Source organism: Penicillium paradoxum (assembly GCF_028828445.1).
Source record: "Penicillium paradoxum strain IBT 22861 chromosome Unknown utg000007l_segment0_segment0, whole genome shotgun sequence".
In the NCBI taxonomy this organism is placed as follows: Eukaryota; Fungi; Ascomycota; class Eurotiomycetes; order Eurotiales; family Aspergillaceae; genus Penicillium; species Penicillium paradoxum.
This window is the reverse complement of record NW_026643185.1, coordinates 246,138-1,328,299: the sequence shown is the minus strand read 5'-3', so window position 1 is coordinate 1,328,299 and position 1,082,162 is coordinate 246,138. Positions and strand designations below refer to the sequence as shown.

The 1,082,162-nt window shown below is 47.1% G+C and overlaps 378 protein-coding genes across 378 annotated transcripts in view, besides 6 other annotated features; 194 read left to right on the top strand and 184 right to left on the bottom strand.

Annotated features, from left to right (window-relative positions):
- Positions 1–1,264, bottom strand: part of N7457_008081 (DUF895 domain membrane protein) — a gene marked incomplete at both ends in the record, with an annotated part of 1,765 nt that extends 501 nt beyond the window's left edge. Inside the window, 3 exons of the mRNA XM_057179124.1 lie at positions 1–500; positions 581–895; positions 1,028–1,264. The exon at positions 1–500 is cut by the window's left edge and continues 132 nt beyond it. Of these exons, the coding sequence (XP_057027510.1) occupies positions 1–500; positions 581–895; positions 1,028–1,264 (1,052 nt within the window). The remainder of the gene's footprint in view (positions 501–580; positions 896–1,027) is intronic.
- Positions 1,265–2,295: 1,031 nt separating this feature from the next.
- On the bottom strand, positions 2,296–4,201 carry N7457_008080 (SUMO ligase MMS21; the record flags this gene model as incomplete). Its single annotated transcript, XM_057179123.1, has 2 exons — positions 2,296–3,397; positions 3,471–4,201. The coding sequence occupies 2 exons, from the start codon at positions 4,199–4,201 to the stop codon at positions 2,296–2,298; spliced, it is 1,833 nt and encodes a 610-aa protein (XP_057027509.1).
- Positions 4,202–7,588: 3,387 nt separating this feature from the next.
- Positions 7,589–9,322, bottom strand: abd1 (mRNA (guanine-N7)-methyltransferase; the record flags this gene model as incomplete). The annotated part of the gene is made up of 3 exons (XM_057179122.1): positions 7,589–7,623; positions 7,682–7,848; positions 7,902–9,322. 3 exons carry the CDS (start codon positions 9,320–9,322, stop codon positions 7,589–7,591), a joined length of 1,623 nt encoding a protein of 540 aa, XP_057027508.1.
- A 549-nt stretch (positions 9,323–9,871) lies between these two features.
- N7457_008078 (uncharacterized protein) lies at positions 9,872–11,353 on the bottom strand (the record flags this gene model as incomplete). Its single annotated transcript, XM_057179121.1, has 3 exons — positions 9,872–10,632; positions 10,689–10,772; positions 10,840–11,353. The coding sequence occupies 3 exons, from the start codon at positions 11,351–11,353 to the stop codon at positions 9,872–9,874; spliced, it is 1,359 nt and encodes a 452-aa protein (XP_057027507.1).
- Positions 11,354–11,697: 344 nt separating this feature from the next.
- cox15 (cytochrome c oxidase assembly protein cox15) lies at positions 11,698–13,272 on the top strand (the record flags this gene model as incomplete). Its single annotated transcript, XM_057179120.1, is given in 3 exon segments — positions 11,698–12,080; positions 12,160–12,357; positions 12,375–13,272. The coding sequence occupies 3 exon segments, from the start codon at positions 11,698–11,700 to the stop codon at positions 13,270–13,272; spliced, it is 1,479 nt and encodes a 492-aa protein (XP_057027506.1).
- Positions 13,273–13,641: 369 nt separating this feature from the next.
- Positions 13,642–14,964, bottom strand: N7457_008076 (uncharacterized protein; the record flags this gene model as incomplete). The annotated part of the gene is made up of 2 exons (XM_057179119.1): positions 13,642–14,459; positions 14,526–14,964. 2 exons carry the CDS (start codon positions 14,962–14,964, stop codon positions 13,642–13,644), a joined length of 1,257 nt encoding a protein of 418 aa, XP_057027505.1.
- Positions 14,965–15,537: 573 nt separating this feature from the next.
- Positions 15,538–17,725, bottom strand: N7457_008075 (lysine--tRNA ligase KRS1; the record flags this gene model as incomplete). The annotated part of the gene is made up of 5 exons (XM_057179118.1): positions 15,538–15,937; positions 15,991–16,511; positions 16,577–16,578; positions 16,654–17,389; positions 17,504–17,725. 5 exons carry the CDS (start codon positions 17,723–17,725, stop codon positions 15,538–15,540), a joined length of 1,881 nt encoding a protein of 626 aa, XP_057027504.1.
- A 3,528-nt stretch (positions 17,726–21,253) lies between these two features.
- Positions 21,254–23,901, top strand: N7457_008074 (putative dynamin GTPase; the record flags this gene model as incomplete). Its single annotated transcript, XM_057179117.1, is given in 4 exon segments — positions 21,254–21,308; positions 21,319–23,459; positions 23,520–23,661; positions 23,717–23,901. The coding sequence occupies 4 exon segments, from the start codon at positions 21,254–21,256 to the stop codon at positions 23,899–23,901; spliced, it is 2,523 nt and encodes an 840-aa protein (XP_057027503.1).
- Positions 23,902–24,392: 491 nt separating this feature from the next.
- N7457_008073 (GMPP-alpha family protein) lies at positions 24,393–25,666 on the top strand (the record flags this gene model as incomplete). Its single annotated transcript, XM_057179116.1, has 4 exons — positions 24,393–24,425; positions 24,456–24,572; positions 24,626–24,703; positions 24,749–25,666. 4 exons carry the CDS (start codon positions 24,393–24,395, stop codon positions 25,664–25,666), a joined length of 1,146 nt encoding a protein of 381 aa, XP_057027502.1.
- A 50-nt stretch (positions 25,667–25,716) lies between these two features.
- Positions 25,717–26,000, top strand: N7457_008072 (uncharacterized protein; the record flags this gene model as incomplete). Its single annotated transcript, XM_057179115.1, has 2 exons — positions 25,717–25,923; positions 25,974–26,000. 2 exons carry the CDS (start codon positions 25,717–25,719, stop codon positions 25,998–26,000), a joined length of 234 nt encoding a protein of 77 aa, XP_057027501.1.
- A 418-nt stretch (positions 26,001–26,418) lies between these two features.
- On the bottom strand, positions 26,419–27,290 carry N7457_008071 (uncharacterized protein; the record flags this gene model as incomplete). Its single annotated transcript, XM_057179114.1, has 2 exons — positions 26,419–27,060; positions 27,129–27,290. 2 exons carry the CDS (start codon positions 27,288–27,290, stop codon positions 26,419–26,421), a joined length of 804 nt encoding a protein of 267 aa, XP_057027500.1.
- Positions 27,291–27,482: 192 nt separating this feature from the next.
- Positions 27,483–28,007, bottom strand: N7457_008070 (Riboflavin synthase-like beta-barrel; the record flags this gene model as incomplete). The annotated part of the gene is made up of 1 exon (XM_057179113.1): positions 27,483–28,007. One exon carries the CDS (start codon positions 28,005–28,007, stop codon positions 27,483–27,485), a length of 525 nt encoding a protein of 174 aa, XP_057027499.1.
- A 906-nt stretch (positions 28,008–28,913) lies between these two features.
- Positions 28,914–29,979, bottom strand: N7457_008069 (uncharacterized protein; the record flags this gene model as incomplete). The annotated part of the gene is made up of 2 exons (XM_057179112.1): positions 28,914–28,919; positions 28,978–29,979. 2 exons carry the CDS (start codon positions 29,977–29,979, stop codon positions 28,914–28,916), a joined length of 1,008 nt encoding a protein of 335 aa, XP_057027498.1.
- A 659-nt stretch (positions 29,980–30,638) lies between these two features.
- On the top strand, positions 30,639–31,447 carry N7457_008068 (uncharacterized protein; the record flags this gene model as incomplete). The annotated part of the gene is made up of 3 exons (XM_057179111.1): positions 30,639–30,654; positions 30,721–31,071; positions 31,170–31,447. The coding sequence occupies 3 exons, from the start codon at positions 30,639–30,641 to the stop codon at positions 31,445–31,447; spliced, it is 645 nt and encodes a 214-aa protein (XP_057027497.1).
- A 714-nt stretch (positions 31,448–32,161) lies between these two features.
- Positions 32,162–32,422, top strand: N7457_008067 (uncharacterized protein; the record flags this gene model as incomplete). Its single annotated transcript, XM_057179110.1, has 1 exon — positions 32,162–32,422. One exon carries the CDS (start codon positions 32,162–32,164, stop codon positions 32,420–32,422), a length of 261 nt encoding a protein of 86 aa, XP_057027496.1.
- A 748-nt stretch (positions 32,423–33,170) lies between these two features.
- Positions 33,171–37,779, bottom strand: N7457_008066 (uncharacterized protein; the record flags this gene model as incomplete). Its single annotated transcript, XM_057179109.1, has 7 exons — positions 33,171–33,634; positions 33,702–35,860; positions 35,924–36,115; positions 36,289–36,313; positions 36,454–37,432; positions 37,486–37,639; positions 37,691–37,779. The coding sequence occupies 7 exons, from the start codon at positions 37,777–37,779 to the stop codon at positions 33,171–33,173; spliced, it is 4,062 nt and encodes a 1,353-aa protein (XP_057027495.1).
- Positions 37,780–38,239: 460 nt separating this feature from the next.
- Positions 38,240–38,764, top strand: N7457_008065 (uncharacterized protein; the record flags this gene model as incomplete). Its single annotated transcript, XM_057179108.1, has 3 exons — positions 38,240–38,317; positions 38,373–38,458; positions 38,515–38,764. 3 exons carry the CDS (start codon positions 38,240–38,242, stop codon positions 38,762–38,764), a joined length of 414 nt encoding a protein of 137 aa, XP_057027494.1.
- A 319-nt stretch (positions 38,765–39,083) lies between these two features.
- On the top strand, positions 39,084–40,064 carry N7457_008064 (uncharacterized protein; the record flags this gene model as incomplete). The annotated part of the gene is made up of 1 exon (XM_057179107.1): positions 39,084–40,064. The coding sequence occupies one exon, from the start codon at positions 39,084–39,086 to the stop codon at positions 40,062–40,064; it is 981 nt and encodes a 326-aa protein (XP_057027493.1).
- Positions 40,065–40,480: 416 nt separating this feature from the next.
- N7457_008063 (chromo domain-containing protein) lies at positions 40,481–41,484 on the bottom strand (the record flags this gene model as incomplete). Its single annotated transcript, XM_057179106.1, has 5 exons — positions 40,481–40,510; positions 40,569–41,114; positions 41,169–41,211; positions 41,265–41,403; positions 41,478–41,484. The coding sequence occupies 5 exons, from the start codon at positions 41,482–41,484 to the stop codon at positions 40,481–40,483; spliced, it is 765 nt and encodes a 254-aa protein (XP_057027492.1).
- A 357-nt stretch (positions 41,485–41,841) lies between these two features.
- N7457_008062 (chaperonin-containing T-complex subunit CCT5) lies at positions 41,842–44,076 on the top strand (the record flags this gene model as incomplete). The annotated part of the gene is made up of 9 exons (XM_057179105.1): positions 41,842–41,887; positions 41,998–42,052; positions 42,149–42,242; positions 42,296–42,379; positions 42,456–42,745; positions 42,800–43,448; positions 43,510–43,828; positions 43,891–43,979; positions 44,032–44,076. The coding sequence occupies 9 exons, from the start codon at positions 41,842–41,844 to the stop codon at positions 44,074–44,076; spliced, it is 1,671 nt and encodes a 556-aa protein (XP_057027491.1).
- Positions 44,077–54,492: 10,416 nt separating this feature from the next.
- Positions 54,493–56,316, top strand: N7457_008061 (uncharacterized protein; the record flags this gene model as incomplete). The annotated part of the gene is made up of 2 exons (XM_057179104.1): positions 54,493–54,586; positions 54,644–56,316. The coding sequence occupies 2 exons, from the start codon at positions 54,493–54,495 to the stop codon at positions 56,314–56,316; spliced, it is 1,767 nt and encodes a 588-aa protein (XP_057027490.1).
- A 4,042-nt stretch (positions 56,317–60,358) lies between these two features.
- Positions 60,359–60,538, top strand: N7457_008060 (uncharacterized protein; the record flags this gene model as incomplete). Its single annotated transcript, XM_057179103.1, has 1 exon — positions 60,359–60,538. The coding sequence occupies one exon, from the start codon at positions 60,359–60,361 to the stop codon at positions 60,536–60,538; it is 180 nt and encodes a 59-aa protein (XP_057027489.1).
- A 1,267-nt stretch (positions 60,539–61,805) lies between these two features.
- N7457_008059 (uncharacterized protein) lies at positions 61,806–62,146 on the bottom strand (the record flags this gene model as incomplete). Its single annotated transcript, XM_057179102.1, has 2 exons — positions 61,806–61,919; positions 62,051–62,146. The coding sequence occupies 2 exons, from the start codon at positions 62,144–62,146 to the stop codon at positions 61,806–61,808; spliced, it is 210 nt and encodes a 69-aa protein (XP_057027488.1).
- A 1,692-nt stretch (positions 62,147–63,838) lies between these two features.
- N7457_008058 (CHY zinc finger protein) lies at positions 63,839–66,583 on the top strand (the record flags this gene model as incomplete). Its single annotated transcript, XM_057179101.1, has 10 exons — positions 63,839–63,862; positions 63,915–65,457; positions 65,518–65,605; positions 65,662–65,774; positions 65,830–65,877; positions 65,936–65,970; positions 66,023–66,111; positions 66,172–66,207; positions 66,271–66,461; positions 66,519–66,583. 10 exons carry the CDS (start codon positions 63,839–63,841, stop codon positions 66,581–66,583), a joined length of 2,232 nt encoding a protein of 743 aa, XP_057027487.1.
- Positions 66,584–67,005: 422 nt separating this feature from the next.
- On the top strand, positions 67,006–67,613 carry N7457_008057 (uncharacterized protein; the record flags this gene model as incomplete). Its single annotated transcript, XM_057179100.1, has 3 exons — positions 67,006–67,063; positions 67,114–67,359; positions 67,417–67,613. 3 exons carry the CDS (start codon positions 67,006–67,008, stop codon positions 67,611–67,613), a joined length of 501 nt encoding a protein of 166 aa, XP_057027486.1.
- Positions 67,614–68,017: 404 nt separating this feature from the next.
- On the bottom strand, positions 68,018–69,407 carry N7457_008056 (4-hydroxyphenylpyruvate dioxygenase family protein; the record flags this gene model as incomplete). The annotated part of the gene is made up of 4 exons (XM_057179099.1): positions 68,018–68,152; positions 68,209–68,566; positions 68,630–68,689; positions 68,746–69,407. 4 exons carry the CDS (start codon positions 69,405–69,407, stop codon positions 68,018–68,020), a joined length of 1,215 nt encoding a protein of 404 aa, XP_057027485.1.
- Positions 69,408–69,845: 438 nt separating this feature from the next.
- Positions 69,846–70,637, top strand: hmgX (the record flags this gene model as incomplete). Its single annotated transcript, XM_057179098.1, has 1 exon — positions 69,846–70,637. The coding sequence occupies one exon, from the start codon at positions 69,846–69,848 to the stop codon at positions 70,635–70,637; it is 792 nt and encodes a 263-aa protein (XP_057027484.1).
- Positions 70,638–70,807: 170 nt separating this feature from the next.
- On the bottom strand, positions 70,808–72,326 carry hmgA (putative homogentisate 1,2-dioxygenase (HmgA); the record flags this gene model as incomplete). Its single annotated transcript, XM_057179097.1, has 4 exons — positions 70,808–70,931; positions 70,995–71,642; positions 71,699–72,208; positions 72,259–72,326. The coding sequence occupies 4 exons, from the start codon at positions 72,324–72,326 to the stop codon at positions 70,808–70,810; spliced, it is 1,350 nt and encodes a 449-aa protein (XP_057027483.1).
- Positions 72,327–72,629: 303 nt separating this feature from the next.
- On the top strand, positions 72,630–73,918 carry fahA (fumarylacetoacetate hydrolase FahA; the record flags this gene model as incomplete). The annotated part of the gene is made up of 2 exons (XM_057179096.1): positions 72,630–73,145; positions 73,178–73,918. 2 exons carry the CDS (start codon positions 72,630–72,632, stop codon positions 73,916–73,918), a joined length of 1,257 nt encoding a protein of 418 aa, XP_057027482.1.
- A 306-nt stretch (positions 73,919–74,224) lies between these two features.
- On the bottom strand, positions 74,225–74,902 carry maiA (maleylacetoacetate isomerase MaiA; the record flags this gene model as incomplete). Its single annotated transcript, XM_057179095.1, has 1 exon — positions 74,225–74,902. The coding sequence occupies one exon, from the start codon at positions 74,900–74,902 to the stop codon at positions 74,225–74,227; it is 678 nt and encodes a 225-aa protein (XP_057027481.1).
- A 943-nt stretch (positions 74,903–75,845) lies between these two features.
- On the top strand, positions 75,846–78,444 carry N7457_008051 (uncharacterized protein; the record flags this gene model as incomplete). The annotated part of the gene is made up of 2 exons (XM_057179094.1): positions 75,846–76,732; positions 76,788–78,444. The coding sequence occupies 2 exons, from the start codon at positions 75,846–75,848 to the stop codon at positions 78,442–78,444; spliced, it is 2,544 nt and encodes an 847-aa protein (XP_057027480.1).
- A 548-nt stretch (positions 78,445–78,992) lies between these two features.
- On the top strand, positions 78,993–79,654 carry N7457_008050 (protein transporter TIM17; the record flags this gene model as incomplete). Its single annotated transcript, XM_057179093.1, has 3 exons — positions 78,993–79,061; positions 79,183–79,381; positions 79,458–79,654. 3 exons carry the CDS (start codon positions 78,993–78,995, stop codon positions 79,652–79,654), a joined length of 465 nt encoding a protein of 154 aa, XP_057027479.1.
- A 631-nt stretch (positions 79,655–80,285) lies between these two features.
- N7457_008049 (isoaspartyl peptidase/L-asparaginase) lies at positions 80,286–81,614 on the top strand (the record flags this gene model as incomplete). Its single annotated transcript, XM_057179092.1, has 1 exon — positions 80,286–81,614. One exon carries the CDS (start codon positions 80,286–80,288, stop codon positions 81,612–81,614), a length of 1,329 nt encoding a protein of 442 aa, XP_057027478.1.
- Positions 81,615–83,242: 1,628 nt separating this feature from the next.
- On the bottom strand, positions 83,243–84,991 carry N7457_008048 (cytochrome P450; the record flags this gene model as incomplete). Its single annotated transcript, XM_057179091.1, has 3 exons — positions 83,243–84,397; positions 84,462–84,734; positions 84,788–84,991. The coding sequence occupies 3 exons, from the start codon at positions 84,989–84,991 to the stop codon at positions 83,243–83,245; spliced, it is 1,632 nt and encodes a 543-aa protein (XP_057027477.1).
- A 757-nt stretch (positions 84,992–85,748) lies between these two features.
- On the top strand, positions 85,749–86,090 carry N7457_008047 (uncharacterized protein; the record flags this gene model as incomplete). The annotated part of the gene is made up of 1 exon (XM_057179090.1): positions 85,749–86,090. The coding sequence occupies one exon, from the start codon at positions 85,749–85,751 to the stop codon at positions 86,088–86,090; it is 342 nt and encodes a 113-aa protein (XP_057027476.1).
- A 300-nt stretch (positions 86,091–86,390) lies between these two features.
- Positions 86,391–87,465, bottom strand: N7457_008046 (uncharacterized protein; the record flags this gene model as incomplete). Its single annotated transcript, XM_057179089.1, has 2 exons — positions 86,391–87,058; positions 87,114–87,465. 2 exons carry the CDS (start codon positions 87,463–87,465, stop codon positions 86,391–86,393), a joined length of 1,020 nt encoding a protein of 339 aa, XP_057027475.1.
- A 330-nt stretch (positions 87,466–87,795) lies between these two features.
- N7457_008045 (uncharacterized protein) lies at positions 87,796–88,806 on the bottom strand (the record flags this gene model as incomplete). The annotated part of the gene is made up of 2 exons (XM_057179088.1): positions 87,796–87,906; positions 88,003–88,806. The coding sequence occupies 2 exons, from the start codon at positions 88,804–88,806 to the stop codon at positions 87,796–87,798; spliced, it is 915 nt and encodes a 304-aa protein (XP_057027474.1).
- A 1,856-nt stretch (positions 88,807–90,662) lies between these two features.
- N7457_008044 (uncharacterized protein) lies at positions 90,663–92,711 on the top strand (the record flags this gene model as incomplete). Its single annotated transcript, XM_057179087.1, has 3 exons — positions 90,663–90,725; positions 90,788–91,214; positions 91,267–92,711. 3 exons carry the CDS (start codon positions 90,663–90,665, stop codon positions 92,709–92,711), a joined length of 1,935 nt encoding a protein of 644 aa, XP_057027473.1.
- Positions 92,712–93,125: 414 nt separating this feature from the next.
- Positions 93,126–96,209, bottom strand: N7457_008043 (TAPT1 family protein; the record flags this gene model as incomplete). Its single annotated transcript, XM_057179086.1, has 1 exon — positions 93,126–96,209. The coding sequence occupies one exon, from the start codon at positions 96,207–96,209 to the stop codon at positions 93,126–93,128; it is 3,084 nt and encodes a 1,027-aa protein (XP_057027472.1).
- A 10,905-nt stretch (positions 96,210–107,114) lies between these two features.
- On the bottom strand, positions 107,115–109,043 carry N7457_008042 (cytochrome P450; the record flags this gene model as incomplete). Its single annotated transcript, XM_057179085.1, has 7 exons — positions 107,115–107,505; positions 107,560–107,831; positions 107,882–108,129; positions 108,180–108,331; positions 108,391–108,582; positions 108,639–108,771; positions 108,845–109,043. 7 exons carry the CDS (start codon positions 109,041–109,043, stop codon positions 107,115–107,117), a joined length of 1,587 nt encoding a protein of 528 aa, XP_057027471.1.
- Positions 109,044–110,798: 1,755 nt separating this feature from the next.
- Positions 110,799–111,560, top strand: N7457_008041 (uncharacterized protein; the record flags this gene model as incomplete). The annotated part of the gene is made up of 3 exons (XM_057179084.1): positions 110,799–110,865; positions 111,053–111,120; positions 111,174–111,560. 3 exons carry the CDS (start codon positions 110,799–110,801, stop codon positions 111,558–111,560), a joined length of 522 nt encoding a protein of 173 aa, XP_057027470.1.
- A 1,421-nt stretch (positions 111,561–112,981) lies between these two features.
- On the top strand, positions 112,982–114,924 carry N7457_008040 (ATP-binding protein; the record flags this gene model as incomplete). The annotated part of the gene is made up of 3 exons (XM_057179083.1): positions 112,982–113,000; positions 113,053–114,542; positions 114,595–114,924. 3 exons carry the CDS (start codon positions 112,982–112,984, stop codon positions 114,922–114,924), a joined length of 1,839 nt encoding a protein of 612 aa, XP_057027469.1.
- A 380-nt stretch (positions 114,925–115,304) lies between these two features.
- N7457_008039 (S-methyl-5-thioadenosine phosphorylase) lies at positions 115,305–116,471 on the bottom strand (the record flags this gene model as incomplete). Its single annotated transcript, XM_057179082.1, has 3 exons — positions 115,305–115,699; positions 115,764–116,273; positions 116,357–116,471. 3 exons carry the CDS (start codon positions 116,469–116,471, stop codon positions 115,305–115,307), a joined length of 1,020 nt encoding a protein of 339 aa, XP_057027468.1.
- Positions 116,472–116,738: 267 nt separating this feature from the next.
- N7457_008038 (6-phosphogluconate dehydrogenase, decarboxylating) lies at positions 116,739–118,277 on the bottom strand (the record flags this gene model as incomplete). Its single annotated transcript, XM_057179081.1, has 1 exon — positions 116,739–118,277. The coding sequence occupies one exon, from the start codon at positions 118,275–118,277 to the stop codon at positions 116,739–116,741; it is 1,539 nt and encodes a 512-aa protein (XP_057027467.1).
- A 598-nt stretch (positions 118,278–118,875) lies between these two features.
- Positions 118,876–119,992, top strand: N7457_008037 (sugar phosphate isomerase/epimerase family protein; the record flags this gene model as incomplete). Its single annotated transcript, XM_057179080.1, has 2 exons — positions 118,876–119,265; positions 119,339–119,992. The coding sequence occupies 2 exons, from the start codon at positions 118,876–118,878 to the stop codon at positions 119,990–119,992; spliced, it is 1,044 nt and encodes a 347-aa protein (XP_057027466.1).
- A 240-nt stretch (positions 119,993–120,232) lies between these two features.
- Positions 120,233–122,078, bottom strand: prnC (delta-1-pyrroline-5-carboxylate dehydrogenase prnC; the record flags this gene model as incomplete). The annotated part of the gene is made up of 3 exons (XM_057179079.1): positions 120,233–121,723; positions 121,784–121,891; positions 121,950–122,078. 3 exons carry the CDS (start codon positions 122,076–122,078, stop codon positions 120,233–120,235), a joined length of 1,728 nt encoding a protein of 575 aa, XP_057027465.1.
- An 806-nt stretch (positions 122,079–122,884) lies between these two features.
- N7457_008035 (proline permease PrnB) lies at positions 122,885–124,832 on the bottom strand (the record flags this gene model as incomplete). The annotated part of the gene is made up of 6 exons (XM_057179078.1): positions 122,885–123,247; positions 123,310–124,112; positions 124,181–124,290; positions 124,347–124,359; positions 124,416–124,568; positions 124,622–124,832. The coding sequence occupies 6 exons, from the start codon at positions 124,830–124,832 to the stop codon at positions 122,885–122,887; spliced, it is 1,653 nt and encodes a 550-aa protein (XP_057027464.1).
- Positions 124,833–126,292: 1,460 nt separating this feature from the next.
- Positions 126,293–127,799, top strand: N7457_008034 (proline dehydrogenase family protein; the record flags this gene model as incomplete). The annotated part of the gene is made up of 2 exons (XM_057179077.1): positions 126,293–126,876; positions 126,941–127,799. 2 exons carry the CDS (start codon positions 126,293–126,295, stop codon positions 127,797–127,799), a joined length of 1,443 nt encoding a protein of 480 aa, XP_057027463.1.
- Positions 127,800–128,302: 503 nt separating this feature from the next.
- Positions 128,303–129,355, top strand: N7457_008033 (putative proline utilization protein PrnX; the record flags this gene model as incomplete). Its single annotated transcript, XM_057179076.1, has 1 exon — positions 128,303–129,355. The coding sequence occupies one exon, from the start codon at positions 128,303–128,305 to the stop codon at positions 129,353–129,355; it is 1,053 nt and encodes a 350-aa protein (XP_057027462.1).
- A 959-nt stretch (positions 129,356–130,314) lies between these two features.
- Positions 130,315–133,066, top strand: N7457_008032 (Zn(II)2Cys6 transcription factor; the record flags this gene model as incomplete). The annotated part of the gene is made up of 5 exons (XM_057179075.1): positions 130,315–130,394; positions 130,459–130,590; positions 130,660–130,925; positions 130,981–131,066; positions 131,126–133,066. 5 exons carry the CDS (start codon positions 130,315–130,317, stop codon positions 133,064–133,066), a joined length of 2,505 nt encoding a protein of 834 aa, XP_057027461.1.
- A 351-nt stretch (positions 133,067–133,417) lies between these two features.
- On the bottom strand, positions 133,418–134,792 carry N7457_008031 (BUD22 family protein; the record flags this gene model as incomplete). The annotated part of the gene is made up of 2 exons (XM_057179074.1): positions 133,418–134,476; positions 134,550–134,792. 2 exons carry the CDS (start codon positions 134,790–134,792, stop codon positions 133,418–133,420), a joined length of 1,302 nt encoding a protein of 433 aa, XP_057027460.1.
- A 428-nt stretch (positions 134,793–135,220) lies between these two features.
- On the bottom strand, positions 135,221–136,225 carry N7457_008030 (complex I 30 kDa subunit family protein; the record flags this gene model as incomplete). The annotated part of the gene is made up of 3 exons (XM_057179073.1): positions 135,221–135,271; positions 135,343–135,992; positions 136,057–136,225. The coding sequence occupies 3 exons, from the start codon at positions 136,223–136,225 to the stop codon at positions 135,221–135,223; spliced, it is 870 nt and encodes a 289-aa protein (XP_057027459.1).
- Positions 136,226–136,605: 380 nt separating this feature from the next.
- Positions 136,606–142,196, top strand: N7457_008029 (CCR4-NOT core ubiquitin-protein ligase subunit MOT2; the record flags this gene model as incomplete). The annotated part of the gene is made up of 5 exons (XM_057179072.1): positions 136,606–136,658; positions 136,714–136,780; positions 136,893–137,008; positions 137,068–139,208; positions 140,026–142,196. 5 exons carry the CDS (start codon positions 136,606–136,608, stop codon positions 142,194–142,196), a joined length of 4,548 nt encoding a protein of 1,515 aa, XP_057027458.1.
- A 5,356-nt stretch (positions 142,197–147,552) lies between these two features.
- On the top strand, positions 147,553–148,356 carry N7457_008028 (spherulation-specific family 4 protein; the record flags this gene model as incomplete). The annotated part of the gene is made up of 1 exon (XM_057179071.1): positions 147,553–148,356. The coding sequence occupies one exon, from the start codon at positions 147,553–147,555 to the stop codon at positions 148,354–148,356; it is 804 nt and encodes a 267-aa protein (XP_057027457.1).
- A 220-nt stretch (positions 148,357–148,576) lies between these two features.
- Positions 148,577–150,160, bottom strand: N7457_008027 (thiamine pyrophosphate-dependent dehydrogenase E1 component subunit alpha; the record flags this gene model as incomplete). The annotated part of the gene is made up of 5 exons (XM_057179070.1): positions 148,577–149,347; positions 149,404–149,613; positions 149,678–149,739; positions 149,798–149,985; positions 150,045–150,160. 5 exons carry the CDS (start codon positions 150,158–150,160, stop codon positions 148,577–148,579), a joined length of 1,347 nt encoding a protein of 448 aa, XP_057027456.1.
- Positions 150,161–150,435: 275 nt separating this feature from the next.
- Positions 150,436–150,912, bottom strand: N7457_008026 (uncharacterized protein; the record flags this gene model as incomplete). Its single annotated transcript, XM_057179069.1, has 1 exon — positions 150,436–150,912. The coding sequence occupies one exon, from the start codon at positions 150,910–150,912 to the stop codon at positions 150,436–150,438; it is 477 nt and encodes a 158-aa protein (XP_057027455.1).
- Positions 150,913–151,429: 517 nt separating this feature from the next.
- N7457_008025 (tyrosine-protein phosphatase) lies at positions 151,430–152,406 on the top strand (the record flags this gene model as incomplete). The annotated part of the gene is made up of 2 exons (XM_057179068.1): positions 151,430–151,931; positions 152,054–152,406. 2 exons carry the CDS (start codon positions 151,430–151,432, stop codon positions 152,404–152,406), a joined length of 855 nt encoding a protein of 284 aa, XP_057027454.1.
- Positions 152,407–152,995: 589 nt separating this feature from the next.
- Positions 152,996–155,976, top strand: N7457_008024 (uncharacterized protein; the record flags this gene model as incomplete). The annotated part of the gene is made up of 5 exons (XM_057179067.1): positions 152,996–153,170; positions 153,217–153,223; positions 153,282–153,362; positions 153,413–153,639; positions 153,689–155,976. 5 exons carry the CDS (start codon positions 152,996–152,998, stop codon positions 155,974–155,976), a joined length of 2,778 nt encoding a protein of 925 aa, XP_057027453.1.
- Positions 155,977–156,406: 430 nt separating this feature from the next.
- Positions 156,407–157,840, bottom strand: N7457_008023 (UPF0075 domain protein; the record flags this gene model as incomplete). Its single annotated transcript, XM_057179066.1, has 3 exons — positions 156,407–157,573; positions 157,627–157,701; positions 157,760–157,840. The coding sequence occupies 3 exons, from the start codon at positions 157,838–157,840 to the stop codon at positions 156,407–156,409; spliced, it is 1,323 nt and encodes a 440-aa protein (XP_057027452.1).
- A 423-nt stretch (positions 157,841–158,263) lies between these two features.
- N7457_008022 (putative MFS sugar transporter) lies at positions 158,264–160,286 on the top strand (the record flags this gene model as incomplete). Its single annotated transcript, XM_057179065.1, has 8 exons — positions 158,264–158,657; positions 158,736–158,825; positions 158,884–159,293; positions 159,358–159,549; positions 159,600–159,694; positions 159,755–159,911; positions 159,962–160,022; positions 160,087–160,286. The coding sequence occupies 8 exons, from the start codon at positions 158,264–158,266 to the stop codon at positions 160,284–160,286; spliced, it is 1,599 nt and encodes a 532-aa protein (XP_057027451.1).
- A 675-nt stretch (positions 160,287–160,961) lies between these two features.
- N7457_008021 (putative C6 transcription factor) lies at positions 160,962–163,261 on the top strand (the record flags this gene model as incomplete). Its single annotated transcript, XM_057179064.1, has 6 exons — positions 160,962–161,017; positions 161,065–161,544; positions 161,601–162,018; positions 162,073–162,684; positions 162,734–162,825; positions 162,883–163,261. 6 exons carry the CDS (start codon positions 160,962–160,964, stop codon positions 163,259–163,261), a joined length of 2,037 nt encoding a protein of 678 aa, XP_057027450.1.
- Positions 163,262–164,587: 1,326 nt separating this feature from the next.
- Positions 164,588–166,306, top strand: N7457_008020 (putative proline permease; the record flags this gene model as incomplete). The annotated part of the gene is made up of 2 exons (XM_057179063.1): positions 164,588–164,940; positions 165,001–166,306. 2 exons carry the CDS (start codon positions 164,588–164,590, stop codon positions 166,304–166,306), a joined length of 1,659 nt encoding a protein of 552 aa, XP_057027449.1.
- A 555-nt stretch (positions 166,307–166,861) lies between these two features.
- On the top strand, positions 166,862–167,888 carry N7457_008019 (class I SAM-dependent methyltransferase; the record flags this gene model as incomplete). Its single annotated transcript, XM_057179062.1, has 2 exons — positions 166,862–167,051; positions 167,134–167,888. The coding sequence occupies 2 exons, from the start codon at positions 166,862–166,864 to the stop codon at positions 167,886–167,888; spliced, it is 945 nt and encodes a 314-aa protein (XP_057027448.1).
- A 299-nt stretch (positions 167,889–168,187) lies between these two features.
- On the bottom strand, positions 168,188–169,590 carry N7457_008018 (uncharacterized protein; the record flags this gene model as incomplete). Its single annotated transcript, XM_057179061.1, has 2 exons — positions 168,188–169,132; positions 169,216–169,590. The coding sequence occupies 2 exons, from the start codon at positions 169,588–169,590 to the stop codon at positions 168,188–168,190; spliced, it is 1,320 nt and encodes a 439-aa protein (XP_057027447.1).
- A 753-nt stretch (positions 169,591–170,343) lies between these two features.
- Positions 170,344–171,333, bottom strand: N7457_008017 (nicotinamide/nicotinic acid mononucleotide adenylyltransferase; the record flags this gene model as incomplete). The annotated part of the gene is made up of 3 exons (XM_057179060.1): positions 170,344–170,607; positions 170,673–170,946; positions 171,023–171,333. The coding sequence occupies 3 exons, from the start codon at positions 171,331–171,333 to the stop codon at positions 170,344–170,346; spliced, it is 849 nt and encodes a 282-aa protein (XP_057027446.1).
- A 1,477-nt stretch (positions 171,334–172,810) lies between these two features.
- N7457_008016 (HECT-type E3 ubiquitin transferase UFD4) lies at positions 172,811–178,354 on the top strand (the record flags this gene model as incomplete). The annotated part of the gene is made up of 4 exons (XM_057179059.1): positions 172,811–173,082; positions 173,141–173,217; positions 173,305–178,089; positions 178,158–178,354. The coding sequence occupies 4 exons, from the start codon at positions 172,811–172,813 to the stop codon at positions 178,352–178,354; spliced, it is 5,331 nt and encodes a 1,776-aa protein (XP_057027445.1).
- Positions 178,355–178,868: 514 nt separating this feature from the next.
- Positions 178,869–179,703, top strand: N7457_008015 (uncharacterized protein; the record flags this gene model as incomplete). Its single annotated transcript, XM_057179058.1, has 4 exons — positions 178,869–178,922; positions 178,982–179,023; positions 179,081–179,533; positions 179,587–179,703. The coding sequence occupies 4 exons, from the start codon at positions 178,869–178,871 to the stop codon at positions 179,701–179,703; spliced, it is 666 nt and encodes a 221-aa protein (XP_057027444.1).
- Positions 179,704–182,874: 3,171 nt separating this feature from the next.
- Positions 182,875–183,171, top strand: N7457_008014 (uncharacterized protein; the record flags this gene model as incomplete). Its single annotated transcript, XM_057179057.1, has 1 exon — positions 182,875–183,171. One exon carries the CDS (start codon positions 182,875–182,877, stop codon positions 183,169–183,171), a length of 297 nt encoding a protein of 98 aa, XP_057027443.1.
- Positions 183,172–183,996: 825 nt separating this feature from the next.
- N7457_008013 (PaaI family thioesterase) lies at positions 183,997–184,922 on the bottom strand (the record flags this gene model as incomplete). Its single annotated transcript, XM_057179056.1, has 2 exons — positions 183,997–184,023; positions 184,092–184,922. 2 exons carry the CDS (start codon positions 184,920–184,922, stop codon positions 183,997–183,999), a joined length of 858 nt encoding a protein of 285 aa, XP_057027442.1.
- Positions 184,923–185,576: 654 nt separating this feature from the next.
- On the top strand, positions 185,577–186,221 carry N7457_008012 (uncharacterized protein; the record flags this gene model as incomplete). Its single annotated transcript, XM_057179055.1, has 1 exon — positions 185,577–186,221. The coding sequence occupies one exon, from the start codon at positions 185,577–185,579 to the stop codon at positions 186,219–186,221; it is 645 nt and encodes a 214-aa protein (XP_057027441.1).
- A 1,371-nt stretch (positions 186,222–187,592) lies between these two features.
- N7457_008011 (URC4/urg3 family protein) lies at positions 187,593–189,062 on the bottom strand (the record flags this gene model as incomplete). The annotated part of the gene is made up of 4 exons (XM_057179054.1): positions 187,593–188,218; positions 188,299–188,472; positions 188,523–188,850; positions 188,907–189,062. The coding sequence occupies 4 exons, from the start codon at positions 189,060–189,062 to the stop codon at positions 187,593–187,595; spliced, it is 1,284 nt and encodes a 427-aa protein (XP_057027440.1).
- Positions 189,063–189,409: 347 nt separating this feature from the next.
- Positions 189,410–191,847, bottom strand: mak5 (ATP-dependent RNA helicase MAK5; the record flags this gene model as incomplete). Its single annotated transcript, XM_057179053.1, has 3 exons — positions 189,410–190,288; positions 190,343–191,542; positions 191,608–191,847. The coding sequence occupies 3 exons, from the start codon at positions 191,845–191,847 to the stop codon at positions 189,410–189,412; spliced, it is 2,319 nt and encodes a 772-aa protein (XP_057027439.1).
- Positions 191,848–192,051: 204 nt separating this feature from the next.
- Positions 192,052–193,353, top strand: N7457_008009 (tRNA methyltransferase TRM7; the record flags this gene model as incomplete). The annotated part of the gene is made up of 1 exon (XM_057179052.1): positions 192,052–193,353. One exon carries the CDS (start codon positions 192,052–192,054, stop codon positions 193,351–193,353), a length of 1,302 nt encoding a protein of 433 aa, XP_057027438.1.
- A 317-nt stretch (positions 193,354–193,670) lies between these two features.
- N7457_008008 (sulfite reductase subunit alpha) lies at positions 193,671–196,811 on the bottom strand (the record flags this gene model as incomplete). Its single annotated transcript, XM_057179051.1, has 1 exon — positions 193,671–196,811. One exon carries the CDS (start codon positions 196,809–196,811, stop codon positions 193,671–193,673), a length of 3,141 nt encoding a protein of 1,046 aa, XP_057027437.1.
- Positions 196,812–197,273: 462 nt separating this feature from the next.
- Positions 197,274–198,778, top strand: N7457_008007 (acyl-CoA dehydrogenase family protein; the record flags this gene model as incomplete). The annotated part of the gene is made up of 4 exons (XM_057179050.1): positions 197,274–197,606; positions 197,671–197,921; positions 197,977–198,584; positions 198,645–198,778. 4 exons carry the CDS (start codon positions 197,274–197,276, stop codon positions 198,776–198,778), a joined length of 1,326 nt encoding a protein of 441 aa, XP_057027436.1.
- A 464-nt stretch (positions 198,779–199,242) lies between these two features.
- Positions 199,243–200,557, bottom strand: N7457_008006 (ankyrin repeat domain-containing protein; the record flags this gene model as incomplete). Its single annotated transcript, XM_057179049.1, has 2 exons — positions 199,243–199,305; positions 199,328–200,557. The coding sequence occupies 2 exons, from the start codon at positions 200,555–200,557 to the stop codon at positions 199,243–199,245; spliced, it is 1,293 nt and encodes a 430-aa protein (XP_057027435.1).
- Positions 200,558–201,202: 645 nt separating this feature from the next.
- N7457_008005 (uncharacterized protein) lies at positions 201,203–202,025 on the top strand (the record flags this gene model as incomplete). Its single annotated transcript, XM_057179048.1, has 2 exons — positions 201,203–201,241; positions 201,354–202,025. The coding sequence occupies 2 exons, from the start codon at positions 201,203–201,205 to the stop codon at positions 202,023–202,025; spliced, it is 711 nt and encodes a 236-aa protein (XP_057027434.1).
- Positions 202,026–202,222: 197 nt separating this feature from the next.
- Positions 202,223–202,711, bottom strand: N7457_008004 (uncharacterized protein; the record flags this gene model as incomplete). The annotated part of the gene is made up of 1 exon (XM_057179047.1): positions 202,223–202,711. The coding sequence occupies one exon, from the start codon at positions 202,709–202,711 to the stop codon at positions 202,223–202,225; it is 489 nt and encodes a 162-aa protein (XP_057027433.1).
- Positions 202,712–206,346: 3,635 nt separating this feature from the next.
- N7457_008003 (uncharacterized protein) lies at positions 206,347–206,568 on the top strand (the record flags this gene model as incomplete). The annotated part of the gene is made up of 1 exon (XM_057179046.1): positions 206,347–206,568. The coding sequence occupies one exon, from the start codon at positions 206,347–206,349 to the stop codon at positions 206,566–206,568; it is 222 nt and encodes a 73-aa protein (XP_057027432.1).
- A 1,307-nt stretch (positions 206,569–207,875) lies between these two features.
- pre9 (proteasome core particle subunit alpha 3) lies at positions 207,876–208,848 on the bottom strand (the record flags this gene model as incomplete). The annotated part of the gene is made up of 4 exons (XM_057179045.1): positions 207,876–208,015; positions 208,079–208,497; positions 208,579–208,763; positions 208,825–208,848. 4 exons carry the CDS (start codon positions 208,846–208,848, stop codon positions 207,876–207,878), a joined length of 768 nt encoding a protein of 255 aa, XP_057027431.1.
- Positions 208,849–209,128: 280 nt separating this feature from the next.
- N7457_008001 (uncharacterized protein) lies at positions 209,129–210,881 on the top strand (the record flags this gene model as incomplete). Its single annotated transcript, XM_057179044.1, has 2 exons — positions 209,129–209,198; positions 209,257–210,881. The coding sequence occupies 2 exons, from the start codon at positions 209,129–209,131 to the stop codon at positions 210,879–210,881; spliced, it is 1,695 nt and encodes a 564-aa protein (XP_057027430.1).
- Positions 210,882–211,060: 179 nt separating this feature from the next.
- On the bottom strand, positions 211,061–211,825 carry N7457_008000 (uncharacterized protein; the record flags this gene model as incomplete). The annotated part of the gene is made up of 1 exon (XM_057179043.1): positions 211,061–211,825. One exon carries the CDS (start codon positions 211,823–211,825, stop codon positions 211,061–211,063), a length of 765 nt encoding a protein of 254 aa, XP_057027429.1.
- A 754-nt stretch (positions 211,826–212,579) lies between these two features.
- Positions 212,580–215,222, top strand: N7457_007999 (uncharacterized protein; the record flags this gene model as incomplete). Its single annotated transcript, XM_057179042.1, has 3 exons — positions 212,580–212,586; positions 212,705–213,372; positions 213,432–215,222. 3 exons carry the CDS (start codon positions 212,580–212,582, stop codon positions 215,220–215,222), a joined length of 2,466 nt encoding a protein of 821 aa, XP_057027428.1.
- Positions 215,223–215,804: 582 nt separating this feature from the next.
- Positions 215,805–216,838, bottom strand: N7457_007998 (LUC7 domain-containing protein; the record flags this gene model as incomplete). The annotated part of the gene is made up of 3 exons (XM_057179041.1): positions 215,805–216,299; positions 216,372–216,703; positions 216,796–216,838. The coding sequence occupies 3 exons, from the start codon at positions 216,836–216,838 to the stop codon at positions 215,805–215,807; spliced, it is 870 nt and encodes a 289-aa protein (XP_057027427.1).
- Positions 216,839–217,181: 343 nt separating this feature from the next.
- gpi16 (GPI-anchored transamidase subunit GPI16) lies at positions 217,182–219,088 on the top strand (the record flags this gene model as incomplete). Its single annotated transcript, XM_057179040.1, has 3 exons — positions 217,182–217,552; positions 217,608–218,002; positions 218,058–219,088. 3 exons carry the CDS (start codon positions 217,182–217,184, stop codon positions 219,086–219,088), a joined length of 1,797 nt encoding a protein of 598 aa, XP_057027426.1.
- Positions 219,089–219,349: 261 nt separating this feature from the next.
- Positions 219,350–221,492, bottom strand: N7457_007996 (uncharacterized protein; the record flags this gene model as incomplete). Its single annotated transcript, XM_057179039.1, has 2 exons — positions 219,350–220,004; positions 220,057–221,492. 2 exons carry the CDS (start codon positions 221,490–221,492, stop codon positions 219,350–219,352), a joined length of 2,091 nt encoding a protein of 696 aa, XP_057027425.1.
- Positions 221,493–222,576: 1,084 nt separating this feature from the next.
- N7457_007995 (uncharacterized protein) lies at positions 222,577–223,611 on the top strand (the record flags this gene model as incomplete). The annotated part of the gene is made up of 1 exon (XM_057179038.1): positions 222,577–223,611. The coding sequence occupies one exon, from the start codon at positions 222,577–222,579 to the stop codon at positions 223,609–223,611; it is 1,035 nt and encodes a 344-aa protein (XP_057027424.1).
- A 759-nt stretch (positions 223,612–224,370) lies between these two features.
- Positions 224,371–225,724, bottom strand: N7457_007994 (alpha/beta hydrolase; the record flags this gene model as incomplete). Its single annotated transcript, XM_057179037.1, has 5 exons — positions 224,371–224,675; positions 224,731–225,025; positions 225,086–225,240; positions 225,308–225,433; positions 225,517–225,724. 5 exons carry the CDS (start codon positions 225,722–225,724, stop codon positions 224,371–224,373), a joined length of 1,089 nt encoding a protein of 362 aa, XP_057027423.1.
- A 408-nt stretch (positions 225,725–226,132) lies between these two features.
- N7457_007993 (Major facilitator superfamily domain general substrate transporter) lies at positions 226,133–228,179 on the top strand (the record flags this gene model as incomplete). The annotated part of the gene is made up of 8 exons (XM_057179036.1): positions 226,133–226,276; positions 226,341–226,396; positions 226,459–226,586; positions 226,639–227,029; positions 227,081–227,330; positions 227,383–227,539; positions 227,596–227,842; positions 227,900–228,179. 8 exons carry the CDS (start codon positions 226,133–226,135, stop codon positions 228,177–228,179), a joined length of 1,653 nt encoding a protein of 550 aa, XP_057027422.1.
- Positions 228,180–230,274: 2,095 nt separating this feature from the next.
- N7457_007992 (uncharacterized protein) lies at positions 230,275–230,727 on the bottom strand (the record flags this gene model as incomplete). The annotated part of the gene is made up of 2 exons (XM_057179035.1): positions 230,275–230,508; positions 230,569–230,727. The coding sequence occupies 2 exons, from the start codon at positions 230,725–230,727 to the stop codon at positions 230,275–230,277; spliced, it is 393 nt and encodes a 130-aa protein (XP_057027421.1).
- Positions 230,728–231,372: 645 nt separating this feature from the next.
- Positions 231,373–232,800, bottom strand: N7457_007991 (putative MFS monocarboxylate transporter; the record flags this gene model as incomplete). The annotated part of the gene is made up of 3 exons (XM_057179034.1): positions 231,373–232,278; positions 232,334–232,571; positions 232,628–232,800. 3 exons carry the CDS (start codon positions 232,798–232,800, stop codon positions 231,373–231,375), a joined length of 1,317 nt encoding a protein of 438 aa, XP_057027420.1.
- A 1,340-nt stretch (positions 232,801–234,140) lies between these two features.
- N7457_007990 (uncharacterized protein) lies at positions 234,141–235,411 on the bottom strand (the record flags this gene model as incomplete). Its single annotated transcript, XM_057179033.1, has 2 exons — positions 234,141–234,863; positions 234,923–235,411. 2 exons carry the CDS (start codon positions 235,409–235,411, stop codon positions 234,141–234,143), a joined length of 1,212 nt encoding a protein of 403 aa, XP_057027419.1.
- A 617-nt stretch (positions 235,412–236,028) lies between these two features.
- On the bottom strand, positions 236,029–238,704 carry faeB-2 (putative feruloyl esterase; the record flags this gene model as incomplete). The annotated part of the gene is made up of 3 exons (XM_057179032.1): positions 236,029–237,272; positions 237,326–237,672; positions 238,442–238,704. The coding sequence occupies 3 exons, from the start codon at positions 238,702–238,704 to the stop codon at positions 236,029–236,031; spliced, it is 1,854 nt and encodes a 617-aa protein (XP_057027418.1).
- Positions 238,705–239,280: 576 nt separating this feature from the next.
- Positions 239,281–240,705, bottom strand: N7457_007988 (GMC family oxidoreductase; the record flags this gene model as incomplete). Its single annotated transcript, XM_057179031.1, has 1 exon — positions 239,281–240,705. One exon carries the CDS (start codon positions 240,703–240,705, stop codon positions 239,281–239,283), a length of 1,425 nt encoding a protein of 474 aa, XP_057027417.1.
- Positions 240,706–241,353: 648 nt separating this feature from the next.
- On the top strand, positions 241,354–243,023 carry N7457_007987 (uncharacterized protein; the record flags this gene model as incomplete). Its single annotated transcript, XM_057179030.1, has 2 exons — positions 241,354–241,525; positions 241,585–243,023. The coding sequence occupies 2 exons, from the start codon at positions 241,354–241,356 to the stop codon at positions 243,021–243,023; spliced, it is 1,611 nt and encodes a 536-aa protein (XP_057027416.1).
- Positions 243,024–243,770: 747 nt separating this feature from the next.
- N7457_007986 (uncharacterized protein) lies at positions 243,771–245,667 on the top strand (the record flags this gene model as incomplete). The annotated part of the gene is made up of 2 exons (XM_057179029.1): positions 243,771–244,722; positions 244,937–245,667. 2 exons carry the CDS (start codon positions 243,771–243,773, stop codon positions 245,665–245,667), a joined length of 1,683 nt encoding a protein of 560 aa, XP_057027415.1.
- Positions 245,668–246,546: 879 nt separating this feature from the next.
- On the top strand, positions 246,547–247,733 carry N7457_007985 (uncharacterized protein; the record flags this gene model as incomplete). Its single annotated transcript, XM_057179028.1, has 2 exons — positions 246,547–246,887; positions 246,986–247,733. 2 exons carry the CDS (start codon positions 246,547–246,549, stop codon positions 247,731–247,733), a joined length of 1,089 nt encoding a protein of 362 aa, XP_057027414.1.
- A 24-nt stretch (positions 247,734–247,757) lies between these two features.
- On the bottom strand, positions 247,758–248,465 carry N7457_007984 (uncharacterized protein; the record flags this gene model as incomplete). The annotated part of the gene is made up of 2 exons (XM_057179027.1): positions 247,758–248,084; positions 248,175–248,465. 2 exons carry the CDS (start codon positions 248,463–248,465, stop codon positions 247,758–247,760), a joined length of 618 nt encoding a protein of 205 aa, XP_057027413.1.
- A 623-nt stretch (positions 248,466–249,088) lies between these two features.
- On the bottom strand, positions 249,089–250,405 carry N7457_007983 (LSB5 family protein; the record flags this gene model as incomplete). The annotated part of the gene is made up of 3 exons (XM_057179026.1): positions 249,089–250,127; positions 250,178–250,329; positions 250,391–250,405. The coding sequence occupies 3 exons, from the start codon at positions 250,403–250,405 to the stop codon at positions 249,089–249,091; spliced, it is 1,206 nt and encodes a 401-aa protein (XP_057027412.1).
- Positions 250,406–251,055: 650 nt separating this feature from the next.
- N7457_007982 (3'(2'),5'-bisphosphate nucleotidase) lies at positions 251,056–252,288 on the top strand (the record flags this gene model as incomplete). Its single annotated transcript, XM_057179025.1, has 1 exon — positions 251,056–252,288. The coding sequence occupies one exon, from the start codon at positions 251,056–251,058 to the stop codon at positions 252,286–252,288; it is 1,233 nt and encodes a 410-aa protein (XP_057027411.1).
- A 198-nt stretch (positions 252,289–252,486) lies between these two features.
- Positions 252,487–253,386, bottom strand: N7457_007981 (mitochondrial 54S ribosomal protein uL6m; the record flags this gene model as incomplete). Its single annotated transcript, XM_057179024.1, has 3 exons — positions 252,487–252,860; positions 252,945–253,058; positions 253,119–253,386. The coding sequence occupies 3 exons, from the start codon at positions 253,384–253,386 to the stop codon at positions 252,487–252,489; spliced, it is 756 nt and encodes a 251-aa protein (XP_057027410.1).
- Positions 253,387–253,996: 610 nt separating this feature from the next.
- N7457_007980 (uncharacterized protein) lies at positions 253,997–255,818 on the top strand (the record flags this gene model as incomplete). The annotated part of the gene is made up of 6 exons (XM_057179023.1): positions 253,997–254,081; positions 254,132–254,949; positions 255,001–255,222; positions 255,278–255,334; positions 255,382–255,718; positions 255,781–255,818. The coding sequence occupies 6 exons, from the start codon at positions 253,997–253,999 to the stop codon at positions 255,816–255,818; spliced, it is 1,557 nt and encodes a 518-aa protein (XP_057027409.1).
- A 619-nt stretch (positions 255,819–256,437) lies between these two features.
- On the top strand, positions 256,438–257,173 carry N7457_007979 (uncharacterized protein; the record flags this gene model as incomplete). The annotated part of the gene is made up of 4 exons (XM_057179022.1): positions 256,438–256,450; positions 256,539–256,727; positions 256,824–257,105; positions 257,157–257,173. 4 exons carry the CDS (start codon positions 256,438–256,440, stop codon positions 257,171–257,173), a joined length of 501 nt encoding a protein of 166 aa, XP_057027408.1.
- A 372-nt stretch (positions 257,174–257,545) lies between these two features.
- Positions 257,546–258,591, bottom strand: N7457_007978 (DUF2011 domain-containing protein; the record flags this gene model as incomplete). Its single annotated transcript, XM_057179021.1, has 4 exons — positions 257,546–257,757; positions 257,816–257,897; positions 257,964–258,504; positions 258,566–258,591. The coding sequence occupies 4 exons, from the start codon at positions 258,589–258,591 to the stop codon at positions 257,546–257,548; spliced, it is 861 nt and encodes a 286-aa protein (XP_057027407.1).
- Positions 258,592–259,071: 480 nt separating this feature from the next.
- On the top strand, positions 259,072–259,694 carry N7457_007977 (LAMTOR1/MEH1 family protein; the record flags this gene model as incomplete). The annotated part of the gene is made up of 2 exons (XM_057179020.1): positions 259,072–259,310; positions 259,400–259,694. The coding sequence occupies 2 exons, from the start codon at positions 259,072–259,074 to the stop codon at positions 259,692–259,694; spliced, it is 534 nt and encodes a 177-aa protein (XP_057027406.1).
- Positions 259,695–260,593: 899 nt separating this feature from the next.
- Positions 260,594–261,692, bottom strand: N7457_007976 (E2 ubiquitin-conjugating protein UBC8; the record flags this gene model as incomplete). Its single annotated transcript, XM_057179019.1, has 7 exons — positions 260,594–260,730; positions 260,794–260,975; positions 261,040–261,154; positions 261,205–261,242; positions 261,307–261,341; positions 261,426–261,518; positions 261,660–261,692. The coding sequence occupies 7 exons, from the start codon at positions 261,690–261,692 to the stop codon at positions 260,594–260,596; spliced, it is 633 nt and encodes a 210-aa protein (XP_057027405.1).
- Positions 261,693–264,670: 2,978 nt separating this feature from the next.
- On the bottom strand, positions 264,671–265,528 carry N7457_007975 (pyridoxamine 5'-phosphate oxidase family protein; the record flags this gene model as incomplete). Its single annotated transcript, XM_057179018.1, has 2 exons — positions 264,671–265,410; positions 265,465–265,528. 2 exons carry the CDS (start codon positions 265,526–265,528, stop codon positions 264,671–264,673), a joined length of 804 nt encoding a protein of 267 aa, XP_057027404.1.
- Positions 265,529–265,956: 428 nt separating this feature from the next.
- On the top strand, positions 265,957–267,946 carry N7457_007974 (aminopeptidase P family protein; the record flags this gene model as incomplete). The annotated part of the gene is made up of 10 exons (XM_057179017.1): positions 265,957–266,155; positions 266,215–266,379; positions 266,447–266,607; positions 266,663–267,055; positions 267,104–267,147; positions 267,201–267,234; positions 267,293–267,514; positions 267,565–267,683; positions 267,740–267,866; positions 267,917–267,946. The coding sequence occupies 10 exons, from the start codon at positions 265,957–265,959 to the stop codon at positions 267,944–267,946; spliced, it is 1,494 nt and encodes a 497-aa protein (XP_057027403.1).
- A 718-nt stretch (positions 267,947–268,664) lies between these two features.
- Positions 268,665–270,797, top strand: N7457_007973 (protein serine/threonine kinase activating protein nimO; the record flags this gene model as incomplete). Its single annotated transcript, XM_057179016.1, has 3 exons — positions 268,665–269,162; positions 269,292–270,584; positions 270,678–270,797. 3 exons carry the CDS (start codon positions 268,665–268,667, stop codon positions 270,795–270,797), a joined length of 1,911 nt encoding a protein of 636 aa, XP_057027402.1.
- Positions 270,798–272,343: 1,546 nt separating this feature from the next.
- N7457_007972 (3-methyl-2-oxobutanoate hydroxymethyltransferase ECM31) lies at positions 272,344–273,486 on the top strand (the record flags this gene model as incomplete). Its single annotated transcript, XM_057179015.1, has 2 exons — positions 272,344–272,799; positions 272,863–273,486. 2 exons carry the CDS (start codon positions 272,344–272,346, stop codon positions 273,484–273,486), a joined length of 1,080 nt encoding a protein of 359 aa, XP_057027401.1.
- A 115-nt stretch (positions 273,487–273,601) lies between these two features.
- On the bottom strand, positions 273,602–274,295 carry N7457_007971 (ubiquitin-like protein ATG12; the record flags this gene model as incomplete). The annotated part of the gene is made up of 3 exons (XM_057179014.1): positions 273,602–273,661; positions 273,727–273,926; positions 274,031–274,295. The coding sequence occupies 3 exons, from the start codon at positions 274,293–274,295 to the stop codon at positions 273,602–273,604; spliced, it is 525 nt and encodes a 174-aa protein (XP_057027400.1).
- Positions 274,296–275,283: 988 nt separating this feature from the next.
- On the top strand, positions 275,284–276,687 carry N7457_007970 (uncharacterized protein; the record flags this gene model as incomplete). Its single annotated transcript, XM_057179013.1, has 2 exons — positions 275,284–276,081; positions 276,148–276,687. Coding segments are annotated over 2 exons (1,338 nt in total), but the record flags the coding sequence as incomplete, so codon positions are not given.
- Positions 276,688–276,934: 247 nt separating this feature from the next.
- Positions 276,935–278,061, bottom strand: N7457_007969 (uncharacterized protein; the record flags this gene model as incomplete). The annotated part of the gene is made up of 2 exons (XM_057179012.1): positions 276,935–277,379; positions 277,436–278,061. The coding sequence occupies 2 exons, from the start codon at positions 278,059–278,061 to the stop codon at positions 276,935–276,937; spliced, it is 1,071 nt and encodes a 356-aa protein (XP_057027398.1).
- A 1,848-nt stretch (positions 278,062–279,909) lies between these two features.
- N7457_007968 (SIR2 family NAD-dependent protein deacylase) lies at positions 279,910–280,933 on the top strand (the record flags this gene model as incomplete). Its single annotated transcript, XM_057179011.1, has 2 exons — positions 279,910–280,249; positions 280,314–280,933. The coding sequence occupies 2 exons, from the start codon at positions 279,910–279,912 to the stop codon at positions 280,931–280,933; spliced, it is 960 nt and encodes a 319-aa protein (XP_057027397.1).
- A 593-nt stretch (positions 280,934–281,526) lies between these two features.
- Positions 281,527–284,019, top strand: N7457_007967 (uncharacterized protein; the record flags this gene model as incomplete). Its single annotated transcript, XM_057179010.1, has 14 exons — positions 281,527–281,641; positions 281,693–281,726; positions 281,778–281,827; positions 281,876–281,970; positions 282,022–282,167; positions 282,217–282,400; positions 282,461–282,530; positions 282,581–282,865; positions 282,918–282,968; positions 283,036–283,343; positions 283,391–283,491; positions 283,545–283,717; positions 283,770–283,932; positions 283,992–284,019. The coding sequence occupies 14 exons, from the start codon at positions 281,527–281,529 to the stop codon at positions 284,017–284,019; spliced, it is 1,803 nt and encodes a 600-aa protein (XP_057027396.1).
- A 983-nt stretch (positions 284,020–285,002) lies between these two features.
- N7457_007966 (putative SNF2 family helicase/ATPase) lies at positions 285,003–288,432 on the top strand (the record flags this gene model as incomplete). The annotated part of the gene is made up of 2 exons (XM_057179009.1): positions 285,003–287,975; positions 288,028–288,432. The coding sequence occupies 2 exons, from the start codon at positions 285,003–285,005 to the stop codon at positions 288,430–288,432; spliced, it is 3,378 nt and encodes a 1,125-aa protein (XP_057027395.1).
- Positions 288,433–289,860: 1,428 nt separating this feature from the next.
- N7457_007965 (hybrid sensor histidine kinase/response regulator) lies at positions 289,861–293,771 on the top strand (the record flags this gene model as incomplete). The annotated part of the gene is made up of 2 exons (XM_057179008.1): positions 289,861–293,415; positions 293,475–293,771. 2 exons carry the CDS (start codon positions 289,861–289,863, stop codon positions 293,769–293,771), a joined length of 3,852 nt encoding a protein of 1,283 aa, XP_057027394.1.
- A 254-nt stretch (positions 293,772–294,025) lies between these two features.
- On the bottom strand, positions 294,026–296,714 carry exg2 (putative exo-beta-1,3-glucanase; the record flags this gene model as incomplete). The annotated part of the gene is made up of 3 exons (XM_057179007.1): positions 294,026–294,437; positions 294,489–295,501; positions 295,554–296,714. 3 exons carry the CDS (start codon positions 296,712–296,714, stop codon positions 294,026–294,028), a joined length of 2,586 nt encoding a protein of 861 aa, XP_057027393.1.
- Positions 296,715–298,043: 1,329 nt separating this feature from the next.
- N7457_007963 (uncharacterized protein) lies at positions 298,044–300,093 on the bottom strand (the record flags this gene model as incomplete). Its single annotated transcript, XM_057179006.1, has 7 exons — positions 298,044–298,590; positions 298,648–299,132; positions 299,183–299,338; positions 299,399–299,603; positions 299,654–299,765; positions 299,824–299,946; positions 300,051–300,093. The coding sequence occupies 7 exons, from the start codon at positions 300,091–300,093 to the stop codon at positions 298,044–298,046; spliced, it is 1,671 nt and encodes a 556-aa protein (XP_057027392.1).
- Positions 300,094–302,865: 2,772 nt separating this feature from the next.
- N7457_007962 (uncharacterized protein) lies at positions 302,866–306,929 on the top strand (the record flags this gene model as incomplete). The annotated part of the gene is made up of 5 exons (XM_057179005.1): positions 302,866–303,092; positions 303,162–304,454; positions 304,508–305,228; positions 305,279–305,329; positions 305,379–306,929. 5 exons carry the CDS (start codon positions 302,866–302,868, stop codon positions 306,927–306,929), a joined length of 3,843 nt encoding a protein of 1,280 aa, XP_057027391.1.
- Positions 306,930–307,607: 678 nt separating this feature from the next.
- On the bottom strand, positions 307,608–307,956 carry N7457_007961 (mitochondrial 54S ribosomal protein bL33m; the record flags this gene model as incomplete). Its single annotated transcript, XM_057179004.1, has 2 exons — positions 307,608–307,777; positions 307,944–307,956. 2 exons carry the CDS (start codon positions 307,954–307,956, stop codon positions 307,608–307,610), a joined length of 183 nt encoding a protein of 60 aa, XP_057027390.1.
- A 1,120-nt stretch (positions 307,957–309,076) lies between these two features.
- Positions 309,077–310,211, top strand: N7457_007960 (glycoside hydrolase family 75 protein; the record flags this gene model as incomplete). Its single annotated transcript, XM_057179003.1, has 5 exons — positions 309,077–309,343; positions 309,401–309,466; positions 309,516–309,652; positions 309,702–309,850; positions 309,904–310,211. The coding sequence occupies 5 exons, from the start codon at positions 309,077–309,079 to the stop codon at positions 310,209–310,211; spliced, it is 927 nt and encodes a 308-aa protein (XP_057027389.1).
- Positions 310,212–310,241: 30 nt separating this feature from the next.
- On the top strand, positions 310,242–310,649 carry N7457_007959 (uncharacterized protein; the record flags this gene model as incomplete). The annotated part of the gene is made up of 3 exons (XM_057179002.1): positions 310,242–310,331; positions 310,383–310,502; positions 310,554–310,649. The coding sequence occupies 3 exons, from the start codon at positions 310,242–310,244 to the stop codon at positions 310,647–310,649; spliced, it is 306 nt and encodes a 101-aa protein (XP_057027388.1).
- A 4,268-nt stretch (positions 310,650–314,917) lies between these two features.
- On the top strand, positions 314,918–315,681 carry N7457_007958 (uncharacterized protein; the record flags this gene model as incomplete). Its single annotated transcript, XM_057179001.1, has 3 exons — positions 314,918–314,926; positions 314,965–314,974; positions 315,446–315,681. 3 exons carry the CDS (start codon positions 314,918–314,920, stop codon positions 315,679–315,681), a joined length of 255 nt encoding a protein of 84 aa, XP_057027387.1.
- Positions 315,682–321,245: 5,564 nt separating this feature from the next.
- On the top strand, positions 321,246–322,580 carry N7457_007957 (endo alpha-1,4 polygalactosaminidase; the record flags this gene model as incomplete). Its single annotated transcript, XM_057179000.1, has 1 exon — positions 321,246–322,580. One exon carries the CDS (start codon positions 321,246–321,248, stop codon positions 322,578–322,580), a length of 1,335 nt encoding a protein of 444 aa, XP_057027386.1.
- Positions 322,581–323,135: 555 nt separating this feature from the next.
- N7457_007956 (transcriptional regulator family: Centromere protein B DNA-binding region) lies at positions 323,136–323,480 on the top strand (the record flags this gene model as incomplete). Its single annotated transcript, XM_057178999.1, has 1 exon — positions 323,136–323,480. The coding sequence occupies one exon, from the start codon at positions 323,136–323,138 to the stop codon at positions 323,478–323,480; it is 345 nt and encodes a 114-aa protein (XP_057027385.1).
- Positions 323,481–324,803: 1,323 nt separating this feature from the next.
- Positions 324,804–324,946: a sequence feature (Protein overlapping with rRNA (N7457_007955, KAJ5773059.1) was converted to a misc_feature.).
- A 48-nt stretch (positions 324,947–324,994) lies between these two features.
- Positions 324,995–325,019: a sequence feature (Protein overlapping with rRNA (N7457_007955, KAJ5773059.1) was converted to a misc_feature.).
- Positions 325,020–325,141: 122 nt separating this feature from the next.
- Positions 325,142–325,435: a sequence feature (Protein overlapping with rRNA (N7457_007955, KAJ5773059.1) was converted to a misc_feature.).
- An 80-nt stretch (positions 325,436–325,515) lies between these two features.
- Positions 325,516–325,521: a sequence feature (Protein overlapping with rRNA (N7457_007955, KAJ5773059.1) was converted to a misc_feature.).
- Positions 325,522–331,295: 5,774 nt separating this feature from the next.
- Positions 331,296–331,504: a sequence feature (Protein overlapping with rRNA (N7457_007954, KAJ5773058.1) was converted to a misc_feature.).
- Positions 331,505–331,802: 298 nt separating this feature from the next.
- Positions 331,803–331,902: a sequence feature (Protein overlapping with rRNA (N7457_007954, KAJ5773058.1) was converted to a misc_feature.).
- Positions 331,903–333,694: 1,792 nt separating this feature from the next.
- Positions 333,695–335,419, bottom strand: N7457_007953 (uncharacterized protein; the record flags this gene model as incomplete). Its single annotated transcript, XM_057178996.1, has 2 exons — positions 333,695–335,175; positions 335,248–335,419. 2 exons carry the CDS (start codon positions 335,417–335,419, stop codon positions 333,695–333,697), a joined length of 1,653 nt encoding a protein of 550 aa, XP_057027382.1.
- Positions 335,420–335,780: 361 nt separating this feature from the next.
- N7457_007952 (uncharacterized protein) lies at positions 335,781–337,345 on the bottom strand (the record flags this gene model as incomplete). The annotated part of the gene is made up of 3 exons (XM_057178995.1): positions 335,781–336,160; positions 336,213–336,303; positions 336,374–337,345. 3 exons carry the CDS (start codon positions 337,343–337,345, stop codon positions 335,781–335,783), a joined length of 1,443 nt encoding a protein of 480 aa, XP_057027381.1.
- A 1,547-nt stretch (positions 337,346–338,892) lies between these two features.
- On the bottom strand, positions 338,893–340,906 carry N7457_007951 (Pectin lyase fold/virulence factor; the record flags this gene model as incomplete). The annotated part of the gene is made up of 2 exons (XM_057178994.1): positions 338,893–339,938; positions 339,991–340,906. 2 exons carry the CDS (start codon positions 340,904–340,906, stop codon positions 338,893–338,895), a joined length of 1,962 nt encoding a protein of 653 aa, XP_057027380.1.
- Positions 340,907–342,617: 1,711 nt separating this feature from the next.
- N7457_007950 (fungal specific transcription factor domain-containing protein) lies at positions 342,618–344,606 on the bottom strand (the record flags this gene model as incomplete). Its single annotated transcript, XM_057178993.1, has 7 exons — positions 342,618–342,828; positions 342,880–342,977; positions 343,044–343,599; positions 343,660–344,105; positions 344,173–344,302; positions 344,356–344,547; positions 344,599–344,606. The coding sequence occupies 7 exons, from the start codon at positions 344,604–344,606 to the stop codon at positions 342,618–342,620; spliced, it is 1,641 nt and encodes a 546-aa protein (XP_057027379.1).
- Positions 344,607–345,794: 1,188 nt separating this feature from the next.
- Positions 345,795–347,737, top strand: N7457_007949 (sugar porter family MFS transporter; the record flags this gene model as incomplete). Its single annotated transcript, XM_057178992.1, has 8 exons — positions 345,795–346,165; positions 346,217–346,298; positions 346,351–346,610; positions 346,670–346,817; positions 346,873–347,183; positions 347,246–347,257; positions 347,318–347,450; positions 347,501–347,737. The coding sequence occupies 8 exons, from the start codon at positions 345,795–345,797 to the stop codon at positions 347,735–347,737; spliced, it is 1,554 nt and encodes a 517-aa protein (XP_057027378.1).
- Positions 347,738–348,582: 845 nt separating this feature from the next.
- On the top strand, positions 348,583–350,049 carry N7457_007948 (sulfatase family protein; the record flags this gene model as incomplete). The annotated part of the gene is made up of 1 exon (XM_057178991.1): positions 348,583–350,049. The coding sequence occupies one exon, from the start codon at positions 348,583–348,585 to the stop codon at positions 350,047–350,049; it is 1,467 nt and encodes a 488-aa protein (XP_057027377.1).
- Positions 350,050–351,204: 1,155 nt separating this feature from the next.
- Positions 351,205–352,432, top strand: N7457_007947 (uncharacterized protein; the record flags this gene model as incomplete). Its single annotated transcript, XM_057178990.1, has 3 exons — positions 351,205–351,591; positions 351,647–352,076; positions 352,125–352,432. The coding sequence occupies 3 exons, from the start codon at positions 351,205–351,207 to the stop codon at positions 352,430–352,432; spliced, it is 1,125 nt and encodes a 374-aa protein (XP_057027376.1).
- A 1,242-nt stretch (positions 352,433–353,674) lies between these two features.
- On the bottom strand, positions 353,675–354,343 carry N7457_007946 (uncharacterized protein; the record flags this gene model as incomplete). The annotated part of the gene is made up of 1 exon (XM_057178989.1): positions 353,675–354,343. The coding sequence occupies one exon, from the start codon at positions 354,341–354,343 to the stop codon at positions 353,675–353,677; it is 669 nt and encodes a 222-aa protein (XP_057027375.1).
- A 3,254-nt stretch (positions 354,344–357,597) lies between these two features.
- On the bottom strand, positions 357,598–362,631 carry N7457_007945 (uncharacterized protein; the record flags this gene model as incomplete). Its single annotated transcript, XM_057178988.1, has 1 exon — positions 357,598–362,631. One exon carries the CDS (start codon positions 362,629–362,631, stop codon positions 357,598–357,600), a length of 5,034 nt encoding a protein of 1,677 aa, XP_057027374.1.
- A 974-nt stretch (positions 362,632–363,605) lies between these two features.
- Positions 363,606–364,932, top strand: N7457_007944 (putative zinc metallopeptidase; the record flags this gene model as incomplete). Its single annotated transcript, XM_057178987.1, has 2 exons — positions 363,606–363,618; positions 363,668–364,932. 2 exons carry the CDS (start codon positions 363,606–363,608, stop codon positions 364,930–364,932), a joined length of 1,278 nt encoding a protein of 425 aa, XP_057027373.1.
- Positions 364,933–365,121: 189 nt separating this feature from the next.
- On the top strand, positions 365,122–366,147 carry N7457_007943 (NAD(P)-dependent alcohol dehydrogenase; the record flags this gene model as incomplete). Its single annotated transcript, XM_057178986.1, has 1 exon — positions 365,122–366,147. One exon carries the CDS (start codon positions 365,122–365,124, stop codon positions 366,145–366,147), a length of 1,026 nt encoding a protein of 341 aa, XP_057027372.1.
- Positions 366,148–366,652: 505 nt separating this feature from the next.
- N7457_007942 (uncharacterized protein) lies at positions 366,653–367,815 on the top strand (the record flags this gene model as incomplete). Its single annotated transcript, XM_057178985.1, is given in 2 exon segments — positions 366,653–367,695; positions 367,713–367,815. 2 exon segments carry the CDS (start codon positions 366,653–366,655, stop codon positions 367,813–367,815), a joined length of 1,146 nt encoding a protein of 381 aa, XP_057027371.1.
- Positions 367,816–368,200: 385 nt separating this feature from the next.
- Positions 368,201–370,366, bottom strand: N7457_007941 (DUF726 domain protein; the record flags this gene model as incomplete). The annotated part of the gene is made up of 1 exon (XM_057178984.1): positions 368,201–370,366. One exon carries the CDS (start codon positions 370,364–370,366, stop codon positions 368,201–368,203), a length of 2,166 nt encoding a protein of 721 aa, XP_057027370.1.
- A 250-nt stretch (positions 370,367–370,616) lies between these two features.
- On the bottom strand, positions 370,617–371,189 carry N7457_007940 (uncharacterized protein; the record flags this gene model as incomplete). Its single annotated transcript, XM_057178983.1, has 1 exon — positions 370,617–371,189. One exon carries the CDS (start codon positions 371,187–371,189, stop codon positions 370,617–370,619), a length of 573 nt encoding a protein of 190 aa, XP_057027369.1.
- Positions 371,190–371,488: 299 nt separating this feature from the next.
- Positions 371,489–372,671, top strand: sec17 (alpha-soluble NSF attachment protein SEC17; the record flags this gene model as incomplete). Its single annotated transcript, XM_057178982.1, has 5 exons — positions 371,489–371,521; positions 371,607–371,730; positions 371,810–372,116; positions 372,191–372,365; positions 372,432–372,671. The coding sequence occupies 5 exons, from the start codon at positions 371,489–371,491 to the stop codon at positions 372,669–372,671; spliced, it is 879 nt and encodes a 292-aa protein (XP_057027368.1).
- Positions 372,672–373,515: 844 nt separating this feature from the next.
- On the bottom strand, positions 373,516–375,998 carry N7457_007938 (small subunit rRNA maturation protein TSR1; the record flags this gene model as incomplete). The annotated part of the gene is made up of 2 exons (XM_057178981.1): positions 373,516–375,827; positions 375,893–375,998. 2 exons carry the CDS (start codon positions 375,996–375,998, stop codon positions 373,516–373,518), a joined length of 2,418 nt encoding a protein of 805 aa, XP_057027367.1.
- A 311-nt stretch (positions 375,999–376,309) lies between these two features.
- N7457_007937 (WDR46/Utp7 family protein) lies at positions 376,310–377,962 on the top strand (the record flags this gene model as incomplete). Its single annotated transcript, XM_057178980.1, has 2 exons — positions 376,310–376,939; positions 376,997–377,962. The coding sequence occupies 2 exons, from the start codon at positions 376,310–376,312 to the stop codon at positions 377,960–377,962; spliced, it is 1,596 nt and encodes a 531-aa protein (XP_057027366.1).
- Positions 377,963–378,269: 307 nt separating this feature from the next.
- Positions 378,270–379,297, bottom strand: N7457_007936 (urease accessory protein UreG; the record flags this gene model as incomplete). Its single annotated transcript, XM_057178979.1, has 3 exons — positions 378,270–378,810; positions 378,924–379,022; positions 379,122–379,297. The coding sequence occupies 3 exons, from the start codon at positions 379,295–379,297 to the stop codon at positions 378,270–378,272; spliced, it is 816 nt and encodes a 271-aa protein (XP_057027365.1).
- A 1,015-nt stretch (positions 379,298–380,312) lies between these two features.
- Positions 380,313–382,867, bottom strand: N7457_007935 (LIM domain-binding protein; the record flags this gene model as incomplete). The annotated part of the gene is made up of 3 exons (XM_057178978.1): positions 380,313–381,254; positions 381,323–382,467; positions 382,633–382,867. 3 exons carry the CDS (start codon positions 382,865–382,867, stop codon positions 380,313–380,315), a joined length of 2,322 nt encoding a protein of 773 aa, XP_057027364.1.
- A 2,717-nt stretch (positions 382,868–385,584) lies between these two features.
- On the top strand, positions 385,585–386,502 carry N7457_007934 (uncharacterized protein; the record flags this gene model as incomplete). Its single annotated transcript, XM_057178977.1, has 2 exons — positions 385,585–385,644; positions 385,699–386,502. The coding sequence occupies 2 exons, from the start codon at positions 385,585–385,587 to the stop codon at positions 386,500–386,502; spliced, it is 864 nt and encodes a 287-aa protein (XP_057027363.1).
- Positions 386,503–386,958: 456 nt separating this feature from the next.
- N7457_007933 (ATP-binding protein) lies at positions 386,959–389,820 on the top strand (the record flags this gene model as incomplete). The annotated part of the gene is made up of 1 exon (XM_057178976.1): positions 386,959–389,820. One exon carries the CDS (start codon positions 386,959–386,961, stop codon positions 389,818–389,820), a length of 2,862 nt encoding a protein of 953 aa, XP_057027362.1.
- Positions 389,821–390,344: 524 nt separating this feature from the next.
- N7457_007932 (actin-binding ADF family protein) lies at positions 390,345–391,035 on the top strand (the record flags this gene model as incomplete). Its single annotated transcript, XM_057178975.1, has 5 exons — positions 390,345–390,350; positions 390,411–390,421; positions 390,480–390,731; positions 390,792–390,840; positions 390,901–391,035. 5 exons carry the CDS (start codon positions 390,345–390,347, stop codon positions 391,033–391,035), a joined length of 453 nt encoding a protein of 150 aa, XP_057027361.1.
- A 2,330-nt stretch (positions 391,036–393,365) lies between these two features.
- Positions 393,366–394,588, top strand: N7457_007931 (uncharacterized protein; the record flags this gene model as incomplete). Its single annotated transcript, XM_057178974.1, has 2 exons — positions 393,366–394,229; positions 394,274–394,588. The coding sequence occupies 2 exons, from the start codon at positions 393,366–393,368 to the stop codon at positions 394,586–394,588; spliced, it is 1,179 nt and encodes a 392-aa protein (XP_057027360.1).
- Positions 394,589–395,022: 434 nt separating this feature from the next.
- N7457_007930 (FAD-dependent oxidoreductase) lies at positions 395,023–396,140 on the bottom strand (the record flags this gene model as incomplete). The annotated part of the gene is made up of 3 exons (XM_057178973.1): positions 395,023–395,763; positions 395,821–395,932; positions 396,007–396,140. 3 exons carry the CDS (start codon positions 396,138–396,140, stop codon positions 395,023–395,025), a joined length of 987 nt encoding a protein of 328 aa, XP_057027359.1.
- Positions 396,141–396,991: 851 nt separating this feature from the next.
- On the top strand, positions 396,992–397,400 carry N7457_007929 (uncharacterized protein; the record flags this gene model as incomplete). The annotated part of the gene is made up of 3 exons (XM_057178972.1): positions 396,992–397,141; positions 397,189–397,262; positions 397,319–397,400. The coding sequence occupies 3 exons, from the start codon at positions 396,992–396,994 to the stop codon at positions 397,398–397,400; spliced, it is 306 nt and encodes a 101-aa protein (XP_057027358.1).
- Positions 397,401–400,224: 2,824 nt separating this feature from the next.
- Positions 400,225–401,044, bottom strand: N7457_007928 (uncharacterized protein; the record flags this gene model as incomplete). The annotated part of the gene is made up of 3 exons (XM_057178971.1): positions 400,225–400,650; positions 400,704–400,768; positions 400,837–401,044. 3 exons carry the CDS (start codon positions 401,042–401,044, stop codon positions 400,225–400,227), a joined length of 699 nt encoding a protein of 232 aa, XP_057027357.1.
- A 377-nt stretch (positions 401,045–401,421) lies between these two features.
- On the top strand, positions 401,422–403,232 carry N7457_007927 (CAZyme family CE10; the record flags this gene model as incomplete). The annotated part of the gene is made up of 5 exons (XM_057178970.1): positions 401,422–401,654; positions 401,750–401,934; positions 402,013–402,599; positions 402,672–403,074; positions 403,129–403,232. 5 exons carry the CDS (start codon positions 401,422–401,424, stop codon positions 403,230–403,232), a joined length of 1,512 nt encoding a protein of 503 aa, XP_057027356.1.
- A 722-nt stretch (positions 403,233–403,954) lies between these two features.
- Positions 403,955–405,469, bottom strand: N7457_007926 (glycoside hydrolase family 71 protein; the record flags this gene model as incomplete). Its single annotated transcript, XM_057178969.1, has 4 exons — positions 403,955–404,496; positions 404,555–404,686; positions 404,748–405,279; positions 405,341–405,469. The coding sequence occupies 4 exons, from the start codon at positions 405,467–405,469 to the stop codon at positions 403,955–403,957; spliced, it is 1,335 nt and encodes a 444-aa protein (XP_057027355.1).
- A 1,160-nt stretch (positions 405,470–406,629) lies between these two features.
- N7457_007925 (uncharacterized protein) lies at positions 406,630–408,100 on the top strand (the record flags this gene model as incomplete). Its single annotated transcript, XM_057178968.1, has 5 exons — positions 406,630–407,055; positions 407,117–407,630; positions 407,684–407,766; positions 407,816–407,915; positions 407,976–408,100. The coding sequence occupies 5 exons, from the start codon at positions 406,630–406,632 to the stop codon at positions 408,098–408,100; spliced, it is 1,248 nt and encodes a 415-aa protein (XP_057027354.1).
- Positions 408,101–415,052: 6,952 nt separating this feature from the next.
- Positions 415,053–416,280, top strand: N7457_007924 (uncharacterized protein; the record flags this gene model as incomplete). Its single annotated transcript, XM_057178967.1, has 4 exons — positions 415,053–415,475; positions 415,536–415,592; positions 415,658–415,967; positions 416,024–416,280. 4 exons carry the CDS (start codon positions 415,053–415,055, stop codon positions 416,278–416,280), a joined length of 1,047 nt encoding a protein of 348 aa, XP_057027353.1.
- A 462-nt stretch (positions 416,281–416,742) lies between these two features.
- On the bottom strand, positions 416,743–423,756 carry N7457_007923 (uncharacterized protein; the record flags this gene model as incomplete). The annotated part of the gene is made up of 1 exon (XM_057178966.1): positions 416,743–423,756. One exon carries the CDS (start codon positions 423,754–423,756, stop codon positions 416,743–416,745), a length of 7,014 nt encoding a protein of 2,337 aa, XP_057027352.1.
- Positions 423,757–424,053: 297 nt separating this feature from the next.
- N7457_007922 (uncharacterized protein) lies at positions 424,054–424,338 on the top strand (the record flags this gene model as incomplete). The annotated part of the gene is made up of 2 exons (XM_057178965.1): positions 424,054–424,108; positions 424,181–424,338. The coding sequence occupies 2 exons, from the start codon at positions 424,054–424,056 to the stop codon at positions 424,336–424,338; spliced, it is 213 nt and encodes a 70-aa protein (XP_057027351.1).
- A 559-nt stretch (positions 424,339–424,897) lies between these two features.
- Positions 424,898–426,183, bottom strand: N7457_007921 (PAPA-1-like domain-containing protein; the record flags this gene model as incomplete). Its single annotated transcript, XM_057178964.1, has 3 exons — positions 424,898–425,155; positions 425,217–425,323; positions 425,382–426,183. 3 exons carry the CDS (start codon positions 426,181–426,183, stop codon positions 424,898–424,900), a joined length of 1,167 nt encoding a protein of 388 aa, XP_057027350.1.
- A 954-nt stretch (positions 426,184–427,137) lies between these two features.
- N7457_007920 (peroxisomal membrane protein PEX14) lies at positions 427,138–428,403 on the top strand (the record flags this gene model as incomplete). The annotated part of the gene is made up of 1 exon (XM_057178963.1): positions 427,138–428,403. One exon carries the CDS (start codon positions 427,138–427,140, stop codon positions 428,401–428,403), a length of 1,266 nt encoding a protein of 421 aa, XP_057027349.1.
- Positions 428,404–428,901: 498 nt separating this feature from the next.
- Positions 428,902–433,071, bottom strand: sec31 (putative protein transport protein (SEC31); the record flags this gene model as incomplete). The annotated part of the gene is made up of 8 exons (XM_057178962.1): positions 428,902–428,946; positions 429,009–429,307; positions 429,364–432,040; positions 432,095–432,181; positions 432,240–432,473; positions 432,527–432,632; positions 432,688–432,804; positions 432,863–433,071. The coding sequence occupies 8 exons, from the start codon at positions 433,069–433,071 to the stop codon at positions 428,902–428,904; spliced, it is 3,774 nt and encodes a 1,257-aa protein (XP_057027348.1).
- A 450-nt stretch (positions 433,072–433,521) lies between these two features.
- Positions 433,522–434,033, top strand: N7457_007918 (RNA-binding protein; the record flags this gene model as incomplete). The annotated part of the gene is made up of 2 exons (XM_057178961.1): positions 433,522–433,842; positions 433,896–434,033. 2 exons carry the CDS (start codon positions 433,522–433,524, stop codon positions 434,031–434,033), a joined length of 459 nt encoding a protein of 152 aa, XP_057027347.1.
- A 278-nt stretch (positions 434,034–434,311) lies between these two features.
- Positions 434,312–434,919, bottom strand: N7457_007917 (uncharacterized protein; the record flags this gene model as incomplete). Its single annotated transcript, XM_057178960.1, has 5 exons — positions 434,312–434,411; positions 434,540–434,552; positions 434,615–434,677; positions 434,778–434,793; positions 434,860–434,919. The coding sequence occupies 5 exons, from the start codon at positions 434,917–434,919 to the stop codon at positions 434,312–434,314; spliced, it is 252 nt and encodes an 83-aa protein (XP_057027346.1).
- A 276-nt stretch (positions 434,920–435,195) lies between these two features.
- Positions 435,196–435,848, top strand: N7457_007916 (cytochrome c oxidase subunit VIb; the record flags this gene model as incomplete). The annotated part of the gene is made up of 5 exons (XM_057178959.1): positions 435,196–435,262; positions 435,456–435,486; positions 435,549–435,630; positions 435,691–435,754; positions 435,814–435,848. The coding sequence occupies 5 exons, from the start codon at positions 435,196–435,198 to the stop codon at positions 435,846–435,848; spliced, it is 279 nt and encodes a 92-aa protein (XP_057027345.1).
- A 703-nt stretch (positions 435,849–436,551) lies between these two features.
- Positions 436,552–437,740, bottom strand: N7457_007915 (uncharacterized protein; the record flags this gene model as incomplete). Its single annotated transcript, XM_057178958.1, has 4 exons — positions 436,552–437,241; positions 437,341–437,439; positions 437,532–437,536; positions 437,590–437,740. 4 exons carry the CDS (start codon positions 437,738–437,740, stop codon positions 436,552–436,554), a joined length of 945 nt encoding a protein of 314 aa, XP_057027344.1.
- Positions 437,741–438,873: 1,133 nt separating this feature from the next.
- On the top strand, positions 438,874–440,420 carry N7457_007914 (phenylalanine--tRNA ligase; the record flags this gene model as incomplete). Its single annotated transcript, XM_057178957.1, is given in 2 exon segments — positions 438,874–439,263; positions 439,275–440,420. The coding sequence occupies 2 exon segments, from the start codon at positions 438,874–438,876 to the stop codon at positions 440,418–440,420; spliced, it is 1,536 nt and encodes a 511-aa protein (XP_057027343.1).
- Positions 440,421–441,014: 594 nt separating this feature from the next.
- grpE (mitochondrial nucleotide exchange factor MGE1) lies at positions 441,015–441,879 on the bottom strand (the record flags this gene model as incomplete). The annotated part of the gene is made up of 3 exons (XM_057178956.1): positions 441,015–441,047; positions 441,109–441,534; positions 441,616–441,879. 3 exons carry the CDS (start codon positions 441,877–441,879, stop codon positions 441,015–441,017), a joined length of 723 nt encoding a protein of 240 aa, XP_057027342.1.
- A 702-nt stretch (positions 441,880–442,581) lies between these two features.
- Positions 442,582–443,644, bottom strand: N7457_007912 (DUF3632 domain-containing protein; the record flags this gene model as incomplete). Its single annotated transcript, XM_057178955.1, has 3 exons — positions 442,582–442,857; positions 442,912–443,147; positions 443,224–443,644. The coding sequence occupies 3 exons, from the start codon at positions 443,642–443,644 to the stop codon at positions 442,582–442,584; spliced, it is 933 nt and encodes a 310-aa protein (XP_057027341.1).
- A 1,878-nt stretch (positions 443,645–445,522) lies between these two features.
- Positions 445,523–447,097, top strand: N7457_007911 (uncharacterized protein; the record flags this gene model as incomplete). The annotated part of the gene is made up of 4 exons (XM_057178954.1): positions 445,523–446,039; positions 446,067–446,293; positions 446,343–446,608; positions 446,668–447,097. 4 exons carry the CDS (start codon positions 445,523–445,525, stop codon positions 447,095–447,097), a joined length of 1,440 nt encoding a protein of 479 aa, XP_057027340.1.
- A 2,153-nt stretch (positions 447,098–449,250) lies between these two features.
- Positions 449,251–449,669, top strand: N7457_007910 (isoflavone reductase family protein (CipA); the record flags this gene model as incomplete). Its single annotated transcript, XM_057178953.1, has 3 exons — positions 449,251–449,354; positions 449,418–449,525; positions 449,573–449,669. The coding sequence occupies 3 exons, from the start codon at positions 449,251–449,253 to the stop codon at positions 449,667–449,669; spliced, it is 309 nt and encodes a 102-aa protein (XP_057027339.1).
- A 574-nt stretch (positions 449,670–450,243) lies between these two features.
- On the bottom strand, positions 450,244–451,110 carry cbpA (putative calcineurin binding protein; the record flags this gene model as incomplete). Its single annotated transcript, XM_057178952.1, has 1 exon — positions 450,244–451,110. The coding sequence occupies one exon, from the start codon at positions 451,108–451,110 to the stop codon at positions 450,244–450,246; it is 867 nt and encodes a 288-aa protein (XP_057027338.1).
- Positions 451,111–452,239: 1,129 nt separating this feature from the next.
- On the bottom strand, positions 452,240–453,925 carry N7457_007908 (Monooxygenase FAD-binding; the record flags this gene model as incomplete). The annotated part of the gene is made up of 7 exons (XM_057178951.1): positions 452,240–452,794; positions 452,848–452,966; positions 453,020–453,056; positions 453,108–453,236; positions 453,287–453,536; positions 453,599–453,690; positions 453,752–453,925. The coding sequence occupies 7 exons, from the start codon at positions 453,923–453,925 to the stop codon at positions 452,240–452,242; spliced, it is 1,356 nt and encodes a 451-aa protein (XP_057027337.1).
- Positions 453,926–454,387: 462 nt separating this feature from the next.
- Positions 454,388–456,402, top strand: N7457_007907 (Major facilitator superfamily domain general substrate transporter; the record flags this gene model as incomplete). Its single annotated transcript, XM_057178950.1, has 9 exons — positions 454,388–454,636; positions 454,690–454,862; positions 454,932–455,194; positions 455,248–455,413; positions 455,471–455,681; positions 455,732–455,798; positions 455,852–456,054; positions 456,108–456,143; positions 456,196–456,402. The coding sequence occupies 9 exons, from the start codon at positions 454,388–454,390 to the stop codon at positions 456,400–456,402; spliced, it is 1,575 nt and encodes a 524-aa protein (XP_057027336.1).
- Positions 456,403–457,069: 667 nt separating this feature from the next.
- N7457_007906 (putative methionine permease) lies at positions 457,070–458,874 on the top strand (the record flags this gene model as incomplete). Its single annotated transcript, XM_057178949.1, has 4 exons — positions 457,070–457,417; positions 457,494–458,222; positions 458,287–458,687; positions 458,736–458,874. The coding sequence occupies 4 exons, from the start codon at positions 457,070–457,072 to the stop codon at positions 458,872–458,874; spliced, it is 1,617 nt and encodes a 538-aa protein (XP_057027335.1).
- A 484-nt stretch (positions 458,875–459,358) lies between these two features.
- On the bottom strand, positions 459,359–460,487 carry N7457_007905 (DNA-directed RNA polymerase II core subunit RPB3; the record flags this gene model as incomplete). The annotated part of the gene is made up of 3 exons (XM_057178948.1): positions 459,359–459,743; positions 459,814–460,379; positions 460,434–460,487. 3 exons carry the CDS (start codon positions 460,485–460,487, stop codon positions 459,359–459,361), a joined length of 1,005 nt encoding a protein of 334 aa, XP_057027334.1.
- Positions 460,488–461,390: 903 nt separating this feature from the next.
- N7457_007904 (NUDIX hydrolase) lies at positions 461,391–461,966 on the bottom strand (the record flags this gene model as incomplete). Its single annotated transcript, XM_057178947.1, has 2 exons — positions 461,391–461,818; positions 461,918–461,966. 2 exons carry the CDS (start codon positions 461,964–461,966, stop codon positions 461,391–461,393), a joined length of 477 nt encoding a protein of 158 aa, XP_057027333.1.
- Positions 461,967–463,048: 1,082 nt separating this feature from the next.
- N7457_007903 (arginyltransferase) lies at positions 463,049–464,993 on the top strand (the record flags this gene model as incomplete). The annotated part of the gene is made up of 8 exons (XM_057178946.1): positions 463,049–463,103; positions 463,396–463,471; positions 463,526–463,711; positions 463,764–464,168; positions 464,231–464,328; positions 464,389–464,454; positions 464,550–464,806; positions 464,868–464,993. The coding sequence occupies 8 exons, from the start codon at positions 463,049–463,051 to the stop codon at positions 464,991–464,993; spliced, it is 1,269 nt and encodes a 422-aa protein (XP_057027332.1).
- Positions 464,994–465,641: 648 nt separating this feature from the next.
- N7457_007902 (uncharacterized protein) lies at positions 465,642–466,519 on the top strand (the record flags this gene model as incomplete). Its single annotated transcript, XM_057178945.1, has 2 exons — positions 465,642–466,421; positions 466,463–466,519. The coding sequence occupies 2 exons, from the start codon at positions 465,642–465,644 to the stop codon at positions 466,517–466,519; spliced, it is 837 nt and encodes a 278-aa protein (XP_057027331.1).
- A 1,355-nt stretch (positions 466,520–467,874) lies between these two features.
- On the top strand, positions 467,875–468,117 carry N7457_007901 (uncharacterized protein; the record flags this gene model as incomplete). Its single annotated transcript, XM_057178944.1, has 1 exon — positions 467,875–468,117. The coding sequence occupies one exon, from the start codon at positions 467,875–467,877 to the stop codon at positions 468,115–468,117; it is 243 nt and encodes an 80-aa protein (XP_057027330.1).
- A 130-nt stretch (positions 468,118–468,247) lies between these two features.
- Positions 468,248–470,222, bottom strand: N7457_007900 (uncharacterized protein; the record flags this gene model as incomplete). The annotated part of the gene is made up of 2 exons (XM_057178943.1): positions 468,248–469,619; positions 469,684–470,222. 2 exons carry the CDS (start codon positions 470,220–470,222, stop codon positions 468,248–468,250), a joined length of 1,911 nt encoding a protein of 636 aa, XP_057027329.1.
- A 930-nt stretch (positions 470,223–471,152) lies between these two features.
- N7457_007899 (c-type cytochrome) lies at positions 471,153–472,032 on the bottom strand (the record flags this gene model as incomplete). The annotated part of the gene is made up of 5 exons (XM_057178942.1): positions 471,153–471,177; positions 471,234–471,328; positions 471,390–471,548; positions 471,610–471,641; positions 471,999–472,032. 5 exons carry the CDS (start codon positions 472,030–472,032, stop codon positions 471,153–471,155), a joined length of 345 nt encoding a protein of 114 aa, XP_057027328.1.
- A 990-nt stretch (positions 472,033–473,022) lies between these two features.
- N7457_007898 (uncharacterized protein) lies at positions 473,023–473,917 on the top strand (the record flags this gene model as incomplete). The annotated part of the gene is made up of 2 exons (XM_057178941.1): positions 473,023–473,484; positions 473,537–473,917. 2 exons carry the CDS (start codon positions 473,023–473,025, stop codon positions 473,915–473,917), a joined length of 843 nt encoding a protein of 280 aa, XP_057027327.1.
- A 388-nt stretch (positions 473,918–474,305) lies between these two features.
- N7457_007897 (exosome non-catalytic core subunit RRP42) lies at positions 474,306–475,543 on the bottom strand (the record flags this gene model as incomplete). The annotated part of the gene is made up of 2 exons (XM_057178940.1): positions 474,306–474,908; positions 475,001–475,543. The coding sequence occupies 2 exons, from the start codon at positions 475,541–475,543 to the stop codon at positions 474,306–474,308; spliced, it is 1,146 nt and encodes a 381-aa protein (XP_057027326.1).
- A 1,472-nt stretch (positions 475,544–477,015) lies between these two features.
- N7457_007896 (serine/threonine-protein kinase) lies at positions 477,016–479,365 on the bottom strand (the record flags this gene model as incomplete). The annotated part of the gene is made up of 2 exons (XM_057178939.1): positions 477,016–479,145; positions 479,201–479,365. The coding sequence occupies 2 exons, from the start codon at positions 479,363–479,365 to the stop codon at positions 477,016–477,018; spliced, it is 2,295 nt and encodes a 764-aa protein (XP_057027325.1).
- Positions 479,366–484,499: 5,134 nt separating this feature from the next.
- On the top strand, positions 484,500–485,505 carry N7457_007895 (uncharacterized protein; the record flags this gene model as incomplete). The annotated part of the gene is made up of 5 exons (XM_057178938.1): positions 484,500–484,570; positions 484,702–484,936; positions 484,997–485,158; positions 485,194–485,325; positions 485,392–485,505. The coding sequence occupies 5 exons, from the start codon at positions 484,500–484,502 to the stop codon at positions 485,503–485,505; spliced, it is 714 nt and encodes a 237-aa protein (XP_057027324.1).
- A 1,216-nt stretch (positions 485,506–486,721) lies between these two features.
- On the top strand, positions 486,722–488,789 carry N7457_007894 (uncharacterized protein; the record flags this gene model as incomplete). Its single annotated transcript, XM_057178937.1, has 3 exons — positions 486,722–487,540; positions 487,599–487,701; positions 487,762–488,789. 3 exons carry the CDS (start codon positions 486,722–486,724, stop codon positions 488,787–488,789), a joined length of 1,950 nt encoding a protein of 649 aa, XP_057027323.1.
- Positions 488,790–489,132: 343 nt separating this feature from the next.
- Positions 489,133–490,339, bottom strand: N7457_007893 (OB-fold domain-containing protein; the record flags this gene model as incomplete). The annotated part of the gene is made up of 2 exons (XM_057178936.1): positions 489,133–489,857; positions 490,207–490,339. The coding sequence occupies 2 exons, from the start codon at positions 490,337–490,339 to the stop codon at positions 489,133–489,135; spliced, it is 858 nt and encodes a 285-aa protein (XP_057027322.1).
- A 444-nt stretch (positions 490,340–490,783) lies between these two features.
- N7457_007892 (putative DRAP deaminase) lies at positions 490,784–491,458 on the bottom strand (the record flags this gene model as incomplete). The annotated part of the gene is made up of 1 exon (XM_057178935.1): positions 490,784–491,458. The coding sequence occupies one exon, from the start codon at positions 491,456–491,458 to the stop codon at positions 490,784–490,786; it is 675 nt and encodes a 224-aa protein (XP_057027321.1).
- Positions 491,459–491,845: 387 nt separating this feature from the next.
- On the top strand, positions 491,846–492,789 carry N7457_007891 (DnaJ domain protein; the record flags this gene model as incomplete). The annotated part of the gene is made up of 2 exons (XM_057178934.1): positions 491,846–491,999; positions 492,056–492,789. The coding sequence occupies 2 exons, from the start codon at positions 491,846–491,848 to the stop codon at positions 492,787–492,789; spliced, it is 888 nt and encodes a 295-aa protein (XP_057027320.1).
- A 628-nt stretch (positions 492,790–493,417) lies between these two features.
- N7457_007890 (universal stress protein family domain protein) lies at positions 493,418–495,780 on the top strand (the record flags this gene model as incomplete). The annotated part of the gene is made up of 4 exons (XM_057178933.1): positions 493,418–494,603; positions 494,671–495,410; positions 495,467–495,528; positions 495,603–495,780. 4 exons carry the CDS (start codon positions 493,418–493,420, stop codon positions 495,778–495,780), a joined length of 2,166 nt encoding a protein of 721 aa, XP_057027319.1.
- Positions 495,781–496,436: 656 nt separating this feature from the next.
- On the bottom strand, positions 496,437–498,739 carry trpB (tryptophan synthase TRP5; the record flags this gene model as incomplete). The annotated part of the gene is made up of 3 exons (XM_057178932.1): positions 496,437–498,168; positions 498,232–498,535; positions 498,604–498,739. 3 exons carry the CDS (start codon positions 498,737–498,739, stop codon positions 496,437–496,439), a joined length of 2,172 nt encoding a protein of 723 aa, XP_057027318.1.
- Positions 498,740–500,198: 1,459 nt separating this feature from the next.
- medA (transcriptional regulator medA) lies at positions 500,199–502,661 on the bottom strand (the record flags this gene model as incomplete). Its single annotated transcript, XM_057178931.1, has 3 exons — positions 500,199–500,648; positions 500,710–502,202; positions 502,286–502,661. Coding segments are annotated over 3 exons (2,319 nt in total), but the record flags the coding sequence as incomplete, so codon positions are not given.
- Positions 502,662–512,198: 9,537 nt separating this feature from the next.
- On the bottom strand, positions 512,199–514,441 carry N7457_007887 (MDR/zinc-dependent alcohol dehydrogenase-like family protein; the record flags this gene model as incomplete). Its single annotated transcript, XM_057178930.1, has 4 exons — positions 512,199–512,360; positions 512,426–512,794; positions 513,317–513,574; positions 513,632–514,441. 4 exons carry the CDS (start codon positions 514,439–514,441, stop codon positions 512,199–512,201), a joined length of 1,599 nt encoding a protein of 532 aa, XP_057027316.1.
- Positions 514,442–515,487: 1,046 nt separating this feature from the next.
- N7457_007886 (uncharacterized protein) lies at positions 515,488–516,576 on the bottom strand (the record flags this gene model as incomplete). Its single annotated transcript, XM_057178929.1, has 1 exon — positions 515,488–516,576. The coding sequence occupies one exon, from the start codon at positions 516,574–516,576 to the stop codon at positions 515,488–515,490; it is 1,089 nt and encodes a 362-aa protein (XP_057027315.1).
- A 1,581-nt stretch (positions 516,577–518,157) lies between these two features.
- N7457_007885 (GYF domain-containing protein) lies at positions 518,158–522,916 on the top strand (the record flags this gene model as incomplete). The annotated part of the gene is made up of 4 exons (XM_057178928.1): positions 518,158–518,252; positions 518,393–518,819; positions 518,878–522,544; positions 522,600–522,916. The coding sequence occupies 4 exons, from the start codon at positions 518,158–518,160 to the stop codon at positions 522,914–522,916; spliced, it is 4,506 nt and encodes a 1,501-aa protein (XP_057027314.1).
- Positions 522,917–524,795: 1,879 nt separating this feature from the next.
- Positions 524,796–525,953, bottom strand: N7457_007884 (MIP/aquaporin family protein; the record flags this gene model as incomplete). Its single annotated transcript, XM_057178927.1, has 3 exons — positions 524,796–524,960; positions 525,018–525,564; positions 525,631–525,953. The coding sequence occupies 3 exons, from the start codon at positions 525,951–525,953 to the stop codon at positions 524,796–524,798; spliced, it is 1,035 nt and encodes a 344-aa protein (XP_057027313.1).
- A 1,643-nt stretch (positions 525,954–527,596) lies between these two features.
- Positions 527,597–529,623, top strand: N7457_007883 (glycerol kinase; the record flags this gene model as incomplete). Its single annotated transcript, XM_057178926.1, has 4 exons — positions 527,597–527,730; positions 527,784–528,769; positions 528,821–528,987; positions 529,054–529,623. The coding sequence occupies 4 exons, from the start codon at positions 527,597–527,599 to the stop codon at positions 529,621–529,623; spliced, it is 1,857 nt and encodes a 618-aa protein (XP_057027312.1).
- A 328-nt stretch (positions 529,624–529,951) lies between these two features.
- N7457_007882 (uncharacterized protein) lies at positions 529,952–530,367 on the bottom strand (the record flags this gene model as incomplete). Its single annotated transcript, XM_057178925.1, has 2 exons — positions 529,952–530,278; positions 530,332–530,367. 2 exons carry the CDS (start codon positions 530,365–530,367, stop codon positions 529,952–529,954), a joined length of 363 nt encoding a protein of 120 aa, XP_057027311.1.
- A 290-nt stretch (positions 530,368–530,657) lies between these two features.
- Positions 530,658–532,345, bottom strand: N7457_007881 (cytochrome P450; the record flags this gene model as incomplete). Its single annotated transcript, XM_057178924.1, has 2 exons — positions 530,658–531,543; positions 531,621–532,345. The coding sequence occupies 2 exons, from the start codon at positions 532,343–532,345 to the stop codon at positions 530,658–530,660; spliced, it is 1,611 nt and encodes a 536-aa protein (XP_057027310.1).
- A 1,290-nt stretch (positions 532,346–533,635) lies between these two features.
- Positions 533,636–535,104, top strand: N7457_007880 (mRNA-binding protein NAB2; the record flags this gene model as incomplete). The annotated part of the gene is made up of 2 exons (XM_057178923.1): positions 533,636–534,030; positions 534,093–535,104. The coding sequence occupies 2 exons, from the start codon at positions 533,636–533,638 to the stop codon at positions 535,102–535,104; spliced, it is 1,407 nt and encodes a 468-aa protein (XP_057027309.1).
- A 125-nt stretch (positions 535,105–535,229) lies between these two features.
- Positions 535,230–537,542, top strand: hem14 (oxygen-dependent protoporphyrinogen oxidase; the record flags this gene model as incomplete). Its single annotated transcript, XM_057178922.1, has 4 exons — positions 535,230–535,507; positions 535,638–535,899; positions 535,964–536,677; positions 536,724–537,542. The coding sequence occupies 4 exons, from the start codon at positions 535,230–535,232 to the stop codon at positions 537,540–537,542; spliced, it is 2,073 nt and encodes a 690-aa protein (XP_057027308.1).
- A 577-nt stretch (positions 537,543–538,119) lies between these two features.
- N7457_007878 (putative RNA binding protein Pym) lies at positions 538,120–538,758 on the bottom strand (the record flags this gene model as incomplete). Its single annotated transcript, XM_057178921.1, has 1 exon — positions 538,120–538,758. One exon carries the CDS (start codon positions 538,756–538,758, stop codon positions 538,120–538,122), a length of 639 nt encoding a protein of 212 aa, XP_057027307.1.
- A 307-nt stretch (positions 538,759–539,065) lies between these two features.
- Positions 539,066–539,591, top strand: N7457_007877 (cytochrome b-c1 complex subunit 9; the record flags this gene model as incomplete). The annotated part of the gene is made up of 4 exons (XM_057178920.1): positions 539,066–539,074; positions 539,233–539,318; positions 539,374–539,449; positions 539,532–539,591. The coding sequence occupies 4 exons, from the start codon at positions 539,066–539,068 to the stop codon at positions 539,589–539,591; spliced, it is 231 nt and encodes a 76-aa protein (XP_057027306.1).
- A 677-nt stretch (positions 539,592–540,268) lies between these two features.
- N7457_007876 (putative ubiquitin-protein ligase E3 component (UBR1)) lies at positions 540,269–546,753 on the top strand (the record flags this gene model as incomplete). Its single annotated transcript, XM_057178919.1, has 2 exons — positions 540,269–546,426; positions 546,486–546,753. 2 exons carry the CDS (start codon positions 540,269–540,271, stop codon positions 546,751–546,753), a joined length of 6,426 nt encoding a protein of 2,141 aa, XP_057027305.1.
- Positions 546,754–547,634: 881 nt separating this feature from the next.
- On the top strand, positions 547,635–549,331 carry N7457_007875 (uncharacterized protein; the record flags this gene model as incomplete). Its single annotated transcript, XM_057178918.1, has 2 exons — positions 547,635–547,789; positions 547,858–549,331. The coding sequence occupies 2 exons, from the start codon at positions 547,635–547,637 to the stop codon at positions 549,329–549,331; spliced, it is 1,629 nt and encodes a 542-aa protein (XP_057027304.1).
- A 4,971-nt stretch (positions 549,332–554,302) lies between these two features.
- N7457_007874 (ceramidase) lies at positions 554,303–555,503 on the bottom strand (the record flags this gene model as incomplete). Its single annotated transcript, XM_057178917.1, has 7 exons — positions 554,303–554,465; positions 554,526–554,643; positions 554,697–554,978; positions 555,040–555,180; positions 555,241–555,301; positions 555,371–555,383; positions 555,454–555,503. The coding sequence occupies 7 exons, from the start codon at positions 555,501–555,503 to the stop codon at positions 554,303–554,305; spliced, it is 828 nt and encodes a 275-aa protein (XP_057027303.1).
- A 1,873-nt stretch (positions 555,504–557,376) lies between these two features.
- On the top strand, positions 557,377–558,636 carry N7457_007873 (uncharacterized protein; the record flags this gene model as incomplete). The annotated part of the gene is made up of 1 exon (XM_057178916.1): positions 557,377–558,636. One exon carries the CDS (start codon positions 557,377–557,379, stop codon positions 558,634–558,636), a length of 1,260 nt encoding a protein of 419 aa, XP_057027302.1.
- Positions 558,637–559,070: 434 nt separating this feature from the next.
- N7457_007872 (SNARE-binding exocyst subunit SEC6) lies at positions 559,071–561,346 on the bottom strand (the record flags this gene model as incomplete). Its single annotated transcript, XM_057178915.1, has 2 exons — positions 559,071–560,330; positions 560,405–561,346. The coding sequence occupies 2 exons, from the start codon at positions 561,344–561,346 to the stop codon at positions 559,071–559,073; spliced, it is 2,202 nt and encodes a 733-aa protein (XP_057027301.1).
- A 521-nt stretch (positions 561,347–561,867) lies between these two features.
- N7457_007871 (mitochondrial 54S ribosomal protein uL30m) lies at positions 561,868–562,233 on the top strand (the record flags this gene model as incomplete). The annotated part of the gene is made up of 1 exon (XM_057178914.1): positions 561,868–562,233. The coding sequence occupies one exon, from the start codon at positions 561,868–561,870 to the stop codon at positions 562,231–562,233; it is 366 nt and encodes a 121-aa protein (XP_057027300.1).
- A 374-nt stretch (positions 562,234–562,607) lies between these two features.
- Positions 562,608–564,535, bottom strand: N7457_007870 (sphinganine-1-phosphate aldolase DPL1; the record flags this gene model as incomplete). Its single annotated transcript, XM_057178913.1, has 4 exons — positions 562,608–563,619; positions 563,674–563,807; positions 563,876–564,353; positions 564,441–564,535. The coding sequence occupies 4 exons, from the start codon at positions 564,533–564,535 to the stop codon at positions 562,608–562,610; spliced, it is 1,719 nt and encodes a 572-aa protein (XP_057027299.1).
- Positions 564,536–565,272: 737 nt separating this feature from the next.
- On the bottom strand, positions 565,273–566,902 carry hcsA (homocitrate synthase; the record flags this gene model as incomplete). Its single annotated transcript, XM_057178912.1, has 5 exons — positions 565,273–566,236; positions 566,290–566,357; positions 566,416–566,496; positions 566,554–566,786; positions 566,842–566,902. 5 exons carry the CDS (start codon positions 566,900–566,902, stop codon positions 565,273–565,275), a joined length of 1,407 nt encoding a protein of 468 aa, XP_057027298.1.
- A 2,819-nt stretch (positions 566,903–569,721) lies between these two features.
- Positions 569,722–570,618, top strand: N7457_007868 (uncharacterized protein; the record flags this gene model as incomplete). The annotated part of the gene is made up of 3 exons (XM_057178911.1): positions 569,722–570,027; positions 570,101–570,501; positions 570,555–570,618. 3 exons carry the CDS (start codon positions 569,722–569,724, stop codon positions 570,616–570,618), a joined length of 771 nt encoding a protein of 256 aa, XP_057027297.1.
- A 1,989-nt stretch (positions 570,619–572,607) lies between these two features.
- Positions 572,608–574,785, top strand: N7457_007867 (uncharacterized protein; the record flags this gene model as incomplete). The annotated part of the gene is made up of 1 exon (XM_057178910.1): positions 572,608–574,785. The coding sequence occupies one exon, from the start codon at positions 572,608–572,610 to the stop codon at positions 574,783–574,785; it is 2,178 nt and encodes a 725-aa protein (XP_057027296.1).
- A 144-nt stretch (positions 574,786–574,929) lies between these two features.
- N7457_007866 (4-carboxymuconolactone decarboxylase) lies at positions 574,930–575,379 on the bottom strand (the record flags this gene model as incomplete). Its single annotated transcript, XM_057178909.1, has 1 exon — positions 574,930–575,379. One exon carries the CDS (start codon positions 575,377–575,379, stop codon positions 574,930–574,932), a length of 450 nt encoding a protein of 149 aa, XP_057027295.1.
- A 642-nt stretch (positions 575,380–576,021) lies between these two features.
- Positions 576,022–577,866, bottom strand: N7457_007865 (uncharacterized protein; the record flags this gene model as incomplete). Its single annotated transcript, XM_057178908.1, has 6 exons — positions 576,022–576,551; positions 576,608–576,715; positions 576,747–577,028; positions 577,091–577,153; positions 577,207–577,441; positions 577,621–577,866. 6 exons carry the CDS (start codon positions 577,864–577,866, stop codon positions 576,022–576,024), a joined length of 1,464 nt encoding a protein of 487 aa, XP_057027294.1.
- Positions 577,867–578,257: 391 nt separating this feature from the next.
- N7457_007864 (MBL fold metallo-hydrolase) lies at positions 578,258–579,399 on the bottom strand (the record flags this gene model as incomplete). The annotated part of the gene is made up of 3 exons (XM_057178907.1): positions 578,258–578,349; positions 578,403–578,991; positions 579,055–579,399. 3 exons carry the CDS (start codon positions 579,397–579,399, stop codon positions 578,258–578,260), a joined length of 1,026 nt encoding a protein of 341 aa, XP_057027293.1.
- Positions 579,400–579,831: 432 nt separating this feature from the next.
- Positions 579,832–580,869, top strand: N7457_007863 (putative 3-hydroxyisobutyrate dehydrogenase; the record flags this gene model as incomplete). The annotated part of the gene is made up of 2 exons (XM_057178906.1): positions 579,832–580,038; positions 580,105–580,869. 2 exons carry the CDS (start codon positions 579,832–579,834, stop codon positions 580,867–580,869), a joined length of 972 nt encoding a protein of 323 aa, XP_057027292.1.
- Positions 580,870–581,285: 416 nt separating this feature from the next.
- N7457_007862 (aminoacyl-tRNA hydrolase PTH2) lies at positions 581,286–582,001 on the top strand (the record flags this gene model as incomplete). Its single annotated transcript, XM_057178905.1, has 2 exons — positions 581,286–581,610; positions 581,697–582,001. 2 exons carry the CDS (start codon positions 581,286–581,288, stop codon positions 581,999–582,001), a joined length of 630 nt encoding a protein of 209 aa, XP_057027291.1.
- Positions 582,002–582,764: 763 nt separating this feature from the next.
- N7457_007861 (U4/U6-U5 snRNP complex subunit SNU66) lies at positions 582,765–584,777 on the top strand (the record flags this gene model as incomplete). The annotated part of the gene is made up of 1 exon (XM_057178904.1): positions 582,765–584,777. The coding sequence occupies one exon, from the start codon at positions 582,765–582,767 to the stop codon at positions 584,775–584,777; it is 2,013 nt and encodes a 670-aa protein (XP_057027290.1).
- Positions 584,778–585,638: 861 nt separating this feature from the next.
- Positions 585,639–587,189, top strand: N7457_007860 (Pyridoxal phosphate-dependent transferase major region subdomain 1; the record flags this gene model as incomplete). The annotated part of the gene is made up of 5 exons (XM_057178903.1): positions 585,639–585,758; positions 585,834–585,912; positions 585,988–586,916; positions 586,972–587,031; positions 587,088–587,189. 5 exons carry the CDS (start codon positions 585,639–585,641, stop codon positions 587,187–587,189), a joined length of 1,290 nt encoding a protein of 429 aa, XP_057027289.1.
- Positions 587,190–588,165: 976 nt separating this feature from the next.
- N7457_007859 (uncharacterized protein) lies at positions 588,166–590,623 on the bottom strand (the record flags this gene model as incomplete). The annotated part of the gene is made up of 4 exons (XM_057178902.1): positions 588,166–588,443; positions 588,497–588,682; positions 588,789–590,511; positions 590,570–590,623. 4 exons carry the CDS (start codon positions 590,621–590,623, stop codon positions 588,166–588,168), a joined length of 2,241 nt encoding a protein of 746 aa, XP_057027288.1.
- A 480-nt stretch (positions 590,624–591,103) lies between these two features.
- N7457_007858 (uncharacterized protein) lies at positions 591,104–593,281 on the bottom strand (the record flags this gene model as incomplete). Its single annotated transcript, XM_057178901.1, has 1 exon — positions 591,104–593,281. One exon carries the CDS (start codon positions 593,279–593,281, stop codon positions 591,104–591,106), a length of 2,178 nt encoding a protein of 725 aa, XP_057027287.1.
- Positions 593,282–595,529: 2,248 nt separating this feature from the next.
- N7457_007857 (Pyruvate/Phosphoenolpyruvate kinase) lies at positions 595,530–595,978 on the top strand (the record flags this gene model as incomplete). Its single annotated transcript, XM_057178900.1, has 2 exons — positions 595,530–595,697; positions 595,745–595,978. 2 exons carry the CDS (start codon positions 595,530–595,532, stop codon positions 595,976–595,978), a joined length of 402 nt encoding a protein of 133 aa, XP_057027286.1.
- A 3-nt stretch (positions 595,979–595,981) lies between these two features.
- Positions 595,982–596,312, top strand: N7457_007856 (Pyruvate/Phosphoenolpyruvate kinase; the record flags this gene model as incomplete). The annotated part of the gene is given in 2 exon segments (XM_057178899.1): positions 595,982–596,168; positions 596,188–596,312. The coding sequence occupies 2 exon segments, from the start codon at positions 595,982–595,984 to the stop codon at positions 596,310–596,312; spliced, it is 312 nt and encodes a 103-aa protein (XP_057027285.1).
- A 147-nt stretch (positions 596,313–596,459) lies between these two features.
- On the bottom strand, positions 596,460–596,989 carry N7457_007855 (uncharacterized protein; the record flags this gene model as incomplete). The annotated part of the gene is made up of 2 exons (XM_057178898.1): positions 596,460–596,675; positions 596,744–596,989. 2 exons carry the CDS (start codon positions 596,987–596,989, stop codon positions 596,460–596,462), a joined length of 462 nt encoding a protein of 153 aa, XP_057027284.1.
- Positions 596,990–598,475: 1,486 nt separating this feature from the next.
- On the top strand, positions 598,476–598,658 carry N7457_007854 (Aminoglycoside phosphotransferase; the record flags this gene model as incomplete). Its single annotated transcript, XM_057178897.1, has 1 exon — positions 598,476–598,658. One exon carries the CDS (start codon positions 598,476–598,478, stop codon positions 598,656–598,658), a length of 183 nt encoding a protein of 60 aa, XP_057027283.1.
- Positions 598,659–599,386: 728 nt separating this feature from the next.
- On the top strand, positions 599,387–599,690 carry N7457_007853 (uncharacterized protein; the record flags this gene model as incomplete). Its single annotated transcript, XM_057178896.1, has 2 exons — positions 599,387–599,406; positions 599,507–599,690. 2 exons carry the CDS (start codon positions 599,387–599,389, stop codon positions 599,688–599,690), a joined length of 204 nt encoding a protein of 67 aa, XP_057027282.1.
- Positions 599,691–600,963: 1,273 nt separating this feature from the next.
- Positions 600,964–602,385, bottom strand: N7457_007852 (putative C2H2 finger domain protein; the record flags this gene model as incomplete). Its single annotated transcript, XM_057178895.1, has 3 exons — positions 600,964–601,734; positions 601,785–601,924; positions 601,974–602,385. The coding sequence occupies 3 exons, from the start codon at positions 602,383–602,385 to the stop codon at positions 600,964–600,966; spliced, it is 1,323 nt and encodes a 440-aa protein (XP_057027281.1).
- An 8,421-nt stretch (positions 602,386–610,806) lies between these two features.
- Positions 610,807–612,234, bottom strand: N7457_007851 (glycosyltransferase family 31 protein; the record flags this gene model as incomplete). Its single annotated transcript, XM_057178894.1, has 1 exon — positions 610,807–612,234. One exon carries the CDS (start codon positions 612,232–612,234, stop codon positions 610,807–610,809), a length of 1,428 nt encoding a protein of 475 aa, XP_057027280.1.
- A 2,049-nt stretch (positions 612,235–614,283) lies between these two features.
- On the top strand, positions 614,284–616,378 carry N7457_007850 (signal recognition particle subunit SRP72; the record flags this gene model as incomplete). Its single annotated transcript, XM_057178893.1, has 4 exons — positions 614,284–614,604; positions 614,666–614,936; positions 614,992–615,136; positions 615,187–616,378. The coding sequence occupies 4 exons, from the start codon at positions 614,284–614,286 to the stop codon at positions 616,376–616,378; spliced, it is 1,929 nt and encodes a 642-aa protein (XP_057027279.1).
- A 280-nt stretch (positions 616,379–616,658) lies between these two features.
- Positions 616,659–617,903, bottom strand: N7457_007849 (Gfo/Idh/MocA family protein; the record flags this gene model as incomplete). Its single annotated transcript, XM_057178892.1, has 1 exon — positions 616,659–617,903. One exon carries the CDS (start codon positions 617,901–617,903, stop codon positions 616,659–616,661), a length of 1,245 nt encoding a protein of 414 aa, XP_057027278.1.
- A 1,614-nt stretch (positions 617,904–619,517) lies between these two features.
- On the top strand, positions 619,518–620,477 carry N7457_007848 (acyl-CoA thioesterase; the record flags this gene model as incomplete). Its single annotated transcript, XM_057178891.1, has 1 exon — positions 619,518–620,477. One exon carries the CDS (start codon positions 619,518–619,520, stop codon positions 620,475–620,477), a length of 960 nt encoding a protein of 319 aa, XP_057027277.1.
- Positions 620,478–621,494: 1,017 nt separating this feature from the next.
- On the top strand, positions 621,495–622,034 carry N7457_007847 (uncharacterized protein; the record flags this gene model as incomplete). Its single annotated transcript, XM_057178890.1, has 1 exon — positions 621,495–622,034. One exon carries the CDS (start codon positions 621,495–621,497, stop codon positions 622,032–622,034), a length of 540 nt encoding a protein of 179 aa, XP_057027276.1.
- A 1,091-nt stretch (positions 622,035–623,125) lies between these two features.
- rfeF (uncharacterized protein) lies at positions 623,126–625,590 on the top strand (the record flags this gene model as incomplete). Its single annotated transcript, XM_057178889.1, has 7 exons — positions 623,126–623,131; positions 623,208–623,453; positions 623,614–623,897; positions 624,055–624,149; positions 624,214–624,942; positions 624,994–625,061; positions 625,114–625,590. 7 exons carry the CDS (start codon positions 623,126–623,128, stop codon positions 625,588–625,590), a joined length of 1,905 nt encoding a protein of 634 aa, XP_057027275.1.
- A 1,223-nt stretch (positions 625,591–626,813) lies between these two features.
- On the top strand, positions 626,814–631,732 carry N7457_007845 (aminophospholipid-translocating P4-type ATPase DNF3; the record flags this gene model as incomplete). The annotated part of the gene is made up of 2 exons (XM_057178888.1): positions 626,814–628,872; positions 628,902–631,732. The coding sequence occupies 2 exons, from the start codon at positions 626,814–626,816 to the stop codon at positions 631,730–631,732; spliced, it is 4,890 nt and encodes a 1,629-aa protein (XP_057027274.1).
- A 774-nt stretch (positions 631,733–632,506) lies between these two features.
- N7457_007844 (uncharacterized protein) lies at positions 632,507–634,109 on the top strand (the record flags this gene model as incomplete). Its single annotated transcript, XM_057178887.1, has 4 exons — positions 632,507–632,664; positions 632,723–632,996; positions 633,433–633,711; positions 633,768–634,109. The coding sequence occupies 4 exons, from the start codon at positions 632,507–632,509 to the stop codon at positions 634,107–634,109; spliced, it is 1,053 nt and encodes a 350-aa protein (XP_057027273.1).
- A 373-nt stretch (positions 634,110–634,482) lies between these two features.
- N7457_007843 (uncharacterized protein) lies at positions 634,483–636,324 on the bottom strand (the record flags this gene model as incomplete). Its single annotated transcript, XM_057178886.1, has 1 exon — positions 634,483–636,324. One exon carries the CDS (start codon positions 636,322–636,324, stop codon positions 634,483–634,485), a length of 1,842 nt encoding a protein of 613 aa, XP_057027272.1.
- A 3,135-nt stretch (positions 636,325–639,459) lies between these two features.
- On the bottom strand, positions 639,460–640,443 carry N7457_007842 (oxidoreductase, short-chain dehydrogenase/reductase family; the record flags this gene model as incomplete). The annotated part of the gene is made up of 4 exons (XM_057178885.1): positions 639,460–639,671; positions 639,751–639,902; positions 639,962–640,162; positions 640,226–640,443. The coding sequence occupies 4 exons, from the start codon at positions 640,441–640,443 to the stop codon at positions 639,460–639,462; spliced, it is 783 nt and encodes a 260-aa protein (XP_057027271.1).
- Positions 640,444–641,731: 1,288 nt separating this feature from the next.
- On the top strand, positions 641,732–643,553 carry N7457_007841 (MFS transporter; the record flags this gene model as incomplete). The annotated part of the gene is made up of 5 exons (XM_057178884.1): positions 641,732–641,908; positions 641,977–642,406; positions 642,467–643,245; positions 643,298–643,396; positions 643,449–643,553. 5 exons carry the CDS (start codon positions 641,732–641,734, stop codon positions 643,551–643,553), a joined length of 1,590 nt encoding a protein of 529 aa, XP_057027270.1.
- Positions 643,554–643,818: 265 nt separating this feature from the next.
- On the bottom strand, positions 643,819–644,547 carry N7457_007840 (GNAT family N-acetyltransferase; the record flags this gene model as incomplete). The annotated part of the gene is made up of 1 exon (XM_057178883.1): positions 643,819–644,547. The coding sequence occupies one exon, from the start codon at positions 644,545–644,547 to the stop codon at positions 643,819–643,821; it is 729 nt and encodes a 242-aa protein (XP_057027269.1).
- A 1,926-nt stretch (positions 644,548–646,473) lies between these two features.
- Positions 646,474–647,769, top strand: N7457_007839 (uncharacterized protein; the record flags this gene model as incomplete). The annotated part of the gene is made up of 5 exons (XM_057178882.1): positions 646,474–646,864; positions 646,953–647,047; positions 647,099–647,464; positions 647,518–647,658; positions 647,716–647,769. The coding sequence occupies 5 exons, from the start codon at positions 646,474–646,476 to the stop codon at positions 647,767–647,769; spliced, it is 1,047 nt and encodes a 348-aa protein (XP_057027268.1).
- A 487-nt stretch (positions 647,770–648,256) lies between these two features.
- Positions 648,257–649,424, top strand: N7457_007838 (uncharacterized protein; the record flags this gene model as incomplete). Its single annotated transcript, XM_057178881.1, has 4 exons — positions 648,257–648,298; positions 648,361–648,500; positions 648,714–648,744; positions 648,801–649,424. 4 exons carry the CDS (start codon positions 648,257–648,259, stop codon positions 649,422–649,424), a joined length of 837 nt encoding a protein of 278 aa, XP_057027267.1.
- Positions 649,425–649,966: 542 nt separating this feature from the next.
- N7457_007837 (Pyridoxal phosphate-dependent transferase major region subdomain 2) lies at positions 649,967–651,566 on the top strand (the record flags this gene model as incomplete). Its single annotated transcript, XM_057178880.1, has 4 exons — positions 649,967–650,345; positions 650,407–650,753; positions 650,819–651,271; positions 651,324–651,566. 4 exons carry the CDS (start codon positions 649,967–649,969, stop codon positions 651,564–651,566), a joined length of 1,422 nt encoding a protein of 473 aa, XP_057027266.1.
- A 291-nt stretch (positions 651,567–651,857) lies between these two features.
- On the top strand, positions 651,858–653,427 carry N7457_007836 (Zn(II)2Cys6 transcription factor; the record flags this gene model as incomplete). Its single annotated transcript, XM_057178879.1, has 3 exons — positions 651,858–651,894; positions 651,949–652,197; positions 652,259–653,427. The coding sequence occupies 3 exons, from the start codon at positions 651,858–651,860 to the stop codon at positions 653,425–653,427; spliced, it is 1,455 nt and encodes a 484-aa protein (XP_057027265.1).
- A 2,164-nt stretch (positions 653,428–655,591) lies between these two features.
- On the top strand, positions 655,592–657,509 carry N7457_007835 (homeobox domain-containing protein; the record flags this gene model as incomplete). The annotated part of the gene is made up of 4 exons (XM_057178878.1): positions 655,592–655,917; positions 655,977–656,176; positions 656,237–656,478; positions 656,541–657,509. 4 exons carry the CDS (start codon positions 655,592–655,594, stop codon positions 657,507–657,509), a joined length of 1,737 nt encoding a protein of 578 aa, XP_057027264.1.
- A 994-nt stretch (positions 657,510–658,503) lies between these two features.
- N7457_007834 (phosphatidylglycerophosphatase) lies at positions 658,504–659,256 on the bottom strand (the record flags this gene model as incomplete). The annotated part of the gene is made up of 1 exon (XM_057178877.1): positions 658,504–659,256. The coding sequence occupies one exon, from the start codon at positions 659,254–659,256 to the stop codon at positions 658,504–658,506; it is 753 nt and encodes a 250-aa protein (XP_057027263.1).
- Positions 659,257–659,563: 307 nt separating this feature from the next.
- On the top strand, positions 659,564–660,264 carry N7457_007833 (putative small nuclear ribonucleoprotein SmD3; the record flags this gene model as incomplete). The annotated part of the gene is made up of 4 exons (XM_057178876.1): positions 659,564–659,620; positions 659,747–659,807; positions 659,932–660,061; positions 660,159–660,264. 4 exons carry the CDS (start codon positions 659,564–659,566, stop codon positions 660,262–660,264), a joined length of 354 nt encoding a protein of 117 aa, XP_057027262.1.
- A 601-nt stretch (positions 660,265–660,865) lies between these two features.
- On the top strand, positions 660,866–662,192 carry N7457_007832 (adaptin-binding domain-containing protein; the record flags this gene model as incomplete). The annotated part of the gene is made up of 3 exons (XM_057178875.1): positions 660,866–661,673; positions 661,737–662,054; positions 662,113–662,192. The coding sequence occupies 3 exons, from the start codon at positions 660,866–660,868 to the stop codon at positions 662,190–662,192; spliced, it is 1,206 nt and encodes a 401-aa protein (XP_057027261.1).
- Positions 662,193–662,939: 747 nt separating this feature from the next.
- N7457_007831 (uncharacterized protein) lies at positions 662,940–664,088 on the top strand (the record flags this gene model as incomplete). Its single annotated transcript, XM_057178874.1, has 1 exon — positions 662,940–664,088. One exon carries the CDS (start codon positions 662,940–662,942, stop codon positions 664,086–664,088), a length of 1,149 nt encoding a protein of 382 aa, XP_057027260.1.
- Positions 664,089–664,284: 196 nt separating this feature from the next.
- On the top strand, positions 664,285–664,542 carry N7457_007830 (ankyrin repeat-containing domain protein; the record flags this gene model as incomplete). The annotated part of the gene is made up of 1 exon (XM_057178873.1): positions 664,285–664,542. The coding sequence occupies one exon, from the start codon at positions 664,285–664,287 to the stop codon at positions 664,540–664,542; it is 258 nt and encodes an 85-aa protein (XP_057027259.1).
- Positions 664,543–665,587: 1,045 nt separating this feature from the next.
- N7457_007829 (uncharacterized protein) lies at positions 665,588–666,782 on the top strand (the record flags this gene model as incomplete). Its single annotated transcript, XM_057178872.1, has 2 exons — positions 665,588–665,663; positions 665,725–666,782. 2 exons carry the CDS (start codon positions 665,588–665,590, stop codon positions 666,780–666,782), a joined length of 1,134 nt encoding a protein of 377 aa, XP_057027258.1.
- Positions 666,783–666,972: 190 nt separating this feature from the next.
- N7457_007828 (uncharacterized protein) lies at positions 666,973–667,576 on the bottom strand (the record flags this gene model as incomplete). Its single annotated transcript, XM_057178871.1, has 3 exons — positions 666,973–667,043; positions 667,110–667,428; positions 667,478–667,576. 3 exons carry the CDS (start codon positions 667,574–667,576, stop codon positions 666,973–666,975), a joined length of 489 nt encoding a protein of 162 aa, XP_057027257.1.
- Positions 667,577–670,924: 3,348 nt separating this feature from the next.
- On the bottom strand, positions 670,925–671,711 carry N7457_007827 (Hpt domain-containing protein; the record flags this gene model as incomplete). Its single annotated transcript, XM_057178870.1, has 3 exons — positions 670,925–671,375; positions 671,451–671,623; positions 671,679–671,711. The coding sequence occupies 3 exons, from the start codon at positions 671,709–671,711 to the stop codon at positions 670,925–670,927; spliced, it is 657 nt and encodes a 218-aa protein (XP_057027256.1).
- A 4,085-nt stretch (positions 671,712–675,796) lies between these two features.
- On the top strand, positions 675,797–676,619 carry N7457_007826 (protein tyrosine phosphatase-like domain-containing protein; the record flags this gene model as incomplete). Its single annotated transcript, XM_057178869.1, has 3 exons — positions 675,797–676,281; positions 676,353–676,492; positions 676,546–676,619. 3 exons carry the CDS (start codon positions 675,797–675,799, stop codon positions 676,617–676,619), a joined length of 699 nt encoding a protein of 232 aa, XP_057027255.1.
- Positions 676,620–677,131: 512 nt separating this feature from the next.
- Positions 677,132–677,493, bottom strand: N7457_007825 (uncharacterized protein; the record flags this gene model as incomplete). Its single annotated transcript, XM_057178868.1, has 2 exons — positions 677,132–677,238; positions 677,292–677,493. The coding sequence occupies 2 exons, from the start codon at positions 677,491–677,493 to the stop codon at positions 677,132–677,134; spliced, it is 309 nt and encodes a 102-aa protein (XP_057027254.1).
- Positions 677,494–678,811: 1,318 nt separating this feature from the next.
- Positions 678,812–680,121, top strand: N7457_007824 (2,3-butanediol dehydrogenase; the record flags this gene model as incomplete). Its single annotated transcript, XM_057178867.1, has 5 exons — positions 678,812–678,895; positions 678,972–679,005; positions 679,059–679,307; positions 679,366–679,932; positions 679,991–680,121. 5 exons carry the CDS (start codon positions 678,812–678,814, stop codon positions 680,119–680,121), a joined length of 1,065 nt encoding a protein of 354 aa, XP_057027253.1.
- An 830-nt stretch (positions 680,122–680,951) lies between these two features.
- On the bottom strand, positions 680,952–681,294 carry N7457_007823 (Glucose-repressible protein Grg1; the record flags this gene model as incomplete). The annotated part of the gene is made up of 3 exons (XM_057178866.1): positions 680,952–680,968; positions 681,035–681,218; positions 681,280–681,294. 3 exons carry the CDS (start codon positions 681,292–681,294, stop codon positions 680,952–680,954), a joined length of 216 nt encoding a protein of 71 aa, XP_057027252.1.
- A 2,339-nt stretch (positions 681,295–683,633) lies between these two features.
- On the top strand, positions 683,634–684,548 carry N7457_007822 (uncharacterized protein; the record flags this gene model as incomplete). The annotated part of the gene is made up of 1 exon (XM_057178865.1): positions 683,634–684,548. The coding sequence occupies one exon, from the start codon at positions 683,634–683,636 to the stop codon at positions 684,546–684,548; it is 915 nt and encodes a 304-aa protein (XP_057027251.1).
- Positions 684,549–685,497: 949 nt separating this feature from the next.
- Positions 685,498–685,827, top strand: N7457_007821 (uncharacterized protein; the record flags this gene model as incomplete). The annotated part of the gene is made up of 1 exon (XM_057178864.1): positions 685,498–685,827. One exon carries the CDS (start codon positions 685,498–685,500, stop codon positions 685,825–685,827), a length of 330 nt encoding a protein of 109 aa, XP_057027250.1.
- A 602-nt stretch (positions 685,828–686,429) lies between these two features.
- Positions 686,430–686,956, bottom strand: N7457_007820 (uncharacterized protein; the record flags this gene model as incomplete). Its single annotated transcript, XM_057178863.1, has 2 exons — positions 686,430–686,809; positions 686,932–686,956. The coding sequence occupies 2 exons, from the start codon at positions 686,954–686,956 to the stop codon at positions 686,430–686,432; spliced, it is 405 nt and encodes a 134-aa protein (XP_057027249.1).
- A 2,105-nt stretch (positions 686,957–689,061) lies between these two features.
- N7457_007819 (CAAX farnesyltransferase subunit beta RAM1) lies at positions 689,062–691,120 on the bottom strand (the record flags this gene model as incomplete). Its single annotated transcript, XM_057178862.1, has 6 exons — positions 689,062–689,320; positions 689,380–689,830; positions 689,892–690,019; positions 690,141–690,257; positions 690,300–690,454; positions 690,710–691,120. The coding sequence occupies 6 exons, from the start codon at positions 691,118–691,120 to the stop codon at positions 689,062–689,064; spliced, it is 1,521 nt and encodes a 506-aa protein (XP_057027248.1).
- Positions 691,121–692,687: 1,567 nt separating this feature from the next.
- Positions 692,688–695,132, top strand: N7457_007818 (Zn(II)2Cys6 transcription factor domain-containing protein; the record flags this gene model as incomplete). The annotated part of the gene is made up of 2 exons (XM_057178861.1): positions 692,688–694,953; positions 695,032–695,132. The coding sequence occupies 2 exons, from the start codon at positions 692,688–692,690 to the stop codon at positions 695,130–695,132; spliced, it is 2,367 nt and encodes a 788-aa protein (XP_057027247.1).
- A 3,169-nt stretch (positions 695,133–698,301) lies between these two features.
- N7457_007817 (putative RING and UBP finger domain protein) lies at positions 698,302–700,485 on the top strand (the record flags this gene model as incomplete). The annotated part of the gene is made up of 1 exon (XM_057178860.1): positions 698,302–700,485. The coding sequence occupies one exon, from the start codon at positions 698,302–698,304 to the stop codon at positions 700,483–700,485; it is 2,184 nt and encodes a 727-aa protein (XP_057027246.1).
- A 299-nt stretch (positions 700,486–700,784) lies between these two features.
- N7457_007816 (3-demethylubiquinone-9 3-methyltransferase) lies at positions 700,785–701,777 on the bottom strand (the record flags this gene model as incomplete). The annotated part of the gene is made up of 1 exon (XM_057178859.1): positions 700,785–701,777. One exon carries the CDS (start codon positions 701,775–701,777, stop codon positions 700,785–700,787), a length of 993 nt encoding a protein of 330 aa, XP_057027245.1.
- Positions 701,778–703,742: 1,965 nt separating this feature from the next.
- Positions 703,743–705,676, bottom strand: N7457_007815 (putative C6 transcription factor (AmyR); the record flags this gene model as incomplete). Its single annotated transcript, XM_057178858.1, has 3 exons — positions 703,743–704,150; positions 704,208–704,658; positions 704,718–705,676. The coding sequence occupies 3 exons, from the start codon at positions 705,674–705,676 to the stop codon at positions 703,743–703,745; spliced, it is 1,818 nt and encodes a 605-aa protein (XP_057027244.1).
- A 1,782-nt stretch (positions 705,677–707,458) lies between these two features.
- N7457_007814 (glycoside hydrolase family 31 protein) lies at positions 707,459–710,607 on the top strand (the record flags this gene model as incomplete). Its single annotated transcript, XM_057178857.1, has 4 exons — positions 707,459–708,180; positions 708,244–708,651; positions 708,702–708,872; positions 708,924–710,607. 4 exons carry the CDS (start codon positions 707,459–707,461, stop codon positions 710,605–710,607), a joined length of 2,985 nt encoding a protein of 994 aa, XP_057027243.1.
- Positions 710,608–711,800: 1,193 nt separating this feature from the next.
- On the top strand, positions 711,801–713,761 carry N7457_007813 (alpha-amylase; the record flags this gene model as incomplete). The annotated part of the gene is made up of 9 exons (XM_057178856.1): positions 711,801–711,959; positions 712,016–712,054; positions 712,111–712,226; positions 712,284–712,392; positions 712,451–712,679; positions 712,735–712,897; positions 712,959–713,105; positions 713,175–713,412; positions 713,480–713,761. 9 exons carry the CDS (start codon positions 711,801–711,803, stop codon positions 713,759–713,761), a joined length of 1,482 nt encoding a protein of 493 aa, XP_057027242.1.
- Positions 713,762–714,504: 743 nt separating this feature from the next.
- Positions 714,505–716,675, bottom strand: N7457_007812 (uncharacterized protein; the record flags this gene model as incomplete). The annotated part of the gene is made up of 5 exons (XM_057178855.1): positions 714,505–715,139; positions 715,213–715,442; positions 715,499–715,912; positions 715,966–716,361; positions 716,464–716,675. The coding sequence occupies 5 exons, from the start codon at positions 716,673–716,675 to the stop codon at positions 714,505–714,507; spliced, it is 1,887 nt and encodes a 628-aa protein (XP_057027241.1).
- Positions 716,676–725,475: 8,800 nt separating this feature from the next.
- On the bottom strand, positions 725,476–726,518 carry N7457_007811 (homeobox domain-containing protein; the record flags this gene model as incomplete). Its single annotated transcript, XM_057178854.1, has 3 exons — positions 725,476–725,622; positions 725,679–726,359; positions 726,414–726,518. The coding sequence occupies 3 exons, from the start codon at positions 726,516–726,518 to the stop codon at positions 725,476–725,478; spliced, it is 933 nt and encodes a 310-aa protein (XP_057027240.1).
- Positions 726,519–731,824: 5,306 nt separating this feature from the next.
- N7457_007810 (uncharacterized protein) lies at positions 731,825–732,304 on the top strand (the record flags this gene model as incomplete). The annotated part of the gene is made up of 1 exon (XM_057178853.1): positions 731,825–732,304. One exon carries the CDS (start codon positions 731,825–731,827, stop codon positions 732,302–732,304), a length of 480 nt encoding a protein of 159 aa, XP_057027239.1.
- An 891-nt stretch (positions 732,305–733,195) lies between these two features.
- On the bottom strand, positions 733,196–735,288 carry N7457_007809 (FAD binding domain protein; the record flags this gene model as incomplete). The annotated part of the gene is made up of 3 exons (XM_057178852.1): positions 733,196–733,210; positions 733,301–735,222; positions 735,285–735,288. 3 exons carry the CDS (start codon positions 735,286–735,288, stop codon positions 733,196–733,198), a joined length of 1,941 nt encoding a protein of 646 aa, XP_057027238.1.
- A 1,954-nt stretch (positions 735,289–737,242) lies between these two features.
- Positions 737,243–739,177, bottom strand: N7457_007808 (putative GABA permease; the record flags this gene model as incomplete). The annotated part of the gene is made up of 8 exons (XM_057178851.1): positions 737,243–737,683; positions 737,768–738,093; positions 738,157–738,558; positions 738,610–738,692; positions 738,755–738,775; positions 738,840–738,869; positions 738,925–738,995; positions 739,061–739,177. The coding sequence occupies 8 exons, from the start codon at positions 739,175–739,177 to the stop codon at positions 737,243–737,245; spliced, it is 1,491 nt and encodes a 496-aa protein (XP_057027237.1).
- Positions 739,178–740,873: 1,696 nt separating this feature from the next.
- On the top strand, positions 740,874–742,611 carry N7457_007807 (uncharacterized protein; the record flags this gene model as incomplete). Its single annotated transcript, XM_057178850.1, has 5 exons — positions 740,874–741,068; positions 741,147–741,251; positions 741,307–741,531; positions 741,596–741,738; positions 741,804–742,611. The coding sequence occupies 5 exons, from the start codon at positions 740,874–740,876 to the stop codon at positions 742,609–742,611; spliced, it is 1,476 nt and encodes a 491-aa protein (XP_057027236.1).
- Positions 742,612–742,875: 264 nt separating this feature from the next.
- Positions 742,876–744,890, bottom strand: N7457_007806 (glycoside hydrolase family 47 protein; the record flags this gene model as incomplete). Its single annotated transcript, XM_057178849.1, has 4 exons — positions 742,876–742,924; positions 743,022–743,279; positions 743,340–744,125; positions 744,190–744,890. The coding sequence occupies 4 exons, from the start codon at positions 744,888–744,890 to the stop codon at positions 742,876–742,878; spliced, it is 1,794 nt and encodes a 597-aa protein (XP_057027235.1).
- Positions 744,891–746,293: 1,403 nt separating this feature from the next.
- N7457_007805 (uncharacterized protein) lies at positions 746,294–747,302 on the top strand (the record flags this gene model as incomplete). The annotated part of the gene is made up of 2 exons (XM_057178848.1): positions 746,294–746,307; positions 746,360–747,302. 2 exons carry the CDS (start codon positions 746,294–746,296, stop codon positions 747,300–747,302), a joined length of 957 nt encoding a protein of 318 aa, XP_057027234.1.
- A 382-nt stretch (positions 747,303–747,684) lies between these two features.
- N7457_007804 (calmodulin) lies at positions 747,685–748,561 on the bottom strand (the record flags this gene model as incomplete). The annotated part of the gene is made up of 6 exons (XM_057178847.1): positions 747,685–747,719; positions 747,793–748,005; positions 748,061–748,186; positions 748,288–748,303; positions 748,379–748,435; positions 748,559–748,561. The coding sequence occupies 6 exons, from the start codon at positions 748,559–748,561 to the stop codon at positions 747,685–747,687; spliced, it is 450 nt and encodes a 149-aa protein (XP_057027233.1).
- Positions 748,562–749,579: 1,018 nt separating this feature from the next.
- On the top strand, positions 749,580–751,037 carry N7457_007803 (t-SNARE syntaxin TLG2; the record flags this gene model as incomplete). Its single annotated transcript, XM_057178846.1, has 4 exons — positions 749,580–749,602; positions 749,728–750,248; positions 750,352–750,695; positions 750,795–751,037. The coding sequence occupies 4 exons, from the start codon at positions 749,580–749,582 to the stop codon at positions 751,035–751,037; spliced, it is 1,131 nt and encodes a 376-aa protein (XP_057027232.1).
- Positions 751,038–751,542: 505 nt separating this feature from the next.
- Positions 751,543–753,023, bottom strand: N7457_007802 (CTD-interacting domain-containing protein; the record flags this gene model as incomplete). The annotated part of the gene is made up of 5 exons (XM_057178845.1): positions 751,543–752,405; positions 752,467–752,608; positions 752,660–752,718; positions 752,772–752,863; positions 752,926–753,023. 5 exons carry the CDS (start codon positions 753,021–753,023, stop codon positions 751,543–751,545), a joined length of 1,254 nt encoding a protein of 417 aa, XP_057027231.1.
- Positions 753,024–753,296: 273 nt separating this feature from the next.
- N7457_007801 (clathrin light chain CLC1) lies at positions 753,297–754,445 on the top strand (the record flags this gene model as incomplete). Its single annotated transcript, XM_057178844.1, has 4 exons — positions 753,297–753,522; positions 753,583–753,815; positions 753,885–753,985; positions 754,094–754,445. The coding sequence occupies 4 exons, from the start codon at positions 753,297–753,299 to the stop codon at positions 754,443–754,445; spliced, it is 912 nt and encodes a 303-aa protein (XP_057027230.1).
- Positions 754,446–754,858: 413 nt separating this feature from the next.
- On the bottom strand, positions 754,859–756,361 carry N7457_007800 (Hsp90 co-chaperone CDC37; the record flags this gene model as incomplete). The annotated part of the gene is made up of 2 exons (XM_057178843.1): positions 754,859–755,348; positions 755,403–756,361. The coding sequence occupies 2 exons, from the start codon at positions 756,359–756,361 to the stop codon at positions 754,859–754,861; spliced, it is 1,449 nt and encodes a 482-aa protein (XP_057027229.1).
- Positions 756,362–756,841: 480 nt separating this feature from the next.
- mdr2 (ATP-binding cassette permease mdr2) lies at positions 756,842–759,291 on the top strand (the record flags this gene model as incomplete). The annotated part of the gene is made up of 3 exons (XM_057178842.1): positions 756,842–758,053; positions 758,114–758,749; positions 758,803–759,291. 3 exons carry the CDS (start codon positions 756,842–756,844, stop codon positions 759,289–759,291), a joined length of 2,337 nt encoding a protein of 778 aa, XP_057027228.1.
- An 887-nt stretch (positions 759,292–760,178) lies between these two features.
- Positions 760,179–761,351, top strand: N7457_007798 (nucleoside transmembrane transporter FUN26; the record flags this gene model as incomplete). Its single annotated transcript, XM_057178841.1, has 1 exon — positions 760,179–761,351. The coding sequence occupies one exon, from the start codon at positions 760,179–760,181 to the stop codon at positions 761,349–761,351; it is 1,173 nt and encodes a 390-aa protein (XP_057027227.1).
- Positions 761,352–761,872: 521 nt separating this feature from the next.
- N7457_007797 (cytochrome P450) lies at positions 761,873–763,725 on the top strand (the record flags this gene model as incomplete). Its single annotated transcript, XM_057178840.1, has 4 exons — positions 761,873–761,962; positions 762,025–763,140; positions 763,302–763,468; positions 763,557–763,725. The coding sequence occupies 4 exons, from the start codon at positions 761,873–761,875 to the stop codon at positions 763,723–763,725; spliced, it is 1,542 nt and encodes a 513-aa protein (XP_057027226.1).
- Positions 763,726–764,347: 622 nt separating this feature from the next.
- Positions 764,348–766,409, bottom strand: N7457_007796 (uncharacterized protein; the record flags this gene model as incomplete). Its single annotated transcript, XM_057178839.1, has 2 exons — positions 764,348–764,795; positions 764,860–766,409. 2 exons carry the CDS (start codon positions 766,407–766,409, stop codon positions 764,348–764,350), a joined length of 1,998 nt encoding a protein of 665 aa, XP_057027225.1.
- Positions 766,410–767,501: 1,092 nt separating this feature from the next.
- Positions 767,502–769,263, top strand: N7457_007795 (MDM34 family protein; the record flags this gene model as incomplete). Its single annotated transcript, XM_057178838.1, has 2 exons — positions 767,502–767,836; positions 767,913–769,263. The coding sequence occupies 2 exons, from the start codon at positions 767,502–767,504 to the stop codon at positions 769,261–769,263; spliced, it is 1,686 nt and encodes a 561-aa protein (XP_057027224.1).
- Positions 769,264–769,842: 579 nt separating this feature from the next.
- N7457_007794 (CCDC47 family protein) lies at positions 769,843–771,257 on the top strand (the record flags this gene model as incomplete). Its single annotated transcript, XM_057178837.1, has 3 exons — positions 769,843–769,897; positions 769,942–770,821; positions 770,882–771,257. The coding sequence occupies 3 exons, from the start codon at positions 769,843–769,845 to the stop codon at positions 771,255–771,257; spliced, it is 1,311 nt and encodes a 436-aa protein (XP_057027223.1).
- A 387-nt stretch (positions 771,258–771,644) lies between these two features.
- Positions 771,645–772,606, top strand: N7457_007793 (chitin deacetylase; the record flags this gene model as incomplete). Its single annotated transcript, XM_057178836.1, has 3 exons — positions 771,645–771,982; positions 772,126–772,490; positions 772,545–772,606. The coding sequence occupies 3 exons, from the start codon at positions 771,645–771,647 to the stop codon at positions 772,604–772,606; spliced, it is 765 nt and encodes a 254-aa protein (XP_057027222.1).
- A 271-nt stretch (positions 772,607–772,877) lies between these two features.
- On the bottom strand, positions 772,878–773,765 carry N7457_007792 (nitroreductase family protein; the record flags this gene model as incomplete). The annotated part of the gene is made up of 3 exons (XM_057178835.1): positions 772,878–773,083; positions 773,139–773,253; positions 773,319–773,765. The coding sequence occupies 3 exons, from the start codon at positions 773,763–773,765 to the stop codon at positions 772,878–772,880; spliced, it is 768 nt and encodes a 255-aa protein (XP_057027221.1).
- A 4,571-nt stretch (positions 773,766–778,336) lies between these two features.
- Positions 778,337–778,851, bottom strand: N7457_007791 (VOC family protein; the record flags this gene model as incomplete). The annotated part of the gene is made up of 3 exons (XM_057178834.1): positions 778,337–778,432; positions 778,488–778,644; positions 778,709–778,851. The coding sequence occupies 3 exons, from the start codon at positions 778,849–778,851 to the stop codon at positions 778,337–778,339; spliced, it is 396 nt and encodes a 131-aa protein (XP_057027220.1).
- Positions 778,852–779,323: 472 nt separating this feature from the next.
- On the top strand, positions 779,324–780,078 carry N7457_007790 (uncharacterized protein; the record flags this gene model as incomplete). The annotated part of the gene is made up of 2 exons (XM_057178833.1): positions 779,324–779,968; positions 780,028–780,078. The coding sequence occupies 2 exons, from the start codon at positions 779,324–779,326 to the stop codon at positions 780,076–780,078; spliced, it is 696 nt and encodes a 231-aa protein (XP_057027219.1).
- Positions 780,079–780,675: 597 nt separating this feature from the next.
- On the top strand, positions 780,676–780,885 carry N7457_007789 (uncharacterized protein; the record flags this gene model as incomplete). The annotated part of the gene is made up of 1 exon (XM_057178832.1): positions 780,676–780,885. The coding sequence occupies one exon, from the start codon at positions 780,676–780,678 to the stop codon at positions 780,883–780,885; it is 210 nt and encodes a 69-aa protein (XP_057027218.1).
- A 1,502-nt stretch (positions 780,886–782,387) lies between these two features.
- On the top strand, positions 782,388–783,427 carry N7457_007788 (uncharacterized protein; the record flags this gene model as incomplete). The annotated part of the gene is made up of 2 exons (XM_057178831.1): positions 782,388–783,073; positions 783,130–783,427. Coding segments are annotated over 2 exons (984 nt in total), but the record flags the coding sequence as incomplete, so codon positions are not given.
- A 229-nt stretch (positions 783,428–783,656) lies between these two features.
- N7457_007787 (nucleotide triphosphate diphosphatase NUDT15) lies at positions 783,657–784,373 on the bottom strand (the record flags this gene model as incomplete). Its single annotated transcript, XM_057178830.1, has 3 exons — positions 783,657–783,818; positions 783,965–784,167; positions 784,286–784,373. 3 exons carry the CDS (start codon positions 784,371–784,373, stop codon positions 783,657–783,659), a joined length of 453 nt encoding a protein of 150 aa, XP_057027216.1.
- A 940-nt stretch (positions 784,374–785,313) lies between these two features.
- Positions 785,314–785,913, top strand: N7457_007786 (uncharacterized protein; the record flags this gene model as incomplete). Its single annotated transcript, XM_057178829.1, has 1 exon — positions 785,314–785,913. The coding sequence occupies one exon, from the start codon at positions 785,314–785,316 to the stop codon at positions 785,911–785,913; it is 600 nt and encodes a 199-aa protein (XP_057027215.1).
- Positions 785,914–786,456: 543 nt separating this feature from the next.
- On the bottom strand, positions 786,457–787,407 carry N7457_007785 (inositol-pentakisphosphate 2-kinase; the record flags this gene model as incomplete). Its single annotated transcript, XM_057178828.1, has 2 exons — positions 786,457–786,648; positions 786,706–787,407. The coding sequence occupies 2 exons, from the start codon at positions 787,405–787,407 to the stop codon at positions 786,457–786,459; spliced, it is 894 nt and encodes a 297-aa protein (XP_057027214.1).
- Positions 787,408–788,362: 955 nt separating this feature from the next.
- N7457_007784 (thiamine-binding protein) lies at positions 788,363–789,040 on the top strand (the record flags this gene model as incomplete). The annotated part of the gene is made up of 4 exons (XM_057178827.1): positions 788,363–788,425; positions 788,476–788,581; positions 788,807–788,909; positions 788,977–789,040. The coding sequence occupies 4 exons, from the start codon at positions 788,363–788,365 to the stop codon at positions 789,038–789,040; spliced, it is 336 nt and encodes a 111-aa protein (XP_057027213.1).
- A 402-nt stretch (positions 789,041–789,442) lies between these two features.
- Positions 789,443–790,686, bottom strand: N7457_007783 (uncharacterized protein; the record flags this gene model as incomplete). Its single annotated transcript, XM_057178826.1, has 3 exons — positions 789,443–790,203; positions 790,269–790,444; positions 790,496–790,686. 3 exons carry the CDS (start codon positions 790,684–790,686, stop codon positions 789,443–789,445), a joined length of 1,128 nt encoding a protein of 375 aa, XP_057027212.1.
- A 469-nt stretch (positions 790,687–791,155) lies between these two features.
- On the bottom strand, positions 791,156–793,671 carry N7457_007782 (uncharacterized protein; the record flags this gene model as incomplete). The annotated part of the gene is made up of 2 exons (XM_057178825.1): positions 791,156–791,934; positions 791,958–793,671. The coding sequence occupies 2 exons, from the start codon at positions 793,669–793,671 to the stop codon at positions 791,156–791,158; spliced, it is 2,493 nt and encodes an 830-aa protein (XP_057027211.1).
- A 296-nt stretch (positions 793,672–793,967) lies between these two features.
- Positions 793,968–794,598, top strand: N7457_007781 (cytochrome c oxidase subunit 7; the record flags this gene model as incomplete). The annotated part of the gene is made up of 5 exons (XM_057178824.1): positions 793,968–793,999; positions 794,177–794,255; positions 794,335–794,395; positions 794,457–794,488; positions 794,578–794,598. The coding sequence occupies 5 exons, from the start codon at positions 793,968–793,970 to the stop codon at positions 794,596–794,598; spliced, it is 225 nt and encodes a 74-aa protein (XP_057027210.1).
- A 1,270-nt stretch (positions 794,599–795,868) lies between these two features.
- Positions 795,869–798,188, top strand: N7457_007780 (uncharacterized protein; the record flags this gene model as incomplete). Its single annotated transcript, XM_057178823.1, has 6 exons — positions 795,869–795,942; positions 796,001–796,154; positions 796,216–796,271; positions 796,328–796,719; positions 796,773–797,665; positions 797,736–798,188. The coding sequence occupies 6 exons, from the start codon at positions 795,869–795,871 to the stop codon at positions 798,186–798,188; spliced, it is 2,022 nt and encodes a 673-aa protein (XP_057027209.1).
- An 874-nt stretch (positions 798,189–799,062) lies between these two features.
- N7457_007779 (uncharacterized protein) lies at positions 799,063–800,673 on the bottom strand (the record flags this gene model as incomplete). Its single annotated transcript, XM_057178822.1, has 4 exons — positions 799,063–799,478; positions 799,539–800,016; positions 800,105–800,442; positions 800,514–800,673. The coding sequence occupies 4 exons, from the start codon at positions 800,671–800,673 to the stop codon at positions 799,063–799,065; spliced, it is 1,392 nt and encodes a 463-aa protein (XP_057027208.1).
- An 839-nt stretch (positions 800,674–801,512) lies between these two features.
- On the top strand, positions 801,513–802,943 carry N7457_007778 (indoleamine 2,3-dioxygenase; the record flags this gene model as incomplete). Its single annotated transcript, XM_057178821.1, has 3 exons — positions 801,513–801,809; positions 801,880–802,494; positions 802,581–802,943. The coding sequence occupies 3 exons, from the start codon at positions 801,513–801,515 to the stop codon at positions 802,941–802,943; spliced, it is 1,275 nt and encodes a 424-aa protein (XP_057027207.1).
- Positions 802,944–803,632: 689 nt separating this feature from the next.
- Positions 803,633–804,484, bottom strand: yaf9 (YEATS domain-containing protein YAF9; the record flags this gene model as incomplete). The annotated part of the gene is made up of 3 exons (XM_057178820.1): positions 803,633–804,321; positions 804,371–804,395; positions 804,452–804,484. The coding sequence occupies 3 exons, from the start codon at positions 804,482–804,484 to the stop codon at positions 803,633–803,635; spliced, it is 747 nt and encodes a 248-aa protein (XP_057027206.1).
- A 322-nt stretch (positions 804,485–804,806) lies between these two features.
- Positions 804,807–805,858, top strand: horA (ubiquinone biosynthesis protein COQ11; the record flags this gene model as incomplete). The annotated part of the gene is made up of 3 exons (XM_057178819.1): positions 804,807–804,852; positions 804,917–804,971; positions 805,027–805,858. 3 exons carry the CDS (start codon positions 804,807–804,809, stop codon positions 805,856–805,858), a joined length of 933 nt encoding a protein of 310 aa, XP_057027205.1.
- Positions 805,859–806,027: 169 nt separating this feature from the next.
- On the bottom strand, positions 806,028–807,060 carry N7457_007775 (pre-mRNA-splicing factor SYF2; the record flags this gene model as incomplete). Its single annotated transcript, XM_057178818.1, has 3 exons — positions 806,028–806,075; positions 806,134–806,772; positions 806,854–807,060. The coding sequence occupies 3 exons, from the start codon at positions 807,058–807,060 to the stop codon at positions 806,028–806,030; spliced, it is 894 nt and encodes a 297-aa protein (XP_057027204.1).
- Positions 807,061–808,196: 1,136 nt separating this feature from the next.
- N7457_007774 (DMT family transporter) lies at positions 808,197–809,770 on the top strand (the record flags this gene model as incomplete). Its single annotated transcript, XM_057178817.1, has 2 exons — positions 808,197–808,643; positions 808,751–809,770. The coding sequence occupies 2 exons, from the start codon at positions 808,197–808,199 to the stop codon at positions 809,768–809,770; spliced, it is 1,467 nt and encodes a 488-aa protein (XP_057027203.1).
- A 469-nt stretch (positions 809,771–810,239) lies between these two features.
- On the top strand, positions 810,240–811,442 carry N7457_007773 (uncharacterized protein; the record flags this gene model as incomplete). The annotated part of the gene is made up of 1 exon (XM_057178816.1): positions 810,240–811,442. The coding sequence occupies one exon, from the start codon at positions 810,240–810,242 to the stop codon at positions 811,440–811,442; it is 1,203 nt and encodes a 400-aa protein (XP_057027202.1).
- Positions 811,443–812,235: 793 nt separating this feature from the next.
- Positions 812,236–813,495, bottom strand: N7457_007772 (uncharacterized protein; the record flags this gene model as incomplete). Its single annotated transcript, XM_057178815.1, has 1 exon — positions 812,236–813,495. One exon carries the CDS (start codon positions 813,493–813,495, stop codon positions 812,236–812,238), a length of 1,260 nt encoding a protein of 419 aa, XP_057027201.1.
- Positions 813,496–814,613: 1,118 nt separating this feature from the next.
- Positions 814,614–816,269, bottom strand: N7457_007771 (choline-phosphate cytidylyltransferase; the record flags this gene model as incomplete). Its single annotated transcript, XM_057178814.1, has 4 exons — positions 814,614–814,751; positions 814,829–815,240; positions 815,302–815,652; positions 815,761–816,269. The coding sequence occupies 4 exons, from the start codon at positions 816,267–816,269 to the stop codon at positions 814,614–814,616; spliced, it is 1,410 nt and encodes a 469-aa protein (XP_057027200.1).
- A 1,171-nt stretch (positions 816,270–817,440) lies between these two features.
- On the bottom strand, positions 817,441–819,407 carry N7457_007770 (PP2C family serine/threonine-protein phosphatase; the record flags this gene model as incomplete). Its single annotated transcript, XM_057178813.1, has 7 exons — positions 817,441–817,784; positions 817,848–818,108; positions 818,164–818,370; positions 818,427–818,511; positions 818,572–818,645; positions 818,702–819,023; positions 819,372–819,407. The coding sequence occupies 7 exons, from the start codon at positions 819,405–819,407 to the stop codon at positions 817,441–817,443; spliced, it is 1,329 nt and encodes a 442-aa protein (XP_057027199.1).
- A 1,010-nt stretch (positions 819,408–820,417) lies between these two features.
- N7457_007769 (putative transmembrane glycoprotein) lies at positions 820,418–823,237 on the bottom strand (the record flags this gene model as incomplete). Its single annotated transcript, XM_057178812.1, has 1 exon — positions 820,418–823,237. The coding sequence occupies one exon, from the start codon at positions 823,235–823,237 to the stop codon at positions 820,418–820,420; it is 2,820 nt and encodes a 939-aa protein (XP_057027198.1).
- A 542-nt stretch (positions 823,238–823,779) lies between these two features.
- Positions 823,780–824,295, bottom strand: N7457_007768 (GNAT family N-acetyltransferase; the record flags this gene model as incomplete). Its single annotated transcript, XM_057178811.1, has 1 exon — positions 823,780–824,295. The coding sequence occupies one exon, from the start codon at positions 824,293–824,295 to the stop codon at positions 823,780–823,782; it is 516 nt and encodes a 171-aa protein (XP_057027197.1).
- A 1,641-nt stretch (positions 824,296–825,936) lies between these two features.
- N7457_007767 (metallophosphatase domain-containing protein) lies at positions 825,937–826,854 on the bottom strand (the record flags this gene model as incomplete). Its single annotated transcript, XM_057178810.1, has 1 exon — positions 825,937–826,854. One exon carries the CDS (start codon positions 826,852–826,854, stop codon positions 825,937–825,939), a length of 918 nt encoding a protein of 305 aa, XP_057027196.1.
- Positions 826,855–828,524: 1,670 nt separating this feature from the next.
- On the top strand, positions 828,525–828,992 carry N7457_007766 (mitotic-spindle organizing protein 1; the record flags this gene model as incomplete). The annotated part of the gene is made up of 3 exons (XM_057178809.1): positions 828,525–828,614; positions 828,729–828,806; positions 828,921–828,992. The coding sequence occupies 3 exons, from the start codon at positions 828,525–828,527 to the stop codon at positions 828,990–828,992; spliced, it is 240 nt and encodes a 79-aa protein (XP_057027195.1).
- A 416-nt stretch (positions 828,993–829,408) lies between these two features.
- On the bottom strand, positions 829,409–830,852 carry N7457_007765 (Ubiquitin system component Cue; the record flags this gene model as incomplete). The annotated part of the gene is made up of 5 exons (XM_057178808.1): positions 829,409–829,773; positions 829,826–830,095; positions 830,153–830,395; positions 830,457–830,766; positions 830,832–830,852. 5 exons carry the CDS (start codon positions 830,850–830,852, stop codon positions 829,409–829,411), a joined length of 1,209 nt encoding a protein of 402 aa, XP_057027194.1.
- A 316-nt stretch (positions 830,853–831,168) lies between these two features.
- Positions 831,169–834,595, top strand: N7457_007764 (putative ATP dependent RNA helicase; the record flags this gene model as incomplete). Its single annotated transcript, XM_057178807.1, has 3 exons — positions 831,169–833,106; positions 833,166–833,266; positions 834,175–834,595. 3 exons carry the CDS (start codon positions 831,169–831,171, stop codon positions 834,593–834,595), a joined length of 2,460 nt encoding a protein of 819 aa, XP_057027193.1.
- Positions 834,596–835,313: 718 nt separating this feature from the next.
- On the bottom strand, positions 835,314–836,186 carry N7457_007763 (ESCRT-III subunit protein VPS20; the record flags this gene model as incomplete). The annotated part of the gene is made up of 3 exons (XM_057178806.1): positions 835,314–835,538; positions 835,629–835,992; positions 836,143–836,186. 3 exons carry the CDS (start codon positions 836,184–836,186, stop codon positions 835,314–835,316), a joined length of 633 nt encoding a protein of 210 aa, XP_057027192.1.
- Positions 836,187–836,363: 177 nt separating this feature from the next.
- On the top strand, positions 836,364–838,668 carry N7457_007762 (putative AAA family ATPase/60S ribosome export protein Rix7; the record flags this gene model as incomplete). Its single annotated transcript, XM_057178805.1, has 3 exons — positions 836,364–836,417; positions 836,471–836,710; positions 836,779–838,668. 3 exons carry the CDS (start codon positions 836,364–836,366, stop codon positions 838,666–838,668), a joined length of 2,184 nt encoding a protein of 727 aa, XP_057027191.1.
- Positions 838,669–839,142: 474 nt separating this feature from the next.
- On the bottom strand, positions 839,143–841,448 carry erb1 (ribosome biogenesis protein ERB1; the record flags this gene model as incomplete). Its single annotated transcript, XM_057178804.1, is given in 2 exon segments — positions 839,143–840,527; positions 840,539–841,448. The coding sequence occupies 2 exon segments, from the start codon at positions 841,446–841,448 to the stop codon at positions 839,143–839,145; spliced, it is 2,295 nt and encodes a 764-aa protein (XP_057027190.1).
- Positions 841,449–841,890: 442 nt separating this feature from the next.
- Positions 841,891–843,009, top strand: N7457_007760 (Zn(II)2Cys6 transcription factor rglT; the record flags this gene model as incomplete). The annotated part of the gene is made up of 1 exon (XM_057178803.1): positions 841,891–843,009. The coding sequence occupies one exon, from the start codon at positions 841,891–841,893 to the stop codon at positions 843,007–843,009; it is 1,119 nt and encodes a 372-aa protein (XP_057027189.1).
- Positions 843,010–843,388: 379 nt separating this feature from the next.
- Positions 843,389–844,797, bottom strand: N7457_007759 (Paf1-complex subunit LEO1; the record flags this gene model as incomplete). Its single annotated transcript, XM_057178802.1, has 3 exons — positions 843,389–844,375; positions 844,429–844,594; positions 844,646–844,797. The coding sequence occupies 3 exons, from the start codon at positions 844,795–844,797 to the stop codon at positions 843,389–843,391; spliced, it is 1,305 nt and encodes a 434-aa protein (XP_057027188.1).
- A 353-nt stretch (positions 844,798–845,150) lies between these two features.
- Positions 845,151–846,436, top strand: N7457_007758 (Mob1/phocein family protein; the record flags this gene model as incomplete). Its single annotated transcript, XM_057178801.1, has 4 exons — positions 845,151–845,173; positions 845,430–845,698; positions 845,755–845,869; positions 845,920–846,436. 4 exons carry the CDS (start codon positions 845,151–845,153, stop codon positions 846,434–846,436), a joined length of 924 nt encoding a protein of 307 aa, XP_057027187.1.
- A 677-nt stretch (positions 846,437–847,113) lies between these two features.
- N7457_007757 (uncharacterized protein) lies at positions 847,114–847,551 on the bottom strand (the record flags this gene model as incomplete). Its single annotated transcript, XM_057178800.1, has 1 exon — positions 847,114–847,551. One exon carries the CDS (start codon positions 847,549–847,551, stop codon positions 847,114–847,116), a length of 438 nt encoding a protein of 145 aa, XP_057027186.1.
- A 414-nt stretch (positions 847,552–847,965) lies between these two features.
- On the top strand, positions 847,966–849,939 carry N7457_007756 (rhomboid protease PCP1; the record flags this gene model as incomplete). The annotated part of the gene is made up of 5 exons (XM_057178799.1): positions 847,966–848,818; positions 848,874–848,977; positions 849,037–849,370; positions 849,435–849,609; positions 849,669–849,939. 5 exons carry the CDS (start codon positions 847,966–847,968, stop codon positions 849,937–849,939), a joined length of 1,737 nt encoding a protein of 578 aa, XP_057027185.1.
- Positions 849,940–850,174: 235 nt separating this feature from the next.
- N7457_007755 (uncharacterized protein) lies at positions 850,175–850,645 on the bottom strand (the record flags this gene model as incomplete). Its single annotated transcript, XM_057178798.1, has 1 exon — positions 850,175–850,645. One exon carries the CDS (start codon positions 850,643–850,645, stop codon positions 850,175–850,177), a length of 471 nt encoding a protein of 156 aa, XP_057027184.1.
- Positions 850,646–851,357: 712 nt separating this feature from the next.
- N7457_007754 (uncharacterized protein) lies at positions 851,358–851,822 on the bottom strand (the record flags this gene model as incomplete). The annotated part of the gene is made up of 1 exon (XM_057178797.1): positions 851,358–851,822. One exon carries the CDS (start codon positions 851,820–851,822, stop codon positions 851,358–851,360), a length of 465 nt encoding a protein of 154 aa, XP_057027183.1.
- A 1,881-nt stretch (positions 851,823–853,703) lies between these two features.
- N7457_007753 (uncharacterized protein) lies at positions 853,704–854,002 on the bottom strand (the record flags this gene model as incomplete). Its single annotated transcript, XM_057178796.1, is given in 2 exon segments — positions 853,704–853,902; positions 853,920–854,002. The coding sequence occupies 2 exon segments, from the start codon at positions 854,000–854,002 to the stop codon at positions 853,704–853,706; spliced, it is 282 nt and encodes a 93-aa protein (XP_057027182.1).
- A 960-nt stretch (positions 854,003–854,962) lies between these two features.
- N7457_007752 (uncharacterized protein) lies at positions 854,963–856,511 on the top strand (the record flags this gene model as incomplete). Its single annotated transcript, XM_057178795.1, has 2 exons — positions 854,963–855,305; positions 855,400–856,511. 2 exons carry the CDS (start codon positions 854,963–854,965, stop codon positions 856,509–856,511), a joined length of 1,455 nt encoding a protein of 484 aa, XP_057027181.1.
- A 904-nt stretch (positions 856,512–857,415) lies between these two features.
- N7457_007751 (uncharacterized protein) lies at positions 857,416–859,642 on the top strand (the record flags this gene model as incomplete). The annotated part of the gene is made up of 2 exons (XM_057178794.1): positions 857,416–857,446; positions 857,517–859,642. The coding sequence occupies 2 exons, from the start codon at positions 857,416–857,418 to the stop codon at positions 859,640–859,642; spliced, it is 2,157 nt and encodes a 718-aa protein (XP_057027180.1).
- Positions 859,643–859,975: 333 nt separating this feature from the next.
- Positions 859,976–861,499, top strand: N7457_007750 (putative amino acid permease; the record flags this gene model as incomplete). The annotated part of the gene is made up of 4 exons (XM_057178793.1): positions 859,976–860,455; positions 860,484–861,011; positions 861,053–861,386; positions 861,462–861,499. 4 exons carry the CDS (start codon positions 859,976–859,978, stop codon positions 861,497–861,499), a joined length of 1,380 nt encoding a protein of 459 aa, XP_057027179.1.
- Positions 861,500–861,679: 180 nt separating this feature from the next.
- Positions 861,680–863,195, bottom strand: N7457_007749 (uncharacterized protein; the record flags this gene model as incomplete). Its single annotated transcript, XM_057178792.1, has 5 exons — positions 861,680–861,894; positions 861,947–862,118; positions 862,173–862,477; positions 862,536–862,861; positions 862,909–863,195. The coding sequence occupies 5 exons, from the start codon at positions 863,193–863,195 to the stop codon at positions 861,680–861,682; spliced, it is 1,305 nt and encodes a 434-aa protein (XP_057027178.1).
- A 503-nt stretch (positions 863,196–863,698) lies between these two features.
- On the bottom strand, positions 863,699–865,740 carry N7457_007748 (triacylglycerol lipase family protein; the record flags this gene model as incomplete). Its single annotated transcript, XM_057178791.1, has 4 exons — positions 863,699–864,433; positions 864,486–865,284; positions 865,365–865,495; positions 865,657–865,740. 4 exons carry the CDS (start codon positions 865,738–865,740, stop codon positions 863,699–863,701), a joined length of 1,749 nt encoding a protein of 582 aa, XP_057027177.1.
- Positions 865,741–866,294: 554 nt separating this feature from the next.
- N7457_007747 (60S ribosomal protein uL6) lies at positions 866,295–867,315 on the bottom strand (the record flags this gene model as incomplete). The annotated part of the gene is made up of 4 exons (XM_057178790.1): positions 866,295–866,345; positions 866,419–866,596; positions 866,706–867,009; positions 867,270–867,315. 4 exons carry the CDS (start codon positions 867,313–867,315, stop codon positions 866,295–866,297), a joined length of 579 nt encoding a protein of 192 aa, XP_057027176.1.
- Positions 867,316–867,715: 400 nt separating this feature from the next.
- N7457_007746 (glutaredoxin) lies at positions 867,716–868,657 on the bottom strand (the record flags this gene model as incomplete). The annotated part of the gene is made up of 3 exons (XM_057178789.1): positions 867,716–868,032; positions 868,094–868,511; positions 868,583–868,657. 3 exons carry the CDS (start codon positions 868,655–868,657, stop codon positions 867,716–867,718), a joined length of 810 nt encoding a protein of 269 aa, XP_057027175.1.
- A 750-nt stretch (positions 868,658–869,407) lies between these two features.
- On the bottom strand, positions 869,408–872,206 carry N7457_007745 (alpha/beta fold hydrolase; the record flags this gene model as incomplete). The annotated part of the gene is made up of 2 exons (XM_057178788.1): positions 869,408–870,336; positions 870,385–872,206. 2 exons carry the CDS (start codon positions 872,204–872,206, stop codon positions 869,408–869,410), a joined length of 2,751 nt encoding a protein of 916 aa, XP_057027174.1.
- Positions 872,207–873,421: 1,215 nt separating this feature from the next.
- On the top strand, positions 873,422–877,406 carry N7457_007744 (uncharacterized protein; the record flags this gene model as incomplete). Its single annotated transcript, XM_057178787.1, has 4 exons — positions 873,422–873,715; positions 873,793–875,404; positions 875,469–875,582; positions 875,638–877,406. 4 exons carry the CDS (start codon positions 873,422–873,424, stop codon positions 877,404–877,406), a joined length of 3,789 nt encoding a protein of 1,262 aa, XP_057027173.1.
- A 448-nt stretch (positions 877,407–877,854) lies between these two features.
- On the top strand, positions 877,855–879,578 carry N7457_007743 (RXT2 domain-containing protein; the record flags this gene model as incomplete). The annotated part of the gene is made up of 4 exons (XM_057178786.1): positions 877,855–877,927; positions 877,991–878,112; positions 878,197–878,350; positions 878,413–879,578. The coding sequence occupies 4 exons, from the start codon at positions 877,855–877,857 to the stop codon at positions 879,576–879,578; spliced, it is 1,515 nt and encodes a 504-aa protein (XP_057027172.1).
- Positions 879,579–882,242: 2,664 nt separating this feature from the next.
- N7457_007742 (bifunctional phosphatidyl-N-methylethanolamine N-methyltransferase/phosphatidyl-N-dimethylethanolamine N-methyltransferase) lies at positions 882,243–883,095 on the bottom strand (the record flags this gene model as incomplete). Its single annotated transcript, XM_057178785.1, has 5 exons — positions 882,243–882,315; positions 882,364–882,790; positions 882,848–882,864; positions 882,950–882,989; positions 883,047–883,095. The coding sequence occupies 5 exons, from the start codon at positions 883,093–883,095 to the stop codon at positions 882,243–882,245; spliced, it is 606 nt and encodes a 201-aa protein (XP_057027171.1).
- Positions 883,096–883,523: 428 nt separating this feature from the next.
- Positions 883,524–887,238, top strand: rgsC (putative intermediate filament protein (Mdm1); the record flags this gene model as incomplete). Its single annotated transcript, XM_057178784.1, has 2 exons — positions 883,524–886,167; positions 886,220–887,238. The coding sequence occupies 2 exons, from the start codon at positions 883,524–883,526 to the stop codon at positions 887,236–887,238; spliced, it is 3,663 nt and encodes a 1,220-aa protein (XP_057027170.1).
- A 365-nt stretch (positions 887,239–887,603) lies between these two features.
- Positions 887,604–888,646, top strand: N7457_007740 (F-box protein; the record flags this gene model as incomplete). The annotated part of the gene is made up of 2 exons (XM_057178783.1): positions 887,604–888,110; positions 888,290–888,646. The coding sequence occupies 2 exons, from the start codon at positions 887,604–887,606 to the stop codon at positions 888,644–888,646; spliced, it is 864 nt and encodes a 287-aa protein (XP_057027169.1).
- A 571-nt stretch (positions 888,647–889,217) lies between these two features.
- On the bottom strand, positions 889,218–889,924 carry N7457_007739 (uncharacterized protein; the record flags this gene model as incomplete). The annotated part of the gene is made up of 4 exons (XM_057178782.1): positions 889,218–889,364; positions 889,426–889,609; positions 889,668–889,719; positions 889,771–889,924. 4 exons carry the CDS (start codon positions 889,922–889,924, stop codon positions 889,218–889,220), a joined length of 537 nt encoding a protein of 178 aa, XP_057027168.1.
- A 2,153-nt stretch (positions 889,925–892,077) lies between these two features.
- On the top strand, positions 892,078–893,252 carry sonA (putative nuclear pore complex protein (SonA); the record flags this gene model as incomplete). Its single annotated transcript, XM_057178781.1, has 2 exons — positions 892,078–892,338; positions 892,428–893,252. The coding sequence occupies 2 exons, from the start codon at positions 892,078–892,080 to the stop codon at positions 893,250–893,252; spliced, it is 1,086 nt and encodes a 361-aa protein (XP_057027167.1).
- A 598-nt stretch (positions 893,253–893,850) lies between these two features.
- N7457_007737 (methionine--tRNA ligase MES1) lies at positions 893,851–895,863 on the bottom strand (the record flags this gene model as incomplete). Its single annotated transcript, XM_057178780.1, has 2 exons — positions 893,851–895,675; positions 895,733–895,863. 2 exons carry the CDS (start codon positions 895,861–895,863, stop codon positions 893,851–893,853), a joined length of 1,956 nt encoding a protein of 651 aa, XP_057027166.1.
- A 171-nt stretch (positions 895,864–896,034) lies between these two features.
- On the top strand, positions 896,035–896,592 carry N7457_007736 (Yae1 family protein; the record flags this gene model as incomplete). Its single annotated transcript, XM_057178779.1, has 1 exon — positions 896,035–896,592. One exon carries the CDS (start codon positions 896,035–896,037, stop codon positions 896,590–896,592), a length of 558 nt encoding a protein of 185 aa, XP_057027165.1.
- Positions 896,593–897,187: 595 nt separating this feature from the next.
- Positions 897,188–898,342, bottom strand: N7457_007735 (MYG1 family protein; the record flags this gene model as incomplete). Its single annotated transcript, XM_057178778.1, has 2 exons — positions 897,188–898,220; positions 898,284–898,342. The coding sequence occupies 2 exons, from the start codon at positions 898,340–898,342 to the stop codon at positions 897,188–897,190; spliced, it is 1,092 nt and encodes a 363-aa protein (XP_057027164.1).
- Positions 898,343–899,805: 1,463 nt separating this feature from the next.
- Positions 899,806–901,188, top strand: N7457_007734 (ICE2 family protein; the record flags this gene model as incomplete). The annotated part of the gene is made up of 2 exons (XM_057178777.1): positions 899,806–900,330; positions 900,385–901,188. 2 exons carry the CDS (start codon positions 899,806–899,808, stop codon positions 901,186–901,188), a joined length of 1,329 nt encoding a protein of 442 aa, XP_057027163.1.
- Positions 901,189–902,998: 1,810 nt separating this feature from the next.
- Positions 902,999–903,623, bottom strand: N7457_007733 (endosulfine family protein; the record flags this gene model as incomplete). The annotated part of the gene is made up of 3 exons (XM_057178776.1): positions 902,999–903,391; positions 903,456–903,539; positions 903,588–903,623. 3 exons carry the CDS (start codon positions 903,621–903,623, stop codon positions 902,999–903,001), a joined length of 513 nt encoding a protein of 170 aa, XP_057027162.1.
- A 667-nt stretch (positions 903,624–904,290) lies between these two features.
- N7457_007732 (SAM-dependent methyltransferase) lies at positions 904,291–905,157 on the top strand (the record flags this gene model as incomplete). The annotated part of the gene is made up of 5 exons (XM_057178775.1): positions 904,291–904,615; positions 904,698–904,715; positions 904,774–904,884; positions 904,936–905,054; positions 905,101–905,157. The coding sequence occupies 5 exons, from the start codon at positions 904,291–904,293 to the stop codon at positions 905,155–905,157; spliced, it is 630 nt and encodes a 209-aa protein (XP_057027161.1).
- A 538-nt stretch (positions 905,158–905,695) lies between these two features.
- Positions 905,696–907,705, top strand: kexA (serine-type carboxypeptidase kexA; the record flags this gene model as incomplete). Its single annotated transcript, XM_057178774.1, has 3 exons — positions 905,696–905,865; positions 905,938–906,298; positions 906,353–907,705. 3 exons carry the CDS (start codon positions 905,696–905,698, stop codon positions 907,703–907,705), a joined length of 1,884 nt encoding a protein of 627 aa, XP_057027160.1.
- A 246-nt stretch (positions 907,706–907,951) lies between these two features.
- Positions 907,952–909,322, bottom strand: cia1 (iron-sulfur cluster assembly protein CIA1; the record flags this gene model as incomplete). The annotated part of the gene is made up of 1 exon (XM_057178773.1): positions 907,952–909,322. One exon carries the CDS (start codon positions 909,320–909,322, stop codon positions 907,952–907,954), a length of 1,371 nt encoding a protein of 456 aa, XP_057027159.1.
- Positions 909,323–909,716: 394 nt separating this feature from the next.
- N7457_007729 (IQ calmodulin-binding motif domain protein) lies at positions 909,717–912,656 on the bottom strand (the record flags this gene model as incomplete). The annotated part of the gene is made up of 1 exon (XM_057178772.1): positions 909,717–912,656. One exon carries the CDS (start codon positions 912,654–912,656, stop codon positions 909,717–909,719), a length of 2,940 nt encoding a protein of 979 aa, XP_057027158.1.
- A 611-nt stretch (positions 912,657–913,267) lies between these two features.
- N7457_007728 (glycoside hydrolase family 127 protein) lies at positions 913,268–915,496 on the bottom strand (the record flags this gene model as incomplete). Its single annotated transcript, XM_057178771.1, has 5 exons — positions 913,268–913,513; positions 913,569–914,216; positions 914,282–914,612; positions 914,678–915,031; positions 915,090–915,496. The coding sequence occupies 5 exons, from the start codon at positions 915,494–915,496 to the stop codon at positions 913,268–913,270; spliced, it is 1,986 nt and encodes a 661-aa protein (XP_057027157.1).
- Positions 915,497–916,027: 531 nt separating this feature from the next.
- On the top strand, positions 916,028–917,999 carry N7457_007727 (uncharacterized protein; the record flags this gene model as incomplete). The annotated part of the gene is made up of 8 exons (XM_057178770.1): positions 916,028–916,065; positions 916,121–916,284; positions 916,348–916,441; positions 916,491–916,547; positions 916,612–917,098; positions 917,152–917,511; positions 917,580–917,708; positions 917,775–917,999. 8 exons carry the CDS (start codon positions 916,028–916,030, stop codon positions 917,997–917,999), a joined length of 1,554 nt encoding a protein of 517 aa, XP_057027156.1.
- A 599-nt stretch (positions 918,000–918,598) lies between these two features.
- On the bottom strand, positions 918,599–920,932 carry N7457_007726 (RING finger and CHY zinc finger domain-containing protein; the record flags this gene model as incomplete). The annotated part of the gene is made up of 3 exons (XM_057178769.1): positions 918,599–919,187; positions 919,236–919,600; positions 919,652–920,932. The coding sequence occupies 3 exons, from the start codon at positions 920,930–920,932 to the stop codon at positions 918,599–918,601; spliced, it is 2,235 nt and encodes a 744-aa protein (XP_057027155.1).
- Positions 920,933–922,754: 1,822 nt separating this feature from the next.
- On the bottom strand, positions 922,755–922,937 carry N7457_007725 (uncharacterized protein; the record flags this gene model as incomplete). Its single annotated transcript, XM_057178768.1, has 1 exon — positions 922,755–922,937. The coding sequence occupies one exon, from the start codon at positions 922,935–922,937 to the stop codon at positions 922,755–922,757; it is 183 nt and encodes a 60-aa protein (XP_057027154.1).
- A 1,033-nt stretch (positions 922,938–923,970) lies between these two features.
- Positions 923,971–924,512, top strand: N7457_007724 (uncharacterized protein; the record flags this gene model as incomplete). The annotated part of the gene is made up of 2 exons (XM_057178767.1): positions 923,971–924,358; positions 924,415–924,512. The coding sequence occupies 2 exons, from the start codon at positions 923,971–923,973 to the stop codon at positions 924,510–924,512; spliced, it is 486 nt and encodes a 161-aa protein (XP_057027153.1).
- Positions 924,513–924,806: 294 nt separating this feature from the next.
- On the bottom strand, positions 924,807–925,411 carry N7457_007723 (uncharacterized protein; the record flags this gene model as incomplete). Its single annotated transcript, XM_057178766.1, has 2 exons — positions 924,807–924,975; positions 925,128–925,411. 2 exons carry the CDS (start codon positions 925,409–925,411, stop codon positions 924,807–924,809), a joined length of 453 nt encoding a protein of 150 aa, XP_057027152.1.
- Positions 925,412–926,010: 599 nt separating this feature from the next.
- Positions 926,011–929,082, top strand: N7457_007722 (DUF2293 domain-containing protein; the record flags this gene model as incomplete). The annotated part of the gene is made up of 5 exons (XM_057178765.1): positions 926,011–926,142; positions 926,194–926,313; positions 926,364–926,654; positions 926,717–928,869; positions 928,953–929,082. 5 exons carry the CDS (start codon positions 926,011–926,013, stop codon positions 929,080–929,082), a joined length of 2,826 nt encoding a protein of 941 aa, XP_057027151.1.
- Positions 929,083–929,445: 363 nt separating this feature from the next.
- Positions 929,446–929,755, bottom strand: N7457_007721 (copper metallochaperone ATX1; the record flags this gene model as incomplete). The annotated part of the gene is made up of 2 exons (XM_057178764.1): positions 929,446–929,597; positions 929,668–929,755. 2 exons carry the CDS (start codon positions 929,753–929,755, stop codon positions 929,446–929,448), a joined length of 240 nt encoding a protein of 79 aa, XP_057027150.1.
- Positions 929,756–930,104: 349 nt separating this feature from the next.
- N7457_007720 (uncharacterized protein) lies at positions 930,105–933,147 on the bottom strand (the record flags this gene model as incomplete). Its single annotated transcript, XM_057178763.1, has 4 exons — positions 930,105–930,718; positions 930,841–931,746; positions 931,798–932,994; positions 933,045–933,147. 4 exons carry the CDS (start codon positions 933,145–933,147, stop codon positions 930,105–930,107), a joined length of 2,820 nt encoding a protein of 939 aa, XP_057027149.1.
- A 280-nt stretch (positions 933,148–933,427) lies between these two features.
- On the top strand, positions 933,428–934,274 carry N7457_007719 (kinetochore Spc25 family protein; the record flags this gene model as incomplete). The annotated part of the gene is made up of 2 exons (XM_057178762.1): positions 933,428–933,676; positions 933,732–934,274. The coding sequence occupies 2 exons, from the start codon at positions 933,428–933,430 to the stop codon at positions 934,272–934,274; spliced, it is 792 nt and encodes a 263-aa protein (XP_057027148.1).
- A 147-nt stretch (positions 934,275–934,421) lies between these two features.
- N7457_007718 (SKI complex subunit WD repeat protein SKI8) lies at positions 934,422–935,685 on the bottom strand (the record flags this gene model as incomplete). The annotated part of the gene is made up of 7 exons (XM_057178761.1): positions 934,422–934,602; positions 934,652–934,838; positions 934,891–934,984; positions 935,038–935,204; positions 935,266–935,526; positions 935,592–935,628; positions 935,683–935,685. The coding sequence occupies 7 exons, from the start codon at positions 935,683–935,685 to the stop codon at positions 934,422–934,424; spliced, it is 930 nt and encodes a 309-aa protein (XP_057027147.1).
- Positions 935,686–936,502: 817 nt separating this feature from the next.
- Positions 936,503–936,916, bottom strand: N7457_007717 (mitochondrial 54S ribosomal protein bL32m; the record flags this gene model as incomplete). Its single annotated transcript, XM_057178760.1, has 2 exons — positions 936,503–936,540; positions 936,613–936,916. The coding sequence occupies 2 exons, from the start codon at positions 936,914–936,916 to the stop codon at positions 936,503–936,505; spliced, it is 342 nt and encodes a 113-aa protein (XP_057027146.1).
- A 309-nt stretch (positions 936,917–937,225) lies between these two features.
- On the top strand, positions 937,226–938,558 carry aspD (septin aspD; the record flags this gene model as incomplete). Its single annotated transcript, XM_057178759.1, has 6 exons — positions 937,226–937,364; positions 937,427–937,555; positions 937,611–937,692; positions 937,747–937,884; positions 937,952–938,165; positions 938,220–938,558. The coding sequence occupies 6 exons, from the start codon at positions 937,226–937,228 to the stop codon at positions 938,556–938,558; spliced, it is 1,041 nt and encodes a 346-aa protein (XP_057027145.1).
- A 401-nt stretch (positions 938,559–938,959) lies between these two features.
- N7457_007715 (guanylate kinase) lies at positions 938,960–939,764 on the bottom strand (the record flags this gene model as incomplete). The annotated part of the gene is made up of 4 exons (XM_057178758.1): positions 938,960–939,196; positions 939,245–939,375; positions 939,427–939,534; positions 939,752–939,764. The coding sequence occupies 4 exons, from the start codon at positions 939,762–939,764 to the stop codon at positions 938,960–938,962; spliced, it is 489 nt and encodes a 162-aa protein (XP_057027144.1).
- A 245-nt stretch (positions 939,765–940,009) lies between these two features.
- N7457_007714 (putative Golgi matrix protein) lies at positions 940,010–941,914 on the bottom strand (the record flags this gene model as incomplete). The annotated part of the gene is made up of 6 exons (XM_057178757.1): positions 940,010–940,254; positions 940,304–940,410; positions 940,466–941,181; positions 941,248–941,667; positions 941,720–941,823; positions 941,881–941,914. The coding sequence occupies 6 exons, from the start codon at positions 941,912–941,914 to the stop codon at positions 940,010–940,012; spliced, it is 1,626 nt and encodes a 541-aa protein (XP_057027143.1).
- Positions 941,915–942,556: 642 nt separating this feature from the next.
- N7457_007713 (uncharacterized protein) lies at positions 942,557–943,428 on the bottom strand (the record flags this gene model as incomplete). Its single annotated transcript, XM_057178756.1, has 3 exons — positions 942,557–942,957; positions 943,015–943,206; positions 943,356–943,428. 3 exons carry the CDS (start codon positions 943,426–943,428, stop codon positions 942,557–942,559), a joined length of 666 nt encoding a protein of 221 aa, XP_057027142.1.
- Positions 943,429–947,244: 3,816 nt separating this feature from the next.
- On the top strand, positions 947,245–947,547 carry N7457_007712 (uncharacterized protein; the record flags this gene model as incomplete). The annotated part of the gene is made up of 1 exon (XM_057178755.1): positions 947,245–947,547. One exon carries the CDS (start codon positions 947,245–947,247, stop codon positions 947,545–947,547), a length of 303 nt encoding a protein of 100 aa, XP_057027141.1.
- Positions 947,548–949,595: 2,048 nt separating this feature from the next.
- N7457_007711 (uncharacterized protein) lies at positions 949,596–950,760 on the bottom strand (the record flags this gene model as incomplete). The annotated part of the gene is made up of 4 exons (XM_057178754.1): positions 949,596–950,349; positions 950,403–950,475; positions 950,531–950,544; positions 950,594–950,760. 4 exons carry the CDS (start codon positions 950,758–950,760, stop codon positions 949,596–949,598), a joined length of 1,008 nt encoding a protein of 335 aa, XP_057027140.1.
- Positions 950,761–950,996: 236 nt separating this feature from the next.
- N7457_007710 (glycerol-3-phosphate dehydrogenase GUT2) lies at positions 950,997–953,301 on the bottom strand (the record flags this gene model as incomplete). The annotated part of the gene is made up of 4 exons (XM_057178753.1): positions 950,997–951,070; positions 951,132–952,460; positions 952,513–952,772; positions 952,871–953,301. The coding sequence occupies 4 exons, from the start codon at positions 953,299–953,301 to the stop codon at positions 950,997–950,999; spliced, it is 2,094 nt and encodes a 697-aa protein (XP_057027139.1).
- Positions 953,302–955,413: 2,112 nt separating this feature from the next.
- On the top strand, positions 955,414–957,157 carry N7457_007709 (cytochrome P450; the record flags this gene model as incomplete). The annotated part of the gene is made up of 4 exons (XM_057178752.1): positions 955,414–955,782; positions 955,855–956,612; positions 956,675–956,793; positions 956,850–957,157. The coding sequence occupies 4 exons, from the start codon at positions 955,414–955,416 to the stop codon at positions 957,155–957,157; spliced, it is 1,554 nt and encodes a 517-aa protein (XP_057027138.1).
- Positions 957,158–957,888: 731 nt separating this feature from the next.
- N7457_007708 (uncharacterized protein) lies at positions 957,889–958,278 on the bottom strand (the record flags this gene model as incomplete). The annotated part of the gene is made up of 1 exon (XM_057178751.1): positions 957,889–958,278. The coding sequence occupies one exon, from the start codon at positions 958,276–958,278 to the stop codon at positions 957,889–957,891; it is 390 nt and encodes a 129-aa protein (XP_057027137.1).
- Positions 958,279–959,779: 1,501 nt separating this feature from the next.
- On the bottom strand, positions 959,780–960,326 carry N7457_007707 (DASH complex subunit DAD2; the record flags this gene model as incomplete). The annotated part of the gene is made up of 3 exons (XM_057178750.1): positions 959,780–959,913; positions 959,979–960,038; positions 960,092–960,326. 3 exons carry the CDS (start codon positions 960,324–960,326, stop codon positions 959,780–959,782), a joined length of 429 nt encoding a protein of 142 aa, XP_057027136.1.
- A 378-nt stretch (positions 960,327–960,704) lies between these two features.
- Positions 960,705–962,812, top strand: N7457_007706 (shugoshin family protein; the record flags this gene model as incomplete). Its single annotated transcript, XM_057178749.1, has 5 exons — positions 960,705–960,753; positions 960,828–961,242; positions 961,296–961,447; positions 961,555–961,827; positions 961,887–962,812. 5 exons carry the CDS (start codon positions 960,705–960,707, stop codon positions 962,810–962,812), a joined length of 1,815 nt encoding a protein of 604 aa, XP_057027135.1.
- A 527-nt stretch (positions 962,813–963,339) lies between these two features.
- Positions 963,340–963,933, bottom strand: N7457_007705 (PPP1R11/YPI1 family protein; the record flags this gene model as incomplete). Its single annotated transcript, XM_057178748.1, has 2 exons — positions 963,340–963,650; positions 963,723–963,933. 2 exons carry the CDS (start codon positions 963,931–963,933, stop codon positions 963,340–963,342), a joined length of 522 nt encoding a protein of 173 aa, XP_057027134.1.
- A 751-nt stretch (positions 963,934–964,684) lies between these two features.
- On the bottom strand, positions 964,685–968,587 carry N7457_007704 (exportin CRM1; the record flags this gene model as incomplete). Its single annotated transcript, XM_057178747.1, has 11 exons — positions 964,685–964,925; positions 964,984–965,155; positions 965,214–965,592; positions 965,706–965,935; positions 965,991–966,264; positions 966,354–967,232; positions 967,313–968,025; positions 968,097–968,168; positions 968,241–968,313; positions 968,378–968,407; positions 968,522–968,587. 11 exons carry the CDS (start codon positions 968,585–968,587, stop codon positions 964,685–964,687), a joined length of 3,129 nt encoding a protein of 1,042 aa, XP_057027133.1.
- Positions 968,588–970,558: 1,971 nt separating this feature from the next.
- N7457_007703 (uncharacterized protein) lies at positions 970,559–972,692 on the top strand (the record flags this gene model as incomplete). The annotated part of the gene is made up of 3 exons (XM_057178746.1): positions 970,559–971,272; positions 971,320–971,350; positions 971,446–972,692. 3 exons carry the CDS (start codon positions 970,559–970,561, stop codon positions 972,690–972,692), a joined length of 1,992 nt encoding a protein of 663 aa, XP_057027132.1.
- A 644-nt stretch (positions 972,693–973,336) lies between these two features.
- On the bottom strand, positions 973,337–974,546 carry N7457_007702 (porphobilinogen synthase HEM2; the record flags this gene model as incomplete). Its single annotated transcript, XM_057178745.1, has 3 exons — positions 973,337–974,110; positions 974,140–974,238; positions 974,316–974,546. The coding sequence occupies 3 exons, from the start codon at positions 974,544–974,546 to the stop codon at positions 973,337–973,339; spliced, it is 1,104 nt and encodes a 367-aa protein (XP_057027131.1).
- Between the last annotated feature and the right edge of the window lie 107,616 nt (positions 974,547–1,082,162).

Below are 1,082,162 nucleotides of genomic sequence, written 5' to 3'. Positions count from 1 at the left end.
CGGTCATACCTCTTCTGCCAAGCGTATCCACCTCCCCAGATGACAACCGTCAAGATGAACAGACCCACCAATGCTGCCTTGGCACGGACCGTGCGACGAATGCTCTTGATATCAAGCAGGGGACCAATGATGACGGCAGCGACGATCTGGGCGAACCAATACAGGAAGCCGTTCAGGGCCTTGGTGCGGGTATTGAAGTAGGCGCCGTTGATGGCGTTCTGCTGGTAGATGTAGAACCAGTTGGAGGACCAGAACATCGGGAACAGAAGGACGATCCAGGGTTCTTGGCGGAGAGTATCCCATAGACCCACGATTTCCGTCTTCCAGGAGGGCTGTTTCATGAGGATAACGCGCGAGCCGTCGGAGCGCACGATTTTGTCGGCGTCACAGAGGCACAGCGCAAGAACGGCACCAGCAGCCATAAGGACGATGAAAGCGATGTAGGTGCCGTCGCCGACGGTCTTGTTCTCCCTGACATGGATGTTCTGACCGAGAGGGATCTTTACGCGGACTTGGGTTAGTTACTGTGTAGCCCATTGCGAATATCACGCCATGTTTTGGAAGGATGAGGGTTCCTTACCAAACTACCAATACAAGCACCGATGTTGAAAATACCCCAGAACCAGGCGAAGTAGCGGCCCTTCTGGTCCTCAAGCGGGTACGACATCATGATGGTGCCCTGGGCGGCCCAGAGAAGACCGGCGCACACACCGAGGAAGGCACCGGCGAAGATGTTAAAGCCATCGACAGCCTTATGTTCCGAGACGACCAGACTAATGGAGTAAATACAATAGCCAACTCCACCCATAGACAGGGAGAGGCGGACACCGAGACGGTTAACGATAGTTCCCGCGAAGAAACCCACCACGGCAAAGGTACTGTACAAGGCGATGTTCTGTTGTTGTTAGACCATTGAAAATTCACATGTAACCAATCAGGACTCGGGGTATCAAAAAAGACCAAAAGATCAAAAGTGGGGAGGGAACGAGGTCGCATTGGGGACTAAATGTCCCGAGGTCAATCGTACCATTTTATCGGCCAAGCTAGCGTCGGCTTTGCCAGCGCCGCCCAAACCGCTCAGGGCGTTAAACATGCCTGGGCAGAGGAAGCATACGAAGGCGACCATGCCTAGCTGAATCCGTGGCGAGGCATACCAGCTCGTCGACCACTTGCCGATAGTGCGTTGCTTGTACATCCATCCTGCGGGCCGGGATGTGTGGACGGACTCAGAGGAATGTTCGACGGGGTTCTTCCGCTCATCCATTATGAATGAAGGCGGAGTCGAGGCCGCAGAAGAATAGATGGGATAAGAAAATGTAGAATCTCAAGAGTTGTGAGAGAAGGGAAGTTCGAAAGGAGGCATGCGATGTTTTTAAAAAACGAGAAACGGCAAGCTTGTCCCCCCCCTGCTACTTGATTTTTGGGAAGGGTCCGAAGTACAGACTAAGGCAACGCTAGCTTCCTCTAATTAGGAGATGTATGGGAATTTAGAATAGCATCTTGCAGGGTAGCATCGAGCTTCAAGGGATCACGGGCTGCAGCTACATTTTTTTTTTTTGGTGGCTGGCCTTACAGACATGGGGCCACAAGGCTTCGCAGGGACACGATTAGGGAGGGTTGTTAGAGGTTGCGGGGAGCAATACAAACCGGACGCTTTGATAGCAGTGTTACACCCTGATGGTACTGTTTCTTTGATCTGGGCCGCCAAACCGGGTTGTCGCGTGTGAATGACCGGGGGAGATGTAGTATTTGCAGGTCATCAGGGTTACTCCTATGGCTTCGGCTATCTGTTTGGCTGAAGACATTGGCCACTAGAGTCACATTCAAAAGGAAAAAAAAGGGCCGAAAAAAAGAGGAAAAGGGAGGAATGGGCAATCAAATGTCGGGGCTGCTGGAAGCGATTAGCCGACCAAAGAGGGTCTAGCCCGTCCACGCTAACGGGAAGCACCCGACGCTGATTGGCTGCCGTTCCACGGGCCAAGCCATTGGGTGCGGGGAGACCACATGGAGCCTAGCGTTATCTCCTTTTCGGATGTTTAAGATCTGAATCTCTTCGGTTTACTACTCCGTACGTACTTCTGCAATGGCATGGTAACCATGTCTTCCGGATATCCTAGACTCCTTACACAATACTATATGAGCGCAGCTCCCTGTCCAGGTAGCACGGATACAGTCAGCGGTCGATTGTCGAGGATCTTACAACGTCCAGCGCAGATCATTGGTTCGGAATGTTTCATTTGCTCGGTGTAAGGGAACGAAACATCAATTAAAACAGTGGAATTGGGCGGTGTCATATCAATCACTGTCGCTTCCTGCTTGCGATGCCTCATCCTCTGACTCACTCTTGACCTGGGTCGAAATATCACTATCACTATCAGTAGCAGTGTCGGAGTCCTCGCCATCATCCTCGTCACTCTCCCCTTGCTTGCTCGGAGCATCTGGGGCGTTTTCGTGCATGTTCTCGGTTTCAGCTTCACCATCCTGCTCTTCGCCTCCCTCCACATCTGCTTGCACATTACCATCCTCCTCTTCCTGATTCTCCGCCTCTGCGTGTTCCATATTTGCATCCTCCAATTCATTGCCTTGGCTCACGCCAGGCTGTTCTCCGTCCTCTTCTGCATTTTCTGATCCGTTATTATCGTCTTCCTCGTTATTATATTCTTCCCGATTCCTCCCGTTTGGCAACTCACCATCATTCTCAGCATCCGCACTCTCGGCATCGTCATCTGAATCATCGAAATCCGATTCAACAGCATCGGCAGCTTGACTAAGCGGTTCCGGCTTAATACGCTGGGTGGGAGGCGCATCAACATCCATGGCATCGTCATCGCTCTCCCCATCACTAGCCAAAGTAATGTTGGTAGACCGGTCCTTTTGTTTTCGACCATCTCCTTCGAGGTGATCATCTTCATCTTCGCGCTCCTGCAGCTCTTGCGCGCGACGCACACGTCGCAGTAGAACGGGATCGGGCCGCAGATCATCCGCAGTCAACGGAATAGAACAGACTGGGCATTTGACCATGTGAATGCGGCGCTGGTTTCGGCGAGACGCTGGGGGTGCAATGGTCGTTTTGCTGCGAGTGATCATGTCCATGATGGCTGTGCGCTCGAAGCTATGGGGGCATTTTGTGCTGGTCACGGGATCAACGTAGGGAGTTAGAGTCAATGGACATTTGAGGGAGACCCGCTCACGCTCAATGGCAATGTCATCGGAGTCGGCAGGTGAGGGGTCCCGGTTCCGGTTGCGCGTGCGTACTGAAGTCCCTGATCGTGCATTGATATCTTCCATGTGGTTGAACCATGTAGATGAGTGTGGGAGAGGCGGTACATCGTCGCCGGGGAACTTGGAGTCGTGTACCATTCGGTAGAAACCGATGTAAGAGTTATTGCTGGCATATCTAGGTCATAGCTGTCAGTTTCTGCAAACCATGGTATAGTAATGACAACCGAAGCAAAAGCCAAATGACATACTTCTCAGTCAAAGAAAGCGCATTCCACTTCTGCACTCCCTCCATCAACCTATCATCTAGTTTGCGACTGGGCGGGTTCTGCGCATTGCGCTCTCTGGCCTCTCGCTCAGCAGGATCTTCGTAGTCTCCATCCTCGGGGTCTTCCCCATCAGCATCATCGCCAGCATCGGCTCTCTGCACTGCCCGTTGTTGGCGGGTTTGTCTCACTCCCAGAGCGGCGTTGACTGCCTCAAGCGCCTCCCCCTCAATCTGGGTCATCGCCTCCGTCAAACCTTGTAACTTGAGTTCTGAATCGACAATCAATCGTGTCTTTTCTTCCATTCGCGCACTGACAGCATCAACTCGAGCCTCCGCCTCGGCAAGCCGCTGGTACTCCTCATTCCCCTCATCATCGTCAACGGTCTCATCGCCCTGACGCCGTCGCACTTCCTTGGATTTCTCGTAGCGGGCCCGCGCATCACAAAGGCGCTCATTTACTTCGCCACCTGAATGTGTGAGTTTCTCGGCGGCGTGTTCGAGGTGGGTGCGGAGGGTGCGAAGGTGGTGAGATGAGAGGAGGACAGCGATTTGGCGCTGGCTGTCAAGTGTGAGGGGTGCCTCGGGGGGTTGGTATGGTGGTAGAGATACTTCTTCTGCGTCTGAGCTGCGGGCTGTGCTTCGTCTCCGTGATTGTGATTGAGGGTGGGATTGAGATGATGTTGGATGCCGTCGGCCTGGTGTTGCCGACATCATTTTGGGAAGTTGAGGTCGTGTAGATCCTGGGATAGATAGATTCGCAGTACTCGGGCTCTGATGCTTTGACTCGAATTCAGACTCCCGTCGTTGACAAAGAAAGTCCAACCAAGCGCATCTCGAAATCCCGACGCGAGACGCGATGACGCTAATCCTGTTCGGGGTTATAGCGACGATAAGCCTTATCGCTCCAGCGGCGGACAAAGTGCCCAAGTGGACCTCGTGAAGTACAGCCAGTTGTTTGGAGCATATATTCCATATTCGTCCAATGATGATCCATTCATACCCCCATGCATCATCGCAAGTATATCAAATGTCTGTTCTCCCAATCTAAGACTTGAATAGTTGATCCTTGTTAGGTTTCTCCATTCTTGATGGACATGTACTTCAGCATCAAAGAAAATCCGGGTACCAAATGATGTATTCGAGCAACACGCAACTCCCAAATGACAACAGAAACACTGTTCAAAGCAATCCTCAAATGATGAACCTAGAACTAGGCCTTAATGAACCTCCCCTTGGCCTTGCCTTTCCACACAAGAGGTCGTGAAAAATAGGCATTTGCCATCTTCAAAAGAAAAGCAGGATTGTCAGATCGAAGCATCCGATCGAATCTCTCATCAAAGCCCTTCTTCTCTTTGGCCGTAAACTCGCATCCCCGGTCATGTATACAACATATACACTCCGCGGTACAGTGCCCAATCCCTTTCCCTCTCCCTTTCCCGGCAGATAATCGACGTGTCTCACAGCATCCACAACCCCGGCTACAGCAGCCACCTTTGCCTATACAGTCATCGATAAGCTCCTTGCGAAGATACCAGGCAGGATTGCGCTTCACCGAATTGTAGCCCTTTCTCAACCACGTTCTAGGGAGCATAGACTCCTGTTCGTAGAGATTGCGTTCGTAATGGGAACGTAAAGTTCTGACCTTTATCAATTCCTCTTCAAGCGTGCCGAGTTGGGAGCTTTTGATATCGAGAATGAGGGCCTTTTCTGTAGCTCTTTTCTTCTTGGTCAACGCTTCTTCTCGTTGGATAGTTGTGCGGAGACAAGTTTCAGCCCAAATTAGATCGATGAGGAGGCTGGAATTGTACCCCCCGAATAGGCCGTGGTAAATTGTTCCATCGATATCTGAGGAGTGTCTGTAATTTTCCAAGGCGAACAAAGTCGTATATTTTCCGATCATGTTGGCGGGTTCAATAGATAGATGTTATCGAAGTTACAAAGAAAGTCTTCACATGCGCAGAATGGTGGAATGGAGAGAGGCTTTATTATTGAGTCATCACAATCTTTTACCGCGTCTCAAAAAGTGCAATGCTCCGCCGGTCCTGAAAAGGATAAATTGGCGTGATTCAACCTTGCGCTTTACGATGATCCATGGATATAGGGTCGTCGTATCCTGGCCTACGTAAGAGGTATACATCCAAATGTATATCGTCAAAGTAATATTATATCATATCTAGATCAGCCGATCAGCTTTTGATGATCTTAGTCTAACGTAAATAAGCAACTTTCTTTATAAAAAGGAAGCGGAAGGAATAGGATCTATTACAATATTTCAAAGCGACGAGAATACAAACTTGACACTATCTAGCTTCCGATATAACACAGAGTTAATGATTATCTCAGAGCAAGGTAAAAGACAAGTAAAGAGGAATAAGCAATTAAGGAAGGCACGCGTGTAGTGGTATAGGTAGAACTTCGACCCAGTTCGCCTAACTTGACCATAGATGGCAAAGGGACATGGGTGTGATGCACTTGAGCTTATCGTGTGAGTAAATAGAACCTGGGATATGTCCACTTGATCGTATACTGGCTTTATGCAGAAGGCAAGGCCCTGACTTTGCAGCAAAGTACGGTGCACGGTTCCATCGCTATACCCAGCCTTTCAGGAGCTATGATTTGCAACACAGCAATGAGCGGCGTCCAGAGCGAGCTAAAATCAGACGTATACAGGTAGCTCATTCCGTTTCAATTGAAACCAACCTCTGAGCGCTATACAGCTTCACACACACTACGAGGTCAATTTCTTAGTTCACCATAATCCTAGACCATCGACTCCAAGCATCTGGGGCCCATCTGTCTGTAGGAGATATCAGCAACATAGAAGGCAACCCTACTTAGAACCCAACTGCGTATATCCAATTGCGCGGGGAACCTTCATAGGGAAGAAACTCCCTCCGAGACCAAGCTACTTCAGACATTCGAGAGATTGGATAAAGTATATGCAGATGTCCGCATAGGTGGCGTGGAGAGGAATGGGTAACACCCCTGGCAGACTTTTTACCGCTGTTTCATAGCGATAAATACCGAGCGCGTTGAAACCCCATGATCAAAAAGCGGCAAGATATGAGTACCTAAACGAAAGAAGCAAGGTCTCGAGAGCTGGACATCGCCAAGAGACGCCAGTGGCTGCTCACCCGCAGCTCCTATGCAATGTCACCACACAAATCATGTCAGACCGCAAAATAGACAACACATGCATCCCTCTGTTTCTAAGACACCCTGAACCCTGCAAGACAGCCAACCTGCGAGATCGCCAGGTAGTCCTATTCAAAGCTAGCCTTGCTCGCAGCCCCCACTCATCCGAGCAGCGCATTGTCTGATTTGCGGAATCGAGGGTAAGCAACAAGTTCAGGAATCTGAAGCTTCAAGGCTAAGAATCCAACTACATCATGCTTTTAATGTTCAGGCCGGAAATACGATTCTTGGCAAAAAAAGACATCTAAAAGCGCTAGAATTTCTGCAAAGAAGAATATATCTCGAACTATAGCCCGCTATACAATAATTGACTTGAATACCCAACCCCCAATTTCTGTACCTCGACTACGTATTTCCCAGGCCTCTACTATATCCCCCTTATCCTCTCGCAGCCCATACCCAAGCCTGCAATCCCACCAGTCTCGATGCCAACACCTCAAACCCCTTCACAATAGGCCCAGCCCCAGACCAAAAGGCTTCGCATTCAACCACATCAGCCTCTTAACCACCAACCTCCCCGCCATGAAAAGCTTCTACGACAACATCCTCAATATGCGCAATATCTTCGACGCACCAGTCACACCCAGTTTGAGATGTTTTTGATAGTTATGGATCCTGATGGGAATGTGGTAGAGATTCAGCAGCAGGATGTGTATATTAGGAGGGAATCGGATATTTGGATGTAGTTGTACCATCGGGGTTGTTTCAATGGAGCTGTCATAAATGGGGATACGTTCATAGAGGCTTGTTTTTGGGTTATTCTAGTATTGGAGGGAATAATTACATGTTCAATGATACATATGCGAAGCGCTGGCGAGTTGAGTATATAGACAATGAGATAGATATCTCGGGTGTAATATGCTGCTTTCAACTCTTGACCACCATTGGAAAAGCTTTGACAACAGCCTAAACCTTATAGAAGCAGTAGGCATGGTAGAAACCTAGGGACAAGATTTGTTAGTGATTGAACTCCACAACGTAGACCGATGAAATACTCACTGACGGCCTCCTTTTCTTCCTCTGTCATATTCAAAGCACCAGTTGCGCGGTCTCTTACGCCCATCCGCTCACTGAGCGGACCCAGCTCTGGGTGGTTCTTTTCATCTTCCCAAATATCCAAGAACGGCTTGCGATATTGTAGCTCAAGGTTGTAGTCTTCGGTGAGGCTGGGTAAACAGTTAGCACTATGCTGCAAAAGGTGACAACGGCCAGAACTCACGCTCGGAAAGCCTCCCATGGAACGACGTATTCAGGAACCTCCTCCACTGCTTCCTTCATGAAGTAACTGTACTTCCATCCGAAAGGGGGGCGGAAGACTCCATCCTCGGGGGTTGGGCCAGGAAAGCGAACACGATAAATATCGTTGCCCCACTGGGCCCGTTCATCCTCCTCGACTTCACCATCCTCGGGGCCCTCCGGCTCAGCAGGCTTGACAGCCTCACGCTCCTTGCGCTCCTTATGGAAGGTAGACACGCGGCTGCTGATGACGTCTGAGTTGGGACAGACACCAAGGAAACGACCACCTTTTTTCAAGCAACCTGCGACATTGCTGAGCATCTGGCGTGTCTTCTCCTCACTCTCAAACGCATAATGAATAGTAAACATAGCTGCAACGATATCGAAGCCTCCACCGCCGTAGCGAGAGGCCATGATAGATCCACCCGGCCCGGCATTGGCGTCGATGCCAACCTGCTGGACGATGCTGACATCACCCAGCCACTCGCCAAAGCAGTCCTTTGGATAGAACTCAGCGTGGAAGATTGGCTGGGGTGGCCGACGGCCTCGCTGGCCTCGACCCGAACGCATTTGTTCGTACCGACCCCGCGCCTGATCAATCGAAATATTGGCCGGGTCAAGGCCAACGTAGAGGTCAACTGGCTGAGGCGCCAGCTGCCACTTGCCCAAATCACCACCCTTGCCACAACCCAAGTCCAGCACAAGAAGTTTGTGATCCGCAGCAGGCGGCGGCCCCTGGCTATCATCCGCCCAGTCCTTAGTGTCATCAAATCGCGCGGTGAACGTCTCATCAGGCGAGAATTTCTGGATCAAAGTACTCTTCACCCAGTTATTGAAGCTTCGAAGCCCCTTGATCTTGCTTTCTGTCTTGCGCCACTCACGTCCTCTCTCGGGGACCGCATTATAGTGCTGTCTAACCACGTCCGCAACTCCGCGCTGGTGGGAATTCCGCATAGCTTCATCCTGCTCTGCGCGTTCGCGCTCCTCCTGTCTGCGTCGTAGTGTTTCGCGGTCTACAAGTCCCTGCCGTGCTCCACCACCCGGTCTCTTGCGTTGCCGCGGTGCTTCGGGGGAAGGAGAACGGCGTGGCTGTAGGGGCGATCTAGAGCGTCGGTCTTCGCGTGGCGCGGCGTCATTTGGGCTGCGGGAACGATTGCGTCGCGAGAATACTGATGGTGGAGTTCGACCCCGTTTCCGGAGGGCTTGATGTCTCTCTTGGAGTCTCTTGCGCTTTGATGCAGCGCTTGATAAATGATTCGATCCGTCCGCCGCGCTGTCTCCTTCGGCGCTCCTGTGTCTGCCGGAATCCCCTGGAGGGTGTGTGGTATTCGTGCGGGTAGGTGAGTAGGCTGCAGAGTGTCCAGAAGCTCCATATTGGGCACTATCTCCGTTGTAATGATCCATGGCGACGTGGGGAGAGGTCACTGATTTTAGTCCCAAAGATCTGAACTGTTCAAAGAAGTGGTTTGGCAGAAAAAAAGGTCGTAGCTGTTTGAAGGGAAACGAGATAATTTCCTTGGATAGAGTAAAATCGTAGAAGACAGAGAGAATATTAAGTCAAGGTCTCAGAAATCTTGCCTCGCTCTGGGAGTTGTGGAAGTCAGAGTAAAGCCGGCTGAGGTTCGAAGAAGGTCTAATGAGCTCCGGGTCTCGGCCAATCAGAGCTTTCAGAACCAACCCTAATTCTTCTCCGATCTACTTTGGACATCTAGCTACATTGCTCTTTGGATTTCGTCTTTCGACACATGCTTAGTGAGCAGACATTTTCAAAAGAATCCTGGTTGAGAGTCGCAAATCTAGATTGAAATTCATTATTGCGAAGTATCGTGTCTCGCAAAGACATGATTGAAGCTAACTGATAGACACAAGTCGCTGAAAGATGTACACTCAACAAAAGCAGCTTTCCCAATTAACGTAATATTGAATAGAAATGGAGATCATTAGGATGTGAGTTCAATGAGGCAAGTCAGGTAAAACCGCCTTCCGCTTGGGCGACTTGGCTGTCAAAACTTGTCTCACCCGTCGGATTTTAGCCCACCACTCACGGTCTGCTTTCTTCTTCGCATCCGCATTTTCTTCCTCATCTGCGGTCTCAACTGGTGTTCCCGGTTCCGTCCTCAACGTGTCTGTGGAAGCCATACTGCGAACTCTGCGACGGTGTTTGACCTTTACGGCCTCGGCGACGATCTGCCATCCAGCGCGGAGTTCCGCCACCTTCTCGTTGGGTCGACCAGTGCCGCTCTGGGCTATTTTCTCGATCCAGGGACAATATTCCATGTGCTCATTGGCAACATCCAGGGAAGTGTAGACGGTCACGTCTCCATTGTCTTTGGGTTTATACATCCATAACCCTAGGCGACGGAAACAGGCACCGCATTCTACTAGCCCGGCAGCTCCATCGGAAGCAGTATTCCAACCGAGCAACGCTAATGCGAGGGCCACCCGGTTCATGGGTTGGGGTATTTCTGCTGACTCCTGGTTGTCACCGCTCCCAGCCTGAGTCTCTCCATTGGCAGAGACAACAGGCTCCTCAATTTCTTTGGACCATTCCTTAGGGAGTCCTTTGATGAGAGCGTCGAGGTCAAGTCCCTCTGGTGTTTGAACGATATCGTCGGCCGGCAATTTATCGCCCATCCTCGCAATATTCGTGTAGCGCTGATGCAGTCCTGCTAGGGCAGTATCATAGTTGGTCAAAGGGAGATGCTGGATAGTAGCTGAATAAATGTTAGTATTGGGACCAAAGGAAGGTCGGTATTGGATCAAAACTTACCATCGCAACTTTTGTTCCGCCACGGGCAGGTTTCGCCATGACCACTACTTAGCATTTTGGCATACTCGTCCACCAGTCTCGCGCCTGTACATGCGTAGGTTAGTCTCTCGCCATCATTCGACTATGGCGGTACATGCGCTGGATTACTCACGGACTTCCTTGCGCTCCTCCACCTTCTCAATGTCGAAACCATCGAGTTCGTCTATCTCGTCAGGGAGTTTCACAACAACCGCGCCGCCACAATCGCTCACACAGGTGACACGCATGACATCTGTACATATCCAACCCTGCTTCGCCCATTTCACTTCATTGATCGGGGACGGCTTTGATGTCCATCGGTCGACGCGGCGGAAGGTCTCCAGTCGCTCAAGGAACCGTTCGCGATCCCAAGGGACAAACGTAGGGCGCTTGTTCGAGCTTGCGGAGGCTATTCGGTGGGCTGGCCTGGTGATCTTCTGGATTGAGTTGCGCACTGCTGTGAGGTCCGAGCGATCGGTACTACTCAAGCGGACTTTCTTGATCGATAGGTGAGCGGAGAGACGGTCTCGCGCTGTCGCAGGCGCCACAGGGGCTGGTTTGGGCGCATTATCAGGCGTAGAAGGTTTCGATAGCGATTCGAGGACACGATGGAATTTTCGCTTCTTTGACTCCAGGGCGTAGGACATGTTGGACTGCGCTGAGAAGATAGTCAAGTGGATGCAGATCAATACAATGCGGACGGTTGGAGCTGCGGCGATAACAATGCCCGAGGTGTTACCGCCTTAAACATCAACTTCACTCTGGCTCTTTCATGGATATTCGGGGTCGATTGTCAATAGAACGGTTTAGCTGGCTAGAATGTCTCGGGTATTAATGTAACTCAGTCAGTTGTGTTCGAGATACCACAGCGTTCCAAGATTATTCAACTCCGACAAATGCTCCGCCGCTGATTGGTCCGTGGGCATTCCGCGATATCGTACGTTCTCCGAACTCAAGCAACTTTCTTCGTGCACTCGTCGCCTTCTCAATCATGGCTTCTCTAGGGAGCTCTGCGTCACTATGGCGGAGCGTTGCGCCTCGCCTGGCCAAAGATTTCTTCACATCCCGTCAATGTATCCGAAATCAGGGCTACGTAGCCAAGTCGATCCGCCAATTCAGCATCCCGTCACGTCAGCCCAGCAAGATCCAATCGGCTCTTTTGAACGATCCGAAACGCCAATTCTTCACTTCTAGCATCAAGCGATCAAATGCAGCACCAGCAGTTGCAGAGACGATCGAAGAGGGTGCTGCGAAGGCCAAATCGAGCTTCCCCAAAATCAGCGACAAGGCCGTTGCCTACTGGCTTTTGGGCAGCGCAGCTAGTGTTTTCGGTATCGTGGTCTTCGGTGGCTTAACACGTTTGACAGAATCTGGGTACGTTTGCTTTATTGCTTGGCCTCCTTAAGGTCTGATATAGGGGCCTCAGAAGCTGACAGGGCAATTTTTGCCACAGATTGAGTATTACCGAATGGCGACCTGTTACCGGCTCCCTCCCTCCTATGAACGCCGCAGACTGGGAGGATGAGTTCTCAAAGTACCGCGCATCCCCCGAATTCCAATTACTTAACCCCAACATGACCCTTTCTGAGTTCAAGTCGATCTACTATATGGAATGGATTCACCGGCTCTGGGGCCGATTTGTCGGAATCTCGTTTGTGCTCCCCGCAGTCTACTTCGTCGCAAAAAGAAGGTCACCACGCCCATGGCATTGCGTCTCTTCGGCATTGCTGGTCTTATTGGTTTCCAGGGATTCCTGGGCTGGTGGATGGTCAAGTCTGGCTTGAAGGATGACCTCTTTGCCCCCGGCAGTCACCCTCGAGTGAGCCAGTACCGTTTGACCGCTCACTTGGCTGCTGCATTCACTTGCTATGTCGCGATGTTGTGGAATGGTCTTGCCATCTTGCGGTCCCACCGGTTGATGGCTGATGCAGCCGCTGGAATTAAGCAGCTGGATGCGCTGCGTGACCCGAAGCTGGCCTTCTTCCGCCGCTCAGTCGCTGGTATCGCTCTCTTGGTCTTCACGACTGTCGTTTCCGGTGGTCTTGTCGCTGGTCTTGATGCTGGATTGATCTACAACGAGTTCCCCTTCATGGGCAAAGGACTGGCACCTCCCAGTGAGGAGCTGTTTGACGCCCGTTACTCCCGCCACGAGGACCGCTCTGATCTTTGGTGGCGCAACATGCTTGAGAACCCTTCTCTTGTCCAACTTGATCACCGTATCCTTGCCATGTCCACCTTCACCGCCATCTGCGCTTTGATGGTTTACACTCGCCGCTCGCCCACCATGAAGCGCTACCTACCGGCCCCTGCCAGAAAGGGTGTCCACGGTGTGTTTGCGTTTGCCTGTTGCCAGGTCGGCCTTGGTATCAGTACTCTCCTCTACCTTGTCCCCACTCCCCTTGCCTCCGCCCACCAGGCTGGTAGCTTGTTCCTCCTTACTTGGGTCATGATCTTGGGTAGCCGAGTCTGGAACCCATCGCGCACAGCTAAGCTGTTGCAGATGGCCGTGAAAGCCCGCTCCCAACAGCTTTCTAGCTCTGCTGCCTCTGCTGTGAAGAGAGTCTAAACGAGTTAGCTCTCAAATGTACGAATATGTTGACCGGGACCGATTGTCAATCAATCAATCGCCTTGGGGCTTTGATACCATCTCCATTCATCTGCTGGCTCGAATATTCATCGAGCCTTATTGTATAACTAGCATTACTCCTGATTTATTGTAAAAAAACACATCTATCGCAAAAAAAAGAACGTTATTGGTTGACTTGTACCTAACTCCAAACCGAGTTCCAGTACTCCGCCAAGCAAGACAATGGCTTGCCCATAATTCCTCAATGTTCCCAAATTTCTCACTTCCTCCCCATCATTTCCTGACATTCACTTTCCAGATTGTCGCCAGATTATCGTCGTCTCATAAATTCCTCAGATCCAGATCAATTTACTCCGCCATCGTCGAGGGTCTAGCAGCACGCACAGGGTTACGACGGGTGATGACATATCCAATGGGCAGACCATCCGCACCAATAGGGATAACATCATCATCACCACCCTGGGGCCAAACCCCCTCTTCAGGAATCGACAAGGTCATCTCAGAGTCAGGCGACACTGCATCGACTGGACGCTCGAACTGGCTGCGAGTAGCCGGCATCTCCAGAGCTTCATTGCCTTTGACACTACCGGCGGCACTAGGAGTCCGGTTACCGAAAGATCCAAGTTCAAGCAGGGTTCGCGCAGCCCTCACATCTTCATCGAAATCCGCACGTCGAGTCTCGTTTGCATTCGCAGCGGGAGACAGTGGCGTATAGCCTCCCTCAGGGACATGAGTTGCTCCAATAGACCCGTGAGTGCGGTCTCCGTTGCGGTCTGTCTGGCACTTTCGGCATAGTTGCCAGCCGCAGGTCTGGCACCGCGACATGCCGTTCCTGTTGCGCTTGTTGCATTCGTCGCACTTTGCTGTGTGGGCGGCTACTTCAGAGAATGTAACACCGATTCGGCGTCTCTGGACTCTGCCGCTTGGGACTGGGTCGTCCCTGGGTTCGCGCGCTGGGAGTGTGGGTTTCGGTAGGTTTCGATCCCCTAGGGCTGGTCGAGGGGGATTGGGGGAGACCTCAGGTGTTGAGGGTGTCCGGGAGCTCGAGGACATGCGCTCGCGCAGGATCCTCTGCGCGGAACTGAGAGTGGACTGCGTGTCGGTTGGGGATGCCTTGCTTACTCTCGGGCGTAGGGGGAGGGTTTCAGAGGTGGGAAGAGGTAGGTCTGTAGGATGTTCTGGTAAGGAGGACTTTTGCCTCAAGATGGGACATGCTTTTGTCGCGTTCTTACCTCTATTCCCAGCAAATCTCATCTCAGGTCGGAAAGCTCCTGCAGGGTCCTGCTTTTGATCGTTAGTTATGATGACCAGTTTGTATATGTATCGTCGATGCGGACGCACGGTTGGAGAACTGAACCACCGGTCCCGGAAGGCCTGGCGAGAGGTTAGAAGGAAATCCCACGGGCGAGATAGATGGATACAAACATTTTGGCTGGGGTCAGGCGGGATGTGCCATCCCCTAACTGGATAGGGTGGACATGGGTTAGGAAGGGTACTTGTACGAGGTGATGGCGAGAGGCTATTGCCTCTTCCCTCATACACGTTATTCGTGAAACGACCAGAAGGGCGAGGATGGTTCTGTCTGTTCGCTTCGATAGACTCGTCGAGCTCTCGAAAAGATGGGAGACTCAGGTCTGGGATGCGAGGAAGCGGCATAGTATTGCGAACCATGATGCCAACAATCTTGCTTGCTTAAAGATATTCTAAAGCAGATACCGATATGAATCAAATGAATGAACACGATGATGATGAAATATGAAGTAGAAGGAATGGTGTAGATAAAAAGGCTTGGGGTCGATGAAAAGTCTCAGATGTAAGTTGAGCTGGGCCTTGTTATATAGTCTGATGAGATCGGACGACTTCTGGTAGTTTGAGGGAAGGTGCCGCTTAAGTGACAAGCAAACAGACATCCAGGAACCCTGGATAGCATAAGAGCTATGCGTGGACTAAGTCGAACAGCTGGCCCGGGGTGAATATTCGCTCAACATCGCAAGCGTGTTAGCCCTAAGTATTGGCGTTTACTTCATAGCCTATGTTTACCTACTGGTAAAGAGATGCCTGTTCTCTTACTGAGCTTCGTGATTTACGAATAATAATTTGTCTTGGAAATGGCTGTAATGGCCGAGATATCCTTGAATTCCTATTTGATAGTTCGTATTTATCAGAATAGAAAATCGCGTGTCAAACTCAAGGCGCAAGACATATCCATAGCATAATATCCGTTCTTTGGAGACTCATGTCATTCTATTCATTTGTGGGCTGTAGATTCATCGTTAGTGAGACCGGCTCGTGGAGATTAGCTGATATTAACAACATACGGATTCCTTCCTCGGGGACAGGCTCGATTCCGACAACTTCGGCGGCAGACTTGGGGTCGGCAGCGGTCTTATCATCCTTCATCATGGGGAAGGCCAAGACTTCCTTGATGCTGTAGTTGTCGGTGAGGAACATGACCAAACGGTCGATGCCCATACCCCAACCACCAGTCGGGGGCAGACCGTACTCGAGAGATTGGCAGAATGTCTCATCGATCATCTGAGCTTCGTCGTCACCCTGTTCCTTCTGGTTGGCCTGCTCCTCGAAACGCAGACGCTGGTCGAAGGGATCGTTCAACTCGGTGTAAGCATTGATAATCTCCTTGGTGCTGTAAAGAGTTAGTTTGAGACGTAACTTGGCATGGAATTAATGAGTGCTTACCAAACAAAGGCCTCGAAACGTTCACAAAGACCGGCATTCTGGCGGTGGTACTTGGCCAGCGGGGACATCATCTGGGGGTGACCAGTAATGAAAGTGGGGTTGATGCAAGTGTTCTCAATGAATTCACCGACCAACTTGTCAAGCATGCGGGCGTTGGTCTGAGGAGCCGAGCAGTCGACCTTCATCTTCTTCAGCATGCGCTTCAGGAACTCATTGGTCTCCTTGGTGTGCAGCTGGTCACCAGGAGGGAACTTTTCGCCACAGGCCTCCTCCAAGGCAGTCATCATCTCCACTCGTCGCCACGGCGCCTTCCAGTTCACGTTGTAAGTCTCACCAGATTGAGTGTGGAAGACGGTCTCGTAGCCGCCAGTAACGTGCTTGACCAGACCAGAAACAAGTTCCTCGGTCATGTCCATGAGGTCGTACACATCAGCATAGGCCTGGTAAAACTCGCAAGTAGTGAATTCAGGGTTGTGAGTAAGGTCAATTCCCTCATTACGGAAAAGTCTGCCAATCTCGTACTGCGGGAAAAAGGGGTTAGCCGACCAGGTTTTATCGTTTTATATTTCAGATAAAGGTTCCTTACCACTGCGCATGAAGTTAGCAAAAAGAAAAAGATGTAAAAGAATACTCAGAAAAGGGACAGAATGTGGGAAAACATACCTCGCTCCATGCCGCCGACAATCAGCATCTTGAGGTAGAGTTCGGGGGCCACACGAAGGAACAGGTTCATATCGAGATCATTGTGGTGAGTGATGAAGGGCTTGGCGGTGGCACCGCCGGCAATGGCGTTCATCATGGGAGTCTCGACCTCGGTGAAGTCGCGGTTATCAAGGAACTGACGGACGTAGCTGACAATCTTAGCGCGGTTGCGGAAGATAGTACGCGAGCGGTCATTCATAATAAGATCCAGGTAGCGCTGGCGGAAACGCTGCTCTTTATCCTGGAAGCCGTAGTGCTCGGAAGGAATGGCGTGCAGGCAAGGGGCCAGGAGAACAACTTCAGTAGCGAAGATGGAAAGTTCACCATCATCACGGTTCTTAGGGTTAGTGCGACCAGGGAAACCGACAATACCGACAATATCACCTCGGCGAAGGAGCTCGTGCTGCTCTTCGAAAGGCTTGCCAGTCGAGAACTGTGCTTGGCACACAACCTGGACCTTAACGCCCTCCGCGCGGATATCGTAGAAGATCAGCTTGTTACCAGCGGAACGCTTGGTGTAGATACGACCACCAATGCGAACGGGAATCTCGGGCTTCTGCTCGCCCTTCTGGAGACCGGCGTGCTCCTTGACGAAGTTGCGGAGGTCGGTGTCGACCTGGAACTTGTGAGGGTAAGGATCCGGCTGCTTGGTCTCGCGCAGCTTGTTGATTTTCTTGCTGCGAATCTCGAAGTATTGCTGGAATGACATGTTGATCAGCTCTCATTGCCCCACCTTGCGCAGAGCGCACCCGTGCGGCCGTTCGTTGACATGACCCGCGTCCTTTAATTTCCAAGCAGCGAAAGTACTCACGTTGGGAGTCAGGTTGGCCTCTTCTTCCTCGTCAGACTTCTTCTTTTCGTTCTTGGGCTTGGGGGGAGCAGCAGCTTCCTTCTCCTTCTTCTTGGCATCCTTCTCACGCTGCTTCTGGCGTCTCTTCAACTCAGTCTTGGACACCTTTTCACCGGTGACCTCGTCGAGAAGAAGGTTGGCCATGGAGACCTCGGCCTCCTTAATTGGGTTGGAATCCGCCATGATGTTTGGTTACAGAGTACAAAAGTGGGATGGTGGGATGAAGAGGGACATTTGAAATTTTGGGCGGGATCGGCATTCTTTGTGATTGGACCATTGCTCTACCCCATTCCAAGCTATCCATAATGACTCATTTTCGAGTACAGTGCTCAAAGATATACTTGTACAGCTAGATAGGTGTCACCGATATGGATTTAATCAGTCTCTATTGCTCCGACTCGAGTGGTCCCTTCTCGCCGTCCAGAGCCCACGAATACTCAATCGGGATGTAGGGCTTAGGGCAAGTAGTGGGGCTTTACCCCGCCATGCCAGATTCAGCAACTCCGATCTATAGATCCTGGGGGGTTGGTCGTTGTAAGGGAATAGCGAGCTAGGAATATTGAGAATTAGTCTTGAAGCTATCTATGACGCGGATCTCTTTGAATAATGAATCCGCAATCAAGGAAGTAAGGACAAGTTTTGCCTCATGTAGCAAGGACTATCCATAATCCTGTACAATCATGTCCTGTCAAGGCGTACGGAGGATCTAAGCCGGCACAAAACCAGGCCATTCGTCTTTTAACAACACACATGTTGTTTCCTTTAAATCTCTAGGACTAAATTGGTATTGCCATCCAATAGTACACACGGCGGTGATTATTGTCCAGTTCTGTGGTGGCTTCTGTGTGGAGATCGCGAAGAATACCTATTATGTGGCTTTATATCGTGGTTATATTGCCGTATCCCTGTATTGCTTGATAATTTATCTTGGCGCTGAGATTTTACGTTTTCCCTTCTACGCTCTACTCTGTTCACAGGTTCTTTTTTGCGTGATGCGATCATACGATTGACCGAGTTTGAGAGGCTTTTCTCTGTTATTTAATCTTAATGCGTGTTTCATGACCTCATGACCCTAATTAGCATAGTAGGAACCGGCTTGATTCAATGACTCCGAAAAATCTCGATAAACTCATCATTTCTAACCACATTTGCCTCAATCTTGTTAGGCGAAACCAAATTCTTTGCCGCTGAAAGAATCCAATGGTAGCTTCTAGCGGAGATCTATCCAACTAAGGGCTTGAGCCCAACATGAGCCTCTGTGCCTTGTCAGTGTTTCAGCTGCTTTCGTCCGTCTTGCCCAGAACCTTACCAATTTTGACTTTTTCTTGCCAAACTAGTTGGTGCGGACAGAGACCGGCTCGTCATGGGGATTAATAAATGTATTTACCAGCTAGATAAGTGACACCAAGTTACGATATATTGGCCAGTCTGTCTGATAGAATTCGATCAACTATTGAGATCATTGGTTAGCACAAGGTAGCCGGTAAGAACCTTAATTTTTTAGCCTTTAGAGTTCACGGGTACATGATATTGGTTGTTGGAGAAGAACAACACTACACGTGGATCGTGTTATTTGTCGATTTCCATGTCCCATGTTACAAGGTAGCTAGCATGCATAAATGACTGGTCCAGTTAACAGCGACAGAGCTTTCCGGATTAATATTAACGTGCACCGAGGCAAATCCTTTTGGTTTAATCATGATCTGTCAGAGAAGATATTTGACTTCGGTATACCTTCAGCTGCTCTATCGTTACTATCTGGCACATCCACCTAGTGACTTACTGCTTACTTCAGCGATAAAGCATGCACCTCTTCATAGTACTAGAAGTTGTCTAGGATTTTAGCGCACGGGTATAGTGAGCCTTATCCAACCTAAGAAACCATCCATGGATGTCTGATTTGGCTTGGTGGAGTAGTATATATCACATAGACAAGGCGTTTTCCAGAACGCTTGTGGCGGTTGGTTGCCATGGGCGCTTTGGCAATCTTTGTGGTTGTCGGGCTTTTTTACCAGCTCAAAGCGGATTCGTCGAATAAACAATATGAGATTACCGATGCTGTGATTTGCTATTTTTAGGTCCCCCTTGAAAATGGAAATCAATATAGATTCTTCCTCGGCGCTGATCTCTGCGACGGTAATCATTTTTGGGGTTGCCTCACGAGTTGTCACATTGCATTCAGCCTTCTCAGCCAAGGTATTTGGTCAGAGTAGGACTTGGCTTAGCCTTCGCGGGCGAAATGCTCTGAAAATCATCTTCCGAAACTGCTGTCAAAATGGCAAGATACAAAGCCTTGGACGTCTACTGTGCTATCGCTCGTTTCTAGCCGCCTTCTTGAGCGCGCGTTTTTTTCTCGGCGCATGGACTTCACTATTATTCGAAGCAAGTTATCAAGATATATAACAATACTGCAAAGTTCAATGGTGACTTTGATTAGGTGAGTTGGTTGTGTTTTGCTTATGTGTGGGGTACTTGTAATGTGGTACGGTCGTTCATAGAAATGCGACCCGATGAATCGAGGAACGGAGAATGGAGTTTCGGGCAAGTCATGTCCGTTGTATTGTTGGCCTCACCACTTCTTCCTATCCTCGAGCATATCAACTCCGGTAAGTTGCCGCATTACACCACGGCCTTGTCTATCCACGAAGCTGTCTCGTTAACTTGATCCCGAAGATGATGAGAAGTCAACCTCCAGTTCCCAGTCCAATCAATATGCATTGACTGCATCTCCAGCCCCACTCCACCTGGACTCTGTTCCAAAATTTGACGAGCTTGATGATTTCGAGAATCGAGATGAAGGTTGGGATTACCGCCCAATTACACACAAAGTACTATTTGCCTATGGGTTTTCAACTGGCGTGATGCCGTTCCGTTTTGCCAGTTGTATCGTGGGTATCTTCTGTGTTATACATGTTCTTCCTGTGATGTTTCTGTATCTACCTCAGGTTATTGCTTTTGGGTTCTAGATCATCGTTACGACTTTTTATAGGGGGCCCAGCTGACAAGGATCACACTTAGCAATGGGTGTCAACAGTGATTCATATATGAACATCAACAAAACTTGAATAGCTCGGAGGCGTAGGCCAATGGAGCAAACACATATCATGTTCCTGGATTTCAATTAGAACGCGAAGAACCATTTATCCATTGTGGTGTTGGAATTCCTCAAAGTGAGATCCTACCGTTCTGCATCCCCCATCCCTTGGGTTATAGTTGGCTAAAGTGGGAAGGGTTCTTGCCTTCGATAGATTCACAATACCATGCGCTCTAACTTCGGCTCTCTCTAGATGTGAACCATCTGACAGCGTTTCAGAAACGATAGTCTTTTTTGCCAGCTGGATGGCGTTATTAGAGATGGACATCTAGGAAAGACTATTCGGGGTCGACGAGATAGATAGCTACCTAGGTAGTTCAACAGTTAGGCTTGAGCGTATATGGAGGCTCGTTGCAATACAGAAATGTGCGCAGCAATTACTTGGTGTCGACTATTTTTAATCTCATCTTCTGCTGTCACGTACCCGAGTCTCCAGCACATCTCGTTTTCTTTGCTCTTCTTCTTCTTCTTCATTTTCCTCCTCCTCCTCCTACTCTTCATCCTAACCATCATCTTTGTCTTCTATCGACACCCTTCCTTCCTACTCGGTCCACCATCACCTTTTGTTAATCACGCATCTCGTTGGCATATCTGTCTTCCTGAAGAGAGCCCACATAATGTCCAGCAAGATGTCTCCCCGCGTTCCAAAGTCGGAACCCGATCCAGTGACACGTGAGTCTAGCTCCTCCTACCAAAGCAGCTTCCTTCGTGTCAACTAACCTCTTCGTCGCACCAGCCGAGCTGACTGCCCCGATGTCTGTCCCCCGCAGCCAGTCTGATTTGAATGGGCACCAATCGCTTCCCGGTGATACCCTTGACGAGCTTACTCTGTCCATGAAGAATCTAGTTAAGAAGATTCAGGACCTCAGCCACTTGGGGATTGAAGATAGTAAGATAACGCTGCCAAAGATATGCGTCGTCGGCGACCAGAGTACCGGGAAAAGCTCCCTGATTGAGGGCATCTCAGAGATCAAGGTTCCAAGATCTGAAGGCACTTGTACTCGGTGTCCTCTGGAAATCAATCTTACAGAGAGCGATGAAGGATGGAAATGTGTTATTCACCTTTCCCGCCGTTACATCTTCGATCCGAAGCGAGTTACAGCTCCCAAGAAGTCTCAGCCACTCGGGCCGTGGACAGCATTTGGAGGTCAAGACGATGAATATTTTGCGACCTTGATGAAAAAGATCGAAATCAAGAAGGCAATCTGGTGTGCTCAGTTGGCCATTCTCAGCCCAACCGTCGATTCCCAAGACTTTGTTCCTGATAAAATCACGGATATGTCGCAGAGGCCGCAAGTGAAGTTTTCTCCCAACGCAGTGCGCTTGGATATTTCGGGTCCGGGCCTTCCAAATCTTTCATTTTACGATCTCCCGGGTGTGATAAGTCAAGCTGAGCAGGACAACGAGGCCTACCTTGTCAATCTGGTTGAGAACCTCGTCAAGGATTATGTCTCTCAGGAGCACTGCATTGTACTCCTGACCTTGCCCATGACAGACGATGCAACGAATTCTAGTGCTGCTCGACTTGTCCGCAATATCAAAGGAGCAAAGGAGCGTACCCTTGGAGTATTGACCAAGCCCGATCGTCGACCTACCGCTGAGGCCTTTGACCAGTGGCATGAGATCTTGGAAGGAAACAAGTTCAAACTTGGTCATGGTTACTATGTAATTCGAAATAATCCTGACCCAATTGTCAGTCATGCGCAAGCTCGACAAGAGGAGGAGAGCTTCTTCGCCACGAAGTTCTGGCAAATGGATATGATTGCGTTCCAAGACCGCTTTGGGACCCGGAGGCTTCAGTCAGCACTGTCTGAGCTCCTTATGCGGCAGATCCTAGGCTCTTTGCCTCACATAATTTCTCAGGTTGATGAAAAGTCAAAAACGATTGACGAGGAACTTAAGACTTTGCCCAATCCCCCTACGGAGGATGTGCAGCGAATTCTTTGGGGAAAGACTGCGGACTTAGAAAGAAGCATTCATGAACTGTTCGATGGCAATTCTAGCATTGAACACGGTCCATCTGGAAGGAAGCCACTGCAAGAGCAGTGGAATCGCATCGTCATGGACCTCCAGACCGCACTTGCGAGGACCCGTCCTACCCTGGACGTCACTGCACAAAAGGATAACGAGGACCTTGCTGAAGTCATTGATTCGGATTGTGAAATGGTTGTGGGCTTTAGCTCTACGCCTAAGAAACGAAAGGCCCCAGCGAGTACCAACTCTGCAGCGGAGCCAGCGACACCCAGGAAGACTCCTTACTCGACATCTCATTTTGAAGGTTCGAAAGCCGCCAAATTTACTTTGGAACAACTTACAGAGTTGAAGATCCGTTCGAACACAGTTGGAGTACCTAATCAGCTCGACCCCAGGGCCATTGAAAACCTCAACAAAGGGGTCGTCGCCCATTGGGCAAAGCTTATGGAGTCTTTTGTGAAAGCTACACATCACCTGGTGCAGAGCATGCTTCTTGGAGCTCTGGAGGAGGAATTCTCCCAGTATCATCAGACGGGATTGTACCAGAAGGTAAATAAGATCCTGAAGGACTACCTGGGTGTTGTCCGGAATGATCACTGGCAAATGGTGCGGGACTACTGCAAGTCTGAGCACGAGGCTCCCTTCACGATGGCCCAGGGACAGCATCAAGCACTGATGGAACAGACGTTGAGAAGCTTGAAGGACCGTCGCTTCTACGCACGGGCTATCTGCTGGCTCAAAATCCGGGGGCATGATATTAGCGACGAAAGGATCGCTGAGAAAGTCAGAAAGCTTCAACCGGAAGAGCTTGGACCAGACCGTTACTCTCAAGAGATTGAGATGATGGCCGTAAGTCCCATCATGGAGGCATTCTGGAGGCATTCTGGAGTTTACTAACTTCGGTTATAGAGTTCGTTGGCCTACTACGACATTGCATCTTCTCGTTTCCTGGATGTGCTGTGTCAGTCTACGCACATGAAGTTGTTCCGGATTTGTCGAGCTAGTCTTGTCAACACTCTTCGCGATGATCTGGAAATCTTCGGTGACAATGGTCAGTATAGTCTATTGAATGGGATGATGAATGACCTTGCTAATTGGGCAGCTAGGCCGTGCGCGCTGCCTTGATCTGATGACCGAGGATCCAGAGCGCCAGCAACGGCGTGCTGTCTTGCTGAAAGAGCGAGAGAAGTTCTCGAAAGCACAGGAATGGCTGGACTCTGTCCGAGATGCGGACGTGGAGACTGAAGAGTGGAATGGAACGGATATTATGGACATGAAGGTTGATTGGTGATTTGCCATGGAGGTTTTGCGGTCTTTATGATTTCTACTACTTGTACTTGCTTGTGGATTGGTCAATGGTGGGCTTGAAATGGCCGTACAAAGTGTGTGGGCGCCCGAGTGGATTTTCAACAATGTGTACTAGGTACCTACACCGGGCAACGGTGTTTCTTGATGGTTGCATTCTAAGTGAGCGTATGAAAGGGAAAGCTGAACAGCTGAACAAAATACCAAAAAAAAAGCGCACAGATTAGAATCCATTCATGACGAGAACTGACCATGTATGAGACTTCAAAATACCAGAATGTGTTTGGTTTGCCAGGCTTCTATACCTATTCTTGGAGCGACTTGAGGTGTCTTTGAACATTAAAAAAAAAAGACCATTCCACGTATTATATGGCTCTTGTGAGCGTGGAACATGTAGAATCTAGATTGAGATTAAACAACAGAAAGAAAGAGGCCTCCAACCCTCGAAGCATCGAGAGCTGAGCCGAAAAGAGTAAAATGTTGTCAGGTGAGGCTCCCCCCACCGAAAGGGTCGGCTTGGCGCTTTTTTGAGAGCTCCAGAGTCCCTTTGTCTTTGTTCCTAAGGATTTCAAGTTTCGCATCTCCTTGCATATTAATCATCATGCTTCACGTACCAATGCGGGAAACCCCCAGGCTTCCACCAAGGCTGTGATCTTGGTGAGTGAGGGGAGTCATTGTGGTAACCCCAATTACTGACACCTTGTCCACAGGTCGGTGGCCCCTCAAGAGGCACTCGGTTCCGCCCATTGTCGCTCGATGTGCCTAAGGTAATGCACGCTCTCTTGATCGTAAGGATCTACACTGGAGCAAAATTGACGCAATTCCTCCGATAGCCCCTATTCGAAGTCGCCGGCCACCCCATCATCCACCACTGTCTAAAGGCGGTGGCAAAGGTCCCCGATGTTCGCGAAGTGATTTTGGTCGGATACTACGACGAGACTGTGTTCCGGGACTTCATCAAGGATGCCTCGAAGGAATACCCCCAGCTCCGCATCATCTACTTGCGAGAGTACACAGCGTTGGGCACTGCAGGTGGGCTGTACCACTTCCGTGATGCGATCCTCAAGGGCAAGCCCGAGCGCTTGCTCGTGCTGAATGCCGATGTCTGCTGTTCATTCCCGCTTGGCGAGATGGAGCGCCTGTTCGATGAGAAGGACGCCGAGGCTGTGATCTTGGGTACACGAGTGTCGAATGAGACCGCAACGAATTTCGGATGCATCGTGTCCGACTCGCACACCAAGCGTGTGCTGCACTACGTCGAGAAGCCCGAATCGCACATCTCCAACCTGATCAACTGCGGTGTCTACCTCTTCGCCACCGAGTGCATCTTCCCCGCCATCCGCAGCGCCATCAAGCGCCGCACCACCCGTCCCCGCCTCCTCTCCTATCCCTCCTCCGACAACTTGGAGGCCTCCTTCATCGCTGCCGGAGACGACGAGGACGCCGAGAAGACCTCGGTCCTCCGTCTGGAGCAAGATATCCTTTCTGACTTGGCCGACAGCAACCGCTTCTTTGTCCACGAGACCAAGGACTTCTGGCGCCAGATCAAGACCGCTGGTTCTGCTGTGCCCGCCAACGCTCTCTACCTCCAGAAGGCATTCCAGGCCGAGTCGCCTGAACTCACTCCCCCTCTGCCACCATCGTGCCTCCGGTCTACATCCACCCCACTGCCTCCGTCGACCCCACCGCCAAGCTTGGCCCGAACGTCTCGATCGGCCCACGTGTTGTGGTCGGTGCTGGCGCCCGTGTGAAGGACTCCATCGTCCTCGAGGACGCCGAGATCCGCCACGACGCCTGCGTCATGCACTCGATCATCGGCTGGAGCAGTCGTGTCGGTGCCTGGGCTCGCGTGGAAGGCACTCCTATCCCCGTAGGCAGCCACTCCACCAGCATTGTCAAGCAGGGTGTCAAGGTGCAGAGCATCACCATTCTTGGCAAGGAGTGTGGTGTCGGTGACGAGGTCCGCGTGCAGAACTGCGTGTGTCTTCCTTACAAGGAACTCAAGCGGGTATGTTATCTTTTTCTCTCTGTGTGGCCATTGACTAACTTATTCTATAGGATGTTTCTAACGAGGTCATCATGTAAACTGCTGTCGTTCTTTGATCTTTTTAAAATACCTCCTGAATCTTCGCCTCGCTGCGGCTTCATTGTCGGTGTTGTCTCATCTCATCTTATCTTACGATTTGGATGGTTATTTGCTTCGTGAGCGCAGCCGATCTAAGGATCTTTTTTTTGTTTTTAATCTATATGAAACGAACCCTAAATGAAACAGAGTCGTTGGATTTCTCGCACAATCTGCGATCCCCGTACTTTTTGTTTCTCTAAATACCACATATCCCAGTAATTGATCCCCGAGAACGCCATGCAGATTCCGCGTCATCATCCCAAAACGCCCTATCAAATCATGAGATGCGCCCAGATAAATGTCATGAAATCCTCGCCTGCTGTCATCGAAGTAAAAAGACAAAGAGAGTAACCGAAACAAAAACCCCTCATTCAATCGTTAACGATACATCGCAGGATCATACCCCGTATTCCCCTGCCTCTGCTGCCCATCCTGCTCCAACGCACTAAACCGCACTCTCGGCGCACCACGGTGGCTCATCCCAGGCGCCGAATCATAATAATCCTGCGCATCGCCCGCATGCGCATACTCCAAATTGTGCCCGTAATCCGGCCGACCGTCCGCATGGGCGCCCGTCGGGGGCACATTCTCGTAATCATGCATAGCGGGCATCGACTCGCTATGCCGCTCATCCATCTTGACATCGAACGCGCCCGAGTCGTCCAGCCCCGGCTGCGAATCCATGGCGTTGTAGACCCCGAGACGGGTCTGGCGACGGTGGACGATGACGTCCAGCCAGATGGCGGCGAAGTAGCTGAAGAGGCCGAGCACGTTGAATGTGAAGAGGGCTTTGTAGGAGCGGCAGACGGTGATTCCCGTTGAGGGACCCCAGTATTTGGCGGTGCAGGAGGTTGTGATGGTGTGGGCGAGGCTCCAGCTCATGAGGCCGAGGGAGAGGGCCCAGAGGATTGTGAGGAGGATGTTGAGGGCGAGAGAGACTTTTGTGGAGAGGCCGCGGCTGCAGTGGATTATGGAGGTTAGGAGGATGTTGAAGATTGAGAGGCCGGCTGAGACGAAGAGCTGGATTGAATATCTCTTTAGTTTTTTGTTCTTTGAGGCTGGATTGGGGTTTGTGAACTTAGACTCACCACTAGGAATGAATAGGGTAGTTTGTAGCCATCGGCGTGGAGGTGGTAGGTAAATACGGCTAGGATCGCGCCTACAACCACGGAGGAGAGGAAGATCAGGAAGCGAATGATGTGGAATGGCAGCGGCGGGTATGCCGAGGGCTTGACGGAAGTTGATCGCATGGTTTTCGATGCGAAGAGGTTGTAGATGCAAGAATGCAATCCTGCGAAAGGCCCCGACAAAAGGTACACATCTGATCGGCGCTCCACTCGGCACGTTGGAGTGCGTCATGGCTATTTATATCTGCGGCAGTGCAGTTTCAATCTACATATTCTGGCTTTTGTCTCTGATAGGTTTCAAGCTGTTCTCGGGCTTCAATAGTTAAAATCCTCATAGATCACTGTCTTTCCCCCTAGCCAATTCAGAATCATCCGCTTCAGAGCCACGCCGGCACAGAGATACCACACATCTGCTAGCGCGAGGTCTAAGTCCTCGGCCTGCATCCGTCGTCGTATCAGTTGCACCCCAGACGATTGAAGGGCGTCCCACATCTGCCGATCGGCTCCATCGAGCTCCACATCGCGCGTGATAAACAAAGTCGTTGACAGGGGCAACTGAGGCCATCCTTGAAAAGTATCATGTACCAGTCCCAAATCATCGATTGAAATCGACCAAAATAGTCGCAGCTTGGAGATCTCCAGGTCTGGAAGTTGTGCGAGGAGGGGCGTAATCCCAATACCACCCGCCACGTAGGGGGCGATGGACTCGGTGGACACATGGAAGCTTCCACCGAATCCTTTGAGTGAGACTTCCACACCGGCCCGCTCGTTAACTTGAGAGAGATATTTAGTTACGGGTCCGTGTCGTCGGACCATAATCTCGAATTGATCATCGGGCATATCGCGACCGGGGTACGAAGATACAGTAAAGGTCCGAACGTAGTCATCGTTAGACCTCCGCAATGGGCCTGGTTGGGCCCTACCTTCGAAGCCCAACCAAGCCCATGGCCCATTATGGGGGCCCATGAGGCCCCCATTAAAGCCCATTTGTATGCATAAATACAGTCTTGGCACTCATAAACCTGCTGATTAATGTCTGTTCTTTACACATGTTTGAGTCTGTATACTTACCGCGGAAGATCTCGGCGCCGGCCCTGATCTAGCCTAATACGGGGGTTCAACAGGTGACAGAGAATTAATGTGCAAATATATATATTTCACATGGAGAGAAGTTAGTGCATCTTTCTATTAATTTACGTTTTTCTCAAATTTCATAAATCTCAAATTTATTAATTCAGTCAATTCAGTCAATTCAGTCAATTCAGTCAATTCAGTCAATTCAGTCATTTCAGTTATTTCAGTCATTTCAGGCACCTATAGGTAGTCAATTTAGGGGGTAATCTAAATACCTAGAAATACTAGAAAAATCTGCATTACTTATGTATCTGCCAAGCATTAGCATGTTTGTATTGTTTGAAGCCCATTGGGCCCCCATAAAAGCCCAGTGGGCTTCTACCCTAGGCCCATAGCCACCGATGGGCCCAGGGACCGGGCCCAAAGCCCAGCCCATTTGCGGGTTGGGGCGGGTTGGGCTTTGGGCTTTGCGGGCTGGTGCGGAGGTCTAGTCATCGTTCAAACTGGTCGGATCATTCTCTCGCATATGGCTATAGCCCATGTCAAGCTGGTCTTCGAAAGACAGTGTGGCATACTGTCCCGCTCTCCATGCGATTGATTTGCGGCTGGAGGTGCGGAATCGATATCGTTGGATGGATGGTGTGATGGTTTCCTTTTTGATTAGCGTTGCGGTTATGTCTGAATTTGCATCTTCCCGAGTTCCTGGTATTTGTTTCTCAGCGGCGAGATATCGTACACTGGGGTTGTATGGAGAAAGCTCCCCGGCCTCGCCGCGAAAGCTCAATCCATTCTCAACAAAGACTGCAGCAGCAATGGTAACTCGCACGGCGAGATTTGACCTAGGCAAGATGGCAGCTGCGTCTTTCCCAACCAGTGTCTCTGTAGAGCCAGTGAAATAAAGAACATTGCCTGTGTCGAAATCCGGAACCACAAAACCGGCCAGAGGGGTGGTTGCTAGATTCCCTAGCGTTTGATAGAGTCTGTTTCCCGAGTACTCGGGATAAACAATCACAGCACCGCTAGCATTATTGGATTCAACACGCATGAATCCCGCCGGACCTCCACGAGTATTCGTATCCATGGTCATTGCTTCATAGGACGAAGATACAAACATAGTATCCGCACGAGAGAGCAGCTCACTTGCAGCAAGACTCAATTGAGGCGAGTCCGATCTCAGCTTTGGATCAGGCAGTGCAGGCACAATATGCTTCTTGTTCATGTATTTGGGGCAATTCCCAAGGCTTTCTTCAATATGGACAATCAATTTTGCCTGCCCTGCGTCTGTATCCGATAGCGAGCCCGCCACCATCCGGCCATACAACTTCACTCGACGGCGGTGCTCCAGGTCAATTGCTAGACCCGAAACCATCTTTCCTGGATATTGATCAGTACGGTTGGCCAAAAGTGCCCGGACAACGGGGTCGTATTTGCTGTCTACTTGTGTCCGGAGCCCGATTAGCGATGATTCGGTCGCTGGCTCTGCAAAGCCCGCTGTACCGCCCCATATCGTTGACCATGGCCGGCCCTGTGAGTCTAATGTACCTAGCGCAAGCAGCGGGGCTTCTTGCACCAGGAATGCTGCTCGTTGGCTCAGGTACGGCGTAGTTGGGTTCTCCCCATGAGGGGCTCGGAGCAGGTGGTGTAGTTGCTCCTCGCCCTTGTGCCAGGGTACAGTATTCGTCAAAATCGAAGCCATCGAGGACATGAAAGGAGTGAACTGAGAAGATATGAGATCCATTTTGAGGAAAGAAAATGAGAGGGTTGGTAAGCATATTCGTCGCGTCATCCACTAATGATCCCTACCTCGTATACTTCCACGTACGTAAGTCCCTGGATCAATGGAGCTTTGGTGGACGTGTATTGTTGCGATGAGAAGAAGTGACTAGATAATAACAACCTAGATTGTTTCAAATAATAGAAATCCCAGTCAAATGCTAGGTTTGTATTCTATATATTTCTTAGCTTGAGCCCTTCAGCTATCAGGTATGGCCCTTGCTTATATATTTCCTTACACGCCCAACGTGTAGGTACATTGACATAGCACTTCTAGAAATACATTGCAACACGAATGAATGATTTAATTTGAAATTGCAGATGTCCAGTATCCAGGTTTTAGAAACTCGCCCTCTCAATTCTGACCAATTTCCTCGTTGAGCTCCAGGGCCTGTATAGTGACGCACCAATCAACCGCCCCGCCGCGTTATCGAGCTGGTGCCTTCGCGAAACTTGGAAAACATCCATTACAGTCAATTCCCCAGCATTGCGCTTTTGCAGAATTCGCCCAGGTGCTACAAAGCAAACAATCGAAGGTGTCACGGAACAGCACCGGGGCTCTCCCCGCCCAGATCCTCTTTTAAAACAGCTACAGCTTGACCCCGAATCTCCCCATCCACAACCATGTCGACCTACGAAAGTATGAGTTCTTCGATAATCCACAGTTGTAGTCCAAGAAGATCCAAAGCTAACATCATTCCTCTAGTCGAACATAACACTACCGACCCCTCAACGGCTCAAACCCCGCGCCGCCGTCGCCCCGATCTCTCCACCTTCTTCTCTACTCTGTCCGAGATCACTCCAGCTCCCGACCACAGACCCCATGCAGTCCCTGTCCCAGGAGATGTGAGCGCCGCATTCTACTCTCTCGCCGAGGCGCTGGAGATGATGCGCCGCGACACCGACTCAGCGCCCGGCGCAGATGCGCAGGAGGGAGCCGATAACGCCAGCTCAGATACCGGCCGCGATCTTTTGACCACAATGATCCAGTCCCTGCTCTCGCAAGCAGATACACCGCCTCGGGAGGTGGAGGGTGTGGACGAGGAATTCTGCGATAGTAAGAAGAACCCCCCTCGCTAACTTGCTGCATCCAGTGTTTTACCCCGCAGGGGTCCTCAAATTGTATATTCCTTGACTGACCACACCCAACTTTAGTGCTCGAGCGCGTTCCCAAAGCATCCCTCAAACCCTCTGACATCTGCCCTATCTGCAACAATCCCTTCGTGGAAGACCCGTACCCGCTCGTCGTCCAGCTGCCTTGCCACCCGACACACCGCTTCGATATGGAGTGCGTGCGGCCCTGGTTGCGGTTGCGCGGAACGTGCCCGCTTGACCGGGTGGACTTTGCGAAGCAGCTGAGAGAGAAGGCGGAGGCGAAGAAGAAGCTTGTTGAGGAAGATGAAGAGGAGGAGTGGGATGGCATGTATGGCTGAAGAGATCGGCGAAGGGATTATGCATTTACACGGACTTGGAAAACGTCTTTTATGATGATCACATAGCAGTATTGCCTTTCTGAGCATGAGTGAATGACTATTGCATCCATTGTGTATATTCGAGTTAGGATTGATATAGAACTCAAGCTGGGCAGTCCACGTATCCATGGATATCCAAGTATGTATTCTGTATTCTGTATTCTGCCTCCTATCGATCCTCGTATGATTTACTTGCGGATGATGTGAATATCGAGTGTATACTACACTATAAACTGTGGACAAAGTAGTCTTCGACATTCGAGATATGTTCGCCTTCGAATCATCCGACTCAAATTGCCTCAAAGACCTTTGTTCCTCTCTTTGTTCTCATAGTTCTTTGATGTCTTTGTTCCTTTGTGAGAACTCACATACAATCTCATTGTCAAGCCACCGTCCTCGGCCTCGGAATATCCCGAGCTTCGAGTATATATACCTCCTCCTCCGGACAGAGAGCATCTCCCATCTCGCAACACATCCTCACAGCACAGGATCCGAAACCCCATCCTCAACTACACTGGATACCAAGCCACAGACCAGTTTTCCGTGGTTTCAACAAATCCTCTTGGTATCTATCTCTCCATTTCATCACGCCCCCCTCACCCTACCTCTTCCATCCACCACTAACCATTCTAACAGACCAGATACCTAGGTACTTCCCATATCCAACCCCCCACAATGCCCCCCTCCCTAGAAACCTTCGCCCTCGTTCTCCTTTTCCTAATACTAGGACTGACCATCATGGTAATCATGATTCTTGTCAAGGAGTGGACAGAGTACAACGCCATACAGCTCTGGCCGAAGCTGCGTAGCACTCGCACTCTCGATCTCGAGTCGGGCATTTACCTCCTAAAGGACGTAAAAGAACTGACATGGCGCGTTGAGCAATTGGAGGATCATTTATCCACCCACCTGCAACTTCCGGGCTTCATAGACTGAAAGTATAACAGGCCATACACTCAACCCTCCCCTTGTCTCCTGACAACAGACGCAAGTCACGAAGCCGGATAGCTGGATGCCTCCTATGCGTAGGGATAGCGCATGAGATTATTCGGGCTGAGTGGGTCGTTCTGCGTCCCTGCCCTATACTCCTGTGTCGTTTGAGGTGGGCTCACCTTGATCGGCTGTGGGTAGGGAGTTGGATTTCTTGAACTTGGTTGGGCGGTTCGCAGGGCCAGAATTCTTTTGGTGATGCTACGACGTGCCTGAATGTGCCTATGATGGATATCTTACGTCGAGTGATATCTGCTATAGGTGCGGTTATTTTTTTGCCTGCTTTATTAGGTGCGTCTATTAGGATAGCTGGGTGTTATGGCGGAGAGAAGGACTCTAGGCGCTGCGCGCAGTAACCGACTCACCATCTGTAGTCCTGGTAAAAGGCCTGATAGACACACCTGCCAGCCTATTAGACCTAGATTAAACCTAATCATTACTTTGCTGGCCATAGGAACGCATAATCCAACTAAACCTGAAACATATCTAGCTATACTCTACTAGGAATGCTCACAGTAACAATGTAGATACTGACGGCTCCTATACATAGGTTCTGTTCATGAGTCGAGGACATAACCACACATTCTACAGATGTATAGAAACAAATCATTGTAATCATTCTCAAGTATCATTCAGAACTTCCTCCGTCTACTATATGTACAGTATTCGGTACGGTATTCATCACACGTAAGTTTCATAAGATTTCCTCAGCCCGAGCCTTGGACCGAATGGCCAACTTGCCGGCCTGGTTGATCATCGCTTCATAGCCACTCCTCTCCAGCACACCGCCGTCATTACTGACGACCTCGCGAGCTTCGAGTTCCTCAACAAGACGCTGGTTTTCGCGGTTACCCTCTAGCAGGAACTTAAGACACATCACGGCATGTTCCTTGATGTATGGATTGTGCGCGTCGAAAGCAGTGCAGCAGAGAATCGCCTCGACACCGCCATAGCGACGGATCTGCTCTTGTACATCGGGGCATTTCCAGACGAGCGAGGATAGGACGAGTACAACCAGTTTCTTGAGATTGCGCCATTCGAATTCCGAGGGATCCTCGGTGATAGGTGGGGATTCGGGACGGGAGTCGACGCTGCCGGCACCGGTGTCGATGGGGTCGGCGTCGGTGGGGTCGTAGGGACGCTCGACAGCAACGGGGGCTGGGGGAGCAGTGCTGGATGTGTCGTTTGCGTCGTTTCGGGGAGGAGGGGGGTGGGGGCACGGAACCGAAGGATAATTGGCTCAGTTGGCCCTTGGGGATGCTTGCTTCCAGCTCCTTGATCAATGTCACGAGGTCGTAGACAATCTCCCATTTGACTAGTAGGTTCTTCCAGTCATTGTTCTCGGTCAACACGGCGAAGAACTCCAAGAACTGGTAAACACCCTCGTACACCCGTTCCATGTCCCACAGATTTAGGGGGAAGTCCTCCGAGAGAGCCCGCTCGGCCCGAATTTGGCCTTGGAGGTAGATCAGAGCACAAGTCTCGGGGATGATGTTGCCGCGGAAGATGGTGAAGATGTATCGGACGGTGAGGATATCGACTCGGTTGAGTGAGCTTGGGCTACGGGGAATGTTGGGTTGGGCGGAGCCCGTCACTGAAGCAGGGGAGTACTTGGCGCGGAAGATGTGGGTAAGAATCTTGATCACCACAGCCTGTGCTGGAGAAATGATGTCCTTAGGCTGTCCAAAGTCCGAGTAGGCATGAGACATAAGGCCGTTCTTGAGGACGGCCTCCATAATCTGAACCATCATCTTGAAGTAGAGCTCATCGTCGGGAAGATCCCACGCCGCAATGAATATCAATAGTTCACGAAGCAAATTGCGTCCTGTCTCCTGCGTGAGCAGAATGTGGCAACGAAGAGCTTGCATGTTCCTAGATCCGTTCCGCTCGCCACCTTTGAGACCAAAGCTGTCGACAATACCGGCTTGAACAATCATTGGCAGTGCTTCGATTTCGGCGGGTCCGAGGACCAGAGGAATGTCTGTTAGAAGGCCCCGCTGCTGATCACCAGGACGGCCACGATATTCATCATCCTCTTCTTCATCGTCATCGGCGTCCCCGTCAACTCCATCATCATCCACATCATCCTCCCCATCTCCATCAACACTTCCGTCGGCCATGGCCTCTAGGCTGCGTGAGTCATCGTCGCCGACTGTGTGTGCGTCTCCGTGATCATAATCGTGATCTTCGTCGCCATCAATGTGCGATGGCTCTTGAAGTCGAGCCATAAGTTCGTCCTTGGCCTCCTGGAGAGTTTCGGCGGCCGACTGAGCCGAGCGGGGCATGCTTGTATCTTCGTCCGTAACAGGGCCATCCACAGCACCGAAGTCATTAATTTCGGGCAAATCAGCCCAGCAAAGGCGAGGGAAGCCAGCCGTGAGACTGCGGTCGATAGTCAAAATGGTCTTCTTCTTGGCCACCTCGTGTTCTTCTTCCTCTTCCTGTTCGTGCTCATCGTGGCTGACATGCGCTTCGTCCTGTTGATCTTCGTGCTCCTCATGCTGTTCTTCCGGAAGCACAGCTGGGACCTCACGAGCCCGGCCCTGAAGATCAGACCAACCATCAACCTTGGCTCCAAGGATCTTGGTCAAAGCAGTACGGATTTCCTGGACCTGTTCTGGGTCTCTACCCATCTCCTGAATCTCACTGAGATCTCGCCCAAGGATCTTCTCCATGTGATCCTTGATGTTAGCCAGAAGCAGCATAGCAGCCTCTTCCTTGATAGTTGCCGGCTCCCGCGGGAATTTGGCAATTGTTTCGAGAAGTAGATCTTCCGCAGTTTGGTCGTAGAGCGCGCGGATCGGGGGGTTGATGACACGCTCTCCGACTTGCACGATAGGCGCCACTCCTTCTCGTGAGCTGGCATCGTCCAAGGGCTCCTTCGGCTTGATGATGTTCGTATCAGCAGTCGAATGGTAACCAAACAGATCCAACCAAAGCACCATCTTGCGATGTTCGTTGTGCATGATGAAGTTGTGGAGGTACTGCAGGCACGTAATCAACAGGCGCTTGTAGAGGTTGACAACCTTCTGCCATCGCTCCTCGTTTCGCGCATTTTGCTCGCCATCAAATCCCCGAGCTGTGACCCGAACGCAAGTGTCGATAAGTGCTAGAATTCTTTGATCGAAACCTGTTTCCGCCGCAAGGTTTTGCGCCTTCTTGGTTGTAGCCAGAAGATTGCGGGCAATCGTACACAAGTCATTGAGGCGCTCGATATCCTTGACCAATGAGAAATAATTGTATGCGATCAAATTGGCGGAGGAGTGTTCATAGGATGCTGCGGGGCTTTTCCAGGCGAAGGATTGGGACTCGAGGACTGGGATCGCTTTTGTGAGGACGTTGGTGAGACCTTGCCAGATATCCGACGACATGCCGAGATTATGACTAGCAACGCGTGATATGTTAGCATGCAAAGTACAAGAGTATATCATGGCACCAATGTCTTACCGAACATCGCTCTCCTGGTGTGTCTTGTACAGGATCTGCTTTCCAGCGGCAAGCATGTGCTCCAGGCGTTTGTCATCGATCATGCCCCGAACTTCGTAATGGCTCAAGGTACCTGCAAGGATCACCTTGAGCATAAGCTCGGCTGGTGTGCATAATGGCTTTGGTTCTGCCATGGTGCAAAGAGAAACCAAGCTGCAACGCGTATCAAGTAAACAGCGCGGGGGAGATCAAAGTGGGATGTGAGAATCAAAGATTCGGAGGTGTGGAGAGACAAATTTTCCTCCGGCAGTAAGCTCGCCGCTCATTTGTCCATCCGATTTGTGGTTCGTTCAATTCACCGTCCTTTCCACCGCCTTGTTGTATACCCCAAATCAACATCCTCGCGTTTCTCTACAGGAAGTTAGCTTACGGTACATCGGGATAATATCATGTCTTGCAGAGTTCCAATAATAGGTGTGGATCTAGTGCTAATTAGTTATCATACCATAGCCAGTTTCAACACAAACCCCTCGTTTAGCAAGCCTAGATACTGGATATGTCCTTCGATCGACGGACAGATAGTCCTATCACGTCCCGAAGATTATACCATAAGCCTAGGTCGTAGATGTTGTCGATATCCCTCATGCTGTGCAGCCGCTTCCACCGAGGGTCAGGTGGCAGGTCGCTTCCAGGGCGACGAGCGATGCAATTGGAATTGGATGACAACAGACATCCCTCAGTCGGAGGATTCTCATCAGTGACAAGAATTTGATCAGTACGTACAGGCCACAGTTGATCATAGGGATCAATAGGAATTGGGCCGTCAAATATGAGACTCTGTCTAGTCTTGAAGACAAAGCCATCTTCCACATCCTCCTTCCAATCAGACCATTTGGCGGTCTCGTTCGTCGTCATTCCAGCCCAGATAAGGTAAGCATGGTACACCATGAAAGAAATTGCCAGCGGCGCAGTCATAAGCATCAGCAAGAAGACTGTCCCTATTCTAGGATGAGCAGCGATCACAGCGCTCCATGTGTTGATCCAAGCTGTCCAGCCCTGCATGGACTCCTGTATCTCCAACGGGACCCGTTGCTTCAGGAGGTCATAAAGTAGGGAATGCCCTAGATAGTTGCCGTAAACCAACATACCAGAGAGCGAGATCAAAAGCGAGATGAAGTACACGCAGTTGTTGGCCCCAACGCAATTCATCAACCACACACAGTGATGATCATGCCGAGAGACACACGCCTGGCAGAAGCTGCAATGCTTGCTGCGTGCTGGCTTGAGGAAATCACACGTGCTACAACGGTGACCTGGGTGAAAAAGAACTCGGTCGTAGGGGTATCGTCTCATCTCTTCCCCGTGATTCTCCGGTGTGATAAATGACTTCGTCATCACACACTTAAAGAGTAGGAAATATGGCAGTATAATAGCCACTAGTACCCAGAATTGATGCAAGCTTGATAGTCGAGGCCATGCGGCCGGGACAAATACAGCTTCTCCAATGGCCAGCAAGGAGACAAAGAAGATCTAGTATGTATAGTCAGTATATGCAAAAACTTAAACTATACTGTTGGACTCACGAGCACGAACGGATGATTTTCCTTCAAAATATAACTGCCAGATCGATTCCAGCATCGTACTACTCTCCCGCCGAACAAGTGATTGTCGACAACAGCAATCCCATTAGGAAAGTACACCCACAGTACCCGATGAAAGAATGCAACGGGAGTTTTCCTAGAGCTGTCAGTAGAGGCCTTTCAGTTTAGACAACCAGGCTTTTCTTACCGGAAAGCCGGCAGCCTGCCAAATAACGCAACAAACGTGAATACCGAGATCGCCAGGATCACCAAACCGACGGTTCTGAGAGCCCCCATTCTGAATCTCAAGTTCTATCGGCAATATCAAAGGACAGGGTATTCACTCTGCATCCTCCCAGAGATGCCTTGGTGATATTTAGCTTCCTTGACTGGTGCTCGGTCAGCGCGTTTTCATTGCAAGTCATCGGTTTCGTCGATGCACGTGACTACGTGTTTATCCTCCGCGTAGATCAACCACCTCATCTAGTGCTTTGTTTATCGGGGCTGCCGGTGTCTCGTATTATCGAATTCAGGGACTGACACAAGAGTGAGTCAGACCTTATTTGATCTGCAATACAATTCGCTATTGAATGCCCAAAAAGCCCCTTGCAACACGTTCACACGTGCTTGCGTGTCCCAAACAAAGCTGGCTTCCCTTTGAGTGTGAAAGCTCAAATATAATCTTTGGACCTGAGTTCATGATGAAAAGAATTGTCATCTTTAAAAAAATCATCCATTTCAGACAGGGCAAGCGAGAATGAATTTGTTTCGAGGCGCTCGATTCTGGGTGTCTATGACCGTCCCGCAAAGGGTGAGGTTTAAAGAACTGATCAAGGTGAGCTGTGCATGGTGTATTCTGCTTCTATATTCAGAGTCTAACGGCCGTGTAGGAATATGGCGGTACTGTCGTCCTGATGGAGAAGGATGCTGATGTGAAGCTGGTGGATCACACCAGAAGAGACCTTCCCGATGACACGTACGGGACCTCTTTGTTAGGTCATATCAGTGTATTGAGTACTGATTCATCAATAGCTTCTCCTATCAATATGTGGAGCGTTCCATCAAGAATGGACAGCTTGAAGATCTAGAAGCCCACCGAGTCGGACCATCTGCACCACGTCCAATGGGTGCATCAAACATTCCCACCAAAAGCACAAGATCTTTTTTTACCTTGCAAGAAGATCAGCTCGTGTTTGACTGGATTGAACACTTTGGAAGAGAGCCAGGGGCGCCTGTTCAAGGCAATAGGTTTTACCAAGATTTAAGTGAACTGGTACTATGACCTCTCCTGTTTTCCAAAAGACAACATGACCTCGATGCTGACTAGGAAAACGCAGTTTCCCTGCCATCCATGGCAATCATGGCGTAGTAGATACGTAAAGCACCTCCGTGGAAAGGCCCGTCCAGGGGGTGGCACCCCATCATCATATGCTGAGATTTTACGACGTGCACCACGTCAAGGAGAACGCCCAAAGACTTTGCCTTCCCGAAATTCTCCCAAAGGTTCCGCAGCAATATCCAAATCTAAAGTTCCTCAAACAGGACGATCTGCCCCGGTACAAACTACTACATCAAATAACCCAAAACGAAAACGAGATTCAATGCCTGAAGCGCCGAGTCGACCCCGAGTTGGCGTTTCGCCAACAAAAAGAAGAGCAATTGAGGTCTCTATACCTACAGGCCCTTCCTCACGCCGTCCCCGTCCTGAAAATCCGAGGCCCGAACCATCATCATCACATGTGGCAGCGGCACGACCCTCAGTTTCACGTCCAGAACACAGCTCTTCTCATGTGTCGTTCTCAATTACAAAACCACTTGCTGGTCTTGGGATTCCGGATCTGCTTCCTGTCTCAGATACTCCAACACAAACCCTTCGCAGTATCACTCGTGAGACTTTGATACACCCATCAGATGTGACGAGGGAACCAGCACCATCAGCACCATCAGCACCATCAGCACCATCAGCACCATCAGCGCCATCAGCACCATCATCAGCACCACCAGCACCACCAGCACCACCAGCACCACCAGCACCACCAGCACCATCAGCACCACCAGCACCATCAGCACCACCAGCACAATCAGCCCTACCGCGTCAAGCCCGACCATTGGGAGACAATGCTTTCGCACAGTCTGGTCGGTTCAATAAGCAACAACCGAAGCCCAGACCACCAGTTCGAGATGTCTTTGAAGACCCAGTGGATCCCATTTTCCTAGAGCTTCCATTCTTACCATCCAGTCCAACATCTGAGGTGATTGACGATGATGCTCCAGAGACACCCGATATTGACACTTGGATTGATCAACGAGTCGCCCTAGGCGCCAAAGAATCCGACGTGCTCCAAGCTCTGCGATGTACAAGCATGATCCCAGAGATGGCTGACAAAGTCCTGGAATATCTCAGTGCTGGAAAGGGCATTCCAGATAACATGTCCGGTGTCTGGACAGCTGAGGACGACAGCTCTCTGCAAGCAAGTGAACATTCACAAGTGCAGCGAGCGTTGACAAAGCATGGAGAAGAAGCGTATATGGATAGGTGGGAGTATCTCAGCATGGCTCGACAGACAGGGCTCATTGATTAATACCCACGGGAGCCACAATATTAGGAATTGCACGAAGAATTGTTACAATGGAAGAATTCGATTGTGAAGTACATGGATATTAGCGTGCTGCCTGAAATGAAATACTCTCCGAAGACACCGGTATTGACCTTCCCTGAACGCAAAGAAGAAATTGAAACTCGAAATGAGGCAAGAGGGTAATGGACTCAAGATGCGTTAATAGAAGTAGCCCGCGAGTATTCTAGCAGTGCCCACTTGCTATTCCACAACTGAGGTTGAAGAGATGAGCTAGAGATATCACATTCATGTACTGTTTTCGACATGGTGATATATGTGTCATTGCGAAAGTCGTATGGGATATCTTAGAGTTGCGTGTCCTTAAAAACTCTGAGAAAGATATTAGCATCGTATATCTATACCCTGTTGGGAAGCTTGGCTTACAGGTGTTGTTCGTAGAAAGCAAGCATCTGGACAGACAACGGTTAGTTCCTTTTTTCGTTTCCCGGCTCTGGACGATTCACATACTTTCATAGGACATTTCTCGTAGCAGGCGTGAAGAGGCAGTTTTGCTGTGTGTCCGTTGTTAAACTCGAGGCAGGCCATAAGAACATCATCGTCCTCCTTGACAATTGTATCCACCCGATGCACGTCCTTATCCCAGTTCTTCCCTTTTGGGAGCCATCCGATGCCGTTTTCTTCCAATGGAGTGGGTTCCTGCTTTTTCTCCGTCTCCTTGGTGGCGGCGCTAACTCGGCGCTGTCTCTTTGCCCCAGTTGCTGCGGATTCTGATTTGGGCGTGTTTGTCTTCGCAGTGCCCATAGATTTGCGCTTACGACCAGGTTTTGCTGGTGTAGCTTTCTCGGCGGGCTTCTCTGGCTTCCCGCCAATTTTCTTGTAGTATGCTGTGACAATCGCACCGGCTCCGTCCCTATGTTGTTTATTAATAAATGCGCCTGGCAGCAGTTGGAGCTCGACGAGTCCAAAGACGTACATGAGACCTTCCTCCTCCTCCCATGTCCGATCTTTCTCACTTTCATAGCCTTTCCACTTGACGAGGAGCTTAAGAGTTCCCTACACCTTAATTAGCTTCTAGAGGTACAATGTGGCTGGTTCTGTTCGACATACGTCATCAAGCCATGCATGGTCAACGATGCTTTCGACGACATAGCTGCATTCAGTCAGAATGATATATCCGTAAGCTGGCGAGGATCCGCAACTCACACTCCCTCCTCTTGGCTGTCATCTTCCTCGTCGTCATCCTCCTCCTGGGCGTCCTGATCATCTGTGCCGTTAGTTTCCGGCGCATCTCTGAATGGGATATCGCCGGACTCCTCATCGGACACCTCCTCGATAAACGCGGCTAGTAGAATCACGGTCAGCCGAGATACTAAACATTGCGCGCGCGACAAATCAACATTGGGAATGACCACTCACGAGGCATGTTGCGGTTGAGGGGGGAGATGAGCTGCGATAGCTTGGAAAACAGATTGGCGATTAGAGGACAGTACCCTCAATTGCAGTAGTAAATTCAGACCAGACTCTGTCGCATTTAGATCAATTGGCAGAGGAGTCGGGGAGCAGAAACGCGTTGAAGGCGGACAAGAGACGCTAGACCGCTTTGGGCAGTCAGAATTTCATTTGTCAAAAGTGCATTTCGGGAAGCTCCCCCTCAAGGCTCAACTTGCAAGTTCTCTGTGTGCTTTGTCTTGTTGCTCACTCTTGATTGACTTTTGGTCTCCTTGTCGGCGCTTTCTTTCTAAAATCACTATATTCTGCCAGGTGGCAGTCCGCCGTCAACATGGCAATGCGTAAGGCCGCACCCCCATACCCCTCATTCTTGAAATGTGCTGTTGCTAACGATGTGAATTTGGACCTTCAACAGAGCTTGATATGTCTCAAGGTGATTAGACCTTGACTATTCTGGCACAACTCGAATCCGGTCGCTAATACTCAGGGGTAGCTTCGGTCCTGAAGGACGAACAGGGACGGCCGTTTATTGTCGTTCGGGAGTACGTTCACCGCTATGCTTTACTCTCCGGTTTCAAATACCATTGTGAATTGGAGATCTGATGTTTGGGACTGACGGTTATTTTTTCATAAAACAGTCAGGGAAAGAAGAAGAGACAACATGGCACCGAGGCCGTTAAGTCACACATTGTTGCCGCTAAGACGGTGGCTAGCATTGTTAAATCTTCTTTGGTATGGCACACCGACAAGCGATGAATGGAACAATATCTGACTCCCATTTCTAGGGTCCTCGTGGTCTCGATAAGATTTTGATCTCCGCCGACGGCGATATCACCGTTACCAATGATGGCGCTACCATCCTCGGACAGGTCCGTCCCCGAACTCCCCCTTTCCTTCGAGATACCCAATTGCCACGCAAGAAACTGATACAGTGGACAATAACAGATGGATATTACAAACAATGTTGCGAAGCTGTTGGTCGAACTTTCGAAGTCTCAGGATGAGGAAATCGGTGATGGCACAACTGGTGTTGTCGTGCTGGCAGCGGCCATGTTGGAACAAGCCTCGGATCTCATTGACAAGGGTATCCACCCCATTCGTATAGCCGACGGATACGACCAGGCCTGCGAGATCGCCGTTGCGGAGCTCGATAAGATCAGTGACGAAATTAACTTCAGCCGTGATGATACCACCAACCTCCTTAAAGTGGCCAAGACCAGTCTGGGCAGCAAGATGTATGGATAATTGGCTGTTTATTGGTATGTGCTAGGTGCTAACAGGTTCCGCAGTGTCTCCAAGTCTCACGACCAGTTCGCCAAGATCGCTGTGGATGCTGTGCTCTCGGTTGCCGATTTCGAGCGCAAAGATGTCGACTTCGAGTTGATCAAGATGGATGGCAAGGTTGGCGGATCACTCGAGGATTCCCTGCTTGTCCAGGGTGTTATTGTGGACAAGGACTTCTCTCACCCCCAGATGCCTGATGAGGTTCGAGATGCCAAGTTGGCTATCTTGACCTGTCCCTTCGAGCCCCCTAAGCCCAAGACCAAGCACAAGCTTGACATCACATCCGTTGAGGAATTCAAGAAGTTGCAAGACTACGAGAAGGAGAAGTTCACAGAAATGATTCAACAATTGAAGGATTCTGGCGCCAACCTGGTTATCTGCCAGTGGGGCTTCGACGACGAGGCCAACCACCTTCTGCTCCAGAACGACTTGCCCGCCGTCCGATGGGTTGGTGGACCTGAGATCGAGCTGATCGCCATTGCCACAAACGGCCGTATCGTGCCCCGCTTTGAGGATCTCTCTTCCGATAAGCTTGGCACAGCTGGCAGAGTCCGTGAGATGAGCTTCGGAACCACGAGAGAGAAGATGCTGGTGATTGAGGAGTGCGCCAATACTCGGGCAGTCACAATTTTCGTTCGTGGAAGTAACAAGATGGTGGGTCAATCTCCATATGATTAATCTGGGATTCTGTGGATTGCTAACGCCGTATTTCCAGATCATTGATGAGGCCAAGCGGTCACTACACGATGCTTTGTGTGTCGTCCGCAACTTGGTCCGTGACAACCGTGTGGTCTACGGTGGTGGTGCTGCTGAGATTGCTTGCTCCCTCGCCGTTGAGGATGCCGCTGTCAAGAGCCCCGGCATTGAACAATATGCCATGCGCGCCTTCGCCGACGCTCTGGATGCTATCCCCTTGGCCCTTGCCGAGAACTCTGGCTTGAGCCCTATCGAGGCTCTTGCTTCTATCAAGTCCCGCCAGGTCAAGGAGAAGAACACCCGCCTTGGTGTTGACTGCATGATGACCGGCACCAATGGTAAGCACCCAAGCTCATCCCATGCTCAGAGTTCTGTTCCCCGGCTAACTTTTGTTCTGTAGACATGCGTGAGCACTTCGCCATTGACCCCTTGATCGGCAAGCGCCAGCAACTTCTGCTTGCTACTCAGCTGTGCCGTATGGTTCTTAAGGTACTACTCCCATTCTCGAGTTTTGTTGCACCCCATGCTAATCCTGTTTCAGATCAACAACGTCATTATCTCCGGTGATGATGAGTCTGAGTTCTAGATCAGACTCTAATCCTATTCCACGATGGTAAAAGAAAAAAACTGATGATTCTGGTTTGCTTGCTATGTAAAAACATGGTCCCTTACATAGAACCCTTTTAGTTTCAATGAAAACGAAAGGATTGATAATATCTCTATCTCGCTACTGCTTTTGGTCTCTTGCCCTGACACCTTAGATTTGGAACTCCCTAAGTTGTAAAGATCTAGATACTTAAGCGATCTAATAGCCGCGATTTGCATCTGATTCTCAATCGTATGTGTACTTCCTCCACACAGCATATTTATATACAAGCCCATCCCAACCTCCATGGGCGTGGCATATCCTCGTCTCACCCACCAATCCCCCATACCGAATACCTCCTTTCAGTCTCACAACTCCTACCTCGGAACCACAAGATGATAGCGTGTAATTCCAGGCCAAAAGCAGCACCGAGCACGCGAGAAATACAAATACACGATGAAACCCCCAAGCCTCCAAACCCCCGAAGCATGCTCACACCACCAGGCGCGTTTTCGTGGGAGATCCGTGCCTCCATTCGGGATTGTGTGGGATCGTCTGTGTTCACAAGGGTCACCCGATATGCCGAGGAACAGCGCAGCGAACACACTCCCACCACATCAACTGCCAAACCTGAGTTTTCGGAACCCATTCTCCGTTCAACCTCGGTGCGTCTCTGTGGGGGGGGGATGCATGCTTTTCTCCCTGTTCATTATCTTCCCCAATAGGGTCGTCTACTCAGGATGAACGGAAGCTGGTAGCCGGTGACCTGGTCCATCATGGGCATCTACATTGCCATGTTACCCGGATACGAGAATGAGTTCGTTGAGAAATGTGCTTAGGCCTATGGTATACTATTTGGGCGGCACCTGAAGCCTTGCATAGGGATGGTCATGATGGTGTATCAACTGGGCGATGCGTTGGCAGGATTTCTGGTCATTCTGCATTTTGATGCTCAGTTCTAGGTAACCATGTTACTTCGCTGTACTCCGTATAGGTGTATGGAATAAGATCGCGAAGTCGTTACGGCAGATCAGATCGTCGGTGCATGTTGGACCCCCACTCTATGAAGTAATTCGTACGACAGGCGAAGTAACTTCTTGGCGAAGAGTGTGCTATGCATCCCCCGGTAGTGACGTTTTGATACAGGTTATACAAAAGCAGAGGGATTTGCAAGGCTTAGAACCACCGGTTCAGAACAAGCTCATTGTCCCGAATGTGTCGCCTTCTGTTGTATCATCGTGCACCACCAACCTATTGGCCTATGGGACGGACTGGAATTATGAACATAAAGTAGATGATATTCATAGCTTAGCTGTCTTCGGCAAGACGTCCGAATCGGAATCCCACGGTGATGGCCGCGTACTCAGTCTCAGTTGTGTGTATACTCATAGCTCGATATAGAGATGTACGCCCATCACAGTAAAGACGTCATGATCTGCATGTTTTCTCGGCAATTTAGGTAGGAAATCCTTTGTTTGTTTTCTTCCTGTCGCCTTGAACACACATCATAGAGCTTTCAGCTTCTTGCAGGGATTCTGGGTTTGTTTCCAGGGTTTCACGATGCATGGAAGTGCAGCCCCAGTTCCCCGCGACTCGTGGATCACTAGATTCAAAATCCAGCTGTTTACTGCGGCTCGACTGAGACCGAGACAGGTCTAGACTTGCTCTATCCTTTTTTTGTCGACTTTATCTCCTAGATGCGAACGGTGTACGGAGTAAGGAGAGTAGTAAGATTCCAGGCTAGCTCGGAGTTATCACTGAACCCGACTTGAATATGTGAGATATCTCCCGTCACAATAGCAGGTCACATTAGTCCCTTTAGCCTCGACAAGAAAAAAAGCGAAGTCATTGAAATCCCGCTCACCCAAACCCCAACCATATCCCCAGACACAATAACACCAACATCTATCCATCGTATCTTGAAACACCAACCGCACAAGGAACCCATCGAACTTGAGATCCTGCATAGCGCATTCCAAACCAACCGAAGCAGCAACTGCCGTACCAGGAATAAAGGCCTTATATCGCAAACATATCATGCATCACACATGCCTATACATAGCAACTCACTCCAAGAGACGCACTGCATCCCAGATCGATTTAAAGATCCCCATGACCTGCAGCGGGTCGAGTAACAGCGCAATTCCATTGGCATATTGGCAACCGGACGGACAGCCGCCACAGACGGACGTCAGCTTCAGACCCGTGTGGGTGATTCCCCCGGCCACAAACGTACCCTGCGTGGACGGACTAGGTACTTGTGTACATGGATTGGTTCGACCTCGGGCCGAATGCGAATCGCTGCGGTGTGACTCCGCTGACAGGTACGAGTGCAAGTCTCGATCTGGCCCCATTCTCGTGGCGGCGAGATTGGAATTCTGTGAGACTGGTGGCTTTAGATTGGTTGTTGGGTTCTTCTTCTTTTTTTCTTCCTCTTGTCCCCATTTAGTAGGACGTGGGCGGGGAGGAGGTTCCGGGTATGTTCGTGGTCAGCCATGTTCTGCGTTCTCAATGGGACTGGGCTACATTGCAGATCCGGTGCGGAGTCCGGAGTAGCAGAATAGGGCGATAGTCCTTTTGTTGTTTTTTATGTTTTCGTCAGTAATCAGCATAGCCGCGTTATGCTTAAGGAGACTTTCTGTGTATTCTTTCCGTTCAGATGACCTGCTGGGCTCCATGTGGGACGGACAGGATGCGAGAAGGAGCATGGTCCGGCCAGAATCGATATCTCGGTCAGTACTGGTGTTCGCTGGTAGCTGTTCTAGTGGATGAGTTGTGTCAGCCTCATTCCCTAGGTGCTAGAATCTGAATCATCCGGGTCATTTACACATGGTGAATTGACGTGGCTTCGTTCTGTTAGTAGACGAGTCTTAAGCTCTCGCTTTCCTGCTCGTGACCGTGGTTTTATGTAAATTGGGCCCCCTTTTGCAAGCGATGAACTGTCACTTTTGGGCGATATGGGTCATTTAGTTTCCTACCGCCTCTTCGGGGAATTGTTGATCTTGTCACACGACGGCGCACCTGTCAACGACACATCACAAACCCGGAGATCGCTAAATCGGGGGGTTCATCGTCGCCTGGAGACTGTGTTGGGCATCTTTGGTCTCATCTGTAGATGGTTCCGGGTATTGCCCGGGTGAACTATGGGCATTTGGTATGAGGCACGTATGAGAGAAGCGATAATACTGCCTCAAACTTTACTTGGTATATTCTGGTACCTCGATGATTTCAAAATTTCTGTCTTTTTCTCCCTTCTGCTTATTGCCTTCTGCTGCGATGTATTCTATTTGCGTCCGAAAATGGGCCAAGCGTTGACCGGAAGCGGCCGCCCTGACTCCGGGGTGTCCCCTCAATGTTGCTTCCCCGGATTTCGATCCCCACAGAGCTCGTTTGTGTTTATTTCTTTGGACGATTCTGATACTACCGTCGGAGTTGGATACACGGAGTCGTCATACGAGAAATACTAGTTCGTCCCAAAACCAATCCGGTGAGATGTGGACAGCCTGTACGAGGTATATATCACGACATCTTCATCCCGCGACTCATTCAAAAGTACAATCTGAGAAATGCATGTTTGATTGTATGTACGTAACAGGCTTTGTTTCTCCGTCGACATCGAAATATTATGGGACCAGCTACAGCCACGGCTGACGGGGAAGCAGGTGACAGACCCGGGTCAATTAGCCTGATTGTGGGGAGGCTCCATTCAGCCTGGCGACAGAACACCCTCAAAGGGGTTCTATGGCTCTGAAGTAAATACCCGTAAGGCAACAGTGAGTTGCCAACACCCACACCCAAGGCGTATCACGACACCATCGTGTGGCGCGCCGTGAAAGGAGCCCAAGTGACAGTGGCAGAGAAGAGGCTTGATTCACCGCCAGGGATTCGATTCCTGACAGTCTAGACCGGGCACCGATGGAACCCTCCTTTACAGCGCAGAGAAGCAATCAACGACAGCCATCTCAGCCCATCGACCGCCACAATCACACGCCCAGCGAGAATGTGCGATTATGAGAAAGGCCCTTTTATTCACAGCCGCCACAGCCGTTTGGGACAAAAGATCCAATGTAAAGAGAACTGTCAGAAGATAGCCGCCTTTTAGAGGCACCGGATGCACATGGCCCGATGCAGTCAGCTTGAGGGGTCAGAGGGGTCATTGGTTGAATCTCCCAGGATCAGCACGTTTATAATCCAGTGGTTTGCGCGATGGCAGACTAGAAAAAGAAGATAAAGCTTCTAGCTCCTTTCATAGGTAGATCGGTCTAAGCATTTAGTCAGGTGGTTTGGTCAATCGGGCGGTTTCTAGACTCCTCTCTGTCTTTGATTCCTTCGTATCTCCAAACCATCGCGACAAGTAAAAAGCAATGACAACTCAACTCGTCCAGCGGAGATGGCTGACGGGGGCTTCGTATTTGTCCTTGAACTCAGTTGAGATCTTGAATCAGGGGGAGACCGTGATATTGAAATCCCCTGGTCATTACTCCGTACAGGGGCTGTTTTTCACACTTACGCAAATACCAGAACAGCCCGAACAAGCAAAGAAAGAAAACCGAGACCGTCGTACCCCAACATTCAATATCCTTTTCGGGACTCTTCCCTCGCAGCGTGCTTCCCCAGAAACCATGCGGAGTACACAATGACAAGGTGGCGGATCAAGCATAAAGCCAGAATACTTCGTGCTGTACGGACTGAAGCAGAGTATAGAAGCCCTTGCACAAGACCTGAAAAACCACGAAAGTGGGTCTCCAACGTTGGAAAATGAGAGCAGACATTCCAGGGCTACCAAAAACCTGGAAATAGATCTGCAAAAAGTACAAGGAGGATATAGACTATTGGACCAAAAGTTCCAATCAAGGGACCTGTCGACGATCCGGGCCCAAGGGCCGCACAACAGAAGACTGACGGGCTAGACCTTTCGACGGTATGCGTATGCTCCATGCTTTTGACTTCAATATTGAGACGGTTGAACGAGCAACCGAAAATTGCACACATGACCATCTGACTTTGAGCTATTGCAATGGGCTCGGATGAGACTGCGATCAGGAGCGAGGGATACCATATTTAGTGTTAAAAAAAGAAAAACAAAGAGACAGAACACCCAAGTCCAGAACGATGTTCGCCTAGGATAGGGATTTATTGGATGTCACCTGTTTCACTGGAATCGTTCGATGTTTGAAAGCCGACTATTCGCCGTCGAGAGGTATGTATCAGAGCAAAGGAAATAAAAAACACAGTACGGAGTACATTCGGACAATGATCGTCGCGGATATGCAGGTGTTGCTTCCGGCATTGCTGGATCCAGGAACCCACATCTCCCCTCATCTGCGTCTCAGTCAGTTTTGCGGGTCCTCTACCAGCCTCGCGGATATCGCTCTTCGATCTGGAAGATTCCCCGGAGAGATATCCCTTGTTGAAGGTCACCTGCATTGCTCTAGAAAGACGATCGAATATGGAATAGGGAAGGTGTGACTCCACATTTGCGTGCGCTTGATACTCTCGAAAGGATATAATGCATTTTGTTCCTTTGGCATGAATGCTCTCAGATTGAGTTCATCTGGATACCTGATTTGGTGTCTCGAGACAAAACCATGTCCGGCTTTGACTCCCGCAGCGAATGTATCCCTTGCTCATACAAGTCAATTCTCAAATCTCAAACTCGAACCGCAAACTTACTGTGGGCATGGATGCTGAGCATGAGATGATCCCTGATACGGAGTACTTGATCCCCCTTTCAAGATCGCTTATGCAGGAGCCCATAGACCCCAACACTTGATCTGAGCACAGACATTCATTCCGGGGAAGGCGGGCCACAAATAAAGTGGGAAGATGGAGGAATGTGATTTACCGCCTTGTTGATGTGATACAAAGAGAATTTCTGACAGCGCCTAGACGTCTCTATCTATCATCACTCAATTTTGCGATCTAGAACAACATCCTGAACAAAGGGAAGCTCTAAACGGAAAATGGTAGCTCTGCGCTCAGACCCTAGTATGTCATAGGGATCAACGGTTGATTATACTAATCACACTTGTACTCTATACATCGGTATAATGCCACATGTTTGGCCATCTGAGGTAGTAGCCATCACCGGCATACGCAGCCCCATCACACCGGAAGAGTGACGGTTCTGGCCGATGGTTTGCTGACGCGAAGCGCGTTGATCCAGGAACGGTGACACATTTAAGCTTAGTCCGTCGATTCCAAATGACAGGGTTTCCATCTCGTTATGGATTCAGTTGCTGCCAAATCCCTGATTGAGCCCTTTGTTCCAAGGTTACGTCCAGCCACATTACATACGTGCATCCTGAACAGGACAGAAGCATTGGTTATTTTGTGGATCATCATGGCATATGGTGTTGCATCCCCATGCACGAATCGTAGTATCTTACACGAGGAGGAATGATACAATAGGAGACGAAAACGAACATGTTGTATGACGCTGGGTCTTGGCCAAGTGGGAATCTGGATACCCCTGAGGCTTGGAGATCCGAATAGACTAGGAAAAAAGCCGCTATCTATCATTCTGCTAGTAGGCCTCATTATTGGGTTGGACGAGTCGCTGGCATTTTCAAGGCGTTGCGCGCACCACGGCCAAGATCGCCATGGCGGGTTCAATGGACAACACTAGCATGAAGAGATAAGCGAGAAAACGAGGCGACCCTCTTCCCGTGTCACATGGACTCAGGTGATTGGCGCGAATACATACATCGCCCAGATCCTGGGGATTTACGGAGTACTCCGTACGGAGAGTAGAGAAGATCGCAAGAGACGTCAGCTTGGGAAAAGTCACAAGCCCCTGAGGTGGCGCGCGTTCCTGGAAGACCCCCACATCATGTGACATGCGTGCGCGTGACCTCGCCACTTTATGAGCTGTTCGGTTCAATTGCTCATCATTATTCATTATGACCTTTCTGAAGTCACTTCGATATACCGGGGTTGCTGCCATACTACCCCAACCTGGTACTGCCGTTTCCCCATTGGGAAGAGGAGCTCCATACTACTGTGGGTACTTGTTACCCCAGCTCCGATCGGCGCTATGGAGCCCGGGGAGCCCACACAGTCTGAAGCGCGCTTTCGATGAACTGCGGCTACTTCAGCTGTCATCTGCTCGGCCGTCTCCTTCCTCTTTGGCGCCCGGTCTACCCGTGATCATTTCGTGGCAATGGTACCTCGTATGGAGTACAACACATAAGAGTAAATCTGTCTAGTAAGTCTGACTGGTCTACGTCGCCTGGCGGGTATCATTATTTCCGCCCAGTCCGACCTTGGTACTCCATACCTCCGGGGCTTTTTTAAGAACCTCATACCCATGGCTTAAGGAGACGTGACTCTCCATTTCCCCAGTCCCGAAAGCGATTGGTAGCCGCATCCGCAATTCGCTGTCTATGCAGTATGCCTGCTTTAATTGTGTGCAGTTTCATATTGCCACCTGGTACCACCCGAATTGTAGACAGTGAGACAGGAGCTGGATGAGTAGATGAGTAGATGAGTCAAGAGAAATGATATGTTCTTCGGGTGTATTTTTGGCTTTCTCATCTCGCTGTTGGAATTGCTTATCGAGATGACTTCTCTAAGCTACGTTGTTGTGCAAGCCTCGGCGGTAGGGGGGTCAGCAGCAGTGAAAATGCTAGGCTGCACAAAGTAGCCATAGAATGCTTCGCGACCTGTAGATGATTACATGGTGTCATACATCCGCAGGGATAGGTCTGTTACCAACGAACATTTTCGAACGAATCAGACGACTGGGCTATTTTTTTGCGGTCAAGTACGGAGTAGACATATACCGTGGGTAATTAGATCTTTGCGGAGACGGTTCATTTGGGCTGAAACCTAGGGAAATAAAATATCAAACCACATCTCAACACTCTGTTTCGATGATTTGTAGACTTGATTTGCCTCTCCGGATGCAAACCCCTATTTACACTTTGATAAATTCCGAAAGGATTACAGCTGTCACAGTTCCACACCATGGACAGGGCACAATAGACGATATACATCGGGTCAGATCCCAGTTACTTATTACTTACCCGGGTAGTATCTTATTCCTCTTATATCGAGGGATCTGGTGGAAAATCACATGATAGTCGCAACGTGCACCTTGTGCGACTTGGGCCCGCTAGGGGTCGTGTAGAGGATCGGCCACCCAGGCCCCCGGGTAGAGCATTGGAATGCTCGGGTAGGAAGAGGGACACTTCCTTTCGGCCAGGGCTGGATGGAAGCGAACCCCCGTGATGGTGGGAAAGGGCCATCGCTCGTCTTACGTACTGTGGCCTTCCTCATGTCGGCCGTCATCTGTCGATCCTGTCCAGCAAAAGCAAAGAACGATGACAATGACAACTGGCAGACTCGTGACTATGTAGCCTGGATTTGTGACACTCTCGACTGTTGTGTCCTGTTTGCATAGTCAAAGGAAATCTGGCCAGGATGTGCCCGTTCGGAACATAAGAAATGAGAAAGGGCGGTAAGGCGGTTTTCTCTGCTTCACCTCAGGCCGTGACTGACTTTCTTGGTTTTCCATCCGCATGATGGAGGCCTTGAAGTGATTTACCGCATTATCCCTCAGAACTCTCACCGATGAGGGATGTAGAAGACCAAATTTTTTTTTTTTTACCTGTTTTGAAACAAAGCAATGCATCTAAAAGAGAAGACGATCTACTATGGAAGAAGTGTATTAGTTCCCCGGTATGCAGCCGGCCTTGGAACCATCCCTTCCTCGCGGATAATAGCTGCTTGCGGGGAGAGCTGGTGGGAAAAAAGACCAACAGATTTCAGCCGGCATTATCGAAAGAAACAGCCATGAAAGGAATGAGGCGTTGACACGGAGTGCGATATAATCTCCACCGGAATAATATGTGTTTCGACCTGTATAGCCTCATCCGGCTCCTGATTATTCCAGACAGAAGCTCGACAGAAACGAACGAGTCCCCAGTTGTATCTCTGTGACCCCAACGTGGCTTAAGTTCTCAACCCGATTCCTTACTCTTTGGACGCGGTGTATCCCAGAGTCCGAGTATAGGGCGTCCGTGACGAAAATAGCTTAAACGCGACCTCCGTAAGGCGAGTCAGCAGGACCTTCTGCGCGGAATAGCGCCAATAGCTGGTAGTTCAACAGTTCATCAGTCAGTAGGCCTTTTTTTTTCTGACACAGGAGTCAATAGTAAATGGCCAGTGACAAGAGGCAGCCCAAATGTCAAATGTCCAAACGACCACCGCGATACATTCGGTGGCGTAGAGAGAGCCTTGGTCTGGACTTCCGGCAAGTCACTGCAACTACCGTGTGCTAGAGTCTTTCGATCAGTACACTGTGGCATTTCTCTTTCTAATCTCCTCTATTATCTGTCTTTTGTTTCGCCTCGACAGGTCACAGGTACTTACAGAAATTTCGGGTCCTTTTCCTTTCTCATTGTTGTATAGGTATCTATACTCTGGACTCCATTCCATTATGTATGTACTTCGAAGTTCACAGTCGATTGATTTAGGTAATCGGGAATTGAAAACGGAAATGTCATTACGGTAATTTCGGGGGAAAGTTCGGAAAGAGGGAATGGGAACGCTAAAATACTGGAAAAATACCGTAGAAACCATGGTTGGAAGCAGTGAGGATACATGGACATGGTATCGTTGTAATCCAGGGCCCCGTGATGCGATCGAATTTTCCCCCTTCACCGACCCTTTCATCCTCGGCCTGGAGTTATTTCGGATTTGATTATTGCATTTTTTCAATTAGTTCCCCTTGTATTGTCATGTTTTTACCAATAATTCCTTCCCAAACCCCATTTTCTAAATCGAATTATCCTTTTTTTTTACTGATTTTCTATTTTCTATTTTTCTTTTTCTTTTTCTTTTAATTTTCTTTTTCAATAATTTATTACCGTCCCCCTCTCCGTCCACTCCACTCCACCAAAGTGCCGCCCCCCGTCATTCTTATTATCGTTCCGACTCCCTTTCTCTTCTCTTCCTCCAGAGTTCTCTATTCACCTCACCTATCTTTTACCCTCGGTGTCAATCACGAAGGATCAACTCAATCCGTTCGTTCGACACGCGCTCCGTATCTCCGACTTTCCGCCCCAGCATCTCCGCACTGTGGCGCTCTGACGGAAAATTGACGGGGATTCGATCACTGATTCTTCACTTCGCTTGACAATTCCAACCCTTTCACAACTCATCTCTTTTGCTTCCGGCATTCGATTGCAGTTTCAGCGCTAAAACCGATTGATCCACTCTCTGCACGATACTGCAGGGTCCAGACTCGATTCTCGAAAGGCCTATCTAGGAAACCGGTTGATTCTTACGAACCTTCACAACTGCATCTTAAGCGCCGTACGACCACTCTCGGGGGAGACGGCGACCCCGGAACATCAATCAACAATTCCCAATCACTACAAACGCTACATGAGTAGTTGTGGCGTTGCGACAATGCCTTTGACCACACCAGTCCTCACCGTGGATGCGGACAATATCCACAAGGTGGATACCGCCAATGCTCAAAGTCTTCATGGAATGTGGATGGGTAAGTGAATAGTCTGCTGGTTGAGAATTCCAATTTTTTGCTGACTTGCCTACGAAGTATTTTCGAAATGTGCCGACTACATGGATCAGGGCCGTCGACTTGAAAATCTCAGCTGGCGCTTGTGGACCCGTGAAACCTTCTGTGTCGAGCCCGAAAAAGCCAAGAGCACTTCCGCCCTACCATTGCTACGCTCTGAAGCTGGGGATCTGCCAGAGCTCTCTGCGAGCGTCGAGTCAGCCGCGTCTGACCAAGCCGAACGGATCGAAGCTCATATCAAACGCCCCAAGTTTTCCGACTGCCGACCTGCCGTCGTGCGCGAGGATTCACTAGCCAGCCTTGGCCGTGGCAAGGAAAAGCACATCACTTCGCTGGATTTGGAGCGTATGGTTCTGAACATCAAGGAAAAGAAGCAGTTGGAGCCCATGGCTCCTCCCGTCGAGCCTGCTGCGCCCGTCGTTGACATCACTCCTCGCCCATCCACCCCTACTCCTACTCCTCCTTCAGTTTCCACTGCTCGCCATGTCCCTCATTTCTCCATCCGACCGACCCCATATCCCCATGAGTCGACCGAGTCTTGCTCGACAACTGCCCCGGAGGGCAACGACAGCGACACTGCTCAGCTTAACGCGTCCGACACCAGCGTTTCATCTTCTGGCATCCTTCCCAGCAAATCTGAATTGATCAGATCTCCCAGCATCGTTCGTGGATTCTCACCATCCCACATCTCCTCTTCATTCCGATCGCAACCACGATTGTCTATCGACCCCAGTCCTTCTCGTTCTGCTACGCAATTGAGGCCATCGCCCCTGAAGAAGAAGGGTGGCATGTTTACACTGGGAGGATCTTCTGGGGACGACGATGAAAGCTCATTTGAAGAGCGCATGGTCCCACAAGCGGCCCAGGAGAAAGCGACCGGTGGGGGATTGAAGCCCCACAATAGTGAGCCGAGTTCTACGAAAAAGACTGCTTCCTTCAGCAACCAGGTCTCATCCCACATAATTCCTAACTCGAAGGACATCAGCCGGTCCGACGAGGACGCCATTGAGACCGATGACGAAGTCTCAGAGAGTGCTATCGAGGACGACGAGGACTCTGATTGGGAGGACTCCGTCACTGAAGGTGGCGAGTCGAGCGTTGACGATCGTGGAGAGATGTTCCAGCGGGTTGATTCCCGACCCAACCTTGTTTCGCGCCGCTCAATGCTCACCATGATGATGCACCAGCCGGCTCGTATGCAAGGAAACGCGTTCCGGTCCAGTCCCGCACTTCAGCGATCGCGGCTGACATCGCCCAATGGTCCATCAATTCCCCAGTCTCCTCCATCCAATGAAGAGGAAAGCTTGACTATGCGTGGTCCCGATGTTCCTCGATCGAAGCCAATCGTTATGAACAACAACGGCTCGCATTCTATGGCACACTCTCCGCGAACCACTCGTCGCAACATGCTTGCCACTGAACTGACTGAATCTCTCCGCCGACACCTTCTCTGGGAGCGCCAGCAGAAGAGCGCGACCGCGAACGCCTTCCTCAAACGCCGCCACACCGCCCACGACATGAAAAATCTTCAAGAGTATCCCGGACCAAAAGGTCCCCACCGGGGAGTTGGTCCAAGTCAGTCTAGCGCTGAGGCAGATCCAAACACCTCCAATTTCGATTCTGGCAAGAATGGATCCTGGACCAACTACACCACTGATTACGGTCCATGGGAGTACCATGTGAAGGGATGGTAGTCGATTCTCCTGCAACTCACCTCACCTACGCGCCCTTCGAATTTCCTCAGACTCTGCAACCACCCAGCATAGCCTTTCTCTTTTGACACGTCCGATCACGATCATGCATTGCATATTTGGCGCACATCTGGAATTTGTTTCTTTTCTTTTATCAATGTCATTTGCCTACGGGGGCTAGGGTGTTATCACAGCATTCACCGGGCGTTCGTCCTACATGGAGCTTATGGAACACCACTTCGAGGGCTATTTTACGACCTTAATATCCATGTACAGTTCATATCACTCGTCCTATTTTCGGGCCGTTAACGGTTAATGAAACATGGGTTTTTCTTTTATTCCTTTTATCTCAGTTTCATCTTGCTCTCAAGATATGTTCGGATGGAAGTCCACCAAAAAAAAAAGGGGGGGTGTTATTTTATCATCTATCTCAGCAGATGGCTCTGTTCTTGTATGTCCATTGTGGACTACAGAAAATGCCTAGCATTTGTTTTACTACTTCCGATGCCCCATCGGAGCGATAGTCCTGCGTTTTCCCCTGCGATACCTGATACCACACGTTTCTTTTCTTGACTCATAGCCCGCGATCGGGCCACCATTGTACGCTACCTGATGACGAAACATAAAAAAAAATTCAAATGAACCAAATCAGAGAAAGCCTGGCCTCACATGCACATCGTATTTTCCTTGTAGACTCAGAGTAAACTCAGACATCAGAAGATGAGGCTTGACGCCATGCATCCGGTCTGAATGGGCGGTCTGGACTCATCTGCGTTGTACCTGTTGTTACCCAGAGCTCTATAGCTCCTGCAGAGCACGGAGGCAGAGGTCCGTAGAAGGTTGTCCCGGACAGCCATCCCTGCGAGAACGGCGCCAGCTTAATGCGGACAGTCAGAGTTGACTTTGTGGCGCTGACACGTATCAACAAGCTGAGCAGTCGATGCCATTCTGCATGTACGGAGTACCTCGCATGCAGTCGTGCGTCGTGATCATACCTAACACGGGTAAATGCGATGTACTGACCTACATGCTTCTATATACAGCCTTAACCCAGGTACGGAGTACTCCGTACATATCTATAAAAGCATGCACGAAGTACTCTAGAATCAAGGAATTTTCCTCCATCACCCAAGCAAGAAACGCTCTCCATTACGACACACCGAATCAAATCGCATGCAGCACCACCTGCCTAGAACGGGGGATAGAAGCGTTTATCGAGTTTTCCTGAGACCCTGCAAAAAGGCAATCTCCGCAGATCTCCTTGTGAGAATAGCGAAAGGTCAGGTGGTATGAAAAAAAAAAACGCCCCAAAAACAAGCCGCGCCATCATCCCGGCCGTTCGACCGCATGGCCCGAGGGAATCTGGTCAGAAGTACTAGCATCTCTCCCGGGAAACAGTTCGCGCAGATCGGGAACAGAATCTCGGAGCTAGTTATACGTTCGCGCATGTGTCATATCAGGGATATCTAATATGGAGAACATATACCTGGGTAGTCTTCACATACAACAGATGAGTGGGTAGACCTACATGTACTTGATAGAGACTCTGAGAGTTCACATCGAGACATCCCACCCGACCCGATCGGTGGAATTCGACGAGATCCCTCGGCGCCATCTTGATTCGCACTGATCGCTCCCACATGCAACCAAGGGGTTTATATTAGCCCCTGCTAGAGCTCCCGCGGAACTCGGGAGGTGGTAGTGGACTTGTCATCGACTCGACGAGATAAGCGCACAGTCCACGGTGGCTTGCTCGCTTTGCATGATTTGCAGGGCCAGCTCATCGGGGATCTGGGGATGGGTGGGTGGGATGAGATGAGGATTGGGCTGTTCAAGGCCTGGATTTGGGTACTTTTGAATTTTGGATGGTTTTTTTATTATTTGGGATGAGCACGGAGTCCGATACTCGATCTGGGAAGATTGAGCTTGGAATTGGGTTCCGTTTGGCCTCATTATGACACTACATGAGTAATGGCGGTCTACATGGATTGATGCGTGTTTTCATCATGCCCTCCGCGGGTTGAAGGATGTGCAGGTCTTGAACAGGAAGGGGTTTCATCCTGATGTCATTTTTTGGTAGAATTGCGTTTTCATATGCCATCCCGAGGTCGGGGTTATGCTTATTGTGAAGGTCAGCCTTGACAGGTGAAGTCACCGAGTGTCGGGGCTTACTATGGGGTATCGGTCCACAGTCATGTGGTAGCCGCACATGACCAGCGCACATGATTCCGGGGGTGGAGTCTTGATGCCCGAGATCCTGATGCCCTTCTTCTATCTTTGACTTCCTCTCTCATCTTTGAATCTGGAGTGCTGGGAGTAGACAACCCGACCTGATATTCTGTGCAGGGCTAGGGTCTCCAGTTTCCCCCACTGTGTGCCTCAGCCAATGACGCAATGACGTATCCATCAACGGGCTCTCCAACTTGAATGTGGGGATGAAGACTTTTTCTCCTAAAACACCCGACGCCATATCCATTTTAGGAACGACTCCAGTCTTTCCGGCCATACCCGAGCGCGTGGGGGCTCCAATCACAAATCTTCAATGTTAGAAAACAAACATCCAAGGTCCAAAGGCAACTACTATGCATATAACAGACCTCATGTCAAACGGAAGACTCAACAAAGCTCAGACTAACAACCTGGAACTAATATATACAATCAAGATCCGATCACCTTGATATCGCAAGCTTTTTCCGAAATCTAATAACACTGAAACAGCTAAGGCGCCAAAAAAAGAGCCTCTTCTAGGTCCATCATGAAATTTCTATACATTGCGGACAAATCCAGCCTCTATCTCCAGAATCCACCTGCCCAGTTAGGGCTAACGTAGCCTCCTGTCCGGCCAGAAGAGTCTTTCTCGATCTCTCAACTTGAAGCCGACTACGAAGTGGACACTACAGTGGGTCACCCTCAACCCATGACCGAGCGTGATTTGCAGTTTATTTTTTTTTCCCACGCCTCACGCCTCACCGGTACTGAAATGTTTTTCATAACGCCCGTATCCCAGTGACAGCTCCAGCTCCGCATTTCCTATTCGGGACTCCGTCCGCCTTGTTTGTTATGTTATGGGTACCGAGTGAACCCCCCCACGGACCGCACTACGATCAAGGCGACGACAGGCGTGGTGCTTGGATGCAAGCCTAGTATGATTGTGGAACACACCCTTTTTAATTGCATGGTTGACGCCTAACTGGCTCATGATGGTTGTGTGAGCCCGACGTGCAATATATCGGCAAGCCGATGCTACGAGTATGCAGCCATGTCGTAATGGAAGCCGCGAGATGCGTGGGTAGCGTGCCCGTCAACTAGAAAAGAGGGGATGATCGCTTTGGAAGGATTGTGGCTGCTTGTACTCCGTATGCAGCGGTTGCTCAAGGCACCTTCGAGGTTGATGATCTTCACACGCAGGATGTCGTTGTTGATTGTATTTTGATCGTCCGCTATGAAATGATCGGCCAACCCGTGATCCATATTACCCCTGTCCAGGTCTCTTGAGCTCTAGAGCCGAGCTGATCTTTATTTTGATGCAGGGATGGTTCTTATACATAGTTGCCCGGCGCCATTGACTTGTCTCTCCAATCTAGGGAGCCAGACTCCGTGCTACCTGCCGTTTTTGATTATCAATACATACTACACTCTGATGAACACCTGCTCGAACGACTCCACATACTCTGCGACAATGCACGACATTGCATCCGTGTCCCGAGTCACAAGCCCTGTATATCATCCCGACTACTCCGTACAACAGTATATGAATATCCGGCTGGAAGCCGAATGCGAATGTGGCGTTCGGAATTGGTCCCTGCCCAATTGATACCCGGTCTCCTCTCCACCAAGAACAGAAACGCCTAGTGACACCGAGAATCTGAAAAAAGAACCCCAATTACACGCCCTGTGATTGGCCAATCCATTATTCTAGGCCCTGTAGTGGAGACCACATCACGTGAATAAGCTCCCCCTGGAGCTCTGTAGTCCGAAAACCCCGCAAGTTGCCAATATTGTCAGTTGGCGCTAGTCTGATGAAGATTTAAAGCACGACCCCATTATGAATGAACGGCTAACTACGCGTCAACATGCGTGGGAGATGAATATCTCTCGAATTGCCGATATGATGCTTGAACCCAAGCACTGCAAGCTATCACCCATGGTCACACGCGCCAACACCCACGGAAGACCGTGCGAGGTTCTGGAAGCCTTCTGGAAGGACGATCCGGTTGGCCGGTGAGTTTGAGGTCCGATTCGCGCTTTTCCTCTTTCGGTGTACCTTACCCGTACGGTATTGTATCCTTACGTACATTACGTACTTCCATACCACGGAACGCTCAGTACGGCGGAGCGGAACTCCCAGTACTCCATACCTCTCTTTACAATACGATTGCCCGAGGCTCCTCAATGTCTTTGTACTCCGTATTCGCCAACGCGCACGAGCTTAGCTTTTGCATGAGCGTGTTGCCGGATTCATAGATTCGGTGATGCGAGTCTAGATTCCATAGGCAGCCATGTGGAAATGATTCTCATCTCAAACGCGACTACGGAGTACTCCGTACGGAGTGTATATCTTGTGACTCCAGGCTTGAGCTGGAGAAAACCGGTGCTCTGTTAGCGCAGCCACTGACAGGGTTTTATGCACGGAGTACAACATAGGCCCACAGTGTCAGTGACCGATCGCCTCGCCAAAACCCGCTATGTCTTAGTCTCTGGCCACATTGGGCCATTTGTAGGGTTGCAACTATCGCCAATCATCTATAGTAGATGGAGGCAAACTGCTAGTCTCACGTGTTCTATTTCTCCTTGAATTAGGGGAACATTGTGCACGGTCTTGTTCCCAGCTCCACACACTATTTCGTGTTGGGGTCTTATTGTCTTATTGTCTTTACACATGTCCTGAATGTCGGGGTAAACACGGAGAACACTTTACATGCACGAATGGTCTGTGTCCTATGTCTCAATACTCCGTACTTCAGGGGACAATACATTTGTCAAGACTGCGAAAACCCCCACCAAAATAGCCGTTGCCTCTAGTGGATCGATGTTGCATCCCGGCTAAACGCGTACGCCGGAAGGCAGGGATGCAGTTCTAGAAATTGAACGGCGAACCCCTCATCTTCTCCGAGTGATGCAGACTGTGTTGGGTGGAGAAATCCTGCATTGAGCTTGTTGCCCTCGGGTCGTATTACTCGTGGTGGATGTATCTTTTTTTTCGTTCAAGTAATGGATTCGTTGGCGTTGGTCGCCTCTTTTTTTTCCCTTAGGGATATCCCCCGGCATGGGCGCAGGAGATAAGGCGCGCTCTGGATTTAATATCTGAACCCCTGTTAGTAGATCGGATTCCGGATTCCGGGTTTGCTTGGTGCTTTTGATGGGTTTGTCTTGTCGGCAGATGTTTGACGCTAGAAGTAATACATTTCTGTATTAGTGCTTACGGACCAGTGAAGCAATAGTCAGAAGGGTGTTGATCGCTGATAATCCCTGCTAGCTTTATGTCGGCCCGACTAACACTGCGGAACATCTTTCTGCTTGACGGAGTAAGGCATATTTGGTTGCGATAACTTCTGGTTGTTCTGATCATTGCGAGATGCGAGAGCTGCAAATTTCCCGAAGTTCACCTGGAAAATCGTTGTTTTTGAAGAATTGTGTACATGGTCATTGCCACAGCATCACGGGCAGTGCGCGATGGAGGCGACGTCAGATTTTGGATATAATGATCGTTCAAAGCCTTCAAATTACCATTGCATACCGGAAAAGCTTGAATAGGACGGCTTGCTCTGATTCTTCGGCCTTTGGGGAGGATGAAGAGAGTGAGCATGGCCGAGGGTCTCTGGGTTCGTTCCATGATGGCCTTCCAGCGGGTGATCGAGATATTTGCTTCAAAAAACGCTTGATGGCGCTAGATATCACCGAGGGACTAACTTTTGATTATTCCTCATTCCGAATTGCCCGAGGCTCGATCGATATATTGTACGACGTTGGCAGAATATTGATGTCCGCGGTTTCCGATGCCCAACAGAGCGTTGGATCACAGGAAGTACGGTTGTGACACAAACGATATACAACGGCGAGGAAGAGAGTGATTGACATGCTGCAAACGTATGGCTAATAGATTCACCCTTCTAGCCATGCCAGACAAATGGATCGTAGTAACATGTTCCGCGGGTAGTTCTAACGCCTGTTAATATCGTCTCGAGCTGTTCTGACCAATAATTACCTGGATAGTTATGATGGAATAGACAGAGACCATCTATTGCACCAATCAAGCTGTTCCATTAATCAAAAGATCAAGCTCAAATTGAAACAGAACAGGATGACTCGAAGTGACTGGGGCAAAGTGCTGTGTGAGTCAAATGAGATCATCGGTGCCGCCAAAGTCTTGGCGCTTCGTGAAGGCGTAAACAGCTGCCCTACAAGATATAACCTCCTGTACTCCGTATAGCTTCGTCTCTGAACACAACACCGCGAGTCGCACGTTGACATCACGTGTATCTCCTTGCCTCGGTGTTCTCAGAACTTGTCGATCCTCTTTTTTGCTGCTTTAGCGCCGTCACTTCTGATCGAATTCAGCCGGTCGCACATCTCGGCTTACTTGCTGTGCAGATCTGGTCCTGTCGATCTCTTCAAGGTCACCCGATCTCTGCGTTGGCAGCGCGCGTCACCATCCAGGACCCATCCCCAATTCTGCATCGTCTTTCGCAGAACGGCTCGAGGCTCAGTTTCAGCATGGAAAATAGGTCATTTGACGACAATGCGGGTCCAGGACCCCAGCTTCAAGGTAAGCCCGGATTCTATTATTGGCGTGCGAAAGCCATGGAGTCGGAGGCTTTATGTCCCAATCAATTCCATGAGATCTACTTGTGCGGATTCTCGGGGGCCTTCCAAACTTTCGTATTTTCAGCGCCCCTGTTACATGTCCATGCACTACAGGTTGCATCAGCCACAAAGCCTGTCATCCCCCATGTTATCTCCTGGTACGGAGTACTCCGTACTTGGTTGGCGTATACGGTCCCTATCTGGCTCGCAATACGCCTGGGTCGGACTCCGCGGGCCGTACCCTTTTTGATCACACGCTCATACTTTCGTTGAACAGGTACAGAGCTGCCGTCCTCCTTGACAACTGATGAGTTGTCAGTGGCCCGGTCGCATGGCGTTGCATCCACTGGCGAAACGAGTACTGCTCGCCAGTCATCGACCAGGCGGCAGAAATGTCGCTTTTTCAAAACCAAGAAAGGTGAGTCCGCGTTCTGAGTTCATGTTCGTAAGGGCTTCTGGCCTATTTGGTCTCTGCAATGATCGACGCGTCATTGAATACGGGACCAGTGTATCTCGGGTACCTCGAACAGGCTATTTGGGAAATATCTGTATACAGTACCTGCCGGGTTCACCAAAAGGGTTAATAATCCCGACGCTATGAGCAAAATTGCATGATATACGGAGTACCCGTGCCCTAATTCTTCGCGCCTGTATTACGTGTTTTTGGTTATCGCATAGATGACTGTGTGTCATTTTGGGCATATGCTAATATCATTAAAGGATGTCGACTTGGAGCAGCTTGTCCGTATGTGCATGATGCTTCGGCCATTGAGCCTAGGCAATCTTCATCGGAACAGCAGACACCCAAACCGGCTTCAGGCGATGAAACTTCAGATTCGGCACAAAAGATTGTCGCCGAGACTCATAAATTGAACATTAGTGGGAATCAATCGAAGCAGAGGTCCACTACTTCAGCCCCTGTTCAACCCCAACGACCAGTCTCTAAATTGGAGCAGTCAGATCCAAGAGAGTTCCAAATCAATCAATTGAGGCGGCGCTACCGCCCACAGGAAGTAAATGATAGTCGAGGTTCTACTTTGACGTTTGGGCTGGTACCTTCTGATCCAGACTTCCCATTTGAGCTTGAGAGGCTTCAATGTGTCCTCCATGTTCCTACTTCGTATCCCAAGGTGCGGCCCACACTTGCAATCACAAATTCTGAAATGGAAGCTGCATACCAAGCAAACGTGGTCCGAGGCTTTGATGAAATTGTCGATTTCACTTACCGCACCAATGGACGGGGAACCCTACTGGGATGGCTCAATAGTTTGGACAAAAGACTTGAACCATTGCTCACATCTCTGGATCGTGGACCAACGCTGAAGTTCTTTGCAAATGTCGGTGATGGCTCCGCAGCCAAAGAATCCACCAAGATTCCGGAAAAGGCCATTAGCCAGTTGAGCTCGGCTCAAGCTCCTATTCCAAGACCTATTGCATCTGCTAAGCCAGTCCAACCACGGGTTGTCGTACCCAGACACACAGCTGAAGCAAAGGCTACAGCTGAGAAGAGACGAGCTGCCGAAACAAAGCAGCTGGAAGCGCGTCTTGGCAGACTTCCAATGTTCCAAAAGTTACAAGATGGCAAGGCTTATGCCATTCCCATCCAGCCAATCAAAAAGGACCGTCTGCCTCGATCGCTCCAAGCACTCAAAACTGTGAAGTTAATTGTGCCACAGCTCTACCCTCTCGAGCACAGCTCAATTAAGCTGCAGGGAGTTGAAGGCCCAGAAGTGAAAGCCACGGAACTGGGATTCACTCAGTGGGTTGAACAAACTTCCCAGCTGAGCTTGGTGTCTCAGGTCAACTACCTGGCGAGCAACATTCATAAATTCGCTGAAACACCTTTACCAGAAGAGCAGGAGACTGCCGGGGTCGTGCCTCCTAGTGTTGAAGTGGACGAGTATGAGGTAGAAGAGGAGCCCGCGAATCCACCGGTTGCACCCTCAACCCAGGATGCTGATGACCGCCCACATCTTGTTGTCATCCCTCGGCCACCTGAATGGTCAGTTCCCGATTCCCACAGTGGTGCCGAGGGAACATCAGACGAGTCGAGCTACGATGAAGATGAGTATTCAGATTCAGAGGGTGACGAAGAAGGCGGCGCGCCCGTTCCGGCATCAGTGGATAACAACGCGCCTGGACGCGGCGTCGCGCTTTCATTCCCATTCCTGGAGCTCTACGGTATTGAGCTGCTTGAGCTCACATGTCTCAATATCACCGTCAAATGCGAAAGGTGTAAGGTGTCGGCCGACATTAAAAATGTGCCACAGGTCACCGATGAGAAGGGCATGATGCCAAAGATGGAGTCGTGCAAAAAGTGTGCTAACAATATGAGCGTTGGTGAGTTCACGGTCGATTAAATTCTCCTTGTGAGGTGTTTGCTGACATTTAATTCCTCAGCCTTCCGGAAACAGTTGATGCACTCTCATGCTAACCGTGCTGGCTACCTCGATCTGGACGGCTGTACAATCGGAGACATGCTTCTTAGGTTGGTTCTCTTTTTCGTTTCCTGGATTGGCCTTTTGTTGACCGAAACCTTCATAGTGACTTCATTCCAACATGTTCTGAGTGCTCGACTGCCCATCCGGCACCGGGTGTACCTGCAGTTCGAGGCGAGAGCGCCATGTCTATTTGTCGCCAATGTCATCGCAAGATGGGTGAGTTCTGATACAATCCTTTTATTGATTGACTGCTAAGATGTCCAAATTACAGTCTTCAAGATTCCTGAAGTCAAATTCCTTTTGGTGGGAAGTGCAGCATGTGAGTACCTTCATATTGAACTTTCAGGGGACTATTCACTCATTACTGTATTATCTAGTCACTGCTCGTGGAGCTCTGCCCCTCAAAAGAAAGGTTTGCTCAATCTACCAAACAATATCGTGGCAAAATCTAACCAATTTATTAGTCTCGGGAAGTCCTCGGAATTGTCGCTGGACAAGAGCTTCCACGCCGTGGTCGTTGCCAGCACTATTCCAAGAGCCAGCGCTGGTTCAGGTACGTGACACCTTCCAGATGCTGTCACCTCAACAAACAGGTTATACTGACCCCCTACAGATTCAGCTGCTGCTCAAAGGTGTTTCCTTGCGATAAGTATGACTCTCTCACACGGTCCTCTCTTCTCTTCGCTACATGAATGCTGATCGGTTTATCTAGATGCCACGATGCAGAGACTGATCACCCGAATGAACATGCGAACCGCATGATCTGTGGCTACTGTTCACGGGAGCAAATCTACAGACCTGAGAACTGCGGTATCTGCAAAGCGGTCCTCATCGGGAAGGCAGGTAGTGGGTTCTGGGAGGGCGGAAAGGGAACGAGAAATCGAGCTTTGATGAGCCGGAAAGGTATGTGCTATTACAGACTCCTTGGGTTGTAAATGTGGTCGGCTAATGAGACGCTAGATCCGAGGAAGTACAAGCGACGTGGAGGAAATGCTCCCACTTCGAGCTCCTCGAAGCGGAAGTAGATGACATGGAAACTTGAGTGGAGTTAACGAATACATATCTCAGAGCAGCACCTAAAGCATTATGAAATATATGTGAGGTTATTTTCCATACTATGTATAGCAGAACATGATTAGCCCTACGCTGTCAGCCAACTGAGCATGGATCAATGATCCCCCTTATGTTGTTGAGATCTATATTCACTCACCAAGGAATCACCTACTTAGGTATAAGTATGCTTTTTCGGTCTTTTGTTTGAAGAGAAGAATTCTTCGCTTTGCAATGATCGATGAATTCAACACCGATCTGGTTGTACTTGCTTCCTTTTATCTTGAGCATCGGACCTTCCAACTGAAGACACCTGCCATGTACAAAACAACCCAGAGACACGATATCAATCAAAACCTCATCTTTCACCAACTCCAAGAAACCACACTGATCCAAAATGCCTTCCATCATACCGCCTATTATCTTTGGAGCTACTTGCTTTTTGAGCCTTGCTAGTGAGTCTTGCTTCGGCCTTTCTCTGCCTTCATACTGATCCAGATTACAGTTATATTCTACATCGGCCCACTCAAGATGGCATCTCGCCTGATATCTAACCAGACCGCTCAGCCTGTCCGCGAATTATCCTATCCCCCGGAGAACGCAAACTGGATTGACCACCTTTTCTTCGTCTTGAGCAACCACGGCGTCGATGCAATGGTCGCTATTGGTGATGAGATCCTCTATGTCATTTTCGTTCATCATCTGATTAATCTTGCATTCTGGTTGGTTCGGCGTGAGATTCAAAGGTATAGTAGGCTTGCATGAGAGATGCCTGTGGCCTCATGACCGATGTTGAATGTTGATGCAGACGATCGTTGCGACATAGAGCCCACTGGCAGGCTTGAAGCTATCGAGTCGATTCGTTTCGACGATACGAGCAAAACGAGGCGGAATGGATGGCATGTGGGATTTGGGATACTGCATATGAGGAATAGACAGCGCGATGCAGGGTTTGGATTTGGGAAGGATATCGGGTATCTTTACTTGTGCTTCGGAGTTGGATAACTCGATCACCGAGGACAGATATTTGACGGCGGAGTATCAACAATGCGGTGCAGCTGTCGAGAACATTCGGAGGATCAGAGGGCAAGCAGGGCACGGAAAGAGTCTACTTCTAAAACAGGAAACCGATGGTAGAGTTGGGCAAAGGCTAGTGTCACATACCCTCCATACAACAGGGCAAACTGCCCCTTTTTAGGCGAGGTTCTATTGGGAGCTAAACCTGCAAAAATTGACCATTCCTGTGATTCCAAGTATCGACTCGAGTTACAATTTCCAATCATGGGACAGTTATAAAATTGTCATTGAAAGTCATCAAGTTCGCTAAATCCACGATGCAAATGCCCACATTGTAAGGGGCCCACCAAAAGAAGAAGCCCAAATCCCTCCTAGCCAGATGCCTTTTGACTTTAAATCAAGTTACCACGAAGCTCCTGCTCTCGCTCAATAGCCTCAAATAGTGACTTGAAGTTTCCAGCTCCGAAGCCCTCGAAGTTGTGGCGCTGGATAATCTCAATGAACACAGTTGGTCGATCCATCATGTGCTGTATGTTGAGTTAGTATATATTCACAAAATTCGCCATCCGTCGTTTTCACATACCTTGGTGAAGAGTTGCAGCAGATAGCCACCCTCATCGAAATCAATCAAAATATCCAAACTGCGAATGGTCTCGAAGCTCTCCTTCAGCACGAGGCCGGACTGCTTCAAGCGAGCTTGCATATCAATGTAATATGTTTCGGGGACCTTGATAAACTCAACACCACGGGCCTTGAGGTTGGTGATATCACGGATGATATCGTCGGTGTGGAGTGCAATGTGTTGCACACCGGCACCGTTATAGAAGTCCACGTATTCTTCGATCTGGGATTGCTTCTTGCCCTTTGCTGGTTCGTTGATGGGCATTTTGACAACCTCGTTGGGAGAAGCCATGACGATACTCTTCAAAGCAGAGAATTCACTGTAATATTCATGTTAGTGATGGTGTTCGAGGAAATGGAAAACACATGTTGATGACACTTACGTGCAGATTTGGCTGTCGTCGACAGACCAGAAACGGTGGAAGCCAAGTGCTTGCTCATAGCTACATAATCATGTCAGTTCAGAGAGTCAAATATGACAGTCCAGATCGTAACTCACTATTTGCAGATTTTATCCATCTCATCCCAGTCTTGGTTGCCGACACAGTGATCGATATTCTTGAGATGAACACCAGGCAAGAACTGCAAAATGGGATCTTCACTGCCAACCTCCGCACGATATCCAGGCATAAAAATTCCCTGATATTGGCTTCGCTCAATGAGCGTGTGGGTGGTTTCTCCGTAAGTCTGGATAGTAGCAGTCTTGACATGGCCGTCCTTATCCTCACGGATCTTAGGCTTAGAGACAGACTTGCCACCGTTCTTCACAGCGGCAAAGTAAACAGCATCGACATTGTCAACTTCGAAAGCCACATCCTTCACTGCGTCACCGTGCTTCTCGAGATGCTCGTGAATCTCCTTCAGCTCGGCCTGCTCTTCGGGATCGAAACGATCGATCTGACTGAGAGATCGCAGTGGGGAGGTCAGAATGAATGTGATATCCCCGTTGCGGATGACATGAGAGCAGATATTACGGCTGCCAGTCTCAAGGCCCTTGTAGGCAATACGCTTGAAGCCCATGCGAGTGATGTAGTAGCTTGCAGCTTGCTTGGCATTGCCAACGTACCAGTGAACATGGTCGTAGCCCCGGTAGCTGGCTACTGAAGATGTACCACTCGCCGCTGAGGGTGGAGGAGTATTGGAAATAGCTGAAGGGGCCATTCTGCTGGATTTCGTATGTATGTGTTGATGGGTTTGGTGTTTCAAAGATCAAAGATGGATGTAGAAGGTGAGAAACGGGGTCAGCTTAGTAGTTTTGTACCACCCCAATTCACGTTACCCTGGCCTTTTAAATTGTATGTAAAGTGCCTCCGGTAACCGTGACTTCATTTTCGCGGATGTAATCGCTCGTCTATTTTGGTTATTGACACCTTGACGCCACGGCGTAGCTCCCAAGCGGCCGGCTACGCCAGGAGATCGAAATATCCGGAGATATCCGACCCGCTGTGATCGTCAAAATACCCGCGCGAGATCTGCTTCTGAGCTTCTCGAATTCAGATCTCACGCTTATTTTGGTCTCTCTCATTGAGATAATATTTATCCCGTTCTGAGTTGGCTCACACTCCCAAACTCTCACCTCAACAACGACTAAATCTCAATATGACATCGATCACAAGTGCCCGCCCATCATTAACATCTAATGATTCGGCTGTGCTACAAGCTCTATTCGATGCTGAATCCTCTCCCTCATCTGGAATTACCATCGACCCCTCACTCGCCTCATGGCCATCATCTCTGAACATATCCGAGGCAGATCTGGTATCCCTCAAACAACGCGAAACAGACATCATCCGCGAATTGCAACCAGATAAATCACCAAATGAAGAGATACTCAAGTCAGCACTGAACAACTTCGACATCCTCCTCAGTGAACATCCAACATACCCCTCCGCATATACAAACCGAGCACAGACACTCCGCCTGCTAGTCGATCTGATCTACAACAAAGAAGCGGATAATGCTCCAAGTACCGACACCGAACTAGCCGATGCTGCCCTCTTCGCCCCCCAAACCTCCCAGCTTTGCTCCCGCATTTTCTCAGACCTCGGCCAAGCTATCACGCTGGCTACACCCGCCTCTCCTGCTGATCCAGTATCAACAAGCCAAGCACGGCTATTAGCCGATGCGCACACGCATCGGGGGTATTTGCTTCTCAAAGCGGCTCGCGTAAAGAAGGGGCTTGGCAATGATGACGAGGCGGGCCCAGAGCGTTTGCGGAGTCTTTCCGCTGATCAGCTCGAGGAGATGGCTAGTCGGGATTTCTTTTTTGGGGGTCGCTACGGAAATAAGGTCGCGCAGCAGCTTGCTGTACAGACGAATCCTTACGCGAAGATGTGTGGGGCTATTGTGAAGGAGGCTATGAAGAAGGAGCTTGAGGGGTCGAGATCATAAATTATTAGAGAATTGAATTTATGAGCTTTGCATTTTGAATTCTTTAAGAACGCATAAAGCGGATTGTGAAAACTTGTTGAATTCCGGTATCTTCCTAGGACGTAGTAACTAATTGATAATGGGTAGAGCATATATTTCTTTTCATGCTTGCAGTGCTTCAGCCCTGCCTTTTAAGCCTTCTTGTTGGGGTTGACAAAGTGTCGCTGCAGAGGCGTCCAGCTGTGCTCATTATATTCGGGCTGGACCTTTTGGCACTGCTTAAGACCCCATTCGGAGACACCAACCATGAGAGTACTAAGATATTGTTAGCAGATGTAAGAAGACAGATTTGGTGACAAGCATGGATATTAAACTCACCTCTCAAACATGAAAGCCATACTTCCATCTCCGACCTTCTGGGGCTTCAACTCGGCATTGCTAGCGCCCTCAAATGCACCCGAGTCAGGGCCATGGGCACTCATGACATTGTGCAAACTAGCACCCGCGGGCTTGAAACCACCGCCAACCTTTGCGTCGTAGTCACCGCTGATCAAACCCATAAATTCAGACATGGTGTTGCGGTGGTACCAAGGTGGACGGAAAGTGTTCTCTGCCACAAGCCAGCGAGGAGGGAAGATAACGAAATCAGCGATGGCGGTACCAGCGTGGTCCGATGGGCCAGTCAGAACAGTAAAGATAGAGGGGTCAGGGTGATCGAATGAGATCGAACCAATAGTGTTGAATCGGCCTAGATCGTACTTAAAGGGATAGTAGTTGCCGTGCCAGGCGACGACGTCGAAGGGAGTGTGGTTCTGTCGGGCGGAGAAGAGCGTGTTATTGAACTTGGTGTACAGCTTATATTCGCTTTCTTCTTCATCGTCGAAGGCGGCGACTGGGGACTGGAAATCGCGGGGATTGGCCAGGCAGTTGGATCCAATGGGGCCCAGCTGGGGGAGCTCGTAATGGCCCTGGTATAGTTCACAAATGTAGCCTCGGACAGGTCCGTCGGGGAGGGTCACTCGGTATCTGATGGGAGGAATTAGTAATTGAATATTGAATTTTTGTTGATGAAACAAACTCACCTCACACCGCGGGGGATGACACAGATCTCATTTGGGCGCAGAATAATGCGACCGAGCTCTGTCTGGATGTCCAGCACACCGTGCTGGGGCACAATCAGGAAGTCGCCATCCGAAGAGTAGAAGGCCTCCTTGCCCATATCCTTGCCGGCGGCATAGAGCAAAATTCCGAGACCTTGCTTCAGGGTGGGGTCTCCAGAGCCTGCGATCAAGTGCAATCCATGGACCCAGTCGACTTGCTCATCGAGGTCGAATGGGTTCCAGCGGAGCTGGTTGGGAATGTGGTGAAGCTTGCTGGCCTCGGTCGTCATCTTGGTGTGGTAGGAGCCGACATCTTCCTCAACGAAGTTCTCGTGAGCTGCTGCGGGCAGGATCCGGTATACCCAGGTCTGCTTGTTTTCATGGCGAGGGGCAGTGAATGCGGTACCCGAGAGCTTCTCGGTATAGAGCCCATGGGGAGCCTTCTGTGGGGAATTCTGGCCGATGGGCAGAGCTCCCTCGACGGCTTCGGTTCTGGTTTACTTATCAATTGGGGTTCCATTTCAATCCTATGGAATACATACTCCTGGTGCGAGTCGAAGCCGGTCTGGTACTTGTAGGGATCAGGGTGGGCGAAGTTAGTGACAGGCATGATGACGGATGTGTTGTGATGCTGTTGGAAGCCCCGCTATGTTTGCAACGAATTCAAATCAGGCCCTTAGCTGCGAGCTATGTATGTTGCAAAGAACCGAATCGAGTGTCGTCCCATTTCATAGGATTCCGCGGGGATGTGAATTCCCGCGATTATCCTTTGTTTCCGCGTCGGCTGGATGCGGGGGAGTGCGGCGCTGTTCCGCTCTCCATCGCGGGGCTGAACATTTTCCAGGTACATGTAGTTCAGGAGTTCACGGGGGTTGATTTTGTTTCTTCTTCAAATCTCCTCAATTCATTCATCATGGCTTCGTGGTTCCAGATTCCCAAGACCTCGCCCTTTTCGTTGGCCAACATCCCGTTCGGCATCATCTCAACGGAATCCGCATCAAAAGTGCCTGCCATTGCCATCGGTGATCATGCTTTGAACCTGAGCACATTTGCTTCTTGTGGAGGTTTCTCACACCTGCCCGCTATTCAGCAGCACTTGGCGGTTTTCAAGCAGCCAACTTTGAATGACTTCGCTGCACTTGGTCGCCCTGTGCACCGTGAAGTGCGCGAATACATCCAGAACATCTTCCGCGCCGACACAAAATTCCCCCAAATTCTCAAGGATAATGCTGCCCTCCGGGAGGCAGCCCTACTGCCCCTCTCCCAAGTCACAAACCATGTCCCCATGCAGATTGGTGATTACACCGATTTCTACGCCGGCATGAACCATGCATACAACATTGGAGTCCTCTTCCGTGGCCCCGACAACGCTCTTCAGCCTAACTATAAGCACCTGCCCGTGGCCTATCACGGTCGTGCATCCTCAGTCGTAGCTTCAGGCACCCCCTCCACCGCCCCCAGGGACAGATCCTGGCAAATCCTACCGTCGACCCCAAGGTGCCTACTTTCTCCCCCTGCAAGAAGCTCGACATCGAGCTGGAGCTTGCTTGCTTCATCAGCAAGCCCAATGACCTCGGCAAGCCCGTCTCCGTTGACGAGGCCGAGGACCACATTTTCGGTCTCGTTCTCATGAACGATTGGTCCGCCCGTGATATCCAGGCCTGGGAGTACATCCCTCTCGGCCCCTTCAATGCAAAGAACTTCGGTACCACCATCACCCCCTGGGTGGTCCTGATTGATGCTCTGGAGCCTTTCCGTGCCCCCGGTCTCGAGCCCGCCAACCGCGAGTCTCTGCTCCCCTACCTGCGCGAGAAGCGCGCCGACGGTGCCTACGAGATCCCTCTCGATGTCGAGGTCACCAACGCTGGTGGCCAGCCCACTATTATCTCCAAAAGCAACGCTCGCAACCTCCTCTACTCCTTCCCTCAGATGGTTGCCCACCACACTATCACAGGCTGCAACTTGCGCACTGGTGATTTGCTGGGATCGGGTACGATCTCTGGCACCGACCCCAAGTCAGTGGGTAGTTTCTTGGAGCAGACTAACGGCAAGAACCCCTTGAAGTTGGCTGATGGCTCCGAGCGTATGTTCCTTGAGGATGGTGATACTGTTATTCTGCGCGGTATGGCTGGCACAGAGGGCAACTATGTCGGCTTCGGCGACTGCGTTGGCACCATCCTGCCCCCTGTCTCGCTGCAGTAGATTAATGAAATTTAATAAAATAAATGCGCGATGTCTGCGACGCTACAATTTTCCGTTTTGTATCTTCTGTATTCACTAGAGAGCTTGCTATAGCCTGCATAAACTAGTCCCATACAGCAACACTGAACGAATCTTGGTATTCAAGATGTAGACTTATGGAATTCGTGTTGGTTATATAGGGGAGTCGCTACCAAGCGGCGTCATACCACTGCCCTTCCATGGTTCTTCTACTGAGTCTTAACGGGATGGGGAATCTTTCATGAACATTCGTCGTGGGTATTGAATCTACTCCTTATAGTTTTTCAATTACTCCTTCACGCGAAACTCCTCAGGAGTATCATCCTGGGCCCTCCAGTGACCCTTCTTAACAGCCTCCTCCAGCTCCAGATTCTTCACAATCGCATTCGTAACTGGGAATTGCTCCAAGTCAACATCGAATCGTTGAGCGCCCCACGCAGCAGGAATCAAGCAGATATCCGCAATTGTAATAGAATCCCCGACGCTAAACTTCCCCGCAGTCCCCTTCACAAGAGCCTCATAAGCCCTGAATCCATCCTCCATCAAATCCTTCGACCAGACAGCACGGTCCACACCCAGAGGTCCAACTCGCTTCAAGATCCTGAGGTTCGTGACAGGCTGGATATCGCATGAGATAATGTCTGACAGCGTGCGCACGATGGCGCGGGTCTCTGGGTCCGAAGCCGGGGGTAGCAGAGCAGGTCCCTTCTCTGGGAATGCTTCTGCGAGGTATTCGAGGGCAGCCAGAGACTGTGTGATGGTGACAGACTTTGATTCGCGCTGGATTACAAGAGCTGGGACTGTGCCTGATGGATTGATGGCCAAGTGAGCTGGTGTGGATTGCTCGCCCTTCAGGAGGTTCACGTGCACTGATTTGAAGGGGATTTCCTTCAGATGCAGGGCTATCCGCAGTCGGGCGGAGCAGGAGGAGCGGAAATAGGTGTAGAGAGTTACTGCGTCGGCCATTGTGGTTTTCGGTATATTGTATCCGATCTATGCGATATTCAACGGGTAAAGAACGAGGGTGCAACAGACATACTAGACTCCCCTGAGAGATGTTGCGCTTATGAACTGCTTATAAACCACACTGTGTCTGGATTTACTATGATAAATTAGAATGATAAATTAGTATATGCCGGATCTTGTGTACCCCTCAGCCTTGGGAGTGTAGGATGGGCCTTGGCGGGTTTACAGTGTGCTGGTGCGGAATGCGTTCCGACATCTCGAAGCCGAGTGCAAGCGCTGTGCCTTTCCGCCTCGGGGGTTTATATGTTTATATTAACAATCTCACTGCCGTTTCTTCCGAGGTGCTTGCTCTTATTGGCTGGATAGTTATGGCCAGTAATTTGTTGTTGTACTGTGATGCCCAGGTCGTTACACGCACTCCATCCAGCTTATATACATTGCCATGTTTACCGGGCAAATATGTGATACCTACCTGATGTCTGCTACGTACATGTACATACTTTTGACTTCCCATAGTGTATAGCTGTACCTTGTGTTAAGCCCCTGCAGGGTTGCAGGTACCGTTAATTCTCTGCGTGTGATATGGCATATTGGCCCTTTTCCAATTGGTCATTGGTTGCTATTTATGCAGGGGTCTGTAAACATCCCCAGTAGGTCGGTGGACTCAGGTAACTTCTATGTCTAGATAAAAGAGAACCAGTAAGGTAGACTAAGGTGGACAAATAAAAAACAATCCCGATATTCATTTTAAATCTATTCCAATTCTCCATAACTATACGGAAGTACATTGGTGAAGGTGCGGTGCTGACGGGGGACACAACTTGGGGCGGGTAGCGCCGGGTAGTTTTCCATCGTCGTCCTCCTTCTCCAGGGTGTTATCCACCGCTTCACGAAATACCCACAGCATCCACTTCAGCGCTACCTAGTTCGCCCAGGAACGGTTATGGATGGTGTCAGGCCATCTCGGCCGGACAAGCCGTATCAACGCACATACAAGGCATGCATTCCTTGTCGGCAACGGAAGGCAAAATGCGACCTAGGGACCGGTCCAGACGGTCTGCCGATCGGCCCACCATGTGCGCGCTGTCGCAGAGAACTAAGGGAATGTGTTTTCCCCGAGAAACGGGCCTGGGAAAGATCCCGCAAGCGAGGTGCGCTAAAATTACAATGCTTCGAGATCGTCTGTCTAAATGGTCAAGTTTTAGCGCGATCACCTGAGAGCTATGAGCCGGGTGTATCACCTCGGCATATCAGGCTGTCAATGGGGACTTCACCTGACGGCGCGGCTGTCGCACAAGGACAGAACCAGCAGCCGCATCATGCAGGCGAAATAAGCCGCTCTGTACCCGAGCCCAATTACCAGCAGCCCAACTTTCAGTCATCATGGCCATATCAACAGGATCGACGGGGGTCTCATCGGGACTCTTACGATCATTCGTCTGTAGGACCTCCACAATCTGATCAATCTCCCTCTCATGGGTCTGAAAACAATACGCACCGCTCAGGCCCCACACTCGCGACTTCTATGATGCGCACTGTAGTTGCAAGTGGCAATGATGCACTCAATATTCTCTTCGAGGCAGCAACTGCCCAGGAAGGTAACCATGCTGATACTAGTTCTGAACCGATACCAGGGCCTCCATCGGCAGGCCCGAGTCCTTATGATCAGACACCCAGAAATTACGATGCCGCGTTTGAGCCGGTGGCACGGGTGATACATCCTGTACAGCTATCCGCCGTGACTCAAGATACTTTGAATGTCTGGGAGGCTTGTCGGTTTGTGAAGATGGGTTGGTTTACTGCCAGAGAGGCCGTCACTTTTATTGATCTGTGTGTTGCCTGATATGTCCAATACCCCTGGCAAATAAGCACTGACTGGAACTAGATTCTTTAAGAATATGTCCTGTTTATCTCCAATTCTGACAGATTTCTATGCCAACCACCGATATCATTACTGGTTGATTACTCGAGAACCAGTCCTGTGCTGCACCATCCTCATGATCTCGTCTCGATATCACGTTCTTCCTGGAGCGGGAGGAGAATCAAGAAATTTCTTTATCCACCATCGACTCTGGCAACATTGCCAGCAATTAACGATGAGACTGATATTTGGTCAAGAAAAATCTACTAAATCTAAAGTGCGGAGCCTTGGTACGGTGGAAGCACTTCTGTTAATGTCAGAATGGCATCCTCGCTCCCTGCATTTCCCGCCTGAGACGGATGGATGGGATGATGATTTGATCCCAACAGCCCCCAGCACGCATGAATATGGTGAGTCCAGCTCCGCGCACGGCAATCGCTGGGTGGACGATATGATTGAGCCAGCACGCCGATCTGACCAGATGTCTTGGATGCTGCTTGGGTGTGCACTCTCCCTTGCACACGAGCTTGGCATCTTTGAGACAGAAGAAAGTAGCTCGCCAGTCGAAGAAACAGAATGGAGAGATCAAATGTCACTTCGTTGGCAACGCGTCCAACGTTTGCTATATGTGTATATCAATCAATTAGCCTGGCGGATCGGATGCATGTCACCAATCCCCCAGTCATTAAACCACGCTATTCTTGGCGGACGAAAGCCACCAGGACTAAGCCAACCGGGTGGCACGTGGTTGACTTTCATGGATTCATGGATCGAGCTGACCAAGCTAGCCAAATCTGTCACTGATATGTTCTTCCCTTCGCCTGCATTTGCACGCCAGCAACTGCACAGCGGCCGATATGTTGGCCTTCTTGAACACTTCCGACCTCTACTCAACCAATGGAAAGACAAGTATCTACAGCCCCAGGTGCTGGATCAAGCATTTTACAACGATCTCTTCATCGAATACAATTTCGTCCGCGTTTACACCCATTCGGTGGGAATGCAAGCTGTAGTGGAGCGTGCCGTCGCAGAGAACGATCCCAACAACTTTGACGGAGTGCGACCTATGACCATCGACCCGACAGACTACGAATACATTCAAGAGGTCATCGATGGATGTAGCCAGATCCTGCAGAAAGTAACCCATCTAGCCGAAGCGGGGGCATTGCGCTTCACGCCAGTTCGAATTGTCCTTCGCATCACCAGCGCCTCGATCTTTTTGATGAAAGCGTTGAGCCTGGGGACTCGGCAAGCAAAGCTCCAAGAATCACTCGACGTACTCGAAAGGAGCATCAAAGCACTCAAATCAAATGCTTTGGACGATGTGCATCTGAGTACTCGCTATGCGACACTACTAGAAATGCACGTTTCGCGCTTGCGCCATAATCTAATAGCATCCTCGAGGGCTGCGAAAAATAGCCAAGTTGCTACACGAAGATCATCTATGGGACCCCCTCCTTGGCCGGACGCTGGCGATCGGTCAAATCCCCCGAGCGCTCAGGCATCGCAGGATGTGACGCCAGACCTGGGATTCATTCCCTCCTTGAACGACATTGGCGCAGATGACTGGCTTTCCCTGCCGTTCGATCCCTCAATGGCACCATTTGGCATGACCCATGGATGTCAATTTCCAATGTATGAGGGTGGAGCATTGGATTTTATTTGGAATCTGCCATCGTGATGGGGTCCATCCTGTATACATAAGTTAGCTCATACATACCCAGGTAGTAGCACGGTCGCAATAGTAATACGACGGGGTACCCCGAAGGGCAAAGCCACGATCTAAGAAAAGAACAAAGTAAGAAGAAATTTTCTTTGTATCCCTGCACCACGGCATGTCTTTTCCGAGCCCAGAATATATCATAGGCCCGGGATTCTCGTCCTTTGCAGGAACAGAGTCCCCATTCCTGAAGCTCCCGATGGGTCTCGGTGGCAAACGGGTTATCAACATGTGACCGGGGTCATCTTGGCTTCGCAAAAACTACTTCCATCAAAACCCCGACCCCATCTTCTTATCGCCTTCATTATTGACGACCCCCTTCGTCTACCGTTTGCTACTGCCATTTGTCTCCAATCTCTATCCTCTTCTACCTTTCACTGAATTTACGACCCGACGAAACAATCCGAACCACCCGGCTTCAAACTGCGCTCTCTTGGTCGACTCACCTCGCGACCAAGTAAACATCCTAAATCGACCCTCCGCTTTATCACAATCCTCACTACTTTACAATGGATCACTCCAGAGATCCCTGCCCTTGGGTCGCCCTGAGCGATTTCGGTGGTGCCTTTGCTATGGGTGTACGTCTTGCCAGATCATCCGTCCCTTTCCAACCAACAACGCGAGGACATGCGATCATCAAAGATTCCCTGTCAATCACACAGTGAAATCATATCAACTGACTTTCTTATTGCAAAATAGGCTATCGGTGGTTCCATCTGGCACGGTGTGAAAGGTTTCCGCAACAGCCCCTACGGTGAGCGCCGGATAGGCGCTCTCACAGCCATCAAGGCTCGCGCCCCAGTTCTCGGTGGAAACTTCGGAGTTTGGGGAGGTCTGTTCAGTACCTACGATTGCGCGATCAAGGGACTGCGAAAGAAGGAAGACCCTTGGAATGCCAGTACGATTACCCTCCCTCGGCGAACTCGATCCGCCCGACCTCGGGACGAAAACACATACTGACTGATTTGATTTAGTTATCGCTGGTTTCTTCACCGGTGGTTCTCTGGCTATCCGTGGCGGTGTCAAGGCTGCCCGTAACTCCGCTATCATGTGTGCTGTCTTCCTGGCCGTCATTGAAGGTGTCGGCATCGGTTTCCAGCGCATGATGGCCGATAACACAAAACTCGAACTTCCTCCTCCACCCCCATCCGAGGCCAAGGCTCTTGCTTAAGTCTCAAAACAACTGCGCCTTCGGGCTCTCGATATATTCACTCGGTGGGCTACGATCCACCTCTCTTCTGGTCTCTTGTCTTTATAACACATCTCACATTGAAGCTCTCTGCTCAGGTGTTTGGTTTTGGTGATTATCATTCAACGACATAGAGGTTTCTGCTTTTTTTCTATTTGCTTCAGCTTGCACACTGATATCGCTCACTGTTATGTCATTGGAACTGTATTCTATGGATGGCAGGTTCGTTCTACGGCCAGTTCCAAGCATTACCGTGTGTCGTCTTTTCTCGGAGCCCTTTGGCTTCCAAAAATAGTCCTCTTCATCCTACAAAAAGCGTTGGGAAGGTGATGGATTCATGTACATTAACGCACAGCTATCAGGCATAATACACAACTTTACTTCAAATCTTCACGTGTCCATTTTGGTTTAAAGCACAGGCAATTTTATTAATAACAAAAGCTAGGATTTCCTCAAGGATATCTTTCGAAGATCAGACATATCTATCAGAATGACCTCACACTAACACCAGGGCTCGGAATCTTGCTGCGAATGGCGATGTGACTCCGCCTTGCATTTCCCCGCATCGAAGCAACTTGGAACACAACATAATCCCAACAGCCAATCACCCAAAATGACAAAACCAACATTCAAACCCACCCTCATCATCCACGGCGGCGCCGGCAACATCCAACGCTCCAAACTGCCCCCAGACCTCTACGCCGCCCACCACACCTCCCTCCAATCCTACCTCCGCTCAACCCACGACCTCCTTAGAGATGGCGCCACAGCCCTCGACGCTGCCGTCCACGCCGTCTCCCTCCTCGAAGACGACCCTCTATTCAATTGCGGCCGCGGCAGCGTCTTCACAACAGCCGGCACAATCGAAATGGAAGCCTCCGTAATGATAACCTCTCTCCACGACGACACCCAACCGGGCACCATCAAGCGCGGCGCAGGCGTGATGGGCCTCCGCAACGTCCGCCACCCAATCCATCTCGCGCGCGAGTCGCTTCTCAGAACAGGCACCGCAGCTGACGGGTCACCTACCAACGACGGCGGAAGTATGCATTCCCAGCTAGTCGGCCCACACGTGGAGTCCCTTGCACGCGACTGGGGGCTAGAATTCTGTCCCGATGAATGGTTCTTCACACAGAAACGGTGGGATGAGCACCTACGCGGCTTGAAGGGCGAGGAAGAGCCTGTTTCTTCAACCCAGGGCACTGTTGGATGCGTCTGTCTCGATCAATGGGGGAATCTGGCCGTTGCCACTAGTACCGGCGGTCTGACGAATAAATTACCCGGCAGGATCGGTGATACGCCTACTCTGGGTGCTGGATTCTGGGCTGAGGCGTGGGATGAAATGGTGTCGAGTAGTGGTGCGCTGGATTCCCCTGTGGGGGATATCTTGCGTGATGCCAGGAGTTGGATTGGGGATTGCATGCCGCGCTTTCTGCGAGACTCGAGTCATACGGCTTATGCGCCGCTTGTGCCCACGGAATCTTCGCAGCTCCGCTTTGCGGGTGAGAAGGCTTCTCGGTACTACCAGGTTCCAGGTGCTGAATACTGCCGTCGGCGGGCTGTTGCTGTCTCTGGGACGGGGAATGGGGATTCGTTTCTTCGAGTCGCGGCTGCGCGGACTGCTGCGGCTATGTTGAGGTTTTCTTCGTCTGGAGGGTTCCCCGATGGTCTTGCGGATGCAGTGACGGCTGTTGCTGGGCCGGATGGTGAGCTTCAACGCTCGGCTGGTGCGAGGTGGGATAAGACTGGTGAGGGGGAGGGAGGTATCATTGGCATAGAGGCGGTGCTTGACCCTGGAAATGGAGGCTCTGATGTTAAACTGCATCGGGGCGAGGTTGTGTTTGACTTCAATTGTGGCGGTATGTGGCGCGCTTGGGTAGAGGAGGATGCTACTGGCAATGAGGTTGAGAGGATCATGGTTTTTCGAGAGCAATATGAATAGACTAGTTTTGTCGAATTGAGAAATGCATTGGCCATCGAATGAACATAGATGGAACTTCCGAAACCCCCGTCGTAGGCATCGGACATGTTGCTGGCTTGACCACGTAGGCCTTTCACTTCGCCTATGAGAAAGAAATCATCCTGCTAACGCCATCTGTTATCTCCAAACTTTTTCCAAGCACACAAATCCTTGTTATCTTCCCCGCAATTTGATCCTGCTGTTGGTAGAATAGCCCGTCTTCGAATCCCAATATGTCCCGCAACCTGTTAGCATCAAAGAAGACCAGATGCTCACAAGTTTCTATGGCAATCTCCAAAGCTTGACGGGGAACCGTTACGGTCATCAACGCAAATGAACTGATTACCTGTCGCGTGGTTCCAGGAACAATGCTCAGAATTAGTTGATTTGGCTGTATATCAGACTCAACTGTTTCATCAAGGTTGAACAGAGGTATATAGTGGGTCTTTACCTAGTATATATGCAGGGCTTGAAAGCTATTGCGTCTGATATCAAAGATAAGATAAATATAGAGATTCAGACGGAGGCAAACGCAAGGCAGATGTCGGCATGGGGGCAGAGGAAAGAAGAGAGAACAGCAGAGATAAACGGTATCCTGAGAGATATCTTTCTATTAAAAAAACAAAACCAAACCAAACCAAAAGAATACTAGGGAAAGAGATCAAGCAGGAAAAAGAAAGCAAAAAAAAAGAAGTGTCGGGGAATCGCACCCCTGACTGGGATGCTCCTTATGGCCGCGTCTCACAGGCAATCGTCGCATTTAAAGTCCTTCGGTTTATGGTCTTCATTGCACAGACATTCGTCCGGACCTAAACACACTAGGCTAACTTCCCAGGATTACTGATTTCACTCCGGACTCTTGTATTTAACCTCACTTGTTAGTCTTTTTGTCACCAATTCACACATTGTGATTTCCCCACTCCCTCTCTAGCTCTGCGGCTACAGGACTAACAAGCTTGTTTACTTATCCCCTTGACAATCCATGGATGTATGCTGGCTTGTGTCCTCCCTCTGATCCTCAACCTTGCCTAGGTATATTATCACATCCCATAAGCCATGCAGAAGTAACCCCAGAAATTACTTAGGATTTCCAAGGCTATAATAATCTTCCACTTTGCAAATGTGGAGACCGCTTGGACGAAGTATTGCTTGCATCACTGCTAGGATAATGAAGTGCACGGTTCAACTTTTTGATAGTGTTTAAGATAAAAGCAGAAGCTCATATGTTTAGGTATATTTCGTTCCCTTTTCCAATCTTACCGCTTCTTGTTGAAAGTTGTAGATGAACCGACGTCCGCCAGCCACGTGGGAGACATGATGCCAAGACCCGGGGAGCCGCTGGACCGCCCCACAGTGGTTCCACAGCCCCAGACTCTGAGCATTGCAGTAAGCTTGGAACGGACAAGCGGTAGGACAATACATAAGGGTAGAGTGTTTATTTATTTTTATTGTTTGCCAATATCAGCAAAAAGAATGATATATTCATAGGACCAACCAGATATCTACAAATGTAGCCAGGTAGCGCGTCTTGACCAGCACGAACTCGCCCAGCAATCAAGCAATAAATACAATAAGGACTCACAATCCCTGTCTTGAATGTCCAGGCCAGTCTACCACCCCTTCAATGGCGTAAGCAAGGCAAGGACCCCATCCTTTGGTGAAACAGTAGCCCCCTCCCGAATCTCCAATTTGGCATCAGGGAACTTCAACTCCATCTGGAACCGACCAACGATAGCAGCAACTAAGCAAGCAAGCTCCGACTTCGCAAAGCCCTGTCCGATACAGCTGCGAGGGCCATGCAAGAACGTCAAAAAGGCATAGTTGCTGACCGCACCGCCGGTGTTGGCCTTACCAGGACCCATAAATCGGTCCGGGTTGAACTCGTTGGCGTCTGGTCCCCAGAACTCTTCCATTCGGTTGAGGATCTGCGGAGAGAGGAAGAACAGTGTTTCCTTGGGGATGTGCTTGCCAGCGAGAGTCGTATCACGAATTGCCTTGCGGATCGTGATCGGCACAGAAGGGTAGAAGCGGAGGACCTCGTTGCAGAAGGCATTCAGATAGGGCAGATTGTCGACTGCGGCTGCGGAGATTGGAGTCGGATCATCGAGCGAAGGAAGATTGGCACGGGCTTCAACACGCAGACGAGTCTGGACGGACGGGTTCTTGCAGAGTGCATAAACAGCCCATTGCAGGGCAGTCGCTGTTGTCTCGTGGCCTGCGGCGAGGAAGGTCATGGATTGGTCTACGAGGTTCTCTTCATCAAAGGTGCCGCTGCTCAATGCGACCGAGATGATGTCAATACTAGTCTCGGATTTGGGATCTTGCATTTTCGCTTTCTTCTGTCGGATCATTTGCCGTGCGACGTTGCGGATGACCTCGCCGCTCTCTTTGATTTCTTTATTGCGCTTTGTTGGTAGACGGTGGACCCAGGCCGGTCTACCAAATAGCATGCCGACCACAAAGAGTGCTTTCATGAAGATGGGTGGGGAGGACATGACTTGGCGGTAGGATTGGTTGAGGGTGTTGTCGGGATCACGGAGAGAGTCGAAGTCATGGTCCATACCGGCAACACCGATGATGTCTAGGGTTGCTCGACTGGCCCAATTGCTGATTTGGACTGTGTTGTCCTTGTTTCCGCTGGCTTTTCTACCTTCCAGGTCTTGCTCAATCATCTTAACCATTTCGACGCTCTTGGCCCAAAAGACAGGATAGAGATTCTTGATGTGGCGATAGGAAAAAGCTGGCATGAGGTTCTTCCGTTGAGTCTGATGCATTTCTTGTCAGTTTATTGTATCAGGTATAAAGTAAAATCACCGGGCCAAGTCTTACCTTGTGTTCATCGCCTTCAGCAAGTAGGACTCCATCTCCTGTAATCCGCCGCAGGCTCTGCCGGATCAATTCGGGTTTCTCGAAATCGTAAACTTTGGTGACAAGGATCTCGCCCAACGCCTTGGGGCTTGTCAGAAACACTCTCTCAAGATTCCCGACAATATAGTACCGGAGAAGATCTTGATTGGGCATGGTTTTGACAAACTCCTTTAGCTGCGGGTAGGGAGTTTCGAGCAAGAAACTTGGAGAATTGCCGGTGAGCCAGCTTCGGTTCTGAATAGTGTTAGACAGTGCGATCCAGGCGATAGAAAGCAAATATTGCTTACCGGAGGAGAATGAATATGCTTTAACGGAGTGAAGTAGTCGGGGTATAGCACCAGCCGATAGATAAGTTTTGATACAGAGATAATTCCGAGGAAGATGGTAAACGTCAGAATTCTCGAGCTGTATATGGCATACTCCGGTTTGAAGTATATCCCAGCGGCGATGCCGAGATAAAGAATGTTGAAGCTGTCGCTGATGACCCCCATGGCTGGAGTTCCTGAAGGATCAGGGGGCAGTGAGATTTGAATCGAAGGGGTTGGATCTCACAGACGCGGAGAATGTATATCTGAATAGCCAGGACTTGATCTGATTTGGAGAAGATCCCCGGAAGCACAAGTAAAGAGCCTCCAAGACTGTGTGGGGCGTGCGGATGAATAAGTGTACATACAGGTCTCGTTGGCTTCTCTCGGAATTCCCCGCGATCTGGAAGATCGATCGCAATTTACACCCGGGGGAAGTGGGAACTCTGGGTATATATATTCAGCTGGGTCGACATTGTTCAGTTGGTCCGTCTGGCACAGGTGCTTGTGAGATGGTTGCCTGGGGACGACATATGACGGTGCGGAGATCCCCCATGGCTACCTCGTACCCGATCAACTTGGTGTTGACAATCCTGCCTGAGGCATGATTCCCTTGTTTTTTGGGAGTCGCCAACGCTACGCCCATTTCAGTTACTCGGCAGAATACCGTTCCCCGGTAGCACTAAGACATGTCGGGTCTGGAAGGCGGTGTGTCGAGGATCTATATGTTACCACTGCTGTACAATACTCATCTTACCATCATCATCCAATCCATCATTCTCATTGGTCCAGAAGCTCATATTGTCATTTTGTATTACACCACATCCGGTTATTGCACACAAAATGAGCTCAGATAGTGAGGACGATTCGATGTTCAATTTTGAAGATGATATATTCGCACCTCACCAGCGAGTATCTGCCATTTCCGTGGACACACAACGAGATGGTCTGTTTGGCCATGAGAACATGGGACTCCATGCAATGTCTATTGGCGCAGCAGCCCAAACCTCAAGGTGGGAAACCGCGTGGCCGTGGTCGTGGCAAACGCAGAAACAATAAAAAGAAGGGAGAAGCAACGAGGGTTGTGAATACCGGAGATGTCAGCACTGAAAGATTCAAGGCTGTGAATACTGGATATGTTAGCGTTGAAACACCCAGTGTTGTCAATACTGGATATGTTTCCGTTGAAACACCCAGGGACGTGAACACCCGAGATGTCAGCACTGAAAGATTCAAGTTTGTGAATACCGGTTATGTTAGCGTCGAAATAATGGAAACACCATGAACTCGTCGGAAGAAAGCAGTGAGAAACCTTGGGTTCAGTCGACGGTGAACATTCTGGGTGCGAGTGAAGGGCCGATAGTTCCGTAACTACGTATTCCGGTTGTTTTTATTTGTATTTCAGACCTGGAAGAACGCTAAGTAGTATCCTTAACACAGATTTGACGAAAGTGGTTCATGTTATCGCGACTTGTACTCCGTAGCATACCCAGCTATGCACTATCAAACGCAATATCCTGGCAATATCGCACGCCATATATCCCAGCGAACCCCAACAATTGCATCAATGACATCTCGCAACATATCAATTCTCCACCGATCCTAAAATCCTATCAAACTCTCCAACCGTATGCTCCCAAACCTTCTGCCTCATTCCCTGCGCCCGAAGTCCAGCCAGAATCTCCACAACCTGCGGACCAGAATCCTCCCCCGTCCAACCAATACTGTAAACACCACTTCCAACCTCTCCATCAGTCCCCCTAGCAACCTCAACCCCCTCCGACAAAGCAACACCATCCGCATCATCCAACCGAGCCCGAGGGGGATACTTCGCACTAGTCGCAAAGAACAAATGCCTCTCCCCCGACTCTCGCGTCGGGATATAAATCAACGGCCCGATAACCCAAAGCACGATACTCAGGAACCAAGTAAAGAGACGATTCACCTCGCGCGTAATCCCCGATCTGACGGTGCCGGGGTAATCGTTGATAAAAGCCACTTCGGGCGCTTGCTCGGCGAGCGATTCCAGCGCCATGTCGGTCATGGATGTAAGGTGTCCGCGCACCTTGAGACCCGACAGTTTCCGGAACTGGAAGTCGGTTGTGTCGATTGGTCCCTCGTGGCCGCCGGCTACGACGGTGACGACCCGTCGGAGACTGGTTGCTTGCTTGAGTTGCGGGAGGAGGTTGGAGACGAAGCGGGTGCGGGCGTAGTATGCAGTTGCGGGAAGGATGTGCAGGCCTTCGGATGTATCTGTGAAGATGGTTAGACAGATGGTTGATATACGAGGCCGATTAGTTCTACTCACCCACTCCTGACTTGATGGTTCCGCAGCTCAGGAAGAGGAGATTGATGGTCTTTTCTTTACTTTGAAGATCGTGACAGACTTTGTCGACATTGCGGATGAGGCTGATGTCTGCTTTGATGAAGTTGAATTCTCCCTCGGGGTTGAGTTGTCGACAGTCGGCTGTGATGCGGGCTGCGGCTTCTTCGACGCGGCCTATGAAATACACGCGAGGTGATCGGGCTGAGCGGGCGAATTCTTTTAGCGCTGTTTCCCCGATGCCGTTTGTTGCGCCTACGAAGACGGCGACGAGGCCTGCGGGGAGGGTGCTAGCGATTTGGGCATTGGAGGACTGGATGTCTGGTAGAGAGACCATTTTGGAATTGGATGGAAATGATGGGATGTTAAGAATAACTGTTTTGGAGTCGTGGATGCCGAGCTTCTTGTATTCATATTGCAAGGATGGCCCCGGGTGCCTAGACCACTGTGTTCGAGTCATGCAGCGCATCGACCGAGCTCTAGGCCGTCGCGGACGAACAACGGACTTATGCCACTACATACTACTCGGAGCAATCAAAACGCCATGAGGCATGAATAGGAGGGGGGCAAAGTACTCACGCGTATTGATTCGGCCAATGTGCAGGCACAGTATTAAACGGGTATTTACTGTAAATATAGTCCATATCCTACCGGTTTGCTTGTTCAATTAAGGGCCACTACCAGTACCACGACCGGCGAAGCCCAAGCGGATCTCGTTTGCGACGGAGACCTCAAGATTCAGATCATCAGCCCAAGCCCAGACCAAACCGGGATTCTTCTGGAAACCCCGACCGACAAGCACAAAGTCCAAGCCTTATTTCTCAAGCAGGGAATTGGCTAGCTGAGCAGAAATGATCATGCTAACTGATCTAACCAGAAGTTTGTCCCCAACGGCCTGCTTGACCGCCACGGCAAATAGGGAGTGGAAAGCAGACTTGGCATGGATGTGCTGCTTCTCATGATTACCTCCAGTGCTGATATCCAGAACGTCAATGCCGCTGTGCTCAGCTAGCGCCTGCGCAAACCGCACCGTATCCTCGATGCGCCAGCTGGGCTTGTCAGCGATGGACTCTTCAAGCCAATCGGTCGCAGAGACGCGCAGGAAGATGGGCATATCCTTGGGGACATTATCACGCGTCAACTTGGCGACTTCCAATGACAGCCAGATACGGTTCTCAGAACTACCGCCGTACTGGTCAGTACGACCATTGGTCGCCGGAGATAAGAAGTTCATGAGCATGTAACCGTGGGCATTGTGAATCTCGATGAAGTCTACGCCAGCTTTAACAGCACGCTTCACAGCGGACACCCAGTCTTGCTTGAATGTCTCGATCTCGGCCGATGTGAGTGCCTGCGGCGTGGGGAATCTCGCGTTGAAAGGTACGTTAGTGGGACCCTTAACATTATCGGGCCACCCGCCCAGCTCCACGGTTGCTGTGGCACCTATGCTCAAGAAGGGAGCAACGGTGCTTGCCTTGCGGCCCGCATGAGCCAGCTGCACACCTATGATCTGGCTCTGACTGTGCACGAACTCGACGACGCGGCAGAATGGCTCGATCCGCGAGTCTTTCCAGAGTCCAGCGTCCTCCGGTGAGATGCGACCGTTAGCTTGTACAGCGGTGGCCTCCGCGATTAGCAGGCCCGGTCCGCGCTGGGCAATACCGCCCAGATGGGCCATGTGTCAGTCGGTCATGTGTCCATCCTGGGCGCTGTACTCCGTACTGGCATAGTGGAGATAGTCCAATGCGATTGTGGAATGTCAAGCCTCGTACAGTGAAGGGCTGAAATAGCTTCGGGGGTTCAGTACCGTCAGATTGGGGCATTGCTGCCGACCCGGCAGGAGGGACCTGGGCTGGGGTAAAGTATAAAATTCCAGCTGCAGGCTTGTTTGCTTTACGCGCGGTGGAGTTAGACATGTCGGGGAATTGGAATGTGCACGATGAAATGCATATGAACAACGAAATGAATGCAGTCAAAACGAACGTTGGCAGCAATCGCCGTTTTACCATGCTGTCTTCGACCGAATAATGCCTCCACTGGATTATAATTGGGATATCCTCATCTGTGAGCATGCCGCATCTCCAAGAGACTAGCCAAGTTGCGACCGACCGACGTCATGGTTTGATTTAACGCCCAATAAAATCGGTCCCTGGTGATAGGAGACAAGAGCATTCTTCAACACTTTCACTACACTACCTCAGTTGGGAATGAGCCTATTAGCCATTGGGTCTGAATAGAATCAATGTGGCAATTGGTCTTTCGTGGTTGCTGTCGCGATCGTCTCAAGAGCACCTCGGGAGCCGTTAGTGCTTAGTAAAGGCTTGAGTCCTTGTTATTCTTGGCAAGCGAACAAGATTGTTCAATATGTTGCTTTGGATATTGCGCGGAGCAAAGGAGTCCGGATTATTGATGCCGTAGGGTAGAGGAGATCGCTTAGTGAGTCTTCGGAAATATGGGGTCCGTCCCTGAGTGCATACCTTGGATGCCACCCGAGGTAAACAAACATCGTCATGCCAACCCTTGAAGTGTCCAGCTTGGCGTGTGTCGAGAACGGCCACAACAAGCTATTATGAGAAGAAGATCTCAGTCAAGATGAAAGCCTTGAAAATAGATCAAACCATTGACTCGATGTAACGAAGCGCCCGAAGGGAACCTGCAGCACAGCGCTTAGGTACAAAGGACATGGACCCTCCCTGGCGCGTGCTGTGGGCCAGTCACCAGTTGGAATGGATAGTGCCGAAGCCCCAGCGGCCCCCCATCTGTGTCTCAGGGCGTTGGAGAGTGGGCCAGTGGGCCAGTGGGCATGCGTAATTAACCGGTCTCCAGGAAGAGGTGTTCTGGATGGAGGAGAGGGGTTCCCTGCGAGATTGAAGAACGTGGCCTAGACAGTTCATAGACGCACAACGGAAAAGAAGAGAAGACAAAGGTCCGAAGCCATCAGTGTTCAGCCCTACGTGGAAAAGAAGAGAAACGAGCTCGTGCCTGAAACTTCCCGCGTCTCCACTTCCACCGAACCCCCCCCTTTGGAGGTTTCAACTTACACTTCGTCTTTCCCCTTTCTCAACTTCCATGAACTGTCGCTCTCTTTTTTCTCTAAACTCATTCACTACGCTCATCCCATTCTTCATTCTTTCTCCACAATCCGATCTTCACCGTTGGTCCCTTTCTTGGCAAGATCGGCGCATTACGCTTTGTCTTCGAAGTGTCTACATTCTCGCTTTGAGATCGTCAATGCGCGTCTGAAACAGCGCTCCATTATCGCCAGCCGTACATGTGGCTTTTAGTCCTTGATACCTGACACTTCAATCTCCTTGCCTCTCGCAGGTATGCGCCATTCGCGCTGTTAAGATACTATCACCCCCGTCGCTCGTTGCGCCGAAGCTCTGCTTCATCCTTTCTTTTATCACTTACACCCCGTTCTGATCTTGAACCGCGACTTTGCCCGGCTGGCCCGAGGAAGTCGATATTTGACCGTCATCCCATTCATTTGACTCCCCGCAATCGCATCCTGGCAGGACCAGACTCATTGACACGATGTTGTGCTCTGGAGACCGTGAGAAAGGGGATGTGGCAATGGAAGAGAAATGGGACTATGTGGTACGCCGATACGATTGCATGTCAGTCTGGGTAGCCTGGATCACAATACTGACTCTTAGTAGAACTTGAATGACTTCAAATCCGAGTCTTGCTGGACCCCGTTCTCATACTTCTTTATATGGGTGTTTCTGTTTGTCTCGCTTGCTGTCTATGGCGTCGATACATTCACTGCCGTCAATCTGATTGCTTTTTCTCGATGGTCTGGCAGAGTTGAACCAGCCATTCCCTTTTATATCTCTCGATGGATTTTCGCCGCCTGCATCATCGCTTCTTTCGTTCTGTTGGCTTACCGTTGGATACATGCCATCCGCGCCATACGTTCGGGGAGCATCACTCGAAGTTTTCTGGATCCCTTGGCTGTGCGCATTCAGAGTATCCGCTTCGGCAAGCGGGGTCGTGGGTACAGGAGATTCCTTGTCTTCGCTGAATTGACAAAGGACAGAAAGGCCGCGGAATACGTTGCTCTATACGCATACTTCTCCTTCCAGTGTAAGCATCCTATTGGCTCACAAGTCCTCGAAAATTGCTAATAAAGGTCTAGTCTGGATGAACACGATCTTTGCAGATGGTCCCCGTCAAGTTATCAATGGCATCACTTTATATTCAGTCATGCAGATGGACCTTCTTCCTGGAGGGAAGAATGCCGCTGATGACGATGGTAGTTCCTCCATCGGTCAATTCTTCAACAATATCAAGATCCTGGCTGAAGATAACAATCTCCAAGCCGTGGTCCTTTTTGGTATGCTTTTCACCCTCGTCATTTGGGTTCTATCAGTTCTCAAATTGATCTCGGCGATCGTCCTCTATTTGATCTTCTTGTTCCACCATATTCCAGCGGAGGACGGTACTCTTTCCAGATACTGCCGTCGCAAGGTCGGTCAACGTCTGAAAGGCATTGTTCATCGCAAAAACAACAAAGCTTTGGCAAAGGGACTCAGGCTACAGAACCGAGCACCCACCCAGCCAACCCTAGCCGCTTTCGATACAAACCCAACTCTGCCCTCTTTTGCTGATGACAAAGGTCCCGCGGTGGCTTCGTTGTCGAGAAGTACGACCCAAACCACTTTGCCATCTTACTCGCGATCGGCTTCATCGACAGCGGTGGGACACATCCCAACACTACCAAATTTGGAGTTTGATACCAAACCACCACTCGCCCGAACAGCAACTTCATCTTCAGCAATATCCGAGTCTGCTTCATTGACGGGCAATGCAGCCGGGATGGGATACAGCCCCCTCGATCGACACAACCCGACGCTTCCTCCAGTCCCACCGTTGCCGGCTAACATTCCATCGAGGATGGCCACTCCTCAGTCTCACGCAACCCCCGGGCCGTATGCCAATGATGGTCGTCATAGCCCCGGGCGTGGATATCGCAACCTGACCGACCATACATCTGATTCTCGTCCTTATCGGAATCATCCAAATCATACCCCAGCGCCAGATTATGGTTCAACTGACATGGATGGTTCCGATGATCACGAATACTTCAACCACGATCGTGCGCCCGCTCACTACGACCCCTACGGTCCCTCAAGGACTGCGTACGGCGGAGAGGACGAATACGGAGGAACATATGGCACCCCTGGTGGCCAGAGAAGGACATCTCAACCACAGCAAGATTACTATCCCCAGGATCCATATTCAACACGATCCTACACGCCAGCTAGCACTGGTGGGACACCCGCTCCCTCTGCACGGTCCTACACCCCGGCAAGCTACCGACCCACACCTCCCCCACAAGCGGCTGCATTGGCACAACCTCCCCCGAGGACGTTCACCCCAATGAGCTCAGCGACCCCGCCTCCCCAAAATGGTGCTTATGCGGCTTTCAACCCGCAGATTTCTTCTCAAGCACCCGACCCTTACTCCCAGAGGGCCCCTGCCGTGTCAGGCTACACACGAGCAAACACCGCATCGCCCTCGGCCATGCACCGCGCTCCACCAGGACACTCATTCAACCGCGCCAATACCCACCAATATTAATATGGTCACCTCTTACCATTCCTTCTAGGCCGTGAGGCATTACCTTGATGAACACCAGGAGCTGGCTCCTGTGCTTGATGACCAGATCACCCCTTAATTCTGATCACGACCAGCGAGCTAGTCTCCCAAGATGTTTTAAATACCCCCTTTTTTGTCCACTTCAATATCCTTTCTCAAATTCTTATCCTCGATGACATTAATCGATCTTTACTCACACAATGTACCGTATAAAATGTATACCTGGATTATGAGTATCTTTCAGTAATCTAGCCCATTCCTTTTATCACAAAGCTCCCCGATATAACGACGTATTAGAGAAGTAGGAAAAATAAATAATTATACATCTACTGTACGTTGTCGACATCAAAGATGTCCCTAAGTTACAAAGTGAAATCCACCAATACCAGCACCCGATCACCAAATCTTCTTGGCAATCATCTCATACCGCTGTACATGATCAACAGTGAATTCCGCATCCTTGTTCTTCTCCTTCTCCTTCTCCTCCTTCTCCTTCAGCCGTCGCAATCCATCCGGATCATCCGCATAGATCAACCGTCTCTTCTCATCCCCGACTTCCACGACACCCCACCCGCCAACACGCTGGCTGCCCTCGACATTAAATTCGCGCGCAAGGGGAACACCGCTCTCGGTACCGTGGTGCGAGGACTGTCTACGCTCGCTCTCTAGACCTTTCATCTTCCTGTACCGGGAGCGCGCGAAGGCGAGCAGCACCATGCCTAACAGGAGTTTGAGGATTAGGAGTACCACGAAGCCGGTGAGCATGAAGATGGCCGTGAAAATATGGACGGACTGGGCGGGCGATGGGATGGCGTTTTCTAGGAGAGTGCGGAAGAAGGCGCTGACGTGGGCCGCTGAGGCGGGGAGGAGGGTTGCGAATGTTAGGGGTGGAGCGGAGGGAATTGGGGAGGGGGCGTAGTGGCTGTGGATTGAGGTGAGGGAGGTTGCTTCCATTGCTGTTGAGGAGGGGTGATGGGGGACCACGGCCGCTAGGAACATTTGGTATGTTTGGACGGAGACTCGGAAGAAGAGGCAGGAGAGGGGGATGACTGGGAGGCCGATGCGACGGGTGAGGTTTTGTTCGCCAAAGGCGTTCGTGTAGTAGTCCTTGGCTAGGACGTCGAGGAAACGGCCGTAGATTGCTGGTCGGTTGTTGTTGAATTTGTTGATGTAGGCGTGCTTGAGCCAGTCTACTAGCATCTCAGAGCCCAGTACAACTAGGAACGGGCCTAGGACTTGGGCTAAAGTTGGAATGAAGGAATTGACGCTGTTTAGGGAGGATAGGATGGAGGATGGGAAGAGTGTAAATGCCTGGGGTAGAATGGACGATGCAGTGCGTGGAGGCGTTGACAGTGGCGTGCTGTTGGTGCTTGTGGAGGATTGGCCTGGCATGGTAGATCCTAGCCCGAAGTTGCCGATAAAATTGAAAGCGCCTGTCTCCACGATGTTACGTGAAGCGATGATGGTGAGCATCAGCCAGAGCTGGAACCGTTCCACGACATCCGCACAGGTCAGCTGGAAGAGGTTTTCCTTCTCAAACTTGCGGAAGACGGTAGATTTGATCTCCACAAATTGGTTCGATAGTAGTAGAGTAATCAATGCATTGGAGTATGAGTTCACTGCCACGTTCAAAGTCATGACCTGGTAGAATAGAGAGGTCGCATGGGATACTGTGTACACCAGTGCCACCAGGAACAACCAAAATGGACGAATAATCTTGCTTCGACCATCAGGACGGCGCTCAAGCGCCTCTCTTGAGAAAAGACATTCGAGAACATCTTGACCTATGGCAGCCAAAAGCCTGTCGCTGACTTCTAGCACATTGTAAATAACGTACAGCTTGATAGCGGCCTGGCCACGAATCCAATGATACATCCGACTGGCATCAAAGTACATCAAAACACAGCAGGTCGCTATCATAAGCAAGCCCGTAAGGATGTCCGCTTTGTCGTCTGGGAGGAGTGCTGAAGGCATCGACTTCCTCCGTCGGTGATGATGCTTGCGTGATTCGGAAGATCGATGTTTCCTTCTAAGCACATCCGGCTGTGGTTGTCTAGAGTCCTTATCTGCAAGCCCTATATGTGGTCCCGCAGAAGGGCCCGGGCGCTGGGTGGCGTCGGATTCGCTTTCGCGTCTTCCACGCTGTTCCTCCTTGGCATTATCATTCCTTCTGCGCCATACTCGACCAATTCCATTCAGAACAAATTTCCAAATGAAGCGGATCTCAGCTCCCAGGTTCATGACCCATGACTCGCTTAAGATATAGACGGCTTTGATGAATCGGAGCGGCATTATCGTGAAAGAATATAGCCAAGCATCAAGGCAAGCAAGACTTCCGAAGCAGAGCACCTGCTCTAGCATAGGTGCAAGCATAAGGAAGTTCATGAGCCTCTCTATTTTCACTCGTGATGATTCATATGGGAAGTCGTTGGCAGCGTCGCGGTGGATGTATAGTGGTGAAGGTCGACCAGACGCAAGTTCAAGTTGAAGATACGTTGGCAAGGAGACTGGGGGCAAGGGAATTGATGATGGCAAAGGTGGGGACACAGGTGATTCAATTATGTGAGGGGATGCAATAAGGTGGCTCTTCAACTCGCGTTCCGGCGCGGGTCGGTCTTGTCGTGGGCGCGATGCCCATGTCTGGTTCAGGCGATCATTATTTGGGGTGAACGGCAGTTGGCGCCGCGTTGAGCTGGGGGTAGAAACGGTTCGTGAGGCATGCGGTCGATTACGGATAGGGGCGCTCTGGGTATTTCGAGGGAAGCCGGGACTTGCTGGTGCAGAGACATCTCCCAGCAACGCTTCTTTGGTGGTCCGTAGTTTTGGCAAAGCCTCAGCGGGCAAAGGCTTGTCATCGATTGACTGGAGTACAAACTCAGGTATGTCCCGCCGAGTGAACGGGACATTCCCGTTTTCCGACAATACTCGTTTTCCGGCGGTCGTCTCTGTTCCCGCAGGACGATACGGTATAGACTCTGGCGAGGATGTGAGTTCCTGGATCTTCTCAGGAGATAACCTCACGATCTTCTCTTTATCTTCCGAGAGTCGACGGGACATATCGACAGACAAATCAGCCAAAGCAGCTTTGACTTTGGGGCCTTCGTAGATATCCACAACCGACAATCGGCCACGACCATCTCCTCCGTGTGACGAATGCTCGACTAGAATACCAAGTCCCTGGTCCGGCGACCCCAAATCGGTTGTTTTTTGGTCACCATTGTTTCCATTGGCGAGTTGACGTTTGGAGGTCTGATCATGTCCCAGTTGCCATTTTGTGCCACCATCTCCATTCGTTGCGTCTCGGTCACTCTCATGATTGAACAGTTCCACCAGTGAATCCGCTCCATTTTGTTTGCCCTTCCGAGAATACGACGTCGATTGTTTATCGGCCTTCAAGCTCCTGTTCGCCCCATTTGGAATACCGTTTTCGGCCTTCCTCTGTTGGGATGTAGCTTCACTGATCTCAGCGGCAGGACTCATTCTGACACCCAAATCGTAGAATCGATCAATGGTTTCCTTTGAAAGTGTGGTAAGCTCCCAGTGTCGCCTCTCATTCCAGAAAAGAGCTCAGATTGCCGATATGCATTATTAAGTTTAGCTTGGACTCAGGTGATCGGGCTTTCTTTGAAAGAAAGACAAAGCGGGGCAAAGGAATGAAGAATCAATAGCTGCGTAATGTATATTAAAATTCCGCGGGTCCAGCTCGCACAACGGTACAAGCAACAGTCTGCACTGGTAGGTGTTGTCGATGTCGGAGTCTGGGGGAAGATAAGGACGGCAGATTATCTGGCAGGTCCGCGAGTCGGAGAGGGCCCCGTTATTTCGGCCTCAGGCAACCAGGCTGTGTCAACTGACGTGGTATTCAGTATAGTAGGGGTCCAATCAAGGGAGTTGAAATCTCTGTATTTCTGTATCCACTCTTCCAGTAGGAAATATGACTATCTGACTAATTATCAAAAATACTGCGTGGATAGGATAAACTAAACTTCCGGTATGCCGATCTCATGCTCCGATATACCCCCTCAGCTAGGCCAGTATGGTCTAGCTGCTTCCTACGCTTAGTCGGTATGCTATTTCTCTTCCCTTGCTGATCAGACGACCCCTACTATCAGATAGCTTATATCGGTTATCCTCAATATTTTGAGGAAAGCTTTATGCTTTTGCCTAGTAAGCAACTTTGTGAGTCCGTCTATAGCTATACTAGCTGTCGGTACCTATTTCACCTTAATTCTTCCTTCCCTAACTTCCTATCTAAGCTAGTGCCGATAAATATTAATATATCGCAATTTCGTCTCGAACGCCGTATCCTCGCTAGTTAGAAGACTAATAGTACGCTAATTATCGTAATCGATACTTAGTTAATAGGAGGGGACAAAACCGAGAGTATTAAGAAGTCTACGCTACTATTATAGCTATTTTATAGTCTCTAAGAGACCGAGGAGCTTAGCTTTAGTAGTAGAGGTAGTAACTATAGGCTACTTACTAGCCTTCTAGTCGACTAGCCCGCCGTATACTTAGTAGATATAGCTAGCGGAGCTCTTTCTATCGGGATAATCCCTATATAAAGTATTACTAGCGAATTATACGGAGTCCCTTTCTATCCTTAATTCTACGCTATATTTAATAGCGAGATAGCGGGTAGAATTAAGGTAGGTAATAACTCTATTAGCTACCTAATAGTACTAGGGGCCTAGGTTTATTAAGTATTATACTAAACGAGTAGTCGACTTTATAGTATCTAGTCTTATAATTATAGTAGTATATCTAGTAGATCCTATCTTTTTTTAGTATAATAGAATCTCTTAGGCTATAGCTATACCCTAATATAGGGTTAGCTCTTCGATAGGTATTAGGGTATATACCGCTAGTCTATCTATAAGATTATATTATATAGCGATACTTACTATATAGCTATCTTAATAAAGCTATAGTTTCTTTTATTACTTATCTCTAATAATACGGATATTAAGAAACTATACTACCTCTCTATAATCGGTTAGCTCCTAGTAAGTTTCTAGATCTTATTCTAGCTATATAGCTCTTTCTCGCTCCTCCCTACTATTATAGTAGGTAATTAGAATATTATTAATATAGAAAAAGACTATTAGTCTATTTCCGATAAAGATATAAGGGTCTTCTAGGGCTTATTATAGTCCTAGCTTATAAAATATACTAACTACTTCCTATTACTAAAGTCTAGGTAAGATCTATAGACTATATAGTACGCGGCGGAGTTTCTAGTATTTACTAGGTAGTCTAAACCTATTAGATATCTAGGTATAGATCTCTTTTTCTAGCGTACTATTTAAAAAGGTAGTAATAGTATCCCGCTATCTTAGATCGAGATTAAATACGGTAATAAGGGTAAAAATCATTCTTATAGTCCTTACTACTAGGGTAGTAGCTCTCTTTTCTTCGTACGAAATAGTCTCTAGGTCTCCCCGTACGTATATATAGGCTTTGAATTTAACTAGATAACTATCCTAATCGTATTTATAGGTAAATACCTATATAAGAGGTAGTATTTACTTACCTCTATCCTTTAGTCTCTCTATAATCTTATAGGTTTCCTTTTCTATTAGAGAGTTAATCTCCTTTCTTATTACTACGAGAAAGCCTTCCTAAAATAGATAGTTTATAATATCTTTATAGTGTTTTAGGACTAAGGGGAGATTATCTTAATATTATCTAATTTCGGGTTTCTTAGTATATAGTCCTATAGTGAAAGTATATAGTAGTATAGGAGGGTCTTCCTTTTCGTCTATAGCTTCTATAATTATTATATAGATATAGTCTTTATCTTACCTAGTTTAACGCCTTCGCTTTCTACTAATAATATTACTAGTATTAATATCTCCTATAATTTATCTACTTAGAGCGAGAAGTTCCGCCTATAGTTATCTTTCTAGCTTATTTTCTAGCTTATCTTCTATAGTAGGAATAGCTTTATTATTCTAAGCTTAGTCGCTAACTAGATCCTCTAGATCCCCTAGTATATCTACCCCCTAACTAAGGGTAGTATAGTGATCCTACGTATAGGGTTCTTATAGCGGTATAATAGGGAGCGGAGGAAGGGGTTTATCCGGAAATATATCTAGCGGGGCTCGGGGTTTATAGATCTTAGGTATTTACTATATAATCGTAGTTTTTAGGGAGGGTAGGACTATTTATTAGTCTACCCCCTAAAATAGGGTAGTATCTCACTAACTAACTTTACTAGCTATCTCTCTCTATAGAGAGTTCTACTATATATTCTACTAGTTTTCTTACTAAGATCCTTACTAAGATCCTTAATAATTATAGTACTAAGTTTCTTATAGATTATTAGACTAAGCTTCCTATAGATCTTAATAATCTCTCTCTTCTATTTCGCTAGTATCTTAACTAGCTATCACGCGATTAAGTACCTAGGTAAACTCTTCTATAGTAATTTCCTAAGGTTCTTACTATATTAGTATTAGAATAAGCTAATATCTATTATAATTAGAGATATATTTACGAGTTTTATTAAATACTATATCCCTAATAGGCTTCACTTTCCTATTATATAGAAACTAGATTTTCTAGATATTTAATACTATATAGCTAACTAAGAATCCGATCTTAGCTCGTAGGTTTATTTTATTAGACTAGATCTATTTATCGATCCTATAGTATACTAAACTTCTATATAGTTTAATATTTAATAGGTTAATCCTCGGCGCCTATAGTACGAACTCCTTCCGTACCTCCTCCTATAGTATAACCTAGCGGTTTTCGGTAGTAATATATATCAGCGTACGATTTAGTAACTATACTATAGCGTTAGCGGCCTCTAGCTATAGATCTTTTAGGAGCTTTCCTTTAAGTATAAATATACGTATATAGATAATAATTATACTACCGGATCTTTCGGTATAACTATTTATTTTAGAGTACCCTAGGGGGTTATAATATATAAGGATACTATTAGAAGTAAGGCTATATTCCGTAGGTTTTCTAACTAAGGACTTATTATCGTATTAGAAGGCTTTAATTAATAGATCCTATTAGTTTCTTACTAGTTCTATAAAATAATTAATCGCTAGCTAACACTTAAGCTTTATTTTATAGGTTATTAGCTAATAAAACCTAGGACCTTCTAAGTAAAAATAAGAGATCTAGCGGTACTTATTCTCTATTAGCGGTAACTAAATAAGATTAAAGTATACTCTTCTAAATCGTCCGAAAGTACGTCTAACTACGCGTCTTAATATCTACCTTAGTATACGACCTAGCTAATAAATCTAGTATAATACCTATATTTTAGTAGACTCCTTTTCTTTATCGTTAAAAATAACTCTATCTACTATAGTAGCGAGTTTTATAGCGCTTCGCTAGTTAATATAGGTAAGCTATCGGTACTAGATATCTAATAAGGCTCTTAATTATTAAGGTTTTATAGACTTTCTCTCTATAAAATAGGCTTACTAGGGCTATATAAGTTCTCTAGGTTAATTAAAGATCTAGAGATTAAACTAGTCCTAAAGGTTAACGTAGATAACTAGTCTATTATTAGGGTCTCTAATATAGTTTATACGCTAGTACTATATCCCGCCCTTCTTTTTTAGTATAGAATAGGATATTAGGTTTATATAGAAGCTAGGGGAATAGAGGGTATTACTAAGTATAATCTCTATTTTACCTTTTACTAGATATCTACCTACTAGTCTAACCTTCCCCTTTCCTAGTACCTAGGTAGTGCTATCTTCTATCGTAAGATCCGAAATCTAGGGTATAAAGTCGATAAAAAGATCTCTATTATTATAGATATAGGTACTAGATCCTATATTAAGGATCTATCTATCTTTTAAGATAGGTTCTCTATTTTTAGTAAGTAAGAGAGTATATTTACTAGTCCGAGCTACCCCCCCTACTCTCTAGTATAGGGCTTAAGGGTACTAATATACGGTATAGGGGTAGTAGCGAAGCTTACTTAATTTATAAACTCTTCCTTCTAAGGTTACTAATATTACTAAGTTTACTAAGTTTACTAAATTTACTATACCTTTTCTACCTTCTTTTCTACCTATTTCTTCTAAGTAGGCTCTTTAGCGAGTTTTTACTTAATCTTTTCTAGCTTTCTAGGGTTAATATAGGTCCCTTTAGGGCGGTTTTCCTTATTAAGATACTAATATATTACTATTTTATATAAATAGTAGGGGTTCCTATATAGGTACCTCTTCTTTTTAAATAGGATTACCTCCTTAGTTTAGGACTAGGACTTTACTTCTTAGTATCTCTACTAGGTTAAAAATACCCCTTTTAGGGGTATAGTAGATAATACCTTTTATACCCCTATTTCTTAATTTATTATACGGAACGACTCGAGGAGATTATAGGTTTAGTAGACTTTCTTATCTATAACGATCTCTTAATATCTTCCTTACTACTAAATAGGTAAGACCTCTTTAATAGTATATAGGAAGTCCCTATTTACGTCTCCGTTATTAATACCGAGGCTAATAGCTTACTCCCTTAGGGTATTCTATTATTTAAGCTATTATTCGATATCTCTAGTCGGCTTTTAGATAGTAAAGACCTTCTACTTTATTCGGACTTCCTCCTCGTATATAGTCGATCTTACGAAGCGATCTCTAAGGTATACTAGTTTCTTATATAGGGTCTAATAGTCGGTAATAGCGGTATAGTAGATTAGGTCTAGGAAGGTATAAATATAGTTATTTATATTAGAAAGTCCTTTTATCTCCCTATCCTATTTCGATTAGTCTACTTTAAAGATATCTATTTTATCTCTCTAATCTCTTTTATCTAATTCGGTCCCTCCGTAGGGGTATTCCGGCCTAATAGGCTCTTCTTTCCTAACCGGTCTCTCTATCGGGGGGGTATCTAGGTTATAGTGCTTCTAGACTTATTTTTATATCGTATATAGCTTTACCCGGGCGAACTAGGTGCGCTATTAGGGCGAGTCCTTCAGTTTTTCGCCCTTTGTGGCGGAGAGAATTGTTAATGCTTCTATTGTTAGGGTTAGGTGCTATATAGCCTTAGCGGGCTATTGTGTAGCTTTGGAGGTTGCTGTGCAGTTTTTAGGTGCTGATAGGCGCTATATCTTGTGAATAGCGGCCTTATCTCGTGCGAACCGGGCTCATAACTGTTAACTGACGTGGTATTCAGTATAGTAGGGGTCCAATCAAGGGAGTTGAAATCTCTGTATTTCTGTATCCACTCTTCCAGCAGGAAATATGACTATCTGACTAATTATCAAAAATACTGCGTGGACAGGATAAACTAAACTTCCGGTATGCCGATCTCATGCTCCGACAGGCTGACTCAGGTCCGAACGAGGTTCTTTCTGCACGAAGAAACTCAGCTCCACTCGCTGTGCAGGGCACGTTGGAGTTTCAAGGTTTTTACCAGAGAAAGGTGGTAAGGATTATCCGACATTATCATAGTGTCCTGTGCTACTTTGAGGCATTATCTGAGAAATCTTACTTCACTTCTGGCCCCCTCGGCGGCTGTTTGCACACTTGAACAATTCCAAGCAGTACTTGATCAATGGAAGCTACAGTTAGATGCAGAGAATATGGATTGCAAGACTACACTGGTTGAATATTCCACGATAAAGGCTTTGATACTAGAGCGACTTATCCAGATCGTTCAGAGTCTTTGCACCTGCTCTTTCTAGTCACAGAGTTGCTCCGTAAGGAGGAACATGTGGTGCTTGATGCCGTTCGTGGCCACAACGGTGAATACCGGGGAGTTATAACAGCGACCCGCCTCGTGAACCACTATATTTGGACCCTGTACGTCCATGCGTATCAGTTCGATTGCTCGTCGAGAGTGGGACACCAGTTGAGGGAATTTCAAATAGCCGACTCGCTTTGGTCACGGCCACAAAAAGAGACATGCTACATTTGACAAAGCAGTTGCTGAAGCCTGGAGCTGATCCTCTACTCTAGCCACTAAATTGCCCGGTGCTCTCGAAGTGGCCATCTCGCGAGGCCGAACGATTTTTGGGGAAATATTTTTGAAAGTCATCGAAGATCGTAGTTTGCCGTGTCATAGCATCTTCAAATTCATCCACCATGTTTTGCCATTTGAAAAGCTACCGACAATGGCTGCTCTTTATCCAGTGGACATAGGATACAGTTGATGCTTTAGATGAACGAGCAGCTCTATCACCTTCGCAGCTGGTGCTATCATCTTCAGTGGAAACAAACTCCTTAGAGGCAGAGGTGATAGCAGAATGAGTGTAGATTCAAACTAATCCAATGCTACTTTCATAACGGACACCCATTCGGTGATAAGAGTCGATTCTTCATGTGGTTCTTCTTTGCCCTGCCGGTTTGTAGCCTTACCTTTCAGACGGACAGTCCTCGAGGGTTCCATGAAGCCACGGACTTTTGGATTGTGCTCAACTGTTGTACTGGGTAACTCGCATAGCTGGCCAACCTAAGGTTGTAGCTCAAGTTAGAATCAATTGTGGTCCGAGAACCCAGAGTTCCTCCATTCCCGGCGATGAAACGCTACAGATTCATCAGTAAACGACGTTTTGAGGTGAATTAATTTTCATGGGAGACTTACCCATAGCATATCCCACCCACTATGAACTCTGAGCTATTTGATACCTACTAGTGGTAGGCTAATCGCCAGCCCCAGTCCATTCTCCCCGTACCATAGAACGTAATCACAAGAGGTTCGGGCTTTGTGTATCTCTCCTCGAAGAGGAAAAGATTGAGAGATCTTGACTCACACACGCTGGGGTGTATGAGTATCTCGCTTGCATATCTCCCTTTGCTCTAAGGCTGATTCGGTATGTTGCAAATTTCAATGAGAATGGCGTGCGCTCTTCTTGGAGCTTGGAATTGATTGTTGCTTCTCCCGCATTTCGTCAATGTGCGTGTATAATTGAGAATCTTTATTAGACAAATCCTTCACCTAACACGAACGAATTGCAGAGGAGAAATATTCTTGAGCTACCTTCTGTTCTCTTATCCAGGCAGACAAGAGCTTGAAAACTTGCAACACATCACATAGTTGTGAGCAAAGAAGGCACTGGAATACTACTCAATATGCCAACCCATTTTTGAATTCCGTAGGTATTGTTTGTAGCTGCTTTCACATCGCACTTTCCTTCAACTTCTAATGGCTGATATATCTCAACGACTGTAATCGATGGACTAGCCTTGCAAGCTGCTCCACGCTGTTATAGCGCTCAGCCCAGTAGAATTGCATGATTGGGCGCTCATTCCGAGCTGGTGTTAGCGTATGCAGACCCAGGTTCAGTCCTCTGATACGCACCCCCCAGTAATCCGCAAAGTTCCGACGTAGCTCCGCCGATAGATCTAGCTGATCTGGGTCTAGAAGGCCTTTGACTGGGATATTGCTTTTTTCCATCCAGTACAGACCTTGACTATGGGTTGAGCCCCGGTCTTGCCACTCATATCGACTCCAATTCTCGGAAATCTTGAAGTTTGTACGCATGATCGTACCTTTGAAAGCCTCATATCGTAGCACAAACCATTGGGCGACAATTTCTGACGAATCCCATACGGAATGTGCAGCACGTACAGTTGTTCCGGTTTGGATCACTGCAAATCCTGTAACGTAGCTAGATTTCGAATGGACAAGATGTCTCTTTTCTGCGCCTTCTTAGGCTTGACTGCCACGCCCAATGGAAGGAATGATCAACACACTTTTCAAGATCCCCCGTGCATAGCGATCTTGATTGTCCTCTAGCCGACTTTGAACATGGATTGACCATCTCAATATCAGTGTAAGAAGCAGAGGTAGGAGTATTTCAATGTCATCTTTAACCTCTGAGATGAGTGGAAAATATCCACGGCTTGAGTGGTGCACCAGAGCTAGCCTGGATGGCCACTTTGTCGATTTTCCTTTCTTTGAATATCCCTCCTTTGAAGCCTTACAGCGTACAAAGTCCAACCCATCATGCTCGGATTTCCTGCCATAGAGTTTGAAGCCGAGGGGCTCACTTCTGGATTTGCGGTCTCTCCCTCGCGCTCTCCGCATTTGATCGGTATTTGCACTAGATGATGCAATTTCTTGGGTTGATAAGTATGCATTTGCAGATGATATTATTCGCTTTCCAGTGCCCACCAGAAGGAGTGAAGATCGCTTCTTTGACGTACAATTTGATGGTTCAAGTAAGATGTCACCACCTATGTTCCTTGGTTCCATAATGCCACTGAAAAATAGCATTCATTGATGCCTTGGTTTGGCCAATATAACCGTCGATGTGCGGGTTCATGGCATTTTGATTGAGCTATGCCTAATCAAGTATCGAGCGATTGAAAGTCATTTGCACAGCAAAAGAAGAAACCCGTCGTCGTCCTCACTGTTCTGTGCATCACACGCATTAATATCATTCAATATGGCGAATTGAAAATGGGCTTTGGCTTTGCAATCCTCAGTCGCCGAGTCTGGAGATGCAACTACTCGCATACTGGAGTTGTTTCACTGCAGCCAAAACAGAGATGAGGTGCTTCCGAGGGGCTGCAAGCTCCAAGGCATTCCTTCCTAGCCTGATAGGCCTGGGTGAATGGTCCACATTCTCGATGCATCAGTAGTATTTGCGGTGGACCCTGTGAAGTGTATTGGAGGGTTATGCAGGTCATGACAGGCTCACTGGTAAACTGGCGCGTGAAATAGCCATGCTTTGAAGTGAACAGATTGCGAATCATCAAATAGAAAAAGGAGGCACTGTGTAGATGATATATATAAAGTCGTACAACTGTTTCACAAGGTGCCAGAGACTGCGCAGCGTTGAAGCCAATCCGGAGCATGAAGTGCGCAAATTCGATCAAAATCCAAGAAGGTTGTTGTTTCCCCTTGGCACAGATGTACAAAGATAAACAGAACCACCACAGCATGAGCCACAGCTCTGAGTGACAATGTGAAATGAACAGATTTCGCAACCCTTACTGCCATGAAAATGGTTGTGGGACTGTGGTATGCCATATAACCGGGGTATATACAGTCGATCGAAATTTGGTGTCGTCCTGCTCGCTGTGAAAATGTTGTCGATTGGTATTCATCAAATGTATGCACCTCCTGTGGATTGTGACGAATGGGAGTTGTAACACACTGTCGCCCAAAAGAAACGTCGATGGTCTCTATCCACACTGCGATATTGAATGACAATAACATCTGGCCTAAGGTCACCTCGTCATTTGTGGGAACGTACGTTGTGCTGAAGGTACATCACGCCCGAGAGAGCAAAATGGCAAAGTTTTGCAAAGAGAGACATGCCCAACGATTATCAAGTTCATGATATCTTGAAGCCCCTCAGACATGCCGTTCATCGTTGTAAATTTGCGTGACCGGATTGTGATTGTTGATCTCATGCAGCGACCATAGTAGCTATTGGTCAGGTAGAGACCCATGGTTGATCCCCACCATCATGCGATGAATCGAAAGTGTTGTCCGTACACTGTCTCTGTTCGAGAGGATATAGATTAGCAGGCGGCTAAGCTTTGGGAGGTCCTTATGACGAACACATTGATGATTGTGGTAGAAACCAAGAGACTCTCACAAGCATGCTGGGGTTATACAAAGCCAGAGTGTGAGGCCAAAAGTAGAAAGATAAACAAAACTAGTCGCGTCCATGGAGCATGGGGTATCATGGGGACGACATTGGGAAAAGGCCGAATCGGGAAGAGCGTGGACACGTGTCAATGAGAACCCTAAAGGACGAGGAAAGGAATGGAGAGATATAAAGCGTTTCCTGGGGGTCTGAAAGACTTGTGGGAAGAGGAAAAGCTCCTCAAGTGGGAATTCTAGGGGTTTTTATAGGATTTGCTGAGCATTCAGGCATTACACCCGTGTTTGCTGCGCCTGGATCTTACCTAAATCTGTTCGTACATATTGCGTGTATCATCCCTCTATAATGCATCTGTATCTACTAAAACTTTTGCCAGTGTTGCCAGTGTTATGGCTAGTATATTATACCTAGACAATTCTTTCTCTCTCCAATATCTCGGAAATTTGCGGTGTTCATGATGTATGCGATCAAACGACTGCAAATATAAAAGATCCAAAGGTCTCAAGCCGCAGTAATCTCCTGACCTACCCACTCTTTTCTTTGTTACCAAAAAGGCCCTCTCGTTCAAAACAACTTAAGCGATCCACCTTTCTCTGCAAAATGAGACAATAGTACCGGGGTTTAGTGAGGCATTCTGGACTATCCTTATTACTGCGCATGGTTGGGGTTGGTAATATGCTTCATTGACAAGTTTACTTCTTCTGCATCTCTAGATAGACCATCGACAGTATACTGCTGTCGTAATTACTATCCTGGGGATGAAGTAGGAAAGTAATATGTATATCCTAGTATTAAAGATATTAATGTAGCTCAAGGCGAGCTATGCCTCATCCAAGTGAATGATATTAGATATTCTCCAGATCAGGAGCATTGCTTTGCTCCCAAGGATGCTCCGTCTCCACAGACAAGATCAGAGACTCATGTGCTGCACTTCGTGGTATGATATTGAACTTCCATGGAACCGGGTGGCTAATAACACCTGCCTGGAATTCCGGATTGACATCAACTTCCTTACCATTCTCAACAGCCTTGATAACATTGAACACTGTCAGTGACCGGGCAACGCTTAGATAAATTGTGTTGTCAGCAAGGAAACGACCGGGGCAAACGCGACGGCCGAATCCGAAAACGATCGTGTGAGGATCCAACTCTGGTTCTCTCCCATCGATCTCCAGGAACCGTTCTGGGTTAAATGTCATGGGGTCGTGATATACTTCAGGATCATGGGTCATGGACCTGTAGCAAAAATTAACAGTCTGATTTAAGGTATGATGTCAGTTTCAAACGCACCAAATATTGGCCATAATCAACGATCCCTTCGGAATATGATAGCCTTCCCACGTGTCATCATCAATGGACATGTGTGGGATTCCCATTGGCGCCACGGGATGCCAACGAAGGACCTCCTTCACAAGAGCTTCGATGTATGGGAGATTGCCACGATCGGCCACCCCCGGCAGGCGTCCAACTCCCAATACTCGATCAAGTTCCTCCTGAGCCTTGTGTTGCACTTCAGGGTATGCGGTCATTGCCATAAAGAATGTCTCAATAGAAGAAACGGTCTGGAAATTGTCAGTCGAGGCATCCAACTCTGCGCGGAAGAAGGACATACGGTATCAGCACCCCCCGTGTAAAGAGACCCGGCTGTCCATTTGGCTACAAGCTCTTCCTCGGACCCAACTGGTGGATAACCCGACTCCTTGAAAAGATTCGCGAGGTAAGATGGCTGGAACTCGCCAGCATCCATACGTTTGCGAACGAAGGCATACGGCTTGTCCATAACAGTCTCAAGGTTCTTCTTCCATTCCTGCGCAGTGCGCTTAAAACCAGCCCCTGGGAACCAGATAGGAACATATTTCACTGTCATTATTAACTCTGATTCCCATGTCTCCCTTTGGGGGACCACTCACGAATTGGTATCATGTCCACCAACCAAGCGCCCGGGGTTCCAGCTTTGGAAAAGTGATCGAGGGCGAGATTCGCGATATGAACCAGCGGATCTACTTGATGAGGCTCAATGTTATAACCATAGGCAATTTTGAGAATGATTGCCCCTGCTTCCCTGAATTGAACGGGATATTAATGTCACAAATCCCCTTATTTGTGCGTGTGATAACTTACGTCTGGACGTGCTGGCTAAGCTTTGATGGGTCTTGGCGCACACGCAGCAGGAAACGGTGGACCTCGACTTCTTGCAAGGAGTTATACTGGGAAATCGCTGTCTCTGAACCGAGGTATGGTTGCATGGCTTTACGGTAAGCGCGAAACCGGTCAGAGTAGGTTTGCATTGCCAAAATATGCTCCCAACCCACCCTATTCAAACCGATATCAGGGATGTGAAGTTGTTTATCTTGAGCTCGGAAACTGACATTTGTGATGCGAATACTAGATTTGGACGCGAGGAATATATCGCAGAGCGTTTATTTAGGAGTTCGGTCGCGATTTCATTGTCATTGATTATGACAATCGTTTGTCCCAAGACAGTGATAGAACTGATCGGCCCTGAAGCCATGTCACATCTGCATGTCAGCGGGATAGTCCGGATTCCGAGGGTCGCATCGCTGTTGACTCGTACCATAGAGCTCTTTGTGCTTCGACCAATGAATCCAGTCTTGCGCGCCTGGAGGTGGCAGATCGGAGATATTTCCCACGAGAGGCTTTCCTATAGGTCCTGGTGGCAATGGCGCAGGAATCTGTCTGGGGGTTAATATGGCTTTTATCGCGTAGAGCACAGCGGCCCCCAAGACTACCGTCGCGAGCGCGACAAACAACATGGTGGCTACAGATGAGGCGAGTAGGGGTAGCTAGAATAGTTGAGAAGAAAGCCCATCCTGAGCAAGGTCAATGGCAGAGGGGTACTTTTGATACACTTTATCTCTGGTCGTGCCATTGGTGGAAGCTTGCACCACAGACAATTCCCGGACGATTCTCCTCGTTGAACATGAATCCCCACTTACATAGTCCCTTCCTCCATCCGCGAGGCATTGGTTCTCTGTCTAATGATGAGTGGACCAATAGAGGGGTTCGGTTTGTAATTGTCGAAAATATGGGTTTGTTCGGACCCGGGAGCAATCGATCGGAGGTCGAGTCAGCCCATTGTTAACAAGAGGCTGGCCCCCTATGCATATCATTGCCATTGGCAGCCTTCACGGAATCGACAGTTAACGGTCGCTTATTGCACGGCACGGAATTCCCTGCCGTCTCTCTCTGGGTCTGTGCGGATCTTGTCAAAGTTCTGACACAGAGCACCGTGGGATTGCATCGAGGATGATCTATTCTTCTTGGAGCACTCGACTGATCTTTTTAGCCCCAAGCTAACAGCACTCACATGCCAATCGCACACCGGACGTTTTCTGGTAATCTCACGTTCTATTTTGATTCGTCCTCACGAGATGATCCGTCCTGCTTTTTGAATTGTCAAAAGAGACAAAACTCGGACCACTTTCATGAAATTTAGCGTGTCAGAGATTACGGAATACTCCGTACTCCCTAATTTGCCTGCTGGGATATTCTGAAACCGAGGAATCCTCCGTACTCACGGCCCCCATTAAATTCCTGCAAATGGAGGCAAGACTGTCGTGGTTCGCTCCTACTATCGACTCTGACCACCCAGCAAATATCCCAGTTATCCTTCAGATAAACACCGGAAAGAACTTTCGGACTTCAATGACTTGCTAAACACATTGCAACTCTTTATATACCTAATCTACTTTAACAATTAGCGAGCAGGACTTCGGAATAGTAGCAGGCAAATAGCAAGAAAAATTACTAAAACGAATGCCCTGGTCCTGTACATAAGTGTGATTTGCCTCCTGGTTGGCCTGAACATGTTACAGTGCCTTTGATGCCCACAACCTAGGTCACTACCTGTGTGCAGGGGTTCAGACTAGCTGCAGGTAACTTGCAATGAAGAATTCTGAAGCCAAAAGTACTGCAACCCCATTTACACTACGTGAAAGTACAATGCACACCCTGATCATCTGGACTACCCGCCATGAATGGGAAATGACTTGTCGAAACAGCCCTTGAAATCACTGTTGAGCAAATACTCCGAGCATCGATCACATCTCTCTATATCTTCGTAGACTATCCTGGGCCGTGTGCATTGGGTGGAAGTCTTCCATCAACGCCCGGTGAAACTCCAAACAGGAATCATTCTTGGCTTTCGATGCACAGCTTGTTTTTCGGTCTCTATGCCCAGTATGCCAACATCGACATTGGCGGACAGTCCCTTTAGTAGTTTGTCACCCTGTGCAGTAGGTATACTGATCTCCCACTCAAGTCTGCTTCGGAACTGAATTGACTTCTCTCGGTCGATTTCTTAGCTTAACTGTTTCTCTACTGCCTTGAACCAATCAGCATGCGCTGCGTCGGATTTGACATGCATCTGTATGGACGCAACTTTCTTTACACAAGCGACGGGCTGCACCACATTAGAATGCGGTGTAAAGGCAGGCCTTGGTGAGTATAGCAGGACTTTGCTCACCTAGGGCCACGTTAATCATTCCACAGCGGCGACAAATCTCACCATGTCCACCTGCCAGGTGCCGGAAGCTAGTCAGGCTAATATTTCTCCTATTCTTGCTGGAGTCCTTGGTATGCTAGCCCTCATAATGGTAATTATGCGCTTGGTACAACGGTCCGCTTTTAATCGACTATTTGGGTACGACGATGGCCTTATCGTCGCGGCTTTGATTTGTGCAGCACCTTTAAATTGCTTGATGTTCCCAAGTAAGGACCCCGATGTCTTGGTCTACTTCTCTCGATTCTAACTTAGGTGTAGTGCGAAAGTTTGGACTGGGTACGAATATTTGGACAATACCCTTTGATCATATCACGAAACAATTGGAGGTAAGCGTGGCCTTCGAGGATTTATTTTCTCCATCAGCTCACTGTTCCCACAGCTGCTTTACATCGCGGAGATCTGCTACATGGCCGCTGAAGCGTTAACACAACTATCCTTCCTCACATTTTACCTTCGCATCTTCCCTTCTGAAAAGTTCCATCGAATCACATACTTCCTGATGGGCCTATCGGTCTGCTTTGGAATCTCCAACACCTTCGTCATGATTTTCCAGTGCATTCCTGTGCCATTTTTCTGGTCCGGGTGGACCGGCGAATACGAGGGCAGCTGCATCGACATCAACAGCTATTCGTGGTACAAAGCAGCAATGCAGATTGCAATGGATATTTCGATCATCAGTCTCCCAATCGGGCCGCTCATCCGAGTATCCCTCAGCGATAGGAAAAAGCTACTGATCGTCTTGATGTTCTGTACAGGCTTTCTGTAAGCTTGTTTCCTACTCAATCAGTACTTCTTATGCTCACTGGATTTCAGGATTACTGTGGTAAGCTGCCTGCGATTACAATCTCTTGTCAAATTCGCAAAGTCTTCCAATACAACATGTGGGTTGCCCCCTGTCGAATCCAGTCCAACCACGTCTAATATGTTTTCTCCAGATGACAATACTCCAGCAATCTATTGGAGTGTAGTGGAGTGCGACGTTGCGATTATCTGCGCGTGTATGCCTTCGCTGCCCTCCCTGCTGAAGAATCTTTTCCCATCGGTCTTCGGCGCGCCCTCGAATAGAAATTACGACAATATATCACCTCCCCAACAGGGATCGGATTCTGCTGGATCGACTCCATTACACCGGGTCAGAAAGAACTCCTCGTGGCTGGTTACCAGCTCAGAAACGAACCTTGTCCATGAATCGGGCGCTTTAAAGACAAGATCGTCGTCTTGATAATATAGAAAACTTTCATTTTCCTTCGCTTTTGTTGTTATGGTTCTTGTCACAATTAGGATTGCAAGATTCCCGAGAAGAAATACATGCATCAGGCTGTAGAAGAGGGGAAAGAAGGTAGGATAGAGAAGAGACAGGGATTGAAGAGAGAAAGCAAATATGTGCGTTCCAAGGGGAGGTTAGATTGAACATAGATACTTTACCTTATTTAGGCATTACATATGTGTGGGTTATGGTCCAAATCTACCATTGTCAGAAATGAAGTATAAGTAAGGGAACGCTGAATCTTTGACTTGCTTTTTTGTTCCTGCAGCCTAATTACTCGTGGGCTGTTCTTTAGACATGATGAATGCACCTTCGTCAGCCTGACTGGCAGTTGTCGTCTTCGTGAATGCTTTTGCCTTATGGACTATTGCTGCTTTTGTTGACAAATACGACGGGGAAACCATCACAAAAAGCCCATTCTTAGGACTAGCGCCAAATGATTGATGAAGAGATATTCTCTTTGTTTATCACCTCAGACTCCTCGTCTGGCTCTTTATTGACAGCTTCTGCTTGCGGCCTTATTCGATCAACCGTGTGGCCCTGCCTTGCCCCCAAGCGCTGAGCTGAGAGCGACAAGGCTGACCACTAGGACGGTCGTATCACTCGACAAAATCAGCCTCCAGGGCTAGGCCCTTTTCAAACGCAAGTTTGACGTGGTTTCCCAGGTTGTCCGTTCCGGTGTTTTGCTGCTCATTGATGTTGCATAATCACAATACACTCTCTTCGGTATCAACCACTCCCACTTCATCTACATATGTGGCTATCGTTGCTACCACACAAGTGGCTATCTCTGGATGTAGAATATCTGATTTGAACCATATTCACAATCTCAGATCATAGCGAATCCTACCACCCCTCCCTCCCCCCACCGACCACCGACCACCGTCTTATCCAAATTGAACCCGATCTACTCAAAAGACATGGCCTCTCATCATAATGGTATGAATCTTATTCATGGACCAAAGCACTGGCCAAAGACTGACCTTTCTAGGCCGTATGCCCGAGAAAGCCGAACAGGCTACCCCTGGTTCAGTCTGCGAAGCCCACAAGCTCTATCAAACACCCCCCGATGAAAGAGGCTACAGTTCATGGACGCACGAGTGGCAAAGGGGCTTGGTTGCGCCCAGCGAGAACTCACTTTCTAGCAAATACGCATTGCTTGTGAGAAAGATCAAATGCTATGATGGAAGAAAGAGCCTCGAGATCCATTCCATCATTGTGCAAAGTGCACCCCTTAAGAAATTTCTCGTTGGCGTCATGGCCGGCTATCCTGGTCTCACCTTGACTCTCAATCGGATTGAATTCAGCAAGCCGTTTAAGCCCTTTGTCCACCGATGGACGCAGTTCAGCGAAGCTCTCGCGGATGAGCAAGATCCTACGACCTCGAACCATGCGAAGTTGCTTTACGATATCCTAGACGAGGAGTTGAAGGATACGATTTCTCGAAAGAACGACCTCATCAAAAGCAACGTGGTGACACATGACCTGTTATGGGCCATTTTCGAGCCTGACTGTCTGGTATTTTGTGAAGTTCTTGATGGCGTCCAACGTGTCTTCCAATTCAAGTCTGCAGATATCGATTCGAAGGGTAATTTTGAGATCGAATCAAAGTATGTGGACTGGGATGGAGAGTACTTCGGATATTCAAGCCAGTGTCTCTACATTCTGGCTTACGAAGGGACATCGCCTATCATGGGGTTGCCAGTGATCCCTCTCGCCTATCATACTGACCAAAAGCGCCTCAGAGAAGAACTCACTGCGCGTGGTAAGCTTTGGGAAAGCTATCAAGGGTATCACTACAAATACTACGATGGTCCCGCGAAAGCCTATCTTCCTCTGATGAACCGTGAGATTAAACTCAACATTCAGGGTCGGATCATCATCGATACGGAAGCGTACAAAACCTTCGCTCCAGAGTGTGACTTCTCGGTTTCAGATGAAATAACTCAAGGGCTGTCTGATGACCAACGGCTCATGGCAACCCCAGTTCTTCGAGGCTATGCCCTTAAAGAGAAACAATGGATGGAGATTTTTGTTGACAATGTGAAGGAAATCGTCTGGGATACCAAGGCCTTCGACTCTTTGGTACTGCCTCATGCGCAACAGGATTTGAAGCGGCTAATCCTTGGATTCGCTCGGGCTCAGTCTAGCCGTCGTGACACTTTCGACGATGTGATTCAGGGCAAGGGACGGGGAGTTATCATGCTTTTGAAAGGTCCCCCTGGAGTGGGTAAAACCCTAACCGCAGAGAGTGTCGCAGAAGTGATGAAAGTACCACTTTACATCCTCAGCGCAGCAGACCTTGGTATAACCGCTTCGGCAGTCGAGGATAAGTTGAGAAATATTATGACCATGATCCCTCGCTGGGGAGCCATCATCCTACTCGATGAAGCAGATGTTTTCATGGAGGCTCGTAATACAGTCGACCTCCAAAGAAACGAGCTAGTCTCCATATTCCTGAGACTACTGGAATATTATGAGGTACAGCAACCCCTAAAGCAGTCAAGTCAATGAACTAACAAGTCACATTCAGGGAATCTTGTTTCTTACGACCAATCGTGCGGAGATTATCGACCCTGCCTTTGAATCACGAATCCACCTTTCTATCCGTTATCCAGAGCTCACCCCAGCAGCGAGACGTCAGATTTGGAGTCAATTCATGGCCAACAGGGAAATCAAACCTTTCTCAGAAGATGAACTTGATTACGTCTCAAATCTGGAACTCAATGGCCGACAAATCAAAAATGTTCTCAAAACTGCGCATTTGCTGGCGCAAGAAGAGGAATGTGGACTGAATTATGAGCATGTGCGAATTGTGTTGGCTTTGCGAGATTTTGAGAAGGCAGAGGATGCAGCTGCGTGAAATGCTGGAGTCCCAACTTGCTCTTTACACAATGATTGCTATTTTTTACAAGGGATACTGAGGGGAAGCATTCCATTGCTGTAGCTTACGAATCGAAATGGCCTTGAAAGTATGATAGATCTGTGCTAGTTGAATTCCCAGTAGCTCTCTCGCTTGACGAGAATATCGACTGTCTGAAAGCTTGTTGTGTTACTGGTTGAGCCGTCTTCGGTTTTCTATAGCGAGCGCAGGTTATAAACGTGAAGTCATTTCATTCCAACTCAACATGCAAATCATGCCGTTCATATAGGTATCTCAAAGCTACAATCCATGTATGCTATATCAGATATACATCAAGTGTCACAGCAAAGGTTATGTGCTGGACTCAAGACACTCTAAATCTACCAGTACCCAGGGAAAAGCCAGTCGAGCTTCTCCTTGGCCTCAGGCTTCCAGTTAGTCTGGGGGGTGCTGACACCGAACTTAATACCACCAGCCAGGTGCTTAGCATTGACCAGGTCAGTGTGTTCCTCGCTGGCGAGGGCATCGAGAACAGCAGTCACGAAACGGCGAGCGTTGTCGGCGTTGGACTTCATGTTGCCCATGACCATCTCGACAGTCACATCGGCGGTACCCTCGTGCCAGCAGTCGTAATCGGTGGACATGCAAATCATCTGGTAGGCAATCTCGGCCTCGCGGGCCAACTTGGCCTCGGGAAGGGCGGACATGTTGATGACGCTGCCGCCCCATGAACGGTACATCTTGCTCTCAGCGCGAGTGGAGAACTGGGGGCCCTCTGAATTGTGAGAAATCAATCATTAGCATATCTTTCTATTTGGAGGTGTGGGATTTTCACGTACCCATGCAGATCAGAGTGCCACGGTCGTGCAGGACGACACCGTCACCCTCCAGGCTGTGTCCGCACTCGCGGACAACCTTGGCAATACCCTCATCGAAGGGATCGCCGAAGGGGACGTGGGCCACAACACCGCCCTCGAAGAAAGTCCACGGGCGGACACCCTTGGTGCGGTCAATGACCTGGTCGGGGATGACGAAGTCGCGGGGCTTGATCTCCTCCTGCAAACTGCCGACGGCGGAGAAAGCAATGATACTGCGGACACCGATGGAGCGGAGGGCGGCGATGTTGGCACGGGCGGGAACCTCGTGAGGAGCGATCTGGTGGTGCAGACCGTGACGGCTCAGGAAGGCGACGGCAACGACCTTGCCGTTGTGCTTGCACTCGTGGTGCAGGATGGTGATGGGCGAGGAGGGAGCGCCCCAGGGAGTTGAGACATCCAGCGAAGCAACCTGGGTGAAGCCAGGCAACTCACGCAGACCGGTGCCGCCGATGACAGCAATTGCGACAGGCCCTGTCAGATTCACTATCGTCAGCTTTCTATCGAAGTGGGGGTGTGAGGGGCAATAATATGGGGGAGGAAAGAAGCATACGCACCGTCGTAGGTGGTGGGGAGGGAAGCCATTCTGCGAGCGAGTTGTTTCGCGGATTCAATTCGACGAAATGGTTTCGATATAGAAGAAACTGAACGCAATCCCAAAATCCAGCGCATCTTGCGCCATCTTCAAATCTCTTCGACTGCGGCCAACCTCCTCTTCTCCGATTGGCTCTTTCCGACCCACGTGCCGCAAGTTCCTGAGGCCGCCACCTGCCTTTTTGGGCCATCTATAAAACTCTAAATTGTTACTTGAAGACTAACTTCTATGTAGGGACCTAACTGTCATGATTATGTTTGTAGGGGTCGGTCAGGACCTCAATATTGTGTATGTAGATGAATTAAATGTACAATCTGGTATGATAGATACAAGCCAAAATCAATTTAAGCCGGCAACCACTCATAATGATGAGGGCCCTTGTGAACTGGTCCTGGATCTTCGCCGGGAATACCTGGCTTGTTATAATTGTGAGAACCGAAGTAGTCCATCTGTGCCTCCATAAACTTGGTCGGCAATCCCAGTCCACCCTCATACTTGAGGTATTCCAACGTGGCTGAGAGCGCTGGAATATACTGATCAAACATAGTTCCCTCCAATACAACATGCTTGAGAGCCTGGAAATTCTGGTGCAGCTCATGCGCGACCGAATCCACGAACTTGGTGTTAGTCAATTGATTGGAGACTGCGAGTGGCGGCTGGAGAAGATCCGCGATATGATCAGACTGAATGATACATCCCGCCCGCCAAATTTGGAGACAGTCACCCAAATTGACATTCCAGCCCTCATCCATCGAGGTACGGGAAATTAGCTCTAGCCCCTGGCAGAAGGACGCTAGGAATGAGCAGTACACGGCTTTTCGTAGGTTCTCAATGGTCTTTGCGTGATCTCCCTTTCCCTCGATTGGTTTCGGCATAGGCATTTCCATCTTTTTGGCAGCACGAACGCGTTCAGGGCGGTTTCCGCTCGCAATTCGCATGTAATGAGCAGCCGCTAATGTTGGACAAGAGACATGACGAGCTGCAGACTCCATGAGACACCAGAGCGGGGTTCCTTCGGTGTCATCGTCATCCTGAACAACCTTGTCAAGCACATCGTCAAGCACATATCCATCATCCCGATTCGCTCCTTCACCCTTGCGATCACCCTGGGGAGTTCTCCGCGTATGTAGAATCTTGGCACCAATACGAATCAAGAAATTTCCTTTCAGTTCGCCGGATTCATTCCATCTATCGAAGACATCCCCGATCTTGCAATGCTCCATACCCAGCCCATCATGCATGTATTGCCAAGTTTCCGCAAGTACCGAGAGCATTCCACCTTCAATACCGTTGTGAACCATCTTGATGTAATGTCCGGATCCACCGGGCCCCATGCGCTTCACGCACGGCGTCCCAGTCTTGCGATCCTTGGCGGCATATGACTCTAGGAATGGCATAACACGCTCAATCGCTTTGGCGTCCCCACCTGGTGACAGACTAGGGCCTCGTCGCGCGGACTGATATCCACCCGAAACACCCATTCCGATCCAGGAAACGCCAATATCGGCGCACTCTTTCTGGCGCCGCTCGGTGTTGCGGTAGTTCTCGTTTCCGCCGTCCAGGATGATATCGCCCTCTTTCAGATCGGGCTTGAGCATGCGGAGAACTTCATCTGCGGGCTTGCCGTGGGTGATGGAAAACATGAATAATTTCCGGTCGGACTTGCCCTCGAGACTTTGGGCGAATTCGTTGATGTTATAAAAGCCTTGGACTCGGCCTGTAATGCCCTTATCTTCTCTCGCATATTTCAGTACCTCATCGACATTTTTCTTTTCGATATCCCAGACTGACACTAGAAGACCGAGTTCCGCAAAGCGAAGGGTCATCATGGAGCCCATGTTGCCGGCTCCGACAACGCCGATGCTCTTGATGGTTGCCGGCATTGTGAATTGACAATCTTGGCTCTGTATAGGGCTAGATCATTCGGCGGTCACGTATAAAAGAATTGATGCAAATCAAAAGGAGAGAAATATGGGATGAGGCTACATTTTACGGTTTTCACTCTTCTTCAACAAGGAGCCTGTGGCAATCGGATCTACAATCCGGGAAATTGTCAATATTCAATCAGAGGCGCCACGAACCAGTGATTGGAGGTGATTTTCTTCTTTCTCGACAAACAGGCTCCACGAAAGCGGCAAACGGGGCAAAAATGAGTTGCTGTAGAATGTATAATATTGTGAAACTGGTTGAGGTTGAGCTGAACTGATATGATGCACCGATGACGATACAAGCACTGTTCCAAATCCACATCCAGAATTACATCATAATGGACACAGGATGAAGAATGAATAGGCGAAAAATATGAATTGAGGCAAACATTGAGCAAATCTGACAAGTATGGCAATCCTTCATAGAACTTCTTCATCCGAAGGTTGAATGCGTTGTATATACTCACCAATATCAACAACACAGGTCCGCACCACCACACATCACAAACGCTAAAATCACCTCGATTGGCCCAAAGGAAAGAATATACCGAAAATGTCAATTCCACATTCAAGTCTCAAAAAGATCCCTCTCTCATACGCCTCTTGTTCAATCGGTTGTGGACCAAGTGACACATTACCACTTCGTCTCCAAGCAATCAGCGAAGCGGGCTTCAGCGCAATTGAACTCTCATTCCCCGATATTACGGACTACGGCGAGCAAATTACAGGCCAAAAAATTGCGCCGGACAACTACGGCGAAATCTTGAACGTGGCATCGCAGATCCGCAAGCTATGTGAAGAAAACGGACTGAAGATCATGATGCTGCAGCCATTCGCCAACTTTGAAGGCTGGGTTAAAGGCTCTGTCGAACGGGAAGAGGCGTTTGCTAGAGCGACAGGTTGGATGGAGATTATGAATGTCGTAGGTACGGATCTATTACAGGTATGGTAGCCCGATATATACTGAGCCTCACATGGGGAATGTGGGAGCAAGAATACTAAAACCGATATAAAAGGTCGGAGCAACAGACACACCAGAAGGATTAATCAGCTGCGAGCGAGAAGCCATCGTCTCCGACCTGCGAGCGTTATCCGACATCCTCGCAAAACGCAACTACCGCCTTGCGTACGAGAACTGGTGCTGGTCGACCCATGCGCCGGGTTGGAAGGATGTTTGGGAGATAGTGAAAGCTGTTGATCGTCCGAATTGCGGATTATGTTTGGATACGTTCCAGACTGCGGGCAGTGAATGGGGTGATCCGACCACTGAATCTGGTTTGATTGAATCAGTCTCGCAGTCCGAGTTGCGGAAGCGATTTGATGCAAGTATGGAAGAGCTTGCAACCAGTGTGCCCGCCGATAAGATTTATCTTCTTCAGATTTCGGATGCCTATAAGGTCTCACCGCCGTTGCAAGATAAAACCATTGATGGTTTGAGGGCCCGGGGTCGCTGGAGTCATGATTATAGGCCTATGCCGTATGATGGCGGGTATTTGCCGATTGAGGATGTTGCGAAGGCGGTACTGAGGACGGGGTTCCGGGGTTGGTTTTCGATGGAGATCTTTGATAGTGGACCGCAGGGTTCTGGGAAGAAGTATGAGATGGGACCTTTTGCGGCAAGGGCTATGGATAGTATGCAGAAGTTCTTGAAGAATTGTGCGACGGATTAAGGGCAGCGACTTCGGGAATTCCTTAGTCTTTATCAGCAGCTACGATTCCGGAGGAGTTGGATCTGAGATATTTGAAATATTATATTTTTCGATTTTGAATAAATACATAGTTTGAGGATTCTAGAGACCCTCCTGGAAACAATTTTATAGAACGCCGGGGTGGGATGCAAGATTGACGCCAATGATATCATAAAGCATACAAGACCAACAGGAAATTATTGGAGATGGGTCCAATATCCCTTAGTTGGCGTTGCTAGGGTAAGCAACGGTGTATGTGGGAGTGAACTCCTCCTTGATGGAGCGCAGGCTGACGAAACGGGCCATCAAGTTGGCGCTTCCGGCCTTGTCGTTGGTACCGCTAGCGCGGGCACCACCGAAGGGCTGCTGGCCAACAACGGCACCAGTGCTCTTGCAGTTGATGTAGAAGTTACCGGCGGCGTTGCGCAGAGCCTCATCAGCAGCCTGGACAGCAGCGCGATCCTGCGCGAACACGGAGCCGGTCAAGGCGTAGGTGCTGGTGCTATCGATCTTCTCACAGATCTTGGCGAAGTCGGCCTCAGTGGCATCGTTGTAGGAGTGGATGACCAGAACGGGACCGAAAAGCTCGCGTGAGAGCAGAGGGTGGTCTGGGTTGGTGGTACGGTAAACGGTAGGCTGAATGTACCAGCCCTTGGAAGAGTCGTAGCTTCCACCGACGAGGAGCTCAAGCTCGGGGTCGTTCTTAGCCTCATCGATAACTCCGGAGAGCTTGTTGAACGAAGCCTCGTGGATGACAGGACCGCAGAAGTTGGTGAACTCAGAAGGCTCGCCAACGTTGATCTTCTGGACCTCAGCAACAACCTGCTGGGTGAAGTCCTCGGCGATCGAAGAGGCAATGTAGGCACGGGAGGTGGCGCTGCACTTCTGGCCCTGGAACTCGAAAGCACCGCGAACGGTCTGGACTGCGGCGTTGCGGATATCGGCCGACTTGTGGACCAAGTGGAAGTTCTTGCCACCAGTCTCACCGACAATACGAGGGTAGCTGCGGTATTTGCCGTCAGCAACACCCTGGGAGATCTTGCCGTACAGCATGCGGAACACATCAGTGCTTCCGGTGAAGTGAAGAGCAGCGAAATCGCGGCTTTCGAGAACGGTGCTAGTGACCTCCTCAGCCTCACCAGGAACAAACTGAATAACATCCTTGGGCAGACCGGCCTCAAGCAGGATCTGGTGCACAAGCCAGTTGGAGGCAATCGCAGAGGGAGAGGGCTTCCAGATCACGACGTTACCCATCAGAGCGGGCGCACCAGCCAGGTTTCCACCAATCGCGGTGAAGTTGAAGGGGCTGATTGCGTACACGAAGCCCTCAAGGGGGCGGTACTCAAGACGGTTCCACACACCAGGAGAGTTGTGAGAAGGCTGTTGGGCGTAAATCTCCTGGGCATACTTGACACCGAAGCGGAGGAAGTCGCAAAGCTCAGCAGCGGAATCAATCTCAGCTTGCCATGCGTTCTTGCCCTGTCCGTTCATGGTCAGGGCCATAATATCGTAGCGGTACTTGGTCGAGATCAAATCAGCGGCCTTCAGGAAAATGCTGGCACGCTCGGCGAAAGGAGTATCAGCCCAGGACTTGCGAGCGGCGAGGGCCGAATCAATCGCGGACTGGACATCGGCCTTGGTGGCATTCGAGTAAGTTGCCACAGGAGCGTGGGTCGCAGGGTTAGTCTGAGTGAAAGTCTCATATCCCTTGAGCTGTGATATTTGTTAGAAAATGCAATCTCAGCAAACAAATAGAGCTCCATTATATCTTACCTCCTTGCCCGCAACGACGAGAGGCACGTTCAAGGCACCCTGCTGCTTGTAGTTTGCCAAAGCCTCCTCAAGGCCCTTGCGATCAGGTGAACCAGGAGCGTAGTGTTTCTAAAGCATATCATTAGTCTAAGAAATCCAGCAACTGAAATTGTCAAGGAGAGCTCACGTTAGGTTCATTGTTGACCTGGGGCACCTTGAATGTAGCGTATGTGCCCATAGCACGAGTGCTGGTGGTCGGGATGCGACATGTGAGGCGCGAGATGGGCGCGCGGGCGCGTACAATGGAGGACAGCATTTTGATTGAGATGAATGCAATGAATCAAATCTTCCACTGAAAAAAAGGAAGACTTGGAGAAGAAAAAGTAGACGCGGGGAAGAACTATGGAAGGGCCGGCTACTACCGGTCAGAGCTCCTGCTGTTGGGGTACCGCCGAGTGGAGCGGGATGTGGGACGGGCTAACCGCGTCAGCCAATCAGCAGGCGCCGGTATTTGTCCCGGTGGATCCAACCGGGCCGGGGTCAACACGGCTTCCTCCTCCGAGATATTCACCGGGCCCTGACTCTATCGTAGGAGATACCCTATGTAAACAGATGCATTAGTCAAGAGATATCAATTCGTCCTCCCCACAGATGCTGATAAGATCTAACTTGTTGATTCATTTGCCACGTTGAAGTTCGTACAAAAAACCTGGGGAACAAGATCAACATCCACTTTCAATCGGCACTAAATATATACAAGGTCAGGAAGTGGCGTGAGCCATATTCCATATTGATGCCTTTCATATTTTTTTTCCAATGTTCGAAATCCATTGGATGTGTCCGACAGAAACAAAGAACAGATGAAAATTTGTTTCGTGGTCTCAAGGGAAGGAGGATCCTCGTTTTTTATGGCTGACGATGCCGACATTAAGCACATACAACTTACGCAAAACTACTTGGCACAAAGGCATGGACAAATAAGCGCTGATAATTATGTGTATCATTATTGTCAATCTAGGTACCATCTATATATCTGTCCCATGGTATCATGTACATGATCGAAGCATCATCTAGATAGAAACATCTCCAAGAAAAAACAATAACCGGCAGGGTCAAAATCGTCTATGCAATCCACCACCAGACGCGCTCCAGCCAATTTCGGGGTTGTGGTACAACATCTTCTTCTTCGAGTCGATCAATCTCATCCTTGCCGGTGAAAATGTCAAGCTCCGACGCCTTGACCATCCATGGGGTCCTGTAGACAATCTTATGTCCAATGTATAGTACGAAGAAGATCACGAAGACGATGTAGGAGACAAGGAAGTCCGAGGCTGTGAATGAGCCCGGGAAGAAGATGGTATAGCCATTGGTCAGGGCCAGCAGACCGATAAAGCCCATGGCGTAGTAGGTTCCATACGGCTGCAAGGGGGTAATGAAAGGCCGGGAATCGAGGAGCCCGTGGAATGACAAGGCGCTGCGGAAACGCTACGGATATTGTGTTAGTAAAATGAACCAAGACACATCAGAAAGAAGGCGATGCGACATACCAGATATGCGATTCCCACAATAATCCAGGAGAGGAAACCCCCAATCGTGGTGATGTTGGTAAACCAGAAGAACACAGTTTCACCCGAGGCAGACAAGTTCAGGAAGGAAAGTAAACCAATGGACCAAGTGACGAGTACAGCAATCCATGGGACACCGCTCTTGGTGCAGCGAAGGAAGAACTTGGGAGCTTGGCCCTCCGCTGCGAGCGAGTAAAGTGTACGGGACCCAGCAAAGACCCAAGAGTTGCCGGATGAAAAGGCAGAGATCAAAATCGCAGCGTTGATGACATGGTTCAACCCCGAAATACCAGCATTCTGAATACCAACAACGAACGGACTGGCACCGGCACCAGCGCCGCCGCTTGCGACACCCTGCAGGAGACTCTTGTCGTTGTATGCGACTGTCACACCGATCACCAAGCTGCCCAGGATATAGAATGCAAACAAACGGTAGATGAACCGCTTAGTTGCCTTGGGGATGTTGCGGCGCGGCGCGACAGCCTCACCGGCAGCTGTGGTGATCAGTTCCGGAGAGAAGATGAAGGAGAATCCAGACTTAATCATAGCAGTCCAGAATGCCAGGAAACGGCCTGTGTTGATGTTCGAAACCAAGTAGGGTTCTTTGAATGCACCTGGTGATTGCCAGTATCGGAAACCGAGGCGATCGTGGTTAGGGCCGCCGCCGAAGAACAGGATGACACCGAGGACAATGAGACCGAGGATTGCAAGGATCTTGAGTGATGCGAACCAGAACTCAGCTTCACCATACCATGCTACCGCGACAATGTTCAAGAGGAGGATAACTATATGCACGGTGATTGGGTTAGAAGATACTAGTGGAGGAATCTTCCTGTATCGGAGAAATACTGACCAACTAGAATGATTGCAATCCATACTCCCACATTGACTGGTGACTCCCAATACTCGATTACGAGGGCAGATGCAGTGACTTCTGTTGCCAGTAACATAGAAAAAGAATACCTGTTTGTATCTGTTAGTTCGATTCATTGGGGAACTTGCAAGAACGGCATAAGTACCAATAGTTGTATCCTATGGGGGTTTCAATCAGCATGCATCCTAAATCTCCCGAAACGGACTCGACTTACCGACGGCAAATCCAAGACTGGGCTCCGTGAACCGATTGATGAAATAAGGCACAGAAACTCCTTGAACAGGGAGATAGGTAGTCATTTCACCAAGCATGTTCATGACAAAGTACACAATACTTGACATGACAATGTAACCCATGAGCAAAGGAGCTACTACATGTTAGCCACAATGTTATGCGTCTTTTCGGAAGATTGATTCTCACCAGGTCCAACAGTCGACAGCGCCGAGCCACTGCCGACAAAGAGACCAGTGCCGATACAACCACCCAATGCCAAAAATTGAACATGGCGCGAGCTCAATCCTCTGTGGGTTTCTGTATTAGGACCTGAGATCTCACCCCGTTCGGCTTTGAGATCTTCATATGGGGACTCAGGACGAATATCCGCCTCGAGACCCTTAGATGAGTCTTGCATGACGGGCGAATGAGGAGCAAAAACAGTATGAGCCAATCTACATAAACTGTCAAAGGACAGAGAAGAAAAGTGTGAAGACAGAAATTTCCAGACTAATATGCCAGGGAAATGCAAGTGTTTTATTCTACGCAGAGGCTAGCCCCCAAAGGCGTTATCTGTTTAGATTAGCTGAAACCGTTCAAACACCTCGGTAGTGTCTACTATCCGATTAGAGAGTTAGGCTCCAAGCAGGACATCGACAAAAGACTAAGTGGGTTGATCAAGTCGCGGGGTCCGGGGTTTCTCTCCGTTAGTCGGCGCTTCACGAGGCAATTCCTCCACAATCCATCCACAGTGGCCGTGTAAGTGTATGCCCAACGGTCGAAAACGATCCAGTGGACGACCCCAGGTGGGGGCAACGAGGGAATTTCTGGAGAAGATCGGCTGTGTCGACCCACGTTGGGGTCTGATTTCCAGCCTGAATGGCCTGGTGAGGTTCGTATCCCCTTTTCTTATCATAAGTTTGGTTTCACAATAATATGTTGTAGGTAATTGGTATCTCGCCTCCGATACCAGGTACGGAGTACCCTGCGCTATATTCTCCTAAGCATCTAGTGGTCTTTTGAGGCTTTAGCCCGAACTCTATGGCCGCCGAATAGCTTGCGATTGGTGCTTGGCGTGCGGGATTGATGCGGAATTGACTTTGGTTGTTCGACTTACTTGCCACCAGGGTCACGTGGAGCCAGTCTGGGGAAGAATCTGGGGTATAATAAGCGGTATCCATAATGGATTAGGTTGACTAAAACCCTGGAGTCAGACATAAATCGCCAGAGCTGGCGGAGTGGCCCGACAAAAACATTGGGGACATCCTGTGAAGTGGTAGACCGAATGTAACCGGGCACCGAGGTCACGCGGCCCCAGTCACCGGCCCGGTCACCTGCTTATCGCTTATCGGTGGCCCGTGCCCGATATCAAACCGGCCCGTGACCTTTCGGCATCGTGGAATCTGCGAACGACTGGTGGCTGCAGATTGCAAAGGTACAGACGAATACGAGAGCCTCATTGTCTCGCTCGGACGATGATCTCCCTTAACCTGGTCGTGCCTGAGCGTACCTGATAGTTCTTCATCGCCTTCTAGAAACATGGGAGAAGTCTGCCGTAGTCCCAAGGTTCCACGAAAGTATTTACAAATGGATATCTCATAGAAACTCGAAAACGGTCTACCCCGGAGCCGGCCCGTCAAGGTACATATTCCTATGTAAGAGGTACCCGTATGTATGACAACCCGTACCGGTACCTAGTGGTTGCCACCGGATCACATCCGATAATTTTCACCGATATAATCGCCATATCTAAAAAGGTCGCCTTCAAGTGTGCCACTTCGCCCTTTTATCCTTTGTTATTCCCTCCAACTTCACCCTCGAGCTTCTTCTCCCGATCTCATCAGAAGTACTCATCACGCAACACATCATCTCACGACCATGAAAGTTGCACCTTCCGCGCGCGGGCCTCTGAAGGCTGCTGCTCGTAACAGCAGACTCGTCAGCGGCACCAGCAACTCCCGATCTTCAGTCGCCGCCGTTTCCGCCACCAACACATGGCAAACCCAAGCACAGGCCTCACCCCGAAAGCTGCGAAAGGATCTAGCAGCACCTCTGGCCAAACTGCCCCTCTCATCGGTTCTGCGCTCGTTGCTCATCCTGTCTGTGTCATCATCTAAACTACTGCTTAAGCCATGCATTTACACTTTGTCTTTGCTGGCTCATCCCCGCAACGCCTTCTGGGATGTCTCTAAGAACCCGTTGTTGAACACGCTCATCAAGCACACCATCTACAAGCAGTTCAACGCTGGCGAAAACAAGGCCGAGGTGCAAGCCGCTATCAACAATATCAAAGGACTCGGATGCCGGGGTGTGCTTCTCGGATATGCCCGAGAGGTTCTCGTTGGAGAAGACTCCAATGCCCCATCCGATGCAAAGGCTGCTCTGGCTGAAATCCAAATGTGGATGGATGGCACCTTGCAGACAGTTGACATGGCTCAGCCCGGCGACTTCGTTGCTCTGAAGTATGTCTGATCCCGAAATTTACTTCATTCTTAATTTGCGACAGGGACTAATTGACTACTATAGATTCACTGGAATGGGCCACGAAGCCCTTCGCCTCTTGCAATCGGAGACAATGCCCTCGGAGATCATGGATGCCTCTATCCAAAAGGTTTGCGATCTTGCCATTTCTCGTGGTGTCCGCCTGCTGGTCGATGCCGAAGAGCAGGCCGTGCAGCCCGGCATTGAGGCCTGGATTATGAAGTATCAGAAGTACTGCAACTCGCAGACCCCCGGCCGTGCCATCTTCTATGGAACTTACCAGGCTTACCTGCGCTCTACTCCCGCCACTCTGGCCCGTCACCTTGAGATTGCTCGTGCCGAGGGATACACACTCGGTGTCAAGCTTGTCCGTGGTGCCTACCTGAAGACTGAGCCCCGCCACGTCATCTGGGCCGAGAAGGAGGAGACTGACAAGTGCTACGATGAAGTCGTCGCGGCACTTCTCACTCGCAAGTACAACTCCATGCTCCAGGCACCCTCCAAGGATACCCCCACCGAGCTCCCGCCCGTCAATGTCATCATTGCTACCCACAACCGCGAGTCCGTTCACAAGGCCCACGCTTTGCGCATGCAGCAGGCCACCCGTGGCGAGGACTACGGTGTCGATGTTAGCTACGCTCAGCTCCAGGGTATGGCTGATGAGGTCAGCCTGGAGCTTCTCCAAGGATTCGAGAGCGCCGAGAACGGTGTTGGCGCTACCCCCATGGAGGCTCCCAACGTCTTCAAGCTGTTGACCTGGGGCTCCGTACAGGAGTGCATGGGTTTCTTGCTCCGCCGCGCCGTTGAGAACACCGAGGCTGTCGGCCGTACCAAGGATTCGCAGATCGCGATGTTTGCCGAGCTGAAGCGTCGCTGCGCCAATGTTTTCAGCAGCAGCAAGTAATCCTTGGGTCGCTCCTGGGTTTCTTTTGCTATTTTTGGAGGCTAGCCAGTTCTTTTGGCCTATTCTTTCCAGCCTACGGGCTGTTTTGCTGCATTTTCTTTGCGTCTAGCTCTCGTGCATCTGTTGATTGGCGTTGCTGTGTTTTTTAGAAGTTCCATTTGGATAATGATCAATGAAATAAATCTTGAAGATAAAATTGAGAATACTCTTAGTCACTAGCTCATTCATTGCCTCGTTATAGAGGATGAATCAATATCGGCGAGATAATAGAAACATGTAATGCCAACTCAACCCATGTGTTTGAGGTATATCGAACGCAGCCCCCCACCGGGGTAACTTGCCCCTCAGTCAAGTCGTCGGAAGGCCCAGCCGATAAACGGCCTCCCCCATATGTTGAGTCCATTGCCCCGAAAACATCCCACTCGACCTATTTAAATAAGAGAAACCTGACGTGACATTTCTCTCAAATACACAATCATCCCTCAGGCCCACAATCAACCAAAATGCACATCCTCTCTGAACCCGATGTGTCAAAGATCTTCCGCGGTCTGACACAAGAACAATGCCACAGCTTCATCTCAGTACTGAGCAATGCCCTGGTCAGCATAACCAATGAATCAAAGCCAACAACCCCAGCATCCTCCAAAAAAATCCACCAACCTCTTCGCACTGTCTTCACAACCAGCAATGACAACACCTGCATCTTCATGCCGGTATCGGACACCGCATCCACCGGTATCAAAGTAGTAACCGCCAGCTCTACCGGAATCCTAGGCGTGATCAACATCTTCAACCCAGAAGGCCGGCTCCAGGGCCTCCTTGCCGCAGCTGAAGTAACAGCCTTCCGCACTGCCTTGGCAACAATGACCCTCTTCGTGCGCTGCACAACCATCCGCAAGGATAACGTGCTCGTCCTTGGCAGCGGTCGTCAGGCAGAGTGGCACGCACGCCTCGCACTCTTGCTCTACCCTGAGCAAGTGCGCCGGGTCACCTTTGTGAACCGCGGTGCCAAGAGACTGCAGGAGATGGAGAAGGATGTCATTGCCGAATTGCGCGTGACCTATCCCGGTGTCATCTTTAACACGCTCGCCAAGGAGGGCGTCTCAGACTACGAGAAGCGCCTTGGGGAGGAACTTGCTGCAGCAGATGTTATCTTCAGCTGCACACCTGCCACTGAGCCGAACTTTGGATATGCGGCTTTGCAGGTGAACCCCAAGCAGCGATTTATTTCGCTTATCGGCTCGTATAAGCCTAATATGCATGAGATTGATACCGAGACTTTGCTTTCCGGTGGCAAGGTTTATGTTGATACTAAGTCCGCATGTCTTGAGGAGGCTGGGGAGTTGATCACTGCGGGTCTTGGGGAGGAGGACTTGATTGAGATGGGAGATCTTTTGGGGGCGGATGGCATTGCGGAGGGAAATCTCGATGTTCCGGCTGGATCTAATGTTATTTACAAGTGTGTTGGTATGGGATTGATGGATCTTGCTGTTGGGAAAAAGGTGCTTGATGTTGGTGTGGAGATGGGCCTTGGAACTCATGTTGATGGGTTCTAGAGGGTGTTTTCTGTTCATTTCTTGGCGCATTGATAGATCTTAGCTCAAGGAATGGCTTGAGATATACTTGATTGATCTTATCTTCTATTCTTTAGTGACATCCGGCGCCTGCGATAAAGGATATGAATCATACCCAAAGTAGGGCCATGCCAATGTCTCGGAACAATATAACCAAACCAGGCACTTTACCGCAGCGAGAGTCTAATGCAAAATAATGCTGGCAATGCCCTTTATCTTCCTCGTTACAAGGTTAGGATGAAATGATGTGTATGCATCTTTTCCCCATCATGTCCTCATGGCGACTAGGTTTTAAATTTCGTGGAAATACACCGAGATTATTGTAGCCTCTGCTAAACCACTGCTAGAGAGCGGGAGGAGATGTCAATTCCTTGCCTTTCTGTCCATATAATACACACATGGCTGTCTCGTGATGCGACAAAAGTCCTCGGATAAGTATGCCTATGTGGAACTCCCCACACGAAAAGTACTCAGATGACTTCCAGATTTAAGCAAGGAGCCGTTAGATATCGACGGTATGCACCCCGTACTCCGTACGGAGTAAGCGACTTCATTTATAGAATCCCTGTTGGGGTGAAGGTCACGAGAAAATGCATTAGCCAGTAGGAACGGGTAGATGAAACCAATGGGGGCACTAAGCCCAAAGTTCTTTAGTCAAGGCAGGGATGATATCGCATATCTATCAGCACTATTGTAGACAGCAGATAATAATAGTAAATCAGAAAGAGAGCTAGCGATGCCGTAGAAGCATTGGCCAGAGCCGATGAGCGGAGCGGAACCGAGATGCGGGGGTGTCGTGCTTTATCGATAGTCTCCGACTTCTTTTTCTCCTCATTTTTACACTCCTCCCCTGAATTCGGTGTGGCGTTATCCCAATTTCTCTCTACCATTCTCCCCTATCCCCGGACAATGTCCTGACTAGCTCGCTGACATTGCCGGCAATGGACGACTCGACCTCGACGCCCGTCCAGCAAAAACGTCCTCGTGTGGCCGAAGAAAATCGCAAGCGAGCTGTTCGAGCGTATGCTATGGCCCTCTTCTGTCGAATCGTCCATCAGATCCTCTAACGTAGCGGTTTTGTGCAGGTGCGATGGTTGCCGCCGGGTGAAAGAAAAATGCGAAGGAGGTGTACCATGTCGCAGATGTCTGCGATATCGTCGCCAGTGCAATTTTACTCACATTGATCCCAATGAGAAAACTCGGGGAACGTCTGTCTCGTGAGTTAGCCGTGTGACCCTCACTCTAGCATCCTCCAGACCGCTAATTGCGCGATGTGTGAATTTTAGACTTTTGGACCGAGCAGCCGCACTGAGTCGACATGACATTGCCGAGGCTGAACGGGTGCGCCTCATGGAGCGTATCTTGTCGCATTATGTACCCAACATCACCTTTGATATTCAGTCTCTGCGCCAGACTGCGGAAGACCTGAAAAACAAACAGCGCGACTCTGAGTCAGATGCGATTTCGACCCGAGAAGACCCCAATGACTTGGAGGATCTCGCGATTGACGATGAGGATTTTACAATTAAGGCTATGCCTGACAATACAACCCGTATGTCTAGCTGTGAAGATCGTTTGGAGATTTATAATTTACAATTATTTTGCAGAATATTCCGGGGAATTTTCATACCTGAATTTCACAATGAAGATCCGGAAGAAAATCGATGAGTGGATGAAGACAGCTGCACCGGATGTAGGTTCCGAGCATTGTCGATGAACGAATTCACATATGCTAACTCGCAACCCCCACAGGCAACTTCAGAAGTAGAGCCTTTTGAAGAACGATGGCGAAGCACACAACTCCAGTCCGCATCACCTCAAGTTTCCGCCTCAATTACATGTCTTCCACCCCGATATGTGGCCGATTTCCTTGTCCAGATTTTCTTCAAGTACGCACAAACGAACAATTTCTACGTTGAGGAAGACTGGTTACTCGAAAAATTGGGCATTTGTTACACGGATCCTGGAAGTTTGTCATTCGACGATGCAGGCGCAGTGGCCTGTATTCTTATGGTTCTAGCTGTGGGCACTCAATTCGCACATATGGAGTCATCCACGCCCGTGAACTGTTTACCCGCAGGCTCTGCAGCAAATCAGGATCATCACTTTTCGGAAGACGAGGTGGGCTTGACATTCTACCAATTTGCTTCGAGACTTTTACCGGATCTCATCGCCACCGCATCTATTCGAAGTGTTCAGGCCTGTTTGCTTATCGGGACATACTTGCTTCCATTGGATACTTCAGGATTATGCTACACATACTTCGGTCTGGCATTGAAATTGGCTATCCAGAATGGCATGCACCGGAGATATCACGGCGAAGGCCTCTCTCCGCGAATGATCGAAATGCGAAATCGGGTTTTCTGGACAGCTTTTACCATTGAAAAACGGATAAGCATCCTCCACGGCCGACCGTCATCGCTGTCAGACCCAGATGTCGATGGTCCTCTACCAGTCGATTTCCCCGAGCTCATGCCCGCCTCTCAAATCTCAAATCACACGAACATGGTTACACTTATTACGTTAACTTTGAAACTTGGCGAGGTTTCAAACGAAATTACATCGTTACGCAAATACCGCAAAGACCAACAGCAAGACCGTCTTGACCGACTACTCCATTTCCGGAAACATCTCGTTGATTGGTGGTCGACTCTACCAGAAGAGATTGTGTGTCGTGATCTGAACCCCGGAGGACCACTTTTCAGGTCCAACGTACACCTCAAGCTAGACTACTGTCTGACCCGCATTTTCATCGGACGTCCTTTCCTGTTCAGTAACTTTAAGGGCATGCAGGTGTCTCAGACCCCTTCTCAAGGTTCGTCATACAAAGTGGCTTCTAGTTTGGCGAAGAGTCGTGCAACCCTTGTTACAGATTGCGTGGAAGCAGCTCTGGAAATCATCGATTTATGCCGCCTGCTCCGTGATGAGACGGGTCTGGCGCGTGCTTCTTTCACTGAATTTAGTTCATGCCGCGCCGCTTTACTCGTCATTCTAGCCCAGGGATTGACTAAACGAACCGAAAGGCTCGGTGCAGCCCTCGAACAGGGTATTTCATTGATTAAAATCATGTCTATGGGTGTTGGCTCAGCCCGTTCAGCTGTCAGTGTTATTGAGGCACTGGAGCGTGCCATTCGCCGCCTTGAAACATGGAGCGAGACACAACCGGATATGAGCAACGGGGGCGCCGTTGAATCTGCCTATGACAGATTCAAAAATTGGGAAATGCTTTGGAAGGCAGGACCTATCTCCCCGTCTACCCTCGCATGGCAGCAACAGGAACCTTATGCTTCTAGTGAACACAATGTTCCGCCAAGTGTACATTCCCACGCCTCGGGAGTGGCGGGTCCTTCGACTGTTCTTCATGGAATGTCCCTGTCACCTTCCTTAGCTATGGTTGGCGCGAGACCTTCTGTCTCAACACCCGGAGGCCCTGATCAGGGCATTCCAGAAGGCGTGGTCCCGGGTAATGGTCATCCGCAGACTTTCTCCATTGCTCAACAGCCCCTCTCGCAGATGCCTCACTTTGGTTTCGATCACTTTGTTTCGAACTTCCCACAAGAGTTGGGCGAATTCACGGCCATCCCTTGTTTCGAACCCGATGCTCAGACTCAATCTAGTGGTCTGAGCGGTGCTGAAATGAAGCCGCCAGGTGGTGGAGCTGACCCTCACTGGTTGCAGTTCCTGAGGGATTGATCATCATTTCTTTCTATGATCCCTTTTCCTCATTTCAGGTTTCGTCTACACAACATATATTGGGTTGCATTTTCTGGCCTTGTTTTTCGTTTTGGTATACCATCCTGCGACTTATTTATGTTTCTTTGTGCCATCTTTTACGCGAGGGCTGGTAACTTGTTTAAATTACACAGAGTAGTAGCATGCGCGAGCAATCAACATTATCTACAATCAATATTTTACTCCGTCTGAGCTAAGGTTGGGTAATCGGAGAATATATACACCAAAATACTTCTATATCTACACATTTGCTTGAATCGAAAATTTGACCATTGATTGACAGAGACATATGTATACACAAGGACAATAACCCTAATCGAAAGTAACTTTCGTTCCAGAGAAAGTTGCTGCAGTCTGCTCCTTGGCTTTCCGCTTGGCCTCCCAAGAGGGATGCAGCGGGCCTTCATCCTTGGGTGGACCTTTAGGCTTACCACCAGTGTGAGCACCAGCAGGACCATCCCTGTTCTGAGGACGCCCAAATCCACCCCCGAAACCACCACGTCTGCCACCTCTTCCTCCTCTCGAACCCTCAACTGCACCGCGCTTCGTGTCCCACCCATTATCTCTACCACCATACTTCGCAGCTATCTGTTCCTGCTTAACGTGGTTTGCACTGGCTCCGAACTTCTTCTCCCACAAAGCCCGACGTGCTTGTTGACCCATGCGGTTCTTCCGAACAGGCTTGGCACCAGCATCTTCCTCATCAGTAGCTTCTTCCGAGCCAGACCAGTAACCACCGTGCATGAGAGACGGCAAGAATGTAGTACTTTGCACCGGTGCGGAAGAGCCCTTGACTCCCTTTGCTTTCTTGGGCGGTGGAGAATCTTCAGCAGAGAAGGAGGGGGAGGGAGAGCGGGAGATAGAGTCGGAGATGTCGTCTGCGGCGAGATCCTCCTCGTCAGATTCCGAGTCAGCGTCGGAATCAGGCGCAAGTCGTGAGTCGAACTGTGAGAGATCTTCGTCTCCGGATTCGTCTGAGCCAGAGATATCCATATCAATCTCGGGGCGGGAGACCTGCTCGCCGCGCCTAGATTTCGTCGTCCGTTCCTCTGATTCAGACTCCGATCCGCTCTTTTCTTTCCGTGTCTTCGGTGCCGCATCCTTCTTCTTGTCTTCTTTGCCTTTCCCAGGCGCGTCGTCGATCCTCAGTAGTTTCCGAATACCAGCCATGATGCCTGGGATTTCTTTCTGCACAGGTGTGGATTTGAATAGTCGCGCTAGAATATTGGCTTCGGCAGTGCTCTTCGGGCCTTCCTGAGACACTTTCTTGACTGCCTGAAACTCCCCGAACGTCTTCGTCTCTGCAATCCGCTTCGTCTTGATCAATTGCTTGTATAAGTATCGCTCAGATGTGACTTGGTAATCGAGACTCTGGTAAAGTAATTCATCAGCAACCAAGTTCTGTAGAATGAAACCCCACCCAAAGACATATATAACCGCATACCTTCAAAGTCTCGATTTCTTCCTTTAGTCGCGCCAACGCCTTATCGTCCTTCTGCGCTTTCGCGGTCTTCTCTCGGCGACTGAGCTTCTGTCGCTCAAAGCCGCGCGATGTCCTCAGGCCGCGCGATATCATCAGCACGCCGTTCTCGAACATCTGCGTCAGCCGAGTGCCGTGGATGGACATTTTGCGGGTGTCGCTCGACCGCGCGGGGCCGCTGACCTCGTCGAGCTTGCGTTTGGGCATTTTGTTGCGAGTGTGAGTGTATGAAGATAGATTGTGTTGAGAAAAATCAATCAAGATTGTGGTGTGTCGTCTAAAAACAGAATGAGGGCGGTTTTGAGAGTCGTGTTGATCGTCAAATGTTGCCGTAGCTTAATTTTTTTTTCTTGGGCGGAGCCCGGTGCCAAGACAGACGCTGGCTACGGCCATTGGAAATCGATTGTCAGGGTATATACTTTGATGGATAATTTTTTTTATAGAAAATTTTCTGATTAATATGTATTAATTCAGAGGGACATCGGCTGGGGACCAAGCAGAGCATGTCCATTTTGACTCTTACGTTGGCTACAAGCGTTGATATATTTGGTTGGACAAAAAAAGACCATCGATTAACACTGACGGATATGTACATACAGACATGGCAAAGAAAATGATACGCATACAGAAACTTTCTATTTCTTTTCTTCCTGCTTCTCTTCAGGCTTGGGGGTAGGAAGCTTGAACTATAGTGGAGTGGGTTAGCATTATGCTTGTTAAGCAACCAGGAGCGGAGAGAGGAGGGGTTATAACTTACGGACTCGGGGGTGCGGTTCTGACCCGCACCAACAGGCTCCCAAGCGGTAGAGCCGCTCTCGAAGTTGCGGAAAGCCTGAGTGAGCTCGAGGGGCTCAATAACGATGCGCTTCTTCTCCTCGTCGTAGCGCAGCTCGGTGTAACCGGTCAAGGGGAAGTCCTTGCGAAGAGGGTGGCCGTCGAAACCGTAATCGGTCATGATACGGCGCAGATCGGGGTGACCGGAGAAGAACACACCGAACATGTCATAGACCTCACGCTCGTACCAGAGAGCACCCTCGAAGAGACCAGTGACACTGGGCACGGGGGTAGCCTCATCCGCGTAGGTCTTAACACGGATACGGGAGTTGAAGCGAACGCTGAGCAAGTTGTAGACGACCTCGAAGCGCTGGTCGCGAGTGGGGAAATCGACACCGGTGATATCGGAGATCTGGGTGAACTCGGCGGCAGTGTGGTTCTTCAGGAAGCTCATGACGGGAACGACGCCGGCGGGAGCGGTGTAGACGGTGAGCTCATCCTTCCACACGGTGAACTGCTGGATGTATTTGGGCAGGCAGGACATAATGTACTGTCCATAGGTGTGCAGGCTGTCAGCCATGGGCTGGTACTTGTCGGTAGGGTTGACGACGGGGGCGCGCAGAGGTCCCGAGGCTGGTAGAACACAGTTCGGTTAGCTCAATTGCGTTGTAACTATCCATTAGTCCATTGCACATACGAGGGCGCTGTGCGTGGCGCATGTTCTCAGGTTCCGGGCCTGGTTGCGTCGAGGCCTTGGGGGCACACTGAAGGGAGGCCGAGGAAAAGGTGCGGGCGGCCATGGACCTCGTGGCAGATGCCACGGAGCGTCCAGAACCCAGGCGCATCAAGGATCGTGCGGAGGCCATTGTGTAGAAGGAGCAATGGCAGATACAACGGGAGGAGGGGACGGAGGCACGTAAGTCGGATTGTGAAGGTTTAGAGTGGTCGAGCACTTTGGTCACGTGATATGGACGCGCTAAGCGCAATCGGGCAATGCCAGCAAAATGAAGCCGCGCTTCACAATTTCATTCCTTCCTCTCCTCCATCCTATCAATCATCTCCGCTTTTTCTTCCGCCCTCTCTTCCTCTCGCTCCTCCCACACTATCTAATCACCGCTTCTCTTCCTTCACTTTACGGGGCAGCGCGTTTCCTTTTTATTTCCACGGTTCTCCCATCGTATTCAATCGGGTGTTGGCGTTTGAGATCTCGTGTCCCTCTTCAGTCGTCACCGTCTTCCCCGCGATCATGTCTAGCATTTCATTGATCGACTCCGTCATCGATGATGATGATGAGTTTTGGTATGTATTCCAACGTTGTTCAACCCGCGCGATCTATGTCCTAATCACCCCACAGCCCCCTGTGCATTGAAGAGTTCGATCTCTCCGATAAGAACTTCAAACCGTGTCCTTGTGGATATCAGGTATGTATAATGATATCCTCCAACGCTTCCTTGCCAGACTAAGTTTTGTTGTCACGGAATAAGTGGCTTCTCTTTGTCTTCCCGCCCTAGATCTAACATGTGATATTTCTAGATTTGCCAATTCTGCTATAACAATATTAAGACACAGAATGAAGAAGGGAAATGTCCTAACTGTCGGCGAAAATATGATGAGAGTACGATTCAGTACAAGATCCCTGACGTTGAGGAGTGAGTCACCTGATGCCCAACGGATGGTCGCCACATCCCAACTAACCTACCCTTAATAGATTCAAAGCAGATCTGGCTTTGAAACACCGCAAAGCAGCCGCAGCCAAAAAGAAGGAAGCCGAAAAGCGTGAAATCGAGGCCTCCAGCCGAAAGAATTTAGCCGGTGTCCGTGTGGTCCAAAAGAACTTGGTCTACGTTATCGGCCTGAATCCTACGATCCGAGACGAGAATCAACTGCTTCAAACCCTCCGTGGACGCGAATATTTCGGTCAATATGGCGAAATTGAGAAAATTGTGGTCAGCAAGGCCAAGCCCGGTGGCAACCCCAACCAAGGAATTGGTGTTTATGTGACTTTTTCACGCAAGGGCGATGCCGCGATGTGCATTAACGCCGTGGATGGTTCCGGAAATGGCGATCGAGTTCTCAGGGCGCAATACGGAACAACCAAATATTGCTCCTCCTTCCTTCGGAATGAGCAGTGCAACAATCGGAACTGCACTTTCTTGCACGAGACTGGGGAGGATAGTGATAGCTACAGTCGCCAGGACCTCTCGTCTATGAACACCATTTCGACCCAACGCCCGAGCGTCCCACCCACCCCATCTCACGTGAGATCTGCTCAACCCATCGCCCATCCTATGCGCCGGCAACCTAGCAAGGATGACTCGATTAGTGGTCGCTCAGGCATACCAGACGGCCCCGCTCTCCCGTCATCTGCCAGTTGGGCCAACAAGGATGCCGCTATCCACCGAGCTAGAAGGACTAGTCTGACTGGCAGCCAAGCGTCTATCAGTAGCCCACGACCCGCCAGTGTCAATGTTGCTACATCCTTTGAAGAACCGAAACGAGTAGAAAAGCCTTCGCCAGTTTCCCAAGAAGCCCAGCAACCCGTCGCCCAAGTCCAACCTGAATCTCCTGCCCCGCAGCCACGACCCCGCCGTGTGCCTCAACCTCCTAAGCCACCATCACCATTTGAGAGCCTGCTCAAGGATATCAACTCCTCCGATTTTAGGTTCTCATTCAGTACAGCTGAACTGACCACTGAGGAAGCCAAATCAATCAAAGATTACCCCTCTTTCATTGATCCATATGGTGGCGTCAAGCGCAGAGCTATGCGCGAGAAGGTCGAGCAAGAGCGTGTGAGCCGCGAGCAGGAGTTGCTCCAGTCGGTTGCTGCTGAGGAGGATAGCCGTGAGGCTGGTAGTCTCCAACTTGGTGGTGAGCCCGAAGAAATCAACCCTCCGCGCAGTCGCCAGACCCGGGAGTCTCACGGTGCTATCCAACCCCCTTCACAGCAGGACACTGCAGAGAATTCAACTGTCGGATCCCCTGTCTCTGCGAATAGCCATCAATTCCAAGGCTTAAACCTAGCCGGGCGAAGCTTAACACCCCTGCAGCAACAACAGTTGATGCTACTCAAGTCCGCTGGTAATCAACAGGCTGGTCTGGCTGATCCTCTGAGCTCTGCCGCTCTCGACCAAGCCGCCCAAGTTCGCCAAGGCCTTGTGCACAGTCAGATAGCACAGTTCAATGCGCTGCAGGCAGCACAGAACCGACAGTCTTCCCGATTCTCTTTCGCCAATGATGCCGGTTCCAAGAACATGCCCAACGCACGCATGCTGGGACAGATGCAATCAGCATCTCCCAACGCTCTTTCTGCCCCAAGTCCTCAACATAGTCTTGCAGCAAGCGGTTTCTATGCCAGTGGTGTTCAGGGTCCCCCACCTGGCCTGAAGACGGGTGGCACTCCTTCGATCAGCGGTGGTGGAATGTTCGCTCAGGGACATGGTTTCACATCTGGGCTCAGTGTCAATGGAGGAAAGCAGGACCCGACTCCGGAACTCATGCGTGAGCTATTGCGTGGACGAACTGGCACGAATATCGGAGGTTTACAGGGCCAGGAGGCGGCTAAGCGTGAGTTCATGTTTCCTTTCCTTCAACAGCACAATACCCCGCCCCCCATGACTCCTGCCAATGGCCTTCTCGGCTCCTTCTATGGTCCCCCAGCAGGTGTAATGCCTGATTCTGGAGGTCCACAGAAGCAGAAGAAGAAGGGGAAGAAGCACAGACACGCTAACACTTCCTCCGGCGGAGGTGGTGTAGTAGATCTTGCGGACCCGAGCATTTTGCAAGCGAGGATGCATCAGATCGGTGCCAATGCTACTGCTGGGCAAGCGTTGTACGGGAGTCAGGGTCAAGGTGGGTACAACTCCTCGATGGTGTATGGTGGTCGGTGGTGAAGGGCTATGGTTTCCCCTTAACTTCTCACCAGTTCTTGTGGTTTAATTTTTGCATTTTCCTGCCCGCTTTTCGCTATGACGTTGTTCCCTTGATGGGCCTGCTTTATCCTGATGACATGATATCAATTCTGTTTTTGTTGTTACTTCCATATGGAGGACTTGCATTTGATGTTTATCCTATTTTTGTTCAAATCAGCAGTTCTGATTCATGCAAATGGCTGGGTTGCACATGGCGTACTAAGGGTTTTCCTTTGTTTCATTCACCCGCTGTCATGATATCTGTTTCTTGCATGTTTTCTCTCGCTCTCCCCAGGTGTCTTTGCATTTCATGGACATACCGGCATGTCTGCGAGGCTCTCTATGTGTTCGGCGGCTGTGTATCCACTTTCTACCTTTTTTTGTTCAATTTTTTGCATCCGGACTTCCATCATACAATCCGCCGCGTCTTGATGACAGCGATGGTGAACATGGATTAATGTACGTTAAGATCTCCCTACCCTGATACCACAAGCCGAAAAGGGTCTTATTCGAAATCAGTTTCCTCACAGCCGCCGTTTACATAGAAGCCCTGTCCTGCGATGTTCCTGGTCTGGGAGATCACTGCATGTAATTAACTCGTGCTTTTTCTGTATCTTCTCTTAGTTGCGATGCTTTATCCTTAGTCTTTATTGCTCGCCTGGGGGATTTTGATATGATTTTTACGTCCTTCACCACCTACCCATCCACATCGCCACATCCTGATTTCCCGGACATTCGCTGACTCAGAGCTCTTCTAGTGAACGAAGAATTCCCTCCTCTTGGAGATCAAACGAAGGATCGGCGCACCGTTGACAGCTTTGGCTTTCTGAAGTCTCAGTTGCCCAGCGAGTCATCAGCGCGTGCAGGAACTCCAACTCTACCACCTGGACTTCCCTTACCCCACGCTCATCCTTCGTCTGCTGTTTTTCAGGAACAACTCAGTTCTTCTAAACCGTCTTCTCCTGCGCCAATGTTACCGCCTGGTTTGACAGCCGGTATTTCGCGACTCAATAGTCCATCTCAGAGCCGCATCAATAGTCCCTCTTGTCCCTTGACTCCTGAACTCACTGTCGGGGGTCCTCTCACTTCTAACCGTGTGAAGGACGCTTCACAGATTTCCTTTGGGTCACCCGTTCAAAAGACTGCAAGCAAAGCTCGCACTCAGCGCAAGAACGAGTTCAACATTGGGGCGGATTTCAAAGATTCTCCTTCCAGGACGGTGAACCAGTCACAAGCTAGCTCCTCCGTCGCGAAAGGCAGTCCACTCGAGTTGGACATCACCCTTGCTACTTCTGCCAAGAACGAGCAGGTACTGCGTCCCAGCTCTGTTTCTGCAATCGGGTCACGTCCAGACACACCCCAAACTATCGCTTCCCGCCCCTCTGACTCCCCTGCTCCTCGTCAAACCCGCATTCTCCGTGTTGTAGACACACCTAAAACCGAAACTCCTCCCCTTATGGCTCCCCCATCTGTTCCCGCGTCCGTGGTTGGAGGTACCAAGTCTCGCTCCAGGAGACAGAGCATATCATCCATTAGCATTCCCGATACTCCTGCTGATGTCGGATCTGAAGCCGATTACTATGCTTCCACATCCGCTTCTCGTGCAAACTCCCCTCCCGCATCTTCTCGTATCGGCTCTGCCCCCGTTCGCTCTATGACCAAAAGCCAGGTTAAGAAGGAACGTAAGCAGAAGGCGAAGGAAGCCGAGGCGAAGAAGGTCGAAATTCTAACTGTGAATGAGGAACCTGTTCAGGCACCAATCATGGGGCGAAAGCGCAAGACCAAGAAGGCACCCACACCCACTGTGAGCACAGCCAATGCACCCGCTGCTAGTGGTCCTGAAAAGTCCAGCCCTATCAAAACTACCAGCGCCTCTCCAGTCAAGGCTGAAGCGAAGGCGGATACCACGAAGAAGGCGAAAGTCAAGGAAGCCAAGCCTGTGAAGGAACCTAGTCCTCCTCCTGTCGAACAGCTACCCATCCCGCAGGAAGTTCCTGTGGAGCCATGGCGTTCCAACAACACCGTCGGGCAATTGGTTAGGGATGCCGAGACCTCCGGGAAAACAATCAAGGATCTTTTCGTGGAAAGAACCAAACCTCTGCATGAGCTGCTCGCTGAGATGCATAAATCTGGCGAACTGGACCTCAACAAGAGTTCACTCTTCAACCCTAGCAATCTCAGTCAGCGCACCGACATGAAATGCACTGCGGAGGATTATGATCTTCTCCAGCGCCCCACCGAACTGACCGAAGAGAATCGCAAAGCCCTGCTCCGCGGTGAACCCGTTCGAATCGGGGGTCAGGCTCTCAAGACCCGATGCTTGATCACGCCCCGCGGTTGTGTCATGCGTCACCTCGAGCCCGAGGAGGAGGATCGTTACCTTCAACTAGAGAAGAACATGGCTGGTATTTCCGATCCATTCATGATTGGAGACGATGCAAGCAACCCCAGTGGCGGTCTGGAAGCCCTTTTCGCGAATCCCGAAAAGTTCAATATCTGTTGGGTTGATGATATGCCCACTCGCCTGGGCGCCACATCCCCATCCTCTTCTCTTGAAGCAGCAGAGTCTGTAATCCCGCCGAACGTGCTCTCCGCCATGGAAGCAGACAGCACCCGCAACCACGACTGGGCTGTCGCAAACTCGGCAGAATTTCTCAATACTACTCCTGCGGCCGTTCGTTCATTTGCCGCAGTAACCGCTCAGCACATGCTGGGCAACCCAGGCATACTGGGTGCCAACCCTACTCTTGACGACGTTGCTGGCTTGACCAACGAGGAACTCAAGGATCTCTCGGGTCGTTCTCAGAAGGACCTTGAGGTCACCCGGAAGGAGATGGATGCGCTGGACAAGAAATTCGCAGCCCTTCTTCGACGCAACAAGAAACTTCAGCAGCAAGCATTGAACTTTGCTGCTGGTTCGGAACTGTAATCACTTCTCTACTTTTCAGGTCGGGATCGGAGCTTTCAGGCTCCTTGGGAATCAGAAATTATTGGGCTGACTTGACATTTCTGTTCATCTACATATGGACTCGCATGATACCCGGACGGTGGTTTTCTCATGGCGTTTAAGCCCATTCTGTATGGAGTATCTTAGCATGAATGGATCTTGTATGATATTGTTATATTTGTCCGTGTAAATCTCGTAGTAATTGCTGTGCCAAATCTCTTACACAGGCATGCGGTGTTCGGAGTCAATCCATGCACCTTCTGGGCTCATCCTCAATCTTGCACTTGGCAAGTACGGGCGACTAAGTATGCCTCGCGGGACATAACGCTCTTATTGGATAGTATTGCCTGGCAGTATTTTAGTCATCTAAAGGTCAACCCGTCCTTGGAACCTTCTAAGGTTCACTCCAGGGCTAGAATGTCCCATTTTGTAGGATTTATGCCTTACCTTAATACGCCTAGATTCTACCTTAGTTCAGACTGGCATTAATTTAAAATACCTGAATTACGATGATGGATGGCTTAATGAGAAGGCATTAAAGTTCAAATAAATAAAGCCATTCCTATATATACGTTATATAAATGCCCGTATACACCTATTTCTCGGTGTTAAGGCCTTTTCACTATGTAATCGTCCCTCTCTCTTATTCTTTAATAACATTTTGTCGGTAGGTAGAAATCATAAAGCTGATAACGGAAAAAAATAATATATTTATTTATTTCTGTAAGGCAAAGAAAAGAACTATATTCGGAGACTCCGGGGTGCGTCCAGCCTCCGGAGGTGTAATATACCCCAATTTGCAAAGAGAGATACTATGGGCACACCTTTTCGACTACCGGCACACCTTTAGTAATTAATTCTATAGTGGACACTATTACCAAAGTCACTGTATTATTAAACCTAGTTTTCGCCTGGTATGATGATCAATAGTCATATGATTAAATATTACCGCCCCCCCCCCCCCCTAAAAAAGGATCACCTCATACCGCTACCTCTCCATTTTATAAAGCTATTCCCAGAACCCGCACTATCGCTAGTATTATTGATTCCATATACAAATAATATTGAAAATTCTCAATTTTGGTAGTATTAAATAGCAAATTCAATTTGATATCATATACATATTTTTGATTTAGTTGAAATCATGATTATTGAGTCAAAAATGACGCCGAAAACAATAGGTTTATAGGGAGGGAGAGGGAAGGGGGGAGGATGTAGGGTTTGTAGGGTTTTTATAGTTATGTGACTTTAAAATAGGGGCTGATTTTCAAATATACTGCTAAACGACTTTTTAGCACCTAACTCTCCTTTCTATACTATCTCTCTATACTATCTGATATTATGGATTAAGTGATCCTAGACTCGTACCCCCCTTTCGAAACTATCGAAATCAGCGGTCTACTTATAACTCCCGAGGAAAAAAAAGCTATAAGAGTAGCGGGGCTCGATATACTTAATACCTAGTCGTTACCTCTTAGCTTTTTAATCGTAAGTAAGCGCTTAAAGCCTACTACTATCTAGTTTTACTACTCCCTCGTCTATCTATATCGGTATAATCGCTAGCCTATTAGGCGCTAGCGACCCCGGAAGTATCGATTAACGGCCTATATATTTACTAGTAGACTCCGACTTAATTCTACTAGGCAAAATTAGAAGATCGTTAACCTAATTCCTTATTATAATTATAGACTCGTAGATCTATCGACCTTAATTATCCCTCGGCGGCGTAAAACTATAGAAGTCCTCTAGACTATTACTAGCTAACTCGTATACTAGATATAATCTCGGTATATTTTAGGTGCTTTACGGTAGGATACCGAGAGTCGGGGAGTATAGTTATATCTCCGAAGGCGTAATATCGCTAATATCCGCGCCCGAGGGGAGCTCTAGCGGCTAGCTAGCCGGACCCCGGTATAAGCCCTTCTTATAGATCTTCTAAAGGATAGGATATAGATTATCCGATACGTTATAGATACTACGGATAATAGACTTAGTACCCTTTTTATAGTCTATAAAGTTAGTCTCTAGCTTCTACGTACTTATCTATATATTCTATAGATAGACTATACGTATAAGACTAATAGATAGAAGATATCCCTACTAAATATTATAGGCGTATCTCTAGTTAGTAAGACTTTTTACGTTAGGTAGGTATTTCTTAGCTTTAAGAAAGAGGATTTATATAAAAGGGTACTTAGTTAGCTCCGGGAATTATATATAGCTATTAGTACGGGTACGGATATTCTACTACTTATTCGGACTACTATTACTACCCCTATTAGCCTCCCTAGAGATAAGCCTTTAATCTATAGTCCCTAGACGATCTTAACTAATAAGGAATAGGTAATACGTAATATAATTAATTTAGTAAGTTATATTCTTTCACTTTAGATCTTTACTTATATATATAGGTCTTCCCGACTATAAATATAATACTTTATATCTAGTATATTACTTATAATATTAAGTCTTATACTAGATCTTATATTCGCTAGTAAGTCCTCTATACCGATCCTAATACCCCTCGTACTATCGACGAAAATTAGCGTAAAATTAACTCTTAGTGGAGTAGTATAAAAGATTATTAGTACTATATAATTTACGTATAGATAAATAAAGAAATAGAGGCTTATTAGGCTAATTTCTAAAGGAAATATTAGTATTTCCCCGATATACTATAGTATATCGACCGGGAGTGGTTTCGTAGCTATAGTTAGTATTTTCTACACTACTATATTAGTAGATTTCTCTACCTAGATAAGACCTTAACGTCTTATATAGAGGTAGTATATCGCTACCTAAAGCTTAATAGCTAAAATAGGACCCGTAATCTACTAGCTTTTAGTACTATAATAGAGTATACTATTAAGCGGCTTATAGTAGAGATTAGCTAAGAGCTTATATCTTAATAAGGAGTATAGTAGATTAGCGGTAACCCTTTATTCGCTATAGTAGAAACTTTAGTTATAGATTATATAATTAAAAAGGTATAGGTAATATTTAATCACTATCTACTAAGTGATCCGGATAAGCTACCTATTCTAGTTTTATACTTAGGTTAGTCTATATCTACTAGAGGGTATCTATATATCTACCGTATTTATAAAGCCTAGGTAGGAGGTATAAGCCTTACCTAGGCTAATTTTTACCGTTATTACTAGCTATAGCTAGACCTAGTAGCTACTTACCTACGGGTAATAGAGCTCTAGGTATAAAACCCGTATATTATCCGGGCGTGTAGTCCCCTAGTAAGATCCTCCTAGTAGTCCTCCTAGTAGTCCTCCTAGTAGTCCTCCTAGTAGTCCTCCTAGTAGTCCTCTATACTCTTATCGCGGGCTTTATAGCGCTTTAAGAACTTAAGTCGTCGAGAACTATCGTAATTCGAAATTATATAATCGTAGGAGGCCGGAATTATACGTCGATTAGGGCGAAATAGGCGAGGGAATAGGAGGTATAATAATAATTAGACTATATAGGGGGAGATAATAGACTCTAATAATTAGCTCGTAGTTAGTAGTATTACTACTAGAAATAGGAGGGGGTAGGCTAGGGGAGGGACTCGAGGACGGTGATTATTAATCTCTAGTTTATACCGTATAATAAAGAGAAATAGAGAGCTAAGTGCTAAAAAGTCGTTTAGTAGTGTATTTAAAAATCAGCCCCTATTTTGAAGTTATATGACTATAAAAACCCTACAAACCCTACATCCTCCCCCCTTCCCTCTCCCTCCCTATAAACCTATTATTTTCGGCGTCATTTTTGACTCAATAATCATGATTTTAACTAAATCAAAAATATATATATGATATTAAATTGAATTTGCTATTTAATACTACTAAAATTAAGAATTTTCAATATTATTTGTATATAGAATCAATAATACTAGCGATAGTGCGGGTTCTGGGAATAGCTTTATAAAATGGAGAGGCAGCGGTATGAGGTGATCCTTTTTTAGGGGGGGCGGTAATATTTAATCATATGACTATTGATCATCATACCAGGCGAAAACTAGGTTTAATAATACAGTGACTTTGGTAATAGTGTCCACTATAGAATTAATTACTAAAGGTGTGCCGGTAGTCAAAAAGGTGTGCCCATAGTATTTCTCTTTGCAAAAGAGAGATAATTTCATCATTTCAAGGTTCAAGATCAATGAATAGTCGCACCATTAACGGGTATACAGGCATAGAAATAAAAGAGAAATTGAAATTAGCATACAAGCTTCGAGAGTGCGGTGAGAAAGACCGTAGGGTAATATCCAATTAGAGGGTTATGTCCCGCGAGGCATACTTAGTCGCCCGTAGGCAAGAGCAAATACTTTTCCTTTTCTTAACAGCTCCTCCAACGCTTTTCTCCTACAGAATTCGAAACCTCCCATTCTACTTGGCGACTGGACTATCTCTAAGATGAGAGAGTGGATGCCTTCCTCCTTGTTTATATTTGTGGACACTCAATCCAAAGTACACATCTGTGACGCGAAACTCTGACCACCAAATTTCCCACGCATCCGAGATTTGAGATATTACAAACGCCTCAATCAATTCCTCTCCTATGGTCTGCAGATCTGAAACCGGGGATTAAAGTCCATCGAGTCAGGGGCTGACTCCCTGTGGCGTTGACCAGATGCGATTTGGTCCGCCCAACCTCCCGAGACACAGGCGCCCGCAAGTCACAGACAATGGCCTCTGAGTTCCTACACTCCAACTCATGGAGCTCAAACTTATCGGATAGTATTTCAAGCTGAAAGGATGGAATTTGTGTCAACCAGAGCCGTACTGGATCAATAATCGTCCCCTTGTTTCCCGTCAGCGCTTGGTCTCCTTGCACATTCCTCCCACTCATTTCAATACAGGCCAGGCATTTGATGAGGCTTCATTCCTCCGAGAGCTCCGGCATTAGCGCATTCTTTACAGCCTCTCCCTGGTCCTGGCAATATCACACGATGCCTATGTGTGTTCCAGGCTTGGGTGAAAGGACCCTTTGGTCACTCCGTGTTGAAGGTGACCGCGGTCTGCGTCTTGAAACATGCAGCCAGCTTTTGTTATTCCAGGCCCTTGCCTACTTTTGGCTTGTATTCAATAATGACTGAGGGTTCTCAGTGACCATCTCGCCGTTCTTCGAAGCTGTTCTTGCCATAAGGACTGTATTGTTTGAAGAGTCTTTCGTCTGGCATGTATAAAGTGCACTTAACTCACTGACTATCGCCTTTTGCGCAGTCTCAGTACCTCCATCTTTCTTTACATTGGTTTAGAGATCGTTGGTCCCAGTGGTTCTTACATTCCATTGCTTACTGAACCGACTCATTTGCAAACCACCATATACGAAATTGGGATCGAGTATGATCCAATTCCTTCATTTCGTGGCTACTGTGCTCGCCCTAGCTTCAACTGTTGTATCGACAGGCCTGCTAGTACCACTATACTCCTGGCCTGGCACAAATGCCTGGAATACCATCTATGACTCAATTGCCGCCCATCCATCAGTCCGATTCTACCTTATCATCAACCCAGAAAATGGCCCTGGCGCCGGAGAGTACCCAGAAGACGCCTACATCACCGCAATCGCAAAGCTAAACAGCTACTCCAACACCAGAGTCCTGGGCTATACCCACACGGAATATGGCAGCCGCGCACGCGCCGAAGTCGAAAAGGACATTGCCGTCTACGCTAAATGGTCTAGCTACAAATCGCAGAATATCGGTCTCACCGGTATTTTCTTCGACGAAGCTCCTAGTGGCGGAGACCCGAGCCACCTCGCATATTTCCAGCACTTGTCCCAGACCACGAAGGAAAGCGGCTTGAACACCGTGATCTTCAATCCTGGTGTCAAAATTGTGGCTGATGTTGAGAAGTGGTTTGAGGCCGCAGACTTCATTGTGGAGTATGAGGATACTTATGCCAACTGGGTTGCGTTGGCTCCCACCGAGCACTTCTCGACACCGGAAAACTATGGCAAGGATGCTATGATCTTGAATCAGACGCCTGAGGATGCGGACATTGATTCTGTGGTGAAGATGGCGAAGGGTATGGGTCTCGGGGCTATCCATCTGACTTACGATGATAGTTATATGAGTCTTGCTACGGTGCCGAAGATTGCTGTTGCTGTTGCCCAAGATCGACGTGTTAGGAGCAGGGCGCAATAGATACTGAACCCGAGCCTCATGCTCTGGGTTGATCATTGCTATGCTATCGGGTATAGCTGGTGGATTTGGTACACATCTATGCCATCATCAATGAACAAATAATATGATGGAACAACTTTTGCTATATCGATGAAGATTGAGAGATATGCAAAGATATTTTATTGTAAAGCTCTGTTGGCCAAAGAAAGATCTGTATATTCTTTTTTTCAAACAAATTCGCTTAATTCAGACCATTAATTCCATCCTTATATGGCCGCAGATCATACTCATCGGGATAAGTTTCCAATATCCGCTTGAGCTCATTCATCTGCTCCCTTTGCTCCTCGGTGATCTCTTCATAGACATCGACAAATGCCTCCCTAAGCGACGGCTTCTTCTCACGCTCAGCCTCGCCGAACTCCTTCAACACCGCTTTCCGCATTTCATCTCTTGTCTGCTTCTCCTGCTCTTCACTCCAAAGCCCCTGGTTCTCGAGCCATTTCCGTAGCCGGATAATGGGATTATCACGTCTCTTCCAATCCTCAACCTCGACACGAGCACGGTACGCAAAGCTGTCATCGCTGGTGCTGTGATGTGAGACACGGTAGCTCATGGCTTCAATCAGCACAGGCCGTCCGCCCTCACTGAGCGCAAGTCGGCGCGCCTCTTTCATTGCTTCGTTCACAGCGAAGACGTCGTTGCCGTCGACGCGGATCGTGTCGATTCCGTAACCCACACCGCGGCTGGCGATTCCGTCGCCGCGGTACTGCTCTAGGGTCGGCGTTGAGATGGCGTAGCCATTGTTTCTGCATAAGAACACAACAGGGCAGGACCGTGTTGCAGCAATATTGAGCGCAGCGTGGAAGTCACCTTCGCTGGCTGCTCCTTCGCCGAAGTAGCAGGCCACAATGCGTGGGTCCCGGTTTGGATTTTGGGAATCTTGTAGTTTCAAGGCATAGGCTGCTCCTGCAGCTTGAGGGATCTGGGTGGCTAATGGGGATGAAATTGTGTGCTGTGGGTTTGTGAGCTTGGAGAAGCGTATTGGGACCAGAAATGGATGGTACTAACCATGCGAGGATAATTTTGCCCGTAGTGGACTGGCATATTCCGGCCACGGCCGCTATCGTTGCAATTGGCGAAGAGCTGACTCATAAAGTTCTTCAATGTGAATCCTCGTTGTTGGAATACGCCGGCCTCGCGGTACTGTGCGAACACTACATCGTCCGGTGTCAAGGCGGCGGCGGATCCAACTGTGATACCTTCCTCGCCGGCGGAAACCTGTAGCGAGTTAGTTGGGTTGTGTTCTTTTCTGCTCCCTTCTCTTGTCGTAGCTATAACATACCATGTAGAAACTTAAACGACCTTGCCGTTGTGCCTCGAACATGACCACGTCCATGATGCTCACTACAAATCCGTAGTCAGCTTCATGATCTCACAACACGTTGGGTATCACGAGACGAACCTGACAGCATGTTCTTATACCATGTCAACACCTCCTCGTTTGTAACATCAGGCGCAGATCTTGTCTTATCAACCAATTCTCCGTCCGAATCCATCACTCTGTAGGTAGGGATGGCAGGGAGATCCGATGCTTTGAGGAAAGCCATCTGTGTGGTGAACTTGCTGTTCACAGCACCGGGGAACCGAACGCTAAGCACATTATCTGGTCAGATCTTTCCCCAAAAAACTCGATCTCAAAGGCATCTCACCTATCTGAACCCGGCCGCTGCGAGATGGAACTACTCCACCTCCGTGCGGGGGCGATGCGCGCTGTAGTTCCAGACTGACTGCGGAAACCGCTCCGAGTCAGAAGCCTTAGAGACATTTTCGATTCTCTTGTTATCAACATGGATTTGATTTGTGTCAATGAGGAGAATGCGAGATGTTGTGCTCTTTGAATGCCAATCCGGGGAGTGCGGAGAGCGGTTGGCGTCGGCATTTCACGTCACTCCGCGGCCAACCGAGTCTCCGACGCGGGGGAGTTAATCTACGGAACTGTACAGGTAACAGAGCACGGAGCAGACTAAATTGCATGGAATTCCTCTTGGCCAATATCTCAGATCTCTGCTCTAATTGAGGAATTGATGATTGGTGTACCACTCAATGCCAGAAGGTGTGAATCTTGAAGGCATCCCGAATCACCTCCTTTGTCGCCGGGGGAATGTCAAACGCGCGAAGATGTTTCAACTGCACCCACCGGTAATCCGAATGCTTTTCGTGATTGATTCTCACCATTTGGTGAGATTCATCAAGGATCCCGTAGTTGATTTGCCGATGGGACTGGAAGTCGGATTCCCATCTTAATGGTTCGACCTGAGCCATAATGCTGGTCACAGGGAGACCGGTGTCTTCGAGGACCTGGCGCTTGATAGCACCGGCGATGTTCACGTCGGTGACTCGGACTGGGCCTGTTGGAAGTTCCCAGATACCAAGCAGGGTCTCACTGTTGGCGCGCCTTAGAAGCAGGACGCTATAGTGGGCGGGTTGCCCTTCCCATCGGAAGATCGCTGCGCTGATGTGCCACTGCTTGTTAGGGGCTAGGTCTTGGATTTTTGTACTAACTTTTATGTTTTCCATTCTCAAATGGAGTAGTTAGACATATGATCAGAAGATAGAAGTGAATTTGATTGATAGATGAAATGGTGACAGGGTCACCAATTAGATTGTTGAACCTATATATAGTTTGTTATTTGCTGTTTGTCGTTTGACATTACTGAGATCTTTGATTCAGAAGTGAATACTAACTCATTTTCTTTGACTCAGAGAATGAGAGACGATTGCCTTGGAGAAAAAAGGAAACATTACGGGCCTATTCCAGGTGGAAGATGAGGCCCTAGATGGATGTTGGAAGATCCTTATGAGCCAATTAGGGCGAGGTCGACGACAACCACGTAGCTTAGCATTCCTATAAAAAGGTAAACAATTGCTGAAACAAGATTGTTCCTGGAAAAGAGCTGACGATCTGGATGTTCGTCATCGACGATGATGACATTGTGCCTACAGGATTCGGAGTCTCCACTCTTTGGAGATGACATAGTTGGACTGGAAGAATCTCCCTTCCATCTTCATCCTCTGCCACGGTGTGATACAAACAATGTTTAAATCTGATCAGATCCACGAGGTATTAAATACCGACATCAGAACCCCAATCCCCGAAGCGCTGGTGAACAAGATTAAATCGCTGCCACCATTTATTCCTTTACCAGGAGTCTCCAATTTCCGCGACTTAAGCCATGATAACAATAAACTGCGCCCGGGATACGTCTATCGGTCTGGAAACTTGTCAGGTATCGTGGATTCCGGGAAATCCATCATCGCAACCGAATTGGGAATAACCACCATCTTCGATCTCCGCAACGAAAGCGAGCGACAAAAAGCCCCTGCATTGTCTATCCCAGGAGTCAATACGATATGGGTGCCATATGGAGCGCGACCGGCTACCTTGAGCCTTCGCGACTTCACAGGCGAAGATAAAGGTGCCACAGGATACGTGAAGATGTACTCGGGCATTCTCGAAGCGGCTGCCCCAGGTTTCACCGCGGTATTCAGACATATCAGAGATAATCCGGACGATCCGTTCATCTTCCATTGCTCAGGTGAGTTTCATCCGTATTACTCTATCGTGTTTCTTCTCGTGCTTCATTTCTATGGGATGTCGTGCAACTACCCCGTCCCTCCTTGATCAATCGAATACTGACCATACGTTCCCCGTCTATAGCCGGCAAGGATCGCACAGGCGTCTTGGCCGCTCTCATCCTGCTCCTCATTAACTGCCCTCATGAAAAGATCATCCACGATTACATCCTCACTCGAGTTGAGGTGGAAAGCGCCCGAGAGAACCTTATGGAGGCATGCGCTGTAAATATGGGACCGGATGAAGTTGAAATCAACCAGTTGAGTCCGGAGGCACTTGGTATGCTGGAAATGTGTGGTGTTCGACCTCATGCCATGGCTGCATTTTTGAAAGCATTCGAGCGCACCTATGTGAACGGCGTCGAGAGCTACCTCACTGATAGACTTGGGTTCTTGCCGAGTGATGTGTCGGTGATGCGCAAGAACCTGACGTCTTAGTGAACAGCAGATAGTGTACAAACATAGATAAGCCTGTATAGTATATACACCACTATATTGAGAGTTTCGGAATGAGATTACATTCATCGTTTTAATGCAAGTCAGCACTATTGCTTGGAATCAGGGGCTCACTCTCATATAATAGAACTCTCTGCTATATCTGCCTGAGAATAAATGAAAACCCAAATCTGTGTCTGCCTACGTGTATCCAGGGATTTGAGAGTGACAAGTCCATGCTGAGAGGCTAAAGCAAGCCTTCAGACCCCAGTCGATGGCTTCTGCACTGACCCTCCCCACCTCCGCATAGACACGCCAACGTCGATCATCCCTATATACTGCAGAGTCCAGAATCGCAACTTGTGACTTAATCCTCCGGCCTCTCAAGGACTGGCGTGACTCGTAACTCACCGCTCCTACCGTTGCTTCCCCCTCTACGCGAGGGGGTACTTGCTGAAGCTGAGTCCCTCTTCGTAGAGAAGGTGTCACATCGGTTCATTCAACTGTATATTAAAGGATAAGTCGGACGTACTTATCTCACCAGGCCACTCGGCGCTCAAAACCTACCTCTTTGTCCTTTTCCCTTGACACTATGCATATCTGGAAGCAGCTTATACTAGCGGGGCTTTCACCGAAGACTTCTGCGCAGAATATTTTGGATCTTAGTGGCGATGGTTGGACTGTCACTAGCAAGGCGTTGAATATCAGTGTCCCTGGCCAGGTCCCCTCCCAGGTGCATTTGGATCTTCTTGCTGCGAGCGTCATCGGTGAGTTCTCACTGCTTTAGAATATTGATAGGTCTAATAAAAGCAGATGATCCGTCAGTCAAAGTCCTATGTGCTGACATTTGTTTCATGCTGACTCGAATCACACCGAAGCTACCATGGGTTAAATAATTTCAACTTGCGTTGGATCGGGGACAGCAATTGGACCTACACGAGCCAGCCAATCGACGGATTGTATGTGTCCCTCGCTATTTAACTGTGATCACTGCTGATTCTGTTAAAAGCTTAAGCAACTCTAAATCCTCTTGGCTGGTGTTCAACGGCCTCGACACTTTTACAACAGTTGAATTTTGTGGTAAGTTTATAGGCGCTACAGATAACCAATTTCGGCAGTACACCTTCGATATATCGGATACGCTCAGCCATTGCAATGATTCCCCGACACTTTCTCTAGAGTTTGGAAGTGCTACGAAGATTGCAGATGCCATCGCTGCTGATCCAAATTCACAAAGTAAGTGCTTAGGAAACAGACCGGTATATATGTCTGACACTATCGGCAGAATGGGCTTCCGGGATTCAAGGAGTCTTCGAATTTCCTAATCGCTGGTACATTCGCAAAGAACAGTCCGACTTCGGCTGGGATTGGGGACCGGCGTTCTCGCCTGCTGGCCCATGGCAAAATATCTACCTCGTGCAATCTGAAGACGAAGAAAGTGTATATGTTGTCAACACGGGCTTCGATGTTTATCGAAAGGGCCAAATTAACCATCTTGCTCCCGATCAGAGTCAGCCTTGGATCGTGAATGCAAGTATTGACTATCTCGGTTTTCTTCCTCGGGAACCGTCTATGACGATTGAGATCAAAGACCTGGATTCGGGCAAAGTATTGAAGTCTGGGTCGCTTGATAACGTCGTTGTGACTGGTAAAACCATCACTGGCACCACTGTCGTCGATGCAGATGCACCTCGACTCTGGTGGCCGATGGGGATGGGTAAGCAAAGCCTGTACAACATCACAGTCATCATACAGAACAAAGACCATGAGCTTGCCAGCGTAACCAAGCGAACAGGCTTCCGCACTATTTTCCTGAACCGGTCCAATATCACCGAGGCACAATTGGAGCAAGGTATTGCACCAGGTGCCAATTGGCATTTCGAAGTTAATGGCCATGAGTTCTATGCGAAGGGTTCAAATCTCATCCCGCCAGATGCATTCTGGCCGCGAGTCACAGAGGCCAAAATGCAGCGACTTTTCGATGCAGTTGTTGCTGGAAATCAGAATATGCTCCGAGTCTGGGCATCGAGTGCTTACCTTCCGGACTTTATGTACAATCTTGCCGACGAACGCGGAGTACTATTGTGGAGCGAATTTCAATTCAGCGATGCGCTATATCCAACAGACCAGCCTTTCTTAGACAATGTAGCTGCCGAGGTTGTTTACAACGTGAGACGAGTAAATCACCATCCATCGTTAGCCTTATGGGCTGGTGGAAATGAGATCGAAAGTTTGATGCTACCAACGGCTAAGCAACGCGATCCTACATCCTATGACCGCTTGATTGGAGACTACGAACATCTGTTTATCACATTGATTCTTCCGCTCGTATATGAGAACTCACGATCAATCTCATACATGCCCAGTAGCACTAATAACGGCTTCCTGGAAGTTGATGTCTCTGCTCCGGTTCCCATGGCCGAGCGCTACGACAACGGCACAAAGGCAGAGGGACATTACTACGGTGATACCGACTACTACAACTATAATAGCAATGTGGCGTTTGAATTTTCAGGCTATCCAGTTGGCCGCTTCGCCAATGAATTCGGCTACCACAGCATGCCGAGTCTACAGACATGGCAGCAAGCCATAAACGATGAAGACCTCCACTTCAATAGCAGTACTATCATGCTACGAAATCACCACTACCCATCGAACAATCAAGACACCCACAACTATAAGAACTCGTCAAAGGGCATGGCCGAAATGACTCTTGCCGTCGAGAGATACTACCCGATCCCCAACAAGCAAGACTCCATTGCCAACTTCAGTGCCTGGTGTCACGCGACACAGCTTTTCCAGGCGGATATGTACAAGTCCGAAATACAGTTCTATCGCCGCGGCAGTGGAATGCCAGAGCACCAGCTCGGATCCTTGTACTGGCAACTGGAAGATATCTGGCAGGCCCCAACGTGGGCTGGTATTGAGTATGACGGCCGCTGGAAGGTTCTTCACTACGTCGCCCGCGACATCTTCCAGCCTATCATTGTTTCGCCATTCTGGACCCCATCTACTGGAGAGTTGTCTGTTTATGTGACTTCCGACCTTTGGGAGACTGCGAACGGCTTGGTGAATTTCACCTGGGTAGACCTGTCCGGAAAGCCGATCCTAGATAATGCTGGCAGCCCCAAGACCAAACAGTTTTCCGTTGGAGCACTTAATACAACCAGTATCTACAATATCAACGTGGCAAACCTCTCTCTGTCCAATACTCAAGATGCTATACTGATCATGGATCTGGCTGCTGAGGGCCGCCCTCCAAATACTGAAGACAAGGCTTTGACTACTTTCACCCATCGTAACCATTTCACTCCGGTCATTCCTAAAGATCTGAAAGTGAAAGATCCCCAACTGAAGCTGTCTCACGATGCCCAGACCGGTACATTTACTGTCGAAGCTCAGACTGCCGTCTCGCTGTACACATGGCTTGACTATCCCGCTGGCACTGTGGGCTACTTTGAGGATAACGCGTTCACAACACTTCCTGGCGAGAAACGGATTCTGAGATTCGTTGTACAGAATGATGAAACTAGTGGTAAGTGGGTGGATGGTGTTACTGTACGTAGTCTGTGAGATCAGACTACCAGTTGAAGAGTATAACGTGCCGGCTTTCGTATCTCAGATAGTGTTAACTTTGATCTGTCATTCCTGTTTTGATTTCTTTTGAATTGCTACAATGGCCAATGGATATTTACAATATTCCGTGCATGCTACTTGCGTGAGGTGATCAATGTAACTAGGCTAGTGTTGTAGATCATCTTATATTCGAGTCGATCTCGATACATAGAACATCCAATATCTACACCAACCCCAGAGAGTGATCGACGAGGAAACAGGATAGCTAAGGACGTCTATATATTGCGCTCGTCGTTTCATCATGTGCATATACTCATTCTAAGACCGCGCCAAAAATAGGAAAGTAAAAAAAGGAGACAACAAACAATGTACGTAAATAGCATCCCAAAGCCGTTATGCAAAGGACTTTGTACAGAATCCCCCACAATCACCATTTATTATCAAACGGCTTACCATCAATATAGTTAACCAACTCCTTGACTGGAGCAAGGTGGTCGTGACCAGCGCCAAACATCATGCCCTGGCGCAAGACCTTGCGGTAGTTCTTACCCGGAGACACCTTCCCAAGGACATATTCCTGGCGAGTCTCAACACGAGTAGGGACAGGGATGGAGCGGCCAACCACAGCCTCCATCCCTTGCCACGCGAATGTAATGGCCTCCTTGGCGCCGCCAGGGATGCCAGCCTCATCTAGCATCATAATGCGAGTGTTGGGGTAATTTAACTGAATGAAAGCAGCGATATTCGGATTATAGGCGCCACCGCCACACATGAAGATCTCAGCGATCTCAAGATCCTTAGGCGCGTAGCGACGGTAATGGTCGACGATGGCCTGGGCAGTGACGCGGGTAATACTAGCGACGACATCATCCGGCTTGAGACCCTTGGTCTCGGCCTTGACGATAAACTCGTGGGCGAGGGTATCGCGGAAGACCTCACGACCCGTAGTCTTGGGTGGCTCAAGGGCGAAATAAGGATGTGTTAGGAAATCGTCGACAAGCTTCTGGTCGACAGTACCGCGGGCTCCCATTTCCCCATCTTGGTCGTACTCGCGCTTGCCGTTGGTATAGTGGCGCACGACGGCATCGATGAAGACGTTTCCCGGTCCAGTGTCGAAATCATAGCAGGCGTCGACGCCGCCATGGCTATCTGGTAGAACGAAGCAGACGTTCGCGATGCCGCCGATGTTCTGGCACGCGCGTAGCTTGGTGGGGTGGTGTAGCACCAGTGCGTCGAAGAAGGCAATCAGGGGTGCTCCTTGCCTACCAGCGGCCTGGTCGCTTACCCGGAAGTCTGTGACAGAGGTGATGCCTGTGCGGGATGCGAGGAATGTGCCCTCGGCCATTGTTAGAGCGCTGCGGGTCTCGCCAGCTTCCGGCATTGAGAGTAACCAGATGGTTTGGCCATGGGATCCGAGGACGTCGATTGATTTGATATCCACTTTGTAATCCGCGCAGAACTGGTGTACGGCTGAAGCGAAGGTCTCGCCTAGGATTACGTTTACTTCGGACAGCTCAGATGGGGAAGTCTTGTTGTGCAGGATCATGTTCATCACGCGCTTCTTGATTACGGGCTCAAGTGGGATTTCGCCATACTGTGACATTGGTCAACATGTCTATCCCGTGAAGTGCTGTCTCGGGTACTTGCCTTGAGTAGTTCGAAGTGCATAGGTGATTCGGGGGTCTCCTGGCGAAATCGACAGAGAGCACAGTCGATGCCATCCTATGATGATGAGTCTGGTGCTTTTACAGTGTCGAGTGTATTGTAGATAGCCACATACCATGGATGTACCACTGTTTAAGCCCAAAACTGTGAGATCCAACGCATGGCTGGTAGTGCCATTGGCGGAGTTGGCAGCCATATTCCAAGTCGTAAATAGTATCGAAGCTATCAGAACAACAACTCGGGGGAAGCTTTCTCAATCCGAGGACCGAGGCCCTATTTAACAAACCCGAATCTTTCAGCCATAGTGAGCTAGCCGGTGAATGGTGGCGACGGAAAATGTGGTTTCTCGCATTCTCCATGTTTCTGATAGATCAGGCTGAACAAGGGCAGAAGGAATGATCGGCAAAACGCCTATTTACGAGAAAAAAATCCGAATGCTAAATGGCTACGCGGCTTGAGATTGGGGCTTAGGCCTCCCCGCATGAACAGCTCCATATTGCGCCCCCGGACTTTTGTGAGCTAGGCAGATTCTTCATTCAGATACTGCGGGCGGGACCCATAACAAGAATCACTAGTTGCCTCTGGATCGCTTCGTTATTACGATCTGGGGCTGCTCACCATGGGCTACACCACACTATGGAAGCGCCTTTCGCCACGTCAGCTGAACGTGGCCATTCAGACGTTTTCGCTGATTTCGATCTTCTTCGAAGGCTATGACCAAGGTGTGATGGGTGGCGTCAACAGTTCACCAACATATATGACAGAGGTTGGAATTGGTGAATCTGATGGCACGGTGACCGACACCACACACCAGGGTGGCATTGTCAGTGTTTATTACTTGGGCGCGATCTTCGGCTGTTTTGCCGGCGGGTGGCTTGCAGATCGAGTCGGCCGGATCAATGGCCTACTCGCTGGATCATTGTTCGCATTGGTTGGTGGCGCCCTGCAAGCGGCTGCCCAGAACTCGAACTTCATGTTGTGTGCTAGAGTGGTCACTGGCGTTGGGACCGGCGGTGAGGATCCCTGCTAGCACTGCCTTAGCTTGGGGCCTAAGAAAGCCATGCTGATTTGTTATTATTTTTTTGTTACAGCTCTGACAGGCATCACTCCGGTGTTGGTGGCGGAGACCTCTTCCGCAAACCATCGAGGTGGTTTCTTGGGCTATGTCTTCATTGCAAATTGTGAGCCGTCCATCCGCTATACCCACTGTGGGGACCGTTACTGACGTCGTTTTTCAAGATTTAGGAATCTCCGTCGCGTATTGGATCTCGTTCGGCCTCGCGTTCGTCAATAATGGTTATTCAGACGTACGATGGCGTTTCTTACTCGCCTTCCAGTGCTTCCCGGCATTGCTCCTCGTCGCGTTTATCAAAATGTTGCCCGATAGCCCCCGCTATTTGGCCTCGGTGGGGCGGAACGAGGAAGCCCGAGATCTTTTGAACCGGATCCGCAAAGACCGAGCTTCTCAGGAGGATATCGATCAAGAATACCTTGAAATCATAACTATTGCGCGGGGAAGCAAGCCCAGCTCCCCCGTCGAGTTTGTAAAAATCTTGTTTGGAAAGGGTGGGAAGCCGGGGCTCAATCTTGGCCGACGCGCTTGGCTCTGTGTGTGGCTTCAAATAATGGCATCCTGGACAGGTATTACAGTAAGTGACGGGTTGCTCACTATAAACAACCTTAAAAGTGCGAGAGTGCTGATAATGACCCTAGGCTGTGACTGCCTATTCTCCAACCCTACTTGCCCAGGCAGGTTATAGCGATATAAAGCAGAATGGTCTTGCTGGAGGAATCAACACAATTGGAATCATCGGTACTATTATCAGTGCACAAATTATCGATCGCTTGGGCCGACGTGTTTGTTTAATGGGCGGAGCAGCTGTGTTGTTCGCCGTCAATCTTATTGTGGGTTGTTCTTCTGCGCATCGACGTGCTTTCTTCTGACGGTTCTATAGGCCGGAGCTGTTTACGAGGGCTCGATACATAATCCCGCGAAGGCATCTCAGTATGCGCCTGGTGCGGTGACCATGCTATTTCTGTTTAATCTGGGGTAAGTCGTCTACATGAGACTGCGATAACCTTTTTTCCATCCTAATGTGATTGTCACTAGCTATGCTGCAACATGGGGCACGGTTGCTTTCTTAGTCCCCACCGAGATCTTCCCCAGTGATCTGCGAGCCCAAGGCAATGGATTCGGCATCACAGGGTGGGCCATTGGTGTGGGTATGACCACTTTGGTTAACCCGATCATGTTTGATGTCATGACCGTGAGTTTCTCCCCTGTCATTTTTGCATCTCCATACTGACAATATCTCAGAGCCGTACATACTTCCTGTTTGCTGGCCTTAATCTTCTATGGATCCCGATCGTCTACCTTTGTATGTTTTTGATCACATTTGGATCAGTCGTGGTCTCATTGGGCTAACTTGATATTTCTCACAGTTTATCCCGAAACCCGAAACCGGTCCCTTGAGTCCATTGACGCTCTTTTCTCGACTTCTAGCCCCTTCCACTGGAAGATGGAAGAGGCGTACAAACTCCATGGCGATGTCCTTGCTGAACACGGAGTCAACAAGAGAGAGGCTCTCGGCGAGGGCAAAGCCGACCAGACGACATTTGAAAACCTCTCCAGCTCGGTTTGAATGATGATCGACTATCTACGACATGACATATAGAGCGCGTTGATTTTGTTATACCTGCAGCATGCACATCACATGTATAAGATCATGCGACAAAAGACTTGCACCTCCTTTAATGTATTATATAGATATTCGACACTCGGCTATCTCACTTCGCTTTTGTTTGACTCCCGGCTCTTCATCATTTTCCAAGTAAAGTCTTCGTTTAGTCCTATACGAGGGCAGAGATAACATACTTGCACATGTATATACCCACTATCTCATCTAACTTCCTCTCAATTGCTACACACTATAAATATATAAATCACTTTAATCTATTCTTCCTCCTAGACGCCGTCGACATAGACGATCGTCGGAATCTCCACTGCTTTCGGGATGACACGCTGCTGAGTCAGCTTCTTCTGCAACTCTAACGCCGACTTTTATCTGCGGACACCACGTCCATTGATTGAATTGCGCATCGATATCATCGGAGACAATTGCTGCTTGGGAATACCTGTCAATATTTTTTTCGCGTGCCTTTTGCCCATTCTATACCCCACACCCCAGGAACTCAGCACAACCCGTATCCCTGCAGACCCCGAATCCCGCTTTTCGACCGAAACTCGGGGCCCACGAATTCCCGCATCCTTTGCGCCCAAGACATCTTCCAGGGGTTGGAATGAACTAATGAATTGAATGTCGCAAAAACCCCGCAAGCTCCAACGCGTCTCCAAGGCCTGTCAGTCCCCCGCGTTCAATCTTATGCTCCACTCTTGGCGAAGATTGCCCCATATCGCAGTAGAAACAGCTCACTCACACTTGCATTCACAGGCGACTTCTGCAATAGGCGCAGCATCAAGTGCGGCAGATGTGAAGATCCGCTAGGCAGATGTCAGAATTGTGCGGACTTTGATGTTCCATGCACCTTTGATCGTCCGGCGAAACGCCGGGGCGTCAAGGCTGGCACCAGGGCTACACCTGCGCGAGAGACGTTGGTGAACACGACTGGCGTTGAGAATGTTCCCCCTGCAACGCATGCTGCACCGGTCATGGGGAGGACATCTAATTCCTCCGCTTCTAGAAGCTCATATTATGCTGAGTCAACCCACCGCCCCTCGTTGACTGGAGATCCATGGTCTACCTTTCATGCTGCCGGCGTGGCAACGGAAGGGTATGATGATGATGGCGCATTGCGAAACTCTTGGAATGCATTTGCCATTGCGAGTGATTGCCAAATTCGCAATCTTGTGCAGGTGTATTTCGAGATTGTCTATCCAATGTACAAATTAATCTTACTTTCTGTTTATTCGGTTCGATGGCTGATCTATTTTCTAGCTTCCCGCTTTTCCACAAGCAATCTTTCATCGAGAGAGTAAATAATCAAGAGCATCTCCGGAACCCGGGGCTGTTTGCTTCAACCATGGCAGTTTGCGCCTTGGTTTCCGGGCGCGCACGAGACGGCGCGCTGTTCACTAATAGATGGCATCGGGATGAACTTACAGAAACTCCATCTGAAGCATTTTATGCTGCTGCCAAGGACTCGATTCCCCGAGATCTTGCCGCAGCGAAGGGAATAAACTATATGCGTGCATGCGCTATCCTCGCAATCGCCAGTATCCAGAATGGCCAGATCAAAAACATGCAGAAGTACTCCGGCATGTACCATACTTTAACTAGCATGGAAGGCCTTCATGATGAGAAACTCTGGCCGAAGCATTTGAGTCCTATCGAAATAGAGGAGCGTCGAAGACTGGTATGCATTCGTTTATCTTACGACTATTCTTTCTGCTAATTCATGGGTCTCAAGTTTTGGTCTATCTATACGTTGGATATATATTCCACCATTGTGTGGGGAGGCGTGATTCGCTATCGTGAAGCGCATTCTTTGGTCAGATATCCGAGTGAAGTCGATGATGAGTTTATCACTGCACATGGCTACGGCCTGCCGCCCTTCTCTCCAGAATCGGGGGTGGTCAGCCCAGGTAATGTGACAGTCGTGTCACGGCAGCCCGTAGCATGGCTCCGGGGCTGGAACTTCACCACAGATCTGTATCGGATTCTGGAATACGTCGTTGATGGTAATCGGCGTCGCTTTTCGTCAGCCAACGGAACTTCACAAGTATGGTCTCTGTTCGCCCCGGCATCCATGTCAGAACCAGCAGTTATGGAGCGAGTATTATCCATGTACGCCGCATTGCCATCACAATTCAAAGAAACTCCGCCCACAACAGGCGATATGGCCAAGGATCTGTTCGGGTTCCAGTCTGCGAATATCCAGGCAACGCTGCAGCTCCTCCGGATGGTACTCTTGTCAGCGGAGGAGCTTGGCGTAGACCGGAAATGTGATGTGGCTGGAGAACTTCTCAGCGTATTCAGCAAAGTACCAGTGGAGTACTTGAATGCCATCAGCTCTCCTTTAGTATGTCTTTCGTCTTTGATTCTCTGTGGCCCAAAACTAACAATTCCAGCTCCACCATCTTGGTGGAATCGGTTATATCCTCGGCTCTGTAATGGAAGGAAGTTTATCAGAAGCATCCTATCAGCGAGTCCGCACCCTACTGTAAGTACCTCCTATCATCCAAAACACCTCAACCCGTGTTAATGATCATTACCACAGACTCGAAATGGCCGATCTCCTCGGCCGCCTCGAAACAGGTCTCCAGCGCGCCTCAGGCGCTAGTGCACGACTACGGTCGCAGGTAGATCGCATCGACGGGTACATGCGGACATCCCGGCTGGTGAACCCCATAGTCACACAACCACCCATGCATCCACCGCTCCATCATAATACTATGCCCGTCGAGGTCAAACCCGAGCTGCCTATGCCTTCCGCGCCATACATTCCTCGCAGTGGGCCTGGTCCGGCAGTTGGCCCGCCCACAGGGATGGGCGAGCCAATGATGCAGTTCCAGCTCCCGCCGGAGTTGTTATCGGATTGGCCGTGGCCATTGGATAATGCCCATTCGGAAGGTTTCCTGCCGCTGGCCTTTGAATGATACGTAATGGGGTGGGGGTTTCCCACGGAGTTGCAGGCGTTTTGTTTGATCATCCCATTTGTAGAGTAGAGCAGCATCCGTGTATATAATCATTCGTTTATATTGATTTCTCACGATGCCCGAGATGGTCAGATTTGGTATCACTTTATTCCTTGAGGTTTATATAATTTTAGTGGTTCAAGCTATATTTACCCTTGATGGTCCTAAAATTGCCCTCTTTTCTGAAGGTTTTTTTTATAGTCTTTTAGATTTGCCATTTCACCAGTACACAAAGAATCACATGAATATATATGTCTTGAGCGAAGAACTTCCACGTTTAGCGTGATGACCATCTACATGTTGGTATTTAAGGGTGGCGGGGTGCCCATATGGTGGAGACGGAAGCCATAAAGGCCGGCGTTGCTTGCTTCTTCCTATTCTCGTTTTTTTGTTTCTATTTAGTCGACGACTCTGGAATTCAATTCCCGATGCTCTACAGAGTAATACCGGATGAGTGGAAGCAGTCATTCGCTCGGCTGGACCTGCCAACATTGACCATAGGCAAAGAAATATGAACAACACCGGTTTCGGCGTCTAACTAGCCACATATTTAGCGCCCCCGAGCGTAGACCCCTGCTTAGAACGTGGGGTATACATCTTGGCTTCAGTTTTGGCCGAGTTGTCAAGCTTTCGTAGATTCTAGGGTGTCCTAAAAGAACAAGGTCGATATGCATGTAGTAGTGAGCAGGCACATGGAACTAGTAGAGTGGTATCGACCGTAATTATTTGGTGACACTTTGGCTGTCAATCTGATGCTCATGTTGGTCCATCGACATCTGCCGGCCAAGTTCCGATATCAAGGCTTTGGCCAAGAAGTTACCCCCACACGGGTGGGCTTTCTCTTCGGAAGACAGCTTGTCCTATCAAGCGTCTGACTGCCGATCTCAAATTGGTCTTAACTGGTCCATTCAGCCTGATAAGCTTATCACTTGGCAGATCTTAGCCTCGCCTTCCCTTCCCTCGTTTGGGAGAACCCTGATACCCTCTCGGACCCTAGTCATTATGTCTCTTATGAGTGGTTGGAGTTGGCTCTAATGCAGAACCGGTCCGTGTCCTTGACTGTGTGGCTACTGTCACTGCCCGATATTGCCTGATTAGCATGCCGTGTCTCTACGTACTCTGTATCTATGTCGTCCTTGGCGTTCTCTCTCTCCGCACCGGATCTACGCAGTACAGTCTATACAGAGCGGATTGACCCTAATGCCGGTGCGCACGAAGAGTATAAAAGACTGTGTTCCCCGCTTCCGGTGCTGGTGGAGTGACTTCAGGCTCAAGTAGCATTCCATCATGGAGAAGAAGGAAGAACCCACAGACGTTTCTGTCCCAAATGATACCGGAGAAAAGGATACCAGCGAAGGAAATGTTTACCCCTACCGAGAAACACAGCGTGGGCTGACATCTCGACATGTGCAACTGATGGCCATTGGAGGTTCGGTTGGTACGGGGCTGTTCGTCGGTATTGGATCCTATCTCCGGGATACTGGTCCACTGTCACTGTTCCTCGGGTTTCTTGTTTGGGGATGTCTGTTTATTCTACCTGTCAATCTGTGTGTTGGAGAGATGGCTGCATACCTTCCTATCCGTGGATCGATCTTTGAGCTTGCTGCTCGGTTTATCGACCCGGCTTTCGGGTTCGCCATGTGAGTCCTGTCTTGCCTCCGGTTACTTTCCTTTTTAGTCCCGGATACTAACGGCTTTAGGGGCTGGGTATATTTCTATGGTGGTGTAATGTTCGTATGTACGGAGTACTCCTCAGTGGCAACGATCATGCAATACTGGAACACAAGCATCAATCCTGCCGTTTGGGTAGCCATGGCGCTAGTCATATGCACGTTTCTCAACCTTGTCGCCGTGAAATGGTATGGCGAGAGCGAGTTTATCCTAGCATCAACAAAAATCCTCCTTCTCGTCGGCCTCGTGCTTCTCACATTTATCACGATGGTGGGCGGCAATCCGAAGCATGATGTCTATGGCTTCCGGAATTGGACCGACGGTGTGATGTTTGAGTATTATACCGACGGCTCAACGGGCCGATTCTTGGGCTTTTTCTCCGTCATGGTCTACGCAGCCTTCTCTATCGCAGGCCCCGATATCCCAGCCCTCGCTGCAGGAGAGATCCAGCACCCGCGTGCAACCATCCCCCGAGTGGCTAAAATGACTTTCTGGCGTATTGTGGGATTCTATGTCTTCGGAGTACTAGGTGTAGGCATCATCTGCAACCCGCGCGATCCACGGCTTATGTCCGCCATCACTGACGGTGCTTCTGGCTCCGCTGCCTCACCTTGGGTGATTGGAATCGAGAACCTAGGTATCAGCGGGTTGCCTGATTTGATCAACTTGATGATCCTGCTTTCTGGTTGGTCATGTGGCAATGCCTACCTCTACAGCTCCAGTCGAACACTCTACTCCCTTGCTCGTAAGGGCCAAGCGCCGAAGTTCCTCTTACGATGCACCGCAGCCGGTATTCCCATCAACTGTGTCATCACAGTATCTTTAATTACTTGCGTCACCTTTCTCGTGTCTAATACCTCCTCCATCGAGGTATTCTACTGGTTCGTCGATCTAACAACCATCGCCTTTGTGCTCACCTACACGGGCATGGTCTGCGTGTTCATCGCGTGGTACCGCGCTATGAAAGCGCAAGGGATTGATCGCCAAACATTCGTCCCCTGGGTTGCCCCTTTCCAGCCATACGGCGCTATTCTTGCTATCATTATCGGCTCCTTGACGGCTCTTTTCAACGGATTTTCCGTCTTCAAGCCTTTCAGTGTGCAGGGCTTCGTCACTTCGTATTTCGGTCTTGCGTTCTGGGTGGTGATGTTTACTTTCTGGAAGGTTTATCATCGCAGTTCGTTTGTGAGCGTTGCATTGGCGGATTTGTACAGTGGGAAGGCGGAGATCGATGAAGAGTGCAGGATCTGGGAAGATGGCGATTGGGATGAACGAAGGAAGGAGGAGCTGGCTCAGATGAACTGGGTCCGGCGGGCATGGGAGAAGATGTGGTGATTGCTCTATTGCTCGATTTTTTATCATATATATACCAATTTTACTATTTATTCTTCGTTTTGATCCCAATTGTGCTTCGGTTGAATCGGACTAATTACCTAGTTGTCAAGTCAAAGTTAATACTGATTCTAGGGGCTACAAACTCCAGGGAACGCTTGAGCTCGGTTATCGAGGTTTTGTTTCTGCGGATCTCCTTTCCAACTTCAAGAGATTGTCTTAGGCATACTTGGTAGATCAGATCTCGAAATAGTTGGTTGTGTATGAAGTATAGATTCCAGCATGACGGGCTTTCTACCTACTGATCTCATGACAGGGGATAAGTAGAGCTTGAGAGAGGTAGAATCTATTTCCAATTGCAATCTCAAACCTGACAGTCTTTTGAAAAAGAAATTCCCTACGAAAGTGAGCACAAGAGTCGTACTGGACTCCCCACAAACTATACACTCTGATTGGCTGGTGCGGGTGATGCTTAAGGGCACGCACCAGTGGAGACCGGAACAGGAAAAGAAAAGTTGCCCGTTCCAGCTTCTCCAGACCAACAACATCAATTCCACCATGTCCACCATGTCCACCCGCTCCGCCTGGCGAGCCCTGCACTACAGTGCAAAGCGTCGCGCTTTCCAGCCCACCACTCCCTACCGCTGTTTCTCCTGTGCCAACCGCGCCCAGGACCAGAAAGCAGAAAATGACCGCATGACACACTTCGGCTTCACCAATGTGCCCGAATCCGAGAAGGAGCAGCGAGGTAATGCTCTCACCACACCTTCTCCAATTGAGCATCACCTCAATTGACCAAACCCGAAACCCGCTAACCATCCCCCCTACAGTCGGCGCCGTCTTCAGCTCCGTAGCAGCCTCCTACGACCGCATGAACGACCTAATGTCCCTTGGCATCCACCGCCTGTGGAAAGACCACTTCGTGCGCTCCCTCAACCCAGGCGCCTGCCTCCCCGCCATGACCGCCGACCAGCGCGGCTGGAACATCCTCGACATTGCCGGCGGGACCGGCGACATCGCGTTCCGGATGCTGGACCACGCCACGAACATCAACCACGACATGGAGACGCGCGTGACCATCAGCGACATCAACGCCGACATGCTCGCCGAGGGCCGCAAGCGCTCTCTCGACACCCCCTACTACAACACCTCCCGGCTGGACTTTGTCGAGGCCAACGCCGAGCACATGCCTCACATCCCCGACGCCTCGGTCGATCTCTACACGGTTGTCTTCGGTATCCGCAATTTCACGGATAAGCAGGCTGCGCTGAACGAGGCGTACCGTGTGCTCAAGCCCGGTGGTGTCTTTGCCTGCATGGAGTTCAGCAAGGTTGATAACCCCATCCTGGATGGGATTTATAAGCGCTGGAACTTCGGTGCTATCCCCCTTATTGGACAGGTTGTTGCCGGAGACCGTGATAGCTACCAGTATCTGGTTGAGAGTATTGAGCGGTTCCCCAGCCAGGAGGAGTTTAGGGGTATGATTCAGAAGGCTGGGTTTATGATTCCTGGTCAGGGCTTTGAGAACCTTACTGGTGGTATTGCTGCTATTCACAAGGGTATCAAGCCCATTGTTAAGGCTTGATTTGGGGGGACTTGTGTTGTTTTGTACTATATTTGGTTTGACATTTGCATACTGATTGTATTACCATGAAATATTATTGGCGTTGATTTGCATCGTGTATGAACTGCCTTTGCCTTAAGGCTCGGGCTCTGAATGTAAAGGTGCATTGTGCATCGAGGAAAAAAATAATTTATAGGAGGAAAAAACAAAGCTGTATGGCGTGACATCGTCAACCGGATGCATGATGCAAACGATGTATAAAATCAAGTATGTGCAGGATAGGCAAAGAGAAAAAGATACTGGGTAACTTTTCAGGCATGTCAAACATCCAATAGATCCTCTGCCTCTATCACCCCTATGCAACTGCCAGGGGCATTCCGGTCTTTCATGACGGCAATGACAGAGGCTGGGTTTGAGCCACCTTGGGACTCGGAGACAATAGTCCGAATCTCAGCGAGAGGTGTGGATTCCGGGACTAAGAGCCAGTTGCTTCGAGGTACAACAAATTGAGAACCAAGGCTCTTAGTGTCAACCTCAGAAACACGCATGTCCATATCTCCACCAGAAGAAAGCAGAGAACGAATGCGCCGTGGAGGGATGATCTCAGAGGGAGACAGAAACACCCAAGATTTAGCATTGGGGTGCTGAATGGCTGTGAGGAGGACATCGAGAAGCCGCACGTCGCCAGGCAAGCGCGATGAAGATGCAGAGACCGTCGGAATCTGATCAAGCGAAACCAGCATGTCTCGAGAGACGAGCCGCTGCTCCGGCAGCGACTGCAAAGTGAAAGGAGGAATCGACGGAGTATTAGTGATATCCTCCCACGGAAGAGACACGGACGACGTGGGAGAGTCAAATGTCCTCGTCGACATGCCACTCGACGGCGTAGTCAAGGGTGTCGCTGCTGCCGCAGCCCCGATAGCACCACCAGGATGGAAGCCTCGGAAGACCTCGGCCGGACTCTTCCCTGTCGCAGAGTGCAGTTTCCTAGCCGTAGCAATAGCCAGCGCATCACCCAGCGACAAGGCGACCGTCGTCGAAGACGTCGGCGCGCTCACGCCAAAGGACGTCTCCTCATCCTCATGGATTGGAGCCGGCAAAAGAATCCCCATCCCCGAAGCGCCATGCAGCGCGAGGAGCGGACATGTCGACGGATGTGTATGCGAAGTCAACGCGATGACCGGGACAGTAGCCGGCAGATGCGGAAGCAGCGACAAAAGTTCCGGCGAACGACCAGAAAACGAGATAAGAAGAACAGTATCATTCTAACACGAGGTCAGTCACAAATGTCCCAAAAAGTACTATCACAAAAGCACCGTCCTGCAGGCGTAGAGGGGCTCTTTCTTACCGACCGAACCAATCCCAGATCGCCATGCAAAGCCTCAGTCGGATGCAGGAACGCACTGTACACACCGAGACTATTCATCGTAGCCTCGATTTTGCGTCCGACCTTTCCACTCTTCCCCACCCCGCAAACGACCAATTTCCCACCCCCGCGCACGCTCTGCGCGATCTGGTCCACGGCGCGGGCGAGATCGTGCTGCGCGCGCGCATCGGTCTGGTAGATATGCTCGAGGTGAGCGAGGGCCGCTCGCTCGGTCGAGATCACATGAATCGCCGTGACGACCGATGAGACATCTTTGGGTGCTGGCGGGTCGGAGGAACTAGGAGGGGTGAGCGGCCACAGAGGGTGGCCGTGGGCGGATTCATCGGATAAGGTCATGGCGGGAATGCTGAATATTTGCTAGCGCATAGTGAGAGGAATTGGAGGATAAAAGGAGTGGATGGAGTAAGTCTTTCGCACGCCTGGGCGCTGGTAAATTGTGGCCGAGATCAAAGCAGGATCGATAACGGAAGATAGCGAGTGGGCGATCGGATCGGCTTCCAATTTTCGTGCGAAACGGGGGAATTCTGTGATTTGTGAAATGGGAATTGGGGCTTACTTTATTTCTTACTTGCATACTCGGAATTGAATCCTGACTACAGAGTACATTATGCACACGTATACACAGTCCTTTTATGTGATGGTGTCATTCATTGTTACAATGGTGAATGTGGAGGCGATCGATCTACTTGCCTAATCGAGTATCCACCGAGGCCGGTTCTTGGAACAGAAAAGATGATTTGTAATGTCAACTGCGATGAAATTTAGCTATAGTCTAACCCAAGAGGTTTATTGCGTCCTCATATGTACAAAGGGTATGCCAAGGGGGAAAACAACGAAACCGCTCCGAAATAATATGTACATCTAGGTGGCTATTTCAGCTGGAGCGGGATACTTGCCAGACTCCCCCACTCGTCATAGCTGCTAAGGAAAAGGCCAACAAACCCGTTCAAAAAGTAACTCCACAAACTCCAAGAAAACTCATCATCCGTCGCACAGCAAGGGACAGATGGCAGGGGTATCGCATCAGGATGTCGCGTCGCTGGGGGGTCATTATAGGCATGCCTCAGGAGGCAGTATTAAAACACCGGATCATCCTGATCGCCCCTCCTGCCTCTCTTTACCCTTCTCCCCCGTGCCATCATCCTCATAGAGGTGATGTTGCTCGATGTAATGAATCACGGGCACAGGGATAAGGTAGCGCACGCTCATCTCACGCCTCAAGAAGAGTCGAATCTTTGTGCTGCTGACATCATTTTGAATAAGCTGTTGGATAACATGGATGTTATCCTTCCAGGGTTGCAGACTGGCTAGGGCTTCATCAATATCCGTTCCACTGCGCTCCACGATGAAGGACTGAGAACCCTGTTAGCGGCTAATTTCTCGAGAATGACATCGAAGAGATCCGGAATAGCACTTACCCCATATTTGCCTAGAATGTGATCCAAATCCTTCTGGCTCCACACACCGGGTGTGGACATGGTATGAATGAGATCTGCACCCGCGAGCAGAGCAATCCGAACGGGCTTCCGAGTTCCGTTTCCGGCGTCCACTCCTTCACGAACAACGTTGATTTCGTGATCGAAGTGATCTAATACCACAGCCGTAGGTTGGTAGGCCTTCTGAGTCGGCTCCCATGTATCCACCATCAACCAGTCGGATGTTTGATCCACAGCGAGTTGGCACATCGCAACCCTGTATAATAAAACCAACGCGGTTAGCCTTCGGAAAATGACGGAATCAGTCCGCATGGACATCCAAAATGCCTTACCGATGCTCCGCACTAGCTAGACCAGCCTTGCGATAGGCATCCGACACCGGCGACAGATACCCGCCAATGAGCTCATAATTGGAGCTAAACCGGACGTGGTCGGCGGCCATCTCAAACATGCGCAAGTGTAGATAGGTAATTGGGGAGAAGGAACCACAGGCGACCAGCAATAGAGGGGTCTTTTCTGGGTCAGTCATTGTGCGCTTGAGGCGCAACTCCGGGAAGGTGTAGTCGCCCATCGGAGCGGGGGTGATGTCGGCGGGTGCCTGGTGGACATCGTCGCTCTGCCCACCAACCATTTCAATTGTCATGTTGGAGATTGAGAGGGAGAAAAGAATATATTTCCCTTACGAAACCTCGAATTCCGGGGAAGATGAAGAAAAGGGTTATGGGGCTATAAAGCGGGGAGATGAGAAGTGAAGAATTCTGTGAATTGCGAATGGCGGGGGGGCGAGCCGAAGGCGGCAAGAGAATGCGCCGGAGAGGCGAACTGAAAGGTGCGAGAGAGAGGTATGTTTTTGCTTTTTTTTTTGGCTGAATATATCCCAGGGTCCAGATGTCGTGATTAATAACTTGCTACCTCGGTGAGTCAATCGAGATCTCGTCTTGTCTCCGTGATCCGCAGTCCGGAACGCCGCTGGACTCCATCGTAAGGAGTTATGGAGTTAACGGCCAACTAAATAAAGTTCTCTTAGCTCTCAAGGGCTTTGTTCTCATAGGCCATGTCTGTTTTCTTTTGGATTGTTTTGGCCGTCCATATCTAACTGCTAACCATATGCGCCCAACCTATTCTCACCACTCTGTAGCAAAGAGCAGGATCCCTTGAGATATTTATTGCCACTGTCAGACAGGTCTCGGGCCCTCCGTGCCCAATAGCTGTCTAACCCGGGCAAGATGTAAATTTGCGATAAACGCCGAGAAATAAAGAACCGATGAGCCATTTGCCTAGGTGGTGTAGAAGGATTATGATCATAAGAACGCAGTAAACCAAAACAATCAATATACTTGGATATAGCAGGGCACAAGTATGTGGTTAGATCATCGAAATGTTGCACTTCCGCCGCCTGACGCTCCCCGAATCCCATCACAACCACCACATCAAACCCTCCCTCTTTCCCATTTACCTCCTATTTTTTTTTCTTCCTTCTTTCCCCCACCCCCATCTCCCAAAAAATTAATTATCGTGTGACGGGCTCCAGCAATCTTTTCTTGAGGTGATCTCATAGCTTGAGCGGCAATAGTGACAGCTACCCGAACATTCCCCCCATCGTTCTCGCCCAGCTCGCTCTCTCGGCTAGCCTTGAATAGCGGTATATGCGGATGGCGGGTTAAAAACGGCGACGACGAATACTCAATCGAGCTTCCCATATCCGATAACTTATGGCCAGGCAAAGGCCCTCCGCCAACCGCCAGGACCCTCTCGAGGATTATCCCGTTTCCCCCGCAGGCACTTCCACGGCCTCTTCTTCCCTGAGGTAGTTTCCCACCCGTTCTCTCCGCCTTCAAATACACTGGAGGATCAGATTTCCCCTCCGTGAACTTTCACTGGCCAGAATCTGGTCGATGATCCCTGAGCGTGCTCCGTTTGTCCCTTCGGCTGTTCTTGGGTGGATGGTTCGCTAGCAGTCCTAAGATCATCATCGATTCTACACTTCTAGATTCGTCATCTGTCTACCCAACTACCTGCCTATCGCTTGGACCATCCCGGTCATCTCCTTCTTCTTTTCTCTTTCTCTTTCTTCACGCCCTTTTAATCGTCACCCATAAATCCAAAAAGATCACTTTCTCATGTCATCCAGAATAACTCGCTCCTCTGCGAGACTCGCCACAGAACCCCCTGAGTCCGGTACACCGCTACAATCCACCGGCTCAACCTCGTCACGGAAACGCAAGGCATCTTCCCGCCACGACCGGCAAGCAGACGCTCCAGCACCGCCTTCGCCACAAAGAAAGACCAAGCGAACACGCACCGCAGCACCCCAGGCAGCTCCGTCCACTGGTCCTGTTGCTGCTGCACCTCGGCGAGGCGCCCGCAGCCGCGCAGCTATGTCACAACCAGGGTAAGCGCTAAGTAACGGCGAGATGCGAGTTTCAAGCTGACCTGATCTGCTGGTGTAGACCGTCTCGGCCCTCCGAAGAATCATCCAAGTCGGCAATCTCACCACAACCAACAAGGCGAAAGTCTAGTCGTAATGGTAAGATCAATGGATGAATATCTGCGGTCACATAAGGCATTGATGTCTAAGTCCAATGGTTACTGATGCATTGATGTTTGTACATAGATCGACCAGGGACAACACAATCTCCCCCACCCCGACGCTCGAAAAAGCGGTCCGTCAAATCTAATCCCGATGTCGTGATGCGTGATGCGGAGGAGGAGGAGCTTGAGCAAGATGAGGAACACGAAGAGCATCAAGGATCCCAAACGGGGGAGAGCAACGATGGCACTAACCCCTCGGCGTTCGATGACGATGATATGGATCCATTCCACAGCAGTCTGTTCGGTGGTCGAACTCCAATGGGGCTCCAGAGCACTCTCCGTGCGCTCACTGGCATGATGACTGGCATGTCTTCACGCCTTCGAGACATTCTCTGCAACCTGAGAGCAAAGGATGATCCTTCTCTGCAGCTAATTGCTCTCCAGGAATTATCGGATCTCCTGCTTGTCTCGAACGAGGACAACCTCTCTGGTCAGTTCTCGCCTGACCCCTATGTGAAGGAGCTTGTGGCCTTGATGCAGCCAAACCAGTTCGGCGAAGAGAACCCCGAGATCATGCTTCTTGCATGCCGTTCTCTCGCCAACCTTATGGAGGCCCTGCGAGGCTCCGTAGCAAATGTTGTATATGGTGGTGCTGTACCCATCCTTTGTCAAAAGTTGCTTGATATACAGTTTATCGACCTAGCCGAACAGGCGTTAAGTACATTGGCCAAGATTTCGGTTGATTTTCCTGCCTCCATTGTGCGGGAAGGTGGATTGACTGCGTGCCTCACATATTTGGATTTCTTCCCCACAAGCACTCAACGCACCGCAGTCACCACGGCGGCCAACTGCTGCCGTAATCTCCCTCATGACTCGTTCCCTGTGGTACGGGATGTAATGCCCACACTACTCAATGTGTTGGCTAGCAATGACCCCAAGGTCGTGGAGCAAGCGTGCCTGTGTGTATCACGGATCGTCGAGAGCTTCAAGCACCGTCCCGAGAATCTGGAGGAGTTGATTGACCCCGCGATGCTCAAGGCTGTTATTCGGCTCCTCCTGCCGGGAACGACGAACCTGATCGGGCCTCATATCCACACGCAATTCCTCAGGGTTTTGGCAATCGTATCCAAAACTAGCCCCCGGCTATCGAACGAACTTCTCAAAATGGATGTAGTAGATACACTCTACCAAATACTGACCGGCGTGTCACCACCGCAAGATGTGGATAATACGGCTGTTAAGATGGACAGCGTGCTAGTTATGCAAGCTTTAATTCATCGTCCTCGCGAGCAGGTATTTGAGACGCTCAATGTCATCTGCGAGCTACTGCCTGGTGTTCCCAGCCGCGACGCCTCGAAGACAGACAATTTGCTGAGCTCATACTTCGATAGCCACATGTCTATTGGCTTGAGATCACCCAAAACAAAGGAGGCAGTGGAGGAAAGGCGATCGTTGCTCGTCGACTGCAAGGCTGAACTGAAGCGTTTCGCAATGATCCTCTTCCCAACTTTGACCGATGCCTACTCGAGCACAGTCAACTTGCACGTCCGTCAAAAAGTCCTGATTGCACAGCTTAAAATGCTGCACATTCTCGAGCCGTCTTTGATTGAAGACGCCCTACGTACAGTTCCGTATGCCTCATTCCTGGCTGCAATTCTCTCCCAAAAAGATCACCCATCTCTTGTATCTTTGGCTCTTCGCTGTGCAGAGCTATTGTTCCAGCGCCTTGAACATGTGTATCAGCATCAATTCCATCGCGAGGGAGTGATCTCTGAGATCATCAAACTATCCGAAGGCTCTCTATCGGGTGACAAGGAGATCCCTGATCTAGTTGATTCCACGAATATGGACACAACTACAGATCCATCTCGCGGCGCCAACCGGGCCGTCGCAAATAATGGAGATGACGAGGACGAAAATGAAGATGATGAAGTCGATGACTATGACGACGAGGACGATGACCATGATATGTCTGATTCCGAGGATGACTCCATGTCCGGCCCACGTAGTCTTCAAAAGATGGATAATGCACTCAATGACGTAGTCATTCGAGATGCTCAAGCTTTCTTGGAGGTCTATGAAGCGACTCATGGCGAAACAGTCCGAGCAGAGGCTCTGAGGATCTTGACAGCACTCAAGTCTCTCGCCTCGGAAATCAAGTCCCGTTACGCTCATGGCGGTCAGAACGGTCACCTCCTGTTTAAACAGCTTGCATCGTACTTTGGTGGTGAGGCCTTGGAGAGCATTACCAGTTCTGAATTATTGAACTCTGGCATTATCCAAGTCCTCCTCACTGTCCTGGGTAACTACCAAGCCCCTTCTATTCGTGAATCGAGGGCCGCCTTCTTGCAGGCGTTCATGGGCGTTTCAATCTCGGACAAGGCTCAAAGTCAAAGTACTGCCACCACGCCCTTCAGTGTTCTGATCCGAAAATTGCAAGATCTACTCAGTAGAACAGAACACTTCGAAGTTCTCACCATCAGCCACAATTCCCTCGAGAACACTCGCAGCAATGCCGCCTATATGCTGAGCAAACAACTTCGACTGAAGCTTGTAGCTGATGATGAGTCCGAAATTCCTCGTCCCTACCGCAACATTATGGTATCAATCCATGCTATTGCTACGTTCAAGGCATTGGATGACTTCCTTCATCCACGAATCGCTATGGCGGAAAAGCCTCGCTCATCACGAACCAGGGACTCGATTCTTTCTCAAATTGCCAATGCAGCCCGGCTTCGTGACCAGATTGCTTCCGGGTCAGGATTAAATCTTCCGGGCGCCGCAGGAGGGCCACATGGTACCGATGGCACTTATGATCCTACGACGGGCCATACGCGGAGTCATCGATCTAATCGCGTTCAAGAAGAAGACGATGACCACGATGATGAACCGCTTGAATGTGCCGACGAAAGACAATTGACCGATGAGGAAGAAGACGGTGGCGAAGACGATGAAGACGAAGAGCTCAACGCAATTGTTGATGATCTTGATGAGGATATGGAAAATGATCACGTCTCCGATCCCTCGGCTGTCAATATGGAGGTGGGATCCTCGGGCAAGGTCACAGCTCGCAAAGAGGATGGTACCCGAGTTGGGACTCCATCACAGACTACTGCATCCAAACCTTCATCGTCAACTCCTTCCGCTACCCCCAACCGTACGCGTAACGCCTCGCTCGCCACTGCAGGACGTCCGTTCTCATCTTACGCCGCTGCAACAGCTTCGGTTCCCCAGGACTGGCACCTTGAGTTCTTTGTAGACGGAAAGCCTGTTACCAACGAGACAACCATCTACCGTGGTGTTCACCACGACCGTGAGGATTTGGACGAGAGTAGTGCCAAGAATGTCTGGTCAGCAGTCCACACCATCACATTCAAACGCGTTTCTGGTCCTCCACCCCCAGAGCCCTCCACCCTCGCCTCAACCACACAGGGTGCTTCCTCTGAGGGAGATACCCTCGTTATCCCGGCATCTCTCGATAAAGACCCCACCACTTCATCCATCATTCGTTTGCTCCGTGTCTTGCATGAAATGAACGCAACAATTGACGATATCCTGACCGATAACAAGGACTCCGCCATCACGTCGGAGCCCTTGGCCCAGTTCATCAATACCAAGCTTACAGCCAAGCTTAATCGACAACTCGAGGAGCCATTGATTGTGGCAAGCGATTGTCTTCCAAATTGGAGTGAAGACCTGGCCAGGCTTTTCTCCTTCTTGTTCCCATTCGAGACAAGACACCTGTTCCTGCAATCGACTGCATTCGGGTACTCGCGGGCAATGATGAGATGGCAAAACTCCCAAAGTGGCGAGGACAGCCGACGGGACATGCGCCGCGACGATCGACCATTCCTTGGCCGGCTCCAGCGCCAAAAGGTGCGGATCTCTCGCTCTCGCATTCTTGATTCTGCATTGAAGGTCATGGAACTCTATGGCTCTTCCCCCAGTATTCTTGAAGTTGAGTACTTTGAGGAAGTTGGTACTGGATTGGGACCTACTCTTGAATTCTACTCCACAGTATCCAAGGAGTTCTCAAAGAAGAAGCTCAAGATCTGGAGAGATGCAGATGGTAGCTCTTCCGCGGAATACGCATTCGGCAAGCGCGGCCTCTTCCCAGCGCCCATGAGTGATGAGCAAGCAGCCCACGACTACGGCAAGAAGCAACTAAATCTTTTCAAGGTACTTGGAAAGTTCGTGGCCCGCTCGATGCTTGACTCCAGGATCATCGACATCTCGTTCAATCCAGCGTTCTTCCGTATCGCAGATACTTTGTCGTCAGTAGCACCATCACTGGGCACTGTCAAGCTTGTTGACCAAGATCTGGCGAACTCGTTGATTATGCTGAAGCAATTTGTCAGCGCCAAGAACGCGATTGAACAAGACAAATCTCTTTCGCCAGCCCAGAAAACCGAGGCACTGCAAAATATCACGGTCCAGGGTGCAAGGGTTGACGATCTAGGCTTGGATTTCACTCTTCCTGGCTATCCCGCTATCGAGTTGATTCCTGACGGCACCGACATCCCGCTGACAATCGAAAATGTTGATGTTTATATTGAAAGGGTCATCGATATGACTCTGGGCAGCGGTGTCCGGCGTCAAGTCGATGCATTCCGGGCTGGATTCTCGCAGGTCTTCCCATTCTCTTCTCTTCGAGCTTTCACTCCAAGCGAACTTGTCATGCTTTTCGGACAGGCTAAGGAAGATTGGTCCATCGAGACATTGATGGACTCTATCAAGGCCGATCACGGATTCAACATGGACAGCCGCAGTGTTCGCAACCTGCTTCAAACCATGAGCGAGCTGGACAACCAGCAACGCCGAGATTTCCTCCAGTTCGTCACTGGTAGCCCTAAGCTCCCCATTGGAGGTATGTTAATTCCATTTTGCACTCAATCATACATTCCCAATTGGAATATTCTAACACAGTCGACATAGGTTTCAAGAGTCTCACGCCAATATTCACTGTGGTGTGCCGCCCAAGCGAACATCCATATACTCCCGACGATTATCTCCCCAGTGTGATGACTTGCGTCAACTACCTCAAGTTGCCCGATTATAGCGACCTTAACGTCCTCAAACAACGCCTCTCGGTAGCCATCAAGGAAGGCCAAGGAGCATTCCATCTCTCCTAGTCCTGTGGACAAATATTCACTCCCAACCCGACCTACTCTCCTTACCCGCTCTCTCCCTCTCCTCTCTTTTGCTCGCTTCCGTCTTTCTCAACCAGGACGAGTATCCACTCATGATGTGACGACGACCTGTTTGTGATTATCCCTTCCACCTCAAATTCCCAAGTTTTCGGACGGGCTGTTTCGTTGTTTTTCTTGTTTTTTTCCTTTTTCATATGCCTGGGTCGAAAGGCGTCATGGCGGGGGTTCCTCACGATAGTGGTATTACCTAGATAGCAATGGTGACTTCCTATTGAAATCTAGCTTCGCATAATGTAGATGTCGGTGCTCTAAGTGACAGACTCCTCTAAGTTTGTGCAAATGTACTGTAGCACTATTGAACAAAGTGGCTTTTCCCTTTCCCTCCGAGAATTGCATCAGCGAATGAATCAAGGATGCAATGTATTCCACCTACATCTACCTTCCTGCCCAAAGACTTGCTCAAATCAAGCGATCAGTTCCATAACCTGCCTTCCCCATGGCTGCTCCTCCACGAGTTACCATCGAACACCTTAGCGGTGAATGGATATTGGTACTTGGTGCTCCTCTTTCCACGGTGCAGCAAAATGCTGATCGTACACCTGTCTACAGAACAAGGCACTAACCAGCGAAACGGATCCTATCCTCAAACTGGTTCGATTCGCTGCCGGTTTATCTTACAATTTCAAAGCTAAGAATTATTGTATTTAGCAAAAGGTATCCTGGTTACTCCGCAAAGCGTTCGGATTGGCAACTATATACCTCCAAATCTCACAGTCAAAGCCAGCCTCTGACACAGACCCCGCAACGAGAATCGATTTTACACAGACGGCCTCGGCAGGTCTGGCTGGAACTAAAGAAGAGCGTGTGCTCGATTGGAAAATAGCCGATCACGAAGACTACTTCTTCGGTGTGGTTCAGGGCCAGTGCGAATTCGTCCATGGCGTTACTGATCACGATGGAATTATAAGACCGGACTTTGAGCTTCTGACTTCCGAGGTCAATGACCAGATCAAGCAGTATTTGCGTGGGGAAATTGAGGTGGATGGAAGCAAATCAGCCGGGTTTCTCGTTGAGGAACAAAGCGAGATGCCTGAAAAGGGTCCTGGTCTCTGGGTACACACTTCTGAGAAGAATGTGAAGGCTGGATGGACAGCAGAACAGGTATGTGTTGCGATCTGTATGGTTTGTTTTATATAAACTGAGTCGAAATGCAGATCTGGGGATTTGAAATGATCGGGGAAGTGCGCTATTTCTCTCGTCGAGTGGTGGTCATGACAACAAAGGGACAATATATCTGTGGGAAACTTGTGTTTGATTTTGTAAGTAATTGATACTCCGACGCTACGTGTATCTCCTTTTTTGGGAATACTTGTCCAAGGATTGAAAGGCGTTGGTTCGATATGGACCACATTCGATACATTGGGACGAACCCAGTATAGCCTAGCCCTCGAATCCAGGTTACGTCGGCAGTAATATGAGTTATGATTTCTCCTCCTCCAGTGTTGCTAAAAAACGCAAAATTCTAATTCACAAGTGCGGGCGGATATCCTTCTCTGATCCGGCTCGATAATATGATCCCGGTACGGATGAATCCAATATTGGGAATATAGCATGGCACCATTTCGCGTAGGAAAGATAGACCCTCAACGGTGCTTATAGCCTAGTCTCTATCAAAGCTCGTATAAAATGCTATATATTATTCAAACCAGCCATATCCTGAGCCCATACTGGTATCTATTCTTATACAAGTTCTCTCTTCCGAAGAATTAACCATAAAACTATAAAACGCCGCTCCCGGGCCCACGAGGGTGGCGCCAGCCAAAAATACAGCCCAATTCTTGGCATCGTATGTTGTATGTAGCCAGTGTAGAGGGCCACGGCCAACTACCTAGGCAAATCCCCTTATACCGTTTTCTGTCGGACCTAATGGAATTATTTGACCAAAAAAGGTAGCAGCATGGCATATTAACGTCCATAGATGGAGGGATGCGATTAATTCCCGATGACTTCGCCGAATTGGAGTTTGTCAAAAGATCTGAAGTTCCTAGCTGATTGAAACTAGATCCTCCTAGGGTCACCTTTGGCCAATGGGGTGAGGAGATAAACTATTATAAGAAGTAAAAACAGCTAAAGAAAATCCCGAATATCAGGTAGTTGCCATCATAGGTATAGACAAAGCTTCACATACCTTCAAAAGATTATGTACCTATGATGACTTGTACTTCTCGTACGAGTGATAAAATAATACATAAAATGATGCAAATACACCGTAATGAAGGAGGGAGTGATTGTCAACCTGTGTGAAGAAGGTATTTTCAAAGATACTGGTGCTCAAGAGGGTCAAAGACGAAATCACGACCCCTTCGATAAACGTTCTAGTCGTGTTGGCCTTGGGAGGGGGAGGTTTTGAGGTGTCTCTATCTTCAGTCTTCGGGTTGGTATCCATGATAATGCAACATAACTGATGTACAATGTCAAGCAGTGGTTTGTCAACTGAGTGTATATTAATTCGGGTTGAAGAATAGACTTATCCTACCTGTCCAACAAGTATTTAAACTGTAGTCTGAGTGGGTGGTGTGCAGAGTGAAAGATGACGGCTTCTATTGAGACACCATAGGGGGTGGAGGAATATGATGTTGATAGGGTTAAATAAGATATTGTTTGGGCATAGAGGCAACTAGCAAGCGGGCCAGGGTCGGAATATATAGGGACCTTTCTATCCCCGCACGTGTCCGTTCGCCCCCTAAGTGTCGGCCTAAATAAAGTGCGAGCAAAATACCCCATTTGAACAAGGCAGCACGGCTATCGGCCAAACGAAAACACATTCATTGTGCCTAGGTAATTAGGATTTAACTAATAGATGGAAATATAAGACTGGCTTAATCATGGGGAATGAGAACAGGACGTGAAATTTAGACAGTTAGACTCAAGTGACATATTACATGTCTGATATCAGGATCGAAGACCCCAGTTGACTGACATACTGACATTCTGAAGGCCTAACTGCAGCTAGCGCTGCGAATTTACATTTATAACTGATCTATAAGACCACCCTGTGATCATCTAGCCCTGGAGTCCCCGTGCGTCTAGAGGAGTCGCAAAACCGTGATCTTGGGACATGTGAGGGCCATTCCTCCGGTCAGCCCGTACATTTCTCATGATTGAATCAGTCAACAGTGTTCTTTACTTGTTTTGACCGGGCAAAGTTTCAATGCAGCTCGCATGGAAAGTACTATGTGCTATGGATTGATCCAATCTACAGGGTTACATTTCAGAGCAGATCTCCAAATGGGGGCCGCAGATCAGTACTCGGCTTTTTTATGTCCAATTTCGGTGCACTAGAAACGTCCAACTTCTGCTTCTCAACTTATTCCATTCTCTTGGGGCACAAAAAGGCTCCCGGGCACGATAGCCAGATATGATCGGATCCTGTGGACATACATCCTCAATTGCAGTTTTTCTTCAACATTCAGAGTTAGAGAAAGCCGTTTATTGAAGTATGTATTAGTAAATGAAAACGGCAGCCTTGCAATAAGTAAATGAATTTATCCACTTAGCACACTTGGCCCTGGAGATCAACTGAATCAGTAATGCCCTATGGAGTAGAGACACCGTCTATCAAACTTGAAAGCCATATACCAAGTAGCGGGCCTTTCCGCCCCGCCCCCAACCAAACCTTGGAATCCAACTCCATCAATTGCCGCATGGGGCCCTGGAGGGCGCATTCACATAAGCCCCATCTAGGCATATAGCCGATCTTCCTTCGAATCCAGCACAGTGTCAAATACAAGCATTTGATCGTGAGCCTATATTCTTGGAAATAGTCGACTTCCATTCTCTTTTCAATGACCTAGGGCTAACTATGTTTAAAGAGTAGACGCATAAGGGAATTAAATGGTGCTTATACCCTACCGCCAAATAAAACGCCACAAGCGCCCCTGCATACGCCATGCATTAGCGTGTGGTACCAGCACTTCTAACTCGGATTAGTGCCGCATTTCGAACCACACACTGTAATGCGGTTTCATTAAATGCAATATGGGCAATACCGTGCATATACATACCCCTGCAGGTTCTCACTCGAGCCTGTGTCGCATTGTGTAGAAGGCGACACTACAATGGACCGGGACTGTCATCCCGTCCCTGATGCAATGTGGGATCAGACAGCAAGGACATCAGGATGAGCCAGCCTAATCCAGCCAACCTTGATCTGGAAAAATGTGTGCACCTTGGAAACGCGGGACAGAATCAGGTACGTGTCTTGAGCGGGGGCGAGTTCGAAGACCGATGCTAGATATTACTCAGGCACTTCATGAGCAGATATTTTAACAGGGAGAATCTCATGGGGAAACATTGCTTAAAGTATGAGCATTATACTCCTGTGAACTCTCCTCCTCATTCTTCATTGAGACCTTCTCTACGAGCCCCGGGCTACAGCGTTGCACATATACAGACTCTTTCCCTCGGAACTGACAAAATCCACTCCAAAACAAACGACGAAGATGCATTTCGCAAAAATTTTCTGTTTCTACCTTTCCGCTACCAGCGCCGTGAAGCACTATGGCATGGCACCCTCAGAAGAATTGCAGGCCCTGATCACAGGGCATGCCCAGAAATGCTTGGACAGTGATCTGAGCCTGGTCATGTTCACAACGGACAATCATCAAACCCACGATGGAATCGACTTCCTATCGTCTGAGATGGGTATCTTCAACCAGACGATCTTTGACTTTCTCACGCCGGCGGAGGTCGTCGAAATTAGCCTCGATACCAGGAGTCCCGTCAAGGGCAAAATGTGATATGTCCACTATAGCATAAAAGCTTATTATAATCTCCAGCTGGATATACCAGATGTACTGCTTGTGTCTCTTACACAGAAACGATATCTAGGTACCTAGTGCCTCATGGGTGTATATACAATCCGTTGTATATTGAAGGGCTTTGTTTTGCAAATGTACATTGAGAATGTAAGGAGGCGCTTTATATCATGAAAATCCTAGATCCTATTCACAGCCACAATAGCTACTGTGTTAAGAACTTCTTAGACAACTAGATTCGCGGAAGTGGAAAAATATGTTGTGATGTTCTCTACAGTTGTGGGATGTGTATCAACGGTGACCAAATTCCGTGCATTTATTTTAGTAGGTATATAGATATCCAGATAGTGTTTTGACAGAATAATATATGGGGCTGTGGCGCCGACCTTGCATGATCTAGCTCTTTTGTGACATACGACAAGTGACATGATATTATCGCGTTAGTTTGTGTGGTTATCTCCGCCAAAGTAGTGGATGTGCTCGGATATCATTGGGATGAGGGAGCGTAGGAGTTCTAAGTTTTATTGAATAATGTTGGGAGTTTAGATGCATTTTATTGTTTGTTGAGGGTTATGGTCCTCTTATAGGTCCACGGGTGTCCAGGACCCAGGTCGCTTATGTATGTAGGTGAAATTGGCTATATCCAAAAGCCCAAAAGCCCAAAAGTCCAAAGGTTGTCCGAAAGCCATTGCAAAAATTGGAAAAATGTATCATTCTAATAGTCTATCAAAAAGCTCTATGTCTCTATGTCTCTATAATCTATAATGTATGCAGGGGGATATAACGCCAACTTCTCACAACAGAACTTCAGTTCCCATAGATGGACACCATAGACTGCGAAATCTGTTAGCCAAATGTACTACATCTAAATGCATAAATGAAGAAAGGAAAGGATAACTCACATCCGCAAACTTAGGCTCCACAAACAAAGCCTTGGCCTCAGCAACCATTACGGCTCCCTCGCTCTCCTCCTGTAGCAAACTAACATCAGGCACAATGCCTTGAGAGTCCGCAGGCAAGTTCATAGGAAGGTAGGTCATGCGACCCTCAACCCAAGCCTTGCGGCCCTCAACCTTAACCGTTTCAGTGCGCAGCACATACATCCGGTCGGGAAGACCAGGCTTGCGGAAATCCACATTCAGGTTTGCCGTCATACCCAGCCCGCTGGGGAAAGCTGCAGAAACACAGCGAGCAAACACCTCATCAAAGAGTACAGTGAGGAGGCCACCGTGCACAAAGCCGGGATGTCCGCAGAGATCTTGGCCAATGTGGAATACTGAGACAACGCGGCTAGCGCGCTCACTGCTGTTGGCCTCTGCTCCGGGCTTTCCGGTGGAGAGCCACATGTAGGGTGCAAATGCAAGCTTTCCTGGACCAGACAAGCTGCCGCCGACCAGGTGGTGTTGTCTTATAATAGGGGGAATTGCGAGGTGAGGACGGGTTTCCTTGTAGGTGCTGTGGGTATCGCGGAGATTCTGGACCAGGGGAATTTGGGAAACGAGGGAATCGAGGTTTGCTGAACCATGGTGCAGAGGTGTTAGGGGCTGGGTTTGAGAGAGGAATGCTGCTCCCTCTGTTTGACTGTGGGGAAGTGCTTGTTCATGAACGACGGCTGAACGGGATGGGCCCTGTTGGTGCAGCCGGGCAATGGGTGCTGCAGGCGAGTATTTGTTGAAAGCAAACTTGTTTGCCGGTCGCAGAAGACGACGAACGCTGTGTGAAATGCTTGACATCCTGGGAAGTATAAAAGAAAGCCAATAAAGAGTATATGTTGATGGGAGCTGCAGTGCTGTTAGATGGCTTTGTTTAGTGTCCGATCGGGTCACATACTGCAGAATCGGCTCAGATGCGTCGGTCGGCTCTGTAGTTGAGTTTGTCGATCTTCTTCAGCCTCGGAAGCTTGGACTCAACAAAATGAAGTATATAGAGTATAAAGAGTATACCACAAATATACCCACTAGTGCAAATGGATGTCAGGAAGTGCAATTGAAAGAAAGACCCGCCACACCTTTGAAATCTGTTTTTCAAGCCGATTTTTCTCCTGTCGGACCCAATTGTGGGTCTTCAGCAGCCGAACATCGGCCGGAGTGCCAAGACGCCACTTCGGCATGCCGAGATAAGATACCCGCAGATCTATAGATCTATAGATCAGGTATCCGAGTAGCATGGTATAGCGTCGGACGAAGCAATGGTGATCTGGGGGTTTCGACGGGGTAGCTGTTGCCACGAGGGTCACGTACTCTGGGTATATTTTGGAATATCCTCACCTTCACCTTCTCTTCTCTTCTCTCTCTCTTCATCCTCACCATCCAATACCAATCAAATTTGGTTGGTATTCATCTTTCATTTGCTTCCTTTTCACCTCGTCTGCTCGCTCATCTTCAAAGATGAGCCACCTTCCTTCTCTTCCCGGCTCTGGTGCAGGCTCCGGCCCCCAGACCACCACCACAACCTCCTCCTCCTCCTCCTCCTCTTCCTCCTCCTCCTCCTCCTCGCCTTCGGGCACCAACCCTCGTCCTTCTGGTGGGGCAGCCGCTCCCCAGATTATCGTCAACCCCTTCGGACGGGGTAGTGGCACTGGCCCTGGCCTGGCCGCCACCAATCCTTTCGGCGTTGCTGCTGGAAGGGCTTCGGCCCCGGCCCCGGCCCCGGCGAACCCTTTCGCCGCTCTTCGTTCTCAGGCCCCGGCCTTCGCCAACCACGTCGCCCCAGCCGCTGCCAACCCTTTCGCTGCCGCTGCTGCAGCCTACCGCGCCAATGGCGCGGTCAACGGAATGGCCAACGGCCTTCCCAACGGCATCGGGTCCCGCGGTCCTCGACCAACGGATTTCAACCCGTTGTACCGTCCCCCCTCCTCTAATTCTGACAACCCGGAGGCTAGCTCGGCCCTTTATGCCAGTCTAGATGCTATCCTCGCGGAAGGCACCTCCTCGGAGACCAGGCAATCTGGCTTCGACATGGATGACGAGGAGGGGTACCTCGCTGATGAGTCCAGCGTTGGCGAAGAGGACGCCGACCTGGATGAGGCATGAATCAGGTACATTCGTTCTTGATTGCAAGGTATGTCACTCACCTTTCGTTTTCCCCTTTTGATCCCAGTGTCTTTCGTCCTATCCTCGCTTGACTTCAGCCTTGTATTAAGTCTGTTGCTAATACATTTCATCTTCATATAGGTCCCGACGGGGAGAGTAGCGGCCTCCCTTGAGGTTTCCTCGGCCTTGCCATGCTTCTACCACGGCTGACCTCAAGCGTGGTGGAACACATCGATCTTAGTGATGAGGGATCGTGGAGGAGAGGAGGGAAAGAGTGGGGCATACATGTTCTTGCCGACGTATCCTGCAAGGGGACGTCATGTTTGCTCGGCGACGCCGTGTGCCTTGTACAGTGTGCTGCTTATCCTCCGGCGTGGGGTGACAGCTGTAATCTGTTTGTCTCTTTGTTTGGGTTCGCATGTCCCACAACTATGTTTGAGTTGAGCGGATCATCTGCCAAAGGATTTCGGTTCTCCTCTCCCTCTGCATTTCCTTCTAATGCTGCACCGCTGCGGGTGGTACCCCAAGCTCCTCATGCCGGCCGATGATGGCGGAATCAGTTTCAAAAGGTCCATAAAAAAAAGGATGTTGATGAAGACGAGGATGATGATGTGCCAGGAGTTGTTGGAAGAAGTCAACGTTGTCAGCTGTCGATTGTCTCAGGAGGTGATCTATACGAGCGCTGATCCCATTACGATCGCGACAATACGACAATACGAAACTCGTTTCCCGACCTTTTCGGTGCACCAGATGAGTTCCGTCGCTCGCCCGTGTCTTTCGCAAGCTATCTCCCAAACCACAACGAGTCGACGATACGACGATGTGAATTTGTCATCTCCCAATTGGCAAGTATTTATATTCATATGTGAGACCGACCACAAGCCCACACAGCTCTCAACCTTGCCTCAGGACCACGGTACTCCATTTACTCCATTACGGCGACGATGTGGAACCGTCTGAGCCCATCCCACACACGGAGATCCAGCCGCCATAGGTCTACGTCCATGTTTGGACCATTCATCCTGCTAAAGCCTCTCAACATGCGGATGTGAAACGAAGCTCTTCAGCCCTTGCAGAAGATGAATAGCTTCATGATTAAAGCAACTTGTTGAACTTGTATTTCCTAGTTTCATAGCAATAGACCCTCGACAGGTCCTCGCCTATTTTTGTGTACAGAAAGTGAATTCGAGACTCGCACACAGAGTCGTGTTGGATGCCCGACCAAACAGTATAAATCAAATTACATTGTGAGGCAATTTCCATCCCTATCCTGTGTTGCAGTAGGCCGAATTTACCCTCTACTAAACGAACATCCCACCGAATAAATTATGTCTCGAAACACAGCCCTGTATTCATTGCTATATGAGATAACTAGAATAAGGTGCCATCGCCGAAGTTAAGGATAGGGCTACACTTCGTATCGGGACGTTTAGCCGCTGCAAGTTCACGACCAGCTTTCCAAGAACCCGCCTCCAGCACCTGGGGCAGAGACAGCTGGACGCCATCTAAGCGAGCAAGAATCTTAACATGCAGTTCATCGAGGAGGGCCACAGTCATAGCTCGCCATTCCACGATTTCATCATCACCAGCACCAAAGGACGGCAAGCTACCACCCGAAAGGCTCAGGCCTCGCGCCAGTGCCTCTGGCTTCAGTTCCAGAACTCCCATATCGACCAGCATGCCTCCGTTACGATATTCCGGCAGGCCGGTGCCAAGGTGGGTGTTGGACCATGTGACCGAGAGCAGGCGAGTAAAAGGCACCATCAGCGAGTATGCTAGCCACTGGGTAAGTTTATGGAAGGGTTGGATATTCGAGTAGGGCTTGGAAGCAGCTCCCTCTTGCTGCTCAAGTGCTCGCAGGGGCCATGCATCGCCGATGGGCTGTCCATTCACGTGAGTACGATCAGACGGCCAGATGGGAATCAGAAGGCGTTGTAGGACGTTCCAAAGGTCCTTATAGTCGAGCTTTCCATCCTTGGATTTGGCAATGAGGTAGTCTGGAAATTTAAGGAATTGGTTAGTTATTTCTGGGATGACCCAAGATCAGTTGGCTCGCGATGAGCGGGGACGACCTTACCAACGAGATTACCGGGACGGCCAGAGGGGCCAAAGATATCTTTGTTGTTCACCAAGGACTCGCCAAGCTTACGGAGAATGTCCGCACGCGCAGGTACTCCGACCATGGGGTTGGAGTCACTAACCTGCAGGCCACGGGATAGAATTTCTACATTGATATTGCGCAATGCCTCACCTACTATAATTAGCCACTGTCGTATCCCCGAAAACTTCCGATATGCTTACCGTTGGCAGTGTGTTTCACCGAGGAATCCTGACCAGCAAAATCGCCGTTCAGGAACATGTGTAGGGCAGACACAGCAATGCCCTCACTCCGATTGAGAATGTGGCCAGTTTCCGGTTCCTGAAATTTCCAGAAATCTCCAGCGCCAGCATCTAAAAGGACGGAGACGAAGAAAAGATCTATCAGCCGGCGAGTCTTTTCGGTGGTGTCGCATTTCTCCGCATCCCATTGAGCCTGGAGCGTGGCTATGCGGGGAACCCCGCCGACTTCGAAATGCTGCCAGCGTCCATGGGGTGGGATCGTATCATACTTGTCAGGGCCGAAGTCGCGCTATGAGAAAGAGTGAGTATTCTGATGTGTCATGCTCTTGATGTTAGGTGTCCTACCTGAATCAGTTTCAGTACATAGTCGGTGGCCTCTTCCATTCGTTCGGGGTGGTAGTTGAAATGGTTCAGACGACCCTGCTCAGCGAGTTTGAGGACAGCATGGGCTCGTGTACGGACGGCTTCTAGGCCTAACAGTTCTTCAATTTGAGGATCCATGATTGAGATGATTGAAATAAAGGCTACAGAAGAGGAAGCCAAGGGAGTTTAGTACAAACGCTGGGAAGGCGGGGGAAGAAATGCACTTATGTAAATCGCCTGCAGGCCGAGAGGACTAGGGCAGCTTTAGGCATCGAAATGGCTCGCCAATCCTACGTAGTATCTTCTTTGTCACTTATCGCTTTGGGGGGTATCTTATCTGCCATCGTCGGGCTAGTCCGATGAGGCCACGATGGGCACTTGCGAAGGATTCCGAGTCAAATATCCAAAGGTTTCATTGTTTTGGTATAGACTAAATCACAAAATGCTTTTTACAAAACCAATGCTTCCCGTAGGTAAAAGCACAATTAGAAGGACAAAGGGTCAAGGTGGCCCAGGAATGCATCGTTGCCCTCTCCACGAAGAAGGGCATCGATGTCAATGCGACCGGCTGTAAGATACTTCTCGCTGACACCGATGTTCACTCGTTGGGAGAGCTGCTGTTTCAACTCTGCACGAAGGCTGGCCATCTCGCTCTTGCTCAACTCGCTAGCCTCCTTGTCACGCCTTTCGCGGCCACCACCACGGCCACGGCCTCTACCCTTAGACTGATCGAACTCATCACTGTCGTACTCCACACCGAGATCATCGGCCGCAGCGCGAAGCCAGTTGTCCTCCGTGTTGACCTTCTCTTTGGCGATGGTGGAGTCGGTGATCCGCTTGGCGAGACCCATGCGGGGGCGGAGACGAGCCACCACTCGGCGATCAATGTCAAGAGACTCGAGAGGAAGTTTCTTGCTAGGTGCGTCGGATTCGCCCGCCTTCTTAGCCTTTTTGGAGTGGATCTTCGCAGCGAGACGGGCAACGCCGACAACCTCTTCTGGGGCACAGATGAGAATACTCTTTCCGGACTCACCAGCACGGGCAGTACGACCGGATCGGTGGACATAGGCGTCTGCTGTGCGAGGAACGTGGTAGTGGATGACGCAGTTAATACCCTTGATATCTAAACCACGAGCAGCGACGTCGGTGGCGACAAGGATGGAGCTGGGGTTGGCAGTAGGAGATGAGAAACGTTCGATGGAACGGAGTCGGGCTTTTTGGGCCATGTTCGAGTGGAGTGCAAACACAGGGAGCTGAAGGGATTGCAAAAGCTGAGTGATGCGGCGGACGGCGGAGATGGAATTTGTGAACACGATTGTGCGATGCTTGGGGTAGTAAAGGAGGACCGAGTAGAGATAGAGGTCCTAATTATGAGGGTTAGCATCAAAATTTGAGTGGATCGAGACCGGTTTTTTTACCTTTTCCATAGCAGGACATTCAACAATTCCTTCCTTGAGTCCTACGGCCATCTGTGACTCTGGGTTCACATCAATGAACTTGGGCTTCTCTTCGCGGAAGTTCAGCTTCTTGAGAAGATATTCCATAGACTCTTTGTTGTCCAACATATCACCACTGGTCCAGCGGCTTTTGCCTGCTAATTTTTGCTGAAGATCCTTGTGGAAGGTGGCCGAGAAGACAAGAGTCTGTCTGTGGCTTGGCTCTTCTTCCTCGTCCTCTTCCTTATCCATATCGGCAATATCTCCGGCTTGCTTTTTGTCTAGTGCACCGAGGATGTCCTCAACTTCCTTGAAATGACCTTCACTCAGAAGTCTGTCCGCCTCGTCAACAACCAGGAACTGGATCTTCTGCATTTTGCGGATCAATCCCGTTCCTGTGCTGAGAATCTCCCACACACGGCCAGGGGTTCCAACAACAATATCAGCTGTGGCAAGCTGTCTCTGCTGCTTCTGAATGGACAGACCACCAGTCACGAGAGCGATACGGGCATTGGTATCCGGGGAATTGGCGATAAGCTCTCCAAGATGCTTTCCTAGCTGGTGCGCCAGCTCACGGGTAGGAGATAGAATCAAGGCAATCGGAGTCTTGGTCTTGTCGGACTTGTCAGACTGTTCTCCCTGTCTGCCTCGCTTGTCCAAATAGTGTTCGATGATCGGAATACCGAATGCCAGGGTTTTACCGGAACCTGTAGATGCCTTTCCAACGACATCGTGTCCATCAAGAATGGCCGGAATACTGGCCTTTTGAATGGCCGATGGAGAGCTGAACTTCATTTTGGAAAGTGCTGTGAAGGTCTCAGGTGAAAGGTTGAGGCCGTCCCAAGCTGATACGTCCACTCCATCATCTTCTTCAACATCATCGAGAGCCGCGAAAGATAACCCGGCCTTGATGCTCTTGTCCTGAGCGGGTTTGGAATCCTTAGGCTTCTGCTCTTTGGGCTTTTGTTCCTTGGACTTTTGTTCTTCTTTCTTAGCTTTGTTTTGCTCCTTCTTCTTGTCTTTCTTCGACTTCTTATCTTCCTTCACTTCAGTTGCAGCGGGAGTCGCCTCGGTGGCAGGAGTTTTGTCGGACGAGTCTTCGTCGCTGAACCCAGCCCATTCCTCACCATCCTCCTCGGATGGCGCTTTAAGAATCGACTTTCTAGGCTTGCCAGACTTGGCCTATCCACCAGGCGTATAGATTAGCGATCAGTTCGCATGATTGATTAAAGCGTGTAGCCTCATACCTTGAACTGAACCTCTCCACCACTCTGTTTAATAATCTCCACACCCTCAATCTCTTCCAGTCCGAAGAAACCTTCTGCATCTTCCATTCGATCTGGCATTGCAACTTCTTTCCAGTTAAGTTCCTCAATAGCGATAGGGCGATTATCCTCATTTGAGGCTCCGTTGGATTTCGCTGCCTTCTTGCGTTTGTTCGCCTCAGCCCCCTGGGCTTTGGGATCGCGTCCTCGCTTTTGGCCCATTTTGAAATGAGTGACGCTTGAGTATAACAGTGTGTTTAGGTAGGATGCAAATACACCGTCGGGGAAGATTCGCAAAGAAAAAAAGCGGCAGAAATTTCAGTCCGCCTTTGGAATCTTATCTTTTCGTTCCCCACGTTGGCCGCAAAATTAACCCACTTTAACACACTACGATTGCCAATTGCGCCTGAGGAGCCTGTTTTCAAGATGGGCAAGTCATCTAAAGACAAGCGCGATGCTTACTACCGTCTCGCCAAGGAACAAAATTGGCGCGCCCGTTCCGCCTTCAAACTTATCCAGATCGACGAGAGATTCGACCTATTCGAGCACGAGAACCCGGACAATGTGACGAGAGTCGTGGATTTGTGCGCTGCACCTGGCAGCTGGAGTCAAGTACTCAGCCGTGTGTTGATCAAGGGCGAGAGCTTCGGCCGTCGGGCATGGCTCGAGAAAAAGCGCAAAGAACAAGAAGGGTTGGACGCAGAAACAACAGCCGATGAAGATAAAATGGACTACACTCAGCCTTGCCCAAGCGCCGAACTAAAGCCTCGGAAGAATGTCAAGATCGTCTCCATCGACTTGCAACCTATGGCGCCACTCGAAGGCATTACGACCCTGAAAGCCGACATCACACACCCCTCCACGATTCCTCTTCTCTTGCGTGCTCTGGACCCCGAAGCATACGAACAATCCTCCAACCCCTCCGACACTCAATCGCCAGTCACAGAAGCTATCAGACAACCCCATCCCGTCGATCTGGTTATTTCCGATGGTGCTCCCGATGTAACAGGCCTCCACGATCTAGATATCTACATTCAATCACAACTTCTCTACGCCGCACTAAACCTCGCCATGGGCGTTCTCCGACCTGGTGGCAAGTTCGTTGCCAAAATCTTCCGCGGGCGCGATGTGGACCTTCTCTACGCGCAGCTGCGGACTGTCTTCGAGCGCGTGAGCGTCGCGAAGCCGCGCAGTAGTCGCGCTAGTAGCTTGGAAGCTTTCGTGGTCTGCGAAGGTTTCATTCCTCCCGTCAGTGACAGCGGAGTGGTCGGCATGGCCGCATTGAAGAATCCCCTCTTCGGCGGTGCCGCTGCCCCGGTTGCTGTATCGCAAGATGGCAATGTTGGTGTCGAGGTGCGCGAGCAAATCGATCAGGACATGCAAGTCCGGGATACCGTAGTCCAGCCTGTTGCCGATAACACTGCTGCGCCAAATCATACTACCGAAGTCCGTCATCTTCAGACCACAACCTCATCAGAAGATCAGCCCCGACCTCAGAAACTTTCCAACAAGTTTTCCGTTGAGAACCGGTGGATCCCTTCTTTCATTGCATGTGGTGACCTTTCCGCTTGGGATTCCGATGCATCATACACTCTGCCTCCAGACTATGTTAATTTGGATCCTGTCCAGCCACCCACTGCACCCCCGTATCGTCGGGCTTTGGAGTTGAGGAAGGAGAAGGGCGGTGCATATGGAAAAACCAAGTATGGTCTGCCCAGTCAAGTTTGATAGCCCATTACATGAGATTTAAGAAAAAGTTTGTATGTATAGACGACCTAGAGACGACATAGCATTTACAAGGTTCATGCTAGGGAGGCATTGTCTTCGAAGCAGATACCCCAATACATTCTATTGCATTATATCTACTTGAATCTACTTGAATCACTCGGCTGGATTGCTTGAAAATCATCACATTCTAAGTGCATTTTGGAGTCTCTTGAAGCTAACGCGCTAGCCCGAATTAAGACGGTCTAAATACAATGAGGGGGAATAAAAAGCAAATGCCAATCGTATCACCATGCTATCGCGAAACAAAGCAGAACAGTCTAGTATACCTCCAGAACATAGCGCTCCTCATCCTTCAGCTTCTCAATCTCCTTGCGAGTGTCGACCTTCTTGCCATTGTTCTTGGCTTCGGTGGCAATGGCCTCCTCCAGAACAGCGGTGACGTCGGGCACGGGCCAAGTGGGACCGCAGAGGTAGAAAGCACCCTCCTCGCGAATATAAGCCTGGATGATCTCGGGCAGGGTCTGGCGCATGCGATCCTGAATATAAATCTTCTCGGGCTGATCACGAGAGAAGGCAGCGCCGAGAAGAGTGATGACACCAGCCTCCTGGTAAGCCTCCCACTCCTCGCCGTAGCAGTACTCCTCGCGCTGGTGACGAGAGCCCATGTACAGCAGAACAGCACCGATCTCCTTGCCCTGAGCCTTCTCGAGGGCGCGGTGCTGAACGAAGGCACGGAATGGTGCCAGACCAGTACCCAGACCGGCCATGATGAGGGGCTGAGTGGACTTGGGGGGCAGCTTCATGACACTGGACTTGACGCTGACAGTGATCGGGGAGCCGACTTGCAGGCGGCTCAGGTAGCGAGTAGCGAGACCGAAGCGGTCACGACCGTTGGGGTCGGTCCAGTTCACGGCAACGATCATCAGAGCGACCGTGGTGGGGGTAACCTTCTGGCATGAGGCAATCGAGTACTCACGGCGCTTCAGGGGACCAACGATGCGGACGATGTCGTGGAATTCGGGGTGGGCAGAGGGGTATTCGAGCAGAATATCGGCGAAGGTGACAGTATCAACCTCGGCGCGACGCTTGAACTCAGTGGCACCATCGGGGCCACCCAGGGTGAGCAAGGCAGTCTTCTCCTTCTCGTCAGAGGCGAACTCGGCAAGGGCCTCGTAGAAGCGCTTAGGAGGACGACCATAGATGTCGACGTTTTGGATCAGAGCCTGGTAGACAGTACGATTCTCCAAAACGGCTGGGTTCTCGCGACTGGGGACCTCAACAATGGCATCGGGGTCCAAGCCGTAGAACGCAATGAAGTTCTTGATGTCCTCGGGATCGTTCTCGGCGTGGATACCAAGGGCCTCGCCAATGTCGTACTTGAGACCAGTCTCACCGAGATCGAACTCGATGTGGAAGATATTGCGGTCATAGGTGGTAGGGGTAAGACGGCGGTTCTCCTTGACGTGGACAGTGAAAGTTTTGTGAGCCAGGTCAGGACGGAGGGCATTCGTGGTGCCATAGGCCTCCTTGAATGCAAGGCCACGAGCAGCAGTCTCCCAGTCCTTCAGGAGAGTAGCGGGCTCAGACTCATTCTTATCGAACGAGGCAAAGCTGTTGGCGATGATGTCCTTGGGGAGCTGAACAGCCTCGCTAACACCCTCGGGCTCCTTCCAGGACTCGGGAACCTCAATCTGGCGGAGAACCTTCTCAAGATCCTTAGCGACATTTTCAAGGGCCTCAGCATTTCCAGTGATCGCAGAAAGCTTCTTGGTGGCCAGACCCTCCTGAGTGGGCAGAGCGACACGCACGAATGAGGCCTGGAGAACGAGGGCATCCAGAGACGAGTCATCAATGGCAGATCCATCGACAACGAAGACGGAGATACCACGCTGAGCGACAGCCTGTCTGAAGGCAGCGGGAAGCTTCTTCTCCAAGTCCTCATCCTTGATTCCTGGGGCGTTGATAATGACCTTTCCATTATCCTTGACAGAAGCCAAGACATCAACGTCATTCAGCAGCGCGGTGTTGCCGACATATGAAACCTCGGCAGCGGTGACGGCGTAAGGAGCGTCAACAATCTTGGAGCTCTTACGAATATCGACACGAATGGCACCTCCCTGAATCAGGTTGTCATAGGTCTTGCTGGTGGTGACGTTGCTCGCTGAGTCGGCGCCAAGAGCCTGGCCCAAAGTCTGAGCAGCAGCCTCAGTGACCGAAGTGTCAACATCCCAGAAGGTGTACTCTTGCACAGAAGCAGGGTCCAGCAACTGCAGGGACTCGTTGGTCTCGCCGTTGGCAGCGAGGATAGGCTGGTCATAAATACGCTGGAATGCAGCAGCGGTAGAGATGAGATCCCAGCGCTGGGAGCGAGGGTATTTGATCTCAACACAACCCGGGTTATGTTCACGGCCAGTGGCGAAAGTCAAGGCCGCAAGAACATCCTCGTAGAGAGCAGAGTGAATGCCTTCTTCCTGAACAGCCAGCTCAGAGGTGACTTGTCCGAGAACGGCAACGGTCTTGGTGGACTGGGGAAGAACGCGCAAGAACTCCTCCTCAATGAAGGGTCGGTAGACACGGACATTGACAACACCGACACGGACGCCATCCTTTGCAAGAGAGCGAGCGATCTGGGCAGTGAGGGTTGCCTCCACGGTGCCGAAGACGACCAGGACAGAGGTGGGCTCAGTGTGACCGTGGTACTCGAAAGCACCGTACTCGGTTCCGAGCTCGCCGTTCAGTGTCTTCAGTAGGTCAAGAACCTTGCCTTGGGCATCAAGGTGGCGGTTTCGGGACTCATCGAGAGTCTTACGGACGGTCTCATAAGTGCGAGTCAGACCATCCTTGTCGAGAACATCAATGACGCGGGTGGTATCACGACCAACGCGGACACCATCATAGATGTGGATTGAGGGAAGAATCGAAGAGAGCAAAGTGGTGAAGAGAGCCATGTGCTGGGACTCGTGGGCAGAGCCACTAGAGACCAAACCCAGACCGAGATCCTCGGTCAGAGAGAGGGCGGAGGCATAGTCGGAGACCAGGCCATCCTCACCGGCGTAGTCAACGGCGGCGACGTGCGCAGCTACTGGGCTAGCGACAGAGTAGAGCAAAGAGAGTTGCTCCAATGCGGCGCGCATATAAGGAAGAGTTGCCGATGAAGCAACAATTCCCTGAGGAATGTGGCGCTTCTTCAAGTCGAAATCCTGGGAGAAGAGATAACCCAATGCCAAGTTACCGGCACCCTGGCGGGTTTCCAGAGCCTTGACAGCGGGAGATTCACCATTGGCATTGGTCTCACCCTTCAAGGTCCATTCCTTAAGTGCAGCATCAAGATCAAAAGTCTCCGGTGAGTAGGAGAAGATCTTGTCACTGAGCACGTATGCAACTTGCTGGATCAGCGTCTGGGCTGTAACATATGTCGGGCCATTCAAGGCTGACAGAGTAGGAGTTGTTGAACCCATGACTTCTTCTTGACACCGGGTATAAGACCGATATCCCCTGAAGACAAAAGACGAAGAAGAAGGTGGGGAGAAAGAGAATCTCCCCTCCCCATAGCTTGCTTATAGTAAAATCCCCCGGCATTTCGCCCAAAGCGGTTAAGTGGCAATTGCGTGCTTGTTATCGGGCGATAAGACTTTTCAAAGGCGGTGTGGACAGTGGCGCCGGCCATCTCCTGGCCGCTCTCGGAGCATGACTCATCGATTTGTCAGCACTTGCTGCCCGAGGTGTCAATGACCTTGTGCACTGGGCGAGCGGGGTGTGCACAGCATGGGTCTGCACAAATCACCGAACCTCGGTAGCCCACTTTTACCCCAGACCCTGGAGGCGCCATCCCCTCATAGATCAATCGGATTCATAAACATACATTCAGACCAATCTTTTTACTCAAACAGAACATCTGACAGCGAATTGAATCTGCAATAATGGAATCAAATTCACCTAACCCCATCCCTTTCTCTGAGCCACCTTATCTTCGTGGCCTTCCTTCTCCCTACATCACGCCAGCCCACCGCCGTTTTCAACAAGCATGCCGCAAATTCGCGACGGAAAACCTACTTCAGCATGCACTGGAATGGGAACGTGAGGGAACAGTCCCTCTGCATGTGTTTGACACATTCTGTAAACATAACATGTTACTGCCAAACTTGCCGGCCCCCTTGCCCGTGGAATGGCTAAAGCGCCTGGGGATCAATGACATTCTGGGTGTCAAGGTTGAGGACTGGGACTACATATACACTGGAATTTACTGTGATGAGGTATCTCGTGAGATGTATGATATATCTCATTTAGAAGTTGACTAACGAATAATTTGGAGAATAGTTGGCCCGTTCTGGTCTGAGTGGTCCAGGTGGCTCTCTGAACGCTGGCTTTGCTTTTGGTATTGCACCAATCTACAAGTTTGGTAGTATTGAGCTGCAAGAGCGATTCTTGCCCGAGCTGCTCACAGGTAGGAAGCGAGGTTGCATCGCCATCACTGAGCCTGGGGCTGGTAGTGATGTCGCCAATATCGCTACAACCGCTGTCAAGAGTGCCGATGGACAGCACTATATCGTGAACGGAAGCAAGAAATGGTGAGGCAAAAACTCCATGATACTGCTCAATATGCAGACTGACATTTCCAATCAGGATCACAAACGGCATCTGGTCGGATTACGCCACTATGGCAGTTCGAACCGGTGGACCCGGAGCTCCAGGTCTCTCCGTATTAGTTGTACCTCTCAAGGGCTACCCTGGTGTCACAATGCGCCGACTGAAAGTCTCTGGTCAGGTCACCGGCGGAACCACGTACATCGAGCTCGACGATGTCAAAGTTCCGGTGTCGAACATTATCGGTAAGGAGGGTGATGGCATGCGTATCATTATGACCAACTTCAACCACGAGAGACTCGTCATCGCTGTTGGAGTCACTCGCCAGGCTCGTGTAGCTCTTTCTGCCGCTTTCGCCTACTGCCTCAAGCGCGAAGCCTTCGGGAAACCACTCATGGACCAGCCTGTAGTCCGCCACCGTCTAGCCAAGGCAGGTGCGGAGCTTGAATCCATGTGGGCGTGGGTGGAACAGATTTTGTACCAATTGACTCACCTCAGCAAGGAAGAAAGTGATCGTCAGCTTGGTGGCTTGACAGCATTGGCCAAAGCAAAGTCTGCGATGGTTTTAAATGAATGCGCGCAGACAGCCGTGCTCTTGTTTGGAGGCAATGGATTTACCAAAACTGGTCAGGGTGAACTGGTCGAAGGTATGTCCATTGAATCATTGGTCTACGTGCAGAAATAAGCTAACAAGGTGTCCCTACTAGCCATTCTTCGCGATGTTCCCGGCGCCCGTATTCCCGGTGGGTCGGAGGATGTGTTACTCGACCTGTCTGTACGTCAATTGGTCAAGCTGTATCAATCTGAAGAGAAGAAGCTCTCACAAAGGTCCAAGATTTGATTGGACCATGTGTACAATCCTGATCTTTGACCGGAGTTACATTCCTTACTTGGGCTTTTCATGTTCTAACCTTGGAATTCCAACGTGCCAAGCGACAATATATTACAACCGAGCGAGAAAGAGTGTTGATTCAACATGTTAGGCATCCAGAAAGCTTGTAACACACACTACGCTACATCTATTTGTCTTGAGGTAGCTCAATATGGCTTCGTCAAGTTCCTCCTAGCCAAATACACGAGCTATCCGTATAATCAACTTCGTACAATTTGCACTGAAAAGCTATCTCTTCATTAATTTTCGAAGGAAGTGTACCATTATCTGATACAAATCACCTGGGTAGCAATGTACTCCTCCCGGCAGCAAAATAGTGAGCAGCGTCGGTCTCTGTAAAAGCTCGGCGAAATTGGATCTTCATACCCGCGCACATTTCCTCGGGGGCAAAATCCTGGTTTTTTGGCGCCTTTTCAAGCCTTGTTTTCTTTGTGCACATTTCCTAGAAGGTAGTACTCTCGGTTGCGTTGTGGATTCTGTTATCAACGTAGTTCCCACAGCCTTCTCGGACGTCGCTGGGAGAGACTTTGTTGAAATCAACTTTTTCTCCAACTTCTTTTCTCGAATCATGCTATTCAACACCGGATAAAATCTTGCCGCATACATGTCTAGCGGGCTTCTCTCACTGCTGGTTTGGTCTGGCTGAAGCCCGTGCTCCACGAGTAGCTCAATCAAGATATTGATCGCGTGGTTCTTGGTCCTTCCTCGCTTCTTGCCTCTTGGCTTCTTTAGGGGAACTCCCAAAAGCTTTGAAAGAAGTTTGGCTCCCCCTTCAGCTTCACAGGAAACACTAGTTCCTTGTTCCGAGAGAAATTTCAGGATCTCTGCATTCTCAATTGTGGTACCAAATGGAAGCTCGTTTTGTGTGTTCCTTTTATTGACATCAGCCCCAGACCTCAACAGCAACATCACCCCCTCCTTTTGAGCTCTGGTATCTCCTAAAAATGCTTCGGATCTGAGAGCAGCATGAAGAGGAGTGTCTCCATCAAAGGTTTGTGTGTCCAAATCCGCTCCACGTTCGACAAATAGGGTCATCACTTCCTTTGTTGATGCCCATGGAGTCTCAGGGATGTGGTGTAGTGGAGTGAAGCCATTTGGATGGAATCTACAATTTGGGTCTGCCCCGTGATCAAGCAGCAGTTGGATTACAGCAGCAAACTCGACTTGGCTTTTGTACATCGGTGGATCGAGCCATCTCTCGCCCTGCGATGACATGCTGTATGGTCTGGGGGTATAACCAAGTTTTGTAGCAGATGCCAACGCGCTGAAACGCGTTCCTTCGCCGATAAGGTCAATATGGGCGCCATATTGTAGGAGCAGGCTGGTGATGTGATAATCTCCTAGAGTTGCAGCGAGCTCCAAGGCAGAAACATCAGTTCCGAAATTTACGTGGGCCCCATTGCGTAGGAGAGTTTCCACGACTTTCTCATGGCTCCAGTGAATGGCGATAAGTAATGGCGTGTTGATGAAGTCAGACCTTGGGCCGATTGGGACATTCACGTCGAGATTGTTGCGCAATATCAAATGCTGTAGCCCTTGTTCAAATCCCTTTCCTACCAGCCATCGCAACACGTCGAGCGCGGTATCCTGGTCTTGCTTGTAAAGGGCATAAATGACTTTGTCATGAAGCTTTTGATTTCCACGCAGAAGTGATAATCTGTCTTTGTACTCTTGTAGATTGGATGCAATGAGACAGATAAGTTCTAAGGGCAAGGAATCGAGAGCCATCTTCAAACCAGGTCAAAGCCAGATCATAGGAATGAGTTGGGTCACATAAAAGAGTATAAATGCAATATAAATGTGCTGAAGTCAAATTGCACGTAATGAATATCAGTCCACCCGTTTGTTGTTTGGATCTCTAGGGTTTCTAAAAATGGCCCGGCATGTTTCAACAAGACCTCATTAATTTTATGATATTTTCCCGTATCTAAATTTACAGTATTCTCTACTACTTACCTAGATAGTAAACATGTAGAAGAATTGTGGCCATTTCAGTGTAGTTATGGGTGATACTCAGGATATATATTCCTCATTAATGGTAAGCAAGCTCTACTGGCTTGTGCAATGATTAACATTATTCTTCGATTTCTACCAGAAACTCACGTTGTCACTACAACCCCGTAATTATATTATTGTATATACTAATAATTTCGACGGACGATATTTAACTGCCACTCTGGAAGAGAACACACAGAGGATGACACAGAAGCCGTGTGGTTAAGTAGAAAAGGCCGTGCTGCTAGAAACAGAGCTTAACCCAATTCAGCTTAGGTCGACCGCGGAATGACGAAAGAGCCCTGCCAGTTGGAGGATTTGCGCTCCCCTCGTAGCATCTACAACTACTCATATCAAGTACAAATTCACATACGGAACATGGCAAACATTGCATTGATTGGTGGTACGGGTATGGTGGTAAGTGTGAGACCTACAAAAGCTGCTCAATCTAGTCTACTCATTATTTGAAGACTTTCAAAACAAATGCCCCCCAGGTCTAGACCTCAAAACTAAATCACAAGCTTGACAGGGCTCCCACATCCTCACCAGTCTAATTGCCAACACCTCTGTAACCCGCGTGGATACTATCTCCCGCCGCACCCCACCAGTAGCTAGTGGCACACCCCCAGCCAAGCTCACCAACTTTGTATCCGGCGATACCGCCACCTGGGCCAGCCAACTCTCCTCCCTGAGCCCGACTCCCAACATTTTCATCTCCGCCTTCGCAACCACAAGAGCCGCCGCAGGTGGTTTTGACAACCAATATAAGATCGAGCATGGACTGAACGTCGAGATGGCCAAGGCCGCGCGTGAAGCTGGCACCCAGGTCTACGTATTGATCTCGTCTAGCGGCGCCAACAAGGATTCCAATTTTGCCTACCCGCGCATGAAGGGAGAGATCGAGGAGGAGATTAAGAAGCTTGGTTTTGAGCGCACGGTCATTCTGCGCCCTGGATTGATTGCTGGTACTCGTGAAGAAAGCCGGCCCCTTGAGGCTGGGGCTCGTTTCCTCGCAAGTTGGGTGGGCAAGCTACACTCTGGTCTGAAGGATGGGTGGGCTCAAGAGGCAGATGTAATTGGCAAAGCTGCTGTCAATGCTGGTCTGAAGGCGCTTAAAGGCGATGTTCCTGAAGGCAGTGAGAAGGTTTGGACCTTGACTGGTAGCGATATTATCAAATATGCCAAGGAAGACTCGTCCTAAATGCCCCGATGCATTGGATTTGAGTATATATGTGAATAACTTTCTAGATAAGTAATGTTTACGCTTTGGAATCTGAAAAAAAGTATCACTCGATAGCATTGATCGAAACTTAACGTGACATGAATTTTTGGAAATGCTAACTTCCCTAGATCACATTTGAGCCATCAACCGCTGAACTATAAACAAAAATAGACCGTTCAATCCCGGTACGAAACATGAGTCCCATCCTCCTTGACATGAACACCACGGCCCTTCTTCGTCGCCCCGCGAGAGCTGGAAGCCTCGCGATCCCGATTGCGATCAGGCCCTCCCTCAGTTGGACGCCTCCAAGAGCTTACATCCTTGTTGGCTGGGCTCATATTTAGGGGGCTTTCTCTCTTGCCCTCTCTCTTGCTTTCTTCTTCGGTAGCTGCGAGCTCGTTCTCGGGTGCTGTGTTCGCCGGATCGAATGCGGAAGGATGCTTGGCCACTTCGGCGTCTGTGCCGGATTTGGCGGTCTCTGAGCGCTCTGGGTTCAGGGCCCGGCGGTCTAGGGGATCCTGGTCATTTTCGATTTGAGAACGTGGAGCTGTGCTGAAGGGTGTTCTTGTTGCTGTTGCGGTAGCAAGTGACAGAGTTGTTTTCGAGAGGTTGGCGCAGCTGAATCGGGTGATTTGCTGGCCAGAGATAAGGATGGGTTTCCACATGATGTGAAATATGAATATGGATGTCTGAATATGATTCAAGATGAAGATTCGAGTGGTTTGTTGGAAGATCTCGTCCAGTATACGATCAATGATCGAGATTTTAAGCTAGAATGAATTGGCGAAAAGCAATTGAATAGACAGGGATTGTGCGTTGTTGAGTACTACTAGAGCGAAGCGTTGAAAGTGCAATTGTATTTAAGTCTGCCATTCTTTTCGGTCTGCCTTGTTCTCTGGACACTGGGATCATGTTGACGTCACTTGGTCAGAAACACCCAGGCTAACCCAACTTGGTAATGAGCTTGCCCTAATCAACTGGCTTCATACAAAAGAAAGAAACCAAAACAAGTTGAGGATTTCCGGTTTTGCATCAGTTTGATATTTCTGCGCGGGATTGAATGTTACTTTGTGGGTTATTTGCCACATGAGGGTCTAGGGTGTCGTCGATTCCCTCTCACTCCAGGATCTCAAGTTGTGATAGACGAATATTGAATAGATTAACTGTCAGGGATCCAATTTATCAACATCAGTTCACAGATACACCACATAACAACCATTTTGAGATAGACCGATGTTTCGCCGTTGCAGCCAGCTGTCGATGTATCGAGGGCGTTGGTGGCAAGGGCTAGACCGATGCAGCATCATTCTTGGCATACAGAAAATCAATACCAGGAGAAAAGCAAAGAAACCCCATGGAACGTAAGTTGTTGTTCTGTACTCCGTATGCGATGTGTCTCACGGGTGAAGTCTAGTCACTCAGTGGGAAGATGACATCGGGGAACAAGCGAATGCGAGGGCCCGCGCCGAGACAGCCACGATCTACCAATGAGCAATAGGCCTCGGTCTTACTCACGCAAGTGCTGATGAGATGCACATACCTCTTTGATGCAGGATGGGTGGGGAAATGTACTGTTAGTTGCATATGACTGGCATCCCGGCTGACGATTGCCATTGGACGATTAGCCCGGCTGCAGGTGAGGATAAGTACTTCGGCAGACCAATCCCCGTCCATCGAGAGAAATTGTAGGCGGTGGAATTTTTGCTTTCCAACACCGAAGGTAGGGTTACCATCAACCATTTGTCGCAGGTCAGAGGCAGGCGTGTGGAGGGTGCGGGAGCCTCCGTTCACTTTAAGATCACGGGATCACAAGAGCCCGACGCTGTGGGAGCATGTATGCGGGTCCAGGAATTCAATTCCAACGTTAAGGCACGGTTTCCCCAGGTACATAGCACTCGAAATCAGCCCGAAGTGGTTCTAATGAGTGTCAATGTCTCTTGGTAATCCACCCGGCAACTCCGCTTGTTGGGTAGAAACAATAACCATACTTCTCCCACACTCTAGGCCTGATCCTTGTCAGGGGAAAGATTGGTACACCAAGAATGTGCAAGGTAACTTGGTGGTAAGATGGAGCAAGAGGCAAAAAAGCAGGGGGCTTCGGAAGTTAATTCGAGGGCTTTTTGGGCTAGATGCAATCCGCTCGACGAGCAAAGAAGTGATCCACCGAGTGTGACGGCTACTTCGAGGCTGTGAGCCATTATCAGGGATGTCAGTTGCCAACTCAACATCTTGTCATGGATCATCTTCCTGGGTACGGTTCCGGGCGTGATTGAGCGGCGTTTTCCGGCGATCACTTGTCGTATTGGTGACCTTCCCAGTACAATGGCTCAGAACGGCAAGCACGGAAGTCTGCAGTGTTTTCCATTCCATATTGACAGTCGGCATATTTTCGTCATTGTTAATAACGTAAATTGCATCTGGATCCCCGATGGAGCGTGCATGGAATCCCTAAACGGCGACCCACGGCCTTCGACACAGCCCTCGCTACCAGGAATTCACGCAACGAGCCAGAAGTAACGTGCCACGTCAGAGTCTCTGAGTATTGGTGCAGCTGCATGTGGTTCGGCAATATGTGGAAGGTGTCACGGTTCGTGTCCGCGACGAGCGCTGTACAGCAATCCGATCCTATCATTTCCGCCAAAAAAGAGTAAGTGAATGACGACGAACACACACATGAGCGGGGGCAAATGCAGGATCCCTCTTTGCAGGAGTGAGAGATCAGCTGAACGAAAATGGAACTATCTGGCCTGCATCCCTAAATCTTTCGGGCCTCGCAGTAGAAATTGCAAGTCCATGGTCCGTGTCCTCGAGCCTGGGTGCCAATGATAGAGCCTCAAAGACCGTAGTATCGCCACTCGATTGAGATCTATTGGCTGAAACCCACGGAACGGAAAGTTGCGGCTGGCGTGGAATGAAGGTCAAGTTTAATTTTGATAGACTGACGAGTAAGGCTCGGCAGGAAGAATGCAAAAAGACAGGGGTTGATGATTGCAACCACATGCTGAGACCCAATATGGACTTTCATTATTGCCCAAGTGCAGGACACGCAAGAGACATGAAGAGGAGCGAAGGCAATAACTCGGGATGTGCATGCGTATGCAATCACACAGACAGCAATATCGGATAGACACTTCTGTGGATAGAACATGGTGTTCGGTCAGAATCCCGTGTCAAGACTCATCGTAGATCAGGCATTGACCCAATCAAGATCCGCTGCCGTCGCAAAATTGTATCAAGATAGAACATCCCATTATAGTGGAGTCACAAGTGGCGTGCAGAGTCCCATCACACTCACGAAGGCAGTAGCTTTTCTCTTGCACAAGGACAGGGTTATCCCTGGGTATGAAAGCCTGATTATTGCATCAATACGACAGCTGGCAAATGCCGAGACCGACTCGGCCATGCAGGATCAGCCATGCAAAATGCAAGAGAATCACAGAGTGCGAGTCCATGCGAACAGCATCCACATGAAAGCGGGGAGAGCCAGCTGGAGGTGGAATAATTGCAGTAGTCGAATCTGGAAACTGGAGAATTGCAGCCATGGGCTGAGGGATTTTCACCCCTCGTACATCACCATGAGGAGGAAATTGCCACGACTGAGGGTTGCATGCATCCATGAAGCAACCGGCTCTTCATAGTGGCTCCATTCGAGATACCATGGCCATCATACCGTCGTCCCCACTGCTCGGAGAACTGCTCACAGCCAACCGGATCAACCGTCAGGCAGGTGCAATGTGAAATTCACGGACTGGATCCACGGACGATAAGCCATCGGGCACTGACAAACGTCGATCAACAGTTGGACGACGCAAACATGGAAGAACAGAGCTGTGGCATAGAAACTTCGTCCGAAACATAAATAAACCTGTCAATGCCCCAGATATCGTGAAGTTCTCAACCATCCGCCCAAGTTTCATAATTCAAGTCTGAAATCTCCAAGGCAGCCCAATAGATATTCTTCACGAGAACGATCTCATTCAACTTTCGTTTCAACTTTGTTAAGCTCGACGGGCCCTTTAAAAACTCGGACGAAGGCCGACCTATCAAATCCGATAAGTTCGGGTGTACTGTCAGGTGCAACCAATAGAAACTCGGCATTGAAGCTGAAACAAAGACGGAGACCCGTGAGCAAGTGGGTTATGTCGCACTTGCAGATTGAGCAGCACTGACAGATCTGATAGGCATGTGTTTTTACAACCAAAAGAGATTTGCGTGTGGAGACTGGAGCTGGACCAGCTTTGCTCACCGATGCAACTACGAGTATCGTACCGGCGAAACATGCGGCATGAGACTCGTCAACATGACCGAGAATGAGAAGACCAATTGCCGTCTATGCGAGAAAATCGAAACCAAATATCGCAGGCGTAGCGCCGAAGTCGACCGTCTGGACCGGTGGAAACGAGAAGGTGCCACACTTGTAGCCTCAATGGATCGATCTCACAAGATCATTATGGAGTTGGAAAAAGAGATCCGCACATTGCAACGGGAGCGGGATGACCGAAGGGGCACTCTTTCAAGATAGGGTTGGCTTGGTATTTTGCAAAACCAGTGTTTTTCGTTTCTTCCCTTTTCCCTCAGAGGTCAAGAGCAATTGTGTTGACCTAGTTCGAGTTTATTGGCTAATCATGGTCTTGTTTGTTTTTTTCTTGTCATTGTTTCTTGGAGTGGATTTGCAGCGAGTTTCATGTTTCACCATCTGTCCGTGACATTAAGTCCGAATCGAGTTTCTGCAAGGTGATGGGAGGACCACATCGCCTTTGAAGAGATTGACGAGAAATTTAATTGGTTCAAACTCCATATTTTTCCCTGTTCATAGGCTGTTAAGCTCCCAAAAAATGTCAATGAGGACTAGCCATGTCATAAGCGCCCTGGTTCCCTGGGCGAGCGGTTCGCTGAGACAGATCGAGTCTCACAGGGCGAGAGGTGGCACCTGCTAAAACCAGATGGAAAAGCCATTGGGGCCTGAAGAAGATTGAATGGCCATCCAGGTTCGAGAAGATACCAGAAATGAGAGCAATAGTGTCAGAGCAAGAGTTCCATACTCAGTGTGAAACAGACTGCCCCTCATCACATCCCCTGCACGTGATAGTCGCAATTGATGCCCGGTTACCCTTGCTTATATGACATAGCAAGATAACCTCGGAATCTTCGAAGACATGGTTGAATGTCACGAAGAAGGGAAAGCCTAAGAGAGATCATGAAAAAGAGGTTAGAAGTAGGTAGAAGTGATGTTGCTGGACGGTGGGGGGAGAGAAGGTAGGGCTGGGTGGGTTCCACTTCCTATGCTCAATATCCGTGGACAAACATTGACTTTTTATAACTTCAACTTAACCCTGAGATGATAGTTTGTTGAACAATATGACCAGGATCTAGCAACACTTCTCCCGGGCGGCATTATTGAAAAGCAAAATAAAAGGAAAGGGTGAGATACTTTGAGCTGGAGATCCCGCCGCGGCGTCCTACGAACTATATATCACAGCGCTATAGTCGGAGAATTGGCCTGGGTTGGCTAGAGCTTGCATGCGCCTAAACCGACCCACGTCTCTTCAGCCTACGTGTACCTATTTGCTTGAATATCTTCAAGATGGACAGCGTCAAATTGGGACGTAGAAATGAAGGAGAGCGCTGAGACTGGGCCGATGTGCATGCCACGTCACAGGAGAACAACACCGGATGCAGCCATAAACAAAAGCACGCTGGGCAAATAAGACACCAATGTTCTGTATGGACATGAGGAGATGCTAGTATGTAAATTGCAACTGGATGATTATGGTCAAAGTATTGGATTCGAGTATCTGAAGCGGAAAAAGCAGCATGAAAGGATTTAATCTATTTTATGTCACCAGCCTCGGGCTCATCATCAACCTTGGCCAGCCCTTGTTCCCGAAGAAGGGAATCAATCTCATCTGCAGTCCATAGGTGGTGGTAAATCTTGCCATCCTTGGTCTTGCCCACCGTTGCGAACTCGACTGCGAGGGTTAGAAATGTCAGTACAATGGAATACCTTGCAAGGTAACACAGGAGAAGCTTACTCTTTTCACTGCTGAGCTTCGTAGAGTCCATAGTCTTGCTTAGCACCTTGACGGCCATAGCACAAGCTTCCTTCAGATCACAGTCTTCCTTGTAATCTTGCTTGAGAAGACTCTGTGCACTTGCATTGTTTGCACCGACGCTCGTGGCTTTCCAGCCTCCATAATTTCCACTGGGGTTGCTCTGGTACAACTGGAACTGACGGAGATGGTCGTATCCAGCGTAGATGAAGGAGACACCAAAGGGACGGAGACCACCGTGTTGGGTATATCCTTGCTTCAGATCACACAGCCGGCGGACAAGCTGTTCACATGGGATGTCTTCGTTGTACGTGAGGAGATACCGTTGGGCATTTTGGCGAGCATAGTTGATCAGGATGTTGGCATCGGCATTCATACCAGCGACGGCGCAAATCATGTTACTGGAAAGTGTAAGCTCTTTACTCCAAGGTCAAGGATAACCAGTCTGGCTGTCCTAAATTGAGACGGGAGGGGATTCATACTCGTTGATTGTGTAAAGCTTCTCGGCGGAGGTATCCTGCTCCAGCAGCTTACTGGTCACTTTTCTCTCAGCAGCGAGGACAATTCCATCCTTGGCTAAGATGCCAAGGGCTGTACCGGCATGAGAAATAGCCTCAAGCGCATATTCGACCTGATAAAGTCGACCCTCCGGGGAGAAGATAGTAGTCTGTCCAACGGCGTCATAGGTTAGCTGGAGCTGAACAAAAGAAATGACGGTGTGCACAAACCCTCGAATCGTATCTCCGAGACATCGTGTATGAATAAAATAAAGCAACAAAAACTCAAAAAAGATCCAAAGGTAAAGGTTGATTGTGGAAGGGAGGTGGTGCGGGATGGGGAAGGTCGGTGGTGAAGACGTAGAAGCTCCAGGCAACTCGCCCTGGCGCGTCCTCTCTGTCATCCGCCAAGCTCGGACCACTTCACCACACCAAAGCTTCGTTGCGACAATTTCACCACTTTGATCTACAAGGACGGACAGCAAGGCCGGGTTGCCCTCTTACTCTGCCGTCCAATTGATTTCTTTCGATCACCATGCTCAGATCAACATACTCCGCTCCTCCCCCTTTGCCCGCAGGGTGGACACAACATAGAGCGCCCACGGGTTGGTCTTGCGCTCAATTCATTTTGAAAAGTTTCGACCATTCTAACTGTTGAATTAGGACACTTGTACTATTATAACTCTACAACAGGAAAATCCACATACACCCGCCCTCAAGAACCGACTCCTCAACTGAACCAGCCCGCTCCTGATATCTCACAAACGATATACAATCCCGAGACACTACCTTCATTTTCTTCAACACCCTATGGACCGGCAGGTTTCGGCCCTGGACAGGCGCAATCTAGTCCACCGCAAAGCTTCCGCGGTCGGGGAGGATTCCGCGGCGGAAAAGGTTATCATGATCGTGGACGCAGAGGACCTGAAGATCGGCCAAAAGCGAAGCATACTATTCCCGACTGCGCCCCATGGCTATTAGTCAGGACCAAGCTTGGGAGGAGATTTGTGCACAATCCGGAAACGAACGAGAGTTTTTGGAAATTTCCGGAATCGGTCTTGAAGGGTGTCATCGAATTCGATCGCCTCGAGCGCGAGAAAAAGGAGAGAAAAGAGCGCGGTGAGCCCGAAGCGCCAGCCGAAAATGAACCGTCTATGCAAAAGGATGATCACACAAAAACACAAGAGGTGCCGCAAGAAGCGACGCGCAGTTACTCCGATGACGAGTATGAGGAGGTTGAGGTTACAGATAGCGAAGGAGAAGAGGATCAACCGTCAAAGCGCGCACGTACTGAAAGCGAGGGTGCCATCGACCAACCGCTAGAATTTAACGAAGAAGACATGGAATACCAACTCGCAGCCATGGGTGAAGAATATGGACTTGATCCTGGGGAATACGGCGAGGCCGGTGAAGAAGATTGGGAAGAGGGCGCCGAGGGCCTGCCACTGACAGAGGCCGATGCCGAGGCTCTCTTCCGCGACTTGCTGGATGATTTCCAAATTAACCCATTCGGGACATGGGAAGGTGTCATTGAAGATGGCCGAATCATCCAGGACACCCGCTATACCGCAGCCCCGAACATGAAGACGCGACGCGAGATCTTCTCCAGATGGAGCACGGAGAGAATCCAACATGTCAGAGAACAAAAGGCAAAGCAGGAAAAGACCGATCCCCGCATTAAGTATCTGGAATTCCTACAAGAACATGCCACCGTCAAGCTTTATTGGCCGGAGTTCAAGCGCAAATTCCGAAAAGAGCCTGAAATGAAGGATCCCCAACTTGCGGATAAAGAGCGAGAGAAATTCTACCGGGACCACATCTCGCGTCTCAAACAGCCTGAAAGCACTCGCAAGTCTGACCTGTCCGCCCTTCTCAAATCCGTTCCACTGGACTTATTACATCGGTCATCAAACCCAGAAGCTCTTCCTACTGTGATCATCACCGATGTTCGTTATATCGGACTCGCTCCTGAGGTGCGAACACCATTAATTGAGGCATACATATCGACCTTGTCGCCACCTCCAGAGGTACAAATGACTGCAGAAGAGCTAGCAGAACTTGACCGAAAACGAACAGAACGGGAAAAACGTGAGAAGGCTCTCGCAGATCGGAAGAAGCGGGTGGAGGAAGAGAAACGAAGACAGCGAGCAGATCTTATCCGCGGAAAGCATCTCCTCCGGGAAGGCGAAGCCGAGATTGAACAGGCAATGCGCGTTAGCAAGGACGGTCTACGGAGTTACATGGATGTTGATCAAGTGGAAGGTGAGGAACAGAAGCCGAGTCAATAGATAGTTGGTCACAAAATATTACATATCACTTTTGTCAAAATCAAGACAACTGAGTTCATATTGTACATCATGAGGCAGTTTGCGCATGCCAATGCCATTCAGTTCCGGAGGGTATCACTTTAGACAAGGGAAACAATCTCCCTGCACGTAGGCGAATCGTCATTTCGCCGTCGATTCAATCATTTTAATCTCCAATCATCCCAGTCCTCGTCGTCATCATCATCATCATCGTCACTCTCGCTGTCAGCAGCATCTTGCTGCATTGCGGCAGAGCCCATCGGCTCATCATGTGTCTGATCTTGGATGCGGGCCTTTCGAAGCTCCTCGCGTTTTTGCTTGAGTCTTCGCACCCGCTCCTCCAACTGATCCATTTCATCAAACTCTTCCTCCAAAAACCGCGCGGCATCCTCCCGCTCCCCTTCCATCTCCGCTTCACGGGTGCGAGCAGTCGGCACCTTCGCCCTCTCTTGTTGCGCAGCGAGTTCTGCCGTTGTCATTGGGGCTGCCGATATCGTAGCCTCGGCTGCAACAGCCGCCGGTGCATGTGGTAAACGCGAGGGCGCGGCAACCTCTCGTTCAAATGCCGCCCATTCATCTTCGTCAATCGTCGCAGGTGGATTCTGAAGCGGCTGCTTCGATGAGTCTTCTGCAAGGTCTACAGCTGACCCGGTAATCTCTTGTTGGTTATCAAGTGGAGGTTCTGGGCCAGCGACATCAGCCTCAACTTGCTCCGAAACCTCTTCCTCGATGGGTTGATCGGTGCTTGTTGCACCGGAGGTATGATGAAGCACATCGATTTCAGCGGCACGGATCTTTTTTCGCATTACTCCATCGCCGCTGTCGACCTTGCGCTTCTTGGTAATCCGATTTCCTGTTGTATTTGGTTGGGATGTACCCTTGCGGGAAGCTAGTTCGCTGCGCAGAAGCGATCGCACGTCGGCCATAATCTCTAGACTGGGGAAAGCTTGTAGGATGAGGAATACGAGTAACAAGTGAGATGGTAGTATTGAGAATAACTTTGGGAATAGAAGAGCCTGTGATGAAGAGTGGGGAATCTGGAGAAGCTCAATCTTAAGATTTACCTAAGGGACTTCCGCCGCGAACCTGTGGCTGGTGAGAAACATCACATGATATCGCTGACAAACATGAAAGCCAAGCCACCTTATTCATCTATCTCTCCCTGGAGGGCCAGGCTGCTCTTCTCCTCGCATCGCATTGCATCTCTTTTCTATCTTTCACCATCTCTCTTTGGCGCTATCACTTTCGCCATCTGAGACTTACCGGACTAGAACTGCCCTAGTCTCGACTAAATCTTCCAGTGCCACTCCTGACTACAGAAAGTGCGCGATTCGGATTCAAATCATTTCACGCGACCCCGCTTAGCGCCAAGTGTCGGTTTGACGCGCAGCAAGGGATTGCTTAATCCACCATAACACCCACTTCAGCGCGTTCTTCATTACTGCCTGTCAGTCCCAGAAATATTGCGCAGAGTCTAGATCGGGTTTTATTTTTCGATCAAGCAAAACTGTGGGGCAGACAGTATCGCTGTTGTGCCGTCTTGTGTATTACCTTAGCGCCTTGAGCTCGTAGAGACTTTTGTCAACCCGGGGTAACACCCAAATTGCGAGCAAGTGAAGAAAAGACCTATTATTCTCTCACGCGCTGTAGTACGCGCCAAATCACCGCGACACTATTATCATGGCCGGTAAGCTTTCGTACACCATCGCTACAGACGTTGCTATCCGACCACGCGCGAGTGATAGGGCAACCCCAAGTCTGCAATGTGGGCCATCCGCCAGAAGACAAGCTAACAATGAGATCAGATGAACCCCGACGCTCCGGCCGAGCCACCAAGGGCCAACACAAGAACCTCGAACTACCAGACGACCCCGGCAAGAAGGGCAAGAGCAAAAGTCCGAAAGAGAAGAGCACGAAATTGTCGGCCGAACCCACACCAGGTCCCAGTGAAGGCGAGGGAGAAGAAGAAGAAATCATTCGATGTATCTGTGGTGAATATGAGGAGGAAGAGGATGTGGAGCGCGACATGATCTGCTGTGATCAATGTTCGGCATGGCAACATAATGACTGTATGGGCCTCACATTTATGAAAGGCCAGGAACCGGATCAATACTTTTGTGAACGATGTCGGCCTGAGAATCACAAGGTTCTCCTGGCGAAGATCAATGCAGGCGAGAAACCCTGGGAAGAAGTTGCTGAGAAACGTCGTCAAGAAGCCGAGGAGAAAAAGTCCAAGCGAAAGAAGGGCAAGAAGGGTGGCCGTAAAGGACGAACCAGTGAGAGCAGGACAGATGCTGGCACACCCGCTCGTACAGCACCATCTATCACGCCGGTTCCTGGCCCCAGCGGTTCTCCCGCACCCGCCGCATCCATGTCTGTGTCAGTGGAACCGGAGAAGAATGGCCATGTGGTTGATTCTCGGCGGTCCAGCACCAACAAGCGCAAGCTTGAAGAGACGGTGGAGGCAGACAACGTAAGTCCTTACATTGTATACACTGACAAGATTTTGAATGCTAACTTCGTTATCTATAGGGTCCGCAGGTCAAGCAGCAACGGGTATCCCCACAGGCAATCCCTGCTGCTATCCCAGAGGGATCTCCACCCCAAATCAAGACAGACAATATCCCTGAGACACCTGCCATTGGAACGCTGGAGGAGCTCATGCCTGCTCGCAAGAGTGTGGCCACACACCTCATCAAGTTGTTTGTAGACCAAATCACCGCAGCCCTGAAAGCTGGATCCTTTACATTGCCCGGAAAGCAATCAGTGGAGGATATGGCTCGGCGGCTCGGTCTATCGATCGAAGATGCCATGTATGAGAGTATCTGTGGACGGTCAGGCGAGCCAAGTGAATCATATAAGGCTCAATTGCGGTCGATCATGTTTAACGTAAAGAAGAATGCTTCTCTGCGAGATCGTTTACTCGTAGGTAGTCTCTCCCCTAAGGTGCTGTCTTTGATGACATCGGGGGAGATGGCCAGCGAGGAATTGCAGCAGAAAGACGCGGAGATCAAGCGAGAGGCAGACCGACAACGCACTATTATTCAGGAACAAGGCCCTCGGATTCGGCGCACTCATAAAGGAGAGGAGTTGATCGAGGATGAAAACCATGGCGCGAACGAGTCCGTTTTCTCTCGTGGGCCCCGCCGTGTTGCAGGCGAGGATGAGAGTCCTACCAACAAAAGTCCGACGACCCCGATGGGACCACACCAGGCGAAGGCCGATGCCTTTGCACGAGGACTTTCCCCTGAAGGCGCTCACCATGATCATGTCTTCCCGGAAGTGGAAATCCCCAGCAGCATCCACGAGCCAGTGCCCAGCGGTAGGGTTCAAGCAGATGCTGAGATCGATCAGCTCTTACGTGACGATGAACCTTATTCACCTCCCTACTCCCCGAAGGACTTCCACGACGACGGAATCATCTGGCGTGGCAAAGTAACCATGCCTCCTATTGGAGAATTCTCTTCTACCGCAAAGCATGTGGGAGGTGCGGACCTAAGCGGACGGATCCCATGGAGTCAACTGGCGCCGTCCACTTTGGTTGTTGATGGCCGTATTGACATCAGACGGGCAACCGATTATCTCTGTGGCCTTCAGTTCAGCAAGTCCACCGATGTGTCCGTGATCGCAGTCAGCAGTCCTGAACAGTCCGAGGAACGAGCAGGGTTTGATAAAATGTTTGACTACTTCCATAGTCGTGGCCGCTATGGTGTTATCGGGAAGCACCCGTTGCCCGCCGTGAAGGATACATACATTGTCCCTATGGAGATAGGCACCACGACGATGCCCGAGTTCATCGAGCTTCTGGAGAACATTTCATTGGAGGGACCCATCACCCAACGCCTACTTCTTACCATTTTCGTCGTCAAGACAAGCGATTCCAACCCTTCATCTGTTCAGCCGCCATCCCACCATGCCAGCCAAGAGCCACCTGTTTATGCGAGCCCGCTCACAGTTGCCCCAACTCCCCAGCAACCTCAGTTCAACGCTGGGATGGCGCCGACTCCTCCCTCTCATTTTGCTGGATTCAACCCGAATCCTGCCGCATACGTCCAGGTCCCTGCACAACAAAGCCAGCCTATTCCTCAACATCAGCCTGCTCTGACCGGGCTCCCTGCTGCGCTGCAAGTCCTTGGCGCACAGGTTGATGCCCCGGCCATCCAACAACTTCTGAAGACTGCACCCAACGTGGACATGGCCCAGCTCAGTGTCGTCCGCGATATCCTGGCGCGACAACCTGCTGCCGCTACTCATTACGATACCTTGATGCAGGCTTTGTTCGAGACCCAAGCCAACGGCCACGTGCCTCAGCAGGGTGTTTAATTGAGTTATGCCCACGTTAGCCATACCCCTTCTCTGTACAGTTTATCTCATTTATGTATTTCCTTTTACAAGGCTGCGTTATGCCAGTCTGGTGTTCGGGACTTAGGTCTGGAAAAGGGGTTGTTTTAGGGAAGTGGAATACCCACCGCCGAATGTTTTCAAATGTTATGCCTGCTATTTAGGTCTCTACTCGCAAAAATGGAACCACCACCTCTAGTTGTGTCTTGATCCAGTATCTCATGGTTTTGTAGTTGAAAAGAAATAAATGGGAGCGAGTCACACATTAGGAGTTCATCAAGGATGACGCTAAACCCCGTTTTCAGACAGCTGCAAATGCAAATGAGGTGCTTCTTTTGCCTGGGAAGGTATGATTATGGATACTATACGGCCCGTTGCATCTAAAAGGGTTTTAACATATCGAAGGTAAAACAAGAATCAAAAATGAAATGGATATTGAGCACTTATCCTATGACCTCCCTAACCGTGGTCCGAGCATCATACACCAGATAGTAAGTAAAAACGCCTGCGCTATGCAACGTAACTAGAGCCCAAGACTCAAGAGCAAAGAGAAGATAACGAAAATCACCATCTTCCACCTCCGCGGCGCCGATAATTGCCGCCACCGCCGCCGCCACCACCACCACCACCGCCGTAGCGAGGACCCCGACCAGCACCGGGGCGGCCACCAGAGGTGTAAGGGTTATCATCTTCTTCGTGGTGACGCACTGGGGGAGCTCGGCCCTTTAGCTCAGAGCTCAGCTTCTTGCAATTCTTACGCATGTCCGAGTAGCCCATGTGCATCTTTCCGAAGAAATGATCGGCCAAACGGCGGTCATTGTCGAGCCGAGACAAGTAGGCACCACAAACGTCGCACACTTGCAGCTTCTGGTGGCCGGAGGGACCAGAGGTATCTTGAAGGTTCTTGAGGTCGCGCTCTAGACTTTCCTTCTGGTGCTTGGACGTGCGGACCTTGTGCATCTCAGTAAGTGCCAGTGCGACAGAGCCTGTCTCGCCTAGAATTGAGACTTCAAGGAGGCCGGAGTTGATCGTGTTGGCGAGATCCGCGATTTGTTTAAGCTATACAAAATGTTAGTAATGACTACTGGAGTTCCCTCGTGAGGCCTTGAGGATAAACAAAATTTAACGTACTAGGTCATTTGTCTGCCGAATCTCATCCGGGGTCTTTTCCAGTCGGCGCTGCGCAGTGTCGATTCGGCGGTCACAGTCGTCAATGTACTTCTGCATGTCGCGCATGTAGTCGAAGTCGAATCCCCATTTTGCTTTCTCGGAGGAGGATGCGGTGTCATATTCTGTCTTCAGACCTTCACTGTGAACCTTAGGGCAAGGTCCGAGGTCTTGCTTGGTGTTCGTGAAGAGGTCGTGCGGGCAGGTGCCAGCGAGGTAGGAACGGCAAACTTTGTTGTCTGTAATAGATAGTTGGGCATTGCGACCCTGTGCGCCAGTTCCAATGAGCTGGTCAGCTATTTAGTGAGACAATGTTAGCTCAATTTGCAGACTTGTCGGGGTAGGCTGGAGCTTGGGGATTTTATGAGACACAAAAAGACCAACATACCTCCCATAAGCTGCTCGAGCAGCTTTCTCTGTTCAGCCGCCATGCTTGTAGCTTCTACACTAGGCTCCAAAGAAAAAAGAAGTCAAAATTGTGTTAACGTACTGATTGCCGGCAAACGACGAAGTCTTTCGTTTTTGATGCTTTTGCCGCCAAGGAAGGCGGTGAGGCTCCACAGTCAACAGACCAGATGGGCGCCTTTGGGGCTTGGAGTCCGGCTTCGATCTTTTATTCATGCGGAGCATTTCTGTTGATCCGGTGATTCGTTAGGACTGATTATCCGGGGCTAGAGCTTACGAATAGGCCTATCGCTTCGTTGATACCCCTATCCTGTCAAGTGACCATCATAATCGCATGGACGAAGACCGAGCTCCGGCAAGCATGAAGTCATGACGGTCCTGTCACTATTCTCACTTCCTTTCGTCGCGCTTTTTCTCTCGTTTTGGAGCTCCTCGGTCTCCGCGTCGCCGGACTATCACGAAAGCCTTCTCCTACAACCCCTCCCGCAGTCCTCCCTACTAGCTTCATTCAACTTCCGAAGCAATACATCGCAACAATCATTCGACCAGCAGCATTTTAGATATTTGCCTCGCGCTCTTGGTCAAATATTACAACACGCACACACCAAAGAGTTACATCTCCGCTTCACCACAGGAAGATGGGATGCTGAAAGCTGGGGCCAACGGCCATGGAACGGCAGCAAAGAAGGAGGTACTGGAGTGGAGCTTTGGGCCTGGATCGATGCGCCGGACGATGAGGAGTATGCTATCTATCTGCATTACGCCTTGGAAGATACAGTTATTAACTTTATTTAGGGCGTTTGCTAAATGGATCACCCTGACGCAGTCCCTCTCTGGTTTGTTCTGCGCCTCGTTGAACTTCGTGGACTCTACCCGGACCACTCGTCCTGTGGTTTCTTTCCAGCCGGCCGGGGACCACTCGGCTGCTGATCAATTGCATCTTCTGCACGGTACTCTCCCCGGAGAGGTAGTCTGCACGGAGAACTTGACCCCCTTTTTGAAGCTGCTTCCATGCAAAGGCAAGGCTGGGATCTCCTCTCTATTTGATGGACACAAACTGTTCGATGCTGCATGGCAGAGTATGTCAGTAGACATTCAGCCAGTCTGCAATGCAGACGGAGACTGTGTAGTCCAAATCGAGCAAACTGTGGACATGGTCTTGGATATTGAGCGATCCAAGCGATCTCGCTGTGCGTATTTTTTCCCTTGGTTTCGTCTATCTTAAAATCGCTAATGGGGCTCTAGCGAATCCAATTCCTCGGCCCGTGCCTAATGAGCAGCTTGTTTGTGACACTTCCAAGCCTTACAATGCAGAAGATACCTGCTACCCTCTTGAAAACGCAAGCGACAAGTCATGGAGTCTAACAGAAATCTTCGGGCGAAGTTTGAATGGTGTTTGTCCCCTTGCAGACTCCGATGAATCTAGCGATCAAAGTGTCTGCCTTCGCGTTCCCCACGAGCGGGAAGTCTTCATATCTGGAGAAGCCGATGAGATCAAGAAAGACGACGGCTTCACGCGTTGTTTCAACTTGGCGCCATCGGCTTCTTTTGATCTCTCAATTCAGCAGCAGCCAGTGAATACGCAAGTCCCGCTGGATGAGCCCGTTTTACACGCCGAGCGAACCATTGTTGGCCACGGCCAGGAGCGCGGTGGAATGCGCATCATCTTCGGCAATCCATCCGATACGAGCGCAGTTGATTTCATTTACTTCGAGTCTCTCCCGTGGTTCTTGCGACCATATATACATACATTGTATGCAACAATCACAGGGCTCGACGGAGTTCCGCGTGAGGTCCCCGTCTCCGAAATCGTCAAGGAGACATACTACCGCCCCGCTATTGATCGCGAGCGTGGAACACAATTAGAGCTAGTGCTCTCTGTTCCCGCTGCATCGACCGTTACCTTGACTTACGATTTCGAAAAGGCTATTCTTCGGTACACTGAGTATCCCCCTGATGCTAATCGCGGCTTCAACGTTGCACCTGCCGTCATTCGGATCTTGGACAGCACTCACAGTGCGCCGGTCTATATCCGTTCCACGAGTTTGCTTCTTCAACTCCCAACCCCGGATTTCAGTATGCCGTACAATGTGATCATCCTCACTAGTACCGTAATCGCACTGGCCTTCGGAACCATCTTCAATATCTTGGTCCGACGAGTGGTCTCTCTAGATGAGGCCGCCGCACTTGCCGCCCAGACTATGAAAGGCCGGTTATTCGGGAAATTGGTCGCCATTCGTGATCGATTCCGTGGCAAGGAGACCAAAGTGGAATAGTTCACATCTGCAAGTAATAATCAACATTTCAATTTTTAGCGATTATCTAGTCCTGAACGAACTCGTAGGTATTCACCCCAGGTTTCAATATTGCTAGGGATTTTTACGCCTATACATAGAAAGTGACGAGACTCATGCCGAAGATGGGTAATGCCGCACGCAGTTTTCTATCGCCAGACCACCTTACCTGGGGTTTATGCAAAAATGCTTGTATGTTCATTATTTACAGTCGTTCAGCATGCGCATCATTTCAAAACACGATCATCTGGCCAGACTGTTCATGGCAACAGGCCGACCCATACTAGATCCCTCCGCAAAAGCCTGTCGGACATGTTCTTCCAAATGCAACACATTATCAACTCCTTTCCAGAACATAGAGTCGATCCGTATAAGACCCAAATGGAGACAAGGCAAGACATCAGCTTTCAGACGCATGTCTCTGCGCACTTTCTGTAGACAATTGACCCATTTGTCTGCCTCATTCCTATCAACAGAGCTTGCAGCCATTTGTAAGATTTGGAAACAGACAGTCGAGAATGCACTTGCACTCCAGGCAGGCCATAAAATTTCAAGATCTTCAGGTTGTAAATCGTAAACAAACTCAGCCGCGGCCGAAATGCAGGTTTTTGCTCGGATTCGTGCTTGTCCACGCGCCAGTATATAATTTGCATCATCCACATCAGCAGCGGGGTGAAGAAATGGTCTCAACATAGCTTTGCAGATACTCAAATGAATGTAATGGTAGTTCATTTCGAGGGTTCTCGGTAGTCTCCCTGGTCTGTCGTGATCAGATGATCTGGAATCTTTCGGTGTACATGCCTGTCTGTGCCATGACAGGAGATCCTCAAGGAGGGATTCCGTCGTGGCAATGGTCTTCTCATAATCGGCCGAGAGGGTGTTCATGGCCCGAGGAGAGCTAATCGCGTTTAGTTGCACGTTACCGTGAGAAATCGGATGTACAGACTTACTATAATTTGGTTATCACACGATTGAGCAATCCATCAAGCTCCGCTCGCTGCATGACGTTCGACCAAGCTAGAGGGTCAAGACCAGTGGCGGCACGGTCTTCTTGGCTTGGAGTTGTCACGAGCCAATTATCATAATGCAGTAAAGGTGGGCGTCCAAGACTCAATGCAAGCCACTTGTCGGTCGAATAAATGAAGTAAGACAAACAACGTCGCAGAGAAATTTGTGACGAGGGTATTCGCCATGACCTTGGGTCCAGATGGAGCCCAAGTGTGTGAGAGCAGGCAATAAGGATGGCTAATTGGGACCACTTGAAACCACTGTCCAATACAATAGGATCTGGATAAGGTCGAATGACCAGGAGAAGCATCGTCTGTACGATACAAAGTTTTGGTGCATGTATCTCGTATGGAAGCGCTTTGTTGATGATTTCGTAGAGCGCTGCATTAGAGGGCTTGCCATAAGCGAGATCAATGCAAAGTCTATCGTCGAATTTAGTGAAGGGCTCGACTATTAGATATACACTCGCGAGGAGGTATGGCGGGCTCGTGCTGGGGTTTAGTTGGCCAGGAGGACCAAGTATCGGATAATCCGGTGCGACAATTCTCTCGAATAGATTGATCAGTCTGATACCAGTATCTGTCGGAACCAAAGATTCGAGTTCTTGCCTCAAATTAATGGTGGAAACGTCAATACATCCATTTTCTTCCCTGCTGGAAGCAAATATGGATGAATCTGACAGTAAAAATTGCACAGGGTCGGACCCCGATGAGACGGATTGAATATTGTGGTTTTTGAAACATAAAGCTCCCGACGCGTCATACTGATAGCGGTTCATCAGCAAAGGGCTCATATCCCCACTGCTGCCAAGCAATTGTGGTGCCATGAAGCCTTGGGTATCAAGCCAGGTTGCGGAGTCGATATTTTGACCGGACAAAGATACGCCAGCAGCCTGTGAGGAGTCTCCATCCTCGGAATTTCCAGTTCTTGGCAGCTGTGGGGATCCATACATGAAGCTCGCTGGAGTAAACCCAGTCGGCCATACGTTATCCCCAAAGTCACTTGACAGCGAGACTCCAGCTCCGTCAAAAAAATGGTCAAAGACTTCAGGTGCAGCGGGAAGTGGATGGTGGTCTATCTCACTCCCATCAACAGACTTCAGAAAATCGTAGGAAACCGAGTCAACAATTGGTGAAAGCTCATGAAGTTCTAAGCGTGGAATGGATATCGCAGCCACTTGGGGAACCTGCGGTTGAATCACCTCGGGTAAAGGTTGGCGCAGCCTTGAGCTCGGCTGCAAGAATGTGCATTCTTTCCCATGAATTGTGCAAAGATAACAAGGAGGTGCTCGATCAATGCGACAAGCTGCCTTCCTGGCTCGACAGGAGTCACAAGCGCGGTTTCGCTTACTCATGTATCTGCGAGCTCTGCCCGACATGCTTGCAATGGGAATACTCATATTAATACATGGAGAAGTCGTTAAGTCGTCGACTTGCAGGGATATGAGCGGCCAGACTCCTCTGGGCCTAATAGATGCCAGCTGGTAGGTGGGCTCACCTATGAGGCAAATGCCAAGCTCACCTATTACCACTTAGTGCGGTTTGTAGGTGAGCTCACGTCTGGAGATTACCAAGTCAATCCTATTTTAAAAAGCATTTTCATTCATACTACATAATTAATTAAGATCATAGACTATTCTTCAAATATCTACTAATAAATATCTCTTGCGATGCTTTGATAACATACATGTTACTACCTCGTCTAAAAACCTTTACATACAGCTAAATCTTGTAAGAAAACTAAGACATATTTCTAATAGCTTACATACTCATCAATATGTACCCGAGACCTTTGATACCTGAGGCTAAATACTATTAGAGAGCGCCTAATAAAAAGGAAAAATAATGTGAATGTAGGTTTGTGCTGAGGATGTTGTATTTACCTACCCAGGGAACCTTGGAACCGGATGCTGGTTAGTAAGCATCATGTGACGAGCATCATTTTGAAATCAGGGCAATGGATGAGCCTACCTGTGTTCTACCTGATGCCTGCCACGTGACTGTGTGTTTTCTTTTAGAATCGAGATCGAGAATATATATCACATGTGACAGGTAGATGGGCGAAGATTGGGGGGAGGAGACCCAGTTCAGCCTGCAGATGGGTTGTTGTGATAGTCCCAACGAGTCCCCTTTATTAGGGCAGACGTATTGAGGCGAGCCTCGACCACACCATTGATGCAACTACAGAGCAGGGTGGAGTATAGGATGTCTACTCCGTATGAAAAGTAGATAAATCCCTTGATACACCTTGAAAAATCTTACCTTACTTTCATCGAACGTACCGAATTCTGGAAATTTCCGCTACTTCACTTCAACTCCCCTTTCGACCTCAACTCATCACATCGCCTTGAACCTACGTCTACTTTATTATCTTTGCGGATTTGGTGGTCATATACCAGGCTTAAACTCCCATACCTCGCAATAGCCGATGAGTTCTCACCCGCAACAACCTCGTTTGACAAAATGTCAAAGATCCCTATCCGGTCTACGCCATCCAAAACCCGATTATCTACCCCTGGACTACACCGAGCAGTGCCAAAGTCAATTGAAAGTCGAGGGACGGCATATACCCAAAGACTGGCAGTAATTGTGTGGTGGCAAGCAGACAGCACCGGTGCCTCGAACGATGCAGCGACATTAGCCAATACTTTAACGGACTGTTTGGGAATCACACCCGTTCTACTCGAGCTTCAGACCAACGATGAATATCCAGGGTGGACTCTGCTGGAGAATATTACAAATATGATTCGGGAAAACCACTCCACGACAAGGTCCACCCTTTTTTTCTTTGCCTATATCGGCCAGGGTGCAACCAATGCACATGGAGATCTTGTGTTCTCCTCCATGAACAACATGTCATTTCGCTGGAACCTACTCGCAGAGACGGTGTTTAGCTCTGACTCTAATTTGAACGAAATGGACAGCTTCGTGTTACTAGATTGCTGTCATGGGAGCATGAGCCCATCTCGCTTTCAAGGACCGCGAGCTATGCAGATACTTGCAGCTTGTGAGCCAGGCAAGATTCCCAAACCTAGAGCCAATGGAATCAAATGTGCACAGCGATTCTGTCAACTCGTACACAGCCGCCAAAATCAAGGAAAACGACTGGTTTCGGTTGACGAGATTGCCAAAGAGATGGTTGCAAAAACCTCGCCTCGAGGGCCAACTCCTCGCTTTCTTTCATTCGGAGATACAAGACCAATAGTTCTCCCGATTCAACATGGCCCCGTGGTTGGACTTGCTTTCTCAACACCCTTGAGCCCTAGGAGCCACCGGAAGCAAACACAGGGGATCGCAAAGCTCACCGTTGTCGGCTCTGACGTACAAGCAACGGACGATTTAGTTGCTACAATTGAGGATATCACGGAAGACTTTCAAATCAAGCTGATGGATGAGCATGCGGCGGGTGAAGAACATCAATTGTGTTTTGTCGAAAGTCCTGGAGAGTCTGCGAACACCTTCAGGCTATCTACGACTCCGAGCCCGTCACCAGAGTAAGCGAGTCCTCGGTGGGAAAATATGATTGAACACCTCGGGGCTCACTCAATTGAACATTCTGAGCTGTGATACTCACAATGTCTCTTTTTTGGCCAATGATTCTGTATCTCGAGACTTTGACCTTGGGCTACCACCATGAAACAGGTCGGGATCGTTTGTTCCAAAATGCCAAGACGAACAGGAAGATGCGGCCCTGGACGCATCTCAGTCCTGATTGTCAATCGATGGAATTTTTCATGGTCTAGTTTCTGTTATGTTCACTTCCGCAGCACAGATTTGAATAGGATATTTAATAATAATTAATCAGGGTTACTGGAGAATGCACTTGATAAGGATATTAGGAATCCCGGCAACAATCTGCCAAAGAGTCCCCAACCTCTCCTATCCTCTTTACTTTTTGGTTTTTGATATAGCCCGAGCAAAAGGTTCCCCGTAAATCAGATCGGAATGATCATAAATTCCATGACCAATCTCAGTTTCTTTCGGCCCCAGATGCGGGAACAAGGTCATCGGGAGCAATAACCCTAAAGTTTTAATTCACGTTGGTCACAACAACCCCCAGCCCAACTAAACGTAACCCGAGATGATTCACTTATTTATAATTTTGATATTTCATCGTGTGGAATTGTGTGGTTTAAGGGGGCAGTCAGACATTGACCACTCTGTACAACTATGCATCGTTTCGTTCGCGTAGGTTTAGTCGTATAAATTGACAATACATATTCGTTTCTTCTTATTCGGGATATTTATTATTTAGGTCTAAAGCTTGACCGTGCCAAAATGCACCTCACGAAGAAGCCGACTTGTATCTTCGATATACACGAAGCTTTGCGAGAGTCCTCTTTCTGGATGGTTGAAGTGCCCGAATGCATGAGGCACACCAGGGTACCTCTTCATTGTGACTTGATTTCCAGCCTCTTGCAAAAGTTGACCATAGTACTCTCCTTCATCTCGCTCAAGATCAAACTCGGCTGTGATTATGTGCGCCCTCGCAAGGTTTTTGAAGGAAGGAGCAAGTACAGGTGTGCAGATCCACTCCTTTGTCAAAATTCTCTCTTGGGTAGCTAAAACTGTATGAGTCCAGATGCTTCAAAAGCGATTGAGAGCTGAAGGACTTACCATCGTCATCTCCGAGCCAATACTTTAAGAACCATTGCTCTCTGCCGAGTGGTCCCCAAGGCACATCATGGTAGAGCAAGACACTCTCATAAGGACAAGTGGTCTCGTTCAGCCCCCTGTCTCTGAGACAATAGCGCATATCGGTTGCTGGGACAATAATCAGCTGAAGTTTCAGATCAATGCCCTCGTCCCGGGCAAAATGCGACATCACTGCAGTCATTTGGCCTCCCGCAGAGAGACCTCCGATAGAAACACTCGAAGGATCAATATTGAGACTAGCTGAATTGGCAATCGTCTATTCACATTGAACATGTTAACGAAGCGAATTTACCACTCCACTGGGCTTGATACTTACCCATTTCACGGAATCCCATGAGTCGTAGATACTAGTTGGATAAGGGAACTCCGGAGCAAGTCGATAATCGACATCAATCACTTTAATCTGGGCTTTGTTGCACATGTGACGGCACCAAGCAGCTTCAGAATTGAGATTTCCAAGGACCCAGCCGCCTAGAGGCAAGATGGAAGAGTCAGCAAGTCGATATTGAGAGACGCAATTGCATTACCGAGTAAGTACCTCCATGGAAGTTCAAATGAACAGGGAATGGCCCTGGACCTTCCGGTGTATAGACCCTGATCAAGATTTTTCCAGCTGGTTGTGTGACTGGGATCTCAATGTCCTCAACATGAAAGACGTCGGGGCCTTGACAGCAGTTAGTTTTGCCTTTTTCGAGGGTAGATTTGCAGCCACGATTGCAACGACCCAAGTCCACACTTAAGACTTACCGGCGCATGTTGGATACGTGAAGCTGTATGTAGCGGGACTTTTGCGAAATTCTTCAAGAGATACCTCGTCAGCTCTCACCATGGAGCTGCCGTGCTTTTCCCATAGATCTACCCATTCAGGGTCCAATTCACTCAAGAGCCTTTCTGGTATAGACAATCGCGGCTTTTTCTCGTCTGCCACGACGGTGGTGTGTGTATTTGGAAACATTATTGTGGGTCAAAACTGAGCGATAAAGCGAAATTGAGAAATGGAAACTGACTAATGGACAATCTTATATCTATATTTGAAATCAGTCATGACAAAATCGCCACAGTGTGAATAATCTAGTCACAAGGCCCTTTGATATCGTCGGATAAGCTGCAGGGCTTTGGTTGGCGGCATTGATCCCACAGCGGCTCCGATCAAGGGGCTGATAGGCATCGGGTTGTGGGGGCGCGGGGAAAGTGGGCCTTGTACCCCAGATTCCGTCCTCAACGTGGGACGTTCCGCTGTCCGGCGCGATGTTTAAATTAAGATGCCATTCCTCGAGTCCAACGTGCGGTAGAGAGCTGTTATTTCTTTCTCTCATATCACTTTCATAACCCACACCGCATATATACATCTTGCTCCGTCAAGATGGATTCAGTCTTAGCCGATGATCGGGGACGATTTTCAGAGGATCTGAAGAAGCCGGACCAAGCCCCTGTTGACCCCTTTGCTGGTCTTCGACGTGTTCCTGACAAGTTCCCATCTGTCATCCTACTGATTCTTGTTGTTGAGGTTCGTTACCCCACCACTACGGGTTAACAGTCATAATCGCTCACTAACATTGACATACTAATAGCTTGGCGAACGATTCACTTACTTCGGCCTTAGCGGTCCTTTGCAGAATTACATCAAGTACGGTATTTCCCATACGAATATATACTTGGAGCTATGTTCTAACATCTTTCCCAATATAGTAACCCATACAATCCTGGGTCAGATCTTCCCGGCGCATTAGGAAAAGGTCAATCAGTTGCCTCTGCCCTCGGAAACTTCTTCAAATTTTGGGCCTATGCCTCCACAGTCATTGGTGCCATAGTTGCAGGTACGGTTCAGGCTTTCCAAAGCTTGCTATATTTTTGCTAATCGTCCATCAGATCAATATGTCGGAAAGTTCAAGGCTATCTCTATCGCGCTATGTATTTATATCATCGGATTGACCCTCCTGGTTGGCACGTCTACGCCAGCCGGCCTGAATGCAGATGCTGGTTTCGGTGGCTTGATTGCTTCCATGGCCATCGTTGGCTTGGGAACAGGTGGAATCAAGGCAAACGTAACACCCATGTGTGCCGAACAGTACCAAAACGCAGAGCCAGTCTTGAAGACCCTCAAGTCTGGCGAACGTGTGGTTGTTGACCCTGAATTGACTATCCAGACCCTCTTCATGTGGTTCTATTGGGTTATCAATGTGGGTGCCCTCTCACCTTTGATCACAGTCAATGTTGAGGCCCACCATTCTTTCTGGCTTGCATATTTGATCCCATTGATGTGAGTCTAGAAAAGTTAAATAGAAGAAAGACACATGCTGACAAGTTATAGCGCGATCATTCTTTCGGCTATGGTCTTCCTGTATGGTCAAAAGCGATACGTCAAGATTCCTCCACAGGGATCCGCCATTCTTGATGCATGCAAAGTCTTGAACATTGTGCGACAAGAAAAGCATTTCAACAGCGCAAAGCCCTCGGCTCTAGAGGCATCCGGTCGACTGAGTAACTACGCATTTGCTTCTGCGCCGCAATACACGGACCAGTACGTCGAAGATGTCCGTCGAGGGTTTAGAAGCTGTAGGGTAAGTCAACCTCCCACATTTCCGTGTTGAAATATGCTTACATAGGTTCTAGATGTTTGTGTTTTTCCCATTCTACTTTGTCTGCTGGGTTCAGATTTGGAACAATCTTATCTCACAAGCGGGACAAATGGCATTGCATGGAACGCCCAACGATCTCCTGCAAAACTTGGATCCGATTGCTCTGTGTGTCTTTATTCCACTGCTTGACTGTACGTTTCGCCACAAAAGTCTAGAACGAATATCCGCTTACGAGTTTGATTTTTAGTGGGAATTTACCCCCTCCTTCGCAAGTACAATATCGACTTTAGCCCTGTCCGTCGGATCTTCGCTGGGTTCGTGCTTGTCGCACTCTCTATGGCTTACTGCAGCGTGCTACAGCACTACATCTACAACTCCCCGGAGAGAAGCATCCACGTGTGGATTCAAGGTCCTGCGTATGTCCTTGTCGCTTTCTCCGAGGCCTTTATCATCATCACTGGGTTGGAACTCGCATTCACACATGCCCCAAAAAAGTAAGTCACCCGTGTCCTCAAAGTTGTACACCCCATACTAACGCTATCTTGACTTAGTTTGAGATCTGTTATCTCTGCACTTTTCTGGGTCATGATCGGCATCGCCGCTGCAATTTGTATTGGTCTGAGCCCGGTATCACAAGACCCCTACCTTGTCTGGATGTATGCATCGCTGGCAATTGTGGCAACTGTGGCCGGATGTGTGTTCTACTTTTGCTTTAGGAAGAGTGAAAAGGCTGATTCGATTGATATGGGACTCGTTGAAGGAATCCCAGTTGAAGGAAACGGTCAACAAGCCATGGGAATTGTTGATCATAGCAAGTCTAATGAAGTTTAGGACCTCTTTGTTGATATTAGCGTTCAGAATGAATCTCCTTTTACACCTCAGTCTTCCCTTTTTTGCGAGCTCTTCGTACATCATAACTTAGGCATAAACATACCTATGTGGTAAGTTCGAATTAGATGGTCATCTCAGTGTACCTAACAGTTACATCCATATCTATCAATTTCGCTTCAAGTTACATAGTCATGCATATGTCTATCTCTATATGGGTCTCTCGGGACATCTATATGTTGGTTATTATTTTGTTCTTAAATCGTCATCCATAGTTGATTATGCTGGCTACTTTGCCCTTTTACTTTGGAAATCCAAGAAGATCCTAGGAAAATCCCAGCATCCTGGAAACGATCTTAGCAACTGGCCATACTCTCTTGGCAATGTCTCTCCAAGTTACATGTAGAGAGATCGGCAATAATAGCACCATATTTCCCCCTTTGATTGCCAATGATTCCCTTTCCTTTTTGTTTTCTTGGACATTCCCCATTATCATCGTCGATAAGACATCGGAACGGTGGCGATCGTGCTAAGTGAGACAGCCAGCTTGCATCCGACCCCTAGTATCCACCTTCTCCAGAGCTGTATCGTAACGTTTACTGAGATATCGATTTAGACTCCAACCCGTGGACCAAATCTGGAATTACGGGCACCAGTCAGAAGCTATTCCGCCTGGCCACCACAAGTGAATGCCGCCAATCGGCGTGGCCCCCAAGACCCAACCCAACCCGCAAATGGGCTGGGCGATGGGCCCGGGCAAGGGCCGGCCCATTAGACCCTTGATGGGGGCCTACTAGGCCCAATTGGCACTAAACAGTGCAACCATTTTGCAAAATTAATTACCTTATCTTTAGATCCCGTTTCTAGACCTCATATCGGGGTAATATTCTATGATTTTAATTGAAACGTAGTTCATAGTTAGTGAAATCTATATGTCAAGTTTCAATGCGCTAGAAGACGCGTTATTTAGATAAGTTTTGAATTACAGAGGTTCTCTTAGAAAATGGTGGTACTCCCGCATGAATCCTAAATATCATCTACATAACATCAGGACATCAATATTAATATCGTTTCGTGATATCTCAACCTCCACTAGTTGGGGTTTGATTAAACTGACATACTTCTACAGCTATGTGACTCTAGATTCCAAATTTGAACTCTATGGATCAGTGGAAGGCCAGAATTCAGCGATTACAAGACCCCAGCTCGTAAGCGCCAAGACCCCCTCACTGGGCTATGTATGATAGGCTATTATGGGCCCCCATCGATAGCCCCTCACAGCCCATGACCCACTGCTGGGTGGGCCTTGGGCCCCCATTTATGAGCTTTGGGGAGGTCCACGGGCCTCAAATCGATCGCCTCCGAGATAGGCGCTCTCGTCTACTCCGTAATTCGGAACTGTTAATCCCCTCGACGGAGTACTGGGATGAAATGCCATCGCGCAGTATGCTCGACTCCATGGTCAGCTATGTAAAGGATGTGAGTCGTTCAATTGTCAAGCTAGGCCTTTGCCGTAATTGAGTTGCTAATATAGAGGAGTTGCTTGTGTCGCCGGCGAAGTTGTGAAGGTAGATGATTCCAAGGGAAAGATTCTCGTGGTTCACAATTACGGTGCGGGAGGAACATGCTTCCAGGACGGGTATGGCATGGCAGTGAATGCGGTTGAGTGTGCATTGGATCAACTTGAAAAGCTTCAGGTCGTCAAATCATTTCTCTGGAGGAGGGTTAGAGCCACAAAGTGCTTATTATAGAACTAGGGACTTTGGTTCTATATATCATTTAACAATATTATCTTAAACGGAGGCAAAAGGATTTGGAAGTCGGGCAGTTATACACGAGATGAACAGTGGAATAATGACTATTTCAGACTGAACTACATATACTACATGAGAATATCATGTCTCCAGTGGTGAAGTTATAGACAGTTTGATATTGCTAGTACAAATCATAAAAGCATCCCGGAATAATGTATTGAATGATACATCTTAAGCCTCATGTCATCTGAAGAAGTATATTATCTTGACTGCCCTTGGAGAATCCATGACAGTCCTTTCATTCATAAGCGGTCACACATCTCTCCACAATAAACAGGGATCACTCAGGGGGCAATAAACTTCTTGAATGTATTCCATCCAGGTAAAGTATCAGGATCACCGGCCTTATGGCCCATGAAACTGTGATCTTCAGTCACGCACGTCGGCTCTCCTTGCTCGGTCGTAGCTCTGACATTGGGATCGGCTAAAGTTTCACGATGGAGATATTTCTGCTCAGCACGCGATTTCTGGTCATATAAACCAAGGAACTCTCCCATGGTTGCTCTAGGGTTGGGAGCCTGTGAGAGAGATTAGAACCACGTGTTATGGTGCTGGGCTGTCAACACTGAATCACGTACAGTTGCGTGTCCTGGTCCCTCATTCATACCACCCTTCCAGAGCCTGTCACCCCATCCTTGTCCAGCTGGCGAGCCAACATCGTTAGCTGGGGTGGGTGTGGCACTGGTGTCTCCTTCGACTGCGCTCGTTTGACGGTTGTTATCGCTGTCACTACCCATTGTAGTCTTGGTTTCAGTTTAAGCTGTATCTTATACCCGTTAGCTATATAGCTGGAGAGATCAAAGGCCAGAGAGCGTCCAAATATAACAATCTGTGGGCCAAAGTGTATGAGTATTGATACACTAACCTCGACACGGAGTATGTTTTAGTAAAATGGTGGTTGAAACCTGCAAATTTTTGTTATGGAAATTGCCTAAAGAGAAGAAATATGAAAATCGGCCGACCCACCGCGAAATGATCCCCATTTATATCTCCAGATTCTATCGCCTTGACTGCTTGCCACGACCCCGGATGAAGTCATGATGAGTATAGATCACTCAGTGTGATTGGTTGTTGATGCGGTCACGTGGAGCGCCTTCACATCGCCTCTCACCCGGTTTTATTTTTGTTGGACTTTGGCTGCCGTCTGATAGAACAGTACTCTTTCGGAGGATGATGTCAGATGTGTATATCTGAATAGGTGGATGCTTCTGCGTAAATGATACCTCGGCACCAGCTAGTAGATCTATTACTTTTTGATTTCAAGTATATCAATTATTGTGTCATATCCTGTACAAAGAGGAATGTTATGATATCTGCCAGGTATTATATAAAATTAGTTGACAAGTAATGTCGACCTTGACCTTCGATCTCTCGTGGATGCGTCAACTTTTGCTAGACTGCTCCCGGTCATATTGAATCACCTTCCAAGTTGGCCAGACCTGTAAGAAGACAGCGCCTACCATCATACACCCCGCAAAGATCTGAGCATGCAAGAATTCAGCAGTCTCAAGATTGACCAACGCACCCGCAATGGGAGTGCCAGCAAGCGACCCGAAAGAGGATATACCCCACATCATGCCCAAACGCGTCCCCAAAAAGCTGACATCCGGACAGAAGATCGGATGTGAGACAATAGAAGTCGGCGCCGTGACCAGTACACCACTGAGAGCTCCCCAGTAGCACGCCCAAACAATAAATCCAGCTGAATCGGTAGCCGCGATCCAAGTAAACATAGCGAGGGCTGATGCTGCGACAGACAAAATGAGGATTCCCATGGGCTTGATATACGCGACAAGCAGATAAGGAACAACACGGCCGATGGCCGATGAGCCGTTGACAATAGCAACCATGTAAAAGCTGAGGTTGACAGTATGCACAACGGTGCGGGCATAAGAGGCGACATAGAAGATCGGGACGTAGAATGCAAGCATAACAAATGTGAGTGAAAGCGAGAACATCATGAATGAGGGTTCGCGGAAGGCTTTCCAGTCAATCAAATCTCTTGCGCGGGCTCTGTGGCCTGGTTGCCGACACAAGATCAGACAAGCCACAACGGCGAGGAGTAAAGAGATGAATCCGATGCAACGGACTGCCCATGGAAACCCAATCTTGGGTTCTAGTTGGCGGAACATGATGGGGAAAATGACAGCTCCCACGCTGGATCCAATCGATGCACAGCCGATGGCAATGGGGCGCCTTGTGGTGAAATTCGTGGAGATCACGACTAGCGCTGGGATGTAGGATATACCGCCTCCCATACCCACGCAGAATCCTTGTGCAAGCAATATCTGCTCATGTTAGAAGATGACCTGTGATGTGATGTTGCTAACGATGTAGACTTACCTGGTAATATGAAGTGGCAAGACTGGTCATCATCATTCCGAATACAGTCAAGAAACTTCCACATACAATTAGAGGACGCAGATATCCGGCATCAACTAATGGACCGGTAGCCAGACCGACCATGGGGATTAAAGTGGCCTGAACACTGCCAACCCATGAGATCGTCGACGGCGATTCATCAGAGAGAAGCTCTGTCTGATAGTACTCTTGAAAAGCGCCATAAGTTGTCAAAAGGCCCCTAAAACAACGATTAGATGGACAGAATCATATTTCGACCGCAGGAATATAACTAACCAAGAGTTTACAAAGACACAAAAGCCTGCAAGGACAGTTAACCATGCGTTTAGGCCCCCATTGACTGTTTTTGCGGGGAGTCCAAGTTCTGTTTCATGTTCACTGTCGGGCGCCAAGTTGCTGGGCGTTCTGGGTTGGGCGCCATCAGTTCTGGTCTTCTCCTTCGACTCCATTTCGGTGATTGTTTGCCATTTCAAAAGATCAAGTCAATTATAAAAACGAGAGACCTTTTCTTTACGACACTCCACAGTGGAGAAAGCTGGGGTTTCCATTAGTCACGGCCCTCTTCGGCACCTCAGTTACCGAGCTCTGCCGATTCGATTGGGTCAGAGCCCTGGAGACTAGACTAGGATGCTTGTTCGCTCTCGTCCAGTGCGGATTCTCCAAATTGGGGACGTGCCAGTCTCCGGGGAGATTCCGTTTTTCCTTTGGGCTTCCCTGCCTCGGCACGTGGCCCACCGTTTCCGGAAATCTATATCAACCTATCTACATCGACGGAGCAGCTATTTCTACATGCTACATTCTCTTGAAACTGCGCATGTGAATTTCAATCCTACGTGCATTCGTCCGTTACAAATATTGTGTCCTCGGAGAATTTATTGGCTGCATGCTCCCATTCAACGCCAATTGACGTGCCCCGGAACCAATCACATTATCTCGGAATTAGGACAACGGCATACTATTTACCACGCTATATATGAGCAATAGAGATCAGAAATGGGCTTATCTATTTGGACTTGTTCGAAAGCGTCACATTTGACCAATGATTTTACAAGACCATACTGGTCATTCCACTATACAACAATATCTCGTTCCAATATACTAGCTTGTCACCGTCGCTCTTGCCGCCACTTTGTGACCATACTCCCGGAATGCTTGGGGCTGCCAACTTCACTCGATGTTTCAAGCCAACACTGGACATTTGAGTTGCCTTTGAATCTGCATCCGATTACCTCGATGGCCATAGTGAAGGCTGGGAAAAAGGCCGTGTTATGATCAGTACAGGTTCAAGTCAATTCGGTGCTTCTAATTGCTGACAGTTGTATGACGGCCTTCATATAGCTCTTTGGAACGGGAGTTCTCCTATGAGGAGCACCAACAGAAGCATTTGGGGCGTTTCATAACTGTATTGCGCTGATGACTTCGAAAGATAAAGATGGGTCGGTGATATATAACGATATATCATCATCTGGTGTGAAAACTGCGAGTAAATAATGGTTGTATTAACTGCAAAGTAACAGCACGAGCCAAAAGGTATACGAGAAGCAGAAGCATAGAGATCGCAAAGTGAAGACAGCGTGCGCCATGTAGTCAATATGTGATATGTAGTATTGCAAAACTTTTGCATCTGAGCAGCCTGAGCCACAATCAAGGGTTCAGACGGGCGGGATATCAAATTGCAAGTGAAAGAAACGGGAGTCTTTTAATATCGTGAAATGCAGAAAGAAAAATCGTTAAAAGCCAGCGTAAACAAAAACAATTACAAAGCGAGCCAGACCAATAATAGTGTTCGTTACTCGTCATCATCGAACTGGTCCGCCCAAGTTCCAGTGATGGGTGAGAACGTGGAATCCAACTTGTCCATCGTTGCTGGTGACTTCGCTGGAGCAGGGACAGATTCGGTCTCGACTTTGGTCACTGCCTTCAGCTTGGTCTCCGATTCAGAGTTGGCTTTTACCTCGGCCTTCTTAGGTCTTTCGGGTAAAGCTGGGAAGGCATTTTTATCATCCAGACCTGGTGCAGCGGGACTCGGCGTTGCGTATATACTATCAGCCAGGCCCTTGCGGGGTTTCTCTCCTGTTGTGGCACGCGGAGATCCTCGTTCACGTCCACCTCGTCCACCTCGTCCACGACCCCGGTGGCTGCTGGGTTGTTCGGCAACATCTTCTGAACGGCTTTCTTCAAAGTCACGTCGCACGTGGCCAGATACGCCCCCATGCATACCTCGCCGGAATTGACTACCTCCGCCACGAGGATTATAATCTTCCTCGCGTTTTTGTGAGTCCCATTCACGTCCGGTCTGGGCTTTGAGCTTGCGTTGTCTATTCTTCTCGCGCTCATTATCCATCACGCGCCGGTGCGCAAGCTCTTCGCGCCGCTTCTTCGCGGCCTCCTGCTCACGCTCCATGAAAGAAGCCTGATCAGCTTCCGCGCGAGCATGCGCAGCTGCCTTCTTCACGGCATTCTCTTTCGCCGCAGCGATTCTTTTGGATAATTCTTCTTCGGTGAGTTTAGGCTAGGAGAAAACTGTCAGCATGCTGCTCTCTTTACATCAGGGAAACATGACTGGCCTACCTTTCTCAGACCACCAGTAGCACTTCGATCACCGCGAACAGCTGGCACACGCTGTGACTCAGCTCCATTCACTGCTTCCTCCCCATCACCATCCTCACCTGCGCCTGCCGGCTCCTTAGGCTCAGGCTTGTCAGGCTTCGCGCCTGCCTCGCGCGCATCAGCCACAGACGCAGTAGTGGATGTCTTCTTCCGCGACGAGCTTTCCGAGCGCTTTTGCTCCGAATCTCGTCCACCACGCCCTCCCTTCCCCCTTCGTCGGCCACGACCTCGTTCTCCGCCACGGCCCCGCTGCGGAGTCTCCCCGCGTTGAATCGGCTCGGCAGCTGACTTCTCGGGTAAACTTACTTCCTGCGGCTCTGGCTCTGGCTCAGCGGCAATGACCTTCGTCTGCGCCTGCTGCTGCTCTGCGGAGACGGGGATAATCTCGTCGTCGAATAGGTCGTCGGCGCCGCGAGTTTGCGCGAACTGATCCATCTCCGGGTCTGCCATTATGATTGGATGCAAGTTTGTTGTTGATGGGTCGAAAATGACAAAGGTGGCCTATAAACACGAGGCACGATGTTGTCGCGGGATTGACGCCGCTATATACGCGATCCGAGGGGTAGCTTGAATTGGGGGCCGTAAATGATGATCCGTGCGCCAGCTCGTAGGGGTGGTGATATATAGGAAGAGTTTCGAACTCCACAATAAATGATATACGGGATTGATATAAAAAATGAATAATTCAGCGGAATTATAGTGGTGGCACAGCTCAACTGATCTGCAACCCAGTCGGAGCCAGTCCGCTGGGCGGTCTACCCTTCTTGGCTGCGGAGGGTATTGTCCTGCCGGGGAACACCGCCCCTTTTCTGCCCACATGACGTCCCGTCAGTTGACGCTGCTCTGTGCATTCGCTGACTTCATGGGTTGGGTCGAGAGGATCGGAGGAGATATGACTTACATATTTCACGTTTGCCTTGTGGGTCTCCAGCAGGTCATTGTGAAAATGGGGGGAAATATATAAAGTCAGAGGAGATTCACGAGGTAGTTTATGTTTGATGTGTCTGACATTGCAAAATCTCTTGATCGTACCGTCGGAAAGTGTCTATAGCGGGTGGCGGGAACATCTAAATGCACGCCCAAGCATTCTCATCTTTGTAGTCCCCGGGGCCCGTGAAGACATTACGGCGTGGCCAACGGCAGTGTCTGCGCTCATATTCAATCTTCGAACCAGGGCCATTGGAAAATTTCGCACCCCGAACAGTATCTGGTGCCTTGCCATCCTCGACCCACTGTACCATGGCCATAAGAACATTGTCCTCTGGGTGAACTCCATTGTATGTATTGGTGCCATGCCCAATACCATTGGCGCCGTCGCCATCGCCGCAATGGCCCATGCCGCTGATTTGAAAGAAGCGATAGAACTCATCCAACTTTGAGGGAGGTAGCTTCATGGTGTTCGACACGTGGGAGTAGTACATCTTGGAGATCTCGGAGCTGATCTTTGGGTCCTGGAGGCCATGATAGTGTAGGACCTTACCACCGGCATTCTTGAAAGATGATATATCCCCTTCCCAGGTCTGGATGTTGTATGGGTTCTGAGCGAGAGCAACCGCGGCGTCTTGTATTGTGAAGCTTTCTCCGCTCCAAGACAAATCATTGTATACAACGTACCGGAACCAGTCTTGGCTGTATTGGAACGGTTTGCCATTGTATAAAGTAGTTGCCGTGAGAACTTCAGAGCCAGGTTGCATGCGTGGATATAGAATAGTGCCGTCGAGTCCATAGAATGGCGACAGCACTTGCTCCACAGTATTGACTTGGGCGCTAGTAAGGCAGCTTGTCTTGTTCGGCACACTGGGGTCACAAGTCAAGGATTCTAGGACAGGACGGCAGAGATCTGGGTCTTCGATGATTCCATCCTCGGCGCCATCGATGGCATCACACTGACGGAGGATTTCCTCATGGACAATCTTCCATTCAGCTGTCGACAGGAACGTTTCTGAAGACGGTGGACCGGTGATAGGGTAGAACCTTGCCCTCCATGAAGACAGGTTGACAAAGTTGATAGCCGGAGCACCAGCAACTACCCCGTCAAAGTCATTGGGATATTTCTGAATAGACTTCCAACCTTGGCGGCCACCAGTCGAACATCCGAGAAAATAGCTCTTCTTGAAACCCTGATCATAGAATTGCTTGGTGAGTTGCTTGCCCACAACCACTCCAGTGTGGAGAGCACGGTATGCGTAGTCTTTGATCACTTCGGGGTTATGGTAGAAAGCCTCTCCTGAGGTACCATTGTGTCCGTTGTTCGTGCCGACCGCGGCAAAGCCTAACTGTGCGGTATACGCGAGATCAAAGTATTGAATGCCTATGTCAAGATTAGTATTAAACTGTCATTTGAGATTCATCATTGGAACTCACACCCAGCAATACCGCCGTTTCCAGTGCTCAAGAAACGACTCTGGTACTCACGAGGAAACCAGGCCTCTAACGTGATCTCGCCACTGTTGGAAGTTGACACGGCCATGGCGACTCGGCACAGATCTACCGAGACCGCCTGGCTCAATCTACCACAGCTCGGGGGATTGCCAGCCAAAGACACATCGGTGCCTCCCTGCACAAACTCTACAAAGTTGACCTTGACATCAGGAATGTCAATTTGGGCACCAAACCCGGCACATTTGGATTGGAAGGCATCCTGGCTGGCCAGAGCAAGCGAGGCCAGAGCCACCAGAGGCAATCTCTTAAGTCGAGTCATATTGATGACACTGCTAGTATTGCACCAGTGTTAATTCATATACGATGACAAGCATCTGCAAACTAACCTGAGCAGCGGATCCGCGCCTTGATACCAGCCCCTAGTCTCCTAGTTGTCGTACTCGTGAACTTATTGGAATAGCAGGGGTGGAATTATTAAAACAGGGGCGGTGACATATAATACAAGCGAAATATGAAATGGCATTCTGGCCTTAGTAGACTGCTGTATGTAAGGATGCCCGGCGAAGAGGGAGAAACCTGGGGATCTCCACAATTGCGGAGAACAACCTTAGTTTAGCGCGTGGTAGCGACCATGACCATTTTCGATTTCGAACTTGTTTGTCCTTGTGTTTCAGGATGTACCGAGATGCTATTTCAAGGCGTTGCAACCCGGTTCAATAGCTGTGTCTTCACAAGGATGTGTACACACTCCCCATCCCACTTCCAAAACCTATCATCCCTACTGAATTTTCACTTGCACAGATGCGTATGGATATTGTTAATCAGCATAACTTAATTTTTCCTAGCTATGCATTTGAATTCACAAACCACGAGTCCGGAGTCATCTGGCTTTTCTTAGAAATAGATCCTTTGGTGTCACTGGGGAGCCAGCTTCACGCGATGTGGGAGGGCCAGGGTAGATTCAAACTGCAATGAATGACCCCATCAGCATCTTCCCATATGTAGCTCGGCTGTGTTGGCGAGACGATCAATTTCTAACCGCTAGTGTGTTTAGTATCAAGCAATACTCAGGCAGATAGTTAGGTGTGATATACATACCGCCCATGGAGCAACGTTTGCCTTAAAGCCCTCAGTCTCTCGAGTTGAATCGTAAGTTGCACCTCCATATCGTCAAGTTCCTCCTGGCAAGTGAAATATTCCTCCTCCCATTCGCATTTCTGGGCTCTCCACCTAGCTGCTTCGATGGAAACCATCTTCGCCTTCTCAGGAATTGGTGTGTCTTGTAGTGTGGCATCCATTCGAAGTGTCCAAGCCTCGAATCTCTCCGCGATGATGTCGATACTGTCGTTAAGAGCGCGCATTCTGGTGCGTAAATGAATCATTCTCTCAATTTGTGTCTCAATTTGCCCCATCATCGCATTTAGCTTCCGGATGGACAACCAATCCCAGAACTTGTTGAAGAAGTGCCGAACCCATGCTGCTACCCAGGGAATAATCGGCACAACGATAATTGGTGACAAAACGAGAAGAGTTAAGGTGTCCATGGACGAAAGAAAGTGGATGGTAGATGACGGATGATGGAGTGAGAGTGTTGGATTGGAAAAGATGAGAAAGAGATGGTTCGTTACTTTCTTGGGGTGTCCAAGATCCTCGCATTTCTCGACACTCCACACCTTTCTAACCTTTGACTTTGTTACGGAGCAAAGATCCCAGTGCTCTTGAAATTTCCATGAGCAGTTCACACCAAAATCTATGAGAAATTCTAGCCTCTCAGGTATGTTATTTTAGATTATTGCCCGTGTCACTCGAATGATAGAATGAAAGGATTATAAATTGATCTAATCGGTGTGTGCTAACCCGAAATATGCCACTGAGAGATATCCAAACGACTCACTTTGCTCCTCCTATAGTCAAATCTACCTACCTGACTGACCCTATCACTTACTGCGAATGATATCGGCAGCCCGTTCAGCCACGGCATACACCGTTGTAATAGGGTTCGCATTCGTGATAAGCGGGAAGATACTTGCGTCCACAATCCGCAAGTTCTTCGTCCCATATACCTTCAAATCTTGATCTACTACTCCCCCTGCTTCCTGGGGGAGCATCGCGGCAGTGCCGCATCCATGGTGGCAAGACGATGCGGTTTCCTCTCGCAGTTGTGTCTTTATCGTTTCTAGATCCGTCAAGGCTGTACTGGGCTGAAGGAATTCCTGCAGAGCTGGATCTTTCGTCAAATGGTGCAAGGTCTGCACATGACGAGCCAGGATCTCTATATCCAGATCATGACTGAAATACTGTCCGTCAATGGTGGACATATCATTTGGGTCCGCCGATTTGATGTGACAATGCCCTCGTGAAAATGGGAAACTCGCGATAACGCCCAGAATAACCATGTTCCCCGGTATTACCGCCATAAGAAAGACCGCTGATGCCTCATCACGGCTGTGCAAGAGTGACCGAATGACCCAGTCGGATGGACTCGTGGGCTTGGGACCTCCCCAGAAGAGGTTCGTTTGCTCTTCAGGGTCAAGACGTGCAAATGCCACACCTTTGACTCCGGGTGATATTCCATCAATATCAGGGTGAGTCTTGAGGGGTACTGTGACCATGCTCGTCAGATGGTTCTGAAGGTTCTCGCCCACCGCGGGTTGATCAATTAATGGTTTAATACCGAGGTGATCTAGTCTGTCTGCGCCGCCGATCCCTGACAGCTCTAATAGCTTCGGCGTATTGAAGGCACCTGCCGCTAGGATAACTTCCTTGGTTGCCTGGATCTTCATGGTCGCACCATAACGTTCAAACTCCGCCCCAGTTGCGACAAGAGTATCTGAGCTGGAGGAAAAGATAATGCGATGGACTGTCGCACTAGTGATTATAATCACGTTGGCGCGTTGGGCTGCCAGTCTGCCATACTCGCTGTCTCCACTGCTGTGATGTCCTGAAACTGGGTTTATGGTAGCCATATAATCTCGAGTGCCAATTGTCCTGTTCTCTGGAAAAGCGTCGATGCTATGCTCGTATCCCTGGGCTCGGAATGCTTCTTTCCATGCGTTTGCAAGGGGAAAGCTTTTCTCGTCGTTCAAGGCAGGAAATACAACTTCAATTGGCCCGTGAGAAGAATAGTTTTCTCTCTCGCCTGTGGAACTATCCGACTGTGGCAGATTCAGAGTATGGGACTTGCGAAGATAAGGTCGTAAAGACTGCCAGTTCCATCTCGGGTTTCCCAGTTGCGCCCAAGCATCGATTCCGGCCGGCGACGGGGGAGTATAAGCCATTCCATTGATGGCCGAGGAACCACCAAGAACCCTGCCCGCTGGATGATCGAGTTCTCGGTCGTTGAAGCCATACTTGAACAGCATCAAGGTGAGCTAAACCTCTAGCTAGATTGAACCACAGAGCTAACGAACCTGCGGGGCTATTTTTAGTTTCCAGTCTAGCTCCGATCCGATCAATGAGCTCCAGGCTCCGGGGTTTTGGACTCGAGGATCAGTGGAAGCATCAGGGCCGGTCTCCAGAACAACAACATGAGTCTTTGGATCCTCTGAAAGACGGCATGCAACCACCAATCCGGCTGTTCCCCCGCCAATAATGAGAAATTTGGTTGTAAATGGCATAGTCTGGGGTGCCATTATCAAACAAGTTGCTTATAGCACAATATTTTTCGGATGGTTAGTTGGGAAGTAGGTTTCTGTTTATCTTACAGGGAGGCCGTCCGAACACCCCCACGGCCTGCAAGGGTTGAAGTATGACAGCAAATTAAATGTCTAGGGCTGCTAAGAGGGCCATGCTAGTCAAGCTGTCACCATCACTTTCTTTGTTTCTTCAATATACAAGGTTGACAGAGTATGTGCCAAGTGCCGGATTAGGACTAGATGTAAACACACAGACTCGGGATCTGGGCCCGTCTCCACATCTCCGCACTCGCCGCCTTCCCGAGTCGCCGAGCACGTCATTGCCAATCTCGTCGGAGAAATTTTGTTTCAGTTTTGAACGATACATGTTACACCATGGCTATAGACGAGTCTACCGGAGAGCCCGTATCTGAGCAGACGCCTCTCCTTCGGGACGCGCCAGACGGCGATGCCAACGAGACCACCCCGCTCCCTCAGGAACCTAGCACCAAGGAGCTGATTTGGATTCTGGGAAGCATCTGGGTCGGTGTCTTCCTGGCTGCCCTCGGTATGAATGTCGATTATTGGGTCTTCAGTAGAATAAATATTAACACGGTTTGATTGCAGATACAACAATCGTCGCGACACTCTCTGCGCCCATCTCTTCGTCTTTCAATTCATTCTCGCTGCTTTCTTGGCTTGCTACCTCTTATTTAATCTCCAATGCTGCCTGCCAACCCCTCAGCGGCCGTTTAACCGATATCTACTCCCGTCGTTGGGGACTTGTCTTTTCCAACATCTTCTTTGCTATTGGCAATCTGATCTGCGGTCTGGCAAGAGCCCAATGGGTAATCATTCTTGGTCGCGTCGTGGCTGGTGTCGGAGGAGGCGGTCTTACCGCAATCTCCACTTTCGTCACTTCGGATCTGATTCCTCTCCGTAAGCGAGGCATCTGGCAGGGCATTGGAAACATCTGCTATGGTGCAGGCATGGGACTTGGGGGTGTGTTTGGCGGGTGGATCAACGATACTCTGGGATGGAGATGGGCGTTCTTGCTCCAGGTTCCATTCCTGGTTGTCTCGTGCATTCTGGTTGCAGTGAAAGTCAATATCCCTGTGAAAGAATCCGATACCGCTCGTATCAAGCGCGTTGACTTCCTGGGCGCCATCACCCTCGTTTTGACACTGGTGACATTGTTGCTTGGCCTCAACACTGGCGGAAACCAAGTGCCTTGGACCCATCCGCTGGTGGTGGGATCGCTGGTAGCATCTGCTATTTTCCTGGGTCTGTTCATCTACGTGGAAGCTCGAGTTGCTTCCGAGCCCGTTATTCCTGTGCGCCTGCTGCTGGATCGCACCGTGGCAGCTGCTTGCTTGACCAATTGGTTCACAACGATGGCCGTTTTCGGCATGCTTTTCTATTTGCCAGTTTTCTTCCAGGTGCAGGGATTTTCCGCAACTGCGGCGGGTGCACGGCTCATCCCGCAGGCTATCGGCACCTCGATTGGCTCTTTGGGGTCGGGCATCATCATGCGTGCTAGCGGTCGGTATACCTTTCTCAGTTATGTTGTCATGGCGCTGCAAGTTCTCTCCGCTGCCCTCATCTGCACTTTAAATCTCCACACGCCTGTTGGGCTACCGTTCTTCTATTTCTTCTTGGGCGGTGCAGCCTACGGCAGTATGCTGACCATCACCTTGGTGGCACTCATTTCTGCTGTAGATCACCAGCACCATGCAGTTGTGACTTCGGCTTCGTACGCGTTCCGCAGCACTGGAAGCACTCTTGGTATCACGGTGGCTTCGGCTGTCTTCCAGAACACCCTGAACCTTGGGCTTTGGTCTCGATTTGGTGGGCGCGATGACGCCAAGGAGGTGATAGGACGTCTTCGTGATAGCTTAGACGAAATTTGGAAGGTTCCCGCAGACTGGACACCTGGAGTGCTTGATGCATACATGGACTCCCTTCGGGCGGTGTTTGTGACATTGTTGGGCCTTACTGTGTTGGGCGCATTGGCGAGTCTCGCTATGAGAGAGCACAAGCTACACAACAACCTGGCCAGACGATAGAGAGAGCAGTTCGTCGGGCATCAGTAGAAGAAAAGTACCAATATCCACTATATACATACATAGACTGTGTACACATCCCAAAGTACCTGGTATAGCAACCTTGGCTGCTATGGGTGTTAATGATTCAGACTAGAACAAGCCTTCTTTGAACCATTCGGTCTCGAGCCTTGTAGATGACCAGAAGAATACAAAATTTTAAGAAGTGCAAAGAGTAGATGCTACAAAGGGGATGACTTCAGACATTGATCACTCCCGGGTGAAAGCAGAACTACCCAGCAACTCATTAATCTAATCTTTTTGTGCACGGCCGCCTTCAACCTCCAAACACCCTCGAATCAACAATTCCGTCGACTATCATTGGTGAATTTTTCCTCCCAAAATCTCGGCGTTTTCTCGCATTTCGCTCATCAGGACGGGAGTGGCAAAGACGTGGCGAGACAACGCAACTGCCTCACCGCTCGAGAGACCGGTTGATCGTCGCTGTACATCAAAACGCCAGTCTCAAATGGAATTCCGTGTTGCATGATCATATTTTGATCGGACCATCCGTCTGATCTATGCTCTGTTAATTTTCATAGCACGGAGAAAGAGGCATTGATCTCCTTTTTTTTTCATCGCACCTCGACTCTAGCGACCCTAACCTATACCAGGATTCCCCGAGATTTCTTTCATTCGACATTCGACTGCTTTGTCTCCACCCAGGAACACAACGGCTTGCCGAAATTTTTTTTTTCAAGTTATTTTGGCATGGCAGTGGAATTTCGCCCTGATAATTCAACTATTATAACAAGCAATAGCACTGCAAAGGGGCCGTGGTCAAGTGAGATGGAGGTGGATGGCGACTGCGAGGAAACAGTGATCGGAATCCAAGAAGATCATCGGCGATGCGCCGACAAAGCAGTGCAAGATGTGAAATCATCACATCCTCGGCGCCGCCGATTGCTTTTGTCGACCGATAGTGCTTTCGCCGACATTATTCTTCCTTCCCTCGTTCAGAACCCCTACATCGAACTGCGACTAATCACCGACGAACCCTCCGCTTTGCTCACGGGCACGAACAAAATCCCGCATTACATGGATACAGTCGACAGCCAAACCTTCGATAAGAAAACCGGCGCGCGAAAATGGCTCAAGGCGAAGACAGTGGAGCTGTGTGAATGGGCGGACATGCTGTTGGTAGCGCCTATCGATGCGGGGGCTTTGGGGGCGATGTTAGCTGGCTTGACGAATACATTGACGTTGGCACTCCTTCGCGGCTGGGTCTCGAAAAAACCTGTAGTCCTCATTCCAGGAATGACTGTGTCGGAATGGGATCATCCCCTCAGTACCCGGCAACTTGATGAGATCAGCCGTTATTGGCCGTGGATTCGCATTGTCAAGCCCGTGCTCTGGAAGTCAAATGGGCCCGAAGAACTGACCATACTACCGTGGGACGGCCTCAAGGAATTACATACAACATTGGAGAAGACATTAATAGTGCCGCCATGGGAAACGACCTTGTCGACCAGGGCGAACCCCCATGGCACCGCGGTCCCGTCTAAGACTGCATCGAAATCCATTTACCCATCATCGACATCTGGAAATGCCAGTGGGTCCACACCGCAAACGAAACAAGGGAATGCAGATTATTTACCACTTGAAATATGGCTGAACGTCTTCGAGGATCAACTGGGAGACTGGGAAACAGCGAAAGCCGTCGGTATTCCGACACATCTTCCTGTCCCTCAAGAATGGCAGAGCCATCTACTCAAAATGTCCACCCCAGCTTCACTCGAATACACTATCTTGCGAGGATCCTTCGCCGCAATAAAAAACACACATAGAGGCACTACCTCGATGGAAACCCCTCTCCGACCTCGCCTGCCACCTCATTGTCAAATTCTCTCGCACCGACATCCTTTCCTATCTTACAGAAAACCACCTGGATCTCCTCTGGACAACCTCTCGACTCACAAACATTCCATACCGGGCATCTGCAATCTACGGCAACCCGAACGTTCTGACATGGTGGCGCGATGCGCCAGCTCTGCCGAACAAAGAATACATGGCGGACGCCATGGACGGCGCCTCTCGAGCCGGGCTCATCGATGTACTAGATTGGTGGCTCCACTCGGGCCTCCCACTACGATACAGCGAGCGAGCCCTCGAAGCCGCTAGCGCCGAAGGCCGAGTCGCCGTGCTAGAGTGGTGGAAAACCGCCTCCGAGAATGCCCCACTACACAAACCTCTACCCCTCAAAGTCGGCAAGTCTGTTCTGCTAGCCGCCCAATCGGGCCGCACCGCATCCCTCGCTTGGTGGGATGCATCGGGGATCCCTTACAGTCATGCCGAGAACGTGGCTCGGATCGCTAGCACACATGGTCATGTGCACGTCCTTGAATTCTGGTATAAACTTAAAGGACCGAAGATGATCTTCGATAACCAGGTCCTAGTGGGCCCCACGAAAAATGGCCACGACCATGTCCTACAGTGGTGGAAATCCTGCGGTATGCGCGTCGAGTTCAAAACCTGTGACATCGAAGAAGCGCTTGAGGATGCGGATCCCTCATCAGGCGCCGAAGGCCGCGTTCGGCGGTGGTGGCAGCGGAATGGGCTTAACCTTGGTGTCGGCACCAGTGAATGGATGAGATCGAAGGTTCTTTGAAAGTTCGCATCACTGCATAGTTTCGGGGTTTGACCTTTTTTGGCGTCTTGGAAAGGGACTTTGGAATGCATCCATACTTTGTTGTTCCTGCGGTTGCGCTTTGTTATTCTCCTTTCATATCACGACTCCAGATGATCACGACCCATAATACCCATTTGAATATTTGCCATACTGTCACTTACATTGTGTGGAGCTTCGATTTTGGTTCTGGAGCTCTGCTGGGACATATCTTTTTTGGATTTAATTCGACTTGAATCTATTCTTTTTACAACTTGTTTGAGGAACCAATCGGATTGGAATATTCCTCGTTGTAGTTCTCTGTAGATTTGCCACATAATGTATGGTGGGCCCAAAGCCAGACGTCGAGCCTACCTTATGTACCTACCTACCTGGTATACATAGTCAACCGCGGATCCCGAGTGAGAAAGCGAATTAGGTATAACCGATTCTCAGAGCCGCTGTCTGTATGTAGCATATCAGATGATGTTCTATATGTAAAAAGCATGGCCCACTAAGTGCAATAGTCAGATCTATTGTTTTCTGCAGTCGCGTCGCTATACTCGGCTATGAGCCGCATGATTTTGCTGAGTCAAGCCTCAGCTCGGGGAGTCGGGGTCCACCCGTCGTTGGCGATCCAACAACATCCAACCCAGTACCTTGCCAATTCAAGTTCAACCACATGTAATGCTGGCGCGCCGAGTGCTGCGGCACGCGCTGCCTAGGTCAGGTCCAAGAGCGACATCGTTCATGAGACAGCTATCCCAGAGCTTTTATTACAAAATTGTCCCATCGAATGGTATCAATGGCAGCCACAACATCACAAGAAAAAGAAAGAGTGTCACCCAGAATGTACAACACAGTCTGCGATCACGAGGTCTCATGACGGACGCTATTCCGACCGTCGCGATACCGCCTCTTATGTTCATTGGGCTCCTACTCGGCCTGTGGACCTGGAAATGCTTCTGGATCATCGTCATGCAGAACAAGCTTCTCTACCTATCATGGCTGCCTCCATTCACACGATCTGAGGCCATTTCAGATTATGAAGCTGAGTGCCGGCCAGTGCGGTGGGAGGAAAAACAGATCCGTAGTCTGGATGGGACTAAACTGGCTCTCTGTGAAGGCCATATTCCCATTCATCACAAGGATAAGAAATCCTTATCGAACTCTGATGCTCGCAAACCAAATGATCAAGGGAAAATGCCCGCGAAACGGAAAAAGTCAGTTGTGATCTGTTACTTGCAAGGCAATGGGGGTCAACCCCTATGCGACTCCCTATACTTTCTCATATCTTGCGCGCAATTGCGGATACATCAAGGTCAACTTCATCTGCTGCAACTGACTCTGACGTCACTAAATATACTGTCGCGGCTCTATCATACCGTGGCTATTGGACATCTTCTGGTCGCGCCACACAATCTGGCATTGAAAAGGATGCTCAGGCGTTGTTGGCTTGGGTGTCAGAAACCTATGCGACACCAGAAACCGATCTTGAGATTGTGATATGGGGGCACAGCCTGGGTGCGGCTGTAGCAAGCTCAGCAGTAGCTACTTATCTTCCCCGCCAGCATCAGAGGCAAATGTCCTCTGACACAAGTAGTGAGAAGCCTCTGGCACCCATTTCCAAACTCATTCTGGAAGCACCAACGTCCAGCATTAAAGATATGCTCATCAGCCTGTATCCTCAAAAATGGCTTCCATATAGATATCTCTGGCCCTTCTCTTGGAATACCTGGGATATCAAATCAAGCATGCGACAAATGGCCACATGGATGAACCAGGCCAGCTCACAGTCGCCCAACGCTGAAGCCACCGGGTCAATACCTCGCTCGCTTCCCCCGATATTTCTTCTCTCTGCCGAAAAGGATGAAGTCATCCCATCATACGTACCTGAGCAATTGCACAAGCATGCGGACTCTCTAGGCTTAGAGATCGAGACGAAGAACGTCCTCGGCGCCATGCACATAGAGGCACCTCTTAAATTGGATGGCAGAAAAGCGATGGTGGAGTTCATCCTCAAAGGCACAACCATGCCCAAAACACAATACCCCCGAAATAACAGATAGATGAATGAATGTACACATAGTAGCCTACTCCCACTTTTCAACATGTGCATGGCAAGCCTCTGCATCCTTCACCAGCTCCGTCAACTTCAGTAGCCCCTTTGAAGCCTCAGACTCCGCAAAAGCCTTATGGTCCTTAACCGATTTCCACCCAGTGAAGAGAACAAACTCTTCATCCTCCCCCTCTTGATCAATGCGCCAACCACCGCAGTACGAGAACGGCGCCGTCTGTGCCCCCAAATCAGACTCTACAGCCTGGAAAGCAGCTTCAAACATGTCTTTCCTGCTTTTCTCGACAAAGAGCCTACCTACAACGAGAACAGGCGCATCCAGTGGGATTTGGGATGCAGATGGCTGCAGCATTTTGTCAGCTCGGCATTCTTATTATCAAACTCGCCGATGCTCGTGAGTATAATCCAACACCAAAGAAACGGAATAGCTCACATCAACACCCAAATGAATTACCCAGCTCACATCAAGACTGTCCTTCAACTGCGCAAGCAGTTTCTGGTTCGCCTCGGATGAAGTCCACTGTCCCCCGCCTGTATGTTTCTCGATAGACTCCCAGCCACCCAGTAGGTAAAATGAGGCCGGATCTTCGATTTGGTGTAGATAGGTTACCTGATAACCTGAGTACTCTGATTGTAACTTCTGGGCTTGTAGGAGAGTGCTTTTCGTAGACGGTGAGGGGTCTTGAGTCTTAAGGCGGAGGAGTGCGAGTTCGGTTACGGCCATTGTGTCTTATGTTTGGATGTTTGGGGACTTAGTTCGAGGCAATGAATTATGTTCTATTTTATTCCGAATCGCGCAGTGGCGGGTGTTTTCTCATATTATGTTTGCGATTACTCTGGTTTACCTACGGTCCGACTTCATTAGGCCGCTGCCGGACGCGTCTCACCCCCAGCGCCATTTTTATGATTGGTCATTTGCTCCCAAGGTTATATGTGCTTCATGCACACGGAGAATCGCTCGCATGGTTGCTCTCTAGGGTGGTTGTGCTTTACTTTTAATCTTGCTAGAAGCTTAAGTATTCTCTTTTGGAGTACGGGAGGAATATATCTTGGAGCATCAGCAGGATCTAGGACAAATCATAAGAATAGCTATGCATAGGACTGCCCGTGGAAGAATACATAAACATACACACCAATGATCAAAGAGGACATTCATTTTCAGTAACACGATGGCCAGTGGCCTTGGGTATACCGATCAAGCAAAGTAGCAGACAATGTATCAAAGGAACCTAAATCGCAAACAGCAAGAGCAAATCACGTCCAAATTTCGGTATTGTAACCAAATGATTCAGACCTCTTTCCTGTAAGCTGTTAGTGGTTTGGGATACTTTAAAGAGGAAGAATGACTTACCAAGTATGTCCAATCTTCTCAATGCCAGGGGTCTTGATAGCGTTTCTGTCGCCGAAGGGGTTATCATCATCCTCCTCTTCACTCTCAGTCTCACTGTCACTCTCAAAGATTGGGCGCGTGTGTTGCGATGAAGATGCAAGAGGCAGACCATCAGGGCGGCTCGGCCGTGGCGGCTTGGATGAATTGATATTAAGTCCAGCAATCCCATCACTCACGCCACTGTCTTGTAGACCAAGGCCATGTCGTTGCTTCCAACTGTGTTCCAAAATATCATCCTCACTATCACTGTCATAGTCCACGCTCTTATCGAGCACCTCGAATGCCATCAGCGCATCCACCAGCTCCTCATTTGCATGAATGAGACCGCCTAGGAACTCTTCCGTTTCGATATACTGAATGAATCGAAGAATTCCATGCCGAAGATCTTTGCATGTTTCGAACCGGCTGATGCATTCGGCATCCTCACTCACCCGGTGCGTCTCACGATTGACGAGTTTCAGGGCATTCAACAAGTTCGTGCTGGCCACAGATGAGGCAGCGAGTGTCTGCAAGATCTCTGGTCGCTCTTTTTCAATATCAAACCTCCTGCTGCTAATTGACAGTTTCTTATCTTTCTTGACCTTTTTGGACTTGGTCTTTTGTTTCGGGCTGGTCAGCACAGTGGATGGCCCAGTACCCGCCGAGACCGAGACGACATGACCCATTGGGGGCTCGTTTGAGTTCAGATTCGAGCCCTCTCGCAGAACCTTGGCTTTCGCCTGCGTCGCAGGCTGCTTTCGCTTGGGCACTTGCTTGTATAGCGCGGTAACTTTCGCCATACCAGGAGTGTCCTTATAAGTAGCTGCCCATTGTCCGAAAATCTGTTTGCATTTTTGTTTCACGAGCGGATCTGAAACAGAATCAGTAGCTGCGATGCGCAGACGTTCGAGCAATGCTTCATCGGCGAAATCGCGCAAGAAGCGTTCTCCAGCATTTTGCACCAAGAAGTCGAGAATAGTAAGCGCGCGTAGTTGTCGGTGGAGATTGCCATATTTTCTGGACCTGTCAGTTTTTGCTGCAGCCTTTTGATAGGCCTCTGGACTCACAGCTTCTTGCGAAGAGCCCGACTTGCTTCTGTTGGGCCACTGGCTTGAATGCGAACTACCTCCACTAGATCGACAATACCGCTGGAATCTTCCACCTCATATTGTTCGCTCGTAAGGACTTCGATTTGTACGGTCACAGCCGAATACGGCTTCTATATAAGGCCACATCAATTAGCGCTGGATAATATGTATAGTCTCCACCCAACGACTTACGGAGGATTGAAACATGATGGCCTAGTAAAAAAAGTATACCCTCTACAGCAGGGGGATGCTTGATTTGGGTAGGAACAGGTCAGGGGAATCCCAAATTGTTGCTCTTATTGAACAGCCCGCAGTCACCCCGCGTTGCAATGTCGGTATAAAGATAACCCCGCACGGCTTTGTTTACACAAAGGTTTCGCAGGGCGTGGGTTTGTATGGGGTATCGGCGGTGATAGGAATGGGGACGATTCGCTAAAAACAATGCCAAACAGGAATTAACAGCCTGAAACACGACACAAAGAACCTAGGCAACTTTTGGGATACCTTCACGTGGTGTTGGTGACGTCGGATGTCCCAGGGGGACTTAGCGCCCGTTAGTCTGATCAGCCTAGGGAAGGGTGGCAGAGCATGTATCCAGGGGAACCCAATGTACTCCACAGGGTATAAATATTGCAAAACGGCCTTATTTCAGGGGAAAGGAGAGACGAAACAAGGCCGAGACAGTTTAAGCTTATCGGCTCGTGACTCTCCCGGCCCAATGGGGATTAGTGCGGGGCTCCGGGCCTGAGGCCGAATATCGGAGAGAGGTCACCGAAGACGTAAGGGAATCAACACAGCATCGAGAAAGTGCCTGAGAGTAGTCAATTCGAGTTACAGTTTTGGTCAATTGATCTCGAATGACGCAAAAGTCCACATACCAGTCAGGCTCATCTCCATGGTCTAATATATTACGCGTACTGACCCGTTTCGTGATCTGCTCCACCCTCATTCTGGCTGTCAGTGTGGCTCTCAAGTCCCGCTCTCGTCTCTCCCTCCTCCTCCCCCACCTCTCCTCCAACCATAAAACAATCATGTCTTATCAACAGGAACGCTACATTGCCGAGTTGGCTGTCCAGCGGGCATGTCTTCTGACCCAGAAGGTCTTCTTCGAGAAGGCCAAGGGCACTGTTTCCAAGGATGACAAGTCTCCCGTCACCATTGGCGACTTCGGCGCTCAGGCCTTGATCATCTCGGCCATCCGCAAGAACTTCCCCAATGATGAGATCGTCGCCGAGGAGGAGGCTAGCACTCTGCGTGAGGACAAGGACCTTAGCGCTGAGATCTGGCGCTTGGTTAAGGACATCAAGTTGGACGATGAGGAGAGCGATGACATTCTGGGTGGACCTTTGGCAAGTGAGCAGAGTATGCTGGACATCATTGATAGCGGCAACAGTGCTGGTGGTGCCAAGGGCCGCATCTGGGCTCTTGATCCCATCGACGGCACCAAGGGATTCCTTCGTGGTGGACAGTACGCCGTGTGCCTCGGCCTGATGGTCGACGGCGATGTCAAGGTCGGTGCTATCGGCACTCCCAACCTTCCCGTCGATGATGCTGCCACCCTCGACGCTAGCATCGGTGCCCAACAGGCTGCTACTGCCGGCAATGGCGTCTTGTTCTCCGCTGTCCAAGGAGAAGGTGCCACCAGCCGTCCTCTGGCTAGCGGTACTCTTGCTACCAGCAAGCCCATCTCCATGCGTCCCGTCGCTAAGATCTCAGACGCTGTCTTCTGTGAGGGTGTTGAGGCTGCACACTCTGCCCAGGGTGACAATGCCGCCGTTGCACAGCTTCTTGGAATCACCGCCCCCAGTGTGCGATTGGACTCGCAGGCTAAGTACTGCTCCATTGCCCGTGGTGCTGGTGATGTCTACCTGCGCCTCCCCGTCAAGAAGGACTACCAAGAGAAGATCTGGGATCACGCTGCTGGTGACCTGATTGTGCGCGAGGCTGGTGGCCAGGTGACCGACATCTACGGCAACCGATTGGACTTCAGCAAGGGCCGGACCTTGGCTGTCAACAAGGGTGTCGTGGCTGCTCCCAAGGCCCACCAGGACCAGGTTATTGCTGCCGTCAAGAACGTTTTGAAGCTGTAATGGATTCTATATCTGTCTTAATTTCGCCATCTCGTGCACTGCACTGGATGTCCCGGGGAGCAGAATCAGTCCGAAGTAGATTTGTGATACCATCGCTTGTCAGAGGAATAAAAAAATACATATGTGACGATAAGAGTACAAGACACGGAACCAAACAAAAAATGTCCCGCGTAACTGGAAAAGAAATGCGCCTCCCGTCTATTTGATCTTCTTCGCCTTGAGCTTGATGGTCTCTCCGTTGACGAAGATACCCTTGCCCTTGTAGGGCTCGGGGCGTCTCCAGTCTCTGATCTCGGCTGCAAATTGGGTCACAATCCGCTTGTCGACACCCTCCAGCAGAATTCTGGTGGGCTGGGGAGTGCTAGCCTGGATGCCTTGGGGAATACCCAATTCGATAGGGTGGGAAAAGCCGACCTTGAGGGAGACAAACTTCTGGCCGGGGTAGGTGGGTTCGACGGTAGTCGCCTTGTCCTCGATGGTGGCCCTGTAACCGACACCAACCATACTCAAGATACAAACATGACCTTCCGAGACGCCGAGGATGTGGTTCTGCAGGAGCGCACGGATGGTTCCTAAAAAGAAAAGCAAATGTTAGACAACAATGGATTATCGCGCAGACTTGACAGCCATAGAAGAGAAATGACAGGAGAACATACCCCACATAGCACGCTGGTGAGGGACCGACTGATCCAAGACCGACAATGTAGCCTTCTGGGCTTCCTCGTCCCGAGTGACGGTGACGAACGAGGGGATGTTCAGGGTCATCTCGCCTATGAACCAGATCAGTTAGCATCCATCCGCCGGTGCCATATTTTGGTAACCACACATACCCTTGGGGCCCTTAATCTCGGCGGCAAACTTAGGGATATCCTTTCCGCGTGTCCGGCTGAGAGTCTTAGGAAGGTCGACGAGCTTGAATGACACCTCCGGGGGGATGGAGATCGAGGCACCTCCGACTCGGGACTGCGCCGGGGATGTGGTCGAGAAGCATTGTGTGCGTGGGGAGAATGCGGGCGCGAGGAAAATGGGTAGGGAACCGCGCTGGAAGGGCTCGCGGAGAAGCTGGCGGGCGCAGCGTTGGGGTATGGAGCACGACATGATGATTGCGTGTGTTGAGTCGGATGCTGTGTTGCGGACTTTCGATTTTGTCCCAGATGAGTTACCTCGATGGGGTTTAGCGTGCACGTGATGATCTATATCATTCTTTTTTTTTTTTTTTTTCTTTTTTTGGGAGTAGATTCTTCTCCTATTTGATTGGAATCGGATGATTGTAATGAATCGTATCATAATGATCAAGATATATGGACAGCGTCTATTATCTTACGGCAGCTGTCGGTTGATGGTGCTGCTATGAAATGTCTTTCCGAGCCGTCTCCTCTTACATTCCAAACATATCTGAACAACTATGATAGTTATTGAGTTGAAAAATAATTGACATAGGGAATCTGGCAAACAGCTATGTGTTAAGTGCAAAATTCGAATAATCAGAGAAAAGTAAACCAAGAAATGTTGGGTTTGACTCAAACAACTTGGACATCAAGTCTCACTTTCGAGATCATCTCCCATCTGTTTCTTTCCATCTTATACAATCCATCTCATGATATTTCCGATACAGCTTCATCTCTACCATATAGCTCAATGATCGATAGCTATCCAGGGCTTTTCCAAAGCCACATTCATGAACCAGACCAGCCAGACCAAGTACACGATGAGGGCAGTCAATAGCTTTCAGGTGCTTCCATATATTCTCCTGGCACTTGCACACGTCAGCCAAGCAAGTATCTCCCATAAAGGTAATATAGTTCTGCTAACATATCTCAATCTACTCCGCTGACTTAAGAAGGTGATGTGCCAGTCCCTGCCCCCAAACTACCGGGCATCGACGCGATTTCTTTCCTCGGTTCCCGAACGCACGACCAAGACAGCATATTCAATGAAGCCGTCAAGATCCTGGACTCAATGGGATCTTCACCTTCATGTAATCGAATCGCAGCAACACGACTGGTAACTTCGTGTCAAACATTCAGCGATAGCCACGATGGCATGCAGACAGACAGCCCAGAGACTCTTGACCTTCTTCGATCCGTTTATGCAGCACGTCTAGCATTATGTGAGATTGACGGTGCTGGCACCTCAATCCCTTCCACATGTCTTCCTGTCACCGTATCACCACCTCCGCAGAAGAACCGATTTGGCTTTGTGACTCGGCACAGAGGCTCTGACACTGCATCAGATGAAGTTCGGAGGGAGCTATTGGAGCAATGTCTCAGGACGCTCGAGTCACGGCCTCAGTGGTGGACCTCATATAGCAATAGTCGACAGAATGCCCTTGTGATCTGCCACGCCTCGCGAATGGAGATGGAAAAGGAGGAACTCCTCAACCTGCATCGATCCATCTCCAAGAGCAGTCTGAAGCTAAACAATGGACTCCAGGAGGCTTTGCAAGATGCAGCCGCACAGTCGGCACAGCAACAAGCATTTATGCAAGCCGTTCAGTCGCTGCAAGAGAAAATCGTAACCGACATGGAAGCGACGGACTCGGTTTTCAAGCGAACGTTCGGCAAATTTCTGAGAGAAATCGAAACCGGAATCCGATCTCTCCAGGACTCTATCTCTACGGCACTTTCAAATGTGCAGATCGGAACAAGCGTCCTTGAAAAGGTATGGCTTGAACATGTGAGTCGGGCTTATAACATTTCTAACGCGGAGTAGGATATTCAGAATGCATCGACCCAAGTAGGAGCTCTTCAGCAAGCTCTACAAAACGCGCATCAAGACGCAATGGCTAGGAGCCAGGAGACATTGCTAGTTCAACAAACAAATGCTGTCGCTCAGAAAGATCTCGTATCTTCTTTACACATGTCGCTCGAGTCGCTTCTCGAGTCAGATATGGACAGAATGTACAGAGGCATGCAGAAGTTTGATGCTGCCATGGTGTGTCACATTTGCTGCCCCTTTTGATATGTAATTCAAGGCTGACTATTTGCAGGAATGGCTGACCAGCCGAATGAACATGATTCTTGAGCAGGAAATCAGAATTACAGAGGTAAGAGAGCATTTTACAGCTATTGATTCTCTTGCTGACATTTCCAGCGACTTCAAACTATGGAAAGCTTCATGCAACAATCCGAATCAAGAGCAAATGAGCTTCAAAGGGCCCAGGATCAACAAACGGAAGCTCTTTCTGCACAGTCGCGGGCGCAGGAGGCCATTAAATTCCACGCGCAGGTGTCGCAAGCTTTGCTGGGCAAGGCTAGCGTTGCTGCTTCCAATTTACAATCCACCATCGAAGATGCAGCATTCAAGTTCAAAAGTGGGCCGGGGTTCGGTATTGGCGGATTCTCTCCGTGGTCTCTCTGCGCTATTCTTCTCATGGCTATCGCAGCCCAGAACCTCAGGATTGCAATTGCTTTGATCTTTCTCATTCTAGGTATGTGCAAGCCTCACAATCAGAGGTCCCCTGAAACCAATGTGCTGACTTCGGGAAATTAGGGCATTCGGTTGCTCTCGCCATCTTTAAATTCGTTTAGTTATACTCCACGCCTGAGCATTAATTTGCGAACCAGTTATCTTGGATACCCGGTCCTACCTCATTTCTTTTCATTTCATCTTATTTAATTTTCTATCTCTACGTGCCCCGGGGCCATGTTATATCCTTACGCCATATATGGTTAGGTACAATATCCACTACAATTAGATCTGCAGCAATAGACCAATTTAGTTTTCTTGCCAATTACTCCAAGGGCCCCGTGAATCTCCCTTCCGCGCTATAGGTATGACCACTTTGAAACACTTACTAATAGCTATAAGGGTGTTTCAAAATCAAAATAAAATGAGTGTCGCAAATTAGCGCCAGCACAGCCACGATAGCTGTCAAGGCCAAGCTAAGCTGCGGAATTGGACCCAGTTATATCGCAAACAGCCAATAACAGCCCGTGTTCTACGCATTCACGACTAGCATACGAGAAGGTAATTTGAAAGGAAAAAAAACTAAAAAGGGAAAGTCGAAAAGCCATAGATGGTGTGTCACGTGGGAGTAAATAGATCGACTGCGCGCTTCTCCTTTTCGTTTCGCAACGCGCTGCTTGTCGCATCTCAGTTCGCATTCTCTAGCAACTGCTTATTCCAATCTCAATCCCTTTAATCAATATGCCTGGTGTTCGTAAGTGACCCTACTAACTGCTATACTTCTAGCTCAACATATAGTCCTCGTTGGACCACTCGCCAATCACAGCACTAACATTCCCTAGCACCTAACGCTTTTGCGCAAGTCAAGAAGGGCTTCAAGCGCTTCTTCAGCAGCCGCAAGAAGGCAGCTAAGAAGACCGAGGCCCCTGCTGAAGCTCCTGCGACCAATGCTGCTACCACTGCACCTGTAGCAGGTGCTGCAGGTGCAGCGGCCGCTGCGACACCCGCCGCCCCCGCTGCCCCTCAACCCGGTACGCCCCTCTCTACCAGAGTTGATATAGAGTTGATATATCAGAATTTCCATCGTCTTGTTTTTGGCCGTCAACTGATCCATTGATTTACTATAGATACCACCATCGCACCCGAATCTGCTGAGGTAAAGGAGACGAAGCCCGCGGAGCCTGTCGCCTCCCCGGAGATGAGCGCTACAGCTGGCCCTGTCGAAACCCATTTAGAGGCTGCGCCTGCTCCCGCTGCTGAAGCTGCGCCTGCTGCTAAGCCTGAGGAGGCTGCCGCTCAGCCTGTGGAGCCCGTTGCTCAGACTGAAGCCCCTGCTGCTGCACCTGAGGCCCCTGGTACTCAGACTGAGGAGCCCGCCGCTAAGCCTGAGGAACCTGCTGCCAAGACTGGTATGTCTTTTCTCGCAACAAAGTAAAAGATGATGCTAACAAGGCTATCAGATGCGCTCGCTAAGTAGAATTATCATTCTCAACCCAGCTTGCGAGAATCAGATGTGAGTTTGCGGATCTGATCCCACTCGCGAGTCTTTTGTTTGGCCGCTCAATGTTTTTTTTTTTTTTTTCATACCCTCGGCGTTGTATATTATTCATTGTTTCACGAAGCGATGCATTGCATGCTTTTCTTCTTCTTTCTGTGTCGACCTTTGGTCAGGCCATTCAATACCATTCAAAGCTCTTTTCATTCACTCCCTCAACTTCGAGAAGTAGGAAAACGGCCGTGTTGTAGTTCGGTATTTCATGTCAATACAGGTCTTATTAGTGACGATGGATCGGGAAGACATTACTCCTGTGGGTATCACATTGGAATTGTATCATGTTCCTAGATAGATTCATTCCTCGCCTCCCGAGGAAGCACCCTCATCAGCATCAGCCGGTAGATCCTCAACACTAACGCCCGCCGCTGCAGCCTTTTGCTCCCTGGCTTTCTGTCTGCGCTTGAGTTTCCTCTCGCGGTTCTTGCGAGTGCGCTTCTCCGCTTCGGACACCTTAGCGGCCTCTGCCGCTGCAGTCCGCTTGCGCAACTGCACCCGGCGCTTCTTACCTGGCTTCTTGCGTGTAAGTGGACTCTTCGATAGAGGTACGCCTTCTACTACGTATACAGGAAGACTGTTGGGTGCACGGGGGCGTTTTGGTCTGGTGTCGCTTTAAATGAATGACGCGCCAGGGCAGATGGCAACCGGGCTATATGCTATGTTAGTGGCAGGGGTCCCAGCCAAATAAGTAAGACACGAGAAACGATATACTCACCCAGACTAGTGACTGTGCCCATGTCATCATGTGCTGTCCACTGACAGCCATGTCCTCAAATTGTTTCTTCTTTTCCGCTATCTGACTTGATTCCTCCGCTGTGGGCTCTCCGCGACTGGTGCCCTGGAGAGAAGGTGTAGAGAAGTAATAATCCCATCCGCGCGAGGCTTTCACAAATCGTCCCTCTGTGCTATCTCCAGATCCCGGTGTGGGTGAGTGTAGCCGAATTCTCAGTTTTTGTGTAGCTGCGGCGGGCTTTGACTCTGCGTCGTTCGCATTTGTATCATTTTCGGACTTCTCTTTGGCTTGTTCTGTTGATTTGGCGGGGGCACTGAACAGCCGGAATTCGAATTCTTGTTCCTCATCCTCGTTCTCCGCAGAGGGATCATTGTCTTGACTGGTGGGTTCTGGTGCGGTATCCAATTGATCGAGATTGAGTAATTTTCCTAGACGGGCGTATGCGGCCTGGGCGGCGGCGTCATCTGGTGCGGGTGATGGTGTTCGGGAGGATGTCGGAGAATGGATCTCATCGCGGCGGATGCTGTGTAGGCCAGTTTAGCTACCAGATCGAGAAGACTTCAGTGAATTGTTTTAATACATACCGCTTAGCATTAGGTAGATCGAACATTGTGTGTGGTGTGGGGAGAGAACCAGATCCAAGAGCCAATTTCAAGAAAAACGGTGTTTCCACGGCTGCGGCCACGGCCTGATGACATGGCACGGGCCCTTCAACGTATAGCGGCCACCTGTGACTTAACCCCCCAGCCTCAACTCCCGACTTCTCGAAGTCCTTTTGACTACAGTGTGACTCTCGCAATACTGCGCCATTTGTTTCATTTCATATCTGTTTTCTGCATACTCCACACTCTTTAATCTCCGATAATCCCTCACCCGTTGTTCCACCCCAGCATATTCACCTCGACCATTGGGGTGATTAATGCCTCGTGCCCATCGCATAGCGCAAACGTGCAGCCCGAAACATCCTCGATCCTGATATCCGATCCCAATCCCAATACATAAATGGGTATCTGTGCCTCTTGCCTCGGCGGGAATCGCCACGAGTCTCCTGAGGTGAGTCCCAAGAACCCCAACCGGTCTCACGGCTACCATGTTCAACGCGCATTGCCTCGGTTTGATGCGAGATGCATGGGATGCATGTCGTCACTCGCAGCCTGCTAACATCTCTTTGTTGCAGCCCGAATCTTCGCGTCTGCTTGAAGAGGATCCTTATCAGGCCGGATATGGCTATGGAGCCCTCAACCATGCTCAGCAGGCCAGCCAGCCCGACCCGGAATATGTGAGGCGTGAGAGAGAAGCGCTGGAATCCATTTGCCAGCGGACATCTGAGTTAGTATACCGTCTTTGTCACAAAGTGTTCATCATACAGAGAACTCCGCACTAGTCATCATTAAACTCATACTAACAATCCCTTGCAGCTCCGTCATCGATATCTGGTCCCTTCAACCACAACCACACCTTCAACCCCACGCAACCCTCCACACTCCCATTTCTGCATCCCCTGCTCTGTCACAAAGGACAGGCGGGACAACTCCTGTGACATCTACCCACCGCACATCGCCGCCAAGCCGCCCCACCTCCGGTGCGTCAGGCAATGTCCCAAAACACTGGGGCGAGGTTGTCATCAACCCAAACAAGAAACGGTCTCGTGCCGACATCAAGACTGATACTAAATCCAGTCATGATGTGTTTGGAGTACTGAACGTTACCTAAGGTGGGCCTTTAAAGCATCGCTGCACATTGACGATTACGATGTACACGACAACAAGGTGCGGATTGTGAGAATCCAATTCAGAGATGCAGATAAGGGTACTGGAAGACCCGTCTTATTATTTTTTCTTGCGCTACACTATCATTTGGGGGATTTGTTTCTTGCATTGATCGCAGGTCGACTGGTTTTTTTTCGCACATACATGTCCATTCTTTTCCTTTCCTGGTCTGATATACCCCGTGGCGCAGGCTTTTTCCTTTGTATCAGATCTTATTTTCTGTTCTATTCTGATTTCAATTCTTCCTGGCGCGTTTGGAAAATTTGTTCATTTGTTCCTTTGTCGTCACATCAACTTGCCTGACGTGTGCTTACTTGCATAGTCTTTAAGTGTTGGGCTGCATCCCTTCTTTGCATAGACACTCAATTTGAACTTCATTCCCATGTGGCTTGTGTCAAATCCACATAATGAACATGAGTTCTAGATTATTGGTCTCCCTGATGGAGGTGTAGACTAAGCATACTAGGTAAGTATTTTGACTTGGATAGGGGAGTCTACTATGTAAATGTGATTTCAAGCTCACTGTACAATTGGGGAATCATGGAGACGAAGGAGAAACCCCATATCACTCCTCATGCCTTGGAGGAAGTCAGCACCGATTGCTTGCCCCGTCACAATGCCTTGTGGATGCACCGGAATAGGTAATAATAAATGAGGAAAACAACAAAATGAGGTTCACAGGACGAAACGAAAATTGAATGAACATAACAACTCCCCTATAACAAAACAAAGAACGAAAACGCCCGCTGATCCTGTTCCAGCATGGATATAGAATAGAGTTGAGTGATGCAATATGTGCCGAGCCGCTCTCGGACTTGACGGAATCTGTCGCACTCAAGTCGATCAGACATCGTCCATCGTGCCCGCTGGCTCTTCACCGCCAGAATCATAGCTCCCTGCGGAGCTCAACTCGTCTTCAGACTCGGTGTCTTCACCTGCTTCATCTACGGCTTCCTTGCTGGCATATTTGGCGACGTATTCTAAGGATAAAATATCAATATGATGCAAAGGCAAATGTAGAGAATATTTGTATTATAGCATACCTTTTACCTTTGCCTCGTATGCTTTGGGCTCCCTCATCATCAAGGCGGCGGCCTCACCGTTGAGGGGATCCGATGGATTGGGATAGCGGAGGAGTTGGGGTAGGAAAACCTCGAAGATGTTGAGCATGTCGTACATCGGGGACCATGTTTGGTTGATCACATCAAGGCATACCGAGCCTGACCTGTGGTGGAAATGGATATTAACTCTTGAAATTCCCCGCTGATATTGGAACGACTTTGACTTACAGCTCGTCGATATTTGGGTGGAATATCCGGTTGACGAATCCGATGCTTGGGCTCTTGTATGGGTATTGATCGGGCAATTCAACGTGGATTTTCCAGTGACCTCCGGTGAATGGTGCTATAAAGGTTAGTATGATGCAATTCTGGTCGCATGTGTTCAAAGCATACTTTCTTCTGGTCCCTTGAATCGAACGTAGAATTCCTGCCTGTTATAAAATTGGTATGGGGGATCTTCAAATGGTTTGGTGAGGGTGCGTGAAAAGTACATACACTAGATTCTCAGAGTCAGCATATATTAACTGTAACTAAGAAAAGGTAGAACTTACTGTTATCGTTGACCAGAGTCACTTCATAATCACTCATGAGCCTAGAAACATTGTCAGACTAACTCCAGAAACGAAGTATGCTCGCCGAGGTGAACCGAGGGGTTGCGAAAGACGGAAGCCAAATCGAAAGGGTTCGGGGATTATCAGCCGTACATCCTATTTCAAAGTTAGTGGTCGTGCTAGAAGTATTTCCAAGCTTGCGAGGCATACTTCATGACCTATTAAGTGAAACGCAACAGTTATTAGAATCTCTAGGTACAAGTGGGGGATCATCGGACTCCCCATGACATCACTTACATCTGTCTCGATTCTGCGCTTGGGGCTACTCATATTGGCGATGTAATGGGATATTTCCTGGAAGCAGAGTTTGGAATGTTGTGAGGTGTATCGTTCTCGGGCTATCACTGAGAATATAGGCCCAGCAGAGTCAGGGTGGCGTGGTTCACTAAAGCAGATGTTCCCGGAATCGGAGCGGGGAAGTAATAGGCGGGGCGTCGATGGACTTTGTAATAGAGGATGTTGAGCAGTTGGGGGGGATCAAAGAGTAAGAGATAGGCGATTAGCAGGACTAGCAAGTGTCAGAAAGGCCTTCAAATTACTTCTCAGAGTAGAGCAAAGGAAATAAAGAAGAGGGGAGGATGAGGTCCCGAACGATAAGATCGGGCACCGGGGCATGGGCCGATGAGTCAGCTTCCTTACCGGCCGGGGGGCCGGGGCAGGTCTATCGGCCCCAGGGCCCTTCTTCAACCACCTCTCCTAAATGGTTGTCGGCATTGCTGTGAGAATTCTCTCGTTCATTTAAAGGCTGTCAATCTATATAATTTTTGCTTAAACTTAACATTTAGTCAGTTTCGTCTCCCATATTTTGCAATGCCTCTTCCTGTCCATCGAAAACAACCAGGTTTTCAAGCACAGATGCCTGATTGGGCAATGATACAGGGATCTATGAAGAATTGGCTATAAATCTTATTAGCTTTCTAAATGATCGGAGAATTATCTTTCTAGCACCTCGAAGCTAAATTTTGTCTCGCCTCTTTTGAACAATGTCTTCAACGATATATAGAAAAGCTTTGAATGGCAGGCAACGTCTGCAGATGCTAGTGACTCTTGGACTATATGTATTTCTCATCTCTAGCACGCCCGCTCGCATTATAGGCAGGCAAGTTGAATCAAAGCAAATGCCCTACAACAAGCCTAAACAAGGGATATTTTCGCCATGATACCTTCAATCAAATGACTTGATTTTGGGGCCGTTGGACTTGATCAATATATCAATGATTTCTAGCTATCTATGTTGGTATTGATATATGATGATCTTGCATTGACATTTGAACCCTGCCACTATGCTTCTTGTGTTCGCTAATTCGTTGTGATGATATAGTTCCAATCTAACTCACAGGCAAGGTATATATCAACAAAGAAGCAGACCAAATTGGGTTTAATCTATCTATTTGCATTGTCCGCCTGTTCTCTGTTCTATAGCTCCAAAGAAGCATAAATCAGAGGTGAATATGCCTCCTACATGTAGCTATGGAGCAAGTTCAAATGGATTCGTGGACCTCGAGAGCACTTGCCAACGTTCAGGGTCCGCGCCTGCTTTCCTCTTTGCGACAAGACTATCGTCAGCAACGCACTAACACTCCAGGGCTGTTCACTCTTTAACCTATTCTCCTACATTTCAAGATTTGAACTATAGAGTGAAATTTGACTTTTCGCCTCCACCACGCCTTCTTTTTCATCATGACTTACCCTTCGCGGCATGCTATACCAAACCAGATCCGAGCCTACCTCGCAAATATATTAGTGGAAAAATATGGATTCCCGGTCCCCGAAGCTCTTGCAGTCACAGAGTCTTGGAAATATGGCCGTGAGTGCTACCTCCGCGAGGCATCCCCATCATAGGGGTCATCTTGCCGTTTCAATTCTATCAACATCATTCTATCAACATCACGAAGTCGCGAAACTAGGAAGCGGCACTGTGTCCATTGTACGGCTTTTGTGGGTTTCCGGGCCTATTTTGCTCTATCGCAATGCAGGCGAATTGGCGCACCGCTCAAATCTGGGCGGAGAGGGTTTCATGATCATCGGAATCGCATTGTCTGGCCTTGGGTTTATGGCGATGATTTACAGATTTGCCCACTCTGTCGAAACCTGTTGAAAGAGGCTACGTTTCCACACTGTTGCCTGCATTGATTCAATTGATGTCACGTTTTGGCGATTTGATTTTGGAGGCAAGACAGAAGTCAACAATGCTGTCTTCACTTCGTACTACCCAGTTGCTACATATACTTGCGGGAACAAGGAAAACGCACTTAGCTCAGAAAAGCTTACAGAAATGGCTCGGTGCAGATCTAGGATTATGAATCTGAGCTTTATGAACAATGGACCTATCTGGATTGAAAAAAGAGAAAACGAGTACAGGTATTCTTAAGACCTTTCTCGGTGATTATACACAATCCAGCTAGAGTCTGCCATTTGTAAAAGAGACCAAAATACAAACCTACGAATAGACAACTACAATAACTACTGGAACCTGATTGATATAGTTGCATCCTTTGAGTTTACGCTTGGGATGCGTTGGCATCAGTGGGTGAGGTAAAGGTAAGCTCGTTGGGCATTATAATGCGATGTTGAAGCGCCTGAGCCTTATTGGAATAGAATATTATTACTGTTGCAGTCGTTGTGCTTGACTGCCCCATTATCAGGCGACATAAAATGCAAGACACCATAATCTACCTTCCAGCCGACAAATTGAGGGAGTATGTAGATACAAAGGACACGAGAACTCATGGTGAAAGGTTGTGCATATATTTCTAGATCTATGTGGCGCAATCCTAGTTTTTGTACTCTGGTAACATACCTTCATCTCCGTTATAGATATGTCAATCACCAATTGTAGGAAGCATGGATAAATTTTGGGGTAGAAGCCAAAAACTGTATGGTCCTCTAAAGGAACCTTGGAATGTTGTAGATATTCGTACCTCTGTGGATCTCTCCCTTGTATGGGGATACATGGATCTTGAGTTATAAAGAACATTTAGAACTGATCTCAGGTGGGAATCTTGGCGCAAAAGCTCTATTATAATAGTTATATATCACTAGTAGTAAAGCGGAGAAGTCAACAGGCGAGGATCACAGGAAATCCAACGACCGGCTCTGAACTCTCCCATTATGATGTTAAAATAAATCACAAGGAAATGAAGGTCTGATAGGAAGAACTTGGGCAAGTACTTTGGATCAAACAAGAGATGTAATGGATGAATATTTATGTCCTAACTAACCGTGCCAGCCTGTGTCTAGTCCTCACCTCAGTGCTGCTCCTCGGGTGGTAGTTTGATGTTCACTGCATTCTCCGCCAAAGCTTTGTTCTGGATGTTCTTACGAGCAATGTAAGAATTGATATAATCGGGTACATCAGCAACCTTACTATCACCACTTGGAACAGGCGTTCCAAAGGTTTCCCAGACCGGAACAACGCCAGTCCAGACACTACCAGTAACTTGCTCGTTGCCCGAGTCCTTACGCTCATCCGAAACACCACCATCACGAATCTTGCCGCTGCCATCCACAATCTTGACCTTAAGAATGACAGTCGACTGCATCTCCGCACGGTCCGGTGGAACACGTGAATGATCCCAGCGGTCCGCGAGAACTGAATCTGTGATCATTTTCATGGCCCACAGCTTTTCTGCTTCGTCTGTGACGAGATTTGCATAGCCATGCAGGATGGCAGAGCGATAGTTATAACTGTGCGAGTTGGGTGTGAGTGACAGGATCAAACCGTCTACTTTGCTCGTTGCGATGCAGATGGGAAGTCCCTCGCCTTCGCCGCAGTTGCGAGCTAGGTTCATAATTCGTGAGCTGACGTAGCCGTGGAGATAACACTCTAGAGGCTCATCGATGCCCGCAGAGGGAAACTCGAATGAGCCCATTTGCCCAATCATTGGTAGAATGGCAGGAAATGGGTCTTCTGGTCCCGGGTTGAATGAGACATGGAGGACCTGGGAGTCATTGATGATTGAATGGATCGGACCCAGATCATATGTGGCTAGAATATGCCATTATTAGTTGGCTTCGGTGTACTTTCATAGTACCGCCATACCTCGGTGCTTGTACCGGTTGGCGGTGTTGGAAACCCGCTTGGGGTAGGCCAGAGTTCGTCCCATGATGTATGGCTGTATGGTAATCTACCAGGTATGTAGATGGTAGAGAGCCTGTCTAAAGAAGCAAGAAATAAGCGACGACGAAACAAGCATTTATAGTAGGTAGATGTTAGATCAAGATAAGTAATCTGGTGGACTACTCTGTGCATCAATGGATGTAAGTTGTAGGGCACGCCTCCAAATGCCCTTTCTGGCAGGTCCATCCGCGCAAGTCTTCCCCACAAAGGCTAGACCGGCTGACAATGGATGTCAGCCTGCGCACAGATCGATCGCAGATTAATGTGACAGGGTGGAGTGGACAAGAGAAGCTCCTCCGATGTCAAACGTGTCCGAGGTGATTGGCCCACACCGCCGACTCGGGATCCGTAAACCTGGAGATAACAACTCCTTCTACAGTTTACTCTTATCACCCAATTCTTAGATCCCTCAGCATGGCGACGTGCAGGTTTCTCGTTCGCCAATGTGCTGCTCAGCTGCGCTCATCATCGCGACCTTTAAGTCATTCGTTGCGCCAATTCCCTAGATGCAACCATCTGCCTCGCAGTTATGCTACTTCGGTGGCCGCCGCCGAACTCAAATTTGGCCAGCCATTGCATGAGACGCACCCCCACATCCTAAGCCCAGGCGAACGTGGGTCATTATCTCTTTCAGTTGCGTCGTGTTGATTTAACTGATCGTGTTTTGCCCAGTCACGCCCGGAATCACCGCCCTTGAATATGCGCAACGTCGATCTAAACTCGCCAACAAGCTCCCCAAAGGCGCAATTGCAGTCCTGGCCGCCTCGGAGGTCAAGTACCGCGCGCAGGGAATCTTCACTGAGTACCGCCAAGATTCCAATTTCTTTTACTTGACGGGTAAGTTTGCTTGATACACTGGTGAGTGTTGCGGAGGTCACCTGCTAACTGTTTGCGCGCTGGATAGGATTCAACGAACCGAACGCACTAGCAATTATCGGCAATGACGGCTCCGGTGACAATCATATCTTCCATTTATATGTGCGGGAAAAGGACCCCAAGGCAGAACTCTGGGACGGGGCACGCTCCGGCACTCAAGCTGCCGTGGACGTCTTCAATGCGGATGAGGTGCGGAATCCTGGCTTGGGGATGAAGTAAATCTCTAAGCTGACATTGAAAACAGACAGGAAATATCGAACGCATTGGAGATATTCTCCCGAGCATTGTGCAGGGAGCAACGGAAGTTTACTCGGACATCCCCACATTTGATGGATCACGATCCTCTCTAAATAGATACCTGTATGGGCCAACAGTTGCGTCAGAGAAGCTGAAGAAAGTTGTCGATCACCGCCGGGTCAAGCCGTTGAAGCATCTCCTCAATGAAATGAGGGTATTCAAGAGCGAAAACGAGGTTGTGCAGATGCGCCGATTGGGACAAGCGTCAGGTAGATCTTTCACCGAGGCTATGCGACAGGATTTTACCCGAGAGAAAGATCTCTATTCATTCCTGGAGTATCAATTCAAGGTGAATGGATGTGATACCAACGCATTTGTCCCGGTCGTCGCTGGTGGCCAGGTGAGCATTTTGATCACTCCCAACTGGATCGCATACTGACGAATTTAGAATGCCCTGGCCATTCACTACACTCGAAATGACGACGTATTGAAGTTTGTATTCTCTCACTCATAAATTATAGGACTATGCTTACACTTTATCTCAGGGATGGTGATTTGGTTCTCGTTGATGGCGGTGGTGTAAGTTTATTCAACCCGAGAGAAGCTTCACACTCCCGGGCCACTAACCAAATCATAGGAATGGGGAAGCTATATCTCCGACATTACTAGAACGTGGCCTGTCAATGGCAAGTTCTCCGATCCTCAGCGTGATCTGTATAATGCTGTACTTAAGGTACACCGAACCTGTCTTTCCCTGTGCCGCGAGACCTCCAACCTCTCGTTAGACAAGCTGCATGGTATCGCCGAAAATGGATTAAAAGACGAGCTGAAGTCGCTTGGCTTTGATGTTTCGGGCAATGTATGTCTCTCAACCATTCCCCCGTGGAGCACGCAACTAACCCCAGCTAGGCATTGAGCACTCTCTTCCCACACCATTTGGGACACTATGTCGGCCTTGATGTGCACGACTGCCCTGGGTATTCCAGAGGTTACGACCTGAAGGCAGGTCAATGTATAACAATTGAACCGTTCGTCTCCAGTCACCCCCAAAATCTCAGGTTTGAAACAAGCTGACCCATGCCAGGGGTATCTATGTTCCCAACGATGAGCGATGGCCCGCCCACTTCCGTGGGATCGGAATTCGCATCGAGGATAGTGTTTGCGTCGGAGATGAACATCCGATCGTTTTGACCCCAGAAGCTGTCAAGGAGGTATGTCCATCTTATGTCCATTCAATTGGGTGGTTACTAATTTATGATAGGTTGAGGACATTGAGGCATTACGTAGTTAGATATGATGTATCCGGTCGCTGCCAGATACCCTCGAAAACTCATGTACAATAGCATAAGGCTTCAGATAAATCATGCCTGAGCCCCTTTTCCCCCCATTCATTTGTTCCTTCCTGAGTAGATTCTACGGAGTATATTGTCCGAGTTAGCCCTGCCTAGATTACTTTGGGGTGGCTGGTCTGGGGCTCGTTTGGGGGGCTCGTTTGGGGGGCTGGTTCGGGGGGTTGGAGACGATTGGCGATTTTACTAGGTGTATGTTAAGAAGAGACTCATTTGGCAAAATTGCCATTCGCAAAAATGAGATCGAGAATGAAATAAAAAAGGGAAAGAAGTCGAAAAGAATCTCAGTCGCGGTCCAAGAATGCAATGTTGATGTTCATGCTTCACGCGCTGCCGTTGGTTGTCGGGCCTCCGCTCAAAACAAACTGAGCTCCACACCACACGACTTGCTTTGCTCGTCTTTCTTCCTCTTCTTCTAGGTCTTCCACCTCGTCTTTCTCTTCCCTCCCCACCCTCGACCACTTTGAATTGCTCTTCCCTCCCTTAACTACTTCCTGTTGTCATTCGTGGTACAATGTGCATCCTCTGATTCCTTGCAAACACCGAAAAGACGTGTAGCACGTCGCGTGCTTTGCCTCGAGTACCCCTCTTTGGTCGTTGATCATAGTCACTCTACAAAAACATCTAGACGCGTTCTCAGCCCTGGGAAACTGTTCCCCAATGGCAACCGTATTCGTACCTCCCTCGCCACGAAACTCCCTGACCATGGCGACTCGCCGGCCACTTGCAAACGTGCCGAATGCAACCAACTCCCCACACCGGACTGGCGTACTGCCAGCTAAACGAGCTCGATCAACCCAAATAGAGATGCCGTACGGGCAACCACCGCCGAAGAAACAATCCATGGAAAAGATTGGAAACGAAAGTCGTCCTGTCACCTGTCAGACGACGAACACGGACTCGAAACTCTTTGCACGACGTTCGAACAACACCAATCCAAGCGCATTTGAGAGGAAGCTTGTTGCAGCCAGGGAAAAAGAACGCCAGCCGTCAGTCAAGCACGTCAAGACTGAAAAGGCCCCAGCAGATACTATGGATTCAATTCGACAGTGGCAACGGCACTATCGCAAGGCATTCCCTCAATTTGTCTTCTACTTTGATAGCATTCCTGAAGATCTTCGACGGCGATGCTCTCGCCAGGTCAATGCTCTTGGGGCTGTGAGTTCTGATCCCCCGTTAATCACATTCCAGCTAGCCTCAACATCATATATTACATCTGATATCAACCTTTTCCCCTCATTCAAAGCCTCCCATTGGCCTGACAGTCTCTAATCCAATCTTTTATAGCGCGAGGAGAAATTTTTCTCTCGTCTGGTTACTCACGTCGTCACTTCGCGTCCTATCCCCCCGGAAGCCACCACTCCGGCAGAACCAGAAGCAACAGCTGACAACACGCACGGGGATGGAAACGTTCAAACCGTGAATCCCTCACTCCTTGAGCGGAATGGCGAGCCTCATTTGCATGTCTCATTAAAAACCGAGGCGCGTCGTGATCAGGGAAATATGGACATTCTGCAAAGGGCTCGCCAAATGGGCATGAAGATCTGGGCGCTGGAAAAGCTTCAGCGGATGATCGCTACTATCAATGATAGCGATATAGGGGCTCAGTATGAAGCTGCTCGTGCCAAAGCCGCCGGTGGTATTGCTGCCAACGGCAAGGGAGAGAACGACCTATCGCGGGTGCTTCGCCAGGAGCTTCTCAATGGACCATCTGATCGTGATCCATTGGCATCGATGGAAATGTTGATGTTCAAAGGACCGTTCATCTACATTCACGACATGAATGAGAAAAGCAAACCAACTATGGTGCGAGAATATTCCCGAGTCGCCAAACGCCAGGATGGGTCTTGGCCACAGTTCAGAAGCGCTCCTCTAGGAAAGTGCCCATTCATCGATGAGCCACCGAGTAGGAAAGAATATGATCGACACAGATCGCGTCACCACAAAGAGAAGAAGGCTTCCTCTCGTAAGGCTGATGGAAAGCATGATACCAAGCCAAAGGCCACTGTACCCACCCAAGAAACCACCGAAGCTGATACCACAGCTGAGACTGCTCCCTCCAAGCCATCGATCAGAGAGGAAGAGCGTGTTTCGCCTCCAACTCAGGTCGAGTGCGGAAAGCCATCCTGTGATGAAACGAATCATGAACGGAAAAGTTCTGAAAGCTTCATTCCTCCTCACTTCCCTCGTACTGGGCCTTTTTACACTGGCAATGAGCCTGCGGCCTCGGGCGTTCAGCCGTCCAACATGACATCCGCAATTCGGTCACAGATGATCTCATCTACTGCTGCAGCACCTGGTGCAAAAGCTGGGCTCAGCAAGGAGGTTCACGGCCTACAGCGGAAGGTTCTTGAGAAGGGGACCGGTGGGTTTACCGTAGGGTCGATGGCTGCTCCTCAACGTCGTGATGGATCTACAACCGTGGCCATGAAGAACAATCTGAACCCCCTGGAAAATCCAACACCCGACACAAAGAAGATCAAACAAAGCAGTCTGAAGGAGCTGGCTCGAAGCGTCAAAGGGATGAAAAAGAACAGCAAAAGAAACCCGAACGGCGCAGAGATCCCAAACCTGGATATTGTGAGAACTGCCGAGACAAGTTTGACGATTTTGAAGAAGTATGGACTAAAATTTCCGGTGACTTGCATCTCCTCGATACTAACCGTTCTTTAGCATACTTTGACTCGGAAACATCGCCGGTTCGCAGCTAACTCGACAAACTGGGCCGAACTTGATGCGCTGCTCTTTGAAATTCAACGTCCCTTGAAGGACGAATACGATTATGATGACTAGATTTCCTTTTTCTTCCATACTGGATCTCGGCCTGAACCTCTCTTTGCATCCTGATGCAGGTCGAGGTTCCTTTTATTTTCCACTTATCCTTCTATTGCCTCGTCGCAATCTCTATTTTCGCCCGTCATGCCCGACTTGGATCAGAAACCACCCACATAATCATACCCTCGGCATCGACACACATGCATAGTGGTGTTCGTTTTTTATTTTGTCTTATCTTGCATCAGCACTACCGGCAATCAGCTCGTCTCCGACGCCCCTGGCCTGCTTTCCCTGACCTTGATCGAGGTCGTCCACTCGTTTATCCGCCTTTTCACTTCTTCCAACTGTATTGAATATTCAAATTTACACCAGCATCACCGTCGAAGTCGTGACCCGACCTCGATCATCAGCCAAAGGCACTTTTGGATACCTGAATTCCTCATGTTGCCCCCCAAAAAAAGATCCCATTGCCGACGCTGTTTGTCACCCAAGCATGCGTTTTGGACATGAACCCGGTCAGTTACGATAGACCGATGGTATAATGGACGATTTAGCATGACCCCAAGGCTTCCGAACCTTGCATTGCACTCCATTCCATCCCCACTTTATCCCCCTTTTTGGACCTACGGGACCATCTTTTCTCTCTTAACCAGTTTTCTTTTTCCTTATGTCTTCTCACTGGTGGTGACTTGTTCACTTATAGCTGTGGCTTATTGTCCAGCGCATGCGGCCGAGTGTCTGTTGAGACTCTTCGATTCTCGTGACATTACTTACCCGAACACGCATTTATTCGACTCGATGATCTGTATGCAGCTTGTATCGTGCTAATTGAATTGTCTACTATCTAATTTTTCCTTGACCATATCACAATAGACCGTGAAATATCGTAGAGAAACACCAGGCTCTCACTTAACCCAATGCGGTAATCACCTCGGCGAGTCGTAAACTGCAGGCGGTGACGCCCTAGTTGTGGGCGGTGAGAAGGAAACAAGATCCATGTGCAGAGAGGAGCTTCCAACCATGGTTGTTCTCAATGGACATGCATGTCCTGAGGAGCTTTGAAGGAGTATGTTTGCATATAGAAGTCCAAAACGAATTGACTCTTCCATTTTAACCTGAATGTGCGACTCCCATAATCCCATATACCCCCGCAAACCACCTCGGCATTCGGTCCCGTAATCATCGGCAGTAAAGATCTCGAACTTCAAATTTTTGATGCTCCCGTCTACGCCGCATAACCCAGCACGTTAGTCCGGACAGAAGGATCTATGAACGTACAAATCCGCAGCATCCGGTGAAAAACATACGAATTAGAATTTTCGAAGCTTGCTCTGTATCTCATCCAAGCAGCTCCAGGTGCGGTTCGACCGGCTTTTCCAAGCTTCATTTCGCCGCTGAGGTCATTTGCCGTTGCTTTGTTATCACCGTTTCTACAGCTTGAGATAATACAGTTTTGTACATATATTGATTACTCGGGGTACATACTCATTGCTCGCAGAAAGTTTCGGGATTTCCTTTGTGTGACGACGGGTGCTTCCGTGTTTCGTTTCTCGATCATACCACAATGGCCGCGCCGGGCCCCGCAATGCGGCGCACAGCGCTCGCTGCTTCCACGCTTCTAAGAAGAGCGGTTCCTATGACTCGAGTGCATGCTGCGCATACACCTCTTGTCTCTCGATGTTCCGCACTTCCTTTTACCACGCCGACGCCACATTCCCTCTCCCAAACCCGACATAGTTCCTATTCTGCGCCAACGCCAAGTGGGAACGAAAAGGCCCGCAAGAAGGTCACGATCCAGACGCTTCGGAATTTGTACAAAAAGGGCGAGCCGATTACTATGCTCACAGCGCATGACTTCCCAAGTGCCCATGTGGCTGATGCGTCGGGGATGGACATGGTTTTGGTGGGGGATAGCTTGGGAATGGTAGCGCTTGGACTGGATAACACGACCGAGGTCGTAATGGAAGAGATGATTCTGCATTGTCGGAGTGTAGCACGGGCAACGAAAGCTGCGTTTATCGTGAGTCTTTCTGTCCGATACGTGGCTCCGTAGTGCCATCGACTAACAACAATGCTTTCCCAGGTTGGAGATCTACCTATGGGCTCATATGAAGTGTCCCCCGAGCAGGCTATTGAGTCATCCTTGCGGCTCGTCAAAGAGGGCCGCGTACACAGCGTCAAAATTGAGGGTGGCGAGGAACTCGCGCCAACAATAAAGCGCATCACACAAGCGGGCGTGCCGGTAGTAGGCCACGTCGGCCTCACACCTCAGCGACAGAATGCGCTGGGCGGCTTCCGCGTCCAGGGTAAGACGTCGGAGAGTGCGATGAAGCTGCTGCGCGATGCGCTGGCGATGCAAGAGGCTGGCGCGTTCATGCTTGTACTTGAGGCAATGCCGTCGGAGGTTGCCACGATCATTACGCAAAAGCTGCAGATCCCGACTATCGGAATTGGCGCTGGAAACGGCTGCTCGGCTCAGGTGCTCGTGCAGGTTGACATGACTGGCAACTTCCAGCCTGGTCGATTTGTGCCGAAGTTTGTTAAGCAGTATGCAGATGTCTGGAGTGAGGCTGCTCGCGGCATTACGCTGTATCGCGACGAGGTGAAGAGTCGAGCATTCCCTTCCGAGGAATACACATACCCAATTCCGAAGGATGAGCTTGCTGGATTCCAGAAAACGGTGGACGAAGTCTTCCCGAGTTCATGATTTCATTTTGTTGGCATTTTAATTTTTTCATGGCCATTTTTCGCATGTTCTGTATCAAGCATCATCATCTGTACATAGCATCTTTGTCAGTTTGAACTGACTGTCCATAGCCCACTCAGCCAAATGCTGGCGTCATTGAATAAGCGACAATCAATTGATCGTCTGTTTTGAAGCACTGTCACAAAGTCAGCATATCAATTACTGACTCTAGCATGAGTAGGACGTTAAACTTGTACTCACCCGCCATAGTCCGCCCATGCCTTCATCTAGTCCGGGCGCAAATACACTATTGACATAACAAAAGACGGAATCTGTCTCTTTGCAGTCTAGCTTTTTGCGCAGGAATTTGACAACTGTCTCGAACTTCTGTGAAGCGCTGACCTTGAACACCCGGTTTTTCAAAATCGGGGCAGATGGAAGAGGCTGGAAACGAACAGTGACTAGCTCAAAGTTAGGCAAACTTCACGCTTTGGAATGAATTCCGATTATCGAAATTACAGTTGTTTATCTGACCAGAAGCTCGCCAGGGAAGGGGGAACATTACCTTTTCCCGCATCAATACTCTCAACATCTGCCAGAGCCTGGTGTGCATCCCGGGGTAAGTTTGTCAGCATGACCGACGCGGACATATTCATGGGCAGGTCCGCGCCATGGTCGTCATCAGGGATGGGGGCATTTGCAGGGTTTGGGGACGGTGTGCCTGAGCTTTGGGACTGGCGCTGACTCGGGCGATGACTGAGTGTGCTTGACTGTGGATTCGGACTTGGAGAGCTCTGTGCAGAATTCGCAGAAGGAGATGAGGGATTCATGATGCCCAGGATCACCAAGCTGGTAGATTTGATGGCGACGACGGTAGTAGTTGGGAGTTGGAAGTTGAGGTTGACAGCGGGGACCTTAACGCGCTTAAAGTTCGGGCCGTCGCCTGTGGAACGTGGGACAAGCCACTAACCCCCCTGGGCATTCTACATCTGCCTCTGCATATCAACAATGGAAATCAACTATATTTGATGGAATCTTAACTATTTGATCCTCATATGTCCATCACATCGGACTCTGTTGCCCATATACCCCGCTTCACTTACCCCCAGAATCATGGCTATAATGGGCATCTTCCTTCTCCTATTCAGCTATTCAGCTATTCGCCTACTTGCAGCGCGGCTTCGAAGAATTTAGAGCGGAGCTATTCAGTGGGAAAGAGGTATTTCCTAAAAGCTGATGGAAGGGGCTGCTCACCGCTGGTCTTGACTTACTTTAATCAAGGACCTGATTGGTATCGGTATATTCAGAAGCTCAACTAGAAGAGCATAATTTGGCGTAGGGTCATATTCGATTGCATTGGGCGGTGGAAGATGTATTTTGAATGATGTTCTTTGATAAAATCTGAGGATAGAAGCCTGAGACCTAACCCGGGAAGACATTGCGTGAAGCTTCCATCCCGCAAGGTACATGAGAATGCTATGCTAGATGGATCGGAATATGCCGCATGTGAATGTATGAAGACTTGGCAGATAAAACACATATCAATATAGTGGGAGATGCTATGTACGAAGTACTTCAGATAAACCTTGGAAGCAGTCGAATAACGTAATCTTGGTGGTCGACACATCCATGGATGCTGGGGTGACTATGCCAAATTGGCAAGTGCGTATGACATTGGCGGTAATGCCTTCACTCCGATGTCTCCGCAGAACTGTCATCGGCTGGTCATGATGGCCTACTTGACCTAGCAACTCTTGGGACGTTTGTCTTCTTTCCATTCATCATCTACCTAGGTATTTCCTTTTCACACAGCCCATCATGGCACCTGTCTATCATGGTCATTTCTCTTTCAACGTGGACACGTTCTATGTCACTACATCTGGTGGTCACATTCATCCACGTGCTTCTCGCTCAGAACTGGATGCTATCTTTAGCACAATTATCCGAGACCGAAACAGCAACCCCGACCACTTGGGTCATTGGTATGAAGCGCAGGTTCTCCACTATGGACTAACACCGACGAAAAGCAAAGCGACAGCCAAGGTCAGATTGCTGGAGGCACTACAGGAGGGTCATCTAGATGTGCCAGAAGGAATACGCAAGATCGAAAAGGATCTGAGGAATGAATGGACCAAACATGACTTGGAGACTCGTTTTCGGGGTTCCGCAATCCAACTTTCACTCTCTAGCACTTTGAACACTACGATGACTGTGCCAGTTGATCGTGGCATCCCGAAGAGATCATTGGATGATGGTCAGGAAACTGTCTTTTGCTCTGCCGTTGTTGACGGGCCCAGTGTTTTGGCCAGCGTGCAACCCCAACGAACCAACATACCCCCGTCCTCTGCTCAGAACAAGAAAAGGAGACTCAACACAGAAGGATCGAGGCTTCGTTTGGTCAATACTGCCAGAAGTTATGCGGAAGGTAGTGGTACCAACGTGCAAGTTCCTCTCGGTGCGAACTTACGCAGTGCCAACCCACACAGTGGCGCTCTACCCAGAGTTATCTCCACATCCATGGTCGATGAACATCAGCGGCCAGCTCCAAACAGAATCTTCCATCACGCCCAACGACACACTGTGGCTTCCTCGTTTCAGGCCACCTCTTATCCCAGGGTAAGCATTGTTTCACGGTCAATAGACAAAGCAATACGCATATGTAGATCTAACCAAAGTGATTAGGACCCACAGCTACCTTCCGGACCTTTGATCCCCCCAGTTGCCGACCCTCTGGATGACTACCGCAGATATGACTACATGCCGGATATAAACTCCAACCAATGTTCCACTAGTTCCACTAGTCAGCCAACGAAGGGAAGATTGGGCCTGTTAAATGGAGAGTACGACATTTTCTCCGACGACTTTGAAGATTGGCCAGAGGAGATACCCCCGGGTGGCTTCAACTTGGCGCTTTGTATGGAGGGCAACAAGATCTGGGGAGAATACGACTTCGGTACGTTTCATGGAATAATATACATGACGCAACGTCCCAGATACGCCTCCATGGAGAAGCACTCATTTAAGTGGCGTGGCCAGGATGGTGATGGGGTTTCAAGATTTGCAAGTGCAAACGAAGGCTGGATCCGCTTTTTGGGCGACGGTGAGATTGAAGGGGAGATTAACTGCAGCGGTTGGTTGGAGTTTCGGGGACAGAGATGTGTTGGACAGGGCACGAGTCGGCCGCGTGATTTGGATTGGTTGAAACAGGAATGGGATAGGTTGGGTATGTGAGTTTGTACTTGCGGAAGATCGATTTGCCTGGGGCTGGGTGCTTGGTTGAAATGGTTGCAATTTACAATGAACTGTTTGAGATAATTCCAGTCAGATGTATGACTACCCTGAGGAAAACAAATCAAATTGCTTTTGCTTTTAGTTGGTCCAACCGCAATAGAAAACATGATTCGCCCAAAGTGAGCATGGAATAGCGGGATTGGCTTGATAGATTGCCAGTGTATTGTGTATATGATCTCTATATATGAGTACTATCCTCGAATGGCAGCCCTGGGTGCAGAAATATGCGCTTATCTAGATCAACAATCGCAAATCGAAATGGCGCATCAACAAGCCCAAGCGACTTCTCCCATTGTGGATCCAAATACCACGGCTTTATGAGCAATACCTCAAAGTCTGTGGGTTGTCGAATCTCATGCAACGGTATAAGCCAATCATCCAGGTGATTTGTGACGTGAGGATATAAATGGATAGTCAGGCGCTTCAGATGAGGCATCTTAGTAGCCAGGACCTGGCAACATATATCCCAAGTCGGTCCGCCATGATCTGGAAAGCTGAGCTGCACTGTGCGTATCAAGCTGACTCTTTGTGACAGAAGTGTATGCGAGAAATCAATAATTGTATATGTATGGTTGAACAGGAAGGTATTCTTTTGATAAATCATATCAATGGCTTCCGAATATCTGCCATGGCGGGAGATTAGATGCGTACTTCCACCGCGAAAAGGAGGAAGACTTACAACTTGCGACATGTTTGTAACAAAGGTACAAAGTCCACCCTCCTTGAGTCAGATGCCCATTCAGAGTCCTTGTGGTAATATGACTCGTGTTGTGTAGTTGCAACGCAGTTCCCTGCAGGTCGACGACCTGCATATCCCCAACAAGAATGGCTACACGGACACAATCCGTGGTTCTCAGTACAAAGAATGCCAATTATTAGATCTTCGGATCGTTTCCATTTACGCTGGTTTGGCCGTATGATATGTAGCAAATGGCTACAGAAATAATGTTCCCAGATCAGAAGGCGGACTTCGGCGGGCAGATATGCGAACAGAGGAGACTGGGCTTGTTCGAATGTATGTCGTTGTTCCCGCCACTTTGAAAGTGATAATCGCCATCTGCGACTACCTGAGGGTGCCTGGGGTTTGGAATCTGTATCTTCTGGCAACGGAGGAGTCAATGGCCTGGGGCGGGGTTCGCTCAAATCGGCATTGTGAAGTCGACCCTTCTTTCGGAAACTGAGTCGCTTGGAATCTGACCGGCCCCGATTTAAAAAGGCCATCTCAAAGATTGACACAAAAGATGTATTGCGATGAATTGCTTGGAGATTCAATGTTCGGATAATAAACCATACACCAGAGTGCATCTTTAGGCGCATGCATGCACAGCCACCAAAATCTACGCCCAGAGTATTGGCTCTTTGGGGGCCAAACATCGCCATAATTGTTCTCTTTGATATCTATCTGAGTCTTTAATTTGGTCTTGCCGTTTGTACTTTCATCTTTGTGTTGATTGTTATCATGTTTGTCTTTGACATAGATCTCCGTCACTCGTTTTCTCTCGGGACCACTGCCCATGACCTCCAGAGTATATTCCGAGGCAGGAATTAGGATGAAGTAATGAAGCTGAGTTGGCGCAATTATCCCTCGTCTCGTCTAGCAGACGACATGTAGGCACAGCGTTCTAGTTCGCAATGCTAGCTCACCTTTTGTTCTTCTCTTCTCCGAGCCTCCCATCTTGTTCTAGGTCAAAACTTGCATGTTCTACAGTTATCTAGAGAGAATCGGCGAGAGAAATATTGAGGTTTGACACAAGTACACTGTCAAAAGGACAATTAGTTTCCCAGCAAGCGGCTGTGGCCTGGTCCTGCGAGTCAAACAAAAAAGGTAAATAAAGAGGCGATATAACAAAGTGAATCAACCTCCACGGTTGTTTGATATACTACTTGTCATATGGAGTTGTCGGGAATATAAAATCCAAGATGTTTCCAGGTATAGAGCAAAAATCCTCTTCCTTTTCCTGATCACAATATTAGTCTTCTCGATTACTAAACTCAACGATATTCAACATCTTTACTTCATCATGATCCTCAATACAGAACAAGCTGCCAATTTCACGACCCAGGTATATATACTCTACTCTCTCCTCAATATGGTGAAGCAGCTCATGACTAATTTTCCAAATGAGACAGGTAGGTGATTGGATGCTCGACAATCCTGGTTTAGCCGCCTGTGGAGTACTGGGGGCTGGGGGAATGGCCATTGTAGCTGCTCCAGCGCTAGTAACAAGCCTGTTGCTATCAAATCTGGGCTTGAACTGCGCTGATGTCACCACAGGTATTTGTGCCCTCTGAGCATAATAGCCCAAGCTCTATATGTGTCCCGCTTGGAACTTGATTAACTCCCCAGATTTACAAATAGGCTCATATGCTACTGGAATCCAAAGCTTAATAGGGAATGTTGCGGCCAACAGGCTATTTGGCATACGCCAATGTACAGGAGCAGGGGGCTATGGCTTTACAGCCTTCAATGCCGCTTCACAGGTGGGTAGTGCTTTAAGTGTGACAGCCTCCTGCCTAGAGTGGCTCAAGAGGAATGCAACGGGCAGTACAACGGGTTGAGTTTGACTTGCACATGATCTAATCTGTGAGTGATTGGATGCCGATGTATGGGCCGCTTATTCCTCGAATGGATATGCTCTCAATCTTTTTCATTGTCTCTTTGGGTACCTGTGTAAGTGGCTTAGAGGCTCTTGCTTTCGAAATGTAGCAATTGGTTGGTGAAGAGTGTCTCTCTTGGGCTTTATTTGCATGTTTCCGCTATTGTGCATTGTTATTCCAACAAAGAGTTTCATAAATATTTCTATTTTATTGTGTCTTCAATGGATTACAGTCTTTCCATACTGGATTAATGGTCCTTCCTGGTAAAGTACTAGATGTGAGCTACACTATAGAATTGGGGACCCAACAGGACATCTGCTATATTTCCTTCAATTCTCTTTTTCAAAGAACAAGCAGAACTGAGACAATCTCAAAAAACAGCATTTCGGAAACTTATGTCTTGGGTGATGGATCAATGTCTAGCAAAGACCCAGACTGGCGCCTCACAGATCAGGCGCCAAAGGGGTATATTCCCCGCATCTACTTTGCGGCTGAAAGTTGCTTTGGAGAAGAGCTTCCCATCTCGACAGATTTTTATATTGTGACTCATACATCATGGCTTCCGCTGCAAAAAATATTATACCTGCCGCTGATCTGCAGTCATTCACTGAATATCTTGGAGGTTGCAAGCGCATCCTCGCTCTTCTTGGTGCGGGGGTATCCGCCTCTTCAGGCTTGCCCACCTTTCGCGGTGCGGGCGGACTCTGGCGTTCGCACGATGCGACCGCTCTTGCGACCACTGAGGCTTTTGAAAATACACCTGGTCTTGTCTGGCAGTTCTACAGCTACCGGCGACACATGGCTTTACAGGCCGATCCTAACAGGGCGCACTACGCGCTGGCAGAGCTATCCCGAAGAAATGAAGACTTCATTACGTTAACACAAAACGTTGACGGTAAAGTTATTCAATGGCTGATTTCACTTCATACATACTAATCTAGTTATCTCGTATTTCCTAGGTCTCTCTCAGCGCGCAAACCATCCCTCAAAACAGCTCCATATGCTGCACGGCACTCTGTTCAACGTGAGATGCACCAATTTCTATTGTGACTATAGTGAAGAAAACTACACAGATCCCATCGTTCCGGCCCTCGACATCCCCAAAAAGAGCTCGGGCCTTCATCCCTCCGAGTCCGACAAAACTGGCGAAGAAGCATCGGAAGCTATTGTTGAAGCACTCGGAAGCCCGACGAACGAGGTTGATATCTCGGACGCCAGTAATCCCATCCCTGAACTAGCCGAAAAAGACCTTCCCCAATGTCCGAAATGCAAAGAAGGCTTGCTTCGACCGGGAGTTGTCTGGTTCGGAGAAGCCCTCCCCGAGAAGACGATGAAAGCTGTTGATAAGTGGATCGGTGCGGGTCCAATTGACCTATGCATCGTTATTGGAACCAGCGCGCGGGTATTCCCGGCTGCGGGCTATGTTCATGAAGCTCGTTCGCAAGGTGCCCGAGTTGCAGTCTGCAATATGGACCCCAATGATACACCCGGCGAGCTTCATTATGGCGATTGGTTCTTCCAGGGAGACGCTGGGGAAGTTGTCCCTGAGATTCTGAAAAGTATCATTGGCGAAGTCTGAATCCCATTAGGGGTTTGAGATGAGCAGGGCTAATTCAATATTGATTTTTGCATTACTTGGCGATTGTCGGGACATTGGTGTTATGATTATAGGTAGCTTAGAGCGGGCTTCGCATTCAGGAATAGCTAGGTGCAACTTCGACCCGTCGACGATCTACCTTGCTGAAGATGTCATTTTACATAGACCTAATTTGTTGGAGAATTGAAAAGATCCTTGAATTGGCAAGTATTTGTCCCATCTTTTCATTGATATGGTGTTTGTGACCCCCAGTGATCTCATTCACCCTGGTCAACGTGGGCCAATCGTATAGATTCCGAGACACTAACGCCCCAGGAATGACGATCAGACCTCGGCTATACAATATTAGAGTTCCATATATGGATCGTTGCGGAAATGATTCCCCCGGCTCCAGAGCGGAATGATGAGATGCCATATTGTTGGCAATGATTGGTGTACGTGAATTCTGAAAATGGCGGTGTTTGGATGCGGGGTTCGTATAGGCGCATGGAGGTTCGGGATTGGCATTTAAACTTAGACGCCCCCTATTACCACTACCAATTGAGATCCTACAATATTCAAGACATATTCTCACTATGAAGGCAACAACTATAGTACCGCAGAAACGGAAGAAGGAAGAGAAGAACGAAGATGAGATCCTCAAGGATGGCAAGCTGACAACTGCCGCCGAGAATTTCTTTGAGGCGCTATGTATGGGATCAAGGATGGAAGAAATATGACAACAGCTAATACCCCTTCTAGCTGAGGCTGGTATTACGCACTGCTTTGTCAATTTGTGAGTTCCTGTGGCCATCGCCTCTTCGATGTCTTTTGACCAGTTTAATAGAGGAAGCGACCATCCCGCAATGTTGGAAGCGATGATCAAGGCAAAGCAAGGCAAGTGATCGAGGGTGCATGTGGATGATCAGGGCTGACTTGATATAGAGAACAAACCCAATTTCCCAGATATCATTACATGCCCCTCCGAGCTGGTTGCACTATCAGCAGCATTGGGATATGCTCAAACCACGGGAATTCCAGTAGGTGAATCCGCCCATCATATCAATTGCCTTTTACTAATTCCTGGTCAGCAATGTGTCATTGTCCATGTCGACTGCGGGACTCTCGCCCTAGGGCAGTCGGTACACAACGCTTCTGTTAGCAGAGTTCCTGTACTGTGCTTCGCCGGCTTGAGTCCCTTTACTCAAAATGGCGAACTATTGGGTTCACGAACAGAGTCAGCAAATCTAGGGGATTTAATAAGAAACCATCTAACACTGTTACAGGTTCATTCACTGGCTGCAAGATGTACCGGACCAAGCCGCGATTGTCCGACAATACTGCAGATACACAGGTGAGATCAAGACTGGCCGTAACATTAAGCAGATGGTCTCGCGAGCCTTGCAGTTTGCTACATCCGATCCCAAAGGCCCGGCATATTTGATGGCTGCAAGAGAAGTCCTCGAGGAAGTAAGCATTCGCGAAGCATCAAGATACCTAGAACCATCACTAACATAATATGTCATGCAGCGTGTGGGAGAAGAATGCCTGGACGGAGAAATTCTCTGTTCAGTTGCCCCAAGTGCACTGCCAGAGCAAGGTAGCGTATCATTCATTCAAACGCTAACTTCAGATAACTGACGCAAACAGAGGTGGAACTAATTGCTAAATCGCTCATGGATGCAAAGCGACCGCTCATCATTACAAGCTATCTTGGTCGGAATCACAAAGCACCCGCTCTATTAACCGAGCTCTGCGACAAGCTTCCAATTACCGTGGTGGAAATGGTCGGCTCCGATGTATCTCTAAGGAGTGACCATGAAGCATATCGCGGTGTTACAGTGACTACTCACCCGGAAGTTCTTGAAGCAGACGTTATTCTCATTCTCGATTGCGATGTGCCTTGGATTCCTACCGCTGGGAAGCCCCGAGCCGGTAAGTATAACCGAAAGGTCGTGCTTTGATATTTTCCTGACGGGCTTTGCAGGCACAAAGGTGTTCCATCTAGATGTCGATCCCCTGAAGCAACAAATGCCACGTAAGCACTCCAATCTATTAGAGAGCTGTTGACCTTTCCTGTCCTTTGCTTAACATTCCTGGGTCAGTCTTCTCAATCAACGCCACGCGCCGGCTCAAAGTTGGCTGTGGGATCGCGCTTGAGCAAATCAATGCCTTCCTGGACAAACAAAACATTGATCGGGCTCGGTATTCCCTGGAGTTTGAGCGGCGGTCAGTTGACTACAAAGCCTGGCGAAGTACTCTACAAGGGCTCGAGTCACCATCAGAAGATGGTGTAGTTAGTGTGCCATACTTGGCATCAAGATTGCGCGATTCTCTCCCCGAGAACACGATCTACGTCTTGGAGGCTGTCACCAATTCGGGACATCTCATCCACCACTTGAATCTAACCAAGGTGTGTAATCCTGCAATATCAATTGGTCGATACTTATATCCTTTTAGCCGGGAAGTCTCGTTGCAAGCGGCGCCGGTGGTCTCGGGTGGGGAGGTGGTGCAGCACTCGGAGTGAAACTAGGCAAGCCTGGGTCATTTATTTGCGCTATGTGAGTTCCCGAGACTTCAAAATTCCAATTATAGAAGCTAATAATAGATCTAGCGTCGGTGATGGCGTATATCTATTCTCACAGATGGAGAGCGTATACTGGATCGCCAGACGTTACGATATTCCGTTCCTCCTCATTGTGCTCAACAACGGTGGATGGAATGCTCCAAAAGTGTCTGCACTTCTGGTTCATAAGGACGGGCTATCATCGAGGTCAAACAGGCGAGGTGAGTCAAATTTTCATCAGATGGTTTGTACATGGAGGCTGATTTAGGGCAGATCTCAATATCTCGTTTGATCCTTCGCCTGATTACCCCGGCATTGCTGCTGCAGCTGGTAAGGCATGGGGTGCAACAGTTGCTAAACAAAGTGACCTTGATCCTGCGATTAAGGAGGCAACAGAGGTTGTCCAAGGTGGAAAGTGTGCTGTGATCGAGGTTTCGTGAGTAGAAAACTTGGCCCTGAAATTACTCCAACTGACAAGATCATTTTTATCCTTAGTGTCCCGTCAATTTGGAAGGAGAGCTAGAGGAATCTTGCAACGAAAAGGAGGCCTTCATTGCCTCAGCGCTTTACCTGAGGATGACAGTGCAATGGCAAGGATATTATCCATGTCCCAGATTTCAAATCAATCAATAAAGAGTTCAAGTTGAAGGGAAGGCAATGATCTCTAAACGAAGGCCTATGAAATTTGGCTGATACATGCTAGTGGTAAGTGTATCTCTCCCTGCCTATATTTAACCGTACAGAGTGGACACGGGCCACGATTGGCGAGCTCTGAACGCAATAACCATGCCTAGATAGCCTCGAACTCTAGTTATTTGTACATAATCCTCTCATCATTTCTGCAGCCTAAGATTTCAGATAAGGATCTCAGTCGATTAAGTAGAGGATTCCTTTGGATTCAGACCCTAACCTTCATGATTAGCCAATGTGACCAACAGAGATCATTTTTCATACCCTTTTTTTCTATAATTTCTTTGTTGTGGCCAATTATCAAACGAAAGCTTGTTAAACCTCATACATGCTAGAGAGATATACATATCTTACCTCAATGAACAAGATCCTTTTACGATGTTGTGGCTGTTGCCTGAGGCATCCCTCGTTGCTAGGGGAAGGAGCAAAACAAAACCGATATCGATAACGCGCTGTCTTTGAACATTTGCAAACCCCCACCATCGACAACCCACCACTTCGGATTTATCCTGACATGCTTCGAGGTCAGTTCCTTGTGTAGCACTCGTGTCATTTTCCTGGATCAAAATCTGAGCCCATTTTCCATTTCACGAATCCTGACTCACTGGATGGCTCGAGGACACTCGCACACAAAAAAGACAAACACTGACCTTGCATTCTAGCGTTCTGATCAAATTCTTTTCCGCGTCGACTAGATGCATAGAAATTGGATCAATTAGAACCTTCTAGCCCTGAAATAAGCTTCTTGAAGAACGCTTCCAACCATTCGACAACCTCCATCCAACCCTCGAAAAACACACCGCTCCTTGAAACACCATGGCCAGAGAAAGCAACGCTCCAACGGAGCCGCTCACTCCCGCTGGCAAGCCGAATATTCAGCCTCGCCCCGCCCATATCCAGGAACCCGAGTTTGGAAAACCCTCGCCGATCGGCCCCTCACAAAGATCAAACCATTTGTTCAACATTCCGAAAGCGAATCAATCCCGTGCTGAACATCATCGACCCGCACCTCGACCACAGCCTCACGGCCAGCCACAACAACGCCATCAAGGCCATCCAAGTGCCACTCCCCAAAGCTATCGCCCATCAGTTTCTTCGGGTGCTCCTTTTGCTACCCCGTCAGCAAAACGAAGCGAACCATGGGATCCATTCAAGCCGGTGGCTCCATCCGCCTACAACAACCCTCGTGGGGGGTTCCCACATGGTGCAGTGAGCATCAAGCGCCCTGAAAATGTTACTTGGACAACTCCTCGGGCTGCTAGGCCAATCTATCAATCCAAGCCCCTTCCACCGAAGATGACAGGTGCATCGAAGAACATCCAGAAATTTATGGACCTTACAAGAGATGACACCGATCCTGTTCCAAGGGCATCGGCTTATGCATCAGAATTTGGAGCCGTGGATATGAATGGCTATGTTGATACAGCTATGGCAAACGAGAATATCAAGGCCTTGCTTGAGGGTGCGTTTGAGGAAGAAGAAGAGAAGCCCAAGACAAAGCGCAAAGGCAAGAAGAAGGGTGGGAAGAAGAAGAGTAAGAAAACATCCTCGAAGGAGACAAAGGACACAAAGAAGGAAGAAGCGATCGACGATCTTGACGATCTTGCTGCTCAGCTTCAAAGCGTCACAGTCGATGACTCGAAGGACACTGATGCATCTGAACAAAAACCATCCGCCAAGGGTGAGGATGTCGACAAGGTTACCCAGCAAGGTGACGAAGATGATGATGCAGCACAAGAAGATGAAGAAGAAGAGGATGAGGACGACGACGATGATGACGAAGATGACGGTGTCGTTGAAGGTTTGAAAGTCACTCTACTCCCGCATCAAATCGAGGGTGTGAGATGGATGTGTGACAAGGAGACCGGTCGAAAGACAACCAAAGGGATTTTTCCTAAAGGCGGAATTCTTGCAGATGATATGGGTTTGGGTAAAACAGTGCAAGCAATTGCTCTGCTTCTTAAAAATCCCATGTCCGACCACGAAAATAGTGATAACAGTGACGAAAAGGAGGGCAAGACTACTCAGTTGCCCCCGAATTGCATTCCCTCTACTCTGGTCATTGCACCCCTTGCACTGATCAAGCAATGGGAATCAGAAATTAAGGACAAGGTTGAGCCGTCCCACAAGTTACGTGTCTGTCTCTACCACGGCACAACGCGCGCTAAAACTTCGACTTCTTTGGACAAATACGATGTTGTGATCACAACATATGGAACCCTTACTTCTGAATTCAACTCGTCGGCATCTGACAAGGCTAAAAAGGCCGGAATCTTTGCGGTTCATTGGTACCGTATTATTCTTGATGAAGCACACACAATTAAGAATCGTAACGCCAAGGCTACACAGTCAGCATATGCTTTGGATGCCCAATATCGTTGGTGCTTGACAGGAACGCCATTGCAGAATAACCTCGATGAGTTGCAGAGCTTGATCAAGTTCCTTCGAGTGAAGCCATATGACGATTTGGCTGCCTGGAGAGATCAAATCACCCGTCCTTTGAATAATGGCCGTGGCGGTCTCGCTATTCAGCGACTTCAAGTCTATCTGAAGGCCTTCATGAAGCGACGCACGAAGGATGTTCTCAGGCTCAACGACGAGAACTCTGGCGAAGAGGGATCGGACGGCGAGCCAAAGAAGTCATCTAATGGGTTCCAAATTAAGAAACGCGAGGTCATCAAGGTTGTTCCCGACTTTATGCCTGGCGAGTTGAACTTTTACAAACGTCTTGAACAACGCACAGATAATACTCTTGGGAAGATGATGGGTGGTGGCAAGGTTGATTATGCTGGAGCCTTGGTCCTACTTTTGCGTCTTCGTCAAGCCTGCAACCACCCAGATCTGGTCAAAGGGGATTTGGCAAAGGATAAGGATATTCTTTTGCAAAATGGCAGTACAAATAGCCAGTCGACACAGTCAAAGCCGGATGATCTCGACAGCATAGCTGATCTTTTCGGGGCAATGAGCGTTGTCGCAAAGAAGTGCGACGTTTGCCAAACGGATCTCAGCCAAAGTGAAATTAAGTCTGGTGGCAGTCGATGCGGTGAATGTGAAGCCGACCTGAACATCAATGTCATGGGCACAGACAAGAAAAAGAAAAAGAAGTCGAAGAAGAGCCATCGCAGTGTTCCAGATTCCCCGTCAGCCCGCAAATCAGACGCACAGATTGCGCGCTCTCGCAAGAACCGACGAGTCGTCCTTGATAGTGACGATGAAGACGAAGAAGGCGAAGAAGGCGATTGGGTCGTTCCTGAAGACCAGCGCAAGATGCCCAATCTCGGCAAGGCAGGTGGTCTGGACGACGAAAATGCCGAGGGGGGTGGTGAATGGCTTAACTCGGAGGATGAGACAGATGATGATACAGATGATGAGATTGATTCCCCCTCTAGAAGGAAGAGCAAACCCATTATCTTGAGCGATTCCGAGGATGAATCCGATTCTGAGGCGGAAGATATCTACAACGATGAAGGGGAGAACGGAGACCTGCCGTCCACCAAGATCCGCCACCTTATGCGGATTCTCAATCGTGAGGCACCGGACTTCAAGTTTATTGTTTTCTCCGTTTTCACCTCTATGCTCGATAAGATCGAGCCCTTCTTGAAGCGGGCCAACATTGGCTTCGCTCGCTACGACGGTGGAATGGCAAACAATCACCGCGAGGCTAGTCTTGAAAAACTTCGAAACCACAGTGGCACTCGTGTGCTGCTCTGCAGTCTTCGTGCTGGTGCATTGGGTCTTAATCTGACAGCCGCTAGTCGTGTCGTCATTCTGGAGCCCTTCTGGAATCCCGTAAGTCCCAGCCCCTACAGTTCATTGTAAATTGTGCTAACCCTAAATCTAGTTTGTCGAGGAGCAAGCTATTGATCGTGTCCACCGTCTGAACCAGACTATTGACGTCAAAATTTACAAGATGGTCATCAAAGGCACGGTGGAGGAACGCATTGTCGCCCTTCAGGACCGCAAGCGCGAACTAGCCAATGCCACAATCGAAGGCAAGGCTGGTGCAGGCAAGCTGACTGTGCGCGACATGATGGCGCTTTTCGGCCGTGACGCGGAATCCAGATACACAGACACCCAGAACACCCTTGACTTCAACCAGCCCACCCGACTGTTGAATAATGATGAGCCTGAGCCTGCTCCTTCATCCTCTCGGGAGTCAACACAGTCTGACCCACGTAGTCGGGGGCGTGAGTCCCAGCATCACCGGCCGCGAACTGAAGACTCGGTTTATGGTCGACGCTGGTGAATAGCGTGTTATGAAATTATGAAATGTTAATAAGACGGGAGATTTCGGGGATTCTTGGTTGGCGCAAGGATTTTATATGGAGTTTGGATTGTAGATCCAACATGTTTTCTGAGTCATGTTCATATTTAAATTTCCTTATTGCTTCATTTCGTATATTTGTACCCAATGACTTCCTATGTTTGAACATCTGTTTCAGCTGACCAGCATCGCGTTGCTTCAGGCCGACAACGGAACCTTGGAAAGATCAAAGCCGGCCTCCCGCCTCCCGTGTCTTCGGAAAGCATGCCCGCGAGTCAAATTCCAGTCCAATTATAGATAAGGCGACTTCGCGCTGGAGTCCGGGATTGTGGTCCGACTGGGATACCTGCTAGTGGAGATTGCTATCTCGGCAGATACTGCTCCAATGCATACCTTAATACCCGTTTATCGAGCTTCTTTGTTATAGTGGAGTATTTCTGGAGCTACCTATGGCCGTCTATACCGGACATTGGTATATGAACCTATTCGACTTTGCGAGGAATTCCAATCGTGTCTATTTGGAATAAACAATTGGAATGGAGCAAGTTGCGAGACCAGTCGGCAACGAACCATCGTCATCCCAACATGTCTTTCATTCTGGCTGATCAGACCACTCATCTTTTGTGGAATATGTGGATTATTCTCTGCTCCAACTACACTCATTCTCGATGGGCCGAGACAGGTACCCTCATATCAAATTCTAAGGTTCTGGTCCGGCATTGCCGAATGTCGCCTTCGGCTGCCCTGGCTCGATTGTCCGCAATGTCTGAGATATATTGGCCGTGCAGTAAAATGATCAAGGAGCGCTATTCGACGGATCTATCGAATGTTGCGAGATCAGACCACAACCGATGCCTAATTCTCAAAGTTACCTCTGCTTACGAGGTCCAAGACACGGCCACCTAATCGACCCTACCATCTGCCGAATCTCAGACCATGGAACCTACCTTCTGGTTCAAGGATTGCGCGCTACGTCCAACTGGTAGTTTCCGGCGAACCGGACAAGGGAACCGAGGACATGCCCTTCAGGGAGAAAGCTTGTCCTCGGCGGCTCATGTTTTGATAGGTTGAAACCTCAGGAGAAAGCTGGAGCTGGGAAACATAGGCTTTGGTAACCCCGGTTAGAGTACAAATTTCGTGGAGATGTCTCGATCTCGCTCCATGTACCCTGCAGTTTCTCTTTCTTTTTATTCTTCTCTATTCGTGCATTGTCTATGGTGTCCAAACTATCTCAAAGGCATGATGAATTCGCTTTTGTGAGCAGTGTGTTGACCGCATAGATTCCCCTCCCTTGTCCTTCTGTAAGCTTCTCAGGTGATCATGGCCGCCAAATATGCTGCTAATCCTCCTTATCTCGCTGTTCCAGGATACTAGCGATTGTCGTCTGCACCGAAGGTTGAAGACCCAGCTATGTCTTCGCCATCCGAGGTCAAAGACTATGGCGACTGGACCGTCATTTACGATGACCAAAACAGCGATGACCACAGTTCCAAGAAGGAAGAAAGACTAGCTGACAGAAGACAAACACTCGCCCGGACGCTGTCTATACCAAAGAGCATGTGCATCTTGTCTGACAACAAGACCGAGGTATCAACAGTAGCCGAGCTACTCTCACCGAGATTGAAATTGCCTCAATTGGGCACTGAATCAGCAGAAAGAGTCTTTCCAGTTCGCTCGGTTGTGTCATTTGATTCCACCCCCTCATCTGCCCTGCAGACACCTTCCCTAGACAAGCTCGAAACTCCAATATCCCCCTTTTCGGACACGTGGACTGCAACCTCCACGAATGAACAAACGAGCTGTCAGCAAAGAAGTCCGCCGGGCAACGGCATGAATGCTGAAAATGATGCTTCAAAGAGACCAGATCACCTCACTCAGCTGCACCAAAAGAGTTATGGCGGAAGCGGGTTTTCATCAGTTCCCAAAGAAAAATCTATTTCCAGCCCTAATCCGGAGCTTTTGGCGCAGTTGCGAACTCTCGTGCGGAATGGCGGCGACATTCTTGACTTCCACAAAACAACGAAGGGGATACAGTACTCCCCCGAGGATGAAGAGGACATTCATATTCATTCAGTTGGGGCACTTGTTGTGATGACTGAAAACAACGGCAACTTTGAGGTGCAAATAGCGAGCGACAACTCCAAGCAGATCCTTGGATATTCGCCCGACGAACTGTTCCAGCTCGAATCATTCCGCGATATACTGCCCTCTTCGGGTCAAAGCAACTTCCTTGGGCGTGCTCAATTCGTCTCAAGCGATGATTATGCTGTTGAGCGTTCGGGACCCGAGGTATTCCCCCTGTATATCTTATCATCCAATGGTGATTCGCAGAGTATGTGGTGTACCATGCATACGAGCAGTATATATAAGAATTATATATACTGCGAGCTCCAGCCGGAGGCTCAATGTAACAATGACCACTCCGAGGTTGAGAACCATGAAATCCAAACAGAGAATCGGAGCTTAGATTTGACGTCTGGGGTGTTCGTTGAGAATTGTACTGCCCCAGAAAAGAACCTTGATTCAAATAGCGACAGCGGTATGCCAGACTCATCCGCCCTTCTCAACACCATCCCCCGAGTTCTTCAGCAACTCGGAAACGCTCAAACGTTGGAGGCGCTCGTTCAAAGCACCATCACCACATTGCAAAACCTTCTTCGGTTCGACCGAACGACTATTTATCATTTTGACAGTGATCGTAACGGTATCGTGGTCGCCGATGCAGTGGATCCCACATCGGGGTTAGCTTCATATGAGGGCATGGATTTCCCGGAATCTACATTCCCTGAAGCCTTGAAAAAGCTATACACGCGCAACACTGTGTGTTCGTCCTTTTCTGGAAGCCAAGGAACTGCAAGGCTTGTGTACCGGGCCTCCACCAACAAACGCCCCCTCGACATGTCAAACACGTATCTGTCCGTAGCCACGGCGCTCCCAACACCGTATACAGACAACCCTGTTGAGACCTGTTTGTCCATTCAAATCAATGTGTTTGGCAAGCTTTGGGGTCTTGTGTCGTGCCAATCTTACGATGGCAGTCAATACATTCATCCTCTTATCCAGAAGGTCTGTTGGTTCATGGCAGAGGCAGTTTCCAGTAACATCGAGCGCTTGTCCTACACACTGCCCTTTCAGTTTCGAGAGCCAACCGTCTCCATGAATAAGTCAAACATACCGCAGGCCATCAAGACCCCTTCTAGCAATCTTCTGAGTCTGTTTGGGGCTGATTATGCCGCGGCGTCGATAATGGGTGAGGCCAAGATTTTGGGAAAACCATCCGATTCGCAGGAAGTCCTCGCCTTGTTTGAATATATGAAAGCGAAAGAGAATGATACCGTATTTTGGTCCGCTGACATTGCGGCCGACTTCCAAGATCTCAACTATTCGCGTGGCTTTCATCATCTTTCTGGCTTGCTCTACATCCCTCTCTCGATTGATGGGCGTGATTTCATCATCTTCTTCCGGGCAGTTTCAGAGAAAAATAACACGGCATCTGATCCGGAGAAGTCGAGTCGGCAACATGAGTGGTCATCCGCAGATTTCGGGAAAGCATCTATTTTGTCCTTGCTATATCGCACCTTCACCGATATATGGCAAGAGAAAGAGGCGACAATGCAAAACAACCAGCTGATGAGGCTTTTGCTCGCCAACTCCGCGCACGAGTTTAGAACTCCTCTCAATGCGATCATCAATTACCTGGAGATTGCTCTCGATGGGTCTCTGGATCAAGAAACACGAGATCACATCTCCAGGTCTCACTCCGCTTCGAAGTCATTGGTATATATCATCAATGACCTTCTCGATCTCACAAACGCCGAGAACGGACAACGGTTGATAAAAGATGAGGTTTTCAATCTCTCCGAAACCCTTACCGAGGCGACGGATATATTTTGGGAAGAAGCAAGACAGAAGCACGTCGATCTACAGGTAGTCCAACATGCAGCTCTGCCTCCAGTTCTTGGAGATCAACGAAGAGTACGCCAAGTCATCACGAATCTGATCAGCAATGCTATACAGCACACCCCAAGTGGAGCACTTACAATTGAGTCACGTATCATACCAGAGCTTTTGGAACCTGGACACATCTCCGTCGAAATAGCAATACACGATACCGGGTCTGGCATGTCTCAAGAGACAGTCGAAACTCTGTTTTGTGAGCTCGAACAAGTCTCTAACAAGGGATATATGCAGCCTCCCAAGTCCTATGAGGGCAATTTGAGTGACCAAGTGTTGGAAACCGAAAGCGTACTCGGGCTGGGCCTAGCACTGGTTGCCCGAATCGTGCGCAATATGAACGGACAGCTAAGCTTGAAGTCCGAAGAAGGCGAAGGGAGCTGCTTCAAGATTCGGCTTGAGTTCCCACTCCCGGACGAACAAAACGGCCAGAAACCGGGCCCGCATATTGCATCAAAGGCGAATCTGCCAGAGCAAGAAGACAAACAGGGTACAAAGCGCGATCTCACAGACGAAAGTTGTGTGAAGCAACGAAAGGAAGATGACATTCCGTGTGAATGTGGTCAAACTTCCGAATTTGAATCAGGACCATCTATCGTGAAGGCCGATGTAAGCTTGAACACCGGCGAATCAAGCAATCTTTCGCTGGCTAGCCAACGGCTCGACAATACCACCCACTCAGATAGCCTGAACTCATCCCGCCGAACTCCTGACCATACACACTTCCCGGAAGGATTTGAACCTCACACCAACGAACCCATCTCCAGTTCGCCAATCAACAACTCATCAATTGACCACGATCCAGATACATCTCAACGAAGTGCGTCACCAACCATGGACTGGAATTTGAACGTGCTCATCGCGGAGGATGATCCGACGAATAGCGCAATCCTCCAAAAGCGTCTCGAGAAGTTCGGCCACTCAGTCTACCTGACAACCAACGGCAAAGAATGCGCTTCAGTCTACATGGCAGATCCAGCTCGCTTCCATGCAGTGCTGATGGATCTCCAGGTATGTGCCCCCATGATCCACCGCTAGATCAATATACTAACATTGGGACTCTTCCGCAGATGCCTATCGCCGATGGTTACTTCGGAGCAACGATGATTCGTGATTTCGAGAGGCAGCAACGAGGGGATGGAATCAGGGATGATCTTCATATTCCCATCTTCGCGGTCTCAGCTTCCTTGACTGAGAAGCGGATCCAGACGTACCGGGAATCTGGCTTCGACGGCTGGGTCATGAAACCTATTGATTTCCAGAGGGTTGACCGTCTGCTTGGAGGCGTCAGACTTCTGTGGGTGCGGAAGGAACGCGTTTACCAACCTGGAAAATGGGGAGAAGGAGCAGGCTGGTTCGAGGAATAGATGAGTTGCATCGCATTGAAGCCGAGAAGCTGCTTTTCTTATTGGGAGTCTGGTTGGCTGGATGCCTTTTTTTTCTATCACGTTACTGGCGTTCCGGAGGGCATTGCACATATCACATTCAGACTAGGGCATTGCAATGATACATATGCAGGGAATTTCTAAACTAAATCTCGTGGTATCTAAAATAAATGAAACGCAAAGTCCAAAATGCAAAATGCAAAAAAAAAGAAACAATACAGCAGTTTCGTAAAAGATCAAAAGCTCTCGGCTGCTTCAGAGAAGTCTGGCACTGTGTCGCCGCACTTGAAGGATGGGGAATATGCCTTGCTCGGCATGAATCCGTTCTTCCAGGCAGTTCGGTAACTCCACTGCGCAGCGGACTCGGTCTTCCAGGTCCAATAGAACCATCCCATGGCGGTTTCAAAGGCGGACATTTGGGCCTCCGCATAGGTTTGGAGGAACTTTTTATAGGTATCTGTGTACTTGGCCGGATCCATGTTCGCGTCGTCGCAGCTGCATGTTCCTTGATCCGCGGTCGGACAATAGGCTGTTGATGACTTGGTATCGTAGGTTCCTTCCCAGCGAGTACCACGGCCGACGTTGTTGACATACTTTGCGCAGTCGGTGTCAGCTTGAGACCATTCGCCGCACATAGTCGGGCCCCATCTGATAGTGTGTTAGCACATATAGTTATAAGCAACGAGGAATGGAACTTACCCAGAAGTTGTGGTGTTGATCTCCTTCAGCATGGAGTACCAGTTCACACAGATGGTATTGACCTTCGCAGAGTGGTTCAGTGCGATCTCGCCGGTGTTAAAGGTTGTATACTGATGTGTATCAAGATACATATTATCCGGGCGTGATTGGAACATGCCATCCCATTTAGCAAGATTTAGGAATCCATCATGCAAAACAAGAGTTGCAGAGACGCCGTTTCCGCGGACGAGTTCTGCCGCCTCCTTGGTCCAATCGAGCACCTTCTCGACGGGCAGAGATAGCATCAGTGGCTCGTTCACAAGGCCGTAGATCGTCACTACATTCTTGTACCGATCTTGGGCGAAGAACTTTGAGAGCTGGTCGTGGACTTCAAGTGATCGCTTGCGATTGACGTCGCCGTATGAGCCGGCCAGCCAGTTGATGCTACCTTGTCGGCCACTGTGGTTCCACCCATTTTGACTACCGGGAAGCGCGTGGAGATCGAGTTTGATGCGCAGTCCGTACTTGCGACACCACTCGATCGCACGTAGAAGATAACGCCATGAGATCTTAGCGACGTATGGATCGCCCTCATATGTAGTTACCGCCCAGTAGGCGTATGGAATGCGAACGTGATCTAGCCCGGCATCTCTGATTTCCTTGATATCTGACTCTGAAATGAAGGTGGCGTAGTGTTTCTCAATGGTGTTTGCTGCAGAGCTTCCCAGCTTTCTGGTCAAAGTATATTCATCGATGATACCAGCCTTGGCTGGCCATTTTTCGAACAAAGAAGGGGTGATAAATGGTTCGATGGACAACCATCCACCTATATTGACTCCGCGGATGGGCCGTGAACCATACGGAAATGGCTTGTTGAGAGGAGGGACATCGTCATTAGGTCGGGCTGAATCATCCCATTTCGAGTTGATGCCCATGAGGGAAAGACCACCCACAGTGTCATTAGTGAAGGTAAGGTTAAATCCATTTGTCTCATACCAACTGAATGGATCCAAGACAGTGCCTTGGGCATAAGCCTGGCGCACGGTTATTAGCGGGTCTCATCAATATAACATATTCAGGACTTACTGGAATGCTGTCGCGGTCGATTTTGTCCAAATTAGACTTGGGGTCGTCAGAGTCGGAATCAGAGGAACTCGTCGTCGTCGAGTCGGAATCCGAGCCTTTCTTCTTCGACACAACAAGAGCAACAGGAATGATGATGGCAAGCAACAGGATGACTGCCAGTAGGCATCCCATCCAGATGCGCTTTTTCCTGGACCAGTTAGACCAAAATTTCCAGGCCGGTGGCCCTCCGCGGCTATCATAGCTGCCTTCCCAGTTGTCCTCCCCTTTCCAGTGGTCATGCCCAGCATACCCACCACCGCCACGATGTCGTACTCGAGCATCAGAACTGTGTCCTTCTTCCAGATAAGCACCAGACACAACTCGCGCTCCAGCTTTATGGCGTGATCGGCCCTTTGGAACCTCACGAGCCATAGCTTCCTCCATAGCAGCCCGCTTGCGCTGCCGCCGACGTTCCCTACGCAATTCCTCCTCTTCACGTGCCCGTTCCAAACGATCAGCGTCCTCATGTTCAGCCGCAAGACGCGCCATAGCATCAACACTCAAGAGATGTGAAGCACTGCTCGAAGACTCAGTACTGTGATGCTTCCTCGCCGGCGCCGCAGCCGCAGCATCCAGCTCCATCTGTCTATCTCTTTCTTTCTGCCTTTCCCGTCGTCGTCGCCGACGGGCCTCAGCCTCAGCATCAACATCAACATCCCGAGTCCGTCTCTCCCTCATCGGACTCCCACTTTCGTACCCGCGATAGCGTCGTCCTTCATGGTCTCGCTCCCGGTCCCGTCGTGACGCCGATTCCTTGGGTCTAGAACCACCCCTCTCCCGCTCTCTATCTCTCCGTCTTTCATCAGGCGATCCATAAGCCAGCGCCTCCTCTTCCTCCCTCCGTCTGCGTCTCCGCTCTCTGCGTCGCTCGCGATCTTCCTCATACTCATCCCGCTCCAGATTATCATGCGAATTCGACTCGTACCCTGATTCCCCGCGGAAGCGGTACTTAGCACTGCGCGCGTTGGTGGGGCTGGGCGTTTCATCTGGGTCTTCGTAGCGGCCACGGGTATACTCGTCGCGGTCCCGGTCCCGACGATACGAGCGCTCTGTATCGCGTGGACGATCGCGATCACGGTCCCTCCTCTCGGGACGGTCGCGGCTGCGGGATTGGCTTGGCATGCCAGGTGGGAATTTGGATGTTTCGTGTGCGCCGATCTATGTGGAATGTGTGCGCGATGGCCGAGTTATGAGTTCGAGGAGGTTGGATTGTGATGTTGTCGAGGCTGGGGAACAAGATGCACGTGGGTTTAGGTTGTGGCTGGGGGATGTCATAAAATCACATTGTTTTCTCCGACGTTCTGGCGAGACGCTGGTTAGGCTTTGTTTTGCTTTTTCCCCACACGGTCAGTGGGGCGTTGGCTAAGGCTACGTGATAGTGCCCCTGAGCCCCTTGGACGACATACGGAGTACCCTCGATTCCGTACACTGGAGTATGGGGTTGCTGGTGATGGATTTTAGTTGAATTGCCCCCTACTATTATACTATGATACAGTACGGGGACAGTTGCGGAGTAATGGTATCGACACTCTGTCCTATTTATGGACAGCGTTTGGAGTCGATCGTTATCGGGCCCATGTTTACTTCCTTACCTACCTAGGTATGTTGTGTGTGCTGTTCTTAAGCAAGGAAAAAAAAATCACTGGGTAGGTAAGGATCGATGTCAAGAATCAACACATTTGGTATATTTCAATGCAGATGAGGACTAAAAATAAATCACCCACCGTAACCAGGGAAGCTCCAGTCCATTCTATACACAGAATACAGAAAATAAAGAACGTTCAGGTTCATCAACGAATCGGGGTATGCAAACTCCAAAAAAAACGCACAATAATAGGATAGAAAACATCACAGAGAAGAGAAAAGGTCCCAATAAAAGAGAAATAAAGTGCGCCTACCAAGTGACAGGTGGTCAAAAGAAAATATATAGGACAAGCGCGGTTCTGGTCATGGGTGTTTGCCCTGAGTATCTGTACAAATGCGAGAAAAAGAGACGGCGATGAGAGGTGATATGATATGAAAATGAAGTATGTAAATGAATTCTCGCTGTGCCCGGGGAATCTAGTAGAATGTAAGAGGTGGGATGCTTCAGGATGTGGAGCCTCAAGCACTACGCCTCTTGCTGCAGATATCAATGCAGAATGATGTAGTTGTCATGCAGAATGGAATCAGACAGCATCAGCGAGGCTGTCTCCCTCCGGTAGGTCCCGATGGGAGCCGGAAGTGTGAAGGTACTGGCAACTAAGCCAAGGAGTAGGACCTGACATTGGATTGCCGACCTTGGCGGGTGCTAATATTAGTAGCAATGGTCTGCGGGTCGTGGTGTCGAGCTCGAATACGAGTAGAGATCACGCAGGTTGGCTCAAAAGCCCAAGATTGTGCGGATATAGTGTCAGCGTTGACAGCGCCACCGGCACAAGCGCCAATTGGTTTTCACCAGAGGCAAGACTTTCAGCTAATGATCTGCCTGGCTCCCTCTTTGCCCAGAACACCTGGCTCGGTTGGCTTGGGGCTACGGTCACGGCCCTTTTTTCGACTGAAGAACGAAAGCATTCCATTGGCCGGCTTGCTTTTGTCGTCACCACTCTCTATTCCCTCTGCAGGGATAGCAGCGCTATTTGCCAGTTCACTCCAGCTACCATGTTCGTTCAGAACCATTTGGACGCCACCACTTTTGCTCATTTGGCGAGTGGCACCGCGGTGGCGTTGATTATGGGGTAGCGGTCGGTGGAACGATGGTGCAGGTGGTGGTGAACCTGACATGCGGTTCGAGGGAGCAGGTGAAATTGGGCCGCTTGCAGGGTCATTAGGATCGAGTGTTTCGCTCACTGTAGTCATGTTTTCGCTCGTCGGAGCACGATAGTATATGCCATCGATTTGAGATGGTGTATTTCTATGATCGGGCTGTGAGAATTGACGGGCGTGTACAGTTGGGTTTGCTGGCGTTGTAGTGTTTCCTGCGGTGTTTGTGGCGGTAGGAAGACAATCCTCGGGATTGCTGGTAAAAATTGTAAGTGCAACGGTCCAATGCTTTTGATGGAAAGGGAAAGCTCACGTGGAGGCAGCAATAGCGTCCGCTGCATTACCTTGGTAGCTAGTCAAAGTGTAATCAAATGGCTCAAACATCGTCTCAATAAGACGGTGGAGTTCATCATCCCGGATTTCTTTCGCAGTAGCATCCTCCCTTAGCTCAGCACGTGGCTTTTGCCGGCGCGCTCTAGCTTCCAGGGGTGCTTCTTCGAGGAGCAACTCCTCCAGATCATACGTCGCATCGAAGTTTGTTTTATCGCTCGAGGGGCGGAACACTGGCGGGATCTGTTTGCGCTCGAGTGCATCAAAGTCGATATCGGCGAAGAACATGTGTGAGGTGTATGTCTCGAACCCGATGGCACCAATGCGTTGACTGCGATCTTTTTGCATCAATGCGCCCAGTGCCCGCAAACAAGGTACTGAAACAGCGGGATTGGTAACATAATATTTTGGCTGTGCTTTTTTAATGTTTTCACTCAAGGTCTCTTGACTCCGACCTTCGAATGGTCGCTGCATTCAAGGTTAGACTGGAAATGAAACGACAGGCAGATCGCCCATACCTTATTGTAGATGCACTCGTAAAAAGTCACACCTAATGACCACCAATCGACCTCAAAGGTGTAACCCGTCCCTTCATAGACTTCCGGCGCAAGGTATGCTAGCGTTCCTGACTTGCTTGTGAGGGGCTTTCCCGGTCGGAAATCCGATGCCACGTTCTAATGCATCAACGTTAGCTTGAAGTCCACTCAAATACAATTCGGGCTATTGGAACGTACAAAGTCAGCCAAGTGAACGTGTCCATCAGAATCTAAAAGCACATTGTCTGGTTTTAGATCGCGGTGGATGATGCCCTGCGAATGGATATACTTCAGAGCGCAGCCCAGTTCAGCCATCCAAAACCTCACCGCATCCTCTGTGAAGCATTTTCGGGAGATATGGAATCGGAGATCGCCACCATTCATTAAATCAACCACAATATAGCTGTAATGTAGTCAGTAATGAAGGATAAGGATCGAGCCCAGTGTACTCACATGTATTCCATGTCCTGAAAACTGTAACGCAAATTGCACAGGAATGGATGGTTCAGGTGTTCGAGCATTCTCCGTTCACGAATAATGTTTCGTACACTTTCCGAGCGAACCACTGGGCGTCCGGTCAGCTATGGCTTTTATGGCTCAAGAGCCTGGGAACTCCCACGAACCTTCCTCTTTACGAATGTATTTCAATGCGAACGTAAGACCTGTGTCCTTCCTCTCGACAATTCGGACTTTTCCGAATGCACCTTTTCCAACGACTCGCAGGAGTCGGAAATGATTGAGGTTGACTAGTAGAAGAAAAGCGATATCAGCGACTTGTTCGAATCCTCGGCAACGACCCCGGAAGTCCTCAAGACTTCCACTCATATCAATTGGAATTTGATCAACCTACCAGCATCGTTGCAAGACACCGGTTTGCCCTGGGTGTTTCCCATTTTGTTGGGTCAGAGCGATAGCCGAAGTATTCAAATTGAGCTAGTATCTTCCTAGCAACATCACACTTGTCTCGAGAAACTTTGATCGAAGAAAGATAGCGCGCACGGGCGACAAGCGGGGGAGGAACGAGATTTTCGGCGAATATCGAGCTCAGATCGCAACGTCCATGAGGTGACCGAATTCCGAAGGTAGATTCGCCGAGCGGGGGTCGAATATTTCAAGTTGGCGCCAGATTATCGATGCAAGTCCAGATATAAATTCACGGATTTGAAGAGATTTGCCAAAAAGAAGAGAAAAAAAGTCGACCGGATGTCTGCAGAAGAAATATTGAAGATCTCAAGTTCTAAGCCAGAATATGTATACCAAGAAAACGTGAAGGCCCGGGGAGCTCCAGGTATCGGAGTCGCACCAACTCTTTGATACGGAACCACTCAAGAAAAAAGGGGGACAGAATGCGGAAAATAAAGACCGTGTCAAATGACAGCAATACCAAGAATTGCCCGTCCACTCCTCGGGAAGTTGAAGCAGATGAAAGAAAGGGGATGAAGCGGGTGAGCGGTCTGGCAGAAATGGCAGTAACCCGCGGGCCAATCACGCGTGACGCGCAACAAAATGGGGAAAGGGGGAATCAAAGAAACGGGCCCTCTTTTTTTCCTTTTGCACCTATGCTGATTCTGGCCTTTGATGCCGTGGGATCTACACCCTACAGCTACTCTTCCAGACTAGTCGCTTTGGGGGGGCAAGATATTGCAGGGCGTTTCCTAGGGATCTCCGTTTTCACTCTCGCACACATATGACTGGAACCGTGACACAATACGGCGTAAGGCTTCAGGAGATATCCCTGAGACCCACGGTGTTCTCCAAACATCTGACTCTAACAGGCGATGAGCAAGGCTAGGTGGAGAGATAAGGCCAGTTCGACCGGGGCCCGCTCAAACTAATGAGCGGAGGCTATGATATCCGCTAAAAAAAATAAAATAAAAAAGCACAGACTTTGCTAACCCACCCAGTGACTTGTCAATTATGATCCTAGACGAACATCCTGGCGATCAAAATTCAATTTGAAACAAAAGGTCTCGTATGGCGTTAGGGACCACTGGAGATTGCGAGATGTCTCCAGCAGATCGCTATTTAGTTAGTGTCTCTGCCCTACGCCCTGCGAGATTTCTTGTGTGAAACTCTGTAACACTTGAAGTGAATCTGACTCTGTGTTCTCATGTCCAAGTGTTTGAGTTCTTGTTCCAGTGGAAATATCCCCGAATCGTAAGCACTGCGATATAGTTCGATTTTCGCCTGATGAAACCAACCAGGAAGTAGGCTTGAAGCATCCAACTGCACTTGACTGATCACTGTTCATCTCGCATGTGATATACCCTATTTATCCCGCCTTCTCGTGGCTGCCACGTTATTCAACCAAACACATCCAGGTTATCTCGGCAACTGTTTGTTGCACAGAACATCTCTGGAATGCGTGTGGAAGATTCGACGCGAAGTCCGATATGATCCCTCACATGCGGGATTTTAGGCACTTGGGTCGGCTGCCGATTCTAGGCGGGTCTTTTCGTTCTCGTTCCACCCCTATGCTGAACACGTACGTTTGTCTCTTGATGTTGTCGAACGGAGCACTATTGGTTCCACCGAACTCGATACCGGCGCAGTCAGCTGGTTAGTGTGACCGCCACAGGGTTCTCAAAGCCTCAGAAGGCGCAGGCTAAGCTTATCGATTGGATTCAACAGGCAACCCTTGTCGACTGGGCATTTTCTGGGGTATCTTGTCATGTAAGATATGCCGGATAACGAACAAGATGTGCTCAGATTGAAACTGGCTGTTTCAGCTGGCTGTTTTAACTTTTTTTGAAATAATAATAATCATATCATCATCATAATAGAAAGAAACCTGATTTATGATTCTTGAACTGGGATGAGGGTGTGGACGGATAAGCTACTTGCGTAGAATGAGTTTCGGAAACACCGAAATCGACCAAGCATGTACGGACTACGGAGTAAAACTCCTATGTTTGTCTTGCCGAGGTCTCTTGCCTTTGGCATATTTAGCCGTGTCCTTTCCCAGTGCATGTTTTGTCCCTTCATGAACACTTCGCACAGAAGAACATGTTTCAAGTCCTAGGCTGCAACCTTTCCATATATATTGATTGTTCGACCAGGTCCGCATGGAACCATGCTTGGAATGGAGATTGAACTTCATAATGGTCATGTTTATACGGAGTAGACTATGGGAATAATTAAATCATTGGCATACAAACCTCGTGATGGATATCCGTGCGCATTTTTAAAATGGAAGGAATATATATCATTGAGAGTCGAATATTTATGTAGTTTTTGCGTACCATTTACCTCGATTCTTTTTCTAAATAGAGCCCAGCATACTTCTGTATATATTTTGTTATCAAGCTCCACATCTAGTGATGCTTACTGGATAATGCTCCAGTAAAAGTGTGTGACTACACATCTACGGGAAATCTCAAGCGGCGCTTTTTGTTTTTACAAATTTATGCCTTGAGTAAGTTGTGATGTTCGACAATTCTCGCCTGCGCTTCGATACCTCATATTTTAACTAGAATTCGTCTCTAAGAAAGCGTAGGTGTCAAAACATCCGATGTTGGAACTACACAAGGTGAGATAGAGATGGCATTCCGGTCACGGGTTTGCTCCTTCCTAGAATTGTTTTGCTTGACATCCATGCCACCCCTGCTTGGACTTCAGTTCTTCAACTGCACGATCCTTCTCATCGGCCCCATCTATAACTCATCATGGAGAGCTCAGAAAAGCTCCGGCCGCTTCTTCGGCGCCCAGAAAGTTCTGCTATTGATGTTGTTGATTTCTCTTTTGGGAAGCCTGCCTCGCACAAGCCATTCTCTTTGCGAAATATGCCCAAGCAGGCTCCAATAACCCATCCTCAGATCGATGATACGCAACCTTCGGGAGAACAGACCGGAGAGGGGACAGGTATTAGTCTTCAACTGGCTCAACCAGCTACGTTCGTAGATGACCCAGGATCCCATTGATGAAAATCACTATCACGACTAACACTGCCCGTGTGACATAGCATGCTCAACACTGCTCACTCAAAAGAAAAGGCCACTACCGATGGTCAAAATCCAGCTAGGCAATCGTTGCTTCATCAACCAATAAGAAGGCGCTCGATGACTGCTGGCTCTAGCAAAGAAATGTGCGGTGGATCTGCCATAGAAAAAGCGGCTTTTGGACAGAGCCAGGTAAGTGTTGTGGCCCAGCCGAGTGAGCCTACCAGAGTCAATACCCCCAGACAGAATATCGGCCCTGCAGGGAAAGGAGCGGTGCTGGTTCAGCATGGTGTTGATGAGATCGAGGGAACGAGCGAGGCAAGTTCTGCCTTACCCGAGCCAGCGATCCAGCATTCCCACAGAGAAAGGCAAGAAACTGCAGAGAATCAGGTCCCTCGCGTGCCACTCAAGCCTATACATAATCAACTTCAGGCGTTGAAACGATACCGTGCCTCTGAGAAGGAATCCAATACCAAGAGTCAGGCGGCACTCATTGGTACGAAGCACAGTGTTCAACTCAGCGAGGATGATCTTTTTGAGCTTCTCATTAAAAGGATGAAACAGCGAGAGGAGACCGAACATGCTGCAACACTTATCCAACGGCAAGTCAAGAATGAGAACTCGGCCTTGAAGGAGCAGAACCTTGTCTTGCAAGACCGGCTCAAGAAATGCCAAGGCCAGCTCGCTAAAACATCGTCTGAGTCGAGAGCTCAACGTGCTCAAATAGACAAGTGGAAGGAGAAACTCGGCATGTTCAAAGGTATCCTGAACGAGCTTGGACGTGAATATGGCGTAGTCAGAGAACACTCCAAGGTACTGAAAGAAACCACTGTCTCTCTTGCTAAAGAGAAAAGCGAAATCCAACAGAATTTGGTCGATATTAAGCTGCAAGTCTCGAACTATGCAGAGAAAATTCAAGGCCAACGCGACAAACTCTTGAATTCCGAAACGACTGTTTCCAGATTGAAGGAAGCATTGAACCACTCGGAGAAAAGGGGCGAACTGATCAAGGCCCAGCTATCCAATGAGAAAAGGCGAATTGCTACTCTAGAGAACTACATCCAGAATGAGTCTCAGAGCCAGGCACGATACTTGGCTCTTGTCAGAAATGATCAGCGAAAGATGGCTGAGAAATTTGACTCTGCGTGTGAGCTGTTCATTACATCGTGTGTCAAATCTCAGGATGTCATCCTGTCAAAATTGAGTCCGAAACTTGAGCAATGTGTCGACTCAGTCCAAAAGCTGCAGAACCAGTGCGTTACCGAGGCTATCAACGTCCAAGACTTTACCAAAAGCGTCGAGCAAGCAAGCTTTGGGTAAGTTGTGCGAAGAGCTGGAAAGGGAATAAGTGTTGATTGATTACGAATAGTTTGAACTCGCTGGCGGAACAAGTTGCGAGGGACGTGGATAGGGGCACGGAAATCAACAAAAGCGTCTTCCAAGCGCTTCAAGAAGCGCTCCAAGCAATTGAAGCTAACCTCGGTCCATGTTCTTCAATTTTCAAACAGCTTGCTAATACCGAGAGTTGCTATGGGAATTTGCAGCGACAGCTGGAGGTCGCTGAGCCGATGCTCGGCACTCTCGGCAATTCTGTCAAGGCCATTGAAACCACAGAGATAGACCTGATGCGAGGTTTAGAAATGTTTGGGCAAAAGCTTTCTGAGGCTCGAATCCCTGCCGGAAATCCTGTTCTGGAGATGGAGATTTCTAACAAATTTGCCGAGAATACACAGTTGCAACTTCAACTGCAAGAAAGCACTACTCAGGTCGAGTCCCTTCGAAAGCAACTTGCCACGAGATCATCCGAGAACCAACATCTTCAACATACGTTGACTGAGACCGTTACTAAAGAACAAGCATCCAAAAGTCAGATCTCCCGGCTGGAAATTGAAAAAACGGCCTTGCGGGGGGAGCTTCAGTTGCTCGAACAAAGAATCCGAGAAGAGCTTGGTATCGCAAGCATGAAATTGCAGGATCAGATGAACGCTAGATTTACAGAGCAGGTGCACGATCTTGAGAGAGAGAAGACCAAGCTGAAAAGAGATTGCGATCACCTTCAGCTTCAGCTCGAAAATGTCCAAAACTCTCTGGTAAGATCATGACTTAACGAATGGGAAGATGGCCGGCTAATAGTATGAAGGCTGAAACCGAAAAGACAGCCGAGGGTCAGCGAATGAGACAGGACTCCATGGTAAGCGATGCGGAGATTATATTTTCATGTGCCTTGCTGATAAGCGCAGCTCGAGGAATCAAAGAAGCGGATGGAGACGCTTAACGATTCTTGCTCAAAATATATCGCAGAGGCCAAAGCCAATGAGGCCGAGTCCAAACTGCTGAGAGATTCTGGAGCAAGTCTGAGGAAAGAGAATGACAGCCTTCTTGAACAACTCCAGCGGGTGAAAGGAAAGACCACCGAGCTGGAAGCGATTCTGGCAAAAAAGACCGAGTCTGAGACCCTGAAAGCGAAAGCAGCACAAGAAGCAGAAACCAAGGCCAATCTGCTTGAGCTAGAAGCAGCTCAGGCAACCGGTGAGCTTAAAGCAATGACTGAGAGTCTCGCCATGCTCAAATCACGGTCATCAGCGCTGGAGAAAGTCGGGGAGGAAGCGGATGCTGAGATTGTTTCGCTGCTCCGGCGGGCCCAAGAAGCTGAAAGCTGGCAAGCAACAATCAGAGAAGGATTCGCAAAGGTGATCGATGTCCAGCCAGACGAGCCTTTCGAGCAAACATGGCAGAAACTGGAAGACATGCTTCAGTCTTCGCTCGCTCGGTCTCTCATCGCCCATGATGCGTCCTGCGCCAAGCTCCAACACACGGACAGCACAGAAGCGACTCAAAAGGTCAATATTCCCTTAGACAAGCTGAAAGGCAAAGATGATCATGCCGTTGAGATTGATCAGTCAGACAAGGGTGTGGGTCCGGCTGCTGGAAACTTATCGCCAAAGATTGGCAGCCCCTCAAAGGCTTTGAAACATGGTCATAGTGTTGATTCCCCGCCAAAACGCCCTCCTGGTCTCGGCCATATCGTCCCGTTTTCGAGTGTCCATGACAGGCTTTCGCGCGAGGATAGTCTGTCACTTTTCAATGATCCAGCCGAGCTTGAAATGCTTTTTATGTCGACTCCCGATTTCCAGGGAGGACTAATGCAGGGAGACACCCTCAAGGGAGCCCAAGAGCCCCAAATGGTTCCAGTAGATTCTCAAACAACGAGTCGAGAGCACAATCTATCAAATCCTGCCCTCAAAAAGCAACCATCGGGAAATGAAAGCGCAATGCCTCCCTCGACCATTGAGAAGTTTGAAAATTCATCCATTGATGCATCTGCCAGGACGGAACTACCCAAAACCAAACGCAAAGTGGTTAGTTTCGAGGGAACACGCATTTTCACCGAAACAGAGGTTGGCAGAGCTAGGCGAATGTCAGACGCAACGGACAACAGCTCTGGAAGAGAATCAGAGAGTGCGGCACTAAAGAAAACGCAGAAACGTACTTACAGCCGCCTTCGACAGTCTGTGGCACAGGAAGAGTCTTCAATTGAAACCACCACAGATGTGCAGCGTGGCAAAAAAACATTGGAGGAAAAATCTCAACGGGGCACAATCAACAAAGCAAACCACTCTTCTAGATCAAACCCAAGACCGCCGAAGAGACCACGCAATGAAGCCCATGACCCGGGTCGGCGATTAAGCCCGCAGGGTTTAGCTTCCGGCAGTAGCAGAAGCAACGCCGCCGATCAAATCAGTGGTACGCGGGGCCGGGGTAAGCGCCGCACTCGAGGTATGGTTATCTGATCTTTTTCAGCAGCAGGCCGCGCTAACGGTACGAAGGAGACCGATATGATCAGCGCTTCAACCAAGAAGCAGGCTAAGCAAACGTACCCTAGAGGATGTCGCGACAGATTATCCTTTTCATTGTTATGATCTGCTCATATTTAGCCGACTTTCGAGGTTATTTTTACCAGAAGATGTGGCCGGTTGATGCTCAAATATTGATACAGGAAAATTGTGCTCGTCATGATGGATGAATGAAAGAAAGAAGCCCGGGAGCAAGTGGGTTCACGAAGGTTCGATAACACAGAAACCTGAACTGGGAAATTTATTTTATTTTCATTGATGTATCCAAAGCTGTATTGCTCTCAACGCCAAAAAGAATGCTCCGACAAAAGGAGATTTACCGCAAAATATCTGGTGAACCGGGGAAATGACAATTTCCCGGCTGCCGCCAGTAAATAATATACACACAGGGCTCGTTCCCCTGATACCCTCATCGCATTGCCGCACAAAATGGGTGGGTATCGTTTGTTGGGCGTGTTTGAATAGCGATTGCAGATAGAAAAGGGAGATTCGGCTGGAGGAAAAGAAGAGGTCGAGTTTGAGGTTGAAAGATTGCCTTCCCAACATGGCACAACGATCGAGTTCGGAGATTTGACAGACCCCGGCGCTCTAATCACAAATCGCAAGAGCACTTGCTTATTTGTTCTTTCCACCCTTGGTCGCCTCGAGGAAAAGCACCTGCTTCTTGACGACAGGGTCGTACTTCATCATGCTGAGAGGACGGTGCGCACGGGGCCGGATCAACGTGCGGTAGTAGCCCGTCATGGCCATAGAGATCAGCCGGACGGCAATGGTACGGGACTTTGCTGTGTCGAGGAAAAAGACGATGTTAGCAAATCGACCGCAACAAATCCGGGGAGTTTTCGGTCTCAGTGGCATCACGGTTCTCGTGCCAATTCTGCGCCATCGTGGCCGGATGTGGGGAAGTTGGGTGGATCATATTGGAGTATCAGGGGTTTTAATTCCACATACCTTTCTTGGCCATTTTGGGCGGGCGTCTCAAGGTGCTTGGTCGAGTTATCGCTCCGAAACAAATTGAAGGTCGGAGTTGATGCCTTCCCGATGGTCACGTGCCTGCTTAGTCAATCCGCTCACATGCCCAGGTGCCCCTCAGATACTCCGTACTCGTCTAGGCCTCGGAACCCCGACACCGGGGTTTCTCACACCCTCCGGGCCGGACGTGGTGATTTGCCGGCTTCGCCGGAGGATTCAATGTCTCAAGTGTTGTTGCTGGTAGCTTTGAAACTAGTCTCGTGCGAAGTATAAACGATTGTGATGGTTCCTCTAGTTGGTAGATCCTTACCGCTTAAGATATGGACCCCACGGATCAAAGCCTATGAGCCTACTACATACGGAGTACTCCGTACCTCGTACAAAGTCGAGAGTTTTAAGTCACACCCATTATGAGTGTTCTCGTGGAATATTGTCGTCGGGCATACTCCGTAGCTTGGTTGTTCCATTCATTCCCTGACATCCACAGTGCGAGGCGTTAGTGCTGAGACTAAGCCCCTTAGAGGGCATGAAGATATTGCTCTAGCACAAGTAAGCAGCTAGCGTAGGGCTCCCTGGGTATCTGCAATCTTATTCGACGAATCAGTAAATGGCCCTCCGCAAAAATGAGCTCCTGGCTGCCACAACCTGCAGCTACGAAGCTTCGGGGATGGCTCACAAGCTTTTCGCGTATATTGAATGAGCCACGGTGCGACGTTATGCAGGGGTCTGGGCCTATAATTCCCCCATGATTGCGATCCTTCAGCCACGAGGTCCTCGTGAAGAGCAATAATGGCAGTTTGACCTATTGCCTGATCGGGCCATGGGAGAGTCGTATCTCCGCTCTCCTGAGTTTAGCCTTGTCTCACTTTTGCAAAACTCAGGCAATCTCTGCATGGCCGAAATAGGCCAGTGAGCCAATATCTACGACGCACGATGATGGAGAACATCAATTTGGTGGTGACTAGCTCGGGGCGGTTTTTATTTTCGTCGAAGATGGATCCATAGCGAGCTAGCCCTGAAGACTACTTAAAGCACGAGGTTCGGCCCCCAATGTAAAGCCATCACTCCTTTTTTCCTAACCCTTCGGCTTGAGATCCATCTGTGAAAAAATCATGGTGAAATACGCTTCAATCCCTATTGCCCTCCTGGCCTCGTTGGGCACTGCGTTGGCCCAAACCGTGGATGGCTCTGATTATGATAGCCCTAACGGTGGCCCCCCGGCAAGCTGGTTCACTGCTTCCAGTACTATCCCGGTGGCTGCTTTGAAGAGTGCTGCTGCTAAGGCCAGCAGTGCTGCTTCGGATGCAACCTATCCTATCAATTTCGATAAGGGTGCTGCGAAGTCCACTATCCACAAGGATTGGTCGTCCTTCAGCGAGGTAGATATTCTCCTCGGCACCATCCAAAAGAACCATATACTGATTACATGCTTATAGGGTGCCGCATTCGTTTGGATTGCCGACATGGATGTCGACTGTGATGGCCTTGACTACGAGTGCGAGGTATGCCGAGGATATCCATATCGGCATGACGCATTACTGACTCGAACAGGGAAACCCTGATGGCCTCCCCGAGACCAACTTCGGTGCTCTGGCAGCCTATGAAGTGCCCTTCATCGTGATTCCAGACAGGTTCGCAACCACTTACGAGAAGGTTCTTCCTGGAAACAACGTCGGTGCCGTCATCTGGTATGATTCTTCCTGGTAATTTCACTTATGTATTATTAACAAATTCCAGTGACGGAAAGATGTTCTACGGCATCTTCGGAGACTCCGATGGCGACACTCCTCAAGTCATCGGCGAGGCCTCGTGGTTGATGGCCCGAACCTGCTTCCCCAACGATGACCTGAATGGAAACAGCGGCCACGTTGATCCCGATGTGACCTGTGAGTTTGAGAATAGTGCACATTCTGTTATGACAACTGGCTAATCCACGCAGACATTCTCTTCACTGGCAAGGACTCGGTGCTTCCCAGCAGTGCTCTCAACGAGAACTACATCACCAACTTCAGCACCTTGCGCTCTATGGGCGACAAGCTGATGACCGCTCTCGCAAAGAACCTTAACCTGAGCTCTGGAGGACCTTCCACTACCTTGACCACTTCCGCTAGTGGCTCTAAGCCCACTTCAACCACTTCTTCCAGTGGCTCTTCCCCTACTGGAGGGTCTTGCTCTTGGGAGGGACACTGTCTCGGTAAGACCCTTTCCACTCTCAGCATCCTGGCTCTTTACCAAACGATTTTCTAGGTGCCTCTTGCACCGACGGAAACGACTGCGATGATCCATGGACCTGCATCAACGGAAAATGCGCCGCCGATCCCGATTTGGAAGACGCAGAGCCTTGCACCTGGGAAGGACACTGCCTCGGTAAGGAAGAACCATTTTTGATGTATTGGACGTTTGTTAATCCATTTTTAGGCGACTCTTGCAGCGGCGAGGACTCATGCGATAATAACTGGGCCTGCATTAGTGGAAAATGTGCCGTCGATCCCGAACTGGAGGACGAAGAGCCTTGCACCTGGGAAGGACACTGTCTCGGTAAGGAAGATCCCTTGCTAATGTGGTGGACGTTTATTAATTCATTTTCAGGCGACTCTTGCAGCGGTGAGGGCTCATGCGACAACAACTGGACCTGCATCAGTGGAAAGTGTGCCGTCGATCCCGAACTGGATGAGTGATCGTTGAAAGGACACCGGCTCAGTGAGAAAGATCTTTTTTCTTAAACTGCCCAGGCGATTCTTGCAGCAAACGGAGCGAAGGCGACGGGGAGATGGTCTGCAAGAGAGGAAAGTGTGCTGATGCTTAATTCGAACCCAGTATATAACTTGACGTCGAGTCAAAGAGGACAGGGCCATCAATAGAGCCTGGGGGTTCAGGCTACTGCTCGGGCTGTATATACCTAGCTTGCTGAGATGTTTCCCCTTTAGAGATGTACGTGTCACGATACTGCATGCTCATGTCTAATACATAGCTCTGCGAATTGTACAATAACATTGGAATCCAAAGTTTCAAGGACAATCATCTTTAAATCAGAAATCTCCATGGCATACTCCGTAATACTCGACGCACAATACTCTGTAGACAAGCTCTTATCTCCGTCACACAGTGGCCACAGCAGGTGACGGTGCCTCCGGAAGTGCCGTCCTTTGGAATGATGATCGGGCAGTCCTTACATTCCCCGGAGGTGCAACTCCCTGGTGTTGATATGTCTAGACAGGCATCGGAATGTCAGCGGCGATTGCATCATGCAATGTCAGACGACTGGGGCATTCGGGCGCTGGGAAGAAATTCCCTACTCCGTACATGCACTTTAGATAGACTTGAGCTGTAAAATGCACGAGCTTAGCAACGGTGCTGCTTTCTTCCACGACGACTAGACCTTTTTGAACAATCGATTCGACTTGGCTCTTCTGGTGCACGCTGAGACGCACTTGTGGGATGTCACTGAGACCATGGAGGATCGCACATCGCCTTTTGATCCTATTTTTGAAAATTAGATATGAATTCTACTACAATATCTCACAGACAGAGGAAATAACTTTTCTTATTCCCTAGAGATTGCCATAAACTCACTGGGAGCCTGGGCAAATTGCTTTTCAATTCATCGGTGAGATCATCAGATCAAGGCCTCGTTCTCTTCCAGGTCGAAATATCACCAGCAGCGCGTGGCATTCGGCGTCAAACACGGAGAGGAAATTTTCGTATTGGATCCATCACCCTGCATCCAAACTTCAACATCGAAGCCACCGACAAACAGGATGCGAAGCTCGGCCATGATTCCAAAGCAGGGAAAGTGTTTGTTATTTGGACGTGAAACGCAAGCGAAGATTCGTAAGACGATGGAAATTGCTAGCGAAGAGGCATGGGTTGCACTTTTCTCCGAGCTTACTCTGTAGTAGTGTGCCTAAATCTTAGCCAATTCGATCTTGATAGATCCACTTGGCTGTCAAGATGTACATGCCAACGCTCGTGTCCATTCCCACCATCAATACACTCTTTTATCAAACTTCCAATTTGTCTGGGTATATGCCAAAAAGTTATCGGTAAGCATATAAAGATTGCTGGGCTCGGTACTCTGGTCGTTGGGTTCGAAGCACCGTCGTGGACCTTTCAGGGCAGTGCTTTGGGGTATGTCCAGACATCGAGTACATTTGAGGGCGTCACAGAGATCTAATTATCGAGTCTGAGGAGTTGAATGGTACTCTGTACATGCACCATCAAACAAAAGCGACACAATGTGAGATAATTTCTGTTGCTTGGCCGACGGGTTCCAGCTCGGAAGGGTTCAGAATTTTCTCCGTAGGACCCAGAAGATTATCCGCGAATTCTGCCACCTGATTAGCTCCCGGGGGGCTCAGAATTCATTGATTATCTCATCTTCTTCAACCAATCACACTACGAAAAAGCGCACCTACTGTCTATACAATTCTCTATCACTATAAAAAAACCTTATATTTACTACTATATTTAAATATATACCTACTAGAAAAATAATTTAAATAATTTAATATATATTCCCCTACTACCATAAATTAAATTTAAGTCGAAATATCTATTATATAGCTTTAGAATATATACTTAATATAATATATATTTACTCTTACCTAACGTAGAACACTAGTGCTCCTTCCTTAATAATATTAGCTAAAATTTTATTTATTTACATTTTCTATATTAATATCTTCTTCTTCCTCTATTATTTCCCGTTATATCTATTTTTTCTTTATATATACTTAATATATAATCATTATATCTCTATTAATTAACCTTAGACTAAGACTAACTCGATAGGACTTCGATAACCTAGAAGTTCTCTATACCCCGAATCCGTATCCCGTAACTAGCTAGGCCTATAGTACGCGAAAGCCTATATTCTGATTCCGACGTATATTATATATACTTAACTTATATAGGCCCTATATAAGATCCTAACCCTAGATAGAGGCCCTATACCTAGTATAGAGTTATAGTAGCGGGTAATAAGCGATACGATATTAAAGCGGGTAATATAGTTACTAATATACCCCCTAATACTACGTATATTCTTAATAAAGAGAATATCGGTATCTACGATATCGCTATTAATAGATAGTAGATATATAGGATAATCCTTCTAAAGAGTCCCGCGCTACGCTATTACCTCCGATAAGAATATCTTAGGGCTAGTATATATCTATATAAGATATATACTTAATATATACTAATAAACTTTTTATTATAGCTATTACGCCTACTCGCCACTAGAAGATAACGCTAGAAATCGCCGCTAAGGAGAATATAATTAAGCGATAGATCCTAATAAAAGGATAGTAATAAGCTAGGTATATATATAAGCCTAGCCGTAGACTAGTAGATAGGAAAGTAGGCTACTAATACGATACCCTCGAGCGGATCGCGTAAATAAATATAACCTTAGATATATTAATTATATACTAACCTTATATAAGAGCTAAGATCCTAACTTTACCGTTAAGTATAGTACCCGCTTCTATCGCTATATATAGCCTAATACCCCTAGATCTAGCTATCGTAGCCGTCGAGTAAGTTAATAGCCCTAATATAAGTATAATATATACTAAATATATATAGCGTGGCCCTAAACCCCCTATAAACCCTATTCCCTTCTATAGATTTAGCGCGGTCGTCCGAACTACCGATAAAGTTAAAGAGGCCCCTAAAGTTAGAGAGGAGGAATATAAAGAATATAAAGAATATAAGGGGTAGAAGGAAGATAAAGAAGATAAGGAATATAAGGAAGAGTCTAAGGGAGAGGATAAGGAATATAAGGAAGAGTCCGAGGGAGAGGATAAGGAGTCTAAGCCCGAGTCTAATAGCGAGGACGACTTAGCCTAATCGATATATATATTACTATAGCCTTTACTTTAAGTCTTAAATATGATTTTAATATACTTAATATATAATAAAAAACGCTAAAATCGTTAAAAAAATTAAAATATATCTAATATTTAATAGATTTTAACCTTATAGCCTTAATATATATACTTAATATATAATAAAAAACGCCTAAAATACTAGAAAAAATCGAAATATATCTAATATCTAATATATTTAAACCTTATAGACCTAATAAGTATAGTTTATATATATAATATACCGTAAATATATAGATTAAAGGCCTTTTATATATAAAGTAATAATAATACCCTTTATTATATAGGGGATAATAATACCCTTTTATATATAAAGGAATAATAATACTCTTTTATATATAAAGTAATAGTAATACCCTTTTTTATATAGGTAATAATAATACCCTTTTATATATAAAGTAATAATAATACCCCTTTATATATAAAGTAAGAAGTATTAAGTATAACCCTAACTATAACTATATAAAAGGTCTATCCTATCCCTATTAGATACTATTAAATACTATAGTTTAAATAACTATTCTATCTTACTATTATTACTATCCTATAATTATTATTAGAAAAATAGCTAATAACCCCTACGTATATAGACTAACCCGAGGTTTATTTAATAACCCTTAAGTCGCTATAGCGGTAAACCTTTACCTAATATTTAGATATACTTATAGTAGGTTTATTCTATATTTAATATACTTTAAATATATACTAACTATATATAGGACTAATCCCCGATAATAACCTAGGCTAGAAGCTAGTAGCGTATTATACTATAATAGCTACTAGTGTCCTAAGATATAATATTAAAATAGCGGATATCTAAGCTACCCCTCCCCTAAACTAAGCTATTATACTAAATAAAGAGAATATCGGTATATATAATATTACTATAAATAGATAGTAGATATATAGGTTAATATTCCTAGATAGCCCGGCTATACGCCGATATTTACGTTAAGATTATTCTAGTGTAAGTAAGTTATTTCTTTTATATATACTTAGTATATACTAACCTTTATTAATATAGCTACTATACCTAACCGCCGATAGAAGACTTAGGACTAAATGATTACCGTATAAAATATAATTAAGCGATAGGTTCTTACTTATAGTTAGTAATAGGTAAGTTATCTCTATAAGCCTAGCCGCGGCCCTAAGAATAGTTTAGTTAGATATTAGTGTAACGCTTTAGAGCGTATTACGTAAGTTAAGATATAATTTCTATTTATAAGGATATATACTAACTATATAAATAGTGCGACTAATACTTAATTTACGGCTCGATTTAGTTAATGTTTCTATCGGTTTCTAATACCGCCTACCCTAAGATCTAGTTAACGCCGACGTAGAGTAAGTATATAACCCTCCTATATTTATTTAATATTTACTAATAATCTATATAGCGTAAGGCGGATATCCCCCTAGTCCCTTTTCCTAGGTTTAGTGCTATAACTACCGCTCTTATAGTACCCCCCGTACTAGTACCCCCCGTACTAGCACCCCCTATACTAGCACCCCCTATACTAGCACCCCCCGTACTAGTACCCCCTATACTAGCACCCCTCGTACTAGTACCCCCTATACTAGTACTAGCTACCCCTATAACTACCCCTACGCCTAAGGTAGCTACTATACCTACTATACCTATTACGCCTACCCTAGGACCTAGAGGTAAAAAGAGAGGTAGAGAAGAGGAAGAGGAGGAGGAGGAGGAGGAGGAGGAGGAGGGAGAAGAGGAGGGAGAAGAGGAGGGAGAAGAGGAGGAGGAAGAGGAAGAGGAGAAGGAAGAGGAGGAGGAAAGAAGACCGAAAAAAAGGGTAAAGAATTAGTAGATTTTAAACTATATACTTATATTATTTAATATCTACTCGGTATATACTAAATATATACTAAGTAGATATTTATATTAGATCTACTAAGTGTATATAGAGTATAAGGTTAAAATAAGATTAAAATAAGTGTGATATTTTAATATATAGAGGAAATTTCTAAATTAGCTACCCTCGCCTAGCTATAGACGTAGTATTTCTTTCTCCTTTTCTATAGCTTAAATTCTAGTACGCCTCCTTAAAGTTATAAGTTCCTATTCTAGCTCTTTCTCTCGAGTCTCTTTAATACTAGGTATCGGGGTTTAATAAGATACTTATAGAGTTAGCGTCTAAGAATCCCTAGGAGATAGAGCTCGAGTGCTAGACCGCGCGGTACGTAGTATAGTATACTTACTTCCTTTAGTTAAATAGACCGAAGAAGCCCGAGATAGTATAGTACGGTTTAGCGGCTATATTAGAGGATAGCGTTAATTATAGCTATTATAAGGATTATACTAGAAGTATAAATTCTTAATACGCCTCTCTATAGCTACGCGATTTCGTTTATCTAAATAATAGTTAGTATATATTTATTATATACTAGATATATATTTAATAAACCTTTTCTTAAAATACCCTTTATAATTTTCTTAGCTGGGTTCTAGTTCCTCTATAAGGTAGGAAGGCCCTAAATAGTCTTAATATAAATCTTATCCTTAATATTAATAGTGTATTACCTTAATCTAACTAATATATTAGCCTTATATAAACTATATAAAGAATATAAACTTACTTAAGGATTATAAGTAATAATACTTACTTTTAACCTACTACTTTATTCTCCTAATAATAGCTATTTTTATAGATCCTAGTATAGCGTCTAGTATTTAGCTACTAATAGATAGGAATTCTTAAAGCCTTAGGTAATATACCTATAAAAACCTAGCCGGTTAATTTATAGTTAAACTAATACTTAGTCTCTAGCTATATTTTCTTAGCTTCCTCTATAATTTTAAAGGCTTCCTACTTCGAAGGTGACTTATAGATACGATCGATTATAATAGATACTATATAATTAGGGTATCTCTATATAAACGCGCGTTTTATATATATATAGTATATAATAAGTATATATTATAAATACTCTAACTATATCTAACGAGAGTTAAGACCTATAAGGTAATCGCTAAACCTTAATAGAATAAATTAGGAATTAGTAAATATATAGCGTATAAATAATATACCTAGGGCTTACTTTAAATATATATTAATAGTAATAGTCCGAATACCTTCGCTAGTATAATTCTAAGAATTATATTAATATAACTATCGGATAGGCCTTTATCCTATATTTCTAAGGATCTTAAAAAGCTTCTTAAAAAGAATCCGATAGTATTTATAGCTTTCGGCGTTAATTAGAATCTAAGTATATATTTTAATTACTAAAAAAATTAATAACTTAATTAACTATAATCGATATAGAAGTTTCTACTTACGTTTAGCTACCTCGTTCTATCTAATAAGAGAGAAGACCTTAGTCTACCCCTATACTATTTTAAAAGTAAGATCTATTTTAATATACTATATACGTTAGAAAAGCTTAGCTTATCTATATATATAGTATATAATAAGAAAGTAGCCTTTATCCTTATCTAGTATATAGATTTCACGAATAAACTACTTATCTATATCCTTAGTCTTATCGAGTTCGAATTTATAATATATACTAGCTAAGTAAGTTCCTCTAAGAAAATAAAGGATCTTCTACTTAAGAATTAAAGTAGCGATCCGATCGGTAATATTAAGATAGCTATAGATAGTCTTACTTAAAGATCTAGTATCTCGAAGAGTAAGCTACCTAAATTATAAGGATTATATAAATTTACCTATTATCGTTAGTAAATACTAGGATTAGAGGAAAGTAATATATATAAGGCGTAATATTTAGGATATCCTATAAAAGAAGTATAGATATAATCTCTTAAGCGATATAAGATAATAACTTTATTAGTAGCGGTAGGAAATAATAATAATATCCTCGATTAATAAGGAGATAATATAGGTATTAATCCTATAAGACTAGTATATAGAGATTAAACCTAGCCTTATAAGGAACTACCTTTAGCCTACCTATACTATTAGAGTAGATAGAGTCTAGTATATAGTTAGTATATATTAAGTATATAGAAAGAGAACTATACTATAAATATTAGTTCTTCTTACCTAATACTAGACGAAATAATAGTTATTTTTACTAACGTTACTTATCTTACGATCTAGTATTCTATAGAGAACTTCTAAGTAGTACTTATTAACCTACGTGATAGCTATAGGAACCTAGTAGGATATATACTAATAGTATACTACGGTTTTAAAGGGATAACTAATATATATAGTACTATTAGTCACCTATATAGTTAGGCTAGTATCCTTATAAGTTCTCTTAGTTTTAGATAACTTATAAGGAGCGGGGTATATATTCTATACTATTAGAAAACTAAAGAAAAATCTAAGTTAAATATAAGTTTAGTATATACTTAGTAGAGAGAAGGTATAAACGAGGTAGAGCTTACTTCCTTATTTTCTTATAGAGATCCTTAGACGCGGTACTTTTATAGTAAGGCTTTATAGCTTTAGCCCGAAGTTTAGTAAATATCTTTAGCTTAACCCGGTTATACTTATTACGTAGAGCGGTAATATCCCGGTAAGCTTAAGTATAGCACCGAATACTAGAGTAAGTATAGGCTCTATAATATAATTTTAACGCGGGATCCTTTAGGGTATTTCTAAGAAAGGTTATATAGATTACGCGTATTAAAGTTCTATTTATCGTAATCGAGAATTAGCACTATACGATTTTAGTTAGCCTTATATCTAGTATATATTAAGTATATATTAAGTATATACTAGATATAATTTCTTTAAATACTATATTAATATTCGCCGCGGTATACTCCTTATCGTAAAGAGGATTCTTTCGTACATAAATAATATATAGAATACTATTATAAGTAATATTAAGGTAGTCTAGGAACGTAAGGTAGTCTTAGATTTCTATAATCTCGATAAGTATCCTCTTAGTTCCGTTAATTAGGATTCTATCTTCTATATCGTATACTATAGATAGGAGTATAATATAACCCTCTAGGTAATTAAGATTCTCTTAGTTCCTACTAGATTACCTTAATAAATATTAGACGCTAGCACGTTCGCTTTAACCGCTCTAGTTAATAAAATTAAGTTAGTATATATTAAATATATATTTAAATAAAAAAGAAAATAAGATTAGGTAACTAATATAGGTTAAAGGAAAGATAATTTATTAAAGTTAGGTATCCGTATTAGCCCTATTTCTAGCTTATAGGTCTATAATAGGGAGAGATAGAGACTCGTGACGTTATATAGAGGATATAGGTAAAGGATCTATAGTTAAAGTATTAGATAGTATAGAGTTAGTAGGATTATAGTAAGAGATAAGGGTAGGTAGGTATAGATAGGGGTGTCGGTACGTAGTGTATAGGAAAAAAGTTAAATAAAAGAATTTATAATTAAATCTAATTACATAATTGATAAGTTCTGAGTCCTACTTAGGTTCCACCCTTTATAGGGGGTCAGAATTCAAGGCTGACATAATAGGTTTCTGAGTCCTACGGAGAAAATTCTGGACCCTACCGAGCTGTATACCCCTTGGCCGAAAGCGTTGGAGAGATGACCATGTCAGAAAGGATCACGGATGTGAGGTGTATGATGGCAAACAATCTTCCGAGACCTTAGGGTTTAGATTGGATGGGTCTTATTTGAAACAAACATTATGTACAAAGATGCAAACGACTGCTTAGGTACGGAGTACTCCGTACATAAAGATAATGTTAGAAATAACGACTTTTATGTACGCTGCGGTTAATCTTTTACACCCTCGCTTTGTGTTCTGGTTTCTACGCTCCGATCTAAAGAATGAAGACATAGTAACAGAACAGGAATGCTCAAGAACTACGGAGGTCCATATCAAAAGTTATTTCCCACGTAAATGTACGCTAGTAATATATTCGTCCAATTTGGGCAAAGTGGTTTTAAACTCAGTACGAGAGCTGTTTTCAATTTCTTACTTTCTCGGCTTTCCCCCCTATCATCTCCCCGTCTCTAGGTAATATCTAGAGCACCCAAAAGCACCCATAAGCACTCCCTAGCAGCCCCCAGCAGCCTCTAGTAGCCCCCAATAGCCCCCAGTTATCCCCTCCCCCTCTTCATGCTCATTTCCACCTTCAAGTTCAATGATCCTGTTAATATGGCAGGGAACCCTCTCAATCCAACTCTGTATCTATTCTTACGGCAGTTTTTCCTACGCCTTTTCCCCACTCGTAGATAGCAGGGTTGAATGATATTTTGATAATTAGGTGAAGTGTACCCCGTACTACGTATATGGCTTACAATGCTCATACCAAGCTAGTTTTTTATAGAAAAAGCAATTATGCTGGGTGGGAAATAACTTTTGATATGGACCTCCGTACAAAGAAGTCTAACAAAGATGCCCAGGTGTTCTTTCTCTTGTACGTGAGACGTGTCTGAAATGAGGACATGTTTGTGTCAAAGCAAGTAAGCGCCACTAGCAATGTGCCAAGGGAACCCGGAGATATCAAGGCCCCTAATTGACGCTATTGCTCCGTACAGGGACCCCAAAGGCCAGAAGCCATGTGGCCAGGGGCAATTTGATGCTATTGGCCCGATTTGAATGAGGCTTGGGGCTAATGCCGTTGAGATCGGGTATTTTGTACGAATCCCTCTGCCGGGCGTTCTGCCTATTCCATGCCACTGGACGTTTGGATTTCGAAAGTCTCCGAGATAATCTCTCTAGATCACATTCATATTCCATCCCAAATGTTAGATGTGTCCAAGATGTGACCCAATTGTTATGGCGCTGTGTTGATCTCAATGTGTGTCAAATTAATTAGAGACCATTCGAACGACCTTCCCAGACATTCCGATTGGAACATCTTAACGCTAGTGAAACTACATTCTAGACTAGATCAATAGGCCTCTCGGATCGCATGACTTCATATAAAAAGAGCAAGAAGGCGAAAGGACCGTGGCAAATGAACGGACTACATCTACCGCAAAGGCGTTTCTTGGCAGGTGTTTCATCTATCTCATACTCCCCCGGTCTGACTTGCCGCGGATTTGGTCCACTGCCTTGAGTTCTCGCTTTGACTGGAACTATCTGCGGAGTGATGGGTTTGCATTTGCCTGGGCTCGTTTAGACTCCCTCGCTAGTGGTTCGGTCCTTGAGGCCCGCGACCCGTAACCCCCACTTCCAAGAGTCTGACAGCCCTATACCTCCGATTCTGTGTGAGCTTGGGCGATTCTGAAACGCCTTCGTGCAGGGTATAAAATTTGTACTTCTCGATGGCATGTCCGGAGATATAAGTACTAGGCATCTACTCATGGTGTCCATTGTTCCATCTTCACCATCCTTCAGTCTTTCCTTTCTGTGACACTTGCTGGACTCAAGTTGTCTATCCATTCCTTTCTACAAACTCATTCATTTCTTACACTCCTTTGAACAATATACCTTTTTACCTCAAAAAAAGATGAATTCTCCCAATGTTGCACGCTGGCAGGTCCTAGCGACCCCAAAAAAGCTCCTGGTGTCCTGCGTTTTGGGCCTCTTCTTCTTTGCCATCGGGATGGACCTCCGAGCTGAGCTCGGAGCTGGACACAACCAGAAGAAGATGCTGAAGCGCGACACCACCAGCTCCGGAGATGCTGCTATCTGGCAGCCGGCCGCCGGAGTCAAATGGCAGATCCAGCTAATTGATGCCGTCGAAGACACCTCCGTGGATGCCGACATCTGGGATATCGACCTTTTCGACAACACCGCCGAAACTATCTCCACTCTCCAGAGCAAAGGCCACAAGGTCATCTGCTACTTCTCCGCCGGAACATACGAAGACTGGCGTCCGGATGTCAGCAAGTTCGACCCCGCCGACTTCGGCAGCAACCTGGACGAGTGGCCAGGCGAGCGCTGGCTAAATATCAAGTCCGCCAGCATTCGCTCAATCATGGCATCTCGTCTGGACATGGCAAAGCAGAAGGGCTGCGATGGTGTGGACCCCGACAATATTGATGCGTATGGCAATGAAAATGGTCTCGGTCTGACCGAGGCCGACTCGATTGACTTTTTGACGTTCCTTGCGGCGGAGTCTCACTCTCGTGGCATGTCTATCGGGCTGAAGAATGGTGGTGATATCATTGGTTCTGTCATTGATAAGATGCAATGGTCCGTCAATGAGCAGTGTGCTCAGTATGATGAATGTGATGTCTATGCTGCCTTCACGGAAGTCAACAAGCCTGTTTTCCACATTGAGTATTCTGGTCAAACTATCGAGTCCGACAGTTCTCCTAAGTCTTCTGATACCATCGATACTGAGATCAGTATTACCACTAATACCACAACCGATACCGACAGTGATGATACCATCACTGGCACACCTGCCCCTGCTTCCACTTCTTCTTCCACTGCCCCTGCTCCTGAGACCAACAGCACCGATAATACCACTGACGCGGATGACACTGATGATGTGGATTACGAAGAGGACGAGGACGAGGACGAGGAGGAAGAGCAAGAGGAGGACGAGGACGAGGACGAGGAGGAAGAGCAAGAGGAGGACGAGGACGAGGACGAGGAAGAATATCATCATGATATCATGAATGATAAAGAAGACAAAAGAGCTAAAGACATCAAAGATGATGTGCGCCCAAGTGGCAATCATGAGCACAGACAAGGACATGGTCATCATAAACTCCGAGCTCGAGCCGTCCTTTCATCTGCATTGAAGACATCCGCCTGCAACGCGGCCAGTGCCGACAAGTTCTCCACTGTTATCAAGAACATGAACCTCGATGCCTGGGTTGAATACTGCTAGTCAGTTCATCTGTTATTCCACGCTGCAGAGAGATTTTGCCCTATGATTGTCGTTGTTTGTTCTGAAACTTGTTCCAGTAGTTGGATGAGGAATCAACCATGACAAGAGACCCTTTGTACTTAGAGTATCCTACGTGTAGGTAAAGAGGATTGGAATATCTATCAGAAGAGTTACAACCAAGAATCAAAGAAAGAGAAAAAGAGAAAAGGATACAGTACACCTGAGGGGGTAGTCCCCCAGCACCTACGGTTTAGATACAGCCCTGAAGGTGCCTCGCCGCTCTAATCCACCCTGCTCAGGACGGACAAATATCTTGCTATCCACATATCATTCACCTGGATCTTTAAGCCGTTTAGCAAATGATACATGTCTCCGTTCTGATCGAAGCTGTAAGAGATCTTTTCCCCTCTGTTTTGATCACAAGTTACGTACTAACCGGCCCCTTTATTTTCCGCCAAAAATACGGACCATCGCTAACAAGGGTCCGCCACCCAGACGTAACTTCTTCCCATATTGCACCCAGCCTTCTTTACATCTCTATTTTCCCCCCTCAAAATGCCGAATACCAATGCTGAAATCGAGGCTCAAATTTCCAAAGCTATAGCTTCTCTATCTGATCAATCAAAGCCCAATATCTCGAAGACTGCGCGTGAATTCGCGGTGCCTGAAAGCAGGCTTCGGCGGCGCTGGAAGGGTGGAAAGTCGCTTTTTCAACGCCAGCCCAACGGTCGCAAACTCAGTTTTACACAAGAAGCTGCTTTATGCCGGTTTATCGACTCCTTTGATCAAGCTGACGCCCCTGTCACCCGTGCACAAATCACTGATGCTGCCAATTCGATCCTCGAGAAATCTCACACCGACCCCTCTACAAAACCCCCCAAATCGGCGAGCATTGGCTGAAGCGCTTTCTTAAGCGAAACAGCAAATACGATGGAACACACGGGAAAGCCCTTGGCGTCGAAAGAACCCGCGCAGTCGATGAATCTACGGATTTGAGCACCCCGGAAACCACTGAAAAGGTCGACGAGCTAGAAGCATACCTTCGGTCTTATGAAGATCACTGCTCTCGGTTTCAAAAGGCCTTGGATGAGCTTAAAAGGGGGGCTGAAACCCAGGCCTTCTTGGCAGATCGATTACAGCGAGAGTTTGATGATACAAAGGCGATCTTGAATGCTCGCCACGCACAGTATGATGCCTCTCGACGCCGAGCTCCGATATCTGGTACTATCAATAAGCACCAGCTAAAGGGAGTTAGGCGAAATGTGTATAAATCCACTCAGAGGGTTGATATTGCGAAGCGGAAACGTAAATGGTCACACGTGCTTACCCAGGCTACAAGGCATAGGCGTATGCAAACGAAATAGGGAACGATCTTCGCGCTGGAATTTATGTAAACTAGTACGGAACTCGCTGGCTTACTGTATAAAAGGCTCGTGTTCCTATGTATGAGTGACTGAGTTGAGGATACAATGGGAAGATATGCAAATGTTACGTTTGGGCAGTCCCTTACGTTCGGGTGCCGAACCCCTCTCATGCTCGTCTCCCCCTTCATCTCTCATTTCTGCATGGCCCGCGTCCACACTCGAGGGTTTGACTGTATCCCCGAGTCCGTCCAAATCATGTAGCCAATATTGTTGATTTTGAAGAGAACTAACCATGAACTCGATCCAGGTGTACCATTACGAATCCAATCCGGTTATACTCCGTAAGTTATAGCTTGTTTTCGATCAGTATCTCCAGTTCAACCTCAAAATAGCAAAACGAGATAACAGCTTCACAAATCCTTGGGACCTTTGCAACGGTTTTTCCTTGCGGAATGGGCTATGCCCATTTTAGAACCAAGCGCAGCTTGATATTGTAGGTGACAACAATACCTAAATAACGTTGACCCCATATCGAACAAGCCTTGGAAATCTGGGTCTCAAATCAGATTTTCTCGAGTACGAAGGAGTGTCGGAGGTCTGTACCTGGACAGAGCTGCCCCTTGAGCATAGCTGAGCGGAAGGAAAGCCCTGTAGTCCACATCCTGTTTACGTTGATGATAATCGTGTTGCAAGGGTATAGAAGAGTTTATAAGGTACAAGTTAGGGGAGATTCACCCGTGAATCATATCACGGCATATATAGTTTATCGACTAGGGAGATGATTGGCTGCCTATCTCTTAGGTACAGCTTTCAGTCCCTACACGGCTGATTTTCAACACTTCCACACTTCCATCGCAAGTGCGAGGAGGCAGATAAAGCAAAAAGAAAAACATACAACAGTGAGGATTCGCTGGTGGTCACCCACCCAACTACTAACTCACCGGCGTGTGGCTTGAGTACGGCTGAGCGGACGGGAAGCCCTATTTTCCACACCCTATGGTCGTATGTATTAGATGCTACACTAGCTAAGATCATATTATGAGTTTATAGCAGGGGCTACAGAGTGCGGATTAGGGTGAGCTTACCCGTAAATTATGCCATGGCACTAAAAATTCCAGCCAAGCCCTAGCTATATAAACTGCAGCGTTCTACAGGTACCGTTTTTCGACGCCTTCTTTTAAAACATACCGCTATTAGCTAGCACCTACAACACCTATTTTCAAAACACTCGGCCTTGCTCCCATAGGAAAAGGTGAACAAAAAGAGAAAACAAAAACATACAACAGTGAGGATTCGCTGGTGGTCACCCACCCAACTACTAACTCACCGGCGTGTGGCTTAAGTACGGCTGAGCGGACGGGAAGCCCTGTTTTCCACACCCTATGGTCGTATGTGATGACTATTAGAAGAGTTAGAAATATAAAGAAGGAAAAACAGCAAATTCTACAACCAAGTTCAAACCCGGGAAAAAAGAGAGCAAAGCAAGATTGGGTATATATTGCTATATTTACAGGTCCCGTTGTTGAAATGTACATATATGTGTCGGATTTGCCCTCAAAATGTGACCACAGCCTTGAGACACAGCGCGCCTATATCTACAAAAGAATGCGCATTGGTGAACCCTATTGTACAAAAAGCTCCGGGTCTATAGAATCACATGTTACGTGTCTTCAAATGCTTACCACTTGCTTGCCTTTCAGGTATCCCTCGTTCCATGTCTATCTATATAATCTATATACACCTACTGGTTGTCATATTGCTTTCAATACTCCTCTGATGGACCACGATAATCGTGACTTATTGCGTCCAATGTTCTACTTTCGTCCGACACTGTGAACCACTCTTAATCACAGTCATATCAAATAAATATCTTACCTATGGATGATGTGCTCCATGATCGACCATGAAAGTTGGTTTATTGCTCTAAAAAGAGCGATCATATAAGCAAATTTCCGTAAAACAGATGATTCCTTGTGTAGTTATAATCGATGTATTACTAACTAATTTGGACATCCTATATCAGTAGAGATTCTGAAGCTCACTCCCCAGAGTTTAGATGTAAAAAGGCCCAGTATAAATTTGTAGAATTCTAGGAAGGATGATCAATGGCAGTGATCACCTAGATTATGAAAATATCAGTAGGTCTCACCTCTAGTTCGACTATGGACTAGGGGCTAGCTGTTCTCCATCCAGGTCGATATAATCTACACAATCATCATGTATATATACACAGGCATAGTTCCTCAAGTTCAGCCTTAGGAGCTTATATTGTTTGTCTATGAAAATAATTATCCAAGTATAATTATAAGTAAATCCAACCCTCTTTTCTTCCTCTCTTTATGTTGATGTAGTTCCCTCTTCTGGGGCTCCAGGTCACTTAGCAACTATATAATGTGTTGTTTTCCCGATAGAGCTTATACAGTGTAGTGGTAAGTACATCATCATCGAGTTTTCTCGGGTGAAAATGCCAATCTATCTTGCTCCTCGGCGGTTTCTTCAATTTCTACAGTCAGAGTAGGTATTAACTATGTACATCATACGTATATGTGCGTGTGCAACCGGGGATTTACATGCATTTACTCCATTTACACCGTATGTTTAACTAGAAAGTTCATTTTCCTTCATAAAATCTATAGACTCTGATGTCGTAGTGCTCGACTCATTTGTTTCTCTGGCGAATTATCTATCATCGGGGCCTAATATCAGGAAGATTTGAGATAGTGGAATTAGGCCCTATATAGAGGATATTAAGGCATATGCCTCAGGCCGGCAGGCCCTATCTTAGATATATCCTTCTTCCTCTCTCTCTCTCTTTTTTCCCCCATCCTCTTCTTTCTAGCTTAGCTCAGTACTACATGGTTTCTTCCTATCTTCGTGTTGACCTAGTCGCTCTAGAGTTTCCAATTGTGCTACCTATTTGACTGCCAGACACTTTTTTGACCTCATCTTTAGGGTTTCCTGGACGGCATGCCCCAAAGTTGCCAGCATATGGTCACCGTGTACTGGTCATGGTCATTTTAATCTCCATTGGTTTCCTTCGAGGCGTCTATTTGCCCAAGTTGCTTTTACTTGCCCTTCACACCCCTCCCCCCTTTTTTCTGTTTATTAGATAAACCCGACTGGTGATAGCTTGACTATCGAGAGTATAGTATTTACCCTAGCGAATAAGCCTCACACTCCAATGCTCCACCCTTGATCCTCATGAACAGCTGATGACACCTCACTCAAATTTCATTTTCACATCAGCTATCTATCTTCGATTATTTCCAATTATTTCATTTAGGATCTTGATAGCCCTCATTAGTGAACAATTTCACCATAGATTGTGTCAACCATGCTCGGCCTGTCAGTTTCGTTTACTTGTTGCCACTTAATCTCGAATTGCCTAGCTCTGATATCAATTTTTCTTTTCTACTTACAACACTCAAGGGAGCTTTGATTGTAAGTTGACGTTACATGAGTAAATACCTAGGAGCATGATGCTGTATATACGTGTATCAATATCCACACTGCACTTTCCCTTGTTCTAACTTACCTGCTAAGCATACTACTTGCTCTAGTTCCCCAATTCTAGTTGCTCCTTCTTCATCTTGAATGTTTATCAATGGAGGAGCTACCTGCACCTTCCTAGAGATGTACAAGAAGAAACGTCATTTATCTGCCTTGAATCGCATTGGGGCATTTCTCCTCTATTCAAATCGCTTTTGGTTGAACTATTGCTTCGTGCGTGCCTCAACATCAAGCGACCTCTCTCTAAGCTAAGTACTCTTGTTTTTCTTTAACTTTGTTCCCCTTTCTCTACCTCCCTTTTCTCTTTCATTATGGGGACTTTGATTGGAAGTCGACTCTAACAAATTGTCTAGTAATGGCTGTACTCGCCATCTTGACCTGGTCGTTCGTAAAGCGATCACTCAAGAGACTATGGATGTTTGTCTGCGCCCTGCTTTGGGCGTGTTGGGGACGACTTTTGCCGGAGACTGATCCGAGACGAACTCCCGATCTTGAGCGATGCGATGATAGATCACAGAGTCTGCTGAAGCCATTGATCAGAGTCAAGTGGTGAATGCATGGTGTAGTGCAACACCCCCATCCAAAGCTCTTACCTTCGAGACAGCTAATCTTGATTGTGGGAGTGGGGGCCACCAGCGATGGGCTTGCACTTCTTCGCAGTGCTGGTGACCAGTAGCCTTCGGGCAAAGCCAAGACAAGCCCAAATGTATTTAAAGCTTCGCTCTGAAATGGGAATAGCGTTGAATTTATCGAGGGGCGTTAGCTGCAGGCTTTTTTAAGTTAGATGTATTCTATAATTTGTTGTCTTGTTCAAATCTCTGATAAGCACAACAAGCAGTCCACCCTAGTTGAAGGCGATTTTTTCCGTTCAAGTTTGTCGTATCAGCGTAGTATACTAAGAACGTCTCTTAGTATGGTCAATGTGAGGTAAGCATGTTCCTGAAGATATGTCGATTGGAGAGAAAAAGGTTGAAAACGATCTATCTAGGCTGATAAAAAAGGGTGGCGAGGAAGTAAGGAGACAATTGAAGTGATTAGATTCTTGAGAGATACTAGACCTACAGCTTGCGGGCTGTCCCAATACTCAGTCTTGACGCCACTGAGGAAGAGGGAGAAGGAGGAATTTCTTATTCTTTTATCTCTGGGAAAGCTGGAGGCTTTATGGCCTCTAAGCTAGCAAATAACTGTTAAGGGGCGCAGTCTGCACGAACGGAATCCTGAAAAAATAGGTACTGAGGGGCATCTTGATGCCTAGTAACTGTTATGACACCCTGCACTAATCGTAGGAGTGGTACTAGTAAGGCTTAATCTAACTGATTTTTACTATATTCAGTTCCTAGTTTAGCTAGTAGCATATCTTGATATGACTATATGACTAGACCTAGGAATATGTATATTGGGATATAGGTTTCCTTACTAATGCTAATTTATCGACCAGCAAGGGAGCTGAAGAGGCTCGAACTAATGGATCCTTCCTAGTATCGTCTCTTTGTCACACAACACTTTAGGGAGGGGAACTTGAGAACTAGCATTGATATAGAATATTACGATCATGAAAGTCATCGATGCTAATTAGAAGGCTTTCAAATAGATTAACGAAAAGGAAACATAGGATGTATAAGCAAAGAGTTGATCTAATATATGAGAGCAGATATCTAGGGGTGATAATAGAAGTTCTGTAAGTTTCTATTCTAACTACTTAGATAGTGAAATTATATACACATCGGTGTCCCATGGCAAATCACACCGTTTCTCCGTGTTGGATTCCCTGTTATACTAGGTAAGATCAGTGAAGAAAATTATAGCATACGTACTTTGCTGTGAGGAATCCTTTTCAATGAGTTAAAGGGCTTTTTCAGCTGCTGCAGACGGGACTCGGACTGTTGAAAGATAGCACTAGTCTTAAATAAGGCTCTAGAAGCAGAATGACTTCTATGAGGATAGGTATAAATATGAGCCAGAAGTCTCATGTAACTGAGTTCATCTACCTTCTTGTGGTACACTTGGTGAGAGATATGAATAGCATAATAGCTCCGCATGATCAAGAAACTGATTGTGACAAGCCAAGCCTCGAAATGATAAGTACTCAATTGGAGATGATAGAGACGGTAAAGAAGGCGAGCAATAAATTGAAGCCAACACCGCCTTCTCTGCATGTTGAAAAATCACCACCGTCACAGTATGAGAAGTGGAAGGGCTTGAACATGCATATGGGGTGATAGAGTCACTACTTTATATAAGCCATGCACGCCTCTAATTTCCCCCGAAATCTAGCAAGCCAGCAAGAGAGGCTGTCAGAGTCTACTGAGAGAGACGTCGAAATGCATCATGGAGATTTTGATTGAGGTAGAAGACAAGCTGAGCTATGGAAAGAGGGAGAGATCTGACAGAGGCATTAGACAGTTTCTAGCACCTCTGGTACGTGACATCATGCAGATCATCACCCTTATAATCCTGACAGCTCAATAGTCTTAACTGTATCTATACGTCAGATAAGATCAGACGGCGTGCTTCCAATGTACTGCGGGCTCAAGTTCCTGTAACTCATGACAATTTGCGATTTGCGCCTCAATATCTCGATCCATATCAGAAAAAGCGTGTCCCGGTATAGTCTTTGGGGTTGTGATGGGTGGGATGTCGGCAAAAATGGGAAGACTATTACGCAGATCTTGAGGTAAATTGCTTCCATCGTATGTACCTGTATCCACGCCTGGGCCTCGTCGCCATTTGATAAAGCTCTTGATGGCTTGAATTGCAGCAGCCAATAAAAGACCGACGAATCCACCAATGACTAGCCCGATCATCGAGGACAAAATGGATGTCGAAAGTGAGCAATCGTGATTACCAGTAGGCATATTGAACTCGGGTCCTGGTAAATACTATAATATTTTCAGAAGACCAACTGATTCAAAAGATAGGATGAGACGATAGAAAGATGAAGGCTCTCTTTGAAGCCTAGAGCTTAAACAAAGTCAAATACGTTCCCATTACGAACCTGTTGTTATAATCTTAGGGTTCCGGCTCCGGTTTGGTTAATTTAGCTTCCCGGTGAATTTTATCCACTAGTGAATACTCTAGCCACACTTCTGCCTACTCTATATACAGCTGCGTTGTATCCGTATTGGGCGAACAGTTAGTATCTGAATGAAGTGGCTGACCCAAATTGATTATTGTGTCATATCAAACTGTTGATAGAAAACGAAAATAAAACCCAATTTCGGCCAGAACAAGCATAAAGCCAAAGAGTAAATTGAAAATTGGGACCTTAGATTCTCAACTCGCATTGATTACTCAATCCATTGAACTCTCATTACTGCTGCAGCTAATTCTCAGGGCTCCTAGACATGTGAGTTGGGCATCCATTATATTAGCTCAAATCTAATCATGCATGCTGGGGCTTTATTGTAATGGAAGAGAGCATCTTGGAACGAGAAGCACCTCTGTGACTTTTATCCACAAGGGTTTTCACGATTTGTAAGAAAATATAACTTAGCAATTGGGAGAAATACCAAACCGTTAGAACCTAACCAGTGACAAGGAAATATATGCCGAATATAGCACCCTCGGTAAATACAGGTTCAGGAACATGTATATTGCTGAGTTGTAAATCCCATTCTGGTGCATATGAAGCGTGGGTGCCTTCTAGGCCATTTCTGGATGAGGTAAAGATTGGTAGATAGGGCGAAATAAACGAGAAAGAGAGATCTGCAGATGAGGAAGCCTTGTATACCCAGCTCATACATACCTATCAATCTTGCACATTCTAACTAGGTTCAGTCATATTTTCCTAGATGAAGAAAACAGTCTGGGAGAAGGTGCAAACCAGAGTGTAAAACAACACATGACGTCAGATCGTCACAATACTGATGAAATTTACGATCTGACTTTCAAAACACATGACCACCTATCACTGGAACAAGACAAGCAAAAAGAAAAAACATACAACAGTGAGGATTCGCTGGTGGTCACCCACCCAACTACTAACTCACCGGCGTGTGGCTTGAGTACGGCTGAGCGGACGGGAAGCCCTATTTTCCACACCCTATGGTCGTATGTATTAGATGCTACACTAGCTGAAATCATATTATGAGTACTATGAGTGTATAGAAGGGGTTACAGGGTGCAAACTAGGGTGAGCTTACCGGTAAATTATGCCACGGCACTAAAATTTCAGCTAAGCCCTAGCTATATAAATTACGGGGTTCTGCAGGTACCGATTTTCAACGCCTTCCAAGGTTCTTTCAAAACATACCGCTGTTAGCACCTACAACACCTATCTTCAAAATACTCAGCCTCGCTCCCATAGCAAAGAATAGAACAAAAAAGCAAAAACAAAAACATACAACAGTGAGGATTCGCTGGTGGTCACCCACCCAACTACTAACTCACCGGCGTGTGGCTTAAGTACGGCTGAGCGGACGGGAAGCCCTGTTTTCCACACCCTATGGTCGTATGTACTGATCTATCAGTGGGGAAAGCCTATATACAATTCACTTATTGTCAATAGGAGTACGAAGGCGTATAGTCCTCAGGGAATGGTTTCAATTGAAATCGAGTTTGTTGTTTGGATATGCCTGGGTTCAAGCTGGCGGAAAACTAGAATACCTGTATCACTACGACAGAGGGACTTTAATAAATGCCTAGTCAGGGCACCTAGACCCAACCTTGGAAAACAGAAAAGCTGGAGCCGTCCATATTCTCGGCCGCATTTAGGGCCATTCAGTTGTCGTTTTGGTGGTCTTTTTTATAGGCCTATTTAGAAGTTACTCTCACAGATATCCTCGCCTTCTTCTTCTTCTTCTTCTTCTTCTTCTTATTCTCAGGATACACTGTGGATAATGGTATGTGATTTAAATTATAGTAATGGTCCAAGGGACCCGTCATCGTAAATCTTGGAAATTTACTGGGCGGGCAACTACTCGCAATTTGACGACGTTCTCCTCTCAGCTCGCGTCGCCGGAAAATTTCCTACCGGCACCGCCGGGGGTATCGACCAAGCCCTGTGGGCGTTCCACACGCACTCGCCCTCTAAGGCTCTGACTTCTTCACACAGATCAAGCCGTAAAATGTGGAGTCTTTTATTGACAAGATCAAGATGCTTGTGTTTGTCGGCGATGCCGAGCTGGAGAGTAGTTACATCGGACAGCCGAAGCAGGTGGCAGATGCGCTGGGCCAATGGGCTACTCTGCATACGTTTTAAGGGAGCCCCCGGGGAACATCACCTCAAATACAACTGGATCGATGGCGCAGATACCCTTGAAAATCATCAACCAGGCGGGTATCATCCTATCATGATTGCTGATGTACTACATAATTGATACCATATTTTTGACAATTTGGGTTATGGGGCTATTCGACCGTTGGGCTTGCCCATGACACTTGTTCCGAGCGCTACGTCGCTGTTAAAGTCGGCATTGCCAGTGCGCCTCCCCATGAGACAAAGATTCTTCGAGCACTTGCCCAGCACCATGCCTCATCTAGTGAGAATCCAGGTCGCGATGCGATATCTCTCCCTCTTGATGAATTTGAAATTAGTGGCCCGAACGGGACACATCAATGCTATACCATGCCTTCTGCACAATGCAATCTTAGAGATGTCTCCTTTTGCCAGCTCTTTCCTATTAAAGTCACTTGTGCTCTCTGTTGTGACCTCACTCTAGCGATTACATATACGCATTCGCAAGGTTATGTTCATGGAGGTTTGTCGCCACACTCCCTTGAATCCACAAGCCAAATATCCATTGCTGACCTGCATCTGTCCTGACCCATATTTGGATCTTTGCAATATCCTTAGGCTTTAATGCGAGCTAACGAGGGGCAGCGTGGTAGGACTCAACGCTCGCCTACCTAGGGATGCGCCTAATAAGGCGTATAAATTGCGCTAGTATCTAGTAGATACCCCGAACTCTACCTCCCCCATTTTGTGATATCCTACGCCCAACTGTGCCTTGTATTATGGTTGCTGATGCCTGTCAGAAAAGGCACATAGAGAATCATAAGTGTCCCCATGTACTGTTCACGATATCTAGAGATTTTTAGCATCTACTCTAATACTCTGGGGTATATGTAAAATGCCGTACTTTCAAAGACAGCTCATTAGAGTGTGGTGCCTTTTATCTTACAAAGGGGTCAGACTTCATGGCTCTTTTGAAGAATAATAATAACATTGGTTAACGCTAGTAAGTATCAGTTACATCTGGAGAAAGCACATAGTAAGCCCGGCATCTAGATGCCATTGCCCTACTCGCTCAAAGTCACATAGACCATAAGTTTCTCGTCCCTAGCAGTTGTGCCTCTAGGAATGACATAGGCATCCTGCACTTCACAATTTCTCAAGACGCATTCGCGGCCGATTCGGGCTCGGTGGCCAATCACACACCCGGTCAACTCAGCCCTAGATTCAATTACCGCCTCGTCCATCACAACGCAACGAATGAGGCGTGCGCCTCTGGAAATATGGCATTTTGCGCCTATCACACTCTCCTTAATAACCACAGTGGGTTCAACAATCACGTTATCATCGAGCAGACAATCCTTCGCTGTGATTGCGGAAGGCGAGGCAATGCCTTCGGGATAGGAGATTTTCTTGACGTGAGCGAATGGAGACGCTGCCTTGCGACCAACCTCCTCAATGGATGGCAACTTGGCTAGAAGAAGTGATGTCGAAAGCAAAATAGCAGAGCTGTCTACGCGTCGAATAAATGGAGTTGATCCTCTGTGGACATAGGCTAGCATCTGTGGCAGTTCAGTAGTGTGGCAAGCTTCGATAGCGGCTGCTGACCTGGGGGTCCTGAAACAAGACTTGAACCCAGGGCTTTCTGGACCCAGGCAAGATTTGGTAGTAGTCATGCGGCGGAGATCGACATCTTTGTCAATAAATGCGCCAAAGTAGCTGCTATCCGGAGTGGAAGGCTCCTGCGGGTCATAATCATCCTGGCCAAAGATCTTGGTCAAACCCATCTTATCACCGAGACCTTTCTGCCATCCTGATTTGGCCCAGTTGCCAATCAAGTCCTCGCTGACCGACTCCAGCTTTCTCTGATACTGAACTAGATCCTTGACCCAGAGTGGAAGAGCGTAAATATGCGCATCACGAAAGGTGGTGAGTAACTTGACCTGCCCACAACTCTGGACTAGTGAATAGCGCAGAAGAAGGGCTTTGTCCGCTTTCATCTTTTCTTTGATAGTATCCATGGGCATTGTCATGAGGAGCTTAGACAGTGCGAAGCGTGGCCGCGCTGGTCCCTGTGGGGGTGGCACAACCCGTGTGGTGTCCTGGTCGAGCGGTCCAATGGCCACAAAATCAGTGGCTTCTTGTGGTACACTCTCCTCTCTGTTGTCCGTTTGGTAGTAAACGGCAAGGCCACCTCGGCGCACTTGTTGCTGAATGTCGAAATACGAAGTAGTCGGGCCTTGAGTGTCGCGATTCTTCTCGGAATTGCTGGTATCTTGGATGGCACCCTGGGTAGCGATCCACGCCTCGAGGATAGATTCAGCTGGCAAGTCACAGATGATATCACATGGGAGAAGGAGGAAATCAGACTTGATACACTTCTGTACCTCAGGCAGACGGAGCAGCTCGGCAGTTCCCATTGTCATCTCGAGGTGTTTCGGCGCTATAAGTGAGACCGAGGGTAAAGAGGGCAATGTGAGATATGGGTTTTGGTCAAGTGCAGCTCGAAGAGGGGGGAACGCTAGCGGAGGGGTGATCAATGTGATATCTAGGATAGTGTTAGCCACGTCGGTTCAATGAAGGGTATATGGGTCGAGACAGATATGAGAGTCGGACATACCAGTGATCCCTGATCGTTTGCAAAAATCAATTGCATAAAAGATCATTGGCCTGTTTGCAACTTTCATGAGACATTTCGGGTATTCCTCGGGTCTGGAGGTGAACGTATTCAGTGAACCCCCAGGGCCACACAGGATGAGGGCCTGAAACCCCATGGGACTGTGGTGCGGCATGATTATCAAGATGTAGGGAGCCAGGCAATATGCAGCTAGTTTGTTTCAATGATGCAGATTTCTTCGCAATGCCTGAGCACTGGTTGACAAATGTAAGCCGGAATGGTTGTTGAGAAGATGGGTTGAGCAAAGGTTTGGTGGAAACTGGGGTTGAAATGAGACAGCTGAGCAACCAAGTCACGCTGTTCAGGCCCTGCAACTTCACAATTCCTTTTCTCGAGTGATTTCATTCGAAGCTCCTACCGAATATTGCTCTCTCCTAGGAATTCATCTCTTTCTCTGGTACTAGCCTCATGTATCATATGGAATATCAAATATTTGTGCTTCAATTATCTGGATCTGTATGCCAACTCATCAACTATCATGCGTCTTCCTCGCTCCCACTCGTGACCAACTCATTCTTTCTATCCTTCCTCCACACAAGCCACCACGAAGCCAAGATGCCCGAGATAGCCGCGCACAGGAAACAAAGGCAAATGATATATGAAACTCGATACGTCGGTCCGAATACCGAACTGTAGACATGAGGCCCAGCAATCCCACTGAACTGCGCCATGGCATTTGTCAGTCCGATACCGACACCCACAGCTACTGTGCCTTCGAGCGCACGAATACGCTCTGGCCAAATAACAGGATATGCGGACCCGGCACAAGCGGTGGCAACAATTAAGGCGACATATTTGACAATCGAATTGGATACTGTAATCAAAATGATATAGCAGATGATAATAGTGCTTTCAACTGTTTCTCTTGTCAGAAGGGGTCCATGTATAATCTGTCACGGAATGCTTACTTGCGACTGCAGTAGTCCAGGGCCTGATCCATCCTTTGTGTAGCAAATACCCTAGAGTATTCAAGAAGAAAAAGCATGCAACATATGGAGGCTATAAATGTCGAGTTAGTTAATAAGTCCCCTTGACTCATGGATTTCGTTTTTAAATGGTCCCAACTCACGATATTCATCAACTGTGACAAGGCTGTCGAAGTGAACCCAAGCTCATAGATGACCGTAGGCAAAGCGTAGTTCACTCCAAATCCGCCAATCCCGTGTCCGATCCAGTATACAGTGAACGTGTACAGTGTGGGGCTGGAAAAGAGTGCTTTGCAATCGGCCCAGCTCCAGTTTTTATCTTTTCCTGAGGGTGCTGCAGATGATAGACGACCCTTGAGGAAATCTCGCTCTTCCTCCGTCAACATGCGGGCAGTTTCAGGGTAGTCTGGCAAACCAAAAAAGGCCACAAAAGCGAGTAATATCGCCGGAAGACCTTCGATGATAAACAGCCAACGCCAACCTGACAGTCCAGCGGCTCCATTCATGAAGCTGATTGCGTAGGCAAGCAGCCCACTCAATGCACCGGATACCTGACCAAGAGAGTAAAAGAGCGCTATTCTCCAGCGCAGCTCGGATGGCTTGTACCAGAATGCCATATGGTAGAGCACAGACGGGTAGAATCCAGCTTCAGCCACCCCAATTGCGAATCTCACGCACATCATTCCCGGGAAGTCCTGGGCAGCACCAGCAGCGCATGCACAAATCCCCCAGGACAAAATCAGAATGAACATCCATCGGGAAGGCGTGAAGTATTTGAGGAGGATGGTATTTGTGGGCTCGAAGAAGAGATAGCTGTAGGAGAAGATGGACTGTGTCCACGCCCACTCGGAGGCGCTAAACCCCAACTCTTTCTTGATTCCGGTGCCGGCTTCCAGATTGATGATGGCGGCGTTTGAGTAGTTGTTTGAGTCGATGACTCGGAAGATGTACACAATCGAGTAAAACCCAACGAGCCAGAAGTCGATTTTTCGCATCACCCTTTTTTCGAGTTGGGCTTGATATCCATTGTCTATATCCTTGTGGTTGGTGTCATTGGTTGGGGATGGAGGGACGCTAGTAGTAATTATTTCTTTATCACCTTTACTGGACGCCATATTTCCTCTGCCGTTCGATGGATGTTTAGTATGAGTAACCTCACCTACTCAACAAAAAAATAGAAGAATTCTTTCCTTATAATGCAATCCAAGTGTATACGGTGCGCTTGTGCCTGGGTCCCTCCTTCTTGGCGAAACGGGATCTTAGGGCAAGGTGTCATGATAGTCCGGATCACGACATGGGGTTTCCAGTCATAGTGTCCAGATATCTACAAAACACTCCGCATAATGCTCCGAATAGTAAGTGCGTTGCTTGTATGCTTGTTGCTCATTTATCTCTCCGCATTGCGGCATAAAAATTCTGGAAAGCCAACTATATACAAGAAATAAGTAGTGGTTTGATAGGTGAACTGTTATAGAACGTGGAAGGTTGAATGTGCGAAAATATATATTTCGAATTGATGCTTGATTATTTCACTTCTATGAACATTCCAGTTTAGAGACTTGTTTCAATCCCATTTAGCTATATGTACTTATTAAGTGCGTACAGAGAGATATACGGTCTATTTAAGGTTTGGGGTTGAAGATTCCGCGGACGTTGCTAAACACTGGGTACAACATCGGTGGTCTTTTGATTCATGCATTAAACCAGATGAATATATTTTCACCGGGCCTACATGATTGGATACTATGATTGACTCGTGAAACACTACCCACGTGCAAATCATAATCCGACTGCATAATCCCTCGGTTTCTGATTCGCAGAGTCTTTCTCGCTCTTGTTTCATTTCTCCGAGTTCACAAGGAGATGGTAAAACCTAGGTATTCTTGGGATATGAAAGGAAACATGGATGATGACGAAAACATGCAGTTTTTACTAGTAACTTGAGGTGTCGCTCGGGTAGTTTGATGCCTGGGAGATGTGTTGAGATACCTAGTACATGTTGAAAAGGGAAACGCTCGGTGGCAGTGCATTCTCCAGTACACGGCTCGATTCAGTAGCAGCATCCAACAACTTACCAACTGCCGTAGAGAATAGTAGGGTATGGAGGGTAGTCCATGGAGTCAAATCAAAGAGTTGTAGGTGTGTGTATTGTCAATCTGTATTTACCTGCTAGTTACATATACCTATTCCCATGATTCTTATCTGACGAGAACGCAAATGTGCAAAGTTCAGGATCGAGATCTGACAGTAGTGAGGACCTGGATCTCCACTACAATATTGAGTGGGTATTAGATGCCGTAGGCATCCTGCCTCGTAGACTGGAGTAGTCTCTGGCTCTCTCTTCCTAACAAAACTCTCTCCCTCCTAATCGAGCCCTCACAATTGAGCTTTACTTCGTAGCCCTCATCAGTAGTTCATAGGATGGCTGTCTAATATGTCAGAACACGCCCATTGCTCGGTAGAGGTAAATCCAAAGTCTTTCGCCGTTTTGGTAACCGAAAATTTGGGACAAAGCACTACGAACTATTTGTGAATACGTGATAAGATGAGATAAAATATCCCAAGCAGATACCTTTATAAACGGGACAAATATTGGAGCTATCTATTCCGCAAATAGATACATCAATCAAACTCTGGAGGTGGAATCCCCACAGAACAACATTTACACTCCTGTAACAAACACTTCATCGGCAATCAAACCAGACGAGCCACCGTTGATCTTAACGAATGAAGTGGTGCCTGCATTGGCTTTCTCTCCAATAGACACCGATTCTCCGTCAACCGTGGCGCTCGACCCACTGTCGGAAAACGAAACTTCCAGGATTTGCCATTCGCCCAGTCTGTAGGGTGAAGCATTAGAGAACTGCACAGTGACAGACTTGGAGGCCCCCTGGATTTCAACTGATGCTGAAGCATCGCTACCAGCTGGAATCCAGATCCTCAGATTAACGCGGAACGGAGCTTTCAGAGAGATGTCTCTGGTAATCGAAGCACCAGAGGATAGTGAAACCGAGTTACCGAGGTCGCCGGCTGGGTCTGCCACGATGGAGGCTCCTCCGTTTGCGGTCCAACCGGAGAGAGTCGAATCATCAAAGCGACTGATCCATGTCGGTGTCTTTGTTCCAGGACCAGAGTAAAATCCGAGATTCCGGTGCGCGCTTGTAGGATTATTGAAGAAGTCCACGCTCGCATCATTTTCTACGACAGTTGCAGCATCCAAGGTGGCGAAACCGCTTGCTAGCAGATACGCTTTGGGATCCCTCAATCCAGGAGCTGCCAGACCGGGCATCCCGGTGATGGACTTGGTGGCTTTGGAATAAGTGTCGATAGATCCGTAGAACGCGTTGTTGTCCACAATGAAGGAAGCGTCATCCAAAACCCACTTGGCCGTACCGGCACCTTCCTTTCTGATGATGTTGTTTGAAAATACGACATCAAGGCTTGCAGAAGTGCCTTCATTCACGATATTAGGCGAGAGACCAGCTCCAATATAAATGGTGTTTTTGTAGATCTGTCCATCAACGAGGGATCCGCTGCAAATGTTGAAGATCCTTGCCCGATCATTGACTGAAAGGTTGTATCTGATTGTGAAATTTCGAGTTGGCTTGTCGTAAGGGCAAAGTAGGAAGAATCCACCCTCGTTGTTGTGGGAAAGATTGTATTCGAACAGAGTACCCGAGGTTGAATGGTCCACATCATATGACATTCCTAATCATGAGTTAGCTTCGTTCGCGGAATTTCTGAAACTGCGAAAACATACCATCATATTCTGTCTTGCCACCTGATACAGTGTTATACCGGAAGATAGACCCATCGCTGTTAGCGGTCCAAATTCCAACATTGAAGGACTCAGACCGCCGATTGAAGCCCACAACGGTGTTACTGAGGACAAGGGCATCATTGTTGCCCTTGACAACGATTCCATCGCCACCAATATCATACAGACGGTTCCTTTGAATCACCAATCCAGAGGACGCCGCCCATGGTTTGGTGCAAAGGCTATTCCAGAACGCAGCGAGCGCGTCTCTCCGGCACCAATTAGTCCAAGTGTAGATTCCCTGCCGGTCCACGGAACGGATTTCATTGTCTTGGATTGTGACGCGATCAAAATAGGTTGGAGTTACGGAGCCCGCGGCTTCAACCACAATGGCACCGGAAGCATTCGCGTACTTTCCAGTACCAGCCCCAGAAGTTGTCGTTGAAGGCATCCAGCCTCGTACATCATGAATATAGAGACGCTGGAGGGTAATTTCTTGGACTCGTCCAGCATCCGATGCATACACGTACACACCACGGCGCGGTGACGAATTGTCTCCCGGATTGGTGATGTTAAGATCTTGAACAGTGACAAAGGAGCTTCCTTTGATCAAGACCGAACTCAAACTGTCGCCTGCCTGAACAATTGGCTTCGACTTTGAGGCGTCGCCATAAGCACCGATTGTGATGACCGATCCGGCGGATCCACTGCTGTCAAGTGATAGTGGACCGGTGAAAGTGGTGCCTCGTTTGAGCAAAATGTTATCGCCTGGAGAGAGTGACAGACTTGGGATCGAAGACAGCGTGTTGAATGGTTTTGCTTCAGTGCCTTCCCCGTTCGTTGCAGCAGAGCCATCGAAATAATAGCTAGCTGCCGCGCAAAGTTGCGGAAGAATTGCAAGATATTGAGCAACCTTCATATCGGGCAAACAATAGATGATTGAGGTAAGACTGGAGGATGTTTAACTGAAAGCCTTCCTGTCATTTAAGTAGCCTACGACCGGATGGCGAGATATGGAGAGAATATTACGCATCTTGCATCAGGAATCAGGATTCTGCAATCTATTGTTCGTACTCAGGGTTGAAGCGATAGCCGGCTCTCCACGTGTTTTCCAAGACGCCAAGCGCATAGTTCCTGGGGTTGGCGCATTTTGCACGGCTGGCTACATGCCGCAATGCTTTCCCCGCAATCTTTAGTAGCTTTGACGTGATCGCGGATGTCGCTTTGACGTCCGAAGCGAGCCGAAGCGACCTGAAGACGATCGAGTTTGGGTCACGGGCCATGTGGCCTCACCGCCCCAAGGGAACCGGCAAATTAGTCATCAGAAATCGGCTGCCGGAGGTGGGCTCCAGGGGTCCAGGGCTTCAGGGCTCCAGTCGTCATAATAAAATACGAAAGAAAACTCGTATAAATCACGCCATCGCTCTGATCAAATATATTAGATGGAAATCCACTCAGCACTATGCTATGTCGGTCGACGAAACCTTGGAGCCAGCCCCGATTGCCCACGATAACCAGTCTAAAACGGAAACAGAAATGGATCGACACTTGACTGGCCATTAGTCAAATACTCCACAGCCCAAGGGGCCGTTCCATCGGCCAGTATGTTTATCACACCCATCTCAGTAGGATCCCACAATCCGGCGGTACTGAAGGATGAGAATTGTGGGAAATTATTAGAAACCAGCGACGGGTTTTCCGGTCTCGTCAGAGAAGGCGCGGATTCGAAAGTCTGTAGCATGGTGGATCCTGCATCAATGTGGGATGAGTATGGCTGTTGCGATTGCTGCCGTCTAGGATTTAATGTGGAGATATTCGAATGTAGATGAGATTGTCGAAGACTACGGGCGACGAAGTATGCCGCCTGTTCACAACTCTCTGATTGGATAATCCTTTCACCGCTGTATTCCCGCACTTATCACCGCCTTTTCGAAGCCTTATGTATACAATTTCAATTTCTCTTTTATTTCTATACCAACATACTCCACAATGGTGCGACTAAGCATTGATCTTAAAGCCCATAAAGATGATATTATCTCTCTTTTCTAAAGCGGCGTATCTCTAAATGCTATGTATATCAGTCTACGCGATGCGTATGGCCTCACTATTGCATCCCTTACAATAAGGAGACGCCTTATGTCACGACCTAAGGATTAAGCTGGAGGGTACGTCTTATCCTATATTTGTGCATTTAAGGTAGGGGTATTTAAGTGAGAAACCTAATATGATAACTAGTTAATTATTATAATGGCTCTTTTGGTAAATACTCTACCATTATTTTTCCTAGTTTTATGGAAGTGTACTTCCCTTAGAGGAGGGGAGGAGAAGAGTGGGGAGAAGCTAGACAGTAGGAGACGATTACGTAGTGAAAAGGCTTTAACGCTAGGAAATAGGTGTATGCGGGCATTTGTGTAGTGGGAATAGCTTCATCTTTTTGAACTTCCAATCATCCTGGAAAAACACTTTGCTTATTAATCCCTCTGTCATGCCCACCCGCCCGTTGATTCAGCCCTGGTATCTTGATTTATGCTAGTCGAAATTCAGGCATATTCAGGCATAAAATATGCAAAATGAGGCATTTGACCTTAGATGACTAAAATACTGCCTGGCAATATTATCTAATCAGAGGGTTATGAACAGGCGGCACACTTCGTCGCCCGTAGAAGACTCCTTGTGGATTGCGGTATTTCAGACGAGACGCTATGAGTGGTCGAAGGAGAACCCGAATTTGACCCTCGTGTATCTTTGCCACGTAAAGCTGTTCGCGCCATGCGATAAATTGCTAGTGGGTTCAACACAGCCTCCGGAGATTCTTGAACAGGTGAGTCTGGAAGGGAAGATCTAGAGGCAACGTCAGTAAGATGCGGATGGAGATTGAGTTGGAAGCCTTACATTTCCCCATTTCCTTCTAGATCTCGCTCACTTATAGAATTATGTGAAGGATAGGATTGTGGGTCTGTTGAAGTCATCATCTTGACAGCAGAAAGATACTAAATAACGATAATCAGTGGGGATCGTGGATAGAGTTGTTTGTTGGGCCGAAAAGGGGGACATACACAATGCTCAGCTGTTGCAACAAGAGGTCTCATTTGCATGAGGGCATCTAAATTACTCTTCGCCAGCATCATCGTTTCCTCCGACTCAGATGCGCTCAAAGTAACCGATGAGTCAGTGATATGTCTCAAATAATAAAGCATGACCTTAATGCTATCATGTGCAATGATGCAAAGCCAGGTATCAGCCAAAGCTTTGATCCCATGTTTCGAGGCTTCGGCAATAGTCTTAGAAACTTCTCGAGCGCTGTTAAAGCATAATCTGCAACAATTGTCCAAAAGTGCTTTCTGATCTGATGGAAACTCAACATGTCGTCTGATGCGGAAAAGTATTGGCATACCAATCCGATATAGATCGACCGACGTTTGGTGATAGGTGCACCAAAGCAGTGTCAATGCGCCTAGTTGTGAAGCTTCTTTGCGGGCCCAAATTGCACCAGAGTGCCACTTGAGACTATGTGGGAGATGTTCTCGCCAGCTTCCGATTTCGGTCGATAATTGTTGGAATTCGGAATCAGTTTCCCAGGGGGGTTTCGTGCTATCAAGCTGTTTGACATATCTTTAGACGATATGGGGTAAGCGACACATATATGACCAAGTCAGAGCCCAAATAGCCTACCGAAGAACTCTTTTTCGAATGCCCACAAGGCGAATAAAATAAGCTTCTATGCCCATATTCTGCGCTGCTTGAAAATAAATCTGTTCTCTCGGAATGAACGCCAGAATCTTTCCCACATCTAAAATTTCGGTGATGCAGGGAATTCCCAAAGAAAAGTTGTGGCTGTGACAAGGGAGCTGAATCTCCAAATCTTTGTCTTCAAGGAGAGTAAGCTGATTGACACCGCTGCCTACCCAACTGTCCATGACATAACAGCTCCACATCAGACGCCGCTTAGATTCATTCGTAATCGGAGAGTTGGAGTTCGGGCGAGTACAAAGAATATCGGCAGAACTCTCAAGATTGAGCTGCAATGCTTGTGATATCCTGGCAGTGATGCCACTAAGAATGAACGCACTTGCATAGCTTCCAACTCGAAGGTCATGATCATACAGCAGAATTGCAGACTTGATGAGCAATCGTCAGTCACAATAGCCTCCGGTCAATTCGTGTAGTCTGATTAAAAGAGCATACCATTAACTTTTCCAGACACAGATCATCCAAGTCCGCAAATACTCGAGCCTTGGCGATTTTCGCCCACTGATTACCGGCAGTAAGTATTAATTCCGGGGGAAATTGGGAAGCATAATCAAGAGCGAAGAACCTGTCCATCGTAAGGATTGCATTCAATCGTCAGATATGGGTTTGGAGGCTTACTTTGCTCCCAGCGCACAGATAATATGAAGCAGTGATTCATCATTGCAGCAAGATTCTAGATCTTCGTCCAATCGCTGCATGAAGGAAGGCTTATGCACAAATCCAAAGCAACGTAAGGGGTGAACATGAGCAAAATACTCTTCGACGAGCATAATAATCCGCTCTTTGTCGGGTAATTGTGGGGAATGAAGCCTGGCCAAGTTAGTCTTTGGATCGGCTGGCACAATAAACAGACCAATATACCATGACATAGAGCTAGGCGTGCTTCCAGCAGGTGTTTCGAGGACTTGTTGAATTCTTTGAGGCGCATTTGTTATAGGGATCGAGCTCGAAGAATGGTCATGAACACCCGAATAAGATTCAGAATCCGATTTGCTTTGATTCTGTTCCACACGACCCGCTCCATACGTACACTCAATGTCTCGTCGGATGCACCTAGTACATCTTTCTCCCCCTGAACACCGTGCCTTTGCAAGGCGACAGCAATGACATGATTTAGATACTCGATGTCGTGTTGTACCGGCTTGTGTTAGTGTGGCGTCCCGCCTCGCGCTTCTGTGGATCCTGGGAACGAAGCCGACCTGACCTGGATGGCCAGGACAGTCCAACCTGAGACGCTCGCAATTCGAACATGTTGGCCAGCGCTCATCACATTTTACCTTACGCGCGCGACACAGCAAACATCCTAGGATTGTTAAGCCTGGACATTTTATATGTCTTGGCAAGGAGGGAGCTAACCTGATCGAGATCTGCGAGTGGTTGAAGGTGCGACTGATTGCCGCGATGCTGGGTCCCTCGCGGATTCCATATCTCCACTCCATGATAACATGCCGACTTCCGGCGTACAACTGAAAGCACAGAGAAAGAGAAAGAGAGAGAGAGGGTACAATAAAGAGAAGAAGCGGGGACCGGATCTCGCCCGATGTCGGCAATGGCGGTGGACCGCGGCAAAGCTGTCGATTAAGCTTAAGCTGAGCAACGCTGCTCTTGATATTTCTGATTGCCTGCTAAAGAATGATAGTATGGGTTGGACTGAGTTCGACGATGGTAAGATGTCTGAACACAGAGTCATTCGCGGACTTTGCTTGGGGTCTTGGTGCAAGAACTTTGCACCATACCGATCTAAGCGATTGAACCACGTCCAAAAAGGACATATTGATTTTGCCCCATTATCCTCGTATATTTGCTAGCTCCTCAAGCCACGATTTCACCATACCTTACCCACTTGACGTTCGCACTCAAAATATCGGGTCCCGGTAAGAAACACGGATATCGGCCTGAAACCGGATTTCATTGGCCAGTGAACGAAGTCGTGGAGATCGGCCCAGGTGGTTCCAATGAGTGGAGCGACATAAAAGTCCGGGGTCCCAGACCATATAACACCTTTCTATATGCTGTGACCTTTTCTCTGCGTCAAATTGTGATTCAAGCTCGTCACAATGGGCAAAATACCTCAGTTCAGCAATGTCTACCTCGTCAGTGGGCTGGCGACCATTGGCGGTCTCATCCAGGGCTTCGATGTTTCGAGCATGTCTGGAATCATTGGCACCGATCAATATAAGACCTACTTCAACAAGCCGGATTCAGTTGCACAAGGTGGTATCACAGCCAGTATGGCCGGTGGTTCGCTGCTTGGTGCGCTCTTTTCGTCTTGGACAAGTGATCGATATGGTCGACGCGACTCGATGGTGATTGCGTGTATTTTGTGGTTGATCGGCTCGATTTTGATGTGTGCGGTGCAAAACACTGCCATGCTGATTGCCTCGCGCATTATCAATGGATTCTCCGTTGGAATACTTACCAGCCAAGGGTAAGATGTGCGCTATGCTGAACTTGTCACCGCCACTAACATCATCTCCAGTCCCATTTTGATTGCTGAGATCAGTCTTCCGCACCAGCGCGGTAGACTTCTTAGCTTGCAGCAGTGGATGATTACTTGGGGTGTATGTGCTCAATTCATGTCTCTTCGATTGCGCGTGGCTAATGCTGTCTCAGATCCTCATTATGTACTTCATATCATACGGATCGACGTTCTTGAAAACTACCGCGGTGTTCCGTCTTCCCTGGGGTCTCCAGATGATACCAGCTATTATCCTTCTGTCCGTTCTGCCCATGATGCCAAGGTCCCCTCGCTGGCTGGCCACACAGGACCGATGGGAGGAGGCTACAGAGATCATTGCCCGACTACACGCCAAGGGCGATACCCTTGATCCCCTCGTGGTAGCGCAAGTCACTGAAATTAGAGAGAAGCTTGAGTAAGCAGTCGATATCTATTTTCCAACTGATTCCTTTGCTGTTACTGACCGAGCCCCAGACTTGAGCGCCAATATCAGAGCACCTCCTGGTCGGAGGTGTTCAACTCCCGAAATATTGTTCGCGTACACTGTGGCATTTTCACCCATGTTTGGTCTCAATTCAGCGGTACAAATGCTATGATGTATTACATTGTCTACATTTTCCAAGTAAGAACCGCGTGCAATGCCATCCGATGTGAATATTGGACTAACATATCTGCAGATGGCTGGACTGTCAGGCAACAACGCACTTCTGTCCGCGACGATCCAATACATTATCAATGTTGTCATGACACTTCCCGCACTACTCTTCATTGATCGTCTTCCACGCCGCCGTTTGTTCATTGCAGGTGCTATCGGCATGTCAATCCTTCAGTTCACTCAGGGAGGGCTTATGAAAACATACGGCGAGGCTGTTCCAGGTGGCCTTAAGGGTTCTCCTACAGTTACGTGGATGGTCAACAATGGCCGGGCGTCAAAGGCAATTATTGCCTGTTCTTACCTGTTCATTGCGGTCTATGCGCCTACTTGGGGGTGAGTACTCTCTGTCATATGGATTGCAAAAGTCTGCTAGCTAACCTTTTTCTCCCTTGAAGACCTTTAGGATGGTATGTTCAATCACTTGCAGGAATTTCTGCTGACTACAATAACTAACTTTGCTCTAACAGGGCCTATCCCCCCGAGATCATTCCCCTCTACATCCGCAGCAAATCAGTTTCTCTGGCGACATGCTTCAACTGGGTCTGCAACTTTGCTTTGACATTCTTCTCCCCACCTGGATTCCAGCATATTCAATGGAAGGTGCGTTCAATAACTGTTAAAGTTATATAGGATATCACTGACTTCGCTAGATGTACTGCGTGTTCGGAAGTACTTGTATGGCTGCCGCAGTCCACGTCTTCCTTTTCTTCCCAGAGACCTGTGGCAAGTCACTCGAGGAGATCGACGATGTGTTCAATAACCAAAGCATCTGGGCGTTCAAAGCCAAATCCGAACCCAGTCGGTTTATTACCGATATTGAGCAGGCGAAGGAGCAGTTGAATGCGGGAAAAGTGGGAGTGACCACCGTCAAAGAGTCGAAGGAGTAGATAGTAGTTCGATATATACAATCTTTTAATTAATAGTAGGTGCTAGGATGTCTTCGACTTGCTTTGACTTATTTGTTTGTGCAAACCGATGTATATCCTAGAAAGAGTTTTGTTGATCTTCAGGATATTATACACGAATGCATCTGTTTTCCTGGTTTTCCAGATAGCTAGAATTGGTTTATGCTTCCCATATTTTCTCATCTTTCCCATCTTCTCGCTATTCTTCGGTAGTCTCAAGTTGACCCTCAACGCTGGCATCGCGGTAAGCTACAATCTGTAGACTAGAATGGTTATTTGCGATGGAGAATGAAGATATTCCATATGTCCTCCGCCTTTTCGTGATTTTTCGAATCTTTTGCTACATCTTTGCTACTGTAGACCAAACCTCGGTGAAAGCAACTAAAATCAACATGTTGAAGGCCTCGGTGCCTGAGCGCCCCAGGCAGATAGAGCACAAATGTCCAGGGGCGTTTTCATCTTGCGCTCCCCTCTCCCCTCCCATCGTCCATTTCTAGCCACCTAGGCACGGAAGACATGGTTAGCTCATTCTGATAGCTCTATCACTTCGTGTGTTTTAGGTTCTCTAGACATATTATATCACGACATTAACTCACGAGATTGCGCGAGAAGCCCCATCAGAACCAAATGGGGCCAGCAATCTATTCCTACGCGAGATCCGACCGACATCCGCGCAATAGGTCTGGCCCCCACGTTGCCACGATAAACAAACCGACATCCGTTTATCGCAGAACTAAAGAATATTATGGCGCGGATCCCAGTCACCAGTTCCCAAAAATCAACTCACACATCTCCGTTGTAGAAGATAATTGATTCTCACATCAAACATGGCTAAACGCAACATCCTCCTCATGATCGCCGATGATCTGGGAAAACAACTTGGCTGTTACGGGAATAGCAAGATTCAAACCCCAAACCTGGACAAGCTAGCCTCCGAGGGAACGAAGTTCGATCAGGCTTTTACATCAACTGCTTCTTGCAGTGCCAGTCGCTCCGTCGTCTATACTGGCCTGCACACTCACCAAAATGGGCAATATGGCCTGCACAATGGCCGACACCATTTCACGACCTTCGACCATGTCGAGACTGCACCTGCTCTCTTCTCAAAACACGGGTACTCCACTGGCTTGATTGGAAAGCTCCATGTTGGTCCGTCGAATGTTTACCCATGGGAGATGTGCGCAGAGAGTGATAGTCGTGATGTGGCAGCAGTTGCTGATCAGGCTTCCGCATTCTTTGACAAGTCTCGTGCAGACGACAAGCCATTCTTCTTGACTGTCGCGTTCATTGATCCGCACCGGGACTGGACCCGTTCTGGATTTGGGAATGATGGCGAATATGATGCACGTGTGAAGAAGGTCGATTACTCCCCGGACGACGTGGAAGTTCCACCATTTGTCAATGATCTGCCCGGTGTGCGCTATGAATTTGCGGAATATTACAAGTCTATCTCCCGATTGGATCAAGGTGTCGGTATGGTGCTAGAGGGACTGAAGAATTCCGGGCTAGAGGATGATACTCTAGTCATCTTCCTAAGTGACAATGGGCCTCCGTTCATCAACTCCAAAACAACCCTCTATGACGCCGGTGTCAGTCTACCATTGATCATGAAATGCCCTGGCTCAGCTGCTGGCATCACCAACCCAAACATGGTTTCATATATCGATATTCTGCCTACACTTCTCGATTATGCCAAGCATCCTAGCCCCGAGCACCCAGACCGGATCGGCCGTTCGATCCTCCCAATTCTCAGTGAAGCATCCCCCCTCGAGGACTGGGGGCAGGTCTTTGGATCGCACACATTCCACGAGGCCACCAATTACTGGCCTACGCGCATGATGCGCAACCGTCGATACAAGTACCACCGCAACATCGCCTGGCGACTAGATTTTCCCTTCGCTGCTGACATCTACGGCTCATTGACATGGGAGGAGATTCGAAATGCCGATACCAGTCCTAAGATGATTGGGTCCAGGCCTTTGAAGGATTACTTCTTCCGTCCAGCTGAAGAACTTTATGATATTCAAGCGGATCCAAACGAGATTCGCAATCTTGCAAAGGACCCCGAGTATCAGACCATTCTCGAGGAGATGAGGACTACTCTGGAGCAGTGGCAGCGCCGGACGGAAGACGCTTGGCTGTACCGGGATGGTGTTTCCTTGCTCTTCGTCAGGCATCATTTTGAAGGTGGATTGGAGGTACCGGATCGTTGGGACTTTGATGTTGCTGCGCCTGAGAGCAAGGGGCAGCCTAAATTTAACGGGGAGCTGCCCTGGGGAGTCGCTGCGCAGTGATTGGTTCATGGATGTACTGAAGGATTGAGATCCTTTGACTTTCAACAATCTCTCTTTTGCAACAGTCCAAATAAAAAATATATTAAATTTTTCTTTTTCTTTTTCTCTCTTCCCCTGGCCGATTGCATTGGTACATCATCGTTTTAATCTTGGATATGCATGCGCCCCTAGGGGGCTTTTAGCAAGTATATTAGTTTTATAACGACGCTCAGTGTTAATCATCTTCATCTCATATCTCCATCCACACTCAAGCTGATTTGTTTCCCTTAAACATGTTTCCATCCTTTCTATCGCTCTTACACCAGTTCAGACGAAGGTGGTAGCCTCTTGACTTTCCTAACTCCAACTTCGTTCGAACACCTAATGATTTAGTTGCACCGATTGTATACTATTTTAGCATGACAGGCCTTGACGTTTTTCGTTATTCTTTTCAACTCACTAATCATCTAGATCTTTGCAAGAGAGGTTTCGGGAGGGTCAAGCCTTGACTAACGACATACATCTCATCAGCTTGATCCAACCCACCTTGGTCGTCGTTGGACCCGGAATCTGGCTGTGCGTCAGGCACGGTATCAGTTCCCTGCGTAACAGGTCCGAGCGCCTATCTCAGACTATCACGGGCTGGATCAGCCATGTTGACGTCTCTGTTCGGACGAAAATGGGGTAAATGTGGTGTTGATCTGTCGAGTGACCACTCGGCTTGCCTTGCGGGGCTCGGTAGTCTGTAGGAGAAATCTAGAAAGGTCTGGGAAGTGCTAGTGATCCTAGACTAGCAAAGAGGGCTCATCACTCTTCGGACTACAGGCGAGAGAGAGAGAGAAGGAGAAGAAACTATGATTCTCAGAACTGGGAAAACTGGAGCCTTATAGGCCAGGGAGTACTGGCAAAGAAGCTCAGTCTGCCAAACACTATTCAACATATAGTTAGTTCACGGCATACAAAAGTCGTCATATATAGCGCAATCCAAGGCCAGCATGATACCATAAGACCCCGCATCCTTCCAAGCAATGGGATGTATATCACCGAAAGAAACCTCCGAAAACACTCCGGAGTATACAGTGAATCACCAGCTGATCTCCAATATTTAGACAGATTGATTTTACATCCTAATTCTCTTTCACATCTGTCATTGCGACTGTCTATTTCAAGAGCAAAATGGCTCCCGCCGCTTTAGTAGACCAACCCCCAACCGAAAAAGTCCCAATCAAGCCATGGGTTCGTCCCTCACCCACAGAAGAGAAGCTTGATTGGGCTCCACTTGTTGAAATTGATCTATCTCGTTTCGACGAGCCCGGCGGAAAGGAAGAGCTCGCAAAACAACTATACGATGCGGTGACCCGAGTCGGGTTTTGGGTGGTGGTAGGCCACGGGCTTGGCGACGAGCAAGTCCTACGCCAATTCAGTATCGGAGATGCATTTTTCAAAGAGTCCCTGGAGGAGAAACGAAGCTTTGAATGCAATTTCTCCGAGGGTGAGTATTTCGGCTATCGGGAGAACTCGAGGTGGATTGGAGAGACGGGTGTCAAAGATAACGTAGAAATGGTAACGTACCTACCTTGCTAAATTCATGATCGAGGATAAGCGCTAACTTATGCAGCTTAATGTTCCCAAAGCCATCCCTGAGTGGGATGATGTTCCTAAACACCGGGTTGTTCGTCAGAACTACGATGAGATTGCGGACTTCCACCGCGATCTTTTTGACAAGGTTATCAGGAAGTTATTCGTCCTTATGGCGATTATCCTAGAATTGCCGGAAAATTTCCTCGTTGATGCCCATGCATATAACAAGCGCTCTGATGACCATTTGCGATATATGATTTACAACACCCGCACCCAAGAAGAGTGGGACAAGGCACAGGGCTATACCAAAGGTGGTCACACGGACTTTGGTAGCTTGACGCTGCTTTTCTCTCAACATGTTGCGGGCTTGCAGATCCGCACGTCTGATGGAGATTGGAAATACGTGAAGCCGGTCGAGGGTGGGATTACGTGCAATGCTGCTGACACGTTATCATTCCTTACCAATGGTAAGTGCCTAAAGCATGATAGCCGGGCTGCAGCTAACAGGACAACAGGTTTCATCAAATCCACAATCCATCGTGTTGTGACACCCCCCAGAGATCAGATCAGTATCCCTCGTCTTGGATTACTCTATTTCTGTCGACCAGGAGATCATACTGTTATGAGGACAGTGCCATCGCCTGTGCTTGAGCGTCTGGGCTTGCTCTCGGAAGAAGATAAAGACCAGAGTCAGCCTGCTGCTACGGGGACTGAATACGTTCGAGCGCGGGTTCGGGATGTCCACCATAGGACTGTCATTGACCGGCGGGAAAACACGTCGTTCGAGTTCAAGGGACTGAAAGTGCCGAATTATTATAACTAAGAAATACGCGATTTATCTATTCTGGGAATTACTTAGCACAGCAATATTCATGCCCTATCCGTGACTAATTTAAGCGGTTTGACTTGGTATCGTGACTTGAGAAATAATCACACAGAGTTTACTAGAGATAGTATCGCTGGTCACTGTCGCTTGTTCACCTGGTGACACATTGTCTGTCACTCTTTGACATGCTGTTCGACATCATCATCGAGATTCACATGTCCTTATTCGTGGATCTGTAGAGATGCATTCATGCATATGAACGGGACCTGCTTTCTCGCCTCAGGCAGAATCTGTCATTCCAGAGGCCTCAGCCACAACCCCGCAGTGAGTCACGTATGGAACTGGTAACGGCCTCGAGAAGAGTAATGTGAATGGCGAGAAAGAGTGTGAGTGGATTTCATGATCATCGCGCCTTGGCCAACGTGGGGTTATTCCATGTCTAGATCGCCGACCAATGTGCTATGCTTGAGAACAGATGCCGATGTCTCGCTGCCTAGCACTTGTCTATTTTAAATTTCCTATTTTCAAACATGAAAGACAGTTCCAAAAAATATTCAATGTTTCATAACCCGTACAGCATATTCATTCTCATGAGCGGGGGCTGTTCTAAAGAGTGTAAAGGTTGACAGCCTTGTGCCCAAGGACACATTCCAATCATCAAACAAAGGAAAATGGTAAAATCATCGCGAAAGACAAGCTTCTCCGCATAAATCATGAGTCACAGTAACGATAGCCAATAAAACGTGCAGCAGGAGACAAAACAAAACAACACGCATGAACATCGTCGACTTTCTGCATCTGTCATTGGCTCAGCCCCCACACGCACATCCTTCCCGGAAGAGTGCACCAGTAATGGGGCGAGGCCAAGCTTGCAGATTACTGTGTGCAGTCAAGTCAATTCTCGAGTCACATTGAAGTCGGGGTCCCAGACTGGGGAAAGCCCCCAAATCTAGGGACCCCGTGGGCTCGAGTCAGAAATCAAAGCTGGAAAAAAAGCAGGAAAGTGAATTTCCGAGGGCGCATCCAGGCAAGCCCAATCAATCCAGGTCTTCAAAGACTGGGTGGGGGCCAGTAATGTGCTACTTGCACATTACCGGCAAAGACCGTCTCGCGGTCTAAAGGGGGCAATCAATGCCCATCATGAACGAATTGAAGTTTCTTCAAAGCGATTGGGGTGGGTTGTAGTCGTATAACCGTATTTCGATAAACCAGAGTTGAAAATTGCTGCCACGTATACGCTCAACGGTGATACTTGGAAGAGCTCTCAACGTAGCGGCGAGGGGTCTCATACTGACGCTCCACACGTTCCAGTTGGTCGGTGCTGTACAGCGATCCACGGCTAGATGATGGGCGGCTGGAGGAGCCACCGGGGGAGCGGTACAGGATCGAAGTAGGAGAGCGGGAATTGCGAGGAGATCTCTCGATGATCTGATAGGTCTCAGGGGATGTGGAGCGAGGACGAACCTGCCTGCCGCTGACGCGGCGAGCTGGAACGAGGTAGGTAGGGTCGTAGCTGACAGTTTCGGTGGGCTGGACGGGCTGGACGGGCTGGACAGGCTGGACAAGGGCGGGCTTTGGGCGAAGACGCATACCCTGTTCCAAGGCTGTGAGAAGGTTGCGGACAGCGAAGTCCTCCCGGGGCAGCTTCACTCGAGTGTATTTGCCGTTCTCGTAATCCACAGTCGAGAAGTGCTTCCCGTTGCGGCTGTAGAGGTAGTTGGTGACATCGCGGGCGCGGGTGCTTCCTGACTCGCAGAGTGTGCGGCCATCCCTGTGTGTCTGGACAGCATCAGAGCAGTCGCGGCAGCGTTTGGCATGACGTTCGAAGTCAGTGACGACCAGCTTTTCGTCGTCGTGAAGCTCGCGTACCACAACGACGGGTTCTGTTATCTCAATAGGAGCAGGCATGCTGTTGGTGCGCCGTAGTCCAAGTAGACGTCGTCTCAGATTTAGACGGGGAGGAGATCTTTCTCGTGTCGAGAGAGTCGAAGGATCCACGAAGTACGAGGTGGAGCGATAGGGCGACACTGTGACTGATGTATGGGGTGTCACGCGAAGATGGTAGATGACCACCGTATGTAGATGATCCGGGAGTTAACTGAGATTTAAGTGTGACAATAGATTTGGAATGTTCCAATGTATGTCAAATGTATGTGGTTTGAGGCAGATGTTCTAGTGGAAAGGGAGGGGGGAGAGCGCCGTTATATAGTATGCAGGTCTCATGCGGGCTATAGATGCTGCCCTGGAGCCTGGAGGGTATGGCGTCTGTGGAGCCTGGGAGATCTGCACTACCTTCATAGTACTTGGCGCTTCACACTAAATCAAGCACGCACCAGGTACTTTCCTCGTACCGGCCTATCTCGACTGTCTGTGGCTAGGGAGGCTGTGCCTTGGCTTCGAACACCGCCGTATTTACGCCAGCCGACCCTCTGATTGGCCCAATCCGCCTAATGAACGGTCTGCCTCTAGACGCTCTCAATGTCATGCATCTTCCACCAGTGCCCTTTGGGTTCCCGACCGCAATTTCACAAAGGCACTAATGATTTTTTGAAGCCATAACCTCATGACATCAAGTATTTGACACGGTAATCTCATTACGCAGGTCATCATCGGTCCGATCCATTCAAGGATGTCGTGTGGCTTCTGATTCTCGTGTTCCTGCGCTATGACAAGGGTCTCGTGTCCCCCCTGAGAAATGGCCTCAGGTCGATGTCATTTGCGCCCTTTGGTTTCTCACCTTGGAAATAGAATTTGAAGATTTGACCACACCATTACATTCACGGATGTTCGATGGAAGGGGTTCTTGCCCGCACATTCCTTACACTCATAGGCCCCCCACGGCCGCCATCTCTATCAGCGTCTACTGAGACAGCTCTGGCAGTGCCTAAATCACATCATGCTTTGAGCATTGTTCGCTTGTTCCATATTTGGGGATACTAGAACGTTTCAGATTCTCCAAGAATAGCGTGCGATCTCGGATTCATCTTGGCCCCCCCGTATCTGGGGATTGTCACTAGCCTCAACCTGTGCCCTCAGCCGCAAGCCACCAGCCTCTACACTCCGAACGAAGCCTCTCATCCAGTGCTTTTTCCAGCTTATTCCCAGTTTGGAATGATGCTGAGCCTCCGCCACCGTTTTCTCTATCTCTCATTCATGATTCGATACACCAGCCACTGATCTCTTCTTATGGGGTTCCGTTCCCCAAATTGTCCGTGCTAGCTAGGCCAGTGCTCAGGCCAAGGATCCTTTTTCGATTATGACCAGACTCTTGATTGCTTTCCTCGTCTGACAATTCGCGTCGCTTGACGCGCACGTCAGATTTCGTTTTTTCGTTCAATGCTTTTTTTTTATCGCTGCCTCCCCAGGCACCAGCGAGTCACATTGCTTATACCAGGACACCTGTCCTCCCGTCGCGCGCGACAACCTCGAAGGGACAGATTGTTCTCTTTTGTCATTCGAGGATTCCATCATACCCCAATCCACCCTTGCCATGATGGAATATCTCTCACCTCAACGTTCAGCCCCTTGCGTTATTTGTTTGCTACCCCCATACTAACTATTGACCAAGTCAAGGCCTAACCGGAGCCTGGCAGTATGCCAATATCAATTGTGTTCATGCAACGTTCTACAACAGCCCGGCCGGGCTAGCTCAATCGGTAGAGCGTAAGACTCTTAATCTTAAGGCTGCGGGTTCGACCCCCGCGTTCGGCTATTCCTACAAAAACACCTCAAGATTTCTTTTTTTTGGTCGATGAAAAATTCAGCTGGCTCTCCATCGCGTACTCCAAGATGAGTGGCTGAGGAACCATCGAGGGTCCACTAGTGGGCCCGGGCCGATGCTGACGAACTGCAAGCAGCCGACATGCGACGGATTACGCACAGGTGTATGTTTTGCTTGACAGGGCAAAAACAAACGAATTGTAACCCTCAAATTGCTGAATCTGCAGGCAGCAAGAAATCTGTTCAGCATAACAATCATGAATAAACCCTGTCTGACACTTGTGGCTTTGCCTGGCCCGAGCGCAAGGCAGAGAACGCCTTGTTTCAATGAAGACTTGATAAAGTTCGTCGCTCAGCTGGACAAGGATTATCGCAACAGGTCTAGTGCATATTATTCACCTAGGCATGCAATTTCAATATAGTTTCCTGGGGAATCACATCGTCATCTTTATTGTGATTGGACGTCCAAACTTTTCATTTTGGACTTTTCAAAATAAACACCCGGGCTCCGTAATATATATATCCTCAACATGACTATGGAATACAATAGCTGCACCTATCGTGCCGGTTTTTTATCGTGCACCCATACTTAAATAGGGTTCCTGCGTATGATTTCCAATCATTTTATTCGATTATGCCAATTACCAATATTCCCAAGCCGATGTTCTAGCCCGCATCGAATGCCCTCCCTCTCTCATTTGGTAGTATGCACTTCACACTTGAGCCTAGAATGTAACCCATCGACAAAATTTGCCACCTAGGCTGATTGAAGCAATGTGATATGGCTTGTTTCAAAGTTTCTACCCCTCACTATCTTTGTCTGCCTACTTTCAAAGCTGGTTGCTATGTACTTTCAATTCAATATTGCAAATCAGCATGGCACCGTCCCCTCCCTTTGCTGTGGCTGCCTAAATCAACTGAGATAATAAAGAAGGACGGTAATCCTATTTCTTATAGCATTACAATAGAGAATTACAACCCAGTCAAGTTGGTCAACTTAATTAAAAGTGGACAAGACGACCGGGAGTCACATGTACCAGATACGACACAGAAGAACTGTATGTCTAACCCTAACATTCCATTTTACTTTATTGATATGACAAGATTATGGCCCAGCCTACATTGGCTTCACTTGGATTGTGCCAAATGTCCCCAAATCGGATAGTACTATTCAAGTCGTCGGGGAGAGGACAACGGAATAGTTGCCAGGAAAGCTAGGAGGCGAATGCTGTTAAGAACCCCGAGATACTGGATATCAGAAGCACTAGTCGCAGGTCGGGATATAGCGTTTTCGCCAGTTTGGATAATAGGATAAAGCTAAGGGATATTTCGTACGAAAGCCACACAGAAGATGATAGTCCAGGGTGTGGTAACAGTATACTAGAGCGATCGTTCTTTAATAATGACAAGCTAGAGACAGCGAAAGCGAGGAATATATTCAATCAGATCAAGGTATACCAGTATGTAAGCGACACTGCCATAAGCCCAAACGAAAGAAGCCAGAACGTCGAGCTTGGACCTAGGAGAGCCATTGAAGTCACAGCTGTCCTTTTGGGTACCGTGACTGTGGATGGCAGACAAGCCACGGAATCATGTGATGGCCCCTTCCCGCTTCCGTGGGTATTTGACGCAGAAAGCTCTTCAAGAAGGTTTCTCAACGTCTCTGATGTCGAAGCAGTGGACACAAATTTTTCATCAAGCACAAGTGACACCTCAAAGGTCTCATGCTTTTGATTTGGGTGTAATGGACTGTGGAAGGGATAATTCTGCACGCAGTGCGAGCATAGATCCACATGGGCACAGGTTTTACACACAAAGCGAGAGCCGTCGATGGGCTGTCTACAACTGTCACAATCAGGCTTGTATGAGGGGGTCCCAATAAAGGTATCCTGAGACAAATGCAGCTGAAATAGATATTGGGCATTGTCTAGGTCGCCGATAAACAACAGATACCGCCCTAGTTGATTCACAAGGGGCCAGGGGAAGTGCAACTGAGACTGAAGAAGCGTATCTGAGATGTGAAGGATGGATTGGCGAACAGCAAGCTCTTGGGCAGAATCAGGGGTCGCAACAATTGAAGGGAAGTGGGTTTGAATTTGGTGCATCAGGCTTTCATTTCCATTTACCCAGTCAAGGATATTTCTGCCATAACCATCTCGAAGAGAAGGATTGGCATCAAGATGGAAGAGACGTGTGGCAAAATCGATATGACCGAGACAAATAGCCAAATGAAGTGGGGTTTGCAAAAGCTTGTCCCGCACATTGATAGAGCAGAGAAGGTCCGGGAACTGTTGGAGAAAGCTGACCTCATTTTTCGAAGCGGCAATATGAAGAGGAGTCTGGTCAAGTTCATTTGCAAGCCATGGATTTGCACCAGCGTGAAGGAGCGTCTGAACTTGATCAGCTTTGCCCTGATGAATCGCTGCCAAGATAGATGATCCATATCTACCACCCCGAGCGTTGACATCGGCGCCAGCGTTAAGAAGCATACGCACAACCTCGGTGCTTCTCCCGTATGGAGCAGACTGTCCGTCATCGTTACATATAGCAGCCTGTAGGGAATTGCCGTATTCACCACCTTGTGCGTTGGGATCGGCGCCAGCGTCGAGGAGCACCTGCACAATCTCACTACTTTCCCAGTATGCAGCAATACATAGAGCATTGCCGAATTCACCACCCTGGGCGTTCATGTCGGCACCAGCATCGAGGAGCACCTGCACGACCTGACTGCTTTTCCCGTAGGAAGCAGGGTATCGGGAAGCATTATATGTAGCAGCTTGTAAGACATCGCCGTATCCGCTACCCTGGGGGTCGATATCGGCGCCAGCGTCGAGGAGCATCTGCAAGATCTCACCCCTTTTCTGGTAGGAAACAGGCTGGCGGTAATCGTGACATATAGCAGCCCGCAGGGCATTGCCGTATTGGCCACCCTGAGTGTGGACATCGGCGCCAGCATCGAGGAGCATCTGCACGATCTCACTGCTTTCCGTATTTACAGCAGCCTGTAGAGCATTGCCGTATTTACCACCCTGGGCGTTGACATCGGCGCCAGCGTCGAGGAGCATCTGCACAATCTCACTGTTTTCACAGTATATAGCAACCTGTAGGGCATTGTCGTATTCTGTACCCGCGACGTTGATATCGATGCGGGCGTTAACATCGGCGCCAGCATCGATGAGCATCTGCACTATCACCCTATTTCTCGTGTATATAGCGGCCTTTAGGGTATTGCCGTATTTACCACCTGGGGCGTTGATATTAGCACCAGCGTCGAGGAGTATCTGCACGATTTCACTGCGATTCGTCCATATAGCAGCCTGTAGGGCATTACTATGTTCACCACCCTCGGCGTTAACCTCGGCGCCAGCATCGAGGAGTATCTGTATAATATCTCTACGCTCCCTATCGACAGCAGCCTGTAGTGCATTGCCGTATTTACCACCGTTAACATTGATATCGATGCGGGCGTTAACATCGGCGCCAGCGTCGAGGAGCATCTGCACGACCTCACTGCTTCCCCAACATACAGCAACCTGTAGGACATTGCCGTATTGACCACTCTGGGCGTTAACATCGGCTCCAGCATAAAGGAATATCTGCACGATCTCACTACGGTCGCTGCATATAGCAATTTCCAGGGCATTGCCGTGTTGACCACTCTGGGCGTTGATGTCGGCACCAACCGCGAGAAGCAACTGCACGATCTCAACGCTTCCCCAAAATGCAGCAGCCTGTAGGGCATTGCTGTATTCACTACGCGGGGCATTGATATCGGCGCCAGCGATGAGGAGCATCTCCACGACCTTGGCGCTTTTATCCCAAGCCCGGCATATAGCAGCCTGTAGGGGATTGCTGTATTTACCACCCTGGGCGTTGACATCGGCGCTAGCATCGAGGAGCATCTGTATGATCTCACTGTTTTTTCTGTATGCAGCAGCCTGTAGGGCATTACCGTATTCACCACCCTCGGCGTTAACATCGGCGCCAGCTTCGAGGAGCATCTGCACGATCTCACTGCTTTCACTGTATGCAGCAGCTTGCAGGGCGTTACCATATTTACCACCCTGGGCGTTGACATCGGCGCCAGCGACGAGGAGCATCTGCAGAATCAACTCGCTTTTCCTATACGCAGTAGCCTGTAGGGCATTGCCGTATTCACCGCCCTGGATATTGATATCGGCGCTAGCTTCGAGGAGTATCGCCACGATCTGATAGTCTTCCTCGTATGCAGCAGCCTGTAGGGCATTGCCGTATTTACCACCCTGGGCGTCGACATCGGCGCCAGCGTCGAGGAGCATCTGCACTATCTCACTGCTTCCACTGTATACAGCAGCCTGCAGGGCATTGCCGTATTCACCACCCTGGGAGTTGACATCGGCGCCAGCGTCGAGGAGCATCTGCACGATCTCACTACTTCCACTGTATACAGCAGCCTGCAGGGCATTGCCGTATTTACCAGCCTGGGCGTTGACATCGGCGCCAGCGTCGAGGAGCATCTGTACGATCCCACTGCTTTCCCCATACGCAGCTGCTTGCAGGGCATTGCCGTATTCACCACCCTGTTCATTCACCTCTGCCCCAGCTCCAAGCAAAATTCCAACAATGTTCTGATGTCCTCCCAATGAAGCCGCTTGTAGAACACTTCCGTCTGTACCCATTGTTCCTTCAATGTTCGCACCTTCGTGCAGAAGCCATTCGACAAGTGTCGCATGCCCATAGCTAGCCGCCTCACTCAATGGTGTGTTTCCTCTCCTATTCTTCGCTTCGCAGTCCGCTCCTTTCTCGCGCAAAATCCTTGCCCCTGTTTTATGACCGTATCGCGCTGCTAAATGGAGCGCTGTATTTCCGTCTCCGTCTTTTCTCGCCATGTCATCGCTGTTCAAAGATACACGTTCCATGAGATCAACGAGATTTGCAGCTGCCGCCATATGAATGATTGCAATGTTTTCCGACGGGCACGCTGGGTTATGAGGGTCGAGAATCCGATAAATCTGGACCCACTGATCTATCACTTGCTGTAGGATATCTTGTTCATCCAGTATCATGAGCACACGGGCGTTAGCAGATTTCTCCGCATGAATGAAAAGATTTATAGTGGCGTAAGCAAGTAATGGGTGGCTCCGGATAAGCTCATCTCTCCTCACTTGGGGATCACTTGAAGTATATCCCTCTATGCGGAGCGAGGCCAGATAAACAAGACAATGTCGGTAGAGATCTGCCTGACATTGTAAGAGGATATTCGCTTCTTCCAGGACTGAACTGCTGGCGCCGATATTATCACTCAAAGCAGCTAGACCTTTCGCGCGCAAGAAGTCATTGACTGACTGGTGTACAACCTGAACAGTCTCATCGGAAGCCCAGTTTGAGACGACTTCCACTAATCCGCCAGAAATAGCTTTGATCTTTCGCTTCATGCGCTCGTCGCTTTCAACGAAACCATGGATCTTCTCCCAGGCTTTTGGGGCACACGTTACCTCGGCATTCTCAGCTGCCAAGGCATACCGCATTTCCATCACAGTCAGTGGTCGCTCGGCCAGACAGACCCATTGAAACAGTACGAACGATTGCTTCAAGTTCTGCACTTCTATCACGTCGTTCAGAATATACATATACACCTCTTCCAGGCCGGCTGGGACTTCGCGTAACCAGAAACGGATGTCGTCGAGTGATTCCCCTTCAAGAATTCTCTGTCGGGCAAGAGGCATGATGAGACAAGCCCATTGGAACACACCATTGGCTTGCTGGATCAGTTTTTCTAGCAGCACTGGTCCTATGTCTTCGCTAGGGCTGTCCTCAAGTTCTGTCTCGGCAAGTATGTCTGTAATATATGTAGCGATGTCGTTGTGATTATGCTGTTCGACATGTATCTCCATAGTCTGGGCACTTCCTACGATAGGATAGTGTCGACATGAAATGCAGATTCGAATAGCAGCGTTTTTCTTTTCTGCTCGGTCAATAAGTCGATGGAAATACCCTGCGAGCTTTTGAGCAGACTCGGCTCCCGTCTCATCTAGGGCATCGACAAAAACCGTCACACGTTGTCGACTAGCGGATGCTAGGATGGCAACTGCCAGTAACTCTTCTAGCACCACTTGTGGCCATTCCCACTTGCCTTCACCGTACCCAAACTGCCTAGATCGTTGTTCATAGGCCTCGCGTACCTGAGGCCGTACGGTCACATCGCGGTCAAATATTTGGTTCAGTAAAGACCGAAGCATGCCTAGTGGTGTGCGTTGCATATCTGTGCCTCGGGCACTAAAGAAAAAGTCGAGCTGAATGCCCTGGTCGTCGTTCTGTGAACTCTTGAGTTTGTCGTGTAGGAATGCCATCAATGTCGATTTGCCCGCACCCGGCTTGCCCTTGATCCATAGTAGGCCACGCGGTTTGCTGCTCCAGGATTGGTACTTTTCCAACTCCAAAATCCATTGGCAGGTATTGCTATGACATGGCTCGACATTCTCTCTCCGGTCTAGCATCCGCGGAAATGCCAGTAACCCAAGTATCTCTACCACTATAGTAAGCTACAATCCCTTAAACCTATACGGGGTGGAGCGAACCATTGTCTACCTTCTGCTGTGGGTCTTCAGTTCGGTCTGGTCCAAAAGAGGCTTTCAGTCAGCTAAGCGCGGCTTGGTTGACGCCTGCAAAGTCGTACCGGATAAAACATTGATTACTCCGTGATTTATCCCAAACTGAGGCCCCGAGCTGTGGTTTCCAAACGAGATTTGATTCATAGTCGGTAGGCGGCGCGTTGTATGATGGTATGAAGGTGTTGGTGAAGGCCCTCAGGAGTCGGACAGCGGGGGATATTCTCAGCCTCACGATCAGGTGACAATTTCCCTTTGCTTCGGGAGTATTAGCGTGCACATTCGCCGAGTATCGGGCTATTAAATAATTAAATTTTGGATCCTATGTGCTGCAGTTCGTTGGAACCAGATTGCTAGGCTAGAGGATATCTTCAACGGGTTGCATGGCGCAATGCAGCAATAGAGCGAGGACATGCGAGGATAACTGGGGACAGATACCTGAAGGCGAGGACAAGCGGGGACAAACGAGGACACCGCGAGAAGGTGCCAGCACCAGCTCCGCCTAGAAATGCCATAGTGGGAAGCTAGACTGCCAAAAGTGACTGTTTATTATGATCTTATGCCCTGATAAGAATAAAAAGAATGAAACAGCGACTGGTCGCAATTGGCGAGGGAACCGGGGTGTTCATGCCGTGGACTTGCACCTGCGGGGAAGGTGATTCGAGGGGTTTGCCGACGCGGGGGTGTTTACCCGTCGTCTCTTCTCATCGGCAACGTCGTCGGAACCAAAGGCAAGTGACGAAGTCTATTGCTCGTCCAGTTTGTCTGGGTATAAAAACCCCGGTCCATCATGGCCGAGGGAACCGATTTCCATTTTAAATTTGTCACAACCTGATATCTCGCGACCTTCATAGCACCGCAATATGCAACTACGAGGTATGAACTGCTATAATCAAACAAACAATACAACTGCTCACCTATAAAGAGAACATAAATCAAGACCTGGGTGAAATTATCAGCCGCCATCGCCCAGATCTAAAACCCTTCGAAGATGTCTATCGACACCTACATACCGAACCCGAACTATCAGGCCAAGAGGAGCAAACCGCCAAGATAGCATCTGATCATCTCAAAGCAGCAGGATTCGAAGTGCACACGAAAATCGGTGGCCATGGCGTAGCAGGAATCCTTCGCAATGGCAATGGCCCAACAATCCTCCTACGGGCGGATATGGACGCATTGCCCGTAGAAGAACAAACCGGTCTACCATACGCCAGCACAAAACATGTTAAGGACGTCGACGGATCCAAGAAGCCTGTTATGCACGCCTGCGGACACGATTCCCATGTCGCAACGCTAATGGCAGCCGCTACACTCCTGCAATCCGCTCGCAAGCATTGGAGCGGTACCTTGATCTGCATCTTCCAACCTGCCGAGGAACATCTCAACGGCGCACAAGCGATGCTAAACGACGGGCTGTACGACAGAATCCCCAAGCCGGACGTTGTTCTCGCGCAGCATGTGACGCGGATGCGTGCTGGCACAATCAATCTCCGCGCAGGTCCGTTCCTCACAGCCGCGGACTCTTTCGATGTCCGCGTCTTCGGCCGCGGGGGTCATGGATCAGCACCGCATACGACAATAGATCCTATCGTTATCGGTGCATCCATCGTCACTCGCTTGCAGACTATTGTCTCGCGCGAAGTCACGCCGGGCAAGCTGGCGGTTGTTACCTGTGGTAGTATCCATGCTGGCAGCTCGCCGAATATCATCCCAGCATATCTTGATCTACAGCTCAATGTGCGGACTTATGATGAAAATTTGCGAAAACGCATTTGTGCTTCGATTCATCGTATTATTGAGGCTGAGTGTAAGGCTGCTGGTGCTGTACAGAAGCCGGAGATTAAGCTTGTTTCTTCGAGTCCGTCGACTATCAATGATGGACGCACTATTGATGCTCTCCGTGAGACTTTCCAGCCGTATTTCGGAGATGATTTGGTTGATATGGAGCCCCCGACTGCTAGTGAGGACTTTTCTCTACTGGCGACTGCTGCGGGCGCACCTTATGTTATTTGGATGTTTGGTGGAACTGATTCTCAGACCTGGGAAGATGCAGTCGCGAAGGGCACAGTTGATGAGCTGCCGAGTAACCACTCGCCGTTCTTTGCGCCGGTTATCCAACCTACGTTGCGCACGGGCGTGGATGCTATTGCACTTGGAGCCCTGACATTCTTGAAGAAACAAAAATGAGCAGATATACGATTAGTCTCACAATTCTAAATATGTCTAAATATTCAAACATTGGTTTCCTCGTTGATGGCCACACAATAAACTGACCCTGGTGCGGGTGAGGTCATCGGCGATCGCCCTCCCCAAAAAAGTGGCGACGTATGTACACCTCTCAACAGCACCACTTCCAAACAAAGACACACATCTAAAATGGCCTCTGCGCAGTCACCTCCTTCAGAAATGAAAGCCTGGCTCTACTCCAGCACCACAAATGGACTAGAAAAGAACCTCAATTTCGACGCGTCAGCACGCGCACCACCAGCCGTCCATGGCAACAATGTCCTGGTGAAGGTTCTCTCCGCCTCACTCAATCCAGCCGATTTCAAAGTCCCCGAAATGGGACTTGTCGCGCGCAAACTCGTAATTGGCACACCGGCATCCCCAGGAATGGATTTCTGCGGCCGGGTCGTTGTCGCTGGCGATAACGCGACCGAGTTTTCTCCAGGCCAGCTCGTCTATGGCTGTCTTAGCAGACCCTCACAGTTTGGCTCGCTGGGCGAGTACCTCATCGCATCAGCAAGTCTTCTTGCACATCTGCCGGAGGGCGTGGAAATAGACCACGCTGCTGCTATTGGCATTGCAGGCCAAACGGCGTACCAGGCTCTGGCTGGGTACGTCAATGCCGGCGATAAGGTGTTTATCAATGCTGGTTCTGGAGGATGTGGTATTTACGCGATTCAGATTGCCAAAGAGATGGGATGCCATGTCACGACTACCTGCTCGACGAAGAATGTGGAGTTTTGTCGTGGACTAGGTGCTGATGAAGTTATTGACTACTCCGTTGAGAAGGACTTGGTCGCTACGCTGCGTGATCGTGGGGTTGTTTTTGATCATATTGTTGATCATATTGGACAGCCTGCACCGCTCTATCGTGAGTCGCATCACTTCTTGGCACCTGGCAAGGCATTTGTCCAGGTTGGTGCGTCCGCTATGACGACTTTTGTTGATAGGTTGGTTTGGCCTGGGTTCTTGGGAGGTGGAAGGAGGAAGTATGTTATCTTCTTCTTCAAGAATACTCGTGAAGATCTTGTGAAGATTGGTGAATGGGTGCAGAAGGGGGCTGTCAAAGTCCAGCTAGATACTGCCTTCGAATTTGAGGATGCTATTCAGGCATTTGAGAAGCTTCGCTCTGGCCGTGCCAGGGGAAAGATCGTTGTGCATGTGGCTAAGCCATGATCTGGACGAAAGATATCTTGTTGAGGCCTTGCTGCTCCAGGCCGACATAACCCATCAGATAATTAGTTCCTTCTTCCTCCTCTTCCCTCTCCTCTCTCTCTTTCTTTCTGTCCTTCTCCCTCTAGCTAGTTCAATAAGACATAGCTTTCTCCCAAAACTCTGCATTGACCTAGCCTTTCTAGATATCTATATGTAATAATATACCAAAACACTATTTTTAAACACTGACATTCGCATTTATCTTTGGAGTTCCATGGATTTAGGGGCAGTCGTGGAAACTCTAAGGGGTCTTGGGGCGACTCTAGTAGTCCGCGCCAAATCGGGAAATCAACTACATACATGTAGTTATCAAGTCCCAGAAAGGCATAGTAGTATGAATTTCCGACGTAAACTCGACGATGTACTCGGCATATGAGTCGACAGTTGAGTCGAACTGATATCCTCTTCCTTCAACATCTCTAACACCACTTTGTTCTCATTTTTTCCACGCCTTGCTTCACCCATTATGGAGGTCCCAATACTCCCTTCTCTAGGTACACTTTCCAAGCTTCCTACAGAGATCCGCTTGCTCATCTGGGATTACCTCCTTGATACTATTCACACCCAACTGCCAAATCACACCACGTACAGCGCCAATCCTCTATCTATCCTCTGCGCCAGTGGGTACCTTTACAATGAGATTTCCTCTCATCTCTATCACGAATGCACTCAGCATATTGTGCTGGACCCAGAATATGACAAGCACGAATGGATGAAAGTCCGTCTACAATCCCGAACCGTGAATGTGGACCTGATTTTTAAGAACAACGAAGAGGCCAAGACACATTTCCAGACCTTTCCGCATCACAGAACCAACATGGTGGTCTACTTGGCACCCCCATCTTCGATGGACCCGGGTCAAGTAGTATTGATGTGGCAGAAGACGACGGCACTGGTCGATCTTCTTATTCCCACGACTTCGACACAGCAGGTGAGAGTGTGTACGGTGGGATCATGGGAATCAATAGACCCACCAACTCATTGGCAAGGACGAAGAAGTGATTTTTTCGAGATGGGAGGCTTGCAGGAGACAATTAGTTCTCCATATACATACCACCCAGACCAAGATATCGCCCTGCTACCATTTCTTCGTCTGGGCCTATGGTTCAAGAACCCACATATCGACGTTCCCGCGCTGTCAGACGACGAGTTTAACATTTTACATCACCACCTATCGTCCTTATTCAACCAAAAAGGGTTCAATCATAGATTCAACACCCTCCACTGCCTCAGAAAGGAAACAGCGGTTTTCCAAATCGAAAGAACAATCATTGAAACAGATGTTTTCCTGGATAACTCCCTCGACGAGCTACCCGGTATAACAGCAGCTTTCCTTCGACTGGAGCGATTCAAACACTGGTTCAAGGACGGACAAAGCTGCATATCGCCGTATGAGGAAAAGGTCGCCGAGAAATTATCGGTCTGTCCGTGTGCTGTCTTGAAGATGGATCCCTGGCTGGCGAGAATGGGCCTGAGATACAGCGTTCTCATGCTGTTTTATTTCACCCTGTTGGTATTCAATCGAGTACCGCTGACAATATCAAACGGGTCCATGAGAGTGATATGGAGTTCGCAGCTTTGGTCGGGAATGTGCTTGGCTGGCCTTCCGAACGTCAGCGTACTACGTGATCATCTGTTGAGGCTGCGGTGCCACCCTGAATACTGCCAGATATTCCATTGGTATGCGAGGTGGTTAGCTGAAAAGCATCCTTGGGAATCCAGGGATGAAGAGCTAGATTTCTTTCTCGTACGGGGTGATGTGCCAATCAGGCAGCACAGGCGGGATACTCATAGTCAGATATGATTGGAGTATCAAGTGGTAATTAAGAGAAGCCAGTGATTGCAACTATTTTTGGACTAAAAGATACTGGAGCGATCGGAGAGCAAGCTAAGGGGGCCGTGTTAGTTTTGATATAAGAATTGACAATGATTTGTATTCAATGAGCTTTATCTGAAATGTAACCCGAAACTGAGCCGATCTACAAACGCCAACCTCTCATTTCAAATTTAAAGCCTAGAGCGCAGAATGCTTGGAGGGGTCTTCCTTCAAAGGCGCCGAATAGTCATCGTCGTCCATATCAAGCATCTCAATCCTGTGACTGATCATGTTTTCCTGAGTCTGCGCCTCAACCTTATTCTGCAATCGTGTGTCTTCCCCAAAGCCATCTTGGCTATTCAAGGTCTCGCGAGCATCAGATGAGTGCGGGTCTTTAACACCGGCCTCGCGCTGATTCTCCCGCAGCTCCTCCTCCAGTCGCTTATCCTCGGCGGCGAGGGCGGCTTCTTCACGTTCAATTTCAGTGGCATCAAGATCTTGCAGCCCAGTGAGGGTAAGAATTCTGCCGAGCAGGTACTGGTATCGCAAGTGGCCGCTAATCATTTCGCTGACATTGATATTTTCGACGCCTGGAACACCTTCAATTGGCTGCAAACCGGCGACACCAAGTTGGAGACTGCTGGTTCGGTAGAGGAATGCGAGGACCGAATCGTTCTCAGAAAATACGTTCACAACACGTCCGCTCACGACACTACGAATCTTTTGCCAGTGCTCCGTGTTGGAAGGAGTGGGCGATCCCATCATAATGACCGACTCGACCAAGCCGTAGGCATTTCTCTTTTCCAAACTTTGGAGGCAAGAGAAGATCAGTCGAGATCCAAGGGAATACCCAATCAAGGTCACAGGCCGTTCTCCCTGGGCCTTGTTGATTAGGGCGTCGGCGAGAACTTCACCCGCTTTATCGGCACGGGCTTTGGCCACGCTGAACGGGTTGTCGACGATGCCGGCAACTTTCAGGAGACCTAGGGGGAGCATCACCGCGCTCATGATCGCGTGGAAGAATGTACGAGACAAGACCTCGCGTCCAGCGACTGACCATGCTGCGCTAGTCACAAGTGCTGAAATCGCATTACCCAACTTCATCAAGGGCTCCATCTCCCAGCGAAGCCCGAACACTTCGGAGTCGGCACCAATCACTCGCCATGGGATCATGAAGTCCGACTCCTCCTTGACCCAGCCGGTGACACCAATGGTAACTCGTAAACGATGATCTTGCTCGGCAGACTCCTTTTCTTTAACATTACGGCGGCGCTCTCCTCGAATCGGAATAAAGGCAAAATCGTCCACTTCACGAGCGTACTTTTCCATCATGCGACCTGTCATACGGCCGCCATAGGCGCCAAACAGGCCACCGACAACAACACTACTGCCAGCCAATGTACCCAGAAGCCCGGCAGCAGCAGTAGCACCAAGACCTAATCCGCCCATAACTGTTCCAAGACCCGCAGCTACCAATGGAGCTGCGAGTCCACCAGTGAGACCGATCAAAGCTGCCCCAGCCACAGATGCAAGGCCGACCTTCCATTTTCTCATATCATCCTTTTTTTTCGGTTGCTCTTTTGTGTCTTGGTCTGCCGAGAGCGCCAAGGCCGTTTGTAGCAGCCCTCGAGCAACCTTGATTTCGTCTTGATTAAGAATGTTGATATCTATGTTTAGGCTTGATGCGACATTCAACATCAAGACCCTCGAATAAGCGCTGTAGTGCTCTAAACTGAGCATCAAAAGAAGAAGAGAGTGAAGAATGAGCAGTTTCTTTGCTTTGGGGAGATTAACCAATGGCGTTTCCACGGGATGATAGATTTCTTGTAATTTGGCCAGTCTAGCTTTATCCTCGTCCAGTGGCAGATCATCAGAGCTGGCAGCATCTTTCAGTTCTTCTTGGCCTTGTTTTTGTTGCTGGTCGTCATCATCTTTATTGACAACTGTGCCGACCCGTAACAACACGGAATCTCTCCAGTCCTCAAAACTGGAGAGGGCAGTGACTTTGGATTGAGTGCTCAACGCCTTGACCGGAGAGCCTTGGTGTGGACTTCCGCTGTTCCCTGCTGCAGCATTGCCATGTGGTCTCGCTGGTAAGGGCGGCAAGTCTTCCACGGGATCCACCTCCCGGGAGGATTGTGGGCTGGAGCGACTGGGAGACTCATCCTTGGGATTGGTCTTTTCAAAGAGCTCTAGAATTCCAACGCGCATTGACTCAGCAACCTCAGCAACGAGGACAGTCAAGTCAGCACGCTGCGACCGGTCCAAGATCGACGATAGATCTTGACCGCGGTCGCTTTCGGAAGCATTGGATGACTTGGATTCAAACAATGCAGCACGTTTTTCTTTGAGATTTTTGAACATCCCTGCTGAATCAAAGTGAAATGAGGTGACAAATTTTTGAAGCAAACAGGCAGAAGCCAATGGCAAATGTTGTTGGAGAGGGGCGATGCTGTCATAGCTCCCCGGGGGTTGGCCCTGGAAACTGCTGACTCAGATATTACACCTCAGGTGACCTCAAGAAAGACACAGGTGTTGATATCACTCTACTTGCCTTCATGTCGAGTCGGCATGTTTCCAATGGGTCCAATGCTGCAGAGAAAGAGAGAATAACTCAATTGCCAATTTCAACCATAAAGTATTTCCCCTTCGTCTTTGTCGCGGATCCTAGCACATTCCCATCCCAAGCTGTTCCATCCGGAGTATCGTTCTTTTCGCCTGGGACACGCTGGATCTTTCCGCGTCGTCCGGACACCTTCTCCTTAGCTATAGCTTCCCTAAGTCGTTCAATCCCGATTGTGGCCTCCTCTAGAGCAGCAGGGCTTTCATCGCGAATCCGGGGCAACGGCGCGACCCCAGTAGTATCAACAAGTTGAATCTCCTTCACAAAATGAATCTGAGACTCCAGTGTATCGAGCATTGACTGCTCCTCTTCTTGGTTGGCAGGCTGGGGAAGAGCCGAGATGCGCAGTAGATGGTGGAGTTGTTTCGGCGTGACGGATGGTGGCGGTTTTGAAGCTGGGTTGGGAAGCAGTGACCGAACAGACCAGTTCGGTGCGCCAAGTATAGTCTCGATATCTGCGTAATCGGACTTTTCGGAATAGGAGCGAGAGAAAGCCATGTGCTGCCGGACTGGTGCTGGGCGCAATGACTTGGCCAGTCGAACACCAGTGCGAAGAGAGAACATTTTAGACATTTGGGAAACGAGAAGCTTGCCCGTGAAGAGTCGATATCGCAATCGATTAGATAGAGAAACAGTCTAAAATAAGCTGTTCGGCGTAAAAGTAGAAGTATGTAGTTAAAACTGGTGCAGGTCAACAACCGGGGAGCTCAGGCGGAGGCCGAAAAATAAAGGACACCGCCTCCACGGGACCGCCGATCGATGCTCTCATCGATAGACATCCTGTTGGCCACACTCCTGCTACTTCACTTCGATTATTTGCGGACTATTGCCTATTGCAGGAAAGATAGACACATCTACTCAAAATGACTCAAGATCCTCGTGTCCTAATCCAAAAAGTATGCATACTTCCCCGTCTTGTTTGCATAAGCGATGACGATAGTGCGCATAGCTGACTAGACCTCGCTCGTTGCGCTGATTTAGGCCGACAAAGCGCTATCTAGCGCCTCTGGCGGCTTTAGCTGGTTTGGAGGACGCGCAGAGAAGTACGAGGCTGCCGCAGACCTATACAGCCAGGCTGCAAATGCGTTCCGAGTACAGAAGATGAGTGAGATACCCCGCCGCGTGCCCGTTCTATCGCCTTATTCTGCCTAAATCGACAACTCACATGTGATTCGATCCGATAGACAAGGAGGCCGGCCAGGCTTTTGAGAAGGCCGCCTCTATCCAAACCCAGAACCTCAACGAACCCGACGACGCAGCCAACACCCTCCAGGAGGCGTTCAAGGTCTACCGCAAGTCAGACCCCGAGGATGCTGCCCGCGTACTTTCCAGTGCTATTGAGCACTACGTTCTACGAGGAAACTTGCGCCGTGCGGCGACGCAGCAGCAATATCTGGCTGAGGTCTATGAGGTGGAGCTTGGAGATATGAAGAAGGCGCTGGAATCTTATGAGAAGGCCGCCGAGTGGTTCGAGGGTGATAATGCTGAAGCGTATGGACCCCTGAACTTCTCTTGTCGGGATACACTCGAGAACACAACCGAGCTGACATATCATTCATATGCAGCCTTGCAAGCAAGCACTATCTTAAGGTAGCCGATCTGGCCGCCTTGGAAGGCGACTACTACAAGTCCATCACCAACTATGAGCGCATTGGCCGGAGTTCTATTAACAACAGCCTGATGAGATGGTCTGTGAAGGACTATCTCCTGAAGGCAGGCATCTGCCACCTTGCCACGAAAGTATGTCGCTCTTATCTTATTCTTCACCCGTGGCTGGATATTAATTTCAATTGCGCCTTTGTTTAGGATTTGGTTGAGACCAACCGTGCACTGGAATCATACCGTGAACTTGATCCTAGCTTTAATTCTACACGGGAGCACCAGCTACTTGTGGACCTCGCCCAGGCTGTTGAGGGTGGTGACCAGGAGGCCTTCGCTGACAAGCTGTTCCAATATGACCAGCTCAGCAAGCTGGACAAGTGGAAGACCACCCTGCTCTTGCGGATCAAGAATAACATTGAGGAGGCCGAGGAGGACTTCTCGTAAATGGCGATTGATTTCTTCGGTGATTCCCCGTGCGTGATGTCTAGAGAATACTCACCCTCAAGTTTTTGGCTTCTTGTTTTGCTTGCTCATGTTCAATGTAACTGGTCTGGAGATGAAAACAGATCGATGCATTTATTATCTCTACCACCAATACTATAACATTTGAAAGAAAAATTATCCAATGCCTCGTATTACCTACAGCGTGCCATGTACTGAGCGCTCCGTATCTGTCTCGAGGTCCGCAAGGAGGTCTAAGGTTTTGCTTATACCTAAGCCTCTAGCGGTCGAAGTATAGGTCGGTCACTACAAAAGACGCCCAGTCGAGATATCTGACGGAAGATTATTGTGTATGGCTCACTGTGTAGAAAAGTCCCTCTCGTCTTGACAATTTGCCAAGCAAGGCTTTAGCCCAGGCATCATAATGAAGTCCACATACCCCGTATATAAGAGAAATACGAGCAAGATGGCTGCTGTGAGCTTGGGACAAATCCGAAGCACCAACCGGGGACCTTGGGAAAGGAATACGAAAGAAGGGAAGCAAGAAAGGGACATGTTTCCACGTGAAAGTGGGAAACTGCATCTCGTCAAGACTTCCCTCAGAGGCAATCGCGACCTCGATATCTTCATACAGCGGCAATAAGCTACATCCAGACAACTACTAGTAGATACGGACTTCAAGTGCAAAAGATTCGTAATTCATCATTTAAAGATGCTTCAGGTCTATATGTACTTTTGGGGTGTAACATGCTCCCTCCAGAATCAGGAGAGCTACCCTCATCATATAATCAGTTCAGTCAAATGGTATCATATCATCCCCCTCACCAGTGCCATTGTCACCAACAGCTTACGCAGCAATAGCCTCCAAAGCCTTAGCCTTGCGAGGGAAGACACGCTTGTACAAACTGACACCCACGGAGTCTTGCGGGTTGATCTTGGCATCGAAGGTAGCCTTGAAGTATCCGTGTGTACCAAGACTCTCCTTGAAGTATCCACTGCGGCCACGGCGGGTCCACAGCTGGAGGGCCTTGAACCATTGGATATCCTCGGCGTTGAAGAACATGTACCGGATGGTAACGACCTTCTTGTGGATCTTGTAAGGGTGACCGGTAAGGATGGCACGCTTGGCAACCACGCGCTTCTGATCGGGTGCAACAACGGTACCGGTACCGATCAGCTCGAGCTGGTCAAGGGCAATCGGCTCGTCCTTGGCTTCGGCGGTATCCATTGCCTCGTCGCCGTCCTCCTCCTCGGCTTGCTTGCTCTTGAAGACGAGGATGGGAACAGAGCCCCAGGTCATGGGTCCAATCCAGGATGCGATAGCGCTACGACCGGGGTGCAAGAAACGGTCGTATTTGTGAACGTTGTTCGGTGTGTTATCAGCCGAGGAGAAGATGGGGTTGACGATCATGCGGCGGGCACCACACTGGACGACAAGTTGCTCCTTAGCCCTGAGAGGCTTCTCCACGCTGGAGCTCAGGGTCATGCTGACGTTGACTACAGTCTGCTTGTGCTCGTGGCGGAGCAGAGAGAAGAGTGAAATCGGCTTGCTGCTGTTGCGCAGAATGGAGGGGACTGCGCGAAGGTGGATATCCACTCGAGTACCGGGGTTAACACCGCCCACGAGAGCCTCTCTCATGATGCGGTTCTTGGAACCACGGTGATCGGCAAATTGCAGCAGTCGGCGCCAATCCTCGGGCTCATAAGGACGATCCTCGGATGTTTCCCAGTGGCTGAGCTTCAGGTTCTTCAACCCACGGAATCGGGCCAGACGTTCTCTGGCAAGCACGTTGGGGTGCAATTCAATCTCATCGGGGAACTCCAGGTCCTCCTCGGCTTCGGTCTTACGGCTGGCACGGTAGTCGGCCAATTCCTGGGCCTCATCCTCTGGGGAGGGGTCGAGGAACATCTCAGATTGCGGGTATTCTGAAGGACCACCCTCGGTCATCGCATCCAAGTGGTCTGGGAACACACCATCCTCGGGTGCTCCAGCGGTATCCATCTGCATAGGCTCATCGTCATCGTCCATGTCAGATCCAGAGTCTGAGACATCTTCGAGATACCAAGCAGACTGGTAATTTGAAGTACCCTTGGGCAACTTCTTGGGTACTGGCGGAATGTGTGAATCATCATCCGAGAAGTAGTGGTAGTCGTCCAGCAGAACACCCTTCTTCTCTGTCTCAGCCATGGAAATCATGTCGTCATCCACCATCTCAATCTCTTCAGGGGCAACAGCTGCCATGTCGTCCTGATCCGCAGTAGGGGCGTCCAGGATTTGTGTAGCATCATCGGCATCAACGGCCATTGCATCGTCCCGCTTACCCTTTGCGGTTGTAAGCGGCGCTGCTGTGATTGAATCGATCTGGAAATCACCCCATCCGGGAAGGTGAACGATGCGGTCTGCCTTCAAGCCCTTTCCGCGAACAACACCAGTGATGACAACGTCATCGACCACCTCCAGGTTAGACTCTGGCCACTGAACATTCTCAACGAACATCCAGCTGCGGTCATCACGCCAGCGGATACCCTTGGGGGTAGCAGTGCAGATGGATCGGATAGCATTGGAAGATTCCTGTCGAGAGTCGAGTGACATAACCTTCTCGATAGTGGGGAAGAAGTGATTAATGAAAGACTTCAAGGAAGCAGCCACCTGAGGCCGCTTCTTAGGGGGGTCGATCCTGTCGAGACCTTGTACGACAGTCAACACATTAGAGATACCCTGGCCCTGAATCGAGCGCAACAGCATCTCTCCCTGCTCATCAACCTCAACCTGAGATGACAGCACCAACACAACGAAATCGGCCATACGGCAGACATCCAGAGCGCTCAACAAATCGTACTTGGCGGGAACATACTGCACACTTTGGCGGAATCGATCAATGCGCACACGGGTAGGTCCATCGGGCGAGACATCGGTCAACACATCAACACTCTCGTTGATAGAAGAGATAGCGGCGGCGGTATCAATATCGGCGGTCAACGGCACAATTGCGACATGTCGGGGAGCACCACTCTGGCCGGCGAAGATGCTTGTGGCTTGGGAACGTTCCTGGTGCTTCAGAGCCTGTCTCTGGCGAGCGGTATTGCGGCGATCGAGTTTTGACTTGAGCTGTTGGTGGGGTGTCTTACGACCGCCCCGCTCATCACCTTCGATTTTGCCTATAAAGATGTAAGTGTTAGAATTGCATATCAAATATTTTTTTGGAGGGTTCAAAAAGCATTACCTTTGGCTAGATCTTTCAAGGCGCCTTTGGAAGCATGCTTGCTCTTGTAGGGCTTGTGGGAAACCTTGGTGGTGGAGCGGTGGTGGTGCACCGGCTGGGCAGGCATACTGGCCTTGGACCCTTTAAAACGATAAGGGAGAGAGTCCAGATTGAAGCAAGTGCAAAATTACTTCAAAAATATCCAGTCAGAGCAATTTACCACTGGCAAACAGGCAAAAAAATTCAAAGTGCCTCTCGTCGGAAAAAAAAATGGCAACGATAAGAAAACAAAATTCGCCAGTGGAGGATAAGCGAGCGGTGAGCGCAGTTCTTGGCGAAATTTTGGGCAAAACACTTTTTTTCTTGGAGCTACGCTTTTCGTCCGCCTTATTAGCTGCTCGAGTTCTTTCACAAACGAGCTCGACAAATTGCCAGAAAATGGCCGATTCAGCCCACACTATGGCTGTCGCCAAGGACGACCGCCAAGCGAAGATGAGACTCGCAGAAGCCGAGCAAACCTACGGACGAGGCAAAGGCGTCAATGCGAAGAGTGCGCGGGACAAGAAGTTGCGCGCAAACCTCAAGAGACAAGAATTTAAGCACAAGGAGGCCGTTCTTCAAGCGAAGGATGCAGAGATTCTGCTCGAACACTCAGAGGGATTCCTCGAACCCGAAGGTGAACTCGAGCGGACATACAAGGTCCGCCAAGATGAGATTCGGGAAAGCGTCGGAATCGAGACAGCAAAGAAGGGATTCGAATTGAAGCTTCCAGATATGGGCCCCTACCGTATGGACTACTCGCGGAACGGACGTGACCTGCTGCTGGCCGGAAGAAAGGGACATGTTGCGACGATGGACTGGCGCGAGGGCAAATTGGGCTGCGAGTTGCAGTTAAATGAGACTGTTCGAGATGCCCGCTGGCTGCATAACAACCAGTTCTTTGCCGTGGCACAGAAGAAGCACACTTATATCTACGATCACCAGGGAACTGAGATTCACTGCTTGAACAAGCACGTGGAACCGCTGTTCCTGGAGTTCCTGCCATATCATTTCCTTCTTGCAAGCGCTGTGAGTGTCGTCAATTCTTGAAAACCCAGTTCCACCACTAACCGGATTATTCTATAGCAAATGAGCGGACATCTCAAATACACCGATACCTCTACTGGCCAGACCGTTGCTGAGCTGCCTACACGGTTGGGTAAACCAACTGCTCTCGCCCAAAACCCATGGAATGCCATCCTCCATGTCGGACACCAGAATGGAACAGTAACTCTCTGGTCACCCAACTCTCAGACTCATCTTGTAAAGGCACTTGTGCACCAGGGACCTGTTCGGTCATTGGCAATTGATCGCCAAGGCCGGTACATGGTCTCCACAGGCCAGGACCAAAAGATGAACGTGTGGGATATCCGTATGTACCGCGAGGTGCACTCATACTCATGCTACCAGCCCGGTGCATCTGTAGCCATCAGTGACCGCGGCCTGACCGCAGTCGGCTGGGGCACCCAAATGAGCGTATGGCGAGGTCTCTTCGACGCAGCCGCAGCCGATCAAGGCAAAGTGCAGAGCCCATACATGGCCTGGGGTGGCGATGGCCAGCGCATCGAGAACGTGCGCTGGTGCCCTTACGAGGATGTTCTTGGTGTAGGACACGACCAAGGATTCGCCAGCGTCATCGTTCCCGGTGCAGGCGAGCCCAACTTCGATTCATTGGAAGCCAACCCCTACGAGAACGTACGACAGCGCCAAGAGCACGAGGTTCACTCGCTGCTCACCAAGTTGCAGCCGGATATGATCTCTCTCGATCCCAACATTATCGGAAAGCTCGATACTGTCAACGACCAGAAGTACCAGGAGCAGCGCAACCCAGACCGTCAGCCCGAAGATCAGATGGAGAAGATCAAGAATCGGGGTCGTGGTCGCAACAGTGCTCTGCGCAAGTACCTCCGCAAGAAGGGTGGCAAGAATGTCATCGACGAGAAGCGCGTCAAGGCCGAGACGTTGCGCAAAGAGTATGCCGCTCGTACAAAGGACAAGCTCAAGCAGGAACGTCTGGATCTGGGACCCGCTCTGTCCCGATTCGCCAAATGAGACTGTTGCTTGTGTGACATCTCGTGGAGCAGTCGAGGAACAACCCCATCTGCCCAAAAGCACCCAGATACCCAGCCCTCACGCGGCTTCTGTGACATATTGGAGATTTGGCGACAGCTGCATTCCAGGCGTTCTCGGGGAATTTTGTATTCGGAGGGAAACAAAAGCAGTCATTTACGAATGTGTACCATCTACTTTCAACACGACAATGAATATATTGAACTTCATAAATGCATTTCCAATCCAACTCACTTATTTCCAATCTTCCGTTATCCAATCTAAACAAAAACACATGTCTAAAACCCATCTACTCATCCACACTACCAGACCCCCTAACAGCCCCATCCTTCCACCGCTGCAAACTAACCTCATAAGCCCCACTGCCCTTCCAAGCACTAATAATCAAATTAACAATATGATCCATCCCCTTGCCATGCTTAACAACCGCAAAGACCGTCGGACCACCCTCCCGCATCTTCGCAGCATCCCTCTCCATAACACCCAGATCCGCCCCAACAGCCTCCGCAAGATCAATCTTGTTCACGACTAGCAGGTCAGACCCGGTGATTCCCGGCCCACCCTTACGAGGCACCTTATCACCGCCCGCAACGTCAATCACATAGATAATGAAATCCGCCAGCTCGCGCGAGTAATTCGCCGCCAGGTTATCACCCCCGGACTCAATCAGCAGCAGATCCGTCGAGAATTGTTTCTGCAGCTTCTGCAGCGCAAGCAGGTTTGCGCTGATATCTTCGCGCACCGCAGCGTGCGGGCACCCGCCCGTCTCGATGGCGCGGATGCGGGACGGCGCTAGGGCCTTGTGCCGGGTCAGGAATTCGGCGTCTTCTCTGTTTCGTTCGGGATGGTTAGTCTCGAACTTGCAGAGCGTATATAGACATGTATATCAGCCCGATCGCGTCTGATGCGGGGGAGTTTGCGGGGTTGGGAAGATTTCCCTTACTTCGTGAAGATATCGTTCGTCACTGCGGCGATGTTATACTCGTCTCGAAGGGCGCGAGATAGCGCTAGCATCAGGGCTGTTTTGCCGGATCCTACGGGTCTGTGTGCATGAACTCGCATGTTAGTGGCTGGTTATTCATTTATGGGTGGGGATCTGAATACGTATGGGGACGCTGGGCTGGAACAGATGTATACATACCCGCCGATACCAATCGTGAAGGCACGATCCTTCCAGTCCCGGCCCTCGATCAAAGGCATCTCGCGGTTGACGTAGGAGCCAGGGCCATCGAGGATATCGTGTGAGTGGCCGTGGCCGTTGAAGGGATCATCGTGGGTGTGATCGATGCCGGCATCGTGGGAGTGAGAGTGCGCCATTATATATAAATATACAGCAAATTCCAATATCAATGCGATGGAGAGGAAAGTAAAGATGAGGGGCAAGTGTCCTGAGTCCGGTGGGGAACTGATATGATAACAAATGCCGAGCTTGGATTTAATCAGTTGGCCGATGCCGAACGGAGTTCGCCGGTCGGCTTGTTTTTTGAAGATTTCTTCGGTTCTTTTGCAGAGACGCTGATTCGCAGATTTATAGTTGCTGGAGACAGCATCGGTCATACCCGGGAAATTAACAATGTCATTGGCACTTATGCTTCATACATGTTTGATCTTTGTTGTATGGACAGCCCGAGAGGCATATTTCTACGTATCTCCAAGCGTACCAAGTACAATGCATCGGAATGGTTGGAAAGCAGGTGTTTATGGATTCGTCAAACAGCGGCAGAGAGAGAATAAGCCCCGGAGGGAGAGATGTCAAGCCAAATGGAATATGGAACACCCCAATGCACGCAGACGCAGTCCCCAAAGAAAATATAAAAAGAACCGAACGCCATATCAGTCGCCAAACACGGATATCAATAGTTATGTCTGTTCATGAGAAGGAAAAAAAAGAAACAGACAGCGAGGAATGGGCAAAAGCCTGGGCAAAGACCAATCCAAAAATTGTCAAATCCCAGACATGGCAAAAGGACCAGGAAGAAAACCGAACGGAAAACAGATGGTAAACATGCAAAGTCAGACGGTAATCCCGGACCAACTAAGGGAACGCTGAAAGGAGAATAGAGTACATTAAGTCGGAGTTGAGCAGGATTGATGAGACCTGATGCCACTTCCAAGCCAGGTGGGAGGGGCCGCAAGCACCGATTAAATCCCGTCGATTGTGAATTGAGTTGTCATATGCCGAAAGGCAGGATAGATCTTTCAGGGGGGAATAAAAACACCCTAATAAAGGGTTAACAAACACGAAGCGCAATGTGCCTCGCCTAGGTATCCAGTCGTACGCCAGTTCCATGGCCCATGACAAATGTGGAAGGGAAACAAACTTCCAGCATAATTAGGCGGCGCCCTTTTGTCGCTTCTGCACCCGAGGGCTAGCCTTTACTTTCGCTGAGCCCTGCGGAGCGCCGTTAGCCTCGACTCCACCGTCTTCGGATTCCATCTTGACAGTGCTCGCTCGGCGACGTTTGGTGCCACCTACATTTGGACTGTTATTCACGCCGGCGGGAGACGGATGCATTGGCGGTTGCATTCCTGTGGGCCCTGCAAGATTGCTTTGGGCCGGGCTCGCATGTGCTGAACCAGTCAGATGAGGCGAGCCTTGCTGTCCAGGGAGACCAAGATGCGCCATGGCTGGCGAGGCGAATTGGGATGGAGCCCCCATGCTATGTCCTCGGACATTCTGCATGGGTTGCATCCCAGGATTCATGCCCATATTCATATTTGGATTCATACCCGGGTTCATATTCGGGCTCATTCCGGGATTCATACCCGGATTCATGCCCATATTTGGGTTCATGCCCGGGTTCATGTTTGGATTCATTCCGGGATTCATACCCGGGTTCATGCCTGGGTTCATACCTGGATTCATGGGCATGGGGGTTGACGCGAAACCAGGATTATTGGGGTTTTGCACATGGAGACCGCCGACGAGATTTCGCAAAGCATCTGGGGGCGACAGCTGCGGGTTTGTTTGAGAATATTGGAACAACATTTGCATCGTGGCAATTGTCTCAGCTACCTCCATGAAACTCATGACTGCAGTAGGCACGCCCATGGCAGTGACCATAGATTCGGGCAACGCTAATGATGGTGCCGGCTTTGACTGGGCACGTTTTGAGTTCTTTGGAACCTTAGGGCTTTGCTTCTGAGAATCCGCCTCCATGGACAATAATAAAGACCGCGGAATGAACTCATTGTGGCTGATAACATTAAGATCAAGCATCTCCAGTTTGTTGTTCATGTCGAAATGTGCGCGCAGTGTGCCGTTCGTAAAGAGCTATACAGGAAGAAAACGAGGCGTATTAGCAAGGCGGCAGAATAAATGTTATGTAACGGGCGATTTACCTGGCACTCATTCTTGAACCAATAAATGAATGAACATTTGGATGCTTCGACGCAATGACCTCCATTGGGAGATTCCCGCTCACGAGTACCTTCCACCATCATTTGAATTTGATTGATTCCACTGGTGAACTGAGTCAAGTAATACCGTGCCAGTGCAGGAGTCGCAATTTCAAATTGTTTAGAACCACTTGAGTTGTTCCAGACACCCTGCCGCAACACACCGCCGGGGGAATAGAAGCGCTCGACGAACATTTGCCAATATTGAAGATCCTGTGCTTCATTGCGAGACTGAAAGTTGCCAAGATGCTCGGAGTAGGCATGAAGTGCTAGAATTGCGTTGGTCTTTCTTTGCTGTTGCTGTTGCTGCTGCTGTTGCTGCTGCATCATGAGAGCGTTCTGGTGCTGCTGTGCTTTCAGTTGAGCCTCTTGCGGCGTCATCTGTTGATTTGGAACTGGCTGCTGGCCTGGTTGGCCCTGCGCAGTCTGTGGTGGTTGCTGCTGTTGGCCAGCTTGTCCCTGTTGACCTGGCTGCTGAGGTTGCGGTAATTGCTGCGACGGAGGATTAGGGGTTGCTTGGCCTTGTGGTGGGCCCTGCGATTGCTGAGGTTGCGTAGAAGGTGGTTGAGGAGGTTGAGAAGGTTGTGGCGTGCCGCTTCCTGGCGGCGGTCCACCATGCTGCGACTGTGGCGTAGCACTTTGTTCGTGCATATTTGGTGGTTGTGCCGATGCTCGTTGTGGGGTATGCTGGCCTGATTGTCCATTATTTGCCTGTTGTTGAGCGTGTTGGGCTTGCTGGGCCTGCTGGGCCTGCTGCTGTGCTTGCTGAATAGCGTAGAATTGTTGCTGCTGCTGGAGACTTGGCGGCTGGCCATGTTGCATTTGTTGCTGAAGATGCACCATGTTGACTGGTCGCATTCCAGGATTCGCCTGCATTGCAGCCAATTGAGCCGCATTGAGTCCTTGTGTACCATTCGGCATTGACACGGGGAGGCCATGCTGTTGCTGTTGCTGTTGCTGCTGTTGCTGCTGCTGATGATGTTGTTGTTGCTGCTGCTGCTGCTGGTGAAGCATCATTCGTTGCCGCATTAATTGCTGTTGCTGTTGTTGTTGTTGGTGCTGATGTAATAGATGGGGATTGTTTGCGACTATATATTGATCAAGGATGTTAGTATTCGATCGCATACGACGGCTGGGAGAGATCCGGGTACAGTGGGGGAGATTCATCGCCGCAGAGTGCGACGATCGCATGTCCCGTTCGCATAAAACCTCGCAATCTATTCCATCCAGAAAATAAAGGGTTGTATACTAACAATTTTGCTGGAATTGAGGGCCCTGAAGCATATGCGCCTGCGCGGGATTCAGGTGGGACATAGCATGAGCATTTGGGCCGGGGCCACCAGGACCAGCTGTCCCAGCGCCCGGGGGCATGCCACCCATCATCGGGCCCGCTTGGCTAACCTGAGGTCCTCCTGGTGCAGATACACCAGGGTGCATTTGCTGTACCATTCCAGCTCCTGGATGTCCATTTGGGTGTTGCGCAGCCATTGGGTGGCCGGGGGAAACCCATGCTGCGGCATGCCTTGGTGGGCAGGGAACGGCTGCGTCATCATCATTGCTAAGCGACGAAGTCACCACAGATGGGAGACTTCAAAGTGATCTCTCGCGATGTCAAACAGGTGATGTGAGAAACGTGGCGAGGAACGCGACTGGAGTGGAAGACAACAGGCCGCTTTTAGCGTTCGGGGTGGGCCAAGACGTAGCGAGCGACTTGGACCGGTATTCAGCAGACGCGAGATGCTGAAATGTCGATCGGGGGCCTCCTGGCCAAGTCACTCACCCACGCGATGAATCTTTTCTTTCTGAGAAAGAACAGGTGGTGTCAGTGGGGGGTTTGATAAGAGAGAAGATGTCGGGGTGAAGACTAAAAGTGACGGGGCAGGTAGTTAGGGGAGCAACCAGCGTGGAGGGGCTGGGCTCCAAGCGGCATTCAAAATACCATACAGACACCACTCACAAGTATCAAATATTCTCTTAAGGATTCAGATATTAGGGGCTAAAGGTGTTGCGAGCGGCCAAGTCATGAATTAAGGATGATCGCCCGGTGGGAGAGAGGAACTGGGGACGGAGGATCCGGGTCCGTAGGTGGAGGATCTAACCGAGACGACAACGCGATCAATCAAGAGAATAGTAGAAAAAGAGAGAGGGCTACAATAAGATAGGGGATGGTGTAGAGATTTAAAGTATAAGCTCCATCTTCCACACGATATCTCCCTCTGTTGAGGCTTTTTTTCCTTCGCTCCTCTTCTGTTCTGATTCCAATCACGCGCTATCCCCAATGGGGAGGTCACGTGGGCGGTTTCGCGTCCTTTTCTTCACAACTTTTTTTTTTCTTTCCTTCTCTTCATCTTCTTCTTTGTCTTTCATTCTTCCATTCTATGGTGCACGCCTGTGAAGACTAGTCGGATTGTTCATTCCTTCTCTTTTTCACACTCCGGCGTGTATCTCCCTTTTTCTTGGGCATCTGTGAAGCCTACAACAATGGCTACTCACAGCCCTCATTGATAATCTATCTGCATTTGGCTTTATGGCTCTATGCCCGTTGGGGTTCAGATGCTCTCATGATGCTGAGCGCACCTGACTCCCAACGGTAGCATGACGTGATTCCAATAGCAACTTACGATGCTTCGATCTCCCCACTAACCTGATAGGTCAGGTGCGAGCACATAATGCTTAACGTGAGTTTAGATCCTATCCCCCTGCTCCTTGTCTGCATTTGCAATTCCGATCCGTTCAAGGATGACAAAACCTTTTACTTCTTTACCCTCCAAATCGACAATGCGGAGACAATTCGGACCTTCCTTCCCGGTCGGTCTGCTACTTGCCAGTATATCTTGTCTGAGAACACTTCTATTGCAATGCATCTTTATCATGTCTTGTTTTGAGCTTTCGCTAATATCGCTCTCAGTCTAGATTATAAAACACGAATCCTGATACGCAATGCGCTTTTGCTCGTTGTAATGGCCAATTGATCAAGTGATGAAAAATTTTCGGATGTAAACTCACAGACCTGTTCTGAATGCGCAAAACCGTGTAGAGATTTCCGTTGCCTTCCTTCTGATGATCAATTCGCCATTACAATTGTGTGTTACCGGGATACATAGCTGTGGGATACTTCATACTGAATACAAAGAAATTTTTTCTTCAATATCTGTCTCTTTCATCGTCAACATCGTAACGTACATGTAATATATGGAACCAATCTGCTGGCACACCCTGTCATTCACTTCGCACAGCTTGATTGCACCCGATTGAACCTGCCTTTTGAGGCTGTTGGTCTAGTGGAAACTCCCATTGGTCAAATACTCAGTATGGCTCTAATCACAGGTAGGCGAGCTACGAACGCCCAAGTGAAGTGTTTCCGTAGTGCCACATATGTTAACCTAATCTAGGTATTCTCCTCTTGTTGCTAGAGCTATGAGTGTTTTGAGGTCATGTTTCCAAACGAGTCAAAAGAGACAGTACGATGCCCTGTACTTTTTCATATCCAAGTGAGAAGCTTATTAGGTACTTTGGCACTATGACGCCTCTGGCTATCAACAACACAGAGAGTCTAGGATGCAACAGATTTTAGACGGAAGTATCTTGAATTATTTATATACATAGATACCTAGGTCATCAAGTACATGGGTGAACTTACAAGCTCTTAGTTGATTCTGTTCACACTGTCACAAGCCCTGACTCCATCATTATATGTAACCGATTCCACAATCATATAGTACATCACTTGAATCTTACCCGGTCCATGAGCGCGCGAGCCGAAGGCTTGCCTGAGCGTATAATGTCCATGTCTTGCTCGCCATTGCTACATTTTTCAAGATAACCTGTAAGCCGAAGACAAACTATTGATGGCAAAACTCCGATGAGCTCCTGGAAGCCCTTGGCGCAGGAGCCTACGAAGCTGCATTACCAAAGTCCTAAACTTCGAGCCAAATAGAAGTCGAAGCCCTAGGAACCCGGAAAACTGTCCTTCGCACCTAGCTTTTATAGAGGGTTCAATTCGACCAACAAGCCTCCACATGCAGTGGTCGAGGTCCAGCATCTTTCAACCAAGCGACATTATACTGCCAAGACTTGCCCGCGTTAGAACTTGGAACTCATTAGCGCGAGGTTCGTCCTTTTCCTTTAATCCGCGTTACACACTCATTTACCTTGAGATATACTCTTGTTTGGCCAAAAGATTTACCGGCAAGGTAGTTTTCACAATGGAAGACTTGGAGGACGAAGCCCAGTACGGTGCCTTGCCATTTGATTACTATGTGATCGTATGCCCACTCCCTCCCCCACAAGCAGGCTTTATATCAACTAATGATAAACAGGAACATTGGCCCGAGGGAATAAAGGAGAGCCCTCAGAAATGGGAGCAACTAGCCTGGAAATACCAAGAGTTGTCGCTTATCGCTCGATTTGTCTGGCTTCCCACCCGTTTACTATCCTGCGACTTTATACTGATCTTCAATCAGAGCTATCATGATAGAGCACATATGGTCCTTGCTCAGATAAACTCCTCTGGTTTTACAGAGGAGCAGATCGAAATTTTGAATACTCACCAGTCAATCCACGAGCGAAATATTTGCGCAAGTCAAGCAGGTAGCATGCAGACAGTCTGGCTTCGGACTTGCTACGATAAGGACTTAAGCGAAAAATACGAAGACATGAAGGCCGAGGGCACGATCGAGGCTGACATAGGTTCTAATCGGTATCTCGACGATAGTAGCCGCTACGCCTTTGACGATGGGACGCCAGATCATTGGCGCCAGGTCCTCACCCGAGTACCAGGTATCACGGACTTGATGGGTATTGATGAAGAAAGAGGTTTCCTCGAATACCGGTCGTGCCAGAATATTGATGAGGTCCGGGCCCAATGTGAGGAGCTAGAGAATGAGGAAGACAGATCCTTAGCCCTCAAAGAGCTAGAGTTTCAGGTCGTGGTATACCTACTGGACCGCGAGGCTATTGAAACGGGCCTGATCAAGATGCTTTGGCTGGACGAGCACAGCTGCTGTATATGGGATAATCGAATACATCCCGATACTGTGGAATGGCTTGCCGTGGCTTTTCTTGGGGCCACTCGGCTGAGCGAAATGAACAGTTCTGGTCGAGGGTCCTTGATTACCCAATAGATACTATGGACGAGGGTTGTAATGCTGTGCGGTATTTAGGTCCAAGTTAAAGGCGGGCTGAGGAATTTGACTTGAAAGCTCGGGTCCTTTGAAATTGTCAACTTTGTCATTTTGGAGGGTTGTATACCACTGAATATGTAGCATACACATCTGTAGGGGATTTAGGGGCAACAGAGAGGTTCCATCGCCAATGCATATGCGCCCATTTCTTTTATCATCAGATATTGAGTCATCTGGTAAACAGAGAAACCCAATTAACATTTTGGCGATTAGAATATACGAACATCGAGAGGTGAACTCCATTGACGCATTGTAGAAGATATCCAGTCACGTGATTGAGCATTTCTCCTTCGCAGGGACCGATAGGGACGCTACGCCACTCGAGTTGGAGGCATATATCTACTTTCGGCGATATCACATAAAGTTCCGGTGATACTGTCCCGGATGTATTCGTCAATGCAACAGGCCCGGCTGTCCGTTGCACGCCCTTGTCGATTCGTCGCTCGCCGACATTATTCCGCACCGCTATCCGCACGACGATTCCACTTGTCACGAACATGGTTCGCATCACCGTCTCAAGACCCGCACGACGCCGATAACGCCGTGCCAGGAAATGTCGTAGAAGAACCTTCCCTCAAAACCGAAAATACTTCAGACAATGGCCCGCCGGCGTCATCTCCCTCCCCCGAGGCGGCCAAGCCAATCACCAAAACCTACGGGTCTGCTGTACGCAGAGCTATGCGAAACCGAAGATCATCGCAGCAGGCGGCTAAATCAACGGCAACCGTTCCGGCATGGTTTTATGAACACAATATGTTATCCCACGGCCGTGAAGACCGTGCTATTCAATCGCTACAACAGGTCAGGATAGCGAAATCAGGGTTACAACGGGGATTGGAGGAGACTCAGGCCGAGAGTCTGGCGTCCGGAGGAGATTCTGATCCCTCTACATCCACTGAGTCATCGGAATCAAGAGATGAGAATCGGTACACGGTGGCCGAGGAAACATGGGAAGAGCTACGGGCGTCTGTCAAGGCAGGCTTGCGGTTACCAGCTGCAAAATATGCCAAGGAGCCATCGGTGAAGAAATCGCATCTGGCTCTGCACTACCCTGGAAATGATGGCATACCATTCCTAGACGCGGTGGTGAAAAAGCTTGCCCACGAGTTGGGTGCCGATCTGGTAACCCTGAATGCCCAAGACATCGCACAATTGTTCAGCGAGCAAGATCTCGCAGACGTCGGGGTAACATCGCCCATTCGATCCCTCGGCTATGATGTATATAGAACTTCCGTCACGCCCTCATGGTCCGAAATTGAAGACCCCGAGGGAGACGGAGAGGATGACGTGACTGAAATTACTGGTGCCCCCCGAGGTATGCGCGGTGATGTTGGCCCACCTCGATTTATCACAATTGAGAGCAGCAAAGAGGCGGGTGACATCCCCCTCCCCAACTGGCTTGGACTGAAGACTCTCCTGGGAGGGTCGATCAATGGTCAGATAGACGCGGATCCTGGAGTCGGAGCTTCACGAAGTGGTACACGCGCGGAGAATCGATGGATTCAATTAGTGAACGAGCTTCTTGGATCACCTAGTCAACTATCGTTGCCAATTCCCAAAGAGTCAACAGAAAAGGCCGAACCGAACATCAGCAAGTCTTTACCAGCTCGTGATATCATTATGCACATACAGGACTATCGTGACATTCAAAACACCCGAGAGGGTTCGAAATTCATTTCACTCCTGCACAAAGTTATCCAAGACCGGAGAGCGGAAGGATCCAAGATTTTGTTGATCGGAACTACCTCGCAAGAAATTCATCACTCGTCCTCGCAAGATGGTGCTGGTCTTCTGCAAAATGTTCTTGATGACCAATTCTCCAAGACCTTGATCATCACCCCGGCGATGAGCTCGAAGGCCGCAGAAAAGGTATTCATGGAGGACCGAAAGAAGCGCACCATGGATATCAACATCCGTCACCTGCAGAGCATGATTCGGTTCCGACTACACGAACAAGCTTTGCCCGTGAAAGATAATATTCTGAGCGATCGCGCTTGGCCGCTGGAGCCTTCAAGTATCAAGGAATCCGGAATCGAGGACCGCTATTGGTCATATAACCAAGTGCACTGGATCGCGACTCTTGCACTTGGATGCGCAGAAGCTACCGAGCCCCTTGGCTTTGAGCACATCCGACGAGGAATTGAGCTGATGGACAGAAGCGACCGAGTCACCAATGAATGGCTGAAAGAGAAGTCTCCCAAGCAGAAAGACTCAGAGGCTGGGCAAACTCGCGAGCAGCTGATAAGCTCTCTGCGCAAAACCTGCAACACGCACGAGAAGAAGCTGCTTAATGGTGTCGTTGACGCCAAGAGCATCCGCACCACATTTAATGATGTGCATGTGCCTCCCGAGACCATTGATGCCCTGAAGACCCTGACCTCGCTCTCACTCATCCGCCCCGAGGCATTCACATATGGCGTCCTCGCCACCGACAAGATTCCTGGTCTTCTCCTGTATGGACCTCCCGGAACTGGTAAAACGCTCCTCGCCAAAGCAGTAGCCCGTGAAAGCGGCGCAACCGTTCTCGAGGTTAGCGGGTCTGAGGTGTACGACATGTACGTCGGCGAAGGCGAGAAGAACGTGAAAGCGATCTTCACCCTCGCCAAGAAGCTCAGTCCCTGCGTCGTCTTCATCGACGAAGCGGATGCTATCTTCTGCTCCCGCACCGGAGCCAGCAGCCGCACCTCCCATCGCGAACTGATCAACCAGTTCCTGCGCGAGTGGGACGGAATGAACGACCTTTCAGCATTCATCATGGTTGCCACCAACCGACCCTTCGATCTGGACGATGCTGTCCTCCGCCGTCTTCCCCGCCGCCTACTCGTCGATCTGCCGACCGAAGAAGACCGCCACGCAGTCTTGAAGATCCACCTGAAAGAGGAGCAGCTCGACGACGCCGTCGACCTCGCTGAACTAGCCCGACGCACGCCACTGTATTCTGGTTCCGATCTGAAGAACTTATCGGTCGCGGCTGCACTGGCCTGTGTTCGGGAAGAGAACGAGGCAGCAGCCAAGCACACCGGTGACGAGCCGTACAGCTACCCGGAGCGTCGTGTTCTGACGCGTACGCACTTCGAACGGGGAATGGAAGAGATAAGCGCCTCCATCAGTGAAGACATGTCTTCGTTGTCGGCCATTCGGAAGTTCGACGAGCAGTATGGTGACAGGAAAGGTCGTCGCCAAAAAAGCCCTGGCTGGGGATTCATTCCTGGTCCCAGTGGTGAAGCTTCGGTTGATTCCGCACGTGTCCGGACATGATTGTTTTTTAGTCTTGTGTTTTTTGTTTCAAGACCTTGTATACCGGGTTATTTCCTGCGGATTGGAGGAAATTGGGGGTTTCCCTATATGTAATTTTAGCGATATGATAGACCTGTACCATTATTGAAACGTATATACTGCTACCATTTGAGCAGTAGAGTTTGCTCGCTTCTCTCTTTTACTAATTGCATCTTTGTTCCTTCAACCTGCCTAACAGTGTTCAGTTCTTTGTTACCCCCGGTTACTACATAGCTTTAGTCTTCTGTCCCAGCGATTCTTTATTTGGTATAACTGCAGGCAGATATGATTTTTTTCGTAGCGTTGCACTTCTACCAGGCTCCTAGTTTTACCCTCATAAGATATTCTGCCTATTACATATTTTTGTAGAATTCATCAGCCTAGTCAGGCAGCATATAAAGAAACACCTAGAATGAAGGATAAAAAGAGATAAATATACTAGAGTTGCTTCTTATTTTCTGCCATACCTTCTTCTCTTTTAGTTTTGGTAACTGCTAGACTTGAACATGTCGGTATGTACATCCTCCCTAGTATACGCAGATCACCAAGTGCTAACCTCTTACTTTCTGCAGAACCCGTCGGGGTGTGTCTCCAGCCCAAGAAAAAAACGATCATGAAATATTTCAACTAACCTATACCAGTGTCTCTATTGCAGATGAATGCATCGATGCATTCAACGAGCTCCGATCAGGACCTAAAGCCACCAAACCCAATTTCATCATCTACAAGATCTCCGACGATAACCAGCGTATTATAGTCGAGGAATCTTCTACCGAGACTGACTACAAGGTCCTATGCCAGAAACTGACCAGTGCAGTCGACAAAGATGGGAACCTGGCCCCGCGGTATGCCGTCTACGACATGGAGTATGACCTTGGCAGCGAAGGTAAACGGTAAGAGATTCTTTATGTCAATTAGGGCGGAATATTAGATTTCTAACTCTATTTGTGCAGATCCAAGATCGTCTTTATTCATTGGGGCCCTTGTCATGCGCCTCTCAAGGTAAGATTGTCTTCTAGATCGTGTTTGTTCGTGTCACAGAGTGCTGACTTACATTGGCAGCTGTGCATGCTGTATGCTTGTAGTATGGCGCCGTTGAAAAGGGCTATCGCTGTGCAGGCCTCGGTTCATGCAGACAGTCTGGATGAACTTGAATGGACGGTTGTCCTGAAGGAGGTTAGTGGGGGTAAAGCATAGAAGCTGATCGGAGGCGAATCTCTGCGCATATGTGTCACAATAAAGTAGTAGTAGATGAGGCATTTTTGGAGAATGTTGATTATCTTGATTCTTATTTAGTTGTCCTCAAGATTACCCGCATTATCATGTATAGGTACCTAGGTAGCTTCGGTTGGTACCAATGTGCAAATGCCAATATAAAACACACTAGGACATGGGTATGAGGTTGTATGTCAGTGGATAGGTATGGGTGAATAAATCTATAGAGTCTGCACTACTAACACAGTTTGATACTATAGAAACGATATAATTGAATATCAACCAGGTTATGATTGCCTTATAGAATAAGAGAGAATAAAGCCCTCGAGTATTAGGAGTTGTTATACTAGAATTAGGAGCCACAGATAAAAGTAATATTAAAAATATATCACCCTTTGGATATAACACACCGGTATGCCTCGGAAGACGCCAGTCGGTGTAGGCCTCATCCTGAACGATACTTGTCATAAGTTTTCAGTTCATGTCCACATTTTCCCGTACCGGGATTACAATCCCATCCAAATCCTTTATGCCTGGCCAGTCTGAATAATAGTCTTGACAATATCTGCCGCACGGTCTAGCGCAGCTTTGAAGCGCTCGGCGCCCGTTCGAGCACTGACAAAACAAGCCTCCAGACTGCAAGTATGTTAGCTGCATGCTCCGGACTGACGAAGGGCGGGTTACTCACGAAACGATGTGGTTCATCCTCAAGTCCTCTGGATCCTCCATCATGTAGGCGGGATCAAGGGCAAGTTTCTTCTCAATCATGGTCTGCATAATCAGATTGGTTGGACCCTACCTTCGAAGCCCAACTAAGCCCACGGCCCATTAGTAGTGGGGGCCCATAAGGCCCCATAAAATCCCAGTGGGCTTCTACCCTAGGCCCATAGCCCCTCGATGGGCCCAGGGAACAGGCCCAAAGCCCAGCCCATTTGTGGGTTGGGGCGGGTTGGGCCTTGAGCTTTGTGGGCTGTTGCGGAGGTCTATCCTCCATTTCCCGTTAGGAATCCTCGTAGAAAGTTAGCGAAGAATCGATAAATAAGAAGGAGAATACGAATTCTTCGTACAAATAACTCAGCCCATAGGTCCCCGGAAAGACAAAATAGTGGTTGAGCATTACCAACTTTCGTGAGCTGATCATACCCTTCCTCAATCGCAAACAGGTCGCGGACATAGCCCCAAGGGTTGGCACATCTATGTTATGGGACCGTGGTAGCTGAGGCGATAAGGCCGGCAGAAAACCAGGGGACCTGGGTTCTAATAATATAGGCAGCTATAAAAGCTCCGGTATAGGTGCTAGTGCCGGTTCCTACGCTCGACCTATACCGCCACACGGTAGCGAATGTAAATCCTCAATACAATCATTCAACTTGTATGCTAGTAGGGAACGCCGATGTACGACTTGGTTTTTATGTGATGGCTACGGGAGATCGAAGCTTTGTTCTAGAGCAGGAAGGAGAAGATTGGAGACAGGAATGGTGATGTACATTACACGCAACGCTCGGATCGCCTGTAAGTGACAGTGCTTCTTTGTTGACTGGAGGTCCGTGTGTTGCCACATCCCCCTCAACCCCAGGTCTACTCCGTACTTTGTACTGACAATCCGATTTTTCATCCGGAGACCATGGAGCAGACATCCGGGAAAGACAGTGCAGAGGACAGCATCTTAGGATATAGTTTGGCCAGTCCCGGAAGATATATGCTCACTGACAGAGCATTGGCACTAACATGGCCTCGGGGATCCGGAACTATTGATCTGCCCCTTAGGCAAAAGAAGCTTCAGATGAGGTTATACGTAAGCAGGTACCAGAATGTTCAGCCCTGGAAGATGGGCTTAAAACAGAGGTGGTCTTAGAACCCCATCTTCTTAGTGAAATGGCACCACCTTGTTGATCTTGAATCTCAACATTTCGAAGGTTCGCATCGCATCAGCGAATATTGGAATTCCAAATTCGACACATCCAAAGCCGATACGCTGGTGTCTCGGCTATGATGTCCAGAATGATGGGCGGTGACAATGCAGATGGTCTGACTGCCAAAGGCGGAGAGTCAAGGCTTGTATCTCCGCATCAGGGCACGTGCCAGATGACATTGAGTCTGATCATCCCGCCACTGTGATCATCCTGAGGATCTTCCACTTTCCTTGATTTGTTATCTCCTTTGTTCCAAATCCGCATCGATTACTCCGTACTGTGGATCGGTTGATCAGACCGGCAGCGCACGGGCGAGGCAAGAAAACCTTGCTACAAAGCTCCCCACTTTCCCACCCGCCGAGAGAATTCCCCCACATTCACCCAGACGAGATCGCGAAAATGATGGCCACAGGGTCGCGTGACGCCTCAGTTCGTGAGGCCAAACTCTTTGTCAAGGAAGTCGTTCGCAATGACTGGGATTTTGAGACTGGTGTCCCATCCCCATCCTCAGCCAGCGGCACTCTTTGTCACAACCGCGAAGTGTGCGAATGGCGAGTCCGAGAATTCGACATGCCGACCTCAGAGCTCGAGCCACCAAACTCAGACAGCGAGGATGATTATCACACGTCGGCAGTAATGACACCCCCTTCTGGAGATGCGGGCATCGAGCGCCGTCGCAAACGCCGTCGCCAGCAGGACGATGAAATGGCTTGGAACGAAGGACTTCGCTTGTGGATGGCCAGGCGCGATGCGTGGTGTGGCGCGAAGACCCGGCGACAGATTCGGGCGGAGAATGAAAAGCGTGCGATCGGTGAACAGATGGACACAACCGCCCAGCTCAATGGCACGGAATCGGAAGACAGTGGCGTGATATCGCCTGGAACATCCTTGTCTGGAACTGCATCTGGTCGACGCAGTGATGGCACTGGTGCCTCCGACTTGGCTGTTCAGACTGAGACATCCCTCTCTATCGCCGACCGGGGGAAGAGTGAGAGCCTCCAGCACCGAGCGGACATGACTTCGGGACAGCAGGCCGACCAAGAGGAATCGCTATCTACCGCACCAGAGGAGGAAGCGAAACGGAAGGCTTCGTCGGAAACCAACATCACAGAGCCGAATCGCAAATCAGCCGCAGTCGATCCTACGCGACTTACAACTCTCTCGGCAGTGGAGGACCAAACAGAAGAGGAGAAGGAAGAAGATGAGCTTGATGAGCCACTCATCCCCGTTGCTCCCCCTTCATTTCGAATGACAACCCGGTTCGTGCAACGATCAACACTGCGATTTACCCTTCAATCTACACGAAGGTTGTTGTGCAAGGGATGACACCCACCGTACCCGTCAACCTCGCCCATTTGACCAAGGCCATGGTCCAGGGCTGGAAAGCAGACGGACAGTGGCCGCCAAAGCCAGCTGTGACGTCGATCGTTCTTGCTGACGATGCCTCTGTGCCCAAGAAGCCCGAGCCCTCCGAGGAGGCACCACCACAGGGTAGGAGGAAGAACAGCATCACCAATGCTGTGAAGAAAGTCTTCCAATTCGGAGCACACTCGTTCCACCGCCGTGCCTCTGGCAGTCAGGATACTGGACACGGAGCCGGTGCTCCTGGTTCGACGGCTTAGAAACAGAACGGCTTCCGTATTTCCAGCTATCTACCGTAAGTAATTGCATAGTCATCAACGCCAGTGTTCATCAGAAGCGATCCATTCATCTGGCTGCGTTGTCCTTGGAGTCTGTTTGGGGGGGGGGTTCGTTTGGTGTGTCTTCTTGCATGTTCATAATCTGGACATGCTGGTGTTTGATTTACTTCCTAGTGTTGCACAATGAATGAATATCGATCAATTTGTGATTTGAGGCAATTCGACACAGTAGGATAAGCCTGTCGTTCCTCTTTCGGCGCCAACTTACTGATGGATTGACCTATGCTTGTGTGTGTATCCAGTGTATATGTAGATTGGGGTTGAGGAGTCGATAGAATATTGTTTAGAAGTCCCAGTCTCGGCATCAAATTCATTCTGGTTATTGAGTCTTAACACCAGGCCATTTTCACGTTCAATCAAAGTCGGCTTGGTCTGGATGGTTTATCCAAGGACTTGACCAAATCCCGGACTTTCTCGGCAGCCCCAAAGCAATACGTATATCCCAAGCTACCAAATCCGTATGCGTGTACAACATCTCCCTCGGCTTCCAAACGATACCCTCCTTTCCTGTAAGGCCGGAACGCAACAATATCTTCCTTCACCTTCTTCGGGTCCAATGCATCAGCAGATCCCTGGAGCAGCATCTTCGCCCGACGCATAATATCCGGCCGCAGCTCCTCATCAACAGCCCGATCCGTATTTCCCGACTGACTCACACCTCCAACAATCGCACCACCGGAGTACATCCGTGGAATGACATAAGTGTAGTGCGAGCCCTGCCACATCGTAAGGAAATCGATATCCGTGTCGATAAACATCGTCTGGCCACGAACGGGGATCACATCCTTATCACCAGCAAGCTCGAAAGCACCAAGTCCTGAGGCATTGACGACAACCTTACAGCCGGTGATTTGTCTCGCGGCCTCGATGGACTCAACCTCTTTCTTGATAAATCGCACGCCGCGACGGTCGAGCTCCTTTTTCACCCAGGGGAGATAGTATACTGGGTTGACCGTCATGGAGAGGAATTCAAAGCCCATCTTTGCGCCCTTGGGCAGCTCTTCTGTGGAGAATCGCCGATACCGAGGAACAAGGGTCTTGTACCAGATGGTGGAGTCGTCGTCTCGGTCATCGTAGTATTCGTTTGCTTTTAATACCTGAAGATGGATGAGACTTGGTTTGCAGGAACGAGAATTGATCAGTGTGAGACTCACCTGTACACCACTTGTAGGATCCCTGTGCGCCAGCGCCCAGAAATATTTGAACGTCTCCACCTGCAGATCCCGGCCTTTGACATCGGGATGGGGGAAAATCGCCGCACCAGCCCTGAGTCAAATCAATTAGTCTTCTTCTTTCTTAAATTCTGGGAAATATAGCCCAGGGAAAGTCAATGTACATACCAAGGACTCGCCCAGTCTTGATTATCATCACCTAACACATCCCGGGCAACAATGGTCACTTTGTATCCCGAATCGGTGAGAGTGAGAGCAGACAACAAGCCGATGACGCCGGAGCCAATAATTGCGACTTCCATTTTCAAGAGGATTTTATACAGAGTTGTTTTCTGCGGGTTTCGAGACATGGGCTGACTCTTATATCTCGCAATCCTTCTACTCCACTTCGAAGACGTGTAGCTCGGAACGACATGCCCTTTTTCGTAGCGAGGCACCCCGGGAGGGGCAACTCTTTAAGTGGAGCCAGCTTCCTATCCCCAGGTCCTGCCCCGGACAGTGCCTGGCTGGGCATCCCAGGACTTGAATTGTATCAACTTCAGATGTTCGTATTGAACATGCTGTAATGTGAGTTTCTGATACCTTTAATCCGTACTTAGCATGCTGCTGCCATGTTCCATTTGTTGTCTATCCCTCCCAGCCTTCCCTGATCTTCCTCGCCCCCCACACACAAAAACCGCCCCCATCTCAAGCGGTGGACGTTGCCAGGCTGTTCATACTCCGATATACCTATTATCTACCCCGAAAGCAGAGAGATACACGCATACATTCCCTGGATATAGTATATCTCAATCGGTGACAGCAGTTGCGAGGATATCACCGGTAGCAATAGCGATCAGCTCCCGGTCCCGGCCCGGGGAGACCGTGGGCTATGCACCTTAATCGCCCCGCCCCCGGCAAGGCTTGGCAGGTCTTGGCGTAGGTCGATAAGGCCGGAGTTCTGATTTACAAAAGTATTTCTGCTCGACTGCGCTTAGAGCGTTGATATTATGACCACTGATCTATAAGAAGAATATCAGAATTCAAGACAGATCTCTAGATAGCTTCTCAGACTTAGATTTTCGTATTGAGTAGATGTAGCTCGTACTCCAAGACCGCCGCAGTATATGTAAATATTACAAGATTCGCAACATTTTGATCATTTCGTTTCAACATGAAGTCACCATCTTATATTCTTGCTGTAATTCTTTCCCTTACCGCCAATATAGCTCTAGCAACACCTGTTGCAGACGCTGATCCGGACTTTGAGGCTCTTGAAGAGCGAGCCGGGGTGACGACAAAGACCGTGGCGGCCCCGGATTTGGTAACAAGAACAATTGTGAGGTCAAGCGCCTCTATCCATCCTATAAGTATCCTGGTGGCTCAAGCCGCAAGACGGGCAGCTCTAGGGCGGGTGCTACCTTTAGCCCCACTTGCAAATATCAGTGAGTCCCCCCGCCGTTGGCCTCCAGGTCTCTTAGCTTGCTGACGCAGATAATAGAACCAAGGATTCTGAGATGTGGTTCTCCACTTCAAAGGGATGGGTGAAGGACTCAGATAAGTCTCGAAATTGCCGTACATGAACTCCCCCGGTATGGAACTGCAAGCAAGTATACTCATCAAACTTAGAGCTGGCAATTCGAAAAAATGCCCTGTGCAAACACATGCTTTGGGGGTTCTTTGTGATGTCTTCTCTCTAAGTCTTCATTTCATGGAGGCGTGTAGTCAATGCGTTGGAGGCCATTTTACCGGTGGCTAAACTCTGTTTATGAACGCGGGACCTTGCTGTGGACGAGACGACTGTGCGGAGTGAGTAGCCGACGAGACCTTGGACGAGGTGATTCGTACCACACTCTTTGATCATCTTGTACCACGGTAAGTCTCTCGGGTATGTCTGCAGAATTCCAAGTTGTCGCCAGAAGTTTGAGATGGATTTCCAGGATCCCTTGTGAGACCCAAGTTGAGTTCACTCAAACTCTCGCTAGCGTGACAGACTGCCTTCAAACAGGATTGTGATAGCCGCCCAAGCGCCAGCGTGCACGCCAAATCGGCTGGATGTAGGTCGATAGATAATTGGTTTCAGTACACTGTACTCCATAGGTGAGAGAGTCTTGGTGGATGCGAATGACAAAATGCGCATGTGTTGAAGTTCTTTTGTCTTGGCTGTATGTTACCGGGTATTGGTAAAAGTACGATTAGAGTGACAGTTAAAGCACGTCAAATGATGCTGGGACGGGGTTCCGAATGGTGGGGAAGGAGCGGGGATGCGGAGACACCTGCAGGTCTGGGGATAGACACTCCACCTGGGCAACGATGCGTGTTAAAGTAAGCAAAGTAAATGTACGTGGTTGCAAAAAGGTACTTACATATATCAAACTGGATGATATACGGTATAAGCTATACCAGTACTCCGTATATTGCAATAGGTAGAAAGAAAAAAAAAAAAAAACCAAGATTTTTAAAAAAAAGTAAAAAAAAAAAGAAGTGTCGGGGAATCACACCCCTGACTGGGATGCTCCTTATGGCCGCGTCTCACAGGCAATCGTCGCATTTAAAGTCATTCGGTTTATGGTCTTAATTGCACAGACATTCGTCCGGACCTAAACACACTAGGCTAACTTCCCAGGATTACTGATTTCACTCCAGATTCTTATATTTATCCCCACTTGTTACCATTTCTGTCACGAACTCACACATTGCAATTTCCCAACTCCCTCTCTAGCTCTCGGCCTACCGGACTAGCGACCCTGTTTACTCATCCTCTTGACAATCCATGCACGACTGCCTCACTCCAAGTCATTGTGTATTGAGACATCCTATCCCAATTCCAAAGCTTGTACTCGCTAAATTGAGAATACCACCTCTCATGAATGGCTTTTCGTTCACAAAAACAGTAACACATCTTGATGGTTCCAACGCTTGCAAATCGAAACTTTGATGGATTCAAAGTGCCTCCACCATACTACACAGACTGCAACTATTTCCAGCGTATGACTGATCTGAGGTGTTTCTATGCTGTATAACTCTTGAATTGACAGATCCCGTCCAATCGTAGCATAACTACACCAAAAGCATCATGACACTACAGTTGATGTGAGATATTGCCAAGCTTTCCCGCCGTACCTGAGCACATGGTCCGTGCGCATCGGCGTCAACTGTCTCAAATGTGTAGGGAGATTCATCTTCCCTGCCGCCCAGAGATTGACAACTGAAGAGAACCTATGTAGAGCATCTACTTTATGGCTATTATAGCTCAGGTAGAGAGGACCTTTTGATCACCCGCAGCTCTCCTGGCTCAGGCTCACAATAGCTCGTGCAAACCACTTCATTTCCACTCATAGGAAGGGAGACCGAGACCGAAGTAAATCGGAAAGTTTGTGGGGCGACAGAGAGAGGAAGGAAGATAGGCGATAAAGGTTCCTCAGATCGATCTCCATCCTTGACTCTGGCCTTTTTGTTATTCCAATTGTCGAACGAGTTGATCAATGTTTTGCTCCGTGAATCCTTGGTGGGTCATCGGGGCACCACAACTCCCATTCAGCCCAAGCGTATCGACGAACGCGCGACCGACTCGAGTGACAAAACATTGGGAAGGAGATCTAAGCTGGAATGAAGCCCTAGAGCCCTGGAGCCCTAGGCATCTTGAATTGTTTAAGAGAAGGGCTCATACCTCAGGCTGCATCACATTATTATTTTTAATTTTATATAAATTCTTTTCTACCAGATTGGGTAGCCAAGGAGCCAAGGAGTGGGAGGTTGGGGATGTCTTGCAGAGCCCTTGAACAGTATCCCTGCAGCGGTGGCCAATGAAAATAAAACCAAATCACATCTTGCAGAGTCCAAATCAATACTCGGGCTTTCTCTCGACCCATCCCACCCCCAAATGGGCTTCCGGCTTTCCGACCGGGCCATCAGGTCCCTTCAAGCTCTCGTTCCCACTACTCGCATCGTTCTGGTGAATCTCTGTCGTAATGGAGATGTTATACGGATCTCGATCCTCGACAGAAACCGCTTCGCCTCGCACCGGCGATCGTAAGATGTCTTCTTGGCTTTGACTCTCGTGGAGATGCATTTGGCGTTTTGTACTTCTCAACTCAATGGTGGGATAGCTGAATTTTTCTGACTCGCCCCGAGTCGAGCCCCTGAAAAGCCACGGACACACATAGTTTAGTGGCCGGCGCATCAGAGGGAGACACGCGCAGATAATCCCCATATTACATTCGACGAGAGTCCAGGTTGAACGGGGGATGAAGTCCCCTGTGTCGCCTTGTCAGCGATTGTTCTCTGTCCAGTGAGTCCTTGCGGGGTTCAAGGTAAATACTCACAGCTCTGATCTAGCGCAGTGGATGTTTTCGTTACCGCAACCATTCGGATGATACTAGTGACACAAACACTATTCATCGCAGATTAGATTTTGGTCAGTTCAAGGGGCAAATCAAGTGAGGTGAAAACATACAACCCTCCAACTGCGAAAACAAAATACAACCCAATGCGGTTGCGCTTCGACAGCTTCAACTGCCGAACCGGATTGATAGGGAGAATGGCGATCACGATGTCGGTAAAAGTGCTGATCGAGGCAAATGAATACCACCAGGCATTCTTATGGATGCATCGTTTGTCTTTGATCGTTTTGTTCCAAGAAGCCTCGACTGGGGTACACTGAAAAGCTGTGACGAGGACTGATGCGACTGTCCAAGCGCCAACGACACCCAGACACACCTTTGCCAGAAGTTGAAAATTTTTGGTGATGAAGATTCGAATATACAGAAGCAATATCGAGGCTTTCGTACAGCCAAGAGCAATTTTGTAGGGGATTTGGGCAACAAAAAACCACTGCCGGACTGTGAGAATTTGAAAACAGCCAGAGATACCATCCGCGCACATACCTTGAAAGCTAATTGTGCATTTTCTCCCATCTCCGCCTTGTGTCTGCCATATCCATTCACCACCGCTGGAGATCGAAGATCAGCTGGTGGGGAAAAAAGATCGCCGCTTCCCCCAGATGATCGTTTGACTTACCTAGATTGATAGCAACCGTTGTCATGGTCGATGCCACTAGAGCAATGACAAGAAAGAAGTCATCCCAGCCAAACTTCTTCATATAATACCTCGTTGCCAACCGAATAGCGACGAAGAGGGCTGCAATCAGCAGCATCACCAGTGCGGTAACGAAAAGTGAGTGGCCCCTATCTGGGATCCCATCGATTGTCTGGCCATAGAATACCATTTTCTACTTAGCATCGTCCGGTTGTGATTGAATCGAAAATATTATTGACTATGTGCATTTATTGAATCGTGGAACAGGGGAAGTCTCTCTCCCCCCTCGTGTGATCGAAGAATTGCAGGATCCCTCTTGGCGATTGAGATTTTAGCCCATTGGGGGCTAAACAACTCGCGATAGTGGACCTGAATGGACCTGAATGGACATGAATGGATTCACAAAACGTCTTTGCAGAACTCCGTTTGGCTTCTACGCGTTACGCCCCACTTGGTTCTCTCCTATCGCAATATTAGTTAGCTTGGAGGCGTCTATTGATTTTTAATCTCCGGTCTCTCCCACTTTCCTTCCTTCGTTTTTCTCTGTATTTCGGAACAAAGGAGAACATGAAGGCCACTTTCTTAGCCTTTGCAGCGGTTGCTGCTGCGCAACAGGCCCTTGTTGGGTCGGATGCAGTGATTGAGGGCCACGAAGCGAAGAACGCGGGAGTCACCGAGTGGCTGGGGATCCCCTACGCCCAGCCCCCGTTGGCCAATTGCGATTCGCGCCGCCCCGGCTCAACACCCCCAACGGTGTTCAGATCGCCTCGGAATATGTACGACATCACATACCCCTGCAAGTGCGTCTCTAGTGCAATACTCTAACCTAATCTCAATCTAGGGAAAGTGAGTAAAGTTTCAGGTTGTGCTGCATCTTGGAATTAACACTCGACAGCAACTGCATGTACTCGGTGTCGAAGTTGGTCGACTATCCCGACAAGACTGCACAGTTTGACAGCATCTTTGAGGCTTTCGGTGCTATTAACAATGACACTCAGAGTGAAGATTGTTTGACTCTGAATGTGTGGTCCAAAAAATCAACTCAGCTCAAGCCCGTCTATGTTCATTTCCACGGTGGTAGTAAGTGTTCACTTACCCCTTTCATTGTGGATGATCTCGAGCCTTGAATTTCCCACATGGTTCTAATGCATGACCCAGGATGGACAAACGGTGCCACCAACACCCCCTTCTACTATGGAGGCGATTTCGCTGACGCAGAGGATGTAATCGTTGTGACGGCCAACTACCGTATGAACATCTTTGGATTCCCTGGCCTCCCTAATAACCCTCCTAACCTTGGTCTCATGGACCAACGTCTGGCCGTTGAGTGGGTCAAGGCAAACATTAAGGGCTTCGGAGGTGACCCGGACCGCATTGTGATCTCTGGCCAGTCCTGCGGCAGTGCTTCTGTTGATTACTGGGCCTTCGCCCACGAGACCGATCCCCTCGTCGCCGGCATCATCTCGCACTCCGGCACAGCCCTCAGCTTCCCCACTAATAACCAGACAACCGCATCAGAGCACTGGTACACTGTCTCGGAGAAGTTGGGCTGCGGGTCTTCAGGAGATGTCCTGCCCTGCATGAGAGAGCAGACTGCCACTGACGTTCTCACCGCTGCTAGTTCCGTGAAGGTTCCTGTCACCAACCCCGCAAGAAAGGCTCCCGCTTTCCAGCCCACTGTCGACGGCAGCACCGTCTTTGAGGACTACACTCTTCTTTCGGAGCAGGGAAGATTCGCCCGTATTGTGAGTAGACTCTCCTGCCTTTTGGGCGTACTCGATATTCCGATGTAGCTGCTAACCCCTTTCCCTAAATAGCCCTACTTGGTCGGACACGGCGCCAATGAAGCAGGATTCTACAAGGTTTCCAGCTACGCCCAGGGATCGATCTTGACAGACGAGGCATGGGATAACTTCAACATGCAAACCTTCTTCTGCCCATCCAACCTTGAAGCCGAACACCGAGCTGACCGTGGCACCCCTGTTTGGCGATTCCAATACAACGCCGACTGGGATAACACCCGTCTCTACCCCACTAGTGGAGCCTACCACGGCGTCGAGTTCAACATGATCTTCGGAGAATCTGCCGAGATCACCGGCATTCCCGAGTCTGATGTCCAACTCCAGTTGCAGGCTAAGATGCGTTCGGCTTGGGCCGCATTCATTGCTAATCCCCAGAGCGGACTGACCACTCTGGGATGGCCAACCTATGATTCCGAGGGTACGTTCAGATATATTCGATCAAGATCATTTTCTTCTAACATTTTCTTTTTAGGCTCGACTCTCGCCGAGATTGGTCTGAACAATGTCGCCGGTATGTCTTACGTTAGCACCAAGGACACTGCCGAGCGCTGTGCCGCTCTGATGGCTGAAATTTGAGTCAACCCAACATTCCAGCTGGGCGCTACTCCCATGCCTGCGAGTATTTCTCCAGGCTGCTTTTGTGTCTTATTATTGTGTTCTCTATGAGCCTCACGTGGCCACCTTTTGGTTTCTAGGAAGAGGGGCGACAACCCTTCTTCTGCGAGACGTCTTTGATAGAATTTAATATCATTAGTGTTTTGCCAATATACAGGCAACTACCGAGCTATGTGTCAGTTATAACATTAGAGACTATATGAAACTACCTGTAGATATCATTATTAAAAAGACAAGCTCTCTTTTCCTTTTCTTCGGAGCTGTCTATGCACCATAATTGAACGACACCATGGGGGGAGGGGGGGGGGGGGGGGGGGGGGGGACTGTATCGACAAGGTACATAGTTGAAGTTCAAGTCGCTCTATCTACCAAGGTTATTTATAGAATAACGATGTTTCTAGCGAACCAACTGGAAAATTCTTACTCCGTACTGAACTCCACTTAAGCGAGAACTCTCTTTAGTTTTATCCCTAATTATGCCGATCATTCCGGGCACAATCATCCGCTCAATTGTGTGCCTTTTTATCATAGTAGGCTCATGCGAAGGATTTATAGGTTATACACAACGGGGACTATCACGAAGCCTTAAGTGAAAAACATACTGTGGGCAGTGAGCACTAACATTTTCTCATGAAAATACCCGACAATGACATCGGCCAATTTCATCCTCTGACAAAAGCTGTCTAAGCACTCACAGTCGAGTTACTCTCACCATAAATCCCACTCGTGATCGATCCAACATAAACATTGAAATTGTAATGAACGCAGCTATCCTTAACATCCAGTCCACCTTGACCACTCAAAATCGTCTGTCCATCACGAGTCACCGTGAAAGACGGAGTACCGATGCCCATGCTCACATTTGAGGTCACGATCCCCGCTGGAACAGTAATGCTAACGGGCGCGTTGTATCCACTCTGCACGGTCAACACAGCCGGGCTTGTCAACATAGTTGCGACGAAGATGCTGTCGCTGAGCATGCTGATGCCCATTGGTGCAGAGAGAGAATCGCCCCTGCACCACACATTCTTTGGGGTTGGTCGATACCAATATACTAGTTCGTCTGCTACCACGGTAGGAGTCTTGGCTCCGGATTTATAGGCTGCGATATATGGTTTGAACAGGTTGCGCCAGGCATCGTGGGGCATTCCAGTTGCCCACTGAGAAGAGCCGTCGTCGCTATGGTGGGCCGAGTATGGGCCGATGTAGTGGGATTCGCCATAATCTACTCCGTATTTACTTGTTAGTCTCCACAATTTAAATGAAAGCTCCCATTGGCTTACCATTCCACGAGATTATTTCTACTAGGTCTGGCTGAAGAGCCAGCATTTGCTCCCATCGCAGAGTCGGCAGATTCTCGCAGACAAACACCCAATTTTTGACATTGAAATGTGTCGAGAACCAGGGTGACACGGCTGTCGTCAAGTTAGTTCATAACACGATCAGATACCCAGGACCAGATTAGGAAGTTCTCACGGGCCATATAAGTCTTCCCAGCAAGGAAATGCACGAATCGATCGTCCCAAATTGTCGTCATCGGCCCAGGAATGATACTATTTCCCCCATCCGTCGGCCAAGCTAACCACGAAAACGCCCCATCCGCACTCCGAGCAGCACCCGTAGACGCCTCCGCTGGATCTTGAAGATTCGGCAAAGCATAAATTGGATGTGGCGTGCCCTGTCTCACGGCATCCCAATTGAAACTGTCTCCGACAAATGTACTCACGACCGCACCTCCTCTATACTGCATTTGCGCCGGGTGGCCGGCGTACAGCCGCATGTATTCGGTGATTTTTGCCGTGTCGCCGTTGTTCCAATAGGCGAAGTCGAAAGATATAAAGACTTTGAAACCTACTTGCTCGGCCGCTTCGTAGGCGAGTGCTAGCTGGGTTGGCGTGTAGTTGTCTATGCTTGCACAGTTAAGAGCAAATGCGTCGATGCCGATAGACTGTGCGATTGTCATGTCTTCTTTCCAGTCGTCGAGTTGGTAGTTTCCTACTATGCCGACCTGTATACATTTATTTAGGGAATTGCCGATTTTGATGGGCCTTTTGTGCTGGGAGACTTACCATAAAATGAGCGAAGACATATCTGTCGCTTGATTGATTCGATCGCTCAAGGTCGAGCGTTGGAGTAGCTAGAGCTGAGAAGGTATGTGCCAATACGGCCACAAAACTCAAGAGGGTCTTCCAAATCATAACTGGTCGTCCTGTGCATCAATATTCAGTTGACAAAATCGCTCATTGGCAATGGGGCTCAGAGCTCCATCAAGGGGTTAATATAGCGCACGTCTACCAGAATCAAGATTATACTTCCCACACTCTAATTACATTCCTGGCAAACAAGGCACAAATGCAATACTCATACTACCCATTTGTGAAAGCTCAATCGGCGAGTATAAACTTGGTTTCCTTCTGTCCGGAGTACTTGGATCGTAACACCGGGGCAATAGCTTCGTTGCATCAAAGCCATGTGAAAATGCACACTGACGGGCGTGACAGCTGCTTGAAACATGGATCCTATCGGCTCATATTGACTTCTTTTTCGCCTCTTCCATGGATCAAGACTCATCCACATCATTTGGGTATGAGTCGATTCCAGTTCGTCCGAAAATTCTCCCTTTGTCGACAGTAATGCCCGTTCTTCGTTTAAGTCGACGCGTTACTATCCCCCAGAGTACCGTAAAAGAGATGACTCCTAAGTCTAAGATTAGATTTCACGCGGCACTTTGGACGATGAACCTGGTCAAGGGGATATGTGCCACTGTTTCAAGTGGCTGGCCCAATTAAAAGGGGGTTGGGAGGAGTTCATGCGATCACTGGCCAATATTTAGACAAGGTAATGGCCTCTAGTAATGAAGATTGTCACGAAAGGGGAAAATCAGAGGTTGAATCAAAAGAGATAGACACCTCAGGCTGAGGTGTCAGGTAGATCCTGGGGAAGCGGGGAAGATTCCCTGCCTCGTCTCGTCTCTGCCAAATCAGAGCCTCGATACTTCTTTGTCATAACTAGGAGCAGACAACCAGTTTGACTGCGAACCCGGCAAAGCAGAAGATGAATTCGAGAAGTAGAGGTCGTACAAGCCGCAGTAGGCGTGGTGGCCCTCGGAAGAAGACAGGTTCGCGATCCTTCATTTACGGGATGAATCATGACGAGCTGATTGACGGGCAAACTCAGGGTGGTCAGTGGCGTGGTTTAGTCGCCATAAGGCTGCAGAATGTTACTGACAAAAGGCAGTGCGACCTGCAAAGCCAGGCACACTCGGTGCGACGAAAAATCCCCAGTGTGTTCAAATTGTGAGCGACTCGGTCTCCAATGCCATCCGTCCGAATTGATCACCCAGTCAGCATGGAGCAACATGATTTCTATGAATTCAACACCCGGAGATAGGCCTGAATCCGATTCGGCGCCAACCTCCAAGATCCTGCTGCCGTCGGCTACATCCAACGGGAGTGCAAGCGAGCTGTCCCGCTCCTTAACACCATTCAATCTGGACACTGAGGCACCCCTGTCATCTCGGTCATCGAATCTAACTTTAGTCAGTACTGGTATATCGGTTGAATTGAACGATGAGGTAGTCTTCTTGCTCAACACCTTCCGTGCCGGCTTAGCGACATGGATGGACGTCTTCGATTTCGATAAAACATACGAAAGAGTGGTTACTAGACGTGCTTTACACTCGGATCTCTTGCTCCACTGCATTTGCGCCTTTACAGCCCGCCATCTGTCACTCCTAGCCTCGGGCGAAGTCTGGCTCCCGATCGCCTCCCGATACTATGGTGAAGTACCTTCCATCGTACCTCTTGAATCCGCCTTCACGTCCCCTTGCTAACCAATATCTCTAGGCATTGAATTTTATGATTGCGGCGCTACGCTGTGAAGAGCCAGATAATGATGCGCTGACTGCGGCTATGCTATTGAGTAGCTATGAAGCTCTAGGGGCATCCCGAACATCCCACCAATCCCATTATAAAGGTGCCATGAATTTGATCATCACCCGGGGAATCTCAGCCAGCTCTCATGGATTAGACAAAGCCAACTTTTTCGTTTATATGCGCCATGAGATCACCATCGCTCTAAGCAACGAGAAGTCCCTTCAATTTGACCCCAAAAGATGGAACATTTCGAAACCAGGCGCAAGAGCCAGGGAAGATCACCTCGCAAACTATTTGATGCTGTTGATTGGCCATATTGTAAACCTTGTATACATGAGTGATGGGTCGCCATCAGACCGAAAAAATCTGAAAGATCAGATCGAGGAGTGGTATGAAGCTACCACGGAAGAATTCCGCGGTATAGCATATGGTGAAGTATCGGATGATGGAATTCAAAAAATCTTCTTTCCTCTGCCTGCTTCAGGTAAGCTACAAAATGCATATAGTCGACGGCTTTGCATGCTAACAACAAAACAGCCGCTGCAATGCTATGGTTTCATGCAGCCCAGATCCTGCTTCATGCAGAAGGGAACACACGTGAATTGTCAAATGACTGTTGGGTAAGGGGCATTGCTCACTTCTCAGGATTCGCTAACCAACCTTCTGTAGAGTATTGCGGTGCAGAAAAATGCTACATCCGTCATCAACATTGCCTCTTCTGAGCTGCCTTCCAGTACTCGCTGCTTTGCTATCACACCAATATATCTTGGTAAGTCGGTCGATGACTGGACATGATCGTCATTAGCCTATTTCTGCTAACAATATTAAGCGGGGAAACACATTCATGATGTTTCGAGAAGGATGCGCTGCTATGCACTTTTGAGTGCTCTGGAGAGAGAGACTGGATACCGCACGCAGGACAAGATACGATCTCTAGAACAGATTATGCAGTAGACCGACGTCAACAGCGCAGAAGGTATCCTACCAAACTAAGACAAACGAGAGCAAGTCATGAACACGGGTCTAGAATTACGAAAATGAATCACAGAAAGGAGGGCAGGTGAGTGGTTGACAAAAGAGAGGCGAGGTCAGAGATAGAAAGCCATCTCACTAATTTCTTAAGATGCAACAGTCTCATATACAAGACCTTCGAGGCTACTTGATGCATGAAGTAGACGTCTCGAAAAGGAATAGAATACGTGCCGCATCCGAAAAGGGCAAAAGATACGCGCTAGCCTAAGACTAGTCCAATGCCATCTCCCAAAATGGCTCGCCACACGCGTGTAAAACCTGATGCTCCAGCGTTGTCAATTGAGGCCCAAATGATACTTTGGATGAAGTAAATCAGCATTTGTCAGACATGTTTGCTACTAACATCCTTCATTGGCGAAAGACAAAGAATGCAGTATAAATATCGTCCCCGCCTTGAGTATCTAAGATTTCTTGACTATGATCAAGCACTATTACTTGGGATTCACGAACGCGCTACCAGTTTTCGATAACATTTCTTTTGATCGAGGTGAAAGGCGTTCATTAAACTACCAGAATGACTCTCAGGGCTGGAATGCCTACATGGGCTCGGTTTCGTCCTGCGAAGTACACAACTGCAAGCATGCTCTGCTCCTTCGGGGGTTTCTTACTAGGGTCTGTTGACCTGGCAATTCCATTACGACAAGTTCGACAAACAATATATTAACAGACTTTCACATTCGCAGAATGGACACTAGTGTCATCGGGCCGGTCACCATCATGGACAGCTTCACCAGGCAATTTGGAAAGCACTCTTCCGCCATCCATGGAATCCTAGTATCCTGCATTCTTCTTTGCGCCGCCCTGGGCTCTCTATTTGCTGGCACACTCGCAGACCGACTCGGCCGTCCAAAAGCCATGGCATTTGGGGCAGGAGTATTTCTCGTGGGGACCATCTTAGAGGCCGCTGCGGTAAAGCTTTCGATGTTCGCTGTAGGCCGCGTGATTGAGGGTCTTGGTTATTGTTTGGAGTCAGGTGACTCCTCCTTCCTCGCCGTGCTATAAGAAGCTCCTTCTTCTAGATAGTTTCCTTCCCTTCTTCTCTTCCGCAGACGAATACAGGATTTCCAGTCTCTCTCTCTCTTCGTAGCGTAGAGTCTGGTCCTGTCTATCAGGTTATAAGCACCTTGCTTCGCACATCTTGTGATCTTACGGTCCGTATGCACCCCTTCTGCTGGCTTCGTCTACCAGCAATTTTTTCAGTTGATAACAAGCTTTTCGCTAAGTCGACAACACCTCTTTTCTACTAACAACAAGCTTTTCGCTGAGTCGGCATCTCTTTTCTGCTAACAACAAGCTTTTCGCTAAGTCGGTATCTCTTTCTCGTTAACAACAAGCTCCTACTAAGTCGATATTTTTTACTCTCGACGATAAGCCTTTATGCTAAGTCGATAGTCTTTACGTGTTAACAGTAAGTTTTTCTACTAGGTTAACGACTTTATCTTCTTTCTATTAATTATATCGCCTTCCCCGTTATATAATCATTCTTTTATTATTAATAATAAGCCTCCTAGCTAAGTCGATAACATAGATCTCCTTAAGGCCACTTCTAATAAGGAAAAGGAGTTCCGCATTTCTAAAGTTATTATTAAGCTTAAGGGTAAGAGTAACTTCTCGGTATAGAAATTTAACATTCTTAAGGCTCTTAGGACTATTAACTCCGGTTATATTTTGTTTCTTAAAGGGTCTATTCCTAAACCTATAGCTCCCGATCTCCTCGACGCTTCTAAAATAGTAATTCGCTAAATACTTACGTTTAGTTCTAAGTTTAAACCGGAGGAGGTTCCTAGTAACTTAGTGAAGGAGAAGATTAGAGTAGTTAAACGTTCGAATACTCTAATACTATAGGAATATAATAAAGAGAAAGATATCTAGGATAGGACGAATTCTAGTATCTATCTATATATTAGATTAACCCTTAAATCTATTCTACTATCTCTAGTTTCGTATATTTTAGATACCTAAGAAATTATAGACGTTCTAGAAAAAAACTACTCTATTATCTCTTATTAAACTATCTTTATATAGTAGTAGAGGCTTACTTAACTTCGATACCGAGGGAATAATACGTAAGATTTTATACGACGTTTCCGGGAAGCCCTCCGTAAACTAAAGGAATTTACGGGTAATATTTATAAATAGTATAAGTTTTACTTCTTCCTTTCTATAATCTCGGAAAACCCTTATTATAGTGCTTTTATCTAGAATATAATTATCTCTAATAGCTCGATAGATCGGATTTATCGAGAGTTTATATAGTCTAAGAATACTATTAGGGCTTATAAGATTAGTATTAAGGCTTCGCACTTAGCTAATTCTACTTTAAAAGATAATAAGTCCTCGTCTAGTAATTCTAATAACGGTAAGAAGTAGGATAATAAGGCTAGTAATAAGGATAAGAATATATAGGGTTCTAGGAATAATAATAAGGGTAAGAAAAAGGATAGAAAATAGTAAGGTTAATAATAATATAAGCGTAAGAATATTATTTATTATAAATATTATAATACTATAGGTGATTATTTTACTAAGAGATATCCTTTAAGACCTACCTCGTTAAATACTATATAAATATAATAACCTACGTAATTATAGTAAACTTAATAAGTTCCTATACCTATACCTAGTTAGATAATTAGTATAGTTAATAGTTAGGGTTAGATAGTTATAATTCCTCCTTAATAGTAGTAGAGACCTTAGGTAAATACTATATTTATATAACCTAGACCTTCGGTACTACCTAGACCTTCTATACTACCTAGTGATCCTATTTTTAAGTATAATAACCTTTTTTCTAATACTATTAGTTTAACTATTTCTTAGGAAGGTTAATACACTTCTAATAGAAATAATCCTACTCGTTAGATACTTAATTCTAGTACTTCTACTTATATAATACCTTATCGGTCTATATTTAATAGCTTTCGTAAATATATACTTCCTATACGAACTACGACTAGTAATATTTTTTATACTAAAGGCTATAGTAATATAATCGTATAATTAAGTTCTATAAGTATAAATAAGCGTCTAGGCACTCTTCGTCTTAAAAAAGTGTAGCTTACTCTAGCTCTAAAGTCTAGCTTAATTTCTATCTTAGATCTCGATAAAAATAGTATTACTACTCTATTTAAAAAAGGGGTTATAAAACTACTAAGCTAAGGAATTAAGATTACGTATACTAGTATTAAGGGCGAGTATTATTAGCTAAATTATCTTAGTATAGAAAGGCTTAATACTATACTAGAAGTGAATCTAATTTAATATACTATTCCGGTATCTATATCTATAGTTTCTATTTCTCGTTATACGAAACCTATTATTATTAACTTAGCTTATTACCGCGCCTATTATACCGGCGAGGCTAAGGTAAGAAAGATAGAAACCTCGGCTAAGAGTATACGCCTAATTCTAGGTATAGAAGTGATTTACCCTTATATACCGTATATTAAAGGAAAAGGATATACCCTCCCCTTTAGGAAAGAAAGGGCTATTCACACTAAACCTAGGGATATACTCTATATTAATATTTAGGGTCTAATTTCTATTACTTTATACGGAGGAGAGCGCTATTTTATAACTTTTATAGATAATATATCCCGCTTTATATAGACTTTCTTACTTAAGTCTCGTTTAGAGATTATAGAATACTATATATAGATCGAGACCTACCTACGGACTTAACTTAACTATATAGTTAAGAGAGTTTATAGTGATAATACGGCTAAGTATAAACCACTCGCCGAATACCTAGTAAACTAGGGGGTTATTTAGGATCCGACTCCTCCTTATACTAAGTAGCTAAATAGTATAGCTAAAATTAAGAATCGCTATCTTATTAAACCTCTTATTATAATTATAGCGGAATATTAGCTACCTAAATACCTATAGGGTCTACTACTAAAAGATATTAACTATACGATAAACCGTCTATTTTATAGTAGGGTTTAGATAACTCCTTACGAAGCCCTTTTTAGTAGAAAGCCTAATCTTTTAAACCTACGAGCCTTAGGCTACTAATATTAGTTTCTAATTCCGAAAGAAAAACGTAATACTAAGCTCGATCCTTATATAGAGGAAGTAAGACTAGTAAGCTATAATAAGAGAGGATATTACGTTTTATATAATATACGTACTAAGAAGTTAGATAGATCTCGTAATATTATTTTTAATAAGTCTCCGTCTCCGACTATTTTACCTACTCCGGCTTATAAGCTAGATCTTACTTAATAGTATTATAGTGATTAATATAAGAGATCTTATAATAACCCGTTATCTAAAAGGTTTATTCCTATTAATTTTTTATAGTTAGTACGTAGATATAAGTCTATACCTAATTATACTAATACTAGTTCTCCTTAATTCTATACTAAAGGCGTGCCTTTAGATCTAGCTTATCCTATTCCTATACTAATAGGCTCTACGTTACCTCGTCCGGTATCTTATTAGTTCTCGTTCTTTCGCCGACCCTCCTCTCCTCTCTCGCTAACTATAGAAGAAGTTATAGATAAAAGCTTTTTTCCGTCTAAGGATTCTCCGACTCGATCGATTCTCGAACCTATTAAAATAAAGGGTAGTTTTAGAAATAGTATAGAGGTATAAAGTAAGGAGGAATATAGTATTTATTTTAACGTAGATAAACTAGGGGTTCTCGTAGAACCTTAGGTAGCTTCCCGGTAGCCTAGAGAATTAGATATATAATAATCGGATTAGACTAATTAACCTTAATTACGCCGTTTAACTAGGATTAGGAAGCCTTCTCGCGCTTATCTAGAAAGCCTAGATTTTTATACTCTTTATAATATAAGTATTACTACGCTTCTTACTAAGAATATAGATATCCTAGAAACTCTTTATATATACGCTACGTCTAAAAAGTAATAGTCTAATAAGTCTCCCTCCGAATCTAGATATATACCTAAAATATAGGAGTAAGCTATAAATTATAAGGATAAAGATAAATAGTTAGTTACTATATACTAAGAGATCTCTTAGTATATTATTAATAGCACCTAGAGAGTTATTAAAAGATCGAAAAAGCGTCGTAAACCCCTCACTCTTCGCTAGGTATAGACTATTAAATATAATAGTCGCTATAAGGCTCGCCTAGTAGTACGTAGTTTTCGATAAGTCGAGGGTTAAGATTTTTATAAGGTTTACGCTATTATTACGAAGCTAATATCTTTTAAAGTCTTTATTACTATTACTATATTAAAAGGCTAGCCGATATACTATCTTAATATTATTACTACCTTCCTTAATACGGAAATTAGAGAACCTATTAAAATAGAACTTCCTAAAATTATACGAGATAAGTATCTAGGAAAGTGCGGTTTACTAATAAAAACGCTATATAGACTAAAGTAGAGCCCTCGAGAATAGTATATTTTACTACGAGATACCTTAATAGCTATAGGTTTTTAGAAACTTTAGGCTAATCACTCCGTTTTTATAAAAGATCGCTTATTTATACTAATCTATATAGATAATCTCTTAATTTTAAGCCCTTCTAAGGATCTAATTAGCTAATTTAAAAAGGATATTTCTATATATTTTAATATTTTAGATAAAGGTCCTATAGATAGATATCTAGGAATTAATATTATACGTAATCCTAATAGCTCTATCTCTCTCTCTTAGAAATATTATATTAAAAAGAACCTTATACGCTTCGGTATAATAGACTATAATCCTATTCTAACTCCCTTTTATAAGAAAGAAATTCTTATTCCTCGTACTAAAAATAAGGGTGTTATAACTATAATTAAAATATAGTTCTACTAGATAAGGATCGGCACGTTAGTCTAGTTAATAATTTTAATACGTCCTAATATCGCCTTTACGACTATAAAGCTAGCTCGTTATATAAAAAATCTAGGTAGATAACACGAGACTACTCTTAAGAGAATTTTCCGCTATCTTATAGGCACTAAGGATATAGTTATTACGTACGCTTTACGTTCTACTAATCCTAATTTTAGTCCTAATCTTAATATTAATCTTAGTTCTATAAAACTACTAGATTTTTATAATACTAACTAGGCTAGCCTATATTCCGAAAAGGGACTATCTACCTCGGGTTTTATTTTTAAGCTCGCTAGAGGACTAATCTCGTAGACCTCGAAAAAGTAAGCCTACGTTACCCTTTCTAGCACTAAAAGTAAGTATATCGTAGAAGCTCTTACGGTTTAAGAAGCAATCTAGCTATTATAGCTTTTAACGGAACTAGGTATTAAGGGTCTTATTAAAAAGCCTATTCCTATATACGTAGACAACAATAGTGCAATTACACTAACTAGCAACCCGGAATTCTATACTAATACTAAGTATATCGGGGTAAGATATTATAAGCTCCGTGAGGAAGTTAATACGGGAAGAATTAATTTTAAGAAGATTCCTATAGTAAAGATGGCTGCAGATAGTATAACGAAGCCTCTTACAAAGGTCATGTTTCAACGCTGGATCAGTCAGCTAGGCTTAGCTGATAGGAAAAAGCTATTTGCATAAGCTGACCTAGGAGGTTCTTTATTACTACGTTCAAAAAGAAAAAGACTGGTTTTGATCCTAAGAGTTTATGGGGGGTTTCTTAGCTTATAGGGGGTTTTTTTGGCTTCTTCGCATGGCTCATGGGGGGTGTTTGGAGTTAGGTGACTCCTCCTTCCTCGCCGTGCTATAAGAAGCTCCTTCTTCTAGATAGTTTCCTTCCCTTCTTCTCTTCCGCAGACGAATACAGGATTTCCAGTCTCTCTCTCTCTTCGTAGCGTAGAGTCTGGTCCTGTCTATCAGTTATGGTCTCTACTTCAGCACACAGACCGTTTACATCTGTGAGATATCACCAACGAAAGCCCGGGGGCCACTTACCTCGGGCCCGCAGTTCATGGCTTGCGTGGCATTGGTGGTGGGCTATTTTATCAGTTATGGTACAGTGAAGATATCTGGCTCGTTGTCTTGGCGCCTCCCATTTATCATTATTTCTGTGATGGCTTTGTTTTATCTGATAACCAATCTTTACTTCTTACCGGAGTCTCCGCGATGGTTGATTAGACATCGGGATATTCGCACGGCTGAGAAAGTGTGGGACGAGCTTGAAGTCAAGCAGGAAGACCGGGAAGTCGACAGTGGTACATCAACCTCTGAGGACCCAATAGCAACCGCACTGCAATCAAATTCACCCGGACAAGAAGGTAAAAAGCCTGTCAACTTCCGTAGTCTATGGACTCGGGACGTGCGGAAGCAGACATTCCTGGCAGTGTTTTTGATGGGTTTCCTCCAGCTTTGTGGTATCGATGCTGTCCTATATGTAGGCACTTCTATTCATGTTTTTATGATTTGTACCAACCATCTGACCTTTGATATCTAGTATGCTCCGTTACTATTTCAGCAGGCTGGTTTAGAATCCCAAGAAGCATCATTCTTGGTGAGTATCTGCATTCTACGTTTCTCCCAAGCGGTCATACGGAGCTGACGCTACTTATCACACAGGCATCTGGTGTTTCTGCCATTTTGATAGTCGTGACTAGTATTCCTGCAACTCTGCTAGCCGACAAATGGGGTCGTCGCACCAGCACACTGGTAGGCGGAGTTGGCTTGACAGTGCTCATGATATTGATCGGCAGTCTTTATGCTGGCCATGCGGTTTTCTCTACGCAAGGCGCTGGTCGTTGGGTGGTGATTGTATCCATCTATCTCTATTGCATGGTGCAGGCCACGACCTGGGGCATTAGTATCAAGGTGTGGGCTCCGGAGATCCAGCCCCAGCATACACGCGCCCAGGCAACCAGTCTCGCATATGGTTTGTCTTGTACCCTTAGTATTCTTTTTGTTTCTCCTGTGACTAACTTCGGATAGGCGCAAATTGGGTCTGCAACTTTTTCGTCGCTTTTGTGTGCCCGATTCTGCTGGATAAAAGTGTGCCAAGTGCCTACTTTTTGTTTGGTGGCTGCACTGCGGTTGCAACGATTGTCAGTTTCTTCTATATGGTGGAAACTAAAGGGAAATCTTTGGCTGAGATTGAGAGGGCGTTTAAGGCGCGAATTCCAGTGGCGAGAACGGCTATTCCTATGGCAAGACTGGTGCATCCGCACCATGAAACCAAGGCCGCATGAATGGTTTTACGGGGCCCTGGCTTCCACGAAAAGCATTCCAGGCATATTTGTGACTTCAGTCTTGATCTTCAACTGGTCTATGCTCGGAGTGCGGTACGTGAAAAGTGCTATGCCGATTGTTCTTCGTCGCCGTGGGATGGTGATAGCATCCAAGGTCATGCGCCCGTCTCCTCGGGAGTTTGGTCATTTATATGTATACAATGCTGTGCTTCTTTTGCTAGATGAGAGTAACACTTATATTTTGTGCCAAATGATGATTTGTAGCGCCGGATACTCGTGTATACAACTCCATGCTGTGTTTGCGATTGAGAAGAAAGAAATAAGTAAAGCGAATAAAGTCAGTCCCGTATTCCCATAGAAATAGTACATATTTACATTAAACACATGCTTGGTTCTGATGCTAGATAGTCGTGACACGTTAATTCTTCCAGCAAAAATTGATATAAACAGCAGAAAACCATATCAATACAACAACTCCAACGCCCTTGCTCGATGAACGAAATTTCCCGCCGCATTCTCAAACGCCTTCTGCGCTTCATTTTGGCTAGCCACTAGAGCAGCAATATGAGGCTCGATCGTGATCTCCTGTGACTGATGACCCGGGCGAGTGAAGTAGTACTTGCCCTGATGATAAGACCACTTCCTGAGATAGATCTGAAGATCACTCGAGGCAAGCTGGTGGGCCGTGGCAAAGAGCTCCGTTTTCCTGCTACCAGAGGATGGTGGCGCGTTAGGGAATTGCACACGGTCATTGCTCGATGGCGAGTCTGCATCTAGGTCTGTGCTGTGGAGACATGTGCTGACGGCTTTGGCGAAGTCGTAGATCCAGTTGAGGTGCGTTAGAATATCCTCTGCTGTGTTAGTGGTACGATCGATGTAATCTACCACGGGCAGGACAGCGGAGATCATGTCCAGAAAGGCCCCAATCATGGACAAGGTTGGAGGACTTTGCAGACGATGGCGGCGGGAGGCGATCACAGCCAGTGCTTGGCAGGTGGCCCGGCATACTACGTCGATCATTTCGATGACGGATGACACACAGGCGGGATCGAAAGTGTTGATGTTGCATAGCAAATTTTTGAACTCAAGCGTGATGGTCTCGATGAAGGGTCGGCTGATGAGCCAGGCGGCGCGGTTGGGAAGTGTCGCTTCAAGATAGGTCGGGAACACACATTGTAGGAGAACGGTGCGGAGGGTGGGTTTGTCAAGGATTCCGGCTTCGTAAGTGTTCTTCATCGATGTATGCAATTGTTCAACCAGGTAGCTCTGTTGACCATCGATAAGGGCCCGCTCGGAAATGCTCTGGACGAATCCAGTCAAGGTCTGAATCTCTTTGCTGGAAGACAACTTCGACTCGTAGCGTTTAAGTTTCGCCACAATGTAGCGTGGGTCAGTAGACGGTAGAGGGAAAGAAGCAGGGTCTGTGAAGAAGGGGTCGATGGATTTGATATCGCTCGTGTGCTGCTGAAGGAAACCGATAACGCGCTGCACGAACTCGACGTATGCTCCTTGAGCAGCTTGCGCTGTCCCGTTTCCTAGCTCTTGGTAGTTGTCTTTCATGGATGTCATCACCCGCTGAAGCATTTCAGAATACTCTTGTTTCGTCACAGAGAAGTTCCGGTTGCCGGTGAGTTCCATGGCCTGGAGCTGCTCACGCATATTGGACGATAAGCTCGAGAGGAGAGCTAGTCGCCGGGAACTGATTTCCTCCAATGTGACTGTATACCGGTCGATCTTCGGATCTTTAGAAAATGGAAGATTGCCAAGCAAGGGATCCGTGGAACTTCCATTAAGAAGCGCCTCCGTGAGACGATGTTGGAATTTCAACATCGAGGAACGCTCAACCAGCGATGACATCCACATGCTCATGACCTGGATTCGGCAGTCAGAGACGATTTGCGCGTCCTTTTCGATGCATGCTGCAAGGAACAATGGTGCAAACTTCCTTGTTTGAACTGTCTGTCGAAGCCGCGTCCAGGAATCATTGCCAAACTCGCTCAGATAATTATCCCATGTTCGGAGCCCATGACGTATCAGAACCCGGGCGACTGCAGTCCAGCATTCAACAACACTCAAGAGGATGGCATCCTCTGGACAGTGATCTTCGCCGAAGCAATTGGAAACAAGACGAGACACGATCGGATGGAAAGTCTTCTCTACATGTTCGACACCTTCGCTAGGGGAAGACTGTTGGTCCCAAACCGCCTGAATTGCATCCCAGTCGCCGAACTCCTGACTATCCTCATCAGTGGTCACCGCTGCAGGAGCATCTACTGCAGAGATAACTGGAATGTCCTTTTGGGTATACGCTACCAGGACGTGCAGTGCCTCGGATACGACGACGTTCACGCGCGGAAGCTTGGGATTGAAAAGGGTTAAGATAGACTCAAATGGAGTTTTCAAAACAAGCCGGTGTGCATGTTCCAAACTCGGAGCCAATTGTATGGCAATCCGCAGCCCATTAAGGGCGGTACTCAACAGGGTTTCGATCTGTCGCTGGTTCTGGGATATTGTGCGTTCAACAAGTTGTTGAGAAACACGGTTGTCGCCGGTATTCTGAGACTCGATCTCTTTGCGCGCAACCGAGTGTTGTTGATACAGTTCTGTCAAGAAATAGCCGTACCAGTCTCCAAACGGGTCCAGCCCCGACACCTCTTCATCGGTAGAGAGCTTGAATCGAACAAGCCTTGACCATGATCGCAAATTGATGGTGCATGCTTCACGGTGTGAAGTGGCGGGATGGACTAGATTGCGTATTGTCTCGAGACGGGGGCGGCACCCATCAGGAACAGCCCAGTACAGAGTACTCAGAAGATCGTGATGGTTTCTCAATGCATCGAGGTCTTCATGCTGCAGCGGCTGTTCTTTCGGGTACACACGGCCATGATTGGGCAATAGACGCCAGGCGAAGTTTCGAATCTTCTTCTTGTCGTACCTCTTCACTAAGAAGCGCAGACCGCTTGCCACAATTTTGAGGAATGTATGGAAGCACGGTTCTCCAATTCGGGCATCCAGAGAAGGGTTGTTATCAAGTTCATCGAGGAATGAAGGTGAGCCGCGAGCTTCTTCAAGTTTCAGATTATGCAGGGTATTCTTGGCGAAGAAGTCGAATAGCGTGTCCAGGACGGGCTTGCATTCTCGCCATCCCCAGAAATTGATAAGTCGATGACATCGAAGGAACAAAGTTCGACAGTAGTTATTGTATGAGATTGGCTGTGCTGCAGAGTTGGAGTCGAAGTAATCAAGTGCTGGAGCAAGTAGCCGTTTTGCTAGTGCCCAGTTGTCATTGGCGGCCGTCAAATGGTAACCAGGTCGAGCAAGTCCAAGCGGATCTATCTGGTTGAAAGGCAAGACTGTGAACATGCCACGCCATCCATCCTCTAGGCTGCCCACATCCTTTTCATTGCGAATAATGTCACTGTTGAATATCTCAACCTGAAGATCTTCAAAACAGCCCTTGTAATGATCTGAGCTGCGGAGGAGATGCTTGGTAATGACATAGGCCTCCACAGATGGAAAATCATCGCGAATTCCTGACTCGCGACGTTCAGGCTCGTTGTTTTCTTTGAACAGCTTTTTGAACTCGGAAGACCCAACCTTTGAGGTAATCAATGCCGCAACATCTTTGGCAGATGTTTTTACAAGATCTAATGCTTCGTTTGCCAGAGCTGGGCTGACGAGTTGATGAGAAGCCACTTGATAGATCTGGTGTGAGAACACCATGTTGAAGCAAGCAATTCTGACGAGACCGTTCTTGTTGTATCCATCGCCAGTTAGGAAAGCAGTCAAAGGGTCTCTTACCTGGGAGACCAGCCCAACTGCTCTAGTGAGGAAGCCACTGCGATCAACAGGGTCAATGAACACCAGATTTTCCGTGATGTACTTGATAAATGACCTGTATATTTGCGATGCCACGCCTAAAGCAGCCGTGATGCCTGTCTCTGGAGAGCTAGCAGCATTCCGTTCCACATTATCGACTATTACATCGAAGACCCGGCCCATCTCAGATGATACTGTATCGTTCCAACAGCCCCATTGGAATTTCTCGTCTCTGACTTGGATTGAGAATAGACCAGCATCTCTATCCAAGTCCCGCTTTGTGATATCTAAGGAGCGAGAAAATTCTCCACTTCCAATAAATGTGGCTTGATGGAAGAATGTGTTGTCACGTAAAGATGGTATTCCGAAGTCCACTGGATAGAAACGTTGCCAGTTGAAAAGCCCGCCCACACTAAAAGAAGAGGTAGGGGCAGACCCGGCATTCGTTATTACCGGAGGTTCGGAGTCGTCAGAAAGTATTGTAGCAGGACCTGAATCCTGACAAAACTCGTCGGCATCAAGGTTGAGTCGGTTGGGGGTATGCTTTTTCGGCCGCCGTCGAGGTATAACAGCTTTTGGTGTTGAGTTCTGATCACTTCGTTTGGCTGGAGCTACAGCAGGACTTTTGGGCAAAGGGTTTCCCCCAGGGCTCGACAATCCATTCTCATAGACATATCGATCCAAAGTCAAGCTGGGTTTGTAAGATTGGGAGGTGCGCTGGTTCCGATAATGTCGATTGATAACAGACAATGACTGGTGAAACATCACCGGGCCCATCTTTTGGTTTCTACCGGTGCCCGCTAAACTCGTTGCAGCGGGCCGAATGGTGTTTCTTGACAAAGACTTAGGATCAACATTCCTAGGAACAACCCATGTATGACCGTGATGCTCTGGTTTTCGCTGGGAGGAAGACTCGGTCCCAAATTCTTGGTTTGGCATGGCTGGCACTGTATCAGATTCAGGCGGCGCCTGTTCCGACCGAACAGTATTTGTATTGAGGGTTGTGTTGTCAGTCTCCGCTTCAAGGAATTGGTGCGGAATCCGGCCATTTTTGGACTTCGAACGAGCCCGAGAACTGAGAATCGACAGCTTTGTTGTCCAATGCTGGTTCCGCCGAGCTTTAGGCTGAGGAGGACTAATCTTGGCCTGCCGGATAGCTCCTCTCTTCCAGTCTCGCAAGGACTCATTTGCATCCACTGTGTCTTCTCTTGAGGCCAGTTTCACGAACTTCTGAGTGGGACTCTGTCTGCCTCGGTCTTTGCGTGTTCGCGGTTGTCTTGTGGCTATCCTGAGGAATCGCGGTTGCTCAGTGCGGGATTTCGTGGCAACATCTGGTGCATCTAGAATACCTATCCTTGGTCGCTGGACAGTTGAGGACTTTTTGGTTCGTCTTGCTCCGTACGAAGCATCCGTCATTCGGGTTTGCCGGGGTCTCTTCGGCTGTCTTTCCACGTTGAACAGACTTTGTTTCGATTTCGGTCGTTTCAATGTGCTTGTGCTGCGCCGAGGTCCTGCTGAGTTGCGTGGAACAGGTGCAAGCATGTAGTCGATACGATTGTCCTCAGAGATATCACCCCCTTCGAACGCGAAGGGGTCCTCAGGGTTATGAGTGCCCGGCAATCTCTGGCTAGACTCATTGGTGATAGAGCCGCTTTGACGAACGTCGTTATGGTTGTCTTCATCGTCCTCGTCAGAATCTCCGAGATCAAATAGACCTCGTGATCGTTGCGTTGCTGGTTGCGTTGAGCGATCACCCCTTCGGATGAGCTTCCGCGCAACACCTTTTCCATCTGGTCGTTGCAAAGCAGCTTGACGTTCCAATTGTGAAGCTTTTTCTTTGTCTGCATTTTGCTTTTGATGAAGCCGCGCATGTGAAGCCGGCAGTGCTCCTCGAATCATTCGTTGAAATCGTCGTATTTCACGTTCTTCGGCATCCGACTCATTTTGTTCAGAATCACTTTGCTGGCTGTTGGACGAAATTGACTGTACCTCCCGATCATCATCGTCTTCTTCTCCGCCATTAGGCGAATCAACCTCGCCGGTGGGTTCTGGCTCCTGTGCTCGGGAAGTCGCAGCTTCTTTTGGTGGCGACCATCCACGAGGAAATCGAAATCCTCCTTCTGAGGCACGAGGGGTTCTTGATGTTGAAGAGAAACGACCTGCGTGTGGGGGGCTAGATGATAGGTCGTAAATTGTTACACCATGTTGGTTCTCGGGAGCTGTGTTTTTGTCTCTCACGCCGCGAGGTTTGGATGGTTTGTGCAGATTTCGTCGATTGGTAGGAGTTCCAGAATGAGAGATTTTCTGACGCTTTGCTATACGGCCTTGCAAGTGCCGACGGTCCTCGGAATCTTTATTTGTCCGTTCTTGCTCAGCAGATTCGGGCGACCCCCGACGTTCGTGTCTTGTTGGTGGAAGATATTCTTCCAGGGGAGGACTGGAAGGAAGTATATCCGGGTCATATGAGTCTTGTCCTTGGCTTTCGTCAGTAAGTTGCTGTTTCTGCGTCGGGGGACGACCAAAAGGCTTGACGCCCCGCGCTTGCAGTTGCTGAGCGAACTTGAGCTGTTCCAGGTGGTACGGATGCATTTGGATAGCATTGCGCTTTCTGAAGGTTCGCTGCGTAGCATGTGGCAATTCTCGCAACACTTCTTCGGGGATATCAAGGTGAGGCAATACATCGTCTGGGTTGGCATCGAGTTCAGCGGGCACTGCTTTCCGCGGATCTATCTCATCATCGGCCCGTGTTTCCAGTTCTACCTCTTCCCCGCCGATTGCACGCGTTTCAGTGACATTGTTGGCGGGCGGAGAGCCAAGTATTGATGGTACAGATGATAACGGAGAGTCATCATCCGAACCCTCCTGCAGCGGTGCTGGTAATGATGGCGCGTTTATGGCCTGAACATGCTTTTCCACGGTTTTATTCCGAATTGACTGAGTGATCAATACTAACTCGTCGGGCGAGGAGCTTCCAGTGCTTGAGGTTTCATCATGTATGTTCGTCTCGGGAATATGCTGTTTCGCTATACTTGGTGAATGGGATGGTTGGCCGGTTTTCAAGGGCTTCGGTGTAGTCTGGCTACTCGAACGGTTCGATTGAGGCCTGCCATTCTCCTGTGATGAGGTTGGGAAATCGTATATGCTGTCCGTGTTCTTTGAGGGAGTATTGAGATTGCGGAGCTCGCTGCTGCGGCGATTCGTTGATTTCGTAGTCGATGACCGATGCCCATAAGTCCTGCGTACCTTTCGTTGTTTTGGCGTCGTTTCTTCATCCGAACCGATTGTTGAGGGGGCATCTCCTCCATCTGCAGTGTGTTGGGGAGATCGTGTACTTCGAACAGAACCTCCTCTCCCCACGGCCTTCCCCTCCTTATTTTGCAAGATTGCAGATCCCGTACGCTTTTTTTCTTGAAGGGCGAGCTCCTCCCTGTCCGAGAGCGTAATCGAGCCATCCTCGTCCCTATGATGCTCGCGTTGTCCATTCGTGGTATTTCTCGTCCCTTCCTTCGGCGCCGAGGAAGAAGGGTCAATATACTCGAGATTTCCGAAATCGGTGCTATTTTCGATATTTCCCTTTTTCGTCTCTAGGGAGTCAAACCCATCTTCGTCGTCCGAGTCGGGGACATATCCTCGTTGTCGCCATGATTCCATTTGCATCCTAGGCGGGAATCGCCCATGTCTCTAGACAGTCATTGGGTGATCCCGGGGAACACAGTTGAAAGCCAAGTAACTCTCGGCTTGAAATTCGCGAGATACAAAGTAATCAGACGTCAAACAATATCCAGACAGTCCTGAGGTAAGGAATTTGACGATTCTGACGCGTGCCAACGGAGCAATTTAGCAGACGCGCCGGCTGCTAATCAGCCAACTGATAACCGATCTCCGGCATCACCTCCGGACCTCCAACCGCCAACACCGCAATTCAGTCTCAACGTCAGCCTCGAATTCTCCAAAATGAGTCGCAATTTTGTTCCTGCTCTCCTCGCTATTGGCGTGGGTGTTTTCACCGGTATATCTACCCTACTGCCAGAATGCCCAATTTCTTGACCCAGGTCCTAATCTCCAATTTTTCTATCTGTAGGCTACTACACCTTCCAGCCCACATTCCAGCAACTGCAATATGAGAAAGACCACTCGCAGAAGACCACACCCCCGTCTGGGTCGTTTGCTCCTAAGCAGAATACCGATGATTTCCCCAAAGCCACCTTTGAGCAAGATCCCAAGCCGACGACTCAGTGACGATCTCCAACACTTCCCTAGAATCGGCATTCTTGGAAATTGAAGTGGCCTGAGTGTCACCAGTCATTATTATGCCAATAAGCTGTTCTTGGCACAATATGCTAGATTGGATATTGCGCTCTCCCCCGCGCTCCGAGGCTCCGGCGCATACGGCACCACAGGTCCTGTTGTGCCTGGATGGTCGAGTCTTATGACCAGCCCTGGAGGCCATTGTACATATGGGGTTCATGAAACGACCATGCGTGAAGTACCTGAGAGTAGAGTACTGAATGATGACCTAGGATCAGCAATTCCGGTTACTGGTGAGAATTTATAACTAATTGAGTATAAGAGCCGGTCTTATCGGCACATGTAACGATAATCTGGTAACATTGGACACAGTCAATGTATTGAATGACTTGTAAAACTTGAACTATGGAAAAGACATGTTATAAACGCCGTTCGAAGCACGAGCAGAAAGTCAACCCCAGTTCCTTGCAGATGATGCAGTCCATTCCCGAATACCGTATCAGAAAATCCTTCCATAAGCGCCAATCCATTGTAGTTTCTGCAAGTTGCATCAAAGTTCCTCAACCATTTTCCCCGTGGCGGGAACTGTAGGTGCGCTGAAAACACGCCCGGCAGGTGTACCCAGCCATTCTTCTGGCACATTGACTCTACAACCATTCGCTCCACTGATCCACCGCACCAGGGTAGGATCTGGTTTCTCGGGCTCCTTGGTTTCTTGGCCGGGAGTACCATCAGGGGCCTCCGCCGCCGCCGCTCGACCACGCCGCTTAGGAGCTTGCTTCTTGAGCAGGCGATTGATTGTGTCCATCTAGTTTTCAATGTTAGCGGCAATTCTCTGATTAACCATTAGAGCAACTTCATGGACTTGCCTTTTCCTCTTCATTTCGCTTTTCGCTCAAGTTCTTCCTCCTCCGAGCCATCTCTGCGCGGCGCATTTGACGCTCTTCGGCGGTCAAATGTTTCTTGACCTGAGGTTCTGTTTTGAAGTTAGCTCCGTTTTCTTCATAGATTGTAGATCAACAATAATTTCTTACCCATAGGAAGTTGCAAGAAATCATTTCCCAGATTTCCTCGCTGGCGCTTGGTCGTTTTGCCGCTTTGCATAGCATGAGCATCACTGTCCATATCGTCGTCTAATTCATCCTCTTCGTCAAGTTCATCTAGATCATCAACATTGACGTCTGGAATTGCGCTTTCGTCATGCTCATCGCCCTCGGCTTCGGCATCTTCATCGGTGTCGGAGATGGGCTCTTCTTCATCTTCATCTTCTTCATCCTCATCCTCATCCATTTCCATCTCCTTGGCCTCCACGCTCTTGGGCGGCTTGGCGCGAGACGGAGGAGCCGCCTTACCGCGCCTGGCAGGTGCTTGAGGGGGGATGTCGTCCATATCGATGTCGCCATCAGCGTCAGCATCAGCATCTTCATCGTCATCCCCATGGGCATCTTCGTCGTCGACCTCGTCTTCCTCCTGGTCGTCGAGCTCCTCTTCGTCGCTGGTAGCAACTTCTACAATCTTCTTTCGGTTCCGACTGGAGCGGGGTCCCGAAACAATGGGGTCTTCCCGGAACACATTGACTGAGCGCCGTCCAGCGGCGCGACCAGTGCCCGTGGCTTCCCGCAATTTGCTGGAAGGCATTTTGACCGTAAGACGGAGCGATCTCTTCCGATCTCCGGAATTCAAAGAAGATCTGGAGACTGAAACTAAAGCAGATGTCGGCGCAGAAGCAGCAGCAGCAGCACGAGTTTGCCTTGTAGACCTGGTGGTCATGTTAGCATCGGGTTCCGGAGAGTCATCTCGTGTCCCTCGCGATCGACGAGATCGACGGAGTGACATAGTGGCGGTTTTATGAAGTGTGACAGAAGGAGAAAAGCGAAAGTACAAAAAAAGGCAGAGCTGAGGGAAAAAGACGCGGGATAGGGGAATTAGGCAAGTGTGTGGCAGTATGGACTAGGCCATTAAGGCGCTGGAAAGAAAGAGAAGATATCCCCCAATCACCTCATCCACTGCGTGCGAGGCGGAGTTGCAAACCGGGAAGGCACAGCTTCTAAGAGACGTTTCTGCGAACAAAGCGCATTACAGGGGATCAGGCTTGGGGAGATGTTTCTCCTGGCTTCTTCCTTTGGCGTTCGGCTCTATATGCCCCGCAAGCATTGGGGCCAGATAGACAAGAACAGACAATACACGTCAAAACCGGGGGAAACGCCATCACTCACAGGTACTTTTCTAAAGTTTCGGATTCTTCAGGTGTCCAGTCGCTGACGCCGAATGAACGAATGAAGTACTGCGCGGTCCATTCTGCCGGGCGGTCTCTATATATGGGAGCCCATTTGCATTTGCTATGAATGAGATTGGGATTGGGATTGGGATTGGCTATTTGCTCTATTGCTCGGAAGATAGAATTGTGTATAGGACTCTATGGTTTTCAATCGAGTCCTGGGGTGGTATGGATTCGTCTCACCTACAGCCTAGTTTCGGTATAGAACAATCAGGCACGTATTTTTTTTAATTCGGTCCTAGTGATTCATATAAGGTGGTCTGAATGAAAAGAATGTTCTCATTGGTCGAAAATAGTCCCATATAATACCTACCTAGGTAGGTATATCTGCCACCCGTATGGGAATATACGAAGTACATCGTCGACGTTGATGCCTCAGGCGTCACCGGGACGTTGCAACAGCCGAGGTCGGGCTCACATGGCTCCAAGTCCGGGGAAAGGTTCCCTCTCCTCGCAACACTCCCGACGCTTTTGCTTTCTCCTTCTTTGGCAAATGCAGGGAATTTCTCATCATGTCTGATAACTCCCCCAAATCAGCATCTATTCCCGCATGGCAGAAGCCAAATAAAACGGCCGATGAGTCGCCATCGCCATCGCCATCATCGTCGTCGGCCTCCGAGGATGCGCCCGCAACTACACCCTCCACACCCCGAAAAGCTCTCCTAGACCAAGCATCCAAATTTCTAGAGGACGAGTCAATTCGGGATGCACCAACAGAGCGCAAAGTCTCATTCCTCGAGTCAAAAGGCCTCAGCTCGGACGAGGTCCAACAAGTCCTCGCCGTCCCCCGAAATGCAGAGGCGAGCAGCAGCTCAACCACAGCCGAGGCCAAGACACAGGAAGAGACACCATCTCCCTCACTCACTCAAACTGAAGCCACCCCTTCGTCTCCCATTCCCTCCCCACCTTCCAACACTATGCCTCAATCGCACCCGCCAACGTCACCCAATGCCCCCCGCGATGTCGCCCCAATAATCACCTACCCCGAGTTCCTATTTGAGTCAAACAAGCCACCGCCTCTAGTGACAATGCGCAGCGTCCTCTATACATTATATGGCGCCGCCGGTCTAGGAGCAAGTCTCTACGGCGCAAGCGAGTACATCGTGAAACCGATGATCGCAACTCTAAACAGCGCACGGCACGAGCTAGCCAGCACAGCAGAGACGAATCTGCACAAGCTAAACGAGAAACTGGAGAAGACAGTGAGCGTGATTCCTCCGGTATTAACAGCTCGCAAGACCAAGCCCTCCGATGAAGAGCAAGACGACGACGTCGTGTCGATCACCTCAGACCCAACAGAGCTGTTCCACCGGGATGTCGCGACGCAAACGAGTCCAGAAGTCACTCCCGCACTCCATCCCGTCAGCGTTGCGAACTCGGCAGACGTCGTGGCTATCTCTCCCTCGACGGCGGTGAACAACCACATCAGCCGTGTTGAGTCAATTACCTCGAAGCTGCGCGAGATCATTGACTCGGAGAAGGACGCCAGTACACTGGATGACTCGATGCGCACACGCCTCACAGATCTGCATCATTATTGTGATGGCTTGATCTATAGTTCTCCGACCTACTCTTCCGGGTCGACCTACGGTGTCTGGAATTCGACTAATAACTCTGGCTTGAATGGACACTCTGGTTTGGGCAAGCCTGAGGAGGAAGCTATTGCTGGATTCCGGGCCGATATTCGTGGTGTGAAGGGTGCACTTTTGAGTGCACGTAATTTCCCTGCTAGTCGCGGTGGACGTCTCGGAAGTGGGATTCCTGTCGGTACACGGTGATAGTTGAAAGCCGAGGAGTGGTTTTGATGCGATTTGATGATTGTACATAAACAGAACATATTGCGCATGTGTATAGGCATATAAGGTACGATATTCATGTTTCATTGCGCCGTACGAAATCATGACCTACCGAAGTATATATGTAACGTTTGCATGGAGCTTTTTCATTCATAGAAAGAAACAAACTATACATCATCATTGACCAGTGTCTATTGCGCAGTCTAGCTAGTAAAAGCGCCTGTGCAGTGAACACTACCAACTGCACGGGGCCAACATGGAGAAATTTTTGCTGTGCTCATGAACAAAACCTATGTCCTCGGAAGAGAACAGGAAGGGAAGGAGATACGCAAGAAATTAATTATAAATGAACAATGAAGAGAGAACACAGAAAAGAAGTTAAGAGAAACGCTGAAGTATAGGGAAAACAAGGCCAGAAATAGTACACAGTATACCAAGCCTCGGGCATTCCCTTCACTCGTTAAGGGACGAAGTGCTCATTTACGGGGTCGCACGGCTCATACTAATCAGTCGCTTGACACCGACCTGTGATTATAATCGTTAGTAACAATCCAAAAGATTACGAGACAGTATCAGCGTTCACTAACCATCCAGTTGCCACATTCATCAGTACGGTTGGTCATGATGTCAACGTGAATAGCGAGGGCGCTGTTGAAATCGCGCTGTTGGATTGCACGAGCCAAATTGGCCATATCCTCAATTGTGTTAGGCTTGAGCAGATCTTCGTTGTTGAGGTGATCGAAGAGGATGTTCAAACGGCGCTCCGCATCATCGACCTGTGCCTTGAAAGCCCCAGGGGCTCGGGCCTTGACGCGCTGCATATCTGTCGAGAGAATTTCGAAGACAGGCTGGGCATTCGCAGGGATGTGGGAACGGTCACCAGGGGCTGTGAGAAAGGTTAATTGGCTGTAATCAATCATCACTAAATGGGATGAAACTTACGATACTTTGGAGCCGGGGGAGTGGGCCGCTGTGATTGAGCTGCTAAAGGTTGAGATACTTGAGGGGGCGGTGCAACAGCCTGTGCCATAGGCGGAGCCTGTGTAGCAATGGGCGTGGTGGGCCCATACGGGTTTGCCGCAGGCGGTTGTGATACTGCTTGCGGGGCGTATGGCGAAGCAGCGGCCTGAGGGGGTGGAGGGACCGGGCCACGAGCCTGCAGTTGCGGGCTCGCAGCCTGGGCAGCTGGGCTTGGTGCGTACCGGTTCATTACCGGTGGCATGCTAGGAGGAGCATTGTAGGGCGAAGGTCCCCGAGGAATCGATGCCGGAGGAGCCATAGTTGACCCCTGGGCGAGAGGAGGGGACTGTGGGAGAGAAGCGTATGGGTTGGCAGGTGGCGGTGGGGAAGGTCCAGGGATGTGAGATACAGACTGGCCACCCGATAGCGGCGACATCATGCGGGGCGGAGGCACAGTGCCGACCTTTGGTGGGGGAGGCACAGATGGTGCTCGCGGTGCGCCAACTGGGGGAGGTCCTTGAGTCAGAGTAGGTGACTGATTGGGGAACGGGGAGGCGATGGGTGCAGCAGCAGCAGCGGGGGTCGCCCGACGGGGTGCTGGAGCCTTGGCGAAGCCCTCTGGCAGATCATTCCATGCAGGAAGGCCGGTGGCCGTGGTGTATGTTGTGATAGTGTTGGCCGGCGACTGGTTAGACGACGCACGAGGAGGGGGAGGGATACCAGCGGGTGTGGGCTGCTGTCCGCCGAACGCAGATGGCGGGGCATATGCCGTAGGCCTCATGCCCTGAGTTGGCTGATATCCACCTGCTGGAACATAGGCCCCTCCAGTCGACATCGCAGCAAAGGGATTGGCAGGCTGAGCAGCCTGAACTGGCGGTGGAGTCATCGTTGGATAGGGGGGAGTTGTTAAAGCAGGAGATTTGTAAGTTGGCGGCTGGTACGATTTGGGCTGTTGCGGGAGCGCCTTGGAGCCAGAAATGGCCCCAGCAGCGGCCTGTGCCTGCTGGGGTGCCTGTCTTGTGGCAAGCTTGATGCGGTTGCGTGCCACCTCGGCTTCAGGGTGCTTCTCAGGCACCAGGTCGAGGTACTTCTGAGCAATTTGCAGGCGTCCATGGGTAGCTACGACATCGGCATATTCGATATACTTGTCATACAAGACGCTCAAGCGCCAATCTGAGTCCTTGTTCCGCTCGGTATCCTGGAACTTGGTGACTTGACGGAAGATGGTAACCTTCTCGATCAGGCCTTGGAGAGCACGGACATGGATGGAGAAGGAGTTGTTGTCGGCATTGCTTTCGATCCCCTTCTGCTCATTCTCGCGGAGCTCCTCGACCCAGATGGCGACCACCTTCTCCAGCTTCGAGCCTGCCAAGAAGCAGAAAGAGGCATCCTTTCGGGCGCTCTTATCCTCGCTGTTCCGAACCTCCTCCTCCAGACGGTCACCGAGAGCATCACAGAGATCAGGGAATTCCTTCTCGTCGGCGAAAGTGCACAAGGCAGCCATGACTTCTTTCCAATTGGACAGGTCGGCATTGTGTACCACATCCCACAGGTTCTTACCCACAATAGATGCAAGCAAGCGCATATAGTTCGGTCCATTCGCCTGCTTGGAGAAGTAATACTCCTGAGCCTTCTCAACGCATTTCGGGCCACCGCAAATAGCAATCATGAAAGCGTCTGACATCTTATCCTCTCGAAGGGCAACATCCAGAGCCTTGTCAAATTCTCCAAGGAGCAAAGCTCGGGTAATCTGCTGCTCCGCCAGGCTCTCAGAGCCGTTGAAAATTTGGAAGGGGTTGTTGGTTTGCGCACCCTTTGACGCAGCCAGTTCGGAAAGGAAGCTGTCACCTTCAGGGTTGGCATCGAACATAGATTGCAGACGCTTGTGCTTCTTAGCACGAGCCGGTTTGGCGGCCAGGGCATTCGCCTCTTCGCCTTCCTTCTTGTCCAAATCAAGGTTCGCTAGACCATCCGCTGCCTCATCAGCCTGATCGGCAAATCCTAGGTACTCCACCAAGCCTTTGCGTGGGTTTTCGGAGATCAGAGCCTGCATAACCTTCCAGTCCGCCTTCTCTGCCTCATCGGAGGCACCCGAAGCCCTCGATTCACAAAGGGTATGAATATCACCTTCTTTCAATGCAGTCTCGAAGCTCTCGGTGGCATTGCCAATGCTCTCATCCACCTCGAACGGCGTGACTTTAATGGTAGACACACGAGAGCCCTTCTCGTTTAGACCGAAGGAAACGACCCGACCTCCAAATCCGAACGTAGCGCCGCAAGGCCGCTCAAGCCAGCGAGGAGCCTTCGGGAGTGAGAACTTGGAGACCTGAGGTTGAGTCTGCGCCTTGGCAAAGAAATCTTCGCCATCCAAAGCTTGGTTGTGATCAGCGATAGCCTGAGCATTATCGGTCTTCGTGTTCTGTAGAGTTTGGACACAAATCTTTCCATCAAACGACGCAGTGGCGAAGAAGTTCGGGTTGTGGGGGTTCCAGCGGGTCTGGAAGGTCCAGTTTGTGACAACGGGGAACTCTCCGTAGGCTTGGCCGGTTTGCGGGTTCCAGCAAATATTGCGATTATCTTTGCCGGCGGACAGGAGGAGATCTGGATCGTGCTCGCACCAAGAAAGTGAAAGCACACCGGACTCGTGGCCTGTGAGTGTCTATATAAACCATATCAGTACGAGGTCACGCCCAGGTTATGAAGTAGGACATACCCGCTCGGGAGCATGCGAGTTGCGCAGATCCCAGACATAGAGCACTGGGTCTGACTCGAGCGGTGACGATGTGATGAGCTTTGTGGGCTAGAGACAAAAATTAGTTAGCAGGACTGCAGTCGACCTGTAGAGTATGTCGACGTACCCTCTCTGGGTCCCATGCGACTGCGCTGACAGCTTTCCGACCCTTGTTGTTGAGAGTGAGACTCTCTTTTTTCGTCTTGACATCCCAGACCGTCACAAAGCCAGAGCTGCTACCAGTGACCAGAATGTGAGGGACCTTCTTGTTCCAATCCAGGCAGTCGATATCGTCTGTGCGGGCGGCGTTGTTGCCCAATCGGAATGGGTTCTCGATGTTGTTGAGATCCCAAATGAACAGCTACCCAGCTGTTAGCCACATATCTAACACGGTGTCCTAGAATCGGAGCCTACCTCTCCCTTTGCGCCACCGGTTGCTAGGAGGTTCGGGTGTTTCGGGTTAAACTGAAGGGCTTTGATGGCGCCAGTGTGTTTGGTGGTTCTTGAGATCAATGCATCACTGGTATTGGACGGTCAGTAATTTATTCGGAGGTATCTGCATAGCTTCGACTAACCTAGATCCCGCAAGTAGCTTGTCGGCATCCCACAACTCCAATGAACCATCCTCCAAACCGCCCGCAATCACACCTCGTTTGTTATCTTCGGATGTGGTCCAGGCCAAATCATTGAAACTAGCCAGACAGTTCAGTTAACAGTTAATCCTTCTCCAATTATTATAGACCCACTTACCCTGAGTCTGTATCGAGCTTAGCTAGCGGCTTCAGCTCTTCACTGGCATCTTCGCGGTCAAGGCCCAGATCCCACAGCTCGAGGCATGTTTTGTTGGAGAAGTCGGCGTCAACGGCTCCAGCGCGAGTTCCGGTGGCGATCAATGGCGATGCGGCGCCAGGCGACCAGGCGAAGGTGGCCGTCCTGGGGATTTCCCTCAGACGTACCATGCTGATGGTAGGGGATATATGTTTTGGTGACGATCGAGACCAGAAGGGTGGGGGGAAGTAATTCTCCAAGGAACAACAAAACTCAAATAATGATGAGAAAAAGTGAACAAGAAGCACCCCCTATGAATAATTGACAATGGGGTGATGCTCTAGATGTTCCAAGTATACCAGTAAACCAAGTGGCCTCCTGGACTTGGAGGGACCGGGGAACTCGCGCTAGACCGCTTTGGGACTCGCCAAAACACTCCGAGGTCAGATGCACGTGATATCAATCTTCCATTCTGAGCTGGTAGCAAGATACAGCTTCGATTCAAGGTCTCAAATACAGGGATTTTCTTTGCTGTCGTGCGCACCTTTGTCTCTGCTTTCTCGACAATTCCGCACAATCCCAGCACATTGATATCCACATTAAAGATATCTGTCCATTGAGCCAGCCTGCAACTTTACATCATGAGTGAAACTACGCGCCTGAAGAGCACAGTCTACGTGGGAGGACTTGACCAGGGAGTTACTGCACACACACTTGCTGAAGCTTTCGTTCCATTCGGCGAAGTTGTTGACATCTCCCTGCCCAAACCCGAGCAGCCTAACTCAAACGAGGTCCACCGCGGGTTTGGATATGTGGAATTCGATCTGCCGCAAGATGCCAAAGAGGCAATCGACAACATGGATGGCAGCGAGATCTATGGGCGCACAATCAAGGTCGCCGCCGCAAAGCCGCAGAAGGATGCCAACGAGGGACTAGGCAGCAAGACTGCCATCTGGGAACAGGTGGGTTGGGATTTAACCTATGTAACTGCACTCTATACTAACATGGCCTACAGGAGGGATATTTGGCTAAACATGCCGTCAGCGAGGAGGATCGGTTAGCAGCGGAGGAGGCTCAGGCTTCAAGCAGTCGTCCGCAAGATCCGATGCAGGGTTTGGAACAATTAGATGTTGCCGGGCCGAAGCCCGAGTGAAGCATGCTACACTTTACGATAGCTACGACGAATATGACCAAAAAATACACAAGTCAACATGACAGTACAATTGCCTACTACACCATCAAGTTTCGAGCTCGGGAAGCCGGACTATGTACACGAGCTCCATTTTGGAGCCCGTCCCTCTTTTTTTCTTCACTGGCTTTTCTCAAATCATGCCCAATGGCTTCAAATTCTCCTAATCAACAATACAAACGGAAAGAATCCAAAAAACTGCGGATTGCATTCTGAGAGCTCAAAGAAACATAGTGGTACATTTAGTGCTCACGGCTCTCGGGGCTGTTGCGGTAGAGACGCAGAGTCTTGTCGGTCATCAGCTTCTTGCTGCAGGAGTAGACAGCAGCGCCAATGGCAACGCTAGAAATCACAGGTTAGTATCAGGAAATTAGGAGCTTGATTGGTAGTGAAGGAACATAAGGGGTGGAAAATTCGGGAATGGCTTCCGGAATCAAGCGGCAGGTAGTAGAAGAGAGGTAGAGACATACGCGAGAACGAAGCCTACATATCAAACAATCCGTTAGTTCAAATTTGCTGCGCAAAGTCACAAACATGGCACATACCGATAGGGAGCAACTCGGGGGGAACACGCTTGAGCTGGCGCAGACGCTGGGAGATGGTGTGGGCTATAGTCGCAGAGTTAGTTCAATGGCAATTCCCATAAATTTAAAGCCCTTCCACATGGCTCTATTGATCACCAAACGTAGTGATCTCAAAGATGCATACCGCTCTGGGGCTCCTTCTGCAGACACGAATTAGTAACCGAGGTGATCGTATGATCATACCGTACAGGAAGGGAATCACATACAGGAGTAGGGAAACGGAAGGCCCGAGTGGGCTGCATCCGCAGCATGCGAGTGGGATACATGGCGACAGATCTCGTAGTTCAACCCTGGGGTAGCAGAAGAAGAGTGGGATGAGGACGAGGTTGGAACACCAGCTTTCCAAGAACGTGACTGGCTCGGGTGTAAAAGCGAGACGCTCAGTGGCTCTCGCTTGACCGCCCGCGGTCATACCCGGCACTTCACAGCTTCAATCACCCAACGTCGCTCTTCCCGGCTCTCTTTCTCCCCCTCCTCTGTTACCACTCCACTCCAATCCTTTCTCTTGTGTGTCGTTTCTCTCGAAGCTACACATCGCAAATATGGGTGCCATTCCGGAAGCCGACCCCGATGAGGTCCTCGAGACAAAGCCCTTCAAGTTCGTGACTGGTAAGTCCACTCCCCCCTCCCGCGAAAACCGGGGCCAGGAACCCCATTGAAGAGTCAATGGCTAATTCGATCGCAGCTGGTACGTATACTTCCGATATTCATTCGCTTTTTGCGCTTGTCGCATGCGTGTGGAGCGATGTCCCCCCGATCGGCTGATGGATGGTGAAATTGACAATTTTCGACTGAATCGCAGGCTACGATGCCCGTTTCCCCCAGCAGAACCAGTACGCGATACCTATCACTTGCCGTTTCATTATTCCCCAGCTAACGTTGATTCGCTCGGCAGGACCAAGCACTGCTGGCAGAACTATGTGGACTACTACAAGTGCACCACCGCCAAGGGCGAGGATTTCCGCCCTTGCAAGCAGGTAATTTCGACCCTAACAATATATCAGAAATCCAATGGGCTTTCACTGACCTCTCTACAGTTCTACCACTCCTTCCGCTCTCTTTGCCCCAAGGCCTGGACCGACCGTTGGGACGGCCAGCGCGGTACGTATCAAATGGGTTTTCCCTGAATTATGTTTATGTATACTAACCTTTGTTAACAGAGGCTGGTAACTTCCCCGCCAACCTTGAGAAATAGATGATCAGCAGCTGTTTTGGGTTGGTTGAGTGAGCCGTGTCAAATTTTTTATGTATCGACAAGTTCCAATGTACTCTACTGGGTCACGCGAGGATACAAGCCCTCTCTTTCCTATTTCGCTCCGTCCACTTAAGGCAAGAAAGGATGTCTATAGACTCGACGTAATGTAAAGAGAATTGTTTTGTGAGCCGGTGCTAGTTCTCACTCCCGGGATATGAGCTGTCCCTTTTCTTTCATCAATAGATGGACTCAATACTGCAAACCAGTGATGGTGGAGACAGGTTGAAATTTCAAGCAAAACCCATATTATTTGTCCTTGGGGGAAATGCTTTAAATGCAATTCAGTGTGCATCTAATTCTATGTTGTCCCAATCTCCGACGGAAAAAAAGTATGCCCCAGCACACTGTACAGGGTCATAGGACCTAGTTTGAGATATGCTCCATGGCCCTCCTCGGCCTCGTTCGAATCTCTAATGAAAGAAACATCCGAAACAATGCAAGCTATATACAAGCCAAAATTTTGCGCGTGAGCTCCAAAATACACCACCCAAACAGAAAATCAGAGAAAATGACAACAAATCGTATATACCGAGAACATATCGGACAGAAGGCGTAAATGATGTTGGATGTTTGAAGTTAGAAGATATGAAAACTGGGGGGAGAAATCAAGGGAGGCAAAAAGGAATGGTCACTCTTTGGCCTTTTAGATGCCCTTAATCTTGCGGTAGAGCTTCTTGTGCTCCTCAAGGAAGATGAAAGTGGCAATAGTATGAGGGCCGAGGCGGATGAAGCTAGGCACCCAACCACGGAAAGTCCAGCCCAGACCTTCCTTGCGGCAAATATCACGCAGAAGGCTGACGATGCTATGGTGGTGGCCATCTGCATGGGAGGCGGTCATAATGCGAGTCTTGATCACGTCCACGGGGCTGCAGACAGTGGTTGCGACGAAGCCTGCCATAAAGGAGGCGGTGAAGTGTGTGCCCATGTTATCAGCCATGCCGGCCTTCTCCATGCACAGGCGCTTGAAGGTATCGTAGGAAGCGAGTTGGGAAGCAGTCATGAGGATTGCGCGAGTCGAGTTAGGCCACACGCCACGGAAGAGAGACTTGAATCCCTCTGTCTTGGTCATCTGAGCAATGCCGTGGAATGCGTTTCGGTAGTTGCGTCGTTGAGCGGCAGGGAGGGAAGCGTCATGTTGCATACGGACGTTCATCACATCGGCCGGGTTACCTGCCCAACCGCCAATGAAGCCGGAGGTACAGGCGATACCGATGAGCGCGAGCATACTTGGTGTGCCGGTCTCTGAGGACGAGGAAGCGCGCGACTTCAATTCTTCGTAGATACCGAATCGGGTTGTGGAGTATGTGATCTGACGCAGCATCGCGGCTGACAACTATAGTTCCGCATCCAATCCGTCTTTGATTAGCCCACTTCGCACGTTTGTTGATGGTCCTAGGCTTTCGCTATAGACCGGGGTTCTGAAATCACATACACCGCTGTATAACCCTGTGACGCCAGCATTTTTCACAATGTGTCCGAATGTTCCCACCATAGTCTTGGGTGCATCGGGGGCACGTGTCTGTAACCGAACCTATTATGCGGTGGGCGTATATCAGCGTCGGAGCTCGAATTCGTGGCCATGCATGACCGGTGTCAGTCCAACGGCTGGGAGCTTGCGATTACCTTTACTACAGTAAGGTTAGCCTACAGCACATGTTACAGTGGGAAGGGGGAAACATACCCAAGTCCAATGGATGTGTCACGGCTGCCGCAAAGCATGAGGCCGAACCTCCAAACCAGAACGGGTAATGCACCTTGTTCGGTTTTGACTGCGCGGGCGTCTGAACGGGCACGACCCGGGGAGCGACCAGCATCTTGCCGCTGTCTACCATCTTGTCGAAAAACAAGACCCCTAAATATGCAAAAAGAAAGGAGGGGAGAGTGGTTGTAGGGAAACGTAATTTACATTTCGACCTTTTTTCTCGGCTTTTTCGAACGTGACTTTTTGACGTAATTTTGGCCTCCAAATACCAACGGAGACAAATCAGACCTCCGAAGCCACTCGGCAACCCCAGCCGACTGAAAAAGGGAGCCAATCACATTGAGTGCCTTGATGGGTTCTTCCGATCTGCACCAATCAGAGCCTCGGTTCTCCGGTCTTTCTTTTGCGTGAGGCATCGTGATAACAACCTGTAATGGAGATACAGCCCTGGTCTAGATTCCTGGATATCATCTGCCCGCCTTTTTTCGGTCGTTGAAATGGATGCCGAGGGTATGATCGCACATACAGCCGCTATAAAGGCTTTATCTGTGACGCTCATCTGCTAGGATCCGGCTATCATGGGGATCTTCGGAGATTTCACGGATATTGGCCGGTTGGCTTCGGATTACCGAGCACTGAGGGGCATGAGATATGCAGGCTACGTACAATGTAGATCAACATTATGGTTATAAGTGATGTAATGGAGTTTAGGGCATGTTCATCATTGAACTGGGGTTTAGTCTGGTTTAAGGATGTTGTTTCTCAAAGGGTCCTTGTGCATGCACAAGGGTGCTATGTATATATTTGCAGCTCTTATAACGTAACCAAGAGCAAAATAATAGTAAATCATGATAAATATCACTTAAAGGTAACTGTCTGCCTAATTAATACTCAAATCTATTGCCTACCTAGATAACTACGGAGACTACCAGGTATACCTCCAATATATTGTCCCTGTTTGCTCGAAGAGAACCTTGGAAGTCATACTAAATGGTACCCCATAGTAGAGAGTGAACCAACCCTCAATTTAGTTGTCTAAAAGTTGAATGATCGGATTGTCCAGCTGAAGGCAATACAGAGATTCCGAATCCCATTCATTTAAGATCTTTCTTCCAGCAATAGGTGTATACTCAGCTTTATATATTTTTCAATTGTGCTGGGCGATGAATGTACTTCGGGGACTAATTTCGCCGGCCCGAACATCTGTTGATAGCAACGATTATTACAGACAATTCTCGCATTGACCAAATACCTCACCTAACAATGAGGCTCTTCGCTACTGGTCGAGCCCTGCGTGCGAGCAGTGGCCGCTGGTCAATTGCATCGACCCGACCCCAAACCGTCATCCCACGCTCCCTCCAATTGAAGCCCATCCTCACCCGCAACCGCGAATGGAGCTCAACCACAGCTCGCCGAACAAGCGAACAGAAACCCGCCACTACTTCTACCACACCCAAGCAGCAATCGACCCTCAAGATTGAAGGGGACGCTTATAAAACCGACGAGTGGACAAATACTCCTGATACAATCCTGTCCCATGTTGGCCGACGACTTTACCTCGACGAGAACCACCCACTCGCTATTACCCGGAAACTCATCGAGAGCCAATTCGCCGGCCCAAGCTACGGCAATTACTCAGAGAAGAACCCAGTCGTCTCAACAAGAAAGAACTTCGACGTCCTCGGCTTCCCCCGGACCACCCGGGCCGTAGCCGCACAGATACCTACTACGTGAACGATAAGACCGTGCTGCGCACCCACACCAGCGCGCATCAGCAAGCCTATTTCCAGCAAATTGCCCGCAATGAGAAGACCCGCCCAGAGGAGGTCGGTTACACCGTCATCGCCGATGTGTACCGTCGCGATGCGATCGATCGCAGCCACTACCCGGTCTTCCACCAGATGGAGGGCGCGATGCTGTGGAAGCGCCCAGCGACGAACCCGCTAGCGGCATCTGCCGAAACAGCAGCTAAGATCATGGCTGATGTGGAGAAGATCCCGCGCCATGATGTCGTCGTTGAAGACCCCAACCCCACTATCCACGCGCAGCGCAACCCGTTGCAGGCGGAGCACCACAGCGCCGAGGAGGTTGAAGCTATAGGTGCGCACCTCAAGCGCTCGCTTGAGCGCATGGTGATCAAGGTCTTCACGGAAGCCAGCAAGGCTGCCGCAGCCAGCAGCGGTGGTGCGGAGCAAGAGCCGCTCAAGGTCCGTTGGGTCGAGGCTTACTTCCCGTTCACCAGCCCGTCCTGGGAGTTGGAGGTCTTCTGGCAAGGCGATTGGCTTGAGATCTTGGGATGCGGTGTCATCAAGCAGGATCTGCTGATCAACTCAGACGTGCCGGACCGCGTTGGATGGGCGTTTGGACTGGGCATTGAGCGTATTGCGATGCTTCTTTTCAACATCCCTGATATCCGCCTGTTCTGGTCGCGTGATGAGCGGTTCTTGTCCCAGTTCAAGGCTGGACATATTGCGCGCTTCGAGCCCTTCTCCAAGCACCCCGCTTGCTATAAGGATGTAGCTTTCTGGCTGCCCCCTGCTGCTGTGACTGGTGGTAGCAGTGCTGCGGGTGGGGCTGTGCCCTTCCACGAGAATGATGTTATGGAGATTGTTCGTGGCATTGGTGGCGATCTTGTTGAGGATGTTACTCTCATTGATGAGTTTACGCACCCTAAGACTTCGCGCAAGAGCATGTGCTATCGCATCAACTATCGTAGCTTGGAGCGGACTTTGACGAATGAGGAGACCAATGAGATGCATCTCAAGGTCCGGGAAAAGTTGGTAGGAGAGCTTGGAGTTGAGCTCAGGTAAAGAAGACGTCGTGTTTTGTACTATATTGCCATCATTACGGAGAATATGTAAGATATAGCATTCCTCTCTCAGCCAAGATCAATCTATGATCTGATTACTTGTATTTTTAGTCAATCTTATACAACAGCATAGCGTAGGTATAGAATCAGATATGATAGACATTGCATCGTAAGCCATTTTGACATTTGATTAGAGCATAATTTAGAATTACGAGGTGAAGCCCGAATGGAGACGTCGGAGGCTATTTTTGTGCCCCGAAGAAAAGTGTATTATACAGAAGAGGAGGAGAGAGTTATCAGGGGACATGGAGACCCAGATGTCACGAAAAAAGTGGAAAGACACCAACAACACGAGACAATCCGTACGCCTCCAGGCACATGCAACAAGGGTGTATCATACAGCTGAATCCAAGAGACAAGCAGAGATATAGCAAGAGAGTTTTTCCTGGGTCCAAAAGCCAGCCGTTTCCGAGCGCAAAACCCTATCGTGATCATGATATATGACATATAGTACAGAGAGAAGTAAAGAGGAGTGAAAATGCGGAAAGAATCATAGAAGATCGAAGGATTAAGAATCGGAGTCATTGCCGACAATTTAGGCGTTCTTGACGACACCAACCTTAGCAGCCTAGAAGAAAATAGTCAGTCACCAGATCACGCTTAGAATCTCGTTAAGTGGTAGAACTCACCCGCAGAACGCGGCCGTTAAGACGGAAACCCTTGCTCTGGACGTGCATAACATCACCATCCTCAAGGCCGGCAGCAGGGGCCATGAATGTAGCCTCGTGCAAGTTAGCATCGAACTTCTGGGCCTTGCCGTCGATCTGCTCGCCGGGGTCGAAGCGCTCGAGACCGTGCTTCTGGAGGGTGCTCAGGAGGATGTTCTGGGTCATCTTGAGACCGGCGACGAGCTCCTGGAGGTCCTTGTTCTCTTCAGTCTTGGGAGCGGCGATCTTGTCCGCGGGCACGGCCAGCAGCGCGCGGTCAAAGTTGTCGATGCTGTCGAGGAGGTCCTTGGCGAAACCCTGGATAGCGAACTTGCGGGCACCGTCCATTTCGCGCTTGTTGCGCTCAACAACGTTGCGAGAGTCGGCCACAGCGCGGAGCCATTTGTCCTAATAGGAGCGCGGATTAGGATTTGTCTGTGAAGGACATGCGGAGCTACCCATGGCAGTAAATATGGGGAAATGACATACCTTGAACTCAATAGCTTCCTTTGTCTTCTGTTCGAGCTCCTTCTTGACGGGGTCCTCAGCCTCGGCGTTTTCAGCCTTCTCGGCTTCGGGGGTTTCCTTGTTCTCTGTCGAGTAGAGGCGGGCAGACTGGGGAGCGAATTGCCGGAAAGCCGGCACACGCGATTGTTGTGTCCATCGCAGCGCCAGCGGTGCGGTGGAGGAAGTGGAGGTGGAGAGGATGGAGCGGGCGGCCTGAGCCTGTCGAAGGATGGTTCGTTGGAACATTATGAATAGTGAGATGTGGAATTGGGAATGGGGACTCTGGGAACTTGAACCGGAATCATGGCCCTCGGACAAAATTCATCTGGAATCACCTGACCGCCTTGGTATGGAACAACGCTGGGCCGAAGGGACCTTCTTCTGCTTTCTATCAGATTACCGCTGATCGACGTCCTGCATTGAACCTTCGAAGGGCATATAAACTACTCATCTATTTCTTGTCGTATAGTACATGATATTTTGTATGTTGTGAACTGAACTCATAGGTAGGAAACACCACTGAATGCTACAGAATCTCATCATTGTGAGCTTTGTTGTGATTCAGCCAGCCCTTTGTCCGCAGCTTGGCGAAGAGTAATCAGGAGACTATGTGTCATGGACTCCAATTCTCTCATAATTGACTCTTGGCAAACACATTGGGGGGAAAATTGAATCAATAATTGGGCTATGTCGAATTCCATGATAGACCATGCACAGGCATAGAAACATCTCCAACACCTAGGCGCCAGAAGAACCCGATGGACCCTTTGTAAGGGAAACTAATAGGTTTCGAAGCTCGGGAGAGGATTGAGACATGCGCAGAACATACTATGATGCTGATGATGAAACATCGGAATATGTCACCCTTGAAAGTCCATTGGGTTGCCATGCAAGTCTGATTGGAGCTGATAACTTTTCACTGTTTCCCAATATCTCAACAAATCATGTTCAAGCTGAGCCCCGTTGCTCAATATCGTGCATCAATTGTACCATCCTATGAGCTTCATACCGTGTCATCTCCATCAGCTCATTCTGCTCGCCTATCCATCGTAGCCGCTCCTTCCAGAACTCCCAGCGAGCCATTGAGAAATTAGAATCTCCATTCCACAGGTTGTGATCGGATGATTTTGGTAGTTCAACCATAGAGAGGTCACACTGATCCATCAGGCTGAAGATGACGTCGCCGGAAATCTCAAGAAAAGGGACCAGAGCATGCACATCAACCTAATCTCCCAAGTCAATAATTCGAAGAGCCAGTATAAATTATCCTCAACTCACATTCAACGAGGTGACCGGTTGTGTCGGTGGCCCGTGGTTCCATGGATCCTGCTCTAATGTGACAACGAGGACCTGAAATGCCCTGCTGAGTTCGTTTGAAATGACACAATCTGGTGGATACATTGCAAGATGATGCGCATTGAAAGCGTTGATGCGGCGAAACATATTACTGGCCTCCATGTTACGGCCTCGGCCATATCTGAGTACAAAACAGGCTGTAATGGAGATATCAGCCACTGGCCAACAAAGATGCACAGCGTAGTTCGCAAACAAATTGGAACAACGGATGAAACGAACTTTGGTAGGACTCACTTTCCCAAGACTCGAACCAAAGAATATCAAATGCTCGCAAGTCTCTCCACTGTTCGAACCTGTCCTTGCACCACCACATGAGCCTCTGCTCATCGGTCATCTCCAACTCCGGAAGCGCTCGAATGGCCTCTAACAACCTCAGTATCGCAGGCTGATGACGAGGCATCTCCGTCCCAGTACCCCACAGTAACCATGAAACACTCTCGCCTTTGTCAACAGCGGCCACGATTCCCTGGCGGCTGTCGTTGCAGAGGGACATGAGCTGACGGGCTGCTTCGGCTGTCGGAATAGCGTCTGGGGTGCCATAATGATCAAGAAATTCCTCCAGAATTCGAGTTTCGTGAGCTGTTGGGGAATTGGTTATATCCGGATCAGTATTGGAGTGAGAGACGGGCCCCCACCCAAGGTAGTCATCACTCATTTGCGGTAGATGGTGGTGCACGTTGTCAGAGGGCTGATGTGATTCCTAGTCAGTATGGAAAAGAATTCACATCGGGCAGATGGGAATACAGTGAATGATATGGCGGCCCAGTGCAGAGAAGAACAAGGGAGTTTATGAGATGAAAAAAAGAGAACACTTCTTTTGAGGACTGAGTTGTCGGGGGCGACCTACTGACTGGTGGCCTGGGATCTAAGGGCGAGACAAGAGCAACACAACAACATCGACGAGGGAAAACACGTTTATGTTATACTGATTGACCGTACCCTTCCTTCCTGACTTGACAGATATCTGGACCTGTTGCTCCAAGCATAGCACACAAGACAAGAAACCCTTAGGGTACTCTCAAATTCATTCACATCCTCTTCTCAAGTGATCATGGTACGCCTTCTCGGCGCATAAGTTGGAAGGGACTGAGACCCTCCGTCGTTCCACTACGAAGACTGCCATGTTGCATTTATATGAGACATTGCGATGTATTCACTAGGAGAACTACTGAATACAACACCCGAAAGAATGTAGAAACCTGCTCCGTAGGTAGATTCGCTATATTGGCGAGCTTGAAAAAATATGGCCTGTGGTCGTGAGTATTTAGTTCCATGAGGACACAAAATTTGTTATCGGAGGAGATATTAGCAAAGAGCACACCGTGCCAACACGCTATCAATAAATAACGCAAAAAGATAATCCAAGGGATATCCTCCTTCTACCCGGCGGGCTTTTCCGGTATCATCCCATACGACCAGCGGATTCTTGGTCTATGAGTAGATCCAAAACCCGACTCGGGAAGCAACAAGCACCCCACGGTGGCTCAATCAATTTGATTTATCTAGCCAGTAGCTGCAGGCACATATATTCAAGAGGAGGGGTATGTGGATCAGACCTGACCCCGGAAATTGGCGTGATGTCGGCATGACCAAGAATCTCTAGTATAGTTCGAGTGATATATTTCCTCATCTTGCCAATATCCTCTCTCCCTATCGACAGCCCCGAGGGAACATGTCGAGCCCTGTAGTTACTAACCGTCGCACCTCTAGGCGAACATATGAACATACTCCAGGAAATCCCTAAATTACAGCTTGTGCAAGAAGCACTTGCCCGCCGGTACCCGAGGTCAACACCGCGGTGCCAGACATAGATTGGACGATGGACTGGGATCAATTCTTCTTCGAACCATGTCTATTCCTATTCGGACCTGACGTCCAGTTATCATGACATGGGTGTCGTTGGATATTGAAATATGGTGTGATATTCTATGATGGTTCAATGACGGTCAGCTTTGTACATATAAGGACCCAAACCCCATTTTGGGTTGGGTCCGGGTTAGAGTGCGTTATGGCGAAGTCTACTGTTTCAATGTGGCCTTAGCCCGTTACACTAGGCGAGAAGTGCTTATCCGCTAGACTGGCTACTTAGAATATATATAGGAACCACTAGTATCTATTAGAGATTATAGTGCGGTAGATCGATTCGAGGCGCGTTTGGGGCCCGCTTCAACCAGGGATAGGTCCCTACTAGTAGCGAAATAGCGCGGGTCGGGCGTCTACGAGTTCGAACCTAAGGAGGGGATGAAATATAAGAGGTTTAACAGTTGGGATGATAGCAAATAGGTACCTCTCTTTATTCAGTCTTTGTTCAAGCCGAATCTATACTTCCTAAATAGGCTTAGTAGCAAATGACTTTCTTTGTTCAGATGAACAATGCCTACATGTAGTGGCCCGTGGCCTTGTTAGTTAGACTTTTGTCAAGCTTCCTTTCTTCTATCTCTCTTTCATCTACCGCTGTTCCATCCATCACTGTTTCATCTATCACTTCTGTCCTTTCGATTCACACGGAATTGCAGATTTATTCCCATTAACCATGGAAAATCCCCGGACCCTTCTGGCAAGACGGCTTCCCACTCTGACACAACTTGGGGGAACCACTGAGCTCTCGGTTTCGCGTGAAAGACTGTGTGCAAGTTATATGCGTATCTGGCCCGATTTCCAACAACAGGCACTGGAAGCTTGCAATTCCATAACTTTCACCGGGGACGTCAGCGTTACAGATTCACCCGAGGGTGATTTATACTTTGTCGGTAGTGAGCTAGGGCTGACTACTCGGTTTGCGCGACACGTATGTGATGCTGTCTCAAAAGCTTTGTCCGTGTCAAATCTACCATTGCAGTTCGGAGACATGCAGGCGATCCGTCAGAACCCCTTGATTATCCCTGATGTCTCCTTGGCTATCCTTGGGTCTAATCCAGATCGGCTCATTGCAGCTGGGGAACTCAAGACATGGTGGACCGTCGACCTTGAGGAGATAACCGTGACGTCTGATTTGGACGTGCGGAGATACCTTGAACCTTTTATCGGTGCGTCATTCAAAGTCCGCTTGCGTAAATTGCTTTTCTAACAAACCATAGGCCAGGCTGTCACTTACATGAGGAGATTCAAACTGCGTTATTCTTTTCTCTCCACATACAAGTCCACAGTTTTCATAAAGAGAGAAGATGATTTCTGCTTCCGTTTGTCGATGCCCATAAGCGAAGACGCCACCAATCCCTCTCTGAGAGAATGCTTCGCTGGGTTTGCAGCCATCGCCGCGCATGACCCCGTCTACGAGGAAAATACAAGAATTGATACAAGACTTGTAAGTCTCCTTTTCTATCGAGTATGCAGATATTGATCAGAGAAAACAGCTCCACTCGTCGCGACAGCCCGGTTTTGTCTCTTCCCCTCGAGCATCTGCGTACCGCAGTAGGCTAAGCGACTCTACAGACTCGCCCATCCCTCCCATTACAACAGAGTCCATGCTCATTGGCTCCGACGGGGTTGCAAGCCATATTGTGAATTGCGTTGAGCTCCTGTCATCCCCTCGGTTGGGACATCAGAAGGCAGTGTTTGAGGTGGAGTCTGGTGGCGTCCGCTATATCGCGAAATGCTGGTCCCACGATCGCCGTGAAAGGTATGTCTTGTCCATGACCTGCGAGTCCTAGAATACTAAGAAGACCATTAAAAACATAGCGCTTCTAATGAATTCGAAGTGTACGAAAGTCTACACGAGCTTCGACCAAGTGGCTTCGAATATTTCACCCGCCTTGTGTTCTCCGGTGACATAATCTGCTCGGCAAAGTTCCCCGAAGGCAGGATCCTTCTCCTGGAGAAGGTTCCAGGAGAACAACTATTCGGTATCTGGAACAGTCTGCCGTTTGCTGAGAAGGCCCATGTGTTCAGTGAGTGCAGTAGTGCCATTCAGACTCTCCGGTCAATCTCCATTCGGCTATTAGATTCCGGAAGGCACAATATCCTCTACGACCGCATGAGTGGGAAGGTGACCCTTGTGGACTTTGAGGCGATTGACGACCTCGGTGGAGTGCAAGTGACGTCCCTCAACCCTGAGCTAGTTTCAATCTTTGGCGTCACCGGGATGTCCCAGTTCATCCATGAAGGATGATCGGTTGCTTCGCCTCTGTTTTTATTTTACTTCGTTTTTCTGTTTCTATCTTTAGCGTCACCGGCATATCCCAGTTCATCCATGGCGGATGATCGGTTGCTTCGCCTCTGTTTTTATTTTCCTTCGTTTTTCTTTGTTTTGCTTTTTTTATAAAAAGCTATTTTTACGAAACATGGATTAATATCCTCCACTTACTCTTTCTTATATGGTTATTGTCAGTTTTAAAACAAAAACAAGTTGAAGAGTTTTCTTGATATAAGACTAATGACGGCCATGGTCGGTTGTCCTCGACAGTCTAGTCCATAACGCCCGTCAGCCACACCTCTGATTCTAGCCGAGGCCTATATTGACTTCTAACTAGTCACTGGCTAACACTGTCAGGGGCATTATAACTAGATAGTGGATAATTAAAGCACATTAAGCTATAATTGTGCCAAGCGCCCAGCACACACCCCCTGTGTTGGTGCGCCCCACTAGATGCAAATTACCCACAAGATGCAAAGTTTTCCTCTTTTTATCATCATTTCATACATTTCCATCCTACACCAGATGTCAGATCAAATAAAAAAAAACGGGAAGGCGAATCCAGACAGCACTTGAAGCCTTCTACGCAACAACTAAGCCTAATATCGCTAAATTGGCGCGGGAATTCGATATTTCGTATCATCAGCTACGCGGTCAGAGTCCACATTTCTGGTTAGACTTCGGCATAACCCACTCTAACCCGGACCAACCTAACCCAAAATGGGATTTGGGTTATAGAGCTAATAACCTAAAACCCACTAGGTAACCTATTAGGGCCCTGATATAGTGTAAACCAGATAAATAGACTTCTAGCGTATAACTGTTAGGAAACGAGCCCAATCGTACGATGTAGGCAGGTTTTAAGAACAAGAAGGGTTCGTTGAGAGAAGTTCTCCTAAGGTAGTTAGTATATACATGTTTCGTCAAGGTCGGTGAGAGTTGGCAGACTCCCGCGCAGCATAGCAAGCATCTTCTACAGAGCTTCGTACGAAGGTCCTATAACAAAGATTGTGAGGCTTCATGATTGACTTATGGATTTCGAACTACCAGGAAGGGAAAGGGAGGGATCAAGGCGCTATTTATACCCTACGCACGACTAGGCAACGATGCTGCCGGATTCCCTTTGTTCTCATTGATCGGGTAGAGAGCGGGTAGACATATGCCGCCCTGCGAGGCGTAATAGAGTACATGTAAATTCGAAGTTCTCTTATCCATGAATTTCTGGAGGGCGAAGACATGCTCGAAGCTCCATTAATCCGTCAGTCGGTAGATGAATAATCAATGCCGTGCACCAGGGCATCCTGCGCGGCTGCTGCGGCAGAGCAACAAGGGCTTATCGGCCTCACACCGTCGCCTGTTTCGTTTGGCTGGCTTCGCTTGCTGTATCTGCTTCTTTTTTGGTGTCGTTGTCTCCGGGAGAATCAATTTGGATATATTCCAAAATGTGAAGACCTTTTGCCTAAGACTCTCTAGTATGATGAGAAATGACGAGGCTAAGACGGATAGAATCTCAGAGAACTATAGCACTCGATACATGGTCTGAAATATATAAAGACCCGGACTGGTCTTTCCTGCTCCAGAGAGAGATAGTCAGACATTTACCACGCCCTCACAAGCTTAAACACAAACGCCTTGTTCGACCATACTATCAGCAGTTCATATACTGACAATAATCAACCTAACCACATTTCCCAAGTACGCCAAAGACCAGCCCGGCGACTTCTAAACGCCATCGAGAGAGTCGCCGTTGTCGGCGTGAGTGAACAAACTCAACATCCCCATATATAACAAAACTAACAAACACTTAGGCCGGAGGGACCATTGCATCACACATTCCTAAAGCCCTTCTACAGACCGGAAGACATACCGTCACGGCCCTTTCCCGCAAAGACAGCAGCAACAAACTCCCCGAGGGCGTCCTACTCGCCTCAGTCGACTACAATGACGAGTTCACCATTGTTGCCGCCCTCAAGAGTCAAGGGGCTAGCAATTCCTGATCACAACTATGGCGCATACCGCACCCCAGGACACCCACAGCAAGCTTTCCCAGGCAGCCGCTAAAGCCGGTATCCCCTACGTCCTGCCTAACGGGTATGGCGCCGACATTGACGACATCAAACTTGACGTTAATGCAAGTTGGGCGTGCCGTGGCCAAGGTCCTGAGCGTCAATGAGCTTCCCGAAGATGAAAATGTTAGGAGCCTTACTCTGTCGACGTTCCTCAATAAGGGCGTGTACGTTAAGAGCTTTGTGATCAGCTAAAAAGATATGTCTGAGAGCGTTAAGCGTGTCACCAGCATCACAGACGCTGACTGGACGATTACCCACGAGGATACCAAGAAGCGATACGAGGACGGCCTGGCGCAGGTGAAAGTGGGCAACATGGCTGGTGTTGCCAAGTTGCTGTACGCAAGGGGTTTTACAATGACGGTTCTGCTGATCTTTCGGCGAGGGCGCAGACTGAGCAGCTTGACTTGCCAGATGAGAGTTTTGACGAGTCTACCAAGGCTGGTGTAGAATTTGGTCAAGGTGCTGCAGCTTCGTGGTGAGCGTATGGCTGCCTAGAAAACGGTATATACATGAATGGTATTTGAACTCATTGATGTATGGATATTGACGCTGGAATCACTTTGGCGAGGCACCACAATTCTACCTAAGAATCTGGTTTTATTCCTCGGTTCTCAATTCACTCTGCTGTAATTCCGAGCAGGGGCTGGGGGAGGTACCTAGGTAATTGGTGGCTAACACAACCCCAACATACCACCGAAGCTAGGACTAAAAGTTATATATAGAAATGATCACGAGCTCCTGTCTGGAAGCAATATTTACGGGAAGGTCAAATTAGACGCACTTAAGATTATCGTGGATTATGGGCAGATACTAAAAGATCGGATATGATCACAAGACAATGTTTAATTTGACTACCTATCTCCATAAAATGATCAATGAAAAATTAAAGCAAGACTTAAATCTCATGAAAAGAAAATATTAAAACAGCTGATGATATGCTTTCCCAACGCCTTGTGGATAGCATGCCACATATGCAATGGCTGTGCGCAATAAGAACCATGACAGACCTCGCTAAAAACTCGTAGAAGAAATAAGATCATGCGTAAAAACAAATTACTCCATAAGCTCGACCGGGGGACGAGAAGTCTTAGGAGGCATTTGTTTCACGGACATTTCGATTGGGCTCATGTCCAGATCCATGTCCACATCATCAATGTTCAAAGTCATATCCTCGACCATAACAGCAGGGAGATCGGGGCTACCGCCGTGGTCCGAGGGGTTGTAGATGATAGTGCTGCTCCGGCTACGCTGCTGGGGGCCCGCAAGAGGCCAGCTGGGTGTGCGCTTGTTGGAGGCGGCAGAAGCGGGTGTGGCGGGGGTGGCAGGGATTTCGGGGTTGATCGCAGACTGAGCAGACTGGATGTGATCGGTCTTCAGCATGGACAGGGCATGTGCCAGATCCGAGGCGTGGACTTCCTTGTTGGGCGGGTCCTCGTTACGCATAGTCCAGCCGTGGGGTGGGCTGGGAGGCGGGGAGATGAAGAACATCTTGGAGGCTTGCGGGGCCTCAAGGAGCTTGGGCCGGCCACCATCGAGGATCGGGGTTGGCTCGCCGAAGTAGATTCGTGGATGCACGTTCCGATTGAGGAGTTGCTTGCCGTCAAGTAGTTTGCGGATCGCGATGGCGGCTTCATCATTGTGGAAAGAGCAGACAATGCGGCGCATGGACGGCAACGGCGAAAAAGAGTTTAGAGGAGCCACGGCTGTGATTTGCTTGCGGATTTCTTCCAGAGCCGGAGGTTGGAAGACCAGTAGATCGTGGAGGTCGGTGATAAGGAGAGTGTTTGAGGGGGGTGTTGGCTGGGAAAGTGGGGGAAGGTTGGCAACATCGAGCGACAGTGATGGTCGCGACGAGGAGCGGGAAGACATATTGGATGCAGGCGATGAAGTCAACGACTGAGGTGAAGCCAAAGCAGCCATTGTGTGTGTGTAGATTGGGTGTTTAGAAGAAGCGGAGGAAGTTGGATAAGAGAAGATAGAGGTTGCCACCGGATAAGAACAACTGTTCTAGAATTTCCAATGGAATTTTGGTCAGATGGCGAAGAGGAGATTGTTGGAACTGGAGAAGAAAACTTTGACCTGGATTGCCGCTTGCTTTAATAGAGAATCCGGCAATTTGCGATTGAGTCAAATGAATACTGCGCCTCTCGGTATTGCCATCTGGATCCCTGCACTGCCTCTTACAGCGGACATTCCACGCCTCCACGTCCCTGGCGATCCACCCTGCTTCCGGCTGCACCGTGAGAAAGTCTAACTTGTCTAGATCGGATCCTTTTACGGAGTAATTTCGCATAATTCATTCCTCATTTACTATGACGTTCCCGGTCAGAGTGGTTGGCATGCGCCACACAAGCCCGTTGGATTCGGTTTGGCCCCTTAACGTGCACTAGCCACATCCCGTGATCTGACCGATACTCCGCCCCTTTGTTCCCGGATCCAGAAGCCGAGTATGGACAGTCCGCCGAACAGACAACGTTGTCCGAGGTGCTATACAATCATCCCTAGCCTTGCCTAAGCCCTGCTTCGTGTCCTTATCATTCTGCCTACGAAGTACACGTTGTTGGCCCGAGCATCGCCACCTGCACTATCTTGGGACGTGGGATCCCTAATTCAGGGCTTATAACAAGGGGATTGAATGGATTGGACGGCATTTAATTGAGCTGCAAGGCTACTCAATTACTTATTTTCAGAGCATATGCATATACTATATTGATGTCTGGGGCACGGCGAAAGCAAAGCAAGGCTATGGCATTGGCTCTGATCCTTGTGCCATCCCAATGAACAAGCCTCGTGCGTGCGGGATTAAGGCCACTTGTCCCACAGTCAGTAGTACATCAGATACAGCCTTGCCTCGGGCCAATATTGCAGAATTTCCTTGTGTACGTGGATTCGAATGAACAGTACGGAGTAAATAAATATCGAGATGTGCTTGCAGTCACCACAGGTGCCAAGACGATGTGGCAACCTATCATAGACCCGAATCTTCCGATGATTTTAATACACCGACGTAATAGGGTGAAATTGAAAATGAGGCCATCTATGATCTGCTCTATAACTTGCTTTCCTGGAGCCGTATCGCCCCAGCTGTTTCTCTTGCCAGCTCGACAGGGCGTTCCTCTCGCTGCGCCTTGCCCAATTGTGACACGACAGCATTGAACGCAGCTTCAACATCATGTTCGGATAGCCACTCCGTGTCTGGCCTGTTTTTCATTCGCGCAATAAGCGCAGCGTCTTCTTCTTCGCATGTTGCAGATACAGTTGTCTTCTTGTCGATCTGAATATGCACAATACGCAGCAAACGAGCTGTATGTGGCTGCCTGGTTTTGGCGTACAGCCCCAAGGCCTTGCTGATGTTTCTAGCTGAGAAATTTGCCAGCTTCGGTGAAGAGAACACATGCTTCAATGCCAACCCAAGAGCAAGAGAGTCATCGAGCGCCAGTGAACCTCCGGCTGCAAACGCACCACCGTGGGCATGTGCTGCATCGCCGACTAACGTTACTCGCGATCCAAAGACCCAGGTTGGGAGAGGGTCCCCGGCAAAATTGGGGTATAGATTTGTGGATGGAGTCAGCTCGGCCAGCGCTTTGACAGTGGGATTCCAGTCCTAGATGCCGTTAGTCAACCGGCTTCGGCGCAGATCGATTGACAACATAGTACCCTGTATCTTTCTCTCAAAAATCCAACATTGCCAAGTTGGTCCCACGCAATACTTTTCTCAACTTCTTCCACCGAGCGTGGATCATCATACGCACCAACGGTGGTGTATTGGTTCCTGCCTGGGCCCTGTCAGCTCTGTGTCACCACCGGATGGATATAATTTGCTACCTACCAAGCCGAGATGCAAAGAAGTTGTCTTTTGGGCCCCACTGCCAGCATGGTCAGCAAGTTTGAAACAACTTGGCATAGTGCTAACATACCCAATGCATCGAATCAACAGGCAAATCCGGGATCTTGCCCTCTACCAACTCAGCATCGAATGTCGCTCTCATAAACACCTTCCCACTGAAACGAAGCTTATAATCCGGCATGAACGATTGTCTGACTCTCTGAGTGCGAGTCAGTCGATTGTATCTCTAGCCAAGTTTACAACACACACCGATCGAATTCCATCTGCACCAATGAGAATATCCCCATGGGCACTGCCCCCATCCTCGAAATACAACGATACACCATGCTGATTTGCTTCCGCGCGTGCAATCTTTTTGCCCAGGTGAATTGACTCTTTGGGAACATGCTCGAGGAGACCAGAATGCACATGGGCCCGGTGGAAGCGAGTAGTATGATGACGATGATCCGGGACATTAGTGTGAGTATCAATAGACACCACTTGGTCTGTCTTCCAATGACTATTTACTGTCAGTCAGCACACTCAGCAGTACCAGACCAATTATTGGGATGACGCCAATACCGGAAAATCTGTGGGATCCCACTTGGGCCTCTAAACCCGATCTCGTCACTCAGGGCATTTTGTACGCCGAGCCTCTCCAGCGTGCGCATGCCCTGGTGATTTAAATTTACCGTTAGATTGTCTAATCCTTGAACGACCGAGAAGGGTACTTACATTTGGACTGAGGGCAATGCTGGCTCCAATTTCCAAAAGCTCAGAAGCTTGTTCATATAGCTGGATGTCCAGATTTGGAAGAGATGATATCCGTGTTAGGGATATAGCAGTCGCAAGACCTGCAATTCCTGCACCGGCAATCAAGACTCGAAGCGGTGGATTTTGTTCTGTCATCTTGGCGCAATAAAAGTTCACTTCAGCGGATAGTTTCGACAATAGCCTACTTTTGGCGGAGATGGATGTTTTTTTGTTCTCGAGATGTCGCCAAACCTGTAAGCACGCCAACCATGCAGCGGTGACGCAACCCTGCAATGGCGACTTCGAACGTGCTTTGAAATCTGGCTCGCGTGTGTATAGGTTGTGATGGCGTTTTGATAAGGAAATGACTAAATGCCTGTCGCCAAGTGACATACCCTGGCATGACTTTCCAAAATAGGAAATGATGTTTGTAGACCCCGCAGCCTACATCCTTCAACTATACCCCAATATCTCCTTAGTGTGAGAACGACGATGTGAAGGAGCATTGCGCAATTATCTACTAGTTTAGTAGATATCATAAGTACCTGTGATAACTAGAATTATCTTTCAATGAGACTTTACACGTTGATATAGTTCCTATTCCACATGACACGCAATATGGGAATAGAAAACCAAAAGCTTAGCTTCGCTGTAGAAACACAAGCTAACGAGAACAGCGATAGCGACCTCGATGGCGCACCAAAACTCCCCGATCAATTTGCCGACGAGAGTTTCAAGCTCTTCTCGAAAATCCAAGTCACAGACCCAACCCCCGAAGAAGCGAAGCAGATTCGGGATAAATGTCTATGGCGAATTCTACCCTTTCTTTGTATAGGATACCATCTGATGTATGTCGATAAACAGACGGTATGTTCCAGATTCGATTCAGATTCGCGAGTTCACTCATAACATGTCGGTAGCTTGGAAGTTCTGCCATTCTGGGCATCATGGAGGATGCACATCTTGATTCGAATCAATATAACTGGCTCTCTTCGATCTTCTATTTCGGGTATCTCTTAGCTGAATGGCCGCAAAATTGGGCGTTGCAGAGATTTCCTATTGGAAAATGGCTGGCTGGTAATTTGATAGTATGGTGAGTTCTTCCTTTATTCTAGAATCATACACTTGCATGGCTGGTATATCGCTGACTCCGGTTGTATAGGGGCGGAATCACCATCTTGCATGTACCTTGCAACAACTTTGCATCTCTTTTTGTTGTCCGCTTTTTTCTCGGGGCAGCAGAAGCATCTATCGTTCCTGCATTCCTTCTTTGCATGTCCATGTTCTTCACCTATGATGAACAGGCTGTTATGATGCCAGTGATGTGGTCAATCGGCAACGCAAGCCCTATAACGTCAGGCTTATTATCATATGGCGTACTTTGGATCAAATCTGGCAGTTTTTCTCCTTGGAAATGGTTCATGGGTATGTATCTGTTCCCCTAATAAAAACTTTCAGGCGGTTGACCTCTTTACTAGTTATCACCGGTGTCCTCACTATCATTTTCGGTGTTTGCGTCTATCTCTTCTTCCCTGATAGCCCCGTGCATGCCAACTTCTTGACCCACGAGGAGCGTGCAAAGGCAATTCTGCGGATCAAAGACAACCATTCAGGAATTGAGCAAAAGCTCTTCAAAAAATATCAGTCAGTCTTTTGCTCAATCAATATAGTGGACATGCAGAAACTGACCGAGACACTTAGGTTTATGGAAGCGATTCAAGATCCTAAAACATGGCTGTTCTTCCTACATGCCTGGTCACAGGAAACAGCAAATGGAATATCAAATCAATATTCCCTGATCATCAACTCCTTTGGATTCAGCATTCTTCAAACAACACTACTCGGAACTGTAACGGGCATAGTGTCATTTTTTTCTCTTGCATCAGCAGCGCTCACGTTGTATTACACCAAGGTAAACCAAACCCGGACAATCGAACACGAATATGAACTAAAGGATTTTAGAACTGGCGAGCATGGGTATCACTCATCGCATACATTCCAGGTGCTCTCTCAAGCATTCTACTACTTGGTGAGTAACATCATCTCTTTGGAATGGCCTATTACTTATTATCTTTCTAATAGCTCTACCCTGGTCAAATCGATGGGGTCTCATCGTTGGAATCTGGATCCGATCTACAACCGGCATTCCGTACGCTGTTGTGATGATCTGGGCTGCCAATGCATCAGCAGGTCATACGAAGAAGACTACCGTCATTGCGCTTTATCACATTGGATATGGACTGGGGAATATCATCTCTCCGCAACTGTTCCGACCAGAGTGGAAGGTGAGTTTCTTGCTTAGATAGAGGTTTCCAATATACTAACAGTACTTTTTCAGCCTCGATATAAGCCGACGTGGATTATTTTACTGGTGGTAGGTCTTATTTGCGTAAATCTACTGGGACATTCGACTTACGATTCTCCAGGTCGCCGCGATTCTTCCCTCGATTATTATCATCGTTCTTCGGATTTACCTAAGTCGAGAAAACAAGCGTCGCGACAAGCTGAAGGAGTCTAACCAAGTTACAAGCAATGGTGTTGTCGAGACTGTTGATTCGGACGGGAGCAAAGTGGCTCGTGTCGTGGACAATAGTCAATTGGATTTGACTGATAGAGAGAACTTGACTTTGTAAGTTTTCAATGACTGATCTATAGGTCTATGATTTTATACTGATTGAGAACAGCCGATATGTACTTTGAAGGGTTGATCTCAACCTCTGGGTAAATTCAATCTTCGGTTGAAGCTGCGGGGAGTTTTACCGTGGGCGACATAATGCGTTGCACTTTAGCATCTCCCTGATATCTCTTTCGCCCTTTTGTGTGTTCCTATATCATTCGAACAAAAACCAAATCCTCAGAAGCAATCCCCGGGGTAGTGACTAGGTGATACTAGTTACATGTGATGCAACACTACCTAGTATATAGAACAGGTCATCATACGCGCTGTCCCAAATGAACTAATTCTGGTCGCGATTTCACAATGGTCTCAAATCCCAGAATCCTATAGGTCTATATGCTTGTAGGCTTGCTTTGAGTTGCCCGACCCCATGCCTATTGCGTAGCCCAGCGAGGAGCAAGGACCGGATACACAACATTCGGCCTGAATGACGTGCGAGTCGAGATCATGATTTCCAAGCAACGTCTCCAGGCCTTATAAGCACCTTGTCTCCTACTGAAACCATCCGCTGCCTGTTCTGCTCGGAAAACCTTTGCGCGTGGAATATTTGCCCCGATGGTTACCCCAATAGACCTATACTCAGAGCATTGTTTCTCTATACTCCCACTCCACACAAACCCACTATGGATCTCCAGGAAAGACAGCCTCTTTTGAACCCATCAGTTCACTCTAATTTATCTACCAACTCTCATGAAAACCCCAGTTTTTCATCTGGGGAAACTCTCCCTCCCTACAATACCCTACCAGGATCAAACTACAGAAAGAACCTCAACTGGTCAAGCGCATACATCTTGGTAGTGTCACGAGTGATTGGCAGCGGTATCTTCGCAACACCAGGTTCAATAGTCCGATCTGCCGGGAGCATCGGCTTGACTCTACTAGTATGGCTAGTCGGGACGATATTATCAGGCTGCGGTCTAGCTGTGTCGATGGAATTCGGGTGCATGCTCCCTCGCTCAGGAGGAGACAAGGTAAAAGAAACAGACAAGTACCGCAGAGAAAAAGCAAAACAGCCCAGCTAAAGTCTCGTTCTGCTGGATTTTATAGGTGTACCTCGAGTATACCTATCCCCGACCGCGGTTTCTCGCATCGAGCTTGATAACTACCCAGGCAGTGCTCCTGGGCTTCACGGCGAGCAATTGCATTATCTTTTCCAAGTATACGCTCTTTGCGCTGAGTATTGAGCCAACGGAGATTCAGCATAAGATTCTTGCTGTTGGGCTCTTGACTGCCATTACTATCGTTCATGGCTGTTTCTTGAAGACGGGGATCTTTGTCCAGAATGTTCTGGGTTGGGTGAAGATCTTTCTCATTGGCGCCATGTCTCTGACAGGGATATGGGTTGTCTTCCTTCATTTACATGGCGATACTGATAATACCACTCCAGGGTCGATGGTCAGCAGTTCGATTTCGTGGGACGCGATGTGGGAAGGATCGAATTGGAGTTGGAGTTTGCTTTCGACAGCTTTGTTCAAGGTCTACTATTCCTACGCCGGATTGAGCAATGTGAACTATGTCCTCAATGAGGTTGATGATCCGATTGGGATAATCAAAACTGTTTGTCCCACGGCATTGCTCACGGCGGGTGGTCTATATTTTCTTGCGAATCTCTCCTACTTCCTCGTCATTCCAGTCGAAGACATCAAGAACAGCGGGGAATTGGTCGGCGCATTGCTATTCGAGAAACTCTTTGGAGACCACGTTGGAAGAATATTCTTTCCACTTGCTATTGCCATCTCAGCTGCTGGGAATGTGATGGTGGTGACATTTGCCCTGGTACGCTTTTCCAAATCCATGAAAAGCGAGACTCATGAATACTAACATGCTGCTATTATTGCAGGCACGTTTGAACCAAGAAATAGCCCGACAAGGCTTTCTCCCGTGGCAAAATGTTCTCTCGTCTTCTCGGCCATTCGGCACTCCACTGGGTGGACTTATTGTCCATTATATCCCGTCTGTCTTGGTCATCGCTCTACCGCCACAAGGAGATGTCTATAACTTCATCCTGGATTTGGAGGGATATCCTGGAGTGATATTCTCATTAGCAATCACGGTCGGTCTGTTGATACTGCGATATCGGGAGCCTCATCTTCCACGACCCTTCAAGGCGTGGCTACCGGCTGTCTGGCTGCGCGTTGGGGTATGCTTGATCCTGTTAGTGGCGCCATTCATCCCACCGCCGAATTGGCAAGGAGACGTTGATTTCTTTTATGCTACCTATGCGCTTGTAGGCATTGGAATGTGAGTGTTAATGTCGTTGCTTAAGGGCTGCATTGCTAATCCAGACAGTTTACTCTTCGGGGTTCTCTATTGGTATGTTTGGACGGTGCTACTGCCACACTGGGGAGGCTATACACTTGAAGAAGAGAAAGAGACCCTGGTGGACGGGACTAGCATCGTGAGGGTTGTCCGTACATATGATCTTTGACGGTGTTTATGATACCTATTTCACTAAGTATCCGCGGTGGGGAATACATTCTCGGCTTCATCGAACGCTCTGTATGGCCCAGAAGGGAAAGAATATCCCCAGGCACATGAATAGGTAGATGATTTCTAGCCTCTGACTCAACCTGTGTAGCATATGATATCCATGGGCCACCTGATCACCCGGCGATGTCGTTTTGAAGTTACTGCATTCTCGCAATCGACCTAAGAAGATTATTGATTGCATTTAGCAAGGTTCCCACCTGGGCATTGTATTCAATATTTTCTGGTTCACTGAACCGACGAGGCAAAAGATATTTGTGGTGCAGAGATCAGTCATTTTCTGTACCCAGAAGACCGTCCCCAGTATCATAAGGTGACAAAGAAGGGAAAACTCCAGAAAGCGCCCCAAATCACCAGGAAATCAAAACTCCATTAATCATGCTTGAAGCTCTATTTTTTTTGTCTGCTTCTGCGGCCAAACACGATTAGAACCCATAGCTGCTCTGGCCATAAGGCGTAGCACCGTACGGTGTCTGCGCGCTGGCACCCCAAGCACTGGCGGCACCGTTCCCGTATGAAGTCATGTTGCCATCGATACCCTCGGGCGGCTCGTATGCATCAGGGTCATTGGCACCCATCATGTCAGCATCTTCGGCGTGTCCATTGCCACCCTCACCTTCACCCAGCAGGACAGACACAGTAGCTGCGAGCTTGCGCTGGAGAGAGACAATACCCTGCTGAATGATTGTATCGGGTTCGAGATTACCAATGCTCTCTACATCCAGGTAGAAGCAATTGGGCTCGGCATCGTAATCAAAGGGCTGGTCGGGGTTCGCGACTGGTTCCCAGGCAGCGTTCTCAGAGACAGGCCTGTAAAGTGTGTCAGCAGACATATCCAGGCAACGATCTAAATCACCCAATGAAAAGTCAGAATACGTACCATTCCTTCGCCGCGTCCTGCTCATACCAGTAGTCCACATGACGCAAGTTGTTGTTGGGGTCATATTCAAACCCGACGGCCGCAGTGGGTGCCCATTTCGCATGCTCTTTGGCAGTTCCTTTCTTTGCCAGACAAGTCATCTTAATCTCCTGACCCTTGCGCAGCTTGCAAATCAACGGTCCCTTGTTCTCGGGGTCAGTGGTAACCGGGTCACCGATCTTCTCGTTGATCCGCTCGCCCACAACGATCAAGTCTCGCGCATAGACAGACATTATGCCGCTGCCACAACGCGCATGCAGTGACAGCGTCACGCTGCAGCGCACACAGTGGTCTTCACAGTCGCAGTCTCGTGTGTAATCCAGATCCTGGTCGCAGTTGTACGAATTCAAGGGGATCATGCCGAGGCGGTGTGCGAGGAATTCATCAGGGAGAACAGAGGTGTTGCTTTCAATTTCGATGAGATCGAGTGCGAGGGTGGGCACCTCGGCGAGAATGGTGCGGCGGAGGGAGTTGGCGAATGCGAGGTCCACTGCGGTCAATCTGAAGTCGACACGGTAAGGTTCCGCCTGTGAAGTTGATGAGTTTCTTCACCCTGCTGCTCTTTAGACTGCTCGGCTTACTTCGCGGACAGTTACTTGGGGCCCTGTGGGCTCGAGGTCCATCTCGTAGTCCATATTGCTATGTATGCGGCAGCGCTGATGGCCGCCTCCTTTGTCTGGAGCTGAAAATGATTATTCGCAGGTTATAAGACTAGAAGACAGGCAATAAAGTGCGGGTTTGAGGGGCAAGATCGAGTTAATGAAGAATGCTGTGGTAGATGACCGGGGCGCGAGGTCGTAGGCTCAGGTCGACGCGGATTTGCTCCCTCCGCAGCTTTTTACGCTTTGCCTATTCGGGACACCAATTGATTGCTAACACCAAGTATGAATCGGGCTTTGTATTTTGGACTTTACATTGGTTTAATGACATAGATTCAGATTCAACTGTGTTCTCTTATGCTTCTATTTCTCGCACGGAGAGTGAAAGAGATAATTCAATTCAGCTTTGATTCAGTTGCTGGGTAATGACACTTGTTTCAGCATCTAAAAAGTCCTCAAATAGAGTGGTATCTAGAACTAAGCAAAATGTGCTCTCAGCTCAAATCTGGTAACTGGAATGAGACAAGCAATGGATTCAGATAAAATAGTCTGTTGCCACAGCCGAAACAGCGAGGATCCTCCAGTACCAATGCAAGTAGAATGCTTCAAAGCCCTGAGCCTGTTTGCGAAATGTGTCTATCGAAGCGAGACCAAGCAGAAAGCACAGACTCAAGTTGTTCATTCACAAATGAAACTATGGACGGGTAGCAGCAGCCCGACCGTTAGAAAGATGCAAAAAAAAGGGAGGAAGGTAGACAAAGCCAATAGTAGAAGCGACGAAGCCACCGTTTTTTGGAGTTGGTCATGTCGAGTCATTATCAGAAAGTAGTTCTTTCAGAAAAAGCGATGCACATAAAGGTGAAAGGTGAAAGGGTGAGGGTTGAGGAGAGGAGAGTGTTCGATGTGCAGGAGAGAGGTGAATGTGCATAGCGATAGGGGCTATCGCTTCAACGAGCTGCGATTCAACGCTTCAAGCAACTCGGGCCGGTTTGCGAGGGCAGTGGCCGCCTGTGCGTACGGAACCCATTGGCGTTTCCGCTTGTGCATCTCAGGCCACTCGGTTTCCTCGCGCTCGACAGTGACTTCAAAAAATTGGTATGAAGCTTTGGGCGCTTGCACCGTCAGATGGCCGGACGGCCTCATATCTGGGATAAGTCCCAGATCTCTGCTCACGATGCATATGACACCAGCTTCCTCCCAAGCCTCGCGACACGCGGCCTGCTCAGGGGTTTTTTCATCAAGCTCCCATCCACCCTTGGGGAGCACCCAGCCTCCGGGACCTGCGGACTGGATCATGAGGACTTTGGTCTTGTCGGCGGAAATAGGAACGACGCCGGCTACCAGTCTCTCGCCTTTTGAGCCGTAGCCTATGACAAGCCGTTAGCGTCAGGGAGCACAAGGGCGGTAGACGTAAGGGGGATGATCCCCCACGTGCGCAACCGCAAAGCAACGCCAGCAATACTCACGTTGGTTTTTTCGCCCAACGCGGGCTTCCATGGACCGGATTTGAGCCATTGTAATTGCCAATCGAATATCCGGATTCGATTTACTCGAAAAATTGGGACTGTCGAAAGTCACCGGGAGGTAAAGAAGAAGGGGAAGAAAGAGCGGAAAGACCAAGAATATCAAGTAGGTCAGGGAAATCCAGGAGTAAGATGGTGCTCTCGCAAGCTCCCTCGGAGCCTGTCAGGTCTCTGAGGTGACGAAGCTCCAGGTGTCCGGACTGTAGAGGAGCGGGAATACAACGCGAGGGCGGTCGGAGAAGGAAATTTTTTTTCCCTTTTTATTGCGGAGAGAGGCAATGGAGATCAGGTTTTCCCGTTCATGCCCGACGGGGGATTGGAATGATAAGTGGAAATAGGCATGGTTTCGGAAGAAGATCTGAGAAATGGAGGTTATTGAGGAATGAGAAAAAGGGAAGAGAAGTGGGAATGGAGGGGCACCGGCGGCGCAGTCCGGGAGAATTAAGGTACATCTCCTTTTTTTGGTCCTATTTTCTCTTTGTTTTTTTTTTACGGAGTACGTTATTGATGCATTGTTCCAGATCCTATAGCTCTGAAGAGTTCCTAGACCGTTTTCTAAGAATATCTCACCTCCTTTCTGCGTGTCTTTTTTTTTTGGCCTCGTCCAGCTCTATAGTTGGTCATGTGACCCATCTCCAAATGCGTCGAAGAGTTCAATGGGGCCTCTGGTTTCGTTTCTGAGGTCGTAGCTGGGGATGGTAACTTTGGAATCACCATTCTCCGCCTCTCTCACGGTCATCGACATCGATTGTGTGTTCTCACGTCGCGTAATGAGCCTCTCCATCAGACCTCCAGGGCTACGGGGTTTGGTACCGAGGGGGGAAAATCGGAGCGATTTGATCAGAGATCGGCCGATCGCATGAGGCTTTCTTAATTTCATGCCATAGCGCTCATTAAATAATAAATGCAGCTGTATGGAGTAGTCTGCCTACATGTACAGCTATAAAAGCCCCTTGCCGTATACTTAGAAAGCCGTATTGATCACCCCGCCGAGTCCCGACTTCAGATCCCACTCTCTTCCCCTCCAATACAACATCCCACTTAGTCGCTGCACGCCAACACACACAACCGAGAATGCAACGAGTTGACGCCAAACGCGCGAGCGAGCTGTCGCTGTTCCGCCCCCTGGGTATGTCCCACTTCCATGCAGGGAACCACTGAGATAGACATCTGTTACCCCGTGGCGCTTCCACTGGCCCAGGGCGCTACCGGTTGGGGAAATAGAGCGGGGATATCAACGCCATCCTGCAGCTCGTGGATCGTCCAATCCCTTGTACGCAAAGACTGATGTGATGTGATACTGTCAGGCTACCAAAAGAACTCGTGTGGTTACTGCAAGTCCGAACATGGAAGTTTGTTGCCCTTACTCCTTTGTGTCGCCTTGTTTTTCATGCTAAGAAAGGGATATTGACATGTACTAGGTGCATCGTACTACGCTAACTCGACCTCCGTACACCCGGAACATTACGAGGACCTAATCAATGGCGGTTGGCGGCGGTATGACCTCTTGGTTTGCTTCCCCTAATAGGCCCTTTATACTAACGATATCAGATCGGGGAACCTCTACTACAAACAAAATTTGCTGCAATCTTGTTGTCCTCATTACACTTTAAGGCTAGAGGCTACGGCCTATCGCCCCCGCCGCGATCAACGCAAGGCCATCAACAAATGGAACAAGTTCATCCTAGGTCCGGAGTATATGCGCAAGGCTGCCCGCCTCTGCCCGCGAACTCGCGAGTATGCAATTCCTTTTCTTCTTGTTATCAGATTATCGCTTACCATCATCTAGAGAGAAAAAGCACCGCAAGTGCAACTTTGACCTTGTGTCAGCTGTCCATCTGAGCGAGTATGACAATGTCAAACGGCCCATCGACCCTGCCACTAAGCGTCCCATTGAGCCGGCACACCGCTTCGAAGTCACCATCGAAGGAGACTCTGTGTCCCAGGCAAAGTTTGAGCTGTTCGTTAAATACCAAACTGCCATCCATAAAGAGGATGTCTCTCACTGGAAACCCAAGGATTTCCAACGCTTCCTATGCACAGGGATCAAGCGATCACCGAACCCGCTAGCAGCCAACAACGCCTCTGAGAAGAAAGTCGGTTCATGGCATCAGTGCTATCGTCTCGATGGCGAGCTCATTGCCGTTGCGGTCCTCGACCTGGTGCCCAGCGGCGTCAGCTCTGTCTACGTCTTGTAAGCTGAGCTCCTGTTTCCGAAACATGAAATAAGATAAGCTGACGGCCGATATCATACAGTTATGATCCGGCCTACGAGCAATGGGAAATCGGTAAGCTGAGTGCTATGCGCGAAATTGCCTTCTCGGTCGAGAACCAATATCCGTACTACTACATGGGTAAGTTGCCATCACGATAATCGCTTATACTAGCGTGCAAATCTGACACTCGACGTATAGGGTACTACATTCACTCCTGTCAGAAAATGCGGTACAAGGCCAATTTCCGCCCCCAGTACATCCTTGGTATGTTCCATTCATGTCTTAGCATGTCTTAGTACATACCACTTGTACTACATGAAATTTGTGCAGCACATCTGACCAGTTGTTTTGTAACGCAGACCCTGAATCCGGCGACTGGGATCCGCTTGATGGAGAACTGGCGGAGAAGCTTAATTCTCGTTCTTACGTATCCTTGTCTCGGGACCGGGCTTCCTCCCCTGCGCCTCTAGTCTCGGAGAACGAGACCAACGCCGATGCAGATGACGTCTCACTCTTTGAGATTGGGATGCCTGGCATTCTTACCCTCTCCCAGGTGGAAGAACTAGACCTGGATCATTGGTTGCTGTTTGTTAAGAACAATCTTGTTCATATGAAGGTATGTGTCTCTTGTTTCCGTCCAAATAAACGCAAGAGACGTTCTTACTCACTCCTTTCAGGATTTGGTCAAATGGGAAACCATGTCTATGACTTCACCAATGTCTATCAAGGGTATAATTGCTGAATTAGCAGCCGTGCTAGGCCCTAAAGTAGTCCGCAACAGTGCAGTGGACTTGTTTGGCTAATCCAAGATGATTTTTGATGGGTGTTTTCTATCCTCCACTATGAAGAGATCAACTGAGGTGAAATGAAGGGAATAGAGTCTTAAATTAATTGGGCGGCAGGAATCTCGTCTGATCCGACTCTTGGGGCTTCTTTATAATCTCTCTTTCTTGGCTTTAACCTCCACTCGTGTATGGAAACTCGTGCTGTACGTGTGAGGCTCATCTGACATCATGAAAGTGTTGGTACGGGACCTCTTTTTAGGTCTTTGGAAAGTATTTCTGTGCCATTTCACCTCTGCGACTAGAGACTCGGGACGTTCAGAGACCCGAATATAAGAGATATCCTAAGAATGCACCTGTACGGAGTAAAGATCTTAGATATGTGCGTTTGGGGCTATACACCGTATGTTCTCATTTAGGGGCCCACCTGCACGTCGTGCCTGACCCCCCACTCGACCGCCTCCGTGTAATTCCGTCGGCTTTCTACTATTTGTCTTTCCCCCCAACTTGGCCCACAGCCCATTATAATGGTAACGAGAGGACTTTGGAACTTGCATGTCAACGGTATGGCTTGTAGATAACTGTCTGAGCATCGTTGACCTCGTCGTAGGGAAATGGTACCGCTGGTTCCATCCTCCCCGTGGAGCATCTTCATCCCCAGACACGCCAATGATACTGAAAACCGTCCAACAAATTCTCTCAAGATCGGACAGACTCAAATGGGAGAGTATCCCATTTCCAACACCGCTTCATTTTCAACTCGATTATGTCTATACCATTGATGAAGATGCGGGCCTTTTCACCGTCACCCAGTGGACAAGCGTGGAAGGGACGCTCTACCCGGGAGTCCGACAGGCGACATTGGCCAGTATCCGAGAGACATCGCTCAGTACATTAGTGACACTGCTTGATGACGGGGTGGCTGTGTCTGAGTCTGCTGATCACTTACAGAGTGATTTGAATGATGCAACTGATGTGCAAAAGCTATTGAATTCGTTTGGAATCACGCCCAGGATCCCCGCACAACTGAACGAGCTACAATTCCAGCTCTTTACGGACTTTGTCTTCACGTGGCGGTTCTATTTCGACAATATTTCTACCTGGGAACGCTCCTTTCCCCTTTTTGCTGCCCTTGCTATTGGATTACTACGCATCGCCGCATGGGACTTTGAGGTCAGGGGTAAGGATATAGAAGACCTCCCGATCACGTTTTCCTCCCTTCCAGCGTGGAAGGCACCTGCTGATGACATATTTTGGTTCCATAAATATCTGATCGTGTTCTGCAACACTGACCAAATCGGCACATCTCTGGCGGCAAAAGCAAAACGTTTTATATCCCATGGCAACATTCACACAAAGCCTGTTCATGGGATAGCTATTTCCATACGACATATCGAACTTTTCGAGATTTGCAATGGCGATATAACCCATTCTCCACCTATTCCTCTTGTAACGAATACTTCAGCACTGTGTTGCTCCCCTGGATTCAGAATATTGGCTTATATATTCACTTCAAATCCCTGGAAGGGACCTTCAGCTTTCGCTAAGGAACACTGGGGGATTAATCTACCACCGGAGATTTTCGATATGGTACTCAAGAGATCAACGCCAAGAGATCTGGTCTCAATGGCCCAGGCTTCCTTTTTGGTTGAGAAATGGTATTACTCTTCGATCCCTCAATTGTGTGGTCTAAGGACACAAAACTTCGCTCTCTCGATACCATGTTGCTGCAAGCGATATACATCGGATGTCCCTGGGATCTACTGCTCGATGTGCTATACCTGGTCACACACAGAATGTACAGACCTAGCCTCAGATGTACCTTCTGACACTGATAGCTATATCTGCTCTGACTGTCAAGAGAACAGACCTTGTACTACTCTTGATACGGGAGGTATTCACCAAGCCTTTCGTCCAAGTCGGAAACGGAAAGCTTGCAGCGTAGTTCATGCTGGTAAAACTACAGACTTTTCATTGCGGGTTTCAAAGCCATCCTCTAGTCGATCAGAGTTATGGCTAATGCGAAACCACGTCCTGCCTCCTGCTCGGAATATCGATTATACTATATTCTTCAGTGGGATATTTTCTGGCCTTGCATATGGATTTGATATGTAGCAATATCCATGACACCACGCAACGAGTTTACATCCACATCCAAGGTTACCAACTCATCACAACCCTTCGAAGCCACGTTCCGACTCTTCTTATATCCTTCCGTCGTTTTGACTTGATGCACTCCTTATTCAATGCAAATCATGAGGTTTGTGTTGAGTATATACGTCAACATGTCATCAAATGCAAGGCTATCAGCCCACACGTGGAGATTCCTGCTTTGCGGCTGAGGAAGCGGACCCGTTGGGATGAGCCGGTGGTCTTTGGGATATAAAATGCTTCTGGGCTACCTCTCAGTCCTTTATAGTAACCCAAAAGTGACTCTTGATCTTCATTGAAGCTGATTTGCTTCGAAGTTCTCCAATGTGTCTCTCGGGGTTCTTTGATCGGGTAAATGAGGCTTTAATGATCAGGAAATTGCAGCGTTTGCCCTCAAATCAGACGCCTTAGCAATTGAATATATCCAGACTCAGTTCCCTGACATTCCTCTCATGACTTTAGTCCTTGTTCGAAGTTCAGATACAGGGTAGATATGATGGATGTATTTGTAGGGCCTCTGGTGGCGCAACAGGTGGTATATGTAGTACGTTCTATCCCTTCTCAGGGCTAAAAACTTGGGTTGGTTGCGCAGGTCATAGATTAGCTATAATAGACATCAATAAGTCCAGTGCTACTGCATGTTCTTTTCCTATCTTGCATTATGCTACTATGACCAAAACCCACGTAGCTTAAGCAACCTGAAATTCGACCAGTAAAAGCATGATATATGATATAAAGTGACCCAACGAACATGAACGAGCCGATTCATTCGTACATGAACAGAAAAGAGAACCCAGAACTGAATGGCTCCATTGAGTTAAATCAGACCAGCTGGCGCCACATATTTCTATTCCTTTTCCTCGCAATCCTGCCTGTTCGCCACGAAATCACCACAGAAAATCCAAAGCAGACATCCAAAGAGGCACAGCAGGTAACCACCAATAGTCGCACCAAAAAGCCCGCAGCCGCTGATGCCCTGCAACATATGCCCTAGAACGCCAGATAGAGCGAGAAAACAAGAAAACAGGAAAAGCAAGACTCCCAACCCGAAACATGACGCTATGCCAAGATGAGAATCAGAGGAAAAGGCAAGACCAAAGGACGAGATCAAGACTGAAAGTCCCTCAGTCATCATCCTCCCTCCCTTCTAACCCATCAATCATAGGCCGATTCGGTTTCCTCCCCGCCCCATAGACCAACTCCAGGAGCTTCGCTTTCTGTCTCTCACGGACAGTGCGTAGATAATCATATGTCCCTTCCAACCCGCGGATCTGCCCATCAATAACTGCCTCAACAGGCCCAAGCATGCGGCCTGCAGATCCTCCATGCCCGTTCCCTCCACCGCCAGCCCCACCGCCATCAATCGAGCCGACAAAGCTGACCGAGTCATTTCGCCGCACAAGCGGACTGACCAGCTTCCTGCGCAGAGTCTCGAGATTGACCTTCAGCGTCAGCAGTCGGCCACGGTGGTCGACAAGGAGGTGTTTATTGGCGACGGTTCGACTGCGCACATTCGCAAGTAGTTTCTTGTTCTTCTCGTACTTGCGCACAGCCGCTGCATCCGGCCCAAGCACTCTTGTCCAGAGCGATGAGAGCATCTCCCCCTCAGCGCGTTCCTGGGCGTCAGATTCGCGGACCACCGTGCGCTGCAGATTAAGGAATTGTCGGTCTATGGATTCGAAGAGCGCAAAGAGGGCCGTGGAGTGTGTCAGCTCGCTGTTGATCGATTCTTCCAGGACGGAGAGGAACTCTGTGAAGGTCCGGGTGAGGGTTGTGCGCGTGCGCTGTGCAGAGGTCGGGCCAAAGACGGCCATCACGAGATGGCCAAGGGGTGTTGTTGTTGTCGAGGTTGCGGTGACGCCGCCGTCGGAGACTTGGGAGGAGCGTTCAAGGGCGCCGAGACGGGAAAGCATGTTGTGCATGTTGTCAAAGATGATGGTTGGGAGGGAGCTTGGTGGTTGCGCAGAGAGGGTTTCGAGCTCGCGCTTAGCCCAGTCCATTACTATTAGGATGGAGTCGATGTCGGAGTCGACGTTGGCGAAGAAACGGGTTAGCTCGAGGGAGAGGGATTTGAGGGAGTCGGAGAGCTCGTCGAGTTGTCGGACGATGATGGGTGCGCTGGTCATGTTTGTCCCACGGACGGACTCGCTCAGATCCCATACTGCGACGCCGGTTTCTTGGAGCGTGCCGATTTGCTGCACACCATTCTCGGAGTAATAGATTAGCGGTTCGAAGGAACGGGCGAAGCCAGATAGCTTTACGAGGTCGGGGATCGATTGGGGGAGGCCTGGAAGGACCAGGGCGCGCATAAAGGCGACTGAGAGTAGAAGGATTATCACAGATAAAGTAGTGTTAGACTTGGAGCTGGTCATGCGCTCAAACTTGGAGCGCAGATAGCCAAACATCGCGGCAATAGGTTCTCGGTGCTGGACTTCTGCACGCACTGCAAAGCGAATGTCTTTATCCATTCGCAATAAGTTGTTAGTATACCCGCGCCTGCAGCTGAAATCCAGATCAGACAGGGCCTACAGTTGCTCAGATTCTCCGCACCAAAGCCCACCCCTTCGTCCTCGGGGCTGCGGCAAGGTGTGCGTCCTGTACTTGGAGCCGGAGGGGGACTTGGGGATCGACCGTGGAGGGGGTATCTGCACCCGCCGGTAAAGGCACGTTGGCCGCGACGGAGATGTCGCCCGGGGTGGCGCGATCGCTTTGTCTACTCTTTGTTGGGCCTTCGAGCGCATCCTCATACTGTGGGCTTGGCTCGCGCGACTGGGATGGGGAAACGCTAAGGCCGACGGTGGGCTTGAGCTGCAAGCGATCCGTGTTGGAGTTACCTTTGCGCAGATAGGGCTGGTGACGGTACCATCCACTACCATGGACATAGTCAGGTGGGTGGAAACCGGGGGGAGACCAGCGTTCCTGGGCGGGATCTTCAATCTCGCCGTCTTCTCCGTCCGAGTCTTCAGACCGGAATCCGGAGTGTTGAGATGGCAGGCCAAACATTGGGGATCTGTGAGGATGTGTATTGCTCTCGAAGTCTTCGAGCGACGCGTCCAGGGATGGATGGTCGTCGAAGACGTTGTCTAGCTCATCCAGCATTCCGGATGGCGTTTGGCAAAAGTTGCGCCTCAGAAGGAGAGGCACTGCAGATTTCAGCGACAGAGCGCAGATCAATGCCTATGAGAGGCTATTACTTGCGGTGGAACCGCTTGGTTTCTTTGGTAAAATCGAGGGGGTTAGTATATGCGCTGGGATACTGTCTCCTGCGCTACCCGTTACAGAAGATATCTGGACTATCAACCCCGCGACAACGATGCGATAAGGTATGATGCGATGCGATGCGACAAGGCAGGTTGTGGATTCTAAACGGCGACACAGGATATCTCCGAAACAGGCGCATTCGATACTTGATGTTGGACAAGATGCGGTCGGGACAAGCGCTGGAGATTAATATGGATCTGGGATCGAAACGCCTCGTTGAGCAATGCGGGAGTCAGGAATAAGAAGACGAAAGAACATGCGTCCCCTCACTTGTATCCAAGTCCAGGAGGTTGGGCCAATCAGCCTACCCCTGCGTGGTCATGTGCTGAGACTCGAGACCAGCATGGCGTGTACACATCAGATACCTGCAAGGTACAGAGGAGATACCGCCTGTCTGAGTGGGGCCTGCGTTAGCGTCCAAGTACTTCTCAAGTACCCATCAGGTACCTCCGTGCCTGACCGCCCATGTTTGCCCAATCGACAACATGCACATAAGCATCCAATCATTAAACAGACTGGGACGTTTAATCAGGAGAAGGTCAGGCCATCTGATTCTTTGTATAATTCTTGCGGTTTAAACATTTGGAGATGAAGCGGAGAAGATCAAATCTATTGTGGATCACCATGGAAATTGTAATAAAAGTACATGCCCGGTCCATAGGGTACCCGGTATTCAGCTCACGGCGCCATAACCAACCCCAGACTTTTGTGCCCAGAGGGGGAGAAACAGAAAAAAAGCCGGGGAATAAAAAAGAGACATCAGGTCGTTTATGCGGTGTTATCCTTGAGCCAACTAGGAAGATATGTGAGTTTGTGTGCGTCAGGAACGGAGTTGCGGGTAGAACGTACGTGATGAGGTCGTTGCGCTCCTTGGTCTTCTTGAGACCACCGAAGGCCATCTTGGTACCGGGGATGAACTTCTTGGGGTTCTCGAGGTAAGAGAACTATAGGCGCGCATGGTTAGCGAATGATCGAGGGCGAGAACTAAGGTTGATAGTCGCTTACCAGAGTGTCCTCGTTCCACTCAACACCGGCCTGCTTGTTGGCGTCGGTGTAGGCGTAACCCTCGGAGGAGCCGGTCTTACGGCCGAAAAGACCGTGGAGGTTGGGGCCAACCTTGTGGGCACCGCCAGCCTCGGTGGTGTGGCACTGAGCGCAACGGGTCTGAAAGAAAAGAGCTATTAGGTTTTTGATTCTTTGTTTGCGATTGAAAGAACTGGCTTACCTGGAAGAGCTTGGCACCCTTGGCGGCGTCACCTGGATTGAAGTTCTGATTAGCGATCCGGTCGACATCTTGTTTTTGGCTCCTTCAACCATGGTGGCTTCTGCGAGTTCTGCCTCGCGCATCTCGATGGCCATCAAGATACAGAACACATCGAAGGTAATCATGTTGAATCATTGAGGTATGATGTATGGAGGAGAACGTAGCGGTGGTCGCAATTGAGATATTGATCTTGAGGTTGAGTCGCAGATGCGATGACAGGTGAGAGAGTGAAGCCAACCATGTGACAGCTTGTATAGTCGCCATTTAGGAAGTCGGATGCTAGCACTTCTTTCCTTTCATTGCGCCTCCCCGGCTCAACCTCTCAAGATAGGGAAGATAGGATAGCTTACCAGGGGCGAAAGATTCTTGCTTCTTGGGAGGCATTGTGAAGTATTATGAAAGAATAATAATGAGGAATTATTAAGACACTGTATGAACAAAAAAGTCTGAGAAGGGAGAGAAGAAAATCTGGTTATTTGTACTTGGCCCCGACGGCCTCTCGTAATCTGCCTTTCCGCCAATCAGCGTGCAGATGATTCAGGCGGACGGGCGCAACCGGGAACGTCGGTGTGGCTGTTTACCACTCCCCGGATACGATTGTTGGCTTCTGAACTTCTGATATCTTGCATTCTAACTTGTTCGTGCGCCTGGCAAGGACTGGCCGGGAAGCTGGTACACATGTGTTGTGGCGAAGAACCAGCACCCTTTGGTCCATAGCCCGCCTCATGATCTCATAGCTCATCATCACTTGGGTAGCTCAGAGCATTACTTTAGGTAAATATGGCGGTGGGTTCCTCACACGACTTGCTTCTGCATACGCGCCAATGCACTGAAACATACAATCTTCTTTCACCTATGACCTAGTTGCCCATGGCGATGGGTCATATCTCACATTGCGCGTTCACCCCCTTCCCCCTGGAGAACGGGAGCAACTTCGCGATCCACCGTGGCTTCGAAATGCCTGAACTGTCATTCGCCCAATCTGAGAAGGTGGTCCGATGCTGTGGATCCTGAGGCAGAAACGGTTTATTCTCGACTCTTTCTCGGCAGCAAATGCAGTTTAGCCTGTTGCCGAGGTTGCAGTAGACATGGACAATGACCTTTTCGCTGGGTTTAGTGGAAAGTAGCTGAAACAGTACGGAGTATGGAGTAATTTGTATTACAATCCTATTATTAGACATGATATTCCAATTGATAGCTAGAAAATGCGAGAGAAGATGCCAAGTGATGTGAATATTTCTCACTGTCAGGTGCGTCTCACGTTTTTTCTCCAAAGAGTCCAGAAGGTGCGGTCAACCGGGACCGTCTCGACTCCAAATCGGCTTCCGATGTCCCGAGTCACGTGATATAAAACCTTCTCCAAAAATTGCATCTATGGTTCCACATCTAGATAGTCAGCAAGCTCACTCAGAACCCCTCCTGCGAGAAACAAGCAGAGGAAAAATAAAGGGCCATTTTCAACATGCCCACTCCGATCCCCGGCTTCCTCCTCCCCCGAGGACCCCCTCAGCGCTGACTCTGCGCGCCCTCCAACGCCAAAGCGCGCGACGCAGTTTCACCTCCACCAGCGCCGCATTGAAGAAAGCCAACGCTAGTACTAAGCCCCGCGTCCTCGCCAAACCCGACCGATTCCGCCCACCCTCGCACCCCCAGCGCTATGTAGCCCCATCCCCGAAGAGCGCACCTCCGGGGCAACCCTTCGAGTATGGCCCGCGCACCACCGAGAAAGAGCGCATCCAGCAGACCAAGACGCAGTACCCGAACATGTTCCCGCCTGAGGGGACAGTGATGTTCAAGTTCCTGACGAGCAAGTGGATCCATATCTGGATTGCGATGGTAAGCTACGCTACTTGGCTTCTACGGAATCATTGGACTAATTCATTTACAGAGCGTGCTCATCTCCTGCGCGGGATTCACCTTCACCACAAACTTCAAAGCAACCTCGCCCTTCGCACACCTGCTGCCTTCCTGGTCAGGTCTGTTGACGTCGCCTATCGACACGATCTCGCAGGCGTTCGCGGTCTGGCGTATGCATGTGCAGCACAACTCGATGCGTGTGCGCGAGCAGCGTCATCGCCGTATCGAGGATGCGGAGAAGCGCAAGCAGTATCGTATTGCGCATGGACTTGAGGAGGCGGAGCAGGAGAAGAAGGATGTTGAGATTGATACGCAGTCGCCTGTTGCTGTCGAGGGCAAGGAGGGTACGCCGGAGTTTGTTGATTGGGAGGGAAATAGGAAGCCTGTTAAGAAGTGGTTGGGTATTTGGTGATTTGGCCTATGGTTTGTGTCAACCGATGATATAGCTACATAGGTAGGGCAAGGAGGCCGAGGTGTGTGTGTGTGTGTGTGTGTGTGTGTGTATGTGTGTTATGGCGGGAGGATTCGATGGGTCGTATATGAGCGAGATATGTCTATCTCGACGGAGTTCGACCTCATTGTGTACATTATAAATGGATTTTTGATCCAGCTACGATAGGGGAGTCATTTAATCTCCAATCGATGAACGATGAACGAAAATGATTTATTCAAAAGAAAACAACGCTTTTCTCCAAACTCCTGGAAAGAAGCGACTCGTCATATCAGATATCCAAGTCACAACTTTCGAAATAATGCTGTACTTGATTATTCATACATGGCCACGAGAATCAAAATAAGAATCATTGCACTTCAACTCCCTCAAGGCCCTCAAGAACCTCCTCGCCAACACCTCCCTTGCCGAGAACAGTCTTAACCATACGAGCAATGATACTGCGCTGAATCCCACCTCGGCGGGGCCGCCAGACACCATTGACTTCCTCCTGGCCACCACTTTCCTCGCCAGGCCCAGCTGTAGCACCGAGCATATTCACATTCTCAGAATTGGGGATACCAGGCTGGGTGAGGCGGGAGGGAGGGTCGATAGAGCGGATAGAGAGCAATCTCAAGGTATCAGAATCGTTGCTGCGCGTAATTGAAATGGCCAACACAGCATCTGCGACAGCGATCTCCTCGCGGTTGGGATCGAAGATGACATTTTCGCCAACGGAGATCACGAGCAGCGTTACAGGTGGGCGGACGGGGTGTGATGGTGCAGCAGAGAGAGAAGATTTTTTGTTGGAGCGCGGGTAAAGGTACTCAGCAGCAGCCCAGTCATCATCGAAGAAAGGATCTTCTTCACCTGTAGACTTGAGTTTGGGGAGCTTGGTGTTGAGGAGGGCGAGATGGGTCGTGAGCGAGAGGAGGGGGAGGGGGTATGAGAGTGGCTGGGAGAGAAGCAAGACCTAATATGTCATGTTAGCCGTTAATCCAATCTAATCTGTCGATTCGCAAATCCAAATCCAAACCCAGATTGTTGAGTTGCAAGTGTACTAACATCAATATACAAGCGCCAATGCCACCGCTTGTTAATAACGAGCCTCCCTTTCAATCCACCGGCCATCTCTTTCGATCCGTTCTCATTGGAAACGGAACCAACAAGACTCTCCCGCATCATCTCACTCAAGAACACAGGCAGCGCATCATCGTCCCGGAATCCGGGAATCTCAATCGACATCTGCACCCACTCGCCGTGCCCGGAAACAGCCGCAGAGCCTTGCTCGCCTTCACGGTTCAGTGCGTCGCCGTGCTGCGCCAGACTCCGAGAGTCGAGCGTGTCAGCTGCAAGGACGGTCTTCTCAACTTCGGCTTTCACTCCAACGATCGCTTGTGTGCCATCTGCGAATCCGATGCGCGCACTGCCGTTGGTGCCAGGTAGGATGTTTGTCTCTGCAGAGAGAGGGCGGAACTGTGTGGGAGAACGTCCATCTGGTCGAATTGGGTTCTTAGGCAGGCTGAGGGAGGTATAGAGGTAGGAGAGTTCGGCGGGTGAAAGGTGGGGGACTTGGGAAGCGGAGGAGGCTTGTCTTTGGTTGGACATTTTGGCAGATGAGGTGATAATAATAGATACAGGTAGTTTGTCTCTGTAGTCTGTAATCCCCAGCTGTGATCGGTTGCGCGAGGGTTATGTCGCAGCTATCGGCGGGTGATTCGATTTTGTGTGGTGATCGGCCCGCGATTTGTGAGAACTGCTTGTCGGGGCGCTGGTTGGATGGCTAATGAATTAGTAGCTCAATCTGCAAGCTGCAACCAATCTAGCGTCGACTGATCAAGTAGTGCTGGTAAGCAATTGAGGAGGAAGAAAAAAAAGTTGGTAGAGCAGAGCAGAGCAGTCTCAATCAGGAAATCTTGATGGGTAACGGATGATCATTGTTCCGCTGATATCGGTCCAGTCTTGAGAGGCAATTGGTGCAATGTCCTTCTTTTTCACATTAAATGTGCAAAGTCGGGATAGAGTACCTTCCTCCGGTATACAGTCTCGGAGATATTTCATCTCTCAGCTTAATCTTACGTGTAGTACCTTTTTTTTGGATAGCCCTCGACCTTTGGTTCCTGTACGCTATCTTCCATGGCCGCCCACTTAGGTACACTGGTCTGAAGATTCAATGAGAAATTGAAAGAAACTGACCAAGAAAGCCAGTGATTAATGATATGATTGACGAAGAGCAGACGGTGTAAGGTTGAGCAGATTCATTGCATATGTTGTAGGGTGTATGTATGGGCATGGCACAACGGCCAAAGGCGGAGGTATATTACAAAAGTATAGAGTACTGGATCCAAGCCAGCAGATGAGAGGGGGTGGGGGAGGGGGCAAATGGTACAAGAAAGCGAAGCAGGGGAAGGGCAGTGATGGGGACAGGAGTATGTAAATATATGGATAAATAATGGAAAATGATAGACAAGAAGAATATAGATGGGGATGGCAGTAGCCGGACAATGTACATGTGGGTGCTATATGGGGGGAAGGGGTGAGAGATCAATTAATATAAACAAAAGAAAAAGAGCGCAATATCCATCGAGAATGATGCAGATCCGATATCAGGTTTGTCGGATAAAGAGAGGGTGGGAGGATAACCTTATAAGGTTGGGGGATATGCAGTATAAGATGCGTCTCGCGCATATGGTATCAAATGTCAATGAAAGAAATCACGCCCCTGGAAATGGTAATGAATCACGAAAACGAAAGGACTCCATGAAAAGGACAAAAAGAAACGAGGCCCGGATCCATCTATAAAACAGCCTGTGGGGGTATGAAGTAGGGGAAATGAAAAGTTTGCGGAAGGGCGAACAAGCCAATGCCCATATGTGAAAACCAAAAAAAAAACCCAAAAAAATAGATCAAACACCCTCCGAAATGGCCAGACCTTGTTGAGAAAATAAAGCAATACCAAATCCAAACGCCTTGAGCGAGGTCGCTCGATAGTTGTTCCATTGTTGCGCAATTTCGCCAGACTTTTGTGCTTGTGGCAACTGAAAAATGATGTGATGTGTTCAAAAAAGTGGTTGGATCACTTAGATAAAGTTGGATCCACGAGCGAAGTAGTCAGACTTCTTATTGTGATATTCGGCCTCTTCATAGGGAGGTGTCGGCCAATGACGATTGGCTGCGGGATCAATCTTGTGCATGTTCAACTTGTGAGGTGTCGATTGCTGGCCAAACGCCGCACTTTCCTTGGCTGTTGGTGACGGTGTAGGATAGGGATGCTGCGGTGAATGAGAGTTCGCTGACCGGCGATGCGCAGCATTAAGAGAGTCTGCACTCGTTGACTGGGACTGGGCGAGGCGCCTAGCCGCCTTGCTAGCGGAGTGAAGCACCTCGTCGAGCAACTCATCTTCCTCTTCGGGAGTCTCGTACCGGTGAACCGGGTGTGTAGACATTTGCATAGCACGGCGAGTCCTGCTGGAGATCGGAGCGACGTTGTTGCCGGTTGCTTGTGGCATTGATTGACGTTTAACAGAGTTGCTATCAGCGCCGTTGTGCAAATGCACTGGAACGTTGCCCAGTGTCGATGAGTCCAGTGTGTACTTGACACTTTGAAGAGCCTTGTCCAGCTCACTCAAGTCGGAACCTTGCTTTGGGTCACTGGTAGGTCCATCGAATGCCATGGAGGAACGGTTAGACCAAGGAATACATCCTGCGTTGGCTTCGACGTCATCCGAAGGTGCCGATTGGTTTCGACCAGACAATCTGCGAGCCCGCTTGCGCAGGTGCGAGAAGAAGCTCTCCTTTGTGGTGGGAGTATTGCTTCCGGAGCCATTGAGCATCCTTTCGGCTTCTTGGCGATTGGCATCTGAGTAGTGGTTCCCATTGGAGTTGACGGACAATTGACGCCCGATCTTTGAGCTAGCTGAAGTATTGGAGGACTTGGAGGATTGGCTGTGTGCCACAGTAGCATTTGCCTGGGCAGTGACGGAGTTGGAGAGGGGGGAGACAGGGCGAATAGAAGGAAGAATTGGCATAGGCGCACCGTTTGCCCAGGTGGCCCTTTTAGCGTTCACGGGACGCGGCTTGACAGGCTGGATCTCAGGCACAGTGACCTGGGTAACCGGGGTTGGCCGAGCAGGAGTCTCCTCAACAGTAGGTGCAGGGCTGTCTGAACGAACGATTAATGATCGCCGGAACCACGAGGGCTTGGATGACAATGTAGGAGAGTCACCAGGGGTAAGAGTTGGGGACTTGAAGCTCTTCTCGGACTGCTTACGACCGAGCAGTCGGGACGAGGTGGAGGACTTAGGCCGCACAGGATCAACTGCATCGGCAAAGTACTCGTGGTTCAACGCCTGGGTCGAGGTGGGACGGTTCTTGGGATCCCACATGAGACACCATGTGACAAACTCGCTAAATGCGGCAGGCCACATAGGGGGCTGAAGTACAGATTCCATTGCGTGGGGTGCCATCTTGGGGAATGTGAAACCCAACTTGTGGGCTAGGCGTGATCCTTCACGCCATTCACCTCCACCAATCTTTGCACCTGACTTGCTGTACCAGTTTCCTGGACTGCCCATGATCTCACACACACGCCAGACCTGATCAACTTCATTGCCTCCGGGGAATAAGGGCTTCAAGGTAGCGATTTCAACTGCCATAGCGCCCATTGCCCACATATCGACTGGAGCAGAATATTCTCCGGCTCGTAGAAGCACCTCAGGTGCGCGGTACCAGCGGGTAGAGACATATGTTGTGTATGGTTGTTTGGAGTGAGTCTCACGTGCAAGACCGAAGTCGGCGATCTTGACCGTGTAGACAGGAGGAGTAGAAGGGGGAGTAACAAGGTTAGAGTAGCGGCTAAATGCGGAGTCGTTGGGGGCGGAAGTTGACACCAGGATGTTCTCGGGCTTGATGTCGCGGTGGAAGAAGTCGTGTGCATGTATGTGATCTAGACCCGATAAGATCTGGTAGAGAATGCTCTTGACATGCTTGCCTTCAAAATATTTGTGATCACGGGCCTTCATCAACTGATATAGGTTGCCGTCCATGTATTCCATGCAGATGTGAAGCTTGCGGGAGTGAGGGTCGAGGAAGATGTCGAGGGCAGGGACGAGGTGAGGGTGAATTGGTAATGTTCGGAGGAAAATGACCTCTCGTAGGTCCAGACAAGGACCCAATGAATCGAATGTCTTCTTCATTGTTTTGATCGCAACCTAACCCAATGAGTCAGCGAGACTGCAGCACACCGCTAATCCTGCCATTCCATACCATGGTTCCTCTCCGGGCGATATGGGCACCGGCGGTCCGTACACGAGCAACGGCAACACTACCGAAGCTTCCATCGCCAATCTCCTTGATCACTTCGAATCGGTCCTCGAGGCTTGCCATGGAGCCATGTGACCCACGAGGGGGAGTATCGTATGTGACGGTCATGGTGATGTCTCTTCAGGTCTGCCAGCAGATTGAAGAGGAATGTGGCGGGAGGGGGTCTGATGAGAGGGGGTTTCAGGTCAGCTTCGACATTCTCGGAATATCAGATCAGATGTCCTTACTATTATGTAGAGGGGGGAGGGGAATATTTCGTAGGTTGCCCCAGGTGAATGTGTATGTTTATGGGAGATCAATTGCAACAGGTGATCATGTCCGAGATTCAGTGCGAGCTAGAGGATTGATTTCCCATTGACGAAAAGTAAGGAGTGACGAGGCAGTTGGAGGGGGAGCGACGGTGGTCATGTAGTGGGCGATCTGGAAGGAGTGAGGACCGGGCACGATGCAATAAAAAGAAAATCAGAATCCAGAATAGGAGGAGACCCGTCCTGGTGGAAACTGGAGGGATCGGAGGACCGAGGGTGAGCCCCTGACGCGGTGACAGCTTGAGCTCCTAGACGGGGCCGTGGAGACGGTAAATTAACGACTTTAGGTCGTTGCAGATCAGTCCACCGTGGCGAAATACGGCCAAAGAATGAGGTCACTGGGAGAATGGGATCGAGGAGCCCTGAGTGTATATAAGAATGTCCGTGTATACGAGAAAAAGAGAACAAAAGAATCAGAGAAAGGGAATCAAAGAAGATGAAAAGAGACATCGCACGCATAAAGCGCATAGAGGGGTCTGGGTATAATGAGGTCCAATACGGGGAGTACTGTGTACGGAAATCGCAATACTAGGCGAAAAAAAGAAAAAATAAACTAATTTTCAAAATGCCCCCAAATTAAATCCAGATCCACGCATTACAACCAATCAGCACCTCCCAATTGACGGGTTCCTCCCGTCTCATCCAATGGGACCTTCCGAGTGGAAACGGGTACCTTATTTTACCGTACAAGTCCCCGAGCTAAAACATTTGCTTCTTTTTTGAGGAAAAATGAAATCAGAGAAAAAGAAAGAGAAAAAAAAAGAAACGAAAATATGTCTCTGTCATTAATTAAAATCTCATATATTACATATTACACATGATATCTACGACATAGATCTTAAATTATTGCACAATATCATTCTTCTCGATATGTTCAGCGTGTATTTATCATCTGACCGCTGTGGATGCACGGCGCCTAATAATTGGGGAGGTTGGGCATACAATAATTGTGTGCAGCCTGTGATCGTTGCCCACGCAGCCCTAGTCTGCACTGTTTGGAGAGTCTCGGAAGGGGTTGGGCCGTGTTGGTAATTTATTATGACTCGAGCACTAGAATTGGCCGCCTTCAAACCGTTCCCGAGACTATCATCTGCGATCCTCTGGATATACAGACAAAGACATCTGGTCTCGAGTCCGATGTACTCCTACAAAAGTACGGAGTACGGAGTACACACTAACCCACTCTATGACCCCATCTTTGTACGAGTCACTTCCAGCGGAGACGTACCCAGCTTTCTCCGTAGATGTACCAGATGTAGGCAAGATGTACTCCGTACTACCGCAGGCACAGCTCGCAGACTGAGAACAGCAAGGAGGATCCTCTTCCAAGGTTGCTCGCTAATCTCACGTCTGGTTATGTCATGTCCTACCTTCGGCTTTCTGTTCTCTACCAGTCGCAATCCTGCACGAATCATTCAAAACACCGACAGTCTTATTCGGCAGCTAACGGGCCATCCTTGTTTCTTACCTAGTATCTCACATATGGAGTACTCCATACTCCGTATATAAGACAGTATACCTACGGAGTAGTTGATGTTGGCCTGTCAACTTTTTCCGGTATTGACCGGACATGTCGTGCCTCACTTTCCCGCCACCCGATCTCCTGATGTATCCGGGCTTTGAAGAGGAGATGTATCTCGCTGTCTTTTTTCTGACTGATCCTCCGAGGGGATGGGCCAATCATATATTGGGGCAGGAGCCTGGCATTGCCATGTGGGAGAAAATTAATAAACTAGGTTCCCGGGTGGATGGAGAGGTTCACGGAACAGAAAGGCAGGTGAACTTAAGCCGTGGTGGGCTAAGGGTTGCATATGACGGGTTCTTTTTCGCTCTCTTTGTTCCAAAGTATGCGGTCTGGGCCCGTATGCTGGCGTATGCTGGGGAGATCAATATGGCTGGTATCTTCCGCATCCAATTGGGAACAGCGTAGGATTCATGTCCCTGCTTGCCCTTTGTTGTTTGTCCCGCTCAAAAAGACTCACCGTTAATGTCTGTTGCCATGGATGCCGGACATGTTGACGTATTGAGATTAGATCGATTTACACCGATGTATCAAGAACGGAGTACGGTATAGTTATACAACATAGTGTACTCCAATCAAAAGAATGACTGTAAAATCATAACAGAACATAGTCAATTTGCGGGAAGTCTTCTACCGCGCCATCCCGGTTTCTCCACTGAGGACCAAGGCCAAGCGACGTTCGCGGTCCCGAGAACACAGACGTGGAAAACCATACGGAGTAGAGGCGATCACCAATCAATGGAGCCCGAGTCTGAGGGTAAAGAGAGGTAATTACCTGCAGGACGCGGGATAGAATGCACCTGTCAGATGAACGAACCCTGGGGCAACCGTTATGGCCCGCAAGGATCCCAGATTATTGCATCCACGGCTGATTTGATACTGGATTGACCAGTATATTATGATGTTGACAGCTCCAGAGGACTCATAAGCCTTCTCCAGCCCCATCTATCCATAACATCCATTGTTTCAATTCTCGGCATTCATTCCCTATCGGATCTTTGAAGAATAGATGTGTCTGTGTGGAAAGCACGCAAATCCTCCGAGGGCCGGACCGAGGAGAAACCAAGGTTCAAAACACTCTGTGGGCCATCTTCAGTCGCATGGTATCTCCATTCCTCCAGACCGCTGCACACCATATTTGGGGCTAACCATTCGGGAAAGCAAAACAATGGGGGAGAGACGCGACGTGGAGTGCTTGTACACACCGCGTACGGAGTACGATATACACAGAATACCAAAAAGAGACGATACTCCGCAGACCATTCCCACTGGATCCCACATACGATGCGTGAATCGTTATGATTCGTGGCGCAGTGGAACCAGGAACTCCGCGTATCAGACTCCCACCAATAATCGCCGGCCAAAGATCGGTAGTGCGATGGAGTCTATGCGCCAACAATGTCATTGGCTCCAACCCCAGAAACAGCCCACTTAATTCATTTGTTGTGGGTTTCGACCATTCAGACTCCTTTCGTCCCTCACAAACGCCTAGTGACGCACCGTCGATTCGGGGGACTACGGAAGTCTCCACCGTGGGCCTCGTCCAGGCCCGTCCCTACTACCCGCGGAGGGCCGCGATAGGGGGAGAATCGTGATGTCGCCACTTGGTCAACAAACTATTTATTTCCCAAACTGTCGGGAAGGCGCCGTCATGTTCTTTTGGCCTTCGAGAAGGCAGTTCCTGATGATGTGACCGTCAGATATCCATTATATCTCAACGTTTCCCGAATGACTATCTTGCCTTGGAATGGGGTCATGCTTGCATGGACCTCAGACCCCAAAAAGCGAGAATATTTCGGAGAGGGGCGAATGAGCCTTGGCCAATCTTTTGCCTCATTGCGCCCCCGAACAGCCCCCTTCTCTGGAGAGCTAGATCACAAGCAATGAACAATCCAAAGGATGTTCGTTCCGCACTCCCAAAGGCCTGGCAAATTATGGAGTACTCAAATTAGAGATTCGGATTTACATTGGTGAAGACCGTCGAACTTTCTACAACATACGAAGTACACTATCTTCAATACTACGCCACCTTGGCCCACACCAAACGCCGAGAATTGATGTCAATTTCCAGAACCCATGGAAGCCATGGGAAGAACATCCCCTTGATTGTTAGGAATGTCAGATCGAAACAGTGGATTATCTCATTCTTCGCACGAGGGGGCCTCAATTAGATTAGAGTGTCGGTCTTTGGTTGCTTTCATTAAAGTGGTTCCACCGTCACTCCAGTAACCCTTACATTTTAACTCCCATCGATATGAAGCCTTTGCGTATCGGGAAGGTGTCTCCAGCACAATCACCCCAATTCACAGTCTGCTAATTGCATATTTACATACTCGGTACTCGGTACTCCGTATGGAGTATGTAGTTACCTAGCACTAGCCCTTAATATACTTAGTGTAATGCAATGGCTGTGTCGCTTACTGCATGTCATAGTTTCTCTTTGCGAAGCCTGACTCCGCCGGTATATTTAGATCGTCAGCTCAAAGATGCCTGATGCCTGACGTACGGAATACTTTCGCAATGCATTATGAAATAATTAATGCCCCTCTTTTCTGTTATGCCCAAAATGGGTCTGGCTGTCTATCATTTCCAGTTAGCTTCTCCCGGAACGTGCGACAGAAATCTCCGGCTGGTTGGTTTTTAAACTAGCCCCTGTTGAAGGGAGATATTGCCCCTAACCATGCAAAGGCTATCAGCCGTGCAGCTAATTGGGGATCATGCTCCGCTTGTTCTAAGGCTTTCTGGAAGGAAAACTAGCGTGGCCTCAAATGTCGGTGTATTGAGGTGATCCTCTTGAAATGTGCCTTTTTTGCCGGTCTCGCCAAGGTCAGTTTGATATCTTCCTTAGGCACCACGGAATAAGCTCGGTGTATGGAGTATAGCGGTGGCATCCATTCATATTATCGTGTTTGCTTTTTGCCTAGTATTTCTGGGCGTCAATTGATTGATAACGTTTTGATCATTTGCTTTCTCTGCACGGTGTCTGCACATGTATCCATATCTATACCCTATTCTGCTCGCTTCTCTTTTATATCTACTTCAGAGATGATGGTAATATAATCACAGATTGACCTAAGCTCATTACCTTCGTTCTCTGGAATCATCTTTCTCTACGGCGTGTCTTCCTGACGATCCCCATTAAACCAGTGAAGCCAGATGAAATGACAAAGGCGGCCGCGTGATGTGAGAGCGAATCCGAGGTGATCGAAATCGCCGGCGCAAAACCCTCACTTTTGGCAAGAGCAATCCACGCAGCTTCCGCATCTTGCTCTTGCAAATATAAATCCAACTGTTTACCTTCCTTCTTCCTTCTTCCTTTCTTCTTTCATCATCTCTAGCCTTCTTGTGCCGGATCTCTCACCCGAATCTACTGCCTTTCTAGACCTTTGATCTTACAGTCGCCAATTTGACCATGCCTCAGAGAAGAAGACGGTCTTTTATGAATTCGTATACGCGGGGCTACACACCACAAATGAGAGAAGCGTCTGTAAACTGATCCAAAACCAGGTTCGGAAGAATTTGCTAACAGAGTCTTGATAGTCTGGACCGAATGCCCATCCCCAACGAGTCAGTATTCTTATACTACCAGGACCTTCATTTACTCACTTTCACAGGATCAAATGTTGTGTATGCAAGCGGCGTCGCCCGAAGTCCCAGTACTCGAACAACCAGCTCAACTATCTTCGCCAGGCAATGTTTGAAATTGGCTACAGCCACGTTCACAATCAATCAGTCGCCAAGTGCGGCCCCTGTGCCAATGCCCAGGTCTGTGAAGAGATGTGCCATCGTTGCGGCCACTATCGTGCCATCGATCAGTTTGCCAGGAATCAGCGCAGTCGCGAGAGCCCGGTAAGTCTCTTCGAAACGAGAAATCTGGTTGTTCCTAACACTAGATGTGGTTTGATACAGATTTGCCAGCCTTGCATGAACTACCAGCTCTCTCTTGATCCAAACGATCAACCTCTTGCAATTGAAGCTGCTCACGATGAAGACGAGGACGAAGAGCCCAATGCTGGATCTATAACTTATTCTGATTCTGGTTCTATGAGCCAGCTGGAGGGACAGAGCTCGGTAAGTGGTTGCAACTCTTATCTACGATGGACAAGTATGGGATACTTATGCTTTCTTTAACAACGAAGTGGAGCGTCAATGGAAGCTCCGAGAATGCCCTCGTCCTGCGCGATGATTCTGCTGGCCTTGAGATTACAGGAAATACGAGTGGCTTCGCCAGAGTCAAGGTAAGTGATTCCATTAACAGAGCTCCTATTTCTCCTGAGACAGATATCTTATGAACTCTCGTATAGGCCCACCGTTCTCATCAGACACCTGTTCCTGAGCCTGAACCTGCCCCAGGATGGGCCCCTGGTACTCGGAAGGCTGATGACGGCAAACCGTTCAGAGGAGCACGGTTCCTCTAATCCTCTGCGGCCCCACACATGTGCTTTTTCTACAAACAACTTCATGGTATGATCGACGATTCCCCACAGTTTGGCTTTCATTCAGTGCCTGCTATTGCTATTGCAGTGTATCTGCGTTCTTCATTCTCGGCTTACTTGACTTCTAGCTGCAGACTGCTTTTTTCTTTTTTCTTTTTGCTTTTTTTTCTGTCCTTTCCTCTTTAGCAATTTTAGGCGAGGAGTCGATTTGGCCTTTCCAGGCTTATGCCTTGTGTCCTTTTACGGGCAATGAGAACGCTTCTAACTACGGCCGACTTGAGTCCACGTCTGATACACATGCAGCCTTGCTTTTCTAGTTAAGGCTGTCTTTGGTGGGTTCCTAGGGTTATTTTTTTATCCAGTTCTAGACAACTCCACTCCAGGTTGACATCTTTCCTTGTGAAGCTCAACCCGATTCCATGGTCATGACATCAGTGGTTCCGTTGGCCCCCACAACTAAAAATAGACTACCAGTTGCAGTCATACTTAAGGCGTTCTACCTATCCTCAGTATGGAGTAGATGGGAAGGCTTGAGGAAGAAACCAGACGTGGGCTTGCATTCGGGTCTTTGATACTAATCCCTGTCAGCTTTTTTCGGATAATGATATCAAATCAACGCGGGGAAGTGTGTAGGACATGCAGCCCTGAACAATATATAGACAAGCCACCATATCTTTTTAGTCTCCTGATCAGAATTCTGATTGTCGATTTCTAGCTGACATTTAGTAATGACATAGCTTGCTCTTCAGCAAAAGGGTTCTCCGTAGCTCTGATAGGCGCGAAGAGAAAGTGTAACGCACCCTTCGCATGGAAGATGCATTGAAGATAGACTGACGATCGTGACACTCCAGCTCAGGCTAGCAATATGACAGAATATCTGTGGGACTCTAATATATTAAAGGGCTAATATTTAAAAGACCTACCACATAATGTGACGTCGAGGGAGTACGAAGAGAAGGGATTCGAAGCCGTCTCGTTGGTCACGATGCGATCGCCACAACGTTTCACTTGCCTCCCCACCACCAGCAAATCCCACACAATTTATTCGTAATTCGTCATTTCAGTTTCTTCTTCCTAGGACTCCTTCAAATCCTCGGCCGAAACTGTTTATCTGCAACAAGGAGCTGGCTGACCCGTCTTTGTTTGACGAGCCCTACATTGCAACGCAACCCGTGTATCTAAAACTTCCGAAATCTGTATGGACTATGATGCGAATTACGCCAACAATACGTATCAAGCAGGAGATATGAGCCCAAATCCAAACAAAGGGCATGGGTATTCACCCAGCCCTCCATATTCATCCTACCATGAGATGGACCATCTCAATATGCGGCAGCCGCAGGTGCCGCAAACCGGTTCGCCAGCCTCAGATTTGAATGCAGAGCCATACATCTACCCGCAGCCCCAGCGACCATCCAGCACGAATACTGGAAACTTCGATGATGCAGTGAATTCTGCTGTTCATAACAGTGGGCCCACAGGATATCTGACCCCAGAAGTCCTGTCGCAAATCACCGCAACGGTCATTCAACAGCTCAAAACAACGGGGCTGGACAACCTACAAGGATCTAGTGCGCCCCCGCCCCGCTCGCAGTCGCAGCAGCCATCATGGCAAACAGATTCCTACCTGCAGGGGCTAGTGAATCAGTCTCCGCCTATTGAGCCCCCGCAGCGAAGCAGTTCAATACCCCCGCCCAGTTCATTCTCTGACAATACCCATGCCGGAAGTTTCCCGCCATACGTCCCCTCTGGATTCGCCAGTGATGGCCCTCCCGATCTGAAACCGACTCCGTGTCCCTCTGCAGATACTGCCAGTGTGGGTAGTAGTTCTTTTTCAAGTCAGAGCAGTGAACACAGCCAATACAGTTCCCATAAACCCGAGCGTCCGAGACCTCCGGACCGGGAGGCCACTGTTGTGGAGATGACCACCTTTGAGCGATATTGGGGGAAATTGTTTGAAGATGGCAAGGCTACAAAAAGGCTTGGTCAATTCTTGCGGGGCATCGCAGTTCATCTAGTAAGTGGCTGTCTTCCGTTAATACCATATACTTAGGATGAATGGCTGATTTGAGTAGATTGAGGATTATCCGCCTGGAAACACTATTGTCATTCCTCCTTATAAGATGCAAAAGTTCTATCGCGATACACATTGCCCAAATGATCCTTATCTATGGCAAGGTTTGTAGTTTGGTCGATTCTAATCTTTGTATCGCATATTCTGACATGATATATTTCTAGATATCTTCGACGACAAGACATCCTCACTTTCTCGATTGTTCCGCGAAATCAGTGTCGAGCATCATCTAATCCAGAACGATTTGAAAGCACGCCCAGATACCCCCGGCCTAACACCCAAAGGCTTCGAGACATGGGCCACATTATTGATACTCGCCAATCCAGAGCGGGAATACCAGCGACTCCAGAAAGCCGTCCGAGATATGCCAATCAACAATCCGGATGACAGGAAAGAGCGTTTCCCCAAAGAGATCCCCCGCCGTCTTTTCCCACAAATCTCCAATATAGAAATCAGAGAAGACCTGGAGAACCGCATGATGGTACACTGCGGCGTCGATATGCCCTATATCACAGACGAAGAACGCAACCAGGCCAGCCGACCGGGCCGATCTTCAACCTCAACGGCTTCACCAACAGAACGAACGCATTCATACGAGCGAGGCCGCCCCCGGCCCCCTGCGCCAAGCTCACCATCAACACGAACAAAACCCAGACCCGTCTCCATGGTCACAGACGACGAAGAAGAGGAACCCATCCGCTCAGTCCCCATCGAGCGCGAGCGCAAGCCCTACAGCGCCAATCCAGGCGGCGGAAAAGTGTACGATGAATCTGGTTCGAGTCGCACCCACGCGGCCTCCATCTCAACATCCCGGCCTTCAGACTCTGCCTACAAAGACAACGATCCTCCAATCCATCGCATGTCCGAGTCCTATGACCGCGGTTCGCACTACCCACGCTCGGGATCGGGTGCTTCTCTTGACCAGCGGTTGCCGCACAACTTCCGCACCGCCTCGCGGAATATGAACTCCCCTGGTGAATATAGGCGCTCGGAAAATGATATCCTTGGCCGCGATGCGCCGCGATACGCGGGGCTGTCGGCTCATGATTTACACTATACCGAGTCGCCTACTTTCAATCGGTCTGATGATGATGGGCGTAGGTATCGCCGTGGCAGTCATGATAGTTGGGTTGACGATGATTATTATCGTGGTGTGGGACCTGGGCATGGATTTGATAAATATTATGGCTGACCTCGGGAGTTGGCTTGTACGTCTGTTTTTATGTTAGTCAACTCCCTCTGCTCTCCCTTAATCGTCAGCTTGACTCCGATTATGACGCTGATTGTTTTCAAGCTCGGCGTTTTATATGAAGATACCCCCTCTTACTGGGGGGACATGATTGACGATACGTCATGATCAACGCTTTGTTTCGAATGAACGTGATATTTAATACATCAATGACAATGGCAAAAGTTGTAATGTATACTTAATTTTGATAAAATTGTTGGCACACGTAAAACACCAGGAAAACACAACACCAACGCTATGCAAATTGTATCGAAACTGCTTAACCCCATCAACTCATGTCGTCCTGCTACCCAAACCCGAACTTCCTCATAACTCTCTCCCCATCCTCCCGCAAAGCTCTAAGCTCCTTCTCCCTCTCTTTCTCCTCACGCTCATATCGATGCGCAATAGCCCTAGCATGCCTTTCCTCCCGCTCAACCCTTTTCCGCGCCACCCTCTCCGCCCGCCTCTTATCCTCCAACAAGCGCTCATCCCCCCTCTCAGCATCCAGACGCAGCGCCTCAACCTCCTCATCACTCAGCACCCACGGCACAGACAGCACCTCAATCAAAAACCGCAACCGGTCATCCAAGAACCGCATTTCAGCATTCGTATCACCAACCAACCAAAACCTCTCCAGATTCAACTGCATGCGCGAGCGGAACATTGATAAAGTCCCCTTTATCCGAACCACTGTTCCAGGCTGGAGAGCAGAGATATCAATCTCGTCGCGATCTTTTGAAGTGATATGTACAATTTTTGTGAAGCCAGTTGTTGGCGCTGTGAGGGAGAATCCGATCCACGCAGGAAGTTCTGGATCTGGCTTTTGATCTGTGATGTCTTCCTGGATTTCTTCGTCTTTTTTTGCGTCCTTTGGCGCGGTCTTTTGCATGACGGCTATGTCGATGGTTGCGCCGCTGCTGTCGTCTAGTGTTAAGAGTGTGCGCCGCGTGATCTCAGTTCGTGCAACTATCACGCCTACTAGGCTGACGAACTGGATTGGGTGGTTATTGTAGAAAAACAAGTTTTGGCCTGTGGGGGTTGGTTAGTTATATCCTTGTTCCCAAAACATATAGATCGCCTTGGCTGGATTTTGGACGAGACGGGTAAACCGGGGGATAGAAAGACAGGGTATGTTTGGATATCCTGAAAAAGGATAGTATTGTTTGGACAAGAGCATAGGTAACAAGTAGCAGCAAAAGCAAGTATAAATGATATGCGGAAGATACCAAAGTAACTTCTTCACGAACGCCTCTTTTTTCGAGTTCCGCGCTAGAGAACCCGAGGATAGACACAAGCGCATTAGGCACGTCGATCTCCAACCAAAGAAATGATGACAGGTCAAATGGGGGAAAGATGGGATCCAAAAAGAACAACTAACCAAAAAAGTTACTCGATCTTTGGAGACGGTGCACATCGGCTGCACCCATTTTCACCCAGGTAAAGTGCGTTGGCGATGCTTTGAAGCAGAACGCGGGGTAGAAAGTGAGATTCTCATTGTCGGATGTTGCCATTGCGTCATCTTTGATCTTGATGCGTTATTGCTTTGGAGATATCGAAATTGAAGTCAGAGTTGCATGATGGACTGGTTGAGACTACGCGTTGAAAGTCGGACTGGTGTCACGTGGTTGTATATAAATTGGCGGGCGCTTTCCTATCGAGTTGCGTTGAACTTGTTTCAGGGAAATATCTACCTTGTTGTTGGATTAGTTTGTGCTTCTTATTTCTGGGTTTACTCTCATATAACAGTATAACTCGAGCAAAAAAGTGGCATGGAGCATGTTGTAGGGATGCACTTCAGCAATCCTCTAATACAAGGCTGTGCCTTAATATTGCTCATTACTGCTGAGTCGCATGAGGAATATGACCCAGCTAATAGCGAGATCAAACGCTTAATTAGTGGTTTCTGTCTTTGTGTCATTACTTTGGAAAAATCTCCATATCGTGTCCCACATTTCTTATACAAAGATTTGTGTTTCCCCCTCCATCATTCTCTTTAGCGGATTCCTCTGTCTCTGCTGCTGCCCCTCCCCAGAGGTTCTATCAGCATTAGCCTCCTTTCCCTTCAACGCAGCATTGACCTCTTCCTCCCCATTCTCATGTCCCGCAAAAGCAACCGTCAAAATTTCCCTTTCCAACCCACCAACATGCTCCCACTCAATGCCGGCCTTCGTCAACATCTGACACCCCTCTGACTCGCCAACAAAAGTACCAGGTTCTTTAACACCAAAATACACCTTATGTATTCCCTCCCGACCACCCTCCCTCGTCTGCGTAATGCGCTGCACACACGGCGCATTCCCAGACAGCCGCTTTCCACACGGCTCCATAGTCACGTACATGACGAGTTTTCGGCCAGGCTCAACGGGCAGCACTTCGCCAACTTGCTCGTCAGTCACTTTGTGCACCGCGGCGTAGTTGGAGAAGCAGCATTGCTCGGCGTGTGTGTTGCCCGCTAGTTCCATTGTATAGCCCGTTGAGAGGATCCGATCATCTGTGAAGTTGGCATCGTTGTCTTTGCGAGAGAGAAGAAGTGCGCCAACTCGGAAATTGGTTGGTCTTGGAGGTGATTGTTCGGCGAGGGAAAGGCATTGTTTTAGGTAAGGGAGGTGAGGGGAGGTGTTTGTCGTCATGGTGAGTGATGTTAAAGGCGATTGTTTTGTTTTGCGTTTGTGTTGGAGGACGTGTGGAAGAGTTCTCTGGGATGCAGTCCTGTTAAGATTGGAGCCAGATAGTCTCTGCTACTTTCCGACTTCAAAGAGAATGAAGTGGCGGGGTCTGATGCGCCTGGAGTCTTGAAAGTGGGTTGCTATGAAAGGCGGGGAGAGGTAGCAAAATGACGAAATGGCTCCGTCGCGTCCAAATCGCGTTCCGTACGCCTGCCCGTGTCGTTGCCACATTTATTTTCTTTTGTCGATTGGATCCTTATTCTGTTTGATATATCTGAATTGAACCCAGTCTTTTCGCTTGTTTCTCGTCCAATCCCAAAAAAAAGCCAGCCCGGTCATCAAAATTCCACCATGGCGAAAAACGCCAAAGCCGAAAACCATGCCTCAGATGCAGAAATGCCGTCCGTCGAGGAAGACCTCTACAAAGTGTTGGGCATTGCATCTGATGCCACCCCAGAAGCAATCAAAACTGCATACAAAAAGAGCGCTCTGCGAAACCATCCTGGTATGCGATCTTCCACCGCAGGCCCGAATTCATACAAGACACTAACCTCCAAACAGACAAAGTGAGCGAAGATGCTCGCGCAGAAGCAAACGCCAAGTTCCAGCGTATCGCACTGGCATATGGTGTTCTATCCGATGCGCGTCGACGAAGCGTGTACGATCGCACGGGCAGCACGGACGAAGCCTTTGGCGAAGATGGCGACTTCAACTGGATGGACTTCTACCGCGAACAACTATCGGCAATGCTGGACTCGCGCGCGATCTCGGACTTCCAGAAGAAATACCAGCACTCGGACGAGGAGAAGAAGGATCTGCTTGCTGCATATGAGACGCACGAGGGCAACATGGATGCTATCTATGATACCGTGATGCTGTCCAATGTGCTCGATGATGACGAACGTTTCCGGGCTATAATTGACCAGGCCATTGCCGACGAGGAAGTTGAGGACTTTGAGCGATACTCCAAGGAGTCGGAGAAGAAGAAACAGCAGCGTGTGAAAAAGGCTCAGAAGGAGGCTCGGGAGGCGGAGAAGTTGGGGAAGGAGATAGAGGATAAGAAGAAGAAGAAAGCTTCGAAGGGGTCGAAGGCTGCGGCCAACGAGGATGATCTTCTAGCTATTATAACCAAGCGTCAACAGGATCGGGGTGCAGGTTTCCTTGCTCGTTTGGAGGAGAAGTATGCGCAGCCTGGCAAAAAGCGTGGTGTGGATGATGAGCCTCCTGAGGAAGCATTTGCTGCTGTCGGGGCACGGAAGGCCACGAAGCCCAAGTCGAAGAGGGCTAAGGCTTGATTCGGAGACTTTGGGTCCAACTGTTCTTGCATTCATGTGTCATGTCCAAGCGTTTATCATTAAGGTAGGTTTAACTGTTCTATAGGAGTTTTGTTATTGCATCTGGGCGAGTTGAAAATGTGACTTTTCCCCTGGGAATTATTTCTTGGCATATGGCATGGTTTCAATGTGTTCCAATGACTCTGTATACATTCAATGGCCTTGTAGGATACTTTGGAAGATCAAAGGTCGGCAGCTTTCTTTGGGAGTATACCAAGGCACCTCAATTGGGTATCTCGAGGTGATGCTGTCGATCTATCAAACCCGGCACGTTCCCTCCATACCCCGTACGGAATAGGAGTCTATAAATCCGGCAAAGTAGTCAGGGGCTTCTCCCATTCTAAATATACCAATCAATCTAGACTAATCTACTATAATCGGGCATTATGTCCAAGCTTGTGCTCCGTGGGCATGCAGCCACTCGGCGTGGCTGCAGCAAGAAGCCTCACCTTGGGCTCCTTCTCCCAATCTTTGCTTCCTCTTGACTCCGTACGTCTTTGTGTTTGACTCTTTCGTTAACCCGCCAGAATCAATCGGCTTGCTCAGAATCAGCTCGCTGAATATCAATTACACCCTACGACTCCCAGAAATGACCTCGATTTCGGACCTTTTTCTGACTCAGTACGCGGACATGATTTCACAAGCTATTCCCCTTACTGACCAGTTGCAGATAATCCCAGGCCATTCCCGGCAGCGTCGTCTCAGTGCGATCAGCTCCACATTCCTCAGCGCTTGGCGGCGCTGTTGGACGAGCGCTGAGTTCCCCACAGCCCGGAGGCGGTGCCGCACCATGTCGTACCACTCGTCAACTTCTCCTATACCTGACACCGAACAGCTCAAAAGCTTGGGCCGGCAATCTCCAACAATCTCGACGACTCTAATCAGCGAGAGAACACCGGGTCTCCACCGCGCCCTGCAGAACCTGCTGATTGCCCCGCAGTCTAAGAGTGCGGGCGGGAGCTATTTGCCCAGAACAAGCGGAACCCGCAGTCCAGTCGAGCCACTCGTATCCTCGCCTTTGCGCATCATTTCTTCGGCCATGGCATCTGCTCCAAGTTCGCCAGAGAGGCCCACAGCTGATCCCAACGCTGTTCCCCGTAGATCATCTGACCATGCCGTTGAGGCTGGTCGAACAACGGGTAGCCTCGACATTAACGATGATGCAAAATCTGATGCCTCCTCGAATCCTGTGGAGCATTCATATGTTAAAAAGCGCTTTTTACAAGCTCGAGATCGGTCCCAAGGCCGGAAAAGTATGGCGGCCATGATGTCTGGCCGTCTCTTCCCAAGAAGCTTTTCCCGTGGCAGAGAGAGAGACTCATCACGGGGATCTTCCCATCGCGGATCATCTCTGGACTCCAGTGCTACTCCATCCCCGGATCGTGGTCGCTCGAGCACCTCTGGCAGTCATTCTGAGCATGTGGAAACTTTGACGTCGACCCCTGCTGGTTCGGGGAAGGGGAAGCCACTCAGGATGCACGATGCATTCAACAAATCAGACGAAGCTTTAGTCAAGCCCCACGGGAGCCTGCCCGATTATGTCAAGCCGGCAGCCGTGGAGGAGGAAGGGGAGCGACTGGCTAAGGATGTGTTCGATAGCGATAAGAACATGATTGAGAGCAGCGAGGATGAAGCCAACGACACCTCGAGCGATGAAGATAACACTCTCGATGATGTACGGGGACGCAAGAAAAAGAAAGACTCGGATATCACATCTATCACGCCGAGTGATTTCGAGAAATCCAAAGGTGACAATTCCAACCAACCCGCAGAACGTACGTTGGCATTCTCGGGTCTTCTAATACATTGAAGATCTCAAATTACTGACTTGAAAACGTACAGAAAAAGTTTCCGCGAAGCCAAGTCGACCACAAGAGAAAAGGCCGCGAAAATCTGCTCTGAAAGCTGTCGTGCATCCGCAGACTAGTTTCGACATCCCCACCCCTCGTATTCAGTCAGTAGCTGGCACGCCATACGGCTCAGAGGATGAAGCCGAAATTGGTGATATCCATCGTGCACAGAAGCTCAGCATCTCCATGTCAGCAATTGATAATGGTGTTCACAACCGATCTATCCGCACGATTGTCCGTGGGAACTTTTCAAGTCTACAGGATCAAGGCGATGGTACCCGTCGCCGCCGACGGAAATATTTGATCGCAACCGATCTGAGTGAAGAGTCGGTATATGCTCTTGAATGGACTATCGGCACGGTTCTAAGAGACGGAGACACAATTTTCGCTATATACGTCATGAACGAGGACTCCTCCACTGCGTCGGCAGTGCAGGTTGGCGAGGGAGCCCGAGTTATGAAAGATGCAACGGCCATTGTTGGGTCCCAGACGAAGGAAGCAAACCAGAATTCTGGATCTCGGACGATCTTGGGTCGGCTCGGCACTGGTACTGCCAGCAAGACACATTCTGCAGATTCCCGAGGATCCTCCATTGCCGAGGCGGAACGAGTGAGGGCAGTTGAAACTGTGTCTCAAACGTGTGTGAAGTTGTTGCGGAAGACCCTCTTGCAGGTTCGTATTGCTGTGGAGGTAATCCACTGCAAGAACCCGAAGTCTATGATTACAGAGGCTGTAAGTGGTTCTCCTGCCTTCAATCTCCCCTGACTCGAACTTACACTGTTTCTTAGATTGATGAACTTGAGCCAACGCTCGTTATTGTGGGTGCTCGAGGCCAAAGTGCTCTGAAGGGGTGAGTTACACACTGAGACCGGATTTCCGAATTCGATTTCCCACTGCCAGAACCAATACTGACCTTACCCATAGTGTCCTCCTCGGATCATTTTCCAACTACCTCCTTTCCAACTCCTCCGTCCCCGTAATGGTCGCCCGCCGGAAACTGAAAAGGCACACCCGGAAAGACAAGCTAAAAGGCACCGCAAACGTGCGTCTTTCCAATAATCTAATTACCCCCAAGAGCCTTTCCCAAGCCAAAGTGGATTGATCTTTTGCTCTGTGATTCTTCTCCGGCTTGCATTTTCATGGGAGGCTATTATCTTGCGCAGCGTTCGTTGCTTTATTTTTATCTGGTTCCTCGCTGTCTTCTCTATTTAACGCGTATGGATACCCCGTTTGTCATGGGCCTATGGCCTCATATCAGTTTAATGCCCTAGTTCATCCCGACTCATTCTCGTCCTTTTCTTCCTTGCTCTCTGGTGGTGAACATATCTGTTAGCTTAGAATTAAATGCCGAGGATAAGTTCTTCTCATACAGGCTTCTATATACTAGACCCTATGATGTACGGTGCACATTGGTCTACGCATGGTGGTGTAGGTGGTGTGGTCTTTCATAGACTGTAGACTATTACCGCAATCTACAACTTACAATCACTACAAATTAAGAGTACCAGGATAAGAAAATAAACCGAAAAGAGGGATATCAATCTATTTCTTATTGATTTACTACCCAAAAAGAATAAACCCCGATAAGAAAACTGAAATGCCATAAAAAGAAGACGCTTTTCCCTTCCCCGCAATGTCACAAAGCATAGAAGCATACGAGGGAATCAGAAATCCCTCGCAACGAAGAGCCGGAAAAGAGATATGAAACAATGAAAGATTCTCACGCAAAAGCAGAGAAATCAGAAAGAAAGAAGAGATCTAGAAACGCAGATCCCAGTCGATCTTGGGACCCAGACGAGGCAGCTCGTCGGCGACTTGTTGCACATCCTTGTCACCACGACCGCTCAGGCAAAGAACGATGTTCTGGTCCTTATCCATGGTCTTGGCGATCTGCATAATTCCCCAGACGGCGTGTGAGGACTCCAGGGCGGGGATGATACCCTCGTGCTGGGCAAGAGCGCGGAAGCCGGCGAGAGCTTGGCTGTCGTCGGCGGAGATGTAGGTGGCGCGGTTGGTGTCCTTCCAGTTGCTCAGCTCGGGGCCGACACCGGGGTAGTCGAGACCAGCGGAGATGGAGTGAGTCTCTGCGATCTGACCGTGCTCGTTCTGCAGGACGTAGGTGCGGACACCGTGCAGGACACCGTGCGAGCCGCCGGAGAGGGTGGCGGAGTGGCGGTTGGTATCGATACCATCACCGGCAGCCTCAACACCAATGAGCTTGACACTAGGATCATTGGAGAATGGGTAGAACATGCCAACGGCGTTGCTACCACCGCCGACACAGGCAACGACGGCATCGGGAAGCTTGCCGATCTGGGCCTGCATCTGCTGCTTGGTCTCGTTTCCGATCACAGATTGGAAGGTACGGACGATAGTGGGGAAGGGGTGGGGACCGATGGCGGAACCGATGATGTAGTGGGTGGTATCGAGCTCGACAATCCAGGCGCGGAGGGCCTCGTTGACAGCATCACGCAGAGTACGGGTACCAGCCTCAACAGCGACGACGGAGGCACCGAGGAGCTTCATGCGGAACACATTGAGACCCTGGCGGCGAACATCTTCAGCACCCATGAAGACAGTGCACTTCATGCCGAACTTGGCACAAACTGTGGCCGTGGCAACACCGTGCTGGCCGGCACCAGTCTCAGCAATAATGCGGGTCTTGCCCAGGCGGCGGGCAACAAGAATCTGACCGAGAGCGTTGTTGATCTTGTGACTACCAGTGTGGTTCAGATCCTCACGCTTCAACCAGATGTTGGCACCACCAACGTGGTCGGTCAAACGCTGGGCCTTGTGAAGGCTGCTGGGGCGACCCATGTAGGGATAGAATGATCGGAATTCTTCCCAGAACTTAGGGTCATTGTTGGCCTCCTCGAATCCCTTCTCAAGCTCAGCCAAGCAGTCCATGAGGGATTCGGGAACATACTGTCCACCGAACTCGCCGAAGCGGGAAGGTTGAGCAGAGACATCATTTGTCACGTTAAGAGCCTCAAGCTGGTCAGCAAGGCCAGGTCCGGCAGGAGTATCGGCATCAGTGATGACCTTGGTGGGCTTGGGATCGGTGGGGGGCAGGGCCTTCTCAATAGCCTCGAGAACATTGATCTCGCGAGTGAATGCACCTGAAGCATCACGCTCGAGCTTGCGTCCAGTGATGCTGGAGATGTACTCCTCAGCGGCCTTAGCAGCCTGGCCAGCAGGGGCCTTACCAACAACAGTGATGATCTGGCTGCCAATGACCACACCCTCAGCCTGCTGCTGAACAGACAGGAAGTGCTCACGGGTGCTAATACCGAATCCCAAAGCGGCAGGAACATTTCCAGAGTATTCGTGAACCCGGCTCAAAAGCTCGGGGATGTTGGAGCTGAGTGAGCCGGTAGCACCGGTCACACCCATGCGGGAAACGACGTAGATGAAGCTGTCGGCGATCTTGCAGAGGAGGCGCATGCGAGAGTCAGAGGTGGCAGGAGCGATAAGAGGGACGTATGAGAGACTGGTGATCGGTAAGCAAACTGGATCATATGTTAAATGGTAAGGGTGGGGGAAACAGTCTTACCCAGCGCTGGCGCAGAGATCGCGGAAACGAACGGCCTCCTCGGGAGGCAAGTCAACCATGATGAAACCGTTGACACCGACCTCTCTGCAGTCACGCAGCATGCGCTCCTCACCATACTTAAGGACAGGGTTGTAATAGCCCATGAGCATAACGGGAGCCTTCAGGCCGCGGCTCCGGGCGGTGCGGACCATCTCCAAGACGGTAGTGAGAGTAACACCATTCTCAAGAGCCTTGGTGTTGGCAGTCTGAATAGTAGGGCCATCGGCGATGGGATCTGTGAAGGGAATTCCGAGCTCGATAATATCTATAAGACAACCGAAGGTATCAGTACAGACTATCCCGCGGGGCCATCTGAGTTTGGGATTGAATTACCGGCTCCGCCGTTCTCGAGACCGAGAATGATATCAACGGCCTCCTCAGCACTGGGGTAACCAGCAGTGACATATGCCACAAGAGCTGCGCGCTTCTGCTCCTTGCACTTGGCAAAGGTCTGCTTGATGGCGTCCATATCTAAAGCAATGCAAAGATGGCGGGGCAAAAGAAGGTGATAAGAAGAAAGGAAAAGACAATGGGAGATAAACAATCTCGATTTGTATGCAGAGAGTAAGGGTATAAACGCGTGAGAGCAAACTCAAGTCCGGGGTATGGGATGAGCTGATGTTACAACAGCAAACTTGCTTCTATGAGTCAATGGCACATACCTTTTTTGATGCCGGTTTCAATGGGCCCCACGTGTCACGTGTTAAGGGGGTCGATAAGATATCACGTGTGTTGATAAGATAGAGGGTCAGCTGAGCTTATTGGAAGAAGGGCTATTGTATCACGTGCACTCCGTATGGGGATGCCGTCTTATACACTGCAACTGGGCACCTGTACAGTTCCGATAGGTACATGTACATACGTAAAGCTATACTTGAGACTTCACTTCATGCGGGATCAGAATGACGGTCCCGAGGAGACAAAGAAAGATCAGTCCTAACCCCTTCAGATACTACTACATGATGTCACATACAAGACTCATTTACTCATTTACGAAGACAAAGGTAACAGTAATATGACAAAATCCAATGGATGGGTAAGATTCGAAGCAGGCAAGATTAAGGCATAAAATTCTGATAAACAGACCAACCATTCAGGTCCCAAACGCCACAACAATGCAATAGGTGATAAGTAACAACAACAACCCTCAGCTCAAATAACAAGAAGTAAAAAGTATCAAAATCAACGCCAGAAGAAAAGTTCAAACAAAAAAATGCCAAATTAGACGAGGACAGGACAAAGAATGATCTCCGCTACGATGGAAACTCCATCATGTCAGCCAATCATGCTTGTCCACGAACCGTCCAAGATGTACCAGCACAAAATCGGATATGGACAAAGGCGCCAAGATATCCCACAAAAGAAGTAAAAGGATTCCCAAATCTATCCCGTTTCCAATCCGAAACAAGAACCGCAAATGCAGAAGGAATGACAGCAAGTGCCCGCTATGCTGAATAGTAGTACAAAAGCCCAGAGTGTATCTTTTTGCGCGCGAAAGGGAGTGGAAGCCGCAATGCCCGGCACGTACAAATATGCAACCCAAGGAAGGAATGAATAAGACACCGTCTAGATGCGAGTAACAGGTCTCAAAATGGATCTTAGTCCATGAAAACAATCAAAAACAAATATGCAAAGCTTGGAGCTTGGGTGGGGGAGGGCATTAGGCGTCAAAATTCTGTAGGTGTAAGGAGGGACGTAAAATCATCAATGTGCAGGGTGCGAGGTCCACCAGACAGAGGACTCTTTCCGACCCTTTCGGGTCAGGAGAGACGTTCCGAGTGGTGGGCTGGCAGCCCGGTATCTGGGCTTGAGAAGGAGCGACAGGGGAAGAAAAATCGTATCTGCAAGAAAAAAAGGTAGGGAAGTATGAATATAGAAGGGAAGAAGAACGCAGTCCAAAATCAATTGCGGGTCCAGCCAGGAGATGATCAATGGCCGTGAGCCGCATCATGCATGGAGTACCCAGGGTCCAGGTAGGTGTAGCATGCACCGTTGCCTGGGGCGCCAGTGTGAGGGGTATTGGGGCCGAGAGTGTGCATATCCCAAGATGGACGGGGAGCTGAGGCTACCAGGCCGTGGCCATTGTGGGGGTGGCAATTGGCTGGGTACGAGTATGCACCCACAGATGTATAGGGTTGAGTCACTGCAGCCATGGACCGGAGATCAGGGGCCGAAGACAAGTGAGAGGAGGAGTGATCTGCCTGGGAGTATGCCTGAACAGACATGGCAGTGTATGTGTTCCCGGCACCAGTGTCGGAGATGGACTGTGGGGAATTGGCATGAGGCTCGGTACCGGAATCAGAACCAGTACCATGGCTGGCGTAGTTCGAGGTAATGGGAGTGGGGAGGGCACCAGCGGTAGAGGAGTAGCTGGCAGACTAGACAGAAAGCAAAAGTTAGTAATTTATCATAACGAGTCGCGGGTTTTCCTAAACATACGTATTTCCCGATGATCTTCTTGAGTGCATGGCTCAAGACCTTCCAGGGGAAGACCTTGACATCTTTCTCGATGTTGCGGGGCTTGGGAGCAGGGAAGCCCATGATGAGCTTGAAGAACTCTTCGCTGTCAGCCTTCGCCTTGGAGACGGTCAGGGGACGGAAGCCCTCGAGGTTGCGACGGATACGGTTCTTCTCTTCAACAGTGAAGCGCACAGCAACAAGAGACTCAAGCAGGTAGATGGTATCCACACTGGTGACATAGCACTCATCCTTATCGTCCCAGGAAATGCAGCTGATGCAGATGCTGCTCGGCGCGCGATCCTCTGGAGTAACGGCCTTGAATTCACCCTGGATGGTGCTGCCACTTTGAGAGCGGGTGAATTGAACCAGGCGGCGCTGACAGATACGCTCTTCCTTCGACCAGCCTTGTGTCATGGTATCCAGGTCACCATTAAGCTTGAGAATAGCCTTGGTGGGGTACATCGCGTAAGGGTTGAAGGTTGCGTTGTGGGAGATGGTGCTGGTTTGAATGGTGGAAGTACGGATGAGAGTGGGGTTTGAAGATCCACGTTGGGAAGGGCCCTTGTGTTGAGCTACACCGTGTGACAGCGCGAGGCCTGCGTTACGACCATCACCGTTCACAGAGACGTAGGAAGGACTCCAGGCTGGGGTGATCGGAGAGGGGACACGGAGGGCGGGTTGAGGAGTGGCAGACACAGTAGTGTATTGGCCAGGGCCAGGTTGAGGCGAGGATGCGGCGTGGTATGGTGCGACAAATCCGGCCATGGCGGGGAGAGGCTGCAGGTAGGGGGAGTAAGATGCGGATACGGAGCGACTGTGATAGCCCTCGTGGTGCTCAACTTTGGGAATCACAGATCCGTTGTGGCGCTTGGCGGAGGGTGCCACAGTGACATCGGAGTAGGAGGAGAATTTTCTCTTGCGGGAATCCATCGGCGGCGAAGGCTGGGAAGCCTGCTCATAGGTGTATACACCGACCTGCAGGGAAGTAGGAGGGCAGTCGTCCTGGCTCTCCATTGAGACGGAGAGGGGAACAGCGAAAGATGGGGATCCAGTAGAGAGAAATGCAGGTACATCAGCGGAGAGACCGTACTGGAACGCAGAGCCCTGGAAACCGAGGAAGTGCGGAAGCGATTCACACTTTTTGGTGCCGAAAACCACGTACAAGGCGGCGTATGTGGAAGTGTGGAGGTCATAGGGGCACTGGATCTGGACCATCACCCGGGTTCCTTCACTTCCCCGTTGGGGGCTGTACGTCACAATCTCGGGCAGCTGGCGGTTGCGTGCACCCAGCATGGGTGACTGAGACTCTTCGTAGGAGCTTGCATACTCATTGGGCAGATACGGCACACAGTCCGAGATCTGACTTGCCTGGTCGGCCATGGGCGAGGGAACCATCGGGGTCGTCACATAAGGCGATTGACCGTAGTTCGAGTAAGAAGCAGCATCCTGCAGAGATCGTGTGGAACCGTAATCTGCGTTTGGTCTTAGCATGGGATGTCTCCAACACACGATTTCTTTTTTTAAAAAAAAGAAAGATGCTTCAGACACCACTTACCTATAATGGCGCCAGCTGCGGGCTTCTGGAAAGCAGACATGGACAATATGGGTTCAGACTTGGCCCACAGGCCGTCCGAAAATGCACCGACAAATTGCGACTCTTCTGAGTCCGACAGATCCAACGACTCGCCGAGTATGAGAGGCGTTTGAAAATCTGGGTCGAACTGTAACGGAACAAGAAGAGACAGGTCAGCCGGAAGGTTTCTTGTGCACAGGAACAGGTTGATGGGGCAAGGGTTGAGAAGGTTCAAACAGGATTCTGGGCTGGGATTGGAAGAAGCGGGCAAAACATGCGGGCATCCACAAGTGAAGAAGAGAGACAAGTCACTGGACTGGGGATTCTTACCAAAACACCGTGTGTCTTCGAGTAAGCCAGCTTGAAGATGTTGCAGCAAGTGCAACGAGACAGAACCTTCTGAAGCGAATGACTGGGAATTTATTCTAAACGATTGTAGGTCGAAAAGCACAAGCAATAATGGAGTGCTCTCCGAGACAGAACGAGCGACGAGATTGAAGCTGCTGTCAGTCTCACAAAAATGGCGGCAACAAAAGGCCTCGAATCACCATCCAGCAATCAACGACTAATACTGAGACTAGGAACGGCAGGCTGCAGAAATAGACTCAGATCTCGACCGTAGTGCCCACAAGTTCATAAAGAGCCCAAAGAAGTCGCTTAGCAGGCGATGTCCAGGAAATCTCCACCGCCAATTGTGACGGAAAGAGGCGAGATTGACTGACGGAGGACAAGCAATGAGTCCGGACTGGGTAGGTTTCGCTTTTCTTTCTTTCCTTGATCCGCGAGGTGTTTCGGGAAAACTTCAAGCAGATTGGACGACAATGAACCACGATCACGATGATAGGCTACTCAACGAAATGAGTATACGAGAAACGTTTCCAGACTATGGGAACCGGATCGGTGCATAGGCTTTTCTCAGCTAGGGGAATGAACTCACCGAGATGTGTCAGAAGAAAGTAAAAGGAAGCTCTGAACTGAGACCAAATTCTGCTGTTGACTTCCAGATAATATGCAAGATCCGAGGGTCATCAAACCTGAAAACAGAGGGTCGAATGTCAACAACAAACACTTGCCGGGGAGACGAGAGCGGCACGGGGCTTTCCGACGACATCGTTTCCAGTCGTTGGTATATTCCAGATGATACAACCCTCCGGCTGCAAGGAGATCACAGAACAAGAGGCCGAAAGAGGGCGCATGCAAGGCACGAGGGGAAACAAGTGAGACCGTGGGCAAAGGGAGGGAGTGGAGCCATTGACACTAACCTTAAGCTGATGAACTGATCTGCCAGAATAGTTCCTCAATCGTATGGCCTTTGGCAATATTGCACTAAATGACTCTGACACCCTTCCAAACAGAGGGTAGCGTTTCCACCAGATGCTGGATCGACTGGTGTCTTCAGCCGAGACAAGACGGACGATTGGTTCAATTTCAGGTTCCGGGGGAAAATGGCCGCCAGTACAAAGTCGATGCGATAGACAACAGGTCCTTTTTTTTCTCTCCCTCTCTCTCTCTCTCGATATTGAACGTTGGAGGTTCAAGACGGGACCGAACAAACGGGATCTACAGAGATATCTGCGCAAACGCAGTGTCGGACGAATAACACGACACACTCTCCCTTAGATCCGAATCAGGGTTTTCGAAAGCCCCAAAGAAATCGAAAAGGGTTTTTTTTCCCAGCAAGGCGACCCGAAATTAAGGATTATAACTATTGGCGAATTTTATTTCCGGGATTTCTGCAGGTTTATTCAAACGTAGCGAACGTGGTTCTCGTAGCAGCAGGTAAGCGAGCGTAAGAGCGAACGTGGTTGAGCGAATGTGTGACTAAAAAGTCATGATAAATCAAGAAGGGGGGGAAGAGGAGAAAGAGATCCAAGTGGGATGCAAGGAAAATGGGACCAGAAGGGTTAAAAGCAACGAGGATTGAGGATTATAGAGGATTATTATTAGCCCAGAGTACAATCGTTTACGGGCCTAACTGTAGAAAGTCAAGTGTGGAGATTTTTTTCCTCTTTTTCCGCTTTTTCCTGGTTTTTTTTTTAATTATTTATTCCCTCTTATAAATGGATTAATTCAGAATTATGAATAATAGTATTTCGGGCCCCAAATTCATTTAAATTGCGCCCTCGAAATGGGCAGACTAAGGGACTAGTGGGAAATCGTGGCGGGGGATGCACAGAGGGGGGAGAACTTGGCATCAATTGGATATTACCTTACGATGTACGGAGGACAATGTACAATGTGCAAGGTACGTGGTACAGAGTACCACGGTACACGCTCTGGTTATAATTATCTCGAGTCTCGAGTCTTGAGCACTGAAGGGATTACACCCTCGGAAGCCACTAGAAGCCGACTGTTATGCTTTCCGGGGTGTCCGACCGGTCAGATCCACCATATTCTTTTCTTAGCCGGATCTTGGTTTTTTTTTTTTCTCTCCTGGGTTGAACTCCTTGGAACCTACCGAGTGACCATTTCTGCGAGGCATAAGATCGGGCAGGAATAGAAACGTGGTAATGTCCTCGGGGCCTCCATCTGGTCTGCGCTAGAGAAAAGTGGAGAAATTAGGGAAAAAGATATGTCTGCAGAACAAGAATTGCCTTATAGGATTTAGTCCGAGGGTTACCCTTGTCCTCCGTACTCCATCCGCCGTTGTGTGTTGTTTTTTTCTACCCGGTGACTTCACGAGCATAGCCTCACTGATTGTTTTCCGAAAGGGGAGAGGACTGTAACCCTGAACAAGATCCATGTCAAAGCCAAGGTCTAGCCAATCAGGAATTGTGTCTATAACGAGCACTCTCTCCGAGCGGGCTCCTCTCTTACTATATCCCTGCCAATCAGAAAGCTTCACCGACAGCCTTGTTATGTTCTTTTTTTCTTTTTTTCTTTCTTCCTTTTGCTTCTCTCCTGGGTATAATTAGCCCCCCTACCTCAGCTTCCTGAGCCTCGGGTACTTTTTTTTTTTATTCATCTGCGGAACCTTTTTTTGATCCAATGACACGTTCCCTTACTGTGTCTTCCGTACTCCGTACTGCATACTCCGTAAATTTGTAGGTCGTCCGTCCTCCATACTCCATATGCGATGTAAGATCTCAGGACCCCCTTTGTCGGAATCCTTCCTTGCACCGACCCTTGGGTCACCCGTGTCAAACCAAACCAGTGGAAGAACTTCAAGGGCGCACCTCTATTTTCTCCAGATGCTCCACTCCCGATCTCCTTTCACACAGGGTCCGTGAAGCTCGGGGCTCGTGTCGTCATGCCGGTCAATATGATAATTCCCTTCTTACCCCGACACGAGGCTGCACCATGTATGTAAGTGTACAAAACTTCCATGACAAGTTCCTCCCACAGGTGCGCGAACGCAGTCCCCAGATCTTGCCAGAAACTCTCGACATCGTGGAATGCATGATCAATTGGTGTGTATCCGTCATCTGATGCAAATAGAAATCGAAAAGATAAGGCAAAATACCAAAGTAACCCATTCGCCTTGGCCATCTCACCAAACCAAGCTAAGGTTTCCAGAAACGAGAGCCTGAACACGAAGGTCTAAGTATAGCACACCTTGCAGTTTTCAGGTGACTCGGTGGCCTGACTATGTAAGGGTCCCGGGCTGTGATTGGTTCTGCCAGTGCCCTCCTCTAAACCCGATCGGGGGATCAACTTTAGGACCCGAGCACCCGAGGTGACATCTATCATCGCTCTGCCCTTGTGACCTTGTTAGCCCTAACTGCCGTTGCCTTGGGATCATTGACGCTAACTCGGGGATCGAGCTTATAATATATTATTCATGCAGTCTGCGAGCTTATTTAATTAATATGCAATATGGAGATGCCGATGACTAGTTGATTGGTGATCATCTACTAATCCACGTCATTTGTTGGAGTAAAAGTACCTCTACGGAGTACGGAGTACGGATACCCCGTATGTAGGTATGCAGTTCCCAGCCCAACGACCCCCAGGCCACGGACTCAGGCCCTGTCGATCAAGTCAATCTTTAAACAACGCACAGGAGATCATTGTTCTCCAGTTGATGACCTGAATGGTGCATTAATGTCTGCCGTTCCGTAACAACCTCAACCATGTTATTGTTACAGATGCAAAGGCGAGTCTGGATGCAAATGGAAACGTACCATCAATGGCCTGCGTTAAGTTCTGGGGCAAGGGTCTCTTCCAATTTGGTCACCAAGATAATATCATACGTGTAAGAGTGTAAGCTATGCAGCATTTATTGGAAAGCAGTTATTTCTAAATGAAGATGCTGTTGAAAGACCGCGCTAACCCTAATGAGACCCCTTAACGGTCTGGCTGCACAGCTGTCGTTCTTGTTTATTATTTCGTGCAGAATCAGCCACCAATGGAGGAAAGCGGCAAACAGGGGGGATGAAATGTATTTGTTGTTACTCCGTACGGAGGACTTACAGGTGCGTCTTGGGGGGGGTAAATCGATAAGATATGGAATGTCGGTAAACTCCGCGATTTTGCCACGTTGAAGACATCCCGAGGCACAATTGTGAACATAATTGTATGCTTGGGGTATGAGGACGATATACACTCCGTATGGAGTAGTGGACAAGTGAATCACCAAAATAGACATAATGTGTCAAGACTCGCCAAAATTAACAACAGGGCCCCATTGGTATGTACCATACATTAACTTTCAATTTCGGGGTTGAGCGGCGGTGGAGCGCGCCATGATCAGCGATCTGTCCACGAAGCTTCAATTCAGCGATCACGTCCGAAACGGGGTTTTTCAGATCTCTTGATGTGTACTCTTATTCAGTGCCTTCCACTTTAGTCCTTGCTATTTCATACTATCTACTTAATGATGTTCCCTATTCAGTACGACCATTCACGCCTATCCAAATGTTCATATCCATGTGTACGGAGTACTCCCAGCCACCTCCCAACCACCCTGAACAACTAACAGAGCAAGGAACCTGTGCGGGATAATCCAAGGACTTTTCTAATATGGTAATTATCCCTTTGGAAACTCCCACACCAATTCGGAGTACGGAGTCCTCCGTAGATAATTTCGTTTACAACCCATTTCCCCCAATCTGCAGGTGCGTTTGCATCTTCGATCGGCCAATCTTCGGAAGCATCTTCGAGTCCCCACATCGAAAACCCAACTCCCCAAACAAGAAAAGATCCGAACGCAAAAACCAATAGAACGCAGGGAGCAGAGCTTATAGTCTTCCCCATTTGACCAATCTCCGTCTCACTAGCGTTTAGGACCGTTCGCTTCAAGGGATCTTCCAAGCTTCCATGCTTCCAAATAAAAAGTGGATCCTCCGTAGGCCATCGGACCTTCAACCTTGTTTGACGCCTGCTCCGTTTGGATGCTCCGTTGGGTCCTGGTGCACTATTATTGGAAGAGGACCCAGAGATCCATTTTTATTATGATGGATATCTAGGGCTTCGGATACCATCGGGGCTTTCCGTTTTTCATTTATTTTTATTAGTTGATGTTCTCCGTTTTAACCCTTTATCCGTTACTCCGTTACTCCGTATCATTTCGCCTGGCAAAACCCCCCGCGGATCCCGAAGTTTAAATGGAACCATTGACGATATTACTCCGTACATATGTAGTTCCTACGTCGACTTGGCCGAGTCCTCCCTTGACCTCAGAACCCTAGGGAAAAAACCCCCTGTATTCAATGCAGGTACGGCCGCCCTATTGCCTGTCTGTCTACTCGGTATCTGTCCATAAGATGTCCGTGATCTCGCCACTCGTGCCCTGTGCCTCTCTACGTGTGGAGCCATACTTGCATGCACGAGTTGAGGAAGGACTATTGAAATTATTGGGACTGATTTCCACAGCTTCAGCTCTCTGGTTAATCTTAGGGAAGGGTGCAGGGACCTTGCTGTATCATGGGATGGGATTGGTGCGTGGATTAGGGAAATTCTCGGGGAGTGAAACATCACTAGAGACGACGGTCACCCAGATTTTCTTTGATCCTTTATGCCCTGGAGCCACCCTTACATTTTCCTCTCAGCTTCTTCTGTTTGATTTTTTTTTTGTGGAAAGGGGGAGAGCAAACGGTGATCCTCGATGGGTTAATTTTGTGTCGCGTGGGAAGCAGTTCTTGGCTTTGTCGATGTGTGTTTGGCCTGCATCGTGAGGAATGTGAGATGGACCCACTTTGGAGATTGGGAGTTGGCTCGGTTGCTTGGCTACGGAGCACTTCTCATTTTGTTCTGCGGAGTACTCCGGAGAGGAGAGAGAAATACATATGTATCTGTATCTGTACATGTGTCGATCGTTATGGAAGAGGCACGTTTTTTGGGGGCCATATGCAACGAGCGGATCCGTGTCTGTTGGCTTTTGAGTGGATTTATTGGCCACTGTCCTCGCTGAATGGTGGATTGAAAACACCAAAAAAACACGAATCATAGTCCGGAAATCACCTGCATGTCTCCGACTCATTTTAACCCCCCTACAACCACGATCGCCCCCGGCTGACCAGCCTCATTCGCTAATAATCCTCTCATCGCAGTGATGAGAACCCCTGTCATTGGCCCCGTCCTTGCTACCCACTCACAGGGACTGCTACGCCGGTGGCAGCCGTCGTTGCTAGCTCTAACCTCTAACCTGCTTAGCTTGTTACGGAGCAAAATTAGCTAGTGCACTGGGTACTCCGTACTCCGTATATCGTTCCCGGCTCCGGGGAGACTAACCTATGACTGAACGCTAAATGCAATTCGGTTCCTTCCCCGAGGCAATTAAGTATCTAGCGTCCTCCAGTGAATGTATCCCAATAAGTGGAAATGGGCGCGGTGGCGCACTATTTCACCTCGGGCGGTGAGGGTGCTAGCGGCCGTTCTTGTCCGAAGCCAGTGCGTCGTTCTTGGTCATTTGGACGTTGAAGCTTGTCTGGATTGCCATAATGGTAATGGGCACACCACTACTCCGTATGAGGAACCACAAGTGGACACGAGGCTCGCGTCGTTCTTGCTACGGTGTCAATGATTGCGGAGACTGGCGGTCAGGTTTCAATGTGCAACAGGGGATCAGGCTAATAATATCTATCGTCTACTGACACAGTCCGGGGAGGACAGATGCTTGGTCAAGAGGGCATCGTCAGCGATGCTTCTTCCCGTGGCATCTGAGTCGAAGCCACTCATCTGAAGCTCGTATGTTTCAGTGTGGAAAGAGGGGAGAGGATGGATGGGCTTGTCTCACCTCTTTTTTTTATCAAAGACATCTCCAGTGCGATACGAGGAATCCCTCCGCTTCGACTCTGTTGATCGTATGCTAAGTTGGGTGGTTCTCCATTTCTTTTGTGTCTGTTGCATGTATATATGACCTACGGTGTAGGTGATAAATGCCTCTATTCCAGACGTTCTGCTGTAAATCTTATCTGATGTCTTAGACCTAAGGCAAGATGCCCACAGGTAATTTGAGCTCTGCTATCTTTGTTCGTTCTTCCCCACATCACCCAACTTTAGGTGAAACTACGTTCTCACACTAGGTTTATTTTTATCAGTGTGAAGAAAGTGGACTTTCTTACTCCGTACCTGGTGAAGCTATTTGCTACAGACGATTCGGGGGCTGAGACATTTCTTCATCCTCTTCTTGAAACATGACGATCCAAATTGGGCTTCTTGAAACATGGCCGGGAGAAGTTGGAGGTGAGATCATGGCGTTTTGGTATTCGCGATAATTCATGTGAAAATTACAGTATAAGCAATTAGATATACGGAGTATCATTCCTCTAGATGCAAATATACATATAAGAGACTGGGATGGATTGTGGTTGCTATTCTTGGTGTGGTTGTGCTTGTTGTAGACTTAGTACCTAAGTTGTATAAATCACCACAACGAATCGAGATTCCCACTGGAATCGAAACTCTCCGGCCCCAGCACTCTGAAAGCTATATTCCATATCAAGGTCAATCAAAGCTAGACCCCCAGTCCAGTAACGAGATTGAAACCATCGCGCGAAGTATGAGCGTTTCAGGTTGATGATCGCACCCCGATCGCGTCTACCAAATCCACACCCCAACACCATGAAACATCTTATCTCCCAAGCTCCAAGTCTATTCTGATCACTGCCTCATCCAACTCCAAGCATATGTCAAGAATCCAACTCTCTCCAACCCCATATACCACCGAGCTGCCACGCTAGAACACCTCGGTGAACCGAATGGAGCACCACACCACACCCAATCACCACGCGCAAGCATATTATTTCTTCTTAGCGCGACATGTCGGGACCCATTTCCTTCCGAGCACGTGTTTTTATTTGACCTTTTAACAAGTCAAAAGAACCTTGCCAGCTTTCACCTATACGCATACCAATCCAAATGAAGTTTGCCACCCTTAGTGGCTAGATAGTTTGGGATGCAACCCCATCAGGATATCCTCGGATCCGACTGAACCCTGCGTTGGGGGGTAGTTTTGTGCCCGTCGTCCTCCACTTTTTTTTTCTTCTTTTATATTCCATGCGCTATCTCGAAGGGGAGTACTCCAAATGGGTCCCCCTCACCCAATGTGGACATGGGTTATGGATATCTGCCAAGGTAGGCAGCAACCATATTGGGCGAGCCTCGGTAGTTCCTATCTGACGGTCCGGTATATAACTTGATTTTTTTTCCCCTAATGTGCTTATGGGCTGTTAAGTTTGGCTTGATTGAGTATTGAGAGTTAAGCTAAGATGGTACATAGTGACCCTCTTTCCTGGGTACTCCGTACATTATGTACAACACAAAACGTAGGTATCACCTAGGCACCTAACACCGTGGAGTGAAGCTAGTAAACTGCATCTGAACTAGCGCAAAGAAAAAAACAGAAAAGGAGGAAAGAAGAAACTTGTATCTGCAGCACCAAAACATCACACATTGAAAATCTCTTTCTTACAAATGCCCTATAGAGGCAAATCCAAAAAGGCACAGTAGCAGTGCGACCGAAAGCACACTACCAGCCTAGTCCCACATAGTCACAGTCGCAGTAAAAGCCAACGCCCCATTAAAAGCCCATAATTTAGGCCTCTCGGAACACCCAAGTCGGGGTGAACCAAGGTTTGGTAGACCCTGAAGCCCGTTAACCAACTATCCGCCAAGTCGAGCCGTCAAAAGCAAGTGGCGCAAGTGTAAACCGTTTTAACATGGCAAATGGAAAGTGCGATTGTTGCCGAGCGAAAACGTGGTGTGCATACGGAGCAGGGACTGCGATTTGACGTTAACGTTAACTCTCACTGGATGGAGCATTTGGTGATAATTGTGTGTTGCTGGTTATCTTTGGATGTCGTTAGGCCACCATTTGACTATTTAGTCGATCAAAGGGGCTCTGCTGGTCTAGCGCTTAGCCCGTTACGGAGTAGAGATTGTTGAGACGGGCTGTCCCAGCCGCACACGGCTAGGGCGGGCTGGGGTTGATACGCAGTATTTGCCAATGATATGAGATTGTGCCGAGATGGATGGTGGGATATGATGATTTGTGCCGCTAAATACTAGCTCCATTGGCTACTTTCACAAGGTCCTAATGCAACCGTAGTAATCCTTCGACTAATGGGTGACATGCAAGCCGTCGATCATGATACCTATGATCTTAGTTTAGTGATCATCTACCAGCTCAATCGATTAGGGCTGTGTCTGGAACCTATGATATGCATCAAGGGCATAGACCCAAAAAGCATTGCATTCTAATTTGCCAGAAGTAAGGATAGGGCTGATGCCAATGTGTAAGCTGAGATGAGACTTCGTGACCATAGCCGTACACGGCAGACCGGAATGTTGAGCAGTGACCCGCGGACTCTTAGAAAGAGAACCTGCATCAAGAACAAAGTACTGGTGTACCCACCAAACAACCCATTGGGAATATTCTATCTCCACGACCAGCGCGAGAAGGAAGTTATATCGGGAAGGGATGAACAGAGTGATGAGATGATCTTTTTATCCCCTAGAAAATGGAGGCGCTCTCTTGGACGCTGCGGTTATAGCAGATGGGGAACAACTTGGACCAGAACCCATATAGTTCTGGTCTGTTGTCCTTCTCCTCGATCAGCCATTTGGCGAATGCGAACTCTGTCATATACGGGTTCGGGCTTCGGTAGGGAGCGATCTAATCCATGTTAACGGGTCTTAACCAAAATACATTGGACTAAGATGAACACAGCGGCGACTTACTTCTGGATATCGCTGCAGAGCCTGGTGATACTTTTCCGATAGACCGAGCTTGCGAAGAGTGTGCATACGGATACCTTTTGCCACAGTGCTATACGCATGGGTGAGTTGTTCACGCTCAGCAAACGAGGGCTGTCCGATCACGATGCCGCCAGGTAGCTTCTGATACTGGTTGGCGTGTGCAACCTCGATGAGACGGGTAAGCATGTCGGCTTCCCAGTTCTCAAAAAGAGGATGGCGGAATTCCTTGACATGTCGCTGGAGCAGCCACAGTTCACGCTTCAAGCGGACGGTATTGGCTTGCAACTTTGCCAGTCTTCGTTCAATGTGTTTGTTCAGAGATTGCAGAGCATAGTGAGTGGCATCAAAGGACTACATTGATAGTTAGCGCCGAGAGGACGTCCGATAGCATCAACGTTTCATTCTGTGGCGATACCTGGAAGCTGTCTTCATTCCACGTCTCGTCTAGGATAGGGCGGGTGTCCGACACATGAAACATATGGTCATGACCGCATGGAACGGAGCGAGAGACTCGTCGAGCGGATATATGATCTTTTTTCGAATTCATGACGGAGGTTGAGTCGAAAATGAATGGACGGATGGTTATACAATGAGCGAATTCGAGTTTCGATTACTCGATCGGATGTGAGATAACAGAAGATGGGAAGTGAAATTGACGAGAGCATGTTGAGACCGTTTGAATGCAACCTCAGATGATCCAATCTTGTGGTGTTATGTTGGGAAGGTACGAATAACCTCGTGGTTGCTGTTCAGTCTATCTCATTTGATGTCGTATATGTGTATAGATAAGGATATAGGCATCATGATTTCATGGGAATCGTAGCAAGGATATGTTCAAAGCTTACTGCCCGTGGACTTGCCAAACTCAATCACCAATTTACCAAACTGTGTGCCATTCTTCATCTCCTCAAACAACCCGTCGATCGCAGACAAATCGTCCAGTTCGGTCTGCAGCACTCGCGACACCACGGGGTGAATCTTCTTAGCATTGACGAATGCAATCATCTCATTGAATTCCTTGCGGGAGCCCATGGTGGAACCGCGGACCTCGATATTCTTAAGGACAGCCGGCATTGTGAATGGCATCTTAGGCGACACAGTCATACCATAGACAGAGAGAATACCGCCATTCTATGGAAGTAAGTACTTGAATCCGCATTCAATGATACGTCTTGTTGTGGCACTCACCTTCAGCAACTTGATGGATTTCTCAACAGAATCACCACCGGCACCATCGATAATAGCATCAAACTTTGTCTTCCCGCTCGGGAGCATTTTCAACAATTTCGTTTCCCAGCCTTCTTCTTTATAATTGACACCACCAGCCGCACCAAGCTCAACAGCCTGTCGAATCTTCTCCTGGCTTGAGCTCGTCACGAAGACATGCGCACCTCGGGCAACAGCAAAGCGCAGCACCATCAAAGCCACACCGCCACCAATTCCGGTGACCAAGATAGCAGCGCCGTTGCCAGAGTTCCTTTCACCGGCTTTGGTAACCAGAGCTCTCCAGCCGGTCAAGCCCGTCAGGGGTAGAGCCGCCGCCTCAGCATTCGAGAGGTGCTCAGGGGCCTCTTCAACCTCCAAGTAATCGATGGTGATATACTCCTGCAACGTCCCCTTATTCAAGAACTTTGTGCCTCCCAAAATCTTGTATCCACCCACCGCCTCCGGTCCATCGGGGGAATCCTTCCAACCATGACCAGGGTTCAAGATCACTCGCTTGCCGTGCCATTTGTCTGGGGTGGGCACGTTAGGCCCAGTTCCGACCACAATTCCCACTCCATCTGCTAGCAGGGGCACATCGAAGGTCACGCCGGGGTAGAGGTGTTGACGGAGGAAAAGGTCGCGGTGGTTGAGTGCTGCGGCAGTCAATTTCACCAGTAGCTCACTCCCTTGCGGGGAAGGCATAGGCTGGGTGCGTAGGGACAGCGGGTAATAGACTTGGCCTGGCTTGCCAGGTTTGCCATCAATTGGGTCTATGAAAATTGCTTTAGACATCTTTTTTTAATACTTCAGATAAAGAGGTTTTGTCGAAATCGATTGAGCTCAATGAGTTCAACCCGGACAATCTCGTGCGGGGAGAGGAGCCGCTTATCAATCCCGGGGCCCCGGGACCGAGGTCTCTTGATTACGCGACTGTGTGGCCGAATCCCCGAAACCACATGCACTCAAGGATATTTACTATGGATGAAAGCTGTGGTTCTATCCTTCCGTTGAGTAAATATTGAGCCTGTATGTTTCTCGGTTTACCGTTGGATGAGGAGAGAGGGTTTGGAATCTTTTGAATGTGTCGTCGGCTATCTAGTTCTCCATCTTCCATAAATATAGCTCCGAGCGACACACCAACAACTCTCGAACAAAAGATAAACAGGTGCTGGGCTATCAATATCATGGAACTAATTCAAACTATGATTTCAGCGGGAGAATAAATTGCTCTCACTTATGGGATCCTACCCACGGCACTAAGCTGCCTCATTGCTAGGCTTTTCTCTACCTAGTTGAGCTCAGCGCCTACTTATGACCCCAGGAATAGTAGTCCCGTTCTCCTACATTTAACTTCATCGGGGGTGGCAGAAAGTAAACATAAGACCTCTTTTATCAATCTCTCGAAGGGGAGTGAGTTCCGATAGTGATATATACAAGTGTGACGTGCATCTCAAGTGCCTACAGTAACAACCCATACCTGCCCAGTATAGCTGGATTGTTATTAATATTCCATAAATACAATCTGCATCTGGTTATCCCATGAATAGAGACAACAGGGCTGAAAAGACCACAACAAGACCACAAAGCAGGTACTATACGTATGCTAAAAAAAACATCATCAAACTTGCATCTATATCTTATCAGGCTATTTTATCCCATTGTGGTAGTTTGGAGTCATAACAAAGGAAAATTTTGAGCTTTTCTAGACATTTAAGCAAAATCGAAAGTTTAGTACAACACATCAGAAACAAGAGCGAAGCATCAATAGGAAACTAACACAGATAACCTGTCTTTTCTAGAATGAAAAAGAAAAAGCAAGTCACAGAAGCAGACAACGTTCACTTCCTTCCGCATACCCAACCAATACCGCACTCAAACTTCGGACGACAACGGTGATAATAAACACAGTTTGACTCATTTGACTCATCATCCGTTCTGAGATGACCACTCGTTGCTTGGATCGAGGCATCGGCATCAGATACAGTGTCATCATCATAAGTAGTGTAGTATCCAGAGTCATCGGCATAATACCCATCCATGTGGCAGTTGCAATGCAGACTATCGGGCCTCAGAGATCCAGGCTTAGAGGCAGACACAGGTCTCAAGGGAGGCGCTTGCTTGGCCGGAGATGGGGAACGTCTGCAGGTGCATTCTGGCTGAACAGTTTCAGCCCGGCGGCTGCGCCGGGGCTTTTCATTCGGCCGGGCTTCACCAATCTCGGGAGAGCGTGCCGGTATTGGCATCGACCTCACCCTTGAGACATGAGCAGACCTTAACGCTTGGCAAGTCTCTGGGTGGGTTTCGCAATAAGATGCCTTGCGACATTGGTGGTGAGGGGTACCCGTCGAGGCTGGGCGTGGTGCTGCCATGGCTGATGCACGCGGAGAAGTGAATCTGGGATTTGATACAGCAGGTATGTTGGGAGATGCATGGGCTTCGCATTGACACTGCTCCACCCGTGGAGAGTGTTCTGGCTCCCGTTTTGAAGTGGGATGACCACTGCGGCGCTTTCTGATCGGCTCTTGATCCGAAAAGTGGCCGCTGTTTACCGTGGTGGGACGTGTGTCGGTGAAATAACGCTCGCTTTTCCACCGATGACAGCTGCCATGGCATTGTGTGGTAGATTCCGAGTCGGAATATTCACTGCTGCTTGGTGTGAATGGGCGTGTCTCGTTTGGGTGAAGCTGACACTGCTGGTTACAGGAGCAATGTGCTTTCTCCGCATGTGAAGAGGGCTCGGGATCCCGTTTGATAGCGTGGCATCCACCGCAACAGGTCTTGGCTGGGTCATAGCCAGAGAATTCACTGTTGCTTGGCGAAGGAGAGCGTGTTGCATTGGAATGAATCTCACAGTGAGGGCAGGAACAACGTGCCTTTTCTGGAGTGGGAGATGGAGACGGGCATCGACTATGGGCGCAAGTTTCCATTTCGGGCCCATAGCGTACCAGTCTGATTTGGCCCCTTCCCGGATGTTTTTTGTCCATCGGCTCGCCAGCAAAGTACCATCCAAATTGTGTATCTTTGGGTTTGGACCGTCCGGTGAATCGGGACCGCCTCATTCTCTTTGAACAGATGTCACGAGCTCTTGGATATTTGGAAAAATGACAAAGAGATGACTTTTGTGGTGCAATGTCACTTAAAGTTCATAGAAACCCAAGTACCTAGACTGTCTTGAAGCGAAAGAGCGCAAAGAGGAAATTGCCGGAGAGAAGTAGGCGACTTTTATAGAGTCTTGATGATCTCTATGAAGCTGTGACACTGAGCCGCCCATCATGATAATTTGGACCGAGACATTCATTGTGTTATTTTGTGGTGTCTCTGCGTTACTGAAACCAGTCAAAGGCCAGGGGAAAAACGCATTGTAGTCGGTATAGAAATGAAGTATCTGTAGAGCAAACATTGGGGGTTAGGTAGTATGCAGAGGCTTAGAGCTCTACAAAGAATGAGACAATGTTCTAGCCCTATTGACAGGCACAGCCGATAATGGGATTCTTAAATCAACCGGACTCTAGGCCAAATCTCAAGACATCAAAAACGTTGAATGTTTTGGAGCTAGGGGATGTTTGCCTAGCATTGCAGAGGTTGGGTAGAAAGGGATAGTATTGGATGCACTGCAACACCCCCTCTCTTGCATTTGTGGAACTTTTAGACGGTCTTTGTATTGTGAAAGAGACTTAAGAAGCCGGTAGCAATCCAATCACACATAGTGCTCGTTCGGTGAATTGGTTGAAAGCAGCTGACCTCCCAATCATAGGGGGAGCGTGGTGGTAGTGGGGATACATGTCTATCTTCGTTACTTCCACTCCATTCTGTTTGCGTCAAGCCGCCCAAGTCCTGCATACGTAGGTCCTATCTATAGCTTTTTAGGCTTTGAAGGATGGGAAAGTCAGATTCAGGCTCAAAGATTCTTCCAATTTATTGAAGCCTCTGTTCTTGTCTTTGTAGGTTCATATACAAAGTGTCTTAATTTGGTTCTCGATTGGCTTGGAGTTGGGTAGAGTCTGAGCCAAAGAGGTAGCACGTTCAATTGGGCGAGCGTGAAGACACAGTGTTGTGCGTGTATCCAGTACCCAGCTCTTGGCGGTATGTAAGTTTGGTTATTGCAATACACAGCGCTGGAGCGGCTCCAGGCCGCAAATCACGCGATTATCAGAAATCTGGTACCTGGTATTTACGAGCAAGGCACGCGTATTGCCACGGCGCCGCTTAATCATTTTTGCTCCAGGAAACTTCCCAAGCGAAATCGAAACTCGATCTCTCTCTTCTCGACCTTGTTAGTCTGGCGCTCGCATATCTGCATTACCTCTCTTACAGCTCTCCACTTTATCGATTGACTAGCTTCTAGCTGTCAGCCTCCAACTCTACCCAATTTTCCATCGTGTCCTGCGACCTACCCGTTCGCATCACACATTCTCTTGCAAGCCCGCCACAGGTTTCGCGACATACTATCTTTGAATCGGTTATTACGTGGGGGATCAACATCCGACCATAATAGCCTCTCTACCACAATGCCTACACCACTTCCATCGAGTTTCGCTTCGGCCGCTGCCGGCAACACCCAGGACCCCAGCCGGAGAGGGGATGGTTCGACTGGCGGAGAATGGTACGCAAACACTGTCCCGTATACCCAGCGCCCTCCGTCAGCTGCTACTCGATAGCATCGGCTCAATATCATTGCGAGCTATTGAGATCATCCATGTTTTGAGCTCCAGATCTCCGACGCTAACGTTCGATGCCCACTAGGTCCCGAACCCGCATGAACGGAGCTACGCAGACCTTCCGTCGTCCTTCTGTTGCTACCAACCCTTCCCACCACCGGGACAGTAGCCAGCCTGTATCTGCCTCGACACCGACGGCCGGCGGCGCGTACATCCCTCCACACATGAGCTCAAGTACTTCTAGCATTGCACGGAATGGGGACGCCCGGTACTCCAAGGATGAACTCCTAGAGCTGTATAAATCGCAGCGGGAGGATGGATCTTTGAGTAAGAACGTGGGGGAATATTTTGTGGCCGACTGGGATCCCCACACAGTGTCTGCTCCTGTGAATGGAGCGTGGGGGAAGCGGGATGACCACAAGAACAACTCCGCGGGGCCCGAGGTTTGCTGGGATCACGGTGGCCAGGTGGAACCTCTCGGGATCACGGGTATGACGGAGAACGAGCGAGAGGTCGGTGTTGTATCATATTGTTGGTCTGCGTGAATACTCTTGCTAAAAACCTTAACAGATGTTCGCCGCCTCGGTCAATTCCCCTCTGAAGCCCCCGCCCACCAACGCCGCAAAGGAAAATGTCATTCCAGGAACCGGAGGTCGCAAGTCTTCCATCTCTTATCCTCAGGGCCATATCAATAACTATACCACCTCCTCCCCCACCGCCGGCCGCCCGGGTCCTCGACGCCGGGAAACGGGTGACTCGATGGGCAATCCTATGTCGCCTACCGGTTCCAATTCCCGATTCTTCCGCGACGAGGGCAACACCTCTACTCCCCCACCGGCACTGTTGCGTCGCAAAACTGATTTCCGCGACCCGAATCCCCGAGTGGATGAGAAGCCCAAGGATAGCAGGGATGATCCTGCGTCTCCCTTCGGCTCTCTCAAGCGCAGCACCACCAATCCCATCAATACGGGTGTTAGTGGACCAAGCTCCCCTTGGGGCTCGGCTTCGCATAATGCTAATTTCTCCCCGATGGGCGCCTTTGGAGCTTTCTCCCTGGGCTCCGGTTCCGGCACACCTACGGCCGAAAAGAAACCGGGTTATGGAAGTCTTCGGGGCGAAAGCAGATTTAAGGGTTTGCTATCCAAGGATAGCTCCGAAGATATTGCTGGCTCCGCTAAGGAAAAGCCCATGAGCAACCTTGAACGCCTTGCTGAAAATGATAGCGATGGGCGCTCACAGTCGCCCTGGGGGGATGCTGTCAAAACTCGTGTCAACCGAAGTGAAACCAATCCATTTGACGAGCCTCGCAGTGGCAGTGCCGCTCTTGGTGGGTCTCAGGATGTTGAAGGTCCTGCTCAGTCTGACCTCGGATTTGGCGCATTCGGCATGACCTCCAGCATTCCTGGCTTCCGCGAGTTGATGCAAAGCCAGGAGAACTCGCGGCACCCAACCCCCAGCCTTCTCCAGGGCCATGAACCGACCAGCCCGACCAATACCAATCCCTACCAGAGCCCGCATGGCGATCGTCACGGTGATCGCGCAGAACCCGAGGATGTTGATACTGATGGATCGGATATCCAGCAGGCCCAGCATCCTGGACTCAGCGGACTTCGGGATTCCTCCAACCCCTTTGGCTCGATGAGACGGGTCGGCTCAGGAATGGATCTCCCAGCAGTGGACCGCAGCCAGAATTCTAGTGTGAATGCCAACCGCACTTTCTCTGGTCTCGGTGGATTGGGTGGTCTGTCTTCCCTGGGTGGAGCCTCGACTTGGTCATCTGGAGCTGCCGTCGGCACGCCCACTCGTGAGCGATCTGCCTTTGGTGGTGGCTTCGGTGATCCCATTTTTGGCTCTATGGGCGATCTTCAGTCTCCAAGCCTGTCAACTCTCGGTGGTGGCGGTCTCTTCAGTCCCCACACCGGTATGACCGGCACCGGAAGCATCGGTCGCTCCAGCAAGTTGGGTGCTCTGTTCTCTTCCATGCAGGACGAGCAGGGCAGGCCCGACTCTGTGGGCTTGGATGGACTCGACCCTTCGCAAACTGATAAGGCGGGCCAGGCGAGCCACCCAGGTTCAACCCCTGCTTCTCAAACGCCCGTTTCGGCCGTTGGCTCTATTCCTAACCTGGGTGGCCATGATATTCCTACCAGTCAGACTCCTGGCTCGGCCATCCCTGCCTCTCAGCAGCGCACCATGGTTATGCCGGATAGGATGCGTTGGATCTACCGGGATCCTCAAGGCAACATCCAGGGCCCATGGACTGGGCTCGAGATGCATGATTGGTTCAAGGCCGGCTTCTTCAGCCCCGACTTGCAGATCAAGAAGCTCGAGGACACCGAATTCGAGCCACTGGCGCAGCTAGTGAGACGCATTGGGAACTCCCGCGAGCCATTCCTTGTGCCCCAGATTGGCCTTCCCCATGGCCCGGAACCCACTGTTGCCCAGTGGACCAACACTACCGCCGGCTCTGCTCAGCCTCCATTCCCAGGCAGCTTCCCGAGCTTCGGCACCACCTTGACCGCCGAACAGCAAAATGCGCTTGAGCGACGCAAGCAGGAAGAACAGTACCTGATGGCTCGCCAGAAGGAGCATCTTGCTCAACAGCAGGCTATCATGAAGCAGATGGCTCCTCCTGGTGCTCCCTCCTCTTCGATGAACCCCCCTCTGCAGCACCAATCCAGCGCTCACAGCCTTCAGAGCCAGCCCAGCTTCTCCAGCATCACCTCCCCTGTTGGCTACCAGCCATCTCCCATCCAAGCTCCCATGCAGCAGCAATCCCAGGGTGTTCCCGGCTTCTTCGATGGCGTTGCACCAAGACAGGGTGGCTTGTCCAACGTGGGACCCGGAATGCTAGGAACCGATTTCGGCAGCCAGGATCAGCTCCCTGCACTACTTGATCGCCTGAATGTCGGCCGCCAGGATCCATTTGCCTTTGGCAGTGCTGGTTCCTTCGCTGGTCGCCAGCCTGACAACTTCTTGCAGTCCCAGCAAGTTACCCAAATGCTTCAGGATCGTGCTCAGCTTCAGCAAGAGCAGGAAGACTTCGACAAGGCTCATGAGGATGATCCCTTCGACCAGCACGCCCGCGAAGAACGTCTTCGTCAGTTCCATGCCCTTCGGGCTCAGGAAGGCGAGTTGGGTATGCGCACCGCTGAAGGACTGCCTACTCACCCTGTCGCTGCATCCCAGCAACTCGAAGCAGAGGTTGCTGCCGAGATGGAGGAAGCAGCTCAGCAGCTGACGGACTCCGTCACGGGCGCCGAACCTCTTACTCTGTCCCAGCAAGTTCACAAGGCCGCTTCTGCTCAGCGCCAGCAGCAGGAACACGAGAACACCCATGGCCCCACTGAGTCGGTCTGGGGCAACAAGGTTGACAGCGCTATGCCTCAGCCCTTCCCTCCCCCCCCCTCCGCCTCGCCTCTGCCGGCACCTACTGCCCAGCGTAACCGCCAAAACGTCGCCGAGTCCCTTGCTACTGGATCCCGCTCCCAGACTCAGACTCCTGTTGACGCCGCCCCCACCTCCGTTGCGCCCTGGGCCAAGGAGGCCAATGACCTGCCTAAGGGTCCTTCTCTCAAGGAAATCCAAGAAGCCGAGGCTCGTACCGCTGCCCAGCGTGAAGAAGTTGCCGCTGCTGCCCGCCGTGCTCAGTTCCTTGCCGAACAAGAGCGTCTCAGCCAAGCGCAGGCGCAGGCCGCTCCCGGTCTTCCCTCGTCGGCCAACTGGGCCAGCGCTGGATCTCCGGCTACCCCTGCCTCGGCTGGTTCCCCTTGGGCCAACAAGTCCCAACCCGCACCTGTCGCCACTACCGCTAAGAAGACCCTCGCTCAAATCCAGAAGGAGGAAGAGGCCCGCAAGAACCGCGCGGCGGCTGCTGCCGCTGCCGCCATGGCTGCGACCCCCAGCCCTCCTGTTCCCTCCTCTGCCGGCAAGCGCTATGCTGATCTCGCCAGCAAGGGTCCTGCACCCGTCAGCCCCGCTGGTCAGACCTCTTCCAGTGCCTGGACTACTGTCGGTGCCAGCGGCAAGGTCAAGGGTGTGCCCACTGCTCCCCTCGGACCTCGTGCTACCACCGGGACTGTCCCGATCTCTCCTGTCATTGCTAAGCCTCGCCCTGCTACCACTACTCGTACTGTGACAAGCAGCACCCCCCAGTCCAACCCCAACCAGGCCATGGAGGAGTTCACCAAGTGGGCTACTTTGGCCCTGAGCAAGGGGTTGAACAGCAGCATCAATGGTAAGCTTCTATCTATTCGTCTCCCAGTAGTTTCATACTAACGTCCTACCTCTAGTCGACGACTTTGTCCAGCAATTGCTCTTCCTGCCCGCCGAGGCCGAGATCATCTCCGATTCCGTCTACGCCAACTCCCAGACCCTGGATGGCCGCCGCTTCTCCGAGGAATTCATCCGCCGCCGTAAGCTGGCCGACAAGGGCATTGTTGATCCCGTCTCTCCCAGTGCTTTCGGTGAGCAGAAGAGCGGCGGTGGTTGGAGCGAAGTTGCCAAGAAGGGCTCTGCTGCCACCATTGCGGCTGCTGCCCAGCGCGAGGAAGAGGCTGCCACCTCCGCGTTCAAGGTTGTCGCTCCCCGCAAGAAGGGCAAGCGCTAATGGTGTGCATGAACATCTCTTGGTTGTTCTTTTGGCTATTTGAGCCCGGATCTGTTGTTTCTACTGTGAAATACGTGTCATGTTCGTTGGCGAGTCTATGTACCAACATTACTATCATACTTGTAGCAGCATGGATAATGATTCTGATTTGCTCAACCCTTCTTTTTATTCCACGTGGAATCAGTTAAAGAAACGCTATATCCCACTTGCACCTTTTTGTTCTTCGCTCATTGAATCGACACGCCTGTTTGTACTCGCTTGTCTTCGCCATCCGCCGATCAATGGATGTTGAGTCTCGTTCGCATGTTAATATTCTACGATGTAGCTTCCACTCAGCCTCGTACAGAGCCGGAATAAGTAAGAGCTGATGCATTTCCATAATCATTGAAAGCTAATATGATTGATTATAAGTACTTCTCGATATGATACTCGTGTGTGAGAAGGTCTTACCCAGTGCTGCGAATGTGTGGCCTAAGGCCCCCACCGAACGTAAAACGAACTAAGCCTATTTCGGTCGATCCGAAGTATAAAGAAAACACGGAGCAGCGTTTAGGAGCGTCTTCGCTTGTCCTTTCAAACAATCTCACCCAGTTTCCATTCATCTAAAGTCACCAAATTGATTTATCTAAGCATCCTCTCTGCAACTCTGTTGACGATCAGAAAGCGTTCTGTGCCCGAAATGAGACCTCTACACCTTCAGCTTGAAGATCGCCATCGCGATATAGAGGAGATCCGTGAATCTCTTTGGAACGCGGGCGAAGTTCTCACCTATCAGAAAGTGTAACATCTCAGTATTGACATCCCTCAATACCGGTGTGACATCTGGTGTGGTGACTCCTTGCTTTCTCTCACGCGTGTCATTCCCTAGTTGTCGTGATATGAGTGGCAATCTCAAGGACTATATGCTGGACGAGGGGCAGCACCGGACCAAATATGGAGAATATGACATACTATCGAGATTCTTCACGACAGCCCTAACATTAAAGTATTCAGTATACTCTAGTGGGACGAGTGATGATTTACATGTCCGCAGTATCACTTCAGAGTAAGTCAATTTATATACTAAGCTCTGGACTGCTATCTACGTATAGATGTACTATATCAATTTACGCTCCCTTTTTTTATTTTTGGTATTAATCAACGTCTTTTTTTGCTCTCTCGCTTTTCAGCCCACACAAAGGATTTGCGGTGATCAACTGCTCCTGATGGCAATCGGGTCATTAAAGGGAAGAACGAACGGGAATTCCTACCCACATGTAGATATAAATATATAGTTCGAAGCTGCTACCTGGGTCTACTGTTGTTTAAAATGCGTTGCGATGGTCATTGACTGGGAAGAGCGATGTCGCATAAACTGCCTAAGTCAAGTCCAACACGCCATGTATTTCTTCGAACTTCCTTGCATTTTCAGACAAGAAAAGAGATAACAAACAATCGCACGTCATGTGCTAGTTGAAAAGCAAGCCAACTGCAGATGCAGTGATTGCTTCTGGAATGATGCAGTCCAGATGGACATTGCACGACGCAATACATCTGTATTGACTAAAAGAATAAGCACGGTACGATGAATCACTTTGGAAATCGAGGTATAGTCCTCAATCTCTTATAGATCTCATGACTGATTACATAGATAGAAATAGACAATACTAACAAAAGATCAGGTATCAAATGGATTATGGAAAAGCGCGCTATTGAATCAACGCTGCAAGGCTGGCTAAACAAACGTAAAATGCATATCATGACAATCATAGTAAGTCCCTCCCACCTTTTTTTACACACAGGATCATGAAAAAACCATGAGCAGGATGAAGTAGAATAAATCCGCTGCAGTGCTCACCCCCCAACCCTACATTCAGGAATGTCATGCGTAAGGATCGTGTCAGACTGGACTCTGCAGTGTGACTCGCCTTTGATTGAGGGGTCCAAATAACCTCTTGATACCCATCCACGGTGTATTGATCGGACTATCCATCCCCGTATACAAGAATACATCATAGAGCCATCCACCGAAAGTGCAGCCTAGGATTGGTGCTACCATCGGGACCTGAAAAAGAAAAGTCGGTAAGTAATCTGCTTCATGTCATCTTCATCTAAGACTTACCCAGAAGTAATAGCCACCTGCATACCACACTTCACGCCCATATCCAAGCATATAGGACGTCAGTCGAGGTCCGAAATCTCGGGCCAGGTTGATCGCATATCCAGTTTCCCATCCAAAGCAAGCGCCAATGCCGAAGACAACGAAGAATAGTCCCAGGGGAACTAGTGGCCCGGCGCCGAGATTGGAATCATCTTTCAGGGCGAAGATCATGAACATCAGGATCGTGCTGGCGATAAATTCAGAAAAGAATTGACCCGTCTTGGTCATGAATTCTGCTGGATAGGTGCAGAATATGCCGGCTGTTGCTGTCGTCGAGTACCCAGGTACTGTGCGAATATTTGGCCCACCTTCGTAAATGTTGATGGCTGATTTATAGTTGCCGTACACAATCGCAGAACCGCATATTGCGCCGAGGATCTGGGCGAGTACGTAGATGGGCAGTTTGCGCCAGGGGAACCCGCGAAAGACGCAGTTTGCAAACGTCACGGCTGGGTTGATGTGTCCTCCTGATGGTCCGCTGGCGTATACCCCGAGCATAACTCCGAGTCTATCAAAAGGTCTGGTCAGTGGGGTTGGGCAAATAAATGTTATAAAGGGAGTTGAAGACTCTTACCCCCATCCCCAAGAGATAGATTGGTAGTCCCCCTTCTGACCGTGACTGAGCAGCACCTGGGCAACGACCCCATCTCCAAACAAGATGAGGATCATTGTCCCAAAGAACTCCGAGAACGCATCACGGCAGTACTCCCTCACTTTGAACCAGAGGAGAGGGCGAGTGTAAGGACTTTCGACTTCCGGGTTGATGTGATGAATAGCAGACTCATTCTTGTCCCCCATACACACCGAGCCACAGCCACTATCATGACTAGCAGAGGAGAGAGTCTCGTGATGAACTTTGGACATTGCACCAAGCTCAAGCTCTTTCCAGGTGGCCATATCCGAGCGAGATGGGGCTTCGAGTTGATATAGTACAACCATCCCGGAAGGAAAAAGTCTCGCCAACCCACACGAAATGAGTATTGTTGTCCCTTCGGTATATCAACGGCGCAGAAGGGATCGACCCGTGTAACCCCCCTCCTTTGCAATAAAATTTGCGCTATTCCAAGAACAAGCTCGTGGCTCGATTGGCTGATGCAGGGTCTTGTCCTGGATACAGAGAGATAGCGTTGTGTCTGTGTTCTTGTCCTCCTGGTTCCAAGCTCCAGAAGGGGCGTGCAAGCTTGCAGGGAAGTTATCAGCTGAAGTCAAATCCGGACAGACTCGGAATGATCAAGTGCACACATGCCTTTTATTGAGCTGGCCGGACTGGCCATTGTTCTCCCCCTTTTTCTCATGTTTCATTCCCCGTGGCGCTTTTTTGGTTCCCACAGAGAGCGGAATTTTGTGACAGCGCATCTGCATCCGCATCTTTGTTGATAGTTTACTTTAGGGTTCGTTTGTAGGATATGCCGTTTGGATCTGGGCAGACGGAAGTCACTGTCCGATTCCGGCTGGGTTGTTTCCTCTCTTTTCTGGGTAGTTCTTGGACACCGCAATGTTGGGTATACCTCCCGCTGACCGGTTTTTCCCCCCATGACTGTAGGAGAAGCTTCCGTGTCTTCTGTTACTCATCTTCAAGTCGTCGGGTGCAAGACTGCACGCAGGCCTAATTGGAATTTTCTTTCTAGAAAGTCCAAACTGTGTTACTGCGACAGAGACCGTTGTTTTTTCCACAGGAGACGAGAATGGCGGGAAGAGATTGGTTGTCTTCCTTGCTGATACTGAGGGTAGTATTCAGTCGACCTTCGCTTCGCCTCGGTAGTGGCACAATTGGCCGCTGTTCGTGTGACCATCTACGCTGGAGGTAGCATCACCATGACCGGGGTTGTCCGGATATGACTCTGTCTGCCGGTGTGGTGGTAGAAGTGATCTCTTGTCCTCCGTGTCGGCTATCGCCGCAGTCAGCAGTAGTCACCGAGGTAGAACTTGGTCCCGTCAGATCTGCAGACAGAATATTGTAATTCCAACTGGGCGCGCAGTTGCAGTTTGGACCAAAGTCATTTTAGGGGTAGAGCGCAGCACGGAGTAGAGAGTCTGGTGCTGTCCAGGACCTCTGATGCTGGATATATGACAATGGAATAAAAGACCGAGTCAGTGCACGATTTCCCCACTCCTTGGGATCTGAGACGTCGTTAACGCAACCGAGTCGTCCATCGCCTGCTGATCTCCCCCCACAATATGTCGATGCTGACAGGGATGAGAAGACACTTCGGGATGAAAACCTCCGAGCACATCCTTTCATTGTTAATCCAAATGCATTGACACTTGGCTAATGGCACATTTCAGTCCCAAGCCATCTCGAAGCGCCAATACGATGGTGGCACACAGGCCGTTCTCACTCTCACGGCCAGGGGTCAAATCCCACCAATCCCTTCTCGCCGTGTCTTTCCCCCTCATTCCTCGAATTAGAAACCCCCGCTGTACGACCGTGAAGCTATTACAATGGCTTTTTATTTAGGAGGGGGTCCCCTGGGGCTGTGTTCCTCTGTATTCCCTCGCTCCTGAATAGATCTATTTTCTCGTAGATTGCTCTGTACAAAATGCAGCCCTCAGAGACCTTCGTGGGATCAATCGATCAAGGCACAACCAGCACCAGATTCCTAATTTTCAATCGTGAAGGCGAGCCAGTAGCATCGCATCAGGTTGAGTTCAGCCAAATCTATCCACATCCGGGGTAAGTCCAGAGGACCGAAAAAGACCTCACCACCCAGCCCTAACAATTCTCAGCTGGCACGAACACGACCCCCTCGAGATCGTAATCTCAGTAGAAACCTGCATCGAAGAAGCTGTCACTAAATTCGAAGCCCAAGGCTACACCCGAAGCAGCATCAAAAGCATCGGAATAACCAACCAGCGCGAAACAACGATAGTCTGGGACCATGAGACCGGCGAACCCCTGTACAATGCCATTGTCTGGACAGATACGCGCTCGCAGGCGATTGTCGCCGAGCTGAAACAGAGACCAGGGGCTGGGCAGCTCCAGGCTCTCTGTGGGTTGCCGCTGTCAACTTACTCCTCGGCGACGAAGTTGCTCTGGATGCTGGCGCATGTCCCCAGAGTGAAGGATGCATTTGACCGCGGGACGCTGGCGTTTGGTACCGTCGACACTTGGCTCGTATACCGTTTGAACGGTGGCGTGACTGCCAACGTCTTTGTCTCGGATTCGACAAACGCTTCGCGGACTATGTTTGTGAATTTGGAGACTTTGCGGTATGATGATGCGTTGTTGGATTTCTTTGGGATTAGGGGGAAGGTTCATTTGCCGAGGATTGTTCCTTCGTCGGATGAGAGGGCGTATGGTGTTATTGCTTCGGGAGCCTTGGCTCAGGTTCCGATTATGGGATGTTTGGGAGATCAGTCTGCTGCGCTGGTTGGGCAGAAGGGGTTCTCGCCCGGAATGGCGAAGAATACTTACGGTACGGGATGCTTTCTTCTGTATAATGTTGGCGACAAGCCGGTGTTCTCCACGCATGGATTGCTGGCGACGGTGGCGTACCACTTTGGTGGGAAGCCTATCTATGCTCTTGAGGGGAGTATTGCTGTCGCTGGCTCAGGGATCAAGTTCTTGCAGAATAACTTGACTTTCTTCCAAGAGTCCAAGGAGGTTAATGACCTTGCTTACTCGGTGGAAGATAACGGTGGCTGTGTGTTTGTCACTGCCTTCAGTGGACTTTTCGCACCTTATTGGATTGATGATGCCAAAGGGACAATCTGTGAGTGTATCTTACCACTCGACTATTGCTTTTATCTGACCGTGGACACAGTTGGAATCACCCAATACACCCAAAAGGGCCATATTGCACGTGCAACCTTAGAGGCAACCTGCTTCCAGACCAAAGCGATTCTGGATGCAATGGAGAAAGACAGCGGCCATACACTCTCTGAACTAGCCGTAGATGGAGGCATGAGCAACTCGGATTTGGCAATGCAGGCAAGTTACTTAATTTTCTCAGAAATCACTGATCTGTATGAATTCAAGTCTAATTTTATCACCTAGACCCAAGCAGACCTAATTTCCATCCCCGTCTACCGCCCCAAGATGCGCGAGACCACAGCCCTCGGTGCAGCAATTGCAGCCGGTCTCGCCGTTGGACTCTGGCGCAATTCCGCCGAGCTACGCGATATCAACCGTTCCGGCGGCGCTGTCTTCGAGCCCCAAGTCTCACGACAAGAAAGTGCTTTGAAGTTCTCAGAATGGGAAAAGGCCGTGGAAATGAGTAAAGGATGGATGGAAAACGAACGTCCCGAACAGAAAAAAGTCAATGGCGCGACGAATGTGACGTATACGCCGGTTACGAAACATGCTGTTTCCCCGCCAAAGATCATTCACAGCCCCGAGAATGTGGTCTCAGAAGTGGTTAATACTCCTGCTTTCACCGCGTCTGTTAAAAAGACAACTCATGTTTCGATCAAGGAGATTGAAGTCCCATCTGCAAAGAGGGGATTGCTAAGTATGCTGGGTGACTTGGATGATGCAGATGAAGAGGATTTGTTCTTGGAGCTGCGGAAAGTGGAAATCTTACAGAAGCTGAAGAAGTTGCGGAAGCGCCAGACAACTTGCTACTGATTACAATCTGATTTTTTGTTTGAATGTGATGGGTATGGGTATGGTGTGGATGTGAATTAGGATTGGGATGTCTGGCGTTTTGAGCTGGTATCGTGGGCTTGGACAGACAGATATTGTTTCCTTCGCGCGAGTAAGATTGTGGTCTGTTTTCAACATGGATAAGACCTCGGAAGATTTCTTATGGAACGCATAAATTGATATTGAGTGTGTAGATGCATATGTTTGCTGTGTAAGATAGACTATAGGAAGTATTGAGATGATCGAGGCCACATCAGTTTCGGAGCATTTTGGACAACCGAAACCGCGCTGCTAGTCATATAACCCTCGTTTACTCCGTAAAGGGTGTTGGAGGTAATTCTTCATCCAATCTTGGCAGTTTGGTGCATAGCAAGTCAATTAGGAGAGATATTAGTCTATGAGTCTTAAATGCCATATTGATGGACCAAAGGGATTGGGACGTAGCTGATTCCAGACGATCACGAGCTGTCGTATCCTCTGTTTCTTTTCCGCCGGGAGTACCCCTTATATATTGATTATCAGTATCCGCAAGGGATGATTTGGTAGCGGCGTAATTCCGTGGCCAAACTGTAGTTGCGCGTGAACTGAAGGTAAACCCGGTGGCTGGATTCCCAGTCACATGGATGATTGTGCCCTTCTAGTCTGTGTTTCCTGTAGGTATAAAGATAACAAAGTGAGCAGATTTTGCACCATTGGAGAAGAGAGCGAGAGAAATTGCATGAGCATTCTAATCGGGTGGGTAAAGAAAAAGAAATATGGCGAAAATATCCACTGGGGTGGTGTTAAGAGTTCCCGTGGTCTATGGCCAGCTTCCTCTCTGTTCTCTCTCTTAGCGAGTCAGAATAGTGACAGGGCTTATAGAGCTACCCCGGCTTGGGACAACATATGTTAAATAATTTGGGCAAACCAAAGCAAACCAAGCTAAAATTAATTCTCTCATTTTCAAAGATAAAAGCTATAAAGTCATCACTCAAAGGTATCATTTCAGAGTCCAACCAGATCAAGTAACACTTCCATTAAGAGGCACTGCTTGCAATCTCTTCACCCTCCTTAAGGAAAACACAGTTCAGCTCAGAGCCAGGACTAATCGTAACTTCAAATCGAAGCACAGGATCCTCAACGCGATCCTTCCCATTCACCGGCAGCGCAAGAACCTTTTCATAAGTCTGCAAAATCCGAATCAGGGTGTACCCCATCTCAACAGTAGCAAACTGTTGCCCGATACAAATCCGTGGACCCCCATTAAACGGGATAAACTGCCACGGTTTCGGCGCCCAACCCGAAACCCATCGCTCGGGAATCCACTTTCCGGGATCAAAGTAGTTCTTTGAGTCCGGCCCATCGTACAGATCAGGATCCCGCTGCATCAGCATCGTCGAATAGATGACTCGCGATCCTCCGCGTACACCTACAGGATCGAGTCCATCTGGGCCACCGCCGCGTGGAAGAGTCGTGTCGTGAAGCGAGTAACGCACGTTGAATGGGACGACTGGATATACACGCATGGTCTCGTTTAGCACTGCACTGAGATATTTCATTTCTTTTAGATCGGCGTAGCTAGGTTTCTGGCTGTCAGCGCCGACGCCAACTTGCTTGCGAATCTCTTCGCGCAGCTTGGCCACGACTTCAGGGTTGCGGGATAGTTCGAAAAGGCAGAATGATAATGTGCCGGCAGTTGTGTCACGGCCTGCGAGGAGGACTGCTACGAGCTGATCTCGAAGAATGCGGGGGTCGCGAGTGAAGCGGGCTAGGGCATCGAGGAAGGTCTCGCGCTTGGAAAGCTTCTCGTTAAGTTCACCGCTGGAGAGGGCAAGGACGGTCTGGATGTAGGGCTGGATAAACTCGTCCATTATCTTTAGGTTCTTGCGGAATTCCGTGCGTGACATCAAAGAGGCGAAGACACTGTTTCAAAATTGGAGATTAGCTTTTGCGTTCCCTTAAGAACACGTTGTGCTGCCAAAAGATCGGATTCAACTCACCCGAAACGGAAATACTCCGCCTGGCGTTGTTGCACATATCTGAATGCTTCGGCAAAGCTCGTTTCTGGGTTCTCCAGGCTGTCTGTACCCTTGCCCAGCAGATATTCTGTTGCCGTATCGAGGGTGTATCGGAAAAAGAGTGGTCCAATGTCTACCACCTTGCTGCTGTTGGGCGAGTCACTGCCGCCGAGAAGCGGTATGAGCTTCTGGACATGCTTCTCAAAGGTCTCCGTGCTGACGATGCGTTCACGCACAAACATAGGGCGAATGAGCTGGCGAGAGCGGGACCATAGTTCCCCATCTGTGGCGAAGATGCTGTCGCCCAGGAACTCTTTCCACTCATGGTGGAAAGACTCACCCTTGCCGTAGTCGGCAAATTGGCCAGTAAGAAGTGCTTTGATGTTTTCTGGGTCCTTTGTTAAGATCATGCGGGTAGAAATGCCAGCGTCGAGTTCGGCGGTCTTCACATTAGTCCGGCCGTCTGCGTGCATGATGACTTGATCCCAGAATTCGGCATCTTGGTGGGCTTGATTGGCTTGATAGCCTTTGTAGATAAAGTCGATAGCGTATGGAAGACGGAACCGGATTTTGGGGGCTCTGGCGCCGAGACGGGCAATTTGTGCTGAAGTTTGGAGCTTCCGGAAGACGCAGCCTGTAACAAAGAGCCCTAGAACGCATAGTACCGCCCGACTGGGTGTCAACTCCGTGAGCAGGTCTTCAATCATGTTGCCGTTGGAGTGTATCAGATTGGGTCTAGTCGGTATTTGGGCTTTGGCTGGGCATGTTCAGACCACATGCATGATACAGAGACTCGATGTGTTGTATATAATATAGCAGCGAAGGCTGGCTTATAAACCTGGGGTATGGTGGAATAATAAACCATTTAGATAATAGCATTTATCGATCGGGGGCATGGACACTCTGGCTCTCCATACTATAGCTCGTACCAAGTGTGTCCTTACCAAATGGGGACAGGAAGACGGCCTAAACGACCCATGCTTGCGAGCCCCGCATTGAATGACCTCACTATTGTCATTCTATGTTTTTGTTCAGCCTTGGGTTGGCTCATTTGGTTAGTCCCTTGGTTGTCTGGGGTAAGGTAAACAGGGATCTCCACGGGTATTCCACTGTGATTTCGGTTTCACGCTGATGGATTGTGGAGATACCGACGATCTGGGGAAGACGTCCCACATGGTAGAGGAATGACACCTCGGCAAGACAGGGGAGTGCATAAGAGGGGGCTGCATATGATTCCGAGAAAGAAGATTGACAGTCTCTGTGTGGTTGACTTATACCTAACCCCATAGCAGCCACATAAACCATACCATGTCCCTCAAAAAAAAAACATATGCAGAAGGCCTGAGGCCACAACGAGTCAAACAGTTACTATGCCTCTTTTCGAAATGTCACCTGACTGATGGTGCTTTGTTCGGATGCTCTTCTTTGTTTAGAAACGATTCACCCAGTTTCCACCATTGCCAACAATAGCTCAATAACTTCATAGCATGAACAATGCGTATTGTGAATATATAAACCCTAAACCCCTGTAATTATAGACTTCAATTCTTTCTAGCTCTTTCAACGTTCTCAACATTCCTCTTACTTTAATCCGATACTTCGAAACTTCTGGTCAAGCACAGAAACAACGACTTTGTGGTCAAGATTCGAGCCGATCCCAACTGGGTTGTTGCACCGCTGTACTGCTCCACTTCACCGCCTACACGCCACTCACACGTGACCAAACATCCATTACGATCATCGGGTCTTTAGCTTCACGCGAATCTACCTGTTAAAGCCTTGCTTCGTCTACAAAAACCGTTTCTGATCTGTCAAACTCACTCACAGCTCACCACCCTACCTGATATTGTTTTCATCGCAACTTCATCGTTTGTTGCGCCGAACAGATCTGAACCGCCTTTATCGGGTGGCGCAGAATCATTCTTTTATCAGTCCTCCTCTCTTTGTGAATCTTCACCAACCTATCACTTTCGCCTGACTCCATCATTACCATCGCCATGCTGCCTCAAATCACTTTGGAGTCGCCTCTTGCGCAGGCAGTTGCAAATGTCATTCAGCCGAAATTAGTGGAGATGGGTTGGAGCGACGGCCAAGAATCACCGTTGATCGAATACATCGTCCTCATGCTGGTCAACGGCAAGACCCAAGAACAAATCGCCACCGAACTTTCCAACGACTTCCTCGGCCTTGATGAAGGTGACACTGCAGCTCTTGAGTTCTCAAAATGGCTTTTCACTCAAGTCGACATACTCAATCAACAAATCAACGGTGCGGCCCCAGCTTCAACCGGTGCTCCCATGAGCAACTTGAACCCGTCTGCGATGGAATTCGACAACTCTGGAAATGCCAACGGCCAAGATGCTGAGATGGGTGACGCCGGAAACGACACAATGTAAGTTTAACCCATGGCTTTTTGCCAATTTTTACAGGTCGCTGACAATGGTTATGCAATAGTCCCACCGGACCGAAAGCGATGCGCAACAACAGAGGTGGCAAGGGAAGAATGTTGAATCAGATCAACAGAAACTTGGATCGTGGCTCGGACGCAACCCTGCATCGCGTACGCGGACAAGGAAATGGACGTATTGGTCACAACAATCGGGGTCAAATGAGAGGTGCCGGACATCAAAATGGTCGCGGTGGCCGTGGAATGGGCATGCCAGGCAGCCCTATGATGCAGATGTCTGCCGAGAACCAGATGCAACTCATGTCAATGTTGGAAGAACAAGCCCGGATGATGTCTCAATTCATGCCTGGCTTCATGCCACCGGCCGTCAACCCTGCTTTCCAAAATGGTCAGAATGGGTCCCATCAAAACCGTTCTCTTTTCAACCGGGTCGAGCGAGGAGGCCAGCGTGGAGGAAAGCGTGGCTACAACAAGCCAAGAGACGGAGCAGATGTTGATATGGACAGCACAATGGGTGGTGCGCAAGACGAAAGCAACCCCAACAGTGTTTGTCGCTTCAATCAACGATGCACGCGCCAGGATTGTCCGTTCGCCCACCAGTCACCCGCCGCTCCCGAAGGCACTTCAATTGATCCTTCTGATACTTGCTCATTCGGCGCCGCATGCAAGAACAAGAAATGCACTGGTCGTCACCCCTCGCCAGCAGTGCGATCCGCCCACCAAGCAGAGGCTATGTGCCGCTTCTTCCCTAACTGTACCAACCCATCCTGTCACTTCAAGCACCCGAGCATGCCAGTCTGCCGCAACGGAGCGGACTGCAAGACCGAGGGATGCAAGTTTACACATGTCGAGATCGCCTGCAAGTTCAACCCCTGTCTGAACCCTAAGTGTTCCTACAAGCATGTCGAGGGCCAACGTGGTGCTTTCACCGACAAGGTGTGGACTCCACACTCCGGAGAGCATGTGAGCGAGCGCAAGTTTGTTGCAGAAGGAGAAGGACCCGAGTTGATCAAGCCGGAGACCGAGGAGAACCCTCAGAGCCATGAACTGACCGCGTGACTTCGCCTGATATGACTCGAACCCCCAAATCATTTTTGAAAGTTCGAAACCCCAGGGAAAAAACAAATATCTCACCGAGTCTGTTTCCCAAGCGAAGAATACCATGTACAATGCAATCTTGATCAATGAACGAGGAATGGCTGGAGGGAATGGCGTTGATATTCTTTATGCATTTGCTTTTGTCTCAGATAAATTTTATCTGTTTTGTTCATAGATTCCCCCGTCTTCAAAAGAATAATATGAAAGCGACGATAGGTTCGCGAATGTCTGAAGCATGGAAATTCGCATTGCGTAGTAAGTACCCTCGGAGACTGGGCACCGACTATCCCAGGCTCCAGGGTCCCAGAAAGCTCCCGTCGGGTGGCCCGATCGCCGGCAGGTTCAGGTGCAGCTCCCCGCTTAAGTAAGAACGGAACGTTCCCGGGGACCAACCTTTGGACCTTCAACTCCTCGACCACAAACAAAACCTGGTTGTAAACCCCCGCAGAGATGCGGCTAGCGCGGATCTCTAGAGCGCTAAGACCAGGCCAAAGGCAATTGAATTGTCTCCTCAATGGCCAAAAGCGCGCTTATACGGCCGCTGTGCTTGGCGGTGGTATCACAGGCCTCACATCCACCTGGCAACTGGCGCAGGATCCCGAATGCGAGCGAGTAGTGCTTTATGAGAAATCGAACAGGCTTGGTGGCTGGATTGACTCTGAGACAATTCCCGTCGAGGGTGGCAATGTCGTGTTCGAGTATGGACCTCGGACATTAAGGAGCTCAGTGCCAGAGTCACTGCCTCTGCTTTCCCTGGTGAGAACTGCTCGCATGCACATTTTCAGGGTCAGATGGATTTGCAAGCTGACTATTTTCAAAGGCTTCAGCCCTAGGCCTACATGAAGATCTCATTCTTACCCCGAAGTCAAGTCCTGCAGCCCAGAATCGCTATGTCTACTATCCGGACCGTCTTGTTCGCATACCGACGCCGAAGAGTACACTTTCTTTGGTGGAGAACATTGAGAATTTGGTGAATACCTTGAAGGAACCCTTGTTCGACAAAGTTGTTTCTGGGATAGTCAAGGATGTCTTCACTCCACCTCGGCACCCCTCTGAATGGGCGAAGGATGAGTCTGTCGCGGACTTTATTGGACGTCGCTTTGGTCCCAATGTTGCAGAGAATCTTGTTTCCGCTGTTTTACATGGAATCTATGCTGGAGACATTGACCAATTGAGTGCCCAGACCTTGATGGGTGGCGTCCGCAACCTTGAAGGTGGCATTGGTGGCATTGGTGGATTTGTTTCTGGTGGAGTTACGGGATCCATGATCTCCCGCGCGATCTCCAAAATCAAGACTAGGAGCATGGATGATTTCATGGTCCCGCTTGCCATGGCTAAAAGCTCCGAGTCAAAGGAGCGGATGCGGGATCTGCATTCTCACGTCTCGAACGCTAGTACTTTTACCTTCAAGAGAGGTGTCGGACAACTTGCTGAAGCATTAGGTGCTTCGTTGAGAGCATCCGACAAGGTTGAAATCATGATCAACACGCAGATTAAAGGCTTGAGCGCTCAGCGTGGCGGTTCTAAAATTTCCGTATGTGGTATCCCTGAGTCTCGGACCTGATGCTGATTATCTATAGCTCTCAACGAAGGAACCGAATAAGGAAACTGACACATGGTGTGATTTTGACCATGTCATCTCCACCATTCCCCCAGTGGCACTTGCTGAGACCATGCGCTCATTTGACACCCTGGGGTCGAAGCCGCCAGGGCTGACCCCATCTCTACTACGCCAACAAAACTACGCTGTAACAGTAATGGTCGTCAATCTCTACTACCCGAACCCAGATCTTCTACCCGTGGAGGAAGGCTTTGGATATCTCATCCCACGTTCTATCCCCTACGAACAGAACCCAGAATGTGGACTTGGGGTCATCTTTGCCTCATCCTCCAGTGTGGGCAAGGGAACGGACCCTTCGTCGCCTACACTCAAACAAGATTCCGCACCTGGAACAAAACTTACCATCATGCTAGGCGGGCATTACTGGGATGGCTTCCAAGAGTATCCAGACCACGACAAAGCAGTGAAAATGGCCTGTGACATGCTCAAAAGACACCTGAACATCACCGACACCCTAACTGTGGCACGGACTCGTCTTCAGAAGAATGCTATCCCTCAGTATACAGTCGGCCACCTGAACCGCATGTATCGTCTCTCGAAAGCAGCACGCGAAGAGTACAATGGCTCGCTTGTTCTCGCAGGCAACTGGTATAATGGAGTAGGCGTGGGTGACTGTGTTAAGCAGGGAATTCTGTCCGCTACCTACGGCATTGGAAGATGCGAGCTCAGTGGTGAGTTCGGTGCTGAGCATCCGTGGACTGCTTATGATTATGAAGACTGGCCTCTCAAGGGTGGTGTTACCATGGCCCCTGTTCGTCTGGTTGACTCCGAACACTAAGGCCATGTCACTGTGGACTTACGCGGATAACTTGGAAACCCTAAGCCGATACAGTAAATGTATCTTTGTAACAATGTCTTTCTTCTTGGGAATGTAAATCTACGGTGTTGGCTTGATATCAAATATACAATTTGTGATTTCTGACGTCTAATTCACTGCTAGTCCATGGTCGGTCCAAAAAAAGGGTTGGATTTGATCCATTGGCTACGTTTATTGTCATGCGCAGCAGCGATGCCAATTCAGGATCAAGGGCGGGAGCATGGCGAGAGCGCCCGGAACCTCAATTGGAGGAACTGCGGAGAGATGTGGCAGCATCCGTTCCTCATCAAAGGAGCGACAGGTGACTGGAAGGTTGGAACCGCTTGGTTGCGGTGTGCCCTGCCGTATAGGTAGGTATATTTCCTCATATTTCACTTCCACCACATGCCACAATGATGAAGGATAATCTGTTTGGCCTAACAGACGTCCCCGGGCACTGGCAGTAAGCCCGGATTGCAAAAATGTGCATATACTCGGCACATGGAAATGGGATTATTGAATCCCATCTGATCCGTGCTTAAGAGGATCTTCAAGACATTCAGGCCTTGCCATTGTTGTGATCTGGTTTCTTGTCTCCATTGGAATCAAAGCCTAGCACGTCCAATTGGCGGACAAGTTCTTGGATTTTGATGACCTTCTCCAACTGCTCGGGCAACAGGGCCTCACCCTGCTGCTTCTTATCACGGAGATCCCGCGCCTGGCGGAGCTTCTTCTTCAAATTGCGTGCTTTCTTCTCCTTTTCGGCTTCGAGATCAACTGGTTCTTCCGCGGGCTTTTCTTCCCTTTTAGGTGCGGGTGCGGGGGCACGCCAATTGTTCGACTCCACGCCCTTGCCCTCAGTGGGGACACCGGCTTCATCGGTTTCCTTCGCAGTTCGCTTGGCTTCGCGGCGTTTGGCGTTCTTGTTGCTAGCAGCTGTAGCTCCGATCTTTACTGCTGTCTTGAGCTTGTCGTCTTCGCTGCTCAATGGTTCGGCGCCCGGGACCCCGCCTTTTGCACGGGTTTTCCATGCTGCTGCTGCCCGGTTCTTGTATAGCTCGACATCCTCGGGGGGCTTGTAGCCAGGACGCACACGAATCTCCTTGCGCCTGGATCCGTCGGCGCGGATTGAGGAGGGGATGTATCGTTCGCCGGTTTGGGCATCAGTGGTGATGCCGGACCGGGCGACGTTGGACATGGTGGAAGTTGGTATAGTCTGAGATCGAATTTGAAAAATAAGTAAGCAAAATATAAGAGAATCGATATCAACTTGACAGAGTCAAGCTCCCAGACCAAGAGGAATATCTCTGAAGATCTAAAGAGAAAAACAATGCGAACATTGAAAGTTGAGTGCGGAAGGCCGGAGGCTCGGCCAATCAGCGGACCGGCAATTCCCGCAGATTCAACCTTTGGCAACTTCAACCTCGCAACCTCAACTCTCGTCGCCCCATCCTCTTGTCGAATCCTTTCCTTTCGGTCGTGTGCAAACACCCCAATCTCTCACAATGGCTGGCGTATGTCTATCCTCTCCCCCGATGTTTCTATTTCCACCGCCGTATCCAGTACTGACTGACCTCTTGCATGACAGCTCGCAAACGCTATCTACTCGCACGTCTCCCCTCCCTGGATCCTACGATCGCGATCGCACCCATTCAATTAAAATCTAACCGAGCGACTCTTTGCTGTATTTAGGACCTTCATCCGCAAGAACACTGTTCTCTTGACCACTGCTTTTGCCGGCGCTTTCGCTTTCGAGCTGTGAGTGACATCCAGTCCTCGAGCATGTCATACATGCTCTACGCATTTTCTACAGAACACTGACCATGCAATCTCAATTCAGTGGCTTTGACATCACCTCCAACAAGATCTGGGACAGCTGGAACCAGGGCGTACGTGAACCTCCTTCTATTCCCGATAGGCCGTCGACAATACCCGAGAATACCCATACTGACTATTTTTCTCATCTTCCAGCGTCAATGGAAGGACATCAAGCACCGTTACGTGGTTAAGGAGGAGGAGGATGACGAGTAAATGGATTCCCGAAACGATGGGTGTTTACCGTGGGTAAAGGGGCATGGAAAAGCCAGTGAAGCCAGTGCCTGTTATTTTTCATCCCACAAGTGGGCTTGTACGCGATAGATGGAAATCTGTATTTTTGACTTACAATCTCCAGAGCTTTAGAACTCCCAACGTGGGATGTTTGCTGTCGTAGGTGATCAGGCCGTAGCGTGGACCGGTGTGGCGTTCACAGAGAGACCGCCGGTTCCATCGATGTCATAAGGAAAAATGCTTCTTCGCTCCGGTCTCTTCGAACATCTATTTTCCATTGCCCTTTGATCTTGTATTTCGGGCATTTTACCTTCAGCTCCACCTTCAAATTCGAATTGCGTATGACTTCACTGTTTTTGCGTTGATTTGCTTTGCCTGCATTGGTCCACCTCACCCGTCGGTCTTGTCTTCCCCCACCACAAAGTATCAGTGTGTGAGCAACCTTGAGCTAGATCTGAGAGCCCTAAAACCGATTTAACCCAGTCCCTATTTCGAATTTTCACCCGAAAATCCCTATCCCTCCTACGTATCCGTGAAAACCCTCCTGCGTCGGACCATTACCACCTCACGCGCATTGTTGCGACAACGGCGCTCCGTTCCATCACTCACTTGTGATAGCCCGAGCGGCCGCTAGGATAACCCGGCCAACATCACAAACCATGCTTATGCTTGGGGAATGTGAGAAGCTGCTCGGCGATGGTCTTCTCCGCCTACCCAAAAAACACAACTACCGCTATGGTCCCGCCGCCGAAAGAGACCTGCTAGAGCTCCTTTTCCGGTCGCTTGTCGGACACAATAACGACCTCGTGCACCAGTTGTTTCCAGAAGGCCCTCCGGCAGGACCATGGAAGCTGGCAGAAGCCCGAGGCGCCCGGGAAGGAGCTGAGTACAGTGAGGCAGCGCGGGGCAAGCGCTGCGGGCATATCTTCCGTGCTGGAGAAGCCACATACCGATGTGTGACTTGTGCTGCAGACGATACCTGCGTGTTGTGCAGTCGATGCTTCGATTCGTCCGATCACACCGGACACCAATATCAGATCTCACTTTCTTCCGGGAACTGTGGCTGCTGTGATTGTGGTGATGACGAGGCATGGCGTCTCCCGCTTTTCTGTGCAATTCACACGGATAGTGGAAATGCCAAAGGTAAGGAGCGAGCGCAGCGAGAATTGCCGTCCGAGCTCGTGGCTTCGATTCGCTTGACTATCTCCCGTGCGCTCGATTACTTTTGTGATGTCATCTCCTGCTCCCCGGAACAATTGCGGCTGCCCAAGACTGCCGAAGGCATTAGGCAGGATGAAGAGGCTTCCCGACTGCGCCCGAGCTGGTATGGTGCGGGCGATGAAGAAGAAGAAGAGCCTGAATTCGCCGTCCTGCTGTGGAATGACGAAAAGCATACAATTCGTGATGTCTCCCACCAAGTCACGCGTGCTTGTCGCGAACGAGATAGCTTTGGCGTTGCCCGAGCCCATGAGACCAATGACATTGGCCGCAGCGTGATCAAGTATTCGAAGGATCTAAACAGACTACTGGGTGTCTCTAAGATAATCGAGGAAATTAAGGTCACCGTCACAGTGCGCTCTGCCCGTGATACTTTCCGCGAGCAAATGTGCGCAACCATAGTGGAATGGTTTGCTGACATTGCTGGCTGCGAGATTCTCGAAGACAATGAAATTTTCAGACAAATCATCTGCGAGGAAATGCTTAGTCCCTGGAAGAAGGGCAGTGATGGTTACAACGAAGACATCGGCATGAAGGGCATCGATGACCATCAAAGAACCGAGAACCTTCCAGGCCGTACACTCATGATCAATTTGCCTAACCATGGCCAGGTCATCTTGACCGCGGACGACGACGAAGACGATATTCTTGATGATGATGTTATTGACGGAGATGACGATGAAGATGAAGACTATGTCGAGGCTCACGATGCCGATGACGAGGATGATTACGAGATGGATATCGAACTTACCCGTGATCAAGATGAGGACGAAGATATGGACTTGGCTGGTGCAGATGAGGAACTTGCCCTAGCCGAGCGTATTCTTGCCGGACTCAATGGCACTCAGCCCCCACTTCCTCGCCCGGCACAGGTTCAACCAGCAGATCGGTCTTCCGTGGATCGAGACCGATCCGGATCACAAAGTCCTAGTCCTGAATCCGGTCCCACCGGCTACATCCCCATTCCCAAAACACCTGGATCGAGCAGGCAGAGACCATCGCGCACAGAAAGCCACTGGCAAGTTCAGCCACCAGTCCCCGCCCCGGGTGAGAAGGTGCCTCCATACGAGGACTTGTGGCACCGTACTCGTCTAGACTGGTTGGTGCTCTATGACCTGAGATTATGGAAGAAGACGCGAACGGACTTGCGCGATCTATATATCAGCACTGTGGTCAATGTTCCTCAGTTCAAGCGTATCATGGGCTTGCGGTTGTCTGCATTGTATACGGCGCTGGCCCAACTATATCTAATTGCGGATCGAGAACCGGACCACTCGATTGTCAACCTTTCATTGCAACTTCTCACAACCCCATCCATCACAGAAGAGATTGTGCTCCGAGGCAATTTCCTCACAAAGGTGATGTCTATTCTCTACACCTTCTTGACAACGAGGCAAGTCGGTGAACCACAATCCGTCAACCCCAGCGCAACATTAGCATTTGATGCTGGCTCCGTCACGAACAGACGCCTCTACCATTTCTTCCTTGACCTCCGATACCTTCTCCAGTCCGAATATGTCCAGCATCGTGTGCGCACGGAAGAGCAATATCTTCCTCAATTCCTTGACCTTGTCAAGCTATCACAGGGTATTTGCCCTAATGTTCGCGCTGTTGGTGAACACGTCGAATATGAAACGGACGCTTGGATCAGTGCTTCAATTCTCATGCGGGAGATCAACCGACTCTGCCGCCAATTCTGTGAGTCTTTCCGCAATCCTGAGATCGACAACGGCAACAATCTGTTGAGGGCCATCGAGACCACTACTATCACTGCCATTATGCATTCAACTGGCATTGAACGCAAGCGATTCGACCAAGCAGAAATCAAGGACGAATTGAAATTCAAGCTGCTGGCACCTTTCGACTTTGAAATCGGTGCCTCTGGCCAAATTCCTTGCCACCGTGTAGTTGAGTTCGTGGTTGAACGTGGATCCATCAGTTTCCACCATGCCCTTCACTACACACTGTCATGGCTTGTTGAATGCGGAAGAAATATCAGCAGTGAAACCATGCGCGACGTTCTCTTCGACGCTGCCAATGTAGCGAGAGACCAAATCCATGCCACCAAGGTCGCTAAACCGAACAGTATTGATGATGCTTTGCTTACTCTTGGGCCGGAGGATCTGCTTTTGGCTATGTTCGACTACCCACTTCGGGTGTGCGCTTGGCTGGCGCAAATGAAGGCTGGCATGTGGGTTCGCAATGGTCTCAGTCTTCGTCATCAAATGTCTCAATATCGCGGAGTCTCCTCTCGTGACTTTGCCTACTATAGAGACATCTTCCTTCTCCAGACTGCCATGGTGACTTGCGATCCTAGCAGGGTTCTTGCTTCCATTGCACACCGATTTGGCATGGTTGACTGGATGGCTCGAAACTATTTGCCCCGTCCGGGCTACGAAGATGCCCAGATTGTGGATGTGGCAGAAGAATTTGTCCATTTGCTGGTGATTTTGTTGACAGACCGAACCTCGTTGACTGCCATTGATGACAGCACTCACCTCACTCACGAAAATATCAAACGCGACATTGCACATGTTTTGTGCTTCAAGCCGCTCTCTTTCTCTGACCTCTCGACTCGTCTTAGTGACAAGCTTCTAGACTCGGACATGTTCCAAGATGTATTGGAAGAGGTCGCGAACTTCCGTCCGCCCGAGGGCTTGAGCGACTCCGGTACCTTCGAATTGAAGCCCGAACATATCGATCTCATTGATCCATATAGTGCGCATTATACAAAGAACCAACGGGACGAAGCAGAGAATATTTATAAGGAATGGATGGCCAAGAAAACAGGCAAGACTGCCTCAGACATTGTCTTCGAGCCAAAACTTCGACCCATCAGCTTTGGCGTCTTCTCCGATCTACCCCGATTCGCCGGAACCATGCTGTTCGCACAGATTGTACACCAATGCTTGGAATATGTCATCTCATCGAAAGAGTGCACACCAACTATCCCACCTACACGTGTGGAAACTTTCCTCCAAGTCATTCTACACCTTATATTGGCAGCCGTACTAGAAGATGATTCTGAAGAAACCGATATGGTAGAAGAGCATTCCAATTCATTCAACTGGAATGCCTTGTCAAAGACCCGAGAGATCAAGGCGGGTCACTTGACTATTGTCGGTCTATTGGAAAGGATATCTGTCACCCCCGAATTCACCGCATCTGGCCCTAAAATACGACACATCCTCAAACGTCTGTGGCAAAAGCGCCCTCGCACTTACTCGTCCGAAACTGCGTCTCTCAAATTCCCCTTCGATCGAATTGACACCAACTCTCCTGCAATTGACGCCGACAATGACAAGGAGGTCAAGAAGAAGCAGGCTCTGGAGAGACAAGCCAAGGTGATGGCTCAATTCCAGCAACAGCAGCAGCAATTCTTGAACACCCAAGGCAACATTGATTGGGGCGATGAAGATTTCAGCGATCTCGAGTCCGACACAGACGTTGCCCCCGAAAAGAAGGTCTGGAAGTATCCTAGTGGAACTTGTATATTGTGCCAAGAGGAGACCAACGACTCAAGGCTCTATGGTACTTTTGCCTTGGTTCAAGACAGCACAATTTTGCGACAGACCGATATCAGAGACTCCGATAGGATTCGAGAGGTGCTCAAGACACCCTCGAGTTTGGACAGATCTGCTGAAGAAGTGCGTCCATTCGGTGTGTCCGGAGAGAATCATACAACCATCAAGCGTCTTGACTCCTCCGGCGGTGAAGTCATCAGCGAAAAGGTCGGACTGAGCAAAGGATTCAACGCGAAGAGTACTCTTCGCGGTCCCGTGACTACTGGCTGTGGGCACATTATGCACTACTCTTGCTTTGAGCAGTACTACGGAGCAACGCAGCGGCGACACACCCAACAGATTGCACGCAATCATCCTGAGAACACCAATCTCAAGGAGTTTGTGTGTCCTCTATGCAAGGCTCTTGGAAATGCATTCTTCCCTATCACCTGGAAGGGCAAGGAGGAGTCTCCCCTTGTTCCACTCGGTCCCTCCGAATCTTTCGAACAGTGGATGCAATCTGGGCTCAAGCATGCCCTAACCCAGCAGCACAACTTCCCGGTTCTGATGGAGAAAGAGAAGGCCTATCCTCAGGTATACAACGATATATTCATCGACTACCTCTCTAAGACCCTAGTTCCCCCTCTCTCAACTAAGATTGATCAACTGATGGCCTCGTCTTTCCCGGCAACTGCTACTGCTCAATACATTGCCTCGAGTCGTCTGCCCATGCCTGGAATCTTCCCTGCTACCGAAGATCACGCGCCTTCCAGCCCACTTCAACAGGTGTCCAGTCCCTCGGACAGCCCTATGTCGGAACTGCTTGAGATCTACAGGCGGCTCAAGAAGACGATCAATATAAACCACGTCAATTCGACATTCAATAACACTTCCGAAGCGAATAACAATGACGATCTTGTACATACTGATTCTTTGATCCGCAGCTTTGGTTTCAGTATCGCTGCAGTGGAGATCGCGCAGCGTGGTGTTGAATCAGAGCCTGGCTCGACCTTGCTCGACAAGATTCCTCCCTTGATGCTCACCCATCTGCGTGTGCTCTCGGAGACAGCATTGACATATGCTGCTGTTGGGTGCCTTCAATCAGCGGGGCCATCAAAGAGTCGTCCTGTAAATGAGTTCCAGGAGATGCACCGTCAAAAGATTTGTCAACTACTTGTCGGACACCCTTGTTTGGGAGGCACACCTTTGCTTAATGATGTTCGCAACATTGAGCCTCTTCTCGCCGTGGATACATTTGTGTTCCTCGCAGAGTCTTCGTTGTCACTGCTTCCAGTCCTTAACATTGACATCCGTCACCTCGTGCGGATGTGCTTCGTTGCTGAGATTGTTAAGGTCGCTGTCACTTTCATCCTTTGGCCACTAGGCTTGAAGGAGGAACTCGCCAGTCATCCCGAGGACCATTCTCTCTCTGATATAACTGAAGAGCAATTCGTGGTGACCAAGCAGTTCTTCGACTCCATCGTTGCTGAGCTCAAGGCTAACTCGGTCGGTCGTGCTGAAGGCTCCTCATTCCCTGCTGAGAGTGGCTACGTGAAGGATGGAGAGGAAACCGCCACCCCGAGCATCATTACTGCCGTCCGGCGCCTAATCACAAGCTATGGTTTGGCATTCCTGCGCAAGGCAGTCATTCTTCTTCACGTCCAGCACGGTGTTGAGTTCCCCAATACAGGATTCGCCGATGTGGAGGCATCTGAGCTTGAGCGTTTGACCAAAGCACTTCAATTACCCTCGATTGATGAGATTCTCATGTCTATCAAGCCCGCGCGCGAGACCAACAGTTCCTTTGACGCCGTTATTTCAGGATGGATCTTCCACTGGAATGCCTCGCGCTCAGGAATTCGGTTCGAAGACCACCGACTCTGGCCCAGTCTGTCGCACCCTGCTATCTTCGAGCTTGTCGGCCTGCCCGAGTACTTCGACAGCCTCATCGAAGAGGCAAACCGACGCCGTTGCCCGAATTCCAAGAAGGAGCTTACCGATCCCAGCATCTGTCTGTTCTGTGGGGACATTTTCTGCTCACAGGCAGTATGCTGCATGAGCAATAAGCTTGGAGGCTGCAACCAGCATCTTCAAAAGTAAGGTTATCCTCTAATTTGTTTCAATGATTAATTAACCAACCATTTTACCAAAACAGATGCGGCAAGAACATCGGTCTTTTCATCAACATTCGCAAGTGTACGGTTCTCTACCTACACAACACGAATGGATCCTGGCACTACGCTCCCTATCTCGACCGTCACGGCGAAGTCGACCCCGGTCTCCGCCGTAACCGCCAACTCATCCTCAACCAGAAGCGGTACGACCGGCTCCTGCGTGATGTCTGGCTGTCACACTCGATTCCTGCGACTATCAGTCGCAAGCTGGAATCGGAGATTAACAACGGTGGCTGGGAGACTATTTAATGAACACCAAAAGAGGTTTTTTTGATGTGTGCAACTAGACTTTTCACTTTTGAATTTCGACGAGTTTGCAGTTATTCCTTTCACTCTTCTCCCCATTTCTCTTCGTCACTGTGCATTCTTATATCTTCATTTTTTGGCTGTATATCGGACATTCCTTTTCGTGATTCAGTTACCTAGGTAGTTATGATTCAAATACCAGGCTTATTCGACTCGATTTTTGGTTTGCTTCTGGATGTAACATTTTGGTTTCTATCTGGTTGCTACTAGCAGATCATGCTGGTTTTGATATTTCTGCTTCTCTTCCATGTCTTTTCTTATACGTAGTTGGCCTTTTGCTCTTCCTTTATTCTTTAATAGCCTACAGTGTTGAAATTGCTAGAAAGATCCAAGGTCACTCACTGCATGTGTAGGCTTTTTAGCCTATTGGGATTCTCAACAGACAGTAGCAAACTATTCCTTTTGATGCGATATGAGAGGATTCTCAGATATATGTATCCCATTTCTACATATATTATATCGACAAGTATGAATACCTACTCACGCAGTGGATGCCCTAAACATCAAGGGCATTTGCTTTCGATGATATTAGAGCGTAGTCTACAAATGATCAAACTAAACCCGCCTTCACGATGGGTTGCCTGTCCTTTTAGGGTAAATCCCCAAAAGTGATCTCGATGAGCGATAGTCTTATCTTATCGGTGTACAGACATGAACAGCGACCAGGTTGGACATAACTCATCAATCCACCTTGATGCCGGTGAGCTGCGGATTAAATGCCCGTTGACCGCTATTTGCTACCACAGCTGATGCCAAGACGGAGCTTCACCTCTTAACATGAGCCTTTTTCAACTTCGAACTTGAGCCACTCGAGTCTACAAACCATGAATAACGAGCAGTTTCGTCGGCTACTGGCCGATCAGTCATCCTCAAAACCGAAGGACCAAAGCTCAACACCTGGTCGCGATGCAGCGCGTGGCGGCGCAACCCCGGGCGGGTCACTGGGGTCGCGAATGCGATCCAGTATTCCCATGACTCCGTACGTCACTTATTTTTTACAGATGACTTTGATTGCATAGAAAGCTAACAGATGGGGAATGATCACAGGCGCTCGGTCACCGGTGTAGATTTTTCCCGCCAGCTTTACGAGCAACGTCGCGAAGGCGATCGACCATCCAAGCGATTCAAGTCCTCTGCCGCCCCGAAAGGTACCGCTCTACCAACTGGTTATCAGGATCGTGCGAAATTGCGCAATGCAGACGGAGAGACCAAGGGCGGCGACAGTATGGAGGAGCGCATCAAGGCTCTGGAGGATATGGTGAAACTGGGACAAATCGATCAGGCCACATTCGATAAACTCCGTCGGGACCTTGGTGTTGGAGGTGACATCGGAAGCACGCATATGGTCAAAGGATTGGATATGGACCTGTTGAGAAGGGTCAGAGCGGGCGAAGATGTATCGCAAGTTCCCGAGAAAGCTGCGCCGCCCCCAGAAGCAGAGAACGCGGACGAGGAATTCGAGCGTTTGATGGAAGAGAAAGGACTCGAGGAGATTGTTGCTGCCCCGAAGGAACAGAAAGAGAAAAAGAAGGGGATCATGGCGCCACCACCTCCCAAGCCAAAGACCAGGGATGAAATTCTTCGTGAACTAAGAGCAAGCCGAGCTGCCGCTGCCGCGCCGCCTCCTCCGCCGGAGTCCACGCTTGGCTCGAAGTTCAAGAAGCTGAGTGATGGAAAGCCACAGAAGAAGCGCTTTGTGGAGCGTGATGAGACCGGGCGGCGGCGGGAGGTGCTTCTTATCACGGACGCGCAAGGAAATACCAAGCGGAAGACTAGGTGGCTTGATAAGCCGGTCGAGGCGCCTGTCCCTGCTGCAGGAGACCTTCTTATGCCTGATAAAAGTGCCAAACCTCTTGGGATGGAAGTCCCAGCTGAGATTGCTGCCCGTGCGGCTTCACAATTAGCACATGAAGATGATGATGACGACATCTTTGCCGGTGTCGGTAATGATTATAACCCCCTCGCTGGAATCGAAGACGACGATTCATCCTCCGACGAGGATGGTGAATTGGCAGCTTCGGCAATCCGGAAACCCGAAAAGGCTTCTGTCACCGAGGAGGACGAGAAGCCTGCTGCTACTGAAACAGCACCTGTTAAACCGAGGAACTACTTTGCGACTGGAACCTCGACCACAGAAGAGGAACCTGCAGACCGATCCAACCCTCTCATCAAGGATCCTACTATCCTCGCTGCCCTCAAACGAGCTGCAGCTCTCCGACAGGCTTCTCCTTCAGCCGAGGGCGAGGAAGGCCAGTCTGCCGAGACAGCCCTTCGCCACAAGCGCTTCATCGAGGAGGCACGCCGCCGGGAGGCCATGGACGCCGCAGATATGGATATGGGATTCGGCGGAAGTCGCAACGAGGACGGGGAGGAGGAGGACGATGGTGCCTTGCTAGACTTTGACGACGACCAACGAGGTGGGAAAAAGAGGAAGCGTGGTCCCAAGAAGAAGAAGGGCGACAAAGATAGCGCTGCTGATATTATGCGTGTTGTGGAGGGTCGTAAAAAGGAGTCTTCATGAGTGTCATTGTTTCCGACGCTACTCTGTCTCTTCTACATGCAAGTTCTTTTACGAAATCGAGCTTCCTTGGAGCTATTTGATACCCTATGTAATATGCTATACATTAACTTACTCAGCTTCGCGGAGGATATCTTCGATCTTTTACAAAATTGTATGAGTACTCTTTCTCTCGATTCTCGCTAGATATCTGTCCTGGTATTTTCTTCCTTTTTTTCCTGAATTCCGGATTGGGATTGCCATATAACCCGCCATTCCTTCGATTTTCATTTTGTTGTAGCCGGATGCTTTCTCTAGACACGATTTTCATGGTCAATGTGAAAGACACATTCTATCAAGAAACCATTTCCATGTTCTTGCTGCTGTTGAACAGACCGAACAATCCATGTAAGAGTAGACCCAGAATGCAGATGAGAGTCGATGCCGGTGGAAACAACTTCGAGTTGATCACTTGTGAACCACGGTAAAAAGACCATTATCACACGTAGAGCCGATAAGGAACTTGAAATATTCATGTGAAGCCCATATTCTTTGATTGCCTGGCTTTTGATGATGCGCCTGAATTTGGTGGCAAATGTCGAGTATTTCGTGAAGGAGCGTCCATCAGCCAATGGATACCAAGGAAGCCAATTCAGATGCAAGCATCCTATCGTCAGATTTGGGCGACTGAGAAATAATATCTTCCAAGGAGGGCGGTTCGAGTAGTCAAGGATCATGCAAGTGTAAGAACCCCTTTTCCATGTGTAGGTTTTATGAAGAATATGATCTGAAGCAAGCCTTTGCTCAACCATAGTTGAGAATGTAGATGTTGCCGCACCTCATCTTTCCTTTTCTGCCATTTGGTTTCATAAAAATGGTGCTTGATTGTAACGAATTGAATTGCAGATTGAGAGGCTTCCTTTGGAAATAGATGGATGCAATCTTTCTGAAGGATGCCCGATATTCAGACCAGAACAATCACTCCCTGTTGAACCCATCGAACCCTCAGATGACAACCACAGCGATACCCCAGAAGACATCTCCTATCACTATCTGAAACACCCCGAGTAATTTCCAAGAAGCAGCATGAAGCCATCTCCTGATAATCCACCCAGTTTATCACAAGACCAGTCTCGCGGGCAGTTATATCAATTTCGTAAGAGACTGATGATGAGCTCCACCCTTCCAACCATCCTCGGGAACTCACCCCACTGCCCATCGAGATTGTCCTCATGAATGGCGAAACGAGCTGATTGGGAAATGTCTCTGGAATGAAACTGCGGCGTCAGAGTAAAAAGCAGAAAGCAATCACCGCCTGAGCGCTATCAGTCGGAAAAAGACCAGATAGTCGTAGGATAGTAAAAGCTGGAAGCTAGTTTGTAAACAAAGGCGGAGCAGTAGGCCGATTCAAGCGTCGTCGAGAGAATTCCGAAGATGGAGTACTGGACTTGGGAATTATCAGCCTCTTGTACAAATTTGAAAGCCCGGACGGTGACATACTACCAGATTAATACCGACCCAAATGCGATGTGAGTAGAAGGACTGAATAGCAAGCCAGCGCAGATTGAATGGTCTTGCTCGCTGCGGAGTTGCGTGGATGGGAAGACCTGGAAAAATTCAATAGGACGTCAGCCAAAGCTGGTAAGGACCCATCATCGCAGAACTCTATCTAACTATCCAAAGGAGGTTGTGGGAGGGGGAGGTTCAACCTCCTTTCCCTCGGTGTGTTCGCTCTGGGAACCTTACCTATGTTGTGAAACTCGTGCGTCCATGCTGTTGTCTTCTGTCCCTCAGCGGTGTTGTTGTTGCCCGTGACGCAGAGAGTTGTCACAGCACATAGCCTGTGAGCTTTGTGCTGCAGAACACAAGTTCCCGGCAGCGGTGCGAGAAAATCCATGGAGGCAAGAGGGCCGTTCATCGTAGTAGAGAGGAGGTGAAAATTGGAGTCCCTAAAAGCAGAGGAAAAAAGAACGGTCTGCTCTCAGCCAATGGTCTGATGAGGTCTTCCACTCGTGGACACGAGCCAAGAACCTGGAGGTTTGGATTTCGCTAGAGTTCTCACCTATACGGAAACACAACCCATGGTGTCATGGATAACGGCCACTCTGTTGTAGAACAGAGGGAGAAATAACAGGCGGCAACCATACGTCGGATCAGGCAGAATACCTAAGAGCAGAGGAGAAAAGGGTCTCCTATCAGCCACTGGACTGGCGAGGACTTCCACTCAGTCTCGCAAATTACCCATAGGAAGAACGAAGAGGAGAGGAGAGGAAGAGGATCATGGTATTGATGCTAGAGTTCTCACCTGATATGAATGTAGAAGACCTTTGGGGCAGAGAAGAATGCTCACGATGACAGGTAAAGAATGAAAATCACGGAATACCTAAAGAAGGGGGAGACCAAAGGGTCTCCCGTCAGCCGGTGAACTGGTAAGGTCTACCACTCATACTCGCAAATAGCCCACAGTGGGAAAGAAGTAGAGGAGGAGGGATGATAGAGCTAATGCTAGAGTTCTCACCTGGTATCCATGTAGAATGCCTCTAGGGTAGAGCAGACTGATATTGGTGACAGATAGAATACCTAAAGAGGGGGGAGACCAAAGGGTCTCCCGTCAGCCAGTGGACTGGTAAGGTCTTCCACTCATACTCGCAAATAGCCCACAGTGGGAAAGAAGTAGAGGAGGATGGATAATAGAGCTAATGCTAGAGTTCTCACCTGATATCCATGTAGAATGCCTTTGGGGCAGAGAAGACTGCTCACGATGACAGGTAAACAATGAAAATCACGGAATACCTAAAGAAGGGGGAGACCCAAGGGTCTCCCGTCAGCCGGTGGACTGGTAAGGCCTTCCACTCATCCTCGCAAATAACCCATGGTGGGAAAGAAGTAGAGGAGGAGGAATGATAGAGCTAATGCTAGAGTTCTCACCTGATATCAATATAGAAGGCTGCCAGGGCAGAACAGTCTGCTCACGGTGGTAGGCAAAGACTCAAAATCATGGAATACCTAAAGAAGGGGAGACCAAAGGGTCTCCCGTCAGCCGGTGGACTGGTGAGGTCTTCCACTCATTCTCGCAAATAACCCATGGTGGGAAAAGGAGTAGAGGAGGAGGAATGATAGAGCTATTGCTAGAGTTCTCACCTAATATGAATCCAGAAGATCCTCCGGGCAGAGCATGGTGACAACCAGAGATTGAAAATCACAGAATATCTAAAAAGCAGAGGACAAAAAGGGTCTGCTCTCAGCCAATGGACTGGTGAGGTCTTCCACTCGTGGTCGCGAGTCAAAAGAACCTGGGGGTTTGATATCGCTGGAGTTCTCACCTGAAATATGCAAAATCACCACTCATTCCATGGTGCACATGGATGGACGGAGAATATGAAAGAGGGTCAACCTGTACACAAGCACGGGCCCGTTTTAGAGTATCTGCAGTCCGTTAGATGGGTCGAGAAGACACGGTATAAAACAAATGATCGCCAGCAGGTTGGTGGGGGTGTAGTGGGAGGACAAGGACCAGGGTAGAGGCATTGAAGGGAAGGAACAAATGATGCGGTGCCTAGGTACTTACCTCAAATATGGCATCAGTCGACCCCGGGAACCAACTTGGGCGACATGACCAGAGGACACCAAGAAGACCATAGGCCGGATGGGTCGTAAAGATGCAGAAAACGAGAGTGTGGTCAAGAGGAGATGGTCATGAAGGTCGTAATGATGAGAAACAGTTCAGCCCCCTAATGGGGGGTGGGAAACTGCGATGGGAAAGAAAGGAAGATGGATGGAGGAGGGAAAACAAGGAAATGGAGGGGGAGAGGGTATTTATGCTTGAGCCGATGGGCAGTGAGGGTGGTTCCTTCCGTTTTAGGGAAACTCGATATCCCATTGTCCGGCCCAATTAGGGAAAGTAAGACTCTCATTGCTTGACCTGATTGGGGAAAGTAACAATCCCATTCAGTCAATAGATGCGCATCCCATTGTTTGGCCCAATTAGGAAAAGTAGATATCCTGTTACTTGACCTAATTGGGGAAAGTGATACTCCCATTCATTCAGTAGAGGCGGAAGCACACTAGAGCACGGGATGTCATGTCTATGAGGACCCATGGAATTCGACATCCTGGACATAGAGATATTGATATCAACAATTGCGTCTAGGGCCGGGTATACATGGCCCTGGTAATGTATACGTAGAGTCATCTAGCAGATTTGCAGCGATCCATGAATACATCTGGTCACCTGCACGGTATAAACTCACTTGGAAGGGATCCCAGTCGACCGAAACGCCCGCACATTCTCTAGCATTTTCAACACTTCCCCGGCCGAGAGTCGACAACTCCAGGACCATTAGGGCTGTCACCACCACAAGACCTAGACTCCACTCCGAGGTCTAGAAGATCAATGAAACACATTCGATCCGGCAAGCAATACTTCAAAAATGATCACACCGATGTCTATTGTCTATGGTTCACAGATGGAGTAGGCTATACTCGAGGATTATGCAGGTAGTCTGCGGTTTCAATCTTTGTTATTTCGCTAGCTCAATGAGAATGAATAGAAATATTGAAGAAGTTGCGATAGAGATTGATGTATGCTGTTGCTACCATCAAATCTATCAAGCTGTCTGGGGATTATCTCACAGACGGTCAACCTACCCAGACACACACCGTCCTGAATCAACCTTTTTGAAACTCAAGAAATTGAGTCTCCCATGGCTCTCCCCTGCAGCGTAAACCGCCTGACCCGATGACGAACAAGGGTTTATCCCCAAACTTGTGAGTTGGAGTATGTCCGTGTGTTGCACCATTTTCTGTGAATCCATTCTCTCTTTCGCTCATACAAAATGAGCTTAACCGGGAATTGAGACTTGCGATGCAGTCACAATCCTCCAGCACATGTCGACTACTAAATTGAAGGTGTTAAGATATGCTGCATCACTACTACCCGACTATTTTTCACCTCAAGGTGAGCCACGCCCACGGCTAGCTTTTCTTTCACATCACTTAATCCTTTTTCGTAGGTGCTGTCAATCTGTCGATGATTTTTGCTGCGGGAGCAAGGGGCCAGGCAAAATCACCAGTGGGGTTCTCGTTCACCTCACCAGAGGTGATCATATCCACTAGTGCAACTGCGACATAACCACCAATGGCGGTGAACACATGCCACCTAAAAGTTCGGTCAGTGGTCCTTCTTTTCAAGCGAGCTCAAACACAAGTGATCACTCACCAGCCATGCAGTTCGAATAAGAACGCCAAGGGCACACCAACCGCGTGTCGGGTTTGAGTTAGGAGTCCACAAGCCCAGTCATCAATCAGCCACACGAAATAGCCAAAGACAAAGGAGACTACCATCATTTAGCAAAGTTCGAACCAGACATTGACCAGAGGGCACACATACAGCATCCAAAGAATGTCAGGTTCCGCAGGGTTCTCCGGATTTTAGGGTCCGGAACTTGGTCAGGAATGATTTTCAACATGCGTGTTGCAATCAGATAAACTGCCAGACCGAAAGTCGTCGCATGCAGAAGGAACTCATCCATCACCATGTGAGTGACCATCACAATGGTAAACAGAGTAGAGAGTACGATTCCTACTATCTTCGTACGCTGCGGGCTAGCCTGGAATGTCAGAATGCGATAGAGGAGAGGTGTTGTGAGAAGATGCATCGAGAGTTCATCCGCTAGGAAGAAAAGGTCAGCAAGACAGCCAACTTTGGAACCGGGTGAGCTACTATGACTTACACATCTGTGTGTGATATTTAAGGGTCATATGGTAGCTGGCCGAGCAGACTCCGACTCCTATCAATCCGAGGTATGAGATTGACCGGTATCCAGTCTGCTTTTTGCGATGGAGTTGCAATAGACCATAGATTCCGTAACCAACTAGGGCAAGATATTAGCATTGGTATTTTCCCCCCGAAAGCCGAGAGAGGACCGGGTTACCAAAGACAAGGCTGCTGAGCGTGTTTATGAACTCGCCGACAAATCGCGTGATTACAAAATCCTTTTTTAAAGAAGCGAGTGGTTAGTCGGGGCCAGGAGATAGAAACAACTCTCATAGCGGAAATCAAACCTCTTCGCAGAAACTAGTTCTAGTCAGTTTTCGGATATCATTTCACCATCTTAACCAATTTTGGTGTAGATCGCAATACATACTTCAGGTAGGATGTTGGAGGGCCCCAAAAGGACACATGTAAAGATTCCATCTTTGGAGATACAGGTGCTTATAGCAACCTAGAGCGATAAAGATACCAATAAGTAGCTCGAACAAGCGTCAAGTAGTCCTGGACGGGCTCAATCAATTAAATCAGCGCCAGAGTAGACACGCACGAATGAAACTCGACCCCTTGAGCGCCGGCTCCGGGCGGCAAGATGTCGGTGAGTTATGGCAAAAGAGAGTATGCAAGTGGGGCATATTTATTTACAAGAACATTGGCAGTTGTGTGGTCTCTCTTATGGTGGAAAACAGAGCTATTCCATTGGATCTACGCGTAGTAGACTTCGCAACCTTGGAAGCACCTCTCGGCTTCCCGACTTCCCGACTTTACCAGCATCCCGTCAGACTTTCCGAGCGATCCGCTGTTGCCCCCGAGCGGATGAACCAAGGTTGAGGATGTAGGTCTTTCTTCTCATCTGCCCGTAAATTTCGCTGCTTAGGCTAGGATGATCACTCTAGAGTTAAATTCAATCATCTATTGGCTAGAGTATCAGGGCATTATATCACAACTAGGGAATGCAGAGCAATGGAATGACACGGAACGGGGCACCTTATTGTGCACGAGTTATGAACATCATAAGACACATGGGCCATGTTAATCGTTGGTAATGAGCCTCTGCGTACACACTAATGGTTAGCAGTGAGACCCAGGGGGCTTTGTAGCTGGTGTTCAAAACAGGAAACTTCACTCAACGCAAGGGCTGTGGTGAATTCGGATAGAGATGCCAAACCCCATGCTAGATGTTAATTCTTGCTCAGTAACAGGGAGGCTAGTCTATATTGCCTCTGTGCAACGATGTATAACTGATCTAAGCCAGTCCTGTCCGCTCGGAGTCTTTAAGTGGGCCGTGCTGCCAGGCTGTCGAGGTGCAATTTGTGACCAATACACATTTACCTTGCTACTGCAATATACGACCCGGTAAGCATCAGACTCTTTGACATGTAAACATGCATTAAAAAATAGGATCGACACGCCAAAGAAAAGACACAAGCCGGTCATGAGCGATTTGAAGAGAGTACCAAAAAAAGAAACAACTATGTACAGGTCTAGGGGAAGGTGTCATTCAGCGAGCGCAAGTCTGGGATATATAGGAGAGGCTCGTGCAATCAAAGTCTCGGAGTGACGCCGCATGATAGGCGATGGTGGGATACAAACAATGATTGTGTGTGATAGAGTAGGACTATGGCGATTAAACATACCGATCAGCAGTGTAAGATGGGAGAGGGGAAACTAAGTATCTCTAGGTTCATCTATTGTCAAGGGGATAAGTATGTAAACAAGGTTGCTAGTCCGGTAGGGTGACTACATATGAATGTGTGAGTTCGTGACAGAAATGGTAACCAGTGGGGATAAATATAAGAATCCGGACTGAAATCAGTAATCCTGGGAAGTTAGCCTAGTGTGCTTAGGTCCGGACGAATGTCTGTGCAATGAAGACCATAAACCGAATGACTTTAAATGCGACGATTGCCTGTGAGACGCGGCCATAAGGAGCATCCCAGTCAGGGGTGCGATTCCCCGACACTTCTTTTTTTTTTTTTTTCCCCCTTCATCGTATTTTACAATTTCTGATTCTTTTGTTCTTTTTAATTTCTATTTGTTGTGATTTTCTCACTTTTCTTGATTTTTATCCATAATCTATCATATTAGTAACAGTATAAACATCCTGGATATGCCCCAGAAACGTTGACATAAGGTTGTGGATCACATATGGTCCGTGCGCGTTCCGAGGATGACTTCGGACATCCCGGTACCCGGTCCCCACAAACATTCAGGTCCTTCAACTGGCTCCATGAAGCTGTGCTGTGTAAAACCCACGCATTTAACGCCTCTGCCAAGTTTATGCAAACCTAGATGCATAATGACGGAGGCTACAGTCTTTTCGAAACATCAATCTCGCAAACCGCGCCGCCCGAAACGGCCGCCGCTGACTCACTTTCTCTGTTTTCCTCTGGTGAACACTGCATCAATACCTCAGCTAGAGTCATCGCTCGCAACGTTTAAGACAGCTCACCTGCTTCGACCGGGGCTAACTCCCCAGCAAACCTCCAAGGAGCATGCAGATACCTCCCGTTTATGTCTCCCCGGCAAAGCGTTCCGGCCACTTGGCACACTTCACCTTACGCTTGGGGTGATGAGCCTTCCCAGCAAGGAGCGCCTCAATCAAGCTATTGCCTTTTTTCAATCCCTCGACTTGGCAGCGATGATAAGGGAGGTGGAACAAGTGTCAACTCCAGCACAAGAAGAAAACGCAAGCCATCAACCTTCACCTTTCACTATCTCTCTTGAGTCATTGCATGCTCTGCCACGCCCGAAATCAGCAACTGTCTTGCATGCATCTCCAATAGATCCCACGGGCCGTCTGCTTCCATTCTGCGTGAAGTTGCGTGACAAATTCATCGAGGCTGGCTTTATCCAAAATGAGCCGGAGACAAAACCAGGCAGTCAGAATTCATATAATGCTTTGACGCAAGGAAATCCTTCATTCTCCGAGTCCAGTGCACTTCCTGGTAATTCGGCTTTCCGCCCAGAAGAACAGCAAATCCTTCCTGAGACCTCAGGCTTGACAGAGAACCCGAGCCCATCTATAGTTCCACAAGCCCGGAAGCCAAAACCGCGACCGCTTCTTCTGCATGCAACTCTTGTCAACACAATCTATGTTCGTGGAAGGCATAATATCCAGAATTCACAAGGCAAAGACCCATCGGGTAACAGCCCCTCGAAACGCATGACATTTGATGCTCGCAGTCTAGTTTCACAGTACCGCCATTACTACTCGGATGACAACCGGACTGTTTTGCACACACTACCTATTGGCTCTTCTGCAGACATAAAAACAGATCGTCGCATTGCGAGTCAATCAAATTCCGGCGAAGGCACTACGGAAGAAAGCATTGAGCAGCTCAACCCCGAGAACCACGAAAACCTCGCAGTTCCTTCTCTTCCACCGTCACCCACCTACCCCTTCATTTGGGCAAAGGAGATTCCTCTGGATACTATTTCCATCTGTGAAATGGGGGCAAGGAAATTGCATCCCGGTGTGAATGACGGTCACGGCTTGAACGAGCGCCTCGGTGAGCAATACACGGTCGTTGCGGAACGGAGTCTGCTTCCAATATAGCCATGTCCCTTGTCGGAAACACCGCAAGTGCTTAGATAACATCGCTTCCCCTGACTAATAAGTATTTAGAAAGATCTCTACAGAGTTATGTTGTGCGTAATCTGATTATAATCATCGAATGAAAAAGAAATTGGTCAACAGGTTTGCTTACATTGCTGCATTCCTAGTAGTATTAATAAGTAAACTAGATCCCAAGCCTGCTTGGGTTGCGGATGGTATATGTGGTTGTGACTTGCCCTTAGAGTTCCGCTTGGCCTCACTTTGAAGTCTGTTATGGTTTGAGAGACCAATGGAGTCCAGACAGCGAACAAGTCAATCTGGGGTTCATGACGATGTGATGAATGAAACCGAGTGTGCCAAATGGCATACAGAGCTGAAACAAGATGTGGGAATGCCTTTAGTGGGAAGTATTCGTATGCTGAAGTCCCCTAAAATCATCGTAATCGACTCATGATAGTCTCCTGTCCGCGCTCGACAGACAACTCCGCAGCCTTCGCCTTGATCTGGGTGATCATGCTGCGCTCGAAGTCATCACGGGTGCGCAGCACGGCCTCAACCCATGAGAGCTGCAAGTCCCAGTATTCAAGCTTGAAGGCCTCATAAACTTCCACAAGCCCGGGACCCTTCTCCGTAGCAAGGAGGCGAACAAGCCAATCAACCAGTCGCCACTTCTGCTTGATAGTCCCCTCGAATGAATCAGGGTAGTTCTCAAAGAATGCAAAGACAGTGAGGACATCGTCCTTGAACTTGTCTGTGAAGGGGTCGATGTGACGGCGGAATTTGACGCCCTTGTTGCGCACAGCAGATAAGTACCGCACCAACAGCTCGTCTGAGAGTTCCTCGATCAAGATTTCGGCTAGAGAGGGGTGTAACACGGGGCCGTAGTCCGCCATGTAGTCTTCAAAGGTTGAGGTGATACGCTTCATGGCGAACTCGCCGTACCACCGGGACGTGAAGAGATCTGGTAGCACGGAATCCAGATCAACTGTGAAGAGGAGGCTCACGAACTTTGCGAGGCAGTGCGTGCTCAGATCGACATAGCCATCGCGCAGCGCCTCCAGCTCGATGGCTGCCGTAGTGCCCATGTACTTCGGTGTAACCATCGACTCGAAATCGGCCTTGAACCGCGTCAGGTAGCCGAACTGGCCTGTCTCCTCGTTATCATCGATGCAAGAAATCTGGTCGTTGGCGACACCGATCATCCAGTCCTGCAGCAACTGGACGCCTTCTTGGTCCGCGCCAGTGGTTTGATATTGGGCTGTTTGCTCGTCGATTAATGCTTGCCATGAGCTCTGTCGGCCCTTCAGTGCCCGGAACATGGCGTCGATTACACCCTCTACTAGATCAGCGCGGTCCGATGCCGCTGATGCCATGACTTGTTCGTGAAGCATGCGCCACATGTCAGCCAATGTTTTGGTGCGGAAGTGGCCCTCTGCATTGTTGTCTAAAGCATCTGAGACCTTATCGAGGAGCGAAGTTCTGTCCGCGTTGAAAATGCGGTCCATCCAGTCTTCCACAGCGTTGATAATGACGCTCTGCCATTTGCGAACGAGTTCTGGCTCGCGATCGTCCAGAATGTTGGGCTGAAGATCTGTTACTGTCCAGCCCAGCTTCTTCATCTTTTGTAATACTTGTCGCTCCAGTGAATGATGGTGAGCAGATTGTCCGCCGGGAGCTCGGTGTCGTCGATCATGCTGAGCAAGAAGTCATGCATCATCCGATGGTAGATGTCGGTGTATGTCTTGAAAATTTTCCATTTCTTCGGTACAAGACTCTGCATGCCTTGCTTGACCGTGAATAGATCATTGAAGTACCACCGGAAATTCTTTTCCAGATTTTCTGGATCTCCAAGGAAGACTTGAAGGGTCTCTTCAAATTGACTCTGGGCGTAGAGTTCGATGGCTTGAATAAACTTGTCCTTGTATCCACGCACAGTTTTGGGGCCGATATTCATGGACTTGAAGCGACTTGCGAGGTCTTTATGGTCTTTCTGAGCCTCTTGCAATGCGCGAACTGTATCATCATTCTTCTCCTCATTCATCACAACGACAGCAAGCCGAACAACCATGCTCTTATTATCCGCCTGCACCAGAGGAATGAGGTTCATGCAAGCCGTGCCAAGGTGATCATCGAACCACTCAATAACAGAATCCAACCCCTCGAAGTATTCGATTAAAGTCTCTTCAGAACTCTGGTCATGGGCCTTGCTAATCTGATCCATAGCCTCATCACGGAAATCCCGTAACCGCGAGATCTGCATATGAGCCCGTAGCATATTGGGCTGATTCTCCATATCGTCATCATCTTCCTTGAGCAAATCTTCCACTTCCTGAATATCCGCACCAAAGTTTTCAAGTCCCCGTTTCATCATGAGTGTAGCATCAAAATGCCGTTGAATGCGAGCGAGTTTGTCAATCTGCGCAAAGTCCTCCACGCTATGTTGCGACTCCGCGCATAGCTTATCGATGCCCTGAAGCTCATCTTTTGTTTTCGAAACTTGTCGCTGGCCTTCGGTGAGAGCAGCAATGCTGCGCTGTACTGCCTCTAGCTGGTCTCGGAGACCTTCTCGTAGTCGTGAATCGACTGCCGTCTTCTTCCGCAGGTATTCCGCCTTCAGTCCACTGATCTTGTCTAGATCTTCTGGGTGCCGGAGAAGGTCTTCGAGCCGGGGTAGCGCGACTGTGGTATCGATGTTGCTGGCTTGCGCCATGGTTACGGTAGGGTATCAAATATCTCGTGATTTCGTTGTTCCGGCTCAATCGCTCGAAGCTAGGTCGAGGGGTGAGGTGTCAACCAGCGTGCATGAGACGAGTTCGTGATAGTCGTACGGAGTAACAAAAACTATAACTCAATTCCGGATACTGTCACGCCTAGGAGACCGCAGCCTATAGTCTCTGGCTTCAAAATATTGGAATACTATAATCAACAATATCGAGGCCGCGGGATTGTCGTCGCTGCTGTCATCAGACACCGGCAGAAACGGTACACGTGACATACCGCCCTTTAATGGAATTTGCGGGATCGCGATCATCTGCAAGTCCGCGACATTTCTCCGCCAAAGACACCAAAGGAAATTGCGCAGCTGCAATTTTCATCCATTGATACCCCCGGTATCCAATCAAACCCTACCAACCACAACCACGCCTGTTCCGAGCCCAATCCCACCGGGACCATCTTCCAAATCAAAAAGAACAAACATCCCGAATCTCAAGATCCTCACCATCTCCCAACATGTCCTACTTCCGCATCACCCTCATTCGCTCCGCGATTGGACTGCCCCGCCGCTCAACAGATGTCCTCAAGGCGCTCGGCTTGAAGAAGCGTATGGCCACAGTCTTCCACAGAGTCTCGCCCTCCGTCGCGGGTCAAATCATGAAAGTCAAGGAACTTGTCCAGGTCGAGGAGTGCCAGTACCGTCTTACAAAGCAAGAGGTCCACCTTGAGCGCAAGCCCGATCCAGGATACTACACCGAGAAGAGCTCTTCGGAGCAGCGGGGGAGCTTGCTGGCCAGTGATTGTTCTTCAGCTCTTCATGGAATGGGATGCTTTTCGAATTGGTTCGATCTAGCTGGTCTCGACGGTCGAGTTTCAGTCTGAACCTGTTGAATGGCATCATTCTTGGATGGATGATTGGTTGATCACGTCCTCTGTTTTACTGTTTTGGCTTTGCTTGCATGGAGCGGGTTGCTTTTTTTTTATCCTTTTGGTTATGTGTACTCCATGTTCTCATCTATCGGACAGATGTCTTTCTGGCAAACTATGTATTATATGCATTATCAACGTCTTGTGGGATCCGACACTCGAAACAAATATGTGCAATTTGAAAAGACCTATAATGATAACGCCACTGCACCATTAATTTAGGTAAAGAACAGCTAGAACAGCTAGGAGCCAGGACCATGCCCTAAAGGGGCAGTCTGGACAGGTTGAGCAAAGAAGATACGAAGAAGAGAACCTGTTCGTTCCAAGACTCAAGCTTTGTATAAAGTGTCCAAGAATCCCTCTGCCAGACGGCTGACAACGCTCTTATCGGGAATGCTGCCAGCCACCCCGTACAAAGCGGAGGTATCACCTCGTTTGAGGATATATGACTTGCCCTCGCGCTTACGCTGCTCAGCTTTTTCAAGCTCTTTGCCGATGACTTCGGTGAGATCAGCGATGAGCTGGTCGACGGCTTTGGCAGTGGGAATGGTGAAGGCGCAGTGGATAGCGGGGGGAGATTGCAGGGCGTTGAGATGCCAGCCCTTGGCGGATAGGTCATCGGCAATGTCGTAGATATCAATGGCACCGTTCTTGCTGCGGATAGCAACCACACTCACAATAGGATTACCAATGACTTCCATGTGCAAGGAGATCGTTGAATCGGTCCGAACAGCAGTCTCGAACTTCCGTGCCGCATTGATGATCTCAGTGCAGCTGTTAATGTATCCGGTTTCGCCAACGCTCATCAGACTGGCCCAGCAACCGGCGATCAGAGCGCCAGGGCGGGAGCCAGCCACAGAGGGAGAGGCGTAGACACCGCCGGACCAGTCGGGATAGATAAAGTACTGATTGTTTCGGTATGACTTATTGCGGTAGATCAAAACCGAGTTGCCCTTGGGCGCAAACCCGTACTTGTGGGTGTCAACACTGATGCTGGTCACACCGGGTTGGCGGAAATCAAAGCCACCCTCCTCCTCGTAGGGCGACGGGAAGCCGGCTTTCTTGAGGAGCGCAACGACGAAAGATCCCAAACAGCAGTCAACGTGAAGAGGAATCTTGTACTTGGTGGCCAGCTGCGATAGGCCGGGAATATCATCAACGATGCCATGGGGGAAGTTAGGCGCTGAACCGACAAGAAGAACAGTGTTCGGGTTGATCAAACGGCGAACAGCGTGTACATCAACCTTGAACTCAGGCTCTGGACAAGGCACTCGGTGCAGCTTGATCTTGAAGTAGTTGCAAGCCTTGATGAATGCTGCGTGGGCCGTATCGGGAATAATCCTGCGGTGACTGGTCAGTTCTGCTGCTCAATATAACAATCATGCGCCAGCTTACATCTCAGGCTCAGTGACACCGCGCTCCAAAAACGCCTTCTGGCGAGCAGCTAAGCAAGCCATGAGAATAGACTCTGTACCACCACTGGTGGTTACACCGGCACCATCCGTAGGGGCGTTGAAGAGAGCCAGAACCTAAAGTATGTGTTAGTCACAAGAGCTCTATACGTATCCTATCTCCGACATGAGAACACCGAACATACCATGGCAACCACCTCAGCCTCCATCTTGCGAACACCAGGGAAAACATCCGGGTGAATCGGGTTCGCGACACCGAACTGCCCGAAGGCGTCGGCCTGAAGCTTCAACAATTCCTGACCTCCATGATAAACGGCTCCACTAACGCGACCATCTTCCCAGCGTGTGTGTTCAAGCCCGGCCAGCTTATCAAGCTCTGCGCGAACCTGCTCTGGCGACCAACCCTCCTTGGGAAGCGAAAGATACCGTGTGACATCTGGCCCGGTCTTGACCAACTTGGACTCAAGATTCGTGATCGCAGTATTCACTTGTTTATCGACCTGGCCGCGAACACCAGGAGTGCGCAGGAAGATGCCGTAGCAGAATAGACGGAGTGAGATGTAAATGTTACGGACGCTGCCGAGGATGCCGTAGCCGCGGACAGAGTAGAAGGTTTTGCGCGTGTATCGGAGGACGAAAAGGATAAATATGATGTTTTTGAGACTAGACCAAAAGCAAAATGTGTCAGTGGTGATCGACGTTGTCTCTGGTTCTGGGGTTGATTCCGCGGGGATTGGAAGCTCAACTTACAGGTCCAGGTTCAAGGCGGATAGATGCGCGCTGGAAACTCGGCCGTAGCCGACCAGCTTGTTTTGCAGGGCGACTGGCAGCATTGAGGAGCTCATGATGCCCTCTAGGATTAATCCTGGAATGAAAATGGGTTGTGGCGATGGGGAAGTTGGAACCCGGCACATTTGGACTGGTTGAGTCTAGCGTGCCTCGGCTGCCACATGAAGTAGGCGCTGTCCGGTTACAACGCTGCAACGGATAATGTGGAGAATCGCCATAGACTATAAATAAATGGAGTAATTATGTGTTCTTTTATATGTCTTTCTCTTCGACTGTCTAATGTGTTTTGCCCAGCTCATTCTATTCTGACGTAACTGATCCAGACTCCCAAGGAGGTCTGGAGCAACGGTGTGGTAAAACTCCCGTCTAAATGGAGACAATCTCAGAACAACGCACGATTCGAAAAAGATCAGGAGATCATCTACACTATTAAAGCTCAAATATCTATAGCACTCTTAATCTAAATCAGACTAAAGCTCAGGAAATGACAAGTGTGCAGGCCCCGACAAAGATTTTGAAAGTTTGAAGAATAATTGACTGCCTCTTCAGCGCTTATATACAAATTATATAGAGAAAACTCTCTCTTCTAACACAAATTGTGCTTTTGGGTCTTCGACTAACAAAAAGGAAAAAAAAGAAGATAAAGACTTTTCAAACCCTTAAATGGAAAAAAATGTCCCAAACAAATGAAAAAAAAACATCAAGTCATCAGGAAAGCCAGCACCAGAATCATGCATACGCCGCTAGGAGGTGGTATGCGGGTGCAATATATTCATTGGTCACAAGAAATCGCTTATACGACAACACCGGCAGCCTGAGCCTCAAGGAGCTCCTTCTCCTTGGCAGCGAAAGCCGCCTGCTCCTCGGCGGTCAGGTCAAGAAGAGGCTTGTTCTCGCCAGACTTCAGGTTGCGGTGGTAGGCGCGGATGATGCTGTCGGCATCATCGACGGCAATAGGACGAATGTCAGCCATGGCCTTAATCTTGGCAGTGCACTCCTTGTATTGAGCGTCAGTCATCTCAAGCTTGAGCTGCTGAGCACGAGACTTGATGGCGTTCCAGCCGGTCAGACGAGAGGCGAAGTGAACGTAGCGGGTCATGCCGAAATCGGCAGGGTTGAGGATCTCGTAGGTGCTGGGGTTGTTGAGGATGGCCTTGGCGTGGATACCAGCCTTGTGGGTGAAGGCACAGAAACCAGTGATGTAGTTGTTGAAGGGAATGTTGACCTCAACGGCCTCGGCGACGAGATCCTCGATCTCCTTGAGCTTCTCAAGGCGGTACTTGCCCTTAACGTACTCGGGGTCGGCGACCATCATGCGGGCCATCAAGCCACCGAGAGGGGTGATACCGTTACGCTCGCCGATACCGAGAACAGAGGTATCGATGTGAGTGGCACCGGCCTCGAGGGCACAGTAGGCATTAGCGATGGCACAGCCGGTATCATTATGGAAGTGAGTCTCGATGTCACAGCCAACAACACCGCGCAGGACACGGACGAGCTCGTAAACTTGGCGGGGAGAAGCGCAACCAACGGTATCGGCAATACCGACACGGTTTACGCCGACCTTATCCACTGCGGAGTAGATTGACAGAAGATCCACCAGATCGGAACGGAAGGAGTCCTCGCTGGAGAAACGGATCTCAATACCCTTGGACTTGACGAACTCAATGACTTCAATGGCAGTGTTCTTAATGTAGGTCATGTCCTTTCCGTGAGAGTGCTCACGAAGGTAGGAGGAGGTACCAATGACAACATCGCTAAAAATAGTTAGTTCTCATTCAACGAAATGTGGAGACGTTTCATGACTCACACTCCGTCAACGCCGGTCTCGACTGCAATCCGGGCATCATCCATGTGGCAGCGAATGTGAGTGAGAATCTAGAGAATTGATTAGGTGCCAATTACCATACGACCTCCGAGGGCATCCTTAACGTACCTTAGCCTTCAAGCCGAGCTTGCAGATGGCCTCGCAGTCAGCACGAGACTGCTCGGAAGCACAGGGACTGGTGAGCTCAATCTATGGAACCACTTCTGTTAGCCGCGATTCATGGAACATGTTGCCACAATGACTCACGTAGTCCACACCGAAATCATCGAGAGCCTTAGCGATCTCAATCTTCTTCGCGGTGTCAAAGAAGGCGTTGGCGAACTGCTCACCCTCGCGCAATGTAGACTCGATGATCTTGAAGCGGGAGACATTGCTCAGGAAATCGGTGACGCCAACGTTGTGGCCGTAAGGGTTACGGGATGCGGAGGGGTGGGGGTTTTGGCGGGTTTCAATGCCAGTGAAACCTTCATGATCGCCATCTGAGAATGAAAGGTCAACGAGCAATTCTTCATGGGGAATCTTCCAATGACATACTGGCACCAGCAGCTTGGCCGTTAACTTGCCCAATGGGCTCAGGGTCGGCACCGGGACACATTGTATGTAGAAAGTGGGGTTAAGTATGGGGGTGGGAAGTAGAGCAAGGATGGAAGAGTAGGAAGCAACGGAAATGAAGAAAAGCTAGCTCAAGATCAAGATGCAACCTTGGAAGACCAGATAGCTATTTAAGATCCTTTTCACAGGAAAAAAAAGAAATAAGAGTCATAACCTTTCGTAGCGCCAATGCAGTGGGCGGTGAACCCTGGCGTAGTAATCGCCCCTCGGCGGCAAAACGAAAAATTTCACTGTGGGGGAGTCATACGTGGAGTATATGATAGGATGTTGGACGAAAGGATCGCTGCATCTTCCCCCCCCCTACACAGGACCCCTGCCATTGGATGGCTCCATGTCTATCATTGCCGATTCCTGCTTTCCGGGATTTCGGTCCTCTGGCTTTTGTTTCCAAGTGAAAAAAAAGCATGGGCGCCAGAGTGGTAATTTACCTTTTTGTTGAAACCGACATCGGACCTTAGCGGTGGGGGTCTGACTCATATATTCACCTCACTCCCAATTGATAAACGGTAATTACTGTATGGATAGTCCTCTCGTTCTGGATTCTCGGGGCATACGGATGTTCCCATGTGGACCTGAGACCAGTGACTCGTCAATGTTTACACATCCGCCGACGTCCATAGGTGATTGGAGTGATGATGTCATCCCAATCATCAGCGTCCTAGTTGGCTGGCACAGGTCCTAAGGGCTGACTCCGTACATGGTTCCCAAATTAAAATTAAGCATGTGAGAGACAATGTAATGTTGTGAGTATCTTGTGGGGCAGGGTGCAAACATGAATCCCTATAACAGAAGTAGTGAGCAATTTAGACGTTGAAATCGGTGTTTACATAAATCCACCTTGCATATTGCGCTTGGCTATTTGAGCTGCCCCTTCGATGGGTACACGCCTAATAGCTCTCCATACTAGGCCGTCAAATTTACATCGTACGTGCTATCCAAGTAGATGGTTCAAATAATGCTTGTCCCTCAATTCTCATGCACGGCATACGTATATAGCTGCAATAGGTAACCCGGGAGCTCCAAGTTGAGGTTATCCGTCCCGACTCCCGAGGTCCTTCATGTGGATATGCCCTGATCAGGGGCAATATGCAAACTTTAATCCTAAATTGTTAGGCTGATATGGCAGTATACATTCTTCGGCATGTTCATTATCCACATATTACAATGGCTGAGAGGGCAGAAGAACGAGCTCAAATTTACATGCATGATTTGGACCATTTTGATCGTAAGCTTGAGCTCAAGTTGCCTTCAAAAGATTGCCATTGATAAAAACAGTGTTCGAGACGTATACCTAGGTAGGTTTAGACCATGTGTCATAGTGATGGGGCTCTCTAGGCTTTCATACTAGAAAAAGTTAACTTACTTCTGCAAGGTAGTATGTGGGAACCCACTGTGCTCCATGGTCAAGCATTATTCTGATCTAAGCGTTGATAATCTATTTCTCTCTCGCTATATACCTACGCTGTAGCCAGTAGTTACTTCCTCTGAAACATTGTCTGAATGCCATGCAGATCAATTTTCGTGTAAAGGGGTTGGGTGTCTTTCCCTATATGACCCTTTTGTGGGTCGATCTAAGATCCCAGTGCAATAGTGTTCTTTACTTCCTTTCGCCATTGGATATTATGACTAGTTTCATGTTCTCTTAATATCCATTGTGGCTTAGCCTAAGTCTGTCATCTTATGTATTGGTTTTTGCCAATCCCTACATCGCTGCTCACGGTACGGAGTAAGTGGGAGATCAATTGTGGAGAACTCTTACTTTATTATCACTCACCTTGCTCGTGGGCTGTCGTCTTTACCATGGCTATCTTCTATGAGAGGTTTGAGGGGGCAGAATTCCAGGCAGGTTTCCAACTCAGAAAGAATGCTGGAGGAGCGGTACGCACAACTATACTGCAGTAGAGTACCCGATAATCTAACAGATCTGCTCAATGCCTGGGACCTTTTGGGAACGTTATGCCCATTGATGTTCATGATGAGTCGACTGTCCAGATTTCCAATGATGATAATAGTGGCTCGGCTCAGGGGAACTCAAAAGGATTGCCAAGGCGTGAAGATGGTGATAGGTTGGTCGATTGGCCCTGATACTTGTTGCTGTGATTTGATGGGCCATATGCAGATGCGCTGGATGGAAGGAACTCACAGTCAAACGATTGTTAAGGTTTGTGTTAGGATTGATATGGCTTGGTTCTATAGGGGGAAGTTTGAGGATATATAATTGCATGTTTTGGCCATGATAGCCAGGTATTCAGTGTCCTAGAAACCTTGAGTTATCCAATTGAAGCGTACAAGACAAGCCATACCGATAACCAACACCAGATCAGGCAATTAATGGCTAGTCCATGTCTCAAGAGTCGTAGAATTGTAATTGTGGGGTCGGGAGCTTCATGCAAGTCAGAATCCACATGGACCGGGGTGATTCCCACAGAGAAAACTCGGGGTATGATTGTAATGCAATAAAATCAAAGTCAAAAGATAACTAGGATCAATCTAGAGGATCTAGAATATTCTCCGAATTGATTGCCTAGTGATGGCGCCACTGGTGCAGAGGAAAGGAGGCGCGGAGGGAATTAAAGCGATGTGGTTGGTTGACGCTCAGGCCAGCTGTCGTTCCAACAGGCCATCTCCCCTCGGGACACCCTTCTTCCCTTTGTCTCTTGACTGTGTCAATTCCTATCGTTGCCATCGCGCCTTTCAGTCATAGGTGAGTGTCTTTATCTATTTTGATCTTATATTAGACTCGAATGTCTCATTATTTCCTAAACCTGTTTCACTAATTCGATCCGCGCGGTAGCCCTCAAGATGCGTTTCACGTCGCTCGTCACCCTGCTTCCTGCCCTGGCCATGGCCCAGGAGCAGGCTCCTCTCGCTGATCGCGTGCAGGGCTGGTTCAACCAGGTCAAGTCCTTCGTGCCGACAGCAGTCCCAGTTGCCCCTGTCGAGAAGCTGGCGGAGAAGGTCACCGAGAAGAACGTCACTCCAGTGACAATGGAAAACTGGCAGTCCATCCTCTCCCCGGGCCCTGAGCCGGAGAACTGGTTTATCTACACCACCGGTGGTAACAAGACCTGCTTCGGTCGCTGCGGAACCGCAGACCAGGCATTCAAGGTGAGTTGACTGTTTACCCCCGACGCGTCTTTTCCGCCGAGTCAGCTCCTAACATTGTGTTTGAAATTTCTAGGAATCCGTCCTTCTGTTCTCTGCCGATCCTACCTCTCCTAACCTCGGATTGTTGGACTGCGAAGCCAACCAGGTCCTGTGCGCCGCCTGGTCTGCCAGCGCTCCCTCCGTCATGTACTACCAGGTCCCCAAGGAGCAGCCCGCCGGCGAGGAGCGTGCCCCTACTCCTCTTCACAACCTGTACTTGAACAGCACTACAGTCACCGCCGATACCATCTACAACCTTCACGCCGAGAAGAACTACGAGAAGTTCCCCGCTTACGAGGGCGCTCTCCACCCCATCGACGGCTGGGTCGCCAAGTACCAGCTCAGCATCCCCATGGGTTACGTGATCTGGGGTCTCGGTGCTGTTCCCAGCTGGTTGTTCATGATTGGTATCAGTTTCTTCAGCCGTACCATGATGTAAGTACACCTCATTTGGACTTATTTTATTACACCGCTAACAACTCAACTAGGGGCCGTCGCATGGGTCCTACTGGAAATGCCCCTCGTGCTGCTCCTGCTGGTGGCGCAAACTAAATAGTCCCTTTTGGTCTATGCTGGTGCTCTGGGTTGTATATAAACAGCGATAGTATATTGGAAACCAATATACTTGGGTTGGCTTGTGCTCTTTGTTGGGCAGATATCTGGCGGGGATAGGGCCTCTTTCATCTAAGGCTTTTTTTCTAGCTACTTTTTTAATCAACTTGTCCCGGACATCTAGAGGGATTTTTGGAACCGATTCATCAAATGCATTGTTTTGTGCCTAAACAGCAAAATCTTTTCGGTAGGTCATGAATCCGCGATAGGTGCTTGCCAGCTGGCTCGTCTCGTGCATCTGGAACCCTTGCCCATGCTTTGCTGCCCAGTTCAGGCGATCTCATTGGAGATCGTCGCCATTGTCCGATTCGAAGTCTAGACCTATACGGAGTACTCCGTACAGGAAGTGAGTGATCATTATGGACACAAAGCACGGGTTGACACGTAGAATGTGGAACCAAAGTCATTGTCACCAGTAGTTTCAGACATCTGCTCGAGGATCTCAGATGCAATATAGTCTGATATCCTATTACATACTTGTGCTCAGTGCTCCCATGTCTTTCCTCTTAACGCTCTCTAATTGCAAGACCCCAAATTTTAGGGCATTATATCGGGCTTCTGTAGACATGGATAAAAAAAGAATCTCTCATCAATAAAAAGCAATACCTCGCCTAATAATATCAATTTGAGGAGGAGGCCTGCCCGAATCCACCCCAATAGTGACGTTAATGCCACATTCAACCTCCATGGCAGCACCGGGGAACTCGAAGTGTGTCTCAACTGATTTGCCTTTCCAATCAAGCCTGTCATGTATCACAAGCTTTCTAATTAGTCCGTGAGGTGTTGTAAGTGGTGAACTTGATAAAAAAGACTTGCCGGCCTTGAGCCGCTGGCCACTAACGATTGTGAGTGTTGGGAAGGAAATCAAAGCTGTCGCTCTCCATTCTTCAGAGTAATAGACGCGCATTCATCCCGAGACGTGATATCTAGATTCTTCCCCGGTGGTACTGCAATGCCGTGAACTTTGACTTCGTATTTGAGATTTGCCATCGATATTCCAAGGTTGTTTGTTTTGGGGATACATGTCATACTAAGAAAATGGAGGAAGTTGCCATCGCACAGTCATGATGGCAGAATGATAATATTGTTACAACGTTGATTACATTCAGTCTAAATTCTCAAAAGGATAGAGGCAGTTTTATGAGGATGATGATGCTCGTTATTAGGTTCAGATGAGATTAAATAATGGCTAACTGCGTGTTAGGATGTCTCAATCCAGGTATTCCTCGAAGGCCTCAATTGGCCAAGACCCGTTGGACAGGTCGCATAGGAGATATCTTCCATTTACCTTCTATGTGTTTACATTGAGATAGTTGATCAGTCCCATTTGGCGAGATTTGGATGCGAGAGGGGAAGTATTTCCAAGTCATCGGAAGGGTCACTGGTGCCGTCGGTAGTCGGCTAAGGATTTCCTTTGCTTTCCTAGATGCCTTTGATTTTTTACAACTATTTCCCCATTTCGCCTGAAAATATCGTCTCTGGAGAACAACATACCTCTTGTTTGTTGATTTATCCTCTTGTATCATCATCCTTCACGGCCCCCGCTTCCCCCGTATATTAATTTCAGCCAGCTATGGCTCCCGACCTAGAAGGCGCATCCCCAAAGATTAGATCTGGTCATGCTTCACGCCAAAACAAGCGGTTTCGATGTGAGCATTGTGATCGGCGCTTTGCTCGACTAGAACACCTGCAACGACATGAGAGAACTCGTGAGTCATGACGTTCAAATAGCCGACTTACGTACTGATGCCCTGCAGATACGCATGAGAAACCATTCAGCTGCTCCCAATGTGAGCGTAAATTTTCTAGAAGGTGACCACCTCGGCAAATTACCGGAAGTGGCCATGGCTAATACACCGAAGTGACTTGTTGGTTCGACATGAGAGACTCAGTCATCCTGGAGTGGATGATCGACACGAGAAAGAAGACATGCGCCAGTCAAAACGATTGCGACATTCTGATAGTCATCAAAACTGGGCACACAACGACAGAGAACCGAATGTTAACTTGTGTGAGCCACACCCTTTGGATGACGCGGACGCATCCGCGAAAGAAGTCGGCAATCGATATCTTGAACCCGTTTATGGTGGCGCAACTCAAGCAGCTGAACCCAATAGGATCAATCTGGGACACATCAATAATCTACCCGCACCCGTCAACCAAAGAACTGCCAATGGAGCGCAGTTCGATAATGCCGACGGCATCTCTGCCTGTTTCTCTACTCAAGGTCAAGCCCAATTCACTGAAACTTTGTTGAGTGATTCATTTCAAGATCTTGCAGCTTTCATGGATAATCACACTCCATTCACAGAAGACTTTGCTTCATTCATCTCCCCGCCGCAAGGGCTCGCTTGGGTAGATCCGAATATGGATCCAGTATCCACTAGCTCACTTCTTGGACTAGAGTTGAAGGTAGGCGAGGCGGACACATTCTCAAGACTTGGCTCTCGATTACCATCTTTACAACCAGAAGAAAGAGTACCACGGGCCTCGCGAATAGCTTGTGGGGTCAATTTGTTTGAGAGAATCAGTACCCAGACTCGGGATATCCTCGTTGCCAAGATGGAGGAATTCACCTCAGTGGTGCCCGAAATGTTTCAACTGCCATCCAGACTAGCTTTGTCGCGATACTTGACGGCCTATGTCAAGGGGTTTCATGAGCACATGCCTTTCCTTCACATTCCTACTATTTCAGGGGAGGGTTGTGCTATCGAACTTGTATTGGCCATTGCCTCAATCGGGGCGCAGTATTGCTTTGAACCTGATAAAACAGTCCAACTATTCCAGGTAAGTCATGCCATTGCAAGAGAACGTATCAGGAGACGAGATGCTTTCTCGGTGCCCTATTCAAAGAGTGCTCGCCTTGATGGATCTGGGGACATGATTAACCATCATTCGGTTCAATATGAACAAGATGCAATACAAACCGCGCAAGCCCTGTTGCTACTCATGGCCGAGGCAACGTGGTCCAACCATCAGACAATTTTGCGTGAAGCTCTTGCTATCCAGAGTATTCTGGCCACTCTAGTTCGCGATGATGGTCTTAGAAATATACCACTGTCACCAAATGCTACGTGGGAAGACTGGGCAGCATATGAAAGCACTAAGAGAACAAAATGGATTTTATTCTGCTTCTTCAACTTGCACACCATTGTCTACAATATCCCATCTCCCATCCTAAGCTCCGATGTTGACGGGATGCTACTGCCGTGCTATGTTGCAACATTTCGAGCAACATCTGAAGAAAAATGGTTCAATCTGAAAGATAACGAACATGACATCTGGTTCAGAGACGCATTCTCCAGCCTGTTTGAGGCAAACCTCAACACTGCCCAAACTGTGCCGAATTCTACACTGGGCAACTACATTCTCGCCCACGCATTGATCCAGCACATTTACCTCGTCCGTGAAATCTCCCGCCATCGTCGAAAAGACATACCAGAAGAAGATATCGCATCCATCGAGACTGCACTTCGAAACTGGAAATCAATGTGGAAACATACCCCGGATTCTAGCATCGACCCTTCAGAACCTGCGGGCCCTGTGTCCTTCAACTCAACTGCTCTCCTACGGATAGCGTATATCCGACTCAATGCAGACATTGGGCCTGGACGTGCGCTCCACACGCGTAATCCGACGCAAATCTCCAATGCATTTCTCAATGCTCAAATAATATCGAGAACACCAAGGCTTCTCCGCGCTGTGTTACATGCTGCGCACGCCTTAAGTATCCCTATTCGCATTGGCGTGCATCTTGTCGCACAGACGCAAACCTTCAGGTGGTCTATTCAACACTCTCTGGCTACTCTTGAGTGTGCTTTTTTGTTGAGTAAATGGCTCGAAGCGTTATCGTCCGTTGCAGGAACTCAGACCATCACTCCGGGCGAGCATAAGATGGTGATGCTGGTGAAAACAATGTTGGATGAAACAGACTTTGCGATTCCTGTGGCCTTCACCATTGAATCACCCGCTGGAATGAAGTTGCTATCTGCCAATGTCTTGCGAGTCTGGGCAAAGGTGTTTCATGGACCGGCACAAGTTTGGGCCATAGTAGATGTCGTGCGAGTCTCCTTAGAGCTATGTGCAGACTTGGTTGAACACAATTAGACGGCTCTTGATGAATTGTTCGCGATATTATGAAATTTATCTAGGCTCTTGCCTTAATTCATTCCCAGAGTGCAGAGATACCCTGCCATTGACCCTAACAAATGAAAACAAATGAAACGCTCTAAATCCAAGATTCCAGGCGTATCACACCTGAGCCTTAGCTGCCAATTCCCGTTCTTTCTCCCCGTTCTCAGCCATCTCATTCAAAGTCTTCTCCGCAACCTTCATCGCATCCACACCAGCCGGAACTCCGCAGTATGTAGTCGCATGCAAGATAGCCTCGCGGATCTCAACCTCGCTCAGGCCGTTATTGCGAGCTCCTCGAATATGAACGGCCAGCTCTGGTGCACGGTTGAGAGCCATCAACATGCCGATGTTGAGAAGACTGCGGTCGCGTCGTTCAAGTCCAGGTCGAGTCCATGCGTACCCCCAGCACCACTCAGTAACGAGTTCCTGGCCTGGACGGGAGAACTCGGTCGATCCGTTTGCGAGGGCTCGATCAACGTACGTGTCTCCGACGACTTCACGTCGGACTTTGAGGCCTTCTTCGAAGAGTTGCTTGTGTAGGTCTTTGAGTTTGGGATCTGTTGACATCTTGGGTATGGAGTTGTGAGGGTAGAAAAAAGAGGTGGATTGGATGAGCACAAGGACGAGATATAGGTTTAAGGGAGAGGGAAACACGGGTTTGATTTATGATCGTGAGCTTGGGGTATCCTTGATCTACTAATATACTATCTGTCTCATAGTTCCCAATCCCGAACTCGGGGAAATGCTCAACCCCGCAACTAATGCCCTTTCCCCAACGTTGGAGAAGTCGGGGAATAAGTGCCCGAGAGACTCTTTGTCTCACTTGTTGGACAAGAGAATGGATATATGCCTTCTTCTACTACTAAGAGGGCCCTTGATATTTCCTATAATTACGTGTATACGCCGTTGCTCATTACTCCGTAGTCTGCTGCAAGTTAGGACGAGGAAAATCGTCACTTTCAACTTCGAGCATATTGGCGGATGTTGTCTAGTTGTATGGGGCTTGTATTCAAGAGAAGGGTGTCTTACTGCCCATTTCCAATGCCTATTTTGATCTTCGCCAACTATCTTTCGGACTGTTTATAGAATTACACAGCAGATATGACAGAACAAAGCAACAGCCACTCTCAAATTGAAAAGCAACACAAGTTACAGCATTTTGACAGCCTGGGAACAGAGCACAGCAGTCAAACATCCACCGCCACCCCTTCAAATCAAGTATTTGAAGTTGAGCCCACGATCCGTAGGCCCCCACAATTCGGGGACGCCAGAGCTTCTCCCCTGCTCTAGATTCTCCCTGGCTTGAGCTTTCCAGTTCTCCCTCCGGTGATAAACTATTCTTAAGAAAGTACACCCAATAAAAGCAACCACCAGAGAACCAAGGCTCCAAGAGTGACCAAGCACAAATCTCGGCGCAGAATTACTCTGATAGATCTGCCCTGCCACAATGCCTCCGAGATTAGTCAATGTGAGCTGGATCCCCAAACTGGCCGCTCGTTTCCCATCCGGCGCACAGTTACTCGAAAGCCATGCAATGTTGCTTCCGTTAGACAAGAAGCATGGGGTAGCGATCAAGAATGTTCCGAGGTATAGCACCCCAACTGGGACGTCGAAAGCCAAAAGTATGGCGTATCCTGCAATGCCAAAGGGAATGCAGACAAAAATCATGAGGTAGCGAACATTATACTTGTCTGCAAGTACGGCACCGATAGCGTAGACAAGGGCTCCCCAAAGGTTCACTAATATTGAAGTGCTCAGTTAGTAACACGACTTTGTTCGTCTCAAGAATACGTACCTGGGATTGTGAGATACTGGGCTTGCTTCGTTGAATAATGGAAGCCATTCTTCAAGATAATCGGGAGGAAAGTGCCGAATCCTGCGATTGAACCATTGTCAGAACGACCTCAAAAAGTAGCGGGTGGGGATTTCCCTACCGTATAAGATAGTCACTACACAGATTTGCGTGATGGCATGGACCCAGGTCTTGATATCTTTGGTTGCAAGCTTGACATCTGCCATCTTGTAGTGGCCTTCGCCGCCACTGTAATCCTTTGATTGCTCTGCGCGGTATCTCATGAGCGCTTTCTCTTCCGCGTTAAGGAAGTATGCTGTCTCAGGGTCCTTTGGCACGAGATATATGCAGACGCATCCAATAACTATTGTGGCAAGGCCTTCAAGAATATAAAGCCTGGGCTTCTCTGTGAGACTCGCGCAAACTCAGTGGTGAATTTAAGAGAATAAGGGACTCACCACCTCCATCCGGGATATCCAGCAATACCATCCATATATAGAATTCCAAATGCGATGAGTCCACCAAAAGCACCAGCTAGAGCAGATGCAACTTGGAATACGTGTGAGTCGACAAGTCAGCAAATAGCAAAGGATTCTACTCACTCATCAGGTAAGAGATCCGGATGGCCAATTCCTCCCTCAGATACCAATTTGCCATGAAAAGGGTCAACGAGGGAAAGAGACATCCTTCAAAGAGCCCTAAAATGAGGCGACAGACACAGAGTCCGGCGAAGTTGTTGATAAAGCCATTGCACATGCATACAAGGCCCCAGGCAACGGTAGCGGCTGGAATAACGCGATTGAATTGCAGCCGCTTCACGAGCAAGGAGACTGGGAACTGTGTTGTTTCTGTTAGCCCATGGCTCGAATGGATTTGACATAGTCATTCTGATGTTTATTGGCACGGAAATAGTGCAACGTACCTCTGCAAGAACATAAAAGATGTAGAATATAGAAATGGCAGTCTGGGTTTTGGTCAGCAAGGGCGCTACAATCTTCTCCCTGGAATTGTCTTACATTCAACTGTGTCCCATGCAGACCAATATCATCAGCCATGCCTTGAGTTGCCGCAAATCCAATGTTTCCCCGGTCAAGGTAGCTGATGAGCATTAAGAGCATCATGACCGGCGCGATATACAAGTCCAACTTCCGCACAAGACGAGAATTCTTCTTTCGGAAATCCTCATCGCGATTCTGTCCCGCTTGGACAAATTCAATCATGGCAATATCAGCCTTTGAATCGCGATTCTCTGCTTCCGACATATTGCATTCGTAGTAATCCCCAAGGATGAAAGTCAGGATCTTAGTTCATTGAACACTTGGTAAGAAGGGAGGGGGCTTATAAAGGCCAGCTGCTATGTCCAACAGCCATTCTTTATTCGAGATCAGATCCAATCATCTTGATCTAAATTTCCCCAGAAACCTTAATGCAATTCCCCCGCTTAAAGTGGGCAGTAAGAAGCGTCCATCAATATAAATCCCCCGGAGACAACCTCCCCGAAGCAAACCTTCCCGGAGGCAAGGTCCCCGGAGAGGACATGGCTATTACAACAGGGGATCACTCGTTCACTCACCCACATCTCGAGCGAGACACTTTACAATCAGCTTTGCTTCAAACCTAGGGCAAAGGAATCATAGATCAATACCCAGATACCTAATGTTCGACATGCTGCACAGGCTGTTTCTTCAATTCCAAAAATCCCAAACTATCAACTCTATCAACTTCGCTAGGTCCCATTACGACCTCTAGAATCCATCGCTAGTAGTAGTGGCTTACTTACAAGCCCCCAAAAACCTACCTTGATTCTCTGCCTTCTCTTCCCATTTATAATCATGAGCAAGTATAACTTCAACTCCATCGGTCTCAAGCTGCTGAATCATCGCAATCGTCCGCTCAGCCTGTCTTTTATCCGCATGGACACAACAGATGTGACCATGTTCATCACTCCATTCTCCAATTGTCCTTTCTCCACTCAAGATACGTCGATCATGACATGCATCTCCGGCCAGATAATTATACTTGCTCGGACCTGTGCGAGCGAGAAGATTGATATGCCCAGGGAGATGACCGGGCGCATCGACCAGCATCACGCTTCCGTCTTGGAAGATATCCATCACTCGAGGGAGAGAGCCATGCGGTGCCCATGGCAGCGTGAACATTGGTGTCACTGCGTTTGGGTCAGGTAGTTCAATGGAAGAACTACTCTCCTTGGCTTCCGTTGTTGGAGGGAGCTCGATAGTTCGCGATAGAGGCAGGAGATCGGGCTCGAAGAAAGAATGACTCCCGCGAAAAGCAGAATTGTCATTCAGTAGAGCCAGTGTGCCAGGACCAACAACGAAGGTGCTCTTGTCAAACGCTTTGGGGTCCCCGATGTGGTCCCAGTGAACCTTTGTAGAATATCAGTTTAGCTGGGTTCGTTCTCGACACGGTTAGTTCCCGGGGATACATACATGTGAGTATACAACGTAGTCAACATCCTCTGTTGATAGTCCACCAGCTGCTAGACTCTGTACAACATTGGGCTCAGTACTCATAGGACGTCGTGTCGCCAAGTGAGCTTGGATTGGAGTTGGGTAATTAGTGGATGGATGACGGAGACCGAGGTCGAAGACAATTCGGGTGGTTTTCTTTGACTCCAGACTGACATGCTCTATCAGAAAGGATAACGAAGGTACTGTTTGTCTGGCGGTGTCTGACGAAGGGTGCACAAAAAGATGTTCTGGCAGAGTGAAGTGGCCAGCCCTGAGAGCGTGCACCCGCACATAAGCTTCATTATCAACAGGCACAGATGCCATCACAGGCACATGTATGGATCAATGGGTTTGTGAGGAAAAGAATATGATGGATATGATCATTCCAATTTGTTCTTATGATAACTCTGGCTCCATATTCACCCTGGGCGGGGAAATTGATGAGCGGGGATAACCCCAGTATACCCCAACATTGGAGTAGCGGAGAACCATTCATGAATAGCCTCGATAGTATATCATTGAGTCCAACCTTGGAAGTTAGAAAGTGTCGTATCTCTTCTGTATCCCTGCTCCGCCTCCGCCTCGACCTCGGCCTCGTCTCATCCTCATTCTTCTTCCTCTCCCCTTCTCTCCAACCCTTTCTCTGTGTCTCTCGTCTTCCTCTTCAGAGCACCTCGGCTTTGAACTTCATCTTCCATCAACTGACGCAAAAGATCCGATACTTCCCGTCAACATAGCACTAATAGGATCTCCAAGATGACGACTGACCAAGCAAAGACCATTGGTATCGTCGGCCTTGGAAACATGGGTTTCTGGATGGCAACCAATCTAGCTGACAAGCTTCCAGCCAATTCAAAGCTTCGGGTTTTTGATATCGTCCCAGCTCTCGTGGATGATCTTTGCGCCAACTATCTGGAGAGGATTGTGGGTTGCTCTGACCCGAAAGATGTCGCAGACAAATCCGTATGCATTCTCGCGTCACTTTGCCTTGTTCGGAAAAAGAGACTAATGCCCTTTATTTCATACCAGGATATCATCATCACCATGCTGCCTGAGGGAAAGCACGTCAAGGCAGTTTACATGGGACCAGATGGAATCTGCTCCAGCGACATTGGCAATAAGCTCCTTGTCGACTGCTCGACCATTGACACCGCAAGCTTTCTGGAGATCAAGGAGCATATCACCAAGAACTTTCCATCCGCCTCTTTCTATGATGCCCCGGTGACTGGGGGCGTGATCGGAGCGAAGAAAGGAACCATTGCATTCTTCCTCGGCTGTGCCAAAGATAGCACCAAGGACATGGACGAGCTCAAGCAACTCTTCAGTCTGATGGGTAACAAAGTTATTCCATGTGGCGGTCCCTCCCTCGGACTCGCAGCTAAACTTTCCAACAACTATTTGTCCGGTATCATCGCCATTGCCTGCTCAGAGGCCATGGACATGGGAATGAAATCCGGAGTGGACCCACGCGTCCTGGCTCAGGTTTTTGCAGCAGGCACTGCCCAAAACGCAATCTGCGACCGTTTCAACCCTGTTCCTGGAATTCATCCTGATGCGCCATCCTCTAACGGATACCAGCACGGATTCAAAGTCCAGCTTATGAGGAAGGACATGTCGTTGGCTCTGGATATGGCTCGTCGTGTTGAATCAACCAATGTGCTGGGAGATGCAGGCTTGAAGACTTACAAAGAGGCTAGCGAGGATGAGCGCTGCAAGGACTTGGACTCGCGCATTGTGTTCCGGTACTTGGGTGGAAACGAGAACTGGCAGGCTGAACATGAGAACGGAAACTGAGAACTGAACATGAGAACTGAACATGGGAACGGAAACTGAGTCTTCAAAGCACATAGCCATACCCACAATTTACTTGTGCGCCCCAGAGCTGGGCCTTATGCAGCGATTGGATGTCTAAAATGAGGGCTACGTTAGCAATCGCATTAGAGGCGGGTGTATAGTAGTGGGATCATGAGCAATTTATTAGACAGCCAAACATGGGCACGTCTGATTTAAAGAGTTCAAGAGACCCGAATATCTAGCTTTATCCTCATGTATCTCATCCCCAAAAATATTTTTGCCCGAAGAGTTTCTCGGCGTAAAGGCAAGCGTTGAACGCGGTGGGACAACAGGTGAAGATATCCCGGGCGGTAGAGCTTCGCTCCAAAATTTATTTCGCAACGCCGAGATCTTCAACCACCACCCAACAAGTCAAAATGGCCGCTCCAGTACCGCTAGACCGCATACCCCCTACAACAGCCGCCTATGTCATCGCGACAGCTATCCTCGCAGGCGTGACCGGATACTTCATCGGACAAGGTTCTTCCATCAGCCTCTTCAAAGAAAAGGAAGGCTGGCCCAACAGCTACGATGTGAAGGTCCACAGCCACTCTTCTGACGAGGAAGACTCCGAGGACTCCGAAGAGGAAGAGAGCGACGAGGAGGAGGAGGGCAACGGTGAAGAATTGTCCAGCTTCAAGGACAACACCGACGAGGTGAAGCTGGTGCTGGTCGTCCGTATGGACCTGGGCATGACCAAAGGTATGCGATCTACAAACACGGCCTCGACAGCTTTTATGTTGTTCGCCTTCCTGGTTCAAGCGCTTACAGTCTTCTCTTCTTTCTAGGCAAAATCGCCGCCCAATGTGGCCACGCCACCCTCTCTTGCTACAAATACTTCCTCGAACACGCGCCCAACTCGCCTGTCCTCAAAAGATGGGAGCGCTACGGTCAGGCCAAGATCGCGCTGCAGGTTAGATCCGAGGAGGAGCTGCTAGTCATGCAGGCTCAGGCTATGAGCCTTGGGCTTTGCGCGCGCGTTATCCAGGATGCTGGACGCACTCAGATCGCCAGTGGCAGCAAGACCGTGCTTGGAATCTTAGGCCCCAAGAGTGTCGTTGATGGAGTGACCGGACACTTGAAGCTGTTGTAAATTACACATGTATATGCCCTCTCGTTGGGTTTAGGCAATGAAGATCATGACCTCAATGACGAGCGCTTCAATACAAAATTCATTGCGTTGATCGTGACCGACAACAGCAAGGCATTTTCGGACCATTTTCACATGCGCGCGCACAGAGACGTGTACAGTGTAATGCGTTTCCTCGTTAACTCAGTCCTGCAGGAGCAGAGTTTTTATGCATCCATAGAAGGCTCTACAAGAAATTACGAGTTCTATGTAAGAGATGTTGGCAAGTCATGGTTATTCCCTAACCTCAGCGGCCAACGGCCAATCGGCAAAGAGACATGAAATATGACGCCGTCCGAAACCAAGCTGTCAAGCCGAGCTCACCAGTGGGAGCTCAAGACCCGCAACACAAGGCACAGACATTTAATCTGGAATCTGTCGACCGGAAACCGTAAAGGCCATCCACGCAAAAAATGATGGCTCCAAGCTCGTCGAACTGCCCAGCTCTCAACCACCACACAGAAACCAGTCAAACTGGAATCCGTGGACAGGAAATCTGGACACAGATCCGTGTATAGGTGAAGAAGAAAAGAAGAAGAAAAGAGCGGCAAGCCTCTTATTTATGTCGCAGGGTGGGGCCGCTAAGATTTTAGCCCACTAGACCACATGGGGACTAGTGTAAGATAGAACGGTCATGTGATTAGATTGCGGTTATCAGGAAACCAGGTGTTGCGCTGATGACCATTACCTTTCCATCTCTTTGCTGTCGCTCCATACGCCCGTCAAAATGGCGGACGCTCTATCCATCGAACAGAATAACAAAATTCGAGTGGCTCTTGGCCTCAAGCCTCTCCCCGTGCCCGGCGCCGGGCCCGAATTCAGAGAAGACGACAGTGACTCCGGCGAGGAGGGAGAAGAAGCAGCGAGCACCCTCGAGTCGCGACAGGCGCAAAGCTACGAAAACTGGCAGAAGATTCAAGATGCCACCGAATCGAAACGAAAGCGAGACGAAAAGAACGCTGCCATCAAGCGGGCGCGCGATATCGCCCAACGGAATCTGCAGCTTCAAGGCGCCACCCTAGGCGAAGCGGATGGCGATGAACTCGATACAAAATCCTGGCTCTCACAAAACAAGAAGCGCTCGAAGAAGATTGAGCAGGCGCGCGCCCGCCAGCTAGCTGAGGAACTCGAGGAACGAGAGCGCGCCGCAGCCATCGAATACACCGCCGCCGATCTGGCTGGTATTAAAGTCGGACACTCCGCGGCTGATTTCGATGACGCTGAAGACCAAATTTTGACACTGAAGGATGCCGCGGTGGACGATGAGGAGGAGGGCGATGAGCTCGAAAATATCGAACTGGCCGAGAAGGAAAGAACTCAAGAGAAGCTGGAGCTCAAGAAAAAGAAGCCGGTCTACGATCCTACGGCGGAGCACGAGGGTATTCTTTCTCAATACGACGAGGAAATTGACGGCAAAAAGCGAAAGAGATTTACACTTGACGCTCAAGGTTCGACCGAAGAGCGTGAGGCCAAACGACAAGAAATCTCCAATCAGTTGAAGAAGAACATCATTAGTCTCGACCTTGAACCGGAGGTCCCGTCTTCCGATTACATGGATATCAGCGAAATCAAAATTAAGAAACCCAAGAAGAAGAAGGCGAAGGCTACAAGACAAAGGACTCTGATAGACGCCGATGACTTTGCTCCAGTTGAGGATTCGACCGACGCACAAGGATCTTCAGCGATGGACATTGATTCAAAGGGTGGAGTCCCAGTCCCTGCTCGCCGCAAACCTGTTAATGAAGAGATCTCTTTCGTGGATGACGATGATCTCCAAGCCTCTCTTGCACTGCAACGACGCGCAGCCTTTAAGAAGCGCAAGAAGATGACCCCCGAGGAACTTGCCAGGCAACTTAGAGAAGAGGAGTTGCGAACCCCGATGGAAATCGAAAACTCGGATAATGAGGCTGACGAACCTGGCCTTGTGATCGATGAAACATCAGAATTCGTATCTAATCTACACAAGCCTACACTCCTCGAGCAGGAAGAAAGGCATGCACACACTGCGGTTGAGGCGCCTGTGTCTCCCAGTGCAGAGCCGGAGGGAGAAGGCGTCGAAATTGATATGGACCGTTACGGTGATATTGAAGATGAAGAAGAGTTGGCCGCACGCATCAAGCGCGACCAAGCACCCCAGGCTCAACCACAACAGCTCACCGGCACGGGTCTGGAGGAGGAATCTAGTTTGGACCAAGGTCTTGGAGCTACTCTGGCAATGTTGAAGTCGCGCGGACTAGTCAAAGATACCGGTAGTGCCACTCATGGCGACCTCCTGCGCGATCGCGAAGACTTCCTGATCGAGAAATCGCACCGCGAGTCCGAGATCGAGCGACGTGCCCGGCAGCAGCGTGAGCGAGACCGTACCTCAGGCAAGCTTGAGCGCATGTCGGCCCGTGAGCGGGAGGAGCACGCACGCTGGGAGAACAAGCAGCGTGACCAGCAGGAGGCGCGTCATATGGCCGAGGTGTTCAACCGCGAATACAAGCCCGACGTCCGTCTGCGGTATGTCGATGAATTCGGTCGCAACATGAACCAGAAGGAAGCATTCAAGCAACTCAGTCACCAATTCCACGGCAAGGGCAGTGGAAAGATGAAGACCGAGAAGCGTTTGAAGAAAATCGACGAGGAAAGGAAGCGCGAGGCTATGAGCAGCGTGGACAGCAGCCAACACTCCGGCATGAACAATGCCGTAGGTACTGCTGCGCGTAAGAATCGCCAGGCCGGTGTACGCCTAGGCTGAGGCTTCTTTTGTATGTACAGAACCAAATACCAAATTTACGATATCCATACCATGTACTCCGTACTCTGAAGTCCAGTCCAACATTCCAAAGTAGACGTGTTCTTCTGCAGGGAGGATCTTAGGGCTTGTTGATCAGGCAACGTTTTTGGATCTCTGGGGGAAATACCGGGTGCTGATAGCAAATTCCGCAAATTTAACCGAATCAACGACTATATGCATCGGGCATCCTCCGTAGAGCTGCCCCTATTAATACGCACAATGGGGGGAGTCGGAGGATCCAAGGGCTACCCCAATTCTGTGAGGGGAAACGGTGTGGAGTCCGACAGCCTCGATCAGTTCACCGGGGCGTTTGTTTCCGAGCGAAATTTGGAGATGGGCTGATCTACTGTGTAGAGGATGGACTCGTTGGGAACACATTGAGGTTCCTGGACCTAGATGAGATTGTTTCATTGCACATTCCAGAGGAAGACCAACTGGGAGCTACCTAGGTATACCAGATCTAACAACCAGATCGTAAGAACTCGTAACGGGAATTGGATCTCATGCAAGCCCTGCTCCCAACCCCTGCACTCTGTACACGTATTCAAGCAATTTGACCGTGCGGAGGAAACAGCCAATCCCAATTGCACATGAAGCCGGGGGTGGGAAGGGTTGGACGTACCTGGTACTTCGACCGAGGCGGAGTGACATACCAAGTGGCAGGTACCCGATACCGCTATCACATGAGTCAGGGCAAAAACACCGAAGGGCTCCGATCCTTTATTATTTCTCTTCCGATCATTCTCTTCCCTTTCCATCCCAAATCTTGGAGGTTTAGGTTCCTTCTGAATTTTTTTTTCTCTATCTCCTCCGCCATTCACCATGCTTTCCACTCTCAGAGTCGCCAGCCGGTCGGCTGCTGCCCGCGAGGCTAACATGCGCACCGTCATGATCGGAGCTAGATACGCCTCCGCCTGGGCCAATGTGCCCCAGGGTCCCCCTGTAAGCTTTTCAAGGAGCTTGCTATTATAGCGAATGTGCTTGGGAAGGCCATGTCTGACGTAGCTGGGCAAATAGGACGCCATTCTCGGTATCACCGAAGCTTTCAAGGCCGATTCCTTCAAGGAAAAGATCAACCTGGGTGTTGGCGCCTACCGTAAGCCCTTGACCTAAACAATCGCCCTGGTGCGCAATGGATTGGGTTGCTAACGAGCTATGCGCGCTTTTTCAGGTGACGACAAGGGCAAGCCTTACGTTCTGCCCTCCGTCCGCGCCGCTGAGGACAAGATTGTCGCATTGCGCCACGACAAGGAGTACGCCGGTATCACCGGTATTCCTGCTTTCACCGCCGCCGCCGCCGAGCTCGCCTACGGTGCTGACTCCTCCGCCATCACCGAGAACCGCCTGGTCATCACCCAGACCATCTCCGGTACCGGTGCCCTGCGCATTGGTGGTGCTTTCCTCAAGCAGTTCTACCCCGGTGCTAAGAAGATCTACCTCCCCAACCCCAGCTGGGCCAACCACAAGGCCGTCTTCTCCGACTCCGGTCTCGAGGTCGCTCAGTACAGCTACTACAACAAGGAGACCATTGGCCTCGACTTCGAGGGTCTGATCGCTGATATCAAGGCCGCCCCCGAGGGCAGCATCATCCTGCTCCACGCTTGCGCTCACAACCCCACCGGTGTCGACCCTACCCAGGATCAGTGGCGCAAGATCAGCGATGTCATGAAGGAGAAGAAGCACTTCGCTTTCTTCGATATGGCCTACCAGGGCTTCGCCAGCGGCAACGCTGACCAGGATGCCTTCGCTCCCCGCCACTTCGTCAAGGAGGGCCACAACATCGCTCTGTGCCAGAGTTTCGCCAAGAACATGGGTCTCTACGGCGAGCGTGTCGGTGCCTTCTCCCTTGTTTGCGAGAACGCCGAGGAGAAGAAGCGTGTCGAGTCCCAGGTCAAGATCCTCATTCGTCCTTTCTACTCTAACCCTCCCATCCACGGTGCCCGTGTTGCCTCCGCCATCATGAACGACCCTGCTCTCAACCAGCAGTGGCTCGGTGAGGTCAAGGGCATGGCTGACCGCATCATCGAGATGCGCTCTCTGCTCCGCACCAACCTCGAGAAGCTCGGCAGCAAGCACGACTGGTCCCACATCACTAGCCAGGTGAGATTCCAACCCCCAGACTTATTATGATACAACTCACTAACATGATATCTAGATCGGCATGTTCGCCTACACTGGCCTGACTCCCGAGCAGATGGACATCCTTGCCAAGGAGGTAAGTCTCGTCTTCCAATCCCTTTTTCTCCTGTACGATATCTAACAAATTTCCAGCACTCCGTCTACGCCACCAAGGACGGCCGTATCTCCGTCGCCGGTATCACCTCCGGCAACGTCGAGAGACTCGCCGAGTCCATCTTCAAGATCACCGGATAAATCTAAAACCACTTAGAAGGGAAATTTTGAAGGATATACGATAAAATGACTGTGGGGAGATAAACTGGGTCTTTTCTGGTGCTTTAGAACACCGGGCCCTTTTGTACTGATATCTAATGTCTCTGTTTCATATTTAGCATGGTTCGGCACTGTCCGTCTTAACGGGGATTTTGGATTTGTTCTCTATTTCGTTCTTTTCTTGTAGTTCTAAACATCACTTTGCTCTTGACTGGTCCGTATCATCTGTATATCGTTCGTTGTCATAATCGTCTTCTCAATCTTCCCTAAAACATACTCACAATCACCTGCAATCACTGGTTTCCCTTTGGCTGGTTTGTGAGAAATCCTACTGTTTTGTCGTCTATGGGCCATCTGATCTGTCAACGGCTTTTTAATGGTGGATGTGAATGGGTTTATCTCTTCAACGCGGCTTTAATACCTTGCCGGGCAGCAGGCAGGATCATAGATCACATAGTGGTACAGACACAAGAGAATTGAGACTGCGTTGGAGCTACAGAGTGAACAAGATGTCTAACAGTACACATGGGGTTTACTCATATTTGTTGATATCTCTCATACTTCCTGCTTCATTATTTTATGGTTTCACCTAGCCAGTTCCAGTCCTCTTCATCATGATTAAAGGCTAGCATATGCTCCTGTTGTTCTGCCCGTCCATCCTTACGGAGTTCAGTCTAGGAGACAAAATCGACATGAGAGGCAATACATCTTCCCAATCAAAGGGCAAGTTTAGGACTGTGGCGGGTGAAGACCCGTATGTAGGTTATACACGTCATGGAACAAGATAGAAAGAGACTATGAGCCAGAGCCTAGGTTTACCAATATACGCGAGGTAGATTTTGGTAGTCAAGATGTATTATAAGCCTAACAATATTGAAGCGATATTTGTTCCAATACGCTCCACCCCATAACACCAAAGACGCCGTATTACCAGCACTTTTTGAAAGAACCAAGCTAATTAGTATCCTAGCATCCCACTAACGCCCATTTCTGAGCCTCCACTGCCAGGGCCAAGAGATGGACAGATACAGCCTGGTGGTGCGTTGGCAGGAGAGTAGGGGGGCCATCCTGAGGATGGAGAGGGGGTCACAGATCGTCCCATGAAACGGGCGAAGATACTGGCAGGTGTGCCATTGGGATCCTGGCTGGCATGGAGAAGACCGAAGCGGAGGAAAACTTCGAAGGTAGTGACAATAATGGAAATAATGATGAGGACAATGATGATCCAAGTTTGATCTAGATCGGGGTTAGTTAAGGGGCTAGTGATCAAAAAGAATGACGAGACATACGGGAAGTACGGTTGTCGGCAATTGAGTCGGATAAAATCTCTGCAAGATCAAGGAATACGCGGCATCTCTCGTTGAGCACTTGAATACGCGGTTTGATTTCCAGGTATTCTCGCACAGCGATGTAAAGCGGGTAGAGAGTCGGCTCGCTCTCCCAGAAGAAGTTGGGAACATCAAGCATGTTAGATGCTGGTGAAAAAGTGTTAGTACTGGATCCGTTTACACCAACCAGGGCAGCATCCGAGATGTCACTGGAAGAAGTGAGGGTTTCTGTCGGGGTAGTCTGGAAACTTACAAAGATTGACCTCAACGCGACTCTTGAACAATCGACCCAAGATTCGGAAAACCTCTTCGCGCTTCATGCCTAATTGACCGGTGGTGGCGAGTCGTCGGGGAACATCTTTCGCGTCTGTCATTTGGCGGGCCATGACTTCCTCGAAGAAGCACAACTTGGTACTCTGGGAAATGCCATGGCTGATAGCCAGCTTGATCATGTGGTCACCACTGCGAAGAGTGATCATATCATTGTAGACTCGAGGGCGCGAGATTTCGGTAGAGTATTCGAAATGGAACTCCTCCGTCTCGAAGTCTTCCTCGTCAAGAGGCATCGTCGCCAGAGGGATAGGAATGCCGGTTGCAGATGATGTAGCAAAGGCAAGATCTGCAAGCAGGTCTTTCTCCTGTCGCTCTGTGAAATTCCAAAACACGACAACGCCGTAGCTAAACACGAACATCTCGGCAACATTGTATAATGTACGAGCTGGAGCTTGTGCTCTCGAGGATGAAGATGTTGTAGGGACTGGCGGGGAAGGACGGTCTCGAACCAGAGCGTGAGTATCGTCTGTGCTATGTCTTCGACGGCGGACAGCAGGTTCGGGCGAGGGTTGCCGATTTTCATCGTTGCTGTCGGGTTGGGGAAGCTGCGGGATATGCTGTGGGATATGCTGTAATCTTTCGACGCTTTCACCGGAGCTGGCAGCATGTTCATGCTCATCGGGGAGGTGATCACGGGCTGCCTCGGTGATTCGATTCAGGAATTCTTCCCGATTTTCCTCCCGGGGGTTATGATCATTGGAATCGCGCGCCAACTCTTCGTAATGGTGCTCATCCTCGGGGCGATTGTGCCCGCCAACTGAATGCTCCTCCAGCTCGACCATAAAATCATCGTGGTGATCGCGAAGCTCATTTCTTTCAATCTCCTCATCCAACAACGACTTTCCACCGGGATATTTCAACACGGGACTACTCCGCAGACGATATCCCTCATGCCCGGGCAAAAGAGGCAGGTGATACGCCGTATACAGGCAATCATCATAGAGCTTCGTCCGACCACCATGCTGTTCCTTAACGAAAGCAGCAAGCGAGCCCATCTTATAAGCCTGGGCCGTACAATACGCCGTGACACGAGCAAGCTTCTCCGTCCGCCTCGCCTTCGGCAGCCGCTCAGCATAACTCTTCGCACGCTCAGGCGCCACACGGCGTTTCCTTAAGGTTTCTTCTTCGGCAAGTAGAGGAGCAAGATCATTATCGACGCCGAAGTCACTGCCAAGCCGCTTAGATATAAGTAGTTGGTGTCTGATCATTTCCGGATCGACATTCTTCTCCTTAGCCAGGCGTGCAACAAGCTCCTCGTCCACCAGATTTCCACCTTCGACATCGTTGTCTTCCTCATCCTCGTCCTCTTCGCCTTCCTCGATCTCACCGGTATCAGGCAAGAGCACCAGCTTCTCGCTGACTTTCGTCGTTCGAGGCGGGAGGCGTGGTTGCGCGGCTAGTCGGCCGATCGTGCCGCCGGATCCTGCCACCGCACTTGAGCTCCCGCTGCTAGCACTGGTCATAAGACCACCTGCTGCAGACGCCAGGCGGCGTGTCCGTGAATTCGGTGGTGGGCCGCGCTGCTGCATTGAAGGGACGTCGGAGGCGTATTGGAGGACGTTGTCGACGGTGATGAAGCGGGTTGCAGGCGAGCGTCGACGACGAACTGTTGGGGGTGGTTGCTGGTCGCGGGAGTCTGTTACCTAGATTGAAAATGCGTGTTAGTCGAGCTTCGTTAATACAGTTGGTGGTCGGTCCCACCAAGACGGTCGGGCTGCGTTGGCTAGTCCCCCGTCCGCGGGCTGGGGGCGTCATTGTCAAACGAGCTTAGAATGGGCGCTTGATTAAGCGCTTTGGGGATAATTTTCTTGGATTATGTCCTGGAACACGGGAGAAACAATCGTCTGTATGTGTAACCAGCTATGTATGATGCTCGGAGCCAGCAAGTTCGATTGGCTTAGAGTTTAAGCCTAATCGGGACTAGTCTGTTCTGTAATAAAAATGACGTCCACTGAGTTGATCACGTGAAAATACACCTACCCCGGTTTTTTATCCTGGATATTCCGTACCGATGGAGGAAAGGTTGAGATTCTAGGTGAGCTATGTGATGCGCAAGTGATCTATACAAGTTACAACGTAGAGTCGGAAGATTGGGAATCAGAATATCAATTGTCAAGTTCGAGTAAAACGGCTGGTAAAAAAAGATAAAAACGCCCGGCCCGTAGGCTCATTTCTCAATGTCGAATGCGACATGCTCATGTGGATTGATAAAGGAAAAAAATAACACGAATTAAATTACGAGTGAAGGCCGTCACGAAGTCGACGATCTTCCTCCCAGATCTCCTCCTTCATGCTCTGGAGATGAGCGTGCTGCTTCTGCAGCTTGTCGAGGTCCACCTGGGGTGGGTCGGCGAGCCCAGCAAGGGAGTCATGCAGTCTGCGGTACTTTGTGTAGAAGTTCTTGAACTTCTGGGATTTCTCACGCAGGCGCTGTCGCAGAAGGTCGTAGCTCATGGGTGGGGATGCACTGCCGGTGCTGCCTCCGCTCGAGGAGCTAACTGCTCGGCGTCGCTTGACATCCAGGTCTCCAGCTGGACGTCCAGCCTGGGGCGCAGATAAGTGGTCGGACTCAGCCTTGCGTTTCAGAGGATTGACAGTGGCAGTGGGCTTGGCAACACGGTTTGTCTGGGGAACAGTTTTGCCGGATTTGGCAGAAACAGCGGTTGGGCGGCTAACCTTGTTGACTTTGGGGAGCTGGGTAATAAGAGGCGAAGAAGAAGATGAGCCAGAGGATTGGTTGTTACTGTCAGCTCGTTTGCGACTGGCAGCATCAGAGGCATTGGCGGGAGGAGAGGAGCCAAGTGGAGAGGGCTTCTGCGGGGAAGTCGAGGGTCGAGAGGGAGGACGCTTGGAAGCAGTGGCCCCAGCGACTGGCTTGGTTGGTTCGAGCTTAGGCTTCGACACATCAGGCTTGACCTTGGAAACAGAACCAGAGGAAGTAACAGTAGTCTCGGTGGTACGAGGCTTCACCAGTGGCTTAGCCTTTGGTGCCTGGATCTTTGTGTTGGATGGAGTCCGCTTGTGCTCCTTTGATTGCGTCTTGGGCGCAGGCACCGGAGCGGGAGCGGGAGCGGAAGCAGGGACAGGAGCGGCAGGAGTGGCAGTGGGCACATCAACCATGTCGGTATCATCTTCTTCGTCGGAACTGTGAATGAACTCCGCAGACTTGATCTTGCTATCGGCTTTGATTGGGGCTTTCCCGACAGTCTTCTTCGTGACCCGTCCAGTGAGAGTGCTGTTGGTAGACTTGGCCTTGTTGGGTCGCTTGGTGATATCTCTGTCACGAGCCTTCTGTGAGGTCGATGTAGACTTGGTCGCAGTCGCAGATGCCTTCGAGGCGCGGTCGGTGTCATTGTCCTTACCCGAGTCCTCCCCGTTGGCTTTGCCCGGGGCGGCAGGTTTCTGGGATGGGCGAGTATTGAGGTTCAACCGAGATAGACATTTTCCTTTGCCTCGTTCCGCCTTTGGAAGAAGCTGCTGCCAGATTTTGTCCGACTTAGAGATGCGCATGCGATCAAAGGCAGAGATAGAATTCTCAATGGCTTCCTTGCGGTCCTCTGGAGTGTAATTGAAGCCGAACAAGTCAAGGTCTTTGTAGACTTTGTCCTTGAGATTGTATTTCTCGGGATTGATTCTGTTGACGACTCCGAATTTCTCGCCGAGGGCGGTGCAGTCCTCAATGGTGGAGCGAGTTTGGCGGGCGAGGAATTTGGCTGAAACAGCACGAACGGCGAGAAGGTGAATGAAGGGAACCTTGAGGGCCTCAAGCCTCTCACGATCCTTACTCTGCGACATTGGAACTGAGGTTGGAGTCATTGCGAAAGAAGGTGCAAGAGAAGGAGATTTGGGAGCACCCAAGGTGGGACTTGCAGTGAGAGAGCGGTTGGCAGCAGTTTTGAGAAAACGGTCCTTTTCACGCTCGACTTTCGTCGTGGGACCTCTGTAGCCTGCTTTGCTGCCTCGGAAGCCCATTAACTCATCGGGGTGTGAGATTATGTGAGTTTTCTTTGACTCCTTCCCCCTCTCGTGAGCATTCAATTTTTCTTCTAATTCTGCCAGTGCCTGATCGGTAGCTGCCGTGGCATTTTTAGCCTTTTCAACTTCCAGACTATGGCTCAGAACCCCTGTGAAATACAAAGTCTCTTTATCGGAGGAGCTATGGTAGATCTCGGATCGGTGTGTTTCGGGATACGCATGGAAGGACTGTGACTTGCCCCCATAGTGCAGTGATGGGTGTTTTCCCAGCCGGACTCGAGCCGGTTGATCCTTCCGTAGGCTCTGAATCAGATCATCGAGGGTGCTCTGCACCAGATTCAACCGCATGATCTGACTCGGCTTCACAGAAGGATCACCGGACTGGTCTCCGAGGTGGAGAGACAGCCCGGTCTGAGGAATTTCTAAAGCGGTCGACATTGTAGAAGGTAGAGGAGAGGTCAAGGTAGGAAAGAGAGAGGACTTCGAGATTGTGAGCAGGGTCGGATGGCAGCGTGAGAGCTGCAGGTCAGGCGGCCAACTGCACGAGGGAGTGAGGTATAACCATACGCCATAAGATCGAGGGCGTTATAATGTGGTTCCTATGCAATGCAAAATATAACATGCAAATGAAGGGTTATGGACAGAGAGAGTCAAACGAAGATGAGGAGAAAGTCGAGAGAGAGAATGACGAGCAAGGCGAAGTGTCGGAGTGGGGAGAGAGAGAGAGAGAGAGAGAGAGAGAGCTGACGGCGTAAGATTACAGGGGATTCCCGATGGGGGTTTTTTTTGCTAAATTAATTTCGAGACGTTTACAAGGAATACGGAGCATTTTATGATTTCCTCGGATCAATCAATAGTAACTAGCTAACTCCACAGTTATAGTTCTTAATGACTATCCTTGATTCGAAGCTATCTAAGTCTTTCCTTCGGTGTGGCTCGTTACTATATGTAAGGTCCCTAACGATGCCGTATCGGAGTATCGTCCCCGTATCCGTCTTTCTATTCTCAGGGCCCTTTGTTTCAAGCTCAAGTCTTATTTGTACAGTCATTTGTTCCTACGTGCTCGTTTCTTTTTTCTTTTTTTTTTTAGTTCCACTCACGCTTTGTTCCCTCAGTAACCGATGGTTGTAATGCTGTCCCCCGTACGGAGTGCTCTGTACACCCCCAAGGTTCCAGGTACATCCATGGGTACCTCCCCTGGGGATCTTCACCCTAAGACAATCTATTCCTCAATGTCCAAATGCACCTAGGCAAAAGCACATGTACATCTATACCAATGGGGCTAGATACAGGGCGTACATACTCCGGAGTCCCATACATTGGCAATACCGTGAGGAGAAAACCAATGCTCCATCAAAAAACGGGGCTTCCCGAGTCCAGACTTGTTTTCCGCTTAAAGCGGGTGCAATCGGGGTCTTCTAAGGTCTTGGTGTTTATTGTCATAGAGACGGTTCTATTGTTGGAAGTTCCGTGGACCAGGGCATTGAACAACTGAATGCCCTGGTACGAGTTATAAAAAGAACATCTGAAACGCAGAGACCGGCTACGGAGTACATTCCAACAGGTCAGCTGTATTCGCTCTCTCCTAATGACTTCGATTTTTCCCTGAGGAATGCCACAGCTCTGTTTGCCCCTCGTTCATGCACCCAGGCACGGAGATCCAACCCGAGGAGTATTACCGGGGTTTCAATACTTCGCCCTACGTCCGACTAGTGGACTCACGACGGACTCTGACTCCTTTCGATAGGCTAGCGAGGACGGGGCTAATTGCTCGTACCACATGGTATCGGGCTCCTATTTCTCCTGGACCCCAGATGTGTTCCAAGGTTCTTCATCACAATGGAAGTGTGCTATTCGCCTGGATCGGTGTGGCTTGCAACCCATTCGCCGGGGCAAGTAGCGTTGTCAGGACATTTCGAGGGTAAGAAAACCCCAGGTCCTTTTCGTGCTTATTGGATCTTCGGTTTCACTGCTGCATGGAAGGTCCATTCATGCATCCGAATGGAGCAATGGAGAGCAACCCGTCAGGCTCCGGGGTGTACTCCGTACATCCATGTATATTGTATTACAGCCTTTGGGTTTCTCCTTTTCGGTTTCTTTTCCTCATCGAAGTTGGATCAATTCGAGGCGATCTCGGTCAGATCCCGATCAACATTCTTACAGACCTCGGTTTCGCGGTGGCGAAACCAATTCTCTGGTACAGGCTCGATGCGCTGTACGTAGTACAGAGTACATGTAATGACCTAGATGGTAAACCACGTAGACGTGTTTCGCTACTCCGAAGAGGAGGTTCCATACCGTGGGATCCCTTGCGCCATTCGGCTTGTGCCACAATCCAACTAACGTTGTACGCCGATGTACAGCTAGTCTGAGACAGGGGGGTTGGTCCAGTACGGAGTACAGTCTGCCTTGCTCTCTGATCTGCATGTGGATCGGTCAAAGGCTGCAGAACCATTCGGCCCCGAAATCCGCGTCATCGGTGACTTCCGCGATACCCTCGTATCCAATCACTCAAAAGCAGCCTCAGGCGTTGAGTCTGGACTTCTATGGGAGATGTATTCAAGTGCTCCAGGTCTCTCGTATTCACAGTTGATAAATATCGAGCTCTGCCTTTAGAGTCCTGCCTTTAGAAAGAAAGAAAAAACAAACAAATGCACACTCCCACACCTGGGTACAAAACTAATAAATGCCAACCCAAAATGACATCGCCAAAACCCTCCGCACCCTCCACCAACCCGGCGAGCCCCTCATCCTAACAAGCGTCTATGATGCTGCAACAGCCTCCACTCTCGCCGCGCTGCCAACCGCACCAGCCATCGTCACAGCCTCCTACGCGATCGCGGCAACGATCGGCGTCGATGATAGCGCCCTGACAAAAGGCCCAGAACTTGACCGCCATAGCCGCCATCGCTAGTGCCGCGCCATCAACCCAAACCACTAACCGTGGATTTACAAGATGGTTATGGTGATGAGGCTGATCTATCAGATACTATTAAGCAGGTCATCACACTAGGCGCTGTCGGGTATAATATTGAAGATATGGACGCAAAGGGCGCGTTGCGGTCGGTGGCTGAGGCAACGGCCCGGGTTGCGGTTGTTGTCCGGCGGCTGAGGCCGGCGTTCCAGACTTTGTGATTAATGCCAGGACGGATGTGTTGTTCGCGGGGGATGGGACTATTGATCTGGCGATTGAGCGCGGCAGGGCTTTTCTACTTTCCTAGAGGCTGGGGCTACTACGGTATTTGTGTGGGGTGGACCGAGCGGGAGAGGTGTTTCGGGCGAGGAGATCAGGAGATTGGTGGATGCACTTGGAGGTATGGTGAACGTGAAAATGAACCTGACAGATGGATACCTAGGAGTCCAGGAGATTCGGGCATTGGGTGTCGCGCGCGTTAGTGTTGGGCCGGAGCTGTGGCGAACTGCTATGAAAGCGTTCAATGATCAGGCAGAGCAAGTGTTGGCATTGTGAGTCATAAGATATATTCCTAGCTTTGCTAGATCATTACGGTCCCTGTTTCAATCAACGTGTTTGGCGTTTGAAACCTTGACAGAGCCATGCAGCCAATAAATAAGCTCTCTGATCTTACTCCAATATAAATCCATGGCATGATTTCGCCTATAACAGACCGCTTCGTATACCAGAGGCCCGCAAATCATGGTCGACTACAGATCCCGTTAACGCAAATGTTCCCATAACAGCAATGGTCATCGACAACGCAGGGCCCATTATCCTCGCTGCAAAACGGCCATGTATCGTCTGTTGATCGACATTTGCTGGCAGCGCAATACCCCGAGCAGCATTTCTTGGCTGGGTTACCGAATTCACAGGAGGCTGGTAACGATTAGAACAAAGTATGGCTAATAGACCTTAGGTGGGGTCCTTCGAATCTTACAGTAGACCCCCATGCAGGTGGGTGTTGGGACGCAAGTTGTAATAGTGGTTGTCGAGGGCGAAACAAATGTCGCTGTTGTGCAGGTGTCGGTGAGAACGCAGGCCGGAGCAGTGCCACATCCTCCGGCTGGACACGCTGCTGCTTCTGTTTTGGAGACCGTAGTTAGCTGGCTGGATCCAATGCAAGTGATGTTTAACATACGACTCAGAGTAAAGTGAGCGAGAAGAAGAGCAAGAGCTTTGTATCGATGCATCTTTCTGTCCTCGATCAGTAGATATCAATTACACAAGAGCAAGGTGGGGTCGATCGATTATCGGAGTTACTCAATTGATTTGGGATAGAGCGTTGGGTCTCACGCTGGCCCTGGTGTCTATATATACATCACACTCCAAGATTTGCAAATACTCAACCCCTCAAATCTTGCGTAAATAGACGACCAGATGACTTGATACGAAGCCTTCTACATCAGATGGCCAGAAAAATGTTCCAAGCTCAGACCGTTTGCAGCTTCCCCAGATCTTCTTGTCAACTCTAACCACGGTCGATGTTCGTCAACGTCACAGGAATACGAGGACCGACACGAGGTTTCGCATGCACTCAATTTCGATTGGCGTTGAGGTGAGACATTGTTTGCCATTCAATTTAGGTTCACTGGCTTTGGTCCATTTTGTTAGGTCACTATATTGCTGGACGACCTTGACTGAAAAGGTGTTGCTTGGAATTGATCATTCCCCTTTTCATTCCTCGGATGTGGACCATTTGACTTCAAGTCTATCAAGTTTGTCAAAGTACGGAAATAGCATATTTTATCCAGGCCTAGGGTCTTATCCAAATTGATTGGCACATGTCCCCCTAGTCAATACATCATCCGAGGCAAGAATAGTGGCCTCGGAGGTCATTCGGGGGATAAGGAATCCGGCTCCAGCTTAATCCTTCCAGGATTCACCGTCAATGGCTGTATCTGTATTAATCAAATAATTCTCGGCAATGCGCAATCATATGACACCAACGCTACTATTAATGTCTTCAGCATTACTTTTCGTCGAGGAACGCGTGTAAACCAGCGCTTCAGAATTTGTGTTTCACTTATGACCAACTGAGAGCCATGGATATCTTGTCGATCATCGATGCGGTAAAATCATGTGGATTCCTATAAACGAATTGCTCGATCTGACCCGTTAACACCCGTACACTTGATGATATTGTGCCCATTTAATCTGCCATGCACCAATCACAGTATACAGCACATGAAGTCACGGAGGACGCTAAGATTGCATACTTCAAATACAATGATATATCTTCAGAGCTTGTCCAAATAATGTTATCATGTGGCAGGTAAAGTACATTGGGCCACACAGATGTCTTTATGACATTAGAGCTCTTATAATATGCTCCCGAAACCCTCCTAGTCCTTGATTTATTAAACTCAAAAGGACTAACCCGATTCGACCATATTACCCTGTATATGGAATTTGATAGCCCTGCAAGCTTTGTTGTAAAGATCTTCGGCCCTCAAACGTGCTTCCGAATGTGAATGTGCAGATTGGAGGGGTCATAGACTAGGAGTTCACGCAGGCTGTACCGGTCGTATTCTCCTTCACGCCGCCTTAGTGGCTGAAATTTGAGCAACCAGAGTCCTGACCCGATGGTCCTGGTACCTGCCCTGGTGTGTGTAGGAAAATGATACAAGCCTTCCTCGGGGTTCTGATTGGGCGTGAAGATACGCCCCTAAGCTCTGAATGGATGACAAAGAAGCAAAGACGTTCCAGCCCATGCAGGAGAATCAGCAAAGCGGGGATCTTAGGTTCTCGTATGCAGCACAGAAGAATCTTGCGTTCGACGCTATTTACTGGCAAAAGCTTAATTGCTGTTTCTTCAGTCCTGCTACAGAGCGGAAGAACGCATGGCAAGAATCGGAGTAAAAGAGAAAGACAAGCAAGGGAAGAACTAGCGAAGCAGAAGATGTAAAAAAGAATAGAAAGAGCCCTGGTATGGGATTCAAATGAATGAGTAGCCGTCGAAGCTCCAATCTTGTCTTGATGGTTGCGCTATATCACGCAGACTTCTGATCCAACTGTAGGGCCATAGATCAAGAAGTCACTAGCAGCAAGGTCTGACACTCACCACCCCTGCCTCAAATGAGGAAGGCACTTTTGTTCTAAGAGGGACATGACCGCCAATGAGTGATGAGCCTTAGGAGCCAAACATCAGCTCCAATAGATAAACAAGATGGGAGATGAGATATAAAAAAAAGACGACAATGGCCGGAAACGATCAACAGGCCAGCAAAACCTCTTGGCGTCAGGTTAACCACGTAACCTAACGCCAAAAGGCTAGAGGATTGGGACTGGATCTTATATTTAAGGGAGCAAAACACACCGTGGTAATGAATCCAGGCACACTGTACACAATTCTGAACACCTGAGTAGTGAGGCATCGAAGGTTCATTGAGTGTTGTATCCTTTGACAAGATCACACGAATAGCACCTAAAAGCACGTATCCCACAGTTTACTTACCCCTGCAACTTCCACGACCCCCAAAATCGCTCTGGGGCGCGAGGGTCGGGGTAAACTTCAACTTCACACCACACCTTCCTCGAAACCTATCCCTCATATTGATCACGGTGCCACCAATCCGAAGCGAGCACCGATGGCTGCTCCAAAGACAGAGTAAGTACAATCACAAAACCTGATCATGATCCTTAGGAAACTCTTGGTCGTCAACACGAGATTCCCTGCAAGGCCCAAAACTAACAAAAAGAACCCCCAGCTTCCCCGCAGTCCGCGCCTGCATCTTCGACATGGACGGACTTCTCATGAACTCCGAGGGCATGGTCACTCTATCCACAAACAAACTTCTAGAGAAGCATGGAAGACCCGCATTGACTCAGTCCATCCAAGCCCACCTAATAGGCATCCAGGACTCAACCAACGGCGACGTATTCCACAATTAGGCTGACTTGAGTCCCACGTCCAGATTTGGCGTTAGAGTACCAAGTGAGGAAGAAATGTGTGCTTGCCGGCAGGACGGATGGTTGAGGTGGGAGATGGATGGCAACTAGGAGGAATTGATGATGGCTGGGCTGAAGCATCCCGAGTTTGCAACACTTCCATTACGAGATGTAGATACTGAGCTAACCCCATTGTGGCAAGTCGCTCATCAACGCGTACCTAGGTAGGAGCCTGTTATTCACTCATGATGCTTCTATGAAACGACTAGCCCTTTTCGCTTTATTCAGAAGTCTTTATCTCTCCAATTAATCGTTGCCGAAAATGGAGTATCATGCAAAGCTTCGGTTGGATGATCAACTCTCCTAGACTGCTTGACTAGCAAGTTCTGGATACACCATGTACCCTGCAATCACACACAAAGAAACAGAGAGCTAACCAGACTGGTGTAGCTCATTTTAAAGACATCCGAGTTTTTGCTGTCTCGTCGAGGGTGTACGTCCAGCGCCATCATAGATGATAAGTATACCTAGCATGTAGCATTGTGGTCTTTACACTATGTGTTCAGCGCTGTAAATGTATCATTCACAATAAAGCAATTTCAATGACTCCGTCTATGATCATGGTTCTATCACCCAAACGCCGATGACCGACCTCTAGGAGACATTCATATGAAGCAGCAAAAAGCAAAAGACGCCGTAAAGGACAGCAAAGGCAATCAAAAAGCAATAAAATTAGACGTATGCGACAATAAAAAAAGATAGCGAAAGGATCAAGCAAAAGGAAAAGACATCACTATAACTAAAAAAACCCAGACACCGCATCAGGAGTCACCCTAAAATAAACGCAGAACCCTTGCCCGAACCCATCCATTTGATACCCAAGACAATCCCTAGTCCGAACCCTCTATCTATTCCATGGATGCAGTTCCTCATCTGATCGTGTCTCGGTAAGCCATGTCATCCGCACGCATTTGACAAAAGAAAAGCGGAGGTGCAAGGGCGAGATGACATCTTGAAACAAAACAATAAACATGGAAACACGATCAGACCGTTCCCGACTCCTTCCAGTGCGCTGGTTTCCCGTTAATATAAGTACAAGGGGATAAGAAAATGCATGAAAAAAACAAAGGAAATATGAAATCAATTGAGAGTGCATTGGTGTATTCTCTCGTGGGAATCAAGGGGCTTATGCAATGAACTTATTCAACAAAGGAAACAAGTGGAAAAACAAATGGAAATTGAAGCTGTTGCGAAACACGTTGATCGTTGAATCGCATCATACAGCAGTGGACCATGAATGTTCGCCTCGAGGCTTCATTTCATAGTTCTCCGGCTCGGTGCTGGTGGGTCGACGGATGGTCGAGTTGGGGAAGTACATGTGCGGTGGCATCGATGTCGGATACGCTGGGCCAGTGGGCTCGGGGTAGGTAAAGTCATTGGCCGACCCGGGCGATGGCATGCTACCGTGAGATGGTGAGGCCCAACCGAGGCTGGTCATGTGTGGACTGCCGTTCACGCTGTTAGGTCGATGGTCGCTGTTGGCCGGAGGCTCAAGAGGTTGGGGAGGAGCGTAGGGATGCGAGGTCATCGATGGGCGAGCATGGGGCGCACTGCCGTAGCTGGACAACGATGGAGATGTCGCAGTTGGGGAAGCCCGAGGGCTGCCTTGGGTGAAATCCCCACGCACGTGAGGCGGGATGGGACCGGTACCCATGTAGTAATCGCCAGCAGAGCGGTGCATGTTCAGCGGCGGGAGCTCTCCACCAGGGGACATAGAGGGATGCTGTGCGGGGGACGGTGTAGAGTGGATGGAAGCGTGCTCGGAAAACATTCCCTCGCCGGGTCGTCCACGATCCTTGTTTTGCCGCAACTGGGCCTCTGTCTCGGCGGCAGCCTCTTCAATGGTCCCAGTATGATGGTTTTGGTGTCGTGTCAGCGTCGTACGGCGCGTGAAAGTCTTTTGGCAGTTCGCGTATGGGCATTTGTAGGGTCGCTTTCCGGAATGAATGCGGCGATGTCTAGCCAGCGAAGACGAGTCACTGAAAGGCTGTCTAGCTGTTAGCTCTAGTTCTAGGCAGCAAAAGGAGAGATACGTACCTTGCCACATCTTTCGCACATATGGGGTTTCTCTCCAGTGTGTACACGAGAGTGTACTGTCAAGGCCGAGCGTTGAATAAACTGTTTTCCACAACCAGGCCACTCACAGGCATGAGGTCTAACTCCGGTATGGATACGCTCTAATAAAACGTCAGCAGATGCGCTTAGAAACCTCGGAAATATAAATACCGTGCCGAGCAAGGTCACTACGCCGTGCGAAGCCCTTGTTGCAGGTTGAGCAGTGGAAAGTCTTGGGTGGCGGTTCGATGCCCGCCCTTCCCTGCGCGACAGGGTCCTGCTGCATCTGGGGATCGCCAGCGTATCCCGCAGGAGCATATGCCATGTTTCGGGGAGTTGAGCCCGTGGGCTGTGCATAATAGAAGCCATCGGGAAGCCCGGCGTCCATTTGCATGGGTGGGGGACCGTGAGGAGGGTATGCGTTGACAGGGTGGTCCGAGCCACCTGATTCGCTCTTCATGGTGGGCGAAGCTCCGGTGTGTAACTGTGCACTCTGTTGAAAGTACTGTTGTTGTAACTGCGCTTCAGCGGCGGCAGCTGCAGCAGCGGAGTTTTTCCTGTTCAGGATGGTCGTGAAGTCCATGACCCGACCCAGCAAGTAGCCAAGGGACCGCAGTCAAGGACTGCGTTCGAAGAGGTCCTTCGGTAGACCTTTCGCAACCAGTATTCCCACAACGTTCGATGGCTCGATTCGGGATTCGAAGTCTTTCACGCGTGAAGACCGGTGGATTTGAAAGATGTCGGCCGTTGGGTTGATCACTGAGAAATTCAAGTCGGTCACAGATAACAAATTCTGCCAGTCAAGAGATAGTCAGAACCAGTTTTCCGGTATGATAGATCGGATTCGATGTTGTGGCAAAAACTCCGCAAGGAGTGCGCGGCGCGTGGGGAGACCTCGAGCGGTAACTCACCTTGCTTGAACCTGTATTACACGGTTCTTTATCGAACAATTCGCTCCTCAACGAAGAATGAGAACGGGGTAGATTCTCCACTTCCCTGCAGTGGAATGCAAGGTTGCGTAAGAGGTACCAGGCAATGATGGGCTCGGTTTCTGCCAAAAAAAAAAACCAAGCTCGCCTCCAGGAATAATGTTGTGGTCGGCTCAAGGCGGAACGCGTGATCTTTTATCGGTGTAGGTGAAAGAAAGATAGATCAACTATCCCTGTTAAAGTTCCTATGCGCAAAATCGATGGTCAGCATCATACAAAAATCACAATGATGGTTTCGATTCCGATTCATTTCCCCCAGAGCGCTTAGTCGTAAGCTTGTGATCTTCTCGCCTCTGCGCCACGGTGCTCGACGTGATAGGCCAGTGACACGCGGATTGTTAGAAACAGATAAGATTGCAAAACCAGCACATATGGAGGAAATGTCCGTCATGAAACCCAAGCTCCCGTGCGAGTGAAGAGGGTTGGGCAGCCAAGGCGAATAAGCGGGATGCGTCATCACTGGCAAACCGCGGTGAAGACAGAAAGTAAAGTAACCACATACCTTCAAGAAGCTCAAGGTTTCTGTAAGAAACAGTCGATGGATTTGATGGACAAAAGTCGAGGGAAGGAGGCGAAAGGGAAGTTGCGAGGAATTTGCGCAAAAGCCCAAGTGGGGGAGAGTACGAACAGTGGAAGATGATGAGAACGATGAAGTGAAGGAATAAGAAAGGAAAGCACAGGGTTAAAAAGTCAGAGAAGAATAAGGAAGAAAGGGGAGAGGGGGGGGAATATTATGTTATTATGTAGGTAATTTAGGTGTGGTAGGTGCTACTGTCTGCATACTACATCATTATTTACTTCTTTTTTTTGGCCCTTTCTTTTTGGGCCTATTATTCGTGATTTTTCTCTGCTTGGATTCTGATATTCGGATTGGGTTATTGCCAATTTTAAATCTCACATCATACTACACAGGTTGGGCAGAACCCATGCTTGATATCCATATATCACATCGAGAAAACACCCTCCCCAGCGGTCTCCTAAACCCAACACCCTTTCCAAAAAGGCTAGTTCTCTCTAGTTGGACCCAGCGAAGCCCGCTAGAAGCAAACCCGGCCGCACCAGAAGGCCCCCGTCAGCATTGGATCCACAACGTGCCTCTCTCCCCGTGCGAAAATGGATCCCACAGGCCGATCCGAACCTGAATTTCCTCTTCATTATTGTCCCATATTGTATCCCTGCTAGGAGATTCCCGAACGCTGTGGATATCTAGTGTGACGCAAGTCTATTCCCCTAATCCCATGACGCAAAAGATATCGGGCTAAGAGGGAACTAATGTACGAAGGCGTTAATCAGGTCCCATTCTCAGTTAGCATGAAAGGGGGAAGACACTGGCCGAACGACCCCTGAAGCTAAAAAAGGAATCCATGCATTACCCGGCTTCGAGAACAGGGAAAAAAATGGGAAAGAAAAAGGGAAAAAAAGGGAAAAAAAAACATTCGGTGATCAACCTTGATGACATGCAGGTTTCTCATGGTGCGACACATAAGTTGAGTGATATACTTATTTTTATTTTCTGATATACGATTGGATGTGCAGAGGGCGGAGATTGCCTCACCATCTCGATAGTCTGTCCCGACTATTGTTAGCCGAAAGACGGTGGAAGGCTAAAATGGAGATTTGCATTCCTTCTAGAAGGTTTGATGCATCCACTATCACGATGTCTTTCCTGTGCTCCGTACACGGAGCATAATATGCGTTACACTGGGTAGGACGGGGAGCTTTGGGACGTTTCTGTTCTCATGCCCCCTTAAGCGTCTGGTACTCTACTTTTTCTGACTGGGCTCTCTCGCCTTAAGACGATCCTCGAGTGGAGCCCAATCCGGTGTGCATCGGTAATTACATCTCGCCCCTTTTCCCTTGCCGGGGCACTAGAGGGCACCGGCTGGCTTCAGCCTCCAGGAACCCCACCGCCGCAAAAGACGGCACGGATGGCTCTTGCCAAGCCTTCTCCTGACCTTCTGGAAGGCCACCAGAAGGATTTTCGAACATCCGTCGAAGCCGTCGAAGCCGTCGAAGAAGGAGAAAAACCAATGCGCGGCCCCCATCCTGCACGGTGCGGAGCCTTACCAGGAGATCCTGAGCCTGTGCGCTATACCCTTCACATCCGAAAATTAAATACGAAGGCCCTGCGTTTACTCCGGAGCACAAATAATAGCAATAAAAAAAAAGGGGGGTTAGGCACCCAGAATGACTGGTCCAGTCATGTCATCCCTATTCTATTCTGATCACCTCTCACACCACATGATGCTCTTATCCCCTCCCAAGCTAACGCCGCATCCCTGACACCCGTGACGAAAGTGACGACACTCCTTCTGCATGCACATGCCAGGTTTCTCAAGTCCTGCGGGGAGTTGCGGAGATTATCTCCTCCGTGTAGAACCGAGGTGTTGTCTTGCTTTTTGGCTGTTGATGAACCAATGACCGGCGAGATGATTTGGTTTCAACCCTAACTTTTTTCCCTGTTTTTGCGTCTAAGTCAACGAAAATAACCCCAAAAATAAATGAATCGAACTACCGCGGATCCGACGCAGATTGGATGGCTCGACACGGGGCGATTCCCACATGGTTGTGGCTGAGACGTGTCTTGTTGTATCATGTCCCACGCTAGGCTCCGTTTTTCTATTAGTAGAACGTTAGCAGACTCTACGGAGCCCCTGGGAATGGGTTTTGCTGTACGGAGTACGGAGTACAGGTCAGTTAGTGGTGTGTTTTAGGGCTACAAGGCTGGTTTCCGAATAAGCCCCCTCCAACATCTCACAGTCTACTCCGTTCAACGGCCTCCTCTTTTCCTTTTGCAGTAGAAATAAAAACAAATCTCCACCAAACTCAGGAACAGCCGCCAACGCTTTGACCAAAAGGTCCATTTTTCTGTCTTTTGCTGTCGCCGATCCCACTCTGATGTCACCTTTTCTCCTGGGGAAAGGGTGCACTGGCCTCCCGCCAATGTGCCCAAGTCATCACACCAATGGAAATAGGCCGTTTCGCTCAGCGCTAGCCGCTGTGAACTGAACTGCCGACCATCTGCCAATATATCTGGAATCGTATCTTACCAGTGGCGTAGACGCTAATGCCACATGGACCCTCAGGCGTTGCGTTGCACTGTGCTCGGGGTCCACTGGGGGGAACCCTCGGGATACCATACTCCGTACTCCGTATATTGTACGGTGTTTGGATGGGCGGGATATGAAAAAAGATATTACGGACTGAAACAAAACTTTTACGAGTTTCCCCTTCGATCGTTCCAGTCTGAACTGGTGTTCTTAGGAGAGACCCATAATTGAGTGTCTGGGCGGAGCTCGTTCCGGGCTTGATGTCTCTCGTGTACCTAAGCACTTCGTATATGCATCGTAGCCCACCCGCCTCCTAACCGAAGAAAATACTCCGTTCTCCGGATTGTCCTAGCCATAACTGCCGTTCTCCACACTCGCATCCGTTATATCTTGATCGACATTCAACGCCGATCGATCTTCAGGGGTTCCATAGGATCTTCGCCGGTAGGTCTACCCCTACTCCGTACTCCGTGCTGAGGCGTTGCTACGAGTTATTAATGTCTCAGGTAGAGGGTGGCCGGATAGTACCCCGTGTGTTCACGGAGTTCAAGTGTACATCCGCGGGAGGGGCATTGTGGTTTTCCCAATTTTGTGGCTTTTGGAGGTCAGATATATGAGAGTTACTATGGGCACCCCTTTTTACTACGGGCACCCCTCCCGCTAAACCCTTTATGATTTCCTTCTAGCTGGCCACTGCCCTTACCACCCCCCGTATTACTGATCTGGTTTCCCCCCAGTATTACCTATTATCATCACATGATTAAATTACTGCCCTTATCCCCCAGAAATATCATATTCCCACATTCGCTTAATTTCATGAAGCTATTCCCGCAGTCCCGTAGAAATGAGGGTGCAGGGTGCTGATCTGGGTGAAAATGAGGGTGCAGAGTTTTCGAAGGGGATGATCATATGACCTCAAAACAGATGCTGATTTTCAAAAGTAGTGCAAAACGACTATTTAGCTCCTAGTGCCCCTACTAGCTCAGAACCCCTTAAATATCAAACTCTGTCATTCTTTACTATACAAATCAGATATGAATCTCACTAAGCTCTGCCTCGTCCCCTACCTCTCCCCCTACCCCGTCCCCTAACTCTCCTAGTTATGATACCGCTAACCGCGATCTAATCATTAGACTTAGTTATCTCCCCCTATATGGTCTAATTATTATTATGCCTTTGATTCACCGGTCTCCGCCGTCCTAATCGTCGGATAATTTCTTCCTCCTATACGCGTATAATCTTAAATTATGATAGCTCCCGGCGGACTAAGTTTTCGAAACGCTATAATACCCGTGATAGCGGGATAAAGGACTGCTATAAGGACTACTACGAGGACTGCTATAAGGACTACTACGAGGACTGCTATAAGGATATTGTTAGCCGACTACGTCCTTATATAACTAAGGGGTTTTGTATCTAGAGCTCGAGTACCCTACGGTGACTAGCCTCTAGTGTTACTTAGATCTAATACTATAGATAGAATTAAGCCTAGGTAAGGCTCTGACCTCTTATTTAGGCTTCGTTAATATAGTGAATATATAGATACCCCCGAGTGTTTATAGACTCGCCTAAGTATACTAGTGGAATTATAGGCTTATTACTATTAGCGGGTAGATAGTAATTAAACACTACTTATACCTTTTTAATTATATAGGTAGTAACTAAAGTCTTAACTTTAGTAAATAATATACTACTACTAATCTCCTATACCCCCCGTTATATAGTAAGCTCCTAGTGGATCTAAGTAGTAAGTCGCTTAGTCGTACGTTTAAACTTAGCACTAAGAGCTAAGAGATCCTTAGTTCTAGTCTAGATATCGAGTTTAAAATAGCGGTACGCGGCTTCTACCCGTAAGGTTAAAGTCTTATTAAGATATAAAAACCTACGGGTATAGTACCGTAAGAAGTAGGGGCTATAACCACGAATCTACTCTCTATTAATATATTATAGTAGAGCTAGGAAGTGTTAATACTTCTCTTTAAAAGTAGCCTATTAAGTCTCTATCTCGTAAACCTCCCGTACGAAGACGATTTAATACTAGTCACCCTTTATTATAGCCTATTATATAGTGATCTTACGTTAAATCTCTTCGGTAGTAGATCTAGTAAAGTTATTAGCCTTTTCGGCTAAAACCCGGAGGACTTAGCGACGGATATAGGGCCTAGCGTAGTACTCGATATTATAGGTTATATACTAGGAGTATAGTATCGTATTCGTAGCTAGGAAAGCCTATTAGATATAGGATTATTAGTAAACTAGATATTATAATAATAGATTATCTTACCCTTCCGATAGTATTACGAATAGCCTACTCCTTATCCGTTAAAATAGTTAGTGGACTATTTTAAGGGAGCGTAATAAGGGGTATAGGCCCTAGCGGAAAATTATATATTAACGTAAAGCGTATTAGATAGAGGCTTTCTAGCTAGGCTTAGGGAATTATCGTAGGAAGCTTAGTTATAGGAAGCTTAGTTATAGGAAGCTTAGTTATAGGGAGATCAGTTATAGGAAGCTTAGTTATAGGAAGCTTAGTTATAGGAAGCTTAGTTATAGGAAGCTTAGTTATAGGGAGATCAGTTATAGGGAGATTAGTTATAAGGAGATTAGGGGACTTAGCTATAGTAGCACGAGCTAGCATTAGTATACTAGCTCCTATATAAATAGTAGTATAGATCTCCCTTAACTAGTAGAGGACCCTATAATATAAAGCTTCCTTCTCGCTAGTAAGGAAGCTATATACGATATAAAAGGTCCTCCTAACTAAAGAAGCCCCTATAATATTAAGAAGGGGTATCTTCTATTTATTAGTTTTATACGTATAGTCTATCTATAGGATATATAGATTAGCATATAGGAGCTAGAGACTAGTTTTATAGACTATAAAGAGGGTAGTAAGGGAGTTATTAACGGTATTAACCTTATATCGAATGATCTAGCTACTATCTTTAGGGAGATCTATAAGAAGTGCCTATATTAGGGTACGTCTAGCTAACCGTTAAAGCTTTATCTTAGCCCGCCGATTAGTAATATTACGGGGCCGTAAGTAAGACTATCGCCCTTATAACTCTACCTCCTCCTATATTATACCCGTAATCTAACGAGTCGATATCTAGTTAGCTATCTAACTCTCGATAGTAGATAGTATATACTTAGTTTTAACTCGGCGAGTAATAACGGAAGTAGAGGACGTAACTAAACTATAATTATAGCTAGTATTAGCGATCTCTAGCTACTATATATTACTCGCGATAAGCCGAAGTCTCCTAATAAATATATAGCCTATTAAGCGGCTCTAGCGTAGACGTTTCCGTATCACTAGGGCTCGATCAGTGCGATAACTACGACTAAGGCTACACTCGAACTATATTGCGCGAGGCTTACTGCGTATTGTCACGACTAAGAAGCCTAGTAGAAGAGCCCATTAGTTAAGGGTTTTAAGCGCCTACCTTCGGGACTCCTTAATAGATAGCGTGGCGGTTTCGACGATTTGAAAGGGGGGCGTAGTGTTAGGGAGACTAGGTGTAGGGGGCTCCATATTAAGGGTAAACTATATACTATACCCAAAGTTAGTACGGAGTAGGTATAATTAAATAGTAGGATGAGTATTATACCTTGCGTAGTAGGCGTATATACACTAGGAGCTAAATAGTCGTTTGGCACTACTTTTGAAAATTAGCATCTATTTTGAGGTCATATAACCCCCCTTTTCGAAAACTCTACACCCTCATTTCTACGGAAATCAGTAATTTTTGGCTTCATTTGTGACCTAGATTAGCATTAGCTATTTCAATTGGATTGAAAATATCATATCTATATGATCTCTATCTAGTACCCTATAGTTTGGAATAGCTTCATGAACCTAAACGACTGCGGAATAGCTTCATGAAATTAAGCGAATGTGGGAATATGATATTTCTGGGGGATAAGGGCAGTAATTTAATCATGTGATGATAATAGGTAATACTGGGGGGGAACCAGATCAGTAATACGGGGGGTGGTAAGGGCAGTGGCCAGCTAGAAGGAAATCGTAAAGGGTTTAGCGGGAGGGGTGCCCGTAGTAAAAAGGGGTGCCCATAGTAACTCTCAGATATATTTGAGAACGCTTTGAAGTCTTGGGGCTGTTGAGCCACACAGTGGAGGCGGTATTTTCCACTCCATTGAATATCATGATCGAGATTGGGTTCTGACAATTATATATCACAAAAGCTTACATTGAAAGGGAGGCAGGTGGGATGTTTGGTTCAGATGTTGGAGAGGATGATCAGGTCTATTTGTGACAGCTAACTACAGGCCATGAAGGAGTAGATGATACTATATACATGTAGGTATATGCAAGAGCCAAACATGTGCATAGGTTCCATGGTACGGCATGAGCTCTATCTGTGCACTATGGGGTTAAATATGGCTGCCTGACTTCCAAGGTTGCACCAGTAGACGGATGCGGAATACTATCGGCGGGTGAGCTCTAGGCAACACTGTTCTACATAGCTAAAGCTGTTCCAAACATTCTGCCAAGTCAGGTACCCGGAATGAAATCGACGATGAAGCCATTGCTGGGACATCTTTCACTAAGATTCATCAACTACTCGGAATCTAGGAGACCGTTTGAACGAGATATCTCAGGCACCCATCCCCCCTGGAAGACTCACATTCCTGGGATTGCTATGAAGAAAGGAGAACCCCTAGCCATTGAGGCACTCGCTTGGGCACCTCAACAATGTCGATAAATACGCAGATTGAAGCATCACAGGTAAGGCAAAACATCCATGTCACATTATTCGACTCATTAGAGAAGACAGAAGGTGTATCTCTGATCTATAAACAACAGAACTCCATGCAAAGTGGCTATCTTTAACCCATGCGCCGGAATAGGCTTATTGATCCAACAGACCGCCAGGGTCTAGAGACAATATAAAGAAGGCCTGTACAAGATCTGTACATGTACCAGACAAAGAAGGAGAATATTTACTTCTTGCGCCATGACAGCTCCAAGACTTGATCGCCGTTCTTTGAATCCCGCATGACATACCACTGAATGACATGATTGCTGTCCACAACCACGGCGTCGACCAACCGGTAGCTCTTCTTGTTCTCGTCCTTGCGGCGGAGAGGGCCCAGTTCGTGCAGGTAGGATTCGTCGTTGGCGCCGTTGTGCGCGTCCCAGGTCTGCTCCATGGCAATATCGTTCGCATCCGGGTCTGCGTGGTATTTGATCACCGAGAACCCATTCGTCAGGATCCAGCCGTCGCCAAAGTGCCATTGACGGAGGAGGCAGCTGTCGCCGCATAACTCAGCGATCACAGATAGCTTCGGCATGTCTGCATGGAACCAGGACTTCCAGTGGTGGACTGTGAGCGGGGGCTCGCGGCCAGACTCGAAGAATCCGGAGGCATCGTGCATCAAATCCAACTGGCGCAGGCGGTGATCGACCGTCAGCCGGGTTTGGGTATAGCGGTAGACGCAGATGGCGATGCGGCGATCTCCGGTGAAATCCATCGCAGAGCACTGATCATACACGTTTGTGATTTCATTCATTAGGGGTTTCGATAAGAAGACGCCCGCGCCTCCGAATCCAATCATTCCGAATGTCGCAATCTGCGGGATAGACTCTGACAGCCCGCCAATATACATGGACGCGGTGTGGTCGTATTTACCGAGCGCGTCCACCAGTCTGGGCATCGACAAGAAAAATGTATCGTCATCGATGATACAGCCCCATTGGGTATTTTCCCGAGCGTTTTCGTTCAACAGAGGAATAAGTGCAAAGTATCGGTGCAGATAGTCGTCGTCCGACTCCGTGATGTGGAGATTAATCCCTAGAGCATCAGCTTTGGCCTTGACGTCACGAATTCCATTCTCCGAGCGATCCGTTTCGATCAGTGCAAACATGCGGGTGCGCGTGTATCCAGCCCAGTGCGCGAATGCATCAAGAGACTGATTCAACCTCTCCACACTGGTCGCAACTCCAAAATCGATGTGCGATGCATCCGCCAATTTCGGCGGCTGGGGGACTTTCAGAGACACTGGACCGGAGATTGTGCATCCGTCCGCGGCTCCCTCCGTATCCTTCGCGGCTCGGAAGAACGGCTGTTCAAGCCGCTGCTTGTACGGCACGGGTTCCTCCGTCATATCGAGCACAATTTCGCGGCGGGTATAATGGGCAATTTTGAGCACATCGAGGGCAACCAATCTTTCATGATCGAGTTCGCATTTGACATTGGGAGAGATGGTGATGTTGGACACTGTTTCCAGTGGCAACTTCACTGGCTCAACCTTAGGCCAAAGTACCGCAGCGAATCCTATCACGAACAAGAACGCGACTCCAAACCGCAGCACCTTTTTCCACGCCCATGATGCTCCTGGAAGAGACCCGTCCCGGGCGCTGAATAGCATTTTTCGTGTTATAAAATTGTGTCGGGTTCTACCGCATTGCGGAGACAAGGGTTCGGGCTAGAACACAATCACGGGCCCACGATCGCAGGCGGATGAAAGTGATTTATAGTGGTGCCCGGATGGTCTTGGATGGGGATGGAGAGGAGGCAGAGGAGGGAAATGAGAAGAGACGGGAAGAACAAGGTCCAGGGACGATCATGGTTCCATGGTATGAAAATGGCAAGGTCATTTCTTGACTCAAGGGGCCTGAGGGATGATCAATGACGTGCAGCCCCCGGGGCCTTTCGGTGGAGGTCACGTGAGCACTCGTAGAGCTGTCTCGGCCATTGAATCGATGGCAATTTCACTCGTTCACTACTTGCAAGAAATGTGACCAGCATCCATTCGCTATATCCGAACATTCCATCCACTTGAATTGTAGGATTCAACGTGGTAATTCCATCTCAGAGCAGTATATACGAGTTATCTACAACCCTGCCAACGCCAAGACCTCCTAAGCAATGCTCATCCTCTCACTTGTCAGCGATCCCTTCGGTCTCCACGTCCGCGCGTCGCCAGTCCCGATTGCAGCTGTCTAATTGCTCGCGTGGTCCAGATGGCTTCAGCAGCCAAGGCACTACCGCCCTACACAAGTACCACAACCGAGTGATATCCGAAAGGCATACGGAATAGTACTCATCGCAATATATCGTGATGGCTCATTTCTTGATATAAAAATGCTGCGACTTTCCATGAGAGCTTGGGCGACGGATTATTTTATGCTTCCTCCCGCCTGAAGATTTTATTTTAGGCAATGCCTGTGTCGATCTGCCCCTGTTGACAGCTAAATTCATATCGCTAACTGGATCTCCCTGAATCCACACAGTGTTTTATTATGGGATAGAAGTCTTTTGCTTCTGACTAACAAAAGCTTGGTTCATCAGAGGCTCTCAGGGTCCAATCTGAAGGGAGTGATGTCCATTAACATGTACACCGTACCTTGTATATGGGTACTCCGTACGGAGTCCTCCGTAGTTCTTGTGTCAATTGTATCCAATTTAATTCCCATGATGTGTCAGGTGCAGAGCACAGCCCCAAGCCCCGAGGTCTGGCCCCTGCTGGCCAAAGGAATGAGGCGTTCTTTCGGCTTTTGCATCTCATATGCGACGTTTGAGATAAATATATTGTACGGAGTACGGATAACTCTATATGTACTCCGTATGCATTATTATACATTTGTTATGTACTTTATGACAAAGGCATGATAGGATACCGAAGTTCTGTACGGAGTACATGCATGTATTTACCCCTAGCTTGTATATAAAGGTTCTATTTGTAGCACGTCAATGAATTCTGCCTTTGATACAGTTAAAATACCACATCTTTATGCTCTAGACTTCCTACTCCCTACGTATGTTAAAATAGAATCTTGTTTACCTTGCTTAGATTATTTACCTCTCTTCCTTTATTAGAAACATATTTACCGGTACGGAGTACCTAGGAACTCCTGCTCATAGTCCGAATATATTGTTTTCACGGGATATAGTCAGACGAAGAGTTTGAAGACTTTTATTAATTTTCGACTATAAAATCCCGTAGGAACGTAGAAAAAAGGCTGATCTTATTCCTGGAGATCGGAATTGATTTTGCGTACGGAGTAGTATTTGTATATTGATATTGTCCACACCGATATACACCCTATTGAGCGGAATTATATCCCGGAGCACCATCCGAGCCCAATCAGCAGCACAACAAATACATACTCTTATTTTAATCGAGATTCAAAGAAAATTCATAATACCATTCAGTGATCGAGGGTGACAACACCGTTGAAGATGGGATCTATGGATCTGCCACGTGAGCTACGGTGGCGCAGACGGCATAAAGTGCAGAAACCCCCGATGGGGAAGACCAGTTCCGCACATTGGAGTTTGATAACAGCTGATCTGGGGAAGCAACCGTGTTCTTTATAAAATTCCCATTATTTGATCCCCGATCAGATATCGCCGACCTGCCATCTTTATCGATACCTGATACCCCGCCGAAAATCTTCAGCGATCAACCCCCGCTATGGTTGCGCAATCGCTGGCCTCGCTATTGCAGCGAGCGTCGATTGACGATCACGAGGAAGTCCTTCAGTCTTGCAATGCAGCACTCGCCAAGTCGAAGTCAGATCTGAAGGCGCAACATATTAAAGTCGTTGCTCTTTTGAAACTCGACCGCTACGAAGAAGCTCTCAAGACATTCCAAGCTGGAGGTGATGCCCTAAAGAAGAGCGCAGGCTTGGAATACGCCTATGCATCATACAAATGCGGAAAGCTTGAAGAAGCTACGGAAGCTGTAACTCGTGCTGCTTCTGGGCGTGGCACTAGCCACCTCGAGGCTCAAGTGGTATGATACCCCCATGTGCTCTGATGCCCGAGGACCATTGTTGATTGATATGTCATGATAGCGGTATCGTGCCGAGAATTTCAGACGCGCAGCTGAAATCTACGAAGAATTGTCGAAGGATACATCTTACAGCCACGAGGTTAACGACCTGAACATCAACTCGTGGGCCACTGATGCACAGCTCCAATGGAAAGGAGAGCCGGAATTCGTGCGCCACGACCGATTGTCGCGGGAGGATTTGGAATCATTCGAAATAACCTACAACGCAGCTTGCCTGAACATTGCAAAGGGCGCATTGAAGCAGGGCGAAGTGTTGCTTAACAGAGCTCGAGGTCAGTACCTTGTTGTGTTACTCAGGACTGGAACTCAAACTGATGTGTTGTATAGACATTTGCCGGACATCGGAGGATCTCTCACCAGAAGACAAGACCGCAGAGCTACTACCAATTGCAGTGCAGCAACTTTATGTCCTGATCCGACTTGGAAAATTGGAAGAGGCCGAGGCGGTTCTGAAAGACATCTCTGTGGAAGAGTACGTTGAAAACAATGCTATCCCAAGCCTCAATTACTTACGTACATCAGAATTTCCGAGTTATCGACCAAAAAGATCGCCCGCAACAATATCGTTCTCGCTCGCCCAACCGCTGTCAACCCCTACATTCTATACAAGGCCCTTCATGACACCCCAGATGCCACCAACAACGATAGGCTGTTCGAATATCAAGACCGTGATCTGATCGGCAACTCGCATGCCGCAGACCTTCTGGTCCAAAAATACGATGGCATAATCCGGTCCACATCCAAGGCGCTGTCAAAGCGCCCAAGCCCGTCCACAGACGCTATCCCTAACCTCCTATCTGTATCCAACGCAGCAGCCCATGCCAAAGGCCTAACAGACTCCAAAGCCATTAACCACATTGCTCCATTGCTGGAGCGACGGCCCACAGACATCGGACTGCTCCTGACAGTCGTGCAACTCTATGTTAGCGGCGGTAACACCACCTCTGCCATCACAGCCATGGAGCGAACGCTCCGCATCCTGGAGGATTCAAACAACTCAGTCCGCTTCAACCCAGGTCTCCTCAGTGTTCTCGTCTCCCTGTACCAGCTCGAAGGCCGCAGGGTTCAGATTCGGACCACCCTCGCACAAGCCGCCTCCTACTGGCGCACACAACCCGAGCCTTCCGTGTCTCTCCTCCGCGCAGCAGCTGCTTCCCTTCTCCACTCCGAAAACCGCTCTGACCTCGCTACAGCTGGTGAGCTGTTCCGCTACCTGCAACAGCAAGATCCCAACGACACCATCGCCATCGCCGGCTATGTCGCCTCACAAGCAACCCTCGATTACGCGCAGGTCGAGTCTCAACTCGACAGTCTTCCCGCAGTCAGTGACTTGATTGCCGATATCGATGTCGCAGCTCTGGAATCCGCTGGCGTCTCTCCATCTGCGTCTTCTGCTGCCGCAGCAGCTGCCGCTTTCGCAGGTGCCCGCAAGCGCACTGCAGCTAGCGCTGGCGACCGCGCTAACAAGCGTGTCCGCAAGTCCCGTCTCCCCAAGGACTTCGATCCCGCCAAGAAGGTGGATCCCGAGCGTTGGCTCCCTATTCGTGACCGCTCTTCTTACAGGCCCAAAGGCAAGAAGGGCAAGCAGCGTGCTGCAGCTCTTACACAGGGTGGCCCCGTCAACGAGAAGGCAGAGGAGTCTGCTCCTCAACAGCAGCAAAAGCCCAGTGGAGGCTCTAATGCTAAGAAGAATAAGAAGAAGGGCAAGCGGTAATCTAGTCCTCGCTACACATACAGAATTTAATTGCTACGATGCAGTGCATGTAACTCGGGAACAAAACTTAGACGGATAGTATAAGTAAATTGCTAGCAAGTGCCTTCTGATTTCTCCGAAGACTTGACACACCCCAGACGCCGTCCATAGCAATGACCAGATAACAATTCTCGCAGAGCTAGCTCAAATGATAAAGCACTTCCTCGAGTAACACCCCTCGAGTAACACCGGACGAAATCCACCCCTGCCGCTATCAATCCGTATACCGACAACCCAGAGATCAACCCAGTGGAGTGCTGATGGTACCACATTGCCGGTTATATTGCTCAAAGATCATGAGCAGCAGTCTCAGATCCATCACAGCATCCTCAGTCGTCGTCTTCGCCGCCAATTGCCCACCAACGAGATACGAATGCAGAGCCAAGAATTCGTGCTCATATGCCTCGTCGCAGGTACTAACAGTCTCAGTCCTCTTCACTCGGGGATGGGGGACAGCATTCTCCGTCTCGTTGATCTGGTTGTCATTAACCTTATCAACATCCACGTTCTCATCCGCTTCCTCAACGATAACCCGCACATAAGTGCCCGTGCTGATCTTCTCACCTGGACGAGGGAAATCGTATTCAACGGTGAGGGTCTTATGCGCTCCATAAACGGTTAAATGAGCATCACATCGGGGAATGGCATCAACGCCCGCCTCGTAAAGCAGGGTGAACGGGTGTTTATCGCCCTTCTCGGAATTCGTGTAGTGGAAGATAGCAGAGTAGAAAGGATCTGTGATTGCGACGTTCGACACTGCATCTGGGAAACCCAGGGACTCACGCATCACCGAAAGATCATGACAACCCAGCATTCCCAGGTACCGACAAAAGGCTATCCTGTCCGGAGTGAGCTCGTCCTCAGTCCCGAAGACATCTTCCAGCAGCGCGCGGAACTGTTCCGGGTTATTTTGTGCTTTCATCGGCGGGATAATATCCTTCGATGATGGTGACCGGATGCTGTTCATGGGACCGGCGATGTGTCGACAGCGCGCGTAGTACACCCGGCCTATATTGGCGAGCTCCTTCTTGAAGACTTCTGTGAAGCATGGGGCGTAGCGGCGCGCACATCCGACGAAGACCTTTGGGCCTTCGGATTCGTTGATGCCGTCGAGGGATCGTGTGGCTTTGCCCTTTTTGATTGCGTCGCGGATGCGGCGTAGGCTTGGGACGCTCATTGTGAGTGGGACTTCGACCATTACGTTTTTGCCGGCTTCGAGGGCTATCACGGTGTATTGCTCGTGGTATTCCATTGGGAGTAGGTTGAGGACCACGTCCACTTCTTTATGGCGAAGGACATCCTCGGCGATTGTGGTGCTGTGTGTGATATCGAAGCGGGATTGACATTGCTTTGCGACCTCTTCGTTGGGGTCGTAGATGGCTGTGAGGGTGAAGTGTGTTTTGAGGGACTGCAGGACCGGGAGGTAGGTGGCTTGGACGGCGTTTGTGGCGCCGAGGATGCCCAGGCGCAGGACAGGGGTGACCATGTTGGTGGAGAGACTGGGTGTTGCAGATCCAATGGTTACAGACGAAGGAAGGAAAAAAGAACGATCGAGTCCTTTGTAGATCACTTGAGCGTGGTGAGTTACTGGGGGAATGAAGGATAACTCGGGAACTCAGGGACTGTGGATGTTTGGTATGTGAGAGTAAAATGCGAGAAGAAAGGAATGCTTTCTTGTAGTAACTTGAAAAGGATCAGAGAAATGAAAGAGGGCACTGCCCTTGTGAGTTGTGTACTACCATGCTCAAAGAAAGGCACATGGATGGAGCATATGCCAACTTTGTGACATCATTGTTCACTGGACCAGCTCTCAGACTCTATGGTTCAGCCTGAGCCTTACCCCGGGTTTGATCCATAGATACCCAGATCTGATGCACCGGATATCGACAGCTGCAGATAGATGGTCGATCCTGTATAGATCTAGGTTAGGCTGTGTATACAGGGCTGGAAACATCAAGGATGCGATAGCCAATAGTATAGCGACACACCTACAACGTACATGTCTATCGGCCTCAGCTGTTTACATCCTGGAAGCATAATACCTTGAGACATCTCAATAGATGGGTAACAAACGAATAGTACACAAACATCATCTATACTTAAGCGGCTTTAGATCTTCTGGAAGGGCGGATAGGTGGAGATGCGGGCCGCCAACCTTGGAGCCACGGTTCCCTTCGACAGAAATCGAATGTTCCTAGCACATATCTAGATACCAGGGGTTAAATGTGTCTATATTACCTGCGTATGGGTGGCGATGGTATGAATACGGCAGCGATATGCGCAAAGGAAGAACAGGCGGTCCGCGTCAATGCTTATTACATGTCATGTCGACTGGGAAACTTCGAGATGATACCTGGATTACTGAGCCATTTCTTACCCAAGTCAGATGCCTTTGGATATTCCCCTAATTGCCAGTGCAAGTGGACAGTATGTAGTTTGATATTCGAGATCCTAGAGGGATTCGCGTGGGAAGAGGGAAGCGTTCCTTTCCACCCCCCTATCCAATGTTAAATCCAAACAAGTGTTCTAAGGTCATAATCTAGATCGACTCGCAGAATTAATTGAGCATATGGACTCCGTAGTTATCTCCCATGTGAGTTCCCATGTGAGTTCCCATGTGATTTCTGTTCGGTGGACACCGACGCAGTGGGCCGAACTCGAGGTCGGGCCGGCTCTCAAACATTGCAAACTGCCGTGTGCAATTCGAATCCCCAAGACTGTACTCCGTGCTCCAAATGGAATCATAGCAACCCACTCTACCGAGTACATGTCTCCGAAACCTGGAACAGACTCATCTAGAAACATGTCATTCTTATCAAAAGATCCTACCTACATCATCATGCATCTCACAGTGACTGATTGAGTCTAGTGAGCCGCAAAGAGCCCCAAGTTCGCATCGCGTATTATTAAGGGTAACCCAACTGCCGAGCCGAGGTCTACCGTTTTCACTTCCAGAGAAATGTCGACTTTTATATCCTACGCCTTTCTCTCCATACCAGCCATTCAGGGACATTGTATCGTCTCTAATTTCCCCTGTGTCTTCCACATACATTAGACTCGCTCTGAGATAAACCACTCAACCCAATCATTCGACACAGCCATGGCAACCACATTAGCGGAACATATATCGTTGGAAAAATTCCAGGATCATTATATCTCCAGGCATCTTCCTCAGAGGTTGGGAAACCCGGCAAGCATTGCATATGGTGGTTACGCTATCGCTCTCGCGATTCATGCTGCGTACAAGAGCGTTCCCGATGGGTTTCATCTTCATTCGGTCCTCGGACACTATCTTCGCCCTGTCAGCACAGAGATCAAACTGATATGCACGCCTATACAACTCCGGAAGTCGAGAGGTTTCATAACCTATCGGGTTAATGTTGAACAGAAAGATCCATCGACTGGCAACCTGATCCTGTGTATGGAGCTATCAGCCGATTTCCACAAGGATGAACCTTCTGTTCTCACACACTCAGCTTCTCCCAGTAGAAGCTATCCTCACTGGCGGGACTGTGCCACCTGGGAGAGCGTGGTGGAGGAGAATTGGCTCAAACCTGGCAAGATCACCGAGAAACAGGCCAATATCTTCAACACGTTATTCAAACTGTCCCGGGACCTTTATGACGGTCGTCCCTGTCCAGAAGGTATCACTACTCAAAACATGCTGGGGTTTGCCAAGACCGCCAAAACCACACAGGACGGATTGTCTCCTACGGAAAAAGCGTCCGCAGATTGGGTGAAGGTGAAACACCCGCTTCGGACCGAAGCAGAACAGATGGCCGGTCTTGGGTTCCTCATGGATGGTATCCTGGCCTTCTTACCTTTGGCTCATAATCACATGTTTTTCGATGATGTTGGGGCGTGCTCCAGTTTAGACTTTGCACTGCGCATATTTGTGCCGCACCCTAAGATGGATGAATGGCATCTGAGGGAAATCATTAACCAGCGCGCTGGCCATGGTCGTACATACACCGAGGCCAAACTGTGGGATGATGAGGGGAACTTGGTAGCTTCCATGACGCAGCAGTCGATTTTGCGTGCCAAACCTGTGAAATTGTGAAGTCTGGCTGGTTCATGCCCCTTTAGACCTAGCCTTTTTTTTTAGTAATATAGAATCTCGAGACAATATACGTTGACGTTCGAGAGAGCTGATTGGACAAGAGAATTGGAACCAATCAAGAAAGTGATCACAGAGTGATACCCGGAGAGATGTAATCGGTACACTATGGACCGGAGCTATAAGACCCGTTGCTACTCGGTGGATTTATTCATATGTTGTATGGAATATGCAGGCATCTGATTAGCTGCTCGGCTTGGTCGGCTCCAAAGCCTTTTCGGCTTTCCTCGGGTTCCCATGTGTATGCCTCGTCAGATATGTACATAAAAACAGCATAGTAAACCTATGGACCATGCTTCATCAAACACTATCCCCTGTACATAGTGAGTGGTGTGCTTCTCGGCTCTCAAGACCAGATGCCGTGGCATGATGATACGGATCCATGAGCTACGAAATGCATCTTATGTTTGAAAGGAGCCCTCTTCCTGCAGGATCATTGGCTGGCTGATTCCCGTCAGCCTGCTCCACCCCAATGCATGTGTCCCCAGTATTCCCTTCGTAACTTCGGGGTACCTCCTGCACCCCGAGGTGTCGATCGGCTCCTGGAATACTCCGTACGGCATGCATCGATGTATGTACTCCGTAGATCCAGGCCCGATTATACTAAATTCGGATCCGAGATAGCCCGGCGTCCGTCTTCGTGGGATCTCTTTCCGCTTGACGTTAGGGCTAAGCCGGCCGTGCTCCACCAAGGCTTCTCACTCCACTGGACTATTGGCTCAGCTAGCTCAATTCGCCGTGATCGCCGCCGATCTAGATAGTTCTGGTGTTTTTTTGCGTTGGGTACGGCACAGCTAGCTCTGTTATTTGTTGAGAAGCTAATTCATTACGGGGTACGTCGAAGGTTCTTTAGCTATACCTATTCTGTACATCATATTCCTCGCGAGGTCCTATATCTACCAATTTTCCCCGTCTCATGAACTTTTCTCCTCAAGCAAATACTTCAAAAATTTTTTCACAATGCAGTACACCTTCGCCGCTGTCTCCCTCCTGGCTGGTCTGGTCTCGGCCACCACCATCACCTCCGCTGCCACTGCCACTTCCACTTCCACTTCCTCTGCCGTCGCCTCTTCGTCCGTGATCGCCTCTTCTTCCAAGATTGTCTCCTCCTCCGCCACCCCTTCTTCTCTCTCTATCCGCCCCAGCCGTACTCCTAAGTCTTCCTCGGTTGCTGCTACCAGCTCCTTCATTGCCTCCTCCACCTCTGTGGCCGTCGCTTCCGGTACTCCCGGTGTGAAGGCCGCCGATACCTTCGACTGCGTCTACGCCGGCTGGGCCTGCGACTGGATCGCCCCCGAGCACAGTTCCGGCTCTGACTACTGCGGCCGCTCCCCCTTCAAGGCCGGCCACGAGCTGCCCAGCGGCAGCAAGGTCCTCGCTGTCTCCATGGACGGTGCTGATGAGTGCGCCTCCAAGGCTGGCGAGAAGTGCTGCCAGGTCCTGGCCGATGCTCCTTGCCGTCGTGGCGAGAAGTACCTCGAGTGCAAGAAGCTCGAGTAGGTATGTTTGCCCCGGCCTCGTGTTCAGTTGGATGCATTGCTAATCCGATTCTAGATTATGAAAGCTATATGACGCTTGAAGAATCATGAAGCAAAAGACTATCTTAGCGTGCATTTTGTACAGTCGCATACAGCGTGTATTAGATTTTCTGTCCCCATTTAATAGAATTGCAATAATTTTGTCTACGTTCAGGGAACTCACTGGATTACCTACATAGAACCAACACTTGGTGTAATGTACGGAGGACTCCGTAGCAAATCGATGGGCAATGGTATGACAGGGATTAGGTCGTACGTTGACCGCTGCAACTTGGCGTATGACTAACACTCGATGTCCACTTGCAGGATTTGCTGATATTTCGGCTCGAGTGGTTGCCTAGGCAAAGCTATCACCATGCCACGCAGAAATTAATATCCGTGGAATCATTTAGGCAAAACCGTGCCTGCAGCTATCTGTGAGGTAATTTAATGACTTGCAGCGTGTGTGCTTCTGGAAGCATCGGATGGATGTGGGCCGTTGGCCACGGGGAAAGACGACCGGAGCCGTTGGCTTTTTTGTCCCGCAGAGACGCGAGGACTAGGAAGAGAGATAGATTGGATGCCAAGTTCATTATGGTTAGCACAAAATGGCGGCTTTGCTAGTTCGTACTATCGACCTAAGAGGCAAAAATGATATCGCAACTGGATAGCACCAGCCCACTGTCCCCGAAAACAAGCGAGAAAGGCCGATTGGAGGCGACTGAGCTTCGTATACTCACGCTGGAAGAGTGTGGTTCTCTGCGTTTTAGATAATGATCGTATTGTACTCGTACAGAGTACAAAGTCCCAATCGGTATACTCCGTATGTTGTACAGAGTAAAAGCACATAGCTGAATCCGGTGACTTCATTCAAAGGTACTTTAAAGTACCTCGGTTGCTAGGGGAGATAAGCGAGCCAGCAGGTACCTCGAGGTACCTGCCATATACAGGTCCAGGTCAGCCTCAGAAGAAGAGGGGCGCTATCCACATCAGCCAACGTCATTGATTTCTCACCTCGTGAGACTTTCACTTCTGCCTGTATCTTGCCTTTTCTCTTGGTTTCTCAAGTTTATCATGGGTGTAAGTCGGCCGCGTTCTTCCCTTTCACCACAACCCCGACGAAATCCCCTCAATCTAACCCCTCATTTTTTTCCAGTTTGCTCAGAAAATCGCTGCAGCTCAGAACAGCCAGACGATGGCTAATAGTGGCACGTACGGAGGGGCACCTCCCTCGGGGTATACTGGAGGCCCTCCTTCCTCATTGCAGGCTGGTGGATCCGTAAGTCACTTCATCTCTTCGCTTGTTCCGCGACGTCATTTGAGGGAGAAAAGTGCTAATTCTTCGCAGAGTCAACAATCGCAGTACCAGGCTTATCCAGGATCCCCAGCCCCTCAGGGATCGGTAAGCCATTTTCCTTAAATTTTGCCTTTTATCCGTGTTTCTCCGTTTCCCCGTCTTCACGTTTTACCCCTCCAACACCTGGTTCTGGAACAAAACCATCATGTCGGGACCCTACCAAGGATATCAAGGCTATTCTCCATACGGCGGCTCATTTCAACAGTCTTACAACGCATCCCCATCTCCTGCATCATATGGCAGGCCGCCATCGCAGCAGCCTACGCCTTACCCCGCATCTCAACCTCAGGCCTATGGCCGCGCGCCTCCACCCCCACCACAAGGCCAGCCCTATGCCTCCGCTAGTTCGCCGTATCCAGGCCAGCGCCCGGGACAGGGTTATGCTTCTCCTTCCTCGCCTTATCCAGGACAGCAGCCTCCGCAGTCTCCTTACCCCGGACAGCAGCCCCCCCAGTCGCCCTATCCTGGTCAACAGCAAGCTCCTCAAGGGTACCCTGGACAGCAATACCCTGGACAGCAGCCGTCATATGTACAAATTTCCCCATGCCCTCAATTATCACTTTGTTTTCTTCTCTCGCTTTTGTTTTGGGGGTTTCGTTAAACTTGCGATAGTGGAAGGATGAATGCTAACGGGAAATAGAACCAGGCGCCATCCTACCCTCCTCAGGGAGCTCCTTACCCCGGTGGCCAGGGCCGTGCTGGACCGTCACCTGGACCACCAAGCGGACCACCGCAGGGCCAGTATGGCGCACCTGGTGGCGCCCCTCAGGGTGCGCCTCAGGGTGGAGCGCCCCCGGCCACACAGCAACAGATTGCAGCCTACCGATCGCTTTTGATTTCCACGATCCAAGAGAAGAATATCCAAAGTTTCTACCCCCGGAGCGACTGGACCGACTTGTTCAGACACTTGCTGCCGAAGCACCGGGCAAGCTTAACAAGCTGATCGGCGAATGGGCGGTGCCCATGGAGGTTGCGACCGATGTCATGAAACTGGCGCTGTATGATGTAATCCTCTACGTCGATGACAGTGGATCGATCGAGTTCGAGGAGAAGGGACTCCGAAAGGATCAGCTCAGACAGATTCTTGGTATCGTGGCTACTGCAGCCTCTACCTTCGATCAGGATGGTATCTCCGTTCGATTCATGAACTCCAGCGAACAGGGCGATGGTATCCGTGACGCGGAAGATGTTGAACGTCTTGTCTCCCGTGTCCGTTTCTCTGGACTGACCCCTCTGGGCACTAGCCTCCGGTCCAAGGTTGTTGAACCCATGATTGTTCAGCCCGCCCGAGCCAACCGCCTGGAGAAGCCTGTGCTGGTAATTACCATCACCGACGGACAGCCAGCTGGTGAGTCTCACGGTACTGTGGGTGATGTCATTCGCTACGCAGTGGAGGAGACCACGCGGACCCGTTATGGCCCCGGTGCCGTGGCATTCCAGTTCTCGCAGGTGGGCACTGATTCGCGGGCTCGCGACTTCCTGTCCTCTCTGGACGAGGATCCCCACATTGGCCACTTGATCGACTGCACTTCCAGTATGTTTCTACATGGCGTCCATAGTGGATACAGCTAACATGGTGTTCCAGACTTTGAGGTTGAGCAAGATGAGATGTCTCGTGCTAATCCGCCAGTGCATCTCACCCGTGAGCTTTGGGTAAGTTCCGGATTTTGTTATGTATCGTTGATCACTTTACTGATTGCTTTAGTGTGCCAAACTGATGCTTGGTGCTATCGATTCCTCCTACGACACCAAGGATGAGCGCGACAACGCACGTCGTGCGGCTCCCCCGCCCTCATCGGTAGCTCAGTACGGAAGCGGCGGCGGCTACGGCCAGCCTCCCCAATCCCAAGGTCAAGCCCAGCCTCCATACGGTGCGCCTCCCGGCGCTCCTCCCAGCCAGTACGGTTCCCAGTCTGGTTATGCACCACAGGGTGGTCAATATGCCCCGCCTGCAGGGCCCCCTCCTGGTCAGGCACCACAAGGTGGTCAATATGCCCCGCCTGCAGGACCCCCTCCTGGTCAGGCACCACAAGGTGGTCAATATGCCCCGCCGTCAGGGCCCCCTCCTGGTCAGGCCCCGTACCAGGGATCGGGTAGCTATGGCCGTCCCCCACCTCAGCAGCCATACGGGTCTGGATCTGGATACCAGCAGCCGCCATATGGACAGCAGCCACGCTATTGATAGCGGGGATTGACGTCATAGGCCTTCACGTCTTGGCATGAATTACGTGTGTTTTGCTTTTTTTTTTTTTTGCCATGCGACTTTGAGGGTTGGATCTCTTACCTTGTACTCCACATAGTCACGATTTGCGAACGTTGTGAACCAATCCAACTTCAACTCAAATTCTATTCTTTTCCGTTTCAGCCTTTTTGAGCGATGCCTGGGCCCTGGAAGGTCTGCTTCCCTGGTTGCGATCGGCAGGACTCCACTAAAAAAACTCGAAAGTACGTATGTACGGAGTATGTAGATAGGCCAGTTCAAGGGGATATTCCAGAGCTGTCAAGTTGAGTGAGTACCTAGGGTCGGACTCAGTTGTTCGACGCTGCATTCTACAGCTTACTCCGTACACCGTACCACCCATAGAACGTGCGCTCAACACGAGAAGTCGAGATTGCCACTTTCAGCCAGTCCGCAAATAGGTGGACCCGGGGAATGTGGGCGAGTGGCCAATGAAACCAGTCGCAGTTCTGGGTTCAGCGGGCCTTTGGCCCCCAAGGGACTCAGCCTGACTTTCTTAAATTAACTTGGGGGCTGTGCCTGTAGGCATAACACAACGCACGTACTCCGTAGATGGTTGCGTCTTACGCGTTTGCCCAGAACTCTCCGACGAACGGATATGCTTGTCATTGGGGATTGTGTCGGACATGTTGGATTTTTTTTTCCGACTTGCCCACTTGACTCCAGTTTTTCCCCATTCCTCCCCGTTTTTCTCTGCCTATCATGGCATTGCCTCGAAACATCGTGAAGATCGCAAGTTGGACACACTAGGCCGTTTTGGGCTCAGTACCGTTCTGTCCAAATTGGGTCTTGGCTTGCACACTTGGACTCCCTTTCTTTTCTTGCTTATTCTCTTATTCTCTTAGCCTTGTTTCATTTTTCATTTTTTTATTATTGAGGATTACTGCGCCCTTCGTTTTTATCGCTTTCGATCCTTGCTTCGACGGGCGTCCCCTCGTTTCCTAGGCCCTCGACCAATACTTTCGCTTTGCGCCAGGGGAAATCACGTCTCCCCCGCTGAACAGAAGAATGATCTGATCAGTGTGATCAATCGAATCGAATCATTTCAGTACCACCCGACAGAGAAAGCTTGCAAAGACAGATTGTGATAGCCTTAGAGGAATAAAAAAGTACCAAGATCGTCGGGGTCTGTCCCGCGCACTTGTGCAAGGAATTCGACGGTCGTCATGTCCCCCAACGACAGATCTACTGAACCTACAGAGGAAATCCAACCCAGGCAGAGCGATGTTATACGACGACCCTCCCTCGTGTCGTCACGGACGGGCTCCGATGCCGGGCGACGGAGCTCCTTCCAACATGTACGTTTCTCAACCGATCTCGATCGCGAGTCGGTTGAGGAACAAAGACAGACCAACTGGGATCGACGTCCCAATCCTCGCGGCTTGACTGTCGACACTGCGCTGGCGCCTCCATCAGTTCGACCTGCGCCTTCGCCAACTTCTCCGCTGTCGCCTCCCAATGCTGCCCAGAATGCGACTCTCTCCCCTCTGTCCCCGACAAATCCTGAGCCCGCCGGCCGGTCCCGGTCGCGAAACCGTGGATACTCGCTACGTCGCACTATATTTAATAAGGCAATCAATTCGACGACGGAGAAGGATGACCTCGCCTTGGCTGAGCTGGGCGAGGTCAGGGAGCCGTCGTCAGATGTGACCCAGACTCCGGTTGCGGCTGCTGAGACGCTCAGCTCCGCTGATGAAAAGAATGCGCTGAGTGTCGCGCCGACGGCGACGATCGACTCGACTCACAAGGAGGACTCGACCACTTATCTCTCCTCTGAGCCCCTCAAGAAACAGTTTTCTATGTCTGTGGCTCATGAGAAATGGCTGCGCCGGAAGGCGACTACTGCTGCGGCTGTTGCGCGCTTCGAGGCGATCATGACAACTATCCAGAAATTTGTTCTGCGAATCAAGGACATTCCACCTACTCAGGATGGGCGTCATATTGACCTCAATCCCTCTATGGTGGATACTATGCTTGATGAGCGCACCGGGAAGCCATATGTCAGTAACTCCATTCGTTCTAGCCGTTATAGTCTCTGGAGTTTCTTCCCCCGCCAATTCTTCGCCCAATTCACGAAAGTCGCCAATTTCTATTTCTTGATCGTCGCTATCTTGCAAATGATTCCTGGCTTGAGTACAACTGGTACATATACGACTATCGTGCCGCTTTTGATCTTCGTTGGTATCTCAATGGGCAAGGAAGGGTTCGATGATTGGCGCCGATATCGTTTGGATAAGGAGGAGAACAATCGTGATGCTTGGGTGCTCCGCCCGGGGCATGGAACAATGCAAGATGGCGCTTCTATTATAAGCAACGCTCAGGATTGGGTGCGGATCAAGTGGGATGAAATCCGGGTGGGCGATGTTCTGAAACTTGAACGTGACCAGCCGATTCCTGCCGATATTGCTCTTATTCATGCCAGCGGACCCAATGGTGTCGCTTATATTGAGACTATGGCCCTGGATGGTGAGACTAACTTGAAGAACAAGCAGCCTTGCCGGCCCGTGTCCAAGGTTTGCTCGACCGTGGATGATATTACCAGCAACTCACTGCATTTCGTCGTCGAAGACCCGAATCTGGACCTTTACAAGTTTGACGGTCACGTCACAGTCAATGCCCAGGAGAAGCTGCCCTTGACCAACAACGAGATCGTGTACCGTGGTAGTATTCTTCGCAACACTGACCGTGCTCTGGGTATGGTGATTTACACCGGCGAGGAGTGCAAGATTCGCATGAACGCCAACAAGAACCCGCGAATTAAGAGACCTGCTTTGCAGGGCAAGGTTAACCGCGTCGTTATGATTATCGTGCTGCTGGTCGTGATCTTGGCCGTTGTCTGCACTGTAGCCTACAAGTACTGGTCTCAAGATGTGGAGCAATCGTCCTGGTATCTTGAAGATGCCACCGTCGACTACGGCCCCATCTTCACCTCGTTCCTGATCATGTTCAATACCATGATTCCCATCTCGCTTTACGTCAGTATGGAAATTGTCAAGGTTGCACAGATGCTGCTTCTCAATGATATCGACATGTATGATCCCGAAACCGACACCCCGCTCGAAGCGCACACGTCTACCATCAACGAGGAACTTGGTCAAATCAGCTATATCTTCTCTGACAAGACTGGTACCCTGACAAATAACTCCATGCGCTTCCGCAAGATGAGCGTGGCTGGAACTGCCTGGCTGCATGACGCGGACCTCCAAGAAGAGGCTGCCCGTGAAGGTGACCAGACCAAGTTGATTCATAAGAAGCGAAGCGCAAAGGGAAAAAGGCCCTAGGCCGCAAGTCGAATGTTTCCGAGGTCCAGATGCCCCGTCCGTCTAATGTCTCGGGAGCTCTTGATGGTATACGCCCTGGCAGGTCTGCCACAACTTACCGTACCGAAGAGATGCTCGACTACATCCAACGCAAGCCTTATACTATCTTTGCTCGAAAGGCCAAGCTTTTCATTTTGTCTATGGCACTTTGTCATACTTGCATTCCCGAAAAAGATGAACACGGAAACACCACGTTCCAAGCTGCCTCGCCGGACGAGTTGGCCCTTGTCCTTGCTGCCCAGGAACTTGGTTATCTTGTAGTGGATCGCCAGTCAAACACCTTGACCATCCGCACACATCCTAACGGGCCTGATGAAGCCACTACCGACGAGATCTACGAAATAATGGACGTGATCGAATTCTCAAGCGCGCGAAAGCGCATGTCAGTCGTCGTCCGCATGCCCGATCAACGAATTTGCCTATTCTGCAAAGGTGCCGATACCACGCTGATGCGTCTCCTCAAGCAAGCTGCGCTGGCTCACGAGAAAGCCATTGAAATCGAGCGACGTGCCAGCAAACGCAAGAATGCCGAGGCGGACCAGGTCATACGGCGTAACAGCGAGCACCACAGTCGAAAGAACAGTGGTGTTCGGAACAGTATGACTCGTCCTAGCTTCACTCATCGGCGCTCGTCAATTACCGGACAGCAGGGTTCCGCTCTTCGCGCCAGTATAGATGCCTGGCTGCACGATCGGGAGACTGATGGCGGTATGCTAAACCGAGAAGCCGATAGCGAGTACTACAGTCCTCGCCCCTCGGCGCAGATGGGACGACCCTCGGCTGCGATCTCTGATTCTGGAAGCTCAACGAACGGCGAGGAAGAAGAAGATCTTGTGGAGGAGGCGCTGGTTGTTAATGAGACAGCTATTTTCGAGCGCTGCTTCCAGCACCTGAATGACTTTGCCACCGACGGCCTGCGGACTTTATTGTATGGCCACCGATTTTTGGATGAAGCGACCTACACGAGTTGGAAAACTTCCTACAACGAGGCATGCACAAGTCTTGTTGATCGACAGCAGAAAATCGAGCAGGCTGGCGAGCAGATCGAGCAGCAGCTGGAGCTCACAGGTGCCACTGCTATTGAGGATAAGCTGCAGAAGGGCGTGCCGGAGGCTATTGAAAAATTGCGCCGAGCCAATATTAAGATGTGGATGTTGACTGGTGACAAGCGTGAGACTGCTATCAATGTCGGTCACTCGTGTCGTCTTGTCAAGGAATACTCGACTCTGACTATTCTCGACCAAGAGAATGGCGACGTTGAACAAACGATCGTCCATCTCATTGGGGAGATTACTCGGGGTCGCGTGGCACATTCTGTGGTCGTAGTCGATGGTCAGACGCTCTCGACTATCGAGGCCGATGAGATTGTGCGCGAGCAGTTCTTCCAACTGGCCGTCAAGGCGGACTCGGTCATCTGTTGCCGTGCAAGCCCGAAGCAGAAAGCGTTTTTGGTGAAAACAATTCGCAAACATGTCAACGATGCCATCACTCTTGCTATTGGAGACGGCGCTAATGATATCGCAATGATCCAGGAGGCTCATGTGGGTATTGGTATCGCTGGTAAAGAGGGATTGCAGGCAGCTCGTATTTCGGATTACTCGATCGGACAGTTCCGCTTCCTTCTCAAGTTGCTTTTGGTGCACGGTCGTTGGAACTACATGCGTGCATGCAAGTATACGCTAGGCACTTTCTGGAAGGAAATGTTGTTCTACCTGACTCAGGCGTTTTACCAGCGCTGGAACGGCTACACTGGCACCAGTTTGTACGAGCCGTGGAGTTTGAGTATGTTCAACACGCTGTTCACCTCGCTTGCTGTTATCTTCCTGGGCATCTTCACCAAAGACCTAGCAGCATCGACACTGCTGGCTGTGCCGGAGCTCTACACCAAGGGTCAAAAGCATGGCGGCTTCAATATCTCGCTATACCTAGGTTGGACATTCATGGCAACTTGTGAAGCAGTCATCGTCTTCTTCACAATGTGGAGTCTTTACGGTCTTGCCAACGTCAATCCCAGCGGCAATGACATCTTCTCCATGGGTCTCCTGACGTTCTCCGCATGCATCATCATCATAAACCTCAAACTCCAAGTCCTGGAAGTCCACAACAAGACCTACATGTCACTCATCGTGATAATAATCTCCGTCGGCGGCTGGTTCGTCTGGGATTTGATCCTCGACCGCGAATACACCATGGGCTCCGGCAAGGGCATCTACTTCGTCCCGGGCAATTTCATCAACCACTCCGGCCGCAACCTCCTCTTCTGGGCCATCCTCCTACTATCCGTAATGGCAGTCGTCCTCTTCGAATTCACCGTCTCCACCTTACGCGTCCTCTTCTTCCCAACCGACGTCGACCTCTTCCAAGAATATGAACAAGACCTCGACATCCGCAAACGCTTCGAAGAAGCCGCCGCCGCAGAACTCCAGCAGGGCTGGGACCACGGCACCAAGAAATCCAGCTTCGAGATCGCGCGAGAGACCGCCGAACTCGCTGAAATGGACGCCCGCGAACGCCACGTCCGCGAGCTCCTCGCCCGTCCTCGCATTATGGTGGATAAACCCGCCACGCAGGAAGTCGAGATCGATGGCTATACCAGTGCCAGCGCGACAAATAGCCATAACGGCAGCGTACCGAGCCACCTCGGCGATGCTAGTAGCCCGGGCCATCTCTCCCCGGAAGACGCGAATGGCCGTCGACCTTCCGTTGAGATCCATCAACTGTTCAGCCGAGGCTTTGGAAGTGTCCGGAGAGGTCAGCTTAAATGATTCGATTTTCCCTTCTTTTTTTTGCGTTCTCAATTTTGTTTTCAACGTCTCTCATAGCGATTGCGTCTTTCATTCCCTTATGCGATCACTGTGAGCATAGGAAGGCGTTGGTTTGGCTTTTTCCCCTTTCTATTTTCCTGTTTTTTTCTCCCTCTTTTGTCTTGCACAGTCGTGTCAGTTCAGGATACCCCGACTCGTGAGTCTGGTTTTTACGCGTTATTAAGTTCGCATTGCGGACGTATGTGATTCCCCCGTTCTTTGGTTGAGGATGCAGTATATATATCTTTTCTCTCGCCTCGTTAGTTTTTAATCTGGAGACTTGACAGTCTTGTCTATATTGCTTGTTGGTCTTTACTTAGGTCTCTTGGTGCGTAAGTGTAAATACTTGTAATTTGTTAGGCCTGTTGCATTTGGTAGTAAAATAATAGGAACAAGTCATCGTGGATTGTATCACCGAGTATAGTAATGTGATATTCGTTCCAAGTCTGTTATAGCACATTTACAAGCAGGATGATCGTATATTGCACACCTGTGTAGATCATGTGACTGATAATAGTTTGTGTTGACATAGCGCGTCGGGCATTTAGTACCAAGTCAAGACTGCTTAAGCTCAAATTGCTTGACATGATAGGCAAGGAAGCTCACCTCCTGTCAATGAAAACCATCTCGATACCATCAAGGCGCATTATCACCCCGAGGAACAACTTACGCCCCTGTCTGGTCGGGTCTATTTCTACCCATGCAGACAACAGTCAGGGGGGCCAGCCCCGATATATGTCTCCTGTTGAAGGAGAGTCACTTCAACGCTATCGGAAGGGCGGCTATCACCCCATCACGCTAGGGCAACACCTTCGAGCTGGGAGGTATAAGGTGCTGCATAAACTAGGATGGGGAGGTTACTCGACAGTTTGGGCGGCGAGAGATCAAAGGTTGTATATGCCTATGTGACACACAGTGACCTTGGCTAATTACGAAAGTGGCTGTTTTTAGAAAACGAGTTTATGTTGCTATCAAGATCTCTATTTCGGAAACGAATCATGAGAAGGGCACACGAGAGCTTCAGACTCTGAAAAAATTGGCATCTCATTGCCGTTATCGGAAACATATAATCTCTATTTTGGATACATTTGAATTGAACGGCCCAAACGGAATGCATCGATGCTTAGTATATGAGCTTCTAGGGCCGAATATCCCGGATATAATTGATGCACACTTCCCTATAGGAAGGCTCCCAGGGAAGCTCGCCAAAAGAATTGCGAAGCAAGTTTTGATCGGGCTTAATGAATTGCACCAACAGAATATTGGACATGGAGGTAGATCACCTACGTCGGAAAATATATAAAATAAGTCTCTGTTGAAGATACAGAGGTATGATACAGCATGTAGGGTTCAACAATGGGTTCAAATGATACTAGGAATAGGGTCTCTCATGGAAGTATTGAGTTGTCTAAAGATCTGGATAATATCTGCCTTTTCCTGCTATTTATACCCCTTTGTGTGCCGAGGATCGGAGTCCTCAATTTGGCCCCCAAAGGTGAGCTTTTCGGCAGAAAAGACAAAAAGGGCGTAGCGTTGATAATCCTGCGGATGAGAGAATCCTGCCTCAGGCATGGTTCTCAACAGTCTCACCTTATGTAGATCTCCATACCCGCAACTTGGCCTTTACCACACCTTGTATGGATAGCCTTCACGAGAAAGAGTTTACCGACATACTGGGGAAACCAGAACTAGGCTTAGTCCGAAGGCTTGATGGACAAGGACTGGAGGCTAATGTGCCTAGCTATATGGTTAAGCCAACCCCATATCCAACGCAATCTTGGGATTCGGCCCAATCGATCAAAATAATCGACTTTGGGGAATCGTTTCTACGCACTACAATCCCCCAAACACTACACACACCTTTACCGGTCCGGGCACCCGAAGTGATCTTTGAAGACCGTATTGATTATCAGGTTGACCTATGGAGCATGGGGTGTATGGTAAGTAGCCTCATCCAAAGCGAATCGCCATATAGGTGAACTGATATTGATAATAGCTTTTTGAACTCTTTACGGGACAACCGCCTTTCGATACTTTCATGATCACACGTGCAATTCTCGTGGCTCAAATGCGGGAAATGGCAAGTGACGATTTACCGGCAAGATGGCAACAGAAATGGAATGAGATGAACACAGGCGACGATACAAATACGGAAAGCACTGGGCATAACTTGCAGGAATGGTTGGAAGAGGTGTACTTCGATGGCTGCCAAAGCCCTGATCTTACCAGAGATGATATACTCAAGCTTGGTCAGATCATTGGAAGGCTGTTGAAGTTTGAACCGTCTGCGAGAGCATCGGCAAGAGAGATTCTAGATGATCCCTGGTTCGATGAGTAGTTCTCCTTTGATGAATAGACCTTGGACTCATGAGACTATATCGAAGAACTCCCGAAGACCTTTTTGATGGTATTCCTTCGGAGAAATCATATTAATACATCGTATATGATAGAGCCCGATAGCACTGCTGGCATGTGGGTAGCTAATTTATATAAAACACGCTCAAGCAAAGGCTCCACCGGCTCTGTGTCCATGCGGGACGAGATGGGAATATGAGTATCGTCATGCAGCTGGAAGAGACATGCTGATATTACTCCGTACAGTTGACTCAGGCAGATTCCAGGAGAGAGATAATTCTACAAATTCAATGAACTGGCTATCTACAACATGCATGCTACCAGTCAACATTCGATCCTTCTGTATAAGCTTGGTCTCATATCCAAGTGGCCGAAGTTCGACCAGACTCTGTCTCCCGAATATCATCCTTCATGTCGTCCAGCATGGCTTCGAACACAATCTCGCCATGGTCCCAGGTTTCAGGTCCCCTCTTCCAAATCACTGGCACTCTACCAAGATCCTTACATTCTAGCTGTTCCGCATACTCGGCAACTCCCTTCCCTCCCCTGGACGCACTAACAATCAACGCTCGATTATCATGATAATCAAAAGAAGGAAGCTCCTTCCACCATCTCATGCGAGCGCCCTCCCCAAGCACCAGAAGCGCAATCAGACCACTGATTACCGCACTCGCAACAATATACGCTCGCGATCCGACACGAAGAGTAGCAATTTGAACTATTGCAGGTGCGGACGTGCTGAATTCGCCGACTACCAATTGCGCTGAAGCATACGCTACCAGGATATCGTCGACCAACGACGTCACTGCATTCTCCATTCCCTTCATGACAATCTGTGTTTCTGAGAAATTACCTCCAGTGACGGAAGTACGGTAATCACTAATGCTAGCGTTGAAGGCATCACCGAGCGTCGAGCGATAGTAACTGGTCAAGTCATTGGCGATCAGTTCGAGTTGGCGCATGACGACATGGGTTATATTGTGATGCGGATCGATATCATGGATCGCCGTGGTATTTGACTGGGAGACATTCACTTTGCTAACACTTATATTCCTCGCTTGGGTATCGACCGAGACATTGAACAGTGCCGGGTTGAACGTCACCGCACATTGGACTTGATTGATATTATCGTAGTAGCTCCCTGCTGTGACGGCCACGTACCGTTTTGCGGTGTATGCGACTGGATCTGCCGCAACACCCATTGCCACTATCGTATCGTTGCCCCGACCGATGTACACTGAGTATTCCGGCGCACTGAGGTTGCTGTCGGGGAGCAACCCGCGAGCTGCGTGGAGCGTGGTTTGTGGAAGCATTTGGAGGATAAACATAGAGCTTCTATTATAAATGCAGTCGACGGATGCATCCAGGCCGATTTCGTTGAAGGTATAGTTTTGTGCATGAGGAATGGAGACGAGGGTTTCATCTGATAGGCCGGCACTTGCGCCAACTCCGTAAGAACGACCGTGGTAGTTGTATCGGGTGTTATCGAGTTTAGGGTGATCTCGAACGCCGCCGTGGATTGGAGAGGCGGAGTTGACCGATGATAACAGGGATCCCAACAGGCCTAGGCCGACTGAATAGGTGAAGTAACCCTTTGTCTCACGGATGGTCAACCCAGTCTTGTCGATCTGGCCCGGGTATTCTTTGATTAGATTGAGGTCCGACCAGTCTGGAATTAAGAGAGTGGAATGCTGGATTCCGACAGAGTCTGCTGGCGTTAAAGCACCTGTCCATAGTGCTGAGATGACAGCAGATAGGTTTCCGAACACCACGGTGATGACAATCATCCAGAAAGGGAGGCAGAAGTTGTTCGTGGGAGTGGACAGTGCGGACCAGAATCCAAGCACGTTGAGGGACACTGGAGCTTGCGTGAACCGAATCCGAGTTGTCAAGTTGATCAAGCGACAGAGTGCGAAGACTTCGATGGCTGCCAGAATGGCACCGAAGATCTGAACTGCCGTCTGGACAGAAGTTCGATTTGTGTTCACAAAAACGTATAAGTTGTCGGGAAGGTGCCAGCTGCTGGCATCGCTATATAACAGAAGCATGCTTAGAGCTAAGGGAACAACGAGGAGGCAGAATAGGAGGTGCTCGATCCAGGAATTGGATGGTGGGCGTAGTTGAGTGTCATGGTCTTCTGCGCTTTTCGACGAGACAAGTAGCTGTTTGGATTGACGGGAGGATTGAAAGAATGGCATGGTTTAGAGACAACGCCAAATAGAGTTGTCGTACACGTATACCTGCGTTGCACCAGGAATGGAGGGAAAGGACCAACAGCCGCGCTCAGATCAAGACGAATGCATTGGTATTTACAAGTCACTGGGCTGGACATCAGTATTTGAGCACAAGCGCCAGGATACTTAAATCGCGCCGATTGAACAACTCGCGCCAGACTCGGGTCAGTGGACTGATCTCGAGGCACCAGAGGCTCTTGGGCGTCATGAATCACACGCATAGTCATACCCATTCCTAAAAAAGGAGAGAAAAAGCAGGAGTGATTGAGCCTTTGCTGCTAGGGCTCTCTCAATATAGCTTTGCTAGTCACTAGGTGCATATCATGAAACTGCACGGAAGACTGGTCGCACTGGAGTCTGGCGGCTAATTTGGTGGCTGTGGGGCCAAAACGGAGAAAGTCCTCGCCAAGTCCTCGCGCTGTCTTTGTCTAGTTGCCCCACGTCTGCGCGTTGTCCTCGAATTGTCAGAATGCTGTCCTCGCAAATTCCTCGCCTCGGCCACTGACATGTTTCGCGCAGTCCTCGCAACATCCAACCATGATCTTTTTATCGAACTGTCTACTTTCTCGGGATGAAATTACTATGAAAGTCTGAAAGAATGTTATATTTGGAATACTAAGCTGACTCCGAAAGCACTACTCCGTAGCTGGAGATCCCATGTAAATTTACTCCGTATATGAGCGCCGTGTTTCGCTTGCCGCTATGCTAGTCAATCCCAGCGCGTAGTGGCATCATCCTATTTGAACACGCAATACTCCGCGGCAAAGGGGACCCTCAGAAGGCTCCACACATATTTTAAGGTAGAAATCAAGATTAACATCGGTTGGACATGGCAAGGTTGGCCAACCTCGGGATTGCACTCGTTACGGCCATAACTAAAGTCGGGCTTCAATCGCAGAAATAACATCCAAATCCGCAATACAAGCTCACTCTACTCAAATTTTGTCTCATCAAACCGCTATGGAACTAGAAATTGGTATTTGTTGCCCGGTGCTGAACACCGCCACGTGGCGTTCCAGCCTTTTCTGCGGTTGACCGTATTACTTTCACCTTCCATCGTGATTCGTGGTCTTTCAACGTTGTCAAAAAAAATTAAATTGAAATTTGTCTATCGTCCTCTAGGGACACACGATATGCCCCCGGGAGGTATGTGTTACACCGAACCAAGAAGTAGCGACTCTGACGATCTCCCCCAGGCCCAGCTTGTATAACATGCCGTGAGAAGTGTCGCAAATGCGACCGCACAAAGCCTGTATGCCAAAGATGCACCACGAAAGGCCTTGAATGCAAAGGCTATCCGGACAAGTTCCGTTTTGCGGGCTTAGCAACCCGAGGCAAATGGAAGAACCGGGTCATACCCACTGTGAGCCGTGGCCACATTACCCCGACTCAACCGAGCATCAGAACAAGTCATCCAGACTCCAAGCCTAGACAGACTGATCGCCGTTCTTCAAGCGCCGTAGCAAGCAAAGGAGAGAACAGAGATCTCGCGCAGTCTATTGATAGCCGTCCCTGGCCACAGTCAGGAAGGCGAAGTGTGGAGCTCGATGATTTATTAATACTGGAACGAACGGAGCTTTTGTTGGCGCATTGTGGGTGTGAACTAATGTTTTTGCTTAATGAATCTTGATTAACACCCAAACATTCAGACGACCAGATCATATGTCCACATCAAATAGCTCTTCCAGCCACCGGGATGGACAACCCATACCAAGGTTACGTTTTGCCGCTAGCGTATGAACAAGTAGGGCTCTTATATGCCGTGCTGGGACTTACAGCATGTCATCTCGGGATACAAAACGGCGATATCTATTTCCGAGAAACATTGGCCGTTGAATATCGAGTTAGAGCTATACGCTGGCTTGGAGAAACACTTCGAAATGGAATATCTGGGGAAATAGATAAAAATGAACGCGATGGCATTTTCGTCACAATTCAGATACTTCTACTGCAGGATGTGAGTTGGCAAATCTGCCTCCAAATGTCTAAATATTGAGGAGACAAGCTGACCACTAGATATGATTGAAGATTTTCGAATCCGGCATCTCCACTCATGGAGCTCATATCACAGGTGCCCTGTCTATTTGCAATCAATTACGCTTGTGTGATACCTTGGACCAAGAGGGGGAAAGAGCTATCTTTTTCTTAGGAAATCTAGCATGGCAGGTGATAGAATTCCGTTTTTAGGCGAGATCTGAGTTCTGACGCATCTCCTATCAGGCTTGATATCATACGCTCACTTGCAGATTCACAGAGACTTTGCTTCTCTTCTCAGCTTCGAAAAGCTATCGCCACTTTGAGTGACTTGAAATTTGAGCGGGTCAACGGCTGTCCTCGCGAAATGTTTCTGATCATGGGCAACGTAATTGAATGCGCCAAGGCGCACACCACAGGAAAGCTAGAAACATCCGAATACGAGCGGCTCCTCATAGGCTATCGACAAGAGTTATATTCCTGGCGCTTGAAACCTGAGAGTTATCCAAATGATGATCCACGCTGGTCTGCAGTTGCCGAAGCATTCCGCCACGCATGCATACTGCATACATCCCGCTTATTGGATGTAGCGCAACCAGCCGATACGCCAATAATACAAAACTCCGTGATAGCAATTTTGAATTCACTGGCCGAGATACCCGCCAATTGCCGCCTGATCGAGCTGGTGGTCATGCCGCTGTTTATGGCTGGGGCTGATGTTTTGTCCCCGTACGCTCGGCATTATGTTCTCCTGCGATTTGATCATATCCGAGCCCATGGGGGAGTCGATAACCATACGTCGATTGGTCTGCTCAAGTCTGTCTGGGACGGACGAGCGAAACAAGCGAAACATGATAAAACGAATATTTCTTGGGTCTGGTTTGTGAGTTTCCTATTTCACCGGAAACTTGGTCTTGGCTGACATCTGTAGACTCGGGATCCGGGATCGGAACAGCAACATGACTACCTTATCATATAATGTTTTTGCAGTTCAATATACCATTCTGATCCAATATCATATCTTCAGCTATATTCCGAGAAGTACTTCCCGTTCTTGACCATTGGGTTGCCCACTGGGAAAATTCCCACGCTCTGACAATCAATCACACCTTGGGGAGATGACTTTCAATCCGCATGGCGAAGCAAGGGTGCAAACTGATTGAAGATATCGCGGCGCTTTTCAGTCAGGCCCTTGAAGAGATCCGTGGGTCCAACACTTCCTCCGATAATTTCGTCGCTTCCTTTCTCCAATTCTTGGTATGCATCCTCGGCATACTGCTCAACCGGCATACCCATGCTTCGGCCTTTTTCAACGCCCAAGTAGTCGTGTAGTTCGGCTGCGTCAAACATGTGCGATTAGTACAATGAACCTCTTCCCTCGCCTTTCAGTTTAATCGAGCCGGGATGACCACTTACTTGAAACAAGAGGGGGCGCTAGCTCGATGACCTTCACATTGGAGTCATCTAACTGGTCTCGCAGGCAGTATACAAAAGCGCCCAGGGCAGCCTTGGATGCTGAATAGGCCGGGATCCTCGGCGCAGGCACAAGAGCCAGAAGGGACGTGGTACTGTCCAGAAAGGGTCAACACTTCTATAGAAAGATTCATCCGGGAGAATGTTTGCTCACAATATGAAGCTTGTAGACGCTGACTTGGAGGTCAGAAATGGAACAAATGCCTGAGTGAGAGCGACATAGCTGGTAAAGTTGACATCCATCTCTGCTCTGAAATCCGACAAATCCCCATCCTTCGGATCAACCAAGTTGTACTTGCGCTGAGTGCCAGGATTGAGAAAGACACAATCAATGTCTGGATATTGAGCGAACGCACTGCTCCCAGCCCTAGATTAGAAATTCATGTTCGGGCGTATATCAAAATGTTGTCCAACTCACTCTGCGGCGAACTGAGGGGCCTTATCAATGTCGCTGACATCATAGATCATCCCAGCGGCCTTTTCTTTCCCGTGCTTCTCAACGAACTCATCGAGGCGCTCTTTCCGGCGGCCTACCGCAGTCACCTTGATGCCAGCCTGTATCAAACGGTCGGCCATCGCTCTGCCGATTCCTGAGGTGGCGCCAACGAGCAAGACATGCTTATAGGATAATGACATCTTAAGATGAGAGCAGATAAATATCAAAGAGCTGGTCTGATGATGGAGGTTTGGAGTCCGAGACGATAGGCGCTCGTTGACGCTGAACCGATTTAGCGGTCAATATATGCAAGGCACGAGAACGTGAGAACCCCGCAGGAGGTGACTTCCTGGGCCCATCTATGTATATGAGATGTTACGTTTTCGCTTCCAACGGGAAGTAAGACGCTGGTAATTGGTTCGATACGATTTTTTTGTATGAGCACTACAGTCTACAGCCAATCCCGGTAGGACTTGAGGTGCGCGACTCACTTGACCGGAGCTCTAAATCACCTTCCAGATAAAATCGGCGTGGTCAATACGGAATGTATAGGATCGGTATGGGTGAGCACCCCCATTCGATTACCTGGGATATGATCCTTGCTCTGGGCTTGATGATTTGGATGGCCCTTTGTCTCGAGTTATATCGCATGCTTACGAATAGACCCGCGGTGCCCTGATATCAAGTCACTTACTGGTGTCTCCCCAAGAGTCCTATGCTGCTAACTCTTCTTCTCCCTTTTTTCTTTTTTGTGACACGGCCACTCAAGACCCTTGCTGCCCGTCAACTGGGATTCGTTGTTATGCCTCAGGGCTCAGGGCACTGCTAGGGCCTTAATAATGAGGCCACAGCACGATCTATCTGAAATGGGCTTCAGCAACCTCTCTTATGTCTGACGAAAATTGAAGCAATTCCTCGAATCAGTTACAGTCACATCCTATTTACATGGCGAATAACCAAAGACCGAATATTTGCCGACTCCCCGCATCTCCAATGCCCAGCGCATTGGTAAGATGGGTGCAAATCGAAAATAGCGTCGTTTCCCCTCTCCCCTCAAGTCGAGGGTTGGCGAGTCATCTTCGCGGGGGCTCTTGCGCCAAGCCTCTAGGTTGCAATACTGGCTTCCCTTGGAAGGACTTTTGCGGCGTTGGAATTGAAAGCTCGGTTGTTTCTATATGAGACCAAGGTTAATAATGGGCTTATTGCTGGCTACGTTCATCCTCATCGCCATATCCGGCGGAGTAATGGCGATGGATCTTGATAAATGTCAGAGCCCAGCCAGTCCATAAGTATATTAGCCGGATGGGTGCCGACGCCAATCCCGCATTCAGGGTTGGCCCCTGTTCCGTGGCGTCAAGATCTCTCGAGTACTTTTTTTCTCTCCTCGTCTTCTATTGACGGATTGACTCGACGTGATAGAAGTTTGATTCTGATTATTCGAAAGAGTTGGATTTAATCAGTCGGGAGAAATATCCACCATCGCTGTCGATGGATACCCCACATTCCGCGAGCTCAATCGCTCCACCAGGCGTATCGGGCAAGGACAAACATTCAACAAGCTCTCTCCAGGCCGAGGAAAGATCGATTCAACATGGAGAGCAAGATCTACTGCAAGGGGAGAAGGTGGATGAGGTCCTCGCTGCTAAAATGATGCTCATCAATGATGTGGGGAAATGCTACCCTCGAACCATGAATGGGAGATAAAATTAACAAGGCCTTTTTCTGGTGTATAGACTATTGATGAGATTGGATTTACGCCTTACCACTGGAAACTGTTTTGCCTGAACGGATTCGGATATGCAGTTGACTCGCTGATCCTGCTGATCCAGTCCATTATCTCGACCCAAGCTAGACTGGAATTCAACCCGGGGTATGCCACCGGACTCACGATTGCGGTTTATGTGGGTATGTTGGTAGGGGCTATTTTCTGGGGTTTCTCGGCGGACATCATCGGCCGGCGGTTCGCTTTCAATTTTTCCTTATTCGTCTCGGCGATATTCACTATCGTTGCGGGGGCAGCGCCCTCTTGGATTACTCTGGGTTTGTTTGTCTGTCTGAGTGCCTTTGGTGCTGGCGGAAACTTGGTCTTGGATACGACCGTCTTCCTTGAATACCTTCCCAGCAAGAACCAGTGGCTGCTGACACTCATGGCGGCTTGGTGGGGTGAGTCTAGATTCCCAGTAAAGCTTCTGTCGAAGATTTGAACTAACGCGTAAAGTCAAGGCCTTGGTCAGCTCATCGCAGGTCTGTTTGCCTGGGCCTTCATTCCCAATTATTCTTGCAGTGATGCAGCTACATGCACTCGTGACAACAATCAGGGATGGCGTTATGTATGGTACACATCTGGTGCCTTGGTCTTTGTTCTCTCCATCCTCCGTATAACCATCATTCGCCTCGAAGAGACACCCAAATTCCTAGTCTCCGAGGGCAAAGATGAACAAGCGGTGCGTGTTTTACGGAACATCGCCAATCATTATGACCGCCCATGCAGCTTATCCGTTGAGCGCCTCCAAGCATTCGGGCAAATTCCCCGTCGCCAAACAAACGGATCGAGTTGGTTCGTACGACTCATTTCTCCGAGTGAAGTATTCTTCCATCTCCGTGGACTCTTCGCAACTCGCAAAATGTCTTTATCGACAATCCTAGTTTGGTTCTCGTGGCTTCTCATCGGCCTCGCATATCCACTTTACAACGTGTTCCTCCCCATCTATCTTGCCTCGCGTGGCGCAAGTTTTGGAGAGACTAGCCCTTATATCACATGGCGGAACTACGCCATCAATAATACGTGCGGTATTTTCGGTCCTATTCTAGCGGGCTTCATGTGTCGCTCGCCATGGTTTTGGGGTCGTCGGGGAACAATGATTATCGGAGCAATGGTCACGATAGTTTTCTTCTTCTGTTATACGCAAGTGCGAAGTGCAAGTCAGAATTTGGGCTTCACGTGTGCTATCTCATTCTGCTTGAATGTGTACTACGGTACCCTCTATGCTTACACGCCGGAGGTAAGTGCTTTTTCTCTTTGCTTAGATATGTCTTTCTATGCTGATCTGATAGGTTTTTCCCTCTGCTCATCGCGGCACAGGGAATGGTGTTGCCATCGGACTCAACCGAATTATGGGCATCGTTAGTGCTGTTGTTGGTGAAGCTGCGAATGTACAACGCCCTGCTCCACTCTTTTGGAGAATAATGCTCACATTGTGAATAGACTGACACTCCGGTGCCGATCTACATTTGCGCCGCTCTTTATATTGTGATGGCAATTGTTGCTGGTGCCTTTCCATTTGAACCTTATGGTCGACGAAGCAGCTGAGCAGATAAGTACTTTGGTTAGAATATGCGAGAGACTCAGGTCGAATGTGGACTCGTCTGTAAGGTCCCTCCGGGCTATATCGATTATATAGACAGGCTGTTAGGTCATTTGAACAGCGGCTTCATTTATTACCCTTTTAACCGGAAATTAGATTCTTGGTGATGAAATCCAACCAAAGAAAGTTCAAGGCACACTCTCTAGACGAGGGCTACTATCTTCATAGACTAACAGAAATGGCTTTCCATAATGGCTTGATGGTATCTGTTCATCTCGCCATTTCCTTCTCCACTCTTTCTTTCGTGCCGTCTTCCCACCGATCCCACGACAGACTAAGACTCAAAGAATCTCTCCACAGATCCTCCGGATCACCTCCCGGTGGCGGCGCTCTACCATTCCCCACTTTCCCATTAATCTTCCCTTTAACAAACCGCATATGCCATGGCGTGATCCCAACCCTCTCAAATCCCATCCTCTCCGCAAGCGCAGCACTAGCACCATTCATAGTGCTAGTCAACCAATCTACTCTGCGTAAGCCCAGTCCTCCGTCCTCAGGAGACCCAAATCCAAGCTGCAAAGCAAGCCCAACAGCATTCGTCGCCACATGGCTTCGCTGATACGGCGGGAGAATGACGATAAACCCGATCTCCGTACACAGATGCGTAGTAGACGTGTGGATAAAGCTCACAGTGCCAGCTAGTTCACCTTCAGGGTCTTCGGCCGACGGTGGCCGTGTCTTGTCGATGATGGCGAAGGAAAATGATTCTGGATTTGCGAATGAGAGGACATGGTTTGTGGAATTACTGTAGAACAGGGATTTGAGTTCTGCTGCTGAGCTTGGGGGGCTTAATGGTATATGCGTGTAGATATCTGGGTTTGGCGGGGATGATAGACGGAAGAAGGTCTCGCAGTGCTGGTCTGGGTTGAAGGGGATAAGTTTGACGCGTTCGTTGGAGACTTCTCTGACGGAGAAAGGGAAAACGGAAACTGTTGCCATTCTAGATGGGGATGGGATGTTGAGATGGGAAGGTCGAGTAGCTCGGATGACTTGGAAAAAGAACAGATCTCGTATTCTCCAGGAATAATGACTGATGCTTATTCCCGAGTGACTCACGCCACTTGGCGGCGCCCGGACATTATCCCATGTACGGCACGGATATTATGTAGGGTACTTTGTTCCACATGAGAAGAGTATATCAGAGCACAGCATACTTTGTCCCAGTTGGTATCCTATGAGCATAAAGCTACACCACACATGTTTCTGTGAAGGTGTATAGGGCTCATAGGTCCCACTGGCACTCGAATTTGCTACCTGAATACTTTTCACCGCGTTCTGATCGCTTTTGACGCCACTTATTGCTGAGTACTATAGGTTGTAGTCCTTACTCAAAGCTATTTGCATACTTGAAGAAATTCGCATCATACAAATCCTCGTTTTGATCCGTCTGTGGTCGTTGAAGCCCTACAACTGTTTCACTCATTCGCCCATAGATTTATATCACAGTGCTAGCTTTGAGACCGTCGACTGCTCTAAGATTTATTGATCGCGAGCTAAAGTCGAATTTTATGTGTGGAAATGTCCTTTGGATAAATGAAATCATTACCCGCCTTTTTCTACCGTCTGCCTAGCAATTTTAAGAAGGGGAGAGAAGAGCCCTAAAAAGGACTCATGAAAGGACTTTGAAGAAGATAGTCCAAAAGACTACGAAAAGGATGTCCTATGGCCGCAAATGTACCCGAATATATGAGAAGCTTCATTTTGTCTGCCTGCTTCCCAATAAAATGTCCAAAGATTGAACCTGGGACCTTAGGTACCCAGTTAGCATAGCCAATTAGGTCTTCTCCTTTTCTGCCAGCTTCAAGGGCGACGTATCCAGGCAGCGAATTGGGATCAGTGGCTGTCCACTATCCAGAAAATCAGGAACAGTAAGATGTAGCAAGTGCAAATCGAACCCATCTACCTCGGATGCAACAGTCATCCTCGCTTGCTGTCATCAGGGCACCGCAAAGCTAACTCGCATATATCACTCAGCTAGGCTGCTATGGGCCTTCTCCTCGCTGCCCGAACGCCGGCGTCAAACCCGGCTGTCCAAGAGGTGTTGTATTGTTCCGTGCTGCTTCTCGGAGGCCGACTTCATTTGGTTTCATTTGAACCTTTATCTTGTGTAGACGTTCTGCTAAATGGTTGAGCCTTTGATTTTCGGCCTCGTAACACTTTTTTATAGCCTCCTGTTGCTTTTTTATAGTCTCCCGTTGCTGTTTTATAGCCTCCTGTTGCTTTTTTATAGCCACCTGTTGCTGTTTTATAGTCTCCCGTTGCTTTTTTATAGCCTCCTGTTGCTTGTTTGCCTGATGCCAGTGTTCATGTTGAGCGGATCGGTTTTGATGATTCAAGTAATACAAAAAGAGGATGAAGATTATCACCGACATCACAAGTCAAGATAGTAAAGGTGTAGGGCTTTTTTCTTTTGGTCAATATTTCGAGTGGTTTGCAATAGACTCAGGATGGGGGTTGAGATGGAAAAGAAAAGAAAGAAATGACTCCCCGAGATTCTTGGAGTTAGTTGTCCGAGATCTAATCGGGTCAAGTGTCGAGGTGACGTCTATCGTTCGCCATATAACCCATCTCCTTCGCCTATCAAATACCGTTATCATTCGACACAAAATGTCGAAGACAAGCAGAAGAGCTAGCTTTCAGGGACAAAAGCAATGGAGGCCCCCAATCAGAAGAGACAACGAAACCCGCTTGACAGAGAAAATCCCCACCGGACTCTTGGCAAGCCTCTCTGCCTAAGCTTTTCAGCCACCTTACGATCCGGATTTTAGCGCATCATGGACAGACGAGGAGGTTGTTTCGATTCGCAGACCAACTGGAAATAGCTAACTATTGTGCTCTGAGTGGGATGCTGGGAGATCCGCAAGCATGTTGAGCCGGATTTCACTGTCTTCTAGATCGCTTCGCGTCATCCTCGTGGGCGTGTCGATCCTTTTCGGAGTAGTGATGTTGCTGTATCTTCCAACGGCTTCGAGTTCCTCCAAAGTTGATTTCGTCGTCCCTGCCAAGCAAATTGACTGGTCGCGGTTTGCGTACACCCAATATGCCACCGAACGCCCCTATCTGTGCAATTCAGTCATGATGTTCGAGACTTTGAACCGGCTGGGAAGCAAAGCGGATCGCGTATTAATGTACTCATCGGAGTGGTCTATGGCGGAGGATGCCGATACATACGAGAGTAATCTGCTTCGTTATGCGCGGGATCGCTATGCAGTCAAGCTTAAGCCAATCGAAGTGCAGATGAGACCGGGCAACGATAGTAAGATAGCTATACCTCTAAAATGTCGCAAGGGTTTTCCGTCAGGGTCGCTTGCGAAATAAAGCTGGAAACTAATCCTTCATCTCAGAGACATGGGCGAAAAGCTACACGAAGCTACTCGCATTCAACCAAACAGAGTACGATCGCGTTCTGAATTTGGATTCAGATGCGACCATTCTCCGGGTGCGTAGCGCAGTCATCGGCTTACCTGTTGCAGGCTAACCCCGTTTACAGACTATGGATGAGTTATTCTTTCTACCATCTAGTCCTGTCGTCATGCCCTTGGCCTACTGGGTGGAACACGAAAAGCCAAAACTTACATCTGCGATGATTCTCATCCAACCCTCTGTTGCAGGGTTTCATCGCACAATGGATGCAATCTCCCGGGCTAACTGTAGCATGTTTGACATGGAGATTATGAACCTTATGTACGGAGACACTAATCTCACGATACCTCATCGACCTTATATTCTCCTTACTGGTGAATTCCGCTCCAAGGACCACAAAGCGTATCTGGGGAATGCACACGAAAAGTGGAATGCAGAGAAAATATTTCGAGAGGCTAAATATTTGCATTTTTCCGATTGGCCTGTTCCTAAGGTACGGCCGGTTTACAATTTGGCATCTTTCACAATACTGACTTCTTTCGGTAGCCGTGGAATACACCTCTCCCAGATGTGATGGAAGACTCACAGCCTCCATGCGAGCTAAATCCGGCAACTGGTAAAGAGGATGATTGCCACGCTCAGAAGATCTGGTTGGGAATCTATGAGGATTTCCAGAAAAGGCGAGAGGTATGTTGAGTTTTCGTTCTGGTCCTCCGATATCTTGACCTGATGGAATTTTCTTAGGAGATATGTGACACGGCTGTAAGAGAAGGAGAGCCACGAGAAGAGGAGCCATAGATTTGTTTTCCATCGCCGTTTTGCATTTCTCGATCATGATATAGGATACCTGTCACCTATCATCGAACGTCCCGCGTTCATCTGTCTATATACCATCCACGTCTGTACATTACCACCATTTGTCACTAGGATCCGTGGGTATATTGCGCAATATTTAGATTCATGCCATTTCAAAAAATATAGACTGACAATTTTATGTCCGCATTTCACGTTTTCCCATCTCCCGTTCAAGACTGCACAAAGTATAAAGAACTTTGTCACACAAAAGTTGAAAACACAAGGCTCTATTGGCCATGTACAGCCATATTCTCAACAGTGCGATTCCTGTGCGGCATACCGCGGTTATATCGCACGACTTCACCAATTTCCAGCCCCCGAGAGAGCTTTCTTGCTCTGATGACGCTAAGGACAGATCTTGGTTTATTCGATAGTCTCCCATCTCAAGCTTTGTACGACCGTGGGAAAGACATACAAGACACCGAGCTCTATGGACAACAAAGGAAGTCCGCTTAAAGTACTTGTGACGGGTGTAAGTAATATTCTAGCCCCGTTTATGCCGAGTGTCTAACGCATGTCTCATTCAATGTGTAGGCAGCGGGATTTCTCGGATCAAACCTGGTCGATTTCCTACTCGATCATGGCCATACAGTGATCGGCCTCGACAACCTTCAAAATGGCTCGTCTCAGGTCTTGGATCATCTAAAGGATCATCCTCGGTTTGAATTTATCAAGTGAATTCCATCTCAGCTCAAAATAACCCCGGAACTCACTGATGGAGAAGCAGGCACAATATCCAAGACCCTCTTCCCGACTTGGAAGGATTAGACCAGGTCTATAATCTAGCTTGCCCAGCAAGTCCAATTCATTATCAAAGAGACCCAGTCTCGACATTAAATACTTGCTTTCTGGGCACGCAAAATCTACTACAACTTGCGAGATCAAAGAATATACGGATTCTTCACACAAGCACTTCAGGTCAGTTGTGCACAGAACTCATGTCTATATCGCCTTTTAATCCCTATCTGACCTAGAACCTTGGGGCAAAAACAGAAGTCTATGGCAATCCCTCAGTTCATCCACAGCCAGAGTATTACTGGGGCAACGTCAACCCCTTCGGCCCGCGAGCCTGCTACGACGAAGGAAAACGCGCCGCCGAGGCCCTGTGCTACGCCTATCGAGAGCAACACGGCGTCGATATTCGTATCGCTCGAATATTCAACACATATGGACCGCGCATGGGCCCAAGCGATGGCCGGGTCGTGTCTAGCTTTATCACGTCGGCATTGAAAGGAAATGATCTGAAGATTACTGGTGACGGCACTACGACTCGCTCGTTCCAATATGTCACCGACTGTATAAAAGGGCTATATACACTCATGCAGAGCGATTATAGCCAAGGTCCGGTGAATATTGGTAATGACGGAGAATTCACCATCCAGCAACTGGCGGAGCTTGTGATCGAGCTTGTTTCGCAGATGACTGGTCGGTCGAAAGTCGCTATTGTGTATTCTCTGCCGTTGGTGGATGATCCTATGATGCGGCGGCCGGATATCTCGTTGGCGAGGGAGGTGCTGTGTTGGGAGCCGGTGGTTCAGCTGGAAGAGGGATTGCGCAGGACGATTGAGTGGCATATCAACCAAGGACGATGTGACTGAGTGCCAATTTATTCTCACTTGTTAATCTCAAGTGTTCTCCTTTCTTGGCATTGAGCACTTTTTCGCATGATAATATCTCATCTCTGTGATCGGCCCTCGGACTCCCAAGTCATGGCGAGTCCCCTCTTGATTTCCAATCCACCCGTGTAACTGATATGAAATCATTTGGAGAAATAATATTGCTTCACGCTAGGCGTCTTCTTATCAACAAGCTCAATTTCCAGAGCTTTCCCACCTATCACATCCACGCAGCTGTCGATGAACGTGGGTCCGACAAAGATTTCCTCTTTGGGAATAGCGTATCGTGCCCAAGTATGAGCTTCAAGCTGCACAAGGCGAGACTCGCCAATCACGGCGTTAGCTCTAGTCCGTTTGTGAAGTATCATTGTCCTGTCTCGCGACTGTGCTTCTTGGCCCCGATGGGGAAAGTCTATATATTGTTACCCAGTCACCCCGCACATCTTTGCAATCTGCGCTCGAATTCGACATCCCCGTTGAGCATTTGATCATTGTTCTTTAGGAGAACCTTCTCTGTCTACATAATGGGCGACTATACACCAGAAGTGGCAGCTGTTCCAGTGCCTCCCCCATCTGAGAAACAGCTGGACGACACGGGCGCCAAATCATCCAGTGGAGTTCTCTACCACCAGCTGCGCAGGGAGCCCTTGAACATTGTTGGTGGTCGCGGTAGCTACCTCCTGACTGACAATGGTCTGGAAATCTTAGATGCGACGTGCGGCGCCGCTGTATCCTGTCTAGGTCACAGTGATGAGCGTGTTCACGAAGCTATATCGGACCAGCTGAAAAAGATCCCCTACTGCTATTCTCTATACTTTACCAACAGTGCTGCAGAGAAGTTGTCCAAACTTCTGGTTGATTCCACTGGAGGCAAGATGTCGCGCGCCTTCATTGTCAGTTCGGGTAAGAGACATATTCATAATTGCACACTTGAGTTTGGTCTGATAGCCATCAATCGCAATAGGTACTGAAGCTGTGGAGGCGGCTGTGAAGATGGCCATTCAGTACTACACAGAGCTACCGGTCCCCGAGCCCCAGCGAGTGAACATCATTTCTCGAAAGTCATCCTACCATGGAAATACCCTTGGTTCACTGGCCGTCGGACACCACGCCGCCCGGCGAAAGATCTATGAGAGTGTCCTCTCGAAGAATATGCACCATGTGCCTCAGTGTTATCCATACCGAGGAATGAATCCCGGCGAAAGCACTGAGGGATATGTTGCTAGACTGGCACAAGAACTGGAAGATGAATTCCAGAGACTTGGCCCAAATACAGTCTGTGCTTTCGTGGCAGAGACTATGCCAGGTGCTGTGAGTGCATCGTGATTGATGATACCGCCTTCGCTATGGTAGACATGCTAACCTTTTTGATATAGACACTTGGATGTGTTCCCCCATTGCCCGGCTACCTCAAGGCTTTGAAAGCCGTCTGCGAACGCCACGGAGCTCTCTTCATCTTAGACGAGGTGATGTCCGGCATGGGTCGCACTGGAACTCTCCACGCCTGGGAGCAAGAGGATGTTGTCCCTGATCTTCAAACCATTGCCAAAGGACTCGGTGCTGGCTATGCCCCGATCGCGGCATTACTGATCAACAAGCATGTGGTCGACACTCTGAGCAAAGGAACGGGCGCTTTCGTCCACAGTCAGACCTACCAAGGACACCCGGTCTCTTGTGCGGCTGCGTATAGGGTGCAGCAGATCCTACAGGAAGATAATCTGCTACCAAATGTGCGGGCTATGGGAGAATATCTGGACCAGCGTCTTCATGAGCGCTTGGATAGTCACCCACATGTCGGTGATATTCGCGGCAGGGGTCTATTTTGGGCTGTCAGTGCTCCTTTCCAATTTTGGGGTTTTTCGTTACTGACTCGAGTCATAGATTGAATTTGTCCAGGATAAAGAAACGAAAGAGCCGTATCCCCCTTCGAAGGCGCTTTCGTGGACTCTGCATACGACGGGACTCAAGCCGGAACATTCGATTTCATTGATGCCTGGCAGTGGGGGTATTGATGGTGTTAACGGCGATCATATTATCTTAGCACCGCCTTATAATACAACTCGTGAGGAGATTGACTTGATAGTTGACCGGACCGTTGGTGTTATCCAGGAGGTCCTGGGTTAAACGGTTGCGACCGATTCATGTCCTGGATAGTTGTCGCGATTAGCTTGACTCAATTACCACCTCTTTTTCTTTCTGCTCGAGGGATCAATGATTCAGTACGAGCATATTACGAAATCTCATTCTTTAATTAAATCAGAATCACTCTTTCAAGCATCTGATTGGCCTTCTGTCAGGTGACTGTCGTATAGATAAGGCTGCGGGGAAAGAGAGATATATTATTCCTCAACTCCGCGCCGTGATTGTTTGTCGATCTTCCTCTAGTGAGTGGGGTGTCATTTCTTCATCGTCGATATGCCCCGAGGCGAGAAATTTTCACGATCGCGGACTGGTATAGTAGCTGAGTCCAGGGCGGAATGCAGGCGCTGATATTTATGTGGATCAGGCTGTCTACAATGTCGAAAACATCATAATAAATGTGATGAGCAACAGCCAGCCTGCTCCTTCTGTGCTGCACGGGCGTTCGACTGCAAATACCCATCAGGTGTGAAATGGATTCGACCTAAAGAATCAATATCGACACGGCATAAACCTCGTCGTCGACCGACTGAACAAAACATTCCAAGTCAACCTTCGGGGATTTTTACGGAGAGATACTTTGAATCTACAGAAGAGAAACGTGCTTGGGAATACTGTAGGTGAGCTCTTATCATGCAAATTCGATGTTTACATCTAATTTGGAATACCTTGCACAGACGTGAGGCTGGTTTCATCCAATGTTCCCGCTCTAGATGGCCCCGACAACCCTTACCGGCAGCTATCAATCACCGCCCTCTCATCACCTATTCTTCTCGAGACCATCGTCTGCATATCATCGGAACATATGCTCAACTTCGGCCTAACCAGCATTGATCTCGCCGCCAAGCGCCAGCAACGGATGCTAAGAACCCTTGGACAAGAGCTGCTCAGCATGGACAAGGCCCCCTGTGATCCAGGGACAATCATCACAGGCAACAGGCACAAGCGAGAAGCACTCCTGACAGCTGTGATTCTTCAGGGGATTGTTGTCGCACAGACAGCAGATGGCGTGTTAGAGCCTCACGTGAAATGCGCCTCTTGGCTCATGGAAGCACTGGGCTACTTCCACGAAACACCGCAAAACTCCATCGCGCGGATGATAGTGCAGCGATTCGGTATGGTCGATGTAATGTTAGCCATCTCGAGACAGAGGAGGCCCTACGCACCGCAAGATTTCGTACTACACAAGCCAGACCAGAACCGTTGGGATACTACCGAGCCCTCCTTCCATAAAATGACAGGTTGTCCACAGCCACTAATGTGTTTCCTCGTACGAATAGCATACCTGGCCTGTGACGTGAGTGACAGCCTAGAAACAGACACAGACGGAAACGCCATCCTGCTTCAAGCGTTCCAACTCGACACCGAGCTTCGTGCTTGGGGATCGGGCTATACTGGAATGGCAGCGGCACCGGAGCGCACGCCCCTAGATATCCTCACCGAATGCTTCTATTGGACTGCTCATTTACTACTCGCCCGTCGTGTCTTTCGAGACCAGACATGCTCCCCACGTGTGCAGCATTTGGTGCGCGTATGCTTTGGCTTAATGAATCATCTATCGACGGGATGTGGACCGGATTCATCACTCCCTCAGCCGTTTTACATCGCCGCGAGAGAAGCTGTGTCACATGAGGACCGTGCATGGGTTCGACAGAAGCATAGCTCGATGACGGCCTATTATAGGGAACAGCAGCGGAACTCGGCAATGGAGCTTATCGAACAGATCTGGGAAAGAACGGATAAGCTGCGCGAGCTGGAGGGCTCAGCATCTCCGAGGGCTGGACTATCAATTGTGGATAATTATGTCCAAGCGCTCGATAGGGGGTCTTGCTTCTTCATCTTCTAAGGAGATTTTGTTTCACCGAGTCTCCATCGAATGATTCATGGCTTGATCTTTTTGGGTCCCGTATGGAGTACGGAGTACTCCGTATAGCGACAATGGATGGCCCCAGGGGTATACAGTTGAACCGGAACTCCGGGATCTTGCATGTTCGCTAACAATAACTTTGTGGCAGAAGAGGCACTATGTGAACAGGAAGATTACTGCATGCAGTAGCCGAAGCAAAATAAAGTGAACAAACGCTAGTCCGAGATGGCCGGTGATTAGGCTGAATCGGAGTACGGAGTGGCTACGGAGTATAGGAGAGCCCGAATTGAAGACATCGGCGGTAGTTACAACATACATCTCATCTCATATTGTCCTGTCCATGGTTGCCTAGAAAAGTTCGATGTATATAGTTTGTAGTCCGCATATTCCGTTCTATACTCCGTAATCCGTACTTTATCTCGCTGTTTCCTATTCTGTACGTTGTACGGAGTCCTCCGTACTCCGAACTCGTATATCGGAATTCCAAGAAATGGCCCGGATACGACGGATAGCGTAGCGCCGGAGGGAACAGTTCACAGTCCCTGAATTGCCAACCGGCCCACGGGTCGGGGTCTGGAATGACCTGTCATGTGTTGATGGCCAATCATAACAAACCCCGGGGCGGGTACCTGAATGTTTCTCTTCTGGGCGGTCCACGGAATTGCACGTGTAACTGCATGCTTATTGGCCAGGTCCACTGAATTAGCCCCTGGGACCGTGGATATCCAATAGTGGCCCACGGTTGTGTGCGAGTCAGGGGAAACCTTGTCCAGGGGAAAAGAAAAAAAAAAAGACCGAAAAAAGCCTGTGGAAAAGAGGGATCCTGTCAAGCGCTGTGTCAAACGCATGGACATCTATAGAATATCGTATACAAGATCGCGACTATCACATCACTGCCGGTGTTTCAGATTCCCCGCGGATCTCACGTGGATGCCGTTCGGCGGCATTTAACGACGATCAAGGTGATGAGGATGTTGGGATGTGGTTCATTTGACGCCACCAGTTTTCCATGACATATTTCTGCAGTAGGTGGTTAGGAGTTTGCCCCTGAGAGGTAACACTGCAGTTGGACCATCGCGCAAAACGTCACAGTAAGGGGAAAGGAGGCGCAAACTGCCCCCCCCTTCTCCCCAAACGATGGAGGCTCAGTCTGCGCCCTCATTGCTCCAGTCCTCGGTGACGCTGCTTGGGCACCTGCAGGTCCCAACGCAGGGGCCCAAAAAACCAGTTTCTGCTCTTCGGGCTCCATAATCTGGATTCTGGTGAATAACAAGTTCATAGCATTATTTGGTTGATATCCATCGAAGGCATAAAAATAGAGAAAATTAAGTAAAAGATCAACTAAAACAGAAACAGGCAAATCGAGGCCCTACAGAAGAAAAACAATGGGGGCCCCACGAGGTGCCAATAGTCGCAGTCGCTTTTAGCCCAACAGTCCGTACTCCGTAGTCGTCCAAGTTACTAAGTCGGTCCGGTTCCCCATGTGTAGTCAGCATCCCATCTCCTGATCCCGCTTCTGCCTCACCTTTTCGTGTTCCTTATTCTCTCCATTCTTTTCGTTCGTTTCGCTAGGTCGTTCGTTTCATTCTTTCACGACGACTCTGCCACTCTTTCCGCCTTCGTTTCCTCGAGAACGGTTTGCGCCCCGTTCCCCCCCCGCCCCCGTTGATCGATTCAACCCAGGCATATTCCATCGAACATCTGGATTATCTTGTTCCTATAGGGCGAATTTGATTCCCCTGCCATTCGTTACCAGCTGCCTAGGCCAGCCATTTTATTTATTCTCTCTCTTTTTTTTTTGCTGGACGCCTCTGCGACGCGCCCTTTACCCAACCACCCAGTCCCTGACGTGGATATCCTCGAACGCCATTTCGATCCCTACGCCACACTTCCATTCGTTTACATCTTTTACCTCTTCCCACAAGACTCTGGCGCCAGCGGCTGCTTCGAGTAGAATAAGATTTGCAAGACTCTGTTACCGCACCACGATCACACCCCATCCCATTATTTGTCGGCCGGATCGTCACACATTGCACCCTTTCTTTCCGACCAAAACTATATACGCTACCAAAAAAAGCATATTGAGCAACTCGAACACAATCCCGATTTCGTGTGATATATTTCTACCGTCCCACGTTACACTATGTCTTCATTGACAGAAATGCATTTCCTGCCAACCGGCGCAATTGCGCCCACGGCATCGTCATCCTCCCCTCCAGCTTCCACGCCCTCCCCGTCGACCTCGAGTGCGACCACGGCCCACTCCTCTTCCGCACGCCGACCTCCTCGTAAAAGCACCCTGACTCAACAGCAAAAGAACAACAAGCGCCAACGAGCCACTCAGGATCAGCTTGTCCTTTTGGAGGTCGAATTCAACAAGAACCCAACTCCCACTGCGGCTACCAGAGAACGTATTGCTTCGGACATCAACATGACGGAGCGCTCTGTTCAAATCTGGTTCCAAAACCGGTAGGTACCCTCCATCCGGGCTCATTGTTTGGAACTTCATGTTTACTGACCCAATATAGTCGCGCGAAAATCAAGATGCTGGCGAAAAAGAGCATCGAGACCGGTGAAGGATGCGATTCCATCCCTGAATCCATGCGACACTACCTCGCAATGCAATTCGACCCAAACAAGCCAGGCGCCAGAGACCCCTTCGGACGCGCAGGTGCTTACGGCCCGCCTAGCATGTACGCAAACGAGACGAACCCCTCTGGCAAAGTTGGTACGTTGAATAGCTATTTTAGCTCTGCCATCGGTTCAATTGACTAACTCCTGGAATTAGTGATCTCTCACTTCACTTGCCGTTCCCTGACTGTCGGCAGCTGGCGACGCATTGGACAGAACGCCATGGATTTGGTTGTTTTCTATTCCCCCGATAAAGCATGCATGACCTACTATATTAACAATGACGCGGCCGGTTATAAGATTGAATATCCGTTCTCCTACATCAAGAACATCACTTTGGAAACCGGTGACCCAAACCCTGGGTTGAATGGGACACCACCTCGCCCAGGTGGTCTTGTGGTTGAACTGAACCGCCCGCCGCACTTCTATATGGACTCTTCCAACTCCGGGGGTTCTACCAGTGCGGCGATTTCACCGAGGAGCAGCAAGCTAGCCAGATCATGGTTCATCACCTAGGAGGCCATCCCAAGGTCTTGAGCGTACAGCTTGCCAAGCTTGTGTCCTTGGAGTCCTTCCAGAACCGTCTGGCTTATAATAACAATAGCTTCGCTGTACCAACTGTGATGTCCCCGCCGTTCATTCAGCGTCCCGCATCTCAACCTAACCAGTTTGCCGCTCCCACCTATATGAATATGTACCAGGATAGCAACCACTTGGGCTTTAACATGCCAGCTGCTCGTGGCCACAAACGCCAACGAAGCCGTTCAGTACCTGTTGCAGTTGACATCTCTGCACTCCAGGGTCCCATGTCTTCCTTCCACGTACCGCCACCACCCCCTCCCTTCAACCACACCGAGGCAGGTATTTACGCGCCCATTCCCCAGTCGGTGCACCATCTTCCCACCGACCTCCGCATTGACACCCAAGGATATGGACTGGATTTCCGAACCAACTCCATGTCAGCGACGGGCTCGCCTCCTGGTTTCGCTAGTCCGATGTACAGCACCGCGGGTCAGGGCGAGTCCACACCAGTCGCCAGCATGGCCCCTCAGTTCAACATCCCCTTCGTTTCTGGGGGGTCAACCGATGCCTCAACATTGGACTCCCACGCACCATCTCCATACTCCAGCATGAGCCCTGCAGACCCATTGATTGCTAATCACTCGCCGCCTCTGTCTAACATGTCACACGCTTCGTCCGATATCTATGGTTTCTCGCACGACCAGCAGACCGGTTATGACGATAGTCTCTCGATGAATGATATGTACTCGAAGAATCATCTCACCTTTGGCGTTTCACACGACAGCCCCAGCTTCGAACTACCTATGCATGGCCTGCCGATTCACCACTCTCCTGGGTTGGGTGACTATTCCCATGACATGACCAACTTGGATGAGATCGACTCGCAGGGGATGCCTACCCACTCATGAATGGTACTTCCTCGGTGTCTTTGAGTTTGTGTTTCTCCTTTGTCTCTTGATGTTTCACGGCCTTTTCTCGAGTGCATGCGGCGCTTTATGCTTGTCGATGGGTTCTTTGGATTCTTCACCTCGGGAAGTTTTCTCTAATTGTCCAATTTTCGAGAGTTTGTTGCTCAAAATCCGGGCTTCTGCTCCCCCTTTTTATCCTTGCAGAAAACCCGGCTTTTGATGTCAGCTCTTGTTGGACAATTCTCGTCTCGCTGGCGATGGCTAGGGAAGCGATTTTACCTTGGTTTTGATGTGTTTCTTGCGTGACATACCCCTGTCTCTTGTTGTTCAAATACCCTTTCCATTCTGGGGCCGGTCCTAAGCGATTTTTGATCTTTATTTTTGTGCATTCCTGGATTTCCCAGTTGAATACAGGCACTTTCTTCTTCTTTTCTTGCCCGGTCAATTTACCATTTTTTTTTCTTTCTAGCCACTGACTGGGACTTTTTTTTATCATTTTGTCTATTTTCGATTTTTGATTTACGTGGTTATGCCAAACAGACCGACTTGCACGGCGACTCCATTCACCTCGGATTTCTTATTTGTTTTCTTCTTTGAGATTATTCGAGGAGTGTGGTGCCAGACCTTTTTTTGCTGACCTGCGCTCCTCCTATGGTTACGATGATCCATTTCCTTAGCATGGATCTTGGGTCGTTTTTTTGCACATGAGCTTGTCTTGTCGGCACCTGTTTGGGTCTGGCAGCCAGCCAGTGTCGATCTAGTGGGTTGCGCAGAGTTGTAATATCTTCTGCGCAACATCATTGAAGCAGGACGGCGCTGGTCTGGCGGTATACGAGTGTGGGGGATTGACATTAGTCTCTAAATCAATTCATTTTATATCGCATCCTGTTCCATCTAGATTGTCACTGTACTCCAGCCTGTATTGTACAAGGGGGGAAATGTCTAGTATTACACAAGGGTATCTTAATATCGAATCTCAACCCAGCATCACATCTTACAACTGCTTCTCCTTCTCCCACCCCTTTGGCAACGGTGCTTCAAATCCTCCTGTCCCCCGAAGGAACTGTTCAATCCAAACCTCCATCTTCTCCAGGATATTGCGCTCTGGCTTGCCAGCCTCCCCAATTTCAAAAACACCCTCCTTACACCATACACTCCACGACCCCATCATCCCAGCCATAAGCACATCGGTTCCCAACCGATCCCCAACAACGGCAATCTCATGAGACGACTCGACAACCCCGCGCTCCCGGAACCACTGCACCACCTCATCACCACAGAATGGCTTCTTCTCCGCACCGGCCGGCAGCCGGAAAACAGGAATGCGCAAATGCGCGAGCTGTTCTTCCAGTTCGCGCACCTCGCCGTCGAAGGTTGCGTGGCTGCCGGCGCGGTTGGAGACAATTAGGATTGAATCTGGGTTTGTGGTCTGATTGAAGGGGGAGGTTGGAGACGTGCGGAGAGAGGATAGTTTCGCGAGGATCTGCGGGGGGAATACGGTTGTCTTTGCGGCGCAGAGAGTATTATCTTTGTCGAGCACTAGCGCGCGAATCGTAGGTGTGCGCGGGGTCTTGTCTGGTACTTCCAGAACATTCTTTCGTGAATTGACCAGCTGCGGTCCTAGGTTCTCGGGGAGATGCGTGAAAGTCGGGATAGTGAGGTGTGGAAGGAATTGAGTCGGTTGTTTGAGGAGGGTTTGCACGGCGTGATTGAACCCGCGCAGGTTGGAATTGGGTGAACCGGCCATGCCGGAGAGTAGAATATTAGTGCGGAGAATTCCAGACGTAAAGGACTATTGACATTGCATTGCGCGGAGGTTGTTGGGATTTTTGAGGTTGTTTGGTCGGAGCCCAAAGCGGAGAGGATGAGCTTAGCCGCAAAACTCGCCTTTCTCTTAACCTCGACTCCGACCTCATCACCGTCCCACCATCCCCCCGCTTACAACCACCCATTGCTTTGCTCTCCTCCTTCTTTCTAAGCGAGGGAAGCTATCTGTGGTTATATTACACCTCGTCTGATCACTTTCGATCCTTGTCTGCCGTCACATAGTCAAAATGGGCAAGCTCACCTCCACGATCGGCATCCCGATCAAGCTCCTCAACGAAGCGCAGGTGTGTTGCATTCCCTTGTGTTATGTGGTTTGGATGAATAGCTGGATGAGGAAGATGCAATGAATTGTTGGAATGGAACCAACGTGGATTGCGCGACGCAGAGAGCTAACCTTGTTTTTTCAATAGGGCCATGTCGTGACGCTTGAGATCACATCTGGTGTTGTGTATCGGGGGAAGCTTTTGGAAGGTGTGTGATCCAGTGTTGTCTCAGCGTTTGGATGCGGCTGTTCAATTTCGAACGCCAGTTGATCAAATAGCTTGGGCAAGTGTCTGGCTTGCGCGATTCAATACTGACGTGCTTTTTCAAACAGCCGAGGACAACATGAACGTTCAGCTTAAGGATATTACCGTTACCGCTCGCGATGGCCGTGTTTCCCACCTCGACCAGGTCTACATTCGCGGCAGCCACGTTCGGTTCTTCATTGTGCCTGACATGCTCCGGTACGTTGGATCTGATATCCCTCTTTTGGGTCGCATGTTGCAATTTTGGAACTGTCGCCTCTCCAGATCAGTTTACTAACTTGCTTTCTTCTTCTAGCAATGCTCCCATGTTCCGTTCACGAGGCCAGCGCGGGCGCGGTGTCGGTTTGGCGCGTGGTAAGGCTACAGTGCAGCGTGCACGTGGCCAGCGCGGTCGTGGTTGAATATGATGTGAAAGAGACGAAATCGCAGTTTCAAGGCCTCACAAATTCAGAGTGGTTGGCGTTCTTCTTTGCTGTTTTTTTGGTTAGGGGATTTTCTTTTCGGGCTTCTTTGATCTCGCGAAGTCTTAAAATATCGGCTGGCATCTCATTTTATGGAATCCTTGCCGGATCACTACTCAATACATGAATCAATACCCGAAATTCTTCTCCTGGTCCTGGGGTCAATAGCCTCTCTATGCTTTGTCCACCAAGCTCTACCTGGCATGGCTTATCTGCTGCATGTTGTGGGTGTCGGCGAGCCTAGGCACATTGCTATAGCTAGGCGTAGCGAAAGATCCATACACGGGGATAATAAAGGACCTAGCTCGCTATGAGATCTATGCCGTAGTACCAATATACGACCCTGGAGGTTAGCTCCGTACCTACGTAAGTAGTGGCATCCGCTTCCGCAGCTTTTTTTCTCAATGCGGGGGACAGCTCGCCTTTCCAACAACCACCTTTTCCCACGAAACACCCTCAATGGATTAAGACAGGCCTACTTCTACTCGAGACCATACATAGCGATCCTCAACCCGCCTATTTCCGAAAAGAGACCACTAACATGGCTTCATCAATGCCCGCATCAGACGGCGCACCCAAGCCCAAAGTCAAGAACATCCCCAACCCACGGCGCCTCCTAATCCTCACACCAACATCCCACTCCATCTCGATCATCCCTCCACTCCTCCACGCCCTAACTGGCGTGCCCGTCATCGACCCGCCGCAACAACAAATCCCCTCAACCCCGCCACAACCAACCGAAACAACACCAACAACCACCTTCGCCGGCTACACAACCCACAGCCCCCTCCGTCTCGAAACAAAATACTACACCACCGAAGTACCCGTCTGGGTCGACGAGATCCCTCTCGCCCACAAAGCCGAAGCCACCCCAACAGCCGAGCAATGGAAGACCGACTTCCTCAGCACAGACGCCGAGATCGTGCGCGAGGCTGTCGGCGCTCTTGTCGTGTGCGCGCATACTCCCAATGATACAGGATCGCCCCCAACGCCCGAGTCGGAGGACCCCGCTGAGCGACACGATGTGCGCGCACTGCGTGACCTGATGCGCGGGATCGGCGCCGTTAAGGACCGCATTGATGAGGAGCGTGGTGGGGTTGGGGATGTTCCGGGCGTTTTTGTTTTGGTTGGGGGGAGGAAGAGTGCTGCTGGTCAGCAGAAGGCTAAGGGTCCGGATGCGGAGCTGGGGCTTGGTGTTGATGAGGATGATTTGGGGGGTGGTGAGATGGTGCCGTTCTCGGTTGGGTGGTGGGAGGATCAGTTCTTTGATATGGGGTTGTTGGGGTGGGAGGTTGTTGAGTGGGATCCTAAGGAGGGGAAGGAGGTTGAAACGCGGAATCAGTATGGAGGTGAGTTACTAGACTGAGATCTTGTGGTTGGCAGGTATGGTGCTGACTTTCTATTGTTGTTAGAACGCGAGGGTATGCCTCGCATCAAAGAGGTCCTGGAGACTCATGACTGGTCTATGACTGGGGGCAGTTCTGGTATTGATGATGATGCGGAACTGGATTCAGAGGATGATCTTCAGGATCAATTGTTAGGTCTGGGTGGTTCTCGCGGATTTGGCGATGAGGTCAGTCAATTAGAACGCGAGATGTTTGGTCTGCGCATGGCCATTGAGCGTGGAGGTGGCGATGGTGATGAAGAAGACATTGGCCATGATGATGGCGATGATGAAATTGATGTTGAGAGCATGGAGGCACTAATGATGCGCATGCAGGCAATTAGAGGTGTGCTTTGGTATTTCCTTCCTGCTATGATTGGCCTTCATACTAACTTGGCTATCAGATATGAGCTCGGAGCTGCCAGAAAGCGAACGGAAGCGATTTGCTGCGAAAGCTGTTCAGGATCTCATGCGCGAGCTTTGAGTATCCTTGTTATCGAGATAGACTCTCGACTGAATATAGAATACACATAACATACGGCACTACATTGATTTGCTACTCTATTCTTACTTTCCCTCTGTCGACTCATTGCGCGGATCAGCACGAGATACATACAGATCAAACTGTCCTAATTTGATATTATTCCTGAGATTCGGGCCTCCTCTGTAAAAGGCCATAAGACGCGATTGGCGACAAGTCGACAGGGCCCCTGCAAATAGTGAGTTTCAGATATCAGAACAGAGCAAGCTCTGAGGATGGGAGTTGTAGCCACCTGAACCCCCTAACATCTATCCCAGCACTGGGCACGGAGTACTCCGTAACGCTGGCAGCTATTTCCTCGGCGCTTAGTCGTTCTTCCCACCATGTCTTGGTCTGATTGGCCACTAGTCTGTATATCGTGTTTTCTTCGCCCCCTCCTCTAGCGCCTAATTAGTCTCGGATTGATGGCTATGCAGGTGATGGGCAGCGATATAAAGGCCTCCTCTTCTCGTTGCTTCTCGTCTTATGCAGTCCGCAAATTCTTCTGGTCTTTAAATTCCTGAATATACCATTGACCACCGCTCTTAAACCTCTCTTCGTGGGTCCTCACTAGGCTGGGAATTATATACCTCATTTGACTGGACTGGGCTGCTTGCTGGCCATTCTGCTCGGTATTGGATCCCACCGAGAGACTCGGAATTTTCGGAAAGAAGCCTCGAAATCCATGACCAAAGGAACTCTGTCTACAAGATGAAACAAACTTCTACACACAGCAAACCTTCACCAAGAGTGCTGACGCACAACCACTATGGTGTGGGATGGGTCTGTGCACTACCAAAAGAGCAGACTGCAGCGATGGCGATGCTTGATGAGATTCATTGTGACCTACCCAAGCCGAAAGATGATACCAACGCGTATACCTTGGGATCTATTGGAGGCCACAACATCGTCATCGCCTGCCTACCCAAAGGCAAAGTCAGCGCCAGTTCAGCAGCATCTGTTGCGATACACATGGTGCGCACTTTCCCGTCTATCAAAGTCGGCCTTATGGTCGGTATCGGTGGCGGTATCCCATCAAAAGTTAGACTTGGAGATGTTGTGATCAGTGCACCTGTCGATGTGTACCCTGGAGTTGTCCAGTGGGATTTGGGCAAGGCAGAAGCATATGGGAACTTCAAGCAAACTGGCGTGTTGAACACTCTGCCAAACTCGCTTCTTACAGCAATGACAAAGCTTGAGTCTAAGCATGACATGCATGCAAGTCAGATATCCCAATACCTGAATGATATGGTAGAAAGATATCCAAATTTGCGGGAGAAATATACCTGGTCGAGTTCCCTCAGAGATCCGTACATCGGGCAGACATCTGCGCATCTCCGGAACAGTTCGCACTCGGTTGCTATTATATCCTGGATTTGGGAGATTGTCCTATTTCATTTCTTATGTCTGTCGGGGCGGGCGATGCTTACTAGGGGTTCTGCAACAACCCCGATGGCAAGGACCGCAAATTCCAGCTTGGACAACACTGACAGGGGACCCGGAAACATACGTGTTCATTATGGTCTCATCGCGAGTGGAGATCAGGTGATTAAGGATGCTGTGGTTCGTGAGAAATTGAACAAGAGTTTTGATGGACATGTCTTGTGCATCGAAACGGGGGCCGCAGGATTGATAGACCACTTCCCCTGTATCGTCATCTGTGGAATCTGCAACTATGCTGACGCACAAGCCAACGCTGACTGGGAGGAATATGCAGCGGCTATCGCTGCGGCTTGTGCGAAGGAATTTTTGGAGTTTGTACAGCCGAGTCAATTCGACGGTGAGCGCTCTATGAAGGAGCTCCGGATTATGGTTGGTTCTTTCAAAGACTACTTTGCGGTTGCCGAATCATTAGATTAGAACATCGAGACTGTTTTAATGTTGAATTTGAAGACTAGGCTTGACAAATAAGAGAAGTTGGAGTCGATGCTTGACAGCGGTGCGAATCTCGATTAGAAAAATCACTCTCGTCCGACACCGCTAGTAGCTACCGTGAGCAGTTGAAAATGGATATGAGGGGGTGGCTGAACTGCTGCTTGGTAATGGTGCTACCATTATGTCGAAAGATGATTCTGATCGAACTATGCTATCTTGGCTAGCAGAGAATCAGTTTGAGGTAGTGGTGGAAGTCCTTATTGAGAATGGCGCTGATCTCGAGTCAAAAGCCGATTCCGGTCGAACACCGCTGTTGTGGGCAGCACGGTGTGCCAATAACGCAGTGATTAAACGGCTCTTAGACAAGGGGGCCAAAATGCATGACGAGGAAACTGCTACCGCTGTCCAGGAGTGTTTGGAGTGGTCAATGACTAATTGACTTTTATACGCTGATAGCTATATACTTGTCCGGGTGTTTGCGCTTACATGGCTTGTTATGAACAACACCAAATTTCCAGTCTAGGTAAGCTCATATCGCTCATTCTTCTCCAAATACATGATTTGCACACCTCTGATGCTGTGAGAGACTCCAACATATATGACATCAACGATGGATGTAGATCCTGCACAGCCACAGACAACGCCACGCCTCCCAACGGCTCGGCCCAATCGACTCGGGTCTATGACGTCAGGATATTCCAAGTCTGCGAAATAAGATATGGTTTGTGCCTGGGCTATCCTGGCTAGCCTATTGCTTGCACTATCCTTGGCTTTCGACACCTCACCTTTCCTCGCTGGCCCCCGAACACCGCTTCGTCATGCCTTGAGTCTTCCACCCGCCAAAACCTTGAATCCATACATCTAGTTTACGCCCTCTTGCCCGTCTCCCTCCCGATGCAACCTAGACAGACACAATAAGCAATTGAAAGCACAACACTAGTACCTGTCCACAGAATGCGTTTTCCAACTCGGAATTGTGCCCCTATTGTGTCGGCAGTGACAGGGAGAATATCACAATGCGGGGCCCCGTACGCCTCGTTGGGGAGACTTGTCTCTGCAGGGCGGAATACCTGGGTTGGGAATGGCTCAGTCGCTTCAACTAGGCATATTCATTCCTTCCCGAAAGCCATTGGCAACTGTGTCGGACCCAGGGCTTCTGGTACATTACCGACAACACAACCTGGATGCGCTGAACCAGCTGCATTGCCGCGACATTATCCTACATGGATGCAGACCCGGAGGTTCAGTAAAGTAGACCATTCACAAGTCCCGGGCGAGAATGAAAATGCCGAAGAGCTGCTTGAGAAGTTTCGTGTCCAAGAGCGCAATCAAGAAGCTCGGCCTCACAGAACAATGCTTGGTGAGGATGGCGAAGGGAAACACGTTCCCATTGGGGAGAAGTGGCCTCACAGAATGACCAAAGGTGCCGTCGTCCTAACTCTTTCCCATCGGATATCAATTGCTAATCTTTGAAAGCAGGAAAAATGCTGACGACACCCTCACGGCTTTTCAAATTGATCATTCCTTTAACAACCATTGGTACCCAGGGCCACGATAAAGGTATATCCTTGCTCGAGCTATAACAAATACCGATTGACCCTCGTACTAACACCTATATCAGAAATTGAACCCATAGCTATCCTCGTCCACCCCCAACAGCCACTATCATATCTAGAGCGACTGATCCAATCCGAACTGCCACCAATTAAAGGCGAAACCGACAAGCTACGCCCACCAGCCATATCATTCATCGCCCTCCAGCATGATGACAACGCAATCAAGCCCAAAAAGCGAATCGAGGACGAAATAGACCTCGACTCAAACCAAAACAAAGACAAAGACTACGTCCCCGGCAACGATGGCCTCGGCGGCAGCAAACCCCTCGGCGGCAGACCCACTCAACACCGCCGGTCTCGCCAGGAAGACGTTGAAACATACAGCTATCCACGGAATACAAGCGGCGATCACAAAGACGGCGAACCAGAGCGCTTCGTGCGCTGGTCCCAGGCCACAGAAGTGGGCGACTTTATTCGGGACGCAGCGCGGGCGCGCGAGTTCATTGTCACGATTGAAGGCGCGCCTTCGGGCCTGAACCAGATTCGTGTCGCGGTGCCGTCGTTCAATGAACGGACTTACTACCTGCGCATGAGACTGCGCAAGCTATCGCGACGTATCCAGACGATGGCAAATGTTAAGGAAGAGTGCGATGCGCTGGCGCATCGGGGTGCGCAGCGGGTTGCGATTGGTGGGTTTGGGATTCTTGCCATCTGGTGGTTGACGGTATACCGGTTGACGTTTGAGACTGACCTGGGATGGGATACTATGGAGCCCGTGACGTATCTGGTCAGTTTGTCTACGTTGATGGGGGGTTATTTGTGGTTTTTATATCACAATCGGGAGATTTCGTATAAGTCAGCGCTGGATTTCACGATTAGCACGAGACAGAAGAAGCTGTATCAGTTGCATAACGTGGATTTGCAGATGTGGGAGACTTTGATCGATGAGGGGAACTCGCTAAGGAGGGAGATCAAGAATATCGCTGCGGAGTATGATGCTGAGTGGAATGAAAGGGCTGATGAGCAGGATAAACGTGTGACGGAGGTTCTGAGGTCGGAACGTCGACAGAAGCAGGAGAAGAACCGGGACTCAGATGATAAGGACAGTGAGGACGAGGACTGATCTTTGTTATTTGCCATTTTTCTTTGATCTCGTACACGAAGCGTTCTATACTTTGCATTGCGCATTTACATTCTTCTCAGTCTTACTCCGATAATCCCAGTTTCATATTCAGGTTCATTGAGAAAGATAAATATTAAACAGACTGGATATGAAGCCGGAAAAAGAAAATCCCCGTAAGCACAAACAAAGATCACAACGTCCCGTTCCGCACAGGATCATAATATCCCTTCTTCGGCGCCGTCTCCTCTTTCCTTTGTTTATCTATAAGTCCCACCAGTCAGTAAGTCACACCCAAATAAGCCCAAGCCCAATAAGATTGATACATACCACCCTCTGGAGCCGACGCCCCTGCCTCCCCCTTCCTCCGATTCCGATTATTCCTCACATCCCTCGACCGGAAGACACTATACAACAACCACCCTGCCACCCAATTCGGCCCATACTCCCCATTCGTCGCGCCACGGTCGAATAGCCCGCGCGTGAGAGGCGCCGCATTCCGCCAGATCTCCTGGATCGCCCAGCGCTGGCAGTCTGGCCGGATGTGGTGCCAGAAGAATGGCGGGCGGGTTGCGGGGTCTGCGCGCACGTTGTCGAGGAGGTTAGAGGTATCCTGGTTCATGCGGTTGTAGACCATGATTGCTTCGTCCTGATTTGGTTAGTGTCGTTGTAATGTAGTTGACATGGGGTGTGCTTACTCGCATAGCGCGGTAGTATTGTTCATGGTGGGGGTCGTGGGGATTTAGACCCAGTGCGTGCATGAATTCTTCTTTGGAGACTCGGGGACCGACGGGCATGGTGTGTAGTTGTGTATAGTGCTGAGATGTATGGAGATGGGTTGTTGGGGGTGGATCTGCGAGTATGACTGGGAGTTTGATGCAGACAATGTAGGTAAACTGGGTTGAGATGAGGATTTGATATTGAGTGGACACAGAAGATGGAATAGGAAGCTGAAGCTGAAGACGTAACCTCGAAGCCCGAGCCAAAGGAAGACTTTATATCGCTCGAAGGCTATGGTCAAACAGAGCTTAACGGCGTGGAAAACACATTCAACGGCCGTTGCGAATTGCACGGGGCCGAAGCCGTGGCAGCCGATACAATCAGAGACGCTTCTCCGCCCGGAACGAAGCAGAGCGAACGGATCAAGACAAGAGAACAGAAAACAGAAACAGGAGCAATCGGATTGAGCGGGGAATTTTGGGGGGAAGATCGCAAACCCGCAATCAGATGCGATATAGCATAAGCGCAAGGATGTGGAGTAAAGGTGCAGGGGTCTGAAGAAGTTGATTGCCTCGAGACCAAGACATCGCATCTCCTGAAGGATTATTTATTGTTTCTTTGGTGCATGTGCAGGACCAACAAAGGGAGGAAGAGGGGACGAGCCAAGAGTGCTGCAGTTGGCTATTTTTCCTCCCTTCTCGTAGTGTTTTATTTTTTTTCTTTTGCTGCCCCGGTGCTGAAAATCTGGTTTCTTTGGGATAGAACGCTACCGTGCATCTTGCAGGATCCGCGGATGTCGGGGCAGTGGTACAATGTACTGTGTGTACGGTCTCACTGCACACCCGTTGATATACAACCCCGGACTAGGTCAAACCGCGAGCCGGGCGGGAGTTCGTTCGCTAACAAGCGCGTCAATGCAAAACCGTTGGGGGCTGTTGGAATTCAGGGAATAGGACTACGGGCCGTATTACGGCCTTTCCCAGTGGGGAGTATGTAGGCTGGGCCATTGGGTGGGCGGAGACGATGAACAAACGAAATGGCGTGGTTTAAATCAGCAGCCAGGATTGGGGAGAAAGGCAGACTGGGGTATTACAAAGTCTCCTATTCCTGTTCCCTGCCTCTTTCTTGCCTCTCGATAGAAGGATTGCGGGTCAGGGTGACAAGTCGAATACACCGAGACACTCACAAACAGAGTTATCGTGGACCCATCTCTCCCGGGTCGAGGACTGAGCGCGAATATGGCAGGCTAAGTGCGTTTTTGTATATCGAGGACAGCTTGATGAGGTCAAGTCTGCTATCCGAGACAGACAGGTAGGAGATATATGTATGCTTGCATGCAGGAGAAAGGGGTGTATCTTTCGAGGTCCGTTTGTTGTACATAAGAGTCGGATAAATGTTGAGATCCTGATCCCAATTAGCACCGGATACTCCGTACTCGGATAGCTTCTGGCCTCCTTGCCACGCACCTGTATGCATCCGTGAAGAAAATGGACACCGCTCTAGCTTAACAGTGCCAATGCTGGAAAGCTGCGTCCTCAGCCGAGGACGTGCATCTGCGGCTGTGCCGCTGTGTGGAGAAAGCCGCTCCGGAAAGGGGGCATTATAGCTGTACGTGTCGAAATTGGCGTCGAGGCGCCCTGAAACCCAACCAAGTAGCCCATACTACCTGGATTATCCACGACCTTCCACCCTTACATACTAGTGGGAAATCAGACAAATAAGGGACCTGTGCGTATCCGTCGGCTTGTTAGGGCATCCTGCAGACAAAAGGAAAGCGCTCGTTGGCTATGCTGTGCGACCCGCCAGACCGGATTCCAGCCCAGGATGCAATGCAAGCAAAGCTGACAGACCGAGGCCCAAAACGGCGTAGTTTCTCGCGTCTGTGTCGGCATGGGAATTCACACGAAGATGTTCGTTTATATGAGCGAGTAGCCGCGTTTGCCAGTGGGCAAGAAACCCGGTTGGAAGTTGCTTTGACTCGGTTTCCGAATTTCTCGTTTGTGACTGATGCACATGCGATGAGTTGCATTGGTTGTTGATTAAGGTTGGTTGAACGGGACAGACAAAGTGTTAGCTACTACTTCGTAAGGCGGTATGAGTCTAGATCTGTCGTTGAGAGATATTTCCGTGCAACAAGGTGCGTTCGTAACAGATGGCTCTGGAGAACCATCGAGGTGGGGTGCTCTATGAAGTGAAAACTGGTTTGACAAGTATCGACTGGTGATATCATAAAGATATATATCATACAGAGCAGATATGCGTCAGCTTTTGGCAAAAGTTCTATGTACTGACCAGATCTCAGCCCCTCGAAGCTTTCCCTCGTTGATGCTGGAATCCAACAACAGACGGCACACCGCACGCCAGGAAAGGGCCAATCAAGGCAGAACCCTTGCGCATCCCGGCTCGGAAACTGAAACTGCGTAGTCCCGCTGCTGCGCTGTATCATAGCACTGACAGTTGGGAGGTCGGGATTTGGTTGGGAACGCCACGGCCAAGTACGTCCGATGAGTGTCTACACCTCCTATGCCGGTCTGATTCCGGGATAAACAAAGTTTTCTGGGAAGTACCTTCGAAAGAACTCAACTGTTAGCGCGGTTCCGGAGCTAGCGATAATGAAAGATACTATCACTCGGCTTCAGAAACTTTTCAATATGCTTGGGCGTTGTCAGTATCGCATACTGCAGGACTCCAGTATTAGTTGACCATTCGGTGAGGCAATGAGCAGACGCAAATGCGGAAATGGTGGCAAAGTTCCCTATCATTTAGATGACATAGAAGGCAGTACCTGGGAAAGGGGGGGTTTGGACGAGGATGCAATTAGGTTCTCCAGGAACAAAGTCAAGTTAATCCGGGGACCCCAGAGGCCCACGCAAGTGGCTGAAGTGAAAAAAAGCTTTTTATGCGCCACATCTGGGCTTGCGTTCAAGGGTTGGGGTTTATTACTATATATACACATTTGCCAGATAGACTTAATGGGGATTTCATTAGGCCTTGTACAAAGCAGCTACCTGTTGGGATTTCGGTGTCTGAATATCTGCAATACCTACTGATGTGATCATCAAACAGAATCGCAGGTTCAGAGCAAAAAGAAACAAGGCCAAAGGCACTCGGATTTCCATATGTCGCTATTGTTCAAGACTCCTCGGATTCGTCACGATTCTCGCGCCTGCACTTACGTGACAGACCAGGAATATCCGTTTCCACACCAGTGTCCGGACGGGAAGGGGGAGATATGGCAGGGAGAGTTTGTTATGTACGTATCAAAGCAAAGGGGGAAAAAAGCCAGGCGGACGAGGGAAATCAGAGGGGAAAGGGTAAAAATGGGCAAAGGAGAAAAAGAAAAAGAAAAAAGCCATTTGCCATGCTCCATCCGTCGCTAAAAAGAAAAAGGGGAAGGAGGGATATCAACCAGCCCAAATGACCACTTATTGCGAAGACTCCTTGGCGAGCTCCTTCTCCTTCGTGGGTTCTTTGACCTCCTTGGCCTCCTTGGCCACCTTAACCTCCTTAACCTCCTTGGCCTCCTTGGCCTCTTTGGGCTCCTTGGGCTCTTCTTGGGGCTTTTCGTCCTTCTTCGGCTCCTTCACTTCCTTCACTTCGGGCTTCTCCTCTTCCTCCTTAATCTCCTCGCCGTAGTATCGGCGGAGGAGCTTCTCGACCTTGCGGTATTCGACCTTGACTTCATCCAGAGTCTTCTGGATGGCCTTGAGGCAGACCTCGGTATCCGGTTCGTCAATGATGCCAGTCTCGTCCTTGTTGGCGCCGAAGTGCTGGATCTTCTCGCAGCCGTCCTTCACCTTCACCAGTCCAAGGGTAGCGGATGAGCCCTTGAGGAAGTGTCCGAGTGCAGAGAGTTCATCAAGGTTCTTCTCATCTCTGTGGGAGAAGAGATTAGCGAAATCCTATCATTATGGCTGCCGGTGGACAGCTACAGGCAGTAAGCACACTCACATTTCCTTCTCCATCTTCTTGTAGGTGTTTTCAGCCTGATCGAAGAATCCATACACAATGCTCTTGCTGAAGTCGCGGTCCTCCTCATCATCGTCCATCTCGAGGATCTGTTCGAATGTGCTCTCGTCGAGGATTTCCTTGTAATCAGAGAGTCTGGGGGGACCCTGCTTGGCCTGGAGTCGAACATCAGCCCAGAACCCTTTTTCGACTTGGATAAGAATCGCTTACCTGGTCGGCCTTTTTGGTATCGGTTGGTGCCATTGCTGTGTATGTGTATGGAGGAGATGTTGAAAGAGTAGGGAAGAGGGTCCTAGTGTGAGGCGTAGATCGTCACAGTGGTGGGGGTGAAAGTGGCGTTTATTTCCGATCTGATGTTCCGCCAATCCAGATGGAATGAGGGGTGCTCTGTTTGCAAATCTCAGTTAGCCTTCACTTCATCCCACTGCCGATCCAGATCTTGGATGAGTAGAAACAAGATGTGGCAAATCAATGGTAAACGAGAGGTCCCGGAGAGCAAGATTCAACGATGATACAACGAGGACGTCAGAATCGCAGAGGTCTGCACACAACAAAGATCTGCACGCAACGCATATATCATCTTACAGAGCCAGCAGGGTGTTACGGATCCAGGCACCAAGGTAGGCTGGAAGCTGTCAACGGGGGAACGGTGAGAGGCTCCGGTAACTATGATCAGGGGACAAGAGGCTGAGGGTCGAGGCGAAGTACAGCCACCAAATTGAAGGATTGAAGTATCAAGTGACGCTGAATAGTGATAGGTGGCAGGAGACGGGAAAACCCAAGCCAAATCACAGAGGGGGAGGGGTAGCTGCAATATAGCAGGGATTTAGAGGGCGAGGAGGGGGAATATCCCAAGGAGGGACCGGATGTGGAGGTGATAGAGGTGTAGACCGGACACACAGGGCCATTCAGAGCATATACTCGAGCGTGATCCAGTCACAACCGTGTACACCATGACTAGCGCATAGCAAGAGCTGCAGCCCAAAGCCAGGGTCCCACTTGACAGTGCAAAGGGAATTAAACGAGATAAAAAAAGAATGAAAATCCAAGAAAATCCAAGAAAATCTCCCAGATCCGAGAGGGGCAAGTTGGAGAGGGTTCGGAAAGTTCATCCCACCTTTATTTTTTTTTTCTCTCAAGGCTCTGAGCTTGAGATCACCGCACCAAAAGAAGGGTATTCGAGGACAATCCAGCGACAAAGAAGAACCGAAAAAAAGGCAAACGAAAAAGACACGTGCGGAAAGGGGAAGGGGAGAAGGTTAAAGAGACAAGGAGGGGCGAAGAAGAGAGAGAGAGAGAAACGGAGGGGCGGAGAATGGCGTTAGGTGGGTAGGCTCTCACTTCCTAATCTATGGCCCCGAACCACAGGAGTGAGGAGGATTTAGGAGGACTTTGGGGATTTCGGATATTTCATTCGATCCAAATCATTATATTTCCTATGTGATCGAAATGCGATTTTATTTCTTCAAATCTGATCTTGGCGCAGCTCGGGGGAATCAGGCGCTGGGTATAGTATCACGTCGCTATAATCTATATGGGTTCTAATTGGACTTCGGCTTTTGGGAGACCGACTCCGTTATTTCCAGTTTTTCATTTCGATTATTTGTTAGTCTTTGCGCTAGGCTAAAGCCTCAAAGCGCAGTGGATATCGAGGCCACCGTTGATATAATAACCTTCAACCTCTATAGCTCTTTGCTTGACATATCGTCGATGAGCTTGAATTCTCGGCCATGAGCAATCGAACGATATATCTTGATACCTTAATCGAATTCATCCGAACTCTGTCAATGAGACAGGTAACCCAGTGGAGTACAACCGTGGGATCACTTCCTCCTGCTGGGTCCACCGGGGAGAAAAGAAACGAAATGAACGGCTTGACCCCTCGCCGACCTGCTGCAAGTGGGCATTTTGAACTGAATAGTACATGCTTAGTGGATGCCGATAGGGCGCAAAAAATACCGGGAAAAAAATGACACGTTTTATGGCCGCATCAGGCCGTGCCTATAGTATTGACCAGACCATGGAGATCTGGCAGCGGAAGGGAAAACCAGCCAAACGACATCATCGGGGCGCCGATCCCCAGCAAGGAACGTCATTGGGCCTGTCATTCCCAAACGAACCTCCGAACGGTCACACGCCGAACCGTTTGGGACGTAACTGCGAACAGGCGAGTGTCTTTTTTTTTCCTGTCCCTGGTGGCATTACTCCAAGAATCCTCCGTTTCCAAGGCTCGCTCTGCACTGCTCTAAAACAAGGAACAGCCTAAGGGGGGGAACCATTAGCGTCCTGGCGAAATTTTAGCCACGAAAACCAAAAACCAAAAAAAAAAAGGCTCAAGGGGGCAAAAGACGTAATCGTGCCGGCTCGCACAGCAGGGAAGCACGATCAACCTGGACCAAGTGTGCAATGAGGGCCTGAACCAGTTGGTCTGGACCCCCGAGGACCGTGTCTAGTAACTCGGGACACTGGCATTCTCATTGTGTGTTGCATGGATTCCTCATCTGACGTACTCCGTGACAGCGCGTTGAACGACCAATGTGAGAGGACATGGCTCCATGGTTTCCCTTTCTTTGCTCGAGAGGGGGAAAGAAAGGGGGGCCAATATTGCTGGGCTAAGACACGAGCGATTATGCTGTCACCGATGACGATGAATGTTTGGGTGTTTCTGTTTGATTGTCATTGCTTTTTTTTTCTCTCTTTGACCTGGTTTTAGTTTTGCATGGGGAGCCGCCGATGTAGAAGCAGTATGTTAATTGCAATTGAGGTCAATTCAGGCCGCTCTCACGAGCCCGCAGCTCTCTTCGTTTATATAGCGATAGGGGACATTTGTGCCTCTCTTTTGACCGTCTGGTTTTTGCGCGAAGTGGTTGGCTCCGGTACCCTGTGGACCAATCAGAAGCCACGACGGGAGCCATGACATCACCGATGGACCTGGAACTCAGCCCACTCGCAGCCTCTGATGTCATCCAGCGTAACGGCAAATTACAGCCATTACCGTGTACAGAGTACTCAGTACATTCCTTTCATACGGGAATGTGAGGTATACTCCATAAGTTGGACTGAGTTGTTGACTATTTCTGCATCGCATGGTGTCACTCTCATTTCATGGTCTCTGCTCACGTCATGCGGCATAAAGCTTAGAATACTATATACTCTGAACATAGGTGGCTTTTTCCAATGCCATGGAGAGCTTGGTACACCTCCAAAGGCTTACATACACCATAGTGATGCCTATATAAAGATGAGGGTTGAGACGCTATGGGCAGTTTGCATTGAGCCATGTACCGATGGTCCGTGTGCACAACGATAAGACGAAGATGCTTGTTGTACAAGAGACAAATGAATATTCGAGTTTGTCTCCGGCAATTCATGGTGTGCAACGGAGGAAGTGTCTGGCAAGTGGATTGACGAGGATCAATAAAGCGTAACTACAAATCCGTTATACATGCCTAGATATAGTTGACATCTGTGGGGTATGTTGTAGTGTTCAAGTGGTTCTACTACGTCCAATCATTTCATTGAAAGGCGACAACATACATACGTGAAGCAACTCCTCAAACTCATACCATCTCCGAGGGCCCAAGGAAAACAATATCAACGGTCCCTCAGTAATTCGCCTATGTAGCCTTTCAGACCTATCTGAAAACTGCTCCGTACTCAAGTCCAAAATACCTAGACCAACCCACATATGTCCCCTCTCAGGCAATACGAGATGGAAGGCGCTATTGACACCCTTGAGCAATAGCGCGGACTAGATCGTACAGCTATGCCCATCGGGGTCGGCTTATCCCTGGCAGCCAAGAGCGCGTCCCCCCATAAGCCATCCGCTTAGCTGTCAGCCTATGCACTCGACAACCCCAGGCGAATCACAGTATGCCTTCCCCTCGGCAGAGATCTTCTGAAATTGTTAACAAAGTCCAGGCTTGCAGAGAATTTGCATCCGGATCCGACACCCCGGCTACGGGTTATACTCGGCGCAGAAGGCGAAGACTGCATGGCTAAATCATGATTGGCCTAATAGCATATGGCTCCTAAGCCGACTAGACAGATCTGTCTTGAAGAGAAAGCATGTTCAAATCGAGAGATGACGAAAATCAAGAATATACCCCGGATCCCAAACACGCGTTTTCTCCACAACCGTCCCGATCTCGCGGTCCCAGGGGCTCCAGGGCTCTTCCAGAATGCTTAGTAACCAACCGGGGACCTCGGTCCATTTTTTTGTTGGCAGCTCCCAACCAAAATCAACCACAAATTTTTGAGGTCTTCACATACAGAGCAACAGGATCGCCAATTGCCGCCACGAGATTGAAGACACCACTGGCCTAAAAATGGCCTCATCTAAAGCAACCAGCGCATCGCGCTCTGGCCCTTCAGGCCTCACAAGAGCATACCTCTTCCTCTACAACACCCTCAACCTCTTCGCCTGGGGCACCTGTGTCGTCTACACAGCCTCCCTCCTCCCATCCCATGTCTCGACCAAGACTCTGCCCAAGGTCTTCAACCTGACCTTCTCCCCACTGCTGCTGGCCACGCAGTCCCTCGCCCTGTTGGAGGTCGTGCACAGCCTGGTGGGCCTCGTGCGCGCACCTTTCATGACAACTGCCATGCAAGTTGCTAGTCGGCTGCTGTTGGTGTGGGGCATCATGGCGCAGTTCGGTGGGGAGATTGTCGGCGCCGGCCGCGATACCCAGCTGGGTGACTATGCGTATCTGGGTTGTGTGACTGCCTGGGGTATTACGGAGGTTATCCGTTACGGCTTCTTCGCTATCACCTTGTCTGGAAATGCGGTCCCGAGCTGGTGGACTTGGTTGCGGTAGGTTTCTATTAAAATCTTTTTTTTAGTGTGGCTGCGGCGTTCATTGTACTGACGATCTTCATGTTTAGATACAACACTTTCTACATTCTCTACCCCATTGGTATCTCCAGCGAGTGCACGCTTATCGTCCAGGCGCTTGGCCCTGCTGGCGAGCTGAACCCGCTGTTCCGTTACGCTTTGATTGCCATTCTTGTCATCTACGTTCCTGGTACGTTGCTCCCCATCAATCATCAAGGACTTCTGGTATTGACTATTCATCAGGCTCGTATATCCTCTACACCCACATGATTGCTCAGAGACGCAAGGTTCTTCGCGGCAAGAAGAGAGTCGATTAAATGCAGCGCAGTCAGTCGCAGCAAAACCCACCGGATGAAGTGAAATATGAGAACACGACTTGACTTTATAGCCAGTGTGATATTCGAGAGAAATGCGCATGACTATCATCATGTTTCTGCTGGTGGTGAAATGGCCTTATGCCTGTATTTTATATTGAAAAGGATGAATTGCTGGCCCAAAATATCATAGAAATGGCCTTGCTATCCTAATTTTATCAATTAGCCGCAATCTGTGTCAATAGTTGAAGCCCTTCCTCACACTGTAACAGCTGCTACCGCTGTCAAATCCGACATATAAACTACATAATATATAACGGATCAGCCTAGTTTTGCAACAAAGCACAACATGTTTATGCTATCAGTCGCCAGGATTAAGCGAAAAATGAGAGCAACAACCTAGACATTCCGCCATTGCTATAGCTTGTGTTGCGCTATCAACATCTTAAGAGACATCAGATCTTTGTCTCTTCAACGGCTCCCTTCCTCTGAATGACCAAGGCGCTAAGCCACCACTACTGTAGCTTTTTATTTCCCACCTGAACTGGACGCCTATCACGCCTCAAATACACCAGATAACCATAACTGCCAAGCGCAATCAAACTTATAACGACGATGTTACCTTTTGGCATCGTTAGCTGGTAGTATCCCTAAAATAACGCTGAAGAGACTCACTGGCAAGAAATGCCCCAACCCCACCTGTAGCTTCCACAGTGCCCTTCACCAAGTGCTGCAACATCTTAGGGATGCCAGCGAACAAGTCAACGACAGCGACGAAGAACTGATACACCGTGTGCAGCGCGCTCTTGGCCACTGAGAATATTACCTCGAAAACAGAAGTAATGAGATCTTTGATGGAAGTGATAATCGATGCCATAGTTGTGGAGATCGGCTCGTCAAGAACTTTCACGTTTGAGGATTAGAGTGAAGAGTAGAGATATGCATGGAAAGAGATTGGGTTGGATTTCAAATGGGAGCTAGTAACCAGTGGCCAGGTATTTCTACGAAGACTAGGTAGAGTTTGACGTGATGACGAAGGCTGTATACAATTGAAAATCTATGGAGAGTGGCTTAGTGGTGAGTATAACTGGTACAAAGCAAGATTGGGAACAATTGGTTGTCCCGGGTTCTTGTTTTCGCCTCCAGGGCTCTGTCCCCGGTTTAGTGATCGTTGATGACGTACGAGTATAATCGACTTGAGGATTTCTTTCAGATCAGGTAGGATCATATCCTACAGCAGAGGTTAGAGCATACAACATATAAGCAGACTCTTAAAGACGATATTCGAATGGTATATCTATATCTATGACGTCATCGTTATAGTTGCGAGACTGAGACGAAAGCCTGCCATTGAGTAGAAATGGATAAAGAAATACAGGTTTACAGACTATATGCTCAGAAGGAGCTGCTCCTAGAGGCAAACGGAGGAGTTTTATTTACAAGTTTGGTGCCTGATCAAGACCATAAGCCATCACAGTATATTGTTAGCGAGGGAATTTTCTGCCGTACCCCTGGAGTGCGCATTTGATCATCTATAACGAGTTATCAGCTAGCCAAATTGGGCATGAATTTTTCAAACCCCATAGTCTGGCGGGGAATCAAAGTTAACCCGCAGGTGGATCTACAATGGATCGGACATTAGCTCCCCTCGGCAGATCAACCTGTCAAATGTCGGATGATCCATTTTGATATCAAAGATAAGACATTGAGATCATCTCGCGTTGTGATCCTGAACAAGTTTAAATTGTTACTGATGTGTTTAATGGTAAGAATGCGCACGGACGAGGGCAATGCAGATTCTACATGTTGCATTGCGCAAGGCTTATGTCCTTCCAAGATTGATATTGCCATATTATCAAGATATATCCCTGCCTAGCCTGAGTCATTTTCGAACACATGATACATAATTTCTTGAATTGAGAAGTTAACTATCCAGCTAGACACGCAAACTAGATCTTCCCCGCGAATGACCAACTTTCCTTTTTAGGCAATACCGGGTCGTTTCTCGGCATGCGTCATATTCTCTACACGCTTCCCATCTCTATCGCGCATCTTTTATATGTCCCAGGGACGCAATTCGAAATATTCGCGTCTTTGACATATTCTACTGAAACTTGCTTAATCTCGAAACACATCTTATTTTTACTACAAATCTGAATGAATCTTTCTGCGCTACACCCAAGAACGAAGCCACAATGCTGGCAGCCCGATTCCATGGACGAGAGGATATTCGCCTCGATAAAGTGGAGGAGCCGAAATGTGGAAAGGGTGAAGTCAAGGTACATGATCTGTCTGGGCCTGTCGCATAGCTTCTCGCACAAGTACCTGAATCCGAACTAACAGCATACCCCACAGATGAAACCAGCCTTTGTTGGACTTTGTGGTAGTGGTAAGCGTACCATATATATGTGTGCACGTTTGGTAGCATACTAATGGTGAAAGACCTCCACGAGTATACAGCTGGTCCTGTTCTCATTCCCGAAACTCCGCATCCCATTACGGGCTCCAAATACCCTGTCACTATGGGTCATGAATTCAGTGGCATTGTTGAGGAGGTTGGCGACGATATAAACTATCTCTCTGCCGGTCAAAGGGTAGTGGTTCGACCGACCATCTTCGACCGAACTTGTTCATCCTGCAAAAAGGGGATTGAGCATTGCTGCGAGAACATTGGGTTTATTGGTTTAAGTGGTACGTATCTCATTGACAAGGCAGCCACAGAATTCTTGCTAACACAAACTACTAAAAGGATATGGAGGTGGTTTGGCCGAGCATATTGTCGCTCCCGTCGAACACTTCTATCCTATTCCAAACAACGTCTCCCTTGAATCAGCAGCTTTGGTGGAGCCTCTCGCAGTAGCTTGGCATGCGGTCAACATCTCCCCTTTCAAGCCTGGTGACAATGTTCTAATTGTGGGTGGCGGTCCAATCGGTATAGGCATTGTACAAGTACTCAAAGTACAAGGTGCCAAGTCAATCATGGTAGTTGAGCCCACGGAAAACCGCAAGCAATTGGCTCAAGACCTCGGCGCGACATACTTACTTGATCCCCAGAAAGTCGATGTCCCGGAGATGGTGCATCAACTGACCAATGACATAGGCGCCGATGTTCTCTTCGACACCGCCGGTGTGGAGATAGCACTAGACGGGGCAATATCAGCATGTCGTATCCATGGGACGATCGTGAATATTGCAGTATGGGAGAAGAAACCCGCTGTTGATGTGAATGACTTAATGTACAAGGAACTGAACTATATGGGAGCAGCTCTCTATGATGAGGCATCTTTCAAAGATGTGATCAAAGCCATAAGCTACGGTCAGTTTGGACTTTCAGATATTGCACCCTAGTTCCCAAGATATTGATCCCTCTCCAGGTCAATTGAAACCCGATGAGATGGTCACTTCAACCATAAAACTGAGCGAGGTGGTGGAAAAAGGATTCAAGGCTTTAATTGAGCATCGGGATCAGCATTGCAAGATCCTGGTCGATATGCAGAATTCGTGAGAGCCCAGGCTGAGCTACGTGTTCTTAATCTTTTATATACTCTGAGGGTCACCCCAATGTAGTTCAGTAGTTGATAGTATTTTTCTTGTTCTGCAATTGTAGACATCTTTGTGTTGAGAAACTCAAATGGATACCTCGGTGCTCAGTCTTCCTCCTCTTCTAGTAGAGAACTAGACCGTCTTTCGATGCTCAGAGGGATGCACAAGAATTTTGTCTCCCACATACATCTTGCTGGCTGAGTAAACCTACATGTTACTCTCACTCGGCGATGATTTGAACATACAAAACCCATAATAGCATGACCAGTTCCAATCACAGGAAAGCTTGGAAGATGGCCGTGGGGGAATGATACTTAGAAGAGTTCCGCCTTAGGCTTATCATACAACCCATCGGGCGGGTTGGTTTGGAGTGATGTAATATGAGACATAGAGTATAGGGAATTGGTAATGGAAGGAATTGAGAGCCCCTTCGTTCAGGATCTACTTTGTAGTGTAATATTGACAGTCTCAAACATCAGCTTTCTCAGGTGGAGCAGTTCTGCCATAAAATCCTACAGTCTAACGGGTTCTCACCCTGATATATATGGCCTCCTTGACAACTGAAAAAAGCCTGGAAACTAGGCCACCTATTACGTGGTTGTTTTGAGAGATGGCAAACATTTATCTCAAGCGTAGTGTGCTATCAGGGAGATCGTGACAGTTTCAATGTAGTTCAATTGGCATAAATTCGTCTGCGCACAGATGTAGAGCTGTCTCATTACCACCTGGTACCTAGCAATAGCAAACTTGGTATCTCGTTATCCCATAGCATTGCAGTGTTCGCAGGGTCGTTCAGTGCTTAGCGGCCTCTGTGTGAAGATGATTAGCACTCATTCTATGTCACCGCGATACATTTGTAGCCTTTTTCAACTCACCCTTGTGGACATCAGCCTTGGTATCATGGGACTTCTCGTCCTTCTTGTCGACAACAGCATCCTTTGCGGCAGTAGCTCGGCTGCTGAGGCTGGCATCAGAGTCCTTTGCAACGTGCTTGTTGGCCTCCTTGGATGCAGTGGCACCACCACCCTGGATGGACTCAGAGACGTAGTTAACGGCGTTCTGTTATCATCATTAGCACTTTGAAGACAAGCGAGTCATGTATAAAGATGATATGGCGAACCTTGGCGGTCTCCATGATGTTGTAATGGGAGTTGATAAAATTTAGTTTGAAGTTGATAGTTTGTAGAGGTAGAAGGTTGTAGAGTTGATGAGGATAGCAAACGAAAAGAACGACCGTTAAGACAGGGCTTCTTATAGTTGAGTGGCAGGTGTGTTTGATGGCAGGTTTGATAGTCTGACGTCATCGGCCAATCAAGGCTTTGTGATGCACGTAAACGGAGATTAACTTGTTCTCGTCGATGACAAAGAAGTTTCGTGATGTAAGGTACAGGTTTTCAAGGTAACTTCCAAGGTTATTTTTTGATGAGACAGCCACTTATCCATTTGGGGTACTAAGTTACAACATAGAGCGTTCATTAGTATACATTCTAGCCTGTTGTGGGGCTTTTCCTTGGAATCCTAGAGGCGTAAATCATGAATATTCATCTTGCTACTATTATTACATGCATATGATGAAATTGAAAACAAGAACATCTTGGTAGCTCAGGAGGGAATTGTGTGCCAAAATCAGGTCATTTAGGTTGTACGATGTAGGTACACAACTTGCAGTGTCGATCTCATCAAGTACCTAGGTACTTCCTCCTCCGGGAGTAAGGCCCGACAGCTCATCATGGTAGGACAATAGACAAGAGGAAGCTTCAGCTTGCTCAATTATTCGCGGTTGAATATAAGAGATGTGTCGCTAGTTGGAAACAGTGTAAATGGTTCCATTTCGATACAAGCATAGCGAAGACCACCAGTCTTTTTCAAGCAGTATGTCATTTGCTTATGTATATTACATATATGACGCTACAGAGATACATTTGCATAAATTCTCCTACAAGTGCCTTGTCGGTCTCATGGTGGAAAGTGTATCCTGGAGCGAACCGTGTCTGCCGACTCGAAGGCTACTCTTGTGAGATCAAATGATTCACACCTAGGTTGCTTGTTGGGTTCATGTAACCCTAATTTTGGACATCAAGCTGGTCATCTTAGAAGCGGCATGGGAAACCCAGTGCCTCAACTTCCAAGCGGCTGTTTGCCATTTTCATGTCCATTGTCATTTTTCCTATTTTCGCAATGTAACTTTTAGACGTAAATTTGCATAAAATCATATCACTGGAAGAAACCAGGAGAAAGTTTCAAAATGCAGCGGAGTGAATGTCGTACGTTAGGGCTTCAGAAAAGGTTGTGGAATATAATGCTCAAACTATACAAGTTAATCAAATAGCTTGGGACAAGAGGAGTCTTCCAGCAAGCCGAGTCCATGTCAGCTCTTGTTCGAGTTTAATCTTAGGATCTTTATTTTGTAGTTTCCTCAATAAAAGTTTCATCGCCAATTAGTGACTGATTACATGCTATACAGGGGCCTACTTGGGGTTACTCACTGCCTTCTCTTTCAGCCTTTCCTTTTCTGTACTTCGACAATGAAGTCCAAATGGCCTGGGTGCAAGTGTTATGGCACACTGCACTATCTAGATATGAAAGGGGATTCTCTAGTCACACGAACAATATTCTAGTTTTGGGAATTTAACCGTAGACAGAGGATGAGACAAGAAAGCAAGACACGAGTCTACTTGGGAGTAGTATAAATATGATCTATTTCCATACTATGTATAGAATAATACGCTTTGTTATTCCGTAAGATATCTCAATTCTCTCTTCTTGCTCTAATCTATATCTGTAACAAAGAACCTCTTGAGCTGTGATCTCTTCTAACCCTATGCTAAATGGGGGTTGCTTGTGGTTCCTCGTTGTCCTCGTGTTTGTGCCTTTGTATCCTATCGAAAACAATACACAAAGATATTAAAGGTCGAGTTCAAAGCTATAGTCCATGAGGTGGAGGCTTATAATCAAAGAGGCACTGAACTCGCTGAATATTTAAGAGAAGCAACACGTCCACCTGAAATCTCAATCATCAACCTCAAGCTTCAGACATCCTCCCAACAGTCCAGCAATCAACATTCAACATTCAAACTCTGCTTTCTAACAATTCACAATAACGAACCTTTGTATTTCAAAATGGCACCCCGAAGGCCCTTACCCAGAATTCGTGGGGACATGACTGACGAAGGTATCGAAAGGTACTGGCGGGAAATCAATATCCGGCAAGAATCAGCTCGCCAACCTGTGTTGGACTGGATGCAAAGCATTTACGCTCCCCTACACAATCAACATCTTGCCATAGGTAGGCCTAGTGCCAGGTTTTTCCGTTTCAATAGTCATGGCGACATAATCAAAAGGGAATTCCGTGCAAGAATAGATCAGCTACCCGCTTCTGTTAGGAATTCGAGGCCTAATATAGGCACGGTTGTTAATGCTTTATATGACATTCTTAAAGTGCTTCGATGCAACGATATCAGATGGTCTGCCCCCATGGCCATAATCCCTGCTCCTGGTGCTCCTGGTGCTGGCCCTGCTCCTGCTCCTGCCTTTGCCCCCGCTCCTGGCCCTGCGGCTGCTCCTATTCCTGCTCCTGCTCCTGCTCCTGCTCCTGCTCCTGCTCCTGCTCCTGCTCCTGCTCCTCCTCCTGCCCCTGCTCCTATTCCTCCTCCTGCTCCTATTCCTCCTCCTGCTCCTATTCCTCCTCCTATTCCTGCTCCTGTTCTTCCTCCTGTTCTTCCTCCTGCTCCTGCTCCTGCTCCTATTCTTCCTCCTATTCCTCCTCCTATTCTTCCTCCTGTTGTTCCTCCTGCTCCTATTCTTCCTCATATTCCTCCTCCTATTCTTCCTCCTGTTTTTCCTCCTGCTCTCCCTCCTGCTCTCCCTCCTATTCTTCCTCCTATTCTTCCTCCTGCTCTTCTCCCTGCTTTTCCTCCTGTTCTTCCTTCTGTTCTTCCTCCTACTCCCCTTGATACTCCTGCTCCTACTGCTGCTCCCGACCCTGACCCTGCTCCTGCTCCTGCTCCTACTGCTGCTCCCGACCCTGATCCTGCTCCTGCTCCTGCTCCTGCTCCTGCTCCCGATCCTGCTTCTGATCATCCTCCTGTTCTTGCTCCCTATACTCCTTATGTGTTGGGTGGTGGTATTCCTCCTGATCCTGCTCCTTCCCTTCCCTTTTTGAACCGCTTCCCTCCTAATCGAACGCTGACTGCATTTTATCCCCCTCGTAACCCTCCCGGTGAGAGGCCTACTATTCCCGCTGCTCGTCCAGCTCCCCTGCCTGCCCCTCCTGTCCTCCCTGCCCTTCCTGACCCTGCTCTTACAGCCCGTGATCCCGAGGGAGAGGACCCCGAGGGAGATGAACAAGCCGACTATGAAAAGCTCTTCGGTGGTGGGGATGACATGTAGATTTATTTACTGACAAGCCCCGGAACACATTTTAGGGCTATAAGCGCCTCGTCGATTTGATCTAAAGTCTCATTTTGGTTTATAGGTTGGTTTAGTATAAATATTATTTCTAATAGATCAATGATCACTCCAGGAGCATGAATTCTACTAGACTTTGTAATTTTCTACGTTCTGTGCAAGTATGGCGAAGTAGTACACTGAGCAATGGTGGGCTTGAAGTGAGAAAAAAGCTCTATAATGCGGACCGGTATATCCTATGATTTAGATCGAATTAGAAGATTTTGCACTGTATACTCAACCTAAACCCTAGGAAGTTCTTTCAATTAGTAGAAAAGGTAAAATCTTCATATTGAACGGCTCAGCTTAGAAATAGATTTGCAAGCCCGTTATCTGAACTACGCGCATCTACTACATACGAACGACTAAGTTGCCTCGAATAACGACCAAAGGCCCACCATTAGGTGTCAATGGGAACTTGGGAGTAATCACATGGAATGGAAACTTCCAGCTTACAGTCAACAGTTCATTCTTGGTTAGAAAGACGGGCCATCAATCCCTGTGGATTTGTTTCTCCTCGGGCTTTGTACGCATATTAGTATCCGCATAGAGAAACTAAATATTCTTAACTTCCAAATCTTCGTACATGGGTATCTTTGTTATGCGAAATTGAAAACAAAGAGATTCCCGAGCATTTAATCGTGAACACACCACCTCGTTCTAAAAAAAGGGCTCGCCATCTTACTCTAGACACTTCCTTCGGCTTGGTTCTCCACAACAGACAAAGACACATCACCATGTCGAGTCCCCCAAGCCTCTTTCCATAGTTGCCTTTACTTCCAACCCCTAGTCAACAGCCATGATATTTAATAGTCGACCAAGTCCCCAAATCTCTCAGCCCAGACCACTATCCAAACCCTCCAACGCGTCGTCTTCAATTACAAATCCCACCATGGCTCCACAAGATTTCCAACTCTGGGAGAAGTGCGGTATTTCTCCAAAGCACATTTCCCAAGTACAAGTCGAGAAGATGATCCACGAAGTCTACGTCCCCATTATCAACAAGCATATCCGTTCCGGTAAAAGGGCAGAGCATTTGTTTGCTGCCCAAAGGGAATCTATATATACAGGATTCGTTCGCATCGTCTCGCAGCTACCTCCGTCTGTGTTGGCTCATGTCCCGAATCAGATGGAGGTTGTGTTGTATATGTATGATCGCCTCAAGTATATTCGACATAACGATCCTGCGTGGATGAAAATCATGTCGGAACCTGCTGCTTAGATACTGCTAGGGAGCTTTGCAGTGGGTGGTTTTATCTCATCTGTGTTTGTTTGGGTTTGGCTTTGTCGGGTGGATATGTGTTGCTTTCTTCAAGGGGTAGTATAGGGCGAAGGGGTGGGTTTGGATGATTATGATAACGAGTCAATGGATAACGGTGAAGGGAGAACAGCGAGTGCTATAAAGAGGTTCAGAGATGATGCAAGCAGACTGGAGGTGGATTCTCGCCAATGAGTTGATGAGTATTATGTTTTCAGGTCTTGCTTTTGTACAAGAATTGTAACCTCTGCACTCTATACCGAAATGTTAATTTCCGGCTCGATTCGCATAGATTCTACGTAGATTTGTATAAGCAGCCCTAAGAGTTGAGAACCCAATCCGCAAGGTGTACAAATCCAATATCAAAATGAATTCACCAAACCAATCGCTAACCTCCATCAAAAAAAACACAAATGGGAACTCAATCCCAATCCACCATCTAGAAAGAAACTGAAAGCCATCCCGAACATCATTAACAAAAAGCCCAATCCACAGCATCTATCAAACCCAACACATGAAGTCATAAACATCATAAATCATAACCCCCAAATCCAAACTGCCCACCGTCATCCCCCAAACCCAACCCTAACCCCCATCTCCCCAAACCCACTCCTCTCCGGACTACTTCCCCCACTCCAGCTCCCACTAACACTCGACCCGGACAAACCCTCCTCATCAATCTTCCGCCCCGTGCCAATGGCCACCCGCATCCCCTGCACGACCCCGCCGTCATCATGGCCGGCCGGGTACATGCCGTCGTTGACGGAGAAATTGCGACAGATGAGGTAGGCGCGCATAGCGGCGCTTTCGCGGGCTAGCGTTGCGCTCGCGCAGAGCGCGTCGGTTCGGTATTCCCGGTTGTTGACGCGCACAGTGCAGGTGTAGCCGGTGCCGCTGGTGTAGGCGTTATAGATTGGTTCGGGCCAGTCGCGGCGGCGGCAGAGGCCTGGGGGTGTGTTAGTTTGATTTTGGTTCTTTTGTTTTTTTCTTTTTGACTTGGGATTGGCGGGTGTGGTGGGAATTGGAATGATAATGCATGTGATATTGATCAAGGAGGGAATCACGTACTGGTTAGGTAGAGGATATAGTACATTGTTGCGGTTTGGACTAGGATTGTTTTGCGTTTTCCCCGGTGAGAATCAGACTAGAGACGGGAGATGGATTTCCACGGTCGATGCAACGAATTGCGGTGGTTTACTCGGGACGCATTGGGGACTTGGGGTGGTTTGGCTGCGGATGAATATGCGGATTGTGATGCCCAACGGCTAGGACGTTTGTTTGTCGGTGGGGTGGATGTGTTGGCGTTTCCAAAGGACAAAAGCACAAAAGCGCAAAAGCACAATGATTATACTGGCAATGGCCAGGGTCTAGTTCGTGAGCAGAAAGGAGAAAGGAAAAGCGTGAGCAATGCGAGGAAAAGAATTTTTTTTAAAAAAGGGCTTTTGACGGAAGATATAAGATATCCTCTACAGATATATACAGACTCCTCCCCAAAACAAAAAAAAGGGACTTAATTGAGGGGAAGAAGAGCATTGCTTTGGAAACAACAGGTGGGGTATTTGCATATCAAGTCATACTGCGAGTCGGGGTACCGGTTGCAATTGCGACAGCGCAGGAGAGACTTGATGTCAATGCAGAAGACCTGAAGAAGAAAAACAATTAAACACGAAAAGCCAAAATGCCTCAATTCTCAAACCGTTGAAATATCGGGGTCACAGTAAACAATAAGCACCCGTACGGAGTCAGCAAATCACACTCCAACCCGAGACCCTAGGGCATGGGTTTGGGTACTAGGAGTATAGGTAGCCTATCTCTTTCATGTAAACCAAGGACAAGTCGATGGATACAAACGCTCATGAGGAAGGTAACAGTAACTCAAATGAGATTATTTCGACGTGTTTTGTTCCGTCATTTTCGGCGGGTTTAAACTGATGCGCTGGCATGGCTCGTCGCCAGTAGAATCAAATCCGAGTTGAGGCACATCCGGGACAGGGAGGTCTGATTGTGCTGCAATTCGCCGATCGAAACATAAACATAGTCTCGGAGACTAAGGGACACCAGGCAACGACTGCAAATCGCTGCAGAGCAATTATATAAAAAAGAGGGGGTCATACCTGAAGAGAATCCAACCCAGGCAGCCCCCGGGTGGAAACCCTAGGCAAATTACCCCGAGGGAATTTGCCAGGATTCGAATCCTGGACTATGCATTGTTCAGGTGCCCCTCGTTGACTCGCCCATTTATTTTCCGATGGCCTCTCCTTTTTTTTAGTTGCCCCGCAATAAACGCACTAAAGAAAAGTGAATTCGCCGCCCTTCATAGAATGGGGATGCAGGGAGGTAAAGGAGTGATTGGCGCCAAGGACAAAGGGAGGCGTTCATGTTGTGCAGAACGCGTCTGAAAAGGATTCATATTGCCTGCAAAGCCTCCAGAAACATAGATTAGTTCAGATTAATTGGACGGGAATCTGCCAATGTCGGAGATTGGGAAATGCATGCGCCCAAGGGCCTCAGGACAAAGTTACTCGGCATTCGGATGCAGTGATGAGCTGGCATTGCAGAGGGGGGAAAGCGTTGGAATTTATCTGCATATTCTGGTAGCGATTACTGCGTTACTGACGCTGCCTTTTGCCCTGTTGGGCCTCGTGCAGACTTCCTCCGTGGCAAACGCATATCGAGGGGTAAAGGGGGAATTCATATTGATCGACAAGACTATGGCGGCAATGTGAAAAGTAAAAAAATCTTTGAGATCGATCCACTCTGTCACGGAGCTCTGAGGAATTCTCATGAAAAATCGGTGAAACTGCCAACACTTCAAAAAAAAAAACGAGATGGGAATTGGTACTCCGTACTATGTGCTATGACCTAGAGTCATACTTGGACCAAAGTTTCACCCGGGTTCTCTCTTTCCAGCGGAGACCCAGTTGATCCCTTGCGTCGCGGTCTCACTCACAGTATTTCCTTGCCTTTGGTCAGAGTCACCCTCGTGGCTCCCATGCTATGACCGCGGGGCTTGCAGTTGCAAGGACCTAAGACCAGTCGTGCATGATACGCTCGGAGCCCCCTGATTGTCATTGATACCCTGTTGCCGTAAATCCACCGTGTTCTCAAGAGTTTTGTCGGCAAGCTCGTCCGTCGCGGCGCCTTGGTTCGAGACTTTTTTCCCCCTTTCAATTGACAGTCGGGTCACGCCCCTCTCGGCTAGTGAGTGAGGGGGTGGGCCTCGGACCAGAGCCGCATATTCTCCGCTGCCTTGTGTGGGATCATGTACAAAGGGTGCATAGGTTCCAGGCGATCACCCCTTGAGAAGACGTTTTCTGGCACGCGGCTCGGTGAAGACTTCCAGGAAAATGACGACGAGAAACTCTCGCTTGAAAGACTGGAGTCTGTGCGGTAATGATGGTTCTGAGTCGCACTCAATCCGGCCAGAACATAGCATGTGTGGTATGAGTCAACGTGTCTTCGATCTTGGTTAGCTACATCTGCAAAAGAATTTGAGAGGGGATGGAATTGTCATACTTTCCCGGTTTGTCACGGAGACCACCATTGATACCTTGACAGCATCCAAGAATGTATCTGGTGAGACCTTCGCGGCTGAAAAGACTGTTGGCTGGTGGCTCGGTACTACCCGGTTTTCCATCCAGAGAGGACTCGAGCAATGGCCAACATCCACCGACCCAATGACTGTAGCATCCATCCACCAGTTTATTTGTCCGTCCGGAGAGACCACCTTCTGGAGCCGATTGGCGAGCAGATAACCATGACACTAACATGGGAATGTCCATGTGTCTGCCATATACCATTAGTATACGAGCACCAAAGAGGGCTTTCTGATCTGTAGTATTCTCGTACCTGCTGAAGATCTCCTCGGGAGCTCCCAAGATAGACAGGCATGCCAGTGCACAAAAGGCGTATGCCCCATGGGCTTCCGATCCAGGACTTCCGGAGATACCTCCTTCAAATGTCTGGCCTAAGAGCGAGTGTCAGCACATTTCGACTCCGATATTAATCGAATCACTGGTAACTCATACATCTTGAGAGATACTCAGGAAGACCACTGGTCAGACTTTCCAATCCCGCTTCCCGCGCTTGGGATCCAGGGGCCAGCGCCAGCGGCAGGTCCAGTAGCGAGATAAGAGTCATAGCGCAGTATGCGCCGCTACAGTAATGACATGTCAGACAGCGTCCATATCTTGCATGGAGGGGAACTGCAGGGTGTGTGTGTGTGTGTGTGTGTGTGCGCAAGGTCCACTTGCTCCTACTGTTCCTGGTTCACTTACCGCACATCTTCCTCCCCGCCCTCACAAACACGAAATCCACCATCAGGCTGCTTCAATCGACCGAGCCATTGCCACCTGCGAGGAAACCAGAAACCCGGGTCAGCAACGCACAGGATCCTAGACGCACATGCAGGGCAGCACATGTCGGTGACAACTCACATCGCGTGTCGATCCACCAATGCAAAGGCCTCTTCGCCTCCCACCATCGCCAGGGCTAGGACGGCGGCATAACTGCCTGCCACATGAGATGTCTGGCCGTGGCCGCCCCAAAGCCCCCGGTGGGGTTCTGCATCGGCCGGAGTGTTGCAATCACACTAGAGACGAAGGTTTAGAATGACATTCTTCCATGTTTCATGTATAGATGGGACGATCGTTTCCAATCGAGGTACCATCCGGCTCTGACGTCTCCATTCTGTGGATACACAAGCACATAAAAAAAAATATAATAAAAAAAGAAGCAAAGAAAAAAAGGAGAACGAGGCGGGGAAAGAGGGCCAAAAAAAGAAATGAAAGCAAGGAAGCAAAGTATGCACTCACCGTTCGCGAAACCGAGTCGTCTCTTCTCCCACCATAGACAGTCCCGCCAAACCCCAGTACAAGATCCACGGGCGGCTTGCGTCCATGGCGACAAAGCCCTCGGGATAATCCTCGAGCGAGTCATAGAGGTAACTTGCATGAAGATCACGCTGGAGGGCAGGCACGCCATGGTCATTGAACTCCTTCTGGCTGCTGTGAATGCCTTTGAGGAACGGCAGGCATTTCTCCAACGTCGCGCTCTGCAGATCGATTGTCTCAGTGATGAGCGGGTCACGGATGGGCGGCGGCTGTGTGAACAAGGCCGGGATCCCCGGGCGCGGTGCTTGGCTGGACTCAATCATGTCTGTTTTGGGACGTCCTGAGGTTGATGCGCGAGTACTTTTCTTGGCCGAGTTTTGCGCGTTCGGGAATCGCACTTTTCGAGTTTTCCCGATGAGCGGCATCAATCTGGGGTGCTGGGGTGATTTTGTATTCAGGATTACAAAGAAATGGGTTGCGTTTCTTGCTATTGTTCTCGTGTCATGAATGTTCGGGATGTCTAAGGTTGAAATGCTCTTTGTTTTCTCCCCGCTCTCGACCGCGGGGTTCCTTTTCCCGAGACTTGCCCCCATCTACACCTATGGTCCTCTGATGTACAACGTCCCCATGTACGATGACAGGATCTCGGATAAATTTATCTGTATTCCGCACGGCGTACGGCGTATGGCGTATGGAGTACTCTCTTGTCGCCTCGAGGACCTATCCCGATTTGGCTAGCACACCTCAACGCTTATGTATATATATCATATCCGAGTGCAGAGGGCTATTGAATATGCTCCGTGAAGAGATTCTGCATGTCAGAAAGGCCAATGGCCACGATATGTGTGATGTGACGGGTTCGATTTATGCACGCGATGGTGGCTGGTGTCCTTTCGAGAGAACCTGGTCTCAAATGGGGCACCCTTGCTGCATATGCCCCAGGCGATAAAAAGCTGACCTGTCCGATTTCCTTTTCTTCCTTTTTTTTTCTTCCTTTTTTTCTCTTTTCTTTTGGGCTTTTTCTTCCGTTTTTTCGCTCGGGGACTGCCGGCGCGTTCAGGGTTCACGGTTCATAGTTCACGATGCTAACTTGGCAGGATTTAGTGCACCACGTATGGGCTCCAGTGCTCTATGCCTAGTTGAGCAATATTTTCCCTCGACATATTTCTAATATTGTCGCCAGGGAAATTCCGGGAACTCCACTGTCAGCATCCCGAACTGGCCTAAAGCTCTTTAGGGTATGGCTTCAGGGAATACCGATATGGATCGGTGTTCAGGTGGACAGGGGCCACGCTGATTGGATCTGATTAGGAAGGACTCTGTTGATTGGGGAAGAGGACAACACGATCCGACTGTCAGATCTGGTTTCATATTGCCACGGGGTTACGGAGTACGCACTGCCTCAACGTTGGGCCCTTTTTTTGTTTTTTTTTTTCTCTTGGCCCACTGATCTCCCCGGCTACTGTCCCACGGTCGATCCGATGATTTTCAAGGTCCCATTATAAGGATCTCAGTCAGAACCTACAAGCCGGTCAAAGAACAGAGAGCAATATGAAAAGATTATCCAATGATCCATAACCGAAAAAGAAGAGAAAAGACGGAGAAAAAAAAAAAAGGCAACTTTAGGAATCCCCGTTTAGGAAAGAATTCAATAATAGAATCTCAAGATCATGGGATCAGCGACTCCCGTGTCTCCGACTCTTAAGTCTGTCCTCTCCACTGGACTACTGCAAACTAGTCGGTCCGTGGAAGTAATTCAGCGCTCCGGACTGGACCAACGTTCCCTCCACGCATCAGCCAGCCTCTCCACTCTCCACAGCCAACTCCCTAGCGCATTTCCTCGCTCACCGCTGCTTTGTCCCCCCCACCGCCTCACTTTCCCTCTTCTTCATGGTTGTGTGACCCTTCTGAAGAAGGTCCTCTCATCCAGGCTGGTCCTTTCCCTCCCTTCCCTTTCACTTCCCCGTGGTCGTTTTGACTCGAAAAAAAGTCATGTCCAATGTCGATATATCCGGTGATGGCCTAATCGGGGTCGATTACGACTCCAGAGGCTATCTTCAGCAAGCATGGCCTGTGGCGGTAGATCAAGCGCCCCCACGGTCAGAAGACGCCCATGGTCTTTCCCCGTTGCAAACCAGCGGTCACCCTCTTGAACAGTCGGTGACCCAGGACCCCAATCTCATGGTCGATTGGCACTTTCAACCACTGCATCACTCTCAACACCTTCCATATTCCTCCGAAGACCCATCGTCTGCGCCCCAGTTCACAACCAGTTATGGCATGCCAATGCACTCCTCGCCCGTCGATCTAATGTCCGGCCAGGGTCAAATGGGCGCCGGTTTGCTCGATGGTCCCTTTATGCCCATGTCAGCACCAGGCGACATGGTCCCGTTCACCTATCAGGACTTTCAAGCGGATCTGATGGCGTTCCCCAGTGGACTTCCGGATATGTCTTATGCCCCGCACCCCGTTCTTGAGAGTAGCTCGCCCACAGATACTTATTTGGAGGTCCGTTCCCTGTCCAGCAGCGACAACGGTTGGAGTACAGTCGACCACCGCCGCTCTCTCGATTTTGGTTACCCCGAACAGGGTGTTTTTGTCAACCCCACACAGACTCTGCACGACCGCAGCCTTTCGGAATCCTCATATTCCACTTCATACGGCAGCTTCGTGGATATCACGAATCCGATCGGTTCTCCCGGTTCAGAGAACAATATGGATTTGCCTTGCTATACTCACCATGGCCACAGTCATAGTCATAGCCATAGCCATAGTCACAGTCACAGTCACAGTCACAGCCACAGCCACAGCAGCTCCATTGGAATTCACGGAGCCTCTCCGACAAGCAGCGCAGTTGTCCGCCGTAACCCGTCCTCGCAAGGTTCTCGCTCACCATCTGCTGTCAGCCCCGTCGGAATGGTCCGACCGATCCCAGTTCCAATCAAGAAGTCAACATCCCCTGCTCGGTCATCTGGGTCTTCCCAGTCCTCATCTGCTTCACCACCAAGCCGCAAACCGTCCCGCAAAAGCCCCATTGCCGCCAAGACCGCCGAGACCAAAGTTCGCAAGCAGTCTCAGACCGGCAAACCCGAGACCGAGAAGCGAGTGGGCAAGCGAAAGGGCCCTCTCAAGCCCGATCAACGTAAACAGGCCAGTGAAATACGGAAGTTGCGCGCGTGTCTGCGGTGCAAGTTCCTCAAGAAGACGTGTGATAAGGGCGAGCCTTGTGCTGGATGTCAACCGTCGCACGCACGGTTATGGCAGGTGCCATGTACTCGTATCGATATCAAGGAGATTGGATATTTCATGAAGGATTGGAAAGCGGATTATGAGCGTCACATTACCATGGGCTTCTCTGTCGGCAACATTACCGGATTCTCGGATCAGGAACGCACTCTGTTCATCACCCACGGTTACGGACAGATTCTGCCCATCAATGCCCGCGAGGTTTATGTTCGTGACGAGCAGTGCTTCACCGTTGACTGGATCGAATCGATGCAGCGTGATCCAACACAGTATGAGGTCGAAACTGCCAAGCTCTCCGCTGGTATGGAGGGCATCTCGCACGCGATGCTGTCAGACTATCTTGACCGCCATATCGACGGCAATGGCACCTTTGAGAAGTTTGTTGACGATTACTTCGAGGGTACGCCCTTCCTCACGCAGATGTTGAAGACGGCCTTCCGCTTTTACTTCCGCACCAAGATGCCCGTTATCCGTAAGGCGCTCAAACTGGTTGTCGCTTACAACCTCACTATGCACGTCACTATGGTTGAAGGCATCGGCGAGGAGGAGGGATTCCTTGGTAAAATCGAAAATATGGGCTCCAAGTTCTCCGGCAAGACCATGGCTCCCGTCATGATTAACTTCCAGATCAAGTGTGCTATGGCTAGCATGTGGCGTGAGCTGCAAAAGGATGTTCTCGAAGAGCTTTCTGCACTCTATTCGAGTGTATACAGCGGCGACAAGCTCAAGAACTGGCCCACGATCTTCATTCTGGCCTCAATTCTGCTCGCTGTATGGGAAGAGATGCAGTTCGACAGCCACTACCGCACACCGGATCAGGCTGCCGTCGATAAGTTCTGCACCGACATGGAAACCACCCCAGTGGGCGTTATCGTCGGACTCTTCCAGGCCATCTCGCAGAAGCTGCCTCCATTCATTGAGTGGGACTCGCAAAAGCACCACCATCTGCTTTACTCCAACCCTGATGTCTGCAACACCATGACAGAAGTCCGTCAACATGTTGAGCAACATGGTAAGATCGTCTTCTCTCGCTTTTGCTTTTTCTTTTTTTTTTCTCACATGGATGTGCAAACCGCTAACCTTCCAACAGAGACTTACCTCCGTAGCCGCAGTGGCTCCAAATTCAACCGTGGCGATTTCGATTGCCTCTCCAATAAATTTGTGTCGCGACTGGTCATTCGCGCCAACTAGGCAACGACCCCGATGCACAAACGCATTATGATGATGAAAATATCACGACTCCCGTTTCCAGCAGCGAGTACAGTTCCGCGACTTTCGTTTCGAATACTAGATGTTAACGCCACACGAACTGGATGAGAATTATGCGAACAATTGTCGTGACGATGCGCAAGCGCATCATTTCCACTCTTTAACGAAGAATCCGACAGGTACACCTCCCATCGAGGTTTTGCCTTTTCTGCTCTTTTTTTGTACTGTGCTTCCCAGAGAACCGACTTTTTCCTTTTTTTGATCTCGTTTTTTCCTGAGCCTGCTATCGTCTTTTTGGATTTTTTTTGTCTCTTTATCATATTTTACTCTTTCCCTTGATTATTGTCTTTTTTGGAATATTTCCTTTTTGTTTTGTCCTGGTTTTTTTTTGCTCTTGTCTTTGGTGTCAACCTTTCTTCGCATAGCTTTGTCTTCAGCGATGAACGAGGATCACGAATGTCATGACCGTGTACGGCCGAAGGTGTTTCTATTGTTTTGTTTTTCATTTTGTGGCACCTGGCACCCGCCACGAGGGCGACAATCCAAGTTAAACAGGGGCCCTAAGAAAGTGGTTGAAGACAGGGGGGTGGTGCAAGCTGTCTGATCCCCGACTCACATTCTTTGTGACCTCGCATGGTTGTTTTGCCGGGGGAGAACGGCGTCGGGTGGGATTTTCGCTGAGAGCGTTTTGTTTATATACTGCCACTGGGTTTTGATGCTCTCTGGATATCTCAATTATAGTTTTTAACTCATCACTACCTACGGAGCATCCACCTTTGTTTTTGTTTACCTTGCGATGTCCGTAGTAGCCCCCTTTATAACATAGCATGTGGCGGTGAACCCGAATGCGGGAAATCGGCTTTGATACTAAGTTTGGAAGCGGGTACAGGGTACGCGGAGGCGCGCAGCAGTTGCCGCGTACAGCCCCGTACCAAGTACCTTCTGGCCACACTAGCGTCTCCGTTAAGGTCCACCCCCTCTTTTCGCGATAAGCAAGTCAACGTCATCACCCCTGCTCTTGATGTAGACTCCAAGTTTGGGGAGTAGAAAGGCAGTAGGAGTAAGATATACACGTATTCTCGGATCTTGTGGAAGATCGTACAATCTTAATAATCTTAATAATAGTCTAATACGGGCTCGCCGACAAGACATGTTGGAGTTTTCCTAACGGTGGCGTCAAAGAAGAGGCTGTTCCCAGGCACCTATTTGACTCATCCGGCATCTTCTGGCATTTTCACCCATCTCGCGTCACTGGCACCTGACTAAGACGCCCCCTCATCCTTCCAGGGTTTCCTACATAAGGCTGTTTCCCCTCTTCTGTCTCCCTTCCTCTTCCTTTACCACCACTACATCTGAGCGCCTTCTGCTTACCCTTGAGATATCCCTTTGCATTCACATAAACCGTCTAGAATCTCTTGCCCATCATGCAGATTTTCGTGAAGACTCGTACGTTCACACCCTTATCTGGCCTCTGGGCTTGATGGAGAGATGGGTCCACCTGAATCACCACGCCCTCTGGCCTCTCTGACTGTTGAAATCTTTGCTAACATCTCTTTGTTTCTAGTTACTGGCAAGACCATCACCCTTGAGGTCGAGTCGTCCGACACTATCGACAATGTCAAGTCTAAGATCCAGGACAAGGAGGGCATCCCTCCTGACCAGCAGCGTTTGATCTTTGCCGGCAAGCAACTTGAGGACGGTCGCACCCTGTCCGACTATAACATTCAGAAGGAGTCCACTCTCCACCTGGTCCTCCGCCTTCGTGGTGGTATGCAGATTTGTAAGTGTGTTCTGTTACATGGTTGGACATGTTTCTGTTGACTAACATTATTCGCCACAGTCGTCAAGACCCTCACCGGAAAGACCATCACCCTTGAGGTCGAGTCCTCCGATACTATTGATAACGTTAAGAGCAAGATTCAGGACAAGGAGGGCATCCCACCTGACCAACAGCGTCTTATCTTCGCCGGCAAGCAGCTGGAGGACGGCCGCACTCTGTCCGATTACAACATTCAGAAGGAATCTACTCTTCACCTCGTCCTCCGCCTTCGTGGTGGTATGCAGATTTTCGTAAAGACCCTCACTGGCAAGACTATCACACTGGAAGTCGAGTCATCGGATACAATCGACAATGTGAAGTCCAAGATTCAAGATAAGGAGGGCATCCCTCCCGATCAACAGCGTCTCATTTTCGCAGGCAAGCAGCTTGAAGATGGCCGTACACTTTCCGACTACAACATTCAGAAAGAATCCACCCTTCACCTTGTCCTCCGTCTGCGTGGTGGTATGCAAATCTTCGTTAAGACTTTGACCGGAAAGACCATTACACTTGAAGTTGAATCATCGGACACAATTGATAACGTCAAGAGCAAGATTCAGGACAAGGAGGGTATCCCCCCTGACCAACAGCGTCTTATCTTCGCTGGTAAGCAGCTGGAGGACGGGCGTACTCTCTCGGATTACAACATCCAGAAGGAGTCTACTCTGCACCTCGTCCTGCGTCTGCGCGGCGGTCAATAAATGATTCAATGACGTCTTTATTTCACAATTTGATAGGTTCTACATGAACCTGCATGGCGTTTGGTCGGTTTTTCGAGGCTGAGGCTTCTTTTGCAATATCTATGAGGACGGCTTCTCTCCTTTCTTGGCCTTTATTATTATCACCCATATGTGATAGATAGTTCTCTACAATCAACCCTAGCAACATTTGCTTCCCCAGCATATCATTTCATTGTAAACTGAAGTAACACGTATTTGTAAACAAATATTCTATATACATGCTTGGGATTCTGAGGAAAGAATTCATCTGACTTGTTTATATATTCCGCCTTGAGGCCCAGCTCAACCAAATCCTACTTGAAAGTTGTTCATTTCCTATGCATCTCATTTCGTTCAACATGCCCCTTTTCTTGCCACCTAAACCTCGCAGATTTAGTAATTTACTTTGCATTTTTTTTGCTTTTGCCTCTTTGCCACCTTCGCGTGCCAGGAACTGCTGGTGGCGTACCTAGACGCTCAACGGCGGGACCTCGGGATGATCGACTATTAGGTAATCATGATCCTTATCGCGATTGACAGATAACATGACTTCCTCTTTCGACCGATTGAACCTCAAGTTGCAAGCTCCAGAGGATGTGAGCCATCACCCGGGATGCCAGCCTATTTCTATCATATTAGCTTGCAAATCCTCTCACAGGGCTCACCCAACACCTCGAGTCTCCCGAATTCCTCATCTATCGCAATACAATCTGCATGGGAAGCTTTAAAACCATTTCAGCAACGGAGCCGGTCTTCAAGCTCCAACTACCTATCACCGACAGGAGATAATCACACCTCGCCAGCCTCTGAAGATTCTCTAGTCCATCGACAAAGACTCACATCCACTCTGTCCGCCTACACTACAGTGACCCCACCACGAAGCATTCACTCCGCGAGCATCCCCTCCGATACCGTATTCTACACTGGCACCACTACCCTGCTGAAAGAAGACAAGCGCTTCGGCGCTGTCTCAATTGAGTGCATTGATATGGTCACCTCGAAGGATCCGCCAAAGCGCACTTCAAAGCGTGGTTCCATCACAGAGTCGGAGAACCTTGTTGCTGCGGGCATCGGCACAGAGATCCTAAGTGGCCACCGCACCAAAGGCCATTATATCCCGCTCGATCATCAACTTCCCGACAGTGTTTGGGGAATTGTTCACCTGTATCGCGATACACAGGAGACGCCCTATATCCGAAATGATGACGACTACCCCACATATCTCAAAGGCTCCGCAGCTGCGGCCCGGCACCCGGGTGAGCAGCAGGCTGAACTGAGGCAGGGCTTATTTGGTGCATGTAGTGCGAAACAATCTTCTGGTGCGATGAGTGTGGCATATCCTTTCCCCGAGACTATCTCCTCTGCGCAGAACCCCGACGAGAATTGTACAACATTATGCATACTGGCTGTGCCGTCTTATCTGTCGCCCCCAGACTTTTTGGGGTTCATGGGTGAGAATACAATGGATGAAGTCAGTCATTTCCGAATGATTAGGACTGCCCGCGCGAATCGATATATGGTTTTGATGAAGTTCCGGAGTGGCCGGAAGGCGAAGGAATGGCAAAAAGAGTGGAATGGCAAGGTTTTTAATAGCATTGAGCCTGAGACCTGCCATGTGGTTTTCGTGAAGACGGTGGAGATCCAAGTCGTGGATGCTGAAACGCCGTCGTCTGAGCATGGTCCGCTCTCTCCTGGCCTCTCGGCTCCCTCTCGACCTCCGGTGCCCTCTGCTGGACAGGCGACTCTCACTGGTAAACCTCTTGCGCCACCTACACCGGCGTTAATCGAATTGCCCACTTGTCCTGTTTGCCTAGAGCGAATGGATGAAACTACCGGACTTTTAACCATCATCTGCCAGCATGTTTTCCACTGTACGTGTTTGCAAAAGTGGGAAGGAAGCGGTTGTCCTGTGTGCCGGTACACGCAAGATGACTGTCGCAAAAGCAACGCAGGCCTCAAACCAGACCAAGAACCACAAGAGTGCAGCGTCTGCCACACCGAAGAGAACCTCTGGGCCTGTCTAATTTGCGGAACCATCGGCTGCGGCCGCTATGACGGCGCCCATGCATTCGACCACTGGAAAGAAACAACCCACGCATTTTCTATGGATCTCACTTCCCAGCGGGTATGGGACTACGTGGGCGATGCATATGTGCACCGTATTATCCAAAACAAAACCGACGGCAAGCTTCTCGAGCTTCCTGCAGCAGACCACAGTGCCCTGGATCCACCAGACTGGGGTGATGCCGTCCCACGCGAGAAACTTGAAAACATGAGTATTGAATACACCCATCTCCTTACCAGCCAACTGGAAAGCCAACGCGCCTACTTTGAAGAAGTCGTCGAGCGCGCAGTTGACAAAGCATCCCAGGCCAGCGCGGCCGCTGCCATTGCAGAAGTCAATGCCTCCAGCGCCTCGTCGCGTCTTGAAGAGCTTCAATCTAAATACGACGTCATGACACTCGAGACGCTCCCATCACTCGAACATGACCGCGCCCGCTCGCAGAAACGCGCAGAGAAATTCGAGGCCCTAGCTCGTTCCTTCGAGAAGAACTTCCAGCAGGAAAAGTCTATGAATCAGAACATGATGCAGCGGCTTGATCTTCTTGCTAAAGAGGTTGAGGGTCTTAAGACTTCGAATGCTGATCTCGCGGAGCAGAATCGGGATTTGACTTTCTTCATCAGTGGCTCGCAGAGGCTACAGGGTCAGGGAGAGGAGATTGAACAGGGGACTGTTTCCGTGCCGGATCCGCCTGCTAGTTCGAAGAAGAAGAAGAAAGGCAAAGGGAAGCGGTAGATATCATATGCTTTTATCCTCCCTTACAAATCTCTCAGTGAGATTATAGCCAGCTTCCTCTTCCACTGAGGAGTAAGCTTTAGAGTCCCCAATGGGGATTAGTATTGGGGCATGTACATAGCGATGTGGAAATGAGTCCATGAATATCAATGTCCTTATGAACGAACTCTGTATAACACAGCAGAGTAGAAAAACACATACTTAGCAAATACGACAGAAACTCCAGGCCTTGAAAAAAGTTCTAATAATATACAAATAGCTCAAAGATGCAAATATAGATACACAACATCGAAATCAATCTACTCCCCCTTCCTAACAGCCCAGAAATAATTCCCCCAATCCTCACTCCCAGGAACCATCTTCCACCCAATCCCAGGCACATAAATCGCACCCACACACTTCCAGTTCATCCCCTCCACCTGCGCACTACCACCCCTAGAAACTCCCGTATCAGCAACCCTCATCAACCCCTCCTGCAACCACCCCTTCACCTCAGGCGGGTTCACAAACTTGCTCCACTCATGCGTTCCGCGGGGCACGACACCAATCGGCCACGGCGCCTCAGCAATAACCTGATTCAGAATGAAGGACGGCAGAGTCCGCGAGATCGTCGATCCAACCAACCAACCGCCGGGCTTCAGCGCGCGCAGACAATTCGTCAGGAAAGTCAACGGGCTCGACGTCTTGGGATCGATATGTTCGAGGACTTCGAAGAGCGTCACCACATCGTACTGCGACGGAGTGTCCGACGCGAGAACATCCTCCAGCGTCGTGTTGAGGTACTTGAAGCGGCCGGTGCGGAGGTGGTCGTCGACGGTTGGGTCCTTGCGGGCGTGCTCGCGCGCCATCTGGATTAGGTTCGTTGAGGGGTCGATTGCTGTCATTGAGGCGGCGCGCGTGGGCGTTGGGGCTGGGGATGATGGGTTGGTGGGGATTGTGCGCGCGAGGGATTCGGCGAAGATGCCGCCGCCGCAGCCGACGTCGAGGTAGTTGAGGGTTGCGGTTGTGGAGGGGGCGGAGGAGGATGTGCCTTCTGCTAGGCAGGAGGCGATGAATTCGTGGCGGAGGGGGTTCATTAGGTGCAGGATTCGGGAGGGGCCCATGGGATCCCACCAGGAGCTGGCGAGGGCGGAGAAGTGGGTGAGTTCATCGGCGGAGACGGAGGAGGTTGAGTGTGGGCGGGTGAGGGGTTGGGTGGGTGTGAGGAGTTGGAATGAGGGTCTTGGGGTTGGGCGGGTTGAGCGGAGGGCTCGGAGAGTGAGGGGGATGGCTCGGGGTCGGAGGGAGGCCATTGTGGTGGAATTGGTGGTGGATGAGAATTGAGGTTCAATGGAGATTTAACTCCGGGGGATTGGATGCTCTGGTGAGCTTTGGTTGATGCGGAGACTCGGGGATTATCTGTGGGAAGGAGTTAATTGGGTGTTTTTGAGAGGCATTGAAGGCAATTGAGAACATACCAGTATCGCATTATCTTGAACAATTGGGAAGAAAAGAAAGTCGCATGAAGCTGATCATCAAATTGGAGATTCGAGACAAACATGCCAAGACAGTTTGACTGTCCAACTTCTAACCGTGTCGGGGATCTGTATACATACCTCTACATACTATCATCAAAGATTTCTATATCATTATGGGAATTGTAAAATTGCCTGAGAATATAACCTTGGGATTTCCTGTCAATTTGAATGATCTGCGTTTTCGTGCTAAGCTATTAAGTTCCATTTCCATCGTGCAGGGACACTCTGCCTTTCCCAGATTGCTATCGTCCCAATCTCCTATATTACTTTTGTAACATAGCTTATGGGGGTGAATCTCCTGAGCGATAACGGAGATGGGGGCGATGTGGGCGAGAGAAGAGTGACTCGGATGGCGAAGAAAGGCGAAAGGGTAAGCTTTAAGCAAACCCCAGGTTAGAATGTGCAAGAGTATTAATGGCGTTGATAGAAAAGAAATAAATAAATAAGAGAGGACGTCTGTAGAAGGTATGGAGTTTGTCAACCCAATGCGGAATGTTACAATATTGTATGTTGTAGGCTGCCAAATAAGATATTCGCCAGACAGTTGCATAAGACATCCGTATGATTCGGACTACCTGGGCAATCTAGCTACCTACATGTAGGTATTACAGTAGCTACTTCCAATCCAGATTCCACAGGTAGAAACAAACTGTATGCCAGTCTAGAAGTACCGATATGTGAAGGCGACTTCGCAGATACGTAGATGACCGTCTGGTATAATGATTTTTCTTTTATATGTAATTTCATCTGATCAATCTATCCTGATCTTCTGCCTATTGATCGGCCTTATGGATAGGCCCGGTGGTGAACAGTCTGATCAAAACGATTGGTTAGCCATAACCCAATCAAGCACCGGTATAAAAACTCGAAGACAATTGTAGTAACTCAGAGACCAATTTGAAACAATGTAGATTGACTCAATTTCAACAAATGGTTTGCAGAAAGGGAAGAGGTCGATCATCATAGAGATTATGGTGTAAAAGAAGACGATTCTTACCTGAGCCAGTCGGAATGTTCCCTCAAGTGGAGATGACGGGAACATGGGCATTGGCCATGCGAATGCCATTGTTCCTGAAACCACATCGTAAGTTATATGGCATTGAAGAGTAGCAAGTTGCCTTTTCTTTTCACATGCAATCGCTGTCTGTTAGTTAGAGGTCCAATTGGAGAAGAAACGAATAGATTGCTCCATTCGCGTCCCGAATTGAGCGAGGATATACCACAAAGCTTTTAGCCACAGCTGTGGTGATCTCCTCTGAATTTCAGAAGAGTTCAGGTACAGACCCCAATCCCCCTGAGATCTCTTAAATACACGTTGCTGGAGCCTAGGGCATCGGCCCTATCCCAGAAATTTATATGGAGAAATGTGGTCATCGATGGAGCCAGATGACGCTGTACCCACCGACACATATGATGATCGACACCTGCTCTTTCTCCATTGAAATCCGGACTGAAAACTACTCGCTCAGCCTGATTCTACACGCGATTGAAAAGCGTACCTGTATAACTACGGTGAACAATGGGTTGTGCTGGGAGCATTGTATAAAAGCGGTAGCTGAAATAGGAAAGCCCCCGAGGAAAACATGGCCATTTCAAGACATCGTATGCGAACATAAACCATACACTCGTTGATCACGTTCTATTATCACATCAAACCCAAAAACAACCATCTATAACAACTCCACTTGGTATCATCAAACAATATCCATCTCAATCTTACAAACGGTCAAAATATACCGGTTACCCCAGGAGGCAATTCTGGAAACTCAGTTCCTGGGATACCGGTGGATGGGAGGCCTCAGCTTGGCTCTCTACATCGTGAAGTGCAAGATCCTCAGTGCTGCCAGTATAATCCCAGACATGTTGACCAGACCATGAGGCCAACTGATCCGGCACGGCAGCACCGAGGATAGGAAGGAAGTTCCCAGTGTTGATCGTGCAGTCGAGTCCAAGGACGGTTCTGCAGCGATCCAACAATGTAGGGAAAAGATACGAGGGGGAGCCCCGAATCTGAGAAAGGGTATGAAGAATACCCCACAGCAACTCATTTGGGTCAATAATCGACTCTGCCAGTCTGTGGACAGCTTTTGGTCCGAGAGATCTTGTCACGTCAGCGACAGAGACTCCCAGATCAAAAAGTTTCTGTTCCTATAATGACACTCAAATTAGTATGCAAACAAAGAATCTTCTTTGGGGTTGACTTACCATTCCAATTCCATGGGCATCCACAGCGCCTTGTGAGGCAGCGCCAATCACGCTCATCACAGATTTACCCACCATCACGGGGAGGTGAAATGGCAAGACTGCATCATCGCGCGCGCCAGACTGCGAAGCATGGCTCATAGACAACTTCCACATCATTGCCTGCAGCCATTGTTGAGTGATCAAGATATCCACCTGTTGGATCTCGAGAACGCCATCAAGAGAGATAGGCTTGCAAAGACTCGATTGGATGGCCGAAGTAGGCGGCCTCTCCAGGATGCCATCTCCACTCCCGGCAGAGACCCAATCATAGAGGCCCGGAGTGAGGTTCTCAAAGATGTTGATCAGGTTGATGAACCCATAGGCCAAGATGGGATCCTCTGAGCAAAGAACCTGAGGTTTATGGATAGAGCTGCGTAGCATAACCGGCTTCGCTTGCTGAAGGGCATAGCCTCTGCAGAAACATCAATCAGCGCCAGTCCAAGTCATTCATAAAGGAGTTCATCCACTTACCTCTCTGTGATAAATAAAAGCCAAAATACACGGCGTCTTTCCTCCGCCTCCTCAACCTCATACTCAGCATACGTCGGCTCACGATGTAAGCCAAGCGTAAAAGCAAAGGAGGTTGCCTGGCATAGATAGAACCAAGCTTGATCCTGTCGATCAAGGTTGCCATACGATGCGAACAAAAAGAACGAAGTCAAAAGCGACTCCGTGCTAAGTTCTTCCAAAACGTCGTATTCCCGACGTGCCCGCACCGCCTCTGAAAGGAGATCTTCTCCAGACATCAGTGAGTGTCCAGCTCCAAGTCTCTGCAGCCGCTCAGGATCCGGCACTGGCGTCGTTCCATCCAGCTTCAGCTGGATGTGGGTCGCAGCACATAGTGATGCTAGAAAGGCATACCGTCGCGGTGACAGATGCTCTGGCGCATGGCAGTCTAGCCGGAGTTGCTCGCCACGCACGACAGGCATGATGGGGAATAAGTACTTGAGATATACATTGACGTGTGCGAGAAGGATCTGTGATGAGAGACGGCGTGGGTGTGGCTGTGGGTTAATGTAGCCATAGCCGATAGCGGATTCGACCGTTGAGTCAGTCGAGCCCGGTGAAGAGACAAGTTCTGGTGGTGGAAGGTGTGAGAAAGTATCCGAGAAGTCCTGGCCGGTGAATTGGGAGTCTGGGATGATGAATTCCGGCGAGATGGGTGAATTGAACTGGTAATCTGGAATCTCGCCACTGTCTTTGTCGGGATATTGCTGCTCGGTGACTTTGACTCGAGATGAGAGAGGGTGAATTGGGGCCAGTGGATATAGAGTGCGGAATTTGGGCCCCTTGCGACGGAGGACATCGCTATATGAACAGGAAAGAAGTAGCCGCTGGCATTTGTCGCAGGGCAGTTCGCGAGAACATTTGATCTTGCGACGGCGACAGTTGTCGCATGCTTGTTTGGAGGGATTTAGTTGCTTGGACATGGTGGTCTAGGGGATTGGGCTAGACGCGGGTGCATGGTAGAGAAGAATGCGAGTCATCGGGGAGTTTCGAATGCCATTATAACAAAAGAGAAAACGAGGGCAAACCTGGGGAAGGGCGCGGGGACAAGAGACAAAACCCCGCAACGGCCCCTGCGTTGGGCGTTATGCTTTTCTTCTTTCTGCTCTTATTCGCATTGACACTCTTCCTTCGCTTCTAAACTTCTTCTAGATCAGGGGGCGTCCTCTTGTCGGCCCGACTTTAAGCCAACACGCATTCACCACTCAGCTTTTCCCCAGATTCACATGGCATGGCTAACTTGATCATGTAGATCTACTTGGCTAGGGACTCCCCCCCTTTTCTATCTTATGATGTGTTGCTAAGTCTGGCATAGAATTCAGGATCTCGGCCCGCATGCAAAAAGTACCCAGACATGGCTAAGCCGGCTATGGGAGGGGAGTCTGACATCCTTCATGACTTGTTAGGCCACTAGGACCGAAAGGTGCGCTATTTTGCGACTGGAGTTAACCTGTTTAATTTGAAGTGGACACTAGCTTATGCGGAGGCTTCACATCCGACCAGGCTGTCTCGATGGCCCAATCAGTTTCTTCACGGCTCTCCAGTTCTCTTGGCCAGGATTTCCGCAAATACCGGAATCAATTTATCTTCGCATGTCGGCTTCCCGAAAGGAGATGTGCCAGAGGGGGCCTAGCAGATCAATACTTTCTCTTGCGTACATCGTGAGGGGTGGCAAGGGCATCATGTTGTTATACAGGGATTGTTGCCTAACAAAATCATCCGATATCCCTGCGACATCCCTCCAAACCTCGGACGTCGAGTCTCATCGTGTTCACCGAAGCTGGTACTTGAATGAGCTTATTGTACCGAGTATTTCTCCCCTGGTGTCGGCAGAGGTACTCCGTACGGAGTAGCCGATTACATCCTCCAGTGAAATGGGCTCACCGCAGACACATTAGGGACAGTGATGACATTGTGTTCACCTTTTCTCTCCTCTTTCCTGTTCTTTAGGGGGGTTTTAGTCTGTGCTTGTGTACAGTAGTGTACATTGGACTCCGCCAACGGGCATTTGTCGGACAACTGGCCAATCAAGAGGCTAGAATCATATGATCGGCGGTGTTGATGGTGATCATCGCAATTCCACATCGTCAAGGATGTTGCGCAGTGCTATTAGAGTACTAGCCTTGATCATCACTATTTACTCTTTCAGGTACAGCGTGGAACTTTAGAACATTATCGCTTTGACGTCTCGCACAATTGCTATGGAAAAGAGGGGGCTGCTTTGGCTGCCTGGCGGCACACGCCGGATTGACGCCTTTGGGACACGATCATTGGATGTCGAATCAAATGTGGCGGATTTCACCCTGAGAAGCATCTGAGGATCAGTACTCAGTACAGAATATCCCGTTCCAGGGAGTACTCGCTACGGAGTACTCCATTCCACGGTCATGCAGTCGGGTCGCACGGGTTGACTGACGCAAGGGACGTCTCTGTCTCTGAGCCCTTGTTTTGTCTCATCTGTTAGCTCAAAGCTTGACCAACCCCGCAGTCCCATTCAGCCATTCGGCCCCAGGTCTGATCTGCGGCATCGGAAAACTAACGGAGTTTCTGAGGTTCATCGTGCCGGTATTAGGTCACCGGTTCCTGCCACCTGCAGTTCCTGTTGAACAGACCGGCTACCCCAACTTGTCAGAAACAACCGGGCTATGGTTTTCTGAGAGCCACGAGACGCCCGCCTCTTGAATCCAAACAGGAAACTGCCTGTCATGGTGGGCGTAAAGAACCTTCTTGCTGCCGCTTGGCTTTTGCCAGTAGCCTATAGCGCTTTCTTACTCTCAGCCTCTAGCGTGGACTCTCAGCCTATCACGTCGACTTCCTCCTCGGCATACTCCCAATATACCATCCCCGGTAATACAGATGCTGGTGTTCAGCAGATCGCCAACATTGATGATCCTGATGCCGTCGATGCGCAGTCTGTCTGTCCGGGCTACAAGGCTTCAAACGTAAAGAAGTCTGCTCGTGGCTTGAATGCCACCTTGACCCTCGCAGGCAAGCCATGTAATGTGTATGGTACAGATGTAGATTCGTTGGACTTTTCCATTGACTACCTTGCCGATGACCGCCTCAATGTTCGAATCGTCCCGACCTATCTGGATTCCTCGAACTCTTCATGGTTTGTCTTGGATGAAAAGATCGTTCCTAGACCTACTTCTGATTCCCACGGATCAAAGAGAGACAGCGATCTCGAGATCACTTGGGGCAATGAGCCCTCTTTCCATTTCAAGGTGACCCGCAAGGCTACCCGTGATGCGATCTTTGATACCACTGGTTCAGTATTGGTGTTCGAGGACCAATTTATTGAGTTTCTTACTTCCTTGCCCAAGGACTACAACTTGTATGGTATCGGGGAACATATCCAGCAACTGCGTCTCTTGAATAACCTCACTTTGACTCTCTATGCCTCGGATATTGCTGACCCTATTGACGAGTAAGTACCCCCAAAAATGGAGTCGGGTATTCTTACTGTCTCAGTACTGACCACATCAACCAGCAACATTTACGGGTCTCATCCGTTTTATCTAGATACCCGCTATTACGAGGTCAACGACAGGGGTCATCACGCCCGCGTTGCAAGTCACAAGGCTGAGCATTCCAAGGAATATGTTTCCTTCTCGCACGGTGTCTTCTTCAGAAATGCCCATGGTCAGGAGATTATCATGCAGCCGGAAGGTCTGAAGTGGCGCACCCTGGGAGGTAGCGTTGATCTCACCTTCTATTCTGGCCCCAGCCAGGCTGATGTCACGAAGAACTATCAGTTGAGCACTATTGGTCTGCCAGCATTGCAGCAATACTTTACTTTTGGCTACCATCAATGCCGCTGGGGCTACAATAATTGGACTGAGCTTGAGGAGGTTGTCTCCAACTTTGAGAGATTTGGAATCCCGCTGGAGACGATTTGGTGAGTTGTCTCATCACACTGTTTGGCAGTTAAAGTACTGACGTGACTAGGAACGACATTGATTATATGCACGGTTATCGTGACTTCGACAACGATAAATACCGCTATCCCTATAGCGAGGGAGAGGAATTCCTGGACAAGCTGCACAGCAGCGGCCGTCACTATGTTCCCATCATAGATTCTGCTATCTACATTCCGAACCCCAATAACGCTTCGGATGCGTAAGATTCCCTGGTTCTATCATGCAAGGAAAGATGCTAATACATGTTCAGCTATGATACCTATACCCGCGGTCACAAGGACGATGTCTTCCTGAAGAACCCTGATGGAAGCGAATACATCGGCGCTGTCTGGCCTGGTTACACTGTGTACCCCGACTGGCACAACCCGAAGGCGGACGAGTTCTGGGCGAGCGAAATTGTCATCTGGCACAGAAAAATGGCCATCGATGGTATTTGGATTGACATGAACGAGGTGTCTTCCTTTTGCGTTGGTAGCTGTGGATCTGGTAACCTCGGCTTGAACCCAGCCCACCCTCCATTCTCGCTGCCTGGGGAGGCTGGCAACATAATTTACGACTATCCAGAAGGATTCGAAGTGACCAACAAGACCGAGGCTGCCTCCGCGTCTGCGGCTGCCTCTATCCAGGCTGCTGCTAGCGCAACTGGTGGCTCGAGTCCCTCATCCACCTCCTATCTGCGAACTACACCCACCCCAGGAGTGCGCAACATAAACTATCCACCATATGTCATTAATCACGATCAGGATGGCCATGTTCTCGGCGCCCATGCAGTGTCTCCGAATGCGACCCACTCCGATGGTGTTCAAGAATACGATGTACACAATCTCTGGGGCCATCAAATCCTCAAAGCCACGTACCAGGGGCTGTTGAAGGTTGACGAAAAGAAGCGTCCCTTCGTCATCGGTCGCTCGACATTCGCAGGATCCGGTAAATGGGCCGGTCACTGGGGCGGCGACAACGCCTCGAGATGGGCATTCATGTTCTTCTCCATTCCCCAAGCCCTGTCATTCTCCCTTTTCGGAATTCCCATGTTCGGCGTCGATACCTGCGGCTTTAACGGCAATACCGATGAAGAGCTCTGCAATCGCTGGATGCAACTCTCGGCTTTCTTCCCCTTCTACCGCAATCATAACACCCTCTCTGCAATCTCGCAGGAGCCATATGTCTGGGAATCTGTCACAGCCGCCGCCAAAGCCGCTATGAAGATCCGCTATGCAATCCTCCCATACTTCTATACCCTCTTCCACGAAGCCCACACGACCGGCTCGACTGTCATGCGCGCTCTGGCTTGGGAGTTCCCCACGGACCCCTCCCTCGCCGCCGTAGACACTCAGTTTCTCCTTGGCCCATCCATCATGGTCGTCCCCGTGCTTGAGCCCCAAGCCACCTCCGTCAAGGGCGTCTTCCCGGGCGTCAAGCATGGTGAAGTCTGGTACGACTGGTACACCCAGACCGCCATGAACGTAGAACCTGGTGTCAACACCACCATCCCCGCCCCACTGGGCCACATCCCTGTCTTTTTGCGCGGCGGTAGCGTCTTGCCTATGCAGGAACCAGCTTTGACTACCAAGGAGGCGCGTGAAACACCCTGGTCATTACTTGTCGCGCTGAGTGGTCATGGCTTAGCGTCAGGCCAGCTTTATCTCGATGACGGTGAGAGCAATGCTCCGTCCGAAACGCTTAATATTGCTTTCGATGTTGGAAGATCGACTCTGAGTGCCAGGGCAACGGGTGACTGGAAAGAATTAAATCCTCTTGATCGAGTGACTGTTCTTGGTGTGCACAAGGAGCCCAGATCTGTGAAGCTGAATGGTAGGACGGTGCCGGTCTCTGGAGTCCAGTATAATGCTACCTCTCATGTGTTGTCTGTGGGTGGTTTGCAGAAGTTGACACCGCAGGGTGCGTTTAGTGAGGACTGGACTTTGAATTGGTAATGGGAGGGTTAATGTTTATTCTTCTTGACATGGATGGTTCATTCACTGAGTTTTTCTACGGTTGATCGACATGACAGTTAGCCCTAGTCCACGCACATGAAGCACAATCGACGATGCTACAGAAGGATCTTCCTGCTTTGGCTATCTGTCCATGAATTCCTATATTTATTCTTCCCTTCACCCTTTAGCATGGCTACAGGCCTATGTTCAGATTGTAGTGAAGCAGTTGTGCCCTTCTTGGTGCATTCAAGTGATCCAACTTCCCAGACAACATCCCCTTGTCTAGTGTGTACATACCAGCCTCATCTCAGCTGGGCAAATTAATGACCTCATAAGCCCCCCGATCGTATTCCCAAATTGCATGTTGCCGTCTCCTGAAGAAATAACTGTCTCGGGCCGACTATTGGCCTGTTTTCTGTGTATAAGATCATCCTTTCAGGGCTGGGATTTACATCAACCCACAATGACCTCCGACTAAAGCCCGAAGATAATAAAAACGATCGACATCATCTCAAACTAACCAATGACCCCCGCAGCAACACGGTCTGCTCTCTCGTCTCCCCTGCAAATTTGGCGTCCAACTCTCCGCGCCCGCTGATTCGATCAACCCCCGCGTTCAGGGGCATCGCCTCTCAAGGATGTTTCACTTCTGACATATTTTCCCTGGAACCTTGCAGCTCAAACTAGTCACTTCAAGATAGTGCATGCATCAATCTCTTCTTGGGTGCCACACTGCCTGCCGAACGCAAAACCGTGGAGGGATCGCGGGCTAACGAATCATGGCTTGTAGAGGCGTTCTGTGGCTTGCTATTCCGGGGGTGGCGATATGTCATTCTAATCAATTATGGAGTATGGTTTGCGCTCTGAGGACCATACAGACTCTTTTCCAGCATAAATGGTTTCGTTTCTATCGTGTTGAGGCGAGATGCCGCGGTGGGCTAGGGGCGGACATTTAGAGGGGATTTACCTAAATGTATCACTGACGATCTTCCTCTATTCTGTTATGTTTCATTGGTTTGAGTCCATCCTGCTTCATCGGACTCCGATCCCAACGGTCATTGGTTTCCGGGCTGGTGCATCTGCCGTTGCGAGTATGCATGGTTTCTTCAATACGGAATATATAAAGACCGTGTCTTGCCTTGGGATTTGAGAAACACACTTCTGCCCTTCTTTTCTCTGAGGTACTTGACGAAATGGTTCTACAACGCTTGGCTTGGCTTGCTGGCCTTGTTGGCTCGGCCCTTGCAGCTACCCCGGCTGAATGGCGCTCGCAGTCAGTTTACTTTCTGCTCACTGATCGCTTTGCCCGAACCGATGGCTCGACTACTGCTGCTTGTGATACCGAGGATAGGGTAAGGTGTTTGGATACTGAATTGGGGGGAATATAGACTAACTGAAATTGAAATAGAAATACTGCGGCGGAACCTGGCAAGGAATCATCGATCAGGTCGGTCACCTTCTCAATCCCGGTTTTATGTACCGCGCAACTGACTGTGTTCTCAGTTGGACTATATCCAGGGAATGGGCTTCACAGCCATCTGGATCACTCCGGTCACTAGTCAATTAACCGAGGATACTAAGTACGGAGCAGCCTATCATGGATACTGGCAGCAGGATATGTGAGTGTCGCAAAAGGCAGATATTGGGAGACTACAAATCCGCTAACTATACGCAAGCTATGCTCTCGACTCAAACCTCGGAACAGCAGATGATCTCAAGGCCCTCTCCGATGCCTTGCACAAGCGCGACATGTATCTCATGGTTGATGTTGTCGCCAACCACCTGGTAAGTCGAATTAGTTATAGCGTTCTAGGCCACATGCTAATATTGACTTTCTTTAAAGGGCTACGCCGGTGCGGGCACTAACGTGGATTACTCCAAATTCACCCCGTTCAACGACGCAAAGTACTTCCACGACTACTGCCCAGTCACAGATTACAACAACCAAGAACTCGTGGAGGGCTGCTGGCTCGGCGATGACAACGTCTGTCTTCCCGATTTGAACACTGAGAGCGAGGAGGTCCAGAAGATCTGGTATGACTGGGTTGGAGATTTGGTTTCCAACTACTCGAGTAAGTTTCGCAATTCTACCACAGGAAATATTATCATAGTACTAATGAGACACAGTCGACGGTCTCCGTATCGACACTGTCAAGCACGTTCAGAAAGATTTCTGGCCCGAATTTAACAAGGCTGCGGGTGTCTACTGTGTAGGCGAAGTCTTCGATGGGGATGTCTCATATACCTGTTCCTACCAGGAGGTTATGGACGGAGTGTTGAACTACCCCATGTAAGAACTCCCCGGTATTCGCAATATACGAAGAGAAAGGAAACTAATCTGGAAAAAATAGCTACTACCCACTCCTCAACGCCTTCAAATCCACCTCCGGTGACATCGCAGGTCTATACAACGGAATCAAAACAGTGAAGGACGGCTGCCCGGATTCGACTCTTCTCGGAAATTTCTTGGAGAACCACGATAACGCACGCTTTGCCTCGTAAGTACCCTATTCCTTCTTTCTTCTTTCTCTTCCATTGGCAGAAGCTCATCATCCCCGAAACTACAGTCTGACCGATGATATCGCCCTCGCCAAGAACGCCGCCACCTTCACCATCATGGCAGACGGTATCCCGATCATCTACGCCGGACAGGAACAGCACTTCAGCGGTGGCGAGGACCCAGCCAATCGCGAGGCCACGTGGCTCTCCGGCTTTGACACCGACGCCGAGCTCTACAAGCTCATTGCCAAGGCTAATGGAATTAGGAATGTGGCTGTTAAGGGTGATAACTATACCACTTACCAGGTATGTCAATGTTTCTCTCTGGAAACGAAAAAAAACACAAAATGAACAAAACTAACGCCCTTCCCAGAACTACCCCATCTACAAAGATGAACACGCTCTCGCCATGCGCAAGGGCGACGACGGATCGCAGACTATCACCGTTCTGACGAACGCCGGGTCCGGCGGTGACTCGTCCACCCTTTCGGTGCCTGATACTGGATTCAAGGCTGGTGATAAGTTGACTGAGGTGATTACCTGTGAAGCCGTCACTGTTGACGATAGTGGCAATGTGCCCGTTCCTATGGCTGGTGGCGAGCCGCGGATTCTGTATCCCAGCGATTTGCTGAAGGATTCAAAACTGTGTGCGTAGACTTTCGCGCATTTGGGTGTTTGGTCGCCTTGAGGTTGGTCTTGTCTTGGTCGAGAATGTCTGATAGATAGATTCGTGGTTAGTACCAATGATTCTTGCTTCTGCTTTGGGGTCGATAGAAAGAATGTATGGTTTTGTCTGTGACTATTTTTATTTTTTTCTATTGCTTCAGCTTTATAGTATGTTCTTTTCAATTTGATGTTCAAGTTATAGAGATCATTTGCATGTATTCATCTCTTGGACGCCACTTTGCCTGCCGAACGGAAGACCGGGAAAGAATTGTGATCTAACGAACCATGGCTTGGAGAGGCGTTTAGTGGCTTACTATTCCGGAGGAACTATATATCATGCCATTAATTATGGAGTATCTCTTGCGCTAGGGACCACATGGGCTGATTCCGGAGGAACTACCAAGAAAATCCATGTGGGACTACCTATACTGTATCCCGAGCTAAGCATGTGCACCTATCTCGAACTAGTTTGAAGCAATATGAAACATTACATTGCATGAAACAAGAAAGCCTGGTTGAACAAGTCTCGATTATTTCCATTTTGGGGTTGATTCCGCGTTCCTGCGCGAGAACACATCCCATAACAAACCCATACTTTCAAAATCAACATATCAACACATCCTGCATTAATCTAGGTATATCCAAGAAAAAGAGAAACAAAAAAAGAAGAAAGAAGAAAGAAGAAACCAATCCAGTGCCGCATCCCGCATCCCAAAATTAAATCTCATATCATCACCAATCATGCAAAGCCCTCGGCACCAGGCCAACAGGCATAGCGCCCCCCGTAGCAGGCGCAGAATGAAACAAATCCGGTGCTTCAAACCCACTCTGCTGCGCCACATACGGCATCAACTGCTCCAAACAATTGTACCCCTCGACGAGGGTATCCAGAACCTCCGACGCGGGCATCAACTGCGTGAGATCCATTCCCGGACGGGGATGCGGGAACATCGCCTTGCCTTCAGGTGCGACCGGCGATGACGATTGGGAATGCGAGGCGCTGACGACTGCCGCTTCAGAGTAGCGGCGCTGGACTTCGCCGATGATGCAGGCGATGCGGTAGGGGAGGTTGTCGCCGCCCGGGGCGAGGTGGAGGAGGAAGCCGCGGACTTGGTTGATGAGGGGGTCTGGGATGCTGTAGTCGCAGAGAGTGAGGGCGGCGTAGCCGACGATGTAGTAGACGTGGTCGATTAGGGCGGGGGCGGTGGAGAAGCGGGTTTGGAGGAACTTGGTGATTATTAGACGGGCATTGCCGCAGATCTCGGGGACGAGACGGTCAGCGTCGGGTTGGAGGCGGGTTGCTGTTCGGTGGAGGAGGAGTTGGCAGAACCAGAGGTTAAGTTCGAGGGTTGAGTTGTCGTCGTTGGCTGAGAGGGGATTCTGTTAGATTCAGGGGGTTTGATATATACAGGGGTGGTGTATATAGAGGGGGTTATGTACTTAGGAGATGTGCCCATTCCATTTTCCAGCGCTCGATCTCTTCATATTCTGATTCTGCAAATTGGAGCCGGTGCTGGCTGTGTTGGAGTGTGAGGGCAATGCGATATAGTTGGATTTCAGCAACGACTCTTCCGTCTTCCTGTGTGGCGCCTGCGTATTCCAGGATCCGGGGACATTGGTCGATATATTGTTGTTGGATATTGACAGTGCGGCCATTTGCAAGTGCGGAACTAGTAGGTTTGATATGTTAGACTTGGTATCTGGTGAGGTTAAAGCAGGAACATACTGTAATTGGGTGACGCAGAGTGTATTCCACAGACGCAACTGAGCAAGTAGATCGTCTGGATTAAGGTTATCTCCTGGCAAGGTATTGAGGAAGTTGAATGAGATGAGAGCATGGTTGATTGAGATCCCGCTCAGCAACCAGTCATCCATCAGTCCTTCTTTGTGAATGGAGGTAGAGTATAGACACAGCAAAGTCAGCGCCTGCAACATATCGGTTGTCAGGGGCGGAGGGCTCCACAACATCTTTGCCACGGCATGTTGTACATGGAGGGAGATATCGCGGACGGTCTGCTGTGGTAGGCCAGGCAGATAGCGCGAAGCCAGAAGACATGCGGTGTTGAACAGGAGGGAATTCGACCGTTGGATACTGGACGAATGATTAATTGAGATCCAATGGCCAAAACATTCCACGAAACTGGCGATATCGTTAGCAGGAAGGTCCGCCGACAGACACATAATCAGACACACAGTTCAATCAATTTCATAGAGAGCTTAGAATCTACGATGCCCTGGGTGACGATGTCTCCCAGGATATCGGCTTCGGAGAGGTGATCCCTTTCGCCAAAGCATTCGGCTTGCAGATCTCGTATGATCTGCGCCGGCTTCAGCGGATAGAAAGACGGGGACATGCTATCGGTTGACCCCCTGCCGTCTATGCTGTTGCTTCTGGGCTGCGAGGTAGGGCTGCATGGCATGCTAGGGGAGCGGTTCACCATCTGTCGCATCAGGTGAATCATCTCCCCCATGCCTCGTTCGAGGGAGACAAGTCGTTCTTCAATGGAAGGGATTGCGGCGGTGGCGTCGGACCAGGTGGATGCATTATCTTGGAAGCGCTCCGTTGTCTCAGGAAGCTCACATTCAAGCCTTTTTTTATGCCCATGGTCAGCGCATATAGATCCACGGGCTCCACAAAGCACGAATCAGGTACGTAATGGACGCAACGTCAATCAAAAGGACCCAACTAACCTGAGAGATAAACACCGACGACAAGCATGACCTCGAGGATCAACATCGCAGCGAGTCTTGAGCTTGCGGCAGGTATTACAAGCAGTCATTGATCGTCGGATGCGGCCCTTGGGCCTCACACCTTGACACGCGACCGAGTCGATTCTGGTGCCATCCTCGACGCTTTTGGTCTCCCAGGAGATGGGATTATTTGGAGGACTGGTTCTCGTCATTGCATTGGATGTCAGGCACGGTTACTGGAAGTACTTGGGGGATCTATGTCTGATCGACAGGGAAAGATGGTCCAGTGGGCAGAGAAGAGGGAGGGGAAACGGTCGATCGACAGTTGGACCCTTTTTCTAAAATGCAAAAGCCAAAAAGGATATGAAGATCGTTATCAGGGACAGTCCGCAAGCCTTATAAAAACGGGTCGTTGGACCGAAGCACCACTGCTAACCAATTGCGACAAGTCACTGATTACTGACGATATCGACCTCCGCGCAGGTACATTTGACCCTGTTCGTGGCGGAACCTGGCGGACCATAGCGGACCTGGGGTAATCGCAAGGGCATCCACCAATCTCAAAGCCTCCCGGCTTCTAGAAAAGGTAGTGGCGGCAGAGTTTCGAGGAGGTTGTCGTATTGACCCTTGCACTATTTCCCCGACGTGGACCGTAGGAGAGCGTCAAGAGAGGGGGTGGCACGATCTACAGTATGGTATCGTTTTTTTCCCCTCTCTCTGTTTGTTTGTGTTTGGGAGGAGACTGGGATCCTTCGCTTAAATCCCGAGGTTATCGTGAGCTTCCTAGTCCTGACTGTGTTAATTTTATTTTATCTCCCTTTTCATTTCCCAGGTTCGGAGGATTCCGCCTATATGCAAGGTCTAGGGATTTAGTCTACGCCGTAGCAAGAAACGATACTAGTTTAAATTTGCCATCGTGCTGAACTGACCATTGGGCAGGGGACAGTGATTAGGGACCCGCCAGAAGCACTAACTCGGGGCTCATTGGCTAACATGTGCAATGTCTCAAAGGGAAACTGGCTATCAGAACTGGGTCCCAATGTCACATTGTAGGTTTCTAGGCCCGGCTAACAGCGGATTTTCTTGCCGGTCATTTACAGTAGCGGCCCGGTTAGGCTGATTTAGTCGCTTTAGCTCGCTTTCGCTCTTATCCTCAGCCTTGATATCGCCCTTTTTCCGCCCATCCCATTTGCCTGAGCTGGATTGACTGATGCGCAAAGGCAATTCACTGGGCCTTCATTTATTTTATGTTCAGCCTTCCGCAGTGAAAGGAGGAAGGATGTGGATGTTCCCGGATGATAGCTCACACTGACAGCGCCGATCCAAAGTTCCTGAATCGAAATTGGAGTTTGAGAATCGAAGGCAAAATCGCTTAGCGCTTTCGGTTTCAAAGCTAAACCGAGATGCAACGTTGCAAGCAATCTGGGTTCTGTAGAAATGCTGATCGCGCAATACCGAGTGGCAAGGCGGGTGAATATAAAACAGTCGCCCGGGCCAGCGAGTCAGTCGTCCGAGGTTTGGGCCTTTTGTTCCCAACGGATCCACTTCATGAACAGGGCAATATAACTTTTATGCACAGGCTTACGGCCTGCCATTCTGGGTGTAGTGTGGGTTAGTCTTCTCAGGCCTGCGAAGCGGTCAGCTTGGAAATTCCATTAATATCGCATGATCCCGGGCATCAACTGTTGAATTGCGCGTGCTTGGTTGAATTCTGGGGTAATCGACCGTGGGCTGGCCCCTGGGCCCACAACCCATGACAATGAACCAACTGGCGGCCGGCTTGGATGCTATCGGCCCGATTGAGCTGCATTATGCGAGCTGTCATCGCTTAATCTTTATGCTTGCGTAAGATTTTTACCGGGAGATCAAGATGTGCCCAGAGATGTGGCGATGCGTCTTGAACGAAATAAGAACACGAACGCATTACTCCGCTCCTTCTTGGAGATATAAAGTGAACTCTATGACAAATGAAAACGGTTGTTTATGTACATATGCGCTCTATACGTTGTATACGTTGCTGAGCCATATCGTATTCGGATTACCCCCCCCCAACTGTGAATAATATACTATATTGCAAGGTAAATTAGAGACTGCCGATCACAGCAACGTGCCTCGCATGATGCCCCCAGAGCGAGAAGAACCAAAGTACCATACAATCTACAACTATATTAATCCGTACCCGCTTTCTTAAGCAACACAGCAATGCAGCAGCACGATTTCAGTCACGGCGCGTACGTTGTAGACAAAAGCCACCAAAAAGCCACAACCCCTCTTACAATAACAATGATGAATCGACGTGGGTCATGAACGCAATGCAGTCAGATCAAACTGCACGCCTGATTGGTATTTGGTAGCTCGAAACCGCCGACCTCTTTCCTTATTGCTTCTTTGCATCTTCCCTGCAGAAATGTCCGACCACTCCAATGAGAAATCGCCATGGAGCCACACAGCCCTGAGTCTAGACAAACCATCCGCCTCCGTGTCTGAAGGCTCGTGGGCTAGGCGACTTTTGGTCTGGTGCCCGTTCGCACAGCGTCCCTCTCTCTCGATTTAGTCCCCAGCCGACGATAGACGTGTTTCAGAGATAAGCCCAAACTCGATGGTTGAATGCTTATGCCTTCTCTGGCGATACGCGTTGAGCCAACCGATGTGATCAGTACATCCCGCTAGAAATGAGTTGATTTACTTCGTACAAAGGACTACGAGTCACGCGCTCTACGCTTTAATATAATTTGCCCCCGTGCGGCCCCGAAATACTCCGTCCTTGTACGTGCTATCGTGGGACATGGGATTTAAGCTCGCGGAAAATCTCCAATTTAATCGTCCTTCATTGACAGGGATCATAGGGGACTGGGAGACCCCACAATCACAAGGACCCCGAAGTCCCCGAAGCACATCGCCTCGGTAGTGAGCGTTCTATCTATATCGCTATATCGCCTAAGGTTCAGTGGCGTTTTGAAGCTTGCGGGAAAAGCCATTTCCTTTTAGGTTTCCTAAATGCGCCCAGGGTACCTTTTAGATTAAAGCCCCGCTGGAGCGCTTCAAGTGTGTTGTCTGTTCACTGCGGACTTATCATTCCACCTTTCGCCGCTTAGGCACTGCACAAGTGCCACTGTTTATGCAGCCTCTTCGACGTGCCTGGTGTGAGGACTTTCTTGATTGGGATTTCCCGGGTCAGCATGCATACAACTAGGAGCTGGGACCCCTGTCCTCTCTCTCCTTCTGACCTTGGGTGGCCTTGGCTTTCCTGTTATTCTCGTTATGCCGGTGCAACGGCATGGCGTAACGGCGACCTCCGATGAGGGGTAAAAAGAATGCTTCTCCCACCCTCCTCACTTCAGTAGCCCATTGATGCAGTGAGAGTGATGACCAAAAGGAAAGGAACAGGAAACAAAAATATTGACCGACGCAGGGATCGAACCTGCAATCTCTTGATTCGTAGTCAAGCGCCTTGCCATTGGGCCAGCCGGCCTTGATGGAAGAAGTAGCCAGAATGTGTATTATAAGCGAGGGCAACATGTGACCCGTCTAGACCCACTTGGGGTGCACGTGTTTCGAGATGTCAGAATTGATGCAATTCTACAGAGACGATTTGAAAAGGTTTGAAGGAATAGTATTGGCATTGAATTGGTATGATAAATACTTTGTATCGAGTTGGTATCGAGTTATGTGCCCATTTTGTCGGATTTCGGCGACATCGGGTATTGGGCGAGGACTATATATATTGCCATCGACCGACGAAAACATCAAGTCTAAGACTTTTCTTTTTGATGATCGAGCAGTTCTAATCGTCTATGTGACGAAAGGACATTAGAATAGCCCACCCAAACCAAAAGAATGCCGCCTTGATGTAGACCTTCACCACACCGAGAGAACCAAGGAAAGAACGAAAGGGACACACTCGGGGAGACCAGTCGCAGACTGCAAGATGCAAGCTCGAAAACACGAAGAAAGGATGCACACGGCGTATCTTAAGTCTCGCTCGATGTATATCTAGCAGTAGAGTTTTGTTCCACAACTGTAGGTTGAATATAGTGTCATTCATAGTCATTCCTTCTCACAATTTGTAGAGAACTAGGGTTAGAACCACATAGCCATGCCACTAACACGAGTCTCTATAGCACCATATACACCCTGTCATTGCAAATACAAGGTATGCAAAGTATACAAAGATAGAATAGAGCCGTTGGAACAGTCATTTCCAAACACAACAGACAATCAACAGATTATTCAATATATACCACCGATTTCCTCAATCGCCTATGATACGCACATCCCTGGAGAGGAGCGAGAGATACATAGTCTCTGATCAATGTTGAGACTAGAGGTCCCGTGAGGTCCCGTGATGCACAGGCATCACCTTCTTATATAGATAGTCGGGAGCTTCGTCTCCTTCCTAAAAACAACTCTCTCCCTCCTCCCTTTTCTGAGTCCCACTTCGTAGGTCTCAACAATCAATCGTAAAAGATAACTAGTAAGATATCTATAATGCCTAGGTGTCGACATAGTTGTAGCACAAAGACCAGCTAAATCCAAATACTCCGTACTGATCCATCCACAGAAGACGCCATTCATCGATCCACAAAAAGCACTTAAACCAGCATAGGAATCACACTGATCTTAAACCTGACTCCCTACTTCATACTACTCAGGAACATACACCACATGCATGACCATTAATCTACAAGCCCTGAAGGGGTCCAGTCGCCAGGCTCTGAGACACAACACCTAGGGAAAAGATCGCCTATATAGGCAACTACTTAGAATCACCTCGATACCAAGACATTATGACACCAATATCAGATATGCATGAACATGCATGATATACCCGAGAAATGACACATATACAGTTGCTGTCACATTTGATGTCTGATATATCAAATTTGCCTCACCTTCATGTTTCTTCATGGAGCTTCTTATGTAGCACAACACATGAGTTAGTGATCTAAGCGCCTATTTATGTGCACAAGTGACCTCTTAGATGTGGATTTATGCTGCTTGTCACACCCTTGCAGAATTGTGACACCCAGGACTGGGGACGCAAAGAGAAATGATGTAGAGACATGTGCAGTGCAAGGAGTACCGAGTGGTGCAACATGATTATATCACCTGTAAGAGCCACTCCGTACTCCGTCCCTAGGCCCGATTTAAACATCTCCGTCGGAATAGCCTGAACAAGTAAGCACCTCACTACGGAGTAGATGCATAGACAGTTGCGCTGTCACCGTATCCCCACTTCGACATCCCGATCTGAGATGTCTCGAGAACGTGGCTAGCCAAGCATTCGTGCAGTATGAACAAATAATTGACAGTATCGAAACCTGTTTCCACCGTACATCAACTCCCAGACCCTGTTCTGCACACTCTCCCATCCATGGATCGCATCTGGACAAAACCCACACGCTGACGTATCGCGAAAAGACGGTCTGGAGGTACAAGATATACTCATACAGAATGGTATAAGCGGCTATCTCGCCTAACAGACACAACACTAGACCGGAAAGAAAACAAAGCTCCGGATAAAGGTCCAAAAACAGCGAATAACCCAGTTGTCAGAAATGACAGACTAAGCGACGCTATTGATTCTAGTGAACGGTGGGGTCTGTCGATCATTCATCTGGGAATTAATACGGCGAGATTCAATAGTCTGCTCGAACCGTGGATGGGAAGCGTGGTAGACAGCTAAGTGACGTTTGACAACGTCTGGAAAATGGACCCCCTCCGAAAAAAGAAATAATTAATATTCAAGAGGAGGGGCAGTGAACATCGATATTTCCATGTCCGCTTCAAGGCGAAGACAACCCGATCTGAGAGGAATTGTATATCACATCTTGATCTTCCGCGTCCTCCGGACCAATTACCCATAGACTCCGCTTCCCGGTGTATAGCTCCCCTCGATTCTTTCTATCTTAGACATCTCGCGAGAAAGCAGGAAACCACGGAGTATACGGTGAGAAACGTCGCGGTCGGACGAGCCACCCGTCGATCTACACGATCATCACAACCCAAAACCCTGACATGAGATAGCTCACAAATATTCCCGCAGTGGACAGCTCCAATAGAGCCAACGCCACACACGCCACACCCTCGCATTGGCAGTTCCGTTGTCATTGACCCTAAAGCCAGCGCAGAATGCGAAGCGCATACACCTGATGACGAAAGGTAGAGTTAATTACACTTCCACCGAAGGTACCTACATATGTAGGGTGATATTATTCACCCCCAAAGGTATGCACGTTCGATGTCAACGCACCCCGATTTTCACCGCTATATGACGGGTCGGATGCGGGTACCCGACATCCAGATCGGGAGCTCGTGAAAAGGGGTGCAATCGCCAGGCAATTTAAAAAAACAAAGCCGGGGTTTGGTTGGGCATTGCCACCAGACCAGGTTGACAGCGAAAGGCAGGGGATGAACGTTTCCATGCGTTGTGATTCGATCAACCCCCCCTCCCACCCCCTCCCACCCCCTCCCACCCGCCTCTTCGATGTATGCACGCTGCACGACTTGGGTGCATTGGCGTTCAGATCGCTGGGCCAGTCGTGGGCGTCGGAGATACCTTTCGACTGGAGTTTGGGCTCGTGGCTTGCATAACCGCTGTCCACATTGTAGACCTGGGTTACGATCGTCAGGTGAGGGTTGTTGGAGGGTGGTTTCTTGCTTTTTCTTTCTTTTTCTCTCTTGCTTTTTGCGAGGTACGGAGTTGGGGATGCAGTGTTTACTCCGTATGGAGTCCTTCTTTGCAGTATACGGAGTTTTGTAGACGTAACTGCAACCCTAAATCCTGTTTTCCTGTTTTCCCTTTTTTTTTCTTTTTCTTTTGCTTTTTGGTTCTGGATGTACTCCGTACGTGATATCACTTTCACGGTGCTCAATTACAACATACAGAGTGGATTTGACCCCTCACTGGGAGGTCTCAATTTTAGAGAAACTCGTACCTCATAATGTAGCAACAAATTGAGGCGAGGGAGACTGGATCCCCATCCCTGCGAAGGACCCGTCTCGACTCCGTACTCAGCAAGATGGCCGAAGCTCAAGATCGGCAGTCAGGGTATTTTTGGGGCCATGTCAGGACCCGATGACTTCAGGGGTTGCTGGGAAAATCCAAATGAAGACAAATCTTAACTCCCTCGTGTCAATGTTAGACGATCAGCGGGTATACGATCTACTTTTGCGGTTAGCTAAATGTCGTGTGAATACCAAGATCCTCTATAAAAGCTATTTCATACGGATATGGTTCGGCGCAGGAACGGAATCCCAAGCTGAAAGAGACTTTGGAACCAGAGCAACAATTTACTTTCCACAGTATTACAATATTGTAATAGTGGCTCAGCGTATCGCAAGCACCGATTGTCAATGTCAATTAATATATCCAGCATCCACATTCAATCAAAAATGTAATATGTACTCGGGCTGTCAGAGGCAAAAAGAAGAAAAAGCCCCGAGCGTACCCCGTTTGGAACCCAGATCAGGATTCACGTGGCACAACCTAGAGTCACTTCACGTCCCATGGATTCGAGTGGTTCCTACCGTGCGCTTTTGGTAGAAGAGAAGGAGAAAAGAATAAAGCCGAATCGGGATTTTAGGCTAGGAGGAACCCGGATAGCTGAACTTTAACGCTGGGCTCCATGCAGCTGTCAGTTCACGTCATTGGGGACCCTGGTTGGGTATGAAATGGATTTAGTTTGGGCAGCATATGGACGATTTTCAATGCAAAAAAAAAAAACTGGTATGATATCAGAGTACGGAGTCGATCATCCCGTAACCGCGCGGACTAACGCATAAGCGCGGTCAACAGGATGAAAGGGGGGGCCGAGTGGGATTGATATCCGACGTCATGAAGGGCACAAAAAGTCAAAATGGGGCGATCATGTCAATGCCTGACACTATATGCCTAAACACGATCTAGAATACAATCTAGAATACAATCTAGAATACGAAGTGTAATATCCGGCAACGAGCTGACGGGTCCTAAAAGGCGAAATTGAAATCGGCGGTTAGTGACCCTCCGTTCCATGGTTCCCCGAAAACCAACCCTTTTCTTTCGTTAAAAATGGCGGAATACATCTTTCCGGTAAGCCGAGTGTCTTACATTAGGGTTCTCCAGCTCAAGAGGAAAAAGCTACGGTAACATGGACAATGCAAAGCATGGAATCTAGAACACGGAGATCGCGCTGGAGCAAAGACAAAAAGAGGATACTCCGAGCCAGTGGTAAGGGCCGATCGACGTTCCCACGGCGCGCAATAAGATAACCCAGAGCCGAGGATCCATGGTGGAGACTGTGCGGTGGGCAGCTGAGATCTGTTTGCGTAGCGATTGATATTTAGGACCCGCAGTGTGGCACCGGGTACTCCGTTCAGGCCGTGAATGAACTGTTCATCATAGAGTGTGAAAAAAATAATATGGAGACCAAATATGTCAGGTAGATTTGAAAGCGTTCCTCTAAACACCAGGACAATGCAATTTTCGCGGGTTCAGTCCAGTAGTCCCAGCCTCAATGCGATGGATAAAAAAAAAAAAAACTGCAAAGAACAAAAGATCACAAAAGTATAGTAATCACAGAAATGATTTCGAATTCTCAATGTCGTATAGTTTCAAGTGTACCACCTGTGCCCGTTGGATTTCCAGTCACAAAAGACGTTCCCGCTTGATAAAACGCAACCAAAGAGAAAAGGGTATCAAAGTGTCGTGTCTGATCAAAAGTCTCCCGTACCGGACGGCAATGCGACATGTGTGAAGCGCAGAGACCTGGAATGAAGAGAAAAAGAAAGCGGAACAGCATTAAAAAACAGATAGAGAAAAGGAACCAAAATGCCAGTCTATCGCCAGATCCTCAACCCCGTGGACTCGTGAATGGTAAACAAAATAACGAAAAGAAACAAAAACCTCCCAATCGTGAAATGAATAAGACGCTGACGTTGCGAATGCCGTATAACGTTGAAAAATGAGAAGGAATAGGAAAAAAAAGGCCGTTATCAAACCCGAGCGTCTAGACTCAGGTTCATCCCACTCTAATGGTGAGGCGAAGGCAGGTGCTCCGAGCCATCAACGTCACTGAACGGAGAGTGTCGTTGAGACTCAGAATCCACACCGCTGCGCATTTGATTCCGCAGAGCTGGAAGTTGTCGTCTGCGTGCATTGATAAACCAATTGCTGATCTATCCAAGACATTAGCAACCACAACCAGAAAAGCCAAAAGAACAGAAAGGCATACCTGACTAATTGAAAGCCCAGTCCTCGTCATAAACATCTGCTTATCCTCCTCGCTGGGATAAGGATGATCCAGATGCTCATGAAACCAAGCCCGCAGGATATCCGTCACCGGCTTCGGGAGATTCCCCCGTCGCCGCTTCGTCTTGGGATCGATGGGATCACCCATAATCCCGAAATTCGCCTGCCCATGCGCCATCATCGGCGGCGACATCTGCTCCTCGTACACGGGATGTCCATATGGTGACTGTGGGTGCATCATCGGCGCGGCGAAGTGCTGCTCCGCGCGGGGGTCCATCTGTGCTGCCATGGGTCCGGGTGGGCGATAGTCCGCCGTGAGATGGTCGGATGCCCGATCTAAATACCCGTCTCTGGACTGGGGATTCATCACTCGCCCGGGGATAGAGTCCAGGTCGCGGATTGGGGGGAGGATGGGACTTGGGCCACGAGCTGCGGTCTCGGATAGCCGCATGTGGTGACCTGGGTCGGCCATGCGGGAATGCTCGGCTCGGGAGGTTGTGTATTCGCGGTGAATGTCGTATGACATTTTGGTATGTTGGGGGCCGTATGGGATAGACCGGGGATCGGCCATTTTGTGGCCTGAGCCTGGCCGATCTGGTTGGCGGGGAGAGGTGTAGTATGGGGAGGTTGATTCAATTCCATCGGGGAGGTAAGCGGGGAGAAGCTTGGAACTGAGGGTTAGTGTGGTTTCTCACGTTGCGAAGGTTTCTGGCCTTACCTCGCGGATTGAGGGGAGAGTTTGGTGAGGGTGTCCGGTGGATGGCTGGGTGGTATACGAAATAGCCATATCGGTATCTTCGTCGATCCCACGGGACCGTGACATAGACAAGGTGTTTAGGGACAAAGCTCGAAAGATCCGGACACGTCGAGAGCACCAGGTATCAAGAGAACTATAGTCTCGTTAGGATCAAGGATCGGAGGGGACTGTCGACAGGAGTCTAGGAAGAAATGCCAAGGGAAAGTCAAATCCGACTCACCAGGGAAAGCAGGGTGGTTTTACGTTGACATCGAACAGAAAGGCCAAGATTATATGCAAGGTTGGGGAATGAGCGCAATGGAAATGCGTTCCAAATAATGCAGGGCCCGTACATTAAAACCAAAAAAAATCGCCCCAAATCTATAATAAAGTCAATTAAATAAAAAAGAAAAAGCCCTTTAGCCATGGAAAAGCAAGAACAGGGGGGAGCCACCGAAAAATGACGATCGTGGGCTGGTGGAGTACATGCGTCGAGGGCTCCGTGTCAAAATGCAGAGCGGAGAAGGGGGCGTCAATCCAAAGGTTGACAGATGCCAATCTCCTAGAGGATCTATCTCACGAACTCCTCGGGTCCCACGCTCGAGCCAGGCCTTGGGGTCTCATTGGATCCCTGGGATCAGGAATCCAGAATAGATCCCTTGCCCTCCTCCCCCGCCTCACTAATCTACAAAGTGAACCGTGAGCCTGTAAACGAGATCTCCGAAAGCCCGAATCGTACCCGTATACCAGCAGAGGATCCAACTGGAGAAAGGAAGAGAGGCAGGATGGAGTCAGGATGTCCCGATATGCCTCAGGCCGAAGTGAATTGACATTGATCTAATTAACCGTTGCTTTTTCCCAGAGCTTCAACAGAAAAAGAGCCAAAAAGAGAGCCAAAGAGCCCAAAAAAGAAAAGAAAACCGCAGAAGAAACCAGTCCCATGGAAGTGGAAAAGACAAAAGAGGAAACGAGCAAAGCATCATTTAGACAATGCCGAAGGAAAAGATCGCCGAGTGTCCCGGGTTGTGCCAGAGGATCCAAAGACAAGAGACAAGAGACAAGAGGTTGTGAGTTCAGGCGAATCACAATGCACATGACGCCCTTGGATCTCAGATGGGAGCCTCTCATCGGGAGATCGAGGGACGAGGGTTTGGTATTGGTCCATCATCGATCGTTCAGAGAGGTTCTTCAATTTCATCTCCACTTCCTTCGAGAGCTGTGGCGCTCTTTTTCTTTTTTTTTTTTGCTTTCTTTCTTTTCTTTTTGGTCTATTTCCTTTTTCCTCGTTCCCTCTTTTTTCTTAGTTCCGTACGTCAGATCAAAGATCATCCGGAGTGCCCGCTTTGGCTTTTTTTTTGACATGATTTTTGGGGGTCAAAAAGCAAAGAAAAGGCTCATTCCACTCACGCGACACATGAAGTGGGCAAGTGATATGCTGATTGGATCGATACTCGCATATGATATCTCAAGGGAACCTGGGATGTGACACTTACTACATTAGGCACATTAGGTCCTCCGTACTCCATACATTAGGGTACCTGGACTCTGCTCTCGCCTATTCTCTACTATGCTGTATATGGAGTATGGATTCTCAGCTTGACACCATAGCCCGAACCGACCCGCTCTCGAAACTAGTCGCCTTTTGACTCAATAATCCTGATGTCCCCAGTGGGGTCCACCCAATCAAGCCCTCGGAACAATGCCCTTGGCTCCAAGAGATTTTTCGTGATTGGTGAGCTGCTGTCTTGTGTTGTACCGCACCATGCAAGGCTAAGTACAAAAAGAGGGAAAAAAAGAAAGTGTCATCTTATGGATCAGATTTGGGACTTCTAGCCCTATACGGAGTGGCCCCTCCTGTTTCATTTCCTCGAAGTCCCCAAGGTTTCAATGATTTGGAATCGCAGTCGGAAGTTGATTAGCAGAGGTATTTTATATTGTTCCACTGGACCCATATTCACAAAAAAAAAAAGCACAGGCTTCTCGATCCCAAAGCCGATCTCTCGATGCAATCTATTTCTTTTCTTGCTTTTTTTTCCCTTTCTTTAAATATACCCAATAAACAATTCCATCTCATTTCCGGAACCAGCCTCGTGGATGCCCTGGATCTACGGGGATCTGTGTGATTCGTCCGTCATTTCAGGGCGAAGAGATCTGGCAGCCAAATCGACCCTTCCCACTGGCCCTTCGCTTAGAGCCTATTCAGGCCACTCGAGATCCGGCCCCATTACGGAGTACAGAACGAAAAAAAAAGAAATACTCCATAAATTAAATCCCTACCCTTACGGACTACGGAATACGGAGTATCCGAACCCAGATCCCACTCGATCGTCATCCCTGCCACTCCCATTCACCTGGTCCGAGATCGTGCATGAAATGGAATGCAGATCATCGGATCTCGCAGACCAGGAACTGGGATCGGCCCTGGGAAAGTGACTGGTCTCACATGCAGCCTGGTTTCACACTCCAAAGCCCGGGGAATGGACAGAGGGTTATATGCTGCAGTCCACATCCCCTAGCGTAGCGCCGGAGGAATTGCTCCAGATCGGTGGAATACGTCGCATTATTTGTCACTTGGGTTCCCGGTTCGTGGGTGCACTAATTCTTTTCTTTTCGTTAGAAAAAGAATACACCGTACGAAGAGCAGATGGAAAATAAAATACCGCTCAATTTTGGGAGTCTAACCGTATCCTCGCTAAGGACATGGGAGGCTATACTAGGTCAGAGGTATTCACCAGGTAGCGCTGGAGTGCCACTTCGAGAATAATTCCCTGGATATGTTGCTTTTCTTTTTCTTTTTCTTTTTCTCTTCTTTCTTTTCTTCTTTCTTGGAGAAAGCCAACCACCGAAGTTAGGGATAGATCCTGGATCGTGAGAGAAGCGGTATGGGAACAAGCAAGGCATCGCCTCACCCTTTTTCAGGATTGCCTTGAATTTCCCACCTCTCTATATAGACCTGGCCCAGAAAGCAGGCAATCCTATTTGCCACCTCGCCACACCCTACCCCAAACTCCTGTCAACGTTAGTTCATGCATAATTCATCTCTGCCAAGAGCGTAGTTCGTACGAAGCCCACCAATCTCTCGCCAGAATGCGCGGTGATATTCACCTCTGTTTTTCCTATTGGCCCAAGTACACATTCTTTCTTCTGACGGGGTTCCCTCTCTTTCTATAACGGGTTAGGTTAGGCACCTGGAATAAAATGGGCCCGATGGAGTGGTACTCGTGAACATATGTACTCCGTACCGACGGCCGATCAGTCCACTAGTCAGTCAATGCACTAGTGCCTGACTCGGCGCTAGAGGCCATGTCAATAGTACGCGTTCTTTGTCTGCTACCTTCCTAAATTTAGAGATGTCGGGAACGTCACACTACTATATTCGTGTTAGCGTGAGATGTCAGAACTCACCACGGGGGGAGTACTACGGTAGACACGCTTGATCGGCGTGGGGGAATCCTTTAGGCAAGAGCTTCTTATCTAGGAAAGACCCCAGACCAATACCAAATCGGGCGAGAAACATATATGAAGACTGAATTTTGAGATTCATGTCATTCTGGCACAGAGGACTCGATACGAAGTACGGAATGTCTTGGATAGGATAGCCGCGATGGTCGGGCTTCTTTCAGGCTCCTTGATATCAAAAGTACTGCCAGGAGGTCTGGCAGAAAGAGGCCCAATAGTGTTAGTCTGCACGCATCTCGAAAATCAAGTGCAATCCGTCCTTGGGTGACTCCGGTCATTGAACACTGCCTGCTCTGTCTCACGCGGCGGGGATTGCATTTGGTAGTGATGAACGATATGTGCAGTAACAAGCATCAAGTCGTTCATCCCCAAGCCTCGTCCGATCCAGCTTTTAGAGCCTAGAGGGTGGTAATTATTCATCTGCAGAAACGGGCAGCTATGCAGCTATTTAAACCGCCCAACGGGTCGTGTCCTTATTGTCGGGATGATCAAACACCTAACAGTCCCAAACGGCCTGAAGGCAACCCTATCACGCACTATCCCCGGACGTGTCGTCCACCGTTCAGGGATGAATTGCTCTGCGTCTTCGAAACAATCCTCGCATATCTCACCTGTCAGTCGTGCTTTGGGATTGCAGTGGTATAACGGGCGGAAGCCTTACGGCACCCTATAACAAATCGGGAGGCTACCACTGTGGTCTCAGGAGGAATGTAAGCCCCCACGATTTTCATGCCCTCATTTAATGAGGTCTTCCAATAGCCGACTGAGGGAATGGAAGGGTGGGGCCGCAACGATTCAGATATAACCCCTTCCAGGTGCGCGCAACGTGCAACACTGTTACTATGTAGTAGGTCATATCATTCAGCCTTAATACACTTGCTTCAAGGACCATCTATGCCCATGAAGACATCTGGATGGAAGACTGTGATCTTGCTTATATTTATGATCAGAACGGTCAGGATCCTTTCGCAAGCTAGGATAAAGACCATACCGATTCTGACAAAGTCTCCATATCCTGCCTGTATTTGTTCGAGCGAAAAATGGTTCTTTGAATTGTGTGATTTCCAGACATGCCATGTCTTGGTGGTAGAGGCCTGAACGGTGCAGAAAAGTGTTTCCGTCTGTGGAAGAAGATTCTGTAGATGAAAATGCTGGGTAATATCATAAGGAGGTAGCTGGAGATAAGCTTCCATGCTGTTTCTGTCATGAGAGACAGATATAGGAAGGCAACCAGATGTAAAACCAGAATGAATAGTCCATAGTGTGCTACAAACCCGACAATCGCCCCAATGAATGGTGGTATCGTGTGTACATTGTCTTGGATGCAAGAAGTGGGAATCCAGTAATAAGAAGACATTGAGATGCGCAGAAGCCCGCAGCTGAGTTTCAATCGGTTTGAGCCGCATTATCTTTTCCTTTGGGCAACAAGCTCGGGAAAAGGAGGCTTAGCTTCGCAAAATCCAATGAAGGCGCTCTTGCGTGATATCTATGTGTTAAATACGCTTCTCACGGTGGATTTTGGCGTCAGCCAGTAAGCTCAGTTTACCTTCCTAGAGTGCATCTCATGGAATAGGCGATTAAAAAGCGAATGGAAAATACGCCTACCATGATCTATGTCTCGTAGATCTTGAATCAGAGATGCTCCCGAGAAAGCAACTTTGTTGGCCCATTCAGCCGCATTTATCCCTGCAGATTCTGTTATATATCTCTTGACCCTTTTGTCGGTTTTATGTAAAAACAAAATATCGATACAATCCTTTCCCTCAGCCAGCAGAGCTAGTGTCCCTTCTCTGGGAGTTTAGTGAGAGCCATATCCCAACTTTCGTCCTCCCAAATACCGTCTTGGCCTTCTCGTAGCACTAGCAACTCCCACACTGATAGACGGCACCCAAAGCCCTAATCTCCGATCACTCGTTATCCACGGTATACCACGCATGCTACTATCCAACCGGGCCGATGTGTTCGTATTCGAGCTCGCTAATCAACAACTCTCAGAATCAGTCAAGGAAGACCTGGAGAACAAACCATGGCGACTTCTTCCACGAGGCTGCATTACCCAGGCACAAAAAAGACAGCTGCTATTAGGTTCCATACCTGCTGTGTTTGCCATGAGCGCTGCCCTCGGCATTGGAAATGAATGTGCTCTGATTTTGCTTCTTGCCTGGATGTACGACGACCTGCGTGGTGGCGATGAGCTCATTCACGACCTCATCATTGTAATCACGTACGATATCTTCCTGGTCAGTTCGCTGACTGGCATGATGACAAGCACTCCCACTGCTGTGCGTATTTCGACCACTGGGCACTGCTGGCTTGCGATTGATGCGTTATTGCAACTACGATACAGGCTCAAGACTCATGGGACCAAGTCGGGGACTAGCTGCGGGGCCGGAGAACGTAGCCGGTTGTGGTGAGAGATGAGGTCTCGCGGAAGTGGATTGCAGCATGTGTGCCGTTTTAGAGTGTAGTGTGTGTCTTGTTCTGGGAGACGCCGGTTTGAGTGTCTACGATTCCTGTCTTGATGGGGTTCTGGGTTTTCGCTTGCGTCTTGTTGAAGACTGGGGATGCGCGGGTTTGGAGATGGTGGTGTCCATGACAAACTTGCACTCTATGGGCTACCGATATACCACGCTGTGTGGTGATCGCCTCCCACGATTTTTTTGGCATCTAAGCATAACGCGAGAGGTCGGAATATTTGCGCATCGCCCTCGTTCTTTGCCCCTCTGTTAGACACAATTATAATGAGACTCCAACAATCACACTGCTTATACTGCCTCGTCTTCTTCGCAAAGATCACCACTCCTGCTACCCAGACAGGGACCTATTTGAGGATTCACTTGAAAATCAGCTCCAGTGTACCAATATATAGAGACAAGACACGACAGACATCAAGGCTACAACACCGCAAAAGGAAGGTAACAACAGGACTGTAAAACGTCCATCGAAATGAAATTTTGAGAAAGTAATGTATGTATGATTTGTGATTGAAAGATCAGTACCAGAACGCCCGATGGATAAAACCGGCATACCTTAGGAGGAGTGCAAAATAGGAACAAAAAAACAGAACGGATAACAACCCCGCTAAAGAACACGAATCAGGTACAAAGCCTGCAAAACAGTGGAAAATCGAATCGACAACCTAGTCGATTGTGCATAGCCAAGGTGGCCTTGGTGTAAAGAGCTTTTGCAGATGTAGGTAGGATATGACAAATGTAGGGACGCGCAGACCAAGGGAAGTAGAAAAGCGCCCAGATCGTATTTCGCACAAGATGGATGTCATGGGAATGTGGCTATAGCATGATTCGTCAAATCCAAACCACCTATGATTAAAATAATCACCAAGTTTCCTGGCAGAAGAAAGTTAGCAAAGCGTCCCTGAAAAAAAAAAAACCGGAAAACCAAAAACTTACAGCAATGTACTGTCCAGCCTCCTTCTTGCGCTGCCAGAACATATCGGCTTCCTGGGCATTGAGATTTCCCTTCGCCATAGCGACATCGATAAGAGCAGCCTCGACACCTTCACCCATACCCTTGCCGGAACCACAAACGAACACACGGCCATCCAGCGAGTTGATCACGAACCAAACAAGATCGGCTTGGTGTCGAACCTCCTCCTGCACATATCGACTTTCGCCCGTCCGGCTCTGCACAACAGTCCGCACCTTGTCCTCATGCACGCCCCACTCGCCAGAGTAAAGCTCATCAAGCAGTGAGTCGCGCACGCCCTGCAGCACCCAGACCTTGTTGGCGCAGTTGGCTGACTGAAGTCGGCGCTGCACAAAGCCACGGAAAGGCGCGATACCAACGCCCGCACCGATCAGCAGCATCGGGCCATCGGACGCGAAACGTGTAGCGAGGGGGTTGGCCATCAGGCCGCGGAACATGGGGATGTGGAGATCGAGTTTCTCGCCCTTGGCTTCGGCGGCAATGGCTTGCCGGGCGAGGGACTCGAGGTAGCCGGAACTGACGCCTGTGCGTGATCCGCCGCGCCAATCGGCGGATTCGGCGACTGTGACGGCGACTTCGACTAGGCGGCGGCATTCGTTGCCCTTGTATTTGCAGGAGATCTGGGGGTCTTGAGAGAGGGAGTAGAAGCGGGGCATGAGAGTGTTGAGGACGGAGAGGAGGTGGTCGAGGGGTGGTTGGGAAGAAGGGAAGGCGGTTAGGAGTTGGCTGAGGGAGACGAAGGAGCTTGTGCGGAGGTCGCAGAAGGCACCTTGGCCTTGAGCGGAGGAGAGATATTCGAGGATTTTCTTTTCGTTTGGCTCGCTGGTGTGCTCGGCGAGGAGGCGGAAGAGAGGCTTCGTGGGGGCGTAACTCTGGATATCGGAGCACCAGCTGAGGACTTCACGTCGGGTGGTGATCAGCTCGCGGGCCTTATCATCGCCCCAAATTGTAGGCCAGCGGCCGTTGGTTGTGCGCATGATGACCTTCTTGTCACGCATGGACTTTGGCACACCCAGAAGATTGAGGACGTCTTCGACTTCTGAGTCCTTGTTCTTGGGACACACGCCAATCGCACCGCCAACGACGAAGTCGACCATCCCGCTTTCGGCGGGATAATCAGTGACGTCGATATCAAAGTGGTAGGTGCGCTTCTCGGCGCCAGCCCCTGTCAACTCACGGGCGTGGAACAGAGGCGCACGGTAGACCGAATAAGGTGGATGCGGTTGCACAAATGATGGTGGGTGGTCTGCAGGACCCAGGGTCATATCAACCGCCGATGCGGGAATCGGCTTGAATGAAACGGTCTTCTCTGGGAGCGGGGCAATGTTGGAAAGGTCACTGTCCATGGTAAGGAGATCCAGGTTAAGGTTGAGGCTATCGAAAGCCTTGTTGCCGATAGGCCCAGCAATAGCATTGAAGCCTGAGATTGGTCCATCTACAGGACGCAATACTTGGCCCTTGCAACAACCTCCACCACAACAGAGAGATTGAAGCTTCTGAGTGCCTGTTGCGCCCACATTCTGCAGCACCCTTCTCATATCGTTCGCATTCTGGGAGATGAGAACGGTCGAGGCTCGTCGCCGTTGCGGAACATCAGTCTTTTCATCTGTAGGTTCTTCCTCCAAGTTGGACTCGCTGGGTGGTGTCAGAGGGGTATTGGGAGAATCTGAGCCGGTCGATTCAGTGTCTTGTGAGGAGCTGGAGGAGAGGACATTGAAGTTGATATCAGTCACTGAGAGCGAGCGCACGCCTCGGGGCTCTTCCGGGATTGGGTTATCTGGGTGGGAAGTCGAGGACACCGGGATCTCTTGATATGTGCCTCTGCGGGGGCGGGACACCATCGAGGCATAAGTCGCCGACGGCATGGTAGGTGGAATTGCGTGAACTATGTCAAGGGAATCAGAATGTGAGTCATGATGACTGGACTGGGATTGATCATGCGCATACCCATGGGGAAACTTGAAGGATTGATTGAGGAAAAGTTGCACAAGAGTTGGCGCAACAAGGGAAGATTAGGGCAGATTAGGGTATATGAATCGGGAGGTGATTGTGGTGAAGGATTGTGCAAGAACCCCTTTTTCGTTCTATGAATAGAGCATGTGTCTGCAGAAGGAGAAGAGTGGAATGAGAATGGAGAGCGTGGACCCGAGGAATTCCTTGTCGGGACAATAGTTCCGTACGTCGGCAAATCAGCGAAAATGACGGTAATATGGGTTCATGGAGAAAATACGTTGAGATCGGAAACAGGGATTTATCAGATTCGCCACATTCTTGGGTGCTACGCGGTCGGTTCCGGATGGGGGATTCGAGCCCTTTATAAGGCTATTGTTCCTAAAATTGAGCTAAGGGGGATCTTAAATGTCAGCAGCATTAAGCGCTTGGCTAATGGGTATGGCGCTGACTCCATTTGGGGTCATCGTATCCATCTAGATCGACGGTGCATATGAAGGGCTTGTCCTCCGTACGGAGTATTTTATCTGTTACATGGTGGCGTGGGAGCCGAGGTCGGAGTCCACGGAGACACGGCTGTACAGCGGCACGAAATCCCTTGCCATACAGAGGTTGGAAGCCCGGGAGGTTACCATCCCATACGGTCCTAAATGATATACACCGACATTTATGATGTGCAGGGATTGCCTACAGGTCTGCTTAATTGTAATTCAGTTCCGAGGTGGACCGACTGAAAATGTTGAATGTAGTAATCTCCGTAAGATTACCGTACCATACACAATACCTCGGTTATCAGATCAATCAGATAGACGGGAGCGCGGATTTGTCCGCCCTTTGGAGTATGTCATTCCATCTGATAACAGGGGAATCCCCATTTCATCTTGACATCTTCATACCCCATTCATCGCATGCCAGCACATCCTGCAGGTATACCTGGGTAGTACCTGCTCCCTTGTATGCCCAACCCCAATCCCCTTTCCGGGGATTGATTACTCACAAGGGCAATCATAATCCCCAGGCCTCAAGCCCCATTCTCACAAAATGGATCCTTCTCCCGACCACCCCACTTTCCGACCAGCCGGACCTGGCCTTGTGTATTCTGTTGGTCCATTGCTGCTCTCCTAGCTCATCAGTTTCCCAACAGTCCGGTCCCGGAGTGGGGAGACCAGCCCGGTCGAGATCAATCAGTGGGTCATATTGGATGAGCTAGGGAGTTCTAGAAAAGTAGAATTCAAAGAAGATCGCCCCTGGGGCCTCCGGCCTAGCAGGCTCACTGGCGAGAGATTCAATAATGTCACATAGCTGGAAACCATTCCCTACAGCAGTACTCCGTACTCCGTACGGAGTACTCCACACGGAGAACAGAACACGCATCCCGTCAGCTGACTAGATCGGTCTCGAACCCGCAGGATGCCAAGTCTCACTCTCACGCTCATGCTCACTCTTCCGTACCTAGTGGCGCCGTGTGTTGTCCCGATTCAGTTCTTGGTATCTTGATTGCGTAAAGTTTGTTTTGCATCAATTGGAGCACAAAGGTCTGTTCTCTCTCTCTTTCGGGCCATAAGGGGAACGGCAGCATAAGAACGAGCTAAACCGTGGATGGCTCCATCTGATGGCTCCATCTGATAACTCAATTTGGATCCCGATGGGCCCTGGTGCCTTTGTTCTCAAAGTCTCCAAGACTTCTGAATCGAGTAACCGTCACCATTAATAGTGGTGTCACGTCATTATTATTGGTTTGTTTAAACGAGAAGCATGAAGCCGGAAGCAAGATAATAATAAGATAATAATAAACAGAAAATCCACCCTATTGTACCCCATACCCCGGTACCGATATACGTCACATCATCACATCATCAAAATACACCATTTTCGTCGGAAGAATAAACATAAAGGGAAAAGGGTTTAACAGAAAGAAAAAGAGGAGTAAACCCGCAGTCCAATCAAAGCCAAGCTTAGCGATTTTCGTCCCGGTGAACTAAAGCCACAGGCGGGATGAAATGGTGCCTGCCCCGGGCCAAATAATAAATCGACGCTGATCCAACAACGCCAACATACATTGCCACGCTCCAATTCATTGTTTCAGGCGTGACATTTGTCGATAGAGGAAAGAAGGCAAAAACGAACATTGGACAGAGAAATGCCAATGCCCCGGCATTTACTGCCATGCCAAATCTCCCGAGTGACCATCGGTGGTGCGGAAGCGGCTCACCCCGGAGGCGTTTCAGAAGTACACAGGCTATAGAGACGATGTATGCAGAGAGCAGGGATGTGATCGTTAGTGAGATCACGGCGTTCAGGGCGACCTGCGATCCGATGTTGATCATTGATAGTAGGATTGTAACGATTAGAGATACCATCACCGAATTGAGTGGGATATTCCAGCCTGGCGTGACCTAGTTCTCATGTGTTAACACCGATCTAAACATCCTGCATCCACTTTCACGTAGGATAAAATGAAAGGAGATAACTTGGCTTACATATGCGAAAAATGAGGAAAAGGGAAGTCCCTCATCACGCGCAAATGACCAGAGTTGGCGTGATGCCGTGGCCACTTCGGTGATTGTGCTGGCAGTCAATGTTACCACCAATACGGCTGTCATAGCATTTGTTGCGGCGATGCTGCCTGTGGTATTATAGAATATCTGGATAAATGGAAATCCGGTGGGGGTATCGAGGACTTTGTCGACTTCGCCTAATGTGAAACACAGCGTGACTAACATCACGAACCCCAGCACGGCGTTAATAGCGACGGAGGACATCATTGCCTTAGGCAGAGTTTCTGATGCGTCCTTGATTTCTTCGGCTTCCGAATTGTCAGCAAGATATATCACCAAGGCCAGGTCTTATTCATAGAGCTCTTTCTTACACATGTGAACCGAGCAATCATAACCAAGCATAGACGTGATAGTTGTGGACAAGCCGACAAGTGTCGCCGTTCCGGAATTATCCCAGCTACCCCCGTTATTGAATGTGGTGAAGACTGCGTGAGCATTATTGCGCGGTGCAAGTACCCACAACGGGATGATGATGGCGAACAAGCCAACCACATGGATAATCAAGATTAATCCTTCCACGAAGGGGAGATTCTTGGCTAGAAAGGTGTTGAATAGGATTGAGAATGTTGAGATGGCAATCACCAGCATGGTGCCATGCCAGCGCTGGAAATCATAGTCTGGCTGGTTCAAGACGATGAGGCCCTGGATGATTGTGCCAGCAAGGTAAGCGATGGATACGATGGCGCATTGCCATCCCATTGCAGAAAGCCATCCTAATGAGAGGTGTTAATTGATGCGACGTTCAGATGGACTAGCTATATTACCTGTGATATAGCTTAGGAACTTTTGTCCCCGCTTGGGTGCAAACTCCGACACCCAATGATACTGCCCACCAGCAGTAGGGGCCCTATTTGATGATCAATCAGTACCAATAACTCAGCAAAGAACAGTAAAGCCTTAGCTACGTACATCGAGGCCATCTCCGCGATGCTGGCATAGACCAGGGTAAACCCCAGTGAGACGCCGACGAACCCCCATATCAAGCCAGCTGTACCCCCCGTCGGTCAAACCAGCTGACAGCAAGCTTTAAATGGGGTCAGTGAGTTGCATAATCATAATATGCAGGGTGCAAGGCGTACGTCAAAATGACCTCCCATGTGCAGATCAAAGTGCACCCAAATCCAACAATAGAGATAAACCGAAAGTTTCTCTTCGTGGTGTCAGCACAGCCGAAAGGAAATACCAGTGGACAACAAGAAGGTCAATTAGACTTACTCGCAAAACTTGTACTCGACCAAGCGCATTCATATCTCGCTGATCTGCCAGCGTGCCCATATACTGCGGCTCAACAAGTCCTTTCTGCGCATACTCCTCGTCGTCAAGACCAGCCATGGTCTGCTGCGAGTCAGACCTAAATTTATTGAAAGCCACCATAATTGCGCCCGTGAACGGATCGATAGATGTCTATTCAAAATGGCATAGGGCTTCCCACAAAAAGGAAGAAAACCGTAGCTCTTGTATGTCTCTGTTGGCAACTTGATGTTCCGAAGATTCAGGATATGAAGTATAAAAGGGCCTCGCGGCTTAAGAACGGCCCAAAAAGTCCACCAAATTTATTATAGCCAAAAGAAGGAGTTATCGGGAGAAAAGCCAAAGGACTGGAATTATGACAGCCTCTGCATTGCAGGAATTAAAGCGTGGTATTGACGTGGGAGCAAGGCATGGCCAGGGGAAAATTCTCGCAGGCCATGTGGGAGGGGACCCTCCAACATCTTCTGAATGACACATCGTTGTTTGATGGTGCTGCAACTAATTTCATTGGGAATGGGACTTTTGGAACTCATTTTTTGGGAAGGTTGCTATCCCTTGTCTCTCTTTGTTCCTGGAATGGGGCTATTGGGACCTTGCATGCCAAGGGGGCAATTGTGCATTTAGCGTCGGGCTCTCGAAATGGGGGAATATTGAAAATCAGACTGACTATTGGGGTTGTAATGTTACTTTAAATCCCTATCTGATATATGCTCTGTTATTCAACAGCAGTGTGGGAACGTTCTTTTCTCGAAGAGGGCCCTCGAAATGATCGGCCATCATTAAGTACAACAACAAACCCACCTACTCCGTACGGAGTACTCCGTACAATCCTAACCCTTGAACGGGCGTTGGCAGCCACTACCCGTTACATTTCTGATCCATCACTTACATCTCACCCTCTAGAGCTCAAAGTATATTGGTCGCAATTCTCTCCCTTGATGCTTATCCCCCAGACAGTCCCGCCACACGCCATGCCTCAGATCAAATGGCGCCGGGTGGATGCACACCCCCCTCGCTTGATTTGATCGAAAACAAGCCACATGGCCTATCGGATGACAGCCTAGCGAAAACCCATGGTCTGATGCTCAAGGGACGCATGTTGATCGACGATCCTACAGCGGGCCGCCGTGCCCTACGTATCCGTAAAGCAAAGCTCGAACTTCGACGTGAGGGAGAAAAGGCAAACTGCCATTCCATTTCGCTAGCCTTGGCCTTTTCTTCTTTTTACAAAAACATGCTAATAATTGGTATCGAGCGTGCCCCCCACGGAGTACCCCGAACCTTTCCCAACGAAGGGATAAAGCGGCCACGCACTTTGGGAGTCTATCTACAGAGTACGGAGTAGCATCTGCTCGTCTCGAATTGCACAATTTCTATCTTTGAACTCGGTACGGAGTAAGCCTGGACTCGATAGCCCGTGTCTTTATCGGCTGTCGGCATATGATGTCGCAACCTGGCAACAATCAAAATCGTGTCCCACGCAGCCGCAGCGCCGTTATCACAGCCTTGACTCGCGTGCATACCTACTTTTGCACAAAATAGTATATACAAGCAATATCAAACCGGACCCCCTTCCTTCATTCCTGTCCCGCCTTTTCAACTCCACATGGCTTCCCGATCCTTCGGCCTTTCACAGTCTATTCTGTGTCTGTGTTGATGTGCTCAAGCTATATATACACAAGCTGCAGTATCCATCCTTGCACATAACACATGGTTGATACAGGCAGGGTAATTGTGTAGGTCCCAGAGTCTGCGGTGGTTCCTGTTTCTCCCTGTCATGGGCCCGTATGTGCCGCCGGGCCAGTCGCCGCCCTTCGAGGTCGTTGATGACCTACACCATGGAGCCTGGCTGATTATAACTGCTGCGCTGGGGCTGGTTGTATCCCTAGCATGCCTTTTGATCCGGCTCTATGTGCGCCTAATGCTGATTCCGCCGTTTGCGCGCGATGATTGGGTTATGTTGAGCGCAACTGTGAGTTAGGGCTCGGGATTGAATGAACAGAGCTACCAAAGCAGTAATACTAACATTCGATTTTGATCTACTGCGTAGGCATTTGCTGTGGTGCAATCAAGTCTCGTGTTTTACGCCTGCTCCCGTGGATTCGGGACATCTCTCTCGCTGCTGAAAGATGGCCGACTCAATGAGATCCAGGCAGTAAGTGTCCACCGTCCTACTCTAATGCCTTTGTGACACCAAACTGAGCAGCTAGTTACTCGCAACAAGCGATATTCTCGCTCTTATAATAATCTATCTCTCCAAATGTTGTGTCGTGGCGATATATCTTCGCCTTACTCCACAAAAGCCACACAATCGGGCGTCCTGGGCGACGCTGGCTTTGTGCACCGCCTGGGTCATTCCAGCTATATTTATCATCCTGGTCAATTGCGAGTTGAACACACCGTGGCGAAGTGAGGGCGGCCGATGCCTCAACTTGGTATGTAACCTCACCAATAGTATACCTTCCGTCGGAACCGACTCTCATATCGCGGGAATAACAGGAAAAGCGATGGCAATTCATCGCAGCAGTTGACGTTATTACCGAAATCATCCTTTTCTTACTAGCCGTGGTGCTCTTAAAGGGCTTATTTATGTCCCTCCGTCGCAAACTAGCCGTCGGATTCGCATTTGTGTTCCGTTTTCCGTGAGTACATCAACCACTAACAAAAGAGAATCACCAAGAACTTCAGACTCATCTCAACCTACCAGCCTAATAATATTCTCTATAATCCACATCTCAGCCCTACGCACCGCCCTCAACAGCAAAGATACAACCCTCGCCGCTGTCGAACCAACAGTCTGGATGCAAGTCGAGCTCCACTACGCCCTCATCGCATGCAGCGTATTCTGCCTACGACCTTTCATGGCAGCCGTCAGCACAAACTACGGCACGGCAGGTGACTCAACGCTAGAAAGTAGCATGTCGAGATCGCACGGCACACAAGGAGGCTCGAAGTCCGGATCTGGCTCGAACTCGAATGCGGCTTCGAGGTCGGCGTCACAGTCACGCGTGCAGAGGAAGAGAGCCGGTACAGAGCCACGGCCGTTCGTCTATCCGACTTGGAGTGATTCCAGCTCTCCTTGGAAAAATTATAGCCCGGGGTCGGGTCAATTGTGTCTTGATTCTAGTGCCCGTGCGCATGGAGCGCTAGGAAATTATCAAAGGGACGAGCATCGTGTTCAATCGGATACGGTGCGGGGGCCGATGCATCGATCGCTGTTTCCGCTTAGTGTGGCTCGTAAGAAAGGGAGCTTCCAAAGCTTGGATAAGTGGAAGAAACACACTGCGAAAGTGGAATCAGGAAGTTCGGTTTTGACGACCTCTGATTTGATCGAACTTGTGCCGAGGCCGCATATGCGGCATGCGAGCGATGCAACTGATCATGATGGGGACGGCGCAGATAGAATGGTCATTCACAAAGAGGTCCGGTATTCAATTCAATATGAAGATGAGGTGGAGCTAAGGAGCCGGGAGGACTTGGACAAACATATTGTTGATGTTTCTACTTATGTATAACAAGGATAGTCGTCCATCCGTTCCATTTGTTACTTATTCTTGACCTTGTATAAATCCAATAGTTCGATTATCCACTTGGTTCTATATTATTGTTATGGATAAAACAACGGAGGATCCCAAGATCCCCTTTGCTATGGTGATTGCAGAAAATGGCTGCACCAAATGCACGAAAACCCTCATGCCTGTAACGCCGCTCCTGTCCAGTGGAATCCACTTATTCCTAAAATGATGCGAAATTTTAACACAAAACCGACGTTTATTGCATCACGGATCAATGGGTTTCGAGCGTCTGAAAGGATGGGCTTCGGTGCTCCTGATGAGACTGTTAGCTGGTTGCGAGAATTTTGCGAGGACATCGCGAAGACATCGCGAAAATAAATCCGAAAACGAAAAAAAAAATTGGAACATACAGAACATAGTCGTCCAGACTGATATGATCAGGCTCAGAGAAAATTAAATAGAGATATTTCAATGTTTCGGCGAGCCAAAAACTCTCCATCTTATCCTCGTGTTTCGGTCTTGAATGGCGCACGTCGTTGATGGCGGAGTGGCCAAACTTGGTGCGGGTGGCCTTGTCAATGTTCTTAAACATCCGCCATGCAGAATCCTGCAGAGTTTTGTCGCCAGTAATGCGGTACATGACAAAAAGAGACTCGAGAGCTTCGGGTCTAAATGCGTAGTAGGTTAGTGAGCTGCACCACCAGTGTGTGGATGGAGTGAAATATTACCTGAGCTTGTACGATGCGTCCTTAACATCAGTCACCCCAGGAGGCAGATGCTCATTCTCGATACGTTCCTCGGCTTTCTCGCGGGTCTCCTCAGAATCGATGGACTGCAAGATCACATCCGACATCCACTGCTCTTCATCCCATGGGCAGTCATCGATATACTTGCAGGGGCTGACTTTGAACACTTCCGGCATTATGCCCGTAGGCATAACATCATATGCCCAGACACACCCGTCTGTAAGTCCACGGGCAACATACATATCCTCCGGTCGATCGAAGACCTTGGCTCCAATAGCCACAGTGCCACCCATGAAGCACTTGAGATGATCAGGCGAGTACTGGAAGGTCTTCGTATCACCTCTCATCGCAACTACGTTAGCGGTGAAGAGAATATGTTGGTCTTCATCCTTGGTCATCCCTCTGAATAGTAGGTTCTCATTGAATGTCGCAATCGCCTTCTCATACATCCGGCGATATTTATCCGTCTGTGCGCCCAAGAGAATGTGTTCTTTGGGCAAGTACTCGTACGCGGAATCGGCACATCCACCAATTGTAAATTCAGAGTCGTCAAAGTCCATTCGGTCGGTGTCAATCCATGTTGGCCACATGCCAGGCATACGGGTCTTGTCTTGTCCGATTTCGAGTTCATTCATGATTCGCTGCACCGCATCGTAGTACTTGGGATCTCCAGTCAATTGCGTCAGGCGAGTGAATTCCATTGTCAAGGAGCCCATTTCCGCCAAACTAGTACGTGCCGAGGGTGTGATTTCTTGACCTTTGGCAGACCTGCGGATTGTCAGTCTCGAGCTCTCAGTGCATATAGCATAGTGCCCGCAGCGGTATAGCTTACCTGGTCCATTCCCAGCGCACTTGAGGCATGCGATTATGCGTGTCAAATGCATTGAAGATCATCTCGCCCAGTTCGACAGCCTTTCTCAGCAGGATAGGATGTTTGCCCTCGGTCAGATCATGGGCAGCAATAAAGCCACCCATATAGCGAATAATGATCTCGAAGACTGGAACGTGTCTGCTCTTAGTTGTCGTGAAGTCAATATCCTCCAGAGCCTCAAGAGCCAGCTGCAGCTCATCATCCAGCCCCATAATGATAAGAGCATCCAATGAATCAACTAGCGTGGCACCCCATCCATTGAATGTATCTTGATATCCCCCAGTGCGGGGTTTCACCTCGTCTCGCATCCATGCAAACTCTTTATATCCATTCCATGAATGAAGGAAAGCCTCCTTCACAGCATCCCGCTTCTTGAGTCTCGCCTTGCGCTCGCTGCGAGTTTCTTCGGGAAAGTTATGCTGGATGCGGGGAATCTTCGCACCACTTTTGGGCAACGGGATGTATTCTGTAACGGGATATCGCTCAGAGACTTTGTTTAAACGGATGGCATCATGCCGAACACTGTTGTCCTTTCGGGATATTGGCTTTGGAAGACGGACTCGGTATAGTGGTGTTTGGGGTAACCAGAAGAAGAAAACGTATGCTGCGACAATCAGGAAGAGCGCTGTTGATATAGGTCGGCTTTTGCGCTTGTAATACATAATGAATGGATTCGGTCGGATGAAGTGTTGGAAAAAGATCACAGAAATGACAAAGGAGTGGTCATAGGAAGTCCCAATAAGGAATGAAAGGATGTATAAGTCAACGATGGGATATAATAGTGATAAATGCCGACATTGGCGTTTCGGAGGGAATTAAGTCCCTGACAGTCTGAATCCCAAACCAACGCTCAGGAGGGAGTGGCCACATTTAACCCCATGTGGAGGGCACGTCATGCATTGTGAGAGATCTCTACTCATGAGAGAATGAGACGCGGCCGAGCTCCATTGATCGTCCCTGTGGCTTTTGAAAGTTAGTGCGAGGCATGATATCCCACAGAGCCGATTGATGATTGGTGTAATTTAAGAATGCAACCCCTTCACAAGCAACAAGGGAGGGCTGAAAGCTGCAGGGTCCCAGCGGTTATTATTAGAGCGGTTGACAATAGTCAAGTCTAGACTTGGATACCAGTGCCAAGGTGCTCTTCTGTTCCTCCGGGCTGTGCTCTGTTTGAGGGCGCCACCAACCCCACTGCGGCCCCTGACTCCGATGGGGTATGTAACAGCCCTGGTCGATCTTAGCGCTTTCGAGCCGGGGGATCAAATTGAAACACATGCCTCGAGCCGTTGGGCTTCGAGGATCTTGCTCCTGAGTATGCCATAGGAGAATTGTTGATATTGTTCAGATGTTCATGCATCGTTCTAGATAGATGTATGACTGTCTTGGTACGTTGGGACTGGATCTGCGCTTAGGAACATGGCCTTGGGTAACCGTATGATGCCGTACCTAATGCCATACATGTGAGTCCACTTCTGAGCCGCATATCAATATCAATATCTAGTTTCAAGGCATGATGGGGCAGGTAAATTTAGAAAGGTGTAAAACTCTACTTCTGTAGATTGCAATAATTTATTGGGGAATAATAGCGTGTTGATGAAAGGAGCTCCTCGAGAGCCCCGGTGTGTTTGCTCTGTTTGCACCTGGTCGTTACGGCCTTCCTCTGGAGAATTGCAGGACACGGATTCTTAGAACAACTCTACAATACTGTATACATAAAAATTGCCCTAAGGTACTGGATCATTCCTATTGTTGCTTCTCATACTGATTAAGCTATAGACTGCAAAGTTTCCATCCTGTTTGGGGATCTAATTCTATCACTCCTTCTGCCACTGGCCTCGATCATCATTCTTATTGATCGGCCTCAGAATCTACATTGCATGGTCGATATTTGCTATAGAGTACTCGAACCAAAGCTCAAATAGGAGGAGAAAGAGCCTGATTATTCTATCACTCTATCCTCTCAACTCACCAATTCTACAATTGGTGTCCCTCAGCTCGACATTGCTGTGATCATCAATCCCATCTCTTCTTCTGCGTCAGATATCAGGAGCCTAAGATATAAAACATGCCTATCACAGGGTAAACGCTCCCTTCAAACCAGGCAAAAAACTTCCAAACTAACCCCAGAAAGCGTCTACTTCATCCCCTCCAACCCCAACGCCTCAACGGCCCTCTCACTGGTGACAGAGCGCCTACGTGCCGCCTTCACAGATGAAGAACTCACCCCAATCGGCCGCTGGGGTCTAGAGCAAAAGCTCCTACGGGATACCCCAGGCCTACTTCCCGCCTCATCAAATTCCAACAAGAAACCTCCCAATCCACGCTATATGCAATTCCTCTCATTAACCCACTACCCAGCCCACGGCTTCATTTACACCTCGGAGCCAGCAGAGAAAGCCGCACCGGTAAATCAAGCAGGTCCCGTAAATGGCATTGCTCCAGATCACTCCACGTCTCTGCCAATGGTGATGACAACCATCCCCCCTGCATCCTATGGCACCCTCTTCCAGCACTTCACCTACGCTTGCCAGCCTTTCTGGAGCCACCGGCTCACTCTCGCCGTGCCAAATGGTGTAGTCTACGACGTCGGCGACTTCCGCGTCCGTCTTGGCGAGGTGCGTCAGACGTTCCCGACGGCACGCGTACGCGGCACGGTTATTGAGATCGAGTGGCGGGGTCCGTCAGTTGTGGAGGCGATTCCGGTGGATCGGGAGGATGGGTCATTTGGGCCCGGTGCTCGAGGCGTTGATGCTGATGCTGACTCTGGCATTGACCTCTCAGCTTCTGCAATCGATGAGTCGGATATCGATGCTGAGTATTCAGCGACCGCGTCGCTGATTCGTGAGTTTTGGGCTAGGTTGGGTGTTGAGGCCCGGGAGGCGATTCTTATTCCTGGTGTTGGGACGGAGGTCAAAGATCGGTTGAGACGATGGAAACAGGCTGGGTCTGGGATTGATTCTAGAGCCGATGAGATTGACTCTGCGGTTGGTGAACGTGCGGAAGAAGATCCGAATCCGTGGTCTGGAGCGGATGTTGCGAGGCAGTTTATGGAGGTTTTGAGATTTAATCGGTAGCTATGCGTACTTAATTGGTTATCCTCTTTTTTTTTTTGGCGATGAATGGCTACTTCTTATACACTTGCTAGGGTATTTTGCGGACTGGAGGTTGGAACGAAGCGGCGACGTTGGAAAAAAGCCCAGCGCCATCAGGGTTACAAGGAGAGAGCGTTCATTCCTAGACTACATGTATGAATTCTAGGTCCAAAAGTACCGCCCAGTCCATTCCGTCCGCATCCCAAAGCACACGCTTGATCGTAAATCATCCAAGATATATAGCCTAGTGAGCATAGACTACAGGAAATCGATATTGGAAAATTGAAATGGAGGAGAAACATTCTCGTTAAAAACACCGCGACGTCAGCTAGCATGGACAAAGGCGCATGATTGTATGCGGCGTTTATTTTTGCATCATGAGCTGGACGAACTCGTTGTCTGCGGGGAAATCGAGAGATTAGCATCTGGTGGCCAATTGCCTGTAGGCTCCAAGATTGTGTCCAAAACATACAGTCGATCCGGCCGTCACCATCCTGATCCGCCTCGCGGATCATCTCATCAACCTCATCGTCGGTGAGCTTCTCGCCGATAGAGGTCATGACGTGGCGCAGCTCGGCGGCGGAAATGAATCCATTGTTGTCACGATCGAACACTTTGAACGCCTCGCGGATCTCCTCTTCAGAATCGGTATCCTTCATCTTACGAGCCATCATGGTGAGGAACTCTGTCGCACATCAGTAAGTAGATCTTGTTTAGATCATTCAGGTGAGGTAAATTACCGGGGAAGTCGATGGTGCCATTGTTGTCGGCATCAACCTCGTTGATCATATCCTGCAGCTCGGACTCGGAGGGGTTCTGGCCCAGCGAGCGCATGACGGTGCCAAGCTCCTTGGTGGTGATTTGTCCTGTTGTTGGGACTCCACGTTAGAATACGGTTATTGTAAAAATTGACCACAGAAGACACGGATATGGGCCCAGCTGGGCTGCCGGGCGCGATCGCACTCACCATCGCCATCCTTGTCCTATTTCGCAACAAACAACCTCCTAGTTAGCAAGTTTTCCTTCCACATCCTCAATCTGCGTGCGAAGTCACTCACAAACAGGGAGAAGGCCTCCTTGTACTCGGACACTTGCTCTTCGGTCAAAGAATCAGCCTAGTAGTTGCGATGGTCAGTAAGATTCAAAACATCAGTGTCGATGCCCCGCAATGTGGGGGTGTGATTCTCGACATGGCAGAGGTTCCCCTGGGAAGTTGAGGGGCAATAAGCGGAACATACCATGATGAATGTAGATGGGGGGAAATGCAAGAAAGAAGGAGGGGTTAAATGGAGGAGAGTAGGGGGGGATAGCCTTACGAGACCAAAATAGCGTGTCTGAAGTGCCCAGTCAGCGTCGTTTCCTCAGGGCGGTGGGGGACAGTTGACCCTCCAGGGCTGACTCCGACTCTGTCTCAGCTGACAGCTTGCTTGTTTGTCTGCTTTGTTCTTGGTTCTCTTGCTAGATTCAGCCTAGGCCTGTCTCTCGTGTGATTGCTTATTTACCCCAAGGTTATATCTGCCCGATGCGGATGTAACGCCCGGCGGACCGAAGCTTGATCTCCGGAGGCTCTAAAGCTATGCTGAACGAGCTAACAGTGACATAGTCCCAGGGGGCCTTCAGGGCCGAAGTATATTTGCATTAGCAAGGTCTTGGCTCGATTTGATATGGGTTTCTCTAGCTCCGAAGGCTGTGATAGCTTGCAGGGCACTGGAATCATAGATCTAGCCCTGGAGACCGGTAGATCATATCATCATAATATCATCGAAGGGATTGGTTAACCCTCCAATCCGATGAATTCGGAAAGTCCTCAACACACATCTTATATACGTACATGTCTCCAGGGACGTGAGGATCATGTACTCGAAAATGCGACCTGCAGGTGGCCACATGACCTCACTTAGATACTCGCATTACGGCAGTCGATGGTGAATCGCACCTATACCTAGATTAGGGCGATAATTGCCCCATAAAAGCAATATGGCACGATAGAGAGCATCATATTTATAACGCCTGCGAGAAATAGGGCTGCAGGTCAACATGCTTAAGCCCATACCAAAAATACTCCCCACGTGGACAAAACCACGGATTACATGATGAATACCATACGTGACCCCTTCCGGATGCGCATGTGGAGAGCTCATATCATCCACCTAGGTACCTCGAGACCTCAAATCACCATAATACCCCCAACGGATCATGATACCCATAAGCTCACCATACAAATAACCCACTCGATCCGATCCTCCTAACGCCCTCACGATGTGGCGGGATCGCACCAACCTGTATGCCACCCCATACCATACCCCAGCCGCAAACAACCATCAGCGCCGACAAGGACAAAAAAGACACCCCCAAGCAAGCCCAGTCTACGATATCGATCATGCTAACCCAATCCTCCCTGATACAGCTTCCTCTCCTACCGCCAATCCCTAATTCACCACCCAGCCAAAAAGCCACACTTCACACCAATAAATGGCTTCTCCGACACACCCTCGCATCCGGAAGAGAACCGGCGCCTAATCTCCGACAACGACGAAGATGGTGATATGGTCATCGAGATGGACCTCCTCCCGCCGCGCTGGGTCGACGTGCAGGAAGAGGTCTCCGAACTGCTGTCCGAGATCGCCCAGAACTCCGCCCAGCTCGATAAGCTGCACCAGAAACATCTGCTCCCGGGCTTCGGCGACGAGGACCTGCGCAAACAGGATGAGGGTGTCATAGAGCGCCTGACTCAGGATGTCACGCGCTCCTTTCATGAGTGTCAGCGCTCTATCATGCGCATCGAGACGATGGTTACCGAATCGAAGGCGCATGGCGGTGTTACCAGTGGCGAGGAGACTATGGCGAAGAACATCCAGATTTCTCTGGCTGCTAGGGTACAGGAGGCTAGTGCAAGGTTCAGAAAGAAGCAGAGTACTTATTTGCGAAGTATGGGAAACCCCTCTTGTTTCTTTTTTGTTCTTGTCCTGTCCTCTTCTCGGAGCGGAGGCGCTTTGGTTCAGCTGGGCTAATGCTGTGTGATTTGTTACAGAGTTGCGTGATCTTGAGGGTATTGCGACCCCATTCGATGGCGCGCCTACACCTGCCCAGAACCCATACACAGATCCATCGATGATGGAATCAGATGCCGATAGGTCATTTTCACAGACAATGCTACAGCAGACTTCGCAACGGCAAGTCGGTCAGAATGATGCTGCTATCGCGCAGCGAGAACGCGAAATCAACGATATTGCAAAGGGAATCATTGAGCTCTCGGATATTTTCCGGGAACTACAGAGCATGATTATCGACCAAGGAACCATGCTGGACCGTATAGATTACAACATTGAGCGAATGACCACTGAGGTCAAAGCCGCGGATAAGGAGCTGAAAGTGGTATGTTTCCTCTCTACCGATCGCTGTCATTTCAAGCTTTTTTCTTTCTTTCCCCCCCCTCCATTCGATGTTCCGAGGACGAGAAACTAACTCATATAGGCCACGGGATACCAAAAACGCACCACCAAGCGCATGATCATGCTTTTGCTTCTCCTCATCGTAGTAGGAATGATCATTGTGTTGGTTGTAAAACCCAAGGGCCACAGTCCAGCGCCGCCGCCACCTCCAGAAGATGAGTCTTCAAATAATATTCGCTCCATGGTAACTCACCGAGGTCGAAGGCATCAGTTGTCAAATAGGTTTGCACGAGATCGATGGATGGATCCGGATATACTCCGATGACTTTTACTTTGCAAATAGCATTAGTCCATAGTTAATGTGACCAGAAGAAAGGGAATATCCTTTTTACATCTATATATTGTAATAAGTTTAGATGGGGATGAAGTGTCTACATGTATCGTAAGAGAAGCTGAAATATACCTACCTACTACCCGAACGGCTTAATGAGGCAGTGGTGGTAGAGGTAGTTTTCCTAAGGTGCTACCTATACTCACGTCGATTTTATAACGTTTATCTCAAGTCTAGCTAGATATCAGAAGCTACATGCTGTGTGGGACTCCCACAGACAATTCGAGGAAATCGGATTACAGGCGATCAAGGCCACAAGTTACATCCTTCAACTCATACATTCAGTTATTTCATACACAAGATACTCAATGACATCAAACCAAAACATGGATCCACAGCCATGCAATCGAGGGAAATGGAAAGGATAAAGCACAACAAACAAGCATCCCGGATGCACCTTGACGAGACAAATTATGACTTCAAATCTCGAACATGCCTCCTATTTGCCCTGGTTGGCAAGCAGGTCAGCTACATCGGCATCCAAATCCCCACCCGCAAATGCCGCATAGTCCTCCTCGCCATGCGAGATCTTGCGCCTCTTCGCATGGCCATTAGCGGTGACATGGAAGTCATTGCCATACCCGGGGAGAACAGCAGCGGTTCCATCAGAGACGGAAGCTACATTGCCTGGCTGCTGAATGCCCGGGATGTTCATTTGGCTCCAATCTGCGGTGTCATCATCTGCCTCTTCAGTGAAAGGGCCGTGCCGGAGCTGTTGCTTTTCTGGCTGTGGGGAACCGACGGGCGTGATAGCCTCCACTGGGGGAGGAGTCAAGGCTTCAATTTCTGGGCGGCCGGCCGGGTCGCCATGTCCAATATTGTCGCTGGGATATGTAGACGATTCTTCACTAGGCAGACCACGCATAATCGCATCTTCGACCTCGCGCTTCTTGTTATCGACAGAGGCCTTTTTCTGGGAGAACTCTGCACCGAGTGCTTCCTCCTTGGATAGTTCTGCACGGTTTGTCTGCAGAATCTTCTCAAGTCCATCGATCAGCTCGCGGCGTGATTTGATTACCTCAGAAACGGAGTTCTCTGCGTTGGCGAGCGTCTTGAGAAGTGAACTAAGACGTGCAGCGTGAACGGGGAGTGTAGGCTTCGGGGCATTAGGGTCATGAAGCTTGTCAAACTCCGAAGTAGCGGTTGTGGAGGAGCTGTTGGACTTGATGACGGCTTTGCTGAGAGCAACCTGCAATGGGACCAGTGGCTGCAGCTCAGTCGGCGTGGATCCCGAGGAAGTGTCCTTGAAAAAGGAACCTCCGAGAGATTGCTTCTTGGTGGTGGAGCGAGCTTTGTCGAGTTCTGTGCGATGTTTAGATTAACCAGTCACTCTTAACATGTTTTGCCCACTGATTCAGCATACCGTCTATCCGAGCTTCCACAGCATCCAATATAGCTCCATCGAACACATTGCGCTGCCTCCAAACCTCCACGACCCGCCGGATCCTTTGTTGGTAATCAACTGTCGAGCCCTTATAAGCCGCTGACGTAGCATCGACAATAATCTACAGCTCTGTTAGTTCGAGTCGGAAGAATAGACCAAGAAGGAAACGAACAGGGGAAAATGCGATGAGGAAATCATCTTTTCCGCGGACTTTGGACTGCTGAGCCACCTCTATAGATGCAATTAGCATATGAAGCAGAGCTTGAGTGTAGGGTCATGGGTACCATTGGCCAGGTAGATCAGGTTGAGTCGCTTGGGAGGTGGAGAGTCACGAATCTTCTGAAGCCAGATTTGGCCAGTGCGTTCCGCATGGCGTCTAAAATTACAAATCAAGATTAGTAGGTTTCTTTCGAGGGTGAAGTAACTCCTGGTGTGTACCTGTGGAACATGACCCACTGCGCGACAGTCACAATGCTCTCCTGCGAGTCATTCAGAGCTGAGAGCTTGGCCTTAACTGCATCGTCTGTAAAAGCCATCGCGAGAGAAATAGTAGCGTTGTTGAATTGAATAGTAAGCTTGTGAGAACTGAATTTATCTTAGAAGCGTGAGCCGCGATCACCACGAAAGACAAAAAGGCAATAGGGAGCAATTGAACACCACTAGTGATGAGAGAACTGCACTTGAGATACAATCAAGTACAATCACTGAGACAGAGCTAAGAGACAAAGCAAACGAAGATCTGCACACTCTTGAATGTTCTTTCTTTATCACAAGTGAAGTCGAAGTGGTTTGTACCCCAAGCTTGAAACATGGATAAGCTTACCGCCCCGGCAACGGCAGAACAACGGGGCGCCGAGCCCACCCCGGCCACACCTGTCAACACCTCTACTTCCTTTAACTCTCAACAGCCTGATTGCCTTGTTTCTTCTTCTCAACATCTTCTTGATTCAGATATCTTCATTCAATCATACAACCAGCTTCATCATAATCTCAGCATGGCTGACCGTTTCCCTTCCCTAGAGGACTTCTCTGAGGGTGCGCTCAACCCACCTTACTTACTCTCCTTACGCCGGAGCTAACATGACCCGCATTTAGGCCAAACCGAAGTCGCCGACGCCCAGGGCACTCCCGATGATGACTTCCTTGCCCGTGAGCGCGCTGCGCTCGGTGAAGACGCCGACCAATTCGCTACTTCCCAAGACCACGTTGCCGGCCAGAATGTAGGCGCGGGGGATGATGACCTGCTCGGCGGAGGCGACGAGCCCGTCGAGGAGATCGGTCAATTTGAATCATCTTTCCCTTCAGTGGCAACCCAGAACCAGAACGAGGTATGAATTGGGTATTGGATAGGTGGTGGTAAACATACCGTATGCTGACCAGGGGTTACATCTATACAGCGCGTGGCTCCCGGCGGCACAATCACCGGCTCCGGTTCACCTTTCCCCAGTACTGGATACTCAAACACCCAGGAACCCGAGGATGAGGGAGATGCTGTTCGGTGAGTTCAATCGCGGATCCCGGATCACGGGGCGCATTGCCTGTTGTCCACATCCATCATATCTCGAGCCGGACCACCCAGCTAACCTGTGTCTTTCCATTCTCATAGTGAATGGCGCGAGAAGCGTGATGCTGAGATCGCACGCCGTGCCGAGGTCTCCACCGAGAAGAAGGCTGCTACCGTCAAAAAGGCACAGGAGGACATCGATGATTTCTACGTTTCCTACAACAACAAGGCCGACAAGAACCGCTCGCACGCCCGCACCGAAGCTGAAGAATTCCTTGCCAAGCGAGAGGATACCTCCGCTGGTGGCACCAGCTGGGAGCGCATTGCTAAGCTGGTTGATGTTTCGGGCAAGGGCTCCGCGGGCGGTGCCAGCGGCTCCGGAAAGGAGCGTTTCCGCGAGTTGTTGATCGACCTTCGGAAGGACCAGGAAGCTCCCGGTTCCAGCGGAATCTAGATGATTTGCTTTAGCGCGTGGGGGATAGAGAATTTGGAGTCCGGGTCAGGACGTGGTATCCAAGTTTTCTGACATTTATTCATATGATATGGTTTTTTCTACATTCCCCTTCCTGCATCATCTGGCAGCTATATCTCTCGTTCTCTTTATTTTATTTCACTCCACGCAGCGAAGTCTGTGGGGTTTTGTAAATTAGTATCCTATTCAATTTGATAGCATCGTTAATACCACGAATTTCCTTTTTTGGGTCCTTGGATTCTAGTCGGAGATCTTTTTAGTGTAGACACAATAGCATGATGGACAGTCAAATTAAATAACAGCGTTGACAGTATTTGGTAACAACTTCTCAGATCACGAGAGATACATGCATCCGCCCATTCAGATTATCATTGTTTTTTTTTTTGGGGATATCTTTAGTCAAGTTCGGTGACATCGCCACCGGGCTCACCAATTTCCTGCTTTCCTTCTGCTTCCAGTTCCTTCAATTTCTTCTGGCCCTCGGCTGTCGTAGCATCCACGATGCCTTCCTCCAAGCTGAGCATGCCTCCATTGCCTAATTGCTCCACAACAACCTCCGCCTCCTCGACAGACATCCTGCCCAAAACCTTGTTAACCTCGTCCAAGGACTCGGTCTCCAAAGCCTTCTGCAGATCTGTGGGGAAAGCATCAAAGATCTTGCGCACCTCAATCTCGGTGGGATCTTCGCTGTTGGCGGCAGGGAGGTTGATAGTAATCTTGGTGTTGGGGTCAACAGCGTGCAGCTGGATCTGCTCTACACCCGCAGGATCGTTGGATGCGGAGCCATCCTTGCTGAGTTCAGCTGAGCGAGACTTGATGCGGGCGTATGTCTCATTCACATCGTTGAGGAACAAGGTTGATGCGCGGTGATCTTTAGTGGTGATGCTAAAAGTGGATATGTTAGCAATTGACCGATAAGACCCTAGAGTGGCAACATACCGAGTGAAGAACAGCTGAATACCGTCTCGACCGAGCGAACGACAATATTGTAGAAGTAAACCTTGGTGCACACACTGCCGAGCATAATCCTCCTGGCCCTTAAGCTGACTGTTGAATGCCTCAACAAGCAAACCATCAGTCTCTTTCTCGGCGACAATTTCCGGGTTCGCTGAAATGAACTGCAGATAGGCCTTGTAGTCACCAGGCTTGAGCTGAGCAAACTTCTTTCCCAGCGGACTAATCTCGACATCGGCGGGATCATCATCATCGCCCTCGTCATCAGCCTTGGTTGCGGAGCTTGCCGCACCTGGGTTCAAGAGCTCGACAGAGCTCTCCTTTGTCTTGGCCACGCCCTTCTCTTTCTCAGCCGCTTTGGTCACATGCGACTGGTTGAAACCTTCATGTAGCTTATCGCTGGTAATCTTAGAACCTTCCTCCTTCTCAAGTTGAGCAAGCTTCGCAAATAATTCTTTTTGGAGCCCCTGGATCTTTTCCAAGTGCCCGTTCACGCCCTTAATGTATGCCTTGAAGAGGTTCTCGGGTTTGGAGTCTCCAATTTCCTTCTTCACCTGATCCACTAAGGAACTCATCATCTGAGAAAACTTGGGTTGTTCCGGCTCGTGTGTGTATACTCCCTCCGGCGGGGTAGGGGCCTGGTCCTCGGCGGGGTTGCTTGCGAACTCCATTATCGTGGTAAAAATGAACTCATCGGGAGATGCGGACGAGTTTTCGTGCTTCTTGAGGGACTCGAGAAGTTTATCAATGCGCGACAGCAATCCATCGTTGATAATGCGCTCATACTTCAGGGTTTTGATCTCATGGCGGCGCTGTTCTCGCTGCTGATGAATTTGAGCTTGCTTAGCACGGATGAAGGATCGCTTGTCGACATTCGGGTGGACTTCGATATCTGAATCATCGGAGAGCTCCAGAGAGTCCCATTTGCTGTAGTCAAGCACCATCTTGTCTGTTGTCCGGTGTGAACGTGTGAGGTGGGGTGGATATATCAATGGCAAAAGGAGGTAATCAGTGCCACTGGTGATTGTGATGCCCCAGCAAATGAATGATATATGCTGTTAAACAATGCGATTCAAAATGAATAGCCTAGTAAAATAGAAATAAACAAAGCTTCTGGCCTCAGATCAGACGAAATGTCCAAAGCTCTCGACCGGCTTCCATAGGCGGTGAATCAAGGCAAAATCACAAGCGGTCGACCAAGGCAAAATCGGCCCCGAAAACCGCTTTGCCGATGGCCGCTGATGTCGGACGAAGCTCCAGACACATCCTCTCTCAATTCACTGTATGTTCTAAGGAGCTGTATATGTGCTATGTGATGTCGTCAATTTGAGTATTCCCCGATCAGATATGGCATTCCGAGGTCTACATCGGTGACATCATTATAATTCCGTTCCGTTTCGATCCTCGTCCGATTCAACTCCGAGATGCGCGGTGCGAGGCTGCCAGTGCCTTTGGCCGTGGGCAACAGCCCGCGGCAGGCCTTGAGGCAATGTTCCTCCTTTGCGCACGACCTATTCCCTAAATCGATCTCCCCTATCGTCTCTTCTGGCGATCACAATGGGGTAAACCGTCTCTATTCAACCGCCTCGGCCGCACTCCGGAATGGTCCCAACCCACTCTTACTTCGAAATAACAGCTTTAAATATACCCCTTACTCATCTCGCATCGTCTCTCAAGCACGCCTCTTATGCTCGACCTCGCGCCTTCTCCAAGCGAAACCACCCGTGATCTCCAAAGGCCCAATTACCCGGACAGCTCCGGAAGAGCCAGAAAAGGAAGAGGAACAAGGCTTTGAATTGTCCGAGCGAGCAGCACAGGCAGCGCAGGTCAATTTGAGTGCCAGATTGGCCAAGGATGGCGCATCGGGAAAGAAGTCCGGATTCGCGGAAATCTGGCGGCTTTTGAAGATCGCGCGCCCTGAGTCCAAGGCGCTCGGCTTTGCCTTCTTCTTCCTTCTAATCTCCTCTTCGATCACAATGGCGGTTCCCTTCTCTATCGGCAAAATCATGGACAGTGCGACCAAGAGCGTTGCCGAAGGTGGCGGCGAACTCTTCGGTCTCAGCATGCCTATGTTCTACACTGCTCTTGGTGGGATTCTAGTTCTCGGCGCTGGTGCCAATTATGGGCGCATCATTATCCTTCGGATTGTCGGTGAACGAATTGTTGCCAGGTTACGCTCTAAGCTTTTCCGTCAAACATTTGTCCAAGATGCCGAATTCTTCGATGCAAACCGGGTTGGTGACTTGATCTCGCGCCTCAGCTCTGATACTATCATTGTTGGCAAGAGTATCACACAGAACTTGTCTGATGGACTACGTGCTGCTGTCAGCGGTGCGGCTGGATTCAGTCTGATGGCTTATACCAGTGCAAAGCTGTCCGTTATCTTGCTTGTGTTGCTTCCTCCCATTGGTCTCGGTGCTCTGTTCTACGGTCGAGCTATCAGAAACCTTAGTCGCAAAATCCAAAAGAACTTGGGGTCTCTGACTAAGATTGCTGAAGAACGGCTGGGCAACGTCAAGACCAGCCAGTCATTTGCCGGTGAAGTTCTCGAAGTCAGCAGGTACAATAAACAAGTCCGTAAGATTTTTGAACTCGGCAAAAAGGAGTCTTTAATCAGCGCAACATTCTTCAGCTCGGTAAGTTTGCCCTTTGATACTAGTGAAGTGTCTTGCGACTTTGACTGACTTGTTGAATAGACTGGCTTGATGGGAAACATGACCATCTTGACACTGCTATATGTTGGTGGCGGGATGGTTCAGTCTGGCGCAATTAGCATTGGAGAGTTGACCTCATTTTTGATGTACACTGCATATGCAGGCTCCAGCATGTTCGGCCTCTCCAGCTTTTATTCAGAGCTAATGAAAGGCGTGGGTGCGGCGAGTCGGCTTTTCGAGTTGCAAGATCGTCAGCCTACTATTCACCCAACCAAAGGTCTTAGGGTTGAGACCGCACGTGGACCTATCCGCTTCGAGAACCTCACGTTCAGCTACCCTACCCGTCCTGCTGTGAAGATCTTCGATCAATTGAATTTCGAGATTCCCCAGGGAACCAACGTTGCAATCGTTGGACCATCTGGAGGAGGCAAATCTACCATTGCATCTCTTTTGCTTCGCTTCTATAATCCTACCGAGGGTCGGGTTTTGATCAACGGCAAGGATATCAACGGAATGAACGCCAAATCTCTTCGGAGAAAGATTGGTGTGGTTTCCCAGGAACCCGTGCTCTTCTCTGGAACAATCGCCGACAACATCTCCTACGGCATGCCCCATGCATCGCGCTCAGATATTATTGCTGCCGCACGCAAGGCCAACTGCCAATTCATCAGCGATTTCGTAAGTCTGCCGATTAGCTATTATTTCTCATGAACCACGCTAACCTACCATAGCCTGATGGCCTCGATACTCACGTTGGAGCTCGTGGAGCACAACTGTCTGGTGGCCAAAAGCAGCGCATCGCCATTGCGCGTGCCCTCATCAAGGAGCCCGATATTCTGATTTTGGATGAAGCCACTTCCGCCTTGGACGCCGAATCCGAGACTCTGGTTAACAGCGCATTGGCCGCACTGCTTCGTGGCAACAACACAACAATTAGCATTGCCCACCGTCTTTCTACCATCAAGCGCTCTGACACAATCATTGTCCTTGGAAACAACGGCAAGGTTGCCGAGCAAGGCTCCTACGATGATCTCAGCTCTCGCCCAGATGGCGCTTTCACAAAGCTTATGGAATGGCAAATGAGTGGAGGCGACACACAACCTGCTCCATCTAAGCCTATTGAGGTAGATCAGCTCTGGGAGCTCCAAAAGGAGGAGCCCGAAGCTGAGCTGGAGGATGAGGAGGAGGTAGACGAACAAGTGTCCAAGAAGAAGGACTAACCGTATCACTCCGTTCACTTCCGACCCTTTCATTCTATTTTCCTAACATCACTCTTATAGAACAGTATTTGTTCATTTTGTCCAAGGCTTTTGTTAAAATACATGTTTCTACATCCATTCTCACCCCTCCTGGCCCTCTCTTCTCACACTTTCATACACGTTCTGCACTTGGATTTGACTATAGATACTGAGTCGGCAGCGACTGTGTACAAATCATGTTATTAGTTTTATGCTTCAAGTTTTATCTTAGTTTTCTCTTTCCTCTTCGGCCTGATCTCGAAGATTTATGGCTATAAAAAAGATTGAATATAAATATCCGACAAAATGTTTCAGAAAATACCCAAACAAGAGACTCGATAAAGTCCAATCAAGTACATATTCACATAGTAACCAATCAATCCAACAGGGGTGAGATCTCGCTGGAATGTCGATCACAGCGATGACGGAGCCCGGGGCATGACCTGTGGGGCCTGGAGGCCAGGGCTTATCGGTGCTGAGTCATCGGTCATATGCCCCCGGCGACGTCAAACAGCGCATTACAGCTCTTTGCTGTGAGAGACCCTCTTATTTCCTACAAAAATCCCATTCACTCAAGAGGGAGTGGCCTGTAAGACGACAATGGACCGCATCCGAAATCTTATCGCCCGTCCAGCGGTGTATGAGCGACTACACGACTCTGCTGGAGATGACGATGAATCGAGAGATACCCAGCGAGAACAGCCAGCCTCCTTTTCGAGATTACAATATGGGGTGTTCTTCCTCTTAGGAGTATCTATGCTGTGGGCTTGGTAAGTGGAACTCGCCAGTCTCTAGACCCGGTGGAACAAGCTACATCGATGTATATGTTGGAAGAATCATGAAACTGATGCAGTGCATTGTCTAGGAACATGTTCCTTGCCGCAGCACCATATTTCTACAGCCGGTTCCAGTCAGACGACTGGACAAGGACGCACTATCAATCCTCGATTCTTTCAGTATCAACCGTTACCAATCTCGCGAGTGCTTATATCCTGGCAAAGCTACAGAAGAACGCGTCCTATCCGCGTCGAGTGACACTTTCGCTGCTGATGAACTGTGCCGTGTTTACAATTTTGGCCTTTTCGGCAGTCGTTATGACTGACTCATCACCGCGGGCATACTTTGGTTTCCTGATGGTGATGGTCTTCGGCACGAGTCTCGCGACTGGCATCAACCAAAACGGCGTGTTTGCGTACGTCTCGAGCTTTGGGAGAGAGGAGTATACCCAGGCTATCATGACTGGACAGGGAGTCGCAGGCGTTCTACCTGCCATCGTTCAAATATTCTCTGTGCTGGCTGTGCCATCGAAAGGGGATGGTCAAGATCAAGGTGCCAGCATGCCTCAGACGGACTTGTCGAGGTCGGCTTTTATTTACTTCCTCACATCGACGGGTGTCTCATCCATTGCTCTGCTGGCATTCGTATATCTTCTCAGACAACAGCCTGCCTCAAGGCAAAAGTTGCTAAGAGATGATGATGAGACTATTACAGAGGACTACGATGGTTCCAAGACTGTTAGCCTCCGGACGTTGTTCGTCAAGCTGCGGTTCCTAGTCTTTGCTGTGTTCTTTTGCTTCATGATTTCGATGGTCTTCCCAGTTTACACAGCGGAAATACAGTCCGTCAACGACCCTGCCCGTTCACGGATCTACGATCCTAGTGTCTTTGTTCCCTTAGGATTCTTAGTCTGGAACTTGGGTGACTTAGTTGCAAGAATGGGGGTGGCTATTCCAGGTATGTCCTTAGGGAAGCATCCTCAGATGGCTGCCATCCTGGCCATTTCTCGAGTTATGTTCATTCCCCTGTATCAGCTCTGCAACATCAACGGTGAAGGTGCCGTTGTCCAGAGTGACGTTTTCTATCTCCTTGTCCAATTCTTCTTTGGAGCAACTAACGGGTACCTGGGGACAAGCTGTATGATGGGTACAAGTCATTGGGTTGCTGCCGATGAAAGACCAGCTGCTGGTGGATTTATGAGCATGATTCTTGTGGCTGGACTGGCTGCTGGGAGCTTGTTGAGTTTTTCTGTTGCCAGCGGTTGATTTCGGCTTCCATGTACTTGATTTTTCATATAGTAGACACCAATATAACGAATGACGAGTCCCGAATACACTTTTACCACTTGGCTATGGGTGCTTCTTTGTTGGCTGGCCAATTGAGTTGGCCTTTGATGTAGAGTGCCGTTTGAGTAGGAGAAGCTTGCCCTAATTCCGGACTCCAAGCCGAAGTGTACCGGTTGTCACCCTCAACTTTCTACCGACCATGTTGGCTCTTAAAATACATCAAACGACCTAATGTTAGAGCGTAGACCAGCTCAAATGGACTCCAAGCAAGATCTGAATGTTTGACATCCCAATCAAGCCCTGAACCCTCGTCGTCTTGTTTTCCCACAACAACCTCCCTCGTCCCATACATTTGTCCATCTCTTCTTTTCTCTTCTTTCTTTCTTCTTCACCCCACCCGACTCGTCTCTTTCCAGTCTGTCCTTCCATAGGGGTTCTGTCTCATAAAAAGTTCGGCGTTGTCTTTGGCTTGTATTCTATCCTTTATCTTCACGTCCATAATGATCTTCGATACCGTGGTTATGGGCAGATTGAGCTCTGCCCTGACCGTCCACTCCTTCTGGGAACTTCTGTGCTGTCTCCTGACACTGGTGAGTACTGAGATAGAAGAACAGATAGTCAAAGAATATGCGTCTCACATTGAAATCCATAGTTGGTTGTCTACATGATTGGCTGGACTATCTACACGCTGTTTTTTCATCCTCTTAGCCGCTACCCTGGACCCAAACTGGCCGCTATCACCCCCATGGTTCATCTTCTCTGGGATATTCAAGGCAAGCAGCATTCTACCATCAAAATGCTTCATGATAAGTACGGCGATGTAGTCCGCATTGCCCCGAATGCCCTCGCCTATCGTGCTGCATCTGCCTGGAAGGACATCTATGGTCACCGCAAGAAGGGTCAGAGGATCTTCCTCAAGGACCCGGCCCTGTATGCACCCACTCCCAACGGCGTCAATGCTATCATCACAGCCAATGAGGATGACCACTCTCGCATGCGCCGTTTGTTGACACACGCCTTTTCAAACAAGGCCCTGCGCGAGCAGGAGGAGATCCTCCACACCTACGCTGATATGTTTATTGAAAAGCTGCAGGGACTAATTGGCAGTGCCGCGTCCCAAAATATTGATATTGCTCAGTGGTTTAACTTTACTACCTTTGACCTTATTGGCGACCTCGCTTTTGGAGAACCCTTCGGATGTCTGTCGAACAGCACATACCACTGGTGGGTTCTCATCATTTTGGATGCTGTCAAGGCAAGTGCCTACCTGAAAATCTTTTGGTTCTATCCTTTCCTCTTGCCCCTAGTGCAGGTGCTGGTCCCCAAGCATCTTATTGAGAAGCGTGAATCTAGCTTCAAGCTCAGTGTCGAGAAGGTCCGTCGTCGTCTTGCCTTGGGAACCACTCGCCCCGACTTCACATCTTACATCCTCAAGCATGCTAAGGATGGAAAGGGGATGTCTCCATCCGAAATGGACGCAAACTCGGCGGTGTTTGTCTTGGCCGGTAGTGAGACCACAGCTGCCCTGCTTTCTGGATGCACCTATTATCTCCTGTGCAACCGTGATAAGTACACTCGTCTTGTCCTAGAGATCCGTGGTGCCTTCAAAAAGGCTTCCGATATCAGGCTTTCGGCCCTTGTTGACCTTCCTTACCTGAACGCCGTCCTGACCGAGTCCATGCGCATCTACCCACCAATCCCCTCGATGCTGCCTCGTATTGTCCCCCAAGGCGGAGCTATGATCAATGACCGCTATGTGCCTGGCAATGTGAGTATTTCCCACGATGACAGTGTTGCCTTTTATGTGATCTGGATATGCCGACTCCATGTTTGCCTGTCTCAGCTTTACAAATGGCTGAGACACAAACAAAACACAAACAACTCTCATTTTATGAAGACTTTATACTAATAACTGTGAACTACAAACAGGTCTCTGTCTCTGTCTCCTTGTACTCTGCTTTCCACGCCGCGTCCCACTTCAAGAATCCCGAGACCTTCGCCCCCGAGCGTTGGATGAACGAGCCCGAGTACGATTCCGATATGAAGGAGGCTTTCCAGCCCTACTCCTACGGTCCTCGCAACTGCCTCGGTCAACAGTAAGCTCACACCTCGCTGCCTGTCTCTATTCAATTTTTTTTCTCGCTCAATATCCTCTGACAATGTATGCTAACGCTTTATCCCCAGTCTTGCAAACGCCGAGATGCGCCTCATCCTCGCCAAGTTCTTGTGGCACTTCGACCTTGAGCTCCTCCCCCAGTCCATGAACTGGAAGGACCAGAAGACTTTCTCCCTCTGGAAGCGTCCCGAACTTATGATCAAGCTGTTCCGCGCTGGCACCAACTCCGAGATGTAAATATTCACTTCTGAGAGACTGTTGTTACAACCTCGCCATGTAACAGCACGTCGTTTTTTGATATGTCCTTTTTCAAGGATATATCCCATTGGCGAGATAACTTCTACATACCGAAAACCGTTTGCAAAGAATCTCCACTTCTTCCCCTCTAATGTCTCGGGGAATCAGCTGGCCTGTTTGCGTTGGTTTTCCCCGAGAGTCGGTTATCCGGGGGTTATTGCCCCTGACTACAAAAGGAAGAATAATTGGGAAAGATCTTTGACATAGATGGGAAATAAAGGGGCAAATACATACTGATTCTTGCTTCTAACGCTATTGCTGGCCCTAAGACGATCACTATGTAGATACATGGATGGTTCGTGATAGCGGTAGCCTGTGACAAACACCATTTATTGACGAATGTGAACCCCATAATTTAACGAATACGGGAATAATGTACTTCGAATGTAAAATTTCACAGTGCAAGGATATTCTATATGCAAGCCCTGTTTCCAAGCCAGTGTACCTCATATTCTAACCATAGGCCTCTGAAGATGTAAACAAATGATAACTCCTGGCCATGCAACTAACAAATCCACACAACTCCATAGTGCACCAATGCTTTTTGTATACAAGAGATTGATCAGAAAAAGTCTTCTTCGCCCAACCATTGCGAATCCATGGCGTAGGCCACCAGATCTGCGGCGCAACACATGTCCTCATGTCCATGCTCAAGATCGAGAAGTTTGAGCACGTCTTTTAGCCTATTCTCTAGTGTTTGTTGGAGACGAGAAATGCCGGCCTGGATATCCTTGGTCTGTCGCTCACTGACAACGGAGCCGTTCATGGTTCGCTCTTTCCCCTTAGGTGTCTCGGAGCTTGTCATCTTCATGTTGGGCGAGCAAGGCGCAAGGGCTCTGCGCTGTGGCTGCGCAGCGGAGGGCTCAGGTTTGCGGTTCTTAAAGAGACTCTGGAGCAGGAACAGTAACCAGACCAAGTTGGTGCGTGGGGAGTATTCCGCCCAGATGCCAGGGATATCCGGGACCTTCTCTGTTGCAGTGGGGATACCGGTATAGAGCGTTGCACGCATACTGATCATGTAACGTTAGTACTTGGTCCAAAAAAAAGTGCACGGGCACGTGTGGAGTAACATACTATCGGTAAGTGTCTCTTTGCATAATCTCATCTTCGTCTTGGCCGATAGCATCGAACAACTGCTTCTTGTCTAGATCCGATGATGCCACTTCGGTGAGACCGGTGGGATCGTCGCTCAGAAGTAGGTCCGCCCGTGAGAGTGAGTAATCGATAATGGTGGTTTCGAGGGCGCTGAATCCGAATCCACTGGATGATGACTGGCGTGCAATGTCAAGCTCCGTTGGAGGATCCATGCAACCATCATCCCGAGTAGAACGAATGCAAACATTACCCAAATGAAGATCTCGATGTTCAAACATTGCATATTCCTCAGCTCGGGCCAAAGCCATGGCCACTCCCCAGAAAATGTCATAGATCTGGAAGATGGATGACCAAGCAAACTTCTCCAACTCGCATCCCGCGTCGTCCATTTCTACAATTGCCCAGAGCTGCGTATCCGTGTATGCTCTTTTGTTGGAAGGGTTAGGGTTCATGCAATCATCCTTGGTCTTCTTATAGTGGTCCCATGCATTCTGGAACGACTCGGGGAATCGACCTTGGACAACATGGATCTCTCTGAAGCGGGCAAATCCGGGAATCGGGTCTAGATACTTCAGCATCTTGACCTCAGAGACGATCTCCTCGATGCTGGTAAACTTCTTGGATCCGGGACCACTCTTTGCCCGTAGAGGCACGACCTTGAAGACCCCATCGCCATATGATTTCAGCCTAGCCAATTTGGATTTTGACACCACTGGTCTACAGGCTTCCTCGCGCAGATGAAGCTTATAGACCTCGCCATATGATCCTTCAGCGAGCTTTGCGACGTCGAACATGTCTGCTGACCGTGCAGCCCATGAGTCGAATTTCTGGATGCCTTGTGCAGCAATTGGGGATAGTGCCTCGCAAAGAATTGGGTGAACGTAATCACTGGCTTTGGCATCATGAACAACCCCTGATGATCGTCTGGGTGCAGGAACCTTTTTTCTTGGCGCTCTTCGTCTGTCGGACGATGTGCTTAACTTTTCCTGATCCTCGCTTGGAGACGCTGACCCACTGGGAGGGACATTTGACATAATTTCTGGATCTTCCGATGTGGTAACAGGCAAATTTGGGGTAGGCTTTGCGCATATTCGGACCTCTACCATCCGTTTAGGTTGCTTTGGTTTTGTGTTGCACTCCGGCAAGGATTCGACGGAGGATTGCCTTGCCGATGTGTTTGAAGTGTCTTCTACCGTGGATGAACTCGATTCATCGGAGGGGATTTCTATCGGTGATTGTTGCCGTTCGTTTTCAAGCTGGGATGGTTGTGTATCGGTCTGTTGTTGAGGGGCCGAGTCGCCATCAATCGTGACTTGCGCTAGTTTCCCTTGAAGGGTTTCAACGGGGTCGCCATATTGGATCTTCTTGGATGCGGTATTCTTGACTGGGCTTGCTTGGTCGAACACAGCTCTGGGGGCATTGGCTCTTCGTTTACCATACACTCTTCGTTGGGCTACCGACTTGGGTTTGGATTGTTTGGACTCCATTGTCGCGTGACCTGAAAATGGGGAAGGCGAGCGAGTTGACATTGCCGAGAGATACGTATACACCCAGTATATCTATCCAAGGCACGCGCTATTGGTGCTTTATGGGGTTGGATAGCTGTGACGGAAGTTGTGAAAGATGGACTGGGCCAGCAGCGGTTGATCCACGGCTGTTGACTTTTAGCCTAATGCGGTCTAGCGTAGGGTTGCTGCAGTGAGGGCATGTGACCTACCAAAAACGGTTGTTCGCCTCGATCATCTCTTCTATCTACTTGTTCGGTCTCGGATTTATCTACTAGGGCGCCTACCTAGATGGTTTCCGTGGGAAAGAAGGTGGGAGGTATCGATACAACATCTAGGGGAAAGGGGGAGAGGTAGCTGTTCAGGTACAAGGAAGAACCTGGGCAGTCCGGGGAAAAGGGAGAATGGAATGTCTACTTCGGGCTACTTGATAGACTTGACATATCAAGGGATACCAGGTCTTGTTTCAATCTCATTTCATATCTCGACCAAGGTCTGTACTTCCGAGGCCTTCCCTGATATGAAACGAACGTGGGACTTGGACCTTTGAAGATCTACAGCTCCGTGGCTGTTTCTGGCGTAGATGGTGTAGATGCGTTGAAGGCAAGAGGAATATATCCCGTGTTCCTGACCCCCCCCCTTTCTCCGGATTTCAGGTGTCAAAAAATAGACCAAACAATAGCGCGTCGAAGAGTCTAGATACATGCAATCCGGGTATCGCTGAACGGTGAATGGCCCCCGACCACCCACAGTGGACATCAGGCCGGGGCTGACCGGAAGTGGCCCCTGCCAGCACTGTGACGTACGATTGGCCGGGTATCTATTAAATGGTCAAAGAAGCAGAAAAAAAGCAGGGAAAAAAAGACAGAGAGTGCCTTGATATGATATAGATTCAATAAGATTGTGAAACTGAAAAAAAAACCAACTAAAAATGAGAGAGAACGAAAGAAAAGAAGCCAAAGAAGCCAAAAATGGGACGAAGGGCCGGGGCACGCGCCTCGGGTGCACATTTGCCTTTTTCCTAGTTTTTTCTCGTTTTCCTCCTCGCCTCCCGCCTCTTCTCAGGCCATCCCAATGTTTTAACATCTTTTTTGATATCTTTCTCAATGCCCGGGCATGGCGTTTAACTTCAACTGGTCGCCTTTAATGGCGGACGCGAGTTTTTACACTCGCGCCCAAGATCTGCTCACTGCCGCCCTCAATAAGTCGCCAAAACCTCCGATCATCGTCGATGACATTCACGTCACCGAGTTGAACTTGGGCTCCATCCCGCCCGAGTTGGAGATTTTGGAAATTGGAGACCTCGCCGAAGATCGCTTTCGCGGCATCTTCAAAATGTCTTATACCGGCGATGCTTTTCTCACATTGAAGACCCGAGTTCAAGCGAATCCACTAAACACCTTCCTCCTCACACGACCAACTTTCGCGTCGCCGGTCCCTCTCGCCGCTGCGTAAGTCATCGATCCCACTCATCCAGTGTTAGAAAACGACTGCGAAGATTTTTTTTTCACTAACACGCGATGTTAGTACCCCGCTCACCATTCCTCTACAAATCACGCTCTCCGACTTCAAACTCTCTGGATTCGTGATATTGGTTTTCTCAAAGCAAAAAGGAATAACTCTCGTGTTTCGAAATGATCCACTTGAATCGCTCAAGGTTTCCTCGACATTTGATTCGATCCCATTCGTCCGCGACTTCCTACAAAAAGCAATCGAGGCACAGCTACGGATACTGTTCATGGACGAGCTCCCAGCTATAATTCATCGACTATCACTCCGGTTATGGGTTCCCGAATATCGCACAGGGGAGGAAATGAACGACGAGACGGATAATACAGCCAAGACGAGAAGCGAAGGCCCTGGCCAAGACCCTCTCGCCAGCCCGCCACAGGATCCCGTCGACTCTCTCGGAAACGCCTTGAATGAATCCGAAATCGCCTCGCTTTCTTTGGATTCGTCTGTTGAGACACATTCGCTCTTCTCGCAGAAGAACCTCCTTCGTTTGGCCGCTTTGACAGACTCACAACGTACCCTGTCCCTGTTTACGCCATCCATCAAGGAAGTAGTGTACCGAGCATGGACTCCTCCTACCGACACCAGCGAATTTCCCTCGAGCGTGATCTCTCCACTGAGTCCCACCCTTTCGCGAACACATTCCCAAATCGGTAGCATGTCTTCTTTGCATGAGACCGCCAGCAACGCTTCCATGCACAGCCGACCGTCTATGTCGGGCCAATCATTCACCTCCAGTACCTACGGCTTGAGCCTAGGTGCCGGACGTCATTCCAAAGCCCATTCTCGGAAACGAAAGAAGCGTGTTGTGGATCTGCGCCGTCCCAAGACAACCGATGACGCCATGAGCGTCAGCGATGAGAGCGTTATAACGGAATCGTCTCGACCTCCTTCAATCGCCTCGGCCCCCCTGCCTATTGTGAATGAGCAGGCCGATGACCCAGTAACGCCGCCTTTCTTCCCTGAGGCCGACTCTCACTTGCCTGTGATTCCCGAAAGACATCTGTCTAGTCTGTCCCGCTCAGCACGTCGGGATGGGGATTTGTCACACTCCAACGAAACTATCCGTGCACCCAAGGCAGAGGATGTGGAGGTTACCCCTCGTGCTGCTGTGCGTGGATACCCCCACGAGAAGGTTGAAGCTGGACCCTCATCCAGTAATCAGCGGCCGCCGTTGCCCGCGACCGTTCTCCCTTTTTCCAAGGATGAAAAGGTCAACGGCGATAGCGTTGACTCTGTCCTGGTTGAGAGACTCGCCGGTGAGATCGCTCGTCGGATGCGTGAAGACAAGCTTATGACAAGCGCTTGCAGCGGCTTCTGGAGCCGTCAGCACGAAGATGCTCCTCCCCCTGCGTATGGCCACTGAGGGCAATTACTTTGACCTTTCGTTTATAAACTCGAGCGATTCTCGAGCATGATCGTTACGATTTCCTTTTGTTGCCTTTTCTACGCTGTTTCCTCTTCTTCCTCTTCTTCTTGTTCTTCTCGTTCTTCTTTTTCTTCTTTTTCTTCTGTACTTGTTTCTTTTTTTGGGGTTACTTTTTTCTATTTGCTTTCTTTTTGCGTGTGTTTTTTTTTTTTGAGCTCTGCTATTTGGAGCGGGATTGTACAAAAATGGGGACCTGTTATGGTATAGTTGGCGTTAAGTCCTTGGGATGGGCTTCATTTTTACAGGATACCACGCTCATTAGCCTTTATTTTTTGTATTGTTATAAGGTGGCATATGGGTAGAAAGGATATGGGCTGGATTTCGAATTCTAAGATCTTCTTTTCCTCATTTAGATTCACTAAATCTCAATCTCAATTTCCCCGGAGCCGTACGATGGCCCGGGTAAAAAAGCTGGAGACAGCGCTAGACCCGGGAGGAACTTAGCTCCGCACCGGGCATCTCTCGATTCCTTCCCACTCCTTTCTCTTCCATCCCCCCCATCATACCAATCTCAACATGGCGGGCATGTTCAAGAGCGTATTTGGCTCCCAGGGAGCCAAGCCTGATGATGGTATGTTAATTGATCTATCTGAATTGCTAGGCTAACTTAAGTAGACTTCGCCGATTTCGTGGAAGCTCCCAACCCTTCGCCTGCGTCCCTCCTCGCCGACTCAACCACTGTCCCAGCTGCCAATACGCTGGCCGCCAATGCCGTTCCCTATACGGCCTGGTACCGCGTGTGGGAGAGGACATCATTGAGCGATTTCAAGCAGGAGGCGATGATCATGCCCATTATCCTCCTGATCGTCCTCTTTCACCTCTGGGGTTCGCGCAAGAACAGACGCAAGGCAAGGGACTGGGCGCAAGCTCATGGACCCTCTCTCCAGAAGGAGTTTGCCGTCGTCGGATTTGATGGAATTGCTCGCCCAGCCTCCGAGGAGGGTGAGAAAATCACCGTGGAGCTGGCCAATCCTGAGTCCTTGCTGAAGGAGAAATCTGCCTGCGAGTTCGCCGCATATGCGACTGGCCGCCAGAATGTTGCTTTCCTCGATGTCAACCTCAAGATGCCCAAGCGTTACAACCCGATCACTTATATCATGGAGTATGCCTTCAGCTTCTTCTTTGAGAGCTGGGAGCCGCCTGTTGAGAAATACGAGGCTCTGCTGTACGCTTTCGACGGCAAGGAGAAGGACCTGGTCCCCGTACTCGCTAAGGATACTGCTCCCATCAAGGTGCCTAACTCGACCTACGACGGCTTCATCTGGGCTGTTGTTCACAAGAGCCACATGCGCAAGTTCCGCAACGACCGCTACGATGCCTCCATCACTTTCTCTAAGGATAACGCCAAGCTTCCCTCGTGGGTCACCGTGATGAGCGAGAGTGCCGAGATTAGCGATACCCTCCTCACCCCGGAGTTGATTCAGGCCATTGAGCAGGCTGGTAATGACTTTGAGTACTTGATTGTGACTGATCAGCCCGTCGACAAGCCTACTAAGTAAGTCGCCTCGGTCTGAGACTATGATGGAATGGGCTGCTAACAGAATTGTGTTTTTAGGATTGATGAGACCGTCCCCAAGAAGCGCATCCAGCTCTCTGCCAACCTCGCCTCTTCCGCCTCTGGCTACGCCTCAACTCTCCCCCTGTTCAACCAGTTCCTGCGCCTAGCCGACAAGCTGGTCGCCTCTGCCCACTTCCGTACTGAGGTCATGCGCAAGATCCGCAACGTTCGCGAAGAGGAGATCAAGAAACTGCGCCGTGTTGAGGAGGAAGAAAAGGCCGAAGAGCGCCGCCTTGCCGCCGAGAAGATCAAGAAGGATGAGCGTGAGCGCCTCCTGCGTGGCATGAGCGCCGATGAGCAGCGCAAGTTCCTCGACCGTGAGTCTCAAAAGGAACAGAGACGTTCGATGAAGAAGAGCACCCGTAAGGGTTAAGCCGGTGTCCTTCCTGGAGGGTTTTTATTCTGTCGTCTCGTTCTTTTTTTGTCGGAAAGAAGCTAGTCGAATGTTTTATCCTACCCTTTTTGATACCTTTTTAATTTGATGTATTCATATATATTTGCGGACGATATAAAAGCTGCCACGGGACCCGAGATGCGATATTCGCATGTTCCATGTTATATTCAATGCAGATTTCATACACAACTCATTGCATCGGCGTCCACCTGACTCAAATGTCCATGGATCCCCTGGACAGGAAGCAGCGAAGTAAGCCGGTCTTGCTACCTCGCCTGGGCGACATCCCAACTTCGTCTCTTCAAAAACCCGACATCCTCAATCGTTCTAATTATCTTTAAATCTCAAATCCATTCATTTCTCGAAATGCATTTCCTAGCGCTCCTAGCTCTGCCTATCCTTTCGGCTGCAGCCCTAACCCAAGGCGCTCCCACAAGAAGCGGCACCACTGCCAACATCACTCAGATCCATGCTTCCCAAGTCCCTGTCGGAGCCGTTCTCACCCATTGTGCGGTCCCAGGCACAATCGCTCTCACTTTTGACGATGGCCCGTATGTGTATACGCCGCAGATCCTGGATACCCTGGCCCAGCACGGTGCACGAGCAACCTTCTTCTTGAACGGCCAAAACCGAGGATCCATATATGACTTCCCAGAGGTTGTGCACCGGACTTGGGAAGAAGGACATCAGCTGGCTTCGCATACGTATGTTGACACTGATCCTATCTCTTTCCCAACCCAGTCCCATCACATCCCATCACTTCATGACCACGCATGCCATCCACGAAATTCCACACACAGACACAGCCAAGCTCAAACAGTCGTTTATTAATCCCATATTCGTTTAGATGGAACCATCCCTCTCTTGACACGCTTCCATACGACGAGATTGTGCGTCAAATGACAGAGCTCGAAGACGCGTTCATGCGCATCCTCGGGTTCTTCCCGACCTACATGCGTCCGCCTTACCTCGTGGCTACCCCGGCCGTCCTCACCGCCATGGCTGATCTTGGCTATCATGTCATCAGCGCCAGTGTTGATACCAAGGACTATGAGCATGACGACCCGAATACCAACTGGGTTAGCTTTCAAAAGTTTGTGGCAGAAGTCAATGCCGGGGGAACGATTGTGTTGGCGCATGATTCGCATCAGTATACTGTTGAACTTCTGGTCGAGAATATGCTTACGGAGATCGAGCAGAGGGGCCTGAGTGGTAGGTTCCTTTCCTTTGAGTATATGTGTCGGTGCTAATGACTCTGGCTTACAGCTGTTACCGTTGGCGAGTGTCTTGGAGACCCGGCTGATCTTTGGTATCGTACCGGGCGATAAATGTTTGACCTTGGCGGAAGGCACGTTCTATTGCCTGGTTCTCATGCGGCGATACTGTTTGTTCTTCGTGTTAGGTGTCAAGCGTTATTCGTGCATAGAGCACCTAGATGTTCCTTGCTTACGACTTCGCCTTGGCAAAGACGTTCCATAAAGGTGTCGTGTTAGACAATCCAAGTATATGCTATCAACCGAAGATCCATTTCTATAATTTCCACTACCAAATCTCTGTATGTATACATCAAATTCTATCGCCATCTATATCCACGTATATCTACAACTTTCCAAAGAACTTAACCCTCTCCTCAACAGGCTTCTGTTCCTTCTCTCCAGCAGCAGCCTCGGGACTTCCAAAGACCAACTGCGCAATAAGGCGCCAATCACTAGGCACATCCCATTGCTTGGCAACACCAGCGTCGATGAGCGGGCTGTAGTGCTGCAAGTTGGCACCGAAGCCGAGGGCTTCAAGACCCGTCCAGACTGAAGATATGGGTTAGCCCGAGTAACCACCAAACTAAAAGAAAAGAAAACATACGGAAGTACTGGTGCATAGCATTACTATGCTCGGCCCACGGTTGGAAGTTATCCTTGTAGGTAGCGAGCTTCTCCTGCATGGGCTTGATATGCGCCGGGTCTTCATAGAAAAGGATCTGCATAATCACAACCAAACATGAGCATAAGTCTCCAAGAACCCGAATAGAGAAGTTCCACATACCGTGCCATACGCTCCCTTCATTCCAAGCAACTTCGGCAACGTCTGCTTCTTCCACAACTCCGTCGGGATCTTACCAGCCTTGACAAGCTCCTCGAAAGCCTCAATGGTAATATCCCACATCCGCTCATGCTGATCGTGCAGAAGCACGATCAGCCTCGTGGACTGGGTGTTGAACGCGCTAGGAACATGCAGGATAGCGGCATTGACCAGCTCTTCGATCTTGGAGTCAGGGACTGGACTCTCCTTGCCGAGCTGGTAGATTGTGCGCCGGTTCTTGGCCAGCTCGATGAGAGTGTTGGGCATGACTGCAGGGGATGGTTTGGGTACTGTGGAGGTGAATGCGCGGACCGAAGGCTGATATAGATGAGATTGGGTGGATACTAAGCGCGGGCTTTTGGATCTTAAGGCGCGGGTTAGGCTGCTGAGGGATTGGAGGCGGGCTGTCATTGCGATGGCTTTGGAGATATATAGATTGGTATAGGGAAGATGGCTTCAAATTTTATATACTCAGCCCCGGTGGGTCCCGATGTTGCTTATCAGGAAATTGCTAAGCAATTTCGCCAGATCGTGAGATGGCGGAATTACGGATTTAAGGATTAAAGGATTTAAGGCTCGAGATTCTTCAGGAATTTATCGGCTGAGTAAGATCTTCCAAATTTATTACTTTCCAAAGCAAGGGGTAGCATATGACTTGAAATGTGATACATGAAGCTATTCAACAGCTATCTAGCAAGGGAGGGGGTGTAGGTGTTGAACCTTGAGCATTGGACGTCGTACTTTCAAGTGTTAGAAGCTATATAGTCGAGGTGATATCCAAACGTTGTGAACATTAGATATGGATTCCGATCTTCTCCCGACATGCCTACATTGTAAATACTTTGTTTGTGTCAGCATGGTCACAGATAGACAATTGCACCACACAAGGTCAAAATGGCAGACTCAGAGACCCGTCTTGAAACATATTAAAGGTATCAAATTTCACCATAAATGGTAAGCCACGGATAAACTAGCATCACCGCATGCCATTGGAAGAAAAGAAAAGAAAAAAACAGGTGAAAAGGGAAGTGAAGTGTATCGCGTACCTGAACCAGCTCCGGCGAGTGGAGAAGCATCCCGACTTCTCGAAGCCATTTTGGTATATACCTCCCATGAACCTGTGTATGTTTATCAAAACTTGAGGTTGAGAACCCTCCCTCTGCGCGCATTGGCAGATCTCATGTTTCAAATTTCATCTCGAACGACTGGTCCTAGACTCGAGTTGGTCAAATTCGAAACACTTCCCAGCATTGGGCCAGATTCGCACTGTTCTCTGGAGGTTGCAGGGATTATAATCTCCCCCCTTTTCAGCTATTTTATACACGTCCGCTGGCTACGCGATAGGGCAGTGGCCCTATGCTGTTTTACTTGTTTTCAGTGCCATGGCGTCACTGATAGTCGTTGATATTCCCGAGGACCCATAATTCTACGCCGAATTTTCGGTGTTTGCTTATGAATGCTGGGTAATTAGTTGAACAAAGAGGTATTACTTGGGTTTTGCGTTTTAGTGCAAAGGAGCCTATTTCGGTCTTGTGTGATATAGTATATTAGGTACGACGGAGGTTACAGTATAGGTATACGATGTGAAGTCCTACAATCCTGGCGGCTTATGGCCAATTATCCACATACCTTGGGTCTAACATTGTAAAAGGGCAAACATACCAGCAAAGGCATCTCAAGCGTACATCCTAAGCCCTACCTATATTGATTTGGGTAACACCGCCTCTGAGCAGTTCAGCGCCCCCATAATATATGGAATCAAAACGACCGCCTAATCAAATCGCTATTATGGTTAGTAAAAACCACTACTATACTACAAATAGCCCTCGGGCTTCTAAAAGCTACTAATCCATCACTACTCCGTACTAGGTTTCGGGATGACATTTATAGCTTAGCAAACTAATATTTGCCAAGCTGACTACGGCCGAAGAAGCAGAGCACAGGTATAAGACCTAGAGCGCCAACCAGGACAATGAGGCCAGATCCCGTAACTTATATGAACATTCACCGCCGCTATAATCACCACCAAGTTTTACTATCAGACCATGGATAGCCTCAGGCTCTGCATCGTTCTTTCCCCATATCCTCCCTTCCCCCCGGTGTTTTTGACTCCTCGTCATCCTTCATCTTCATCTCGACCCCCAAAAGAATTCCCACTTCTAAGACTTCATCTTAAAAACACCCTATTAACCCCTCATGAGGTCCGGGACACAGTCTAACGTTGGCTCAAGACAAGCTAAAACCCAGAAAGCGACAGAACTCGTTTGAGTCACCCGCTACACAGTGGCGACTGTCACGCACGTGGATCAACCCAAAGCCTCATGCCATGTGGCTTTTGCAACAGCCTACCTGCTCTCAGACAGCCTCTGTTTCACGCAACTTGTGAAGTACACACCAAACCACATGTGAGTTGCACTGTACACCTGCCCCTTCAACAGAGGTTGTGACCTCTGACTGACTGAAGCAGGATCTAAGCCTCGGTCTCTACCCTGGTATGATCAACACACAACAATCAACATTGATACGACCAAATTGAGGCTATTGGAAAAGGGCGATCCTCAACTTGGGGGATACCGTGACATGGGCCTTTACCAGACCCTATCTAGCTTCCAGTTTCAATTCAAGTCGACTACATTCGTTTTGACGTGTGCATCAACACTCATCCAGCTTCCGCAGCTGAAGCAAAATCCTCTGGATACTTCGGCTGCTTTGGGGACACTGATAACCCGGCAAATCCCCCAGGAAACGAGGCAACAGCTGCACTTAGGTAAGTACCAAGTCATTAAGGGACTCCATGTGTGATTTTAATGTTGAATTCAAAGGCAGAATGACGAAAAAGATGCCTGGGCTCAGTTATCCACTTAAATCCTAATCCTCTTAAAGACAAAAAGCGGAATCAACCTAGGCACTATTTGCAATGACACCCATTCTGGCCCCATTCATCAGTTATCAAACCTCGCACAGAGTGTAGGAAGATCTGACCACATCTGATCATCGATAGAAAAATGATCAATCTTGAACTTACGCCACACCTCATCTCAATCGGCAGCGGGTAGAGCTGAGCGATGAACACGGTCCCCCGGGCAGCTTTGAACAAGCAAAGGACTGCCATACGCCAAATTGTGGGGGACAGCTCTCCTAGAGCTTCAATGCCATGATCTACTGCTATAAATGGTACTGCACGAACACGATCGTCTGTACCATAATACAGAGCAAGTTATTCTCTCTGCGCTATGACGGACCACAAACCAGCCTATATAGCTTTCAGTCCGGAATATTCCGTCCCCATATGTGACTGGAGACATATTTGAGTATTTTGAACCCCTCATATTTGTTATAAAGATGAAAAAACTGATTTGCTTGGACTAGGGTTGGGACTTCCGTTACAGCCAAGCTATCTGATCTTATCAATTGGTAAATGACATGGCAGCACACTGTGCTCACTGAACGGATCATTCCCTATGTCCATCGCGCAGACGTCGAAATCTTCCTCGACGTACACGCGTTGGGAATTAATCCAGTGTGCACGGTTGGATCCAGGAACTAGCAAAACGACAGCGAGGCGCGGCTTGACTTCAAATGGGACGAGAAATATTCCAACCTGGCTCTACAAAAGACCCGCAATATGGTATTGTGGGCTAACGCTATTAGAGGGCCGAACATGGAATAGATGGACGATCTGGAGCTTATGATGCGCCCGTGAATCTCATATCTAAAGTCAAAGCAGGTTTCTGAAAGCTTTGCGAACTCGAGCTTTCAATCCAAGTGGGAGAAGGAGAATCATGTTCTCGTTCAAATACCATACAACACCCATTCAGCCGACTCGTTCCTGCTTCTGAGGAGGAATCTATGACAAATTATGAGAGAGACTAAGAAACATCAGCACCAATTCCTCAATCATATGGTCTTGGAACAAAGCGATAATCCAAACCCAAATTCAACGAGACTGGCTACATACTTTCGGTGTATAGCTTTGCCGATGGCCAGATGTTCGAGAGAGCTTTGTTGCAATTGACAATATCCGACAGTGGTTGAGAAGGAAATGGCTATGTGAGTAGTGATCACAGCGCATCCGGGCTATGTCCACTCCCAATGGGCCAAAAGCTAGAAGCGGTCTAAATCTCGATGCAAAGGAGACCAACTGTACTCACCTATCATCAATGAGCCTATGGTAATAGGGGAACTAAAACCCCTTTGGAACGACGAGCAAAACCACAACGGCACTTTGCTATATGGGCTGTACTTGCGCGGCAAATTACTCGTGTGAATTGCCCTCTTTGTGCCAAAAGCTTTGTCAGGATGCACAAACAAATCAACCTTCCTGCTACCTGAAATTGTGACTGATATTGGCCAATCTGTCTATTCTCCAGTCGTAAACGAACTGACCAACATGGCCGACTGAGATTTTCGATTTGCAATCAGTGTCTCTACCACTTGCTTTTGACAAATTGCCTTTCCCTTTTTGGATATTTTAGGTCTCGTTATAGGATAACGAGAGGCGATTGATATGGAATGAAGTGTGCTTCTACGTTAATGTGAATAATCATCATCTCTGGATCTATCTTACCGGCAGTTCGGCATCATTCGTTTCTTGCAAGGTAATCAAAAATTGATTGACTCCTGAATTATCGCTTTAATGAAGTTGATTTGATCTTTGGGATCAAAATCATAGAATTGGATTTGAGGATGCTGTTTGCATAAGTAGGTAATGGCAACATTCATCCGCTCCAGCGAGTACTGGCCCTGCTGTAATCCAACGGAAAGTTATCATTCCTGTGGTTATTGATACTCTGGTCTATAAGGGTTCAATATGATATAACTCACGGATCGAAAGGCAAGTAAACGCCCACATGCCCGTATGTCACAGCGGTTCATAGGTATGTATTCCAAGGTGACAAGTCCATCATGCATAGTTCGACACCCTGTTTTCAAAATCAGTTATCGCAACCCTCTTGAAAGGAAGAGATCAAGGAAAAGAAAGGTTACTCAATAAGATTGCCATCAGGGTCTCTCACGTAGACACTGCGGATCTTCCCAACCGCCCCAGTTCTTTCGACCACCTTAGCGCCTTCCAAAATCTGGTTCAAATCAGTATGCGCCTCTGTGGGGAGAGTGGGGAATCTCGACTTCAACCCTAGCATCTTGAAACACCTTCAGGACCTGTTCCACGTTCTCGTCGGTCAAGAAGCACAAATCGGCGCTCCCTGGCATAACATCCTGGGCCTTGGGTTCGAATTCCTTGCCCGATTGGTGGAGATTGATCTTTTGGGAGCCAAAGATAAGGGCATGTCTATATTACGGTCAAGGTCTATTTTTGACATCGGCTAATTTCCAGGGAAAAAAAGAGGGGTTACCTCTGCACCGTCTGATTAGTTTGCGAGGTAAAGATCTCATGCTGCATGCCCAGGTAGGTTGTGTAGAATGCCACGGTCTTGGGAATATTGCGGACTGTGAGGACCAGATGGTCTAAAGACCTGACGGCAAATTTGCCAGCCATGGATAAAATGACGATGTTGATCCGGGTTGTCTGTGAAGTAGAGCTGCGGTGCCTGGGAGGGCGGGGATGACTCAGCAGTGGCCGCGGGGGAAGTCCGGGGGAGACGACTCAGAAGAGGTTCTTGGCCGAGGTTCTTTTCCTTGGACTTGGATGGTCTCACGTTAGCGCAGTGGCAAGCCTTTGTCTCGAACAATCCGAGACCGGAGAGCCACACATCACATGGTTACAGTACCCCGCTGCAGGCCCTGGCTGAAGCCAGTTGCAAGAGAGCCCTGGTGGATAACCTCATGTATCGTTTCTTGGCTGTGGCTCAGCAATGGCATCATTGGGCATTGGCCAAGCCAAATCCCGCAGGGAAAGTGTACAGACGCACAGAGTAATACCCAAATCTCATGTATAAGAAGGCACCCCTCATAAGCACGCGTATCCCAGTCTCTTTGCAACCCAATCCACATCCCATCTCCCCCACGCAATGTCTGCCACCTATTACTCCAATGCGAGGTTATCACAGTCATACTCCAAACCTCGCAAAATCCTACGCTCGCCGGATCGCAATATCGCTTTTCGAAATCAATACATCGCCTGCACAAAGACAACCCTGGTACTCAGACCCTTCGGTAGTCCTCAGTCTGCCGTCGCATATAAAATTACCGAAGAGGATGGATCCGTGCAATTTACGGTGACTGGTCGCAAATACACCGATCGCTCGTGTCGAGAGTTCCGCGATGCCTCGGGTCTGCCGCTCTTCGAGCTCCATCGCAAGTGGTCATGGACGAATAGTTGGTCGGTTAGCTTGCCCGGGTGTGACACCGCGACGATAGCTACTGGCACTCCGCGATGGAACTTGGGTAAGGCCTCTTTTGGGAATTTCAATCTCTCGTTTGAGAATGCGGCGGCGTGGGAGGGGAAGCGGGTTGATGAGAAAACGCTCACTCTGCATGTTGAGCGACACGGATATGCGCTGGCGCTGTTCGATATCGTGGATGGGGATAGGAAGGTCGCTGAAGTCCGGGAAAGCATTCATCATAATGAGAAGCTGGCATTGATGAGAGGCTCAAGGCAGGGATATCGGCCGGCTCTCGATATCATTATAATGCCGGGAGTGGACATCTCAATGGTCAGTCTCCTATCTGTTTCACGGCTCAATCGTCTTGGTATAGACTGACATTCTCATAGGTCGCTACGGTTGCAGTGATTGTGTCCGATTGGGTGTTTGGTTCCAGTTGATGGAGCTCCGTTTTTGACTTGTCTTTTCTTTTCGGTTTTGAGCATAAGCAAATCAAGCAAATGCCAAGGTGTTTCCGACTATTGTCTCCGTCTTGGCAGGTACATTGAACGAGTTGATGATTTTCTATCTGCATATGTTCTTTCAGCGAATGTGCGAGCATATTCTACTGTGCGTTTGTGGCACAAAGATATCCCTACAGCATGCTATACGGGGATCCTCCCCCCAATGCTCCTTTATGCTACTATATTACTATAATATATAGTACATTCATTCTATATCAGAATTCCTCTTTGGCCAGACCTCCCAAGCTAAAATCAGACCTCGTTGCCCGTGGAATGGGCCTTATACCCTGGACCGTTGTTGACAGAGCAGCTCCTTTTCCCCTTCTCTTATTGCTTCATTCACTTGGAAACTTCTTTTTCAAATGGCTTTTTTTCTGGTTATTAGCTTTTGTCATCGACAAGAATTATCCTGAACAACCTCAGTTTCATTCTCGTCATGTTATATAGAATATGTGTGGGTTGGTGAGTAGTCGGCCTTGAGTATCCTTCTCTTTTGTCATGCAGATCTCGATGAGCTGACCTGGATGGCTGCTGATGGCCAATGAAGACCCCATCTCCCACTATGGCGTGTTCATCTCCCGAACCAACGAATCATCGCCTCTTGCGCTGCGAAAGAAGCGAAACTTCTACAAGGCTGCTCTTAGTCTGGATTGGTTGGTGCCTTCTGAGTCTCAGATACCTGGCATTGGCGACTCTTCAAAATATCGCATCGAGATTCCGGTCATTCTCGAATTAGAGAATTAGGCTTGCCCGCCAAAGTTAACACTTGGTCTCCCCGACAGCAAATACTTCCCAGGCCACAAAGTACAAATGTCTCCGACCATGGCCAGTCAAGAGCCATTTGCCTTGCCCGGATGCTTTCCACGGTCAACTCGTTACTTCTTGGTTTTCCACCATCGGGCTGGTGGCTATCAATCTCTTCGAGAAAGCTCCTCCTGTCAGGTTGCAAGCGTGCGCCTATCGTACCTCGACGCACTGCTGATCGGGCATAGACATGGACACCCAGTGACAAGGGAGTGCGAGGAGTGCAAGAAAATGTGCTCGGTTATGACTTGTTCCTGTATATAAGCGATACATGGGCACGGAGTCACTCTCGCACCGAAAAAGAATATTGCACAAGGCCTCTAGACCCGACATGGCAAAAGCGATGCTTCGGTACTTTGCTGTCTGGTGGTCGACATTTCAAGTCGACAAGTGCAGCTGCTTTGGAGAATCCTATTTCTTTCTCCTTTATGCCACTTTTATGGGAAGCATATGTGGAACCCAGTCATATATCCATGGAAGGCTGGATGATACCTAGCATGAAGAAATCCAGGCCAATTTGACAAGGGGAACCATTGATCAGTCTTGACTGCGCGGGGAGATAGGTTTGGGTTCCCCTATGGTCAATCTCATTTGGGGAAATAGATCTACATGGAGGCCGTGATATCCCCGATGTAGGCCGAAATCCGGGCCTAATTTCAGCCTTCGAATTACATTTACATGCGGGATTTATTCTGAAGGGCTACCATAAACTGTTACACAGGCCTTCTTTGTTCACTATGTTAAGACGATATCGGGGAGCTCCGTGTTCGTGTTGAGCAATGTCTCAAGAGTATTTTAGGCCGGTCCTAGGATATTGCTCAACCACAAAGCATCGACTGCCCAGTTCGTAGCAAATCAAAAGAGAACCTATATACTCCGTACTCCGTAATAGTAGCTAATTTAACCAACTCCCTAACTCAGCGACTTACGAGGTACTTCGTATTCCGTAGACTGCACAGCCCCTCAGAGCCTTGCAAATCGAAAGCATTCCAAAGCAGGCCTTGCAAAGTCGGGAAATGATTGGCATATAAGCACCGCTTTGATCCATCAAGCCCAACCAGTAGTCTGTACTCCCCACGTTGTGAGACCCTGTGGAATGTGAATGCAAACGTACATTGGGACATTCTCTGTTCTTGGCGACACCCCCCGTTCTCTATACATAGTCAGCCGTGAATATCTTAGACTCCCAGGTGAGACAGAGAATGTCTATCAGCGGGGCCTCGACTAGCTGAGCGGCTGAAATAGGCTGTTCTCCACTAAACGCATCTCTTTCCCGTGTCCTATGATGTATTTACGCCGTACGTCACTGTGTAGCTCGGTGTCGGGGAAATGACAGCACATCTAGATCCGAGCCTAAAAGCAGACTGACCCTGGAGTGATATAAGCGGTCCTCGACTCCCCCCTTGTCACGTTCTGTCTCTCGACTTTGCACGACTATTCAGACTAGAAACAACATGTTTAATCTTCCAAACCTCCCAAATCTTCCAAACCACCCGACCGCCACATCCTCGCTGAATGTGCTGGTTGGTTCTATATTTCTTTACTATCTTCACAGGAAGATTTCACAGCGCATGCTAAACAACTTCCAACCCAGCGAAGCATGGAACCCAGAGAAGGAGCTGGTCCTTTTAACTGGCGGCAGCGGCGGCATTGGCCAACAGATCGCGGAAGACCTTTCTCGCCAAAAGGTACGCGTTGTGATCCTCGATCTCAACCGGCCGACATTTGAACTCCCCGAAAACGTCATATTCTATCAAACAGATATCACATCCAGCCAATCAATCTCGGAAACGGCTGCTATTATCCGAAAGACCCACGGAGACCCCACTGTCCTCGTGAATAATGCCGGGATTACCGATTATTCGACGATCCTCGACGTCGAAGAGAAGAAGCTGCGTCGGATGTTCGATGTCAACGTCGTCGCCCACTTCCTCACGGTGAAAGAGTTCCTTCCGGCCATGATCCGTGCTGGCAGCGGTCATGTCGTTACTATCGCCAGTGTGGCAAGCTTTGTCACCGTGGGTGAGATGGTACATTATGCCTGTACCAAGGCTGGGGCTCTTGCTTTCCACGAAGGTCTCCGGCAAGAATTGATCCATTGGTATAAAGCTCCGAATATCCGAACGAGGTGAGAGATATATTTTTAGATCTAAAACAAAGAAGCCCATGCTCAAGAATACCTAGCGTCGTTCACCCCCTTTGGGTTCAAACCCCCATGATCAAAGGCTACACTGACTATCAATCCGACTTCCGTCAATCGGTGATGAATCCCAAGGCTGTTTCAGAGGCAGTGATAGAGCACATAACCTCTCGTCAAAGTGGTCAGATCATTCTTCCTAGGGCTCGTTCCTTGATTGGGTCGCTGAGGGCTTTGCCGCTATGGCTACAAGAGATGTTACGGTCAAGCTTCTCAGCGGTTCTTTGGCGGGTGGGAGATAAACGAGCTGCTGATGCGAAGGTTGCTGACTCGCCTGTTGCTTGATTCGATCGGGGTTATTAACCTGACCTCACAGACAGCGCAACATACATAATGAGTTCTCATGTTGGTCTAAGGGGTCAGGGGCGAAAACACGACCCCTGAGATCCTATGTTATTTAATATAAGTGCCCGCCTGGTTCATGCTGTACAGAGCCTTTGATTGTTGTATCCTATTGTATCCTATTGTCGAGAACCCATTTCCAAGCACACTTGAGTAATTCTACTCGAAGTTCTCATAGTCTAAACTCTGGACACTGTGTATACAAGTCCAAGAGAGGCATAAACAGCTTCCGACCCTCCACCGCAACACCAGTCTTCAGCTCCTCCTCTCCGAACGCCCGCAGTTCATCCCATGAGATCCATTCCCAACCCTCGCACTTCTCCGGTTCCAGGATCTTCCAAAAAAAAGAGGTAAGCCGACCTGTCCGCATTCTCCGGCTGCAAGGTACCCAGCCAGGCTGTAGAATATGCGAAGGCGACACGAAAGAAAAAGCAAAAAAAAAAGAAAGAGAAAAAAAAAATCAACGATCGATCAACTCACCTGTGGATCAATATCTCCCTCGGACACCGCACCCATGAAAATAGTCACGTAGTGCTTATTCTCAGCTGTCATCACGGAATTCGTGGCTGTCAGGAACTGCACGTCCGTGATGTTGAGACCTGTCTCTTCGAGAGTCTCGCGGACTGCACAGGTTTCGAAGGATTCACCAAACTCGAGGTGTCCACCTGGGAGCGCCCATGTACCTGTAATAAGAGCTTAGTTTTTGTTTTTTTTTGGAAATCTCTGCTTTTTTTGGGTGATAAGACGGATTTTGTATATGCATGGGAGAGGGGTCCTATCTGGGGGAAAGGGAATGCATACCAGCGCCATGACTGCCCTTACGTTTGCCGATGATGAATTTGCCTTCGGCATTGCGGACAAAGACTCCGATTCCAATTCTTGGGTTCATTTTGTTGTATGGAGCGTGGTAGGCGTTGGGAGTGTATTTATCAGAAGCGGGGAGATAAATCGTGCGGCTCTCGCCAAGGTCTAAGCCACCGACAAGGTTGACTGCTTGACTGCGGACTGCGGACTACCAAGCTGATGGTTCTCTCGCAAAGCCACTTGTATGTTACTTACGGCCTCCATGCCATCAGATCCTCGTCGCTAGCTCTGTACGGAGTACAAGGGCCTGGTGAGAAGCCACTGCCCGGTGGATCGGTGAGAAACACACTTTGTAGCGTGCAGTTCATAGCGTGCTTTCTGCAGAGTCCTCCATCCTCTGCACCGGGCCAATTATACAGACAATGCATCGTCCAGGGGCACACCGCTGATCTCCGACCTTGACCTCGATGGCTCCGGGGTAAACCGACGGCCGAAGGGCACCGAATCTGCCTGAGCTACGGAGTACTCCGTACGGAGTGCTTGACGTACTTTATCTTCTGTCAGTATGCAGGAATTGAAAAGACATGGAGCAAATATTTCCGGAATCAGATACATGCGAGGCGATCTTCAGCTTGACACCGAGTCCTGCCGGACCGACTCCGTACACCGGACTATGGAGTATAAGCATCTCGTCACAAAAAGAAACGGGCCTTGCATCGACGCCTAACCTATCAGACCCTCGGGACATGAAGCCGCAGGACTAATATCAACTTTGAAAATAATTAACAATGATCGTCCTGCGAACCGCAATCCTTCCTCCAGTTCCCCGATTCCATGACAGGTCGATCTGATCTATACAAATCCCCCTCCCCTTCTCACTTACCTAGCATCATATTTATATCCCACCCTATCCCAAAATACTTCGACAGCGTTCACTATCAGACCAAGACAAAGCTTCGCCCCTTTGGCAGATCTCTTGATTGCACATATCCAAACCTACACCAACGCCACCCCCAACCAACGCCATGCAATTCAATATCCTCCTGATCCTGTCCACGCTGGCAGCCCTGAGCACCAATGCCACAGCCGCCGTCATCCGTGACAGCAATAGTATCGCTATCCAACACCCAACTCCCACCCCGGACTCAATCCACACGCCCATCCCAACCAGCAAGGCGATCCGCACCCTGCATAGGAGACTTGCCCCGGCAACCCCCTGCCCATCGGGCACACCGGCCCCAATAATTGCCCCAATCCCATCTGGCACGCCTGTCCGTACCCTGCGCAGAAGAATTGCCTCGCCAGCCCTGTACCCATCTAGCACGGCTATCCCACTCAACCAGCCTCTTGCATCCAGCTCTCCCACTCCCGTCCTGCGGAGACGAAACGCCCAATCCGCTTACCCTTCTCAAACACCTGTCTCCACCCCCGCTCCCGAGGCTGATGCCCCTGCTGGTCCGCCTGCTAGTGCCCCTGCTGACGCCCAGGCTGGCTTCCCTGCTAATGCCCAGGCTGGCTCTCCTGATAGCGCCCAGGCTGGCTCCCCTGCTAATGTCCCTGCTAGTTCAGGGGATATCTCGCAGCTGGGAAATCTGCTGGCAGGCTTGATGGGCGGGCCTGCTTAAATACGCGACTCCGTTGACGGATCCTCATTCTGAGTAACACCGAGAAACCGGGTTTCACTGTGTCCAAGATCGATTGAGCCACTGGTTGAGCCTTGTGTTGGTCGAAAAAAAAGCAAGTGATGGGTTTGCAACTCGTCTTGTCTTTCGGTTCTGCGTTATGGCACTGGTAAAGTACATAATTGATAATCGTTAATTGATAATGGAAGATGTATTTATTCGAAAGAGAATCATATAACCTTGGAATAGTTGACATCAAATGAGTAGAAGCAAATAGTCAAATATGCAATCGTCAAAAATAAAATGGGATATGTCGAGAAAACCCAGACCCCCTCCCCCCGGTGCCCGAAACCAGACCGCAACAAAACTGACCCCGAAACCTGCCCGAAAATAACCAGAAGAATCAAATTAAAGGTACTATACAAACCAAAGGAGAGGCATTCACCGCCGCTTGCTCAATGCACAAGAGACGGCAATGCAGTAATAACTCGAATAAAAAGAAAAATGCAGGGGGATATTGATATAGTCGTCTCGTGAGGAATGGGACTAAGAGATTCTTCGCGGGCTGCCCAAGGCACATTCACTTAGAGCTTGGGTGTTATTAATACCCTGATACCAGCCTTCTTCAATTAACTGGGCCTCCAGGTCTCGCCAGTAATCGGCTTTTCCGCCGGCGCCTGTCTTGAGATCGAGGTCACCAAGGCGGATTTGCACGGGCGACTTTTCGTCGTGGGGGATCTATCACAGTGATATCAGTATTCGGATCGATTGGTAGGATCATGATAAAAAATTCACCCTGACAAACATCGTACAGTCTCGCAGAGTCATCGCAAGCGACATCTCCCAAGACTGTGCCGCCGGACCTTGCAACCCGACATCCCTCTCAGTCTTCTGCAAAGACTGCAGTTTCCGAAGTGTCGGGTTTCGATACAAAATACCAGCTAATCGTGCTCGATCCTTGCAGCCCTTGATTAATCCTGTCGCCCGCAGCACATTGTCAAACTGCTCGGATACCAGGTCGAGGGGACAAAAGGAGCGCTGTTCTTTTAGGCCGAGAAGCAATGACTCGCGGTTTTTCATTTCCCTGAGCGCACATGTCCGGCATCTGTGCGCTGTCGCCGGGGCGGACGGCGACTGATTGAGCCATTTGGGTTTTAGCTCGGCCAGACTGGCGCCGGGATCTCCGGCCGTCGTCATATCGGTGATGAGCAAACCAAAGGGTTCGCTTAGGCAGAGGAAGACGCCGTGGCGCTTCTTTGGTCGTGCATCATTGAGCTCGGCGGTCCGGAGCTGCTCGTTGCAACGGGTGAGTAGACCCTCCGGAAGTCTGATGAGGGTTTGATCGACCAGTTCTTCCGGGTTGAATCGCGGTCGGATGATGGTGTCGAAGTTTCGAACAATCTCTTGGTAGGAGATGTTGGCTGCGGTCTGTTTGCGGAGGCGAAGCAATTTTCCCTTGAGGTGGGTGGGCAGGTTGCTCTGGTTCTTTGTGTCCATTGCCGTGAGAGATGGTTGGGAGTCCCTTGCGAGTGCTGGATTTCCCGCGACAAATCGATAAACCACATTTGCTCCCCCTCGGCGAGATAGACGAGCTGAACTCCCTGGGGGAGTTCAAGGACACTGAGCTTGGTCATCCGTCGGAGGGATAGACTGTTGGACTGGGATTCCAAGTTATCGCTGTGATCATGACTTGAGCCGCTAATTCTCGATGGATTGATTTATCCCGCCATCCATCAGCCGATGATTTTGTACGGTTGGAATCCAGTGAAAGGGAGCGATTGGTTGCGTGAAACAAGCTCCTCAGCGGATCGCCTATGCATATGCTTAAACCGATCCAGAGGGGGGGCTAAACCGAGTTTGCCAAATCTCACTTGGAGATCCAATCAAGGTGAACGGGAGGGGCAGTGCGGGCGATTCGGCTGATGAGGCTACAGGGGACAAGACTTTTTTTTTTCGGGATAAGGAGAGGATCCCAAGAAAAAAAGGAGAACCCGAAACAAAGAACCCACTTGATCACCAAATCCGGGGGAAAAATGCAGGGTTCGGAGTGGAGGTGGTCAACGGGGTGTACTCCGTACCCCTGGAGTCGATCATGCCAATCAGAAAAGTGTCGGAATGGGATTCCCGATCTTCAAGTTGAGAAAAGTGAGATCGAAATGGAGAAGAACGAAGGCGCATTTATCGGGCAATGGCGGTCAGTGGACAAGCAGATGGCTGCAGCAAATGTGAGAGGCTCGAGGGTGACGAAACGCAATGTGCAGAGACCATATACTGGGGGATCAAAAGAGCAGTTTCAGCCCTGCGGATAGGGCGTTATGTCACCCTGACCACATCCACTTTCTTGGCTCGAACCTCTGCTGATGGACCTGCCCTCGACTATTCCCCTCTGCATACTTGCCCCTCTGCCCCCTCTGCCCCCTCTGTACCCCGCCATTGCTGTGAAAGCTTGACAATGCCCAATCCCACCGTCCTTCCAACCCCTGACTACTGTCTCGCCGACTTCTGTCTGGTCCCGGTAAGAGTCCTGGAGGATCCGCCTATTCACTTGCGTTAATAGCATCCCAGGTCGGCACCTCCTCGCCCTCGGTCTCAGACCAAATCGCCGATGTCCAGCGGCTAATCGAAACATGCGGCTTGAAATATGTCATGCATTCCGCTGGCACAACCCTGGGTATGTCCTCCGGCACCTATATCCATTGGACTATACGGAGTATACATGGGCGTATGCCAAGGAGCTCCGGCGCAGTTCCGGTTCCTGTTTGTGTGGAGCCTCTCTCGCGCTCTACGTTGTATCTGCAACCCAGTTGGAACTAAAATCCGAAAGGGGCACAGAGCCGACACCTGAAGCCCGAAGCGTGGTGGGACCTGATTTACTAACGATCGCTGCTCTTTCTAGAGGGACCCTGGGACCGGGTTTACCAGGTCATCGGACAAGCGCATACGATTCTCCATCAAAAGGGAATCGTTCGGATCCACACTGACATTCGGACTGGATCGCGGTGAGTGGGATCCTTGGCTCCTGGCTCGTTTCACCGGCGATTTGCGGTTGCTAATTATCTCTTTTAGAACTGACAAGCAGCAGTCCTTTGAGGACAAGGTAAGCAAGGTGGAGCAGCTATTGAAAAAGTAAAAAAGCAACGGACTAGATGTGGACTATCGAATGGGCGTTCAATAGTGAAGTCCCACTAAAACGTGATCAAGAGAATGCAGTTGCCTTTGAATCATTCCATTCGTACACTGTATGGCTAAGCATACAGTCGGTTTCTATATAGCCGAGTTAAAAAAATAAAAAAAAGGTGGAAACACGCTCGTCAACCCATCCCATCCAGAATTTAAGCCAAAAACGCCTGTTGTGCAAGAGAACCAAGAAAGCCTGTACCCTGCGCTAAATTTCGTCCAGCGAGAGCAGGTCTAAGCACTGCCCTAAATCCATGCTTCTGACTCGCAAATAAATATCCAACGTAAAGACGCTCAAAAATGAACACGAAAGAGAAATAGTAGACAAAAGACGGAGGGAAGAACACAACCCAGCTTAGAAGGCAACACCCCCGCCGAGAAGGTTGCCCCAGTTGCCTCCAGTCCAAATCCAATTACCCATAGACACCGAAGTCCCCGATTTGGCCAATGCAGCCAGCTCAACAAGCGCCTTGAACGCATTGCCGTTGGACGAAGCATCGCTAGATGTATCCGATGATGTGGAGACAGACTTGCGGCCAACGGCATTGGCCACATTGTTCAGGTTATCGACAGTTTCAATCGCGGGCCCCCGGTTAAAGAAATCGACCATAATGAAGGTGGGCTGGCGACCATTCCAGGCCTTCTTGCAGTTCGTGGCAGCCGTGCCCAGATTGCCTATGCCGCCGGACGCAGCGTTCGTGGTGCCGACATAGCTGGCGTTCGGATACTGGATGTCGAAGATGTTCGAGTACAGGAAATGGTTCATTAGCGGGAGGAGATTGGCCCCCAGTGCGGATGCACTGTTGCCTTTGTAGCTCGACGGTCGGTCCGGCTCACACGTGAAGTTCGACGGCGAGCTTACGTCGTATGGGTTCTCCCAAACGTAGGTCCATTCGTCCAGTAGGTAAGGGTAGCTTTCGCTGGATTCGAGACCCGCGACGAAGACGACTAGGCGCTTGCCGTCATCGATCATGGATTGTAGGGTTGGCCAGCTGGTCGGCGCGGAGCCTTTGGTGGTTGGCTCGTAGGCATAATCGACGATGTCGGCCGCTTTAAACTCGGTGTTTAGATCGGAGGCCGATGCGCTATCGGAGTTGACCAGGAGGATGGTGACCACTGTGTTGATGGGCGTGTTAGGTCTCTTATCTTTCATCTGGAATACTTCGCGGAACCCAACTCACCCTCATTTGGATTATCATCCAACCAGGACTTGATATCTTTTAACCAGGCGCTCAGCAACCCCGCATCGAGTAGGGAGCACGTTGAGTGGCATAGACGCCATTGTGAGTTCTCTTTGTGGACTTGGGCTGTTACCAGTCGGACACCGGCTGATAGTTGCGTGATGGTGTCGTAATAACTGACGGGCACGAGTTAGTCGCATTTCATTGGCTGGATGTGGTAAACATACTGGTTTCCGGCCAGCGAGTTGCCGGTACTTTCATCGCGCACAAAGGGACTGTTGTGGGCACCGAGATGTGTGATCTCTCCGTAGGACTTGGAGCAAAGATCCGGGGAGTTGTTGCAAGCCGTCGAGCGCTTCGTCTGGAGAGGATTCGCAAGGACCACCGGTAGCAACGCAAGGAAGTTAAACACTCGCATGACGGCAACCAAATTATATGTGAGATGTAACAAAATGTAACAATATAAAGGGATTAAATCGTAAATATATCAGAATAGATAAAAAAGCAAAAGGAGGAATCATGCGAGATAAACAAAATGTTTAGATGGCAAAGGCCGCGTTGCCCTCTCAACTATTCTTAGATCGTGGATCTGCACTGCACTGCCATTGGGCCATCTGGCTGCTCTGATATTTGTGACGAAGCTGACATAGCCCCATTATAGATGGTCTTCTAGGCATTACTATTGAATATTATATTAGCCTCCAATACGATGTACTGTACGGAATACTCCGTACGAGCTTCATCATTGACAGCGCCAAGTCTGCACGGCGGTTCAGACATACGTGGACGGTGATACTCATGAACGTGTACGGAGTATGGGTATTATATATGATCTATTCTATTATTTACAAGAAAATGCTAATATACATGGACTCTTGACACGAGGCTCATAGTCCTTTGAGCGACAGACGGATACCAGGGGCACGTCGCTTGGTTCTGGCGGATCGTGGCGGATTCACTAGTTGCTCCAAGTTTTGCTCCATCCCATCAAATAGGGATGGGTCGCCCCAGGCCTGAAACACATCGTTCATAACTTTTTGTAAAGGATAGGGGTTCCGCCGCCGCAACATCCGGTTCATACGTCGCGCGGACAGAATGTGGTGGCTGTAAAGCATGGCCAACCGATGTCGGACTGCCTGTGAGATCAATCGCTTGTCAAGACGGAGACCGGATTTCTCTAGTTCTCGAAGTAGAATCAATCCTCGTACCCAAGGTATGAGCTTCTCATCCGCCTGAGGGTTAGGGGAGGCGATGGCAAATTTTGATGTGGTGGTGTCAAGCACTCGGAACATGAAACCCCAGGAGACGATGGCGGCTTGCATTTGTGGCGTAAAGACCAATTCAAGCATCCGCCGATCGCGACCGTTGGCCTGCTTGGTGGGATCGAGAGGCAGTTTCGATGATTGAATGCCCGACCAAGGCTTCTGTCCAGGGCTCTCGGCGTATTGACGGACGAGCCACTGACAGCAATCTCGCAGTTTATCCCAGTCTGCCCATGCATCTGCCATGCCAAGACGTTTGAGCATCTCAACCCAGAATGCAGCACTGACATACCCTCCCGCAGGGACCACGCGTTTGAGAATCTTAAAAATGAAGACCACCTCATCGACGGCAGACAGGCGTTGGCCCGGCGGTGGACGGTGGTTCATTCGGCGGGGGTAAGAATCTGCTCTGCCATAAAATCTATACTTTCTTCGCCTAGAGTTCGGCCACGGAGAGCTAGCTCATCTGCAACTTTAGATGCCGCACTTAACTCCCAAGCCGCGATATGCTTTCGGAAATGGATGTCGTGAAGATCCGGTGCATCAGGGTAAAGTTCTGTCAACACCGCGAGAGTCATGTTGTATAGACGCCAGTCCCTGGCCATATAGTAAGATACCAGCATTGATTCCTGCATGCGCTTGTCTTCGAGGACTTCAGGGTGCTGGTCGCTGCGGAGGATGTCCGAGAGAAGGATGTCGCGGTTTTGAGCTGCAAGTTTCTGGATTAAGCGTGAAAAAACAGTGTTTCCGACGGAGATTCCGGATTGCTTCAGTATTTTGAGCTTTTCCAGAAGATCTTGGTTGCCGTGAGCTCTGGTGGCTAGCTCCCGTAATGTCCGGTGGCCAATCTCTGATACACCGAGCATCTTCAGACCACCAACGACCATATCGAAATTGAGGGCGCGTGTGGCAAGCATCTTAGCACCAATGTCATCTTTGAACGGTCTTTCCTCTTGCGGCCCTTTTTTATTGACCTGCTGAGTTGTGTCAATTGGACCAGGTTGATCAATCGAAGCTTCCGTGTCGAATCGCTTTTTGACGTAGCCACGAAGTCGATTGAACTCCTTTCGATGCCCGAATTTCTCCACGTATTCAAGCAATGGCTGTATCTCACTAGGATTTTGTGGATGATCTTGGCGTTGAGTGAAGAAATGGTGCATTGAGATCGCCACTTCTCCGTAGCCTTGCTGCATGAGTATTGAAATGACAGGGCCGTAAAAGTTGCGGTCGGGGCTCGTAGAGCATATGTTCTGGAATGCCTTCAATCCCGGGGGCAAAGATGGCCACTCGAGATCAGCAACAGTTGCAAATTCCGTGCCAGCCGGAAGAGACGTTGAATGGATCGCCGAGGGAAGGATCAGCAGCACATCACTTTCACTAGCTAAATCAGCGGTTTGAAGCTTCATGTGCCATTCAACCGCACGGTTTGTCATGCCCTGGTCAAGAAGTCCACCCACGACGCGCTCATACAACTGTGGCCATCGGGTGCCTTGCTGCTTCCATAGATTGATAGCATAGTCAAGGACTTCCTCGAGGAAAATCTCTTGCCTCAGTCCCATGTCCACAAAGCTTTGCCAAAAGAAATCCGCTTGCTTGCCTGCAACTGGGAGCTGTACCCCATCCACTCGGATCCTCAGTCCTTTCCAAATTTCGAGTGTGCCATTGTCTCCGTAGTGACGCTGGCGGTACCGAAGAAGCTCCTCCCACAGATCAAGATTATTTCGATGATCCAGACTATCCACTAATCGCGTCCCAATGTCGTTGAGGTGGCCCACGTCCGATTCGAATTCAAGTTTGTCAGGTCGAAGCGATAGAAATTTGGTAGGACATTGTATAGAGGCATTATGCCTTTGGTTCTCCACAGCAGGTATGAGTTCGGAGGTGTTCAATTCACTTGAGGCCTCGATGTCGTAGATGGGAAAGCTGTATGGCCGTTTCCCTCGGCACGAATCCTCAAGCTGAGACTTGGCTGGGTCGTTGTCGGGTTCAACGAGTGATTCTTGTTTGGCACTTCTCGAATGGCATCGTAAGCACCTGTACCTAGACCCCAATTGCTCGATTCCGGTCGGTGTTGCTGTGAGTGTGTCAAGGATTGAGACGGCGGACGGCCTCTTCAACAGTCGCAGAAGCGCCGGGCGCATGAGTGATTAAGAAATAGAGGTCCTGATGATGAATTCTCAACACCAAACATCCTTTTTGCAAGCTCCCGCCGTCGATTCACAAGATTTGCTATCGGAGATTCAGAAGTTGATACGCGTCTGGGCACTTTTTTGACGCTTTGCCCGTTTGGGATGATGACCAGGCGCAACGTCTGATTCGATCAGGTGATGTTTGTCACGTGACACAATATCCAGCTCATTCCGGACCAACTTCACATCCCCATCTCGCCCACGTCGTACCTCACATCCCCGCTCCTTCCTCGCTTCCAACCGCGAAAATGTTCCGTGCTACTAGCTCCCGCATGGCTGGGTATGTGTCTCCCTCGAATTGCTCCAAAAGCCCCCCGCACACAAACCCGATCATGCGAGTGCGACCATCGAATTTCCTTCCGCGATCTTCGGCGTCCAATTGCGATTGATTCGGCTGCCTGAACAATCCCTTCCGCCATACAATTGCAAAATATCCTAACTGATTGGTTTCTCTTAGCTTCATGTTCCGTGAGAACCGTGTGCCCTACTACCAGCGTCTCTTCCAGAACCACGATGGCAAGCGCCAATGGTGGAAGGTCAGTACACACCCGACGGGGCACATGCGCCCTTAATCGAAAACTCCAGCAAGAAATTGACATTGAAATTGTCTCGCAGTCCTCCCGCTCCGGTTACATCATGTACCCCTACCTCATCTCGGTCTACGGCCTCGGTGCTGGTGAGTGAACCCGCCCTCCGATACGACATACCGCCGCGGATCGATAACTAATTGACAATAGCTACCACCTACGCCATGTGCCGCATGGTCCTTGTGAGTTTCACCCAGCCCGCCATTTCTTATGTTCCGACACGAAGGACGAGGAACCGGTCTCAGACGTTCACATGCTAACTTGTTAACAGGGCCACAAGACTTGGATCTAAACAATAGGTCATGAACCTTGTTCTGCCAGAAATAAATGATGCCACTTTCAGTTCTGTGGTTGTTCGAGCTACGGTATCAGTTGTTTTGTGTGTATGGTGTATTTCTACTCCATAAAGGGGTTAGATGGGTTGGTAGCCACGCAGATTTGGAGCTGTACATATGATAAATTGAAGCGCCAATCCGAGAGATGTTGCCACATACCTTCCTCATCACCATAAGCTTGATAATTTCCGTTCCATCTGGGCCTGCTGCAGATCTGAATGCCAGAAGACGCGTGATCCTTTTCTACAGAAGATATAACTTGATCTCCTGTGATAGCCATGCCCAAAGTTCCCCGGCCCGATTGACATTGATACTACAGATGACAAGGCTCAGGAGGTCTAACATTGGAAGAATTTTGGGATAGAAGTCATCTTTGCCAACATTCTCAAGGCAATTTTTGGAAAAGAGTGGATACATGAATGACGTGAATGGACAGACACAGTGAGCATGCTCTGCTGTCAACCTTGGAAATTGGTTCCTCGATCACGATGCAAACTTCTACCTCCCAGATTCGCATCGGCAGTTATTTTCTTCCATTGGCGGGGGCTCCTTGGAAATCGTGAACGATCTATAAGATCTCTCCGATGCTCCATCCGAGGCAAACAAGTTATTTTTGGTCTGACTAAGGAGCAAAAACTCCGAGTCTCTCCGATAATGAAAATACGCAATGAGCTTCGTGATTGGGTACCTATGTGAGGCAAGTTTCAGAAGAATCTTATGACATGTTGGCTAAGACCTGTTGTGGACATCGCGGGGGAGGTCGGAAAAGGCATCCACTCGGAAGAAGATATGTAGCTGGACCCATCCCATCTTCCAAGGAGAAATCATGTAGTTGTAAGGTGTAAGGACCCAAGGTGATTTAGTCCGCATACAAGTTGTCTTGTTGCTACAACCCGCAGTATCTGGAAATATGCAAACCCTGAAGTCGGATTAGAATTGCTTACTCATCTGTTGCGCAGGCGCCGGGAGCCCTGGAGCCGAGGGCTCGGAGACGTCGACTAGTCGACCGATTTGAGTTCTAGGGCCATAGGACATATACAGCAGCTTGTATTCCCAAGCAAAAGAAGCTTCATTCCTTGAGAGCAGGGATATACATATATATCAAGCATATATCTATCTTGATACAGTTTGATTGGGGCCCGAGAATGCTTTATCCTTCTTTCTAAAATGACTGCTCTCGTCAAGAGCTGTGCGTTCTGATATTCAAATCCACGGATTGATGTAATAATGGAAGACGAAAATTTTCAATATTCCGAGAGGCCATCTAAGAAGCGGGTGCGGCAGGCTTGTGAGCCTTGCAGGTCAGTATCAGACTCGTTGGATTTGTTTAAAAAAGATTGCCATTGACCAATCTCTCAGGCGTAAGAAAGCTAAATGTCCCGGAGAGCAACCGATTTGCTCTCTGTGTGCTAGGCTGCGACAGCAATGTCTGTACGCCGATGAAAGACGTCGACCATTGCCTGAATCAAGTCCAAAGCCCAACGATTCAGACCCGCAAACATCTCAGGTTCTGGTGTGTCACTTTTGTGTCTATAAGCCCCACGGGATTTTCCCATGTGCTGAATATATCATAGGCAGACAGGTTGCGAAACCTTGAAAGTCAGATAGGAAAGGTTCTGGATGTCCTAGGGTAAGAGCCTATAGCACCCATGCCGGGGGTATAACTTATTAACAATACAAATCTAGCTCAAAAGGTGAGCCTCAGATGTCAACAGAAACCCTTGTTCCATCTGTTACATTATCAGTGCCAACTTCCTCTGTCGACCTACCCCCATGGGAGGAAATTATTCCTATTGCAGAGCTATATCTGCTATACTGCGACTCTCAGCCCTTGCCTCTTTTTCACAGAGACAGCTTTCTTTCCAGTCTACAAACACGTGAGACTGAGCTTCTTTTCGCTATATTGGCACTTGGCTTTCGCTTCTCATACGCGCATCAGACCCGGTCAGATTTCACTGTCCTGGTAAACGGTTATGCCGAAGTCGCCCGAGCCCTTGTCATGAAACGAGTCTCAGAAGGGCCGGTAGAGCTTTCAACACTTCAATGTCTTTGTATATTGAGCTTGGTTGACTTTACGAGTATGCACCCAACATTCATATGTTTGAAACTTAGTGCTAATATTCTCTACTAGACGGCAACACACACCGTGCCAGCATTCATAGTAGCTTAGCAATGCACCTTGCACAGTGCGCCAATCTCGGCCAAGAGCCCCGTTCCCTGACGAGTAGCATGGCTCGCGAAGAACGCAGGCGCTGCTTCTGGAGCATATGTCTTCTCAAACGACTACATGGCAGTGATTTTTCAATTCTGGATACGCCCGAAGCTGGAGGCCCTCCGTATCCCCTAAGCCCAACACGACCAGCCCAGTCTCTCTCCCCGGGGCCATCAGTTGTCGAAATACGGAGAAATGACACGGAAGATGAAGGAATCATTGCATATGTAGTTATGCTAAGTGAAGTTTTTGCAAGAACATCACGATATGTACGACTTCATGGACGCCCAAGCAACCTCCCACCATGGTCTCCGCATTCTGAGTATTCGAAAATCCTCGCATTGCAAATGGAGATGGAGACTCGGATGCCATATCTCCACCGATTTAAGCCCGCAAACCTCAGCGAACGCTCCCTTGAGGAATTACAGGCACACCGTGAATACTGGGGCCCGTGGTTTCTGAACCAATTCCTGTACCACACCAATCTGTGTTTACTCAATCATCCACTTCTGCTCTCATTGACTCTTCGGAATTTCCGGAGTACTATCCCCGAAATCTTCCTGCAACACTCCTCCGATTTGATCTCCTCGCATACAACCTGGATCATCCACTTCATCAACTATTTGGAAGAGAAGTCGCTCCTAGTCTCAGATCCGTTTCTCGGGTACAGTGCGGCTGTTGTGGCAACCATTGAGCTGCAGCTTAGTTTCACAGATAACGTGGCAATCAGAGAGCAGAAGCGTGAGAGATTCACTAAGTGTGTTAAGTTTGTGCAGACCATGGGGGAAAGGTGGCCACACATGGCTCGGTTGGTATGATCCTCTACACTCTGTGATTCTCTCTAGTTCACATCAACGGACTAACATTTCATGCAACCGACAGGCACACAGACTACAACGACTAGAAGACGCCGTCTCATCAACCTACCAATCAGACCCAGGCGCACAAAACCAAAGCCTCTTGATCGATCTATCACGGTTCTGGGAAATCCTCGAATACTCATCCAACAGCGACACTCAATCTGCTCGGCGTCTATTCGGAGAATCGTTGTATGCTGGGGCGTCTTCTGCAGGCGCAGAAGTATCTCAAACATCTCTCTTGCCTGCACCGTTCCGATTGAATGCCCAAGAAGAAGCATCTCCAAATATTCAGTCTCAATCATACAGTACTAATGCAGCGTTCCCCGGCCAAGTCTATCCAGCAAATTCTTTGATCTCACCGCAACAGCTGACATTGTCGAATGATGAATTCTCTATTCTTGCTGCGAATTTCTTCTCACAGGGACAGGAATTCCTTCGCAGTGGTGATAACTGGGAAAGTGTTGGGAATTTCTGAGCGGGGGCAAGTTGAGTGTTTTCTGGCAATGGATATTCACTTAGCGTGAATATTTAGAAGACGAAGGGACGAAGAAAACTGGTGGTATGTATATGACTAGGGAGGAAACATCTGTACATCTAAGCCTGCACAGCCTATAATATAAATGGTAACCTAGACCCTGAGGCCATAAAATATATCATTAATTCAATTAATTAATAAGGGCAGCTGTGCGAATACGGGCCGCTCTAGTAGTATCTGTATGGCTGCATATATGTAGGAGTCCTAAAAGAAGCTGCATCTAGGAACAAACACCTGGATGTGGCAAGGCTCACGGTCCTTAGGACACCCATCTCGTTGAATGTCGAAGAAAAAGTGACAAGCAAAAGGTAGAAAAGGAAGTTTCATAGTCTGTAGGAGTGAGAAGTGAGGATAAATACAAGAATCCGGAGTGAAATCAGTAATCCTGGGAAGTTAGCCTAGTGTGTTTAGGTCCGGACGAATGTCTGTGCAATGAAGACCATAAACCGAATGGCTTTAAATGCGACGATTGCCTGTGAGACGCGGCCATAAGGAGCATCCCAGTCAGGGGTGCGATTCACCGACACTTCTTTTTTTCTTTTTTTTTTTTTTCTTTCTTGATGAGGGGCAAAGTGACAGACGACGGGGATGCTATCAGCCTACCCGATTAGGCAATATGGCGACTCAGCCAGTGCCTAATTTTAGTTGGCGAATAGTCCCGCTCTGATGGATCTTGTTTATACATATGTCTGATGTTGATCAAATAGATAGTTTTCCAAGCACAATGTTGTATTTAGGATATTTCATTGGTTTATTATATCCAAAAGTACTGCATCTACCATCTCCACATGAACACCTATAGTATGACTAACTATCAAGAAGCCAAAGCGCCTTTAAACTCTTTGACAAAGTTGAACACCTCCGTGAAGGTGTTATATAATGGTACCGGCGCTACACGGACAACACCTGGCTCTCGCTTGTCACAAATGATACCTGCATCTTGGAGGCGTTCAGACACTTTATGCAGCAAGCCAGGCTTGAGCAACACGCTGAGTTGCGCACCTCGGGCATGTGGATCTGACGGTGTGATAATGTCAAACAGGCGGGTCTCTTCGTCGGTATCCTTCAGAAGCAAGAACTCCAGATATGCTGTCAACTTCAACGACTTTTGACGCAAGTCCGCCATGGAGGTTTGATCAAACACGGACAAGGCGGCACAAAGACAAGTCAAATCGATGACCGAGGGGTTGGAAACTTGGAAACCTCCAGCCCCCGGGATAGGTTTGAACTCTGCTGGCGGTTAGCGTATGCTGTAGTAGTCATTGCACAACAAGTCTCAGAGGAACTAACTGTTGTCCATCTTGAACCTCACTGAACGGTCACCACCATACCACCCGGTCAAGCGATGGCGGAACTTAGGAGCATCAGAACCAGCACTATAATCCACTTGACCATGTTTCTCGTGCACAAAAAGACCACCCATCGCTCCAGGTCCAGCATTGCCATATTTATACGTGCACCAGGCAGCGAAGTCGACATTCCAATCGTGCAATTTTAGCTCCACATTTCCATATGCGTGCGCCAGATCCCATCCCACGACGAGATTCTTGGATTGGGCATACTTGGTAATTGTGGGAATATCAAAAAGCTGTCCGGTATAGTACTGAATACCGGGGAGAAGAAGCATGGCTGCGCTGTCGGCATGCTCATCAATATACGACAGAATCTTCTCTGTTGAGATTTCATACTGTCCCTCATCTGGCCCAATGAGAACCATGTTCTCCTTTGCGCTGAGATCATGCCAGGCAATGTGTGATTCGATTGCATACTGTGTCCAATGTTAATCAGAAGCACCCAGAAAAAGCACATTACCGCACTGCTACTTCGGGGCAATAACTGCTGTCATCACAACTTACATGATCACTAGGGAATGCTTTCCAGTCCATCAAGATCTTGCTCTTGTTCCCAGTCGGCTTATAAAAGCTTGCAAGCAGCAGATGAAGGTTCGTGGTCAACGTGCCCATAGCTGCAACCTCTTCAGGCGCCGCGCCAACAACACGGGACATTGAAGCAGCTGCCTGCTCAGCCAGCAATTGCCACTGACTCAAAGGAGAATCCTCGAGGGTAGTAAAATGCCCACAGACACCGATGGATGACCAAGTATCCAACTGAGCCTCCATGTACTTTGACACGGCCTTGGGCTGGATGCCTAAGGAATTACCACAGAAGTACGTGCTTGGCTCTGACGAAAGATCTACATCGGCTTGTTAGCAATCTTCAAAGCTTCTTTCTCTCATCCGCCAGGATACTGGTTTTAGTTCTCACCTGGCTTCGCCAGCTTCTTTGTTGCTAGGTTCGCTTTGGAGGGAATGATGAACTGTTCGCGGAACCCGCGCAGAGGATCCGCGGCATCCAAAGACGCGGCATATTCTTGCGATGCTGCCTCTGCGGGGAACACTGGCTTGGGTGCTTTAGTGCCCGTCATGTTAGCGGCCAATACTCTCGTGCAGTGTTATATGGGAGTATGGTGTTTTGAGTCTCGTAACGAATTGGGCCGAATCGGGGGTTTACTACAAAGAGTCGAAGAGAGTATTTTAGTTCACTGATGTAGTAGTTGCTTTTATAATCCACAGACGTCGAATCGGAGACGAGGGAATGCAACTTCAGTGGTCACTCCGGATGCTGTTCCGCTTCCGCCTCCCCGATCCGTGTCCACGATGCATCTCCTGAATGACATTGCCTCCGCGTCTGTTTGTTTATATGTGCTAATCATTGCATCATGGTATGCAGCAAGCCATTTGATGATCATTCAATAGTTGAAGATGGCGTTTCAAGTCTGGGCCAGCTTCCCCCTGATGATAAACGTCACAGTGGAGCATCATCCACTATGTAAGGAGCTGCATTCTTTGTCTCTTTGGAGGATCTCTATTTAACAAAAGGGCTAATTTGGTCCCATATGACTCCATACTCCACATTCCGTACAACTACTCCGTACGTATCTCAGATATTCTGACGTACGGAGTACTTCGGCATGGAAAGCGAGCCCAGTCCATGGGGGGTCGCTCTATGTTGTACACAACCATTAGAAGCGGAACCCGGATGGGCATCCGGGTCTCTTCCGGGTTGTATAGATATTGACAAAGATGACCCCGGTGCAAACCGAAATAGCAGGATCCTTGTCAGTATGAAGCCATAAATAACTTGATCATTGGTCAGGTACACACCTGAAAGTAGATGTGATGGTCTTTGTTGATATTGCTGTATATAACACCACTCGAGTTCGTCTTCTCGAGTCAACAACACTCCCACGCTTCTCCATTCACAATGCTCGAATCACCAACCACCGCTTTCAACAATCTGTTCGAATTCTATGCCGAGCAGGGCTTCCTCTCGGATGGCCTACCGCTTGCTAGACTCCCAAACCCCCATTACGAGGCCTGGGAGGATGTAGCCAGTCAACTCCCAACCCTCATTGAGACAGGTCAGATCCGGGAGAAGATCGATAATTTCCCTATCTGCTCAACTGAGCACTTGCAAACAGAAGCAGAATGGCGTCGTGCATATTCCATCATGGGATATCTGGCCCACGCCTATATCTGGGGAGGAGAAACCCCCAAAGACGTAAATAATCCATCACTCTTTCTCTCTCTTCCCATAGAATCAAAGACCCTCTGACACCCCAGATAAATAGAGACTCCCCCCTGCAATCGCGAAGCCTTACCTCGAGATATCAGCTCACCTTGAACTCCCGGCCTGCGCCACCTATGCAGGTCTCGTTCTCTGGAACTACAAGACCACGCACCCAGATGCAGACATCACAAACCCAGACAATCTCCACGTCCAGACATCTTTCACCGGCACAAAAGACGAAGAATGGTTCATGTTAATCTCAGTCGCCGTGGAGGCCAAAGGCAGTGCACTCATTTCGTTGATGCGCGATGCTTGCAAGGCAGTCGTTGCCGAGGACGCAGAACTTGTCGCTGCCCTCTTGTGCAAGTTCGGAGATGAAGTTAGTATCCTCGCATACATTCTGAAGAGAATGTACGAGCATAATGAGCCTGCTGTTTTCTACCATGTGCTGCGCCCGTTCTTGGCTGGTAGCAAGAACATGGGTCATGCGGGCCTTCCCAATGGTGTCTATTATGATGTCGGCGACAGTGACGGGGCTGAAAACCCGGAGAATTGGCTGCAACTGAGTGGTGGGAGCAATGCCCAGAGCTCATTGATCCAGGCACTCGATATTTTCCTCGGCGTCGAGCATTCTGCATCGGATGGGAAGAATCCTTCCGGTCCCATTTTCATCCAGGTAAGAGACATATCCAGTGCTGATTACCATTGTTTTCGTCCCCCAATCCCGGACACGTGCAGTCAGTATTAACATGAGAAATCTAGGAAATGCGACGCTACATGCCTGGTCCTCACAGACGCTTCCTCGAAGATCTAGCGGCGCAGGCTAATGTTCGTTCGTTTGTATCGGGTTCCTCAACGCAATCTCTCAAGGATGCTTACAATTCGGCGGTGAATGAGCTCAAGTGTTTCCGTGATGCACACATCCAGATCGTCACACGGTACGTTGTCATGATGTCGAAGAAGCCCAATCCCTTCAAACAAGAAAAGAACAAATTGAATCTGGCCACCGCTAGCTCCCAGGCACAGGAAGGAGAAAATAGTCCTGAGCTTGCTGGTACTGGGGGCACTGACCTGATACCCTTCCTGAAAGAGACCAGAGATGATGTTCGCAATGCTAAGTGCTAGGAGCTCAAATGAATGTATGATGGTTGAACGAATGTTTGGTTTACATAGACTTGCGTTTTCATATAGTGAATTGATGTTATTTTTTGTTTGTCACCTGTGCTATGGCTCAAAATGTCCCTCTAAAGAGGTACAAACTGGCGTGGACATGCATCCTAGGATACCGAGATAAATTCGTAGCCATGTAATTGAATCCCTGGGCTACGGTGGTTACCCTTTTCCAGGTCAGTGGACACGCACACCCCCGGAGTAGCATGTCTCCAAATTCAAGTGAAGATAGTTTCAATGCATAGCCGCATTCCATTTAGCTCAACAGTATGTTTTTCAGCAATTCACCTTGGGAATGTTGGGACATGGAGCCATGGTAGTTCTTGAAAATTGACCTTCGAGAATGGAGCTATTCGAGCTTCCAAGGTTGTTTGTCGTAGCTGAAATGGCGTACAATAGTCGTAATTGGTAGGCGGGAAAGAACAGACGGTGTAGATTTTGTCCGATGATTGCTAGGAAGTAATCAAGACACGGAAGTTGACTGTGCGGATGTTGCGCCCACCGAGAAACCTCAAGCGCCGAGGAACGTGTTGGATCAGGAGTGGTGAGGATTGCTGACGAGATAATGTTCGGCCGGGAGTTCACAAGCCAACAACCTGATGGTGCTGACCTTGGTTTTGGATTAAGAGGTGTATGCAAAGCTATCACCGTTTCTTCGTGTTGGCGGGCACACCCTCACTTTCTCGCAGCTGCGCCAAGTACTTCTCCCTCTCGATTAGGCGTTCCTTCTCTTCCTTGATCATTTGTTCAACTGTCTGAGTAGCCTCGGCCATTCGATCAAGTTCCTTCCGCTCGGTGCCCCGACTGTACGGATTGCCTGGGGTATCGGCCATTGGAATCTCTGCTGTCCTGCCATTTGTAATCTGTTTGGTATTCTTTCCCTTGCTCTTTCCAGGCTGAGCACCACCGGGGCCACCAGTGAGAATCTCGTAGAACGGCTCAATGGGCTCGTTGAAGATAATTTCTTCGTAATTCTGGCTGATCACAGCTTCCCGGCGCTCTTTCATTCCCTCTGCATCTGGTCCATACGGGTGGAGCTTCAGACTGTGCCAGAGGGTCTGAGGCTTTTCGTTTGATTCAGGCACAAAGTAGAGCTTGATTTGGATCTCGAATTCACCCCAGCCAGTTTCAGTAACTTCGAAAGGGGGTTGTTCGATTGAGCGCACATTGTGGGCGTATGTCTCGTGCAGCTTGAATTGGACCTTCTTGAGCCAGTAGGAGATATCTTCGCCGTTGATCCCCCTAACAAATATCTCCCATTTGTGAGTGTGATCGGGAGGGCAGTTTGCAGGTTTTCGTTCGGGGTCGAAGGGATGCGCTATACTGCCAAAGACTATGTTTGTTAGCGTACGACTATTATTATGCGCGCTTTGCGGACATACCAAATGGCCGGAATACTGAGACACCCTACGAGACTTGTATTAGATCGGCGTTGTCACAATTTCCCGAAGCTCAAGACTTACCCGAACACGCTTGTTTCCTGTCGCAGATGGCATCTTGGAATTTGACTTGCGGAGATAGATGGGTATGGATTGTCCAGAGCAAGGGCGCAAGAAAGGCACGGAAGATGGATAATCCGGAGACGGAGACTCATGTGGTCCCGACCAGAAGGCAAACCATACCGAATGACGCTAACTGCAGGTTATTGCTCAAGAGCAATCACTTTACATACATCATCTTCTTGAACAAAGCACTACCGAATACGTGTTTCGACTCAGCTCTAAAGCCTGGACTCTTGAGCTCAAGACTGATATTCAATTGCTTGATTCCAAGCTAAATTGGGTGATATCATTTGCTAGAGCTATCCCAAGCTATACCATGTCCGTCAAAACACTAGTTGTCGCCGGAGGAAGCGGCTTCTTGGGTATGTGATTATTATCTTGTGCAAGTCTTCATATTTATGTTATTTTACTAACTACTTCCTCTAGGATCCAGGATCTGTAAAGCTGCAGCGGCAAGGGGATGGACAGTTACATCATTAAGGTAGCTTTGCCACCCATGTATGAATATTCACATGGCAATGCTAATCTGTATCTAGTCGATCTGGCGAGCCACGATGGGAAACAATTACAGATTCCAAAGAACGACCTAGCTGGGCAAACTCGGTGGAATGGGCCAAGGCCGACATCCTTAAGCCAGAGAGCTACAAGCCATATCTGAACGGTGCCTCTGCCGTTGTTCACAGCATGGGAATTCTCTTGGAAGCTGACTACAAGGGGGTTGTGCAAGGGAAGGAACCGATCATCAGTGGCCTTCAGCGAGCTTTTAGTACATCTAAGCTTGGAAGCCAAAATCCTCTGTCAAGGCAAGAGGGAGAGGCTTTGCAGCCAAAGGAGAAGGATGGGCAATTGACTTATGAATTGATGAATCGAGATTCAGGTGCGTATAGTGGGCCTAAGTTAATGATGGCTGGATTTTGTTTTGAGGAAGCTAACATGTGGGATGTAGCTATTGCACTAGCTCAAGAGTCCAGTAATGAGAATGTCCCGGCCTTCGTTTACATCTCTGCCGCGGCCGGGGCCCCGCTTCTGCCGACCAGGTACATCAGTACCAAAAGAGAAGCAGAGGCAGCTATCACATCCAACCTCCCGGGCCTACGAAGCATCTTCATGCGCCCGGGCTTCATGTACGACTCGAGCCGGAAGTTCACGCTGCCAATTGCAATGGGTGGCTTTGTTGCCGCCGAGTTCAACACGTTCCTCGGTAACAGGCTTGGTTTCCTCGGGTCTATGGCGGAAAAGCCCCTCAAAGCTGATGTTGTGGGCGAAGCGGTAGTCGAAGCATTGGAGGATGAAACCACTAAGGGTGCGGTTGGCACAAAACAGATTGAGGCACTTGCAACAAAAGCCTGGCGAAAGACGATGCTCTAGGTCTGTCGGCTGATCAAGTCACCTTGTATGTTTGTAAGATATGTTTTTTTGATGAAAGGGATTCGGAAAAACGGATTGAATCTCTGCTGGTCGGTTGATGCCTTGTGCTTCTAAGCACGGTTCGACAATTCCACTCATGTAAAATATCGCAATCAGTGTCATTTTCACATTAAATCATAGTGCCACGTTCAAAGCTGTCCCGAATTTCGGTGGTGTACTATAAAGCCGTTAGCGAAAGGATCTCAAGGAAATTGAGTTAGGAAGAAAAGACTGACCTTGTTGTAGAAGCGCGCCAGTTTCTGGTTGAACTGCCTGTTCTTCTCGTTGATGTATGTCACATCGCCATCATCATCACCACCACGACGCTCCTTGCGTTTCTTCAGGCGCACCTCCTCTGCCTTGTGGATGTCGTTGACCAGCCTGTCCACAGCAGCACGATCTGGTTTGCTTTCCGTGAAACCAGTCGAGTCCGCAGTAGAGTAGAAGCTACCGTTCTTGTCGACTGCAATCATTTCACCGTCTTCCGTCTCCACAATCTCGAGATCACCATTTGCGGCTGCCTTCTCGATCGCAGCGAGCTTTTCCTTCTCGTAGGCCTCCAAATCCGGTGCCAATTCCCTCAACTGTCTCTTGTACACCTTTCGGGCATCCTGAGTGTAATCCTTGAAAGCCACATCATCTCGATGACGCTGCTTCTTCTCCATGCGCCTATCCCATTTCTCGGATTCCTCGACTGTCCAGTCCCATGCGCGCTTGCGTTCGAAATCTTCTCCCGCAGCTTCTGTGTCTGCCTTGAGGAGGTTGTGTGAGGCGAATGCATGCTTGCGGGACAATGTATTGAGCAGGGCCGGATCAGCGGTTAGACGCTGAGACTCGGCTACGGTCTCTTTCAAGTTGCGTTCGGTTGCAGTTTTCTATCTAATGAGTTAGTTGTGTGATGCGGGGGGGACTGGGAAGGCTTGTTGCCTCATGCAAGTCACTTAAGGGTCACTTACAGCTCGGGCCTTCAGGGCTTTGAATCTATCCATTCGCTCGCGTGCTTTGGATGCGCTGTCATCCTTTTTCTCATCTGGTGGGTTGCTGGCATCTGTTCCGCAAGTTGCGACAGGCGATTCGCCAGTATCCTGGGTCGGTTGCTCAATCGTCTTTTCTTGGCTCGCCTCGTTCTGCGCGGACCTATCCGCGTTTCTTGTTTGAACCATGATTCACTTGGGTTGAGCAAAGGATCAAGATCAGGTATTAATAAGTAGCGATATGTGTATTGTTGGCAGTAAGGGAGAGCATAAGTGGATGCGAGTTGAAGATGAAGTAAAAGCGCGAATGGCGGCCTCTTACCGCCTGCCTCACCGACGTTGATCTGCCATCCAAACCCCAGACTTGCGTCCTTATCGCCGCGTTTATCAGCTCCACACTACATCTCCCATGACATTAGGTACTACCTACATGTAGGTAGTTATGTACTCTTGTCCATATGGCATACTCTATTGCTGCTGTTGCGCTAGGTGCGGATAAGGTTTCATTTGGGTATTCCTATGGAATTTGGCTCAACTTAATGGAGTCTATAAACTCACCTCTTTAGCTATGCCCCACGCAACGGGGAGGTATTGCAGGACCCCGATGTTGAAGTCAAGCACGTACCCTCCTGGGGTCTGATCCCAAGAGATAAATGACATGCCCAAAGCTCATCATATACGCTTTTGTAAGTAAAAGTTGGATGGTACATATGCAGACTACATGTACGGCGTAGGTACTACCTCGATGTTTCGAAATAGCGATGAGCAAGCGAGGTTATTCGAAGCCAAGGCTGACCTCTAGGATTGACCGAGGTGTTAGAATTCAGATGAATCGGTCCGAGGCGAAGCATCACAAGAGCGGACAAATATCCGTTAGTTGCATATGTAGTGCTCTTAGCTACCTAGTTCGTATATGCCGTGTCCCCCACGGAACACTGTAGGAGGCATCGGGCATCAGAATATTCATACCAATCAAGTGCGAGTGAACTCCTAGAAAAAGCAACAAAAGTAGATAATCCTATAGAAAGTGCTCCGTACAAGACAAAAAGCAAAGAGACAAAAGAACCAAAACACAAAACACAGAGACCGCGTTTAGCGGTCAGCCCCGGCTCCACTATACTGTCAGGCGCATCAGGTGAAATCTCTGGAGTCGAGATCGGCAGTGCAGTTTTGAGATCTTATAAGATCCAAGCCTTCCCACTGGCTTTTTTCGGGACTTGCACTTATCCTCGTCTCGAGGATTTCAACCCTGTATATTCAAGATTCTTCCGATAGAAAAAAAAAAAGAGCTGGACTCTGGAGAAAAGAGAGAAAACCCTTCCAAAATGTCTTCAACCCCCGCAAAATCCCCGCAGGGACCATCACTCTCCAATAACGACCCCAGCACAGATCCCAATATGCTCACAGCACACGGTGATTCGGCCTCACGGTCTGGCGACCAGGATCATCCAGATTCCCCCCTGCCGATCGTCCAAACTCAACCGCAAATTCAGACTCGAGGCGAGCATGCATATGAATATGAACAACACGAATACAATTGTGAAAGCGGTAGTGAAGTCGAAACCCAAGAACCATTGACAGAGTCTGAGCCTCGTCCTATAGAGGACTACGAAGACACTATTGCTGCAGCTTCCCGACCCCGCCATGCATGGCAGGTTTGGTGGTTGCGCAATAAGGGAATGGGACTGGTTCTATTGGCGCAGATGTTCGCCGCTTCGATGAATGTCATGACACAAGTCCTTGAGATCCATAGTGCCATGCATCCTTTCCAGGTAAGAATTGCAAACCCAGGTGAAGAAAGGAAGATGTGGTCTATATCATATCTATCCCAATTTACCATTGTATCCTATTTCGTCCAGAACTAACCAATTGCCTCCAGATCCTCTTCGCTCGCATGTCCATAACGGCAGTCGCAAGTTATCTATATATGTACTGGGCCTCAACACCCCATCCACTAGGAACCCGTCCTGTTAGGGGCCTCCTCATGCTCCGCGCGGTATGTGGCTTTACAGGCGTCTACGGACTGTACTACTCTGTGCAGTACCTGCCGCTCTCCGAAGCAACCGTGATCACCTTCCTTGCGCCGATCATGACCTGTTACGCATGTTCGCTGCTCATCCCCGGCGAGACCTTCTCCCGGAAGCAGCAACTAGCAGCACTGGTCTCCCTCGCCGGCGTCGTGCTCATCGCCCGCCCCTTCAGCAAGCGTGAGCCGCACACCGCTATCGCAACTCCAACCGCCGCTGCCACCTGGATGCTGGGCCTGTCGGCCTCGGGGGCTGATGAAACCCCCTCTGACACGGACTCTTACCACCATGTCATGGCGACGATTGTCGCCTTTGTGGGTGTGCTCGGCGCCGCTGGCGCTTATACCTCTATCCGTATGATCGGCCGTCGGGCGCATCCTCTTGTCTCAGTCACCTATTTCTCGTCTGTCACTACTGTGATCTCGTTCGTTGCTATGGCAGTGGTGCCTTCGGTACCGTTCCGCTTGCCTAACACGGCGGTCGAGTGGTCGTTGCTGACGGGCCTCGGGGTTTGCGGGTTCTTGTTGCAGTTCCTGTTGACGGCGGGTTTGTCGTATGTCCCACCTGCGTCGGTTTCCAATGGCAAGCCAGTGTCGCAGGGGTCGCGTGCTACGTCGATGGTGTATACGCAGATGCTTTTCGCGGTCTTTTACGACAAGGTTGTCTGGGGTAGTACACTTAGTCCTATCAGTTGGGTTGGCTCTGGGGTTATTTTGGCCTGTGCAGTCTATGTGGCTACTGCGCAGGAAGGTCCTGCTCCCCGGAGAGAGGAGACTCCAGTGCAAGAAGAGTATCGGGACTCCGAAGGGTACAAGGACGCCACTGACGAGGAGAGAGCGGAGGCGTCTGCAGGGCGAGAATGTGGGCATTGAGTTTGGGGCTTGCATTGTGTAGATTCTTACCCTGTACATCGTATATAGGATCAGTCCACTGTACTCCAGATGCATAGCAGCGATCAAAAACATGCGTTGTTTGTGCTCTTTGTGTCGAAACTCACTAACTCGATTGGATTGGCCACTGGAGCACTCTGCTCCGACGCATGTTTTAGAATCAACTAAACTGATGTCGTTCGAAGTCTACTTGCAATGTCTCTGAGTGGATGTCCAGCCAATTCAATTGAATCAATTGCCCTTTGCCTCGACGTCATCGGGTTACAATGCGCATTCCCCGGGAATTCCCGTCAACGCATTGGGATCTCTGTTCGTCGCAGCGGAGATGGGCTATTCAATAGAACTGTCTTATAAAAACCCACTGGCCCCATAATTACCCCGTACTCCCCCGTTTTTGACTTCTCCTGTATACCTCTCCCATTGGAACTCCCTGAAATTATAACAAAGAACAATGCGCCACTTCGACACCTGGGTCCTCCGTGATCCCTACTCCATCTGGCACTACTATCCCACCGGCCACCGTTGGCGAGACACAGTCCGAGATCTGATTCAGTCGCGCGCAATCTGCGCCCCAGAAAAGAGCCTCAATTCAGCCCCCATAGACCCGTGGACCTATCCCACCTCCCACCTTCAATCCCAATCCCAATCCCAATCCCAATTCCAATTCCAAGATGCCCAATCCCAATCTCCCCTCCTCCGCCTCCCCACCGAACTCCGCCAAATGATCTGGTCCTACGTCCTCACCAATTGCGAAACCCCAAACACCCAATTCCCTCAATTCCTCCACCTCGTCCAACTAAAAGGCAAAATACGCCACGTCCGTTGCACCAAAATCCACCCCCAAGGCGACGCCCCTAACCCCGCCCTAACCCAAAACCGCCACTGTTGCCCAACAACCCCAGCCCGCTGGCGCATCTACGATGGCCGCGTACCAGGCCACAGCGATAGACTTCTGTACCCGCACACCCACGAACATCTCCCAAACTCTTTGAGCAATTCCAACACCGCGCTGCTGCGTGTCTGTCGCTCCATCTACGGCGAAGCCGAAACAATCCTGTACAAAGCCTCGCATTTCGATGTCGACGATTTATACACTTTCATCGCATTTGCATCGTCACTGTCGCCTGCGGCTAGGAGTGCTATTTCCAGACTCACTGTCCAATGGATGCCTGTCTGGACGCCAATGGCTGGGCTCGATCATAAGGGTTCGATCTATGCGCATACGCATAGTGATGAGCTGTGGGTGAAGTTTTGGAATTCCGTGGCTGGTCTGGAGGGGTTGAAGGTTCTTGGCTTGAGTTTGGATTTGGGACGGTTTACGAGTGTGGTCGGGAATGGTGGTGAGGCGGTGGTTTCCGGACAGAGGATACCTTTCGTGATGGAGGAGGGATGGGTGAAGCCGTTGTTGCAGGTTCGGGGACTGGAGTCATTTGATCTGGCGGTTACGGCGAGGTGTGATCCTATGTCGCGGGGTGTTGTTGAAGGCGAATTGGTTAGGGATGTTGGGCTCTTGAGGGATGGATTAAGAGATCTCTTGTGTCGACCTAGGGAGAGTGGTGGATTTGGATTTGGAATGAAGAGGAATATGGAGTGTGCGGATGGGCCGAGGGAGAGGAGAAGAAAAGGTGTAAGATTGGCCATTACTGCTGCTTGATTGTTTCTTTTCTCTTTCTTGTTTAGATACCCTTTTATTATTTTTCGTTCACCTTCTCAATTGAGAAAGGCTATTCTCACATTCTGGGCCTTTATATAGCCTAGATGGACTGAGAAGGCTCGACTTCCGAAAAGATTTACGGTTTCCCATATCTTCTATTGTATTTCCTGTGTGGAAGACTAAAGGTACTAATACTTCAGTACTACTTATGATATGAGCATAATATGGGATAGTTTGCAGGTACCTTTAGCTTGTTAGTACCTTTTGTGTGCTAATACCTTTTGTGGGCTGGACGTTATCATGAAGCTTTACCAAAGACTTTGTGTGTTGTTTACCCAAGCCTACTTGTAGAGTCCACACTTCATTTTCTCTCTGCAAGAAGCCATATAGTATATAATGATTGACTGTTATTATACTATACTACTGAACTTGCTTCTATGATCATGATGCTGGAAGTGATAGTGGAATGATACCATGGGTAGCAAAGGTTCCTAAAAGAGATGTCTGAGCTGTATAAAACTACATGCAAAGTCCTAATACGCCAAAGGAAAGATAAGGGCTCATAAAGATCAGGAGACTGACCCTATACACCTAGGTATATCTAATATATATAACGGCAATATGATGCCTACTACCAGGGGAGCGAGAGATAGCTTCGATGCAAGTCTTCAAGGAAATGACTCTATGTGTATAACAAATGATAACCGATACAATGTGACGTTATTCTAGAAGATCTGATATATACAAAGAACCGAAAGCATTAGGATGAAGCTCTGCGTCCAGCAATTCACTGTCAGTGGTCCCGACTGCTGATGCTCCGATGGAGCCAGTCCCTCCACTCCTGATCACTCAAGATTGACCTTACACGGGCCTCTAGCCATTCCGTATTCCCCCAAAAGCCCCACGAGGCCTGGAATCTACACCAGTCAACCAAGGCCGTCTCCCAGTGTCGTCTAAAGGTTCCCCACTCGTAAAAGTCTGAGTCTTTGCCCTCGACAAGCTTTGTCCGGTACCGCTCCAGAAGCTGTCTCTCACCATCACACATCGTCAACCGCTCGGGTAAAATCTCGTGAGCATCATCAACTAGCATGTAGAGAGGAACCGAGCACGTAAACAGTTTGGCAAGGTCACAGACTCCCAAACCCAGACCGACATACTGGAAATCAAAGAAGGCCACTTCGTCTCCCTTGACGGTTGTAAAGAGATTCTCCGATTTGACATCCCCATGAATGTACGACTCAATCGATCTTCCGCATGGGGTCAAGAACAATGCAACCATCTCAGCCACAGAGAGTTTCGAACCCTCCACAGTGCTGCACATAGCCTCTGACCACTCAGAATCGGTATCTCGAGCGAGAGAAGCATATTCTTTGCGTCGTGTCGCAAGATATGTATACCCTCCGTTGAGCCATAGTCCACTACCAACATCCTTCTTCGAGGTTTGTCTTAGCTTGCACTCTTCAAGAGGAGGCAAGATATAATCGTCGAAGCTGTCTGGTAGCAGAGCCCATGAGCGGGCATGGAAACTCGCCAGCCAGTCCAGTGCCCCATGCACTTGCGTGCGGTCTAGGACACTTCTCTTCTCGCCAGCGACTGGGAACCGCTGACGCAAATCAACCATGATGGTAGCCATAAGTCCGGCGAGTTCGTCCTCTCCCTTTTGGCCATGCATGTCCCGCGTCGAGGCAATGCATTTGGCAATGCCAATGTCGTCGCCCAGCTGCGGGACGACTTGACTATAAAACTGCTGCTCGACCTCGTAGCTCAGCATTTTCCGCAAATGGCCCTCGTCCTCCTTGGCAGCGCTTTTCCTTGGCGGAGAGATAAGCTTGAGGATGAGGGGATAAGTGGTTCTCGCGGCGGTTGATTCCACCTCGCAATATTTGTTGAGATGGGCCGCTGCTTCGGCGGTGGTGGCTCGAACAGTGATGGCACATATGTGGCCGTAACCTGCCCACAGAGTCTGCAGGGTCGTGCATGAGACAAGCTCAAGTGAGTGCCACGACAGCATGATGCTGGCCACGCGGTCGGGGGTTCTGGCCGATGGAGGCATACTAGCTGGATGCTACTCAAATAAATGGCTGCAGACCACAAGCAGGGACGGGTCCTTTATGGACGGTGCTTTGATCTCAAAGCTATGATACAACTAGATCTAGTTGCTCATAAGATTCAAGTGGTTGACTTGGGTGCCAGAAGCTTTCCAGGGTTAAGAGCTTGAGGTGGGTTGAGACCCCACATTGGTCAAAAAGCCATGTACCTTTTGTACAGGCCCCTCATACAAAGGGTACATGTTTGGAAACATCTCGACGGGATTGGCCTTCGCCATTTGAGCTAATACATAGGCCATGAATGGGTACGGAGTACAATCTCTCTAATTATCTTAGGATCAGTCGTTTATTTGAATGATAAGTTGTTCCTTGACTTCAGATCCATGGTCTCATTTACATCTATGATAGATTCATTGGTTGATCAACAAGTGTTCTACAATGTTTCAATTGACGTCCACAATAGAATCCAAGGCTGAAACTAAGTACAGAAAAACAACCTCAATCTATATATGCGCCACAAATCAATCCAAACAGACAACAACCAGACTGAGAGCGTGTGTATGGCTCGCCCAATCTGCTGTCCACCAACCCAAGCTTTTATTAACAAATTAAACGAATAGGGAGTCAAGAAATCACCTTAGGAGGAAAGATAAAAGACCGATGATCAGTACCATCGTAGGGTGAAAAGATCGGATCAACAATACCATTCACCCATCACCAACCAAAGTCATAGTCATAGACATGAAACGGGGAACAAGTTCATTGGAGGAGTATTAGAAGAGACAAGGAACGTTGAGACCGCCGAACCAGACAGAGCAATAAATGATATGGAAAAAGCAAAAGAAGAACTGGAACCCCAAATCACGAACATGCGCAGTCGAAGCCGGACCAGGCAAGTTCTGACATATAGCCAATGGACACACACAAACACATGAAGACACCAAGCGCCCGACATAGGAAAAACCGCCACTGACGGCACAATTTGTAAAAATATAAGACACGAACCGAATGCAAGATGAGAAAGACGGATACATATGCAAAGTAATACAGGGGGTGGAGTTTGAAGCGCCACAGCAGGGATGAAAGCAGACTCGAAGTTGGAACGGCCCGAGGTCAAGGTCATTTACTGTGCAGAGACGTGACCAGCACGGCCACGCACTTCTTCCTCGTAGCCGTGGGTGTGCTCAGATTCCGGGTCTTCGTCGGTGGGACTGTGCATTCCACTGGGCGGTTCCTGGAGGGATTGACGGCTGCGGGCCATCTGTATGAACAATATTAGCATGGATAACAAAAAGGAGAGCCGTGTCTGATAGAAGACTAATATCAAATTTGACTTACCCAAGCACGCACACCCCCAATCAATCCAAGACTATACCCAGTGGCGAAGTCCTCGTTCCGGCGTGAGCCCATAGGGCTATCTGGACGAGTGGGCACTTCTCCGCCAACACGCGAAAGGTGTGACTTGCCGCCGCCAGGCGGGCTAGCGAGAGGTCCACGCACGCCCCAATCCATGCTGTTGCGCGCAGTAGGAGCGGGGCTGTTGGGTCGACTGTTCTGCCAAATCTGGCGCAGTTCACGGCCAAGTTCTTGACCAGTCATTGTCCAGTTGTTGCGAATGTTGTCGCGCAGGTCCACGACGTGGCGCTTGATCTCGAGCTCGTTCTTCTTCAGCCATGACACGTTCAGTTCTTGGCGGGAGGCGCCACGCTTAAATTGGCGAGAGATGTATTGATCGTAGTCGCGGACGATCCTGACAACCAATATATTAGCTTCCGTCTGAAATTCGCTGAGCTATGTGAGGTGGAACATACCGTGTGATGATTCCCGTGGTGCTAACGCCCTCCGTCCGTTGAGTTACCAGGAACTTGCCCTGCTTCTTGATCGGCTGGTAGATGTCATCGCCCTCAGCAGCCTCGTAGGGCAGATCATCGTGAGCAACATAGTCAATCTTGTGCTCAGACAGGAACTCCGGTGTGACAATCCAAGGGCAGCATGGAATAACCTCATCGACCCACTTGCAGTGACGAATAGTCTCAGCGCGCTCAGCACCGCTCAGCACCGTCAGGCCCTTGCGCAAGTGTGTCTCCTCGTCGCCGGTGACACCGACAATCAGATAAGTATCGGGGAAAGCCTTCTTAGCCTGCTCGAGCTGTCTCATGTGACTGTATATCATAGCAACTTGTCAGCAACCATTACTCCATTGTGTAACCTCGAGCATCAAAAGTCGGGATTGTGAGCGGGACTCAATCCACTAATTGGGGAGCGCCTACCCAAGATGGAACAAATCAAAGACACCGTCCGCATACACACGCACCGGTCGGCCAGTGGGCGGAGGGTTAGTGTGATAACCGACAGGATCCTGCAAGCGGCCGAAGACCGGCGGCGCCATTTGCTCCTCCACCACAGGTTGGTCGTTGGGCAGATCGATGTGCAATCCGGGGCGCGACCGGGTTCCACTCTCAATATCGCTGCTGGCGACAGTTGTCTCAGATGGCTCGCCGGGGTCCTCTTTGTTAATGGCGGGCTCGGAGCCGTTCACTTCACTGTGACTTGCAGCGGCATCCGCGGCGGAAGACTTTCGGACTCGCTTCGCAGAGTGACGGGTGGCATTGGCGGTCTCAGCATTGGAATTGGGTCCTGTTGAGTCGTCGCCGCCTTCTTCGCCGGACGCGTCGCGCGAGGATGGCTGGAGGTCGGCTGTGACGTTCTTGGGAATGGGCGCGGGTAGGTGGGAGGCGCTGCGCTTGCGCTTGCCGGCGGGAGATGTGGATGGCGACATGATGCCCTGGAGAACAAAGAGGGGATTCGTCCGAGGGGGGACGGGAATTGGGGATGGAGGAGGTATTAGGGAGAGAATTAATGTTGAACCCTGAATGACGGCAACCCGGTTTTAGGAGAGACTGGTAATTTTCGGATGGGGGAAAAGAGTGGGGGCGCAACTCCGCTGATGCGGCTATGGTCCACAGTCCAGAATCGTAGGGAGTGTCAAAATTACAATACTGAGAATTGTAAATCGGGGGTTTAGTCTGCAATTTCCGTCTTGGCACGTCTTGGTTACACTGACCACGTGTGGATTAGGGCGGCACAGGGGATCATTGGATCAATCCCATGGATGCACGACACTCTTATACGACGTCAGCTAGTTCCCATGTAGTATCTGGATGCTTTGGGATAACATGTCCATTGCTACAAAATACATGAAGATTTCTTTCTCAGAACTCCGTGGTTTAAAATAGAAACGAGAACAAAGACATCTACCGGAGTACACGGAAAACGCTCAATGCATCGGATATACGCCATAGGGTATGTGGAGCACTGCCATTGCCCGTCCTGGCTCAGTCTCAATCAATACCCAGCTCTACCAGCTTGCGCCCCTAGCAAGTACTCATTCTCGTATAGAACCAGACCACAGATCAGAGATCATAGGTAGGGGAATAGGGGATTAGGACAGGGAAAGTGAAGGGGAAATGGGGAGGGAAAGAAAAGCGAATATGGAAGTGTAGGTTAATGGCTCGTCAATATCGGGCATTGTCTGCGGTATCTCGTTGTGGTGATGGCATAAAGAAAGAAACGTGTTCATGAGGCCCATTGGCTCCCGGCGAAGGGCTTTCTTTCAACCTCGACCTTTCATGGAATCTCAAAGCCCACGCCTTTCATCTCATTCAATTCCGTATGGCTCGCTTGGCCACACGTCCCATCTCTGAGAGATATCCAGTTCAAAGTCAAAGGAAGTAGTAGAAAAAGGTGGTAACGAGGCTCAGAACCAGAGCCCAGAGATAACTAAGTGCAGAAAAAGAAAAAGGGAAAACAGGGCATAGATCGTGGAATGATCGTAGAATCAGGGGCAAGGGTCGTTGACAGTCGAGCAGGAGAAAAAAAAAACAAAAACACATTGGAACCAAAACAGGGAGGACCAATCGATAGACTGTTTGTAAGTTCAAGTTAAAAGTCTACGACGCGGACTTCTCTTTCTCGGCGTCAGTGGAGGCCGGGGATTCGGATATTTGAGCAGAAGTCCCGCTGGCATTCTCCTGTTTCCCCTGGGGACCTGGGGTGGCCTGGCGGTCGTTTCGGGCGCCTGATTCGTGCTGCACCTGGTTGGCAAGGTCCTGGTCCTCCTCAGTCTGGTCAAAAAGCTCTTCTTCATCCTGGCCCGGGATGACCTCACTGCCATCGCCCAGCAGGATGATGCGGCCCGAGCGGACACTAAAGCCACGGGAACGCTCCATCTCCAAATCATATTCATCCGGGTTATCCTCAAACTGGTTCCGGATTCCGGGGCCGCGGAACTCGGCTGCACGAACTGGCCGTCAGCACGAAGAAGTGGGGATGCCTTCGGGTTCCTCGGGAGACTTGCCGTACTCGGGCGGAGCACAAGGTCCATCCCCGTTCGCAACCCGCTCTGCAATCTGGTTATACCACTCCTCCTTAGTCTTGCCTTGTAGGAGTCCAATGACGGTCATGGTCATGTTGTCACATCCAACGCCGCCGGTTTCACTGTTAGAGGCCAGGCAGTTGTCCATCATGTTTTCACAAATCTGGGCAAGGGGTTGCTTGGCTGCAATGCCTCTGCGGACAAATTCAACCACGGCCTGAGAGGACTGGCAATCCCAGATACCTGTACAGAGATCAGCGGTTAGACTTGTGGGGAACGTAGTAATAGAAGAACGTACCGTCACAGGCAATGACGAGGAACTCATCATCATTCGTCAACTCGTGAACAGTGACATCGGGGTATGCAGTGACAATCTGCTGTTCGGGAGAGAGCTCAGGGCTCTTCTTGAATTCGAAGTCACCAATAGCGCGGGACAGTGCGAGGTTACCATTGACACGACCAAAGTCGACGAAGCCACCGGCAGCGGTGATACGGGCCTTCTCGCCTGTGATGCATTTCGTTAGAGCTAGTTCAAAAATTTGCAACGAGTTATGCACTTACCCTCGTTCTGAGGCTTGTGGTCGAATGAAAGCGGCTTTGCGCGGCCCTTGACTCCCAACACGGATCGTGAATCACCAGCGTTCGCCTATCACAAGTCAGTCCGAGCCCCTTTTAATCTGATATTCTATTTTGAGTCAGAACATACCACCCAGATCTTCTTCTTCGAAATAATGCTTGTGGAAGCAGTACAGCCAGACACCTCCTCCTCATAGCGGGGGTCTGCGCCGAGTCAGCAATCCGGCACCTGATAACTTGAAATCACGATATGAACAAACCTTCCAGAATAGCTCTATCGGTTGCCAGGAAACCATCCTTCATGGCCTGTTCAATGTCGCCCTTGGCGAAAGCATCCTGTCGGGAGACAATCTTGTGGAGATTCTCGCCTGTGAACAATGCCACCTTGTCTCCACCGTGGCCGTCGTAGACACCAAAGAAGGCGAGGCGGTGTTCCGGATCTGTCGGTTTGTCGTCGCTAGTGCCGGTATACTTTGCCTGGAGATCAAGGATTGTAGCGTGTGCATCCTCCATGCTGATTCGCCAGCCCTGCATGGCCGACACACCGTACACGCAGCAGTCATCCCCGCCCTCGGACGATGTCTGCAAGCGAAAAAGAATATGTTAGTTACGCCTCGATACATTTTCCCCCAAATATATGCAAGGCGGCCTGGCTGTTTTGCGACTGCGTTGCTTGACTCCCCCCACTACCGCCCCTCCAGCTGAACTACCCAAGACCCCGCATGGCAACCCGAGGAGGATTCCTCCGAGCCACAGCCCGAGCCATTTGTTCAGCTAGTAAATCTGACTGAGAGTATTGAACCATAGGCCCATGGCTAGCTATGTAACAAGAGCCGAGCAAGGGTGGAAGTCATGAAACCATATTGGCGTCACAATGGCCAGTGTGGGGGGATGTGAAATACAGAAAAAGCGAAATATCGGGCCACTCACCTTTTCGACCACCGGCTCCGATAGGGTTTGACCCATGTTGGCAAAGATTGAATGTTTCGGGGGAGGTGTGGGATCGAGGTTTCCGGATTGAAGTGTGGAAAATAGGTGCTGGAGGGAAAGGGTCAGATGAGGGCGCAGGGCTTTCAGCGCGTTTGGGTCCCGCGATAAGTGGGGAACAACGGATGACGATGAGCTTCTTGCCTCTTCAAGCTGCTGATTGCTGGATCGCAGTGGAGAGAAGATGAATGGAGAAAGGTGAGATTTAAAGAATACTTCTAGAGAGCTCACTCAGAGAGAAACAGTCCGAGTTCTGAAAGTGAAGATCTTGAAGCAGAGATTTCCTGGTATTGCGTTTACCGCTTTTGTTACGCTGTGCTCTATAGAGTCACGTGCAGCTATCAGACGAGCCACTCGGAGGGTGGTAGCTGGGGGTTGAGCTGCAAGATTTGAGGTTTAATCAGATGAAACACCTATCGCTGAGCAGAGAGTACTTCATCATGGAGTATTTAGTCGTATTGAGGTGAATTCACTTGAGATTGAGGTGAGGGCACACCAAGCACACCTGAGGCTGCCTAGTCACCGTACAGTCACGCCATTGTCTGACCGAGGCCCTTTTTCACACTGGGGAAACCTACACAGAACTGTTCTATTTGTCACGAAGTCATTCTGTAGCAGGGGTCTCTCTCTCTTCTGATTAGGGGGTGTGACTCTCATTTGACCATAAAATTATGGCCACTTTCCCCCTCCATGGGTGTCCATGACTGGTCTGACCACGTCTACCTAGATGCATACTCTGTACAATAGGCCCAGATGCAATGATGCAGTGATATTACTATGCAAGGCTCAAAACTAGATCAACTATGTAGTAAACATGCAGGCTCCAAAATCCCAATCGATCAACCATAGAAAAGCCAATGGATATCATTTTCGCAATGCCCAAGAACTCCAAAAAGAGAAGAAAATCATGTGACAAATAAATAAATAGAAAAAGAGAGGCAAGTGGGAGACAAATGGAGATGGAAATCTGGCGGAGGTGAAAGACTTAATTAGACAAATGCCAGCTCGCCGCTGCTGGCTATAGGGAGACCCCGATTACTGGCAGTCCTCAGTGGCGCTGGGGGCTCCACGGGTGATAACTGCCACGGTTGGATGGTGCCTTTGTTAGGGCTGACCTTCCGCGTCAGATGCTCATCCAGATCTGACATCATAGATGAGCTATGCGGCACAGCGTTCTCGTCGTTCACTTTGGGAGGCCGAGATTGAGCTTGGCCACCCTCCAACTGCTGTGCACTGCCCATGCTATTCTCGCTCCAGAAGCGCGGCAGCGGGGAAATGACACCTCGATAGTCCTGGGCGAGACTCAACTGGCTCTGGCCATTGACACTGCCCTCGGCAAGAGGGAACAGACCGGCCGGGTGAATGCTTTGATAGTGGGAGAAGCGGTTGCTGTTGTCATCGCCATATTCAGAGACCGAGATTGCAGTAGACATGGGTCGCTCTTGAATGCATTGGCGGTATTCATCGCTGAAGGTTGAGACAGAAACGGTATCGGCACGGCTGCGGATACTGCGCTTGCGGTCAAGAGCGCGCACAGCTGAGGGGCGCCGACTGATTTGCGCGGAGAACAGAGGGTTGGAGGAGTTGCGGTGCTTGGCCCGGCTGTGGACGAACGCTTCAAGAGAGTCACCTTCGGATATGAATGATTCATCAGGGTCGACGGTGCGAAGGGTCATGCGTCTATGGTTTTCAGGGATGCTAGATGCCATGCTATAGCGCATGCGTGCGGCTGCCGGCGGACGCGGGAACATTGGCGCCACATTTGTCAAGCTACTCTCGTCGCTCATCAATGATGCTCGCGCATTTTGCCATGACGTTTGCACAACACCGTGGCCTGGGGGCCCAAATCCACCGGCACCATGGCCGGCTCCACTGAATCGCACAGGCAGTCCAGATGCAATGGAGGAGATACCACTCGAACGCCTCGAGTATCTCTTCGATTTCGACGATTGAAGAGACTCTCGCTTCATAGATCGTGGCTGAATCGTCTTCAGGGGTTCGCGTCGGGAACGGTTGGTGGTCCTGCGACGCATGGGGCTGTTCGTGTATGAAAGGCGATTGTTTCGCTTCTTAGAGGGGGAAACATTTTCAATCGGGTTTTCTTCTTCGATGACAGAGTCTCGCAACACATAGCCACCCCGGGTGGGAGAGTTGCGAGCAGGGGAGCGAGGAGGAACAATGGGCTCAGGGATGGAGAAGGAAACCGGATGCTCCTGTTTATCAAATGACGACACGTTCCATGCCGGCCCCAGTTCGAGCTTTGGAATCGACGAAGGAGAGATAGGACTCATCCAGTCCTCCGAACTTTCATCGCGAGAAGGCCTTTCCGCCATGTCTGGCTGGCAGTTGGGCACATCTGGCCTGATAGGCCGTGGTGGAGCAAACTTAGTATTGGGGGAACCCTCTTCGATGGTGGATGCGCTTTTGCGGCGACGCCAGCAACAGAAGAGTGTCAATAGACTCAGAATCACAGCAACTGGGACTACAACCGAGATGGCAATGATGCCAGCCTTCTTGTTATCGGGGCTGCTGGAATGCGTAAACGGATCTGTGGGGTTCGAATGCGTATCCGAGGCTTTCAAAACATCGATAATGAAGTCTCTTGAGTCTTCGGTAGATCCTTGTTTTGCAATGAGGGGAATGGTAAATTTCTTGGGATCCAGGTCGTCTGGAACATGTCCATAGAGTGTTTTGTTGTCCGGGAAATAAGTAAGCCAAGACAGGTCATCGCCCAAGTCGACATCGAGTTGGACAGAGTCATCGGTGACAATAGACTGGTTGAATACGAATTTGAAATCTTTGCCAATGGCTGCTTCACAGCCATCGATGGTGTCAAGGAACAACTCCATAAACTCCAATCGAACCATCAAGTGTGCCTTATCCTGGAAAGAATCGGTAACGGCAATAGTGATGTTCTGATTCACGGCATCTTTTGGTGGCGTACCGCTCAGCGAGATATTGTCCTTATTTAACTTCAGCCAACCTGGCAATTCAGCTTCAACCTTGGCCAGCTCTTTGCTTGAAGCTGGTGAGCCATCCATAGTCAGGAGGCTTGTGAACTTCGGACTGGAGAAATATTCTCCTCTGGTGAGATTGAAGGCCTGGGCTGTTTTGTTGAAAGCCAGAATATGAGGTGCAATCGAAAGTTCAAAGGTCATGTTGGCCGCACTGTACCCAGCAACATCTGACGCGACAAGCTGGAAAGTGAATGTCTGCGGTCCTGCGCCTGGGAAAGCAGGGCTATTGCCAGCAAACTTGAGAGCTGCCGGATCGAAGCTAATCCAGGATGGTAGCGGGGCGTTGTGCGGTGAGGTTCCGTAATATATCGTAGAAGGGTGTGTGTTGTCAAAAGTGTTCTGGTCGAACTCAATTGAGAATGGCCGACCCGGGAGGATGAATAGCGTGGCAGGGTATGAAACCGGACCCAATGACTGCAGTTGAGACATAAGCGGCTTATTTACAGTTGGACCCTGATCTGCTGTCACGATAAAAGTGACATCCATGCTGTCTTTTTCTGAACCGTTCGATGCCACAAGCTTGAATTTGATAGCTCCGCTGTCATCTGAGTATGGTGTTCCCGAGAGAGTGCGGCTACTGCTGTCTAACTCGAGCCATGATGGTGCATTTGATAGCGAGTATTTGGTGTCCTCATCGCTATTAGAGAAAGTACTTTGATCGAATACAAATCGAAAAGGCTGTGAAACTCGAGCGACAGGTGGCAATTGCGCGTTGATAGGATAATTGGCAGATAAGGCTGCTGCATTGGCTATTGACAGAATGGCCAGAAAGATCGTGGGAAAGGCCGCCATGGTCGGTTAAGGAAATGGGAGCGATATAGAACTGCGTGTTGTTGGAAAAACACAGCTAGCTCACCAAGAACCTAAATCGCCGATGAGGCTTCCACTATCACAGCGAAGGGTGATGAGAGTAGTTAAGATGGAGAGAGGTAGGTTCAGACAGAAGATAGCAACGCATAGCTCATATTATCCAGAAAAGGATCGTGGTCCCTGTCGTGCCAAAGGGACACCCTGACAGGGCGACATTCAAAGCGTGCCCTTTCAAAAAAAGCCATACCTGGATATGTTAGACGTCACGGAAGTATGTAGCAGAATGACAGCGGAGAATGGACGCAGACGCGATCACTATCAGGCTCACGTTTCGAAGATCCCGCTCCATGCAAGGGGGCCATAGGGTGGCTCCTGCGGTAGCCAAGGAGCACGGATCCGCCCAACCACAATCACGTATTGCCCTTCGGGCCTATTTAGAAGGGATCGACAAGGCAAGGTGCATTTTTGAGAGGTGAGTGGGCAGGGGAGAAAAGCCCGTAGGGTGCTGCATAGACGGCAGTGGCTCAACAAGCACGATCTAAATCGAGTACCATTTTGATGCCTGTTCGTCCAGGGGCGTAGTAATCAGGGATTACCTCACGCTCCTCGAATCCACTGCGACGATACAGGGCGCGTGCAGGCTCCCTGGCCTGGTCCACCCAGAGATGAATATACTGGCAGCCCTCCTTTTGTAGGCGCTGCTGAATGTAGGACAGCACCTCCTGGCCGACACCTTGACGGCGGTTAGACTCTGTGACACAGACTTTGTGCAAAAGCGCAACGCCCTTCTGTCGGACATAGACCGCGTAGGCAATCAGCTCAGATTGTGATCCCTTGGCTCGAGTCGCGTACAAAACTCGCGTGTTGGGCTTTTTCCTCCACAGATCTTCACCGAAGGGAAATGCCTCATTGGTGGGGAAAGTCTTTTTCTCGACGCGTGAAATCTGTGTAAGAATCTCCAGTGCCTCGTTCCTCTTCAAGGAATGGATGTCCGAGATGGCGAGGCCGGGCATTCTTCCTGTTTCGCGTTGAGCCGCCATTCCGAATTATGGCTGACAGCTAGCTTCAACACGCCTGTTCCCGATATTTAACACTGTGAAATTGCCTAAGTAGGCGTGTAAATGAGAACTTGAATTGCCTTATGTGGGGGGATTTTTTGACTCGGGCAGAAAACTAAAAGACCCGCATCTATAACAGTTCTAAGCACGGCATAGCAACTTGCTCAATTTCATTTATAAGGCTACATACCTGCATAGTTGATGCTGAGGTTTGAGAGTTTATCTATCGTCAGGACTCAGCCTCGGAAATAGATCTCGCAGTAAATTGGAAGCTGAAGCTCTTAGGAGGCTCGATGAGATCAGTAATCGAGTCGGAAGACCTGGACCTGAGGTCGACCCGTGGACGGGTTGGAACACGGTTTCTTAGTAATCAAGTTACTTTTGTATTGCATGCACATACAAAGGGTACCTCGACATAACTCATCTAGAAATCAACTCTTTTAGATCGACCGAGCTACTGGTGCCATGGACGTGTATAATTAATATAGGCCGTGATAACAATAGTAATATGATAAAGCAACAGCTACGGTGTCACAGTAGGTATAGGCAAAACTCGAAGCTGGCCTCGAGTAGCATATAGTAGGTAGCATGCACGTCGCCAAAAATGAGTACTCAAAGTGAACAAAAACATGCGTCTAGCCTTTTATCAAACTGCATCTATAAGCACCAGGCTTTGAGGGGTTACAGATACCAAGGCTGGTCCAAACCTGCTAGCTCTTTCGCATTCGATCTAAACAGTAGGTGGTTGTGCCTGACAGCCCTCATCCAAGCAGATAGGATATTACTGAAAACAGTCGCACACCATATAGTCGTTGTCATTAGACTAGGTGGTATAGTCGCGAGGGTTGGTGCATGTGTACTTTATCTATCTACAAGGTACCCGTTCTACAGAGGCACATCATGGTTCGCGCTAGTCCCTACATAATAGGCTATAGCAACCGACGTACAGGCTCAACAAGCCAAGGCTGCAAAAGATATACATATGCTCTAGATATTTCCTTCGTGGATCAGGTAAAACGTCTCACCGCCATATCTCATATCTTTGCTTTGCCTCTATCGCCAACACACGGCATTCAAACTGATTCACACCTTGAAATACGATGGGCCGACAGCGGCCGCTCCAGAGCATCCCATGCTCCACAAGTATGCGCCATCTGCAAACCCCACAAGAATGAATGCGGCAAACCATTGCCTAGTTCGGCAGACTGTTGAGGTGATTAAGTACAAAGAGGGGTACTAGAAGAGAGACGATGACAAGGGAGACGACTAATTGTATCTAGTGTTGAGACCGGCGAGATTTATGATGCATATCTCCAGGGGCAATTCTATAGGGCTTTTAACCAAGTAGAATAGGTCAGTGTGATGAGTTGGGTTGTTAATCAGAACACTTGTCCCTTCCACGCATACGTTGTAGAGGGATACATAAACTATATCATGATTAAGTGCCCTCTAAGATAGATCCAGCGTTCTAGTCCCGCATGAAAGTACGATTCCAATGAATTAGACTTTCCTATGCCGCTATGCCCCTGTTTATATGTCATTTTACGCAGGTGTGACTTGAAAACATCCTAATTCGAAGCCAAATTTCATAGTTATTCAGAGACATGTCTTTCCCAGCCCAGATCAAACGTAAATCTTGATCGGCTTGCGATGTTCGAGACTTCCCAGTTCTCCATGGCTGCATGCATTCACAAGCTGGGTCTTAGCCTTAATTCCAGGGTGCCAAAAGGCCTGCAACAGACCTTTGGCGACCATCAAAAGATTGAAGCAACCTCCACCCACAGCCTCAATGCGTTCCATAGCCTTTTGAAGAGCATCAAAGTGCAACCATTCAGTGCCATAATTCTCAAGAGAACACCCGAAAATATGCAGTCGAGGAGGATATTTCCAAATTCGATCCAAGAGGTGTTGGCAGCCTCTGAGAGAGTCGAGATGGGTGTATGATGGAGTATGAGTGACGAAGACATCAATATCACCGGGAACATATTCCCAGATGTCTGCAGTGCGAGGATATTGGAAAGCCAAGGATGGCGTGGTCAAGGGTGAATATGGACTTCCAAAGATATGGATTTGTCGCCCATCTGCACAATTCACTGTGATCTGCTGGTGCTCCAGATAGATGATGTCACCCCATTGTACCATCGGGCGGTCTCCAAGTCTCCAGCGACGACCGCCTATCTTTAGGTGATCAAGATACCAGTCAGACCTACCTGCAATCACGATCTTGAGGGGATGTGGCTGGGCGTGCAGCCAGCTCAACGTAATTTCGAGCTCAGCGAGGGATCCTTCTGTTGTCAGATCGCCAGCGTGAATCAGAATGTCGCCATACGGTATCTCTGGTCGCTCTCTATAGGTGTTCGCGATGCAAACAATGGAGACGGGGTGTGCAGGGGGTGGGGGTGCATTGATTGGGCGCCACGAATAGAGCTTGCGAGCGAGGAAGAGACAAGGTTGCTCTCGAAACCGTTGCCAGGCTGATAGGGACGGGGGCGTGATGATGTAGGATGTGTCGCTGTCGACTGCACTTAATCTGAAAGACATGATGGGTCTTAGAGTATGAAGCAGCAGTTGGTGATGTTCAACTGATGGTCGTGAGCCTGTATTCAAACTGTTAATATAATCTCAATATGTACAACTATATGTGTCTATTTGTCTCAAAATACCTCAATTGGCATGGAATGCTCAGAGTGTTGAGACATTGGAGCAAGGATGAGAGCTGTTGTTGTCGAACCCTCGTGATACACACGTGGATGTCCACTTTCGATCTTCCTCTTCCTGCACAGCGACATATTGACCCATCTTACATATGATACTCTATATTCTCTCATCGAACTATCTGGTTAATTGCCTTCGCCCTTTTCTCTCATCCGCCTACATCTGCTTTCACTATCACCATGATTTTGCAACAACCCTTCCTGGAGGGGACGCTTGTGACTCTTGACGTGCCCACAGAGAGTCTGTTTGCTGCTCCTCAAGCTTTGATCATTATCGACAATATGCATCAGTTTCCAATTAAATTGGAGCAAAAGAATTTCAACTGTCATTGATGGCCTCAGTCCCTTATATGCTGCTACTAAGTTTGTCTATCAGGCTGCTTGTGTAGGCAATGAGGATAAGAGGACTTCTATGAGAATCTACAAACAAACCCTGTCTCATGCACCGAGTTCTCAAATCTGAAAATCCGGACCTCACGGCCCCTTGGCTTACACGAGTTCTGGAGTCTTCCCCTCGTCAGACGAGAGAAGATCGGTGCCTTGTTCCATGATTTCCTATAGTGTGTTCAAGGTATTTCATTATGAGAGGTCCATGGTATGTTGAAAGACAAAAGAATGAAGAACTTCATAGAGTATGGATACGAGCCGAGTCTGCCCTTATAGTCGAAGTTCATCTTTGGAGACACAACAGCTAGCACGGCAAAGGCCCATATGGGGCCGACGATGGCATTATACTGAGAAGTTCTGTCATCCTCGAGATTGATGTCAGGGAGTGGGGGTCCAAAGACAGATATGCCAGTTTCACTTTCTCCATTTGAGTAGGCTTGCTGCACGAATTGCACCTTGTCCTAGTTGGGTGGGGATGGGCTACGGCATGGTTAGGGCTGAGGGCGAAATATACAAATGTACCTAGCTCTGGGAAAAGATCAAATATTTCTGGTAGAGACTGTTGAATAATTTCCCTCGGCCAGAGGAGATAATACATATGTCATTCTGAAGGATTCACGTTGTATCGATTGTGTTTCACTTCTTTGAAGATCTTCAAGGCGTTCCATCTGGACCATGTCCACTCATGTCGGATTTGATATGAACCCACTCTAAACCAGGATATTTCTGTGGAAAGTGATTAGTACAGGTAGTCGAATTTGTAGTATTCTGGAAATGATATCATTAAGCCATTGCGCAAGCCTTACGGATCTCTTCCCAATCTACTCCGTAGGCGATGCTGCGCTAGGAGAGATAGGGAACCTAATAATAGTTGGAGTATTTAATGGAATAAGAATAATAGAGCTCCAATCATATTTTTACGCGTAATACAGCTAACATCCCATCTGATCCTCTGCGTTTTGTAAGAAGTCAAGAGATCAAAGCAGGAGGCAATCTTCAGACGTTACAGTTGATCCACCGAAAAGTTCCCCCACAATCTCAACTTAACTCCAACAACAGTGCAGGTATCCAACCCCCCTACTACAAACTCCCCTTTGTCGCATATCCACAATGCCACCGAAATCTCAAGAACAGGTTGATGACAAGCGCCAAGCCGCGCGTGAAGTCATCGATATTCTCCAGGAGATTTCCGACTTGCTGGTGCGTGCCTCTATCTCCAGAGACAGGACTAGATTGGACAGCACTTGAGTAGTCCATGTCTACATTTTGCAAAAAGCAAAGAAAAAAAAAACAAATACTCACCTTCCGAAACAGAATACCAACCTAGACCGCACAGAGCTGTCGCTTTGCGTGTCTCTTATCGAAAATGGTGTCAACCCCGATGCTTTGGCGGTACGCGTTTCCCCCCAACGGAAGTTGGATCAAGATTCTCAAGACCACCTCTCTTTGCGCCTCATTCGGCATCGGTTACCAAGGTATAGCTGGTTGCTGACTTGGCTCTCATAGACTGTCATCAAGGATTTGCGTAAGGAGACTGGTTCCTCAAAGCGCCTAGCCAACGCTCCCACAGTGGAGTAATCGCTCCAGGAGTCTAGCTTGAGAGGAATCCACTACTGGTTGTCACTGGTGCATTGGACATCGGTCATGAAGTTTGTTGGTTTGTTCTGGTTTTGGCGTTGGCCTTTTGCTACTGTGACTGGCCGGTCGGAGATATACCCTTTTGTTTATTGCTTGTTTCTTGTACAAATACAGATTCAATTTTTCTTGAGTTTATGCTGATATAGGAGCTGGTTAAAACCGTCTTGGGCTACCTCTACTAGGTATCGGAAGCTCAGGTGAGAGACGGGTAGCGCATAGTAAGGTAAGCTGGTAGAAGCAGAGCAAGGTAGGCACGAAAAGGATCATAGACCGGGAGAAAACGATCCAATGAAGAAAGACAAAAGGGGGATTCACGCAGATAACGATGGGGATATCCAAATTCCAATCATTCGCAATTATTTTGACTCTTCGGGCTTGCTGGCACCCTTGGTCTCCTGGTCCTTAGAGGAACCCACTTCGCTAGACATTGCTTCCGCAGTTGTCGGCTCCTTAACCTTGATATCCTTCTCGTCGTCACTATCACCAAGGCTGAAAGGATCATTCTCCGCGACGGGAGAGGGCTCAACGGTGGATAATGGCTGCCATTTGCTCGATTTGCTGCCCCCTGGGGTTGCACGATTGGAGGGTATAGGAGCGTCGTAAATATTTTCAATCTCGGTCGGTGGGCCTTCCTGGAACGATACTCTGCGTCTGTCTGGCGAAGGAGACACAGACGGTTTCATGTAGGATTGGCCCGGGCGAGGAGGGCGAGGCGGGGGAGCTATACACAGTTAGTGACACTCAGTGGTGCTAGACTTGGGATTGTTGTTTACCTTCGCCATCCCTGAGCTCGAGTGCAGAGAAATCATCGCCGAGAACTTGGGGGTCTGCATCATAGCGCTCGCGATCTCCACTCCGACGACCCATATCACCACTGCGCCGAGGCCGGCCGTGGGCCGAAGTCTCTCTTTGGTTATGAGTGGGTTCCTCATCCAAATCCTCTCCATCGATTCTCTTCTTGAGATTGGTTACCCATGAGTTGACCTTGTTCTGTGTCTCCAGGAAGCCCTTGCGAAGGTTTTCGCGAATCACAGGTAGATCATCTGTAAACATTCAATTAGCAAGAGCTCATTCAGCACCCCACCATGAACTATACATACCGTCGAAGAAGCTATATTCCCTCTCATCAGACTCTTCGCTACCTCTAGGTCGCTGGTATCGAGGATCACTCTCCCAGCCCGGGGGTGGTGCGCGGCGCTCTGCGGCATTATAGTGTTCAGATAGTTGACGTGCGTACATCTCATCGGCTTCCATTTGTCGCTGCGCAGCAGTGCTTCGTTGGGTCGGGCGCGGCGGCTTTGGGGGTGGCGACATTTCTTCCTGGGCCTTTGGGTCGGTCATACCTGTAAGCCAAGGCCAGTGTCAGTTCATACCCATGTCATATGTTGTGGATTGTACACGAACCCAGGAGCGCATTAAATGCTCGCTCGACATTCCAATTGCTTGCGGTCAAAACCGCCCTGACAACTCCTGGCTCAATGCTTGGGAATGCCTCCTTAAGCGTGTTCTCTGACTGTTCTTTCGGGTTCAGGGGCCGGGGCGGCTTTGGCGGGGCTGCCTCGGCGGGAGCTGGCTGCGCAACGGCAGGGGAGGAAGTAATAACCCCACTCTCTTGAGGCTCATCATCAAAGTCCATAGGGCGCGCAGTAGTTGGCGACTCGGGTCGTGGGCTGTTGGGGGTGTTGAGAGCAGCCAAAGGCCTGCTTGAAGTGGTCTATGTATGCGAATAAGCCTCATGCGATAACAACAAATGATGCTCGGGCTGCGAAGTATACATACCATCTTGTCCTCCTCTGGCATTTGGAAAGCTCTTCGAGAACTAACAGAATAAAGAAAGTGACTGAGGGGAAACACAGAAGAACAGTGTTGCCTGAGAATGTCACAGGGCAGAACATATCGGGGAAGCTCCCAGTGACGTGGGGCGCACGTGATAGCGGGCGAGCTTTATACAGATCGCCCTGGATGTTTCTGCGAGAACTCCGACGATCTTCAAGTTGCCAATTTGCAAAGAGCTTGAAGTATCAGAATGGCCCAATCCCATAAATTTGGGTTCTCTTGATATCAACCGGGCTCAGGTTCAGCAGAAATCGAGTTCTTGGCTAAAATTTAGTCTAAAATGGCTTCAGAACAGGAGCTTTCGACTTCGTTCATTCCAGCCCTGTATAAGCCGGCTGCTCTGCTACCTATTGCACGGCATAAAAAAAGTTTGCTCTATCTGGTCGAGAGGTATCCTGTCACTATTGTGGTAGGCCAAACAGGTAGCGGGAAAACAACTCAGCTTCCGCAGTACCTAGACCAAGCAGGATGGTGCGAGAATGGAAAGACGATCGCTGTTACTCAGGTAGGTATGGACACATTGATGATTACCATTGGGCAGCGACTGACGTTATCTCAGCCCCGGCGGGTAGCTGCTACAACGGTTGCAACCCGAGTAGCCGAAGAGATGCGATGTAAACTCGGCGAAGAGGTGGGCTACTCTATCCGATTCGAAGATCTGACATCTCCGGCGACAAAGATCAAATTCTTGACAGATGGCATGCTACTCAGAGAAGCCTTGGTGGATCCTTTGCTTTCACGTTACTCAGTGATCATGGTTGACGAGGCACATGAAAGATCTCTGAGTACCGATGTACTCCTTGGGACTCTAAAGAAGATACGCAAGAAGCGCCCCGAACTTCGCATCATTGTCAGTAGTGCAACTCTTCAAGCAGAGGACTTTCTTCGGTTCTTCGCCGGCGATGAGTACAATGCTGGTGCAGACCCGGCTGATTTGGGCGGAAGCGTTGGCCGGATCATCAGCCTGGAAGGACGAATGTATCCAGTTGACATGTTGTTCCTTGAGTCTCCGGCTGAAGACTACATAGAGCGAGCGGTCAAGACAATTTTCGACATCCATACCCAAGAAGCAGAAGGCGACGTGCTTCTCTTTTTGACCGGCCGGGAAGAGATTGATACTGCCATTCAGTTGATATCCGAGAGAGCGACAACTCTCCATCCGAAAGCCTCATCTTTGCTTCCGCTACCACTTTATGCTGGGCTTACGACGGAGCAACAGATGTACGTTTTCGAGCCTACTCCAGAAAATACTCGGAAAATCATTGTCTCCACCAACATTGCGGAAGCTTCAGTCACAATCGATGGCATTGTTTACGTGATTGATTCCGGGTTTGCCAAGCTCAGAGCATACAATCCCAGCACTGGCATTGAGACATTGACCGCAGTGCCAATATCAAAAGCATCCGCTACTCAGCGAGCTGGTCGTGCTGGAAGAACAAAGCCCGGGAAGTGCTTCCGACTGTACACTCAACAAGCCTTCGAACAAATGGCGGACGCAACGATACCTGAAATCCAGCGGTCAAACCTCGCCCCAGTCATTATGCAACTCAAAGCACTGGGCATCGACAATATCGTCCGGTTTGACTTTTTGACGCCTCCGCCGGCAGAACTTGTCATCCGTGCATTTGAGCTCCTCTCCTCACTTGGTGCAGTGGATGACTATGCCAAACTTACAAAACCTCTCGGAATCCGAATGGCAGAAATTGCTCTTGATCCTATGATGGCTAAGGTTCTGCTCGCCGCTCCATCTTTCAACTGTTTAAGCGAAATTCTCACAATTGCGGCGATGGTCAACCTTCAGGGGACGGTGTGGGTTCAGCATGTGGGAGACAAGAGATCTGCTGAGAGCAATCGACGAAAGTTTGCCGTTGAGGAGGGCGATCACTTGACATACCTGAACGTATATCAAGCCTTCGTGACTAAGGGGAAAAAAGAGTCGAAATGGTGTCGCGATAATCTCTTGAATTACCGTGCCTTGGTACGTGCAGTGAGTATCCGAGGTCAATTGAAGCGATACCTCGAGCGTTTCGGTATTCAAGTCGACGAGACCCTTTCATCCCACAAGGGCGCACTCGATTTGAGCAACCAGCCTGAGCAGATTCGACGGTGTCTTACGACAGGCTATTTTGCTCATGCAGCGAAGATGCAACCGGATGGAACATTCAAGACTGTCAGCGGGGGTCTGACTCTTCATGCCCATCCCTCCTCGTTGATGTTTGTAAGTGCTCATAGGCCATCTGGGGCAATTCATGTTCGGTGTTACTAACTCGGATATAGAACCGAAAGGCCGATTGGGTCATATTCCATGAGATCATGCAAACCGGTGAAAAGACCTACATTCGTGATGTCACAAAGATTGAGAAGAGTTATCTCCTAGAGTATGCCCCTGAATATTACAAAGTTCGATGATCATTCATTATATAAGTATCGCGGGTCTGGAACTTAGCTAAAGGGCCTGTGTGCAATAATCCCCAGGCATTCAAACGATTATGCATACATATGTAGTTGAGATAGAGCACGGCATCCGCTCCGCATTTTGGCTGGTATTCTACCTAGGTAACTATATAGGAGAAACAATCCAGGCCACTGCATACTTGGGTAGGCTCGAAGGTATATTGCACTGTATAGATATATAAACAAAACGGTAGCTTTTCCTAAGCCCTATGTTCTTCCGAGACCGTCCCCTTTGAATAAAACGACGTCACGGGAGCGGAGAGCTTTCCAAACACAGAGCTTCCACTTCAAATCTTTGTGACCACGGATATCCTTATATTCTCACATTATACACCCGTCGAGTCCACGTTGATATCTCTTGAGATGTCAGGACACCGTCATGATCATGACGGCCACTGCCACGGCGAAGATCACGATCATTCGAACGATATCACCCCAGCCATCCAATCTCTTCTCTACTCTCAGATCAATTTTGACCTGATTACAACCTTGAACGGTATGAGCCTTTAGACTTTGACTAAATACTGGTAACAAGCTCTGATCTTGGGCAATACGATAGAGACTACCCCAAACTGCGGCGCATCCATCGTGCAAAAGACCTGGGCCGAGCGACTGAGCGACAAACCCGAGCTTGAGAGCGATGCCGACGAGCAACTGCTCATGACCATTCCGTGAGACTCACCCATCCTACACATCTTTGCCTTTGGAGAAGAGTTACAGTGACTGTTCCTCCCCTCGCAACTCGTAAAAAAATCACAAACAAGCCCCCACCATTTACCCCTCACCGTTATCGCAAATTAAAGAGCTAACCCGGGCTCTCTTCGAAACATAGCTTCAACGGCCAAGTCAATGTCCACTCGCTTCTCCTGTATACGGTGCCTACAATCGCTGCACCAAAGACTGTTAAGTTGTTCAAGAACCGCGATGATCTGGACTTCTCAACTGCATCCGAGTTACACCCCACTCAGACTATCGAGGTCCCACAGCCACAACCAGGCGCCGATGTTTTTGAACTGCCATTGAACCGTGCTCACTGGAACGCGACTACATCTGTTACGCTCTTCTTTGAAGATAATTGGAGTGATGGCGAGGAAGATGTTACGAAAGTTGGGTATGTAGGCTTCAAGGGCCAGTTTATGAAGTTGACACGGGAGCCGGTCAACTTCCTCTATGAGGCTGCGGCCAATCCTCAGGATCATGTTTCGATTCCTGGTGTTAGTGGCATTGGGGGTAAGATCATGCCTGGGCAGTAGATTGGTTTGTGCACCATGAGCATGACTTGGTGTAGTATTTGGGACTGATTGGTCGGTCGTTATGATTTACGAGAATACAATCCTGCTGCTATGTACTTCTAAGAGACTTTTCTTTGCCTTTAATGGCGTTTCCAGCCTGAATCCTAGTCGAGTATGGAGGTGAACAGACGCCATGCAGGGCTTTATTCATATCGACTGATGTTTACTCTACCTACATCAATCTATCAGACAGTCCAAAGGCAGTTATAACGATACATATTGAAAGCGAGACCAGAAATATCTGGCCAACATCATTGCCTATCTTGAATCCAAGTCCAATATAGAGAGCTACTCAGAGATCTCTCTCAACTACTCTCAAAATCGGGACGAATCCCAAGGTTGAGTAAAATCTCGGGGAGGGAGACATAAAGGCAATCAAGTGACATGGACCATGACGATCAAGGAACTGGTTTGCTTCCGTGGCTAAATGAGCTCTGATATGGAGTGATATTTATGAACCTTCTCTGCACGGTCAAGGATCTCCTCTTTATGCATTTCACGAATTTCAAGAACCGCGGATTCAAAACAGCCAGTATAAATGAACACCAACGCCATTGATACATGGAGTCTACCGGCAATATAGACAACAAAAAGATAGCAATAAGCCATAACGCCACTAAATGCTTCAAATCAATGCAATGCGTGATACTTGCAACAGGAATCCAACACATGCTCTTATTCAAGCAGGCAAAGCCGTCCGAGTCTCTGCCTTGGCCTTGACTCTTGGAGTCGATTCCGCCACCGGCTCTTCAATAGGCAGATCAGCGGTAGGCGGACTCGGCAGTATGACAGGATCAGGCAGGACTTCAGGGCCAGCAACTTCCCGCCGAAGCGCTTCTAGCTCATCCTCGACCTCGTCCTCATCTTGATTCGTCAGATGACCTGCCAGCATCTGACTCACCTCCTGCAACAGTCGTTAGCAATCCCAAGCCTGAATCCCAAGCCAATGATGATATCCCGCAGAGAAATAGGACAAAAAAACAGAAGGACATACCTCCTGATAAGCCCTCGCCTCCTCGGTCTCCCCCATCAGCCTCTCAACCCCCTCAATACCCCCCATCTCCTTATTAATGGTCTGCAGCACCTGTGTCCCCTGTTGCAATCCAAACAGTACATCCTTCTGCACCAGCGCAAACTCCACCTGGCCAGTTAATTGCTCCAGCTGGGCGAGCTGTCCATCTGTCTTGGCGAGAAGTGACTCCTGATATTTCTTGCGTCGGAGCGCCAGCAGTGCTCGCCGCCGATCATCGCGCGCGAGACATTCTTTGGCGATTTCCGTCTCGCGGTCTGTAAGGACAGTTATTCGTCGCTGATACTGGTGCAGTTTGTCGCGCTGATTTTTCAGATCGAGGATTGCTCTGTACATAGCAAGAGATGTCAGTTGAGGTCAACACTGTTGAATGGGCGCCTTGAGTGGGGATGAGGGGGTCTCGTGAGGAGAAGCATAGTATGGCTTTTGCAGACAAAGTGAAGCACCGTGAAGATTCTAGATATTAATGCATACTCACCGATCCTGGGCAGAGATCTTCTGTGAGCTACTTGAGTTCCCCATGTTGTTGAAGAGGACCTCAGGGAAGGTCCATCGATGTCCCCCGACATCCTCGGATGGATGACGTGAGTATGTAATGGGAGTGTAAATTACAGATAATTTTCAGCCGATCTTTCAAATGTTCATCTCCGAAATTTCGGCTTTTTTTTTGTTATCGCAGTTGTAACAACCATAGCAATCATGCCTGCTAGGAAAGGAGGCAGGCCAACCCTCAGTCAGGGTCTGGACCGTGAGGTAGGGATTCTGACATTGGCCTCTTGTTCGCTTCAACTCACCCTCGAAACCAGGTCTACCAGATCGTGCGCAAGATTATCGATGACCAGCCCGAGACTGGTCGCATTCGACTATCGGTCTCAACAATCTATGAAACAATTAAAAAATCCAACTCGAGTTTAAACCGCAAACCGAAGAGATTGATTGAAGACAGTCTTGAACGAGTGTTGGAGGTTGTGAAGGCTGATATGGGTGACGATGACGAGGACTCTGTAGCGGGGGACTTTGAGGGACTCGAGGAGCCTGCGGCTGCGGTATGTTATGCACTGCGCAAACTTGGTTCCGGGATGGCCCAGAATTTTAATTGGGATTGGCATATTAGGAGAGCAACGGAATGAACCAGAGCGTCGTCGGCTCATGGGCAACAACGAAGGCCAAAAAGTCCGAATCTACCGCGAGTACCCCGGCACCCACCTCCACCAAGAGAAGAACGCATGGCGGAGAATCTTTGTCTAAGCGACGCAAAGCTGAGGCTGCGGATCGATCGCCACCAACACATGTCAGTCTTGCTGATCTGGGTGGACTGGACGATGTTGTTCAGGAACTTGGAGACCTACTCATTCTGCCCATGACCCGGCCGCAAGTCTATCTCTCATCAAACGTACAGCCACCACGCGGAGTATTGCTACATGGCCCGCCAGGTTGTGGTAAGACGTTGATTGCGAATGCTTTCGCGGCGGAGCTGGGCGTGCCGTTCATTTCCATCTCTGCGCCCTCGGTCGTCTCAGGAATGTCGGGTGAATCCGAAAAGGCCCTGCGCGAGTACTTCGAAGAGGCAAAGCGTCTTGCCCCCTGTCTCATCTTCATTGATGAGATTGATGCGATTACGCCGAAGCGTGAGAGCGCACAAAGAGAGATGGAGAAGCGAATCGTCGCCCAGCTCCTGACCTGCATGGACGAGATCGCTCTTGAAAAGACAGACGGAAAGCCCGTCATTGTGCTCGCGGCAACCAACCGCCCAGACAGCCTCGACGCCGCTTTGCGTCGTGGTGGGCGTTTCGATAAAGAGATCAACATGACAGTACCCTCAGAGCCAGTCAGAGAACAGATCCTACGTGCACTCACCCGTAAACTGCGTCTGGCAGATGACATCGACCTCAAGACGCTGGCCAAGAGAACCCCCGGCTTTGTAGGCGCCGATCTCAACGATCTTGTGTCTACTGCTGGTTCTGCCGCCATCAAGCGGTACCTGGAGATCCTCAAGTCCAACAGCGGCGAAGAAATGGAAATGGAAATTGAAGGGGAAAATGAGCTCAGCCCACGCGTCCGCGAGCTTCGCCGTTTAATCAACCACGCCAAAGAAACCCCCATTGGTGAAGAAACCGAAGTCGTCCTCGTCTCCAATGCAGACTTCTTCACAGCCCTCCCTAAGATCCAACCCTCCTCCAAGCGCGAAGGCTTTGCCACAATTCCCGATACAACCTGGGCTGATATTGGTGCTCTTGGCGGCATCCGTGACGAGCTTGTCACCGCCATCGTTGAACCCATCAAGAACCCCGATATCTACGCAAATGTCGGTATTACTGCGCCCACAGGCGTTCTCCTCTGGGGTCCCCCTGGTTGCGGTAAGACGCTTCTCGCCAAGGCCGTCGCCAACGAATCCCGCGCAAACTTCATCAGCGTCAAGGGTCCTGAACTGCTTAACAAGTTCGTCGGTGAATCCGAGCGCGCTGTTCGCCAGGTCTTCGTCCGCGCTCGCTCGTCTGTGCCCTGTGTCATCTTCTTTGACGAGCTTGATGCCCTCGTACCTCGCCGCGACGATACACTCTCCGAGGCCTCGGCGCGTGTCGTCAACACTCTTCTCACAGAGCTTGATGGCCTCGGTAGCAGTCGCCAGGGTATCTATGTCATCGCCGCTACTAACCGGCCCGATATCATTGATCCTGCTATGCTGCGCCCTGGTCGTCTCGAGACCCTTCTTTTCGTGAATTTGCCTTCGCCCCTCGAGCGTGTGGATATTCTGCAGACTCTCGTCCGGAACTTGGCTATTGATTTCAGTGAGGATTTGCGCAGACTTGCGGAGGAGTGTGAGGGCTTCAGTGGTGCTGATTTGGGCAGTCTACTGCGTCGTGCTGGTTACTCTGCTATCAAGCGTCGTGATAGTATCAAGTTCGTTGACTTTGTTGCTGCTAAGTCGTTTGTCCGGCCTAGTGTTACGGACTTGAAGAAGTATGAGAAGCTTAGGAGGGACTGGAGTGGCGGTGTAGTCTGAGTTGGGGAGTGATTGTATATATACTTCCTCTTTGGGGCATATTCAGATCTAGAGCTTTTTTCTGATTTTTTTTCTGCTTGGGATCGTGGACAATAGATACCTTGGACATTTGCAATTTGATTGGACATTGGATCATTCGTTTCATCTTCGACTAGGCGAGCTTTCAACCCATCACGATCATACGGCTTCAAATGTCTCCAGAGTCATATGGTAATAACTATGCCTTGTATCATCATATCTCAGTATTCAAAATGTGGAACGGGTCATTTAAAGCACAGACTAGGGTTGATGATCATCGAACTCCCTGTGCTATGCCAGATTCCAAGAGCTACATGTACTACATGGAATACGAGGTTGAAATGTCAGAAAACAACTTTTTCGTAAGATGACTATACAAAAGGAAATTATGCACACAAAATGAATAGAAAAAAACGCCCAGAAAAATGTCAGACATCATGCAACCACATCTCAAGATTACATCCACAAGCGACATGTTCCATCGGCACCAGCACTGACAGCCCACGCCTCGCGCGGATGCCAGTCGATATCCAGCACACCCAGCTCTCCAGTAATCTTGTGACCCCTGAGAACCTTGAGCGGCACAATGGTAGCGTTGCTGAGCATGTCGCCAGTAACGCTGCCATGGAAAATCTGCAGGGATCCGTCGTCGGAGGCGTCCGCGAAAAGCGGGTAGCGACCGCTGGGGTGGAACTTGACGGCGCGGATGGCCTTGCGGTGGTAACGGAGAGTCTTGTAGGGCCGCTGGGAGAGGTCGAGATCGTGCCAGAGCAGACGGCGATCGTACGAGCCGACAATGATGTTGTCGCCGCCAGATGCGCTCGATGAGGTGGGATGGATGTCGAAGGACGAGATCCAGCGCGCACCGGGCTGCAGGATCTTGACAAGGAGCTGGCGTGAGAGATCGTATGCGCGGATCGAGCGCTGGTTTGCCACGAACAGGATTGGTTTCGAAGGGTGGAAGTGCGCAGTCTGCGGGGGACCACCGCCCTTGAGACGACGCCGGAAGGGGAATTGTGTCAGGTGCTTGCTGACTGTGTGAATAGAGATTGCGAGGGATGCAGGTGTCGAGGCGCCCGAGCACACCGTCACGAAGTAATCGCCACGGCGGTGCCAGGAGATCGTCTTGGGTACGTAGCGGAGGGGAATGACGACGCACACACCAGCATCCAGGAGAGCGGCGGAGGGACGGATCCAGGTCGGGGGCGCACTCTTCTTGCCTTCCTCTGAGGCGTTGGGGGTCGGTTTGGAGGCAGCGAAACCCCAACCTGCGTCGAGGATATCCAGACTGGCCTTCTCAATTTCAGGATCAACGATAGGAGGCACGGCTAGGAAAATGTCGTCTCCTGCGGTGGCGGCAAGGATGACTGCATCCTTGCCTGGACGCCAGCGGACGGTGTTGATGGCCTCGTCGTCGCTTAGCTTCGCGCTCCAGAGTTGGCGACCTGTGAGAAGTTCCCAAACACGGACAGTACCATCATCGCCACCAGTAGCTAGCCAAATTCCAGTAGGATCGACATTGACAGAGCGGACACGGCCCTTGTGGCCGCGGAACACCGTAGCACAGGCAGTAGGGAAAGGCTTCAATTCCTCGGGGCTAGGTAGCTTAGGCAAAAGACTCTCGGGGTCAATGTTAAGCTTGCTGCGGCGCACACGCGGAGCAAGGTAAAGATCCAAGCAACGCTCGAACTTCTCCTGGACAAAGTTGTCGTATCCAGGAACTCTGCGCAGGGAGCCGAAGTCATTGGGTAGGAAGTCCTTTTCGCGATCTTCGGGATCTGTCTGCTCCCATTCCTTGCGCTCCTTGTTATCGGGCAGGTACTCAGGAGGGGGTGGTAACTCTCTTCGTAACCAGGAGGTGGAAGTTTGGGCGCCGGGATATGCATAACGTGATCAGGTCGCTCAACTTCGTCGGCCCATAGGTCGTAGTTGATGAGCTCCTCCTCCTTGTCTTCCCTATCCTCGGGCGCCTTGTAAGGCAGAATGCGACCCTCGCGGATGGCCTTCACAAGTTTCATCACACGCTTCTGCTCGTGCTTGGATGGGACGAAGCGGCGCTTGGGTTCGGGGGCCGCGCTCAAAGGCATGATCTCCTTCTCGCTGGTGAACCATTCCACCAAAGGCTCATATGGATCGTAACCCTCGGAGGGGACCTCGTTCATTTGCACCTTGCGGAGCAGTTCCAATTCATCTTGGCTGAGCTTCAGAGGCTTGCCGGTTTGGGGGTCAGTAAGACCGGTCCAGCCCTTGGGGATCTCAATGCTGTCCAGCAATGCATCCAGGGCCTCGCCCTTGGCAGGGCGCATAATCTTCTTTCCATTGATGTCGTAGCCAATGTGAGGATACTCGTCGTAGAACTTCAGCGGGATATCGCCAATAGTGTTAGCATTCTCATCCACCTCAGAAAGCTCGGAGTTATCGTCGGGGTGGATTTCGTCCCAAAGGTAGCGATCATTTCCATTGGCGTCCTTCACAATGCGGAAGTTGGGTTCACCAGCAGCTGGCTTCAATTCCTCTGTATCAGAAGGGATTTCATCGCTGTCCAATTCTTCTTCTCCATCCTCTTCGTCGCTGAATTCGTCGACCAGTTCGATTTCCGAGTCGCTGTCGTCGTCTTCGCTCTCCGAAAGATCATTGGCGTTGTCCGACAAGGCTCCATCGAGGTTGTTTTTGCTCAATTCGTCACCAGAAAAGACACCAGCTTCCTCCTCCACATCGCGGGTGACAGCCTTGCGCTTCTTTGAAGCCACCTTGGGATTCATGATGCCGTTCAGCAGGTGTTGATCTGTTACCGTAGATCCATGGATTTTTTTTTAGATAATTTCTCGCGGCCCTCACCGCCCACATGACCATCCCCATCTTATCGCTATCTATGACTTAAGCGCCCATGTTCTCGATCCAAGTTCCAATTAGTTTGAAAGGCCTCATGATCATAACTTGAAATTATCAAATTTCCAAGCAATGTCGCTCGCGTCTACTCATGAGGTAGGGGCCCCTCTGCCTCATACAAATGAACCTTTGGGGCCAAAAAGACATGCAGCATGTGACGAGTGTAGTAAGTCTCACAGGCCGTTGTAACACAAAACTCACTGACCAGTTTACTGTTGGACAGGGAAGCGAAAGCTCAAATGCTCCGGGGAATTGACAGGTTGCTCGCGATGCAATAAGCAGACATTCCCTTGCAACTATTCCATACAAAAACAGATGGGCCGACCACCCAAGAAAAGGACACGGGCAGACGACGAGGGGCCTGACTTCCCAGCGCATTCTGAGGCTGACATCTGGCCCAGTCTAGGGGACTCGCAACAGCCTTCCACAATGAGCCCCACCACAGCCATCTTCCCAGATACTGATCATCTTTGCCCGGTGCTTTACTGGCGACCTGGTACGAGCACGAACTCGCCACACGCCCAGCCCGCAGACCTATTATCGGGCTACGATGACCACAACCACAGCTGGCGACCAGAGCAACTGAAACAACCAAGTGTTCCTGTATTCCCAACATCAAGTCCTTGGCCTGATTTCTCAACCGTCTCCGAGGCCACGGCCATGCCAATGCCATTTCCCAGCCCTACAAGTTTCCCTCCCATGGGCTCCCTTCCGCTATCCCCTTCTACTTCCGTCTCCTCTGATTCTCCAGCATCTAGCTGTACTTGTCTATCATATCTATATCTCTGTCTCAGCCACATGACGTCCATTTCCTCCTTTCCTGTCAGTGACCACACTCTATGCTCCCTATATATCGCTGCACGAACAGCACGAGACGTGATCCGCTGCCAAATCTGTCCTAAAGCCTTTGCAACGGGCGTTCAAAATGTCATGTTCATAGGAACTCTTTTAACCGTCGCCGCGGATGCTTGGCTGCGCGTTTCTAAGACCGATGCCACCCAATTAGGATTGCAGTCCGCGCCAGCAGATTACATTGCTCGGGTACTCCAAAGCCCCGATCCAGCACAAACCTGGAAAATATGGCTTCACCAAGTTGTTCGACGCGCTGTCGTTGGTGGCTATCTAGACCCAGATTCTGCAGTTACTTGTTCCGAGCAGCAGTCAGATCTATTGTCTATGATCATGGAAATTGAGAACCGGCAACGCCGCTGGCATGAACCTGGGCAACATCCGACCCAAAAATACAGCCCACCATCCCAGGCAGATCAGCCACAGGACCAAGATGAAACCAATGATGGAAACGAGTATTTATGCCTTCGTGTGGTTGGAAGTGCCAGAAATGTGATCACAAAATTCAATTTTGCACCTGATGATTATGCTGAGGGTGTCGAGCCAGTCAATAACAATGATCAGGGTGCAGAAGGCTACAGGTAACGATAAACAGATGATTCATGATTTCCTTTTTGTTATTCATAGGCTGGGTCCTGTTTTCTGTTTTTTTTTGCGTATACCACACTTCAAAGATGTCCAAAACAGCGGTTAGAAAACGACTTCGACAGTAACCATCATTTACCATTCAATATCAGATACAAAACAAATCATACATGGTTTCGCTGGAACGAGAATGGGAATTGATGTGTCGTTGACCATTTCATTAATTTTGTTCTACAAGCATCAAGTCTGAGTGAAATGAGCCCCATTGTCCCTCGAATGCCTGTCCATGTAGATGACGCCGGACCATGTGGATATGTAACAAGTAAACTGCAGAGAAAGCGCGAAAAGAAAAATGACCTAGGACGTACGAATTGAAAGCTCACTCGTCATCCTCATCATCGACCACATAGCGGTTCTTCTTTCGGGCAGGAGGTGTACCAGCCCGGGCTTGAGGTTCTGGCTTGCTGCGGGCCTTTGCAGGTGCAGCCTCCTCGTCATCTTCACCTTCAGCGTCCATGTCTTCATCCTCCAGCTCCTCTTCTTCATCTTCGGCTTCTTCCTCGAGGTCTTCGTCACTTCCAACCAAGAACCCATCGTCCTCGTCGTATTCATCTTCTCTGTTGCGGGCACCACGAGGATAATCCTCTTCGTCATCGGTGTAAATCTCACCGCGACGGTTTTGACGACGAGGCTTGGCGCGCGGACGAGTCGTGTGCAAGCCGCCATCTTCAAGACCGCCAACACTAAGACCAGCGGGGCCAGTACGACTAGCGCCATGACGGCGACCACGATCTGCCTCGCGATCGGCAAGCTGCTGGCGGCGACGTTCCGCCTTGATGGCTTCCTTCTCCATCATTTCAGCACGCCTGCCAGCCAACTCGGGATCCTCTGTGAGCTCATAGCGTGGCGCAGTTCCAGCTGCGGTCTGCTTGCTACCACGAGCAGCAGCAGCCAGTTGCTCTTGCAGTCGCTGAACGGCGTCATCCGTCTCCAATGTAGTTGGGAGAACAGTCAGGCCTTGGGTAAGATGTGAGGTCAGTCTAAAGACTTGAGCAGTTTCCAATCCAGCTGCAAGGTAAACGTGAGAATCCAGCTTGTGGTCATATTCGCCAGATTTGGTGAGAGGTGCGAGAGGTTTGGATGCGATGCGGTATTGTTCGCAGGGTGCGGAGGCGAGCTGGAGGGTGATTGATCCATCCTCCCATTTGATCATGCGGGCATTTGATTGCAAAAGAGACTCGTCCGCAGGGTCCTTGCGCCAGCAAAGCGAGGTAGCGGCGGTCTGGTAAGGCGGCGGAACATAAGTTGCGGGATTGAATTCTTCTCCTTCGATTGAGAGGAAATCGGGGACACGCATTGTGTAGACCTGTGCCAGGATATTAGTTTTAGATCAATGTTTCAAGTAGAAGCTCGGCATACCTCTCCGTCGTTGGTCAGTGGCACTGGCGCTCGCGCAAGATCATGATCAACAACATTCACTTCCTGCTCCTCCTCGAACACGTCATCCATTCGGTCTGCACGTCGGTCGTAACGGTTTTCATCATCTCCCGAGTCAAGCTGTTCATCATCCAAGGCACGGTTGGGCCTAGGAATTTGTCAGTATCCGGCCCTTGTCGCATTGGGATGATGTGCGTACTCAGTGTCTTCGAGTCCACCCTCTCCGTCCGAGCCGAAGAGATCATCGCCTTCGTCCATTTGATCGGCAACAGAATCATTAGCATTGCTGTGTGTAGGACTTTCGTTGCCATCACCGCCGGGGCGTCGGACACCCTCCTCGTCGGAGGACATGGCGTATTGGGTTAATTGTGGATGTTGCAAGATCGCAGAGTTCCGGGGGTGCAAATGGTGACAGAGAAGAGATTGATAGGGGTTTCAATGTTGGATGGTGAGCAAGCGATCCGGTATATCGTCACTACAGTAGTATAGTCTATTGACAATTGTCTACATATCGGCCATTCACGACGGAGCTCTCATTATTCACTGACATCCGGATGCATAGCTTTTCCGGTTCCGGAGTAAAATGGGACTAGTGTCACGATGGCCCAGACCAAAAGGGGATCCTCAACGTGTGGGCATCTCACCGTCTTGTCCCTCATCCCTCATTGTTTTCTTGATTACAAGTATCGCAGGTCAATCTCAAGATGGCGACCTTTTTCCAGAGTGTGTAAGTGATATGCGCCATCGCGAGATGTTGCAAAGGGCTGTTTTATCTCCCTTCCATCTTTACCCCCCCCCTCATACTGCACGAACAACCCCGGCGCCACAAGTACAAAGCAACATTCCGTTCCCCAAAGTCTAATATCGTCCTTGATTTGTTTTCTAATACTCCCCTTAATTCTTCTTTATTTGAGCTCTTCCCATCTCGTTCGCAAATATCTACTTCTCGCCGCAATTGCTTGCTAACTCTATTTCAAATACAGTCGCCAAGGATTTGGTCGGGGAGGAAACAATAAGAGCAACAACCCCCCCAAAAGCCCAGCACAGGCTTCTGCTCCTCAGCACCAAGCCAGCATGTCGAACTCTCCCTCGATTTCCAGCAGTTTGTCGGTTGAGAACCAAGCCAACGACCCCGAGGGTCCCAAATACTTCTTTCAGGAGAAGTATGCCCCGCTGAACGTGAGGGGCAACTTTTTGACCCTCTGTGCTTGCCCGAAGAATGTGGAGCTGGGCGAGTGGCTGGCTCACCAGAGTAAGCAACATGGAAGCTTCTCTTGGTGTCGGGGAAGCTAATGTGTTTCTACTTAGTTGTTGAACAATATCGTCTGCTCCACGGCATGCTTCAGGTTATCCAGGAAGTGAACAGCGTGAACGGTCTTCCTATTTGCAATGAAAACACTTGTCCGACAATGTCCGCTGGGCGGTATGTGGATATGGCGGGGTATATCATGAACCGAGCTAACGATTTTGAAGGCTGACCTACACCTGGCTTGTTGACGGCCGTGCTGCCAAAATTTCCGCCCCGAAGTTCATCAACCGTGTCGAGAAATGGATTGTCAGCAAGATCCATGACCCTGTCATGTTCCCTACCGAAAACGTCAACGGCATCCCCGAGACTTCTTCCGTCAAAGAAGCCAACGGTGCATCAACAACCCCCTCAGATCCCGCCAACCCAGATGAGTGGATTGGCAAGTCCAGTGGTTTCCCGCCAACTTTCTACAAGGACTGCCAGGGAATCATGAAGCAGATGTTCCGCTGCTACGCCCATCTCTACCATGCCCATTGGCTCAACCCCTTCTGGCATCTCAATAAGCACGATGTCCTGAACATGTGCTTTGTTCACTTTGTGACAGTCTCCAAGTACTACGGCCTTGTGTCTGAGAAGGAGATGGAGCCCATGCAGCCCCTGATTGAGTTGTTCATCAAACAGCAGCGGGTCCCCCCAGAGGCGCTCAATGGTGGCCACTGGGCTCAGCAGGCTGCTACTTAAGCTCCACGGGTTTGGAGTTGCATATTCTTTTACATTGACGATCATGACATGTCCTCTAACCTGGCGTTGGGCCGCGCTGTCTTACTTTGTTCGTGTTCTGCTTTCTCCTTCGGCCATTCTAAAGATGGGTGAATTTGCTATGATATGACAGAGCTGGGGCTTTGATTGAGCATTTAGCATGCGCTGTGAATTATTCTACTTGATGGTATTGCATATCTTCATCCAGCATCAGCTGGTCATCGTTACATGTTTTTTTATCAACTGATTGCAATACGTTTATCTGATCATGATTCATTGGTATATGTAAGACCTGAGATTGTAGATCATATCCGTCTATTTGTCTGAGGCTGGTGATTTAAGTATCAAGCGCTGCATCGGATTCGAGCAGTCTTCACCCGGGCAAGACTTGAAGCTTGGCCATTCATCAAGATGACTCCAAGGCTGGCCAGGTGCCTGTTCGCTGTCATGATTCTTGCTCATACTGAGGTATGGGTGCTGTGAAACATGGCCAATTGACAGAGGTGGATCTTCGACCCACATGCAAATGCAATGAAGCATCCGTAAAATACAGTGGCCGCGAGCCACTGGTGCACTGGTGACAATACGTTTTGTAAGATTGAACGGTTTGGGCAAGCTTGAAGAAGCTAATGGTGCATAGATGAAATCCATTGAACTCGTCACAGATAGACTCCATCCCCATCTCCCCCATCATTGGAGTCCTGCGTTGCACCTGCATCCCCAGTCTCAGTCACAGGTCCATTCCCATTTGTCACCGGCACATCTGGCAATGAGGTCTGCCCCTCCTCCTTCTTAAGCTCATCAAGCTCAATCCATGGCTGCCCACGATTCTCAACCTCGATCTTCAGCAACGAGATCCGCTCATTCATGGATACGGCCACACCGTCGTTTTCTGTGATGTACCCCTCTAGTTCTTTTTTGTCTTCTTCTGAGTCATTGCTTTCTGCTAAGAATGCACGGAGCTCAGTGTTCGAGCGTTGCAGGTGCGCAATAGAGTTCGTGAGCTCGAAGACTTTGCTGTAGAGAACTGCGAGGGGGAGCTCTTTGATCGCTTCTGCGAAGGCTCCTGGGGTTATGGGGAGAGATTCGGTTGACATTTTGAGGTCAGTTGTTTTGTTGCTGATGGATGAAAGCGAGCCTTCCTAGGTCGGGATCAATGCGGCGGATTATCGTTATCATCACGTGGTAGTCTGTAGATCAGATGTTGATGGAGATATTGAACATGGAGCAAAGTGTCGCTGTATTGAAAAAATGATTGAAATGTAGATATGCCTCTCCTTAAGAGTACTCGCATATCTAGCAATTAGAAAGAAACAGACCTTTGAACCTGTCAGTATTAGTATTCTAGTTTGTCCAGACGATACATTCGCACTGCATCAAACAATCGCGGTCTCGGAACAACTCTGCAGCCGTAGGTTCATTGGAGATACCACCAAAAAGTTCCCCGAACAACTGACCACCACCATATCTTCTCTGGCTCTTTCACAGGCGTCGCTCTCCAGTCCCAGGATATGAGCAACGCGGTCTGGGCCGCATGGCGGACTCCATGTCCAGGGCTCCGTGCCTCCATACTAACCCCGGTATCATTCCGCCCTACTCGTCGTGACCTCCGCATTACCCCATGGCGCATGTACAGCACCTCACAGCGCCCATTCGGGTTGCCAGCTCCGAGTATTCTCTCACAATTATTCTCTCGCCCGTCTCGGCCAACGTCAATTTCCCTGCAACAATACAAACCGGTCTCTGTTAGCGCCCGCCGCTTCAAACGTACATCCGCCGCTTCTCCAAAGCCTAAGCCCAAGCCCAAATCAGATTGCTCGAAAGCCATCCTTCGTGAAAAGCCTTTCTCCGAGGCCGAGATCAAAACGATCTTTGGCCAGCCCAAGTTTAACGCAAAGATGGGAAACCGTATCCTAACCGTTCTACACGGCCATCGTCTGGCCGGCACGCTCGATGCGGAATTGCCAATTGAAATTGTCCGTGCCGTTACCCAGCAGCAGGTTGATATGGCTATGGAATGGCTGCGAAACGAGTACCCTGTGGACGAGGACGCTGCCATTTTCGCCCGCATCGAGCGTGAGGATCGCGCCGAGGAAGAGAAGCTTGTGCGCCGGGCCGAGAGGTTGGGCTTGTATAAACCACAGAGCGGCTCTTATGATGCCGAGCTCGGTGAGGAGGGCTCTCCTTATGGCAAGAGTGTTCTGAAAGAGGCTCGTGAACGGAATGAAAAGCGCTTGTTGGCTGAACAGGAGCGTAAAAGGCAAGAGTGGCTCGATGGCGAGAAAGAAGAACAGGAACGATTGCAACAGCAGTTTGGGAAGGATACTTCGCTCCAACAATATCAAGAGCAAGCGCTTACTGAGGGTATGTACATCAAAATTCGTATTTGGGTGATTGCCGTTGACTGTTTTGTTTCTAGCTCGCCCCCGTGCGGATCCGATTGAGAGACCGTACCTCGCTTGGGTCCAGAAACATCACATTGCTGGAACCAACGAGAGCCCTGAGTCGATGAACATCACCAATGTAAGTATTAGGTCTAGGTTGTGAAATTGTTCGACTATTAACCATATTTGAATCGAAAGTCTCAACGTCTGCTCGCTCCACTGCTTTTCACTATCGCGGTCCTTGGGCTTTGCTACACTTTTGCTCAAAAGTATGAGTTCCCAGCACGGAAGGACCGCCTTATGCCGGATGTACCTCCTGCTGTTGCAACTGTCGGTGCCATTGTGGCAGCTAACCTAACCGTCACTCTTCTATGGAAATACGTACCCCCTGCTTGGCGATTGCTTAATCGTTACTTTGTAATTGTTCCCTTTTACCCCAGTGCACTGGGTATGATGGGAAGTACATTCAGTCATCAAACATGGAGACATCTTGGAACGAACATGATGGTGCTCGGACTTATGGGAACCCGAGGTATGTATCTTGGTTTTCAATGCCACTAGAAAATAGGCTTGCTAACCTTTTGTTTGCTTCATAGTTCACGATGAAATTGGTCGTGGAAACTTCCTGGCCATTTACTTCGCCTCCGGCGCGATGGGGTCTATTTTCTCATTGACCCGCAGCGTTATCCTCGGCCGCCTGGGCATGACCTCTCTCGGAGCCAGTGCTGCGACCAGCGGTATCGTCGCCGCATGGTGCATGTCTCATTTCGAGTATGTCTTCTACTGCAGTTCTATTTCCTTGCCGTGATACCTGTACTGACCTTAGTTAGCGACAAACTCACCCTGTGGATTCTTCCCCAGGGACTTCAAGAACAAATTTGGACCTACGGCTGGGTGTTCCTTGGCTGCCTGGTCGGCACTGAGATCTTCAGCTTGGTGGCTCCCGCTTTCTTATTCCGCGCTTGGCCCCTCTCTCGGCTGACCAAGATGGACCACGCTGCCCATCTAGGTGGGTACGTTACTGGTGCCGGATGTGGATATACCCTCATGCAGAAAAAGAAGGAGCGTGAGAGAAAGGCGAAACAGTCAAAGTGGATTTAGTCTCGCTGACAGACCACTCTATACCTGTTTATGGGTCCTGGTTGTATTATTATACCGGCGTTACTATGGCATATTCCATACATGCTATCGATTTACTTGTTTACACTGTTCGTTCATCAGTCAAATTCTCTTTATCATTTAAATAACTTGTATATATCAATGTACTCAAAGTTCTAGGCAAGATCCGTACCCGCAGCCCTCTCCAGGTCTTATTGCTCGCTGCCATCCGCAGAATCTACGGCTCCTGAACAACTTCATCCCAAAGGTTGAGACACGAGTATTCCGGCTTGTTCCAAGATGGGAGCACATCTAACAAATCGTAATCAGAGTCCGTAGGGGGTTCCTGGGCCTGGAAGATCATGTGCAAGTCAAGAGTGACCCGCTCTAGGGAAATCATTTCGAACCACCAGAGGGCAACGGCTTGCGCCATTACCATGAACATTGCAAGGTCTTGTCCAGTTTCCTTAATTGGCAACGAGATACATCGTGCTCCCATGCCGTGCATTGCATGTGTGGTCACGACTGCTTCGTTATCCTTGATGCTCTGGATTACACACATCATAATGGTTTCAGCACTACTTTCCAGGTTGAAGTTCTCACCTATATATACTGTGACCCAGGACCAACCCGGTTGATCGTTGTGGGGGTCCTTGTAATGGAACCGACTATTTGCAGGCTTGAATGCACTTGCTTGATAAACAGGCATGATGGCGGTTCACGGGTTGAATATATCTGTAATTGTTGGATAAGGCTGCTTTCTTGCAATAGGGGTCTTGTAATAGGGGATGTTTTTCCAAGCGATGAGGATAATGAAGTTACCGAGACGATGATATCGGGTGTTTATATACTGCGAACTCCAGCAGTATATATCCGTCTTGAGGTTGAATAGTAACATAAAGAAAACAAAGTTCTCGTGTTGGCATAATGACCTTCTCTATGAACAAGCATAAATATTCCTTGGGATTCTCTTTGTCTCGCTCGAGAATCTCCATTGATCTTTTCTGAGCATTGTGCTCTATGATCTTTGATTTCACTGTCCCTTTGTATGCAGGACCTACCCTCATCGCTAAGCGGTTTTGCTCTTTGTTCATAATGATAGGTGTATCTAAAGTCCCCAGTACGAAAATGTGAAGACTTGCATGGTATAGCCGGGTGCTACCAGAGCTGTTTCATTCAAAACGACTATAATTCTCCACATATGTATGAATTGTAATTGAGGATGGAAAGACCATGGAGGAAATTGGACTAAAGGACATTGCTGAAGTGGACGGCGGTGACATCAATATTGCTGGACCACCATGTATAGTTTGAAGCCGGGTTCTGGGTTTTGTAGCTTGGGCTAACAAGTAACAGGTCTATAGTATTGAATCCTACATGCTTCCAAGACCAACTTAAAAGGACAATGATATACAGAATGTTTAGATGCGCCAAATGTTCATTATATCAAGTCCGACATCCACCATGTCTTCCATTCTCAATGTTTTGCCATGTTTTGCAACGAAGATCAGGTCTTTATCAAGCATAATCTTGTTCGCCCAAACTGATTCTCGCCAAAATTCAGCAATATCTATAGCAAGATAGATATCTGGATGTGCAGGCTGTTGAGAAAAATCAGGCAGAGGAGCATACTCATCATTGCGTCTGATCGGTATGGAGATACATTTCTTCCCCAAACCATGCATGGCCTTCTCATGTATACTACAACGACAATGTCGGATTTGATCGCGAACATATGCTAGGATCTTCTCATCTGTACACCATCTCGGCTCCATATATTCTGGGATGAACACAGTCACCCAGTAGTAGTCACTTCGGTCGCTGTGAGGATCTGCAAAATTCTTCCCTTCGGCGTTCTGGAACACACTTGGCTGAAACTTTGGCATTTTGACAGTCAGCTAACCACACGCGGTTTTGAGGAGGGGGGTGGAGATTGACTTATTTATTGGCAACTGTAAGTTGATGGGGAATCAGTTTCGATTCTATTCTTGTTGTTCTTGCTTATTGGTAATACGGAAATACATTTTCATGATGGGAGAGAGATTATATATATAGACAATACTGCGAAGTTGGATATAGTAACAACTAATACATCCATCTTGAGGATTTGGGAGAAGAACAAAGACCTTTTATTGTTATGTAACCTATATCTCATCTTTCAGTGGACTTTACTGGCTCTTTGATAGGGAGAAACATCACGAAAATTCTTTGTACTATAGATGGCTCTGCCAGAATGAATTCAGGGACCTGCCCGTCACCAAAGTATGGGTCCAAATGAGTGGGAAATAGGGATTTGAGAGGTCTCAAGATGAAATGTTATCATTTCAAAGTAGAATGGGACTTAAAAAGTCATAATTTATCTCACGTGAGTAGTCAAGGTGATCACAAAAACAGAAAACAGAAAAGTAGGCTCCTTCCTAATCTAGAAGAGAATACATGACTCCATCCAAATTTTGCCACCGCCCTAGACGTGCTTTATAAATAATGCGCTCCCTCCCAGATCCCTCGTCTTCTTCTTTTTCCCTCTTCATACTTACCTTGTTTGGGTGGCTGCGATCATGAAGGCAGTTCACCACAGTCTGGTCCCTGCATTGCACACCGCGGCGGAACAGGCTGTTCAATGGCTCTCGGGTCATTGACAGGCGTATTATTTGGCCCCCACCCCACTCTTGTGGATATCCTTTTCATCAATCCTTGAGCCATTGGCACGGGCTTGGAGAAGAGAGTCGTATATCCTATAGTCAGACTTGTGTCCTCTTATACGTAACGCCACCAGGATGCCCACATGTTTCTCCTTTGTGATCTTGTAGACCTACCTTGCTTCTTTTCCTGGCCCCTTGTCGCGTCATGAGCCATTCCTACGCGTTATAAATTGAGCCTACATTCCATGCTGTCCTCATGATTCGGTTTTTATTGTCTTTCTATCAAGCCAATTGTACATTGGAAGTAAACGAAACCTACCAACCTACATATCTATATGTACATACATACATAACATCCAGCTCCTCAAGACCCACTTTGGAGAGTTTTGACTGGGTCCCAAGTGCAGTGGGGCATGGGGAACGGGTGTGCTGGGACAGCAACTGCCAGTCTTGGTGCTCGAGGCTACTAATCACTGTATCTTGATGGAGTGAACTCAGATGGAGACTACGTTCGGTAGATTTGTATTCAATCCATGCCATCTGTTCCAAGGGTAACCATGGTAACCTTGTGTAGGGACACTCAAAATTAGAAATAAGGTTTCGGCCCGCCGACATGATCCGCAAGAGGCTTGGCCATCTTATCTTCCACATCCCAATTCGGTGTTGATCAACATGATTGACCCTGGGAGTTGATGGGTATGGTCAAAAAATATTGACATCAATTTCAAAAGAAAGAGGGATCCAACCAGTCAAAATATAAAAGTGACCATCCTAGCTAGGGCGGTAGCAACATTTCGCCCCTGCAACTTGCGGATCTAGGATATTAATTTAGAGTTGCTTGCTACAAAATGACTTCTAGGTACGCCTTGAAGATGTCATAAGTATTGAGAGAAACGATAGGTTTTATCCGCCTTCTGCTGCAATGAGATTCTACATAAACTTTGGACTAAAAGTTTAGAGGGCTTTGGGCATATAAACCCCTTTCATCACGTCTTCAAGACCTCCGGAGCGACAGTTTGTAAACCATTGCCGTTACAACTCAACTAACTTTGTATTGCCTGGTAAAGCTGCTGATAATGCAGTTGATCAGTGTTAATCGGCGTTAAAAGATGAGAATGATTGTGCTCACCTGAAAACAATATTACGGACAATAGCGACTGTCCTATCGGTTACCAACTTGAGCCACGCGTGATCATCATTCTCAGCATGGAGTAGAATTTTATATGTGTCTTCTGTTCGATTTATGATCGGGAGCGAAATATGCACTTTCCCATGATTATGCAGCGCATACCGGCTAATACCCTCTCGCTTCATTCGGATCTGGCTATACACATACCTTACAATCTCTTCGTCGGTATGGTATATTCCATCTCTGGGTGAAGTACCACGGTAACCCAGACGGCCTCCTCATTGTTGGGGTCCATTAAGGGAGTAAGCTCCTGGACGAATACACACTCCTATATCATGATTCGGGTCAACCAGCGGATTGGATTTGGTCTAGGTGACTCAGTCTTTATCTAGGAACAGACTGCGTGGGGCGAACTTACTTGTCCCTCCTCTAGAAAAAGATGTATTTATGTCAAGAAACATGCTTGGTTGAAATGTTCGAATGAGAAGACTGCAGGTTATTGATATTCTTTATATGGTGAAGATGCAGGTACATCATGATTCCAGCTTGGATGGAAACAAAGATCCTGTCCCGCTATAATGCCATTGTCTAATTGTGGCCTCCATGGAGCTGAAGCTCGAGTCTTTGTCTACACTGAACTTCTAGTCCCTCGACGAAAGCGTCAATGCCGTTCTATGCTCATTGTTTTGATTAATTGTACCGTAAATGAGAAGCCAGTCTAGCCGCTACAGGAGATACTTTGTTACTCGATCTTTGTTAGGCCATGTTGGGTCGAGTCTTTGTCTGCTGATCTCTCTTGTTATACTACGTATGGTACAAAGCAACATCATCTCCTTCCTTTCAGTCTTTTCCTCAACGATAAAGAACCTACAAGGGCATTATGAGCTGAGTTCCGAGTCTACTCATGGAGGATTCTTCCTACAAAGTATTTGAAACAAGAACTTTGTCAGCTTCTGTCGTTTGTGGCCTTTGTGCGCATTATTGTTGTCCGTTCGCGATCGAGTTCTTAAGATGAGATGACTATGTTCATAAAGCCTTTGTATCATTGGTTCCTTTCTACCAATTGAACTACTCTCTGGAATACAAAAAGGACGTCCATCACCGCATTTGAGATGAATTACCAACAGCTTCAACAGAGCAAAAGCACAATCACTAAGCTTTACCTTCTTGACTAGCCATCTCCACACATAGCTTCATCCTTCCCACACGACCCGCCATTATACATCGTAAGCCCCATCTTTTGATATTGTCATCAATGGCCTCCACTAACTTCAACTTCCAGGACATTCCTGAACCCGTCGTGTTTATCTTGCTCGCCCTTTGGCTAAGCTCTTTCGCTATTGCGATCTCGCGTTACATCGTTGAAGTTAGCCGAGCCGCGATCATCTACCACGTCTTGAGATTCCTCTATCGTTGCTATCACGAACGAACAGCCACCAAGTTCGTCGCAGAAATCCTATCCACACCCTTGAACCTGCCGAACTTCGTCTTACTCGCCGGTATACTATTCCTCCTTCACTCGTTAACCCAAGAGCTCGAGGATAATTTCCTCAAGAAAGATTCTCCGCCGCGCACTATTGTTGATTGTTCTGACTGCCGTGAGTTCCGGATCAAGTCCTATATCAACACGCTCAATCAAGAATAGAATCACCATTATCACGAGTCATAGTACCTAAGAGTTGAGTCTGACAGCCATGCAGAGCCCTCAGATCTCCCAGGACTTCGAGATGCCTCGCGTGCTTCCCCTCCGATGGCCAAAGACGACTAAACCTATCACACACGACAAGCCTCGACACCAACCCCAACCTGCGAGCCCTAAAATTTCACAACCCGATAAAAATTCCTTCACATCACACTTAAATCAATACCTGCGTCATCCATGGGGTGTAATTGACTACTTTATCTACCTGGCCCACATTGAAAGTGGCCGTGACAAGTGCCGTCGTGCAAAGGAGTGCTACCTCCTGGAGACCCAGGGATTCAGACAGATCACCCTACATGACAACCCGAGCTTCGAAGACGTTTCACCCCATACCAATGCTACTGTGTTCTTCGCCACCCTCCCCGTCCCTAATGAAAAAAACGAGTTCACAAACGCTAAGCTGGTCCTGGCCTTTGATCTCGAAACTCGCTGCTTCCAGGGTTATCTCTTCGAGCACACATCCTCACTTGAGAATTACGATGACCTCTGGGAGGCCTGGAACTGCCACGAGGGTCAGCTTGTCATCAATGTTCAGGTCGACCGATTCCTGGCGACCCTCCGTCATACCATGGAGCGCCAGATTGAGATACTAGAAATCGGGATACTGCATCACAATGGCATGACTAGCCGTCCATTCCCTGCAGGCTTGGATATGGTTATTGATATTCAGTTTTTGCAATTCGTGGATGATTTCGCTGATCTCTTGTGGGTGGAACCCGAGGAAGTTCGTGAGCTCTATGCACCTTTCCAGGATGAGCTACGGGAACTGCTTTCATCTGGCTCGCGGGACTCTTGGTTTGCTGCTCGTGATGGACTCGGGATCGAGCAGTATCGGCAGAAGCAGCTGAAGAAGGTTGTCACTTCGGGTTTGTTTTATGGACAGAATGTCGCTGCACTACGGACTGGTGCTGAGGAAAAGTGTGTTAATAAAAAGCTTGGATCTGCATCTCGTCTGGTTAAGATTATTCCTGGTCATTCGGAGCTTTGGTCAAAGAAGCAGATTCAAGTCTTTGTGAGTGCGATGTTGGTGCTCTGTCTTTGTTCCTGGATCGGGCGAGGGGGTTTCTTGACTGATGATCTTTTACTCGATGAACTTGTTTGATATACCACCAAGTGTATAGTGTACTTTTAATTGACCAAACTTCCAAGTGAGCTTTCTGGTGTAATCTGTAAATGGTTCTAATTGTAGGCAGGGTTTAATCAATGCCTCAGTAGATCAGATAATAGGAATGTGATAGGCCGAGGTCCATTGAGTGGGTCATGTGGGAGGATCTTGTTCGCATACAGAAAGATCGCCTGTGCGTGCTTCCACTGTCCGTGCGGATAATGATGTATGTCTCGCGCATAGATTATGTACAATGATGATCATTGCCATGTCCCAAGGTTCGCCGAGTCTGAGACATACCAAAAGTGCTTCACATGAGGTCAACCGGCAAGAACCAACCCGTGTGGACACACATACGGAGTACTCCGAACGATCGAAGCTAATAATAATACACCGCCACACTGTCTGACCCAATCAGGACTAGCTGAAAGGTATTTATGTGGCGCTACGTGGCTCAGCAGGGGCCCGATGCCATAAGCCGGGCTTTGATTGGCCAATCCGCACCAAACAGTCTTGGCGGCGTCATGTAATAGTAATAAAAGCAGCTCTTCTCTGGAAAAGTCACTGGTACCTCCTTTGCTGCCAAGCCAACAGGCCTTTCCAAGGTACCGAGTACGCGATCTGCAGCTCTTAATTTCGCTTCTGTTCCTTGTTTGTGAATTTCAGCCCTGCAGCCCTATCGTTCGTTCGATTTCGAGTCTGCCTACTCCGTACTCCGTACTCCGTAATTACTTCTGAGATTCTTTTACTCCCTACTTTCCCCTAACGTGCACGGTACATTGGACTCCCCACTTCGCCAAATTGTTTTCCTTATATCACCCCCCCGTGCGACTCCAGTCCACGGCTCTTTAATTCCCCCCTTGACTCCTGTGATACCCGTCAATCGCATCGACCGCCCTGTATGGCTGACTACGGTGCGCAGCCCGTCAACGGTATGTCCAGGGATCTAAAGTTTGGACCTGAGAGTCCCATTAACTAACCGCGCATATTGGTGGATTATAGGGACACTGCAGAATGGCGAGATCGGACAACAAATTACGCACGGCGCGAACGACCGCTTCGAGCTCATCTCCGGTCCTCTGATTAACCTGAAGAACATGCACTACGAAGCCTCTACCGTCTGGCATGGCAGTGTCTTGATTGTCACAAAGCCGATCCGAGAGCAGCCCCAGTTGCGCTTGCGCCAGGTGGGACCCGTGGATGGTGGAGCTCAAAATGGCAGCGGTAGCGCCCAGTCCAACCAAACCATTGAAGGTCTCAAGCTCTATGAGGATCCCCAGAAAGCGTTCTGGCGATTCTCGCTCGCCGTGAAAGTAGAGGCGTTCGAGGCGTGCTGGGAGTACGACATCCCCGGTCTGTACAACGAATCCGGGGCCCAGGTCCAGGCACCTTGGCAATTCGTCGTTCCTGCGGAAGAGCAGTCTATGCGCATCATGTTCCACTCGTGCAATGGTTTTTCTGTTGGCACAGACATGAATGCCTGGGTGGGCCCGAACCTTTGGAATGATGTGATGCGTGTACATGGTCAGAGGCCTTTCCACGTGATGGTTGGCGGTGGTGACCAGATCTACAATGATGGCATTCGCGTCGATGGCCCGCTCAAGCCTTGGACTGCTATTGGGAACCCCCACAAGAGACGCAACCATGACTTTGATAATAAGATGCGCGCTGATTGCGATGACTATTACTACGCAAACTATGTCCGCTGGTATAACACTGAGCCCTTTCGGTCTGCCAATGGCTGCATCCCGCAGGTCAATATCTGGGATGACCATGATATCATTGATGGATTCGGTTCTTATACAGACCACTTCATGAAGTGTGCGGTCTTCCGCGGCATCGGCGGTGTCGCATTCAAATACTACTGTCTCTTCCAGCACCACATGGCTCCCCCCAAGTCGACATTCACTACCGATGCGCCACAGACTATGCACGCGGTCAATGGAACTTCTGGCATTGACCCCCGTCAGGTCGAGAACACCTACGTTCTGGAGAATCAGGTTGAGGACGACAGCTGGATCATCGGTCAACGCCCAGGTCCTTATGTGGAGGAGCGCAGCCGAAGTCTTTACATGCGCTTCGGCAAACGCATTGCCTTTATGGGTCTGGACGCTCGCACAGAGCGTACTCGCCACCAGGTCAACTACGAGGACACCTACGATTTGATCTTCGACCGGCTACAGCGCGAGATTCTTGCTGCTGACGGTGACATCAAGCATCTTATTGTATTGCTGGGCGTGCCCATCGCATATCCTCGTTTGGCATGGCTAGAGAACATCCTCACATCCCCAGTCATCGCACCTATTCGGTTGCTCAACAAGCGCTTCGGCGTTGCAGGCGGTCTTTTCAACGAATTCGACGGCCAAGTCGATCTCCTCGACGACTTGGATGACCACTACACAGCGCGTCAGCACAAGCGCGAGCGCAAGATGCTAATCCATCGCCTACAAGAGCTGGCCCGCAGCCACAGCATCCGTGTGACCATCCTCGGCGGCGATGTCCATCTCGCTGCCATCGGTCGCTTCTATTCGAACCCAAAACTTAACCTCGCAGGCGAGAACGACCACCGCTTCATCGTCAACGTCGTCAGCAGTGCCATCACCAACAAGCCCCCGCCCAAGGCCGTCGCCAATCTCCTCGCACGCAGAAACAAGATCCACCATCTCGATCGTGATTGCGACGAGACTCTCATGCCGTTCTTCGACAAGCAGCCCGGTGGCCAGGAGAAGAGTGCCGCTTGGAACAAGGTTACCATGCCGTCTCGCAACTACGCGATCCTCACCGAGGTTGTTGCTCCAACTGCTGATGGCAGCAGGGTCTTGGAAACTAACTCCGCCAAACTAGACCGCCTTCCCAAGGACGGTCATGCGCCGCTGCATAAGGGTGAAGTTGATGCTGGAACTACGCACCGCGCGGCCGATGGGCTCACCTGTGCTAGTGGTATGTACGGTGGACTTGACGTTGCCATCCGTGTCGAGATCGATCCCCACGATCGTAGCGCTGCTACCGAGGGGTATGGGTTCAGTATCCCGCCACTGCTGGCTACGGAGGGACCCCCGCAGACTGGTCACCGTCTCAGCTTGCACTCGCGCCGATCACACCAGAGCCGGCCTTCCACGGCGGTTTAATTCTTTTCGTTTCCCATCCTAGGTCCCTGTGTACCGTCTACTACCATAATGTTTGATGTTTATTCAGAGTTGGGGTATTTTCGACTCTCTGTTTGTCCCCTTTTGATACCTCCTCGTTGGTCTTTTTTTACATTTGCGCCCGAACATCATCTAGATCAATCGAACAAATCATAATGCGTTGCCGATCCGATCTCTCCAGTCCACGTAGAACGAGATAAGCCGATCGAATACGGAGTCCTTCCCCTCGGATGGATTCAGTTGCTTTTTAGGGTTACGCCTGGCGTCAAGGTTTCTCTTCTCTTGTCTGCTTTGTTCTGGTATTTTCTTTTGTCCATGTATGAACTGGGAATATGGAGTTATAAAGTATACCACTGCCATCCCGAAGAATCTGGGGACGTGTACGAATACTTTGGGTATTTAGGCGCAGTCCACTGGGCACCTGACTTCATAACATACCTACGGAGGACATCCCTAGGATGGATCCTCGTCTGCCTGCTAGACCAATGCGTCGCCTTCTCACTCGCCGAGCTGGCATCCCGCTACCCAACCTCTGCAGGACCCTATTACTGGAGCTTCCAAATCTCTCAGGGCAATAAAACCACCATTTCCTTCATAAACGCCTGGATCTGGCTCGTCGATAACTGGACAATAACCCTCTCTGTGAATTTCGGCTTCGCCTCCATGCTCTCAGCAACTATCTCCCTTTACCATCCAACTAGGTCCGCATCCAGCTGGCAACTCCTTTTAACCTTTTACGCCGTCTGTCTAGCCTCCCTGATCGTCTGCATCTTTGCAAATAAATACCTCCCCCAGGTCGATATCGCCTGCGCCACATGGACAGCCCATAACAATCCTCGGCATCCTCCTGATTGTCTCCATTAAACCCCATACCCCGCGCCACTCACCATCCTACACCCTATCCCACTATGATAAATCCTTCGCCGGCTGGGGAAACTTCACCTTCTTGATCGGCCTCCTCCCAGCAGCATACACCTTCTCCGCCATCGGCATGATCTCTTCCATGGCAGAAGAATGCTCCAACCCAGCAATCAAAGTGCCCCGCACAATTGCCCTCAGCGTCCCCGTCGGCGGCACAGCAGGCCTCTTCTTCATCATCCCGCTCTGCGCAACCCTCCCCCCACTCCAAGATATCATCTCCAATGTCCCAGACGGCCAAGCCCTCCCCTACATCCTAGCACGTATAATGGGCTCCCCCGGCGGCGGTCTGGGCCTCGTCTCCCTCGTCCTCCCATCACGGTATTCTGCTCGATCAGCATTACTGTCGCCGCGTCACGCGCCACATGGGCCGTTGCCCGTGACGATGCCCTACCACTTTCGTGGCTTCGGTCGCGCGTCCATCCGCGCTGGGGTGTGCCCTTGTTTGCACTGCTGCTTCTAACGGTAATTCAGATGCTGCTGGGGCTGATTAATCTGGGGAGTTCGAGTGCTTTTACAGCATTTGTTTCGGTGGGGGTTATTACGCTTGCCGCGGCTTATGCCATTCCCATCTTTTTGAGTCTGTGGTATGGGCGTGAGGAGGTTGGGAAGGCGCCTTGGAATTGTGGGAGGATTCTTGGACCAGTTGTTAATGTGATTGCGCTCCCTTGGATTTCATTTGAGTTGGTGCTTTTTAGTATGCCCACGGTTTTACCAGTTACGCCTGTGTCGATGAACTATGCTTCGGTTGTTTTTGTGGGGTTTATGGCCATTTCGGTGGTTTGGTTTTTGGTTTATGCGAGGAAGTGTAAGTCTTGGTCTTTACTTTACCGATTGCTGTTTGGGATCTTCTTGTGGGTTTTTTTACTGACTTATTTCGCAGCTTACAAGGGTCCGCCAGAGTCAGATGCGCTCGATTGAGGTTGGTGCTGGTGCAGATCACAGGGATATCAAGGTATGTAACACCATATATCCACTTATCTAGATACATAATACGGAATATGTGAGAATCAGTAGCAGAGAAGAATGAAAATGAGACATTAAGACCGGCAGAGATGGCGCATCTTTTCCGGTGATGTTCTGCTGAGTTCGCCATGGAGACTATGTAGCTGGCTTATAGCAACCTGGTGGCCAACAGACACCTTGAAGCCAGGGATGTTCAAGTAACTCCCTGGCAGTCTTTCGATCTTCTGGTCGCCATTGAAGCATTCCCTTCATAAGATCCAAAAACATCTCCTTTTCTTCCCCTTCCAGACGATTTTCTACATCTTCCAGGGCGACTTTCTGCACCTTGCAGCTCTCGTGTATCCAATTGCCTGCGAGAGAATCAGCAGGTGTTAGACGGAAGAGAGAAGGAATCATGCTGACCATCTTGATCAAAGTAATCAGTACTTATTGTGTCAGGCTCCACAAAATCAGAAGGTGGGGAGCCCAGCAAGCCAGTGATTTGGGCAAGATGTGCATCGGTTGAGTAGAGCTCATTGCCTGACTCGGGTTCTATAACTTTGAACAAGGGCTCTCCCTGGAAGTCATTCCAGGCCTAATATCAAAGCAGATTAGGATATGGAGTCCTCTTTTGGAGTGTAGAACGCACCCAAACCGCCAAGTTCCAGATATCGACCGGATAATTCCATGCTTTTTCCAGCATCACCTCCGGTGCTCGATAGATACTGGGCTGGATGAATTCACCATTGCGCGGAATGTCGCCTGGGACGGCAGATCCAAAGTCCCCGAGCTCAATTCCACGCAGATTGGACGCTGGTTCAAGTAGCCGAGATCGATAAACGGTCTTCCCATCGATGATCTTTCGCGGTGAAGGGTTCTCGATCTCGGCTTGAACGTATCTATCCAGCATCGATTTATCTTCCAGCTCTAGAAAGATGTTATCGCCCTTGATATCTATCAAAAAGAATGTTAACCTCGAGGTAGACCCATATTCACGATCAGTATCTCTCACCTGTATGGATAAGCTTGCATTCGGTGTGTAAATAGTCCAGTGCCAACAGCACTTGGTATAACACCAACTTAAGAGTTGACTGGTCAAGGCGCTGGTCCACCATGCGCTCTTGAAGATCTCGTAAGGTCTCCCAGAGGGGTGCTTGCAGAAGCGCGAAATGGTCTTCGCCATCAGGTCGAGGAATGGTCACAGCAGCTATCTTGGTTCTCACAAGGTCCGATCCAAGGTGCTGCCGGTTGGTGTCAGCAAGCAGATCATAGACTACAGATTCCTTCCTGCCATCGACATCACGGGCGAATATCTTCAAGACCATATAATCCTCTGCCCTATCTTGTTTAGTGTTCAGACAGATTAATCCAAGAGGCTCGCTTACTTGAGATCTCGAACCAGCCAAACGGTCGAGGTGACCCCCCATCCCAGTTTCCCGACAATCTGAAGCCGCGAGGGGAGAATGTCGCCCAGCGCAACGGGGAAATAATGCCCATCGGCAAAGGCTTCCATGTGCTCTTCCTCAACTATTTCAGAGCGGATGATCTTCCAACCTGATGTTGGGAGCGAGATCGGAAATTTGATTCCTGGCTTTGTGAAGGATCTCCTGAACCTGTCAAGGTTGGGGCACCTGCTGAAGAGCCTCTGCAGCCATTTCACAGTTGAGGTCATGGCTTTTCAAAATCGAGAAAATCAGAGCAGAAATCCCGGCTTTATCACAGCCAAATATGCAAGAAAGAGGACAAGTCCGGCTTGGGGATGCTCTGGAGATGTCCTTTTCTTTCATCTTTCCCACTGAGACTTGAGGCATAAGACATCACCTTTCCCGAGCTGCAGCCTTTAATCAAACGAGACGAACAAAAAGTGAGACTATTGATTCCACTCTGTTTCAGGACAGTCAATGCAGCATCTCTCATTCGCTCCCTGGCGTACTTCGTGTCTTACCTTATCCAGAGCGCAACAGAGTCACAAGGGGAAGAAATATGAGTCTACTCTAAGCACTTTGAAGCAGTACGATCTGCATCTGTCGCACTCGCTTGGGCGTACATGCAAGAATTCCTATTCGAAGCAGCAGAAGCATCATCTCAAGCCCAAGCATGGCAGTGCAATCGATCTAAATGTAAATTTTGGGATATTAGTGTATTCTCCATAGCCATTATAGCGTATCGCAGCCATCACTCCCGATCAGCAAGAATCCCCTCCTCGTTCTCACTCCCTCTCCTACGCCTCGGTACACCCTCATTCATGGCATTCGCCAGTTTAGGCAGAGACACAGAGAGCGAAGCATCACTCGGTCTCCGCCGCCTAACAAGCTGGTATCCCCGATCGAGCTCAATCTCCACAGCCTCCCGAACCTTCAGCGCACTAATAGCCGGCCAAACGCCCCTCTCCCCCTTCAGCGTCCACTCAGACACCCGGCTTTTTGTCGGACTCTGGAACAGTTTCCTCAAATCCCAAAAGCACAGGTCTGGGACGAGAGTCAAGTTCGGTCCTGGGATCGTCTCGTCGATAAGGAGTCTACTCAAGGAGGCGGGTAGCACGCCTAGATAGTCGAGTTGGCGGAGACGATGCCGCAATTCAACGATTATCAGACGCATCGCGGAACGGGAGAGGTTGTTCCAGCCTGTTTGCCGTCGGTCTAGAAGATTGAGTTCGGAGCGTAGAAATGGGACAAGATACGGTCTGGCTTGGGAGACAATGAAGTGGTTTACGTTGAAGAGTTCGGAGATTCGCGAAAGTGGGGATTCGCCCTCGTTGTAGTGGACGTGGCGCCAGGGGTGAAAGACTGCATCTTGTGTGTGTGGCCATGGGACAATTGTGCCTGTTTCATCTTTGCAGTAGATAGTCACGGGTGAGTAAAGCCCAGAGGACGAAGAAGCATTGGATGCTACGGCTGCGGACCAAATGAGCTGAAAGATGTGTTAGATAGGCCGGGGCAAAGTGAGAGAGAGAAACACATACCACATTCGGAGCAGTCAAATAATTCAACAGATTTGGCGTTCCATTCTTCCCCATTGTCGCAACGGTGATGTTCAAAATGCGCTTCGACTTCGCATATGCCTCCTCAAACGTAAGATCTCCAACATTAGCTCTCACGCATTCCTCCAAAACACCAACATCAAACAGATACCCCTTCCTGAATAGTCGGTTCATCCGTCGATAAAATGTCCCAAACCAACTCGAATCAGAGTTACCTTTTCTCCCCCCGTTGGCCTTCTTGCGCTTTTCAAAAGCAGAAAGATCAATACCCGCCCCATCAAGGAACGGCAGCAGCTCATCTTCAGAATGAATACCGACAAGCGCGGCAATCATTGCCCCGGCCGCAGTGCCAGTGATGATCCGTGGCAGCAAACCTTGCAGAAGCAGCGCCTTGACCACACCCAGATGGCACAATCCGAATGCAGATCCGCCTTGCAGAAGCAGCGTCGTCCGCCCAAACGCCTGTCGCGTATCGTGCAACAGCTCCAACTTTGCTTGCGAGTTGAAGCCGCTCGGGTGCATCGGAGCCGCCGGTATGGATGTCACGTATTGGATTGACAGGGCCACCTGCGTGATATAGTCATCGATTAGAAGCTTTGTGCCGGCGTACGCGTGAGTGAACAGCTTTGTGCTAGTTATATTGCCAAGATTGCGCACTAGCCCCGACCGCAGGAGATTGACTAGTGTTAGAATATCTTCTGATTCGCGTGCACTCATCAATGCTTCTAATCGGCCAAGGATCAGTCGGTAGTCATAGTGTCGGCTGACAGGATTTTGGCGCCTATGGGCATAGTTAGATGGCGGTCTAGTATATTGAGTGTTTGGAACGGGTTTTTGTTGGCATTGCAGCTGAATTCATACCATAGATCTTTACTCTGTAACTCGTCGAGCTCGAATGCGGCCTCTTCCCATTCTTCGTAGCTCTGCGAGTTGGCTAACGTGTGAAAGAGTCGATCTCGGGGCGATTTGGAATACCACCATGATAATAGTTTCTGAAGTGTATTGATTAGCGCAGTTCAAGTCAGATTTCCTCGATGTTTTTCACGATGCTCCGTTCATCGTTGCCTTCTTTAACACAGACTTGAGATGAAAAAAGACCTCTCCCCGCATACAAAACCAGATCACGATCACGATCGGAGCACAACACACTTACATCTCTCCAGAACTGCGCGACATCAAGGATCATATTCCAAAGTGCACCCACAATCATCCCTAGACTGGGCCACCGTGACCCCATTGTTATCCAAGAAATGTGTCTACGTTGTGGAGGAGAAAGGCACCTGCGGATGCGGTGGTTTGCTGTCACATGCTAAAACGTCACACGCGTGCGCGAGGGAATTGGAGAGACACCAGCGTTACGACTGCTTGCTGCAAAAGATATGTGTCGGACGATATTGGTGGTTTTAGGAGGGATTGGAGTCAATTGCAAGATGCGATGAGAGGCTGAGCCCAGTGTCTGCCCAGATGAGCTAAGACTCCATCTACAGGTGATTCCCCGGATCTTCGAGTATATCCTCATGCTCCGCCCAGAAACCACGCTTCCAGCCTATACCACCGTGATACCTCTATTCTTACTCTGTCGATTTCCAGAACATTAAGATAATGAAGTAATGGAATTGCCACGGGCGCACATTTCTACATGCCACATACAAAGACGTTTTCGCGTAAGGGAATCAGTGAATTTCAAAAGGGTCGTTTTGTTTTTGACATTTCGCTTTGCTTCCCTATATGCAAGTAGGCGAAATTAAAGAAACCTCTCCCGGACACCCGATACATTCCCAAGCGGCACATTTACTCTTCAATGATGTTGCCCTTCTCCGACACGTACAGACCGTCCAAGAACTAGGAAAGGTTAGTATAGATTCAGAGGGTCCGGATTTCTCCCAGTAGAAGTAGATCGTTGTGCGCAACTCACCTTACGGATATCCTTGTTTCGGACACGGCAGATCTGCTGGATGTCGGCGGCGCTCTGGGAGACACCCTCGAGGGAGTTACCGGTAAGGATGAGCTCATCCTTGACGTTGGCGGAGGGAGCGATGTCGACGTCGGGCTGGGCAGTGATGCGGCGGACGTACTTCTCACCGAGGAAGTTGCTGGAAAAATCACCATGTTAGCTATTGTCCCGTCACAATTCATGTTCGACGTGGAAATGTCCATTTCAAGTCGAAGAATAGTTGATTGGATTCTCGCAGGGTTCCATACCGGATCTCAACCACAGCGCGGCCAGTCTCGGGGTTGGGCTCGATGTTGACGTTGATGGGGAAGTGAGCGTAGACGTAGCGCATCTTGTACTTGAAGCCGCGGGTGACACCAATCATGAGGTTGTTGATGAGGGTGCGGACGGTGCGGAGGGTAGCAACACCCTTGCGGGCACCGTGGTGCAGCTCAATGGAGATCACATTCTTCTCGGGGCGGCCGAAGGTGACGGCAATGTGGGAGAGATCCTTGACGAGCTTGCCGCGGGGACCCTCGACAGTCACGACGCGGGACTTAATGTGGACCTTCACTGTAGAGCAAAAGAATTGGGTTAGTTCATGGCCTTCCGGGTGAAATTCAATATTTTGAATAGAGAATCAAAATAGGTCTGGCAGGTATGCGAGTCGCCGGTCCCACACAATCATTCCTCCTGGTTTTGCTGTACTGCTGCTGGCTGTTGGGACGTGTCTGGATATCGTGTTGGGTTTCATGTCGAATTTCGTCAAGAGGTGTATTGTGTGCGACCGGCTTCGTCCCTCCACTGCAGGAAAAAAAAAGGAAGTCGCTCACCATTGTCCAGAATGGGCAGCCGTTCCTCGGAGTGAATGTACCGCATCTTGACGTGACTTTTGGTGGTTGCCGGGGGTGTAGATTGTCGATGTCGGGGAGGTTCAAAATTCGAATGGACTTGGTGGTGGAGCGAAATTGGTCGTCACGGGATTGTGCGTCGCTTAGGGCCACTTTTGGTCTAGCGCAATTAGGGTTCCTTATCAGCTTATCGCCTTATCGGTGCTTGTACCAGTACTTGCTCCACTATTTTGATTTGGTTGTTTGGCAAGTAAAGGTACATATGATGCTCATCTCTGACATTTATTTTGGCTGCCAGTTCCTGAAGGTTGAGCTAGTTCGCTATGACTATATACAATCCAATGACCTGCAACGCCGACCATGTCCCCCAGTTGCCTGCTAGGGTCATGGACTATGGCTATTAAAAACTTTGTTCTACAATACTAACCTCATAGTGACTTATCAACCTCCTGGCGCGAAACATCCACGATCCATTTCCCACCCATTTGTCGCAGCGTCGAAGCCAGCTCGCCGCTCTGTTCCAATGCTGCAATATCGTCTCCTCCGCCGATACTCTTCCCATTGATGAGAATGTTGGGAACAGTACGGCGCCCCGTTTTCTCTGCGAGCAAGGCCTGCAGATAAGGCCCAAGCGGGTGCTGGTCCAGTTCAACCACAAATGGCAGTGGCTGGATGGAGTAATGGCCCAGCAAGATCGACTTGGCTTTTTTGCTGTAGGGGCAGTAGGATTTGGAAAATATAATGACTGAATGCTGTTAGTTTTGGGCCTGGACACTGGGGACGAAAAACGGAGAAAGTAAACATACTTGGAGACCGCTTGAGAATCGCATTAAGTTCCGATGTCGCCTCGGCTTCTTTCCTCCCCTTCTCCTCACGCTCTCTCATCGCCTTTGCCTCTTGCTCTTTCTCCTCCTCACTCTTAGTATCCGGCGCAATCTCCGACGGCGCATCCTGGTTCACCTTCTTGGGAACAGTCATTTTTGTCCGTCCTGCAATCGGAATTTCCTCCGTCTCTTCATTTCCTGTAGCAGGAGGAACAGCTATCTTCTCGACTTCAGCGACGGGCACCTTTTCATTGGCAGCTGCTGCGCCATTCTGTCCCGGCGCATGCACAGGATGCTGGATCTTCTCCTGTGCCTTGGTGTGCTTAGCTTGCTCTTTCGCTTTCATTGCTTCAAGGGTTGAGCGATAGAATTTTTGGTTTTGAATCTTGCTTGCCTCGCCCTGTAGATTGTGTCGCAGCGGATTAGATGGCTTACAAACCAGTAGCGAAAAAAGGAGGGTCGGGAACGTACGGTGTAGTAGAATACCATGAACAGAAGCGCGATGACCGCAACGACGATCAGTCGAAGCCGCCGTTGGGAAGGCATTGGGATAGATTGCACTTATAGTAGGATCCAGCGTGGCTTGTGACTTGTATAAACCGTTGATGTTCAAGCCGATTAATCCGGTTGAATCCCGTCACGCGCTAAACAAGCAACGTGACGTGTTCCCGAAGCCACGAATTCAAATTCCGTTTCCAGCCTCGATGTTCAATTTCAGGATATTGGGTCAAGACTGCGCAATCGCTTGAGGCTTATTGTCTCGGAAATCAATCGCCTTGAAAGGATCCAAAGCTCCAGGCAGGTCAGGAGAAGTGGGGTTGTCAAGGGGCCATCGGTCATCCCTGATTTGCGGGCTTGCTCGCTTGGCGAAGCTATGACTGCACTATATACTTGTTTGGGTTCTATGACCCCAGGATGTAGTTTCGTTGTTGGATATTTACTGTATGTCAAAATAAATTATCAATATCTATTAAATGTGGCATGACTGGGTATTATGCTAAATCAGATAGGTCCTTTGGTTCAACGGCGAAACCCATGCCAACAAACAATCATAAGACAGGGCATGAACCTTGCACCACTAGGTGCATGTAGACAATGGGTGGATGGTAAAGTATAAGGGAAGAAGCTCAAGATGTGAATCAGCACAGTGGGGCCCGCAAACCAGTTGCAGGTTCCAGTGGCCTATTGAAACGAGGGTAATTAGGGGGCGATGAGCCACCAGGGCTCAGTATAGGTATGGTGTCGTGGCAAAGACACCGGATAAAGGAAGGAAAGATGGTAAGTAGTATGGGAAGATTAGGTCTTAATCGGGAGTCCCGGCCGTGCGGCATGGTTAAGAGTGGCTCGACGTTTGCCCTGGACGAGAATCGTCCAGTCCTCCCATTCCTTGGCAATTTCGGTCAGAACACTGCCCATGACACTGGCAGATGCCATGAGGCCATGGCCTTCACCTTCGAGAATGCGAACCTCGCAGCGGCGCATCGTTTTGCCAAGCCACTGGACATTATCTGCTGGAACGCGGGGGTCTTTGCTGCCATGGTGGATCACCACGGATCGTGTGATGTCCACATAGCGGAACCCGATCGATTGGCGACGCTCCAGGCATATCAGTAAATCAACCGCTGGGTTGGCATTAGTAGTGGCCAGTTCCCAAATCTTATAGGTGAGACGAGTATCGTAGTCCCGCTGCCGTTCGACTTCGTCTTCTGGAGATTTTGCGCGAGATGCGAGAGTCGCGTCACTCTTTCTGTACGAACCGGTCGTTGAAACGGATGGTTTCAGATTCTGCGCTATGTCCACCTGTTGGGCCTGTGAGTTGGTTTCCATGGAAGTTATGGCTGGTACTGGCAGGACAGGATTTGCGGTAGATGTTTCTTTGCTAGTAGGCTTGCGCTTGGTCCGTCGCGGGGACTTGGGTAGACTAGTGGTGATGCTGGCACTAGTGGCACTCATGAAGCTCGAATTGGCCACTTTGAGAAAGGATGTAGGAAGAGCACGGAGAATCTTTTGGGCGTAAGGGACAGCGTTGGCGGGCGCGGGATCCTTTTGAGAGCCAATGGTAGACAGCTGGGATGGAGGAATCCACGGGGCTAAGAGATGAATGCGGCCACGGATATGCTGCGGAATTCGAAGAGCCGTTGCAAGGGCATAGATTGCGCCGGCAGAATGGGCAAGAATGGAAAATTTGGTCACCCGGAGATGGTTACAAACAATTGCAACGTCATCTAGTGGATATTAGCGTAAATCTAGAATCGCGCAGCAGTCTTGCTTACCTGGCCAACTCAGAGGAGTGCTCGGCTCGTCTCCCTGGTACGGACCGCTCTCGCCTACGCCAGGGCGATCCAATGTTACCAGTCGTAGATTGAGCGTTCGAGCCAATTCATCATAGAATGCCATCAAATACCTAGTGAGGCCCATGCCGACACAGCATAGCACGACATGACCCTTGGGATCGCCGACTTCAGAGAATGCGATGGAGCGGCCGGTGGTTGGGTGGATTACTCTCTGGGTTAGCTTCGGCGAAAAAATGTAGTCATCAACAGCAATATCAATCGAGTCCGCACTGGACGGTCGTTCGGAATTATAGGAAGGACGCCCATTTGACAGATAGGACGTCTGACCAGAGGGAGTGCGGCGATGTTTGGCTGGCGGGATTGGTTCAAGGGACTGTCGATATCGAGCTTTCTCGGAATCCGGGTTTTCAGCAGATAACTTAGACAACTGTGACGGTAAATCCGTAGGTTTTGACGCTAGCGGTGCCCCTGGCCGGTTCCCTGTGCGACTTTTCCCTGTCATCACGAATGGTGATGGAGCACTTTCGTTGAAAGATGCCTGGTCCCGGCCTGGTCCGTTCTGAATGGTAGCCAGGTCGGCTTCGTGACCTAGCACGCGCGATACTTTTGAACCTTTCGGGTGCTTCGCAGGAGTTGTTCTAGTCGAGTATTCAGGGCTGTCACCCACTTCCAGCTCGGTCTTGATCTTCTGTTGTTGGTCTTTCAACTCTTGAATACGACGCGTCACCTGCTCTGCATCGTTGCTTTCTCCCGGTGAGCCATTTTCCGCGTTGAAGTCTTTGCTGGCTGTGGAAGAGTATCGACTATGATGTGCAGACCGACGCTTTTTCGAGCTCGAGGACTGACTATGGCGGTGCCGCAAAGAGGAATCACGCGTGGGAATAAATCTCCCGCTTCCAATTCCGCCAGGATTTGCATCGTCCGGGGTACTGGGGTAGGATTGGTGATCCTTGCTGGGTGGAGTGCTGCACATTTTGTCTTCATATGGCTCCTCCTTCACGTCCGCGGGGCGAGGCTCCTCTGTAACTTCTGCCATAGAATGCAGCGATCGCAGACTTGCTCGGCTGCGCGGAACGTTGTGACGTAAATTGTCGTTATAGCTGGTGCTCTTTCGGAGGCGCTCGTGTTGCGAATCCTTTTCGCCGGGGAATTCCCGTGATGAGGATTTCCTCAATAGCCCGAATTGACCCTTGAGGCTTCTTGTCTTCCCTGCAGAACTATTCGAAGCAATGCTCGGGGTTGACAAACGGGGACCAGGCTCCGTACTGATCGTTCCGAATGATGAAGGCTCCGGGGCAGCTATCACGGATGTATAAGATTCTCTTGATGTTGGACGGGTGGAAAAGGAGTCTACGGCTTTGAAGGGCTTGAATCGTGGTGATCGGGGTACTTTTGGTGAAGGGGGAGCTCTAGCCATGCGAATGACAGGCGATGAGGCAGCATCATCCGGGTGTAGGAACGGATTTTCTGGGGGCTCCGGTGGTTCAACCGCTGGTTTATAGGCACCGTAGCTCATTCCAAACCCATGTTGCTCGGAAGGGGGGACAGAGTAGACGGGCGCCGTGTGCGGCACCTCAGGTAGTCCTGGATCTGAGCCAGTGTCTATCTTCGGGACGGTGTCAAAGTGCGAGTTTAGAGGCACGGATATGGTGGAAAGGGACGAGATCAGAGAGGAAATGACTTCGGGCGACGTTGGATCTGTGTTTCCGTTGCGTGAAGGCATCGATTGACGACGGCGACGACGGCTGAGCAGGGCCGACTCGGCTTGCACGGGAACCGGGGTGCTCTCGTTCAAATGCATGGCGTTCAATAGTCTAGAGGTGTCACCCTCGTCGCGTCGCAAACACACACAGAGACACACACACACACACAAAAACTCAGGGATTCGGATTGCAGGTTACGGAGTAGATGAGCGCATGATCTACCGCATGCGCCAGATGGGTGATAAGGGTTTCTGGTCCTTGCGGATGGCCCCTTACAGGTAATTTGAGATAAGAAACTTGGGAGAGAGTGTAGAGGGGTCAAAAGAAGGTTATACCGGTAATTAGAGAAGCTTAAAGAAAGAAAGAAAAGAAGAAAAAGAGTGTAATTAGACAGGTCGAATCGAGGGGCAATGCATCCAGAGGGAAGTTCTCTTTAATTTTTTTGGGGGGCGAAGATAGCGTTTGCGCCGTCTCTCTCCACCGAGGGATCTTAATTTCCCAGTTGACCCATTACGAAGACGTCACATTGTATACGGAGTGCCAGGACAATATCAACTTCAAGGTCTCCACTGCAGGGGTATGTGCATGTACGCTAGGTCTATCTGGACTATTGATCAAGCTGTCAGGACCTTGTAAATATTGAAGACTCCACGTGGATCCAATTTCCAAGGGTTTGGTCTTCGAGAGAAACCCCCTTATATGGGAAATGATGACTCGTATGACTGAACATCCATGTCAAGTAGTACGGCGTACAACGGAGCTACATGTAGATGTACCTAGATAGCTCTCTAGATCCTTCTTTGGAAGAAAATACGAGGCTGGAGTTCGATTGTCTAAAAAGAAATCACCAAATCAAAAATAGCTGAACAGAAATCATACTCCGCAAAAGTATATATATAGCGCATCTAAATATCACGGAGCACCCCGTATGGGGAATACAATTAAATCGTAACCCTTGCCCACACAAATACTCCCTTTCAATCATGCCGTATAAGGTGATCCCTAAATCCTGCCCATTAATTATCCCAGCATCTACTCCGTATTGAATATGCATATCGAAACATCTACAGGGCGACTCCCAATCGGTGTGCAGGTGATCTCGAAGTAAACATAACCTGACCGCCCACGACCCGTGGACCACAACATGGCAGTATCCTGGCCATTGTTCATCTTGACCAACCCTCGTGATAGACCTTGAAGCATAATTAGACCGTGCTCTCATAAACGGTCTGGAGCTTCATAACTTTCTATTGAAAACACCCGGAATTTTCTAGATATGTGGTGATTGCGCTCCCAAACAGCCATTGCCCGCAATGGACGCCTACCCCAAAGACTACGTCGATCATAACCTGCCTTTCGTCCTGCTCTCAGGACTAGAGGCAGATGTCGAAAATGATACTGAAACATCCCCAGACTATCCTTTGATGTCAGAGAAGGGGACCCATATCTTCTCCGACTTCCCACCGTTGAGCGGGGCTGTTGCGGAGGAGCTCCGGAGCCTGTTTTTAAACGAAGATAGCTCCCAGACGCCATGGAAGTCCAGAGTCAGTGTGAGCGGGAATATTACGACTGCAAATATTGGCTACCGCATTAAAAGTTCTGGCCGGGTACGTTGATTCTCTAGAATTCTAGTCCTGTTGGTTTCACGCCATCCGATTGCGGACATCTAGTTAACAGTAAATAGTCATGCAGACTCCCTCCACGAAAAGCGAACCCCCCTGTCTCCTCACCACCAACTACTCCCAGTGATGATAAGGATAGCGAATCCTCCGGATCTAGCACGCACTTCGTCCTCCACTCGCCGATATCGCCTTTGTCACCGGGCTCTCCAACTTTCCCCGATGGCTTGCTCACCCCTCTGTGGGTGACTAAACACCAAGATCTGGTTCCAGCAGCGGTCGTCAATTGCTTTCCATTCTCATTGGATCCGAATATGAACTCGCTACGAGATAATCAGCTCAAAATTGAGATCAACAGCTTGAAAAAAGAATGGCAATCCTCCGGATACAAGACGCGATTTGTGGTTGTGCTGATATCAGAAGACGGAGAAGAGGGCGGCTATGAGGGCGAAATTGATGACCGCATCGCGGGGATTAGACGGGCAACAAATCTTGACCCTAGGTCAATATTCGTGATTCCACCAGATGCAACTTCGTCAGAGCTGCATGACTTTGTAAAATCACTCTTCTCTCTCCTACAACCATCAGTCGTTGAATACTATCGGGACTTGTCAAAACATGCCAGGCGCAAACGAAACAGAGGGAGCATTCCCCCTCCGACTGCACCACCAACAACGGGAACCTCCCAGACCCTATCATCGCAAGGCTGGAATGTGCGGTATGAATTCAAACTAGGCATTTTTGCTGAATTTCGTCAAGAAATGGATGCAGCGTGCCGAAACTATGAGAGTGCATATGATACTCTATTTGGGCATGAAGTCTTCGAGAATATTGCTGGCTGGAATCCTCGATTTAATGATGCACGTCTCTTGGCTGATGCACTTGCCATTCGAATCATCCGCTGTCTACTGTGGACTGCCCAGACAACTGCCGCAGCCCGGCTTTGGGTTGACCACAGAATCCGTGTAAGAGATATTGTCAATCGCAGAGGAAAAGGCAGTAAGCACTACGGATGGGAAGCATGGGAGGCACGCTGGTCGATGGTCATGGCACAGCTTATCCGCCGAGCGGAACTTCCGTCTATCTCAAACGAAATATCTTTCGAGCAACCTGGAGACCTCTATTCATTACCCGAAAAATCAATCCCCACTGGGGAACGAGTCAGGCCCTGGGAACACCTACACCACGAGGGTTATTGGTTACACCGCTCAGCAAAGCATACGATGATCCGACGAGGGCTTGCTCAGGATATCCCCCCCGAAGATCGCATGCCCCCCGGGCAATCACCAGCTTCACAACTCGCAAACAAATCGTATTTGTACGACACATATCTTGTTCCCGACACCCACGAGGAAGCACCCCAGGAAGGACGGACTACTTTCGACCACTCTAGCTTAATATTAAACACGCTCAAGGGTGCCATCGAGGAATTCTCAAAACGCCACCAAACACGCAAAGTAGAGAGCCTGAGTCTTGAAGCAGCCGAGGAGTATATGCGCATTGGCTCCTGGTCTGAAGCACATAGCCTTCTCCAACCACTATGGCCCTCTCTTAGCTGGCGCCGCTCTGGATGGTGGCACTTGATGGCCAAATTCGGATGGGCTCTCAGAGAATGTGCCCTAAGGGTGCAGGATAGCGAGACAGTCTTGCGAGTGGACTGGGAGCTGCTTAACAAAAGTGAGTCAATTGCTATCTGCTATTTCATGCTCATTTTCTCGGATGTTAACCTTCATCTCGATAGCTTTCAAACTCAGACCTGGGTGGCATTATGATATCCATAGGAGTCTCGAAAGTCTTCCTTCGGAAAAGCCCAAATCTTCTGTAATCCTTCGTGCGGAGGATGTCATGACAAGTCGTAAGTTGGTAACAATGCTTGCAATATAATGATTGCGCTGACCGTCTGTTCAAAGTTACCGCATCGTTGGTGTTCGAGAAATCCGATGGCAATGTCGGGGAACCTCTACAGGTTCAACTTTCCATCACATCATGTGCTCACAAATCCGCAGCCCCTATCCGGCTTTCAGAAATCAAACTTGTTTTTGAAGGATGTCTGCGCCCGGTCAAGGTACAATCTGACCGGAACCAGGATGCTGACATCACAAAGCCCTGTTGCATCGCGTCCATTCCACTCCGCGAGCCGAGTAATCTTGATGCTATAGCCCAGTCCCCTACTGGTGGATTGGCCACATTGGTTGGCATAGCGGATCTGACTCTGGGCCCCTCCCAGACCAAGATATTCAACCTTACCTGTATTCCTCGCGAAGCTGGGGAAGCTAAGGTGGCTTCAATAACCATGTTGATTGAACAGGAACAATTCGATTTAGGTTATGCAATCACAGAACCAGACCAACGCGAGTCTTTCTGGTGGCAGCAGTCACAAAAGGGCGTCATGCGCAGAAGAGTGGGCAAGGATCGGGACACTGGCAAATGCAAGGTCATGCCTAAACCCCCAAAGATTCGCCTTACAACTCCCAACCTGAGGCAGACATATTATACAAATGAACAGGTGCCACTTCGGATTGACATACAAAATGAAGAAGATGAAGCTGCAGATGTGTCTGCTGAAATCAGACTCTTGGGCAGTGCTGAGTCGGCCGCTCAGATTCAGTGGCTCGACGATGCTGGAGATTCCGAACCCCTTGAATCAGGCGCCAGCACCCCGACTGAGGGCCCATCTCATCGCTTGAAACGAGCTGTCGGTATTTTGGAGCACTCTTCTAACCGTAGCCTTACAATTGTGCTGGCCGACACCAAGGAAGTCACGAATCTCACATTGGAAGTCTTGGTTGTGTACCATCTGGTATCTGATATCCAGACTCCGATCATGAAGAACATTACAGTCGATCTATCATTTATTCGGCCGTTCGAAGCAAACTATGAATTTCTACCTGCAATACATCCCCAGCCGTGGCCAAATTTCTTCGCCGTTAGCGATGAGTTGCTTGAGGGCCGTGCTGCGCCAACCCCTGGAGGCTTGTTCCAGAAGTGGTGTCTCAATTCTAAGGTAGTCTCCTTTGCGTTGGAGCCACTAGTGATTGACAAAATGTCTTTGATTCTCCTCGAAGCAAACGGGGGAGTGACTTGCGAGGTTCACCCGGAAGAGCTTGTCACGCCAGAAACGCCTCATATTGCACCGGAAGAAGTGCGGGAATCCAACTTCCACCTCAATATCCAGAAGCTCCTCATCGGAGACCGCCGATCAACTGCGCTCACTTGCGCATTAGAGGTCAATTGGCGTCGGCAGTCATCTGAATCTGTAGCTTCACCCGACGTGGGAAGCTCGATTACAACCACCATCCTTGACATTCCTCGATTTGTCGTCCCGATGGGCGAACCACGAGTACTTGCATCGGCTACCCCGTCTAGCAGAATGTCGGGATTGATTCATATGGAGTATGTCCTGGAAAACTCGTCCACCCACTTCCTTACCTTTAACTTGGTCATGGAAGCCAGCGAGCACTTCGCCTTCAGCGGTCCGAAAACCACTGTTGTCCAGCTTATGCCGCTGAGTCGCCACAGTGTAAACTTCAATCTGTTTGCTGCGAAGCGTGGATTGTGGATTCAACCTCAGCTGGTGGTTATTGATACTTACTTCAACAAAACGCTCCGCGTTCTTCCAACGGGGGATATGCGGTCGGACAAGAAGGGAGTTCTGGTATGGATCGATGCAGACGACTGAATGACTGAGATCTGAGTCAAATACCGTAGATGAATTGAACTGTCCCATGACGAGCAATATCGTATACACAATAGAACTGATTTCTATGTACCTACCTAATGTCCACTACCTACATCGTTGTACAAAAAAGATGTTGAGATCAGGGTATGTCACGTGCTCAGCCCTTGTCACATAATCCAGATTTCCCAATTTGGCTAGCGGCGATCGATCTTCCGTATCTCTTGCCGTCAGAGAGCTTCGTCCCAGTCACTCAAAGCCATTAGAGCGTACTTTCCTTGATTCCCACAGTGTCTACTCCCATAATTGAGCCTTAATCGTCGACGCTACCAATATCGCTCTTTCCCCCGCCCTCGGGAACCATTTTTACGCGCCGATTTACCCGAGAATCCCCCAAAACCGCGCCAATCAACCTGTCTACCCCGACAGTCTTGTTGCGGACACCGTAATCATGGCGGCGCAAGCAGCGTTGATCGCCGATACCATTACCGGCATGAAGCGGGCCTTGCGTAGAGAGCGTGATGGTAAGTTGCTGACCAGATTTCTTGCGTCTCAAGCATGACGTTTCTGACGTCTCTCTTCGATAGACAACGGTCCGGATGACCCAATTATGGCGCCGACGAATCGGGGCAACAAGATGCATGCTAATGCTAAGTATGTGAGCGAGGGTGCAATGGGGTACATAAATGCCGAGGAATACTACAAGCAGGTGCGTGGGTTGTGAATTACTGGGGAACCGGATGCTGTGGTGATAAATTGAACTGGAAACTGACATTTGTTATGCTGTAAATAGAAAATTGATCACGCTGGCTATACGCGCTACATTCTCCAGCCAAACCCAGCTCGCTATGACTCGGAGGGAGACGAACTTGACGATGATGATGATGACTCCGAGGCTGATGCTGCGGCTGCCGAGGAGAACCCGTTCTCTGGGATTGCGCTTGAAAGTGAGTTTTCTTCTCATTGATTCTTGTCTGTAGTTTACTGGCTGATCTATATATTCCTCTAGCTCTTCTGTGTCCCTTAAAGCATCCTTCCGAACTCCCAACCCATCCTTCTATGTCCCAACCATACACATCGCAAGCCCTAGATCATATGGCCGCAGCAGTTGAACACAAGCTCCGCCAGGAACGTGCTTTGCTCTGGCGCGCGAGGAATTTGCATAGGAAATTCCTGGGAGATAGCACATGGATGCCATGCGGTGTGCTCGAGACGCCGAATGATCACTTGATCTACGACCCTAGACCTGTCAGCAATGACCCAAGCGTATATACCGGTCAGCAGGGTCAGAGTGGGACAGGCACGCCATCCGCCACTGAGAATACCAATGGCCCACCGAATGCGACACAGGACGTACATACGTCGATAATCACCGAGGACGCTCGATATGTACTGAACGGAACAGCAACCCTACCCTTTTCAGAGCAGAATGACGTGGAAATGACTGAAGTCTCAGCAACTGAGGGGGAAGTCACCAGGCATGACGTGCAGCTTAAATCGGAAGATGCCGATGCCACTGTCAAGGACCTCCCATCTCACCCCGATACCGAATCTTCCGCTCAGGAGAGCAACAACAATGCAACCGGGGCGGACTCAAATCCACAAGACATGTTTACAAACAAGGACGGTGAGCCCACCGAGTCGAACGAAATTGGCGACGACACAGAACAAGACCTCGAAATGCACGACGGGTCCTCGCCCGAACCGCCGCGTCGAATGACAACGCGCGCCCAGGCTAATGCCGTAAATCCGGCCGAAAGTGGCTCCCCAATCTCTTCTGCGGATATGGCCTTTCCACTACCCACCCCGCATCCCCTCTTCCTTATCCCCGAGAACCTCCGCGCAGACGCAAACTTCGGTCTTCCTGCTTCTGAGGCCGAAGACACCCGCCGCTTGCTCTGGTCGTATATCCAAAAACAAGAAGAGACAGTTCGCGGGGTGGAGCATCTGCTCTATTCGCTTAACGTGGCTTGCCGTATGAAGTCGGATGTCCTGGAATGGTGTAAAGCCGAGGGACATGTTGGTGAGATGAGCGATGGGGAAGATTGGTATGATCGGGAGCAGTGGGGGCTTGCCGAGGGTGAGGATCTGAAGAAGGGCACTGATGAGGATGAGGTTGAGACCGTTGATGAGACTCGTACACATGGGAAGAGGGGGAGGGGGAGGCGACAGTGAGAGGGACAAGCTACTGACACGGTCACCTCGGACTGTGTGCTTCATTGCTTTTCTCCTCCTTTCTCTTTGGTGTTCGCTTTGGCCTTTCTGGCTGTCATTGTCATGTTTTAGGGCATCTGAGCGAGGCGTTGAAGGTGTTTGTGTCTCGTGGTGATATGATCTTACCTACTATCCTTCTGTCTCTGTTCTCTTGACAGCTGGGCTCTTTGATTCATGTGGCGTCGGTATATACCCTTATTTCAATTATAAACATTGGTTTTGTTAACCTGCCGCACTAATATAGTAGCTCCCCATTCGGTCTTCTGACCCAATCTGTTGATCTAAATGGAATTTTCTACGCATCTCAATACTTTTTATATTGACCTTGCCAGTGTCTCTGTCATTTCTAAGCCAAAAATTACTTGCTAAACAGGTTCGTCTGAGCATCCATTGTACCATTTACCTCAGAATAGCTCAACCCAGAAATGATAAAGAGCATAATAACAAAGCAATCAACAGTAAGCAAGCATCATTGATTCAACAGAATATAAGTACTCCATATGTATAAACAGTTATCCCACACTGCCTACCATAACGCGTGGAACTGACAATAACAAACAACTGGAATGGTCCTCTGTGGCCATCCCAGTAGGGCACGCATGTCCACATGAGGTGTGGGCATTGCGTGCATGGTGATGCTTTATTAGCTGACCTATCTTTGGTTGCGTGTATTGTGCGAACTGCGCAAAGGTGGACCATCAGAGTCCTCGAATCCCAGGTCAGACGCAGAAGGCAAAGCTTCAAATGTACCTGAACCACACAACATCAGCAAATCCCTGGTCACAGGGGCATTGGGAAGGTACATATGTGAAGTCGGCCTGTGTCTCTCAAGCTCGGTGACACACTGTTCCCCGTTGTATGCCCCATTTGAATCATACCCAGGTGACAATTCATTTCGGCGCCTGCAGGTCACCTTGCGCGTCGGGGTTCTAGTGACGCCTCAAGGCTTGCCGCCTGCTGTTGTATATTCTTTCGCTTTGACTCTGATTATATCCCCCGCCTTCGGGGGTTCCAAATCCTAGCAACCTTGCGAGATAGTCTTCAAGGTCGAGATCTCTTGATGCGTCTGGGATTGAGCACCAAGCTAACTATGCAATGGAAACAAGAAGCTTGAGGCGCTAGGTAGGCCTGGGTTATTAGGACGGTATTTGTGTATTTGTTGTATATTGATTGACACCTGGCGAGCGAAAAGACGAAGTGTTGTGATTTGCCTCTCTTGCCCTTAGTACCTCCCATGGGATATTCGGAAGTGCTTGAAGAAACCTTTCACTGGGGGTATTAGCCCCGAACTCTCATAGGAAGTAGCTGCATAATGCATGGATCAAGCGATCTGGTATAACACAGAACGTTCGTCAATGTACATTGAGCTCCTGATCAGGTAGATCTCACTACCAGCTTGCATGAGAGACAGTTATAGCTCCCGTGACTTTATCCGTCACGATGAGCTCGGTCGTCATCGCCCAAGCGCAAGTCTTAGTCTCTTAGATAAACTAGACCATTTGTACGGGTTCCTATTAGCTTGGTATTCATTCCAAATCTAACCGAATGCTTTGTCCCTCACTTGCCTGTCAGTTGAATGCACTCTAATTGCAGTGCGTTGCACTGGATCAGGACAGAGATGTCTGATTGAGGTGGTGGTCACCTTGTATCTGATAACCGGAGGAGTGGAGAGAGTTAAGAACAGATGGTTTGCTTTGAAACAGCCTTGGAAAATTATAGGTGGTCTGATAAACCTGGAAGAACGCACCTGCGTAATAGGTATATGCAATGGATAGATGTTTGACGCCAACGACAGGTCCGGGTTAGCTTGAAGAGTCTCTTGTTGAGCGTTCGATCTTCATATGGGTGTCACTTTTCGTCTCTCATGCGTTGTACCGAGATACCAGTCCCAACTTGGGCAAAAAAGGATATAGAGCTCGCACCTTGATCTCTCTCACCGATAACTCAATGGCTTTAGAAGCATAGCTACTATAGGGTTACAAACCTTTACATCATCGAAGATCAATGCCCTAGCCTATACCATGAAAAGAGTTCTCATACAGAATACTCTGTCGTCTTCTCTACCCGAAAGGAATAAAGCTGGCGAAACTATTACTAGATTAAAGCCCAAGAAGACCAAGGACACACCTTCATAATTCGACGAGGTAAGTAAGAAAGACATGCATGAGGCTTCCTATTTGAAATTTTGTCTTATTTTGTCTGCTGTAGATAGCATCTCTTACTTTGCTTCACGTAAAAAGACAACCCCCAAGCCACATATTGAGTAATCATCATAGGCACCTGCAGTCACAAAGGTTTACTAATTCAGAGTTGTACTGTAGTTCTGTCGCGATGGGTGGATTGAATTGTTTGGTAGTCGCGTAAGGGAAATCACAGTGGGGCCTTGTCCTCTTTTACTCATCCCCAGTAGAAAGGGCAAGGCCAATATGTCTATCGTCTACAGGCCCAGCCTCGTTGAAGATTTGGATGCGTCCATATGCTGGGAATTTGTCGTGAGCAGCACTCAAGTATGGGCGTCAAGCTGCCTGAGCAATTTGGCCTCTCCTCGGCCTCTCTTTTGGTTTGCGGATTGTGGATGTTGAATGTCCCGGCCAATCCTAGTATACATGTATACATTCATGGCGCTTATTGTCTCTTGCCACCCTGCTTCTTAGCACGCTCGCGCTCGCGCTTGGCATAGATCTCACCGGTGAAAGGACTAAACCGTTAGTTCAGACCTTAAAATGCTCACAGAATGGTCACTTACTCTTCCCAGCCAAGAGCGAACCAGTAGCAGACAAAGACCTGGGCGGTCAACAGAATACCAGCAACCTTGCCGTGGTACAAAGCAACACCGAGGAAGTTCAAGGTACTACCCCAGTACATCGGAGAGCCGGTCACGTTGAACGGGAATCCGGTGACGGGAGCGTCCATGAGAATACCAAAGTAGTCGCCAAGATAGGTACCGGTTACGCCGAGTGCCCACATGCTGGAGAGAACCAGGACTGAACCGATAGCGAACAAGACACCACCGATGAGCGGTTGGTGAACAGGAGCGTAGAATGGCTGGTCAGCCAGGGCAAGTTGGTAGACATGGTCACGGAGAATTCCAAGGGAGAAGATAGTGACCGCAAGGAAGTAGCAACCGTTGTACGCGCCTCCGAAAATGCGGGTCAAGAAGTGGTTGCGATACTCTGTTCAACGGTTGGTTAGTTTAGGTTGAGATGCGACATCCGGTAGAGTCGACCAACCTGTGCGGGCAACAATGCTGGCGGGCAAGTCAAATTAGCTATTGCTCATGTAGATAATCCAAAGCGATTGAATTTTTTTGGACCACCAAAATCAACACTCACTTCCAGAAAATTGGGTTAAAAGCGATAGTCCCAGCAGACCCTGTTGGGGTCAATCACATGCAAATTGTTGAGGTTCTGTAAGATGCACTCGACTCACATAGTAAAGGCTTGGAGGAAAAATCGACAAAATCCGTAAGAGAGGCCATGACGCAGAATCCAGCAAAAACCAAGAGAAGTGAAGAGGAAAAAAGAAAAGTAGAAGAGGAAAAGGAAGAGGGGAGAGGTGACGGTGACAGTTGGGCGCCGAGTTCCCCGGGGCCGGATCAACAGCTTAAGTAAACAAAATGACGTTCCACCTCCACGGGTCACGGGATCGTAGCCTTGTCGACGCTTTGCTTGGCTTTTCTTTTTTGATACCACGTTTAGAGCTAAGATCGGCATCTCGGTCCTCTTTCAACCTCCAGGGCTTGTGCTTTACGTGATATCGACTTCGACCCAGGACGTTCGTCACAGCAAAAGCTTCCCCAATTAGGCCCCATCAATTGCGACCATAATACTATGCCGAGCTGTTCGCTCCCAAAGTCCTGGGAGTGATCGTTATGAGCTGTGAAGCTCAGATCACTGCGCGGGGAGAATGGCCCTTAGTCGTCGCGATCTAGTTCTCGCGAGCATCGGCGTTTTCATCGCTTGGGGATTGGTTGTTCGCTGGCTACCGATACTGAGGTACCTAGGATATGCTGTGACATTGGGTGCCATCTTATCTTCTGCGGGTATTTTGGGACTTGTCACATTGACGATTCGGCAACAAAATGACAAATATACTGCGAAGAACGTCTCGGTAGCTTTTATCAAACCAAATCAATGGCGAAAGGAAGTGCTCAATGTCCGTCGAAGCACGCGATACCAAGCCCGGCCACTCTATCCACAATCATTTATCGTATCGGAAGGCATCGATGAACTTCTGTCTTTCATAACGCGGGATTTTGTTTCTTCGTGGTATCAAAGTATCAGTCCGAACCCTACTTTCGCTAATGAGGTTGATGGAACGATTCGTGTTGCCCTCGAAAATCTCCGAGATAGATTGGTTGCAGAGGACATGATTTCGCTGATAGTGTCGCGCATTATTCCTATCATAACATCGCATCTCAAGGAATTTGACATTGCTGAGCGTTCTGTTCGGGGGCGGAATCTCAATCGAAATGTGACCGAGTCTGGAGAGCTCGACTTGGCCATTGCAAACAAGTACCGGGAAGGTCGATTGCATCCTGCTGTTACACCCTCCATGTCCGATCAAAGATCGGTTCAGCAGGAGTATCTGCGCAAACTAGCGGTTGGCCTCTTACCCCAGTTATTCCCAGAAAGCGTGCTGAACAGTCGGATTGTGTCGGTTCTGATTCGCGAGATTATATCATGCGCTGTGCTTCTTCCGATAGTCACTTCGTTGTCAGATCCAGATACATGGAACCAATTAATGGAAGCCTATGGTCGTACAGCCCTGCAGGATCGGAAGACTGTACGCAAACTGCGCGCCGCATTGGATCAGCATGCGTCTCCTGCACCCAAGTCTAAGCGTGGGCAGCCCTTTCCACGATTGTCGCCAACTGATTCAGAGCGAGCCTTTGAGCGCTTTATGAGAGCGATCAGAAAATGCAACAACCTTTCCGATGCCCGTCGGTTCCGTGCTCTCGTTTCTAGCCAATTGAAACAAGAGAGTGTGGTCGAGGGCCAGGATCAGGTGTACTTGAGGCGTCTGGAAACAGGCAAACGTGTTCTTGACCAGAAAGTGGCGAAGCTTGCTAAACCTGGCGAGAATTCCCACATCCCTCCATCTCTAGATCTTCGACCCGAAATCCCCTCTACAACGCATGAAGCTTCGCTGGTTGACGTAATGCACAGTGCATCTGGTCTCTCTTATTTCATGGAGTTTATGGATCGCCAAAAGCTGATGTCTCTTGTGCAGTTTTGGATTGTCGTGGATGGATTCCGCAACCCACTTGAAGACGATTTTGGAGATGAGGCGGAGCCAGCATCAATAACATGGAAGCCGGCCGATAGAAACGATTTAGCTCTTCTCAGTGAGACCTATCTCTCAAAGCCAGAGCTGAAAGTCTCCGAAGAGTCTCGCCGAGCAGTCAAGACGTTTCTCAGTGCAGGAAAGCGTGCAACCCCGGAACAATACCGCAAAGCGCGAATGGTAGTTCTGACAACTCAGTCAGCCATTTTAGAACATCTCCAAGATACTTATTACCCGAAGTTTAAGGAATCCGATTTATACTGGAAGTACCTGGCGTCCGATGAAGTTTCTGCTGCCCAAGTGGCTCGTCAATCCTCCCCTATAGCCGTCACTTTTGAAGCCCCTGAAAGACGACCTCTTCCCCCTTTGTTATCACGAACTACCTCCCAGCCAGGGTTACGACCATCTAAAGACCTTCGACGAGCAGCTGTATCGTCTAGCGATGTGCGAGGTATGGGGAAGTTGTTCGATGATGATGATTCTCCACGGCGATCGATAGACTCAGAGCGATCTGCTCCTCTTTTTGATGAGGACTATGATACAGACAATCTCGCCACGTCTACCTATAGTTTGGGTAAAGATTCTCAAAACGGCGAGCACGATGCCGGGCAGAGCCAAAGTCAGGTTCTCGAGACGATGGAGGCAGCGCTGAACGATATCATTACCAATGAACCAAAAAACACCAGGATTGAAGATCTCAAGGGAGATGCCGCTGGTCTGCTCGGAGCAGAACGACCTACTTTCTCGCCACGCAACTCATCTGACATTCCTCAGGTTGACAACCGGAATGAAAGAACTAAGAAAAGCATCGCATCGCTTGGTCTTGTAGATCATGCATCACGACTCGGCGTGTTTGATGATGACTTGTTTCCAGATCAACAAAAATTCATCGAAGACGAATACGAAGAACCAGACGGCGTCGATGAAAAAGACCCAGCCGATGAGGTGCACGAAGCTGCACCCGGTGACTTGGGCTTGACTGAAGCAATTGAGGCGCTTTCAGTGGATATCGACAAGCTTGCAGCCCAGGATGCTGTGGTTCAAGCATTGACACGCAAAGCTGAACTGACAAATAATACTGCGGAGCTGAGAATTCTGCGCAAGTCTAAGGCCAGCATTGAGCGCGAAATGCACCGCAAGGAAATGCAGAGGCAACAATACACTCTTCAGGAAAGTGATAACAGCCTGTTTGGGCGATCCACTATCAGCCTCAAATCTATCGTTGTGGGCAAAGAGGAGGATGATGGCCGCGAATTCGCAATGTGTAAGACGGCCCCTTAGCGTACTGACTGGTCAAGGCTAACTATTTGTTTCAGACGTTATAGAGGTCCAAAGAAACGCCGGCGAGCAAATGCCCGCTGCATCATGGGTCGTTGCACGACGGTATAGCGAGTTCCATGATTTACATCAAAAACTACGCCAACGCTATCCCTCCGTGCGGCATTTGGAATTCCCTCGACGGCGCGTCGTTATGAAACTACAGAAAGAGTTTCTTCACAAGCGACGACTCGCTCTTGAAGCCTATCTGCAGAAACTCCTCCTTTTACCAGAGGTCTGCCGCAGCCGTGATTTACGGGCGTTCCTGTCCCAACGTGCCATCCTCCCCCACAAGGAAAATGCGCGCGACAACGAAGGCGAAGCCAAAGACCTCGTAACACGCATTTACAATTCCGTGGCAGATGGCATGGACGACTTCCTTGGCAATTTCGGCGTGCTAGATCAACTATCTACTGCAGGCCAAAACCTCATCGCGGCTGCGACTCAACAAGCCACCAGCACTACCACTCCAGACTCCAGCCTCGCGACCGAGGATGCTGTCACAGCTGCAGAAGCTGAAGCAGAATTGAATGCCTTCGAAGATCGGGAGCTTGAGCCTTTCATCAAGCCCATCTGCGATCTCTTCCTTGAAGCTTTCGAGCTGAACCGTGGCAACAACTGGTTGCGCGGCCGTGCTGTTGTTGTTGTCCTCCACCAACTTCTTGGTGGGACGATCGAGCGCAAAGTCCGTGACGGAGCCCGTGGTCTGGTACAGGATGACTCGCTCCTCAAGTACCTTAACCTCGCCCGCGATACCCTCTGGCCGGGCGGTGTGCTCCGCAAAGTGCCTCCTCGCTCAGTGGCTGACCGTCTCAAGAGTCGTACCGAGGCGACGGTAGTCCTGGCGACCCTTATCCCAGATTTGGCGGGCAACGTTGTCGGCAGAGCGAATGCGCAGGCTGCTGCGCGTCGGATCTTTGCTACCCTCAATAACCAGCATCTTAATACCCATCTTGTTCTTACAATCCTCGACGAAATTGTCCTGGTCCTTTTCGGCACTTCAGGTCGATCTCGTTGAGAGAACTCTCCTCTTCCCTTGCCCGCCTTTCCCCCTTTACATTTGTTAGGCTAAAGCGTGGCTTCTTACGACTCTTCTGCCATCTGATATGCAAGTATGTTCTGTTTCTCTGTTTTCCAACCACGCCATAGCTCATGACTGTTTCCATTTACACGCTCTGTATATACTTCCATGCGGACATGATCTATGCTTAATGCTATATATATCCACATCTGAGACCTCTCGTAAACAGTCTCGCCAAGATAAGTAACTATCACGTGTGTGATCTATAATGTGGCTCAATTCTTTGCCCGACTGGAAAACAAAGAACCTTCGAGTTTCCCTTCACTCGCTCGTTCTGCTTGGGTTCATCCTCCTAGTTCCCAATGGCCAAATCCTCGGATCCAACTCCAGCCCGATCCCACGCCCTTTCCATCCCCGAGATCTTCGAACTCATCCTCCTCCATCTGGACATCCGGACCCTTCTCACAAAAGCAACTCGAGTATGCCGCGCCTGGTCCCATTTTATCAACGACTCTCGACCCCTTCAGTGGGCTCTATTCTTCCGACCCCTCGACAATCCCCTCAACAAAGCCAAAATCCAGAACCCACTGCTAGCCGAGGCGTTCCCCTCGGTTTTCCGTCAGTCTAGCAGCAATCGTGATGGAACCCCCAATCATAAGCACAACGGCAATTCCAATCGCAATTCTATCCCGGAACTCACATTTACCACTTTTGACATGGTCCGCAGACCCCGCAAGCTGAACGCCTACATCCGACCCGAAGCCAGCTGGCGCCGCATGCTAGTCCAGCAACCCCCTGTGTATACGCTGGCGTTGTTGCGGAGTAGTGTAGGTCATGGCGGGCAATGCCTGTATCATTACACGGCGTTAGTAAGTGCTTCTATCTTATCTTATATACATGTAGTGATATACCTAAGGGATCTGTTTATGCTCGTTTGATACTGTATATCATTGCTGTCTGGATCAAAAAGGAGGGACAGGGGGAAGAAGGCAACGGAGAAAGAAACAGAAGGAGAAAGCTCTAGCTGACAGACGTAATTTGCTTCAAGGATGACCAAAAAGAACTAGTTGACGGACTGCGGATGGACATCATCCTCGAGGCGCTGGTTTTCAGCGAAATGTGGGACCAGTATGAATACTCCGATACGGAGATGATCTGGGGTCTGGAAGGCCTGTCTAAACGTGTTCGAGGCGACTTGGAGCTGTTTGGCGTGAAGAATCTTGACTTGGTGTTTTATACTTATTACGGGGTAACAGGAATGGGTCGCGGTGGATATGAGCCAAGTTCCGAGCGCGATGTCGTGAAGAATGTTAAAGATGAGTATATCAGGCTGGGGATAGAACCAAAGTACTCCGAGAAGGCTTTTATCAAGACGCGCAAGTCTTGGGGGTCGCTTTGGGATTAATTTGGGATTGGGGGCTGTAGAGAGGATTACTTGGCCCGAAAGGATACACGACCCATTCATGGATCATCTATGTATAGCACAGTTGGATCTGTCTACACGCCTGAAGGTCTTCATTTGACATTTGGCAGTTCGTCCTACGTGGTCCTGAAACACAAAAACAATACGAGAATTAGTTGATTCCATCTCCACTGGGCATCGGAAGGAGTGAACGGCAAGATACCGGTCCCAGAGTAGATACATAAGTCCGGACCACACTGAAATGACTGAGAAATAAGATAAGACAAGATAAAATCAGAATAAAAATCTCCCTCGCGCCGTCTTGATTCTTGTTTCTACAGGGGAAACGCAGTGAACGCAGAGCAGCCGAATGGGACTGTGAAGAAGGCAACACAAGAAGGTCAAGTCACATATTGCAGATCGAGAGGAGGCAATAGTCCCCGGTAGAAGAATCCATTATCATCATTGACAACGGAACGTAAAAAGAGTCGAAGGCAATTGGGACATCCAGGGACAGTTGTCCGTGTCCATGTTCCATGTCATGGAGCACCGGAGTCAATCGGCCAATGCCAATCTACGCCTCTTCCTTGGCCTTCTTCTTGGACTTTTTGCTCGGCTGTGGTGTACCCTCCTTCTTCTGGTGTACAATCAACCGAGTCCAGCATTCTTCCTTGTCCCACTCGAAGCCAGCGAGGTAGGGCTTGTCTAGTTCGTCATCCGCCTAGCAGTGTTGCGTCAGTCACGATGAACATCGTTTTGTCTGCATAAATAGAATCACTGACCTTCTTTTTGAACTGCTTGTGGATGGCATCCAGTGCATCCTTGATTGTGACGCCCTTGAGATTTCGAGCGGTGACCTCTAGGCCCAGGGGGAAATGTAAGTCAATCTTTTTGACTGGTGGGTTGACGAGGAACATCTTGAGGATGTCCTTATCCTCAATGGTTGATGGGGAGGTGTTGAGCTTCCTAGACCGATGTGAGTGATACTGCATTGATGGATGAGGAAGGGAACCCCGAGCCTTACCACCCAGTTTTCTGTGTTTCGATTGGTAGTGTGATTTCTATCTTTTGTGTCTCTGCAGTGATTGTCAATACGAGTTTGGCACTAAAGGGAGAGGAGTGCGTACCAAGATCCTTGATGTTGAAGATGCCTTCTGAGGTTGACGAGTGCCGCTTGTGGGACTTCTTGCCCTTGACCTCCTTCTCAATGGCATCAGGCTTCTCATCCGATATGGACAATCCAGCGATAGCAGAGTCAACTTTGGTTAAGGGGACAGACATGGTTGCAGAGTGTATCTGGTAGAGGTTAGGAAGGATGGAAGATGGGAGAGGAGGAGGACTATACCAATTTCCAGATGAATCAGGAGATGGAAGAAGAGGAAAAGGAGAAGAGCCTGGAGAGGGGAAATAGGCAGGTGACCTTGTGAGAGGGCGGGGGTGACAGTCATGGATGTCATGCTACTTCTGTTCACATAGTGTTTGTCTGCAACAATGAGGTACCTCTGGATGTCGGGGTCCACCTGCATCATTATCCCCCAACATAGTATCTAGCACTCCCCCGTTCGATGATGACTCTATTCCACGGACAAGACTCTGAGATAATTGTATTCCGGCTGCTCTAAGGCTGTATGATCCGGTCTATACATGGACTTGACCCCGGCAGCCCCGGATCACACGAGACTGACATCAACATCGCCAGCGGAGCCAATCTTAGCGCTGCACCCCGCATTTGCTCCACTTCTTTAGGGCAGATCACTCTTATATCGGTATTGTTAGTATCAGCGTTCGGGGTGTAGTCCTTGGTACATTACTCGCACGGTATATTAACAGATATTAACCCAGCGGTATGAGCTGTATTAGCTGTATTACCTGTACTACCTCTATTACCTCTATTAATCGTACGATTACTGAACATCACCTGTCCACTACATGATCCATCACACCACCGGTACTTTCTTCCATCGCACCACTAGCATTGTCTCCTGGATTTCTCTCATTCGCCAATCACATTCTATTGAGATAGTTCCTACCGGCAGTAGACCGTATACGAGGTGCTTCGTGCTCCGTACTCCGTACAAAGCACCAACACTGTCCATTAACTAACAAGTTACGGCATACCGCTCGTATTGCGACTTGGTGGCCCCAAAACCCGAGAATGCCCAATAAGCTTCTTGCTCATAACGGATGATGTATTTTTTTTTATATGGCGTTGTCGATTAATTTGGATGACGGGTTTGGACGGAATGTTCAAGGCTAAATTCGCTTTTCCATCGGTCTGTTGGGAAAAGTGATGTTGTAACTTGTAACCCATCAAGTGTACCTAGGTACTCCAGACCCGAGAACGTTTCTTTAGTGAGGTTTCTCAAAGGAGTTGTCATATACCTAGGTAGGTACCTACCGAGGTAGATACCGTTCGCAGGTATGTTATGCAGTCTGAATCATCCACCGCAGACCACATAATAGGGCTGTCCGATATGGTGAAATAAAGTAGAACAAGACATTTATCAGTGACCAATGGACTAGCCTCCTACCGGGCGATTGCACATTGCGCTTAGATCGATGCTTGGCGATGTTTTGAGCTGCTAGTTGAAAGCACCAAGGCAACAGAAAAGCTAGCTGAAACCAAGGAAGAAAGCCAAGGAGCTTTGGACTGCCGCATCATCGTGCTAAAAGCCTTGGTAGCACTCTGCACCCACTTATTCAAAAAAAAAAAGAAAAAAAAAAAAAAAAAAAAAAAAAAAAAAAAAAAAAAAACTCAAAGCCGCAGAGCCTTTTCAACAGACCAGAAATATATAGAGATATATCTCGACTCCATGTAGTCAACTGGAAATTGGTGCTCCAGACAGCTCGGCAACTACACGGAAACAACAAAGCGGAAGGAGTCTTCCCTGACTAAGATTAAAACTGTAGATAATATCAAGAAAGAAAACATCATCAGTATCAGCTCGTGATTTTCCGAGCGATTTGAACAAAAGGATCGAGTCAACTACTTATGGAGTAACATCTATCAATTACTCCCCAAACGGATAACTGAAGTCTGACAGGGCTGCCTGGATGAAACTCACACCGCATAGCCAGACAATTATAAAGCAGCTCTATTGCTGCGAGCATATATTTGAAGATTGTTCAACACGAACAATTCGACAATTCGATTAATCGGAAAGAAAAATCAACAGATACAGAAAGGAAAGACAAAACGTTGAAGTATACCAGAGACAGCAAGGCGGTAAGATACATTTTCTGCCCGCATCGCGCATCACTTTCTGTCGAGCTACAATTATCATCGACTTCTCTGTCTCTTCTCCTTGAGCTTGACTGTCTTTCTTTTCTGCATGACTCCTCGGCTGTGAATTTAGCCCTTCCTCTGCCTGCTCATTCCCTCTTTTGTCCCCCTTGATACCCTCGACTCAGACACACCTCTTGCGCCCATTCAGATGTCACTTTTCGGCGGCGGCACGACGTCGGCCTCGACGAGCCACACCAACACCACCGGCGATATCTCCAAGGATGTCGCCCTCAACAATCCCCCCGAGGATGGCATCTCGGATCTTCGCTTCTCACCCACTAACGAACACTTGGCCGTAGCCTCGTGGGATAAGAAAGTCCGCATCTACGAAATCAACGACCAGGGTCAGAGTGAAGGAAAGGCACTCTTCGAGCACGAAGCTCCAGTTTTAAACTGTTGCTGGTCTCCAGTAAGCTCACAACCCCTCCGCAATCCCACCTATGATGGTTCGAGGCCCATTGAACAGCAGCTAATATCATCTTTTTTTCCCTTAACCAGGATGGAACCAAGGTTGTCGGTGCCGGTGCCGACAAGGCAGCCCGCATGTTCGATCTCGGAACAGGCACAACAACCCAAGTTGCCGCACACGATGCCCCAATTCGAAGCTGCCACATGATCCCCAATCCCTCCATTGGCGGATCACCGCTCTTGATCACCGGTTCGTGGGACAAGACCGTCAAATATTGGGATCTGCGCCAGTCTACCGCAATCGCCTCCGTCGAGTGTCAGGAGCGTGTTTACACCATGGACGTCAAGAATAAATTGCTAGTCATCGGTACCGCAGACCGCTACATCAACATAATCAACCTCGACCAGCCAACCAAGTTCTACAAGACCATGCAATCACCTCTCAAGTGGCAGACGCGGGTAGTCAGCTGCTTTTCCGATGCCTCGGGCTTCGCCGTCGGTTCCGTCGAGGGCCGTTGCGCCATCCAGTACGTCGAGGAGAAGGACTCCGCGTCAAACTTCTCCTTCAAGTGTCACCGTGAAACCCCGCCTGCAAGTCGCGATGTCTGCAACATCTTCTCCGTTAATTCTATCACATTCCACCCCGTTCACGGTACCTTCAGCACCGCCGGTTCTGACGGCACTTTCCACTTCTGGGATAAGGATGCCAAGCACCGTCTCAAGGGCTATCCCGCTGTTGGCGGGCCTATCACTACCACCGCTTTCAACCGCACCGGAAATATCTTCGCTTACGCCGTCAGCTACGACTGGAGCAAGGGTTACTCTGCCAATACCCAGCAGACCGTCAACAAGGTCATGCTGCACCCTATTGGGCCCGAGGAGACAAAGCCCAAACCTAACACGCGCAAGCGTTGAGTCAACCCTTGATCTTTTGATTTCTTTTTTTTGCGTGGGAAGGGGGGATTCTTCGTCCGCCGATCAGTTTTTTTTTACCCCATCGCTACAACGAGCATGTAATGAAATTTTTACCATATCGGCGTGTATTGCCTAGAAAGTGCAAATGGGATTTTTTACTAGCCTAGCTATTGCATATTCGAAATGACCTATTAGGACCTAAATACATAGTTTGGTCCAAGGCCGCCGCAATGAACAGTAGATATTGCTCGTTCTGTAGAGCTGTATAGAATCTACATGTATAAATCCCCGTCCAGTCCGGCCACTGGCAACTCAATGCCAGTATCAAGCTCGTCTACAAGAGCCGGTGATCAAAAAAATAACACCTTCATTGCATGCGTATGATAAAGCTACTTGTTAAAGTTGAGCTAATTGTTAAAATGAAGAATTCCCAAGATCCGAGTTGAATGTCTCCAGAAGATGATCCCCAATCACAACCCATGCAAATCTCTCATAGAGAATCATTAGAAAAAGTCCCTCTCAGCGCGCCTGTATTTTCTCACCTAAACCATCCTGCTGCATGCATGGATGCATATATGTATTCAAAGAATCCAACGATCTAAGAAGTAGGCAGAGTAACCTGCGCTACTCCATCAGCGATCTTCTCAACAGCCTCGTCATTCTTGCCATCGGTAGTGACGGAAACCTTTTCCGCACCACCCTTAGCGGATCCTTCAACACCACCTGTAGCAGCACCAGCGCCTGCGCGGCCCTTCTCCTTCTTCTCCTTCTTCTTGGCCTTAGCAGCAGCCTTCTTAGCTGCGAGCTTGGCAGCCTCCTCTTCTTTCTTCTTGCGGTCCGCCTGCGAGCCACCAAACATCTCACGCCACTCATCCGCCTTCTTGGGGTCAATACGAGAGAACAGGTACGCAGCCTTGCCGATCTTGTGACCCGCCTTTAGCGAAGTGGGCTTCCAGCCGTCCTTGAGCTGTTCCACGCTGGGAATGTGGAGGAAAGGCGCATTGAGCTGCTCCAAAATTGACTTCGATGTGGCGGGCATGTAAGGCTCGAATACGCTGGACAACAAGTGAATCAGGTTGAGCACAGTGCCGACGACGGCGGCAGCACGCTCGGGTTCATTCGCAATCAGGGCGTTATCCAGTCGGTTGGCCTGGATAAGTCCGTTACCAGCCTCGGCAATACGCATGGCAGTCTGCACGCCGGCGCGCAGGTGCGCGCCTTCCATATCTTCGTGGTACTGGCGCATGTGACCAGCAACTTCCTCCAGGAAGGGGGTGAAGGTCTCTGGCACGGTGAACTCCGGGATGACAGAGCCGTAGGAGGCGGCGACGAGCTTGATGACGCGGTTGACAAGGTTTCCGAGCTTGGCGAGGAGCTCACCGTTGTTGCTGTCCACGAATGATGCCCACTCGAACTGCGTATCACCGGTCTCGGGGCGGTTCTTCAGCAGGTAGTAGCGCCACACGTCAGCGGAAACACCGGTTTCACGGGCATTGGTGCCGAAGACACCCACGCCGCGCGACTTGCTGAACTTGCCGCCTTCGTAGTTGAGGTATTCTGTCGTGCTCAGGTGGTGGAGCATAGTCCACTTGTCTTTTGTGCCAAGCTGTGTGCCAGGGAAGATCACACTGTGGAAGGGTACGTTATCCTTGCCCAAGAACTGCCAAAGCTGCACATCCTCCGGGTTGCGCCACCACTTCTCCCACTCGTCTGTATAGTTGGCTGTGATGGAGGGATAGCCGATGCAGGCTTCGAACCACACGTAAAGAACCTTGTTCTCGTATCCCTCCAATGGAACGGGAACACCCCACTTCAGATCTCGAGTAATACCGCGGTCCTTCAAGCCCTCCTTCAACCAGGACTCAGTGATAACACGCGAGTTCTTCGGCCAGTCACCCTTCTCGATAGCGGGATGAACCCACTTCTCGATCTCCGGTTGGAGCTTGTCGAGCAGGATGTGGATGTGTTTTGTCTCACGGCGGACGGGGGCAGCGCCGTCGAGCTTGCAGCGCGGGTTGATGAGATCAAAAGGATCGAGAAGATGACCGCACTTGTCACACTGGTCTCCACGGGCATCATCGTAGTGGCAGCGGGGGCACTCACCCTCCACATAGCGATCAGCCAGGAACGAGCCGTGCTTTTCGCAGTAGGGCTGTTCGGCGGTGCGCTCGCCGAGGAAACCATTTTCATGCAGGCGCTTGAAGATCGACTGGGAAATCTCAGTGTGCTTCTCGGTAGGCGTGCGGCCGAAGTGGTCGAAACCAATGTTGAACCATTTGTAGACATCTTGATGGATCTGGTTGTACTTGGCACACAGATCGGCCGGCGACAAACCCTCCTCCAGCGCCTTGGTCTCGGTTGCTGTTCCGTATTCGTCTGTACCACAGATGTACAGTGTAGGCCGGCCACAGGCTTTGTGATATCTGTCAATTACTTGTTAGTTTCATGGCCCAAAGCGATACTATGGGGTTGAGTCATACCTAGCAAAGACATCGGCACTCAGCACGGAGCCCACGACGTTGCCCAAATGAGGAACATTGTTCACGTAGGGCAAAGCGCTAGTCACGAGGATGTTGCGCTCGCCAGCTTTAGGCAAGATGGTTTCCGTCATCTTGTGGTTGGAATGGAAGAGCGTCTTTGTTGGAGGGGGAAAGGCGGGAAAATCAAAAAGTGGGCTATCTCGTCACATGCCGCCCCGCGCATATCAGAAAAAAAAAAGTAAGGCCTTCTTCGTTTGGACTACTCATTTGAAGCTCATTATCTTGTGTCTTTGCATCTCATCATGGATCACAATCTCTTGGATAGTCTCCTTGATCTGGAGGAGCAATTCTACAATGAGGGTTATGCACTGGGGGCCGCAGATGGAGCGACAACCGGGTATACCGAAGGCAGCGTTTTCGCGGTCGAGAAAGGCTTCGAGAAGTTTGTCGAGATGGGACGCCTGTACGGCAAGGCATTAGTCTGGGCACATAGGCTCGAGTTGAAATCCTACGAAGGTGCTTCAGCGCAGGCGAATAGCACAACGGAGACTCTTTCCCTGTGTCCTTCCATCTGCGAAGGCATGCCTAGTCTCCCGCCACACAGCACTCGACTGGCTAGGAATCTCCAAACACTTCTTGAGCTCGTCGATCCAGCTACTCTGGATATGAGTAATGAGGAGGAAGCTGTTAATGATGTGGACGAACGTCTTAAAGGCGCGGCTACGAAGGCGAAGCTCATCCAACGCGCAATGGGCGAGCGCGAGGATTCAACTTCTCAGATCGAACCTAAGGACATGTCATCTTCTGGAGATGGCACTGGGAGCATTGAGGATATCAGTGCATTGAGTATCCGTCACTGAGGGCTTGGTCGTGTTTTCCCAATTCCACAGCCTCAGTCACTCGACTCTGGCATTCTTCGGAGGCACCCGGATTGGAGCGCAAAGAGCCGGCTCTTCAGTCTCACCCCAGCCAGCATGCGTATCAGACTTCCAATATCCCGAATGCCATCTCAAAAAGCATTAGCAAGCTTTTTGGATCGGAAAATTTATTCAACCTCTCAAACTCCCAGGCTTGGATCTAAACTCGCCGAATGCCCGACCTTTTTTTTGCTCGTCTACCGCTCAGCAATGACAATTGTGCTCAATTGGTAGTCAAAAGTCGCCACAGCAGATCTAGCAAGAATGGTGTCCTGCTATAAATTGGGCACTACAGTATCCAATCTTCAAAGAGACTTCACAGTTTCCCTACTGGATAAGATGCGTTTTTGATGCCCAGTGCTTTGATGCAAGACCAAATAAATTTCCTACAATCGAGGTTGGGGACCTCTTGCAGTTGAAAAGGGGAAAGGAACATTTATCATGTCAAAATAAACCATATATTCCGTTTGGAAGTCGTAATATCGAAGAGTTCATCAAAAATCCAACCTTTTCTTTCGGTATAGACCAGACCGCAGACCTACAGCTCAAGGCTGCGCTCAGCCATGGCCATAGCACCTTCTTTTGTCTTGTGGCCTCCAATGAACCCACTGGCGTGAACAAAGACGGCACCCTCAGGGATCTTGCTCTGGCCATTCTTCTCAGCCTCCGCTGCCATAACACCGTCGAGGTCCTGGTCGCGGACACCACGCCACGCCTCCGGCAGAGGCTTGCGAGATTCGAAGCTGCTCTCAGACACGGAAACGCACTGCACGCGCCACTTGGCTCCCTCGCTGGCGCTCTCGGGGTACAGAACATAGTACACCTGGGCAGCGGGGTCAATATCCTTGGTTCCAGAAGCTTCGGCCTCGAAATTGTACAGATGTTCCTTCCAGGGCACGCCGCCCTGTGGGAGGACGATAATGCGGCCGGAGGGGTGGGCATCCTTGCGAGAGGCGTAAGCGGAGCTAACAGTTGTGCGGGCCGGCATCCATGATGTGCTGGCGTGGTGCATCTTGCGCGCAAACGCGTTGCCGATGAGAGTGCTGGCGCGTCCGAAGAGGCTGTCCTCGTCCTGGGGCTCGCCCGGTGGGCTGGTGGGGTCTGGGTTGTTCATGTCGCCAACCATCGAGGCGAGGGTGATGCCGCCATTCTTGAAGCGCTTCTCGACTCCGGCAGCAGCAAGAGCGGCCTGGTCGTAGGCAGAAATGCCGTTATCATTGGCATCAATCGCCTCGATGAAATCGGTGTACAGCTTCTCGTACAACAGGTCCACATCGGCGTGGTCCACGGGCAAAGAGAGCTTCTGAGCGATGATTGCCTTACCGAAGTGCATGTAAACTAGACCGGCGGAGGAGAGCTTGGTGGCGTGCTGAGGGAAGGTGGTTGAGAACGTCCGCTGGTGGTGATCATATCGGTGGATGGCGGGGTCATACACGCCACCCACGTCGACGACGGTGTGGCATTTCTCCAATTCAGCGGGATCGCGTGTGCGGATGAGGGGGGAAGAGGCGTAAGTGGGGAGCAAACGGAGGAGATAAACGGCCAGGGCCTCGTCGGCGTGGAAGTGGCCGCTATTATAGTCAGTATGAGCGAGTAAAGCTAGATAGGTACCAACGCCGGGGCATGGAACTCACCTGTGTGTCCCGATCAAGGGGGACGAGGTCTTCAGCTTCTTAGCAACGTTTTCAGCCATTTTGATGGAGTTTTTGAATCCAAGCATTCAAAATAGAAAAGAATGCTCAAAAAAGTATTCACGTATTAATTGCTGCGCTCTGTCTGGCTGAGACTCTTATCTGCATTGCCATATCAGGTTGTTAGGGCTTGAAAGCAGGGCTGGCAGCCAGCATGTGACTGAAAGCTATCTATGTATACAAGATTACTCCGTACATCAACATGCATTGGAGTTCAAAGAGCATTAGCAATACTCAGCGAGCCGATACCTAGGTAAGTCTATATTACGGAGTATGGCTTGGATCATCACAGACCAGTCCCTTTTTCCAAGGGATATCCATGCCAAATTGGTAGTATGATCTTCTCTCGATCTTGTCCTGGCCAACGTGTCAAAAATCCTGTCCTACACCTCGAAATTCAGACACTTGCGGTTGCTGTTATGGCTTCTGTAGCTCAGCATTGATATGCAGAGATCTCTAAAGATGCCCTTGCAACCTAATCCTAATGAAAGTCTGGGATTTCCTACTGGTGTGTGAGCCCGTCACGATTGTAGGCAACTTTGGCATAGTACGGAGTACTCTTCTAGTCTTTGTCCTTTCCAATGATCAAAGATAATAATAACTTAGAAGATCATTGGAGCTTCTGAGGCGAGATGCAATGTTATGTTCCCAATGTATATTGTATAATGGACAACTCAGTTCATTCTTTGTACTTTGTAGAAATATCTACAGGTAGGTTGAGGCCGAGGTCAGGTCCCGTCCATGTATGTTGTAGGATGATTTCCTCAACCTCCGTTCTAACCCTGGACAAATGCGACTTGATTCTGCCTTAAGCTCCGAGTAACAAGTATAAGATTCACAGTTGTTGAATGCCAGAGCAATACGTACATGGTATATGGATCAGACTCAGATCATCCCTTCACATGTAAGATCTATGGACACGCGATGGTGGATCAGGACGCTAACTATCTAGTCTAGCACGAAATACGATACCCTTTTCTCTTACAGCAATAAATAGCGAAATCGAACCTTTGAATCGGTTTCTAGGCCTGACACTAAGGTGTGTTAATTTGACTAGAGCCAGAAGGGAGTAGCCAGTGCTCCGACCGCCAGTCCTGACTCCTGGGTGGATTGCACTTTGACTGTAACACTTCTTATTATGGTAATAAAAAGAGACTTCTGCTTTTTTGGTTTCTGATTTGCTTAGGAAATTTTGATCTTTTGGCTTTACCTGATCTATTCCACTGTACCTTTGTTTTTTCCCCTTTCTTCTTGACTATTCTGTTGTCCCTGTCCTCCCTGTCTAGACCCACGTGAAGCGTCCAGCGATAAGCTCGAAAAAAAAGAAAACAGTGTGTCTCCCCCTCCTTCATCTCTCTCCCCAATCCACCTCTAACACGACCACAGCTGCCTCTGATCCCTAGTCGCATCCTTCTCTCGACCTCCTCCCTTCGCGTTCCGCGTACCCACTTCCTTCGGCGGTCCGATGTGGCTCATTCGAGTCTTTTCGTCGGCCTTGTTCCTCGCCGTCACTGTCGCGTCTATCCCACTAGCCTTCGATGTGGGCGGCAAGACATGTGGCCTGGCCTTTTCACTATCCCTCGCAACTTTTTATTTCCTCGTGTCGCTGTTGAAGGTCACAACCCCTGAGCGATCGTGGTTCCGTTCTTCCATCATTGCTGTTCTCCGCTTTACACAATGGGCCGTCATCTTGGTGCTTCTAATTTGGTCACTGAACCGTTTCTCAGTCGACGCCGATAATATTGGTACAGGGTGGATGGAGCGCACTTTCAGCGGCAAGAGGGCGCAAGATTCTTCTATCCAGGAGTGGCTCTTTGGCCGCGACGGCCTGGTCGAATCAGTGGCCCTCGGCAACTGGGATAGGCTCCTGAGATGGTCTACGCCGGTGTTCCAGCTGGCAGAGGGATTTTGTAGCTTATTGGTGATCCAGGCCGCTGGCCAAATCACTCGCTGGCTCGTCAACCGAGGGGGTCGCAGCGATAGCTGGATGGTATGTGTTAAGTTTCCAGATCGATCGCGCAATATAAACTAACCTTTGTCTCAGATCGGCCTCTTAGTTTTATCTGCCACAATAATCTCCAGCTCCGTATACTTCCTCTGGCGTGTCCTACAATTCCCCGAAATCTCCAATGTTGATGCCGCCTTGATTGGAGTCTCTATCACATGCGCCGTCATCCTGTGTGCCTGGGGAATTGGTAGCGGTCGTGGAAATCCCATCGAGAGCTCTCTCCTCTTCGCCTACATCGTGCTCTGCATCTACCAGATCTTCACGGATTACCAACCATCGCATCCCATGGAACAAATCCCCTCGCCCGCACAAGTCGGAGACTTCCCTCCCCTGCCTCCCATCATCATGGCGTCCTACACACAGCTCATGCACGCGCTATCTCTACTGCCTTCGATCATACACGCAGGCTTTAACGTTATCACTGCCGTTTTCAGTGCTGTTACGCCCTCCGTTCTCATCTCGCTCGCCTACCGCCTGCTTGTGCTGTATGCATCGACGCGCATCATCCCCGCTGTCCGCGAGTCTGGCGCCCGTGCCCTTTCCCAGGAAGCTTCCATGGACGATAACGACGCAGCAGGCCAAGTGCTAGGCTTCCTGAGCTATTTCGCTCCGAGCATCCTAATCGCCGTCTATACCAGTCTACTCATGCAACACTTTGCATCCACGTCACAAGCCATGGGCGGCAGTGGCGAGTGGTGGAGCAGCCAAGGCAATGGCGGAGGCAACCCGTGGCGTTGGATCAACCTTGCATGTACGATATCTTTATATGCGGTTGAGTTGTGGCTCGGGGAAAATGATGATCTCGACAACGGAGTGGCAGGCCACTGGAAAACCGACTGAATGACAATCGCGGAGTCAATATGTCTTTGTTTGGCCTTTGTCATTGCTCAAAAACACACGACAGGAATTCAAAATGAATCGAGTCGGCCCTTGTGCTTCCCTTCGCTATGGTTTTCTCACTGCACAAGCCCACTTAACCGCAAACCAACCAAGCGACCTATCTCGCAACTAACTTGACAAAGAAAATTGTCGCTTGGTGGTGTTTCATCTGGGCATCTCACCAGTGACACTATGCCTTTGTTACAACCACAGCCGAAAGAGTCCTACAGAATAGCTTCGGCCGCCTTGATGCCATATATCCCTGATCTCGCTTTTGATCAGATTTGGTTCCAAGTCACACTCACCCTATTGTATCTTGCTTCCTCGCCAGGCATGCCCTCTCTGATTGCTATATGGGTGTATTTTCTTTTTTCTTTTCTACACTTGATACATGTCAACTTCAACCCTTCCAGTGATCTTCTTGAAACCTCCCCAATTTCCATGCTTTTACTTCAACAACACATTGCCCCGGTGTGTCACATCATATGCTCTCTGTGTCTCGAAGCAAAACACATTCCGTTCAATATCAGCCCCCATCTCATGACCCGACGATACCAAATAAATCTGTTGTCTTTTCTTTCCTTTTTCTTTCAGACTGTTCTCTTCCACGTTCATCCTGAATTCCTATCACTGTTTATTCCGTTCAGCACTTATACCCTCTGCTGTCTCGCTCAACCTTCCAATTCACAGCCTTCTAGTTTAGTTCTCGCTCTCCTTCAGATGAACTTTGCTTCATTCACACCCAAACCATTCCATGTGTCCAGTGGTTCTGGCTCAAAATTAGCTGTTCCTTGTACATATGATATCTCCTTTTTTTCTCCTCTTGTATTCTTTGCCAGGCGTTGGGCCGGGGTTCGATAGAGATTTGAATTTTCTTCTAAATCTTCATTCAAGTGCTGTAGAGGTAGATATATTCAACATGAGTAGTTCAAGTTTTGAGGATTGTCATTCATTCCTTCAACCTTCAAAGAGTAATTGGTTTCCAGGTCGCATATTCCCAATATCTACGGCTATGGTACGTCAGGTTTCTCTTGGTTTCAAGCCATTTATCTTTATTAGGTACGAAACAAATTGAATGGCTGGTACAACAACGGGAGAGTCATGAAACAGCGTGTTGGAATCACAGATCTGGGCTATTCACGCGTATATAGCATGACAACCAAGGAATGCGAACGGACATCATGCAGATGGATCATCCATTTTTTCCCCTTTCATCATCGCGAGAATTAAGATCGAAAAGGGATGCCACAAGTATTACACCCACAGGTCTTGTCACATGAATTAAATATGGACAAGAAGCAAAATGGTCGGATCAGAAAAAGAGGAAGGGAGGAATAGAAAGATGACCCAAATACAATCCCAATGCCACAAATTGCTGATGATAAGTTGGTAAATGGTGATAATAGAAGAAAAAAGAAAAAAGAAGGCCAAAGCACTAGAGAGCAGGCAGTGCTTGACTGACTAGGCAGTGGTGTTAGATCGAGTCCCGGAATAGACACCAGCTGCATAGCCAATGAGAAGGCCACAGTCCAACGAGCATTGGCGACCTCTGCTCCCACTCTTGCTCTGTCCGGCAGTGCACTCATGTCCCGTTCCATTCCCTCCTCCCGGGACATAAAAGTCATTTGAAAACAAAACGAATTCCCATAGCGCCAGGCTTTTGAAAGTGAAATCACAGACCCCCCTTCAAAAGATATGCATGCAACGATCGTCCTCCTCGGGACTGCCACTGGAATGGTGGCAGTCCAGTGCAAGGGTAGTAGTACTCTGTCTACCGACGAATAGGAACTCCCTCCCTGGCAGCCGGGGGACTAACACTCAGCTCTTGCTCACCCCGGGCAGATCCAGAGGCAAGCCCAGAGCCCGCCTCGCCGTCGCTAATACTGGTGCCACGGTGAAGAAAGCTACCTCCCTCTTTGATGGGACTGCGGCTTTGGAACCCGATCGAGCCCGGGTGGCCACTGATGCTGCCAGGAATCTGCTGGCCATTTTGGCCACTGACACTGCCGTTGCTGGCGGAAGTGTTTGCGCCCGGCGATGTCGATGTCAGGTGCGGGATGTTCTCCGGAACAGGGTGGCGCGACCCGATGTTGGTTACACCCACGTCGGAGGCTTTGCCTGCTTTGCTGAGTGCATAGTCGCCTGAATCGAAGTATTTGCGTTCCTGTAAGAAGGGCTGTGTTAGAGTGGGGTTTGTAGGTGGGGGGTTGGGCTGCAGTTTGGCTTGCCTTGAGCTTGTTCTGGAGGACGTCTTTCTTGGTGGGCATCTTGCCGTAAAGGCGCAGCAAGCGCTGCTCCTCTGGGCTCAGCGACTGGGATTTTGTCAGTGATGAGAGAAATGAAGTGTTGAGAGTACTCACGTTGATATCTACTTTGTTCTGCTGATGAGGATTCATGGTGGTGGTTGAAGAAAGAAGGAAAGTTAGGAGTGGGGGATGTGAAGCGGGAAAGATAAGGCGGGGAGAAGAAGAGGTGTGACACTCGGGAAGAGGGAAAGAAGGGAAACGAGAAGGGGAGGGGGGGGAAGTTAATTGGATTTAAATATCACTGATTCGCATTTCAATCCAGTGGGGGAAAAAGATGTGAGGAATCAGAGACCATCCACTGGCATTGGAGATAGTGGGCTATGCTATATATATGACGCTGGACTCCAGCCAATTTGGACCCTGAGACCTTATACAACATAGGGCGATCGATGCAATTCTACGGCGATGCTATCGAGTAGTCTGCACCATATTCTCCCTTTTTTCATTTTGAAAAGAATCTACGTATAGGTTAAAGCATGTGGGAGGCCATTTAATACCTACCTAGGTACGGAGTACTCCGTAGGTACTCCATGAACACGCCCTCATACCTCTGTATCGAATGGGAAACCTCCCCAAGGTCTGTCGAACGGTCATCCCAAGGCTCATTTGAGAATAATATCTGATTATAATTGGTCGAACAAATCAATTGTCCATGACCTCGTCACCTGCCCAATCGAAGTGATGCGCAGTGGGCCGAACCTTGAACTTCTTCATTTTTCCGCCCTCGATTTCTGTGACGTCTCTCACACACCACACCATGGCCGATCAGAAGACCCAACCAACCTTCGTGGTGGAACACTTGGATCCCGAGCTGGGCCCGTGGTCCACGCTGGAATATGCCTGCATTGCACGCGAATCCCATGCCCGCGGGGCAAGATTCTTGCTCAGCTCGGTGCCCGCAGAACTGCAGATGCCCGCTGATCTGGCCGCTACCAAGGGCCTCGAGGTTGAGCAGCGTAGCGTTGAGGATATCTTCGCCGACCGCAAGGAGAAGGTCTGCCTGCTAGACCCGTCCGCTACGGTCGAGTTGAGCCCCGAGGACGGAGATACTTTTGAGGTCTTCTTGTTTGGTGGTATTCTCGGTAAGGAATTTTTTTTTCTGGACCCCGCCATATATATCAATTGAATTTGGACTGACTCTTTTACTGTTGACTGCGTCTGCAGGTGATGACCCGCCGAGAGGTATGTACTTGTACTCCCATATGCGCTACGGAGTATCATTTTACTGATAGGTTCGCAGATCGCACCTCGGAATTGAGAAAGAAGGGTTATGTCGGCCGCCGATTGGGGCCCAAGCAGATGACTACCGATACTGCTGTGCGAGTCACTCGCCTGGTTGTTCACGAAAAGGGTGAGTCGAGTAAAATCGTCTATATGAGGTCCCCAGTGCTGATTGCGCCAGTGCCTCTCGAGGAAATTCAATATGTCGACTACCCGGAATTGCTCATCAATGAACACGAGCGCACCGAAATGCCTTTCCGTTATGTCAAAGATGCCAATGAGCAGCCCATTATGCCCGATGTAAGTGATGAACTGCCACCAAGAAGGTCAAACACTAACCGGTCAGGGGATGGTGGATCTCATTAAGAAAGATGCCGACAAGTCCCTGGATGATCTTTTCTAAGTTAGCTGAAGATCCCAAATTAAACGATAATAAGGTCGGGAAGTGGCTGAAACGGGTGTTTCAATGGATTGTGATTAGGGTCCCCCCTACGATGTCCCTCTCTCAAAATAGAATACTTGTAGAGTCAACATGCAGAACAGATCAAGTCCTCCAAAGGAGCATCACGGTTCATTGTATAGGTACCTAGACAACCCACCGCATTGGTATCGTACGGTAATTGCATCCCTACACCGCCCGGGACAGACAGGGAGCAGCGGCAAACCCACCGATGACCCACCTGTCAGTACCGTTTCGTTATTACAGGCCACGCCAGCTTGGATTCCCTTTGGACTCCGTCATTCAACTCCATCCTCTCGACACACCTTCATTGTGACCGGTTTACTCTTTCGCTTGATCCATCTCCTCGCATATACCCTTGTGCCGTTCGACCCGGTCCGCATTCGATGATCCATTGATCCGCGCTTACGAGTCCCTCCCGGGACGTCTCTTCGACTACTTTCTCATTCTTTTCTTATGTTCTCCGCGCTGGACCGCTGAAATGTTCTCAATACCATTCCTTTCTCCCTTCACGAAGGGTGGTGCGGCGATGTTATTGTCTGCATTATCGCTGCTAAACCCGGCCTTGGTCTTGGCCAACTCGGCTGCCGATTATTATGTGCGCGCGTTACCAGGGGCACCGGAAGGCCCTTACCTGAAAATGCATGCTGGGTGAGTGCCTTCATGGTTGAGATCTCAAGTTGTAAATCTCTTTGCATTTTGTCTCTAATGTGACAACATTAGACACATCGAGGTCGATCCCGAGTCCAACGGCAACTTGTTCTTCTGGCATTTCCAGAACCGCCATATCGCCAACCGACAGCGCACAGTGGTCTGGCTGAATGGTGGCCCAGGATGTAGCTCGATGGATGGCGCATTGATGGAAGTTGGGCCCTACCGACTGAATGAGGACCAGACATTGAAGTATAATGAAGGCCGGTGGGATGAGTTTGCCAACCTGCTCTTCGTTGATTCGCCCGTCGGTACTGGATTCAGCTATGCGAATACCAATAGCTATGTCCATGAGCTGGACGAGATGGCGGCTCACTTCATTACCTTCTTGGAAACATTCTTCGATTTGTTCCCCGAATACGAGACCGATGACGTACGTGTTTCCTGTGCTCTTATCATATCCACAACGTATCTAATTGCATTGCAGCTCTATTTCGCAGGTGAATCATATGCCGGCCAGCATATTCCGTATATTGCAAAGGCTGTCCAAGAGCGTAACGAAGCCGTTGCGGCGAAGGGAGGCACGAAATGGCCTGTGAAAGGCCTGCTGATCGGAAACGGCTGGATATCCCCTGCAGACCAGTATCCTTCCTACTTTAAATTTGTCGAAAGAGAAGGTCTTGTCAAGCCGGGGACAGCTCTCCACCACAATATCAATGCCCTCAACGAGGCCTGTCTCTCGAAGCTCGAAACCCCTGACGCGAAGAACAGGGTGGATATAGGCGCATGCGAGTTGGTTTTGCAACAATTCCTTGATCTCACCACCGAGGACCAAAAGTGCTATAACATGTACGACGTCCGTCTCAAGGATGAGGCCAAGTCTTGTGGCATGAATTGGCCCCCCGACCTCAAACAGATTGAGCCGTATCTCCAGCGCGCGGACGTCGTCGAAGCCCTGAACATTAACCCAGCAAAGAAGTCTGGCTGGACAGAATGCTCCGGCATGGTTCACCAAGCCTTTACCGCGAAGAACTCCATTCCCTCCGTCAATTTGCTCCCGGGCCTGATCGAATCGGGAATCAATGTCTTGCTTTTTAGTGGCGACAAAGACTTGATCTGCAATCACATTGGAACAGAAACTCTGATCCACAACATGAAATGGAAGGGTGGCACCGGCTTCGAGACCTCCCCGGGTGTCTGGGCCCCACGCCATGACTGGACTTTTGAAGATGAGCCCGCTGGCATTTACCAATCTGCCCGCAACCTGACCTACGTGCTCTTTTACAACTCCAGCCACATGGTCCCCTTCGACAATCCCCGACAGAGTCGCGACATGCTTGACCGCTTCATGAACGTCGATATCGCCAGCATTGGCGGCCAGCCTTCGGATTCTCGTATCGACGGCGAGAAATTGCCGCAGACTGCCGTTGGCGGCCAGACTAATAGCACCGCTCACGAGCAGAATGAGAAGGAGAAGTTGAAGCAAACTGAAATGCATGCTTACACCAAGTCTGGCGAGGCTATCCTCGTCGTTGTGATCATCGGTGTGACCATTTGGGGCTTTTTCATCTGGCGCAGTCGTCGTACTCGCACCCACAGGGGCTACAAGGGAGTCTCAAATGATGAAATACTTGGAAATACCTCCATTCTCAATAGATTCCAGAGCAAGCATTCTGGCCGTGATGTTGAAGCTGGTGATTTTGATGAGTCTGAACTGGATCAACTTCACTCTCCTGGCGTTGAGCAGGGGCATTATGCGGTTGGCGAGGCTAGTGATGACGAGGAGAATCATCATGATACCTCGCATCCGAAAACTGATTCTTCCCGTGAGACTTCATAATGAATTGCTGGTTTCTATGGGGGTTTCTGAGTTGCTTTTTTTTTGGGGTTTCATCTGTATAAAGTAGCCGGTGTTATGGGGTCTCGATCTCATTTTGAACCACTTGAATGAGAATGAATCATCTTGCGCACTCTTGTTCATGTTTTGCATTACATATTGTTCTAGCTTTGAAGGTCCTAAATACACCGAGCCTTTTGTCTATACCAAACCACTCAGACTCAACACAGCAATGCCAGATCAAACAAGTCACTCTGTCACAGTCCAAACTTTGACACTGCCATCATCGGCCGTCGAAATGAGCACCTCTTCCTCAGTCCCAGACCCACGATCTGCCCTTTTCGCCCAAGCGACATGATTAATCTCGTAGATGTCATGCGCGCCATCCTGAACAGCAACAAGCACCCATTCCGTTCGCAATGCCGTTAGTTCATCAGCAGATGTCGTATCCATAGCATCCGGATCAGCATTATCTTGCTCCTGGTCCTGCTTTTGGGCAATAATCCGCTCCTCGTAGATCGCAATGCGCCCATCAGCACCAGTCGAAGCAACAAGCCCACTCCGCTTACTCCACGCGACAGCATAAACAGGTAGCTCATGTGCAAGTGGGAGCACGGCGTTCTCCTCCCACACTTCATCCGTCCCCATAGGTCGGATGATGCTCGGTATTCCTGTCGTAGCCGACGATAGCGCCGTTTGTTGCTGTGCTTCCTTCGGTTGGCGCTGCCACACACGCACGGTGCGGTCGTCTGAGCAGGAGATCAATCGCGGTCCCGAGAGAGCTGTTTGGGTGCGCCATTGAGCTTCCAAAGCGCTCAATTCGGACTCGGCTTCAGGTGAGGAAGGACCACGAGGCACATTATTCTCCCCCTCCCAATCCAAAAACCACACCGTGCCTCCATGCCCCTTAATGCAAGCAACTTGCCCCCAATCATCCAGATCCTCCCGCCAAAGTCGGATCGTGTCGTCGTAGCTCCCGCTAGCTAAACACTCCTCTGTAGGGTGCCATGTAACACACTTCACATCGCCGCCGTGCTCCTGCATTACAGCCACGGTCTCAAAGTTGTTATCACCATCGTCGAGATCTTCCCAGATCCAAATCGACTTGTCGCGTGAGCACGTCGCAAGTAGCATGCCAGATGCTGACCATGATACAGACTTGACTTCGCTGTCATGTCCGTCCAGTAGTACGGCAAATCGCCATTCCTCCTCGTCTTCTTCGCGGTCTGAGACAGTGTCCACATCAGTTGGCTTGAGAGTTACTGCTGCGGATGCTGTGGTCTCTTTGCTCCCACCCGTCCCCCACCCAGTTCCATCTTCCCGCCCGTAACTATCCCACCTCCGCCAGATGCCAACTGTTGCATCAAAACTGCCGGTCGCGAGCACAGACTCGCCTGACATGTGCGGTTTCCATGCTGCTGTGCGTACGGACCGTTTGTGTCCGCCAGTGATGGTCGAAAGGAGTGTGAAGTTTGTGAGGGAGTAGAGGCGGATGGTCTTGTCCGAGCTGCAAGTTGCGACTATTGGGAGGGTTGGATGGGGGGTTGTGAGCCAAGTTCGTTCTTGAGAAGGTGGGGTGAGGTCTGATAGATGTTTGATTGTGATCTTCCGGGAAGACATGGTTCTTTTCCGGTTGTCTCTTGAGTTGGAGGGGAAAGTGGTTTGGGAGTGTGGTTTTTGGTGTGGGGTTGCTGATTAGATAGCGAGAGATAGCGAGAGATAGCCCTGGACTTCTACATATGTGTATGTACTCCGTACAGATATACCCTATGGATTCATCTACCTGTAGATGAGGCAATGCGTGCCTTTAGCGTCGTGTTGTCGGAGTGATGTCTTGTCCTGATCTCGAACTGAAGGCTAAGGAACATGATCACTGCATAAAACTCTATAATCCATACCCTAATCCTGCCAATCTGCCTAGTCCAAAGTCCAAAAAATCGAATAAGCCGAAAAAAACACCCCCTTAAGAAACAAGACATGAAAACTTTGTATATAATGCCTCTTGAAAACGCCTTCACTGTGTTGGAACGCCTTCTTCATATAAACCTTCGTAGAATTGCCCGTGGCAAAGCCAATCCACCTCCCGGACTTTCTCTAGTTCTTCTACTAGTTTTCCAACTTCATTAACAAATTCCGGCATACCCGCTCCAGCCAGGTTCTGACTAGCTGTGGTGGTAGCTCGTACCCTTTCAGACGCACTAGACGCGCTGAGGCGTGATAGGACATGATTCCGGAGCCGGGAGAGCATGAGCTTAGCCACCGGGTCCGAGAAGCTGGCTACGGAGGTCATGCTTCCGTACGAGTCTGTCGCCGAGAAGCACTTTTCGGAGGCGGAGCTCTCTGAAGTTACCACAAGCTGAGGCGTGACTGCGAGACATGCCGTGGCGACGGGTCCAAGGACTCGTTTGATCGTAGCTGCAAGCTGGGCGCTTGCAGCAGCTGGCATCGGATGTGTGGACTCTAGAATCGACTGTACTCGCTCTGCACCGATCTCGTTGAAATTCAAAGACAGGATCCGGTCAGCTTCGGGTTTCCATTGAGAACGTGCGTCCCGTTTGAGCAGGTTCTTCGCCGTCAAGAGAATGGAAGCTGTTGCTACGATTTGGAACGCCCTAGCGTGGAGCCGTTGAAGCCGCTGGTGGTCGAGACTCAGGGTCTCGGGTACTAGATCCTCGGACACAATGGCATTGCTTAGAATAGTGTCGGTAAGACCCTGGGCGTAGATTCGTGCTGATGGTGGATGTGGTTCTCCCTGGATGCCCTCCGGATCTCGTCTCTTCATTTCATCAACAATTATCTTGCGATGAATACGCCAAAACCGCCGCGTCTTGCCCAGACCGATTGTCCCATCTGTGACGCCTCGCTCAAACGCCCGCTTCTCGTATCCCGGGGCTTCTTCAATGAGCTGGGGCGCAGCCAGCTGGATCATGAAATTCGTTTGATCAAGTGATAGCAGGTCAATGATGCTCATCAAACGAGCCAGCCGGTCGATGGCATCGCCCGAGGTATCCTCAATATATACCTTGACCATAGGGTCTCGGTAAGGAGCGCAGAGTCGCGGTAAGATGTTGTTCATGAACTCGAAGAAATTATCATAGGAGAATGTGCCAGCTTCGCATTGACTTTGGACAAGCCTAGGGTCCAAGACTTCACTAATTATCACGTAAAGGGAATTGCCCTGTTGGAGTGAGCGTAGCAAGCGATCTTGAATCACAGTGGCCATAGCCACAGTCCAATTAACACCATCTCCAGATTCAAGTCCTTTTCTCATTGCCTCGCACATCTGCTTCATGATATGTCTGCGCGGTTCAGTGTAGGGTGCTTCCTCGATCTTGAATTCTTTGTTGATGAGAAGCTCATGCACCAGCTCCCGATTTTCAGGGAGAGGGGTGAGGATCTTAGTGAATCTCTCGTGCGGGGACGTCCGCTGCTTATCCAATTCCTGGAACACTGTAGCATCTATATTGTTGAAAGACTCGCTAAGAGGCGTTGCCACACTCTCCGTTAGCACATCTGTAGTTGGAGGAGCGGCTCCCGCAGATCGAGGAATGGCTTGCTTTGAGGCAGCCCGCTTCTTCTCCTGTTTGGCCGTTTTCAATGAATCTCGGATCATCTCCATGTGGCGGTCAGGACCTGCAAGTCTCTTCAAACGAGCAAGCAACAGAACTTGGTTCTGTCGGATGCCCTGTCTGTAATCTTCTGCAGCACCACCAGCTTTATCGTTTTTGACCGTCTGCCATATCAGTTCCAACTCAACAAACTGTGCAACCATAATCTCAATCAAAACGGAAGAGTCGTGAGACTTCCATGCATGGAAAGCGGAGAAAAACACATTGTGTGATTCACACAGGGTCTGGAGATCCGCAGTGATCACAGAGGGAGAACAGCAACCCGACGATAGCAGTGCAGTGACCTGGTCAAAGGCTTCTAGCAGCTCTCGAGCCTTGGTGATCAAATCTTGCTCTTGATCTCCATCGCAGCTCAAAACCTCTTTGGGGTGAGTTACGATGAGATAGCTGCTGAGGAATGTGCGTACTGCACCCCGCGAGCCCATGACCCCACCTTCCATATCTTGCAGGCCGCAGAGCCGGAGGACTTGGGTCATAGTATCTAGTAGGTCGCTGTTAGAGAGGAGAGCGCCTACTTCCTCAAAGCTCATGTCGCGAACTCGGATCACAGACAAGCCCAACGATTGGAACTGTTGCATGATCATCTTTGCATGATGGGTTTTCCATACGCGCTGGATCTTCCGCGCAGCTGCATCCTGTGTAAGCGATTTGGTGACCTCTCGAGACATCTTCTTTTCCTCTGTAGCTGGCAAGCTGCTGGTGCGCTGTCGTCGGTGGGTTTTCTGGTACAGTGCGCGCCGTTTCTCTACCTCCGCAAACTTCTCTGTCATTTCCAGACGCAACCGAGCTTCTTCGGCAGCTTTCTTCTCCCGTTGATCCTCGGCCTTCTTCTTCGCCCGTTTAACCTGATCCTCGCACTTGGCAGTGATATCGGCGAGCAGGCGCTCGCGAGCCTGCTGGGCAGCTAAAGCTCTCTCTTCAATTTGTAAATTTCTTGTTGCTGCTTTAGCCAGAGCGGCTCGCAGCCTGACTTTCTCCGCATGCAATGCACGATCAGCTAGTCGTGCCTTTCGGCTCTCGAGAATGGATGTGCGGCGGAGGTGTTGGGCAATATGGTCCGCGCTTGGCGAACTATTCGACGCCGCGTTAGATTGATGGGAGTGGAGAGAAGATACCGAGCTTCGTCGGGATGAGGCGGCGGAGGAGCGGCGTGCTTTGCTACTTTTGCGATAGAACCGGGCTGCGATGTGTGGAGGGAGAGTCAAAGGAGGTGTCGGCTCCTCAGAGAGCATCTCCACGTCGAATTCGCTTGCCGATTCGGGAGAAAGAGGTGTCGGCCCAGCATCCGGGAGCTGTATCTCTATGTCGGAGTTGCGACGGATCATAGTATGGGCGAGAATGCGGAGCCACAAAGGGAGAGGGAGAGGGATCTCGGCGGGGCAGCACTGATAAGAGATTGGACGAGGCTATTGGGGGGGTGGGTGATTCACAGGAGTTTCTTTTGTGAATTGTGTTGTACCTCCTGGTTGAGTGGTTTCCAGTCTGAAACAAGAGAGAGGTTCAATAAAGAAAGCTGGAATCAAGGAGAGAAACACATACGCATCACTCGGCTGGGGGTGCGGAGGGATCCGTGCCTGTTTCAGGGAAATTAGTAGGGAAAAGATCAAGATCACTGAACTTGACTGAAAGACTTGGAGATAATGCCAGACACGGATCGCTCAGGTGAGCATGTCTGATTATGAATCGCAACAGCTCCAGGGCTCGAGAGAAGCCCATGGCCGCAAGCAGAATGTCTCCGCTGAGGTAAGCGATGTATACGGAGTAATGACCTCAGATCTACGATCTTCGCTATTTATAGCGGGTACATGGCATATGAAGTATAGAGTACTTCGTACAGAGTAGCTTATTATATGTAGCTTGCTCGAGTGATTTATATTGAACATTCTGTCGATTTTATTGCAGAAATGTACCTATGTGTATACATATGGAGACACATCTACTCAACACGGAGCCCAACCCTCATTTGCCCCTGTCCACCTCGATTTGATCGCAAATAATATGGCACAAAGTGCAAGTCCTTGCTCTCCCCGGCAATGTTTTTATCCTCGGCTATGATCTGCCCGTCCCAAGGCGATGTGTCCAGCTCGCCCTTAGCACCTTTCTCGGCGATGATGGCTATGTACTGATCAGGTTGAGACCGACCCTCTTCGCGGAGAGGAACCTTAGGATCGAACACGGTCATCTAGAGCAATCATTAGCGTACTTTCCATGGAGTCTCGAGATATGATGCATTTTACCTTGAAGTGATTTTGTTCCCATGGGTGGTCAGCATCCTCCACACAGTACACAATCGGCCCGCGCGTGACGTATGCCACAGGTTGCATTGTTAGTGGATGGGGCTTGACCACACGTGGCTGCATCGGACATGAAAGTCGGAATTGCGAATGTTGCTGCAGCCATTCAGAGCCAAGGTAAAGATATCCTTTGCGAATATCTAGATGTTCAGAGCTTGGAGTCACCTGCCAGGATTTCGCCCACCCGGGGATCCTCAATCGCAGCTGGAGATCAACAAGAGCTCCCTCAGTATGGATGCTAAAATCTACATCTCCGTTCCAAGGCCAGTCGGTCTTTTGGGTGATTTCAACCACTGATTCCGAGACCTGGAGACGCAGAGTGGCCGCTGTGTATAGGTGCACGTTGATAATGGCCTGCTGCCCAGTGACACTATGACTCCAGACATATCCGCCCAAATATCCCAGGGTGCGTGTGATATTGGGCGGACAGCAAGCGCACTCAAACCACTCGTGTCGCTGGGAGAGATCTTTGTCTGAGGAGGCCAGTTGATTCACATATGTGAATGCCTTACCATCCAAACTCATGCTAGTCAATACAGCATTGTAGAGACAAAGCTCCATGACATCAGCATAATTACTGTCCAGTTCGATCTAAGAATGTACAGATAAGTAGTTGTAACAAATGAAGGCATATATCGAACCAAAAAAAAGCCTACCTGCAGCTGCCGCTCTGCTAGCATCATTACGCCAATTGCGGCACAAGTCTCCGCGTAGCAGCCCCCTTCATCCGTTCCCTGGGGTAGGAAATAATCGATCCCAAATCCTTCCCACTGTTTCATGGCACCAATACCACCAGTGACGTAAGACCTTTTCTCTACCATGTTGGACCAAAGCCGGTTCACAACGGGCGAGTAGGTTGTTCGGATATTGCTATTAGGATCTGAGATCCGAACTAAGTCTGCAACTGCCGTGAGAAGGTACATAGCTCGAACGGAATGCCCTTCAATTGTTTCTTGCTTGGCAATTGGCACATGAGCCTGCTGATACCTGGAACTTTGGTGAATATCCTTGCCACGGAAGCGAATGACTAGCACAGAATGATCAAAACTTACCAATAACTCCTCGCAGCAGGGAAATACACGGGCAACGTACGCGCGTTCTCACCTCTTGCATCAGATTCAATATCGTAATAATGCCGTTTCTCTTTGCCTCCTGTGGGGTTGCCTCTTTCTTCGATGAAGAATTGGGCAAGCTTGAGATGTTTTTCGCTGCCCGTGACCCTGTATAAGCGCAAGAGTGCTAGTTCTATCTCCGGATGGCCGGGATAGCCTGGAATCTGAGTCTCTTGGTCGCCAAAGGTCGCTGCCAGAAGGTCTACATATTTCAGTATGGGAGAGAGCATTTCATCATTCTTATAATAAAGATGGTGGGCAAGTGCCCCTTCGATCAGATGGCCAGCATTGTATCTGAAGCCTCTATTAGCAAAAAATTACCAGTTGGAGCTTCAGACTCGTGCCCACGTACAGCTCATGCATATCTCTCAGATTCGTAAAACGCTTACCCGGCTCAACCACCGAGTAGTGGATGTTCAGATACCCATCAGGATGCTGGGCGTTCTGAATCATTTGCACGAGCTCCTTGACGGCAGCGTCGATATCTTCATCATAATGATCCGTCAACAAGTAACAAGCACCTTCAATCCATTTTCCGATATCGGAGTCCCAGAATTGGTGGTTAGGAACCGGCCACATCGTAGGAGGATCGGAGTAGCTCGGGTGCCATTGTAACTTGAAAGCATCATATCTTCCAGTGCGCCTGAGCATCTGTAATTGATGCCGCAGTGTTTGAGTGCGAACTACCTCCCGCCGCCGCTCCCAGAAGGATCCTGGGATGAAGGTTGTTGCGACGAAGCTTTCTTGAGGGTACTCCATGACTGTAGTCTGAATGAGGTTTCAGGGAAAGCATCCAAGTCAAGTTCTCCTTCCGAGATACCCTTATACTTGCCGAGGAGCCCCTCCGAAAAGCGCACTTCGGAGATTGAGCGGCACCCTGGAACCCCCCACGTTCGCCGAATACACAACCTGTCCCCGCCGGTGCTTAGGGCTGCAGGGGGAGACTCCGGGACTCCGGCGGGGGACAAGACAATGGGGGCCAAGAAGTCCCCACGATAACAGCGGTCAGAACCGCTGTGGAAACCGGTCCCAGCCAGTCCCAGCCAGCCCCAGCCAGTCCCAGGCCAACCACAAGCTAATGGTGGAGTGGCTTGGAATCCCGTTCTTTTCCCCAGATTCCCAGTTCAGCCTAGGCTTTTTTGGGGACTCCGCATGTATTCCACGCGGATGAGCTCAATCCGAATGTGGGGTCCCGGAATGGCTCGATGTCGTATATATGCTTGCTGTGAGGGGATTGTCCTCGAAAATCCGCCTATTCTCCGCGGTCTTGGATTTTCGTTCATTCTCGAAATGGGTCTCATCGAAAAGTTCTTACCTAAGGATGACCGGTAAGAGACCTCTATGTCCTTGATAGCTGAGAGCTCTTGGCTGATGTTTCTCTAGCTTTGCGGCCCTCCTGTTGTATGGCATGGTCTTTTCAACATGTTTCAATGGATACGATGCTGGAATCATGACAGTCATTCTGGCCGATAAACAGTTCATCGAGTACTATGGGATCAACGACAACAAGTCAGGTCTAGTTGCGACGATACCATGGGCAATGACAGGTATTATACACGATCTATCTTTAACTTGGGATCGTTACAGAGCTGATTAAATCATATCACTAGGTTTCGCTCAGCTCTGGTTTGGAGGCCAGCTCGCAAGTTGGCTTGGTCGTCTCTGGGCTCTCCGAATCTCCATTTGCATCATGATCATTGGCGTGTAAGATTGAACCATGGAAGCATATATGAAAGATATTGACCAGTCATAGTGTTGTCGAAGTCGTCCCGAATAGTTTCGGCGTTTTAATCTTCGGAAGACTTCTAACGTGAGTCCATAAGGCCATTGAATCAGGTTCTGAGTCCACTGCTGACTCTTGTTCGTTCGATCAGAGGTCTAGGCTTCGGGTGTGTATCAATCGCCACCAACCTCTACGTTGCAGAATGCGCACCCACCAAGCTCCGTGGTAGCTTCGTTGGAACAGTGGCCCAATTCGGCTATCAGCTCGGCACCCTGATCGCCTTCTGGTCTGGCTATGGAATGTCCTTCCACAAGTCGCCTTACAACATCGCCTGGCGTGTCTCCAACATCATCCAGATACCTATTGGGTTGGCTTTCATCGTGATCTCGTTCTGGTACCCTGAAAGCCCACGTTACATGCTAGAGAAGCACCCGGAGGCGCCCGAGTGGGCGCTGAAAGTCCTCAGCAGACTCAGATCTGGTGCACCAACTGACGAACGTATCCGGACGGAATTTCATGAGCTTGTTGCTTCGTATGAGTTCCGTCGGAGATATGATACTGGGTATGTTGGGCTTTTCAAGGATAAGAGTATGCGCAAGCGCTTGCTTTACGGAGTCTTTGCGGCGAGTCTTCAGCAGGTATGCGAATCTTTTATATTCGTATGATATAGTACGACTGACTTCCCATCTAGTGCGGTGGTATTGCTTCACTTACTATGTACGCCACGCTGATCTATCAAAGTCTTGGATGGGACTCTGGCTCGCAGGCTTTGACAATCAATGGAATCCAGTCTGTTCTCCAGCTGCTCATTGTCTTTGTTAACACATTCACTGTGGACAAATTCGGTCGACGGGTCCTGCTGATGGCTGGGTTTGCTATTCAGTCACTGGCTCTCTTGATCATGTCTTGTCTTACAACTGCTTACCCGACAAATGGCAACAAGGCTGCTGCTGTTGTGGAGGTTGCAATGTTGTTCATTGTTGGTTTGACTTATTGTTGGTCCAATGGTCCTGTTGCTCCAACAGTGGTGACGGAGATTTTCCCTCAGCATGTCAGAGATAAGGCGAGTTAGCATGACAGTAATGCAACTGGAGAAATAATACTGACAACTTCTTGTAGGCCTTCGGATTATCTATGCTCGGTCAAACATGCTGGCTTATTATACTCACGCAGTCTTGGCCATCCTTTAACAACAGAGTCGGCGGTCACAGCTATTGGCTACTGTTCGGTCTGAATGTAGCTGCCGGGGTAAGTCTAAGAGCAGTCCTCTTGTTCATTTTTCAGTCACTGACCAGTGATTGCCGTGTTCTTCAGATATCTGTCTACTTCATTCTCCCAGAAACTAAGGGTATCTCTCTTGAGCGAATGGACACAATCTTTGGCGGGCTGGATAATGTGGCGGCTGGGGAATCTGAAGGGAGATCTGAAAAACTTGAAGCCATGGCCGTCATGAACGAAGGAGAGAAGGCCCCAATTGCTCACCTGGAGGATATGGCCCAAGTACGCCCTTCCAAAGGACCGGAGAGGTCTTCTGTTTGATTTGACTGAGCTCCAGCTGGTAAAGCAGAACAGTCACCGAGACTACATTTGAACAATGAACACATTTAGTGCAGTTCGCATAGTCGGAATCTTCAATTAAAAATCAAATTGATACCATTGCACCATGAAACTAATGACGTTGGGAACTAGAAGGAAAAAAACGCTATGCTGCAGCAACCCCAGCTGCTTGATGGAAATAAAACAACACGCTCCTAATGCATCAGATCGACATTTGATTTATTGCGTCAAAAAGTGAATAATCGGGTTTGAGACACCTTTGTGTCCAGCAGACGAGACCGTGAAGCATGGCGACTCTGAGAACTCGGCGAAAAGCCGTGTCGGCCCTGGGGACTTGAATAGTGCGTCATTGGGTGCGTCCTTGCCAGGTATGGGAGGCAACTTGGAATTGCTTTGGCGATTAAACCCCTGAGCTGGAGAGGATTTTGGTCGAGGAGCAAACGGTGTGCCCATTGAGAAAGTGCAAGGATTGGCCGGGTGGGCAACCGATGAGAATAAAAGCAGCCCGCTAAGTACCATTTTCAAAACAACCCCACGATCAACCATCTGGGCCCAAGCGCAAGGAACGATCTGCATGGGCCTCATTGATGGCCGAAAATTTCAATGTGATTTTGATTTCGATCTTCCTCTTCGTCTTCATCCTCATCTTCCCCCTCATTGCCATGATCTGATTCAGCCGAGTCAGAAGACTCCCCATCGTCTTCTTCATTGCCAGATTCCGATAATTTTTCATTGGATTTAGTCTCACTGCCAAATAGTCCATATCGGTATGCGAGCTTCTTGCTCAGAAAATTCAGAGCACCGTAGTCCTCATTTTCTCCCCGAGATGAGCCTCCGAAGAAGGGTATCGGTGAAGATTTCTCAGTTTCACGATCAGTTGGCAATCCGAAGTAGTTGCTGACTACGGGCGAGACAGCACGGCCTCGAGTAATGTTATAAGACGAAAACCGTCTTTCGGTCCCAGAAGAGACTGGGACACTCAACCGTGAGCGGGGCACTGAGGTGTTATTTATGCTCAGTGTTGCCAGTGAGGACGGCATGGAGTCATCGTTGCCAATCAGAGAAGATGATCGAGGCCGAGGAAGGAGATCTTCTTCGGAATCTTCGTTAGCTTGGGGCAACATGCTTCCATGCAAAATGCGAAGTTGGGCCGTATTGTACGATTCGCACCTAGATACTGTCAGTAGGCATCAGTGGTTTTCCTCAAGAGATACTTACAAATCACATCTCAAGCCTAGCCAATGATATTTAACCACCGACTTTGAACCGCAATCGTTGCAGTAAACCAGGCCTTTAGTGTCCTTAAACTCCTCCGGCATAGGCTGACTTTCAATTGTACGATCAAGATTTCGAAACGTCGACTCCATATTAGTAATGGTCTTGCTACAAATGGGACAACGAAAAGAGCTTTTGGAGTACTCTGATAGACACTTGTGGTGTATGCTGTGGCCACATCGCATGACGACAACGGTTTCTGGAGAAGTGAACATGTAGTCTCCGCAAATGGGACAGTCACATTGGGTAGACCGTTCAATGCAACGATGGGTAGTCTCGATGCACATAGGAAGACAGACAGAGCACGTCTGCACTATTATCAGTATCATAACATCGTTCGACTTTGTAAAATTTCTTACCTGACAATGGAAGAAATCTTTCCCCAGCCCCTGTCCAATTCGACAGATACCACAGTCGTTGCAATGGTAGATGCTCTTCTTGCTATCATTATCCCAAAGCTTGCAGATATCACAATAATACTGTGCTGTTTGCTCGCCACACTGTCTACAGTTCTGCGCTGCGGGTTGGCCATGTCCACACAACATACAAAGCATATGCTCAGTGTCTCGGCGAATGAGAGAATGGTCTTCAGCCTCATCATGGCAGAAGCGGCAGGTGTACCATTTTTTGCAAGCGTGGCACTCGAGTTTCACATTGCGATGATAATGCACACAGCCCAAAGTGGCCTCTTCTTGTTCCTCCGTGTCCAATTCTTCATCGCAGGTTTCAGTGTCTGGCAATTCTGTTTCTACCTTTGGAACAAAAGTGGGCTGCAGATCTTCAAGGGTGAGATTGAATGTTTTCTCATATAGCGGAGTCAGTTCCGGTTTAGGAGAACCTGGTCCAGAAATATTGATCCCCGAGGCTCGAGGAGTCCTTGGGCTCGTTGGAGACCCCGAACTCCGTGGGCTGGAAGGGGTAGAGATCACCATCGCTCCAGGGGTATTTGGAAGCTCACGGGATATGTTGTAACCTTCTGTCATCAAATCATGGACCATTCGCGCTTTTTCAACATTAGTGAGACGCAACTCCCTTATCGCAATGATTTTGCTTCTGAGCACTCCCATCCCATCATCTGCCGGAAGCGGAGACTGCGCCGGTACATCAATGTCCAAAACATTATTCAAGGCTCGTGGCGTTTCATCAACAGCTACCACAGAAGCTGCAGTCTGTGGTCCATTATGTGAGTCGGCTGCCTCAGTGGAGTACGAAGCTTGTGGATTCCTCGAACTCGTCGAGTTGTTCAAAGGTGCAGTGGGATCGGTTTCAGGCAAAGGACCGAATAATCCGCCTGTCGTTGTAGCTATGTTTTGTATGGGTTCGGGTGTGTTATGGGTCACTGATCGAGTGCCCTCCAGTTGCAGGTTCTGTCCATCCATCTCTTTAGGTAGGGTAGTGAAGAAGAGAGAGCTATGCAGGGACCCCGCACCCGCATCTCCGCAATTAGATTTCTGTCCGTGATCTTGGCCCGGTTGAGAAACAAAATTGGCCTTGTCTTTGTTACCACTTTTCAATGCCTTTGTCGGTTCGTTCAACTGAGATTCAGTTTGGGCGTCATGTGGCTGGCTAGTCGGTGGGGGTGGCAGATGGGCGGGTCGCATTCCAAGTTGGATCAGCAGTGACGAAATGAAACCACTCATGAAGGGCTGTAAATTGGCATCTCATAAATCTGCGTTGGATGCTTGAAAACAAGCAAAATCAAACAAGCTTGGAGCTAAAACAGCAGACGTCGTGGCATGTGACGTCCATGGGCACCGCCTCCGATGCTGAATCATCGTCACATGGGCCTCTCCAACCGGTTGCATGATTTTTACTTGGGACTTGAAAATTGTGGAATCCTGGCAGGAGATATGCACTATTGATTGGCCAAGAATGTGTTCAAAGCGTTCTATCTCACCAGTATGTTGTCCTGTAGGAATCTCATTCTACACCGTTGAATAGAGCCAATACGCTCTGGGGCCAATGCTACCACATATTTATGAATCTCGAGCCTACAACGTAGAGACGAGGGCTAGCTTAAATTAATGCCAAGGCCTATAATGTGCCACCGACATAATTCGTCATGTGCCATTTAACGGCGCCCCAAGGGCACGGTGGGTGGTTTGGCCCCAGAGGATCTTGATGCGATTGAAGATAACCGCAAGTACAGAGTACCCAGTACCAATTACTTTGTGGGGACGGCTGGGTTTTGTGGATTTTGTGGAATTGGACAAAATACCCTGCCAACCGATCCTAGCGACCGGAGAATCCAATCGTACTTCATAAACAGCCAGGGCCCATATTTCAGTGGAAGAACCGTGTCAGGAGGATATGGACGCGGTCAAGGGAAATAGATGAGCGTTAATGCCATAATTTCACCTTTTGGCTGGCATAGATGTGTGGAATACCGGCCCCGATGGGGCTGAGATAAAAGGCAGCTCGCAGTCATCATACTGTTATCCCGGTATTTTCCAAGGTTGCCTTGGGCGTCCACGCCATTTGAGTCTTTATGCCACAGCTTTAGCTACTCCGTAATTGGGTCAGATTTGGGGAAGATGATCCTAATGTCTTGAGGCAGGGATAACCCGACCCGTCCCGACTATCCCTGCACTGACTAAGCTAGCTGACTAACTCGATGCTGACTCCAGCCACCCAGCCACTTACCAACCTTGGAACCTTGCCCAGGTGGAACAGATGCTGGATTATCTGCACCCAGACGTGGTCTGCCGCCCATAAGGCCAGCACTATCTGGTGCATATTGTCTGACCTTGTACGGAGTAGGCCATAACGGTATACTAATCATGGCTGGCAGCATTGAAGTTCGCGGACAGTGCAACTTTGGTCTATGGAAATCCCAAGCAAAAAGTGGAGAATGCCGATGTAATTGTCTCAAACGATATCACGCCTCTCGCCCAAGAGGCCTAGCGATCGATCACAGCCGGTGCTAGGTTGATGCTTAACGATGGAGTGCTTGACAGGTCTCCCGATGTAGTTCCATTCTCCAGAGGGCGTTCGTGATGCTCATGCTGATCTCGGAATATTTAATTAGTGATATCACTTCGTGAAGCTGGTGCTACCGCCGATGTCCACCGAGGCGACGCATCCGTCTTATCAACCAATTGTAAATATATATTTCAATAAATGGAGTCCCCGCCACGTCGACTCACATAAATGCATTGTCTCCTAGCATAGGATAGCAAGGATTAATAAGAGATCGAACGAAAAATTCGGTTTTCTCCGTAGCTACAATTCCCAGCATGAAGTGTTTTCATCCCAGTCATCCTCTTCCTATGAATCTGCAGGATGCGGTTCAGCGAGCTCAAAAGTCGCTATCCACCCCTCACTAAACTCAACCGGATGTTTGGGCTTGGTGGCCTTGTAGAAATGTCTGACGAAGTAGCTATAATACATATGCAAGCAAACTGGCTCGAGATAATGTGGCAATGACCTACATTGTTTGCGTGTCCCGGTGCCAAACTAGACTTATTGCCCTGGGCACACTGGGCCATCACCCGGGATGAAGCCTGAGTCATCTTGAGTGCCGGTCTTGTATCCGATGAGCTTTGGTGTACTACTTGAGTGCTTTTGATTGGGGTACTGATAGGCGATCAATTCTGGCGGGGTGAATGTTGTGGCTTGTTGGCCTCTGGTATGCGCATCATCCATTTCAGTTATTCGATGGGGAACTTGAACATAGATTCGCGTGAAGGCTTCTGGAGCTCCTTCGGGATTACAGCATCGGAATTTTGCTGAAGCAAAAGAACGGAAATCATAGTCATCGTGTTCCCCGTGTTGACCTGAAAGGCATGCTCGTTCAGCTTTTCGAGGACCTCCCAGGCTCCCACTGGGAAGAGCGGGGATTGTCAAGATTGATAATGGTTCCAGGGTCGATGTCCTTACGGAACCAGGTTGAAAATGAGGACGACATTGGAGCTACTTGGGAGATGGGTGTTTCGGGGGGTGTGAGGGTTCAGATGCCGAGTGAGGCTCTTATGTGGGCTGGATGTCGTAGGTCCCACCAACATCTGAGCCTAAAAATAAAAATAACCATCATTGTCCCGATTAGGCTTAGTAGCAGGAAAACCAACTCTGCTTTGATCAATACAAACCACCTATCTAGGTATTGTATGCGCGTTTGCCTTGGTTGCTAGCTCTAATTGGTCTGGCTGGGTCTAGCTCTCACCTCATATGGGCATAATAGCACAGCAAGAAGAAGACGCAATGATTCCTCCAGTGTGATTCCTTTGCGAGTCGCCAATGTATATTGGGAGCATTAAGTGCACATGTATAATGGTGGAGCCTTTCAATCTCACCTGGGCAAGCGTATAAGCTGCTGACAGAGCGGGAGAGGATCACGCTATCGTTGAAGGTGTAGTTGAAGTTGGAAACTGGAAAGCTGGGGAAGTTGACGAGGATGCCCATGAATTCATACCAAGGTCGACCTGACCTACCCTGCACCTCGCATCGATATTCTCAGCTTTGTCATTTCAAAAACCTCCCAGGCGGTACTTCACGCCAAGGCTCCCAGCTCCCAATTTTTCGAGAACCACTCTACTGATGAATTATCATGGCTACTTCAGTCTCTCACAGTGCCTCTAGCCTCTTGCTAGATAGAACCCCTCGCCAATCTCGACATTTCCGCTCGTCCAACCACCAGTCACGCTCTACATCGTATATGGTTCGTCCGAGCTCTGCAACCATGAACCAACTTACAACGGCCAGGCATGGAACCGCATGTTCTACTTCCAAGTTGACGGGCAATTCGATCGCCAGTTCAGTCAATAAAGAGTTTATTTTCGTCAGTGATGAACGCGGTATCCAAGGCCGATTAGAGGAACGAGCGGGAACCGCTCTAGGAGCCGTCTTCGTAGCTCAACCCCGGGACCTCAAGCTAGATGCCTTCAAGAGTGTTTTGCCGCCCTACCCAGGTCACAAGAAAGCCCCTGACTTTATGCTCATAACCGTAGCCCACAAAGCTAAAGTGGTAGGAGAGGCTAAATTTCCTTGGATACCCGAGCACTATCAGAGAGACCTGGTACGCGAATTTGAGGCCGGGATCATTGAAGAACCGTTCAGGCACGCACTAGGTCAGTGTTGTGTGAGCCATTTATAGGAAGGTATTCGCACTGACATATAAACGTAGGCCAGATTGCGCAGTACATTATTGAGTTGGGCCCAAAATATGGGTTCTTGACCACGTACGACCAAACGATCTTTCTTCGAGAAGCAGATGTAACTTAGCTACGGGGACTGGAGTATTCTCCGGTGATTTACCATCAAGGCATAAGTCTGGCGACACCCGCCGTACCTCATCAAATACATATATATATCATTACACTCAACTATATCTACACTAAAACCATAGATAGTTTACGAAAAATTAGATCAATCGATAGCTAAATGTCTAGCAAGTTTAATAATTCTAATAATTAGTATAGTAGCCCGTTGCCTTACGTATAGCAAGCAGCCTTACGTATAGCAAGCAATCTCCTAGGTACAGATCGGATCATGCGTGCCGGCGCTCTGGCTACGGGATTACCCGGTGGCTGCAAATCCCTTTTGGGCGAGCTGCCTCGCATCGATGTGGATTTGTGCCCAAAGGAAGCACTGAGGCCTAACGGATGCACGATCTGGTGCAGCGGGTCGGATCAGCACCGAGGTAAAAGTCGAGAACTGCGGAGTCCGAATCATCTGAGACATGTCCCTAGACTCTCATTTAATCGGTCAAGCGTCAAGTTATAATGGTCGAAAACACTTGCCCGCAATTGGTTTTCTACATGACTGAGTCCCAGGCTTCGTGGGCTAAAGTCGGGTCAGCAGGATCCTTCTCCACTTCTGCTGATGATAATCACTCACACGCGAGCCTCTCTTGCAAGGTGATCTTGCTCCCAATACCTAGCTAGTAGGAGGTTCTTCAAGATCTTGTGTTCCATACCCGCAATCTCGGTAGCTCGTTCGAGAAAGCGAAGCGTGTTGGTGATTTTGGCAGGGTCAAATTCTTCGGAAGCGGAGGAACGATAGGATTTTCGCAAGGTCTTTAGAAACATATGGCGACCTGGTGTTGAATACTGGATGGCTTTCAACCCCTGTCGGTAGAGGTGACGGTATGCGTGGACAACAGCTCGTTGATCCACCTTCATGGTCTGAATTGAGGCGTTCATGTCCAATCCGTTGGCCAAGTCTGAGCCGAGGAATCCGCAGATGTGCAAGCAGACGTAACCAGCGGAATCAACGGAGATCCGAAGCGTTAAGCACAAATGTCAGATTTGTATTGGAGGAAGGAGGAGTAAAAGACGGTCAAAGTTGGGGAAGGATGAAGCCTCAGGCAGGACTAGCCCGATCGGGAGAGGTGACTTGGGCCGCAACAGTAATCTTATCAATCCCTCCCTCTCTCTCTTGCTCCATCTTTCCCCTCGCCTACATTTCCTGCTTCCTTTCCACTTTCCTCGCTTGTTGTTCTTGCTTTCAGTTTGACGCGCTTAAGAAGAGCCTGAATTCTGTTTTGGGTGACCTTGAGGCACCTAAAATAGCTCATTTCATACCTTTACATTGCAATTTACTCCAGTGCATAGGCACGTCTTTCCCGTGACTAGCCACTCATTTTTCGTCCTTCTCCGATTATTGAGACATTGGGCAAACGCACCATCTACTACAAAGCTCATACGACACATTTGACACATGTGAATGATGTGTTAAAACCTTCCTCTCAGTGCGTCCTGCGACGAGCTATATCAACAATATGGCGCGTGTCATGAGGACTGGCTCGGGTTCGGCCAGGCGGGCTCCGAGTCGGGTTGTTGATAGGAGACCTCGGAGACATAAGGTCATTATGGAGTCTGTGACCCAAGAAAAGAAGAAGCTTCGAAGTGTTGTATGTATGTTCTCTGTTTTAAATTGGCGATATGATTGACAGAATGCACAGATCTGTTTTGAAGCGCAAGCACCAAGTGGCTATACCTTCATTCCCGCAGGAAACCCACAACTTACCACTGCATGTAAGGAGCGATGTCGAGATGAGGGGCTTCAGATTCATGCAGTATCGGTGAGGACCCTGGCTGGTCGCTATTACTCAACATTGCTTATATTTTCTAGACTACCCCACACCATCGCTCACACAATCTGTCCCAGCACGTGCATCGGATAGGATATCATTTTCCCAGTACTGTGGTGGCAGCTGTTTGCTCGGAGTTGGGGTTCTACCTCACAACCACCGGCAAAACAGTTCCCATCTATGCTATTGCCAAGACAGAGGATCACAGGCGGGCTGATGCTGATATTTCTCAAGTAACCTTGAACACAGAAGCGCGGGATGCCATCAGAGATCTCTTCCCAAACATACCAGACGAAGATTTGAATCAGATTATCAAGACTGCGTTTCAAAAGGTACGCATATAACCAACTCTGATTTGAAAAATGGAATGTGGAAAATCTGATATGCAAATAAGGGCACTAAAAAAGTCGGGACGGCCACTGAATTGCCTATGGCCCGCAGAGCCCAATTGGCTGTAGTTGCTCATGTTCGACATGTCTACACTGATTATGATCGCCTCCTTAAATTGACTTCATTCCATGAAGCAAGAGGCAATGTTGAACACACAACCCTAGCAAAAGTCATCGAATGGCGAGGAGACGATGAGAATGGCCAAACAGTTCTGGAAGATGTTTTCCGCGAGGTCATCGTTATCTCCGATGATGACGATAGTGAATCGGAAGAAGATGCAGCTTCCACAGCAGCTCAACAAAACACTAGCGTGGAAATACTTCCTAGCGATCATTGTGCGCAGGAAATCATGAGCCAACCCATCAACAACGCGAAAGCTCTCGGTCAAGATCATCCGCGGGAGCTATCCGAGGAAGCACCGCCTGGATTCCGGTTTGTCACAAGATCACCAGCGAAAGATACCATCAACCGTCGTGGTTTTAATAGATATCAAGCATGGAATCGCGCCCTCCAGGAATATAGAGACGGTATACAGGGCTCTGAACAACCTAGATTTGCTGGTGCTCCAGCTGAAAATGAAAGCTCACGATACTCCGAGCAGCGCATGACTGCTCAGGAAGCACCCGCTGCTAGATCCCAGGATATATTATCCAAGCACGCGGGACCTCATCGGCGAGTCGTTCCAGGCTCGGCCAGTATTGATAAACAAGCACAGCGAGTGCTCGCCATTCCACTAATGGATCGACAGGTGGCTAAGGGACATGTAGGTGTCCAGGATAGCCATATTCACTCGGATCACCAGCAGAAATATTCCATGCATGAGCTCAACACCAGGCCACTCAAACTAACCAGTCAGGAATCCCCCGAGTTGCAAATCTTAGAAGAATTCTCTGGACCCAGAAATATGAAAATGGCACCCTCGCAAGATGGTCCACCCTTGAGAACAGATGCTAGGTTCCGACGAGAAAGACTGCCTCCTCAGTCGGACAGGATCAACGCACCTGTGTTCGTGAGAGGACCAAAGGAGAACCGTCCTCAATTGACTCCATCAGGACGCCATCTTGAACCCGTCAGTTTACCTCCTCCCAGGTCGGATTCAAACATACAGGACTCGATCTTGCCGTCAATTGAAAATTCCTGGCCATCGGAAACCCGACGGGCTGATGGCGCGCATCCTTTGGTGCATATGACGAACAGAATGTCACTCCGATCGGTTACACCTGGACATCTTCATGGAGAGACCATGCATCACTCCGAGGTCATCGAAACTGAAGGAGACAGCGGGCAAGCTAGCAAAAGAAGGCGTTTGACATACCATGAAGGTGCTCGACCTGAATCCCGCCCAGGGCCATGGAGTGTGAGGTCCATTGGACTTCCCGTTTCCGGTGGATTCGGGCCAAACTCTTATCGTCGCGTTGATTCCCTTCCAGATCATCGTCCACAGGACCATCCTCATTTCCGTCGGAATTATCACCCAGTGGAACAGTTTTCTCTCGTAGGACACCAGCGAGAAAGGAACACGATCCCTTACCTCAACGGGCAGCGTACCCTTGATACAAGGTCAGTCTTGGGTCGACAGCATATCAGTGGACCACGCGAGCCTCAAAATCAATACGGGGCTCCCAGTGCCAGTATCCTTGTTTCGGAAGGCGACCGTACCTTCAGAGCTGCCCCAGCTGTTTCCAATATTGGACCTTGGCATCCCTACCATGGTGATCGTAGTCTCCGTTCCGGCCGTGTTCCAAAAGAGTCGTGGGCCATGCGTCGGACTCGCATTGATGGCGCCCACTCTTTACCAGAGAAATTTCAACCAGACAGGAACATGTATGCCGATGGCTTCGTTCGGCATGTTGACCACCGTGAGCCCCCTCCATTTGAATACGTTGGCAGACGCCTGGAACCCGAGTGCAAGGCCAATGGAGAGCTTTCTCAGCCTGCTCGGGCTAGGGATCTTGAGTATATTGGCACAAAACATTTGTCTCAGACACATGTTTCGTCAGATCAACACCGCCCACTGCCCATAGGCTCGAAAGCGGCTCCTTCCCATGAGCACGTTCGTACCTTTTCAGACCCTACCGCAGGCAAGATTCAGCCTCGCGTGTCCCTCCCTCAGGTCCCCCGTGAAATGCCAGTCAGTGGCGGGTTCACCTCCTTGCGGTAAGCCTTCTTTGGGGAAACCAACCATTTCAGCAACATAACTTCCCTCTGCTTCGGATAGGGTTTTACTAACACAGCCACAGCTCATCGTACAACCACCCTCCATCGACTCAGAGTCCGGAGCAAAACCGCCCAGTCTACGTTCAAAGGGTTGAACCACGCTCGCCCTACTATTCCGTCCTCGATGAAAGACCCATTGTCATCGTTGATTAATTCAATCACATCCTCTACCATCCTCTACCATCCATACCCCCTTTGTTTCAAGACTTTGTGTACTCGCATTGTACTGTTGTTTATTGTTCATGATACCCTGGTGCATATTATTAGAACCTCTCTACTCACGGGCCTCCATTCTAATTTGAATCGGGAACTCCGGTTCCCCTATTTCTATTGATTACACGTGTATCTTACGGTCCTTTAGGCATGGAATTCCAGAGTAATACTTGCTGGTTTATTCTGTATAAGCTTCCTCTCCCGTAGAGCCTTGGAGATCGCACCAGCTTGAGATAGCCCAGCAAACATATCAATGGGGCTATAGAAGGGGGGCTGGAGACCCCATGGTATTTATAAGGGACTTCAGACCTCCTTGTTCTGCCCATCTGCCTCTCCACTAGTCACAGCCTTGCCGGTCTTCTTGATTGTTGCCAGCACGGTATCGTAGGAAAGAGTAGGCTCGGTGATGACATTGGCAGACTGAGTCTCAAGGTTGACATCGAAGGACTTGACGCCTGGAAGGGGAGAAAAGACGAACGTGTTAGTGCCCAAGACCCTCAAACAGCCAGACCGTGTGTCACTCACCTTCCAGCTTCTTAAGGACACGCTCTACGGCACCAGAGCAGCCGCCACAGGTCATAGTCACCCCAAACTTGTACTGGTGGTCAGACATGGCTGGTGGGGGTTGGTAGATGCACGGAGCGGGGAGGTTGGTGTTGGAGGGGAAACACCCAAGTAGATATGCTTGGCAAGGACACAGTGGGGTTTGGGAGGGAAGAGGAAGTGCAAAAGAACACAAGACTCGAGATAGAGAGAAGGGTTGGGATTTCTGTTCTATCTCTCTGGCAGTACGGAGTACATCTATGTCTTCTAGTGCATTTGTCATGTTTCATCCCTTTGAGAATGAGCCACCTTCGCGATTCGGGTGGGTTTAGGCACTACCTCAATAGCCAGTCGCAATTATAAGCCCAAGCAGTACGGAGTACTATATCTAGTATTATTGCATTGATTGCATTTAGATTCTAAAATCCTGCTGCTCTTTTCTTCTTCTTTTTCGGCTTCTTGAGTTCACGCGCCCCGAAAATACCCCGCTCGGTTTGGGTCATCGACATTCCATCCATCGTGGGCTGACTACTGGTGATGTTGATTCGTGGAGGTGCGACTGGCTGGCTGCCCCATGTTCGAACCATGGGGACTGCCGGGGTGGGAGGCAGAGATTGATCCCGAGCCTGTGAGAGCTTCTTCCGTCTGTTCCTGGGAGTGTTCGCCCGAGTACTTCGTCGCGTCTCCTCGTCTTCGATCCTCTCCCACGTATAGTTCTGGGGGCTGCTTCCGACCGACCAGTGAGATAGTAGGTTTGCCACATTTCGTGTTGTTGGACGTGGGGCCTTAAACGTGGTGAACGCTGAGAGCCCGCTCATGACAGGGACCGCGGCGTACTTGGATTGTTGGACTGGCAGTCTGTCCCGTCTGGATGCAAAGAGTCGGTTATCGGTCGAGGACTGGCTTGCAGTGTTCTGTGATGATGATAATAATAATGAGAAATGGCTTGACATCAGGTGTTTGTTTTGTGCGATGACCTTCTCGTTTGTTCGATCATCGGTGGAATCTGCTGGGTTGAATAGAATGATGCCATCTAATGAGGTAGAAATTTTGATTAAGCGTGAAAGAATAAGATCAGCGGCAATCCCCGGATGAGTCGCTCCTTCATGAGTCGCGTGTGCACAGGAATGGTGCGAGGCAAAGTGGACATCCAACCATCGACCATTCGATCGTAGGCATTGAGAAGATCCCTGTCTGCTTCGCCTGACAGCCTGGCTGACAAGCCATAATCCTCACTCGAGAATTGAATTGGTAACATCATATACCGAGATTGAGCCATGGGGTCCGACTGCTCGGGCATAAGTGCTGAAATGAGTCGTTTCGTATCATCCGCCCCTTCATCAAGGCCCTCTGCTAACACTCTTTTGCCGCCCAATTCAACCATGGTCTGGGTTGCGTTTTGCTTTGTCGATCCATGCTCTATATCGCTCTGCAGATTCGCAATTAACCCATCGAGGGTTCGTGGCTTGGGGCTTTGTCTCTTTTGTTGCTGTTTTCGCGGTATTTCCAATTTCCCTGTCGCGATGTCGTAGATGGCAGAGAAATCCAAGGTCCACTGCAAGTCCGATATTGTATCAACAGAGGTTATGTTAACCTCGCAACGAGGAACAGGGGCTTGCTGTATCGCTGATTCGTCCCAGTCATCCACGACAAAGTTATCGTCGGGTCTGACGTATGCTGTCGGAGCATAGCGCCTTCTCAGTCGTAAGATGCTATTTTCGCGAAACAAATCCAGCTCTTCTGGATCTCCGCGAGGGCCTTTAAAGGTAGATTCGTGAACGGCAAGATCAGAATCCATCCAGAAAAGCTTGATTAGTGTCAAGTAGGGATTGTAAAAATTCTTGCCCAGCGCTGTAACAGAGTGGGCAACCTCTTTAAACACCAATGTCGAAAATCGTACGGCAGGACCACGATGGTTCGGTGGTATGTCCATCAATAGGGGCGCATCTAGTACCAGAGGATCAGGCACAGAGATAGACTCGGTCTGTTCGTCGGATATAAATGGACATGGAAATGCCTGTACCAGCTGGGTGATTCGGGAATATAAGACGAGATATAAATCTAGACCATAAGTCAACATTTGAAGTCTGCTTTCATTTATGCACCACCTACCTTGGTATACCACTAAGTCGCTGAGTCGCAATGTTGTGTCCCCCGGGTCTCGAAAATGCCTCCAAGACACTCGAGGACGTAGTGACAAGCTTGTATCATCCTCGCTCGGTAGGGCTCCAAGATCATACCACAATATTCGAGCCGTCGTCAGGACAAAGAATTGTGATGAGTTTCGTGGATTTCTTTGCACGCTCAAGACCCACTCGGATTCCTTGGCCATCCCCAGCTCAACCATGCGTGGCGGAACGTCATCATCTGTAAAAGCATAGATCATGACACTGTGACGATTGGAGACAACTATCAATCCAACATTATGGACCCATTCCACAGATGCCCAGCCATCAAGCCGAGGGGAATTATGGTTGCGTTTAGGATCCTGGGAGGGCAGCGAGCCTGATTTGACAATTCCAACAGACCAGGTGGCGAGCTTCAATCGTTGTCTGCCGGTAATTTCCCAAACACCCCAATTGCCTTTTGTATCTACAATGGCAAATTGTCTCTGATACCAGGGGTTGAAGGTCACATCGGCATGTGAGAAGCCCCCTGTTTGCGATAAGGAGATCTCGACAATTGGATTCGCATCCAGTCGAGAATTTCGTAACGGCATAGAAGATCCCATTGGAGTGTTAGTCGAGAAGCGCATGGGCACCGGCTCCCAGTGATAGAGAGGCCGGAACACTATTGTCGTTGTGGGAAGACGAGCGGCCATAAAAACTGGTTTTTCCTCTATGGGACGTGCAAAGTGTACCTGAAGTATCGGCGCACCATACTTAGACCATTGGGTAACTTCAGTGTTATCGATTGATGGAGCACGAAATGCTAACTTCTCTGGGTAAGTCAACTCCAAAGTCTCCTCCTCCAGCGTTCGGAATGAGATTATATTGCGACATTCTCCAGTCACATTCACTGCAATTGGAACTGATCGCAGCTTTTTATCATGGCGCCTTTGGTCCACTGCATAACCGAGATCAAAAAGCGCGGAGATCTCCGGATCATATTGGTCGGTCGTGGTCGTAACAGTTCTCGATAAAGGCTCTTCGCGAACAGAGGACCATGATGCTGCCAGATCAGGATGAGCACTTGCAATCAACTTCCCTAAGTCTTTCTCGGGAACTCTAGGTATTGACTGAGCTCCCGTTGTGGGAAAGGGCGAGGAGATTGTGGTTTTAGTCACTCCAGTGTACAGAATCGATGGGGCTTGCAAAGCTGTTAGCTGGTTCAGAGATTTGAGCTCATTAACCTCTTACGCCTATTAAAAGAACGAGTGAAAGTCCATGCCTGCTCCTCGGGAAGATACACAGCTCGTCCAACGTGCCCATAGTGCAGAGCACTATCTGGGTGGTCATCCATGGGATCTTTCTGTGCTTTTTGCGATCGGTTCGAGACCCGGCCAAACCATGTCGATACTAGCCAATGCAACGGTATGATTCTAGTCGGTCATATACATACATATGCGCATAGATGAGGTTGTAGCAAGTGAGTGCCACTCGCATTGAAAGTTTTTTGGATATCGTTATCGATAAGACTCGGGGTCACTTGTTGCGCCGCAACCCAAAACAACTCTCGCATTGTCCCGCGCCAATCTCAACTTCACCATTCGCAACTCATCACCAGCTGATTCTCAGAAACTATGGCCTCTTCATTCGAACCATCGCTTTCAACTAGTGGCATGCGCCCTCCCCTTGCCTCGGCGGATGCGCCATCAATGGCAGACTCGCTCCCCAGCATCAACTTTGGATTCGAAGATCTACGCAATAGCATGGCCCAATTCACAGTCAAATTTGATGCATTTATCGAGCGCGGACGCAAACGGGTATTGGAGGAACGAAACCAGTTTCACATCAATCTGGCTGAATATGAAGGCATGCCGATCTCCACCGTATTATATTATTTTACAGCCCTATGTCCACTGCTGCTAACACGGCCTAACAGAGGACGAGCGCATGCGGCAACGGGATATTGAAATACTTTATCTTAAGTCACAAACCCACGAACAAACACTCCAAAAGGAAGCTGCCGAGGCTGCCGAAATGCACGCAGCTATCTCATCGATCACCCTGGAACGTGATTCCCGCCTCACCAAACGCGACCGTCTGAAGCAACAGATTGCCGAGACCCAGAAGGCTATCAATCAGAAATTGGAGGCCCAAAAATCACATGCACAGCACCTGGATGCGCAATCTCGTCTGAATTTCCCCGAGTTGGAGTTCTGGCAGGATTATCTTTGTATTCGGATCGAAGGAGCCGGGCGTGAAGATCGGTTAAAGTTTGTTTACAGCCATTTACTCGAGAAAGACTGGGAGGCTGAGGCTTGGTTTGAACTGGGCACTGCCAGTCGTGACTACGAGGTTTTCCATACGCGCCCGAAAGTTGACCGGGATGCTTTGGAGCATGTTGTTGATCTCGTCAACGACGATCGAGACTTTGGAGCTTTTTTGAAGCGGATGCGCAAGTTGTTTGTGGAGGCGATGAACTAAGAACGAGTATGAGGATTCTTGGGTTATCTTTCTGATACGAATCATGAGCTTTATGGGCAGTTCAATAATGCTTCCTAGTTTTCATTGCAGTCATCATAAAACACATGCAAGGGTATGTCTACAATGCCCTCTTGTCCAGCTGTCCCTTTAACCAGTGGCCTCGCGGTAAAATGCAATGCTGCGGTTCGCGCCAGCAGTCGCAAACCCTTCTGTCTTACCGATCTTAGGAAGCCATCTGGCGTTCCAAACGGCCTTTTCTGTTTCTGAGTGTGTGGCAACGCAGGTTTTGGTTTCCATGGACCAGACCTTGACCTTGCCGTCAAATGAGCTGGGAAAGGTTAGATTGCTCTCTAGTAAATGCATGGAGCCCGACTTACCTGCTCAGAAGGTATTCGCCTGTATTACTCCAGGAGAGGGACAGAATCCACGCAGTGTGCCCTGAGAGGTTGGCAATTTGTTCACCTGATGAGGTGTCGTACAGTACAATCACCTTGGAATCGCCAGCTGCTGCTAGAATTTTGCTCCGTGGGGAGAAAGCTACGGCCCGCACAGGGTTGACCAAGCCTGCAGCGAATTAGAATTTGCCGCTATGCGCGACTGGATCGACTTTGCTTACCTGAGAGGGAAAACGGCATGCGGCCTGTCTCAGTCGTGAATATGTAGACTGCGCCATTTTCGTGACCAGTAGCAATCAATCGACCATCGGGAGACTGACCATTCAAGTTAGTAGGAGCCACTCCAGTCTAAGGTCCGAGTATCTCACCAAGTCAATGCAAATACCAAAGCTGCCTTTTGTCTCATGGTCTCGAATCCGAGTGGCATCTGCAGCTAAATCCCATACATTGACGCGCCCTTCTTGTGTGACGCCAGCAAGATATTGCCCGTCTTCAGAAAGTGCTATCGCCCAAGCATCCGCGCCACTGAGGTCGGCTGCGCTCTTATTAGCACAATTGCACCTCGGGATGCGCTGTGAAAGAGAGGCGGTGCTTACCAGTCACTTTTTTATCTGCCACCCAATGATCATCGTGACAAGACCAGGCCTTGATTTGTCCATCAAATCCAGCGCTGACCGCTCGGATACCTTGCGCATCAGTCACAAGATGGTGGCAGCCAGTGCTGTGAGCGCCATCAATAGACTGTATCAACGGGAACTCGGTATCAGTGGTAGAATGCACTTTGATGGAGGAGGCGCCCGAGGCAGACAGAATCTGCTTATCTGTCACCGCCAGTGAGAAAATATCGGCAAGATGCGCTACAGTACAAGTATTAGCGAAATCGTTCTGATCAAAGTATTAAGCGTGTCGCAGAGCTGCCCACCATTGTCCGCGGAGCCCCAAGAGAGATATTGTTTCGACTATGTGTAATTCAATTAGTAAATCGATCAATAACCTTTCGGAGTTAGTATTACCATGCTGACGATGCCGTGGTCTCTCACGGGCTATGTCGAGACTTAATTGAGCGCGATGACGTTGGGCCCGAAGAGCCCGCCTTTATCGGCTTCATTATTTTCTCCGGCAGCCGATAGAGGCATACTTGGAAGCTACACGCTGCGAAGAACCTGAGTTGTTGTTTTCCCCCTCCATGAGCACATGCGCATATGTCCTTGTCTGGGTACTTGCTTAGGCAACTACTCTACTTTCGCAATTATGCGTTAGACCATACGATTGGTCTATATTGGCCTATATCTATAGGATTCCTTTGTCAAGAGACATACCACCGTTATTTATGCACATGTATGTATGCAACTCTAACGAGAGAACGGAGTACTCCATACTCCATATGGAGTATATAAAGTGACGTATAGCTTCATCCACTCACAGTTGTTCAGTATGAGTCAGATCGACCCATGGGTGATCCCCAAAATCATACAATCTGGGAATCAATCAAGGTATGGCAAAGGATGAATGACATATCGGCTTAATGTCTTGATCCATTGCCTGTTCCGGTGCATTCTCGTCGGGTCTAATTGTATTTCCCACTATACATGTTATATGAAACACACAAGGAAACCAAGTTGAAAAGATCACGTTCAAATTCGACCTACAAGATCGGATTGTTATAAAGTCATATCGAAAAATTTCCCCCGCAAAAAACCAGACGCCAGTTGCCATGCAGCATTTATCCACAACTAATTCTAGAAATACAATCTCTTTGGGGGCTTGAGATTGGGATCTCCAAAATTTTGATTCTGAATCCCAAGGCAAGCCCTTATTTCTTACAATGCTCTTTCATGCCATGTCGAGGGTCTTCCAAGAGTCCTTAATGTCTGTTTGAATGGTCAGCTTTACTGCAATACCCGGTATTAAGGCATTCTCCAGATCGAAGGCCCCGGTCCTACCTTTGACACAGTGAGGACACAAAAGATGAGCACGTTTGACCTGGCCACAGCCCGGACATCTGTTGAGGCTCTTGACATCTTTGAGAGCTTTGCCGGCCATTTGTCGATGACGCTTCTTCATGTGGGAGGTCTTCTTCTTAGGAACAGCACGGAGAACAGAATCCCAGAGATCCGAGAGAAGAGATGGGATATTGAGGGAGATCGAGACGGGCTGAAGGAACCCGCTGGTCGCGATGGGTGTAATCGGTAGGAACCGAGCGAGTCGGGGGAATTGAAGGGACTCGGAGAGGAGTGAGCGGGACATTGTTGCCGGAGCAAACGGAAGCAGACGCAATGCCATGTTGAGGGTAATCGGGCGCGAAAAAGGGGGCGAAACCGTAGTGGATGGGAGCTATCACAGAGCATTGAAGCAAAAGCGCAAGATCGTAGTTTTCTCGTGGAGAGACGCTAGTCCTAATTAGGTATAGGCCACCCCTGAGTTCGTAGGGAAAGGACGATAATAAGGGGTGCACTTGCTTTACATACTTCTCTTTCTCTTCTGGCTTTTGGGATTGCGGGCTTTTGATTCTGTCTTTCGTTCAATTCTCAGCTTCGTTTTCTCTTTCCATTCATAATGGCCGCCGCTACCACCGCAGCTTCGGCTCAGCAGCCCACTGTTTTCCCCCATAGCCATGTCGGTTTCGACAGCATTACCTCGCAAATCGAGCGCAAGCTCTTGAAGCGTGGCTTCCAGTTCAATGTCATGTGTGTCGGTACGTGTTGGGCAATACCTACCGGCCACAAAAACCTCGACTAATCCTTTATCTCGTCTTAGGCCAAACTGGTCTTGGAAAGTCGACTTTAATCAACACCATCTTCGCATCCCACCTGATTGACTCCAAGGGCCGTCTGACCCCCTCTGAGCCTGTTCGCTCCACTACCGAAATCAAGACCGAGTCGCACAGTACGTTCATAAAGGGAAACCTAGGTTCGGACCGAATTAGCTGATGAATGGCCAGTTATCGAGGAGAATGGTGTCCGTCTCCGCTTGAACATTGTCGACACACCTGGTTACGGCGATCAGGTCAACAACGACCGATGGTAATTTGAGCTTTATAATGTCGGATCTTCCAGAACCACGCTAATTATGAACAGCTGGGACCCCATTGTCAAGTATATCAAGGATCAGCACTCGGCATACCTCCGCAAGGAGCTCACTGCTCAGCGTGAGCGTTACATCCAAGATACCCGTATTCATTGCTGCTTGTTCTTCATCCAGCCCTCTGGCCATGCGTAAGGCTACCCCGCTAATGCCTTGCTATCTGTACCTCTTTCAGACTGACCCGATGACTTCTCATAGTCTCAAGCCCATCGATATTGTCGTTCTGAAGAAGCTATCTGATGTCGTCAACGTTGTCCCCGTTATTGCCAAGTCCGACTCGCTCACCCTCGAAGAGCGTCAGGCATTCAAGGAGCGCATCAAGGAAGAGTTCTCCTTCCACAACCTGAAGATGTACCCTTACGATAATGACGAGCTCGATGATGAGGAGCGTGCCATCAATGCTCAGATCAAGGTATGCCCGATCACGCCAAAAAGTAAAATCAAGTATATTAATACCCCGTTATAGGACATCATTCCTTTCTCTGTTGTTGGCAGTGAGAAGACCATTGTTGTCAACGGCAAGCAGGTTCGCGGGCGCCAGAACCGTTGGGGTGTTATCAACGTCGAAGACGAGAACCACTGTGAATTCGTCTACCTGCGCAACTTCCTTACCCGCACCCACCTTCAGGATCTGGTGGAAACCACTAGCCAGATTCATTACGAGACCTTCCGTGCTAAGCAGCTGCTGGCTCTTAAGGAGAGCAGCGCCGCTGGTGGGCACACAGGCGGCAGCAGGCCTATTAGCCCCTCCGCGGACCGGGAGCTGAGCCGCAACTCGCAGCGCGCAGCCATGAATGGATACTAATCTTTTTTTCTGTGATCTTTCATGTCTGATGCGAGCGCTGTGACCGTTGCGCGACGGCCCTTCCCGAAAACTTACTGTCCTCTTTTGACGCCAGCAGGCCCTTGCAGATATCCCCTTTTTTTTTCCTCTTTTGCGTTTGTTATTGTGTTTGTATCCTACATCCCATCTTGTGTCTTTTCGGGAGAATCATTGAGCTTGTATTGCCGGGAAAAAGAGAATTGGCACTCCAGCACTTGTGCCCACTCTGGTGCTTTCCATGTACTTAGTTTTCTTAATTAACTTGACGAGAGAAACTTCTATTCTTGGATTGAAAGATATCAATGGAGCTTTCGCCTCGCCACATCCAGTCAACCACATTCTATCCATGTGATGTAACCGTATCAAACCCACCACTGGGTTTATCATTGCGCAGCACCAAATTTACCGCCATCAACTACCCAATCGCGGAGCTCAACATAGGCCTTCTCCAGATCATCATTGACAACAATCTTATCATGGGAACCCGGCTGCTTTGCGTATTCAAGCTCGTTCTCAGCTTGACTCAGTCTTTTCTGTAAAGACTCTTCAGTTTCAGTGCCACGGCCACGAAGACGCTGCTCCAGTATCTCTAGGGACGGAGGTGCGAGGAACAAGAATCGCTATAAAGAATTAGTAAAGCCTTTTTCGGATTATCGAGAATAGTTTACCGCATGGAGATCAGTCCGCTTGACCTGCTTGACTCCTTCCATCTCGATATCCAGTATGCAGATACGTTTCTTCTCGGCGATATTCTTAACAGCCTGGATTGATGTTCCATAGAAGTTCCCACCGAATTGAGCTGTCTTAGGGTCAATTGACATCTGACTTCCCAGGCTGCGATATCACTAACCATGTTCAATAAATCCGTTGTTGGCAACTAGGTCGAGGAATGCGTCTTTGGTAACAAAGTTATATTCACGGCCATGTTGCTCGCCGGGCCGAGGGGATCGTGTGGTTTCTGTTTAGCGCAGTGTAAGCAAAACCGTTCTCATATTCGTCGAAGCTCCTCTTGCTGACCTGAGATAGAGAATCCAAACGTATCAGGGTACTCGGCAAACAGTCGCTTTAGCAAAGTACTCTTTCCAGTCCCACTAGGACCGCTTATCACGATGGGCCTAAATTCTTTGCGGGCTGATAAGTTCTTGTTTGCTGTGATTTTGAAGTACACTTCTTACCCGCGGCAGCCATTTTGGAAGAATGAATAGCACGAACGAGCGGCCTGAAATATACTGGGAAGGGACGGAGGCAGGTGAGGAAATGCATACAATCTTTCTAAGATTGAACTGGGATGGTTTCCCCACATGCAATTCTTATATCTACATCTGGACAACACACCGCCTTTGGGAATTCTGCCCATACTGTACGCAAGGCAACTATTGATATCCAAGTTCTATGGCCTTCCTGCTTTATACATACATGTCGGCACCTGTACCCTATGACTTGGTAGGCCCTTGATGGCTTCCTCGTCGCGATGGGTTCATGTTACCGGCCTCCGCTTCTTGCTCCAGGAAATTAGACCATAGTTCGGCGAGTGTCTCTTTACTGGACACGCCATTGTCCATAAACTCTGTCGCAAGATTTGGCGTGCTCGGAGTTCGGAGGGGAGTTCCAGGCACCCGGAGCTTTCCAGACATACTCGAGGTCCCTGGGCGGGCAAGGCCTGCTTGTTCACGTTGCTCTATTCTCAATGATCAGACCCGCTCAAACATCTTCGTTTGGTTACTTACCGTCATTCCAGCCTAATAGTGCAGCGATAAGTTGCAATATTTGAAATTTCTTTGGATCGGATCGATCTAAAGCAAGGAAGTGCAGAAAGTGATTGGTGACAATATGCCTGTATAGAGTCAATATCTAATTGAGGCAGGTAGCATGAGATAGCAATAACTTACCTATCGACATTGTCCTCGGGCTTTCCTTTTTTGAGGAACCGTAGGGCTTTCGTCAGGTGGTCATTCAACGTAACTGCCTCATGCCGTAGCTTGCCAATGAGAAGGTTCTTCTCCTTGACCTCTTTCTCAAATGGCCGGACCCGTTCAATCTCTTCCTGGGCATTCTGGAGACCCTTATCGGCGTCTGTGGCTTGCTTCTGTGCTTCCCGTAGAGACCGTCGGAGATCCTCAAGTTGAGAATCAGAAGTCTCAACGAGTTCCCGCAGCTCCTGCTTTCGTGCCAATTGAATCTCCTGCAAAGCCCGTTGTAGGCCATCAACCGTTGATTGCTGCGTGTCCCGTTCATCGGTAGCTCGTTCATAAGCATCTCGCAAGCTGCTGAGTTGCTCTTCCAGATCCCCAACCTTTTCGTTCAGATTCTCCCGAATAGATCGCTCCTCCATAGCGAGAACTTCCCAATTATGCATAGCCTCTTTCGCTTGCTCAAACTCCGATTGGAGATACGACTCTTGCTCGAGCAACTCCTCCTTCTCCTTCAGCCAATTCCGTTGAGATAAGTTTGTCCGATCCCGGAGAATGGACAACTCTTTCTCTTTCTCGGTGGAGTCGCCCGATAATTCTAACAGCTGGGTGGACTTCGAATCGAGCTGATCCTTCAGGTTGTTATTCTCGTCTTCGAGGTCTTCGATTTGCGATCGTGCGAGCGCCAATTCCTCCTACACAACAAAGTTAGCCAAAAAAAAAAAAAAATTAGCCCGAATAGCTGGTTCTGATCAACGCACAGCATCCTCCTTGAGACGTTCCCCAAGTTGTGACTTGATGGTATTGACTCGTTCTAATAGCTTCTGGAACTGTGTTTCCGCTTGCTCCTTTTTGCTCTCCGCGTCGTCCAATTTCTGCTGCAAAGCCTCCATATCTGCGGTATGCTTGGACTGAATCTGCTCTAATGATTTTCGCATATCAGCCACTTCTGCGCGTAAGGAGTCGCGATCCCGAACGAGTGCATCGAAACGGTCCTTCGGCTCGGTGCCATCGGAAGCGGGGTTGGATTGGACATCAGTGCTCAAGGGAGCATCGCTAATAGTAACATGCTCCTGATGAGTGACAGACCGGTCTGGTAGTCTGCCATCTATTGTGTCAGGCTCCGTGCCGTTGGATTGTGGTTCTTGTATGGGGTTCTCGTTGAGATCACGAGGATCGTTCTGGTAGTCTCAGCAAAGTTGCAATCGCAGTCAGGGGTAATTATTTGCCTACATCACTGTCATTGGCATCGGCTGGCGCATCTTCCAAGCGCTCATCGGCTTTGGAGTCTGGTTTGGCTTTCGCGGCCTTCTTCTTGTTCTTCTTGGACTTTGCGCCTTTGGAGCGGGGTCAGTGGATTGCAATCCACCCAATCCATAGGTAAATGTACGTACTTGAAGCAGCAGATGGTGGATTTGCCTCAGTCATGCTGTGTGGTGCCTGGGAAGAACTTTGGGGGCAAGGGGGAAGAGGGTGAGTGCCAAAGGTTCCAGTAAGCTGTCAACACGGCTAGCGCCCTTTCCGCCCCATGCCTATGTGCCTAGATGATTAATCTGTGAACCTGGGCGCTCTCCAAAGCTCTCGTGTTTTTCTTGATTTTGTATTCCATGTTTAGTTTGGTCTCTGCACTTGACCTGTAATTATCTGGTATACTAAGCTTGATATGCCTTGAATCGCTATCCACTGCTATGAGTACATGTATAGAATACGACAGGCCCGCGGTTCTCTCAGTATGGGATGCCAAGAAAATTGGTCTCTATGGTCTATGGACAAAGTAGATATTTGGAGAAGTCAAATTATGCTTACAATATAGGATATTGCATATGAAAAGAGCTATTCTTTTGATCTTCGCGCTATATTGAACTGCGTCTGATACAAGTATGTATGGGACTCGAGAGAGTCAGGTAGAGAGTCGAGAAATCGGAGAACAGAGGGCTTCATTGTGATTCATACTCGATTTTTTTCCTCCGTAATATGCGATATGTAGAGGGTATAATTTTCAATTCGCTGGCTGTTGAATGTCACACAGAGGAAAAGGTTAGTGTCCACCGGAAAAGATGGCCATCTCCATCACATGAAGTCATCGAGGAAATTCTCATCACGATCCTGGTTGTTGCTAGCCTCCATATTCTCATCCGTGAACATGTCATCATATGCATGATCTTTCTGCCACTTGAGTTGTTCATACTCCTGCTGCTTCTTCTTTTCCTTGGCGCGCTGTTCATCTCGAGTCTTGCGCTCACTGCGCTGCTTTTTCCGGGTATCTTCCTCCTTCTCGGCTTGGAGATCGGGATATTTCTCCACCCGAGTCTTATTAAGCCGGTTGACGATGGGGTTTTCACGCTGCTTAACATAGATCTTGCGGACCAGCTTGTGATTATGGAAAGTGACTTGACCGGCGGCCATGGACCCATCTTTCTTCAGGTTTGACCATGGGGTGTAGATAACAGTGATGTTGTCCTTCTTGTTTCCTGTACGACAGTCAGTATACTAGTGGTGAATTGCTTGGGCTCATGTAGAGTACAGACCTTCAATGGAGTTCGCTTTTGTGAGCTGGGCGCAGTCCTCTAGAAGCGGCTGGGCAATGTTGTCCCACGTTTCGCCCTCGCGTAAGCGTACATATACGTGTGCACTTGAGAGATTGTCGACGTGGAACTGCGGGTGTATAGATGTATTAGGGCAAATGGCGCTGTCGCAAGGCGGAGGGGAAAAGACTGACCCTGTTGCGCAACAGTATCAGTCACGAAGTTCTACACATTTGTGCCAGGGAACCTACCAGACATCATTGTCCAATCCATATTTTATGAGATCCTCATCTAGTGACATTGTTAAAAACTTGGTTGTCCGGGTTGATCAATCCGTGGCATACTCTCGAATTTGTCCTTGCCGACATAAATGAAGGCAGATGGATTGACAACGTCCGAAGTGAAATAGAAAACCATTTCCCCTGTAGTTTATCTTTTTATGTTCTCTTTCCGACCTTCCTGGCGGGTCAAGTTTGAACAATTCGTGATCGATGCAGCTCAAAAGTTGAAATGGCACTGGTGGAGGGGGAATCTTTATCTCCCATCCCAGACCTGCCCGTTATCTATGGCTGAGTCAGCGGCACAAGTCGCCAGATGAAGTCGAGTCCGATTTGCTCTCGAGACGTCGAAAATCAACGTGAGAAAAAGAGTATTTCTGATTTTTGATCTGATCAATCCGGGCTGGCGAGTTATCTAGAAATTGTATGCAAACGCCTGCACCAGGGCAATAGGTTGTGGTTATATGTATAGAAAGCAAGAGGAAGCCGTACTAGCAATGACCTTAAAAACAACTGCAATAAAAGATACTATTTGATTATGGACCTATTCAAAACCCAGGGCCAATCTGTCATTATGATCGACAGCGTTGATTGGAATCTGTGTCGAACGAGGCAAATTCAGCGTTGATAACCTGGTGATGACCGAGTTCTAACGAACCAGTTCGCGAACTAGAAGAAACTGGATGGTGTTGCTGTTCATGAGCTTGGTGCTAGGTACTATGTCAAATTCTTTAGCACCACACTTACCCCGAGGAATATTTGACTTGCACAATCACATCATAATCAGCGCGTTGAAGATGTTGGACTGCTTAGGCCTGCCTACGAGCACCAATGAAGGCACTCACTCCGAGATATCACCCTTTCCGGCAGTACAAGTAGATGACGCAGCGCCATGATACAAGGATCTAGCACCTGAAATGTTTCCTTCCTCGTGGTCCAACTCATTCATCATTGCTCGACAGGCTAGACAAGAATGATTGCACGTCGGTCAGATGTGATTGCTATACTCCACGCGCTTAGGAAAGCCATACCAGTACGACTGTTTTATATTTCATTTTCCTGTATTTCATGTGTCCTTCCCTCCTAGGCTGAAAATGTTTTCAAACTGGAAGCCCGTTCAGGACGACGAGAGGAGTATCGTAATTCACTGTGGGATTTCGCCCGGGCCTCCTTCTGAAGTGACATGAACTTTCGACGGCACAGGCGGAAATGACCATTGTATGGCTTTTGACTCGTAGACTGGATCATTGCGTAACTGAAGCCGGTCTAATTCTTTGTGTAGCCTTCTGGGTTTCATCCAGGGTGTGTTGGCAATTGGGGACCTGCTTTGGTGCCGGTATTGCCAAAATAACAACGGACAGAAGCTATGCCACATCTGCATTGAGTAATATCTTAAATGGGCTCCATTTTTCGGAATATCAATATGCGTTGTCTAAAAGGGTTCATTGGGTCACAGATGCAAGTTTGAAACTTGGTAGTAGGCCCCATTTCCCTGGGATGCAGTACATCGCATGAGTATTGCTTCTCGTGAATGAAATATGACAATTCAAACTCGTGGCCCATCACTTGAATTTGCGCATAGATTTCATTAGCGAAGGGTGTGCTCTAGTGAAGTTCGTACTGAAGAACAGGGTCGGATTTTTAACTCGAGTGGCCTCGTAGGGAGTCACAATAGTGTTTTGCAGGTGCGCTAGCTTCCTGTGGCAATTTTCAAGATATCTTTGAGCTTGATGCTTAGGTAGCTGCAGCTAAGACCCGGAATTTACCTTTCTTCTCCTCCGTTCGGCATTGTATGCCGTGGTAGATGTCCTCTTTCGGACATCGTTCTGCTTGTTGTTGTAGGCCCTCGCAGTTTTGACCACTTTCTCAGATGCTCTATCAGAATTCTGCATTCAAGCCCGTAGGAGGCTCGTGGGAAGTTAATGGGCCCTGGTTGCTTAGCAGTTCGGTTTGATGCAAACGTTTAGGAATTGTAAAAGAGGAAAGAGTGAAGTGGAAGCCAAAGAACATCGAATAGGGGCGGCTCTCTCAGGTGGAGGTGAAGTTGGAAATCGAGATTGGCGTAGGGAAGATGCTTGAAGGGCAAAACCGGGGGGAACCCTGGCATTTAGAGTTGCGCTTTGGGTGGACCGCGTCCAGGCACCTCCCACTTTTCTTCACGCTTTTTGTTTTGGCTTCTGCAAGCACCTTCCTCTCTCTCTCTCTCTCTCTCTCTCTCTCTCTCTTTCGATGTGTGGTTAGCATCTGGGAATTCCGAGAATTCTGGAGATGGTCCCCGACAATGACTGCTCTATCTCAGAACTAGATCGTGTGGTGGTTCAGAATCAACCGGCGTCATCCAATCCCGTTATACGCTTGCGTTCTTAGGGCTGATTCGGGATTTTGCTCCCAGACTCATGATTTTGGCAAGCTTGGCGCATTCAGATGAAGAACTGGAGCTCTCATTGATTTGAGGTCCTCATACACCACACAACTCGACCAGAACAATAGCGTGTGATTGTCAAACAAAACGCATGAAGTGCGTTATTCATGCATGCCACGTGTTGCCTCTGTCGACAGAGGTAAACATACAATTGCGATGAAGAAAACCAAGACAACCCTTTTTTTTCTTAGAACAAAAAGGGGAAAACTTAGGAAAGGAATGAAAAGAAAAAGTGCACACCCGAATAGCGCTTCGGAATTCATGCAAAATGTGATTATGCAAATTGCATGGCCAATTTGCCCGGCAATTTTCTATCTTCCTAGTGACGAGCACTGCATTTTGGTTTCGGACGCACAACCCCTTGTGGGATCAATCAATGATTAAATCCCACGGTGATCGCAGAAAAGATTGTGTGATGTCTCAGAAACGAGTATATATCCATGTCGGCACAAAGCATGGCCATTCCCAAATGGCCCAAGGGTGAGATCACCGGCCGAAACAACTCACCAATTGGAACATTCCAAAAGAATAAATCATGTGCAAGTGGGAATCCGGTTGGAAACATACACACACTAACGCAGTGTTTATATCGAACTCGGCAATGATTGGAATGTTTCGGGAATACCAAGTCCCACGAGCCTCACGCAAGGACCGCAAGGACTGGTTCCACTCAACTGATGCACCGGACATTGCTCTGGGGCCATTGACGCCCCTCCCTCCAGCTGCAATTGGTCCTCTCGGCCTACGGCTTTAAGCGACCCTGCCTGGCCCGTGAGCCCTATAGTTCGACGGCGAATCATCTGGTGTTTACGACGGTGCCCACCGTCTTGTCTGGGTCCCAGATGGCTTAGCTCGATCCTAACCTGAGCATGTCATTAAAAATCGCCCGATAAAACCGTTACGCCAAGGGCAACGCAATCCCTGCGGGCGAGCCCGCCCATGCAAACTACACCCCCACCACTCTCTCGGCCTTATTATTATGTGTTCATTTCCAGGGTGGCTCCCCAACAGCAGTCGTGTGCTGTCCTCTGCTTGCCTTGAGAAGCGGGAAAGGGGTCATCTATCTTTGGAATATCTTTTCATCTTCCGGTCAACTCCAATTTCCGCACCGGGGTGAAGTCCGATCTGTTCCTGAACCTCGTCCCACAGCCTATGGGTCAACTAATTCCATCTGCATTTACCTTTCCATCGGATGTCACACTCATGAACATAGAATTTCGGACCACTGGCCCGGTTCCCTCCCCCCCCCTTCTCCCCTCCCTCTCCCGTTGCTCCACTTCGGGCCCCATTTAATTATTGAAAAAGATTCGGATTTTCCTGTCTGGTCTCATGCACAGTCTCACTTCTCCCGTATCTGACTTGGTCTGATATTTTCCTTTCGCTTTTGCTGAGCCTTCGCGGCGCGCCTATTCCCATCTCTTTCTGGGGGTTTTTCCTCCCAAACATCAATCGGGGTACCTATTCCTCTCAAGAAGTTCCATAAACAGCAACCCCCAGCTAAACATCACTTGAACCCCCTGCATCTCCGGCAAAATGCCCAACCCACCTCTCTCTAGGAGCTGGGCAGAGATTCGACAGGCTCTCGAACACGCCCGGGACTGCGAGGATGGCCCTATGAGCGCCCAGACTGCCGCCGTCCTAGAGGTTGCCATCACGGAACTCTGGAACCGTATCCAAGCCCAGCCAGATAGCTACGTGCTCAGCCCTGATGAGTTCGCACTCTTTAATTACTTTCTGACCACGCGATATCGCGGCTCGCCTGTCGCCCAAAGAGCTGTGGCCCGTTTCTGGAACAACTATCAAGGAGCCACCAATTGCGACGGCGTCGCCAATTAGCTATGGCTGAGCTGCTTGTTTATCGCTATGCGGTGTTTGCACTGGCTGTGAGGATCTTCCATCTCTTCTCTAGTGGGGTTTTGCATAATGTTCCCCGGCTCTTCCACCGCACAGAGACGGGATTTGGTCTGGCCTCGAAAGCGCCCGATCTTCCTGCGTATGCATTGCTATCCACCAATATCAATCTACTTGCTCTATTTGCATAGTACTGATACCGGTGTTGCATGGCACCCGCTCCAGCATCGAATACAACTAGAATCAGAATCAGTTCCCAGGGACATTGCTTTGATCGTTTTCTTCCCTATGAGAAGCACACGCAAGCCAGCAGGATTATGCCACGGTTCATCTTGGAAGGGGAAAGAAAGGAAACTGGGGGGGTTTTGGTTTCTGGGAACGGTTGGGGTTGGATTGCACCCGACTTGAACACACCGCAAATCCAGCAATTCGCAAAACCGATTATGCTGGTCATGCTCTTCCCGGTTCTACAGGATACGATGTGGCGACGGTATGCATGTATGCCTTGCCATTGTCTATTCCATTTATTTATTTATTGATTCTGATTTTTATTTTCCCTGTGACCGTTTTGTGCACAGGGAATAACGGCTGGTCCTGATCCCTGTCTTGATTGGGACACAATACATGCGTCGGGCTTCTACGATGCATGCGAAATGAGGGGAATCCACTTTATGGGGTTTCGGCTAAAACATATATAATGATAATCATTTAGAAGGTTGGAATCGGATATTATCCACATTCGAGGGTTCAGTGTAGCTCTCTCTCTCTCTCTTTCTCTTTCTCCTCGTGTACGGAGTACTCCGTTGGAAGCTCCGGGATTTGCTATATATCCCACTTCTTCGACTTGTTATGTTTCATATTGAATGTGATGACCCAGGTATCTCCTTTTCTTCTTTCATTCTTCTGTGCTTCCTATCCAAGGGATTAATTTACTGCCAAAATTCGTGGTGTCACCATCCGTGTGACAATTGGGGCAAATCTCCGGGATACCCCCAAGGTACAAGCGCGCTGCGAGTCATTCATTAGTGCTGCGCCTGTACCAGCCATGTACCAGTAGTGTATACTTCCATGTTACCTGCATGGCCACTAGGGTCAAAGTAGATGTACGGAGTACCTGAGGCCGGACCTCGGATGTAAGACGGTAATTCTTCTTCACAGGGCTTCTAGTCTGATTCTTTCTCCGCGCCAATGATCTTCGCTGTCACAACGGTGTCTATTGCCTCCGCATACTTTACTAACATCTACTCACTGGCCACATCTTTATTGCACCTGGAGAACCCAATTTATTCATATATAAAATCCAGCGTTATGCGCTGAATGGCTCTCTGCGTCCCACCTGCAACCACCCATGATGCCGTGCCCCAAGTATTATTATGCTTTCCACTCTCCATGGGAATGTCTGTCTTTCTTCTCTTTCCTTTTCCCCTTCCCTCCCTCTTTTTTCCCTTTTTTTGGAGTCATGGCCGTGGGAGTACCTCAATAAACGGAGTTATCGGCACATGAGAAGCTGCCTCCCCCGACTCCCTCGCGAAGGTTGTGAAAGATCGACCGAACAGACGAATACAACCCGACAATACACTAATAGCATAAGTTCAGTGGGCCAGTCAATGATGGTAGAGGGCAACTCACAATGAGAAATCCAAGAAACACCAAAAGGATATTGATACAGAACAGAAGCTTCTGTCGCCAGGTCAGGAACCAACAGCTCCGATTCAGATATAGCCAAAACAACCCAGGGAGACCAAATGAAAACCAACTGGCAAACAACGAGCTCTTGTTGAAAGGGTCAGTATTCCTTACGAGTCTGGGGGGGAAATTGGATAGGCAAAACAAACCGCAAGCCCTAGCACATCGTTAAAAACCGGGATTCCCTCGGCGATGATCCACGACAAGATCCAAAGGGCCGCACAAATCACGGTCCAAACCAATCGCGCCAGAAATGACTGGCTATGCATGGAGTTGGTGCCTCTGCAAACACGGACATAAATGAACTTGACAGCGACATGGGCATTAACCACACCCCCGATGAGAATCTATTCAGTGCTCAGCCCATGCTCTGAAGAGAAGAAGAACTCACGGGGAAGGGTACCTACTGTGGGTGTTGCAATGGCATAGGAAATCTTGCGGAACAATGTCCCCGCGGAATTGAGAGCAGGCGAGTTGACAGTTGGTCCAACATATGCATATATCACAATAGCCGCCACCGTATACAAAACCATTTCACTCATTTGCAGAAGCGCTAGAGCCTTCGGGAAGTCTTTGAGTTCCCTGAGTTCAGAGAAGAGGGTGAAGAAGGCAACATGGCCTGCGTATGCAAATATGACATTTGCAATAGCAAGACACGCATCATGTACTTTGGGCGGGGATGAAAATGCTGGGACATACACTGGCCCCTGCTTAGCAAGGGTGACACCAATCATACCAGTGAGTACCGCTCCAACAATACTGACAAAGCTCACAGAGGAGATGTGAGAAAGCTTCTCAAGCCGCCGTGGTAATGTCAACATGAACGAGGCAAGTAACCCGACAACCGAAAAAACGACGGTGCAGGAGGCATGGTCTGTGAGGACATTCATCATGATTGAAAAAGTGAGAACATGGCTACCCATAACCAGCACAAAAAAGACAAGCTGAGCCACATCTAATGTACTCCGTCCAATCCGCCCCAGCAGAAGATCACCAGCATCGGCCATGCTGTGAACTTGCACATGGCGACATTTGAATTGCCCAATAGTATATGCAGTATACGTCGAGATGACCCCAACTCCGAGAATGGCCAGGATGCCGCTGGACGAAAAAGTTAGCTCCCCTTTTGCAGTTGACCGGAGTGTGGCTCATACGGAACAAGACCTAGCACCGCAAGCGCCTTGGGCAGCGCGAGGATCCCCAATGAGATAGTCTCTGCGATCATGACTGATCGTGTCAGTCCAAGAAAGGTTCCTATCTAGGCTGCAATGAAAAGACTTACTCATGCCGGCTTGCCTGTGGAATGGATGAGCTTCTCTCTATGATGGAAAAGTGGAACACTTACCACCACGCCATAGTCTTGTACTTTACACCAGCCTGGCTTTCATCTCCAAAGGGATCTTGTTCCTCCACGGACTCTAACTTCTGTATGGGATCTGAAGCCTGCGGGCCCAGGTTGCGCTTTTCAGAGCCAGGTGATGGCGGACCAACGTCAAACTGATCTGGCTTCATGATGTGTATGGGGGGAGGGGTGGTGATAAAAGGAATTGCGGGAAGTTGAGATTACAATGGGCTGTCATTTGTGGTCGCGCTTTCCGTATGCGAAAGGGTGTTATTAGAGAAGGATCATGTTAAGACGTAAGCCTTCTCGGGGCTCTTCTAGGGTGCGAACGACGGTAAGAGATAATAACCAAATAGGAATCAACGCTTCTATTTATACAAGGCCAGTCTATATATACCACTTGAGTTTATTTGGCTGCGACTGCCTCGGGAGATGGAGTACTGGCACGCACGTCACTCTCGATCATGTCCGCAGGAGGTTCTAGAAAGGTCAGTACTGTGATCCAATAAGGCGAAGTTATATATGTAACTTGGAAACATACCATTTCGGGAGAATGTCGCACGCTCGCTATCATCGACATGCTTGACACGACCGTTCTGGACATCATGGCGTGAAAGACCCATGAAACTCTTGGGTAGACCCATGGATGACAGATAAGTCAAGGAATCCTTCCACTCGAGATCTTTGCGAGCGGTGGTCCACTCCAATTCCTCACCCATGAGATCAATGACACTGGGAAGGGATTCGAGAGCCGCCTCGGCGTTCAGGAACGCCAGACGGGTGCGACGGGCAATCACATCAACGGCAGTCTGAGCGTACTCGTGGCGGACGGCATAGCGAACTTCGCCATCAATGAAGGGGTACATGGGGGAAATGCGACACCCGCGCACAGGGAAACGTTCGCTGGTGGGGGAGGACAGAGCAGCGACTTGCCATGATCTGTCACCGTATGACTCTGTGAGGTGCTTGGCCACGTCGGTCTCAAGACCAAAGTGCTGGATAAGGTTGATGAAAAGGGTCTTGGAGAAACCGTGGGCACCAATGAGGCGAACCTGGTGAGTCTGGCAGGTGCCGTCGAGAGCGGCACCATCAGCCACCAGTCCACTGCCACCGACACCACTGATATCCGGAAGGCTAGTCAAGTGGCGGGGTTTGAGTTTGAACACGTCGATCGCCTCATCGACGGCTTCCTCGGCCATCTGGCGGTAAGTAGTCCACTTGCCACCGGCGCATGTCAACAGTCCAGACTGAGAGACGGTCACCAGGTGGTTGCGGACCAGAGCCTCGGAGTTCTTCACTTTGGGATCGCGCACCAAGGGCCGAATACCGGACCAAGCAGCAAGGACATCGCTTCGATCAACGGTGATATCTGGCGCGATGTAGCCACGGATCTCCGAGAGAATCCAGTTGATATCCTTCTCGGTTGGCTGGGGCTGAGCCTCAATTTCACAAGGTTGGTCCGTGGTACCAGCAATGGTGTTACCCTGCCATGGCAGGAAGAAGATCACACGTCCGTCCGAAGTCGAAGGGTCAATCAGACCCATATTTGAGGGGCTGAAGTAGCCAGGCAGGATAATGTGGACACCGGCACTGGGGGCAACAATCTCCTTGACATCAGGCTCATCCATCTTTCGGATAGAATCAGAGAAGGGACCGGTGGCGTTGATAATACCCTTGGCGCGAATATTGAACTCTTGGGAAACCTTGCCATCCTTCTCTGTGACGATGTCCTTGGCGCGCGCACCGCACAGCTTGCCGGACGCGTCCTTGTTCAGCCCAGTGACTTCCAAGTGGTTCACGACAGTAGTTCCGTAGAGCGCAGCAGTCATAGCGAGGGATACGTTCATGCGGGAATCGTTGTGTGCACCGTCTTGCGGAATTAGCCAAAGACATAGATATGAAGATCGGCATTCGCTACTCACCGTAGTAAACCATTGCTCCAATAATGTTGTCGCGCTTCAGCATGGGGAACGCGTCAATGGCCTTGCTCTTGGTCAAGAAGTAGGAGGTTTCGATGCCCTCGGAACCAGCCAGGAAGTCATAAGCTTTGGTGCCCGCCCAGAAATAGGGAGCCTGCCACCATTTCTGAACAGGCACCATAATTGGCAGCCATGATGAGAGATGAGGCGCCGTGTTCAAGAAATATTTGCGTTCTCTGAGAGCTTCCTTGACCAGTGCATATCTGCGATGCGATTGTCAGACCAAATACGCCGGGGATGCGATCATTTTGGTATCCAAAATTGCCCGTGTGAGTGGAGGGGGAGGGGGAGGGGAGCTGACTGATTGTAATCCAATTCCCACACGGCCTTTTCGAGATAACGGACACCGCCATGTACCAGCTTGGTACTCTTACTACTAGTACCCGAGCTGAAATCATCTCTCTCCACCACGGCGACCTTGAGGCCTCGGGTGGCAGCATCTAGTGCGATACCAGATCCTGTGGCACCGCCACCAATGACGAGCAAATCATATTCCTCCTCCTCGTTACTGCGCTTAAGATCCTGAATCTGTTCGAGGCGGGACTTAATTAAAGGGAAACTGGGCGGGACCAGTTTGCCTTCACGGTAACCTGGCGGGGGAACGGCGGGGCCCTCGAGACCGGGGATATTGCGTGGACGGTAAGAAATATAGAGAACACCAGCTCCTGCAGCGGCTGCCGCTGATGTGTAGAGGAGAGGTCTCAGGAGCTTGCGCGAGTGTCGAGCGGCCATTATGTGGTTCTCCGAATGTACGGTGCTTTATGCGTTCAAATGATGCAATATGCAATTCTTCGGGAATATGTGCTGATCAAGATGAGGATGAGGGAAGATTCGAAGATGTTTCCAAGAGGGAGAAAGTTGAAGGGAGGCAAAAGGCGGGAAGAGCATCACAACGTTTTAAAAATAAAATGCCAGTCCAATTCCTAAAGCATAATTCCATCTACAAAAGGCAAGATTCGCGATCCATCTCCCAGGCCAGGTACCAAATACCTGATCGCTACACCTTCCACTCCGAATCCAGGGGGGTCACGAGTACAACGGAGCTCTGCGTCATGGGCGCAAGGCAGCTCACCATTGGAGGAGCTTGGCAAAGGTGGAGAGATGATGCCCATGCGCTTCTTCGTTCTTCATTCTCCCACCAATCACTGCCTCGGCTGAGACTCTCCCCGGGTCTCGACTCCGATACACATGACGCGAAGAGATTTCCTGCTTTTCTATGATCTACTCCGTAGTAGATATCACCGTCTACGCAGATATTACATCTTGCATCCAGGGCGTAATGTCTCGGGATGCCGAGGTTCCATCCCATTCCCGATGCTCCTTTTTTGGGGGGGGGGGTTGGTTTTCTTTGCTTTTTCTCTCTCCCCCCCTCCTCTTTTTACTTTTTTTTTCACTTATTTTTTTACTTTGTTCTTTATATCGCAGATCTATCTACTCCGTACAAGGGTCTGGACTCGATCAATCTCTTCGTGGCCACCTGACTGAGGGGCTGAACAACGGACCATTCACCGACTGCCATATCGCCCCAGCCGGCCCAGGGGCCCCGTTCTCAACACCTTGTTTGGATCTCCACTTCGGGAGGTTTGGCGTTCACATTGTTTTTTCTTGTTTTCTCTTTTTTTCTTTCTTTTGAATTGAGTTCCCCACTCTTCCAAGCCCTTTTGGATTCCGGTTTTACAAGGAATGTCATCAACCGGTGGGGTCCTCATCGTACGGAGTAATTGGATTCCGGTCCTCTCAACTTGGCAAAGTTGTCTCTTGAGCCTCTTCTTTCTAGAAGGTCTTAAAGGGGGAATGCGAGTGGATAGGATCGTCACTAGCCCCTTTATCAACAGGGTGGTCGAGACCATGCTCTGGACTACTGGGTCTAACCATCCTAACAAACTAACAAACCTCTGATGGGGAGAAAGATACGACGTGTGCCGTACGGAGTACTCCGCAGTCCTTTGTAGATGAGTCTCCCTTTTATACTCCGTACGGAGTGTACAACACATATGGCTAGTCTATGACTCAACTTCACGCAAAGAAGATAGGGGTAATAACGAATTTGGAGACTTCATGGACGAGTCTCGTATGATTCATAGGGGAGAGAGACGAACACTTGGTGGAATAGGCCACGCTAATCGCCGATGGAATATAAAGGTTCTGGGAGACCCCAGATCAACGCAATTGATGGACATTTCGACTAGAATCAGTGGTGCCAGGGGCGGTTTCAGGACCGTCTGCTTTACACCCCCGTACATGACATTGATGATGAACCGGACATGGTTACTGGTAGCTGCCGGTCTATTCTCAGGGCGTCTCCTGCGGTCATCCAGTTGAAGATGTGAGAATGAAGGAAATTAAACAATCGAATCAGCACCTAAAACGCGATTTAACTTGCTTCACCATAGGGGTCCCCGTCGGAATATATACCACCTTGGAGCTTGCTCCGTCTGCAGGCCCCCTGATATCTTCAAATCATCGCAACCAAAACAGCGAAAATTCCAAAGTCTATCTCGGTAACCTCTCGAGTCCAACCTGGCAAAGGCCAATAAGATTGTTTCTAATCGGCGAGCGGAACAATTCCGTAGTGCGGAACACCTTCGGCTGCGCATATTCAAGCAGAGACCTAGGAGGACCTGGGGTAGTGTGGGGTAGAAGTATACCGAGACCAGATCGCGGCCTGAACGACGTTGGAATCACGGAAATGTTCCATTCGAGGAAGTATCCCTCGAACGACACTTGAAGTTCCACGCCTACTTATATTCCCTCCCGATCCTGATAAGTTTGCATTCATGATTATGCTCAAATGATTATATAGACTTCTAACCTGGACGAAGTCTATTCTACAATCACCCCACCATGGCCATCGCTGCTGTCCTATCCTCGCTACAAGGCAGCGTGATCGAATACCCATGGCACTCGTTAGCAGCTACAGCCATCCTCGTCCCCATCCTCTATGTTGTCATCAATGAATTCATTCGTTCAGCTGCCCGCGTCAAGGGCATGAAGGGTCCACGCGGATTGCCCTTGATTGGAAATTTAGCGCAAATTCGCACAAATGCTGCAGAGCAGTATCGTACCTGGTCGAAGACACACGGTCCCGTGTATCAGATCCAGCTGGGCAATATACCCATCGTCATTGTGAACTCTGCTGCATCGGCGAAGGTGCTTTTTGGTCAGAATGCACAGGCTTTGAGTTCCAGGCCTGAGACTTATACTTTCCATAAGGTTCGTTGTGATGCTGACTTCATATGTGACTAATCTTGTTTTGCGACTGATGCTGACGACCATCTCGCTTAGATTGTTTCCAACACGGCTGGCACGACCATTGGCACCTCGCCCTACAGTGATTCCCTCAAACGACGCAGAAAGGGTGCCGCGTCGGCTCTCAACCGCCCATCCGTCGAGACATATGTATCGCACCTGGATGTCGAGTCGAAAGCGTTTGTGGAAGAGCTATATCGATACGGAAAGCAGGGGAAAGCACCTGTCGATCCCATGCCCATGATTCAGCGTCTGAGTTTGAGTCTAGCTCTGACTCTGAACTGGGGGGTGCGCATTGCGTCACAGGAAGAGGAGTTGTTCGATGAAATCACGGAGGTGGAAGAAGAGATCAGCAGGTTCCGGAGTACAACGGGGAATCTGCAGGACTACATCCCTCTTCTGCGATTGAACCCCTTCAGTTCCAATTCGAAGAAAGCCGCGGAGATGAGAATCCGTCGTGATAAGTATCTCGGTGCGCTGAACCGTGACTTGGACGATCGTATGGCGAAGGGGACACATAAGCCCTGCATCCAGGCTAATGTCATTCTGGATAAGGAGGCCAAGCTGAACAGCGAAGAATTGACATCGATTAGCTTGACTATGCTGTCTGGCGGGCTTGATACTGTTACCACCTTGGTAGCGTGGAGTTTAGGGTTACTGGCTCAGCGCCCTGATATTCAGGACAGGGCCGCCAAGGCCATCCAGGAGATCTACGGCCAGGATGAGCCCATGTGTTCTGCTGATGACGACCAGAAATGTGCGTATATCGTCGCTTTGGTCAGGGAATGTCTTCGGTAAGCTCAGGTTCCACTCACAACGAGGGTTGATTCGACATTGCACTAACACGATACCCTAGGTTCTTTACTGTGTTGCGATTGGCACTGCCGCGCACCTCGATCAGGGATATCACATATAAGGGAATCGTCATCCCCAAGGGCACAGTGTTCTTTTTGAATGCGTGGGCTTGCAACATGGGTGAGTGGATTCGCCCGCAATAGGAATCATATCGAAGACAGATCTAATTCCCATAGACCCCGACGTGTGGACTGACCCGGATGAGTTCCGTCCCGAGCGTTGGCTCGAGCAGCCCGACGCACCTCTCTTCACCTACGGCCTGGGCTACCGAATGTGCGCTGGCTCGTTGCTAGCCAATCGCGAGCTCTACCTTGTCTTCATCCGCACACTCAACAGTTTCCGCCTCGAACCGCATGATAAAACAGACTGCCACCCGGTCCGGGGTAACTCGGATCCGACTAGCTTGGTGGCCATTCCTCACAAATATAAGGTCCGCTTTGTACCGAAGAATGAGAAGGCTCTGTCAAAGGTTCTTATGCAGTGAATGGTGCCACTTAGGCCTTGCTATCAAGTTGGGCGGGAAGGGACTGCCTAGATAGTGTCTGCACGGAGCCCAATTCGGTCGATATTGTGTATAGTGTATATTGCATGAGCTGGAGCTTATGGTTATGCTTACATTTCAGACTGTTGGCTCCATACACCTTTTGTGCTGTTGAGGCATCGTGGCAGCTCTGGTTACCCATCAATACTGCTTCCTCCGGTTGGGTGGTTAGCATCGGACACATTCCTAAGGGTATCCACCAGCACTGACGTGGGAAACCAATACGGCAAACCCGAATGAAGGTTGGGCTCTGGCAATGATCTTGCGGGAGACCATATCAGATGCTTGCTTTACATCGTCCGTAGGGTTCCAAAAAAAAAAAAGAAGTCATTATTCATAAGTCCAGTTTTGATGATAGGCAGTCTGGTAGATAACTAATTAGGTGAAGCATGTTGGCTAAGATCAAACTCCTTCCAATGATTGTGATATAACAGTCGAGGGGGTATAGGTTCATGAGAAAAATCAAATAGGACGGTATTGATCCAGTAAAACAAAAAGGTGAAAAGAGAGAAGTGTATCTTTTCCAACGTCAACGCCTGATCCCATCCCGATATATGCAAATTATTGTTCCACAGAGAGCAGCTTGCGGGCTGCATGCATTTGAGGGCCTCGACCATCATCCAGATGTAGGATAACGGGGCTCGAGGCGCAGAATTTTCGAGTTTGGGTTGATATCAGGTGGTAGTCATACGCCGTTTCAGATCGCGAACTTGATCGAAACAACTTGCATAATCACGCAATTCATCCTGAAGTCGGTGGGCCACATTGGACGGGTTGGATGTATTACTCTTCAGGGAAGAGAGTGAAGTTTGAGAAGAGGAGGCAAATAGGATTCGAGAGGGGTTGTGGGCATCGGCGCGAGCATTGACTGTCTCGGCGGCCTGGGCTTGGGCTTGCGTGGTCTCGGACCAATGCGTAGACGCTTCGCTCGATCTTCGTGATGACATTCCATCTTCCGATATCACGTCCAGCTCCGCTAGACGGCATGTTTGAGAGCAATAGGGAGCGCCCATAGTCTGTCGGTCACAGACCAGGCAGAAATCCAATGACCATTCAGTTGACATGGTTTGATGTATATCCAATGTGGGGAGGGGGGGTAGCAGAGAGAGATCAATGTTGACAGATTCTGAGAGTGTAGTGGTGTAAGGATTTGGGAGGTTGGGGGAGGCTGTGAGGATTGTATATAGAAGAGGAATTCGAAAAAAATCCAAATCCAAAAATCCAAAACAAGAGAGAAAGATGCAATGCAGCAGTCAAGAAGGCTAATATCACCTCATAAGTCTCCACTATTCATTGAAGTGTCACACAGCGATCATGCCACACACCACGCAATTGGAATGGGGAAAAGAGAGACTATAAAAAGAAAGGGAAAAAATCGAGAAGGCAATCGGCGATCAGCGATCAGCAATCAGCAATCAGCCATCAGCCAGAGAAAAGTACGGCAAAAGGACTAAACCATGTAGGTACAGGCAAATGCGGGGAAATCATGTCAAATTGAACTGGATCCACGTTGAAGAGAAACGACGCTTCGGGCGCTTAACATTTAAACCCGAATTGAGAACATCCACAGTATGATGCATATGAGGTACTGGGTACTCGAGGGACTTGGACCGCCGAGGTACCAGACCGAGCAAGAGATACAGTGAGATGGACTTGCAGCCCGAACCCCTTCCAAGTACTCGGTACTCACATGACAATTTCGTTTCGCCCTGCAGGAACCTCGAACCGGTAATCATCGCCCTGGTGCGATTCATTGGAACACCAGAGCGCCATTTCTTTTGGGCTCGCTCTTTTCCCCTTTGCATTTCCCTGTCTCGTGATGCCCTTGAGATCGTGACTCTCCTTGATTGCGGAGTTTTCTACGATGCTACTTTCGAACCCCCACGACGTAGCGAGGTAGCGAGGTACCCTCGCACGCCAATCACATCAGAATCCCGTCATCCAGTCGTATCTCACTTGTTTCAGCCCATCCAATTACTGTAGTACTTTGCATTATCTGTGCAGTAGCGCAGGACTTTCGAAAGCAACTAACATTGAGGGGATTAAATAACTCCAATCCCCAGCATTTGATTTGTCCGTCATTTCGAGATAATCGATTGTATTGCATGAAACTCAACGATTTCATGGGATTAGAACGGGTCACGCGAGAAATCAATGGATCCTAGTCAGTTGATTCTCCTAATATGCAATCTTCATGAACGAAAAGGGATCTGCGAAAACTGCCCAGGGAGACCCACATGATTGGTCGTTGGATCTTGGAGAAGGCTCTCTTCTCCGTCAAAAGATTCCCTTTCATGAGAGAATGGCGATTTCTGCATCACACTGTCATAAACCAAATCATAGACCATGATGGAGTCCCAATATGAAATCGCCGATTTTCTGGCCTGATGAAGATATGGGCAAGGGACCGAGCTGGGAGAAAATGACCAGGCTGGGATAGGTTGTAGGGAGTACCGGTAATACTCCAGCCACATGGATTTCGGATATGCCGAAGATGACATGAAAACTGTCCGAACGGGTGCCTGGCGTCAAAAGAAGTGAGACAGGTGCCATTGGTCAACTGATTCATTCGCCAGTCTTCTCACGTGGCTCAGCTGGAATGCGAACCAGCGTTGACGGCAAGCGAGGTTCTTTGCGCACATTCTCCACATTCTTGCTGTCTGACTCTGCCATAGGTTTGTGGAGTCCGCTTGCTGCTGCTATTACAAAATATCACTTAGTACTCCGGGCCGATCAACCCGTTTAATTTGGGGAAAGCACTTACTCGAGGCAAGGGTAATAGCTCTTAGCACGTTATCCCAATTGGAAAGCACGTATGCAACAGCTAGTCAACAGTTAGCGACCAGCCCGGTTGAATCACGGATCAGATAAGGCAACCTTCAGTTCCATCCTTCAGTGTGGAGACCTTATTCTCCAAAGCCTGCATCTGGATTGCCAATGTCCCACTCAGATCTCGTAGTTGCCGTAAGTTTTCCAGCTCAGCCTTTTTGGCTGCGATGCGGGCCGACAACGCCGAAGATTGTTGAGAGGATTGCGAACCACTGGGTTGGCGCATGGCAGATCCACCGGGGGCGCTTGGAAGCATCGAGGTTGGCCTTGAGGAGTATGCCATCGTGAGGAGATTCTAGCGACTGAATGAGAGATGAGAAAGACAATCGTTCATGGTCCCGCGTTCGTTGTTTGGGGTGCGGAGTACGTAGTATACTCTACTCAATTGCCCAGGTGCCCGACCGGACGCTGACTCATCATAACACCGCCCGAACGGGGCTAAACCCAAAGCGGACAAACATCAACAAGGGCTTTTGGCATCCAACGTTGTTTACCTTCTTGCTGTTTTCAAGATTGTACCCAATAATCCCATCTGCACCCACACAGCTACTTTTTGCTTTCTATGTAATCCGTGGACCATACCTCCCAAGTCTATTCCACCTACATACCAGGACTGTTTCCCGACCCATTACAGAGCGGTCGCTGACCCCCCACTTCCATGATGGCTCGGTTGAATGACTATGCTGCTCCTGCCGAGTCCATCGAAGCTTGTAAGCTTGCATATTCTACCAAGGCATCAACGATTCGAGATCTCAATTGACGCGTGACCTTATTTACTGTATAGTGAAGCGACGCTTTGTGCGACAAAACCGTGAGATCGCAAGAGTTAATTCCTTACAATCTCTTCGCATTCGCAGCCTAGAGTCGGAAGTCTCGCACCTGCTTTCAGAAAATGTATCGCTCCGAAAGCAGATTATTAATCTCACCCAGGAAACAGAAAGACTGGAAGCAGGGAAAATGCTGCACAATGGAATATACGATATCAAATCGAAGTTGGATGCCAAATTAGCCGAGTTGAACAGTTTGGCAACAGAATTGGGATCACTACCCCGAAAGGTAGGCAAACTGTGCAGTGAACAATTCGATCGACCAAAGCAGGCGGCAGAGTCGAGACCTCGGACTGAAGACACGAACGGAGGCGAAGATGGAAGGCTTCCTGCCATCGTTGAGGATAAATATTACCCGCGGCGGACTCTGGAGTAAGTACTATCACAATTCTTCAACTATGCCTAGTTGCTAACGCCTTCTTCAGGCCTCAGGAGATTGACAGCCTGGTCAACGATGACCACAGCACCCTGGGTTCCCCGCCACAGTTCAGCTTTATGGCAGAAGAAACAGATGCACTCATTGAACAATCAAGTCCATCACCACCAGAAACAACATTCAGCCGCCATATTGAAGACGGTGACCCAGAAGAACACGAATCATTCCTTCCTCCGACTCTTGAGACGCGCAAGAAGAAAAAAAGCCGAGCTTGATGATCGCGTCTGAAATTGGCTCGGCACCAATAGATCATCAACCAACCCCATCCACCGACCCAACTCCGCACGCAGGATCAGTTTCTATGAAGCGCAAATTTGTTCTCGAAGAAGATGACCGATTTGCGTCCAACCTCGACATTGATGATGACGAGTTTCAATTCACCCGGCCCAGCCAAGCCCCAAATAAGCCAACAAATCCATTTGAGGTTGTACACCGAGATCAGTCACCGATAAAGAGCCATGTTGAGGCGACAAGAGGATCAAACACACCTGTTCTTCCTATGCGAAAGGTTCTCGAACCAAGTATGTTCACATGTCTCATTCTGTCTCTACGCCTATTATTGTAGCTAACAACCGGACAGAGAGTGCAAATTCCAATTTAAGCTCCCCCAAGAAAGCCCGAATATCCTCAAATCAGAACCCGAAAGTCTTACAAAGGCCCAGCAAAAGCAACGAAAATACGAACTCGGCACAAAGGGACAAGGATGTTGAGAAGCTTAGTGACAAACCTGCCAGCCAAAAGCCACGAGTGTCTAAAGTTGCACCTTCAACCAAAGAAAAGCGCACCAGTCGCCCTACCCCTGTCCGGCTAGAAGAGCCAGTCTTACTCCAGCAAGCACTATCACCCTATCCAAATGCATTGAATACCGAGGAAGAATCCTCAGTTCGACCCTCCCGTCGTCGCGGCACTGTGGTCAGCTATGCAGAGCCTAACCTACGGGACAAGATGCGCCGGCCCACCAAGGAAATGATCGATGCAGTTGCACTCGGGTCACGAAGGTCTTCGAGTTTCCAGTCATGCCGGGCAAGTTTAGACGGCGGAGAAGACCAAGGCCATACACAGCCTCATAGCAGTTTATCTATTGATTTTACTCTTGCGGGGCAGGGCTCTAGATATACCAGGGATAATTCCTCAGAACAGTTGCTAGCAACAGTGTCTCGGAGAAAACGCAAGGTGTCGTCGACCACGAAGGACGGCAGCGATGCGGGGAGTTCAAGCTCTGGCCCCCAAAAAGAGATTGAGGAGAGCCTTGCAGACATCTCGGCCGAAGTATTCCAAGAATCATTCGGCGCGAAGCGACAAACTCGACGTCACTCATCAAACCCAAAAAGCACAACTGCAATCATGGCTCAATACGATGGGGATCAAGGTGAAACACAATCCCCAGTCGATGATTTCCCAGAACACGATGAGATACTTGGGCCGGGACCAAATGCGAAAATAGACAGCGGTCAAGTCAGGCGTGGCCAGCGTGTTGCTGCAAGGAGAAAAAGCATGATGGTATGATGTCCCCCATCTTCACCTGCAGAGACAGGATTTATTTGTCTATCCTTCACCTATGTACAACCATTATAGATCAGAGCGGACTGCAGTTTTGTTTCAGATACCCCCTCTGCCATCCCAATTTCATCAATATCATTTCATTGTCGTGTTTAGCCGGGTCCATTTGAAAAAGTAGGTAGGTCGAGTAACCCTTTTTGGGGATTATTTGACCGTACCGTCCCATGCAACGCGCCATCAATGCAGTTGGCATGCCTGTGGCTCTAGCCCCTTGAGTGCGTCATCATACCTTGCTATGCCGTCGCAAATGTCACCAACCAGGATGTTTTTGTGCCCGCGTCATAGAATTTCATACAGACCCGCATAGACAAAGACCCTGTCGCCACGGATGCAGAATGTACAACCTGTGCCGATGATGTTCGTATGGCCATGTATCCAACGCAAGCCCGAGCCTAGGCCTCTCGGAACTCTCTCTGTTCGTCTCATTGTCTTGCCTTGCCTACCCATTCAGTAAACCCCACCCAAGCACCAGATCAAGTACCCCGCGGGTGATTCTGACTCTGATTCTTCGACGCTTTCGGCATCTTTTCGTACGCATTTGGACTTGGCTTTCTCCGCCTACGTTTCGGCTTCGAGTCGTCGCCTTCAGAACAACACCCTTCATCATGGTGGGACGCGTGCTCGCCCTGCGGTTCACGCCCACGGTTGTGAGAGTTACGGGCCCGATCGGCTCGCGCGGAGTGCCAGTCATCTTCGCTGTCACTATCATTGTCGGAAGAGCTGGATGAGGACTCCTCGGAACTACTTTCTCCGACAGGTCGAGCTTTGTGATAGATGCAGCATACTAGTAGCTGTTAATGTTGTTGCCAATGCGGGAGATGAGTGGGACAGCTTAAATAAATGGAATCAATCATACCTTTCGAACTTTTTTTGCCCATACCTTCGTTGTCCACAACGTCTTCACTCCATCGGATTCGCCGAGAGGACGAGGTTTCTTCGCTGGTGTCGGGTGGCGCTTCTTCAGCCCGTAATCTGAGGGTCGCGGGGAGGCGGGTTGTTGATGAATCTCTAGACTCGGCGGTGATTTGGAGAGAACTTGATGCCACTGGCTGGCGTGTTCGAGACATTGTGATGGCAAGAGAATCAAGTGAGACGAAAAGAGAATCACTGTGAAGGCGCACTAGGGAACTTTTTCATTTCAGATGATGCAACTGATAAGAACTCACCGCCTTCGGGCGAGTGTGATACATATCAGGAGACAGGAGAGTAGAAGAGCCTTGGGAAACGGCGACAGGCCTTGAATAGTAGGACGGGGATATGACATATGAGATGTATCTATACACATACAGCTGTGCACTGTAGGTATTGTATGCAGACACAACGGGCGAGGGCTACATATGGAGTGATTTGGGTCAGCAAGGACACATGCTCTTCATCTACAATTAGAAAGCGGACTAGTCATTCGTTTTGAATTGGAAGATTTTTTTTTGATCATTTGACGTTAAAAGCTATCAAACAAGCTCGCACCTCGGAGATAGGCCGAGAAGTGCATGCGGACGAAACTGGCTAAACCGTTCTGTATAAAGCCTCGGATGCATCAACCTCGAAGAACCCGCTCAGAGAATGGGTCTATCTCACACGCCCGGTAAGTCCACCCAAAGCGAGGGGACAAGAGAAAACACAAAAGAATAAATTCACAGACATCTTTCGAGAGCAAAGCCTCCTAAGTTGCAGCGACACATGGCTTTCCATGATCTAGAGTTCATAGAAGGACCAGCCGTCAAGACCGTCATTCCTGGGGGTCAATCCTGATTCGCTCTCATGGCCCAAGCGATCAGTAGAGATGGCAACAAACTCGGAGCGCAGTTCTTCGTCCAGTCATAGTTCATCCTCTTGATCCATCTCCGATGGCTTCAACAGACCACCTACCTTCATGGCTCGGTCTCGCTCAGCAACTTGGGCATCACGTACGGCTTGTTCTCTTTCCTCTGCGTAAAGTTCCGCGTTGTCATCGGAAAACTCTTTCAAAGAGATCAAGAAATCACGGAGGTGAGTCTTGAACTTGTTCAAATCACCAGTGTACGCAAACAGCCCAAGGACAAACTGCTTGATCTGTGCTCTATTGGAAGTTGTCAGCATGAGATTGCATGGTCTCTTTTGGCATCGGGAGAGCTTACTCTTGGAGATTACTGAATGCGTTCTTGAGGAGATTGGCGATGTGCTCTTGTAGGAAATCTTTGTTCGAAGTTCCAGCTGGCGCTTGGTCGGCAGAATAGATGGGCTCCTGAATCTTGCCGGATTCCACGAAATAGAACATGCGCGACAGAAGCATGGCCTGGGATTTGAATCCTAAAAGTTCACACTGTAAGCTTTTCGCTTCGCGTGAGAGACCAAAGGGTTTACTTACCAGCCTTATGGTCACTGTCTGTAAGGACAAAGAACACATCCTGAAGAATTGGAACGTAGAACTCGCGGAAGAAAATGCTCGAGGTTTGTGGGTCGGTTTCGGCCATATTGTTCATCAACTCCAGGCACATTGTAAGACCGGTGTTCTCCACTTCGCGATTGTCATGTTTCGACGCCCACATGCATGAATCGATGACGAACTTGAACTGCGCGGCATCGAGCTTCAGAAGTGCCTGGAAGCAGTACAGATTGACCGCTTGAAGCAGTTTGAAGAACTCAACACGGTGCTCAGGATATTCATGGAAGTCTTTGTTGATCATCTCAAGAGTGCAGTTGAAAACGCTGTCCATGATTGCTGGAATTTTATCCTCCATTAGATTCTAAATTATGTGTTAGCAAGGCGCGAATATAAGATGTATTGGGCGACGTGATAAATGGTATAACCAACCATCCAGTCAGTGGAGGAGGGAAGAGAGGAAGAGAGGAAACATACGTGAAGCTTGTGAATAATTGTGGTCATAGCATTCAAGACCTCCGCCTCTCGTGCATCGGGAACATTTCGGGCATAATCAATCAAGACTGCCTCCATGAGCGGTGGCACCATGTTGGCATTAACCATCTCAAGTTCATCTGACTTGTCCACATAGGTATCAATGAGCTTCAGGATTTCTTTCTTGATAGTCCGAAGTCCTCGGACCTTAGGGGTTTTTGGTGCAATGGCTCCTGTTTACGTGTCAGTTGAACTCGGGTGTCCATCGGGGTAAGATGGGTTAATTACCGTCACTCGCAACAGCATCGTTAATGAGCTGACTGGCAGCACGGTACATGTTCAACATGTCGTGATAGATCCGGCCAATCTGTGAATAGAAGTAGGTACCAATCGAAGAGCAGGCTGCAACATTAGTTTTCATGATGTTTCCAACAATTTTGATGGTATTCGCGTCTTGGAGAACTGCCGGGTTTTGGTTTGCTTCTGCGATGATCTGATCCCAAGCGGTGTTGGGAAGCGCCATCAAGTTCTCAGTCAAGCGATCTTGGAGGCCCTTTTGACCCTGGGCCGAGATCATGTAGCCGCAAGCTTCATAGAAAGTATGAATTTGTTGGGGGAAAGGTCCATGGTGATCTTTCGCATGTTCCGGACAATTTCTTCGATGAAAGGTTCGTTTTCTCCAGGCTGAAGGGCCACGAAATGCCGTCTGCACTTATTGGCGATCTTGATGAAAGTATCACAAGCCATGTCTTGAACACCCTCGTGAGTCTCGTGCATGAACTCGAAAAGTTTGTTAACGACAGTCTTCAAGAACTTCCAGTGGGCCTTCAAGAACCGCGGATATTGTCCCACGATATACATGATATTACTTGCCACCACGGCTTTGTTGTCTTTTCCACGCTTCTGCTCTGTGAGGCCAAGAAGGTCCTTGATCACAGTGACCAGGAAACGCTTCTCGGTTTCCTCGTTCATAGCCCCAGAAATAGAACCGATCGCCCAACACAGCGTGTTGCAGTTTACCCACGACCATTCACTCCCATCAACCTGCTTAGCCAGTTTATCAATCATGATAGTTTCAGTATCGACCACATCAAGATGTGTGAGGTATACCAAGCATTCGCGTATCGTCTTGTAAAGCTGGATGGTGTCGCTTTCCTTGACGAACTCGCGCACGATTTCACCCTCATCGTTCTCGACAACCAATACCTCTTCTGGGCGGACCATCTTTTCGATCATCACGGTGCGAAGGTTTGTTAATACGGTCTCGTACTTGTGCTTGCGCAAGGGGTAGTTCGCAAGAGTAGTGGGGTTGGGCGCGCCGCCATTAGCCAGACCGCTAACACTCATGGATACGAGCGGGTTGATATCGGTGATTGGAAGTTGCTGCATCTCTTCATAAAGCTCCTGCACCAGCCTTGTCCAGTAGTCTAAGCAAATCTTGAACACCTCTCGGTCATCGATCTGGCTGACGCGAATCAAATAGAAATGTGCGTGCGTGAGATAATCTTGATTTGGCAACTTCTCGATGAGCTAGAAGGGGGGGAGAAGGGAAAAAGTCAGTAACAGAAAAGAGGTTAAGCTGGAAGGGGTAGTCAATAGTTCACACGTACATCTAGATGAGCGCTGAAGAAGCTCGAGAGGAACAAGGCCAGATTTGATACAAACTCCTGGTCTCTTCCATTGCTCATGGCATATGTTTGCTTCAAATCCAAGGACAGGGGAATGACATTGGAAACGGTGGTGAGCGTCTCTGTGAACATGTGCACCAAACGTTCGTCGTAGTTGTAAGGAGTGCCAATTTGCAAGCCCCCAATCTCAGTCAGACACTTCAAGGTCACATTTCGGAACTCGGGCTCACCGAGGAAACGGGTGAGGAGGGTGTTGATGATCGGTGTTTCGAAAATGTAGCCCAGCGGGATCCAGTTCAAAAATCGAAGAAGGGTTTCCAAAGTCGCTTTCACCAAGCTGGGCTGATTCGCAGTGTTGAGGACCTCGGAGCACAGTTGGAAGATAGATGCGAATTCCGAGGTCATGGATGTCTTCAAATTCCGTGCCTTTGCAGAGGTCATCTGATCTTGCGAGAAGTCGAAGACTTCCTCCGACAAAAGACGGAGGATAGTCATGTTGTTTTCGCAGATAGAGAGGCTGGCATGACAAGAAGAAATGATCTCATTAATGAATGTAGGCCAGTTGTGTGGCCATTCCTGCTTCAAAATGGAGACAAGGACAAGATTGAGCTTGTTCAATAGAGGGCGCTCCGCTTGGATTTTCTCTTCGGATTCGGAGTTCTCGAGAATGAATCTCACGATGAAATTACGGATTCCTATGAAAAACCATTTTAGTATAAGATGGGGGGAATAAAAAGAAATAACACGAAACCGCTATAGTTCTTACCCTGGCATTGCTCTCTTGGTAGAACCTTCCACCGGGTCATAATCACATTGTCCAAGACTTGAAGGGCAATGTCTATTTTGGTCAGTAAGGCTCTGCTAGATACTTGCGGACATATGAAAGGGTTCAAAAAGACTTGAAACACACATTTGGTTTGAAGGTATGATGCCTCTTGGAGGATGTTACCCACGGTGACCCAGGCATCAGGATTCTGCTTGAACTGAAGAGTACATAGACAATCAATTTCCGACTCCTAGTAAATTTCACAGGAACAGGGCGCTTACTTCTGTCAAAGTCTGTTGGGCTTGATATTGCTAGATACAGATAGATTGTCAGTGTTGCTGTCTCCAAAGCTTGACAGGTGGGGATGCAGATGGTGATATTGAAGTATGAATATCAAGCAGTTTGAAATAGATCGTCTAACGTACCAGGGCCCCTTTGCCTTCAAACAAGGCTCGGACCGTGTTGTCCAGCTCTTGTACTGAAATCGACATTCCGGCGCAGACTGGCGATGTCGCCTCTGATCACGGAAAGGAGCTCGAGACACGAGAGTCAAGGGCGGAGGCAGATGAAAGGTCACCTGGACAGGATATGGGGTGCCAGTGCGGCTGCAGGGCAGTATCAGATAGAGGGGAATGGGAAACAAGTGTGATCAGTGGGGTAGAGATCCTTTGGAGGGGTCGGAGTCAGCACGTTCTCAGGACGAGAGATGATTGGGCGGTGACAAAAAAGGGGGGCGCGGAATGGGTGCAGGTCCAGGCTTACGGAAATATGAAGGGAAAAAAACAACACGAAATTGGGGGTAAAAAAAGGAAGCTATCACAGACTCTGGCGGTGAGAGCGCGTTGATGTTTGACCTTGGAGTCCCAGGTCTCATCGGGTTCTTAGTCAGCATGAGCTCTACCCGCCGTTTACCCACGTCCAGCATCCACGGACCAGCTGACAGGTACGTAGATACCAATTGTACATACTACATACTACCTCATGCATTTCACAGTTTTATCTTTCGAGATATCTATATCAACCCATGTCCTATATACTCTGTCATATTGATCAAAGTGATTGTACTGGCCCTTGATGTAAGTTGGGCCAAATCACACTATATAGGTATCCCTTCTGTATTATGATACTATCTAGATTCACTTCCAAAGTTAGAAGGATACAGGACCAAGATATCCTCCGAAGCCTTGAAAAATGGGAATCAGGCCTATACCATATTATAGCTCGTCTAAATTGGCGGAAAGATAGTATCCGTGCCCAGCCGAGTAGTGATTTTAGTTTCTTGGTCCTAGCGCCGCGGCACGCTGCAGTCATCAATAATTCCCGAGATGGGCGCCAGATCCATGAAAAAAAAAAGAAGAAGAAGAAGAAGAAGGGGAAGAAAGAAGGAAAGCATATTCATAGTATGAGGAAGAGGGTAGGGTAGAGGATATACCACAGAACACCACGAGTAGATTAAAATGAAGGCAAACAGTTGGAACCCCTTTAAGCGCATAACCGCCATTATGCGCGGGCACCGCGGACACACCGCGTAGATACGGCGTACACGGGCGCCAATGGCGAATGTGGGCAAAAAGGAAATTGTGACTGGGAAAACGCGCGCGCAGGAAAGAGGAGTCCAAGATGGATGTCTCAGACCCGCGCCTCACTAGAACACGGCTGATCGCTTCTCCGATTGGTGCTGCGTGTGACGCCGTCATTGCCGATCGCGCGCCAACTTCCCCTTTCCCTCTTTTCCTCGAGTTTTGGGAGATTACTTCCTTTTTTTTTTCTTATTTTTTCCCTCTTTTTTTGTACTTTTCTGGATTGTCAGGGAGAGGGTCCTAGCTCGGTGTTTTCCCTTCTCTTATTAGCCTCTTTCCCCCCCCTCTCCTCTCCCCCTTTGCTTTTCTCTTCCCTTAGCTCTCTTCTGTCTTTGGCTTGTTTCTACTCTTGTTCTTTTTTGCTCTCTCTCTCCCCCCCTCCCTCTTTCTTCTCTTTACTTTTTGTTTTCCCGGGGGGAGGCTGCTTTTAAGACATCACTTGGCTTCCGCGCCTTTCAACATTCTGTTGTATTGTACTATTTATCTGTGATAATCTCCCGATCTCCTCGCCCCACCCGCGGGTGACTTGACTTGGCGCCATTCCCGCTCACAGCATTGCGAAGGGAAAATAATAAAAAAAAAAAAAAAAAAACAAAAAAAAGATCTTGCATTAAAAAGATCTTTTCTACTTTCATTGAAGCCGCTGTTCTGTTCTCTCTTGAAACTATCTCTCGGATTTGGGGGCTTTTTCTTGGCAATTGAGCTACAACACTGCATGTCGAACAATATACAACAATATACGACAATATACTCGGATAGTGTCTTGCGCCTTTCAATTTTCAATTTTCGACTTTCGACTTTCGACCCGGTGTAACATCACCCTTATTTCCATTGATATCGTGCAGCACATTTCTCGTGCTTTGGTTATTCATATCTTCTGCGATGACGGCCCTTGCTGCTGCACCCGTCATGAATGGTAGCCACGACTCTGGAACCGAAACGGGAACAGAGCACAGTCCCTCTCGTTTTACTGCAGTAAATGGGAAAGACACCATGGTGTCTGGGAATGTTCCAACCTCAAATTCCGTTACCGGAGAGCGTGCACCAACCCAGGAAAAAAACAGCTTAGATCCTAGTCAACGAGATGACCGGGAGGCTCTTGCCAATGATCAAGAGAAATGGTCACAACGATCTTCACCTGGTGGCTCTCACAACAAGAATAAGAGAAAGAGATCAGAGTCACGAGAGCAGGATTCTCCAAACCCCGAAGGCATGAACGCCTCCCGGAGCCCGGTGAGCCGTACTGCTGAAATCAACCAGTCCAATCCAAACGGCAGCATGCCAGGGTCGGTCTCTGAGGTGGAGCGTGGCAATCATTCCGCAACACCCTCTCATCGGTCCGAGGGCAATGATGCGGGCCAGACATCTGCTAATAGTCCCTGGTCGGAATATGATTCTCAGCTGATCACCCAGGCACAACGAGCCCAGCAAATCGATGCATCGGATGCACACTTGGTAGATGCCCTTCAGCGCGAAGCAGGCCAAGAAAGATCAACTGGCGCGAATCGCTCGACTCCCGGCGCTCAGCAGACATCCTCCCCGGGTTATGCTCCAGAACGACATAGCGCGGTGCAGGTTGCGCCAAAAAGAAAGCGCGTATTTAGTAACCGAACCAAGACAGGCTGTATGACCTGCCGCCGCAGGAAAAAAAGTGCGACGAGCAACATCCGGCATGTAAGTCTCTCTTATTTTGCGCCTTTATCTTTTTGTCAGAAATTATTCCCTGTGTCAATCCGACCCCAAGGACGGACATTAATAATGCATTGCAGGCAACAATTGTCTGCGTGGCGGCTTCTTGTGTGAAGGGTATTCATCCCGAAGCACCTGGCAGAAGCCATCTACTTCAAAAGCCCCGGTCCCTTTGCAATCGAAGGAGGGCTATTCAGATCTCAATGGCCCGTACATGCAAGAAACACCGCGGCACCAAGACCGGCAACCCAGCCTAGTAGAACATGTTGATGCGACAAAAATACGCCCCTTGGTGGTTGATGATAATGACCGCCCTGCTCAGCAATACAACACCAGTCCTACCAATACAGCATCCAATCATGTATGGTCAAAACAAGCCTGGCCAGGCGCTGGGCCCGGGCCCGGTACCAGTGCTGGTCATTCCCCGTACCCGTCTGAGCCCATGGCAAAAGTTGTTGATTACCGGGAAGTTCCGCCTATCCACGAGCTATCGCGGGAAGGGCGACCCAAACCTGACTATCCAGTCATCTCATCACTTCGAGATCTCGGACATGCATCTCATGCTAGATCCAATATGCCCCTGTTCCAGAATGGACCGGAGCAACGAACACTGCCTGCTGCGGCTGTGGATACCCATAGTCCCCAGGCGCAGGCTCGGATGGCCCTTAGCATTGAACATCAGCTCTCGGGCCGTAATGTCTCGGGTGACGAAACCGAGAAAGAAAAGATGATTAGAGGCAAACTTTACCGACCGTTTGATGTCCACCTCGTGGAGGAAAGGGATCGCTGCCGAGGCGCGCTTTGGAAATTCAATAACGCCTGCAACCCGCTTACTGGTGTCAGCTCGAAAGAACAAAATCGCCTTTTGAAGGAGGTCATTGTACCACCGGCAAGTTCGGTTGTCAATTCCCCGGCTGGAACCGGTACGACTCGTTCGGCCGGATCCATTGGTCAAGGAGTGGTTGTCGAAGCCCCTTTCACCTGCCACTATGGATACAACATCCATATTGGAGAAGATGTCATGATCTCAGAGAATTGCCTTTTTGTCGATGACTGTGTCATCCGCATTGGTGCTCACACATGGATAGGCCCCAACGTCAAAATTGTCACTTCAACTGCTCATCCCAACATGCAAGAGCGCAAGGGCTCGCAAAGTCGATACCAAGGTTGCCAGGTTATCATTGAAGAAGATTGTTACGTGGGCGCAGGATGCACTATCTACCCAGGCGTTCGTCTTTCTCGTGGCGTTTATGTGGCTCCAGGAGAAATTGTCAGATCGAACATTGCAGCTTACGGATTCCAGGGTAACAAACCAGGAATTATGTGAATGAAGTGACGTGTATGAATTTGCATGATGTGGAAGTGTCAAGTGACCTTCCGCTGCGAGTCTGGTCTACCAGAGTCTACAGGTCGGAAAGCAAAATTATGACTCCTATGGCTTTTCTTCTGGTTTGATGTGATGTGATGTGATGTGATTTGATTTGGTTTTTTTTTGTTTTTTGATATCCACTGTCGCTGACAAATGATTTCCCCTTGCACTTCCAAGGTTGTATGTTTTTAGCGTTCTGTGCTTTTTCTTTGGTGGATTAGGTGTTATCTTATGGCCGATGCATAACGAATTCCCCTACAACATGCATCTCATTACTACTCTGTAATATGAACCTTGCTAGAGACATATTCCAAAACTTAACGCTTGAAAGATCGGTTGCGATATCTTTGACGCCAAAAGAAGAAATTAATAATATTGTATCGAGGGGTAATCATTAACCCTAAGAAAAATGGAACATCATATCACATAAGGGGAATCTATCCAGTTTCAAATGGCATGTTCAATAAATCAGCCCGTCCTAGCATGGATATTGTCAGATGTTGAGAATGCAAGCCATGACAATCGCACGAACAATAGGTTGACATAAGAATTGCACTTTTGGGGTGGGGAAAAAGAGAGAGAACGGTGAGTTGAAAACACAACTAAAGCCAATCGAGGAATTCTGGAACGAAATAACTGATGACGATTCCAGCACCTGCTCTCAATATGCCTTCGGTGCTTTCAAATGCCATATCTTTGAGGTTGAAGACACCAGCCTTGGCAGCGGCATGGATCATTGCAAATTCACCACTAACTTGGTAAGCTGCCACTGGAAGATCAGGTGCTAAATCCTTGGCATCCCGGATGATATCGAGGTAGCTGCTGGCTGGCTTCACCATGATAATGTCGGCACCTTCGGCCATGTCTCTCTGTATCGCACGTCGGGCAAGACCACGGCCACCCGGAGGAAGTTGATAGCACCGGCGATCTCCGAATGAGGGACACGAGCCAGCCGCATCGCGGAACGGTCCATATAAACAGCCGCTAAATTTGGCACTGTAGGACATCAAAAGGACACGGTGTGCCACGCCGGCTTCAATCAACTTGAGCTTGATTGCCCGGATTCTTCCGTCATTCATGTCTGAGGGGGCCACGCAGTGAGCTCCAGCCGCTGCATAGGCAATAGCTACATCGGAGATCCGATCGACAGATTGCGCATTATCAAGGGTTCCATCTTCACGTAAAATACCACAATGGCCGTGCGACGTATATTCGCAGAGACACACATCAGTGGTGATGTAGAGTTGAGGGAAACGAGAACGAAGAAGACGAATAGCTTGGATCACAGGACCATCAGGGTCATCTGCGGCGGTCCCAAGCGCATCCTTAGCGGATGGATGGAGGGGAACACCAAACAGCATCACTGAACGTAGACCCTTTCGGACCAGGGGGCAAGAAAAGGGACCAAGCGGTTGATTCCGCGGCGGTATTGGTTAGGCAATGAAGGAATCAGCGTCTCTTCATCGGGGTTGTCGGTGACAAACAGGGGATAGATAAGCATATCCTATGAAGAAGGGTGTATTAGCAATTGGTTGCCAGCGTGATGTGTCTAATCGTCCAATATCATTAGGAAGAGCGAACCTTTGTCAATTGCCTATCGGCTTGCCATGCTCTGGTCAAGGGATGGCTATATCCAGAATGTAGCTGGCTGGAAACTTCGCCAGAGATGCTGACACTTGTTGCTGCGGTGCTTGTATACGACCGAGCGGTTGCGTGGGATCGATGAGATCGGGCATGAGAGATTTGCGAACTGCCATCATCAAGACGAGCATCGCGGAAGGCAATGTCAGAGACCAGGTTTGAGAATGACATTTTGGGATTCTCCAAAGAATAGAATGTACGTTGTACGAACAAGATCCAGAAGAAAGGTGGAATTTAATAGGGAAAGCCATAAGATGAATATCAACCACTCTGATTGGTTGACTAAGCCTTTTTTGCCCGGGGTTCCGCATTTTTGCCACTCCGATTATCCAGGGCTGCCGGATACCCGTCTTGCGGTCACCAATTAGATAGAGGAGTAGGTTGACCTACGGAGTACGGAATATATACTTTCTATAAATTTCCGATCTAATGGACAAGTGGCAAATCCGAGGCCATCCACAGAATGCACCGATCTACTCCGTACACTGGATTTGTGTTGCTTGTCATATGGAGTACTATCCCGTAGCATATTCTGTACAATTCATGGAATATGATGTACAAGATACCGAGGTACCTAGGTACATCATGAGTGAGCACGGGCGTATATGTAGTAGAATAGGGACTCGCGTACGGAGTACGGAGTACTCCGTATGGCTTCCCGAGTCCCGAGGTCCAGCCCTGACAGTCAGCTGGAGTGGGATCCATGTACGGGGTACTCCGTACATACTCCATATGGAGTAAGATCCAACGTTGATTTACTCTTTCCACCGCCCTGTCAGCATACACAGCCAACCCCACCCCTTCTTGTCGTATCGAGCCACCTCGTACTCCGTACATTGCGCTGTGTCTCTCCTGTGTAAAACCATATTTTTTTCAATTCCCTCTTGATTCACTTACCTAGTTACTCAATATAATCCCCCCGGCAATGTGTCTCTAATTCGCTTGGCCCTTGAGCCCCCGCATCTCGCAAGATCCGGATAACGTTTGGACCTGAGGTCAAAACATCAGGATGACTCAGCCGCACGCGCTGCCCAGGTGCCCCGCGCACCCTGGATTTCGTCATATATTAAATTCTGCTCTAGGGTTCTTGTACGTGCTGCACCTGGTTTAGAAGAGGACAGTCTTCGCGGCCAAGTTTGGCTAACTGGGGGGCTTGATCTAAGGGCGTCCACAGAGAAGAATACTCAATGTAAGCGATTTTCCACTGTTTGCCGCGGCGCAGAGGGATTCGTTGCTCTTGGTATTGGGGACAATCGATATAGTCCCTTGTATAGGCCTGCTAAACATCGGGGCTGAGACGAAAGGAGGATATGCTGGGTGGGGTCGTGACTGTCTTGACCCGTGATACCAATGTTCTCGACAATCGAATATTTTTTTTAACCTTACCCTCAATCGTTGAAAACGAGAGGATCGGCGCCTTTGTCGAGCAGGAACCTACCTCGTCGTGCAGGATCGAGGTTTGTTTCTGGGGGCTATGGATAGTGGACTAGCGCCACGACGGGTGTTTGCATTGATGTCTGCCAGAGAAGAGTGACTCAGAAAAATCACGCATGCAGCCTTAAATTCACCTTCTGGGTAGTATCTGGGTATCAGCTCGTTTGGGGGGGGGGGGGGGGGGATGGCTTTTAGAACCTGTGGAGGGAATCGATGTTTGGCATGGCCTTGACTAGACTTCCGCACCCACCGGAATTAGGTTAGGTCCGGTGCTAAACCCCCCGACCCGGGCCTACACCGGACCTAACGTTAGGTTTACCGGATAACCTAATAAAAACCTAATTAGACATAACTTTTGTATAATTCTCTATATAAAGTGCCTTACTTATCTAAATTAAACACTATGATTTTTCTTTGTTTTAGTTATATTAAGAAAGACTTTAATATTCAGTAGTATAGTAAGTAAAACTTAATAAAATATCCTTATTTATTAGTATTTAAGGTCTAGTAATATATTAATTACTTAATAGAATATAAAATTTCTTATAAAATAATACTATACTTAGTAAGGTTAGAAAACTAATATATTTAAGTAGTAGAAATATATATTTATAATATATAATTCTAATATAGACTTTCTAATACTAAAGAAATAATTAGAATTATAGTAAATCCGTCTAATTTTCTAAATCCTCCTTATTAAAGAGTAGTTGCTAGTTAAAATAAATATTAGTAGGGCCTAGATATTACTAGTGATCCCGACGGCCTACGTCGGATAATAGTTACGGAGCGAAGCGACTAGGTCCGAGGTTATATAGACTAAATATAAATTAAACTACTCTCCTCTATATATCTATTACGAAGACACGTGATCTCCTAGTACATTAGTCTTAGTCTAGCTAGCTTTCCTTCTTCTTCCCTCTCTCTCTCTACGCATAATAGGAGATTTTCCAGTCCACTCCTTTCTTATGAGTAGTCGTATAGGATCATCTCTCTAATAGGTTACGAGTCCTTTGCTATCGGAGCCTCCATATAACTATAAGCTTCGTATCTTCTAATTCCTCCGACGAGAACCTAGTGCTGCGTCGTACCGACCTACTATAGGGTATTTTTTAGACTTTTTACTAGTCGCCCCGGATAATACCCTACCCTACCTACCTAATATACCCTATATAGTTATCCTAATTTCTCTCTAGTATCCGAATACCTAGGTAGAATATTAGATCCTATTAATCTAATTAGCCGTTCGACTTCCTATTAACCGCCGAATCCTAGATTACTAATATATCGGAATCCTTTCATATTAGGGATTTCGTCGTTAGTTAATATAAAATTAACTATATAGATTTAGTACTAAAACTAAAAGGATAGTCTAACTATAGAGATTAGAAAATAGTTATATATCTAGCTCTCGTTACTAATAATCGATACTATACTATGTGACGATCGTGGACTGGAAACTGAGTCACGTGACTCTGGCTGTCGCAGAGTGGGTCCGAGGTTTATAAGGTTTGCAACTCGACGACTCTTCAAAACTCGGCGACAGCGAGCTTCTTTTCCTCTTTTCCTTTCTTTCTCTATCTTAGTATTTTCGTTGAATTACACTCTTTCTTTAAAGATCTAGCTTATAATATAATACTAAGACCACTCTTTAAATTTTATAAGATAGTATAGCTATAGTTCTACCGCAAAAGTTTCCGCGAAATTGCCCTACACCCGCGTCTTTCGAGTCGCGTTTTCCTAAACTCACCTTCTTTAAAAATCAACTATAGTCCCCAGAACCCCCTTATGTCCTATCAATTCTAATAGGATAAAGGGTAATAAGCTATCTCTATATGCTAGGGGTTAAATCATTAGCTAGTCTAAAATTGGGGCTATAGTCGCGTCTATTGCTAAGCATCACTAAATTCCCGAGTCTACTATCCGATATACCCTCTAATAAGAATCACTCCGAGTTAATAGAACTACCCTCCCTCGTTCCGGCCGCCCCCCGATCTTATCCGAAAGTGACAAAAGATTAATCCTATAGGTTATTCGACGAGATCCCTTTATCGTATATAATAAAATACGGGAATAAACCGGATTTATAGTCTCGAATAATACCCTACTTCGAATAGTGAAGTAGTCGGGATACGGATATTAGAGGGCGCGAAAAAGACCGTATTTAAAGCCTAAATATACTACGCTATAATTAAATTAGGCTTTAGCGCGCCGGAATTAGATATAGGATAACTAGAAGAAGATTATTTAGAGTGATAAATACTCTATCGAAATTAGAAAAGGTAAGCGATAACGTTAGGTCTTTATAATTAACTACTACTATAAAAAATAGAAAAAAGAGTATATTATTATATACTCGAAGTTAAAACGAATCTTAATAATAGTTTAGGGAGTAATTTTTAGTAGTAGTTATATAGATTTATTCCGAATAAATCGTAATCTATACTCTACTCGGAATAGCTATTTAAGTTAGTTATATCTTAAGGTTCTTAAGGAGAATTTACTTTAACTCTATATAGACTCGACGTATATCTTTATATAAGATAATGCCCCGATCTATATAGTATATATTATTCAGAACTAGTTATAGGAGAATAGAATTAATTTATTACGGTATTTCTTTATTATACTATTTTGCCTTAGGCTCCCTTTCTCTTAGATAGAGGAGACCCCTCTGAATACCCCACGATGTTAGGATAGAACTAATATAATCCGGTTCTAAGAAGCGGGGAACCTAAATCATAAAAGGAAGATACCTAGAGGGATAGGGAAGGTAAGATTTAGTCTTATAACTAATATAGAATCGAATACCCTTCGCTCTAACTACGTATCCCTCTCGTATTATTATTTACCTAGTTAATAAGTACTACCTTAATAAATAGTTACCTTAATAATTCTAAATCTTCTTCTTTAACTATCTAAAGAAATAATAATAAGATAGAGTTTACGATCCCGATAAGGTAATAAGGAGATACCTCTATAAGAAAAACCTACTATCTATAAGATAGAGAAGGGAGAGACCTAATCTTTATTAGGACTCTCGGAAGTACCTACTACTACTAGTAGAGATAACCGATAGCCCTCCGAAACTACCTTAAATCCTTAGTGAAATAAGGATAATTCTTAAGTAATCCTTAAGAAAGAAACCTTCTAAGCCTTTATAATAAGGATTAAATAGCTTAAAAGAGTAACTAAAATACCTATATATTATAGCTAGATTTATAGTAATTCCCTAAACCTATATAGTTAGGAAATCTATTTTAAAAACTCTAACTTTATAGAAGAATTCTCGATTTAAGAAAGAGAAGACTAGTTATTTAGACTATACTTAGAATTTAAAAGAGTAAGTAAAAAATATAATACTAAAAAATAAAAGATCTTTAGTACCTTATCTTATATAAATAGGAATTACTAATAACTTTAATATAACTACTTAGATAAAATACCTTTAACTCTAAGTTAAATTATATAAGATTTATAGACTTACTTTAAAGAATAGACTTTATTCTTAATAAAAAATTCTATAAATATATAAGCTATTATTATTAATTAAATATAGAGAATAATCTAATAAAACGATTAAGACCTAAAAGATTTTTACTATAAGTTAAATCTCTTAGAAAAATATTTCCTAAAGTAAAGTAAGAAATAAAAAGCCTTTACTTTTTTCTTAAAACTTAATTATAAACTCTAAGCTTATATCTATAAATATAATCTAACTCTTCTAAAAACTTAAAGGGAGATAGTTTTTATTATATTAAAATTTTAGAAGCTTTAAAACTAGAAAACGAAATCTAAACGAAAAGCGACTAAATTAGGGTAGGGAGACTTAGATATAAAAAAGAAAAAGAGAAAATTTAAAAAATATAATAAAAACGAAAACTCCTCCGAAAAAAGAAATCTAAAAGACTTAAGATTAAAAAGGCGAGGAAACCTTATTAATAAAAAGATAAAGAAGAAACTTACCTATTATACTTATTAAAGTAAAGATTACCTTTTAAATAAATATCTAAACGACTCCCTAATAAAGAAAATAAAAGTATAACTAGTAAAAATAAAAGGATCTTTAATAAAATAATAGGGAAATAAGAATAGGTTAGAGTAGATTTCCCTACTCTAACCCCTTAGATTAGAATAATAATACGCTTCTATACTTTAATCCTAGTAGGAAAAATTAAAACCTATATAGATTTAGATAGTTATATAGAAGTCGATCTTATTAGTTATAAGTTTATAAAAACTTAAAAACTTTAAAAAGTAAAACTTATATCTTCTATTATTAAAGTAGTAAGATATAAAGAAGTAATTATATATAAAGTATAGAATATCTCTATAACTATTATAGATAGTAAAGAAATTATTAGAATGTTTATATAACCCTATATTACTATTAATAGAGATTTAAAGATTTTAGATAGTTTAGTACTACTATTAATAATAACTTTAGTTAACTAAAAAATTAATCTCTCTCTACTAAACCGAAAATAGTAGTTTAATACCCTAAACTATAAAGTAATAATCCTATACTAGTTTATAAAAAAATATAGGAACCGTATATATATCTATACTATAGTAAAAATACCTAAAGAAGTATAGTTTTTATATAAAGAGGAGAGGGATATAGAAGAATCTCCTAACTTATCTTTAGAACTATAAAGATTCTATAACGTCTTCTCTATAAAAAATATATAAACCCTTCCCTTAAATAAGACTATAGATTATATTATTAATATATTATTAGAAGAAAATCCCTCTTATAGACTAATCTATCTCTTATCTTAGAAGGAACTAAAAGAATTTTAAGAATATATTAATAAGAATCTAGAAAATAGATAAATCTAACTATCTAAAAATCCTATAAAAGTACTAATCCTCTTTATTCTAAAAAAGGATAACGGATTACGTCTCTATATAGACTATTAGGGACTAAATAAAATCTTAGTTAAAAACTAGTATCTATTACTATTTATCTTAGAAATTCTAGACTAATTAGCGGGAGCTAAATAGTTTAGTAAAGTCGATATCTAAGATATATATTACCGAATTTATATTAAAGAAAGAGATAAGTAGAAGACTATATTTTATATTTAATATAGGTATTATAAGTATATAGTTATACTATTTAAACTAACTAATACCTCTATTATATTCTAAAGTTATATCTATAATATACTAAGAGACTATCTTAATATAATCTATATAATATATCTCGACAATATATTAGTGTTTTCTCTAATAAAGGAATCTTATATAAAATACCTCTAAAAAGTCCTTAAAAACCTTAAGAGAGCTAGCTTATACGTAAAGGCCTTAAAGTATATATTTTATTAGGAAAAGATAGAGTTCCTAGAATTTATAGTAAGTTTAAGGGGCGTCTCTATAGATCCTTAAAAAGTAGAATCTATTAAGAACTAAGAACTCCTTAAAAGTTATTATAATATCTAAATATTTATTAAATTCTATAACTTTTATTATTAGTTTATACCGAGGTTTTCGTAGATTATACTCCTATTAACTTCCTTACTAAAAGGGTTAAAAAATAGAAGAAAACCTAGATAAGTCTAGTTTAATATTTATAAAAAACTTATATTTTACTATCTAATTATAGCGTTTTAGTTATCGATACTACTATACTATTTCGATTTAGAAAGGGATACGTAATTAGAAACTAATACTTCTAATAAAGGTATAAGAGAGATTATATCTTAGAAAGATAAAGATAGGAAATAGTACTCTATAGTCTTTTAGTCCCGAAAGTTTATTAGGGCTAAACTTAACTATTTTATTCTAGATTAAGAACTATTTATTATGAGAACTACTATGGGCACCCAAAATCACTACGGGCACCTAGGGCGCTAAGCCCTTTATGATTTACTTCTCACTGGCCATAATTTATTCATAGCCTGTCGTATTTAATACGGTACTCCCTTAGTATTTCGGACAGTACCCGAATCTTATCTGGGCACCCTACCGGTAATGTAGAATCTCGCACGCCATCTACACTACCATACAAAAATGAGGCTATTCCCAGATGTTGATTTGATCAAGTTTTTTTCTACTAAAAAAGGGGTTGGTATAAAAATGAAGCTATTCCCAGATGCTGATTTAATCGAGTTTTTTTCTACTGAAAAAGGGGTTTGGTGATATAGGGCTTAATCAGTCACGTGATCATAAAATAGATGCTGTTTTTCAAAGATAGTGCCAATCGAGGTTTCTCACCACAGTTGATATTATTTTATGATCACGTGACTAATTAAGCCCTATATCACTAAACCCCTTTTTCAGTAGAAAAAAACTCGATTAAATCAGCATCTAGGAATAGCTTCATTTTTGTATGGTAGTGTAGATGGCGTGCAAGATTCTACATTCCCGATAGGGTGCCCAGATAAGATTTGGGTACTATCCAAAATACTAAGGGGGTACCATATTAAATACGACAGCCTGTGAACAAATTATGGCCAGCGGGAAGTAAATCGTAAAAGGCTTAGCGCCCTGGGTGCCCGTAGTAATTTTGGGTGCCCATAGTAGTTCTCTTTATTATTATTTACTTATTTAAATATTAATAATACTATTTAAAAGGAAGTATCCGACCTATAAAAGTTCTATCTAATTATATAAATTTATAGACTTTTATAAAATAGCTAAAGCTAAATAGAAGATAAGTAAGATAATATATATTCTTATTCCTATATAATTTTTTTATTAAATATAGACTAAGAAAAATAAATCCTATAGATATATTATCCTAAAAAATAGATCTAAAACTAAAGGATATCTTAATAGAAGATCTATTTAGATTATTATATAATAGAATTATTATTAAAATATTACTAAAACGGAGTATTACTATAGCTAAATTACTAAGTATTAGCGATTTATATACCGATAAATCTTAGTTTAATCTAAAATAGACTAATATAAATAGTAATAAAGCTAGTATAAAAATAGCTAATTAGGCTATATAGAAAGAGTTAGATCGTAACTAATAGATATCTTATAAAACGGTTAAATATATATACTAAAACTAATCTATATATATATAAAAAGTATAACCGGATCTCTAAAACCTAATTAAGAAAATCTAGGATAGCGATCCTAAGATATACCGCTAAAAACTTACTATTTCTTAGTCGAAACTAAGTAATAAAGATTAGGGCGTCGATCTATATAGTATTATAAGGTATAAAAAAAGAGACCGACTACGGGCACACTGTTTTTACTACCGGCACACTATTGACTAACCCGTTTTAGGATATTTCCCGCTGGCTATAATTTATTCATAGGCTATCGTATTTAATATGGTACTCCCTTAGTATTTTAGACAGTACCCGAATCTTATCTAGGCACCCTATCGCGAATGTAGAATCTTACACGCCATCTACACTATCATGCGAAAATGAGGCTATTCCCAGATGCTGATTTGATCAAGTTTTTTTTCTACCGAAAAGGGGTTTGGTGCAAAAATGAGGCTATTCCCAGATGCTGATTTGATCAAGTTTTTTCCTACCGAAAAAGGGGGTTTGGTGCGAAAATGAGGCTATTCCCAGATGTTGATTTGATCAAGTCTTTTCCTACCGAAAAAGGGGGCTTGGTGATATAGGGTTTGACTAATCACGTGATCACAAAGCCCCCTTTTTCGGTAGGAAAAGACTTGATCAAATCAACATCTGGGAATAGCCTCATTTTTATATGATAGTGTAGATGGCGTGCAAGATTCTACATTCGCGATAGGGTGCTCAGATAAGATTCGGGTACTATCCGAAATACTAAGGGAGTACCATATTAAATACGATAGCCTATAAATAAATTATGGCTAGCGGGAAATATCTAAAAAGAGTTTAGTCAATAGTGTGCCGGTAGTAAAAACAGTGTGCCCGTAGTCGGTCTCTAAAAAAAGACTCTATATCCCTACGGGGGAGAACTTAAGGAAAAAACTCTTTAGTCTTTATTATAATAATACTTTAGCGGGATATTTTAGTAAATATAGAATATTAATATTACTATAAAGATATTTCTATTAGTAAAATATATACTAAGACGTCGTAGAATATATATCTAAATATATAGTATATTAAGGAAACGTAGCTCTAAAGTATTAACTATATAGTATACTCGGAATACTACTAATTCTTACTTAACCTTTTACTAAATTATTAATAGATTTTATTATAGGATTACTATCTATAATTTATAAAAATAATATAGTAGATAATATTTTTATTATTATTAATAGGATAATAAAATAGGCTCTATTTTTTACTATTTCTATATTAATTAACGCCTCCGAGCTTATAGAGCTTTTCTATATAGAAATAGAACTTCGCTATAGACCCTTATAGGATATTATCTCTAATCGAGGCCCTATATTTACTAATAAATTTTGAGAGATACTATTTGCACACCCCCAAAATCCACCTTTTCGCTATTTGCACACCTATTTAAACCCTTTTAGGTAAGGTGCCTCTTAGCAACTGATTTCCCTCTGATTTTGTATTTTACGCTGTATCCGCGTAGTACTCTCTGCGCCCTATATACGATATCGACGCCCCCTAGCTATATCATATTTCATACTATATTATGATATCGCTGTTGTAAAAAATAAAGCTATTCCTAGTTACTGATCCCGTACAAAAAGGGCTGATTTGATAGAGTTTTTAGGGTAGAAATGGGGGTTTTTAGTGTAGAAATAAGGCTATTCCTAGTTACTGATCCTATACAAAAAGGGTAGAAATAGGGGTTTTTAGTGCAGAAATGAAGCTATTCCTAGTTACTAATCCCGTATAAAAAGGGCTGATTTGATAGAGTTTTTAGGGTAGAAATAGGGATATATAGAGTTTTTATAGGGTGGTTATATAACTCTAAAATAGGTGTTAATTTTTAAAAATAGTGCTAATCGACGATTTAGCCGCTAGTTTGATACGGAGTTTTATACTAAAAATATTATATTTTTACTATACGGTATAGAAATAAGATACTATTTGATATAATACGTATAAGACTAAGATCTAATTACCCCCTCCTAGATATTACCTAGCTAATAGCGATCTTATTATCTAATGACTCTATAGTCTCCCCTTATATAGTCTAATCCTTATACCTCTATACTAGCTACCTCGCCCTTCCTAACCGCCGGATTATCGTAGTTTCCTTAGTGCGTATAGACTTAAATCGTAACGGCTCTCGGTAAGTTAACCGCTTAAAGGCTTAAGATACCCGGGATAATAGAAGCTAGGGCTAGGAGCTCGTAGATAGTTAACTACGGGGGCGTATAATATAGGGGTTTTATACTATCCGCTCTAGGGAGTACGCGTATACCCCTTAGGTCCCGGCTAGTAAAGCCCCTACTAGTTAAATCTACTACTAAGGGTAGAAATTAGCCTAGGAGAGGCTCTTACTACTCTCTTAGGCCTAGTTAATACGGTAAATATATAGTATTCCTCTTATTAATATTAACTACTAAGAGTATATTAATAGAATAGGCTTTTTACTAGTACTATATAGTAGATAGTAATTAAAAATATACTATACCCTTATAATAGTGTCTTTCGAGACTACTATTTTAATAAGTATAAAGAGAAAGAGGCTACTAATAAGTCTTTAACCTCGCTACTTAGTAAGTTCCTAGGAGATCTCTATAGCCTATCGCTTAATTATAGACTTAAACGTTTTAGTAAGAGCTAGTAGATCCTTAGTCGAGGCGTTAAGGTCGATCTTTAGATAGCGATATATAGACTTAATACAAGATATAGAGGTCTAATTAAAGTATAGGAAATACTTAGTATAGTACCGTAGAAAGGCCCTACCGTACCCTCGAATCCACTTAGTATCTATATACTATAGTAGTTCGGGAAAGTAGGTATATTTATCCTAGAACCGGAGCTACTAATCCTCTATTCTAGTTTTACTATTAGTATCTTAGGTATAGATAATACTATACTAGTTATCCTTTATCTCTATTCACTATATATTAATCTTAATACGCACTATATCGTTAGTAAGGCGGGTTTTAGAAGGCTAACGGAGGACGTAACGACGGATATAGGGCCTAGTATAACTCTCTATATTATAGGTAATATACTAGATATAAAGTATAGTATCTATATTTAGGAAAGCCTATTAATTATTAGCCTTTTTTCTAGGAAATAGGGTATATAGGAACTATATATAGTTAATTATATTTTATAAAGCTTATTCTTTATCTATAAGGATAGTCTATAGACTAATAAGTTTAGTGCTAGTAAGCTAGGTACTAGTAAGCTAGGTACTAGTAAGCTAGGTACTAGTAAGCTAGGTACTAGTAAGCTTAGTAGTACTTACTATACTACCTTAAGAGCGACTAATCTAATTAGTAGTAGTTAGGTCTTATAAGACCGGTAGTCTATTAGTGCTAGTACGAATTAGTCTTAGGAGCTTAGTGCTAGTTCGAAAGGATAAATAAATATCCCTTAGCTAACTAAGCACTAAGCGGTATAAAACCTCTTTTTCGCTACTAAGAAATACCTATATAGCGTAAAAAGTCCTACTAATAGCGGATATACTAATAATATTTAGGAGGGGTATCTTCTACTTATTAGTCTTATACGTATAGTCTATCTATAGGATATATAGATAAGTATATAGAAGGGTAACGCTAGTTTCGTAGATAATAAAAAGGGTGCTTAGCGAGTTATTAACTATATACACTTAGTAGCGGATATACTAATTTCTATTACGGGGGAGATCCTTAAGGAGAGCTTAGATAGGCGTACGACCCTTAAGATATCGTAGCTATATTCCTACTCGTAGGTTCTTAATATCCCTACTCTATATATATAATATAGTATTACTATCCTCCGCTATTTAACGTAAAGCGCCGACGATATACTAAGTTAGTACCCCTTACCGGACTTAGCTAGTAATAGAAGGGAGTATCCGCTAGATTTCCGTACGTTAGTATATCCCTAGCGTAGATAGGTCGGTAGGGGGATATTAATACTAAGAGTCCTTAATCACGAGCTCCTATAAACCTCCGAGAAGTGGTCGACGGCGGAGAGTACTATAGAATATATACCTAAGTGCTTTAGTATATCGCTTCCGCTACCGATTAGTAGGGGTAAGATTATCTCTATATTTACGACTAATACTATAGTAGAAATATACTACTTTTATATTAGATCTTAACCTTATAACTTCGAATCCATTTAGTTTAGCCCACTTATTAAGTGTGCTTATTCCTTAGAGAGGGCACTCGAAAGACTAGAAAGGGGGTATAGTTTAGTAGCGAGGGTGCGAAGATATATCGGTATACTCTATACTAGTAATAGTATATAAAGATGTAAAGATATAAAGATATAAGGATATCGAGATAAGATACGGAGTATAGAGCACGAAGTAGGGCTAAATCGTCGATTAGCACCATTTTTAAAAATTAACACCTATTTTAGAGTCACATAACCACCCTATAAAAACTCTGTATATCCCCATTTCTACCCTAAAAACTCGATTAAATCAGCCCTTTTTATACGGGATTAGTAACTAGGAATAGCCTCATTTCTACACTGAAAACCCCTATTTCTACCCTAAAAACTCGATCAAATCAGCCCTTTTTGTATAGGATTAGCAACTAGGAATAGCTTTATTTCTGTACTGAAAACCCCTATTTCTGCCCTTTTTGTATAGGATTAGCAACTAGGAATAGCCTCATTTCTGCACTAAAAACCCCTATTTCTGCCCTAAAAACTCTATTAAATCAGCCCTTTTTGTATGGGATCAGCAACTAGGAATAGCTTCATTTCTGCACTAAAAACCCCTATTTCTGCCCTTTTTGTATGGGATCAGTAACTAGGAATAGCCTTATTTCTGCACTGAAAACCCCCATTTCTACCCTGAAAACTCTATTAAATTAGCCCTTTTTGTACGGGATTAGCAACTGGGAATAGCTTTATTTCTACACTGAAAACCCCTATTTCTGCCCTTTTTGTATAGGATTAGTAACTGGGAATAGCCTTATTTCTATACTGAAAACCCCTATTTCTACCCTGAAAACTCCATTAAATCAGCCCTTTTTATACGGGATCAGCAACTAGGAATAGCTTCATTTTTTATAATAGCGATATCATGATATGGTATGAAATATGATATGGCTAGGGGGCGTCGATATCGTATATAGGGCGTAGAGAGTACTACGCGGATATAGTGTAAAATACAAAATCAGAGGGAAATCAGTTGCTAAGAGGCACCTTACCTAAAAGGGTTTAAATAGGTGTGTAAATAGCGAAAAGGTAGGTTTTAGGGGTATGCAAATAGTATCTCTCTAAATTTTAATCTTAACTATACTACGAAAGTAAGATAAAATTACGTCTTTCTACTATATTTTACCCCTAAATAAATAGTTAAACTAAGTATATAAATTAAATATTAGAATATTATCTCCGATATTTTATTAATATAGAGTAACTTATATAGCTAAAACTATTACTAATAGTATAATATACTTATAATAACTTATTTAATATAACTATAAGCTACTCTCTATTTATAGCTCTTATAAGCTATAAGCCTAACTTTTATATATATTCTAAGAACGAAATATATAAAAAGGAGGTCTTAGCTATAACTAAAAGAATTAAGATTCTAAAAAAGTTATAGGAAGATATAATAAAACAATAATAAAAAGCTTCCGAATTATCTATAAAATAATTTAACTCTATTTATAAACCTATAATATTTAAAAAAGATAACTTAGTAAGGTTATTAATAAGAAACCTAAAATTTAAAGTCTATACTAAGAAACTAGCCCTAAGATATATTAGACTATTATAGGTCCTAAACTCTATTAGATCTTAGGCGTACTAATTAAGTCTCCTAAATTAATATAATAAGATATATAATATATTTTATATCTCTCTTTTAGAACTATAGAAAGGAGAAAAGTCTAAAACCTTACTAATATTAGAACTTAAAGAGTCTAATAAATAAGAAATTAAAAATATTAAAGATAAAAGACTATTTAATAAAGAGAGATACTTCTTAGTAAAATAGAAAGATTAGCCTACTAAATATAACTAATAGATCCTAGAAGAAAATATAGGAAATATAAAAGAAGCTATTAAGTCCTTTAGAAAACTTAAGGAAAAGAAGAAAAAAGCTTAAAGTATATAGTTAAATTTAATACCCTATTAATAAAAAAAAGATAATAAATCTAGATCGAAACGAGCCTATTTTACTATCGAAATACCTCTAAGATATTATAGAAGAAATAATCTTTAAAAATAAGAAAATAGAATAATTCCGGAAACTATATTAAATATATAACGAACTTATAGTGTATCTAATATAATTAGAAAGCTAATCTAAATATTAAAGGAAAGTATAGGGCTTATATTAGTATCTTAATTACTTATAATAATCGCTATTATTAGATCCCTAATAAATAAATACTTTATAGCGTTTTATAAGGTATATCCTAAATCCTTATAACGGATAAAGTAGCGAATAGAAACGTTATAGGCCTTCCGCTCGGCTAATATAACTAAAAGACTAGGGCGAGGTAAAGAGGTTAGATCTTAAGAAAAAAAGAACTATTTATAAGCGTTAGCGATATCCTATTAATTTATTAGCGAAATATACCTAAAAGAGAGAAGATAATACTTATAATAGGAGTCTTCTTTTAAGATAGGGGTGTTTAGAGTTAGGTGACTCCTCCTTCCTCGCCGTACTATAAGAAGCTCCTTCTTCTAGATAGTTTCCTTCCCTTCTTCTCTTCCGCAGACGAATATAGGATTTCTAGTCTCTCTCTCTCTTCGTAGCGTAGAGTCTAGTCCTATCTATTAGGTTATGAGCACCTTGCTTCGCATATCTTATGATCTTACGGTCTGTGTGTACCCCTTCTACTAGCTTCGTCTACTAGCAATTTTTTTAGTTAATAATAAGCTTTTCGCTAAGTTAATAACCCCTCTTTTCTACTAATAATAAGCTTTTCGCTAAGTCAGTATCTCTTTTCTACTAATAATAAGCTTTTCGCTAAGTCGGTATCTCTTTTCTACTAATAATAAGCTTTTCGCTAAGTCGGTATCTCTTTCTCGTTAATAATAAGCTCCTACTAAGTCGATATTTTTTACTCTTAACGATAAGCCTTTATACTAAGTCGATAGTCTTTACGTATTAATAGTAAGTTTTTCTACTAGGTTAACGACTTTATCTTCTTTCTATTAATTATATCGCCTTCCCTATTATATAATTATTCTTTTATTATTAATAATAAGCCTTCTAGCTAAGTCGATAATATAGATCTCCTTAAGGCCACTTCTAATAAGGAAAAGGAGTTCCGTATTTCTAAAGTTATTATTAAGCTTAAGAGTAAGAGTAACTTCTCGGTATAGAAATTTAACATTCTTAAGGCTCTTAGGACTATTAACTCCGGTTATATTTTGTTTCTTAAAGGGTCTATTCCTAAACCTATAGCTCCCGATCTCCTTAACGTTTCTAAAACGGTAATTCGTTAAATACTTACGTTTAGTTCTAAGTTTAAACCGGAGAAGGTTCCTAGTAATTTAGTAAAGGAGAAGATTAGAGTAGTTAAACGTTTAAATACTTTAATACTATAGGAATACGATAAGGAGAAAGATATTTAGGATAGGACGAATTCTAATATCTATCTATATATTAGATTAACCCTTAAATCTATTCTACTATCTTTAGTTTCGTATATTTTAGATACCTAAGAAATTATAGATATTCTAGATAAAAACTATTCTATTATCTCTTATTAAACTATCTTTATATAGTAGTAGAGGCTTACTTAACTTTAATACTAAGGGAATAATACGTAAGATTTTATATAACGTTTCTAGAAAGCCCTCCGTAAACTAAAGGAATTTATAGGTAGTATTTATAAATAGTATAAGTTTTACTTTTTCCTTTCCGTAATCTCGGAAAACCCTTATTATAGTGCTTTTATCTAGAATATAATTATCTCTAATAGCTTAATAGATTAGATTTATTAAGAGTTTATATAGTCTAAGAATACTATTAGGGCTTATAAGATTAGTATTAAGGCTTCGTACTTAGCTAATTCTACTTTAAAAGATAATAAGTCCTTATCTAGTAATTCTAATAACGGTAAGAAGTAGGATAATAAGGCTAATAATAAGAATAAGAATATATAGGGTTCTAGAAATAATAATAAGGGTAAGAAAAAGGATAGAAAATAGTAAAGTTAATAATAATATAAGCGTAAGAATATTATTTATTATAAATATTATAATACTATAGGTAATTATTTTACTAAGAGATATCCTTTAAGACCTACCTTATTAAATACTATATAAATATAATAATCTATATAATTATAGTAAACTTAATAAGTTCCTATACCTATACCTAATTAGATAATTAGTATAGTTAATAGTTAGGGTTAGATAGTTATAATTCCTTCTTAATAGTAGTAGAGACCTTAGATAAATACTATATTTATATAACTTAGACTTTTAGTACTACTTAGACCTTCTATACTACCTAGTGATCCTATTTTTAAGTATAATAACCTTTTTTCTAATACTATTAGTTTAACTATTTCTTAGGAAGGTTAATATACTTCTAATAGAAATAATCCTACTCGTTAGATACTTAATTCTAGTACTTCTACTTATATAATACCTTATCGGTCTATATTTAATAGTTTTCGTAAATATATACTTTCTATACGAACTATAACTAGTAATATTTTTTATACTAAAAGCTATAGTAATATAATCGTATAATTAAGTTCTATAAGTATAAATAAGCGTCTAGGCACTCTTCGTCTTAAAAAAGTATAGCTTACTCTAGCTCTAAAGTCTAGCTTAATTTCTATCTTAGATCTTAATAAAAATAGTATTACTACTCTATTTAAAAAAGGGGTTATAAAACTACTAAGCTAAGGAATTAAAATTATAAATACTAGTATTAAAAGCGAGTATTATTAGCTAAATTATCTTAGTATAGAAAGGCTTAATACTATACTAAAAGCGAATCTAATTTAATATACTATTCCGGTATCTATATCTATAGCTTCTATTTCTTATTATATAAAACCTATTACTATCGACTTAGCTTATTACTACGCCTATTATATCGGTAAGGCTAAGGTAAGAAAGATAGAAACCTTAGCTAAGGGTATACGCCTAATTCTAGGTATAGGAGTAATTTACCCTTATATACCGTATATTAAAAGAAAAGGATATACTCTCCCCTTTAGGAAAGAAAGGGCTATTTATACTAAACCTAGGAATATACTCTATATTAATATTTAGGGTCTAATTTCTATTACTTTATATAGAGGAGAGCGCTATTTTATAACTTTTATAGATAATACGTCCCGCTTTATATAGACTTTCTTACTTAAGTCTCGTTTAGAGATTATAGAATACTATATATAGATCGAGACCTACCTACGGACTTAACTTAACTATATAGTTAAGAGAGTTTATAGTAATAATATAGCTAAGTATAAACTACTCGCTAAATACCTAGTAAACCGGGGGGTTATTTAGAATCCGACTCCTCCTTATACTAAGTAGCTAAATAGTATAGCTAAAATTAAGAATCGCTATCTTATTAAACCTCTTATTATAATTATAGCGGAATATTAGCTACCTAAATACCTATAGGGTCTACTACTAAAAGGTATTAACTATACGATAAACTATCTATTTTATAGTAGGGTTTAGATAACTCCTTACGAAGCCCTTTTTAGTAGAAAGCCTAATCTTTTAAACCTATAAGCCTTAGGCTACTAATACTAGTTTCTAATTCTAAAAGAAAAACGTAATACTAAGCTCGATCCTTATATAAAGAAAGTAAGACTAGTAAGCTATAATAAGAGAAGATATTACGTTTTATATAATATACGTACTAAGAAGTTAGATAGATCTCGTAATATTATTTTTAATAAGTCTCCGTCTCCGACTATTTTACCTACTCCGGCTTATAAGCTAGATCTTACTTAATAGTATTATAGTAATTAATATAAAGGATCTTATAATAACTTATTATTTAAAAGGTTTATTCCTATTAATTTTTTATAGTTAGTGCGTAGATATAAGTCTATATCTAATTATATTAATACTAGTTCTCCTTAATTCTACGCTAAAGGCGTGCCTTCGGATCTAGCTTATCCTATTCCTATACTAATAGGCTCTACGTTATCTCGTCCGGTATCTTATTAGTTCTCGTTCTTTCGCCGATCCTCCTCTTCTCTCTCACCGACTATAGAAGAAGTTATAGATAAAAGTTTTTTTCCGTCTAAGGATCCTCCGACTCGATCGATTCTTAAACCTATTAAAATAAAGGGTAGTTTTAGAAATAGTATAGAGGTATAAAGTAAGGAGGAATATAGTATTTATTTTAACGTAGATAAACTAAGGGTTCTCGTAGAACCTTAGGTAGCTTCCTAGTAGCCTAGAGAATTAGATATATAATAATTAGATTAGATTAATTAACCTTAATTACGCTATTTAACTAAGATTAGGAAGCTTTCTCGCGTTTATCTAGAAAGCCTAGATTCTTATACTTTTTACGATATAGGTATTACTACACTTTTTACTAAGAATATAGATATCCTAGAAACTCTTTACGTATACGCTACGTCTAAAAAGTAATAGTCTAATAAGTCTCCCTCCGAATCTAGATATATACCTAAAATATAAGAGTAAGCTATAAATTATAAGGATAAAGATAAATAGTTAGTTACTATATATTAAGAGATCTCTCGGTATATTATTAATAGTATCTAGAGAGTTATTAAAAGATTAAAAAAGCGTTATAAACCCCTTACTCTTCGTTAAGTATAGACTATTAAATATAATAGTCGCTATAAAGCTTACCTAGTAATATATAGTTTTCGATAAGTCGAGGGTTAAGATTTTTATAAGGTTTACGCTATTATTACGAAGCTAATATCTTTTAAAGTCTTTATTACTATTATTATATTAAAAGGCTAGCCGATATACTATCTCGATATTATTACTACTTTCCTTAATACGGAAATTAGAGAACCTATTAAAATAGAACTTCCCGAAATTATACGAGATAAGTATCCGGGAAAGTACGGTTTACTAATAAAAACGCTATATAGACTAAAGTAGAGCCCTTAAGAATAGTATATTTTACTACGAGATACCTTAATAGCTATAGGTTTTTAGAAACTTTAGACTAATTACTCTATTTTTATAAAAGATCGCTTATTTATACTAATCTATATAGATAATCTCTTAATTTTAAGCCCTTCCGAGGATCTAATTAGCTAATTTAAAAAGGATATTTCTATACGTTTTAATATTTTAGATAAAGGTCCTATAGATAGATATTTAGGAATTAATATTATACGTAATCCTAATAGCTCTATCTCTCTCTCTTAGAAATATTATATTAAAAAGAATCTTATACGCTTCGGTATAATAGACTATAATCCTATTCTAACTCCCTTTTATAAGAAAGAAATTCTTATTCCTCGTACTAAAAATAAGGGTATTACGACTATAATTAAAATATAGTTTTACTAGATAAGAATCGGTACGTTAGTCTAGTTAATAATTTTAATATATCCTAATATTACCTTTATAACTATAAAGCTAGCTTATTATATAAAAAATCTAGGTAGATAGTATAAGATTACTCTTAAGAGAATTTTCCGCTATCTTATAGGCACTAAGAATATAGTTATTACGTACGCTTTACGTTCTACTAATCCTAATTTTAGTCCTAATCTTAATATTAATCTTAGTTCTATAAAACTACTAGGTTTTTATAATACTAACTAGGCTAGCCTATATTCCGAAAAGGGACTATCTACCTCGGGTTTTATTTTTAAGCTTACTAGGGGACTAATCTCGTAGACCTCGAAAAAGTAAGCCTACGTTACCCTTTCTAATACTAAAAGTGAGTATATTATAGAAGCTCTTACGGTTTAAGAAGTAATCTAGCTATTATAGCTTTTAACGGAACTAGGTATTAAGGGTCTTATTAAAAAACCTATTCCTATATACGTAGATAATAATAGTATAATTACACTAGCTAGTAACCCGGAATTCTATACTAATACTAAGTATATCGGGGTAAGATATTATAAGCTCCGTAAGGAAGTTAATACGGGAAGAATTAATTTTAAGAAGATTCCTATAGCAAAGATAGCTATAGATAGTATAACGAAGCCTCTTATAAAGGTTATATTTTAACGCTAGATCAGTCAGCTAGGCTTAGCTAATAGGAAAAAGCTATTTATATAAGCTGACCTAGGAGGTTCTTTATTACTACGTTTAAAAAGAAAAAAGACTAGTTTTGATCCTAAGAGTTTATAGGGGGTTTCTTAGTTTATAGGGGGGTTTCTTAGCTTATAGGGGGTTTTTTAGCTTCTTCGTATGGCTTATAGAGGGTGTTTGGAGTTAGGTGACTCCTCCTTCCTCGCCGTGCTATAAGAAGCTCCTTCTTCTAGATAGTTTCCTTCCCTTCTTCTCTTCCGTAGACGAATATAGGATTTCTAGTCTCTCTCTCTCTTCGTAGCGTAGAGTCTAGTCCTATCTATCAAGGGGGAAACTATAAGTAGCTCGATAATTATAGATTAACACCGAAAAGTTAGAGATTAATCTATAGATCCTACTCTTAATAATAGCCCGGATAGTAGGCCTATAGAAAAATCGGGACTTATTAACCCTATCTTATTCTATATAGTTAGGGCGATCCTCTAGCTTTTTAAAAAATTAGGTAGACTATTTAATAATTAAGGTTAGATCTATAATATTATTAGTAATACTACTTAGAACCTATATAATTAGGGTCTAATACTAATAAGAAAAGCGAACGAATCTATACTAAGTTATATACCTATCGTTTCTCTATATAATACTAATAAGAGATAGAACTAATAACTTTAGATTTATACTTAATCTTAAAGGGTTCGTCGGTAACCTACTTCTTCTTAGCTATATATAAATAGGTAATATACTAATTTAAGCGATATCGGATAGGACGATTTCGTTTCGGATATATAAAAGAACTAGAGTTTTAAGTACGACGAGTAGTCCTAAGAGACCGACTACGGGCACACTATTTTTACTACCGGCATACTATTAACTAACCCGTTTTAGGATATTTCCCGCTAGCTATAATTTATTTATAGGCTGTCGTATTTAATATAGTACTCCCTTAGTATTTTGGATAGTACCCGAATCTTATCTAGGCACCCTATCGCGAATGTAGAATCTTACACGCTATCTACACTATTATATAAAAATGAGGCTATTCCTAGATACTAATTTAATCGAGTTCTAGTGCAAAAATATAGTTTTTTCTTACTAAAAAAGGGGGGTTTTATGATCACGTGATTAGTCAAACCCTATATTACCGAACCCCCTTTTTCGGTAGGAAAAAACTCGATTAAATCAGTATCTAGGAATAGCTTCATTTTTACACTAAACCCCTTTTTTAGTAGGAAAAAACTCCATTTTTGTACTAGAACTCGATCAAATAAACATCTAGGAATAGCTTCATTTTTGCACTAAACCCCTTTTTAGTAGGAAAAAACTCCATTTTTGCACTAGAACTTGATCAAATGAACATCTAGGAATAGCTTTATTTTTGTATAATAGTGTAGATAGCGTGCAAGATTCTATATTCGCGATAGGGTGCCTAGATAAGATTCGGGTACTGTCCGAAATACTAAGGGAGTACCATATTAAATACGATAGCCTATAAATAAATTATGGCCAGCGGGAAATATCCAAAAAGAGTTTAGTCAATAGTGTGCCCGTAGTAAAAATAGTGTGCCCGTAGTCGGTCTCTAGTCCTAATAGAACCTATATAAAGAGAAGTCGATAGCGGATCTACGTTAGAATAGTTACGAACCTTAGATATTAGCTTAGAAATAGCTAAAGAAGAAGAGGGTATAGACTAGTCTATAGGCGGATCGTTAATAGGATTTATATTACGACTATAATTACGACTATAACCGCGACTATAACTATAACTATAACCTTATACTATAATAAAGAAAGGTTCCTATAGAAATAAATAGGACTTATAGAAGATAAGATAATAAGATATAAGAGGATTATTTATAAAATATATAAGGAACTACGCGTAAATAATAACGAAATAATGTAAAGAAAGAAAGATTATAGTTAGAAAATTAAAATAAATTCCTCTTTTATTCTAAGCTACCTTTATTATAAGAAAGGAACTATATATATAGTATTTTCCCTTTTATTAAAGAAAATAAGTTACGAACCTCTTATACTTATTAATCCTAAAAGTATTAAGTAGGATCGTTCCTATAGTTTCCCTAAATATAGCTATAAAAGTATTAGAAACGGACTCTAAATACCTCTATTTCGTAATAGTCTAATAAGTATATCCTATAACGTATTTCCCGGGTGAGCTACGCACCCGGGTGAGCTGCGCACCCCCCCTAACTTATTGATTTTAAATTTAATTATCTCAACTAAAACGCGACTAAATCGGATAAAATTAATTGATTTATCTAGCTAGATATCTATTGATTTTATGCCTAATTTCTTTGTAACCACTGTAGCGTTGAATAGAACGTGGATAGGGTAAAGGGGCTCCTTATTGTACGGGGGGAGGGCCTTCTACTGCCTCTCTAACCTTAGTATTTAACCTAGTATTTAATTAGGAAGCTTCTAAAACTAAGAGACCTTCTTCTCCGAGTATCTACCTTCGAGATCTAGCACGCTTTTGCTTCTACTTCTCGTTAGCGGTATATAATTCCTTATTTTCCTACGTAAGTATAATAGCGGAATATATAGTAATTTAGTAGCCCTTGATAAGTTAATTTATCGCGCGATTGGATAGGCTAGGCGGGCTTCGAGACCTTATACGAAGGAGAGATTTAATTAACGAAGCCTATCGACGAAGTTGTTTCTCGGTAAAAGGGGTTTTTAGGGAAAAATTCCGACTTAATTCGTTACCCTAGCTCGGGGGAGGAGTTAGAGTTTAAAGACGAATATTAAGGGTTAAGATCACTTAATCTAGGTAAAAAGGGACTAAACTAGAAGCTTTAAAGCTATTAATAATAGTCTCTAATTTAAAAGCCTTGATTCGTACGAGAGGGTAAGCTTCGAGGAAATTAAGCTTATCGATATAGTTGATCCCGTTCCGTATTTTTAATTTAACTAACCGGCTATATAATCGTTTTAAAACCGTAAAATAACTAATATTAAGAGGTTATAAAAGATAAGAAGAGTAAGTAGGTATATAGATTAGTATAACTTAATTTTCCTTGTAGATTTTATCGAATTTCGGAGTCAAATAACTTCTATAGCTATCGAGTATAAAAAGTCGAAACCGCCCTTTCGTACGCGAAGAAGTCGAAGGAATAAAAAGCTTTTTAAGCTAACGAAGTCTAATCTTATTAGAAATCTAACTATTCGGACTTACTTCGAATCGCTAATTATCCGGAAGGCCCTCGAACTAAGTCTCGAGGAAGACTTTTCCTTTAAAAATCATATACGGAGGAAGCACCTATCCCGAAGTATTCGTACACTCGATTACTATTACCCACTCGCGATTTCTAGGCTATAAAAGTGATCGCCGACCGTAATATTCACTTCTCGTTATAACCTTCGTAGTCGTAGTTATTCCTATCGCGAATCCACTCTCGTCGAAGTTATAAACGTTATCCGGATCGATTCTAAACTTAAGGATCGTTTTTTAGATAAGATTAAACCACTCTTAAATAATTTTCGGGTCTTCGTATTTCGTACGTTAGTAATTATACCTTCTTAAGAATCGGGAGGAAAGAAGAGGATGCCGTTTTATAAATTCTATAACCTAATTTTTGCTAACTAAAAGAACTAGGGTAATTCTACGTTATTAAATAAGAAGATCCGCCATTTCTCGTACTATAATAGGGTAGGGGGCTAATCCACGCGAATCTATTAAGAGTATCTATTTTTAAAGAGATTCCTCTTCGAGTTTTGTCAATCGATAGTTATTAGCGCGGGATTCAGAGCGAAAGGTTGTCCCACGAAGACGCGATCGGAGGGTAGATTTAGGGACTTTAAAACGACGAGCTACTTCGCGAGTAGCGCTAATTTCTTGATTTTTAATAGCTTTGATAGCTAGTAGAATCCTACCCTCTTATTTAATAGAATTTTGAGAAGATTGAGAGCGTATTAGTGGTATAGTGGGTGGTTGATTTAATTAAGTGTTAAATGAAAGACGCGTTTTAGGGGGGGTGCGTAGCTCACCCGGGTGCGCAGCTCACCCGGGAAATACGTTATTCTTAGGAAGTAGACTTAAAAGTCTATCCTAATCTAATAGAGTTAAACTATAACTATTAAATATAGTCTATATATTAGCCCGACGACCGTTTATAAACTTATTATAATTTACCTAAAATAACTAGACTATTATTAGAAGACGAATTATTAATAAAATAGCTATAAGATACTTATAGCTTATATTTTCTTTATACTTATTAAATTCTAATATAAATAGTAACTAATAACTACCGCGTTAAATATCTAGACTAAATTATATAAACTCTTAGCGACTTCTATATAAATCTACTCTAATAACTCTATTTTATTATCTAGAAGAACTTTTAAAAATTTTAGAATAGTAGAAAAATCCTAAGTATCCTTTATTATACTAATAGATACCTATATAGGATAAATATAGATCTATTATAATAAAAGCTTAAAAATATACTATATCGTAAGTCTTCTTATCTATATAATATCGCTTATAAAGAATAGATACGATTATATTATACTAGTAGGAGATAGAGAAAACCTCCCTTTCGATAGTATTAAAAGACTTTAAGTTAGAACGTAAATAGCTTAGGTACTAGACTAGTTCTAGTTCCGGTACTAAATCGCTAATATCCTACCCGTTAGCTACTACTATAGCTATACTAACGAAGCTCTAAATAATAGAAAAAGGAATAAACTTAATAGGAACCCTTCTTACCTTATAACTTATACTTCCCTTTATTTAACCTAAAACCCTAGGACGGGTTTTATAGAGAAGGGGGGATAGTTATTATAGTATTTCTTTATTATACTATTTTACCTTAGGCTCCCTTTCTCTTAGACGGAGGAGACCCCTCCGAATACCCTACGATATCGGGATAGAACTAATATAATCCGGTTCCGAGAAGCGGGGAACCTAAATCATAAAAGGAAGACACCTAGAGGGATAGGGAAGGTAAGATTCAGTCTTATAACTAATATAGAATCGAATACCCTTCGCTCTAACTACGTATCCCTCTCGTATTATTATTCACCTAGTTAACAAGTACTACCTTAATAAATAGTTACCTTAACATAATTCGATCGACTAGCTACCGTACTCGCCCGATCTTAACCCTATAAAATATACCTAGGTAAAGCTTAAAGAAATGATCGATCGGATCGATCCGAACCTTAATAAATTCGAAGGCACTAATAATTAGCTAGTTAAGTATTTTTATAATTTAATTTATTAAGCGTAAGTAGTATTAGGATAGGATTACTTTAATAGGTTAATTCGTAGTATAAATTAGTGAGTTAAGGCTATAATTATAGCTAAGGGATAGTATACTAAATACTAGGGTCTAAAATATATATATTTGATAAACCTATTAATTCCCTATAAAATATATATTTTTATAAAATTTTACTATTATAATTACTAAGGTAGTAAATATTTTAAATATATAGGTTAGATATATATATATTTATAGTCGGGCGGGTCCGTAGAAACTTTTACGGTCCGACTATATACGGATTATTATTATAATTAATCCCGGCTCCGCCTTATCCCTACTTTTCGCCTCTTAGTACTAACCTTTAATCCTAATTAGATCCCGAACCCTAACCGAAAACTAGACCTACTCGTTAAGATAGTAGGTATCCGACGAACCGAAGATCGCGGTAAGTAGCGAGCTACTATAAATAACTCTAATAAAGAACCTAAAGAAGAGAATATTCCTTAACTAACGACCCTAATTAACGATACGATTAGACTTAAAAATACTAAAGAAAAGGAAGACGATATTAGAGAAAGTTCCTCTATATATATATATCTATAGAGGACTCTTACTAAAGATCGCTTTATAGAACTAGCGAGGGTATATAAATAACTTAAAGAAAAGATTTCTTTTCTCTAAGCTAATAAGATTAATTTAGAGCTCTATTTAGAATAAATAATATAGGAACGAGATAAAGCTATTACTTATAGAGATCTTACTATCTATAAATAAAAAGATCTTATTTTCTATTTTATTAATATATAATAGAGTATACTAATTATAGAGATTTCTACTTATAAAACTACTAAGATACCTAATACTCTAATATTTAATAATAAAAAAAAGATTTAATTCGAGACTTAGGAAATTATTATCTATTAGAAACTAGAAACTAATATAGATTATTATCTTTTATTTATCTACTATAAACTCTATATATAAAGTTATTATAAAAAAAAGACTTAATTATATATTACTCTATAAATAAATACTAACTCTATAAATCTTTATACTAATATAAATAATATAATTAACTATCTATAAAGTATTTTTATAACCCTAAATTAATAAGTAGAGGCGTATACTATATATTATAAATTTAAGATAAAGTCTAAAAAGAGTTTTACTAATTTCTTTATAGAATTTATATAGTTAGTAAAGAAAGCTATTATTATAGAAGAAAATAGGAAGTATAATTTATATTTAAAGCTTCTCTACCTTCTATAGGGATAAGTTATATAGATAGTTAACTTAGATAATATTCTATTTAAAATCTTTATTTAGTATTATTAGAGTATATTATACGAGATTAATCTATAGTAGGAAGCTAAGTTAAACCGAACTAGAATTTTAACTACCGGAAATAGAAGTACTATAACTACTATAATTATTTAGTCTTAGGGAACCTATATTAAGCGGGAATTAAATACTAACCGGCCCCTAAAATTTTATACTAAAATTACGGACCCTCGTAAGCGAGGGTCCGCTACCTAAACCGTATATCCTACCTAAACCGTATATTCTTTCTATATCCTACCCTCTTACTTTAATTATAAACTATACTACTAAAAATACCTAAAGATAATAAAGAGATAGAGGATTAGCTTCTTAAAGCTCTCGAGTCTCTCTCTAAGTAGTCTAAACCTAATATCGCGAAAACTACGCGAGAATTCGCGGTTCCTATAAACCGACTATAGTACCGCTAGAAAGGAGGAAAGTCGCTTTTTTAACGATAACCTAATAGTCGGAAGCTTAATCCTATATAGGAGTAAGCTTTATAGGACTATATTAACTACTTTAATACGGTCGGAGCCTCGATAAACCGCCGTTAAATTACTATAGTAACTAATTTAATTCTCGAAGAAGACTATTATAATAAAACTATAGTACCTCTAATAATTAGTAACTACTAGCTATAACGCTTTTTTAAATATAATCCTAAATACTATATATAATAACGGTAAGCTCTTAATATTAAGCGAGCTACTATACTTAATAAAACTATAGTTAAGAGATAGTTTAATAATTATTAGTATATTATATCTAAATATAGTATATACTAATAAGATATCTATAATTTTAATAAAACTAGCTTTTAAATTAGTATCGGACGTAATTAATTTATTATTACTAAATATCTAAAAAAGAAGCTATTTAATAGATCTATTACTAATTATAAATCTATTACTATTTTAGAGATAGTTTCTATTAATAGTTTTACCTATCTATTACTTATAATTTTAAGTATTTAGTAAGTTTTACTATACTAGTTTAATACTATTAAAGATAATAAATATATTTCTATAATTAATACTAGATATATTAATAATACTATAATATATTAGTAGATCTAATTTTTTTATAAATAGATAATTAGTTAAATAATTAAAAGGAAAAGACTTATTTTATATAACTATTTTAGGTTATATTTAATATACTAATTTATTAAATTTTATAAAAAGAATAATATTATTTTATTCTTCTTACTTTTATATATTAGTTATATACTATAGTCTTTTAATATTAGGGTATTTAGTATATATAAATATTAGTATAGTAAGACTATAGAAGCTACTATAATAACTAGATATTATAAATTCTTAAAAGATAAGTTTTTATATTTAATTAGAGAAATTAGACGAAAAATCTTCTAACTAAATATAATTAAGTTTAGATTTAAATTAACTAGCCTTTAGTCTATTAATTCTAAGCTTATTACGGATAAGTTAGAGTCTTATAATCTATATAATAATAATCTCCCTTAGTTAAGAATACCTTTAACTACCTCCTAAAACTCTAAGTTTAGTACTCTAAAAACTACTAGTAAAGTAAGAAAGATAAGCGACTAACTTAACTAGTTAGATCTAGGAAGTTAGAGGTTTAAAAGGGTACTAGAAAAGCTTTAAAAGTATACTAAAGTATAAACTATACTAACTTACGAACTACGGCGGGAATTCGACTTAATAAGTGCTATTATAGGTGCTCGCTACGCCCGATATAATACTTCTCGGCGCTATATCTAGATAACTAGTATTATTAATTTATCCTAAGTTAAAGAGATAAAGCGAAAAGAGTATAAATTAACTAAGAAAGCTAATTAAGATAAAATAAGGCGGAAGTAGAAGAAGGTATTAATCGAAATTAGGAAGTATAGGCGAGTATAAAAACGTAAGGGAAATTAATATAATCTTATATACTAATAGTTAAATAGTAAATTAATTTATCTATGATTTTTAAACTATTAATTTCCTATATTATTATATAGAAAATAGTAGTTAAGGTAAAATATAGGAAGAATATATAGTTTAGGTAGGATATACGGTTTAGATAGTAGACCCTCGCTTATAAGGGTCTATAATTTTAGTATAAAATTTTAGGGGCTAGTTATTATAACTAGATTATTATTTACTACGAAGTAAAAGACGTTAATAAAGAAAAGATAATATTTCTATTATAAGAAGTAAGAATATATAACTTATAAATATCTAAAGAAGAAGTTAAATCTAGTTATAACTACTATAAAGATTATACCTATTACTAATAAGATTAAAGTTTTTAAATTAGATATTAACTAAAGAAAAGTTTATATTTAAGATAAATCTCCTTCCTAAATAGTAATACTATATTATTTTATCTATTAAACTTATAGAAGTTAGTTAGTAGTCTTAGAGATAGTTTAGTTTTTAATATATAATTAATATATAATAGATAATCCTTTTATATTTCTACTTTAGATAATATAGAAACTAATAGTTATATATTTATAAATAAAGCGATAATCTTACTATTAAGTAAACGTTTTAAAATCTAAGTCGAATAGTTACTAAAGGAATATCTAATAAAAAGTTTTAATAGTAAACTTATAGCGCTTATTATATATATTATCTTCTTCTCTCTTATTATTAATAAGAGGATTTTACGTTAAGCCCTAATACTTATAGCTAATCTTAGATAGTATAATATAATTCTTAGAAGAATATAGTTTATCGAATATAATTACGGAGCGAAGCGAAGCAATTAAATCATGGGCTTCGTATATCACGTGACTAGGCCCTTCTACTGGGTCTCAAATCCATAGCAAATAATGTCAGGTGATATCTATTAGGCCTAATCCGAAAAGAGTATAGTATCTTAAAGTTTAAAGGTCACGTGATCCACTCAGAGTAAGGGGGAGCGGGCTAGGGTGTATCGGATCACGTGATCTACTTAGAGTATAAGAGAGAGTGGGCTAGGGTGTATCGGATCACGTGATCTACTTAGCGTATAAGGGAGAGTGGGCTAGGGTATATCGGATCACGTGATCTACTTAGCGTATAAGAGACAGTAGGTTAGGGTATATCGGATTACGTGATCTACTAAGAGTAAGGATAGCGGGCTAAGTTATACTATACCTAGCGCGGAACCCCCTCCGGATAGAGGGTATAATTTAGATTTCTTACCTAGGAATACTAAGCTTTTAAAAGAGAAAGGGTAGAAGCTATATAATCTAAATATATAGAAAACCGCGCGGAGCGCGGAACCCCCCGAAGGGGCCCCCCCCCCCCGGGTAGGGGGGTATAATATAAATTCCTTAACTAGGAAATACTAACCTTTTAAAAAGAGAAAGAGTAGAAGCTATATAGAGGAGAGTAGTAACCACTTTAATTTATATTTAGTCTATATAACCTCGGACCTAGTCGCTTCGCTCCGTAACTATTATCCGACGGCCGTAGGCCGTCGGATCGCTAGTATTTTATTAGATTATAAATAATATTAGATAATCTAGTCTAAGAAGAGATCTCTTTTTAATAAAGTAGTAAATAAGATTATAGTACTAATACTAAAGATTATTTTTTAGCTAGATAAGAATCTTAACTAAATTTATTAAATAAATATAGATTAAAGAGATAGATTACTTAATAAAGATACTAAAAAGAAAGTTACTAAATAGTCTACTTCTTAGTTAAAAAGAAGGAAGGAACTAGAATTATTAGTATTAACTACTATTAATATTTATATAATCGGAAGGTCTATATTTAATAGATATAAAGTCTAATAATAAATAGATATAAAAGATATCGAAATCTTTCTAATCTCTCTTAATAACCTAGATTATACTTTTAATATAAAGAAGAAAGCTACCGGAATAGAGAAGGATAATAATCTTAAAATCTCTAAAATTCTCTAGAAACTCCTAAAGAAATACTATAATCTAGTATCTATATTTTTAAAAATATAATCTAATAAGCTTTCTCTCTATTATCTAAGTATAGATTATAATATAATCCTAAAAAAAAGACTAGATCTAGATACTATCTACTTTATAAACTTTCTATTAAGGAGTTATAAATAGTAAAAAAGTATATTATAGAAAATCTTAATAAAGGTTTTATTATATCTAGCTTATCTCTATATATATCTCTAATACTAATAGTAAAGAAGTCTAATAAAGGTTTATATTTTTATATAGATTTTAAGAAACTAAATAATATTATAAAAAAAGATTATTATTTATTATTTTTAATTAATAAAATATTATAATAAATTAGTAAAACTAAGTTTTTTTATAAAGCTTAATATTTAGTAAGAGTTCTATTAGATCTATCTAATTTAGACTATTAAGGAACTAACTACTTTCTAAACTCGTTATAAATCTTTTAAGTATAAGATAATACTATTTAGATTAACTAATAGATCTATAACTTTCTAGAGATTAATAAATAATATATTATATAAATATCTAGATAAATATATTATAATATTTATTAATAATATTCTAATCTATAATAAGAACTTTAAAGACTACTAGAAATATATATAGAAAGTATTAAACCGCCTATAAAAAATAAGACTTTAAATAGTACTATATAAATATAAGTTTAGAGTCTAAAAAACTAAGTTTTTAGACTTTATTATTAGTACTAAAAGAATTAAAATAGACTTAGAAAAGATTAGCGTTATAAAGGACTAGAAAATCCTTACTACTATTAAAAAGATTTAGTCTTTTTTTAGTTTCTCTAATTTTTACTAAAGATTTATTCTAAAATATAATAAGATTATAAAGCCTCTTTATTATCTAATAAAATAAGATACTTAGTTTAAATAGATATTACTATATAAAAAAGCTTTTAATAAGCTAAAGAAGCTACTAATAACTACTCTAATCTTATAATACTATAATTTAGTATTACTTACCTAAGTTAAAACTAATACTTTTAATAATATTCTTAGAGGTATTTTAATATAATATTATAAAGATAGTTTTTAGTATTTTATTATTTTTTTTTTAAAATTAATATAGTCTATAGAATTTAACTATAAGATATATAATAAGAAATTACTTATAATTATATAAATCTTATAAAAGTAATATATAGAATTAGAAAGTCTTACTTAAAGGGATTATTTTAGAATCCTTACTAACTATTAGTTCCTAGAGTATTTTATAATAATAAGATATCTAAATTAATAATAGATTTAATAGAGCGAATTCCTCTCTTAATTCTATTTCGTAATTTAATATTATTTTAGAAAGCGAAACGTTATTATTAATACCCTCTTAAAGAAGGATATACTATATAAATATAAAAGTAAATTTATTACTCTACTTTTTTATAATTATTTTAAAGAGGGTATCTATCTTACTTTATTAGCGCTAATATAAATAGCTATAGAAGAGATTATTAACTATATAAAATAAGTAAACTATATAAATATAAGTCTTAAAGAGTTAAGATAAAAAATATAAAATAGAGAAGACTTTTATTAGTAGTTAGAAGAAGAACTCTTACTATTTAATAATAAATTAGAGATACTTAATTTAAAGAATTTATATACTTAATTATTAAATAAAGTCTATTACTAGCCTTTAATTATATATTTAAATATTAAAAAAATAAAAAAACTAATCTCTATCTAATATTACTAGTCTAAATAGATTAATAATATATAATAATATATAGATAACTATCTAATATATAAAAGGACGAAGTTATAGAGAGATAAGATACTTAGGCTTCTTTATCTTTTACTTATTCCTAATCGACTTTAGTAATATATTTTAATAGATTTTAGATTATTTCTAAAGGATTAATATAGCTTTAATATAGTATTTATAGTTATAGACTATCTAAATAAACGACTAATCTTAATTTTTTACTATAAAGATATAAATATATAGTAAATAATCTAACTTTTTATAGATTATATTATTTATATTTTAGGAATACTAAAGACTATTATATTAGATTAAAATAGATAGTTTATCTCTAAGTTCTAAATAGAGTTTTATTAAATACTAAAAATTAAAAAAAGCTATTAACTATATACTATTTTTAAACTAATAACTAAAGTAAGATTATAAATTAGTATATAACTTAATATCTTTATCTATATATAGAACTAAATTAAGATAATTAGTTAAAGATTTTACTTATAATTAACTTTATAGTATTTATTCTACTATAAGATACTATTAAGAAATCTCCTTTCTTTATAAAGAGAGGGTATAAGTCTATAATAACCTTTAACTAGAAAGATCCTAAATATATCTCCGCTAATAAACGAGATATAGTAAATATACTTTTATAACTATAAGATATATAGTCTAAGATAAAAGAGTAAATTAATAAGTTTATTAATAAGTTCTAGAAACTCTAGATTTAATAAATAAATAAATATTATTAGAAAGAGGATTTTAGAATAGAAGATTAAATTTTTATTATAATAAAAGATTAGTTACCTAATAGACTAAGTCGGAAGTTATCTTACTCTATAAGTAGACTATATATAATTATAGAGAAGGTTAGGAATTTATATAAGTTAGATCTTCTAGGATCGATAAAGATATACTCTATTTTCTATAGACTTCCGCACGCACCGGAATTAGGTCAAATATCCCGACCCGGCACCGGACCTAGGTTAGTTTCACCGGATAACCTAATAAAAACCTAATTAGACCTAACTTTTATATAATTCTCTATATAAAGTACCTTACTTATCTAAATTAACCACTATAATTTTTCCTTATTTTAGTTATATTAAGAAAGACTTTAATATTTAGTAGTATAGTAAGTTAAACTTAATAAAATATCCTTATTTATTAGTATTTAAGGTCTAGTAATATATTAATTACTTAATAGAATATAAAATTTCTTATAAAATAATACTATAATTAGTAGGGTTAGAAAACTTATATATTTAAGTAGTAGAAATATATATTTATAATATATAGTTCTAGTATAGTCTTTTTAATACTAAAGAAATAATTAGAATAATAGTAAATTAGTCTAATTTTATAAATCTTCTTTATTAGAGAGTAGTTTTTAGTGAAAATAAATATTATTAGTACCTAGATATTATTATATTTACTTAATAATCCCTTAATTCTAAAGTATTTAGTTAAGACTAAGTATTAAGGGTAAGAAATTCTTAAGTAATTTTCTAAATTAATATAGGAATTAGGTTTTTATTAGGTTTTTACTAGGTTTTCGCTAGGTTTCCTAGATTTTTACTAGATTTTTTAGATTTTTACTAGATTTTTACTAGATTTTTATTAGGTTTTACGTAAGGGTTTACTTACTTTATACTTTATAAGTCTATAAACTAATTAATATAAAACTAATATCTTAGTCTATTTAATCTATTACCTCTAATCTCTATCTACTATTCTTAATTATAAATTATAATATCTCTCTCTTACCTTTTTTACTATACTTATATCTATATCTTAAAGCTAATAATCTAATTTTATATTATCCTTTTATAGGGAAGAGGCTAATAATATCTTATATCTATTAGTTTAACTACTTACTTCTTTCTTAACCTATTCTATAATTAAAGAAAGCTTTAAATATCTAATTAAACTATCTCTAATTCTACTTTCCCTTTAGCGTATTAGTCTAGATTAAAAGAAAGTATTTATCCTTTATAACTAAATAATATATACTAAATAGGTAGATTAGTAGCTATAAACTAACTTTAGTTAGAAAAGTAAATTTAAATAGGACTTAGCTTATAATATAGAGATTTAGTAAAACTACTATTAGGTTATATATAGTATAAATAGTATACTAAAAGTTATATATAAATACTATAGAAAGGTATTAGAGTATTTTTATTTAACTATATTAGGTTATAATATAACTAAAATATATTATTATAGTATATCTATAATATAGAAATACTTTAAGACCGCTATATATATATATTTTAAAAATAGGAAGAAATCTAAGATTATAAAGTTCCTTTAAAAAGGGGTATATCTAATATTATATATAAAGTTTAATAATACTAATAGATTCTAATTCTTTTATTATCTAAGAGGATCCTTTAATATAGAATAGACCTTTTCTATAAGAAGATTAGGAGAAGGATATCCTATAATTTCTTACCTTAAACTACTTACTTTTTTATTTAATCGAATACCTAATCTTTAAACGTATAATTACTAAAGCCTATTTAGCTCTATCTAACCTATTAATTCTATTATCTAATACTATTCGCTATTAGTTAGGGAGTATAGTTAAAGACCGGTATTAATAAATCCTATAGTTACTATCTTCTAGATTAAAGATATTAATTATACTTAACTATTAGATATCTCTCTTTTTATAGGTATTTATAGCTATTACTAACTATTTTATTAATTCTAATTAGATCTACTATAAGATACTTCTTAGTTTTAAGCCTCTTTATAGTATATATACTAAAGCGAATCTAAGTATTATTCTATTAGATACTCTACTTAAGTATAACCTTAAGAATAGGATATGAGACCGACTACGGGCACACTGTTTTTACTACGGGCACACTATTGACTAAACTCTTTTTGGATATTTCCCGCTGGCCATAATTTATTCATAGGCTGTCGTATTTAATATGGTACTCCCTTAGTATTTCGGATAGTACCCGAATCTTATCTAGGCACCCTATCGCGAATGTAGAATCTTGCACGCTATCTACACTATCATATAAAAATGAAGCTATTCCTAGATGTTCATTTGATCGAGTTCCAGTGTAAAAATGGAGTTTTTTTCCTACTAAAAAGGGGTTTGGTGCAAAAATAAAGCTATTCCTAAATGCTGATTTGATCGAGTTCTAGTGCAAAAATGGAGTTTTTTCCTACTAAAAAGGGGTTTGGTGCAAAAACGAAGCTATTCCTAGATGTTCATTTGATCGAGTTTTTTTCTACCGAAAAGGGGTTTGGTGCAAAAATGAAGCTATTCCCAGATACTGATTTAATCGAGTTTTTTCCTACCGAAAAAGGGGGTTCGGTAATGTAGGGTTTGACTAATCACGTGATCACAAAAACCCCCTTTTTTAGTAAGAAAAAACTACATTTTTGCACTGGAACTCGATCAAATTAGCATCTAGGAATAGCCTCATTTTTGCATGATAGTGTAGATGGCGTGTAAGATTCTACATTCGCGATAGGGTGCCTAGATAAGATTCGGGTACTATCCAAAATACTAAGGGAGTACCATATTAAATACGGCAGCCTATAAATAAATTATGGCCAGCGGGAAATATCCCAAAACGGGTTAGTCAATAGTGTGCCGGTAGTAAAAATAGTGTGCCCGTAGTCGGTCTCATAGGATATTTAGTTTAATAATAGATAATACCTCTAATAATAAGATCTTAGTAAACTCTCTTTAGTAGGCTTTCTTTAATAGTATTATTATTATCCGAATTCCTTATCTTACCTATATTATCTAACTAAGCCTAAATTAGCTTCTTAATCGTACTAACGATCCGACGGCCTACGGCCGTCGGATAATGGTTACGGAGCGAAGCGACTAGGTCCGAGGTCATATAGACTAAATGTAAATTAAAGTGGTTACTACTATCCTCTATATAGCTTCTACTCTTTCTCTTTTAAAAGGTTAGTATTTCCTAGTTAAGGAATTTAAATTATACCCCCCTACCCGGGGGGGGGGGGCTCCGGGGGGGTTCCGCGCTACGTATAGTACGCCTTAGCCCGCTCTCTCCCTTACTCTCGGTAGATCACGTGACCTTCAAACTTTAAGTACTATACTCTTTTCGGATTAGGCCTAATGGATATCACCTGACATTATTTGCTATGGATTTAGGACCCATTAGAAGGGCCTAGTCACGTGATATACGAAGCCTATGATTTAATTGCTTCGCTTCGCTCCGTAATTATTAATATTAAAAAGATAATAAATCTAGATTAAAATATCTTTATATTACTACCGAAATACTTCTAATATATTATAAAAAAAATTAAATCTTAAAGATAGAGAAATAGAATAATACCTAAAACTATACTAAATATAAAAAGAAATTATAATATATCTGATATAATAAAAAGGCTAACCTAGATACTAAGAGAAAGAGAAGGACTTATTGATATCCTAACCGCTTATAATAATAATTATTATAAGTGTTTAGAGTTAGGTAACTCCTCCTTCCTTACCGTGCTATAAGAAGCTCTTTCTTCTAGATAGTTTCCTTCCCTTCTTCTCTTCTCTTTAGACGAATATAGGATTTCTAGTCTCTCTCTCTCTCTTTTCGTAGCGTAGAGTCTAGTCCTATCTCTTAGGTTATAAGTACCTTACTTCGTATATCTTATAATCTTACGGTCCGCGTGCACCCCTTCTACTAGGTTCGTCTACTAGTAAGTTTTTCGTTATAATAAGCTTTTCGCTAAGTCGATAACCCCTCTTTTCTATTAATAATAAGCTTTTCACTAAGTTAGTATCTCTTTTTCGTTAATAATAAGCTTTTACTAAATTAATATCTTTTACTCTCGATAATAAGCTTTTACTAAGTTAATAGTCTTTACGTATTAACGATAAGTTCTCTACTAAGTTAACGACTTTATCTTCTTTCTTTCTTTCTTTTAATTATATCGCCTTCCCTATTATATAATTATTCTTATCTTATTAATAATAAGACTCTTAGCTAAGTCGATAATATAGATCTCCTTAAAGTTATTTCTAATAAGGAAAAGAAGTTCTATATTTCTAAAGTTATTATTAAGTTCTAGGGTAAGAGTAACTTCTCGGTATAGAAATTTAATATTCTTAAGGCTCTTAGGACTATTAACTTTAGTTATATTTTATTTCTTAAAAGATCTATTCCTAAACTAATAACTCCTAATCCCCTTAACGCTTCTAAAATGGTAACTTATTAAATATTTATATTTAGTTCTAGTTCTAGACCGGAGGAGGTTCTTAATAATTTAGTAAAGAAGAAGATTAGAGTAGTTAAGTATTTAAATACTTAAATACTATAGGAATATAAGAAGAAGAAAAATATCTAGAATAGAATAAATTCTAATATCTATCTCTATATTAGATTAATTTTTAAATTTATTCTACTATCTTTAATTTTATATATTTTAGATATTTAAGAAATTATAAATATTCTAGATAGAAACTACTCTATTATCTTTTTTTAGACTATTTTTACTTATTAGTAGAAGCTTATTTAACTTCGATATAGAGAGAATAATATATAGGATTTTATATAACGTTTCTAGGAAGCTCTTTATAAACTAAAAGAGTTTATAGATAGTATTTATAAATAGTATAAATTTTATTTCTTTCTTCCTATAATCTTAAAAAACCTTTATTATAGTATTTTTATCTAAAATACTAGCGATCCGACGGCCGTAGGCCGTCGGATAATGGTTGCGGAGCGAAGCGACTAGGTCCGAGGTCATATAGACTAAATGTAAATTAAAGTGGTTACTACTCTCCTCTATATAGCTTCTACTCTTTCTCTTTTAAAAGGTTAGTATTTCCTAGTTAAGGAATTTACATTATACCCCCCACCCGGGGGGGGCCCTCCGGGGGGGTTCCCGCGCTCCGCGCGGTTTTCTATATATTTAGATTATATTAAGGTAAGTGGGCCTAATACCACTATATAAAACGTAGGAAGTAATAGTAAGGTAGAGCGTTTACTAAAAGAGCTACTATAACGACTAACTAGTCGTTATATTAGGTTACTAATCTAAATACCCGATATATACTATAAGATATACGCACTATATTTATACTCCGTATATTAGGTTATAATAGATTATATAGCTTCTACCCTTTCTCTTTTAAAAGCTTAGTATTCCTAGGTAAGAAATCTAAATTATACCCTCTATCCGGAGGGGGTTCCGCGCTAGGTATAGTATAACTTAGCCCGCTATCCTTACTCTTAGTAGATCACGTGATCCGATATACCCTAACCTACTATCCCTTATACGCTAAGTAGATCACGTAATCCGATATACCCTAGCCTACTCTCCCTTATACTCTAAGTAGATCACGTGATCCGATACACCCTAGCCCACTCTCTCTTATACTCTAAGTAGACCACGTGATCCGATACACCCTAGCCCGCTCTCCCTTACTCTGAGTGGATCACGTGACCTTCAAACTTTAAGATACTATACTCTTTTCGGATTAGGCCTAATAGATATCACCTGACATTATTTGCTATGGATTTGAGACCCAGTAGAAGGGCCTAGTCACGTGATATACGAAGCCCATGATTTAATTGCTTCGCTTCGCTCCGCAATAATTATCTCTAGAGACTGTTGAAGATACAGAGGTATGATACAGCATATAGGGTTCAACAATGGGTTCAAATGATACTAGGAATAGGATCTCTCATAGAAGTATTGAATTGTCTGAAAGATCTAGATAATATTTGCCTTTTCCTACTATTTATACCCCTTTGTGTGCCGAGGATCGGAGTCCTCAATTTTACCCCCAAAGGTGGGCTTTTCGGTAGAAAAGACAAAAGAGGCGTAGCGTTAATAATCCTACGGATAAGAGAGTCCTGCCTTAGGCATAGTTCTCAATACGCCCCCTTAACGTGCAGCCGTTATATATTATAAGATTATATTGTTAGGGACTAAGATGAATAATGTTTCTCAGTCAAAAGGTGCAGCTTTTGGACTATAGGAAGGTGTAAAACTAGCAGTTTTACACTACGAAAGACGTAGTTTTACACTACGAAAGACGTAGTTTTACACTACGAAAGACGTAGTTTTACACTTACGAAAGGTATAGGGGTTTATTCTACCGAAAGTCTATATAGTTTAGGGTTAAGGTTTAAACCTACGATAAACTCTGCAAATTTAGGAGCCCCGAGGGGCTTTGTTAGTCCATCTACAATATTTTTAGTCCCTTTTATATATATAAGCTTGATTTTTCCCCTTTTAACTTACTCGCGGATCTAGTGCTAGTGTATATCGATATATTTTAAACGTCCTAAAATAGTAGGGTTCTTTATTATCGTGATCGTAGATTAGCTATCACTATATAAAGAGATAGGGGGAAGGTCTATACTCCCTTAGTAAAAGTTAAGATCTTTTAGTAGTTTTCGTAGCTAAATTGCCTCTCCGCTAGTAATTAAGAGGGCTATATATTTAGCTTCGGCGCTTAATTTTACTATACTAGTCTACTTTTAAGATTTCTATAATATTAGACCGCCTATAAGGAAGAAGACGTACCTAGTCCTACTTTTACTTTCTAGGGCTAATCCGTATAAGGCGTCGATATACCCCTAGAGGTCCTAATTAGGTCTAGATTAGTATATAATTACGTAATAGCTAGTGCGTCCTATATAAGTAATTACTCTCTATACTAGATCCTCGTATTTAGCGTTTAGGTTTATAGTAAACTACGAAAGTATACTTACTACGAGTAAGAGGTCTAGATATATAACTACACTAGTATAGTTAATCGAGCCTATATCGGATTAGTACTACTTTACTACCTTACTTATAGCGGTAAGGGTCTCTTCCTTTATTAGTATAATAGATAAAGGGATTACGGGTCTTAAAGTTACGGTTTTTAAGAATCTTTTAACGTATATTTTTTACGAAATTATTATTTTTCCCGCCTCTCTATCGTATACTATTTTTATTAAAAAATAGTAGAATAGCTTACCGAGATCCGATATAGACTATTTTATCGAAATAAGGTCCTTTATAGTTTTAACGAGATCCGCTATAGAAGCTATAATTAAAAGATCGTCGATATATATAAAAATATAGACGATCGTACTAACGCCCCCTTAATTATACTATATATAAAGATATAGGTCGGAAGTAGATCGTATAAAGCCTTTCGTTAATAGGTAGTCCCCTAATATATTAAACTAGTTTACTACTAACTATTTTAGACTATAAAGACTCTTTTTTAGGAGGTAGACTTTACCTTAGATCTCTAAAAAATCGGTATTATCTTCGAAACCTTCGGGGTAGTATATTAAGAGTCTCTCCTTTAGTATAGCGTTAAGATATATAATATTTACGTTAATATAGGCTATAAATAGCTTCTTTTACGTGATTATAGCGAGGAGGATCCGTAGCATAATATAGCTACCTATACTAATAAAGGTCTCGGTATAGTCTAGATCTTCCCGTTATTAGAAACCTCTTACTACCTAGTAAGCCTTAAATTTTAAGGGGTTTCTATCCGTATCGAGTTTTAGTTTATATACTTACTTACCGGTAAGGATATATATATTCTTAGTAGGTACGGGTATAGGGATTATCTCCTAAGCTTTAATTAAACTAAGCTATTTAAACTCGATTTTTATAGCGCGGTACTACTAAGGCTAAAGGGGTAAGTTACGTGCTTATCGGACTAATTTAGAGTCTTCTATCTATTTAGGGTCTATATTTTTTAGGGTTATTAGTAAGGGTAAGGTTAGGAGATCCTTAGATAATAGGACTAGTCTAGCTTACGTATATAGGATAGTAGTATATTATACTAGATCCTATATACGTTTTTTATCTACCTAAGGTATAGTAGTATAGAAAACCTTATTTTAGATCTTATAATTAAGGTTAGCGAGTTCTTCGGTAGATAGTCTCGGTAGGTTAGCTAATAGGACCGATTCGTCACTAGAACTCTTATCGATAAGTCTAAGATCTCCCTTAGAGTCCGAAAAAGGGGTACTTTCTTTAGCGGAAGAAGTTATAGAGGTCTTTTCGGCGGAAGAAATTATAAGGTTTATATTATTTATAGGGTTCTTAGGGTCTATAAGGTTCTTAGGGCCTATAAGGTCCCTAGAGTCTAGGAATAGGAACCTAGACTATTTTACCGACCGTAGGGTTTCTAGTAGGACTAGGAGATTAGGATTATTATATAGGGTCTAGTCGTCTCCTTCGTCGAAAATAACGTCTCTCCGAGTTATAATCTCTCCCCTATTTCTATCTATATTTAGACGCTAGATACGGTATTATATACTATAGTAGCTACTATACCCGACGAGTCTACCTATTTAGGCGCGGGGCTATAAATATCTACTTATTAATATACTAACTATAGCCCTAATCTTTTCGGGGCTTCTTATAATATAAGCCTTACTACCGGGTATCTATAAGAATAAGATATTAGGTTTTCTACCGAATTGTATTTTATATAGTATCTAGTTTAGGAGACCGTCTCTTTTTCTACCGAAATAGATAGTAAGGTTATAGGTTATTATTACTATTTTTATTAGTTCGGGCTATAGTATATCTAGGAGTCTAGTATCGTCGAGAATAGCTCTAGTACGTTCTTATACTATTCGTATTATTCTTTCGACTTTACTATTTTACCCGTATACGTATAGTACTAAGAAATATAGACGGGTGTTAGTATCCTTAGCCTATTTTTATAGGCGGAAGTTATTAAACTCTCCTCCGTAATCTAACTAGAAGGCTCCGATCTCTAATCTACTAGGCGGTAGTATTTTACTTCCTAGTGCTAGTAGTAAAGGGAGATCGGGGGTTATAAAGGTCTTAATTATTATCTCCCTTTTAGCGGAATATAGTTTTACTATTTTAATTATAAGGTCTAGGATAAAGTCTTTATAGGAGGTAAACTATATTTCTCCCTATCTATCGAAGTCGTCGATACTAATTATCTAGTATCGATAGCTATCTCCCTAACCTCTAGGTATTTTACCCCCGCCCTCTAGATCGAGGTATATAAGATCTCCTATTTTACTAGATCTATATAAAACTAGGGTTCTATAGGGTATAAGCTAAGCCTTTCTAATTTAGTAGTAGCTATAGGGTCTTTTAGAGGTAGGTAGGCCTATAATATTAATACCTTCTATAACTTTTACCGTTTCCTATAGGGGTTTAATCCCTATATAGTATAGTCTACGGTACTAAGTATCGATATTAACCCTATCCTTTTTAAGCTTAGTAGGTAGCTCGCTAGGAGAAGTTAAGGTAGTCTCCGAGCACTATTATTTTAAGCTACTAGACGAGTTTATCTTCTACGTTTTTATTACTCTATAGGTAGCGAGTATTTCTACCTTTTCTATCTAAGAAAAGGGTCCCTTTTTTAGTAGAAGAGATATTACCTTTTTCAGCGGAATAGCGCCTTTCACTAGTTAGCTAGATAAACTTACGGCGTTTTCTAGTTTTTATATACTTAGGCCCCCTAGCTAGGGGTAGGGGTCTCTTAGGATAACCTCTATATTATTAGCCTAAGAAATTAGGTATCCGTAGGTAGTTTTTTTAGCGGAAATAGGAGTATCAGCCTAAGTTTTTAGGTATCCGACGCCCCCTACTTCCTATACCGTCGTTAAAACTAACGTTTCTAGATCTAGGGTCTAGTATCGGTATACGTATCGAATATTTAGTATCTAATTTTTGCCCTTTCGTAGTCCTTTTATAAGAATACTACTATCTAGTTTCCGGAAAATAACCTCGTCTCTATATATTACTATAATCCTATAGTTAGCGAGCCTAGGTTACGAGATAAGGTTACTACGGAGTTTAGGGAGATATATAGTCCTAGTAAGAATAAGATCTCTCCCTTACCTAGTCCCGTCGTCGACTATAATCTTAATATCTCTAATTATACCTTAGACTAGCTAGTTTATTAGGGCTATTTTAATCGTAGTAGTTAATAGTTTCGTAGTGCTTAGTATAAAATAGTCTAATAAGCTAATTATATATTCGTCGTAGGCTATATCGTAGATCTAGTTATTAATCGAGATACTAGTTAAGAAGTTTTATACCTTATAGCTATATTCGACTTATATAATTAGGGTTTCCGTAGTCCGTTTAGGTGCTAAGTTAGGGTTTTTTAGCTAGTATTTCTCGGTAGGGTACCTCTTCTTTTTATAGAAGGTATATACTAATCCTAGGGGTCCTCGTTATATATAGGGTCCTCGTGGTTTCGAAGGTTTACTAGTTTCCGTAGATAAGGTCCTTATAGCTATCTTTTTACCGGCGGCGAGGTTATCTTCTTCTCTTTATAGTTCGCTATATAAACGATCGAAGAGGTATTAGTCTAGCTAGTTAGTTAACCTACTAACTATTTTATCGTAGTTAAGCTTCTATAGGTACTATTCTAGGCTATCGAGGTATACTATAAATTCTATATATTTTTTGAGTTCGTCTATTTCTTATAGCTTAATTAGTAGACTCTCGATCGGGGGACGTATAATAGTTTTATTAGTCTATATAGTCTTAAATATCTCGATTAGGGTTCCGACGTTACGGATACGGGATACGTATAGTGCTTTTATTATAATAGCGCCTTATTTAGCGGTAAAAGTATCCTTTATATCGTATTAATTTTATAATTCCTACTAGATACGCTCGGGTTCTAGAGGGCTCGGCGGTATAATATTTTTCGCTAAGTCTAGGTATATAGTATTTAGGATAGTAAGCTAGGCTACTCCCTTCTATATATTTAGTATTGTTGCGAAGACACGTAACCTCCTAGCACTTTAGTCTAGTCTAGCTAGCTTTCCTTCTTCTTCCTTTTCTCTTAGCACGCACAATATAAGATTTTCTAGTCCACTCCTTCTTATAAGTAGTCGTATAGGATCATCTCTCTATTAGGTTATAAGTCCTTTGCTATCGAAGCCTCTATATAACTATAAGCTTCGTATCTTCTGATTCCTCCGACGAGACCTTAGTGCTACGTCGCACCGACCTATTGTAGGGTGTTTTTACAGACTTTTCACTAGTCACCCTAATAATACCCTACCCTACCCACCTACCTAATATACCCTATATAGTTATCCTAATTTCTCTCTAGTATCCGAATACCTAGGTAGAAAAACTAGATACTATTATCTAATTAGCCGTTCGACTTCTCTATTAACCGCTAAATAGACCTTATTAGCCGTTCGACTCTTCTATTAACTACCGTATAATCTTATTAGCCGTTCGACTTCTATTAACCGCCGTATCTTATTAGCTATTCGACCTTCTTATTAACTACCGAACCCTATATAGACTGCTAATATATCGGAGTCCTTTAATATTAGGGACTTCGTTATTAGTCGATATAAGATTAACTATATAGATTTAGTACCGAAACTAAAAGGATAGTCTAACTATAGAGATTGGAAGATAGCTATATATCTAGCCCTTCTTACTAATAATAGATACTATACTAGGATAATCTCTTATAGAATTCCCTCCCTAAATAAACCTAAGTACTTCGAAGTCTCTCGATAGGCTATAGAATAGGCTTTACTCGCGGAAGCACGGGAGGTATAGATATAACACGACGATAATATTACGATTACTACTATAGATATCCGGGAGAGAATAAAGGAGATTAAGAAAATTAATAAAACACTTCGGAAAAAGTATAAAAATAAGCTTAATAATTAGTAATCTTATAATACCCGAACTCTTATTTATATCCGGAAAACTCTCGTACCCGAGCCCTTATTAGTTATTACTTAAATTACGGATATACGTAAAGCTTTTAGTAAGCTTCGGAAAATATATACGATAAAGTCTTATTAATAAGCCTATACCTACTATTTAAAGTAGATTAACCTACGGTATAAGAATAGATCTCCCTTAGACTTTATAAGGAGGTTTTAAGAGGCCCTTCGTAACTTTATTACTATAGACGAAGAGCCCTCTTAAATAATTAAGCTATATTAGTTTAAGAAGGCTATTATAGAGAATCCTCGTTATCTTTCCTTTTTATAGAACCTACGAGTTAATAAAAAAGATAAGACTTTTATAGAAAGAGTATATATCGAGTTTATCGAGGTAGAGACTAATAATCGTTCCTTTAACGTTTCTTAATTAACCCTATCTACGAATACTATATCTACTAAAGATACTTCTAATAAGGATAAGAAGTCTAGTAGAAATAATAAAAAGGGTAGAAATACTACCTCTTCTTCTTCTTCTTCTTCTAAAGATAAGTCTAAACCTAAGGGTAAGGATAAAAATAAGAAGAAAAAGAAGCCTTTTAAACGGGAGGAAAATATTATCTTTTATAAATATTATAATATCCTAGGAAATCACTATTCTAGGAATTACCCTTTATAGAAAAATAGTATATCTTCTAATATAGTCCTTTATTAACGACTATAGTAATAATATACTATTTAGTAAGTCCTAGTCCCCTAGCTAGGCTAAGTTATAGGTTAGGTAGATAGTTAGGGTTATATTATCTCTATAAACCGTACTATTAATACTATTTTCCCTTAATAAGGAGCTTCTTCTAGAGACCTAGTTACGAAATATAATAATCTCTTTATAAATACTATTTTTAGTATACTTACGGTATTAAAAGAAGGTCTATCTATAGGAGATAATAATATCTCTCGCTAGATAATTAATTCTAGTACTAGTACCTATATAACCCCTTATAGGTCTATCTTTATTAATTTTAGGCCTTATATAGTCCTAGTTTCTACGGCTATAGGCGATACTTTTTATACTAAGGGCTATAGAGACGTTATTTTAAGAATATTAAATATATTAGACGAATATATTAGACCTTTTATCTTATATAAGGTCTAGCTTACCCTAGATCTTAAGGCTAGCCTAATCTCTATATCTATACTAGATAAGGAAGATATCGGCACCTTAGTTAAAAATAGTATTATAACTTTTAAAGCTACTAATTCTACTATTAGTTTTATAATCTATAAAGGAGAACACTACTAGCTTAACTACCTAGGAATTAATAAAATCGATACTATACTTTCTAATAATCTAGATATACTAACTAGATCTCTAAACTCTATTTTTACTACTAAAAATAGAAATAGGTCTTCTATAATTTCTATTAACCTAGCTTACTAACGTACTTATTATATTAGAGAAAATAGGGTTCGTAAGATAGAAACCTATACCGAAGGTATTAAATTAAAAAAAGGTGCTAACGTTACTTTTCCTTATACTCTATATATTAAGGGTAAGGATTATACTCTCCCCTTCGGAAAGGAAAGGTCTATTAGGTCTAAACTAGGCGAATATTTATATATTAACGTCTAGGGTCTAATCTTAATTATATTATATAGTGGAGAAAAATACTTTATTACCTTTACTAACGACGCTACGCGCTTTTATTAGTTTTTTCTACTTAAATCTCGATCTTAGGTGACTAAGACTTTTATTTAGCTAAAAAATTATCTTTAAACTTAATTTAGCTATTAAGTTAAAAGGGTTTATAGTAATAATGCCTTAGAGTATTAGTCTTTAGGCGTATATCTTTCGTAAAATAGTATTATTTAGGACCCTACTCCTCCTTATACGAAGTAGCTAAATAGTATTACCGAGATTAAAAATCGGCACCTCGTTAAACCCCTTATTACTATTATATCTAAATACTAGCTTCCGAAATATCTTTAGGGTTATTTACTAGGGGGAATTAACTATACTATAAATTAACTCTTTACCTCGAAGATTAGTATATCCCTATATAAGACCCTTTATAGGAAGAAGCCTAATCTTAGTAATTTACGTATACTTAGCTATTAATACTAGTTCTTAATTCTAAAGGAAAAACGCCCTATAAAGCTAGATCCGTATATATAGGAAGCGAGATTAATTACTTATAACGAAGGAGATAATTATATATTATATAATATCCGCACTAAGAAGATTAAACGCTCCCGAAATATTATTTTTAATAAAAATCCGACACTAGAGGCACTACCTATACTAGACTATAATCTATAGGTACTATCTTAGGGTTAATCTTAATCTTAATCTAGATCTTAGTCTTAAGAGCGATACGTTCCGATCGACTTTATTTATAACGAATACGAAGATCTCCTAGATCTACTAGATACTAATCTTCCGGAAAATAAGTATAATACCCTATAATTTAATAATCCTTTTAAGATTCGCACTAGGTCTATACTACCCCCTCCGGTAGTTAAAGACTACCTAGAAGATATTATATATTCTCTAGCGAGTCCTCCGCTAGATACTACTAGTCTTATTATATTAGAGCCTAATATTTAATCTTATAATACCTCTTTTAATATCTCCTACGATATCTCTCTTAACGATCTCCTTCCGAACCCCGATTCTTTCGAGTTATCTTTTAATAACGGAAATAATAAAATAGCGGGTAGTCTAGGTAGTAGTATAGAGGGATAACGGTAGGAAGATAGTCCCTACTTTAACGTAGGTAGGGTTAGGGCTCCTATAGAGCTATAGACTACTTCCCGGTAGTTTATTATAGACTTCTTATATTTAGGTATTCTTCTAGAACGTATAGATAATCCTAATTTCGTTATCCTAACTAGATCTCGATAGACTAAGTCTAGTTAAGATAGTATATAGCGTTTAACTAGACTTAGGAAGCCTAGTTAGGTATATATTAAAAGCTTAGCTAGTCGATTATTCTTTAACGTAAATATCCTATAATTTCTAGCTAATTCTCCCGATATCTTAATTAATCTTTTTACTACGGCGATAACTAAAGAATAATATACTTTATCTAAGCTAATATCTAAGGACGTAAATTTTAAACTAAATAGCTAAAAGGAAGCTATATCTTATATTAAAAAAGATAAATAGTTAGTAGTAGTATATAAAGAACTAGCTCGATAACTTAAAAACGGTATATAGCGGCGTATCCCTCGATTATCGAAAAAAGGTCGACGACCCCTAATATTATAATAGGTATTTAAGATTAAATATAATAGAACCTATAAAGCTCGGCTAGTTACCTATAGTTTTCGATAAATTAAGGATCTTAATTTCTATAAGATCTATACTATTATTACGAAACCTATATCTTTTAAGATCTTTACTATAATTATTACTTCTAAGGGTTAGAAAATATACTATATTAATATTATAACCGCCTTCCTTTATACTAAACTAAAGGAGCCTATTAAGATAGAGCTACCTAAGGGACTAAAGGAATAGTATCTAGATAATATTAGTCTCCTAATAAAAATAATTTATAGATTAAAGTAGTCTCTTAGAGAGTAGTATAAACTACTCTATAATATACTTATATTTATAGGTTTTACTCGTACTTAGTTAGATTATTCTATCTTTATTAGGTATAGTAAGGCCCCCTTATACGTTATAATTTATATTAATAATCTATTAGTTATATCCCCGTTAGATTAAGAGATTAAGGACTTTAAAATCGCTATTTCGAGATATTTTAACACTTCTAATAAAGGAGTTCTTAAAAGATATCTTATAATTAACGTATACTATAGAAAAGATAAAGATAATAATAGTTTTATCTATCTTTCTTAGAAAGACTATATTAATAAGATTCTTACCCGCTTTAGTCTTAAAAATTATAAACTAGTCGCTACCCTAATAGATAAAAAAATACCTTTTATTATTTTTAATAGTATTACGTTAAAAATTAAAATTAAGGAGTTTTAGATAAAAATTAGGACCCTAATCTAACTAATAGTCTCTACGAGACTAGATATTACTTTCGTTATTATTAGGCTTACGAAATATACTAAAAACCTAGGTACTAGCTATTTTAAGGTATTAAAATAAGTTTTTCGCTATCTTATTAGTACTAAGTATCTTATAATTTACTTTTATCCGTTTAAGAAATATAACTCTATTAATTATTATACTAGAATTAGAGACTATCTTCTTTTCGGTTTTTATAATATAGACTAGGTAGGTCTATATAGCGAAAAGGGTCTCTTAATATCTAGTTTTATATTTAAAATAGCGGGTAGAGCTATCTTATAGACTTCTAAAAAGTAAGCTTATATAGTATTATCTACTACTAAGTCTAAATATATTATAGAGGCTCTTACTACGTAGGAAGCTATCTAGCTAATTTAGTTATTAATAGAGATCGGTATTTTAGGACTTTTTTAGAAGCCTATTCCTATTTATACGGATAATAATAGTGCTATTATACTAGCTTCTAACCCTAAATTTTATACCGCTACGAAATATATTACTATTAGATACTATCGACTTCATAAGGAAGTTACTATAGGAATTATAAACTTTATTAAGATTCCTACTACTAAGATAGCTACTAATAGACTAACGAAACCCCTTAGGAAGATTATATTTAAAAGGTTTATTACGTAGCTAGGATTAACTATCTATAACTAATTAAACGTTGATTTTTATACTAAAAATAGGGGGTTTAACTAAATACTAGTTTTTTAAAATAGAGAGAGATAGAAAGGATCAGATAGTTTACGACTATAGCACTAGTCGTAGGGGGTATTACGAAGATATATAACCTCCTAGCACTTTAGTCTAGTCTAGCTAGCTTTCCTTCTTCTTCCTTTTCTCTTAGCACGCATAATATAAGATTTTCTAGTCCACTCCTTCTTATAAGTAGTCGTATAGGATTATCTCTCTATTAAGTATATAGTGCTTCTCGTACGAAAGGGGTAATAATCCTACCTTACCGTCGATAACTTATTCGAGAAGGTTTTAGTTTAGCACTTACCGTATATTAGCGGCCTAGGTGCGGTAATTATTTAATCCTATAAGTTTTAGTCCTTTATATTCTTCTTTTCTTTTAAATATTTTTCCGAGGTCCTTAGTGAAATTAAGGTATCGAAGGGCGTTTTCTTCCTTTTCTCGGGTATTATTCTTTAGGGTAGCGTAGCGGTTACGTAGCGAGAACGTAGAGCTATCTCGATTAAATCGGTTTAGATTATTAATCTATATTAATAGGACTTATATATTAGTCTCGATAGACTCGGAGATATTAGCGGGGGGTCTACCCGCTACGAGCTACCTAGTTAATCCTTAGGGCTACTAGGTATAGAGATACTCGGTCGACTCGAGTTCTCTAGCTAGTTAATCCGCGGGGTTTAGACGTTATAGACCCTAGCCGGGGTCTATATTACTAGTACTAGCGGGAGCTATAGGACTATTATTTCCTCCTTCGTTATCGCTACCCTCGCCTAAGGCGCTACTATAGTTATTATCGGACCCTAATTCGTCTAGTCGGTCGGCGTCGGAGTCGGAGGGTTCGTAGGGTATATAGGGTACGCTAGGTACACTAGATACCCCCCTATCTCGCTAGGACCGTCGGGTAATAGGGGTTATAGTGAAATTAATAAGAAAATAGGTAGATTTACGAGAGATCGAGAGGTATAGGTATAAAAGGTAAGATATAAAATAAGAGATAAGATATATATAAGAAGGAGAGAGAGATCCTAGGGTGAGGACCTATATATATAGGTCTAGGCAAAGATCAGATAAAAAAGTGTATAGGGGCAAGTAAATATTTACTAGTAAATGTAGTAAATAGACTATACTACGCAATTTAGGTATTCCGGCTATTAGAGACAGCCGGGCTTATAACCTATTGAAGATATAGAGGTATAATATAGCATATAGGGTTCAACAATAGGTTTAAATGATACTAGGAATAGGATCTCTTATAGAAGTATTAAATTATCTAAAAGATCTAGATAATATTTGCCTTTTCCTGCTATTTATGCCCCTTTATATGCCGAGGATCGGAGTCCTCAATTTTGCCCCTAAAGGTGGGCTTTTCGGCAGAAAAGACAAAAGAGGCGTAGCGTTAATAATCCTACGGATGAGAGAGTCCTGCCTTAGGCATGGTTCTTAACAGAGACCGACTACGGGCACACTATTTTTACTACCGGCACACTATTAACTAACCCGTTTTGGGATATTTCCCGCTGGCCATAATTTAGGGGATTGTTAATCTGACTATCCCTACTCCTAATCTGACTACCCCTGCCTGAATTTTCAGGCTAGGTCCCTAGCTGATGCCTGATTGATAACTGATTTTCTAGGGTTCTTTAAACTCTCCCTAGCCGCCTTTCTCGCCGCCTTTGTACTAAAATCATAGAACTATAAGCTTGATGCCTAAGAGTTTTGGGCACCTAAATTCCTAAAAGGGAAGTAAAGAGGCGAGATTAATCACTTAATAGGCATTATTACTTCAGAAATCAGCGCGTTTTCCGATATAAAAGGTGTATCTTTCACTATATAAACTCGAATTCTATGATCTAGGAATTTAGGTGGCAGAAAATGAGGGGTCACATGATATTTAAGTGGCAGAAAAAAATATGTTCAGAAGTCATATGATTATTTAGGCACTATTAGGCATCAATACCTGAAGATTCAGGCAGGGGTAGTCAGATTAGGAGTAGGGATAGTCAGATTAACAATCCCCATAATTTATTCATAGGCTATCGTATTTAATATGGTACTCCCTTAGTATTTTAGACAGTACCCGAATCTTATCTAGGCACCCTATCGCGAATGTAGAATCTTGCACGCCATCTACACTATCATGCGAAAATGAGGCTATTCCCAGATGCTGATTTGATCAAGTTTTTTTTCTACCGAAAAGGGGTTTAGTGCAAAAATGAGGCTATTCCCAGATGCTGATTTGATCAAGTTTTTTCCTACCGAAAAAGGGGGTTTGGTGCGAAAATGAGGCTATTCCCAGATGCTGATTTGATCAAGTTTTTCCTACCGAAAAAGGGGGCTTTGTGATCACGTGATTAGTCAAACCCTATATCACCAAGCCCCCTTTTTCGGTAGGAAAAGACTTGATCAAATCAACATCTGGGAATAGCCTCATTTTTGCATGATAGTGTAGATGGCGTGCAAGATTCTACATTCGCGATAGGGTGCTCAGATAAGATTCGGGTACTATCCGAAATACTAAGGGAGTACCATATTAAATACGATAGCCTATGAATAAATTATGGCCAGCGGGAAATATCCCAAAACGGGTTAGTCAATAGTGTGCCCGTAGTCGGTCTCTTATCTCTAATAGCTTAATATATTAGATCTATTAAGAATTTATAGTCTAAAAATACTATTAGAGCTTATAAGATTAGTATTAAGACTTTATATTTAGCTAATCCTATATTAAAAGATAGTAAATCTTTATTTAGTAATTCTAATAATAGTAAGAAATAAGATAATAAAGCTAGTAATAAAGATAAGAGTATACAGGGTTTTAGGAATAATAATAAGGGTAAGAAAAAGGATAGAAAATAGTAAGATTAATAATAATATAAGTATAAGAATATTATTTATTATAAATATTATAATACTCTAGATAATTATTTTACTAAGAGATATCTTTTAAAATCTATTTTATTAAATACTATATAAATATAGTAACCTATATAATTATAGTAGATTTAATAAGTACCTATATCTATATTTAGTTAGATAATTAGTATAGTTAATAGCTAGGGTTATATAGTTATAATTCCTTCTTAATAGTAGTAGAGATCTTAGGTAAATATTATATTTATATAATCTAGATCTTTAGTATTATTTAGATTTTCTATATTACTTAGTAATCTTATTTTTAAGTATAATCATCTTTTTTCTAATACTATCAGCTTACTTAGGAAGATTAATATACTTCTAATAGAAATAATCTTACTCGCTAGATACTTAATTCTAGTACTTCTACTTATATAATATCTTATTATTCTATATTTAATAGCTTTTATAAATATATATTATCTATATAAACTATAATTAATAATATCTTTTATACTAAGAGCTATAGTAATATAATTATATAATTAAGTTCTATGAATATAAATAAATATTTAGATACTCTTCGTTTTAAAAAAGTCTAGCTTAATTTCTATATTAGATCTTAATAAAAATAATATTACTACTCTCTTTAAAAAAAGGGTTATAAAACTACTAAACTAAAGAGTTAAAATTATATATATTAGTATTAAAGATAAGTATTATTAGCTAAATTATCTTAATATAAATAGGCTTAATATTATACTAGAAGTAAATCTAATTTAGTATAGTATTCTAGTATCTATATCTATAGCTTCTATTTCTTAATATATAATACTTATTATTATCGATTTAGCTTCTTATCGCGCCTATTATACCGGTAAAACTAAACTAAGAAAGATAGAAACCTTAACTAAGAGTATATATCTAATTCTAGATATAAAAGTAATTTACCTTTATATACTATATATTAAAGAAAAAGAATATACTCTTCTATTTAGGAAAGAAAAGGCTATTTATACTAAATCTAAGGATATACTTTATATTAATATTTAGGGACTAATTTCTAGTACTTTATATAGAGAAGAGCGCTATTTTACGATATTTATAGATAATCCGTCCCGCTTTAAATAGACTTTCTTACTTAGGTCTTATTTAGAGATTATAGAATACTATATATAGATTAAGACCTACTTTTAGACTTAGTTTAATTATATAGTTAAGAGAGTTTATAGTAATAATATAGCTAAGTATAAACTACTTATTAAATATCTAGTAAATAAAGAGATTATTTAGGATCTAACTCCTTTTTATACTAAGTAGCTAAATAGTATAGCTAAAATTAAGAATTATTATCTTATTAAATCTTTTATTATAATTATAGTAGAATATTAGTTACCTAAATATCTATAGAGTTTACTATTAAAAGATATTAACTATACTATAAACCGCTTATTTTATAGTAGGGTTTAAATAATTCTTTATAAAGCTCTTTTTAATAGAAAGCCTAATCTTTTAAATCTATAAATTTTAGATTATTAATACTAGTTACTAATTCTAAAAGAAAAATATAATACTAAGCTTAATCTTTATATAGAGAAATTAAGATAAATAAATTATAATAAAAAAGAAATTTATATTTTATATAATATATAATTAAAAAGTTAGATAGATCTTATAATATTATCTTTAATAAGTCTCTATCTCTAACTATTTTACTTACTTTAGCTTATAAGCTAGGTCTTACTTAATAGTATTATAGTAATTAGTATATAGGATCTTATAATAACCTATTAGACTTCCGCACGCACCGGAATTAGGTCGAATATCCCGACCCGGCACTGGACCTAGGTTAGGTCCGGTGCTAAACCCCCCGACCCGGGCCTACACCGGACCTAACGTTAGGTTCACCGGATAACCTAATAAAAACCTAATTAGACCTAACTTTTATATAATTCTCTATATAAAGTGCCTTACTTATCTAAATTAACCACTATAATTTTTCCTTATTTTAGTTATATTAAGAAAGACTTTAATATTTAGTAGTATAGTAAGTTAAACTTAATAAAATATCCTTATTTATTAGTATTTAAGGTCTAGTAATATATTAATTACTTAATAGAATATAAAATTTCTTATAAAATAATACTATAATTAGTAGGGTTAGAAAACTTATATATTTAAGTAGTAGAAATATATATTTATAATATATAGTTCTAGTATAGTCTTTTTAATACTAAAGAAATAATTAGAATAATAGTAAATTAGTCTAATTTTATAAATCTTCTTTATTAGAGAGTAGTTTTTAGTGAAAATAAATATTATTAGTACCTAGATATTATTATATTTACTTAATAATCCCTTAATTCTAAAGTATTTAGTTAAGACTAAGTATTAAGGGTAAGAAATTCTTAAGTAATTTTCTAAATTAATATAGGAATTAGGTTTTTATTAGGTTTTTACTAGATTTTTTAGATTTTTACTAGATTTTTACTAGATTTTTACGTAAAAGCCTACTTACTTTATACTTTATAAGTTTATAAGCTAATTAATATAAAGTTAATATCTTAGTCTATTTAATTTATTATCTCTAATTTTTATCTATTATTCTTAATTATAAATTATAATATCTCTTTCTTACTTCTTTTATTATATTTATATCTATATCTTAAAGCTAGTAATCTAATTTTATATTATCCTTTTATAAAAGAGAGACTAATAATATTTTATATCTATTAGTTTAACTATCTACTTCCTTCTTAATTTATTCTATAATTAATAAAAGCTTTATATATCTAATTAAACTACCTTTAATTCTACTTTTCCTTTACTATATTAATCTAAATTAAAAGAAGGTATTTATTCTTTATAACTAAATAATATATACTAAATAGATAGATTAGTAGCTATAAACTAACTTTAGTTAGAAAAATAAATTTAAATAGGACTTAGCTTATAATATAGAGGTTTAGTAAAACTACTATTAAGTTATATATAGTATAAATAGTATACTAAAAGTTATATATAAACGTTATAGAAAGATATTAGAGTATTCTTATTTAACTATATTAGATTATAATATAACTAAAATATATTATTATAATATATCTATAATATAAAAATACCTTAAGACTATTATATATATATATTTTAAAGATAGAAAGAAATCTAAGATTATAAAGTTCTTTTAAAAAAGGGTATATTTAGTATTATATATAAAGTTTAATAGTATTAATAGATTCTAATTCTTTTATTATTTAAGGGGATCCTTTAATATAGAATAGACTTTTCCTATAAGAAGATTAAAAGGAGGATATCCTATAATTTCTTACTTTAAACTATTTACTTTTTTACTTAATCGAATACCTAATCTTTAAGTATATAATTACTAAGACCTATTTAGCTCTATCTAATCTATTAATTCTATTATTTAATATTATTCGCTATTAGTTAGGGAGTATAGTTAAAGACTAGTATTAATATATTAAGGTAACTATTTATTAAGGTAGTACTTATTAACTAGGTAAATAATAATACGAGAGGGATACGTAGTTAGAGCGAAGGGTATTCGATTCTATATTAGTTATAAGACTAAATCTTACCTTCCCTATCCCTTTAGGTGTCTTCCTTTTATAATTTAGGTTCCCCGCTTCTCGGAACCGGATTATATTAGTTCTATCCCGATATCGTAGGGTATTCGGAGGGGTCTCCTCCGTCTAAGAGAAAGGGAGCCTAAGGTAAAATAGTATAATAAAGAAATACCGTAATAACTATCCCCTTTTCTTTATAAAACCCGTCCCGGGGTTTTAGGTTAAATAAAGGGAAGTATAAGTTATAAGGTAAGAAGGGTTCCTATCGAGTTTATCCCTTTTTCTATTATTCGGAGCTTCGTTAGTATAGCCGTAGTAGTAGCTAATAGGCGGGATACTAGCGATCTAATACCGGAACTAGAACTAGTCTAATATTTAGGCTATTTACGTTCTAACTTAAAGTCTTTTAATACTACTAAAGGGGAGGTTTTCTCTATCTTTTACCGGTATAATATAATTATATCTATCTTTTATAAGCGATATTATATAGATAAGAAGACTTACGATATAATATATTTTTAGGCCTTTATTATAATAGATTTATACTTATTCTATATAGGTACCTATTAGTATAATAAAGGATACTTAGGATTTTTCTACTATTCTAAAATTTTTAAAGGTTCTTTTAGATAATAAAATAGAGTTATCGGAGTAGATCTATATAAAAGTCGCTAAGAGTTTATATAATTTAGTTTAGGCGTTTAATATAGCGGTTATTAGTTATTATTTATATTAGAATTTAGTAGGTATAAAGAAAATATAAGTTATAAGTATCTTATAGTTATTTTATTAATAATTCGTCTTCTAATAATAGTCTAGCTATTTTAGGCGAATTATAATAAGTTTATAAATAATTATTAAGCTAATATATAAACTATATTTAATAGTTATAGTTTAACTCTATTAGATTAGAGTAGACTTTTAAGTCTATTTCCTAGGGATATAGGATATATTTATTAGACTATTACGAAATAGAGGTATTTAGAGTCTATTTCTAATATTTTTATAGCTATATTCGGGGAAGTTATAGGAACGATCCTATTTAATACTTTTAGGATTAATAAGTATAAGAGGTTCGTAACTTATTCTCCTTAATAAAAGGGAAAGTATTATATATATAGTTCCTTCCTTATAATAAAGGTAGTCTAGAATAAAAGAGGAATTTATTTTAATTTTCTAACTATAATCTTTCTTTCTTTACGTTATTTTATTATTATTTATATATAGTTCCTTATATATTTCGTAGATAATCCTTTTATATTTTATTATTTTATCTTCTATAAGTCCTATTTATTTCTATAGGAACCTTCCTTTATTATAGCGCGAGATTATAGTTATAGTTATAATTATAGTTATAGTTATAGTTAGGGTTATAGTATAAATTCTATTAATAACCCGCCTATAGACTAATCTATACCCTCTTCTCCTTTAGTTACTTCTAAGCTAGTATCTAAGATTTATAACTATTCTAACGTAGATCCGCTATCGACTTCTCCTTATATAGGTCCTATTAGGACTACTTATTATACTTAAAACTCCGGTTCTTTTATATATCTAAAACGAAATTATCTTATCTAATATCACTTAAATTAGTATATTACCTATTTATATATAGTTAAGAAGAAGTAGGTTACCGACGAACCCCTTAAGGTTAAGTATAAATCTAAGGCTATTAGTTTTATCTTTTACTAATATTATATAGAGAAACGATAGGTATATAACTTAGTATAGATTTATTCGCCTTTCTTATTAGTATTAGACCTTAATTATATAGGTTCTAAATAGTATTACCGGTAACGCTATAGATCTAACCTTAATTATTAAATAGTCTACCTAATTTTTTAAAAAGCTAGAGAATCACCCTAACTATATAGAATAGGATAAGATTAATAGGTCCTAATTTTTCTATAGGCCTACTATCCGGGCTACTATTAAGAGTAGGATCTATAGGTTAATCTCTAACTTTTTAGTATTAATCTATAGTTATTAAGCTACTTATAGTTTCCCCCTATTTTAAAAGAAGACTCCTATTATAAATATTATCTTCTCCCTTTTAGATATATTTTACTAACGAATTAGTAGAATATCGCTAACGCTTATAAACGGTTTCTCTCTTCTTAAGGTCTAATCTCTTTATCTTACCTTAGTTTTTTAGCTATACTAACTAAGTAGAAGGCCTATAATATTTCTATTTACTATTTTATCCGCTATAGAGATTCGGGATATACTTTATAGAATACTATAAAGTATTTATTTATTAGAGATCTAATAATAGCGATTATTATAAATAGTTAAAATACTAATATAAGCCTTATACTTTCTCTTAGTATCTAGACTAGCTTTCTAATTATATTAGATACGCTATAGGTTCGTTATATATTTAGTATAGTTTCCGGAATTATTCTATTTTCTTATTTTTAAAGGTTATTTCTTCTATAATATCTCGGAGATATTTTAATAGTAAAATAAGCTCGTTTCGATCTAGCTTTATTATCTTCTTTTTATTAATAGGGTATTAAATTTAACTATATACTTTAAGCTTTCTTCTTCTTTTTCTTAAGTTTTCTAAAGAACTTAATAGCTTCTTTTATATTTCCTATATTTTCTTTTAAGATCTACTAGTTATATTTAATAGGCTAACCCTTCTATTTTACTAAGAAGTATCTCTCTTTATTAAATAGTCTCTTATCTTTAATATTTTTAATTTCTTATTCGTTAGACTCTTTAAGTTCTAGTATTAGTAAGATTTTAGACTTTTCTTCTTTCTATAGTTTTAGGAGAGAGATATAAAATACGTTATATATTTTATTATATTAGTTTAGGAGACTTAATTAGTATACTTAGGATCCGATAGGGTTTAGGATCTATAATAGTCTAATATATCTTAAGGCTAGTTTCTTAGTATAGACTTTAAATTTTAGGTTTTTTATTAATAACCCTACTAAGTTACCTTTTTTTAAATATTATAGGTTTATAAATAGAGTTAAATTATTTCGCGGATAATTTAGAACCTTTTCGCTATTATTCCGTTATATCTTCCTATAACTTTTTTAGAATCTTAATTCTTTTAGTTATAGCTAGGACTTTCTTTTTATATATTTTATCCTTAGAATATATATAAAAGTTAGGCTTATAGCTTATAAGAGCTATAAATAGAGAGTAGCCTATAGTTATATTAGGCGAGTTATTATAGGCGTATTATACTATTAGTAGTAGTTTTAGCTATATAAGTTACTCTATATTAATAAAATATCTAAGATAATATTCTAATATTTAATTTATATACTTAGTTTAACTATCTATTTAGAGGTAAAACGTAATAGAAAGACGTAGTTTTACCTTATTTTTATAGTATAGTTAAGACTAAAATTTACTAGTAAATATAAAGCCTCGATTAGAGATAATACCCTATAAGAGTCTATAGCGAAATTTTACTTCTATATAGAAAAGCTCTATAAGTTTAGAGGCGTTAATTAATATAGAAATAGTAAAAAATAGAGTCTATTTTATTATCCTATTAATAATAATAAGGATATTATCTATTATATTATTTTTATAAATTATAGATAGTAATCCTATAATAAAATCTATTAATAATTTAGTAAAAGGTTAAGTAAGAATCGGTAGTATTCTAAGTATACTATATAGCTAATATCTTAGAGCTACGTTTCCTTAATATACTATATATTTAGATATATATTCCGCGACGTCTTAGTATATATTTTACTAATAGAAATATCTTTATAGTAATATTAATATTCTATATTTACTAAAATATCCCGTTAGGGTATTATTATAATAAAGACTAAGGAGTTTTTTCCTTAAGTTCTCCCCTATAGGGATATAGAGTCTTTCTTTATACCTTATAATACTATATAGATCGACGCCCTAACCTTTATTACCTAGTTTCGACTAGGAAATAGTAAGTTTTTAGCGGCGTATCTTAAGATCGCTATTCTAGATTTTCTTAATTAGATTTTAGAGGTCCGGTTATACTTCCTATATATATATAGGTTAGTTTCGGTATATATATTTAACTATTTTATAAGATATCTATTAGTTATAATCTAACTTTTCCTATATAGCTTAGTTAGCTACTTCTATATTAGCTTTATCGCTATTTATATTAGTCTATTCTAGATTAAATTAGGATTTACTAGTATATAAATCGCTAATATTTAGCGATTTAGCTATAATAATACTTTATTTTAGTAGTATTCTAATAACGATTCTATTATATAATAGTCTAAATAGATCTTTTACTAAGGCGTCTCTTAGTTTTAGATCTACTTTTTAGGATAATATATCTATAAGATTTATTTTTCTTAGTCTATATTTAATAAAAAAGTTATATAAGGATAGGAATATATACTATCTTACTTATCTTCTATTTAGCTTTAGCTACTTTATAAAAGTCTATAAATTTATATAATCGGATAGAATTTCTATAGGTCGGATACTTCCTTCTAAATAGTATCGCTAATATTTAAATAAGTAAACGATAGCGAATAGTTCTTAATCTAAGGTAGAATAGTTAAGTTTAGCCCTACTAAACTTTTAGGACTAAAAGGCTATAGGGTACTATTTCCTATCTTTATCCTTCTAAGATATAATCCTTTCTATATCTTTATTAGAAATATTAGTTTCTAATTACGTATCCTTTTCTAGATTAAAATAATATAATAGTATTAGTAACTAAAACGCTATAATTAGATAGTAAAATATAAGTCTTTTATAGATATTAAGCTAGACTTATTTAGATTTTCTTTTATTTTTTAACTCTTTTAGTAAGGAAGTTAATAAGAGTATAATCTATAAAAACTATAGTATAAACCGATAGTAAAAGTTATAGAATCTAATAAATACTTAGATATTATAATAGCTTTTAGGGAGTTCTTAGTTCCTAATAGATTCTACTTTTTAGGGGTCTATAGAGACGTCTCTTAAATCTATTATAAATCTTAGGAACTCTATCTCTTCCTAATAGAATATATACTTTAAAGCCTTTACGTATAGGCTAGCTCTTCTAAGGTTTTTAAGGACTTTTCGGAGGTATTTTATATAAGATTCCTTTATTAGAGAAAATACTAATATATCGTTAAGATATACTATATAGATTATATTAAAGTAGTCTCTTAGTATATTATAAATATAACTTTAGAATATAATAGGGGTATTAGTTAGTCTAAATAGTATAACTATATATTTATAATACCTATATTAAATATAAAATATAGTCTTCTATTTATCTTCTTCCTTAATATAAATTCGGTAATACGTATTTTAGATATTAACTTTATTAAACTATTTAGCTCCCGCTAATTAGTTTAGAATTTCTAAAATAAGTAGTAATAGATACCGGTTTTTAACTAAGATTTTATTTAGCCCTTAATAGTTTATATAGAGACGTAATCCGCTATCCTTTTTTAGAACGAAAAGGATTAGTACTTTTACGGGACTTTTAGATAATCGGATTTATCTATTTTCTAAGTTTTTATCGATATATTTTTAAAGTTCTTTTAGTTCCTTCTAAAATAAAGGGTAGATTAGTCTATAAGAGAGATTTTCTCTTAGTAATATATTAATAATATAGTCTATAGTCTTATTTAAGGAAAGGGTTTATACGTTTTTCGTAGAGAAGACGTTATAAAATTTTTATAGTTCCGAAGGTAAATTAGGAGATTCTTTTATATCCCCTTCCTCTTTATATAGAAGCTATACTTCTTTAGGTATTTTTACTATAGTATAAATATATATATAGTTCCTATACTCTTTTATAAACCGGTATAGGGTTATCGCTTTATAGTTTAGAGTATTAAACTACTATTTTTAGTTTAGTAGAGAGAGGTTAATTTTTTAGTTAACTAAGGTTATTATTAATAGTAGTATTAGACTACCTAAAATCCTTAGATCTCTATTAATAGTAATATAGGGTTATATAAACGTTCTAATAATTCCTCTACTATTTATAATAGTTATAGGGATATTCTATACCCTATACGTAGTTACTTCTTTATATCCTACTACTTTAATAATAGGAGATATAAGTTTTACTTTTTAAAGTTTTTAAGTTTTTATAAACTCGTAACTAATAAGGTTAATTTCTATATAACTATCTAAATCTATATAGATTTTAATTTTTCCTATTAGGATCGGAGTATAGAAGCGTATTATTATTCTAATCTAGGGGGTTAGAGTAAGAAAATCTACTCCGACCCGCTTTCGTTTCCCTATTATTTTATTAAAGATCTTTTTACTTTTACTAGTTATACTTTTATTTTCTTTATTAGGAAGTTATTTAGATATTTATTTAAAAGATAATCCTTACTTTAATAAGTATAATAGGTAAGTTTCTTCTTTATCTTTTTATTAAAAGGGTTTTCTTATCTTTTTAACCTTAAGTCTTTTAGATTTCTTTTTTTAGAGAAGTTTTCGTTTTTATTATATTTTTTAAATTTTCTCTTTTTCTTCTTTATATCTAGATCTCCCTACCCTAATTTAGTCGCTTTTTATTTAGGTTTCGTTTTCTAGTTTTAAAGCTCCTAAAATTTTAATATAATAGAAACTATCTTCTCTCGAGTTTTTAGAAGAGTTAGATTATATTTATAAATATAGGCTTAGAGTCTATAATTAAGTTTTAAGAAAAAGGTAAAGGCTTTTTATTTCTTATTTTACTTTAGGAAATATTTTTCTAAAAGATTTAACTTATAGTAAAAGTCTCTTATATCTTAATCGTTTTATTAGATTATTCTCTATATTTAGTTAGTAACGGTAGCTTATATATTTATAGAATTTTTTATTAAGGATAAAATCTATTCCTTAAGGTAAGTCTATAAATCTTATATAATTTAGCTTAGAGTTAAGGGTATTTTATTTAAGTAGTTATACTAAAGTCGTTAGTAGTTCCTATTTATATAAGATAGGGTACTAAGGATCTTTTATTTTTTAGTATTATATTTTTTATTTACTCCTTTAAATTCTAGGCGTAGTCTAAGTAACTAATCTTCTCTTTCTTAGATTAAGAATTCTTCTATAAAGTTATAGTTCTTAAAATAGATTTCCTAACTATATAGATTTAGGGAATTACTATAGATCCGGCTATAATATATAGGTATTTTAACTACTCTTTTAAGCTATTTAATCCTTATTATAAGGGCTTAGAAGGTTTCTTTCTTAAGGATTACTTAAGAATTATCCTTATTTCGCTAAGGATTCGGGGTAGTTTTAGAGGGTTATCGGTCGTCTCTACTAGTAGTAGTAAGTACTTCCGAGAGTCCTAATAAAGATTAGGTCTCTCTCTTCTCTATCTCGTAGATAGTAGGTTTTTCTTATAGAGATATCTCCTTATTACTCTATTAGGATCGTAAACTCTATCTCGTTATTATTTCTTTAGGTAGTTAAAGAAGAAGATTTAGAATTATTAAGGTAACTATTTATTAAGGTAGTATTTATTAACTAGGTGAATAATAATACGAGAGGGATACGTAGTTAGAGCGAAGGGTATTCGATTCTATATTAGTTATAAGACTAAATCTTACCTTCCCTATCCCTCTAGGTGTCTTCTTTTTATAATTTAGGTTCCCCGCTTCTCGGAACCGGATTATATTAGTTCTATCCCGATATCGTGGGGTATTCGGAGGGGTCTTCTCCGTCTAAGAGAAAGGGAGCCTAAGGTAAAATAGTATAATAAAGAAATACCGTAATATAATAGATTCTATAGTTATTACTTTCTAAATTAAAGATATTAATTATACTTAACTATTAAATATCTCCTTTTTTATAGGTATTTATAGTTATTACTAGCTATTTTATTAATTCTAATTAGGTCTACTATAAAATACTTCTTAGTTTTAAGTCTCTTTATAGTATATATACTAAAGCGAATCTAAGTACTATTCTATTAGATACTCTACTTAAGTATAACCTTAAGGATAGGGTATTTAGTTTAATAATAGATAATACTTCTAATAATAAGACCTTAGTAGACTCTCTTTAGTAGGCTCTCTCTAATAGTATTATTATTATCTAAATTCCTTACCTTACCTATATTATCTAACTAAGCCTAAATTAGCTTTTTAATTATATTAAGATAGCTCTATTAAATAATTTAGCTAAAATAAAATAGATAGAGAAGTAATTAAGACTAGTCTATATAAATATATAATATTAAAAGTATAATATCTTAGTCGCTTTAAATAAGATTTACTATTTTACTATTTATATTAATATTAGTTCTTAGTACTAAGAGATATTTTATAGCCTCTAGATAACTTTAGTAAAATTAATCTTAATCTAAGATATATAAACCTATCAAAATTTAATATTCTTTATACTTTATTAAATACTATAACTATAGCCTTTCTTTACTTTATTCTACTAAGAATATAACTATAAAAAGCTCCTACTTTATAGTAAAGAATAGCGTTAAGTTTATTATCTTTTTTATATTACTAAGCTATTCTTTAACTATACTACCTAGCTCTCTAAGACTTAAGATATTATAGTATACTATATCTTTAAGATCTATAATAAATTATTTTACTATCTTAAAAATTTAATAATCTAGCTCCGATATAAGCGGGTTCTATAGAAAAAAAATATACTATAGGTACTTAAAGCTAGGTATATAAAGCTTAATAAGTATTACTCTTAGACTAATAATATTCGAGAGTATTATTATAAAGATACGTGATCTCCTAGCACTTTAGTCTAGTCTAGCTAGCTTTCCTTCTTCTTCCTTTTCTCTACGTACGTATAATAAAAGATTTTCTAGTCCACTCCTTCTTATAAGTAGTCGTATAGGATTATCTCTCTATTAAGTATATATATATAATTAATACTATATTTATATCTATAAATAAGTTTAAATTTTTCTTAACTAGTAATTAAGACTAAGAATAGTATAATATATATTAAAGATCGTTTTAAGAAGTCTTAATTCTATATTAAAAGAAACTTCTCTTTACTAACTAAGAAGTAAAGAGCTTATAACTTATTACTTATTTAAGTATAAAGCTAAATAAAATATTAAATAAAAATAAAATACCCTTTTAGATAGTCTTAGATAAAATAACTTAATATTTTAATAGTAGTAAGTCTAAAACTTACTTATATACCGAAAATTTACTTACTTAGATAGATATTATTTATATTAGCCTATTTATATTCTAAAAAGAAAACTATACTTATTTCTTAGTAATTACCGCTTTTACTTATAATATACTCTCTTTCTTAGTAACCGGTATAAGTATTAAATATTTATTTAATACTACTTAGGATATTTATAATTACTATTATAATAGAATAAAGTCCTATACTATTAAAGATCTAATAATATTCCTTTATATAACTAGATTTAATATAGAAGAGTAGGAACTAAGGCTTTTAGAGAAGTTCTTTTTCTAAGAAGAAATTAAGGTTATAAAAGAAAAGAGGGAGAAAAAGCTTAAGATTATTAAGATTAAACTAATTAGTAATATAGAGGAGTAAGAGAATAATATCTAAAAGGATAATACCCCTTTAATTAATATCGATATTAATTCTAGGCCTAATTTACTAATACCTTCTAAGGCGACCTAGATCCGGAGCTTAGGAAGAAAGCGGAAAACTCGAGAGGATAATAATTATATATATTCGAATTAGATATTAATTATTAATATACTATTTATTTACTAGTATTATAATATTAATATTCCTAGACCTACTAAAAAATAATTCTATATAAAAAATAGTTATACCTATTAGGGATTATAAAGTAAATACTTAAATATATAGGGAAAATCTATATAAGTTATAAATCCTATAATTTAAGGTAATTTTTATAACCTAACTTAGGGCCCTAATAACCTAGCCGGGTCGAAGGCTATAACCCGGACCTAACCCCGGTACGAAGGTATAGCCCTAAAACCTAACCTAAGTTAGGTTAGGTCCGGGTTAGGTTAGGTTTTTTCTAGGTTCTACGGAAGTCTATAACCTATTATCTAAAAAGTTTATTCTTATTAATTTCCTATAGTTAGTATATAGATTAAGTCTATATCTAATTATTACGGAGCGAAGCGAAGTAATTAAATCATAGGCTTTATATATCACGTGACTAGGCCCTTCTAATAGGTCCTAAATCCATAGTAAATAATGTCAGGTGATATCTATTAGGCCTAATCCGAAAAGAGTATAGTATCTTAAAGTTTAAAGGTCACGTGATCCACTTAGAGTAAGGAGAGCGGGCTAGGGTATATCGGATCACGTGATCTACTAAAAGTAAGAGTAGCGGGCTAAGTCGTACTATACGTAGCGCGGAACCCCCCCCCCCCCCCCCCCCCCCCCGGGTAGGGGGTATAATTTAAATTCCTTAATTAGGAAATACTAACCTTTTAAAAGAGAAAGAGTAGAAGCTATATAGAGGATAGTAGTAACCACTTTAATTTATATTTAGTCTATATAACCTCGGACCTAGTCGCTTCGCTCTATAACTATTATCCGACGGCCTACGGCCGTCGGATCGCTAGTATTAATACTAGCTCTCTTTAATTCTATACTAAAGATATATCTTTAGATTTAGTTTACTCTATTCTTATTCTAATAGGATCTATATTATTTTATCTAGTATCTTATTAGCTCTTATCCTTTTACTAACCCTCTTCTCCTCTTTTACTAATAATAGAAGAAGTTATAAATAAAAGCTTCTTTCTATCTAAAGATCCTCTAACTTAATCGATTCTTAAATCTATTAAAATAAAAAGTAGTTTTAGAAATAGTATAAAGATATAAAGTATAGAGAAATATAATATTTATTTTAATAAAGATAAACTAAGGGTTTTTATAGAACCTTAAGTAGCTTTCTAATAGTCTAAAGAATTAGATATATAATAATTAGATTAAATAAATTAATCTTAATTATACTATTTAACTAGGATTAGAAAGCCTTTTTAAGTCTAGATTCTTATACTTTTTATAATATAGATATTACTACGTTTCTTACTAAGAATACTAATATTTTAGAAGCTCTTTATATATAAACTATATTTTAGAAGTAATAATTTAATAAATCTCTTTCTAAACCTAGGTATATTCTTAAGACTTAAGAGTAAGCTATAAATTATAAGAATAAAGATAAATAGTTAGTTATTATATACTAAGAGATCTCTTAGTATATTATAAATAGTATTTAGAGAGTTATTAAAAGATCGAAAAAGTAACGTAAACCTTTTACTCTTCGCTAAATATAGACTATTAAATATAATAGTCGCTATAAGGCTTACTTAATAGTACGTAGTTTTAAATAGATTAAAGGTTAAGATTTTAATAAGATTTAAGCTATTATTATAAAATTAATATCTTTTAAAGTCTTTATTACGATTACTATATTAAAAGTCTAACTAATATACTATCCTAATATTATTAATACTTTTCTTAATATAGAAATTAGAGAATCTATTAAAATAGAGCTTCTAGAGATTATATAAGATAAACATCTAGAAAAGTATAGTTTACTAATAAAAATACTATATAAACTAAAATAGAGCCCTTAAGAATAGTATTTACTACGAGATACTTTATTAGCTATAGATTTTTAGAAACTATAAGTTAATTATTTAGTTTTTATAAAAAGCCGCTTATTTATACTAATCTATATAGATAATCTCTTAACTCTAAGCCCTTCTAGAAATCTAATTAGCTAACTTAAAAAAAGATATCTCTATATATTCTAATATTTTAGATAAAGATCCTATAAATAAATATCTAAAAATTAATATAATATAAATCCTAATAACTCTATCTCTCTCTTCTAGAAATATTATATTAAAAAGAATCTTATATACTTTAGTATAGTAGACTATAATCCTATTCTAACTCTCTTTTATAAGAAAGAAATTCTTATTTCTTATACTATTAATAAAGGCTTTATAACTATAATTAAAATATAGTTTTATTAAATAAAGATTAGTATTTTAATCTAATTAATAATTTCTATATATCTAGATATTACCTTTATAACTATAAAGCTAGCTTATTATATAAAGAAGTTAGATAGGTAGTATAAGACCGCTCTTAAGAGAGTTTTTTACTATCTTATAAGTACTAAAGATATAGTTATTATATATATTTTATATTCTACTAAATTTAATCTTAGTCCTAATCTTAATATTAATCTTAGCTCTATAAAACTACTAGATTTTTATAATACTAACTAGGCTAGCCTATATTATAAAAAGGGACTATCTATCTTAGATTTTATTTTTAAACTTATTAAAGATTTAATCTTTTAGACTTTAAAAAAGTAAGCCTATATTACCCTTTCTAGTACTAAAAGTAAGTATATCGTAGAAGCTCTTACGGTTTAAAAAGTAATCTAGCTATTATAGCTTCTAATAAAACTAGATATTAAAGGTCTTATTAAAAAGCCTATTCCTATATATATTGATAATAACAGTACTATTATACTAACTAATAACCTAGAATTCTATACTAATACTAAATATATTAGAGTAAGATATTATAAGCTCCGTAAAGAAGTTAATATAGGAAGAATTAATTTTAAGAAGATTCCTATAGTAAAGATAGCTATAGATAGAGGGGATTGATAATAAAACATCCCTCCTCTACTAATCAAACATCCCTTTGGCTAATCAAACATCCCTTTCGCTAATTAAACATCCCCCTGCCTGATTTCTACCTGATTGCTGCCTGAAGATGCCTGATAAAATGACAGCCCCCTAATATCATATGACCTTTTCTGCCTAAAGGTATATAATAAGATGACCCCCCCTAATATCACATGACCCTTTCTGCCTAAAGGTATATAATAAGATGACCCCCCCCTAATATCATATAACCTTCTTTCTACTAGTTCAATTTCTATATATTTTGATAGTGGTTTATATAGTAAATAGAGGTACCGCCTATTTTAGTGGGTTTTAGTGATTTCAAGAGGAAGGCGGTGAAAACAGCGGTAAAGGAAGCGGTTATAGACGTTCTTATTTTTTTAAGGGGGGTCATCCTATTATATACCTTTAGGCAGAAAAGGTCATGTGATATTAGGGGGTGTCATTTTATCAGGCATCTTCAGGCAGCAATCAGGTAGAAATCAGGCAGGGGGATGTTTAATTAGCGAAAGGGATGTTTGATTAGCCAAAGGGATGTTTGATTAGCCAAAGGGATGTTTGATTAGCAGGGGAGGGATGTTTTATTATCAATCCCCTAGATAGACTAACAAAGCCTCTCGTAAAGGTTATATTTTAACGCTAGATTAGTTAGCTAGGTTTAGCTAATAGGAAAAAGCTATTTATATAGCTAACCTAGGGAGTTCTTTATTACGATATTTAAGAAAGATACTAGTTTTAATCCTAAGAGTTTATAGGAGCTCTCTTAGCTTATAGGGGGTCTTTAGAGTTAGGTGACTCCTCCTTCCTCGCCGTGCTATAAGAGGCTCTTTCTTCTAGATAGTTTCCTTCCCTTCTTCTCTTCTCTTTAGACGAATATAGGATTTCTAGTCTCACTCTCTCTCTTTTCGTAGCGTAGAGTCTAGTCCTGTCTCTTAATAAGATTATTAATAAAAGAATACTTTATAGTATGCTATAAAGTAGAACTAGAATCCTTATAATAAATAAAATAGCGTATAAAAAAGTTATACGCTTTTTATTCTATTAGTATAATAAAAAGATTAAAATGGTATAAAAAGATTAAAACGTAGGAAGAAAGGGACTATTTATAAATATTAGTAATATCCTATTAATACGTTAATAAACTATATATAAAGAGAAAAGAATATTACTTACTATAAGTATCTTCTTCTAAGATAAGAGAAAACTATAAATAATCTAATATAGATTAAGAGAACTACTATAGGCACCCAAAATTACTACGGGCACCCAGGGCGCTAAGCCTTTTACGATTTACTTCCCGCTGGCCATAATTTGTTCACAGGCTATCGTATTTAATATGGTACCCCCTTAGTATTTTGGATAGTACCCAAATCTTATCTAGGCACCCTATCGGGAATGTAGAATCTTACACGCCATCTACACTACTATACAAAAATGAAGCTATTCCTAGATGCTGATTTGATCAAGTTTTTTTCTACTAAAAAAGGGGTTTGGTGATATAGGGCTTAATTAGTCACGTGATCATAAAATAATATCAACTGTGGTGAGAAACCTCGATTGGCACTATCTTTGAAAAACAGCATCTATTTTATGATCACGTGACTAATTAAGCCCTATATCACTAACCCCTTTTTCAGTAGGAAAAAACTCGATTAAATCAGCATCTGGGAATAGCTTCATTTTTGTATGGTAGTGTAGATGGCGTGCGAGATTCTACATTACCGGTAGGGTGCCCAGATAAGATTCGGGTACTGTCCGAAATACTAAGGGAGTACCGTATTAAATACGACAGGCTATGAATAAATTATGGCCAGTGAGAAGTAAATCATAAAGGGCTTAGCGCCCTGGGTGCCCGTAGTAATTTTGGGTGCCCATAGTAGTTCTCTAGATTAATACCCAAAGATTAGAGATTAATCTATGAATCCAACTTTTTATAGTAGTATAGATAATAAGCCTATAGATAAATTAATATCTTCTAAACCCCTTTTATTCTATTAGCTAAAATAATCCTTTGGCTTTTTAAAAAAATAAATAAACTATTTAATAATTAAGATTAGATCTATAATATTACTTATAATATTATTAAGAACTAATATAGTTAGAGTCCGATACTAATAAAAAAGATAAGTAAATCTATATTAAATTATATATACGCTATTTCTCTATATAATACTAATAAAAGATAAATCTAATAGTCGTAGATATATATTTAATCTTAAGAGGGTTCTTAGTAATCTACTTTTTCTTAGCTATATATAAATAGATAATATACTAATTTAAATAGTATTAGATAAGACGATTTTATTTTAGATACGTAGAAGAACGAAAGTCTTAGGACCGATCGTTAGAGAGATGATCCTATACGACTTATCATAAAAGAAAGGAATGGACTAGAAAATCTTATATTACGTGGAGAGAGAAAAGGAAGAAGAGAGAAGACTAGCTAGACTACGACTAAATATACTAGGAGATCACGTATCTTTATAACACCCCCTATAACTAGTACTATAGTCGTATACTATCTAATCCTATCTAACTCTCTCTATTAGAAAAACTAGTATTCTATATAAATATATATAATAAACCCCCTATTTTAGTATAAAAATTCATATTTAATTAGTCTTATAAATAGTTAATCCTAGCTACGTAACGAACCTTTTAAATATAATCTTCCTAAGAGGTTTATTTAGTCTTTTAGCTATTATTTTAGTAGTAGGAATCTTAATAAAATTCACTATCCCTACTATAACTTCTTTATAAAGTGCATAGTATCTAATAGTAATATACTTTATATTAGTATAAAACTCTAGGTTAGAAGATAGTATAATAGTACTATTATTATCTATATAAATAGGAATAGACTTTCAAAAAAGTCTAGGAATACCGATTTCTATTAATAACTAAATTAACTAGATAGCTTCTTATATACTAAGGGTCTTTATAATATATTTAGACTTAGTAGTAGATAATATTATATATATCTACTTTTTTAAATATAAAACTAGATATTAAGAGACCTTTTTTACTATATAGATCTATTTAGTTAGTATTATAGAAACTAAAAAAAGATAATCTTTAATTTTAGTATAATTATTTATAGAGTTACTTAATAGGTAAAAGTAGATTATAAGATATTTAGTATTAGTAAGATAGTAAAAAACTTATTTTAATACTTTAAAATAGCTAATATCTAGATCTTTAGTATATTTCGTAAGCCTAATAATAAAGGAGATAATATCTAGTTTTATAAAGACTATTAACTAGATTAAGATCCTAATTTTTATCTAAAACTTTTTAATTTTAATTTTAAATATAATACTATTAAAAATAATAAGAGAAATTTTCTTATTCATTAGAGTAGCTATTAGTTTATAATTTTTAAGACTAAAATAGATAAGAATCTTATTAATATAATTACTCTAAGAGAGATAGATAAAACTATTATTCTAACTTTTTCTATAGTATATATTAATTATAAGATATCTCTTAAAGATATCTCTATTAGAAGTATTAAAGTATCTTAAAATAGCGACTTAAGAGTCCTAAATTTCTTACTTTAATAAGGAAAGGACTAATAACTTATTAATATAGATTATAATATATAAAAGAGCCTCACTATACCTAATAAAAATAGAGTAATCTAACTAAATATAAGTAAAACCTATAGATATAAGTATATTATAGAGTAGTTTATAGTAACTACTTTCTAAGAAATTACTTTAATTTATAGATCGTTTTTAATAAGAGACTAATATTATTTAGATATTATTCTTTTAGTCTCTTAGGTAATTCTATCTTAATAGGCTCCTTTTGTTTAGTATAAAAGAAAGCTATTATAATATTAATATAATATATTTTCTAACCTTTTAATATAGTAATTATAATAAAGATCTTAAATACTATAGATTTAGTAATAATAGTATAGATCTTATAGAAATTAAGATCTTTAATCTGTTAAAAATTATGAATAACTAAATAAGCTTTATAGATTCCGTTATATTTAATTTTAAATATTTATTATAATATTAGAGGGCGACGATCTTTTTTCGATAATTAAGTGATATACTATTATGTACTATTTTGAAGTTATTAAGCTAGTTCTTAATATATTACTACTAATTATTTATCTTTCTTAATATAAGATATAGCTTTCTTCTAGCTATTCAGTTTAAAATCTACGTCTTTAGATATCAGTTTCGAGAGGGTATATTATTCTTCTTTAATTATAGTTATAGTAAAAAGATTAATTAAAACGTTAAAGTAATTACCTAGAAATTATAAGATATTTACGTTAAAGAATAATCGACTTATTAGATTATTAATATATACTTAACTAGGCTTCTTAAATCCCATTAAATATTTAACTAGACTTACTTTATCGAGTCTTATTTAAGGGGATAAAATTAGGATTATCTATAGCTTCTAAGAGAATATCTAAATACGAGAAATCTATAATAAACTACTAAAAAGTAGTCTATAGCTTTATAAGAGCCCTAATCTTACTTATATTAAAATAAAGACTATTACCCTACTATTATCTCTTTATATTATTATTTAGATTCTCCCCTATCTTATTATTTCTATTATTAAAAGATAATTTAAAAGAATTAAGATTTAGAAAGAGATTTGATAGATAGGACTAGACTCTACACTACGAAGAGAGAGAGAGAGAGAGACTAGAAATCCTATATTCGTCTACAGAAGAGAAGAAGGGAAGGAAACTATCTAGGAGAAGGAGCTTCTTATAGCACGGCGAGGAAGGAGGAGTCACCTAACTCTAAACACCCCCTATAAGCTAAGAAACCCCCTATAAACTCTAAGGATCAAAACTAGTCTTTTTCTTTTTAAACGTAGTAATAAAGAACCTCCTAGGTTAGCTTATATAAATAGCTTTTTCCTATTAGCTAAACCTAGCTAACTAATCTAGCGTTAAAATATAACTTTTATAAGAGGCTTCGTTAGACTATCTATAGCTATCTTTACTATAGGAATCTTCTTAAAATTAATTCTTCCTATATTAACTTCCTTATAGAGCTTATAATATCTTACCCCGATATACTTAGTATTAGTATAGAATTCCGGGTTACTAGTTAGTATAATTATACTATTATTATTTATATATATAGGAATAGGCTTTTTAATAAGATCTTTAATATCTAGTTCTATTAAAAGTTATAATAGCTAGATTACTTTTTAAACTATAAAGGTTTCTACGATATACTTACTTTTAGTACTAAAAAGGGCGATATAGACTTACTTTTTCGAGGTCTATAAGATTAGTTCTCTAGCGAGCTTAAAAATAAAACCTAAGATAGATAGTCTTTTTTTAGAATATATACTAGTCTAGTTAGTATTATAAAAATCTAGTAGTTTTATAGAACTAAGATTAATATTAAAATTAGGACTAAAATTAGGATTAGTAGAACGTAAAACGTATATAATAACTATATTTTTAGTATCTATAAGATAGCGGAAAATTCTTTTAAAAGTAGTCTTATACTATCTACTTAGACTTTTTATATAATAAACTAGCTTTATAGTTATAAAGATAATATTAAAATATATTAAAATTATTAACTAGACTAATATACTAATCCTTATTTAGTAAAATTATATTTTAATTATAGTCGTAAAACTTTTATTTTTAGTATAAGAAATAAGAATTTCTTTTTTATAAAAAGAAGTTAAAATAGGATTATACTCTATTATACTAAAATATATAAAGTTCTTTTTAATATAATATTTCTAAAAGAGAGAGATAGAGCTATTAGGATTATATATAATATTAATTTTTAGATATCTATCTATAAGATCTTTATCTAAAATATTAAAATATATAGAAATATCCTTTTTAAATTAGCTAATTAAATCCTTAGAAAGGCTTAGAATTAAGAGATTATCTATATAGATTAGTATAAATAAGCGATCTTTTATAAAAACTAAGTAATTAGCCTAAAGTTTCTAAAAATCTATAACTAGTAAAGTATCTTATAGTAAAATATACTATTCTTAAAGGCTCTATTTTAGTTTATATAGCTTTTTATTAATAAACTATACTTTCCTAGATACTTATTTTATATAATTTTAGGAAGTTTTATTTTAATAGATTCTCTAATTTCTATATTAAAGAAAGTAGTAATAATATTAAGATAGTATATTAGCTAGTCTTTTAATATAATAATAATAATAAAGACTTTAAAAAATATTAGTTTTATAATAATAGTATAAATTTTATAAAAATCTTAACCCTTAACTTATTAAAAACTACGTACTACTAAATAAACTTTATAGCGACTATTATATTTAATAGTCTATATCTAGTAAAAAGTAAAGGATTTATAATACTTTTTTAATCTTTTAATAACTCTCTAGATATTATTAATAATATATTAAAAAATTTTCTAGTATATAGTAATTAACTATTTATCTTTATCTTTATAATTTATAGCTTACTTCTATATTTTAGGTATATATCTAGATTTAGAGAGAGACTTATTAGACTATTACTTTTTAGATATAGTATATATATAAAGAGTTTCTAGAATATTTATATTCTTAGTAAAGAATATAGTAATATCTATATTATAAAAAGTATAAGAATTTAGGCTTTTTAGATAAATATAAGAAAGCTTCCTAATCCTATTTAAATAGCGTAATTAAAATTAATTAGTTTAATCTAATTATTATATATCTAATTCTCTAAATTACTAAGAAGCTATCTAAGATTCTATAAAAACCCCTAGTTTATCTATATTAAAATAAATACTATATTTCTTCTTATTTTATATCTTTATACTATTTCTAAAACTACTCTCTATTTTAATTACGGAGCGAAGCGAAGTAATTAAATTATAGGCTTCGTATATCACGTGACTAGGCCCTTCTACTAGGTCCTAAATCTATAGCAAATAATGTTAGGTGATATCTATTAGGCCTAATCCGAAAAGAGTATAGTATCTTAAAGTTTGAAGGTCACGTGATCCACTTAGAGTAAGGGAGAGCGGGCTATGGTATATCGGATCACGTGATCTACTTAGAGTAGGGAGAGCGGGCTAGGGTATATCGGATCACGTGATCTACTAAGAGTAAGGATAGCGGGCTAAGTCTACTATACCTAGCGCGGAACCCCCTCCGGATAGAGGGTATAATTTAGATTCCTTAACTAGGAATACTAAGCTTTTAAAAGAGAAAGAGTAGAAGCTATATAATCTAAATATATAGAAAACCGCGCGGAGCGCGGAACCCCCCGGAGGGGCCCCCCCCCCCCGGGTAGGGGGTATAATTTAAATTCCTTAACTAGGAAATACTAAGCTTTTAAAAGAGAAATAGTAGAAGCTATATAGAGGATAGTAGTAACCACTTTAATTTACATTTAGTCTATATAACCTCGGACCTAATCGCTTCGCTCCGCAACTATTATCCGACGGCCGTAGGCTGTCGGATCGCTAGTAGATTTAAAAATCGATTAAGTTAGAGGATCCTTAGATAGAAAAAAGCTTTTATTTATAACTTCTTCTATAGTTAGTGAGAAAGGAGAGGAGGGTTAGTAAAAGGATAAGAACTAATAAGATACTAAATAAGATAATATAGAGCCTATTAGTATAGGAATAGAATAAGTTAGATCTAAAAGTATATCTTTAGTATAAAATTAAAAAGAATTAGTATTAGTATAATTAGATATAGACTTATATTTATATACTAACTATAAAAAGTTAATAGGAATAAATCTTTTAGATAATAAATTATTATAAGATCCTTTATATTAATTATTATAATACTATTAAATAAGATCTAGCTTATAAGCCGGAATAAATAAAATAGTTAGAGAGAGAGACTTATTAAAAATAATATTATAAGATCTATCTAACTTTTTAGTATATATATTATATAAAATATAATATCCTCTTTTATTATAGTTTATTAATCTTACTTTCTCTATATAAAGATTAAGCTTAGTATTATATTTTTCTTTTAGAATTAGAAACTAGTATTAATATCCTAAGGCTTATAAGTTTAAAAGATTAGGCTTCTTACTAAAAAGGGTTTTATAAGGAGTTATCTAAACCCTACTATAAAATAGATAGTTTATTATATAGTTAATACTTTTTAGTAGTAGATCCTATAGATATTTAAATAGCTAATATTCCGCTATAATTATAATAAAAGGTTTAATAAGATAGTAATTCTTAATTTTAGTTATACTATTTAGCTACTTAGTATAAGAAGGAGTTAGATCCTAAATAACCCCTTTATTTACTAGGTATTCGGTAAGTAGTTTATATTTAGCTATATTATTACTATAAACTCTCTTAACTATATAGTTAAGTTAAGTCTATAAGTAGGTCTCAATCTATATATAATATTCTATAATCTTTAAATAAGACTTAAGTAAGAAAGTTTATATAAAATAGGATATATTATCTATAAAAGTTATAAAATAGCGCTTTTCTTTATATAAAGTAATAGAAATTAGACCCTAAATATTAATATAGAGTATATTCCTAGATTTAGTATAAATAGCCTTTTCTTTCCTAAAAGGGAGAGTATATCCTTTTCTTTTAATATATAGTATATAAGGGTAAATTACTTCTATATTTAGAATTAGGTATATATCTTTAGCTAAGATTTCTATCTTTCTTACCTTAGCTTTATTAGTATAATAGGCGCGGTAATAAGCTAAATTAATAGTAATAGGCTTTATATAATAATAAATAGAAGCTATAGATATAGATACTAGAATAATATACTAAATTAGATTCGCTTCTAATATAATATTAAATCTATTTATACTAAGATAATTTAGCTAATAATACTCGCTTTTAATACTAATATATATAATTTTAATTCTTTAGCTTAATAGTTTTATAACCTCTTTTTTAAAGAGAGTAGTAATACTATTTTTATTAAGATTTAAGATAGAAATTAAGCTAGATTTTAAAGCTAAAGTAAACTATACTTTTTTAAAACGAAGAGTACTTAGATATTTATTTATATTTATAGAGCTTAATTATATAATTATATTATTATATATAGTCTTTAGTATAAAAAATATTATTAGTTATAGTTTATATAGGAAGTATATATTTATAAAAGCTATTAAATATAGACTAATAAGGTATTATATAAGTAGAAGTACTAAAATTAAGTATCTAATAAATAGGAATATTTCTATTAGAAGTATATTAATCTTTCTAAGAAATAGTTAAACTAATAGTATTAGAAAAAAGATTATTATATTTAAAAATAGGATTACTAAATAATATAGAAGATCTAAGTAGTACTAAAAGTCTAAATTATATAAATATAGTATTTATCTAAGATCTTTACTATTATTAAGAAGGAATTATAACTATCTAACCTTAACTATTAACTATACTAATTATCTAACTAAATATAAATATAGAAACTTATTAAGTTTACTATAATTATATAAGTTACTATATTTATATAATATTTAATAAAGTAGGTCTTAAAGAATATCTTTTAGTAAAATAATTATTTATAATATTATAATATTTATAATAAATAATATTCTTATATTTATATTATTATTAACTTTACTATTTTCTATCTTTTTTCTTATCTTTATTATTATTCTTAGAACTCTATATATTTTTATTTTTATTATTAGTCTTATTATTCTACTTTTTACTATTATTAGAATTACTAGATAAGGACTTATTATCTTTTAAAGTAGAATTAGCTAAATATAAAGTTTTAATACTAATTTTATAAGCCCTAATAGTATTCTTAGACTATATAAACTCTCGATAAATCTAATCTATTAAGCTATTAAAGATAATTATATTCTAAATAAAAGTATTATAATAAGGGTTTTTTAAAATTATAGAAAAAAAAGTAAAACTTATATTATTTATAAATACTACTTATAAATTCTTTTAGTTTATAGAGGGCTTCCTAGAAATATTATATAAAATCTTATATATTATTTCTTTAGTATCGAAGTTAAGTAAATCTCTACTACTATATAAAGATAGTTTAATAAAAGATAACGAAATAGTTTTTATTTAGAATATCTATAATTTTTTAGATATCTAAAATATATAAAACTAGAGATAGTAAAATAGATTTAAGGGTTAATCTAATATAAAGATAAATATTAAAATTCGTTCTATTCTAAATATCTTTCTTTTTATTATATTCCTATAGTATTAGAGTATTTAAATATTTAACTACTCTAATCTTCTTCTTTACTAAGTTACTAGGAACCGTCTCTAGTTTAAACTTAGAACTAAACGTAAGTATTTAATAAATTACTATTTTAGAAATATTAAGAAGATTAGAAGCTATAGATTTAGGAATAGACTCTTTAAGAAATAAAATATAACCGGAGTTATTAGTCCTAAGAGCTTTAAGAATATTAAATTTCTATACTAAGAAGTTACTCTTACCTTTAAGCTTAATAATAACTTTAGAAATACGGAACTCCTTTTCTTTATTAGAAGTAGCTTTAAAGAGATCTATATTATCGACTTAGCTAAGAGGCTTATTATTAATAATAAAAGAATAATTATATAATAGGGAAGGCGATATAATTAATAGAAAGAAGATAAAGTCGTTAACCTAGTAGAAAAACTTACTATTAATACGTAAAGACTATCGACTTAGTATAAAGGCTTATCGTCGAGAGTAAAAAATATCGACTTAGTAGGAGCTTATTATTAACGAGAAAGAGATACCGACTTAGCGAAAAGCTTATTATTAGTAGAAAGGAGGGGTTATCGACTTAGCGAAAAGCTTATTATTAATAGAAAAACTTACTAGTAGACGAACCTAGTAGAAGGGGTATATATAGACTATAAGATTATAAGATATACGAAGTAAGATACTTATAACCTAATAGATAGGACTAGACTCTATACTACGAAGAGAGAGAGAGAGAGAGACTAGAAATCCTATATTCGTCTATAGAAGAGAAGAAGGGAAGAAAACTATCTAGGAGAAGGAGCTTCTTATAGCACGGCGAGGAAGGAGGAGTTACCTAACTCTAAATAAGATTATTAAAAGAGATATTAAGAGAGGAATTAATAGATTAAATATTAGACTTTAAGACAAAAGAACTAATAGTATCTAATAAAAGTCTTACTAAAGAATATAAACTAGCTCCTAAATAGTCTTTTATTATTAGAGAGAATAATATAGAACTAGTATAAATCTTAAAAGGATTAATATATTATAATATTTTAAGGGGATTAATAATATAATATCCCTCCCCTACTAATTAAATATCCCTTTCACTAGTTAAATATCCCTTTCGCTAGTTAAATATCCCTTTCGCTAGTTAAATATCCCCCTACTTAATTTCTACCTAATTGCTGCCTAAAGATGCCTAATAGAATAACACTCCCCCTAATACTAGCGATCTAACGGCCGTAGGCCGTCGGATAATGGTTACGGAGCGAAGCGACTAGGTCCGAGGTCATATAGACTAAATGTAAATTAAAGTGGTTACTACTCTCCTCTATATATCTTCCTCTCTTCCTCTCTTATAAGGTTAGTATTTCTTAGTTAAGGAATTTAAATTATACCCTCTATCTAGAGGGCGTTCCGCGCTACGTATAGTACGACTTAGCCCGCTCTCTCTTTTACTCTAAGTGGATCACGTGATCCGGTACACGCTAGCCCGCCCTCCTTTACTCTAAGTGGATCACGTGACCTTTAAACTTTAAGATACTATACTCTTTTTAGATTAGGCCTAATAGATATCACCTAACATTATTTATTATAGATTTAGGACCTATTAGAAGGGCCTACCCACGTGATATATGAAGCCTATGATTTAATTGCTTCGCTTCGCTCCGTAATTATATAATATATAATTAGGGGATTAATAATAAAATATCCCTCTCCTACTAATTAAATATCCCTTTAGCTAATTAAATACCCCCCTACCTAATTTCTACCTAAAGATGCCTAAAGATACCTAATAAAATGAGGGGATTGTTAATCTGACTATCCCTACTCCTAATCTGACTACCCCTGCCTGAATTTTCAGGCTGGGTCCCTAGTTGATGCCTGATTGATGACTGATTTTCTAGGGTTCTTTAAACTCTCCCTAACCGCCTTTCTCGCCGCCTTTGTACTAAAATCATAGAACTATAAGCTTGATGCCTGTTGCGAAGACACGTGACCTCCTAGCACTTTAGTCTAGTCTAGCTAGCTTTCCTTCTTCTTCCTTTTCTCTTAGCACGCACAATATAAGATTTTCCAGTCCACTCCTTCTTATGAGTAGTCGTATAGGATCATCTCTCTATCAGGTTATGAGTCCTTTGCTGTCGAAGCCTCTACATAACTGTAAGCTTCGCATCTTCTGATTCCTCCGACGAGACCCTAGTGCTGCGTCGCACCGACCCACTATAGGGTGTTTTTGCAGACTTTTCACTAGTCACCCTAATAACACCCTACCCCACCTACCCACCTAATATACCCTACATAGTTATCCTAATTTCTCTCTGGTATCCGAATACCTAGGTAGAAAAACTAGATACTATCATCTGATTAGCCGTTCGACTTCTCTATTAACCGCTGAACAGACCTTATTAGCCGTTCGACTTCTGTTAACCGCCGCATCTTATTGGCCGTTCGACTCTTCTATTGACCGCCGCACAACCTCATTGGCCGTTCGACTTCTATTGACCGCCGTATCTCATTAGCCGTTCGACTTCTATTGACCGCCGCATCTCATTAGCCGTTCGACTTCTATTGACCGCTGTATCTTATTAGCCGTTCGACTTCTATTAACCGCCGTATCTCATTAGCTATTCGACCTTCTTATTAACTACCGAACCCTATATAGACTACTAATATATCGGAGTCCTTTAATATTAGGGACTTCGTTATTAGTCGATATAAGATTGACTATATAGATTTAGTACCGAAACTAAAAGGATAGTCTAACTATAAAGATTAGAAGATAGCTATATATCTAGCCCTTCTTACTAATAATAGATACTATACTAGGATAATCTCTTATAGAATTCCCTCCCTAAATAAACCTAAGTACTTCGAAGTCTCTCGATAGGCTATAGAATAGGCTTTACTCGCGGAAGTATAGGAGGCGTAGGTATAACGCGACGATAATATTACGATCACTACTACGGATATCCGAGAAAGAATAAAGGAGATTAAGGAAATTAATAAGATACTTCGGAAAAAGTATAAAAATAAGCTTAATAATTAGTAATCTTATAATACCCGAACTCTTATTTATATCCGGAAAACTCTCGTACCCGAGCCCTTATTAGTTATTACTTAAATTACGGATATATATAAAGCTTTTAGTAAGCTTCGGAAGATATATACGATAAAGTCTTATTAATAAGCCTATACCTACTATTTAAAGTGGATTAACCTATAGTATAAGAATAGATCTCCCTCGGACTTTATAAGGAGGTTTTAAAAGGCCCTTCGTAACTTTATTACTATAGATAAAAAGCCCTCTTAAATAATTAAGCTATATTAGTTTAAAAAGGCTATTATAGAGAATCCTCGTTATCTTTCCTTTTTATAGAACCTACGAGTTAATAAAAAAGATAAGACTTTTATAAAAAGAGTGTATATCGAGTTTATCGAGATAAAGACTAATAATCGTTCCTTTAATATTTCTTAATTAACCCTATCTACGAATACTATATCTACTAAAGATACTTCTAATAAGGATAAGAAGTCTAGTAGAAATAATAAAAAGAGTGGAAATACTACCTCTTTTTCTTCTTCTTCTAAAGATAAGTCTAAACCTAAGGGTAAGGATAAAAATAAGAAGAAAAAGAAGTCTTTTAAACGGGAGGAAAATATTATCTTTTATAAATATTATAACGTCCTAAGAAATTACTATTCTAGGAATTACCCTTTATAGAAAAATAGTGTATTTTCTAATATAGTCCTTTATTAATAACTATAGTAATAATATACTATTTAATAAGTCCTAGTCCCCTAGCTAGGCTAAGTTATAGGTTAGGTAGATAGTTAGGGTCGTATTATCTCTATAAACCGTACTATTAATACTATTTTCCCTTAATAAGGAGCTTCTTCTAGAGATCTAGTTATAAAATATAATAATCTCTTTATAAATACTATTTTTAGTATACTTACGGTATTAAAAGAAGGTCTATCTATAGGAGATAATAATATCTCTTACTAGATAATTAATTCCGGTACTAGTACCTATATAACCCCTTATAGGTCTATCTTTATTAATTTTAGGCCCTATATAGTCCTAGTTTCTATAGCTATAGGCGACACTTTTTATACTAAGGGCTATAAAGACGTTATTTTAAGAATATTAAATATATTAGACGAATATATTAGACCTTTTATCTTATATAAGGTCTAGCTTACCCTAGATCTTAAGGCTAGCCTAATCTCTATATCTATATTAGATAAGGAAGATATTAGTACCTTAGTTAAAAATAGTATTATAACTTTTAAAGCTACTAATTCTACTATTAGTTTTATAATCTATAAAGGAGAATACTACTAGCTTAACTATCTAAGAATTAATAAAATCGATACTATACTTTCTAATAATCTAGATATACTAACTAGATCTCTAAACTCTATTTTTACTACTAAAAATAGAAATAGGTCTTCTATAATTTCTATTAACCTAGCTCACCGACGTACTTATTATACTAGAGAAAATAGGGTTCGTAAGATAGAAACCTATATCGAAGGTATTAAATTAAAAAAAGGTACTAGCGTTACTTTTCCTTATACTCTATATATTAAGGGTAAGGGTTATACTCTCCTATTTAGAAAGGAAAGGTCTATTAGGTCTAAACTAGGCGAATATTTATATATCGACGTCTAGGGTCTAATCTTAATTATATTATATAGTAGAGAAAAATACTTTATTACCTTTACTAATAACGCTACGCGCTTTTACTAGCTTTTTCTACTTAAATCTCGGTCTTAGGTCACCGAGACTTTTATTTAGCTAAAAAATTATCTTTAAACTCAATTTAGCTATTAAGTTAAAAGGGTTTATAGTGATAATACCTCGGAGTATCGGCCTTTAGGCGTATATCTTTCGTAAAATAGTATTATTTAGGACCCTACTCCTCCTTATACGAAGTAGCTAAATAGTATTACCGAGATTAAAAATCGATACCTCGTTAAACCCCTTATTACTATTATATCTAAATACTAGCTTCCGAAATACCTTTAGGGTTATCTACTAGGGGGAATTAACTACACTATGAATCGACTCTTTGCCTTAAAGATTGGTATATCCCCGTATAAGGCCCTTTATAGGAAGAAGCCTAATCTTAGCAATTTACGTGCACTTAGCTATTAATACTGGTTCTTGATTCTATTAGAAAATATACCATATTAATATTATAACCGCCTTCCTTTATGCTGAACTAAAGGAACCTATTAAGATAGAATTACCTAAGGGACTAAAGGAATAGTATCTAGATGATATTAGTCTCCTAATAAAAACAATTTATAGATTAAAGTAGTCTCCTAGAGAGTGGTATAGACTACTCTATAATATGCTTATATCTATAGGTTTTACTCGCACTTAGTTAGATTATTCTATCTTTATTAGGTATAGTAAGGCCCCCTTATACGTTATAATTTACGTTAACGATCTACTAGTTATATCCCCGTTAGATTAAGAGATTAAGGACTTTAAAGTTACTATTTCGAAATATTTTAACACTTCCGATAAAGGAGTCCTTAAAAGATATCTTATAATTAATATATACTATAATAATAGTTCTATCTATCTCTCTTAGAGTGACTATATTAATAAGATTCTTACCCGCTTTAGTCTTAAAAATTGTAAACTAGTCGCTACCCTAATAGATAAAAAAATACCCTTTATTATTTTTAACGGTATTACGTTAAAAATTAAAATTAAGGAGTTTTAGATAAAAATTAGGACCCTAATCTAGCTAATAGTCTCTACGAGACTAGATATTACTTTTATTATTATTAGGCTTACGAAATATACTAAAAACCTAGGTGCTAGCTATTTTAAGGCGTTAAAACGAGTTTTTCGCTATCTTAGTGGTACTAAGTATCTTATAATTTACTTTTATCCGTTTAAGAAATATAACTCTATTAATTATTATACTAGAATTAGAGACTATCTTCTTTTCGGTTTCTATAATACGGACTAGGTAGGTCTATATAGCGAAAAGGGTCTCTTAATATCTAGTTTTATATTTAAAATAGCGGGTAGAGCTATCTTATAGACTTCTAAAAAGTAAGCTTATATAGTATTATCTACTACTAAATCTAAATATATTATAGAGGCTCTTACTACGTAGGAAGCTATCTAGCTAATTTAGTTATTAATAGAGATCGGTATTTTAGGACTTTTTTAGAAGCCTATTCCTATTTATACGGATAATAATAGTACTATTATACTAGCTTCTAACCCTAAATTTTATACCGCTACGAAATATATTACTATTAGATACTATCGACTTCGTAAGGAAGTTACTATAGGAACTATAAATTTTATTAAGATTCCTACTACTAAGATAGCTACTAATAGACTAACGAAACCCCTTAGGAAGATTATATTTAAAAGGTTCGTTGCGTAGCTAGGATTAACTATCTATAACTAATTGAACGTTAATTTTTATACTAAAAATAGGGGGTTTAACTAAATACTAGTTTTTTAAAATAGAGAGAGATAGAAAGGATCAGACAGTTTACGACTATAGCACTAGTCGTGGGGGGTGTTACGAAGACACGTGACCTCCTAGCACTTTAGTCTAGTCTAGCTAGCTTTCCTTCTTCTTCCTTTTCTCTTAGCACGCACAATATAAGATTTTCCAGTCCACTCCTTCTTATGAGTAGTCGTATAGGATCATCTCTCTATTAATACCTAAGAGTTTTAGGCACCTAAATTCCTAAAAGGGAAGTAAAGAGGCGAGGTTAATCACTTAATAGGTATTATTACTTTAGAAATCAGCGCGTTTTCCGATATAAAAGGTGTATCTTTCACTATATAAACTCGAATTCTATGATCTAGGAATTTAGGTGGCAGAAAATAAGGGGTCACATGATATTTAAGTGGTAGAAAAAAATATATTTAGAAGTCATATGATTGTTCAGGCACTATTAGGCATTAATACCTAAAGATTCAGGCAGGGGTAGTTAGATTAGGAGTAGGGATAGTCAGATCAATAATCCCCTAAGAGAGATACTATTTACACACCCCCAAAACCCACCTTTTCGCTATTTACACACCTATTTAAACCTTTCTAGGTAAGGTGCCTCTTAGCAACTGATTTCCCTCTGATTTTGTATTTTACGCTATATCCGCGTAGTACTCTCTACGCCCTATATACGATATCGACGCCCCCTAGCCATATCATATTTTATACCATATTATGATATCGCTATTATAAAAAATGAAGCTATTCCTAGTTACTGATCCCGTATAAAAAGGGCTGATTTAATCGAGTTTTTAGGGTAGAAATAAGGCTATTCCTAGTTACTGATCCTATACAAAAAGGGCTAATTATTACGAAGACACGTGACCTCCTAGCACTTTAGTCTAGTCTAGCTAGCTTTCCTTCTTCTTCCTTTTCTCTTAGCACGTATAATATAAGATTTTCCAGTCCACTCCTTCTTATAAGTAGTCGTATAGGATCATCTCTCTATCAGGTTATAAGTCCTTTACTATCGAAGCCTCTATATAACTATAAGCTTCGTATCTTCTGATTCCTCCGACGAGACCCTAGTGCTACGTCGCACCGACCTACTATAGGGTGTTTTTACAGACTTTTCACTAGTCACCCTAATAATACCCTACCCTACCCAACCACCTAATATACCCTATATAGTTATCCTAATTTCTCTCTAGTATCCGAATACCTAGGTAGAAAAACTAGATACTATTATCTTATTAGCCGTTCGACTCTTCTATTAACCGCCGTATAACCTTATTAGCCGTTCGACTTCTATTAACCGCCGTATCTTATTAGCCGTTCGACTTCTATTAACCGCCGTATCTTATTAGCTATTCGACCTTCTTATTAACTACTAAACCCTATATAGACTACTAATATATCGGAGTCCTTTAATATTAGGGACTTCGTTATTAGTCGATATAAGATTAACTATATAGATTTAGTACCGAAACTAAAAGGATAGTCTAACTATAGAGATTAGAAGATAGCTATATATCTAGCCCTTCTTACTAATAATAGATACTATACTAGGATAATCTCTTATAGAATTCCCTCCCTAAATAAACCTAAGTACTTCGAAGTCTCTCGATAGGCTATAGAATAGGCTTTACTCGCGGAAGTACGGGAGGCGTAGGTATAACGCGACGATAATATTACGATCACTACTACGGATATCCGAGAAAGAATAAAGGAGATTAAGGAAATTAATAAGACACTTCGGAAAAAGTATAAAAATAAGCTTAATAATTAGTAATCTTATAATACCCGAACTCTTATTTATATCCGGAAAACTCTCGTACCCGAGCCCTTATTAGTTATTACTTAAATTACGGATATATATAAAGCTTTTAGTAAGCTTCGGAAGATATATATAATAAAGTCTTATTAATAAGCCTATACCTACTATTTAAAGTGGATTAACCTATAGTATAAGAATAGATCTCCCTCGGACTTTATAAGGAGGTTTTAAGAGGCCCTTCGTAACTTTATTACTATAGATAAAAAGCCCTCTTAAATAATTAAGCTATATTAGTTTAAAAAGGCTATTATAGAGAATCCTCGTTATCTTTCCTTTTTATAGAACCTACGAGTTAATAAAAAAGATAAGACTTTTATAAAAAGAGTATATATCGAGTTTATCGAGATAGAGACTAATAATCGTTCCTTTAATATTTCTTAATTAACCCTATCTACGAATACTATATCTACTAAAGATACTTCTAATAAGGATAAGAAGTCTAGTAGAAATAATAAAAAGAGTGGAAATACTACCTCTTCTTCTTCTTCTTCTAAAGATAAGTCTAAACCTAAGGGTAAGGATAAAAATAAGAAGAAAAAGAAGCCTTTTAAATAGGAGGAAAATATTATCTTTTATAAATATTATAACGTCCTAAGAAATCACTATTCTAGGAATTACCCTTTATAGAAAAATAGTATATTTTCTAATATAGTCCTTTATTAATAACTATAGTAATAATATACTATTTAATAAGTCCTAGTCCCCTAGCTAGGCTAAGTTATAGGTTAGGTAGATAGTTAGGGTCGTATTATCTCTATAAACCGCACTATTAATACTATTTTCCCTTAATAAGGAGCTTCTTCTAGAGATCTAGTTATAAAATATAATAATCTCTTTATAAATACTATTTTTAGTATACTTACGGTATTAAAAGAAGGTCTATCTATAGGAGATAATAATATTTCTTACTAGATAATTAATTCCGGTACTAGTACCTATATAACCCCTTATAGGTCTATCTTCGTTAATTTTAGGCCCTATATAGTCCTAGTTTCTACGGCTATAGGCGACACTTTTTACACTAAGGGCTATAGAGACGTTATTTTAAGAATATTAAATATATTAGACGAATATATTAGACCTTTTATCTTATATAAGGTCTAGCTTACCCTAGATCTTAAGGCTAGCCTAATCTCTATATCTACACTAGATAAGGAAGATATTAGTACCTTAATTAAAAATAGTATTATAACTTTTAAAGCTACTAATTCTACTATTAGTTTTATAACCTATAAAAGAGAACACTACTAGCTTAACTACTTAGGAATTAATAAAATCGATACTATACTTTCTAATAATCTAGATATACTAACTAGATCTCTAAACTCTATTTTTACTATTAAAAATAGAAATAGGTCTTCTATAATTTCTATTAACCTAGCTTACCGACGTACTTATTATACTAAAGAAAATAGGGTTTATAAGATAGAAACCTATACTAAAGATATTAAATTAAAAAAAGGTACTAGCGTTACTTTTCCCTATACTCTATATATTAAGGGTAAGGGTTATACTCTCTTATTTAGAAAGGAAAGGTCTATTAGATCTAAACTAGGCGAATATTTATATATCGACGTCTAGGGTCTAATCTTAATTATATTATATAGTAGAGAAAAATACTTTATTACCTTTACTAACGACGCTACGCGCTTTTACTAGCTTTTTCTACTTAAATCTCGGTCTTAGGTTATCGAGACTTTTATTTAGCTAAAAAATTATCTTTAAACTTAATTTAGTTATTAAGTTAAAAGGGTTTATAGTAATAATACCTTAGAGTATCGGCCTTTAGGCGTATATCTTTCGTAAAATAGTATTATTTAGGACCCTACTCCTCCTTATACGAAGTAGCTAAATAGTATTACCGAGATTAAAAATCGATACCTCGTTAAACCCCTTATTACTATTATATCTAAATACTAGCTTCCGAAATACCTTTAGGGTTATCTACTAGGGGGAATTAACTATACTATAAATCGACTCTTTACCTCGAAGATTAGTATATCCCCGTATAAGGCCCTTTATAGGAAGAAGCCTAATCTTAGTAATTTACGTGTACTTAGCTATTAATACTAGTTCTTAATTCTAAAGGAAAAACGCCCTATAAAGCTAGATCCGTATATATAGGAAGCGAGATTAATTACTTATAACGAAGGAGATAATTATATACTATATAATCTACGTACTAAAAAGATTAAACGCTCCCGAAATATTATTTTTAATAAAAATCCGACACTAGAGGCACTACCTACACTAGACTATAATTTATAGGTACTATCTTAGGGTTAATCTTAATCTTAATCTAGATCTTAGTCTTAAGAGCGATACGTTCCGATCGACTTTATTTATAACGAATACGAAGATCTCCTAGATCTATTAGATACTAATCTTCCGGAAAATAAGTATAATACCCTATAATTTAATAATCCTTTTAAGATTCGTACTAGGTCTATACTACCCCCTCCGGTAGTTAAAGACTACCTAGAAGATATTATATATTCTCCGGCGAGTTCTCCGCTAGATACTACTAGTCCTATTATATTAGAGCCTAATATTTAATTTTACGATACCTCTTTTAATACCTCTCTTAACGATCTTCTTCCGAACCCCGATTCTTTTGAGTTATCTTTTAACGACGGAAATAATAAAATAGCGGGTAGTCTAGGTAGTAGTATAGAGGGATAACGGTAGGAAGATAGTCCCTACTTTAACGTAGGTAGGGTTAGGGCTCCCGTAGAGCTATAGACTATTTCCCGGTAGTTTATTATAGACTTCTCGTATTTAGGCACTCTTCTAGAACGTATAGATAATCCTAATTTCGTTATCCTAACTAGATCTTAATAGACTAAGTCTAGTTAAGATAGTATACGGCGTTTAACTAGACTTAGGAAGCCTAGTTAGGTATATATTAAAAGCTTAGCTAGTCGATTATTCTTTAACGTAAATATCCTATAATTTCTAGCTAATTCTCCCGATATCTTAATTAATCTTTTTACTACGGCGATAACTAAAGAATAATATACTCTATCTAAGCTAACGTCTAAGGACGTAGATTTTAAACTAAATAGCTAGAAGGAAGCTATATCTTATATTAAAAAAGATAAATAGTTAGTAGTAGTATATAAAGAATTAGCTCGATAACTTAAAAACGGCACTTAGCGGCGTATTCCTCGATCGTTAAAAAAAGGTCGACGACCCCTAATATTACGATAGGTATTTAAGATTAAATATAATAGAACCTATAAAGCTCGGCTAGTTACTTATAGTTTTCGATAAATTAAGGATCTTAACTTCTATAAGGTCTATACTATTATTACGAAACCTATATCTTTTAAGATTTTTACTATAATTACTACTTCTAAGGGTTAGAAAATATACTATATTAATATTATAACTACCTTCCTTTATACTAAACTAAAGGAACCTATTAAGATAGAATTACCTAAGGGACTAAAGGAATAGTATCTAGATAATATTAGTCTCCTAATAAAAATAATTTATAGATTAAAGTAGTCTCCTAGAGAGTGGTATAGACTACTCTATAATATACTTATATCTATAGGTTTTACTCGTACTTAGTTAGATTATTCTATCTTTATTAGGTATAGTAAGGCCCCCTTATACGTTATAATTTACGTCGACGATCTACTAGTTATATCCCCGTTAGATTAAGAGATTAAGGACTTTAAAGTTACTATTTCGAAATATTTTAATACTTCCGATAAAGAAGTCCTTAAAAGATATCTTATAATTAATATATATTATAATAATAGTTCTATCTATCTCTCTTAGAGTAACTATATTAATAAGATTCTTACCCGCTTTAGTCTTAAAAATTATAAACTAGTCGCTACCCTAATAGATAAAAAAATACCCTTTATTATTTTTAATAGTATTACGTTAAAAATTAAAATTAAGGAGTTTTAGATAAAAATTAGGACTCTAATCTAGCTAATAGTCTCTACGAGACTAGATATTACTTTTATTATTATTAGGCTTACGAAATATACTAAAAACCTAGGTACTAGCTATTTTAAGGCGTTAAAACGAGTTTTTCGCTATCTTAATAGCACTAAGTATCTTATAATTTACTTTTATCCGTTTAAGAAATATAACTTTATTAATTATTATACTAGAATTAGAGACTATCTTCTTTTCGGTTTCTATAATACGGACTAGGTAGGTCTATATAGCGAAAAGGGTCTCTTAATATCTAGTTTTATATTTAAAATAGCGGGTAGAGCTATCTTATAGACTTCTAAAAAGTAAGCTTATATAGTATTATCTACTACTAAGTCTAAATATATTATAGAGGCTCTTACTACGTAGGAAGCTATCTAGCTAATTTAGTTATTAATAGAGATCGGCATTTTAGGACTTTTTTAGAAGCCTATTCCTATTTATACGGATAATAATAGTACTATTATACTAGCTTCTAACCCTAAATTTTATACCGCTACGAAATATATTACTATTAGATACTATCGACTTCGTAAGGAAGTTACTATAGGAACTATAAATTTTATTAAGATTCCTACTACTAAGATAGCTACTAATAGACTAACGAAACCCCTTAGGAAGATTATATTTAAAAGGTTCGTTACGTAGCTAGGATTAACTATCTACAACTGATTGAACGTTAATTTTTATACTAAAAATAGGGGGTTTAACTAAATACTGGTTTTTCAAAATGGAGAGAGATAGAAAGGATCAGACAGTTTACGACTATAGCACTAGTCGTGGGGGGTGTTACGAAGATACGTGACCTCCTAGCACTTTAGTCTAGTCTAGCTAGCTTTCCTTCTTCTTCCTTTTCTCTTAGCACGCATAATATAAGATTTTCCAGTCCACTCCTTCTTATGAGTAGTCGTATAGGATCATCTCTCTATCACTAATTTAATCGAGTTTTTAGGGCAGAAATAGGGGTTTTTAGTGTAGAAATAAAGCTATTCCTAGTTACTAATCCTATATAAAAAGGGCTAATTTAATCGAGTTTTTAGGGTAGAAATAGGGATATATAGAGTTTTTATAGGGTGGTTATATAACTCTAAAATAGGTATTAATTTTTAAAAATAGTGCTAATCGACGATTTAGCCGCTAGTTTAATATAGAGTTTTACACTAAAAATATTACATTTTTACTATACGGTATAGAAATAAGATACTATTTAATATAATATATATAAGACTAAGATCTAATTACCCCCTCCTAGATATTACCTAGCTAATAGCGATCTTATTATCTAATAACTCTATAGTCTCCCCTTATATTGTCTAATCCTTATACCTCCGTACTAGCTACCTTACCCTTCCTAACCGCCGGATTATTGTAGTTTCCTTAGTACGTATAGACTTAAATCGTAACGGCTCTTAGCGAGTTAACCGCTTAAAGGCTTAAGATACCTAGGATAATAGAAGCTAGGGCTAGGAGCTCGTAGATAGTCGACTATAGAGGCGTATAATATAGGGGTTTTATACTATCCGCTTTAAGGAGTACGTGTATACCCCCTAGGTCCCGGCTAGTAAAGCCCCTACTAGTTAAATCTACTACTAAAGGTAGAAATTAGCCTAGGAGAGGCTCTTATTACTCTCCTAGGCCTAGTTAATATAGTAAATATATAGTATTTCTCTTATTAATATTAACTACTAAGAGTATATTAATAGAATAGGCTTTTTACTAGTACTATATAGTAGATAATAATTAAAAATATACTATACCTTTATAATAGCGTCTTTTAAGACTACTATTTTAATAAATATAAAAAGAAAGAGACTACTAATAAGCCTTTAACCTCGCTATTTAATAAGTTCCTAGGAGATCTTTATAGCCTATCGCTTAATCGTAGATTTAAACGTTTTAGTAAGAGCTAGTAGATCCTTAGTTAAAGCGTTAAAGTCGATCTTTAGATAGCGATACGTAGATTTAATACGAGATATAGAGGTCTATTTAAAGTATAGAAAATACTTAGTATAGTATTATAGGAAGGCCCTACTATACCCTCGAATCTACTTAGTATCTATATAGTATAGTAGTTCGGGAAAGTAGGTATATTTATCTTAGAACCGGAGCTACTAACCCTCTATTCTAGTTTTACTATTAGTATCCTAGGTATAGATAATACTATACTAGTTATCCTTTATCTCTATCTACTATATATTAATCTTAATATATACTATATCGTTAGTAAGGCGGGTTTCGGAAGGCTAATAGAGGACGTAATAATAGATATAGGGCCTAATATAACTCTTTATATTATAGGTAATATACTAGATATAAAATATAGTATCTATATTTAGGAAAGCCTATTAATTATTAGTCTTTTTTCTAGGAAATAAGATATATAGGAACTATATATAGTTAATTATATTTCGTAAAGCTTATTCTTTATCTATAAGGATAGTCTATAGACTAATAAGTTTAGTGCTAGTAAGCTAGGTACTAATAAGCTAGGTACTAGTAAGCTAGGTACTAGTAAGCTAGATACTAGTAAGCTAGGTACTAGTAAGCTAGATACTAGTAAACTAGGTACTAATAAGCTAAGTACTAGTAAGCTTAGTAATACTTACTATACTATCTTAAGAGTGACTAATCTAATTAGTAGTAGTTAGATCTTATAAGACCGGTAGTCTATTAGTACTAGTGCGAATTAGTCTTAGGAGCTTAGTACTAGTTTAAAAGGATAAATAAATATCCCTTAGCTAACTAAGCACTAAGCGGTATAAAATCTCTTTTTCGCTACTAAGAAATACCTATATAGTGTAAAAAGTCCTACTAATAGCGGATATACCGACGATATTTAAAAGGGGTATCTTTTACTTATTAGTCTTATATATATAGTCTATCTATAGGATATATAGATAGGTATATAGAAAGGTAACGCTAGTTTCGTAGATAATAAAAAGGGTACTTAGCGAGTTATTAACTATATATATTTAGTAGCGGATATACTAATTTCTATTATAGGGGAGATCCTTAAGGAGAGCTTAGATAGGCGTACGACCCTTAAGATATCGTAGCTATATTCCTACTCGTAGGTTCTTAATATCCCTACTCTATACGTATAATATAGTATTACTATCCTCCGCTATTTAACGTAAAGTACCGACGATATACTAAGTTAGTACCCCTTACCGGACTTAGCTAGTAATAGAAGGGAGTATCCGCTAGATTTCTATATATCGGTATATCCTTAGTATAGATAGGTCGGTAGGGGGATATTAATACTAAGAGTCCTTAATTACGAGCTCCTATAAGCCTCCGAGAAGTAGTCGATAGCGGAGAGTACTATAGAATATATACCTAAGTACTTTAGTATATCACTTCCGCTACTAATTAGTAGAGGTAAGATTATCTCTATATTTACGACTAATACTATAGTAGAAATATACTACTTTTATATTAGATCTTAACCTTATAACTTCGAATCTATTTAGTTTAGCCCACTTATTAAGTATACTTATTCCTTAGAGAGGGCACTCGAAAGACTAGAAAGGGGGTATAGTTTAGTAGCGAGGGTACGAAGATATATCGGTATACTCTATACTAGTAATAGTATATAAAGATATAAAGATATAAAGATATAAGGATATCGAGATAAGATACGGAATATAGAGTATAAAGTAGGGCTAAATCGTCGATTAGCACTATTTTTAAAAATTAACACCTATTTTAGAGTCATATGACCACCCTATAAAAACTCTATATATCCCCATTTCTACCCTAAAAACTCGATTAAATCAGCCCTTTTTATATAGGATCAGTAACTAGGAATAGCCTTATTTCTACACTAAAAACCCCTATTTCTGCCCTAAAAACTCGATCAAATCAGCCCTTTTTATATAGGATCAGCAACTAGGAATAGCCTCATTTCTACCCTGAAAACTCGATCAAATCAGCCCTTTTTGTACGGGATCAGCAACTGGGAATAGCCTCATTTCTACCCTGAAAACTCGATTAAATCAGCCCTTTTTGTACGGGATCAGTAACTAGGAATAGCTTCATTTTTTATAACAGCGATATCATGATATAGTATGAAATATGATGTGGCTAGGGGGCGTCGATACCGTATATGGGGCGCAGAGAGTACTACGCGGATACAGTGTAAAATACAAAATCAGAGGGAAATCAGTTGCCAAGAGGCACCTTACCTAAAAGGGTTTAAATAGGTGTGCAAATAGCGAAAAGGTGGATTTTGGGGGTGTGTAAATAGTATCTCTCATCCCCTAAAATGATACCCCCCTTAAATATTATATAACCTTCTTTCTACTAGTTTAATTTCTAGATATTTTGATAGTAGTTTATATAGTAAATAGAGGTATCGCCTATTTTAGTAGGTTTTAGTGCTTTTAAGAGGAAGGCGGCGAAAACAGTAGTAAAGGAAGCGGTTATAGACGTTATTATTTTTTTAAGGGGGTGTTATTTTATTAGGTATCCCCTATAATTATCTTCTTTATTATAAGTAATTAATCTCGCTTTTTTTATATATAGATCTAGCTTTTTAAAGTATTTTTCCTTTAGAATTAAGAACTAGTACTAATAACTAAATATATATAGATAGCTAGGATTAGGTTTCTTCCTACAAAGATCTTTATAAGGGGATATACTAATCTTTAAGGTAGAAAGTTAATTTATAGTATAGTTAATTCCTTTTAATAAATAACCTTAAAGATATTTTAGAAGCTAGTATTTAGATATAATAGCTATAAGAGTTTTAATAATATATTAATTTTTAATTTCGGTAATACTATTTAGCTACTTTATATAAAAAGGAGTAAGATCCTAGATAATGTTATTTTATAAAAGATATATACTTAATAGCTAATACTCTAAGATATTATTACTATAAACCCTCTTAACTAAATAGTGTTAAGGCAAGTGGGCCTAACACCACTATAAAACTAGCAAGTAATGGTAAGGTAGAGCGTTTACTAAAAGAGCCACTATAACGACCAACTGGTCCTTATATTAGGTTACTAACCTAAATACCCGATATATACTATAAGATATATGCGCACCGTATTCGTACTCCGCGTACGTTAGGTTATAATAAATAGCTAAATTAGATTTAAAGATAATTTTTTAGCTAAATAAATATCTCTATTACCTAAGACTAAAATTTAAGTAGAAAAAGCTAACAAAAGTGTATAGCGTTATTAATAAAGGTAATAAAGTATTCTTCTCTACTATATAATATAATTAAGATTAGATCCTAGATATTAAGATATATATATTTACTTAGCTTCGATCTAATAGATCTTTTCTTTCTAAAAATAGAGTATAATCCTTATTTTTAATATATTAAGTATAAGAAAAGTAATACTAATATCTTTCTTTAATTTAATACTTTTAATATAGATTTCTATCTTATAAACCCTATTTTCTCTAATATAATAAGTATGTTAGTAAGCTAGATTTATCGAAATTATAAAGAGAGACCTACTTTTAGTAATAAAGATAGAGTTTAGAGATCTAGATAATATTTCTATATTATTAAAAAATATAATACTAATTTTATTAATTCCTAAATAGTTAAGTTAGTAATATCCTTATTTATAGATAATAAAACTAATAATAGAATTAGTAGCTTTAAAAGTTATAATACTATTTTTAACTAAGGTACCGATATCTTCCTTATCTAATATAGATATAGAAATTAAGCTAGCTTTAAGATCTAGGGTAAGCTAGACCTTATATAAAATAAAAGGTCTAATATATTCGTCTAATATATTTAATATTATTAAAATAACATCTCTATAGCCCTTAGTATAAAAAGTATCGCCTATAGCTATAGATACTAAGACTATATAAGGCCTAAAGTTAATAAAAATAGACTTATAAAGAGTTATATAGGTACTAGTACTAGAATTAATTATCTAGTAAGAGATATTATTATCCTCTATTAATAGTTAATATTCTTTTAATACTATAAGAGTACTAAAGATAGTATTTATAAAGAGATTATTATATTTCGCGACTAGATCTCTAAAAAAAGATCCTTATTAAAGGAAAATAGTATTAATTATATATTTTAAAGAAATAATATAGTCCTAATTATCTATCTAATCTATAACTTAGCCTAGCTAGGAAACTAGGATTTATTAAATAGTTTACTATTTATAAGAAACTATATTAGAAGATATACTATTTTTCTATAAAAGATAATTCCTAGAATAGTGATTTCTTAGGATATTATAATATTTATAAAAGATAATATTTCCTTCTTATTATTCTTATCCTTAGGTTTAGATTTATTATTAGAAAAGAAAGTATTTCTACCTTTTTTATTATTTCTATTAGATCTTTTATTCTTATTAGAAGTATCTTTAGTAGATATAACATTAGTAGATAGGGTTAAGTAGGAAATATTAAATAAATAATTATTAGTTTCTATCTTAATAAACTCTATATAAATTCTTTTTATAAAAGTCTTATTTTTTTTATTAATCTATAAGTTTTATAAAAAAGAAAGATAATAAAGATTCTTAGTAATAGCCTTCTTAAACTAATATAGTTTAAATATTTAAGAAAGTATATAATTTATTAAAGTTATATTATAAAACGTCTTTTAAAACCTTTTTATAAAATCTAAGATAGATTTATTTTTATACTATAAATTAATTACCTCGATTAGTAGATATAGGCTTATTAATAAGACTTAATAATATATATCTTTTAAAGCTTACTATAAGCTTTATATATATTTATAATTTAAATAATAACTAATAATAGTTTAGATATAAGAGTTCTTTAAAGATAAATAAGAGTTTAAGTAGTATAAGTTTATTAGTCATTATACTTAATATTATACTATTTTAAAGTATCTTATTAACTTTTTTGATCTTATTTATTCTTTCTTAGATATCTATAATAGTAATTATAATATCCTTATTAGGTTATATCTCTCTTACTTCTATAAATAATACTTACTTTATAACTTATTAAGAAATATCGAAATATTTAGGTTTACTTAGAGCGGGAATACTATAAGAGATTATCTTAGTTATTAGTAGTAAAAGCTAGATATATAACTATATTCTAATCTCTATAATTAGATTATTCTTTTAATTTAAGAACTAAGTCTATATAGTTAATTTTTTCTCTAATATTATAAGACTCTAATATATTAGTAGTCTATATAAGATTCGGCGGTTAATTAAAAGTCGAATAGCTAATAAGATATAGTGGTTAATAGAAAGTTAAATAGCTAATTAGACTAATAGGATCTAGTATTCTTTCTAGATATTTAGATACTAAAGAGAAATTAGGATAACTAAGGTAAAGTAGTAGGCTATAGGGTTATTAGGTTAACTAGTAAGAAATCTAATAAATACCCTATAGTAGGTTAGTATAATATAGCATTAGGTTCTTATTACAGGAATTAGAAGATATAAAGCCTATAGTTATATAGAGGCTCCGATCGTAAAGGACCTATAACCTATTATAGAGATTATCCTATACGACTAATTATAAAAGAAAGGAGTGGACTAGAAAATCTCGTATTACGTAGGGAGAGAGAAAGAAGAAGAGAGAAGACTAGCTAGACTACGACTAATATACTAGGAGATCACGTGTCTTTATAATAACCCTATATATATTATATAACTAAATTCTTAGTATATAGGGCTAAAAATCCTACTTTTAATATTATCGGCATTTTACCGTAGAATAAAATAATGAATAATATAAATATAAAGGAAACCGCGCGTAGCGCGGAACCCCCCCCCCGGGTAGGGGGGTATAGTTAAAATTCCTTAACTAGGAAGTACTAAGCTTATAAGAGAGGAAAAGAGGAAGATATATAGAGGAGAGCAGTTTAATTTATATTTAGTCTATATAACCTCGGACCTAGTCCCTTCGCTCCGTAACTATTATCCGACGGTCGTAGGCCGTCGGGATAGCTAGTACTAGTATAAGAAATAAGGATTTCCTTTTTATAAAAAGGAGTTAGAATAGGATTATAGTCTATTATACTAAAGTATATAAAGTTATTTTTAATATAATATTTCTAAAAGAGAGAGATCGAGCTATTAGGATTATATATAATATTAATTCTTAGATATCTATTTATAGGATCTTTATCTAAAATATTAAAATATATAGAGATATTCTTTTTAAACTAACTAATTAGATCCCTAAAAGGACTTAGAATTAAGAGATTATCTATATAACGATCCACGTTATATGTCTTATTTGCACCTTCCGATCTCCTAGATTATTTGCTTATTTCCTTTATCTAGATTATTTGCTAGTTTTCGTTTATTCTTCTAAATATTACTAAACCTATTTAGGATATATAGGTTTAATTAGTTTATATAATATAAGGGTTATAAAAGGCTCTCGTCGTCCTCTATAGATCTCTCTCTCTTCTTTCCCTATCTTTAGTTTTCTCGTTTTTATACTCGATTCTCTCGTAGGTCGACTAGTAGGTAACATAAAACTAAAGATCCTCTTTATAAAGGCCTATATTAAGAAGGGCACCGCTTTATAATACTATATAGAGAGTTTACGTATAATAAGCTTATTCTTAGTAGAAGCCCGTTTTTGATTTCTCCTTTAGATAGCTTAGTATCGTGCTTCGGATAAATAGAGACTAGGCTACTCCGGGTTAGTCTAGTAAGCTAAGGCGGAGACCGACTATTCCCTTCTTTTCTTAACTTCTTTACCTTAACTTTTCTTCTTTTTTATTATTTCTAGGTATAGATTTCTAGTATAAGTCTTTTTTTAAATCTCGCTTCCTTCTCTTAATTCTTATTAAAATAGATTAATATTAATAACTTTAATAGCTTCGTACTAAGCTATATACCGAACTTTATACTAAGCTTTATACTAAGTTTATAGCTATTATTAATAACTTTTAGTAATAGATTCGATAGCTTAAGATCTAGTAAGCTACCTCTTTTATTATTTCTTTTTTTCGAAACGCCTAAAAGCCTCCTTTCTAAATCTAGAAAAGTTTAGTAGTTAGTTATTTCGTTATAATATATAGGACACCTCTATTTATATAAAGTTAGCTATTAATAGACTCGCTATTAGAGATTTAATAGCTTAGTCTTACTACGTCTTTTTTAATCTCTTAAGTTAAGTCTAAGCTATAGTTCTTTCTTAACTTTTAACTATATATAACTCCGGTATTTACGACTATAATACTATTCTCGATTAACTTCGACGTATTTACGATAATCTAAATAAGACTTAAGAAGCTAAAGATCGACTTCTTTTAACTAAGTAAGATTCCGACACTCTCGCTAATTATATCGCTAAATTCGAAAGAGTTCTTTATAAAGCTCGAGAATAAGAGTGGCCTAACGTTATAAAAGTCTCTACTTTCCGTAAAGGTCTTAATACTTCCCTACGTAATAGACTTTCTTAATAGCTTAATTTACCTCGTACCTATCCCGAATTCCTTAAAATCGTATAGTAGCTTACCGGTTATAATTTCTAGTTAACTTCTTCGAATACCTATACTAATAAAATAGATATTTCCGGTATTAACGTTAGTATACTATAAAGGGATAAGGACGAAATAGATACCGCTATTAAAGAGCTTAAGGTTAAGGGTACTTTCGATTACGATACTTTTATTTCTAGTCTTCATTCGATATCTAGGGACTAGATATATTCTTTCGCGGGGAATATATAACGATCTACGTTATATATCTTATTTATACCTTCCGATCTCCTAGATTATTTGCTTATTTCCTTTATCTAGATTATTTGCTAGTTTTCGTTTATTCTTCTAAATATTACTAAACCTATTTAGGATATGTAGGTTTAATTAGTTTGTATAATATAAGGGTTATAAAAGGCTCTCGTCGTCCTCTATAGATCTCTCTCTCTTCTTTCCCTATCTTTAGTTTTCTCGTTTTTCTACTCGATTCTCTCGTAGTCGACTAGTAGGTGACAATCTATATAGATTAGTATAAATAGATAATCTTTTATAAAAATTAAATAATTAGCCTATAATTTCTAAAAACCTAAAGCTAATAAAGTGTCTTATAGTAGAATATACTATTCTTAAGGACTTTACTTTAGCTTATATAGTGTCTTTATTAATAAGCTATACTTTCTTAGGTATTTTTCTTATATAATCTTAGGAAGTTTTATTTTAATAGAGTATTTATTATGGTATTTCTTTATTATATTATTCTTACCTTAGGCTCCTATTTTCTAAATAGAGGAGACTCTTCCGAATACCCCGCGGGTACGATACGGAATTAAGATAATCCGGTCCTATTATAAAAGGGAGAGACCTAAGAAGAAGGGGAAGGTAAGATTTAGTCTTACGAATAATATAGAATCGAATACCCTTCGTTATAATTTCGTATTCTTCTTATATTATTATTTACCTAGTTAATAAGTACTATCTTAATAAATAGTTACCTTAATAATTCTAAATCTTCTTCTTTAACTACCTAAAGAAATAATAACGAGATAGAGTTTACGATCCTAATAGGGTAATAAGAAGATACCTCTATAAGAAAACCTTACTATCTATAAGATAGAGAAGGAAGAGATCTAATCTTTATTAGGACTCTTAGAAGTACCCGCTACTACTAATAGAGATAACTAATAACCCTCTAAAACTACCCTAAATCCTTAGTAAAATAAGGATAATTATCTAGTAACCCTTAAGAAAGAAACCTTTTAAGCCCTTATAATAAGGATTAAATAGTTTAAAAGAGTAGCTAAAATATCTATATATTATAGCTAGATTTATAGTAATTTACTAAATCTATATAATTAGGAAATTCGTTTTAAGAACTTTAATTTTATAGAAGAATTCTTAATTTAATAAAGAGAAAACTAGTTACTTAATCTATATTTAGAGTTTAAAGAAGTAAATAAAAAATATAGTACTAAAAAATAAAAAATTCTTAGTACTCTATCCTATATAAATAGGAATTACTAATACCTTTAATATAATTACTTAAACGAAATACCTTTAACTCTAAATTAAATTATATAGGGTTTATAAGTATATCTTAAGAAAGAGACTCTATCTTTAATAAAAAATTCTATAAATATATAAGTTACTATAACTAATAAAATATAAAAGATAATCAAATAAAAGAATTAAGATCTAAGAGATTTTTACTATAAATTAAATCTTTTAAAAAAATATTTCCTAAAATAGAGTAAAGAATAAAGAGCTCTTATCTTCTTTTTAAAACTTAATTATAGACTTTAAGTCTATATCTATAAATATAATCTAACTCTTCTTAAAACTTAAGAAGAGATAGTTTTTATTATATTAAAATTCTAAAAGCTTTAAAACTAAAAGATAAAACCTAGATAAAAAGCGACTAAATTAGGATAATAAGATCTAGATATAAAGAAAAAAAAGAGAAAAAGAGAAAATTATAAAAATATAATAAAAATAAAAACTTATCCGAAAAAAGAAACCTAAAAGACTTAAAGTTAAAAAAGTAAAGAAACCTTATTAATAAAAAGATAGAAAAGAAACTTACCTATTATATCTATTAAAGTAAGGATTACCTCTTAAATAAATATCCTAATAATTCCCTAATAAAGAAGATAAAAGTATAGATAGTAAAAGTAAAGGGATCCTTATTAAAATAATAGGGAAATAAAAGCGGGTCGGAATAGATTCCCTTACTCTAACCCTATAGCCCTAGATTAGAATAACGATATATTTTTATACCCTAATCTTAGTAGGAAAAATTAAAATCTATATAGATCTAGATAGTTATATAAAAGCTAATCTTATTAGTTATAAGTTTATAAAAAGAGACCGACTACGGGCATACTATTTTTACTACCGGCACACTATTAACTAAACTCTTTTTAGATATTTCCCGCTAGCTATAATTTATTTATAGGCTATTGTATTTAATATAGTACTCCCTTAGTATTTCGGATAGTACCCGAATCTTATCTAGGTACCCTATCGCGAATATAGAATCTTATACGCCATCTACACTATTATATAAAAATAAATCTATTCCTAGATATTTATTTAATCGAGTTTTTTCCTACTAAAAAGGGGTTTAGTGCGAAAATAAGGCTATTCCTAGATACTAATTTAATCGAGTTTTTTCCTACTGAAAAGGGGTTTAGTGCGAAAATAAGGCTATTCCTAAATGCTAATTTAATCGAGTTTTTTTCTACCGAAAAGGGGTTTAGTGCGAAAATGAGGCTATTCCTAGATACTAATTTAATCGAGTTTTTTCCTACTAAAAAGGGGTTTAGTGCGAAAATAAGGCTATTCCTAGATACTAATTTAATCGATTTTTTTCCTACTAAAAAGGGGTTTAATACGAAAATAAGGCTATTCCTAAATGCTAATTTAATCGAGTTCTAGTGTAAAAATAGAGTTTTTTTCCTACCGAAAAAGGGGGCTTAGTGATATAGGGTTTGACTAATCACGTAATCATAAAACCCCCTTTTTTAGTAAGAAAAAACTTAATTAAATTAGTATCTAGGAATAGCCTTATTTTTATATACTAGTGTAGATAGCGTATAAGATTCTATATTCGCGATAGGGTGCTTAGATAAGATTCGGGTACTATCCGAAATACTAAGGGAGTACCATATTAAATACGACAGCCTATAAATAAATTATAGCTAGCGGGAAATATCCCAAAACGGGTTAGTCAATAGTGTGCCGGTAGTAAAAATAGTGTGCCCGTAGTCGGTCTCCCCTTTTATATCTTTACCAAAAATATTAGTTTCTAATTATATATCCTTTTCTAGATTAAAATAGTATAATAATAATAATAATTAGAATACTATAATTAGATATAGACTTCCGTAGAACCTAGAAAAAACCTAACCTAACCCGGACCTAACCTAACTTAGGTTAGGTTTTAGGGCCATACCCTCGTACCGGGGTTAGGTCCGGGTTATAGCCTTCGACCCGGCTAGGTTATTAGGGCCCTAAGTTAGGTTATAAACAATATAAACACCTTAAATTATAGGATTTATAACTTATATAGATTTTCCCTATATATTTAAGTATTTACTTTATAATCCCTAATAGGTATAACTATTTTTTATATAGAATTATTTTTTAGTAGGTCTAGGAATATTAATATTATAATACTAGTAGATAAATAGTATACTAATAATTAATATCTAATTCGAATAGGGCTTAGGCTTTAGTGATTTCAAGAGGAAGGCGGTGAAAACAGCGGTAAAGGAAGCGGTTATAGACGTTCTTATTTTTTTAAGGGGGGTCATCCTATTATATACCTTAGACAGAAAAGGTCATGTGATATTAGGGGGGTTATGATTTTATCAGGCATCTTCAGGCATCTTCAGGCAGAAATCAGGCAGAAATCAGGCAGAAATCAGGCAGGGGGATGTTTAATTAGCGAAAGGGATGTTTAATTAGCCAAAGGGATGTTTGATTAGCAGGGGAGGGATATTTTATTATCAATCCCCTTTTATTAATATAGAGTAACTTATATACCTAAACTACTATTAATAGTATAATATACCTATAATAACTTACTAAATACAATAATAAGCTATTTACTATTTATAGTTCTTATAAATTATAAGCCTAACCTTTATATATATTCTAAGAACGAAATATATAAAAAGAAGGTCCTAGCTATAACTAAAAGAATTAAGATTCTAAAAAAGTTATAAGAAGATATAATAGAATAATACTAAAAAGCTTCTAAATTATTAGCTAAATAATTTAACTCTATTTATAAACTAATAGTATTTAAAAAAGGCGACTTAGTAGGGTTATTAATAAAAAATCTAAAGTTTAAAGTCTATACTAAGAAACTAGCCCTAAGATAAATTAGACTATTAAGGGTCCTAAACCCTATTAGATTATAGATATACCGGTTAAGTCTCCTAAACTAATATTATAAAATATATAATGTATTCTATATCTCTCTTTTAGAACTATAGAAAGAAGAAAAGTCTAAAACCTTACTAATATTAGAGCTTAAAAAGTCTAATAAATAGGAAATTAAAAATATTAAGAATAAAAGGTTATTTAATAAAGAGAGATATTACTTAGTAAAATAGAAAAGTTAGTCTACTAAATATAACTAATAGATCTTAGAAGAAAATATTAGAAATATAAAAAAAGCTATTAAGTCTTTTAGGAAACTTAAGAAAAAGAAAAAGAAAGTTTAAAATATATAGTTATAAATTAATATCTTACTAATATAAAGAAGAGAATAAATCTAGATTAAAATAACCCTATATTATTACTAAAATATCTTTAAGATAATATCTTTAAAAAATAAAAAATAGAATAATACTAAGGACTATACTAAATATATAATATATCTATAATATATCTAATATAATAGAGAAACTAGCCTAGATACTAAGAGAAAGTATAGTCCTTATATTAGTATCTTAACTATTTATAATAATCGCTATTATTAGATCTTTAATAAATAAATACTTTATAGCGTTCTATAAAATATAACCTAAATCCCTATAGCGAATAAAGTAGTAAATAAAAATATTATAAGCCTTTTACTTAGCTAATATAGTTAGAAGATTAGAGTAAGGTAAAAAAGTTAGACTTTAGGAGAAGAAGAACTATTTATATATATTAGCGATATTCTACTAATTCGTTAGGGAAATATACCTAAAAAGAAGAAGATATTACTTACTATAGGTATCTTCTTCTAAAATAAGAGAAAACTATAAGTAGTCTAGTAACTATAGATTAAAGCTAAAAAGCTAGAAACTAATCTATAAATCCTACTTTTAATAGTAGTATAGATAGTAAGCCTATAAAAGAAATAAGATCTATTAACTTTATTCTATTCTATATAATTAGGATAATCCTCTAACTTTTTAAAAAAATAGATAGACTATTTAAAAATTAGGATTAGGTCTATAGTATTATTTATAATACTACTCGGAACCTATATAATTAGGGTCTAATATTAATAAGAAAGATAAACGAATCTATACTAAGCTATATATATATTATTTCTTTATATAATACTAATAGGAGATAGATCTAATAACTTTAGATTTATACTTAATCTTAAGGGGTTTATTAGTAACCTACTTTTTCTTAGCTATATATAAATAGATAATATACTAATTTAGATAATATCTAATAGGATAATTTCGTTTTAGATATATAGAGGAACTAAAGTTTCGGATATAATAAGTAATCCTAATAAGACCTATATAAAAAGAAGTTAATAACGGATTAGTATTAAAAGGGTTATAAATCTTAAATACTATTTTAGAAATAGCTAAAAGAGAAGAGGGTATAGGCTAGTTTATAAATAGATCGCTAATAGGATTTATACTATAACTATAACTACGACTATAACTATAACTATAACTATAGTTATAATCTTATACTATAATAAAAGAAGTTTTACGTAAAAATAAGTAAAATATATAAAAGATAAGATAATAAGACGTAAAAGAATCGCCTATAAAATATATAAAGAACTAAGTATAAATAATAACGAAACGATATAAAGAAAAAAGGATTATAGTTAGAAAACTAAAATAACTCTTCTTTTATTTTAAACTACCTATATTATAAAGAAGGAACTCTATATAATAATATCTTCCTTCTTTATTAAGGAGAATAAGTAATAAATCTTATATACTTATTTATCCTAAAAATATTAAATAGGATCGTTCCTATAGCTTCTCCGAGCGTAACTATAAAAGTATTAGAAATAGACTCTAGATATCTCTATTTTATAATAATCTAATAAGTATATCCTATATCCCTAAGGAGTAGACTTAATAGTTTATCTTAGTCTAACTAAGTTAAACTATAACTATTAAATATAGGGTGATAGTATAGAGCCCCCCCCCCTCCTTATACTAAGCCCCCCTACCTAAATCTTTAGGCTAGGTGCCGGATTAATACCTAATTTTCTAGGGTCCTTTATATTCTCACTAACCGCCTCTCTTACCGCCTTTCTACTAAAATTATAGAATTTTAAGTTTAATACCTAAGAGTTTAGCTACCTAACTTCCTAAAATAGAAGTAAAGAAGCGAGCTTAATAAGTTAATAAGTATTATATAAGAGAGAAGGTTAA